The following is a 1,153,433-nucleotide window of genomic DNA, read 5'->3' as shown; positions in this document are numbered from 1 at the left end:
TGACATAATTCTAGAGCTTCCAAAAAAGTCAGATTTTCTCGTCAAAGGTCTGTTTTCATAGGGAACTTAGAGTCCAGCTACAGTTATGAAGATGTATTATAGCAACAGTATCCATGGAGCTTAGACTTTTCCATCTGAAGGAGACAGGTTTGGATTTTTTCCCCTCTGGGCTACACAGTAAATGTAAAACTTCCTTAAAGACAATGAAAATACGGAGCTGTGTAGCGAACAGTCATATAGATGTATAGATTTTATCATTCACCTCCAAATTATTTTCTAAGCAGTCACTGTAAGGCACTCTGAAATCATTGCTGTATGGTAGGGCTGTTCACATCCAGATTGGTCGGGCGTCACTGGTGGTGACACTGAATATTGGCTCTACCCCTGCTGTCCACATCTTCTCCTGCCGTGTACTCTTACACTGGGGCATCAGCCCTACAGCTCACCATCCCACCACCTCCATCTGTCAAAGCCCGGGTGTCTGCAAATAGGGTCAGAAGTGGCGGCGGCTGGGATCTGTCAGGGCATGCAGGCAGTAATGGCCTGAGCTGAGCCACCGGGTGGATGCCTGCATAAACAGCTACGAGTAATAGCCTTTGAGCAGGCGGTTCCTGGGCAATTCAAATTAGCATCCATATAGGAAGAGGGAGGCTGCTTGGCTACGGCCTTGGAAGTGGTTTCTGTGATGCCAGCGGCATTCCTGCCACAGGTGGGGAGCCACGGCTGATGTCAGTCTGCACCAAAATAGATCAAGGCAGTATTACCTTCGTGCTCCGTAGAACAAGATCTGCAATGAGTGAATTATTCAGTGATGATGCACATCCCCTGAATATTCTTGCCCTATTTAGGAACACACAAATGAAATAGCTTTTATGAGATTTTTCTCATCATCCCGTACATCAAACGCATGCCAGACAGTTTGGGCAATAGGCTGGTACCTCAGCTATGAATCAGTTTGCGTTTATTGCTGTTCTTTTTTTTTTCTTTTTTCTTTTTATTACTTCCCATATTTTTAAATGGTAAGAAACATGATACAATGCTAAACATTAAAATTAAATCAGAAGCAGTGTATCAAGAAGTATTTCTCCTCTAAATGTTGAAGGGCATTTTGTAGGCGCAACAGAACAACTTGTAGCTTGTCTTCCTGAGGAATTTGGTAGAGGTGAGGGCTGGAAAGCAGCACTCTTACTAAAGCTTGACATCAGTTTTAATCTGTCATGGTCTTTTTTGATGTACACTGCCATTCTTGCGTCTTTTTCATGTAAGAGAAAGAAGTGGGTCCGGCGCCCTTGGGAGAAATTCAGAAAAGGTGCATAGAAAGGGGCCAGATTTCTTTGAACTCTTTCAGTTAGTTCCCTTTCTGTCTTTGGGAGTTTAACTTCCTAAAACACATGAAAACGTTGGGGAAAGGGCCCATTAGGAGAACTTCACGCGGCTGACCTGCAGCTGGCACGGAGCTCGCTGCTATGCTTGCTTAGACACTTTGCATATAAGTAGGAGCAATAACTTCTTTTAATGGCAAGTTTGGGTGGGGAGGCTTGGCAAAGTTATGGATAATCAAGCGCTGAAGTTAACAGGCATAAGTTCAAGCATGTTAAACTCCTCGGACATGTGTTTTCACTCAAAATAAAGAGGCTGGAGTTTGCAGCAATTTAAACAGAATTAAGCTACAGAAAATGAAAGCCATTTTATTCCTGCATAAGAGCACCCATATGGTGTTTATCAACCTGCAGTTTAGGCATACTTACATTCCACCTTTATTTGATTAACTTTCCTGCATGCCTTCATAATAGGTATGGTCTATGATTTTTCAGTTAGTTCAGGGAGTCTAAAGCATGCTACTTTTACAAATACCATTCCTTGTTTATAAACTATTATGGAATCCATCGCTAACTGTAATTGCACTAAAATTGCTGTAATAGTTGCTTAATAAATACACAAGATTAAATACTTCTACTTTCAAAGTAAAAAAAAAAAAAAAAGAGATATTATACTAGGACTAGCTCTCCAACAGAAATGAGCTTTTGTGTGTAGGCGAAGAAGTAATTTTTTTCCCAGACAGTACTAACTCCATCAGGTACATCTATGCTGTCAAATAACTCCCCAGTTCATTTCCAGGTTCTGTCCTTTAATCATCCATATTAGTCCAGTCTCAGACTCATTTGACATGAACCTACTAGATCTCCCCAAAACAAAATGCATGCGTACTTCTGAGGATGCTTGGCTCCAGGGCCCCCTTTGGGAAGGCAGCACGGGTGAGACTGGACCAGGTTTGGCCACCTCTGCCCCAGACAGGGTATGCCTGTTGGCAGGTGGTGCGGCATCTTGGTGCGCTCACCACAGAGGGAGCCCTTTGGAGCCGGGCATAGGTCCCACACACTACACACATTTTAGATTTTCTTTGGACTAACTCTAACTTAAGGAATGCATTAAATGTGCTCCTGTGTGCCAAATGCCATGCTCTCTCTCTATTTTTTTTTCTATTTAAAATTAGAGACCTCCTTCTGTTTTCATTTAATCTGATTGAAGGTACATCTACTGCCATGTTTCTGTCCATAGCAAGACTGCACTGTTGAAGTGAGTTTCTTGGTTGTCCCAACTTACCATACTTTGACTCTTACTGGAAACAGGCCTTTGAGCAAAAAAACTTTTGGGCAAAAATATACCAGAAGAGAGGCTCCAGTGGCACAACTAGTGCCCTCCAGCTGCAGGTGAGTTTGCAGCCCAGGGACCAGACCAGAGATGCTTTGAGCTAATGAAACCCACAGATGCTTGCGTTCACTTCCAGATTTAAACTTTGGGTTTGGTACCAGGTATTCCACCTTTTTAAATCCTTAGCTTCCCGCTATTGTCAAGTAATTTTGTAGACATGGCTGGATACCAAGAGAAACTGTGTGACCCCAAGGTGCACGTGGCACTTGGACCTGCAGGGTCTGCATTTGGTCACATTGACCCCCGCTAACAGGTACAGGAAGGACTGAAGTTCAAGAGCTAGCCTTGGTTACATTGGTTTGGAAGGGCAGCAACAGCAAGGAAGGAAAAAATGCAGGTTTTGGTCATACAAAAGAAGAATTAAAAATGAGGAAATAATAAGAAGAAATAAAGAGGGAAAGGAACTTCTCCCCCATCCTTACTCTGGTGTATGTGTGTCTATTTACCCAACATCTCCTTGCTTAGTGAAGCAGGTGCTGCGCCACAGTGTTGGTGCTTCCTACTTCTTTGGAGAGTTGCTCCCAATGCTTTCATTTATCTGGAATTAATTTGGTATGTGTTAGTTGGCTTATGTGATTAAAGGCTCATCTCCCCACACACAAAGGAGCACAGAGGCACATGGGCAGGTGGGGGGTGGGGGCAGTAAGCTCACCAGGGAAAAGTGCTCCGGTCCCCACCTCTCCCCAGGCTGTCACAGGAGAGGACCAGCCCCACGGTCTGGGGGACATCCATCACTGTGGGGCCAGCAAAAGGCTCTCCAGAGCCTTTTACAGACTGAGGTAGGCACTGCCTGTGGTGGGATGGTACTCATGGGGTTCACGGGAAGAACATTTGGGGGTTGTGCAAGACTTATTATGGGATGTTCAGGGGAGGAACCAAAGGCAGGAAAGGGAGGGGTCATAGCTTGGGGAGAAAAAACATGGGAAAGTATAGGGAAAAGGAATAAATGGGGCCAGTTGGAGGTCAGTAGGGGCTGGTCAGTGCAGTCTCTCCTTTCTCCTTATTAAACTCCACTTCTGACTGTTTTCCTGAGTGAGGGGCGCTCTATTCTGTGTGCAAGTGTGTGTATGGGGGGTCTGAGTCTCAGCAACTGGAGCAGGACCATGGGTCAGAGGGACCATGTGTCTGTGCTGCCACAAGTAGAGCACATGACGCTGTGTGTCTCACTGTATGATTGCTAGCGAACATCAAGATGGACTAGCCAGTGGGCCAGATAAAGGCTTGGGAGCCAAGTATAGGAGCAGCCATGGATCTGAGTTGGATACTGAAGAGAGCAGACGGTCTGTGCATTGGCTACTGGAAGGGCCATGGGGTTCAAGTTAGTTACTGGAGAGACAGTGAGGTCTAGGAGTTGACTACTGCTAAGTGCTAAATCTGGACCAGCTACCAGAAAGACCAGTTTGCATGTGTGTGTGTGTGTGTCTGGGCAAAAGGCAAAGGGGCAAACAGGGGAGCCAGGGACCAGCTGCTGGGTGCATGGCATATCTAAGGCCTGTAACTGGAGGGATCCATAGTGCACATGTGTGTCTTCATGTGCCTGGGTGTTTGTGTAGGTCTGAGTACTGGAGGGATCCCTATGTATACAAATATTCCCCTGATGAGCTTTCATCCTGATCAGCCAGAGAGGGGAACAGGATGAGGCCATTGGTGCTCTCTGTGTTTGCATGAGTGTGGAGCATTTCAATCCATTGTGATCTTGTGTGTTTGTATTTATATGTGAGTTGTATGTATGTGTATGCATGTGCCCGCTGGGATCACCCACTCTGCCTGGCTGCTGGCCAGACCTGGGGAGCTGCGTGGAGCTGCGGCAGCCTCGCCTCTGTCAGGCTGCCGCCTGCAGCAGCTCCTAACATTGCTCATTGCCTTCCCGTTGTGCACAAACACAGCCCTGATATTTCTTCCTCCGTTTTATTGCTGCAACAAGCTTTCCTCTGGCAGGAGGGCGGGAGCTGTAATCTCCTCTAAGGCTGATGCAGTTGGTGTGGAGTGGATGGGCTGTCAAAGGCACCGGCATCCTTCCCCCCGGGGACCAAACGTGTCGCCCCTGAGGTTTTCCATCTGGCAGGAAGCAGCAGTCCTGAGGTTATTCCTGAGCTCAGCTCCCTTGTCCTGAATTACTCCATAAAATGAGCTTCCCAATCAGAGATTATGATGTTTCCCCACTATGTTAAGCTTACTATTGCACTTAAAGATGGTTTTATAGCATTTAGCTTAGTGATGGGAATCATCCCGTGGCTGATGCAACGGTATAACACAGACTTCATAGTAAATTTGTCAAAAATGAATGTTAAAAACATGCTAGTAAAATGTTATAAGAATGACCATTTGCAAAGGTTTGAGTGTCTTCTATGCTTTTCATAGCACAGATAATTAGATATTTTTTTAATTATGAAAACATCCGTATGTTAATTTAAAAGTGAAAAGGCAATTGAAAACGTCAATGGAAACTAAAATCATCATTAAAAAAAACTCTGATTGATCATAGGGATCTATTTTCCCTGTTGATCACAGGGATCTATTTTCCTCTGAAAGGTTCAGATTTTGGAGGGTTTTTAAATATTAATAGTATTCCAGCTCTAGCATATCACATACCTTATTTAGGATTGATTTTCTTGTAATTATCACACAAATGTTTTTTAATAAATCTGAAAATTTTCACAGATAATTGGAAGATTTGTCGTGAGAAATCATTCAGAACATGAGTCTTCGGGGGTGGGAAGGGAAGTTTTAGTTTCCAAAATCATTATCTGACTTCAGCGATCAGTCTATAAAATTCAAAACTTAATAGATACAGAATGCCAAACAGTCCAATTCACAGCAATCTTCACAGTTGTACGCAGCACATGATATTCTTTTACGACCTCCTGATTAGATACAGGCAAGACCTGACAAACAAACATTATGTGCCTCCAGGTACAGACTCTGAGAGGGATTAATCTTGCTTAGGCTTAAGTAAGCAAACTTTTAGACGTCTCAGTCAGAGCTGGTCACCTTCAAAGTCTGGTTAAGGGAAGCAGGCATTTGTAGAGGATGATTTGTCTTAAAGATCTATCTTAGAGGAAGAGAAATTGCCCTCTGGAAATAACTGTGTCTTTCAACAGACTGTAAAATGATCCACTAGTGAATAATTCAGACCCAGACATTTAATTTCTCAGAAAACCTAAGGTTGGGTAGATGGAGTCCATGCTCTACGTGCATAAGCACACAAACCCAGAGGCTAATGTGTCAAAGCAACAAAAGTAACGTTGGGCATATGTGTGCTTAAGCAGAAGTCAGGAGGGCATTGTACAGAGCCACATCCTTTGGGCATCCAAAATCACCAGTTATCCCCAGAACAACAGGAGAACTTTCCTGGGTGTATGAAGTGTACCTAGTTTGAGGAGGTCATCCATATTCCCTTCATTCTTGGTTTATAGACTTATGTGTTTACATGATGTAACTTGACTGAAATAGGCCAAAAACCTTCCCCATACATTTTGTACAGGAACTAAAATATGTTTATGGCCAACAATTATGAAGTGTCCTCATGTATACGTACTCATGAACACATGTTTTAACCTGAAGCTTAATTAATTCAAAGTTACTCCTGCATATCACACAATCTAAAGGAAACTAATGAGATGTATAGGTACACATACATACCCAGTGGATTTTTTGCTGCTGTGGTACAGCTATCTACACTTTCTCTTCCAGGCATTCAAGTTAGTCGTAACTCTAATAATGTTATTTCAGAGCATCGAAACTCATTTTCCTTAATCACAGCTGCATGCGATAAGTTCCTCTTGGTTCAGGGTTTTTTTTGTTTTCTGGTTGGTTGACTGGGGTTTTTGTTTATTTGGTGTTTTTTGCTTTTCTATTTATAATATTCTTTATAGCATCAGCTGATCTAATGCACCCATATGTGTCTCCATACTGCAGCTGGAAAATCCCACAGACAACAGCTCCAGCTTACTGTGTGTTGCCATAATACTTTAGTGGACTGTGTCCATGCTTTCACTTCCAGCAGTGCACAGGGGAAGGCAGCGATGCTCAGTCCCAACAGCGGCCTCAAGCTTGAGCAGGCAGCTGTGACCCATTCTTATCTCCTCCTGATCTTCCTTGGGTGCAGGGTTTGTTTGGGGTAAAATTTCCTTAGGTGAGTGAGTGGCAAAATTCCCACTAACTTCAGAAGGAGCAAGATTTTACCCTTAGAGTAGATGTTATTATCAGACCTCAGGTTTTCAAGGAAGCCATGTGTCCCAGAACCAGAGCCTGAAACCAGGGCTCCACTTTTTCCACACGACCAAAGAGCAAAGCCTGCTTACACCACCTGAAAATCTTATCTATTTCCTTTCAGTTTTGTGAAGTGCAGATGCAACTTCAACTGAAACCAGTTTTAGGTTAAAAGCTGTAAGAGTGTTTAGTCTTTCATATTAAACTAACAAGGAAGAGATACCATTTCAGTATTGCTAACAAGTAACATTTTTATGGCTTAATGTGAAGCTAGTTGTTATGCTCAATACCTTGTTTTACAGGCAAAGATGAAACAACTTCTATATAAAGACAGGAATTTATTGTTAGTATTACTGAAACCTTAGCAGTCTAATCCAAGAGTCATTATTACTCCAGATATAATTATTACAGAAAAAGAAAGGATATGTCTATGCAGAAAAAGTTTCAATTTTAGTAGTAATAATAATACAGCTAAAACTGTGACATGCACACCCCTTACTTTCCACCCTTTCTCCTGCTGTAATGCTCCTCCTTCCCTGGCTCCTCTGGCTCCAAGGGCTGCTGCTTTTGCTCAAGTGTTGGAGTTGGGGGGGTTATGGGGAGCTGTTGGCATCTGTTGTCCTTCACCAGGAGGGATTTGATGTTCACGTTGACGGTTTCTTCTTCCTCACTTTAGGATCTATTTGGGTTCATTTTTACATGTTAGGTAACATGCTTTTACATCTTTGCTCTTTCTTAATTGGACTGAGCTCCACATCAGGTCTGAATTTGCTAAGTATAGAGCCTTTTACATATACTAGATACCGTTTCTTTGTTCTTTTTGTTCCCCCTAAAACCAGTTTTGTCCGGCTCCAGGTCTACATTTCTTTAGCTGACATTGGTGAGTTGTTTATAGCTGTGGGGTCTCCAGTGCCAAACCTGTGCCCCACCTCCTGTTACCCAGTGCTGGGACTCCCCTACGCCGTACCCCGCATCTGCACATCCCAGAGCCTCTGCCATCCCACCTGGGTGGTATTTCTCCTACTGCATCGTTACTGTGCAGCCACCAGACTACTGTGGTACTGTACAGCCATAAGCAATATAAACCAAATTAGCCACAGGCACCTGGACAGAAGAAAAACTGCAGTTAAAGCAAGTTAAAGTGAAGCTGCGGGCAAGTCAGCGCAAGCTACGCAGGCTTCAGCACTGAGGTCTGGCAAACCCAGCACAAAACCCATGGTCACATAGTGGCAACAGTGATGCCATCTTGAAGGCTGTGTGGGTGCGCAGTTTGAGTCCTGCCGTTGAAGAACATTGGTACCTCGGTGTACCGAATGCAGCAGGTGAAAAGGAAATCTATGGAAGGGATTAATTTCCAGCACATCTTGGAAATGAATATTTTTTAGCACTAGAGAAGCTGGGAGAAAGTTCTCCAATGTCCTCCTAAATCTAGATGGAGGGGGGATGTTTATATTAAATTTATGGAAAGTGTTGAGGATAGTTGTTGGAAGGATTTAATTTCTTTAAGGACAGGAGTTAAGACTGAAATATCCCCTCTAATACAGTTTCACTAATCTATAATTTTTTTCATGCAGAAATCTTCTTCGAAGTTTTTTGCCTGATGCACCGCAGCTATATTTATTTCTGTAGTCTAGATACTGTAGATAGAGATGATATTAAAAAGACATACCCCGTATTTGCATGGCTTTTCTTTTCCCAGGCTTCCTTCACTTGCACCTTCAGACTTCTCCCTGAAGAATTAGTTTGGTTATTATGCTGCTTAGTTCACCAAGAATAAAGCTGTATTTTCACACAGACCCAAAACTGACTGAGCTCATAAAATACTTCACACTCTGATTTGTGTGTGTGGTGAAGGCAGTTCTTCGTACTTTTTAATGTATGCCTAACAGAGGGCTTTTACATCATTAAAAATCTTATTTAAATTTGTTTTAGGACTAAACTAGCAGAAGCATTCTGACAGAGACTCATTTCATAGCAGGCCTTGCTTCTGCCGCTGATTCTGACAAATTACTTAAATAATAAGCAGAAAGAGGAAAGATGGCCAGAGCTGCTTTATTAAAAGAGATTGAGTTAGCAGCAGGGCTGTCCTGCTGTAAGTGCCACTTGCTGAAGAGCCAGTCTGCAGGACAGCCCCACACGTCAGTCCGGACGGGGCTCACAGCCTGGCCGAGCTGCGGGCACAGGGGGATGCGTGGGGATGTCTTGCTACGCGGGATGCCAGATTAGCCAGGGAGAGCCCAACAAGAGCTCGCAGGCTCCCACGGGAACAACCTGCATTTCAGGTCATGGGGGCACAGAGCCTCTTTCTTTTGCTGCTGAGGATGCTCACCTTGAGCATGCAGAGGTCATTGGGTTAGGTGGGGGTGGACTATTAATTGCTGACATGGTTTGGGGTTGTTTTTTATTGCTTCCTCTGAAGCTCAAGTGGGAGAAAGGGAAGGGCTTTCCAGCACGACTGCTTCAGTGCTCACCTGGGGGCAAGACCAGGCTTACCCTTCGGTGCAAGCCCGGTTTAAATGCCCACCGTAAATCACTTCAAACCCAGGCCCCCAGGGTACATCTGACTTCAGACCTCTTTTTTGACCAGAAATACAGGGCGGTGTGGACCTCCCTGCAGGCAGGAGCCATGACCTAAACCAACCTGAAGTGGTTTGAGCCTGGGGAGGTCCCTGACATGCAGCACCCGCTGGCGGAGCTGCTCTGCAGGCGTGGATCCAGCGATACCCGCCCCACCGAAAGGCTGCCAGGGAAAAGGTCCAGCGGTGGGTGCCCCCTGGGCTGGGCAGTGGCTGTCTGGGAGCTTCAGGGACACGCTACTGCTCTTAGGTGTTTATCTTGCATCATAATCTCATTTCAAGTCCCTAAGTCTTCGGTGGATGTAATCATGAAGTGTGGTAATTCAGTGAATGTTATTCATGAAAGCTAACACCTTTAAACTCGTTAAAAGTGTTAGCTGAAAGGTCTGGCATCTTAAATGAGAATATTTCAAAAAGATTGTGATATCAGTGTTCTGTGGGGAAATATCACTTCTAGAAAAGTCAGGAAAATATTTTTATAATGTTTGAAACTTATACATTGAGATAATGGCAAATATTTATGTTCCCTCATTCTCCCCAGCTCCCCTCCCCAGCTGGAAATGTGAATGAAAAGTAGAATTCTTTGCATAAGTAAAAGCAACATTTTAAATCTTCAAATATATTATTTTTCTATCACTAACAAGAATATGCTAAAAACCCAAAAAGGAAGTTAACTTTTTTCCAGTGGGAAGTAAGGAAAAGTCTTCCTCCTCCTCCTCCTCTTTTGATTTTGATTTCTTCACCTATTCCAGTGACAGGGAAGGCAAGGAGTGCAAGACAAAGAAAAAAATGAGAGAGATTTCATAGAATGAAGCAATGACCATAAATGTCTGTTAATTTTGAAATTTTGCTTAAATGTAACATATAGAATTTTAAATATTTTATTTCTTTGAACTCTTGAGTTATTATATCTTCTACAAAACAAACTGTTTAATATTTTTGTATTTAAGTGTTCACATCAGGAAACTTACTTTTCTAGAAATGGCCAAATTTTAGAGTATCCACATTTCCCAGGGCATATTGTTGCCACCTTCTGAATACTGACCTTTTTGAAAACTATCTCAAACTAAACACCCACATATTTTTTGATGTCATACTGACTAAACATAAAAGCAAACATTTCAATAAGAGAATGAATGTCTGAGAGTGTGTCTCATAGGGGCAAAGCACATAACAGGTTTTTGACAGAAAGCAGCAGAACATTACACCCTTCTAGCAATTAAATAATACATTACTGTAGGAATGGCCCTGAATTTTAACATTTGGAAAATGTTTTCTTAGATTGCAATCAATAAGGAGAAACTCATGTGAATATCAAGCCTCTCTAGGTTTAGATGTTTGTCATATCTCCCCCAGCTGTATATTTTCTCTTTGCCTGTCTCCTTTTTCTTCTCTCTCGCCACCATCTTCCTGCCCCTGCCCGTTAGATGGCAGAATATCAGAGATAATTTATGGGAAAGTAAATTTATTGCTGGTTAGTACAAGGCACACCACTATCTTATGATGGGATTTACCCGCATAGACAAAAACACAGACTGATTTAGGTACAGCAGATCTGGGAAATTTGTGGTTACTTGTGTTATTCATATGCTTGTGGAAGAAAAAGTAGTCAAAGTAGTAGAGTCTTTTTTTAATGTGCTTTTGCTTGTTGGACAGTTTAATTTTTCACATACATTATTTACTTTCCTTTGGTGGATTTTGAGAGAAACCAGCTCTCATAAAAGTTTTAGATGAGCATTTTCTAACCTGTTGAGGTGAGCATTAAGCTTCCTGGCTTCTTAAAAATAATTCCCATTATTCATGTTACATACAGGCTAACCACATAGGCTTTGTTTGGCCTTTTTATCTTTTACAGGTTAACTGAATAATTAAGGAGTTCACTGAAATGAATATTGTAGAACAGGAAGGCCAAAAAGCCCATCATCAAAGCCACTCAGGTCACTTGGCTTAATGACTAACAAAGAATACAGTCCGAAAAAGTAGAATTCTAAAGAGTGATTTGGTTCTCATGCAAATGCGTAATTACAAAAATGACACAGATTGTTTATCCCAGCAAGCATCTGTTCTGGTTTTCTGGAGTTGTTCAGTTTGGCAACTTACTATCAAAAGCAATTTGTAGCTGGTATATTGAGCTGACCGGTCTGATTATTAGGTTGGGCACTCTGAATAAAGTATTTTAATATCTTATTAAAAAGTTTGTACCACATGCGCCTTGAATATTCCATGTTAAATATTCAGTCATACACTTAGATTCTTGAAAAAGAATAAAGAATGAATTCATAAATTTATTAATAAATTCTTCCTTTTTTATTACCCGTTATGCACATTTCAACTCACTGTATAATATCATAATATATATCATCATGGATCTCCGTAAATAAATATATATTTACCTTATTGCCAAGCTGTATTGCTGCTTCTGCACTTCGAGTATTTTGCTTCTTAGACTTCATAGCATCAAGCTGCCTCTTATTGATTTCTTTGCTTTGTTTTTTTTATAAACTCAGTCACTTGGAATAGGAAAACCTGGTAAATCTGAGAAAGACGTTAATATTATTTTGACATATTATTGGTACTTTTCTTCCAAACAAAGTCATTCTCTACTCTCTGCGAGATATATAAAACAATAAACAAACCTGCTTACTAAAGATGCTGGCATTTGACGCAGTCTTTGCCTTAACAACACTGCAATATGTTTGACTCTTACTAAAATAAGATCACATTTATTTATCCTACATTAAACAGCATGACCTTTTCAGTACCACTTTACATGTCTTAGATTTGCTAAAAAAGACTCCATGGTATGATTAATGAACCGTTCCGCTCGTGGTAATGAAATCTCCAAAGACAGTCCATAGCTGTCCCTTCCCAGATGCCCCAAAGAAGCCAAAGGGAATTTACTGTTGGTAAATTTGGGGATAATGCAATACAGCATTTCCATTTTGTTAGCCTGATGTTGTCCCGTACCCAGAGTCTCCACATGTAGTTTGCTTTAATATCCTTCCTGGGAGGAGACTACCAGAGGAAGCAGAAACCTGCAAAAAACACCCTACACTGCTGCTGCAAGCACAGCACACCCAGGGGTACACCCACGTATGCATCTACCAAGGGAACAAAAGAAGCTCATTTAGGGTAGTCGCACCCAGGACGGGCTCTCCTGCACTGAAGATGTGGTTGCAAGTGGGTGACGGTGCGGTCCCAGCCATGTGGGCCTGCTCCGCATCCCCTGCTGCTCAGCACGCTCCTGCAGGTTCAGGGGCTGCTGCCTGGCTGTGGCTGCAGTCCTTCAAATGTAACGTAAAAGCCAAGGAGAGGTTTTGGCCCAGAGGAAGTCAGTGCCAAAAGACCTGTTTTCAGTAGAATTTGGATTTTACCCCAAGTTTTTATCTTTCCAAAATTGCCATGTTATTTTGCATAGATTGTTATATTAAACTATTCTGTCATGGCCAGATTTCGATTCTGAGATGTCCAATTTTCACCAGTTAAATGTACAAGGAACTTCAGGATTATTTGTGATGAAAAGTTATGAACTTTTTGCTACTGTTCAGTACATGCCTGTCTACATATTTTCACACTTTCCAAATGAATTCTCTATTCTCATATCACAGAGGCCTTTCATTGCTAGGTAACATACAACACACCTGTATTCTCATATCTCCTCTCACTGCTTCCTATTTAAGCTTACATCTCATTCCCAAAGCGCAGCCACATTGTCTGTCAGCTTCAAATAACAATTTTCTCTCCTTCCTATCTGACTTAATTTGCACAATCTAATTTTGGTTAACCTCTCGTCTTCAGAACTCGAAAGACATGAATGTGCAACACCTGGCACACATTTTTGCGTGGAAGTACAGGACAGGGAGTGATAGCAACTCTCTTGCACTAGGAATGAGCAGAGGCTATGGCCCCAATCTGGAAAAACACTTGAACGCACACTTGTTGTAAATCACAAGAAATATTCGCATGTATAACTTTGAGTACATGCATAGCTGTACTGCTGGATTGCTGCTACTATTTTTAAGAATAGACAGCATGCTTTATGTTCTGATACTTATTCATAATGTAAGACACTGATACTTCATCTTACAGTATTTTGTCTTTGTGTAACCCAAGAGGTAATTCAGAAGCTATAGGCATGTTTGCAATTTGTTTCTGTCACTGAGTGCTATGCAGAAGGAATGCATTCTCTCAAACATGACACACAGACTAGTTTCCATTTCTTAAACATCCATAGGTATACTGCCTCATAAGCAAAAATAATACCAGATTTCTTTAAGGAACAAGAAATAGCACTTTTAAGGAAGTTTCAGGTACTAGAATTTTTTAGATGCGGCCATGTACTATTTTTGTATAATCTTACAAAGAAAAAAACAAAAGATAAAGATTAGCTTTTAATCTACCTATCCTGAAACTACTGTTTGACAATCTGTAGTCTTATATCAGGAAAATGTGAAAAACAAACCCTTTAATAAACATTTTTATTCTTTGCTAAAACAGCAAGCAAACCTCTGGAGCCTATGGCTTTTACATGCTGGTACAGAAAGTTCTGTTCACCCACTCATTAAAGAAAAATAAAGCACTCTGTGAAATAGTGGAAAATAATTTTTCTGAAGAATACGCAGACATTTCTTTGAAGTATGAAGAGCTAGCTGTGATGACCAGACAGAATTACATTTGCTTGATCAAATAGTTAACAACAAGGTACAGAGAGTATTCAAAAACACCGGGAAGAAGATTAGTGGTGATTTGCAAAAGATTAACAGGACACATTTTTCAGTAGTTGGTTTGCTAGTCTGGACACAGAGAGGGTCTCTGATTCTTCAGATGTACAAGTGCAGTATTGTGCAAAAGCGTGTGTCACAGCTTACCCAGGGAATCTCCGGAGGAGGTATATCCTCTTATTAGGATGTCTTTTTGAAATACTTAACATGCAAAACAAAGAAAACTACAACGGAAGTGTTACAATCAGTAACGTAGGTCTTTAGGGTCCCATTCATCAAAACTGTGTGCTGTGCATGCATTTGTTATTTATTTATTCAGACAAAAACATTATATCCTGATTATTCTATGTAAATACAAGTATGATTTAGTTCAGTGCAGAATATGATATGGGTCTAATGGGGCATATTATCAGTGTAGTGTCTGCAAGGTATCAGGAAACCAAAGGACATGAACAAAATTACAGACAATCCCAGTTCCACACACGTACATTTATATCTCTCAGCGGGTGTAAGTTACAAAAAGATCCATTTATGTAATTACTTAGCATGTAGAAAATTACATTACCAGACTATGGTAACATTTCTACAGTGTCTAATATGTCCCTTCAACATTACAAAATGCTATCTTTCAGTTCCCTTCTCTTGCAATCTTACTGTATTTTAATCAAGGATCCAAAAGCTGTTGGCTGAATATATGATCTGGCTTCATGTGTGAATCAAGTTGGTAAGATCTCAGCTTGATTCAAAGTAAGAAAGAGATCTAGTTATTTTCTTTACCAACAGACCTTTCTCTGATGGCCTGCAGGTTTTTAGTACTTTTAAAGGCACAGAGGGTGGATGGGTGGCCCCTTAGACTCCTCCTGTGGTCAGCAGGGAAAGAAATGGTCCTTTGGGGAATGGCTTATCTGGAAAAAGCATTTAAGAGAGCTGAAGTAAATTGCCCTCTGAATGTCCCTCTTTCTTCATTGACTGCAAAAAGACAGGCTTGGGCTTGGCGTCCAGCTCAGAAAGCCAGTGTTGGAGGAGGTGGATCCCACCCCACAGGTAAATGCAAGGTGCTCTGTGGCCAGAAGGTGCTGAGGCATCAGCAGGTAAGTCCTCTTCGCAGCCTTGCAACCGCCCCTGATACCCTGTCCTCTGCCACCAGGGACAGAGGGACCTGGGTACTCAGTGACTACGGGCCCTTGGAACAGCAGGCCGTGTACCTTTATATAATAAAACGCTGATTTTCAAGTGCTTTTTAACTGCAAGCAATTAAGAACAACAACAATAATGCAAGAATCAGTAAAAATGTAAAAGTGAATTTCTAGCTAGCTCTGGTCAGCACAAATCTCAAGACATTTTAAATAGTCAGGTATTTGAAATACCATGCACTTCACATGCAATTCACAGCAAGTGCAATTAGGCTAAGTTTTCTGGCCTAAGTTCAAAGTACTTGTACTGAACAGTGTTTCCCTGGCAGGATATAGAACTTTCCGCTTTCCTACCTCACGTAATTGCAGCAGACAGATGATCGCACTGAGTTGCTCCCGGGCTTGTGTGCACCCCGGGGCCGCGGGCGCCTCATCCACAAGGCTGCAGGCGGGCAGGCGGCACAGCCACACCAGCCTGCCTGGGGTGCCTGCACCCCTTCCTCCAGTCGGGCTCCCGGAGGCCTTGGCAGACCAGCTCCGGTGAGATCAGAGCGAGGACGCAGTGCAAAAGTCTGGTATAGTCAAGGGAAGGATTTCCCCTATTTAAAGTCTCTCTGCAGTAATGCATTTTTATAAGGCTCTGTTCATTTGTTGGAATATGCCCACCTAATTCCATTGTCCATCGCACTGGCCTAGCTGCACTGGAAAACGAGGTGGTTTTTAGAGGAAATGTTACATGGAGTAAGACGTTAAGTTTTAGCCATGTGTTCACACACTTCCACGGCAATGCCCTGTATCCCCCTCAGTCCTGGATCTCAGCTACCCGCCCGGACTGTCTTGCTCAGGTCTGACGTGTACAGGCATTAGAACAGGGTCTCAAGAGCATTTTTGTGTTTTAAATACCTTGAGTACTTGGACCACTGTGTTTGTCTGAACAGCGCTATATTAAATGGAGCTATTATAGTATTTCATCAATATTTCATATACAGTGTGATCATCAATATTTCATACACAGTGTGAGGCACAGCATTTGTTTTCCTGTATAAATGTATCCTTTTCATGATGTTGCCCTTCTTTCTTTACCCTTCTCTATTGTCTTATTAGGATGCGTCCTGGGCCATGGTAAAAATCAGCTTATAGGGCTGGGGAATGTGTATGTGCTCCATATTTGGAATTTGTCTCCTAGAATAGCACACACGATTTATAATCTGAAATAAATCTACAGTGTATTAATGAGTACAGTGTGGATGTGTGGATGTTTATTTTGGTGTTACTCAGATTTAGAGTAGGATGGACATAAGGTCACTGCACAATCAAGAAGCACATCTTGGTCAGGAGCTTCCCTAAAAGTGCTCAGACGTAGTAGCTTAGGTTAGACCTGTGCAGAATCCATACCTTGCGCTCAGCTCCATCACAAGTTGTTTTTCCAAGCTGGAGATCAAAAGGTAGCAGTGAGCCAAAAGATTTGCCCTGCAGAAAGTGGGGCAGGGAGGAAGTTACCAGCGGCTGCAGGCTGCCACGGGCTGGTGGAAAGCCAGCGTGCGTAGCCCTCATGCCATGACTTGTTTCCTCAAAGGGGGGAAGGGAGAAGTTGCAGCTACTGAGGGGCTTCAGGAGGATAACAAGCATAGGCAAGACTGTATGGATATATGTGTTCACTGTAGTAAATTGGTTTCTAACCAACCAAACCATAAGCAGACATTTGGATAATTCAGTATCACAGCAGGCACTGATACGTGAAAGAGTAAGTGGACAGCATGTGCAAACCACAGTGGAAACATCAACCTCTTGCTTGAAAGAGGCTCATGCTGGAGACTGGAAAAGGATCCCAGAGACTGGCGTATAGAGTAATCTTAACAGCTGGCATTTTTGTTTGAAGTGTAGTCAAATAGAACTGGAGAAAAGTCAAGGCTGTTTTGATGAAAATACTGATTTAGATGCCATTTTCTCTTTAGGTGTGTTGTGGGTGTTGGGCATCTTTGAGTATTGCTTATTGACTTTCTATTAGAGATGCTGGGTTTTTACATCTGTTATGACTAGAAGAAATTCTAGTCACATAGACTGAGACTTTTATTCTCATATATTTTCGCCTTAACATGAGATGGAAAATAAAAAGAGTTGAAAATAAAAATAGTTGAAAATAAATTCAACTGAAGGCATGCACTTGCTAGAAATAAGTCATCGTATTCCCACAGCATGTGGTGGTAAAGTCCAGTCTCTTTGATTTTTCAAATTTCTTGAGAAAAGTGTTCAGGTTCATGCTGACAAGTTGACAATTCCCACATAGCACAAAGCGCTAGAAATTGATGCTTTCATAATATTTTGCATTTTTTTTAAACTAAAATAGAGTTGTCCAACACAGAAAAAGCATGGATTGCTGCCTTTTGAAAGCAATAAATATCTGCTTGCATAAATATTATTTCTATCACCAAAATTTTAGCTTATATTTTAGTCAGGTAGCTCATCCCGTAGTTGAAATCCTGTTAACGTTATTTGGCTGAATCAGTACAAAATGTCATTTGCAGCTGGAGACTTCTGTGTGCTAGATTGCTCTTACCTTCTTTCCCCCATTTGGAGCACGGGCTGGTAAGGACTCTTCTTGGAGAAGCTCTGTTGTGAGAGGCACAGGTAGGGCAGGGAGTTTCTCATTTACGCCCATCTGCTTGCACAGTAGCTTGGGCATCTGTCAGAATGTGCCCTGCAAAACTCACGTATTTGGAAGAAAAAGGGGTTTGTGATGGTTGGGGTACAACCTTCCACCGCTGCTGTCTGTGGCTTCTTCCTGTGTGATGGGGATGACACTTACCTTCTCTGAGGTACTACTGGTCTGCTGCTCCTGGCTGATGATGATCATTTTCTATTCTGAAAACATATTGTAAACCAATCACACTTCCAAGAAAATGTCAGTCTGTGTAAGCTTGTTGATAAATTATTGTTAAATATTAACATAATATAAAAGGAGTGAGAAAGGAAGATCCCCGCTTCAATTTTATCCTGTGCCGTGCTGGCTCTGTCTGAGATTGCTTCTAGCACACCTGCGAAACTCTGAGAGAGACGTTTGAGCTATACCCTCTGGAACAGATCTTTTTGGGCAAAAAAGCCAGTGAGAAACAGCTATACTCAGAATTGAAATCCTAAGAATATTCATAGTATCCTGTCTTCTCATCAAAAGCTACAGGAACCCCTTAGGAAATGACAACATGCTGTAGCACTTAGGGATAATGGTGATATGTGTGTGTATATATTAAAAAAAAATCTAGTGATTATATAGCTATATAGACATACAGACATAAAGATATAGAAATACAGAGATATAGATATATCATCTGATGCCACTAAACCTATTAAAATTGCAAAAGAGCAATTGGCTGAAGCTGAGCCCAGACAAGATTCAGGTGATGATGGTCAGAAAGAGATGCCTTTAAAGACCAAAGCTTTGTCCTCAGTTTCTGCCAAGGGCATCGGACCCTCACTTGGCCAGCTGGTGCAAGGCCCTGCGTTTCCATCTGGTTCCCCTCAGAAAGTGGGTGATGAGGTTGAACAAGTTTGCAAAAATGCCTCTTGAATCTCCTCTTTGCTGGTAATCTTGACAAGGGCTTGGCCATGGCATTTGTCTCCTCCATACTGGCGCACAGTGACTTGCTGAAGCCAAAGCCAACCCACAGGCTGCCTCCAGCTGGGAACCTGGCTGGCCACCATCTTTGTGCCGTGGCTGCTGTGAGCTCCCCAACCTGGCTCCAGTCTCGGTCGGTGTCCAGCACCAGGAAGATGCCTTGCCTTCAGTTTTCAAATCAGTTAATGAATGTATCAATCCCTAGCTATGCCAAAATTTGTGACAACAGCTCTGACCCCATGGGATGGTGGGAGTGAGAGGGTCAGAGAGGTAATGTACGAAAAGTCCCAGTCTTGTGGAAGAGCATTTGCCACTGGAGCAATGTCTCAGTGCTGGGAGCTGAGCCTGATGTTAGCAAGCTGTCCTCCAAGGGAAGGCCTCTGCTCCACTTGCGGTGTTAACAAATAAAATGCCCCATTTAGTCCTCTAGTGGCTTTCACTTCTCCCAGGATGAAACAGAGCAAAATCACAAGTCAAAGTAGCTTTCTCAAGCAGAGATCTGGCTTTATAACATGCATGAGACTCCCTGAAGTCCACCAGGGGATTTGCTGTTGCTATTGATTTTGCATGAAGCACTTTCATATGTTATAGCGGTAAGTGACAGAAGAAAGCTCTAAGAGAGGAGAAATTCATAGCTATCTTTAAAGGACACTAAAGCGAAAAGGACCGATTTACAGATAGTTGAATAAACGTAAGCTAAATAGGATCAACTTTCCTCAGGTCTGTCAGAGACACGGTTCATTTTCAATAACCATAAGCATTGAGTGTTAACAGCAGCATCTTGAGGGCTAACTCGTTATGTTACGTACAGATCCACTCCGTCCTCCTCCCAGAGGGATATTAGGGAACATCTCATAACGTTTCCTGCGGCATTTTATGAAATTCATTCAGAAAATGTGTTAAGAAACCTACATCCTTTCCTAGGAAATTCCTAAGCTATCGATTTGCTGGGCTGGAAATGGAAGGCAATCCTGCGAGGAGCAGCTCAGAGTGGCAGTCAGTGGGTCTGCTGTCTCCATCAATGACACAGCACCATGTAGCTGAGGTCTGGAACCATTCCCAGAGCCAACACTGAGATAAATATTCAGCGTTTCCCTTAACTCCACATTTCTCGTTCCTCTTTTACCAGGCTGTTTTCTTCCCAGTTGACTCATCTGACATTCCTGTTGATGACAGTAGCTCTCCTTGGAAGGACAAGAGAAAGAAACAAAAAAAGGTGAGGTTGAAGCTGTGATACAGGGCTTAGTGTACCAAGCATTGCCAAAATAAATCCTACACTCAGCAATAGCTTTATCCCATAGTACCGCCAGTCCCATACTTCAAGGCCGCATTTCCCTGTGTCAGGACAGGTATTTTAACATTTCCCTTCAAAAATAGCTTCTCAACCTAAAATTAATTTAGAGGGGTATCACCCCACTGTAGATGCATTCTCAGGCAATATAGATACAATATAAAGTCTTCTTCACCATATTCTTCCCTGCAGCCATGGCAAGTCAGAGCCCCGGCAACCTTCAATTGATGGTAAACCCCAGGGAACCAGAAACAGCTTATAGAAGAGCGATGTTAAGTCTGACATGTCACTGAGGACTGGCCTAATGGGTAGATTCAGGGCAAAGTGAGGGCAACCTAAACTCACCGACAGTTTTGCAGGGATTTGCAGTACTGTTCTTCCCAGTGGCTCATGTGTTTGTCTCCATCACAAGCCACATTGGGCTACTCTCAGACCCTGAACAGGGAGGGAACAGGGCCCTCTGGGCTGCCAGCAAGGTGGCCACAGCTCAGATGCTAGTGCTCTCATGTGCATAAGAACCAAGGCTAGCTGGTAATGACAGATATTTTTACACCAGGCAAAAATGCTCCTTCAGCTCAATACCCACCTACCAGAACCAGCACGGCCTACCTTATCTTGGGGGTCATTGATTTCCTAATGAAGTCAAGTGCTGGGAAAAAATAACAACAGTTCCTGTTAGTGCCATGACCCCACATTTTCAACCGTTTGGATTCATTTGCCACCATGCCAATAGATTTTTATTTTCCATTAACTTTGACCTGAAATAACAAGGGCCTGCCTGTACAGTGGGCTTCCTTGGTCTTATGCTGAGAATTTGGGGATTAAAGCATGCTCAATTCAGACATGGCAACAAGTAAGCTGGAGCTTCAGACTACAAAAAGATGTTACTCTATGGCAAAATGTCCTTGCAATTCAAGTGGTTCTGATGGTGTCAAACCATCTGGGAGCCCAACCCTGCCCACATCCTCTAATGTGGCTGAACAGGACCTCCGCTCCACTCCGCTCCACTCTGCTCTGCCGGGGAGGGGGCGGATGCTCCAGGAGCCGCTGATCTGTCCTGCCGCCCGCCATCAGGACAATTGTCTCTCCTCATCTGAAGCTCCTGCCAGAGTTGGCAGCCCTTACTAAATCCACTGAAAGGGCATTTGAAGGTGGTCTGACAGGGAAATATGTATAACAGAGAAACTTATGTCACTCTTAATGGTGTTTTTAGAGAAAATATGAATTCTTCCTGTGCGGCAGGTTTCATCAAATACATTTGAAATCTACATATTTTTCAAAAAGAAAGAGTATGCAGAATCCTGTGCATCAACTGGATGAGTCTGAGAAAGTATTTTTTCCTTTGTGTTGTCGAGAGTAAGTGATAAAATTACCGATATTGTTATATTTTCTTAGCAAATAAGTCTGCCTGGTTTCAGTTGCTTGCTAGGTTTAATTCATCCTACCTGTCATATTGCTACAGCTTTTTGCTGGTAGTTAGTATTGTGATAATATGTGTAACACCACCTGATTTCTACATCAGAGGTTAATATTCCCATTGGAGTTTAATTTGCATTGCAGAGGTATATTCAAAGAAAGAAGCTGATTTCCATGTCTTGATAGAGGAAATTAATGGTAGAAACGATAACAAATTGTCAAGTTACAGCTCGGAATATTAAGAATCAAAAGTAAAAGATGTATAAGATGCAACATTATGGCAATTTCAATGAGCAGAGTGCTACCTCCTAAACTGCAGTTTTCACACATAGCAGGGAAAGGATTTGTGTGGGTGCACTCTAGCTCTATAGCATACCCAAGGTGCAGTAATAATTTTATTCTCTAAGTATCCTAGACTGCCATAGCACTGCTTTTAAAAACACACTTCAAATAGAGAGGATTTCCCTAACCCTTCAGAAGATATGAAATGTAGATTCATAAAAGCCTGATTAAAACATAAGAAACAAGCATCACTCACTGGAAGCTTGTTTTATGTTACTGAATGAGACACTTAGAGAGCCAATGGCTTTGGTTCTGTTATTTACACATTGTGTCACAATATAATTTTCTCTTTTTCATGAAGGAAGAAACAGCATGATTGTTTTCTTTATCTTTCCTTCAGCAGTACTGGATGTTGTCATAGGACAGATGAGTTACATCATTAGACTTGCTGTGGTAATTAATTCACTGAGGTTTCAATGTTGCTCTACACAGTGAAGACAGGTGTAGTTGCACCAAATATGTAAAATCAAAATATGAAGTGAATCCCACATTCTTCTTCAGTGTAGCTATCGATGTGTTGAGTGAGTTAAATTCCACAGCTCAGCTCATTGCTGCCTCCCTGCATCTGGACTTTTGCATCTATTATATAACAGTGTAAAGGTATCCTCTCTCTTGCACATAGAGCCATGAGAAGCATCACATAAATGCCTACATTTCACAACAGTGACATAACTTGTCTTTATACTCCACGTATGGATGTCAGACAACACCGTGCACATAAATGACTGCGATGTTTCCATAGAAACTAATGCACTTCAGGCAGAAAAATGGAACGAGATTTGTAAAATTTATTAAAAAAAAGCCAAATGTTAAAAAAATAAGGAAGGACACCAAATCTTCTCACATTTTGGTCAAAATGCTTAAAAGATGTTCCATCCAGCCCTTTGTAAAGTATCTTTTAAAAATCATAATTGATTGGTGGTAATGACGCTGTCCTGGACAGCTAGACTGTTAGCTTATATATTTTGCTCTGTATGTCTGTCTCCAATAATGTAATCTGGACAGTGTTTTGCTTTCTGACATCTTTACAGACAGTACTGAGCACAGCGCAGAGGTGCCTATGGGTGCCTGTGTGCCCTACATGTGCCCTGTGTGAGCCTGGCACAGCTCCCTTCAGGGGGCTAAACCTCTCACTTCAGCGTAGGGGTCATTTGTTACTGAAGAGAAAAGCAGAACCAGTTGAGGAGGAGGCACTGCTACAGCCTTTCATTCAGGAATTTTACAGGAAAAAATGGGAGAGGCAGAGCAGGCACCACCTCTCTGCTCCCCCTGAGCAATTTCTGTGCTCGGAGCTGCAGTGACTGGACCAAACGGGGAGGTTTTCTAACTGAGCTCTGCCCACTCCGGAGCTGGGATGGCAGCATCCCTGCGGCCACACAGTTTCTGGCACTCACGGTATATCCTATCTGTTCCCATGCTCGCCGGCCACTGTTTCAGCAGGCGGTTTTGGTGCTCGCCCCAGGTTGGAAATATTTCACAGTGACAGGAGAGCGGCTTCCCCTTTTTCGGCACCAGGCTGTCTGTTCCCTGGCAACTACCTGCTGGCTGTCTCAGCTCCTGGTCCAGCTGAATCAGCACTGGTGGTGGTGCTGGTGCTGCCTCCCCTGAATCTGTAAGACCTGCAAAAATGTATAGGCAAGTCAGAAGGGGTTACTGCTGCAGAACAGGAGAAAGAGTGAGCGGCGTTTTTCCCTATTTGTTTTCTTTGAAGGATAGGGAACGGTTTAGTTTCGCTTGGCATGTCATCAAAACAGGTTTCCCAGTTCTGCCTCAAGTCTGATACAGACACAAGACAGATGTTGCTATACATTTTTCATTAATTTTCCTATCCAAGTCTCTTGGTCTTCCCTCTATGACTCCTGCATAATTCAGGTTGCTTACAGTGGTTTGATGTTTCTCTTTGAATTTCGTCTTGTTTGTTTGCCCTCCTCCTTGCTAGTGACTAAAATCATAATACTTTACCACCAGTCAAGGGACGGCTACAACCACACATCAGCAGCGCGTTCCCAGGGCCCCTCTGCAGTCCCAGCCCTGGCGAGGCAGCTCTAACTCCTCTGGGTCTTCAGTGAGGCACACTGGACTCTCCAGACAGCAGCTTTCACAATAAAAACTAAAGAAAAGTCTCAGTGTACTGCTATCAGTAAGGTGGTTTTTTTCTAGACTACCACCCATTAAGGTTGGGGTTTTTACATCCTTTAATAAGTGATACCATTGCTGAGAAGTGTGTATCATCTAAGCTGTTTTGGGAAGGAAGAAGTAATTACGTAGTTATGAGGTGGCTGAGTATCTAAGAGGATGGGGTAGTGGACAATAGAAACTTTCATGAATTACTTATCTCTTTAAACTAACTCAGGTTCACCACAAGCAAAACCAGTTTTTACCTGTCAGATGGCAAGTGCAGCTCAGTTTCTAGTACTGCACAAACTACAAAAATTACAGCTGCCACTGTCTTTTGGTGGGCTCAGCAGCGAGAGACTTGACACAGAGATTGAATTATTGCCTTGTTTTAGCAGTGGTCATTCCAGGTGAGGACTGAAACACACATGGATTTGTAGCAAAAAGCCAACAACCAGTTACATTAGGGCTGGATCCATCCATAAAGGATGTAGGCACTGAAGCATGTAATTTTGGAAATTCTAGTGTCTCCAGTGTCTTCCGAACCTTATTTTAGGTGCCAAGACCCTGAACACCTTAGCGGCAAGCCCTCTGGACGCACTTACCCTGCCCTGCAAGGAGGGAACAAAGGTGCCACAGAGGGATTCCTGCTTTCAGGCTAAGGGCAATCAATATTGCAGCATTGGTCCTGATGTGTCTTATCCCTCCTGTGGAGCCAGTCTAAGGAGTAAATAAGCATGAGTTTCCATATATTAAAGCTAGGCATCTCTAAGGGGATTTAATCTTCCAAGTCAGTCTGCACATTGACACAAACCCTTCGTTACCTTAACTCTAGGTGCTTAGTCTCCATTTAGAGAGAACTACCCCAGGAACAGCAGCTCCAGCTGCATCTTGCTACTGCACAGGCAATGATAGGATGTGTCTGAGCAACACCAGTCAGCTCCTAGCCTATCTCATCAGCAGCCCTTGTGAGGCCTGACCTAGCAAAAGATTTTACTCTGTATTGACTTTAAGCATGTGCTATTCCTCCTTGACTTCAACAGAATTACTTACATCTTCGCAGGTATGCACAAACTTAAGCACTTTGTTAGACTAAATCTTTTTTTGAAAATGATGGAATCTATTAAATAAAAGCAGAGTAGGAAATGCTTGCTGCAGTCTGTTTAGCAGTGGGAGCCAGAAAAGGCTCAAAGAGTGGGTAAGATGTAATAGCAAGATAATACATATCGCTTGAACTGACAAAAGAGACGTTAGTGTTTGCATTCTTCTGCTCGCTGAGACCCATTTTGAACATCTTGGTAAGTCTGGATCCTCAGAAATTGAAAGTCAACAACCCTTAAGAAACTGGGTTCTTTCAAGGCATTCAGATGGAGCATCTTTTAATCTCCAGACAATTCTGAAAATTTTCATATCACTTCCTTGAGAGTGCTGCAGATAGCAATTCCATGTAACCTGTCTGCATTGGTCCCTGAAACACTACTAAATTTGCACTCAAATAAAAGTTCTTGTCTCCTTCATTAGCTGCTTGTGACAGGGGCTCTTTTGCTGTACATGTAGAAGAAGGCTTCAGAATATACTGGGTGCTGATGACCTACACTAAAACATGCCCTAACAATCATTGTTGCAAAATACCCATATGCAACTAAACATACACATATCAAAAAACAGACGAGAAGTGGCAGGATTAACAGCTAGGGCAGAACAGGCATTCTCTAGGAAGAGCAAAGCTGACAAGAAAAATCCTTGCACTATATCTAATTAAATCTCACAGTTTCTAATAAACACATAAAAATACGCAATAGTGTGTTTCAGTGGCGAAGCTTACAATTTTATTAGAATGTACCATTACTGCAGCAGGAGAGCAGCTTATATTATCCATAGATAGCAGCTGACTGTTAAATTGGCGGATTGGGCACTACCAATTGGCAAACAGACTAATTCTACCATTTTTCTTATAGCGCATGGTTAGCAACCCTCAACAATATTCTGTTGTACTGCAGAGGCTGCAGAGGTGAACTTTGGAGCCGGGAAGTTTTAGTCATTTTTCTGCTGGTTTTGAGGAAGATTTTGATGGCTATGTTCATGCTGAATAGCAGCACAGAGCTGCATACGGTCTCAGCAGGGATAATACACCAACTAGGGCAGTAAGGTATCTCATGCCAGCCTCTTCTTGTGACAAGACATGGTGTTGTCCACAGAGGGTAATGAACCTGCTTTCACAAACAACAGCAGATGTCTGTTGGTGATTCACACTATAAAAACCTGCTTTTCTGTTGCTGAGGTCTTAATCCTAGTTCCCTGTTCGTGTGCAGTCATGTTATAATTACGTGTCTCCACTGCAGTCTACAAACTTGTTAACAGCTGTCTACCTCCTTCAGTTGTGATGAACTCCCTTTCTGTGACTTCTCCATAAGCATCCATTTTTCTCCAGTCTTTTGGCTGCCTTACTCGTGCCCATCTGCTAACGTGGCAGGATGCAGCTTCCAGATTGGACCCTTGCTCCAGCAGAGGTCCTGGGAGAAGTTAGGGTTATGCTCGTAGCCTGTTTAACACTGTCTCACAAGTGAAAAGGTTTTCCCCTGTGCCAGCTCTGAGGAATTTGCAACCTGTCTCTCTCTATGTTTTGTTCATATTGCAAAACCATTGCCTGTTCCTCTAGCAGCCGGGGTTGTCTGGGCCAGATGGCCCTCTTTGTTGCTCAGCTGGAAAAGATCTGAGGTGATTCCTATAAACAGCCTGGAGATCCCAAATCCAGGGATTAAGGATGCAGGAGTTCAAATATTTCCTGTGGCCAGTGTGTACAAAGCCCTTGCTTCCGTACTCCTATACCTGCTGAAAAGTCAGAAGAATGGCTTTAGGGTGGTTGCTGCTTGTTGCTTTGAAAACTTTGTGTCTGAGTTAATATACCATTCATTTGTCTTAACTTCCAAGGTAATGATCTGAAAGAGACTTGCATTTGGCAGATTTTTCCAGCAAGGTGACTTTTCCTGCATAAAAAGTAGGCAGTTCATAACCAGAAGAATATATTTATTAGCAGAAAAGAAGGTAAAGACGAATGAGGTCAAAAGACCTTCTGGTGACTAATATCTTGTTACTCACTGGACCATAAAAATCACTTGAGCTGGATGAGAGTTTGCACTCCTTCTGTGTAAATATCATGCTGGGGATGGCTGGTAATACTTTGGGACCAAACTAAACAGCAGAACCAGAAGTGCCTGTTTACTCTAAGAAAGCAAATATCTTAAGTTGTACAACCTGCCTTAAAACTAGCAATGTGTTACAGTGCTTGCTCTCATGAAACTAAAGAAAAATATTCACACATGTAGTTCTTCATTCAAATGACTCTTCAAAGTATAAGACATAGGCTAAACAAGAATGCTCGTGCACAGAAAGGTCGTAAAATATTACTGCATTCGGTAGAATGTACAAGATCTAGAAAATGCTCTTTTTTATTTTCACCGAAAAGGCAAAAATTCAATAGGAAAAAAGCTACAACTCCTGTTAGTTGCCAAAAGGCCAACTGTCCTTGCTAAAACACATTGGCATAGATTGCAATAAATGGGACTGTTTGCTACATGAGCAGCTAATTGGAGTGTTTGATGATGACCTCTTTATTTTTTTTATTAACAGTGACCAAAGAGGCACTAGACTGTGAGAGGCTATCTTCATGTTCACTTAGATGTTAGAAGGAAGAAAGCGGAAACATATTCCATATAGGAAAGAAACTGGAGTGTTGCAGCCTGTGTTTCTTTAGTAGAGCTCCCATGTATGGCTGCATAGAAATTCCCTCGCATTTCTCAGTTCAGAATATCATGAACTACTTGAAATCCCTCCCCAGATGGGAAGCACTTCCCTATGCCAGGCAGGAGAGGTGTGTTCGGAGCCCCTGAAGTCGATCAATATGATACAGAGCGGCACAAAAGAACTAGCTCAGTGCTTAAGGTTTATTCCTTGTGAGCAGAGCTAGGCTAACACTACTGTGCCACTTCTGGAGCTTGTTCAGCTGGTTATTAGCTGTGCTTGGTCTTAGCTCTGTTATCTGTGTTGTCCGTTACACAGTACGACTACGCCTTGAAAGAAAGAAAGAAATCCCAAGGAAAAAACACTGCTGTCTTTGCTATGGCACATTTTCACTGCTGCTGGCTCTCAGAGTGGCCATGTTCAGAAACGTCTGATGGGAGGAAAAAGGAGTCACTACCCCGCCTAAGGAAGGGAGAAGTTGCAGAGAAATGGAGCTGGGAAGAGAGGACATGGGCACAGATGAGGGTTAATGGGAAGAAGGGAACATGTTGGTGTAAATGTTTAGGCGAGCTCCCAGGAATGCCTGGAATCTTTATTGCCGGTGAATAAATTTCACCAGAGCTGACAGCTGCAGGGAAGCTCAGAGAGTTGGTCTAAGGTATGAAATGAGGCATAAAAAAGGAGAGTTGTCCAAATTGTCATCTCTATGCTGCTGCCTTATCATCAGTTCTGACACAAATATCATTGAGGAAAGATTTATGGTGTGCACTCATTTTAGTTCTTTGGATAATTGGACGTTAAATACACACAGAGCTCATCTTCCAGATATTTGAAGTCTTTCCAAATTAGGTGGTAGCTCTTTTGGAACTAAAGATTTCAGTAGCCTGCACAAACATGCATGCCTCCCCCTCAATGGTGGTCCTCAAATACTTTATTCTTGGTACACCTTTGAACTCTTCCTGGGCAAAGTACAGGTGTTCATTTAATTTCCTTGGGGTGGTTTATTAGCTTTTCTTACATTCAGGCTTAACGTGAAGATCAAAGTTGTATCCACATCATAAAAATTGATAGCATCTGTTACAGACAGCCAATTGGTTTGGTCAAAACCTGTCCAGCCCTGACTGCAATCAGCCACAAAATCAGCAGCAGCAGTTACCCTGCCCCCCCTGTCCAGATCAGCATCGTATGGGACAGGATGGAGCCCTGAACTGTGCTGAGCTTTCTGTCACTCAGGGATCCAAATTCCTGCCCCCAGGAGGCAAGACCCCATCCACATCAAGGGGTACTCCCCTGCATGGGGGGAAATAAGATCATGGCAAACTATGAAATGGGCAGAGTGAAGCAAACCTTGGGATTAAAAGAAGAGGGAAGAAGAGAGCAAAAGGGAATGGGAATAGATAAAGAATGAGACCTTGTTAGCAAGCCTAAATGAGATCACACAGTGTTGTCCTGGGGAACAAGCAAAGGGAATGGCAGAGCAAGCCAGTACAGATGAGGGGGCTGATCTGAGAGGAAATGAAGAGCAGCACAACTGGTGAGCATCTGAAAATGTCGGCAGAAAGGCCTGGCCTCGTCGTGCCTTTGAGAAGAACATGACTTTGAGAGTTCGGTCCAAAGAGGCGCTGTGCTCTGGAGCCAGCCTTTCATGGCATCCTTCCCTGGGTGCTCCCCCTTGCTGAGTGAGGCCGGCAATAAACTGCAGAGCGCTTTGTACTGACTCAGCTTTGTTTGACCAGCAAAGGACAGCTGGAGCTCAGCACTCCCTTTTGTCCTGCGGTGCTTGTGTAGGCACACCTTCTCCAAGGGGAGCATTTTAGAAATTCAGCAGATAACGGCGTTGTATAATCACCCGATCAGCTCTAAGACAAGCAAGGATCCCAGGGCTGAGAGGATGCTATTGCAAGCATCCTCTCTAAATCATAGCTCCTTGGATCAGGCGGTGATATTGTCTCTGTGGGAAAGCCACGATTGCTTTGACAAAATGTGGATTCAGAGAGGAGATAGAAAATAATCACCCTCCTCTCATTATCTGTGATATTTCTTTCATCTTTTTCCCCATTTGCTTATTGAATCATTTCAAATGCTCCCTTGTTTCTTTGCCCCTGGCCGTTCCTTTTCTGTCTCCAAATCATCTTTCAGGCATTTAAAAGCTTTCCCTTCTCCTCTCTTATTTTATCATCAATTAGATTCTTTCCCTCTGAGAAATCTGAGGCCAAAAGCCCCAGCAGGAGTCAGTTGGCACAGCTTTATTGGTGGCACTGGAGCTCTGCTGATTTCTTCCAGACAAGGATCTGGCTCGAAGAATTTAGAAGTGCCTGCCTTGCTGATGCTGCCACTTTACAGGGGCCTTGCTGTGTAAATTGATATCTTCAGAGGCCTCTTTAGATGCTAGTTTGTACTAGGAGGTACTGACAACCCAAAGAGGCAAGGCGAGAGGGTTTTTAATGCCACAAGGTGACAAAGCTGTAGGTGTTTGTATGCAGGTTTCTGGTCAAGTAGAAGGAGGAGAGCTAATTCCCTAGGTCTGAGTTTTAATCTTCCTCAAACTGCCCTCCGGTGCCTGCAAGGGGTTTGCTTTCTGCCTTCAGCTGCAAGCTGGAGTTCAATCGCACTGCACTCGTTGCTGCGCAGTGGGTGAAAATTCTTGACCCACATCTTAATCATCTGAATCAACACATGAAGTCATTGTCAGAGGCAAGTGAGTAATCTACAAGGAGCAATGTAAATATATGGAATAAATTCTGTCTACTTTTCTGTTTGCTCGTTGTCCTCCAGTATCTCCTCGCAGTCCTCTAGGAGACAGGAGATTTCTCACATGTACTCATTTTGAAGATTGCTTTCCTTGGAGATCAGCTAGAGAAATATCTTTGGGAATATGCACAATTTGTTATTCATAAGTCACGCTCTGTTGCTTAGTCATATCCCTGCTTCTCTGTTCCCGGCTGGAAGCATTATGTAACATCTGTGCTCTACATAAGGGCCGTAGCAGGACAGGCTTCACATATACATGTACATATACATATACATCCATACATGTATATCTATACATATACGCATATGTACGTGTGTGTATTCTCAAATACCTGTAGAGATAGATCAGTCTTAATCATGTAGTTTCTGCTTCCAGCAGTACGTTTCTCAAATCTGTGGGGAGACTATCGCAGACCAAAAGCTCTGGAAATGTGAGCACACACAAGGCAGAGCAAAAGAAAATCCTTCATGTGAGTAGTCCATACCACTCTGGCATTATTCTGCTGGCAGAGTAAGCAAAGCAAATGCATTTGCAGAGCCCAGTGCTGAGAATCAACATGTGGTGCAAGAAACAACTAACTCCTGCCTTGCAACACCCTTGTGGCCTCCTGTCCACTCCACAGCTCCATCCAGGGCAACCTGAAGGCTTCTGCAACCTGTCTTGGCAGGCTAGAGTCAAATGAGACTGAAAGCGTATCTAGAAGCCACTGAAATTCTAAGGGAGCCATGGTAGCTACCTGGACAGAACAAATAAAGAGAGCCAGAAAAAATACAGCATCTGGCTACAGCTCACAGGCCAAATTGTAGAATGATTTTCCCTTTTAAAATAAAAGAAACATTACTGCCCACATGTCCTTATGTGCCAGCCATGTCCAGGCCACGTTGCTTACCCAGATAATTAAGTCAGAGCACGGTTCATTAAGAAGGCAGAATTGCTTCCCTTTTCTATGGCTGAATGCATACACGCGGGTGAAAACACCACAATTTCCCATGCACAAGGTGAAAAATAAATACACAGGAGAAAAGAAACTAAGAATAGAAATAAATAAGCTGGAAGATAGGGCTTCTGCCTTTTAAGTCAGATCCAATGGCTTTTACCACCCCTGCTCATATACATGCAGTAACACAGTGCCCCCTACACCTCAGCACAGATTTATTTCAGAATTAGTTGTGCGCAAGTGACACCAAAGTAACACCATCATTTGCCAGAACACCTGGTTCTCCCCCAGAGGTTTCAGATCCAAAAGCTGAGATCTGACAGGTTTTTCCCGGTGTGATTGCAGACATGTAAATTGGAGGCAGCCAATTTCATTTCACTCACGAGCTTAAGAAATGTAAATCTGGGGCTCTGAAATATTCTAATTACTTCTCCCCCAATGGATCTTTGTGGCTTGAATAACACTAAAATTGCATGACATTCCACCCCCAGAAAATACATAATTCATCTCTGCAATCCAACATCTGCATAAGCTCTGTTCAACTTCAGGAAGAACATTAATTTCAGAATGAGGGAATCCCTTATTTCTTTATAGGGGTAAAAATGTAAATTTCCACGTTGACTGCAATTTCCATGTTATTTATCCACAAGGAAGCAAGGACTGTGGTGGTGCTGTGTGCTGCACCAAGATGGTGGTTCATGAGTGCTATAGGAAATATATTCTGCTTGATCAATGTCATGTTGGCATGTCAGACTGATCGTGGTGAGGCCTTCGCTGTCACCGAAACCGACACGGTGGCACTGAGACGAGTGACTGCAACAGGGAGGCAGCTCACTGGGTGTCTGTGGGTGGGTGACTTGGGCACCAGTGGGAATGGAGAGTAGCGATGGCATTTACATTGGTTAGTGGAGAATAAGAAGACATTGCCAGTTGCTGTATTTTGATCAGATCTCTCTAACCTGCTTTGGTTTCATAATGATCAGCTCCCAGGTTAGAAGCAGACATAACTCTGGGGCCTGCAACAGAGACTGCATTTTCTGGCAGACAAATGTCTGGAGTTTTCCATAAATGCACAAAAGGAAGCTGGGAATTAGGCAGAACACTCTAATATGGGTGTGAAGTGTGCACGAGATGGAGATGTGATAAAAACGTGTTTGTTCGTATCACTTCTGTGCAGCACCCTCACTTTAACTTTGTATTTATTGTATTCCTTTGAAATGTAGCTGCTTTGTAAGTATAATTAAGAACGGGTGCCCTGCACTTTGCAAACATGGGGATGCTGCCATGGCAACAGCAGGGGAACGCAGAGAAGCAGCTCTCTCTGATTAATGTAATTACATAGCAAGCATGTATAATGCCTTTAAATACAGTTTACTTTTGCATGAAGAAGGCATAAAATGGATATTATAAGTTCTATGTGTGTTAACATTCCAGAAATGCTCTTTATGTGTGTTGCAAGATCATCATTTGTAGCAAATTATGCACGTTATGAGGGACCTACCATTGCATGGCAATTAGGTCGGGAGTGGGGGATTAGGGGTTTTGACTTCTCTCGAGCTCAAAGTCAGGTTGTTCTCTACTTGGTTTATTTCTGTTACATGTCAGGATTATATTTCAAAGTAAGGTTTTGTAAATGCAGTTGATTTTACTGCTTTAGGGTTAGAAGCTTCAAGTCCTTATATATGTGACCAACTTTATTGAAGTTTGGAGTCCTATTCAGGTAAAAGGAGAATTTTCAGGTAAGTAAAATTCCCCGTACGCTTTAAGTACTGGCTGCGTCAAGCCTCTGGAAAGTTAGTGTGCAGAGGCAGCTCCACTGAGTAAGTAATTGCCACAAGCATTAATCCCTGTCCTGCATTCCTCAAACATTAACCCTCAATGCCCTCTTCTTTCCAGGGAAGCATTTTCAGGGTGGAGGGAACAAAGGGCTGAAACCCGAGAGCCCGGGGATGTTACTCAGTAAGGCCAGGTGGTGACCAGCCCTGTGTGACTCAGTCCCTGTGTTTGGATGGCTGGTTTGGGACCATTGCAGCCAGCTCGGTCAGAAGCCTTCAATAAAGGAATGGAAAGGGAGTTTTGCAGGGAGGGAAAGCATAAATTTTCCTTCCAGGTGATGCCTTGGACCTGAAAATATATACGATGTGGTGGGGATTGTAGAAAGCTATGTAATATATAGCTAATACCCATGGAAAAATGTAAGGAAGCTTTGGGGCCAAGGATCCTTTCATGAGGTCAAGAGGCAGGAAAGCTTGGCATGGCTCTGGCCAGGTATTGGTCTGTCTCACAAGAGATACAAGCTCCCGCTTGGAGCCTGAGATTATCAGGATAACACCACTGCCACTGTGAAACTCTGCACGTGTATTACAGTATGGATTTTTTGGAAACTGAACAGCAGCTTACAAATCATAGGTAGTATTTTTACAGATAAAAAGAGAGGGCATCCGTCTAGAAATGGAAATCTTGGGATCCAGAGAACTGTCTTCTGTGGACTGAGACAATTATATCAGGTTGAGGTGCAATAGCTCAGGAATGGTCTTCCCCTTGAGTTGTGTGATGTATTACGAAAGGCCTGTGCATTTGCAATAACACAGTTTCCTCTGTTAGCACCAAGACATTGAAAACGACTGTTTTGTGGTAACCACATGTGCTCTTGCTTTGAGTATTGTCATTTAAAAACCTGTCAATACAAATTATTGGTATTACATTCTTAGACTACCTTTCCTAAAACTTAAGAGCCAGATCCTTTCAGGCATGAATCAAAACAAATCAGTGGAGCTGTGATGACTTCTGCTAGCTGAAGATTTTATCCTGGATCTTCTTTGAAAACTGAGGTGCCAGACCTTGAGTCTAGCTAATCTGTATTGAGTATAGGATCAAAGGGAGGCACAAAGCCCTTTGGGACATGCTCTCCAGCTGATTGCTTTTATGATCCCCACACCTTTTTCTATGTTAGAGGCCTCAAGAAGTGAACACAGGAATTCATGTTAGAAGCCAGCTCTGGGGTGGATTACAAACATCCCAAGGTCCCACTCCCCCATCTCCTTGCCTGACTCTGACTATATGTATTTACATAGGCTGTTGCCACTTGTGTAAGTGTTCCCAACATCACTGTTTAATCAGGAGAGCCTGACACTTCATATTCTGGGTTGTGGAGATTGATTAGAGCTCACTGATTTTGCCAAGACAAAGAATTTGTTGAAAAAGTAGGTTTTGAGAACATGTTTTGCTGGAAGAATATGGGTTGTTGTTGTTTTTTTTAATATTGAAGATCTTCAGCATTAGAATTTGAAAAAATATTTCATGTTTTTGTTTTAAATTGTGATGAAATTCTCTTACACTAATTTTTTCTTACTTTGTCTTACACTGGAGAAAGAGAGAATAAAAGTAAATTAAAAGGAAAAACAGTCCAATTAAAACAATTAAAAGGAAAAACAGTCCAGTTATTTCACTGAGACAAAAAAATAGAAAATTAAATATTAAAAATGGTTCTGAAGTTTTAATCAATTTTGAAAGAAATGGAAACTTTTTAATTAAAGCTTATTTGCATAACAGTCTTGCCTCTTATTAATGCTGCTGTTTACCTGCACATTTTCCATTTGTTCATTATAATCTCTCTGAAATGGACAGTTCATTGTAGCCTCCCATTAAGAACTCTTCTACATGAACAAATCTGCCAACAAAAGCCAAGAAATAATCAGGAAGCGACTTCTGTGAAAGCTCAGCAGTGTTCTTAATTGCCGAGTACTAGAGCATCTAGCGTCTGGGAACAGAAGGACTTTCCTAAAAACTGAAGAGAAAGCTGACTTGTGAGCTTGCATCTCTCATAATGACTCAGAGCCAGACTCCTGACTAAGAGAATTTCATTGTTCATTCCACAGAATATTGTTAAATTACAAATTAGCAAATGTGCTAGTCTGTACTCTCAGGCTGACATATGAATATGCATTATTCATTGCATTCTCATTATTTCCTTTTCCTTCATAAACCAGGAAATGAAAGACTAAAGAATTCAGCGTGAGGTGAGCTGAAACTATTGATGCAATCAATTTTAGGCATATGTTCATTTTTACATATTTAACCCCTACTTTTCCCCTTTTCATTCTCCCTTTTTCCATTCTATCTTATCACCTGTTCCATCTATGTTTACAGCCCTAAAAAGTGCGCACACAGTCTCTGGAGCACAGACTATTTTTTGCCTGCTTGTCTTCTAGTGGAGTGTTTAGAGCAATGGGAGACTAAGCTTTTACTGCAGCCTTCAGTTATTACAGTAATATAATTATTAAGAATACCTGAATCCCTTTTAACAGGAATTGCCATCACCCTGGTTCACCTGTAAATCAGATTTTAACACTGAGAGACAACATTATGTATTTTCTTTTTCTTTTTAGGCAATTTTAATAAAGTGTCCAGTTACAAGGTTTATATGGCAGTCTTTTGGTTTTTAGATTTGCATACACGTAAGTAATAATCCATGGGATTTCTCCCCTTTTTGCTCCTGGTAAAGGAGTTCTCCAGTTATGAATCCACTGCATCACAGGAACTTTCTGAATTTTCCTTTTGAATTTCATAGTAACTGAATAGCGAAACAAGTTTAAGACAAGTATAAGACGTTAGATTTTGAAAGAGGTTTTTAAAGAGAATTTCTCACCTTCTCAAAAGCCTCAAAGGAATGAGTGACTGAACATGCACCAAATACCTACCATTTACCTGGCGATAAAGACCAGGTAATTGGGATCAGGGCTAAATGAAAGCATATATTTTGCTTTGAAGGCTGTACACACAGTTATAATTTTTCATGACACACTACGGAAAATGTTTGAGCTGCAAATGTCAAGGCAATGAAAATTAAAAGAAAGTTATGCTTTTCCTCTTTGGATATCCTCTTTAATCAGGTTTGTTTGCATACTGAATTAAGAGTTGAGCTCAAAACTATGCAGTACAATTATAAACTCTCTCTCTAAGGGCTGCTTTTACAACTCATTCTGTAGCAGCTCTGAAAATGAAGACTTCAACTCACGATAAACCTCTCAGGGCTTAAATTTAAAGACACCACACAATTAAACAAGACCAAAATAGACCCCATGTATTGATGATTGGCTCCCATACGTTGGAACTGGTTAAAGCAAGCAGCCTTTGACTTACAAACAGGTTTCCTCTGCCAGCCAAAGGAAACAGGCGTAGGTCGTGTTTGAATTGCTGAGCTTCAGTGCGCCAGTGCCCTGCTCAGCATGCCATCCCTCCTGGGCCACCTCACTCCAGGGGGACACCGGTGTGCGGGGGGCAGGCTGGGATGGAGGAAACACCTTTCAGCTTGGCATATACTCAGGAGGCAATCAACACACGCACTGAAGCCCACAAGTATGAAAAGGGGCTGTGGGAATTTTTACCATAGGATGAGATCTTGCCAGTAATAATGAAACTCTTTGCCATATGATTGGCTTGGCTGAAAAGCAACATCTTACAGGTTGCTTATGCTCTCTGAGCATCAGCAAAAGTGTGAGGCTGCTGTATTGAAACTAATAGCAGCCTCACCACTGACTTCAGTGGGAAAAGTTGAACTTCTGACTTCCATCCTCTTTTCTTACAACTATTTTGAATGTCTCCACCCATGAAATCTCTAAAATTTCAAGGATGTGGTGAACACATAAAATATCTGTATGGTTCAGTCTACTCGATCAGTGGACGTTATTACACAAATAAGAAACTTCAATTTCTCTCATATATCAATGAAGATATATTAATTTTGTCTTCATGATTTTCCAATGCAAAGGAGCACATGCTCACATTCTGAGGTTTCCTTGCTGGTCTTTGATCATCTATTTTCCGAGCATTCGTGCCCTAAAAATTACATTGCCTGTGCTTTGTTGGCACAGACTTACTAGACAAAAGCCCAGTATTTTAGGGTATAAGGGAAGCCTTCCAGCATGCTCCACTGGGCAGAATAAACACTAGCCCTTCTTGAAACCCTTCTGTATCCTGTATTCAATGTCTTCAGCATATTCTTAATCAGAAAATAGCAATCATGTGGGGGATAGCTTTCTTCCACGAAGCAAATGAACTTTTGATTAAAGAGGTTAATGTTGGCAAGTATGCTGCTGCTAGAACTGCCTGATTTATTAATCTGAAACAAATGACCTCATGAGCATGTCACTGAAGAGATGTATTCATGTGAAGACTTAGATTTGCATGAATTTATTTTCTGTGCAGAATTGATTAGCCAAAGTGAGTCAGTTTGAGGGTACTTGTTTGCATCTGTTCACTTCAAATATTTATTTATTTTCTAATTAAGCGAAGGAAGTTCTTTAATCAGTAGTTTTATAAACAACAAGCTATCTTTTCTTTTTCGTATACTTCACATTCATAATTTGGAATTTCAGGCCAGTGGCACAGATGGGGCTGGGGAAGGATGGGTCCCAGGAGTATATTTTTCTTGTGAACTGTCTCAGCTTGCTCTTGGCCTAGCCCCTGCTACCTGACAGTGCTCTATAGTAGTTAAGGACAGGGCATTAGGGTAATGTTAAATTGCAGAATGCCATGTCATGTGGAGCCGCCTGAGATAACACCATGGGAATATCTAGAATTCCGGCTAACACCCTTACACCAGGAGGGAGAGCATATTCTGTGGGCACAACCTGGAAGCATAGGTAGATATAAGCATGTTTAGGAGATATCCAAGTATCTGCTAAGAAGAAAATCTGCTGCGATATGTCTGTCTCCTTTGAATCATCAAAGCAAGGCCAAGGAACAATTACATTGGAAAAACCTATTTGTACTGTAACTTCAAAGGAGCAGAGTGTTTTGGAAGTACTGCCCAGCAAAACATAAGGGATGGCTGTCCAAAGCAAAAATAGGTTTGCACGATGGGCATTGACTGATGTTGGTGTTCAGGGCACTGTCCCTCTGAGCTCCACCCTTTGTGCTAGGCTTCACTTATGTAAATTACAAAAGTTCCGTTGCACCAGGTCAGTTATAGTAAAGATTTGCATCTGGTTGGAGCTTTGTACAATTGTGGGTTTTTTTCAGTTTTTCTCTAAATGCTCCCTTTTGTTTGGAATGCCAAAGACAGATGTTAGAGTGGATTTGTCTAACTTCCTGTCAAATCAGTGTTTATTCACAGAAATGTCTTTTGTTGGTGTGTCACAGAAAGTTACATAGCATAGTTAACCAAGGAGATTTAACTAATCTGTTTTAGCATGAAGCGCCTGCTGGATTTGCAAGCAATGGGACTTCTTGTTAGACAGTGGGTTCCAAGACCTTGTTTTACTTTTGGGGGGCTTAGACTCTTAACAGGATAAGGAGTTTGTCTCCTCCTGCATCCCGCCTATTGCCTACCATGGAAAAAATTGAAGGGGCTTAATCTCTATTTTTTCAGAAACATCCAAAGCTAAAATTTGCTTAGGAAACGGACTTAAGGGATGATGTGGATGACAGTTTCCAGAACTTAACTCTGGAGTCAGTAAACACATGCTAATGAAGTCAGCCTACTTCCTCTGCTCAAAAAATTCCAGCAGAAAATCAATAAAAGAGTCTTCCTATTTCCTCACTAGAAGTTAGGTTAGGGCATGCTGGCAGCAGTGTGAAGAAAGGGGATTCCGTGTTTTGATTTGACACTTATTTATTAGTTTTGTTGAGCAGCAGATGTGAGACAGATGGAAGAAGGTAGCTGCATACCAAAATAAATAAAAAGTATTAGAGTAGCGTATTTATGCATGTGCACTAAGCTCTGACCCTTTGTTCTGACAGTCAGCATTTAGCAAAACCCCCAGTGTGTATTTAAGTGAAAATATAAAATAGGTGTTTTTGTAACAAAAACTTTGATGTTGGCGTCTCTGATGATAGGTAACAACTGGAGATATCTTCATGCGGATTTCCCCAATTATAACTGATACTGCACTTGCCCTAACTTAATGAGAAATTATTCATCTCTTTTGTATAAAGCCCTTAATTAGGTTCTTCTGTGTGGATGTGTAACAAAGCTGGAGCCTGGCACATGAGAACCTTTTAATGCATTACTGAACTGCTTTTCTTCAGGAAAGAGAATGCTACAGATATTGCTGGACTGCTTAAACTGAAAGCAGGTTTATCTCATGAATTATTTGTTTCACAGTGGCAATTAAAGGATTACATGACTATCTGAGTCTCACTTGTGCCAGGAACTGGACAGAGACTTAAAGGAAGGTGGTTCATGTCTTGAAGAGCTGTTACATTAAATTCAGAGGACAGGGCACAGGTAGTGTGGAAAGAGGGAGGAATAGGATCCCAGCAACATGATATGTTTCCATCTCTCTAGGAGCTGCTCAGCAGTAGAGCTGGAGATACACGCCACCATCCCTGGCCCTTGATCTGAAGCTCTGTGTGCCAAAATTAAACCTTTCCCACCCTAATGGTGCTACCTGCCTGCTAATGAGAGGACTGGAGAAACGCCTAGGATGGTAACCAAAGGCAGCTGCAGCTCAATGGTCATCTAGCCTAAGCCTGTCCTTACAAATGTGCATGCACACTTCATTATAAATCAGGGATCTGGCAAAACTTTACATGGCTTTTATAGCTTTAAGTAATTTAATAATTACCACAGTGATCAATTTAAATTCTGCAAAATGGAGTGATGTTTCGTCCTTTTTAAGACAGTGGGAATTTTGCCACTGATGGACCATGGACCTCAGGTTTCATCTTTTCAGTTTTGGCAAAGTGGGAGAAGGACTTTCTGCTGCCTTAGCTACACAAGAAAGTTCTGTTTGCACATGAAACATAGAATCACCTGGCCAGTAAAAAGAGCTGAGTGCTCATGTGTTTGGTTTAACCAAAACTGTTTTGAAGCAATTCTGCCCATTAATAAACCTGTAATTACTTTCTACAGACATGCAGTCACTAATCATCTAGTCTATCATCTTTTGGTCAGTTTTCTTTAAAAGTTACAGCTAACAATTGGTGAATATGAAAAATCTATATGTTCACAGCCTTAGATGTCATGAGAGCACAAAAGTAGGCTTAACAGTGACTAGAGACTTTGCTTTTAACTTCGGTGTCCAAGTGTGCCTCATACTTCTTAAACTGATTTTTTCATCTATTTATGATCTTATCTTCATATTTCTGACTTTATATTTGTAGTTACTTTGGTCATCTGGTTTGTCAAACTTCATTCTCCTGTTTTTGCCAACCCTGGTATCAGCATAGTGGGATTTCTGGACATCTTTGGGTGAATCTCAACTTTAGGTACCCTCATGGGGCTCTGTGTCAGTGGAAATTTTCTGGAGACATATGGAAGAGCTGGGCCTTCAAATTTTGGGCTGATCTGTTTTGATTGTGTTTGCTCGTAGTTAAGATCATACAGTGTGATCAACTTCAAGGGGCACTGCATCAAGTGTCTCTTGAGAGAACTGTTATACTAACTGGCAAGTCTACTTTTAACCATCTGTATTTCTCTCCAGACAAAAATTTTTAATGAAGTCACTTATCATTTCTATCTTGGTAACAGCCAAAATAAATTTTGTCTTTCTACTTTTCTGGTTGCCTTCAAATTTATGTGGGAGGAGAGGGAGAACATCTTTCTCTCCCTTCTCCTAATGTCAAGAGGGCTTTTGAGAAGGAGGAAAAAGAAAAAAAAAAAAAACAAACAAACAAAAAAACAAACAAAAGAAAACCTGAACTCAGTAATGGAGAAACATCTAATTGTTCAACTAACAGAAGGAAATTAAGATCAATGGAAAAGAAAAATGTGGACTGCCATTTTGATATTAACATAATCATGGCTGTCAAATGTGCACTCCTGGAAACTAAAAAATCTTCTTATGCACAAAGGTTGATAAAATGAAAATAAATTATCCTTGCACCAAAACATTTCTTTCAATCTTTTTATTTCCTTGCTGTTGCCTTTGATGTTGTCTGTATTTTAATAGTAATTTGCCTAGGGTTTTGGTTTATTTCCTGGGTTCAATCCAAATCCTGTTGGGTGTGCTTAAAGAATATCACCATTCTGCAGCCAGTTGTATCTGATCCAGAGCCTGAAATGGTTATTCATGCTTTTGTTACCTCAAGATTAGACTATTCAAACTCCTTGCTGGTTGGTTTCCCTGATAATGCCTTCTATGAACTCCTACTGTTACAAAATGTGTTTGCTGAAGTGATGCACTGCCTGCAAAGTCACTGCAGTAGCTATTGATTAACCGGTCCATTTATTAAATTTAGATTATTCCACGAACCTACAAAAAGCATGAATAGCCTCAGCATACCATGTCCCTAAAAATTTTAATTTGTCAGTACAGGGACAGACTGTTTTTTGCCTGCTTCAGCAATACCTTCTTCTAAGAATTGTCTCTCTGGTCTTCATTGGGACACTATGGACTAAGGTCAGCAACAAGAAACATGGCAGAGCTGGCCCATAATGAGGTAAATCTGTCAGATGTTGCAGAGGTAGCTTTCATGAATTACATAAAGCACTAATTTTAATAGTGTTTTATACTCATTGCAGCTGTTGTAAGCCTGCAGGTGGCTTTTCACTACTTGCTGTAATACAACAGAATGCATTCTTCCTTTCAGCATTCAGAGTAGTTTCCATTAGCCCCTTTACACAAACACAAAAATGGAGCAAAACAGCACAAATCTTAACATAGATGCGTTTCTAGTTTAATAACAACATACAAAGGAATCTGAAAAAAAAAAGATTTAAATTCACAGAGCTTCTAGCTCTGCGTGCACGGATGTGTGTGTGTGCTTATGAAAGGCAGGGAGGCAGAGGAAGAAAGAAGTGCAAGGAGGGGAAGCGCTGTGACATAGACACAAAATTGCAGAACAAAAACTTACGTGTCATCGAGACTTAAGCCTGTTAGAAATACAAATCTACATTCTGACCCAGTCAAATACCTAGTGAATTGGATGTTGCAGATATGATTAGACAAAAAAATCTCCATGTCCACTTTTATTTAACTTCTTCTGTTATGGTTACAGGATGTTCTGACACCTCCTCACTTCAAATTGTTGACCCACCACCGTACCATAACATCCATTCTCACCCTGACCCCAGTGCCATAAAGCAACTGATACTGTTTACTGACAGACTGCACTGGCAGCTCCATCTTTCATGGGCTGAAATCTGTGCTCTCTACTCACTGTGTGCAGAGCTGTGAGATGCCCCTTGATCTGTCACCCAAGCATGAACAGCCGCACAAGTAACCTGTTTTTTTCTAAGGCATCACAAGCAAAAGGAGCAGAAAACTTTCAGACAGGTCTTTTGCACAGCGCATGTGGAACTATGCTTTCCCTGACTACCATCATCAGAGAGCACCTCTCTTAACACAGAAAGAAAAGTAGGAAAGCATCCCTTGCAGCAAAAATTAGCAATGCCACCCTATATGCTAATTAATGCTTTTAAGTTGTGTTGCTCTGAATTGTGCAAATGGGGATAAAATCAAACCCATTTTCACCTTTTACATTCTCAGAATTTATTTTTATAGTATTGCCAGGGTATAAATGCTTTCATGCGATGTGCTTTATGCACATGTATGAAAAATTAAAGAAGGTTGAATAACTTCATTGAAACCACATAGAGTAATCTCTCCACAGTGAATGCTCCAGAGCAAAAGCCTGAATGAATAATGGAGATTTATAATGTGCCCCAAAGGTCGAAAGACTTTAGCTTGGACAGAACAATGAAGGGATCAGATTCCAATGGAGGGTGGCCTCCCCTGAGCCCTTCTGGCCTCCGGTCTCCCTGGCCATACAATGCAAGGGATTTTTCACAAAAATACCTCAGCCAATCTCATTTTTTTGTGTGGTTTACAAAGAAGCCCAGACCCCAACCACGTGGGACTGCACTTGCTAAATCAACACCTCCGGTGTCACTCAGAACCAGGTGGGCAGCAAAAGTCTGAAAAGTAATCTGTATATTCTCCCCATTATTGTGGCCAATTTAAAAAAAAAAATGAGAAGAAAGCAAGCAGGCAGCTGAAGTTTCTGTAAAGGGTGCATATGAATGTCTGAGGTGACTCTCATGAGAAGTGGAGAATTAGGATGCCATTAATGACTGTGCTGAGGAACTACTGCTGAAGATGAGATATGGGTCTAGCTGTGAAAGCTGTTTCTAGCTGTGGGACTCATGACAAGTGGAAGGTCTGGGGACCCAAAACCAGGTCCAGACTGGCAAATTCTTGGTCAAAGATGTTCATTATCCCACTCCCTCTTGACATGCTATTTCTATCATGATTGAAATATACCTCAGCACATTCAATCCTGTCATATACCTGCCCTCCTGCCAAGGCCTAAATGGTACAATAAATAAAAATGATAAAAATAGGTTTACCAGAAATTATAAATCTAGGAAATATGAAATTCTATGGGAATTATTTACATGAATAAATAGTCAGCTTTCAAAGATCCCAATCCTTACTACCTAACCAAAGAAAAAAAGCAGATATAAAATGTACCTTTGGATATCTTTGGGAACAAGTGGATAAACTTGGGAACGCTTTTAGAAGAACAGGTCTCACTTGAGATCTAACCTTAACTAGGGAAAGAGGTAACAGGGAGATTCTCTCTCCTGTGCCTCAGTAAAATAGGTTAATAGTTCCAACAACTGGACTGAGCTTCTTTTCTGTTTTCTTTAAGAGAGGCCTTAGATTACTGTGGCAACAAGTAATGGCTGAGTGACCTTATTCATCCCAGTTGGGACAATAAAATCTCATTTCTCATTCAGCAATGTCAAAAGGCTGCTTGAAAAAAAAAATAGTGTTTCATACTTATCCGTTCACATCATCTGCAAGACTTGTGTTTGAAACTATCCAAACTAACAGAAGACAGTTAAAGTTGTTTAAATTGTTTTGTTAGTATTCCAAAGTTGAAGATGGACAGATTAAATTAGTCAAAGAAAAAAAAAGCAACAGATGCAATCCAAGCACTGGGCTGGACATAAATATAAGAAGTCTGACATCAATGAGCAAAAATTAGTGTGTGGTAAGCAAGGTCTAATTAGTAAACAAAGTAAGGAGACAATAGACCTGGTCCAAATCCTGTTCCTGCGACTTGTCAAAAAAGGGCTAACTAAGCCTTAATGTTTAGTAATATCTGATCCTACAGAAGTATGCACATCATTTAAACAGCAGCATCATGACCCTTCATGAGGATGTGATATTTCATCCTTGGTCAACTACATCATATTTGTGTAAATTAGCACAGAGGAGATTATATTCTGAAGTTATTAGCAGTGTATTAGGCAGTTAAGCTGTTTAATTTTGTCTTGTTCAGAAACCACAGCAATATGCTTTATTTCTTGTCTAAGAAAATCAGCAGAGAGGACTGTGTCATCAACATGTTCTGGATTCCCAAGAAAAATAGCCATCCTCAAGCTAATGTCATCTGCAAATGTATCTTCCCCCCTTAGCAATCCACCAAAACGAACTAGTGTTGAAAAAATGGTAGCGTGATGCAGTGTGGCCGCAGAAACAAGAGGAAACCATGCTGTGAACCCTCCTTTAACTCGCATAAAACTTCCTGTCCCATTGAAGAGTTTTCTGCCAATAATACCAGCCTCCCTGGGAGGCTGGCAGTAACTGGAGGCAGCCAGGACATGGTGAGTGCGCCGCATGAAAGGACTGATGGAAGACAATGCAAAGTATTGTGCAAAGCTTATTCAATCTTTCCAATCTCCTCGAAAAAAGATGGCTCAAGGCAAAGCTCTGGCTGACAGCTGAACATATGAGTCAAAAGTCTCACTAGGCATCTTGGACTTTGTCATGGAACGCGTTACAGATTCCCTGAGAGAAACTCACTCTCCTCTAGCAACATCTTTGGGATTTTTGTACATAGCACAACTTCCCTCATGTTTTCTTAAAATCTGGTGGGGCAAATTTTCTTAAAATTGTCTGGCTGTAGATTGAGATTCCCTAAATATAACTGAAACCTAAAACATTTCGTTCTCCTACTTATTTACTGTGTATATACAGATTTTGGAAACATGATTATTTCTAGATTTTAAAATAGCTTGTATTTTCAGTTAATGTAGGCACAAATCTAATGAGATGGAATGGAATTTTCAAATTGCACTTACAACAAAACATTTCTTTGAGGGCTGTTTAGGGTACCTTGAAAGTATCTCTTTCTTTGGCTGACATATAGCCTACCTGCACTGACAATAAGAATAAACAAAGCAGAGAGAAGAGTCAGCTATTGCTTTACACCTCCTGGGGACAAAAAAAAAAAGTGAACTAAGGAGTCTATACAAAGACCAGCACATTGATCAAGTGGGGGATTTAAAATCATCTAGGTATGGACTAAGTGAACTGCAATATTGAATTTATGGAGAAAGAATGTTCTTAAGACAAGCACAGGCACTTTCTGAACCACCATCTTGAGCTGCCAACGCAGTCAGGACACATACATTAGAAATTAAGTCAGTGAAATCATGCTGAAAATGACTGAATGTAATGAACAAGTGAGAGCTAAGTTCACTAAACAAATAAGTGAAAATGAGTAATTGTAAATGAGACAAATGATTGAGTTACTGAGGTAGGTTATTGAGTTAGTGACATTGAGTTTAGGCTGTTTATGTGACAATGCCCTTAATTCTCTCTGATGATATGCATTGGGTAAGTCAGAAAGTAAGTATGTTAGAAAATGCTTTCAGCTGTGCAGAAAACAGAATATGCTGGTGTTGAACATTGTAACATACAGAAGAACTCTGCTGCTGCATATGATATCTTCAAAGGAGATTTCAAACACAGATTTTACTTTGCTAACCATTCTCTACTGTTGTTCTTTACCATTCTATAATAAGAAATAAAATAGTTAATACAGGGGTTTTTTGGTCAAATGGATTTGGGGACTGCAGACATTTCAAAAGAGGTAGAGAAAACAGTGGGATCTTCTCTTAATCCAGAGTATTAGCATTTGGCAAAGATGAGTCTGCTTTTCTTGGCAGCAAATGCAGCATTAGGTTTAGGGAAATTGGAAAAAATTTAAGAGAACGCTATGGAAACATCTTTGGCTAAACTTCATGGTAATGTGAAAGGGAAGTCAAACTGACTTCAACAAACTTCCTGGAAAGACTGTTTTTTAAGACCTAGGTGCTTAAGTGCATAGGGAAGATACGTTCAGGCACATGTGCAAAACATCACTTAAAGGAGACAGAAGCCCTAAAAAATGCCAAAACATAGAATCATAGAATCGTCTAGGTTGGAAAAGACTCTTAAGATCAGCAAGTCCAACCGTTAACCTAACACCACCAAGTCCACCACTAAACCATGTCCTTAAGTGCCACATCTACCTGTCTTTTAAGTACCTCCAGGGATGGGGACTCAACCACTTCCCTGGGCAGCCTGTTCCAATGCCTGACTACCCTTTCGGTGAAGAAATTTTACCTAATATCCAACCTAAACCTCCCCTGGCGCAACTTGAGATTGTTGGCTCTTGTCCTATCACTTGTTACTTGGGAGAAGAGACCGACCCCCACCTCGCTACAACCTCCTTTCAGGCAGTTGTAGAGAGCAAGAAGGTCTCCCCTCAGCCTCCTCTTCTCCAGATTAAACAACCCCAGTTCCCTCAGCCACTCCTCATAAGACTTGTGCTCTAGACCCTTCACCAGCTTCGTTGCCCTTCTTTGGACACGCTCCAGCACCTCGATGTCCTTCTTGTAGTGAGGGGCCCAAAACTGAACACAGTACTCGAGGTGTGGCCTCACCAGTGCCGACTGCAGGGGCACTATCACCTCCCTGGTCCTGCTGGCCACACTGTTTCTGATACAAGCCAGGATGCTATTTGCCCTCTTGGCCACCTGGGCACACTGCTGGCTCATATTCAGCCAGCTGTTGACCAACACCCCCAGGTCCTTTTCTGCTGGGCAGCTTTACAGCCACTCTTCCCCAAGCCTGTAGCGTTGCATGGGGTTGTTGTGACCCAAGTGCAGGACCTGGCACTTAGCCTTGTTGAATCTCGTACAGTTGGCCTCAGCCCATTGATCCAGCCTGTCCAGGTCCCTCTGTAGAGCCTTCCTACACTCCAGCAGACCAACCTGGTGCCATCTGCAAACTCACTGAGGGTGCACTCAATCCCCTCATCCAGATCATTGATAAAGATATTAAACAGAACTGGCCCCAGTACTGAGCCCTGGGGAACACCACTTGTGACCATCTGCCAACTGGATTTAATATCATTCACCACAACTCTTTGGGCCTGGCCATCCAGCCGTTTTTTATCCAGCAAAGAGTACACCCGTCCAGGCCATGAGCAGCCAGTTATTCCAGGAGAATGATGTGGGAAAAGGTATCCAGGTAAACAACATCTTTATTACCAGAATATACTGAAGTAATTTCTATGGTAATACGCAGAGGCACACTGCAGGATTCATCTCCCTTGATCACCAACATCATGTGTAAAATTGGAGCACTCCCCAGCTCCTGGGCCTGTCCAGGTTTGATTTCTGCAGGAATGAAGGAGCAAAGAAGCAGAGCTGGGGTGCAGAGAGGCAGAAAGAGGGCTGGCATGTTCCTGAGCCTCTGCCCTCTTGGTTGCCAGTACAGAGCTGCAATATGCATTGTGTCCTGGGGATCCAGAAGCACCCAGAGTCTCCGAAGTCAAGTCACAAACTAAACCTCATTTGTCAGACAGAAAAAGACGCTTTTAAAGCCGTCTCTGGAAATTCTTCCTTCTACATGCTCTCTCTGTACAAAGGAGAGATCCTCTTTGGGCTGAGAGAGAGACAAAAGGCTGCTGGCCTGCCTGTGGTGCTCTAACTCCAGTTAGTAACAGGGGGAAGAGTCTTAAAAAGTCCACATGAATGAGAGACAGGTTAGGTGGCATTTTTCTGAACTGATAAGAAAATTCCTAGCAAAAGTGTACAGCTGAAGGTCTGTGTTATTTGGAGGGTTGCTATTTATTCAGGAGATGAGAAGACTTGGCTTGCCAGCTTACAACAGCAGTGCATGGGGACAACAACAAACTTGGGGTTGCATATGGCAACTTATGTCAAACATCATTGACTGCAACAGCAATGCTGTAGTACAGAAGTCTTACTACATGTGTGCCTTGTCTCCCTAGTAGTAAAATAATACTTTGTGTGAAGTTTAGTTTAGGATATAAACTACAGGCGGCAAGGTCTGCCTCATTTTGCAGCTCTTACATGGTCTACAAAGGGAAGCATACAGATATATCATAGACGTTCTCCAACAAGTCATTAGTTTTTTTTGTTTGTGGCATGACAGCTAACTCTGACTCAGAGCATTGCACTAAAATGTCATGGCTTTAATGCCTAGAACCTGAGAAAAGGAAATTTTTTTGATAGATTGCTGCAGGTTTTTCTTCTATAAATCCACTGATCTACAGTCAGCTCCAATGTTGAAGGTTTTTGACTCATGTTGCATGCTGAGCAGTACAGAACAAGACAGTTCCAAGGAAAATCAGTCATCATCAGGAAGAATGTGATGCAAAGAAAGGTGGACTCTTGTGTTTTGTTATTGTTGTTTTGGTGTTTTTTGCTGGGGGGAACATGGCCATAGTGGAGAGTACAAAAATAGTTTCAAGTAGTTGACATTCAAAGAAGCAAGATCACTTATGATGAATCTATTGACTTTGCTGTGTTGGAAGAATTTGCCTATGTGCTGTTTAGTTTTTAAGCTAAATTTGAATCAGGCTGCAGGGGATATAATTAAGTTTAGATCAATATAGTAGCAGCATTGGCATTTGCATTGGCATTGGCTTTGGCATTGGCACAAAACAAACATGTTGTTTTAGTAAAGCAACATCTTGCTTTGCTTCATCTTCTGCAATAATCTACTGCTCAGTGCTGCTGCCTTTGAAGCCAATGGGAAAACCACCCACTGGCCTATGTAGAAACAAGACTACATCTTCTATTTCTAGCATGCTTAACCACATTAAGGTGTTTGTGAGACTACACATGAATCAAACCATTCTGAAGGTTTTATTGGTTTGTATGAAAAATAAACTGCTTTTTTTCCACCCAGCCTTCTACTTTAACATAGTCATGTAAATACCTAAACTATAGACAAATGAGTATGGCTGAAACAGTCCAAAGAATGACTTTTGTATATGTTTCTGGATTTTAATTTTGCTGTTGAATTTTGTAAATTTTTTTTCTTTTTATTTATTGATGTTAAAATATTAGGTTTTGCCAATTTGATGATGATTGATGATGATTGATGATGATGATGATGAAGAAGAAGAAGAAGAAGAAGAAGAAGAAGAAGAAGAAGAAGAAGAAGAAGAAGAAGAAGAAGAAGAAGATTTCCATGCCAAATTAAAAAAAAAAAAAATCACAACCATTTTAGAGAGACTTCTTTGATATTGCACAATTCAGTTTCTCAGTTCAAAGAATGAGGACAGCCTCATGGTTAAAATCCTTGGCCAAGACTCAAATTCTGCCTTTAACTTTGTTACACACTTCTTATGCAGGTTTGATCACTCCACACAATGACTCCATTTCTTCTGTATTAGAGAGTGAAAAAAGAAGTTTCTTTTCTTTTCATCTTACTGAACTCTTTCAGTCAAAGGTTGTTACTTGCCAGTTATTTGTACAACACATAGCACAACAAGGCCCCTATTTTGTTTGGAATTAAGTAAACAACTGAACATTAACATTTGAATCTGAAACAAAATTATTTTTGATGCTTTCATTGTTGTGTGTCTTGCATAATTGTCTTCTTCCTAGAAAGCATTGAACAGCTCATCCAGCATTTCCAGAAGAATCTTCATAGCATAATAGCTGCTGACATCTGCTTAAATACAGTAAAAACTTGCTCCTTATACAACAACTATGAGCCATAAAATGTATTGTACGTGTCAGACAAGGAAGTGCAGCTTTTTCCAGGGTACATAAAGGGAAGATTCATTTTTTATCTCATCCTGACAATCGGAGAAAAAAGTCAACGAAACAGGGCTTGGTGATAAAACACTAAAGGACACTGCAACGCTAAAATAGTTTAATTCCCTTTTTTTTGGTGGATTCATTGCCATAATCAAAGATTTTCATATGCCATTATGGTTTAATGATTCATGATATCATTTGCAATAACACCTGTGTAGCCCTGGGTAGCTTTACTCTCACTATACATTTTTCTTTCTTTAACTGCCCAAATCTACTCAACAAGCTTGGTCCCTGATGCATTCATATGCTGGGTGGTCTAAAGTGCACTGTCCAGATCTAACTCACCATTTCTATCCAGAAAAGCAGTAAAGATACACATAGGTGAAATACCTGTTGTTAAGTCCAAGTTGGTAAACTTCAAATATGTTTTCATGTATTTAGTCCACTGTCTCTGAAGCTACAGGACCAGCAAATGACTTTTAACACTCCAGCTGTCTTGCAGACTACCAGATACAGACAACCAACTAAATACATTTTATAGTCCACTATGGTTATTATGGTGACAGTATATCACTGATCTGCAGACCTAATATCTATAACCACTGGCTTAAAGCAAGCATTTAATTGTACATTCAGTCAACTCGCCTTGCCTTGCCTTGCCTTGCCTTGCCTTTTATTCTTCTCTTTTCACTTCACTCTAGAAAGTAGATGTGGGTCTGAACTCCGCAACTGAGTGATCCAGTATTCCTCCACATACAGGAATACATGATATAGTGCTAATCACAAAGCAACCAATCACAAGCATCACTCTGATTCAGTTTTAACAAAAAGAGGGACAAAATTTACTATGCGTTAGTTCCAAAATCCACTGAAACCAATGGAAGTTTTTCCACTAATATCAGGCTGTGGATCAAAGTCTGTATGTTTTAGTCACTTGGAACACAAAATGTAGAATTCAAGCCATCCTGTATCAATTGCTGTTAGTTGTGCTCTTTCCTATTGATGGTATGATGGTCAAAAGAAGTCTTGGAAAGGAACCTGCCTTTTACTGCCTTTAAAACATAAAATGTAACTTGAAAATTAATTATTGTAAGTTTACATTGAAATGGTAGAGGATTTTTTAGCTAAGATTTGAGTTTAAGCTCTCCAATCTCCTACTTACAGCACTGATCAGTATATGTTCAATATTTTTTCCTGAAGCTTTTAACCAAAGAAGCCTAGAGATAAGCACCTAAATAGTAGATCCCTGTTTGGCTCATTGGAGTTTCAACATGTCGCCAAGTGCTCCAGAAGTCATTCTATGGCTCCTCATCACATCAATTTATAGCTTATTAATTAGCGACCATATTGTTGAGTGGGATCTAATGATATTTAAAATGGTTGTCCCTTTTTTTTTCCAAATATGAGTACACTATGAAATTGATTTTCTTTACAGGATTCATTTCTTTAGTTAGTGTTAATTACACTCAACTCTTCTGGACAAAACAATCCTAGACGTAGAGCCCCTTAGCCAAAAATTTGTACTTTATAGTTGAATATATTTACTAACAGGCTATGTTTTCTGTTGTGCTTGCTACAATTGATGGATGTACAAACAGCTCTTTTTGTGGCATGGCTTAGCTCAGAAGATTTTAGTTTGATACTTCAGAGCACCAAGTCTGGGAATTTGTTTAAGTAAAGATAAGGATAACATGAATTGTGTCTGGCATACCAATCCTTTTAAAAGCTGCTCTGCAGAGAAAAATGCTTTTGAATATTCAAGATACAGTTTCAAAAAAGTGATTGCTTGAAAGTTATGCATTAAATCCTACTTTTAAAATGACTGCACTCCCCATTGAATGCTCTAGTTCTTATTTAGGAAGCCTGAAAGGGATTTCAGGGCTAGGTACTCGGCTTGCAGAACCATCCCCATTCTGTTTGGTTTGCAATGCGTACCGACCACTTCATTCACTGCTATGCCTATTTACACATAACTTTTGTTTAAAAATTGATATCTGTCAGTATTTTCATAGAAGGGAAGAGCTGCAGTTTTAATTATCCTCCCATAAATTATTTACGTGGACCCTTTTCTTGACTTCTGTGAAGTACAAATATTTTGGAGACACAGAGTGAATAAGCCATTTTACAGCTCTGTGGCCATTAGAAGGGGAGGTTAGAGCATTTCTCATGCACAAACACTCCATCTGATAAATCTGAGGATGAGTGAAGACTCTTGCTTTGTCCAGGCAATCCTTGCAAATCTTAACAACTGAGCTGGGTATAATTGAAAAAAAGAAAAAATCTTAAAAGAATTTTTGAAGTTCTTGCTTCCTTCCAGTTTAACCAGGAAAAAAAAAGAATTATAATTCTAACTAGTTTGCCTACTTTGAAAAAAAAGTCACACCAGCAGCTTTGAAAATTAAGGCTACAGGCTCTGTCAAAGGAAGGAAAATTCTTCTCTGCTTCAAACTACTTGAGAGAGATTATTAGTCTCCTGTGGCACCAATGAGCTGTTGACAGAAACTCAAAAGGCCTCATATATCCTCTGTGGAAAAGAGGAAAAGAAGATTTTGTAACAGAATGAGGCATTCAACTTCTCCGCAAGATACTTACCATAACAGGATCACTCTGTGGAGGTGAGCAATTTGGGGTGCAACCAGACATCAGCAATGGGTTCACAAAATGTGCTTATCTTGGCAATGGCTATGCATAAACCATTACTCAAAACAATTTAGTTTAGGTTTTGCAGGATGGTTCAGAAACCTTGCTAATGATAACTAACAAATTTCACATGTTCCTATTTCCCAGGAGCAAGCAATTCTGAAAAGAAGCCTTTGATTTCTCTCTGTAGAGTCAGGTTGCCCAGCCTATGGCAGGCTATATATTTACATATATACTATACATGCATATGGGTATATAAGTATATATGTACATATACATGCATGTGTCTGTGTGTCTTTGTGCTGCTCTCCGCCCAGGCCAGTTTCAGAAACAAAGCATTCCTCTGTGCCTTCCACATACAGGAAGCCTGTGGTGCAGCAAGGCACAGAGTCGCCAATCTGGTTACAAAGTTCCCAGAATCTTGTCATGATTCATTTGTCTGAAAATTTTGGTCTTGCTGAGCCTTCTGAGACCTGTGGAGTTGAAGGTAAGCTGCTGTTCTGCCAGCCTTAATCTCCTTTCCCATTTGCACATGTTTTAAGTTGCTCAGATTGGTTTATTTCACGTTTATTGTCATTATTCTTAGTTCTTTGTATCACAACAGCATTTGGCTATTCACAAGAACAAGGATCTCCTCCTTGAAAGAGCTTATTCTGTTTACATTTGCCTTATCACTACTTTTTCCCCCTTTCGTATGGAGTTTCTCAAAGATTGTTATTGAAAGCCTCAATGATTTACTCGCATTATGCACATAAACCAGCTACTCTTCAAGAGGACCTCTGGTATCTTAGAAATGTTGCAGGGGCTTTGATCAACTGATAGCAGTGTTCATCATACATTGCCCCTCCCAACAATGTCAGCTATTCCTGACATGTTTTGTATTGCATAACTCTGCTATGAAATTTAAATAATTCTTTTTATTTAGAGAAGTGAAGAAAGATTTTTGGCAAGTAGTGAAACTTTGAAATGGAATATCTTTCTTACTGATGGAATTGATACTTTTCCCTCCAAAATAGTCAAGAACTTTAATAAGACTCATATATTATGTTTTTTAAGGAAATCAGGAATTATAGCAATGAATCACTAATGCTACTTTGTATTGTAGCAACACCTAAAAGTTACTTGACAGTTTTGAATTACTGGAGGGTATAGTTATCTTTGGGAAATACTCATAAATTTAATTCTTTTAAAAATTACTATTATTTAGCACCACTTATAACAGTTCTTTATAGATAAACATGAGCTTTTACACAGACTGGACATATTATCCCAAATTATAGACTTCCAATGTCTATTAGATTTTGCAATAATGATTACCTCTGAGAACATAAAATGAAAAATATTGAAATCAGTCAAAAATAATTTAAAACAGCAATGTTCACATGCAGCAGTCTTCAACTTGCCGCACAACATGGATTTGAGAGATGGCATTTCAGAAGAGGGATGGGGGAAACTTACTCAAAGTCATTCTGTGAAGCCCAGGTGGTTTTGCAAGCCTGGATGAATTCTTCCATTTTTTTTAACACAGGAGTAGAGGAGATCATCCATGTCTGTCAGTCCCACTAAATAGCTCCCTTCTAACTCGATCAAATTCCACCTGAAAACCAGTCAGGTTTTAGCATTGCTGCTGCAAGGCTGTTCCAGAGCAGTAGAACTGCAGACTCCTAATGCCCACACAAAATTTATTCAGCCCTTGTCCAATGTGACTTTAAGCAGTTTTTTTCCCTCCCTCATGGATCCATGAGCAGCATACATATTCCCTCCCATCCTTCATCTTGCTGGGCTAAATGCACACAGGCCTTTAATCTCTTCTTACAGGACAGCCTTTCCAAAGAAGAGAGATGTTCTCTCCGATAGCTTTCTGTGATACCTTCATTCAGAAGTGTTTTCCTATGGTAGAAAGCATACTGTTTGCACACAAGATTCTTCCATTTCTTTGTTATTTATTTCTAAAAATGTGAAAGACGCATGTCTATCCAATAGAGTGCATTGTTTTTCTGACTTTCTGGTTTTTCTGTTTGTTTATATGGTGGTAGCAATCTCTTCCATCATACTTTCCATCTTCACACAGTCTGTTCCATGTGTAGCCTGCTGTGTACCTTACACCTTCCTGTGCATAGCTAGTGAGGAACGCCATGGCCTTTATTAAAAGCCATGAGAACACGTCCAACAATGCAAATGAACTAGGAAGTCTTCCATATTTAAGTGCTTTAATAAAGTCTCTAAGGCAGAGGAAGGTGACCTCTGAAATTTATCTCTATATTATAGCTTTTCTTTCCAATCCAGTGGATGCTTGACCTTCTAAATTAAGCCCCCTTTCTTTAGGAGACAGAAAAGCAAACCAATGTAACAGCTTTTTATTCTCCATCTTATGCACAGAGGATAGTGAATCCCTACCTGTACGACTAGCAGAAATCCTTGATGTGATGTATACTAGCAGCCCAAGGACAAGGGACCACTAATGGTGTTTTTTCCAGATTTGAGTATGCTAAGGGCTGTTTTCAGCTCCACTATATTTCTAATATCAAAGACAGGAGTAAATCAAATTGAGCATTCACATTTATAACACACTTTTTCCTATGGGGTTCTGCGCATAATTCCTTTGAAGTATTTTCCACTCTTCTGATAGATTTTTCAGTACATTTTGATGTGACAGGGGAGCTGACAGGATACTGAGAGTTTAAGGGTTTAAAACCTGACCAAAAGCCCACAGAAGTCTGTAGGAGTCTTTCCATTGCCTTCCATGGGGTCTAAATCTCTTTCTTAATAAACTTCCCTGATGAAACCTGGGATTTGTGTACCCCCTGGTCATATGAACATTTGGTTCTTTTTCCTTTCATTTCTCTCTTATGTTTTGTCAGCTAGACTTTCTGTCAGCCACCTTCACGTTTTTTCTTGTATTACGATGTGAAAGAGCTCCTTTGTTGGAAACACAAATCTCTCAAGTCCATACCAAAAATCAACCCACTTTAGTTTCTGAAGCAGAAGCATACACGTGATGGCGCCTTTCACAAGCAATGGGTAAAAGTTGTTGCAGAGGTAAGGACATGCAGAACTAGCAAAGTAAATAGATTCATGCTAAGTTACTGAAGTAATGCATGTGATCCGACCGGTTTAATATTCAAGCCAAAAAAACATGCCAGAAACTTCTTAAATATTAGCACAGGAGGACTCCTTGATCAGGATTCCATTGTAAGCAGTTTTCCAGGGTAGGCTGAGGTCTGAAGGGCAAGAACTTGATCTTACAGGTGCATGGCAGGTTTGCACTCAAGAGACTTCCCGTCTTGGATGTGTCCCTTGGTCCTCCATGCTTCTGTTTCAGCTCTGCCCTGCCTGCCCAGGCTGTCTTGACTGGGGCAGCAGCAGGGGGGCCTGCTGACCCCCCTGAGGGCTCCTGAGCGGCCACCACTACAAAGAGCTGACCTGAGAATGATTTAGTAGAAACTTTCCAACTTCATAGCTGAGGGCAAAACAAAACAAAACAAAAATTACTTGTTTTAGTTTTTAATTGCAATGAGTCTCGTGCACTTGTGTGTGTGTGTGTATGTAAACATGTGTTTATGTAGATAGGTATAATTTTCCTTATTTCTTTCTTTCTCATAAAAGGTTCTGGATCTTTGATTTTTCTTTCCATTGTTCTGAAAATCAGAACAAACAAAACACAATGAAAGCTGTTCCTCTTTCCTTGTACCAATAGCACAGATGAAAAACTGCAGAAACTGAAGAAACTGGAAAATAAAAAGGTGATTTAATCATTTCCATTTAAAATATGTGAAGTCAGAAGAGATAACTAAACAAGGTACAGGAAGGACCTTTTATTGGAAAGACCTTCAATACTCTTAAAAACTTCACAGTCTTGATTTTAGGGCAGAAAGTATTCTGTCCTCTTTCAATTGCCATCTGAAATGTGCATAGCATTTATTCTTCTGGTTAGCATAGAGGTAGGAGAAATAAAGGAAGGTTCCTGTATTTCTAATGATACATGCAATACATTGCTTCTAGGTTTTCCACGTCCCAAATCACTGAAGCCTATGGAAAACCAATTTTTGTTGTTTTATAGAACTTAATTCTAAAAACTATTTGTTCTCTCCTTGTTGGACTTTGTACATTTGAACTCATGGTAAGTAAGCCAGATAATAAATAAAATATGAGAACTGTCAGTAAAATATTCTATAATTGCACAGTATTTCCAGTTTTGCTGTGAACTTTGACAGATACTGAATATATAATATCATGGTAGTAGAGAATTTACAGGCATTCATTTGGCAAGGTCTATTTGCAGCTTTCTACTTTTGGTAACATGCTGTCCTAAACTTATTCATATAAAACTTTCATGTCACTTTCATGTATCACTTTATCACTCATATATTAGTTATGATGATAAATGAGTGAAATGTCAATACCCCTGGTAGTGGTAAGAAACTTTCAGGACAAAAGTATGAAGCAGTTGTTAAGCTTGTTTTTTTGAAGTTAGATAGTGGAAACAACAGGAACTAGCAGCAAGTCACACATGAAATCCATGTCTGGACAAAAAAATCAAACTTTATGGGAGTGGAAACTGTGCTGCATATTGTTTTACCAGGGAGACACGTGGCTAGCAAAAAAAGGCAGTAAGTGCTGTGGAGTCTCCATCCTTGGAGATATTCAAAAGCTGCCTGGACACAGCCCTGGGCAACCAGCTCTAGGTGGCCCTGCTTGAGTTGGGGGTGGTTGGACCAGATGACCTCCAGAGGTCCCTTCTCACCTCAACTGTTCTGTGACTCTGAATATCTAAAAGAAAAACAGAAGAGCAGTAGACACTGCTCCCAGAGCAAGTACCAGAGCAGAGCACTTCTCTATTTTCACTAGGAGTGCTGTCAAAACGCACAGTAGTAGCTCTGAAGTGCTGGGAAGGTCCCTCTTCAGCCACAGTACAACAAAGAAGAGGATCAAGACAGGGAACAAGGGAGCTTTGCTTCCATGTCCACCTCCACCAGTTACTTTCTGCACAACCTTGTAACTCTTTTAACTTTTTTGCCCCCCACTTTCCTCATCTGTAATGAGTGCTGGCTGACTTGAGAAATGCTTTACAATCCATAGCTGAAAAATACTACTACTGCTATATTTGTTACTATTACTTGTACAGTATATCTGACAGCTGTCCTGGGCAAATCAGTAGATTCTGCAATAAAGGAGAGAATTAGAGAAAGCATGGAAAAATTGTTCTCTATGGCAGAAGAGCCCGTATGTCTTTCTGTGAAGGGAAGTTGTGCGGCACAAACCTGTCAAATCTCTTTAGAGGAATTGGTGACTGTGAGAGAGGTATAATCTTGTCAGGATACATCCTTGTATTTTTAAAGAGCTTTTGGCAAGGTTCCTCATCAAAGGTTCTTAAGAAGCTATTTTGACATTGATTAATAACTGATTAGAATGTAGAGAAAGAAGGGTAGGAGTGGTGGCCAGCCTTACAGTGGTCAAGGTCATGGGTGGGATGCTACATAATATCCAGTAAGATCAGTGCTTTGCAATGTCATCCTGAGAGATCTGAAAGCATGGGCAGCTAGTGAACTGACAAACGTTTGCTGGTGTTATAAAATCAGGCAGGATAATAAAAACTAAAGCTGGTTGTGAAGAATGTTGAAGAAGTTGCAAGACTTCATTGGTGAGCAATAAAATGGTTAGTAAAATTCTATGTTGATAAATGTGAATTGATGTACCTGAGAAAAATAACTTCATTTGCATAATTATGGACTCTAAATGATCGATTACAACTCCAGAGGGAGAGTGGGGAATCACTATGGTCAGTGCTATGAAAACATCAGCTTGATAGTCAGCAGGGGTCTAAATCAAAATAGAACAGTAGGGAAAAAGGAATTGAGGGGAAAAGCTAGAAATTATGTCCCTATGTGCCTCCAGTGGCACCCACGTCTTCAAAGCCATGTGCAATTTGTGTCCTCCTAGCTATAACCAGGTATAATAGAAGTGGTGTTCCCATTTCACAAGGGGTAGATAACGCTCCTTCCCCAGGCAAGATGTTGTTCTGTGGGTTTACTACAGTGACAGGTTTCCCTAAAGCACTCAGACATGATGACAGAAAAAAAAAAAAACAAAAAAAAACAAAAAAAAACCCACACCACAAAATCTTCCATTTGAAAGTGAGGGGACTGTATATGGAGGAGGAGGCTGTAACAGCTGTATGCATATCTCTGTGAATGACACAGAGAAGGTGAAAAGCCAATGATTATGAAGTATTTCTCACAGAACAAGAACTGAAATGATCAGGCCACAGATTTAAAACAAGTCAAAATATTTCCCCCATGCACACACTCCCCAAAGTGCCTAATTAAACTGCAGAAACTCATTCCCACAGAATCATGCAGGGGCCAAAATGGAGAATATCCATCGCTGAATATTAAGAGCACTGATTTGAATACATCCTCTAGTACTGAAATCCTGAAGACACTGATTGCAAGAATCTGGATCACTATTTCCCATTCTCATACATTTCCCCCTCATACCAGATGCCAGTCTCAGTCAATAGGAAAACCTTTGACTGAAGCTTTAATGGCTTGTGTTTTGTACAAAACCTTGACTGGTAGTCCTTAGGTGTGTTTTTCTAGACAGACAAACGGACCCTGTACCCAGGTTGACTGCAAAGCTGTTTCAAAATCCTCGTACAAGTGAACTTTTTATGTAGAAACAACGTTTTGTCAGTACATCCTGAACAAACATGAACTCCATGCTCCCAGCTGTCCAAAAAGACCTCACCATTATGTTCAGACAGCTACTGAATCCATCTGAAAGACAGCAAAGCTGTTGAAGAGCAAACCAGCTCGGCTGGGGTGTGTTTTAACACAAGAAAACAACCTGCCCTAGGGAGCACTTCCCGAGTCCAAGGGCATCACCGGCTTGCGAAACTGGACCCTGCCTGGGACTCATGCCCCCAGGCAGATTTCTTTTTCACTGTTGTGTTTCAGGAAAGCAGCCAGATATTGCCTGTTAGGAGAGGTGTTGGTTAACAATTTTAAAGATAAGTAGAGTATTATTACTATTTCAGAAGTAATCCTGCTACAGAAAGTATCACGAGAATGGAAAATACCTTTGGCTAGAGCAACTGCAGTAAAACCAGAAACTAAACAGATAAATCGTTCTTTTTAAGGTGGCTAGGTGTACAGATTGCCTCCACATTAGCCAAATCATTGAGAAATAAGCTATGCAATAGAAGGTATTTCATGGATTAATTTTACCATGAATCTAAACTCCCAAAGATGAATTTTTGACCTTTATCCAATCTACTGAGTGATCTCATGAGTGAAGGTCACAAACAATCTGCAGTCAATAGGGTATTTAGATAGTTTCTTTATTCCATTTCCTCACCTTCTCCCAGACACTGACTTTTAGTAACTTCTGCTGAATTAAGTGATGCAGAAGGCTTGTAAACTACTCTTAGCTTCGGGGATGTTCATGGGCTGTGGCCACTACTGTATTAGATTTTTTTCATTATACTGTATGATTGATCGTCCTGACCAGGTCAGACTGTTTGTGTGACCAGAGACACATAAAAAGAGCAGAGCTGAGTTATTGATGCATGAGTTTTCTCGAAGACAGGGAGCTGAGTTTGTGGAGCTAGAGAAGTAGAGCCCTAGATTTTATGAAGTGTTTAAAAGCTTTTCTTTTCTAGTAAAGCCTTTTACAGAATATCATAATAGGAAAAAAAGAAGCAGCTATTGTATTAGTACAGGCTGGGATCAGATTAAAATTTAATTGTTGTCATATCACATTCCCATAAGGTAGTCACAAATGGCATGTGCGTGCAAAATCCTAGCTGTGTGAAGAGCAACGTAGAGCCATTACTGATCCCTTCAGGGGAAAAGTTACAGACAAAATGTTCAACGTCAGATAAAAAAATACTATCTTTTTCCAAGGAAAAAGGATAAAGAAAATGGAATGAGGTCAGATTAACTGATGTGAGCAAGAAAAGGTAGAGGACTTCCCCTTGAGCCAGAAGGCCCAGAAGGGTTAAAATGATGCTCATGATGATCGTGTCTGTCACAAGGCTTTTGCCAAATCACATAAGCTGCACATAAGGTATCCAGACCCACCATCACCTAACTGTTGTAGAACAGCCCAGTCTTTCCACATACATAAAATAAGTGATCCATACACTTTTAGGAGTATCTGCAATTCACTGAGGTATCTTCCACTGAACTCTTCAACACAAAACATGAGACCCAGGCCCTCCATCATTACAGTATATGGTAAAGTAATGAATCATGTTCCTCTTTTTACCTCACTTTTTAACCTTCAAAACAGGCCAAATCCCTTTCCCTACCAGTCCCTCCTAGTAGCCCTCCCTTCGCCCTGAACCAAAGAGCAGTGCAATCAACTATATCATGCACACAAAAAAGAAACATTGGTAAGCATGCCATTCAAGCACACAAACAAAATAAAAGTAAATTACTGTTCCCTGCCATGAAACATTCAGTAAAGAGAAACAATTAGTGCATATCATCAAAATGGGTCCTCAGTGTAAAATGTGAATAACATCATGAGCGAAATCCTAGTTTCAGAGGTGGAAGATGGATTAATGGCACAGATTTCAGAGAAGGCAGGACTTTTCTGTGTTCTTAAAAGGCACATGTGTGTATATGGGCTGAGATTTTTGTAGCTTTGATTTTCAGAAAATGAACATTTTTTTTAATGACCAGTTTCTGGGTATCCACCTTGAGATGCCAAAAAGAGGACTGATTTTGAGAACAGGAATGCTTTTATGGACCTTTCCTATTGTTCTTCTGTCCTTTCTTCTCACTCCCTGCAAGTACCAAGTAACAAGTACCTTCCCACAAGTATTCCCACATCTAACTAGTTAGTACTAGTTATTTTTTTAAGAATTTCATAAAGTGTAAATGCAATCCGAAAGCCCTGAATTGTATCATTCCATATGAATCATTTAGGCCCTCCATCATATCCTTCATTTCATGTGTGTCTTTTGAAACAAAAATATTTTAAGAAGATGATAGAAATAAACTGATATTTAACATTAAAGGAGGTACAATAATCCAAATTTGTCACTTCAACCTGACAAAGGCATTCCATTTTCTATCAGGCAGATATACCAGGTTTTTCCTCTGCAGCAGGACAGCCTCAAGCCGTCTGAACAGATGAGTGAAGAGGGTTCACCCCACTGAATTTTTCTTCTTGGCCAGCAACAGTGTCCCTGCAGAAATAGAGACAGGACTGTGCAGAGCAGGGCCCCGATGAACAAGCATAACCACTAGTTCAGAATGGGGAAGGTAGGAATTGGCCATTTGTTTTCTGTATCTGGCTTAAAGAGTTGTTACTTAAGGAAAAGTAAAACCTACCTTGCATTTTAAAACCTCTCTTTAATAAACCTCATACTTTGTGGAAATGATTTGGATTGGGAATTTCAGAAAAAGGATTGGTTTTGATATACTTACAGTATACTCCTTAGTTTCATCAATTCACTAAATGGTATCAACAATGAGTTTTCCAATACACCATCTATATAATATTTCTTTGCTTTCTGACTTTAATAGTAACTGAAAAATTCTGAGTTTCTTTATCATTTTATTGTCTCTGTTCATAAAAAGACAAGCAAGAGAAAACCTATTAAGATATTTATTCCTTTGGTTCCTTTTGCCTGAAAAGCCTTTTCACTTTCAATTTAATTCCTGGGGAATGCTGACTCTTTAGTGCAGAGACTGTAGTTTTGGTCACAGTACTACATTTGTACTTGAAAAGGAATTTGTACAACAAATTTTTCTGGGTGAGGCCATGGCCTCCAGAATTTAAAAACCTCCTTTGCAAATTTAATTTTAATTAAATTAATAGATGTGAAGGATTTTTGCATGACACTTTTGTGATCTGCTGAGTAGTTCATGACAGAAGCTGGTTATAGTGAAAACTATGTTCTTAAAAGAGACAGAGAGTGTTTCCACCTTCTTGATTTTCCCTCCCTCTCCTGTTCTTCCAAAAGTGTAAAGGTTGGTGGAAAAACCTCATTAAAATTTCCAAAGCAGATAGTCAGTAAAACATACAATACTAATACTTTGAAAAGGAATATTTTCATACTTTTATTGTGCGAAGTGTTCCTTCTTCAACCTTCCTCAGCACCCGTTTTGCTGGGACAGGCCCAGAAGAACAGAAATGAAGAGGAGGAGCAGTTCACCCCCTCCACCTCCTTCCCTCGCCCCACTGGGCTTGTCTGGGATCATCGCAGCCCCATCCAGCCATTCCCACCAGCTTCCCAGCCAAACCGCACTATCATTTCAGTGTCTGTGGAAGCACCAGCCTCCCAGTGCAGCAGTTGTACTACCCAGGCTGCCACCTCCTCTGCTTTTGTGTAGATATAACCTTCTTTACCCAGGTTCCTCTGAGTAATTAACATTTTCTTGTCAGAGCCCTGCCAGTCTCCTGTATCTTACAAGTTCATATAGGTACATAAAGATACCCGCTTCCAATGTTAATGAGTAGTTTGTGGAAGGGAGAACTGAGAATACTGCAGTCCCATTCGGCTGCTTGCACACAAAACTGAGTCCGTTCTATCATCCATACCCCTTCCACTTATTTGATTTTTTCTTGAAGTGGGTTTGGATGAAGACACACTGCAAAGCAAAAGATTTTCTCTTTGTGCTGTTGCAGGGACAGCTGCCTTGTGAATTTTATTATTTACTAAGAAAAAAACATGATCTGTAAGCTGAGAAAATAAGCCTTGTGGAAAGTATCGATATGACCTGGTCTAACTTTGAAGACTGGTCACAAGGAAAGAAAGAAAAAAAATCCATATTAGTGGAGATATTTCTACACAAGTCTAAAAGAAATTAAAAGAGGCTACAGACTTGGACAGTGCTCGATTTAGCCTCTTAACTCTTTCATTTGTATATGAAAGTGGCAAAATTTTACAGGTGTTCTTTACATTAAAGTGGAATGAGTAAGTTTCAGATGCCTGCAAAATACTGATAGGCAATATAATGTGTTTTGATATTTTCTCAGGAAGATTACCTTTCATTAAAAATAAATAAATGATGCTCTGACAAAAGTCAGATAAAATGTAAGTTTGAAGACGGAGATTCATTGTACCAACATGTGTTTACTCTGGAACATAGTACTGCCAATTATCTTTTAGAGTATTTCACAAATCCTAGTTTTAGCAATTTCTTCCAGACCAGGTTGGGCTTTGGTGATGAACCAGCACCCTTCCCCAACCCAATACTTGACTGCAACCATAAAGGGAATGGAAATGCAGCAGTAAAACAATTTATCTCCCTTTTTCATCCGTTGTTTTTTCTCTGTTAGTTTGTCATCATTCCTATTTCTATAAAAAAATTTGTAACTTGGTGTCACTAGAGCAGTGTTTTCCCACCTGTGGTCCAGTGACTGGTGACAGTCCATATAACAGGGGAAAAAACAAACCAACATACATATAGATATTCCTAAAAGTTGGCTGTATTCACCAGCAGATGAAAAGTGATCTCGTCTTTTTCTATCAATATTTCCAGTTTTATCAGTGAGTATATAACATTTTGACACCCTTCCCCTGTCCCATCACATGACGAGGGTTTCTCCTAGAAAGGAAGCCCTTCAAACAGAACAGGCTGAAAAATACCAGCCTAGAATCAAGTGAGAATATAAACTCCAGGGTGGGAGATGACTTAGAAATACAATGATAAATGACAGGCCTAAGTATAAAAAGTTTATCATCCAAATTTAAGCACCTATTTTCCCCACCACTTAACATCTTCCAACATGACAGACTGTCCATGGTTCCTATTCTCTCACAGATCCAGCTGATAAATTGTTCTATTGCTCCACCTTTTCTAGAGACCATTAAGGAAATCAAAGCAGAAGCTTTGCAATTCATCAAACCCTTAAACGGCAGCAGTTACAGTGGAAGGGGCAGACCTGAGAATCGATATGCTTTTCACTTGTGTAAGCATTTTAACATACTGTGAAAATTAGCTTGTTAGGAGATTTTATGTTGCCATTTTCATCAATGTGTTGCAACTCCAGAATGAAAACCAAGAGTAGGCCAAGCTCTAAATTGCAGAGTATGGCACCATTAAATATTTATCTACTACTGCAACTACCTTACACCTTTCCATTATGCAAAAGGTGGGTTGAGTCACAATAAAATTGAATGAAGCCTGACTATTCTGGTAGTGATGTCTAATGCTTGCCCACTCACCTCAGCACTGGACTTAAAGAAATCTTAATTTGTTTAATGAAACCTTGGAAAAGCCTCACCTGTGATCAAACTTGTTTCCTCTAAAAGCCCTAAAAGCCATATATTTAAGGATCACTCACTTAAAAATCAGCCTCACTTGCTTTGGTTATTCATCCTGTCACTCCTGTGCCTGTGAAGCTGTATAAATATATATTAAAATGAGAAAACTAAAACATACTGTAGTCTCTCCCCCAGTGGAAGAAATCTTCTGATTCCCGTTTCAGCCAAGAATATATAATTTGATCTCTTCAAGGGAAACCCAGAAGCCACTCAGCCGTTCATTAGCAGAGACAGTCCATAACACGTGCCTTGTCTCAGAAACACTTTGCCAGATGATTTTGTGAACTCTGTCCTCTGAACTGCAAGGAATAATTAACAGTTCATCAAAGTGTGAAAGAAATATGGCATAAAAGACTACCTCTGTCACAAGTCACATATCAGTATCCAGTGGCCATTAAAACATTTTAAAATAGCATTTACATTGAAACAGAATGGCTAAAAGTATGGAAAAGTACCACGGTCACACCATGGTCTCATTTTCTGGTGGGATGTAGGCATGTACATACCTGAATCTCTTTGGAGGTCAGAAAGCAACCCCCAACTTCAGACTGGGAAGGAGAAACTTAGTGAAGCTTAAGTCTAGGATGCCTCGGAAAATTTTAGCTAACACTCCCAAGAAGCTTTGAGAGCTGCTATAAATGGAAAACTAACCTCCCTGTTGCACTGAGATGGCCAGGATGGAAGCATACAGATAAGTCATCTGGGGCAGAAGCAATGAGGCACATGGAGGACAAACAGGTTTTTGCAGGGTGGCTTAGAGCACTGTGGTCTTGTTCTTCTTCCACCCAAGACTGTGCCGCTGTCAGCCAGTGACATAAGAAATGTCCTAACAACGGGCATCAGGGATACCAGTAGTCCCCAGCCCTGCTGTGGAAAGGTTATCTATCAATCCCTGTCAACTCATATGAGAGTGTGGGGAAAATGAAGTCTAAAAGGAACATTTTGTTTTAGAGTCTTATTTATGAGGTAGTGTCTCATGTTGCAATAAGGTAAATCATTAAAAGCACTAACAAAATGAAATTCCCAGATTCTGAAGGGTTTGTCTGAGTTCTTCTGTGACTGTGAGTAGATGACTTCTTTTATTCTCAGTCACTTGGACAGTATGTTTCTAAAGGCACAAGAAGTGTGTGGATACAAGCTAGGGGAAATGGATTAACTATTCCCAGATCTGGTACTCGAAACTTTGTTTATTTAGTTTGGATGCTGTGGCATGTAATTACTTACTGTTAAGATGGGGCACAGTGTCCAATACAAAAGCACTGGAGAAAAGTTACAGATACTTCCGTTGGTTAAACCCTTTAAAAATGCACTTGAGAATATATTAATGAAGTCAGAACACTCCAAGATTTGTTAAAGGATTTTTTTGCCTTGTTTATCTTTTGCAAATGAAGCAAAGGCACATTATGATCGCACATTAACTGTTACCTGTGCAAGGTGTAAGTAAAAGCATTTACTTGTGCTAAGTGTTTTCTCATCTGCAAATATTGGCCTAATGAGCAGCTTTCATTATAGTGTAGTGAAATCGTTGAAAGGATTAATCATGCACGTGCTCCAATTTCAAGATAGATTAAGTTTGAGCTGTAGTGGAAGCAACATTGAAATTCATGAAATACACACCGTAACTGTGTGAAAGGCTTGAGGAGCAGTTGCAGAAACCTAGTTGCCCAAGCAAGTTATAAGCTAGAAGCTGGAAAGTTGTAAGTCTTGGCAACTCAGTAGCACTCCCCTCTTGAAGGCTGCAGCCTTTGTAGTGCTTAATAGTGCACCCTTGCTTTAAAAATGGGTCACCCTTCTTGGGTTGGCAGACTTCTATGGGAACCGCATGGAGTCTGTACACAAAGTAGCACCAATATTGACGGAAAATGCTAAGTACTGCTTCTAAAATGTCCCTTTTATTAGGAAAAAGGGTATTTGACTTTAAAAACCTGTTGTTAATAGAATTGACAGTACAAAGAAAGGTGGTATTGAGCCAACCTATGGGAGTCTCGCTGGACCATATTAAGAACAAGTGCAACATGCAGGTGGGAAAGGAGCAGTCTGAAACCAGCTTTGATTCCAACAGTTATTTATTTGCAGAGAAAAAAGGAGACTTCACAGGCTTTTAAAGTCAGTGCTGGGTTTTCTAGGTGATGACTTTTCTGACACACATGTACAACAAGTGGAAGAAAACAGTCACTCTGGTGACAGAAGAGACAGTTCTCTTAACTGAAATCCTCCAGAAAAATAGATGACTCTGAAAGGCTGGATCTACATCAGCTGGCAGCTATGTAATTTTGTTAATAATAATGTAGTTTTGTTAATAATAATGGCATTTTCATAGCTGTGTGCTATATGCAGTCACAAGGTGGCTTCCACTTCTGAACACCATGCTTGGAAGACTGCTAAAGTGTGGGGCATTTTTGCTGGCAGAGATCTATAGCTACTATGTCAAATGGCCCACTTCAATGGTTAGTCAGTACTACCGAGTATATAAACCCTTTCTCTAGTCCACCATGCATTGAGTGTTGCCTTATGCAGAGAAGGACGACTTCACTGTTTTCTCATAGAGATACTTTCTGCCTTTCAGATATTTTACTAGAAGAAATAACATTTTCAAAAGTATATGGAATATACACATACTTCTTAAAGAGAACATTCCCTCAATGAACTTTCCTTACATGTTGTCCTGGTTTCAGCTGGGATAGAGTTAATTTTCTTCTTGGTAGCCGGGGGGGTGCTGACCCAGACTGGCCAAAGGGCTATTCCATACCATATGACGTCATGCTCAGTATATAAGCTGGGGGAAGAAGAAGGAAGGGGGGACATTGGGTATGATGGCGTTTGTCTTCCCGAGTAACGGTTACACGTGATGCAGCCCTGCTTTCCTGGGGATGGCTGAACACCTGCCTGCCAATGGGAAGTAGTGAATGAATTCCTTGCTTTGCTTTGTTTGCGTGCACGGTCTTTGCTTTGCCTATTTAACTCTTCTAATTTATTTTACTTCAATTATTAAACTGTTCTTATCTCAACCCACGAGTTTTCTCCCTTTTACCCTTCTGATTCTCTCCCCCATCCCACTGGTGGGGAGTGAGCGAGCGGCTGCGTGATGCTTAGTTGCTGGCTGGGGTTAAACCACGACACATGTTTTACCTTCTTTTTTTAAGTAGCTATAGTAAGTCACTGTCCGATCAGGGTATTCCTCAGCACTTTTGGTCCACAGTTTAGTTCACTGAGCAGTTAAGTTTGACTTATTACTAGTAACTAAAAAGTAAAACATTTAATGTCATTTGAACTAGAAATGATAAGATATACACAATGATTTAATTTCTGTGACCGTCACTTCCAGTTCTCGTTCTGTGCTGACTTTCTGCAGCACAGGCCTGCAGTCAGCTGACTGGAGAGCTGCTCACTCTTGCTGTCTCATTCCTGGCCCACGTTCACAGCTACGAGATTCACCACAGGGCTGAAGAGTGAGGTACTGTGACTGATGTGGGTGCTGCAGTGAATTTCTCCATATCCTGCCAGTGTTGCATTTGGTTAAAATTAATGAAAAACAGCAAAATCATTAGAAAACCCAAACCCAAAGCAAACCAAAACCCAAAGCAAAACAGCTTTCAGTGTGTAAAACCCACTAAGAATTAAGATCAATATATTATGATACAGTTTATAATATCTAGATGTGAAAGGATTTACCACACATTGAAGTCTACGGAAACTTACAGGCAGAAGTAGCTTTCTTCTTTTCCTGTGTCACCACTGACTGTGATACAAGAAATAACAAACTTCTTTTAAGCTAGTAGTGTTCTAAGCAAAGCAAGCTTGGCGAGTACATAACTTGTAATTTCAGCTTTGAACAAGGGATAAGTTATACTACTAGCCAAACTGTAATTGTTATGGGAGAAAACAGTAAAAAAAAAAAGCCACAGAATAATGACTTTTCAAAGTCAGCAAGTTATGAAATTAAAGTAGGGTTGGTCACACGCTACATTCTTCTGTCATTAAAGGCAACTGAAGTGACAGTGCTGACAACTCCGGCATGTAAAAGTTTCCTGTTAACACAGATTTAATACTCTGACCATTGCACTATGTCAGTGGGGTAAAAACTCCTGTTGGATATCCAAGATATGCTTTGGGATAGACTTGTGGTCTATAGCTTATAGACTTTGAGTTGCTGATCTCTGAAGAACTTGTCCAAGGGCTCTGTAACTGGTGTAAATCCACCTTTTCCTTCGATTGCAGGAGTGTACTGATCCAAACAAGCAGGAACAGAAAATGGGGGCCAGAACACTGATGGGATGAAAACCACTTGCCTAAACAATGGAGACCCTGAAAGCTCATCTCCTTTAGCAGAGAAGATGAAGAAGTCTAGAGAGTCACTTTCCTGATCTCCTCTATGATCTCTGCAGACATACATGAATTAAGGTTTGGTCTATCCTGTGTCAGCTTGTACAACACACTTCATTTGACCAAGGAATGGTATCATACAGCTCTCATTTAAGTTGGTAAAGAAATCAAGATGAAATCCTGGAGGTCCAGACAGAAGACAACATACAGCATTAGAAGCTGGTTAGATGCAGAGAAATTAGCTTTTATCTAGCCAGACTTCTGATAATTTCCTTGTTTTCAGCACTGGCATGTAAACACTTCATGTAAACCAGTGTACCACATGGCATAAATATTAAAAAAAAAATAATGCTTACCAGTCCAGCCCTACAGAAATGTAGCTGGCAGAATTATTTAAAGGTGTGATACACTGACGGGGAGGGTGGGTGGGATTTTTAGTTACGCATGAAAAGGAGAGTTATTGGCAGGTAAATGAGGCTTATGCATACACATATAAGCAGAAAACTGTTCTTTAAAATGGAATAGTTTAATGACTCTGTGTATTTGGTGTTGGTGGCAAGGTTTTGGCAGCAGGGGGGCTGCAGTGGTGGCCTCTGTGAGAGGAGATCAGGGGCTGCCCTGTACCAGACCCAGCCAGTTCCCACTGGCTCTGCAACAGACTGGTAACTGATCTCCCTGCCTTTATCTTGACCCAGGACCTTTTTCATCTTATTTTCTCCCCTGTCCTGTTAAGGAGTAGGAGTGGGAGTGACTGAGCAGCTGGGTGGGCATCTGGTAGCTAGCCAAGCTCAACCCATCACACTCTGGTATCAGAAAGTAAAGTGATAAGTATTGCAAAAATAAGGTACATTCTTATTCTGTTTAGTACTTACATAAGATTGTAAGGTAATTTAATTAAAATGCTGTAGCATTTGACTTCTTTTCCTTCCCCAGAGCCCACTCTGCTCCCTTTTACTGCTCTCGGCCGTACCTTTCCATGTGAGTGTTTTATTTTCAGTTCTTTCTGGAAAGTTAATAGCAGTTGTACAGACATGATATAAATCACAATCATCATGGCAAGCCCCAAAACAATATTGCTTGCTCGCCATTCCTGCCAATTTGTAGCTGGCTCTTTAGGCTCTTTAGCCTGCTGGGATGTGCTGTTAGATCCACTGCTGGCAGTCTTTTCACAGCATTACTAGCAATCCCGCGATCACTTATTGCATGGCAACATTCCTGCATAAAACTATTTTCTGAATTGAGAAAGGGGGGAGATTTATTGTTATTTTTACATCCAACAGATGAGCCCAAGGAATGGAGAAAGCCAACAAACTTGTGAGAGGCATCACGGCTGGGTTCAGAGAGGAGCACCTGTGGCAGCTGAGCAAAATGGCAAGAATTAAACCAACCATCCAGTGTTCCTCAGCCTTCCTCAGCAGCCGTGATTCACTACCAACCACCAAGGCTGACAAAACTGTAGATTTCTAGACACATTGCAGAAAGAGTCATGTAACAATGTCTCTGAACACTTTAGGCCACTGAAATGACTGTAGATGAGTGACAAGAGCATCCCATCTTTCAAACACCCTCCAGCACCATCTGCTTTGTTTGCCATGTATTTAGCAGCCATCATTTTCATGATAACCTATTAAAACAGGTGAACACTGAACGGGTTAAAATCCATCCTTGAAACTGGAATGATAGTTACGGCCAGGGGTTTAGTGCTGCCGAGATTGACAGCCAGGCTAGTCTGCCTGCCTTCCTGGCAAACTGAAGGCACAGGCTGCCATAACATTTCATCAGACCGAGCCAGTAGCAGAGTGTCAGGGGTACAACCCCCCCTGTCAGGCAAAACAGTTTTCCATTGTGGGACCCCTGATGGCTGCCACTTTCTGCACACCCACCAACCGACCAGTAAGAAAGTCATTGCAAGTAACAGCTACATGATTCTTAGGCAACTGCTCTTTGCTATGATTCCGTTTCATCTCTACAGCCAAAGATGCTCTCCAAGACATAAGGATTTGTGTGCCTGTAGGATATATAGTAGGGTGGGGTTTTTTCATAAATATATAAATATTTTTGTTTTCAGAAAGACATAGGTAGTTCCTGCATTTACAAGTCCTCATTAAAAAGTCATTTTCCCGGCAAGCTACAAGTTTATTTTAATATCCCATCCTATATTCAGAATGAGATTCAAACCAAGATACAAGATTCTAAAAGTGGTTGTCTAAAATTATGCCATTTGTTCCCTGCTAGGCACTCAAAGAACTGCTTTAATTTTCTAAAGCACTAAATACCTATCAGCTCAAATGAAGCAAATAACATCAACTTGGTTGCTAAAATGCCAGTCTTTTGAAAAAGAGATCTCTTTGGATGTGTCTGACTATAGCCTTAGAAATCTGTCTCCAAACACACATATTTTTCAGCTCAGCCAGTCCATACTTTTGTAATGGAGACAATTATGGATGTGTTGGTTGGGTATGCAGTTAAATGAGAAGACTGTATGCTTAGCAAAAAAAAGAGATTTTAATCTTAAGCTCTCAAACTGACACATGCCGACTGCTATATGAGACTGAGTACATGAGTATTTATATATGACTGCTATATGAGACTGGATTTATGAGTGTATATATATGACTGTTATATGAGACTGTTATATAATATATGGCTGTTGTATGAGACTTATATGAGACTGTTATAGGAGACTGAACTAGGCAGTTACTAGCTCTAATAAAATTCCAAAGACCCTAGTATACCAACAAAACCAATTATCTGATAGAAGTATCTGTTTTCTTTCCAGAGACTTCCTCAGCAATTACGCTTTTAAATAAGTTCCTTTTCCTCCTCAGTGATTAAAAAGCATCACTAACTGTACAAAACATACCTTTTAGCTATAATTATTTGAAAATTGAACCAATCTCATTCCTGACTCACCCAGTAATTTCTGTCTCTTGGAAATACAATAACAACATATATGTGTGTCATACCCCTAACTGTCTCCAGAGATCTGGGCAAGGACTTGGACTTCAACAGACCAATAGGGTCTTCATGCTTAGGTTAGATAGTAAGGCCTCATGAACATCAAATGAATAATTTTATTGTAATGCAAATAAGGATTAGAGTTAAAGTTGTTATGGAAACCCTGGCTTTAATTTTTCTTAGTTTCGAAGAATTAAAATGAAGGCACCTGAAAACATGGAGGAAAGCGTATGTCCAAAAAGAAGGAAAAATCATGTGCGAACAAGCTGTAATTCCAATAGGCTGGGGGCAATTATTTAAAGTGGTTAGACAGCATGAGTGAAGCCTGTGGAGAACATAAAACTCACTGTATTTGGCCAGTGCACAAGTATGAACGTGATGCTACAGTGCTCCCTTACTGGTCTCAGTGGAAGATTGTCGTGCCATGACAGCCCTCCAGAGACATCTGGATCCTGCCAAGCTGCTGCCATGTAAGAAAGGACATTGCAAAAGAGCAACACACCAAAGCTTGTTCTGGTCCCTTTCCTTTTCTGTAGAGGAAAACAGGCTGATCTGCGTGAGGTGGAACCACAACAGAAATGTTTCTGATGGAGCTGTACAGCTGGCGTGGCTTCTCTAGCGTCCAACAGGGTCCGGAGGCTCCATGGGCTCCATCTTCTGTTGCACTGCTGCTACAATTTTCTTCCTGTGCATATTGTTTGGTAGGTAAGGGCTTGAGACATGAGTATGTGAGGGACTGCAACCTTTCCTTCTGAAGGGCCACTTCTTCCTCCTCTCTGTTATTGCGCTCATTAACAAGTCATGGGAACTTGCCCTCTTTGCAATGTCAGATTTGTATGAAGTCAGCCAATGGATTCAAATAGAGGAAGAGAGAGGTACACATGGAAGTGTGTGTGTGTGTGCACATCCACTGAGTACAATCTCAGAAACCTCTTTTCCTTAAGCATGTGGAGGTTAATGTCAGTCAGCCAAACTCGTGTCTCCTTTTTCGCTTCCCTGGCAGTTCAAAGAAACTGATGTAGAGGGACCCTGGGCTGCAGCTTTGCACCACATGCTCATCCTGCTCAGACAGGGGTGAGAACAGAGCCACAGAGAGGTAGGTGGTGTTCACAAACCCTCTGTTCATTCTTCAGCAGTGGAACCTGAAAATTAGATAATATCACCCTGACTCAGGGCTGCTTTCCAATCTGAAATCCCAAAGAGAAAGATCTACCTGGTGTGTCTCCATATAAAATCTGTGGGAGGCAAAGGTTAGATGCTGAGCACACCAGGATACCCATTTAGGACTGGGATCTTTCCTTTTATCTTTACAGGCAACTCTTCTTAGCTCTGCTTTGTTTTTATACTATGATTCTCCTTCCTCAGATACCTTCTTTGTGTGGAATATATAGGGTTTTTCTATTATACAAGCATTATTTTCTTTACCCTTCCAGCTTCCATCTGTAGCAGCTGGCAAAACATTGTATATCATTTGAAAACTTCTTTCTCCACTTTAACCACAGTTTTAAAAGTTGTATGTCTGTTTTGATTTTAAAAAATATTACTTCTAGGCTGCATATGTGTAAGATCTATCTTCCCCCTTCCACCTGCCCTTGGCACCTCCATCTCCATCTTCTTGTTTGCAACTACAAAGGAAGGCTGAAAGCCCTTTCAGATGATGGGAGTAAGCCTGTGTATCAGAAGCACTCACCTTTGGAAGCCATTCAGCACTTGGGTTTTGAGACAGACAACAAAACATGGTTTATTAAGCAAAAATCTCATTTTGCCCAGTCAGAGGAAAATATGGGCCAAGAAAATGTCATTAACATGATCACACCCAAGCTCAGAGTTAGGAGAGATGCATCCAGCCAATCCTTTAGGTAAGGTGTGACATCATAGCTCTTGCAATGTCAGTGTTTCATTGAAGCCACAGCTCCTGGAGGCCCCTGGTCTACAGGACTCACTTTTTAAAGTAGGTTTCTAGTTCTCAGATATGTGGGGAAAAACTTAAAGACTTAACCCAGTTCAATGACGTAACTTAGAAAACAAGTAAACCTCTTTTTCTTTTTATTCTGATTTTAAGTATACTGTGGCCTCTTGTTATGAGTCCCCATGGTATAAATCCCAGTCCCAGTCGTCCCAGCTGCAAGTGAGTAAATGAATAAATGGACGTTCAAACTGGGGGGGCAAAGGTGGCCAAGCAGGAATTTTACCTGCCTCCCCCTTGTGCCACTAGTTTTGTAAACCTGAGGGAGGGACTGCCAGCTGAGGAGAGGCTGCGTGATCTGACAGACAATTGCTCAACACTTGAGGCAGGAACAGCACTTGTATCATAAAAAACACTGCAATGCAAGGACAACATGAACAGTACTGTAAACAATACAGTTCTTTCAAAACAATCCATATTTAAACATTTTATAATTGCAGTACTGTTTGAATTAAATCAGGTCTGAATTTACTTTCTTCATTACTTTTAGCCACAAAATTTACTTCACCTCTTTCAGTGGAATTTTTCCATTAATGGCATAAACCAGGAGAAAAAAAATTTTTGTGCAGTTTTATACAAATTCCTGTCAAGTATGATGAATTCAGCAGCAACAAATATATTTCCCTTTAAAAAAAGAGAAGATTTTAAGGGAAGCATGTATCAAAATACTTCAGATCTTTCCAACGTGAAACTTTAAAATACAGTTTCCTCACTGAACTGCAGGACTCTCATCTATGGCCTCCACTGTGAAAACAAGAACAGCTTGCCTGCACTTAATCATAAACTGCACCAACAACAAAAAGTGTGCATGTACATGTGTCTGCTTCTTTCCATGCCTAGGAACTTTTATGCAGAAACACATTCTCCATCAAAATTGGAGAAAGAAGGCTTTTCCCTTTGGAGTTTGCAACTTGGGTAAAGGAAAGCTCTTGAGCCAAGCAATTATTCATTTTTCATTGTTACTCTTCATTCTTTAGAATAAACAACAAAAAAAAATCCATAGCACCACAACATGACATCAGGACTAACAGTCAGAACCACCACGTCTTTCCTCATTCTCCTCCCTTTCATGCCCTGCCCTCACCCATCTCCTCCATCTCCCCCAGCACTAACAGCTCTCCCTACAGGCTCGCTGACTTCTCAGATACTGATGTGCTATCCACTGGGCTGCTCACCCTGTGTTGAACCTTTTGCTAGGAAATAGCAACTTTCTCCCCCTCCTTGTCCTTGTCTCTGCCCACCCATAAAATCTGCCTTTAGCAGTGGTCAGGCTGTTGCTGTTAAGAACTGCAACATCTCCTGTAACTCTACCCAAGGGGCTGTGCCTGGCATCTAAGCCACATGCCCAAGGAAATTTGGAATGACTGTTGGAATTACTATGAGTTTATGGCAGCAAAGGAGCAATGATTTGTCAGTTCAGCTGCAGCCTTGTTGCTGATGTCTCACAGTAGAAATTCATATCTGCTTAGCCACCCATTAACTTTAACTTCTCCTTTGTCATTACTGTTGCAAAACATAGGTCTCCCCTTGCACTGACTATCTTTGTTTGTGATTACTTTTGCTCAGACACATTAGCATTCCTATTGTGAAACTGAATTTCATTTTGTTATATTCTGGAAGTACCATCTAATCTCTGATCTCACTGCTGCGGCATCTTGATACCATGGCAGTCCTCTGCAGTAGTGTTTGACTTACTGCCTTCTGGGAATTTAATTATTACGCTATTTACCACTATCTTTGTTTGAGATGACCGGAATAATCAAAACATGTGAATAACTGAATATTTTTATTTGCCTGTCTTACTGTCCAGGAAAGGTTTCATCAGGCCATGCATTACGTTCAGTAATGGCAGTTACCCAACTGGGAATGGTCATGGGGGGTCTGGGTGGGAACAGTGTCAGAGTGGTCTGAACTGAGACCTATCTACTGCCTTGCACTTGGGCTGAAAAAGCTCTTGGGAGAAAGAAAAATGTGGGGAATTGGTAGGTGGCTTGCTCTGTTGTAGGTCAAGTTGTCTTCCTCCTCATACACACTATCATAGCTTTGTGTGTTCAGCCCTTTAAAACAGCTATCACGTTTATCAAAAAATTATCGATAAGGAATATGACATGAGTAGGGGTTATCTGACCCTTGATTAAATGCTGAACATGAATCATGGAAATTATATTTTATTTGGATTATTTACAAGAGGGGATATTGCAAGACTTGGCCTTGATAGTTTGTTTCTCTCGTTTTCTGATGGACTTTACATACAGTATACGCATCCTGTAATATTCAATGCACCAGTGCTCAGAAATGAAGATGAAAATGAAAAGCTCACATCAGGGAGAAGTTTGGGAATGGAGCTTTTGAAAGAGCAATGTATTTTGAGAGAAAAATAAAAGAGAAGAGCAGGGCTTCAAGGCAAAAGAAAGCTAGTGTGTTTATGACCTAGTTACAATGTGGTACCTTTCTCTTCTGTTAAGTGCATTGATTTCTTGGTCACACTCTTGTAACATAAATAGGGCAGCTGAAGATAAACTATTCCTCCTCTCAGTTACAGCAGGTTTTCGCAAAATCAAGAAGAAGAAAGAAAATGCAATTCACATCTAGGCAGTCTATGAGTTTGCTTGTTTGTTTGGGTTTCCCCACCCTCCCCAAAAGAAGCTCTTGTATGCCTCTACGTTTAATAGGATATGGGGACACAAAATTCAGGGCAGTAATTTTCATGGATTGTCGCTTTCTTTTATGCATTGAGATCTATTTTTTTAAAAGCATATAAACGTGGGAGCCCTAGTATTTCTTATGTCTGGAAGGCAAAGGATTCTTAGCTGCTGTTGACACTTTCATATACAAAGCAGCAACCTGCAGAAAGATGGCTCTTTTATGAAATTTGGCTTTATCAAAGAAGACAGCTGTCAGCTTCTTACCCGCAGCACACATGAGGAGCCATGCCCCAGCCCCCTCATGCTGCACCAAGGATTATCCCAGAGCTGCTGGCTGCCCTCGGTCCTTCCCTCCCATGAAGCAGAAACATGAAGGGCAGCTGGCAAAGGCCCCTCTGCTGCTTCTAAAGGCACAACCAGCCTTTGCACGGGGGGGACCTTCCCCCCTCCTAGCCTTATGGGTCCCTCTCCGCCCTCAGCTCCACTGCTCAGAGGCTTCTGCACCTTAGAAATCTGTGCACCCAGGACCTCGGGAGTGCAGGGGCCCACCAGCGCCCTCAGGATGGGGCTCAGCCTCCTGCCCATCCTGGGGGTCTCTGCAGGCAGAACACATCGATTGTGGTTCTTTGGCTTCAGCTCAGAGAAGCCATGGGAAAAGAGGCCAAGGCAGCAGTGACCATGCCAGCCCCTCAGCAGGTGTCCCAGTCCCCTGTCCTCCCAAGCACAGTGTAGATGCTTGGGTCCAAGTCACAGCTGAACCACTGCTGGCTCCTCACCCCCAGCACAGAGGCAGAGCCTCGATGTAGTCCCTCGCTGCCTGAAGTACGGCCATAAGTCTATGAGGGATCAAGGACTAGGCTGTCTCATGGCAATACAATGGCATCAAAATGGTTCATGGTAAAATAGATGGCAAGGGGTGTAGGGTGAACCTTAGACTGAAATCCTGCCTAGGTGGAAGTCAGGCTTTCATGGACATCATTAACCCCATAGGTCCTCTGTTTCTTTCCTTTCTAGATTAAGGAACCTGAGTTTTGGTATGGAAAAAAAGAAAAAAACAGGTTTTGGAGGGGGGGTTCTACTGTTTCCCCCCCGCCTCCTTTTTCTGCCTATAGCCTTCCCTATCCCTCAGTGATCCCACTATATAGTGATCCACTATAGTGAGAATGAATTGTTAATAAACTGCTTTCCAAAGTGTAGCCTGAAAGTAGCCACGCTATTGACCAGCCAGACTTCCCCTAGAACTGACTGAGGTGTCTGCTTGTCTTCCCCCATGGTCACTGAGGATAGCAAGACAGCACTCTCCCGCTGCTTAGGATCCATAGGCACAATTCAAACACCACAACCACAATCTGCACTGGCCACTGGCTTGATAAAACAAGAGAGAGCCATGAGACAGCAGTTTCACTTCCCCTGTGCTTTGCTGCTGCTTCTGCACATGATATTTAAAGAGCATTATGGGATTCTGTGCACTTAATAACCGCTCCCTCAGAAGGATTTGGTTGCTGAATACAAATAAGTAGCTATGTGATTAGGTTTCATGCATTTTTGTGCATTTTATTACATTTTCCATTACCTTTTTTTTTTTTTTTTAGAAAAAGGAGAATTCAAGCAGGGAGGAAATGCTTTCTCTGCCAACAGTGTTATTGCCAGCCTCATATCTTGCAAACTCCCAGGATAATGCTTGTCCCTCAAGACGTGTAGCTGATTTTTAAATTGCAAAGAGTTGTATTTCATAAATGTAGTAATATTTGAGGAAGCCTGCCACCATCATCTCCAATTATCTCAGGTTGAAAATTCAGATGCCTAAGCAGATACCGGCTACTCAGATGTTGATAGTGTTTAATATCTGCTTACAGCTGGGAGGAGAAAACTGTCACTCTTTACCTCCCTGCTCTGTTGCCTTACCTGACAGCCTCCCTTCCACCCAAACTGCTTGCTTCCTCAGCTTCTTCTCTTCTCTGCCCAGTCTCCTACTCTTGCTTCTTCTTCCAAGCCACCTTTTCGCCATCACTCGCGTGAAGGCTTTTCTTACCTTGCCCTCATCATCTCCTTTCCATCCTGCTGTGTTCCCAGTAGACTCCATCTCATGTCCCACTCTTTTGTCTTGCTGCATCTCTGCTCTGCTCTCTCCGGACCCTCTGCCACTCTCCCATTCTTGCTCACCTTTCTGACCTACCGCTACCCTCACCCACACCTGCCCTCCTGTCCCAGTTGCCCTTCGGCTGCCACCCCCACTCTCTTCCTTGCCTCGTTGCCTTCCACTTCTCTTCTGGCTGATCCGTGGTTTGAGGAAAATATTACCATGGTAGTGTAATCGCTGAGGAAGCAAGCATACATTCCTGCTGCAGAGGATCTGCCTGTGTAGCACACATACTACATCTCAGGCGTGGGTGCTTCATATCCATCAGTACATCTGCAGTCTGAAATTAGAAATCTGAAATCTTAATTGTGTGCTCGGTAATGGGGCCAAAATGTTGCCATGGTAAAATAACAAGAAGAATCAATGACAAGACATTGCAAAATGAGATTTCACCAGGGCATAAGGTCCCACATGAAAAAAATCTCAGACTACCTCTGTACTGTAATGTCACTTATTTTGACCAGAATAAAGGAGTTTTTGTTCCTATGTCATCAAATTAGCTTCAGCATTTGGGACTGGGGTGATCCAGAATAGGAGCATCTGCAGTGTTTTTCACCAGTCTAGAGAGCTTTGTGCCCCTGTGATGATACGTTTTATACCAACTCCATGCTCAGCACTCCTTCTGACAGCGTGCCTGTGAAAGGCACAGCACTGACAGCTACCGTAGCGGCTGGCAGCCATATCCAGCCCAAATTGCTCTTTATGTCTGCTGGGACTGGGGTTGAAAGTAGTGGGCTAGAATTGCAGAAAGGAAGGTTTGGGCTGTTCCTTAGGAAAAACTCTACAGCATTAGAGTTGGTGAAGTGAAGCAGTTGATTGCTCGGGGATCCCAAAGAGACCCCACTGTGGGAGGGTTTTGGGAAGAGGTCAGACTAACATCTCTCAGAACAGGTTTTGGTAGACATCCTGCCCTGGGGCAGGGGATGCTCTGGATGACCTTCTGGGCCCTGACCAGGCCTATTTTCTGTGAATCTGCTTGAGGGTTTTCTCGTGGTCATTTCTGTGGCTGTGCAAAATGTCAAGGAGTTTCCTTCTACTGATCTCTGCCTAACTCTCCACCCCCCTTTAAAAGCACATGTATTATAATGCGACTTTGTGTGTTTTCAGAAGTGCTGAGTTTTAATTGCAAAATATTTATTTACAGCTCTTAAAGCTCTCTTAGTTTAATATCTGGATTATTTCTATTTTATATCTAATCAAGAAGCTGGACTTTTTCTGTCATCCCTCCCACAAAGCTGGATTTTGCATGGAATATCAGAAATGCATTAATTTCACTATAACTTCTTTAAATTTTTAATGTTCTAGTCACCCTATCTGCCTGATAGCTTAATTACTCCTTCACTCTTCCCAACAGGCTGCAACAGAGTGCAGCTTCTGACTATTTCCTGACCTTTCCTTTTTTCCTAATTAATCCCAGTTAAACTAGGATTTTTTTCTGAAATTTTGCATCACATGCAAATGGGCATTGCTACTTTTTTTCTTTCTGATTATTTGTTACAGCTCTCTTTTTTTTTTTTCTTTCTGGGAGGTAGACAGAGTTTTTAGGCCCTTGCTCAAAAGCAATTCCAGTGCCTTTTCAGCAGGAGCCCTGCTGAACTCTCCCCTACAGAGAGCCAGAGAGCCTTTGTTTGTGGATATATGCAATATCAAAAATATGTTAGCTGTAGAAATATTGAGAGATGTTTTTCTTCACATTCTGGTCTATGCTGTTGCAGACTGGATTCCCTCACTGGGCCATAAAGTCCTTAAGGGTCAGGCAGGTGTACTGGGTACATCACCCATATATATGTATATGGGAGAAGAAAGTCTATGAAAAGGCTATGAAAAGGTGGTAAATAAGGAAAGCCCTGACTCCATCCCATCCTGCATGTTACTAGCTGAAACAGGCAGCCTGGTACTTGCAGAAAAAGTAAACTGAGTGACAACCAGCGGCCAAGAAAGCAGCTCCCCTTCTGCAGCAAGGTCAGGGCTGTGACACTGTGGGTACGCCCATGTCACAACAGGCAGAGCATCAGCCCAAGTGCAGTGCTGCAGTAATGTCACTCTTGGGGTGCATCTTTGCACAGCAGGGTATTGAGTGTGGTGGCCACAGGCTTCACCACTCTCTTTTCTTTGTAGCTTTTCTGGTGCTGCAACGGTGAGTTGTAATTTCCTTGGACCGGTTTGATATAACAGACATTTCTGGTCCTGTGCCGTCCTTCTGATGGTCTGCCAAGACTGGGAGACCTGCAGTGTGGGGTCGGCAATGCCAAACCCCCTGGGCTGCTGCCTCACTAGTGGTCCATGTGGCATGGTGCTGCCTAGCTGGGACTGGAGCTTACACAGTCACACCCAAAACATTTTGCACAAACATGTCCGAGTGCAAGCACGCTCTTACAGTGTCCATTTGTAAAGTCCTTTTAGAGGAGAACAAGATGGTAGGAAAGAGCTAGAAGGCTTTCATGATGACAATTTCAGACTGGTCTAATTTCCTTCCTTGACGGGTTAACAGGCCAAACCAAAGCTCAAATGCGGTATTGAAGTTGTTAAAGCTTTTTGACTGTCTTGTGCAATATATTCAGAAGAATCTTGGAAATTATGGTCAAGATAATAGTATTTTAAAATGGATACAGGACCAATTGAAAAACCCTCTTGAAAGAGTATTTATGGATGTTTCACTGTCAATATGAGAGGGCATTTCCAATATGGGGTCAGTCTATGAAATGTTGTCAATGATGGCCTGCATGATAAAATAGACTGTATGCTCATAAAATCTGAGCGTGCTACCAAGATAGCAGGGGTTGTAAGCACCTCGAAGGACAGGATAAGAATTCAAAATTATCTTGATAAATTGAAGGAACTGAAATCAATAAGAAGAAATTCAATAAAGACAAGTGCAAAGTGATACACTTAGCAAGGAGAAATCAAATGCACAAATAAGAAATGAGGAATAACTGGTGAAGCAGCAACTCTGCCAGAAGAGGCCCTAGGGGCATTGTATACCGTGAGCTGAATATAAATTAACAATATGAACCTGCCTTAAAAATGGCTGATGACATTCCCAGATATATTAATATAAGTTATTACAGGAAGTAGTTGTTCTCATTTACTTGGTACTGGTTAGGTCACTGACGGATTACCGTATCCCACTCTGGACAGCAAATTTAGTGAAAGAGCAAAACAGCCCAGAAGAAAGAAACAATAAAGATTAGAGAACTGCAGAATGTAACCTATAAAGCAAGACTGAAAAAAAATCTTTAGTTTTTAGTGAGAACAAAGACTATTTTCAAATATATAAAAAATCCTTTGCAAAAACCACAATCAAAGGAATTATTTTGCCAGCTGAAGGAGACAAGAAAAGTTGCTGTTGGCTTAATTTGCAAAAAGAGAGAATCAGATTTGATATTAAAAGAAATTAAGTGGCAATAGTTCAGCACTCTGTTGTAGAATAGCCTCGTTGGGGTAGGTGGTATTGTGGGAAGCTTTTAAGACTGATTGGAGAATTAACTTCTAGTGCTGGTCTAGGTATACCTATCTTACTTCACAGTAAGAAAATTAATTGAATAATGTCTTTTGTTCTTTAATACTATCTGAGGCAGCACTGTAGAACCCCAACTCCATTTTCAGTTCTTGCTTTAGTAGTTGTCTTTCTCAGATATTAATTTCAACAAAAATCCTGGAGATAAGGGATGGACTGAAAGTGCCCTTTTTAGAATCGTGCTGATAAGAGGCTGACACGAGGGTCAATTCCTTTCTGAGTACACATTGCAATGTGGACAAACACAGAATAAAGCCATAATTTCTAACCTGTTGAATCTACAATATAAGATGAGAGAACAAATGAATACAGGTAGGTGGAGGTGCAGAAGGACTTCAGGAGAAAATATTAATCAGCATAAGCAGTGGTACAAACACAGGAGCAGTGTGCTCATCAGTTTTTGTAGGTGTCACAGTCAAGGAGAATGTTGAAGCAGCATCTGAAGGGGAATAACAAAGTACCTTTGCAGGGTAGCCTCTTCCAAGCACTAGCATAAGGAAAAAAGTGAAATACTCGTTCGCAAATGTGAAAGGCAGGTGACAGAGATTGGCATTGGAGCCAATCAGAAGAACATTGAATTTCTTAGAGGATGGGAAGTGATAGGTCACAGGAAGAGACCTTTAGAAAAAAGCAGATGCTGGTACACTAGAGGGTTAACATGGACTTACAAAGACAAGGGTGCTATTGTTAATGTGGCAGGTTGGGGAACTCGGATGAACAGCATTATTCTGGATGGATGAGAGGAAGAAAGGCTGCCTTTGCTTGAGATGTGAGGTGACAGCTTAGACCCTGGACAAGAATTTCAGTTGCATGGATGGATAAGAAAGGCTATATCTTTGACACGTTGTGTAGAAGAGTCTTACTTAGTCTTGATGTGAGAACTGAGAGAGAATTCAGGCAACAACCAAGTAATGAGGTTAAGTGACAGGCAGGATAATGGGATTTTCCAAAGCAAGGGAGAAAGCAGCAATGGAGATGAGTTAGGAAGAGAGCTAAGAAATTTTCTTTTAAAATATTCAGCTTGGGTTGGCAGTGGAACATCCAAAATTGGGTGCCAGGAAGACACGCCAGATCTGGGACAGAGAATCACATTTCTAGGTCATATGCCCTAACCTCTCTAATACACAAACCTTTCTACCCATCCACACAACCAAGACAATTCTTCATCCTCAGGAACATTTCTGAAGAATATGATGCAGACAGAAATTGCAGACGGACCCTCTACACAGGAGCTGGAGGGAACATAAAACAATCTCCTGAAGAGCAGAGAGAAATAGTAATAGGAATGGGTGAGGAGAGATTCAAAGAAGGCAGATGAAATCAAGAAGGATATCACAAAGTATATGACAAGTGAAGTTAGCTACAACTCAGTACTATTTCCTAGTAGGGGCAAGAAGGAGATAATCCTCTTCCCAGAAAATGAAGCCATAACCTGCTGGGACCATGAACAGCTTGTCATCCAAACTGAATAAGTGCATTTCAGACTCTTTTCTCAAGGCTGGGGGAGGCTTTATAAATCTTTCAAGTGGCCATCTGTTACTGAATGCTGTAATTTTTGCACATCTTACTCAGGTCTGTACATATAGCCTCTTTCATACTTAACCAGTGCATAAACTCTGTAATGCATTTCTGGTACTCCTCAAGTCATGATGAATGATGTTTGCCCCAGGATGTCAGCTCCTATACTCTCCAGGACTACCTCACTAACCCAAGCCACAACCTAGCACTGAGCACACCCCTCTCCTGTAGCTGTTGGGTGAGCTCTGGGACATGAACTGTATGCAAAGCCCCGGTGTTGGAGTCTCAGCAAGGCTTTCTGCTACCCCCTGAGCAGATGTCTACCTCGCTCAGTGGTGGACGCACCTTGGCTCTATGTAATCTTGTGTGATCAGGTGGCAATGACAAGAAGATACTCAGCCACAAGGATCCTTATCTAAGCAAGGAAAATGCTAATAAGGGAAAGAAGACTGGCTGTGACAAAACCTCCAGAGACAACATGGTGAAGTTAAGCACAGGTCATTTGTGTTACGTGACTTTTTTTTAACTGCCTTTATTATTTTCAGAGTACTACTTAACATTTCCTCAGGGAAAGACTAATATTTATTAGCTGAAGTATTATGAAATTATCCTAATTTTATGGCTTAAGCAATAAAGATGTACAGTGGGTAACATTTATTCTCTCAGAGAGACCTGGAATTCATCTGTAAAATAACTGTTCTCTTTCTCCATTATTAATAGACTGCTGTTATTCCTAATCTTTTTAAGTTTATCTGATTTTTTTGATTGAAAATCTACTTTTTTTTTTCATATCTTTTGGTAATCTCAGGTGTATCTTGCTATGAATAATGAAGAATTAAACAGTGTGACTGTAGCAAGAGGACACTTAGAGCAGGAAGATAAGCTGAGTCACGGGGAGTGCATGGCCTTTTTCCTCTGTCGTGCTTTCCACAAGGCCTCCCAGCATCACCAGCGCTGGCTCTGCTCCACAGAGGAGAACGCAGCATAGCAACTGCCTACATGCAGATAGAAATCTTACAAAGTACAAGGTCTCTCCTTTTTATACTGGGAAAGTACTTCTACTTTTAGAGTTCCTTATATGGGTTAATTTTTTTTTAAATGGTCTTGCCGTCTATACTAAAATGCTGCTATGAATTTTATAAATTGATGTCCAAGTCATGAAATGAGATGACTACTGGAAAGGGAACCAGAAACTGCCTGTTCTAGCTTGAGAGTCTCTTTTCTAGGTGTAATTTTCTCTATTTCATTACTTATCATTCGAAGATCATAAAATATCTTTTCATGACCCTTCCGTAATGTGCTCTGTTGCACTGAATTTAAAAATTGAGATTACAAATATAGAATAAGGGGAAAGAAAGAGACTCAATTTCAGCTCCAGTGAACAAGCTTTATTTCCTCTCACTTCTTGCTGCTTTTATACACCAGTCTAGCTCCAATGACACTGGAGATTTATATCTGAAGCCATGGCAGAAGAATTGGCCCAGGTACTGAGGGAGATGAATACTTCAGAAACAATGGACAAATAGTTCAAAAACCTCACCGCTATTTCTTTCCCCATAGCTGTAGGGGGTTTGCATTCCCTTCATGAACAAACTACATGGAAATATACGTAACATGTATCCGAGAAATATCAGCCAATATCAGCCAATATTTGCGGCTTCTCAGAAGTTTCAGAGTAAACTGAAAAAAAGCTTTATGTTCTCAGTCCTGGAACAATATCACCAGAGCTTTAAACACAGTGTTAGACTACCTGCCTCTTTATGTTTTGGGCTAGAACTGATTTAAGGATCCCCCATAGCTTTCTAACAGTGCATGTCTCGGGGAAAAAAGTGCATAAGCCTGTCCTTTTTCTGTACTATTGTTGCATCCCTAGGAAGGAAACAAATGCAGACCCCCTGTGTATCACAACAGTCAGTGCAGCAGCCCTATCCCGGGATGATCCTCGTCACCTGGGGACTTTCACATCTAAATGATTCAACCTTGCTGAGGTGCCCATTCTTGCTGAGTTTTTCCCATTTCTCACTCTGTGGACACATTTTAAGTCCCAAGTGGAAACAGGCTTGCACTACGTTAAAAAAGGATGAAAAGCAGAAGGAGCCAAAGGCATCACGGTAGGACCGGAGCCTCATAAAAAATATCTGCAGTGACAAATACCTTGGCACACATCAGAAGGGACAAGGCTTGCAGGCGCAGCACCCTGCACAGGGCACCTCTCCTTGTGGAAATGGCAGACCCCGAGAGAAGCCAGGAGGGCACAACAGCCCCAGCACCTGTGGGTTGGTTTGCACCTTGTCGGGCTGCTCGATGGGTGCCGCCTGTCATCAGCCACACCGACAAAAGCCCAGCGGTTAGGATCCTCCAAGTGCTCTTTTAGTCCTGATCTCAGATGGGAGTGAGACAGAATATGTAAAATGTGAATGAAATAGGGTGCAATTCATTAATCACAGTGCTGGGTTACTAAGCAAATTGTCATTAATTGCCTATGCTAGGAGAGAATTAGAATCATGACCTTTGAGTCATTTTACATATGAGGCCGGAAAATACTCTACATTTATACTCATTCTGGAGTTTGTAAAAAAACTTTGAGGTACAAGCCATCTTTATATTTTTTTTCCTATTAGTCAAAATTCCAGGACTAATAGCAACAATCTGGCTAGCACAGTTTTATCATAGGTACAAAATTCTCCAGACCATTTTCAAAAATCCTATTTTTTATAGCCAGGAATTTGTAAGACCTTTAATGATATTCACTTTTTAAGTAAATATGTGACACTATAGGGCAAGCATTAATGAAATAAACATCAGTAAGATGTTAAATGCTAAGGCAACACTGACTCTGAAAATAAAATTAAAATTTTGAAAATAAAAATGAGACAGAAAGAAAAATTTGTTACTGGAAATCAGAATGCTGTTGTGTGGGATGTTGCATATATAAAAACAGAGCTGCATATTGTTCATACGGAAGGGGGACAGAGTTTGCACTGAGACATGGAGATATACCCTAGACATATATTTTGTATCAATGGAATTTTGCAATGAACTGTTTATCTTACTATAATATTTGAGCATCATCAAATTGCATAAACATCAACAACTGACATAAAAAGGAGTATTTGGGATAATTCTTATAATTAGTAAAGGAGGTTGCCATTACTTTTTTCACTACATGGAACACAGATTTCACATGTATATTTTAAATTTTTTTCTCTGTTTATAAATGCACAATTCTTGAAGCATCAAGATCCAGCCAGAATCTGTTCCTGAACCTGTTAAGCAAGAAAACAAGCACAGAAAGAGAAATTAAAGAAAGATCTCAGTTGTTACCCTGGCACATTTCTAGCCTGCTCCCAGCCTCCTGTTTCCATGGCTATCTGAAGCTGCAAGTGCTGCTGTGGTGCTTTGCATCTCCTAAGAGTGTCTTCAGAGAGATAAAAACGAAGTCATAATCTTTTGGTATTGAAAATAGGTCAAAAACAGGATCAGAACTTGCAGAGAGTGGATAACTTTAATTCGTAAATACACACTTTTCTGGCCTTGACCCCGGGCATGGGGAGGTAAACAGCAGGACCGGCTTTTCTGGTTCAGATCCAGTGGAAAATGCGGCTATAGCTTGTCAGATTTTCTTCAGTGACAAATCCAGGACTTAAACCCTTAATTTACCATTTGGATTTACCATCACTTTTAACCAAAATCTAGATCTGATGGATGTACTTGTAGCCTCTTCTTCAGCTGTGGGCCTACAGCCTCAAAATGTGAAAGGAGATTAATGAGCACAAAAGGAAGTCCCCCAAATTGCCCCAGGCAATAGAGTAACTTCAGCCTTTAGGACTGAAAGGAAAACAACCTTCATTTCAATGGGGCAGCAGGGAGAGCATACCAGGTTAACTTTTCTACTGGGAGCAACATACCTGAATTTCTGACTCTTCACGTTGGGGACTTTATCCCCAGAGTCAAATGTCACCTAGGGGCTAGCAGGGACTGCTCTCCTCTTTCCTGCTGCTGTAGGCTCTGGCCACACCGTGTCCTGGGCTGCGTCCCTGCGTAGGAAGGGTGACAGCTGGTTTGCTGAGGCTCTTCTCTCCCCACACCTCCCTGAGCTAGGACACGGGGAGCATTTGTGGCAGCACAACCACAAAAGCACCTTGCGCAACCTGGGAGAACTGAGTTGTCTCAAACTGACCATCATGCTTAATGTGAACTGAACAGGGATAGGGGCTCTCTGTAATTCGCCTTGAATAACAAATGGTTAGCTATCAAAGGCAAACAAACAAGGAGATGTCAGTGAAAAACAAAAAAACCTAACCAAACCAAACCACCTTTTTAGCAGTATGATTTGCTTTGGGGATTCCAGAGTTTGACACCTGCTCTGGGAATATGTTCCAGCTGCTTTTTTAGAAATATTTCCCCATTATTTGTAAATGGTCAGAAGATAATTGTCAGGCTTATGGAAGTGTTTATTCTTCTTAACAGAAATATCTACCCTGTGAGCATTTACCTCTGAGCTAGCTGGCTGGACTTCTTTATGGCCCATGGAGAGCAATAGGCATGCTGATGGTCTCATCCCTCTCATCCTAAAGTAGGGGGTCTGAAATACATCAGATGGATCCTACTGCAGAAATGCCCGTTTCTTTGCACTGACGCTAATGGGAGACCTATACAGTGAGGTCAGATTAGTGGCCTACAATGCAGACATCTCTATACAGATAAATCCTCCATCAAGAAAAATGCTGACTTTTTTCTGTTATAACAAATTTGATTCCTCTGTCCCATCTCTCTCTTAACAAACAAAACAACCTGTCAAAGGAAAGGTTAAGCTAGATGGTAAAAACACAGGTGGAAATTACTTCAGTGCAAGGATTAATTTGACTGTAAGATAGTGGCATAAAATTAGCCCTTGCAGTATACAACTAAACACAGTATTTTTCATACATGTCTGAAATATGCTACTGATTTTGCTGATGACTACCATAGATTTTAGCTGGCTTTTCCATTTCATAATCATGACTCCTTGACTTTTTTATGTTCTGCCATTGCTCAGATATTAATGCAACCCTAGTGGCAAGTGTTAGGTAGCCCAGATGAGATGCCAAAGGTTAGTAATGACTTTTGAACAAACATTGTTGAAGTGGCAGTGCATACTTGAAAAGGCACAATTTTTCCCAGCAGTTCAATATTGTATTTTAACTTTGTAGGCAGTTAGCCTGTGGGTGTCTTTTTCATTTGTCAACAGCACGCAACAGAGCACTGCCATTTTGCACTCTGATGGGAAAGTGTTCAACCTAATTGACTCTTTTTGCTGCATGGAAATTATTTACCTAGAAATACTACAGTAGAAGGCCAAATTGCTTTCAATAAAAAAACCCAATTACTTGGGATTTTTTACAGGATGGAGACATTGCATTGTGGCAGTAGCTACCTCTATCGTTAGGGCTAAAATGATGCCGGACTGAACAAACTCTTCTTAGGCTGTTACTTTCTCTTGGTTGTTGAGTTTGTAGGGCAAGACTGGAGGGTTGTTCACCAAAGGAGAGGGAAAGGGAAGGTTCTTCAAATACTGGTCCATTTAGCTGCATTTGGATTATGTTCCAATCAGATGGGCTGAGGAATGAAAACTGCACAAGTACTGAATTTCTTTTGAATAAATTTAGTTTATTTTGTACATTGTCTTGACATTTAAAACCTAAGCTGGAAGGCTGAGGCTGTTGTACCCTTACTATAATTCATTCTGCTTTTAGAAATACATAGGAGGGCAGATCAGGTACTACATGACCATAGAAAAGGAGAAACTAGGACTTGGCTCTAAACCAGGAAAAAAAAAAGAGGAAGATTGAAAAGTTTCGCAGACAAACCAGTTTAATGTCAATTCCCAGAAATATGGTGATACAATTCATCAATCAAATTGTTTGTAAACAATTAGGAAATAGCAAGGAGAAAAACAACAGTTAACATGGATTTGTGAGGAACAAATTACAAACTAACTTCTCTTCCATGGTAGCATGGCAGGTTTTCTCATTAGAAGAAAAAACATACAGGATTTATATTTTGGCTTTTGCTGCCCTTTTGACTCTGTCAGATGATAGTTTTGTAACCAAGCTTGGGGAACTTGGAGATGACGGAACCACAATAAACAACAAAAATGGTTGGACAACAATACTGTGAAAATAGTTGTTGGCAGCTCATGTCAAACCAGAGGGTATTTGGAGAGGGGCTTGGCAATGTCCTGTCTGGAGTCTGGTGCTGCACAGAATTTATGTGCAGGATGAGGGAATAAAAAACCCTGCTTATGGACCTCAAAGACCATGGAGAGCTCAGAGGAGCTGCTGAACAGAAACAGAGAAGCGTTTTGTGTGGGATGGTGGTGCGGCATCATAAACAGGAGTGTCAAGTATAAGGCACATAAATAAACCCTCCACTTTTGTCAGCGCCCATGAGGCTTCAGAGGGGGTACTATGCCCAGAAAGCTCCATGCTTCAAGACAAATCTAGAAAAACACAGCCCATGATTGTAAGATTGAAAACATTCAGGAAAATCTGAGAGGCATATTATAAAGTCTTTTTACTTTTGTAATGAGTGGATGCTAAAAGGAGGGGAACAAATAGTTCTCCAGACCGACCCATGGGGGGCATGAGGAAGCAGTGAGCTAAAATTGCAACAAAGATTTAGATTAAATAGGAAAGCTTCCTAGAAGAAAAAAGAATCTACACCACGGGACACTTTAAAAAGCAGGTTACACAAATGTTTTTCAGGAATGAGTTAAGTACAGCTGATGTTGCCTTAAAGCAAAGGACTTCTCAGATGTCTTTCAGTTGATTTCTATTTTTTTCACTACTTTTTTATTACTTCTATATGTTTCTACAGCAAAATCTTACACTCTTCTGAGAGAGAAAATGAGCTGGAATATTAAAAATGAACAATCTTGAAAAGATGCCTTACAATAAGGAATATAATGTTAGCTCTTAATGAACCTAGTCCTCTAAAACATTTTGGGCAAAACACTCATGTAACTCACAGACTGTGACAGGACCAAATGATATAGCGAATGAACTTATGATCTCGGTTTCTAAACATAATAGGCCATATTTCATCTTCACATGTGTGCAACCTGCAACAGTTCATTGAATTTATGAAAATGGAGAGCTGACGGTGTAAAATCTGGTCTATTTGTTATTTGTGCTCTGTAAGTACATACTGCTAAATGAAAGGAGACCAAAGAGGTGACCTGAGCATTGGATCTCTGGTCCTCCATTCACTCCCTGGCTTTTCTCGAAGGCCACCAGCCAGTTCTCTCTTAGGCACTATCCAAGTATAGTTTGGGCGAGAGATCACTCGGACCTCTCTCAAGAGGCAGCATGGATGTGACTGTGCCCAGCTCTGCTCTCTGCCAGAGTCCTCTTCCAAGAGTCCCCCTTCAGCCTTTGCAGTCTCAAGAACCTCCTCCCATCTTTCCCAAAGAAATGCCATGTGTGGCTCACTGTCCTGCAATACGGAAACCCCTGTGCTGGACCACACCACAGCTTTCACAGTGTCCCAGAGACTCCAAGCTGGAAAAATGTACAGAAATGGCACAGAAACACCACCAGAGACTCGCAGATGGCTCTGAGGACACTACCAAGAGCCAAGGGCTATATCAACTGATCCACTCAGCCTTAAGGAGCTCTACAACACGTGGAGGTGACCAGTGATCAATACCTGGCTCTCTTCTGTTTAGCAGTGCGACCACAATCTGTCTTCCTCCAAGTTGTCTTGCACAGAAGTATGATTAACTCTGCGGGTTCATTTATAACTTCTGAATGGAAATACCTGAAAACCAGCAGTTTTATAGTTAAAAAGTAGGATATCTAAAACCCCTTCCTCATTTCTTATACAAGATCTGAAGATACCTGTTTTTTGACTTCATACCTACAAGGTAGACTTAATAGTTCATATTCATCATGAACATGACATCATGAATGCTTTTAAAAAACAGTTTTCTTTCCCTAAAGTTTTTCTATTATTTATTTCATACACTAATAAAAATTAGAAATGGCTAAACAAATGAAGATCAAGCACTTTCACAATCCTAATCTGAAATTTATAAGTATTTGGGAGACATTGCCATGTGTGGTGGAAAAAGCTGTGTCCTTCCTAGCAGTCATTTCTAACTAACTGAGGCATCAGTGAAGGTTCCTTTGTTGTTAGCAGCAGCCACCCCAGCAAAAAACCAGAAATGTTTTCAAGTTGTAAGTGGCAAGCAATTACTTTTTTCTGAAAATTTTATGATTTTTTTTAATGAGGAAGAGATATGCAGCTAATAATTGCCTCTTTTTTATGTTGTTAATGCATCACTAGCAACAAATTAATGCTGCTGCCAAGTATTTTAAATTTGTGTAGAAATAGAAGAATTCTGGTGTTTTGTGAAAACGATGAGGTGTCAGAAATGTTTTTCCTCATAAATATGAAAAGTAGAGTTTTCATGAACAGCAGCAGAAAAAGAAATGAGATTTCAAATCAAACAGAGTGGAGGATTGAATGTAGGTTCCTGATAAACTTTCTTGAAGCATCCACTGGATATTATCAGGATACCAGCTTTCTTCAGTGGAAATTCTATCCTCAGGCAAGAAAAATTTTGTCATACCTGATACATATCTGTAAAAGGTTTTCATTTCAACAAACCAGAGCATTTTGAAGAAAATAAATTAAAGAGCATTCCTAACTATTTCTAAGGCTGGGACACCTACACATAACAGTTGTTAATTTATAGCACATTCTATTTTGAAAATAGTCTGGAGAATGGAAGCTGAATGTCCCTCTTTTGCTGGGTAAGCTTCATGACAATTATAACTCATTCTTTCGGTACATTACGTTCTCTGTGGTCCTCAATTACAATTCTCTTTCCTAATTACAACTTCTTTATAAGTCCATATAGTGCCTGTCCCTTTTTGGCCCATAAATGCCATTATTCTGAGCTCGTTTTAGAAACATACTCCTTTTACTCACCAGATGTTCAAAATATTATGGGCTAAATTAATTCCTGATCTAACTCCATTGACTGATTTGCACTTACTCAAGAAATGACGTTGGGCCTCTTCTAGTTTTATCAGCTATTTGCATGATTATGGAAAATAACGAGCATAAATGCAACTAGGTTTTCCCTGGTGCTTATATAATGCACGCTTCCCCTGCAGCTTTCTATTGCATTAATTCCCATGGGCTGATCCCCTCAGTGTTAACAATCCTGAGTGTGAACCGGGAATCCTCCAGCTGCTCATCCCATGAGCTAATGATGACAGGAGCAGATGTGTCTGGTTTTTTGGGCTAGTTGAAACCTGATGAGTTTCTTTCCTCTCATTCCGTAAGGAGCAGACAGCACATTTTAATTGCTTTATACCCTTAAGAATTTGTGCTCCTAGGGTGTGTGAAGGTCAATGAAGAAGACAGCTAGCACAAATACAGAGTGCAGTATCTGCACGGGGGGAGTACTCTTGCTCTGTGTGGAGTACTGGTCCCATGGGAAGGACAGCAGAAAGTTTTTGTGCGTCTCTCCAGTTCACAATGTACTGGATCCCAATGAAAATCTCACAGCACAGTGGGTCAAGCCATGTGTCTGCTTGGGTCGAGGACGATTCTTGACCCTATGAGTGTGAACACTTCTTGTGTGGCAGGTAGCTGGGTGAGTTTCTTGTTCATTATCATTGCCTTCGGTGACATTTATGACCAGGTCTTTGTCTTTTGTGGGCACAATGCTGTGCCACCCTCCAGCTGAACTGAGTCCTTTGGAAAAGCACTCAGGAATCTAAACAGAGCAGGCCAAAATGGGTTTAGTGTTTTTTGAAGGATCCTTTTTATATTAAAAAAAAAAGGCAAATTCATCAAAATGGAAGTGCCTTGTAGGATTGCTATAAATTCTAAAAAAATTCCATTGCTATTTGGTGTAAAGGCATATATACAGTGACTATGCAAATGCTTGGAGCTAGGGAATAGCTGTTTGAGAGACACAATAAATAAGTGACAATTTGAAATTCTCTGCTTTATTTTGAATAAGGTAGGATCCAGTTGCAGATCTATACATCTAGGCATATACCTGCATTATCATAAAAGCATATGAGCGTAGAGAATGTTTTGTGCATTTTCATCTGTGTCTTTGATTGACAGATGGATACAAGTGAAACCGACAAGGAATGAAACTGATATTTTATTTCAGTTAGTCTTTGATATTGAATAAGCTAAAATCATCACCTCTTTCAATATTAATATGGTGTCTGAGCTCACAGTATGTTGCCAGGAGTGTGCTTAGAAGGAGTTCTAAAATACAATGTTCTTTTCTTCCTTGTTCAAGATTGTAAACACTTTTTGTAAAATAGGCTAGGATTGCATAACCTTTACTTTTGTTCACTTCTCTCCAAGGGATCTGACCCATTCCAGAAATATAAAATGCATTGGACTCCATTTTGACAAAATACGATGGTATATCATGTTCCTCAAGAAGGAGAGGACCCCAAACCGTCCCATGTGCAGCTGAAATGAAACTTCAGTCTTATGCAAACTTTTGGCAAGGTGACAGGCCAGGAATCTCTTACCGTAAGGACTTACGGCATTCTCCCAGGTCATTTGTAACACAGGAGACAGGCACACAAGCTCCAAGTGTCGTTTCTGCTTCTTTAATACCATTTTCTATACCTCTCTGCTGAGTACTCATAAATCAGCTCCTTCAGTCTGGAGCTCCTTTTCTCAGACTGAATCAACATTTCAGCCTGCCTCTGAAATCTCTGAGCTTAATGGCCTTGAAACTAACCTCTGTTTTTCCACCCTCTCCTGTAGGCACTCTCTCCTGTAGACAACCTTTCTGCTATGATGACAACATCACCTCTCCTCCTGGTGTCTGACTAAACACCTCTCTCATTCTGCCACAGTACTCAGCCATTTCCTAATCTTGCTTTCTTTCTCTTTCCCAGTGAATTTCCAGCTGTTTTCCTCCATCTCAAACCAAAAAAGCTCAGGGCCCTTTCTCAATCAGCTCCCATGTCAATCACTACAACTTCCTCTTCTGTAGTTTCCTTGACACTCACCTCTCCATCCCATACAGACTGCTTCCTCCAAAATTGATTTGACTATTTCCATCTCAGACATCCCCGTCCTCAACTTTCAAGAACATCTTCACACCAAATTTTAACTACTTACGCTTGTGTCTGCATCTCTTTGCCTAACTGTGCAGCTGAAGGAAGATAGAATTTCAGCCCTGCTACAAGGGGGTTGAAAATCAGCCATGTCTAGCAGGGAAGCCATTGACTAATGCTAGGTTGGGATTCTGCCTATGCTAAAAGCAGAGTCACATTAGATGTATTTATAAGTGTCAGTCTGGTAATGCGACTTACAGAGTTCACAAGCCTTTGCATCCACCTGCATCTGTTCATGTGGACACATGCTTAGTTTTACACTACTGCTGCCTTTCTCAGTCAGGTATGTCTTGACAGAGCCATTTATCCATCTGAGTGACTCAAGCAGACACAGGCCAAGAAAGAATTTTAAATATACCCATTATGATGCAGGATGAGTAATAGAACATAGTTTATATTTCATTTGTCAGTCACATTTCTGGAAATCCTGTCTGCTCCAGAAGGTTAGACATGAATCCAGCTGCAGCAGGTGGAGCTTCAGTTTACATGCCAGCAACTGGCATCACAAGAAGGATTTAGTAGGTGTAAATGCCATCATACAGAAGTGTCACATAAGTTCCTCTGTGTTGCTAACAAATATTCACCTCTTGCTCAAAGTGATTTCATTGGATTGCCATCAGTGAGGAACTAAAGCTAACTTTCCCCCAAGGGCTAATAATTCAACGTGCTTCATAAAACAAAGTGTGAAGCCTGAAATAAAAATATTAGACAATATACTCTGTTCCTGCGAAATACATAAAAAGGAATTACTCCTCAAAGTAATACTATCCTATCTCTGCATGAAACTCAATACTCCTGCTGATCTGTTTCATCTGGAGAAGGTGTTTCCCTCTTTTATGCTATATTATGCAGATTTGCTGTGGAATTGAGCCAGTTTTCTTCTGAGTCCCTCTTTAACAGAAGTATTTTCTGTGGCCTTTTATGGCTAGCCATGTGCCCTCAGGGTTGCAAAAATATCTACTGCATTTTGTAAAGGAAATTAGAACTATGCTACTTTTGTGGTTTTAAAAAAAAAAAAAAAAAAAAAGGAAAAATAAAAGGTAAAAAGAAACTAAGGACATCAGACTGAATGTGAAAATAAGTAAGTCCAGCACGTTAAATGAAAACACTTTTTTTGCAAGACAATCAAGTTAAGGGCCAACACCTCCTTGAAGACCATGGGCCTTCTGTCAAGCCACAATTTAATCTTCAGCAGCTTGTGACACCTGCCACCCGGGAAACTATCATGCATAAGTATGGGAAAGCAGAGTTTGCAATAATGAGGTTTGTGGATCACCAGGTTTTTGGCGTTTTTTTTCCCTTTTGTGCAGCTCCTAGTGCAAGATGACTCCTCCTCCGCTGCCATAAATCTTACTTGTACAGTATACATACAGATGTGTTTCTTGATTTTAAACACCTCAAAATGAAAAACATCATTAGCTTCAGCATGAATACTTTCATAATACTGGGAGTCATTGTTACCAGCAAGAAGCCTTGACTTTAAAGGCAGGAGTAGCACAAACATCTGGCAGTTTACCTGACCAAGTATATAGGTCATGCAAGACATTCTGCTGTACCTTTGGGCTCCCAAATGGAACATGACAGGCAAAGTCCTGCATGTAGCAGGTGACCACCAATAATTATGATTCACCGAGGTAACCAACCAACAAAGAGTGGAAATCAACCTCGGGGCCTAACACATGTGGTATTTCCAGCAGACATAAGAAAATATCAAGACTGCTCTAAAAAGGTAGATATCTCCCCTAGAAGTCTATATCAAATTTTGGCCGGTCGAGTCCAAGAAAAATTCACAGAGATCTAACGCTGCAAGTACGTTCAGGGGGATGGAAAGACAGGAGAATATGACAGAAGGACTTTATTTATTTATGTCAGCAAAATGAAGGTGGAGAGGGCATGTAATTGCTGTTTATAAGTATATATGGGAGAAGAGAGAGGAGGCCTGCAGGAATACAAAAAAGACACCAAGTTTGAGAATAATTTTGGAGTATTGGCACGAGAACAAATTGCTGGAAATTAGAAATAGGATTCTAATGCCAAAGGTGTCGGAACAAGCTTCCAATGATAGCAAAAGAACTACTTCTGTTTCTGAACGTAACCCCTTAAGTGCATGAAAGGGTCAAAATAGCTCTCTGTAAGAGCAAATGATCCAGGAAGTCTCTTCCAGATCTGTATCCCCCATGGCTACACCTCAATTCCAGAACTGCCCTGGATGAGTAACCGCATAAAGGCTGAAATAGCTCATGAAGTGCTAGATGAGATATATCTGTAGCAATTCAGTTTCCCCCTAAGCTGGTAACAGTTCCATTCTTAGCATGAACAGATTTTTATTTCTGGGCTGCAAGTGTTTCAACTAGCTAGATAGCTGCTAACTACCTCTAAGTGCCAGCAGCAGCTCAGCTTAACTAGAGTGAGCAAATGGGCGTCAGTACTTGCAGCCAGTTATTCTAGCCAATTCCCACTGCCCTGACTTGGAGATGAGCAGCTGCCAACAAAAAGGAGTGAACAGGCATGAGCCAAAAGAAGGTTATACTTCCAAAATGCTTGAGAAGTACCACTCGGGAAAGATAGATTGAAACAAGATATTAACTAACTTATGCTCACCACTTGAATGTCTAGTGACATAAACCCCATACCTAGTACCGCGAGCAAACTGTAGGGAGAAACTGGCTTTCCTCCCTCATCAACTCGTAAAGTGGAAGAATTACTTCAGAAGCTTTCAGCATATTTGTGTTTCAGCTTGCAGCACTGATAACAGCACTGTCCCTGCCATAGCTTTAATCAAGCTGAGCAAGAAATGAAGAATTTCTATTCTGTGCTCAGTTCTCTTACAAGTTATGGTTACGTTTCCAAGCACTCCATTCAAAGATATATTAATAAATGGTGACCTAATGTGACAGATATGCTGGGCCCATACTTTTTGTCCTCTTATCTGGCAGCACTTTTTAAAGGTAGTCATTTTTTGACTGCTGTTCTAACAGCTATGTTCTTCACACCGTGCACTGTGGCTGATTTCATTGTCAAGCTACATTTAGTCTGGTATATATCTGTGTGTGGTTTAACCATAGGTTTATTGAAGCGATCATGGTCATTATCTCTTATTTTCCTTGAATGCATATCATCTCACGCAGGGTGCTACTATTATCCCTGATATGAGCATATCTGAGCAGGGTCATTTTAGAGACTAATTCAAAATATCACATAATATTTCCTCTAATGGCACAAAACTGATTTACAATTTTGCAGGAAAGTTATTTGCACTGTTACATAGCATGGTTAATAGCTGAGGTCCATAAAGACTGCAATCAAGACATTCCATCACGTTTTATATCTGGCTGCCTTTTATTGATAGGTTTCTTCTCCACTATATATGCCATTTTACATGAAATATCTCTTCATTTCTAGTGAGTTAATTCATCCTGTCTCTATTGTTATAGCTACTTGTGGATCTTCCACGTGTTTAATACAGGGTGGTGTAATTTTTCCAAACACCAAATTTCCCTTCTTATTTCCATAAATGTGAAATTCTTAATTATGTATTTGCTGTAACATTAAACTAAAGTAAATAAATGAGATTTGACAAGATGGAGATGACAGTCTTAAGCCATGCCATCTGGGAACAGTGGGATTTGTTTACAGTTTCATTTCTCACTCCAAATCCTACCGTGTCCTAGCATGTAAAGATCTGTTAAGGAGCAGTGCCATCAGCTAAAACATGTTGGATACCCTTGTGTGGCCAGCAGAACTGGGCAGCGGGCTGTAGCAGTGTTTAAAAAACTACAGTCAGTTTACAAGCTCTCAGAGAGCTCAGAGTTGGAATTGCCACAACTTGCATTGATTCTGCATCCTTTTAATGTGACGGCAATGTCAAATGAGGAGTGGCATAAATTTTCTTTCAAAATTCGAAACTTCAGAAAAACTCAAAACTGCTGGCACTCCTGCAATGAAAAAGGGGCTCAGGGTTGACTTCAGTTTATATGTTTCCTTGTAAAGGAAGAAGAAGAGGATGTGCATAAGCAGGAAGACCATGTGGAATAACAAGGTGTGAGCCGTGGCACATGAGGTAGGCTCCTGGCTCAGGAACTGATTCCTGATGCTGGGCAAATCGTCTGACTTCTCTATGTACAACAGAGATGATAATGTCTCCTGGAGTGGAGACAGCTTTTTAAAGCAGGTGTTGTCTTTCTCTTCTCGTATAGACAAGCCTAGCCCCCACTTTGGTGGGGCATCTACACACTCCTAGAAGGAGACAGCATTTGCATGGAATTTGCTTTGAAAGGAAATCTTATCCTAATACCTTTATTCCTGTCATTCTGCTCTTTCCTGAGCTATGCCAAAGCTCTGAATTTCCTTTGAGTCCTTGAAAAGCCTCTCATTTAGTTATTTAATTTAGTAATTTATATAATGCTTATGATCTTGGCAGTTGGATGCTTTGCACGAAAGTCAAAATTTAACATTACATAAGCCACCCACAACAGGTAACAGAAGTTAAATTACTGCTGTTGATGCTATTGAAAACCTTGACAGTCAAATTAACTAGAATTAAAAAAAAAAAAAAAAAAAAAAAAAAAGCAAAAACCAAATCCATCAAAAGCTAACCACGACACATCAAATTTGCATTATATTCTCCAAGCCACAAAACTCAGAGACTGGCTGGATCCGAGTGCCAAATCGGAAACTCCTTCTGCTGGAAAAAGCCCTGCCCCAATCCTTCTTGCACCTAGGACCGGACTGGCTGGTGGAGATCGCTTACACTGCCAGACAGCAGGGGTAACGGATACAGACCTGCCTCCCTGTTTTCTTGGCTATTTGCTTTTGAACAGTAAAAGCATTTTCCTTCTCTGGAATGTGGAAGTAATGTTGCTACTACCCATTTCAAGGAAGAAGGGGGTAAGATTCAGTGCCCCCCAGGAAAATGGACAGAAGTCACAAGGAGCCATGAGCCTGCACTAAGTCAGGCTGCCATTTCCCCCTTCACATGTAAGATGCACGCCCTCCCTTACTCAGTTTCACATGGACCACATGGCTCTATGGTTCCCGAGTGCTGGTTTTATGTAATTAGAAAAACCTCTGGGATGTAAGGGAGTTTCAGCTCTCATGTGTGTGCAGAGAACAGCATGTTGATTGATTTAACTAAGCTTGTGTTCAGAACTCTTTAGGAAAATAAAATCTTGCTTTGAGAGGTAATGTGATCCTACGAATTAACACTGGGATAAGAAGTAATTCATTCAACAGACTTACTGAAATGTCACATGTACCTGGCCCACATTGGCAAAATCAGGAGCTTCAACAAGACGCAACCTGCCACCCCCCCAAACACTCCCCCCTCCCCGTTAGTCAGCTAGGCGGGTGGACTGATCTTCAGAGGTGCTGAGCATCTGTAACTTGCTCTGACTTCCACATCTGAAAAACAAATTCCATGGGAGGTGTGAATGACTATTATCTCTGCAAATCAAGACATTTGGGTAAAGAGGTAGCAATTTCATGCTCTTTTTTTTCTAGGTTCTGGCTGCATTATGCTTTGGTTTTCCCATTTCAGAGATCATAACAGTTTTACCAGCTTCATATGAGAATAGTGTTTGTTACTTAGGAAAACACTAAATAAATGCCAGATGTTATTAATTTCTCAATACTTCTGCAATGAACACGTTTCTGACAGCTGCTGGCTCCAGAAGGCACTAAGCCAGTTTGGCTTCACAGGCTGCTCCAAGGGCAGAGATTCCCAGCCTGCAGCCAGGTACCACCGTCAACTGGCAGAGCCGCACTGCAGCCCGAGGCTGTGCAGCGCTACCCCAGGCAAAGAGGTGGCTCTGAAACATTCAAGTTCCTACGCACATAAAATCCAAATAACACAGGCAGTGATCGCAGGAGCCCACAAGTCCAGCAGTAATTCCGTAAATAACTCAGTTTAAGAGTTCAGTCTGCATGACAGACATGGAGATGTTCTTACATGGAAATGTAAGAACATAATGAACATATAGATCTAACAATTTTTTGTGAATGTTGCAGAAACAGAAGTATAGCCATGGTCATCTAAGAGCAGAAGTAAAGCAAAGTTTGTGGGGAGAAGTGAAATGTTTCATTAGACTAGTTTGCTAAAGTTGGAAACAACAGAGAAGTGATTGGACACACAAGCCCCTCTTCAGGTCTGAAATAGAAACGGCAGCTGCAAAAGCTGAAATTAACCCATCAGACTGTCTGAAACAAAAAAGTAATAAGTACCTGTGGAGACAATAAGCTTGTTAAATACTCTGGAAAAGAATGAGAAATATATTTATCCCTTTTCAAGGCTAGAGAGGTTAGGTTGGGGTGGAGGGTGTTAAATGAGAACATGTCTCAAAAGAGGTTTTAATCTCTTAGTATTTGTGAGAGAGGATTTCTAGTACCTGTCCTTCTGTTTTGGAGGTGTTTCATTGAGTCTGAATAACATGAAAAACCTCAGAGACAGTATGGCTGCATTGAGAGAATTATCTCCCACTGGAAGAGGGGTGTGAGATTGTCCTGGTGCATCATGGTTGTTTAGTCTTAGCTATAGTTTCCAGGAGGGCATATGTCACAGTGGATGGGCTGCAGAAAAGTCTTGTAAAGGCTCCAGGGATGATGGCTATTGTGAGAAGATGTGTTGCCAAATTCAGTGTTTGCTGCTCAAATGCAGTCTCAATCTCTTTGGTACATACCAGCCCCGAGTACTTGTTGCTGGGGCTGAAGTTAGTGAGACTGGAGCTATATGAAAGGTAGGAGTTCCAGTTCTAACAAAATTTCTTTTGGTTTAGGGCCTTCTAACTTGTTAATGATTGTTTCTATAGGTCCCAGATTAGACTAGTAACAATAGTGCTTGACAGTATTTTAGGTCCTTTTAACTCACAAATGCCATCCACCTGCCCAGGAGAGCACACCTGTCCAGTAAAGGACAGCTAAATAATTAAAGTGATCTCTATGAGTCATCTCATCAGAGCAAATTACGTGGGGACTGAAAAGCCTGGATCTTTTGAATAGTGGCTGATTTTCTTCAGGCAAGCAGCTTTATCTGTAAGTCTCTTACCACAATTGGTAAATTGTAGTTTGATACTGATCAGGTTATCTAAGGTGATTTCAGTGCAGTGATATTCAAGAGAGTTTGATGGAGGGATAGTTGCTATTGAATTTGATACAAATCACTGAGGAAATTAATGTTTTCGGTGTAAATGATAAAGCTTTCACTTAAGTATATAAGAGAGAGCACAGGCTTAGTAATACAAAAACTCAGAATCTCTTTTTATTTTCCTTTACATTTTTCCCATTCCTGTTTTTCTGTTTTGTTTTGGGTTTTTTTGAGGTAGGTCACAATAAGGTCAAAATATTATAGAATTATCTTTATGCTTATACTGTGCCTGTTGTCTGAAAAAAATGACTGAAATGGAGCAGTTCAGGGTGAGGATGAACTAGATGATTCTTTTATTTGTATGGGCTGGAGTACAAAAGGTTGGTATTTATCCTGGGGACATACTGAGGACAAACAGGGATGCTACCAGAGAGTGGAATATGGTAGACAGGCCGAGGACATTCCTGATGGACATGACAATACTATAGTGGCGAGGTCGTTATGGTCAATGACTGTTTCATTGTGGAGAAAACATGTTGTTTTCTGCACAGGGTCTTCCTTGACTTCATTAGTCATAGTGTCATCTAGTTGCATGTTTGTACTACTTATGATTCAAGATAGACTTTGTGAGACAGGAAAAAATTGCAATGATGGCTGGTTTGTTATTTCTCTCCCAATTCTTTTCCTGAAGTAGCCATTATAGTGGTCCAAGAGGCGTTTTTGTTGTGAGACTTCAAGTTCAATATGTTTCCTTGTCTTCTTCTTGAAGTTGCCATAGGAGGAGTGGTATTGGAATTAACTTTAGGGTTGTTGAGGAAGAAGTATGATGGAAAGAGTCATTCTAATTCCCCACATACAAGTATGTCGTCTGTTTGTCTCTGGGGAGACATTTGGACTTTTGGAGCTGACAGTTCATCTTAGGTTAACAGATTTTTCAATGACTGAAGGTGTTTGAATGTTTCTTTACCAGGGCTAGGGCAGCTGTTGTGTTAATGCGTTCTTGTGTTCAGTGCCTGTCATGGTTATTTTGATGGCATTTTGGAGTCTGTTGCAAAATGGTTGGGGAAACTTCAGAAGCACTTCATTTTAGTCTGTTTCTTATTTTAGTTCATCATTTTTAAGTGGTTAGATAAAGGAAATTATTTTCCAGGTTTTTCTAGCATTTTCATACATAGATTCACCATTCCAAATATGCTGTAGAAGCTTAGTCAAATGGTTACTGACGGTCATGTCCTCTAGAAGGTTACTATGCTCCTGGAATAACCTCATAAAGTAGAGGTCATTTTTTTGAGCTAACAGTTTATCACCCCTCCCTCTGCTAACACGCTGTCTCCATTTCACAGATACCAGCTGCCTTTTCTTTTTGGTAATCTAATTGTTAACATTAGCAAGAAATTAATTTCAGAGTAATTGCTCTCTACTTACTTACATTTATCTTTGAAGTTTGCAGCTTCCATTTAGACCTGCACAAGGCCTTGCATTCCTGAAAGTTATCTATTTTCTCCAACCACAGTAATTGGTCCAATAAAAAAATATTACCTGTACCTACAAACCTTGCCTTGCCCTGAACCACCACAGCTCCTGCTTGAAGTGCAGTGGCATGCTTCCAGGTTCTCAGCTGAGGCAGAAGGTCAAAAGGATTATAAACAATTAAAAACATCTTAATCCCCATTAAATGGTGGTGAGTCACTGAAGAATGCCCAGGGCAGATCAAAAGCTGTTGCAAGGAGACAAGCTGATAGGGGGAGGCTCTGTGGGAAAACCCAGAGGGAGCTGGTCCTTCCAAGGTCCCCATGCAGGGGGTGGACAGGCAATGTAAAAATGGGCATGATTTATTTTGGTTTTAAAAAAGCATTTTTTTACTAGTAGTGATTTTGCCCGAGAAAATGAGACTTTAAAGAGAGTGCCTACTCATTGCATTATTCACTACCCTTGCCTTCAGAAGGAATGGCACTTCAGGATGGGAGGTGCCATCAAGCATGCAGAAGACCCCACAGTTGATAGCTAAGAACTACAAGCCAGGAACAACAGCTTCATGTGGTCATGTCCCAGGTCATTCCTGCATGTGGGAAAGTGCATGGTTAGCGTCTGAGTCAGAAAATGGCTAAGACCCAGGAGGAAGAGGAGGAGAAAACTATTTACAAGGCTGGATAACTCAAGGATACTTTTCATATATCAGCTATGATAAGGCCTATGAAGTGGGCATTTAGAAGTGTCAATTGCCATCCAGAGGGATCTGGACAGGCTGGAGAGGTGGGCCTGTGTGAACTTCATGAGGTTCAACAAGGAAAAGTGCAGGGTCCTGCACTTGGGTCGGGGTAATCCCTGGTATCGGTACAGGCTGGGGGATGAAGGGATTGAGTGCAGCCCTGCCAAGAAGGACTTGGAGGTACTGATAGACGAAAAGCTGGACATGAGCTGGCAATGTGCTCTCACACCCCAGAAGGCCAACTGTATCCTGGGCTGCATCAAAAGCAGCGTGGCCAGCTGGTGAGACCCCACCTGGAGTGCTGCGTCCAGCTCTGGGGTCCTCAGTACAAGAAGGACATGGACTTGTTGGAGCAGGTCCATAGGAGGGCCACAAAAATGATCAGAGGGATGGAGTAAGTCTCTTATGAGGAAAGGCTGAAAGAGCTGGGGTTGTTCAGCCTGGAGAAGAGAAGGCTGCAGGGTGACCTTATTGCAGCCTTTCAGTACTTAAAGGGGGCTTATAAGAAAGATGAGGACAGACTTTTTAGCAGGGCCAGAGGCGATAAGACAAGGGGCAATGGTTTTAAAGTAAAAGAGGGTAAATTCAGACCGGATATAAGGAAGAAATTTTTTACAATGAGGGCAGCGAAACACTGGAACAGGTTGCCCAGAGAGGTGGTAGATGCCCCATCCTTGGAAACATTCAAGGCCAGGCTGGATGGGGCTCTGAGCAACCTGCTCTAGTTGAAGATGTCCCTGCCAATTACAGGGGGGATGGACTAGATGACCTTTAAAGATCCCTTCCATCCCAAAGCAGTCTATGATTCTATGATGTTTCTAGAGTTTAAAAAGATAACATGGATGCATTTATGCATCATGGAAGCATCCAGAACTCTCTTATTCAGGAGAAAACAAAACAAAACACTAGTGCTTTGGCAGTACTGTTGCCTTGATGTGCGATCCCACAAGCTAGACTTACCCGTCAGGCAAAAACTTTCTGACACGCTCAAGGGTGGATTGTTTCTCAATTGCACGATCGTCGTTTTATGTTTCCTTAGAGTACTTGATAACCAGCTACTGTCAGACAAAAGATGTTAAGAGTATCTGGCCTGTTGTTTTAATAGGAGAACAAATCTTCCAGTCCCCAGAATCTATGATTGCCTGAAAGAAATGAGAATGTAATGCCCTCGAAATGGTTAGCAAATGAAGTGAGGAAAACCATTGTTTCAAATTGAATCTTTAGCCTACAATTCTGTCATAGGTAGGTATAAAAGAACATCTTTTATTCTGCCTATGGCTATCATAAAACCAAATTATTTTTGTGTTGTCCAAGCTTTGTTTCAAATAAAGTAATGAAGGAAGAAATGATGGGGCTGGGGAAGAACTTGTGCATCTTTTCTTTTCCTTTCCAAGCTCTTGGATGAATCATAGTCACACATGTCTGAGTAATCAATTTCACTAGTACATTTCCCAAACTCCCCAGCTGTAACTACGACAACACAGTTAGAGATTGAAAATGTCTTTAAAAAAAGAAAAGAACTTAATTCACCCAGCTCCTTTACACCCTGTTAAGAGTAATTAAGTGCCTTTTAATCGAGGTAGCAGTAGACAACCTTCTAGCGCTGTAGTGACTTCTGCAAAGTAGATGTGAGGCCACAGGGGTAAGCCATGCGTTCTGTCTCCAGCCTATCGCTTTATAATCATTCTGTAATTAGGGAATGCTGTCAAAAAGGATATGTTACAGTGTAATTAAAGACAGTACTACAGCATAAATATAAACATACATATGTCTGTATAGACAGGTGGATAGCACGCTTACGTGCACATAAGATGATATCTAATTCTGCCGGTAAAGGATACCTTAATTCTGGCATTTCCTCACTTTGGAGTGCTTGGCTTTGCCACTGTTACAGTTTTGCTTTTATCTTATTTACGTAGTGCAGGGGAGACCACCAGGTTGCAGCAGGTCTGTATGCCCTGAGCAATAGGTGACGCGAGAGGACAGTATGGAGCCGACAGCCAGGAAATTTCACTCTGCTGCTTTCACCACCACTTTCTGCTGTGACCTTGGGTCACGTCACCTCTCTCCTGGAGAATCCACCTCTAAAACAGGGGCAACGCAGATTGGGTCTAGCCGAGCTCATATCAACCAGCTGTGCCACTTTGGCCTTGGAGGGTGCCGCTCACCTTTGAGCATGAGCCTGGTGTCCTCCGTTAATCTGGGGAGAGATGTCTAGGCCTGACTTGTGAATAATGTAGTCTGAAAATAGGAAACAGAAAATGAGGGAGTAAAATAGTTTTAAATTAGAAGAGGGGAAAAACAGCAGAGAACTTAGTTTGCTTTCGTACATAAATAAGTCTAGGAAATATGAGAAAGTTCTATATTAGACTGAACATATTAAAGTATACCACCTGTGTTTATTGGTTTCTGTTGTCTGCTGGAAGTTATCCATAGCTGCTGAGGATAGTTAACGGCTGTTACTTAACATCTTCTGCCAGACAGAGAATTATTCATGGGAGCTAAGCTAATGCAGGCACTAAACAGACCTGATTCTTTGTGACTGGCACTTGTGCTCTCCTGAATTCATCATCAATCACTTTTAACTGTGTATCTCAAGTAAAACACTGAAGTCACATTAAATGTATCGAGCAGAAAGCTGATTAAATGCTTACCAGTACCAAACTGACATTTTGCTACAGCAACAAATTATTTTACACATCGCTATCATTAGGTCAGGAGAATTTCAAAGTTATACAGTTATTAACAAATTTATTTTTTCCATTTTCCTGTTTCTCCTGAGTATAAATTTACTATTGTGACAACTAACAACCGCCAATGTTTTCTATTATATTCTGCAAGAATTTTGCTACAAGAATCATTATTTGCAAAAAAGAAATGCTGCCCTAAACAGATTTAGCTTTTTCCTTCTTCTCCAGTAAATAACAGGTAAAATTAAAATGTTTCTGTATGTCCAACCTTTTTTATTGTTATACTGACTAGTCAAAATCTCTTCTGAGGTGATTTTCTGTCAATCCAGAAGGATTTTAATTCTTTTGGAGAATGTAAATTGCCTTGGGGAAGGAAAAAACTTATTTCAGTGGGGACCATTTAAGCCAAAAGATATATGTAGATATCCAGTAGCATTTGAATCAATTTCTCCCTGTTTTAGCTGCAGTTATGTCTTCCTCTTCCTGCTGAACAGGTATGGAGAGAGATCATTAACTTAGCGTGCTCAGAGGAAGGAACGCAGTGTGAGTTTTTGTGTGAGCATCTACGTGTCCCTCTTTATATGCCTCTCTGTCTAAACTGTCTGTACCAGAACAGACTAGAGTAGACTGAAGTACATGATAGGTAGCAGAATTCGTCTCTCATATTGTCTTCTATTACTAATTATGTCAGGTAATAACTTTCATAGCAAGAATATAATTGTTTTCAGAAATGAAAAAAGGGAACCTATTTTTTCACTTAGGAAGTCCTGTTATCTACTACTCCAGCAAAAAGACATTTTGCACAATGCTTTTTCCATTCATTTTTTTAATGGGGGACACTCATTTGTCTTTTTTATAGAAGTCTATACAGAATGGGCTGAAAGCTCACAAAAGCCAGGGAAAGTTAGCAACTGCTTAGGATGGTTTTGAGTCAAGATTATACTTAAAATACTGAATTTTATCTAAATTTTTTTTGCCTTCTGTACACCTTTTCTATGACAGATACACAAAGGAACTTCATGATAGAGCCATTGTAAACTCCACATAGATAAAGAAAAGATAAAAAAATAAAAAAGCAGAAGAATACCCTGCTTCAGAAATAGAGATATCACGTTAGATACAAAATACACCATTCTCATTATCACCATTATTCATGAGGATGACTCACACTAACAACTGATGTGTGTTTATTTGAAATCTTTTTCCATTTATTGTTCCCTACAGAAACAGAGGTGATGAGGTGACAGTATGTCTGCTTTCTTTTATACATTGATTAAAAAAGGAAAAAAAGGATCTGCCTCCTTTCTATGAGCAAGTAAGCATAAAATGCTTGTCTGTATTTCTTGTGCATTAAAGAATCTGCACAGGGTCATGAGCAGTCAGCATTTATCCAAGTCCACTGACGCATGGGTGTTTCCAGAAGAACTCCCATTAACTTTATGGTAAATTATAGGCACAAATCTCTGTGCATGCTCAATAGAAGATTAGGCACCTATTGTCAAAGAAGAGTGAACAAAAATTTGCATCTGATTCCTTGTCATAGATCAAGAATTTTCATACAGAACGGGGACCTTGCATATGCACCCGCCCTTTGTTAAAGGAGGTCTTTACTTCAGGTGGTAATGGAGATCTGATTGATTCAGGTGGGAAAGGGTTTTTTTCTCTTATTTCCCCTAGACAGAAGATCAAAGGTCAAGTCCCAGATTTTACATACATGTTGGACTTACTTACCTAGAAATTGTCCCAGATTCCTACATACATTTTGAACTTACCTAGAAATTACATCTGTTCTCCGCATCCGATGGGTTTGATTGCATTTCTGTTTTTTTCCTAATGCACTGACGATCAGGCAATCCAATCCATCTTGTAAGAAGTTGGTATCGTATCATGACTTTTCCCTGAGAATGAAAAAGATGTAAAGCATCCAAGATGCTTTCGTTCAGTCATTAGCTGAATGACAATTCAGTTAATTAATATTACAGGGAAATAGAAGCCCTAAGCTAGCACAGACAGCTCCATCTTCAACACAGCTGCTTTTCAGAAAGACATTTGTTGGCTTTCCTCATGCACTATAGAGGGAACATAAACTTAGGGCTCTGGACACCACCCTGAGAGCTGGACACTGAAAGGTCTCTGCTAGCATGTTTACACCGCATTGGCTAAATACTTCATGGGATCTATCTCTTGGATTGATGATTTACACTCAGATTTGCAAAGAAGCTGGTAGAAAGAAATGCGATGGTGAAAGATGGTGAAATGAAGTTTGTAGCATTTTGAATTCCTGTTGACCAAAAGTGTGTATATGGCCACCTAACAGGGCTCCCGTGATGCAGGGTAACATGTTATGCTGAACTAAATCCTACATCTGAGCCCTAACTAAGGATTAAAACAGACAGTTATCAAAACAGGTCAGTAAATCCATGACTTACTACTGAGTTAGTCATCGCTTAGTCCAGTCATCAGACAGACATGATAGGACTTGTATAGATTCATCTTCTAAAGTAAGATTGAAAACTGGCAGTTCACTATTTAATTAAAAGCAATTGGTGCTTATATAAATACAGGTAATGATTTTCAGGCCCAGTTGGAAAACTCTCTGTGGGGCAGGGAAATTATCTATGTCATCAGAATATTTTACTTCTGAAATCAAATTATTCTGTACTCACAAACCACAGCCTGAAAGCTATTAACATCCCATCATTCAGATAGCTAGCTATCTTCTGTGATGGCCAGTCTCCTCTCTTCTTCCCCATCTCCCACCCTGAGCATAGATGAGACCTCAGCAGAAACATTCAAATGAGGCGCAACACTTGGGCGGTGGCTCAACATCTCTGGAGTCTTTCAGAAAACAGAGAACTAACCATTCAATAACGTTGCAGGACAGAGTTTAGGCTCAGTCTAGCTTTGGAGCTCTATTCTCCTAACATATTTTCACATGCTTTCATATACTTATGCATACATACACACACATTTTTTTTGCACAATAACAAAACTGTGTTACATCTCTGTAGGAATACAAAGATAAAATATGAAAGAGAAGATTCTTTGAAGAGTTTGAATTCCTTAACATATTTTGTGCTCAGTTTTGTAGGGGTTAGGAATAGACTTCTGCAATCAGATGATAAATTCACAGCAAAACCCAGTGTTTCAAGCCAGCAGGTATAAATGCAGGAAAACTGCAAATGCTGGCATGAATTGCATTTATATTGCGAATCCTATTCTCAGAGGGAGTCAACTGCTGGATCTTAGGACCTCACTTATTTTGAGATAGTTTGCTGAGCTGAAAGGCAAGACCCATATCCTTCCTCTCACCTCCAGCGCTGACAATTTGAGCCTACTCCACCTGGGAGGAGCTCTCTTTCTGGTTAGTCGGTAAAGCAGGTGTATATTGATATACCCCTTCAGTATATCAAGTCTCTCCACCAGTACCTTCAGGATAATATTAATTTAGGAAATCCCTGCCTAAAGTCCTAGCATTTTCTTAAATACCAGCTATTATATGTCATCTGAACACACAACACTAAAAATTTGAAGTGATTGTGGATTTCTAGAGAATAGTAGTCATGCATCCATCAGCATCTTAAACCATGTTTCACACTTCAGGATAAAAACAAATGTCACATCTTTATCTTTTCAAACTGAGTTGAACAATTTGGTACAACCTAACTGGTCATAGGTTTATCTTTTCAGTATATCATAGCACAAACGTATTTTCTAACTTTATCGTGAAATTGAAGTCTACCGTGAAACTCAAGTCTATCCTAGGCCTGTATTTTCATGTATGTTTTTTCTTCCAGAAGGTCAGCTTGAAGTCACAGACCTCTACGGCATCAGTTTTACCAAAATCACTTTCCCCATCATGTGAAGCCTTCATTCATTCCATGAGTGATTTCAGCAGGAACTAGAACGAGTCCATAGTGATTTATATTTATAAATAACTATGCAAGTGCCCATAATACAGCAGTTCAGAAAATTCTCTTGGTGGTGAAACAGCAAGCATTTAGCCTCATATACACATCTGGTTGTTATCTGAAGACTGTGATGAGCTACAGCCATCTTGGACCACTACCTGCAACAATTTTTTCCCACATCTAAATTTAGTCACTTGAGGTATTTATCTGCCCTAGCTATGACCTGAATAATATATTCCCAGAAGTTTTCTGAGGCAGATTTTCTTTAAGGTCTGTAGGTGTGGTGCGGGTTTTGGGACAGGTAGACTCCAGCATGAGAAAGCAACGGTAGAATCAGGGGTTATATATTTGAGAAGTGATCTAATGATATGTTTTCTCAAGTCAACAGAGGATGAAGGAGTAAGTCATTGCTAGGTAGGATGGTAAGTGTGATGTATCAGTTACCTAGTTTACAGGCAATTTTGGCTGGGAAGCAGAGGACACGCTATAGATCACTGCTATTTTCTCTTCCATGCCTCCACTTCTATCTTCCTTGCTCTGGGCTAGATACAACTCACGAAATGGGAAATGAGTCTTCTTTCCTGACATCTGGTGTGGCATTATAAATACATGGCTCTATCCACGGACATGCAGATAAAAAGGAACGTGTGCACTTTCGTGAAAAGCCTCTCCATGTAAACCGCTTCCTTTTCTTTGAGTTGCCACTGACTGCTGCCAGCACTGATTAATCTGATTACTCATAGCAGTTTGATGTTACATTTTCTGTGGCACTCTTTTCTCATCATTGAGAGCAAGACTTACCCATGTGTAATGAGGAGACAACCTGAATTGCACAGCCTTGTACTTGTGAGGATGTACTAAGCCCCAGTGTGATTCCCTGCTTGAATTCCCAGAGCTGGCAACTAGAACGTAAAAGGGAAAAGGAAGTGAAAATAAGCATAATTTCTATGGAAAAAAAAAAAATCTATTCTCTGTAAGTTCTTTTCCTAGTCTTATCAACATTGGAACAGAGCACCTTCCAGTATGAATAAAGTAAAAAATTCATACCTGTCACTTGTGGTTCAATCTTCCTCTCAAGGTAGACAATAAACATCAAATCCCATGGCATCAGTTTTTTTAGTTACTTCCCAGGGAAGAAGCTTATTTTTTAAAAAGTCATTCAAGTCCCTACTGTATGCATTGCTTGGAGTATCAACAAATATGAACCACAGGTCAACCACATAGGAAATGCAACAGAATTAATCCTATTTAATTATTGGTGGGGAGTATTGGTCACTTCCTAGCATTCAAAGCACCTGAGCCTATTCTAAATTTTTTAAACATAATTTAACTTCAGTCATCTATGCTGAAACTTACTAAGCTGCATATCTACTTCAGGCTGGTTTTATGGGCGTGTGGTTTTAAAATTTCAGCCAAAACCAGGTTCAGCCATTTCTGAGAATGAGACTAGGGGAAAATACATTGCTTTGCTGTGCCAGAACATTATGGTGATGGGGTTTCTTTTCTTCACATCTGCCCTACAATTTTGAGGCAGACACCCCAGACTTGGAAAAGGAGTACAGCTCACAACAGCAGTCCAGTTGTTTCCCCAATTGACATCCTCTTCTTCCTCCATCCCTCTGTATACAATTAGATCTCATCTCCTTAGATACTGGACTAGTTTGAATTTTACCTCTTAGCCACTTTCACATTTTGTCACTCACTCATATCTGACATGCAACTGGACTGTGACCCATGCTCAAGCTGAACCTGGCTTATTGGTTTGCTGAGACTGGTGCCCATTTACTATCAGCTGCACTTGTCTGAATTAAAATCATTAGCTGTATAGTGAGGCTTTCATGAGCAGGCCTTTCACGTTTGTTACAACTGTGTTTAACATCACACTGCACCGCTGCAGAGACTTGCTGGATCTCGGTCTTTCCCCAGGTGACATCTGTCCATCACCACTAGAGAAGCTGTGCAGCTACAGCTTGACAGCTGCTCTCATAAGCGACCGGTTTACCTCACCCCAAATGACTGCAACAGCCTTTGGAGCTACAGAACGATGCTGACCAGCGTGAAGGAAAGAGTGAGGATGTGTGGGTGAGTGGAGGGATGCGTAGAAAGAAGAAGCTGGATAGCAGTGAAACCTCACAGTAGAGTGATATATTCCAGCAAAACAATATCTGTAGCAGTTTTCCTTAATTACAAAAATGCTTTATCATATCAATTTTATTTTTAGAGGCAGTCTATCTTTTGTAAGTATAGGATATATTACTACTTTATATTTTGCTAAACTTAATTCAAATACTGAAATACATAGCTCCTGATCCGTCAAATTATCAAGTATAATGGACAATGTTTCCAAAACTTATCCAGAGATTCAAGTATTTAATAATATTTTGTTGACAAGAATAACCTAAAATGGATCCCTTCACAATATTAGATTTAGCATGAAAACTGAAGAAAAAATTCACATCTATATGTTAATGTCGGTAACCATTTGGCTCAGCTAATAGTTCAAGCTTTCTTGTGTTGAAGTTCAAATAGAGTTCCCATTGCCTTCAGTCTTGGACCCATCAGAAACAGGTGTATAGCCAGCCTTGATGTCCTCATTTCCTAATGGGAATACATTAAATTGTCCAGCATGATTTCTTTCTGTATCTTTCTCTATGTATTGTTAAATATGGTCTGAATGTTATTAAAAAGTAAACATGTACTTAAAGTGTTAAAAGCTTGGCTACTCATCTTCTTTTCAAATGTACCATAACTACACAATATAAATAAAGAAACTAAGAAAAGCGAAGCAAAAGGACTTTTTTATTATCAATATGGGGAAGACTTACTAGTTATTTGCAAACCCGAAGTTTCCCCTTTGACTTGTCTTCCCATTATAATGTGATGATGGACATACCACAAAAACTTGTATTGAACAAAATATGATTATTAGGTGTGAAGTATTCTTCACATAGCAATTCTGATTAATCTTCCACCTTTCACTACCTCAGCCTGTCTTTCTCCTCTAATTGATATTTTTCAAAGATTCTTTATTATCATGGCTGCAGGGAAATCACCATTATATTTGTTTGTAATAAGAGATAAACAAAAACTTCTGGTTTTCAGACATAGTATTCCAAAACGAAATTGGAATTTCCTCTCTTTTTTTCAGCCAGTGTCCTTTAACAACATGCAAGTGAAATGATCTGCTCTGTTATGATGGAGTGTTCTCACAGTCCTTATCCGCCCCTGCTACTCTCTCTTCATCGTGTATTTTTATGAGTCATTTCAGTCTCTGGAACTTCTGGAATCAGTGCTGACACCCAAATTTTTCATTCTGCCTCTTAGAAACATGCAGGCCTTCACAAAATCTATTATTTAAACAATTAAAAGCACAAGACTTCTCAATAGTGGAACGACTTCGCCTGAGGGCAAAGTTTTAAATTTAAGGCATTTTCCTTTCAGATAGTGACTTATCTTTTTACAGAGGCACAAAAAAAAAAAAAAAAAAAAAAAAGATTTCCTTGTTTGGCTAGAATCTCCAGAAAAAAAGACTGTGAGATACATGACTCATATGCATTGCATCAGAAGCTCTGAATGTTGTAAGTGCTAAAAGTATGAATACTTGAATTATGTGCAACCTGAAGAACCACTCAAGCTGGAAACAGGGAGATTTGGGCTCCTTGGGAAAACTAATGGAGAAGAAAATCCATGCTTCACTGATTGTGGCAAATATGATCTTAAAAGTTGCTACATTAGCAAAAGAAGAGCCATGCTAAGGCTTTAAAGCATGTAACTGATCCTGCAACTGAGGTCAGTCTAAATCAGCTGTAGCTTCACTTTACTGATACAGTAATGTTATCAGTGCACCAGGTGCTACCAGAAATCTGTTGAGAGGCAGTGGATTTTTTAGGATACTTTTGTGATATTTCAAAAACATTTAGTTAAATCAGGTTGCCAAATGTTTGTGCTAGAGATATGCTCCCCAGAGATTATGATTTAATCTTTAAACTCCTTTAAACCCCAAAGACCATTGATTTCTTCTGGAGGAAAAAAAGTCTAAAAAAAATCGAGTGTTCATCTTTTATAATGCCACTGGCGATCATTTAACAGCTGGAAAGCTGAAGGTGAATTTGTTACTTCTGTTTTTCCCTACTTAATGTTTGCCTCCTTCTGGAAGGCATGGGAATAAGAGTGGAGATGAAGCATTTAAAATGTTGCAGTCCTTTCGCAGACCACCTTTTAGCTATTGGTTTGAGAAATACTGCCCTAAAGGCTGAGACAGGTGGCAAGGCCCTACAGAAGCTGGCATGGGAACATGGCCTGTGCATTTCCTAGCTCATTTTCTGCCATTAACGGCAGTGATGGCTGTGAGCGGATATGGTCACCCTGCAGGAACCTTTCAGGGCTTGACTGACTCATTGCTTTGCACGACATGACTGCTGGTGCATAATATGTTGCAACAACTGACCTCCAGGTGCTAACAAAAGCCCCCAGCAAATAAATAAATAAATAAATAAATGTTGAGATCGTTTCTGATAAAACTGCTGTCCACATTTGTGCTGCATTATTAGACAATTAATGCTTTTGTGTGCAGCCGGTATTAGAAATCAAGGGGAACCATTTGTACATGACTTGCCACCTAGCAGTGATGCTAGAGAAATTAAGAGCAAGCTCTGTTCAAAGACTGTTGTTGTTAAAGATCACAAATTGATCAGGTTTTGCCTTCAGTGAAAAAGAAATGAGAAAAAAACCCCCGCTGCCAAAGAGCCTATAAGCAAAGCCAAAAAGCTTACACTGTTTTGAGCCAAAGGAGAGTTTGCAACTGTTCAAAATGCAAAATAATTTGTTAAAATGCCCACCCAAAATAAAAATCCCATGGTTATCTACGCAACACATATTTAATTCCTTGACAAGAAAGTGGTGTGCATTTAACTCAATGCATAGTGACTTAGCTGTGTAGCTTCCATTCAGCATTTTAATCTTAATAACTTCCATGGTGCCAAACATTCATCCAGCTCCTCAGATTGCAGTTGATTTCAAACGACTTCGGGTCAAGCTCCGTGTCTAATATGGCCTAAATATACAGGGCTTCTTCAGAGTAATCTAAGGGAACATACAGGAGGAGTTAGAAATCTGAATCTTTCAGCAAAGATTAAGCCTTCTTATAGAGAAGGTGAGGAAAGGGCAATATTGCACAGGACAGTTCGGATAAGCAGCCCCAAGTCCCCATGGCATGTGTTGCTGAATGCTGTTCGAGGGTGATTTAGTGTACTCTTATTAAAATGCTTCAGAGTGTTTGCATTTTTATTGCCTACTTTGTTTTAATCTATAGTAATTTCAACCATGTTCTAATCTGTCAACTTCATCGTATATTTGCGAACACTCTCTACTCAAGTGGCTTTGCTATGGAGCTGAAGTGCAGACAGTCTTGTTGATAGGCCCTTGAAATCAGCTTAATTATTAAATTCCCTTCAAACATTCCTTACATTCACAACAGCTAATGTAACCAACACTATGAATCTAATTTTCCTTCACTGCAATGTAGAAATAAGAATCTCCTTGTGCAAAAGGCATAGGTCTTTCTGCTTCAGAGCATGACACTGCCTCATTTTGCCACAAAAGGCAAAATAAGGTGTGATTGTGGCATGCAGTATGTTTAGGGTTAGGCAAGGTATGCCTTAGCAGTGGACAGCAGATTAGGGCAAAAATCAGTCTTAAACAGAAGAGCAAGAGCTCCTCCAATTTTCATGAGCGTGAACACAGCTCCAAGTCCAGCCTAAAGGGCAGCACCAGCAGCATCACATACCACTCGAGCAGTCAGCTCCCCAGTCACCCCAGTAAGAGAGGGCCCTTTCATGAGTCCATGTTTTTCCTCCACCAGGAGAAAGCTAAGTAAGCAGTGGCAAGCAGATGAGAGGAAGAGGAGGAAGAGGAAGCTGGTCACTTCCCAGCTCTCCTTCCAGTCAGCAGTGCTGGTTATTTCAGCCGCAATGGTACAGGCAGTCAGCAAGACTCCCAGGACAAGACTGCTTGCTCATTGCCTCTGCTCTGAACCTCTGTGCCACCACTGACTTTTGCCCAAAGCGCAGAGCAGCCTTGGTCTGGCCCTGCATCCCTTCGCCGTCAGCTAAGCAGCATATGCAGCAACAGCAGTGAGATAAAGTGGCACAGGCTTGTGTCTGGGCTGGCATCCAACGGAGGGACTCCGCAGAGCCCCAGGGTATGTGTTCTCAGTAATGGCAAAGCCTGGACAAAGCTTGTGCCATCGCATCTGCATTGTTAGTGTTGCTCGTACTACCTACATTCAGCCAGTGAAGCCCGCTAGCATATGCTGCAGTCATATGTACAGATATGCTGGATGCGCCTTGGACACAATCTTGGGATATTTATGATATGCTCATCACAACAATATCTGGGCGCTTATAAAATTGTGCAGAACTTGAAGAATTGCTGAGGCAGGAGTGAGAAACAGTTTGATTTTCCCTTATTCTATAAGGTATTCTTATCCTAGGGGACAACAATGTGGATAATAGGAATTCCACTGCAGTAATCTTTAATGGGGGAAAGGAGACCATAATTAGGCATTGGAAGAATTTACAAAGGACGGTATGGCATTTTTCGCACTTGAAATCTTCAGCTTGTTAGAGGATGCCTTTCTAAAAGGTATGCTTTAGCTTAACTTGGTGTTACCTGACCTGACAAAGGACTGCAGGGCTGTGTTCTGCAGCTTGTGCTATTTGAGAGTTCACACAGCTGAATGGCTGGTTACTATGGTCCCTCTCCCAAAAATTATTAATCTGTTCTCAACACTTCAACGCATAACACATAAATTCCTTGAGCTCAAGAAAAGAATTCTGTTATTTCACTGGAGTTTATTTTGATAAAGTTAAAAAAGCGGCAGTGCAGAAAGTTGTTGTTCAGCTGACTGTCCTGGGTAAGAAACTAATGCAACTCCCATCTTTTGAATATCAGCCAAAAAAAATGGAAATCTTGGTGATGTTTTCAATTTGACTAATTGGAGGTGCCCAGAGGAGGTGACACTTATTATGGAGAACAGTTTCTGGGAAGTAAAAGGGATTCAAATGAAAAAAGCTTGGAGGACCTGCAAACAGCCATGCCATGTGGCTCTGTCTCTCAAGCTCTTACACCCCCACACACTTTCTGTGCACATAATTGCATTTTCCAAAAGACTAGTGATTTTCACTCAATTTCAGATGCATGCCAATGTGTTTTTGTCTTTAGATATAAGTAGATTTTTTGTTTTGAGGCAGAGAAGACATGGAGTGTTATGTTTCTGCATATAACACCCATACAGCTTTAGATTTTGTCATAAGGCCAAACGTTTAGTAGCTGTGGGGGTTGAGCCATCTGGGAGAGAAGTCTGTCTGTCTCTAACTACGCAGTTATATCTAGCAGGGACCCTGTTTGACCACTGTCACTGTAGTATCTCCGTGCACCTAGTGAAAAATAGAAATAACTAAATATTTCTCATGGCCTAACTCTTCCTTTCCTGTTACTGAGAATAATATATATTTTGTTATAGGAAGGTTTTTTTAATTTCTGATATGTGTGTGTGTGTGTGTAAGAGGTGAGGATATTAAAAGAATGTCCTTTATATTGGTCATTTCTATGGTCAATGACATTTTCTATGAGAATCTGTAGGCTAGATCTGTATGTTCAGTAAGAATCTATAGACTAGACCAGCTCCAGGAGAAATCATGTTCCATACACATGCTTCCTTCCTGTTGATCCACAAAATGTTTGCCAAAAACTTTAAAGTCACAAAAATCAAATACCAAGAAAATTATTGTAGAACATTTGTAGTTTAAAGGCTCTTCCTTTTAAAAATGGTATCTATGTATGTATGAGTCTCCACCAAGTTTCTACTAAATGGCTTTCATATGTGACCCACACAGGATACAGGACCCACTGGACAACTTTTAGCAGAAGTTCAAAAAAGATATTTCAGCTAGATCTTTGGCTCAGATGTAGCTTTTGCCATTCAACTGGGATAAAAAGCTAGGACAGATGTGATACAACAAGCCACAAAAGAAACCCAAAGAATAGCCTGGAAGGTCTGCAGCACACTTACTCTACTCTCACTGAGCATCCAAGAACATCCAGTGGAAAATTTGGCTTTTTACAATGTCCCCAAGCTGTACGTACAGCAGGGGTACAAATTGCATCTGCTTATAAGTCAGTAATGACTTACTATTCTCAATTCCCTGCCAGGCTAAATCTTCGAATGAAAAAAAAGCTTTACTTCATCTTTTCCCCCTCAAAAACCTTATAGCCACTCATCGGGAAATACAATAGGAAGTGTATTTATGGAAGCTGTGAGTTTGCCAGAGAATTCCACATTATCTTCAATAATATTTTGATAGGTAAGTTCAGGTTCCTTGCTTGCCTTCACATGAAGCACAATTACTTTCACTGAGATAAATAGCTGTTAAAATTAAATATATTCTGTTCATTATACCCCAATACATAAATACACAGAGTAGAGTTAAATTTGATTCTGAATTATTTCATTCCAAACCCTAAATACATGACAACAATATTCAAAATATATGTAACAGATCTTTAGCTGCTGAAAAGCAGTACAATAGCCAAATTATGAAATTAGGAGTCAGAGAATACCACAGTAGCAGGGTGCTTTACCTGAGTTAATGCTGCCTGCTTCTCAGCAGAACTCATTAGCCTTGATGGAGCTCTCAGCTAACCTAGTTACGCAGCAGCTGGTACCCAGGCTAATTTGTTTAGAGCTGGTTTGTGTAACCCTGCACCACACATACTCTTTCAACGTAGACTTACCACACAAGGAATGTTTCAGTTCAATTTACAGGGAAAACTCTATGACTTGTGCATCCAAAAGGTCAGATTGTCTCATCATAAGAGTCCATCTGATCACATTATCTGTTACTAAAATTATCATTAATATTTCACTTGCTTTTAAGGAAATAGCAAAGGCCCGAAAAAAATGCTTGTTGAGTAGATCTATTTCATCAAAAAAGGTTTAAAGTTCTGCAAAAACAATGGGAATATTTTAAAACCAGTTTGTAGTATAAGTTTTGGAGGGGTTTTGGATGATGCTATCATTGGACTTTTTATTTTCCATTGCCCTACATCTTTTATAATAAATTATACAATGTGGATGTAGTATGTTACAACTCTTACCTGGAAGGTTTAATTTTGCTTGCTGAAAATGATGGGCAGAGAGGAAGGGAGAACATACAGGGATCTGTAACTCTCTCAATGGTCTAATTTATAGTTGGGATGACATTCAGAAATCTTAGAAATCTAATAATAATATGGACACTGAGAATATTAGTTAGAGCTAGGCAGAACACGTTTCTCATGCTGCCCTACCAGCTCTGCTCCATGTCATATCAGCATCAAGCCTTTCTGCAGCAGATGAACATTTGTTCTGGTTATGTATTTGGGAGAAAAAGATGCACACAGGACAAAGGCAGGTAGTCATAGTTGTGTTGATTATACGTACAATAAGAGCAAGATTTCTGAAACGGAACCATTAGAGGCTTAATATTATTCCTTGCATCCCCTGCCAGATAAGATGGTTCTGTAAAGTTCAATCAGATAAGAGGCTGTAGCAAAGCAGTGTTGTGTGTAAGAACTAACATCAGAGGCTTGCTCCTCAAGCTCAGCTGAGACCCTGATGCAACTAAATCGTCCCCATTATGTCTTTAGTAGTGGGATGGGCTAGTCTGGCCCTCACTCTAAAATATAGTATCTTAAAGCTCCTCCTAATTTATGCCTGCCTATGCTGATCCCTAAGGATTTTCCTGGAGGTAGTATTCCTCCATCTATATCTCTTCTTCCACTACAGGACTGGAAAGGGAGAGAGAAGGCAGGAAAACAAATGGAAATATTAAGTAACGTCCAGCAGATAACAACCACAATGCAATAAAGAATAAAATTATCATGTTCAATTTCTATATGGGAGCTGCTTTTTTTTTCCACCCCTTTTCTCTTCTTAAGTCTTCCTTGTTAGTGTAAGATCTACAGGTAAGTATTAAAAGCAATCCAGACATAGGAAAAACATGATACAGTGGCACGCAGTCTAGTTGGAGGCCAGTAACTAGCAGTATACCCCAGGGGACAATCGTGGGTCCAATCCTATTTGACATCTTCATTAAGGATCTGGATGATGAGGCAGAGTGGGCAGAGTGTACACTCAGCAAGTTTGCTGATGACACAAAACTGGCAGGAGTGACTGATGCACCAGAAGGTTGTGTTGCCATCCAGAGGGACCTCAGCAGGCTGGAGAAATGGGCTGACGGGAACCTCATGAAGTTCCACAAGGGGAAGTACAAAGTCCTGCAACTGGGGAGGAACAACTTCAGGCACCAATATATGCTGGGAGCCACCCAGCTGGAAAGCAGCTTGGCAGAAAAGGACCTGGGATGTCCTGATGGACATCAAGTTGAACATAAGCCAGCAATGAACCCTTGTTGCAAAAATGGCTAATGGTGCCCTGGGCATCATTAGGCAAAGTATTGCCAACAGGTCAAGGGAGGTGATCCTTCCCCTCTACTCAGCACTGGTGAGGCCACACCTGGAGTACTGTGTCCAGCTCTGGGCTCCCCAGTACAACAGAGAAATGGACATACTGGAGAGAACCCAGTGAAGGGCCACAAAGATGATGAAGGGACGGGAGCACCTCTCATATGAGGAAAAGCTGGAGCAGTTCAACCTGGAGAAGAGAAGGCTCAGAGAGTCTCTCATCAATGTATATAAATATCTGAAGGACTGGTGCAAAGAGGACAGAGCCGGACTCTTTTCAGTGGTGCCCAGTGGCAGGACAAGAGGCAATGGGCACAAACTGAATCAAACACAGGAGGTTCCTCCTAAACATCAGGAAGCACTTTTATTACTGTGAGGGTGAGGGTACCTTGGAGATATTCAAAAGCTGCCTGAACATGGTCTTGGTCAACTTGGCTGGCCCTGCCTGAACAGAGGCTTGGACCAGATGACCTCCAGAGGTCCTTTCCAGTCTCAACTGTTCTGTGATTCTGAGATACGTCATAACAAGAGAATATACAGCGTAGGAAGGATATACCACATTGATATGTCCCAGTTTATGTTGTTTCTCACTTCATGAGAGAATGAGGGAAAAATAGATAGATTCACACATATTCATCTCTGAAATCTTTCAGTAGTTGTCTTTTTACTCCAAGCTTTAGGTGAAGAATCCAGAACAAAGGGGACAACAGGAAGACTTTGAAAGTAGAGAAGCCAAATATATGCAAAGTTTAGTTCAGTAGGATTACCTTTCAATCTTCTCACTCATTAAGCTCCCTTCTCAAAACTCTCCCTTTCTACAACAGGTATTGAGAATTAAAAAACTGCACTCATTCCCTCTTATGGCCTATAAACAGAGCACTGAAGTGAGACTTAAGAGAGCTGGCTTCTTTTTCAAATACTGTTCTATTGCATGATCTTGAAAGACTACATTGTTTTACCTCCCTCTGCTTCTTTGTCCATCTGTATTATAGGAACTATACTTCTGACTTTGTTTGTTGGGATTTACTAATAAAAAATACTTTGTGGACTCCATCCTTACATGTATTTCAAAAACAAGGCACTAGATCTCTACTGACAGTATCTACATACACCACGTGTAGTAGTCTTACTGCTTGTGCTAATCATGTCCTGTTCTTTAATTATCTCCTGGATGTGAAAACACCTGAAACGCGTGTGGACACTTCATATCATTGTGCTCTTTTCTTTCCCTCTAGAGTGGAGGCAGGCAGTGAAGAGTAGTGATGAACACTGCCTTGAAGACTTATCATCCTACAAATCTGGGGTAAGAGGATAGGTTTGCCTGCTGTCATCTGTGTGAGATGTCTTTTAGACCGCTGAAACAGAATTTTTCCCTGAGTCATTACTGTAATGTGTAACCGTAGTGTCCTGCAATGGCTGCTAATGTTCTGTATCATAGTTATATGGCTGCAAACAGGTCTGTGCTTAGACATAATCAGGCACAAATTTGTCTCCTCTAGCTGCAAGAGACACATTACATTTCTGGTCATGTAACAGGGAAATTGCTGTGATGTTGCTAGATCCCTGTTTCTTTTCTTCCCTGGCAACTCCATGGCTGTCTCCAGCACTGCTTATCAGACTTATTCCAGGAGCCTGGTTCAAATTTCAAAGCAAAGCAGATTTTTTAAATAACTCTCAGATCTCTGGCTTTGCAACCACTTCATTGTACCTTTTTACCATATGAGAAATTCATTCTTTCCCTTGAGTGGAGCATGTTGAACTTTCCCTCTTACAGCACCTTCTGGTTTCACTCTCTCCTGCATGCTAACTTTCACAGCACAACAATAGCAAAGCAAAGAAAAATTATTCAGCAACTCAAAATCCCTAGAAGTAAGGAGAGCACTCCTGTGAACTTGGTATGCTGTATGGCTCGATCTGACCCATGCTTCTTAAACCATAAGCCATCTGTTCTTGAGCCATCTGGATTTGCTTTGATTCCTGATGGGCAGATAGCATTGCTGAAAGGAAGCATGTGTTAAAACAGAGCAAAATAAATGTCGGCCGTCACCGGTGTGGAGCTTTAAACAGAGAGATGAAATGTAAGACACTGCAGGCTGCAAAGTTCCTCCTTTTTCTGGATAATGAGGAATTTCTATTGTTTTTCAAAGAAAGACAGATATTTTCACAATAAAACAAACTCACACTAAGTGTTCCTTTTAACGATCTTGTGTAACATCCATACATTTTTCAGCACAACAATATGTCCATCTATATTACAGAAAATCTGACAAGGGAAACATACAGCAGTAGACATTTGATCTTTTATCACGTCACTGATAAGGAAGGAGTTTGTAGTGAATTGGTGTTGGCCTTTCTATGAATTGAATGTTTCTTCCCCACCATTCATTCAGTAAAAACAGGTTTGATTTTGACCCTAGAGGAATGTAGACATTAGTTAATCAAGCCCAAAACAGCACCGAGAACTCAAAACCTCTGAGATTTGTGACTTTCTAATCGTGAACACAGCATCTGTAAGACAGGCACATCTTTAAACATAGTTTCCCTGTGTGGCTATTTTAGAGGTTATACGAGCCATCCAAGAGCCCACCACACTTCACCACCAGGACACTGCAGCAAAGCCCAAAAGATGACTGGGGTCAGTTCACAGTAGGCTTTGATTCAATATGAAAAAAGTACTTCATCCATTATCCTCTATGAATAAAATGCTCTATTTAGAGCTGGATAAGCCCAGTAACTTATACTGCAGGCATAGCATCCCAAGCAACACCAAGCAGAAGGACTACAAACCTCCATGCTTGTAACCTACATATAGCCTGGTATTTGCCACTCACATCCAGCCATTGCAGGTGACTGCTTGTTTGAAATATCTGAGCGTCACTTTGACAAAGGACCGCCTCAAAAGCCATGCACCATGAATGACTAATTGGATGCAAAGAGAAGCTGAAACAATTTTAATGTGGGAACTTTGTGTTATTCAAACAGCCACTTCCGTTTCATAAATCACACATTTGAAATTATAGAAACAGTTGAAAGACAGGTTTCAGATTGTAAACAAAGAACCTGCTAAGTTACAGTGTCCTGGTTTGGCTTTCCCAGAATTTGTCTTTGTCCTCATACTGCGTAACATTTTTATTGATGACTCAGTATGAGAGTGTTACTGATAAAGCTTGTGGGCGTACAAATACCAGAGGAATTTCAAATGAAGCAGGGAGTAGATCATGTACAAGAGGCTGGTAAAAAAGGGCGAAGGCAAAATTTGTGCAATTTAAAATGGCCTAACGTAGAAACAGGGTAAGAAGCCAGATGTCATCCTTATAGGATAGGAAACTACATCTTAGAAAATGATAATTCGGAAATCAATTTGCAAACCATAGTGGATAACCTGTCGAATATGAGCTAAAAGGAAAATGTTGTAGCCAAGAGAGATAACACACTGGGGAAGCTCTATCATCTGCATAATTGGCACCAGGATACAGTCCAGTGACAGTATCGACATTTTGACAAGGAATCAGACCAGAACCATGAGAAATATTAAAGGATCAGAAAACACATCCTGTAATGAATGACTCAAAGACCTGGATTGATTAAGCTTATCAAAAAGGGGCTAAGATCTGAGCTGAACACAGTCTTTAATATATCTATAGGGGAAAACAAGTCGATAATGGAGGGACATCTGAACCAAGAGACAAATGTTTGGAAAGATACTACAGCTGGCAGCTGAGACTCAAGCCATTCAGGCAAAAAAAATTTTTTTGCATATTTTTAACACCTTTAACTCAAGTTTGGGTAGTTTTTCAAAAGGTGTGGTCTAGTTCTTCAACAAACTCACTCAGCAAAGTCCCATGTCCTTCCTGTAGAGGATGTCACAGCTGATCACAGTGTTGCTCTCTGGCTATAGATTACAAGTGGTACAAGAAGAATTAAGCATCACTAGAATGAAAAATATTCAGTCAAAATTCTGCCCTCTTCTACTGGAAGAGCAAAATGCCAATGAGCAGATGGAATATGATCTGTACATTACAGTGGGGTTTATCTTTCCTAACTTAGTTGCCAGAAAGTAGCCTGAACTAGCTGGCTCCTCCAGGTTTCTCTGTTGTCACTTAAAAAAAGATAAATGTTCCCAGAGGAGCATTCATCCCATCTATCTCTTTCCTCAATTACAGAGTAAGCACAGACAACCAGATAACTACTTTTAAGCAGATAAATTAAGAAAAAAAGAGTCCCACCGTAAAAGCAAAGGAACAATAGGTCACATGTGAATGATTGTTATTTCCTGTTAAATTGCATTTTACAAAATTGCATTGCATGAGATAATTCATAAAGGCGAAAATAACTGAATAAGTTAAAAATAGTTTTCATGGACTGAGAATTTTAAAGTGACCATTTGCCATTAATTATGTCATTTTATAATCTCTTATTTCCTTCATGTTCATGTTGTCAAACACTGCTGAAGCAGTGTCCACAAGACTTTGACAGCACTCAAAATTTCATTACAAAAAAAAAAGTGTTTAAGAGATTTTGTCCTTAGTCTAGTTCAATCACCAGGAACAATAGCAATGTTCATTGTTATGGCAACAGCAATCTTTGCTCGCATCCTATAACTTCACCTATGTAAGTGGTTTTACACTCTTTCAGCCTATGGGCCAAGCGTTTGCGTGAGATAAAGCAACAAAGCTCTGCTGAAATCACTGCTATTTCATGCAAGATCATAGGATGATGAATACAATTAAAAACCAGCTAATAAATAGAGTTTCAAGTGCATATTTCTTTTATTTATAAATATATTTATATAATCATAATTTTCAACAAAAATGCTTTCTCACATCAAAATTACTTCAAATATGTATGACGCTAATTCAGTACAAAATGTTAGTATGATATTTCCATGTCTTTTCATTTTTAATAGTGCCGAGTGAAGGCCAAAGCCCCAAATCTGAAGGAATTTTGACTCAGTTCTGAATACTGTGTTACATTTGTAGAACATGAATGAAATAGTCATGGGGAGGAGCCAGATTTGCAGGAGTTTTCAGCTGCAAAGTGGGGGCTATTAGAAGTTATCAGCTGTAATACATATATCATTAATAGTGCATGAGCTATTTTGAGCAATACACAAGCTGACACAGAGCCAGATCTGCCCTTATCGTTACTCATACTGCTGTTCCTGATATCTGTCACCCCCACTACCACGGTATCCTGTAAAAATAGTTTATAAACCTCTTCTTTATATGATTTAGGCTGTATTTGTTACAAGCAGACTGGGTGTGGGAACTAAATGCTCTCCTCCTTCAGAGACAAGCACAGCCTTGTCCAGAAGCGGTCATCAATCAGGGATACCCCAAGTGCACCGGAATGCACACTGATGTTCAGAGCCCCAAAAGGTCACTAAAACAAATGAGGATAGCTGAAGCTCCCCAAGCCACCAGCCATTTCCATGGTCCATAGGTTTCCTTCTGCAGAAAGAGTCATCAGGGAGCTGCATCTGATGATTTTCCTTCCAACTTGTACCAGCAGAGCAGTTCAAATCAGCCATAAAGTAGCATTTGGCACCTGATCCAATCACTCAGCCCTTTGACAAAGTTCAGTCTGGATCCCAGTTACATTGCCCAGGCTCATTTCTACCTTTAAAATCATGTTCTAATTAAATGAGCCTTTTCTACAAACTTAGGAGGGGAAGTGTAATTTAGGAGAGTGGAAAGTATTATTTTAAGGTTGATTAATTGAGTATGCACCATACATACACCACTTCCAGAGGCAAGGGGTGCACCGAGTTACCAAATCATTATTTAATGACTCATAATCCCTATGCATGAGACATCACTCCTGAGGAATTAGTTTTAAATGGGGCAGTGGTGTCTACTCAAGATGTGGAGCTAGATGTCAAATCATCATAATAGCTACATTTTTGCATCAGCCAACATTGAATTTCAGCAGTTTGTAGCTGGAATCACTCATGCATATACCCACCACTGGACTGATTCATGACTGTAGAGTAAGGAAAATTATTTAAAAAAAGCTTTTGATGCCAAGTATTATGCTTTGATAAATTAAACTTTGAACCAAAATATTTGCATTCCCACTTTTGAATATCCAGTTGAATTTAGCACTTGCCAACTGAGTTGGCTAGCTGCCCTCCTGTAATTGTTATCCAGTTGCTACCTACATGTAAAACACATGCAGTATCTCATAGCAGAATATTGTTCACAGATTTATCAAATACATGAAAAAATGGAAGAGATCCAGAGGCAGGAAATTTTGCATGCCAGATTTGCAGGATTCATCATTTCATCTGCCTTTGACAACACATTTTACAGAGCACTTAATGCAAAATTCTACAGAAAAAAAAGAAAATTACATAACAATGACGAGAAAGGTTTCTTCTAAGAAAAGCAGCCATTGAACTGCTTTGTATTTACTGAATAAGAATTGCAGGTCCATATGGTCTTTATAAAATACATTTCTCTGTCCTGATTTAGAGAAGTACTTTAGAATATATGAATGGTTGTACTGGGTCAGATCAAAAGTCCAGCTAGACCCAGTGACATCTTTCTGAGAGATGCTAACAAAGTTCCCAATAAATGTGCTCAACTGAACTTAACCATGGGTTTAAAATAAACACTGCTAAACAGAGAGGGAGTGAGCTACTGAACTAGAGCCTACTTCTGAGGTTATAAATATGCTGCCTCTCATTATACTGCCATGGAAAACCAAAATAATCATAGATTAATATATAGAAGTTTCAATATCTGCCTTGTATAGATTTAGTAATCTTGATCTAAAGTGGCAGTCAATGGCCAAAGGAAAAAGCCACGATTTATGAGGAAAGAATTTTGAACATGTTGAATTAGCAAATTAAATAATATTAAACATTTATTTAAAACTGACTGAATAATGCATATAGAATGACACAAAGTGTTTGGCAAAGGTAGAGGAAGAATAAAACATATTACCTCTAGCCATTGATAGCTCCTTGTTTATTTTTAGCACATAGAAATAATGATTTGTATGTGCTAATGAATTAAGGCACTGAAATCTAAATCTTTGGGACCACCATGAGCCTCACGAAGCCTCTGAGATCAGTACAGGATTAAAGTCTTGTGGTAATATTGTTTTACCTAATTTTAACAATCAAAAATTAGGCATCTGTTTGGTTTTTAGTGGAAAGATACGGGCACTTACAGAGGAGGACTCCAGTGTTTAAGACAGGTGATGTATATTGTCCATTGGAGCCATTTTTCACTTTTGCTTTCTCTGGCTGTAGGTGCAATCTAGGTTAGACTTCTGCCTTTTAAACAGCTGAGGTTAACTACAAAGAACACCACCTCAATGTCTGATCAAGGAAGAAGTAAAATCAACAGAGTTGGGTTTTTTTTCCCTTTTTAACCATGGATTAAAGTCTACCTCTTCCATCTCTAATCAGTGCTTACCATTTCCAGAATACAAACCATCTGTACTAGTTAAAATTAATTTCTTTAAGATAGCATGAATAAAATATTTCCAAAGATTATCTGACAAACAAAAAAGATAAACTTAGAAGAGCTGAAGTAAATGTTTCTGCAGAGAAGAAAACATTTTGGGCTAAACAAAGATGTTCCGAGTTAATCCAAGTTGTGGGGAAAAACACACAGAAGGCCAACAGTTAATCCTTTCTTGTTATCAACACTTGAAGAACAAACGGTATTTCACACTGGTCGGTAAATGTACTTAAATCTTCCAATGACAATTAATGTGTATATTTACCTGTTGAATAGCAGTGTGTTCTGACCATTCATGTTCACCCAAGTGTGATCTGGAAGGTTCTTCAAAAATATATACATGGGTCTGCTAATTTCATCCTACAGTTTCTTAAAGTAACATATTATACATGCTCCTTTCATGAGGATCATTACCATGGCATGTGGTTTTCACCGTCTCCTTTCTAATTGGATTTATCATTTGTACGATAAATGTTAATGGTTGTGTTGTTGCATTATCATTCATAAAGGCAGGTGGAGGACTGCCTAAAGCCACAAAAAATCCAAAGGGGAGCTTCATGAACACTGATAAGCTCTGTCGTTTTTCTTATGATATATGCGAGGTTTAAGAGGAGTGGCTAGCAGGGCTTTCATTCTAGAATTTGGGTCAAACATGGGTGCATGCCACATCTAGGCACCTAAAGAAGCAGCATGATCTTTCAAGATGCTGGGCTGCCTTCATTCCTACTGACTTCACTGATCACTGAAGAAATTGTTTTGAACAGAACTGACAAAGCACGGGACCACAGGCACACACTGTCGTAGGTTTAGATGGCTGGAGGAGATCAGACAGCTCTTTCCATTTGTTATCTTTTACAGCTGCTAATTAGACAGGTCATTTTGGATTAATGTGTGATGTGTTCATCACTCAGCATCTAATGAACTATGTGGGATATAGATTTTAAGAAGTTTGTAACAAACTGCTTTAAAGATATATTCTCAGTTGTTCAGATTAAAGAATCAAATATAAAAGAGGTATTTAGGCAGGATGATGTGCAGTCTCTTCACTCTTTCTTTCAGGATACCAAATCCAGGAGGAAAAAACAAATTATACACCTAAGCATGTTACATAGTGAGTGGGGAGATACCTAAAAATTAAAATCAAACTAGGATTCAGACAAAAATCCAAACAGATGGAGTTCTATGAAAATCTTTCCCTCTCCTGGTTGAGGATACATGTTTGGAGCCTTATGATGTGCTTCTGTGAGACTCAGATGCTGAGTTGAAAATAATAGTGTCAGCTGAGGTGCTTTAGATGTCCATTTCAGGAGACTTCCAAAAGTGATGGTGACTCCTTTCCTAGTGGGTAATGACCTACTGGTTGAACCACTCACCTGGTATTTGTGAAACATAGGTCCAATCAATCTTCAGTTTAAGGGGATTCAAATCCACAGCTCCTGTAGAATAAATCCAGACAGAAACCACCTTTAAAAGCTTCTTTGAAGGTATGAACTCAAAAATGCAAGATTCATTAAAGCAGGAGACCAAGAGGGAGTCTAACTCATTAGCTGAGTGCACCCTGAGCAGCAGGGACCAGAATCTGCACCTCCCACTCCCTGGGTGTTCATGCTCTGGCACCAGTAGGCAGCTAGACTTTATCCCTGGGAAATGAGTGGTCAGTGCCGTTGTGATAACCTTGAATTGTTCATGGGGGGTCACATCACAGGTTAGGCCGCTCAGAGGGCTTAGGGGATACTTACAGTTTGCAAGTCCCACCTGGGACTCACACGTAAGTCAGCGTATGAGGTGCATGTGCAGTAGCAGAACTGCAGGTTATTCTGCAGCTAAAAGCTCTCTGAAGCCTAAGTGGTTTAGCCCATGTGTTTGTGAATTATGGCCTTGATGCAGGCACCTAAATTCCACCTCAATTGTTCAGAAAAGCTTTTTTTGGACCTCACCCTATGTTCCCAAATCGTCAGCCAGGAATGAAGAGTACAAATGGTGCTGTTTGGGAAAGCAGGGATAAATCAAATGAAAGAGAAGCAGAAGGACTGCATTAAGCAGTATCTGGCCTGCTTTTAGTGGTTTTGCTGTACAAATTTGTTAAAAGAAAATACCCAGTCCTCAGTACATTGAAACCATTGCTTAGTGCATCAGCTCTTTGCTGTACGAATTACACCCTCAGTTCTTCAGTGCAGTTCAATGCCCATCACTGACACAGAACAGGATCTCCTTTCTCTTAAAAAATGTTTGTCAGTTGGAGTCTGTATCTAGGTCATTCCTCTCGGGTACAGCTCTCTATCTCATCGGATTAGAAAGAGAAACAACCTACCACTATACCAGAAAGAATTCAGTTGATGTTATTATTCCAAATATCCTGTATGTGTTTCGTTGTTTCCTAACTACTTACAAAAAGCATTCTCAGAATAAAAACTTGTCTGACCAAGTAGCAGGTTTCATAGCTGACCTCTGAATATTAACTATGCGCCTTAAAAGCAAAGTCTCAGAAAGGTGCTCCTTCCTTTAACACTTTAGACTTGTATTGTGAAAGATAGGCCTCATAAAAACAAACTGCTCTTTATTTATAATCTTGTATGTACTTTTAGGATCGTGAGATACTCAATAATTTAACTGGAAGGAGCTGAAGGGTCAAATAAGGCTGCAGAAATGCTACTACTAGTAATAATAATAACAACAATAATAATTATGATAATAAACAACCAGATTGTGCATAGAACTTTCCATCCATAAATCACAAAGGCATTAAGTATCATTAGAGCCATTTTAGAGATGAAACAAAGAAGAGGGATGACTTGCCTGAGGTGACTAAACAAGTTATAGCATTCAGTTGCTTTCGCTGACATCTTACACCAACATCTGTGATCTGGCTTTGCCCAGCAGCACGCGAAGTCACTAAATGCTCTCTGTTCTGGACCTGAATATTCAGCTAGTTTTATGTGCATGAAATCCTGGAAAAAAAGCAATAGGTACCTAGGGAAATGTGTGCATGTGAGAGAAAAGGGAGACAGAAAATAAATAGTGATATTTTTTATTCAGAAAGGGGCACTATGACATGGAGGAAGAGAAGAACAAACAACTGAGAATCTACACGTATATTTTCCAGAATGAAAGAATAGGAAAAAGAAGAAAAAAGCTGGAAAAGAGTATAAAGCCCACAGGTTTCAGAAGGAAGAAGTACAAAGAGAAAGTGAGAGAAAAGAAGAAGAGCAACAAGGAGAGAAATGACAGAACGTTCTTCATGAGAAAAAGCAGGACCATTCACATTCAGGGGAGTCAAGCCATCCAAAAGCACAAAGATGGAAAGAACCTGATGGAGAATCTTTGTCAGCTGCAACTGCAGGTTGTCACCTGTGAGCCACCCATCTACAAGCTGCTCTTGCATACCGACAAGCCATGTCTTGTTCAACAGCATGGGCCCTAGGCTGTTCAGCAGCACCTGGGCTCGCTCAGCCGTGTGCTGACAGGGGTTGTCACTGGGGAGCAAAAGCACCCAGTGGGATTCGCAGTCCGAAGATGGCTGGGAGGACTTCTCAGCGGGTAGGTGGTGCTGGAAACAGATTCCTTCATTATATTGGAAGGAAGCAGTAAATCAGATAGAAGGCAGCCTCTTTTCCTTCAAATATCCACACACTCTTTTGAAAATAAAAGACCAAAAACCAAGGGTCAGACATTTTTTTAGCTGTTTAAGGCCCCGGGGAAATAGTGACTCAGCTTGTATTTTATTTGCTGGTTCTAGGGCTGAGAAAGTAAGTGGCATGTAGCACACGGATCTGGGAATACTCCTATAAAAGTTAGCAAAGGAATCAAAAAATATAAACAAGGTTAAAATGTGTCTCAAGCAGGAGGAAACAGTCATTTCCAAGGAGAATGCTTATGGATGAGTAGAATGAAATTGATTTACCTTGGCTGACTTGTCTTTTGAGTGACAACCAGATAAAAAGTTTCACCTGTGAATCGCTGGCAGAGGTCAGCAACTGCCCCAATCCACACTACACTAATTAAGACACCAGTACACTGTATAAATTTCCATGTAACTCCAAAACGGCTGAATTTAAAAATACTAAAACTTTCCCATACTCATGCATTCCCAACAGAAAGTTTTTCCAGGCTTCTTCAGAAAAATAAATAAACCAAGCTGAGCTATAGTTGACAGTAAAATAGTATTTGGTGAGTACCAAGCATGACATTTCGGCTAAGTGACAGTGCGCTTTGTGTGTCCAGCCAAGAAGCTGGAAGAGCATAAAGTCACTGACAGAAATTTCCACAGTGGTTTTGTCAAATGCTTTCAGCACAAAATTCTAGCCACATACATGCATTTCACACAGCACAACACATCTAATGCTCCTTTCTGTTTCTATTTACTTTCTCTTCTTTATATTTTTTTTCTTAAACAGCATGAAAATTAAATGTCAAAATTTTCCATAGTTCAAGAGTAAGATTGTTCTAAATATTCAAAAGTTAGAGCATTTGGCTCACCCCCATAAGCATATGTGCACATGCTATGAGTCTAAAAAACTCAAAAGCCTCTGAGAAGATTTGATTTTACATTTAATGAGTCACTGGGAGTTTAAGATTTTAATCTGCATAAATATGATTCTGAATCTGAGATTTCCTCAAAACACAGAATTTCATTGCTCCCATAGAAGTCAATGGGAGTTTTACCAGTATAATATATATGTAGATGTTAGAACATGGAATAAAATTTATGTTTGGAAGTATCTGTCAGATACTTTCATGAAACTGTGTCAAGCACAGAGGAATGATAATCTAAGTACTTGTTGGAACAGACCAAAAGAAAGGCCATAAATAATTCATCCTTAACATCCTACATACTATTTTTGAGTACTTGAGACAGTATTTCACCATAAATGTATACTCGGGAATGAACTGAAGACTTTGCAAGTCTAATATAAAAAATGAAAATAAAATTGTCCTTATTGCAGTTTGGGCCATTCTTCTATTTATAATAATTTCTGTCTGTGAGAATGCTCAAAATGACAGTCTTGTCTGATTTTGGATCAGTCTGAAAGAGTCTTTTCTTCATGGTAATCACCTTCGTTCCAGGTTGGATCTGTTCCAGAAAGCTCTCAATGGACAAACCAGGGAGCCTGTGTTCATCCCATAAGTGAGGATCCAGACTCCTTCCCTAGGCATTGCCAGCATTTTTTAGGCAACTTCTGCTGCCTCATTATTAGTCCTATTCATTCAGTAGACTACTTAGCACAGAGGTCCCTATTTCACACATTTCTCATATATCTGTTGGCCTCTTCTTACTTCCAGGACCGGACACAAGAATCACATCATCTTTTAAGACAAAAAATACTTATTGATGCGTACAGTCTTTGGTGACAGGTAAGCAATCTTAAAATTACACAAGAAAGTTAAGGATCTTTTTCTTCTTTTCAGTCTCCTAGGGAGGTCTGATCCACCCTCTGATTTGAGTTTGGCTCAAAATGAAGTCTGAAATTTCCTGAAGTCGCTTATGGCAGAGGCAGTGCACCACTGGAAGCACAAATTCTTATCTCAACAGATGGCTTCGTGTGGAAGTGATCTCTAGTCTTCTGATGTTGACTGTCAAATCTACAGATCAAGAACATCTGTTATTGCCTTCACTGTGAAGTCCTCAGCTTGAAAGAAGAGAAGATACTGGAGCAGGATTTGTCTAGAATTTGCTTAAGTAGGAAGAGATTTTTCCATATTGGTTGATGCTCCCCAACTACCTTATCATGGGCAGGAACTATTTTCTTAGGGGTCTCTCCTGCCAGGTCACATGGAAGATCTGAAGACCTGACACATAAATCTGCTAAGGGCTGTTTACGTCCCGTGTGTATTTAGTCTGAGCATTCATCGCTGTCATTATTTTTCAACCAATAGCTTATTTAGCGCAATCATTTTTCAAGGAAACATTAGCATAATAAAATACTGCTTTGCACATTGTGGATAATTGTCCTCTACCTATTAGCTCTTCTTTCTTCAACTTGTTCCAGGACTGTTTCTTCAGGCTGTTTTGCTGTAATACTTATTAGGATCTATCAAACAGCAGTCAAGTGAAAAACTTCCCACAGCCCATGAAATGATTTAGAACCACTCAGCTGCTCGCCACAGCACCCTTTACATGTGTTGCTCTTTCATCCTTTTCTTGTCATCCTCACCACTCATAGCTTCTGCTAATTAGAATGTAAGACTTTATTTTTTATGTGCCTGCACCTCATCCAGCATCGCAAGGTCTCATTCTTCATGGTTCTTTGCAACACGAGTGGAATGTTGATAAGGTAAGTTAGTGGTGTTGTCTCAGCACCCTTGTTTGTGGTGGTTTTGTATGGAGAAAGGCTGATGTACAACAAAGATTCAAGGCCACAGCCCTAGGAATGAACAAGCGCACACAAATTATTTCTTTTCATGAAAGTATGCAATATAAATATGATAGAACTGTCTTTTGTGTGTGTGTGTGTGTGTGCATATATGTAACTTTTTAGGTGTCTTCCTAATGAAATAGTTAAATGAACATATATGTTTTGTTACTGAAGCCATTCTCTATATGTGCCTTGCACTCTTCCCAAAGTCTGACTCAGAAAGTCTTCATATTCTTCTTCAGCTGAAATGGTCTTCTCAGGATAGTGTACAGATGGATTCTGTGGACTTGCATGAGTGTAAAATAGCATGAACTGTTTTCCTGAACATTGGATGGCACCTAAACTGTAGTTCTAGAACAACCAATGAAAACTTAAATAAATACTACTTTTTCACCCCCTCAAATGTCTCTGCAAAAGAATGCTTAGTAAGAAAGCTACACTGACTGGAATTACACAAGATATTTGCACCAGCCTCCAAAGAAAGAAAAAATGCTTTTCGTTCACTTTTTTAAGAAAAAAACTCAAGTAAAATGAAAGTTTCCAAATAACTTCACATTCATGCAGATCACTGGAAACCAATCCCATGCCAAAAAAGAGGGAGAAATAGCATCAAATCCCAGGTGATATAGCAGGCTCGGACACAGAAGTAGAACAACTCATCTTTTTCAAAAAGGGTGCTTTTCAACTGTTTTAGGGGCAATATGAGTAGGACCATAAAGCTCACAGCCAACCAGTTCATCACTATTTTGTTTGTGAATCATTTGTCATCCAACAAAATGAAATCTTTCTACACATAATCAATTTACTTAACTCGTCATTAGTGTTGCTTGTCTAATTATTTATAATGAAGTAAGTAGCAAGGCATTGAGGAATGTGTAAGTAATAATAAATTAAAGATGTAAAGCATTGTAGATCATCTGACTGTTAAATGAAGGTATTCTCATCACTGGAATGTATAAGAAGCACATCCAGTTAAAGGGCGTCCTAGTTTTATCTCTCACCCATGGACTGTACATCATTCCCTTGAATATTTCCCTTCTATCATTGTAATAACTTTGCACATTCCTGAACATCTGACATTATACTATCTGTTACTACCTATTGTGAAATATCCCATTGTAGATGATCTATTCGAATAGGCTTCTTTTGTAACAACAAATTCCCCATGCTGGAATTTTAGTTGACGAGCATCAATGCCCATTAAAGGAGCTAAAGCAGAAGTGCTCATTTCATTGATATTCCAATCCAACCACTCATGACTAAATCCTTACCTTTGATTACAAACTTAAAGGAAAATACGTGTGTATTTTAATCCTGTTTCTCCCACTTCTGCTACATTTCCTTTTTTCATTGTTTGGGATGAGCAATAAGTGAAATCTTGGATCCCCTCAATTAACTAGGAATTTTGCGAATGATCTAATGGATCCAAGACAGTATCTTCAATGAACGTGGATAGCATCAAAAGAGTTGAAAGCAAAATTAACAAATATTATTTTACATTGTTTTTTAATGTATTAAAACATCTTTTTCCTTTATTTTATTCTTGTAACATTTAATGGATATGAATGCCTAGATGTTGTTATTGTAACTAATAAGCATCTGCATTTGCTGTGGTAGCACTAGCACTTCTTTGTTAGACCCTGTAGACAAAAATAGAACAAAGTCAGTTTTTACAGGCAGAGAATTGAAAACCAATACACTTTCAAGACAGAAAGAGAGATAACGAGAAAAGTGATGGCATCATGGCATGGAGATGAGAGAAAGGCTTCATTCACATAAGCTATCATATGAACAGAACAGAATAAAACTGTGGAGGCAAGTTCTCTTAAAATGGAAGCTGAGTATAGTGTAGCTATCTTAAGAAATGAAGATATACCATGGTAGCTTTTTTGTACAGATACAGGAAAGCATCTGGCTTCTTCCTAGAACTGCAGAAGGCCTTCAGAAACTCCTTCAGACATATGGGCTTTGCATATGCTGTCCTGGTGTAATGCCTCCCAAAGTACCTTGGTGACTGACCTCTTTTATTTCCCCTGCTGTCTAGCCTCTGAAGACCCCAAGGGGAACCATAAGCATGTCCAAGACCAACAGGAGGAACTTCAGAATCATCATGGATTTTCTTGGTCCTCTAGCAACGCTTCTACTCTGCACTTGACCTTACTGCTCTTTGAGCAGCCCCCGTTTACCAGCATGTTACCCAAGTACAGGTGGTGGGTCACAGTTGTGCCTCCACTTTGCACTGCTAAGTAGTAGCACAGCATACCTCTTGAAAAACCCATGCAGGAATATAGCCCTTTCATTTACAGCATGGCTCCATCATGCATCCACCAAACCTGAGCCTATTATCAGAGGACAACATGAAGTCAAGCACCATCCCCATACACACCTCCGTGAAAGCCCTATTACAGAACCATAATTTTGGAAATGTCACCCATAACAGCTACATTTGCACAAAGATGAGCAGAGGGCCAACTGAAGAACCTTGAGATTCAAGTCAAGGACAGAAAAGCTAAAGAATATTTGCAGCAGGAGCAAACACCTCAGGTACAGAGAACCACTCTTGATAGATATTTAATGTGATGGGTTATTGATGCAGAACATCACTTTGCCTCCCTAGAGTCACCTAAAGATTAAGAGGCTAAAAGCGATGCCTCATGCAAACAAGAAAAGTCTTTGTCAAGGAAGCACACATCCTTTCTTAGCTAGATGAAACCTAGCAGATTTTGTGGTCAATAGGAAGCAGTTCAATGCTGACTTGCTGATGCACTTTTAAGAAATGCAGTTTACATAATACACAGTTATGCCTGAGACACTGTACAGATGTAACCCCTGGGTGTACTGAGAAAGCAGAGATCCTGTACCTTCTCTTTATTTGTGTTGGTCTTAACATACCTAAGAAGTATCCAAAATCTTCTCCTGAAGCTGGAAACATTCAATAAAAGACCATGTCTTTTATCTAATCTTAAGATAATTTCTAGCCTGTCAAAATTCTTCAGAATAGGAAGGAGCCTTAAATTTCAGGTTTGCAACAACCTCTGACTCAGACTCTTAACACAACTACAATATGGGTAAGAAAGCATTATAGCTTTCTGGTGCTGCAGATTTCTGTTCCATATTCTACCTTAATAACACACACAAGTATGAACTTACCCTGAAAATTCTGCTAACAAACACATCTCCTTTACAACACAGCTCTTCCAGATAGATTTTCTTTCCTTTCTGATTTCTGAATAGCATTTCTTTGACGGCAACCTTAGCCTTATTCAATACAGGGGTTTTGTTTGTTCATTTGTTTTTCATTATTTTCTATTCCAGAATATTGGTAGGAAAAAAAGCTCTCGGCATTTGAGACCTGTTTCCTTTGCCTCCCAGCTTGCACACAAACATTTGAAAACAATATTCTGGCAGCAGTAATTTCTTTTTACTAGCGTCTTTGTTACTTACGTATATCTCATCATCCTATGTGTGATTTGTTACAGGATAGCATTCTCACAAAGTTCAGTTAGAGGGGTTTTCCCGGTGCACTCTTGGACTCTTGCAACTGCAAACACCAAATCAATTAGGCTTGTCAGGGTTCATGCTGAACCTAAAATGAAAGAGTTGAGAGGTCAAGACAAAACCTTACCGCTGTTCACAAACAGAGCTTCCAGAGAAGTTAGACAAACCAAGAGTCTTACCATCAGTAAGCTTGCTCATAATCTTTTTACTGGAAAACCTTTTAAACATATCTCAAATGACATCTACATCATTTCGCTTTGCAAGTATTTAACCCCTACCTGCAAAGGAAAAACAAACCTCCTGAGTCAAACAGGGACAGAAACTCCAACCAGCCCTCCTAGTCAATGGCTGTGAGCCTGCAGCACATGGATCCTTGAGGATTCAAGAATTTCATCTAAAAGGCTAGTGAGCAGTAATTTAAAGTTCCTATTTGTAATGCAACAACCTACAAATGTTCCTGTTTTCAGGAATTTATCATTGTCTGTTATTGTCTGAAAATTGCTCCAATATTATAGCGAATTGTGGCAACATGAAACCATGGGCAAATTTAGCAGAGCCAAAATACCAAGCTGCAAGTAGAAGTATAAATCCCATAATTACAGAAGGAGTTGGTTCTTTGAGAATGTACCTTAGCCACAGGTATATTTGATAAATATTTTAGAAATAGGTTGATAAGTCTGCACTTGTCATCAGCTGTTGGATAAATCAGCTGCCTTTCATAAATTGTTTCTAAAGTAATCCACAACCCAGCAAACAACCCAGCATTGCGTATGGCGGCCGTTTGGACCACTAATCTAGCTGTGAACTATTACAAATACAGTCTCCATGGATAACGAAGAATAAATTTAGTCTTTGGATTCCTCAGCTGCATATGAACAACAGTATAGCTGTACAAATATTTACAGCCGCCTTGGTATGTGTTAAGGACATAAAATCTGCACTGCCACCACAGCACGGAAAACATCTGCTATTATGGTAATTCAGATAATAAATGACAATATGCTTTATAGTTAAATCTATATAAAATTTGCATCTTCTAATGATAACTTTAAAAAATACACAAATACATTTCAGAAAGCAATGCAAATGCTAAGATGTTGCAGTAAAATATTAGGGGCCATGTCCTGGGCACCTTACATCTTCATGCCTCAGACGCTGCTCATGACACAAAAGTACATAGGATTCTCACCTCATCAAGGGTTAGATAACAGCTGAGGATCTGCCTCCCTTACAATGATATACTGTGGAGTTCTGTTTTAACTGCCTGTGATAATGATTAGGGAGGAGAAACACTGGCCTCTCAGATAAGTGGCCGGTCTGACGTTAACTTCAGGCATCCCTGAAGCTCTCAGACATTCAGACTGCCTTTTGCCCCAAGTCCAGTGACACCTCCACATGATGCTCCCACTTGAATTGAGGTTCCTAGAAGAGCAGACCCCGCACCCTCATTGCATTGCATTAATGAAGTCCATGAGTTTAGGGACAGTAAGAAAACTAGTGCTTGCTTGTTCCTAACCTCACTTTTACCTTCAGTCGGTGCAAACTCACCCTCTTCAAATTCACTACCTTGCACAGTACTTATTGAGGAGCCACAGTGCTGGGACAATGCCACACATCTCCGCACATTTTGACATACATACGGAGGAGAAGGCAGCGTTCTACATGGAGATTTTGAGGAGGTTCACAGACCACAGAAGGTCCCCAAGATTTAGCATCTTACTGAAACTGGAGTCTCTGCCTAACCCAGAGAACTAGGTAGAAAAAAGCCTGATGATTACTTTGATTTAGATTCTTCTTGACACTTAACCACAACTCCCTGTACATAACAGCACACAATGAAATTCTTCACTCAAGCGAAGTCCAGCAGGGGAGTATGTAATCAGATCTCAGCAGAAATTAAGATAAGTAAGCCAGTCTGATTCTGTTAATACACCATTGCCTCATCATTTAACCAATCCCAATTAAAAAAAAAAAAAAATTTGCAGTAAAATACACTTAAAAATAAACCCACAGAAAATATCATCCTGTACTACACACACGAGTATAATATTTTCTAGCTTATCTTTGACATAGACTTAATTTTCTGCACACAGGTATTTTTATGCTTTAAACTATATCTCCCACTGGTTGAATTTCACATAGTCCTGTGAGGAGGTATTTTCCAATAGGAGATATCATCTTCTTATTTTTAGAGCCTTCACCATCTCCGTTCAGCATCCTCTGTGCCATGTACCTAGGACCAAGCATACTCTGCTTTCGGTCGTTTCCGCTGTAAGACAGCAGACATCTTGATATCCTTTACAATCGGCAGAGTCTGTGTGTCATCAGATACCCTACGTATGCCATGGTATTTGGCCATATGTATTTGATCGCGACTGGGCTAGGCTTACAGGTCTATCATGTAACAAGCAGACTGTGTACTGCTGTAAGGAGATGCAGAGTCAGTCCTGCTTCACCCCGGCATCACAGATCATTACATCACCCTGTTCATTTTGGCATCTCTCATTATCCTCAGAAGACTGCATGGGTTTGTATGTAGGAGAAAAGGAGAGAATGTACAGAAAACCTTGATGAATTTCCCTGCTATTTCTGGAAGGCAGCACAGTGAAACTGTGATCTCCCCCACGCAGAAATAGGGCCTGCTTCCCTACCGGCAGGATGAACATGTTTTAGCTCAAACCCCATGAAGAGCAGTTGCTAAGAAGAAGTGCTAAATAATACCTAGCTTGTCTTTTATTGTTATATTTATCAGAAATGTAACAAAAATTATATTTTATAACATAACATGTAACAAGATGGCTCGTGCAATATCAGCATGCAGGGTCCAGGCTCCCTGTCAAAGCTTTATTCAGATGTTAGACTGTCTCGATTAATCCTATCATCAGCTGCCATCGTTTCAAGATATGTCAGTCTTAAAAATGAAGAAATATCTTAAGGAAATGATGCCTTGCAAGGAATAATGCTGAATTTGGATTTAGTAGGAAGATAATGACTTATCTTTTGTTGAAGAGCCATCTCACACAACTGGTACTAGTTCCCAAACACACTCTTTGTTTTTAACAGCTGCTCAGGAACATTTTTTAAATTTTTTTGAAGTGTTTTACTTATGATGTTTCACCTCAATTGTGCTTCAAGATTAAAAAAAACAACAAACCTGCAACAGAGATCCAGCAGAGGTAATTGACTTGCAGCTGAATCTCCTGAGGTCTGGGAGCTGATTGTAAATGAAACAGAATCTTGCGTTTGAATGCGTACTCTCTTGGACTGATAATATATTGTATTAGACAAACTTGATCTACAGCTGACTTACAGTGCAAGGATTGGTATGCTGGAGTCATTGCTTATTAGCAGTGCTGATTGTCATGGTAATCACACTGTTTTAACTGTACTGGTTCTGAAAATAGGGACAATTTCAAGTAATTGGTGCAAGCTGATTGCCATATGTAAAAACAGTGCTCCCAGAGAGCTGTGAGAAGATTGTTTTCATTCTGCTTCAGACAGCTATTGATGAACAATTATTCATTTGAAAGTAAAGCTAAATAAATATTAACAACAGAACCCATAAGATGAAATCATGGAACCAACCTCACCAGCCTCAGCAGCCCCTGCATTACAACCACATGAAAGAGAAAGGACTTTGCTTTTAGTAAATGGAGTTTATTTCTCCAGGAAGATGTAAACAGTAATGTTAATTTTGCTCGAGGATCTTTTGTGTATAGATGCTCAGAACTAACAAACAACACTGGCACCTTCACATTACCATAGAGAACTAGGGAAACCAGGGTTGAAGAGAGGAGACAATTTATGACTATATACTCCCATAATCCTTTCTCTGCTTATTTAGTGAAACATTCCAAACCATCTTTCACTCCATTCCCTCATGTTTTATTTATGAAAACAGCTAAAAATTAGTACAATTCTTCTATGAACTCTACGCCTCTTTTCAGAAAAATGGTATGTGGTATTTTGCCTGTTCTAAATTGCCTTTTTCTCCATTAAGTGTTTTATCCATTAAGTGTTTAGTTCCATAAGACTAAAGAAAAACTTTGTCCAAGAAACCGTCTAAACTTTTGTGCATCTCTGTGCAAAAAGAAGCAGCTGTTTATGTCATAGCTGCTGGCTCTCCAGGACTGTAAGAGGTGAATCACCTTCAATCTCAGAGTTGTTTAGGCACATTAGTACATAATTGTCCATGCTACTAAGTCTTATCTCTCACGTTAGTCAGCATACTGGTCTGACATATCCAAGTTGCATGACTCCACTGAGGAGATCTCAGAAGAAAATAATCTCTCATCAGAAGCTTCATAATTCACAGTGTCATGCGTGAATATTGAAGGAAACACAGAAAAGTTTTAGCCAGTTTGTTCTTTGGACTTGTTATTTTCTTATTCAAAATAAAAAAAGGACGAAAACATGCAAAAGTGAAGGATAACATATCTCCAGCCTTTCAATTTCAACTCACTGTTTTTAATTTGGGAGAGAAACTTGGGTTCAGTCCTAGGTTTCACTGAACTAATTCACAGAAAGTTGGAACTGAGTACACAAGTGAATTTCATTAGGGAGGTTCTTTGACCAAGAAGGCAGAGGATGGCATCAAGAACAGATCTCAGTGAGTTAGAAAACATCAGAGTGGCAATTTAGAAATACTTATAATGCAAAGGGAGGCCAAAGGAAGGAAAGGATTTATACCATATAAATATATGAAAAACTGGAAAAACCCACCCAATTGGTTTTTTCCCCTAATAGTAGGCCGTCATTACCTAAATTTCCTTAGTGTGGCTTTCCTGACAGATTAAAAATGTACTCTGACTTGAACACTAATAAATTTACTTGACTGTTTGGTAACATTCAGAACTGCAACAAGAAAAACTTAGCAATAATTTCTATAATATGCCCCCATATATAGTCTTTCAGCTGCTTTATGTCTGACAATTAATCACCAGCTGTAATTGTTATCAAGCGTAGTACACACTACAGGTAGTCTTCAGCACACAAGATTGATGGGAGCCATGGTAGGAAATTCAATTAGATATCAGATAATTTGTTCCAAGATAATTTGCTTACTGCAACTTGCTTGGACTCCTGGGGTACTTTGCTAAAGATCTTAAATGTTACAGACTTTCTGCACACATCACAAATCTGATTATCTGTTTCTCTGCCCTTTGTACAGACATAGTCTCTCTTGCCAGTCCCAAGCATACGAAAGTCATGAGTCAGCCCTAAGCCATCAAATTATGAGTTTGAATAGACAAAAGAAACCACAGAATTTTAAAAGAATAAGTGTAGAGGTTCTTACCTTGTTTCTGATAAGATCTGTTTTATAATGTCAAGATGACAATTAGATAAAACACATGCTTTCTTTACTGTTTAGTGTCAGAATTATTTGGAAAAAGAATAAAGAAAAAAAAAGTTACATAATGCAGTCAAAGCCACGAAGAAGTAAATATACCAAGATATGCAGGGCCCATATGCTCACACTAACAGCTGTCAGATGGGGAAGGACAGAACGAAAGATTTCTGTTGTAGTCCTGTTGTCGTCTTGTTCAGCCTAAACATTATCAAAAGGAACCTCCCTAATTACCCTGAAACGGGTTGGAGTACAGCAGAACACAGACAGGAATAAATAACAATAATAACAGCAACAACAAAGCTAAACAGGCTGTAAACTCCCATAATTGAATTCATAAATCTGAATCGTTTAGAAGGTTAGCACTAGGGCTAATGCGGCTTGACCTAGAGTGATTGTTGATGCTGCACCCGTTATAAGCCTCCTACCAGCGAGCAGCGAGGGGGAAAATAAATAAATAAATCAACGAGACTCTCAGGGGCACTTTAGGAATAACCCTTTCTGTCTGCCATAGTTATCATTCAGCCTGCAGCATCTCAGCGCTAGCTGGCTAGAGGCAGCAATCTAATCATTGCACCGCAGCAAGCTGGGAAAACACCACCCCAGCTGCTGAAATAGAGGAAATACTTCACAGACAGTGGGCAGCTGATAATTGCTGATGTCAAACAAGCTTACTAAATGGAAGGATTTCATCCCCTCCATCCCACCCTCCCAGCAGCAGCACCCTGTTCAGCAATATGACGGTAGTCTCCAGCAGTGATCTGAGACACTGCAGCTTACAATACTGTTACAAGCCTGAGGCTTGATCCTGCAAAGCACCAGCAAGACTCTCACCCTCACCAGCCTCAGTACTATTCACCGTTCTGCTCCCTGAGAGAGATCACTTGCAGTAATAAAGATTTCCTTGGGAAGGGTTGGCGTTGTGTGAGCCCTTGTTCTGCAGAGCGCTTTCTACACAGCAATCACATCCTGCTCCATTTGCCTTTATTTTGTTCTTGCCTGTATTATTATTAGGGGATATAATACACTGCATTGCTGTTAAATGTACCTTCAGGGCATAATCTTTCTGAAAGTTATAATGCTCTTTAACAGCAGCTACCTAACACAAAGTAGCACATTATGTGGTCTCCACAAATAACAACAACAATAATAATAATAATAGCATTTTGATGGCTTTATTAACATACAGTCATCTAGCGGCTTGTAAAATATGCATGTAGCACCTTTGAATCTCTGTAGTTTGATAGTGTAAGGTCTCCTTTATTTAGCCAATAGCTTATGATTTTGGCTGAGTATTCAACATGCCACTGAAACATCATCTCTATGATGTTGATGATTACAACAAGGAGGTGAAAATTAGTCCGGCTCTCACAATTTCTCAGTTTTTGCCATGATTCTTCATATTACAGCTCAAGTACCTTTCCAAAGGTCCAGGCTGGAACCACCACTGAGAACATCTGTGTAGAAATCTCTGAGCATCTCTGGATGGTTTTTCTTCCTTTCCTACAGCCATGATATTGGAAAATATCAACTGCAGTTTCTCTCCAACTGAGGACAATATGGTCTGGACAGTGTCCATTTTCTGTGCTGTGCCTTCACATAATTCTTTAAATTTCCAATATCCCTTTTGGGATAAGCAGGTTATAGTTTAGGGTGCTAGGGAGAAGTTGGCTTTGTAAACATTGTGGTGCAATCCCACTAATGTCCTTAGCTTGTGAAGACAGTTATTAGCCTGAATACAAGACTGGAAAAAGGGAAAACCCCATTTTCCTCCTCATCCCTCAACAGGCAATTGACATCTATTTAACATTTCTTTTTAATTGGATCAGAGTATGCTTTATAGGTCAGAATAAACTTTCAAAGCCTTAGCACAAATTCAGTTTACACATTTACACAGCAAAAAAAACACAAATGCTTAAGGATTGCTCAATAGTTCATTATAGGAAATTCTCCAGAGAAGATGATGGACACTTTTTTACCCATTTTCTATGTCAGCACCTAATGCAAAGTTAATTTAGTATTTACCAAGAGTATTAAATGGTGTTTCCTAATACTGATAGTATTTATAGTGAGTTTCACAATACTTTGATATTCATTGGTTGGATACGCTTATTTCTTATGCTCTGATTGCGGTCTATCACCCTCACACTTTCTGTGCTACCTCTATAACCATTTCTTACACAGCCCCCATAAAAATTATTTCCAGAGTTACCAAACCCTCTTTCTTAATGCAACTTTTTATCACCTCATTAACATACTGTATTAATTTACATTAATTTGTGCACAAAAGCTGGGTTTAGGGTTTTTTAACCTCTCACTTGGAAAGCTCTCAATTTTAATGCATTGAAATTCTGAGTTAGCTCCTGGATAGTGTTTTTTTACTCAGCTACTGTTATATAAGTTTTGCTTGTGTCTTTGTTTATTTCTGGAAATGCTTAGTACATCAAACTTTAGCCCAAGCACCCTAAACTCCAGAGACAGACACAATACAAAATGCCAATCAGTCATGACTTTGGGAATCATGCAAAACATGCATCTGATTAATAAAATAATACAAGAAAAAGAGAGAAAAAAGATAGGAAGTACCAGGTATGTTCTGAAAGCAGCCTTATTCTCACCAGTGGGAAGCCAAATATTCATCTGTCTTGGAGAATCATCATTGCTAAGTACCAGAGACAAAAGGTACAAATTATTTTTATGTTATGTGTTATATGAAATGTTTATAATAAAGGTATTGTTTAAAAGAGGAGGCAGAAAATGCCAAAACCCCTCAGCTATTACCACCACCAGGTCAACCTTGACATACTTGTAAGAGGCCTCAGACTCAAAACTTCCTCTAACTTACATGTTTAATCTACACTGAACAACTCGTGTAGGCATAGATTCTGTTACTGAATCAATCACTACTGCACAAGACAGGATGGCAAACACCATTCTAGTTCATCAGTGTCAGCTTTTAGAAAGTTCTTCTTAGACAATATTTTCCCTTAACACTAAGCTACAGTTTCTGACTTTGGTTGTGTCTCTCTTAAGCTCGCAAACATGTTAGATGGCTCTTGTTCCTCTCACCAAATAAGAGGGACCTGTAGATGTTTCTCCACAGATATAACTCAGATGAAAGTGCTGCCAGCAGTAATAAAAGAATCTCTACAATAAATTTACTAGAAATAAGCTGAGCCTTTGTTACACGAGCAATATGCCAGTATGCCAAAGATGATGTCACCACAAACTTTATTGTGGGTAACACTGGAGCTCGTTTTGACACATGGGGAGAAGACCCATTTTTAGTCTCTGTGGAAGTGTTTCGGCCTACAGATAATTTATAAAGGAGAGGATGTTGTACACTGAAAGTTGGTTTTATTTGCTTTTATAAGTGAAGTCTCAGAGGGCCTGGGTTTAGGAATGCTAGGCAGTACTGAGAGTTTTGTCCAAAAATTAAAAGCAGATGGAGCATAACCAGTTTTGCTCTATGGAACATTTCTGTGTATACATAAAAAGTTGGTTAGTTTCTTTTTCTAAATGTCCTTTTTGAATTTGACAGACAGGGCTTCACTTCTGAACTCTTGGTCTATAACAAGCATGGCAATATCTCATCATTATCCTTACTCTGTCCCAAAACTTCCTTTTTTGGTATACGAAGAGGCAAAGAAGAAAACAAGAGACCTTCTCTCTGTGGCCATTCACAGAACACGCCATGAGTTCTTTGTGTTAAGGAGATGCTCAGAGCAAACATTTCCCAAAAAAGGAAGGAGATTCCTAGGATCATGGTTTCCTACTAAAACCCCTGCCTGTCTAACAGGATTTGAAACAGTTCTTCTGGTTTGTACAGGCCCAGTTCTTCCAAGCACTCCTAGATCCTGCAATGCTACATCACCCAAAACCATGGATTGCAACTGCGTATTATAACCCTGCATGTCTCCTTTCTAGTGTTCACTAATCAGTTGTAACTATCAGACCTGAGTGTTAAGTATGAGATGTATTTAGTAATGCCAACTAGCGCAGCGATTTGTAACATGGAAAGATGACTATGTGAAGGACCCCCAAGCCAGCTAGAGCTTTGAGGAGGATCTACACAGATCATCATCTTAAGTGAGCTCCCCAAAACAGATTAAAAGACTTTTCAGCTAGAAAAAGAAAAAAAAATCTGCTCTTTTGTTAGAGCAGAAATATGAGGTTTCTTAACAGAAAAAATCTCAAATCCACTAGCTCAGAGAGCAAATGAAAGTTTATAACCCATGTCTCCCTGTCCATGGTATCTCTGCTGCTAGTACTAGCTTCAGCAAACACAGTGACTCTTTGAGCTGCCCCAAGCACTGCACAGCCCCTTGATCCTCAGAAAGTTTCCATTCTGTTATTTCTGAGGTCTGTCTGCTCATTACACCTCTCCCCTGCGCTGCTCTCCCTGCAGGACCCCAACCCTGGGCTCTGACTCCCTTGCTGCTGGCCCTGCTGTTTCCCTCCCTCAGCAGGCTCCCACGTCCCTCTCCCCACTTTCCAGGAGGTTCCATAGAAAGCCAGTCATCTTATTTAATAATTAAAAATTAGCATTAAAAAGTATGAAGAAGTACATCAAGTGCACTGACTATCACAAATCCATATTTCCCTTCAGAGGAATCCAGGAAAGATATGGCAAACACGTCTGTTTTCAGTCAGGCTTTCACTTGGAGTCCACACCTCTGCTGGAAAACAGTTGGGGGTAGTAGATCAGAAAGAGAAAACTACTTCCCAAAGATTACTAATGCACGATGACAAGATGATGTTATCATGGTTTCTGCTTTATCCTTCATCCTAGTATGCCTTATAACCTGGCTTCTGTTCTTCTGTGAGTAACATTCAAGCTTACTGTAACATTCAAGCTTACTGTCCTTATGTTTTCACGCTCAGCAGCCAGAAAAAATACATTCTTGTATTAAAGCAGTCACTTGGGCTTTGTATAAAATACAGTAAGTAATAGAAATCAGCTAAATATTTCCACCAAATAATAGAAATCAGTTAAATATTTCCACCAAATAAACCTGTCCTACTCAGGAAACCTTCTGTTAAACATGTAGTAACTGTAATTGTTCAGGAGGGATGAACAGACTCACCTTTTTTTTTTTTTCCTTTTTTTCTCCTTTTTTGTCACAGTACCCTCAGACTCATTTAAAGCACCAGGAAAATTAAATTATGAGTTTTATTTAGAACCATATAAACCTTACACTCAGCTGTTCATCACACAAAAAATTGGAAAGTTTGAATTTATTTGTCTGACATTTATATGTACCACGTATCCTCTGGAAACCATGAAGCTGTCAATCTATTATTTATGGAAACAAGAGACCAGAAATAGGTGCATGTGGTTTCAGACAAATCTGGTGGTCTGTGCAAACACTCATTTCCTCCCTCAGTCTGTTTAAAACCTCTCTATTATTGAAAAATTGATGCTTATTGCATTGAATACTACATAATGATGCACATTTATGATATTCCAAAGGCTGGGAAATTAATACTTTGGCTCTAACACAGATAGAGTGCTAATGTTGATGTTAAACCACTATATTTCATGCAAGGCAGCAGCATTTCCTCTCAGAGATGTCAGCCTTTCTAAGAAGATCATAATACTTAAATGATACCAAGACAGTTACTGTATTGTCTTTTCAATTAACCCTTTTATTTATGTAATTTTGCAAACTAGAAATTGCAGAGGGTTTCTGAATTTTCGTGGCTCTCAGAAGAGATGAGAGATTAGTTTGCAACAAGCACCTCTTTGATGCATTCCCACTTTATTTTAATTGCAGATATACCTGTTTGTAAAACGTGTGGTTTCTTCCCAAATGCATTTCTCATAAGCCACCAATTAGCCAACAATGCCTCTACAAATCATATCTATCTGGTGGGTGTTCTCTGTACGATTACACTATTTTGAGCCACAAATGAGTCAATAAGTAAGGCTGGGTCCACCGTTGCCAGCGTGCAGCACACAGTGGCACATGCCTTCATAGCCTGGAGCTCAGTTTAGGTAAGACACGTTCTGCTCCCAAGCAGACGCATGTGGGTCTGTTGTATCTCCCTCAGGTACAAAGCAAGTAGGAATGGCTCTCTCAGGGGAGAGAGGATCCAAGATGTGAAGTAACAGGTTTGAGACATGACTCCTAAGACCAGCCAAATCTGACCTGAAATGAGTTATCTCACCCTTAACAGAACCAGGGCCATGAAAGTGAACACTGCAGTGTATAGCCTTATAATTAGACAAGAACGTAAGAGTACCTTGCAGGTTCTTGTCCCTCCTGTGCACAGTTAAAACAACCTAGATGAGACAAAAGTACTGCCTGAGAATTTTTCTAGGCCCTATATTTACACTGGCCTAGAATTAATTTACCTGTGCTGGAGTAAACCTTGCAGCTCTGTCTCCAAGATGGAAAAAGTCTGGCTTGCCTCCTTGGCAGCAGGGAAGCTAAACCTAACAGAGATGTACCAACAAACGAATACAAGTCATAAGAGCATAAGGAAGCTGAACAGGACCCCATCCATCCTGCTCCTCATAACAGCCTGTGCAAAATGCCTAGGCAAGAAGGATAAGAACAGACAGAGTGACTTCCTCCACGTCCTTCTCCCAGCTCAGGGTGCCGTTATAAGGCAGATTAAGCCAATATAAATCAGAACACCACCCTGCTCCCCAAAAACATAGTCCTGCCCACCCCTTTGTCCAGGCTTTGACATGTACCAGCACAAAGAGATGACAGAAAAGTAACCCTACAACTAAGAGATTAGTTGTCCTTTATTTCAGAGACCTGAAACAGCTCATCACAGCATCGGGTCCATGCCGATGCCAGCACAACAGGGTTGTGGGGCAGGGGCAGATGAATATCTGGCTTCAGATGGGGCAAGAGCATAGCAGTGCTAGTGAACAGAGTTATACTGTTGTGGGACTGTGGGTTTTGCCTTTTCTCAGCCAGAGGCTGTAGTCACAACTTCCAGCTGACATCTTTCCATATACCTATTTTGCAGTTGCTATTTGGACCCACCCATATTTTTGGCCCTCACAAATACCAGTGAGTTCCAGGAGTAATTCTGCCCCGAATGAAAAGTGCATGGCTGAAACCTGCTGCCTGATGACATCTCTGTTCTCTCAACCCTCTCCCTTCCTACCTGAAGCATATCAGGGTATTTAATCTCTCCTTGTATAGGAGCTTCTCCATACCCCAGCAATCCTAACCACCTTATATATGTAACACATATAGTATATATCTGTCAAGAGAGAGAGTGCTATAATGTTTTTATAACTATATTACACTTTTTTTTTTAAATGCAGGGAGTGATGCTGAGACCTCTGCAAATGTACTCAGGATGTAGATGAACTATGATTATTCACAGTGACATAAAAGGCAAAACAGTAAACGTCACTTTTTTTCCCCTCTAATAGTTCCTAATGTTCTATCTGCTTTTTTGAACAGGGCTGAGCACTGAGCCAATGTGTTTAGAGAACAATCTCCAATGACTCCGGGCTCTCTGTCTTGCATGGTATTATAATGCTGATTTAGATCTTCTCACTGTGGGCTAGGATAGGTTTTCCTGTGTGTTTTACTTTGCATTTGTAGATACAGAATACAACTTTCATGTCATGTTGTCATCTGTTTATTAAAATATAGATATGAGTATACATATATGTATATTATACATGCAGACACACACACACACTTTAATTATATAATGTATAATTATTTAGTTGTATATTTAACAGTAAAGACCTCAGCAGAGATGCCTAAGGAATTCCATTGTTACCTTCCTCCCTTGTGAAATTTGACCATTTATTCCTGCTTCCCATTTCCTACCTTTTAAACAGTTATTAATATGCAGAGGACCTTCTCCCCATCCTACCACAACTTAATTTCCTTAAGAGCCTTCAGCAAAGGACCTTGTCAAAAAGCTTCTTGGCAGAGTGTCAACTGGATCACTTCTTCTGTATATTCAGCAATGATCAAACAACTCTAATAGATTTGCAAGGTACTAATCCCCTTTCAAAAGCTGTGTTGGCTCTCCCTCATTATATTGTACTTACCCGTTTGTCTATTAGTCCTAGGATGGATTCTAACAGTTCACACACTACCAAATTTATAGATCATCCTAAGCTTTCCGAATTCCCCATTCCACTTAAATCCTTTTTAGAAGTTGAATTTATATTTGCCATTTCATCTACTACCACAACTGATTTAATCAATAGACCCCATAGCATAGCTGAAAGTTTCCATTTTCATATTTATGTGTCCTTAGGGCTTCCAAATAAATAGCACCTGGTTCTGGTAATTTGTCTGTATTCATTCCACCTATTTCTTCTAAATCTTATTCTTTCAACACCTTTATTTGAGAAAGTTCTGGTTTAAACTCTGATCCATGTAACACAAAGCCCTCTGGTTTCAATGTCTTCTTGGTGGTGATGCTCACTGAAAAGAATTGGTTTAATTTTCCTGCATTTTTGCCCTGTGAGAACTCATATTAAACCATGATCATCTATTGGCCCCACAGTCTTTCTGGCAGGCTTCCTAATATGTTTGACAAATAAGTGTATTTTTAATTTTTATGCCTTTAGAAAATTGTTCCCCAAAGTCTTTTCTTTTTTTCCCTGTCTTATTAATTTTACATTTAACTTGTTTATGTTCTTTTTCCATTTGAATGAGATGTTCATTTTAGGTCTTTTAACTCCTAGTAGTCCCCTTTAATCTGACATTTAACTTTGAAGACTTATTTGGAGTTCTTTTCCAAGTTTTCTTTTTCCATAAATGAAATACATCTATTCTGAGATTACAGAATATTATATTTAAGCAATCTCCATGTTATGCCACAAACATTTTTTTTTTCCTTTTGGCTGTTCCTTTTCATTTCTTGGAAGTAGTTTCTTGATTTTTATGTAGTTCTCTGTCATTGCAGGGAAAGGTCTAAATCTGAGTGTATTGTGATAATTATTGCATCGTGGCTATTTAGCAGTAACATTCTGAACTCAGTCCTGGATCAGAATAATTCACGATTTGTTTCTCCTGATGTTGTTCAAATAACTGCTTTAAGAAGCAGCCATTTGCAGGGTGTAAAAATTATTCTCTGCATCACACATCCCATCATGAGATTCACCCTTCCCTCTTGGGGCTACACATGATGCTAGTCTTTTCTGCCAGCGTGATCTCTGCCATCTCCACAAGGATGTCTTTGTCACTGTCACAAACTGGGCCAAATTCAGAGGAGAATTTCAGTCCTTAGAGACTTTGTGTTGATTCTCAACGGACTTAACTTGCTTTCCTTATTTGATTATAAGTAGTCTAAAGCCAGGACTAAAATTCACATCTTTTAATTCCAAGCATTTCCTTTAGTCAGCATGCTTCTGTTCATATTAATTTCTGTACCTAACAATTTGACTTTCAACAACAGTACACAGATGAATAATCAGCAGTACGAATTTCACGTTCAGCTGCTGAGGTTCCCTGCCAGCAACTGTGATTTCAGGGGAAGGAGAGAGCTTTACCAATCTTGTGACTACTTCCCTAGGAACGGTCCTGAAGCATTCTGTGTTAACAGAAGCCTCGCAAAACAATGAAGCAGGCAGGACTTTCATGGCATGAACTTCAGCCATCATTTCAGTGCTGGTTTGAGGTCCTAGTCCTCCAGGTTGAAGGACCATGGGGATCAGACATCCAAGATGATGCTTTATAGTGTAAAGCTTAGTCCTTTCTTTTGACCACAGCACAGCAAGGAAGTGTCCGACCTTACTCTGTGCTGCTTTCATGCCTCAGCCTCTGCAAGGTAGCTCCGCTGTATCACCCACTGGGCTCCTCCAAACACAGCGACCAGAGTCCTGACACCTACTCCAGCCTCACAAGGAAGGAAGGAAGGAAGGAAAAGGAAGGAAGGAAGGAAGTTTGGTTCCTTACTTTTTCGGACATGAGAGGAAGCACAAAGCGGGGAGTCTGTCTTCACTGTAAGATTTAGCTTGTCATTTTTGCACTGCAGGATAGCACTCAGAAAGCTGAGCCCATAAAAGGCACTACCACTGGTTGCATCTGGCACAAAGATTTCTAAAGGGATAACACACAACTAACTTTGCTGCAATAAGCTAAGTCACAACTTTTTATTTTCCAAGAATGAATTGTGGGAGAAATTGACTGTCTTTCTTGCTATATGGGGAAGGGGGGAATTCCAGGAAACCAACATATGACTTGCAGCACCGACACAGATACAGTCCACATCCACACAGTCTAATAAGCTGTACTAACTTGAAGCAAGATCAGTTTGGGTGATCCAGATTAACTGTTCAATGTAGAAGCACTAACACACATTAAGGTTAAGGGATTTTCCTTCTGTATGGGATTTGAGTTATAAATGGAGCTAACATCACAGAGAAAATAAGCCTTGGGCCATTTTCCTATGAAACAATGAAAAATGTGAAAAACAACTTCAAATAATGGTTATTTTACTCTAGCACCTGCATAGCCATGGCTATGCACTGAATGTTGCTGATTAATTAATGAAGTCCATCTGATGATGTCTCCCTGTGAAGGATGTATAATCTATATTTCAAATTACTTTTGAAAATTTAATCATCAGAAAGTAGAATTTGCTCGTTAGTTAGTAATAATATATTAAGTTCCTCTGTCTGTCCCCAAATAGGATGGATAAAGACTAATTAATTAAAGGCATGCCACAGAATATGTGCAGTCCCACTGGTGGTATAAAAAGTAGCAAAGGAAGCTATAAATCCTGGATGTTAAATGTGCAGCAATGTGTTAGTGATGGACAGCCCATCACTAATGCAGATACTTTATACAAAATAATAAGAAATTACTTGAAAATATACAGTCTAAATACAGATGTCCCTCATCCTAGCTCCAACTTGAAATTTCTCTGTGACAGGTTTTTTCTAGAACAATACGGCAGTTGAGTCTTTAAAATGTTTGAAAGAGATATTTCTGTTCCCATCCTGCAGTTGCCAGTTAAAGCAATTTTTACTGGGTAATAGAAAAATCTCATGAAATGTACAACATATTTTGCATTGCCCACAAACATCTGTGGAAATATCCTAACTGGAATCATCACTCTGACTGTAGCAGTCACCATCTGCCTGGCAAATGTGCAGAGTGCTTTCTCAGGAATAGACTATGGTATTTAGCCAGAAACTGCAATAAGCATCACAGTCACAGTGTCCTGCAGGACGGAGCAGAAGTGCTCTTCTGTCTCACCTGACTTCCCAGTTGTCCTGGAGGTGAGGTCTATGATGTCCTTGACTCTTAATGGAGGAGGAAATCAAGCCTGCCCTACACAAATGGCCGCCTTGTTGAAAACAGGGTGCTGCCACCTCAGTGACTTGCTGCTAGGAAGCATAGCCCTTGCAACCCTGAGCATAAGGACTGTCCCATCACAGAATGCAGGAGTCTCTACTCTGCTCTGCAGCAGGGTAAAGGCTAACCATGATCCAAATTAATTAAGGTTAATTAAAACCTATACTGAACATGGATGCTTTACGTAATTCATTTATCATGTCATAAGACATTTACATATATTTGCTTAACGTTCCTCAACATAAATCCAGTTAGTAACACAGAAACAATATAATTTCCAACATTTCTACTTTTTGAGATATTTGAAAGCAACCAAATTTAATTTGCCTTTACAGTAATTCACATTTGGCAAACTTACAGGGCAGCATAACAAATTCAGATCACCATAGAAAATATATCTAAATTCTAATAGGAACCAATAGCATTTATGTGAATAGTTACAGTACATAAAACAGAAAATTAAAAGGCAATTTTTTTCCCATGCGACTTATTCTGTCACTTGAATACTGATATCTATAGAATGTAATGAGGTTACGCATACTTTATACTAAGCTTATTTTAGTCACAGTCCAATATTATGTATGTTAGTCCAAAGCCAACGATTCTTACATTTTTCTTTTTATATTCATACCATGCCTTATTCCTCTTCAAAAAACACAGCATACATACTTCTTCATTTATGCTCTTCACACATTTTCTGTCAACCATACCTATCACACAGAGCAGAATACCTTTCCTTCCCAGCCCTAGCATGCGATTTTTAATCATTGCTGATTCTCATTGTCATTCTTCTCTGCTGACACTAAACACGTGTACCTTAATTTGCATATTAAAATCAATGTCACAGTCAATCATTAGGTGTTTAATAAACTCATAATAGTTGACATGGGTATTTTTCTGTCTCCTGACTGCTGTGTAACATAAATGATCTTATAAACATCCCATTTGCTCCTCATTGCATATCCCCTTCCTGCAGAGCAGTTTAACTGCATTTTAAGGAAGCAGGCCCCCCAAGAGATTGATTTCCAAAGGAAGACAGAATGTGCATCTAAAACGCATCTACAGGAGTAGGTGCATGTCAGTCAAGTCACGATAGAGCGAGTTCTCCCTGACTCCCACACAGTCCTGTGTCTTCTTTGCATTTCAAGGTTAGACAGCTGCGTGCTGACTAATCTTCACCCAGAGTTCAGTAATGAGTAGTCATTTCTGATTCTCCATAATAATAATTTTTAACAAACAGGTTTTTCCCCCACCCCTTGGCTCTGAATGCCAAAATAAATTTACTGAACGCAGCAAGAATACAATCAAGTCCAGAAGCAGCTTTAAATTCACAGATCTCAAAAATCTTCAGCTACAGTCATGCTCAATTCACTATTGTGTTCCTTCATTAAAACTCCTCTTCGTGGAAATGCACTGCAATTTTGAAAGATCTCTCTTTGATCCAGTTCTATTATCATCATTTTCTATTTTTCTGTGAAAATTCATGTCTGATTTTTTAATTCTTCATCATCAAATATTCATCATTTTTTTTATTTGTGTGAACTTGCATACTTACATTAATATTTCTTTTGAAAATTCTTTTAAAACCTTTTAGAATAAAAATGTTAATATCCATAATTATGAGAGAGACATCATCTTTGACCTCTTTTCGTGATTAGTCTTATATAGTGTCAGGTAAGGGGAATACAGCTTCAATCTCACTCTCAGAACTGCCTACATAAAAATCTTTTCAAGATCCACACACACTTTCTACTAAGGTGAATTAATTTTAAATATAGGATAGAGATGATACCTGCAGGTATTCATTAACTGACACTGTCTGGTCCATCTCTTTGGAACTTCTATTTACAGTTCCTACATTTTCTAATAGTCTAGTGCTTACTAACCAACTACCTGCTTTCCTAGTAGTACCCAGTGTCCAAAAAATTACTCTTCTATTTTGTGATTTTGCTGTTTAAATCTCAAATGATTACTCTTTTTTCACTTTCTGGTTCATTAACAGACTGTCCTAAGTAACAACTACACACATTCTATTAAATGTTTTGTTGTCACATTTTTGCTGATTCTCTGGGCTGAAAAACCTGATATTTAAGCTGCCCTTATAACAAGACTGCTGCACACACCTCTCCTGACTCCTTTCTGAACTCGTCAGTGTACTGTTAGAGGGCCAAATATAGAAGGGGTCAACTCACCCTCTAACGACATCCATGCAATACTCCAAACGCAAAGACTTTTCACTCACAAAACTGGGTTGCGTGAGAACAAGTTCCACTTGCCAGGATGAGTTCTGTAGCTTGGTTTGATCCCCCTGTAACTACTGCTTCCAGTGAACGAGCTTTCCTCTACCGTAGCATGACCTACTCCTACTCTCTTGCTTGCCCATTAAAAACAGAAAGGTACAGAATAATCGCTTTTACAAAAAAAAAAAACCAGGAATATGCCACATAACAGAAAATTAATTGTAAGATACATTTCTTTTAATAAAATTACTTTCAAAAGCACTTACCACAATCACCCCATCTTATCGAGCATGGCCGATTGTCGGTATTCATACTGTTACTGGTCTAATTTAACTAGTAAATTTTGTAGAGGAGAAATTTTTCTTATTATGTATCTATGTGAATAAATATCACGTACTTCTGCTATACTGTGGGCTAGCTTGTGCTTGGCTCCTACAAACACCTGGAGAGAGGGGGATAAAAGGCCAGTCTGCTGTCATGCACCTCTGAATTCTGTGTGAAGTGCTTTGCTTTGGGGTTTTCCTGAACATGGTCCAAGGTCCTAAGTAAGATACCTGGCCAATTACCATATGCTTGAGGGGAATACTCAATGCCATGTACTGAATCATAGAATCATAGAATCACAGAATCATAGAATCGTTAAGGTTGGAAAAGACCCTTAAGATCATTGAGTCCAACCGTTAACCTAGCACTGCCAAGTCCACCACTAAACCATGTCCTCAAGCACCACATCTACCCTTCTTTTAAATACCTCCAGGGATGGAGACTCAACCACTTCCCTGGGCAGCCTGTTCCAATGCCTGACTACCCTCTCGGTGAAGAAGTTTTTCCTAATATCCAAACTAAACTTCCTCTGGCACAGCTTGAGGCCCTTTCCTCTCATCCTATCGCTTGTTACTAGGGAGAAGAGACCGACCCCCACCTCGCTACAACCTCCTTTCAGGCAGTTGTAGAGAGCAAGAAGGTCTCCCCTGAGCCTCCTCTTCTCCAAACTAAACAACCCCAGCTCCCTCAGCCACTCCTCATAAGACTTGTGCTCTAGACCCTTCACCAGCTTCGTTGCCCTTCTTTGGACACGCTCCAGCACCTCGATGTCCTTCTTGTAGTGAGGGGCCCAAAACTGAACACAGTATTTGAGGTGCAGCCTCACCAGTGCCAAGTACAGGGGCACTATCACCTCCCTGGTCCTGCTAGCCACACTGTTCTTGATACAGGCCAGGATGCCATTGGCCCTCTTGGCCACCTGGGCACACTGCTGGCTCATGTTCAGATGGCTGTTGACCAACACCCCCAGGTCCTTTTCTGCTGGGCAGCTTTACAGCCACTCTTCCCCAAGCCTGTAGCGTTGCATGGGGTTGTTGTGACCCAAGTGCAGGACCCGGCACTTGGCCTTGTTGAATCTCGTACAGTTGGCCTCAGCCCATTGATCCAGCCTGTCCAGGTCCCTCTGTAGGGCCTTCCTACCCTCCTGCACATCGACACTTCCACCCAACTTGGTGTCATCTGCAAACTTACTGAGGGTGCACTCGATCCCCTCATCCAGATCATCAATGAAGATATTGAACAGGACTGACCCCAGTACTGAGCCCTGGGGAACACCACTCGTGACCGGCCGCCAACTGGATTTGACTCCAACTTCCAGTCATCTGGGACCTCCCCGGTTGACCAGGACTACTGATAAATGATGGAAAGTGGCTTGGCAAGCTCCTCTGCCAGCTCCCTCAGTATCCTCGGGTAGATCCCGTCGGGCCCCATGGACTTGTGGACATTCAGGTGGAGGAGCAGGTCAGTGACTGCCACCTCTTCAACAACTGGCGCTTCATTCTGCATCTTATCTCCATCTCCTAGCTCAGGGGCCTGAAAACCCTGAGGATGACCAGTCTGACTATTAAAGACTGAGGCAAAGAAGGCATTAAGTACCTCTGCCTTCTCCTCATCCTTTGTGGCAATGTTTCCCTCTGCATCCAACAAAGGATGGAGATTCTCCTTGGCCCTCCTTTTGTCACTGATATATTTGTAAAAACATTTTTTGTTATCTTTAATGGCAGTGGCCAGTTTAAGTTCTAGCTGGGACTTTGCCTTTCTGATCTTCTCCCTGCATAACCTCACAACATCCTTGTAGTCCTCCTGAGTTGCCTGGCCCTTCTTCCAAAGGTGGTAGGCTCTCTTTTTTTTCCTGAGTTCCAGCCAAAGCTCTCTGTTCAGCCAGGCCGGTCTTCTCCCCCGCCTGCTCGTCTTACGGCACATGGGGACGGCCTGCCCCTGTGCCTTTAAGACTTCCCTCTTGAATAACATCCAGCCTTCCTGGACTCCTTTGCCCTTCAGGACTGCCTCCCAAGGGACTCTGTTAACCAGACTCCTAAACAATCCAAAGTCTGCCCTTCTAAAGTTCAGGGTAGTGGTTTTGCTGACCACCTTCCTTCCTTCTCCAAGAATTGAAAACTCTATCATTTCATGGTCGCTGAGCCCAAGACAGCCTCCGACCACCACATCGCCCACGAGACCCTCTCTGTTCGTAAACAGCAGGTCCAGCGGGGCACCTCCCCTGGTTGGCTCACTTACCAGCCGCGTCAGGAAGTTATCATCTTCCACACACTCCAGGAACCTCCGAGACTGCTTTCTCTCTGCTGTGTTGTATTTCCAGCAGATATCTGGTAAATTGAAGTCTCCCACGAGAACAAGGGCTAGAGATTGTGAGACTTCAGCCAACCGCTTGTAGAATACTTCATCTGTTTCCTCATCTTGGTTGGGTGGTCTATAACAGACTCCCACCAGGATATCTGCCTTATTAGCCTTCCCTCTGATTTTTACCCATAAGCACTCAACCTTATCTTTACCTTCGTTGAGCTCTAGACAATCAAAACACTCCCTAACGTACAAGGCCACCCCACCACCTCTCCTTCCTTGCCTATTCCTTCTAAAGAGCTTGTAGCCGTCCATTGCAGCCCTCCAGTTGTGTGAGTCATCCCACCATGTTTCCATGGTGGCGACCACATCATAGTTTTCCTGCCGTGTGATGGCTTCCAGCTCCTCCTGTTTATTGCCCATGCTGCGTGCATCAGTGTAAATGCACTTCACTTGGGCTATTGATCTCTTCTCCAACACAGGCATGCCACCCCTAGGCTCATCCCTAGCAAGCCTGGTTTTATCCCCTTCCCCCTTCGAATCTGAGATATCACAGTTTTCAGTGTTTCTTCATATAATCAGATGATTTTGTGAGGCATCAGCTGAAGTGATTCTACTGCAAGAGCTGACAGCGTGAGTATAAGTCCTTCTAGTCCCACAAAGACCAAACTAGTTTTCAGCATTTTCAAAATGTCGATGATCACAAAGCTATTATATTTACAATGTTTTCAACAAAATAAGAACTAAATAAAAAATACAGCCATGATTTAAAATATCAAAATGAAACGGCAGAGAAACTGTTTTATCTCACATGCAGCATGGGCCATATGCTTATCAGTGCAGGTTACCTTATTGCTTTCACTGTAACTGTGCTGACTATTGTGCTGGGGATTTGGTGTGAGCAGGCTAGCTCGTAAGGGTTTTATCAAGCAGCTGCAGCGTCCCGCTCGGCTGCACAGAGGACAGAGTTATTGAAGATTCTAAAAGGTACTTAAATCCCCGTTTCCCAAAACTGACTGGAAGAACTGCCTCACCTGTCTCAGAGGTCGCTGTCCCATCCTCAGGTGGCAGGCTGTAGAGCTTGGCTGACCAAGCAGGTATGACACCGTTCCTGCTGGCCTTAACATTTTGATGGGTACCTGACTCTCCAAGTCCCTGGAAGGCAGGAAAACAGCTTTCTACAACTTTGCTTTCAATTCTTCCTATGTGGAGGTGTCTAGACATTTGCCTTGCAATGAAAAACATCGATCTTCTTGAAAGAGCATGGGGAAGGGGTGTGGGTTTTCTTTTTTTTTTTAATCTTCCTGATGATTTCCAAGGTAAACAATCAATCAATACTTCTCTTGGAACTGAAAATCCTTCAGTCAGTTCTATTTTTAAATTCTTATATGACTTTCAAAAATGCGGTTTATCTTCCTAGGGCAGTAATTTGCTTCTGAAAACTACCTGAAATCAAGAGAATCCACCCAGCTAGCCACTTACCTGATACTGGCAAATTAATGTACCAGAACACATGAAAGAAGAAAACATGGTAGAGCAATACTCTTTTCCTCATATTTCTGTGCTTGCTAGAGCACTTGAAGTAAAACATCTATTAATCTTTAAAAAACATTGAATTTAATTACCCTGACTAATGTTAGCTTGTACCAAATGTTACAGATATGTTTTCCTTCACACAGTACAGAATGTTCTTCTAATTTTAAGTTTGTGTAACTAAACTCCAGTCCTTTGAGAGATTTCCTAGCTAATTTCTACTGTCAATAGGCATGAAAGCAGCTTCTCTGCAGTCATCCAATCACCTAGTTTGCTTTTCTTCGCCCAAGCAAGCGTATGAAACGCAGTAGTTTGATGCTTCTCTTTACAAGTCCAACAGAAGTACAGAGTAATTTGTATCAGCTTCCATGAGATCATTACAGTTTTTACTAGAAACTTCACAAAATATGCTCTTCCTCACTAACAATCCTGGATTTGACTTGCCTTATATTTTCAGGTGATCTAGGTTGGCTGGGGAAGGGCTGCATGATAAAATACTTCTATTCTTATAAGGTGTTGCAAGGTTGAACTGTCAGCAACTTAAGCTCTCACCTAGGGTAACAGGTTGTAGAAGGTGAAAATGGATCATCATTGGTCCTACATTGCCTCCAGCAGACCTTCAGAAAGCCACACTGGTTGCTGCTTCTGCACCAAGGGTTGACTGATAAATACTGGCAACTAATCCTGAAGAGGTGGTTGGTGCCAAGAACATCATGTTCAGAAACAGCAGTCTCCATCGTGACCCTTCCTATTCCTCTGTCAACAGTAGCAAAATGAGCCTAGTCTCCCAGGGCTCTCCTGGGACCTTCCCATTCCCTCAAGTCCCTATTTCACACCAGTGTAAATCAGGCTGGACTGCAAAGCAAAAACAACAGCTGTTTCCTGACAGAAGAAGTAGAACAAAATGTTTTCTACTATTTAAGCTCTCAAGCAAAAAGAAAAAATGTGCATATATATATATATATATACACGTATACCTATAACGTTTTAATATTATTATTGCAAGGGTGTAAGAAAAAGAAATTTGGAAGCACATTCAGACCCAACAGTTATGGAGTACAGGAAAAAAAAGGATAAAAACATAAATCAGTTTTCACAGCTAAGCACGAATATGTGAATCATTAAACTTTTTTGAAGTGGAGATGCAGGCAAAGTGGAAGGGATAAAGATTGTTGTTGCTTTGTATAATCTTGGTCCTATGGTACAAAGTCCAGCTGGGATTCTGAGGCTGTCCTATGGAGGGCCGACATATTTTCTTCTTAAATAACATGAAAGTCCTTTTAATCCAGTGGTGAGATATGGAATGCAAAATGTTAATGAAGTCCCTGGTTCATTAAACTTATCTTTGATCCAGTCTGAATTATGATTATTCTGTAACAACCATTGCAAACCACAAAACAGAAAGTCAAATATTGCTGCTAGCTCCCTCTCCGTACTAAGAAGTAATCACTACCACTCATTACAAAGAAAATCCACATTGCCGAGAAAAGTCTAAAATTCTTTATTCATTATCTCCTGGGCATTTACGTGTTTACTAATGCTGGTTTTGGCTGGGATAGAGTTAATTTTCTTCATAGTAGCTAGTTTTGGATTTGTGCTGAAAACAGTGTTGATAACACAGGGATTTTTTCGTTATTGCTGAGCAGTGCTTACACAGCCTCAAGGCCTTTTCTGCTCCTCACCCCACCCCACCAGCGAGCAGGCTGGGGGTGCACAAGAAGCTGGGAGGGGACACAGCTGGGACAGCTGACCCCAACTGACCAAAGGGATGTCCCACACCATAGGACGTCATGCTCAGCATATAAAGCTGGGGGAAGAAGAAGGAAGGGGGGGACGTTTGGAGTGATGGCCTTTGTCTTCCCAAGAAAGTGTTACACATGATGGAGCCCTGCTTTCCTGGAGATGGAACACCTGCCTGCCGACAGGACATAGTGAATGAATTCCTTATTTTGCTTTGCTTTTGTGCACGGCTTTTGCTTTACTTATTAAACTGTCTTTATCTCAACCGATGAGTTTTCTCACTTTTACTCTTCTGATTCTCTCCCCCATCCCACCAGGGGGGAGTGAGCGAGCGGCTGTGTGGTGCTTAGTTGCCAGCTGGGGTTAAACCATAACAGTCCTAGATCACTATTATAGGTACAAATAAACCTAACAGAAAATAAATACAGTTATAAACGGTAGAAAAGATTAAGATTCAAATTTATTCATGCAAAATGCATGACAGTCACAAAGAGAGAGGTAAAAGCACTCATCAGAATGAAGAGGAATCACTTCATGTATGAATGAGAAATCTTTGTTGAAGCAGCAATCACTCATCACAACTATATGCTGTTTCCAAGAGGATACAGTAGAACCAGGTACAGAGAAGGATGCAGAAAAGAGCAACACCACTCAAGGCAGAAACAGCATCTTGACAAGAAAACAATATATAGACCAGAAGCCTTCAGCCTGGAAGAACAAAATCAAAGAAGGATGTGATAGAGGTCTACAAAATCATTATTTAAAAAGCAAAGGCATCAAATTAAATGTCCAGAGGACAGGTCCAAGAAACAGGAGATAGTTTTTTGAATCATATGTAGTTCAACCTCAGAACTAACTGTGTCCAAGTACTGTGTACAGGAAAGTTTACATGAATTCAAGAAACTTTTAGATATACTTTTGGATGGAAAAAGTCCACAAAAGGTTACTAGGCATGAAAAGACACTCTAGCTCAAGAAGTGCTAAGCCATGGGTGTCTGGAAGCTCAGCAAGCATACCCAGGGGAATGTCTTTTGCTCTTTCTCTGTTTTCTATTAGTCGGTGTTAAAGACGGTACTTCGCTAGGTGGACCTCTGGTCTGAATCAGTAAGACCATTCTTGCACTCAAATGACTTCATGCACTTCATGCTTCAAAGAACTAAATGCTTACCTTCCTGCCTGTTGTTCAAACCTGAATATTCAGCTCTGATATTCTACAAGTTTTGTCATTGTATAACTGTCAAAATATTGGATTAACACTATTTTCACATTATATCGATAAAAAATGAATATTCAGCATTGTGTTTTATGAAGAGGAAGACCTAGTTGCACAATTCAATATAGACATCAGCTAGCTTTTAGAAATGTAAATCCACTGGTGGAACAAGTAAGATCCTGGGATTTCTAAAAATACACTTAGTTTCTTTGGTGGATTAGCAACTGAAGGATTTTCACATGTTGAGGAGACAGATTTCAGGGATGAATTAATTGGCATGCAGGAAAGAGAGAGGATGATAAGAACCAGCCATAACTAGGACAAGGGACACACAGAGAAGAGTCAGAAATGTTACATCATTACCACAGCCATGGCAAGGATTTTGGAGGCTATAAGCACACTTCCATGTAGGGGCAGCCCCCAACCGCACAGCAAGAAACTGCCTCCATAAAGAGGCTTCACATCCCTTGCTCAGTGAGTGAGGCCAGTCAGATACATGGCAATGTCACAGAAAAACACTGCACAACGGCAAACCAACTGCACAGGCATGATTCCTTAAGATATGTAATCAATGTTTTCTGACACCCAGGCAGCCTGAGTAGCTCAGCGTCCAAGCAGTAAATGACCAAAGTTGAGCTTGGGCGAAAAAACGTGACATTCCATGTGCATTTTACACACACAGGAAAATAACATACAATGACATCCATGCACAGGAAAATGACATACAATGGCATACTGCGTAAGGCATTTGGCAATGCTTTCACTGGCTGCTACTGGGGGTCCTCTCAACCTGGAGGACTGAAGCCCCTGCCTTGAGTATGGTATTGTGTACCCACATCCATACACACACAAGTACAAGGTACTATGAATACAATGTCTCTGAAAACATACTGTTAAGTGACTGTGATGGAAAGTCTGCTTGCAGCCTGCATGGATAAACAAGGATAAAAATCATGTAGAAAAACCTTTTGACCACTCACAGAGACCTGTTAGCTTGTGAAAGTCTAGTCCTCTTCTGAAAGTATTGGAGGAGGAGGAAAAAGAAAAGAAAAATCTAAAATAACTAGAAGAATCTGAAATAATGAGGCAGAATTAGAGAAAATCTGAAATCTATCACTTACAGAAGTTAGAAGAATGAATAATAACAACACAAATATGGAAAAATAAAATTAAAAATGGAGAGCAAAGTAGGCGTTAAAAATATGCAACAGAAAAGAAGAATGAAGACGATCCATCATTCTTTCCTGACCCAAAAGACAGCACAAAATTATTATACCAGACATCTTGAATTATTTAGCTTCTCACTGTTACATCTTTGCTTCTTTTCACATTTTCATGGAAATATAAATATATTTGAGCATAAAGCCATGGTTTAAATGACCACACTAACTTGCTTGCCATTAACATTTTCCACTCTTCATACCAATCTCTTACTAGCTTCTTACACGAAATGTAACATCTCAGTACTGCCAGGCGCACACTATGCTATAGGATAGTAATTGATTAAGTCTTAAAATGTACATCAGAAAGGCCCAGCATAATTTTCAGAAGAAACTATCAGTCTCCAATGTATGAAAGGACCCAGTTAGCAACTTCAGAGATACACTTTGATGTAAGCATTTTCTGCCTCTACAGGAAGTTAATTTTTATTTTGATAATTTTGCTAAGAGCCTTTTGCAAACTGCCTAAACCTTGCTGAAATTTTACTTCCCATTAGTTGCCACAAACTAGCCAAACTTTTTTTACCTCCGATGAAAATGAGGTTGGAGATGGCCACGTTCCCATTTCTAGCTCAAGTTCCTGATGGTAGTAAATGAGCCACAAGGGGCCACTGGGTTTCATCTCACGGCTTTGTCCTGAACCTCAGGCATTCTCAGGCTGGCGCCATGCTGCAGGACCAGTGTCCCAGCAGCTTCAAAGCCCTGTGTGAGCCCTGGGGAGACTCTGCCTGCACCTTGCAATGGGCCTTGCCTGAGCTCACTCGTGCCCTTCTCCGCGCCTCAGATGGATGCTCCTGCCTCCGTGCTCAGGGACCCCAACAGGCATGTGTGTGCACAGCCACACACATCTCCTCTCACAGGCAGAATCACCGTTTTAAGAGCCAACAGCAACACACACGCGGCTTGGAATAAATATGTGGACAGCATGCAGAGTGGCCTTTTCAGATAGGGGCGTAAGCTGAAGCTGACTGGCAACTGGTTTATTCAATTATTAAATTAACCAAATAAAAACGAGCTCTACACTGTAATAAGGATAATCCCAGAGACAGTGAGCTAAGAACCATTAATGACAGCTTATTTTTAACAAACCCACCTGACCTCTCTCACACTTTCTGTAAAAATTTCCTTTATCCTCCAGTTTAGGCTTCATACTATGGGCTTCATCACAACAATGTGTTTCTTATTTTTAAACAAAACTTTGGAAGCTGAAAGAGAAAGCCAAGAAAGCTTTTAAAGAACTCAGCAGCATTCAGTAGTGCTGTCTTTATTTTAAAGTGCCTACGCTGTACAAAAATAATGTGCTTTAAATTATCACATGAATGAAAGAAGTGCCTCCACTTATAAAAATGAATAACTATTGCAATACTTTTGGCTTTTAAGTTTGGGGAAACCAGATGATTTTGGTTTCTAAAGAAATCAACCTTTCTCTTTATTGCTGGGTACAATCCTCCAAAATTATGCCCTCAGCGTAGGGCTGACTTACAATAAGACCTAACTCTAATTTATTAACGCAGTCTGTCAAGATGTTGAGGTGGCGCATTCTTTGTCACGTACAAACAGAAGTTGGTTATGGTATGACCATGCTCCTTTTCTCCTAGGAACATCCCATGGCATGCAAGCTGGCCTCAGGGCCACATAAAACTGGTTTCTCCACCAAGAGACTACTCCTTGGGAAGGGAATCATTGGTCATCAGTCAAAGTGCTGGTAGTCATGTAGGCGCTTTGCATGATTGGGCTCGTCATTATAGAGAGAGTATTAAGGAAACCCAGTCACCAAAAGCTAACAGGGTTTTAAATTGCTGCAGAACATCAACCTGCTCTGGGCTAACAGTGACTCTGCCCTGTCCAGGTGCAAGTTGGCTAGATGAGCTGAAGGGGCTCTAGCCCCCTCCCTGTGAGCACTGTTTAGAGAACATGATACAGAAGCTTTCCTTGCCTGCAGCTGCCCCCCTTCACCAGATTGCAGCTGGCCACATCCCACCCTTCTCCCATCCACCCAGCTGCTGTCATTAATGTAATTTCAATTATTGCTACCAGTTGCTATTTTGTCTAAGATCCAAGGGTAAAGTCCAATGCAGGCAAGAATTAACAATCTTACAACCTACCATAAGCAAATAATGAGTCCCTGCACTAATTTTTCTACCTTGTGGGATAAGGGGGTTGTTGTTTAACATACCAAAGGATCTATGTTCCCATTTCTTCTGTAGGAAAGAACTTGACTAGCATGCCATGGAACAGACAGGGAACTTGCAAATTTATGCAGAGCCAACTTAAAAGAATAGAAACAGCATTTCTATATATATGCATGCCAATTACACCGTATGATTCCATTTTTATTTCCTCTTCTGTGTCGCTCTCCCTTCAGTTGCCTGCTTATCATTTCACACAAGGACATATGGGGGACCACACCTTCCACTTGCCCAAACAAAACAAAAAAAATTGGCTATTTTAAGAATCCGTCAGCAACTATTCATTCAAAAACTGTTCAGAGGTTGCTAGGTGACCAACTATGTATTCACCTATCTCCTTATTAGAAAAAGCAGAGAATTTAGCAAGAATTAAACATTACTGATTTAAATACTGTCCACATGAAGCATGTCAAGGCTGCAGGAACTCGGGCTGTTAATGTGCTCATACTTCTGTGAAACTTTATCCTCTTCAGCTGCAGGGAAGTACAAGTGTCAATTAGACAGAAGCTCCATCACACTTCTGAAAATGTTTTTTCATTATCCTGATTTGGAGTCTAAATATTTAGTTGTAAGTGACACTGCTTAAATGAGAAGTGTCAGTTAATAACTTTCAGTTGCAAATGCTTTTCTTTCTTTCTTTCTTTCTTTTTTTTTTTTTTTTTTTTTTGCAAATGCCTTGTTGTTGCCGATACCCTGATCATGAAAACATGAATGAATGTGAATGACTGTAAGACTGGTAACCTGCAGTAATGCAGCAGTGCTGCATGTCATGGATCTATATGTAAAGCACTTAGATCACTTTTAGGGAGACCCATTAAAAGATATATATAGCACTGCTATACAACAGCTCTTACTGGACACTCAGCCACCTTAAACTTTGTGGTAGGTGTCCTACATGTTTTATGACCTTGTAGCATCCACCCAATTTGGTGTTTGATGTCCTAAAATATCTTGATAACTAGCAAACAACCACAAGTGTTTTACTACGCTTTTATGAGGTTTACATCCAAGGCTGCAGGGTGCTACTACAAAAACACAGATGACCTGAGGATGGCTCACTTAATAAGTAGAAAGGATAGGCGAGATAATGAGCAAAAGGTAATGGACTTGAACAGCAGGACAGTCGTCAGTCATCCAAAACTCTCATTGCGCCCAGCACAGAGTGAAATCACGCAGTTAACTCCTCGGCACGGAGACTGTCACCTGAACTGTTTTCCTTTTTCACAGTGAAATGTGCACCGAGGTGTTGTACAAGGTACATTGCTGTATTCATGTACCTTCCTTTCTTCTAGGCCTGTGTGATGCTAACTCTTTACTGAAATACCAAAGAACACAATGTGCAGTACATGATACCGTATACAGACAAACTGGGTACACTCACACCACAGATATTTGTTGCTGGAATAAAAAGAACTTGAAAAAGAACAACCCACATACTGCCCAAGCCATTGCTTTCCATGTAAGGGCCCTGCAAAGCTCACACAAATTCAAGGACAGATGTGGTGTGTTTGTTTGCAAACAACTGCAGGTCAGATGCTGTGGGTGTATCAGCTAGGAAAGGCGAAAGGGAGAACAGCTGTTCTTGCTCTCCCTGGACTGCAGGTAATGGTTGCCTCTGCTTTTGGGGGTAACTGGCAACGTAAGGACGGTGGGAGGAAAAGGGATGTTGGCGTCCACCCCATTTGGCCAGGAAGGTACCACTGTATCAACACCAGGTTGTTATTGTGTGCTTCCATGCACCCCAGGGTTAGAGGCGTTTTTCAAGTGTAGGCATTGGAAAGTGACTCATCAGAAACAACATAAAAAATTAAAATCTAAATATTGGTCACCCTTTTCTCTCACCTCACCCCCTTCCTAAAAGTAGGATTTTAAAACCATGTATGTAGTTACTCTATGGATCGTGCTTTCACTCCTTCCACCCACTCTATGTAGTTTTACTTGAGTTCTTTTACAAGCTCTGGCTTAATAAATATATTCATAAAATAATTCATCTTCTTCCCTGCTCTGCTCCTCCTCTTACATTCAGATTTCTGTGATGGTACTCCTTCATTTCTCTGTTAAAGTCATGTCATTCAGAATTCCAAATAGCTGATTGTTTGAGTCTTCTAAAATTAAACTGTGTTAAGTTAGCTTTGATTCAGTTTGATCTGGTTCGGTTTTGTTTTCAGAAACCTCCCAGATTCCATGTCTCCTATTAGAGAATATTATTGGTCTCAGTGCGTAGCCTGGCTGAATCAGAAAACTCAGCACAGAAAACCAAACAAGCAAGACGTCAAAATGCTCAGCCTGAAAGAAAAACAGCAGCATCAACCATTGATTTTCATGTGTCACATCTTCCTGCTCACTGACGTATTCTGATTAAAGGCTTACAAGTATAAACCCAGAATGACTTCATTGACTCTGGCAGAATAACTTCAAATTCACACAGTTGAAATCAAGATCTCAGTCCAATCCTCATTTTGTAGAAAATAGCTCAATATATAGCTTTCCCTAGATAGAAGTAGAATCTATGAGCAAAAAACCAAAAAACCAAACAAAAATAACCCCAGGAAGTAATACACTTTAGGGCCTGTATCCACCCTTGTGCAGTTCTTTTTCATAGCATCAGGGATGAATTTGTCCCTTCATGTTGGCTGCAGCAACTCATGGTATTATTTTACATTGCTACATTTCTTTTTTTGTTTTCGTTCATGCCAACAAGACCATGAGTAGGCGTCATATAAGATAAATCTCACTAATTTTAAAAAAGAAAAACTAGTGAACAGGAGGTGATAAATGCTGTGCTGCCTACTCAGGTTCTGTCACATAAGATGTCACTTCTTTATTTTAATTATATTTTCTGCCAACTCACAAAAGCAAGCGATTTGTACTGCATGTGATCCTACCTTTGCTATGGAATGTTTCTGCATAGCCAATTGCGAAATGCATCTACTTGTTTCTGTCCCAGTTTTTTCCCATATTCGCTTTTATGGCTGCTTCCTGATGTTCTATAGAAACTGTCTCTTCAGGAAATGTTAATACATAAATAACAGCTTGTTCATTGCAAAATGACTCAGACTATTTGCACATGGAATTCATTTTTTTTCAAGCATTAATAAAATACGTACGGAGCCTAAAAAATCATGTACATTTTAGGTAGAGTTTTGCTAATGCACACTCACAGCTAGCTAGTTTTGGTAAAAAATTCTACTGGATTAAAAAACTGAAAGCTAAAAAATTCTGGGATCTAGAATGGACTAATGTCAAATCCTTGTCTGTTTGTGTGGCAGGCAAGAATTCTTGTCATCCTAGAAGGTGAAATAAAATGATCTTCTAGCAACACCAGCTGTTTGATCAACTGCTAAAACGGGCAGAGGCTTTGAGCGGAAGAACTACCTGTAGCAGAGGTGGGCTGATCAATGCATGTCACTGAAACAGCATCACGTGTAGACAGGCCACAGACACAGTGATAAAATCCCACATTTCACCAAAATAAAATGCGCTTTGCAAATGGGAACATTAAAAAACCCCACTTGCTAAAATAAATGAAACCAAAGCCTGAGGAGCATGAACCAGAACTCAAACATAACAACTATGTCCTGGAAAAGTTTTAACACAAGGCTCGCACCAAATTTACTGTTCCTGTGAGTGAAGGAGGTGGAACAGTGGCTTTGATCAATTTTATTTGAAGTAACACATCTCAAGAATTATTTTCAGTCATAGAATGAGAAGCAAGGAAAGAAATTTTTTACTATCACCCTACTAAACTGGAAATCATAAACAGGAATGAGAGAATGAATTGTAAGACAGAACCTATTCTAATTAAGAGTAGAAAAAGAAAGAACAGCACAAAAAGATCAGGTAGCTTAACCACATGCATGAGAGGCAATCAGATAGCTGGGTTATGCTGCAGACAACTTCAGACCCAGGCTTGGGTAGTTCAGCTAAATCAAAACCAGTTAGATCGCAGTCTGAATGCAAAATTACACTTCTGAAGTAATCAATGATGTTGTGATTTTTGCACTATAACTGTCCAGTTAGATCAGTAGTATTTCTGATCATGTTCAACCTTGAACAAAGGAAGAATGTACTGCCTTTTCATTTTACCATTTATTTTTCATTAATCACAATATCCTTATTATGCAAAAAATGAGATTGAACTTAAAATGGAATTATGTGTCAAGTAAAAATATAGGTTCCCTAATAGCTTATCCTTGTCAAATGAAACACCCAGCAATTCAATGATCTCTTCTCTGTGCTGGGCCTTCTAGGGACCCTCTGCTCTAGGATAAGTGAAGTTCTCTACCACTTAAGTGCCTGGAGCACTTCTCTGTAGAAATACCGCTCAACTCAAACTCCAGCTCTGCATAGCAGGGAAGCTTAGGGTGTTCAAAAACACAACTTGACTTGTTTTCCTGGATCCTACTACTAGATCCAGCAAAGTACTACTTGTACACATGCTGAGACAAGTCTAACTTAGGAAGGAATTACTAAGGAACCTTGGCATTTGCTTTCTTGACACCTCAAGCCTCTTCTTTGGGAGGCAGCATCTACTTTGCCTGTCTATAAAGCCAGTCCTTTCTCCTTCCTTTGGAAAAAATTCTGTTTGAACGTCACTTACCTCACAGGACTTTTTAAATAAAGTTTGCTTATATTTAGAACAGACAGTCTTATGTCTGGGACTAGGCATAACTGTGAGCTGTTTTGCAGATAGACTTTCTCACCAAAAGGGCTCTGGTTTCTTTGTCCCCCAAGAATCTTGCACTTGGGAACATACAGAACCTTTATTTTCCCCTTCTCTGTTTAGGATGGAAGCTCTTTCTTGCCTCTTTGGCTCACAATGCAGCAAGCAAGGGCCTTGCTGGGGGTATTTTCCTGACTTTACAGCTCTTTTGATCACAATTTTATACTATTTATTCTTCACTTTAAATGATCTTCCCACAGTTCACACTGCCACAATATTCTTCAAAGCTGTCCATCAGAGGGAATATTCTGTATGCACATCTTACCCAACATGCAACTTCCATTCCCTTTTGGTTCTCTGCAGGGATTCCTCCTGAAGCAATACCATGGATGACAGGCTTGCTATCAGAGAGCATCATAGCATCATAGCTCTCTTCTGCAGTAAGTACTCGTTACACGAACATGTCAGCATTGTGTGCAATGTGAAGCTGATCTTTATTTCAAGATCTGTAGAAGCTTCAGGAAGTCAGTGTGAAGTTGAATCATATTGTGGTGGGTTGACCCTGGCTGGATGCCAGGTGCCCACCAAAGCCGCTCTATCACTCCCCTCCTCAGCTGGACAGGGAAGAGAAAATATAACAAAAGGCTCGTGGGTTGAGATAAGGACAAGGATATCACTCACCAGTTACTGTCACGGGCAAAACAGACTCAACTTGGGGAAATTAGCTTAATTTATTACCAATCAAATCAGAGCAGGATAGTGAGAAATAAAAAACAAATCTTAAAACACCTTTCCCCCATCTGTCCCTTCTTCTCAGGCTCAACTGTACCCCTGAATTCTCTGCCTCCTCCCCCGAAGTGGTGCAGGGGGACGGGGAATGGGGGTTGCGGTCAGTTCATCACACATCGTCTCTGCTGCTCCTTCCTCCTCAGGGGGAGGACTCCTCACACTCTTCCCCTGCTCCAGCGCGAGGTCCCTGCCATGGGAGACAGTCCTCTATGAACTTCTCCAATGTGAGTCCTTCCCACAGGCTGCAGTTATTCATGAACTCCTCCAGCATGGGTCCTTTCCACGGGCTGCAGTCCTTCAGGAACAAACTGCTCCAGCATGGGTCACCCGCGGGGTCACAAGTCCTGCCAGCAAACCTGCTCCAGCGTGGGCTCCTCTCTCCACAGGTCCACAGGTCCTGCCAGGAGCCTGCTCCAGCACAGGTTTCCCACAGGGTGACAGCCTCCTCCGGGCACCCACCTGCTTTGGCGTGGGGTCCTCCACGGGCTGCAGGTGGACATCTGCTCCACCATGGACCACCATGGGCTGCAGGGGGACAGCCTGCCTTGCCATGGTCTTCACCACGGGCTGCAGGGGAATCTCTGCTCTGGTGCCTGGAGCACCTCCTCCCCCTCCTTCTTCACTGACCTTGGTGTCTGCAGAGTTGTTCCTCTTGCATATTCTCACTCCTCTCTCTGGCTGCAACTGCTGTTGCGTGGCTTTTTTTTTCCCTCCCTTCTTATATATGTTATCACAGAGGTGCTACCACCGTTGCTGAGTGTCTCAGCCTTGGCCAGCAGTGGGTCTGTCTCGGAGCCGGCTGGCATTGGCTCTATCGGACATAGGGGAAGCTTCTAGCAGTTTCTCACAGAAGCCACCCCTGTAGTCCCCCCACTACCAAAACATTGCCATGCAGACCTAATACGCATATTTACTTTTATGTGCTAGGAAACCACCACAATGTTTGGCATGAACCAAGATTTTCATGGTATATCAGAAAGTCTGCACGAAGTGCATGTTCTCCAGTTTGCTACCACTTAGTGCATGACTCTGAAACGGCTCACTCCTCCCAAAAGCATTTTAGGGTATAAAAACTATCTATACTTTCTACAAGTTAGAGTCTTCATCAGGGCAAGTCCTTTTAGACAGAAGTATTAACTTCTTTCCACCTTGGAAAGCCTGGCCTTGTGAAACAGCTCTTCTGCAAGTCAAATGCTGGTTACATTGCTGCTCACAGGAGTCAAACTTGGTAGCTCAGGCATTTCCAGCAGCGTGTCAAGAGTAACACAGAGTGCAGTGCAGTTACGTACCCTTCCTGAGCATGTACTTCAGCTGCTGGCTTGCTCTGGGCTCCAGGTTTCCTCAGCTCCACTGATAACAGGATACCAGCCAGGTTAACAGCTCTGATTCAAAAGCCTGAAGGACCTTAAGCTTGTAAGCTGTCTGAAATGCCATAATTGAATGACCAGGAATTACAGCCTAGTACACTACAGTGCACGAAAACGGTGCCTTTTACCTCAGGCTCTCAATAGAAGCAATTCAGCAAGTGATTCATGAGCAGCTCAATCATCTCACCAGGGACCTCTGGGGAGAAGGCAGTGAAGGAAAGCAGACAGGTAGGTTAGGTGGTATTACTGCTTTCTAAAGACAAAGCTGTTCCACTCATTAATTAGAAGCCTTGGGCTCCTTGGACACCTTGTCTACATGCATGGCACCATACACAGGATTTAAACTGTTTCACATATTGAGGTGATGCTACACTCTTTCTTCATTTTTTTTTTAAGTTTGCAATCAAACAAGTGACCACAACCATAGAATACATTCAAAAGAGACGTTCCCCAGAAAAAGAGAAAATATTCAGAGTTAAAATCCTGGAACAACCATGCCCTTCCTCTTCAATGGCAAAACTACCAAATTGAAAGGAGGCAAAGCGAAGATCTGACCCAGCACCCAAAATGAAAACACATCGTTGCCAGGTATATAACTGCATGCATACTCTAGGCCAGATCTTGTCCTAAGCAGAGCTGTGATGGGGATGAGACTGATGGTCTTATGACTCACTTTCTGTGAAATCCATTCTAGCACAATTGAAGCCTAGCAGGGAAGCCAGTACACTGCATGGTATGGAGGATTTTACTGTCACCATGAGGAGAATGTCCATTTCCTGCTCACCAGTAGTCAGGAGGACCACCGTAAGCATGTACCTTGAGGAAACATGGCTTGTGGCCAGTGTATTACCCTAGTTTATTCTCCTCCACCGTCCTACGTGTTAATGAGGAGTCTAACTGGGCAAGTGAAAAAAAAATTCTCACAAAGCATATTCCCCCACCTTTGTATATCAGGACTTTATCCCTTTTCTGTGCTACCTGCCTGTCTCGTTTGCCTGAACTGAAATTAGAGGAGAAAATGGAAGTGGGGTTCTGCTGAACTGTAACATCTTCACGATAGAATAGGAAAGGCAGTGAAGTGCCTAGCACAAGAACTGCTCAGAACCCAGCATTGCCATATGTGGTAAATTATGTCTTTTTTGCATTCTGAATAAGAAAAATTAAATCAAAATGTTAATATTGCCCTGGAAAGATATATATTTTTAATTAACTCATTTCATTTCAAAGACACGGACCTATTTTTCCAAAAGATGATAGAAATATTTTTATGATTTCCTTCTCTCTGTTCTGTAAAACAAACAGTTTTGCTACACAACTTTTAAAAAGAGTTTTCAATAATATAGCACTATCAAATGAGAATAAGAATATTGAATAAGAACACTGAATATGTTGATATCCTAACTAGTAATCATTACAGAGATGGGTCATTCTTAGTGATGTGGCAACTGCTGCTTGGTTTATTTATTGACAGGTGGTATATCAACCAGCAGAATACAAGTCTGGAACTCGTAATTCATAGCCAGCGATTTTCTAATAACTCTTCTTTGATTTGTATTGACAAAAATATAATATAATTCTAAAAAATGCAGCAGGTAAGCCTTTTTAGTTTCAGTTTAAATTACCAAGGCAGTGAACACACTTCTGTGAAACACTCTGAGTCTGTAAGATTCATTTTTTTCGACAGAAATTAGGTACAATATTAATTACATGTCATATCTATCTTACATAATGTGTAAGTTACAAGTTTAAAGGATGAGGAACAATGGATTTACTCAAATCTAACAGAATTTCTCTAGATTTTAGAGGTACAAAACAGGGCCCCATGTCTGTACTAGGATATCTCAAAAAGACACTACCTACAAATGAGTCAAATACCTGCTCTTTTTGAAGATAATGAGCAGGACTTTTGACCTTTCTTGAGGTAGGCTTCCCAGCTGTTCCGGAAGACTTAGTTAGGGAATAAATCAGATGACTGGGAACGTGTATAGATATTTGGACATTTATTCATACCAGAGCTTGGAGTCAATAAAGACTTACTTGAGACTCATTCACATCATTCACCATTTCACTGTTCTCATCCCTCTGTCTGTTCTCTTCACTGTCGTGTCTATTTAACATCATTATAAGCTGTGGATTTGTAGCGCATACCTAAAAGAGTTTTCCAAGACTGCTTCTTGTGTTTCATTCTCCTTTTTTTTACCAATCTGCTAATAAATTCTCATATTCATTTATTAAAAACAAGTCATTGTGGGTGAAAATTTTTTCTATACCTTATTTAGGAGCAGGATATCAGGGTAGAGCTGGATTTGTTAAGTTAGCTAAATGTAGGGGAAGAATGGGAGGCTTCCACTGAATCTTCTGATAACTGGGAGAAAGTCACTAAAGGTGGTCCAAGTCCTATTTCCAGTCAGTTTCAGGGAGATTTATACGTAATTCTTCTTCAAATGATCCTTCTAGGATTTTTCAGCTCCTTTTCTATCTGGCATTTCTAAAGGTCCTTTAGCAAGAAAATTTCCAAAAATCACATTTTCTTTTTATAATGAGAGTCCTCCTTTAAAAAGAAACATCTGTCAGTAGCTTTGCAGGGGAACTGGGACTTGGAGACTATGGTCTTATTCCTGCTCCTTCCTGCTGCTCACTGGATGACTTTACACAAGTCACAGCATGTCACTGTTACCTCAGCTACCCCTTTTTGTCTTCCCATACTAAACTGTGCTGTCATTGTGGCAAGGACTGTGCCATACAATCCATTTCTATGATGCCTCACACAATGAGAATTTGATCACAGCTGGGGTCTATAGACACAGTGTGGCAACACAAATAACAAAAGAGACCTTGAGTATGGGGGAAGAGCAGCAGAGCAAACTGCCCCTAAGTTCTTGGATATCTTATTATAATTTCCCACAAGAAATACAATAGAAACAGACTTAGAGAAGTGTCGGAGTGTCTTTATATCAACTCCAAGCAATACTTTCAAAGCACATGTCTCTGCCAGATGTACTAAGAAATTTCTGGCTGTATCTGCAATGAGTTCACTGAGAAGGAAAAGAAGAGCAAGCTCTGAATTTGCATGAAAGCATCAGGTTCCTCCAGGTCACTGTTCCACTTATGCCAAGGACACAAGGAGGGATATCTGAAAAACAACTCTTAGAGATGGATAATATTTCACCCAACTTGCCAAAGTCACCTGCCAATGTCAATGCAAGCTGGAACAGAGCTATTGACAGATATTAGTGGGGTCCCATGCATGGGACTTCAGCCGTCCAAGTGATCTCAAGAAGAGGAGAAAGATGTACAAAAATTTACGTGCAACAAGTTGGCAGCAAGACAAAAGGAACTATAGAACCATGCTGATGTTATCAATAGCAGCAAGGAAGAAACTTCCCATGATTACTGCTTTTCTAAGAAATATTAGATAATACTATACCTGTAAATCATGTGAAACATTACAAGATACGGGAGGTCTCTTAGCGTTCATCTGGTCCTGTTTATGGAACAAAGTCACTGGTACCCTTACTTCTAGCTCCCAGCATGCCTGAAATATCATGAAAGCAAAGTCTTTTCCATCTAACTTGTATTTAAATGGTTGTACAAAGGCATCAGAATCTGTTCAGTCTTCTCAGATAAAGAAGTCAGTTGCAGCTGAAGTGAGATGACCGATGTGACAAGTAGAGCCCATGGCTATAACACCACCAATAATATGCACCTTTATATGACTTGAATTGTCTTTCGACAGACTTAGCTAATTTATGTACTAGATGTCATATACCTGAAGTAAGTGACTCCTCTATTGCAATTATCTTGCTCCAGCACGTTAAAAAAAAAAACTTTTGGAGCCATGCAATGAAACAGATTTGGAAATAATTGTTTTCCCTTGTCATTATTTCTATTATTAGAAATGCTTAAAGTCCCATGTGGGTTTTTTGCTGCCAGTGAATCACCTCAGCCATCTCCAAGTGCTGTGAAGTATCAGCAGAGGAATAACAATACCACAACACAGACACGTGTTATAAAAAAAGTTAACCAGCTTTTCTGACGTGAACCCAGGATTCACATGCAAAAATGTACATGTGCTTCAGCACTTCTATTTCTGCACAAAACTATCGCAGTTGTGCACCCACGAGTATTTTAGCTTCATGAACCACAGGAGGCTTACTTTTATAATTATAGACTCACATGTCCTAATGTGAATGCATTTTCCACCAAAACCAGATCTGTTTCTTTATAATTTGACTGCATAAACCACAATAACATTTTTCTGAGCTAAAAGTAAAGGTACTTCTCAGAAATCCACAATCGTTTTTCAAAATTTCCTGCATTATACACTGGTATATTTTATAAAGTAATTGCTAAAAAGCATAGAACAATGCATCAGTGTTTCACATATCAGGGTTTAACTGCAACTATAAAGAGATAAGTATTTGTTTAAGCTACTCTCACTACATCTTTCCTAGCTGAAAGAATTATCTAAACCAAAGAAAATATAAACATGCTTGCCTAGACATAAGGCTTCTAATTTTATTGGCCATATATATGGAAAAGCAGCCCAGCAACCTTGATAGTCATTGAATGTAAGGCCTTGCTTGTGAAGCAGTGAACACAGGCAACTTCATTTCACACCTTTAGTTAATTGCAATGTACTTAAAATATTTTTAAAACACTTCCATACGTGTAACTGTTGGTAAACATAGTTTTATTGAGAGGACCCCCTTACATTACAAAGTAACAGCAATTTGTTTTCATTTAATTGACAGCAAGATATCAGAGGCTTAAAATATACAATGGAAGATCTCCAATAATGAGACCTTTGAAAATAGCTTTAGCAATCTGGAAAGAACAAGCTGGATCTGTCAATGTGTAAGCCTGTACTGTTCCAACCGCATGCAGTCCTATCTTACCATTCAGCTAGAATTAGGATTCCAAAGAGGGGTTGTACATCCCATCTGTGGAAAAAAAAAAAAAAACAAAAAACAAGGCTCCCAGATACCTGGCCTTTCTTCTTTTCCCCATGCTGGAAGGGAAAAGACTCCTCTATTGTACGGAGCCCTGCATGCAGCTCAGCAGTTACTGCTGTCTGCACTTCCTCACAAGAAGAAGATACAGGCATTGGAAGACCGTTTCTTCCTGAGGGCATGCACGCTATGTCCTCCCCACAAGGAGGTCTCTCTGTGATCCAGTATAATTCTATGTCTCTCTGGAGATGGTGCCTACGTAAGCGAAGCTAAGCATGAGGTCTCCTTCTACAGAAAACAAATATACGTTTTTTTGATGGAGCAGAAAATTTTAATGATTTTCCAGATGTGAGAATGGAGTTCAGCCTACCAACACCAAAGATCAGAGCTCCCACCTCTTGCACACCTCTTTCCCTCACCACTTAGATAAAATGCACACCCATTACCACAAAGAAGGTGAGAGACAATTAAGAGGAAAAGACCAAACGGGCACCTGTTCCTCCCCAGAGATGGTCTGACTGTTTGTCAACCAAGGAGTCCTTCCCTCTCACAAGCCTTGGAGATGTTTCCTGGCCACAGCTCCACTGCATCTTGGGGCAAAGCCCCCAAGAACGTCAGCTTCTCCTTCTCTGACCACCTCCTCCACACAACCCTCCTGCCCACGTTTCCCTGCCGAGGGGAAACAAGGACCCAGCTCACCCGGTCAGGGTGCTGATCCAGACAGCAGAAGCCCCAGCACTGCACCCCTCACTAGCACAGACCCACACTGACCCACTATTGCCTGCTGCCGTCTTCTGCACTGTGGCCTGTTCCCCTTTTCCTCTTCAACATAACTTGGTTTTAAGATTATCTGTTCTACACCAGCCAGTGAATCCTGATGGGATAAGCTGCAAACCAGTTAGAACAGCTGGTTTGACTCGCAGGGGCAGGTTACAAGGAGTGAAAATTACACAGTCCTATACACAACAGGTAAAGGCACAAGAATTATAACCTAAAAAGAGGTGCTGGAGGAGACCTGAAAGAGAACAGAGGTATCTATAGGTAGCAATCACAGTTAGGATATTCTAATTTTGCATTTTTGACAGTTTAAATAAATTTGGCAGTTCTTTGCTGAAATCAGAAGAAACTAATTAAAATGTAATGGGAGCAATGACAGGAAGTTAATATATTGGAGTCTCTGGTTTAGAAATGCAATCTTTGAGTACATCACCTAAAATATCTCTCATGAATTTGAGTAACCGTGCAAAAACAGCTAAAAAACAAAGCCTAACTTAGTCACCAAACCACAGCTTTTCAGCAGCCAGGAAAAGGCTTCTCTAAATTGGTATTTTGTGTACATTTCAATGAAAGTTAGACACCCACGTGCCAGTATGTGTGCAACAGGAGATGACAGCACTAAAGGTAACATCAAATCAGCAATACCATGAATCTTCCTAAACCTTAATAGTAGTTCTGTCACAGTCATACCAGGTAGAATAGGACTAATCCAGCCTCTGGCTGAATGATCCTGGGGGTCCTGCAGGTAACAGAATGAAGAAGTACTACCACGCATGCAGAGGCAGAGGTGAATGTGGTGGTGAGAGCTGTTCATCCGTGAGGGGCACTGCGGTGGGTGATAAATTCAGCTGACTCAGAGACATTCACCCAGGCAGCCCCCAAACCATTCTGTTTCCTTCTTTCTTTGACACTGGGAAGACAGGTGGCCCTATTCTCTTTTAGGACATGCTTTTCCAGTGATGTTCAATGTTAAGGTGGCAGCGACCTGACTTTACTCAGGTACAATACCCTAACGTGATTCCTTCCTAAAATATTAACAGCAGAAAGAGGGGTTAGAAAGCAGGTGAGCACACAGACATGCAGCTTTAAAAAAGCTTAGGAAGAAAAATACCAGCTTTATCTCCCTAGAGCAACATTCCACACACACAAGCATTGCTTTAAACTCCTTCCATGTCTACTTACGGTCTCACACATCACTAGCGCTATCCAGTACCTTGCATCTGAAATAAACTTTGGTAGTTTTCCACTTCAAGAAAGAAGCTAAGAAAGAGAACTTCATTTGTACATCGTGTTGTTGTAGAAACAAACTTTCCTCACAATGCGCTTTCCACACTCCAGATCCAACTGCTGTTTCAAACAATAGAATAAAAATAATAATAAAAAGACCCAGAAGTTTACTGATTGACAGCTACCTCATTATCACGTGTCTTGCTTTTATCATTTCCATCAGACTGTGAGGAGAAAGCACTAAGCACTGGAGTTGTAAAATATCCCTAAGTTGTTTCTGTACCAGTAACAAAAGGTTTGCTATTGATCCAATTTTGTTATGGATTGCTAATTTACAGGCTGGTTTAATAGAAACAACAGAATGTAACACACAGTGGTGACAGGACCTTGTTTGTCCATGATAGCTTGCACTGCTGCAATCTTGAGCAGTGCATTATGGTGTTATTTATGTTCTTTTAAGTGGCAATTAGTCTGCTAGAAATGTGGAACATGCACACTACCATGTTAACAATCCATTCTCTCAGAGACGTGATAAAGGCAATCTCCAAGCTAATGAGGATGCTATGCTAAAACATGTGACGGTCACATCTGGGATGATGTTTAGTAAGTTCAAATGCCAGCAAGGAAAGATAAGAGACTGCAACAAAGCAAGATGGGCAAATGAGTTGTATCACTTGGACAGTAACAAAGGGAGAACAGGGACCGTAGTGCTATGAACTGAGCTTCAGCACCAATATTAAGGAAACAGTCTCTGGGTCACAGGAAACAAAAACAAGGACATGAAATTGAAGACAGCAGAAGCAGCACAGCACGGGGCATCACATAATTGCAAGATCTTCTAGGCAAAGTCCCATCCTCCTTTGAAGAAAAGGTAATTTTGTTCTGCTGCCCTGTATTTGGAACTTCTGTATTGTGTAATAGCGATTTTGTCATGGTGACCAATTAAATGCATCAAATCACATCTCATCCACTCCCTTACTCTCCTGATGCAAGATGAATATATCAGGTACAGAGAAAATGGCTACCCCCAAAAATGGGCTCACTGAAGAAGCTGAAACACATATATAGAATATCCTTTATATTCAAGGATCAGTAGTTAGTTGGTATCTTTATCCAAGCCTACAGGAAAAAAAAAGTGTTTGATAGCATCTGGGGAAAAAAATTGAAATGCTTCTAAAAAGCCAAGATCTGCTGCTGTCCTACTACTGAATGTATTCATGCACCTTAAAATAGATATGACACTCAGTTTTGGTTGCTGTCCATATCTCCCAGTCATTAGATAGTGCTGTGAGAAGTCTGGATTATTTGTAGACACAGGGAGAGTTTTAAATGCTAATCCCAAAAGATCTGTAATTTTGCTGTATGGACACAGAGGATGCAAGGATATGATCATAAGCAACAAGAGATGTCATCAAGTCTCCTTATGTCCTTTTTCTACCAGGCATTTGGCACACAATGGCACGACACTCACAAGTAGAGGTCATTAGACTGAGTTTGTCCTGTAGCAGTGTCCTGTAGTGAGCTGAGACAATTGTTAACATCATTCATATGACATGCAAATCCCTCACTGGATGTTGATTTTTCCCCTATTCTGATTCTCTCCCAGTACATATTAAAGATACCTCAGGCAGGAAGACTCAGATCCATATCAAGACTGCCAAGATCCAGGCATACTCAAGGTCACATGAATAGAGTATCTTGAAAATAATTATCAAAGACTGGTGCATTTTAATAAGTGTGCACCTGTGTGTTTTAAGAAAAATGGGGAATATTTGTAAGAATAATTGTATATCAGAAGAGAGAAAAAATCGAAATCAAAACAGGGAATGCAAGTCTTCTCACTGATTTCAATAAACTTTGTATCAAGTTTTGATGTTCAGTTTCAATGGCCATCTTTACATACATTGAAGCCTACCTTACTCCACTGATATAGTTTTATTTGATCTGGTGGAATTAGTACAGATGTATTTCTCATTCTGAATAAGTTCTAAAAATTGACTGCTGTTTGAGGTCTTCCACAAATCCTGGTCTTCCTTAATCTTGCTAGCTGTCTTCCCAAATTTGAAGTTGAATTCAGAAAGACTGCTTCAGCTCACCATGTCAGTAAGAGGAGTGACCACATCATACGCCATAATCCAGGTTATACTGGCTTTGAACTTTAAACCTTTACCTACCGTGAATCTTATCAGAGACAGCCTTCTATTAATCAAGCGCCTTTGCTTATTTTCATTTTAGCTGTCTTTCCTTATTGCCAATGTATTTGTTTAAGATGGTCCTAGAAACAGTTGCCTTTAAAATGCAAATTAAAAATTTACTCTGCCTTGGGTTCTGGAGTTTATCATATATGCAAATTACTGTACTGATTGGAGTTTAAATTTTGTAGGGATTTAAATATGACAGACTCAAAGTTCATTGGATAAAGGCAGTTTAACACTGATCAAGCAAACAGAATTGATTTCTAGTATTTTACATAGGAAAAAAAGAGAGAGAATGGAAGAGAAACAGATATGTTCAGCTGGTGCACATATTGCATATATGGTAGGTGCAATATATTGAAGCTTTGCCAAAGTCAGGGCATGCTAGCACAAAACATTTGGCATAGCCAATAAAACTGAGTGCAGGAATCCCAGGAAATTAAAATTTCAAATTTCATATTTTTATTAAGGGAGGTCTTTATTACAAAGTAAAAAACAGCTTATGGAGGTAAACTAAAACGTTATAGTCACAGCTCATAGAACGTCCTCTTTACTGATAAACATCTGCAAGAGCAGAATTACCCTGAGCTATGCAACAGAGCACAGAGCCATGGTGTGTCCACCTGGTGTTCTAATGCATCTGGGGGCTGATTAATCTCACCAGATACAAAAAGGTTGTGATGCTGCATTCATATCGTTCACATTCTTCTAGATGCTGCCAGGGACTTCATCACAGCCGTTTCCCATGGCCAAAACATGTTTCCCCAACCAACCAAACTAGAGGAGCAGACATAGCACTTCTGGTTTTTGGTATTAACATACAAAGTCAACAAGCCTTGATTATACACAGATGGTTTGTTCACTATTTGTACAGACCCTGAACCTGTTCCTTTGAACTCAATAGCAGTTTTACTACCATCTTGAGAAGCAGCAAGTACAGAATAAAGAATAAACAGGCCTCTATCATCATTTGCTGGTCTCATCGCTTGTTAGGAAAAGATGAAACTTATTTAAAGAAGGAAAAAAAGAGTTTGCGGACCAGGAAGCGTAAAAAAATGCAAGATGATCTGCTCATTGATACTGCATTATGTCTTTAGAGTTAGCTACCATGGCTAGTTGACTGTATTTATTATCAACAATTTGTTTTTTAGAACTTAGGAAAACCCTAAGAAAAAAGCAATAAAGAATCAGACATCATGCTTTGTCTAATGATAAAAAGCCAGATGGAAAAGAGTTATGATAACAAGCATCTTATAATTTCATTACAAAGAACAAACCGTCTGTTGAATGCTTGTGCTCCTTAGTCAAATGGACTCTCATGAGTCAAACGGGCTCAGGAACAGTAATTGAATGTCATCAAACCTTTCCTTTCTAATTCTCATAGACAGTCAGGTCATTTTTCAAAGTCTCTTAAAATAAAGCTTTTAGTTCTTAGGAAAGTTCTTGGCAGTAATTTGGGCTGATGATAAACAAGCCTCCACTAATTACATTTAAAGACAGAAGAAAAGTCTTCACATCCTAAATTATATATGCTTAAATGGGATAAAGGAACAGAGCAATAAAAACACAACCATTACACTATTTCTTTCTTACAAATGGGTTCCCATCACAGTTTCTTTGTATGTGGAAGCTTGTTGACCTTCTATATAGAAACTAGTAGGTGAGTCAGTTTTTAATTATTTATGAAAGCCTCATCAACAGTTTTGTTTTATTGCAGAAGAAGCTATGCTTGAACTGAATACATCCAACTTGAGAAGAAATACCACAAACCTAATTTTTCCTTGACACCTCATTACACTCATATCCAGAATGGCAATAATCAACACTCTGACTTCTCCTTCCACCTGGAAAGAATTAATTTATCTATCTGCTGTTCTTTGGAGCTATTACTGGCAAAAGAAACACCAATGACAAAACAGTCTTTAAGAGACCTTAAATACACCTTCCTGTAGTGGAAGGAAAAAAGTAATGGACCATATGAAGAAATTCAGTTTACCTATGGGTTTGTTTGAAATGCCACCAGTGTGAAGTATTCATAGTCATAAAAATAGATTTTACTGACATGTTTGACTTTCCATGATCTTGCTGAATATCTAAAAAGAAGGGAAGCTGTCACTACATATGGCAAATGAAACTGTTAATGCAGTATAGCCTTGTTTTCATAGTTAAAGAAAAATAAAAGCTAATTTTTTTTCATCTGAGCAAAGCACTATGAGAAAAAGACAGACAAGTTTTATGATGAGGTAAATCAACACAGGGTAGCCCAAAGTAAAATACAATTTGTGAGTCCTATTTGCTTCCTGTGCACAGGAATTTGGAGAAGGTGAAGGAACAGTCAAATGAGACCCAGTGAATGCCCTATTGGCCCCTTCAGACCAATAGCATATAAATTTACACCATGTTTTATTTTAGTCTTACTTGTCACAATCCATAAACTAACAAAGTTTAGTCAGCTTAGACCTCTAGGCTTTAAAGCCTATCACAAATAAAGTCTAGTTGAGATCTTGCAGCCTGGTTTCAAACACTGCATTCCATGAGGCAACACATTACACAGACCCTGGAGACAAAGCCATGATGGCCACATATTGACAGAATTGATCAGTCTTAGCCTTATGTATAACAAACTTCAGTATCATTCTAGGAACCATGATGATACAGCTTAGCTTACAGCCCATCCACAGCTGTTGGCAAAATTTTAATGGAAAAGAAAAAATTAATTGTACGGTTGTACAAAGTCCACCTGCATCTTGTAATGTGACTGCTTAGAACATTGTAGGAGTCTCATTTCCAACTTAACCTAGGAAAGGCAAGCAAGGCCTTTGTTTATTCAGCAAATGCCCAAGCTAAGATGAAAATGTATAACTAAAAAGAGGAAACTTTTACTGCAGGATTCAGAGGATGACATTCAGAGGATAAATAGGTAGGGACACGTTCTTCTTATCACCACAGCTGTCAGTTTTAACACAGACTGAACACAAAAAATGACCAAGAGCCTCAGAGAAGCCACAGTGGATAAAAGAAGTCATGCTCATCTCTTTGTCAACCTACGTCTTTTTCACATTTACTGCTGACCTATTCTGCAGCAACTACCTTGCACTTGCACCAGTGCTCTGGGATCTAAGTTCACACAGCAAAGCAAAAAGTTCACAGATTTCTGACACTTCTTTTGTACCTGCTCTTTGAATACAGTAGCTGAACTACTGCATGCCTGAAACCAAGATTCAGATAGCTTGTGTGATTTATAGGTGTGCAAAATCCAAGTCACAATTTGACCCTCAAATAGTATTAAGTAGTCTCCGAAGCAGAGCTCCTTTGTATAAGACATTTAAAATTGAATGAGACATATCACTAGAGAGCATATTGTAGAACAAACTTGTGTCCTGACTGGGTTGGGGAGGAAGGAAGGAAGAAAAATTAATGTCCCAATTAGCAAGAATGCACAATGTTTTGCAGTTACAAATAAATTTCACATTTCATGAACAAAAATAAGAAATGCCCAGGTGAATGGAAGGGAGGCACAGATTCAAAGTGCCCCAGTAGAGAGAAGGCAGTGGCTGTCATGCAACTTGCATGAAGGGCACCAGTGAATTACAGTGTAATGATGTGTTTTGTTTCTGCTCAGCACATTTCACATGCCCTTCAGGAAAACAAAAAAAGCACTGCTCAGTCCACTACTGGAAGCCAATGGAAACAGGGAAAAGTTGAATCCTGTCTTGTGTGTGGAAATGCATTACAACATGACAAGCATCCAAAAGCAATAAATTTGTAATGCAGAAAGGAATCATAATTCAAGGCTTGCCCCAGCATATTTCAGGTTAGAGCTTGAAACTGTCAGAAAGCCAATGGTTCAAAATATTTCAACACAGAAAAAACCAATTTTGAAATGGGGTCGTAAGTATAGACAGGGTTGAGAAGATGTGCTGCTCAGCTGTAAACAGCACCTTTCGCCTTAGTTTCAGAGATTCAATGGGCGTGGAAGATGAAGAGCAAATGCAAGAAGAGGGATCTGTGAATGAATATAGAAAGAAAGAATAAAGGTTAGCTGTGACATTCTTCTCAGGTTAAGGCCTTATTCAAAGACAAAGTAGCGTGGTGTTGAACAACACATTCTGGGCTGAAAGACAGGCAAAATATTGGCTGTGGTTTGCTGTGCAAGCATCATGCACAAACCTGCAGCCTCTTTTGATCAATGAAGAGCTCATCTCAAGTGAAATGACTTTCAAAAAAACCTCACAAAACATACAGAACACTTCCATAATTGCCCTTCTTATTCATATGAAAACACTATCATCAGGAAGGGCATAAAGCACAACATAGAAAGTTCTTCAACATTTTGCAAAACCATTAACATTTTTTCGATCAGAAATTAGTACAAGAGAAACTGAAAAGTGTAATGGCAACTTATATAAAAAGGATAGATACAAGCCCCTCCAATCTCTAATTAAACACTGCCCTAACAGCAAGGTCACTGAGGCATCTCCAATTGAATTGAGATTGAAGACTCATAAAAAGTGTCTTCTCTAGACTGATTACTTGTTTTAGAAAGTTTCCCATTTTTATTTCAGATAATATTTCATAATATTGATTATACATATTATTATTTTATTTATTATATATATTATTTTATATATTCATAATTTAATGATTCTGTAAAGAGTTCTTGAAGTGAACCCAATTATCTGATGACTTTTACTCTGCATGACTAGAAAATGTCCATTGCTTACAGATCTTTTGAGCAAAAGAAAAACAAGATAAACACATAGGACTACAGTGAAGCTGTGATCCCTAAAGTTCAGTCTCTCTGAAGAAGAGATTCTAAGAACACCTTTGCAGGTTTCTGTTGCGAATCCTAATTTAGGATCCTGCCAACTATACTAATTTGCCACAAATAGGCAATTTAGACTGCTTAAAGAGCCACTGTCAAAGGTATAGGCAAAAGCAGTTTTATTGAAATATGATGTTATAAAAGCGTGATTTAACAACATTCGATGGAAAAGTTCACTCTATTACTGTACTGCACAAAGGATATAACAATAATTCAAAACTACCAAGACAGAATCAAAGTTACCAAGACAAAAATCAAAGTTACCACAACAAAATCTCAGTACACTACAATACAAGGTTATGTGCGATATCAGTCACTTACCAAAGATCTGCAAGTTGGTAAGAGGTGTCTCTGCCTCAAGGAGCAACCTTGAGAGGTGTCCCAGCTCAAGGGAAGATCACTGCCATGCAGCCATACTGCCTAGCAGGGAGACCTCAAAGAAGGCTCACTTAGGCTGTCATATTTATGGGATAAAGTGGTTGGCTTGTAGTCAAATTACATGTGATGGAAAAGGTATGCATAAGACTCCCTGTACCCAGAGCTTTCTTTGTTCCTTGATAAATGAGTCTTGGAAAAGCCACCCACTATTCATGTGTTAATCGCATGATTGGTTTTCCAAGCTCATACGCATCAATGGTCATTGTGTCACTCTGTTCCTTTGTGGGTTTTCAGAGAACAGATTGGAACTAGAGAAGTTCTTGGCCCGGTTACAGCTCTGGCCTTTACCTCCTTTGGAGCCTGTACCAAACTACCGCTAGTTTGGTTAAGGAGTTTAGTGCATCCGTCACAGTTTCTAGGCTTATTCTTCCAATACATTCCATAGCAGGCACAAACCTCTCTCTACTGAAGTCATTAGGAGTTTCATTAGTAAGTTCAGTCATGCAAGAGCTTTAATGAAATTATATAAGAAGGAACATTCCTAATTTTTTGTATTTGATTTCTTGATTATTCAACCTGCCATCTGAAGTAAGTTATTCCTAAAATTTAATAAAAAGGAAGGTTCTATAAGACGTATTTCATTGCCATTCTGCTGACAATAGAAGATGCAAAAAAGAGCCCAGTTAACTCTCAGAGAGATTGGAGTGCTACAGAGTGTAAAGTAACAAAAACCTGGGAGTGTGTGTGTAGGCAGGCAAGAGTGGGTTACACTAAAGAGGTTCAATTTTGAATGCCCATAAAAGTAATTCATTGGGTAAAAAAAAGCAGTTGATTTTTCACAAACATTTTTTCTAGTAATTATAAAAACATATTTTTTTTTCCAGATCTTAGGTAAAGTATAGCTGTATTTGAGCATGGGGAAATATATCTGTTAAAAACAATTCTCATATAGCTACATTCAGAAAGAATAATACTCCCATCCACTGCTATAAGAGAATGTCCTGATGTTAACTACAGAGCTATTGGTGAACCTGTAGTTATTGAAGCAGTGTATATTTTAATACATACATTAATAACTCCCTACTACAAACCTTTCTACCTACAGCTAGCAAAGCGTTTTGTCCATACTAGGTGAGACCACCTTACCTTCCCTTTGCCCCAATCCACCATTTCCTTATCTGTAGAGAGCAGCGATAGAGGGTCAGACCTTCTCTACTGGCACAAGAATCTTCTTTCTTTTCTGATTTTCCTTTCACTATCCTCCTTTCTCCCTAATGTCTCTCTCCTTTGCTTTTTTCCTAAGGATTCATAGATATTAAGGAAGATCCAAGAGTGTAACTGGTGATATACAAACGTGAAACAACCCTCTGTCCCCTTCCCTGATCCCAGAGAGCTCACAATACAGCAGAGCTACAAAGGACTCACTTCAGGAGGGCCAGCCGCCACAAAGGAGTGAGTCTGCTGCCTCCTGCATAGAGAAGATTGAGACCAAGCAGGAAACGACCTGGAAAAGCCACAAACCTGAGGGGGGCTGAGGAACTGTGAAGGTGATCCTACATCATGTGCCAGGGGAGCTCCAGCCCTCTTAACGGCCCTGGTAAAACTGTACCCACAGGGTGACAGGAATAGCAGCATATACAGTTGTTCAGCAAATGGTACCAAGAAACCAAAATAGCAATGCAAGGCAGCTGGGAAGATTGTCTCATTCAAAAAATTATTCCTTTTGAAGGATATTCTTGGGTGGTAAAGAATGTTTTCCCCAACAGATTTCTGGCAGCCTTCAAAGCACGACTATGTAAGTAGGGCATGGGCTGAAGCACTCCTGTGTCCCAGTAACTCAACTGCTAGGAGAGGCCCCTGGGCAATGGGCAGCTGGATCTAACTTACAACAGATTGAGCCTTCACTCTTCCCTCGTACTCAGAAGAACCTGACTAAACCAACATTATACTTTCATCCATTAGTCTATTATTGTCCCCCTAAAGGCAAATCCCTTTTTTCCTTTTTGAAATTATTCCTGTTTATGCCACCCTTTGCCCATGCTTTTTTTGACAATTTTCTTCAATCAGAAGCCAGAGGAGTAAACTTTATTAGATCAATGCTACCTCAGAAAAATATTGACAAAGCTTCCCTGGAAAAGGACCATTTAAGCAATAATAACAATATGAAAGTACATGCTTTGTAAGCTATTAATGCACACTGTGAATGGACTGAAGCCTCCAAGCTAAAATATGAATGTGCTTATCTGCTGGAGGTAGGTATCAGTTGCATTATAAAACATGTCAAAACATCTCATATAAATTTTATTATCTTGTTTTGAACCTTAATTTGTTTAAGCCTTTTGAAAAACAGCATTTCTACTTCACTGAATCTTTCTATTTCTTTAACTTGTTATAGGAGAAAATAGCAGGAAAAGCTGTGTCTTATTTAACTCAACATGGATCAGCTCCTCTTCAAGGTGGGAATTACCCAGCTTACAAATCTTTACAGTTCATGAGTTTCCCTTTCCACTTTGGTACAGGTGGTGAGTTTGTCCTCTTTCTTTTCTCCTCAGCTATGTATCATACCAAATACCTGAGGTTTCCAAGGCAAGGTCATACAGAGGGGACAGCAGACTTCCTGGTATATGTCCTGGATTCACGGTATCTCTGAAACTGCCTTGGGGTGCCCTATGAAGAAAAAGCATTGTCATTGTTATTGCCTTGAATCATTCCCACTGTGAGAATACTATCTTGTTACAAATTGTTCCTTAGAGAAATGGAGACAATTTACGATGAAACAGACCCTACAGCCACCTAGACACAGAGCTGCTGGTGTAAAAAACACCTTCCAAACAAATAAGCTCTAGGACTTGCACTGTGTCAGTGATGTGCATCACCTGTCCATCAGCCAAAAGTGTAAAAGTAAATTGTGGAGGGAAGTCTTCTGCAAACTGCCATCTTCTGTTCCTCCTCCAGAGACTTTCCCCCACAAGAATGGGAAACTCAACACAGTGGCATTACAGGACTTCATGCAGTACCTCAGGTCAGCCAGCTCAATGAAACCAGTTTCTCCTCTGCTCTTGAAGACAAGCATATGCTATGCCTATAGAACTGAAAAGTGTGCAAGAGCACCGAAAGACAATGAGGTCGTGGTTAATTTTACACAAATAAATTTAAATTTTGCTGCTCCAGTATAGTATAAAGTACAAATAATTATGTTACATGAGACAGAAAATAAATTGTAAACAGACAAGGAATGCAGCAGGAAGAGAAAGAAAACCATTCCACAACAGTTAAGCCACACAGAAGAATAAATTTCCTTGCATCATTGATTCAGCTGGATAAGGTCTTTAACGTTTGAGTCCTTGACCCAGGACTTGTTACCTAATCTAGGACATAAAGGAGGATCTAGGAGGATCCAAAATTAGAGCCTCTCTCCCATGTTAGCATTCCTGCATATCAGGGCATAATACCAACAAGGGAAAGGATGATCCTGTGGCTAAAGTACAAGACTAGGAGTGAAAAACATTGAAACTTCCCAGCTCTGATGCAAGCTTAGTAATATGGCTTTGGGCAGAGAATATAGTCTCCATGTTCCCACTTTCCACCTTTATGAAAAGGTGATAACATACTTCCTCTCCCTTCAAAGTGATATACACATACAGCTTTATTCACCTGAGGGCTCCATCTGGTCTGTAATGTGCTAGCATTCACATCTAAGTTACTCAGAAATGCAGGGTGTCTTCTAAATAAATGAACATCATTTACCACGGGTTGATCTTTGTAAACAGTTTATTGTTTTGCTGCAAAAACTGAGGTGTAATTTCTTCCCGTTGACGTATCCTTGGCTGAATGGATAGAGTGTGACTCTCACAGAGCAAGGGAGTGATAGACCCTCTCTCTGACCCATTGAATGTTTACTCATGTATTTCACACAAAATGCAATGAAGCAAACTCTAGGGAGTGAGGGGGATCCATGTCAATGCATCTTATAACGTGATGATTATGGAGAGGATTATGGACAGGAAAAGCACTCTGCTTTCTACATCAATTTTGGCCAAAACAGCACTTTAAAACTAGATCTAAGAAGCAGAGAAGGGAAGAGAAGGGGAAAAGGGAAAGAAAAAGAGGAGCATAGGAGGGGTGTATGAGTAGTTAAATTCTGGAAGAGAGGAGAAAGAGTAAAACAAAGAATTCAATGCAATCTGAATTTGCTGTTATGATACTGCAGTTGAAGCTTGGAACGCCGAAGAGTGAAGAAGCTAGTGAGCCACTATTAAAAAACCTGTCTAGGTTTCCAAAAGTGCTTAGACCCAAGTGGCTTTTCCATACCCATTTTTTCCCTTCTCCAGTTATCAACTGCAAAGTTACACTGTGAAGGACAACAAAGCTCCTGCTACAGTACTGTTCAAACCAGCTGGTTTTTAAGAATAAAAATAACACAGCTATCTAAAGGAACTCACTGTAATGACCCTAAGCTGGGACTGCTTCACCCTTCCACTGACAGTCTTGTACTTGGCTAAAAAAGGAAGAGGAGAAAGAAATACGTTCAAATGCACACCTTTATTTTTAGCATGTATTTTCACTACCTACTTGCAATAGCCACTCGTTGTCTCTGTCTTGTACTTTGATTGTAAGTTCTCCATGGCAGGAACAATTTTCATTCCCTGCCTAGCACACTGGAGTACTCTCCATGACAGTTGTAGTAGTCAAGAGCTACAGTATATGTAAATAGCAAACAGGCATTTAGGATTGGTGATTATAACCACATTCATGCTCAGAACTGTCGTTATGTCTTTGTAGATGCTACTTCCTCCATGCTACTTGGTATAAAGCCTTCACTGTGGAGTGTCCTGCAAACCCTTGCATTGCATAGCAAGGCACCGCTTCTGAGATAGATAGACATGTGAGGAAGATGAAGGAGCAAAGAGGTGATTAACTTTCCAGCAGGTAGATGTTACTCCACAGAGAGCCTGTTCCAACCAATATGACGACACATGGCAGCCTGGAAATGTTGTTAAAGAGCTTCAAGTCTCAGCCCAGTCTTAGGCTGAAACTTGGCAGCTCCAGAGGGAAATCGGGACATGGCCAGATGGGAAGAGAGGTGACACAGAGCCAAGAGTCCAGAGAGAGGGGAGCTGGCAGCCAGGAGACAAAATCTTGGTTTAACTACATAAAAAGCATCCTGCAATATTTCCATCTGTCTTCCTCACTATTTTATAATTTTTCCACATCAATCATTCCACCCAGACCAGGGCAACACTGTACCTCAGAGCTGAAGTCTGGTGTTCAGTGCTCCTGTGGAGAACCAAGAGAAAAGAGCCAGGGGGGTTGGTGACTTGGGCAAGGCTTAGCAACAGTAGAAAGATCACAGCTTAGTTCAGTTGTTGCTTCCCTGGAAAAAGAAAAAAAAAAAAACCACAAAAAGTCCACTTCAGGGGTTTACCTCTGCACCCTAGTGTTCTGTTCCTTCTTATTATTTCATGTATTTCAGTTTGCTCCCAGGCTTGTTCTGGATTGAGTTTACTAGTCCCGTCCAAGTTGCAGTCCAATGTTGGTTCACTCTAGCTAGGGGCCACTCTGTCTGGACAGTATGTGGAATATTTTGTAACACTTTGCTTCACCACCAAACACTCATTAAATGCTACATGCCTATGAAAGCACCAGTATGGGAGTCAGTCGCAACCAATCAGAGACAATTTAGGGTCTAGAGCACAAGTCTCATGAGGAGCAGCTAAGGGAGCTGGGGTTGTTTAGTCTGGAGAAGAGGAGGCTCAGGGGAGACCTTATTGCTCTCTACAACTGCCTGAAAGGAGGTTGTAGCGAGGTGGGGGTCAGTCCCTTCTCCCTAGTAACAAGTGATAGGACAAGAGGAAATGGCCTCAAGCTGCACCAGGGGAAGTTTAGGTTGGATATCAGGAATAACTTCTTCACCGAAAGGGTAGTCAGGCATTGGAACAGGCTGCCCAGGGAAGTGGTTGAGTCTCCATCCCTGGAGGTATTTAAAAAAAGGGTAGACGTGGTGCTTGAGGACATGGTTTAGTGGTGGACTTGGCAGTGCTAGGTTAACGGTTGGACTCAATGACCTTCAGGGTCTTTTCCAACCTTAACGATTCTATGATTCTATGATTCTATGAATTTGAACTGAGGGAAAAAATTCTTATGTCTTAAGACCATCTAGCCCTTGTATGCTTGCCAGAAGACAATCCAGCCATGGCCAATGCTACGAGAAGGGGCCTAGTTGGTCCTAGCAAAAATCTGCCATAAGCAATGTGGGTGCAATCTATTCTACCTCCCCCTTTTTATCAGTACAGATATAGCTATGGACACATTAGTTAAGCTCCTGCTATCAGTTGTCATCTGAAGGAGCCTCCCACTCCATTGGTTGATTATAGAGGGACTTTAAGTAGACCAGTCTCCTAACTTAATCGTCTGAATGAATTACCTGAAGAACAACACTGTGAATACTCCCTCTGTGTGACTAAACTCATGGCATTTATTCCAATTGAAATGAACATGAGAAATCCAGACAGGATTTTGCACTGGGATGCAACCAGGACTTTACCTGCAAGAACAGCTGACAAAAACATGATGTAATATTACAGTATCTTCTCTTTATGTCGGACATAATTAACCATAAGCTTCATGCAGGACTTTCCACTGCAGAATCTACAAGTGTTTAGGAAACAAACCTTTGAACATTTGGTGGCTGAAGATAGCATTATTGTTGTACCTAGCGCATGGCAAGCCAAAGAGCGTTAAGCACATTTCAGGCTACAAGGAGAACGAGACCTAACTCTCCTGACTTCCAAACATGGTGTTTGGGTATGAAGCCTAGTTTCTCTCTGATGAGCAAAACCAATGTGAAATGTGAAACAGATAATATAAGCTTTCCTCTCTATCAAAAGATTCATGGGTAAATGAAGAGCTTCTAACACAGTTTTTTAGCAGGAAAAACAAACTTCCTGGTAAATTATGATTTTTTAAGCGCCATATCTTGGCTTAATCAAGGTTATATTAGGAGAACATGTCTAGCAAATTTCAACAGTCACTTAGGCAGTTCTAAAAATATTTCTGAAGAACAGATTTTTTTTTTCTTTTCCAAAAAGACTCTGCATCCTGTGGAATGGCACTAATTCTTTTAATAGTGATTAGACAAAGATGTATTTAGTTTAAGATAGCAGAGCTGGAAAAAAGAAACAAAACAACACTGTAGTTCACCGAATATAACAGCATATATAGTTTACACTTCACCCTGAGGATATCTGTCAGCATACAGACTTTGCAAGTGTCACTGTTAAATCAAAATATTATCATCAGTTGTCTCAAGAACAGTGTTGAAGAGAATTTCTGGGATCAGAGAGAGTAAGAAAGGCTAAGTAGAGGCAAGGCACTGAAAGAGAATTAAGGCACAACAGAACCATGAGAACGTGACATTTTGGAAAGATCCAAATCTGGTAGACAGTCATCAGAACCGGAATAATGTATAGCTTTACAGAGCTTGACAGAAAGACAGGAATAAAATTCTGAAACAAAAACTGAAAGGAAAAGGGCCATTTCAGAAGAGTGCAAATATTCTGAAACAGATGGTCCTTGGAAAGAGAGACAAGACTAGGAAAAAAGAGGATGAGCAGATGTTATCAACGCTTCATCCAAATGATTGGTAGTACTAAATTCTACACCAAAACTAGGATTGATGGGAAAAATTACATCATCCCCAAGAAAAGGTATGCGTCATTACCAGAGCACACTCACATGTCTAGACATGCACTTGGATAGCCAGAGCCAAAGACAAATTTGGAAGTCAGATGGAATGCAGAGGAGTCAAAATAAATTAAGCAGAACCAGCCATATGAAAGCAGATGGTTCGAGACGCTGCTGGACAGTCCTGACTCCTGCCTCAATGTCATTGCAAGAGTAGTGCCGTGGGGATGCAGAAAGCGACTAATTAGAACACTTCTCTGCAAGCAGATTTTTTGACCTTCCCTGATGCTTCATTTCCAGTGAGAACAGCAAGTCTTAAGCACATGATTGGGATTCACTATAAGGAGTTTTCAAGAAAAGGAGCCGTTTTAGTCCGCTTCGTTTCAAACTGCCACACACACAGAGAAATCTTAATTCTGCCAGGGACGAGACACTGAGAATTCCCTCCTCCTTTATTTTATTTTTCAGGGTTGTTCTCTCCTCAGCTTCCTCCTTTCCAAAGGCCCAACTGCTCTGAAAGCTTTAATGACTGATTCAGCACTGAATTAGCTACTGTTGAAAGTTCAGCCACGAACACATCCAGTGCTCTTGAAGTGACAAACACAAGTGGGACTGCCAGAAACCATCATGCCTGGAACTCCCCTACTCTTTTTAAGCTTAATGAGTTGCACTATCCCAAAGGAATTACTGACTGAACTCCCTGACCTCCATCCATTACCCTCCTTCTGACCATGAAGAACAGCATGTGAAGCATATGCAGACTTTCAGTCCAATAAGATTCCATAAGAAGAAAACCCGTATTAGCAGAATCAGCCTCCTTTGTCTGGTTTGAGTTCAGGTCACAACCATGAGCATAGCAACATGCGTGCTCTGTAATTACAGTTCTCTTTGACAAGCCTGTTATCTCAGCACTGAGGCTTCAATTGGTTAAAGCAGAAAGTGTCTTTTATTCGTCCAGAAAACCTTTCAATTAGTTAGTCCCTGGAATCAACATACTTCTCATATTAATCTTTTGTTAATTAAACAAAAATGTCAATATGACTCCAAAAGGTACACAATAGTTTCCATCCACACTAGAATTTTTTCACAACCTGTGTTCATTCTTTTTTAATTTGAATCCTGCTTACAGGGGGCTAGAATTGCTAGGATCCTTGGGAAATAACAGCTACAGACACTGGTTAGACTTTTTAGGTTATAACAGTATTCACAGTAAGTTAGAGTGCAGAAAAATCCCTATTTTAAAGATAATTTCTGCCAATCATGTCTTTTTTCTCAGAGCCTGATCTCAAGGATCTGTCACCCACACCAGCTATCTTTACTTGCCAAGAATTTTTGCTGCAGGACCAGGACATCACCTGGTCAGGTGTGACTATGCACTATTCAGACCTTCCCTCCAAGTTCCCACCACTCTTTAGCAAAAGGATCTTCAAAAAACAACAAAGCAGTAGCCCTGTTACGAAAGACCACTATACCAAACTTTACATCACATCACATGACTGATGCTAATGTCATCATCTTGGGACAGAGGAAAGCAGATATAAATGGCTGGTGGTTAGAGTAGGTGAGTATAGCAGAGGACCACATAAACCTCTGTGTGAGTTGTTAGCAGTCATATCACTGTTTCAATTGAACTAACATTTTTTAAGAGACAAATTACTATTTGACTAGCTATGACTCACAACAGGCTGCAAAGTAGACTGGTGCTCAACACTCACTGTGTATAAATGTGGGTTAAAAAGCCCTCTCAGACTCCACTTGTAGTAGGGCTGGAACATCAACACTCGCCTCTCTGGGATCGAATCGCTCCCAGATCATTTCCTAGTCTTGCGGGATATTTTTAATGACTGTGATGTTCTCCTGCTTGAAAACATCAGAAAGAAGAGCAAATGATTAAAAATGCTTAGAGAGATACCTTAGCCCAGTTAAAGGCAATGGGAGCTTCGCAGTGGCCTTCAAATAAGGGCAGGATTTCATCTTGAAAATAATTTCATTCTTTATTTTGACTGGGGGAAGAGGAAAATAACAGTCAGCTAAGAAACCTAAATTATCCAAATGTATTAAGTTGTCTGTCTCTGCCACAGAGAATCTTGGCTTTTGTAGTCTGCTTATAGGGAGACTTTTACTGCTTGCAATGAAAGCCAGGGAACAGAAAAAAGAACCCAGCCTCTCAATCAAATACAGAGGCTGCCAGGGTTGGTTTCCTCAGGTGTGATATGTAAGCTGCAAGAGAGTTGAAATTATGTTAAACTTCTGCACATTTCTTCAGGACTTTTACTTTAGACAAAAATGATTGGTGTGAAATTTACTTTGGATGATAAACACACAGTAAGAAAGAGTAGCCCAAACAAACAGTTTTAAGAAAGAGAAATGCAGCAACTGTAAGAAAATAAGTTATGCATCCTCCCAGATGATCTCCCTTCCTTTCCACACATGCACAGAGAGAGAATATAACTCATAGAAATGTAGCACTTCCGTGACAGTACAAATCATAGTCTCTTCAAAAAAGTAGGAGGGTATAGTAGGAGGAAGACAATAATTATTCGGACTTTCTGAATCAGAAAGAAAAGAAAAGGAAAAAAAGAAGAAGAGAAGAGAAGAGAAGAGAAGAGAAGAGAAGAGAAGAGAAGAGAAGAGAAGAGAAGAGAAGAGAAGAGAAGAGAAGAGAAGAGAAGAGAAGAGAAGAGAAGAGAAGAGAAGAGAAGAGAAGAGAAGAGAAGAGAAGAGAAGATTTAAAGCTGGGGTTTTCAGAAGAGGTTAAAAAAATTGGTGTTGTCAGTTCACACTGAATTTCAGTGAGAGGTGGCTCCCTAATTCTCTTACACTCCACTGCAAGTCCAATCTGAAAAAAGAAACTCCCAAACACCTAACTGTTTCTATTTTTATCTAAGAAGGAGTCTTTAAATTCTATGAGGGCAGGGATAGGACTCTTCTCTCCTCCTCATCTCTCCCCAGCTGTATCACTCTGAATTTTCATATTAATATTTATGAGACTGTTTCACTCACAGTTTGATAGGTCAGCACGAAAAATAGCAGTATGGCTATTTTTAAACATTACCTTAATGTTGAAATGCTAAGATTTTGAAAATTTTCAATGTTTGGGAAGATCTTTATCTGTTATGTCAGAATGAGACAGCCTTCCTCTGTGTTCTCCTGTAGACCAGCAGCACTATCTGAGAGCAAACTAAGCAGCTCTACCAAAAAAACATTAGTTTTTAAGTGTCTTAATGTGTCTGTAAATGAAATTCTTCAAGTATGTGTAAGCTTCTCTGAATTCAGAGCCACAACAAAGGTTTATAGTCCTGATAGCAGAGTAGTCACCTACAAGGACCTCTGAAAACAAACGGGCATGCTAGACAACATATAAAATGGGATTTTGCTCTGATGTGTAAAACTCTCCCATCTCTGTTCTTATAAGGGAACCATTAAGATTGTCCTGGCTTGAGGCACCAGACCTAAAGAGCTGACATAACTACAGCTCTGGAAACTCTCCCTGGCAAGTCACAAAGGGATGAAAGGCAAAACCAAGTTTTAAATTGGATGAGAAAACAAAAGTCTGTGTACAGGCACAAATCTAGAGATTTAAAAAAAAAAAAAAAAAAAAGATATTGTATGGCACACTGCCTGAGTGACAAACATATGTACCATAACACTGCCAGAAGTACACGCATTAAAGCATTTGGACTTTATAAAGTAACCGGTATTAAGGTGACCTGGCTTATACTATGCAGTGGCATAAATTCAAAAGAAAATGTTTAACCTTTCAGCATAGATCATTTATACTTCATGTGTAAAAAAAGGTTGGGAGAGACAAATCTAATTGATAAATTATCAGTTGGAAAGTCTGACGGCTCATCAAGGAGACATAGACATAGACCTATAGACCTACATAGACCTTCATCAGGAAAGAGGAATAAATTTCATTGGGGTTTTTTTGTTTGGCTTTTTTTAAATGAGAAAAGAAAGGCATGCAAGGACAGGACTTTGGTTATGAGTTTCACCTTGTTTAATATGTACTGGGAAAGCTTTCAAGGACGAAGCAGAAATAATCCCAAGTGTCAGAATACTGAGTAGGAGGCAAGTGGCAATTTGGAGCTAAAATAACCCATTTTTTAGACACAGTAGGCATATTTCATTGTGGTTCCAAAAAAGAGCTATTGTTGAATACTGACTTTTACTGAGTTGATAGAAGTCTTGCTCTTTATCTGAAAGTATAGCATTTGAATGTCATACTGGAGGCCACTGAGTCTCCCTGGCTTAAGTAAAATTGACTTAAAATGAGTGGGACTTGTAATTTTCTGAGAAGAGACAAAGAATACAGACATCTTTTTTCTTTACAACTGAAAAATAAGTATTTCAGAAACACAAGAACATACAAAATCATGGTAAAAACTGAATTTTTACAGAAGCTGTTAACATCCCATCCAAGTATGGGCATATTTACTTGTACTTTGAGTCTCCAGGGTGGCCAGACCCAGATAATTTTGCATTTCTACAAGATCTGAATGGCAGATTTCACAATGTCACATTTTATCACAATAAATGTCAGACACAAGCCACAGTTTTGGCCAGTTAGACCTGTTGTCCCTGCCTGTCAGGAAAGCGGGGTAAGCAGATAGAAAGGAAATGGTGGTGTTCCAACATTTATTAAACAACAGAATTGACCATCATGATTCAGGGTCAGACAGTAAACAGGGGCTTATTAAGGTGTCTTGGCATTATATTGTTACAGCATTGGGTGGCTAAGACCAAGACATAGTGGCTGGTTCACAATTCAGGTATCTTGCCTTGTTAAAAATTAGAAAAGGTTAATCGTTATTGTTATCCTGACTGGGAAAGGGTCAGAACCAGAAAAACAGAGAACACAGGAGACAGGTTGGAAATCCAGACCCTGCCGCAGAGCCCCATCCCTTGCAAACCCAGTTGTTAACACCCTACAGTATCCATCAAATGGCAGCAACACCCCAGTCAGAACCACTGACATCCCTTTTCCCCCTCCTCAGTGCCTCACCTTGAGAGTTGCTCCAGAACCTGACACCATTAATGGTTAGAACCTTTTTCCATCTCAATTTATTTAGGGCCAGTTTTGCACCCATTTGTTATTGTGCCAAACCATCCTCTAGATTAAATCTTTTATTATCTTTGGCACTACGACATTGCCAGCTGCAGCCATAAGTAGAACCATCTTGCAGAAAATCTCAGCTATCATCCTTTAACTCACCCACCTCAGCAAGAAAGCAGTAGATACAACTCCAGCATCTGCTGTGGACTTCCTATTTCCTACAACATTCAATGCTGCCTGCCTTGAGCATCACTAGACTGCAATCCCACCCTTCCATGCTGTGCAATTTTTGGTGTTCTCCTTTCCAATACTAAGGACTTTTGGGTTGGCTTGCTTACTTCCTTTTTCAGTAAAGGTACAGAAACAGAAGGCTGTTGTGCCCTTAGATACATCACCTCCTCGAATTTCCATATATTTTGCGCTATCTCTTTATTCCAAATTGACATTCTGTCCTGGGCATCAGAGGACATGGGAATTCAGGGCAAAGTAAGGTAAGAGGAACTTTTAGGTCAAGGCACAGAATGTTATGGGATTCATTAGGCTTAAATTATGTAGCGTGAACTCATCAGTTTAAGGCAGGAAAGTTGGCAATGTTAATTGATTATTAAATAATTAGATAGTTTTGCACAGTACACTAAAAATTTTACATATGAACTAAAAAGTGATGCAAATAGTAATAAACTGTATTTATTTTGCAATAACAACACAGTACTCTCCTAGGGTTAGGAGCCCACCAGGGAGTTCATGGGGATTGGACAGCTGTCTTCAAACATGTACTAGCAGTAGAGAGTAGATGGAAAGTGAAGCTTATATGAAGAGTTAGCTGCTCACCTGAGGTCCTGTGCCCTGCAGAACCTCTTCTCGTCACTCATCCTTCCCATCATTCAACCACAGTTGTGTCTACCCCTCCAGCTAAGACCGTGAACACCGTACTCCTGGCCACCCATGGCTTTGCCATTGCCAGGATGTCAAACAAAGTCTTTCTCAAGGCCTCCCACTCTGGACTTTTAAAGCTAACAAGATTGGGTGGAGGAAACCCACTGAATGTCCTCTTGAGGAATATGCAGAAAAAAGAAGGAAAAAGAAAACAGGAAAAAACCCATACCCGTGGATTTACATGGCTCAATGGCATCTGGGCCAAACTTATTGCAATCAGGCTGTACAGGACCTTTCAGACAGCTCCTTCCTCCTGCTGATACACCAGGGAGAGAACAGAAAGCCTGAACACAGCAAGGGCAGAGACCGCTCGTGAGAACTATAAAATACGAGCTGCGTTAACCCCATTTTAACATCATAAAGGATACATGCCGGTTATCGGGTACCATGCACAATCTCAAATACCCTGATTTGGACTAAGTTTTCCTGTCAGCTATGGTACGTGTATTGTGAGTAGCTTAGTTGTGTGCTAAATATAGGAGTCATCAAGCCTAGTACCATTCCTGTGCTTTCATTTTCTCTTAATCTCTACCTAAACACATAGACAATAACATTACACCAATAAGTCCAGACTGAGAGTAAGATTAATGAAATGGATGTGGATGAAGGGGAAAGTCTTTATGCATTTGAATTTTACAAAATAAAAAGAAAAAACATATTATCTTTAAAAACTGTTATTATTATAATATCTGGAAGCTCCAGGCATGAGCCAAGATGGCTTTGTGCAGGTCACCATAAAGTTACTTTAAAAAGTTATTATAAAATAAGTCATGTCCCGCCTTTTCTACGTTACCTTTCTGCTACTAGTCACTGACAGTGTTAGGATACTACAGACAATGGCAAAATAGTTTGATCCACCATGGAAAATCTCATGTTTCAGTCTCCCAGAGTTCATTACTTAAGGTTTACATTTAGAGCAAAAGCTCTCTTCCTTTAAAATTTGACAACAGACAAGCAATAAACAAAAATGTCATTTACTGGCTCAAAACTAAAAACACTGAGCTGCTTAGACCTCTTATCCTTTTGCAAGATCTGCACAAGTGGGCCTAAATGTCACTGTGTTCTCGATTTAATGTGCAACATTATGCAATGGGCTGCACTAACCCCCATGATATAGCACCACAAGACATACTCAGGTTAAAACTAAGAGAGAAGGTGCAAAGAGAGAATAATACAACAAAAAGCCTTCCAAGTAACCTCCTCAATAGGCAAATTTCCGTAATGTTGTCAATGAATTGGGAAGCTAGATCTTTCTTTTTTATATGAGCTTCCTTTGCACTAGCAATGCTGTAAACCTGCTTCAGTTTTCTCTTGACACAGATGACTAATCGCAGGGAAAAATCTAAAATCAAAAAGACCTGAGGGAGGTAAAAAATGTTAGTTTAGGTTACTAGATGAGCAAAGGGAAACAGACAAGCAGAAAAAGCTAAAGGAGAATTAATGGCAGGAGAAATGCAAGCCATTCAGAAAAGCCTGCTGTTTCACTGAGAGCAGTGCCAGAGCCTTGGGGATTCCTGGTATTCAGCAGTGATGATGCAATCTGTAAATGTAAGTCAACTTTGTTTCCCTACTAATCACACATCCCATTAAAAAATAGCTAGGGAAAAAAGCCCTGGCAGCAAATTAGATTGAGGTAGGCAGCGATTTTCTGGGGTCCTTCCTGAACTATTAGCATAAATCCTACTCTCCTTCAAAGGAACGGCTACCCTTCCACCAAATCAGAGGTCCTGGAAATGACAGTTCAATGCCACAGGAGCTGACAGCTCAGTGGAGAATGATTAGAGGACCAAGGGCAGCCAGAAAGGGCTCACAAAGTGTCACCGTGCCTGCTCCAACCTGCCACTTTGCATTTAGATTTGTATGGTTCTTAACACAAAACTAAAAATTCTGAAAAGTTTTCCAAACAGCGTTCTTCCTTTTTATAAATTGTACAAAGTGGTCTTTTCCACTATCCAGTCACTCCTCCTCTCTCACAATCAGGCTTAAAAATACATTTTCCTTCTGGGATGATATATGATTCAAGCCATTTGCAACAGCAATGAGTTGAACAGTGTTTCTCAGCCTCCTTTAACCTGAGAAATCACTGCCCATCTTGTGCCACAGCGACTCACTCTATTGTTGCAACCATTCCTTTATAACCAAGTAAAAATTAGAGCAGACTATAAGTGGTCATTCATTCCTTTGATTTTCTCTCATTGCTTTGTAGAGAAATGCACATTTATGTTAAGAAAAGAAAGCAATTCCAGTCATTTCACAGACCACAGTCTATGTCTCAAGGAGCATCTTTGGATCACCAGATGGGATGCACCGGTGGAGCAAAGCATAAGCTATTTCTAAACCAGCAGGACAGCCTGATGGAAGCACTATTCCCACAAAAGCATGGAGTTTCTTCATGACCACAGCTAGACTGCTTCTGCTACTCTATCTTAATTACAGCTAGCTTAGCTCTCTCTCCAGTGCAAACACACTGACAGAGACCATTAGCAGTGCTTCTTCCCACTAACACCAGTGGGAGATGCACAGCCATAAAGTCAGATCAGGTAAAGGTCAGAGCACACAAACCCTCTAGCATGCTAGCTGAAAGGAAAACGTTGGAACTGCTACCTGTAAAAATCAACCATCTATTAGTTTAGAGACTATCTCTTCCCATCTTCTTCAACTACACACACATTTACATATTTATTGAGAGGGAACTTTCCTCATCAATACACTTGCTCAGCCTGGTTTCAATAACTGTGACTGAAGTCATAAGTAACGGTTTGTTGTCTCTGCTCACACACATGCTAGGTTCAGATGAAATACCCTTTTTAACCAAGTCCTAAACACAGCTCTACTCCATCAGTTTATTTGAAAACTAAACATATTGCCTAGAAAGGTTGGACCAGATGATCCTTGAGGTCCCTTCCAACCTGCTATTCTATGATTCTATGATATTTGGTGCTGTCTTTACTCGTTCCTGCATAAAATCAAGATAAGGAATGAAAGCCGATTTTAAGTAAAGATACAGCAACCTTTGCTAAAGTTTGCCTTACAATGCTTAATAATTAGGAACTTTGGACCATTTCTGGATGGAGGCAACCTGGCTAGTTCATTTTTTTTTTTCTCATGGAGACACAAAGGATCTTTCCCCTGAGGAATTTTCTAGCATAGAAAAGAAATATGAGAGATATAATGGTAGAATGCTGCAGAAAAATTACTGGGCTGGAAGTCTGACCAGAACTCGCTCAGAGTTTGGTTTAAATTAGAAAACACTTGATTTGGTTTGGTCAGTTTGGTTTAAACTAGAAAACACTTGATAGCTCCTCTCCAAACAATACTAGAAAGAAATGTTGGTCCTTTCTCCAGCTAGTCTTTGAGTTAAAAAAATCTGCACTAACTACATGTGCACTAATCTGAGTATAAAAATCTGCATTTATTTGGGAACTATGTAAAGGTACTAGAATATGTAAGTACTGCAGTTACACAAAATCTGTAAGTGGACTACTTACTTAATTTAGAATTAGATTCAGGACCTCAATATTGTACTGCATGACACCATAAAATTTTACATCAAGATAGTCATCTTTAGGCTGTCACTTGAACCAATTTCTAGTGCATACATTGGTTCACAGACCTGTCAGTAAGTACCAAGACTGCCTTCTGGACAGAAAAATTAGAGAGAATATGTCCAAAACCAGGACAAATTGTACAGGAAAGTTTTCATTTCAGGTAATTGTTTAAATTTTAAAAGAAATTAGAAAACTGGATTATTCATCAAAGTAATTGGGACGACTTCCTTCTGACATAAAAATGTAGGGATCTCTTCTCTGACAAAAGTGACTTATATGGCAGTCTTAGTCCCTTTTGACGAAGCTGCACGAATAATTAAACAGTAATGGGGGAAGGACTAGCAGTCTGGTATCTCCTACGTGAGTTAAATGTCCTTGCTCCTGGTTATAGGGTATTTGTAGTGGGGTTTGTCAGTCTCTTCTATCAATACTGTTTCATTTACCCTAAAAATATGGTCTCAAGACAGCAAGTTAGAAAAATTCCTCAGTATGGTTTTTAGGGCACTCGCTATGGAAAGGAGGACAGCTGAGTCCAGTGAGTTTCAGTAAAAGAGAATGAGTTTGCTCTTCGAGGAAGCACAAAGCACACACCCCTCAGCATTTAGTCTAAACAGAAAGCATGTTCAACTTCAAGCCTGGAGGTGAGGCTCATCTGTGTCCCAAATATGTTCTGCTTACCTACCTATTCACTTGGGATTTCTCTGAAGTTTAGGTAAAACTATGGAGAAAGCAATGCTGGACTTTCTAAACTGAGCTTCAAATTGGGTATAGATTACTAATGAATTGCTACCAAAAGCCATGCACACTTATGTTTCTATGGTCCTGCTCTCAGGGCAGTGTTAACATGAGAAACATGTATTTTGGAAGCTGCAGGAATAGCCTCACTCCAAACCTAGTGAACTGTCTCAGGCTGTTGGGGAGGATGGGGAAGAAGATGCATCTGACAAGAAAATCCAGTAGGGTTGCAAGGAGTACAAATGGTAGGCAACTTGATCTATAACATTCTGGAAAATCCTAACTAATCAAAGGAAGAAAATCTAAGACACTAGCAAGGCAGACAGAAATAACAGCCAAAGACTTGTGATCACGACAACAGTTGTTAAAAGGCATTGAATTTTAGATATATTGTTAACTTCTGCATTTTCACTTGCTGACAAAGCTGTGTCTAAGACAATCAATACTGGGGCTGGTGTACCACATGTTACACAAGGAAGCGGTGCTCTCAAGGCATCCGTTTCACTCGTCAGCTCACCCCCATGGAAGACACTAAATCACATCTATTCTTCCAAGCTAGAAATAAGTCTGCCAACACTTTAAGACATTACACATATGAAACCAAGTTGTAGTTTGTCTTGCTAACATCATTCTTCATACACTGGTCTGTGGAGATTCCTACTTATGGGCATGGCAAGACACGAAGGTCCATTTTGTGTGAACACTTGCTTTCCAGGCACTACATTTTGTGCAGAGATGTGGTGCTTCCCCCATGTTGGAACAGAATCCTTTCATACACCAGGCAAAATTATGTGGAATACAGTATTTCTATCTCCTCTCAATGCATCACATTATGAGTGATGAACACTCCCATCTGACTGACCCTGAACATATCTTCTCAAACACTTGGATTTAATCTCTCACTTGAAATGCACTGGTGTTAATGCCAAAAAGATTCTTTATGTAGACAGAGCTCCAGCAGCTCCTATTGTTTTCCTCTTCACCCTCTTAGCTAAATTAGAAGGAAAATGAATGTGACTAACGTTGAGCATTCTACACAGAAAGATGGCAGACAAACCCAAATTCACTCTGCCCGCAGACCATGTTATCTACATGTCAGTAAACATTTGCTTGAGCACATGCTCATAAAACTATGTAGGTCCTGGACAACAGCACTAAGAAAATGCTTAAGCTTGTTTCCATCTGCCCATGGAGATATGTCTCTGGTGATGAAGAGGGGTCAGGATGCAGCTTATTCCCAGTGCTCTGAATTCAGCTGTAAAATTCCCTTCTGCAAGGTGGCTTACTATGACAGGCTAGGCAGTAAAAATGTGAGTGAGAGGCCTTGTAGCCTGCATTTATTTATTGACAAAAGGATGCAGCTGTAGCCACGGCAAGAGGTCCCTCCACCACATCAGAGAGTCACTGCTAAGCACCTGCTGCTGCCTTCACTACCACAGCCATCTGCCCCCACCCCACTCCATGGCTCTTGCAGCTTTCTCCAGGCACTTATAACCCCTATCACCTACATCCAGCAACCAGCGGAGGCTCTAAGAAGGGGAAAGGGAGGTCATGACTCTAAGCAGCTGGAAGAGAAGGTGCAGCGCAGGAAAGAAGGACACTACCTTCAGCAAGTAATAAAGGCTGTAGAGAGGCAGGGGAGAAGAAGAATGGGACAAAACAGAACTGATGATGGGGGTATATCCTCATCACCCAAGTCTCTCACTGCAGTTCTGGAAGCAAACACTTAAAATCTGTTAAAGCCAGTGATGTAAAACAGCAAACGTAACATTTTGGCAGTCAGTTTCACCACCACCTGCAAAAGCTAAGAATGTGATAAGAAACAGAGTAAATGAGCAGTTCCCAAACATGTATGGGATCTTCAGCCCCTGAATTCTACTGCCACATGAACTGCTCCCAGAGCCACAGGGCTGGGGAATTCCAGTTTTCCAGTTCTTCAAGATCCAGGCAGATCCACCAAGAACCTCAGAGCTGTCCAGAATTCCCCTCTAAATTCAGCAAAAGTTCATTGAACTGGAGTTGCTCTGAATGAAACACGTTCTTCTTTGCAAAGGAAGAATTTTTGTTCTTGACCCAACTTCTCCATCTTTACTAGTTTTCTTACATGGTACTGTCTGTTCTCAGACAAACAGCAAGAGCAGTGAGCAATAGTCTTTGTGAAACACATGTTGTATTTCATGCTCATTTCTATTCTCTTCCACATCCCCAATGAGGTTTTCTCTCAAGAATTGCTTTAAAACTGTTAACACAGATGAGAGATCCTGAAGTTGGCTGAGTGACCTTTTCCATTTTGTTAGCTCAAATAAACTTGGGCAAATTAGCAGAAAATCAGCTCTGCATTTTTTACTTCCCAAAGTGTGGATCAGCTGGAGATATGACTTTCTGTACTGTAACTTCAGCATTAAAGACTGTTGTGCTATATGAGAAGTATTCTTTGTTGGTTGGTAGTTTTCCTGAAAATTTATATTTTAAACTTTATTAAAGCTTAAGGCAATGCAATTACAGTTTAATAATTATGGTTAGTACTAACAACACATCTGCTTGGTTTGAAAAGGTTGGCTCTGCTTCAGAAAGGCGAGACATCCTTTTATAAATATCTTTGACACCACGGAAAACATCAGATGACTAAAAAAGAAACGATAAAGTTGCATGATCACAGTTTAGCAGTCTCCCAGCTCACTCTTCATGGCTACCAGGAAGAATGCATGAAACAGGAACCAAGCATGCAGGGTGTAAAACACTTCAAAAAATAAGAAAACTAGGCAATATTTCTCATTTACAATTGCTTTGATTTTCCAATTCATCAGACAGATTAATGAAGGGGAAGTTTCCCACCTTAGTGATTTTCCTCCTGTGAACGCAATAAGGACTTTCTGTTTCTAAGGCATTGGTGAAGCAGTTTAGGAATCCTCTGGGTTTTTGATGCCAGATCCTCCCCTGACATAAAGAAGAAATAATGGCTGCAATCACCTTGCCTGCAGCAGCAGCAATGTTTTTAAAATACAAGCCTCTGGATTTTTTAAGGATCAGTGAGATGCTATTTGCAAAGAAGCAACTTATTAACAAGGATGGGGGCCTCGGGAGTAGATTGATCTTCCCCATAACTGAAACATTCTCTGCAGTATATTTTATTTCAAATTCATATTAGTAAAAACAATTACTGACACTCATATGCTAGAATTGATTAATTTCCTGTCCCCTCTGGCTAAAACTTTACATCACAAAAGATTGCATAGCAGCACACCACCAGCAAGTTAGAATAGTATTTATTTAGTTAGTTGTTGGAAAATACAATTTATATACAATTTCAGCGAGGGCTGCATCTGTTTCCTTTTTTCCCTTCTGTTCAAAATCTAATGAGTGAACCATTCTTCCTAATTCTCATGTATGATGGGATCTTTGCCAGGATCTAGTCTTTCTGCATCGCTTTAAGTCTTCAGACTCCTGAAACTGTCAAAGCACAGAGCACTTGCTCAGGCCCTACGGAAGGACTCTCTGGCCTCAGATCATCCTACGCAACTTTGGTACCTACGATGAGAGTTCAGTTGCCCAAACTCCTTTTATCTTCAGTGAAAGAGACAGGCACCTCCAAAAGAGTAGTTTAGACAAGCTCATTGAACCTGTCTATTTCTCATCATTAATTCTAAAGGAAACCAAAGGAGTCTATAGCTATGTTCTGTACCACTAACTTAGTCTATATTACTAGACAAAGGTCTGCTTCCCAGTTTCCAGGGGCTACTTATATGGCTTGGTTGTCTCATGGTGGGACATGGGCTGACAACACATTGGCCCCATTCTACTCTTCATTTCATACTTTATTTTCCATGCAAAGGAAGCCCAGGTAAAAGGTGGGAAGGAGTGGGGCACCATGCTACATTCCAAGAGGTGCCCAGCACAATCCTTGGGGAGCACTTGCCTTGTCAAAAGAAAAGCCATGCAACAGACTCACTTTCACCCAGCTCCTTTCTTTCTTTTCATTTTCTTTCTGTCATGGCATGACATATTCCTGGTACAAATGGTTTGCTCCTGTACCAAAAAAGAGAGATTAGACTGGCTGTATTCACCTGCTTGAAGATACAAGCACTGAAGGTTTCAGCAAGGGTGGAAAACAGCTTTGGACCTACATCCTGAAGCTTCATTGAAATGCACAACACAAAGCATGAATGGCATCTCATGCGGTCACAGCCGTAACAGCAGCTATTGGGGACAATCTTGAGTTCTACCCCAGAGAGCTCAGTGAGGTGTAGTCACATGGAGGTCAGCACAATATTAACACACAGCCTCCACCTCTCGGGAGTTTGCAGCCAACACTCAACGGTATTCTGGCACCATTGGGGCTGTTTAGGCTGATGCTAGCTCAGGTATGTCTTCACAAACTGTGTACACCGTGAAGACTATAGTGTACACAGTTCCTAAGCAGAACAACCGTTATTCTCTCTCTTTGTTCAAAGAGGAAGCAAAACCGGCTAGTTTCTTGAAGCAGTCTGCGCTTTAACTCTGCTCCAGTTTGAAGCAAACAAACCAGAGTATTACTCAACTTGTTCATTATGAGTGCTGAGATGTTCTTAACAAAAGGAGCTCCTTAAAACTGCATAAAAAGTAGAGGGAAAAATGCCCTGGAAAATGGTTAAAGGTCATGTTAGCTTCCCATAGGTAGAGCTTTAGGAACACTGAACTGACTTCTTTCAAGCATGGAATCCTTTCCAAGATACTCTGAGGACAGTTCCAGAAAACAATTTTCAAGACAACATATTTAAATTTAAATGGAGCTCAGTTAAACTAAATGGGACTTATGTAGATAATGATCTGCACACACTATTCCAGGGGCTCCAAAGCTAATTTCTAGGTTGTTCCCGTAAGGAAAAAAAGAATGTATACTCACAGCTATTGAGAAGCATGCTTGCAAATAACACAGAGGGGGGAAAAACTGGCACGTGGCAGAAATTTTTTATCCAAAATTCAAAAAATGCTTCTCCGTTAGTAGGACTGGGCCAGGGGAAGAAGCAAAGGGTATATAGACCATGCAGTTTCAGTCCGGGGCAGAGTTATGCAATGACCCTACACTCTATCTGGCATTTTCAGCAAATATCAGGTTTTGGGTGTCTTTGCACCTTTTTATCCTCCATCTTAGTTTTAAATCCTTGTTCTCTTGCAACACTGGATCTTTAGTGTGTTTGGAAAGCTGTATAATTTATAAATTACACAGTGGGCAAAAAAGCACAAACATAACTCTTTGTTTTTAAATACAACCACATAAAACACTTCTCGAAGGATAAAGCCCAAACTATAGATCAAGTCAGTCAATCAATATTCTGCAGCAGAGGCTGCATAATTACTTTTTTCTGTGCTGTAATAGGGCCACATTGTGCTTTATGGCCATCATTAATTATTAAAATAGTTTCCTCCACTAGCGTGCATCCATACATAGCACCTGCTATCAGTCTTCTCAGGTCAGAGTCTTTCCCACTGACTTGTGTCTCTCTCATGGCTATCCATCTAGGCCCTCCAGCATTCCCCTGGGATTGCAGTCAAATGCTGTGCAATGTTTCCCTGGCTCACTGTTCAATCTGTCTCCAAAGTCCTTGAGTCTTTTGCAAACAAAAACAACCTGTCTACACTTTATTATAAAGAAATACCAGGAGTTTCAGCCAGGTTTCTGAATGAATACAGCTTTGCCTTCCTCCGGTTATACAAGGATAGCTGCTGGCACAGAAGTTTTAATACAACAAAACGACAAGATACACACAACTTGTCACCAGTGGGACCCCACTCAAACCAGTCTGTAGCAGTGGGTCCTCAACAAACAGGTATTTGTAAGCATGTTTTAGCTGGTTACCAGGAATATTTTTGAGTGGCCTGAGGCCTCCAGTTTCTTGAGTTCTTAACACCCAAGACACACAAAAATCAAAGTGGAAAACTCTCCCAAGATGAGCAGTCCTTCCTTTTCAACACTTACAAAATATCAGTTCTTTCCAAATAATAGTATAAGTATTTTGGCATGTGGTTTTGATTAATTTTTTAAATATAAACTCCCACCTTTTGTTCTTGTTTCTTGTAACTGTTATATAAATTATCTTTCTATTTGATTTTCTCCTTTTAAATGCTTTCTCTTTCCAGCTGCAGCCTGGCCTCCTCTTATTTACAATGAGACAAACAGCTTCCATTTTTAACATCTGTTTTTTTCTTAGACGTAGCTGGCTGCTTTTTATTCGTATTACCTTGGTCATGATTCTTCATAACAGTAAATGTAAGAGGTGATCTCCAGCATTTTTGGTATGGTTAATAAACATCATCTAGATACTGAGTTGTATACAGAAGTTGTAGACACACATTTGAAGCATTTCAATTTGTACTTATGATTTTCTCTGTGCTTAATGCTACCTATCTTTAAGTGTCAAACTCATGTGAGAGAATTTCTGAAGAGTTTGCAATAAATTAAAAAAGACACTTTTAGCAGGTATTATTTTCTTTATTTCACATCATTATTTTTCATTATTTCACAGGGCATCTGTCCATATTAGATCCTAACTCTCCTTCTTTGCAGCTGCATACCTCATTCCAGCCAAAGAAAAAAGACAGGCAGGATATCCTGGCAAGCCATGAATTAGGGTTCTTTGGTAGGTGATATCCCTTGAACATACTCATTTAGTATCTAAACCTGCATCACTTGTCCCTATCCCTTTCTGACTCAACGGTTTTTTATCCCAAAGGAAGAATTTCTGAAAAAGTAATAAGCTAGCGAAAGCAGGGCTCGTTTTAGAATTACAGTTTTATTAGCCACCACCACTGTTCTGCAGTTACCACTTCTACAATTCCCCACTGGGGTGAAACATAACAAGCACTTAAGAGTACCTAGCAACAGTACAAAACAGGTTAGGACAGAGAGTGAAGCACCACAACTGCAAGAGGAATTAACGTAGGCGGTAAACAATTATCTCATGGATATTTGGTCATGATACAGGGTTTAGCACTTCCACTCCTATGTAAAGCTCCACAAAGTCTTTCAGCACCTTAATAAGCCTGTCATTAGGTTTTACACCCTCTCAACTCCGACTGCCACATTGCTCAGGATGAACCCACTAATCCACACACGATTGCCAGGTTCACTTGAGGTCTCCCATCGCGAAGCAGTTAGGCGTGATTCTGCTTCACAAAATCCTGGTTAGATCTCACTGGGAAGAACATGAAGGAGACTGATCACTTTCCAGTGTAATACTGTTGAAAAAATTGCATTCATTCCTTCACTAGGCCCATCTAAAAAGAAAAATCAAAGCTCCTTTTTCAGCCTTGAAGTTCAGTTGCACTGTGACACTGCAGGACACAGCCTGATTCTTCACTGCATCACCCCTCATGCGCAGTGGTTCACAGCTGTGCAAAAGTAAGTGCAGAATATCTGTGCATATTGGTCAGTGTGCTTTGGGCACATTTTGTACTCTGTAATGGACATCCTGAACTTTGTGAGAGCTGAAACTACTGCAAACGAGGAGCAAGATGACATAACAACATATTTTCTCTCTCTCTCTCTCTCTCTCTTCTTTTTTTTTTTTTTTAGTGTTAGTTTTAATTTAATTAGCCTTTGTGATTGCTAGGCTTCCACTTAGGTTACAACAGCTTCAGCAATTCTAAACTCCCCAAAGCCCCAGTAAATGGGCTGGCTGCCTGAAATAGTTATGGGAAAGACCTCCTAAATATTACCCCTTTCCTCTGGGTATGCTAAAGGCTTGAAGATATCTGCATGGAGGAAATTCCCACATATAGCCAGGTAAATTAAAGAGAGAATATTGAAAAAGATTAACCACTTGTGCAACAATTTAAATAAGAGTGTAGTTTGAACCACAACCTGCAGTCAAGCACAGTGTATCAACTTCTTTCATGTGCTGTTTTGTAAGACAACTTGCCTTGACTTTCTTATTGCTTAATGGACACTAAGAAAAATAAAATCTAGTTTACCATAAGCATCACAGACTTTTTTTTAACCTACTTATTATTCTAATTATCCTGTTGATACTAATCAGTTTAGGCTTTCCAACAATATTATCAAGCTTCTAATAAAATTGCATAAAGATACATTAAAAAAATCCGTGGAATATATTTTTTAAATAATTTTTTAAATCATTTCTGGTCCCTGTTCAGGAAAAGTCATCACCTGAAAATGCAGTCTAGGTCTGAGATTTTCAGTGCTCAGGCGTGTGCATATTTCAAAAACTCAGTATATGCATATTTCAAAAGCTCAGAACAGTCAGAGTCTACAAAATTAAGGGCTGTAATGATCAGCTCAAATCCCATGACACTGCAATCAAAGACAGGAAGTATTCGTAGGGTCAAATCTTTATAAAAGCTGTAAAACAGCCTTCAGGTTACCATCCCTAAATTACAGTGACAAACTCCTCAAGTAAATAAGTTTAAGATATGGCAAAGATACCGTATGCTTGCATTACCTTATTTCAGTTGCCATTAATTTGCTTTGAATAACAAACTCAACACATCAGTTTACAGCTACAGGAAGTACTATTTCATACAGAGATTAGTACTAGGAAAGTTTCTTCCATTCTAAAACACACTACAGTTTGTAAAATATTCCCCATGCTTAAAACAGGGAATATAAACTTCTCGAGCACAGCCACTTATTTTTGTATATGAGCATACTGTGACACTAGTTTCTGTTTCCAACCAGCACCTGCTACTGTCTCAGCATGTGAAAGGATAAGAAAAAGGCTGGCTTCTTCATCTGTGCCACAGTCTCCCCGTGCACAGCAATACAACAGAGTGTGCGAAACCAAAGGACACCAGAGTTGAATTATTCACACTGAAATACTGGCCACAATTCAGAAGGGAAAATGAGATTCTGGGAAACACTGCTATTTGTGCTCCATCATTACTGCGTGAACAGGGTAGTGATGGCAAAAAGTTAGTGCTTTTGACTTCTCTGCCTACAGAAACTCTGCAGTACTGTAGTTGCCCAAAGATGATCTATGCACAGACTGTGTAATTTGGTGAATAGTGTACATTGGGAAACATTACACTGCAAAATAATTATTATTAATAATAATAATAATTTCTTCTTTTGCAAAAGGAAGGTTTCTGACAAAACCTGCAAACTTCTTCCAATCATTCCCAGAGAATTAGAGGATATGACACTGGTACAGAGTGATCACAAAGCTCAAAACATTAACTTCAGGTATGCTAATCCAACCTAATAGGCCACATTCCCATTGTATCCCCAGGTCCCTCACAATCATCTCCAGTGTACTGATCATGACGGTATCTCTGGGCAAAGGGGAAGAACGAGTAACCCTTGTGCACACACACGGGCAACTTCAACGCAACAAGGCAAGGTCACACTTTTCTTAAACTGATTATCAATTTTGAATTCCTTGAGTCTTTTTTTTACCTACTTGAGAGAACCAAAAATATTCCAGTTTTGAGAGAGCAGTAAGCACCATCCCCTTGAAAGCTGATATAGCCGAAATCAGCTCATGACTTCAGAAAAAATCTGGCATAAGTGAAATTGTCCATGACAACCCAAGTCTGTGGGAAAGCAAGTCTCCTGTAGCTCAGGCAAGACATCTACCTACCAGACTCTCATTGCCTTCCACCTTGTTCTGTGATTTCCTTGGAGCAGCTATGCTGCCTGGAACTAAAGAATACACCTCAATTTATAGGTAAGTGAAAGCATGGATTCTGGAGATGTTTACAGTGTATATAGCAGTAAAACATATTTGGACATAGTTTCCATAATCCTTCTTCTCTCTCTTCCTTTCAATCATTTTTACTACCATTTTACTAGCATAAGTCAAGATAAGGTCACACTGAAATTACAGCTGCTTGCCTAACATTTTCTCTGCGTATAATCCTTATAAATTCCAAATATGCCAACACACAATAGCGTGACAGGAATGTATTAATAAATAAAATTAGTCAGAAAAAGGGCATCACCTGTTTTCTTTATTATAAAATGCCATCAGCTGTATGTGCTAAAAGTCCCTTTTATAAGATAATTTCTTCAGACATTTAAAGGCCATGTATTACTTACTTTACACGGTTACTACACTGCCCTTGCATATTTGGATTTTTTTTAGTAAGAAAGAGGTTAAGGAAAGAAACAATATTTCTTCAGTCAGCATCATTCTTTTTTTAAGATGCTGAAATTATCTGTTTTTTCTGCCCTTCTTATCAAATGAATAGTTATGAGCTATACAGGAGGTGACAAAATCTAGGTGGCTTATCTAAAGTGGAGCTCTCTGGAGGTGAACTATCACCTAGACTGTGGCTCAAGCAACACGAAACTTCTAGAAAAGGATATTTAGAAGAAGTTCAGTATTCCCTCCTGATCACTGTGTTATCCATTAAATCAGTAGAATGTAATCTCCAGAGACTGACAATGTTAAACATCGTTCTGACCTAAAAGCAGTACCGCATAACTACAGGGAAATGCAAATTTGTCATAATTTGAGTTAAAGTGGAAAAAATGACAAATATAATTTGCCTGACTTCTCACACCACTGATGAATGCTGATGCTTTGAATGAAGTCAATCATTTTCTTCATGTTTTTCAGGGTCTTCTTTTGGGTGAAAAATCACAATGACAGTAATCTGTGAAGCTCTAATCATTGCCATCTAAACTCTGCTTGCATGGTTCAAAGTATGTTTTGAAAGAGTTTGGCTAAAAACTACGGTTGTTTCATAAATAAAGGTATTTTGCCTTGGCTTAGCTAACAACACCTTCACTATATATTTCCTTCTACAGGTGTTACTAGGCCAGCAAAATAGCAATCTGTGCTAACAATCTCCACTCTCTGAAACCGACTTCAAATAGATTTCTCAAAGGTCACAGATTGCTGGTGTGAAATTCTTATCTCCCTTCCAGCTGGCTGCCACAGACAACTGTGCCATATAATCTCAGTTGTAAATTAATCAAGTTCCATCTTAAGACAGGGCAAGTCACTGCTACCCTTGGGATGAGTGGCACCTGTTCCTCTGCTCTTTTAAAGGGCCTTTCAAAGTACAGAGGGATTCATATGTATACAGCTGTATAGTGTACAGCTGTACAGTGTCCACTATACTGGACTAAGATACCTGTTGCATTACTTGGGGAGATGGCATCTGGATTGTGAAGGAAACAGATGAAAAGATGTAGGGCTGGTCTGGGAGATAATGTTCAAAAATGTCTGGTTTCCTGTTAAAGTTTTTCTCTTTTTTTTAGTGCCATAGTAGAAGGAATCTACCTCATTCTCCTTGTTCTGCACCACCCTGGATATTAGGTCCTATCCAAATTTAGTAGAAGCGCTCCAAGGCAAGGGACTATTTGCATCAGCTCTGATTCTTGAAGAAGGTATCTTGGAAGAAAGATCATTGAACAGGTGTATGATGTGTCAGCTGTCAGAGGTAGGGACTTAAACCTGGAGAGAAGGTACAACATTATTCCTTCTTCCCCTGCAATTTTCCCCATCTCCAGCTAGACAACCACACTCCCATTAACAATTTAATTGAATCAATACAGTTCACCGTCTGTGAGTAGCTTTCCCAGGAGATCAATCTTTTGGTGAAAAAAAAAAATAAAGGCATTTGAAGAGATGTTGGGCTTTTAGAGAAGAATGGGATTGCTTTCTAAGACCTAGTAGGAGGTTTCTGAAAACAAACAGTTTATAAGATAAATTCTTGTGGTTGTCTATAAAAGGTGTGTTTGCAACTCATAGACAAGGCCATCCATTTTGCAAGTGTATTGTGGTGGCTGATGTCCATTAGGAAAAAATATTTCTTTTTAACACAAATGACCTCATCACAGACAAAATAAACATTTAAAAATAGGATAAAGCATATTGTTTTCAACAATGTCATAGAGTGAAGCACATAGCACCCATGATTCTCCTTCTTACTTCAAAATTCGGGACTATGTAACGTTTATTCAGGTCTTCTGAAAAAAGGCTGTGACCTGATTAGATAAAAAGTCTTCTTTGTAAAACTGCAAGATATTTGAAAGACGGTCCTCTCATTTATGCAACGCAAATAGCCTCACTCACTTCCCTATCCAGTAATGTTAAAATGAAATATGCACTTGACTAAATCACTTAAGATGTCATAAGAAGGTGAAAGTGACTATGCCAAAGTGCTCTGACTATGTCAAAGTGCTTCCACAAAAGTCAGACCATTTTTATTTAAATATATCTCCACTTATATTAAAAATAAAACTGTGCTTCTCTAAATCACGACATTTAAACTCTGACACTGAAAACTAGTTGGAGAAAACATTTGCTTTTCAAAGATGGACTTTGAAGCTGAAATATTCTTTGATATTCATCAAATGTAAATGTAAAACAACAGTAAAAATTACTTATCATCATAGATTCCTAACATTTTAATCTGAAAATACACAGAGTTACATCACTTATGTAAATTTTTTTGACAAGTGTAAATCTAAAAGTTAATACTGGAATTGAATGAAATACAATTATGTTTGAAAAGGAACATCAAATTAATAAACTTGATCATAGTTTCAGTCTGCAACATGGAGAAGACAACTGATCCAGCACTAATAAATATAGATAGCTGGAACAATATTAGCTCTTGCCATTAGACTCCATCACTTCACCTATCCCACTGGAAGTCCACTGTCATCATTCCATCTAACACAACACCTCCTGGGTTTCTTAGTTCAGAAAAGAAAAACAATTCCAGCTTCACTTCTGAAACTTCATTTAAAAGGCTCTAGACTATTAGGACACTAGTGGAGGGCAGTTCAGAACTCAGGATATTAAACTGTCATTTCAGCAGAGGCATCTTTCTCAGAAAAATTTTTGCCATTGAGTCAGTCACTCTCCCTTCTCTAGCCTTCTATTGCATATTCAGGTAGGTTCTTAGGATTTCATCTGCCTGTGGCAAACAAAATTTTACTGCTTGAAGTTACTGCAGGACACTGCTCTGCCAGTCCCAAATGCTGAACTGCAGGGATCTGAGGAAGAACCAAGCATGTTTGTCGTTCAAGCAACTGAGTACGTGCTCTGTAGTTCACAGCCTACGTATTTTGTTTACATTCCCCATCTAAATATCAAGTCAGATCTATCAAAAATCAGAGCAATTACCTAGCTAATGCTTAAAAAAATTATTCTAGTAGAACATGAGAATATGAGTATGTCCCAGGGCTTGTCTTAGATGAGAGACTGATAAAACCAAGGGTCAGCATTAAGCAAGACATCCAGTGACCTACATTGCTACTAAGTACCACTGTCAGTTCAGCAATACAAAAACCACTGGGTGTCACAAATGGAAGAATACAGGAAAGTCCAGGTGGACCTTTGAGTATGGGATTCTTTATATTTTAAAGATGAAAAATATGGAACAAATCAGTCCGATGGTCATGGCACCTTATAGCCTCTGTCCCATGAGAAAAATGTTGTACACCCGGTTTGCAAAGAATATAAAAAGCATGATGTAGCAGTTCTCACAGATCCTAACTTAAGTCTACAACCCTTCCTTTCCCCTTAACTGCTATATAGTGTGGAAGGACTATATAAGACCCCTTCTGATGCAAACAGGCTGTGGCTACACTAGCATTTTAGTTCAAAGAAGTGCTGAGCTGTTAAAGGAAAAGCCATCATCCCCGCTTTTTGTCCACTGATGCAAATTTCAAAGTGTCTTGGTGTGTGCAGGTTAGGTACCTGTGGAGGAAATTAAACCGGATGCTTTGCTCCATGTGCATATCATGAACAATTTCCCCTTAGTTAGGACACATAAATCTTAACCTACCACACTTTGGATCACCACCACAAAATCCTCAAGCATTTACTGAGGCCACATGCTTTAACAGAAAGTTCTCAAAACACCAAGAGTTGTATTCTGAAATACAGATACGCTTGTCATGCTATATAAACAGGCAATGACATCTGTACCCTTGTATTTACTGTCAGCCACCAGCCATCAGGTCTTGCTTACTTCTGTACTCATCTACCCTACTCTTCTCCTGCTTTGATAGCCTTTGCATTTCTTACCTGCTGTACTTTTTTTTCCTATTCCTAATTCAAAGCCCTCATTTCTTCCAACAACCTCTTTTACTCCCCTCCCTTTTCCACAGCTGTCTTTTCCAATGGCAGAACCAACACTTCCAGCAGCCAAGACCCACTGTAGTTCTGCATGGGGTTCAGATGAAATGACACTGCCCATCAGCCTGGACCACAAGAGGCCCAAGAGCTCCTAGAGCAGCAGCTAATGCCAGTGAAATAACAGGAGGTTGCCACCCCATGGTCGCCACCAGGGATAAGAGGTCTATTATCAGTACTACATTGAATTCCAAAAGAAGGGAGTCATATTCCTGAAAACCTGTGAGAATTGCACCCTAGGGCAGCCCATGTCATCCTAGTACAGAGGTCTTGAAGAGATATCTGTCCACAACCGCTTGAAAGTCCAGACGCTACACTGGGAGCCTTGCAGAATACATTGTATTTGAGGAATTAGTAATCTTGAACAGGCCACGTCTGCTCTGTTGGGCCTTGTTCTTAGGGCTTGAGAAGCCCTTATGTTAGTAATGCCATCTGCAACGTACAATATCTTTGGGAAAGGTAAACTGTATGTGGGTCAAGGGGGCGGAATGTAGTGATCCTGACCGGGAGACCACTGTATACCAAGGAGTCAGTGATCCACATAACAGCTAACAGGAGCAGGCACAAGCTTGTGCTGTGCTGAGCTATGCTGCACGTCCAGCCTGACCTTCAGGCTGTGCTGTTGTGATCCCTACCCCTCTAGCTTGGACAATTCTTCAAACCGAACAGGCACAGCCTGAAGCAGACTCGCCACAAAAACACCTTTAGCCTTTAACTGGGGGGCGGGCAGGGAGAAAGCTTGACGGCTGAAAGCTTTGAGAGCCGGAAAGAGAAGGCAATCTCTGGGACTCAATTCAGAGCAGGAGGCATGGGCCATGAGGCTGAAAGGGCATGGTCACTCTGAGCAGTGCTTACACTTTTGGCTGAAACATAAGACAGATGGATGATTTCTCCTAAGAGCTGGAGTAGGAGATGAGGTGGGAAGCTTTTGACTCTCAGAGAAGAGTGGAAGGACAGGGTGAGAGGCTACCTTTCTTTCCTGTAAAGCTTCATCAGCCAGCTCCACTTCACTAAAAAGATAGGGTCAGTCACCACTCATCTTTTACTAGCTGTGTGCTGAAACCATCCTGAGGGACTGAATCTATAAACACTAGCTCTGAAGAAAGCATAATACACCGGATCAGCAGAAAGCATGTGGGATGGTTGCTTTTCCTATAATGACTGGAGTTTTTGGTAATGTAATTGCAGTGTGAAAAACAAACAGCAAATACAATTGTAATAAAAGAGAGTGAACTTTCTACCCACCCATCAGATTTGGGAAAACCTAAAACAATGCTTCCTACAGGTTCTGCCCTTCTTCTGGATGAATCCACTTCTCCACTGCTCTAGAGCAAGACAAGCGCATAAACACCATGAAGATTACAATGGCTCTGGCTCCCCTTGTTCTGTTTTCTTCTCCAACATCAACCCCAAAGTTGTACCTCTGTGTTGTACTCAAGACTTACCCACTGTTCTTCTGCTGCTTTTGGGTCTGAGGGGCCTTGCTCTCATTCTGTGCCTCAAACTCCCCTGACAAGTCTGGCAGTCTGACAGTCATGCAATATATTATTTGAATTATCATGTGGGGATTGCTGTGTTTTGCTTCTGAACTTTTAGGATTCAGTCTAGGTCAGGCTTACAGTCTTTCTACAATATCTCTAAAAGCTTAGCCACGCACTTTCAAAAATATTAAATCTGAGGTTCTTATCTAATCATACGAATCTGTGAGGTGAGGAGCCCTAGAAAATATACCAAGATGTTCACAGCAAGAGCTGATAACACCAGACAGGCCTTATTGTAAAAGGCAACACAGGTCCAGGATAGGTGATGTGGATAAATCTTACTTGAAAAGCATTGCTTTCCCTAGCAGGAAACTCCTCATGCAGTGAACTTTCCTAGGGAAACTCCATCTGCATATACAAAGTGAACATATGAAACTATTAAGTTTAGTGTCCCATCCCTTTAACCTTGCACAGTGTTCTCAGAGAGAATGGCCAGGTACCATGTGCAATCCACCCATCAGAGGTTGTTACCTGTTAACTTCAGATAAGTCATTAAGTGGCATTAGGTGATAGACAACCTACACTTTCTGAAGAGCCTAAGAGAACTAAAGACTTAGCTCCCCTCAAATTTTAGTAGGATCAGTGCACATTCCACCAGTGCACACAGCCCCTTTGTAGAACTCCACTGCAGAAATTGTCTCTTTAATAATACAGGTGCAAAATAGTTTGAGTCTGTTTCTGAAAATCTGAGATGCTGAAAAAGGTCTTTAAACAGAAGTAAATCTATCAAAACTCACAGACATCTGTTTGCAAGCAGCATTTAGCCTTCTGCATTTTCACCGAAGAGGTAATATTATTCCTTCTCCAGCCTGACACCTAGAAAATTCCATGTTGCACATAACACAGTTGTTAAGGCTAAATTTGAACCAGTCACTTAGAAATGAGACCCTTTCTAGACAACTTCAAAATACTTGCCGGAGTCTATTATATAAACGAATGGAACAAAACTGATATAACCATCAGCATATCAGTGAATCCAAACCACCAGGAGACTTGAGCAGCTTTGGAAAGTGACTGTATTGCCTGTAGATAACAGAGAATAAGGCAAAGAATGAACTCATCAAGACTGAGGTTTCTGAGTGAGGAGCCAAGGTACTTTCTCCTCCATCTTGCAATTTTATCAATAACCATAAAATATCATTTTAAATTGGGGTCTCAGCACTCCAGAACTCAGTTGTAAATTAGTTTTAATTATTTTGTGTCCAAGCTTTAAAGCTTTTCCTTCCATGAGCTGTTAGTGTCTTGCACTAAATAAATAAAAAGAAAATATACTCTGAACAATTTCTTAAGAAATTGTTAATTCATTGTAAAAAAGCCCCTGTTCCTCTTCAAGATACAACTTCCAATAAATTAAGACTTCTATAAATTCTGTGCAACTGATTTTCAAAGAGAGGGCAAAAACTGATGACCTATACTAAAGGACCATATTGAACGTTTCCTTATTAATATGAAGGGATTTGATCAGGCTCATAAATATACACCAATCTGTAGCAATGCTCACTGTAAGATGAGTAGATCAGAGCTCTGCCTAAAGAAATATCCAGAAGTTGGTACATTGCATTAGCTGTAGTCTTTAATTTATTATTATGTCCTTTTTAACTACTTCCTTACTAGGTATGAACTCTTTTCCATATCATGTGACGATCTGGATGGGAAATAATATGCCTGACTAGTCTTGCCGTATATTTATCACAGAAAAATCAAGTATCTAGAAAATTCTCAGCTTGGGGAGCTATTGTAGTTTTTAAAGCTTTGCATATATTTAGTCATGTTTAAATATGGATCATCCAAACCTTTAATTAAAAATTGCCTGAAGTAAGGTGTATGGATTTACTTAGGTGCAGGCTGTACATTATTAAGGAATAACCAAGAAGATGATGAAATGGCCCAATAGCTTCTCTCCCACTTGGAGACAGGAGAAAAACAGAAAATGTTTCTATTCCTTTTCTGCTGACTTTTTTAGTTTACTATTCAGATAGGATTAACTAATGCAGTAGTTTTTGTTCTAGTTATGGCACACAGAAAAGCTCTGATTTTATGTAAAATTACCTTTCTTAGTAACAGAAAATTTAAGTTGAAAGCAGCCTATGTGTGAAGAATTAGTGACAGCCACTATGCAGCTGGTAGCTACTACTTTGAAGATCTCTAGTGGGAATTTCTTATAAATATGCCAGACTTTAAACAATTCCTTATCCATTCAAAGTCTCATTTTAAGTTTCATTCCTTATTAAAAGCCAGATGGTGCATAATCTTAACGCAGATATACAAATAGGTACAAATCTCAGAAAAGAACCTGATACGTGACACATGAAGCAGTGGGAGAACTCAGAACTGATTTGAATTGCTCTGATAACCCTCAAAGCTTTCTGCACATGCAACACCAAAACAAATACTTCAGCTCATACTTCTCCCAGTCTCTGTCAACTCATTCTCCTCCACCAACAATCATTCTCAGATGGTATTAGTATCAAGAAAGACAAGCAGAATTGCCAGTCTACCATTGGAGGCTCCATGGCATCTTCTGCATCTTTGCCTCCTTTGAGGAATATAAAGTAAGACAAAGGGAGTCCTGAGAATTGGCCATGGCTTTGCTTGCCTACCCCTGCAGGCAAAACAGAGTCTGTATGCCCCTGGGGTCAAGAAAGAACATGACTCCCAGAGTGACCTGTTAATCCCTTCCACGCAGAGCAGCTCCTCACCCTTTATTGTGCTCGTATCACACAATATAGCTCTGACCATCCATAGGAAATTACCTCTTTGGCACCCACCTTCCAGATATTTTGACTTATTAGGCCATCGGCTACTCCATCTTAACAGCATTTTTTCCCAATATAGAAAATTGTCTTTTGATCATCACCAAGGGTTACTGGCTATGAAGGTGCCATTAATGAAGTCTTACTGAGCAGTGCCATCTATCATTTATTACCAAAACTGATGTGGACTCTACAGCAGGAACTGACCTCAGCGGTCAGTTTGTATTCATCTCTGATTCCTGGAAATGCAAAAGAAAATTCCTTTTGCTCTTCCTCTTATCTGTTGTTTTTTTGCAGTGGGTATTTTTTTTCCTATTTGTTTGCTTGGGTTTTGGCTGGTTTTATTGTGTTCTTAATTTAAAAACTGATATTGGTTTCATTACAGCATGAACACTAATAGATTTGTTTTTGCAGTACACTGCTTTTTTGCACACAAACTAAGCACAGCAGTTGTATAATGGCATGTTACACATACCCAACAGTGAAAGTATGTTGCTTTTGTTATATCTTGCTATCTGGCAGGAATTCTTATTGGTATTTTCCTATAGGCTGTGGACAGTATCAATATGGATGGAATAAGAGCTAAGGTATATTGGGTTTATGTGGCAAGGTTTTGGTAGCGGGGGAATGAAGGGGTAGCTTCTGTGAGAAGCTGCCAGAAGCTGCCCCCATGCTGAACAGAGCCAGTTTCAGCTGGCTCCCAGACAGACCTGCTGCTGGCCAAAGCTGAGCCCATCAGTGATGTTGGTGGTGCCTCTGTTAACATATTTAAGAAAGGGTAAAAAAGCTGTGAAACAGCAGGTGGGAGAGAGGAGTGAGAATATGTAAGAGAAACATCCCTGCAGACATCAAGGTCAGTGAAGAATGAGGGGGCGAGGTGCTCCATGTCCCAGAGCAGAGATTCCCCCGCAGCTGCTGGAGAAGACCATGGTGAACCAGGTTGTCCTCCTGCAGCCCATGGAAGACCAGAGTGGAGCAGATATCCACCTGCAGCCTGTGGAGGACCCCATGCCAGAGCAGGTGGATGTGCCCTGAAGGAAGGTGTGACCCATGGGGAGCCCATGCTGGAGTAGGCTCCTGGCAGGACCTGTGGCCCATGGAGAGGAGACCACGCAGGAGCAGGCTTTCTGGCAGGAGCTGTGACCCTGTGGGCAACCCACATGGGAGCAGTCTGTTCCTGAAGGACTGCACCCCATGGAAAGGACCCACGCTGGAGCAGTTCTTGAAGAACTGCAGACTGTGGGAAGGACCCACAATGGAGAAGTTCTTGAAGGACTGTATCCGATGGATGGGATCCCATGCTGGAGCAGGGGAAGAGCATGAGGAGGAAGGAGTGACAGAGACAAAGCGTTATGAACTGACCACAACCCCCATTCCCCATCCCCCTGAGCCGCTCAGGGGGAAGGAGGTAGAGAAGTTGGGAGTAACATTGAGCCTGGGAAGAAGGAGGGACGGGGAGGGGGAAGGTGTTTTTAGATTTGTTCTTATTTCTCTGGTATTAATTGGCAATAATTTAAATTAATTTCCCAAAGTCGAGTCTGTTTTTCCCATGATGGTAACTGTTGAGTGATCTCCCTGTCCTTATCTAGACTCACGAGCTTTTTGTTGTATTTTTGGCCCCTGTCCTATTGAGGTTGCGAGTAATAGACTGGCTTGGTGGGCACTCAGCAGTCCGTCAAGGTCAACCCACCACATAAGGTTAACCACAAGAATAAAAAATGCCATTTTCTAGAGTGCTCCTATGTCCTTGGTTGTTCAGGTAGATGCCTGGCACAGACATATGATTGAATGCCATATATACAGGATAACAGCCGGAGCTGGTCAATGGCTCTTTGAAAGTGAACTTCTCAACCAGTTACTCTGTTCTTCAGGTCAGATGAAGAGAACCATAGGTATGATACGTGTATCCTATTGGTAAGTAGAATGAAGAAAAGGGAAATCTTTGTGTTCAGGCCTACCTGCAGCACTTCAAGAAAATTTCAACGAGTTGATAAAAAAATAAAGGAAATGCAGCATGAAGCTTTTCTTTTTCCAAAAACAAATATACTGGGCATGAAATCTCCAATAATCTCCCACTCCCATTCACATGCACTCCAAGATAAGAGTATTTTTTTTTTCTCTGGATGACATTTTAAGGACAGGCTGCCAAGCCCATCTGTCCCCTCATTTGTAGTTAATTCTTGTTTGCATGAGCTTTCCACATGCTGTTCTATTTTCTGGTAGAGAACAGTTCGTTTTCTTTCTGCAGTGGGTTTCCTTTCTGAGAATATGCTGTCCTCCCACCACCTGGGGAGCTGCAACCTTCATGGAAAACTATGGGTGACTGGTATTTCTGAAAAATAACCAAAATGAATACTCAATACACTCAAACACTCAACAACTTGAAAAGTCATGTCTAGCATGCCCATTCAACAGGGCATCTTGAAATAGAAACACCCGAAGTCAGAGGGCAGTTCTGGCCTATGATCTTCCATGATATTATTACTGGAGTTTTGTCAACAGCCTAATGAATTCCACCACAAACACCACCTCCACTACATGTGATCTGAAAACAATGCCTGAATCCCTAAATAGCTATGTAACAGGTATGGCCACTCAAATAGTTCTGATGACACTACCAACCACAAGAGGTGGAGACCTCAGCCTTCCAAATACTGTCTTGAGTCATGCTGCTGCATAATTGCAGCTTTAATAACTTTGTTTTTAAAATCTTCTATTATAACAAAATTAAGGGGGTTTTTAACTGCACAAAAATAAAAAAAAATGCAGACTAATTTTGCCTTTCCACTATCAGAATTGAGCCATAGCTTTTGAAGGAAACCAAAGGAGAAAAAATCAGACATTATCGTATTAGAAAGCCACTCTAACTCCCGTAGAGGAAAATTAATCTCTCTCTATTAGAAATAGCAACAGCTGAAAAATGCCCTTTAGAATAACAACTAGAACTAATCTTTGTCATCAGATTTTGTAATATTCCTCATTGTCTTCAGTACAGTGGAATAGGCTGCTGTCTTCTTAGGACATGAAATATCATCTAATCATTATAGATTACTAGATTCTCACAATGTATTTCCTTTGATCAGATCTATTAATAATCTATTCTGTATGTGGGACAACTCACTGACAGAATTTCAAGAAATAATTCAGATTTATTATTTTCTGTCCCCCTCCTTTTCTTCTTTTATGATTTTTATTTTCATTCTTTTTTTCCCATTTATCTATTAGTATTATATAATAAAAGACAAAGTAGTTTTATCATATGAAGATTGTGTATGTCAAGTCTCAACCCAGAAGGAATTCCTATAGGCAAACTATCTGCATATTCAAGCTTTTAATTTCCGGCATGCTTACAGTAGGGTTTTTGGAGAGAGAGAAGGGTGTCTGAATAGCAAGAATATTTATTGAAATAAAAGGGAATTAGGCTTGGAAAGTAATAAATTGCACTACATAGATCTCACCATAGTAGAATCTGCAGATACTTCACATTCATGAACTAACATTGACTAATGCAGTTGTGGATTAGAGCGTAATTTTCTCGATTATCATCAGATACATTTCTACTTTACTAATTACCAAAGAATGCAGAGTACTCTAGACACTTAATGGCATTCTTTCTTTGTATAGCACACTAGAGATATGTCTTTACAACCTATGCATTTGTGTCTGTTTTATAGAGTACCCAATGCACTTCGTCCATCTTCACCTTGATAGTTTCTTGGCAGAACCTTCCACACATCTCTTTCTCTGTCTCCCTCTCATCCAGCATTTCACAGTTAATGATGCTGTTTCCTTGTTGGTATACACAAAAGGAGAAATTGCATTGGTTGTTGCTTAAGGCTGGCTTGATACTCTGAAAGTTCCATTATTATCTGTCAGACTAAGCTGAAACAGTTACTTTCAAGTTTGCAGCCTTCAACATTTTACACTAAGCACCTGAAATAAATTTCATTTTCTTAACTAGAAATTATTTTCCTTTGTCTTCTTAAAAGATGCAAATGACAGCTGCTTTCCCATATCCTAACCACTGAACACATAGAGAGGACTAAGAGGCCTAAATTACATCAAATGAGATTTAGGTTAGACCTCTAGAAGAAAGCTTTTCTGATTCTACAAATAGTGAAACACTGGAAGACACCACTGAGAGAAAGTGAAGCTGTTGCCATTAGGTAGTAACAAGCACCTTTAATGGAAGATTTTCAGGGAGAGGTTATATTTCTTCATCAGACTAAGTGATATAATTGCAAAAAAATTGACATCTCTTGGGGCGCATTAGCCCTTTAGATATGATAACAGCACAACAAACATCAAACTAAGTGCAGGCTGAGACTAAACTAATTGACTAGATAAACTGAGGGAGTAGATTGCACCAACAAAAGAGTGAAGGCATAGCAAAGATAGTATATGAGGAAAATTATAAATGATCATGAAAACAATATCTCAATTGAGCTTTCAATTTTATTAATCCATATTATAAATTTCAGTCTTCATTTTTTAAGGTTATTTTCTGTGAATCTTCATCAAGGATCAGGACAGAGCAGTCAGAGACGGAGAGGCTGTTTGTTGAAAACATATTCATGCTTAGCTACATATTTCTGCTCTTTATCAATTGCCCATGTGAATGTATTCTGCTGCAGAGAGGTTGTCCATTTTTAGTCACACTTTCCAAGAATGTGGTGAGGGAAATAGACCACAAAAAACACTCTTGTGCGTGACTCATACAAGTGCCCTTACAGCAGAAATTTCGCTGCAATGGAAACGTGTTTGTCACTCTTACAAGGTCTGGTTTCATTTAGTGTTTGTTGGTCTACAGGAAGTTCATTTCTGGTGATGTGTTTGGCCAGGCTGGGAGGCTGGGAGGTGGGAGATGGAATAATTTTCTTCTACATAAATTGCTGATAGCTTTTAATAGAGATTTCAGCATCAGACAGTGTGCAACACTTTCTTGTATGTTCTGTGAGACTTTTCTCTTTTCAGCCTAGTGACAGGAAGTTGGATTATTCAAAAATATGATTTATTTGCCTAGAGGAATGGCTTTGATGTAAGTCCTCTTTGAGTTTCTGAGGAAGGCGATAAGATCATTTTTTTCATGGGCAGGTGTGATAAACATCCAGACTGCCAGATACAATCAGGGTCTTTGGGGTGTCTCAGAGGGTTTCTGATTTTGTGGAGAAAGGTGTTTGGGTCAAGAGGTTTTCTGCATATAGTAGATTCTAAGTTGCAGTTTTTATGATGCTCATGTAATTCAAAAAGTTGATGTTGTGGACTGGTACTCCTGAGACAGTTTCATATCAGTTGTTATTAATGAGATACTACAAAAACAATGACAGTTCCCCATCCAGGTAAGCAAGGTGGTGGAGGTGATCTGTGTTAGGTACAGTAGTGGTTTAGTGATTCAAGTATCTAGAAAGTCTTCCTAGCATTAGTCCCAAAACATGTCAGTTAGCTCGAGAACTATCTTGGTGTCCCTAACTATGCCTAGAATCTAAAGAAAATGGTGGCTGTTTAAACTGGACTTAACAGAGAGCCTGGATCAGATGATCTGCCAAGGCCCCCTCCCTGAATCATGCTTCATAGTTCAGTGTTTCATACATATAGTAAGAACGTAAAGGGAAATTCTCCACAGCATTGAGAAATAACTTTGGATTCACAAGGGGGATAGATAATCTAGCAATTCATGTGGCACGCAAACAAAAAGAGAGATGGTACTCTTCACTACTGAGGGGAGTACAGGATGGCTTCTTTCTGAAACTGGGAAAGTGTTTACCCAAATACATCTTTCAAAGTACAATAAGACGGCCAGTAAAATGAGGATACAGCGATAGATAAGACGGTCAAAACCAGAACTTGATTGCATTGCCATTTACATTTTGTTTTGGAAGAGGTATGAATTAAGGATGATTAATAAATTCAGCTTGATATTCTTTCTAAATAAAAAGGGGGTTATTTATATTTGACCTAATTAGAAGAGGAGCTGAGCATCTTCGGGTGCTTCAGACTTCAATTAAAGATGAAAATGTTCACTATTGTCTATATCCATAAACAACAGCTGCACCAATATTCTAGCAAATTTACAGAAAATAAAACATCTTTAATCAAATTATGCTTCCTTATAGCACCACCTTTTTCAATGGAAGATGGATGAGACTGTAAAAATGAGAATGAAAATCACAGACCTTGAGGAACAAGTAATCTAAAGCTTATATGATTAGAACTTTTAACAAGATTTTAAAATACTGAATACTTTAATTGTGTTTTCCAAACCAACAATGCTAACATGGAAAAAGAAATAAATAAGTGTTAACATTGCACAGTATTTCACCTTCCACTCCAAGTAACAATAAAGTTTGTCTATCTCTAAAATAGTTTTATTTAGCCATCTTTCCCCCTTCATTTTCTGGAGTTTGAATTTAGAGAATATACATACTATCTCCAAATGAAAACTATTCATCCTCCATTGCACAAAAGGTGAAACGTTGTGCTGATGAAGATCAGTGTTTCCTTGACAGATTCGTTTTAGAAATTAAAACTTTTTTGTTTGGTTGGTTTTTGTTTTTTAAAAGAGATCATTGAATTTCATCATTATTTAATGACAAAGATGCACAGTAAAGAACTTACCTAGTTTTAGAATAAAAGCTCACTGTTCTTACTGCAAGATCTGGCTGCTTAGAAGGAAGGAGCACAGCAGCTCTCGCTAACAAAAACAACAGGGTTATTCCACACAGAGCGATCAAGTAGCATGGAGAAGGAACAACACACTCTACAGCAGCGTGACGGGAAATTAATCGGGTTTTAGCTATGAAGCTTACAGCTGTGTCAGATGGTTTGTCTATGTGCTGTAAGTATGTTGTACAGCGTGAGGTTCAGGGTACAAATATCCCTCTTCTAGGGCACAAATGGCATCCATGGAAATGTCTCCTCATTTTGAAAGCACATAATCCTCAGTTAAATAAACGTGAAAAACCTTAAGTGGATTTCAGTTCTATTGTGTGAGATGGACTGATATTTCATGCAGTGTAACTGGGCCAAACCTACTGTTTATAAGTTAGCCAACTATATCTTCATCCCATAACATGGGCATAAATCCAGTCTCAGACTCAAAACTAACTATTGGCAAACTAGTAGCCATTTACAGGAAAGACGTGGATCCACAGAGACTACATTGATGAGACCAAGATTAGATGTCCGTATCTGAGGGAGTAACCTCCCTCAGAGGAGGCTAGTTTAGTCAAAGCTTAGTCCAAAACATTCATTCATAAACCATAGGAATAGACTGTAGCCCCTGCTGTGACAGCCAAGAAATGTGGACAGGCCTGGGTAGCTACCTCTTGTACTTAGCTTTACAATAGCTCTACAGCAGCATTCCAGCTGTGGCGACACAAGGCACAACCCGGCTCACCTAGCAGCTATCTGGCACAGACCCTGGTCTGAGCTATAGTCAGACAGCTACCAGTGCCTGAGCCACCGTGTTCAAAACTAGCACAAGTGTGTTTATACTAGATTTCCACTCACAGCTCTGACGGCAGTACATCTGTAGGATTAAAGCTTTGTCGCACCAAAGGAGTGAGGGAATCCTATGACATTTAAACTCTGAGCAAAGCCATGAAGAATATATCGTAAGTAATAATCCTACATTAGCTGGGGAGATGCTCTCAGGTACATATTATGATGTGACATCATTTTTTATGGTCCAACGATTTTTATGCCTGATTAAACAAATAATAATTCTGTGATATCCTTTTCCACAACTGAATTACCGTTACATGGTGTCGTGGTTTAACCCCAGCCAGCAACTAAGCACCACACAGCCGCTGGCTCACTCCCCCCCAGTGGGACAGGGGAGAGAACTGAAGAAGCAGAAAAGGCCTTGACGTTGTGTAAGCCTTGCTCAGCAATAACAAAAACATCCCACTGTTATCAACACTGTTTTCAGCACAAATCCAAATCATAGCCCCATACTAGCTACCATGAAGAAAATTAACTCTATCCTACCCAAAACCAGTACACATAGGTATTCTGTGAAATATGGAAACATACTTCAAACAAATTTTTTAATACTTATGAAACTACTGAAATAGTGTTGTTTCCAGTCCAAATATATTATTCTGTAATACAGCCCTGGATCTGCATAACAGAACATCGAAGTATTTTCATTGCTAATCTGACAGGTAATGTATTTTAACTAAATGATCTACCTATACATATTACAAATTATCAGTTGTCAATTAGATATACTGGTAATACAGATAATTATATGTTTCAAGTAACAGACCTGTACTTTGACATGCATTTACAGATTAATTAGCACTTCTGGCAAGCTTCTAGAAATAGAGCATTCAAAGTAGCAGTAACAAAGTAGTTTTGATCCAGTTCTTTCTCTTACCCTTCTTTTACCCCATGACTTTTTTATTCTTCACACATTTATGTTCCACCTTAATGGGGAATATTTAGCCTCTCAGAAATATATATATTGTTCCTTACGGAGATTTCTGCAAATAGTTTCTTTTGCATCTTAAGAATAAAGCAAAAAAATCCAAAATTTTCTCATCTTCGTGAATTTGTTTTTTCAACATAACAATTCATCCTGTTCCGAGGGCCTGGACTGTAAAGAGCAGAATTATTTGGTGGCCTTGTTGAAAATGAAATGTTTCACAGACATATGGAAGTGCCATCAGGAAAAGGTTTTGAAGCCAGTGCTGACCAAGAGAGAGCAACTAGTGGAATGTAAGAAACCTTCCTCCATTAAATGGTCCTGGCTGCAAACCAAAATGCAAAATCACAATTCTGTTTCCAAACAGCACTTGGAAGGTTTTGGTCATGCACTAATAACAACATGCATTGGAATGAAAACAAAATGCAAAACCTTGACAGTCACTAAGAATGAATTCTTGCCCTCTGGACAGCTCTATGGCAAAGATCAGCTTTTTTCTATGAGGCCAGTGACAAAGGACAGAACTTTTACCCATGACTGAGCACATAGAAGAATAATTTTTTTGTCTGTTTTCATAAATTCTAGAGAAAGGCTTTTAGAGGTGTCCATGGAGAGATGAGTAGGAATGCTGTTCTCCAAAATCCTAAATGAAAGAGGTTTTTATGACTTCTGCTAGTGAAGAAAATCCTAACGCTCAATGGTCTCTTAAGACCTACAACAACAGAGAGAACAGAGGAAGTGGGGGTCTATGATGCATGGGAATTTATGGATGTCTGTGGTGTCTAATTTTTTCTACTGTGTAAGAGGGTGGAAATGACTGGAATTTTTAAAAGTGTGAAAACTAAGAAAACACTTTTACCAATCTCAGACTTCATCCCAATAATGCAGTCTTCACAAACAGCTTCTGGTTTTGAGGTTTATGAATGAAGTTACCTATATATATCTTAATATAATAATTTATGGTTTCCATATATAATTTGACATGACCTATCTACTTGAGGAACTATTAAATCAGTGTTGGAATGAAACATAAACCTTTCCATAGCTACAAAGCTTATGATCAGAGCTTCCTTCAACAATGAAAGGCATTGTAACTGTTTAATATTCTATGATGTTCTTTATTAAGACCATACACAGTTTTATAGTGAGATACAAGATAGACAAAGACTCGTAACATACACTCAAGTCGTATAAGAGAGGGGAGTTTTCCCTCAGAGGACTTTTCTAGCTGCGATAAACAAGAATATATACAAGGCTAGCTGTTTTGTGGTCCTTTCTACAATGGATGCCCTTCTTCTGCACTGAAATGCCTTTCAGTAGGATAGCAAAAGCCAAACTGAGTTATGCAATTTGAATTAAATGTTTGTCACAAAGGCATGCCTAGTGTGCAGTAAGGACACCCTCAGCATGGGCTGGCCCAGAGAAACAATCTGATTTCTTATTGTTCACCCTTATCTTACTATGTTCTGAGCCAATATTCCATGAAGGCAAGCCAATAATTTTGCCAACCAGAAATTGCAAAGGAAATCATAGCACTGTACAAGTTAAACTTTCTGTAAAAATATTAGTGTTTGCTAGCTGTTTGTATAGTTTTTGCGATGCCTTTTAGAGGGCTGATAAGGGAGAAAACTGCAAAAAAAGATATGTTGGAATCCACTATGCCTCATACAAAACTCCTTTAGGAATTCAGCTGACTGTTCAAGAACACACTGTGACAGAAAGAGTGAGCAGAAATTCCAACTTAAGTTCGCTCTTGGGCTTCTGCTGTCATTAGCAGCAGCATCACTGTTCTGCAATGGTGCCTATGATCAAGATGTTTGCTGTGCTGTGCACCATATCAATACAGGGTAATAAAAAGACCCCCATGAAGCTTCCAATTCTAACTTAAAAATGTCCTTTTAGTGTCAGTTCCCAGAAGACATTTTCTCTTCTGTTTTCAGAATGGCATTGTGGAACACTCCTCACTTACAGCGCGCCCCGCATACTTCACATGAAGCTGCAGTTTTACAAGATTACAGGCGAGCTATCCAACGGTACTGAAAAACTGGGAGGTGCCAGAGCACCAGGTGAATACCCTCCATCCTTTCCTTCATCACTCAGAGAGCCAGCACTCTGCACTCTGATGAGGAGAAAGAATTACATGTCTTCAGGCCAAATAAGAGTGAGCTTCATGTCTAAAATACAGTCAACACAGCAACCTCTCTGTGTCAAAAGCTACTTAGATTCCCTTACATGATATTAAATGGGGATTTTGTGATCCCTTATCTAATATAACGAAACTTCCATTTAAGACCATCCCAAAACAAACTATGATTCCCCATTATATTTATCACCCTTCCCAACACGATTCAGTTCTCAATTACCCTTCCTTTAGTCTCTAATCCCCTAACTAGAAAGCTCCCAGAGGGAAACCTGCACAATGCATAAGTGAATTTTACAAAATTATTCACTTTTCACATACTTTAAGTAACAAACTTGTTAGTCCAGCAAACAATCTGTTACTAATTAGCACAGAAGTGCCTACATCACTAACTAAAAACAAAAAAACTGCACTCTCTTGCAAATTCATCACTTCATATTACTTTTGTAGCATATCATTATTTTAACTTGAGAATTCAGGTCTGCCTTTTGTGACCACAGCACATACAATGCAAGTCTTAACATTTTTTTTTTTGCAAGGCACGGTAAATATATATGTTCCAGGAAGCTTAACATCATTAAACGGCAAAAAAAATGTTAGTTTATACAATTAAATAACAAATGCTGTCCCATGAGTCTACCATTTCTCAGTGCACTCTTCGGTGCATCATAAATATGGCATTTCCTAACTGTCTACTGCTAGAGTTTGCAAACTTGATATTTCTTTAGCAGTGTGTGTATGTATGCGTGTATTTGTTGGTTTATCATCTTCGTGGTGTTTGTAGCATACCATTTATGCTGCAATATTCCGTTATTTTCTCTTGCTACAAATCTTTTCTGAGAGAAGCAAGAAACAATGAGTTTTCAAACAGAAAATCCCTCTGCTGATCATCAAAGACAAGCTATAAACAGCCATCTTTGAGACCTCTCAAATAAAAGATCGCCATTATAGTGGAAAGCACGAGCTGACCTAAATACAAGGGAGACCATAAAATTTCCCTCTAATTCATATGGGTAAAACAGAGGCATTAATGCATGCTCATGAGGGAGATCTGAAAATCTTGCATAAATGTTCCCCAGAATAGAAGTCCATATGTTTTCAGTCATAGTCCCTCCCTTTTGCCCTCTGCTAGGATACGCAACCCTGCATACTAGCTGAGAATGCTGGTCAGACTCTGGGTTACAAAAATTAAGAATCACTGTAATTGCTTAAAAGACAGTTACAGAACTGCTCATATGTCCATTCCAAGTCTCAGTCTGCTTCTAATAGCAGGCTGTACCTTAAAGGTACATCTATGGTAGTATCTTTGGTGTAGCCAAAGGTACTATCTTTGGTGTAGCTAAACACCAAGATACTCATTTTACAATATATTACAAATGGAATGGTTAGGAAAATAAAAGTATGGTAATACTACACATAAGGTTTCTCCAACCAACAGCACAGGAGCAGTCTGCTTCTAATCCAATCCTGTTGATTTCAGGAAAGATTCAGTCAAGTCACAAAACAACAAAACTTTTGCAAAATCAGGCCCTGACATGTTTTATAATTTTGAATGGAATCATGACACTGTGTAAATTTGTGTTTGCTGACAGGTGCTGGCAGCAGGACTTATTGGGCAATGGGAAAGCTAGGACCCCAGTGCCTGCAGGAAAAAAAAAAAGGTTTATTACTTATGGAAAGGACAGGTTGAGGATACACAGAACAAGAATTGACAGGCATAATCTTAACTTCAGTAAAGGATCTTGACTAACTAACTCTACCCGACTACTTCCATTCATTTACTTAAAACTTCCCCTGGCACCTGTCCCAGTCTAACCATCTCACATCATGAAATTCACATTTAAAATCTTCAATAATTCAGCTATTCAATTAGTCAGCCAATCAATTATTCAGCTATTGATCTGCCCCACAAGGAAAATAAAACTTTAATGGATGGACAGTTTACCTTTCACAAACAGAAGAACCTGAGTTGCTGACTACAGCTTAGATTTGGTCTCTGCCCAGGCACAACTCTCTGGAAAAAAAAAAAAAAAAAACTTGTCTAAATTTTTTTCCCTTTGTAGTTCTCAGATTAGCCCTGTTCTAGTTCCAGAAAATGAGAAAAATCTGAAATTTTCCAACTCTTTGCCACCACGAGTAACATTACAGGTGATGCTTATCTACCTCATTTACTTCTCACTTAGGAAATTACTAGGACTGAAATGATGCTTTGTGCTGGAGATAATTAAATATTCTCCTCTAAAAGCTATAATGGAATTTTTAAAACTCAGTTGCATTATTTTGCTTCTTGCTTTTCCTGTGCGAGATGTAATTTCTTCATAAGGGAACCTTCCAAAAGGTTTTTCTTTCCTCTTATGAGCTCCTTATTTCTGATCTACATCTTTCTTTTTAAGCCTGCTACCCACCAGTTCCTCCTCCTGCTTTTCTCAGTGACCATTAGGCTGAATGACCATCTCTCTCAATCTCCTCTCACAAGAACAATGCTGAGCCCTGTAGATTTCTACAAGGACTGTGCTTGCTTCGGAATAGCTCCTACAGTTAGACACTGGTGTTCCAAAGCACTGAGACCCTGTTAAACAACTTGGCCAACCAAGTTCATCCCAGGGCACAGAACTTATTCAGATACTCCAACTTCTGTGCTGCTTAAACGCTGCCACCACCAGTTCCATATCCTCCTGTCAGCACAAAAAGGGAAAGCACAGCCAGCCAGTTACTGACATACCAGCACAACCTTACATGGTATTTTTTGAATCAAACCTGTTTTCTACTGTCACGGTCTCTAACTTTTTATTCTACTCCATTTCTGGAAGGAAGGAAGGAAGGAAGGAGGGGAAACCAGACATAAAAACACAGGAGAATACCTTACATGCTTTCCAGAAATGAAGACAGCTATTTTCAAAACATTTTCTGATGAACCACAGGTATCACAGGGTTGGTATTTTTAGGGAAGTAAGATTAGTGCAGAAAAGTGAGAGGCAAGTGGGTGACAGATTGGCCTCAAGCAGCAGTCCCCCTGCACAGGGATGGTCACCCCAGTACAGGTGCTAAACTCACCCAAAGGGGACAAGGTCCCTGGACCTCCTCCTAGAGCTCTCAGCAGAGTTACATGGCTCTTGCCATACTTACCAATGCCCATCAGCTGAGCCCACACAACTTTGACCATTACTGGTTTTGTCATAGGCTGATGAAAGGTCTGAGAAAGACCTACTTTAGGGAAGGGGGAGGAGGGGAGAGCTCATGCAACACATGGGATGTACAGTACAGGAAAACATACACCTCTAAGGGATTTTAGCTTCATCATAAGGTATTTTTCCCAGCTGCAGTTATAGGAAACAAAGCAGCTGTTGCTTTGCATGATTGCAGGAAAGTACTACTTACTCCACAATACAGGCATGCTATTAAATGTATCCATCTTGAAAATGAGCTTTCAATGAAGTGAAACCTGTCTAATCAATAATTTGTAGCTTGTGATCATTTTAAATCGCAACAGTGTCTAGCCCTACTGCAAGAACCCAAACAATGGCACTTAAAACAAAAGAAAAAAGCACAACTTTTCTAATTTTCAGTTTAATGTGTACCAAATTTATATAAGCTTGTGCAGATAAATATTTCTTTTGTATTCAAGCACAAATATACAAATAATAAATCAACTTCATCAAATTATTGGGAAATATTCACTGAAAAGGAAAAAAAAATCAGTAGCTTTACATTAATGCTGATAGAACTTGAATCACAAAACTGTCAAAGATAGCTTATTAGTTACTTTAAATAGGCATTCAATAATTGAAGTACCCTGAGGAATAATTACAGACTATATTAAGACGACAGGAGTTTAAATTTGTAAAGCTAAGAGCACATGCCATGAAGTGCCAAAGACACGTTGAATGAATCCCAATTTCCTTTGCATCTATTCCTGCCCCCGCATTTCTCCTCCCTCTTATCTATGTACAAGGAACAACCAAGTACTTTCAATCTAAATCAATTTTTTTAGATCTTTGGAAAAACGCACAAACCTGACCTGAGAAAGAAGCATCAGTGAAACCTCCCTGAGAAACACTCTACACTTGTACCAACCATCAACTGGGAAGTGCCTCACCAGAGTGAAACTGCCCAGAAATGCACCCGTGTGGCAAACAGAAAGCAGGTGAATGGAAGAAGATGCTCCTTACACAGTCTCTCCTAACATATCAGTAATATCTATTCATGATAAATTTCTGGAATGCTAGTATTTCCCACAGCCCATAAAATCTTGAGCACCACCTCTGAAAAATACGTATCCCATCAGGAGACTATGTCACTTGAAGACAGGCAGTTATTCTCTCCTTCCTTTCCACCAGCTTAGACAAGGCAAAGGCATCAAAAGACATCAAAATCTCTGTAGAATAACAGAAAAGAACCAGACAGAACACAGGGTGCTTGGCCTGATTTTGGAAGTCTCTGCTCTCACTAGTCTGGGGTTTCCTTCCCCCAGATGTCTCTTTTTCCACAGATTGTAAAGTCACCAGTTTCACCACTCTTCGTATCTCCCAAACACTTCTCACCAATGAGACTGCTTACAGCGTTGTCCAGGCAGAGCTTGCCTGGATGTTCCCATGCTTCTTTTCAGCCATGTCTTTGCAGAGAGACACAGGCCAACACTCCATCAACTGGAAACTGAACAACCTCCCATGAGATTTATTGCCATGACAAAAATGCTTCTGAGAAATATATGAAAATCATAAGCAGAAAAAGAAAATGCAATACATTACCACTGCTATTTAGTGGCAAATCACTAACTCCACAGTTCATTGCTGTCAGAGACCAAAGATCTTTTCTCCCTGCAGTGAAACAGCCCAAATTTTACAGCAGTTACAGCTGAAGCATATGGTGGCAAACAGGAGAATATAATGGAAAAAAACATATGGGATCGTGGAAATTATTTTCATTTACACAAAAACTAGCTAACACTTTACATAGCCAAACATTAGCACTAACATATATGAAAATGAAATCACATAAGCAGATGCTACTATTCATTTACATTTCATGTATTTAGTGTCCTAAACAAGTAGCTTGAATTCCACAAGCAAGGAGTGGCTTCAAGTCCACACAACCTTTATGATAATTTCAGATGATGCTGAAAATCAGATTACTTCTATTTAGGATCTCAGGTGCATATTTTTAGGTAGAAATGCAAGCCACCCGGACTGAATGTTTTGGCCTATGGATAAGTCTGACAGTAAAATGCACCTACAAAAGATCCATAGGATAGGGCAATAGCAGTGTTTTCCAGATTAACGTGACTGTAGTTGCTTTGATTTATTTGGCTTGAAAGAAGGCAGTGCATCTTTTCAGAGTCATGTATCTTTTTTCTCTGGCATGTTTTATTTTATTCTCTTCAAAGATCTGTATTCCAGCCTATGCTGGAAGTTGTGTTCTCAATCTAATAATTAGTTGTATTAATCAGTTTAATAATTAGTTCCCACTGAAGTGAAACTTCTTGTTTACATGCTAGCTTCCCTTTGAGACAGAAAAGACAAAGCATAAATACAGCACTATTTAAGTAACTACTGGAAAAATATATTTTATCTGATGTGAAATTTACTTCTTTTCTTAGGTCTTTGCTTTTCTTAGCTGCTTCTTCTTTCCTTGTCCTTTTGAGGAAGACCAAGGTTTGCATTTAAAATTAAACAGTCCAAGCAAAATCATCATCAGTTCTAAGTACTGTAGTACACTACTGTACTCAGAATACACTATATAGCTCAGCAACTACCTGAAATAGTAGACATTTTCATCTCTATAATTTCCAAGTGGGGCTCGCACACACCTTTACTCGGCCTTATACTTTAGAGATACACTTAGCCTTGAAATATATTGATCTGCAAATAAAGCAAGATTTATTCCTCGGAAGTTCAACAGACTGACTATATTGTAACCATACTGTGATTATACTGCTAATAATCATCATTCCTCATGCTATGAGATACAACTGTAGTTTGCAAACACTGCTACTAGTTGCAGGGTAGGAAATACTTCAACCAAAAGCCAGTATGATTGGATCATTTTTTCCACCACTGAAAAAATAAGATCTTTGTATACCGATTTCTGTATACAGCGTTCTCTACAAATGGTGATTTCTGTATTGCCATACCACTGTCAAATAGGGGGATTCTTGAGCTACTTTGATTAATATATATCAGAAAACAGGCTGTGTGGAGAGTGTTTCGGGTCAGAAAAGCCCTTCTTAAGTCATGTCTGCTTCTGAGAAGTTTGAAACAAGAAAGTTATTTCCTCAAGCCTCCAAGTGAACCAGGCATCAGAGAGAGTATTCCCTCCCGGGAAGCTGCTACTAAACCCATGCATTAGGAGTACATCTGTAACTACTGAATTCAAAAAGCAATGTTCTACATGTTATCTTTGAAGTTTATCTCAAGGCCCAATGGGTATAAACATAAGCAATCCTTATAACTTCTCCCCCCCAAATTCCACCATACCTACCCCAGGCAACCAACACTTGTGCACACAGGGACTCTCAAAATATCTTATTCATGTCTAAGTATAGACGCAAACTGTAAGAAGTATACACTGACAAGCAAAGAAACAGATTAACCCTGCAGACCCTGAGAGGAAAAAAACTGCTGTTTTCTTTGGATGGAGTCTTAGGCCACTGCTTCCTCAGTGAGTTTAATATTTTCCTCCCACACTAGGTTTATTTTTTATTTTAATTCTTTCCTGTGGCACAGTCTGACATGCCTTCTACTGTATGCTTGGCAGCCACTCTTTCACTGTCCAGCTGCTTTCTCTTGCCATTGAGGCTGGGATGCCTTTTCTATCAATGGATAAAATTTACAAGCACATTACAAGCAAAATTACAGGCAGTCTTCCTGCTCAACAGGAACAGTATTGAATTATGATTTCCAGAGGAGTATCTTCCACAAACAATGTATGCAGTTTCTCATTTCCTCTTGGCAAGAATGGTATATCCAATCTCTGCTAATTGCTTCCTGTAGACACACTTCTAAATAATAATTTGCACCAAAAAAAAAAAAAATTAAGATGCTGATTATTTTAAGCAAATCCTTCTCAGGTTTAAACTGTCCATGGGGAAATAACCTGAGACACAGCATAGCAGTAGAACCTTCCATTGAACGCAGCAGGATTTTGCAGATGTTTAATTCATCTCTATATGTTGCCAGGCATAGGTAAAAGTGCTTAAAACAATTTCCTGTTAGATCAACTTTGAAAATTACACCCAAGCTGTCTTTCAAAAACAGCTCATTTCTTAACCTAGAAGTGAGTAAGTTAGTTAAATGTCCTGACAAGACTTAGAGCTGTCCAGTGTCAGCAATACTAATATGAGAGACTTTTCTCAAGTACATATTTCAACAATATCCAACTTGGTCTGAAGCTGCAAAATTCAGACTCAGAGTAAACATGAGTAAATGTGCCAGTTACTAAAGGACCACAGAAGCAGCTGATAAATCACTCCATATTAAACATGTCAATATTACCTAAATAAGTGGCATCTAGTGGATTAGGCACCTCATAAATATCAGGATTTTTAAGATCTATTACTGGCTCCGGCTATAACCTGTTAGATGATACCTGGAAAGTATAGCCTTGTCATATTTCCTATCCCTCCATCTATATCCCCCAGGCTTTCTTGAGTGCTTCCAGTGTGAGGTTCTTTTTAAAAATATCACATTTTCACATGCATATCCCACAAGCATACTTGTGAAAAACTAAAAATTTACCAGCACGGATTGTGTGTATAATTGACATAAAGGTTACCCAAGAGACCACCCTTCCTCCTGTCTTCCCACTCCTAAGTCCCCATAGCCTTTTCTCTCTTTCTAATACATCCCTTGTCTCTGTCTCTCATTATCTAAGGGATGCATTTCCAAGCACTACTTCTTAGTAAGGGTGCAAACTGAACACATGAAAATATGTGTGATTAACCAAACACTTGTCTGCTGCAGTTGTATTTCTGTTTTTCATGAAGACATGAAGAATGGAACATGTGGAGCCAACAAGGATCTATTCCATTTTAAGTGCAGTAACATATGAAATATGGTCCAAGTGACCAATGCTTCTCAACACAGGGTGAGACAAAGAGGTTATCCCAATGGTGCATTCCTGCACGGGGACTGTACACTGCAACATGCCTTCCAGGGCTGCTGCAGCTTAAAACAGTGGTGACACCACACTGACCTCCAGCTGTTTTATAACTAAGATACATACCTTCCCTACTTGCCACCTAATTCCCATAACACAAAGTAAAACAGGAGTAAATTCAGTCCAGCCTATTCTTTTTTAACCACTGATCTGAATACAAATGTCAAGATTTGGGCAATGTGTGAGCTTGGGTAGTTTTGCCTATACAAATGTACACAGAGTATTAGGCCCAAGCTTAATATTAAATTAAGATTATGTTGGTTGGATAATTAGAAGCTGATGGCATGAGGGAGATCTTTTACTTTTCAGTTGGACAAATTACTTTTCTATGGGAGGGTTTCGCTTACAAAAAAAATCACTGCAGAAACCTATGTGGAGACAAGCATCAGAAAAAAAGATTAAAAAATTAGAGAAGGTGAAGACAAAAAGAAAGGCTGGATACAAAAAGAGGGCTTTTTTTACATCTGAAAGGCACTCAGACTGAAATTTTGTCAATTTAGAGACAACCTCAGGGGGGTTAACTTCTTTAATTCAATTCTGCTTCAGGATGATGAGCCCCAGATAAATGTATGGCTGACTATGTTGAGTGTATAGTGAATCTCTCCTCTTGCTTTCTGACTGCCATTCAGTTAGCTCTGGTTTTGATTCCTTAGTTTGCTGCTTCTGCAGTGGCAGGAATTTTTTAGTTGTTGTTGTTTGCTTGAATTCATTACTCCTCTATCACTTGGCAACAGCTATATGTTCCATTTTTTTCAGTGGGAAACACCAGAGAGGTTTAAGACTTCATTTTTGACAGGCATCTTTTTGAAAACTACTATTCATGAGGAGGTGGGGTGTTACATACCAATTACTTACTTTTATGAAAATAAATTGCACTTGCTTTTTGTAAGAGGAAAAAAAAATCACAATTCATTTAATACTTGCAAATCCAATGAATTTGTGTATGTTTATTAATTTCCAGACCCAGTGTATTTTCACAACACTTTGACCTCCAAACTCTTGCAGATGTTTGCTGCATGAGATATGGGGCTTGCTTACATAACAACATACATCAAGAGTTAAAAAGTACTTAGCAATACCTTTCTATATTGTTTAACAATGACTGAGGACAATAAGGGTCTGATCTTACTCCCATCATACACTACAGGAACCTTGGCACTTATTTTAGTGAAATTACAAGCAAGTCTTCAACTATTTCTATATTTAGATTCTTATGCTGCAAGCCAGTGGATATAATGAAACGCCATGTTCAGTGACTTCAGCTCCATTTGATGTCCATATACTTGAAAAGCATCTATATCTTTTTTTTCCTTTTATGGCCTCATTCAAATGCAGCAATCACTAACAATATGAAGGGACAGACCACACACTACACATTAATCAAGGTGCTGTAAACAGAAACAACCCTCATTCTAATAGATCTATGGTTAATATCATCTAAAGCACTCCAAACGCTCAGCTTTTATGAATTCATTTAATAGGAGTGTCACTGCAATACACAGAGTGGGCTACCTCTGATTCATTCTAATCATATGAAAGTCACGCACTTTGCTCTCACATATGGTTAGCAGCCTACAGTAATTGTTCCAACCCTCAGTGATTAGTTTATTTTATACTTTATTTTGCATATGAATACATAAATCCATTAGGCCAATTCCAGACCACCAAATTTTGAAATCTTATCAAACCACACAGCTGATGATCTGAGGCAGGATGTGATCAAGCCAACACAGTAAACATTCAAAAACTGACAACTGGGGAAACAGTCACCTGGAAGGGTAATATCATTTTGTCTTGCCTTTTTCTGCTTTACATTCCCAGTCTTCTTAGTGTCCATCTTCAAACACTAACATAGCAACATGAACTCTCATCCTGCATGGTCTTTCAGAGTTGGTACATACCAACAAGTTTTGCAGATAGGGAAGTATATTACAGAGGTTTGTACCTCCAGTTTTGGGAAAGGACAGACTTAGATGGTGATCTGCATAAGTCTCTAGATGACTGGCCTTTATAAAAAAAACCAACAGCATTATTTAATTCAAAACGAAGTGTTTTCTTCTTGGGAAGAAGTAGGGTGGTGCTTTCTGGTTTTACATAGATGCAAGCATCTCCTGACTGTCCCAAGTTACTGAAGATATTAAACAGCAACTAAAATAATTAACATTTTTAAAGTCGGTGAGATTAGATACACGACGGTTAAAAATTTTGAGGGAAAACGGCTGGGGCACTGTCTCAGAGAAGATTCTCCAATAGAACAAACCACAAACTAAGAGGGAACCAGTACAGACCATGTCTTTGGATTCCAGAGTTCAGAGAATCACAGATGGACTGAGGCTGGAGGTCACCTCTGGAGGGCATCCAGCCCAACCCTCTGCTCAAAGCAGGGTCACCTACGGCAGGTTGTTCAGGGCCGTGTCCAGTCAGGTGTTGAGTACCTTCAAGAATGGAGACTACAACCTCTCTGGACAACCTGTTCCAATGTTTGACCACCCTCACAGTAAAAAGATTTTTTTGTATGTTTACATGCAATTCCATGTATTTCAATTTGTGCCTATTGCCTCTCTGCTATTGGGAAGTCTGGCTCCACCTTCTTTACTCACCCCCATCAGGTATTTAGACACATTGATGACATTCGCCCTGAGCCTTCTCTTCACCAGGCTGAACAGTCCCAGCTCTCTCAGCCTCTCCTCGTATGACAGAAGCTCCAATTCCTTACTCATCTTTGTGGCCTTTTGCTGGACTTGCTCCAACATGTGCATGCCTCTCTTGTACTGGGGAGCTAATACAGCCCAGGATGCTATTGCCCTTCTTTGCTGCAAGGGCACATTGCTGTCTCATGTTCCACTTCTTGACTACGGGGACTATAAGACAGTTGTCCTCCAACCTTTATTGCCATATGGGGTTTTTCCTTCCGAGATACAAGACTCTACATTTCTTTTTCTTGACCTTCCTGAAGTTCCTATCAGTCTATTTCTCTAACCCATCCTGGTCCCTCTGAATAGCAGCCCTGCCCCCAGTGTATTTGCCACTCCCCCCAAATTGGTGTCACTAGCAAACTGCTGAGAGTGCTTCTGTCCTGTCATCCAGGTCATCAATGGAGATGTTAAACAGGATGGGTCCCAGTAACAGTCCTTGAGGGGAACTACCAGTTAGTGTCCACCAGCTGGACTTTGCATCACTAAACAGCAGTCCAGTTAATTTCTACCCACCTTATTGCCCACTTATCCAGCACATATCTCACTAATCTGGTGGTAAAGAGACTGTGTCAAAGGTCTTGTTAAAATCAAAGTATACAAAATCCGCTGCCCTCCCCTACACTGTAGGGACACTCACTTCGCCATAGAAAGCAATCAAGTTGGTCAGACATGATTTGCTCTTTGTAAGTCCATGTCGGCTGCTCCCAGTCACCTTCCTGTCCTTGCTCCATAACCTTCCCAGGGGCTGAGGCAAGGCTGACCTGGATCTTCTTCCTTGCCCTTCTTTAAAATGGGTGTGATGTTTGCTTTTCCAGTCATCTGGATTCAACCCCAACTGCCAAGACCTTTCCAAGAACAGCAGCCTTTGCTGCAGCATCCTGAACAACCATTAGAATACACTTTTTTTTTCCTTTGGGCAAAAGGCTTTTGAGGACATTAGCAAAAATGTTTCCCACACTTGAAATATGTTCTCACTGGCCAGTGAAGTCAGTGCCAGCTGCTGTTCTCCCTGGCAGTGGGTCTTGCTGTCCTCAGGCTGTCCCATTTGAAGCCAGTTCCATCCTTGCGCCTTGCTGCCTGTCTCCACCCAGGCACAAAAAAGAGTATGTAGTATGTCTCTCTTTTGCACAGAAACTAACTATTCAATCACCTCTTCCCCTCTTCCAGTCCCTGTCATTATTGTGTCTTTTCCAGTTATCAAGTACCAGTTCTCTTATGCTTTTTAACAGATATACATTAACTAAAATGCAAACCATTTTCTCTGAATTTCTACTTAATTTTAAAGTTTGTTGTTTCTGTTTCAGAGCTGGAGTAACCAGTTTTTCCATGCATGTTACTTGATCTGATACAAGGTAATACCTTTACCTTGCCTATGGAATTGACACAGTAATTTCCACTCCATTGTTCACTCTGTGCACTACCCTTTTCTTCCACTTAGAAGGTAAACCATTTAGGACAAGGGATCTGTGCTACTTCATGTTTCTTCACTGCCTGGCACAACTGGCATCTTTTATTGGTTTTGATGTATCATCACACTAAAAATAATTTGTAATAAAAATAGTAATTATTAGAGATGATTCAAATTATTGGAAAAAAAAAGCTAGAGGTGGGCTAGCAACATAAAAATTATAAAGACAGTGATGTGGGTAACTCTATGTCAATTAATGCATTATCATCACAGGAAAAGTAGTAAAGAGACTGATTCAGAATACAGCCACAGTATAATGATGATAATCACTGTTTCATGGAAAATAGGTCTTAAGTTTTGATGGGACTATGTATTTGGTTAATTTGTGTTTCAGTTAACAGTAAGTATGTTAATAAAGCTTCTTAGAAACATTGTGATAAACTATTTAGTTGTGTCACATGATAAAGGAATAATAGCATATTGCATAACTGTACTAAACAGAGTGAGGATTGGTTGATGGACGGGTCTCAACAATAACTATAAAGGTCAGAGCACTGTGCTGTGAGAATATTTTGCCAAGACTGGCAGGGATTACTTCTGAACTGACCACAAGTCCTCATGTGAACCCATGTCTTTATGAATAACCCAGAAGAAAAGGTCCAACACTTGCACATGACAAAAGGGCAACAGAGTGCAAATGAATTGTGGTGACAGATCAGATAGATTGATCTGAATGGCTTTGGTGAAATAGGTTCATTTAAGTAACATCAATTTTAATACAGCCAAATACAAATCTAGTTAAAGAGAACATATGCCAAAGCACATAATAGATGGAGGACTCTAATCTCAAATTTAGAAGGGTGCTGGAGATCATGGCAGATTACCGACTGAACTGAAGCTCCAAATGCAATGCTGTGACAAATGTAGGTGTCCACACTGCAAGCGAAGAACTGGAAGTGACTTAGGAAAAACTGTAAGAAAGACACAAGTTCAGAAAATACGCAACTATGACTAAGCGACTTAATCTATCCAAGAGAATGCCTAATTAGTCCCCTTGATCAGAGTAGAGAAGCACCACTGTCAGGAAGACAGCATAATCTCAGCATAATGAATATTGGAGAGAAATCTGGACTGGAAACAAGGCATACCACTGCAACTGTAAGGGCAAACAACTTCTGAGGAGAGCTTACTAGAAATGCATGCTACTATCTACTCTATGTAAATCAAGACAAGATATTTTTCTATACAATATGTCATAGCAAAAAAAAAACCAAAATGAAACAAAACCCCCAAAATTTACAGGCTTGATGCAGGATTTGAGTGAGGTTTTGCATCCTGGATCATAGAGGAGGCCAAGCTACGTGATCCCTTCTGCCCTTAAAAACCTGTGAATCTGAAGTCACTCTTGAGGTCTGTGGCAGAATGAGCATTTTACCACAGTCCAAAAACTTATCCCCAGACGAATCTTTTTTCTGAGTCAAGAAGCTATGTGATGTCTTCTGTTCACAGGAGGTGAACTGTTTTGACAGAGGCTATGTTTTCACATTTGTTTTCTTCTGTTTAATATTTAGCCAGCACTAAAACATCTGAGAGCAGGTTCAGCACAGTCATTAACTTCGCATGTGCCCTGATTCTGCCTGGCTGCTGTAAGCTGTTCAGATCAGTCATACTCAGGTGTTCTGGCATCAGTATAATTGCCTTTAGACTCAGAACTTGATACGATACTTATCTCAGCTCTTGGTCTATTTTACTTTTTCCTAAAGTGACACCTAACTGTGAAACATAAACAGTCCATAGAGTTTTAATTAGTCAATGACATTTCTAGTTCTAGCTTTCTTTAGCCGTATTACTGAAAACAGATTCTAATACAGTATGTTCTGGGCCAATGCTCCAGCCAGTTTCTTGCTTACAATTGGCAATGCCAGGTACCCATAACAATTCTGCTGGTACTGATACAAATCACTTATTATCTTACATATTCTTTCAGCTGTCAAGTCTGTGCAATTATTTTCCTTCCATCCATAAGTATCATGAATATCTTGCATCCATAAGTATCATGAGTATCATGACATGCCAGGCAGTCATTTCTCATGTGCTCTGTGGAAATTGTGGAATTTTGCAGTTCCACAATGCACAAGCATTATTCTGCTAGAAAAGTAACAGCTCCTTGGGATTCCCAATTAATATTTTCTGTATGAAGGCAGAGTGGTTGCACAGCCATCAATTTGAAAGAATCTTTATAATGACAAGCGTAGCCTCCATCTCCTTGCTTTATTGTTTAGTCTGTTCACTGGTAGATTAGGACAGCTGAGACTGACTAGCAACCAACATCATTATTCACTTGTAAAATTACTGCCAGTAAAATGGCATGGCTTGTGGAACTGGCAAATACTGACCATCCAGCAGAGTTGAGCATTGAAACCGTTTGTCTAGTGAGCATTTTTTCCACTACATGTGGGCAATTTTTATTCAAACAATTTCTAAAATTTTACATGGGAGACTGCAGGTTATGATGTGCAATTGGAATGACTGGGCTGTATCTTTCTACTCTATCTTGATGTTTTCTTCCTGTCTCAATTCACATGTACTGTATTACCTACTTTACCCTAATACCCTAACATCATGTCTTAGTATTTGTTGTTCTCCCTGTGTTCTGTGCTGAGTGTTGGAACTGGAACCAGGTTTGGAAGCTGCATGTAACACCATTAAGTTCTTTGAACAGAGACAAGTCAGGAAATTATTGTCCAATAGCACTTTGCATCAAGAAAGTGATCTGGAGTCTCATTTATTACCATGATAAACTGACTTTCAGCCGAAGGGCTGAGTACTGTCTCTTACTCTTCATTTCAGTCACTTAACAGGGGATACAGCATTTTGTAGTCAATCGTTCAACTAGAAATCAAGACAGCATAATCTTCATGTAGCATATGACCAGTCATTTAAGATCCTAATATATGCTCAGTTCTGTACCAATGAAGGACAAATCCTTGTCTCTGATATAACTGTAAGAAATTGTGAGCAGTTTGGGAACAAGGTCATTCCAGGCATAAGAATTCAACAGTTCTTAAACTGTCTGAATCTGGGTAAACCGAGGCGAATAACTTGAGAGCAGTAAGATGAATACATCATCTCATGTTAAGCTTCTATGTACTGCCAATGTAAAAATAATCGTTCTAGACTTACTTCTCACACCAAACCTAGTTTAGGCAGCTCTATGAACAGCTACCACCAAAATCCCTCCCAGTAAGTCCAGTTTCAATGCAACCAGGGCAAACTGTGAGCAACCAGATTTGCTTCCTTAGCAGAAATTTTATATATCCATAGCATGAGTAAGTGCAAACCTCTATCAAAATGCATTCCCATCATCCACAATTATGTCCTTGAGTCAGAGAACTGCAAGTACAGTACATTCTGCTGTCTCTTTTGCTGCATCCATGCTGTTGATTCTCCCACCAGAAAAGTTTTCAAGAGCACCAAGCTGTTGTTATGACTCATAGTAAACACCAACGCAAAGCAAGCAGCCCAATGTTCTTCTTCCCTCATTTCACTCACACACATTCAGTTAGAAGGGAGAAAATAACAAAGATTCAGTTCTTATAAGCTTGTAAGTCCATGGTGAGAAAAGAGAAGGCTGGAGAGGACTAGACAAGAGACGAACAAAAATACCATAGCAATTCAACACATGGTGAGGAGGTGGAGTGGGATAACACTACAGAAATGAATGCTTATGACTCTCGCATCATCGCCCCCAAAATAATCAGCCAAGAGAGATAATTACCAGGTTTAGCTTAGGTATATATAAGCGTATATGTAGAAAGGAATAGAATGAAAGGAGCTGATCAAAACCTCCATCTCAAATGAGAGATGGGTTCAATTTATTACTTAGTAGCCAAACATAAGCTCTAGGTGAGATCAAACTCTAAATTTGAGTCGCAAGATTTCTGACAGCAGTGTCTGTTTTAACAACATGAATTGAGTGGGTTATGGCACAGTGATAAGATCAAAGCCCACAACTCTAAAACAGTTTATAAAAATCCTCAAACAGCACTTCTGAATGTAAAGGTTTAAGAAGTTCATTGAAACCCAAGCTTCACCCAGTTTATGAGCTTTACATACTGGTAAGAGAGAGCCACAACCCTGAAACCAAGGGTTTTAGATGGAGAATGTCAATGGGTTCTACCTGAGAAGTAAGGACAACAACCCAGGGCTCTCCACCTGCTACTGCAGGGCTCTCGTACTGCTACTGCAGCTACTCTTTCATGGGCCTTAAACCATATGGATGACAAAATCTGTGGCAACAGCAGGTGCTCATCACCTTTGACAGTCAGACTACCTTTTTTTCTGAATCCATATTTAGGAACATAATTTGAGATTCTTCTATTTGGCTTGAACTTTGAACCATTTTGTGAAACTGAACACTTTTGCATTGATTCAACATGCAAGCAAGTGAAAAATAAAATGCAAAATAAATTAAATAGCCTTGCTACGTATAAAAACTATTCCATTTGTTTTCTGATTTAATATCATAAGCTGTTTTGAAAAAAAAGACAGAGATGTAGCTAAAGGAAGGCTGGCAAATGTGCTCTGTAAACAAAAAACAAAACAAAACAAAAAACCATTAATTCCCTCAAAACATTTATCTATTTCAGAATGATCATTGATAATTTTAAATGAAGCAATGAGAGGATACAGCTATCCAAACATTATATTCTGTTATATTTGAAACAACTTCTAAACATTATTCTCTTTATTGTTCAGTTAAAGGTCAACATTCAGGTAATGCTGAAATATTCATCATCACATTTGTCCTTAAGCAAATTCAACTTGGAGCTTATTTTTAGAATGAAAGTTCCCTTAAGAAATATGAAAGAAAATGTGGGTCACTTTTGTTTTTTGAATTAAATACAGAAGCCTATACGATGGTCTGCTTTTATAATAAGTTTTCATTTGGGCATTTTTTTTTAATTACTGCTATTCAAATTAAAACTTGCTCTTAAATCTCCAGGTTGACATGATGGTTCACTCCATGAGTGGGCCACCACACTTTACGAAGCCGACAAGATCCTCAAGTGCACATCAATTCCAGGATGGCTTTTAGACAGGCCAACCATCTCTTCTCTATAAGGAATGGGAAAATAAGAAGCGATCTTACCTATGCTGCCACAAAAATGCTGAGGTGCTGAATAAAGAATTCACCTGCAAGTCCAGTCAGGCAATTACTGATCAGCTGGTAAATTTCCATTCTGGTTTTCTATTGTTCAAATTGAACATCAATATTCTCTCTCTAGAATAGAAATTTTAATTTGGGAGAATTCAGAAACTATATTTGGCAATGCAAGTTATTCCTCCAAAGGACAAGATACAAGATTAAATTCACTGCCCCAGAAATGCATTTGAAAATTTCTGTATTCAGAAAATCAAGATTAAAGAATAAATTATATTTAATTGTGTTTACAATTACATATTTGAAATGCATACCCTTTCTGTAAAGAATTTTGGTTTTACCATTTTCTTCTCTGGAAAAAGCCATTAAAAAAAAGCCTCATTGCAAATGTTCCCATCAGCAATAAGTTCCTCCTCAGTATAGTTCCAATCAGTACCAAGGCTCCTCTGCACAGTCAGCAATGGATTTAGGGACTCAAAAGAGCAGTAGGTGGGCCACATGCAACTACTAAAAATGTCACTCTGTTAGTTAATGTTTGACAGTAAGCATTGAACTACGCAGCAGGAATAACTATAACCACACAGGACAATGGAAAAATGATTGACAACTTCCTCTAGTTTAAGAAAGCATCAGGACAAGTTTCAAATAGAGAGGAAATGAGAACAGAAGAATCATAAAAATGAGCCATAAAATAGTCCCACTCAGAAAGAATAAGGTTAAAAAAAGTCTTGCCATGGGGCTTAGGGGAGCCATCTACCACAGATTTTGGGATCATGGCCTGGAAGAAGGTAAGAGTTTCCATGTAGAACGAAGAAGATTTAATGTAGCCATGGGAGCTATCACCAGTCAAGAAAGACCTAATTTCATTTCAGATTGGGTGTTCCTGTAGAATTTACACAATTTTGATCCAGGATTAATCAGTTTTAATGTATCTCCACTTATTACCTTGTCTGTGCTATTACCTTGTCACCAAACTGCAAGTGAGAGAAAGTTCCAGAGTCTACAAGGTGCTACAAGAAGAGAAGGGGCTCAGCAAAGAAATGAGTGCCTGCAGCCCAAGCAAAGAGACTGTTGGGAGAAGTAGGGAGCTGACACTCCAGCCTCTGAAGTAACAGAAAAGAAACTTCCCATGGATCAGAGAGGACTTTGCAGAATTTGCCACAATCTAGGAAGCTACTGAGCTGTATGAAACCAGAAGGAAACAAGAATCCAACTGTAATGACACAGTGGCAGAAGATTATTTAATTATGGACCTTTATTCCATCTCTAGTTACCTTCAGCTTTCATTATTTAAGGAAAAAAACTGCTAACTATTCTAATTTATGTTCCATAAAACCTGACGTCTCTTCAGTTAAAATCTTGTGGTTTTCTTTGAGAGTTCACTGTAAGGAAAAGTTTTAAGCAAATCCACCTCAAAATTCTGGAGAACTGGTCAACTCCTCCAGTTACACCAGACATGGCATTACCAAAAAGCTAAGGGAATTTTAGTTCCTTTGCTAGCACTGGCTGTTGTGCTGCACAACCACATGGGTGTATCACCTGCTCTACCAGACACCTAGATCAGGATAGAGCCTGGTTAAATACCAGTCAGGAAATACAAGTGGGAGGACACAACTTATAGTAACTGTATAGGATTTCTATCAGGGCAAAATGTCCTAGGCAGATATTCTTTCCTGTCATATCACTCCAACTAAGAAAAAAACCACTGTTTCTGTCACTTTCACAGTCAGCAATGCTATCAGTAGCTGTAGCAGCATCTTCTGGAAGGAAGGAAATTAGATAAAATGGAGCCAGCAAGAAGAAAAGTTTAGAATCATACAGTGGTTAACTTCATTTACTCGATTGCCTTACCAGGCTAAGAAAGATCTGGCATGTGGCCTGCGCTGCAGAGACTGCAGTGGCATGCATCCAATTATATATATCTGGCATCTAAGTTTTTCTCCTCTCTGCTCCTCATCCTGCAGCTAAATTTGTAATAGAGGATGATCCCTCTCTTTCTCATCTCATACACAAGCACAAGTGAGGGATGGGGCCTAGCGCCCCGTTGAATGAGCTGGTACTGCTTTGAGAGTGCAGGAGGGCATGCCTTTTGAAAATATTTGGCTGTTAGCCAAAGGTTAACATTTCTCTGCAGTGAATGTCATTACAAGCCAGTGGTATTTCAGAGAAGAAAACATAAATAAACAACTACAAATACTCTTCTCTTTTAACAAATAAATTATGACCCAAGAGAAAGAAAAAGGGGGGGAAAAAGTGAGGAATCTGGAAATAAAACAGATGTAACTGGTGCCAACTATGAAAATCAACTCCTGTGCCTATAAAATAGGCAGAAACCAAACAGGCTGATGGTCTTGCATTACCCTCAGTTTTTCTCAATGCCTTCTTCTGTTACTATTTCAGCAGCTTTTGATATACACACGTATTAGCTGCTTAGCTAAAAGAAAGCACAGAAGGGCGTTATTCTCTAACTGCTGACTCCTTAGATGGCTGTGTCATTTGCTCTTCACACAAGAAACGGTTTGACAAAGCCCCGCATGCAATCAAGTCCCACATACTTGACTCTATTCAGTGTCACAAATGTGCAGGCCTAGCATCAGCTCTGGCTGGCTTCTAGCAGTGCCTACGCAAAGAAGCACATGAATGCTATTAAAAGACACATGTATTATTCAGTGGGACACTGCCCAAACTTCACCCACTAAATTGAGCAAAAGGAGTGCAGAAAACGCACAGGTCAGGCAAGAGCATTCTTATGGATGATCATATACAGAGAGAATCAAGCACTGCAATTTATCATTTAAATAAACTTGCACATAAAGTTAGAGAGACCATGTAATATACCATGCCCTTATGATACTTCTGTAATCTGGTGGCCCACTTAAAAAGGGTCCTATGAACTGTCTGATTTTTTTAGTCTTATTTTTTTCCTCTCAAACAGTTATTTTTACTTTCTTTCTCTGAGCCTTAGAGTCACAGACACCATTAAGAGAAACAGAACAGGAAGTTCAAAAAAATCAGCCCGCTGAGATCTGATGGGAAGCTAAAGGGTCTGGATACCCATTTTCAGTAAATGGTCCTGAAAATACCAGCTGAGGGCTTTCAGTGTCCTCTTATAGCACAGTGCATAACTGTGCCAAGAGAAAAAAAACACCTCTCCCCATAGGTTTCCACCACGTAGTACTCTGAGGGGGCCCGCTGAGCAGGCTCTCACCATGCTTTGCAGTGTAGAACTGAGTAGAGCTGAGCATCTTTGCACAGACTGTCCTCTACACTGGCGGCTGTGCAGGCCACAACGCAGAGTAACCAACATACTGCGGGAACATCTGGCTGCACTCTCCTCCTCAGCCTGTTTTAGTATTTCAGTTTGCTGTGGGTTTGAACCAGTTCACAAGTTTTGAAGCTAACACGTTTCACAAGTCAGATGTTGGGGACTGCTACTCTATAGGGCCCAACAAGGGAATTGGAAAGGAAAAGGGCATAGAAACTAGCCAGTCCCGTGTCTGAAGTAGGAATCACAAACCTCATCTTGGCACTCCACCTCACTCAGCAAATAATTAACCCACACTGCTTTCCAAGAAAATCAGTGCTTGTGCACAAACAGTCACTTCCAAAAATTTGTTGCATATGTAGCATATATTTTTAAACTACCAAAATATATGCAAAGTGATTCATTTAATCTTTTTACTGAAAACCAGCCTACTCAAAAATACATTTGGTTAAAAGTGGTTTGCAAGATGATTTTCAAAGCATAGGACTGTGCAGTTCTCCATAGTCCTTCGATCCATGCCTGCTTCAGTCTCAATCTGTTGAACTCAGCATCAGCATTCATAAATATTGTTCTCGATCTATGTATTTTCCTCATCTGTTTGCTTTCTTTGACACTGCTGAGTGTTGGCTATCAGCCATCTATTATAATCTTATTGTGTTCAGAACAAAACTGGTGAAATGGTTTCATTATTGCATTCTCTGCAGCAGTTGCTTTTGCTTCTGGTCTTCTACACGCTTAGTTATATTAACACTGTGTTATGAAAGACACCAGATGGACAGTGCTGGAAAAACCACATCCTTGTTTTCAACAATACATGCCTTAGGTCATCACCTCTTTTCCTCCCTGTACCAGGAAATATTATCAGATTTCTTAGAAAAAGTCTAAGGGGTGCAGCATGTGGAATTTTCCCTATATTCTATAAGCAGACAATTACATTGGACCACAAAACGGTTTCCAAAATAAAGGTGTTTCATGCTGCAAGCTAATAGCAGTGGGATGAAGTCTGCTGTAGATATGTCAGAGCTCTAGGTTTCTTCAGACTTGTACTCAGCAGCTCTCATTCCACAACTGTTTAGACAGACACCTCTTGTGTTTATTATTTGTCATAAGCTGAATATTGTTGGGTTTTTTCCATAGGAAAGGCATAAGTTTCAAGATGAAACTGTGAAAGCCTCTTGCTAATTTTCTATGGATCTTGAAATGAAGGATAAGAATAGGGACTGAAGCAAGAGATCAGTAACATTCACAAATAAAATAAAAGAGCCATCTCCATATTTCTGAAGGCAATTCCCTTTCCCCAGGATTCTGTCCACTCTATGCCTTTCGGCACCACCGTCTTTTTTCAGGCTGATGTGCTGTAGTTTAAATGCAGGAAACAGTGAAATAGGTCTGACATGATTCCAGTGGGTTTTCCCAGTGGAGAAGAGTAAGGGTACTAAAGTGACAGTACTGGTTAAAAAAAAAAAAAAAAAAAAGTCGAGCTAAAATCAGTTGCTGAAAGCTGAGTTTCTCTCAGGATTTCTTGCAAGTGAGAACAGGGGAGGTCTCTTTTTCTCAACTGCGAGCTAAAATACAGTATTTTCTGTTTAATAGTGCCCTCTAGCGAAAGAAAAAGAATTTTCAAACAGAAAAGGTGAACATTTTTCAACAGGTTAAAAATGAGGTGGGAGAATGTCTTGAAACGAATTGAGTCGATTTGTTAATGATCTTATTGCCACCCAGGGACTTTAGTGTTAACGTATGCCTCCGCTATGTTGCAGATAAAAAGCAGCCTTATTGTGGCAGCTGCTCCTGAAATCCTAGCTGAAAATTGCAATTTGAGTCTAGGGCATAGCATTGCAAGGCAGGTTCACCTGCACGGGATGAAAGGAGCATCCTGCAACTGCATACGCTTGTTGAAATCTAAGACTATTATATCTGCCATGGTAATGAAGTGTTTCTGATTCTGTCAGAGAAGGTAAGGAATGATACTGCATTGTACCCTAAATCCTTGCATCTTTCCTCCGGCAGCCTTTAGACCTACAGAAAGGTGGGCATCCTCTATGCTCCCTGGTCAATACTACAACTTGCAATAAACACTGTCAGCTGACAAGTCTAAAGTAGTCTTATAAAATCTATTTTTAAGCAACTATATTAATAATTTTATAATGTAGCCATAACAGCTAACTTTTTTTTGTTAATATTGTATTTTTTTGAACTGTCATGAGAGGAATAAGCTAAAACACCAAAAAGCAATGCAGATTATCATGTGGAGTTTTTGATATACAGCTGAAGACATAATTCATTAATCTGGCTTTGCTGAAGTCTGTATTGGTAAGTCTGGCCATCATTTTTCATCTCATGTTTTGTCCTTTTACACATATAACTCAAGCACATGGAACAGTGCATAGAAGTGAACACAAGACTCATTTTAAAGCAGCTACTTTCTAGACAGTTTTATACAAAACAGAGGAGACTGTAGAAATTAGAGCTAATTAAAATGTGACCCTTATTTAAACTCCCTCCGTCCTGATACTTTGGGCTGCTCTGAAAGATACATTTCTTACTGCTAATTCACTTTCAACTGTGACATAAAAAAAAAACAAACTTTATTCTGACATTTATTCCTTAAAGTGAAAAGTCTCACCCTCCTTACCAAGCTGGCTGGCATTTTAAAGATTTTTAATACTAAAGCAGTAAAAGATAATTCTCATTTCTCCCTCTTTTAACTAACCCAATTACCCAATTTCAGGTCTGTGAAAAACTATGGGAACCCAGTAGAAATGTCACTAACACTATTATAAAAACTCAGTGTTCTTTGACAAGGAGAACCTGGCCACGCTCCACCACTCAGAAGACAGATGGACACACAGACATCAGCAGCGTGCCTGCTACAAAGCCTCAAGGTGGTGACATCCACTCCTTGCCAGTTTCTCCAGCCAGGGACAGTGGCATCCCGACTGCAGTACCATCGGTGGCAGAACTCACCTCCCTTCAACCAGCTTCTACCTGAGATCTCAAAATGACAGTGCAAATACATACTGAATCCCATTGGGCACACATCTAGTGCCAGCTGGAAAAAATCAACATCAGGCACTTGCAAGCCCTGTTGCAGCAAAAGATACATTAAGGACCTCCAGCTGAGTCACATCCCTATTGAGGCGGGCAGCTCTGCCAGGGATCCTTCCACAGGCTCATGCCCATATTGAACCCACTACATTTTTATGAGAGAACCCAGGCCAATGTGCAAGAACGGTTTTGCGCTTCTTTGGCATTATCAATGCCTATGCCCAACTGAAAGCAGTTTTGACAAGCAGAAATACCCAAAGAAGACAAGAAGTCAGCTGGGGGGGGCGGGGGGGGGCAGATTTTCTTAATGCTGTCATCATTTCCACCCTGCATGCTTTGAACTTTAATTGCCTAAAACTTGAGCAGAGGCTTTTTGTTTTCCCCACCTTTTGACTCACCTTTGCATGTTGTGAGGAAAGAAAACAGGTGGTTCACTTTTTGTTTATAGAAAAGAATAAAAGTCAGTGTTTAGTATCGGGATAAATAACTGCCAGACTTTTAACTTGGCACTGATCGTTACCCCCCTACACTGAGAGTAGCCCAGGTGTGGGTTTCTTGCAAAGTTTCCTGCTCCAAAGCCAGAAGAGGAATTTTTCTGGTTTAGTCTGGTTTGCTGTCAGCACCCTGAAAGCTTTTCCGGCCGAAAGCACAGCCGCGGCGGCACTCCGCACCGGGACGCGGCCCCGGGCCCCAGCAAATGGCGGCCCCGGCAGCGACCGTTTTCCCGCCCGCCGCCCGGGCCCGGCGGCGCGAGCGGCGGCAGCGCCACCTGCCGCTGGCCACAGGCGCCGCTGCCCAACGGCCGCGGCGCGGCGCTGAGGGCGGGACGGCGGCGCCGAGGGCGGGCGGCGCCGAGGGCGGGCAGCCGCGGGCCGCCGGTGGGGAGGAGTCCCGCCGCGGGGGGCAGCCTCAGGCGCGGGCGGCGCAGGAAAGCGCCCGGCCGGGGAGAGCTGTGGTGGGCTCAGCGGCGCGGCGCGGCGCTGCTCAGGGCGGCGCGGGAGGAGGGCCCGGGCTGAGTAACCCGGCGCCCGCGGCCGGGGAGCGGGGCTGCGGTGGCGGTGACCGACTGAGAGCGCTGCTCTGCAGACTGAGCGGGGACAGCCTCGCCCAGGCCCCCGCCATGGCTCGGGTCCCGCCCCGCTTCGGCCGCACCAAGCCGAGGCAGATGCGTGTGTCCTGAAGCCAAACCTGGTCATGTTCGCAGCTCTGCGACCCCCCCGAGCGCCCTGCCCGCCGCCGAGGGGCTGGCGCAGGCACCGAGCCGGCCCGGGCAGCAGCCGCGGCGGCGGGCGGGCTGCCCGCCCTGCGCAGGGCTCTGCTGCGCTCGGCCAGGGCTTCGCAGCCGCCGCCTCTCCAGCGCCAGAAGGCGTCACGGCGCCGCGCCTCTGCAGTGCCGCCGCTGCAGCAGGAGGCAGCCCTTCTCTCCAGGGCCCGCTTCTGGCACTGTTGCTGCCTTACACCCTTGCCTACTCTTTTTTTTTTTTTTTTTTCCCCTCCCCTGTCAGTGGTCAGAACGTGCAGGAAGATGAGCAGGGAATGATGTGGAGAGTGATGGGGGTATGCCCCTGTACTCGGTACTGGTGAGGCAGCACCTCGAGTACTGTGTTCAGTGTTGGGCCCCTCACTACAAGAAGCACATCGAGGTGCTGGAGCGTGTCCAAAGAAGGGCAATGAAGCTGGTGAAGGGTCTGGAGCACAAGTCTTAGGAGGAGCGGCTGAGGGAACTGGGGTTGTTTAGCCTGGAGAAGAGGAGGCTGAGGGGAGACCTTCTTGCTCTCTACAACTGCCTGAAAGGAGGCTGTAGCGAGGTGGGGGTCAATCTCTCCTCCCTAGTAACAAGTGATAGGACAAGAGGAAACGGCCTCAAGCTGCACCTGGGGAAGTTTAGGTTGGATATTAGGAATAACTTCTTCACTGAAAGGGTGGTCAGGCACTGGAACAGGCTGCCCAGGGAAGTGGCTGAGTCCCCATCCCTGGAGGTATTTAAAAGAAGGGTAGACGTGGTGCTTAAGGACATGGTTTAGTGGTGGGCTTGGCAGTGCTAGGTTAACAGTTGGACTCGATGATCTTAAAGGTCTTTTCCAACCTTAACAATTCTATGATTCTATGAAAAGTGAGCAGCTGCAGGGACAGCCGGCACAGGGAGGGCGCAAGAGACCATGTGTGCAAGGGGAGTGTGACAGCAGGGGTGTGTCAGCCCCACAGGGAACATTGCGAGGGGAGACAGAGAAGAGAAAACCCCACAGTCAGTCCTCTTCTATGCGCTCTTTCCTTCCATAGACGAGATCCAAACCTTCATAAACCTGAATCTGAAACAATTCTAAACCCCCACAGTTCATCTCTACCATCCTAACCCCCAAATCTCATTTTAGAGAGAATCTCCTCCTCCTAGAGATTGTTATCCTTCCACCACAACATCAACTGAACTTCTGGGTCCTCAATTCAGTCCCCCACAGTTTTCCCATACATTTTCCATCAGAGACCAGCCTACCTAGGGCAGCTTTTTACTCTTTGACTGACTTCTTCACAGAGAGCATTGCACGAAGGCTAGGAACACAATCTTGGCAAAGTATTTTATAAACCAAAATGATTTTCAGTTTTCCGGTGCTGTCTTTAAGGATTCACAATTTAATAGTTCTGAGGCAGGAGCTCATGCACCTTTTGGCCTGATCTTTCCATTGCTGCAAGTCAAAGTTGTGTTGTCTTCTCTGCCTCTTATTTTGTATGTATCATCTTGCTCATGTCTACCGATAGCTTCCCCTGCTTAAAGCAGTCACTTCATAAAACTCGGCTTTTGATCCCATTTTGCTATGTGCTTGTCATAGCTGAGATGGACTGATCCTGTGGGGTAATTCTAAGTCTCTTGAGTCTCTGGCCCTTCATGACTTAAACATTGTTCCCAAGTAATACAGGGTCTAGTATTGAACTGGCCCTGTCCAGGTCATGCTGGGTTGTTGGTTTTTTTCAGCAGCCCTATTTGCAACAACAGACAGGAGACAATGGAAGAATAGCTAAAACAAAAATGAAACTGAAGTTATAAAAGAAAATGAAGTTCACCATTTGGTACTGACATACCATCTTTTCTTACCTATGGATTCTCTAAATTCCCGAGCAGCCTGTTGATGCTATGTGCATCACAGTACCTGTTTACCCCATATTCCTCCTTGCCGCACACGTTTCATACAGCCAGTCTGAATTTTACCATAACTCATCCATCTACTTCTATTTATGCACTAACCATAGCCTCCCATGCAAATGAGGCTCATTTGAATAACGTAAATAGATAGATTGAATAACATGGAATAGATAAAGTCAGAGGATCTGGAAGAAGTCAAATAGAAGTCGCCTTTTGTCTCCAAGGAGGAAATCCAGCAACTGCCACACATAGCATGCTGTCTCACCGCTCTGCTAGGTAGACGTGCGCTCAGCAGCATGTACAGAAGGAGATGCCTTTCCCTATTCCACCCATCTGCATCCACTCAATGCAAGCAAGCACTAGACACTCACTCTTGCTTGGTTTTTACTTTGCATTAATAACACTGGCTACATACGGTGCAAAGATGAGATTCAGAACGTCTAGGATTTGCTGCTATTTCCATTTGAAATGTAGTTACACAATAAAGGATTCAAGATTAATCTGCTTGAAATGCTAGAGATGTTAAGTGACAACAAGCTGGGAACAATGATTTAGAAATGGCAGCTCAATTATGCAGCTTGGAGAAAAACAAACAGAGACTGAAATTGAAACTGAAATGCTTGTAATTCATCCTATTTTGAACCAAAATTTGGATAACATTCGCTTACTGGTGAACAGCCAGGCTCAGCTGCAAATAGTGCTGTCTAAAGAGCAGTCTGAAGGCAGTTAACAAAGGAGACGACTACAGACTCACTGTGCTTCGGAGACTTTGGGACAGTTGCAGGAGGGAGATAAGAAAGGAAGAACACTCCTTGAGAGGTTCTCCACATAGCTTTGGCCCAATGAGCAAGTCCAAAGGCTCCCATGAAGCAGGGGTTAACTGAGACTTTCTTTCGTTCTGTTTGTACAGGAAAGAGGCCAACATAACAGCCATGGGCCATGAAAGGTCATGATAAACGACCATGTCAGATTAGCTCCCTGAACACACCTGAGAGGACTAGGCTGACTTCATAGGGTGTTTTCCGAGTTTGTTTGCTGAGTCTTCCAGGATAAGACTGAATAGCACTGACTTCTTGCGCTTTGCCAAAGCAGCCCTCAACACCAGACTCGTAGTCCACACAGGCAGTAAGCATCCGAGTGCGGGCCACCTATGTAGCCTGCCCATACTTTGATAGGACAGTGTGGTAAACTTTCCTGTAAGGAGCAATGCACCCATGCACCGATAGGATTGTGCCGCCTGCCACCCCATGTCTTCCCACCACCACCACCTAAGCTGTGAGTGGAGGCTGCCCCAAGCTCCTAAAAATGTTCTAAGTTGTTCTTTGTAAACAGGAAAAACATAATATTACAGACTCGCTCTCTTTATAATTATTGACAGCAAGTATTGAAAAATCTTGGGGGCTGTTGAGATTTTTTTCTACTTGTCTCAGTTTAGCCATATGCTTTTCAGTCTATATGTCTGGCTGGGAGGAGAATTGCTTACTGGGAAAAAGGAGGTTGAGATTTTTAAATCTGCACCAGAGATTTCCCTTCAGTTAGCAGGGGCTACAACCTTTTTTAAATTTTCATTAATGGAATTTCTTATACATTGATGTGGCCATAAGAGACACACTTCATTCATCTATAATTTTTATTATTTTGGGGTATGGCTGTAGCCAGCACTCATTGAGCCTGAAGGATAGAGCGTCCAAGAGATTTCCTCTCCAGCCAGCAACTTCTTGCAACAATTAAGGTGGAAAAGAGATGGTCCGGGGAGTTTCCCTGACAGGGCAGGAATATGTAAAGCCACAATGGTGCTCCTGGCTTTGCAGGCTAATGCTATCCTATCCCGGGCTGCATGAGCAGGAGTGTTGCCAACAGCTCGAGGGAGGTGATCTGTCCCTTCTACTCAGCATTGGTGAGGCCACACCTGGAGTGCTGAGTCCGGGTCCGAACTCCCCAGTACAAAAGAAGCACGGACATACTGGAGAGAGTCCAGGAGATGATTAAGAGGCTGGAACATCCCTTCCTATGAGAACAGGCTGAAAGAGCTGGGACTGTTTAGTCTGGAGAAGAAAAGGCTCAGGGGGATCTCAACAATGTGTATAAATACCTGAAGAGAGGCTTTTCTCAGTGGTGCCCAGTGACAGGACCAGAGGCAATGGGCACAAACTGAAACACAGGAGGTTCCCTCTGAACATCAGGAAATACTTTGTCAGTGTGAGGGTGACTGAGCCCTGGCACAGGTTGCCCAGGGAGGCTGTGGAGTCTCCATCCTTGGAGGTATTCAGAAGCTGCCTGGACACGGTTCTGGGCAACTGGCTGTATGTGGCTCTGCTTGAGCAGGGGGGTTGGACCAGACGACCTCCCGAGGTCCCTTCCAACCTCAACCAGTCTGTGATTCTGTGAAGGACTGTCTTAACCTATACCTCATGAGCAAATCCAGTGGCCTATTTCTCCATTGCCTTTATAATTCTCAGAAGTTACTGAAAGCAGTATCAAGAGCATGCACACACACAAAGAAAAACCACAACAACCACCAGATTCCAATATTGTAACATTTTACATCTGCTCTTTCTGATGTAAATCTCTAGCCCAAGATATTATAAATTTTGCATGTTTTATCCCATTTACAAACATGCCAGCCACCTTCTCCCCAGGAAAAATTTACCTCTCTAAATGTTAGATAGGAAGATATTTTCCCCTTCTTTCAAGATAGCCTAGAATAGTAGCAGTATTTGAACAAACCGAATTACAGCGCCTCAGAGCATGGAGAAGTAGTACCTCAGTGGTTTGATTTAAGAAGCTGGGAACATAGCAATGACTAGCTGAGGTATTTCTAATACATCTATTACCTTGACGGAACAGCAAATATAGATGTTCCTCATTCCACAGATGGAGTAACTGAAGCACAGAGAAACCCATTAGTGATGTGTGATCAATGAGTAAGAGTAAAGAAAAGGAAAGGAAGGATATGAGGAAAATCTATATGGCTGAAAAGAGTAAGAGAACAAAGAGCTGTGAAAAGTTTGGCTGAAAGGCTTATGGTGATCTTAATGTGTACTTACCCATTTAAATGCACAGAAATGGCACACTTTGAGAAGTTTGATACCTGCATTTTTAACTGACTAGAGACGAGTGATTATGTTTTCCTTGAGTCACTCCTAAATTACTCTGTTTGGATATAGGGAATAAAAAGAAGAAAAAATAGCTCCAAAACACACAGAATGAGTATCTTGATATAGCATAGCATCTACAAAAACAGCTGTGCATGGTTCTCAGCTAAATTCACTGAGAATGGTCCTGATTTTTTGTTCCAGTCTTTTCTGTTCCTTCCTACATAGTGTAACTTGCTCTAACTGCAGTCAGATTTTAACTCTCGGAGTTCTACATGTGCTCCAGCAGTAACACGTGTCCAAGACCTCTGTTTATACCATTCTTGCTGCACTTCAGATAAAGTGTTCAAAATCAATATCCAATCAGAATTCCCCATCCGCAGGTACCGGTAGCAATACCTAGCCATCATTTTACACAGAATGAAGTGAGCCATAGAAAGTCACAGTGACATATACTACACTCAACAAGATACAAATCGAAAGTATGAACCAGGAGGCCAAGAGCAGGGAGGAGACCCAACTGATACCTCTTGGAGTCTTTTTTGAAATGAGGAAGGTATAGGGCTTATGACGCAGGAGCACAGGAATATAATGAAAATATTTTTGCACATAGGAGATGATAGATTTTGGAGGTAACAAAGAAGTGGTTGGGAGACAGACTGACAATCAGGAAAGCTGCATGAAAAATAGTGTTCCCCTCCTCTGAAAATTTCTAAGATTTTGCAGTTTCCCTTGCTAAATCACAATAGTCAAAATCTGAAATGTGTTCACAAATGAAGCATATGCAAAAAAACATGACTAGACAGAGAGGTCACACTACACCTTTTCTGTTTCAATCATTTTGAATGTCCTGTTTTTAGAAGTGGCTTAATTTTCTAAGGGAAAAATTAGTTGGCAAAAAGAAACTGAATTTGTTTATTTTTCAGAAGGCTAAAGCAAGATGTCAAAATTCACATTAAAAAAATGAGACTCAGCCTTTCCCACTAACAGGCTTCTTCTGTAAAAACAGGTTTTTGAATGAGAAAAACAGCTACTGAATATTCTGAAGCAGCCATAGTAATCTAATAACCTCTTCCACACCTCACACCCTATAGTAAGGAGCTGTTTTGAAACAGTAGAAACATCTTTTTTCCATGGGAGTTCTCTCTTTTCCCTTTTAACCACAACATATTTATTGTATAGTGGGTGGCATGAAGACATTCATGGACATTCACACACATGAAAGAGAGGAAAGAAGATGTGGAATTTACTCTTTTCCTTCCAAATCTGGCATCAGTGAAACAACGTCTAATAAAAAGTCATTGTAACTCTGATAACAACTACAACTCAGATTGCTGTAGACTAGTGATTATGGTGACAAGAAAAGCTGGAACCAAAGTGCAATGTCAAAAGATCAACTGGCACCAGCTAGTACTTGAGAAACACAGACCCTTTAACTGCCAGTTTTCTCTATCCTTGCTATTTTCAACATGTGAACCATGAATCGCTGGCATTACCCTGCAGGTTGAATATATTCCATGTGTGGATACTAGTCTGGTAAAACAGTTCCGTCAGCATCATGATGTCTTTGTTCTGGTGTACCCAGAATAAATAGTATTTAGAAGAAAACATTGGACTACTCATTAAACATCTCTCAATCTATCTCATGCTGTCATAATGCAATTCCTACAAGAAAAACATATTTATCTTCATTGAAAGTGTGCATCGGTGAGGAGCAGAAAGCAGCTGAAATGCAATTTACAATAAAAGAATCAAAGTGGTTAATCAGGGTATACATCAACCCTTTAGTAGAATTAATAAAAAACATACAGAGCAGTCATCTAATAAAAAATTTGTAGGTTGATGCATATAACTCCTTGTTATATTTTAAAGCTATAAAAGAAAGATGGGGAACTGTAATCAAAATTGTATTAGCAATTCAAACTCCAGTTACAAACTATAGCCCAGCTGTCTACAAGAGGCAGGAAGGATTTCAATTTGCGTTGTCTGATTTTATGCAGAGGACAGAATAGCACAAAGTGTGACCTTTCTTGGGATCATCAGAAATGGTCAACAATTTAACAGATTGGTTATTCTGACACTTATGAGCAGCAGGCAATCTGAGAATGTGGTTGCAAGATTGCAATTCAAAACCAGCAGGGTAGGGAGTAAATTACTCAGGATGACAGAAATTGAATAAAACTTATCACCTATAGCTTGCCTATTTATGGTCTAAAGCTAAATTGGTGGTTCATTCAACTTGTAATTTCCTTAGCATTTCTAACCCAAGCATTTAGGGACAAGGACTAATAAAATATTATTCTATAGGGTCGTATGACAAAAAGTAACACTATTTAGATGTTTTAGCCCAGAGCTCTTCAATTGTAGTGCACAATGTAACGAGCATTTACTGAAGGCAGCCCACAGATCTACCTGTTCTGCACAACACGTCACGAGCTGAAGGCGGTAGCAGAAGATCAAAAGTCAGCTGCAAAATGCCACAAGAAGAAAAGAGGCAAGCACTTTAGATGAAATTCCCAGGTTGCCTTAGGATGTAAGTAACACCCTCCTGTTACCCAGGAAAGCATAAACCATATTCAACAATCCCTGACCTTCTGACCTAAGGAAAACTTCCTCCTGCCTTCAGATCTAGTGATTAATTTAATCCTGACTCTGTAAATGCAGTACGTCAACCAGACACTTCCCAACATCCTGCCGTGTAACCACATCAGAAAGCTGAGTTACGTTTCCAGGGAAAAGGAGGGGAACCATCTCCGTGCCCTGTCAGCAGTGTCCTGACGTACTGGATCGCTGCGGTACGAGTAGAATGCAAACAAACAGCAACGCCGCGTCCTCCCAGAACATCTGAAAAATGCACTTCACCTGCTGCATCCTATAATTACATGAGCCTTTTTTGCAGCTACCTCCTACTGGTGACTCAGTGCTATTGTATGCTCAGGCAAGACATTCAGGTGTCTTTTTGCCACCTCTTGCAATTACAGTCTTTAGTTTCCTGCAGAAGTTCCCATTATGAGTCCCTAAGAGCATGGCTTTGAACAACGCGCTATCCCATTTCTATCCCTCTTCATAACATTATGCTGTCTCCTTTTATTATTCCAGAGCAGAAGGGCATCTGTTTCTTTCTCGCTACTGATGGAGCCATCCTTTGACTGGCAAGAGCAATCAGCGTTAGTCTCCGTGACATTCACAAGTACAGACGCGTCCCTTACTGCCGAGATGCTAGGGGATATTGTGTCCCCTGGCTCTTTCACTCATTCAAACCGATAGCTCCCTGCACACAACAAACAGCAGTAACTGGAGAGAAACCACAGAAAAGTGAAAAGAAATGAGAAACAATATGTTTATAGCAGCAGTGGGATTAGTTATTTTTTCTTAAAATGATTACTTTCTATCTATTCCTCATTAAATTTCCCGATGCTAAAAAGGCAGTGCATTTCAGCCGTGTGTGAACGGGTTAAAATCAGACAAAATGTAGTCATTTTCTTTCACAGCATGGTGCATTGCCATCTTGTGGCTGTTTTACCTATACTGTGCTGACAATGTGAATAAAATAAGTGCACTTTTCTTTTTTTAATCTTTTGTGAGCGTAACCATTTAAGAAATGCGAGAGAGGTTGATCACAAGTGGATGATGTTTATCTGAGCTTTTCTGAAACTTCCCTCTGACTTAGTGCCATTCCATCAAACTGTTTCTCCTTTATGTGTGCGGGCTGTTTTTCTGAACTGCAACCTGTATAATGATTGCCTCACTGATGTCGTTCTTTCTTATTTTTTTTCTTTTATGTTTAGTGAAATGCAATTCAGTGACATTTTTTCTTACAGCATCTTATTTTTACTTTTTAATGTATTTTACATTCGATTCTGAAAAGAAAAACTCCTCTAACCAGAATCTGCGAAATCGTTGAAGTAAATTTAGCAGGAACTTTGATGTGACCAAGTAATAAAATAATTAGCTAAAAAAGCACCAAGAAAATGTGAAGATAAAAGCTATATTGCAGCAGAAGTGTCTTAGTTATATATGTCCTGAACAATTTTTTTCTTAGGTGTATCTCCAGAGTACACACACATAGTAAACGTCTGCACAGAAAGTTAATTACCGTGATGTGTTCTTTGGATTATCATTAATGCCATTTAGTGTCCTACAGGATCATCCACACAGAATTAAATTTATTTCAGATCACCTTAATTAAGGAAGGGATCTCTACTCAGTAATATACATGAGCCCAAGACACGTTTTGCTGAACAGGAGTAGACTTGGGCTGGCACTTTAATGCTTTCCTGGATAAATGCCTATAAAGAGATCTGTGTTGATTATGAAACTGTTCTACTTTGGTGACAGTGAGAAGAATAAACCATGAAGTGACTCTCAGTGATTTCATCATTGCTTTGATCTCGTTCTCTTTCATAAAGTTGTGAATCAGATATAACAAAATCAGGAGAAAAATCAGTGGAAACAAATGAAGTTACATTGGTAAGAGATAAAGATGGGAAAATCACTCTCAGTTACCACCTAACAATCTCCCTTAGAAAGTCTTCTGGATTTTGAAGCCTTTCACACTCATTCTTATGTTGCCTGGATTTAAATGTTCAATATTTAAGAAACCTGAAGTTTCTTCAGTCTGAAGAAAGTTGTTGCTGTTGCCCAGAGCAGACATTGGCAATGAGATATATTCTGTTATATTGTGCTTGGATTACAAGGGAACAGAAACAAGCCTTTTGGCTACTGGGCTTTCCTTAGTCTAGAAAAATGAATGGAGGAATTTACCTGACCAAACGTTGTTCCATTCACTGTAGCCAATGAAGGAATAAGGACTAGGACTGAAAAAACCCCAGCCTATTCTGACCTTGCCCACTGCCAAATGAAGGCTGTTTTCAGTTTGTTTGTGACACCCTCACCTGGCCTCCTGCTTATGAAGATGGCTGAAGCAGCTTCCCTGCAAGACAGTTGTGTACAATTTCATACCTTCAGTGTTTGTGTGGGGATTTCTAAAAAGAAAAAATTGGCAACTCTGCCTTTCCTGTAGTCATCTCCATGGTTGTGGTCAACTGTGTTACTCCTTCCCTGGCAGGCACAAGAAGGACCAATGTTCACAGGCTTCCAGATGGGAAAGATGAACAGTCCATGTGGCAGAACATGACCTTGGCATCAACTACTGTTTCCCATTGCTAACTGTTGATACCAGTATGTACTTCCCAGAGCAGCTCTTCGGCAGTCTCACAGCTGCACCACGCACAAAGCTCACGGTAAGCAAAAATCATCCAGAAAAACACTGCTGATCTTCACAGGAAGCAGAGATGAATCACTTCCTTTTTATAGTCCTCTGTCCCCCATTTTGCTTTTATGTGAGACTGGAGTACAGGAATAATCACAACTTTCATTTGCTGGGCAGTAGAAAAAAACCATGAAACAGATTTCCCGCTATGGTTTCTCATTCAGCTGTGTTGCTTATAGCAGTTTAAAAAATCCCAGGCCTCCTTCCTCACGTCCTCTTATCCGTGTCTGTTGTGTAAATGCAAGTATTTGTGCCCCGAACTCAAACAGACAACTGATCTGTCTGAAAAATAACTTGGCAAAATGAATTGGCTATTTTCAGTCATACCAGACTGACGCAATTCACTGCTCATCTGCATGAGCAGTAGAAGAGAGACAAGAGGTAATGCTGGAGCGAGCAGCCATGGGAAAAGTGAGTGGGTAGCAGACAGAACCTGTTTTCTTTCATGCAGGAGTACCTGAAATGTACATCGAATTTCAGCTGTGGAGTCCTTCTTCCATTTTCAGAAAGCATCAATCATTCAGAAAGCTGTATCTTGGAGAGCTCAGGCCAATTAGGACTGTGTTTGTAGTGCAATTTGGGCAATACAGAGATAGACTTACACAAATAGGGATTTCAAAAGTGCCTTGGCACTTGTCTCCAATGGATTTGAACATCTGTTCTGAAGTGTAACTCTACTTGTGTAACAATTCCCAGGGTACTAACTCTGTTGTCTGTACAGAGCAAATCCAGGTCCTTCTGTGCTAAAAACACAAGTCCAACAGGATTGCCAGCTTCCCCTAGACAAGCAATTAATTCAGCAGGTAGCAGTAGCAGACACTTATGTGCCCACACAGTGGGCTGTGTTATACGTAACCAACCACTGAATTTCACTTTCAGCACTTCAGATGATGAGAAGGGGAGGTGAAGCAGTTTGCTGGACTGAATGAACTACCCTGTATTCAGTAAAACATGTGGGAGAAGGTGACCCTGAAATCCTAACTTCACTTAGTTTTTGACAGTCTGCAAATAGAAAGGCCCTGATCTAGGCATGAAGAAGACACAGTAGCCTCAAAAATGAAGAGTTGGACTATTCTTCATATTTTTTCAACTACGCTGTGACATCTGAACCACCTGGCAAGCTGCATCAGCCATTAAAGTTGACCAGAGTGTGGCTGAGAGCCTGCAGTTATGTTCAGTTTAGCTAAGAGTTGTATTGGGAGGCATTATGTATTTAAGGTCCGAGTACAGGATGATGATGCTTGGCATTTCATAGAAGCTGATAGCCACAGGTAGTAGCAGAGGAACTGGCTATGATACAGCAGTAGTCTCAGTCTCATTCTTAATACGGGTTGACTGCAAGTGCCCAGAGGTTTGTTCTTGTTCAGTTTCTGCATTTCTGTTTCATATTTAGAGCAAACACTCTTCCCTAGATAACTGCAGGTGGGATGTCCCCTGGCCTTCTCCAGGAGCCGCAGGAAGCCCAAGTAGAAGTGACTTGGGACATGTAGGAATGTCATCAATGACAGAAGGTAGTATTCAAAGGAAAATGTGAACTTGAAGTACATTTCCTTTAAAGATGACTCATTGGATAGAGTATGTCTTCATCTGGAGTTACTAATTTCTGTCCAGAGAGTCAAACATTACATACTATGTCTGGAAAATATGAATGCATTTTTTGATAAATTAAACCCTTGAGCATTGTTTTTGTTGTTGTTGGTTTTTTTTTTTTTACTTTAAGCCATGCTAAAGGAAAAGAGGGTATTGATTGGATCTGGCAGGTGGTAAAGCAATTTATGAAGAGATTGCAGCCTGCAAGTCCAGCCAGTTTCAGCTTTCCTATTTTAAGTGTTAACCATTTGCTCTGTGCCTGGCAGTCAGGGAGAGACAAACATGGAATGCAATGAAATTACGTTACTTCTTGGGAGGCAGGTGGAAGGAGACGAGGGGTTTAGTAATGGCTTCAAAGTCGTTACTAAGTCCTCTCTGATGCATATATGAAGTTAAGCACCCTGGAAAATGCTGTACATATCCTCTGTAGAAGACAGTGTTGAAAGTGTCTCTAGAAAATTATCCATACTGAAATCACACCTGAACAACATGCAAACCACATGGACTGGGAGATGAAATATGTAAGGAAAATAGCAGAAAAAGCACCTAAATATATAAGAGGCTTAATGAAAAATCATTCTTGAATGGTAAAGCTACTGGAAAACAAGGAGGGGGATCATAGAGTGCAATCTCTAGGTTTTCATTAAAACCAAACTAGAGACCATGGAAAACATTCTTTTGGAATCAGTATTAACAGAGAGTATCTCTGTTAGCAGTACTGTTAAAACCTTAAAGGTGAAAATAATTTAGAATTATGGACATTTCTAACGTTGTACTTATATATAGCACCTTGTAGAAACACAGAAACTGATTTTAGGTGCATTAACGCGAGTATCTGAAGCACCCTGATAGTGACAGCACTGAATTCAGTGGCAGTTTCTGAGCTTCCTGAAATGTTAGTCCAGCCATGACAAGAAGAAAATCCTAAAAGCAGCAGGAGATTTTATATATAAAGGTTGTTGAATCACGAAGAGCAGAAGACAGGCATCAAAGTGTTTGGAGGTTCGCTCTGGAGTTTGGGGCTTAAGTCAGAATGTAGGTGAGACAACAGCAATTCGCTTTCTCAAGATCAAGTCTGGCAAGGCAACTGCAAAACTCTGTGTTGCTTCTAACGAAGTTCTCTCATGTCCCCAAGGAAAAGTTCTTATTTTCTCAACATTTTCTTGACGTGTACTCTGTGCTAAGGCTATGCTGATAAAATGGTTGCATAACAAATGCAGATTTGCTTATGGTACACTGGAAGGCAAGAACTGACAACATGCTAATCCCCACAAAGATTTTGCACCAAAATGTTGATGTGTGTCACTTCCATTCACTTTATATTCTGTGTTCTTCATCCCACCACTCCTGCCTAGATAATGGATGGGACTCGGTTCCTGCTCCGCTGATATGTGTGATGGCTCTAGCTGCAGTGGAGAAGTAAGACTCCATAAGCACCTGCCACTTTTCTTAGGTTAGGGTTGCAAAACAAAAGGTGTAACCTTACCACTGAACAAGACAAAATGACCATGTTACATGGCCTTTAGTGTCATTCACATTGAGCAGAACTCTGTTAAAACAAAACTGTGAAATAAAAAGGTAACTTTAAAGTATTTGTCTGCTTCTTGAAATGACACTTACTGATGCTGGAATTCCATGTTTATCACATCCCACAGGCTGCCAAGCCAAATCTGCCCTACTTTGAAATAAATTATAAATTCAAATTGTTTTAATCCAGTCCTGAAAACCTCACCAGGAATCTAAAAGTCCAGGTGGCTGGCTGCATCGTCAGGAAGGGAGGTTTGGAATAGGAATGGAGTGAACAGGGCAATAGGCACTAGGTAATGCAGTTGGACACCCATCCTTCCTCTGCTGAATGTCAATGGAGGGAGGGAGGGAGGGATGTGAAGGACAGCAAGTTATTGTGGAAGGATGGTAATCACTGCACACTGCAGATGTGATTCTGAACAGATAAATGGATTTTGATTAAGTATCAGGATGCCTTTTTCTCTTTTTTTTTTTTTTAATCTTACTTTTCACCATAGAATGGCCCTTTGGGTCCAATCCCAAATCCTACTGAAGACTGCCATCAATTCAGTAGACTCAGTATGACACTTTTTAAATTACTTTATTCCCTTCAGAATAACGCAGCCAGTAAGAACAGTTTTTGACATCTTGGTAATGTCATGACTATTACTAGTCACACTCGAATGCAGCTGCCTGAAACTGTACGTTCATTTTGTTTTACCAAAACAAATTCATTTCCTGAATGCAGTAAAAAGAGGCTAAGGCTTAGTTCCAACCCTGCATGCTGATACCAGGCAAAGCAAAATCCATGGCTGGGTAGACAAAAATGTAAACAAAAGAAGAATTAAGATGTTTTAATTAATCACATCGTTAAGCTTTCCTAATTATATCATCAAGATGTAAACAACATTTGTGGAATAAGCAACTCAGGACACAGTCAGGTCTGCTGCCTTTCCACCGGCTCCCTCCACAATTAGGCAGAAAAGTTACAGTTACGACTTAACTTCCCTTAAGCTACCACGGAGCCACATCCTTGGTATCTGATTAAAAACCTGCATTGCTGCCTTCAGATTTCTAGTGTTTCTTACATTAGTTTTTAACAGACCAAACCTCTAGGAAAGGAGTAAGTCTGAGTCTGCTATATTTACTTCAGCCTTTAAATGTCCAGAGCTATACATAGCGACTGTGGGAGGGGAGAGAGAGGAAAGTCCATCTTGCACTTCTTGGGAAGCAGTCCTCCGGTTGCTTTGCATCACACCACCAGCAGCCCATGTTGCTCAGAGCCCATTTCAACGAAGTCCAGAGTTTTTGATATGATACTTAAGCAGGGCCACCTTACCCAGAACATGCCTCAACTAAACCAAAGATCTCTTCCTTCATAATAATGCTGTACTAAAAACAACAATATATTACACACGCAAATCTAACAGGTTTTCCCAGGACAGAAATTTACGTTATTATGACTTGGTGGCCTTTCAGGGGAGGCCTCTGCCATCCATTATGCCAGGCTTCTATTCAAGGGTGTCAGCAATGTTCCCCTACGCAACTCAGACTTCTTCCGTGGTGTAGACCTCCTCCGAGGTGTTTCTCTCTGCCTGTTTCTCAGATTCTTTTCACACCTACGAACACACAAACTGCCACACTGCATCAGATTAAATGCCAGTTTAGCCCAGAACACGGACTCAAAAGCACTCATTAGCCAGTATTTCAGGAAAGTGTGTAAGAAACAGAAGTATACCATGATATAATAGCAGTGTGCAGTGATAAAATAAATGCTGTTTTCCAGCAGTTTGCTAATTCAGGAGCTGATTATTCAGGAATTTGTACTGGACCACAATGTTTAATACGCATTCTTTAATACATATAATACACCACTCCCAGGTGGCCAAGAGGGCCAATGGCATCCTGGCTTGTATCAGAAATAGTGTGGCCAGCAGGACCAGGGAAGTGATCGTCCCCCTGTACTCGGAACTGGTGAGGCCGCACCTCAAGTACTGTGTTCAGTTTTGGGCCCCTCACTACAAGAAGGACATCGAGGTGCTGGAGCGTGTCCAAAGAAGGGCAACGAAGCTGGTGAAGGGTCTAGAGCACAAGTCCTATGAGGAGCGGCTGAGGGAGCTGGGGTTGTTTAGCCTGGAGAAGAGGAGGCTGAGGGGAGACCTTCTTGCTCTCTACAACTACCTGAAAGGAGGTTGTAGCGAGGTGGGGTCGGTCTCTTCTCCCTAGTAACAAGCGATAGGATGAGAGAAAATGGCCCCAAGTTGCACCAGAGGAGGTTTAGATTAGATATTAGGAAAAATTTCTTCACCGAAAGGGTGGTCAAGCATTGAAACAGGCTGCCCAGGGAAGTGGTTGAGTCCTCATCCCTGGAGGTATTTAAAAGATGGTAGATGTGGCACTTAGGGACATGGTTTAGTGGTGGACTTGGCAGTGCTAGGTTAACATTTGAACTTTATGATCCTGAAGGTCTTTTCCAACCTAAAAGACTCTTTGATTCTATTCTATGATTCTATAACTGGATAAATTTTATTTCATCTAATATCTATTTTTTTTATCCATTTGGCCTTCTTTTGCAAGGAGTGCTATGATTTAATTTTTAATAGTGTGAAAAAGTGCTTCCTTTTGGGTTTTTTAAACCCACTGTTGATGATTTCATTGGATGTCCCCTCAACCTCAAGGACAAAAAAATTGCATGTAATCATTCCCTATTCACCTTCTCTAAACTATTTATAGTTTTCTAGGCTTTTATCATATTACCTTCTCATCCATCTCTCTTCCAGACTGCAGAGCTGGAGTCTGTCTTGCTGTTGTATCTTTGATCACCTTGCAGCCCTTCTGTATCTCATCTCTAGCTTTCTTATACCTGCCTTGAGGCTACCGGGAAAGAACTGTACACTCGTTCAAGCTGAGGGAGCACCATGAATTTATGCAGTGACATCAGAACATTTTTTGGTTTTACTCCACCCCTTTCTCAATAATTCCTAATGTTTCGTGTATTCTTTTGACCTCCCCTGAGCACTGAGCTGATATTTCCAGAAATTATCCACAGTCACTCCAAAATGTATTTCCTGAATGGTAATAGCTAATTTAGAGCCTGTTATTATGTATGAATAGTTTGAGTTATTTTTATTCCATTTGCATTACTTTGCACTTATGAGCATTAATTTTCATTTGTCATTTTATTATCCAGTTACTCAGTATTATGAGATTCTGCTACAGCTCTTTGCAGTCAGCTTCAGATTAGACTGTTCTGAATAATTTGTTATCAGATGCGATTATCTCAATGCAGTATTTATCCCCTTTTCCAGCTCTTTCCAGCTTCATATTTTCCATTCTCTGTCCCTTACGTAGATTTCTCTAGAACATGGCCATCACCCCCTTCCCAGTCCTTTTCTAGGCTTCCTCCTCAGAACACCGTGAAAAAAGATACGCCTGAATCTCCCATTCAGTTAGCATCTTTACAACAGGCTGTCTGTGTGGGATTCGTTTCACCTAACTTTAGATGGTGACAACTATTTCTGAGCCAAGTTCTCTCGATAATCAAATAGAGAGGAAATAGGCAGTGCTACAGTGGAAGTGATCCAACTCTAATGTAAACGTCTAAAATGCATCAGATGATTCATGTCCTAAAAGTGTTTATTCCTCCTCATTGACTCAAAGGGAGTCTACAGTGAGTGGAGCAGATGCAGATTATCTACATCAGAGGCAGAGATATCATAAATTAGGTGAGAAGAATCCTGCTTTTCCCCCGCAGATCTCACTGGGCTGCAACCACATAATCTTCCTGGTGAACTAAAAATCCAAGTACCACATTCTTTAAAGACCTCAAACCTGGAATGGGGAAGGACTGGGCTTAGCAGAAGTCTACAGGGTAACATCTTTGGTATTTTCCACACAGGGAAAATGCAGCTTCCTTTGTGCTGTATGCCATACAGCAACTGGCTCAAGTGTAGCCAGGATCTGGTCCAGCTGGATGCGGGCTTCCTAGAACAGAGCGGGCATAACTGTGCACAGGCAATATTTCACACGCCCTGTCCCTCATTCCTGCATTACTCTAGCTCCAGAGTACTGTAATGCCACCACAGTTACTATCAGAAAGTTTTGACAGGACTGGTCCTCCCTTTGAAAGATTTATTTGCACTTGAAATATCTTCCCATTTCCTTGCATAGTTTCTATAGCATCATGTCTTCCACAGAAAGAACAAGCTTATAATGGATATACATACTTCAGCTTTTCCTATCTTACTCACCATCCTTTCCATCCCAAATCACCCTTCACAGCAACCAAGAGTCATGCCTGGCAGGGGATCATTCACTTAGAGCTTTTAGACTGTTCCCTCCACAAGTTAATGATAAAAGCTACATTTCTAAAAAAGCAATGTTCTCACAACAGTCCACTGAGATAGCTAACATAATCTTGAGACACTTGGCAGTAAAGTTACCTCTGAGATCTGTTTTAGAGCCAATAACATATAGTGAAAGTGCTGCACTCAGGACATCATAGAAAAATTTTCTAAAAAGATCTAATTCATTTTCCTTTATGCAATATTCACCAGGGCACAAATATCCAGGGAGCAGCTTGTTCTAAAGCTTCAGAATGTTACTGCGAATTAATGTGCACTGGTTAGTACCCTTAAGCAACTGAACTACTCTGAAAATATAGCTTATAAAAATACTTTTTCCTCTCTCAAGGAAATATTCAGAAAACACAGCCTATAAAAAGTCTTAAAAAAATATATATTTCTTTTATCTCCAATTAGTCTTCAAAGCAATCTTCTGACCCTAGCTTGGCTCAAATACCATCTGAGATAAGAGTAATGAAGCAATAAGACATATAAAGTATAGTATATAGAGAGTATTACTGCTTACCTTAGGAGAAATGACAGTATATTGGAGATGGTAACAACACAAGCTTTTATTCTGGACCTTTCTAAGGTGTGGACAAATCCTCTTCACTACAGCTTCACGTGGAAGACCCATGTCCTCTCCAGAGAGAAACCACCTGGACATGATGTTTGGCTTGGAACTCTTGGCCAGGGACTTGACAAGTGAGCAATGCCAGCCCAGAAATGGCAAAGGAGTGCAGCTATTCTCCCAAAAGAAAGCTTGAACCAAGAGAGGAGACATCAAGGGATTTTTTTAAGAATATTCAGTGATGAAAAGGACAGAACATCATTAATCTAATTATCTAATTGTTAATTGTTAATCCAGCACTTAACACAAACATCCTGTACATTTTCCCACCTGAATAATGGGAGAGACTTAGTCATGTCCCTTGTGTGCTCCCAGGAGCTATCAGTGCCATGAGATAAAAAGCACTAGAATTCAGTGTAAAGCCCTGCAAATGCCTGATAGCTAAAACCATAAGAAACTGTGACAGGGAGATGGAGGCTAACCTAATGTAATGAGGTATATAAAGAAAAATCAGGTGATTGCAATAATAAACTGTTACAGTATGAAGATAAGATTCATCTGTGCCCAGCAGTACAATGTGGATGCCACCAGCTGAGTGCTCGCCTCCGGCCCCTTTTACAGTCAGTGGAGAAAAAACAGATATTTCTGGGGTATAATTCATCTCTTCTTAAATTAGACCCTTAAATTAGGACACAGCTGTGGAAACACCACCTCCAGAACACTGTCTTCTGAGCAGGCTCCCTTCCCTGGATTTCTTCTGCCCATTTTTACTAAGGAATTTTCTAGTTATTATTGAATGCAAATGATGTGTCTCAAGAGCCATATTATTTATCTACTCATTCAGAAAATCTCATTGAGCTGTATTCTTGTGTAACTGCTTAGGACCTGCACAAATGTTAATGGAGTGCTCTTATCCTTGTCTGAAATTGATTGCTCTGTGATATGGAGAGAAGTTTTTCATAGGGCTGCTTCTTCCCCCAGAATTATTTTTTATCTTGGGAAGTTAACGGACTTGTAGTTATAAACTTGAATTTTGGCATTGTGTATATTTATTCTATCATATTTAATATATAATATACATGATAAATAATTTCTGTCATTAGATGGCAGTTTCAACAGTATGGGGTTTAGCCCTTTCGGTAGATCATGCATGCCATAAGCCATAGGGGCCAGCCTGCGTGTTGCAAATGGCTTCATGCCAACAGCAAGGCATGGCAGTGGGTGGTGATGCTCAGCTTTCAGACAGTGCTGCAGCACGACTCCCTGCATCAGGGAAGCTGCTGTAGCAACGTTGTTGTCCTCTCGCATCAGTCAGCACGTACACCAAGCTCGGAAACGGAGGCGTGAGACATCGACCAGATTGCAGACGGCAATGGGACACAGGGGGAAACCCTGGGCTGGATGCAGCTACAGTCTATGGGGAGCGGCTGTCCTGGTTTTGCTGCTGCTATACATCTCACAATCCTGAACATGCTCTGAATCACACTCATATCAAGGGGATGCTAACTGGAGTGAGAGGCCTTTGGAGTCGCCCTTGTAAATCTTGCCCAGAGTGCTGAGCATGTCTCTTGAAAACCGTCACTTCTGGGTGGATGCAGTATATAGAAGGGAAGTAGGTAACAGTTAATCCACATAAATTCATGCCAAAAATCATATTCAAAATTTTCGTGGTGTGAACGTGCCCCAAGCCAATACAGAGTTAAGAGGACACAAGCACAGAGCTTGCAGATCTACCCTTGGTTCCTAATTCAGTATACTCCCCTTTCATTTATGTAAATACCTAAAAAAAAAAAAAAATAATTTTACAACTTCTGTTTTGTTTCAAAGGAGGTAACTGAAATCTAAATGAAAGTAAAGGCATATAAAGCAAGCTTTAGGAAACCTTATTTTGAGTTTTTGGAGATTTCACTGATACTGCAAAAGGAAATCTTTTTTTCCTAATCACCCAGATGCTGCATTTTACAGATTGTAATACATTTTACAGAAGTGGCTAAATGTTTTCTCCATTTTGCTCACCAGGAAATGCATTCATCTCATTTTTAGCACTTAATTCCTGAGTACTCAGAATTAGCTACATCAGATGAAATCTTGGAAAAGTTCCCTATAACTACAGCAGCTCCACGATTTCACTACAGGCTAGATTTTCAGAACTGCTTTTGGCTCCTAGATCTGAGAGAGATCAGTGGAAACCTCAAGTGCTCAGAGAAGCAAAAAATCTGGTTCTAGGTATAGGAATCCCAGGTTGATCAAAAGCAGAGGCATCTCAGCTCAGACTCTGCTTTCGAAAATTTGCCTGCATGTACAGGAATTTATCGCATGTCTGTCCATGATCTATCCACTGGGCTACAGAGCCTAACCCGTGGGATTTTTGTCATAACTATAGCTAAGGTAAAAAGGAAAAAGTGGTTTTTCTATCAATATGGCTCTTCTTGTAATTCGAGTGCCTTGGATTGCTCAATGCAACTTCATCTCACGCAGGCTAGACATAGAGGAAGGGAGAGGATTTTGACAGAGATCAATAACGTAGTTTAGACAGGGCATTACGGGGAGCGTCTGTCTGCTTTGGTATCTCCCTCTAGTTTGCCAGTGGGGATAATGGGCTTTGACATCTTGCCAGCTCTGCCATCCTAGAGAAAAGGTCATTGCTAGTTCAACTCTGAGTGCCTCTTGCTAATCCACCATTAACCACAGCACTCTTAGGCAATTATTTCTGTCTGGCATTTCCATCATGAAAAGGATATTGAGGTTACCTTACAATGCACAAACCAGTTTTTTTACCTACACAGCCTTTTATGAACTCCCAGGAAATAATTCTTGCATTTTTCCCTATGCATAGGACAAACAAGTAGGAAGCTTTCTACCTGGAAGCGAATTCATATCGAAAACCCAAGGAGAGCGAACGAAGATCACAAGCTCAGAAAATTGAGCAGGAGTGGAATATGTGTAACAGAGAAACACTTTTCAAGGAGAGATGACTGATGTAAAGTATAAAAAGCAGCTAAAATTGCTTTGTGAAGAGAAATTCTATTTATTCTGAGTATGATGAATATTTTTATTTGACTTACTCCAAATACATGTTTTTATTTTATTTTTACGTCTCTTGACTGTTATATATTAAGCAGCATTCTTCTGAGACAGCTACTTCCTGGCAAACGGAAATCAGAATCCATTGAATAAATACTAGATGAAACAAAATGCTGTATTTTCTGTATTGTCTCTTGAAAATGGTTTTCAGTGAGCTTGACAGCAAAATATTATTGATAAAATGAACAACAGATGAAGGAAAAATTAAGGGGGGGGGGGGTAAAGAACTGAGAGAGAATTTTTCGGGTGAGGTTTGCAGACAGCAAATTAGGCAGGAAAAAGGAAAATCAGGAAGACTTCCTTATCTCACAGCGTGTGCAGAATGGAAACGTTCTTGCAGCAGTACTTTAAAGGTGATGGGAAGGAAGAGAATGAAGGCAAGTCCCACAAGAACAGAAAAAGTAAACGAAGAAAAACATGGTCAGTTTTGGGCAGCTAGGTCCAGATGCCCAACTAGACTGGAAGATACCACGTTCTCAGCGACATGCTACTGTGATACCCTTATTTTCTCTCCCCTCTGCAGTACCCTTCACCCCCATGTCTTATGACTTCCCCCACTCTCTCGCTGTAATAATCCCCACATCTTCACGCCCTCTTTGTCCTGCTGTGCCATTTTGTCTGTTCCTGACTGCCCCAGAAAGCCAGGGCCAGCCCAGGCAGGCCTGCTGCCGCACCAGCAAGACCCACGCACGTACCTGCAGCTGCAGCTCCCCCGTCAGCCCGGTTCTTCCATGCTCTGCCCCATGCTCAGACCATCCTGTACAAGATGATGTGCTGCTCTGCTCAGTCACGTTTTTCCTCATTGATCCGCTTTTCTTTAAAGCCCTCAAGAAAATTGCCAGAAAAAAGAAAAAAAAGATTCCTACTTTTACAGTTTTCCTAAAAATCTTTTTCTTCTCTCTGTCCCCTGCTGTGCAAGGCCTTTGCTAAGTAACTAGATGTTCTTCCGAAGATGTCTTTATGCTTTCTCAGTACATGTGTAACTGTCAAAATTAGTGTGTGCTTCCTCCCAAAATCTCCTTGTTCTATTCTGGTTTGTTACCCATCCTACTTCATGGCATTGCAATTGAAGTGAGTTATTTGGGGCAGGGACACTGTGTTTTCATTTCTATTACAGAAAGCTTACAAACCTCTCCATGACTATAAAATAATAATTATCCCAGCATTTATTGTTAGGGCAATGTTAGGGGACTCCAGAGAGGCTGGTCGCTTTGACTCCTGTAAGCCCTGCTTCCGAATGTTGTCATTCCACAAAGCATTTCTTCAAAGGAGAGTTTTTGTGGCTGGATGCCAGAGAATTATGCAATGTCTTTAAAATGTGAGGCACAGGGTGGATCAGTACTTTGTCTGTGAGCTGAAAATTCAGGCTATTTTCATGTACTGGGATAAAGGTGGTTCAAAGAAATTGTGAAGCTGCCACAAACATTCTGTTACCGTTTGCCTGTTATGAGCTAATGCTGAAATAGCTGCAGCAATGTCGTTGCCACCTCATCGCTGTGTAAGCAAAGGATCGTTGCAGGAGACACGAAAGTGGGACACACGATGCTGTAATACTCCGAGCCTACTGCAGCCCACTTAAACCGAGGAAGTTGTGCAATTAGTTTAATTCAAAGTGATAATTGACCCAGCTCATGACTATTCCTAGGATAAAAAGAGAAGGAAAGATGGTTTAGTGCTAGCTCTGTCTTGGCCACTTCAAGATTTCTGGGTATCTTCTTTATATATTTAATTAAGTACATTTGAAGGACAAACCTGTAGGGTAATGAGATTTTACAGCTCCCACTGAAATTAAAAGCAGCTGCACATGATCGGTTCCTGAGGTTTTGAAAGAAATATATTCATCCCATAAAAAATACATTAGATGACCATTAAAGTTCTGAAACATGACAATAAAAGCAAATACATTTATAATTAGGGCTGCCCCTCATTCGTTAGACACAGGCTGGCGTCTCCTTCACTACTCAATCAATGCTTTGCTCGTATTTTGTACTTCCTTAATTTTGCCTTCATGTTTGTGTTCAGAGTTCTTCTGGATGAAAAGTACTATAAATAAGCAAGCTGCTACTACTGCTGACCACAGCCCATTGCCTACTCCTGAAAGCTTCTGTTTTCCTGGGTGTCACGCTGATTTGAAAGGAACTGCTTACATGAGTGAGGAGCACTTGTCCTCATCCTAGCAAGTTTCTCCAGAATAAATAGAGGGATTTGAGCCAGAGATTTCATCCTGTCTATTTAGGAGCTTACAAATGCAAAACTATTTCATGTCAAAGGCACAGAGTTATGATGGCGCCAGATGACAGGACAAAGCCCGGTGGTACATGACTGATCACTTTGGGAGACAAGGCTTTTATTTATATGGAATGGTAGATTACAAAAATGTTGGCAGTTCACACCTGAATATACACTCCATTTCATGTGACTTGAATTCCAGTAGAATGTGTCATATTAAGGGAATTAAAAGATGATGATTAGATTGATAGGGGCACACAAATTAGACTATTTCAGTTGGCACAAAAATTCATCATCTTGCAGACCTAGAAAAAGTACATAAAATCGGTGTTGGCAATATGAGTATTTCCGTATAAATAGTGGTAAATAATGTTGGCACATAGCAGTTACACAAACTAATGTCTCTCTGCAGACCTTGAATAGACTGATAGGATAAACTTGTTTGAACAAGCATATGTTTTAACACAGTCATAAACATTGAGCGTGGAATCTGAGACATGCTCATAAGACTGAGAATGAGATCTTGGAAAGCATGGACACTATAAATATTGTAGAGGTCCTGACATATAATGAGCTAAATATGTGTTTCCCTGTATTAGCAAATAGGAACTTCTATTACTATAGCTAAGAGAGTGAATATAAACATTGTTTAAGATCAAGGAAATTTCAGGCTCTTGATTCTGCACATCAAAGAGGTATTGACAGATGGGATAGAGCTCAAACGAAAGATTCAAGATGCAGAAAATGTATTTTCTTGTCTCTCCCAGTATATGTTCCAGTTTTGCTTGTTGTGAACGGATTAAGAAGTGCCAGCGAGGAACTGGAGACTGAAGGGAATCATCACTCTGTAGGATTCCCTGGTTTCCCATCACAGACATTTAAATACTGTGGTTTCTGTTGACAACAGTGATGCAGGAGCATAGCCAAGAGGGCAGATTATTCAGAAGTGGTTTCAGACTGCATGACTTTTTTGTCAGTATTTAGTCAGTATTTTAGTCAGCTACCACAGTGCTGGCACTGAGCTGCACATGAGTTATCGCCTCCTTGAATAAAGAATGAGGAGGCATCAAAACCACCACAGCTGGGCAGCTGTCAGTAAAAAACATTGTTGCACCCAGTGGAGAAAATGAAGGATGAAGGTGCGTTCACAACAGCATCCTTCCATCCTTCCCTCCTTGCATTGAAAAGCTTCCAACAGAGACAAAGGAGTGGAAGACAGAAACAGAGGGGAGACTGTGGAGTCCTACACCAAGGACAAAGGTGTTAGGGAAGGAAGGAGGGAGGAAGAACAGAGAAGTGAAATCATGAAGGATGCAAAAGGGCAGGAATAAGAGGAAAGAAAATAAGAAGGAACAGGCTTAACCAAAAAAATATCAGGAAGGATACATCATATTGTAGAAGAGTTGCACCATTATAGTATTAGCATAGAAAGAAGAGAAAAATTGCTTAAGCAGTTAGAAGTGTGTGACTTCGATGGAGTCCATCATACTTTCTTGTCTTCTGCCCCTGTCAGTTGTAATAAGGGTCGGAAAGCAATGAGGGGCTGAGGATCTTAGCAAGAGAGCGGATGTTCTTGGCTACCCTCACGCTTCCTCTCCTCTCCTGGTCTCAGTTTATTCTTGTATTTCCTCTGCAAGTCTGGGACCTCGACTTGGTGTCTCGTACAGCATTACACAAGTCACCCATCTGGAAGCAGTCTGTTGTGCAGGCAAGGAAGAGATGCTGCTGCTTTGTAATTTAGATACACGTAAAAAAAGAGCAACTCAGACACTGTGGCTGTGAAATATTGGCTGGTTTGATTATTTTTACACATGCTTCCCCCTCCATTTCCTTGAAGAGAGATGTGGAATATTTATACTCTTATCTACTCTTACACCTTTAAAGTTACTTTGTAGGAGTGGTTTTAGCTCTGTCTTTCATGGAGTTTGATCTTTTTGACTGATTTTTTTCCCACTGTATTCTTCCACAGTAATGAGGTTGTATTTACAACACACATCAACATGTTTACTGTATTTATATGCATGGCAGTACAAGTAAGGCATGGCTGAGAACACATTTTCTGCTTTTGTTTACTGTGTCTTTTCTCTTTGTTTCTTCTGGCCCTCAAATTTGGTGCTACATAGTCATTTCCTTTAAGTGAGAGATGTGGTAAATTCTGCCCTCTTACATGACACTCATGAGCAGGACACCAGTTTCCTTAGCTCATATTCCTCTATCTTCTGTCTTCCCAGCTTTCCTTCTGTCCTAAAGCAAGCCCTGCATGGACACTATCATTTATCCCTCCAGACGACTCCTAGTCCAGAATTGTTGAGGGAAGCAAGCAATTACCCAACAACAAATACAGTCTCTCTTTCGTTTTTACCCCTTCTGCTCATTTCATATGTAAAACACTTGAGGAAAGACAAGGTGCCAGGAGCGGCTGCAAAGATTTTCTTCTGGAAGGAAGCGCTACAGCTTTCCCACCTCCTGCAGTCAACAGCCCTGAAGGAAAGTTAATAAGCAAAGACAGAGGCAATGGTTGGGAGAGAGAAGTCAGTGCTGGGGGAGAGAACTGAATGGTTTCTCACTACCTACATGGAGAGGTTACCTACACTCCTCATCCAAGTACTTCAGGCTCAGTTTCTCAAATTATGTGTTATATATTCTTGGAAATATCATTATTCTTGGAAATAGCATTAGTGTCTCAGATTGTCAAGGGCTGTGCCATTACTTTGATCTGAATGTCTACACACTGAGATTGGCATTTCTGGCTTTGAAATTAAATCACTGTCTCGTATTTGGCACAGAGCTTGGAGAAACTTTTCCAAATGCTGGCTACACAATGCAGCTGCCTGTCAGTGAGAGGGTACTGTCCTGGGGGAATTTCAAATCACGACAAGCTGAGGATTCAGCTGGCTTTCTTCTGGCTTTTAGTGTGTTTCAAAAGTTGACTACTATTAAAAAAGGGCCTGTCTCCTTGGCATACCACTTTTGTGGTCACAACATAGTAGTCAAAGTAAGGTATAGACATTATCAAGATTATAAAATACAAAAACATTCACAGGAAAGTTCAGTTTGGGTCACAATACATTAATGAATAACAGAAATAGCTCTTGGGGGATCACTTATCAACTCAAAGAAAAATCAAAATATTTGGAATTTAGAATACTTCTTTTACACTTCGTCATTAGTATAAGTCAGAGGATCAGGGGAACTCAGATTTCTTTTAGTTGTATTGGTAAACTAGTAAAACCTAAATTTTAAGAGTCTGACAGCTGATTTCAAGACAATTCCGCTGGAGACTTCTCCTCACTTCAGGAATTTAGTTCTCTGTTGGATGTAACTAAGGCAAAGCATGGTGACCCTTCAGAGTCTGTGCATGCTCTGTCCATTTTTCAAAATACTGTTTGACAAAATGTTTGATTGGACAAAATAACTCTCCTGTATTCTGGGAGAAACATCTTTTTTTTCTTCTTTACTAGAGAAACAAAACTATGCAATATTCTCCACTCTGTCATGTGCAAGGTCTGTGGATAATGCTGAGAAAGGATCACTGAACATACCAATACACTTTGTCAGGCACTTTGATCAATGGCTTTTCTCCATTGGTCAGAGGAAAATTTTCCCTTAAAACCTTCAAATGTGTTACCAAGGCTAATGTGATTTCAGAAGCAGAGATAATTTCTTTCCAGCTCTACTTCTCCAACATTCAAATACCAAAACCAGGGAGTAAACCGAGTATGGGCAATGGTGTTCTTATCCGAAAATAAGTGCTTGCAAAGAACATTTCCAGAGTGGGTGATGGTGCTTTGCTTCACTTTTACATGGGCTTGCTTAATTAGATGGCAGGTCTTCCATCAGTATGTGGTTTCTACCTACATTATAGACTACAGTTTGAGGAAGGTGCGTGTCTCTGCTCACATCCATTCAATCCAACTTGTTTTCTTTTTTGGTTCAGTAGTCTTCCTTCTTATAACCATCTGGTTAGTACTTATCTTCTTCCTTTGTAAATACGCATTTTACCATGAGAGTTCGTGTGTTTGGCACCAAATATTAGTTGAAAAATATTACCCTACTGCTGAATTTTTCAATATTCTTCGGTATTGATTTCTTCTTTATTCCTACTCCAGCATACACAAATACAATTTTTGTACCAAACCTGCATCACCATCAAGATTACGAAGCAATCCTTAGTTTTCTGTATTGGCCGACAGTTGCTTTCCGTGGACCTTAACAGTCTAATACAGAGAGAAGACCATGCTCTTATCAGTCGGTGTAGGTAGTAACAGTAACTTTGGTTCATTTGCACTGAAAAGTGAGATGTGCTATTCTGTAGACTCAGAAATATTCATATGCTCTCTATTAAAATTCTGACTTCAGTTTTTACTTCAGATAACAGATGCAGTACAATCACACTGTGTTTTTTTCCAAATAGATTCAGTATCTGATCTTCATTAATACTAAAGTTCCTTGCAAGCTTCTGTCTGAAATAAAGAAGCACCAGTGAGAAGGAAAATGTACATTATGTCAAAAAAATGCTGGATACTCCAGCATGCCAGCAACCAGTTTATTTATCGTTTTGAATCTAGCTTGTTGACCCGTCTTCTTTCAGCCATCGCTCCTTTCAAGCCATTCAAAATATGAATGCAATGAAAGCAAGTCTCCCGAGACTGAATGTCTGCCATTCCTCGTAAAGGAAACAGTACAGGAATACATGCATATATGATGTGATGGCTGCTGTCTTTGGTGAGATGGGCAGAGGTGAAGTGAAACGGGAGGAAGAATTTAAAAAGCATCAGAAGGAGTGTACCTGGAATACAAATGCTTCGCTGGAATATACGAGCTGTACAGTAAGTAATCCATAGCCCAAAAGAGTGTTCAGATTTATAAGCGTACAATTTGTAAAACATATATCTCTCACATGTTCTCTCAAATGAGGAAATTATAACTGTAATCAGAGATGCACTGTGACAGGTCTCTGATTTCTTGCATGTGTATATTATCTTGACAGTCTACTACACTGAGCAATTTAAGAGCTTACAAGAGCATGCTTACCCATAAATGAATTCCTAGACTAATGAACTGTCCCTTCACTTGAGTAATGTTTTTGCTGGAAGTGGTAAGAGTGGAACAAAAAAAGGTAAAATTATGAGAAGCAAGCCACTGTGTCTTTGAGACAGAGATGTCTAGTGACAAACATGCTCTGAGCTTGAGAAACCCACATAACAGGATAGTCAGAGAGCATCCTTCAAAACCTATTGCCAAATGTAGGCAATGATAGTGTGAGATGACTGTTTCCAGAAGATGAAACATGCTTTTTAAGTGGTTCATTTGGGCAGGAAAGCTGTAGTGTGCCTTATGCAATGTTAGTAGTTTCTAAAGCAATGCATATTTAAATGCATGCCCTCAGTGAGCACTGAGCAAAGGGGGCTGGAAGCCACGCGAGCCTCTAATATAATGGCATTTTCAATCAAAATGTCACTCTGCTCTTTCAGAGCAGCTATGTTTTTCTTTAATGACTGATAGTATCTATCTGCAAAGACAAGCTACGTCCAGGAATCTTTCCTAGTAATCCCCAGTTTACTAAGGAATTTCAGTACTACAACAAGCATTTTTAAGGATATTTCCACAGAAATATTTTTTCCTGTTTCAATGTACATTTTCTGCCAGTATCAGCTTTTTTATATCATTATAAACTGACACGGATTTAAATTAAGTTTTGTCTTAAATTAAGACAAAAGTTTTCTGGTCATTTTCTGAGCTGTTATCCATTGACTGAGGTAATTTCTCACACGGTCCTTCTATCAGTGCTGTCCTCCCAAATACTGATGTCACGGTTTAACAACATGTTTACAGCAAACAACATTATTTCTGCCCTTTTAAAGCAGTGATTTTGTCAGTGACCTTCTCCATATGAAGGTTTGTCTTCAAGCCAGAAAGAATAAAGACATCGGAGCTGCAGTAAGAGGACACTGGGGCTTAAATTTACAGCCCATGCAGTCACTCAAACTCAGTCATCATCGCTGAGCAAAAAGCAGTGATTAAGTCCCTCTGGGAACTGGCTACCAGACTCCTGTGCAAAGTCACTGACACCGCTTAAGTGTCTTCTGCACTCTACTTAATGTTATCAAACATTAAAGAAAACATTGAAAGAGGCAGAAATGACCAATACCCCAGTTAATGTCGGGAGCCAGCCCACTTCCCACCGCCAGTGCTTCAGCGGAGCTTCTGCCTGGAGACAGGTTTCACGCCACACGCAGCACACAGCATTAGTTTACACTTACTGTATGAAGCTCCCTGTACCCCAGAGTCTGAAAGAAGACTGCAGCAGTGTAAACCCTGTGCTAAATGTTATAAAAAGACTCCCCAGGAAGGCTGTCAGGCCCCTGCACCTGCCTCCTGAAAGGGATGTGTAAGCAAACAGCGCCGGTGGTGTGGAAAGCTTTACTCCGTGCAGCAGAGATGTAAGTGCCCCACGGGATGGCCGAGCACCGACAACTCCCAGCAGCTGCCTCGGGGCTGCAGGAGGGAGCGCGAGGGTCCAGGCAGCACAGGGAGAGGCCGTGGGCCAGCGCCATGAAAGGCAGCCAAGGACCACCGTCACCGAGGTCATGGGTGGAGGAGCAGACAACGACATCTGGGGAAGCCAGGGCTCGAGGCCCCTCGGGGTTCCCAGCAAAAGGGCGTGAGGGGATGCACAGGCATCAACAGCATCTGCCTCCCATTTTTTTTGCTCTGTGCACTCAAATATCAACCTTAATATATAGCAAAAAACACAATTAGCAGAATCTGTTTAACCTAGCTCTCACAGTTGGGGTTTTTTGTTGGTTGGTTTTTTTTTCCAGCAAGATGATTTCACAACACGAAAACTGAAACTCCAGAGTGAGAAATGCAAGAAATGTTACTGAAGTCAGATGAAGTGTTTGAGTTCAGTTCAATTATCCAGATATCTGTAACCTGTACTCTTTTTACCGAATGGATTAGGAGGTCCACAGAGAGTGTACAAGTTTCAGTGAGTCAGAAGATAATTGGAATATTCAAGTGCTTCGTATGTATTCAGTTACCAGCATAAGCATCTCGTATCTCACGTTGTTCTACAAAATGTAATATCCTGCATAAAAAACCAGCAAGTTTTAAACTTTGATCTCCAGGTTGTTCAGATAATCCAGAAAATAATTACTTGGAAGTGTGGTAAAGTGCCCACTATACTGAAGTACTAATTGCATCTATGTTCACTGATGCCTGTTAGTTAAACCATTTTCTGAAAAAGCAAGCTGCTGTCAGTTACTAGTGCCAGCTTAAGGAACAGCAGTCTTAAAACAAAAATTTCTGTCTGTACAGATTGTGCAGCTGTTGTAAAAGAAAGCAGGTTTGACAAACAGTAAATTGGAAGGGGCATGCCACTAGGAAAAAACGGAGAGAGAAAAAAGTCTGATCATCTCTTGCTTAGTATTAATTTTGAGCAAAACAAAATGCTTTACTGCAGTGGATGGTAATTACTGTTAACAACAACAACAGTGGTTTAAAAAGCAAACAAAAAAACCCAAACAACCTCCCCCCCCGAAAAAAACCCAAAACTTCCAGAAAATAAATGTTTTGCAATAAACCAAGGGAGGATCAAAATAACCAAGCCAAAATCATATCTTGCTGTAATATTTGCATTGTGATGTCACTTTTTCAGCATTACAGTGAAGGAATGAGGTTTCGCCCTGGCCCAATCAAGTTCTTTTTGGGCTTCCTTCCTCCGCCTCCACCACTATACCCGAGTGACACCCTATGATCCACCCACTTGGAGCTGGAAAACCAGAGCATCACACCCATTTACCAGATGTGTCATCTCCAACGTGTCCAAATGGACTCAACCCTCCTACGAGCAAGGCTTCTGAAGTCTGTGCTCAGTATGATGCTGCAGTGACTACAGGGAAGCCTCTTCAGAACATATGATGTATTTGTCCCTGGCAACATAGTGCAGAGCAAAAAGATTGAAATAGTAAAACCTCTGCACTTATTATGCTACCCAGCTCCAGATTTTCCTCTAATTTGACTGAGTATTTAAAATTACATTTTAAGATTTACATCCTTCTCCATCAGAAGTTTGGGAGAGACAGACTATGCCATTTTCAAGACAGGCTGAACATCAGATCTTTTATTCATGTCAGGATTTCTTTGTTCCCACCTGGATATCATCTGTGCTATGAACCTGAGTTACTGCATGTGATGAAGTTAATTTGCGTGTATCAACAGTGTCGATTACACAGCATATCTTACCAATATTCTTCATTAAACATCAAGCAATTGAATTAGAGCTGTTGCTAGATTTCTGGATAGCCAGTAAGAGCTCCAGGAAGAGTTAACTCTACAGTTCCACAATAATCACCAAGTCCATGACCTCCTAGAAAGTATCTAAAAAGTCACACTTGTCAATTAATATCTATCTATAAAAGCAATATAAGTAGAGTATTATTATAAGTAGAAATCTCCAGGGCTTTCGTATTTATATGTGATAATGTTCCAGTAAAAAAAAAAAGAAGCGACCAATTTGTTACCCTAATGTCATGTTTAAAGTAATAGCTAATGTCACAATTATTTTGTAGATCTCTTCTCTTTCCTGGTCCCCTCTGCTCACAGATGTTAATATAGAAAAGGATATTCCTTCCTCTAACATTTTCTGTTTGTTTTATGGATTTTAGAGATAGCTCAGGAGTTTTGTAAAGTTTACTCAAACTTTCCCCTGCAATTTTACATCTTACATAGCAGATAATATGAGAGGTCCAGGAAGAGAATCTACCCAGTAGATTTCATACATACAGTAGACTTTTCACCACAAAGCCCCAATATTTCAAGCAGTTGCAACACCTACAGGTCAGCTACTGACCTTGATTTAACAGTAGCAGGTATTATCACTAAAATGTGTGCCTCAAGATGCACCAGATCTACAGCCCAAGCAAACTAATTAGTTCCAGACATATATGTCATTTTTTGCTCTGATGTCTTCCTCACGTGATTTACAGAAAGATTTTGGCAAAGGCCAAAAGTGCACATGTGACTTCTAACTCCTAAATTAAGCTGAATTCCTTGATGAGCTTTTGTTCACTAAGAATGGGAACTCCTGCACTCTCAGCAGACTATATGAAGAATTAGTTATTTGCTTCCCTGTGATGATTAATTGTTTATCAGAACTCCTAAACTTTTTATTTTCTCTTTTTCTAGATAATTTTTAAAACGTTGGCTGAAGATGTAATCCTGGTATGCTGAGGGGGTTTCATTCTGACATAAGAATGAAAGAGGAATCATCCCCATTACTGTAGAAGAAGGTTCGCCAAGTGATTGAATAAATGGAAGGAGGCAGGAAATGAAGGTGCTATCAAGTCAATACACATGTACCAAAGAATGAGTGGGCATTACTCACATAGGTATGAATAACACGTTTTGATGTCTGTGCCATTTCGCATTAGCCCAGGATGTTTCACATGCACTCATGATTATGGAAATAGAAACAGATTGTGAGTCAGAGAAAAAGTTGAGTCAGAATGAATATGTGAAGTGAGTAGAAAGGAATGATCGCGGCCATTAACTTTGCCTGTGAAAGGTAGTAAGGCAAGACCAGTCAAAGAACCGAAGCAAAAGGGGCACCCAAAGGGCATCTGGGTAAAATTGCCAAGATGTGTTGACAGCTAAAATGACAGGTATTGCTATTATCTGTAGCAGTTACATCTGCATGTTACAGAAGCTCAAATGACAGTTTATGTAAACCTTTTGGGCACTTTTTGTTGACATTATTTCCCTCTGCCCTTGTGTTCATTACCTAAGACATGTTTGTACCTTGACTAAACAAAGTAAAATATAAATACTTCCCCATGACAATGTAAGAAGTCAATAGGAGTGCTTTCACAGACTGTGTATATGAAGCAGACGTAGATACTTGTCTTCTTGATATCTGGTTTATTTCACAGAGCTTGAAAGAGCTAGAATGCTGCAGTTGTAAATGCAACAGGGGAAACGTGCCAGAGAAACTTTCTGTAGGAAAATGGGACTAAAGAAAATCAAATGTCCTTATAAGATATTCATAGTTTTATGTCTTGGCTACTTCACAGATAGAATAAAACTAGAGTATATAGAGTATTTTAGTGTTGCAGCTCTGATTTATTGAAGGTTGGGTTAAGGGACAGAGAAATGTTAACAAGATGTCAGTTTTATCAAATCATACTTCATTTAGTGCCTTGGGTTTGGGTCAATAATTCTGTTAACAAAGAAGTTTGCTTCTCAACATGAACTTAACATCTTGAAACAGAAATCTAACTGACCAAAATAACTTACAAGTCTTAAAGTCAGAGAAGATGTATTGTGCACACATAGAATCATAGAATCATTAAGGTTGGAAAAGACCCTTAAGATCATCAAGTCCAACCGTTAACCTATCACTGCCAAGTCCACCACTAACCCATGTCCTCAAGCACCACGTCTACCTGTCTTTTAAATACCTCCGGGGATGGATACTTCTGACCTTCAATAATTCAGCACGGTAGGAAAAAAATCACCCTATAATGATCCTACAAAATCCACTCTAGAATTTTTTGTGTTACATATATGTAAGTTTGGAATACATTATAAAATTCAGAGCAGTTCAGATGAATTGGTTAAAGATTGTATCTTGCTGGAAAGACACAATTTGCAAAGACAGGCAATCTCTTTATTAGGTCCATTTACATCATTGAGAAAGCAAACAAGCTTTCAGGCACAGAAATACTTGCTCAGGTTTGAAATAGCAGAAGCATTTTGCAAAGCTAAACACAAATAGAGAACAAGACTCTGAGTTTAAAATGACTGTTGAACAGTAAGACCTGAGAGAAAAAGTTGCAGGCAGCAAAGGAGTGATGGTAGGACATGATCGTGGGGAGAGGTGGTGATTATCTCCTGTGGGTTAGAAAGAAAAAGAGGTAATCAATCTGATGAATATGTTTAGCTCATCATGACTATTACTACTTTACAACGGAAGACATTGGCTTTTTTCTGATATTTCCATCATTACAAAGAAGAAAATGCCATTGATCTTGAACAGAAAGCCTAGGTTCAGCCAAGTTTTGCTGACCCAGGAAAGATGATGAACTGAATTTTTTATTACTTTTTGAACCTGACCCCTCAGAGGAATATATTTTTTAGCTAACTAGTGAAGTCACTCCCAGCACCCACCTATGCATTATTCCATAGTTATGACAATACAAAATAAGGTCTTGACCTTGTAGACATGTTTATCTCTAAGCATAAGAATAGTCCTATTGATATCACTGGATGAATTATATGTTTAGCATGTGTTGTAGTATTGCAAATTTCGAAGACTATCTACAAATCTAGAGCATTTTTTTATTTTACCACGCTCAGGAAAGTTTAACAGTTAATTTTAAATAAAAGCACATTGTAAGCTAAAAGGCCATGATTGTCATCAAAATTGTAATCAAAAATTATCTTTTAACATCAGAGGCCCCCCTACCTCAATTGACACTAATTGAAAAGCTTGTTGACAACACCAACAGAAAAGCCATGGACTGCATCGACAAGAACTCGCTGTCTGATCTTAAAACAGCCCCTTCGATTGATTTATTGAAGGTGAGAATGGCGCTGTGTGGACAGATCCAAACACTCTCTCGTCAAGATACAGCAATTTCAGATTGGGAATCCTTCTGTGATTTCTGCCACAGGAAATCCAGCAGCCACTCCAAGCCAGGGAGCCTGGCCGAAGTCTGCTCCACAAGTGTTTTGGGTCTAGCTGCTCTGCACTACGGAACGTATACTGCTCCACACATTAATCAGTCCCAGCTGGCTCCCGGAAGAGGCTCTCAAACAGCTCCCCAGCCAAAAACAACAACAATAATCAAACTATATTGCAATTTTTCCAAATGCCAGCCCATGCCTCAGTTTATGGTGTTTGCCATAGCATATGAAGCTCCATATGTTGTTTTTTGTAACATCAACTTTGAATTCGTCACTTCTTCCTGCACCAAGTCTCTTTTCTTCTGTGTTTTGGATTTTGTAGCATCAACCACATCTGAGATTTTCTGCATCTGCTGCCTCACTTCTGAACAGTGCTGTGTAACAAGAACCTTTGCCCAACACAATCCAGGGCTTTAACCATCTTCTCTGAGATCCTTGTAAATGTACAGTGACTATCACCAGTAAGTCTGACTCTAGACCAGGTACCTTCTTTTGAATGGTAATTTCTAACATTGATACCTATTAGTAGTTTCATGTCACATGCTTTGCTCTCAGTGCTGACCAAATTTCCCATTAGAGAACTTTTTTTACAATCAGACGTAAACGCAATTTGGAGCCCCCAACCAAACTGCAAGATTGGCTTATCAGCTGCAAATCAGTCATTCTTGGAATCAATAAAAACACCAAGTACACCAGGACCTCCTATCATCAGAAACAATGCTAATTTTATCTTCTGATACCCCTTCTGGTCTGTTTCTCCATTCAGATTGCTTTCTTTTCTTTTCTTTTTTCTGATCCCAAGTATTCTTCAGAGCATCTAAGCAACCAGAGTTATACTTCATCCATTTGTTTTTCTAATAGCATATCCACCTGTGGTATGAGAACTAAGCTAATACCATATGATTTTTCTAAGCGCATCTTCAAGGTAATTCATCCACAAACTTGCTTTAAAAAAGGTGTCTTCAGCCTCTTTATAAGGTTGGTTGGTTGTTTTTTTTTTTTCTTTCTTGGTCTTGCAAAATCTAGTCATTAAATTATCTTTTCAAACATATGTGAGTTTTTGTCATATTCTAAAATCCAGGAGGGAAGAAGCCATTAAACAGAAAATGAAGTTTTTCTTTTTCATCAAAAAGCAAAAATCTGTAATTTTTTTGTGCATTATCATCAAGCAAAATGGAAAGACTAAAATGAAATTTAACTAAAGAACCTCCCAAAATTATTTAGAAGTGGGATGCTCCTTTGTCATCAGCGTCCCTAGAGTCTTTGTGAGACTATCAGCTAATTCTGCATATGGTATGTTGTAAATAAAGTATCACACAAATGCTTTTCTTCCTGTAGCAAAACCAAGTGATTAATGCAACTCTGCTGTGCTCTTCGCCCTTCACTTTAATGAGTCACACAGGCTGGATAATGGTGGCCTCGCATCCTTTTCAGTTAGGGTTTATTTGAATACTTGTTAGTTTTTCAGGGCCACTATAATCAGGACATTACGTATTAAAGGAGGCGTGCAAGATTACAGCTTTTGACACTCTCCCATCTTAAAAATAAATTTAGCAATTATGATAAGATGAAATCATCTCCTGTTTTTCTGAGAAACAGGGAAAAGCTTTGATTTTTAAAAAAATAAAGAATAACTGGTCTCAAACTTACTCCATTAGGAGTTTGGGGACTGAGTAACCAACAGAAGGATTCCTCATTCAAATGCTAATCTTCTCAGCCCATGAGCCAAATGCTCTGGAACTCTGTCTGGGGCAAGAAGGAGCATGCGCCGGCAAGCAGGCAACCACTATTGTACCCTGAGTGCCAAGGCAGCTCCCCCAGTCTTTCCACACCTACAAAGGAGAGCTGATACATACAACAGCATGTGTCACCCTTCCCCTGCGCCCTGCCTGTAGCCATGCATTTGCAAGGGCAACCTCCCCTCAGACTTGACTCACAAGGGTACTTGGCTGGACTCAGTACTAAGGGTGAGAGGGCTGATAAAGACATTTGACACTTCACAGTCCTAGGGAAAAAAAAGGAAACAGAAAACAAAAACTAATCAGCCACACCAGCCCTTATGCACTTCTGCAAATCCTATCAACTGCTAAGCTGTGGTGGTAGCCTGGAGTGTAGCAGGGAAACAACAGCATCTGTAGCCCTCATCCTAACCCTTTGTTGAAATTCAGACCCTGGGAGCATCAAGCATCATTCATTGTTTTCTTTTGTAATCTGTGTACTTAATTAATACCTGACACCCTTCAAGCACAGATCTAACCACTTATGACAAGCAGAATGTACCTTCTCCTGTATAGGCCCTCCTCCCGCTTCGTGTCAGTAGCAAAAATGGGACCAAAGTCTTTCTGTGATGTTGGTTTCCATGGTTGCCAGGGTTGGTACTCATCTCATCAAATGCAGATGTCTACGTCTGCACAACCCTGGGTGCTTCTAGAGCACAATTTCTTTCACCCCATGCAATGTGAATCACACAGAGTGTCTATTGCTTCAAAAGGGCCTTGGTAAGACGTACTTGTCTGAACTGCAGACATCCAATGTTTGAATCTCACTCAAACTGTTCTCTCCTTACCTTACCGAGGGTTTCCACACAGCCTTCCATCCAAAAATTAGACTGCTTAGTTGTCCAGATCAGTGACAGTCAGTCATAGCACAGCCATCAACGGGCAAACTTAACAAGTCATCCAAATATACTTCAAGCAGAGCACTGGTAGAAATTTGAAACAGTTCTTTTTTTATACAAATGTTTGAGATGATCAGATGTCAGAGGTCTTACTTGTAAGGAAACTTTTTATAGAATGAGACAGGATTTTATTTCTTACAATATTTCTCCATTGAGAAAGAAACAAGTTTGCTTTTTCATGTCTGCTGAAATGTTGGTTTATACCAATGCAGAATATGTTTCTGAAATCTCTTGCTCTTAATGGTTCATTGAGAGAAATGTTGAATCAATGTTTGTAAAGAGGCTGCACAGACTTGTAAAAAAAGACCATTATCTTGTTTTCTCTGTCTCGTCTGTCCAATTTAGAAAGAGGCTTGGGCCATGGACTGACTATGTGGTTTTGACTGTATATTCAGCTGTTTTGAACAGTTCTCAGCAGAGATATTTGTCAGTACACAAGTGAGGAGATTTTGGCAAACATTTGATCTAGCTGCAAAGGCGGTCAATGCAGATACACACTGAGTAACTGGAACATCAGTGGGCTGGTTCAGTTTAGTGCAGGGATTTTGAGAAGCAAGCAACCAAAAACCTAAAGATATGCCTAGAAAAACTGCAAGGAGTCCATAGCAGAAGACTGCATGGGCTGCTCAATAGAAAGTCCCTACCCTGCCTATTTATGGCTTCCTTTTAACCTGAATTCTGACTTTCAGCTAAAATGTGAAACTGCTAAAATTCACTAGGAGAAAGGCATGGGTGGTTAAAATGAATGCTATCAGATACACACATACAAAAAAAAAAAAAAGAGAGGATGTGTCTACATGCATACATGCATAACCTTGCAGTTAACTGCCTTAAAGCTAATGGAGAAGAGGCGATACCAATTTTCACAGATCACATTCAGCCGACTCACTGTAGTCCAGATTGTGCTTACATGACTCCCTGCGTCTACTACCGTTCCAGAGGAGTGTTTCTCTGGTCTTCCCCTTCTCTAATTCTTGCAATCTACCTGCATGGGAAGAAGGAAGTAGATGGTTAAGCACAGACCATATGTTTCTTTTCTTCAGTCTACACAGAAGTAAATGTGCAAAGATTTCACAGAGATTTGGAGGAAATGTCAAGTTCTCCTTTTTCCTAGTCAACAGCATGGGAGGAGCCGCGTGAGGTGACTCTGATGTTCATGAGTGAACCATGCTAGGAAGATGGAGGTAGCACAAGGGGTGCCCTGCCAAGCGAGGGACCCTGCGGGCAGGCAGAGTGAACACACCTCCAGCTTCCTGCTTCCCAGAAAACAGAGAACAAAAAGGTTGACATGACCAAGGCAAGAAAGGACATAGACTCTCAGAACAGGGGAAGCTGGAAATTGATGACTTCAGTCACCAGGAGGAAGGCTTCATTCCCACATCCACTTGCGACAGAAGAGGAACAAGTCCTACTGGGGGGAGGCTCAGGGCTGGACATCTCTCTCTTCAGATTAAGACCAACACTATCACAATAATTTTTCAAGTGTTAATGACCAGTGACCCCCTTCTGTAGGAAGGAGAAGCACCTCTTTGCCAGCCAGACCTATCATTCCATCAGATTTGGTGCTGGAGCAGCTTTGGCTGAAGCCCAGATCCATGATACTGTAGAGAGATTGCCAAGGCCCAGGCAGATGCCTGACTGCTCCTCTTTGTGGCTCATCCACATAGGTACCAGTGATACAGCCACAGAAAATCCTGAGCAGATTAAAGGTGACCATAAAGCCTCAGGAGTAAGGGTGAGGGGATCAGGGGCCCAGGTGGTGTTTTCTTGTTAATCCTTACAGTCACAAGGGGAGGCCCTGAAAGGAGCAGACACAACTGGCAGACCAGGGTCTGACTGCAAAGCTGGGATCACTAGCAACGATTCAGCTTCCTTCACCATGTTGTCCTGTCTGACTATGAGCAAGGACTGCTGAGAAGTGAGGAGACCTATTGGACTAAAAGAGAGAGAAGAATTTTGTCACCATGTTTGTTGAACTGCTGAGATCTTTAAATTAGATTCACCAGGGAACAGGGGCTGAAATGCAGAGATGAAAGAGAAGCTACAAACGGAGGAGATACGCAAGGGAGAAGGCCCCCAGAGGGACTTTTGCATTCCTGGTCAGAGGGGAATTTCATTCAGAGGCTTTCTTCTACTGCTTGTACACAGCTCACGTGCAAAGCCTGGACAACAGAAGGACGCACAAGTCCAGGCGCAGTGGCAGGGCTACAACAGGACTGGGATGGTGGTGACACGGTGGGATGCTGCACCCACAATTGGAGCATGGTTCTGGATGAGTACAGGCTCATCAGGAAAGACAGGCAGGGAAGAAGGGAAGCAGTCATGCTCTGTGCTAAGGAGCTCTTTCACTGCGTAGATCTCCAGTATAAAACTGGAAGTGAGCCTCTAGCTCAGTACCACACAGGGGAAAAAACACAGGGAAGGAACACTTGGGAGGCTGAAGTGGGATCTGTTGCCATTTCCTTTAGAAACCAGACGGCTGTCCTGGACACGCTTTTCCTTCATGGCAGTGCCCCAGGGGATCATGCCTGGCAATCCCTGAATAAGCCCCCATTTTCTCACTCTTCAGCACCTGGTTGACAACCCTAACGCATTCTAGCTTTCTCGGGGCCATTGATCCTTAGGCTTCAGCTATAGGTTAAAAGTTGCTGTGTTGTCGTCTCTGGATGGATTGATCAACAAGGTTGTTCAACAAGGCCAACTGCAGTGTCCTGCACCTGGGTCGGAGCAATCCCCAATATCAATACAGACTGGGGGATGAATGAATTGAGGTTAGCCCTATGGAGAAGGACTTGGCGATACCGGTGGATGAAAAATTAGACATGAGGCAGCAGTGTGTGATTGTAGCCCAGAAAGACAACCGTGTTCTGGGCTGCATCAAAAGAAGTGTGGCCAGCAGGCTGAGGGAGGGGATTCTCTCCCTCTACTCCACTCTCATGAGACCCCACCTGGAGGTCCAGCTCTGGGGTCCCCAGTATAAGAAATACATGGACTTGCTAGAGTGAGTCTGGAGGAGGGCCACAAAAATGGTCAGAGGGCTGGAACACCTACCCTATGAAGAAAGGCTGAGAGAGTTGGGGTTGTTCAGAAGAGATTAACTCCAGGAAAACCTTATTGTGGCGTTTCAATATATAAAGGTGGGCTTATAAGAAAGATGGAGAGAGACTTTTTACCAAGCCCTCTAGTGACAGGACAGGGCGTAATGGATTTAAACTGAAAGAGGGTAGGTTTAGACTAGACATAAGGAAGAAAATTTTTTACAATGAGGGTGATGAAATACTGGAACAGGTTGCCCAGAGAAGTTGTGGATGCCCCATCATCAGAAGTGTTCAAGGTCAGGTTGGATGGTGCTTTGAGCAACCTGGTCTAGTGGAAGATGTCCCTGCCCATGGCAGGGGGGTTGGACTAGGTGATCTGTAAAGGTCCTTTCCAACCCAAGCCATTCTGTGATTCTATGACTATGATTTCACAGCCTCTTAATAAGGGAGCTATGTTTTTCTGTTGAACATGTTTACAGCATAAGAATAAATGAAAGGTAAATAAACAAAGCAATTACCTTTGGGCTTTGATCAAGAAAAAAAATTTCCACCTACCGTGACAGAAATAAGAATATTGAACAAATAAAAAGGGAATTTCTGTCATGGAAAATATCATCTCTTTTTCTTTCAAACTAAATTGAGCTCTAAAGCCAGCAGCAATCACAAAAGATTCCCTCCCTCAAAAAATTATTTTGTATGACTCCAAATTTTCAGCTCAATAAACACCATTTTGAACCTCTTTTTTGTAGAAAAACAAAGTGTATTTTGAAGTGATAATTTTTTCACTCCAAAAACTTTTTTCTACAAAAATAACTCCAAACAGCAATCCACTGAAATCTGTATCAATTTAAGAAATACATTTCACTAGCGCACTCTTCTTTCTAGAGACAGCTGTTCAACAAATGTTTTTGTACAGTTCTCATGGAATCTAGATGGGGAGTTATAAGGAAATATGTCTCGTCTTTATGTTACGATCAGGACAGTTTAATTGTTAGAAAGCTTTAGCTACAACTTGTATGTCACCTCCATCAGGAGACAGAACTTGAGGTATCCTGCTGTCCTTGTTTTATGTGGTCACTAAAACAACATAAAAGTGGCCCAATTCAATTAGTGGAGACAGATCTTGTGCAATATGATAAAGCTTATGCAAAGAGCTCTTCTTTCTTTCCCAAATGTACTCAGAAGCTACACCCTGATCTTTTAAAATATATAAATATATGGCTATTAAATGCAGTGGTAACCACTTGCAAGAGTAAATCTGCTTCTTTAACGCTCATTTTCCCCTTTTGTGTCAATATGGGAGAGTAACAGTAGAGTGCACGTCTCCTCAAGGAGAGGAATCTTTTTACATAAAGTTCACCAACACTTTCACAGGGCTATAATTAAAAGATATTTTAAAAGAATATTTATTTTGCACCTTCTGTTCATGATCTGTTAGTTCTGTACCACGCTCTGAGATCAAAATGCAACATAAGCAGAAAGATTTACCACAGTCCCTTCCACCTCAGTGAAAGATGTCTGTCTCTCTCTTTTATTTCCCAGCCATTACCATTTCAGCAGAGTGCCTTTATGGGATAATCAAAAGAAAACATCCCGGAAATTTCTGACATAACTTCATTTTTTTTTTTCCCCTCCATCTCAAACAAGGGCCAGATGCACACTCTGAGACTGAGTCATAGTGAGGGGCTTTTTGGTTATTTAATTACAGTTTTTAATTAATGTGAGAAAGCTTAACTGATCCTAAATAGTGGTAGCAGTTGACAAATTACAAGAGCACTCCATGCCCACAGAAACGCTAATGCTGCAAGGAAAGCACAGGCAATCAACACTAGTTTGTAATCAGTTACATTTCAAAGAAATAGTTTTTCCAAGTGTCTTTGTGCATGTGGGATTACTATCGTCTTTGAAGTTTAAATCATTTTTAAGATCTGGCTAGGGGCAAATTAGATAAGAAGGTGGCTGTGCAATTAAATTAATACTTTGGAAAGCTCATATGGTTATAAGATCCAAATACTTATCCTGATAAAGTGCTGCCAACACTATAAAGAGGTGTACCAACTTATTATTTGCCTATAAATTTTGTTGCTGACAGATTTGGTAGGTGCATGGTTCAGTGCGTAGTGCTGGTAACATGATTCATCCGGGTTTCTGAACAGTTGTCCGAGATGAAAGCTCCAGTGAAGACTCTAGTGCTGTGAATCGACTTCCACAGGACTTGGCCACGCTCGCAGTACAGATTGGAGAGCCTTTCTGGGCCAAGGCTTGGTGCTGTTTTCCAGCTCAACCCACTGAAACAGGGACCGAGAACATCTGCTTGAGGTGGTGCCAGACACATTGAGTCCCACACATGATCACAAGACTCATTTCTGTACTCCCCTTCACACCCACCGTCCAGGGCCTCTGAGCAGCTGTGCCTGGTGCCTGGCTTCCCTGGGCAGCGGGGGCTGCACCGCAGCTGGGGACCGGCACCACTCAGAGACAGATGCTCTAGCAACAGCCTCTCCCACGGCACACGGTTTTTCCTGTGCCATCTTCGCCACGTTGTCTGGCACGCTCATCACACACCTTCATCACCTGATTAAATACCTCCTCCCATGACTGAGCCCGGTGCAGGATTCCTGCACAGGACTTTGCTAACTCGAGAGGTCTGTTGTGATGGACTGTCAGATCCTGTCTCTGCATGTCCTTTTAGATTATGTGGGTTTGGACTGTCAATCACTCTCACTGACAAAGAAATCAATTCTCTCCACAGAGCCAAGTGGTTTTGTAAAATGCGTTCTGAATCATATCAACCAGATGCCTTTATAAAGCTGCATTTGCGACCAAGACTGGATAAAAGAAAGGGAGTTGCAAACTAAAGTATATCTTTAAACCTCTTGAAAAGTCAGCCTAACTGTACAGAGCAATGGTAGGCAACTGAGAAGACGGTTATTTCAGCCTGTGTATATAAATCTTCATTTCAGTGAAAAACTCCAACAAAAGTAGTCTCATTTTTTAAGGAAAAAAAAAAAGTCTCATCTGTGTTTGCAAGAGGAAAGAGCCAAAGCTTCGTGCAGGCTACTTTCAGACAACCTTTGGGAGCTGAGCCCCATTTGTTTGAGCAGCAAGCGTTCAAAGTGATTCACTGTGATTCACTCCAAGAGAAGTTAGATACCTGTGTTCTTTTGAAAACCCTATTATGTGGTAGTTTGTCTCTTTGGATGCTTGAGTATTATTAGAAGTCTGCCCTGTTTTGCCTGTCATGTACACACGGTTAAGGTGAGGATTTATCGCCATTTTCTAGACCTGGAAATGGAGATGTACAGAAGTGGAATTGTTTGCCCAGGGAAGCACACAGGAACAGTCCCGCTGGGTTAGAGCAAAGATCCACTCAACCCAGGAGACTGTCCTGAACCGTGTCAGCAATGGAGACTTAGGACAAGGGTGCAAGTAACATGTCTTGAGTTGTATTTCCCTTGTTTTGCCTTCACAGCTCCTAGCAACTGTTAGCGTAGGGACTTTTTGAGACAGAGTTGCATCTAATGGACCACGTTCAACAGCCATCAACAGAGAAGTGAGCTATTGGCTGAGAATGGATCAGATCCAAATTTTAGCCTCCTGCTTTGTAGGCTGGATCCTTGTAAAGGATGTCTAAAGCCTGGAATCAAGTTCACCTTAAGACTGAAATCTCCTGAAGATGAAAGCATGAAACAATTGTCCCCTGAGAAGTTGGAGACAGAACTCAGCCTGGCTTCAGGGACACAAGGTTTTCACACGGACTCTCTCACAGAATTTAAATTTTCCATCTGGAACCTGAATCCACCGAGGTGAACCAAAGTGTTACAAAACCCCACAGAGCCAGCTGTGCAGTTAAGTTCAATATCGATGAAACAGAGCAATGTGAATCACTTATCACCATCATCACATTCAACACGCTCCATAAGAGGAATCACCGAGAGCTTTCAAGAGCACTTCAAGGTTTGCTTTGCTGCAGTATCTGTTGCAGAGCACTGCATTTTCCATTGTAATGTTCAGCTTTAGAATGAATCCCTACAAGGTAAAAATTTACTAAGCTATTGTGGTATTACAATTTTAATAAATATTTTCCTTGTTGGTTACAAATTTCCCTAGTACTCTATGCAAGCAAAGCAAGGAAGGAGTCACTGCAGGCAATGTCAACTAACAACTGAAAGAATCAACAAATTCACCTGCTGGGCATCACTCACTCATCAGGTTGGCTTTCATTTACCTAAAACACCCACTAGTGATTAACAGTACTTTACTTGCCCACTAAAAAGAAAAAGCACACTTCTGAGAAATTAGCTGTGTTACATCTTGTAGGACGTTTGTGGCAGAGGGAGGGGTAGGTTTTGCAGCTCGTTCCAAGAAAACCAATGCCTTCGCTTAAAGAAAAAAGTCAGAAAAGCACAGGGTGAGAAACAGAGGACAAGTGGGAATGACACTGCAGCAGCACAGCTCCTTGGAAGCTGGACAAGGTTACAGGAGCGTCTCTGGTTTAGCAAGTCAATGCTGCAAAGTGCTAAACGTCTCCATTCCTGCTGGAGTTAATGGACACCCAAAATCCTGAAGGAGAAATATTTCTAAACTAAAAACTCTTTTACTCAGCTCTTTCTTTTTGCTGAAGCAAAAAATCACTGAGTTCAAAATCAGTGAAAAGCTGATCCAACAGCTTATGCAAGTGAGTTTCTTGCCAAAAGAAGGAGGGCTGGAACAAATGAATAACTTAAGGAAAAATGGGAATACAGTGGTAACATCTAAAGTGATTTAACGACGCGTCTGAGCCCATTAAAAATATGATCTATTTTACTAGACTAGAGAACTGAAACATGTATTTATATTCCAAAATAAAAAGCAAAACCTAAATGTCATCTTGGCAATTATTAAGCAGCTACATTTATTTCAAACGAAACAAAAAAAAAAAAAATAAAGGTTATGTTTATATAGCACAATGCAGTATTCTGTAAAGATGCCCAGACTAGCCCTTAACACTGGAAGTTGGAAAAGGGTATTGCCAAGTGAGCAAGGAGACTATTGATGCAAATATAACCTGCTGCTGCTTAGGAAGGGTAATGAACCAAGGCAGGGTCATGCTGGGATGACCAGGTCCCTTCTAGAATCAGGATCAGCTTGTAGAGAACTGGTGTGAAAATTTCTGGATGGCACTATGTAATCCCGAAGGAGGCTATGTTCACCTAGACATTTTACCTAAACCTCTTTCTGGTTTATAAAGGTTTTTGAGCAGTCTTCTAGACATTGTGTTTGGTTTTCCCTCTTTGCCATTATATTCCTCTGTATACTTTATTCAGTGTTGAAGGGGGACAAGCTCATAAAATGCAACTGATGCCTGTCCAAGCTAAAAATCTTTGCGTATTTCAAAAATAAGCAAATAGAAGTATCAAGTGAATGTATTTAGGCTTTTGTGACAATCCACACCGCTCATAAACTGCGTGTCTACAGTCCCTGTGGGAGTATTGGCCAGGAAGTCAACTCCATTTTGGCTATGCAGACTTTCACCTTGACAGATGTCCTTTCATCTCCATCTTCAATGTAAATTCCCAAGGGCTGCTAGCACAAAGCTAAAAATAGAGACTCACTAAGTGAACTGGCTCCTTCATAAAAACATAAAATTTTAGACAACACAACAGAAGGGGATTGATTTGACCGATCACTTTGCAGCTCTCCTTGGCAACGAAGCTACCTGGCCAGGGTCTCCATCCCTTGGGGTGCCTGATCAGGGTGTCGCGTGCCAGTCATACTGCCCTGAGATCTGCTGGAAGACGCTTGGGCGCAAAAGAAGATTTTGACAGACAAAAGACTGTTGAAACAAAGCTGCTTTAGACAAGGGACAATACAAGAGGTAGAAACAGATGGATGAGCTAAGGGAGAACAACAGAAAGCTAAATTTGACACACATGTGCATACTTTTTTTAATACAATTTTTATAATATTTCTGTGAAAGAGCGCCATCCTTTTTCAAGGCACTCAATGACTAGTCTTTGCATAGAGATTTGCTCTTTCTTGCTCTTTCTCTTCTTTCTGAGATCCTAACAAGGAAAAATGCTGTTTGCTATAATCTCATCTCTTTCCCCAGGATGACTCCACTTGCCTTAGCCCCAAAAACTGAAGTTCCAAGATACCTTGGTGTCGTGGTTTAACACCAGCCAGCAACTAAGCACCACAGAGCCACTTGCTCACTCCCCCTTGGTGGAGTTGGGGAGAGAATCAGAAGGGTAAAAGTGAGAAAACTCCTGGGTTGAGATAAAGACAGTTTAATAGGGAAAGCAAAAGCTGCTTATGCAAGCAAAGCAAACCAAGGAATTAATTCACTGCTTCCCATCAGCAGGCAGGTGTTCAGCCATCCCCAGGAAAGCAGGGCTCCATCGCGCGTAACGGTTACTTGGGAAGACAAACGCCATCACTCCAAACGTCCCTCCCTTCCTTCTTCTTCCCCCAGTTTATATACTGAGCATGGCATCCTATGGTACGGCATAGCCCTGTGGCCACTCTGGATCAGCCGTCCTGGCTGTGCCCCCTCCCAGCTTCTTGTGCACTGGGCAGAGCATGGGAAGCTGAAAAGTCCTTGACCAGTGTGAGCACTACTTAGCAACAACTGAAACATCAGTGTGTTACCAACGTTATTTTGGTACTAAATCCAAAACACAGCACTATACCAGCTACTGGGAAGAAAAATAACTCTATCCCAGCTGAACCCAGGATACTTGGTTAGAGTCTGGAGGAGAAGCAATGATTATGGTAAGACTCAAGGCTAATTCTCTTGATTAGACCAATGTATTTCCCTTCCTGCTGGTCCTGAGGTCCTCTGAAAGCCACGAGCAGATGTAGAAAACCTCACCAACAACCTCCCTGTGCAGTAGCCCTACCTCCTTTTCCCAGGCATAACCGCAGGCAAATAGCTAACATCTAGCCACAAATTTTTGCTAGCATCCCACTTCAAGATACTTGAAAAACAGAGAAAAGTGATTTAGATAGATTTGATTTCTACAATAAGAAAAAAAAAAATCATTTATCTAGTTATACAGGACTTACCTTATTCACTCTGAACAAAAGCCACCTTTTTCACTGTCTTAAAAGCATAAGGGTGTCTTTCCTTTTGGAATTGTTGTAGAAATACTGCTCAGGCATGTCTCCAGTTTCTACCTTTTCCTGCTTTTCACAGTTAACCTCATTCATAACTGGCAATACTAGTTTCCCCTTTGGAGGTGGCAGTTAGTGTAATTGCTGGAAAAAATAAAAACAGCGCTGGAAAGTATGGCCTGAGGAGCCAACAGCATTGCAAGTCACAGACATGACAGAAAGGTAGGCAGATCATGCTTTTAGGAGGAAAGTCAAAAACACAGTGGGTTTTCATGAACTGTGGAAAACAGCTACATACCTACCAGCTGAGGACATGTTGTATGGTAGGGAGTAATCAAGAATGTGCCAGATGTGTTTGTCCTCCAAGCCGTATTTCCTTTTGTGCACTTTCCTTCTGTGTTTAGCAGCGTGCAGACTGCTACAGGCAACTTGAATATTTTCTTCTTGCATCTTCCTATTTCCACAAGATCATTTCAGTAGAGTCATTTCCACTCTCAGCAAAAGCAAACCGTTCCTGTTTGTATCAGGCACACCAGATGGAGAAAACAAATCATTAATTTATGACTTAGAAGATACGTTTTTATGACAGGACTTTGTAACATCCTACACTTCTTTTTTAATTTAATTTTTCATTACATTTACAAGCAGATAGGAAAATAAAATTAGAAATAGGAGATTCCTCACAGTGGCAGCGTGCTGTCCTCAATCCTCAGGCTGCAATTACAGCTCCTCTTCTACCAGTAGCAGCCACAGGTGAAGCTGTTCGTGCTCCCCCATACTCTCAGCACCCTGACGCTGGTGGGTGCAAGGGATCAGGGCTGCCTGGTGGGGAAGGCAGGGCAAGGACGGGCATCTGGGGACAGCAACACCTATACTCAGCTGAGCGGCAGCAGAGCCATGTGCCTGGCCGCAGCCTTGGCCAGCAGGGATCAGTCTAGTCCAGAAATCCCATTTCGTCTTTGGTTCAGGATGGTATCGGGCAGCAGGTCACCTTTCCTTCCCCGTGCTCCTCTGCCAGCCTCGACAGAGGAGAGGCACTAGTTTTATTAGCCTGATGTAAACATGCCTGACTGTTTCCAGCATTTGGCAACGCTTGGGAAGGGAGCCAGGATTTTCACCTTCCTGTGCACTGGCTGTGTTTAGTGCTTTGTACAGATACACTCGCAGTGTCCTGCACACAAGTGTTGCACCCACTTGCTAGCAGGGGCCTGGGAGCAAGCATTTGGGGTGACTGCCAAGCGCCCTGAGCTGTGGGAGGGGTCCCGTTAGCCTGTGGCAGCTCCACCGGCGTAGGATCGCTCCCTTGCAAATAGCCCAGGATCCTACGCTTGCAAGATTTCCCAACAGCCAGGGGAAGAAAGGCCTGATCAGAAATATTGCTTGTCGTGCTTTAACAAGGCGGAGAGCCTCTTCATCTCCGCTGTTGAATAATTCCCACAGCAAAAGAAAGTGTGTGCTCTCTCTCTCGCTCCCACAACTCCTCTAATAACTTCATGGAGCAAATGATTTGTGTATCTCCGAGCGCTTTGGATAGCCCTTCTTGGTTTTTTTTTAAGGACCTCTGTTGCATCACAGTTATTAATCACCTGATTCATGGACAATGCTGACACAGAGACACGGTTATGAAAGTATGCACGCTTTGGAAACTGGATCTGATTATTGGTTTTGTTTGTAAAACTGCTCAGACTGTGGGAACAGTGACAGGCTCTAAGAGGGCAATTTAATTTTTTTTGAAGTCAGATGAAGCGGCTGCTGCTTTTAGTTAATTGCCAACTCAATTTTTCAGCACTAAACAGAAAACAAATTCTATTCTATTCCCCATAATGAGCCAATTCCAATTAGGGTAATTACCATGGGATAATTGTAGACTACCTATGGTTAATTAGGGCTCCACTGTGTGTTTACAACACTCCAGGGGTGTAAATATTTTATGATAACCACAGCTTCATACATTGTTACCACTTAATTTAATATATTACATCATTGTTATTGGGAGGGTGGGAGAAAAAAAGAAGCAAAACCTTGAAACACGATGGCAAAAGCTGCAACGGGCTCTTTCCCCAACAGTCAACCGCCCTGCCAGACAATGTCATTATGCAGAAAGATTCTCTTTTTTAGGTCATCTTATGTTCACTCAGCAGGAAAAACAAGTGCACCATCATCAGCACTGGGCTTTGAACTTCTGAGCTTGATGACGAGAAGAAAAGGGAAGGGAGCCGGGAGATGGTGCTGGGCCCAGTCCTCCCCGCGCAGCCCTGTCTCTCTGAGGCACTGTGCTGGTGGGACAGCGGGCACCCCCGTCCTCGCGCCGCTGAAAAACACTTCGTGAAACATAAATAATCTTATCGGGATGAAACAGAGAAAGAATGATAAATATCTACAAGTTTTACGTGGTATGAAATGTTTTTGGCTGGTCTCCTTGGAAATGTGAGTGTTTTTCATTTAGTCGTTATTTCATTGAAAACGTGACATCATGCCCAGGAAGAGAGAGCGAAAGTGAGCATTTGGCTTCTGGAGAAATGCACAGGAAATTCCACCTACAATCAGAACTGAGATTGGGAATATAAAACGCACAGACACCCCTCAGTTTGCAAACTGGACCCTCAAAAAATTGTCCTATGTGCAGAAATTAGCATTTAATAGAACAAAGAAGGTTCCCCAAAGCATGTCCAGGTGTGGGGTGTGAGCAAGTGGTTTAGTTTGACAGTTAAGTGTGATTCTTGATCTGTTAAAGCCTTTCCCTAAACATGTGGAAGTTCAGAATCCCCATCACCAACAACAGGGAAATTTTAAAAACGTCAGTTCCTTCCTCTTCACTATATAAGAAAATACCCACATCTATTATGGTTTTGGCATGAGCATTCGTTGTAATTTCCAGCTTTATCAGTACTTTATGATAAAATAATCTCATTCATCTGTAAAGAAAAAGTTTAGACAAAATCTTAGTATATAAACTTTCTCACAAACGAGCCCTAACCACAGCAGCTGAGTTAATAACTCTCACTGCCAGTCTCCTTCAAGATAACCTCCCATTCAAGAGACAACCGAGACAACCGCTGATTTTTCTCTCCACTTAAATTCTTCTATTCTCTGAATAATACTACAACTAATTTGGAAACGTTCTGCTCGAATACCTCTGGTGTTCTTCAGAAGGGAAGACTAGGTTTGCAGTACAACTGGTGAAAGCTTCTTTGTATGCCAATACTGACGGGCATTTTTGCTGCTGATCATCTTTCATTGGATTCCAGCCAGGGCAGTAAATCAGACACATATTATTATGAAATTCCTGAGCATAACTCAGCAGTTAGATGAAATGATGAGAATTATAGACATCCATGAGAACGATAATGTTTTATTCACGCTATGCATCTAACTGCTGGACTGTACAAACTGGGGAACTAAATGTGCTTCATCTGCCCCATTTTCTTGCGGAAGCAGAAAAAGGGTGGGAGCGCTGTCAGCAATTTGTATCTCCTCTGGAGCCGGCCCCAGTATATGTCTTGACCCATAAGTATGGCAGTGATTCCAGGTCCCCTACTTAGACATAGCCTCTGGGTCTATCCCAAACATGAATCACTGTTGGTGACAAAAGCACGAGTCTGTGTGCATTCCCTGGCTTGTTACCACTCTCTTATCCCTTGTGAAGGATTATTTCAGAATTATTTCACAATCTCTAAATATAGTATAATCATGAGTACAGTTTTGCTGGTTATGAAGAAATCTTCAAAAGCACGGAACCTTTTAAAGTGATACCGTACCGGCTGCCTGCAGATGCAGGCAGCCTGAAACAGCACTATTGCCAGCTTTGTGCTTCCCGGTTCATCTTGGAAACACCAAATGATGACAATTTATATGAAAACTTTTTGTTACCTTTGAGTTATTGACGTTAACAAACTTTGAACTGATCTGGGGTTTTGCTCATTTTCAAAAAACCTCCCGTATCAGACATTTTAGATGCTTTCTAGCCAGCTTCCAAAACGTACAGCCCACCTTTGGCAACTTCATCAACTGAATTACGACTGTCTTCAAAAGAATTTAAGAGACACTAAAGATTGAAATTGTGGGACAGCGTTAAAAAACTTTAAATCATGGACTGTACTGGATTTTAAAATTACTGTATGCATTTAGTATTCAAACCATGACAGAGTAACCACTGTGCAAGTTGTAGTATTCCTGCGTTTTGTATTTAATTAAAAAAAAAAAAAAAGTTTTCAAAAATTCAGTTAATGTTGCTGCCAGCTTTCTGTTGCACTTTTAATCCAGAGATCTTGCAGGTAATTACAATTTCATTTGCTTCCAGGACTTGACTGAAGGCCAGCTGAGACACTGGCGTTCTTGACTACTTGCATATTGGGAAGAGGCAAGGGCAAAGAACCTGCAGCCATTTAAGAAGCTTTGCCAAAGGTGGACGGGAGAGGACTTAACCAGGGTTAAATGGCTGTCCTTTGTGGAAAGAACATATTGCAGGAGAGGTGTGCTGCAGGAAGGCAGAGGTCAGGCAGAGGGGATCACTGCTGAGACATCTCAGAAACTGGCTAGGGAGTGAGCCAGAGCCCCAAAGAGCAGCTCCCTGCGGTCGCCCATCGCCTTCCCTGAGCACCGCCGAGGCCTGCCGCATTATCGGGAACATGCTGGTCTTCCGTGAAGTCCAGCAGCTCAGGAAACGGCCTGCCTGTTTCCTTCTCTTTCCTTGTGGGTTCACACCTTGCACAAAATGTGGTTCTAAACTTCAGCTTCTGAAGGTATTTTATTAGATTGGCGGCAAACTGTAGCAACTGGGTGAAATGTGTTTTCTTTTCAATGCCAAAGAAAATGAACAGCTGCATTAAACACTTACAGCTCCATCTTGAATAAGATTAACTAAAGTTACCTGACAGTCCTGTTTTTCATTTCCACTCCTCATTAAAACTTCAACATTAGTTGTTTGCCAAAAGTAAAGTCTTATTTAAATAGGCAAGTGATAAGTGATTTATTTCAAAGCTAAAACTAACAATTCTTACCAGAAAACCAGAAGCCTATAGAGTAAAGATAAAAATCCACCTGATCTAATCACATTTGCCTTTCTTGAACTCATCCTACTTTTTAATAGCTTAAATCACCTCTGAAGGAGAAAAATAATCAATCCACACACGTCTTCGGAGCAAAGCAGAATTATTTTTAGGTTGCACTTTGTGGCTAAAGCTATAACATATGGTTCTGCTCCGACAAAGCACTCCATAAACGTGGCATCACACAGGTCCGCTTCAGCGAATTTATCAGCTGCTCCTTTCTGAAAGACCAGGAATAATCACAATGAATTAAACTTTGGAAGGGTATACTTCCTTTACAAATTATTTTATGGCTATACCAAAGATAAAGGCCAGTAAACAGTTGAGAAGTGAGTTATAACCTCAGGAGGATAACTGTTGTACACAGCCAATGCTCTTAAAAAATCAGGAGGAGGTAGATAATGGAATAACTGCCATATGGATACACTTTTGAAGGACTTGAAAAAATACATTCAAAAAAAAATCTCAGGAAGAAAATCTTTATACATAGTAAAGAAATGCTATACAAGAGATTTGGAAAACAGTCAGCTGTCATTACTAAGAAGCTATCAGATCTTAAGCCTAGGCAAATTCCTCTATAAAAGTGGATCACAGGTGAACAGATCACACTTATTTGGGATATATAGAGGAGCAAGGGGGACAAGGAGAGCAAAACTATGAGCCTGATCCTGTTTTATTTCATCTCTGTGCTCAGAGCAATACTAGAATATAAATGCAGGGGGCAATATGGCTTTAAGGTAGCTTCTACTTCTATTTAAAGGCAACTTTGAAAATAATAAAAAATGACAGATGCAGAGAAAACAGAAGCTCAGCAAAATGCAGGCCCCGTGCTCTGTGCTCTCCTGGTCCGTGTAAGCCAAGCAGGGGGCTGTACCAACCCATCGGCGCCATGCGCTAACTCTTCACCCTTCCCCCAAACCCACCCTGGTCAGGCTGAAGTTCCTTTGGGTGTGCCCAGGAGCATCCAGTTCTTCACAACAAGTTTCCATTTCATACCTGACTCTCTTTCTTTAGCACCATTTTCAGCCGCCTTTCACAGCCATGCTCTGGAGGCTTTAAACCTCCTCCAATCTCTTCTCTTAAGGGAAGCCAAGTCCAAAAAATATAAGCCTTTCTCCCGCAGAAAAAGCAGTGGGAGAACAGTATTGAGCACAGCAGGGCAAGGCAATTCTAGATAAAGCTGAAAATATGGCCTGTAGTGGACTTTATATATAAACTGTGTTGACCCATTTTAATGAAAATGGGAGATGGTTGATGAATTGCATAATATCTATACCTCCTACTGCCTGCATGGCTTAACTTGCCAAGTACTCGGAGCTGTTGAGCTATTGTTTTCAGAAGAAAGGGTGTGGGTGAGTTTTATGCTCCTTCCTGCCGAGTGAAACACTCCCTTCGCTCTCCCCTTCAAGTCGTAATGTGCTCTGACTATATCATCAGATGCAGTGAATACTTTTTGTCTTCCAAGGATCTTCCTATTTATGTGTCTTTCTAAACTTTGCAAATGCTCTGTTGCATTTCAGAGCAGATGCCAGCATGGACCTCTACAAGCATCAATTCATTATTTCTCAATTACACAAACCATATTTCTGAAATTGCTTGGTTAACTTTATTATATCCATGGGTTTTTTTAAAGGGTTTTTAATTATATCCCCTGCTGTCTTAGGTATCTAGCCTTTTAATAGGAAGCAAATTTATAAAATTAATTTCACAACAGGCTACAGCAGCAGTTGTATTTCTCAAAAGACCAAAAAGAACGGGATGTTTTTGTCTATACAGTAAGACAGCTTCAAAAGAGAAATGCGAGACATCAACATGTCAAACTGTGACCACAGTAGGCACTGCAATCATTCTTTTATTTTCAGAGAGAGAAACACTTAAAATAGCTTTTTAAAAAAATCAGTTTAGTTCCTTGGTATTTTGATGACTGTTCTATACAGTCCAAAGACAGAAGAAAGATTGGGCATGTGAACCCTAGTGTAACTCAGATCAAGAAGTATACTCATATAGTCGAAACAGCTGGTGGAGAAGAAAGGTTTTTCTAAGGCAAAGACTCAAGAAGATGTAATTTCCATGAAATGTGATCACATTAAGGAGCTGCAGTAGAGCCACAGTAAACTTTATATTGGACAACCTCACTTAGACAGACCTTATAAAAAGAGAAAACAAAAGAAATGTAATACCTTTTCTATCATAGAGATGATTGTCAGTGCAGCAGTAAATAATACACTTTAAAAGTTAAAGGTGAAGTGATTTCAAATCTGTTATGCCTGTAGCAGAATATGAGTTTTGTTGATTATTTGCCACTGATGTACTTTCCTTGAGCTAAAGATCCCATTTTGCTAGTCATGATGCAATGTGTCACGGTGAACTAAAACCTGCAAAGAAAAGACCTAAATAACAACCTGGCAGATCATAAGGAGAGTGCACGATCCATTTGCACAAAGCAAAATCGCAAGAGGAGTGATTTGTACTTGGGCCTTGCTGAAGATATATACTATGGAAAAGAATTATTATAGTATAACATAACTATAGGTCATATGGATCTGTTTATGAAGCCGCTAAACTCTAACTCCGAAAGTGGGGAATATTGTGTAGCTACAGATGCTAGACTGCGTCATGACAAACGTGTGAACTATTTTCACCCTGTTATACAGCATGATGCAGTCAGGAACCAAAGCATCATACCCTGAGCTGTGCTCCAAGATGACGGAGTCATGTAAACCCATCTGATAAAAATGTGGTGCTCGGCACTTAGCTGGACGCATTGCACCTTCAGAGGAGAATCTTCCCAGACATTTAAGAGTCTTGGACCTAGAATATGACAACTGGATCTTTTCACCACGTATATCGTGTATTTTCACTTGTATATCATGTCAGCTTCGTAGTCTTGTGCCGTTTTCCTTTCTTTGAGAAATTTTGTTCTGAAGTTCCTTTCATATGTCATCAAGATCAGCTTTCCATTACACAACAACCCCTACCTCAGTCTATCACTTGAATATTTTTGTTACTTGCTACTAGCAATGCAGTGCTAGAAACCATAATCTATATGTGTAGTGATTTGGGAAATCTACCTATGTTCAGATGAAATTATAATATTGTTAGCTTTAAAATTGAAGTATTGTGGAAAACTGCTGGCTGAATATATATTTATTTTTGCAGTCTGTAAATGTTAGTGCTTTTTTAGGGGTGGAAGCATCCAATGACAAGGGTTTAAGTGAAGCCAGCGAAACCAATTTTCTCCTTTCAGCCAAAAAGAGAATATAGTCTAGAACAGAGGGAGAAAATCAGTACCCAAAGAAAAAAGCCAAGCATTGGAAAGGGAGATTCACAAAGCTACATTAAAGTCTTGTACGCTCTATGTATTCTGCAGCATTGGGGACTGTCTATTCTAAAGAATTTATTAGCGCATTGAGGACCCTCTTATTGAATTTACAGCTTCTAATGCAATCAGACAATATTATCTTTGTAACACTGATTTCTTTTTACTGTCTATGCACAGGTATGTATCTCTCTATTTTTATAGACCATTCAGTACTATATATGACCAACTCAATTCATATCATTTCCAATAGCTTGTCCATAAAAAACAAATAATAAAAGTAAGAGGGAAATCCTGTTTCCATTAAAGTTAATGAATACTTTGCTATTGTTTCTAGCACAAGCGAGATTTCCCCATAAAAGAGAACACTTACTTACATAAACTCAGTTTGATTACTCGGCAGAGTCACACAATAGTGTCGGTATCTTTGCCCATAGTTTTAAGGGGAAGAGAGATCTTCTTCCAGTCATTTTTAAATTTGAACCCTATATGATGCCATTATGAAAGTTTTAGGTATTTTCCAAGTAGCTGGGATATTTTAGAAAGGAAAGAAATCAGTGAAGAAGCCAACTGAGATATATCAGACAATCTTGTTATATTGCATTTCATCTTTCATAATCCAGTGATATATATATCTACTGCCATTACTATAAAAAGGTTTCAACACTATCAATTTGCTACAAATCCCCTGTTGGAATGATGTTTTTATTGCCAACACACCCAGCTGATTGATCAGCTGACAGCTAACAGCTGACAAATCCGGGTTTCAGCAAATGAGGGGACAGAAGGCAAATCATGGGATTAGCTTTAAATGATTCTTCTGGTGTTTCTATATATCTCAGTATTTGTCAAGTGTATATTTGTGCTGCTGAGGATGAGTCACTTAAATCAAATTCATCTTCCACTGTTTTTTCAGTATTCCTGCAAGGACAAGTGCAGACCTCTGCTCTGACATGAAATATGTAAGAAAAACTCCCTGATCGCAGTAGTGGGGGGCATGAGATTGACAGAAAGGAGTGAGCTCAGCTACCTGAGCTCTAGCGTAATGCCCAGGAGGGTCAGTAATGAACTGGGCAGTCTTGCTGAAAGTAATCTGGTGTGGACTTCAATTATGCTCTGTTTCACCTTTTCTGTAGCTCCTAACTCCTCCCCTGCGACGCAGCAAGCTAAACTAGAAGACACAACTAGATTAGATGCAACTTGATCTTATCTATAGCTGTACAGCTGAAATCACCGTAGCAACAGTGCAGCTTAGGACGTCCCACTGAGCCCTGTCCTCAAAAACCAGAATAAAATTTGAGACTCTAACTCCCAGCACTAAAAGGCGTCAATAATAGAAGTGCCTGATGTGTGTTAGCAAAAGAGATAAAATGTCTGAGAGTGCAAAACCTGAAAGTAGTAAACCAGACAACCATACTCTTCGTGTTACTCTCCAGGTAGGCAACAGCAACTCTACAGGTCTCGTCAAATTATCCTGCAAAATGGCATTGAATTTTCGGTACCTTGTTGCACAGATTAGCAGAATTAATATGCTGCAAGACAGACATGTAGAGAGACTGACAGTCAAACAGAGGAAAAATAAGCAATAAACTTGTGGAGAGCATCGAGAGGAAAGGATCTACACTACGGAGAGGGAACATAGGTATGCTAAATAGTACACAGAAGTATGCTTAAAATGCTACTACTATAACATGGAAAAGAATATTCAGATTTAAAATTAATCTAGATCCAAATTTTTCAAAACTTATTAAACAAGACATATTTTGGTGACCCTGAAAAACTGTTTGGAGTAGAGTTTCATTAACATGCAGGTAAAAATGATGACCCAACAGGATCAGTCATTGCTAATTCATCTAGTTCTGCTACATATCCCTGAAGAGGTATATAAAATCCCTTACATTTTATACAAGTCTGACATCATGTGATAAATACTACTGGAAACAAAATGAATGGATCAATTAGCCATCCATAGCTCCTTCTTATCTGTGTGCATTTTCGGCTTTTTATAACAACATGAAAGCCATAAAAATGACAAGGCCCATTTTATAGATATTTATGGGTAGGTGGTCCATCTAGAGAAAGAACTGCTCTCTGCCATCTGGGGTAGCATGGCTTACATTTAGCAAAACCTACAGTTTACACGTTTCAATATTTGTAGAAATACTATGCACATAGCGTGCATCATCAACAGTAAGGAGGTTTTTTGATAGATGTAATAGCTTTATAAATAAAGTATATATTTCATATATCTTATATATATAAGTGTATGTATATGTACACCTGAATTAAGTACTATTACAAATTTCATTCAATTTCTTCCTGAGACAGGAACCATTTACAGTGTCCGAGACAGAACTGAACCATGTCAGACTATTTCTGTGCTTCCTGTAAAATTTATTTCTTAATGGTTAAATACATAAATTATCCTCTAATCTGACTGAATCATTATTTAAACAACACTTCACTGTAGACAGTTGATTTGTTTTCTGTTCTTTATTGTTGTGAATTTGATTGATTAGAGATTGGGGGACAGGGGGAATGCAGCAGGAGGAGAGTTAGGGAACGGTAATCGTGTGTTGATCCCAGCTGAGCTGCACTAATTCTGGGTTCCTCACTCATACTAAGTTGCTGATGCCTGAAAACCAGCAAGCGGAAGTTAAGTTTTTTCATCTGTATTCTACAATTTGAGTGACTTTCATAAAAATTCATAGAAGATACAAGCAAGGAAAATTAGCTGTTAAAATGCAGAGGGAAAGGGCAAGTCTTCTTCAGACAGACCGCAGTACAATCCTCAGTGGTTACTGACTCAATCTACAGCAAGAAAAGTAGCTTCTTGGCCAGGAAGAATAGTCCTTTTGCCATCTTTTTTGCATTTACAGATCAAAACACAGCCAAAGCATTCAGCTGAGCAGCTTTAGTTTGGTCCATTGCACCTCTCAATTCAAATAATAATCTATTTATGATTAGTATAACTTTCTCAATTAAACTCTCCTATGTACATTCTTACCATTCACAAGGCATCAGAGAGAACAGTTGAAAAGCCAAGAGGAAAACTGACTGAAGAAGTCCCCAAATCAATATTAATAGCATGTAAAACTACAGCAGCATTTGCATCCTTGAGCTGTCTCTCATTTTCTGTTAGAGGTGTACCTGAGCAGTCCCGAGGGCTTAAATATAGGTGGAGTTGGCTCCTCTGGCTTCCCTGACAGCTGATTATTTTGCAGTCATTGCAACAGCTGATGTTTTTAAAACTGGCAGGTTGCATTAAAAAAACAGATGGGCATTTTATGCCCCTAGTTTGCTTTCACTACAGTGCAACTCACCATATAATTTTCCAAACTAGAAATGATCATTGATTATGGCTGGGGGAAGGGAGGAGTTGAGAGGGTCTCAGGAGTGCCAAAAAGCAACAAGCAGTTTAAAAAGATAATAGACAGAAATGACCCTGAAATATCAGTTGCACGATTGCCATCTCTCAGAGGAACCCTGATAAGGGAAACAGCTTAGAAAGCACTTTGAAATCTTCCAGTGGTAGCACAAACTGTTATTACTATTATAATTTCCCTCCCTCCCGCAAGTTGAATGGCTTAGTCACTGGAAGTCAAAATGACTCACCAAACGGGCATGTGTTTGTGCCTGATCGCAGGCATGGAGAAACCTCAGAAGATCCCTGGCTTTAGCAAGGAAACTGAGGAAGGAGTTAGTGTGCCGGTGCTGCTGTGCTCCCAGCGCCCCTCCCAGACCTCCGCAGCAAAGCACGGGGGCTTAAAAACTGCTCCAGCAAAGCCTGGTGGTTTTGTTTCAACCATTTTGTGCCCCTGAAGGCTGAAGCAGAGCACCCAGAGGAGAGGAAACCCAGAGCAAGGCCTCTCCCAGGGCAGGTCCTCCAGCACTCGCGCCAGGCTGAGCCACTCAGATCCACACAGTCTCATTTTGGATGCAGGCTTTGGACTCAGCCTAGAGAGCCATCAGAGGATGGCTCAGCCAGCTTGTGACAAATGGACATTAGATATAGGCCTTCCCGTGGCTCTCCCAACCCTTGCATCGTCGTTTTGCCTGTGTAACAAGCACCCTGCACTGGTGTGTGGGCACTGCCATCCCCGTGCCAGCTTGGGCGCAATCCTCATTGAAAGGCAGCATCGTTCCCACTGGGAAAAGCGGGTTGGGATGTGCTAGCTAAAGGCCGTGTACAGAGGGTGACCTGAAGGAGTTAAATGACTAGGAGATATTTTGGGAGACAATGAAGGACCTTGTGCTGAGAGGTAATTCAGGTCCAACATCTGTACCCAGGCAGGCAAACAAATGAGACTTTCTTTGGCATTCGCAAGTGTAACCCTTGGCAGCTGTTAGACAGAGCTGGCCAATACCCTGTGTGAATGCATTAATAAAATATGCCCTGGTATTGCTAGCAACGATGTCAGCAAGTTATTGTTCTTTAAATGCTGCAATAACATTCATGCACGAGGAGCACAACACTGAACGGAGGTTTCACCCTTGGCCAAGCTTATCCTTGCTCTGACTGCCCTGATAAAAGAGGACATACAGCAGGCCTTAATTGCGCCTGGTATGTCCAAGTGCTTTGGACACGAACGCAATTGCTTTCTTTGACGGGAGGAGGAATGTGACTTACGTAAGAACAAGAAAACTACATACCCTCTTGCAAACTAATAAGTACATTGTGTGCCGAGACAAAGGCTGCAGGAGGAGGAGGCAGCGGGCATAGCTGGGATCTTCAAACAGCGTCCTTGGCCATGCTTCTAACGTGTCCTTGACCATGCTTTTACACGCCTGTATAAGCTAAACACATCTGAAGAAATCTGCAGCTGCAAGGATGAGTGAAGCGCAACAACGCCGGAGGAGCAGAGTGCAGCCCCAACAGGGGTGTCCTGAGGGCACCCTGCGGGGTACGCTGGAGCAGCCTGCCTCCTGGCTCGCTCCGTGGACCATCTGGGTGTGTGGAGCACACGGGAGTTTGAGCTCACCTTCAGCAGTGCATAGGGTCTACTCACAGGCGAGCTCTGCTCCCATCCCCATAAGCAGATAGAGGTTGGGAGGGGAAGGAAACATTAAAACTCCTCTGCGGGGGAGTAAGGGAGGATGCACAGTCCCAGGGGTGCAAATGGGCTTTTCTGCAGGATTCTCACATTGTCTCATAGACTCGTAAAAGTGACCATCATCTGCAGTTTTTTCGCATGAGAGCATTAATCCCAACAAGGGAATAAGCAGAGGACACCTTACTTTGCATTTTTCAAAGTAGGAATGACATGCCAAGAATACGCACATGAATAATTATTCGAGAAAAAAATACAGGAAGCTTTGCCAAGTGCTACACATCAGGAAGCACTTTAATCCACATGACCAAAAAGCATTGCATTCATCAGTGCTTTCATGATAACAGGCTTTCCTATGCTTGAGCAGCTAAAATACATTGTTACATCTACAAAAGGATTGGTGACAGTTTTTTGCACTGTATTTCCTACACTTTGTCTGACAGATCATTTCTCACAAGGGTGCTTGAGCTGATCCAGGCATTTATACGTACATATGAGATGATAGTAATTCAATATTGCAAAGTGAATTCTGCCTCCCATGATTACCTGTATTGTTTGAGAATTAAATGGGTTTGAGGATGAGGAATGTAACTCACATTGCATTACGGTTCTTCAAACACAAAGGTGATGTAAATCTTCATCAGCTTTCCTTTAAGCAACAAAAGAACATAAAACTGCCACCCAGAAGCAGTGGCTGTCTCTTTCCTCACTTGACTGGTGAGCTGTTGAAAGAAAATAAAATTCACCAGAAATTAAAATATTAAAGCTTTAAAAAGTTGAAAGGAGAGAAGGATATGAAAAAAAAATCCTTCCAAATACCTCTCAAAAGCAAATGTGCATTTAGTGTCTTGTGTGGGGTAATACGTTTTGAATGAAGTTTACAAGGTAATTTACTTCTAAGTCACATCTGTACCAATCAAAAGGGTTAACGAAAAGTCTTGCTGATCTAAAAAGCCATGTGTTTGGGACATCAGTGTTCTCGTGAAGAAGCGAAGACATCCTGAGGAAGGACTCATGAAGAGGGCTACCTGTCAGAAACCTCTCCCCAGCTTTGGTCACTCTCGGGCTTCGCAAGCGGAGGAGCAGGGAGCAACGTGGCAGCCGTGACCGCTGCCCTGTTTCCACCAAGCCCAGGAAATGGTCGCAGCAGGGCGGGTTCACGTGTGGTGTCACTGGCCATGCAGTGCCTCTGCCCCCCAGATGGGGTGCGCACAGTGCCCTTTCCTTTTTGATTACCAGAGGCAGAGAGTCCTCAGGGAGGGTCCATATGTCACTATGGGGACCCCGGTGACTTTAAAGCACATTTCTGGCAAATGCCATCTGGCAAATGTCACCACCATTGCCAACGTGATGACACCTGCGGAAGAGGCCTGGAAGACCTTCCCTGGTGAAGAGGAGCCTTGGAAAAGACCTGTGGTGCGTCTGATGAGACCTGAGAGAAGCAGTTGTCCATTTGTCACTTTTCTGAAACTTCCTTACCAGGGGAATTAAGGGAAAACAGCTTTAAAATTTTCATCACAGACCATCAGAAGGTGGCACAGGCATTTCTACACTGGTACAGGAAGGGTAAATATAGGCAACAGTGATTTTCTTCCTCTTTCAGCCTTTGCCATCAAAATGAAACTACAAAAACCACCTGTCCTACTGAACAGCTTCTTACGTAGGGTGATTTAGTGTTATTGCATAAGGCACCTGGAGATAGTAATTAGAGCCCAAATGCTGCTATACAACTTATATGCCCTCTTCAAGGCCATAATTAACCAAATTAACCAAATCCTGATTTGGGGGAAGCAGGGGAGACTTTTCATGACACTGCCATGACTTTGCAGTGAGCGTGGTGGTCCCCAGCACCATCCCCAGCTGCAGTTTATTGGCTTCACTGTCAGACGCGATGGAGGGGCGAGGAAGGACTTCGAGCAGTGAACGAGAGGAAGCTCAATCCCTGTCACTTGCCAAACTTCCCGACTCTGAATGCAGGCCTGCCCACGCAGGGGCACTCGGCTGGGGCTAGAAAGGCACGCAGAAGAGAGGCAGAGTGGGAGGGCGGCAGGAATTAGTACAAGAAGCAGCGAAATGTCCCATCCCCCCGGGGTGCTGGCAGGGAGACAGCTCTGCCGAGGGCACAGGGCTGGGGTGCGCTTCCCCCAGGCTCGGGGAGGGGGTCGCGCTGGCCCTGGGTGGGCGCATTTACAGGCTGCCCCTGCCCATCCTGCGCCTGGGAGGCTTCGCTGGGGACTGGCAAAAATGCTACTTTTCAACTGGGTTTGTTCTGCTGAGTAGCAAGAGAGTGTGTGTGGTCTCCTGGCTTATGAAACACTCAGCGTTTTATAGCTCCTTAGCTTTAGCGTAACTGAATTGCAGCAGTTTGTCTGCCATCCGGGCCATGCGTGCCTCAACTTGCATAAAAGGAAATTAACAGTGAGGGTGTCGAGCTAAGACCATTTCTATACTAGGGTAAAACTGAAGCGTTTTGACACATTCAGCTAATTTGTGCTGTAATCTAAACAGTGGGAAAGAACTCCCTCATGTTAACCCACGAGGAGCTAATGTCCACTACAACTACAATTTCTTTCTCCATACAAGGGACTGAATCCTCTCTCATTAAAATTTTGCCACTGGCACCAAGAGGCCAGGAATACCTGAGGATTTCAGCACACATTCATTCATACTTGTGAAACATCGTCTTTCCCTAGTGAGGACAGGCCCTCAGCTAGGCTGAAGAATTCATGAACAGTAAGTCTGGAGGGAACACGAAGAGCTTTGCTTTGATAAACTGATGCTGAGCATTAATCAGCTTTATTTAATTTATTTCTTTATTTTAAGAAAGGGTAATGAAGTTCACCTATGGTAAAAACTATAGCAGTGAGCTATCTTCACTAAGCAAATCCATTAAGCATTCAGAGGGGTTTAAAGGTATGAAACTATAACATCACTGACAGAATATAACCCAAAGGGCAGGCTGCGTTTTCATCTTTAAGGTATTGATTGTGGCTGGTACTGTTCTTAGAAAAACAGTCAGATGCCAGTAAAAAGCCAAACTGCATTACAGTTTTACAACTAAATTACCAAAATGATCCTAAAAAAATGGTCTTATTATTTACCAATAAAACACCAATAGTTAAAAGTAATAATAAGCTAATTGTTTTGTGACACCACCACATACAAATCTAAACCTGCCCATTTCAGGGAACCACATTTGAACAGCGAGGGAAAGGTCATGCAATTATACACAATCTGTTCTTGTGGAAATTTATACTAGGTGGAAAACAAACTACAGTCGTACCTCACTACATGGGATGGGGAAAGACTCTCTCTTCAGCTGCCCCATGAAGGGTGAATAAGCTTGTGCTTTCTGTAAACCTTTGCGGTCCATCTTAAGCGCAGTACTAGCATGAGTGTAAGTTTTCTGTGAAGCATGTCTACGTCTATCTTGTGGCTCCTGAGGGTTTCAGCTGCAAGTCAGAAGTTCACGCTGCCTGCGCTTTTCTGGGAAAGGAGATGTTTAAACTACAGAGGGAGAGTGAAGAGTTAGAGCCTGGATCCTGCGGCCAGCCCACTGAGACGGTGAGCTCCTGCACACAGACAGAAGCTGTCTCCTGACAGCTAGCTTAATGGCACTGTTACAGGTCCAGAGCTGGAGTTTCCTGAGGGATCCAGCAGCTTTGTCCAACAATTACAATCTGCTAACTGATCAGCGAGGTCCTTCAGCGAGACAAGTGTCACTCTTAGCAGTGGGGTTTGTTGTAAGATCCCCACAGCATTCAGGCTATGACTGACTACTAGAAAGAAATACTGAATGCTTAGAGGAAAGTAATTATTTCTAATAACCAACAGAGATGCCACCGTGGTGGGTTAGAGTCTGCCTGAAGCTGCAAAGTGTCTTCCAAATACCCACTCCTTGCTGCTTCGAAATTCCTTCCCGGCCGGCGAGTGCTAGTGTTTTGACTTCTGGCTCCACTAAACACATCTCTGGGTGCAAGTGCATGCTGGCTAATTTGGCTTTACTGCCTCCAGAAAGAGAGTACAAACCAAACCTACTGGCTTTACTCTGGACTCACCTCCTTGCAGGTGACAATAGAAGGGGCTATTCTGGAAGAGCCAAAGGTTGATGTCTTCGTTGCAAAACTGGAGACAAGGTTCCCGGAGGCAGAGCAAAGCAATGAAGCCTGGTTCTAGCCTGGCTGAGTCTGCTTGGCAACAGATTGCTTCAAGGCTATTTTTGTGTTCTTCATCTACAATCCCTAAGTCAGGCCTTGGTCAGTAAAATTGCAGCATCAACTACTCCAGCAGCACCCCAAGAGCTGGATGCCGACCTCTCCTAGCTTTATCAATACAGCTCTTTCAGTTTTCCTTCCTCAGTGCCAATGAGGTATTCAGGCTTTACCTGGAAATGGTTGCCTTTAACAGTCAAGGCTGCTTTTGATATTGATCTTCTTTGAGCTACTGGCTCCTTCTGCCACTTCCCTAATTCAGATGGGAGATTACTCATGCATATCATGATCAACTCCTAGAGATCTGTCCAGATACAGGTGAAGTATTCATGGCTTATCTTGGGTTGAGGGGTTATCATCTCAACTATTCAAAGCACTTCCTTGTTCTTACAACATTCATAAGTCTGATCCTGTATGCTACTAATTACATTTTAGTTGTACATGCTCTTACTAACTATGTGTCATTAAACAATCTCTACCATTACTTTGGCTTTTCATAGAGATTACAGGATACATAGATATTATAAGTGACAGACATTGTAGAAGTGCTTTTAGTCCAAGCAGCTTCCACTCCACGCCACCAAGGCACAGGACACTATGGTGCCATGCTGACTGCTTCAGAGATGAGGAGATGATACCCGTGAGACCCACAAGTCTGACGTCTGCAAACACTGATCTTCTGCTTTGATAACTGCTCTGCGGTTGCTGAGACTGCTGTTGCCTGAATGAATTCAAAACAGAAAGGAATTACTTCTTCTCCCGTGTTTAAAAGTTACAAGAAAACTCAGCTCATAACAGATTTTCAGCAGAATCAAAAGCTAATCATAAACAGAGGCCTGAGTACATGAACTTGATTATTGTACAGAGCTGTTTCTCCAAGATTATGAAGTACAAAAAGCAGTCATGCTGCTCAGCTCCAATTCTAAGCTAAACTACTCCAGCATATACGACTTCATGATCCTGAATCTGCTGACATATTTATATGGTTTACTGGGTGATTTCCTATGTCCTTTTTAAGCAAGTTGAGAAGACCAACACACACACAGCTGGAACTAAAGAGACTCTTATATTTTACATTTAAAATGCGAGGATACTGAGAGAATAAAGAGGAGTTTAAAAGTTTGTAAGACATTTTATTGTCGGGTTACTTTCAAAGGTGTATCTGTGAAACCTTGGCTTCCTGAAGTGGAACTGTTCGGGGCGGCTGGGAAGGCACGAGGGACGGGGAGGGCATCCTGAGCCAGAGGAAGGAAGAAGGCTGTGCTGCTCGAGTGTACTGATGCATCCCAAGCAGCACGAGTGCTCTGCACCCCATACTAACCCAAATGCCAGCATTGGGTCCCTTCAGTCTCGCTTGACCAGAAGGTGTAGCTTGTGTCAAGTCACTTCCTTTGGCATTTTAGGCCATGTCCATGGTGGCTGGAGACCAAGACTAGCTTCAGGACAGGTGCAGCCAGCAGGCACGTGCCAAGGTACCAAACCCACCAGCACCCGACTGCCAGCCCCACTCCGGGCTCTGCCCCTCCACAGACCGTGGGCAAAACTTAAGCAGAGTTATACCTGTTACGTCTTTAATACTAACAGCAATGGCAATATGCATTATCTTTGGGGTGCAAGAGATGCGAGGAGCATCAGTCTTGGTAGGCCATAGGCTAGGATGCCACTTCTTCACTGGTCCTCTAATATCTCTATTAATTATAATGTTAAACACTGTTTAACATCTGCAGCTATGTATGGGTGGTTCATAAAATCTATTGGTGACCATATATTTTGTGAACTCAATCCAAAACTAAACTCTTGCTTTACTTGGCATTTGTTTTTACTGTTCTCACTTCCTTTTTCTACGTATGTGACTATACCATGTCCCTGGGGGCTAATACTTTCACAAAGCTGTGGTATATATCCTAGGAGCTCTGACAAGGGGAGCTGCATTGATTTGATGCGTATTCCGGAGACGAACGTGTAAGAGGAAGAAGTATTTGGCTCCTGAAGACCCCAGCTTTTCAGGTATTGCAAGGTGTGGTCTTCCCACCTGCCAGGCCCAGCTGGCAGGCAGAGCAGTCGGAGCACTTGCGTGACATAGTCATAAGCCAGAGCTGTTAGGCAGAACTGCGGTACTTTCAGCAGCATAGCCACAAAAAAGATAACACCCCCCCCAAGAAAAAGGAACAAACACAATTTATTTGTCTGCAACTTCATCTACTAGTAACTACGCAGTGCTATCACGTAAGACTGTTTCCAGTTTTAAAACTTATTAAATAACTTTCACAGTCTGTAAAATTTTCAGCACTTCAGAAAAACTCTGGGTTGTGCCATCTTCATTTTGATCATCTTCAGAAGCTGGCTGAATCACCGAGATGGCAATCTGAAGGGAAACTGCCGTTTCTCTGAGCCACTGCATCTAATGCGAGTGTGTGAATGTGACTTTTTGAGGGCTCTCGGAAGGAAAAAGGAGAAGGATAATGTTCCAGATATAAAAAAATCAGGAAGCCTCTCTAAAGTACTTCAAGTACGTACAAAGAAGGAAAGGACTGTTAAAGCCTAGATCAAGAAAATGCTGGCTTTATGGTGAAAAAGCAACATAAACAGAGATAAAATCTAGAAGCCAGAACAAGAAAGACAAAAAAACTGCTTGCACACATTAAAAAAAGAAAAAGAAAAAAAAAAAGCAGGCACTTGAGATCAACACTATAATCAAAATTGTTTGAAGATCGTGAGATTTGCTGCCTACTGTCACTGGCCCTTTTATGAATCATCGATTGCAAAAGTTGAGAATTATTTTAAAAGTAAGCTGGAAACCTTTTTTTTTTCTCTACTTTCCTTCTGGGACACTTGCTTGTTTTTCAACATGATACTGCAACAGGTAAACTGAAAACCTCCCTTACACAGTGACTGGTTTTGATATGTATTAGTTACTCTCAAACTATTCTCCTGTTTGCTCAAGAATTATGTGTGCAGGTTACAAAATGAAATTCATTCATGAAATGTCCCTGTCACTCACTGATCTGGAGTTTCTCAAAGACATTACCCATGAAAACAAAAAAACTGTAGATCTGTGCCAAGTTACTGTTTATTTCCATAGCAACTATGTGCCAAAAAAAGGTAAGTATTGTCCGTATGAAACACTTCTCTTCTTAAAAAGTTAGAGTCATCACAAAGGGACAATGGAAGCAGTAACATTGCTTGTTATCATAGCCAAAGTCTCCTAATCAGACATCTCCTACTTCATAGCATTCCTGTACTGATCAGAAGAATAGTCATTCAGAACTGGACCAAAGCTATCTAGTCAAGTATCTGACGGTGAACAACAGCAGATACAAGAAAGTTTATAAAAGCAGGACAAGCATATGAAGATACTGTCCCAGGATACTCTCCCATCCCAGGCAACGCACTAGACAATCATTTCCTGAGCCAGAGGTGCATGTTTAATCTCAGCATTAAATAGGTTTTGGTGTTTTGTTGGGTTTTCTTTTAATTTTATTTTCATGAATTTGTCTAATCACTTTTTGAATCAATGTAAATTTTTAGTACCTAGAATATCCCCAGGCCTGGGTTCTACAGCTGAGCTGCTGCCTGGTGATTTCCTTGGATGCTCCCTCTTATTTTAGAAGAGCAAAATGTTCCTTCCTTATTGATCTCCATCCCATACATGATTTTATAGCTCTCTTTCATATCTCCTCTGAGTCAATTTTTTTCATAGCTGGAGTCCTTGTATGTTTGATTTTTTTGTATTGAGCCTGTTTCATACATATGATTGTCCTTGTCACTCTACTATGCTCCTTTTTTGGTCCTATCTTTTATACATATATAGTGATATGAGGGCTAAAAATGTCCACAGCATTCAAGATATTGTAGCCTAATATTGTTTTACGGGTTGTTCTCCCTTTCTTCCCTCGCAATTTACTTCATATTGACTGCCATTCAGCACTGTGCTGACGCTCCTACAGAACTTGCTATTGTAACTTCAGAATCTTTGTACTAGTTGATAATAGCTTTTTCAGCCTCTGTAATTGCATATATTAAATTAGGATTTCTCTTGTGAACTCTTTATATTTTCATACATTCTCTTCCCCCGCCCCACCGTGTTACTCAGTATCACAAGACGTTACAGCAACTCTTCACACTTTGCTGGCTTTTACTTTTTCCACCAGGAAGAGTTCAGAACAGTCACTGAACTTCACCGCTTCATTTTTCACCCCTTTTCCATTCATTTCTGGATGCAATGAAGAGCAGGGCTCCTCAGACAAGTCCCTGTGGGACCACAGTGGTAAGCTCCCTCTGGTGAGAAAAGTAACTACTTATTCTTTTAAGTGGGTGCATATCCATGTCAGCACTGTACATCTCATCCCAGTCTTAATTTCTTTAAAACCCTTTGGTGAATGGTCTTGTCAAGGGCCTTTCAGGAATCCAAGGAGACCATATCAGCTGTATCTCCCATATCAACATGCTGGTTCATTCCTTCAGAGAACTCTGATAGATTTATGAGGAATGAATTCCCTTTACAAAACTATGAAGAATCTTGCTCAATGTATCATATTTGCCTACATATCCAATAATTCTTCTATTTTATTAATGATGTCCAACACCGGTCTGTAATCTTCTAAAATCCCTGCAACTCCTTTCAACAACAGGCATCACCATTTGCTACATTTCCATTCCTCTGGTATCCACATTATTGGTTGTAGGTGAGAGATAAGTGGCTGTACACTACAACTGGTAGTTCGGCTACTCCACATTTGCATCTCTTTAGAGCTCTCAGGTGAAAAATGTGGTCCTGCTGGTAACTGTCTGTTAACGTTCCATGCAGTGGCCACTTAGGGCAATCTGTCTTTTCATGGGTTTGCCATTCCCAAGGCTCAGTCCTCCAAAACTGCTTCAGGTTCAGGACATTCTGAAGTCATTCTTTATTCCTGTGAAAGTAACTGAAATGAGAGTTGTGAAAAGGCCAGGAGAGGCAAAAAACATAACAACCTGTCACTGGAAGACCATGTCAGAATGCTCCTTTCAAAGGCTGGCCATTTAAAACCTCCTTATTTAACTTCCCATGGCATTCCTTGAAAAGCTCTGTGGATCAGTAGAAGAGAAAAGCAAGAGCCTGTGTTCACAACAGCCTCTTTTCCCGTTCAGTTGTGTTTCTTTTTCTGTCTACACTCTCCTGGTTCAAAAAGAATGAACAAACAAAAGATCATGGTGCATAGGCATGCTTTTTTTAAGTAGGATGAGCCTTCATGAAATAAAAGTTTCTGTAACAAAGGCTTTTAGACACTGGGGCTTTTTATACATTGCTCACATATAATTTAGTAATGAGTAGTTACTGATGTAGTTAGGCAGTTGTGGACCCAATTATCCAATTACTGCAACTGGCTGCACAAACAGAGTAATTGTACCGCGAGCGTGCTCGTGTACTTCGCATTCGTGCTTTTGTAAGCCTGGCGTTACCCTTTCAGCGCTATGCCAGAGTGGGGACGGTTCACCTTGTTTATTATCACCTCTGTCCTTGGGGAAGTTTTAGCGCGTGTTTTGGGGAGAAAACATTCTGGGCTTTCACAGAAGGCGGCTAACAGTGGAACTGTCACAAGATACCTGGCAGGCAGGAACATTAATTCTCTCAAATTCAGATGACATTGAAGTTAAATTTGCTGGCTTCTCCGAGCTTCCTATTCTCAAAGTTCTCTTTTGTGATAAGATAATTCTATTACTTATAGATGCTGAAAAGTCATAGCAGCCTCATCATCCAGAAATTTGCATGCAACTGAAATAAATCCACAGTGAAAACCGAATTATATCTCCTTTGTCTTAATGGAATATTAGAGTTTAGAGCATGCCACAAAACAGAAATCCAGATCTAACTCACAACAAATTTCAGCATTCTTCATGTGATTCCTCATGACACTTGGGTTTTGTGTCTTTGAAAAGAGGGAGGTGCATCTGTCCAGTCCGTGCCTGTGCAACACCAGTATAAAGAATTAGGCAAATTTTTCTTCAAGACTCAAGTTCATGTGCAAAGCTAAATAATAAGAGTAGATTGTATGGGCAGTTGCAAATAAATCAGATCAAAATTTCATGCCAAGCGGGAGTGGGGTACGTATTCTTCCACAAACTGAAGCAATACGTTTCCCTTCACGCTTATATTTCTGACTGTGAATTGTTGTGTAGGAAGTATAATGGCTTGGGACAATTACTGAATAAAATGGCACTGCAGGAAAGGAGATGTTCTTTGTGGGCTGTAGCAAAGGTAAAATCACAGATTGTTCTAAATTGCTTGTATAGAACGTACCTTATAAGCATAAAATATCTAAGAGTATTTTTGCCTTGATACAGCAATATTCTTAGAGTGTTAATCTTTTTCCTGTTAATCTCTTTCTTGTTAATCTCCTGGATTCCCACAGTGCATGGCTCTCTTCCATTTGTCCCTTATCCTGAAAAGTAGTTGATCAAACTCCGGGACCATGTTTCTCTTGCTGAAGGCAATTAGTTAGGACCAGCTGTCAAAGCCACAGCCGGTTCCCAGCACACGTGTGTGTAGCTTATCAGCATGCACAAGTAACAGCATATGCCTTCCAGAAGATAATGATACTGATCTTAAACTGGAATCGGGTTTTGTTTGGTAGAATAACACATGGAGAACTAGATTACACCATAACCAAATACTACGATATTTCAATAAATGATTCAACTTCAGGCCTATTTTTAGTTTTGTAGACTGTTAGCACAGCAGCTGCTTTTAATATAAGCTCCAGTTTATCTATGCCCTCCCAGTACTTAGAGGTTTGAATACTCCTTTGGAATTTAGTCCCATCTCTATTTTTAAAAGCTCATTTATCAGATAAGTGCAGCTGAAAGACCAAGAAACTTCTAGGCTTTGAATGGATGGATTAGATTAAAGTGTTGGGCATAAGAAGTGAAGATTTTATTCAATTATACAACTTCCCGTGCACATCAGTGTTTTCAACATTTTGTCATATTTAGAATCTGTTTAGCTGCAATATTATTAGAAACACTAGTTAAGTGTTACTTATGAAAGAAAAACAAAATAATGTTACCAATTTGTGAGCCAGAAATGTCTACCTCCTACTGAATGAGAACTGTCAAACAATAAAGAGCTCTTTGAAATCTATAAAAAGACTCCTGTAGCTAAGAATGTTCTACATCAAACCTCTGTAATTCACAACAAATTCGAAATATAAAATTGATAAAGAACAAATGAAGATTAAGCTCACAGCAATTGCTAAGTACAGGTCAGAGATGGGAATATTTCCTTCCAGGAGTGGCTTATCAGGATTGAGAAACTCTGTATTTGCATCAAGATACATTTCTAAGGATGAGCTTTATTCCCTTGCACTCCCAAACACGCTGCCTTCCCCTGAGAGGCTGCAACAGCCCCAGAAGGGAACCGCAAAGGCCAGAGGCTTTTCTGCACAAGTGCCTTTAGGAAGAGAAAGTGTTACCAGGCCTAACAAGGCTGGAGTAGCTTATTGGGAAACTGAGACAACCATCTGCTGGAAGGGAAGTTCAAACCCAATGCGGTCATCTCTTCTGAAACTGGGAAGTAGAAACAGAGCAGCAACAAACTGCTGAAGCTTGAGCCACTGGTAACTGCGCTGCCTTGCAATAAACAGGGAGCTTATTAAAAGCAGATGAATTAATGTCTTGGAAAGAAGCAAGACAAGGAAGGTTCTCCCTTTTCTGAAGGAAGGTTCTCCCTTTTCTGAAGCATAGGTGTCTCAAGCTGGATTTGCATGTGTGGATGTGCTCTTTGTCTGTCCATAATTTTGGCTGTTAACTTTGACATTTAAGCCAATACATAACTCTTCAGCAGCAGAAGAGTTCGGATTTTTTTACTTGCTTTTGAATTGCTGAGTTCTAGACTATGGAGGTGATATAGCCTCTTTAATAAAGGGTGTCCCTTTCTTTAGAGAAGGGAAATGGAGCTGGAAGCTCACAACAGGGTTAATTCTGAAACTTACTATCTATCTCCACACTAAATCTTCTAAACTCTTGCAGGAAGAGAAGCAAGATTGTAGCAACCTCTCTCCTTTTTGGATAGCACTCTGTGAAATGCAAGCCGGAGGAGAATATGGGCAAAAGAAGAAATGGGAGATGGGAAAGGAAAATGTTGAGCAGATTTTGAAAATTATCCAAGTGATATCTTAAATGAAAGTAATCCTTGACTATGAATGCAGAGGCTGCAAGTAGATGGGCCTTTTGGGTAGTGAATTCTTCTTACTAATCAGAAAGAGAAATTGTGCAAGCAATCTAAAAGGAGAATAATGGTATTAGTCACTCCTCATGCGCTGAGATTAACTACTTTCAAAACACTGATTACAGCTCTAAGTACAGCCCAAAACTGGAATTTACAAATCAGATGAAAAAGCGGGATTTTAGCAGTTCAGTTTTAGATCCTACAAATGAGATGAAAAAGTGGGATTTTAGCAGTTCAGTTTCAGATCCTAGCCATTCTCTTTCTACACAACCAAGAGCAGCTTTTATATGCTCATGAATTTCCACTGTATATAGTTATTCATCCTATATAGCGAATTTTCCCTATAAATCATATTATGCTTCAGCCAATTTGACAGCTTACTGCCTAGGACTGAAAGTTGTGCAGTGTATGGCAGCCCAACGAACAGCCCCAACTACTGCAGACCTCTGTGAAATGTCTCTCTGTTTGGCTTTTAAATCTCATCAGGCATCTGCATAGAGAGGTCGGGCTGAACACATCATTTTGAGTATGGGTATCTTTTCCTTCTCTGCTGTGTTCAGCCTCCCAGTTGACACAGAACCCACGGGAGGAGACAAGGACAGTTCTTGCATCGAGCACAGGGTGCACAGGAACAACGAAGCCTGGCCGGCCACTTTCATGTGTCACTCTTGGACACCCTTGCCTATTGTCCAGGGCACACGGGTTTTCAGCTCTGAATACCTGAGGTCAGTGATAACTAAGCAATAAATTATGTTGTGAGAAGATGCTGAGCCCTTGACAAAGACACCTGGAGAGACACCAGACAACCCATTTTGGGAAGAAGACAGGAGGAAGAAAGAAGCAGGAGCAAAGAAGGTTGTCAGGCAGTAGACACCCTTCTGTCAGAGGATGCCTACTCTGATTTTTTTTTAAATTACAGCCTGCAAATTTAAGCACAATAACCCTGAAGCAGAAAACTTCCATGGATTCTTATTTAACAAGCCTGCATGTTCTCTAGCTCCTCGAGGAATTAAGTTGCAGAGTTGGTTCCTGCCTGGTTTTCACCTCCAAACATCTGGAGGTTGCACATCACAGGTGCCCGGAGCCATTTGCAGGCTCCTAGGAAGATGAGTTTGTCTCAGAAAAGCTTCTCCCCTTCTCTCTTTGCCTTTTCTCCCTTGTGCCTGAATATGCATGGTGAATCACAGCATCCCTAGGCATGACTCGTAGAAGGGACATGTTTGTCCAGCAGAATTCACATAACTTTAAACATACACTTAAGCTCTTGCCCAAATGAAAGCTTTAACCACTGCTTAGCTTATACCCTGCCAAATGAAGTCCATGAGGACTAATAACACCAGTGCTCAATGATGATGAAACTGTGTGGTCAGACTAACAAAGCAAGTGCTCATCCTGTGCTGAGCCTGGGGGAAGCAGGTTGAAAGTTTGTTAACATGGATGACATTGTTAGAAAAGATCCTAATATAGTTTTAGGCTTAAAAAATAAGGAGACCAAAACTGTAATAACTACATTTCATTATAGGCATTCAGAATGTACAGCTGGTAACCCAGGTGAAAGTGAATTGATCTCAGTATATACATTGGCACTGTATCAACCTGTATGTTCATTAAAAGCACATACATTTAAAGAACATGTAAATTGCCTAAGCACAGCAAGACAGAAAATAGTAATGCTGAGGTTACGCATTCAGTCTTACATGAGTCCCTTTCACTGTTTCTTAACTGGTAATATAACATTTCTCTCTGTTTCTCTATTTCTTCCAGTGTATCAAGACATTTATTTTATATCCTCACCTAGCCCCAAAGCCAGTCGTTTTTCCTTTAATTGTTCCTCAAAGCAGTTATTAGTGTGTCAACAGATGTCCAAATATTAATATCAAACAGAAATTTAAAAAAAGGAACAAGCATCATTGCTTCTTTTATAATGTCTCCTTTTTCCTCTTTTTAAATTATAACTTCACTATTCACCTCGTAAATTAAATGTGTTTCTTTGAAATATACATAGCTGAATTAGGATCCAGTTCAGTTCCTATTCAAACCAATTAGCAGAATTCCCAATGACGTAAATGAAAGGGAAAACGAGTCTCAGTTTTATCTCTCGCTCCCAGCCTTAACTTCCTTTTTTCTCTTCCTTCTTAGATATGCTATACATTTACCTTGGTTTCTGAATGAGACAGGGCTTATCTGACCACTTTGTCTGTCTGCCCACTTTCACTTTTGAACCCTCTGGCTAAATCTACCTTAACTTGAGAGAGCTACTGATCTCCAAGAGATTATATTTCTACAAATTCTGGGAAAATAGCAGAGAAGAGACAGCCAAATCAGTTGTCCCTCTAGGAGAAAGGTGACAGCATGAGATGGGTAGTTACTCCCCCTGTTTTGCCAGTCTGCGCTCCCTCTTGCTAAGGCGGTACTTGGGAAGCACAGGTAGCAAGGCTGGTAGCTGACTATTAAAGAACAGAGAGAAAGATGAGCCAGGATGAATGTGATAGGAGTCTTGGGCAGAGCAGATGCCAGACTGTGGAAATTAAGGTTCACAAGTGACAACTCACAAACTGAATGGTCTGTAAATTTATTTTTTTTTTTTTTTGGGGGGGGGGGGTCATTTGATCATGACTTGCAGTCCTTGTGCAGATCTAAGTTCTGAAGAGAAATCCAACTGAGTCGAATGAGCATTTGGCTGAGCTAAAACTAAGCAGAATCTTTGGGACTCAGCCCACCGGCGGTAGGAGCTCACTTCCTCACAGCATTTCCTCCCCAGATGTCAAATGAGTGTTTCACCAGAGTACTAGCTTATCTCTCCCAGGGCAGCTATGAAAGCTCGTATCAAGTCCAGCTTCTAAAAGTACCATTTTACCTGGTGTTTGATTTTTCCCTCTTCCCTCACTGATAAATTCAGCAAAACTTTGATTTTTGTTTCAGAAATAGGATACACCAAATCCCAGGTCTTAAAAATGAAGGCTGCTGTATGTAATGCCTTATAAATGTAAAAGTAGGACAAGAAATATGAAAATCAAATCCCATGGCCCACTCAGCTGTGGGAATTTCTTTCATTATAATAGCCAGTGCAGCTAATGTAGCTCAGCTACAGCTAAAATTGTTCATGTGCATGTTCCATTTTCTTCTTCACAGCTCCCTTGCTATTTAAAAAAGCTTAATTTAAAAATGTTTTCCCCATATACTGATACCACAATCACAATGGCCAGCTCCTCCAGCATCTTCAGGCAAATCCTACCCAACCCCATGGTTTTGAATACATCCAACTTCTTTCAAGTCTCTAACTTGTTTGTCCCCACAATGCCGAGGGTGGGCTGCCCCTCTTCATCCCAAATCACACCAGTACCAGAGCAGCCTTTCATTCTGAAGACTGAGGTGAAAATAGCCATTGAATACTTAAGCCTTTTTTGCTCCATTGTAACTAGGGTTTCTTCTCCACCCATTGATGGGCCCATGCTTTTCCTGAACTTAATTTGAAATTAGCATTCCCATAGAGTCTGTCTGGTTCCCATCACTGCACCTCAGCAGTCCCAGCTCCAGCTGGGCTTTGGCCTTCCTGATTTTCACACTAGGTACCTAACACTGCTTTATACTGCCTGTCCTTGTTTCTACCTCTTCTCCATTTGCTCCTTGCGTGCTAGTTCAATGAGAAGCTCCCCGTCTAGCCATGCAGACCTTCTTCTGAAATTCCCAGTCTTCCCACATGACAAGGTGGTTCATTCCTGCACTCTCAGTAAGTTGCCTTTAGAAACCAGCCAGCTCTCCTGGGCGTCCTTCCCCTTCACGGCAGCTCCCCAGGGGGTCATGCTGGGCATTCCCTGAACAAGCCTCTGTTTGCTCCCCTGAAGCCCAGGGTCCTCTGCTCACCTTCCAGGCTTCCTCTGGACCCCAGCCTCCAGCATCTTGTGGTTGCTGCAGCCAGAGCTGCCCTGTGTGAGCAGAGCTGCCACCAGCTCTTCGCTGCTTGTGAGCAGCAAGTTGAGTCAATCCTTGACCCTGTTCAGCTCATCTGGCATTTCCATGAGGACCCGTCACCCATGCAGACCAGGAGCCTCCTGGGTTTCCTGCCAGATGCCGTGTTGCCCTCCCTGCCCCGAGGATGAGCGCGTGCAAGCAGAAGCCTGTTGCCAGTCAGGAGCTGGTGCTAGCTCCCGGGGAGCAAGCACCTTTCTGCCATGGGTAAGCATTGCCTGCCCGGCATTGCCAGCCGTGGCTGCTATTAAACTTCATAAGACTTTCCATAATAGTCTGCCATTGAAGAGGCTAGCTGGTCTTCTATTTTTAGATCAGTGAGAGCCTTCGTATCATTTACAGTGAGACTTAATACAATGAAAATGATACTTCTTTAAAAATCTGGACCTTTGAACTCCTTTCTGAAAATAACAGGAACATCAACACAAATTACTGCTTATCAATTGCTGATGTAATTGGAAGATGGTTTATGTACAATACAGCTTTCCAGTTTGTTTTCATTTTTAATTCTTTTCTGGCATGACACCTATATGTCTTACCCTACTCCAGTCAAAGACTTCTTTTTTTTTTAATTTTGATACAGCACCTGGGTCTTGGGAAGGAATGCTGGTGGCTAAAAAAAATAAATAGTATTGTTCGGAGATTTTTTTTTTTAGAGTTAAATAAGAAAATGACCATGTCTGTACTATGACACTTCTATTAAGCTCAGCTACACTTTGTTCAATCTGTGATTATGAAACCACTGTTTAGTAAAAGCTAAGATCCATTTGAATGCATTGTGGGGGCAGGGAAGGGTTTTCAGCATAGTGGTATTGGAGTCTTATGTCCCTGACAACAATAGCATGTCTGAGAAATCTCACTCTGGGATAAAAATGGTATAATTATGGGGAAAAAAAAAGATATATTGGCTTGGCACTGGCAGCAGTTTGTCAGGCTGTGTGGCTAAACCAGTACAGTCTGCATCAGTGAGACATGGCCTTAATACTATGTTGCGCTACATTAATGTTTTTATAGCATCTGGAATCTTCAGTGCTGAAAAAAAAATGTGGAACTTGATGAAAAAGTGGTTACCTTTGGGACTCTTCTCCTCTGAAAGACTTTAAGACTCCTTTTTCCACAGGAAAAAAAAGACATCCCTGTACTAAGCCTGCAGAGCTGCTCAGTGTGGTACACGTGTGTTTTAAGTAGTTGTAGTCTGTGGGTCAAAAAATAAAGGTGGAAAGTGTTGGTTTTAATGTTAACATCTATATTCTTCCCTTTCTATACCATTCTTTTTGATCCTTTAGGATCACACTCCGCAGATTTTCACGACCAAAAATGCTAATTTTAGCATCAGAGATCCTAAAATGAGATCCCTGTTCCTGGGGATGAATAACACACTGAAGTGAAGATGGTACAGAAATGCCATTAGTTCTCAGAAATAACTATCACAGAAATTTAGAAGTGGACAGCTTTGGCCCATCTAGTCCAATATATCCTATTCCAGTCATAGGGATCAGCCACCAGTAAGGTTTTCTTTCAGAGCTCAGAAGTGGTGTGGTGCTTTGCTGTCATGCTTGCGGTACAGTGAAAGTCTCCAGTCCTTGAGTATTTTGAGTTTTAAGGACCATGTAGAAATGAAAAGACTTTTTCCCTAATGTCTTACTCCTTTGCTTTCAAGGCTCTAGGTGAATGGTGTTTGCCATGCCACCTCTGTAACGTAATCTCCATTTACAAGGTGTTATTTTTTATTCCCTGCTTTACCCTAGCTGTCTTTATCTAACCAGGTTTGTATGTTGCCTAAATACCTGAATGCTGCCAGCAGGAACTCGATTCTCCTATCTACAGAGGCATATTATCTTCTAAATTATTACCCACCCTCTCACAGCAAGCCACTAATATTTCAATTTTAGTTTAGCTTTGGTTTCTTCGGTTATTGACACTGGCTATGTCTGCCCAAGTAGAAAGGTTAGAGACTGAGCCAGGAGCAATGGACTGGATGGAATTTCCCAGTGTATCAAGTTCTACCTACCTGCTATTACAGGCAAACAACCTGCATCTTCCTTTTTATAAACTGGCTGAGTTCTGGTTTAAAACTACATAGATTTTGTCCTCTCTTATTTCCATTGTTTTAAAACAACCAAAACTTTATTGCTCTGATGGTTGTAAACCATCCTAGCCTTCAATCTACATTTATTCATGGCCAATTTATACTCATTCATTCCTGTGCCAGTATTGTTCTTTAGCATAAGTGGCTCCCTCCCTTCCAGGTGTTTTACCTGTTTTGCATTCACAGAGAGTAACCATGATCTCTTTCAGCTTTTGCTTTTCTAAGCTGAGCAAGCTCTCTTCTCTAAAACACTTTTCATTACCGTCATCACTTCCCTGCACCTGTTCCAGCCTGAATTCCCTCTCCCTCAGTCACTGATGCTCAGAAGTGCATACAATACTCTAGATAAGGTTTTGGCAGTCACACACACACCTGCATGAATATGTCTCATTTTTTCTAAAATTGCCTCAATTGACACATCTAAGCACTGCACTTCAAGGAAGCTTCTCATTAGCGGCTCATAGTCAGATTCTGAGCAGTTAATATACACCAAAGCACTTTATCCCCTCCATCATTCCCACCTGGCACTCCCACAACACTTTCCCCAGGATATTTCTGCACAGAATGATCTCATTCATACAATTTTAGCCATCTAAACACTAGTGGCCAGGCTCAACAACTTTAAAGTAGCTGTCCAAGGCAATTTTCGGCAGATAAATTCCACTCTGTGATCTCCAGTAAATCTCTAGTACTAACTTGATGTCTAAAACCAAAGGTCACGCAGACTCTGGGACACGTGGGCCATATTCCCATGTAAATATGCAGCCCTTGCCTAGGACCTTGGCGCTATTTATCTGTCTTACGCTAGCCCTGCAAGTCCCATTTCTGTCCACTGTGTCCCCAGTTCTCTCTGAGCTTACATCATCCCTGGCCAACCCAAACAGGTGAAAACCAAAGCTCCCAAGCTGTTGATCAGGCTCACCCACTCTATGTAAACACTGACCTCCCTCAGCCTTGAATTACCCAACACCAAAGAGATACGTGAGATGTGTTTTTGCAGAAACCATTTAGACTAAGTTACTCCAGATGTTAAGCTGGGATAGAAAAGGATGAACTGGAAGACAGAAACGGGGCTTGGAAGGGATATTAGGAAGAAGATAAGGACTAGACTACTGTTCACTTTCCTGGTCCTGGAACAAATGGATGGACAGACCTAGAGCTGAGACAGCTTTAAAGTTTGGTGAACCGCTCTGGGGAATCCCTGAGAGCACAGACCATGGAACAGCTCAGGCCACAGCTGCAGGAGGGGCAAGGGGAGCTGCTGAGGAAAACACTTTCTCCGAGATATCGAAGAAACGATAAATACTCGCTACCATGGTTTTCTTACTCCGAAACTTTAAAGAGGAAAAGGTTTATTGGCATTTTTGTGTGATCTGAGCACAGGCCTTTTCTTCCAGGATCACTTCTCAGATGGTTCCTGAGTGTAGGCATGGGAAGGCCAAGCAGGGCTAGAGCAATGGTGGGGAAACAGCCTTTGACTACCCCTCTGTGCTCTTTCTCATTGTTTAAAATGGGCAAAGCCAGGACAGATGTGGGAGAAGCCTACACTATCTATGGAAAAGCTGTTGTCACTATCTAAAAGAAAATCATGGTTAAAAGTTAATTCAGTTTTCCTGCCTGAAAATCCCAAGCCCAGCAGTCACGTCTGCTTTGACAAGGCAGGTGAACAAGGTAGGTCTAGGTCTGTCCATCCATTCCAGGACCAGGACGGCAGATACTATGACTTTCTCTGAGCCTGCTTATCTGAGCAACTTCCTGGTGGTTGTAGTTTGCCCAGCTGGTCCTCCTCCGAGTTTTGCTCTCAGGCCCACTCCCAGCCTTTGCCCTGACCACAACCCTCCTGCTCTTATCCCTGCAGGTATTTTGGCACTTTGAAGCACTGGGAGTCACTTCTTTAGTTTGTTTGCCTTGGGGGTTGTTTGGTTTTTTAACATTTCAGCCCAAGGAGTGAAGGTTCACCAGCACACTGCTGACTGCCCACCGCTGCCAGCCAGCATACAGAGGCTTCCCATGCAATCCTCTGAAAGATGCATCGTATCTAGGTGCAGCCACCTGGCTGCTTCTTCCTGAGAGGGTCAGCTCCCACCTGATTTGGTCAGACCCTTCTTGCACCCCTCAGCTTTGAGGCTGCGGTGGAGTCTGTCCAGACACCCAAGGCTGTCTCTAAGATGTGCTGGGCTGGAAGGCAGATGGGTATCTATCTCCTGCCATGCCATCCGATGCATGGCTGAGAGTGGAAAGGAGGGGCACTCTTGCTTTTTGGGCAAGAAGTGTTCAAAATCAGGGGCAGAGCTGTGTGGCACCAAGCCAAAGGATTCCCACCAGTTCCTTAAAATGACTGGATAATTGTCTTGTACAACACTGATCTCATGCAAGAGAAGAGACTTCTGCCAGCTATGCTCTTTTCCTCACATCTGCATTCCCCTAGTGACAGGGAATTTGGGGTGGTGAGAATGGTCTGTGCGTGTGAGTAGCAGCCTTAGACACGGGCCCTGCCAGTGGCTCCCCAGGGGGTTGAGAAGCTTGGTAGAGGCTTCTCACTTGAGAAAGTGCTGCCTGAGTGCAGGAAGCCTCTTCCAGATACAACGCTAAGCTTGATTTCAAATGACTAACATTTTTTCCTCATATTTTCAAGTTTGTCTTCAGGCAGTGACCCAACCTAAAACCACACATAAGCTACATGTATATCCATCTTTCTATTGTTTGCGGGTTTCAAAGACCGTTAGAAGTTAACAGCACATATCTCAATATAACAAAACTGTCAGTGATAATTGCCACACTCTACTTCACAGTTTTCAGACAGTGATGTTTATCTGCATTGCCATCAAAATGTGCTAAAGTCGTGCTAGAAAAACCAACACTTTTCAACCTTAATTAACCCTGCCTCTCCATCCTAGAGAAAGTTTTTTGAAAGGATGTTGTCTGAATGCCTCTGAAAAAAAGGGCATTAGATCTTTTACAAAACAATACAAACTCATAAAGCTGGGATAGCTCTGTATTTTTTTATTCTGTCATAGTCCATGCATCCACCTGGCACTTATTACATCATAACTGCTATAATAAGCATGTCGATGCAGGCATCTATTTAATTTTGGCAAGTCCTTGATTGCAGCCTTTTGTATGGAGGCAGTTCCTGGTGCTTAAGAATTGCAGCTAGGGATTGTGATAGACAGGAAATCTAACTGATTTTGAATTGGGAACAATAGCTGTAATGAAGATTTGCATTTTTAAAGGCATGTAATTAACACCAGTATTAGCTTCTTCCTCTAGCTAAAAAGTCAAGCTAAACTACCTTTTGCTGAACTTATGTTGGGTTTTATCATAGAATCATAGAATCATAGAATTACAGAATCATAGAATTATAGAATAGTTTGGGTTGGAAGGGACCTTTAAAGGTCATCTAGTCCGAACCCTGCTCATTGCAGGGACATCTTCAACTAGATCAGGTTGCTCAGAGCCTCGTCCAACCTGACCTTGAATGTTTCCAGGGATGGGGCATCTACCACCTCTCTGGGCAACCTCTTCCAGTGTTTCACCACCCTCATTGTAAAAAATTTCTTCATTATATCTAGTCTGAATCTACCCTCTCTTAGTTTAAAACCATTACCCCTTCTCCTATCGCATCAGGCCCTACTAAAAAGCCTGTCCCCATCTTTCTTATAAGCCCCATTTAAGTACTGAAGGCTGCAATAATGTCTCCCCAGAGCCTTCTCTTCTCCAGGCTGAACAGCCCCAGCTCTTTCGGCCTTTCTTCATAGGAGACGTGTTCCATCCCTCTGATCATTTTTGTGGCCCTCCTCTGGACCCGCTCCAACAGGTCCATGTCCTTCCCGTGCTAAGGGCTCCAGAGCTGGACGCAGTACTCCAGGTGGGGTCTCACCAGAGCAGAGTAGAGGGGCAGAATCCCCTCCCTCGACCTGCTGGCCATGTTTCTTTTGATGCGGCCCAGGACACAGTTGGCTTTCTGGGCTGCAAGAGCACATTGCCGGCTCATGTCCAGCTTTTCATCCACCAGTACCCCCAAGTCCTTCTCCTCAGGGCTGCTCTCAATCCCTTCATCCCCCAGCCTGTATTGATACCAGGGGTTGCCCTGACCCAGGTGCAGGAGCCTGCACTTGGCCTTGCTGAACCTCATGAGGTTTACAGAAGGCCCACTTGTCAAGCTTGTCCAGGTCCCTCTGGATGGCATCCCGTCCCTCAGGTGTGTCAACTGCACCACTCAGCTTGGTGTCGGCTGCAAACTTGCTGAGGGTGCACTCGATCCTACTGTCTGTGTCATCAATGAAGATATTAAACCATACTGGTCCCAATACGGACTCCTGAGGGACACCACTCATCACCAATCTCCACCTGGACATTGAGCCATTGACCACTACCCTCTGGATGTGACCATCCAGCCAATTTTTATCCACCAAATCCATATCTCTCCAATTTAGAGAGAAAGATGTTGTGGCGGACTGTGTCAAAGGCCTTAAAGAAGTCCAGAGAGATGCCATCTGTAGCTCTTCCCTTGTCCACTGATGTACTCACTCCATCATAGAAGGCCACTAGGTTGGTGAGGCAGGAATTGCCCTTGGTGAAGCCATGCTGGCTGTCTCGAATCACCTCCCTGTCCTCCATGTGCCTTAGCATAGCTTCTAGGAGGATCTGTTCCCTGATCTTCCCAGGCACAGAGGTGAGGCTGACAGGTCGGTAGTTCCCAGGGTCCTCCTTCCTACCTTTTTTAAAAATGGGTGCAATGTTTCCCTTTTTCCAGTCACTGGGAACTTCACCTGACTGCTGTGACTTTTCAAATATCATGGAGAGTGGCTTGGCAACTACATCGGCCAATTCCCTCAGGACTCTGGGATGCATCTCATCGGGACCCATTGACTTACTTATGTTCAGATTCCTCAGGTGGTCACAAACCTGATCTTCTCTTACAGTGGGAGGGACTTTGCTCCCCCCAGTCCCTGTCTTGCAGTCCATCCACTCGAGAGGTGTGGGAAGAAAGATTGCCAGGGAAGACTGAAGCAAAAAAGTTGTTGAATACCTCAGCCTTCTCCTCATCCATTGTTACCAGTTTGCCAGTCATGTTCATTGGGGAGGTATGCTTTCTTTGACCTTCCTTTTCTGGCTGACATACCTGTAGAAGCCCTTCTTATTATTCTTTGTGTCCCTTGCCGTGTGCCTTGGCCTTCCTGACCCCATCCCTACACAACCGGACAGTATCCCTATACTTCTCCCAGGATACCTGTCCCTGCTCCCATTGCCTGTGTGTTTCTTTCTAACCCTTTAGTTTGACCAGCAGGTCTTGACTCATCCATGCTGGTCTCTTGCGTTCCTTTCCTGATTCCTTACACCTGGGGATCAAGAGCTCTTGAGCTCTCTGGAAATTATATTTCTTCTGCTTTGCTGACAAGTATAAAGCATGCAGGTCAGTTGCTGCCCAGGTACGATTTTGAATATTGCTCCTACAAATGGTTAGCTCATGAGAGAGAAGCAGCAGGACAAATCAGTAGATGTGCCAGGAACCAATGGATGAAACAAATATATAGCTTATTTCTGGGCCTGATCCGAGACATTCCCATTAGAAAACTCTAGGCCTTTTACTCTGTTTGGCAAGGCAAAATTACACAGTGCCTAAAGCAAGACGAATTTTCTTTCCATAGTTTCTTCACTTTTGTTGTATTTTGTATGCATGTTTAGCTAATGCACACAGTATCGAACATGGAAATGGCTTAGGTGTCCTTTATGCTCCTCCAGCCTTTAGATACAGAAATTCAGTGAGTTTGAACACATCCCTATGAAGGCATGAGACTCAATCCAATTATTACACTTTTTTTAACATCACCAAATACAAAATAGAACAATATTATGGTTGACAAATATTAACGCTTATGGTTTTGAACAACTTAAAAACCATCTATCCATAAGGAAGGCTGAGTTCCTAATTCTTGTAATGCTGTCTACTTATTACTTCTATCGCTTTTTATTTTCCAGTATTGTTTCTTTGGCTCAAATCTCCTTCAGCTTGTTTACCAAGCTCAGTGACTGCCATTAGTAACAGTGAAGAATGATTTACTTGAGCTTTCTCTGGGCCAAATCCTGACATTTCTACTTAAAGTTTATTTGGTTCTTTGTCAGACAAAACTTTCATGAGCTTTCAATGGTCTTTGCCTTTCGAGAGCCAGGAGTATAAGTGATTTTATAGGATGCAGAGCAGTTTATGCGAAGAGTTCACCAAACTGTGTGCGGAGTTAAAAAGCAAGGCTGAGCACGAACCTTTTAGATGCCACTGTGGGATGGAAGATGAAGTCTCTCCCAGTCTTGTTTACGTCACAGAGCCCTTGAAGCATGGAAATTTTGGTTCTCTAAGTTAAAGTCCTTTACCAGTCCATGAGCAAAAGGAAGTATTCATTAATCTTCATTAATCATTACAGGCTGGAAAAGAAATACTTGGATGTTTTCACAGAAACTGTGTGTATTGGTATAGTCCATTTAAGCCAGATATATAAACATCTAAACTAGTCATTGCAAACTTTCTTCATCCTGCATTCATCCTATCCTGAACCTAGGGGTATTCCTAAAGCAGGATTAAATTAGACTACCACGGTCTGCAGCATTGGGATGACAGTCGTCTCCACACCATCCTAAAAATGCCCACAGAGCCAGCATCTGATGCTGAGTACAGAAACAATATCTTTTAAATGCATGGTGTTACACCAGAAAGCTCTTTTGACAGCTCCTAAATTGAAGGATGTCATGCAGTGATCCTCAATGGATGAACTTTGCCATTATAAAATGAAAGTTAAAAAGTTAGATTGAGTTTTGCTCCTGTAGGTATTTATTTGAATTATGCCTATGGTTTCAATGGGAAAAGAATTGTATTCATTGTTTTAATATACTAGTACATTACTTTCCCATGTACCTCCTATTTAAATGAAATGTTGCCATTAGTTTTCACAGTTTGTTTATAAGAAGATGCATTCTACAATTGAAATTAATCCCAGGGGGAAGAGTTATAAAAGAATATTGTTAATGTTGTTGTCACATCAATTTCTAGAATCCCTTGATTTTTCCTGCAGAAATACACAGTTCTGTCATTAAAATGCATGCACAGGATTAAAAGTGTGACAAATAAAAAAATTATTCATTGAGCCCATGAGAATTTAGAAATATGGCAGCACGTTTTCCTCCTGCATCCTAACAAAAGGGTAAAAAATCAGCAAGGAGTAGCTCCCAACCAAAACTGTAGAAGGAGGAACTAAAAACAAGCAAGGTAAAGGAAGAAAATAAGATTAGATCTGATATTAAGTAACTTCTAAGAATTACAGAAAAATAAATGGAAACTAAGGCAACGCTAGTTAAACATCCTGAGGAAAACCACATGACTGAAACAATCCGTATCTTTTTTCTTATTATTATTTCTTGTGTGCGTTCGTCCTTGCTCTACATATTTAGAGCCATTCATTGCATTCAAATATGCCTTACCTTTCGATTATGGGCACAACTCCACTTTGCTTAGGCAAGTCAGTGGCAGTCAAAGCTTTAAATCCCCAGAAGATGCAACGTGGTTAAAAAAGCTAGAGCCCCTCTGTCCTGGTTTCAGCTGGGATGGAGTTACTTTTCTTCCAGTAGCTGGTATAGTGCTGTGTTTTGGATTTACTATGAGAATAACGTTGACAGAACACTGATGTTTTAGTTGTTGCTAAGTAGTGCTCACACTGGCCAAAGACTTTTTCAGCTTCCCATGCTCTGCTCGGTGCACGAGAAGCTGGGAGGGGGCACAGCCAGGACAGTTGATCCAAACTGGGCAAAGGGCTATGCCGTACCGTATGACATCATGCTCAGTATATAAACTGGGGGGAGCTGGCCAGGGGAGCGGCGATTGCTGCTTGGGGACGGGCTGGGCATTGGTTGGCAGGTGGTGAGTGGTTGCATCGCTTGTTTTTCCTGGGTTTTGTTCTTTTGTTATTGTTTTCCTTTTTACTACTACTACTAATATTAGTATTTATTTATTTATTTATTTCCATTATTAAACTGTTCTTATCTCAACCCGTGAGTTTTCTCACTTTTACCCTTCCAATTCTCTCCCCCATCCCACCGGGAGGGGGAGGGGGAGCGAGCGGCTGTGTGGTGCTCAGTTGCTGGCTGGGATTAAACCACAACACACTCTCATCTTCTGCCAGCAGAGGATCTGGCCCCCCAGCTACTTAAATAAAGAAGGAGAGCCAGAAAAGTATGCTGCCAGGAAAAGTCTCCATTTGCTGCTACTTTGCCAGTCCAAACTAAACTGCAATTTTTGGTTTTTTCCTTCAAAATGTGCATAAAATATGTCATGTAGACGTCAAAAATAGTCTTTGTGGGAAAGAAAAATTCTGCCCAACCTCACAGGTACATGGAAAACAAAGGATAACGAAATGGACAAAAAAAGGTCTATTTGCACACTGATTTTCCACAAGACTTCTTCACTTCAGCTTGCAGAGACATTAGGGGGCAGGCCAAGAAAGAAAAATAAAAGCATCTGAATAATGGATCTGCAGCCAAAGCATCGCTTGCTGACACCACCGGTACTGCGTCAGCTGCTGAGGCTGCGGTTAAGGTAACAACTCAACCATCCCAGACAACCAACAACTAGTCCACCACTGTGGCCTAGTGTGAAAGGAGAAAACTATTTAGTAGGGCAACTCTGCAAAAATCTTATATTTTCCTGCTTTAGACAACATCTTCTCTATGATAACAAAGTGCAGAGTTATTTCAGACTCTGCATTTCCTTTTTCCTTCATGAATAGGAGTACCTGTACCTGCTACAAAGTGGGTGGATATTTAAAGCCCCGAACTCATAGCCAAATAGATGAAATAAACATAACTACTTTACTTCAGACCTAACAAGTGAGTCAGCAGTCAGATTCTATTTCCCCTGCTGAAGTCAGAAAACAAATTAAGCTGACAGCGTGCCTCTAATGGTGATGACATCACTGAGAGTGCAGTTATTTTCAGTCTCCACAGCACTGGTAAAGGAGAAGCATCAAAGAGAAAAAGGGAAGCTTAACTTTTTCTCATGCCTACTCCTAATATATTTGCTTTGCACCCACTCCCTCAAATTAGGTATTTTTTGCAATTGTCATGCCGTGCTTAAAAGCATATATGCATTTTTCAAAGGCTTGTAAGTGAATAAAACTTTTTTTTCTTTCTTTCTTTAGGGAGCACCAATACCTAAGGTTTACAGCAATTTTAGCCTTGTATTAAGTGGGAACAAGTCCTCCAAATACTTCAGAATTGCACCTAAATAAAACAGAGAAGAGTTTAAACCATTTGCCAAAATGTTCAAAAGTGACCTATTATGGACTCCATCAGTCTTCAGATGCCCAACCTGTGAGCCCCAGAGGACAGTATAGAATGTGGCTCTACAGCTGCAAAAATCTCTCTCTCAAGTGCACTCCTTACTTTTGAAGTGGAGGTGGAAAAGCTTCTGCTTTTTGACAGTACAAAAGCTGCACTTTGAAGAGTTTCTTAACTTGGAAAAAATACACTTTCTGGGACAGCGGCTGAGAGACACTATTAAGGCGGATACAAGAAGACTCGAGGGGATTTGGGGAAGAGCAGGGCTTTCTGTGTGAGAAGCCTGAAGCACAAAGTCACGTAAAAAATGCATGAGGCTGAGAAACAGTAGGAAAGAAGGCGCAGAAGGATACAGAACCATGAACAAGGTAAAGGATAAAATGAGAAAAGTGAAATAAGCCCAGACAGAGTTCTGCTGAGCCACGAAGCTGAACCTGAGTAAGAAGCAGAAAGAAGCGAAGGTGCGGAAATGTCGAGAGAGATGGGAGCAGCCTGGCTTTGTCGGTGAGCGATGTGACGCGAGGTGATGAGAACGTTGCAGCAACGGGACTGCGACTCCTGGCAGCGGCAAGAGACAGGAAGCGCTGAACTGCAAATACACAGGTCCTGAAGGTACGCGATTTAACGAGAAGCTGATGACTTGACAAGGAGGATTAGAGAGGTTTCTCGTACGGCAAGCGGGAAGTTATTAAGAGAAAGGGTTTAGGTGTGAAAAGGGAAAGCAAAGTTTTGGACGCACCACATGCAGTGTGGAGATAGGTAAAAATAAAGATGACTGGGCAGGAAAGAGATGCGGTAAGTGAGGAAATAGATGTACACGAGGTGGGTGAGCACCTCAGATCTGCTCGATGTATTGCAGGGAGAGCAGGCGACCTGCTGCTTCGGCCAAGAGCCAGCTTGGAGCTGTGTGAGATGGATGAAGAATACCTTGAAAGAAACACAAGAACGAAGTTAAGAGAATCAGGTCTGCTTTCAGAAGATACAATGGAGAAGAAGAAATGTACAGAGGATTAAGAGGACTGAGAAAAGGCAGTCAGAGCTGGCTGGAAGGAAATTAGTGACAGATTTCCTGCTAGTCTCCAAGGAAAAATAAACCCAGTGTGGAATGCAACCCTTTAAACAAGAACACTGATGTGTCACTAATGTAAAAGGGGTTTCTGTGGACTAAAGTGGACAAATTTTGTTATATAGATGAGTGGTGCTTTAAGGAGCTCATAAAGGATCTCTTTGTCCTGAGAAACTATTAAACCAATAAAGAATCTGTAGCAATGAAATTAATAATTAAAGAATCCTTGCAACAGACCGATTCGGCATTCTCTGGAGATGGCCATCTTATTGCAATTTACACTCTCTCTTAACCAACGTCATTAGTAGTGGTTCTAGAAAGCACAAAGGAATGAGACACTGAAATACTGCAGGAACACTGTCAACACTGATCAAAGCCCTCATCGTAGCTTTTGTTCAACTAGGGCAAGCAGCTTGTTTGTGCGCAGCAGAGGAGCATTCATTCTGGTGAAGCAGGCAAAATAACGTCATTCCTTCCTGAAAATTGTAATTTTTTAAAATAGCTTCTTTGAAGTCAGACAAAGTTTCAGTTTTGCTGAAAGTGAATCAGTAGAGAAGGAATATAATCCTGACAACTCGTTTAATCCTTTCTTCTGTCTGTGGTGATGTAATACCAAAGACTCTATTAACTTGTAGGCCCACTCATCAGCTGAGAATTTGTTTCTTAGTGCAAACATTTAGCTGAAGCCATTGGAAATTTTATCTGGTTGTAATGGATTGAATGAGACACTGAATGGTTGTTTGTTTCATTAATCTTGTATCAAGTGACTCTACAAAAGAAAATATTGGCAGATTCCTACAATTGCTTAGAGCATCTCTATGGCTTATTACTGTTAACACATCAGCCTTTCCGATTTCCTGTGATTCACTAAATAGTTACACAAAAATTCTTATACAGGATTAACTGGCTATTCATTTCCAAGACACAACTGCTCCTTATATGCTCTTTAGAATTCTTTTGCTCTTTTTCCTCTTCACTGTTTAAAGAGCCATCTCCTATTCTCAGCCTCCCCTTTCCGTTTCCTCCTACATCTTACATTACCTTCCTTTTCACTTACTGGAGAATGACCAACAAGCCAAAAATCTTCCACAACCTCCCCTCCTCCACCTATAGTATCTTGCCTGATCTAGCAGTAAGTCAAGTCTGTACCACTTCTTAGCTTAAGCACACCATAGCCCAGAACCTTTTACAGCACAGACTTTACAGTTTCTGACTCACCTGTCGCACACGTACCTTTTCGCAACACCAAAGCTCTAAATAAGGGACCATGTCTTAACACAGCCTTCAGCTGCTCTGCAATACTGGATAAATGTTGCTGCCTCCTCATCTTGGTATTCCTTTTGGCAAGGTTGTGACTCTGGAGCAAGGCCCTGAGGATGTCTTTGCTCCATCAAATAGGACAAAGTAGGTCAACACAGCAGGGACGGAGTGTGGTACCCATGAGGGGGACAGGGTTGTTTCAGCTAACACGTTTCTCTTCCCTCCTTCCAGATAATTAGCTGCCTTCCATCGTGTTCATGCCTGCCTTCAGTAGGCGCTGACTTTGGGTGACGGAAACTGTGGAACTGTGTCATCGCATGGTCCTGGAGTGATTGCTGGGGATCTAAAATATCCAGAGTAGGCACCTTTTCACCGGTAAATCACCCATGGGACACAAGGAAGGGTGCCAGTATGCTTGGGAGTTTGCCAGCCCCCGGCTCATACTGCGTGGTGAAGAAACACTTCAGGGTAAGTAAGTCAACCATCAGTGAAGTTCCTTTTTCACAGAAGTCACATATCAACAACACATGGGAGTGTGAATCCGTCACATCATACCTGAATTATGAGGCGGCCAGGGCTTGTGGCAGGAATTCCCCACTGGAACAGCAGACATCATATAGGGAGATGGGGAAAATACTACATACAGCCTGTAGTACAACATGCACAATTTTGATCCCTTGTGATTTACATTTGATGATGCAACAAGTTTTACTGATCACTGGAAAACATTTATGGGCATGGTCAGAAACCTGGGCCCCCCTCTGAATGGCACTGCTTGGTTCTCTACCGGGGAAAAGGCAAGGCACAAATGTGAGGTGCTGGTAGAAGAGCGAGTGAACTGTCTTGAGAGAACACATGGATCTTTCAAACCAGTAGAGGTAGCAAACTATATTTTTAGGTCTGATCACTTCAACAGCAGGTATTTCAAAAAAGATCAGCAGACTGCTGGGAATGAGGATCAGGTGTCGTCAAGCAGGATAAAGGACAGCTGTGAGCTCAGTCAGGAGAATCCTCTTGAGTGTAATCTAGGGTCAGGAAAGAGAAAGTAAAGCTTTCTAGATTTAAAAGGGATTCTTGGCTAAGAGATACTCGATAATCTATAAAAGACAGTGAAGAGTAAGATTGTTCAAGTAGATGATTTGGTGGGTAGCTGTTGAAGAGATCAAGGGATGGGGGAGGACATTAAAACTATTTAATTGGGAGAGCATAAGATCAGGAAATTGAGGTAGTAAGGCTAGATCCCAAGAAAGCAAGATAAACTGGGCTCTGCTTGTCAGTAGACTCTCTAAATCAGACCTAATTTGATAACAATAATAGAAAGGTATGTGACCCTTAAACTCCTAGGTCTGGGGGAGGAGACAGGTAGGGTACATATAATGCTGTGGTCTCCTCTAAGCCTGGTGTGTTTTATAGCAGTGACTAGTGAAGCTGACAAGTTTGTTATTGCTATACTCTCTTGTATAATATAATATAATATCATATTCTACCTCTATCACCTTTGTATCTTTTTTTTTCTTTTTTGTGAACAGCTAGTTTTTGTCACATTTAACCCCGGAGAACCCCGACCCTCAGAGACTGATCCTTGTTCATACTCTGCTGTTTCCTTTTTGCCTCAAAAGACCACAATCTGAAATTCTGATCTGCTTCTCAATGTTCCACCGTAACGGGGTGACAACTTGTGTTTGGTATTTGATAGCAGGTTTCCACTTAAGGTTTCAAAGCTCAGCAAAACATTTCTCATACTCTGCGGTGAACAGGATAAGTTTTGTCATTCAGAAGATAAATCTGAGCTATCTGTATGTACAGGAACACTAAAATGAGAACATGTGTTGGAGACAGGTATGCTGTAATGAGACCATATTTTATTGAATTCCAGATTTCCACTCAGGATGTAGAAACCACAGGCACAATATTTCCTGCTAGTACAGTGACCACAGATAAAACTCAGAGCAGTAATACCATCGAGCCTGATCCATTATGCTTTACCCTTTCAGGGCAATTTTATGTAAACATACATACATCCAGAAAAGCTAGAGTTTTAAGCGGCGAGTCAGACGCCATATCGCTAATATATGTAGGATTCAGAAGTATTCTTATTGTCATTATCGCATCTTCTACTACACTTGCAGGATCAGAACTTCAAAGAAGAGCCTGCCAGAGGAAATTGTAGGCAATGTTTGCATTCCTGTACGATTCCATCATCCAGGGGCCTGTAATGGTAAAAGCACCCTTCAGCAGATGTCATTTGAAAGGTCAGGTTAAGTCTTAATACATGATAAGACATTCATTTCAGTTCTTCCCTTTTTAATTATTGATTATAACTCTCTCTAATCCTGGTTCATATAGCCAATCCTTCTTGTGTCTCTTCTATGACAGCTCACACCAGCTGGAAAATTCTTGCAGCACTTTGTCTCTCTCTCCCCCTGGTCTTTGTCAGCTTTCCAAACATCAGTGAAACCATCCTTTCAATATCCCAATGAGGTTAAGGAGATGTTCTTTATATTTGCAACTAAAGCACAGAGCAACCAGTTCTAATTAGCACTAGGGCTTCCTTAGTCTATTTTGTCAGGATGTATTTACACTTCTCCAATCAAGGCCTCTTCACACTTTTGAAAACATCATTAAGAAAGACTAAGTCTCCTTAGTTGAATCTCATCTATATTAAGTGACTTACTAAATTACACAATTGTCCTTTGTGATCTGCTAGGAATTGAATCCAGGTGTCTGGAGAGTAAGAGACTCTCTGTATCTAGTAGCTATACAAATACATTGTACTGGGGTTTTTTTAATCCCTTGGAGGTTTTTCCCACATAAATTTGGACAGTGACTTTTGTACATTTTCTTATGCATTAAATTAAAATTATATACCTCAGTACTATGGTTGTAATGCTTGAAACTGAATTTCACACTTTTGGAATGCATTTACTCTTCCATATTCTGTTCATTTTAATCCAGAAGATACTGTATTATAATTCACAGCTAATACACTACACGTTCTAGATGAGTGTTGGATTGTATTTTTGTTGCCATAAATAGTTTGCTTTGTTTTTTCTCCCCTTTTATTTGTATTTTAAAAATGCAAGTTCAAGCTCCCAAATATTATTCTGATAGTAATATTAGCAAACTAATCTTGTCTTATACTTAGTATTTTTGGGGTACGACTATGGTGATTTAGTAACTCTGCCATGAATTCTGCCTTAATTGCAAAGAGTACATAGGTACTACTTCAAAGCTATGCAAAGCATTAGATACCACTGACCATAAGCAAGCTTCCCCAATTTCTGCTACTCACACATCAAGATGCCTTCTGGGGGGAAAGACAGGTAAGTCCTATTAAGCTGATGTTTCCCTTTCAATAGGGTGACATTTTAGTGAGATTTGTTAGAAGTGAGATCAAAAAATGGTGCAGCTCATAAAGCCCACCTAATTCACATGATGACAGGTTAACAGGATTTTATACAGCACTGTCATTTCAGTGCCATATGCTACCCTTTTCCTAACGAACGTGATCAAATTTTCCGGTGCAATGCATGTAAAATATCTGTGTGGATGCAATACGATTGCAACCACTTACGCAAAGGTGAAATCAACCCCCACAACTGAGTCTGGTGACAGACAGTTATTAGTGGTGACTAAAGGTCTGCTGCCACAGGTGAAAGCATGATCTTGCTTTGGCCTGAGACAAAAGGAATGAAAAATAGGAGCTGCTGTCTTGAGGCAAAATATCTTCAGCGTCTTACCTCTCGCTGGGAGGAAGACCCAACTCTAAGCTTAGCAGGATCTGAAAGTCAGAATCCCCTGCATCTCCCAGAAATTAACTGGTATGTTTCTCTTCCCCATGGAGACAATTTCCAGATGATTTTCTTGCCCTGAAGTCTGTTCTTGCATAGTAGCTCCGATTAAAATCCTGATGCAGCTTTCGTCTTTATAAAATTTAAATGTGTGGTGTGATAATACTCAAACCCCTGAACAATGAAACGGCATACTTCTGCCTACCCTCCGTACTTCAGTGCCTGAGAAAAGGTCAGATTTCTATTGTTTGCAGCCCTCTTATATGCTAGTGCGTAAGATCTTTGCCCTTGTTCTTCCTGGATTTGTAGGACGCATACAGGGAAGGACGAAAGATGACCAACGTACAAAATTTAGAGATACTAAAATTTAGTGACACCCACTCTCCTTCTAAAAAGAGTTTTTAATTCAAACAAGTCATTTGGAATAGGTACCTATGGCAGGGAAGGACTAGACAACTATGAAAGGAAAAGGGGAGATCATGGAATTTTTTATGTAGAGGAAGGAAGTCTCATCATGTAAAGAGGGATTGCTTGAACTATGTTAAATGCAGGCTTACGTTTAGGGTTTTTTTCCTGTTGTGGCTGTCACCTTTCAGCTGCTCAGGTTCTTCTGCCTAATGGCACATCTCAGATGTATGTACCTGACTGTATAGTTGATGCAGGTACAAATGCATGAGCTTTGATAACGTAAAGCAAATTATCCCTGTGAGGAAATAGAAACTGATGTTTCCAGGGGGATGGAAGGAAACATTTTTTTCATCATGGATTTTCACATGAACTCAAGGATTTTTAAAAAAAGTCCTGATTTGCGTGTCAAACACATAAAGTACAACTGCTGTAAATATGAGTGTTCTATTCAACATTCCAGCAGTCACTTTGAGACTGAAGTGACCTGGTGCTGATGAGACTAAAAAAAATTATTCCTTGCTATCAACATTATGCTATTAAGCATAAAGGCTGCCAAGCACTACTGAATTATCTCTTTTCTACTACCTTGTTCTAAATTCCATACCAATAACTGGGCAGAGTTTTGCAAATTGCCCATTTTTGAAGGAAGAAGTCCCGACCTCTCTTCAACCTTTAACTCAAACTTTGATAGGGTTGGTTGGTGGGGGGTTTTTTGAGGACAAGAGAAGGCAAAAAGGGTAGGGTTAGTTTTGACGTAGATCTGTTCCCCAGTCTAACTCACCACGTGGCAGCAGAAGCAATTGCACCACTTCAAAAGAGAGGCTGATGCAAGGGCCAGACTGAACAGCAGTGAGCAAGGGGAGAGCACAGCTGCTTCTCCTGGCAGTGGTGATGGCTTCAAGTGATCATTCCACTATGACCTTTTACTCCAGATATGGAAGTCTCTGTAGCACCAGCTGAAGTCTGATTCATTATGAGCAACTGACTATCCACTCCTTTGTACCTCTTTGTAGACAGGTATTTATGCTTACGTGAATATAAAGTGGGATCAAAAATGCTAGTAAGCAGAAACAGAAGTAGCCTGTGTTCATCACAGTAGTGTGTGCATGCATGCACACACACACATTTTTAATTACTAGCACTCTTGCCATTCCTCCCACCCCCCAAAAAACTCCAAATATTTAAAGAATGTTAACTTTTATCAAGCATGGAACAAAGCGCATGACCTGTCAAAATCTAGAAATGCTTTGGAACAGTGGGGGCTGTTGAAAATGAAGTGGCCTTCTCAAACACAGTTCTGAAAAATTTGGCTTCGACAGCAAGATGTCTGACACCAGTACCCATCTTCTGTTGCCGGTCTAATGTTTCAAGGATTCTTCTGCACCAGCCAAGCCATCTGACGTTGCAAAAGGATGGGTGTTTATTACAGTGCTTAACATTTTAACAGAACCATGTAAGACCGCACGCATTCGTGGATCTCAGTACACATTTAAGTCAGCTGTTTGTGTACCAGCTAACAGCTGAGGATAAAAAGTTAAATAAGGGCTGTCTTCAGAACCTATGGGGGTTTTTTTGACAGCTTTATCTTCATGTCTCATGGCCTGCAGAAGTATGACTTTCCTGCTTTGAGGCAACTCTTACTCATGCAGTCCAACCACTACGTAAACGCTATTGCTATAAAAACAAAATTCCTGCATCTTAATTCCTTTCCCTCTTTGCCTAATGACATTCTGCACAACACTATGTCTTCCTCCCTGTCCTCACTCGCCTCCCAGCTTCTCCATCCGCTCTTCCGCTCATGCAGACAAACTTTCCGTCTCTCCCGTTCCCCGCAGCTCCTCTGCCCGAGCAGCGGCAGCCCCGGGGCCTGGCCGCTCCCCAGCGCGTTTCCCGCAGCCCTGTCCGCCGGCGCCGGCCTGACGGAACCTCGCAGCGGCAGCCGCGCTGAGGGTGAAACCCCACACGGCCGCTTCGTACGAAGAACCGCGCCTCGGCCGCTGCCGCCCTTCAGCCCCGCGGGCCTGCCCGCCGCAACGCCGGGAAAAACCGACCCAGGCCGGATAGGGGCGAAGTACGGGCGGGCCTCGCCGCCGGGAGCCCCGGCCCGGCCGCCCGCGGTCACCGAGCGCTTCCCCCGCCCGCCGGCCAGGGGCGGCGGCACGGCCGTGCCCGCGACTGACCCGGGCCTCCCGCAGCGCCGCGCTCCAGCCTCTCGCCCGCGGCTACGCTCGGCTCGGCTCGGCTTCGCTCCGCCGTGCGCGGCCGCCGCCTCCCGCAGAGCCGGGCGCACCTCGCTGCCCCCATCCCCCGCGGCCCGGCCCGGCCCGGCACCTGCGGGCGGCGAGGGCCGGGGCGGCGCTGGACCCGCCCGGCGGTGGCGCGCGCAGGCGCCGTTGGCCAGGCAGGTACGGCCCGGGCGCCATGTTGTGAGCGGAAGCCGGGGCCGAGCGCCGGGCCGGGGGGAGGGCGGAAGCGCGGCTCCGCCTGGCAGCGGGGAGGGGGCGGGAGGAGGGACGGACGGACGGACGGACCGACGGACGGCGGCAGCGGGCAGCAGTCGCCGCAGGAGCCGCCGCTAGAGCTAGCCGGGGTGTCCTGCGCCCTCCGGAGGGCTCGTTGCCTGCCTCGCCGCCCCCGCCTCGCCGCCGCCGCCGCCGGGGTGTGGGAAGGAGGAGCGCGGAGGCTGCGGGAGCCGGGCGGGGAAGATGCCTCTGGCGCAGCTGGCGGACCCTTGGCAGAAGATGGCTGTGGAGAGCACAGCCGAGAGCAGCACCGAGGTACGGGGCGGGAGGGGGGGTGTTGTGGGGAAAGTTGTGAGGAGGGGACGGGACCTGGGCTCCCGCCGCCGCCGCCGCTGAAGGGACGGGCAGAGTTTCCCCTCGCGGGCGCTCGGGGCGGGCAGCGCCGCCCCTGCGGGCGGGGGGCCGGGGGGAGCGGCCCGGCGCGGGGGGCCGGGGCGCTGCGGGGCGGCGGGGGGTGAGCGTTGGCGCCTGCCGCCCGGCCGGCCGCTGCGCGCCGCTTCCTCTCCGGGGCACTGACTCACGGCCGGGACCGGCCGGGGCTCCCCCGCGCCGGGGCTCGGGGCGTGTTTCACGGGACCGGGCTGCTCCCGGCTCGCTCCCTCCCCTTCCGCCCCCTTCCCCAGGAGGGAGTAACCTGCTTCTGCGGCGGCGGCGGCGGCCGACTCGGGCGCTTTTGTTCCAGCGCGGTGTCTGGTTACTGTCGCGGCGAGTTTCCCTTCCCGGGGCGGCCCCGCCGCCTCTGCCACCGCGGCCCGGGGCGGGGAGGGGGGGGACAGGAGGGCCGGGCCCTGCCCTGCCCTCACCTAGCCCGGTGCCCTCGCCTTGCCGCTGCTCCCCCTGGGGCGGCCGGGGGCCGTCCCCGCCCGGGTGCCGCTGCCCCCTTATCTAAGCAGGATGGGGTTGTCTCTGCAGTTTCGCAAGCGTTTGGGAAACCGCAGGGACGTTTCGCATGGGTAAAGCTTTGTGCTTGGCGCCGTTTATGGGAACATCCCTGAGATGCAGCGCAGTGTGGTTTCCTGCTGTTGGTAGCGGGGAGTTGGTGTTGTGCTCCCATCCTTGTTAGGCAGGACGCGTGTCAGCTTTCCTAGGCTGAGATAACGAGAGTGGCTGGAAATTAGGTTCACTTGCATCCGAGGTCATAGATGCCTTCAGTTATTTTCATTTTTTCCTACAGTGTACTACTGTGTCGGTTTGGACGTATACAAACGCTACACCTACACAGTTGTGCTTGCTCCGTGATTTCCTAGTAGCCCACAATGCATGTGCTAGTTTGCGACCAGACTCCCATCTGAAAAGAAATAGCTTCCTCTGACAGCGCAGCTTCTACCTGAATCTGCTCCAGCTGATACGCAGCCAGGCTGCTTCAAGTGATGCTGATCTTGAACGGTGTGGACTCAGGCCAGCTCACAACAATTAGTCGCAAGGTTAGGACTTAGTCCTTAGTGAGCGGAGCAAAGAGAGAGAGGCCAATGCAAACTTTCTATAGTATCAGAAGTATTTGTCCTTTTGATGTTTGTCTTGTCTTCCTTCTGCTTAAAGTGACTGCATCTCGGGGGGTCGGAAGAATCTGCAGTTCTGATCTGACAGGCAGAGCTGTCTTTTAAATTCTTGCCAGTTACTGTAGTTACTTTTAAATTCTTGCCAGTTGTTCACTGACCTCTGAAGTGGTGCTCTTAGATGATTTATTTTTCTTTTTTTTTAATGGGAAGTAACTACAATAGTAGTGTGATGCTTGGGGGTGAGGGAGAAGGTGGTAGGGGAGATGTTTCTGCAAGACCACTTAGACTAATGATTTAGAGAAGAGATCTTAAGTGTTACTTTAGTCTTCGATGCTCACTGTGTGTAGTCTATGTAACTTCAATAATGGTATATATGCTGGAAAGGTAGCAAAATAGATTACGTTATTTGAAATGTGTGTATGTGCATGATTAATTATGTTTTGTTGCTTGTTTTAGTGTGTTTCAGACATGATTTGTTTTTAAACTGCTGTCATAAACTTCTTGAAACAAGTCTATTTCATCTCTTCCTAAAAAAAAATAGTTAAACACTTACATTGACATGAGTCTACAGCAGTTTATCACCAAAAAATTTTCTAGGACCACTAACAAAACATGAAACAGCAATGAACTGACATGTGTGCACTCTAAGGCCTTAGTCTAGAATAAGTCTAGAATAAACACTCAATTCTTGAAAAGACTGCACCTGTAAATGCTTCTCAGATGACCCTCAAAAGGAAACAAAAGGTAGACTCAGAAATGAAATTACTAAGATTACCTGAAATGAGTCTTTAAGAAAAGATGTTTTAGTGAAAATAGATAAGTTTAAGTCAAATACGTAAACAAGTGACCTAAATACATAACTTACATTTTCAATTTGCATGAGTTGTGTTAGTTATCTGTAGCATAGCAATATCCTAATTACAGACCCTATCCTGCAGGAGTATCCTTGGGCAAAAATGTTTTTTTTACATCCACCTGGAAACTCATTGTGATTTCAGTCATAGTTTGATAGTAATAATGTCTTTAGCTGTAATACTGAGTGAGGTAAAGAGTTTCCACTAACCTCTCAGATTTGCTGACACAGTTCTTGTAACACTGTTATCCACAGGGAATTACAAATTATTGAGCTTCAAAACTCAGCTTAGACACTTTCCTTGTCTTAACAACTCTAAGTTTTTATATTGTATTAATTTTTTTATTTGTTTCCCAGTGCAGTCCTGTATTTGCTTTTATACTGGTGCCACCAAAGAGGTGATTTGCTGTGATGTGTGAGCAAATTTAGTAGGAGGAATAGAATACCTTGAACTAGCATTACTTTAGGAGACAGTATAGTTAACCATCAACAGCTGCTGTAACAGGACAGCAGATCTGTAGAACATCATCCTTCTTAAGAAATAATGCAAACCTTTTTTTTTTTTTTTTTTTGTAGATAAAATATGGACTTATAGTTTTCAGAGATCAGTTGCAGGAGTTCTGTTTCTACAGGTGCAAATAGGCCAGTGACCCACATTGCATCTCTGACAGCTTTTTCAATGTGTAAAGTTATTAGACAAATTATGTTAAAAATAGTGTCTATAGTATAATGCATGGGTTTGTTTTGTTTTTAAAGTTTCATGTTTTAAATCACAACACCTTTAAAGCCTGTGGAATGATGCTGTCTTTTATTGATTCAGGGTCTACTCCAGATTTATAAGAAGCATAGGTTTGTTTTTCATGGTGAGAATGTGCCTGTTATTTCAAGTCATCTGCTTTCAAGCAAATTAAGTATCGATGATTTGAGTTTGTATTTGAATGCCTGAATAACTAACTTGATCCTTTGATCTGTACACCCAGCCGTGCATATTAATGTCTACTGGAGGAGCATGAATACAGGTATGGCACCCAAATTTTGGACACCAGTACATTGAAAGAGCTGTCCATCATAAGGAGATACCATTTGCTAGGCTTTCTCAGCAGTATTTGTGCCATCTATCTTTAGGAGTTTTAATTTAGGTGCTCTAAACTGGCTGTGGAGAAAGTTCAGTTTTTTCCACTGCTCTTGACAGGGGATTTATGATCACCTATTTAGGTGTCTAAATAGACAGTATAAATCCCCTTTCGGAGAATTCCTTGTTTTATCTTCTTTATCCACAATTATTTGAACCTTGCATGAGACAAGGGGTGCTAGCATTTAACGGTCATGCTGATGCTTTAAAGAATCTAGTATAATGTAATTTTTGCTTTGTAATTCCATTCTGATGTCAATGTGACATTCTCAATGTCAATGTATACTTCTGGCGTGGAATCTGAAATTTATCAGATGTCTTGCCACTTGTAGCTGTGGTTGTGATTGTCTCTTTACATTCTGTACTAGTCTGTGTAATCAGTGTTGTACTTGTATTCCACAGGAACAAAGGCTGTATTTACAGTCATTTCTGGAATAGCCAACACAGGTAAACAATTCAAAGCCAAAGTGGAATCACCTAAATGGACTGGTCTATGTGGATTTTGAAGACTATCTGTCGTTTCTCCATGATAGGCAGAATTCTCTGCAGTGCTTGGCTACTGCTTCTTATAGATATCTGCTGTCAATACAGTGCATTCTGAAGTCTGGGTTTTTCACAGATTTGTGGAGTGACATTTTCTTACACTGGGTTAAAAGTGTAAGAATTAGCAATTTAATTCTCATCTAAATAAGTAGTATACCCTGTATTCCACAAACTACTGTGATAGACAGATAACACATGTTATATATATGTAAATACTGTCTTGAGAAACATATTGTCTGCATGAAAGATGTTTAGGTGTGTGGGTTTTTTTCTTCAGCTTTTTCAGTTCCTTAATGGTACGATTTTACCTACTCTGTTTTGTAGTTAACACATTCCTACTATGTGACATAGTACTGATGTCCTGCTGTCAGCTGCGTGGGGTAGGAGGGGGCAGGTGCTTCACTCTGCTGAATTCAGTACCTTCATGCAGTATTGTGTGCGCTCTGCAGCTCTTGGTTTCCTCATAGGAGGTGTTGAGTTTGACTTCTTGAATTGCTCCGTTGTTTTTTTTTATGACATTGGCAGTTCTTAGCTTGTAATTGTTTTGTTCGTTATAGTGTACGTAATATTTCTCGCCACAGCTGGGGCATCTAACACAAAGTAGATGTAAGCAGACTGGCATGTCTGTTGTCTTTGAATTGATTGTGATCTGTCACACTAACTGTAGTTGTTTGTCATTTGAAATGCTCAACTTGGATTCACATTGATACATAGACTAAGCTGGGCGTTTAATTATTTCTGCACTTCAAAAATATTAGCTTTATGAGTTGATTGATCTTGGCAGTTGGCAGATCTATGAACTTTAAGAACTCATTCAAGATAGTGGGTTTGGGGTTGTGGGATTTTTTGTGGGTTTTGGTTTGGGGTTTTTTTGTTTGTTTTGGTTGGTTTGTTGTTTTTTGGTATTTTTTGTTTGTTTTGGTTGGTTTGTTGTTTTTTGGTTTTGTTTTTTTTTTTCTCCCAAATATAATTCATAGCAGTATTCCAATAATGAAACTTTTAAGCAGTTTTTCAGGCAAGAGTAAAACCTTGCTATTGTTTTTTCAATCTTGGTGACTTTCAAGAGTGGAATAATTTAATCAGTAAAACTGGATAAGTTAGAATCTCTTCAGGGAATTTGTAAGTTTAGACAAACTAAAGTGGTTGATTACTGCAAGTATTGTGCTATATGCTTGCATACGTGGTACTGTGCTACTTATTCTCTCCTTATTCTCTGAAATAAGATTAAACGCCTCACCCATTGGAAATAGAGGGGGAAAAAATCCTGTGTAACAGATGGGACAAGGAGGCTCAACAGCTTAGTGACTCCATCTAGCATAACTCATGGGGTCTGTTCTAGAGCTAGGAGACAAACTCTGATTTCCAGGGACCTACTCCAGTGGCTCAACCACAAAGTTGCTGCTAGCTCATTCTTATCAGTAACAGTTACCATATGTTCCCTTTGATGCAAGGAACCCCCTGTGGTATGCTTAATGCTCCACTTAACTCTTTTTGGAGGAAATGTGCTGCTCTTAGTTTTTTATTTGTTTATCGAGTGAAGCAATTCAATTGTGTAAAAGGTAGCATGTGTGTTCTAAATATATTATTACTGTCTAAGTCTGTTTTCTGACACAATTTCTAAGGTTCCATTTAATTAAATTAATTAATTTTCCATTTAACATTTAATTTCAAGCATTAATTTATCAGAACGTGCTTAAGTATATACAGAAGATGTGAAGAAATGATATTTTGTTGTGATTTTAAATGTCCAGCAAAACATACCTTTGAAAAATAAAATTATCTTTGTCCTGCAGGCTCAAAAGGTGGTGGTTTCAGGATGTAGTCAGACCATGATGAATATTATTTGCATTATTCCTTACATAACATGATTGCCAAAATTAGTAACAGTTAGAACTTAGAGTTATACGTTAAACAATTTTTTTCACTTAATGGGGAGTCTTTCTCCTCCTGTCTTCCAGCAGTTGACATTTGTTGTATAGTCACCTTGGAAATCCTGAATTTTAGGAAATAGTGAAGTTGCTCCATAGCTTAGTCTCTCTTCTTAGTAGAATTTATTAAAATAGCTAAACGACAAAATGAGCATAAATGAGTAATGCTTTAGTTGACTTCAATATTAAATTTTAACCTTTGTCATTTCATGCAAAGAGATTCTAAGAAACGAACTCATGTCTGAAAAGCAGTGTCTGCATTGGAAGGAATTGCAGCACGCAGCCTTGCTGTGCCTGTTGGCTGCCCCAGACTCATAGGGGAAAGGCCTGGCATGTACTCCCCTGTGTGTGCCCCAGTCCTCTTTGGAAGGAGCCCAGGGCATTTCGGTGGGCCTGGGACTGCAGGAGGCAGTGAAGGTGAAGCATACCTGCCTTCTCATGCAAATACAGTCTTGGTAATAAGATTTGTATACTATCAGGTGCTAGAGTCACTCTCAGGATAACGTGTGCGAGCAGAGAAGGAATTTCTTTTATTTTCATATATGCAGCAATGGTTGGCTATATTGAAGTAACTGATTTCTGCATTTATATTTCTTATTCCTCTGGAGCAGATGAACAGAGAATAGGTGCTGTGTTTTTTTTGGTGTGTGTGGCCTTTTTTTTTTTTTTTTTTTTTTTCTTTCCAGTAGGGCTGCTGAATTGATGTGTTAAGTGTAATATTTTACCACCCATATAGGTAGGGAACTAAATGAAAATTTCACTTCCGTGTTTTGTTTTGTTTTTATTGTTTTGTTTTTTGTTTTCTGAACAAATGAACATACATGGTTTGGAGCTTGTTTTAGCTACAGAAAGTGGTTGGCCTGGACAAAGATTTTGTGATACTATATGTCTGGCATGGATAATGCCATGGCACTTGTCTGACTTCAAGCTGAGTTAATTCAGAGAATTAAACTCACTGAGAGCTGCAAACTTTTCTTTAGTTTCCTTTTATGACCTGACTTGGCACAGGGCTGGACAAGTGCCCTTGCCAAGGAAAGCAGCGCAGTAGAGGAAATGGGACTGCTTTTCTATATGGTTAAACTATACTCTTGAGTCATATCAGATAAGAAGAAGGTGGTAAAGTAGATAGGGTTTACAAAATCACATAGTTAAAGTTGCCCAATTGTCCTAACTTAAGGAAGTTTGACTTTGTACCTATATGATCTGCATGTTAATGGCTTATATGTGAGGTTGATTGTCTATAGAGAGGCAAGTTTCAATGTCCTGCTGTTTCCTTTAATACTCAGCAGAGGAAGAAGTCAGTCACCTTAGTCAATAAAGTTTAAAATAAATTATGTGGAATTAATGGAACTTGAAGTAACAAGGTTTTATATAAAAGACTTGCAGTAATTTTATGTTTCATAAAAATAGTCATAACTTTAATTTTTTGTTTGATTTTTTCAAAAAATTTAAGGAGTTTTTAATACTTGCATGTACTATTTTTAACATACTATATGCAAAATGTATTGAATACATGCTGTGAGAGAACAGCTAAAGAAGTCTAAGATGATAGCTCACTTCTGCGACTTACATATAATAAGTTTTAATCAGGTCAGGATTTAGGTAAGTGCTTTGGATCTGTGTGGCTTCACAGCTCAGGGGTTAGGGCACAAGTCATTAATTCAGATCCTATTAAAGCCTCATATTTTAGTTAAGCACTGGAATAGGTTGTGAAAACTCCATTGCTGAAGATTTAAGAAGGGGTTAGACATAGACGTCTTGTGAGCGACATTGTAGGAATAGCTGATCGTGCCTTGGTGCACTGAGATAGGTTGGATGACCTCTCAAGGTCCTCTCAGTCTATTTTCAACTATTTTTCTGCGGACCTACGAATTTTTTCTCAGGGTAGCTCATTGCTGCTTAGAATAGCAAGTTTGAGTGTGTACAGTTCGAAAGGCTTTTGCTGAATGTAGTTCCACGCAGTGCCTTGTGTTGCTAACAGCAAATTTATTATGAACGTTTCAGTGGGAATACTGCATTCTGTGCTGCTTTGAAACAAGCCAGAAGCATTGTTACAGCTTTACTCAATTCAAGGATTGCACGCTTTATCTGTCTGTTTCTCAACCCCTTGAAAAACCAGAGTGTAAGTGCTCAGATCTATATATGGCCAGTGTTTTAATGACTAAATAATAAATAATCCCAAAAGTTCTTGTATGTTTTGAAATATTTATTTTTGGTATCCTAAACTTTATTTCAGAAGGTTTAAAGGGGGGGAAAAAAAGTTTTTTATTAAATCCTATAACTGCGTTTAAAAGTTGTTGAGTAAGTCTGGAAGTTTTGGTAGCTGAAAACTAAAAATTACCTGGGAGAAACTTCAGACTTATTCAGGTAATTTATTTAAATTATAATTCCAAAGCATAGTTAAATCATTGCCTATGTTATTCATTGGCATGTTAAAACTTCTAGATAATGATTTTTAAATGGTGTGATTCAGGCGTCTTGTCTGCTTATTTGTGTACTCAAAACATCATCCTGCACTGAGATACAGTTCATAATTCTTGATTTGTCCAATTGTTAAGTCTAGAATATAACACTTCTTTTTATTATGTCTTAATTGGGCAGTATGGTTCTGCTAAAAGTCACCAATTACACAGAAAAGTCAATAGTTATATAACATGCTGAACTCTGTTAATAGTATAAAGACTGGTTACTAACTTATATGCTCAAGCCCAATATTAATAATTAGGAAATGTTGAGGTTAATGGCAGAAGAACTATACCAAAAGCTATAACTGGTATCAATTTCATAAGCGGTTTTAAAATAACTGACATACATAGTTGGGTAAAAAAGTTAAAATACTTGGCAGAGAGGTTACTTAAACATCCCAAAATAGTCTAGCAATAGTCTAAACACAAAGCAGAGATGTTTTGGGGGAGGAAGAAGATATATGGTGGTGTCTAATATCAAAGAAGCTTTGCAGACAAGCTTATGTCCTTCAGAAAAAAATTCAGTTAAAACTGTAGGAAAGAACATAAAGTTCAGTAAGGTAAGTCCAAATTAGCAGAACTTTTTTTGCAAACAGAATGTGAGAATGGAGATACTAAACTAAATCTAAAAACTTCAAGTGTATACTATGTGTAGTATTACTGATGAAGCTAATGGGGAAAATAGGAAAAGGGAGTACTACAGGAAACATAATGATTTGTCCATTTAGTATTTTCATTAATACAATTTAGATACCTTTAAAAAAAGTGTGATGGGAATTATGGGTACCTGACATTATTATTAAAATAAGATATTCTGCACCAAATCGGTAAGTTCAAATTGCTGTTATGGATGCTAGGTGGTGTATTTTACATACAAGATTACCCATGGGGGTCCACTGCTAATCAGAAGGATAGATGGAAATAGCATTAGGTTTATTGTGCAGGTGCCCACGATAGTACAATTTTGCCAGGCTTCTGAGATGACTTGGATCTCTTGCAGTAAATGTTGGAACCATATTTAAAAAAAAAAAAAAATTACAAGTGACATTAAGACTGTAGATCAATATATAGTTGTAGTGTGTAGAGTGCAGGATATTCCCTGCTTCTCAAAAAGTGGTTAATTGATTGTAGGTGGAATGTGGGTTGCATTTCTTGATGTACCCCTTTCTTACAAAGGATTTAGCACGATTATATTTTCTCAATACCAATACCCTAAGATATGCCACTACTTGCTACCTCTTGGTCCCTTCCAGTGCAGTTATTTATGGGTGTGCGTTACTGGTTAAGAAGTGAAATAATCTGAACTGGGGCGGGGGGGAGGGGAGCCTTCTTTAAACTGTCTTTTTTTGCCAGAAAAATCAAGTACTTGATTATATTTTAAGAGTTCAGTGGGTTTAAACCTGTAATTTTTGATTGCTGTAAATATTGATGGTTGATTTCCTGTTTTGTAGTTGATTTATTTTTGTGTCAGAAGTTCTGTCAGTTCCCATGGGGGACATTCATGTACCAGCTGCCTGATGCAGATTCCCTGATGTTTGTCTGCTTTATGCTTGGTTAGGGAACCTGTAGGATCTCTTTTGTGTTCCTGCCCACGTGCCTTCAGGAAAACTGCTGGAACCCAACTGTGTTTATGTATTCATTTCTACCGATTTAGTGAAAAGTGGCAACAGGTTTAAAAGCTTTTGGGAGTGAGATTTGTAGCTAACTTAACAGGACTGCTTCCACTGGAAAACAGAATATGAAATAGAACTTCAGTGGACTGGAAGAGCATTTTGTAGGTTACCTTTATAAGGGATGTGCACCCTCCTTTCATGGTGTAAATTGATTGCTGATGTGTTTAGGTGTAAGTAGAAACTTTCTGTGGACCTTTTCTGTTATTTTTCTTATAGTTCTCTTGTGCTGTCATGTGAAATATGGATCCAGAGTACTGGAAATAACCAGATTATAACAGGAGGAGCACAGCCGAAGAATAATCAAGGTCTAGAGTCTCTGTCTTTTCAATTAGACCAGTCTGTACATGTGAAAGATATATTCAGCCTTCTCTTATTCTGTATTCATCAGACTAATAAATCTAGTCCCAATCTGTTATGTCATTGAGACATGCGCTTGGTTGTAGTTAAATACTAGAACGAGTCTACACCCAGCAAAATGGAACCTATTTCATTCGCTCACCTCTTAAGCATGCTGCTGACCTCCTTGCTCCACAGTGGCTTAAATATTGCCACTTCCGATAGGAACCTTTTGGCTTTACATTTTAACTCATAAGGAAGGCAGTACGCTTTGTAGACTTTCATAATACACAGCTGCTTTCCATTTAATAATATCATATACCAGCAAACCATAAATCATATATACATATTCTTCTTTACCTTACATGGCTCAGACTGTTCTGAGTAAAACTGGTTCTACCATCCAGTGATTCCTTTAGCATAATCATTGCTTGGGTAGACCTATTTAAAAAGATCTTGCTAATCCAGTGATCTGGCTCAGACATGACCGCATGGCGCACACGCTGATTTCTTGAGTTTGTTCCTAGTTCCAATAAGTGTGTTTGGAATGCATTGCTTGAATTCAACTGAAAAGTAACTGAAAGCAATGCAGGATTAAACAGGAAAACCAGTCTATACAAAACAGTTCACTTGTGTTGCAAAAGTTTGCTGTGTTTTTTCTGGTAGACTGATAAAATGTTGAAAAAGTCAATGAGGTTAAAGATTAGAACCTTTTTAAAAACAGAAGCTGATCTCGCCTTTTTGTCTTCAGAGAGAGGCTTGTGTCAAGTTTCTGATGGTGTGTTTCACTTTGAAGTATGTTGCAGTTGCCTTAAAATAGTAAGCATGAAATCTTAAAGCTTACTATATGGTAAAACACAGTACTTCACCTGCAGTGAATGTACATTACTATTCAGTGGAATGATTGTTGTAGCAGGAATCACTATTTCTGAAAATCTGCATGTGGAGTCAGTTTAGAGCACATGGCTTTGATACACAAATTGCCCTATTTTAGGCCCCAGAGTTTAGCCATCATTATTTGTTAGGACATTATAGACTCCTCCTTTCCAGCTAAAGTCAATTGTCTTATTTGTTCTACTGTTTTTCATCTCATTTTTTCCTATTGACGAGATACTTTGGAAACTATCTTGTAGCATGAACAGAATATAGAGATGTGTAGCTAAAATACAAATGTTAATTTAATTTAAATATATGCCATAGATTTGAGAAAAGGGAAACTATGTGACTTGGGGCCTTCATGGTAATGATATATGTATACACAATATGCTTCCTTGTAAATGGCTTTATTAAAAACACTCATTTCTGTTACTTAACTAAGCTGGTATTTTTATGGTCTTTTATTTGGTAATTTCAACTTCTATGTATCTTAAGGAAGGATAGTACAGTACTCACTGCTTGTACACTGTAAGTAAAAGATGCTACCGTGAAGGGAATTAAGGCTTTTTGGAGCATCATCTTATCAAACTACCCTTAGCTGTACAACTAGAAGGTGTAATGCTGACTGCCCTTAACTGAGACAGCTTATAAAGATTATATTCACCTCTGTAATAACCTATAACATGTGAAGCTGATTTCCTACTAGTCCTCCCTCATGGAAAGATGACTTCTAGAGTAGACTAGAGTCATACTAGAAGTCTCTAGTATCTTTCTGAAGCTAGTTGAGAAAATGTCAGTGTTACCACGTGCCAGAACTCTGCACTGGAGAAACAGTCGGAAGGTGAACCTTTTTCCCCTCCCCATCCGCTTAAAAAAAAAAAAAAAGCAAGCCTGTGTCATATATGGGCAATCCATAATTCTTATACTTTAGCTTTATCCAGCTGCATCTTTTAGCAAAAAAATGCTCAGGAGAAAACTTGGTAGAGAGCTGGTAATCATCTGAGATTGAACATTCAATGTTCAATATTTGAATATGTTCAATTTTCAAACATTTTTCAAACATTTGAATATGTTCAATTTTCAAAATGTTCAATTTTCAATATTTGAAAATTAGAATTCATACGTTGTTAGGATTTAATCTGTCACTTCATATAAAAGATTCTTCTCCAGTCATGTGCAAGCTGAAAGACTATATTAATGAGAATTTGTTACAGAAAAACATTAGAAAGGTTCCACACAAGAAGTCTGCTGAAAAACTGAACTGTGGGAAGGAAGGTGTAGAATGAAACTGAAATCTCTGAATCTCTGAGCAGCTTTTATTACCTTTCCAACATCTAGAAAATATGTATTCATACATGCATGTAACTTTATTTTAAGTAAATTAAGTTCTGAAAAAATAAATTAATTAGGCCTTATGTTCTCTAGGGATGCAATGTACAAATGAACTTAGCTTCTGCCTCCAGTGGTAATCGAAAATGTAACCATTTAAAATAGTTTTTTGTTTGTTGAATTGCTGTTAAACTTTAGGAGCAAACTAAGAATTAATGCCCCAGCTGATATCCTGTACCATAACTTAGGAAATACATATTTTTCCTTACAACTTGCTAATATTCATGCTTGCTGTGTAAGCAAGGTCATTCTAAGTCTTTCTGGGAAAAATGCCTCTTAGAGATTCTCCAAGTATAGTATCACTGACAAGAAAAAGAAGGCATCTGTTGACCAACAAGGTATTTAATTATTTTTAAATCTGTATAGCTGAATTTCAAATTCAAAAGCCTATTCCTCTATGGCTTTTTTAGAATGGTCCTTAGAAAAGCACAGAAAGTAGTAAATGCTGGCTAATAAAATTAGCATTGCATTCATAGTTTTTATAAGGCTATACTGTAGTTATAAATGTTCTTGAAGCAGTCATGGTAAAGTAAGGACTGATTGTTGCTACATGAGGTCTTGCTCTTAGAAAGAACCTGTTTATCTGTTCTTTCTTATGGCTTTTTGATATTCAGTCTTCAACAGGTTTAACTCTTCTGCAGAAGTTGTAGTAGTGGAGATAATGTCTAGCTGTGTAGTAGTAAGGCTTCAAATGCCAGATTGTTTTATATATTTCTTACTGTGACTTCATCCGGTTTGATAATACATGAGGATCAAAGCGAGAGTGGCATTGCGTGCCAGCAATATGCAATCTTCTGTGTTTATTTTGAATGATTTCTTTGTAATAGAATATGGAGAACACTTGATCCTGTAGAGTAGCATGCCATAAAAGCACATCTGCAGTATATTTATTTCTGCACTTGGATTCAGCATTTCTAGTAACTTGCAGTGTCTGTTTTTTACAGAATGGACAGCAAATTGTGGATGAACCTATGGGAGAAGATGATATCAACCCACAAACTGTGAGTAAAAGACAGTTGTAATAAAGATAGATAGTACAATATTGTAGCACACTGATATAATTTAATTTACAGGCAGTTTGCCACTAATGTTTTGTTGTTCAGGTTTACTTGACATGAAGTGCAATCTAGGATCCTGATATTTTTGAGAGGTTCTTTCCCACTGACTCTCTTGTCTGATTTGGAATCCTACTGTTTGTTCTGATGAACTTTCGTGCTTTCCCTAGTATTTCTGTAAGATATAGACTCTTCCTACTATTTTTAGTATGAGGTAGGCGTTCCTGTGGAAAGCACAAAGCTGAATATGGTAGAAATTCTAATTGGGTTGGGGAGCGAGAAGGTTTGATACTAAGATGTGGCTAGTTAGAGCATTCCTGAATAGGAAGAGACATCGAGCTCATCTTTTCTTATCTTAGCAAACCTTAAAAACATGTAGTTCTTTTTTATTGTCCACTTTTCCTAGTGCCAGCAAGCAAAGCACTTCCATTGGCTTCTGTTAGTCTCATTGGTGCATAGGTGAAAATGTTTTACATCTATGAGTTCCAGAGTATGCTTTATTAATAGTTAAGGTTTCAGTTGAGGTCGTGTCACAGCAAAGGATTCTCTCATGTTTAAATTCCACACAGATTCCATTGCAGACAGACGTGCACTTAATGTATGAAATACGATTCTTTCAGAGTGGCAGTGTACACCATAGCTTTTCCCCTTCTAGTTTGATATGCAAGGTGTAACAGCAGCTATCACCTTTGTTTTTCCATACTGTTGTAAGATTTCTTGGCAGTATCTATCTGTGCCCTTTTGTTGTTAGCATTAGTCATTTCATATTTTCCTTATTGACCTGTGTAAAACTAGGTTATTTGCATAATAAATCTTCATTAGCCTGGATGATTATTTCTATTACCTTTCTCCATAGAACCAAGAAACCAAGATACAAAGTTTTAAGTCTTCTTCCCGGGCTTCCGGTTGAAAAGTTTAGAAGTGTTGCATTGGAGTGCATTCAAGAATAGCAAAACTAGTCCATTGAGGCCCAGGCGTTTCCTAAGTCTTTTCTCTGTTGATGTGAATTCCAACTTTCCTCTTGTGTTGCTAATTTGACTAAGTTGGAGTGGAAGAGAGCTTCTGTTCGTTGGTTCGGAGCTGACAAATCTAAGGGCTCCAGAAATGTTTGCATGGAGATACTCAAAGATGATAGCTGTAGGTATCAATTTAGATGGTGACTTAAGACCCTTCCCTGCCTCAGATAAGATGCTAAATGCTGAAACATGCTTAGTGAAATTTTCAAAGTGATGGAATAGCCAAAGGTAGAGGCTGAACTATTAATGTAGATCTTGAGTGTTTGCTGTACATCAGACCTGGACAGTAAGCATTAGAGAGCTCTGAACTAATGCATTGTGAAGCACACAGGCATAGACTGGTCATTCTGAGCTTGAACTAGCAAGTGAACAAAAAAAAAAAACCCAGGTATCTATCCCTTTTTTCTTCCTTCCCAAAAACTTCTTTTTTAATTTCTGCTATCTGTAAATTCTAAAAGCCCATACCTCATATTCCTTTCTGCTTTCAGCTTTCAGTAGTCTTTCAGGGGAAGATCAAGGGTGAGGAAGGACTGTGAAACTGTAGTTTCCATTCCTCTTCTAACTGAGAGGCATTAATCAAAGGAATTCCTAACCCAGGCTTCTTGAAAATAAAGGTTGCTGCTAAAGAGAAGATCACAGTCAGGAAGATTAATTGATAATTTAAATTCCTTATGTTCATGTCAAACTTGCAGTTTACAAAATTTCATAATGTGAAGATAACCGTGACTTCAGGTTTCTTATTGCGATGCCTGTGACTTTTTCTCAGACATGAGGGCAACTTTAGTGTTTACCTGTAGTTTTGTGTTAGAGAGTACTAGCTGACTGTTAAGCCTGATGATAAATGGACTTACCAATAAAACACAATGTCTGGAACTCCACATTTGGTTGCAGTTCAGGGTTCATATGCTGGTATTGCATTTTGTGCAGACTTCAGCTTGTGATTAGATGGTCAAAGCTGTTTCTATCTATGCAGTGTGGATATAATTGCACCGCCATAGCAGTTTCTCTCTCTGCTGAAGTAGACAGAGCCGGTTTAGGTAATGAGTGGAGTTGCCTTTTCCATGCTTGTCTTCGAACATACCAGTAATAGATGTAGCTCTTAAAATGATATGAAAATTAGGAGATTAAAAGCCTGCACTATGTAACTGCTCTTGATTCCCCCCATACGATGCAGAGTGAAGAAACAAGGCACGTGCTGACAGATTACTCTGAGTAGTGCAGTGTTAAAGAGTAAGAAAGGAACAATATTTGTGTGGTTAGAAGGCAAAACCAGAAGGAGATAATTTGTTCTAATATTCTGCATAACATAGACTACAGTGCTTACTTGAATTCTTGTTTGAACTAGAACATTTGTTTTTGGGAAAATGGTCAGGTTTGGTTTGGTTTGTTAATTTATTCTGACAAGTGCCATCTCTTGATGATGATTTTCGTGTTTTGAGTCTGTAACTTCACCTTCTTCCTATAAGCTTTTTTGTTTTGTGTTTATCTGCTAAAATTATATTCTTTTTTTATTGTATTGGGTTTACATGACAAAGTTTTGGTAGCGGGGGGGTGGCCTCTGTGAGAAGAGGTCAGGAGCTGCCCCACCATACAGAACAGAGCCAGTTCTTGCTGGCTCCAAAATGGACCCACCGCTGGCCAAAGCAGAGCCCATCAATGAGGAGGGGCAGTGAGAGAGTGGCTGGGTGGGTGTCTGGCAGCCAGCCAAGGTTAGCCCATCACAACTATCAAATTTCTCTTTCAAGATTTGATAACTGCATGATTACTTACTACTGATTTCCTGTACTTTCTTCAGACATTTCCAAACTGCTGCTTTTTGGGGGAGCAACTTATTTTAATAAAATATCATAGAAGCATTTAGGTTGGAAAAGACCTTTAAGATCATTGAGTCCAACCATTAACCTAGCACTGCCAAGTCCACTACTGAACCATGTCCCTAAGCACCACATCTACACATCCTTTAAATACCTCCAGGGATGGGGACTCAACCACTTCCCTGGGCAGCCTGTTCCAATGCTTGACAACCTTTTCAATGAAGAAATTTTTCCTAATATCCAATCTAAACCTCCCCTGGTGCAACTTGAGGCCATTTCCTCTCGTCCTATCCCTTGTTACTAGGGAGAAGAGACCGACCCCCACCTCGCTACAACCTCCTTTCAGGTAGTTGTAGAGAGCAATAAGGTCTCCCCTCAGCCTCCTCTTCTCCAAACTCAACAACCCCAGCTCCCTCAGCCGCTCCTCCTAAGACTTGTGCTCTAGACCTTTCACCAGCTTCGTTGCCCTCCTCTGGACACGCTCCAGCACCTCGATGTCCTTCTTGTAGTGAGGGGCCCAAAAATGAACACAGTATTCAAGGTGCGGCCTCGCCAATGCCGAGTACAGTGGCATGATCACTTCCCTGGTCCTGCTGGCCACGCTATGCCTGATACAAGCCAGGATGCTATTGGCCTTCTTGGCCACCTGGGCACACTGCTGGCTCATATTCAGCTGGCTGTTGACCAACACCCCCAGGTCCTTTTCTGCCGGGCAGCTTTCCAGCCACCCTTCCCCAAGCCTGTAGCGTTGCATGGGGTTGTTGTGACCCAAGTACAGGACCCAGCGCTTAGCCATCTCATACGGTTGGCCTCAGCCCATTGATCCAGCCTGTCCAGGTCCCTCTGTAGGGCCTTCCTACCCTCCAGCAGATCAACACTCTCGCCCAACTTGGTGTGGTCTGCAAACTCACTGAGGGTGCACTCAATCCCCTCATCCAGATCATTGATAAACATATTAAACAGAACTGGCCCCAGTACTGAGCCCTGGGGAACACCACTTCTGACCAGCTGCCAGCTGGATTTAATTCCATTCACCCCAACTCTTTGGGCCCAGCCATCTAGCCAGTTTTTTACCCAGTGAAGAGTAAACTCATCCAAGCCATGAGCAGCCAGTTTCTCCAGGAGAATGCTGTGGGAAATGGTGTCAAAGGCCTTACTAAAGTCTAGGTAGACAACATACACAGCCTTTCCGTCATCTACTAAGCAGGTCACCTTGTCACAGAAGGAGATCAGGTTAGTCAAGCAGGGCCTGCCTTTCATAAACCCATGCTGACTGAGCCTGATATGACCATCAAAAAATTAAAACATTCCTGTAATATTCTTTCTATCATGCTTGAGCTACTTGGTTAAGATTGTTTCAGCTTTTTAATGCCTCAGATGAGTATTTTGGGAATTTATTTTGCATTTATTTCTAGGTTGTGCTGAGGAAAAGGTTGCCAATAGTGATGTAAAATAATCTAGCTTTTTTTACACAATAAAACTACTATGGCTGTTCAGTCAGTTATAGCTGGAAGCTAGTCTTTGCTGTCTGTCGGCTAACAAAATACTACTTCAGCTGGGATGTGATATTCTTTCATATCTGATTTGGTGCAAGATAAAGACTAATTTTAAGTTACCACTGAAACACATTTAAGTTCTGTTTAACTTTGCACTGAAAGAGACTTAGAGCACTTACATGGTGACTGACCATTTATGAAATTTCTCAGCTGTAACTGAGGAAAGTAGAGTGAACAGGCCTAGCATGTACCAGTACATCAGGTATGAAGACAAAATATTTTGGTAGGTGTGTAAGGCATGCAAGCTCAGGATAGAGGGAGAGTTGCCATAGTTCTGTGGAGACAGAAGGTGAGAACTTGAAATACTGCATCCTTTTGCTGTCTTAAGTGTTTGGATAGTATGCTGATAATGCAAATCAATGAGAAATTTAAAATAAATATTAAAGCCTAACACAGTTTTATCTACATAGGAAGTCTCTCTGGTATTCTGCTTATCAAAAGATAAATTTCATTTTGTTACATCCCGGTTCTTTTGGTCAAAAGTAAATTTAATTGACAGGAGAGCCTGAGTTGCATAGCTTTGATTCAAATTCAGTAGTTTGTTTTAGGAAAAGCAGGAGCTATAACGGTACATGCCTATTCCTGAGGAGTCCGAGATACTGTATGGTTCAAAGTCTTGCTCCTCTTAAAAGAGGAATCATTCAGTATTCTAGTTTTATTATAATGAATATACTGGTTATATTTGGCTTTATAGCTTGCTGTCAACAGTTTTTATCTGATGTTTCTCATAAATGATCTAGGTCCAGCTGGAAATAAATGTAAGAACAAGTAAACAACTGGCTAAAGCTTGACCTAATGTGAAAGCTTAAGTGAACATTACTGAAAGAGGGGAAGCTATTTAAAGCTTTTTATTTGCTACCTTTCTCACTCTTGTGCTGTCTACCATTGCTTTCTGTATCTCTGTGTCCATAGAGATTGAGTAAATTAACTGAGCAAATTAATTGGTTTGAGCTCTTACAATCATGATACATGCTTTTCTACTGCTAAAGCTAACCAGAAACTACAGCTGGTCCAGCAAGTATCTTCCCATTTTGTATACATGTGAAGAGCATATCATGTGTGCTGTGTTCTTTGTTCCATTCTGTTATCTGGATTCAATTTAGCTGTTAAAACACTTACTGCAACTGATGTATTACCATTGCACTCTACTAACTTAAGCATAATTATTAAACATACAAAAATATTAGGTTCCAAGCACTTATGAAAAGTTGTTTTCAGTAATACTGTGTAAGTTGCAGAAAAACTTGCGTATATTTCTTTTTGGTAACCTGCAAGGACTGAAGATTACTTTTTTTCAGTATAGGCAGGAGTGGAAACTATTCAGGCTCAAACAACTGGGATGAAAAAGTAAACCCTCTCTCCAGGGGAGGTGATTGGGTAAAATTGTTAAACTTCTTGTATGCTTTGGTAAAACTTTAAACAACATGCTACTTTTAAATAAGCAGAATTAAAGCATACATAGAATTAAATAGAACTAAAGCATAAAGCAGTATATTAAAATACGCTGATCTGGATGATGAAAAACTAAATCTCAGTAGTTGTCATCCTCATACTAAAAATATGTGACTAAGATAACTAAGACTGTGGTTAGTGGGTACTGAAAAGGTAGTGTAAGAAATGCTTGCAAAGAAAAGTCAGTAGTTAAAAACATCTTTTTCATTTATTTTTCTCTAATAGAATTTAAATAAAACAACTGTTTGCAGTTGGGAGAGATGAAAATTATGACCTTAGTCTTGCCAATCAGTGTTTAAATAGAAGAGTTTATAAGGAAAATGTGATCTTAGAAAAGACTTTAAGGTAAATTAGAAAAATAATTTGAAGCACGTGGGCAGTATACTCTCTTAGTCGAAGTACTGAACTTGATCAGTCAATTATATGTAGTAATAACATTGAGATTCTATATTATACATGCATGTATACTGTACAATTTACCTCGATTTTTAATATTATAGCATTGTACTAGTGAGAACTCTTAGTTTCAGAAACTTTGTTTGCATTTTGGTAGGTTGAAGCACTGTTTCAGGACAGCTCCAAACTTCTTTTGGATATTGCGTTTTGCGTGCTCAGTAACATTTTCCAATTACAAGAAAAATCATGTGCATTGACGTGACCATGAACATATTTCTGATGATGGTTTTGATATGTTTGTTTTCCTTTTGCTGGCATAACCTTTACATTTCAATTTTCTGTGGGTGTATTTTTGTTAGTATTTTGATGTAAATTCTTGGCTCTGTGGTAGAGTTTGTAAGATATAACTAGAATTTCTTAAATATTACAGAAATATTTGGGTTCACAAGTGTTCATAGGCTACTGAGTTCGGGATTTTTCATTTTTTGCAGACTGATACTTAATTTTAGCTGAAACAGCTACTTGGGTAGCTTATCAGTAGTAAAGCAGTGACAGGTTAATATTTTTGTAATTTTACTGAGAGATGAGGTATACGATCAAGTTATTCTTTCACATTGCTTACACATTCTTGAATGTGTAATTATTGCCTGTTCATATGGAAATCAAACTGAGGAAGCTTTCTTTACAGCTTTTCAATTGTTTGAAACCATAATATTACATAATCCAGTATAACACCATGTTCCTTGTTATGCAGTAAGTTGAAATTTCTGTTAAAACCAGACAATAACCTGGCCGTATAATGAAACAGTGTTCACTGTGTAATGCAGTGAAGGAAACAATCTGGGTTACAAATACGAAACTCTGACTTTAACGTGGTCCATAATTCTTACATTCCTTCTAATGCATTTTACTATATATATTTAAATAGATGTACACATGTATTTAATTCTATTTTTGCAATCAAATAACTTGATTCTTGAACAAATAAGTTTCCCAGGCAAACTGTTTACATCTGTAAAACTCGAATCCAGTTATTCCCTTCTCCATGCCCAGATTTTCCTTTGTAAAAGGCAGAATACCTTTTTTTCCTCCAATGTAATGAAATTGGAAGTTCGTTACCTTCCAAAGCACTGTACTGTGCTGCAACTTGGATGAATTTTGGTAGAATCTTAGTGAAGTGCATGCATCTTGCCCATGTAAGAATGGACTTAGTGGTCCTCATGTAAGAAGTTACATCATCCTTTGTAGACAGTGCGAAGCTTTTAGTCTGAGATGTTAACTGTTAGATATCAAACCCATATAAAGAAGGCAAACCCTGGAGTATTTTTCTCCCTGAGTTGTCATCAGGTGCTGAGGAAAGGTTACAGCAAAACTCTTTAATTGATGTCTTCTAATGGATTTTCTGAGTGGCTTATTTTGCACTTAGTGTCTTAGGTGCAGCATGCTTTCTGGATCTTGGTCAGAAAATTGAATAGTTTTGAGAGAGTAAGCAATGTTAGAAGTCAAGCTGCTTACTTGTTACATGAATTAAAAACAGATGGTAGCCCTGAAAAGCCTGTAAACTAGCAGATGGAAACTGCCACACCCCCTGATTAATAGAATATTGCTGCTTTGGCTATGCAAACATATTTATTATGAAGAGAAGTATATTATTCAGCTTCTGAAAACTCAAAAAAAATAGCTCTCTGTTCCTCAGCTGTTGACCTTCATCAAATGAGGGCTTTTCATTCCTTATGTGTAGTCCATCTTTGTTTTTTCCAGATAATTGAAGGCAATCCATACTACAGAGCCTTGCTTGCCTAGCAGCATAAAGACTTAATTTGCTTTGTTACACTTCTCAGGCTGATGGTATAGGAAGATTGTCAATATACCTAATGGACTCCACTTAGATGAAATGCTTCAACTTTTTCTGGTTATGTGTAGAAGTGAGTATACCACTGTGACGTGCACATTTTACCAAATAAAACTTATGGATTCCCACATGTTCTGTACCGCATTGAGGCTTCCTCCAGCATCTTTCAGTTCTCCTGCTCTCTGTGGAGGCTGTGAGCCCCCTTCTCTTGAATGTCTGGACAGCAAGTCTGATCACATTTTCTCTTCATTTTTGTAAATTCAGAGCATCCAATTTAAAAGAAGAGGAGGGGAAAATGAGAGATGAACTCACTTTGTATTTCTGTACTGGTGGACAAAATGCATTGTGCAAGTGGAGTTCTGCAATTGACAGAACAGTCACTGACGGGCATAGCAAATTCCCGTTGTTTTGGAGACAGTTGTGTTTCATGATAAACATGTATAACACAAATCCTTATCAAAGACTTCAAGGTAAGGGGAGCAATTTGCTGGAGCAATTTGTCCTTGTTATCACAGCCTTCCCTGTTGGGGACTGCTGCCCTCTAACCTGTCTCCTTCTCATACGAAGGAATATTTAAAAGGGCAAGCTCTCTTCTCAGAGATTCTCAAAATGAATTATGTAGCATATATCTTAATGTTTCTGGTTGGCTGGTAGTGCTCTTTGGGAACCATGCAGGCTTTATTCTCCCAGAACACAAGAAATTTCTTCCACCTGCTGCAGACCCATGCCAGTTATAGGAGAACTATTGTTGTGAAGTAACCCCGCTGACCCCTGCGCACTGTGCTTTGTACTTCACTGGGAGGTCACATAAAAGGTTTGGGAGAGCAGTAGTCAGTAATTGTACACATGCTGCAGTTGAAATGCCTTATTCCTGTCACCCTTAGCAGATGCAGCTTATCTGCAGCAGAATACACTCATACCCTTACAAGAAAAGGAGAAGAAAACGGCTATTTACCCACAGTATCTTTTCACCTTTAAAGGACGTTATAGTTAGCATAGGTCTTACCACTTACTCTCCATTTCTGCTTTTAGCTCTCCTTGCTACCATAGTTTAATTTACTGATTTGGAGGTTCCTTGTCACTCTGCTTTTAGTGCATTCATACATGTTCTTGACAAGGTAAGGCAGAGAGCTTGAATGGTCTCCCATTTATTTATTTAAATTTTTTTTAAGTCTTCAAAGCGTAAATAACTATCACTGTTAAACTGCAATTCTTGAGATATTTCAGTTTTGAGGAGGAAGTAGCTGGAAGTTTAAAACAATTGAAGAGAGGAAAGCTTCAAGTAAATTTTGTACCATTTATGAAATACTTGAAATCCTTGTGTCGCAGTAACCTCCTTGTGTTCAAGAAGCTTTGTTTATCCCAAAGCAAATATTGAATCATTTTTCATGCTGTATTACTGCTGTTGTAGTAGAGGCTGTTTCTTCCAAAAAGGCTGTAACATACTGGACTGTAAAAAGTACATTGTAATTGAGGACTCAAGGTGTAGTAGTAGTTATTGAATGCCTGTGTAATGTATAATAATAATTGTATATATTCAGTACATAGAATTTGAAAGATCCATCCCTGTGGATGTGCCATAAATAAAGACCTAGAGGAGTACAAGAGAACATAAAAAAGGCGCATTTTTGCTTGTAGGGTCCTGATAAAGCCAGGAATGAGGGGTTTGTATTTCATCTCTGCATTTGGGCAAGAGGGTCTTCACTCACACTGGGGAGACATATAATCCAGGTTTTAAAGGCAAAGTTAGAAACTGATACTATAGACAGCCAGGATGTGGTATAGAGATGAAGCAACATGTTCTGTCACTTAAATAAATTACTGGCTTTGTCTTCTGAAGAGGAATTAAAATCTAAAAAATTTGCAGTAATCCAGGTATTTGTTAGAACCCAATCAAGGGAAGTAGTTTGGAGGGTTTGTTTGTTTTAATGTCTTGTTCAGGAAGAAGTACAGTATTTTGCTGTATGTTTTGTTTGGTATAGAGTCACTAAATGGAATCACCTGGATCTGTTTATAGTTGAGTACTTGTGTATGCCTTTGACTAAATGTTGTTACTTGCCTTTATTTACTTATTTATTTATTGCTTGAAGAAAAGCAGTCTTGCTCCATATTCTAATGGAGCATGCATTGTGTAATTCCATGTCTTCAATAAATATCAAAAAAGCTAAAGATACTGTCAATATTGAGAACAATAACTTCCATACTAAATCTAGAGAGAGATCAAATAAAAAACTTCATCTCTAGCTGTTCAAGGTAATTAGACTGAATTCTAATTCTTACAAACATTTGAAGTTTTTTTAAACATTGAAAAAAAACTTAGGTATTTTTATTACTTCAAGAAATTTTTCACTCTCTGCAGAGCAATATAATATTTGTGCATAAGTCAGACATTCAAGCTGGGCGATCCAGTTCAAATAATTTCTGCAATCTCTCTTGGCCTAACCTGTATAACATCTGTGTAGCATTTTCTATGTGCAGGATTTCAAAGGGCTATGCGCGAGGTCCGTTTTGGTCCTTTAACAACTCTAGTAAATAAAAATAGTCATTAAGCATAAGCATACTGCATTGTCTGCGTTGAAGTCTAAAAGTAGTGATATGGTATCTTAAAATATTTTGTAAAATTAAGTTAAAATTCATAAAACTACAGTTATCACGTGTAGGACTTAAAATAGTTGCTATTCTGCTTAACTAGTGAAATGTTGCATAGTAGCATGATTTCTGAAATAGGTGTTGATCTTTTTTGTTCTTTTCTGGGAACCAGGAATAAGTAACATCTGCAACAGCATGTTGCTATCAGGCAAAGGCAATCTGTTGCAGCATCAGCAACATGAGTACCACTGCTGCCCAGTTTTTCTTTACCGGGGGGGGGGGGGCGGAGAAAATAAATTTAAAAAAAAAAAAAAAAACAATGTCTTTTTTTTTTTTTTTTTCTTTCTTTCTTTTTTTTTTAAACCTTTTTTCCCCTTTCTCTCTCCCCACCCCCCAACTGTGTCTGACTTGCCTGACAGGAAATTTTCTAATTGCCGGAACAGCTGGTCACAGCAAAAACGCCAGGCTTGGTCTTCCCTGCTAGACTTAGGATCACTCAGTCAGAAAATCTAAACATCATGGTTTCTTAGTCATGTTTAAGTTTCTGGCTCTACGTGTTCGTTCTGTTCGGGTGAGCTTAGTTTCTTATTTAAAGAATAAGGGGGAAAAGGGGAAAAATTATTTTAATTAAACTTCTAATTTCAAAGCAATTTTAGTCTTTCACTGCTTTGGGATCAGTGCTGTTTGTATACAAAGCCTACTGTATTTTCTTTAAAAAAAAAAAAAAGAGGTTTGTGGTGTGCTCATATTTTGTAGAAGTTTCTAAGGTATCTGTTGATAATTGTGCCTTATTGGGAATTTTTTACCTGTATGTTAATACTGTAAAACTTACTTTTTTTTTCTCCAGAAATGTATGAGCTTAGCTATATGTTAAGTTTTCTCACTGACAGTCTAGTTTTATTAAAAATGTTTGTATTTTTAAAATTCATACTTAGTGGTTATTTTAATAGTTACATTTTCATGTAGTACTTTAAACTGTAAAATATGGGTATGTGTGGAGTGACAGTTAAAATAAGTCAGGCTTATTAACATCTTAAGTTTACTTCTGAAAATGGTATTAAGAATAGTGACGTTCTTGCTTATGTTACAGTTAATGTTATGGTTATTTCAACTTCTAAATGCTAATTTAGTCATAGCAGACATTTAATTTGTATAATTTGGCTTGTTGTTGAGCATATATTTAAACATAAAAGGTTTCTTTAAATTGAGAAAAATCTCTAGTGGAGAACTGTATTATCCCGAGCACTATTTCTGAACTACAATACATGTAAACATGCAATGTGATAGAGCATTTTATCATTGAAACTCAAATCACTTTTCATGTTTCTCCTCCTGTGAGTCTGCAAATACTTTTCCAGGGGGGGAACAAACAAACAACAAAAAAAAAAAAAAAAAAAAAACCACCAAAAAAACCAACCCCAAACCCTTCTCGTGTACTGTCTTAACATCTTAAGTGAAGCAGGTCTGCTAATTTGTAAATAAAAGGGATAGTAATTTAACACCTACTAGCCTATGTACTGGTTTAAACTTTGCAGTATGTGTTAGAAAATGAAATTGAATTTGCTTGCCATAACTGAAAGACTAAAGACATGCGTGTGAAACAATAGAACATAGGCTGCATTGTATACAGGTTTTTTAATGTAAGCCTTGTAAAATCAACATTTATCAACTCATAGTCCTGAATTATAGTTCTTTTCCACAGGCAACATGAAAGGTATTTCTTAGAAGTCTCTGATTAAAAAAAAATTACATTATTTTATCTACTTATGGCAGCTTGATTATATTGTCTTTAGTATTCTGTTGGTTTTAAAATGCTAGACAGTGCAGCCCATGTAAATTTTAGAGTATATTTAGGATATTATCTCAATAAAACAGGAATCATAGCTTTCATAGATTAGTGCTGAATATGCTTGTGGATTTTTTTTTTTTTAACTTTGAATTATTTTTTTAATTGCGATGCTCTGAAGTGTTAGCGCTTACAAAGTAGGAACAAAACTTATATTAAAGTCACTGGGAAATGAAAGTTCCACCCAATGAGTATTTTTTTCCAATGCTGACATGCACAATCTAGTTCATGAGATAATTTCATGGTGTTTGATCGAAAGAGAATTGCGTTACAAAACTGCTTTTGGTGACCAGCATTGAGCTTTTAAAATGCTTACAGGAATTCCTCAGCTTTACCTGCTAAACAATCTACGGCTCACAGTTCCTTTGGGAAAGAAGGAGTAGAGTCCTACTTCTGTCCTGGCTTTTGTGTTTTTATTCTGAGGAGGGGAGGCATCTTCAGAATTACCCTCCCAGTCTGGCCAGTCATGTTTATCCAAACGGCCTCAACTATCCTTTGACTTGTTGCTCTGGGACAGGACTCATTCTTCAAGCTCCTATCTTGCTTCATCTCTAACACCAAAAGAATGGGAGGAGTTCAGTCTCAGTAACGAGGTCTGCAGCCTTCATTATGTGAGTTGGCTACCTGGAACAAATGTGGCCGTAGACATCCTTCTAGGTCTCAAAACTGTTGCAGTAGAAAGCCAGGAATGGAAAAGAGTAGAAGGTGTGGAGAGTAAGGAATAAATACATAAATACAATAATTTTTCTTTATTATCTCTGTACATTGTTTTTCTTTTAGATACTTGACAATTTAAGAATAACAAAAAACCCTGAAACTAAACATTTGCAAATAGAGTTTGCTTTTAGGAAATCTTATTTTCTGTCAGGTAAAACAATAGACACCACCTGCAACAAGTAATTGAAAGTGTAAGTTTTTCCATCTTTTAAAAAGAAGCAAAGACATAAATTGTGAAAACCTGTATTTCTGATTTCAAATGAACATGTTAATTAGAACTTACTTGTGCTCTGTCCTTGCTTTTCTTTGGTACTGGCGTAAAACAGACAACATACACAGACTATCCTCAAGCCAGCTTGACTTAATTTTATGCATGGCAGTGCTTTTCTTTTTGTTGTATTAGAATAATTGCTACTTCAAAAGCAGCATTTTTAATCATCCTCTTAGAACAATTGTTTGTGTATAAGCATTTAAGTAATCATTAGTTCTATTAAGTGACTCAAATGAAGTATTAATCACAAATATAAGGAATGTTTTTTATTCCATGGTTTAGCTCACTAACATTGCTTACTGAAGTAGTGGGAGATTATGAAATGCTTGTTGGACATTGATTTTTTTTTTTTTTTTTTAAAGGCAGTTTTGAGTTTAAAGGTAGGAGTATAATGAGTATAGAATGTATGGATGTATATAGAATGTGTTTGAGATTTTTAAAAATACCTAGACTGGTGCATCCCTCACATTTTTAACTCCTGTTTTTAACTTAATAAAGATTTCCATAAGCCCTACTACAAAAGGTAAAAGTAATTGGTTTTCAGTTTGTTGGCTCTTTTTTTTACTTCAAAAAGCATAGCTCATATGGGTTTTACTACTTCAGGTAATACTGAAAATTCATCCTACATTCATAACAAGTTGGGAAAGTAAAAATGCATCTCGGAGACTTCCTCACTCAAGGGAGGGGAGGAAAAGGAAATTATGTATATGAGCTGGGGAACTGTGCCAACATTGAGTCATCCTTTTAAAATCACTTGATATCCAATAAGCTTGCTGTCCTCACAGGACATAACTGCTTTATGTAACTTCAGCACCAAGGTTTAATATCATAGCCAATATTTCAGAAATGGTTTCTATTTGATTACAGGAATCAACATTATTCTGCCTGTGACAGAAAAACATTTTGCCAAATACAGCAATGCCCAGCTGAGCCCTGATAAGTACAATGAAGGCTAAAAAAGTAGTAAAAGGAAACTTGCAACCGTGGTTGGTGGAGCAGTGTTAAGTAACTTTCTGGGGAATCCATTTTTCTGTTTTCAGCCTTATCTTCACTTGTACTGAATGTACATGTGCCTCAAGAATGTGCATTTGTCTAGAGGAAGCAAAACATTCCTGAAAAAGAGATTGAGAGGGGTGAAAACAAAGCTGCTACTTCCGTAACAGAAATGGAAAAATCTATGTAGCTACATACCTAATACTAACAAATGAAAACAGATAAAAGTATTTTTGCTGCTGCTCAACTTTCAAGTGGAAAAGGTTGCAATTAGCTCTTTATTCACTGGATTTGCTTTTTTGAAAACTGTATGGCCAATACTATAAACTGATAGAGCAGATACAGTTTATAGATAAAATAGTATAAATTGATACAGTTTGACAGATAAGTTAAAAATTAATTAAGTGCAGCTGAACAGTATTACAGGGAAGTGCACTATGAACTGTCCTTTACACTGATAGAAATGACTATTACCTGTCTTATAGGAAAAGGGTTGCACTTTAATACTGTTGAAATATTTGTATCTTTATTTCAGAAACTTAATTCTAAAATTTATTTTAGGGTTGTCATCTTATATTGAAAGATGGCTAATGTTTGAAGGGGGTGTTCACCAATACTGGCAATATAGATCTGACTTAGTTGTTGTGACTAAAACTAGCAGAAAGATATTCCGCCCCCCCCCGCCCCCCTCCTTCTGGTTCCTGACTGTATAGAAGTGGAAATTCCAGAATTGTGAACTTTCCTAATGGTAATTCTGGCTGTTTCGCAAGGGTAAATTATCACTATACAAAATAAATACATAAGACCGATTTTAACGCATTTTAAGATGTTATTTTAAATAGAAAATATTCATAAACCAGTTCCTGGAAGAGTTTCTGGTGCGATCCCACCAACATTTCTTCATGTACTAATAGTGTCCATTTAGAAGGAGTGTTAAAAATACTAATATTGGCACAGTTAAATGCTAACTTGTGTATTAAAACAAAGAATCTTACACAATTTGGGGGAGTGGCTTTACTTTGGCAGGCAGTGACTCTGAAAGGACTAGCAATACCACTGAACACTGGCTCGTGGTCGGTCCCTTAGCAGCTGCAGTCTCTGCAGGTTGCAGCAGGACGATTGTGGCTAGGAGTAGTATGGGGCTATCGGTCTATCTGCAGCATAAAATCAGTCCATTGTTACTGTGTCTAGCAGGGATGCAAGGGCTTCCAAAATAACATTAAAAATCAAGTATTCAAAATAAAAAATGATGCAGAGAAAACCTTACAAAACAAGGAGCTGGAAGGTTGCTTTACAGTGAAAAATCTGAACAAGCTCTTACTTATCTTAAGGGGCAAATTAAGTCATAACTGAGTCTGTAAGTACCTATACGTAGAAGATGCTTCTGATTGTACCTTCTTAATTCTGTTAAGAGCAGTACAGAATTAACAGATAAAGGTGAAACCTGAGTAATGTTGGAACCAGGAATATCAGTATTTAAGTTAATTTCTCCAGTAAATACTTAAGCTGGCTTAGATATCAGAACAGATTTTAATTATTCATTGAGACTAAAATTTGTTAATCTGTTTGTCTAACGTTTACCTTAAGTCAAAGTCTTAAACCCCATTTTTACAGTTTCTGGTCAGAATGTCAATAATCTTTGCTGTCCGGGAAGAAGTTTTTTTGAATGCAGGACCTGTCCAAGGGGTTTTTTGCATAGGCCAGATTTCCCTCCCACTGGGTTTTGATGAACTCGAGTATGCATAGTCATGTCTGTCCTAGTCGTCTGTGCCTCTTGTCAGAAAAATATAGTTTATTTAAAAGCCTTACTGAGAGGCAAGTTGCTTCTCAATTCCAAAAGCAAACATACTATGGTATTTTTTTTGTCCACAAATTGTGTTGTAAAATTCAGAGGCTTTGTTTTATTTAAAATGAGTGTGAGGGTTAATGTTTTATCCTTGTTCCTTTTTTTATGTCAGTTATTTCATAACTTCCATCTGTGTTAGCTGCAGAAGGGGTTGGTATGGGGCCTTTTAGTTTCTCTCACTGTGAAACCTTTTATTCGGATGTTACAGGTTTGGTGTTGTATTTCTTGATATATTTCATATAGCCAGCAAGCGTGCAGAGGGAAAGTTCTTTGATCAGTGCATAGTCATCTGCCAGCTGAAACTCAATGCGCTTCTGAGGAAATTGTCAACTACATCTAGGTAGTATTCATTTTGTGGGAAAGTGAACATGCAACCTTGTTTTGCAGTCACTTCTGTCCCTTTTATTAACGGAATACGGATGTTGTGTGTTATCTTTAATATCCCCTTCCGATGCAAAGGACTTGAGATAGGATACAGTTATTCATCACATATCTCATGCAATAAGAACTTCTGGGGTTTTCTAAATCCATATATGAACTTTTTTATAGACAGAATTTTCTCAGAAATCTGTTTCTGAATTTGTTAGAAGCTTCCTGGTGAAATTTGGGTATCATGAAGGAGCCATTTATTTCGTTTAGCCTTTAACTGCTGTTACTCTCATTTTTGTCATCAAGTAAGAACACCCATTTTCCACAATAACAGGCATCAGAGTCATCAAAAATGTAATGCCAATCCTTTTGAAGTGTTTTAGCATGTTAAAATAAATCAAATGTTATTTCAAAAAGCCTTAACCTATAGATACTCATAGCATGTACTGCACATGCTTATCTTTGCTCTCGAAATTATAAAAAATAAACTGCCAGTTGTTGTTATTCTGTGCATAGTTGACCACAAATATATTTTTCAGAAGCCCACACTGTTACAATCAAAAAAAAAAAACCTTCCCGACTCCCTCCAACTTCCAGTCTTGTTGTGCGTGCATATCTTTGTTAGAGATCTTACCTTTGGATATCTTGGTTTTGGTTAACTTTCTGTATTTCATCTGATTTCAGTTTAATTTCCCTGAAGCTGACAGCAGAGACGATGTGGTCAGTCTTTCTGTTCAGGATGAGCCTAGTTTACTTTCAGAATCACATTCTATTTGACCTGAATGCTTTGGATGTCTTAAGCTGTAAATGTTTCCCTGTATTTTTTTCTTACCTTTCCAATTTTATGTCACTTCATGACTTTACGCCCATTAGATAGCTGCTTCTTTTTCCCTTTAGTGTAATCTATACATATCATAATTTTAACTTATACTTTCAGTATATTGAAGAATGTATACTCAGATCTTTGTCACTCATTGCGAAGCTGAACAACAAATTGCTCTTTTAATAACTGTTATCTAAAATATGCTATCATAAAGAGTTAAGTGTTTAAAATATCTCTACTCATATTCACATAATTTTGAGTACCCAAAAAAGGAGGAATCTGTCTTCCGGGGATACCTTTCCTAAGTAAGCATTCCATGTGTGACATACCAGCTTATTCTTTGATATTCTGTTTAAGTTAATTCACATCTAATTCTTACATATCTTTGAGAGTAAGGTAACTTTCTTGCTGAATTTCCTGTTTCTGTCCCAGTGTCTTGGAATTTCTTTGTCAAGCACTTGTCATTGTGCATGTTCACACTGCGCTTATGTGTTTATTCAAGAAGCTGAAACTGAGAATTTTAGGTGCAGCAGGAGCCCTCCGGTGTTTGGATGTGCTAATGTTCTTTATTCCAGATAGCCTTCCTCTTCCTGATACAAGTGAGAGCATAAATCTGATCCTGTGCCATCTATATAGATGATTCAGAGCTTTTTCCTTGTGGATTATTTTGTCGGTGTCAGAGCATACATTTAATTTTTTTTTAAATCATTTTAATCTTTAGTCAGTTGTTTCTCTGTCCTTTTTATATAAAATTTGTGGACTAAGAATACTTCAATTTTTTGAGGTGCTATTTAAATTCTAATGAGTGTTTATTGTATTCTCTAAATTTATCGGATTTAGGTTGTGTCATAAGAATACATCTCATATGGCACTCGCAATACTTAGTTGTTGTAAGTGCATGTCTGGCAACCCTCTCTTAAAGTGTCTACAGATGGTTTAAGCTCAGACTCCAGAATTCTTTCATGGACCCCTTTACTTTTTTTCCTTTCATACCACTGTCACGTTATCTTCAGGAATTGGAAGTTAGAGGTCAAAGGGCCATGTACTCTTTTTGCTGCTGTATTCATGATTAGAAAATAAAATCAATCTGTAAAAAGATTGGAATTATTAGGAGTAATAAAAGTAAAAATTACAAGTCCGTGAGAACAATAGGAATCGTATTGTGGATGATACTGGCAGCTCTCCTGGCAGTTCAGAGCCCAGTTTACTAGCCCTTTTCAGTTGTCCCTAGAACATACTGATCAGAAAAAGGTCTGCAGATAAACTAATCTCTGTAAAGCAAGCAGCGTGTTATGCCATCCAGCTCTGCAGGAGCCACTTCTTTACACACAGAACCGTTTTCAGATCTCCTACTGAAAATTCAGAAATGTGAAGGATAAATTGCAGAAGATTCTATGTATAGATAAACTCACATTTTTGTCTTCCTTTTCTGGGCTTTTTCGCCACTATGGAGAAATACTTACCTAGTGAGGCTCTTCTGCTTCTGCTTCCTTTAGGGTTTGAAGTCCAGTTTCCTTTTAATACATTGTCTAATAGTTGTTCCTGTAATAAGATCTCAAAAACAAATACAAGTATTTTATGTTACAGCAGAGTTAATTTAGTCTTGAATTAAAAAGTGAACATAAAAGAAATCCACATAAATTCAATTACTAGAACAAAAGTGAGTATTTAGTGTTCATTAAGTACCTAAAATATAGAATTTTTCCAGGGACATGATTAGGCTATTATGTTTATAGCCTAATAATGGTTAAATAGTTTTTCACTGCTTGGCTAGAAGTTGTGTATCCTTCCCCCTCCCTGTGACAAGCATGTTTCCTATTCTAATTTGCAGCTGATTTCTAAAGAGAAAAAGGAGTCACCCTTGGGGGTGCTGACCACCCCATCCCCCCCCCCCCTTTTTTTTTTTAAGCTTTTTCTCTTTAAAATTTGATTTGTCTGTGGAATATAGTCCATTCAGTGTTCTTTCCTATGTATGTATGCATTCCTGTGCATAGACATGTATTGTGAGGTACATTACTAAGAGCTTACTTATACTGAGAGACTTACTGACCAGAATAGTTCTGGCTTGCAAACTATTATCGGTACAGGAAGTTATTCTGTAATACTGGTGTTTTAAATTCATACCCAAACTTGTTTGTCACTCGCTTCCGTTCTAGGCCAATGTTGATTTAACACTATTACACTGTTAAGGAAATGTTAAGGAAACTCACAGTAATGTTACCTTCTGTTTGTTTCTTTGCATTCTATATTTAGTTTCACGATAATGGAAGCCAGTAGCAACCACTTTAAGTTGACTAACACAGCGTGTGCTGTTTTTTTTTTTTTTAAATGTGGTTTTCTTTGACAGTTTTACTTTCTAGTGCAAAGAAGGCCTTAAGAGAGAGCTGTGTGGCTAGAAAAAGAAAATCATGTCTTGGGACTTCTATTTAGACATTGCTGCAGTATAAGGCTCAAGAAAGGGGAGCTTTGCAAGCTTATAAATAACAGAAATAAAATATAGGGTGTAGTTATAACTGGAAAGAAGATCCCACCATTGCAATGGCCAGATCACTGGTGAGTGAGTGTCTGTAGTGGTGTGAAAGTTGTCAGGGAGTAGAAGAAAGGAGAGGAGGACCAGAGTCTTTCAGCAACCTACACATCATCTCATTTAATTTGAATTAATCACATCAGAGAAATGTTTTTTCCAAGTATCAGGGAATGATCAGAGGCAGAGCGTAAGATAAATTCAGTAGCAGACTGAATGGCTGGCTTCTCTTCCAGCTTACTGTAAGATGGCATCTATCAACTAATATAATTAGTGCAGTTGGCTGAGAAAGAGATCTCTTTTTACAGTGTGAAAGGCTTGTATTTTAATTCAGGTAGATACTGGGTACAGTGAGGGTTGATTACTTCTGCATATAATTTGCATTTCTATAAAAGCCTTAGCTTTTGTATTTTTAACTGCATTTGCAAAATACTGTTTAGGTTAAAATAACAAACGTTCAGCAATTATGTCAGAAAAGGAAACTGCAAATTTGTGGGTAACTATTCATCATAAATCTTGCTCTCAAACATATGTTATGGACAAGCTACTAAAGTAGGATATGATCCGAGTTTCCATTTCATTTAAAACAGAGTTGTATTAGGTCTGCCTTAAAGGGACTGAAGAGCATCTGAACCCTGAGAAACTGCGAAGACTGGGAATATTCTCTTAGTATCAGGAATGCGAAGTCGTGGTTTGGGTTTTTTTAGAGCGTGCCTGAAATAACCACTGGGAAGTTGGTTGCATAATAATTGCATTAAAAAATAATTTTTGTTTGTGTATAGAGAACAAGTTAATATCTTTTCTTCTTCCTTTCTTGTTTTTGTTACATTTTGTGATGCTTTTAAAGCAATGTGTCTACCTGATCGCTTTGTGTCCCTAAATCTGGGTAGATAACAAAGATTTGAGGAAGTTCTGTTTCACACATTTTTTTACTTTCCCAAGATTACCAAGGAGCTAATAGATAAAACAGTTAAGCAGAAATGGATCAAAGCATCCAAAGTAACGTGTACTTGGCAATCTGTTCTACTGTGCTGTTCCTCCCCTCGGATTCTCTAAGATTGCAGTGGGTGGTTTAAGCAGTATGTAATCCAACTGATCATATACTAATTTAAAAGATGAAAATACAAATGTCCACCAGCAAATAATTCCTTTGACAAGTAGAAGGAATCAATATTTCTTTCAAACTCTAAAGATTCAGCCTTGAGTCAACAATGGCAGCATTTTCTCTTGAAAGGAAAAAGGAGTTCAGGTTTCCTAGGAGTAGTGCACAGCATGCATACATGCACATGCATGCAAAATTTTGGCTGTCTTACAATGAAAACTGGCACCTATCCTTATTGGTCATCTTAATTTTAGAACACCCAAGACAAAGTTCTTGACATTAAAATATCTTTTTTTACTTTCTGATTTTAAAAGTTGCCAGGATGTTCTGTGCATTATTCCAAAGTGTACATTGGAACTTTTTTATATATGTACACACTCACACATAAATGCTCAGGATTTGTTATGTGCGGTTTGTTTCCAGCTTTGGTTGGAATCTTTTGAAAAAAGAACCTTCTGAAAGAGAAGTGTTGATCTAGGAGAAGCATATGTTTGAGCACAGACACGTGTACGGACAGTTGCTCTGCACTTACACATGGTACTGAAATGACCGGGTACAAAAGGATACTTTCAGCAATAATTCAGGCACATAAATTTTGCTGACTACTTGAAAAATACATAAATTAGTGCTGCAGAAGCACAGCTTTAGAACGCTGCCTCTACTCCCCATCACTAGAACTAATTAGTGCAGATTTTGGTGCATCTAGATAAGGGGGAAGATAAGGAGCAAGGAAGATGTACCCTTGGTGGAAAAGGGTCAGGTTAGAGAATACTTAAGCAAACTGGATGTACGTAAGTCCATGGGCCTTGATAGGATGCACACGAGTGCTGAAGGACCCAGTAGATGCCATTGCGAGGCCACTCTTGATGATCTTCCAATGATCAGGGTGACTGGGAGAGGTGCTTGAGGACTGAAGGAAAGCAAATGTCACTCCTGTCTTCAAAAAGGACAAGAAGGAGGACCCAGGGAACTACAGGACGGTCAGCCACACCTTGATCCCTGGAAAGCTGATGGAACAACTAGTCCTGGAAACCATTTCCATGTACATGAAGGGCAAAAAGGTAACTGGGGTTAGTCAGCATGGATTCACAAAGGTGAAGTCATGTTTGACCAACCTGAAGGGAGGGTGCAGAGAGGACGGAGCCAGGCTCTTTTCAGCAGTGCCCAGTGACAGGACCAGAGGCAATGGGCACAGACTGAGACACAGGAGGTTCCCTCTGAACACCAGGAAACACTTTTTCACTGTGAGAGTGACTGAGCCCTGGCACAGGTTGCCCAGGGAGGCTGTGGAGTCTCCCTCCTTGGAGATTTCAAAACCTATCTGGCCATGGTACTGGGCAACCAGCTGTAGGTGGCCCTGTTTGAGCAGGGGGTTTGGACCAGATGATCTCCAGAGGTGCCTTCCAACCTCAACCACTCTAATTCTGTGAAATAAATCTGAGACTTCCTCACTAAACGGAGGAAAAGTATTCTCAGGTTTATTTTATTTGCTATAGCCCATAGAAGGGATAGGAAGAGAATGCACAAAAAGTTGAAATTGTAGTTAGTATATACGTGTTATGTAAGTTAACCTACAGTCAGTGCTGCTTAGGTTGGATTGTGCATAATGCCTAGATAGTTCTTCAGATGACATTGATAAGAATGCAGGCTTTTTACTACTTTTGAACAGCTGCCGATAAGTTCTGAAATCTTTTTCCTTGTGTGGCAAGGAGTGTTGCTTTTCAGGGGACTTTCAAATTCTGTGCAGAAAATACTGAATTAAGTGCAGAGCACAAAAAGACTAGAAGATCCACTGCCCTTTACAGCTTTCTGGTGACTAGTTCCTCCCAGAAGGGGGAATGCTGAAGACTGGCAGCTTTTGTAGAATAGACGCTCCTTGAGAAGAGAGGCAATGAGATTCTTTTCCTCACCAGAATTTTCTCAGTGGTAGGTCGAGGCTTTATTGTTGATGAAGTGGGGGTGGAGGGTGTGCCGCTTGCAGGGAAATGTCTTGAGTCTTACATTGTTTTATAAAGGTGAGCGTTAGCATTGCTGCAGCATAGTGGTTCTCATTCAAGTGTGAAAAAGGAGGGCTTTCCTAAGAGATCTGGTCCGTTTGATGCACTCTAGGTGTGCTTTAAGAGGACTAAATTCTTAAGAAGGTTGGTTTCCATTATTGGATTGTGAATCTGGAATGGAGATTATGAAGCAAACAATATGGGCCTAAGCACAAAAGCTTGGGAATCACTGACTTGTTATTGTCAGCTCTGTTATTGTCTAGATTCTGACATATCCCTAAAAGTTTAAGCCACATAGTTACTGAACTAATACTACCTTTTGTAACAGATACAGTTTATTTTTTGTGTCTTAATTACGCAAATAGTGTTGCTTAGTGTTTTTCATCTATGTTTGGGAGTGTGTAGTTTATTGGATTCAGCGGCACTGGTATTTTTCAACATATTGTGAATTTATAAATATTTTAGGAAGATGCACCACTAACGTAAACTTATTCCACTCTTTTCCTCTGTCAGGAAGAAGGAAATATCAAAGAAATTGCAATAACTCATCATGTAAAGGAAGGACATGAGAAAGCAGACCCTTCACAGTTTGAACTTCTGAAAGTACTAGGACAAGGATCCTTTGGAAAGGTTGGTAACGGAACTCTCGTGGAACCAATTATTCAGGAATACGGCATTGAATAATATTAGGAGTGAAATATTTAGAACAGGCACAATCTTGCATTAAGGCAATGGTGCAGGAGAAAACTGCTTTCTAAATTAGTGCTAACTAGCCACTGTAATTGTGGCAGATCTTTTCAAAGCAGTAATTTTTTTTTCTAGTTTGTACGATGTATGATATATAGATCTCAAAGATCCATAGAAAAATTGGCTTGATAAGAAATAATCAGGTATTCACTGTTAAAATGGAATGTGATTTTTCTATAACTACTCTTCTATGTTTGAGGGGGCGAGGGTTGAAAGGTTTTTTTGATAAGTATTCCTAGTTGCTAACTTGCTAATGGTAGTTTATCACCAGAACATAAGCTATAGGCAGAATTTATTTTTGTAGCAGATGGTAACTGTAAAGAACAAATTTTAGGCAATAATGGCTACTGAAGTAAACATGATATACCCTAGTCACGTTCGTGCTAGGCATTATCTGTCATAATTTGGTTAAGGCACAATGTACCTTGATATTTATTTGAAGCTCCGTTAAAGAGTCAATGTTTCTGGCATTTAGTGAGTACTGTCCACACTGAGATCTCACCAGGTGTACATGATTCATACTTTTAGTTGTCCAAATCCAACTTGGAAGCAAAACATTAACTTCATGTGGCAAGACAGATCATTGAAACGGAATGGAATATGCAATGTAAGACAACAGAGACTTTACATCCATTTTCAGCCATAATTGCAATTCTGAATGTGATGTTAAGCTCTAGCATAGAATGCCAAATCCGTCGTGGATATGCGGGAAAATGAGAATAATTGGTCCAATTCTCTCTTGGTGGTAGGAAGTTACTGTTAGTCACATCATTGGAGTAGCAGTTCCAGTTAAGCTTGGAAATCTAGATGTTTAGAAGCTATAAAATTTTGTATTCAAACTAGTAAGAATTCACTGAGAAACCTGATACCAAAGGTGGTTTCCTGTGTTGTTTGATTTCATCCAGAATCATAACCAAGTTTTTATTTGGAAATCTTCAAATCAGGAGCAGTAAATCATTCAGGGGCAAGGAAATGTAAGCTAATAAATGAAAATTTCAACAACCTCTTTTATTTTATTGATATTACTAAATTCAATGCTATAACTGCTGGGGGGGCAAGTTTTGAAAATGCGAAAGTAATTAACTCTCTAGCTGACCCAAAAGTATTGCAAAAATGCCGATCTTGTCCTCAATTGTTTTAGCTTTTAAGCAAAAAGGATTAATAATACAAAACCCATAATCCCTTTTTTCTAATAATTTGGGAAGATGTCACTACTTCCCATACAGTTTAAAAAGACTAATTTGCATGCTTTACAAAGTCTCTTGATGATGTTCTGGTAATCTCTGGATAATGCAAAGGGATGTTAACATAAGTGGGAACTGGATACAAAACCAGACATAAAACTAATTTCATATAACACGTTTAACATTCTCGTATATCACAACGTGTCTCTATGCTTTTTCATAAATAACCAGAAAACCTGTGGCAGGTCTATTTTTTTCTTCTTCATTTCTAAATCTAAAATTTGGCTCTACTGGAATTCATTTTGTATTAAGGATATTAAAAACAATCCCACTCAAGAAATCCCATTTCACTAAAGAAGGAAATGAAACACACTTTAATTGAGGCTGGTTGTACTTTATTGGTACGTGCAAAACTCAACTGAAGCATGTCATAAAAAAAAGTTTTTGTGACACAAGGTTGGATCTTATAATTTTATAGGTGACTTTTTAAATTATTTTGTTATGCATTGATTCATGTAGTTTTCTGGATTGACTTTTTTACACACATTTATTTTCATATCTGACAATTATTTTATGAGCACTTTTGCTGTGCTATCTTATGAATTTTAATAACACTATTTAGAGATTAATATTAAAAAGCTGAATTTTGTGTTCCAAATTTGTCTCAACTTCTGAGAGAATCTAAATTCATCCTTTCTTTTATTCACTGAAATTAATTAAGTTAAACCAAAATTAATTTGGTAGACTGTTTGTCTTGAATGAACCTTCTAGATTATGAAATGAAGGAGTTGCAGTAAAAACTGCAAGGAAATTTTTGTTGGCTTTGCAGAAGCTAAAAGTGTTGAAGAAGCTAATAATAGTATTGGGAGGAATAATAATAATAATGTTGAAATAATACTGACTACTTGAATTTCATAGCAAAGTATATTGATCTGACTTGCCTTTATTTTCTTTTAAGAATTCTTTTTAATTTTCAATGCAGGTCTTTCTTGTCAAAAAAATCTCAGGATCAGATGCTAGACAGCTTTATGCAATGAAGGTATTGAAAAAAGCCACCTTGAAAGGTAAGCATTGTTTAGAGAGAAAAGAAAAAAAAGAGAAATCGGGGACATTATACCAAAACTTAATCTTTACCCACATGCTGTTCTACAGATTGTATTTTAGAACTTTCTTCTGCCAAACAACAAATAACAGAATACACTGCCTTGTTTTGTAAACCCAGAAGAATTAAGTAAACAACAGTACTATGTTGATAGTTATAGGGGAAAGTAGCTTACATTCCATGCTAAGTTCGTTAGGTGATGATGGTTTAATAGAGGAGTTGTGTTACATCTGCCACCTGACTTGCTCCTGAGCTGTCATTTGAAACTTAATATCCTTCCTACTTTCATTTGCTGTGTATCACCAAGGATACAGTTAATGCCTTTTGCTCAGTTTATATTTAGGTCATGATATTTAACAGTGCATTATATCTGCTGTTTTATTCTGAAAATCCCAAGCACAGGAGTTTAAGTCTTTCTTTAAAACAGAAGTATACACTACCTTTTCCCAAAACTTTTGACACTTGTTCTGGATGTAGGGTATATTTGATAAAATCTTAAGTTACATGTAACCTACTTGAGGAAAAATCAGTTTTAAAATATTTTGTTTCTTGGGTGGTTTTGGTCTCGAATGGTATCAGTAACAAAATAAGTTCAAACCTGAACAATCTCAATTCTGTCCTGGAGAATTCCATAAGAAAAAAAGAAATAATGTATATTTTACTGTAGATTAAAACAAAAGTGATCTTTCACACTAATCCCTTAACCAAAATGTGTATTTGTTGCTTTATGCCATTGCTTAATACTTCTGTATATTTGTAGTTCTTCTAACTCATGACTGCACTGAAATTGCAATGATAATTTTGGGATAGTTCCAACAACTTGTAGTACTTCACCTGTGTTGTTGATTATTATATTGATTTGCAATTTTAACATATGGTTTCATCTGAAAATATTCATAGAATGATGGAGGGAACAAAAACTCGCATTGACTTGTGAACTTCTGCTACAGTGTTGAACCAGAAATTTTTCTGCTTAAGATCTAGTGTTGAATGTCTGTCTCACAAATCTCATTATATATCACTTTCACTTAAAACTATTACAGAGGGTGTAAGTGTTTTTGAACAGTTTCCTATATTTTGGTTCCTCTGTGTTTTGTGGCATGTGCTGTTCTCATTATTTACTTCCTATTTTTCTGAAATTGATTTCCACTAATTTAAGGTACTTTGATATCCTCAATAGCTTTTCATTCTCCAGCCTGTTAATAGCTCAGAACTGGAGTCAAAGGTCATTCAGCAGTTGCTTTTTTAAGACGTTTGAGGGCTTCTCTTCATCACCTTTTGATTGTGGTTTAACCTTACGTGTAAAAATTCCAGTCCAAGCTGCGGATCTAGTTTTGCCTACAGATGGCAGAGACTGATAAATACTGAAATTGGAAGCTTGACTTTTGTTTGGAAAAGGAGACTCATGGGCACTAAGAATTCAAGGATGCAAAAGGCTTGAGCAGAAAGGTGACACCAGCAGGAGGATGCAGCACTCCTCAACACTTTATCTGAATTTTGAGATGCTTTTGAGTATCTTTTGGTTGTGATTCATGTTTTAGGAAAGGTAGACTTCAAAGCAAATGAAGGTTACTGTTGAAATCTTAATATGAAATTAACTGAAATTAATTCTTTTTTCCATAATTGCAACATTTACTGAGATCTAATATTGTCATTTTAAATAATACACTGTATTACTAGATTTGTCTAAGGTTCTCTAGCTCTTTCAAATCTATTTCATGAAGTTATTTTTGTGTTCTGAAATTTAAGGTAAAAATGCCCTCTAAGAATGATTCTTAATCAAAAGCAGTGTGCATGATTCACAAATCAAATTTAGAGAGAGTATTTTCATAGGAATGCAACTATATTAGCCAGATCACGTTGATGTAACTACATAGTCCAACCTTGTTATGTTTAGAGCAAATCCAAGAATATAAACATACAACTTTGTTTAGTGCAGAGACTATTAATACGCTCATCATTCAGTGCCCCTTTATGATGGGGAGAGAGAGAAACAGGACCAAATCATTGCTAGAGAGTCTGGCATCAAACCTATTAAGAAAAATCAATACCTCTAGCAGTACACATATGGAAACTACAGTCAACAAAAGTCAGATTTTTAATGGCTAATACTAATGTCTGAAATGAGCTCGCTTCCTCATACTTTATTTGGTTGAGATTTTGTAAATTGGGACTTTCTCTAGCTTTTCAGAAATAAGGCTTGTTATCCATGTAACTGTTGCGTAGCTATAGGCACTTAAGTCTTTTGAATTTTTTTTCTCAACTGAATCTGCCTAAAAAAAGAATATTCTGCATTTCAATTTTGTAATTCACATGAACCCTTGGAACTGTGGAATCGCACAACTATCTTGTGACATTTTCATTACTTTAGATGTAAAGGTCAAAATTCAAATGTGATGTTTGCTCTGTGTTTGGTGAACACTTATTTTATGTGCTTCCATTTTTAGGAATCTGTTATGTAGGGAGATAGAAACTTGACAGCTTGCTTCATTCATGAAAATGTATCTGTATAACTTTATTTCACAAGTACCTGTGTTATTGTAAGTGCCTGTTTCTGGGAAAAGATAGCTAAGCTTCTAAAAGACCCTTTCGCTTCTTGACTTTTTTTCCCTGCCTTGTAACACTTTAATATCTGAGAACTCTGGCTTGTTAACGGTGCAAGGAATGCCGGCAACTTAAACTTTGGACCAGACTTCAGTGCTCTGGGGCGCTTTCTTCAAGAAGTTGTAACATTTGGGAAAGGGGCAGTAACAAAATGTAGAGTAAGGGAAAGAAAGAGAAATGCAACATCTTAAACCGCTGTAGCAAACTTTGCTAGCTCTCATCTGTAAGAGTTCTGAATTTTGTCTGTGCCCTGGCAGATTTGGAGCTTCGGATGGGAACCAGGCACTGACTGGAGTGGCAAGGGGAGTTGCCTAGGACAGCTGAAGCAGGTGCCGTGCTCAGCTGGCCGTCCTGCCTGTCTTCGTGGATTGCCAGCCCTGTATGCAGGGCATCTGCACGTGGTCCTCAATTAGTTTAATCTGTAGTGGCATAGGAGCAGATACGTGTCTTATTCTGAGCCACCACGGTGGGACGGCACAGGCAGCTTGAGCAGTAACTGCTTCTGATGTCTGATATACTCCTCCATGCACACATTTACTCTCAGTAAAGCTTTTTAAAATCAAAAAGATTGTCTAAAGTACACACTACATTGAATGCATATTCTTTTTATTGTAAGTTCATAATAAAGAAAATTAAAAAAAAAAAATCCCTTCCAAATTGTGAGGGTACTTAATATCTTAAATAGTGCAAGTTATTTGAACGAATTAAACCAGTATAAGCATCTTTATGATAGTATAATTGTATTTATAAGTTTGTTTTGCTATAACTTTAATTCTCCCTACTTTTCAACGGTAGAGAAAATGGCTGTGTTTTCTATATATAGCTGTGGCAGTTTTGCTCTACTGTTTAAAAGGTTCACTAACTATAGGGCAGACTGAAAGGTGGTCATGTTTTCTCTTGTGCTTTTGTTATATGTATTTACCCAGTGTCAGATTTTGCCAACAGCAGAAACTGAAGCAAATTGAAATGTATAAAGAGATTTATCAGAAAACTCTGCACTGTGAAATAAATTCTCTTTCAAGTTTCTTCTGTGTAAAGTATAGTAACCTGCAGTCAATTGTAATACTATGGGATACAATGTGAAGTACATCAGGAAACACAGGAGAAATACTGATTCACGATGTAAATTCTTTTTTCTTTTTTTTTTCTTTCTTTTTTTTTTTTTTTTTTTTAAATCTTACTCATGTTCTGTTGTAGTTCGAGATCGGGTTCGGACAAAAATGGAACGTGATATCCTAGTAGAAGTTAACCATCCTTTCATTGTCAAGTTACATTATGGTGAGTTGCAGAAAAATTCATTTTTATATCATAAAAATGGGTGCTTGTCAAGATAGTACCTAATACAAAAATTATTGGGGGGGGGGAAATAAGCACTCTTAACATGTCATGCAGAAAGTAAACTGAAAAAAGATAGAGAATAGTTTCTGTTGTTCATTTTTTCATTTTATGTTTTCCTTTTAGGATCCAGTTTTTCCCATAGTTCAAACTTCAGATCTCTGTTGCTTTCTGTGGCTTAAATAATGTAGCTTTTACTATTTTTCTTATTACTCTTTTCCAAACTAGATGAGATCTCCCTGTTAAGCTGAGTTTCCAGAGGTTTTAGAATACGTGCATTAGTTACTAATTTGCCCTTTTAAATCTAGACTTTTTACTTCCAAAATCTGGAACGAAACACTGACTAACCTAAGTATAGTTTGTTTTTTTAGAAATTCCGTTGGTGACTTGCTTTGCTTTCACAAGGCATGAGAGTTACTTGGTCCATGATAGAGGAACAGTTACTTAATTCATTTAAATATTTTTTTCCACAAAGGAGAAAGAAGAATAATTCATTTTGATAATGAAAATAAGGGTGAATTATTGGGTATGTTATTCTTCTGATTGTGGGTAAAATTAGACGATGTTTAATTTTTTTAATTAATCTTTTCAGCTTTTCAAACAGAAGGGAAGCTATATCTTATTTTGGATTTTCTCAGGGGAGGAGACTTGTTTACACGTTTATCCAAAGAGGTAAACTTTTTTAATTTGAAAACTGTCTATTGATATAACTTCACTATAAATTGCCTATATTAGGATAGTTTACTTTTTAAATTCAGTTTTCATTGAATAAATTTTTTAATATTTTTAACCAGCTAGGGTTTTTTGTTTGCTTGGGTTTTTTGCACAAAGTAGTTACGTCATGAAAATGCTGTTGGTAGTTTACATTGTTTCTGAAAAAAGGCTTAGAGAAGCAGTCTTTCTGTGCTGCTTTTTACACCTTCCAAAATTTTCTTTCCTATTGCTACCATGTTTAAAGTTGAGTCTCAGAGCATGAATTTATATCAAGTAGTTGTATTCACATTAACTGATTTGTGTCTGGTTTTAATATCCAGAATTTAGAATTATTTAGATTTTTTTTTATGATTTACATATGAACACAAAATTACACTATTTATAAATATAAAAAAAAAAGCAAGAATTGTATTCCACTTATTTTAGTAATTTTCCGAACATGAACACTTTGCCTTTGTCATGCTGGTGATATCCCTGTGTAGATATGTGAAATAATGACTTTGGAAAGTTTGATTACCTCAAATTAATTTGATCATAACTCCTAAAATAAATGCTAACATTTCATATATCTGGGGTTTTTTGGGGGGTTTTTGTTTTTTTTTTTTAATCACTCGTGCAAACATTTCCAACAAATATATAGTAAGATAGAGATATAAATATATACAATGTATATCTGGTAGCCAGAACTTTTAATTGTAGCTGCCTGCCATTTTCCTTTGCTACAGAGTATCCAGGACAGTTGGGTCACCACTAGAAAACTATGTGATTATTAAGAGGAGAGTAGAATGCAATGCATTTTGTGTATAGATAGATCATCACTTCTGTGCAGACCGCATAAATTATTACATTTAATTCAGTAAAGCCATCTGTTTCAAGTTGCTTCTTTTAGTTTGTTTTGCTAATGGTAAGTAGAAAGTTACTAGTATTCTAAAATTGAGATACTTTTTTCTTAAAATCCATAGTTCTTTCTTGATTCCCAAGAAGGAATGTATACTGCTTTCCTGCTGATGACTTTTTCATCTTGAGCCACTCAAATTGTAAAAGATTTAATATGGTTAGATAAGAAATATTCATTATAGGTGCCTGAATCTAAGCTAATTGTTCATAACCGATGGAGTGCAATGGGCATGCTGGACGCAATTAATGTCATCCTCATATCAATTCATGTGATTTGAAAATAGATCAGATGAACTGCAGCCTAAAAGTTCCTGGTTTTTCCCCATTGACTACAAAGGGAAAAGTGATTAATTCAGAGCTAGATGTCTACACTGCAGATGTTTAAGGTTAGGAGAGATGAATTCCATGCAATGTTTTTACAGAACATAGTGTGGGTGTATTATCATCCTCATGGGATCTTTCATTATTTGAGCTTTTAAATGTTTCTTATAGAGATTTCCCTTCTTGAATGTGCCTGTACTAAATATTGGCTCTTTTGCAGAAGTAACATCAGCAACAACGTTTGTACAAGCTTTGATACCACTTTCTCACTTTAAACTACTAAGGGGAAAATATATCGTATTCTTCATTCTTAACTCTTGCTTAAAATAATGTCATCTGTGCTTCCCATTGCCATTCTTTTTTCCAGGTCCCAATGCTGTATCTAAAGATGTTAGTCTTAAATTCTGAAGGGGGGGCGGGGGGGAAGGCTCAGAGCAGTGATTGAGGTAGAATCAAATCATGCAGAATTTTTTTATTATTATTTTTATTTTTTTCTAAATTCTCTAAGTTTAATTGTAATGTTTTCTGTCAGTGGATCACAACAGTTGTTGATATAATTGGGACAACATGTTCATTTCATTGAATGTAAACAGGGATTAGTTTATCTTCTTAACAGAAAATGTGGGATTGCTCTCTGAGATTTTACCTGTGCTCTTACATAGGCTATTTCCTTAGTTTACTCTTTGATCTACCTTTTCCCCAGTTACATCTCGGGCTGCATCTTGGGGTTTTTACCATCACTGTAACTTCTTTCTTATACTACTTAGAGACAGTCTGCTCAAAAACAAGATGCGTACGCTTTTCTTTTCTCTCTGACTTTGTAGATGAAATTCAGGCATTTGGACTTCTTTAGTCCATTTTTTATCTGGAAATGAAATGGTCACATCCAATAAAGAGGTAGTCACGTTCTTTAAATGCTTCCCAAGATTTTTCAGTCCCACTACAATGTGTCTGTCTATTCTCTTGAACAATCAGAAGCAAATAACCTCAGTTTTGCAGAAAGAATAATATGATATTGGCTTCAGAAGTTCTTTTTCAAGCACATACTGTGAAATAGTATTGATTATAAAATCCTAGTTTTTGTCTAACCAAGAAATTTGAATTTCTAGGGTTTTGTATAGAAATGAGTTCAAGTATTGTGAAGAACCATTATGCAAAACCACTGTTACCATAGTTTAGTTGGTGCTGGTTTAAACTTTACAGATTTTACATGTAAAATACATTGTTTTGCTTTTTTCAGGTGATGTTCACAGAAGATGATGTTAAATTTTACCTGGCAGAATTAGCACTTGCTTTAGACCATCTACATAGTCTTGGAATAATATACCGGGACCTAAAACCAGAAAAGTAAGACTCCTCTGCAGCAAATGCAGTGTATTAATTTGATTTGTATAGCACTTCCAGCTATGCACTTCTCTTTCCAGCTGTTAAACTTCAGTAATTTACTATATAAACTGAACAGGGAGGGAGAGGTGGGGGAAGCTTGTGGGCTACTTTAATTAAAAAGACTGGATTTCATTTCCACGTGAACATGAGCATCTAGTTTCAGAATGATATGCCAAGTACTATAATCCATGTTACTTCAAGTAGAGAGTATACTGAAATATTTCTACCTTTCATTTTCCACGTGTTTTAGGATATACAATGGAGGAGAGGTCTTCTTGGCCTTTTGGTTTTGTCATTATTGTAGGATTTCTGGACTAGAGATAAACTTAGAACAAATGCACGATACAAAGTTACAGTTGAATGTTCTATCTTTGCATTTGAAACCCTAACAGCACACATCTTTTCCAACGCTGATTTTTAAAATCCACTGCAGTAAAAGCGGAATGGAGTTTAAATTTTAAAGTAAAATATGAAAATAGTCAGTCACAGACTTTAACGTATTGACGATCACATAATTACACTGAAAACTTAAAATAAGCTTGAAGTTACAATTCTGGTATGGTGTTATGTCTCAATATGTTAGTCGTCCGGGCTTCATTCAAATGACTGAATTCTGTCTCCTGTTTATATCTTTCCTCCAGTAATTTTTTTAGTTTTAGAAGATGTAAAGAAGAAAATGTCAGTGCTATCATCTGGAACGTTTGAGCCTTTCAGATATAAATGTATGCTGTGGTGTTACTCTCTACCCGGAGAGGAATCTAAGTGACAATATAATGCGTGCATCTCCTTTGTTGTGCTTAATCAGATAGTTAACATATTCTGCCTCATTGCAAGGAAATCTATAATAACTCTGAAGTCCTGATGCCGTTGGTGATCCCACTTGTCTCTTATGGCTATGTGGAGAACCTGAAAAGTCTCTGTGAGATAACTGTCTCATGTAAAGTATTAGTCGAAAGGAGCAAAAATGAGTAACAGGTATCACAGAACGTGGCTGTTACGTGGAACTTCCATTAGGATAGCTTGGTCTTTTGTGCATCTCCTGGAAAAAAGACACAAATTTTAAAAATGTTTAGCCCTGACTCACAAGAAGGAAAAGGTTCATATTCAAGTCAGAAATTTGGAGACTTTTGGCATGGGGTTGCACTTACAAATGAACAGGGAATTAATTATGTTTAAACTTTGAGAGTGTTCTGTTAAGTAATTCTGAAGTGAGGAAAACTAAGCTTACCAAGTGGAAAAAGGTCTTTAAAAAGCAAAGCGAGAGAACTTTGGTTATTTTGCTAACATTTACTTCCGAGAGGAAAAGAATGAAATAGTAATTGTGAGAAGACTAAATAGCTACTGCCTTAAACATAGCTTTTTTTTTTTTTTTTTTAATTGTATGTGTCTATACCTATTGAAAAGCCTTGGTTTTAAGCCTTGGGTGTATCTGATTAAAAAACCTATCAAAAGTTGAAATTACTTGCAAGTTATGGATGAGATAGTACTAACTCTCACAGGCTGTACCTGTACTGTGGGGCTGTTTCCCGCCATGGAAACTGCAAGGAGGAAAAGGGAAGGGCAGGGGAAACGGACAAGTAGCGTGTGCCCGCGTCGTGTCTCATCCCCAGGATGAAACGCAGCTCCGCAATGGAGAAGCTGGAGGAACTAAGTTCACTGTGTAGGTGGTGTTAGAGAGTCCAGTTCTTGAATACTTTGCATGCTTTGAATTGTGATTGTATTCAGTGGTGGTTAAGGACAGTTGGCATCTCAGAGAAGCGTGGCCTTTTTTGTGACTGAAATAAACAGGGGGAAGCACAAGGCCTGCTCTAAGTATAGGGCCCGTGGGACCTGTCCTTTTGTACAAGAGGAGAATATTTATTACTTGATGTTATTTGAAGTGGTCAACACCCTTTGAAATGGTAATTACAAATGAATGCCCATTTTGTATACATATGCAAACATACATTGTATTAACATGTCTTGCTCAGTTTAAGAGAAACTGTATTTTTAACAATTGTGATAATGACACATGCTGCAGATGGCCAAAACTGAAAGTTCAAGATAAATGTTACTACATACTGTACTGAATTTAACGAAGTAGTTAAATAAAACTCTGATGTGCTGATTATGTTTCAAAATCTTTAAAAAGAAAGAATTGAAGGAACAGAAAATGTGTAGTTCCAAAGTATCTCCTCCTAATGATTCATTTTCATGCATGTTCAATTCTGCTTGTGTTTGTGTATGCTGTTCTGTTTATTCCTAAATGTTGTCGGTACATTGTGTGAAACAACAGTGAAAAGATATTTTAATTAATTGATTTTATTCTTCTTATTGTTTTTTAGCATCCTGCTTGATGAGGAAGGACATATCAAATTGACAGGTGAATAAAGGGAAATTGCAACACCTGGATCTTTTCTGTTCATAATAAAATGTTTGCATTTTCCTTTTTTTCAGTAAAGCAATATGGTAAAATAAGTAATTTTAACTGGTAGGTAATTTTGCTGTGAAACAAATAGTGTAGTTAGTTTGAAATAAATGAAATATATAAATCTGTATAAATATGATATCTGCTTTACAAGTATATCTGATGTTATGGATCTGTGATAATGCAGGGAGGGGAGGAGAATTCTGTAATTCCCATATGTGTTTATACGAATGGTATAAGCATCACATTTTACATCGCATTATGGCAAAAGTATTAACAATGAGTGATTAAAAAAACAAACAAACAAACAAACAAAAAAAACCCCACCCACATTTAGAACTATTCTTTTTTCTTCCAGATTTTGGCTTAAGTAAGGAGTCAATTGATCATGAAAAAAAAGCCTACTCTTTCTGTGGAACAGTGGAATATATGGCACCAGAAGTTGTTAATAGACGAGGCCATACACAGAGTGCAGACTGGTGGTCTTTTGGTGTTTTAATGGTAGGTTTCTGGTAAATGTAAATAATAGCAAAACTGTGCTTTGTAAGGTTTGGTAAAACAAATCAAATGTTAAACTATAAGGTGAGCTCTAAATGAATTCTAACTACCAAAAAAGTCAAAATTATACAAAATTAAAAACAATATCACAGAGTTTGGATCAAGAACATGGACTAGGTTTCATACTAACACCAACAATATGCCACATTTTTGTTATCGTTGAATTGAAATATTATGCATCTATTGTAGTTTGAACGTTACGGAGACTAATAGGAATGCTGAAGTATACAGGAAAAATACAGTCTCTTCCCAGGCGGAGAAGAAATTTAGATCCAAATTTTAAATTTGAATTTATTCTCAAGTGGAAAAAAATGGGTGATAACTTTCTAATTAGTCTCCAGTGTAATTACAGCTTAGTGGAATAATGACAGCTGTTGCTCTCACACATCAAAATAATCTAAATGACACTGAGCTGATAGTTGCTCAGTTGCTTATGGTGCTTCTGCAAGGAGTTAACTTTTGTGAAGTTGCAGGGTCGGGGGAAACAATGTGTGTTTCAAATATGGCTTTGGAAAAGATAAATAGATCATGTTTGGTATTTTAGGAATGCTGAATGGCTTTTAATATTTATAATCTTTGTGTGCATTTTTGACATAAAGATTAAATAATTGTATTTTTGAAAGGAAATGTTTTTTGTTTCTTACTGTTCCTGCTACCTATGACTGTAACAGTACAACTAACGTGTGCGCTTTGTAATATGAGGACTCTTGTGTCTGAAAATAAGTCATCCTGTCACCTTTTAATCATCTAGAATGCTGTTGTGATCTGAAAACTGACTATGTAAAAGTAGCACCTGATAACTAAACTCTCTCCAGACAGACAAGCACACATGCACCCCCTCACAACTGCACATTTTATCAGTAAGAACAGTCAATTTAAAGGTAATTACAGTGCAATTGCAGAATATTTGCTGTTGGTAATGCAAACGTAGTTAAACTTCAGCTTTACTTTATAAAGCTGGAAAATGTAATTTTGTGCTTATAAAGTACATATGTTAAAACTGAAAATTGCTGGAAGATGTTAGACGTGACTGGTGTAGCTTTCACAGTCTAAGTGCACTGCATTTTAAACACTTTGGCTTCTACTTTGAATACAAAAATATGACCTTAAAAAGCAAATTCTCTAAATTAGTATATGGAATACAGTGCAGTTTTCTCTAAGACATATTTTTGCTACTTGCATTTCTAGTTTGCATGGTAATTTTCATAGACAATCTGTATGTATCCACTCTTAAATGATTCTTAATTAGAATCTGTGTTGATTGAGAATTCAAGTGGTTGTTGGTGTGGTATAAGTACACAGTATCTAGATGGAACAGAAGTTATAGCACAGAAACAGAGACTAGAAAGATATCTCAACAAATTATTTGGCCTCTTTTCTCCTGCTGCTAGACACTAAGTATGTTTAAACCATCCTTGAGAAATATATTCCAATTTGTCCTTTAAAACAGTGACTGTTTTAAGGGATGCCAGACATGGAAAACCATTCATTTAAAGTTTTCGGGAGCATTATGTATTTGTTGAGGTCCTCTCCTGCTGAAATAATAGATGATAACTAGGGAAGGCCAATGTTGGCTTATTTTTAAAGTACTATTGGCCTATTGATGTTGGAATATAGTGGGGGGGGAGGGGGGGGCAAAGAACACGTATGCTGAGTCGTTAATACAAGTGTGTATGCTTGTGACAAATAGGAGCTTGCGAAAGAAACCTTTTATTTCAAGCAAGTGTAAGCAAAACATGCAGCACTACAAATTTACCTTTAAAAAAGTGGTTTTGCAAGTGCAATTTGTGAAGATCATTCTAAACTATAAACAAACAAAAGATGATTTTTTTTTTAAATAGTTTTGGCTTATGCCTCTCACATCTTCCTGACACTTGTCTTAACAAGTGTTAAAGTTAAAAGTAGGGTTTTTTTCATGTTGGCATTATATTATAGTTAAAATTTTAAATATAAGTATATACGTAAAAAGTGTCTAGCAGTAGTGAAGAGTTGGCAGCTTTTATTCTCTGAATATAGGGTAGTAAGAAATTTAAAATTATATTTTAATAAAAAGGGGTTTTAAAGAATGCTGTCAGTGCAACTTCACGCTTTTATTGTAGATCTAAGAATGCTACTGTCACACATTATTCACTCAAGTTAACCATGTACATTTTTAATGCTTAGAAGGCTGAATGTTTGGGTCATACCAGAAAAGAGAGGAATAGAGGATACCTTGTGTTCAGGATGACTTAAGTTTGCATAAGCTGTTCAGAGGGTTCCTTTATAATTATTTTAATTTTGATGGCTTTAAGTGTATGCCATGAAATTTCATTAAGCTAAATTGTTTTGCAATTCTTAAACCAAAAATCAGAATTCCTGCCTCAGAGTGTTGGCTGCCGTGACTGCTGCCAGACTGCTTTCCATACCTTACTTACATCTGATATGCCTGCAGTATACTGCAACCCAACAGAAGTGCCTTTATATTTTTCTATTTTTACTCAGTCACTTTCAGAACAAATCAGTATTTTAACAGTGTCCATTGCCTACTACCAGGCACTGTAGAATGTGCATGCACGTACTGTGTAGCTCTTATGTGTTCCTTCAGGCTTTATTTCCACTGTATGCATACAGTAGCCGCTTTTCATCATGCATGTCTTTGTCAATCAACTAACCTTTTTCCCCTTTTCAGTGAAGGCTATGTACGTGCCAATTTTAAAAATTTTGACCTTTTTAAATATCTCTGCATGAGGAGAAATCATCACTAACTTTTGAAAGGGGAATCTTTTTCCCTACCCCCCACCCTATTGAAAACTAAAGCGCAGTTGTATAGATCAAGTCTTCCAAGAATAAACTTTTTAGGCAGAAATGAAACACAGAACAATATAGTCGAAATTGTTCAGATAAAAGCATGTAAAGCAAGGTATCAATATAAGAAAATATTTCACAGCTTTAAAAATGGCAAAGGCTGCTCGTTGTTCATAGTAATTTAAATTGTACAATGAGAAGTTGTTCTGCACAGACTTGGTTGTTAACATGCATGAATTTTGGAAGGTTAAGATGCTAAGTAGTTTTGTCAAAAATTAGATTTTGTCCAGGTAATGTAATTGATGAAAGTTTTACTCTATACAGTTTGAAATGCTCACTGGTACTCTACCTTTCCAAGGGAAAGACAGAAAAGAAACCATGACTATGATTCTCAAGTGAGTACACTCTTATTTATATATCTCATCAGGTATTCTACAGGGATGCCCTCCGGGCTGCAATATCTAATTTCTACTCTTCCCTCATTTCCAAAGGTACTGGTAAATCCTCACTCCCTATTCCATACTATTAATTCCCTTTGCCGCCTATCTAATTTGCCTTTCTATTCCTCCCCCATACCAGGTACAAAGAATTTCATAGCAGCTCTTTAATCTGTAATAATAACTTCTCCAACCATATGATCTTTCCCATCTTATTTCCATAATATTTTTTATCCTTTTTGATAACCTGTGCATTTTTTCCTTGATGTTTTTGTTTTAGTTTTTTTTTTTTTTTTTTTGAGAAAGTATTTTTCTCTCCTTATCCTTCTCTATCTTACCAGCTCCTCACCCCACGTCTTTATATTACTGGTGCTGCCAACAATTTGTTTCCCTGATACTTCCCCTATTTGCTAAAGTGCATCCTCCCTTATGTACTCTCCTATGACTTGCCCAAGCTCCAATTATCCCCTTTGCTATTTCCAATATAGATTTTGCATTAGCTACATTGTGGAAATTGCTTTCCATCATGCAGTTAACATTCTTGTTTTTGCTGATGAAGGCCTGCTTTTTTTTCCTTGCTGACCCCATACATCTCTGAACTAAAACAACCTGTGACGTGATTGTCCCACTTTTGGGACTGTAGCCTAATGCTGTGCAAACAATTCTGTTTCCTCATGTCATAGTTTTACTTCTCTGTTTCCAGCCATTTTTTTTTTTACTAATACCATTTTTTTTCCATGGAAACTCATAAGACTATTTTAGTTTTCTCATTTGTTTTCTGCTTCATTGTTTATCGTTGTTCTTAGTCTCATTACCATTTGTCTACCTATATATCGAAGCCAGCATTTCTTTTGCACCAGCAACCTGTTTTGTTAAGTAAATATATGAAATTCTTTCATATTTTTTTCTAAGTAATTAGAATGTGAAAACTGCTAGAAAACAAACTCATTATTTTCCTTGCTTTTGCTTTCATAATGCATACATGTTACATTATTCTTTCCCCTTGTGTTTCTTCCTCATCTTATATTTGCAAATGTATTTAGTGGTGCTGATTTCTTCTGCTGCCTCAATGCCATGCCAATTCCAATCTTCATGTTGTGATTATTGAATGTCTTTAACTAAAAGGTTCTATCTATTCACAGCAAGCGTAAACTCCTTCTGACCACCTCCTATTTACAAGAAGCTAGTCTGAGATAGTTCTGCTGCACTCTCACTTATTTCAGGAGCCGTGCATTTTTTTTTTCCGTCCATGTCTCACGAGTCACGTCTTTCTCTTCCTTTCTCTGTCTGCATGTGACTCTACTCCGTTCCTCAACAGTCTTTCCACTGTTGCTACAAAAATCTGTATTCAGCTGCCACGTAGAATATTCTCCTTGCATCTCCCCAGTTAATTGACATTCATAACTACTTTTAGATTTCATCTGAGTGTGTATCTCTAATTCCCTTTCCGACTTCCTTCTATTCTCACCTTCTAGTCTTTGTCATTGTTATTTGTTTCAGAGAGCTGCACAAAAAATGTGGTATGAAGTAAAGAAATTTTACATCTGTTCTAATGTTGTCTACACTTAGGATTATTACATACATATAAATTAATTTTGCTGTTGGTAATATGAACAGCTGAAAAACAGAAGATATTTTAAAGTCTTTTCTCATAAGTTCACATTTTTTGTCTGGCCTGATAAGAAAGGCAGTATGTTTTTTGGTTTTTTATTATTATTTTCTGTATACTAGTAAATGTACTATATTTCTCCTTAAATTTTTCATAAAGCTATTTAAAATGGACAGGTGTGCATACAAATTCATATTTTCATAGTGTACAATTTAAGATATATTTCTTTTCTTACCTTCTGTTCCTGAAAATCTGCAACACATGTTTTCCTGGGCTCTTTATTTCTCACAACATTACCAAGACAAGTTTTTGTTTATTCTTGTGTGTTTTACCTAAAACTGAGAAACTCTGCAATTTGAAGAAATCATAGTTTGCAGCAATAAAGTTAACTTTTTAAAGCATCTTTTCTCCTTTACTGAAGAGGTATGCATTCATATAAAATTTTGTCTTCGTCCATCAGGAATGTCAGAAAAAAATTGCTGTCACTCATGTAGTTGTATAACCTAGGACCCCTGAGGACCTGGTGATTGCCTTTTCTTCTGCTGTGTCACATGGCCAGTAAAGGATTTTGTGAAAGGTGCACCTTCATGACAGGAAAGGGAGCAATGACAGTCTTGAACTCTGTGGTTTGCACAAGGGCCTCCAATTCACTCCACTGTGGACTGCAGTACATACCAGTCCTCTAGAATTTCTTTTACATATTCTGTTTCTGTTCATTGAGTCACTTCTCCATAAGATTAATTGCAGTTATGTTTTTGGCCTGGTTTTAGATTTTTCTAAGCAGTTGACCTCTCATGCTGAACCTCCAGGGCTGCATCCTACTGTTGGAGCTGGTTTGGATTATAATAGGACAAAGATTTCCACCCACTCCAGCACAGTCCTATCATATTTAGTTGTCTGTTCTCTGTCCTTCAATAACATTGTAAATTATACCATTGTGCTTCTGCAGACAATGTGTTCCTTGCTTCCTTCTTACAATGTGGCTCTCTGATACTTTGAGCAGAAATGACATCAAGTGAACGCGCAATGAAATCAATGCATATAAAGTGCATGAGTAAGAATTCAGCTGCTAGCAGTACATGGCAACTGGGGAAGCGTTGGATGGCCCAGTGCCCATTCCTCCACTCAGCTGGTGGTCTTGATCTGCCTGTAGTATGTTATTGAAGACCCCAAAGAAGGCAAAGCTTTTCAAACTTCCCCTCCCCCCCAGATTCTTTAATGCAGAAAGGAATCGAAAATATAGTAAATTCTAGTTTTAAAGTAATGAATAGTGAATCAATGGCAACGGGTATGCACTTGCTGGAGTGACAGGGAGGTGGACATCTATGAATAGCTGGAACACAAGGCAGATCACATCTTCTGCTTGAAACACAGAGAAAGCTTGTGTCATGGATTGTTACAGAAAAATACAAGCTACAGGTTGAACGAGAGATGGAAAGGAGGGAATTATATCCATCCTTACCATTATCATGGTCATAAGAAAAAGTGAGACCTAGTAACAGTGAGAGGATGGAGGATCAACATTAAATGGGGAGGAGAAGAATATGGTGAGGATTACAAAACAAAACTAAATGACAGAACTACAAAAGCTTAAAGCAGAAGATTCAAGACTGGCAGGTTGGAAAGTAATATTTGAAATGGATTGAGGGGAGGAAAATAAAAAGGTCTGTCTTACCTTAATTTAATTTCTACCTTCTAGCTTAGGTTTCCTGTTTTGCTTGGGTGGTCTTGGTGTATGTCATACTGTGGTAGTTTTCTTACCCCTTCTAAAATGTCTTTTATCTTACTATCAGAATGGATTTGCTTGTTTGATGTCATTTGGTAATAACTGGACTTAAAAGTGCATCAGAACATGTGACAAAAATTTACAAGTTATTCATTTCTACATTTTTACCATCTCTTCCTCTACTTAAGTTCCTGAATCATTACTGAAAATATTATACTACTCAAAACAGAAAAAAAAAAAATCAAAATTACAGGTTTACATGACTGACAGCACTTTTGCTCTGCTTCTGATGTCTGAAGGCAATTTCTCAGTGATGCTATTTTGTTTGATATGGATTTGTTGAATGACAAAGAACAGGGGTAATGCAGAGTTAATTCTTACCTAAATATGCTTGTATGCTATTAATTATTTTTGTTCTATAGGGCCAAACTTGGAATGCCCCAGTTCTTGAGTCCTGAAGCACAGAGTCTTCTGCGAATGCTCTTCAAAAGAAACCCAGCAAACAGATTAGGTAAAGTGTTTAGCGGAATATTTTAAATTGGATCATAATATTGATAAAATCAATGATCATTAGACTGACTAAATAAGTTTACAGTTTCTTGTGTAAAATAGGCTTTGAAGTAGGAACATAGTTTGACTGTTTGCTCTTCTAATCAACAAAATACATAAGTTAATGTAGAAGAAATAAGAAATACAATTTTGCTAGTCATTCTTTTGACCAAGAAGAAAATAACTCACAGACATTTTTCTTCCTTATAAAAGGAGCAGGTCCAGATGGAGTCGAAGAAATTAAGAGGCATGCATTCTTTTCCAAAATAGATTGGAATGTGAGTATCTACTTCAAAATTAATTTAATAAATTTCTTAGTTAAGTATTTTGTGGTGCCGTATAACTTCTTAATTCACTCTGGTCTGTACCTTCTCTTCAGAAATTGTACAGGAGAGAAATTCATCCCCCTTTTAAACCTGCAACTGGCAGACCTGAAGATACTTTTTATTTTGACCCTGAGTTTACAGCAAAAACTCCAAAAGGTAAAAAAAGAGGAATTGAACAATTTACCTATTGAAAAATTAGAAACGTTGTTTCTGTTCAGGCTATGTAAAGTGTCGTCTTCTTCCAGGTGTTGCTGGGCTAAATGAACGCTCAAAGACAAGTATTCCATAGTTCACAAAAGTTTTTGTGGTCTTTTGTATAAATATATCATGAGGGACTGCTGAGTTGTCCTATGTTAAAAATAAAGTAATCCTCAGCAACAGAACATACATAAGTTCAAGTTTACTTATCTATTTTATTTTTTTTTAATTCAAAAAGATTGCCCATGTCTGTGTCTCTTCAAAGGCTATACTCTATTGCTTCATTTAATTCGTGATGGTGACTCTACATACTATGTATATGTGGAAACATAGTCATTTCCGACTTTGGGTGGCAAAGTTGCTATTTCAGTGCCATCTGTCTCTGCATAGTTTTACACTGATCCATTCAAAATACGATAGAAATTTTTGTCTTTACAAATTTAGGATGTTATCAAAAATTTAGGTGTTATCAACATTCGAGTACTTCTCCTCCATAAATATAACATAAATGTGCTGCTATATGTAAATATTTTCTGCAAAGTACTGGGTTTTGTATAACAAAATATTGTCTGACAGTAATATGATCTTTGTAGTGGTTGATTATCAGTTGTGTTTCTAGGTGGTACATGTAAAACAATTCAGTAATTATTTGTGGTTTGGTCCTCAGAAACACTTTCTGCAAATTCCAGTTTCTGTGTACTTTATAGAATAAAGAGGTAGTTTGCTCTTCAGAATAGACATAACCTCATCTCTACATTTTAAAAACTCTGCTTGTAAGTGGATGATGTGTTTTTCAGATTCGCCTGGTATCCCACCTAGTGCTAATGCACACCAGCTTTTTCGGGGATTTAGTTTTGTAGCTATCGCATCAGATGATGAAAGCCAAGCAATGCAGACAGTTGGAGTGCATTCAATTGTCCAGGTGAGTACATCTGCTTTAAAAAAAAGGTCAATAAAGCAGCATTGCTGTCTCTTGGTGGAGGGATTGTTTCCTTCATCACAGAGTGAAGTACCATGACAAAGTCATGATCAGCTTTATACAAGAAAAGTAAAGATCAAATTATTTTATCCAAACAATACCTCTGAGAATGCAGGACCTGTTTCATTACTGAGCAGCCACGGGTGTGAATAGGCGTCATCCCTTAGATGAAAAGATTCTACCATCTGTAGTGTAATAACTCTTTAATATCAAGCCATAACTATAAGGTGGAGGGGAATAACAGACATCTTGATCTTTTTCCCCCATGCATGAAAATATCAGTTGATTCCTACAGTGCGGTAGGAGGCACTGGAGTACAATTGTGAATTTCATCTGGATATTTTGGACTTCTGTGTGTATTGGAACCCATGACCCAGGACATATTCCATCCCTCCCAAGTCGCTTTAAGTTAACGTACTAATCTGTGATATTTTGTGACTAACTTCAGTGTATCATACAAGTCAGTGTTACAGTACACACACAACCTTTGGTTTCCTAGCGGTATTAGAATTACTCCAACACAGTCTCCCATATTAATAATTGCAAGGTTGTCACTTTTAATAGGCTAACGTGGTTACTATTCTTGTATATTACTGCCCGTACTGCTTATTTTTGGACAACAAAGCTTTGCTTAGGTGCAATTTTTGCACCTAAAGGTGGGCCCTGTGTTAGAATGGGGGAGAGGCATGCCTGGCCTCCTTATGAGGCTGAGGTGATTCTAAAAGCATGCTTCAGCACTGGAGAGTTTGCAACCCGTGGGGAAAAAGCAGATGCATGTACAGGAAAGAAAACTGGAAGATCTCTGCAAAAATTGTAATTCTACCTCCTTTTTCTGCTTTTAATAATTCTAATTACTGAGGGAGACTGAGTTGTGAAAACTAACTGGTGATCTAAATTGTGTTGAAAACTTCTTATTGGTATATAGGTAGGAATAAAAAGGTATGCCGTATGATTAGGTTTATTTATATTTTCATTGCAAGGATATTTTGCAAATGTCTGAGAAAATTTTTAAAAACCAGTTTATTCAGAACATAAATAGCTCTTGTGTTTCTTTAATCCTCTTATTATGGCTAGAATAGTTGTAACATGCTTGTTTGTACACATTACCTGTCTTGTGTAATAACCCATTAAATTTCAAGAGGTTTTAGACCCTTTTTTTATTCTAAAGAAGCTGTCTGATTTGGTATACAGAAGGATGCCTGGTGCTGAAGTCTTGCTAAAAGTTTCTACAAGCTTTTCTGTGCTCCTTTAATCCACATAGTTTCGTGGATTAAATTCTTTCTCTTTGTATATGGTTTCCTTCTCTTGTAAAAGTCTGTTTCTCTGCTGCCTTTCCTCTGTGCCCCTCAACCGCTTCCTCACTCCTATTTCCTCTCTTCTGTGCTGCAGGATACCCAGCTGGTTTCCTGCAAATGCTTTGCATCCTTTGCACAGACTCCTTATACTAGAACACCATTTCCTTCCCTTACAAGAGTGAACACTTGTCCTTCTTTCAGCTTTTTATTTCTGTGAAAGGATTTTTGACTGCCATTCCATGTAATTTCCAGTTAATCTAATTCTATTCAGTATGTCTGAATTTTCCAGCTGCATTCATCTATTCATATAATAGAAAGAGTGATGCTTTTTTGCCATTATTTTATCATTATTTTATCATGTAGTCTTCTGATCTTCTTTGTTTTGGAGAGTCTATCTTTAAATTAATAAATCAGTAACCAGAAACAACATGTTTTCAGTTTCTAAAATACACCATGCATTATTTACAATGTCTCTAATATGTAATTTATCTCATACTAATATCAAACAGAAGGTAGTGGCTATTTAGACCAGTTTGACCTAGTGCAGCCGTCAGTTTAAAATTCGAAGCAAATCAGTAGGAATTCAAAAACTTATTTTTAATATAAAGGTTAGTTATATATTTAAAATATTCATCAATTGATAATAATTGATTGTTATTTTGGTAGCAGTTGCACAGGAACAGCATTCAGTTTACTGATGGATATGAAGTAAAGGAAGATATCGGAGTTGGATCTTACTCTATCTGCAAGAGATGTATTCATAAAGCTTCGAACATGGAATATGCTGTAAAGGTAATCACTTTGTTATAAAACACACCAACTGTTTTCAAGTTTTAGCATCATAGACATTGGGGATCATTAATTTATTTGCCTTAATTACAGTAAAACTGATGGGAGTTATCTAGAACGAAGTATACTATGAAAAGCTTACATTACTTTCCATCATTTTTTAAAAATGTGATTGATTAGGTTTTTTTAAACATAGGTATATATGGGTTTTTTGCTTCCAAAGTAGATTCATAAATTGTCAGATAGCTAGGAGTTCATAACAGTGCTGAAGTCTGGTATACTTTGCAGAATAAACTTCAACTCTTGTCTTTGCTTGCTAGTTTTTAACAAGATTTCTAATGTTGTTTTTATGTTATTCTACCGGGCTTTCTAGCACTCCTTTGAAGGCATTAAATTCTTAGTTGAAATCAGTAGAATTCCCAGAAGTGGAATGATGAGGGGTTTTTTGTCTGTCTGTATAACACTGTAGAGCTGAATGGTTACTACGAAAACAGGAGTATAGTTTAGCAGACTTTAAAAGAAAAAAAAAAAAAATTGTTGAACAGTTTACTACTCAAATATGTAAAATGTGAAGATAAATTAAGTATGTTTTGCTGTATCCTTGTACACAGATTGTCTACTGGAAACCCTCCAATTTCAATTTGGTAGTTACATACTTGTCATTATTCTGGTTCTGGCCAGGAACAGATTTGACTTCTGTGCTTACAATTTGAAGTAATTTCTTGAAACTGGAAGAAAGTGCTAGCATAGCTGTTAATTCCCTAAGCTGTAACATTTATTGTGAGGATTGCCTTGCTTTTCTGCTGCCTCTGTTGTGGCTTTTTTTCCTCAAGGTATCATGAAAAAAGAATAAGGTGATCAGTGTCCAATGTGTTAGGATGGTGCTGGTAGCAGTAAAGGATTTCGGATGGCAAGAGGAAGAAGGGGTAAGACAGAGATGGAGAAGACATTAAAGGAAATTCTACAGTTCAGAAGGACAGAAAAAAAAAAAGGAGAAGACTAAGAATACATTTTAAGTAGGGCAAAATAAGGTGCTTGTTTGCACACGAGAACTTCAGATCCTGACAGCAAGCCTCCAGAGATTCAAATGAACTTTTGTAATGGAATGCTTGTCCGAATTAACTCTGAAGAATTTTTCATTTTTCTTATTTTTGATTCCCTTACTGTCCTGCTTTGTCTTTTGCTGCGCTAAATATTTGTTTGGGATTAGCTTTGTGAAAATCCGTTCATTAGTATCCTCAAACCATTATCTCATGTCAAATTAGGAACTTCCTATTTTATTAAATGGTGGGTGACTGAAGTCTTATCTACTAAACAGCCTTGCATTATCTATCACAGCCTGAGGGATCAGATCACTTATCCTCCAAAATTGTTTTCAACTGAGAGATTTTTCTATGTTTTTCCAACATTTATTGCTTTGCCTTGCTGTTCCAATTTAACAAACTTTGTTTTGGTTATACTCCGTGCCCTCTACCAACAACAATAAATATTGCTTAGCCGTTTATGCTAGTAAGCATACCAAAGTGTTACACTATATAATATTCACAAAAAGGATTATGCCTATGTATCTGTTTGCTCTTATAGATCATTGACAAGAGTAAAAGAGATCCAACAGAGGAGATTGAAATCCTACTGCGTTATGGACAACATCCAAATATTATTACCCTAAAAGATGTAAGTAGCATGTTAAAGACATCCTTTAGTGTTTTATAATTGCATATCACTTTCTAATTTGAGAGATGACAAACTATGTGGTTTAGATTTATGTTTATGTTTTTCAGTATTTAAAAATAAAACAATGTCCTAATGCAATTTATTCAACAATATCTAATTTTTTACTGAGATGTCTCATTGTCATCTTTTAAAGATGGTCATATTTTGGTACAATGTAATCCTAAGCAGTGAAATAATTCATCCTTCATAAATCCTAACACAGAAATAATTAATTTAACATTGGCTGTATTTTTAAAGGAACAAGCAAGTTTTTTGATTGCTTAGTTAACTTCAAATCTACTTTTGTTTACATTAGTCAAAAGCAATTTTAAAGTACATAACTGAGGACTCACTGTTAGCACAATACCCAAAGTAATTTTCATGGACAGTAATGAGTATTACTCAGTAGTGGACAAAATCTTTTCATATCCACGGTCATCACTTTTCTTTACCTAGTAACTTTATCTGGTCTTTGTATGGAAGATTATCTGGCTATTTTTTTCTTGTATTATTTGCTTTGACCATGGAAACGCTTTGACCATAAAAAGCAAAGAATAACGTAAGTTGGGAGGTAGAGGTTTTTCATAGTGAACAGTAGATTCTGATGATCTAACAGAAAAATAAAATTGTCTTTTTCTCCTTGATTATGCATTAAAGAGGATTAAAAATTAAAAAGGCATATGCTTAATGACTTTATTAGCCTGCAAGAAAGTATTCTGGTCCCCAAAACCAAACCTCAAGCAAAACAGCTAACCATTTCCAGGAAGCTGAGCTCAGCTGAAGGGAGATTCTGAGACATTTTGAAGTCATTAAAACAGTAGCTCGTAAATACTGTGGAGACGAGTACTAGAGAACTCTGCCTAAAGTTTTTCTCCTACTGTAATCTGTCTTCACTTTATCAGTATCGTGTAGTTTGGCCTTTTCTTGGGAGAACAAAATAAGTCAGATATACGAGGGAGCCCACCATGGAGCTTACCTTATTGCAAGCTAGATATCATAATTCTGATCCCACTTTCTCTTTGTTCTGCTTCATGTGGCTGGACAATAAAGCTACCTGAAAGCAGCTGTGCTAACATGGAACCTGCATCAGCATTCACATTGCATTTAGTGCTGCATGCTAGGTTTATGTGTTACTTTAATTCATAATAGAGGTTATGGTATTTAAGCAGGAAGACAAACATAAGGAATGTGAGTCCTTACCTGAACTTTAACATTATGAATATTTTACACTGAGAGCAGAGAAACCCAGGTAGCCTTGAAAAGTTGCCACATATGTTGAATCATTTTACTTTGTAATTAATTCATTATCATCCTCAGTCATCTTCCAGCAGGAGCCATCTTTCATTCAAACCAACAGTAATACACAAATAGCAAAAGGAGACTACAAAAAAAAAAAACCCTTAAGTCCACAGAGGAAGAAAGACAGTAGGCTGTAATTCTCACTTATTTCTACTCAGATCAATTCCTCAAGCAGAGTTTATGGAAGTATGTCCAGTGAAAGAGGTATAGGATTCATGTGTAATAGAAACTTGTATAATATCCACTACTGTAAGAATTTAACATTGCTTTAAGTTTTCATTGTCCTTATATAGATGCATGGGGCAGATTGCCTGCATATCCCACAATATAACAGTGTGCTATTACACCTTTCAGAAGAAAGAAGAAAGAGTATTTGGCCTTCAGGCCTCAAACTCATCATGAGCACCATGAAGAATTATACAAATAAAACTGAATGTTGATTTGACTCAATTTTTCATAGTGCCACACCAAAATTTAAATATTTCTATTTTGAAATGTCAAAATAAAATGCTTCAGCATTTAGGTGCATGTCTTTGGAAATTATTATTCTCCAAGAAATAATTTCTTTCTTTTCTTGTATTTCAAGAACAAATGCAGTAATATTTGAATTTAACTTAGGATGGAAATTTTCATTCTTGCTTGGCCTTTTTTATATAGTGGAATTCTGAAGGTGTTTGGGTTGAAACAATGGATATTCAGAACACCAAATTCTTTCTGCAATGCACAGTCCTCTGGGGTTTTTCCTTCTGATTGTTATCAGTGGTCTTTTTCAGCTCCACATATAAACAAAGAAGGAGCTATATTGTGCTAAATCAGATGTCCCTCTTATCCAATATCCTGCCTCTGACAGTGGCCATTAGTGGAGGCCTAGGAAACAGTGTAAGAACGGAGGAAGCACACAGCTTCCAACAAACCATTACCTAGAAACTTCCTGTGCCAGACCATTATACGTATTTTACCCTTTTTACCTATTAGTTACTGTTCTGTAGCAGAACTTCTGTCTTGTTGAGTTATTTAAAGCATTGGCTGAAGAATTTTTTTCAGAAGCTTTTCAGAAACCTGAATACAGTATATCCAGTCTCCCTGTCCAAGTGCTTATTTATGAGCTCAAAAAACCTCCTAATGTGTATGTGAAATCTTATTTCACTTTGCAAAAACCCTGTTCTCTTTCTCCATTACTATATTTTGTTCATGTGCCTACATCTGCGTCTCACTATGGTTTCTTCCAGTTTCCCTGGTAGAGAAGACATACTGATTGATCTTTGGTGCGTGCCAGGAGTTCATTTTAAAACTTAGCATCACATTTATGATCTCAGCATAATACTGTGCACCTAACTGTGAAGAAAACTTAGAAAGTATTTATTCAGTGCAAACAGCTTCCTGGGATCAGACAACTAAATTGATAATGCCATTAGTGAAATCAGGATGAGGGGAATGGTTTGTTTGGGGTGGGGTTTTTTGGTTTTGTGTTTTTGCAGGCAGACAAGACCAGCAAGGGGTAGCAGATAAAATAGTAACCAAGTGCAAATTTTGTTTGAATGCCCCTTGCAGTACTAAGAAGTGTGTGCTTCATAGTGTCAAATGAAATAAGCTTATTTCCTTATGTTATACCAGGATTAGAGGAAGCATGCCTATTAAAAAAAAAAAAAAAATCTAAAATGCCAGTTTAGTATCTAGAATTAGATAATTCTACTTTTTAATACTGTGTAATAGTAAAGTCTTAGTACAAACACGTTCAGATGATCAGTCATATTTCATGGGTGAAAAATTCCTGTTAAATGACAACATAGAAACTCATCATGTCTTCCTCTCCTTAAGATCATAAGCTTGTAAAGCCTGCAGAATTATTTATTTAACACTCTTCCTCTTTTTTTATTTGGTGAGATAATAATCTTTTTAGTATAGTTAAGAGCACAAAAATTTCTAAGCTTAGAAATTTAGTAGCCTGTATTTCCCAGGTAGCTTAAGACAAGGAAAATGGGATGAAAATGCCTTTTTTTAATTTAGTCGATATCTATTCCTAAATTCATTTTACTACAACTCAGGTAGTTGTTTCTACTTAAACACAAACTAGTTTTTATTTCACACATATTACAGAAGAGAACGATTCCAACATCACCATAAAAATAGGTTAAAATAAAAATGGGGAACAGAGTCTGTAAAAGATTTCACTAAAGCATAAACCAATTTCTGAGTTAAAACACCAAGAAAGTGCAACTGAAACGAAATGCTTAAGTATAGCTTAAAAAGTGTTTTGGTATAGTTCAGTCTGTAGCTCCCCCTGGTGATAATATAAATAATTCTCAACTATTGTTTCCCTAAAACATAAAAGCCATGCAAAAATTAAGCCATTTTCCATAACTAGAAGTATGGACTAAAATATATATGTCTTATTAATTTTAGACTTTGGTATAGGCTTTATGTGTGGAGTAATGTATAGGTTGTAGGCTTTTATCATAGCAGCTTTGTATGCATTAACTTCAGTGTTCACAGAGAGAAGGTGAACTTAGGTTTATTTTTTACTTTTTTTGTCTGACTGTTCAGTTGTAATGATCTCTGTTTATATTTCTAATTTGGTGCAATGACTGCTTCTAGAATTAGCTCTGGTTTTGTCTTAATTAGACTAGTTTCCATTTATTGCTACTACTTAATTTCTCCCATGTCTGGTTTAATTTGTTTCAGTGAAAGTACATGGGGAAAACTGCATGTTATTCATCCTTTTTTTGTCTTTAACATTCTCATGCCAGTATTTTTTTATTTCATTACTGTACTACCTCTTTGTAGAAGGTTTTGTGTTCATTTCTGAAGATGAACAATGTTTGGATAGTGTGTGGGGTGAGAAATATGGGAAAAATAATTGAAGAAAACAGCCTGTGGACACACCTGCACTATCTCTGTGCATTTCACAGGAAGATAGCAGAGAGTAAATATTTTGAAGTTTACATCTTTATGTACTTTTTGCAGGTGTATGATGATGGAAAATATGTATACGTAGTAACAGAACTTATGAAAGGAGGAGAACTGCTGGATAAAATTCTTAGGCAAAAATTTTTCTCGGAACGAGAAGCTAGTGCTGTTCTGTTCACAATAACAAAAACCGTTGAATATCTCCATGCGCAAGGGGTAAGTTTTCATCTCAGACAAAATGCTTATAGATGCTAATGTTCTTCTCTTTCAGAAGTATAAACCCATGTATTTATATGTTCTTCTGTGCAGTAATTAAGTAATTTCTGGTAAATAATTACATTGCAGCAGGAATTTGTTGAAATCAAAACATTCCTCATCAGCTGTGTAGATCTCCAGATAACGGAGATGATGCAACTGTTTCTGTTGTCCCTCATGCAGTCTGTCAGCAGTTCTGTGGAATGTGCAGATCATGACTAATAGAGAGGATAGGAGAGGAAGTAAGGCAGGAAGAATTGCTAGGACCAGTGCTGTTGCTTAGCCATGGGACCTAACGTAATTCCAACCCCAGCCTGTGACGGACCCTGACAATTGAGTATTTTCCACCAATCGTTCTTGTAATTTCTTCCACTTCTTGGTTCTGAAGAACGTGGTTTATGACTTGTAACTCCTGCACCATAGGGTCAAGAAGTTGTAGTGGACTGTTACGAGAAAGAAAATTAATGCTTCGGAAAATGAATTTGGAGATAGAGGAAGTAGTTCAAAGATAGAGAAGGCGAGTGTGACAATTGCATGGCGAGAATGACAAGTCGTGTTGCATTTTTAAGTGAACGAGAAAAGGGAGATAGAGAAAAAGCAGAAAATAAGGGTGCAAGGAAAAAGACAAGTTGCTAAAACCCAATGTTGTTATCCAAGAAAAGATGCTTCAGAATGGATAGTACTCAAACTATTTTAAGAAAAAAATAACAATTCAGCACACAGTGTCATTTCTGGAAGCTATTATTTCAGAAAACTTACGATCAAAGTTATCTGATGTTATCTTATTCTGTGATTCAAGGCTTTCTTCAATCACTTGCTCATGCGTGGGTTTTTATTTGAGCCTGTGTGCACAGGACTAGAATCCTTGGCCAGCAGCATTAGTGGGAATTATGAATAAACCTCAATACCTTCTGTATGGAAATATAAATAATAGAATAATACAAATCATAACTTGGTTCCTTCTTACCACAGGTAGCCAAAAAAGGCCCAGTGTCCCTGCGTCAAGTAAGGGATTTTAGGGATTCTTTTTGTTTCTTTACTGAAGATCTTTGTAAATATTGGCATTTTAACTTGCATGATATCACATGCTCTTTGGAGTTTTTACTTTTGGAAATTTTCAGGTGGTCTTGTTATGTACATTTCCATGTGAAAGATGGCCATATATGTAAATAATGAGTACTTCTGTAGTCTAATTTTTGTCTGGAGGAGTGCTCCCTGTCTTTGGTGGATTTTGCTTTTGTAGCTCCTTTGGACACCAGAGGAGCTCATTTGAATATGGCATTAGGTAATATCTGGTTTGACAGATTCTGAGTCTGTGTGCAGTCTCCACAACCCTTCCCAGAAGGAGTTTCCTCATGAACATTCATAGGATACTTTTGAACTTAAAAATTAGCTAAGCAAGGAATGAAATCCTCCTCTTCAGGGTAAGCAACACTTCCAACTCTCAGTCAAACTATGCTAAAAGTATTAGGGCCAGGATACAACAATTAAGGGTTGGCACAATAGACATTATAAAAAGGATAAAGAAGAAGTATCATGTCATCTTGGAGCAGAATGCTTCTGCATGCTGGTAGATGATTGAGAATGCTAATCAAAAACACGATGCTAAGAAATAAAGAACTGAAATGGTCTGCATATTGTTTTGCTCTCTTCTGTTGCTCTAAAATAAAAAGTTATTTCTGTGCAAGATATCAATATAATCTAAACAATCTGACATCTTTTTACAAGTCACCTTTGGGAAAACAGCTTAACACAGGAAGGTATTTTATTTAGCCTTTGACATAAGCGTTTTGATTGCTTAGGAATTAGTCTGGATTTGAACTAGACTGTTACAGTTATTCTTCCTCCCACTTGAGAATTGCTTCCCCTTCTTCCGAAAAAAGTACAACTCAAGCAGACTGGTTCTAGAAACAGTCTGCCAAATCCCCAGCTCGGTGCTGCTTCCGTTGCCCACCTCTTCCTTTCTAGCCCTTTTAGGATCTATTTAAAAAAAAAAAAAAAAAAAAAAAGAACACCACACCAACTAGAATAAAACTGGTGGTTTTTTTTTTTTTCCTCTTCTGCCTCTTGGAGCAGTAAAGCAGGTTTCATTCATTACTTAGAGAAAAAGGATTCTAATCTATCTAAACACCAAAAAAAGAGGGCTACCAGGAGCCGGTTCTCTCATACACTGACATCTCAAGCCAGGATGTTCCCCTTAACATCTACTGCGCCAACCTAAGTTCTTTAATATAATTTTGTATATTTCAGCTTACAAGATGCTTATTTCCATAATTTTAAGTATTTGTTTTGTTAAATCTGAGAATTACGAAGTATTTACATACTGAAAAAGCCTCTACTACTGTGTAAAAGGGCTTTAAAATCTGCAGACCCTCTGCAGTCTTTTACTTCTTGGTCTTATATCACTTACTTTCCTGAAACACTACCAGCTTTCTGGAATAATGCATAGAGCTTCTGATTCCGTACATCACTTACTTGCAGGAATTTTGGGGTATCTTCTTGTTCTAATGTGATGGTCGTCTTGAAATATTTCACCACAGTCTTTCTCAAGAGGAAATGAGTCTTCCATTCAAATTTAACCATGAAAAGCTGTGTTTGATATTAATCAAATATATAGGACAATCGGGACAATAAAAGGCCTTCATAGCAGGTCTATTTCAATATTTAAAAGAGGACATTTAGATCCACTCTACTGTCTTACAGCAGTATATACCCTTTTCTTTACAGAGAGCAAAGCCTCTAGAGACTTTAGGTTAATTTGTCTTCTGAAGAAAATGTAACAGGTCATCTGATTTCAAAGACTGTCCTTGCACATTCCAGGTTTTATTAAGGCTTGTTATAACAGCTTCAAATAAGATCAGATTCATTCTGCCAGAACTTTGGCAGATTCTACAGTTTTTGTCAAGCATTTTACATCTCCCTACAAAACAGCCACTTGAGAACCAGTATAGGCTTTATTTGATGTGCCAGTCCATGAGGAGAATACCTCTTCGATATTTTGTTATTTTTTTGGCAGAACTGTATTAAAATTCTTCCTCAATCAGGCCTTAAATGTTTGCACTGAGATTAATGCAGATTATCTGAATGAAGCGAATGGAATATAGACGGTTACTCCGGCAGTAGCTAGTGTGTGGTTATGTGGCACGGTGGCCTATCAGCAGCTACAGACATCCGTGACTCCAAAAGATATTACTAGCCAAAGGTTCTGATTTCAAGAGCCTTGTAGGTATGCATGTTAAAATAGAAAATAAATATATTCACCCATTAGAACAAGACATCTGGAACTGTCTGTGCAAACGAGTTTGGTGGCAGTGGGCTTTCTGGAGGAGGCTTTATAGTTAGAGTTTCCAAGTTAGAATTGTAGTACTCTAGACACCACTGAGCATCAGAATACTGCAGCTGGTGTTAGAAGCTGGAAAACTGGAAACTGATTGCTGATGGGAGATTTGAAATTAAGTAGCAGAATTGATAATTATAAATATAAATATAAAGCCTTTCCTATGTTTAGCTTATTGTATTTAGTGGTTTGTTTTATTTTTTTAGGTTGTTCATAGAGACCTGAAGCCTAGCAATATTCTTTATGTTGATGAATCTGGTAATCCAGAATCAATTCGAATTTGTGATTTTGGCTTTGCAAAACAACTACGAGCAGAAAATGGTCTTCTGATGACTCCATGTTACACAGCAAATTTTGTTGCACCAGAGGTAAATACCAGGATAGCTTATATGCCTTGATTTATTTTGATGGGATTTTTTTTTGCTAGTTAGATATTTTTTGTTCTTGTGTAAGAAGTGAAATCACTTTGTAAACACTAAAAATTTGAAATCTCACTATTTTTATGGCATAATGAAAGCATTTCTAAGCATTTTTTTTCAGAAAACATATTTGTCTCCCTCAGGTTTTAAAGAGGCAAGGTTATGACGCCGCATGTGACATATGGAGCCTTGGTGTTCTACTTTATACCATGCTTACTGGGTAAGGGTAACTTTGCTTTGCTGTAAAGTAGCAAACCAATATAAACAAAAATAATAATAAATGTAGGCCCACTGTTGAAGGTGTTTCAATCAAGGCACTGATTAATCTCAACTTTGGCTTCAGTGGGGGTAGAATATGCTTTGCCTTTAGTAGAATCCAAGTTTGCAGGGACTGATGTGAAAAATTCTTGGTTTCTCATGTCTCATCTATTTAGGTGTTTAGTTTCTGCTTTATGGTGATTTAGGAGTAAGAATTGTTTGTTTCATGTGAAAATTAGCTGATTAAACAGCATATATGTTGAAGGAAATATATGTTGCAAATATAATTACAGTACATTGAAGCATGATTATGTGCAAAATTCAGCCACTGGATAGTTTGAAGTGATGCAGTTAGGATATAATAAATGCAATAGAAATGCATTTATGTATGCAACAGAAATGAATTGTATAAAAGATGATGAATAATAAATTCAACTATAATTCCACAAGTTCAAAAGAGAGTTGCTATTGCACCTGCCAAATAGGTTATATTTTTATGCTGGATTATTCAGGTTGCCACTTTGGCTAAGAGTTAACATCATCAGAGGCATTTTGGCATTTTAAAATAAGTAAGTGACAAACATTTGGTTTTAAATACATGTCTTTTTTTGGTTGTGGATATTCTGATGGCAGCAAGAATGCTTATAATGAAGCAAGGAAAATTGCTGCACCTTCCTTCCTCTAGTATCAAAACAGCATTTATTCTTTTTCAGGGTCATCATAAAGTCTTCACATTTCATTTTATAACAGCTTGTTTTATTATTTCACTAAAATATGACAGCTTAACGAATACTTTCTGTAATTCAGGAACCACCAGTACTTAGACTGCTATAGCAAAAATCTGTTTTTCGGACCCGATATAGGGGGAACACATACCGTAAGAACATATTTGTAGTCAGTGCTGTGCATTTTCACGTGTTAAGAATAATTTCTTTTTACGGCTGTTTGACTATCTGTTGCCTATTACATAATAATTGCCTAATACATAATTATGTTGAACACACTGAATATTATGATCAGATTTATAACTATTGAGGTCCAGGTTATGGAAGTTATTAATATTGAAATTGTTTGGTTAAATAGCTACACTCCTTTTGCAAATGGTCCTGATGATACCCCAGAGGACATTTTGGCCCGAATAGGCAGTGGAAAGTTCTCTCTCAGCGGTGGTTATTGGAATACTGTTTCAGACACAGCTAAGGCAAGTATATTTGCTTTGTCCTTTGGGGAATGAAAAATGGACAGCAATGTAACATGTTGCTTATAATGTATATGTTATATCATATATGATTGGGTAAGTTCCACCCATTATTATTGTTATTTTAAAATACTGATCTGATCCTTTATGTGCCTAGAAGTTTGTTTCCTGTTTATGATCCTTTCATGTTTCAACAGTCATTTGCATGTAGAAAGAAAAACAGGTGTGCCTTATATTGTAGGCATTGACAAGTGTCCCTAGAAATATAGTGTATTTTATTAGTATTTACAAACATGCGCAATCATCTGTGATGAGAAATGCTCTAATAAAACTTAATGTGGAAGCATGATATTCAAAAATCATACAGGTAGTCTAAATCAGGATAATGAAAATATTACGATAACTACCATATGCTCCACTGATTCAGGCTAGAAAAATAAATAGATTTTCACATTTTTCTGTTTGGGTCAGTTCTTCAGAGTTACCCAAGACAGTTTATCTCATACTCTTTCGTTAGGATTTCAGCAGTTTATTCTTTTAAGTACTTTAAGAACTTTTGGTCCATAAGCATGTCATATCTACTTAAAAAACAAAAACTACTGAAGTATTATACTTTCTTTTTACTGTGTTTATACAAAGTAAAATTTTTAGACAACTTAATTTTTTTTTTTTTTAGAAGTAAGTTTTTTACAGCAAATAGACTCTAAACTTATGTGTGCAATATCCTTTATGCCCCTTCTGTGTAGCTACGGTGAAGTGCTAAAGTTTTCCCCCAAAATTGTTTCATATGTTATGCTCTTTCTTGCGAATTGATTTGTGATGTCCTTTCTAATGTACTGTTCTCATAACTCAGCCATTTTCCCACAAATCATGTCATTCATTTGGTTGACAAATCAACCTGTTAGAATAACGTGTTTACACGAATCTGGTAGCATCAGCTTTTTCTTCCTTCAGTCCCATTCTGCTCAGTTGCACTTGGGATTCTAGAATGAACCAAAAACCTTATCAGTTATGAAGAAATCTTAGATTCCTTTTCAATAATAACTTTATGTTGAAATTCTTAATTTGAATTGCAAAACAAATGTTTATATGACAATGTCCCGTATTGCTAATGTAACTTAAATTATTTTAAATCCAGTTGTAGTCAACTAAGTGTGTTTCTCCACAGGTGATTGCTTACTGTAGAAATGTTATTTATGCTTTACCCTTACTGACTGACATCTAAAGTCATCTATAAAATATTATGCTGCTGTATAAATTTGTTTTTAACATCTTGAGTGTTGTATGCAATTCTCACTGCCATAATTTGAAAAACATAAAATAGAAGTTGAAAAGGTAGTAGAAAAGGATGTACCAAACAAAGGTGAAAATCCGATCAGATGTCAAGAGCCACTTCCCTGTAAAGAGAGTAAATAGAATACAGTGTGTTTCATCTCAGCAGAGTTGACTGATATGACAGACAAAAGAGATCATTTCACTGATGATACAAAGAAGGAAAGACTAATTCCTTTTTTCTCATATGATTTTATTAGGGAAATCAGGAATCATGCAATTAATATATTCTGCAGAAGTTAAAAACCAAACAAAATTAAATCTCTGTTCATGTGGTTCACAACTTAATTGTGAAACAACTATGGAGGATGTTTGGGAAAGGGAGAAAAACAAAAGTATAAGCAGCAAAATTAGTTCAGAGGGGATGAGGTAAAAATCACTAAGGGTATGTTTGTGGCCAGCAGGAGTACTAAAAGTCAACCTTCAACTTGCACAACTGTTGAAAGATTGTTAGACACTGGGGAAACATGCAAAGGGAAGGATCATCTCTATTTTCTCAGTCGTTCCTTTTTCAATACTCATTTTCTACATACCTGCTATTTGTCATTGTTAAAAGTAAAATACTGGTATAGTGGGGCCTCTGCTCTACTCTAGCCCAATGTGCATATTTTTATGTTTGTGTATTTTGCCTCACTTAACTGGATACTTTCCTGTTGTGTTACCAAACATCCATTAAGTCACATAATTAAAACATACAGTGTTAGCATTGCTGGACAGTTTTTTTGGCTGTTTCAAACTGACATTGTGAACATATTTTTATACCACTAAAATCTTCAGTTTTGAACTGTAATCTGTTTTAAAGCTGAAGTTTTATTTGCATTGACTCTTTGCATATTATTGACAGGACCTTGTTTCAAAAATGCTTCACGTTGACCCACATCAAAGATTGACTGCAGCCCAAGTTCTTAGTCACCCGTGGATAGTTCACTGTGACCAGTTGCCTCAATACCAGCTGAACAGGCAGGATGCTCCCCATTTAGTGAAGGTAAGTAGATATTTGTTAAGCTTGCTGATTAGCCAAAATTAGTGTAAACTAAAGGATTTAAAAAAAAAAAAAAAAAAAAAGAGTTACTGTGGCATGTGTTTCCTCTAAATACTATGTAAAAGTTGTTATGACTGGGAGTTGCACTAATCCATGAAGTGAACTTGTAATATGTAATAAGATTTCATAACAGGGAGAATAAATCTAATACATTTGAAAAAGACTTTCATTTTCTTAGGATTGAAATGTATTGGACTGACTGACACTGGGAGGCTTAAGTTCCTTAAGAAACTGGCATAGAAGAAATCATTCTTTTGATAGTGAAAATGTTGTCAGGTGACTATAGATGAGCTGAAAAATAGTTTAGCTAATTTTACAGTTTCAGAGGAGGTTAATTGTCAGTGACTAAAAGAAAACAGTGTACTTCATGATCACACTATAAGCTAAAAAGAAGTCAAAAAGGCAGTGTTAATTAATATGGTATCGTACTGTTCTGCATTCTGTCTGAAACACGATCTAGTTTTGCCCCTGATAAACTTTTTCACTTTGAACAAGCTGAGAGAAATCAAAAATAATTGAATTCTACTTATCTGCATTCCATCCTGCCTTCAATCCTACATCTAAGAATCTCTGTCGTGCAACATAAAAGGGATCTGAAGAATATAATTAACACTCTCTCTGAGTCACCTATTAGAAATTTCAAGCATCCAAAAACACAAGTGGAAAGAGGGGGAAGTTCTGATCCCACGGCTCGCAACTTTCTAACATTTTTTTTAAATAAATCTTCATGTGCTGAATAATGTGGGCGATTTTTAAATATTTTGTTGAAAATTGAAAGAGTTATATAAGCGATAAGCAGAGACAGCCCACTGATGGGGTTTCATTCCCCAACTATTTCACAAAGCATGGAGAGAGAACTTAATTCAGCCATCTGGGTTTGCTTTTTTAAGCAAAGTAAAGCTGCTTTAGATTGATCTGAAAACTATTTATTACCCTAAAAAACGCTCACTCCAAACACTGCTGGTATTTGAGTAATGCAGTGGTACGTTTCTGTTTTGTAGATGAAAGTAGACTGGAAGTTAAAACTGGCGCTTAGCACTGTGTCATCTCTAACGTGTGCGTCAGACAAAACGTACTCTCCTGGTTTTTTTTTCCCCTCTGCTCCACAGGGTGCGATGGCAGCAACTTACTCTGCTTTGAATCGCAATCAGTCACCAGTTTTGGAGCCAGTCGGCCGTTCTACTCTTGCTCAGAGGAGAGGTATAAAAAAAATTACCTCAACAGCCCTGTGAAGTGACCTCAACCAGATATTTGGTACCATGGCATAAGATGATAGCACAAATCATGGCGACAGGTAGCACATATCTGACAGATACCTGCAAGCACACTCTGTCCCAGCTGGTACCTATAATGCTGCTGCTCCTGCTGCTGCTACTGCTTTCATCTATTCTCGCTTTAAACTGTTGATGGCAAGTTACTGATCTTACTGGAGCTTCAAATGGAGTGACAAGTGGAAACACAATGAAAACGATCATGTTCACAATTGAATAAACCAGAAGAATTACGAACGCCACCTCTGTCAAAAATACACTGAATAAAGCACTCTGCACCACATAGCATTATTTTTATAAGGAATATTTTTTGTCCCCTAAGATATTCTTTGTTACAGGTAGAGACGGACAGTTTATGTTAAGCACTTAGCTTAAACAATCTGTTTATATTAGCACTATATACTTTGTGCCATCCAACATTTTGTATGTTTTTGTAAACAGTTCACAAGCAGTACGTTTCTGTGCTGTTTTCTTTAATGTATACATGCCTTGTTTTACTTAGATATTATTAATCATTTTGACAATTAAGTCTGATTAAACAGTTCACCTGGATTAATCAGTATTGTTGGACAGCTCTAAAAGAAGCCTGACTGTTAAACAGCTATTGAATGTAATACTATGACTATGTATTTCTCCTTGCCTATGTCTTTTCTACATTTCCATGGTTTTGACGCTGCATGTCATGTTATGAAAATCAGGATACTGTTTATAGTATTCAAAATTTAAGCAGTGGATCTCTCACCATGCTATATTTACAATAGGTAATATAACCCAGAGAAAATATAACTTGCTCTATATCTCACTCGGTCTTTTGTTTCCCCCTCCCCTCCCTTTTATTCTCTCCCATCTAATCTCTGGACTCAGGAATCATTGCTAAATACTTTCTGATAGAGGACATTTCTATATTGTTTATTCTTATAATCCATTGTTAATATTTTGTCTCTATTCTGTGACTTTTGTTTAAGCTGCAAAGGATTTGTTCAGTGAATGTTGGCATTATAAGTAGAAAGGCAGCATTGAAGATAAAGCAAAACATGTTGTCCACTAATAAGCAGAAGCCTGCAAAAAGTAGGTTTAAACTGCCTTCACTGCAGTTGCAAAACTGATGGATCTAATCTTCTCTCAGTTATTTTCTGGTAATTTTAATTGACAGCCAAAGCAAAACGAGAGGAGAGTCATCCAGATCTGTCAGGGGTTAGAAAAGGGTCATTATAATTTACCATGAAAGTAGTATTGTCCCAGTCAGGTGAAACAAAGCTGTTCAGGGTGAGTGTTCTCACTCTTCCCCAGATGGAGGCAAGTTTGTGATGAGGGTGAAAGATTCATTTTAAATACTAATATAAACTTTTAATACTTCTGGCCTCTCGGTGTCTTAAGTAATTAAAGGCACATCTTGATGGCTGGTCTTGAACGATCCAGTTGCCCACATGAGAAGGTCCACTGGAATGTGTTTGAATTCAGTGAGTGTCCCGCTCCACCAAAATGGTATGCTACAGCAACTCATTCCAGATATGAAAATGGCTATTGGGAATTCAAGCTTTAATAAATATGGATCTGGGTGACCAGCTCTATGTGAACAATACAATTTAAAAACGATAAGGTGCAATTTTGTGTTTTGCATAAGAAGGTATTTTCTTGATTTAGTGGTATTAAATTTCTGTTATGGTGATTAATTTGCTATCTTCCCTGAAATCATCAGAGGTTTGTCAAAAGGGAGAATCATCTTTGTGATACCACAGATTTGCTCTAAATGAATGTGAGAGTGTTCCTTCTGCCACAGGTTTTTCCGAGTTCCTTGGGGAAGCTTCCTTTGTTAGACTTGCAAAGGATCCCACTTTTATTGCCCTTAAAAATCCGGTAAATATTTAATCCGTCATATAATTGCTAAGGAATTGGTTTTATGAACAAGGATTCTTAAATTACCATAGATCTCGGAAATTTGAACACAGCTCTTCCAAGCAATTAGCATTTTTCTCTTACTTGGTGCTCTAGCATTGATGTTCCCTTTAGCTGTACAGATGCATCTACCCTTCCTTCAAGAAACATCTTTAACTAGAGGCAGAAAAAGACCATTTTAATTTTTCTTTGACAGTGTCTGCAGTTCCAGAGGAAGTCAGTAAAACCTTACCTTTCAGAAAATGTATTTTCAGCTCTGTGAGCAGCCGCAAGCCAGGCTCATCAAAATCTAGAAACCGTACCTTCTGGAGTGGCTTTTAAATGTGTTAATCTGAAGATTGCCATATCTAGTCAACAGACGAGATTTAAAAGGGATGCTGTTGCAATAAAGGGATGACAGTACTTGCCAGTGTGTCAATAATAGCATTTCAGTTCAGGAAGGAATTTCTCGTGTGTTCTCAGTGTGTATATATAGGTACCTGGCAAAGAACAGACCAACAGGAGGAAGTGTTAAGCTGCTTCACTGTTGGCAGTATCTGTGGTAATGGAAAAGTACTTTCAGTAGTTTTATTTTAGCCATATTTTGTGGCCCTCAAGCTCACGGGTCCTTAGCCAAATAGCAAAGCAAAGTTAACTCCTGCTTCTTATGTATCTACATTGTCAAGTATGCTGTTAATTTAGTCTAGACTTTACAGATGTTGCTAGTACGTCATGCATATAGCAGCCTAGGATGAACATTTTAAATGCTAGTAAAACAGGGCAGTTCAGCACATGCTAACTGGAATGTGTTGAAGCCTTGCTCCACTGTATTTTTAAGTTCCTTCCTCAACCAAGGTATAAAGGGCTACCAAGGTATAAAAGGCCCATCTATCCAAAAGGTATATTTTACAGGCTAGACTTAGGTGGTTTTATGTACCTTACCTCCTGTTTTGGATCCATGTTCACAGCTTTCACATTTACTTTTATGTTTTTGTAGCTGCAGTTGTTAGAAGCTATAAAGAAACCCACATAATGCTTCTTTGAATCCCAGCACCTTTCTATTAGAATGTGAGTATATGAGACACACTGTGTAAATTCATTGCTGGACTGCTTCTTGGTCTGCAAAGCATAGCAAGTTGACTCTAGGATACAGAGTCATAGAGGGAAAAAATGGAGAACTGCAGATACAGGTGAATTTTCTATATGTAGGCCATGATTTATTTTTTTTAGTGTGAAATTACCATTTACTGTGCTCAAGAGCATGACAGAACAGAGGGAAGAGCATAGTTGCAATACTCATTAAATGCCATCTGTATCCAGTAAGGGCAAAGTTCTTTATTCATAATCACTATAACGTTGAATGAAACGTGTAAGGAGTTTTTCAAGAGAATATTTAAAACTTTTTTTCTAAAGAGACAAGGGCATAAGAAAATAGATTTACGTGTCTGGGATTTTTTTGTGTGTGTTTTGCTTTTGTAAATGTGGTGTACCAACTAAGGCTGTGCTTTTCTATTATTGGAAGGAAAGGATTCAAAGTGTGCTGGTCCTTAGTAAGCAGCAATGGTCAATAGATGAATTTTCACTTATGAAAATGATGTAAATGATTAGCTTTATCTTGATACTCTTGACCTAATCAAAGGGAAGGTGTACTTAGGAGGGATGTAATTATTTTGCAACCTGGGGGGGGGGGAGGGGGAGTCTACTTAAATCGTTTTTTAAAAAAAAAAAAGGACAAAATCACAGATAAAATATTTTTCTACAATTCTATACAATCATACTTTATACTAGTTTTCTCAGCATGGCATGTAAGTGAGTCTAAGGTACTGTTCCAGGGAATCAGTGGTATTGTACCTTGTTCTAGACCATTACAATAGCATCTGTTAGATGCTTGGCACTGCTGTCGTAGAACTGAAATGCTAGTAAAAAAAAATTGTACTGAATACTTTAAATGATTGTTTTATTCAGAGTCTGATCTAGGAAATGTTCTAATCATGCTATTAATGTGTAATTAGAACTGTTCCAGATGTAACTATGAACAGTTCTGGAAAGATATCATTGCTTGTACTCCTGTCTAATGGCAGGTTTTGTAGTCTTCAAAAGAAATTGAAATTTCTACTATGAATAAACTTTCAAACATCTTAAAAAAAGGTGCTTTTTTGGTTAATCATTTGTTCTACCCAGTTATAAAAGTTGTTGTTTGTTCATCACTAACACTGGATGCCACATTTGCAGCATACCAAGTGTGCATTTCCAACCAGAGTTTTTAATAAGCAAGCGTTTGTCAGTGAAAATGTGACAATATTGCAGCACTTTTAGTCAGATCACTATTATTAAGGCAAATTAGGGAGCCAAAGGAAAAACACTTGTATTCAGTAGATGCTATAGGCCCAATATAGGACACAGCAAGACCAAAGCGCAAGAATGTTTTATTTTAATACCCTGTAAAGACTCCAGTCCACTGTAAAGTACAACTTAAAGGGAGGCTGCCAAATAATACTTGCAATGCCTGCATTGCTCTGGACATTGAAAATAGAGGCCTATTTGATTATTAATGAACATCTAAACATTTGAAAAATGAGAACGTATGCATAAGCACTCCATTAACAACATGCCCACGCGGTTCAGCAGCTCACGCAACTTGGAAGCTTACAACGGTCCTTCTTTTCGGCCTTGCAACCGGGAAAAGACGGAAGCTTTTTAAAAGTTTGCATAGTGTACGTGACGTGACGGTAGCTGTGACAGAACGCGCGCGGGGCGGCGGCAGGCGGGCGCGGAGAGGCTCGCCGGCGGGCAGCGCACAGCGCGACGCAAGGCGAGGGCGCGCAGAGGGCGGGGCTGCCCCTGCCCCCGCCCGCGCAGCCCCGCGCCCACGCGAGGCTCCGTCCTGCCTCTCCGAAAGCATTTTGAAATGAATTTTCGAGTAAACGGGGTGGTCTGTGAGCCTTGAGAAGCACGGTAAAGTAAGAACGGGGGGTCGACGTAACACGGGATGCCGATGATACCGTCTTGCCCTACGTCACTCTCCCACATTCGTGCGCCCCGTCTGTAACGGCTCATCAGTGACGTTTGCAACGTTTTCCCCCCCCCGAGGGCCGTGAGGTTCCCCCAGGCTGGGTGGGGGGTGTTGCCCGCTCCGCCGGGCGGAGGGGCGAGACCTCCTCCTCCCTAAAGCCCACCCCGAGAAGCCCCGGCAGTGCCCGTCCGCTGCCGCGCCCCAAGCCGACGCTGGGCCCCGCGCGGGGATGGGGCAGAGCGGCGGCTGCAGGCGGGGAGCAGGGACGGGGCGGCGGCGGGCTGCCGGCGGGGGGGGGTCTTTGGGGGCGGTGTTGTAAACAAGCCAAACGCGAAGCCGGGCGGCGGCGCTCCGGCGGCCCGCCCCGCCCCGCCCCGCTCAGGCGGCGGCCCCCGCTGCGCTCCCCGGCCCCGCCGCGCCGCCCGCCGCCGCCGCTCGCGCCCACAGCCGCCTGCTGGCGCCCCCGATTGGCCGCCGCTGCCCGCCCGGCGCGGAGCCCTGGCCAATGGCGCGGCGCCCGCCGATCACGACGCCCACCGAGGCGCTGCCGGCGGGCTGCCAGCAAGGGGCCAGGCGCATGCGCAGAGGCGGCGCTGCCGGCAGGCGGCGAGCCCGCCCGCGCGCCAGGGGGCGCTGTGGGTCGGATCGGCGCCAGCGGCCGGAACGCACGAGTCAGCCGCAGCCCCGGCCCCGGTCCCGCCGCGCGAGGAGCCGCCGCCGCCGCCGATCCCGCCCGGAGCCGCCGCCCGCCTCCGCCTCGCCGGAGCCGCTTGAAGCCGCAACCGCCGCCCCTGCCCGCAGCCCCCCCGCGGCGGAGCGCCCGGCGCCATGCCCAAGAATAAAGGTGAAGCGCCCTTCCCTCCGCCGGGCCTTCCGCGGCGGCCCGTCCCTTCGCCGTAGAGACGAGGCCGGGCCCGGGCGCGGCCGCGCCGGGGAGGCCTGAGGACGCCCCCCCCCCTCCCACCGCCCGCCGCCGCCTCTCACGTGGGAGCCGCCGCGGCCTGGTGCCCGCGGGCGGGGCGGGGAGGGGGCGGAGGAGCCCTCCCGGCCACCCCCCGTGCCGGCGGGTCCCCCGGGCCGCGTCCCCCGCCCCGCTCCCGGCCCTTGTCGGGCGCGGGTCCCGGCCTGGCCCCCGTGGTACGCGGCCCAGCGGCGTGTCGGAGGCCTCTGGGGCCTGGCCGGCCGGGAGGGGGAGGCCCTGGCGGGGCTCGGCTGTCAGGGGCGGCCCTGTCCGCCGCCCCTCGGGGGCGGCCGCCGGGGAAGCGGCCGGGTGTGCGTGCCCCTCCGTGCGCTCGCTGGGGACCGCTGCTTCTCCCCTTCCCCCCACCCCGCTGCCTGAAGGCAAAGAAGGAAAAGAGAAGAAGGGAACAGCAGCTTTTTCACAGGGCAGGGAAGTATGAGCTGCTCTTCTGCGTCCTCGTGAAGAGCATCTAACGCTGTTGCCACGTGTGTGCCTTTTTAAAAGGGCATCTTCGCTTGGAGCGTAAGCTTTGCTCCGAGTATTTCAAGGATTTCAGCACGACCATAACTCCTCAAGTTATTCTGCTGCTTTTTGGTGGTTATGTGCATCGGGTTATCTCACCATTATTTACGAGGTATTTGGTAGCAGCGGTCACAAAAACTGAAAATGGTGATCTTGTGCAAATCCTTGTTGAAGGCTACTGTCACTCCAGAGGAACCAGAACATCTTAAATAGTGGAGGCTCTAATCATTTAATTGCTATGTTACTACTCAGTTAAAAATTTAGAGCTAAAAATGATTAAGCACAAAATCTAGATCTGGATAGGATACTGTCCTGGTTTCGGCTGGCATAGAGTTAATTTTCTTCCTAGTAGCTGGCATAGTGCTGTGTTTTGGATTTAGGATGAGAATAACGTTGATAGCACACTGATGTTTTAGTTGTTGCTGAGCAGTGCTTGCACTAAGTCAAGGACTTTTCACCTTCTCATACTGCCCTGCCAGCGAGGAGGCTGGAGATGCACAAGAAGCTGAGAAGGGAATGCAGCCAGGACAGCTGACCCCAACTGGCCAAAGGGCTGTTCCATACCATATGATGTCACGCTGAACAAAAAAACTGGGGGGAGTTGGCTGGGGGGGCACACAGCTGCTGCTCAGGAGCTGACTGGGCCTCAGTCACCAGGTGGTGAGCAATTGCATTGTGCATCACTTGTTTTGTATATTCTTTTATCATTATTATTTCTTTTCCCTTCCCTTTTTGTCCTGTTAAATTGTCTTTATCTCAATCCACGAGTTCTACCTTTTTTCTGATTCTCTCCCCCATCCCATTGCGGGGGAGTGAGCAAGTGGCTGTGTGGTTTTTAGCTGCCTGCCGGGTTAAACCACGACAGATACTCAAAACAGCCATATAGGGAACAAGCACAGAAATCCTCATAAGTGTGATTATTTCATTCACTGTATTCCCAGATAGTAACACATGCTCTTTTTTTCCCCCCCTTTGAATTTAGGCAAAGGAGGTAAAAATAGGCGACGAGGTAAGAATGAGAATGAATCAGAAAAAAGAGAACTAGTGTTCAAGGAAGACGGGCAAGGTGAGTTTTCAACTATAGTATAGCAATGTCATTGTTTTCAGTCCGATATTTTAAGTGACGTATATTGGAAGTGTGATACACAAATAAAACATTTGGATGTCTAAGAAATACAAAGTTATTGTGGAATAAAGAGATGTATTCCTGTTGGGGTTGTATTTGAATACTAAATGACACATTGAGTGTAGGAGGAAGACATTAGGAAAAGGGAAATTTTAAATAGCTTCACCACTTAAGAACGAAGCTTGCCTCTCCTTGACCGTATTGTGATGCAGTGTGTAATACAGTGTGTATGTAAACATTCCCTAGAAATCCCTTGAGTGGCTCTGTGTGGGGGTCTGTAAGCAGCTAGCTTAGCTGACGTAGTTCAGTCTTGCCAGTAATTGTTTGCTGTCTCTTGGATGCACAGTCCCGCTTTCTGTTTTATACTGACTGTAACATTTCTTGGATCCTTCGATGAGCTCTCCAAAGTCACTGTCCTGGCAGAACAGTACACCTCGCTGGTCTTCCACTGTCCCCTGGTGGTTTGGTTGAATTGGCTCCTGGGTCAGTATGTCTTAACAATTATTAAAACAGGAGCAATAGTTAAGGTCCTTACTTGGATGTTGTCAGGTGAAGTAAGCCATGGGAGTGTTCAGCTGGGGGGTGATGACTAGGATTCCCTTCTCCCCTGCCTTTTGGTGACAGCGAGCTCACTTCCCTTTTGGCTTACCCTGTCTTGTGTGTCACACTCTTGTGGTTGCTCACATATATGCGAGTACTTGCCTAGTGAGCAGTTAATCAGTTGCTGTGTTGGAAATACTAGGAAAGTACTGACTTAAATCACTGTAAAAGAAGTGACCACTGAACTCATTTTTTTAAGCTCTTTCTGATATTCTGTGACAGTTGTAAGCAAAAAAGGAGTCGGTTTTGATGCACCTGTAAAACTTAAAATCCTTTTCAACTCCCTAGCAAAATCTACTTAATCATAGAATCGTTTAGGTTGAAAAAGACCTTTAAGATCATCGAGTAGAAATGTTAACCTGTCACTGCCAAGTCCACCCCTAAACCACGGCCCTAAGCACCACGTCTACCCGTCTTTTAAATACCTCCAGGGATGGAGACTCAACCACTTCCCTGGGCAGCCTGTTCCAGTGCCTGACCACCCTTTCAGTGAAGAAATTTTTCCTGATATCCAACCTAAACCTGCCCTGGCACAGCTTGAGGCCGTTTCCTCTTGTCCTATCACTTGTTACTAGGGAGAAGAGACCGACCCCCACCTCGCTACAGCCTCCTTTCAGGCAGTTGTAGAGAGCAATAAGGTCTCCCCTCAGCCTCCTCTTCCCCAGGCTAAACAACCCCAGCTCTCTCAGCCACTCCTCATAAGACTTGTGCTCTAGATCCTTCACCAGCTTCGTTGCCCTTCTTTGGACACGCTCCAGCACCTCCATGTCCTTCTTGTAGTGAGGGGCCCAAAACTGAACACAGTACTCGAGGTGCGGCCTCACCAGTGTCGAGTACAGGGGGACAACCTTGTCCATTAGGACGGGCTCTGTGATGCTTTCATAAACTTTCAAACTCTGAGTGTGACTTGATAACTCTAAAAATTATCTGTAGTAAGTATTTCAGAGGGAACAGAAGCATAGATGCAACCAAGAATGAGGAGTGTTTGAAAATGTTAACATCAACAACGATACAAAAACTGTGATACATTCAGGAGCCTGTGTGGCTGATCAAAGCTCCTCTCAGCTGTTCATGTTTGATAAAACGTTACAGCAAATTTTGGTTACAGTGGCAAAAGTTACTGGTTGTGTTATGAAGCTGTATTTGTTTAGAAGTTTTGCTATATGTTACCGTCTCTTTCAGAGTATGCCCAGGTGATCAAGATGTTAGGTAATGGAAGACTGGAGGCATTATGTTTTGATGGTGTGAAGAGGTTATGTCATATTAGAGGGAAACTAAGAAAAAAGGTAATTCTGAAGCATTGCAATAGAGAACAGTGGCATTATGCATGATATGTAATTGTAAAAATTTACCTATGTAGTTTGTTACAAAAGTTAATATTTCTACTGTACTTAATATCTTAAACTTCTTTTTTTATAGTAAACTAGTTTCTTCTTCTATTTATATTGCCAGCACAAAAATAGGCAGTCTTTGACTTGTGAGTGAACCTTGTGGTTAAAAGGCTGCCTTTGGATGTGTATATTTCGGGGGGGATATTTTTGGCTGCTTATGAAATACTAACTTTTCATGGTTTAGAAACTTAGATGTATATTAAATACTAGAAGCTCCCTAATTGCAGATGGGGAACTTGATGACTATTTGGAAAATCAGCATGTTATGTCTGAGACTAGATCAGTACTTAGTTTAGCAGGAGAACTTCCATTAACATGAAGATTGGCACCCAGCACAGGAAAATAAAGGTGTAAGAAGGTTGTCCAAAGCCACCTTTTTTTGTATGCTGTTTCCCCAAACGACTAAGAATTGGGGTTTGATACTCCACTTCGTTTGTTCTGGGGAGGAGCTGAATAATTACCATCTTCTCACTGGGTGACTTATCTGAGAATAGTTCAGTAAGGGTGGTTTTGGCTTCCCACAGGCACCTCAGATGCCATCATTTCATTGTCCACTTCATCAGTTCCCAAAACACTGAGCAAAGCTGATCTGCAACAGTTTGTACCTTCAGGGAAGTCAGGTGTACGTGTCTGCATTCTGAACTTTGCCATCTTTAGATGGTGTCCCCTCTTGCCCTTGTCAGATGTTACAGCTTTCTAACCTCTGCTGGTGTATGGTACGGAGGAGGTCCTCTCAGGTAGTCTGTTCCCAATAAAAACAGACGTTCACTGTGTTCATTCTGGATTATTCCACCTGTCTGTTTTTGGAGACCAGTGAATGCACCTGTCTTGGTATCAGTGTGAGCCCTGCTAGCTGCCTGCAATACGCTGCAATAAACTGTTGAAAGTAATGGAGAATGTACATAGATAAATGCTAGGTGCTGCAGAATTAATTTCTTGCTACAGAAAGCATTGCTTATCTCTCCCTCATGTCTGAAAGAAAGGAAATCTCAACTTAAATATATTTCATCTCCAAAAAAAATCAAGCTGATGTGGGATAGAACTATTTTGTGCGTTTAAATTAACATGTCCTGTTTTGCCAGCTTCTGGCTTTGGTTTGATTGATTAGCATAGTCAGGGACTAGAAACAACTCCATTCATTTTCTTGTGCTCTTCACTGTGCTTATCCATCACCCCCTTCATCAGGTTTTTCTTTCATTTTTGCCCTTGTGGAGCTCAGGTCACAGAGTAGTGGCTTGATGCATTATTTCTGTTTTCTCAGAAGTTATGACTTAACCACCTTGTTGGCTAGAAGCTCTTCAAAGAAGTTTGATTTGCTTTAGTAATAGCTCTGCAATGTGTGAAATAATATATCGATGAGTATTTATGCCCTTGATTTTGCTGTTGAAATGTGAAATGGGATATTTCCACTTCACTGGTTAGAAAGTGAAAATGGTGGCTGTAGTGAAATGTTTCATGGCTCTCAGTAAACCTAAACGTGCTGTTTGACTCTTGTGTTATACAACAAAAGTTGAATTCCTGCAATATAACATATGTTTTCTCTTTCAGGTTTGGATAAATACATCTGATATTATATTGGTTGGCTTAAGAGACTACCAGGTAAAAATTCAGTGTAATTTGCCAATAAAGAATGTCTTACAAACAGCTTTATTTAATGTTAAATTGCAGCAGGTATCATGAGGAAATTCACATCTAACTTCCTTTGAATTTGTATTTAGTTATGCTAAATCATGACTTTTAGTTTCCCTGTATTACAGAAAGATTGTCATGAGTAGATGACAAATCCTGGTTCAACTTGTTCTAAATTGCACCCTGAGACTTTGTGAGTGAAGGTGCTTATTGGCATCACACCTGACCTTTTTTTCCCAGGTGTAGCTGTTCAGTGCTTGCATCCTGTGATATAAGGGAGATTGAGCCAAGCACCAAACACTTTATTATGATAATCAGAATTTTTGGTAATCAGAATTTTGGAGCCTTGATGCTTAGGCTTTTACCTTAAGAGGCCAGTTGATCAGTGATTAGTTTCTAATTAAATTTCCAAAAATGGAGTAGCATAATTTTGCCTAATGTAAAGGTTAATGGAAAATAGTCGTCAAATTTTCATTAGGTAAATGCTTTTTCATGAATGTTAGTGTTGTGTCATCGCTTGTTTGAAGATAGATTCTGCTTGTGAAATGCACATTAGCGTTGTAAACATTTAAGACACTGTCGTTTACTGTATATATTAAACTACTTAAAACTAGGATGTTTTGACACTTTCTGACTGACCACCAAACACCTCACTATGTGTGTTCTCTGAAGAAAGATTAATTTCGAAGGCATGAAATTGAACTTCTCAAATTACTTCTAATAGGAGAAAATTAAGTTATCACCCAGAAGAAATGAAGATATTCTACAAATGAGCATTTTTTAGTTCACATTTAAAAGAACTGGAGGGGGAGGAGGAACAGTTATTTATTCTGTAAATAATATAGGTGTTATTCTTCTATAAATAATACAGGTGTTACTAATCTGCCAAGGTTAATAGGGAGGTTTTTTTCTTCATAGATGACTAATAAATTCTAATAAATTCTTATTTAGGATAACAAGGCTGATGTTATTCTAAAGTACAATGCAGATGAAGCCAGAAGTCTGAAAGCATATGGGGAGCTTCCAGAACATGGTAAGAATCTTTTCACTTCAAATCGGAAGTTCGCGTTGGACAAGAATATTCAGTCTATCTTGACTTGGTGTGAGTGCGCTCCTTAACTTCTCTAAATTCTTTTTTAGCTAAAATCAATGAAACAGACACATTTGGTCCTGGAGATGATGATGAAATCCAGTTTGATGATATTGGAGATGATGATGAAGATATTGATGATGTAAGTAGTAAACAATTATTTTGTATCATATGCTTGAAACTGTCATCTTTGGGAACAAGCTGGTTTTGGGTTTTGGTTTTTGTTTGTTTGTTTGTTTTAGAGCAAGTAAAATAATACATCGATGTTCAGAATAGCTCACCTTTTCAGGGACTGCTTCGGAAAGTGGTGTGGGTGTGTGCTTACCAGCTTTCTGTTCTCTCTTCTGTCCTACAATCATCCGCTAATTGACCCGTAAGCAAATAGTAGGCTTAGTGTCATACTATTAAAACATACATGGAGAGCAGTCTTCTCATTACCCTTAAGATGCCTAAAAGAAAATCAAAGTCATTTGACCCCAAAGACCGAGAGTTACATAGCAGCGTCCATTCAAATGATTGTGTACGCGAGGAGTTGCAGTGACACGAGTCGACAGCTACGTACGTGGGTGTAGCTGGGTATGTTCATGTGGAAGGAACTGAGCATAGCCCTCAGTACCGCTCTCTGAAGCGTAAGCTCCTTACAACAAGCTCATGATGGAAACCAAAGTAGATGATACAGGAAGGTTTAGCAGACTAGTAGGATTTCTTTGCGTCCCCTGCCCAGTAGGCTAGAAAGGCCTCTCGGGGAGCAGGCCAAAGATTGATGGGCTCCTGTGCCATGTAGGGCAGCTGTGGCCACGTCAGTTGAGACGGGGGGAGCCATAAACTGCTGATGCAAACTATATTGGATACCAGCTGCTGGAACAGGTCACAGGTTATATAGGTGTTTTGGGGAACTGCATGAACACATGTGGGTTTCACCTTCCTGATTCCTCTGTAGTTTTAACAACCTCACTATCTAATAATAACTACAGAAATAATTGAGGGATTTGTGCTTTTAAAAAAACAAGGACTTTAAGTCTCCATTTCTATTTACATAAAAATCATAAAAAGCTGCATCTTAGTAGTTACTAAAGTTAACTGTAATCCTGAATTTACAGATTGTCACAATCAGTTGTGCTACTGCTTATCACTAAGCCGTAGTCACTGACCACGCACACTCTTAAATTGTAGTAGTAAAATTGTTATAATTCAAATTATATAGTAAATTGCAGAAGTAGAATCTGCTGTGAATTGTTTTCTAAGATGGTGGACTTTATTTTGCAGTTGAGAGATGAATGTGTGCAGGGTCAACTGGCTGAGAGGATAAGTAGTAACTTACTGAGCCAGTGAGTTAACTTAATTGGATAGACTGTTCTAAGTATATTATTATGTTTTAATTCTTCATCTTTTTAGTCCTCTCTCTCTCTCTCTGAGTTGGTAATATGACTAATTCTCTTTAAATGCTTACATTAGTTTGACTTTTTTTGAGGTTCTCAATATATGATGCATTAGATCAAGTACTTTAAAAATATCAAAATCTTGATGAATTTTTTTTGAGACTTTTGAAAATTGCACTTTGGACCTGTCAGTGCTTGAGCTTACTGAAGATTTAGCTTAATGAAGCTAGAAATACTTTCTAGTACTGCGTGCTTTTAATAATGAAGCTATTGTAAGATGTCAAAGTGATAAGTAGCTGTAGGAATATTGAAAGAATAAAATTTGCAAGCTAATGGATCTTTGTGTGAGATGATGTATTTAAGTGAGCAGCTATGATTGTTTTTAAGCTTCTGCTAGCTATGCAATATAACATCAATGTCACGCTTTGAGAAAGGAAAAGACATAGAGAGAGAAAATGTGAATAGCCTCTCGGAGGATCATCCTAGTCTACCTAGAATAAAGCGCGGTTTCCAAGGTCGTAGTTAATGTGAAAGACTTGGTGGAACCTTTCCTTTATTGTTTCTGTCAGAATAGTTAAGAAAACCGTTCATTTTGCCACAAAATTAATTTGGATAGTCACTACTTAGGGAAGTTACCCTTAAACTCAGTTTTGGTTTTGAGAATCTTGGGCTAACTTATGTCTGTACTATTTATGTGTAATTGTACTGGCAGAACGGCTCACCTGCATAACTATAGTATCATAACAGTCGTGGGGATGTAAGAGGAGAGTAGCTGTTCACATGTTAAGAAAACAGGATATGAGCTGAGGCAAACACAGTACTGTACTGAGTTCAGGACGTCCCCTGTTGAACCATAAAATAGCTTAAAGACAGAGTTGCTTCATGAAAAATGCATGTGAATTAAATACATGGTGTGGTGTTTTTGCTTTTCAGATCTAATTTGGAACAGAGGTTTACATTCCGACTTTTTTCCTCCAAGGATGGTTCTACATTGATATTTCGATTATTTTTTGGGTGAAGTCCCTTTCTTTTAAGAAGACTGAAAATTCTCGGTAAAGAGTGTAGTTTGTTACATCAAAAGGATTTATTTTCAATGTTTGTTTTAAAGTATTTATATTTCTTTAGAAATGGATAATGCTGGATTATCACAAAGGTTCAATGAAAAGCCACAAATATTTTGTCTCTTCACCAATTAGAGCTTTTACCTCTGGATGTAAGTGAGATACAGTGACATGGGCTGTAAAAGACTGCATTTTTCCCTCTTCTGCTTTCATCACTACAATTCCAGTTAAACTTGTATTTTGAAATAAAAATTGTTTACCCTGTAATTATCATGGATTTTGATTAAATACAAATACCCAGTTCAGATTAGTCTCAAATCATACTATGCAGTGTCTGTCCTTATACCCCTTGCCTTGATGTTAACTTTAAAAAGATTTTGATAATATAAAAGGAAGGCAGAAATCTGCATTTAAATTCATAATGCATGATGAATCTGCTTTCCATGTCTAGTAGCATGCTGCTATTTTTATACTGATTTTGATAATTAAAAACACGCATTATTTCAAAGATGTAAATTTGCCACAGTGGAGGGGTAGGGGAGAAGTAAAGATAAAAAGTAAGCAGCATCTCAAATTTGCAGTTGTTAAAAACTGTCTTGTATGCATAGCTCTTCTGTGTTGGAAGTACAGTAGCCAAGCTGTAGTTGCAGAAGATGAACACTGGGTGGCACCCAACTAAACAGGGATCCGTTAATACACAGCATGAACAGTTGGGTTTGTACTGAAAAATACGCAAAATAGTTGTTCCCCAAAGTGAATGCTTAACATTCTTGATATGTTAAACATGTAGAATATTTTTACATTATAGAAAAGGTTATGTTAAGAGTAGAGTTTTATTTTAATCTTAAATTCCATACATTGTAAGGTACAACATTAAAGCTTATGTGAACTTTGAATAACAATATAAATGAGAAAACAAATTTGTGTCAAACGTAGGAAAAGAATCTTTTCATCCAGAATAAATCACTGAAACAAACTAATGGAAAGATTCTTCTCCACCTTCAGACTGGAGGAGTCAGTCAAGAAGCTGAATAAAGACTAACATCATCATGCAAATATTATTTTGTGGTAGCCTTAGTTTCTTTGTCTTCAATTATGTATTTAACAACTCTGAAAGCAGGTTAATGGAAAACTTCCTTTTGTGCCATAAAAATCTGATTCTTGACACTTGTATTCGTTATACAGTCTTTTTGGTATGATGTAAAGTGACTACCCCAATAGATAAAAACAAAATGGCTTTAAATATGGAGTGGCCTCGTTGCTTTACGTGATTTTTAAGGAGGAGTTCTGTGCTAGATTTGAACTTCCAGACCTTTTACGAAAATGTCTTCTCTTTTACTTTTTTTCTTTCATTATGGTGTCTATTTTCCTTACGTGGAACTGGTAGCTTATTCTGGGGATAATGTTTTCTTAGTGTTAAGTAATTTTGCCAAATGTTTCATGGGTTTTAAATATTTGTTGTAAAAACTTGCTAAATATTGGGAAAAGATACTACCAATACAGCATTCTTACTCCACTGATCTTAGAGTATATGAATTTGCTGTCTGTGTGTGCCTATAAGGTTCAGTTGTGAAGCAACAACATAAATGCTGTAATGTTTCAGAATAAGGTTTATACCTCATTCCCTAGCTCATCGGTTTCCTCAACACATTAAGCAGACTATGAGCAGCTCTGAAAGTGGTTAAAAGCTCTCAAAACTGATCTTGAGGTCCAAGTGCAGAAGGTGTCTGTTCTTTGTTGTGCTAGCAGAAAGGTTAATGATTAAATTACAATGAATGTTTTCTGAAGATACAGATATTATGGAAATTATCCTTGCCAAAACCAATCTTGTACATGTGGGAAAAATGTAAAGTGCGTGGTCAGTGGTAAGGAGAAATACAAATGAATGCACTGCTGTTGCAAGGAACTTGCTTCACTATACCAGAGTTCTCCAGTATAACAGAGACTTCAACTGTGGGACAAAGATGAAACTCTCTGTTCCTGGCAGAATTGGTTATGGTTTGCCCTGAGGTTCCTTCCAATCTTTATTGCTCCCAGTCTCATGTCCGGCTCAGCCTAAACTCTGCAGAGTTCTTAAGGACGTTTCCTGTTTAACTGTTAATTTCTTATTAATGCTCTGGCTCAACACCATCTGGTTTCTACTTACATGCTACTTACATGCCTTCCTTGAATACCTTTCCTCATCTTGTTCCTCTGTCCACTGCTAAAGCTCCTGTCACAGTCCAATCTAGGCAGCTTTATGTCGTCCCTTCTTGCTCCTCTTTTCTTCTGGGGGGGGGAAACAGCGTGCACAAGTAGCTCTCTTTTCAGTGTCTCCATGCAAAGGACAGTGGTAGAACAGCAGCTGCCAGGTGGAGGATTGCAGGATTGCTGACTGAAGCCGTGAAAGGTGCTCCATCTGTAGGAGTATTTTCTAGACAAATTTTTAATAATTCTTGTTTAATTTTGGGAACTGCTGCTGGCTTTTTACCTATAGTGTAAAATTGAAAGTAGGGATTCAGAAATTAATTTCATGCAGCTAAAAGTGTAACCTTTGTGTTCTCTAAGATGTTTCCCACTTTGAGGTCTTCTCCGTGATTAAAACTTTGAAATGTGATTTTTGTTCATTGTTCCAAATCTTTGTTTCGTCACCTTGTAACAGGGGCAGCTGTGCATTTGGTTGGACAGCCTTAATGCTTTTCCACTAATCTTTAGCAGATATAGTCCAGATGCACTAATGGAAAAAAGTATATGGTTTAAAAAAAAAAAAAAAACTCTCCTTATGCTAAGAGGAGGAGGAGCCGGTAACCTGTGGTTGTTGAGCTCTGTGCCATTTACTTGTTACTACTGACAGCTCCCATCATATGACTGTGCACTCTCTGCTACTATGCATATATGTGGTACTATGTGCTAGTGCCACCCATACATATGCTACATGCCATACGTATGTATGGTACCATATATATACATGTAGATACTTGAAGTAAATTAGTGGACAGTGTAGAACCTGGTAGCGGTTAGGCTGGCACAACGATTGCTCCGTGATCTGAGTGATGTCCATGAATAAAAATGAGCTGGTGACGGAGGGTGACAGTTTGCTCGGCGTGGTACCCGGCTGCGCTCCCGACGGCTTCCTCGCGATGAGCGGGTGGGACTCGTGGCACGTCTGGGTTGTGAACGAACGCTGGCACCGCGGCGCCCTGTGGCCCTCCAGTGATGAGGTAAGCCTTGTTTTCAGGTGAGTTGGGGTGTTGCCTGCTCCGACTGTTGAGCAAGCTTCAATCTAAGCCATAGCCATTTGCTGTTACTGGACATGAATATTGTGGGACTTGGATACCTGTATCCTGTGGTTCAGTAGAGGACTCAAGCCGAGGTTTTTGTCTGTGAACACCGTGCAATCTAGGCAGTTTGACCACTTCACAGAAGCGAGGGCTTGGAAGTTAAAGTAAGTGCAGCCTTCTGTGTGGGAAGAGGAAAGTATTACCTGAAATAATCATGCAGTATTCTGAGCACAGCTTTATTTGTCCCTTTAAACTTGAGGTCTGTCGCTGGCTTTTGTGAAGGCAGTCATTGGCAGTGCTTTCTCATTTTTACACAAAGCAACGCATCTTCAGAATTTTTTCTCAGGATGTGCATACTCTTTGGGGAAGGAGGGAGAAGAGGTGAGCAGGGAGGATGCTTTTCCTTTATTTTTTTTTTAATCACAATCAAGCATGATTCAGAGTCCCTATTGATTAATTCAGGTTGCTTGTGCTGTATCTTGCCATCAAATTTAATGCCGAAGATCAACTTTGTGATTGTAAAATACAATCATCTCAACCAAATAGAGAGGCAAGCTGGAAATAGTGAGTACCTTCATGTCATAATTCCGCCTAAGTAGTAGGTACTAGCAGCAGGGTACCGCTAGAAGCATCTAAAGACTTGTTGCTCCTTTCAAGTGCTTTGCTCCTGGGCCACACTTGGGATCCAGAGATTTTAATTATACTGATTATATTTTCAGCCTTTCCTTTAGATGTTTGGTGGGACAAAAATACTTTAAAAAGCATATAGATGAGACCGTGTTGTCTATCATATAAGTTAGCTTTTCTTCATGTTTTCTCCAATGTGTTTGTAGACAGAGAGGACGCTTGCCCAGCAGTTTTATTTATATCCAGGCTGTCAGCTCAAGAAAGGAAAGCTTAATCAGAAGCTGAAAGAGACTTGGTAACAGTTAAGAGACCTATTACTGCATCACTTACCTATCAGTAAATTCTCTTTTGAAGTACTCTTAGTGTATTTTGCAGGCACGTTCGTCCCTCTTGTGTAAGTGGGTAGCTCCAGTCCAGTGCCTCCAGTCTGTGTCTAGGCTGCGATGGTGTGGGAGTGTCTTCCACGGTGTCGTGGTTTAACCCCAGCCAGCAACTAAGCACCACGCAGCCGCTCGCTCACTCCCCCCCAGTGGGATGGGGAGAGAATCGGAAGGGTAAAAGGGAGGAAACTCGTGGGTTGAGATAAGAACAGTTTAATAATTGAAGTAAAATAAATTAGAACAGTTAAATAGGCAAAGCAAAAACCGTGCACGCAAACAAAACAAAGCAAGGAATTCATTCACTACTTCCCATGGGCAGACAGGTGTTCAGCCATCTCCAGGAAAGCAGGGCTCCATCACGCGTAATGGTTACTTGGGAAGACAAACGCCATCATGCCCAATGTCCCCCTCCTTCCTTCTTCTTCCCCCAGCTTATATATATACTGAGCATGACGCCATATGGTATGGAATAGCCCCTTGGCCAGTCTGGGTCAGCTGTCCTGGCTGTGCCCCCTCCCAGCTTCTTGTGCACCCGGCAGAGCATGGGCAGTTGAAAAGTCCTTTACCACTGTGAGCGCCACTTAGCAACTACTTAGCAAGAACAAAACGTCAGTGTATCCTCGACATTGTTCTCATCCTAAACCCAAAACACAGCCCCATACCGGCCACCAAGACGAAAATTAACTCTATCCCAGCTGAAACCAGGACACACGGTCACTAGCATCTATATTCCTTAATCAGCCCTGCTCTTCTTTATGGTTAAGTTAATGAATTTTATTCCCGGTTGAGGAAGATCATCAGGAAAATGCCCTTGCATGCTTGGCCTCTGGAGGGAGCAGACAAGCAACAAACCAAGCCAACCTTGGCAGATTAGAGCCAGCAGATTGCTTCAGCTTCTCGGTAGAAGGAGTTTCTGTCGCTGGGTTTCAGGGACTCTGAGGTGCCCGGTGTCTGCAGTAATTATTGCCGGGAATGCAAACACTTAAGATGTTTTTTTCAAGGTTTTTGAAGTACATCACCTTCTTCCTAAAAAGTAATCTGATTCAAGCATACAAGTATGGGCTGAAGTGCAAGCCTGTCACTGGCTGCAATACGTGACGGAAACTGCTGTCCCCAAACGTAGTAGGTACAGCAAAGAGCGGCAGATCCGCTGGAGGATCCCCGTGGGACACCCAGCCCCGCGTGGGCTCTATGCGTTCCGCTCTCAGTGGTACCCGCTGTCAGGGAGGCTTCGGCTTTGTGACAGCCCTCAAGACAGCGACAGGGCTCTGCAGTTACGGTGTTTAGCCTCTGTGCTTAGAGAGGAAAGCCAAGCGCTGCGAGGTGCTTGAGGAAACAGCTTCTGACTTACAAGGCTTTAAAACTAATTGTAGCAGACAGCGGGATGGGGTGGGGAAAGATGCGATAACGAGGTTTCTGAGAAGAATTTTACTCGTTTGCTACCTGACCCAGTGGAAAGATCTCCCCTGCTCATGGCTGAAACTGGAGACATATACAGAAACTGTAGTGGTTAAAGCTGTTGTCCTGAAGACTTGCCGAGAAGCTGAAGACCCTGAAAAGGTGTGGCAGACCTTGCCTTCTTCTGAACCTACAGACTGCGACTGTCCCCGCTTGCCTTGTCAAAGTGCTCTGGAACAGGCCTGGGGTGTAAATTACCTACTGCTGCAGCAGGCGGCTGACCAGAGGGAGTCTCGCAACAGCTCAGTCACAGGGACCTGGGTGTCTCGAGCAAATAACGATATGCAGCTAGATCCTAGGTTTTGCTGAAAATGGACAAAGTAGCCGGTGCTAAGTAACTGCGTAAGGTGTCACGGAATATATAGAGATGGATCTTCAGATTGGCAATGTAACCCCACGGTTTGCTGCTCATTGGCTGCAGTGTAGGAGCCTGAATAGAAATGAAAAGGAAGAAGCCAGAGATCAGTTGTTAGTGTGTGTAGGGATAGGTTTCCCTAGATTTGGGAAATAGCTTCTTAAGCTCTGGAGAGGTAGCGTTTAGACTTTTGCAGCTGTTAGCCTAACCAGAAGGACCTGCAGTATCTTATTCTCAGTGAACCTGTGGCTTATGAAATTTTTAATGGAACATTTGGTTCTTGGCACCTAAATGGCCCTAGCCACTTTGGAAAAGAAAAAGTATGGGTGCATCTATTGACATTAGTATTCATAAAGATGTTGGATGGTTCTGCTAGCCCTGTTAGCTGAAAACATCTTAAAAGCTGCCCTAAGAGCCATTGGTCTGGTTGTCCGCTCTTACTGTATTCCACTTGAGTGACTGGGTCAGAAGTAATGGGCACCCTGTATCCCACTGTGGTTGTCGGCTCCATCCCCTTAACAGCAGCTTATACCACTTGCAACCTAGTAACACATCTTTGGACTACTCCTGTTAACCAGAGTACTGGCGAGTGAGCGGAAACCTCTTCCCAAAATAGGGCACCGATTTCACAAAAGTGTTGGAAATAATGTGCAACAGCATAGGGATTGTTTTACTAAAAGTGTGAGTACGCCACCTACAAGTGGACCAAATACTGTCCCTGGTGTATTGTTATCCTACCGCCAACTAATGAAACCCTTCGGCTGGGGCTGCACGGCTAGAAGGCGCGTCCCCTGGGTGGTGGATAGGGGATCCCTCTCTGGAGGGTGCACCGGATAGGATTGAAGAAGGTGCCGCGAACCAACGCAGCCTAAGGGAAGGCCACCCTGACAGAAAAACCACTGGCCCTCCAAGTCATGGGGGTTGGGCAGGAGGCCAACTGCCTCCTCCCGGAAAAAAGAATAAAAAAAGTTGCAGAAACGACGAGCATCAACTCGGAGATGGAGAAAATCAGTAATGAAGTGAGGAGGAGGAGATGGAACTGGATCGGTCATGTCTTGAGGAAAAAACCAACAGAAGACTGCGCTGTGGCCCTTGGGACTCCAGAGCACGCAGCCGCAGACCGATCGAAGTGGAAGAACGATGTTCGCGCCTTGTGTGCCTCCTGGCACTGAGAGAATTCAGATCAGAACTAATGAAACAGTTGCTGAAAAGTAAGTGGAGAAAGCCAAGATTAGCTAGTGCTCCTCTGTATCGAATTATGCTGTAATCCTCAACAGCCGCCTCCTCCTCCCCTCCCCTCCCCACTTTGAATTGATGCCGTCGTATCGCTAGGTGTACGTTTTGCCTACAAAGGTAGGAACACTGATCTCGGGCTTCGTGAAATCTTTTAAACTAAACTGCTGTAAAGTTACTGTTTAGGAGTACAAAAGTCAAGGTTAATTGTAGTATTTAGTATAGGATAATACAGAAAATAATGTATGGTAACTAAGAAAGAGAAAAGAATATAGCCAGTTCCTGAATATGTGTTATCATAGGCAGCTTAGGTTAACCTAGCGATAGTTATGCAAGCAGATGTTAGGGAATCAAAAAACATTGAAGATGTGTGTCTGATTTAAGGTACGGAGAAGCATTTAGAAGAAATAGCTTGAGTGCCAAGTAGCCAATAACTTTATATTGAGAAGATAGCATGACTCTTTCTGATTACTTGCATAGATTGACATCTTCTAAATCAATTAAAATAATAAAAGGGGGAAGGGAGGAGAGTATGGCGTCTAATAGTTGCCTTCTTTAATACCCAAGCCCTCCTTAAAACAGGTAATTTCCTTATTACTGGTTTTCAAAATAATATTTACTCTTGATTGAATAGGTTTTTCTTTTTTTTTTCTGTACTCACATAATCATCATTTGCACATATGACTGTAGAAAATGTTAGTTTACATTCTTATATTCTTTATTCATATTACACAGTAAGGATAAGTAAATACCTCTTCATCTTCCTCTGAAAACCTGATTCTTCTGGGCCAAAGTCCTTGAACTCAGGATTTCTCAGTTAATGTTGGGTAGTGGCCTGGTTTCACCTGGGATAGAGTTATTTTTCTTCCCAGTAGCTGGTATAGTGCTGTGTTTTGGATTTACTATGAGAATAATGTTGATAACACACTGACGGTTTAGTTGTTGCTAAGTAGTGCTCACACCGGTCAAGGACTTTCCAGCTTCCCATGCTCTGCCCGGTGCACAAGGAGCTGGGAGGGGGCACAGCCAGGGGGGCTGACCCAGAGTGGCCACAGGGCTATGCCGTACCGCATGGCGTCATGCCCAGCATATAAACTGGGGGAGTTGGCCAGGGGGGGAGGACACCGCTGCTTGGGGATGTGCTGGGCATCGGTTGGTGGGTGGTGAGAAATTGCATCGTGCATCACTTGCTTTGTATATTATTATTATTATTATTATTATTATTATTATTATTATTATTATATTTTACTTTATTTTATTTCCATTTTTAAACTGTTCTTATCTCAACCTACAAGTTTTCTCACTTTCACTCTTCCAATTCTCTCCCCCATCCCACCGGGGAGGGGGAGTGAGCGAGCGGCTGTGTGGTGCTCAGTTGCTGGCTGGGGTTAAACCATGACAGCTTGTCATGTGCATTTCTTTAGCTTCATACTTTGCCATCCACACATTACACTGGTTCTCTTGTACTCCTCGTTGTTGAAACTTCTCAAGGGATTTTTGCACCTATTATTTCCTCTATCATGAAATATCGTTGTCATGGGAACACAGTGTTGTTCCTAATAGCTTAATATGCCTTAACAATTATCCTTTCCGTGTCCTTCCTGTAAAAAATAATATTCTTTTTATTTTACCTCAACATACCAAGTGGATGAACTTGGTAGGAGCATCAGCTACTCTTTTTCCTAAGGACATGGTTACAGTAGATGACACTCAGTGTTCCTTCCAATGGCTAACTAAGCATATTTTATGTTTTCTCTCTCCCCAAACCACACTTTCCTCAAGGGGAGCACATATATGTGTAATTAGAACTTAGACATACAGAAATAAAGCTGTTTAGCTGAGCTCCTGGCTCCTGGAATCTTTGGTAACTGTATGCCGTAGCTGAATGTCTATGTTTCAAAATAACTTGATATGGACATTATAGTTAGAAAATGCTTTATCAAGCCATATATTAATATTTCTCAGAAATATTTTAAAAATTGGTTTTTATGGCAACTACTTCAAAGGCTATACATAATTCACTAACCATAATTTAGTTAAAGAGATATCTTATCTTAACACTTAACTTACTAAAGCCTACACTTACTGTTCTGGTAGACTAAATTCTTTCTTCCAGTAACAGTCTGTTGCTTGTGATAAGAGATGGAGTGCCTAAGGGCAGTTACTAGCACAGTAAGTAGACGTGAAATGTATTGGGCATGGATCTTCCACCCCCACCACTATATAGCTTTTCCCATTAAACTCTAACCTCTGGATTAAGAAATCCAAAGTAAGTTCTGTTTCTTGTTCCACCCCCTGTCTCCACCACGCTCTGTTGCACTTCCCCGATTAGTCCCTTTTTAATCTTAAGTAATAGGGCTCTGAGTAAGTGCACTTCATCTCTCGCAGTATCTTGGAATATTTCAGGTCTGGTACATCAGCTGAGCACTTCGTAAACATGTGAAAATATCCAGTCTCTGTCAGATTGAAAGGACCATCTGGACCCTCTCATCCTGCTTTTGAAATAGCCAAAAGCAAATAGAGAAGAAGGGAGGAAACAAGTCACAGACAACAAAATCTCTCGTCTTGTATGATCTCCCACTTCCAGTGCTTACCAGCTTGGGGATTCCCCAGCTGGAGCTCACCGTGTCATGATAAACCCTCCCTTTTCAGTTAGGGAAATGGGGAGTGAGGACAAGAGTCATTCAGAAAAAGTCAGGAGAGAGATTTTTGATTCTACAAGTGACCAGGTTGCACAGGTGTGCTCTGGGGCTGTATCAGGAATCCAGATCGGGTGCTCAGCTCCAATCAGAAATATGTATTTTAATGGCATTGCTTAAAGATAGCAGCACAAGATTTGTTCTTTTGGTCAAAAAGCAGTTTTGGAGTCCATTCTTCTGTTAGAAAGCTCAGCTGTAAATCACTGAGGGCTCTATATATGCCAGCAGAATATTAGAGTCATTTTAGAACAGTAGATTACAAAGGGGAAAATATGTTCCTCTTTCAGGACTGAGAAAACCTTGAGGTCAATTCTCTTCATCACATGCTAGGAAAGTGTTAGACCTTCAGCTCCAAGTCGAGTCTCTCTCCAGGCTCCTGTCGGACACTCCCCACCCCATCTGAAAAGACTTCAAATCTTTGTTCTCTCCATAGGGGTGTGATGGTGTCTGCCTTGCTTGCTAGCAGCCTGCTGAGATTTGCCACGGAGCAGAACCACCTCCTGTGGTGGTGGGGCTGCACAGGGCTTCTCTGAACCCTTTGGTCTTCTCAAGAACTGCTTCTGTCACTGACCTGTGCAGAAATACTGTCTCGAGCTCTGTTCAAACTTTTGCTCAGTATGCCACCACAAAAGCATTTCAATTTGATGGTGCAGTTGGCTGCGTGCTCCTCCAACCTCTATTTTTAGAGGTCTGCAAGACTATCCTTCATTCAGCTGCATGAGGCTAGGTAAAGGTGTAGGGGGTATATGGCTTAGAGGCATCCACCCCATGACAATCATTTGGAGCAAAAAGTTAACTAACTCATTTACCAAATACTGGAAGCTATTTAAAATGTACATTCTTCCTTTGTATTTACCTTTGAATCCCTCAACAAAACTTGGGTACGAGATGCATCCAGAAGATGGGGCACGTTCTTCCCCTTTTGTAGGTTGCTTATGCAGTTTGACAGAGGAAAGTACTGCTAGATCTAAAAGTGTTTCCAGCTCAAATAATCACATCTATGCATAGCACAGTGAGAATACACCTTTGAACAGCAGATTTTTTAATAACTTCCTTTTTTGTGCTGTGAAGTAAAGGCTAAGTGTACTCTAGTACCCTGTTTCAAGCCTCTTGTACAGGTGATGTATGCATGCCTAAAGAGACAAGGTGTAAACCACTGAGCACTCCTCAAACTAGAATTCCGAGAAATTTAAACTTTCAAGATGTTTGGGGAGTTAACATTGATCCTCAGAACACGCTGAAGAACACGGTCTGTGAGGAGAAAATGAGATCCAGTGGAGGTCAGAAGGACTATTACATCTTGCATCTCAGTCGGAGATTCAGATTAGGGGCTCCTGCCTGTTTACATAGTTTTTAATATTTTTCATGGTAACAATAGCGAATGCACCTAGTTTACATAGCTGAAGTACTATATCCACATGATTTCTTCAGCAGATATTATTATGTTGTCCTGTTACAGAATAATAAGAAATCAGAAGCCATAGAAACCTTGCCCTCTCTCGGGCTGAGCTGAATTAGTGGTAGCGTGGGAGTCTCTTCAACTAAAGTTCCCCCACTGTAGTAGTTCTGTGAAATTAGTCCCTTGATGGTACTGAGGGTTAGTTTTATGTTAATCGGTAGAGAATTGAGTATTGACCACTTTATGAAGTTGGTATTTGTATTACTCTATTTCTCTATGGTTGTGTTGGCAGGCCAATATTGCATTGGTATAACTGGCACAGAAAAGGGCTGGAAACTAACACTTATTAAAACATGAGAGCTTCTGAAACAGTAAAAATTCTAACACTGATAATTGGCAAGACAATGTTTTTGGATAAATGATCTTTAGGTACTTCCCTGGTCAATGCTCATTTTGAACCTCTGCCATAGTATACCAATACAACAGTTGGTGTAGCACATTTTGAACCATCTCAGGGAAGTTAAGTTACTTAAGGAAACTTTTTTTTTTTTAAAACCTATTTTAAGCTGGGTCACTTCCCCTGTTCAGTTTGCATTAGTGCCAGCCCAGCTGGAGGAGAAATGCACTAGGAGGTGAGAAGAGTGGTGGAGCTATGAAGACTGTTGGAAGCTGGTATAGCCTCTGAAGACTTTGAGGAAATCATGGCCTTAATTAGTTGTTAGACTCACAGAATTGTATAGGTTGGAAGGGACCTCTTGGGGTTGCTAGTCCAACCTCCGGTGCAAAGCAGGTCCACTTAGAGCAGGTTGCTCATAGCTTTGTACTGTCGCTTTTTGAGTATTTCCAAGGATGGAGGTTCCATGGCCTCTCTGGGAAACATGTTCCAGGGTTTGAACACTCTCATGGTTAAAAAGAAATAACTTCCTTGTATCTCATTGGAATCTTCTGTGTTCTGAGTTGTGTCCATTGCCTCTTGTTCATCCACAGCACGCAACCAAGAAGAGTCTGGCGCTTTCTTCTCTTCCCCTCCACCCCACTTACATAGCTGCAGAGAGGAGTAAGATCTCCCCTCATCATTCTTTCCTACAGACTGAAGAAACCTAGATCTCTGAGCCTCTCCTCAGCATCATGTGCTCCAGTCCCTTCAGCAGACTTATTAGTCATCTGCTAGACTTGCTCATTTTTCTCATGCTGGGGAGCCCCAAAATGGACACGGTATTTCGGATGCAGTCTCAACATAACAGTGTTCTTCACTGCAGTCTGAGACAAGCATCTGGTGTATGATTTTTTTTGTCCACTACTGAGCCATTGGAGCACTCGATCTGAATCACAAGACTTGAACTTGACTCCAAGAATTTGAGAACTCCTGGCTCACTTGCCTGTTAGGGAGGGTAACTGAGTGATTCTGTCTCAGCAGAGGAGTTGCATGAAGTGAAAAAATACAATTGGGAGGTACTGCATAAAAAATGTAGAGTTTCCCCCCTCTTTTTTTTTTTTTTTAGACTAGCTTTTATCAAAAAAACACATTGCTAGTGCAATCAGATGTGCCTGTATCTCTAGTGAAAACTGCACCACAGACTATGGTACTGGTCACTCTCATAACCACAGATACATAGATCTGAAAACCTTTTGGGGAAAAAAAAATAATTCTCATGTTTTACAGACTACCTGTGAATTATTTTTGAAATTTTTGTGTGTGTTTTTGAAGCTAGTTTTGTTAATAGCTATTGAACTTAATTGGGAGAATAAGTGAGATTCAGACTGTCACTGCAGATTTCTGAACTAGGTAAAGAATCTTCCACAAGATGACAGATTTTATATGTGCTTATGTCTCGAGCTTAGATTGGGACTTTTGTTAAATTCAAGTTATTTTGTCTTGATCTGCTAAGATTTCTTCAACTTTCAGTTGCCAAAGTTCAATCTAGTAAAGTTTTTGTTTGTTTGTTTTTGTTTTCTGTCAGAACTACATGGTTGATAAAAGGGATTGGCTGCATAGGATGGTCATGGAAGGGTTTGTATCTATTATTTCAGTGGTTTCAGTTTGTTAACTTAGAGCTAAGGTTCTGATTTATAAGGTCTGATTTATATCTACTGAATCCCAGCTAAGAAAAGTAAATGCTAGTATAGAGGGTAAGACATATTTCCTATACAAGAAGGACCCTTAGAGGTATACTTATTTGAGCTGTGATGTTCTGGAATTATTTTTAAGTTAATGTTTAAATGAAATATTTTCCTTAAGTCTATAATCAGTATATACAATAATGAGTATTCATTCTGTAGGATCATTTCTTCATCTTTTTATTTAATTAGCTGGCAGTCTTTCTTCTAGGGAGGTGCCTTCTGAGGCAATAAACAAGTGCAACTGCTGGAATAATCCCGTTGTTGGTGTTGCTGAGAGCCTGTCATTATTCAATCCCCATTTTAAACTCCCTGCCTATATCTGCTCAAAAGCCAGAATTATTTGTCACTGCTTTGGTATCAGCAACCCCTGAAGTCTCAGGTTTTCATCTGCAATATTTAAGACAAAAGAGTCTAAGAGATACCACTAGCTTCAGATCAGTCTTCGAAGTGCCAGAAGTTGAAGCCCTCTTCCATGCCCGAGTAGCACCACAGACACGCAAATGGAAACAACAGTCACTGGTGGTTCAAACAGCACCAGCTTTTACTGTACTGCTGGATCAGGTACTGGATCTGCATGAGACAAAGGCAAAAGGCAGGTAAAAGGAGACTTCTGTTGCTTGGACTTCCACAACAGAAAAAGGAGGTCAGATATCTTGTTTCAATACATCCTCAGGTACTTCACTTTTTCTCCCCAGATGCAGGACTCGGCATTTCCCTTTCTTGAACGTCATAAGGATTCTGTTGACCCATTTCTCCAGCCTGTCGAGGTCCCTTTGAATGGCAGCACACCCATCTGATGTATCACCTACTCCTCCCAGTTTTGTGTCATCTGCAAGCTTGCTGAGCACTTTGTCCCATCATCCAGGTCACTCATGAAGATGTTGAGGACTATTAACTCCTGAGGTACACCACTAGTGACTGGCCTCCAGCTTGACCTCATGCCACTGATGACAACCCTCTGAGCCTGGCAGTTCAGTTAGTTAGTTTTCAGTCCACCCCACTGTCCATTTATCTATTATCATCAGTTTATCTACAAGGATGTTATGGGAGACAGTGTTGAAAGCCTTGCTCAAGTCAACATAAATAACGTCCGCTGCTCTCCCTTACTCCACCAAGCCACTCCTATCATCTCATCATAGAGGAGGCATGATGATCACTTTGTAAATCAATGCTGACTACTCCCTGATTTCTTAAGATACTTCTTATCCTTAATATGTTTGGAAATAATTTGTAACACCTTCCCAGGGACTGAGGTGAGGCCACCTGCCCTGTGGATTCTTGGATCCTCCTTTTTGCTCTTCTCGAAGAGAGCAGTAACTTCTGCTTTTTTCTTGCCCCCAGGAACCTCCCCTGATCACCATCACCTGTCAGAAATTAGTGAGAGTGGCCTCACAATGACGTCAGCTCCAGGATGTTATAACTCTTACATAATTCAAACCTAGAGGAAGCAGCATGTTCCATGAACTGCAGGATTTGCAGGCAGGAAGAAAACTGATCCTTAATTGTACGTTACAGTGATCTTTAACCTTTGAAATTAAGGTAAGTTAATGTTTGATTAACATCAGATGTTTACTCAAGTTTTGAAATGTACGACAACGATAAATACATCTTTGTGAAACTTCTGTAAAGTTACATTAATTTACCTTTTTAGCACATATATTTCAGATTTCTTTGTTGAATGTTATATATTGTGAACCAAAATATGCTGATTTTTCAGCACTCATAGGTGTGTTGGGTGCATCCCATCGGGTGTCTTCTGGTTCTAGTTTCTCCAAGTATGGCTGCTCTGCTTCTCTCCTTTAGATACATCTTGTCCTATACTTTCTCCATTGAAACCTAGAATACTGGATCCAAGGTCAAATCCATCATAAAAGGAAGAATTCAGATGTGTAGAATATATGGATATATACTACCCTCTGAGGGCTGGTTTTTTGTTTTGCTTTGTAAGGAAATACAAACAAAAATCCCACACCTCTAAAGAGGAGACAAGCAGATTAGTGTTGCCCCGAATATGGTAAAGCAAGCTCTATTATTAGTGGTGACACCTGAAAATCATGTTGACTGTAAATGACCTTATTGTCATTTGCCTAAGATCATAGAAAACATGTGGACTTTAATTAGCTTGGCCACTTGCCTCTTGCAAGTATCAAAAAACCTTCTACTCTTTAGATCTGAAGTATGCAGGTCCATCCGATTCATTCCCTTTTAAAAGGATTCTCCCCTGTACCATCCAGCATTGCTAGAATAGAAGTCTGTGGCCAGCACAGAGGGTCAAAGAGGTAGGACCAGAATTCGTTCATAGGTCTAGATGCTTCAATTTCTTCTGCTTCAGAGGATGCCCTATAACTCTGTGGTACTGAGGAGAGGATCATAATTTTGAAGTTATCTTTCTATTAAGATTTAAGCGTCAAATGGACTATTACAATTTGATCTGCTCCATCATGTCAAGCCATATTGTCAAACCTGGCAAATTTATATTTTGTTCAGACGCAATTGTCTTTCACGTGCAGCTTATTCCTAACTGATAAAGGCAATGGCAGTCCATGCATTTAGAGGAAAATTATGATCTTCAATATTTCCTGATGGAGGGAAAAAAAATTAATGCAATTGAGAAAGACGCCTTTTTTCCGTATCATGCAGTGTGGGAAACTACTGGGCTGAGATATTATGGAATCAATATAGTTCACAGCAGAATATGTCTATTTATACCAAAGCATTTCCCACAGAGCAAAGAAGATGGATAATGCTTTGATAACAGTAGGCCAGAGAAAGGTTAATTAGTAATTTAGGTTTTCTTTGTTTTGGACATGGCAGAAAGAGCAACTGAGTCTAGATCTACATTTTAACGTGGTGGAGGACAAAGTCAAATAGGCCAGAAAGCTGAACGGGTGCCAGGGCAAGGGAATGAGGGATGTGGAGCAGAAGTGCGGCTTTAATGCCCTTCCTTAGCTGAAGTCTCTTGCTATAGTTCTAACTCCAGAAAGTGGGTTGATGGGAGGTGTTGTCTCAGTTACCTAACTCACCAAGGTGTTTCCCACCTGTTGAACCTTCTCTCTTCAAACAGGCCAGGTGACAATCTTCTACCACCACTCACGAAACCAAACAAGTTAATAAATAGTTTATTTTAATAATAGGGCTTTAATAACAAGTTGTTGTGAAGAACTGACACCTTCTGCAAGATTGTAAAAATGTCGGTTGGAAGGCACCTCTGGAGGCTATCTTTGAGTTGCACCAGCTCAGCACTAGATTATGTGACTCTTGACTTTGCCTGCGTCTTGAAAAGCCCCAGTGACAGAGATTCCTCCACCTCTCTGGACAACCTGTTCTAGTGCCTAGCTACCCTCTTGTTGATTTTATTTTCTGATGCCCAGTCTGAACCTCCCAAGCTGTAAACAGTGGCAATTGTTCTTGGTTAGACCAGCTGGCAGTAGCAAGAGGAGTTTGGCTCTGTCACTTTTGTAATAATACTTCAAACAGTTGTAGGCTGATGTTATGTCACTTTGTAGCTTCCTTTTTACCAGACCAAATAAATCCAGCTCCTTCAGCCTCTCCTCAACAGCCTTCTCAGCAGCCCTCCACTGAACTCTTTCCAATTTCACCATGTCCCTCTTAATCAGAGGTATCCAAAACTAAACACTATTGCAGGTATGGCCTCACCAGTACCAAGCAGAGATTATCTGCATATTTCCCTTTATGTGCTGGCCGCGCTTCTAATGTAACCCAGTATGCAGCTTCTTTCAGGAAAGCGTGTCACAGGTTCACATGCAACCCAGTGTGCACCGTAACCCACAGGCCTATGACCCAGCCAGCCACTTCCCAGCCTGTACCCATACCTGGGGTTATTCCAGCTGCCCCAGGTGCAGAACTTCATACTTCTTGTAAGGATCATGAGGTCTCTGTCCAATCCTTAAGTGTTTCAGGGTCCTTCTGGGTTGAACCAGCAGCCTGTTCCCCTAACTTAGTGTTATCCGCAGATCTGCTAAGAATGAGCTCTGTGTTGCAGCCAGGTTGTTAATGAAGGCATTTGATATGGGTGCCATTATTGACCCCAGGATGCTTTTCTGCTCAGCAGCCAAATACTGAGTTATTGACTGCTACCCTTACAGCCAGTTTTCAATTCATCTAAACAGTCTGTTTGTCCAGTCCATGCTTCTGCTGTTTCCAGAGAGGAAGGCTGTGGAAGCTGGTGTCAAAAGCCATATTCAAATTAACATATATTACACCCATCGCTCTGCCCTTGCCCACAGAGCCAGTCATTTTATCACAGCAGGCAATCAGGTGAAACATGGTCTGCCTTCCTGGGCTGACTACTGCTGATTATATGCTCCCTGATCTTTCCATCATGTGTAGGTTACTTGGGAAGACAAATGCCATAATTCCAAATGCCCCCCCTTTCCTTCTTCCCCCAGCTTTATAGGCTGAGCATGATGCCATATGGTGTGGAATATCCCTTTGGTCAGTTGGGGTCAGCTGTCCCAGCTGTGTCCCCTCCCAGCTTCTTGTGCACCCCCAGCCTGCTCGCTGGTGGGATAGGGTGAGAAGCAGAAAAGGCCTTGACTCTGTGTAAGCACTGCTCAGCAATAATGAAAAAATCCCTGTATTAGCAACAGTTTTCAGCACAAATCCAAAACGTAGCCCCATACTAGCTGCTATGAAGAAAATTAACTCTACCCCAGCCAAAACCAGCACAGGCCTCCATCAGCAGAAGCCTATTTTCCTTGAACTTGCTTTTCCAATTAGCATTCTCACAGAATCTGCCTTGTTCCAACCAGTGCCCCTTGGCAGTATCAGCTCCAGCTGGGCTTTGGCCTTCCTGATTTTGACACTAAGTACCTAACACTGCTTTTTTCTTGGTGTCTGTTAAGTGGTAGTGGCTTACTTAAGACACAATAATTTTATTTAGTTTGGCTAATCTAAACGCACAGGAGGTGATATTTCTGACTCTTGCACACTTTTGCTCCAGCAGGTCAAGACTCATGAATGAACATAGAAAAATTGCTCCAGCTGCAGAAGCAATTGCCTGCTAGTAGGAAGACATGGAAAAGATGTCTGAAATTACAACTCAGTTAAATGTGGTTAATACAAATATCAATAACAATGGAATGGAATTATTCTGGTCTTTAGCCATTTAGAGGAAAGATACAAGTAGACAGTGAAGACCAACAGATCACTCTATAGGATGGTTCAGGGTTGGTCTGCCACTGGGAAACACTCTTGGAACAGGATCATACACTGAATGATTTGAGTTCTGGACTGGGATCAAGGCTAATTTGATTGATAAGAGCTTAAATTTAAAAGTAGGGAACAAAGCTAGGAAAGGCTCATTTAATCTGCATGATGGTAATGTAGTGAGAAAGAAATATCAGAGGGTCAGCGGAATGAAAGTGCCAATACTGATAAGAGCACTTGCTGGCTAATACAGAGTGAGAAAGTACTGGCTAAAAATCAGCCTCTTGTGGTGGCCAGTATGAAGCGATTACATTGGTACAACAAAAGAGAGGATCCAGAACAACTGAGTTAGAATGTGAAACCAACTGGTACAGAGACCTGTGGAGGATTAGCACTTGTGGCTGGAATATCAGGATGGAAGTATAGGCAGCATTTAGGAAAGACAGAAGAGAAAAAATAAAGATGGTGAAACAGCAATATGCATTAATGACTTCAGAGAAAGAAAAGGGATGGTATGTATAAGATGGGTCATGTTTGAGTTAAAATCGTTTAGAGAAGGGTAGAAAAAATACTGTACTGAAGTATCAAAGAGCTTGCAGTATCCAAGAGAACCTGGGGGCTGGATTTAGACAGGGATGTAGATCTCTGTCATGTCATTTGGAAAATAAAAGTAGTACCCTTAGTAGCTCTATAAACATAGAAAAGTTTAAGTCCTCAGACTGGAAGACCTACCTGTTCCTAGATGTGCTAACAGATCACTACACTGCCACAACAAGATATGCAAGAGTGCTATGAAAACTTTCTATCATATGGCTAGGAAGAAATATGCAGAATCCTTAAATATTTTTTTAACTACAAGTAAGTATTTCCATTATTTTTAACTGATTTGGAACAAAAAGAAATTCTGAAATGGCAGAATTCTTATTGAATAGAAACGCTGGTATTAGCCGTCTTAATTTTTTCCAACTAGTTGGGTTAGTTGCATTAGGTTGTATCTTCAAATTGAGATTGAAGGCAGAGTAAATAACTTTCCATAATTATCACAAATTAATTTAAAAACAAACTTTGAACATTCTGATATGCAGTAGAAATAATAAAGAAAATTACAAGATACATACTAGACATAATTAGACCCGATTTTCAAGGGGGGGGGGGGGGGGGAGGGGGGAGAAAACTAAATTGTCAAAGAGCCTGAATTCAGAAAATACACTAAATGACTGCAAAAACAACATTGTGCATTTGGTACCATCCTTTACATTATTTCCACAGAATCTGTCATTCCTGTTTTTATTAACCCACTAGCAATTACTAGATCTTTTTATTTTATATTTTGGTCTCTCTTTTGTTGGCTACAGAGGTTTGTAAACATTTACAAAAACTGCATTCACTATGTTTGCTTAGTTATAACTTCTATAAAATTCAAATGTAGAGGAAACAGCATGTTCCATGAATTGCTGGATTGGCAGGGAGGCAGAAAATTGATCCTTAATTGTATGTGGGAGTGATCTTTAACCTGTGAAATTAAAGTAAGTTAATGTTTGATTAACATCTAGTGTTTACTCAAGTTTTGAAATGTATGACAGCTATCTGAGTATATCTCTGTGAGACTTCTGTAGAGTTGTTATTTTATCTTTTTAGTATATATATTTAAGATTTCTTTGTTGAATGTTTATACATTATAAACTGAAATAACTGATTTTTCTGTTCAGAGGCAGATTGTGTAATTTGTTGTAGCTGTGTCGAAATCAGTGGAGCTCAGCCTGAGGATCCATTTCATTCTTGACGAACAAGTTTTGTCAATAGACCCTCCCCTTTTGTGTTAAAAATGTTTGGTATAATATTTTTATACCCATTGATTTGAGGCTCAGCTCAAGCATTTTTCAAACACTGCTTGCCTCAAAATTATTGATCTCATTTTAATAACCAGGAGACCTTTAGACTGTAAACATCTACAGGCATAGCCTGATTTATCTTGCTTTGAAGCAACCACAGAATCACTGTGACCAGCATCGCATTCTCTATGTTTGAATGTGCCAAGTCACACGCATGAATAAATGTCACGGTCTGTGGGAGTTAAGGAAGAATGAAAATTGATTATGAAAGTAAATAAAATCCTCATCTTTTACAATGTTCTTTCTCTCTCTTTAAATACAAGCAATCAGAATTCAACTTCTGTTTTCCTACACTGGGGAGGTATTAAGTATATTCTTAAGTCACATCTGGGTCTGTTGTAGGTTCCTAATAGGTAGCTATGAAAGCAGACCTAAACCACGCTGACTTCTTTCTTCCAATTATGTCTCTCCCAGAGTTATCTTATGGATAGTGCTCGGAAAGGCTGAGGCACTGGACTTAGCAGTCATATGTGAAGGGGTGAGCACGGAGCATGCAAATGGTCTCACTGCAAGTGTGAGGCAGAGTCCTCTGTGCACATGCAGTACTACTCATAAATTTATGTAGTCTCAAGACTGCTTGGCTTCTTGAACCTACCTGGTCTATATGTTCCAGAGGTTTTGTATCCCCATGGTAGTCATGGCTTCCCTTCCCTTCAAGGTGACTTAATTTCTTATACACAGGATGCTAGTTTAACCAAAAAAGTAAAAAAACTAATTCTCTACTGTCTGCCACTTGACGCAGTATAATTATTATTCAATGATAACTAAACTTAATTAGTTTAATGCTATTTTGGGCATTCAATCAGAGTAGAAATACCTTAGGAGTTGATATTCCATAACCTTGAGAACAGCTCATTATCAATTTGATGTAGATATGTTCCTGCCCATGCTTCTATCACATACGAACATCACATAATCTCCCCCTATATGAATAGACATACTGCTGGGGAAGGAGTGTTCCTTTTCGTGGCAAAGTACGCTGGTGCAGTTAAACAAAAATACTACAAATAATTGCAAATCCTTCAGGCAAATATCAGTCACTTCAGCAGGTGGTGAAGAGAAACGGAGAAACGTTTCTATGGCTGCAGGGCAGACATTCTTTCCTTCCTAAGCAAGACTTATCTTCTCCTGCCTCTCCCAGCAAATGCTAAGACTGTGTCACATCCTGTTAAAGCATGAAAAGCTAAGAGAGCTTTTGCCTTTTCTTTGCCTAATACTGCAGTAAAGAACCTTTAGTTTAATCCCAGAATCAAAAGCAATCCAAAACTCATCAAAATCTAACTTGTTCATAGCCCCCAACAACACCTGGCCACAAATCTGCAAAGCAATTAATAACACAGCTCTTCAGATTCATGGCTCACAAGATTTTGAATCTGGAGGAGAAGAGCAAGTATCTGGTGGTAAATAAGGAAGGCCTTATTTATGGGAGAACTAGAGAAATAGTATATATCACCCTTTCAGTGAAATATTGATGAAAAATATTCCATTTAAATCAGGTGTGAAATAGGTTTGTGCTGCATTCCACTACTGTTTATTCCATTACCGTGCTCAGTAAAGCAGGGTGTGTAGGCAGGGCTATGTTTGTACATGACTTAAAATGCCGGTGCCGTCAGTAAATAACGAAGGACAAGGTGATGAGAGAGTTCTTCTCTTTCTCTGTTTTCACTTATTTTTGTGAAGATTGACCCCATTAGTGTCAACCTGTTCCAACTTAAATAGCTCTGGCTGAACTTCAAAAGATAACATAAATGTGTGAGGCAAGTGAGAATATGCCCCTAGTTCAAGGCATTCTGAGATACAAAAAATCATATATGGCATAGGATATTGCAGTACAAGACGTGTGATTTAACAATGTAGAGTTTTTTTAATATATATTTTCATGCAGAGAAGAACTAATATACTTTTTGCATGCCAAATGACAAATACAAAACCAATCCATTATGATTAATCCTAAAAATTATTTTAATGTTAGGTTGATATTATTCACTGAATGACACTTCTTAGCTATGTAAGTACACAAAAATAAAGCAGACAGATGTAGTTCAAGCTTTGCCAGATTGAGCTGCACATTGGTCCTGCTCTTCAATCAAGGGAACTTAAAAAGATGATAGTTTAATTCCTGCAGATATTCTGCCCCTGGCTTCTTAGACAGTGAGACACAAACAGAAACTGAAGCCATTTCAGCAGGGCAAATTCATTTGTATTTTATAAAAACATTAATGACTAAAAGGTAGAAGTCCTTCAGAAATACAACCATGACTTTTGATTTCAAAATTGTGGGTTTGAAACAGAGCACCATTTTGCTGTTGATATCTAGCTTCAAGACTGACACCACCAACACATTTTATAGAAAGGTTTTAAGCAACTGGGAAAAAAAGATTTTCTCAGTTACCATGCTGTGTCTCAGTTTATTGACTCAGTACCCATGAATTTTTTGTGTAAGACTGATCCCTGATGAGAAAGATTTCTTATCAGTCCACTAGTCCATGAGCGTTTCTCTCATTTGCAAACCTAATTTCTCTACAACTCTCTAAGTACAATTATGATTTATAATCTATTTTAGGGGAATGCTTATGGTGGTGAGTTAATATTTCAACAATCAGGAATAACTATAATTAGTTATACTGCCGCCTTTCTTCAGTTTCTGATATATGTGTTAAAACACTCCTTTCAACTTCTGAGTCACGTTTTGTTTTTGTCAGAGGACACGAACTTACCTGACGAAGAGGAGTACTTCTCTTCAGATGAATTTGTGTTGTCTGTAAAAATAGTTCAGTGCGAGCGCTCAGTTTTATTCAGAAGTTATGAGGCACTGGACTTCCAGGAGTTTCAGAAAAGGAAGGATGATTTTGAAGTTAAAGCAGACAAATATTGCCTGGGAGAACTGGATTTCCCATCTTTGACACGCAGCGTTTGCGTGACACTGGGCCAGTCGCTCTAACTGAAATACCACGGGCAACCATTCCGTTTGCCTCACTTTTGGGTTCTCGACTTGTTGGCTATTGATTCAAAATGGCAAAACAGAGCAGAAACTGTAGACCATCGTAGGTTTGTTACATTGTAGGTTTGGCCAGTTTGCTGAGGGCTCAGCATTCTGCTTTCCCTTGGAAGCTTTCCGAGGGATAGATGGCTTTGGTCGCATAGATACAACCACAAGATATAAAAAACACTGAAAAAAGAAGCCAAGCTTTTCAAAATTAGTTTATACGTTTGACAATTTTTATTTTAATATCTGTTAAGATGGCAAAATTAGCAGTCCCTCCAGCTTCTTTCTGCCTGCATCCTGAACTGACTTTAAGACTTTACCTCTCTGCAGCTTTACCTCTGAGATTTTCCCAGACTTCGGTTGACCAATACCTACAGTAGCCCATGTACGAATATTTGCACAGACCTGTTTAAATGCAGCACCTGCTGAAAATGTGTGGTAAGAGGGGAAAATCATTTTCCACAAAAGAAACCCAAAGTGGTGTGGATTTTGACAGCACACAACACACCATAAAACAAAGAAAAACGCTTTAAAATACAACAATCTGAAAGAGGAATTACCAGAGTTTCATTCACAGAAGGACAAACTGGGCATCAGATAAAGAAAGCAGAATAACCAAAGTGTCTGCAATAAACCACCTTCCCAATCAGAGGGCTCCACACGACGTGCCTTACAGAGATGAAGTTGCGCTTGGGAGAATTCCTGCATTGCCTTATAATTCATGCCCGAGAGCTGACGATAAGAGGCTGGCGACAGCCCAGCACAGACACAGCTTCTCCCTGCCCATCTCCCTGCCCTCACAGGCAGCGCCCCTGGTCCTCGGGGTGAGGAGAAACTTCCCGGTCCCGTCCCTCAGCCCCCCAAGGCTGTAGGGCTGGTGGGTTATGTATTCCTTCCCCTATCACCCAAAAGTGGAGCCTCACGTTGCTCCTGGTGACGTGCTGCCTCTAGGACGGTTTCCTTTAGTGTGATATGAAGGGACCGTAGAGCAAGGTGGGGGGCGGAGAGTTAGAGAGGGACATGGTGACATCTCCAACTCGGAGCATGCAGACACTGGCTGTAGTCCCATCACAGCTGGAAAAGCCCCTTTAGCTGCTATGGTCAAGAAAATCACCTTGTCCTGTCAAGTATGGGCAAAATTAAACAGTTCAGAACTTTGTTTTTAAAAGTCGAAGACTAAAAAATTCCCCAGAGTTCCTCTATCTGTCATAAAGAAGGACACACAGATACGTATGAAGCTAGCTCCTGACTCCCGGGTGTAAGTGCATACCAAAGCTTTGCAGATTGTAAGTAATCCACTACGTCTAGATGGTGCTGGTAGATGCACGCTGTATTAAATCCACTATTCCCTGCTTTAAAACAACCTGCCAACCTCTATAACATAAAAGAATTAACAAACAATTATGGACAACTTCAGATATATTACCTTCTCTTAGTTCTTCCCTGTGTGTAAAATATGATAATAGTACTACTTCAACTTAGAAGGCTGTTATAAAGTTAAATTTATTAATGCTTGAAGGAGTTATGAGAGTACCACAGGAAAGCCATCATGGAAATTAATTAACCTGCCTTCAAGGCAGGGTTTGAAGAATGTACAGTGAATATGACATGAAAGAGTCCGCTTTACATGATGAAAATGAAGAGAAACATTGAAGAACTATACATTAATTAAACACATCCTTTGCATTGAATGAGGGAAGAGTCTTGCGGAAAAAACACTCTGCAAAGGTAATTTAAAAACTGACTCATATCACATACTACATACAATATTATAGGGGAGGTTTTTGTCTTTGGAGCTTTAATGTTTTCCACATAGTTTCTTTAAGTTTTTTTTAAAATCTTTTTTTCACTGCATGACTCCCAGTCTGAATATTGGTGAAGCCGTAAGCCAGCTATCAGAGGAAATTACAGTTGTAGGAGACTACTTATTTCTCCATGCGACACGCTATGCTTACGGGCTTCACGACCGCCTGAGAGCCAGCACTAGCAGGCTCACGTTCCCTGGGGCTGATTCTCCTGGGGTCCTATCCACCCCTTTCCACCCAACCACTGGCTCCTGCCGGAATACCCTCCCTGCAGGTACCCTCATACCCCTTTCTCCAGCTTCTGGCTACACTCCTCCATCTTTTCCAGTCCCTTCGTATCCCTCACAACCATTCCCTGCTTTCCTAATTCCCAGTCCTGGAAACTCATCCCCTCCATTTCCTTTCCCTCAGCACTAAGCCCATGTAACTTGCATTGAGACCAGCTGTTGTTTCCCGTGTGTTCGTCAGGCACCAATAGGCTAAAGATTAATTAAGATTACAGGAGAGTCTTCCTTCTTTTGGTTTTGTTGCCAAAGGAGTCCCTGGAAATCAGAAGGCACAGCTACAGTAAGACAGGTAGGATTTTTCTTCTGTAAGAAAGATGAGCAAAACAGTACAATTTCATCTTTAGACAGGTAGAATAATTTTAAGTGGAGACCCTTGATGAAGTTTAGCCTGAGAAACAACTGGCATGACGATGTCAATTAACACTTCTAAATTTGGCAGTTATAAACAATGAAAACGAAGACTTTCGCTGATAAGGCAACATTAGGAATAGTTGTTACTATACTCATCAACAAAAACTAAATCTCTCTAGTTAAACTTTTATTGAGGCATGTGAACCCAAACACAAGGACGCCACTTGAATGTATAGATGGAAGACAAATGTTTGACCAGTGCCCCAACAGAATAATTTGCACTTAATAAGAAATAGCGACTTACTGGGAGACAGATCAGGAATACCAAAGCAAACGCTTTCCAAAAAGAATGAACGGAAAGTACTTTCCTCCTCCACCCCCTTATGTTGACTATGGTCTGTGTTTTCAGCTAAAGAAGAATAAAATGGGGATATAACTGCTAGGCAAGAAGAATGGAACAAAGAGTAAGAATGGAAAGTGGGAGGATTACATATGTCTTAAATTTGAATTTTGGTAAACTGGCATTGAAGATGAGGCAATAAGGCTTTTTGGTGTCTAGTACCAGTTCTGGCGACGTTTCGAGGCAGAGGAGCAGGAGCTGCCCCAAGGCCTCGAGCAGGGGCCGCGCGCGTTCCCGTGGTGCTGCAGAGGGTCCCCAGGTCGTCACGAATCAGCAAAAACGGGAAGGCAGGAGCAAAACAAATATGCAAGCTGTGTGTTACACTTCTGGGGGTTTTTCAGCCTCTAGCAAATAAATGTTTAGGAGGAAAAAAGATGGTGTTTCTTTATTTCTCCTCTTCTAAAACCGAGCACAGAACGGTACGGCGGGGCCAGCCCAGCCTGGAGGGGCATCCATGGGCCTGCACAGGGGAGCGACCTCGGCGGGGGAACCCGAGCAGCGGCTGGACGAGGCGGCCACGCTCCTGCCCTCCTCCAGCGCCATCGACTCAACCGAGGCGGCGTGCGGCTGCCAACACCGCACGCAACCTCCCGGATGGAAAAACCTGGAAAATCCAACGGCAGGACCCGCCGGGAAGCCCGCGGGCGCGCTGCTCGACTCTCCGGGATAGACCGATGACACCTGCCCGCTCACCAAGGCTCGCCCGAGGGAGCGCAGAGCCGGGGTGCGAGGCGACAGGCAGGCGGTGCCGCGGCCCGGGCGGGCCGCACGCAGGGCGGTGGGCCAGGCCGCCCCCGCCGGCGGCACCCCGCTGCCGGGCCCGGCCCTCCCCGTCCCGCCGGCCGAGGTGCCGCGCTCCCCGGCGCAAGGCGCTACCGAGCGGCTACCGGCGGCACCCCGCCGCCCTCAGCGCCGCGGGGCGGGGCAGCGGCAGCGGCAGCACCTGGCGGCGCGGGAGCCGCCCCCGCCTCGGCGCGGGCGGCAGCGGGCGAGGAGCCGCCGCCGCGCCCGGCCCCGCTCCCGCTCCTCCCCGCCCGCCGCGCGGTGTCAGGTGCCGCGGGGCGGGCAGTGCGCCTGTGCGGCGGCCGCTGGGCGCCGCGGAGCGGAGCGGAGCCCCGGCGGCGGCAGCAGGACGCGGCGGTGGGCAGCGGCTGGGGAAGATGGCGGAGCCGGGGGCTGCGCGCAGCTACCCGCGGGCGACAGGTAGGGGATGGGTCTGCGGCCCCGCGAGGTGCCGGAGGACGGCGGCTCGCCCGCCCGCCCGCCTCCCTCAGCTGCCCCTGGCGCCGTCCCGTTCCTTCCCGCCCCGGGCCGGGGCTGCCGGAGCCCCAGGGGGCGGCAGGCGAGGGTCGCTCCCCCGCCTGCCCGGCAGGTGCTGGCCGGCGCGGCGCTGAGGGGGCGGCGGTGGGAGGGTCCGGCCGCCATCTCGGGCCGGGGCCGGGGGGGGGGGGCCGGGCCCGGCCCCGGCCCCGGGGCGGGATGAGGGGGGTGATCCGCGGCGGGAGCCGCGGGGGCGCCGGCGGGAGCTGGCGGTTGGCGGCTCCTGGGGGGACGCCGAGCGGGTCTCGCCCGAGGCCCCCGCCGTGCCCCTTCCCCCGACGCCCGGTGCCGCCTTTGTGGTGCGGGAGGCGTTTGCCATGAGGTGGCTTTTGTGCGGCGGGTCGGGCTGGCCCGGCCCGGCCCGGCGGCCGCGTGTGCCGCCGCGGTTTCCCCCGCCGCCGGCGGTGCCGCCGGGGAGGGCGGCAGCTTGGTTTTGCCCCGAAGTGGAGAGCGGGGAGGGAGCGATTTATAAAGCTCATTTTCAGCGGTGCCTGGGCCTGCCTGTGCTGGTTGGCCAACCCGGGCAGCAAACTGGTTGAGCTGGTATCGAGCGTGAACGCCTCGCTCCGAGCCCTTACATAGGCACGGCTCCTATTAAGGTCCCTCCTGGTTGCTCGGTGAATGTAACTTTTAATTTCCGAGGGCGCAGAGGGTGTGCGCGAGATGCGGCGGAGGCTGCTGCGGCGTATGGCGTCGCCTGTGGCGTGGGACCAAGCCCCCCAGCGCCAGGAGACGCGGGGGCCGAGGCTGGCGCTTGCGTCCTTAGCTCTTGGCCTCGCGCGTAGGTGTCAGCCTGGGTCTGGCTGCTGCTTCTTCAGGTGACCTCTCCCCGGTGCGACGTACGAGATGAGTGGTGATTAAGGTGTTCGGCAGCTGCTCATTACACTTTTACCTTAATTATCTGATACGGGGCCTTTGCTTTGTGGATGGCAAACCATCTAAACCTGGGGCGTAAGAGGGAATTAATTTCCCTCTTGTCTTAAGCCACTGTAGTTTCTAAAAGTAGCTTTACAATTGCTTTGGGAGATAAGGAAGTATTATGATCCCAAATTTATGGAGTGGGAAGATGAATCCAAGTCTTTGACTTCTCCAAGGTAAAGCCGTGTGCGGAGCCAAGGAGGGAGCCAGGAATGCCTGTGTTTGCTGCTCCTCGCCCTCCTGTGCTCAGCAGCCACAGCTCCCGTGGCAAGGTGTTGCGGTTGAGCAGTCAAGCACTTCTAGGTCTTGGGTCTCCATTTTTTCACGTTTCGCGTGGAAGAGAAGGGAGAAAAACAATGCTCAGAATTTATATTTGTGACGTTTTTCCCCCCCCTCCTCTGTCAAGCGTAAGGAAGTCTGCCCAACATTTCACTCGTGCTTTTCCCAGACTGTTGTTCTTCTTGTGTTTTCCTACTTTATACTTCCTAACTTCAGAGGCAAATGTTGCAAAAAAGCTTCACTCATTATGTAGACCAGGACATCGTTTCTTTTTCACCCTGTGTGAGATTAGGAATCCATAGAAAAGGCAGCGTGTGGTGTAATTAAAGATGATATCAAATGGGTCATGTGTTGTAGGGCATGGACAGGCACGGACAGATGCAGTCACTTGTGGTCAAGCATCGACATTTGAACACTAATGCCCAAGCACAGCAGTATAGAGTGGTCTCAGCTAAATCTGTTATTTTATTTGATTTGGCTGCTAGAAGATAATATACGATGCAGTGTAAAAGGTTATCTGTATGTTTGTGGTGTGTTTTACAGACAGCAGTGTAGATGGGATTTGGATCTGTTGCAGCAGAGAATGAGACTTTTTTTTTTCTGGGACCCAACTTAGCAATTTTGTAGCAATCACAACAGCTACTAACAAAGCCTTAATGGGGGTGTGGAACTGATGCTCTCTTGATTCAGGTGTTTGTATGTACATCTTGGTCCTGGAGCCCTCATCTTGTTCATAGGGACAGGAAGAATCTTACCTCTGTGTCCCAAAGTAAAATGCTCCTTCCCGCTGTGTTGCCCGCAGCAGGGGTGCTGCCCTAGCCACGGGCAGTGGCTGCCACCACCATCCGCCTTCCCAAACTTTGTAGTTCTCTGGCAGCATCTGAGTTTTGATCTCTAGGGTCCTCCAGTGCTGAGGATGGCAATGAAAGTGAGGCACCAGATTTAGCACTTCCACCGCTCCAGACTGTCTGCCGAGATCAAGCTGTAACAAACAAGCCCGCAGTGAAGGAAGGTATTTGCATCTCTTGACTACTAGGGAAGAGACTATCGTTCAATGGTTTATAATTCTACAAAAAGGAGCAAAATTCTGTGGCACAAGCAAATAATATTTGCAGAGCTCAAGTGTTTCCCTTTGCCAAAAATCAAAGGCATGCAGCAAACAATAGAGGTGCTACAGCCTGAGAAGACATCGCAGGAATCTTTTTGTCAGGGAGAGTGTTAGGTGACCAAAATGTAGGTGTTATTGCCACTGCCATCTGTAGTAATGGTGATGACTAAATAGCATTTGAAGGACAAGCTGCTCAGTATTGAATCTCTCATCTTGCCTTTGGCTGCCTGGTAAAATTTGCTTAACATATGTTCTGAGAGATTGAAATACTGAACACTTTGGTTTTCAGAGCAAAATGTGTTTTTTTCTTCTTTTCTAAAAGTTGGTCAGCCCTAAAAAGGTTTAAGAAAAAATGACGTGTTATGCCAACTTACACAGTATATCACAAAAACAGTTTGTATGAAAGGAATTAATGTGTGTATTTCTTTAAAAATACTGTGTAGGTTTTTCTTCTTGATAGCAGTGCTTTTCCAGCTGATTTGTTACCGGCCAAAATGACTTAAAGTATGCTTATACTCTTTTCTTGTACTATATTATTTTCTCTCATATATGGACGTTCAAGGTTGTTTATCCCCAAGGTTAACTCATGTGCTGCTTTTCATGTGATGTGACCATTTGCAAGTATTGGGTTTAGTTCAGAGCAGTTTAATACACTACGTCCTCTCAAGGTTATGGTTTTATTATTTGGAATATTGTAACACTGACAGACTTTGCCTCTGTCCTTTCCAAAAAAAAAAAAAAGTCAGATTCCTTTCCAACTAAGTTTCATTAAATTGCAGTGAAGAAAAATATCTTGCCTTTGAATTCCAAGACTGCAGAAGTAAAAGGAAGGTATATTGCTTGAAGTGCACATGTTGGGAAAGTGAAGCGTCTGAAAACTTTAGTGTTTGTTAGACACTGTCGTATAGTGTCACATACCTCCATTTGCTTTGGTGGCTGGTGTATCTGTAGCAATGGAAAGGCATCAGGGATGCTTTTTTTTATATTAGGTAATTATTTCTAGACATGCTAATTGAAGGACCATGTACATATTTAATGTAAATGAAACTATATATCCTGCACATTGATATTGTATGAAGATTTATGTAGTAAGGCTTTTTTTGCCTCATGAATAAATAAAATACAATTATAACTTTCTTAGTTATCAGTCTTTTAATGTGTGTGGAGCAAAACCAACAGGGAAATGCTTTTAAAATCTTATTTGTATCTGTCATTCACTTACAAATGCATTTTAAGGCTACAGAAAAGTAAGAGCAAGGCTTTTATTTAATTCTGTTTAATTCTGGACTGTTCAGGTGATTAAAAAAAAAAAAAAAAAAATCTTATTTCCTTCTTGTGTGTTTCACCTCTGCCAGAAGGTCCCAGTGTCAGTGTTGCGGAGTAGCTTGTTTTGCTTTTCTCTGTTACACTTATTTTGACCGCTCCTCTTGAAATCTGGTTTTTGCACCAACCCTCTCACAGGGCATTGCAGTTTTCAGACCTTCATTTACAACTGGCTCAAGGTGTTGAGCAGATCCTAGAAGCAGTTATTATCAATTTAAGTTCTGTATTCACTCATGTTGTTTTGTTTTTTAAAGTATTGTTTGTATAGAATTTTTATAAATAACTGGACCATACAAGTTGGGGGGAAATACAGCTCATCAGGAAACCAATGCAAATTATGGGAACGCTAACTGCATTGAGTAACGACCAACTCAAGTTGTCTCCTCCCGGTTTCCATCTTCCTCTTTTAATTGGCTCTCGCAGTTGTTCTCGGCCTGATAGCTTCGGGTTTTGTGAGGTCTGCGTGTCTTCTAGGTCATGCCTGATATAGTTACCTCTCAGGTGATGTGTGTGTGACAGGTTATACTCAGCCCTCAGTGTACTGTGGTATAATGACTCGGGTCAGTAAGTATGTTAAATATACTTGTGTTGCACACCCAAATTTAACTTTCCTGTGAATCCCTCCTGCTGACTGAGAGGGAAAATCTGGATAATATGCTTAAATAATGGAAGGAGTAGTAATGCTGTAACTCAGCCAAGGTTATTGCAGTGATCAAAAGCAAAGTTCTTTCAGTACTGCAACAGATTTTTTTTTTTAACCTGCATGGTTTATGACATTTAGATGATTTCAGAGTTCTTTTGTTGTAATTGACTTGTGTTTGGTATTTCCATCACAGCTTGATAGATTACCTGTGTATTTTCTGTGGTTGGAAGTAGTGCATGTAAGAACATGGTATATGCGTTAGTTTTCCCAGTGTACTTGCGTTCAAGCAGCTCACCCAGTGAATTAGTGCCACTTAAGTCATATAGCGGTCTGTCTATTAAACTGATGAAAAAAGTAAATTGAAATCTTGGCTAATCACAGAGGTATTTTACAGCATAGCATTACCATGGACTGACTTTAGATAGGATATTTAGAAATACCTTTCACTGTGTTTTATCTCCGCAGTGATGAACGATGATGATGGCAGTGTGTGTGTAAAGATAAGGGTTTCACACAGTGCAAATCTATCTAACTATTTAATAAATGAAAAAAAATGGAAAAAACTCAAGATTATTGTTATGTTATTTAAAACACTGTAACACATCTGCCAGACTTTGTCTGTCGTTCAAATAATATACTTTTTTCTTCATTTTTATCATGAAACTGTCAAGATCCTAAAACCCTACCACCCAGCACACTCTCCTGCAGGTCTGAATGTTGTAAGGATCTTAGTAAAGTACTTTTTGTTGCAGTTAAATAATAATCAAAATGTTTCATATAGAATTACTTTTGCTTTTCAGTTGTCTTGTGTGTCCTGTGTATGTGCATACATAATGCATATACATTTCAGGCTTTCTGCAAATTTAATGAATTAATATATAAAAATCCCCATTGGTCACATCTTAGTTTTCTTCTTCATTTTGTTTCTGTAACTCTTAAGTGAATTATCTGCAGTAGTTACACTTTTCATTAACTATTTAATATCTGTCTCCTCTGTGATATGAAGTCTTGTGAAGTATGTGCTTGTCTTCATTTACTGTATTATTTGTGTATATTGTTTTTGCTTACTGAATACCAGATCAAACTGTGTGGAAATGTTTTGCCCTAAATTCTAGGACATCAGTTTCACTCTTGCACTTGAGTATCTGGAGGTTTTTCCTACTGCTTTCATGTGTTTGCGTCTGTTTTCCTTTGATCAAGAGGAAGCTGATCATTCTTGCGGTATTAAGGTGCTGCAGACAAACGTCTACTTTGCTGAGATTTCTGTGATCTTGGCATAAACTTCAGTTATGTAGCAGGTAAGCTCCTCATTGCTTTCTAGCCACTTTTCATCGAGAATGCCCAAAGCAGTGATGACTAGAAGACGTATGCCTGATGTTGTGCAGGGTTTGCACAGTTGCGTTGTGGTAGCTGTGTCCTGGTTTCGTCTGGGAGCTCTATCCCAGTTGAAACCAGGACAAGCTGTTTGCTTAGAAGTCATTTTGCTTTAAAGTGTGTGTTTCTCAGTGTGCCAAAGTTTGCTCTTTCACTGTGGTTTCATGTTATTTTTCTTGGCATAAATAAAGGTGCCAGTAGCAAACTTCTCTTATTAATGTTTCACTTTTGTTAAATTAGTTCCTTTACAGTATGGAAAGTGCAACTTTTTGTGTTCCAGTGTTATGCATATATGCTGTTATCAATTGGGATAATTTGAAAAACATAGTGTTGAGCTGAATTTCTTGTAGTGATTTAACAGAAGAGATTGTTTCCTGTGCATCGTATAATATTTAACTTTTTTGAACTTTCTGTTTTCCATTACAAGAGTAAATGCATGTTTGGCGCAGTCTTGGGCATTCAAATCCCTTTTCTGGTGTGTGAAAAATCTGGAAACTCTCCTTTTTCTGTACTTTGATTACAGAAATAGATTAAATTGTTCAAACTTTTGAAGTCAACCCCTTCACTAATAATTACATCTAATGTTTTGTAAAGTCATTCCTGTGTGCTTTCATTTTCCTTCCAAGAGGACGAGTCCACTGAATATGTATTAACTTAGGTTGATACAATGGGCATTTTAGTCTGGGATGCTTTCTGAGTTGGTCCTTCATGCCAGAGCCGGCTGCCTGTTGGCCCCACAAGCACTTTAAGGCATCTGCTTGCACAAAAAGAGAAATGGATTTTATGCCCCATAACCTTGATGGTGCATTGTGCGTGCAACATTAAACAACTGTTTTAGAAGTATATGAAGCTTCATAAGTCTACTTTCCTTTGTTGAATAATTTCTCTTAGATACTCCTTTTTCCTAGTAGTGATTTTAATAAATAAAATGAGGCTCTAGAATTTATCGCTTCTACCTGAGGTTTTGATAAGATGGAAAAGGATGTGTTGGATAAAAATACATGATACTGTGTATCAGTTTGTGGATGCCACTGTAAAAGCATCTCAAAAAATCTTCAAGAAAATAGTAGTAACACTAGTATATCTGATTGTTTTGTCTGTTTTAATGCCAGACGCGGGAGGACGTATTGTGGTTTTGTTTCAATTAGGTAAGATCTGGAACTATACCTTGCTTGGTTCAATCCATGCGAATTACCAAATTACTTGTCTCATGCCAAGCAGAAGCTAGCAGAGCTCTTCTTTATTTCGGCAAAACATTCATGCAAATATTCCTAGTTTGCAATTAATTTTGGTTGTAGGTGTGGTGGAATACTGAAACTCTTGATGTGGCTTTCATTAAAAAAAGGAAGAGACAAATTTTCCTAAGGCGGTGTGGCACGCCTGGGTTTGTTAACTGCAGCAAGAGTGGTGAAGGGGTCTTCCCCTGCCGGGCAGGGAGGGCACTGCTGCTTTTTCACCTAAGCAGTAAATCAGTGATAATTTGAAGAATACTCTAGTCTGAATAAACTAGCCTTGATTATTTAGTTAGAATAAACTTCAAATATGTAATTATACTGTAAGTAAAATCTCATTTTGAAAAAAAACCCGTCATATGAAACAAAAATATTTTCTCATGCTGCTAAGGTGGCCATGTGGCAAATTGCACAAGAAAGGCTTTTCCTTTTGTCCCAGAAAGGAAAATAAGACAATACTGCAGTGTTTATCCACACATCGTTACTGTGATTTTACATATTTTAAGCAAGGGTTTCTAATTTCCCTTCCCTCAGGAGGGTGGTATTGACTAATGATCTGGTTCAGCTGGACAGACAGAGACTTGCTGCGGTGAGGTAGGAGGAGATGCTCACGATGGGATAGCCTGACAGAGTGTGCTTGTCGCCAGGTGAAGAGAAACTTCTGGCATTGGATCCACTTTGGGAAGCGCTTTCCTTCTCCCATCCCTGGCGATTCACCTGCTCTCACCAGTCGTTTTCATTCCCTCTTTTGTGTTGAATGTGGCATCCGTGTGTGTGTTTGTACAGACCCACTCTGTGTCAGGGGAAAGAGACCTCAGGGAGAGGACTGGAAACATGCTGTTGGGTCTCTTAAAATGCTGCTAAAAAGTAAGCCAGTTACAGCTTCCAAAAGAAATGATGAATGGGCTGGTTCTCCTTTCCCTCTCCTAAAGGGAAGAGGGAGTAGGGCTTTACTTTTGTCCTTTCTTTCTTGACTTTTAGTACTGTGCTTCAGTCACAGGGCATCTTTTCCCAAACACTTAATGGTCTATTAATAGATGTAAGTATTTTCATTATGTTTCCTGGGTTTAGTGGCGCTGAGTGCTGTGGTTATAAGTATACATGGCAATTTTCAACAGTCATAGGAAGTGGTTTAATGGTGCAATGAAATAAACGGGTGACCTTCCTTTGGCATAAACAGGTTTTTGATGAGGTTCTGGATGAGGATGCTGGATTGCAGGGTTGTGGTCCAGGATGTGTTTCATGGCGCTTTGAGGCCGGGTTATGGCACTGAATGAAAATGCTTGAATGATGCGTAGGGGAGAGACTGTTTAGAGAAAGTATTCTGCAGAAGGGTTGGATTTGTGTGGCATTATTAAGTTACGGAACTGAAAGAAAATCTGAAACATATAACTGCACAGATTATTTGAGGCATTTACAGGTAACGGGAAAAGTTTGTTTTTCATAATACTTATCATTTAAGGGTAGTTTTGCATATTCCCCCCTTGCAGTATGTTTTCCCTGGTTTGGGTTGTTCTTTTTCCCCTCTGAGATTTTGTAATCTCTGTTCTTATACCGTAGTCACTACCTGTATCTAGTCTTCCTTTAATTCTTATACTGCCAAAGGGTGTCTTAAAAAGAATAAGTAGCCTGTCTTTGAATATTAATATATTTAATCTGTGATGAAGTTGCCCAAATGATGTGTGAGTGGAACTGAAAGTCATGTTACACAGTGCAAGCACATCGACTCTCAGATCCAGTTTTTGTCATGACTGGTCTGTTTGTAATGCTGAAGGCAAACTGAAGACTGTAAAGGAAGTCTTCATGCAACCAAGGTTCCTTGTGATGAATGCTCCCTAAAGCATAGTGACAAGCTTAGAGCCCATGTAGCAACTCAAAAGGTGTTTAAAATAGCACAGTTAATGCGCCTGGAAGACCACTGAATTCTCTGTTGATGTAAAACCCCTGCAATACGTAGATCTTCTGTTGCCTACTTGCTGATAATGGTACACCTGTGCTATTGATAAACTGACATCCTACTAGGTTAACTCTTGAATTTTTAAGATGGCTTTTTATTTTTCTCTCTAATGGTGTTTTCTTCCTTCTCCATTGTCATCTACTCACCTCCATCAATGGGGTTATAAGGATGGCCTCTTTAGTCACAGCAACGGTATTTCCTTCACTGCTCTGCCTTCCCCGGTGGCTAGAAGGTGGCATTGAGGGTAGGGTGTAAGGTCACAGCAAGCATACATTATGCTTCCTAGTGTCCCACAAATTACAGTTTCAGGAGCTAGAGAGGTATCCAGAAGACTTGGATACATCTTCCGTCATATATATACATATTCCTGTGCTCTAGCCTGCTCCTCGCTCCAGCTTTGTAATTACACTCAACGCAGTAATTCATTCTTGTGCTCCGGGCTCCAGCGGAGCTCACCCCGCTCCATCCGACCTCCGGAGAGGAGGGAGAGAAAAGCATGATGTCAAGGAGGAGGCTGGGCACATCAGATGGGCTGTGGCAGGAACCGACCTCTCACCAGCCCACCTGCCTTCTGCAGCGGGAGCCCAGAGGGCTAAAGTAGCTCTTAAATTTTTCTTGTGGCAGCTGCAGGGGAGGCAAGGAGACTGGGAAGAGGAAAAAGGTGGAAGGGAAAAGAAAATGCATTCTGTGCTATTTAACCTCTGCTTCAGGCATTACTGTTCAGAAATGGAGAATTACCATATCAAAGAGTTCTTTGAAAATCAAAGGTGGTAAAAACACAAATAGGCTGAGGAATGTTTTCCTAGTCTTCATAGCAGCTATCAGTTAACACGTGTTGCAGTACGATATACTTCCTTAAGTTATAGACTCAGAGAAGTAGAGGGACAGAAGTCCTCAAGATGGTTTTCTAATGGCTGTTTTGCACTGAAATGAATCCAGCTGTCTCCTGGGGATGCACACCTCTTGAGAAACTCTGGTCAAAACTCTTATGGTATAAGGTAGCGCTTGGAAAATGTAATTTTTGTATTCTGACCTTCAGTCCCAATGGCTGAGAACTGCTGGAGCTGATTCTGAGAAGCAGCATTTTAGGCCGATTATGTTTTACAGTCCTTCATAAAATTGGACAGCTGAAAAGTCCCAAGAAAGAAAACTGTGAAAGGAATATGGAATGACTGTTCAGCTGCTAAGAGATAGCTTTAACTCCAACGAGATTTGAATGCATTCAGCCCCCCATTTTTGTTTCCAGCTATATAATCTAGTCCATTACTTCATTCCTTGCCAGAATAAACCCAATTTGTTGTTCTTAAGTGTCATTCAGTAAAAAGGTGGTTTCAGCATTGTCTGGCAGATGCTAAGTACTCTTTTTAGGGAACAGTGAAATAAATAAATATATATACATATTTATTTGTAGGTAGAGCTTGAGTGACAGCCAGTAAGTATAGAGTTTGGGGTCTTTGGGAATTGAATTTGATGTAGTTTACACAGACTTGCAAGGGCTGATGGTGTCAGGTTTGTAGAGGGAAAACCTCTTTCAGTGTGCATCAGCTAGCACTCCTTTGATGAGGTGGTGCGGGATCTGGCTTCTGGTTCTGGATTTACCCAAGCACATTACACTGAAGTAGTCTGCCCCTGAGTCTTCAAGTGTTTCTTCAGGGACAAGAATCTCTTCATCTTCTGGTGGTAGCTGACTTTCCCTTTTGGTTCAGAAATGTTCAGTGCATCAGTAAAAAAGTACTAAAAGCAAAGACAAAAATATTTCTCTCTTACAGTTATAGATAGTCCTCTTGCCTATGGACAGAAATGATACCAAAATGCTTGCTTGTTTGGGAGAACTTAACTTCAAATACCATTTGTGTGCCCATGTATGAAGTTTGGATGCTGAATTTTCTACTGATTTTTTTTTTTTTTTTGGTAGCATTAATCCTTCTTGGTGAGGTAGAGAAGGTGGGTATAGTTGGCTTGTTTGTGATGATATACCTGTAATTTTCTTTGTCCCATTGCCTGCTACCCCAGGTAAATCCATTCCTCTTGCTGCTGTCAGTTCAGGCATAGAGGAAGGCCATCCTTCTTGTGTGTGTGTGTGTAGACTTTGGGGGATGTGACTTTTGCTGCAACTCTGACTCCTCCTCTTCCCTTCCAAAATACTTACTGGCTGCTGTTACTTAAGCCAATTCAACCTACTCATCCCTCTCCTCTTTTCGCTTGCTGTGGGTAGGCAGGTTTTTCAAGCCCTGACTCTAGCTTTTGATTTGTATCTATGTGTGAAACAAAATTCTGGAAGAGCACAGGACTCCCGTGCGAGTGCTGACTGTCAGCCTGGGTGCGTGGTGATACGGGGTTCTGCGTTCAGCAGAACTACTTTATGTTGCCACTATCAAACAAAAGCCTTTTCTTGTACAGGTGTGTCCTGAACTTTGATCTGACCACAGTTAGTCTGCGTCTAATCAGTCCTGGCAAGGAGCTCCATAGTCAGCTGCCTTCTGCTAAGAATGCAATGTCTAATGAACATATCTTTCCAGTGAGGCAAGGTTTGTGGACAGATTAACCTCTATTAGAGCAACCAGTTGTAGTCCAAGCAAGCAAGCTTTCTTGCCCATCAGTCTGCAGAAGGAGCAACTGCATCCTGGTTCATGACACGTGGAAGTGGAGAGGAGAAAAGAACAGAAGTGGATGCGGGAGCCTTGAGGCTCCCTTGGCAACAGCGAGTTCCTGCTCTTACCAAGTCATGGGATGTTGTGACCCAGCCTTTTATATCGGGACACAGCACCTGTGATCTTTTACTTTGCTGTAGGTGTGCTGCAGTACGGCAGCCGCTGCTCAGGGTGGGTCTCTTCAACTCGGTGCAGGTTCTAGATCAGCGCTAGCCAAGAGGGAGGCAATAAAAATTCAGATGTCTAATTTACTTTGAAAAGTATTCCAGTATGGTTCCTGGATTTTCAGGGTGAATGTTGCTATTACATTTCAAGAAGGATTGACTAGATGAAGTTACGACAAATCTCTTGGGATATAGAACAAAGTGTGAAATAAGCAGCTGCTGCTGTTGAGTATTACCATTGGTGGGCTTTGGTTTTTTTGTGCTTATGTCCAAAACTGCTGCAGTTCTTGTTCACTTTCCCCTAGTGTAGCAACCCTGATTAGTAGGTTTATTAACTAAAGTTGTAATGGTGGAATTCCAGATTAGCAAAGTAAAGTAAAACTGGTGTTAAAAAAAAAAAAAAAAAAAAAAAAGAAATCAAAAGAACTTTTTGACATATCTTTCTTGTCAGTGTGTTTTGGTCCAGGATGCATACTTCTGTGATTTTTAGAAGTAACTAAATGAAGAGAGAATGACTGACGTGTAGCATCATTGTACGCAGTTTTCCGATTTCTTCTTGTAGATGCTGCAGCTAGCATGTTTTTGAATGCACTCTCTCTCAGTAACTGCTAAATGTTTATCAATTTCTAAATCCCGTAAGTACATTTAAGTAGGGAAGGCTCTTGTTTTATATACTGCAGTTGATTTGTTACCTAGGTTTTTTACCTGTTTGCACTGTATAGTGAATGAAGAGATAAATGACACTACTGGTTAGCTTCCATGAAAAAAGTGATACAGTCTCTACGTCCCTTGCTTTGAGAGAGCTTCCTTTGTCAAGGAAAAATCTCAGATGCAAGCTTGCTGACTTCCTGGAAGAAGTAAAAATGTCAGCTATAATGTTGTTACCAAGCGTTGGATTTTTCCTTCTGAATGTGGTGGGATTTATGGCACCAGACTAGGCACATCTGGAGCTAAACTGCAGCAGGCAAGCGTGTTGCTGTGGCTCTTTTTGTATGGGCTGTGCACATGGGGACTCTGCTGGAATAGGCTTCTACCATTTCTTTAGTAGAAAGGAATTTAACAGTGTCAAGTGTATTGTATCACTAAAGCAGTAGCAGCTTTGCTGTTTCTCTGTAAAATTTTTATGGAGGATTTTAGGGTTAGGAGAGAGTAGAAGAGATCCTGCTGCCACCTACAGCATCACCAAATATCAGATCTATTCCTAGCACATATGTGCTGTCCTTCAGTGTTTCAGGATTTAAGTTACTAAGGTAATTAGGGATATGCAGTAATTACCTGAAAAAAAACACCTTTTCTCTTACTTAGTTGAACTGTGCTTCTCATTGGGACCGATAACTGGAACCCACTGTCAGAGCCTCACATGCCCGAGGGCAAATTTTTTTCAGCACATTTGAAGGGAAGGGAATATATGAGGCCATGTACAACTGCTTAGTTTCAGGTTTAAGAGCTTTCAAAATAATTATAAAACTATTCTTGATATTTAGCCGTGTTTTATTCCTCTTGACGAAAAGTTCGGGGTAGTGTAAATAAAGGGGGGGGGGGAATTAAGGTCCTGTTTTGAGTGTTGTGTAAAATATCCTTAAAAGTTTTTTGCCTTTGAAAATAGTATATATTTTCATCTCCTACACAGATTGTCCGCTATGTATAGAGAAGTAGCAGCTCTTTTAACACTTTGCTTGTAGCATGAGGGCATGTGCTTTTTAAAATGGTTGGCAGAACAGCAAGTTGCAGACAGAAGGAGTGAGGTTTTTTGTGTACAGCACAGACACGTGTAGGAGATGGAAAGTTAATCCAAGCAGATACAGCAAGCTACTGAGAAAGGTGGAGATTTGCCTTACTACTTCCATGTCTCATCTTTTACAATATAGCTAGCTGAAAGGTGTGTAGTAGTTTTGTTTGACTGACAGGCTGAGAGTAGTAGATGAATGCGTGTGGGGAGGGGAAGTTTCCAAAAGCATTTTAAATTGTGTCGTCATACACATGTGTGGAGGCGGGGGGTATACTACAGAGAGGTATATGTTGGCAGGGATAGTGCAAACAGTCCACTTGATTTTTAGGAAGAGTTGGAAGTAATGGGTATGAAACTAAATTTTTTTGGAGAAGCTCTAGAAGGAACATAAAGCTGAAGGTGGTTGCCTCCCTGGGGGTCCTGATTGCTTAGGGAAGATGATAAGGGAAGAAACTTTAACCACAACAAAGACACATCTTGGGCTTGGTTTCGGGGGGGGGGCGGGGGGGGGCGGTGCCTACAGTTCAAAGGCAGGATACGGAGCAACCACGTCTTGTGGATGGGCCTTATGTTGGGGAGACAGTATAAACAGCTTTGAGGCAGCATGGGGTTAACCTCCACTTGTTGCAATGGTGGAAGGCTTTAAATTTCAAAAACGTTCTCTGTATGTGAAATATTTCATGCAAAATATTAGTGTTCTTCTTATTATGCCTGTGTTAACTCCACTCTACCAGAAGTCTTAAATGGTGACCAACACGAACCACCATGTGTGCGCAGCATTGACAGCTTTGATGTCAGTAGTAAGGAAGGAATGCATTCGCTTTTCATTTTTCTGTAGGAGCTTTTAGGTTCTTCTGAAAACAGACAAACAAAATCTCTGCTTCACATATACATGGGCAAGTTCTGGCAGATTGTTCAGTGATTTTGCTGTGCAGCTGCCTGTTCTCTGAAGAACAGTGTCAGTGAGGGGGAAACGGTAGGAGGCTCACACTGAGATTTTGTTGTGGGGGAACTGCAGAAATGGGAATGCTTATTTACATGTAGCATGTTCTTTTGTGTAGCTGATGCTACGGAGACATGACTGTAGTTATGTATATGTTGCCAATAATGAGCAATTGGTATTGTTTTCTCTAAGCCTTCTCATGATGCATTGATTTTTTTTTTTTTTCCCTCCCAGCTTGAGTGCTGTACTGTAGAAAATCATTATTAGTTGAAGCCACTAACTCGTGACATTTGCTCTGACGTTTCCCTTTCTACTTAGCTTACTTAGTGAGGTTTGAGTTTTGCAAGGAAGATACATTTGCTAAGCAGTGACCGTGACTTGATCCCCTAGAAGGATATAGAGCTTTTCAAATAGCTTGAATTTAAAAAAAAAAAGGGGGGGGGGGGAGGAGAAGACATTGGAAAGCAGGTGGGTGTGGTAGTGTGCTGGTTTGGTTTGGTTTTAGAGATGTTGACTTAAAAGCGAGAATGAAGCTCATCATTTTAGTGTCAACGCTCAGAAAAATCATGGAGGAATAAACAAGCAGTGAATCCGTTAACATTTTGTAGTGCATTATCTAGCGTGCTTCTTGCAACAAGATTAAGAGTGTGTGTGTGTGTGTAATTACTTTAAGATACTGTGATACCATGGGTGAAGCATGGAACTATAACCTGAATTTCTCAAACTTTAATCTCACCTCTGTGCCATTTCTGCATCTATTCTCTCTTCTTTCCTCAACTGTTGCAAACACAGCTTTTGCTGTTGGTATTAACATTTTTATAATGCTTTTAAAGGGCTGATACTATGTATTGACTAAGGTATAGATTGTTCATTTGGAGAGGTTAATACAGTTTTTTCTTGCCTCCGAACTTTGTCTCTGTGGTCAGGAGGACTGAATTTCTTTTACCAATAGCTATAGTTTGCATGGGAAAAATCTTGAGGAAGGTATTTTTGAGCAATACCTCTTAATCTACTTATGTCAAGTGTAAAATGAAGGCTAAAGAGAAGATGGTGAGAAGAGGGCATTCCTGTTCCCTGTTTTTAACATCCGTGAGTGACAAAAGACCTGGTGTAAAATCCACTCTCGACTACAGTTTTTGCAAGTTCTTTTGTTTTTAACAGATCTTGCCTCCTACTGTTTAGTTTAATAGGAAGACAGCATGCAGGTGTCTACGTAGAGTAGAGAAAATAATCCTAGAAGCACCTAGGCATGGACATACTTAACTCTGATGAATAGTGTAGAATGTGGGAATTCTATTCCTCTAATGAAATTGCTTTTTTTTTTTTTCTCCAGCTGTTTCTGCCATTCCCAATGACTTACTCATCAAAAGGTATCACTGCTGATATTTCTTTTACAGAAGGGGATTTTGCATTCCAGACACTTGGCTAAAATTGAGCAAAACTATGCTTAGTAAAGAATGGCATACATTAATTAAAGAATAAACAGGATCCATATATATTCTTATTCTGTGAAGAAACGTCATTATGTTAGAGAGCAACTCATTGATTTTCCTCATGGTCCTGTTACATGTTTATTTATAAATTGTGGAAACAAGGGTTTTGTGTATTGATTTTTATCTTTGGTCAGATCTCTGCTTTTATGAAAGAATTTTTTAAAAGGAGCATCCTGCTCCTGTTAGATGATCCTGGGAAAAAATCAATGTATGAGGTTGTGTACCGGAACGTCTACTAGATGTGTTGACTTAAAAATCTTTCATTCTGCATGTAAACAGAAAAATGCAATTCAGTAAGGTTATTTCTTTATCCTTATTGTTTGTTATTTTTCATCCTCTGCTAACAGGTTCAATTTTTGCAGTTTTTGTACACACACACACACACACACACACACGAATTCTTTGGAAGTGTCCTGTATATACTTATATTTTCCATAGAATTCTTTTACATCTAGTCACAGGAAGAAAGTAACATGCATCCCTTTCGTTCAGTGGGATTTATTGTCATGATGGGGGAAAAAGGATAATGGGATTAAGATTAAATAAAGGTCGAGCATTTTACGTTAGCATTACTGCACTGCTGTTGTTTCCTAGTGACCTTTTTCAAGCATCGCTCTTGCTGTGCCTTCATTAAACTATGAAAACTCCAAGCCCTCCTCAGGTTTATTTCTTATCTCTGAGGTTAACAGAGCGTGAGTGCCGTCTATTTCATGCTGCTCTGAGCATTCAGCTTCAGCAAGTGCTGAACCTGAAAGTATATATTGGAAAGCTGGTACTATTTCTGTGTTAATTTGCTGAAAATAGACTCTTTCCTGGGAAATGGTACCCGCTAATGAGCGTGACACAGGTTTGTCACAGGTGAAGAAAATGTTGCCAAGCGCAGATTTGTCAGTGTTATATCAAGAGTTACGTTCTCTTCATCTATTTTAGGCATTCTGCTGCTTAAATGTTTCAGTTTTGATGAAATAGGTTTTGAGGCTATGTTTCATCTCTTTAGCAGTCCAAGCAGATAATTATGAAATTAAGTGTCTAATATTTTAGTTCCTTTGCTAAAACGGTTTAGCTGGTGTTTTTTCCATTCCTCTCAAAGCCTTGCTGTTCTGTCCTCTCTTTTCCTCAAGGCCTGTCCTTCTGACAGTGAAGGAGTGCTGCCTTCGTTCAGGAACCCACAGGCTGATGATGCAGGATATAGTTATATATAATGAAACTGAAAAATATGAGCTTTAGATTGTCTGATCTGTTGGAAGCCCTGATTTTAGTGTGTTCTTTTAGAATCCTTTGATCCTTAGCTGGAAATTCATCATCAAATGTCCCTTCCCCAAAGGGATCTATGTTCTGCTGCCTAATGTTCTTTTGTCATCAAATGAAAATGTAGTTTTGAGTTTATTTTTTTTTCTGCCAAATGTTTAAATAAAAACTGCCTGCATTGCTATTACATCTGCAATGTCATTTTTCAGCTGTTAGTAAGCAGGGAAATGAAGACAGGTGGTATTTTGAAAATACCTGTAGAAAACCCTCCCTTTCCCTGTATGCACCCTAGTGCCTCCCTGGCAGGAGAGTACACAAATTGCATTACTGGGCACAATTAGGTGCTCTGCAGGAATTCGTCTGACGTCTGTCTGTGCTGGTTGTCTTGGGCTTCCTTTAAGTAGAGTGGAATAGGCACTTGTAAATTCCTCCCTCGGGAGGAGGTGACGGGCCCTAGAAGTACCCCCGCTCTCCAGAAAGCACGCGAGAGGGAAGCTGAGAGCTACGAGCTCAGAGGTGGGTGTCTGTCTGCTCAGGCAACTGAAGTTAGGATGAATGTCACCCTCCCTGGTACATTGGAGATGCTGTAGCTGTCCTAATGGCGTGCTCTGTATCTGAGAAAACGCTTTGCGAGCCACCATCCACCCTTCGTGCGATGCTGACAGCGGCAGCAGTCCCTTTAATCCTCGCCGGTCAGGCGCTCAGGCGTGCTGGAGAGGGGCAGGAGGGCTGGCTACGGCCCCTCCCGTGCGCTGGCTTGAACCTGCTGCCAGCGCGCTGTGGGCGGGAAGCCAGGTGCTGTTTACAGGTCGGGTTTGTCATTCATGTTGCAAAGGTTAAGTGCCGGTTTGCTCTGACGTTTTCCCGTCTGCAGGAGCGTGTTGCTACTGGCTTGCAATTCACAGAGCCTCTGCTCAGCCGTGGCCTTTCGCAGAAACCTTCCGCTAACTCACAAAGATGTAGTTCACGAGACCTTTCCCGTGGCAGCAGTTTGCATCGAGCTGCTGTCTTCCTTAGTACACCGATGGCTTTCCCTGATGTGTGGCTTGAGATGCCCCATCTAGGCAAGGGAAAGCCGCTTGTGATCCATGTGACTTGTGTGATGGCCAGCATACCGCCAGGAGGCTGTTGGTTCGGCATCAGTGCGTCAATTGCTGACAATCACTTAATTTAAATCACTTCTTCATTTAAGAAGGTAGGCAAATTTCATAGGACACTTTTAATAAGATGTATTGGTATGTCCTGAAAAAATTTACGGCCTGCAGTTGCTTCTATGGTTCTGAAATAGAAGCTTGTTTTAATCATAAATAGTATTACTGCTCCATGTATACTGTACATCACTGTAACCTTTGACCGCTGTGGTTACAACGCATGCTGCTTGAGCAAATAGTGTTTGCGGTGTTTTAGCTTTTGGCAAGATAGTAATTGGAAATGTGGGATGGATGTTATCATGAGAGTTGCCCATCCCTGTTTTAGAAAGGTCTGTGTAAGGTAAACACATGTCCATGGATTCTTGTGAAGCCTGTCATTCAGCAAAGCATTTGGGACTAGGTTGGAAAAAAAAAAATTTCTAAGAATCATCAAGCTTCAGGCTTTTGAGTTTTGTTTTGATTATACAACTTGTTGATCCACATAGGGTATTATTATCGCTAAATTGCAGGTAGTCACGAGAAGAGTTTGGAGAAAAGAGTAGTATGTTGCTGGATTAGTAGATGATATAGGTACATTTAATGAAGACTAAAACTTAACCTACTATATTAATTCTTCTTATTGGACTTGGATATTGGGTACATGTTTCCATTGCTTATTATGTGTTTGCGGGTGAATGTAAGCTTATTTTCCATTTATAACTCGAGAGCCGCATACTTAGCAGGCTGCGGAGCCCCCTGCTTTGGAGATAAAGCTATAACTTGAGTAAGTAGAGAGCAGATTTCTCATTTTGAAAAAGAATCAAGATGAAGGGGGACACTGGGTAGGGTCCCAGATAGGAGGGAGCAGTGGGTGAAGGCTTTCAGGTACCTAATTATTTTTTTTGTAATTGCCATCAGGTGTGTAAAACCAGACCCCTTCAGTGCTGCACAGGACGCTCTCGCCTGTAAGCGTTCTCCAGCTGTAGAGACACTGCTTTGGCTTCTGTCAGCAATAACCATTCTTGCCTCTCATAAGACAGAGATTTCGGCTTCAGGAAGCTTTTGCATAAGGACAGTAGTGCAGATAGTGGTTTAGATCTCACTGTACCCCTTCTCCTGCATCCTGCTTTCATGAGGAGCTGTAGAGTTGGCCCTACTGACACTCCAAAAGTCTGCTTGGATAAATGAAATCTCTTTTTCTGCATCATTTGCCAAATACAGGTAGCATTTAATCTTTGACCAGCTTTCCTGCCATGGCTGCCTTACGTAATTTTTAATGTCTTATTACTATTATAACTATAATCACTGTGAGACAGGGACTACCTTTTATTACATGCTTCTGAGGCACAGTGCAACTCTGAGCCCAATATTAGAGACTTTGTGCAGTTTTTTGTACACTAGAAAAGAACATACTCCCCCCCCCCCCCCCCCTTTGGGGAAAAAAAAAAAAAATCTATCAAAATAGTGCTTTCTTTGAACCCTTAAAACATTGCTAAACAGCAGAGTAAAGGAGGATATTGGAAATAAAAGGACAAGGAGGAAATATATCCGAATGAGAACATGGAAGAGAGCATAATCTCTAGAAAGTTAAATATTAAATAATAACATTACAAGACAAATATTTTTGAGAAGCAAACTGGTAAAGGCATAAAAAGGACAGTGAACGCCCCACCCCTTCACACAGACCCTGCCAGACTTTGTGGCATGTTTCTAAACGGTCCACGTGTGAAAGGAACAGTCAAGAAACATAAGGCTGTATTGTTGAAGCTTAATTATTTGCATCAGTATTCTGCGTGGAGGAGCTTAAGGGGTGTTTCTTGTCCAAGTCTTTCTTAGAATGGAATATAGTTTAATCTATCGCTTAAATTATATTTGATGCCAGAGGAAATTAGTCTCAATACAAAGGCTTAAAAGATCTAGAGAACTGAAGAGTGACAAATCAAAGTTTTCAAGTGTAAAACTGAGTAGGCAAAATATGATATACTGGGAAGAGCCCACGTGCTTTTTGTAAGGAAATGTATCTTGTAAACCGATTGCACTTCTCGCAAGAGGTCAGCAAATATGCAGGGTGGAGTGATCCAGAAGGAGTGTGCTTGCATTGTCTAAAAGGTATTTGTAGGAACCTTCATCAAAGACCCTCAACATCTTGAAAGCTCTTTACTGTCTAGTGAATTCATAACTGATGTGGGAAAATGGTGTTAAGAATAGTCATGTAAAGAGTAGTCACTTACTAAAGTTTATTAGAAAAATTAGTACGAAGTGGCTGAGCAGTAAATGGCAGATAAAATTCAGCATGCATTGGTACAAATGTATGTGGGGAGTAATGGCTGTGGGAGGCAAGTATAAACAATGAGGTATTTTGAATTATCTGGTAACATTGGGGAAGGCGGTCTTGGAGGAGGGCCAGTTTGTGGAGGATGGACCTGTACAGTGTATCAACCACGGGGGTGACCACCTTCCCCGCAGAAAGTCCCTAAGCTGCTTCTCAGGGTGGGCTCAGCTGGGACCCCCTGCAGGTGCTTCATCCCTGTGTCTTCACAGAGTTATTGCTGTTGCCTGTAGATGCAAACAGCCTCTTGTTCTGAGTGGTGTTAACGCTTGTTCAGAGGCTGGTTATCTGTGGAGGTTTCCTATGCAATATGTGCAAGTGAGTAAAACCTTTTTTAAAGTCAATATTTAAGGGTTTGTGATAGAGTTTCTCTCTAAAAATAAATTATACATAATATTTAGGAAATAATTCTATTGGTTGTGTTAGAATTATTGATGATAATTTCAAATAATTTAAAGAAAATTCAGCTCGATCCAGAATTTGGCACATGTGAAAAGATTAACTGTTTATAAATGCCTTTAGCCATTATTTGCACTGTGAAGTCCCAAATCTATTTGAAATGTAACTTTCTGCAGAATATATGCAGCAAGAAAAACTTTGTCAAGCCTACTGTCTCTTGTAAAATCTTCAGGTCTGCTGTATGTCCTTGTGCTTTTTTCCTAGTACAGATCAATCATCCCATTTCATAAATATATAACCGTAGTGTAGACTTGTGGAGATTTTTAGTTCTCTGTTAAAACTAGGAGTAATTTTGAGAATGAAAATTTAATTATGTAGAGACTGCTCTCTTTTTCCTTATTCAGTATTTTTCATTTTAATCAGATATAAATGTAATCCTCCATAGCAAAATCATTTCTTTCTTATTGGTTTATGTTCAAAGCGACTTCTTAAGTTGTTCTTTAAAATCCTAGAATGGTTTCATCAAGATAAGAATATAAACGACTTTTTTTTCCAGAAGCTAGGAAATTGTTTGATTTTGAAGATGATGATGATGATGTTCTTATTAATAGTCTATCTCAAAACATCTACAGTAATGCTGTTTCTAGAACAGAGGTTGTCTGATGCTCTTGAGCAGAGGAGCATGTAATTATCAGGTAGCCGTGTTGTATGTGGTTGTGTAGTGGTATGAACGCAACAAAACTCTGCTCCCAAAGACAAGTCAGAGTTCTTGGCACCTGTTTTTGCTTTAGAAGGCTATGTATTCTTACTGTGTTGGCTTTGTAAATCAAATAAGGCAAGCGGTGTTTCTGACGGGATTCAAATATCATGGTTTTTACTCTAAATGGGCCAGTTCTTATCCAGTTCCAAGGTAAGTGGAGCTAGTGTATTGAAGACTTACCACCACCAAATATTTTCATTTTCCATTCCTGATTCTTTTTTTTCTCGCATCTGTTTCCTGCATGCAAATTTGCATGCATGGCCTAATATGCTTTTTCTGCATCTGTCTCTAAGTTTATAAGTTATCACCTTCAGGAATGTAATCACAGTGTTGTATTTGCTTCTTTTTAATCTTCTTCAAAATATTCACATCTTTATCTCCTCTCTATGCCATTGTAGTATCTCCTAGCTGTCTAGAACTGGTCTCTGCCAAGGAGAGGCTGCACCTTGAGTACTGTGTTCAGTGTTGGGCCCCTCACTACAAGAAGGACATCGAGGTGCTAGAGCGTGTCCAGAGGAGGGCAAGAAAGCTGGTAAAGGGTCTAGAGCACAAGTCTTATGAGGAGCGGCTGAGGGAGCTGGGGTTGTTTAATCTGGAGAAGAGGAGGCTGAGGGGAGACCTTCTTGCTCTCTACAACTACCTGAAAGGAGGTTGTAGCCAGGTGGGGGTCGGTCTCTTCTCCCTAGTAACAAGGGACAGGACGAGAGGAAATGGCCTCAAGCTGCGCCAGGGGAGATTTAGGTTGGATATTAGGAAAAATTTCTTCATTGAAAGGGTAGTCAAGCACTGGAACAGGCTGCCCAGGGAAGTGGTGGAGTCCCCATCCCTGGAGGTATTTAAAGGATGTGTAGATGTGGTGCTTGAGGACATGGTTTAGTGGTGGACTTGACAGTGATAGGTTAACAGGTTGGACTCGATGATCTTAAAGGTCTTTTCCAACCTAAACAATTCTATGATTCTGTTCTATGAAAGAATCCATGCATGTCATTTACATATTGGCTCTATTGGTTTCAAGTTCAAATCAAGAGCATGCTGTGCCTCAAATCTATTTGCTCTCTTTAAATTTTGAACTGTGTTTGATGAAGCAGTTTCTTAGTGAAATCTTATTTTTATGTGTCTATTAGATGGACATCTTGTTTTTCCTTCAACTATCCCAGTGATGTATGGAAGTTAGCTTCTAATTCTTCTGTCAGATGGGATTGGAAAACAGAGTCTAAAATGCTGACATCCCTGATTGTGTTTCGTGCTTGTTTTGTGAATGCCTGTTCAGGCAAGACAAGGAGAAAGGGGGATCCCTTCACTGCTTTGCCACATCCCAGACAACTGCACTTTGCGCCCTCTTTGTGGTGTATCCCATTTGGCTCACTACGTGGCCCTGGTTTCTTGAGCTTGGCTATTATGCTTGTTTTGACTAATCTTAGTCTAGAGCTGTACAGTCTGCTCTGTTTGTTATAAGTCCGGCTTATTTCATGATGCTGTAGACTATTTCTTGAGCTTTTCTTGTTTTATCTACCAAAGAACTGCTGTTAACAACACACTTAAAAGTACAGCAATATCAAAGAACTGAAGTTTTGACCTTTAAGAAGGGGCACAGCGCTCTGAACCCCTCTAGGGCTCTGGGATGTGCGCATTAAGGGAATTTCCACTGTATTACTCTAAACGATTGACTGGCTTTGTAAAGTGTTCTAAACTAGGGCTTGAGTGATTGCAGAGAATAAAACCTAAAATTTTAAGAGCATGTAGTTAAACCTTCATAATGCTTTAACTTCCTCTTCCCACATACACTATTTGCTTCTGTTTTTCTTTTTAAAAGCTTTTTTTGCCCCTGGAGACTATAGAAGTGTTATTCTTTCTTCTCTAGGTTCCATATGCCAAAATATTTATCTTGGTCTGGGTTTTTTTGTGTGCAGATGACAGAGGATGCTGCTGTATGCTTTATTATCATGCTCCTCAGTGTTCTCAAACATCACTAGCATTATCCTTACAAATAAGATAAACATGTAAAATAAAATGGATCTTGGTTGCCCCAAATAAAAGCCCTTCCTCCTTGCCTTGTAGAGCCATCTGAGCCCTTCATTTTGATTTACCCAATGGTGTTCTTAAGCCACGGTATACATTTAGATTGGTAAAGTTGAAATACCAAAACAGATTTTAATAGTTTGAAAGAAGCTAGCTGTCATGCTCAGGCGTAGGATTGTATTTACAATAAAGTCAAGCATTAAACAAAATCTTAAGTCAGGCCCATCAGTTGTGTGCCTTAGGTGTGAAATTCCCTAATTTAGGCAGGTCCACACCCACCTCTTAGCTTTAAGAGCTACGCTGTCACCTCCCTCCCACATGTCAGACATAGCTGCCTGCTTCAGCTGTCATCTGCCAAACCCCTGTATTGGATTCACTGGTCATGGCATGGGAGAGGCCATGGTGCAGAAGCGCTGTGGGGCTGGGTGTGCTGCTCGGGGCGTCCTGCCTTCAAAGCATTCCTTCGCTTTCCTTCCACTCCCACTGCACGGGGCGGCCCTCCTGCTCCTCGCTGCCTTGCCAAGCCAGTGTACAGTCACCTTTGCACGGTAGGCCGAGAAGGCGAGTGATCTGCTGTGCCTGTGTGCAAACGTAAAATAGAAATCCCCAAATAGGATCTGCTGCTTGCAGGTCTGAGCTGTTTTGGTTAGGCATACTCTAGAGTTCCTGGACTGCATGTACCTACGCACACACACAATTTAGTAATTCTTTTCCCGAGGCCAAATATTTCTACTTCAAGCTATTTTGGTACAGTGAGTAGGATGAAAATTTTCTTGATAAGCCTTAAAAAGTAATTAGAAAAAACCTAGTATTTTCAAATACCACGCTTGAGTGTGTGACAGACTTGCTGGGTGAGTAATCCACATTGGATATCTATAGAACACTCATCACTTTGGTATTGAAATACTAAATCATAGGGGTTTAGATTTATGGACTTCGTCCTGTAGGGACAATGATGTCTCATTCTGTTCTTTGCTTCTGGGGTGCCAAGCAGTCTTGAAGTGTAGATGCATACTGCTGATACACTATGTTGAATAGGTAAATTCTTCTAAATACGTTTCACAGGGGCAATCTTAACATGAGCATTGCTGCAGCAACGTGGAGGTATTTCTAGCTGTCACAGGCAGCAAGCCAGTCCTCTCTGTGACACAGCCTTGCAGGTGGCTGTTAATGGACTTCTGCACCTGCACAGAGCATTCCTGATTGTGGTAGGGGAATCTAATTGTATGTATCCATTGCAGGAGCAATATATATGCGATATATAGACCCCCCTCGCTCCCAGAAGCAAATCTGATAGGATCTACAATGTAACGATTAGTAGGTCTCTTTTTGCTAGAGAAGTCTAAAAGCATAGGTGTGATACTTCAGGTTGCAACTACATATAAAATCTCATAATTATGTCTTGGTATGATAATGTCTTAATTTCTTTTAAATAAATTGACTCCCCAGGAAAAGCTGTTATACTGAGAAGGAGCTTCATTTGTCATTTAGAAATAAATGAATTTCGTAACAGCTTGAATGCCTTATGTCAAGCTGCCTATTTCTGATTTAATGAATAATGGAAGAATTGGAGGACACTTCATGGTGTTTTTGTTTGGTGTTTTTTTTTCTTTTTTAAATTGCATAATTTGATTTTAATCATTATGAAGTCTGAGGCAAGCTCCTCTTGCCCCAACTGGTATCCCACAGCTTGTGAAACAAATAGGTGTGATCCACACTTCCTCAAGCCTCTTGACTGAGACATACATAGAAAATTATCAAGATCCCTGCTATTTGCAAAAAATTGGGTATTTTTGTACAGAAATTAGATTCTGAGCACCAGAAGGCAGTTATCAAAAATACCATCTTGCTCAGCTGCTGTAAGCTGGCCCAGTTCCTCTCCCCCGGCTTGGATCTTCGTGAAATAAAAGCAATACACTTCTCGCCCCGCTGTGGTTCTAACCAGATATGTAGCTATGCTGATTATCACTACTTAAATGTGCATGGTTTTGATTGCCTTATCACCATAGGAAATAATGCCCCGAGTACGTTAGTTATTTTTGTTACTGAATTCGGAGCTGCTGTAGTGTAGAAGCAGTAGCATGCAAATGATCTCCTCTACTATAATTATGGATAATAGATGAGAACCTAGTGCTACTCACTGCAAAAGGGAATTTGTTCAGAAATTGGCTACTTAGTGCTATGAAAACATTCCTTGGCAAAGAGGCGATTTTTCTTTTTAAAGGACTTTGTACAGGCTCACCCCAGATTAACTACATTAAGGTAACCACAATATTCACCAAGTAAAAACAGCGTATGTTTTGCGTACAGATGCTCAGGGGCATCCTTTTGGGTTGAAATGATGGCTGCAGGACTAGTGACTGTATGGACTCTTTTGTTGTGTATTTTTTTTCCTTAGTTTTGGTCTGGTCTTATTTATAAAGAGGGAGCAGATCTGCAAAGCTGACTGTATTCCTTCCTATTGCTTTCAGTGAGGTGGTGCGATAATGTGAAGCTTTTAATTGGCGTGTAACTTGGGACTCCGCTACGTGTGTGTTAACTTCTTTTGCTCGCTGAACCGGTAATAAGCTTCCTAAATTGTTCTGCTCACTCGGTTCTCACAGCTGACAAGAAGAGCCTGCAGTGCCCGCAGCCTGCCCGCAAGGACCCCCAGCCATTCCCCTCTCCCGCTCCCATTTATCAGTGGGAAGGTGGGTTTTTTTGGTGTTTTTTTTTTTTTTTTACATCTTTACAAAGCTTTTGTACTCAAGCAAGCCTGTCACCTCAGTTTCTGAGCATTGCATTGAAGTGGCTGTGACGCCCAAAGACTTTGAAAAGTGGTGCATCAAACAGAAATTGTGGTTGTTTTCTCTGTGTAGCTGTTGTTTAAAAGGTGGCAAATAAGTTTTTAAAGCTTTAAAGCAGAGAGATTTGTCTGAGGACTTAGAAATGGTAGCTTTACAGAATTAAATGTCTTTGTGGACAAGTATGTGTGGGGTGAAAAAGGGAAGAAATGTTCCTTAAAGGGGGTCCAGAGACTGTCAAGCCAAAAAAGCTTTACCCAGGGATGAGAAAGTGAGTTCATTTTCCAGTATTTCTTAGTTATAAACTTACTGGTTTGTTATTGTTCAGGTATTTCTGAATGATGTCATATATTCCATTTATACTAGAAATGGTTATCAGTGATTTTTTTTCTATTAAAAGAAATACACTGAACTCTTCAGAAAAAAAATACATATTGGAATTGCTGATTGTGTAAGTAGAAACAAGCTGAGAATTCTTCTGTCGGTGGAGGCGATGAGCAAACTTGGGAGGATCCAGTTGAAGATGAGGTTATAGTTCTTGCACTTTAAAATAAATAAATATTATCTGAACCTTTCTACCTCATGGAAAGCATAAAAACAGCTGCAGCTAAGAGTTCTGAGTAGTGACACAAGTTAAACCAACTTTAGTCATAACAAAAAGGATGCCCAGTACATCATCTGCGTATATCAGACATGCCACTGTGGAGGGACTTAATCACACACTTGGATCCTTGAATCCTTTCAGATAAAAATGTACTGACGTTGTTATAGTTTGGGTCAGGTCATTGCAAGGATATTCACATATGCCAAATACTTATTCAGATAACCCCTATTTCATGTTAGGGGTGTGTGTGTGTTAAGTTCAAGAACTGATCAGAAGTACTTTGTAAAAACTAACATTCAGACTTTTCTTGAAGGTAGTTTTGGTGTACTGACATGGCTTTCAAATTTTTTTAACTTCATTTCTATACATTTCTTGAACCTTAAGCAGTCAAATATCAATGCGTATATACATCTGAAGTGTAAGGCAAGGCTGGCAGGAAACACTTCAACTTAAATTTCACTTGTTCTTCTGATTGCCACATTCCCTTTTGCCAAACTGTTTCAAGTGATCTTGAAGAGATGGTATTAATATTCTCTCTTAATAGCTTTAGCTATTATAGCTACAAGAGAACTATTTATTGAAGAGTAATCAACTTGCCATACCAACTTAATGTTCTTTCAAGTATCCTCCTATATACATTTTGATTAAGATAGAAGTTCAAAGTTTAAAAATGGAAGCATACGTGTATTTTGGAATCAAATAGAAACTTGATTTTATGGAAGTGTGAAATTGAAATATTGCTGTGTACTTTTTGCAGAGGAAATCATGTTGCTTAGAAGTTCGGGGCATAAAATTCACCAGATGGTTTCTAAAAGCTCTATATGATTTAAGATCAATTTGGGTTTTAATTTTGTAGCTGAATAATAATCACTCAGTGAAGTTTGAATGATGGGGAAGAACATGGGGTGGTAATGTAGAGAAGACAAATGATGATGCAGGAGAGAGACACATAGTTTAAAAAAAATAAGAAGAAAGCAAGTGGAAAGCTGGAGTAATTTTCAAACTTACGGTGAGAAGAACAGGTTGTCACTAGAGGATTTATATCCCATCTCTAAATTTAGGCTATTTTTATTGAATATTTTATTATTAAAATAGTACTGAAAGCTGTATATTGACATCTTGGTACTGATTAAGAACTGGCATATAATTTTTTCATCAAATAGTTCTGGACTAACTTGGTTCAAAAAGAAAAATAGACCTGTTTTCCCAGTGAACTGAATACAAAACATATTTCTGATTCTTGTCGGAGAGCACATAGATAAAGTTCTATAAAATGTAAGCTTTGAAATATTTGTATTTTAATAATATAAAATTAATTTGTCTGCATTGATTCTCTTTTTTTCTTCTGTTGGAAATTGGAGGAACTCTTCGTGTAAGGAATACTGGAGGAAATGATGCTTTACAACCTCGCAACTCTTTTAAATAAAATTGACAAAAGTACTAGTCTAATCAGCTACTGTAAGGAAACAAGTGCTCTTTTCTACTGTGATTTTAAGTCTGTCCTGCCTTAATAATGATTGAAAAAAATTGAGCAGTGTGTTTTTTTGCTGTTATAACCGTGCCAAAATATGAGACACTTGGACTTCTTATAATTTGCAGAATTGCCTCAGATTATTTCGATGTGCTTGGCTAGGCTGTGCTCTCATGCTTACAATACTCCAGGACCCAGCTGCAGGTCTGTGCCTGTAGCTTCAGGAGAACAGCCTCCACCTCTCCTTTGTGCCTCTGCCATCCGTGCTGCAGCCTGGCCCTTTGCTCGCCTCTTTCCTCACCTCTTCCCTCTGCCCCAACGGGAAGAATCAGTCTTTGGGGTCATATGGTGGCAGCACAAGACACTGGGTTTTATTTTGCTATTCTTTCTTCTGGAGACCAGGCACTTAACCTGGAGAAGAGAAGGCTCGGGGGGGACCTCATCACCCTATTCTGGTACTTAAAGGGTGGCTCCAAAGAGGATGGAAGCTCTGTCTTCACAAGGAGCCACATGGAGAAGGCAAGGGGACACAGGTACAAGTTGTACCGGCTGAGGTTTCATCTTGATAAACGGAAAATTTTTTACACCAAGAACAATAATCACTGGAGCAACCTCCTGGACATGGTGGAGTCCCCCTCACTGGAGGTTTTCAAGATGCGATTGGACAGGGTGCTAGATAATCTCGTCTGGGCTCCCTTTTCCATGAAAGATTGGACCAGATGATTTTTTGAGGTCCTCTCCAGCCTGGGCTGTGCTGTGGTTCTATGAACCTGCAACCTGGCCCTCATCTTCCGAGGACAAAATTTAGAAAGTGACAAGCAAATTACATATTTGCAGTACCAAAATGCAAGTTTTAGAGCAAGACCCAATGTGTGGGTTTTTTTGTAAGGAAAGCCCGTATATGGTTTCTCTGTGTGGCCTAGAGCCTCTCTGGGCCATGAGCGCTGGGGTGGGGGGTTGCTGTGGCCAGCAAAGCCCGTGGAAGTGTCCTAAACCACCTTCCCCTGTGAATGGGGTGGCTGGGTGCCAGGGAGAGACTTCCCTTCATGGTCCCGAGGAAAGATGCCCGTTTTCTGGCTGAGGGCTTTTCAAGCTCCCCAAAACAGCGAGCAGGCGTGGGACACGGGTTGGCTTGCAGCTAGGGCGCTGGAGCATGCCAGCCGTCCCTGACAGCAGGAGAGGCGCTCGCCCTGCCGAGGAGGTTGGGTGAACCCCTGCGGTGCCTCGGGGGCCTCCTGGGGCGGGTTGCAAACCGGGGGAGAAGATGCGGTGGCGGGGTGCAGGGCAGTTGTGCTGGAAGCCGCAGGGCTGCAGGAACAAGGTGCGTTGGACATGGCAGAAGGGTTTTTGTTTGAGGTGTGAGGTTTTGAGGGGAGGGAAGACCTCATACGGATTTATGCTGAGAACTGGGAAGGTATGGGGTATGCCAGAGAAGGGGCGTACATGCACAGGCAGGGCCTGAAATGAAGGCAGGGCATTGTTTTTGGTGGAACTTGAATTATTTCAGAAAAGAAGGGGGGAGGGCAGGGAGAAGACTCCTTTATCCATTTCTTGTTCTCTTTTTAATAAAAAGAGTGAGGAAAACTGCATAAAATGAGGAGAAACAGCAGAGCTCAGGATACCGGTACTGTCTACAGCCCCATTCCGCTAAGGTAGAAACAGGTGATGATCCTAATCACACTGAAGTGTCTTCTCAGCAGCATTGTATATATACCTGTGTTTCTCAGGTGTATGTAAATACAACTTGTTTTCTTTACTAAACAAAATCTAAAAATAAACACTGGGTAACACTCACCACCACTGCAGCTTAACGTGTGTATTGTTCTTTACACCACAAAATTCTTAGGTGGCTGTAACATGCTCGGTGCTGCCCATTCAGGCAAATGCCAGCCCTGTGGGGAGAGCTGCTGGGGCACTAGTGTGCTGGGGAAGGAAGTTTAGGGGTGGCCATTCCTGGTCTGCCTTGCACGTGGAGTTTGTGGCAATGGTTTTTCTGTTGATCTTTCAGATAACTTTATAAATTGGTGAGCATCCGGGCTTGGAAATAGTGTTGAGGGCAGGAAAGTTAAATAAGCCTGCCATGTGATCTCCAGTGAACAAACACACACAAGAGGTGTTTTGAAAGATAAATGTTCATACAGTGCTACTGTTTATCACTCTGCTTGTGAAAACTGGAACACATTTCTATGTTTTATTTTTCAATTTCTGTCCTCCTCCCTTCTACCTTATGTATGTATGTGCGGGGAATAGATCTATCTACACATGCATAAATAAAATCTTTTTCTAAATCTTACAGTTTACTCTTAATCCTGTAAATCAATCTAAAATGGCTGAGACAAAAAAATAAATGTAAAAAATAATCCAGTCTTCGGCTGCTCATGTAGTAGACAATGCTTCCAACTGAACTCTTTGCCAGCAAGAAAAGTAATCTTGAAATAATGATGTCCTCACTATGTAAAGTATATATATTTTTGCTTAGAAAGACAATATTTACAGAGCACTACTCACTGATTCTTCTGTAGAAGTTAGCTTTGTATAAATCTTGGTAACCAACCTATTATTTTTTTCATAGGGTTCAAAGATGGAAGGTGCTTAGAAAAAGCCTGCATTCACTTCCAGTGAGAGGAAGAAAGCGCAGTTGTAGATATCACTAGCTGGAGGTGTCTTTGTCAAAAGTAATTTTGAGAGTGGAACTGAATGGCCTATATACATACACTTTTTATACTTCTGAGAGGAGGGAAACAGATATGATCTCTTCAAATAGTATTTAGGAATGTTGTCTTTGAGATTATCGTGATGTCTGCTTGTAGTTGTCAAAAACATCCTTGAGAGTTCCTCTTCAACACGGAGACAGGAATCTGTGTGGCTTCAGTCTGCTGTAGTGGCTATTACAAGCAAGACTTCTTAGGAAGCTGTACTTTACTTTTTATTTCAAAAAAACCCTGCAAAATGTTTTCTGAAAATAACTTTTAGCACTAGCTATGGTATTACAGTTGAAAAGAAGAATGATTTTATTTCCCTGCTGTTGTTTTTCTCAGCTGCCCTGTGCAGGATATTGTCTCCCATCTGGCTAGCCCTACATGTTATTAATAATTACATTTGATTGCAAAGCAGGCTGATTTCATTTTCATCTTGCATACTTCCTATTTTCAAACTGAAACTTTTGAAATTTCCTCCTGGGTCTACCTTTATCAATTTCAGAACTTGCTGTAGTTGTGTTGTGTGTATGCATGGGGTCTTCTTGTTTTGGTTATTTTTTAAAAAAATATATGGACCTTCTTTAACTAGGCTTTGATAGACATATCGCCTTGGACTTTTTGAGCTGCAGGTTTTAATAGGTAAGTAGCCCTGATCTTTTAGCTGAACTGCCCTGATGGATTACATAGGGTAGGAGTTTGCCCTTCACCAAGTGTGTGTTTGACACACCCTTCTTCCTAAGACTTGCCTTTTAAGGTGGCAAAATAAAAATACTTCTATTTCAGCACTCAAAACCTGGTGACTCTTGTTGACGCTCCAGCCTTTAGTCTGGGGAAAATGTTCATGAGCAGTACATCCTAAAGCTTCGGAAGAAGGAGAGATTAATACAAGGGGAGGGGGGGGCGGGCACAGGGACACACAAAACGTTGCTGTGTAGGTATCTAACGTTTCCTTTCCCCTGAAGTCGTGTTTATCTGATCACTTCTCACTCATTGTGCAGGAGCGGCTGCTGGTTTCTTGGGGTGTGCGTTATAGAGCAGAACAGCTTTTTCTTCCCTTCTGTTAGCAGCTGGTGGCCCCTGTGCAGTGAGCAAATGGATGGTTTGCTGGCTTCTGGTTACTTGTGCACCAGCAGCCATTTCTGTGTGTTAACCGAATCGTTTATTTATGAACATTTTTTACGTATGAAGTATTTGGCCCAGCATGATGATAGGCTTGGGTAGTGGGTGTGTGTGGCTTATTAAGATAGAAATAGAAGAATGTAATAATACCAGTTTTGAACACTTTCATTTTTGTCAAAAGTACTTCACACTTTGTAAGACTCTACTTAAAAAAAAAAAAAAGGAAAAGTAAGTATCACTACAAAGCATGTTTTGTTGTAATCTGATTCACGTAAAAGTTGGGCTTGAGGAGACATCTGTATTTAAAAATGTCTGAAACCTGGTATGCTATTTGGTATTGACATAACTATTATTTTACTCAGTTGTCATCTGGTGGACGGACTAGTAGGATGACACCCTATTACTGAGGTTTTTTGTTCATATTTTATGTGGTGAAAAATCATCTTGTTTGATGTCAGTTAGTGATTCCTGGTAGCCAGAAGTGGAAAAGAGCACGCAAGTTGTTGTTGCAGTAAAAGGGATGAGAAATAAAACGAGCCTGGGAGAAAGACGATGCTTACTGGTCCTCCACCTTTACAGGGCCGTCCATCTATAGTGTGCAGCCTGTGCCCTCCAAATACAATGAAGTAGCTCCTGGGCTGCGGGTAACAGACCTGGAGTTGAGCATTTTGATGGTTCTCCCATGTGAAACAAAGGAGTAATTCAGAGTTTTGTGTGTTGGAAGTAGTGCTGTACATTGCTGTGCCCTCTCCCCCCAGTGCCATCCTGCAGGGCTCGGGCAGGGTGGGCACAGCAGGGGGCTGGTACTGGGGTCCACTGATGGTCCCACGCTGGCAGGGTGATCAGTTGGGTCCAGGGGTTCCAGCTGGGAAGAGCAGGAGTTGGGCTGGAGATGGGGCTACCTGGGACGTAGCCCAGAGCCCGGCCCAGAGGTGGGCTGCAGCCAGCCTGCAACCTCAGTTGAGATCTATCCATATGGCCTTGGTCCCTTCTCCGTGCCAGGGTGTCTTCAAGGGGGCAGTGTCCTGTGTAAAACCTCTCGTGAATAAACGACTGGACTGGTGAAACGGAAAGGACCAGAGGGGCGCAAGGTAATTTCAGTGGTTACCCAAAACTCTCATACTGTACAGTAGGCCTGTTACTATGTGGGTGATCAGGGTGTTTGGACCTTGGCTTCTGTGAGGACTGTCCTGTGTTTTAGGGGTTTTTTTGCTTGCAAATTCCTTTTGATTAACCCTTTCTGTTGTCCTGTGTCTGTGCAGCTTGTAAACAGGATAAATTCTTAATTAAGGGTTTTCCAAATAATGTTGAATACCTTTAGCAATTACTTATCGCTTGTAATTTAGTTTATGTTGCATACTTCATGGGATATTATTTCAATCAGTCATATGAAACTCATCTTCTGCTACAGCCCAGTCACAATTAAGGTAGAACATAGCTTTTTCTCTTGTTCCGGTCACAGCAATAGGACATGTTTATATATTTGGTAGATCCTAAGTAACTACATTGTAAATCAAAATAAAGGTGATGAAAAGACAGTCTTAACTTGAATCTACCAATTTTATTAATTTGGTAGATTGCTGAGAGAAAAAAATTAATCCATTAATAATTTTATGGTATTTCTATAATTGTGTTACACAATTGTGTCAGTTTACGCCTGCAGTATAGCTGAGAAGATTTCTTTTTTTAAATAAAAACGTCTTTAGTTTTGTAGGATCCAGAATAGGAATTATTTTAAATAGCTGAAGATGTTTTTGGAATGAGGAAAGTTTTGTATCTGTCTCTACTCTGTAGCTGTAATGTAAGTTCTGGCAGCCTGTGTGAGGTGGACAGTCTGGTTGCCTCAGTAGAGACCCCAGTGAGATGTTAAGGGCAAAGATAAGGAATGAGTTGTAAATAGATGCTCACCTATGGAATGACTGTACAGCAAGTACAAATGTCATAACTGAAGTACTGTATAAAACTAGATCTTTCTGTCTTACTGGTTTCGATGCATGAAAAGAAAAATAATCAAGTAGGAAAGAACACAGTTTGGGATTTAGTGTTGACATTGGGGCAGGGAAAGATGATGACACACAAGTTGTTATAAGAATTAAACCAGGATTATTTTGCTATCTTTCTTGGTGCAAAGTGGATGCTACGTTATAAGCTTTTGACTGTAAACACCTACTTTCTGGTGCCAAATAAAGCTACATTTGTTTTATTTGCAGGATCAGTCAGGTTAAATTTCCTGCCAATAAACCATTTTATTAAAACCACAATTGCGACACACCAGAAAAGGGGGAGAGGGAGGAACAATGAACAAGATAAAATTAAAAAGTAAATTTTAAATAGAAAATACTGCCTAACCCATGTACAGGCTAATTGTAGACTTACAAAGTCTAAACACACATTAGAAGAAATTAAGCTAACTGGCTGTCATCTTCCAAAACGTACAATTACATTGTATTATAAGTAGATAATTTAATTGCAAAATCGTCATTCAAGTGTTTTCAAAATCAATTAGAACAAAGTATTGCCTGCCAAGCATATGCGACCTTCAATTTCTCGCATTCACCATGCATTTATCTCTATTGGAAAGCTTTCTTTTTATCCCAGCGTACACATCCACACCACGTGTTACTAGACTATGTCATAGCATTAAATAAATCTGTGTGCCAAAAAAAAGTCTGGCTGTGTGATTAGATTTGGTGTATTCAGTGTGGCACTGAATCTCCCACAGGAGAAGATTGCGAGTGTGAATTCAGCAATCATTGTCAACCTTAGCACGTTTATGCTACTGTTCACTTGTGCCAATAATTATTTTTTGTTTCCTTTTAGAGCTTGTTATGTTCCGTGCAAATAATTTCTTCAAGTTTATCTGTTATCATCTGCTTTTTAGCTGAACAGTGCTGTTTTGATAAACTGCAAGCACTCGGTTTCTCATTCTGCTTTTTAGAAATAACCCAGAAAAAATTACCACTGAAAATTATTCTTCCATTATTGTTGGTCGGTTTATCTTGGCAGTTTAATGTCATGATGCTGGATTAAGCTTCTTTGAAAGTGGTCATTTAATATGTTATCTCTGCCTTTCTTTAAGCCTCTCAGTTTAAATGTCGGTCAATTAATTAGGTGCTCTGAAAAGCAGTACAGTGTAACATCATATGGTTGTTTCCTAAAACACTTAAACTATGTCTTTAAATGTGTGGGTTTTGGCTAATCTATGTCCTCTCATTTTTTCAGTTGCCTTTATTCTATATGAGTTATTCCGAAAAAAATGTGCAGAAGAGGTATCAATTTTTCTCTGAACTATTAGGTTATTTAAAAAAATAGCATGCAGATTTATGTATTTGTTGTTTTTAGCAACTTCCATAATTTTGGATAGATTTTCTTGAGTTGTCGCAAGTATTCTTTTTTCCCAAGGCCATCCTGTTATGGGTAGCTAGGGCCTTGAAGATAGAAAACTCTTAATGATGTAGGGACGTCATACACCGAATATGCTGTATTACTCAAGGCATGCAAATGAATAAGGATTTTGATACAAGTCTTAAGTGCCTGGCTACAATTTCAAGAATTCAGTTGTCTATATTTCTTCAAAAAGAAATGAAGCATAGAGGATCACACCTATCTGCCTGTCCATCCTTCTTCCTTCTCACCAATAATTAGCTGTTGAAACCATCAGTCAACTTCAACCAAATTTGACAGAAATTACAGTAAAGGGTGCTATATTTCTGCAAAGATGGTAAAAACAGGTGATGCCACAGAATGCAGTAAAAGCTCACCCCATATTGCATGCCATAAAATTCACCACTCTCAGGAGGGAGTTGATTATGAATGCCCTGACCTCCAAGAGCACTTCAACAGAAACTTGCATCTTGATAGACACAAAAGAATCTGGTGTCTAGGCACAGCCCCATAGGAAATGAGGATTTTTAGTGCCCCATAGAGTTTTTTTTCCAAGTCACTTGTTTCAAGAATTTGAGCTACCAGAAAAATAAGATTCTGTGGGGCAGTTTTCCAGTTCTGCCCTTACATACGAATGAGAACAGAAATTTGCTGTGCAAAGTCCTACAAATTCAGGTGCAAGAACTAGCAGCATTTTTTTTGCATTCCCAGAGTTGTGTACAGAGGCATAAGGACTGAAATAATAAACAAATTTTGCCTTTGAACCAAACAAATAGCTTTTCTTATACTGTGATGGAAGACCCATGCAAGCCTTTTAACAGAGGTTTGTAATTTTGGACAAATACAAACCATATTTTTTTGTTAAAACATTTTAAATTGATTTCTGCTGGGTTTGTGTAGTGTTTTAGAAGTGTCTGGACGCTGATGTTGAATTGCTAACTCTAGCACTTACTTACGTGCCAGTGCTGGACTTTGTTCTGAATCAAGGCAGTCTTCTCCAGATGGTTGAAGGATCAACAGAAATACTCCCACAAATGTAATTATTTAAGTATTTGTATTTTGTTAAAAAATAATGTTTTGGGCCAGTGTCTCTGGTCCCTGAAATGAATTCGGCTAACAGTCAAAAGAAAACACCATACCTGTAGAGTATATGTGCAAGTGCCTGTGCGTGTCTAAAGACTGCAAAATGGTTGTGCCAAGGGAGATGCCAGCCGAGTCCCCGCCGTCCCCCCCAGCACCTGCCGTGCCTGCGGCACACGCTCCTGTGCTGGGCTTCCCCTCAGCTAGGGCAGAGGCAGTCTTGTCATGGCAGTGAAAATTGCACGTTATTGACTTAAATACATCTCTCAACTTCTTTTTCTTTGGGCCATGAAGGTCACAAAAGAGGGCAGGAGATACCTGTGCAAACTGGAGTCTCCCTTCATCCTGTGTGGCTTTGCTACACGTCACTGCCAAAGTTTAGATGAACTTTGACAGAAAATACCAAATACAGGACCTGATCTCTGTGCTAAGCAATACTTACAGCAAAGCATAGTGACCCACAATGTTTTAACTGGCTTTTTTCTGTTGGCGTAAGTGTGCCGTGGATCCTGGATTCAGTGTATGTGTTCATCTTTGCATATCATTTAAGCACTTTGCATACAGCTTAGTCACTTTGTGCAGGTAGCATTCACTTCTGGTTTATCCTTTAGTTTTACAGATTTGTGTAAATCTTCATAAAAGCTCCAAATTCTTACCCTGAAAAAAAAACCTTTCTCTTTTTGAGACTTGAAGAATGGGTGGATGCACAATCCACTCATCTCTCTTGTGTAGAAAAGTGTTGGTTTGCTAAAATGTCTTATTCATTCTGCAGGTTAAGAGCTCCACGTATAATGTGATTTGTGTTCTGAATTTGCATAAACGAATAAGGCAACTTATAGTGGGAACTCAGTGACTAATTCTCTGAGAAATTACAGATTAAACAAAGATTTCTCTTTTGCAGTGGTAAAAAGGTAGACTTAATCTTTTTAACACTTTAAGTACTGAAAATCCACCTAAATACTACTTAAGAACATAGGTTCACATAACTCTTTCAAGGGATGCAGAAATGATCAGCCTTATTTGTGTATCAGTCCACCTGTATATTGTCTCTTGCCCTCGAAAAATACTCTTCCATAGTCCTGACTTAATAGATCTAAGGCCTTCGGTCTGTTTCCACAAAATGCAAACGTTGTCTTTCCACCGGAACAGAGCAGGATTTAGGCAAGGTGGGCGAGACCCAAGGCATCTCAATGTTACAGCTGTGACTGTGTCTCATCGTCCCCCCCTGTTGGACTCCAACAGGCTGCACCAGCCCCATGCATAGATTAGGTTGCCCCTGTCAGTGTTAAGACAATCTCCACTTTGGGATATTTCCTAGACATCTAGAAGCGCTAATTAATTCAGACCCATTAACAGAGTTCAAGGTAAGAATTGAATGACGTTCTCGCTTTTGGAGCCTTGTCCTTTTGCGGGGGTTTGTTTGATTTTTACCAAAGGCAATTAATATTTTCTATCCACCGTGGCTAATATTAAATAGTTGGATCAAGAAAAATCGTTAGAAATGATCATACAAACATGCATTCATTACATACAAAAGGATGTATGCAAATATAATATTTTTGTTCTCTTTGTCTGGGGCAGTGAGGTTGCCAGCGCTTGGTCGAGTCTCAGCAGCGTCTTGCAGGTGGAACTGCATGCACTGAAAGCTTCGTGCTTGGTGTTCCTTGAGAGTCAGAAGCTCACAGCTGAAGGACAGGTGGAAGACTAGGCAGAAGTTGCAACAAGGACATGTTAGGCTCTTGATGGAAGACCTAGAAGGATTAGATTCTCAGACGAGATCAAATAACTGCGTAAGCGCCAGAGGGAAAAGTTCATGTTCTGGATTTAAATGGGCAAATATTTGGATCCTACCACTAAATTATATGATGTATTAAGAATTATATCTAGGGGCCAAGACTGGGGCATCCAAAAGCAGGAGCTGTATGGAATACACTTTGATAAAATGACCAGAAACACAGTTAAAACTCTTAAGTCTATACGTAATGCTATTAATATGAAGTACATTGGCATAGTACACCTACTAAAATGCAAGAAAAAAGGTTGAAGACAGGCTTCTAATTGTAAAAGCTTTTCCTCCCTATGAGGATTTACTGTGCATGTTCCTAGAATAAATTGTTTTGGGTTTGATAATCAATGGATGTTCTTCCTCTCCCTTAAATAAATCCGTGGGGAAATATTATTAGTGTGAAGCACAGTAAAAGCAACATTTTAACTCGCTCCTAATCATAGTCAAGTCCACAGAGGATGAAGTTCACTTGATCTTGTCAACTCTGGATTAATCAGCTTTGTTTCTTTTTTGAAGCTTTTGCCAAATCACAGGGAAAACGTGCTTTATACAGCTGGTAGCTGCTTCTATGTGGAATAATACACTGTTTCAGTGATGTACCAGGTAGGGGCAGAGCAAAGTGGAGGTGATTTAGGTTAGTCCTTGATGAGTGCATGCCATGTTAGTAAGTCATCAGTGCTTTATAATTTTAGAGAAAGATATATATAAATGGAAAATTGCATATGGATTCTTCTTTTGTTAAATGCTCTATATTCACTTTGCTCACCACAAAAAACAAAAGAGAAACATCCTAAAGTCTTCTCCAAATCTTCAGTCATCACTGACTTAATGATGGAGGACAGGGTACAGTGAGAAATGAAGGTAATGTTAAAAAGTTAATTGTACTGTCTCGGGGGGAAAAAAAAAAAAGTAGGCATATCACGGAAATAAAGGGCATGCTGGCAACACTTCGCATCTCTGTAAGCATTGTTAGAAGCCAAATATGTTTTCTTGAGTCTCTAAATAAACCTTTCCTACAACTCAGAGCAAATCCCAAAGCACAGATATCTCTATTGCAGCTTCTATTAAATTAGACCTGAAATGAAAAAAAAAGTTAGTACAAGGACTCTGCAGAGCCATCCCTATACATACATCTGCAGTGGATTGTTTCAGGTCAGTGCTACACTGTACAAATTGCCACCTCTGAAATGCTCGTTCACCAACCCTCTGTCTCCCCAGTGTCAGTCCTTTATTTGTAGATAGTAACCTTGTTTTATCATTTCTTCAGTGGTTATCCTTAAATTTTTTTAATGACAGTTAATGAGAATATACTGACAGATCTGTGTCATCATTTTTACTCAAGGCTCCAGAAGAACACTTTCTGGCTGAAATTGGTTAAGCAGCAAGCTGTAGTTTTGCCATGTCATGCCTTCATATGGGTACTTGGACATCGAGGTTAATTAAGAGTTTGATTATAGGACTTCTTTTTATCTCTACCAGTTGGCTCATCTGCAAGCAGCTGCTTTCTTCCAGAGGCCAGTGGTCATCTGCTTTGCTCTGCAGCCTCGCAGGCAGAGACGACACAGGAATGCAAGGTGTATGGAGGCTGCTGGGGCTTCCCCTGAAACACTGTCCTGTGACCCCCAAGTTACCTGAAACTGGAGGTTTGCAGCGGCTCTGTACCAGTGCTGTGAAAGTTTCTTTTTGGATAAAAGGAGCTCTGGCAGCAGAATAATGGACTTCAGCAGTATGCTTCAGTGCCTTGAGCCAGGCAGCTTGACACATGCTCCAGGCGACTGCCACGGTAGGAAAATCATCCCAACTTTCCTCTTTGCCGCGAAGCAGAATTTTAAGAAGGGGTCCTGGCTGCTGGCGCGGTGGGCTGCAGGGGTGTCTGGGCTGCGGCTGGAGGCAGCACGACTGCTCGCTGCTCAGGGGAGTATCGCTCGGGCCCTAAGGCCAGCGACGCTGAAGAGCCTGAGCATGAAGGCAGGAGCTCTGCCCAGTATGCTCTAACTTTTCTGAGTACTCATGTCAGGTAAGCTGTCTATTTTCCCCAGATAACCATCTTTACAAATACTGGCTCCTGCACCCCTTGGTTTTAAATTACAGCATTGGAAGTCGCTACGAAGGTTTGAGTAAGCGTTAGTCGTTGTCAGCAGAGAAGAAAATCACAGTAAGATGAGAGGGCTGGCGCACCTCAGCTGCGGGTCATCTCTTTGCCCACGTGGGGGCTGTGCAAGACTGCAGTGGCTGTAGAGATTTCCACAAAAGCTCTTGCTACCTGGATCTGGGAAAGCAGTTCTGTGCTCTCCCATCACTTCTGCTGTCTTCATGCACTTCAGCTACCGTTTGAGAGTGCAACACAGCAGTGAAAACTGTAAAACTGCCAAAGCGTGTGATCACTATTCAGTGCTGTACACCCGCAAAGCCAATTAACTTGAATAGGAAATGGGTTTTAATGTGCATTTGGGGATTACAAGCTAGCTGGAGGTGGGAGAAATGGTTATTTAGAGTTTCCGTCTCATTTGCTAATGCTAAAAATATCAGAATCTCTCAGTGAAATGCTAGTTTTCACTGATCTCTGGTTATCTAATACCTAATAATAAACGTATAACATCAGCAGATGTTGATACATAAATGTGTATTGCAAGTCCAGAAACGCTTCTAATGAGGAACTGAAGTGTGTTAGACTACACTACAGACGTAAAGCTTTTGTTTCTAGTTCATTTTGGTGACAAAAGTTGTTGGAAAGAAATTGAATTTCTTTCATTTTGATGTGTATGTTCCTAAAATGAGGTTGTTCAGGCTGAATTCACTGAGATGGAGAAGAAAATGTATATGATCCTAAAACATTTCCCTTAGATAATTTGGGCAAAATAACTATGACTCAAGGCTTACTGTCTTACAGTGAGGCTTTTTCTTGCAAAGGTCATAAGGTGAGGTGAACTAGGCAAGCAGTATTTACAGTATTTATAGATACTCTCCTTCCAACAAATGGGTTTTCCATTTATTATGATAGTACATGAGTGCTAGGATGTCTTTTTGGACTTGGGTGGGGCTTGCAAGGGCTTCCTGATCCTAGCAAGATATTTCCATCTTTTCTGTTTTAACAAAGTAGTTCTGCTGAAGTCAGTGAAACTAGTCTGTGCAAGTTAGTAAATGCATAAATCCTAAATACATGTTGGGACAATTGCTAATTCAGGAGATACGCAGTGAGCGAACGAAAGAAGAAAAAGTTTCTGTAGTGGAAAAAAAAAATTGTTTTGTTTGTAATGTTTATGGGTTTGGGGGTTTGCTTGTTGTTTCAGTATGTAATTTCCAGATAGTGCCAGCAGTTATTCCTTGGTGAACCCTACTTCCATTTACTTTCAAAGTGTTAATTGTGAGTTAGAAGCAGTATTTGTTTTTGTTTATTCCTTTTTTTTTATCCATTCCAGAATGCATAGTCTTTCCTTCCAGAAAGCTGCTGATTTGATTCCTGCCCCCACCTGAAAAGTACTGTGCTGAAAGTAGCTTGTGATTGTGCACAGAATTTTAAGATGACTTGCTCAGGGAGCAGGTATGAAAAGGATGGCTTTCTTTGGACACGGGGTGTGTGTAGGATGAATCCGTTATCAAGAGAGTGTCATGCATGCATGAATTCCTTTTGGATTACGTGCTTCTCTTGTTCCATTCCTCGTTATAAACCTTGTGTAGTTAGCCCTTTCCCCCTTCAGGTACCTATGTTATTATTTTTGGTTAATATTCTTGAGGTCTTTTTCTGATAATATAATTAAAGTTGTGACCGGATCAATTTTAAAAACAATAATTTTCCTACACCTTAATAAGTGCATCTTCAAATTTGATTATCTATCTTTTACACTGAGAATTTCTATGTTTACTAGATAAATTATTTTTTTAAAGCAAGTTGTGGAAAAACAAAAACAAAACCCAAAAAGCCAAACAAAAAAAAAATCACCCCTCAGACTCCAACTGTCCCAAAGCCCTCTCACCCCCCCCCCCAAAAAAAAAAACCAAGCCCCCGAAAAAGTCCTGCTTAGACTATTTTAAAGGATAAGTCTTAAAAATCATTCATAGTTGTGATTCTGATGTTGTGCAATGTCCTTTTTTAAATAAAACAGCTTTGGAAATTGTCTATAAACTTAGATCATACTGCAAATGTGTAACTCAAATCAGTTGCAATTAGGAAAATGACTAGACGTTTTGGTAAAAACAACTATATATGAGAATCTTCAGGCCTCTTATTTTTTTGCTACTTTTCTTCTCCTTTCATCTATTGTTGCAAATTTCAGAATTTTTGGTCAACTCTCGACTTTTTTGTAGGAACGTCTTGATACTAAATTCTGCTTCTGCTGATATTCTGCAAAAGACAAGATTCTTGAGATTTGCATGAGAGCAGGAGTGGCATGAATGTCTGATCGGGTCCCCACCTGCCAGGTTGCTCTGGAGCCAGTGGTAGAGCTGTGCCTACTTTGATCGACGGCTACTACAGCAGTAGCTACTTTGAAAATAGCGTTAGAGCATTCAAGAACTGTTAGCTAAGGCTCTGGACGCGATGTTTACACATATGAACATTTTATTTCATATTAACATTTTATATAAGGCTATTGACAAACAATAGTTGCCTGTTTGTCTTCTAGCAGAGGAATAATCCTATTTGTAACTAATTGCTGGTTGAAAGACGTATAATAAGCAAAAGGAAACCCCCTTCTTTTTTGTCTCCTTTCTCCCTCCCCCTTGTGAATCAAGAGTCTTGGAAAGTGTTATTAGTGTAGAGTAGTTTAGTGTAGTAGTAGTGTAGAGTAGTAGTGTAGTTATTAGTTGGAGTAGGATGGTGAGGCAGGTCTGTCCTTTATCGCTATTTACTATCTGTAAGTGTCTTTGCACAGGATTTATTCTTCAGCATATAATATCTGATGTACATGTCCACTATGTAATAGTTAGTTAACTCAGCATGTGTGTGTTTGCATGTACGCTACGAAGATGAACTTCTCAGAGAAATGACAGTACTTCTAAAAGTGTTTGAAAATAACTTTTCATTTAAGCTTCAAGTGAAGTTACTGAAGGTGTTTGCAAGTTAGCTGCAGTCATACAATAAATACAAAAATAGGTATGAAATAGAATTTGTGTTCAAGTATATCAATATCTGCTATTAAAATTACTATTCATGAATAATAAAAGATTACAGAACACGATTAAGATTAAAATTTTTATATCTACTTGAATAAAAGTTCTCTTCATGCGTAATATTCATTCACATAAAATAGACTTTTTGAAGACAATTTTTCAACTGTAGTAAGGTTGAAAGGATTAATTGGGATCTATATTGACAAAAGTAGGAATACAGAGTTCTAAAAGAAACTGATGAACTTAGAAATTATATATTTAACCTTCTGTCTTCATGAACATGAGTGATGCAGGGTTTATTCTGAAAAAAATGAAGTTAAAAAAACCCCCATGGTTAAGTTATGGCTGAATCTCCACCATTTGCCTCCCTTCTGTGCAATTTTTGTAATTGCCCCCAGTAAGAAGCTGAAGGGACAGGCTAGAAGGGGAAGAAGATCTTACCTACAGGTTCCAAATGGGTCTGGGGTCTGGTGTAGTTTGAAAAACACACCGATAAATGTTTGCGTGTGTTAAATCTGGGAGAAGGACACTGGCAAGCTCTGGTTAAGCCTCTGGACTCCTTTCTACCTGACAGGTTACAGAAGCACATGCATAGAACAGCAATGTAGAACACACACTGACATAGTGCTGCTGCTTTGTATGTGTTTACCATGCAGTGGGCTGTCTAGTAGGGACCTGTTCAGTAAACTAAATTATTAATCTGGTGTTGTTATTTATCTACTGTTTTCATAAGAAAAAACATTCTGCTAATGTATCTTATCAGTTCCCCCAGTGATACTGAGGTGCATCTGCTCTGTCTGCCTGATACTGGAGTCTCCACGGGGCACTGTTATGGCTGCGCACGCTGTTTATACGTAAAGCACGCAATCCCATGGAGCTGATGAGGTGTCTGTGGGCTCATGCAGAACTGAAAAGATATGCCTTTTATATTTTAGCAAGTTTTTCCTCCCCATGCAGTAATTAAGGTATTTTTGTTATTACATGTGATCACCAAATTAACTCCGTAACTTTAAAATGATACATAAAGTCTATTTGGCCAGCATTTTGGAGTGATTTCACCTTAAACTTAAGCATACCAGTAGGATATATTTTGCTACTGTAATCTTTGTGTAAGTATGGTGTACAGCTTAAGTTCTTGATTCAAACAAATAATTCGAAGATTCAGGCTGGGGATCAGGAACATAAGGTGGGTAGCTAGTGACATTTTGTGTCCTAGCTGTTTAACCAGAGCATGCAGGTCCCTGACAGCTCCTCTGTCCTATCTGCCAGGCTATCTCTCAGACAATTAGCCTGGGGTGTCTGAAATGTCACTGTGTTTGGCAACTGAGTCTGCCTTTAATGACTTCATCTACTTAACATCTTTATAACAACAGATACCCATCCCGATATTTTAATTGGACATAATGGGAAATGTCCCTTTCTTCTTTTCTGGTCATAGTTGAAGTCCAGCCTGGCAAACATAAAAATAGAATTAAGTAGCTGAAACTGGAAAAATACTGATTCTTTGTATTTAGATTTTTGATTGCAATACAATAAAGAGCTTTTTTAATTAAAGAAAAAATTTTAAGAGACAATTATTAAAAAAGAGGATGATCCACTAAATCTTACTCAACATACTTGCAAAGCCCTTGTGGTGTTTGTGTGTTGACTACTTGAAAGCCTCTCAGCAATATACCATGATCAAAACTTAGAAAAAGTGCCTTTTGCCAATAGAAGCTGTCATTCAGGTCCAGTCACATGCACTTTTCTACCTTTTTTCCCCTCAGAGTGTAGTCAGTCACTGAAAACTTGAAGAATATAACATTTCTTCATTCAGTAGTACCCAGAGGGAAGCAGTGGCAGGTGGAAAAGTCTGTTCTTTATTGTCTCAGAATAGTCTCAAGGGAGAGAAAGCAGGTTTTTTAGGGAGCAAAACCTTGCTTTTATAGATTGAGATTATATTATTTGAAACAATGGAATTTGCCAGCAGAATGGTGGGTGTAAGTGCAGTGATATCTCTGTCTGGTCTGCTCTGCTCTGTAGACCACTTTACCACATGCCTTGCAAAGCCACCCATTGGCAGAACTGCATCCGAACTGCAAATTTCACCAGCACAGCAACGTTGGTGTAGATGACATATGCTGTGGCAAAGGTCTAAATATGTTGGACAGCATCGTGTAGAGCGGGCAAAGGTCTAAACGTGTTGAACATGGTCATGTAGGACAGCCAAAGGTCTAGGTATGTTGAATGCTGTTACGTAGAGCTGGCCTCAGATCCCCAGCTGCCTTTCCTTCTGTGTTGGGATGCCTGCTATGAAGGACTTTGATATCTGCTATATATAAATCCATTGTGAAACCAAATACCGTGGGATATTATAGAGCACAGAAGTGTACGTGGGTTCAACAACGAAGTAGGAAAAAAAATTATGAGTGGAGGCCCTACTCACTGGTAGTTACTCAGGTGCAAATCTCAGGAGAGGTGTCCAAGCAGCCAGCTGGTCCTTCTGAGATGTACTCTCAGCTTCCAGTGACCTGATTGTCCTGCTCGAGTACTTCTTTTCTCAGCCAGAAACAGGATACGGATTTCAAAAGACAGAGCCTGCCTTGTGTCTCGTCGGGACATGACAACCTTCCTCTCTGGCTTGAGCAACCACCAAGAGGCTTACACAAGCAGTATGTGGAGCAGGGCAGAGTGTGTGTGGACGTGTTCTGGCACTGTTTCATCAGTCTGAATAGGTTTACGTTGCCCATCAAAAAGGGTTGAAGCAGCAATTAACATGTCAGTTTTTACTTCTGTGAATATTTATTTCAAAGTAACATTAAAGTATTGAAAGAGTCCTGCAGCATTAGCTGGTATATTACTGCTGCAGGACTACTGCTGACGTTTTAACAGGTTTTAAGTTACCATCTTTTTCTTTAGAAATGCTGCTTGTAGCAAAGTCCCAGAGGGGCAGCTGTCCCTCTTCAGTCGAAAAATGAGGCGCAGTCTCAAGGAATTAGCCCAGCAGTTAGATGCATGCCTTTGAGAGTGGGGACTCTTTGGAAAAGGCACTTTTGGGGAGGGCTGGGAGATGGAGTAGAAGTAGCAGTAATTTGTGTGTGCGCGCATGCTTCCTTACCGTAAAGGCTTTGATGTTGTTACTTGGGCAGTTCCCTTATTCTCCTGCAAGTCTGGGAATAATGGGGTTTTAGAGATTTTCTGCCAGGGTCTCTTTGTATTCATTACTCAGGTTGGCAGAAGGCACAACCAGCCCGCGCTAACATCCGGACTCTTAAACATGTCGTTTGCTGCTACACGCCTTTCTAACTGAGGGATCAGAGGCTTAGCTGTAAATATGAGGAAGGCTCAGGATAAAGCTGAGTATACAGAGTATTAACCTGAGGTCACTTATCACAGTGAAAGCTTTTTTGCTGTGGGGTTTTCTTTTTCGTTCAAACCTTGTTCTGCCCTCTGCTGGCACTTCGTGTTGTGAAACAGAGGTGGCATTACGTTATTTTCATGGTAGAGTTACCTGTGCTAGCTTGCAGAATTTGAATTCCCGTCATTAATCAAACTTCTTGCCACAGGTAACTGCTGTGTCCATTACGTTTATAATGTATATTATATGAAGATGTGTAGTAAATACGCTAATTTTGGCCTTAAAAAATCATCCCAAGGTACAAGTTATTACCCAGGGAATAGTTATTCTGCCCTTCAAAGCTATATTTACTTTCTGAAGGCAAGCAAATTTCTGGGTTTTGGCAGGCGTGCTGATTTGTGAAGTCAAGTACTTGAGTTAAGAAATGCTAGTACTGAGGATGTCTGCACTATGTTAATGCTACCCTTGCTGCATGCATATGCATTTGATGCCTGTACTTACTAGATTGTGTACTATTTTCCTCCACACCGTTTTTTGCATATTGGTGTGTTGCACATGTAATGAGCAGCAATTCTGTGTATTTGTTGTTTCACCTGTGACATAGCCAAGTCTGGAGTGCTGTTCTCTAAGACAGACTTCAGATTGTAGTTCTGTCTACTTTCCGGTTCCAGAAAGAAATGAAACAAGAAGTAGTAATCGCTTTGAACTTGGCTCACTTCTTGAGGAGGTTCATCCTATGCACCGAATAAATGAAGGGACCTAAAAGGGAAAAATGCATAATATATGGGTAAAGGAGGCAAAATAAGGATTGTGCAGACTGCTTCAGTTCTGATACATCCTCATTTCTTAAGTATCTGGCATTATGGCCTTCGTCGTCTTTTGATATTACCTGGGTGGGGTTGAGACATCCAAACTCTTGAGAAAGCCAACCTAAAAAATTGTGCATTGACCTTGGATAGCTATGGCAGTTGTGAACAAGGCCAAAGCTTTCAGATCCACTTCTGCCAGCTGTGTTAATGAAGCAGTAAAAGTAAAGTTTGCTGTAGTTTTATTGACAAGCATAATGGGACATATTTTTGCCAGTGGGTTTCATTAGTTGCTGAAAGGAGGAGTGATGAGAGTCAGTGCAGGATTTTTGTGAATGTAATCCATGGGTATGGACTGTCTTGCTATTCCTCTCCCCATCCCTCCAGCTTATCCCCATCCTGGTTTCCATACTTCAGGTTCCACCTCTCCATCTGAGTTATAACCCTTGCCTCAGAAGACCTTAACTCCTGCCTCTGCTTGCCTCTTTCCCTCTCTCCAGCCTCCACTTGCTCCCAAGCTCAGTCTTCCCTCTTCCCTTGGGCTCTTGATCCTGTCTTGATTTCACCTCCTCTGCTGCTTCTGGCCTAAATTGTAGGTTTCAAGCTGTTTTGACTTTCAGATCGCTGAAAAACTTTCCATTGGAGCTATAATTTAACTATGCTGACAAAAGGATTCCCCTTCTTGGTTACTTATTGCAGGGCCCTTCAAAGTAGTTGCAAACCTTTGCCATGGTTGCTTTCCTGAGCCGCCTCCTCTTCTCTCCTCCCTCTTTGTCAAATCTGAAAGTAAATGGCAGCCAAGCGAACAAACAAGTGGACTAGTTTGGAGGTAGGATGAGTCTTTGTTAATAAATAGATATTTATTTGACCCACAAATTCTAGTTGTAATTAACCAGCTGGGAGCTATAATCTCAATTTTCCAGAGGCTTGGCTGCTGTCAGGTAGTCACCATCTCTGTGTGCAGAGGAGGATTAGAGATGGTGTTTGAAGGTGCTGCTTGGGGAAAAAGCAAGCTGTTATTCTAATGGGGGACAGCTGAGACCTGCGTTTTTCACCAGTCCCAAGGGACCACCAAGGCTGGTTTTCAGCCTTCCTACAGAACCGTGCATGTTACGGAAAGGCACTTGCTATGCAAAATCTTTGCTTGCCCAGACAGGAGGCCCTTGGAGAGGAGCCTGCAAGTGTGACTTTTCAGGAAGAGAGTCGGGGTTACAGTCTAAGTAACTTTTCCACTCATATTTATCTGATAAAATTAACAACGGCAGTTCTTAGAGCAAAAGGGAAGGGGACTTAATTATAATTCAGTAACTCCGTAGGGAGCCCAAATAATGACTGCAAAGGATGTAAACTGTGCTGTGAGACACCATGCCTGTTTGCATTGCAGCCCTGCTAAGACCCCAGGAAATCCTGAAAGCAAAGAGAGAAAGGAGGGCACTGGAGGCCCTGTCAGCTGTTTTAAAAGGATATCATCCTCTAGCTGGTCTATCAAGTCACTAGCTGGTGGGCTTACCCATGGTATTGCAGAAGGTCCATCTAAGGGCTGGCTGGCTTGCTCGTTCCAGGGCACGCAGGCAGGTGACCTCGAGGCACCTCGTGTGTCACGCTCCGCCTGCCTGCTCTCTTAAATTGGGCTTTTTGGTAGCTCATGCTGTGCAAAGAACTGGGGTGTCTGGATCCAGGTACAAAACATCCTTAGGCAACCTCCTCCCAAACAAGTAACCTGCTTTTAGAGACCAACTCGAGGAGGAAACAAAGCGTTTCCTCCCTGGAAAAGAGGGCAGGAGGGCTGCTGCCTCCGTAGCCTCATCCAGCACTAATTGCTGGTTGTCGCATGGAGCTGGTGCTAGTGGTTTCCTGTGGGCAAGGAGGCTGTGGGGCTGTGTTCACGTAGCATTAGGCTATAAGAGAGCTGCATACCGCTTTTACTGCTTTCCTGAACTCCCTTTTTTTTTTTTAGCCAAAAACTTTAGAATGAGGTTATTACCGAAGATGAATACATGTTAATTGCCGCCTTACGGTTTTTCCCAGGAAAGTTTTAAGTTTTAAAACAAGCACCGACAGCATGCTTGTTTGCTCTGAGAAGAGGAGTCAGGCTTTGACACTGAGGAACTGTGCTTGGGGTTCGGCAGTAGGTAGGAGACTGTGCTCAAGATGTATCAAGATGTATTTGTTGTTGCTGTTAAGTGCAGTAGATATGATTTTTTTTGGTGGATTTTTTTTTGTTCTTTTGGATGCTTCTTTAGTTTTACTAACACTTTTTTAAACACGTTTTTTTCTTCTCTCTCTCTCTGACTTCAGCCATTGATGGATTTCTAAAAACCGATGAAAGACAAAGACTGGCAAAGGAGAGAAGAGAAGAAAGGGAGAAATACCTTGGTAAGATGGCAGGAGATGTATGTATTATTTATGTATATGTGTTAATAGGCTTAAGTTACTAACATGGCATTTTTCTGTTCTGAATTTTAAACGTTGTGGTTCAGTCTGTTCCTAGTCTTTATTGCTTATATTACTACTTTTAAATTATAAAAAATAAATTAATCTGTCTTCTTTGATTTCCATTTGAGTATTTAATATTCTGTAGTTAGAAGCTGACTTTCTTCTTTGATTTATGTACTTTTGAATATAGATTTATGTGGAAGATATTGAATGTTAGGATTCTGATTTGTAAAAATACCAAATAAGCCTTGAATAATACTCAGGATAATATGTAAGATGATTTGGTGAAACAGCCTCAATTTTAGTCTATTAAGTTTTAGCCATATTAAAAGATACCACGGAGTTGTATCTGCATAATGCAGATACTTCTCTGTAAGTTTTAAAATGGTTAATCTTTCAAGAGAATGAGAAAAATTATTAATTCATGTCCTGAATAACGTAAGCATTGATTTCAGGGTTTTTAAAATAGTCAGTTGTTTTTAATCTACTAATACCTCCAGGGAAATGTTGAGGAAATCGCTAAATAAATATATTTAACAGGGTATGTATATACACAGTTAATGTCATATATATATATATATATATATATATATATATATGAATGAAAGTGGCTGTTCAACATTGTTTTGGACTTTCTATATATACATATATATATAAATAAAATGTTGAACAGTTAACTTTACTTTTCCTCATTTTAATAATAAGAAAGGCCAGTAGCGCTGTTCCTTAAGGTTATATGACAATACCTATCAGAAGGAATTGTCAGTGGTTTATGATTTTGTAAAATTTAAACTAGGCATATATTTTGAGGAAATGTCAACTAAAACAGTATGGACACCTGTGAAAAGAATCATAGGAAAATACTGTTTTTCTTGCAATAAATAAACAAACTGTTGACCATTACTTGACATTTTTTTAGTACCGTGGGCTGGGTGAGCAAGATTCCTTTTGGTAGTTCCTGTGAAAAGCTGCTGGTATATGGTACCTAATATCCCCAGAGGCTCTGTCTGTATGAGGCATGCACCAGCCTGAGTTGTAGCTTACATCTCTTCCAGGTATACTCAGTCCAGACTCTCTCTTCTGCCCTCTCGATTATCTCTTCTTTGCTGGTTCCCGAGAAAGTGACATGATGAGTGGATTGGAAAGGACTTGGATTAAAAAGCAGAAGAGGAGATGAGAGGGAAAGTGAAAGCTGGAGAATCTGGGAGTGGTTGGCCCAGGGGATTTGGAAGGTGTTGACTGCAGGTCTTGTCTTCGGACATCATATGTGCCTCCTGGAAACATACTTTTTTAGGGTTAGGACCATTTCTAGAGTGGGGAGCTCTGGGTTTTGGTCACAGTTTCTCTGTGGCAGATTTCTTTTAGAAGTTCTGAAAAAAACATTGAGTTCCCCAGAAGGACAGATCTTTATGCAGCCAGCAGGTACTTTGCAACAATATGGAATAACCTTTTCACCAAAGCCAAAACTCATTAGTTTAGTATCCCTAAATTAAGGAACAAGAATTGTATGTATGTCCATGATGACAGAATGGTTTGCTTCTCTGTCCAGAATCAGTCCCAGGTTTCACCTGCTTACTCAGAAGGTAATCTTAGCACAATCTCTGGACACCTCACTTGATTTTTGGTTTTTATCAACTCCAGCATGCTGTTTTCGCCTGCTCTACCTGATGTGTCTAGTAGTCGTTAATAATTAGCGACCGGTCGCTTGTCTTCCACTGTCTCTGAGGTAACACTTTATCTGTTGACAAGTCTGATTCTTCGTGCGTACAAGTCCAGGCTCCCCTGCAGCACTGACACCCCTCTCATACTGCCCTGTCCTGACGGGTGAGGAAGAGTGGATTCTCATAAGGCAAAAGGGGAAGACAACATCAACTGTATTTCGAACAAGAGTAAGGCAGAAGGTGTTCTGTAAAGCAGGTTGGATGTGAGGAAGAAGTCTTTTAGGAGGATCCAGCGTTCAAGGGAAAGAAATGCAACTGTTGGAAAAGGATCTGGTGTTGGAGGGACTCTGGCTTTAAACCAAGGGCTTGAGGGTGGAGTGGGGCTAAGAGGGACTGACGTTCATGGCTGTGGTTAAAGAGTCTGGGGGCAGGAGCTGAAGGAAAACGGCTGATCTGAGAAGAGGGAATGGAGATGCCTGGGCAAGAGCCTAGGACTGATGGGAAGATACTGAGAGAGAGTTAGAAGGGCAAAAATTTGCTGTACAAGGAAACAGGAACTGAAGAAGCAGACTGAGGCTGAATAGGTGAGCAGGATGAAGGACTAGCTCTTGTATAAACAGTGTTAATTCTGGCTTTCCCTAACTTTCAAGTTCTTAGCCTGGCAACTGTGAGAATATTCCTTCTTTGATATCAGCTGTATGTGTGTTGGTATGTGACATTACAGGCTTGCGTGTATATAGGCATGCTTACTGAACTCCTCTTTCCTACTTTTTTATGGAATACACCTGCATGAGAAGTGGATTTTTCCTCGTGATTTGTCACGTTAACTTCTGCTACTTGTTCTCCTATGTAAACCTGAAGCAACAGTCCTGTACGAAATGTTGCAGTCTGAATTTCTGTAACAACAAGCTAATGTCTCAAGAAGATGATTATGACTCCAGTTGGAATAAATGACTGGGAAAACCCTCAATAACAGAAGTAATTTTTTCTTTCATGAAAAGAGGCAGAAGTGGATAACAATGTAGCACCAAATTATGAACAGAATGGTATATTTTCAAAGCTTCATAGAAAATTTAGCATGTGTTGTTTTCATGTATTTATTTTGAAGGCAGCCCCATAATGAGAAGCACAGTTTTAAAGAAATTCCAAGGGCTTTTGCTTCAACATATGTAACTGATGCACTTTAAAACCTACTCAGAATATTTGTTATGTCTGAAAGAAGAATTGGCTTTAAGCTACAGAGGGATTTGAAACATAAACAAAAAAGAGCTGTTAACTATTCTGTACACTGTTTTTACATAGGTAAGGGGCACAAACTGTCACCTTGTGTAGAAAGGGTTTCCCTATTTATTTATTGAGCAAATCACTTAGATTTACTAATCATTCCAGCACTTCTGTGCACTATATTTTTGATCTTAGTGGACTAAAACCACGTGTACTTCTATTTGTTGTTTTACGTTATTGTGTCATGTTATTAAATAATTTTAAAGCAGAAGAAAATTTGCATAGAGTGAAATGCACCTTTTTCTCTGCCTAAGCTGCTAGGGAACAGCAGATACTGGAGAAGGAGAGAAGAGCAAAACTTCAATATGAAAAGCAAATGGAGGAGCGATGGAGAAGACTGGAGGAACAGAGGCAGAGAGAGGAGCAGAAGAGAGCAGCTGTTGAAGAAAAACGGAGACAAAAGCTTAAAGAGGAGGAGGTAAGGCCCACTGGGAGATGTATGGCAGAGTAACTCTGTATAGTAGCATTAAACATAGCTGAATATGGACTTGATTTTTTTTTTTTTTTTTTTTTTTTTTGGCCCAGAGACATGTGGGCATTACTTTAGGAACTGCAAATGTACATCGCCACAGCTATAAGTACTCTGCTACTGCTTGTACATCAAAAACGCTTTCCAAAGCTTTTTTTTGTCTCTTGATTTTTGTCTGATCTCACCGAATAGTCATCTACTTATGCTAAGATATCTGGGACTCTGACTGTCAGACAATAAAGCACCAGCTTTCCAGAAGGTAGTTTTTAAAGATGAGTGTTTCCATAAAAGGGAAAGATTTTTCTTACTGTTCTGTTTCCTGTCCATGACACTGAAATAATGCTTATGAAAATGTGGTGTTTTGTTTTTCCTCAGTGACATAAAATCAGAAATTCTTACTTAAAGCAGTGAAGAATCTAGGCTGGTTTAAAATTCTAGCACAGAACAGAATTAATCATATATCTTTTGAAGAATCTTCGTACCCTTCCTCTCCTCTACTCTCCCTGCTGAGATCGTTTAAGGTTCTTTTTTGCTCTAGTGAGTCCAATTTCTGATGCAGATCTCTGAATGCAGTGTGTGTCTCTCCACATGACATTCTGTAGAAAACGCCAGCACTGCTACTGCAACTGATAAAGAATTAATGAATTTTGGAAAAGGGGGCAGTGGTTTAAAAAAAATAAAAAAGGCCAAAAGAAGATGTTTCAGCTAGTTCCTAGATAAAAAGGCTCTAGATATCCACAGTTATTAACCCTTCTTTTTTTCTACCACTCATCTTTTGATCAAAATATCTTTGCAAAAGAGGTAAAACACTCCTGCATGGGATCAGAACAACATACTGCTGTCCATTTAAATTTTTTTGTTGTTTGATTTTTCACTTTTAACGAGAAAACAAGATTGTATCCTGCCATTCCTCTTTCAACTGCAACATACTGATGGTGGTTTCTGTAGAATAGCTGAGAATTCATTTTAAAATATTTTGTCATGTGTTTTGTTTCAAATTTTGGTAAGAAAAATGGCAAAAAACAGAAACAAAGGGTAGGGAGGTCTCTCTCCTTCTGTGGTAACATCATTGATCTGACGTGCTCCTTCCCTGGTATTTCCTGCTGTAATAACCTTTTGCAGATAAACAGAATTGATCCCATTTACTTGCCACTTTCCCTTACAACCCCTGTACAAAAACTTCTAAAACCCTCTCCTCAAAATTTGCACCGGAGAGGGGGCAGGGAGGGGGAGAGGTGTAGGAAGAGTGAGCGCCTGCGTGGTTTGCCTGTGCTGGAGAAATGAGAGCAGGGTTGTCGGACATAAGAGAGGCTGTGCCAGGTCAGACCCGAAGGGCCTGTTCAGCGAGGACCTCATCTCCTCTAGTGGCATCCAGAGATGGATGTAAGAGGCTGAGCACACAGTGATGTTTCTCCCAAGCATCAGCAAGCCTGTTATAGCTCCCCAACGCCCTGTACGTGCGATGGGAGACTTCTGTAATGGTGAGAGAAAGGCTGCCTCCAAGTGTTTGTTCATAATATGAATACCACTCCTAGCTCTGCTCACTGAGCTGGTCCTTCAAGCTTAAACTGTCCAAAGCCTTTTGGGAGCCAAGGCAGGCCCAGGCCTGGCTCCTTTCCCTTTCCTTTCCTTTCTTCCCACTGCCTTCCCCCAGGTTGAGGAACCTGAGAGAAGGCTATGTGGACAGAGGACAGGAGAGCACGCTTGCTTGTTTGGGGATGGATTAGACCTGGTGGAAGGAAAAATCCGGGAGCCCATGAAAGAAGGGAGGGTACATAGGGGAATAATCTGTGGAACAGGGGAGGATGGGGGAAGAAGGAAACTGGGAAAAGGAAACACCATCACCTCCTGGCTTCCCTTCATGGTTACTTGTCATTCCCTCATTTCTCGAATTCCACTTGAATTCTACTAAAGGATCTGCCAGATCCCACCCCCGCAGCTCTTCTGATGAGCCCCTCAAACCCTGTATGCGTAGTAGTAGTGGAGGTCTGAGTAAGGGTGGTGATGAAGTTGCAGCTCCCTGGGCATTGCAAGTTACTCATTGCTCGTGAGTCATTCCGGACATTTGATGCCTCCTGTACTGGAAGAGCTTTCAAGCCATATTTCCCACACCTGGTGGGGGGGTGGAAGGGGGTGGCGTGTGCCCTGGCCAGTGAGCCAGTATACTGCAGCATGTCCTCAGTGTTTCTCCTTTTAACACTGGTTTACGCTGGGTGGGGACTGGAACACCCATTTTACCTGCTCATCAGGTGTCTGAAGTGCCAAGTAGAGAAATTTTTCTTCCTTGCTCTCTGTCTTCCTGGTTGTCCTTTATATCTTCCTTAAGTCTTTTTTCCTTGCTTTTTAACACAGCAGAAGGCAGTGCATATTTGTGATAGGAATAGGTTATATAAATATCTCTCTAGAAAATATTGTTGTTGCATCTGTAAGAGTTTGAGATGAATGGCTCTTAACAAACTGTGGGGTCTTGTTGGCTTCCTACATCAGAGCATCCTCCGCTTGGCTGTTTTGCATGCAGAGGACTTCTCAAAGAGGTGATGGCTAAAGTTTGATTTATTTTGCTTACTTTTTCCCCCTCTACAGTGCCAGATAAGTGATGGTGGTTTGAAAGTCTGTGTTGATGGGAATGGAGGTGTTCTGGCAGAGTTTTCCTCTGAGGCAGCTGGAGCTTGTTGCAGAGCACAGTGGAAGCGTGTCCAATTCCTCAGACAGGAACTGGATAAATGTGTCTGAAAATTGTCCTGTCTACATTGACTGCACCTTTCTTATCTGTAGAGGTCTTCAGTAGCACTGTCCTTCCCTCCATATTACTTTTAAAACTGCCCACTTCCTTTAGTAAAAGCAGTCCCTGAGCCTTGAGGAAAGAAGCGTGGTGGTGTTCAACAGAATGTGTTAAAGAGTTGCTTTTAAACGTAAGTAGCCAGTGGCTTTGGGACTGGATAAAAGCAAAGCTACTCCTTGTTCAGTTACAATAATTTTTTTCCTTTCCCTATCTTGAACTCCCATGTGACTTGGAAATACCTTGCAAATAAATGTCTAGCTGTACAGAGGGTATTGGGAAGTCTCCGTAGAAGCTGTGTTCTTCTGCTGCTCTTGTATTCCATAAGACAATATGAACATCACTCGGCCATGCCGAGGATGATAGTGCGAATAAGAGCAATAACATCCATCTAGTCAAAGGCTTTAATAAAACCATCAGATTTTGTTAAAAAGGAAATGGATAAAATTAGTACTGATCCTACCAATATACTCACGTTTAAATGAACCGCTACTGGTAGACAGCATCAGATCTAATCCAGCACTCAGACTTGAAAGATTGATGTAACAACTGCTAAATGGAAAAGAATATCCTGCGGCATTGGAGAGGTTGTTTTGGTGCACATGAACTATTTGTTACATTTGTAAAAAGTATGCGCTTAAACACAGGAGAGTGAAAACTCTCAAGATGTTATAGAATTAATTACTTACTATATTATAATTCAAAGTTAATTACTTTTTGAATTATAATATATGGAAATAATAACCGCTTTCCAAACATCTCTTGGCAATTCATATACTGAGTGGAAATCAGTTGCACAAGTAATACAAAGATTTTGCTGCAAACTGTCTGAGATTGCTATGCAAGCAGTCTTTCAATTTGCTGTGCGGTGGACATGAGAGGAAGAGTTTAGTCCTCATTACGACACCGACCGTCCTCCACTCCCCCCTTGCCATGACCTGCTGCTGCAGCTCCCCATGTACCTTAATGCAGAGCCTTCGTTTGTCCCATGTTGTTCATTGATGCACACACCCTTAATAAATTTTCCCTTTCTACACACCTGTAATTGTAATTGGTTGAGAGTAGAAATGAATTCTATTCAGAAGGGTAGTTAAATTTAAAAATACTGTATTGCTTTTTAATGCGTTCTTTAAATAGAAAATAACAGAGCTCTTTTGTTGCTATGTGGAAGAGCCACTCAAAAGATGAAGCCAACTGCTAATATCAGGAAAGAGTGAGCTACGTACATACAGTGCTGATGAATATATGAAGTGAAGAGGAAGAGGGTTTGGGGGCTCTTTTAGATGTTTGTATTATAGATATAAGGCAGGTGGTTTTAGAATTGTTTGCACAAATTATTTTAAGTCATAATACTTATAAAATTTTTTTCCTTGTTTTCACATATGCGTCGTGCTTTATGTAGAGAAAAGGAAAGTGCTTCAGTCAAATTACTTGTATTCTCACTATTGGTTTGTGGTTTGGTTTTGGTGGGGGGTTTTTTGTTTGTTTTTTAATTCAGACAGTGCAAACGTTTGTGTTGCTTAGTCTGAGGAAAAGGTGGATGAATAACTATGGATTTTGGAAAGTAACATGTATATTTTAGATACTAGCAGTAGAGGGCTCTCTTTTTATGGTTTTACTCATTCTTACTTTAACCTACATGCAAAGCTTGTACTTCATAGTTTTTTGTGGAAGCTCACTGTATCTTTAGTGCAGAGATTATTTCCTCTATCTATAGCTATTAGAGTTCCCAAATGAGGATCACATGGATAGTTTGATATGTTTTTAAGAAGGTACTTCATTTATAACATAGACAGGAAGGGTTTTGCACCTTGTTTGCTGATGAAGGAATGCTTTGTCTTGTTAGTTTTCGTCACAGACCAAATTATTAATGTATGAGTTGTTTATGCTATGCTTCCATGTGTTTTATTGTTTTCATTGGTGTTTTAGGTTTGTGCTAACTTAAAATGTTTTTTAAATAACTGTCCTTTCTTTGTGAAAAAAGGCCTTCATATTTTTCTTTATCTAAGCTATATCTGCAGGGGTTCATGAGGTTTAATAATTATGTTCTATAGTGCTTTAATGAAAGGCTCTTTGCAAATGAAAATGAATGATCCTCTCCACATCATGTAATTGAAGATTTCAACCTGAGATTGTAGGTAGCATGGGCTTTGAAATATGTATGAAAAATCATTTAATTTCTTTAATCTGTTTCATCATGCATTTTATTCTTAAAACAGCACTTTCATAGTAGGTGGTATAAGTGTATTCTGTGGTTTGCAAGCTACAGAATATTGCTGGTCCTTGCTCCAAGCAGCATTAAAAAAAACCCTAAACATAAATCACCCGGATAATTGAAATTTGACTGCTTTCATCTTATCTTTTTTGATTAATGTATAACAATATTCATTAGCTATGGAAAGAAAGATAGATTCTGTATAAGTGTATGCTTTAATGAGAAAGAAATGGGAGGGTCATTTTCCTTTGTAAAGAGTGTGGATAGAAAGGTATATTGGGGCAAGATGCATAGTAGAAGAAAGTAATGAAAAGAAGCAGATTGCAGAGAATGGCTGATGAGATAAGGGGTGAGGTTTGGAAAGAGTAAATACAGAAAAGGGACTCAAACAGATTTAAATTAATGTTGAGAAGTGGGAAGCTGAAGGCAAAAAGTGTGAACTTGAAATGCAAAGCCAGCACACACAGGTTTTAAATGTGAAAATTGCATCATCAAGTAGTGAGACAAGACAGAAAGACTGTATCAAACTAAATCAGAGGGGAGTGACTTTGGATTCCAGGGACTGGAAGATCGCTTTCTTTTCACGCCCGAAGTACGGACAAGAAGTGATCGGTATTCAAAACTGGGGGGGTTTCTGTGCTGTTGCAGAAGAGGCTGTGCTTGAGCTTTGTGATGCTTCAGGCGTTTGCTCTGCAGGGAGAAAAAGGAGGAGGAAAGAGGCAGAGCACACATTTGTGTGCCTGCCTGGACACTGATGGCACTGACTAGACAGAAGGGGGGAACAAAGGGGGAGGGAGGGCAGGAAAGCAGTTGCCTGCTTTCAGTGGTCTTTGAACGATGTTACCTGATAGACCGTGAGCTAAAGACGTAGAAGGGAGACAAAACTGAAGGGAGCGCTCAAAACACATGACTGAAAGATCGTCTTCCTGGAGATGGCAGCAGAAATTGTAACAGCAGGGTGGGTCACCTGGCTGAAAGGTAACAGGGACAGAAGAATTGCCTTTTTTCACTCTTTGTATAGAGGGTAATATAATGGAATTCTTTATGGTACAAGTATTCTGTAAAAAAAATTAAGGGAAGAGAGCTTAAGGACAAAAGGTAGTGGCTTGCTGTTGAAAACGAGGGATAATTGGTAGCAGGGTTAAGTGAGGTGGAAAAAATGAGGTCAGAAGTAAATTACTGGAAATCATGGTAGTAGAAGAGATTCTTCAAAGATGTGGAAGAGACAAAATATATTGCAGATAACCAGAAGATCATCATCTTCTGGTTATCTGCAGAATATCTGCAGAGAAGGCAGCTGGCATTGTAGAAGGCCAGCGACCATAGACGGAGCCCCAGGAAGGTAACATAAAGTTTACAGGTACACGCATAAAAGTTCCAGGCATGGTAGTTACTGGAGGTGCCTGATGTTAGGGTCTGATCTGCGGAAAGAGCTCCATCAGAGACTACAGGCTCAACATCAGTGCAGAGAGTGAAGGAGACATGCTGGAACAAAGACTGAAATTTTGTGGTAAAATATCTCAGGGAAAGGGAATAGGAAACCTAGACTACAGTAATGAATCAGTGAGAGAAAGTAGTCTGGCCAAGAGATGCAGGAGAGGTTTTCTTGTGCAGTTGATCTGAGCTACCAAAAGATACTGGAGACATACCAGGGGCTGATAGAAATCGAAGGGGATATGATGTAATCACAGAAACCTGCAGGATCAAGAGCATGAAGCTGGATAGAGCAGGGGTTTTATACTAGACCAGAAGGACATAGCAAAGGTAGTAAATAACAGGACGAAAAATACTAATAGGATCAAAGGGCTAAAAACCATTGGGGCAGGAGTTGGAGGCAGCAAGAGTAGACTCATCTTGCACAGTAGGGGTTGGGCTGCTGAAATGTGAGGGTGAAGAGGTTGCCAGATGCGAATGAGGTACTGGGAGGAGGAAAGGAAGAGAGCGGTAGGTGATGGAACGGTGGGTGGGGAAGAATCAGGTTTTATCTGCTTGAAAGGAGGAAAAGAAAAGGTGCAGAGATCATTGCCACAACAATGAACTACTGAGAAACTAGCAGAGGGAGGAGGTGGGGACAAAACTGAGTGGAGGTCTTTGAGTGAGAGTTAGGAGGTGGTGGAGAGGGAATAAGGTGACCATACGTAGCTGTAAGTAAAAGGCAGAGCAGGATTTGGGGAGGGAAAGAAATCTCTTTCGTGTTCTTCCTCATCTGAAAATCCTAACTCATCAAGCCATGGAGAAGAACGTGGGGGTGGAGCGGGGGGTGGGGGGAATCTCAGAACAGCACAATCTGGCCATGCACTAAAAAAATACACAGGGGGAAAAAAAATCAGAAGCTCTTAAATGCTTGGAGTGTAAAGAACATAGTGGAAGAAAGGGAGGGAGTTTTTGTAAAAATAAATAAATAAATTGGGCATCCTGCAAAGTAACCTACTTTGGGTTTGAAGTGATCATTTATCTGGGTGGCTAGGAGGAGCCACTGGCGTTGCAGCAATTTAGCTGTGCTCAGAAAGGGGTGGAAAAAAATCCTGAGGTCTGCATAGACAAGAAGGAGTTAATGCTTGTCGAGCATTATTCTTACACAAATTAAGTCCAGAGCACAGCAGCAGCCTCACCAGCAGCAGCAGATGCTAGGCAGTGATGCAACCTGTGTTATTTACTTAGGCCTCTGTAGTGACCTCAGTGGCTTGCAGACAAAGGATACACATATCTGGAGGTAGGTAGCATGCTGATACCTTCTTTATTCAGTCCTTTTTTCTTTTATTGCAAACAAGCTCCTGCAGTCATCTTGCATGAAGCAACAGGGGAACTGTGTATTTTTAGTATGGTTTCAGAAGGAGGAAAAAAAAGCCCCCAAAGAACTGATTCAGATTTTGTTTCTGGTTTTGTACCGATATAACCAGGAGCGTTTAGAAGCCATGATGCGTCGGTCCCTTGAACGCAGCCAGCAGCTGGAACAGAAGCAGAAGCGATGGTCGTGGGGAGGAGCACTGGCTGCAGGCTCGGGAGGCAGAGACGGTAAGTGAAACAGGCTGCCTGCATTGCAGATCTTGAAGTGCAAAATGCATGAGGTTGTGGAGATAGTAAGGATGATGCATTTTATAGTTAGGGTGGTACTGTAGGGGCTACTGCCTTGGGGCGTGAATAAATGCTTTGTAATTGCTTGCCAGGCTTCCTGTGTCTAATACCTTCTGGGGAGAAAGGTCACTCCTAACTTCAGGAATGCAGATCATTTTAATAGAGTAGAGTTTGGAGGATGATAAATGCTAAAATTAAAATTTATGCTCTCTCCCTTATTCTCTTCCCCTGCATTGTCTTCCCACGCACACAGTTAGCAAATTTAATATTCACCAAAGGACTGGGTGCTGTCTAAGCCTTGCAAAAGATGATCTGTTTTTGTTTGGTACTTCTAAAAACCTGACTGGAATTTGTAGATGACTATGCAGCATGTGCAGTTTAAAATAGTTTGGTTTTTTTTTCCCACATACTTTTTGTTGCTGCTGTTCTTTATTTGGCTTCAGAACAAATTCTTTTTATTACATAATCGGTCATGTACTGCTTTTATATTTCAAAAAGATGCATGTTTTCTGTTTTAAATCATAAAATTTATTTAAATTTGTCAGGTTTGAATAAACTTTTTATGGGGAAAAATATCCATGTTTTGGTGACGGTGAAATATGACAGTTACTCTCTTTTTAAAAAGTATGTAAATATACTTAACTCTAAAAAAGCAAACTCTGTTTCGCATCATAGTTTTCACAGTATGCCATCAAAAAAGCCAGGAAATTAAATATATATGGTAATAAAATAAGTCTTTTATACTTTGACAAAGAAACCAGTTTGTCTTTGTGATGCAGTTTATGCTGGATTCCACCTCCCCCAATTTATTCAGTAATTTCTTTCACCTCTTTTTGCTCTGATTTCTCTGCTGTGTAGGTGAATCAGAAAATACCCCACCCCCTGTTCTAGGTTTAGCTGCCAACACCCTTCCTCCAGACCCTGTGACCTCTACTGCTCCTGCTGATTCCTTCAATGGTATTTCAGAGAATCACAGTACCATCATGTCTCGTTTATAACTGTTCTAATCACTGTAGTCCATCCACTGATCTTGTCCTTCCTAACCACTGTTTTCTTATTATTTCAGTCTGGTACTCTACGGCATTACCCTTAGCGATGTGGACCAAATGTCTTTTTAATTTCTTTTTAATTTTGCCATGGTGGAGCAGTGCATGCCTCGCATTCCAGCACAGTTAGAGGCATTTCATGGTTTTCTCACTAACTGTAGACTTCTACCACTCAGATTCTCATCTCTGTTAATTCTGTGGGTGCTCTGTGTTTGTGTGTGTGTGTGTAAATATAATTACGCATATATTTGACAGTTCTAATGGACGTGAACAGGTGCAGGTGGTGTTTAAAAAAAAGATAAAATTCAGTTGCACAGTAAGAGAAAATGTGTTATGGAGATGGTGTTTCATCAAAACAGTCCTCTTTCTCCATCTCAAGGGCCTTTTTCTGCAATATTTTAAGAACAAGCAAATTTGGTATAAACAGCCATGCTATGTTTTCAGCCTCCTGAAGTGGATTTTGGCCAAGCTGCTATTTGTAGCAAACTCGAGTAGTTGACTTTGTTTAGGCAATCGTGTTTTGTTTTCTTTTCTTTTATCTTATTCAGTTATCTTTTTTTTTTTTAATTATTATTCTCATAAAAAGACTGTGAAGTAGATGAGTCCTCCAAAATTAAGAATGGATTGCATATAGGATTTCTAATTTTGATTGCAAATGTACTTGGCATTTTGAAAACATAACACACCCCGTGCTTTTAAGAACTAGGTTCCTGCTCTCCCCCCAAAGGAGGAGCTAGGCTTGAATATTACTCCTGCAGAATGCACAGTCAATGTTGTTCTGCCCATGATCTCGCAGAACTATTATTTCTGTGCAAACAGATTCAAATGTTTGTACCAATTGTTGCTCATGTACAAAGAGATTTGGATGTGCAACTGATGTTTTGCAGCATACCAGCATTATACCCGCTTTTTTAAAAAAGCGAATGTAGAGAATTGTATTGTTTATTGTAGCAGATGGGGCAAACCCTTGCAGACCCCACTGAGGCAACGTTTCGATGGATATAATAGGGAATGCAGTAACTTAGGGGCTGCAGAATTAGGGCCGCATGTATGTCTCCAGCTGAAAATATTTTTTGTTTTGAAAGAAATAAAATTCAAATTTAAAGGACAAAGCATCTATGCTTTTAGCTTCTAAGCATCCTGCAGCGATCATCACGTACTAGTACACTGTATTAATGTACTGTGTATATAATACACAGTATTTCAGAAGAAAAATGAAAGCACTTGGGATAGTACCACAATTTTTTTTTTTTTTTTTTTTTTAATATTCTCAAGCACAAAAAGATAAAGCCAAATGGCTGGTGCCAGATCAGTTATTAAAACAGTGAGTTGTCATCGTGAGAACACACAAATATTGGTTATTTCATTTTTGTATTAGAATAACACCTGAGGTCTACCCCAGCTCTTCCAGACTGAAAGTAGAGGGGAGGCAGGGAATAGAGATGAGGAGCTCAGAGTTGTTGTGTGCAGTTTGCTTTCTTGAGGCAACTTTCTGCTTTTGCTGATATTGAATATCTTGTATCAGAACGGCTTCGCTCGTTCAGACCTGATACATAATTATTTGCCTGTGGCAGTATAAAAGATAGTCTGTCGTAAAACTGGAATGTTGAATTCACAAGCAGAAAAGTTGCATCCCAAAGCATGCCTTACAAAATGCAGCAGTCGGAAGGAGCTTATCTGATGCCTTATTCAGTGATACGAGCAGTGGCAAGGGCCAGGAGTACAAATGTGAGGTTAATTTTGGGAGTTTATCAACACTGTGATGTGAATACAAATATCTTCAATGCGTCTCTCTGCAGCATGTGACAAACTTTCAGCTTCTACAATGAATCTGCCAAAGCAAATGGAATCGCCAATCAGTAAGCGCCTCTCCTCCTCCACAGCGGCAATAACACATTCCCCCGACAGAGGCAAGTGAATATGCTGGTCTCCTACCAGCATAAACTCTCCTTCTGCTTAAAGCACTTCTTCTTGTCTGGATAGCTATGTAACTCGCTTATGTCTATTACTCAAAAGAACTCAAACATTTGGGGAGGGGGGTGGGGGGTGTATGTGAGTTAATACAATAAAATAGTTCTGCAGCCTGTCCCAAGACTCCGCTGCCATGCCGGAGATCCTAGGCCAGCGATAAATGCTGTGGGTTTTTTTACTGATTCTTTTTCCGTTTTTGATACTCCAGCAAACGGGGTTGTAAGTAGATGCTGCGGCTGCAGCAATTTCCTATAACTGTACAGCTTGTGATCTTCTAGCCAAATAATGAAGAGCAAGCAAACCAAACATGTGGCTCAGCAATAGACATGGGATGTACCATGGGCAGAAGTATGTCTGATGAGCCACCTGGGAGACTTCAATCTGGTGACCAGAGTTGTAGAGCCCTTTAATTTGATTTGAAACCCTGATCCATCAGAAGCTCAGCAAAAGATGATCATCTTGCGGGATTAGTGGTTACTAAACACTACAGAGAGGACTGAAGGGTTTACCCCACTGTGAACTCCTTGGAATTTTTTTTTGTTTGTTTTGTGTGTCTTTTTTCCTTCGCCCTCCCTTTTTTTTTTTTTTTAGAACTGTAATAAAAAAAAATTAACTGAAATAAGTGACAATGAAGGCTTATTTCTAGAATGAAAAGAGAAGGTAAATTTACTTTCATTTCTGAATTACTTAATGAAAACTCATCAATAGCTTTGAGGTTATTATGATAGATGGCTATATATATGCATGTAATAGGAACGTCTATAAATATCTTTCTTACATGGTTGACGCTTGTATTTATGGAGTAGGAAGGAATGCAGGCATATTGTATAAATAAGACTTATATAATACAGTGAGACTGCAAATTTTAAATGCAGTCCGGTATGGCTGGCACGCTAGTGAGTAGCTGCGCTGTTATACCAAATGTTTCACCTTTTCTGCTGGGGAAAAAGGCAAACCTTTTTCATGCTGAGTCATGAAAGCAACCATTTTGCAGAATGGAACGTGCCTCTGTGTAAGAACAAAATGCAACGCGGGCTTACCCTTACTATATTCATTGTGCAGGTGGCAAAATAATTTAAAATTATGGAGAAACTAGAAACCTTGTTTTCAGAGGGAATGAAAATCTCAAACACTTCAAGATTTTTTTTTTTTTCATTTCATTTAATCATTTCATCATTTTGTTTCAGTTATTTTAATGTAACATTGTTTTACTTCTTTGCATTTTAAATTTTATTTTATTTGCTCCCATCCTTCAGCTCACCGCATGCATCTTAGTCCAATGGAAAACTTTATTGTTTCTCGACTGCTGACTCCCACACAGTCATCTTTAGCCAGAAGCAGAAGTACATTAATGCTTTCCGAGCAGTACAATAATGCAGGTAAAAATGTGAATGAATCACTTTGAAATAGTTAGGGTATGTTTTTGGTTGCATTTGAGTAGTTGATGAAAGAAATGGACTACTATGAACCAAATGACAATTTACATGATAGTACAAAATCAGCAATGAACTAAGTTGTTCGTGATAGCAGCGTATTTAAAAGCTTGAAAAAAAACCACAGCATCTTGTCTGTCTTGTTCTAAATGTCTTTTTAAAAAGAACATCGTTTTTAAAAAAGCAAGCAAAAAAACGGAATTAACAAAATCACTAAAACCTAAGCCAATGGAAAACTGAATATATTCATTTAAGAAACAGTTTTTAGATCAGTGTGTGACACATCTCAGAGGCTTTATTTGATATGTTAATGTCATCCCCTTTCATACCCAAATAGTATGTAGAACAGAAATCCCACTGTACCATTTGAGCCTTAATTATTTTTACTAAGGTTCCAGTTGTTTGCTGTTAAATTACTTTTTGCCTTTAACTGTGTGACTGTGTCTGTATTTATATGTGTGTGTGTGTGTGTGTGTATACACATATAAAATGATAGTTACTTAGAGGAAAAAACAGAGGCACTGATAGGAAGGTGTCAGTTCCAGAAATTATTGATCTTTAAGAAACTAAAAATTAGGGATGATAGTTACTGTTCCTATCTGTAAATGGCACTCTAATAAAACCCTTATTTTGCAAACATCTGCAAAACTAATGTTTTCAGTCCTACTAATACTTAGGCGAGTGCCTGACTTCCAGAGTAGTTCCCGCTTATAAAGCTGTACCTAGTCACAGGGTTTGCTGAAACAAGGACAAAAGTTTACCAGCTTTTTTTTTTGCTTTTAGTAAAAACAAAAAAGAACAAACGCCACACCCAAATGCCTGTGTGCAAAAGGAAATGTTTTTTTTTCCAGGATAAAACTGGTTAGACAGTATAAGACTGATCATCTTTATGATCAGTATTTTCATACAGCATGGTTGAAATAAGCCCAGGTCCTGCATCTGTACTTTTAGTACAAAGCTATATAGAAATTAATTACAAAGTAAGCCTACTTTCCTTTGGGCTTTACTGCTTTGTTGCAGTGCATAGGGACACCGGTATTGAATGACTCTGAAATTACTTCCCTTGTTTCTACATTAAAAGCAGCATCTGTTGGAAGCAGAAATGCTGTCATACTGTACCTGGCCCTTGAGAAAATTCCCAGTTTGCTTACTGCTCAGGGATCAGCTACTGCTAAGACCGAACAAAAGCCAACTTGAAATTAGATGAGTATATTCTGCTTAAAATTTTGAGGCGAATTCCTGGGGCCACCTACAGATGTTGTTTTCTGTGTTGTATTTGATATTGAGGAAATCAGTAGGAACTTTCTTTGTCCTTGCCACTTGTTTTGTTTGTAAACTCCCAGCTTTATCTCTCTCTTCATCGCAGGATCTTTAAAGTAGCACGCTGGCATGTCTGACAAGGGTACAATTTGGTCTGCAGTTCACTCAGCTGAACCAGCAGCGCTGATTCTGGGAACAGCTCTCTGAACCAGCATCCTCTTGTCATTTGCCGCAAGGCAATCGGGCTGTGGCACAGGTTGCAAACAGCATCAATACTCAGACTGGCCATTGACGGTTTTGCCCGTAATTGCCAGCAAAACGGTTGAGGGAGATCTCCCATTTGTGGTGTACTTCTCTCCATAGAAATCGTTTCCTGAACAGGGAAGAGGGTCCTTCCTTTTTCAGGAGCTCATATTGTGCCTTCTGTCATTATGTTTCGGTCAAAATTGCTCTGCTCCTGCATTTTCTGTAAGCTTAGAAATGAGGAGTCTCAATTTAAGACTCTTTCTCTAGGGCAATGCATTATTAATGTCGCTCTGAGTCAAGATATTCAGGCAAACAGTTGTTATTGGACAGATATAATTTTTTTTTTTTTTACAGTTGAAGTAAAAATACTTAAGCAGTAATTAAGTTTCTGAACGTTTTTCTTAATATTCAGTGAACTTTTGCCGACTTGCTGGGAAGTCAGTCAAAGAGTACGCAGGTCCAGTTAAACTTAAAAGCATACAAAAAGGCTTCATAAGAAATTTTATAGGACTGCCCACAATAAAAAAAAAAAATTGGAAATGTGAATTCCTTTACATTTGAGAATAATTACTGCTTTTCCAAAGTCAATATCCTTCTTGACCTCAGTTGAATAAAATTGGAAACACACTGTCACATGGTTGCAATTAGTATCTGTCTTATTAATAAAGCATATACTCTGTTGATTGTTCTATATGTATGTGAAAGTTTCATCTTAGAAGGCAATATGAACAAAAACAGGAGTAAAAGATTCCATTTTTAAAAAATCCTGTTCATATTGCAAATAAAGAAAAAAATACCCAGAAAGGGTTGCCCTGTAAACTGTAATGCATGTGTCGCACTCAAACGGATGTCTACCACAAATAAAAATAACTTAAATACCTACAACAGCATTTAGTTTAGGTTTGGGTTTGGTTTTTTGTGTATGTGGGGTTTTTTGTGTTGCGTTTTGGTTTTTTTTAATTATTATATTGAAAAGCAATTAAGGTATTTAGGAGCCTTTGCCATGTTCAGGTTTTAAAAAAAAAAAAAAAAAAAAAAATCCCTACTCTTCTGTCACCTTTCCTGGTTTGCAGTATTTGTTCAAAAGTCACCCAACTAGAATTGTTTGATTACTCTTTTTATCATATGCAAAGGAAGCTGGACTTTTCAGAAGAGAAAAGAATCACGGTCATAGTCAGGTGATTCAGGTACACGAGCAAGAGAGCGATATTTTAGAGATAATTTTTTAAAAAAGTTAAAGTCCTATAAAATGTTACTTTCAGTTGAGGCATTTTTAGTAAGCATGGGACCATGTTGAATGTGTTATAGAATGTCATCTTTTGAAACACTTAAAAAAACCTTGAAAACTACCTTTGAACATTGTAACATGAAAGTATGCTGTTTTCTCCTCTCCTTTACTTCCTCTGTCTGTGCTCCCTTTTGCTCTTGCTATTGTACTATAACTCTTTAGTATTCCATATCTGTCCTCGTGTAGCACCAGCTAGTCCTCTTAAATCTCCCTACAAGCCTTCCCCCACCCGAAGCACCGACAGAAAGAAGGCAACTTCGCCCTCCACTTCAGATGCCGTGAAAGGGGCGGCTGCAGCTGAAGTTACTCAGGTGGGTTTGCAATGGTTTTGATTTCACTTCTGGGTAAACTGATGCGGCTTCTGGTTGTTATCTTTCCCTTTACATTCATAAAAATAAGGTGCTACCCCCGTTGTAAGAAACAGCAGTAAGAAAGTAAGCCTTGCATGCCTCTCTTGCTTTCGTGCTCCTGTTTAGCAGCATTTTAATACCTTCCTCCTCCTGGGAATCAATGTGGAGCACTGGTATTTGGAACAGCAACACCTTTATTTTCAGGGAGCTGAGATTTCTGGCACTGGTGCGTGTGTCTCGACTTGCCTGTAACTCCTGGGAAAGGAGATGACAAATAGGATCTCTCTTCTGAGCATGACTATCCAGTCTTGCTGGTTAATTAGCAAGCTTCACATATTTCGGAAACTTGCCAAGTGTATTGACAATGCCTCTGTTTTATACCAATTGCTTAACTCTTTCTGTGGAGACTTTTAACGCTGTTGGCTTAAAAGATGCATTATTGATCCACTGTAGTTTCCAGAAAAGCAAAGGCAAGTCATTCACCTTACACAACGTAAGGCATGTTTTAAAAAATTTATGCTAGGGCTGTAAAATTCACATAAGGCCCTGCGTCTTGTAATACTTAATAGTAGGGGGATTCATGCCATCTAGATTAGATGCAAGTGAGAGGACCAAAGCTGGGAGCTAAAGATTTGTGTAGTGTCTTTCCTAGGTGTGATTCACAGTGTTACATCCAGCAGCGTTGCTGCGAGATGCCTGGGTGCGCTACTGGCCAGTTCTTAAGAGGTGTTGCAGGAGCATTTAGATGATTTTGAAAACTCCGCCCAGTGCCACTGCCGCTCCCAAGAACTCTTGGAGAGGCTCTGATGTGGTGTTACTTATCTGCAACTTGTATACTATGTCCATGCAAGACATGGTTGCATTTCTTTATGTTTTATGTAAAATAAAAAGCTATGCACCTCAGTTGTGAGCTGGTGCTTAAAAAAACTTCTGTCTTAAATGTCTGTTACACAAATCTGTTTATGTGCCATCTTGTTGATAAAACTATGAAATATATTTTTGATGTGTTGGTCCTAATTATGGAAACTAAAATGAACTGTGTTTCTAGACTGAGAAGATAAAGAAAGAGAAGCGAACCGCAACACCTGGTTCATCATCTGGCATGGGATCTCCTCTAAGAAGGTCTGATTCTCCTGCTGCCATGTCCAGAAGATCTGCATCGCCTGCGACACCTAAGTATGTCTTTCTTATTAGTGGTCTAATATGCTGTGAGCTTCTTGGTACCTATAAAGGAGACATAGATTCTTGAGGAACGTCCTTTGAAGTGTTGTGTAAAATCTAGTTAATTTTAGTTATACATATACAGACGGGGGAGAGAGAGAGATGTAGATGAACAGATACAATATATTTAAAATTGCGTTAGTGGTCACTAGAGACACTTCTCTGCCTTTTTCTCAGTCTTTTGAAATTATCACGGTGCATTTCATAATTTGCGTGAAATTTTATTTAACGTTTATTTTTAAACATGCTTTTGTTTTATTTGGTTTTGAAGAAACTCTGCCTAATGTGAAGAAATGCACAGAACGTGAATACTAACTAGAAATTCCAGCCTTTATAATATGCATTTCCCATTGCTGGCATGACCATCTGGTTCCATAAATATACTTAAATATGCGTCATCTAAACCATCGGTTTTAATCTTTGCTTATTTGCAGACCTCTGTGGGTTTGTTGCTTTTTGTTGTTCCTTTTTTTTTTCATGCAGAGTTGTGGACCTATAGCATATCTGGGCTTACTAGCAATTGAGTTGCTTTTCTTAGTTGTCTTTTGCAGACACTCAAAACTATAGTCTGTGTACCACAGCTTGCAACTCACAAGTCTAAACAAATGTGTCTTCAGCTTTCTTAGAACAGGATATTAAGTCTGGCTCAAATGCAGATGTATGCTAAAGTAGTCGTGGTCTACAGTAGTTGTCTGATTTTTTTTTTTGTTGGTTGGTTGGTGGTTTTTTTTTTTTTTCCCTAGACCCTGTTTATGGGGTCCTGCTTCTGTCTTGAAAATGATCTCTTTTTGTCTGATTTTATTTGTTTATTTTAATTTGAACTTGGCCATATTCTGAACCAGTCTTGATGATCTCCTTTCTGATAAGTTTTTTTCTGCTTCAAAAATGAGCTGGTGTTTCTTTTCTGTTTCAGCTCGGAGTGTATAGCCCTTTAACGGAGGATGATTTTCTGTGTGAATCTGGTGTTAGACAAAATACAGGAAACCATCTGACTCTGGGCATTCTGTCTGGTTTAGACATCCCCTTGCATGCAACTGGGAAATTGGGACTCTTGGTTCATATTATAGGGCTGCAAATTCTCAAACTTTCAATATTATATACACAATGTCATCGGATTCTGAACTACGTAAATTCTGTGAAGAATGGAACGATATGAAATGTTAATGACAATCAGCTTTTTTCATTGCGATTTTGAGCAGATCCTTGTCTAGTGGCACTCCAAAATGTACAGAGGAAAGTTTGAGCTATAAAAAGGTATATTAGTTTGTAAGTACTGATATTCCCTGTTCAGAATGCATCTTTCAGTTCACTCAGCCAGTGTAAAAGACATACCAAGAGGCATATTTAGTTAAGCAAAATGATTGGTGGGGAATGGATTGCTGAGAGTGAAGCACTTCTCAATGGGCAGACATTGAAAAGGTTGGTATAGCTCATCATAGAGACATCTGGGGGAAAAAAAGAAAAAGATTTTGTGAAACAAACTGATGTTTAGTGCTTCATAAAAAAAGTATGCCCTGTCTTAATCTGTAGCGCTAATTTACATAAAAGGTTAGGCAAAGATGGAGACATTTTTCCCTGAGGTGCAAATTATGAGAACCTTTTTATAGTAAAATGTTTTCATGCCTATAAGGAATATAAACTACTGTTTTTAAAAGAAGCAGCAGATTTTGTAGGGAGGAATTAAGAAGCCTACTGGTAGGTTACTCTGTGATTGTGAGCCACAGTAGTTACCCTTTTTTTTCTTTTTTCCTCCCTCTCTTTGATTCTGACCACTGCTAGAAATGTATTACTGAGCATTTAATCTTAACATGGCCCAATTAGAACACCCTCCTTGACCTTATGAGAGATACAGTAAATAGAGTTTAAATCCATGTTTATTACTGACTGCAGAAAGACAGTTCTGCTTCAGCACTCGCAAAACTTCCCCTCAGAAATTTAAAATAAAATAAAAAAGGCGTCCTGATCACCTTATTATATTATTGTATAAAGATATGCATTTCTTCATAGAACTCGAATGCCAGATAACGATCTTGCTGATCAGTGGATTTAAATATAGGCAGTCAGGCTTTTGGAACCTTCCTTTAGATTGTATAATCTTACCTTTTCATTTAAAATTAACTGTGAAACTTAGTGTAATTTTAATGTGACTAAATATGTAGACAAATATTCATTCGGCTTACAAACCTGACTATCTTTTGCAAGTTTAATCCTTCTCCTTCCAGCACACCATATGGCCAAAAAAATACCCTGGAAGAAATAAGACTACATATTGTACAGCATTAGTAGTTTGTGATCCTGCATAGCACCTTACCTTCGAAAGCTGTTGAGGAAAGAATCAAGTATGGCCAGTGATTTAGATGATAATTAGCTGTATGCACTTTTCTTCTTACAAGCATGTGACTTGACATTCAAGTTTTCTTGGTATTGTTCTAGTTAACTAGTTCTTCACAGTTGTCATCTTGGTTTGTGAGTGGTAGTCGCTTGTCTTCTTTATATGTCATTTCATTATTTATTAATTAAAAAGCTCTTTTTATCACGGTAAAGTAGCTGAAACAGGCTCAAACAAGACAATAAAACTTCAACCTAAAGAGAGGCAGTGATTGATGGCAGAATAGATTTGCAGTAATTACATAAACAAAATACAAATGTTTGAAGGCGCAAATTTTACTGAGAAAGCAAAAAGGATGAGCCCAAAACATAACATCCAAGACAAAATGAGTGAACACATATGGGCCTGAAAAGGGGGGAAAAAATAAAAATATGTTGAGCAATAATGAAAAGCAAGGAAGGAATTCAAAACTTGAAGTTATTTGAAAACGTAAATGTATCAAGAAACATCACACAAGAAAGAAACCCAAAGCTATTGCTTTGAATCCAGTGTGGATCAGTTGGCAAAGATGAAAGTTAATGGATGAGAGAGCTGGGATAATTGAGAAATTATCTCTTATTTTTACAATTGCTATTGGACACTGATTGTGTAAAGTGCTCCTGTTCTTCAGATCTTTCACAAGATCAATAATACCAGGTTTTTTGGTAATTTTTTTTTTTTTTGATGCTTCATCTTCAAAGATCTATACATTAATCAGTTTATTCCTGCAGTATCCCTCAGAGAATAGGTAAGTGTCCTATCTTATAGATTGGCAAAGCAATAAAGGCTGTGTCCTTCATATGCCTTTGGGTAAGTAGTCCCTTTGAAATCAATGGGACCTGACTGAACCAAGGAAGTAGGATTTAGTTTTAAGTGTCTTCATATAAGCCATCGTATAAGCCAGCGAATAAAAATGGAAAGCTCTGACGAGCCTCTATGTTACGTGATTTTGCCAAAGCATTACCTCATATGAGAAGGAGAAAGGGGCAGGGGGGAAGGGAAGAGGGACTGCAGTGCTGCTGGAGGGTGGTGGTTCTTGGTTCAGTTCCAGTTCCCAGTCTGTGTCACTGTCCTTTGCTCACAGTTTCACTAACTGAACCCGTAACTTTGTGGTTCTTTGGGGCAACGTCCCACTGCAGGCATTAGGACACACTTTGACGTCAGAAATGCACACGCTTAATTAAATTACAGAATACCAATGAAATATGAACCTAGAGTAGCACAAAAAAGCCCAAACTTTTAAAAGTTTTAAAAACAACCTGTTAGAAAGGTGTCTGCATGTGGTGAATTCCTCACAGAAGTAGCTTCTGTGTCCTGCAGTGACCTAGTTTTAGATTTTATTTGGTATCTGCTACATTTACTACTCTTGATCTTTTGCCTTGGAAAGGTAAAAACAATGGCTAGAATGTTGGATCAAGACTATTTTCCGGTTTTTTTTCAGCAGCTAGCTAGAGAATGGGCCAATTCAAGATTTTGCAAACACCTGTAATAATGCAGCTATCAAAATAACTATTCTATAGACCTATGCACATTTTGTGCTCTTAAGAAATGTAAAAGAGAAATGAATCTCTCTCTGGCTAGAAAAAATCAAAACTAAGAGTGAAAGAAAACTGCCTTTGAGAAAATATCACAGATAGCAGAGCAAAAATGTGTGAACCTAGGAATAGCTTGTGATCAGAGGAATCTCAGAAGGCAGGCTTGAGAACACACCAGTCCTTGGTGTGGTTTCAGCAGAGCTTTTGTTGACTTAATAGGGAGATGGGGGAAAAAAGTAATGCAGCTCTGGCATTGCTGCAGATTTCTGATTTAAAGTCAGCCTTCTGAACTGCTATAACTGATGACCTGTCATGTACCTGGCTTTTCAAGAAAGCATGCTGTTCTCTCCCTTGCTGTTTATGGACAAAATTGGATGTGACCTCTGACTCATGAGTTCTCTGTGTACTTTATTTTCTATGCTTAGCAAAAGTAAGCTCAGAACCCCTCTTGTGCTCTTCCTGAGACGTTCTTCTGCAGTATGGGCTATCCCTCTTTTAATTAAATAAGAGCCATTGTAATCTAAGGACCAGTGGATCCTCAGACCTGACAGAGGTTCTTGCAGTGCGCGTAGGGGTCATGATGAGAATGGCTTCTTACAAGCTGCTGCCCCCATGTCAACACAAGGTGGTTAGGTGAGAAAACTAAGACCTTCTGGAGGGAGGAAGATGCTTCCTGTACTTCTGCATTCCCTTGTAAAATCTAGTGACTGAGATGAGCGAACTTGCAGACAACTAACATGCTACCATTTCTTGGATTTTGGGGAGTAGTTGTCTTAATTCTCTGATCCTCATCAGGCACGCTTCTGTGTTCCCACATTCTTACCAGGGTTTCACTACATCTTTTTCCTTTTCCCCCAAGGCAAAAATTAAATGTTTTTGAAACCTAAGCAGACCCCTATGCAAACGTTTATACATTTTTCCCTTAATAATCCCGTTTTTCTGTCTTCACAGTCAAATTTGGCCCCTCCTGGTAAAAAGTAGCATAACTTAAATACTATTAGAAGGAGTGGGTTTTTTCGAGTAACAATTCTGCCTGTGTCTAGGAATGCTAAAGATGCTGAGTTGACAATATGTTTTAAATACAAGGGGGAAAACAGTGTTCATTTAATACTTTCTACTGGCATTCAATAAATGATTTAAAATTTCTGAAAAAATATTCTTATTCCTGATGGGGTTTCTCAGCTTTTCACTCCTCGCACTGCACTGTTGTTGTCCTTGCAGTAATCAGTCTTTTATATGCTTCTCTCTTTTAGTTGCTTTAAAACAAGCAAAGCCATACTCGTTTCTTGTTCTTCTGGCCAAAGAGCTGTAAGAAAAAATTTCTGTAGGTCTAAAAGTTCAAAGGTGCATTACTTAAATAATAGATTCAGCACATGTTTCTAGTCCAACAGGTAAGTTGTGCAGCCAGTCTGCTCTAATTCCTATGCAGTGCAAGATACATAGCTCTCATGACTAGACTGCTTCCTACCAACCTCTTTAATTTGATTGTCATGTCTTTATTAGAGAACAATTACTTCTGTGCTAATACTGAAAATGACTCAGCCTTAGTTATGTGACTGTTTTGCTCCTCCTGTCACAACAAGTTAAACAAAAAGCATTTGCAAGGAATTTGTGGTAAAGTTGGAAATGTAAACCAAAGAGAGCAAGAAGGGACTATGCTTTGAAGAAGTGTCTGATTAGGAAGAAGCATCCTCTGTGCTGCAGAGAAACATAAGAAAGGTTGTTTGCTTTTTATTCACACGTTATATTTTTATGAGATGCAGTTGGAAATTACTGTAATGGTGAGGCACAGGCAAGATGTACATATGTAGGTCGGGCCTTGAAATCTCTGCCTTTGTCTTTAGGAGGACCTGGGAATCCATCTATATCCTAAAGAAAAAACTAAAGACAGTGCTAAAACCAGATTGGGTCAACACCAACCAATCTCATGGCTTCTCCTGGAAACAGACTTGTCTGTCCACATCTTCTAAAGCCTGTTTCTGTCAGGGAGCAGCAGCGGCAGGCTGCCCTGCAAGGCAGGGTGAGCCAGGAGCCGTGGTTGGCAGCAGGGCAGACAAGGACAGGGACCTCACCCAGAGGTCCCCATCCCACAGCAAACAAAAGAAGTGACCAGGGCAGGACTAGTGATGGTGACCAGGGTCAGCCAGGAGTCCAGTGACAGCCATCAGAGGCCTTAATGAGGCAGGTCCAAGGACAAGCCAGGACATCAGTCAGGATCAGCAGGTTAGGAGGCCGGGTACTGGCGTACTTGCAGCTTAGCTCAGGCGAGGACCAAGGGCAAGGATCTGAGCTGACAGGGACCTCCTGGGCCTGCAGGCAGAGGGTACCTGAGCTGAACTTCAAATTTAGCTGGGTGCTACTGTTTCACCAGCCCAAGGGCTTTTTGGAGTCTGTGATGGCTCTTCAGTGGGAATAAGAGAGTACGGGTGGTGCAATACTCTGCAGTCTTTTCCTTGCCGCAAACTGGGCAGCTCTGAATGAGCTCCCTGTTTCTGGTGTCTCAACCTCTTTCACATGCAGCATGGTATGTTAGAAAAGAACCCTTTCCTCTCTGAATTCTTGAATTGGGGGCGGGGGTGGAATTGAAAGATGTTTAATTTTTATCTGTTCTGTAATGCAAATGCTGTTCTGGTTATAATAGTCTCTGGCCACACAATACTGTAGCTACATCTATACAAATCTTTCCCCTCTAGTTCATTAATTTTCAGCCATTGTCCATGTTTTTATGCTTGTGGTCTGCCAAAATGAGTGTATAGTCAAGATATGTTGTGTATGAAACTCTATATTGTGTAGATGAAAAAAGTGATAAGGAATAATACATTTATACCATAATTGCATATCCATGAAGAAGGTTAAAACTACCTGTGTAATGTTCAATTTAATATAAGATTATCTCTTCTAATGGAACTCACATATATCATTATTTTAAGATTGTAATCTCTCTACTTCCATACCACTTAGTCACACTGCCCAGCCTTTCTTGATGTTACAAGTATGTGGTGCTAGTTAGTGGTGTTACATAAATAGTGAATGGTGTTTGTGTGTAGTTTTATGTTTCCTTGTAATCTGTTGTCTTTAATGTGCATGTATTTTCAGTGAATATCAAGTACCCTTCTGCTTTCCCAGAGATGACTTCAAGGTTATCATTTCACCTAAAGTATGCAACAGCCAAATGAGCTGTTGGCTGCGTTGCTGCTGTGCATTGCCATCACCACAAGTGCAGCCGTGTAAAAGTTTGCAGGGGCTGAGTCTTGAGCCTTGAGTCTGTTGTGTTGGTACTGATTAAAGTGCTAACTGAAACAGTGGACCTGGCTGTACAGTGGTTCGGTCAGCTCTGTCGCTTTTTGTGGTGCCCAGCTTTACCTCGGTATATAGTAATATTTGGTGCTATTTTAGAAAATCAGATACTGTTTCAAAAAGACCGTGTTTGAGAAGACTGTATTCAGATGAAAGCAGCACATTGCAACTCCTTATAATCGCTGCAGAGATAAAGCAGCCACAGCTTTGCTTTAAATGTTGAGATGGACTATTGAATACAATAATGTTGACAAAATTGTTATGAAATGGCCATTATGAAAATTATTGGGTTTAGGTAGTACATGATGTTATATCTCTTCCTACAACTTGGACAGTATTACTGGTCTTTTTAAATGAGAATTTTCTGTAATCATTTGCACTTGCATGGCAATTCCCTGCATTTCAGCCCGGATAACTGCTGAACAAAAAACGATATTACTGTGTAGCCAGAGACAAGAAAGAATGATATACGTAAAGATGGAACTTGATTCCAAGTTTCATAATGAATGGCCTGTTTTTTATTTTTGTTTTCCCTCATCAGGACAGTTGCAAAGACTTATCCTCAGTCTCCTAAAAACGCCAAACAATATCCAGCTTCTCCAGTGAAGCATCGTGCTACTTCTAATCTCAACCAGGAAACTCCTAAAAAGAAAGCAGACAAGGAGAAAGAAAATGTCAGCCATCAAAAATCCACAGGAGCACGCACTGATGAGGCGGGCCAGGTGGCTTCTGAGAAGCATGTGCCTTCTGCAGGAAAGACTGAAAATAGTGAAGGTGAGTCTTACTGCAAGAAAAAATTGCAAGGTGTCATGGGTCCATGAGGCTTTTAAACAGTGATGAACCATTCTTTTTATGAAGCTGCTCAGTCATGGGTTTATGAGCATGTGTAAAGGTACATACTAGAACCAGTAAATATATAGTTTTCATCAGGGTTACCCATGTATGAAAAACACTTGTTAATGAGGATGTGAAAATGTTGAAATCCAGGGATGCCCTTACCTATCCCGTATTCTACCTGCTGAAAACGCTGCTCTATGCTTTTGAAAAGTAAAGGTGTCATACCAGCGTGAACCAGGCCCATTTTAGCCTCTGTTCGAGCGTGGAAGTGCTGGACACTCTCAGTTCCCTGCCTAACTTTCCACCCTTGGTCATCTTCTCCCAGGGAAGATCACGGCAGGAACAACTGATGCAGAAGAAGCCTCAAAAATTCTAGCTGAAAAAAGACGACAGGCCCGCCTGCAAAAAGAACAAGAAGAAAGGGAGAGACAGGAAAGAGAAGAACGGGAGAGGTATCTCTGTTGATTTGTGAAAATGATTACCTAATAATTTGACCTGTATCATTGAAGATGCTTGAAGCTGTGGTGGTTTTAGAATCAAGGTGGGAGCTTACGTTTAAGTGTTAATTTCTTTCAATTTGGACCCTTAATTCATTAGTGTCTTATGCAGTCTTTATGACTAGTGAAGTTAGAAAATAATAATTTGGCCTCTTTAAGAAGCCCGAAGAAACTATTACTCATCCAAATACTTCAGGTAGTGTGGACCTACCTGAAGTATTTTATTTTGTAAAAAAATATTTGAGGCAGTTTTAAATAAGCTAGTTCACACAGAAGAAACGGTCTTGCAGTAGTAGTATATGCCTTAAAGGGCAAGGCTTGTATCCTTCAACAAATTAACCTGAAACTTATCACCCTGCCCAACTCTGTTGTAGGCAGTTGAGGGCTTTAAAAGTATGGGCACAATGAAGGTTGCTGTGTCTAAGCAGTGACATTCTGGCTTTGTTCTGGCAGCAAGCTTTTAGGTTGTTCTCCACATTGAACGCTGGTTGCAAGTGTCAACAAATCATACCTTTCCTTCAAGCCCCTAATATTAAATCACTAACTTTGCGTGTCTAAATTCAACTTTGTCTGTTCTTATTGAGGAGGGAGGGGAAATTTGGAAATACTTCCTGAATGCCTGATATGCAAGGATAAGAATGATCAGTTGTCAAAGCAGCTCTTGAATGTGGTGACAAAGGAGCATGATGTCCCTGAGTGGGCCAGGGAACAACACAGGCAGAATTTAGACCCGCTCCTTCTAGTGTACCACTGTGTTTTGTGGACTTTGTTTGATGCTACTTATCCAATCTGTTTATCTTTGGCTGAAACGAAGGAAGAAAGTACTTGCTTGTTTGTAGATACCAGCATTCTTGGGGGTGAGGTACAGGGGAAGAGGGATGTTTTTATTATTGAAGCTCTAATTGGAATTAGAATGGAAATGATTTCTTTTCTTTGTCACCTTTTTTTTGTCAAGGGAAATGATAATTTCTAGGAAATATTTTAGGCAGTGAAAATAAGATTGGAATAAAAGTTTGATAGCAACCTGAATTCTGGGCATGTGCTCAACCTCTTTGCTGTATTTTGGCAGTTTTCATGAAGACGTGTGCTGATGCATGTATTGTCAGTTACTGCTGATTGCATGCCATACATATAATAGGATTCATGCTAAACAAGATGAAACTGTTTAAACATACTGTTATATTGTTTGCAGGCTTGAAAGAGAAGAACAGAAAAGAAAGGCAGAAGAAGAAAGGCTTCGTCTAGAGGAAGAGGCTCGTAAGAAGGAGGAGGAAAGAAAACGTGAAGAAGCAGCAGCTAGAAAAAAGGCAGAAGAGGAAGCCAGGAGAAGAGCTGAGGAAGAACAAATGCTGAAAGAAAAGCAAGAAAAAGAGCTCCAAGCCAAACTTGAGAAACAGGTACCATCTCAAACACAAATGTGAAACTTTATATACATATATATATAGATACATTTATATATACATATACATTTACTTATATAAGTAAATACTTTATAGTATCTGGTAATCTGCCTGAAATAAATAATGTCCCTATCATATTTTACACGTTTTGATTAGAGGGAAGAAGCAGAAATCAAAGCCCGTGAGGCAGCTGAACAACTTCGTCTTGAAAGGGAACAAATCATGCAGCAAATTGAGCAAGAAAGACTGGAGCGGAAGAAGGTAGATATTTGCGTCTCATTTAAGATAATTATTTCGTTTCTTGTTTAAATACATAACCCAGGAAGTACCCAATAGCATCTAAAATAATAATCTGGAGGGATTACAGATTGATATTTATGCCTAACTTGGTATTTGCTACTTGCATGTTAGGGGAAAGAGGACATCAAAATTTGTAACAAAGTGGAATTGCCTAAGGCAAACAACTTTCTACTAGGCACAGAACAAACACAGAATTAGCCTCTACCCACAAAGTTAAATGCCTGAGACAAACAGGGAATGGCATGCCAAGGCAAACGTTGATTGCTGCCCAACCCAGGACATCACAGACTATTGAGGAAAATGAGTGACTTTGTTTTAAAACTTACTCAACAAAAGCTCCGTGTCATTAATTGAGAAAGCTAATGTGATTAACAAACAGGTTTTCTACCACCTGGCTTGCCCCTGGTTGCATTATGCAGAGGCAGCAGGGCTGTCTGGCCACTACCGCACAAGGAAATGGCTGGAGCTGCATAACTTAGCTTTATCTACAGCTCTGTAGCAGGAAAGAGAGAACAACTGCAGAGCTACAGAACCTCTGTCTCATTATAAAAGGTCATCTTTCCTTATATGTTGTTCCAGTATGTTATTTTTAACTGTTTACCACTCAGCTGGAGGCATGTTGCAGTTGCAGATTAGAATACCAAACCAAAGTGTCTTTAAATCTGAAATAGTTTCCGTTCACACAGTAGTGCAAAGAGACGAGGTTTGTTGGGAGGGGTTTTTTAAATGAACACAGAAGAAAAACGTATTTTAGGGTAGCGCCTTACACATTTCCAGCAAGAATAACTTCACATAGTTAATTTACTCTTCCATTCCAAAAAGCCGAACTATTTGGAAATAGTTGGAAAAGCAACTAGATGAAAATAATAGCTGTTGGTTTTAAATAAATGTCTTGCTCCAGAGCTGAGCACAACTCATAACTGCAAACATCTGGTATTAAAACATCTGTCTCTAAATTGCATCTACTGAGAAAGTCATGTTCTGTGAGACTGATATGTGAAAGCCAGCTCCCAGGTGTTTTCTGTCTTTTGTTTTCTTTATTTTTCTTATTTATTCTCTCTTTTTCAAGACAGGTAGGGTCATGACAGTAGACAAAAGTTGTGTCTTTTCTGTCTTTTCTCTCCTTTATCAGTCTCTTGTGTTAAATATTCTGTTTGCCTTCCCATCCTCCAATTTATTTTGATTTCTAGAGAATAGATGAAATAATGAAGAGAACAAGGAGGAGTGAAACACCAGAAATAAAGGTATGAAACAGTGTGTGGTTGCAGGGGGGTTTTGTTCTGTTTTATAACCCATATGTGAAAATTAATCTCTAGAGTGGTTCCACGTTAGTAGGCGTACTTAGGTACGCTCTACACCCAAATTTTAGTTGCATTTCGAACTGAGAATGACTGTTGCTGGGTCACTGTTATTGTTGTGCCGCTGCTACAGAGACAGTTTTACACAACTACTGCAGACTTGCCACCTTGCTAGATAGTGAGGGAGGTAAGAGCCCGTTCCTGGATGCTGGATCTGTAATGTTTGCTGCTGTGATCTGTCTTCTGCTTTGTACCAGCCAGTGAATTAGTTACTGAGCTCTTTGTGTTCAGCCTGCCAGGAATGTAGGATTGAGAACAAGGCAATTGTGTACAGCTAGGAAGTGACAGAGAGTCAAGTTTTCACTTCTATTCTGTTTTCTACTAAGGAAACTGTTTCTTCAGTTACTTTCAGAGAATGTTTTCTTTTTAAAGTTAAAAAAAAAAAAAAAACTATGCCTAATTAAAAAGGAAGAAAAAAAAAATCCTCTCTTGCTGTTGATGACCTTTGACCACCCTGTGGCCCTGGGCAGTCTCACAAGTTTCGAATCCAATCAGTTCCATGAAGTTTACAGTCCTTCCTCTAATACAGTTGACTCATTACTTGATTACAGAAGGAAGAGCCAAAACTGGAGGTACCATCAACTTTGAATGTGGAAAAGCAACCGAAGGCCCTTGTTCTCAACCAGCCAGGTAAAAATGACCGTATTTTTCTGACCTGTTTTCACAATTAGTTCTTTTCAGAGTTTTGTAATCTCAGACAGAGCGCTGTGTATTATCACAGGTTCTTTGCTTTCATCTCTGCAGCTACGTTTGCGTCAGTGTCAAATGTTAGAAACTGGAGACTCAACTTTGTTTTGCCACGTGAGCAGAAGCAGAAGAAAGTTTCTCCTCCATTTTAGTGACTGACATAGCATTTCTGTAAATGAGAAGTTCCAGTCTGCCAATAGGTTTGGTTGCTGCAATCTACCTTCAAATTTTGTAGGTAGAAAATTTTTGCACACAACCAAGCTTGCAAGCTTTTTATTGCATTGCTCTAAATCTTATATTTAATTTGACTTGATGAAAAAAGCATATGTATTTAAACAGTTATTAAAGAAAATATACATGTGGCATTTATCTATATTTTGTTTACTTCCCCAGGCTAAGGCTTTCAGTACATGCCATAAAAGATAATACATTCTCTTCCTGTTTCCTCAAATTTAAAAGATGTAGCATAAAGAGCAATTTTGGAGTGGAAAAGAGGATTGACAGTATAGTATGATGAGTCATCGATGAAACTTGAGTCCTACTGCATTGTCAGTCTTCGTTTCTACTCGATCTATAGCTTAAAAGGATTTGTGTTTTTTTTTAAACTATTTAAATAAAGAAGTTGCTACTGTCATAATTTCTAACCTTCTTTTACAGAGATCAATGGATTGGCAACCTGCCTGAAAAATAAAAGCTTAGAAAGTGCTGCCTCTGTAATCCCTTCCCAAGATGTAGTTGCTAATGGACTGAAGTCAGTTGCAGGACTTATTCAGCTGGAAGCTGTTGATGGGAAATCTAACAGCATGGAAGATTCAACAGACGAGGTTCAGTCCATGGATGTGAGGTACAGACCGTATCTGCCAATAGAAATTGTGGAGTTCATATTAGGCACACACAAAGTTTTCTGTTCCGTTTGTTAATAGTTGACTGCTTTACTTCTCACCTGCCCCACAGTGTGCCAGTCAGGTGTCTACGGTGGTGTACTCCACTCCTGTCACGATGCAAATTGGTTGTTTCAGACAAGAGTTGACAGCACCTCATCTCACTCTCACATATTTGGGGGGGTGAAGGGAGGGCTCTGAAATCCTTCTACAGTCCTTACTTACGGATTCTATACAAGTTTGTCCAAACCTTTCAGATTGTTCTGTGAAAGTAGCTACTGTAGATATTGTCAGATGTCACCATTTTTTTTTTAATTTGTGTGAGGACTGCATAGCTATGATGCATGAGCTTTTCTCCCTCCATGCAAACAGAATAAAGAAAATAATTAACTTCAAATTTTAAGTACTTAACTGGAACAAACGTATGGAAATCAGTAAATAACTTTGTGTTTATTAAATAATGTTGGTTTTTGATGGAAGGACGTGCAGGAAAGAAGGAAGCTCATAATTTAAGACTGCTATGAGAAAGCTAGCTCTGAATTTTAAACACGGAATTTTTATATGGTGCTTCCTTAATCAGCAAGCCCACTTAACCTCTCACACTGTTTCAGTATGTCCAGTAAATCTGCATAAATACGTTAGAAATGCCCTACTGGGACAGACCAGAAGTCCATCTAGCCCATTATTTGGTCTCAGAGAGTATCAATAAGACAAACTAGTTAGGGAGAGCACCTGAGCCCACCGCTTTCTGGAATCCAAGATCACACAGAAATGTTACATTAGGGACGTTACAGGGTACAACTCTGCCTTGCTCTTTGAAATATCCACTGATGGACCTGTTGTCCATGAGTTTATCCAACTGCTTTTTCAACCTGCTGATAATGTTTGCATCCAGGACCTCATCTGGCAGCAAGTTCCACAGTACAGTCTCACTAGGTAAATTATGTTCTTTGATCTGTGTTAAACCCAGTTTCTTACTAGTGTCTTTGGGCACCCCCTAGGTTTTGCGTTGCAGGATTTGATGCACAATAGTTTTGCCCTCAATTTATACACCGCTCCTTCATGGTGTTAGAGATCTTTGCAAAATCCTTCCTCTGCCGTCTCCTCTCTGAACTGAAATGCACTAGCTGTACAAGTCTTGGCAAAGCATCAGCCGGTAGTAGCGCTTCTTAAATTAAATTCTAGGATTTTTAATGTCTGAAGTATATCATAAGGTCATAAGGAATAACTTTTTAAGTTGTGAAGTGCAAGTGCTTTAGGTAAATGTTTGCAGGGTCAGGACAATAATTTGCAAGATGCAATAAATATTTAAGTAATAAGGGAATGGTGCATGGACTGAAATAGTGAGTTAGCAGTAAACTACAAGAAATGTGTGTTTTAGGAGATGAGTGTTCACATCACACGGCTACCACAAACCTTAATCTTTAAGGAATATAGATTAAGTATGACCTTCCGTCCTGAACAGGGTGACCTCTTTTTGTTTGGGTTGGGACATACTCTAGGTAAAGGCTTGCTGCAGCTGGCCTTAAGATAAGTAGTAGTTTTTGGACAGTCAGAAGATTAATTTGGTTGTTGCTTAATGAAGAGTTACAGACCTCTTATTCTGCATCTTCCTTTTGTTTATCTTTTGTATAGCCCAGTTTCAAAAGAAGAACTTATCTCTATCCCTGAATATTCACCCATGAATGAACTCATGCCTGGTGTTTCTCTGGACCAAAATGGGACAAGTAATTCCAAGGCTCTTGAAGATCTCTTGGATTTCACAGGCCAAGCTACGTACTCCAAGATGTCCAGTGATACCATTAGCCTAGATGACTGTAACAAAAACTTGATTGAGGGATTTAACAGTCCAGGACAGGAAAATACACTTAATTCTATCTGTTGACAACCTCGCTTTTCAGCAGAACAGATAAAGGTACAGTATTGCGATAAACATATTAGATATGATAAATTGCTGTGATTACTTACGAGCTTCCCAGAAAAATATAGTAGTTGTAAACAGCATATGTGGAGAGAGGAAGAAAGCTGGTCTCCTAGATATTTAAATTCAGCATAATCTTTCATATTTGCAGCTCTTTGTAAATTGCCATCATACGCAAACTGAGCGTATCATAGCAACCAAAAATATCCGGTAAATGGAAACATTTCCTTTATCCATTCAGAATACAGTGAGAAGAGTTGCTTTTTTCCTTCGTTACTACAGTACCTTTCCTATAAGTCTTTAGAGCCTATTTGCATGAACAAAACAGTGAAAACTGGGGCCAGTCTAGGAAATGGTAGTTATTGTTGCTGCTTACTCTTTGCTGCTGCTGTAAATACTTGCAGCACGGTGTAGAATCACTTATCCTGGAAAGCCTGCAAACAATGTGAAAAAAGCATTGTAGGCTTCATTGACAGTTTCAAAGTACAATGCCACAGTCAATTCTTTTTTTTTTTTTTTTTTTTTTTTTTGGAAGAGTGTATTCTAAATTACAAAACTGAGGTCATCTGACTTGCATAGCTGACTTGATATTCTTCTCTCTTTTTTTTTTTAATTGACAGAGGTAGCAATTTGTGGAGGATATTATCCCTGTGATGCTACTGGCAGTAAAATATGAGCTTGTCCCTTGAAAAAGCTTCTGCAGTCCTTGAACACTGGATTTCAAATAATCAGAGCTGAATATAACTTTGTCTTCCCAGGGAATATGTTGAATAACTGCCTGCGTTTGGTAGAAACCAATGAACTAGAGCCTTGATGGTTTCAGGGAAGACTGAGTGTGCATTAGAATTTGAGCTTTAGCTGCTAATAAAGCACTTATTTCTTCTTTTAATTTAAAATTCATCTCAACACTTCACTGTGATTTTTACCTGCGCATTTTATTTTGAAATAATTCTTCCTTAAGCTTTATCATACATCCCTTTAGACATCTTTTTCTTGTAAATAATGTTGAGGTTTGCCCACAGTGCATTGAAATGAAATAATATACTGTACTTTAGTTTTGTGCCTACCTTTTTTTGTCTTTAATAAGGAGTTACTGGCGACTTTTATGCAGGTGTATAATTCAAAACTATAGCTGAAGAGGCTTGAAAAATATACAACTGCTGGAATCAAAAGAGCCTTCTTACTGACTGTGGAGTGTGGGAGCTATCCCGTTACGGTTACGTTGATGCTTTCAGTCACTAGTGGCACTTACTGGTTAATATTAATTAGTCCGGGAGCGACTATCAACTATGTGTTTGAAAACATACTTGTGTAACACCTGTAAACAAAGTAGGCAAAAAGCCTAGTGTAATCCCTTTATATATATATATATATATAGTATAGCTGTAGTAGATCCAAGTGTGAGTGGTCAGGGGGGGTGAGATAACATGTTAATCTTTGAAGATGCAGACACTTGATTAATACCAGCAGGCTTTCTATCACGTGGAGAAGTATTTTGTCTTCCTATAGACTCAACAAAACAAGATTTAGTCAGCAGCAAAACAGGATGCGAATGTTGCAGCAGAAATACAAAGGCTGAGAGACGCGGGGAGCACTGCTAGCCGCCTCAACGTTCTGTAAGCATCTGTATGGAAAATCCACATCAAGATGCATAATGTCTAGACATTATGTGCCATACAGTGTTAACTTGGTGAACTATAACTTTATGCTAGATCATGTGCTGCTTTGAGGACACTTTTGTCCAGTTCCTTATAAGAATAAGTTATAAATACAACTCTCTTTGGACACTAACACAAAAGAAGTGAAAACGTGGGGGTGGTGGGTATTTTTGCTTTTTTGTTTGTTGGTTTTTTGGGGTTTTTTTCACATGTTAAGGGAGTTCACAGCATAGCTTGAGCTCAGTTGTAGCCCCGTTCTTGTGCTCTTTAAAGCCAGCAACGGGAAAGTAACCAATGACATTATGTGCGATGTATAAAGAAACCATACCTACAACAATCCAGCTCTATTTATGTCAGTGTACTTCAGAGAAATACTTTCTTTTGACTGTGCAGTAAGCTGTAGCATGGTACTGTGTCTTCCAAATTAGTCCTTCATCTATTTCCTAAATAATAAACAAACAAAACCAGTTTGTTTTGCTGTGATACATTGTGTCTGACAAATGTCACATTATATTTTGTTATGGTGTCATTGTATAACCTGTAGATTTCTGTATTTGCATGACCTGTATAGCATGTATAAAGGTGAAATACATTTTCATTTATGAATCTAATTTGTTTGTTAGCTTTTTTTTTTACAAAAATATGACTAATTTAAAAATGCATGTATGCTAATTTGTTCTGAGGTGTTTTCTGAAGGAGGGTGTAATACTGAATGAAGGAGTGGTTGTCAGAGCCTCAAAATATTTCACCATTGTTTCCTTTGCCATATACTAATTTGCCTTCTGAGGCCTTGCCAATACACAGAGGAAAAGCAGATGGGTGGCAGAAGAGCCTTAAGGTGAGGACTTCCAAACTGTGGCATCCAGGGTGCTAGCGACAGCATACAAGTGAGTTTGCAGCCCCAGCTTCTGCTCTCTGGGGTATTACTTGGCAAAGAAAACAAGGAAAAGAAAATTTGGGAGCCATGACCAGTAGGTGCTGTTCTGTTGAGTGTGCAGGAGCTGTTCTGTAAGGGTACCCGTAACATAAATGCTGAACTTCTCTTCAAGCTACGTGCATGTGCTGCTGCTTAGAAAGAGGCCAGCCTGGAGCTGCTGTTAGTTTTCTAGTGAAACACTGGGAGGAAATGTTCTACAACTTTTTAATTTTTTTTTTTTAATCATAACTTCAGTCAATTAAAAATGAGAGAATCTACTTTTATTACGAAGTATATGAATACTTTCTATGGTGACAGTTCATCTCACTCTTACTAACTCTTGAATCATTCATTTGTTTTGTCCACTCAATTATTTACTAAGATTAAAGGAAGCATGGTAAGTGAGTATTCATGAAGAAAGATATTGCATATTCTCCTTTATATTTGGTTTCAAATGTAACTTTACAAATTTGGCTGAATATCTGGAGCAAGTACTGTTAGCTGAGGGTTAAAATCGCTTCTACTTTTTGCTTTTGATGATGTAACTTTTTCATACCAATACCATACCAGTGTTTGCTGCTGTGAGTCAAGTCTGTGCGATGAGCTTTACTTTTAATTTGCCAGTGGTATTGAAAGTGTGGTGAAGGATCACTAGTGATTCATACAAGTCCTTGGTAGAGCTTTTCTGCTGTAAAGCACTTGAGAATCAACCTGTGAGAAGCAGCAAGAAAAAAAGAGTAGAGCAGTGATCCTTGAATGGATTTTTATAAATGGCTTTATAAATAGATGAATGGATTTTCTTTTTTTCAGATTACTTTAATACAGTGATCTGCAAAACAGGATTGTACACACCAAGAAGAATCGGACACTGTGACTGTCCTTTCCCAGATTTATTTTCAATAACTAGTATAACTATTAGTAAGTTTCTAATACATAAATAAATAATACCTGTGAGGTAATTGGTCATCACAGTAGCTCTCTGGTTAGCTTCAGCACTTTCTGTGGTGTTGCCCAGGGAAATGACACCCAAAGCTTGTCTCGGGCCTCGGCGAAGGCCCCAAGCAGAGGCCTCCTGGCTCCCCAGCGAGTTCATATCAAAACAAAATGTCATCGGCGAGGGGCGGATCCGGACCCCCAGGCTGCATTTTCCTCTAGCGAGGAAGGGCTAGAAGGGGAGGGAGATCATCCTCTCTCCTGTAACTGTACAAACTATACGTGCAGAGGAAGCCACAGAAATAGCACAGGCTGCTACTCCGGCTGGCGGGGTGGGGATCTTCCCTCTGCCACCTCTCCTAAAGGGAGCAGCACCTCTCCCTGCTTCCCACCCTGCCACCGTCCCAGCCTCGCCAGCCTATACAAGCCCAGGCCCCCCTGCCACCGCCCCGTTTGCATTTCAGGCATGGGCAGTGTGGCACCACAGCTCTTCTACTGCTCCACAACCCCGAGGTAGCGCGGTGGCCTTCTCCAGCGTCGGTCACGGCCGGTCAGAGGAGCGCGGGGTCCCAGGTCACCTCTGGGGCTGCAGCGCTGCAAGGCAGCCTGGAAGCCCTAGTAGAAGACGCCTTTCCCATAAAGGTTTAAACTGTGGTCCCTTCCCCATATTAAACTGTGAATAGTTTAATATTCAGGAGCTGAAGACTATTTACTCCGTGAGGTCTATTTCTCGTTTACCCTAAGCCAGGGCCCATATCCTGCACCAGAGGGAGACTGTCCTGTAAGCGGCAGAAACGAATCGGTGGGGATGCGCTGCTCCTTCTCCTGCTTTAGTGGCCTGCGGGACTTCTTCCTTGCTCCTCCCCTTTCCTCCCCACGCAAGAACCACGTAGAGGCTGGGAAAACTCTCTTCGTTTGCTCTCGTTCTAGAACAAAGTTGTTCAAGCTGTTGGTTGCCTCCAAAAACAACATGGAGAGTGGTTGTTCGCCTATGCCGCTTCTGTGTGTGTGTGTGTGTGTGTGTGTGTGCGCGCGCGCACAAATATATATAAATAGCAGTTACCTGACATTTGGGGATGTTGGTTTTCAGTATCAATATTAAAAATTTATTACTGCTGGGCCACTATGCTAAAATCTGGAAAATAGAAAGGTATATTATGACTGAATGCAATTTTCTCTGGATTTTCTTTTTAATCTTACAAAAAACAGGTTTTAAGTTCATTCAGTCTCTCCAGAATACGTACACTTAAAAATAGTAGAAACCTTAAGATATTCAGATGCATTTTTGTTATTGCTGTAAGCGGCAATAATACCAGTCCAGAACACCACCAGCCACAATGTTCGTCTCTCCCCCACTTTTTTTATCCCATCATTTATCTTATGATCTCCTACAGCTGAAGAGTAGGTGATGCTATTCACTCACTTGGCCAATTTAACATGTCTGTTGAAGCAACACGTTAAGCGTAAAAGCCCTTAAAATTGCAGGCAGAAACACTAAAAGAAAGGATGTTTAAGCTTTTAAAAGAATTACATGAAGTATAAGAAAATGGTTTCTTGACCACCAGAGTAGTTTTTGACACTTGTTTTCATCTCAGTAGCATTGTTTGTTCTCCAGCTTGTAGTAAAGTACAATACGTTTTATAGTATTTCTAGTGATTCAAGACTGAGGTAGTAATATTTTTAAACTAGTGGGTTCGATGATTACCTGAGCCCTGCAATTTTCAGGATCAAAATAAATGGCTCTGGAAGCTAGCGTGTGATGTTCACTTCGGAGCTTTAAAAAAAATAGATGCGTATCCCTGCTGACTCAAGCCTTAATGATTTCCAGAGAAAAAACAACTATGAGGCAGGAGAGATTCAATGAATAGAAGGAAATGGTAAGCCATGTGCTGCGTGATCTACAAAGTCCTTGCTCTAAGAATAAGTTCTTAAAATAATTGCATGAATAGCTCAAGCCAGAAGCTGTGCATTATCACCCATGTCTTCTTGCTGTATCCAAAAGGAACAACCTGAAGTCAATGGCAACTGTAGGTGATTGACGTTGTACAGGAATGGACCCAAGAACCTGAAATTACATAGCTGGAGGACAAAATTAATGGGTGGGAGAGATGTTCACAATCAGGGAAATTACTCTGAGTATTTCCTCGTTTCTTTCTAGAAATAACAGCCACTTGCACCAAATTCAATACATGAGCAGCACAGTAAGCAGGATCAGGGCAATATCTGTAACACCATATTAACATTATGTTCACACATCCCTTTTCAGTATAACTTCTCTCTTTTAAAATACATGTGACAACATTGTCTAAAACATCATTATTAGCACCTTACATATGCAGAGCTATGGGGGTTTATACCAAAATTCTGTGGAGTTACTCCTAATCTTCCTGGTGTGAGATCTCAAGAACAGTTTTCACTCTTTCCTTTTTCTTCTTTTTCTTTTCTTAAACCTCTTTATCAGTTCAAATACACAAACACAAGAGAATACAAATTCTAGTGGTCGCCTGCTGGAATGCATTCATTCTCTCAGTGCCTGGACAAAGACTGTCCACGCCACAGCTGGCAGAGAAACAAAAAGTCCAAGGAGCCTTCTGGAGACTGAATATCTGCAGCGGGGGCTCACGGGCAGTGAATATAATCCTAGTCAGAAACGGCTAAAACTTCCCCAGGTGAAGAATTTCTTTCCTTTTGGCAAGAAACATTTGCATTTCTAACCTACGTTTTTACAAGGTTTATTTATGCTGATGTTCTTGGGTCAGTGCCATTTTTTTAGGGCAAAAAGTGTCCTGTAGCAAATGAAACTTGGTGGATTTAGCAAATAAATGAGTTGATGGAATGAGGGAGGGGAAGCAGGATGGGTGAAGGTAACGGTTGCTGAAGAATGCTAAGATACTTTGCAAATATTTACTACCAAGCAATTACTATTAAAATTCCTCAAACAAATTAGTATCTGTTATGCCCACAACATCCTCTCAAGCTGGACATTTTGAAATTGGATCTCTCCTCCTGACTTTTCATCCTGCTGTTTCACTGCAATTTCTCCTTCTGTCACCTTTCCAAGATCTGGCTCTTGCACAGGCAAAGAAGTGCAGCTTCTCTCTGCCTCTGCCTTCCTCCTCAAATTCATCTGCTGTGGCCTCTTGGGTGATAAGCCTGGTTCAAAGCCTTTGCATTTAAAATCCTGTTACCGTCTTTATGACACACATTGGTGTTAATTCATACACTGAGATTGTTTTCGCTGGTATATTGCCAAAATCCTACCGAGTTTACACGGGCCGTACGCCTAGCGGCAACGGCGCGGTTTTCACATGTTGTTACAGGAAAGTCATGATAACCTCATACATAAAACATACGGGCATCATTATGTCATGAGAGCCCAGCCTTGCTAAAGGCTCTCTTTAATTTGGTGATACTATCGGAGCCAAGTCAGGCAGTCAGTCATCCTCTCACATTCCTTCGGGTTTTAATTAAATGATTACTTTACAGCTTTCCTTAAATTTCACAGCTAAATAATGTAGGCCTTACTTCCTCAATTAAGAAGGGAATCGTTATCTGTTGCTCTGAGCCTAGACTGAAAAAAATATCACAGTTCCACAGGAAGCTGTTGAAGAAAGTTCTTATAACTGAACTAGTTTGGGGTTTTTGCCTTGTCCTGGACCAAATTCTTTCCTTGTCTGGATGAGGCGTTACAGATTTGAAGTTATTTTGACAAGTAACCTCAGGAGTTGACCTAAGCACCGGTATCTCAGTTGCTATGCGGCAAGAGAAACAGCTTTCACTCCTTTGCTGGGGGCTTAGAGGTTTAGCTAATTTTCTTCCACTGAATGATAGAAATATTATTTGTTTTATTAGAAGAAGCAAACGAGTGTGCGTGCCTGCAAACAATTAGGCGGCTCGCTCTCATTTCAAGACAGGAGACATGCTTCATGGTTTGGCGAAAGTATTTTGATATAACACAAAGAAAAAAATGCCTGGATGTGCTAAGAGATAGGGGTGGGTGAGAAGTGGAAGAAGAAAGCATAAATGTGAAACTCCTCCAAAAGCGGAGATCAAAGTTAATGAAACCATGCAAGTCTTATCAGGAGGCGTAACAGGAGAGCGAAGTATGAACGAAACATTTCCCTTGAGATATGATGAGAGGTTGGCTGGTAAAACCGTGATTACCCTTGGACAGCAGTTCTTGACGGTGGATCGTGCCTTTGCAGATGCTGACTCCACCAGCCCCTCGCTCACTGCTCCAAGATGCTTTTTCCCCTTTAAGTATTGCCATCTACGGGCTCTGTCTGCAGACACCAAAATGAGTTGTACATGACAGCCAAGCTAACCCGCTCCCTACAAAGAGCTTCTCATTTCATTTATCTGGTCCACCTTGGTGGAGAACAGGCACTCAGCAGCGGCTGCTGGGGTGGTGGGCCTGGCAGTGCGGGAAAGCCCAGGCACCGCTCCCCAGCACGGCTCAGGCACCCTTGCTCTGCCTGCTTCTGTGCCTGACCTTGCCAGGGATCAAGGAAAGTTTTATTTCCACTCTAAAAAAAAAAAAGAATTAACATAATACCGTTCAGCAAAGTTCAGCTCCGATAGTAATGTTTCATGTGGAAAACGAAATACCTCCTTGAAAGAACAGATACGCAGGATCTGTCTGCTATGGAGGGCTAGCGTCTGCCTTTGAATTCTAGGTGACTTCCATTCATCATTTCCAAGTATTTAGCATGCAAACCGCAGCCATGCTCTTTCTAAAGGGAATGTTTACTAAATTAAACATTAAAGGAATATGAAAGCTATTCCCTATTCTAATGCTACTTAATTAGAAAAAAACATGGAAATAGATTAAAATAATTAGTCTTAATAAGCAGTAATTGCCAAGTCTTGTGCAATAGAATAGCCTTCATGATTTAGAGATGGAGGATAATGATGCTGTGGAACTACTGATAGACACTGCTTTTGAATATTAATCTATTTTGTAAAGTGTGTTTAAGTTCTTCTTTTGTTTGACTACACGGTCCCAACCATTGAGACCCTTGCGTACTTAATGCTATCTATCAGGATGAATGTATATTGGATCAAGACCACCTGAGGAGAATTCAAATAAAGAGGTTAATGATGAAGCTTAATAATTTAATTTATGTAATGTAGAAGTTTATCACATGCACATGGGAGTGGGTTGTCCGTAGTTATGTCTTTGGACCAGTTTTTGCTTCAAGTGAGCTGTCTGACCACTACACCAGATGAAGTAGGGAATAAACCCAAATCTTTTCATTTTCTGTTAGTTTGACTTTCCTAGTCTTGCGAATGAAGCCGTAGCTGCCCATACAGTGATTACCCCGCGTATTGGAAGAGCTGTGCCAAGCTTGTGCTAGGCATTGTCTGGCCGAGCCCCCCACGCTAGCCTGGGTTTCTTTGGAAAAGTGCAGGTTAACGGCATCTGCCCGCTTCAGTCTCGCTTGCTCGATGTAAAGCTCGCTCTGCCCAGTTCTCGCTCTGAGCTCCTATTAACAAAAATATCTACAAGGCAAAGAGGAAGCAAGCATTGTTCAGTGCAGCTTGCCACTGTATTTCTATGCCATATAGTTCAGTAAATTTTTTGCAGTCCCTTTTAGTTGTGAAGACACTACTACTAAATTTAAAAATAATCTTACACTTCTATATGCTTCTCTTACGAAAATGTCCAAGTGTTTTGCTGAGGATGCAGGAAATTATTTTGTATGTCAATCATGTGGGGTTCCTCGTGTCTGAGCTAGCCTACAAAGGGCTAAGGAACCGAGCAGGACCCCGCAGACACTTAAAGACAGCAACCAGATTTATAGCCGTGAAGGGGGGGTCTCTCAGTCCCACCTAGAGCAACTCTGCCAAAGTTGAGAAGACGGAGATCGGGAGATAATGCTCTGCTAAAAGATCAGTCCTATAAAAGGAGGGCAAGAAGATGTCAGCAGCTAAAGGTCCGAAGGACAGCCAAAGTTGGCAGCCCACGCTGGTATTGGGAACATAAGGAAACTGAGACCACCTCTTTGAAGTACATTTAATTAAGGGGCCAGCAGTAGGTAACCCTTCCTCTCCGCTCTTTATCCTGCAAACACAAACATCAAACTTCCCCCTGTTGGGCCGTGGTTTGACGATACGAGTAAGCACAGCGCTATGGCTCTGAGCTGGATCAGAAATGTGAAGACTACATAACAGAGAATGCTGGCTCTGGCTCTTTTTTGGGCTTAAATTAATTTGTTTTAAAAAAAATGTTGACAGGCTAACTGGTTTTGGCAAGCTTTACACCAGATCAGATATCGTCTGCCTGTGCTGCTGTAATGATGCCGTATCAGGTATCGCTCATCTTCCTGCAGCCACTGTAAAAATACAAAACCAACATCAATTCTGTGCTTGGGCTAAAACAAAAGCGTGTGCCTGCATCTGATCTGAATCAAATTTATATTAATGAGTTGATCTGACAATGCACCAAACTGGTATTCACGGTCCTTGACCAACAGCCTTGGATGCCTAATGTAATCTAGACGGCGCCAGTGTCTCCTGCTACCTGCGGTTTTGCATGATCTTTAAATCTACGTCGCGGTGGTTTTCTACCGTAAGAAGACGGGCTGTTTCGGCAGGGCTTCAGCAAAGCGCCGGTGCGCGCTCCCGCTGTTTACAGCTCCTGAAGAAAAAAAAACCCCTCGCTCCAGCGCCAAAGCTGCTGGGCCTGCTGGGTGTCACGACTGACAACCGAGGGAGGGCAGCCCGGCGGCCCGGGAAGGGCAGCGTCCGGCGCGCTGGGATCGGGCCCGGCTCCCGGGGGAGGAGAGCGCTGCAGCACGCGCCCAGGCGGGCGCCCCGGGAACCTGCAAAGAAGCCGTGGAAAAACCCACGGAAGCCTCGCTACCGGCGCCTCGAGCCTCGCAGCGGCATCCCCTGACGGCTGACCCAGGGCCGCGCTACCTGCGGGCCGCGCCTGCCCGCGCGCTGCGGGGCGGGGCGGGGCGGTGCTGCGCTGCGCTGCGCTGCGCTGCCCAGCGCCCGCCCCCGGCGCCCCCGGCCCGGGCGGCGGCGAGGGGGGCGGCAGCGGGGCGAGGGGCCGGGGAGCGGCCGTGAGGGAAGGGGGAGGTGCCGCCGCCGCCGCCCGGCCCCGCCCGCCCCTCCTCTTCCGGGCCGCCCGCCCTCCGCCCGCCCTTTCTCTCCGCCGCGCCCGTGGGGAGCAGCTGCGGCCGGCGCGGCCCGCCGGGACCCGCCCCGCCTCCTCGCCGGGCACCTGCTCGGGGCGGAGCGGGCGGCGGCGGCCGGAGGAGCGGCGGGAGGCGGCGGCGGCGGCTCCGGAAGCGGCCCCGCTGGCGGTGAGTGCGGGGGCAGGCGGGGGCCCGAGCGGCCCCAGGGCCTCGGTGGGGCCTGGGCAGGCCCGGCGCTGGGGGGCGGCGGGGCGGGGGCCTGGCCCGTGCCGCGGGCAGGGCGGGGGGGAGCGGGAGCGGGAGCCGGCTGCTGCGGGCCCGGGGCGGCGGCGGTCATTGTCCCTGTCAGCGCCGCCTGCGCGCCCGCCGCCGGACGGGCCCATCCCCCGCCCTGGCGGCCGGGAAGGAGCGGGCCGCGCCGGGCCCTGGGGCTCTGCCGGGCCGGGCTGCAGGAAGCTCCGCCGCCCCCCGCTGCGCCCACGGGCGGCCCTGCCGGCCTGCCCGGCCCGGGGGGGACGGGGGGGAGGCGCCGCTTTCCCTCCCCGCGCTGCCCCGGGAGGTGTTGGCCGGCGGCGGCGGGTGCTGCGGGGACGGGAGGTCAGCGCCGACTCTGCCGAACCCACCTCGGGTCTGCTGGCGCCTGGGGGGCCCGCAGCAGCCGCATCCGTAACCCGCCGCTCCCCGCCCGTGGGCCGCCTGCGTGTGTCGGCGCACACGCGTCGCTGCGCGCGTGTTGCGCGGCACCGCGCGTGTAGCTGAGGCGTCCGGGGAGGTTTGGGAGGGCCGGGAACAAAGGACGGGGCAGGGGCCTCGCGCGGCCAGAAACCCGCGGCGCGGCGGGGCTGGGGTCGCGGCTGGCGGTCGCTGCTGCAAGGACGGCGTCTTCCTCGGCGGTGAGCAAGGCGTACGTACCAGCAGCCCCCGTTCCTGGCAACGCGCGTGTTGCCACGCACGGATTTACACCGGTTAGCCTGCTTATGATAAAGCAGTATGGGTTTTGTGCGGCAGTCGTATTGGTGAATCGGTGCTGATTTGGCCACATCTCTGTTTTCTGATGCTGCTTCTGTTGGTTTAGTTAATTATGCACAATTATTCATGCACATCTGAGGGGGCAGTAATGTCTCAGGAGGAATCAGTGATAGCAGCCTCCTCACTTGGCCCAACTCCATCCAGAACATCAACACCTAATTTTTATTGCAATTCTTAAAACGCCCCAAGTCACTTGTAAATATAGTTTAAGTTCCTGAATTACAAGAGTTTAAAACAAAGGCTACTCAAATTGCTGGGAGATTTTAATTACCCAGTTACCTTGTGTGTTTGTGGGCCTCAAGGAAAAGTGAATCTTTCGTGAAAGTTGTGCTGGGTGTGGACGGCTGGAGGAAGAGCGTGGAAGAGGATGCCAGGAAGGGAGGGAAAGAAATATGCAAAAGGCATGGAAGGATCTCTGGTGACAGAAACCACGTTGTGGCAGGCTGTGAGACACTGGGCTGGGCAGAGAGGGGCAGAGAACACGGATGACTAAGTCTTTCCCCTTGTTTTCATCTTTCCACTCTGCAGGACTAATCAGAAGCTATGAGGGTTTTTCTGGTATTTTTTTTTTAATATTGGTGTTGATGAGGTGAGCTGAAACTAATTAACTTCCTTTAGAGGCACACCCTGTTATAGTGATAAACAGCTGCCTGTCTTAATGAGTGTCCATGCACTCCTCCACATCTGCCTTCAGCAAAATAACTGGTATTTCTGCCACCGCTTTTGTAAGAGTGATCAAACCAACTCTCCTGCCTGCACTGCGATGGGCTTGATTTTGGTGCAGTCTTGCCTTGTGGGTGTTCACCTGTCAGGAGGTAACATAGGCTGGGTTGGTGTCGCAGCAAGCTGGCGATCGATGTGGTTGCACACAGTTAGGTTTGCTTTTCTTCTCAGGTGGCAGCAGGCGCTCGCTGTCTGTGGGGAAGGGAGGAAATGTGCTGGGAGTCTTCCAACAAGGGCTCATTTCTCCGGTGTGGCTGGGGAAGGCAGCCCGGACTTCCCAGCCTCCTGGCAGCGCTGCTGTGTGGCATTGCCCATTCTGAATAAATAAAGGGTTTCTTTTGGTTTTCTGGTGTTTTTGTGACTTAAGGTGAAAAAGCAAAGGCCTTCATTACGGTTTGTGCGTGTTGGAGAGCTTTCAGTAGGCAGGAAGCTGTGGTTTGTCACTAGGGCTATGACAGGAGCAGATTTAACAGAAAGGCAGAAGTGGCTGGGGATGATGCTGTGACGTTTAAGGCTCCATAATGGACATGTGTTAAAGGCCTTTAATGCAATGTGTTATAGAAGTGGCTCGTCAATATGTTTACAGGTTGTGCTTTCTTTGTGTTAAAAAAGTGTTTATTTGAGAGTGAAACACCTAAATTATTATGTGATACAGATTTATCGTGCTCAGTCTTTCCAAGTCGGCATTGTAATCTGTTTTTCTGCAAAGGTGAGGCATTGCCTGCTAATTAGTATCATGAAATGGGTTAGTTTTAAATGAGAGCACACTGAGCTTAAGTTCCATGCTCAGTAGATCTACTCGGTTATTTTTATTCAATTGCTCAGATACGCAGGGGCAGGGGAATACTTTCTGTGTGTCCCAAGGAATTGCTTAAAATTTGTTTAGTGGTCCTTTAAGAAGTACTGTATGCTTCAGGTAGGCCTGTACTTTCTGTAAAAGGTCTTCATCCTACTGGGAGTGTATGGGGGAACAATAGTTCTTATTTCTTCATAAATATATAAGGATAGATATTCTGTATAACAAGCAGAGGGGAATGATGCCTGTGTGCTGCCCCTGTGTGGGACGGTTACCTTGGCTAGCATGAGCCTTGGTTGTCTGTTAATGATCCTCGGTATTGGAATATGACCTGTGTAAAGCCTGCCTTCCCCAGCTTGTGTCAAAGAAAAAGGCTAAAGCTGAGAAGGAGGACAAGAAGTTCTCTAAAGCTGCAGTTTCGGGAGGCCAGAGGGGTGCTCCTGATGCCAGGGAGACCCTGTTTCTCAGCACGCAAACTGGAGCATCGGAGCTCACCTCGCTCAGGTTGTGGCACGTTCCGCAGGAGTGCGGGTGTGTGGTGCTGCCTCCCGCTGTCGCTGCCCACCATTCCCAGTCACTCTGCCACAGCTGCCTGGGGAGATGCTGTGGACCAGATCAGGAAATTTGGTAAGCATAGCATGGGATAAAGAGAGAGAGAGAAAGGGAAGGAGGGGGTGGAAAATCATCTCCCTGGTGGTGTCATCTCCAGGCTGTGTTGCCAGTGCAACTGGAGCTGCAGTGGTCTGGGGGTGCTGCCAGACCTGCTACAAAATACTTTGGAGATTCAGAGCATGTGGAAGGTGCTCAGAGTGTGACAAAAGCCCAGGAGAAGGGGTCTGTAATCAAAAAGAGCACTCATGGAATATTGGAGAGCAGTGAGGAAACTGAGGATGGAAATTTGTATCTTGGTCATTTGCATTGATCTGTTACCTGAAGTGGCGTCTAAAAGAGGGAATCATTTGGAAATCCCTCAACTGAGTTTCATTTGCCTCAGCCGGTGGGTTGAGTTAAATAGCCGTTCTAGCTCACAGTTTTCAAACCTGTCACATATATGTCTTGCCCTGAGGCACTGTGCCTTGAGTTGGGAGTCACCTCCTTGTGCTGGCAGAGCTGTAACTCTGCTCCGGGCACCTCTCTGGCGCTGGGGCAGCGGTGCTGGAGCATGGGGCAGGGTTGCGCTGCGCGCTTCATGATGTCCTTGCTCCAGCCCCCGTAGTGTTGGGGGTGGTGGATGAAGCTGCCGACTGGGAGCTGTGCTTTTGAGGTTGAAGGTGTTTAGTAGAAAAATCAGAGAAATGAGTGAATGTGTGGCCTAGCGCAGCAGTGGGTGCCTCTGCCTGTGGTGATGGTACTCAAGCCAGTCTGGGAAGCATTGGCTAAAGGACATGTGAAGTCCTGTTGCAGTTCAGAAATGTTCAGGCTGATTTGCTGGGAGATGCTTCTCTGTTCTTACACTCTTCCCTAGGCATTTGCTGTTGGAGGTGATAAGATTTGCCTGGAAGCTGAATGGGCAAGAACATGCCAGGCTTGTGTGCTGCTTGGACAGTGGCTGGGGTGGGAACCACATGGGACAGCCTTTGAATCAGCTATTATAACTTACCTACTAGAAAAGTTGCCATTGTATATTTTTCATTTAAGGACAGGATAAATGGCTTTCAATATTGCAGGCTTCAAAATCTTTACTTTAAGTCTGGATTACAGCTGAGCTTTTAATTTGATTGCATTTCTGTCAAATACTTGCCTTGGTGTTGAGACTTTCAGTTTCTGGTTTCTCTTTCTTGACAGACACTGCAGCAATCCATGCTCTGACGTGTCCCTCGCAGCCTCTGGTTGATCCCCATCTAGAAGACAGTCAAATGAAAAGCTTACTGCTGCTCCTTATCTTTTTGGGCAGAGTGAGAGAATAGCGAGCTGGGTAGTTTTTCCAGCGAGGGTCAGTGTCCGTCTTCCTGTCTGCTGCGTGACCCAACCTATGAAAGCCTTGCTTAGCTCTTCCTCCTCAAAGATTTGGGAGGTAGTGGCCATGGCAGTTGGGTAATCCCTTACAAAGGGGTGGGGAATGACATCTCCCTTCACTACAGGTGAAATGGCAATGGAAGAGCACCTCCTTGATAGAGAAAACTACCATTATTGGCCTGCCCTTTGCGTTTTCTGCATAGGGTTTCTTCCGTCATCTTTGTTGTAGATGCTGGAAGGCACCCAAAAGGCATGTAAAACAGTCCACGTATTTATGGTCTGTTTATAGGAGAGTTAACTACTTCTACTCTCTCTCTGCTCTATCTGCAAGGTCTTACTTGTTTGGGGCTTAGTGGTGTGGGGCTGTTTGCATTAGGAAGAGCTCCAATTCCCCTCCAGAAAATAAAGGAGATTGAAGATGGTTCTGTTCAGGGGAGAGCAAGTTGTTAAACATTGGTAGCCTTTCTGAAAGACTGTGTGTTCAGGCTGGCCCATCCCATACAATTTCTGGTCATTTTTTAGTTACTCCTCTCAAGATACTTCTTTCAGGTTCATAGTAGATAGATACTGCAAGAATTTTGTACTTGTCAAAGCACTGATCTGAAGGGTGGAATCAAAGGAGAGCCAGCAGCAGGCTTGAGGCCATTTCTCCTGAGAGGGAAGTTATCTGATTTCAATTCCAAAAGTCACAGAAAAGAGAGAAAAAAAAAAAAAAAAAAAAAAAAAAAAAGGTGGGGTTCCCGTTAATATTTAAGAACTATCTAAGCACATTTACTTATAACTCCTCCAATGAGTCACTTATTGCTCTAACACAACAAACACAAGCAGCACTATGAACCTAATAATATTCCTTCCTAGTTAAAAAAAAAAAAGTTCTTCATATTTTTCGTAGTGACAGCATCCCATAAAGTCAAGCAGGAGGACTTGGTGAAATTCAGAACCCAGAGCATAGCAGCTCCTGGCACCTCTGCTCCAGCATGACCTGGCCTTTTAGAAGCACCTGGATGGCTGACTCGGGAACTGTAGGGCCTTCACTTCATTCAAGCAATTCTGCTATAGACAGACTTGCTACCCAGGACCATCCTACGAAAAGCTTGCTTTTGGTGTGGAACTGTACTGCTGGTCTAGGTGAGATGTTTAAAACCTGAATTTAGCAACGTGCTTACAAATTCTGTATAGATTAAATTGTGGTTCTAGTGTTACACTGGGAGTCTTAATTGGGGTCGAGTGCCTGCTGCCGTTGTACGCTGCGTATTGCATCTTGAGTCTTGCTGTGAGGAAATCGTATTGCGTGCGTCACTTTTTAGGAGGCGCATTGAAACAAATGAACACTTTCTTTCCACTAAACAAAAGGAGTGTCTTCGTTGGAAATTACAGTAGTCCCCTTTATCCTAAGGCAAGATCTAGGACATGCTGTCACAGTCCTTCTCATGCTTTTAGTACGATTGTTTAGCCAGTTTCAAAAGAATACGGAGTCTCTGGTTGTGTATGTTCAGTTTCTAGCCTGATCGGTCTGTGATGAGAGATCCTGGCATATCAGGTTCTGTATGATGGTTGTGTGGGGTTTCGTGGTACTTTGGTCTTTTTAGTGTTTACATACTCACTTGAAAATGAAAGATAAAGTTCAGAACTGAAGGGAAGATAGAAAGAAAGAATTTGAATGGCATATAAACCACTGTCACTTTAAAAAGTTTACAAGAAGAGAGGGTGGTAGTGCATCTTTAAAGCTTGTGGGACGTGCACCTCTTTTCTTGAAATGTGTTAGGAGATGTGTTTTTTGTTTCTGAAATACTGTTCAGTTTGGTAAGGTGTGTTTTTGTGGGTGAGAAGTAGGAAAGCATTTTGGCCACAATCTTACTTTTGTTTAAAAGATAATATTTAATACGAGTACTGGCATTGGAGCATCATATTTGACTTTGGCTAGTATGATCTTCGAGTAAGCATAGGGCCTGAAGTTAATTCATGCTGTGCAGTGCTCAGATATTTGCCTTTAGGATCTAAGAGGCAATGTTAACTTCATATTCGAAAGTTCAGGGAACTAATAGTATACGTTGCCTTTGGGGTACTTTGGGGTTGGGTTTTTTTTGCTTCGCTATCCATTGCACCACTTCTTACAACTTCAGGCCTTGTCACATGTAAAGATTCATTGTGGAGCAAATACTCTCATGGTAAACAGGAGACTTTCGAGATTTTAAAAAATAAATTCAAGAAGGTTTTCTCCAGAACTAGGCTATTGCTATGTTTTGCGAATAATTGTCCGGTTAGCTTATGGTGCAACTTAATGAGCAGCAAGTGAATGTTTCCAGAATCACTCTGAAATACAGCAGGTGGCTTGTCTAATGTCCACCTGCGGAGGCAGGCATCAGAAGTATGCTGTATGTTCTTCTCTTAAGATACTGCTTTTTTAGCCATGAGCTAATCATACAAAAAGATGAGATATAGCAAGGGGGTAATATTTTATTTGACCAATTACATCAAATAATGGCGGGGGGGGAGGGCACTGGGTCAGGCATGTGGGTGCACACCTACTTCTCCAGGTTTCTTATGTGCCTTAAAGCTTGCTGGTTTTTCTCCCCTTTCAGTTTTAGTTGGTCAGGTAAAAGATTTAGTTAAAGAAACAATTTGAGCACTGGGAGTGCCAAAAAGGTCATACTTGGCCAGTCCAGACTAGTTTTCTGTCTCCATGTGTGTCTATGAGCAAATACTTACAGAAAATACCAGAGCATGTGTAGAGTGACATTGACCTGGGCGTATTCTTCCAGCTTCAAGTGACTGGTTGTTCATTAATTTCAGAGCTGTTGATGGATCTGTTTCTGTATCTATTTCTATTTCTGGCCTTTACAGCATCTTGTGGTAATTAGGAGCTGTAGGCGTGGGTACGTGGTCCAAATTCCAACTTTTAACCCATTACCTGATAATTTCACTCTGCTTTAATCCTTGTGTTTGCTAAATAATGAATAATCATTTCATACCTATTCACCAGTCACATTACTGGTGACTTTATATATCCTTTCATCACTTGTTTTCCAAGTTTCTAGTATCTTTTTGCAAAGAAGAGCAAGAAGGTTAGATTCCACTGATACTTTTCTCATTCTTCCATAGCTTTTATGAGAAGGGATGCCCACAGCTACTTCCGGGATGCAGGAGCAGTGCTTTCTGTCATAGTGCATCCATTGTATATTTAGATGTGTGTCTAGGTAGTAGGTTATTAACAAGTTAAGTATAAAAATGAAAAGTGGTATTTTGTACATGGTTTTATTTGGATGAAGTGTGTGATGATACAGCAGCTAAGACTTGATGGAGCAGTTAAAGCTTACAGGAGGTCTGTAACCACGTAAAACTATCAGTGTATATTAAAAATTTGAAATTCAGAATATAACTCTATGCAAAACCACTTTTCTTCGTCAACTTGATTTTAAAGCTGGCTGCCTCTCCCCCCTCTATCATCTATAGCATTTAATGCATACTAACAATTAACAGCATTTTTTTCAGTTGCTGCAGCTTGCTTGGGAGATTAACATTTAAAAACAGAGTGAATAGACAGCATTACAAAATGGAGAGAAAAAGGGAGCAATGGTCAAATATTTAAACCTTTATAAAGAAAATAAGCTGTGTGCCAAGATCAGTAGTTAGGAAGAAAGTTACTTGCCTTAAAATGGGAATTAGAGGTAAAACATCCTAAAAAATATGCCTCACCCCAACCTTGAAGTATCTAATACTACACTTGTTAAAAACAACTGTCCCTTTTGCAATTTGTAGTGCGATTCTGTTATAAGACTAGTAAATTGTATTATTTTTACAGCTTCAAGAAACTCATATAAACACGTGAGAGAAGATGACAAGATCTAGATCAAGATCACCACGATGGAAACCAAGGTAAATAGTTATCTATAACTTGTGTTCTGAAATGTAGCTCTATATAGGGATTTATAATTAGGACTTAAAACTTGCATAGAAGAAAGAAAATTGCATCCAGAATTGCAATTTGTAAAGTGCATTTTATAAATTATAATTTATTTTCCAAACTGAACACCTTCTGCAATTTTTTCCCCAACTCGCAATTTTGTTGTTATAATTTTTTTTTTTAACCTGAAGGTATTAAGGTTTTGCTGTCTGCCAAGAACCTTGTTCAACTTGCATGTTTTGGGACTTGGAACTACCTTAAGCACAAAATCCAAGCACCAAACTAGTTAAGGTTATTTTTACTCAAGCACCACCTGGTGTGCTTAATGTCTGTAACTCACTCCTGTTTTGCCTCTTGGTCTACAGGGAGGGCCAGATTGACTGTTAAAAAAAAAAATTTCTCAGTTCAGACACCTCAGGCTTTCTGAGCCCTTGGGGCTGATCCACAAATTGATCTTCAGCACAGTTAGATATGCCTTGCAGCATAACACAAACTGAAAACATGGCAGTCAGCTCCCTTCTTTTTGGACACTAGCCTGGTGACATGTGTCACTGATGTATGTCACCAGAATAACATCCAGGTTACTTCATGCTGTGAGTTACCTGCATAATTTTTAGGACTTGCAGTGCTGATTTGAGATGTTAAAACTAGGAGGCTGGAATACAATTTTAAGCTTTCAAGAGCTATTAGTGTGTAATATGAAACTACTTTTTTGCTGGGTTTGGGTTGCTTTTCTAAACAGACTAATTAAGCTGTGATGACCAAGACCAAGGGGGTTTGCTGGATAACACAGAAAAATGTGTGTGGGTTTTTGTTTGTTTGTTTATAAGAGAGAAATTCTATCTACTTCCATACTAGACCGATAGTTGTGAGTATGTCCTTTGAGTGAAGGGCAGGGAGGAATGCCCCAGCTCTTATTAAAATGCAAGCCTTAACAAGAACAACATGGGGCAGCCGCAGCAGTACGGGTGCTATTGGAAGTTAGCCATTATATTTTTATGAAAATCTGTGTTTCTGAGTTTGAACTCATTTGCAGAAATGGAGCAAATAGTTATTGCAAATTGTACATTTGCAATATGTGTACAAAGGAAGTGACATCCTTGAATTTTTCAACTTACATTTTTTGATATTTTTATTAAAGAGTGTCTTGAGAGTGTTCAGTGAATACTTGAGTACAAGCAGAACTGTTATGTCTGGGATTACTTTCTGGTTCTTGCTAGTGGCTTGTGCTGTTTTTTCTTTATTTAAGGAGGTTTTGGCTAAAAACTCTTTAGCAGGTTGCTTTAATTTTTGTAACTGTAGGTGAAAATGCAAAGCCGAGTGATGCAGTTGAGTGGATCTTAGCAATTGAATCTTTAACAGCAAAAGCTGCAATAAGTGTGGAAGTGCATATGTATACATGTGTGTATTTTTTATTATTATTATTATACAAAAAAAGCCCACAGCATCTTTCTCAAACTTGGTCTTTTCTGCAGGAAAAAGCCTACCCATGTGACTTTTAAAATAGGATATTTTATAATGTTTTCATTCAGTTTTGGGGGTTGTTTTGGCATGCAAAGAAAACCTGAAAAGGTGGTGTGTGGGTTGTTGGTGGGGTTTTTTTGTGTTTCTTTATATGCTTTTTTTCCCTTCCCCTTTTTTCTCTTGGCACTGCAAAAGATAGGGAATGCTTGAGAAGTGTGAAAATGTGTATAACAGTTGTTTTCAGTGTAGTGGAAACTTCATATATATGAAACTTATTTTTAGTTTTAAATTAATCATTTTTCTCTCTTTGCATTTTTTTTACTTACTACTATTTCAAGTGGGTATTTTTACTATGAAAACTTTCAACAGAATAAAAGTAAGCTTGGTTCTCTAGCCAGGCAAATGACACTTTGAATATCTTGTTTTTCATTTTTAGTGTGTACTAAACTGTACTTCCTTAGGGGATAGATGCTCTCATTAAGAGGTTGATTCAATTTATGGGACTACTCAAAGTGGGTTTTATTTTTGCCTTAGGTCCTTATCTCCAGCATTTAGGATTCCAGAGCACCATAGGCAAAGGCATGCTCATATTAATTATGACTGTGAATATAAAAGCTTTCGTAAGGACCCAAAGAAGCCTATGCCTTGGAGAACAGAAGATGAAAAATACGGACAAAGCAATTCCAGGTTTGCACCTCATGGAAATAACCACCAGAGAATATATGAACGTAGATCACCTTCACCAAACCTGAAAAGAATTCCCATGGAAGATACTTACAGTCATAAGCCCTACAGAACACATTCATCTGAAAGAACTGAAAGCAATAGGAGATGCCAGTTACCACCAAAATACTCGGAAATACCATATAAAGAGCATGATCGTCCGTTTTGCCAACACAAAATGGAAGACAGATACATGTTTGAGCACTACAAAGTTACTGGAAATGAAAAAGGAATGAAACCTTTTCATAGACCATTAGGGGCTTCATGTAAACTTGAAAGAAAATGGCATGAAGATGACTTGAGGCACCAGAGGTTACATGAAGAGAAGTATGGTCAGTCACCCAGAAGAGTTTCTGATGAATTTACGTCAAGGAGCTCTTTACAGAAGAGGTATAGGAATAAAATAATTAAAACCTGGGTATTGTGGTGTAAAGCCTCAAGTGAAAGTCTGTTTTCATTATAGTTGAAGATATCCACCTTGAAACACGTTCGCCACTTTGTAGTTTAATTATGGGCGACTGGTAGTAGTGAAGTATTTGTCTTTTAAGTAAATCGTGTTGATGGCTAGAGTATGAAAGGATAATGTTTCCCTCTTAAGAGCCCCTGCACATCTGTACCTTGGCGTGAGGGATTATGGGTTAACTTGCCACGCATTCTGCTGTCCAACATTCTGCACATATAAGTTCTCGCTTTCTTCTCTAGTGCAAGTGTAAATTGCTTTATGTCAACACAGGTATCCTGAAGATCACGATTACAGAGAATATGGGCACACGTCTAAAAGGGCTAAAGAAATGGAGAGGTATGACGGTGGAGAAGTAGCAAGAAATTCCAAGTGGAAGCAAGAACGTTCTTTTCCACCCTACGAAGAAAAGGAGGAGCAAAGAAATCTGGGTGCCCAGTCCCACCGATCGGCTGAAAGGGAGTACTCGGAGGGTTCTGTCACAAAGATAGCCTATGAGTACAGTCACAAACGGCGCAGGCATCCGGATGGGGAAAAGCCTTTTTCAGACGAGAGAGCTCAGAAGTACGTGAAGCAGGAAGACCAGAAATATGGTTCTTCTAAGGGTGCCCGGAATAGCAAAGAGTTAGATTACTTTAGCGGTGGAAGAGCGAGACGAACTGAAGAAGGGCACGTCGAAGTACCTGTTAAATATAGTTCAAAGAAGGGCTGTGATGCTTGTGTTAACTCTTCCAAAATGGATGTTGATCTGAGATCTTTTAAAAACAAACCGAAGGAAAGAGTAAGGAAAGAAGGGGAATTCAGGAAAAAAGTAGATTCCTCCGATAGCCAGCATGATTCAAGTCATACTGTTTCAGATGTCAAAATGTCAGATACCAACTGTAGGAGGGAACGTCTCACAATCAAAGTGGATATGAAGAAAATGGTGACCAAGTACAGGTATTGGTTTCCCCTCACCTCTTCTTCTTTCTTCCTGTCTCTTTACAGTTTATGAATATTGGAGAAAATCACAGTTTCTTTAAGAGGTAACCAGGACAAACTAAGGTTGTACCTTTTTAACTTTATTTCATTTAAAATGTTAACTTGCCCAGACTGGAAACTTACAGCTTACCTCTATTAAAAAATAAACAAAAACCTGCCCCCCCCAGTTCATTTCATGGAGATGTAGTAGGAAGTGGAAAGAGCAGATATGCCTGATACAAACCTGTAGTTAGAAGTTGCTTATGATTAGTAAATGTGTTACTTTTCTTTAAAAAGCAAAGAAGCAAAAGCAGAAAAGCCTAGTCCTGTGCTTTCTTCTGGAATATGGTGGCATTTTTTTGATTGTCATCCCTCATTTCTTGTAATAATCGGATAACTTTTAAATTGCATAAATCTCCAGCACACATTCAGATGTTCAAGGTCTCAAGTTCAAGAAAGCTGTGGAAAAATTTGAGATCCCTGGGTTATGTTATTTATTGTTGTAACAAATGAAGTGGCAATCTGTTCAAGCATCAGAACTGAAAAGCAGTAGAGTCTGCTTCTGTCTATCTTCTGTGGAATACTTGTGGTTGCCTTTAGCATTCCCAGTGCCGGCTGAATTGGAAAAAAGTGCTAATATGAAAATCTGGATGATGGATACATGGTAGAGAGTAAGCAGCTTGGTGTGTGTAGATTTTTGCAGGCTTTTCTGGGCTGTTGACTGGCTGAACGTCATATAATGGTAGAATCCCTTTTGGAAGGGATTGCCTTACCTTCCAAAATGACCAGCCTTCATTTTAAAGGTATTTTGCCTCTTGTCCCAAATAAAACATCTATATCGATTTTTTTTTTTCCAATATTTCAGAAACATGTAATACAGTGGAGAGTTACAAAGAGAAGTTACTGTCTGCACATAAGGGGCTACTATTAAAGACTGAGGAAAGGGAAGTGGACTAATGCCTTCCCCCCAATCCCCAGCTAGGACAAGCATTTAACTTCCTGAGTGATAACGTAAAGAAAATAGTTATTGTTGGGTTTTGTTGCAAGCCCACAGGACGACTCCTGTGTCTAGTAGCCTCTTGCTGCTGTTTTTGAAAGTCCTGCACAATGGACATGGTAATTATTTGCAGACTGAAGAAACTACTATATTGATTACAGCTAATTTCATGTGTGGAAGGTTTGCTTCCACAGCCAAAAGTACTAAATATTTTATTTTTTTAAAGATGAGAACACTAATTTTGCAGAAGCTGATGACTGGGAATAGTCATGCTGCCTACTTTAGGCATTTAACAAACACCTGACTTGAAATGACTTGGCTCAGAAGAATACTTTTTTTATAAACCTGGGGGCCAGGTAGATTATTCAAATCACCTGCAGTTGAGGTTGTTTGGATTCCCTCTGGCATGTGTTTATTTCCAGTTTACTGGGGGCAAATAGATGACTTCTGGCACCTGCTAGGGGCTATTCCTGATACAATTTTTGTATGAAATTCTAGTCTTGGTATGCTTCAAATACAGGATGGGTAGGCACATAATCAGTTTGCAGAATGCACAGCAAACAGAGTCTTTATCCTCAATTTATCTTTCCAAATGACAAGCATTTTCCTTGCAACAAGAACAGCAGGGTTTTTAAAGTGTTAGCTTCCTTGTCAAAACAATTCTTAAGCAGCAATGCAACCATTTGGTGCATAAACTTTATTTAGAATGAGTAAAATTTTTGACAAAAAAGATGCTAAACACATTCTTTAGTTCACACACTGCCACTGGAAAGCTGTTTCGCTAGGCTCAAGGGATGATTCGGTTCCCAAAGATGCCATGAGATTTTTACATCTCTGAACTGTTCTTGAAAATTGTCTGGTAGCTCCTTATAAACAGACACGCACATAATTGCCTTCCAGAATTATACTACAGTAGTATATCAGGATCTTCATTTGCCTTTGTTTGATAATCTAGATGAATTAAGTTTAAAATTCACAAATTTTGTATTACATACTTCACTGAAACAAGGATTCCTGAGAGTTTAGTTATATTTCTTCATATTTTATTATAGCTTCTCTTCCTTATGGCCTTATGAGATGTTTAATTAAAAAAAGGAACAAAATGAGATTTCAGTTTCATCACATTTATTCTTAAAATGAACCTCCTAATTTATTGTTTTGTTCTACTTGTCTATTTGAAGTTTTCAGGTATAGTGAATTCATTCAAAGTGAATATCTGCAACTTTTTATTCTAGGACTGCTTCTAGTCATACTACAGAGAGACAGATGTCCCATGATCTGGTTGCTGTTGGTAGGAAAACTGAAAATTTTCATCCGGTGTTTGAGCACATGGAATCTGTAACACAAAATGTTGAAAACGACCCATCGAGAGAATTTACTCAGGAAATAATCACAATTATCCATCAAGTTAAAGGTGGCTGTAATATTTGGGGTATATGTATGTGTTTATGTATTTATAATTATTAACAACAAATCTATTGAATTAGATATGCTGTCCTTGTAAGTCTCAGGTGTTTGCCTTTGGCTTAATTTGTATTTTGGCTTCATCCTATATTGTTTAAGGACAGTGTAGGTTGAGGATTTAAAGTAGTTGGGTGGAGAATGATTGTAAGAAGGTCTCAGTCCATAATAGAGGCATTATTGTGGAGTGTTAAGGTTGAAAAGATTTTATGCTAATACTTAAGACTAACCTGCTTGTTCAGGAAACAAGATAGGAAAAAAGGAGCTTTGCTGTAGTCGCAACTTCCCAGTTATATATAGTTCCTTTAATTTTTCAGCTTAGTGTTTAGACTGCTGCATCATGTTCATTGTTGAACTTTATAGATTCTATTCATTTGAGTGCTACCATGACAGAGCTGACAAATAGTTATCTTTCTATTGAGCTTAATCTTACTTAGTAAGAAAGATGTCTAAGTTGGGCTGACCTAATCTTTCATTTTTGAATGTTAAACTGCAAGTGGAAATAGTTTGAAATTTAATCTCAGGAGTTGTCTTGGTGTTCTTAAGAGTTAATCTTTTAAAAGATACAATTTCCCACTGTGCATTTCAAATACTGCAAATAAACATTCTTGTGTTTAATATCTCTTCACAGCAAATTATTTTACATCTTCTGACATAACTCTACATGAACGGTTCTCGAAAATTCAGGATAAACCAGTTGCAAATATGAATGAAGTTAAAATACATTTGGATCCAGAAATTCACAGGTAATTGATGTGCTTTTTGCTTTAATTTATTTGCATTAAGGTAGTTAATCTTCAGTAGATTTTACATAATGTAAAGTGTGTTTTCACTGACTTTAAACTAGCTGCCCATAGTCTGTAAAGAATTCTGTAGTTGATCAATAATGCTTTTGCTATTTATAGTGCTAGCACTTGTTCTTATGTAGTATTTTTGTGTTCCAGGAGGATTGATATGTCTCTAGCAGAACTTCAGAACAAACGAGCTGTGCCATCTGAATCTCCCCAGGTATCTTGACTACTTAACTTTTTTGGCAAACAGTTGGTTAAAATGATATAGATGTAAACAATTTTCCCCTTGCTATTGGTACATGATTTTACATGCTTTGAAGACCATCAGTAATTCTGACTATTTTGAGAGAACTGCACACTTGAGCATATTTACAGATACCACAATGGTGCAAGTATACTGTGTTCACTGACGAGTAACATGCAGGTGTGTTCTCCAGAGTAGCTGGAGTGTGGTTGTTCCTGCTGCTTGAACCGCTCTCTGTTTTTAAATAGTGTAAGTAGGTGACTGACGTGTGGCTCTTACTTTCCCTCTGAGATTAGAAAAAGCCTTAATGTTTCTTCTACCCTAATGTTGATGTAAAATATAAATGGCCTGACATTCACAGAATTCGTCAGAATGCTGTTTTATCCCATGCTTTCATCCAGGGACATAAGATTTTTTTTTTCTGTCTTCCACTTTCAAGCTATGCTTACTGTGATTTAGTTACCATTTTTTTTTCTGTAGTACAGGTATGTAATTTCAACTTGAGAATAGTAGAACTCCTTAAGATTTACTGGAATTTATGTGAATATTTTTGCATTGGCAACTCCATGCAGAATTCCAGTGCTCTGTTCGCTGTTTTTTGGAAACTTGTAAAAAGGCAGATGGTGCAAGAAAGGGTAGTTGTTTGGGACTACTTCTTGTTATTATTTTGGACTTTGGATCCTTGGGTTGATGTGCATCTGTCCTGTGTGTAGATAGTTGAACTACGTTAACAAGGTTATATACCGGATGCAACCCCTGAAGGACAGAATCATGTTTAGTTATTACTAGCTAACTTGACTTTAACCCTTTCTCTTAACTAGAACATTATGAGAGTGTTAGAAGATCCAAATGATCTACGGCATGATATAGAAAGGAGGAGAAAAGAGAGACTGAAGAATGAAGATGAGAGGGTGTTTCATGTAGATGGTGTAACTCCAAGGTAATTAGCAAATAACAATCTTGTTGGCCCAAGCCTGTAGTTCTCTTACACATTCATTTTTTGACTCTTCCGCAGTTATATTCACGTTTGTTGTGATTCTTTTCAATAGTTCGTCCTTTCAAGTTTGACTCGGACTGAAATTCAACTGACAAACGTTGCAAACTACTCTGTAATGGAGTGTTACCTTGAAGGAGGTTAAGCTGCAGTGGGAAAAAAATGAAAAGCAAGCTCAAACTGTAGCACTGAATGGGAAGAGGGGAAGAAATGAATTTAAAGATACTTAACTATTTTTAAACTCCTTGATGTGCCATATAACATTTTCTTGGTGTTCTGTAGTTTCATAAAAGCATTCTAGGACAAATACATTGTTGTGTTGCCCTGGTTGTTTTGTAATGTCATGTGGAATATCAACAAAGAATTGGATTTTTTTTCTGATCTTGGAGAATTTTATGAAGAAAAGCTAGATTTTTGGAATACCTTTTTACTGCTATAAATTCCTCCAACAGGTTTGTTAAAGGTGTTTGCCCCAGAGGTGTTTGCTAACCTCAGTCATCCTGTTTCACTTTTGATGTTACGAGGTTGGTTGATGACAGAGATGACTTTACTTATTCGTGTTAAAGAAATATTGATTAAAGAATTGCCAGAGTGTAATGCAATGTATCTGCACTTGTAGATACATAGTCATGATTTGCAGATTGCTCTTAATATGCTGCTGTTTGTTCATTTTAAATGTAGTCTATAATGGCAAATGGTGGCAATGCACACATATTTGGGAAAGTTGACTTGTGAAGCTGCAGAAGAAATATTTCTTGTATTTGAGATTCTTTAAACAAAAAAAAGTAAAAGTTACCAAGTGGGAGAAAAAATAAAAAATATTGGGCTGTTGCATATCGCCTTTTATGTACCTGGGGCTATGTCTTTAGTGTATGTTTGGTCTGATTATCTGGGAGGGCTTTTTTTTGCCACTTCCACACCACAGTTACACAAAAGGTAAGCAAGACAGTATGCTGCTCAGAGCAGGAGGCGTAAATTTCTCTAGTAGGTGTGGAGTTTGATGTGAGGAGGGGTTACACTGTCAGAGTCACGTAGACAATGTACTGTGGGCTGAGGGCAGTAATGGTGTGAACGATGGGTAGAATTTTCCTGAGACTGGGGGTTTTTAATGCTTCACGTATGAGATACTGGCAGTGCCTATGAGCTAGTCCAGTGTGCCTCTATTTTTGCTGTAGTAATTTATTTTGCAGCTATCAAAACCGTTTCTGTATGTTTCGTGAACTATGAATTCTGACTGCTGGTGGTTACTTTTCATGGTATATGTTTTATTTAGAGGTCCATGGGCACATCTGTATTAGCAATATGCTCAGTAAAAAAAAAAAAAAAAAAAACCAAGCAAGCAAAAGGCCAAAGCCAGAACACCCTGCTTGCTGAGGATGAAACTGGAGCATCTAGCTATTTATCTGACCTTCTGTTGGATTTGGGATTTCATGAAATGGAAAGTTCTGTGCAACTTTAAAGATAGTACGGTATAAAACTGCTGAACTGCAGAAAGCATTTAAACCAGCGGAGGGCAGCAACGACCAGCCGTGCTGGCCTAGCGGGTGAGCCAGGGAAGCCTGATCGCCATAGCAAGGATTTCAAGGCGGCAGAGTATCTCTGTTAATTTGTCATTGCATAAGAGAATACAGCTTACTGTATAATTCTCTGCAACTTGGGCTTGAGTTTAGTCAAAAGACTAGGAATTTGTCAAATGTCCTAGAAAAAAATTACTTAAAAAGCATCGCTTTGCACTTCGAAGTGATACAGATGCTAGACTAAGATCATTTAAAATGCAGGGGTTTGATATACTGTGGCTTTAGACTTTAATTGTTTTCTCTCTCTTTCTCTCACACATACACATCAGGAACCAGCAAAGCTGCAGTCTTTCAAAATTACAAAACTCTCAACTTGATGGCTTCCAAAAGCCTATGAGGTTCATTAAGCCACCTTTCAGGAAATTTATTGGGAAACCTCACCTGGTAAGCCTAAATGTAGAATTAGTAGCTCCTGCATTTGTTGTTCTTGCATTTATAATTCATTTTTATACTGCATTGTCTATGCTGATGTAAATTTAACAATCTGCGATGTCTTGCCCTTTTAAATTTCAAGGGAGGCTGTATTATCCTCAGACTTTGCTCAACAATGAAACTGCTCATAATTTCACAGTTCTAGTGCTGTACTTCCTCAGCTATTTGTTGAAGCATAGATTAATACAAGTGAGCTGAAACCACGTCTATAGCCAAATGCTGATACAACAAGAATAGTTCTTTTTGCTTTTGCATGCTATGCGGTAGCCCATAACAACTCTGCTACTGTTTTTTATGACCTAGCAGTGAGTTGGCCAGGGATTGGTTGTTTCAGAAAGCTAGTTTAGATCAGTATGTTGGGTGAAATGAAAACATTTTTTAAGCTAGTCTGGAAATAAGGTGGTTAACTTTAGATCTCTTATTGAATAGCAGGAAGAGGTCAAACTAAACTTTTGAACTATAAATTTTAGGTTCAGAATGACTTACTGAAATTAATTGATTAAGGGGCTTCATGAAATAAAAACTCATATTGCTTGTAGCTTTGTAAAATAAATTTGTATGTAATATTGCATTTCTTCCACTTAATGATGTACTACCTAAACTATAAATTAGAAGGCCTTGTTGTTGAGCAGAAACCTGAGGTAATATGGAACAGTTTGAGAAAAAGAATACTGCATTCTAGTTGTCAGCGGTTGGAAGGGAAGATCTGAAGCTTATTTTGTGTAGGTAGCATTGTTACTAAAAAAGTGTTTCTCCTCATGATAAAAGTTCTGGGAAGCTCTTATTTTAAAAACAAATAAAAATGAGGAACAAGTCACAAGTAATTAAAAATGTCTGAAATGATGTTCCCGAGGATGGAATGTTATACAGTGGAATAGCTTGTCTGTGTTGGTATTGTGCTTATCAAAGCTAGTTTGGGCACTTATTCTTTTTTAGGCTATCTTTCTGTGACGTACTTTAATACTGAAATGGCGAAGACGGTTATATTAGGTTCAGTAGAAATGAATTTGTCACTTTTGGAAAATTCCTTCTAAATAAATGTAGTCTTATTTCCCAGTGTTTGTGCTTGTTTAACTTACAGAACTCATGAGACCAGAAAAGCTTTATTAATGTGTGTGGTATAATTCCAAAACCTTATTTTTTTTTTGTGGTGGGTGCAAAATAAGGAGACTAACGCAAATTGTCATTCTTTATACATTGTAATTAATAGCCTACAGACAGGGTTCCAGAAGACCATGAAACTTTTGAGGTCCATCAAAAGTAGCTTTTATTTAGTCAAACTTTTGACCATCACTGAAATGTAGCTGCCTTGCAGATAAAACAGTGTGTCTTTCAGAGTAAAAGAACACAAGTTTTTAATGGTAAAAAATATTACTTACTCAAGAGTAAGATTGAAGTCCCCAAAACCAAGTAGTAATTGCTTATTAAGTAATTGCAAATAAAAAGGGAGTTAGTTTGAAATAGAAACTGAGTTATTGTTAGATTGCATTTTGATATCTAATAGTGAACTACAAGCATGCAGTTTTTAGAAGGCGTTGCACTGCAGTGAGGAGTTATCCATTCAGAACAACAGTAGCTATGGAAGCATGGGTATTACAAATGCAAGGCATCCTAAAGAAGGAATGACTCTTCATGAAGTCAGCCATGCAGAAGCTGGTTTGCAGATAAGTGGGAAGATAAGATACTTTAGTTTGCCATCCACATTTGTCAGTAAAAATAGAATTAATCAATGCTCACCAACTGGCTCGGAGGGCTTACAGACATTTTGCAAATGTGTCCACAGTAGGTGATTTGGCACTTTTTAATTGCATCTCCTCTTCTGGTTTTGTGTTTCTCTTCTTGCCTTTTGATTCTTATTCTGCTCCCCTTGTCTGTTTTCCTGTTTATCTAGTATGTCTAATGCCCAATAGGTAAAGTAATGCAGAAAGAACATTTTTCCTGGGCAGAGCAGATCCCTAATGCAGCTAACTCCTATCTGAGGCAGTACAAATGATTCAGCTGAGTAAGCTAGCTCCAGTAGTGTGGCACTTCCCGTGACGTGTCGACATGTTGTGTGAGAATGTATGGTGCTCAAAATGTCTTTCCTTGAAGGAGTTCTTCAGGACTGGGTGTGATTGGGGAAGAGCTTATCCTGGTGGGCAATAGCTCATACTCAATATCCATGTGTAAGCTGCTAGCACCGCTTTAGTATTTGTTGTGGGAGTTAAGTGGAGTGCCATCCTAGCAGCCAACAGTAATTTCAGCCACATGTATCACTTCTGTGTTGAGCAGGTTTTCTGTAATAAATTCAGAGCTGCGTAACTGTATTCACTAGTACTTTTTTTGGAAGTGTGACATTAGTAGAGTTGAAAGCAGCCTTGGAAAAGCAAAAATGAATGAAGGTAAAAGCCATTTGTAGCTGCTTTCTGCAAGAGGACAAATGTTTGGAATTTGCTATTCAGTGGGTCTTGTATCAAAATAGTACAGTTCAGGTGCAAACACTGCCAGGCACCTTGAAAAGCGTAAGGACCATGACTAAAAGGCACTGTTCAGAGAATAATGCGTTGGGTTTAAGAAGTGGTTTGATGGGTCACTGGAACATTGATGGACACCTTTTTTTAAATAGGAAACATCCTAAAATGAAGGATATATTACTGGGGCACAGCAATACATGAAAAAACTGAGGAAGAGTTTGAAACACAAGCAAGAGCTAAGATAAGAGTTGTTGAATAAGAAAGTAACTTCTTGTGGTTTTGCTCAGTCTTGCAGATTCTTGGGTAGATATTGATTCAGTTGGTTTCACAGTCCAAGCAGAGCTCTCCATTTCTTGTGGGAAGCCGTTTCATGCTGCAGAAGAGATGTAGCACATTGTATCTGCAAAACTGTAAAGGTGTGGGAAAACACATGAAAAAGTACACAATAGACATCTCTTACCACTTTTGTTGAGGAGAGTTCTGCCTATAATCTTAAAAGCAAACCCTTGGAAATCCAAAACAAAAACTGTAACCTTCAACACTCCTCTCAGGTTTGTTTACTTTTTTTTTAACAGGTAAACATTGAAAGAAAAGTGTATGAGAGCCAGGTTTCAAATGACAAGCATAACAGTGCCAAGGCTCAGAAAATATGGCAAAAATAACTTTTAAAAAAAGAGTATTTGACAGGAAAACCACTGCAGCATCTTAAATTATAACACAGGATTTAAAAAAAAAAAAGTATTGGATAAATCTTTGCACATTTTCATCTTTGTTAGTAAAATTTTATTGTTTTTTATCACTCTTGCTTGAGGAGCTGCGTGTATCAGCATTGGTAAAAGATGGATGCTTGAAAACTGAAAGCCTGATCAGTAGATCATAACTGATGGTAGGATGTTGCCTAATGTGAAAACAGATAATGTGTTCATCATATTAAAATGTCCTTACAGAAAACTATCAAAATGTGATATTAACACCACTTTTTGCTCTCTTGTTAAATGGATGATATTAGTCATTTTGGTTAAAATTAAACATGGAAATGGTATTGACTTGGTTGGCCTACTTTTGGTATCCCATGATTAACCAATATGAACTTTCCAGTGCAAGGTATGAACACCATTTTACAGCAGGCCAGTGAAGGGGGAGTGTTTCTTGTGTTGAATATTCAATAACCGGGGTTTGAGCTTAAACTTGAGAAGAACTTGTGCCTTGAAGGTGCAGATGTCTGTCTAGCCTTGATTGTAGGAAATGTCCATCTAGCCTTGTACCCTATTGACAAAAAGAGGATAGCTAAAAAGTCGAAGATCAGAAGAAGTATCTATTTGTACTCCCTCCTCCCCCCCCTTTTTTTGTTTTTAATTTAAAGCCTATGGTTTAAGAAACTCTTGAAGAGTAGATTGCTGTATCTGTGCATTAAGTAGTTCTAATGTTTTTGTTTCCATGAATGTACTTGAATCTTGAGGGAGGTGAGAATGGGAAGGGGTGTATCCACAGTTAGTTGAGACAAGCTTGCTTTAAATTCCCAAAGGCTTATTTTTAACTATAACAGGAAATTCTCTTGAATGTTGGGGTTTTTTCTTCCTTCTTTCATCTTGCTGAATTCTCAGCTGTAAGGAGGAGTGTGCTTCAACAGGGAGCTTCCTGACTTAATTATGTGTTGTGTGGGGAAAGTTAATTTGATTTCATGGAGTATCTTCGTATTCTTAGAATAAGAAGGGAGTTGCGAAGTTCCTGACATGCTTTTTCTTCTGTGTATTTAATTTTCCATACCTTTTTTCTTTTTCTTGGAAAAACCATTTTGACTCACTTCACAAAGTCTTTCTTCCTCTCTTTTTGTTCTCTGCTGAATCCCCTCTTGTCAAGGCATTTTAAGAAGCTAAATAGTTGTCTTGTAGGCAATAATATATTCTAAAAAAAAAGAGGTAGCTTAAATCCCAGTTAAAAGTTAACCTGGATTCTAATGCAGTTCTGTTGTGTTTTTAGCACTGCCTCCCCCCACCTCCCCCCAAATTAGTAACAATATTAGAAAGCATATCCTAAAGTGTTTCTGCCACTGGAAAGGCTTGGTGCTTTGTTAGAGAACAGAAATTCTGTAAACAGCAAAACATGCATTTGCGTTTATTATTAGATGTTAGTATATATGAAATATCTCATGAGAGTTCTCTTCTTAGGCTCTTTTTAAAATGTACTTGAAGCTGTTAAAATCTCTTTTGAAAAGAAGAGTTCGACAGTATTGGAACATTTTTGTGATTATTCAAGAATGGACCATAAAAAAAAAATAATTTGATTGCGAAGTTCATTAGCAAGTCCATTCTGTCTGCATTAGATGACTTTAATGTAGTATATGCCAGTATGTAATGCTTGTGTAAATATTTATAATCATATGCAATGATGGAAGAGAATGATATTTTAGTTCTGTGCAGCCTCTTGAGGTAGCTGTCATGGAAGAATTGGAAAAGGGCCAAAATACACAGGTAGGACAGTGGCTGGAGGGAGTGCTCTATTTTAGGCAACCGTGGCTGTTTGACTGCAGCTGCTCAGTGTGTTGACACACAATTTCAATACCACTTGTCTGTGCGACTTGCTTTTGAAATCGTGTGTTTCTGTGGCAGGCAAGTAATCTTCAAAATGCTCTCCTGCAATACAGAATTAAAAGTAGAATCTTCTAAGGACCGATGTAACATGCTACACGGTTCATTCTCTGGTTGCTGCGGTGCTGTGTATAGTCACAGTGCATGTGTCTGCTCTGAAATATGCTAACCTATGATGACTACCTGCTAACCAGGGATGTCCAGAGTACTAATCTCGTTGCCCTTATTCCTGACTCAAGGGAGGCTTGCTATGAGCAGCCTGTCTGCTACACTTGCTGCATGCAAATCAAGGCATCTGTTCTAGGGGGGCAGGGGTGGAAAACCTTAATTGGGTTGTTACCTGCTTAGATCTCTCCAAGAGATACAAGAGATATTCCAGCAGGATGGTCTGTATCATCTTTGGCTTCTGTGGGCTCTGCCATCTCTTCAGCCAACCTGGGCTCCAGGCCCTGTGCTCCTGTTACTCTGGTTCCTTCAAACAGTGCCGTTGTGTCAAACGCTACAATATGGAAAGAGTTGCAGTATTTGTTAGTATAACCTGGAAACTTTTATCTTTTTCTTGAATGATTTAGTAACATTATGCTAATAACTCTGTTTTCCTACTAGAATTCTTACTATTCTTCAAAACCAAGTGATACTTACCCTCACAGACGCATTAGAGGACACCTTGAAAATGCAGGACCCATCAGAAGACACTTTAAGGTACAGATCAGCTTTTATCAGACACATGTTACATAAAATGGTGATTTGATCCCGTTGAGTTTGGTAACAGGAGACACATTTTTGAAGGTATTAAATGCCATGAAAAATAGTGTCGTCATAGCCTAATTGTTTCCATTGAAATAATGGGAGACTTAGCTTTTAGTAAGTAAGAGGACTGGCAGTAGATTGAGCAGGGTTGTCCAATATTGTATCTGTGCAGTTGAAATAAGTTAACTGCAAAGTTGAAAGTGAGAATTGCAGAAATTAGACAATGACTAGAAAGCTTATCTATCCAAAAAACAAGCTAGTCATCTTTCTTTCCTTCACCTGATGCATGTGGAAGCCTGAACTATTTCCTGAGACTGGGAGACATGAATTGTATTGCATTCAAAATTGTATTGCTGTTGTTATTTTATTAGCCCTTTCATATAGGGATTTCTGGGGAACTAACCTCTTGTGTATACCCTGCATGCTGCTATCTATGCATTTAAAAAAAAAAAAAAGTAAAAATTGTGAAGCTTTTTTCTCGGGGCCTCAAGGTGGTAAAGGGGCGGGCAACTGTGCTGCTTCTTGGGGTAGTGCAGAGGCTTTCTAATGCCTTCTGGTTGTAAAATATATCACAGGGTCAGCAGAAAAACAAAAAACACTTTCTGCTGACAGTGGCTTGCTATGCATGGATCCAGTTAGAGCTCTTTATATTAGACAAGTATTAATCAAAGCCAGAACAACTTACTCTAATTTTTTACCTTAAAATTACCCCTACTTATTTAACAGGTGTGTTCTCAAGAGTAAAATAACACACAGAATAGGTAGTCATCTTTCTTGTTTTGTAGATAGTGAAGTTGAAGTAAAGTTTTGATGGCTAAGTTAAGTAGCTGGCATTTTGGATGAAATTTTGAAAGGGGGGAAAGTGTAGGTATGGGGGGGGCGTTTGTGGTTTTCTTCCCCTCCCACTGCAGACTAAACACAAGAGAACTGTTGGATAAAAAGGCTTTCCAGGCTCTCCCATCTAGGTGTGCTTTGCCAGTCAATCTTAGATAGCGAAGTTAACACTAGCAGAAAATGCAACTTTATTCTGCTGAAAAGAAAGTTTTTTTCCAAGCTGACGTTAACAAATTTAATGTGTCATCCTGATGTAACTATTTTAACATGAAGGACATCATAGCCTCGTAATCATATCACCTCTGTATTGTCAGCCTATAGGGGATGGAGGGCTTTAACACTGGCTGCCATATCATTGAGGCAGTGTTGGTAGTTGATGTGATATAAAGAAAATGGAAGGCAGCCTTCATTTACATCAGCCTACAGTTCTGCTGGAGATTATGCAAGTGTGAAAGCGTCCACTTAAGTTGTCATCGCACGTATATATGAATATTGCCTGAATATTGCTGTATCCAATGATCTGTCCTATGGTGCTTTAATATTTGTAGGGAAAATAGCATATGCACTCGTATTGCAGTTTGCGTATGTGTATAGCACATTTATCATTGCCATGGAAACAGCAGTGCTGATTTGACTTAATTCCATCAACTTTTTTTTTTTACATTTAATTTCTTCCTGCGTAATGTAGAGGGTTTTTCCTTCCCATGCTGTTGCTGAAACCTACTTAGGAAGGTGATTTGACTATCTTCTACACTTGGGAGACTTTCTTGGCTGATTATTTAAAAACAAACATACAAAAAAAACCACACAAAACAAAACAAAAAAAAACCACCAAACCCCAAAAAAACCACACACACACAATCCCATTCCCCCCACCCCCCCGACCCCACCACATTGCTTCTTGGTATGTAAAATGGGGGCATTTTAACTTAATAAGCAGAAAAGGGGGGTTACTTAGAGTATTTAAAAAAAAAAAAAAACATTGTCTTGCAGTATGTTAAACATTTTGGAAAAAAAAAAGATATTTTAAAACTGTTTTATAAAGGATCTGGAGAAATCTTATAAAATTTCAAAGGTCTTTTTTGCAATGACACTTTGCAATGAATCACTAAGCCAACGTTTAAGTGGGTACATACACAGTAATCTTTAGAACTAAAAAAAACCTTATTTATTGTTTAACACAGTTCAGTGTGTTAATGCCTGTGGTGGGTTCACCCTAGCCAGCAGCTAAGCACCACACAGCTGCTTGCCCACTCTCCCCTCAGCTCCCCTCCTCCCCCAGCAGGGTGGGAGAGAGAATATGGAGAGCAAAACTGAGAAAACTCAAGGGTTGAGATGAAACAGTTTAAGAAGTGAAGGAAGGAGGAAGAAAGAAGTGATGCAAAAGTCATTCACCACCTCCCAGAAGCTGGCTGATGCCCAGCTGGTCCCCAAGCATTGGGTACCTGCTCCAAAACCCCCTCCCCTCAGTTTCTGTTGCTGAGCAGGAGGCTACAGGGCACGGGATATCCCTTTGCTCAGCGCGGGTCAGCTGCCCTGGCTGCGTCCCCTCCCAGCTTCTTGCCCACCCCTGGCCTGCTTACTGGGGGGCAGAGTAGGGGAAGAAGAGAAAGCCTTGGCGCTGTGCAGGTACTGCTCAGCAATAGCCAAAACACTGGTGTGTTGCCAGGGCTGTTTTAGTCACAAATCCAAAAGGTGGCACCATGCGGGCTGCTGTGAAGAAAATTAACTCCGTCCCAGCCAGACCCAGTGCAATGGCATGTATTTGTTCATATAGACTTATTTCAGAGCCTGAGGCCATTGGTTCATAGGCGTTGTCATTAGCATTATTTATAAAATAGTCTTAATATAAAACTAGATGTCAATTTAGCAGATCTTTTCTTACTTTAGACCAGAAGTTGATGATGTTTTCCACATACCTTAGATTACCTCATTTTGCTCCAAGCTGTGTGTGACTGCAGTGCCTACATACCGAATGGATATATAGTTTAACTTTGTCTGCAGCTGATTCTGTTGTACATCAATAATACCGCTATTCCCTTCCCTCCCCGCTTACGGAACACGTAGGTACTTGAGTTGAAACTTCTAAGCTGTGTGTAATCTCATTTTCAGTATTTTGTACCCTTTTCCCCTCTCTTATTTGGTCTGCTGCTTTGCTTGCTGTCATATAAATGCAGTGGCAGACCACTAAGGCCTCCTTTCTAGCCACCTATGCCAAAGCAGAGAACCGCAGCAGCTGTGGGGGAAATGGGAACTTTTAATCTTAACTGTGTTCGGGGGCTTAATCCAGCATTAAAAATGCCCTTTGGTTTTCCCTGTGGTAGGCATATACCTACTTAAAGAATTTACTTGCACTTAGTTGTATTGTGCCTGGGCTCTGATACTTTTCAGGAAAGGGGTTAGCATTTAATAGCCCTCTGCAAGTGTCCCCTGCCTACAAGCACCATAAGAGTAACCATGGGGGACTGATGGGGCCAGCTTCTTGGTTATCGCCTACATAGTAGGTGGGTGAAATGATCTGGGAAATAACAAAACATCTGCGTTTGCATAAAGGAACCACTGTTCTGCGCAGTCCTTTCTTAGCTGTTCACCAGCCGCACAGTGGAAAACACAGTGGAAAAACTGCAACTTGTTGCAAACTTACTGCAACCCCAGAGCATGTGATTTTTCTTGAAGTGATCCATACTCTGTCAAAAGGAGACTGATTTCACCAAAACAATTGGGTAATGCTCAAGAAGGTCTATTTCTGTGATGTATTTTGTTCCCTCCTGCCCTTTAAAGGTGTTTGTAAAAGATGACAAGAATTTTTTATGGTCAGGATGTTTCCTCCTTTTTTAGCTGGAAAGCCATTGTTTGTTTAAACTTGGAGGAGGGAAAACCTTTAAATTTATATACAGGCATGCTTTCTGTCCGGACTATGTTAGAAAACTTAAAATGGCAGTACTGGAAAACTGAGAAATTAAGAGTAAGAAAAACTTCATTTATCATAAAGACTTTTACTGCCTATTTTGTTGGAGGTCTGAGTGCGGTATTACTGACGTAGAACAGAATCAGCTGTAGACAAAGTTAACAATGGAATAATGAAAACCTTTTTATAACTTTAACTGCTGTGGTCAGTGTTGATCTTGCTATATTGTTTCTGTGTATTTATAATGCCATTCACCTGTAAGCCTTTCATTATCCTGTGGCCTCTGCTCCTGGTCCCACACTGGGTGAGTTTACAGTATTCTAGTCTGGAGGTAATGAAGGCACAGAGCAATGAACGTATGTTCAGACCGTAAGATCTTAAAACTATAGGAAAAATATATATACTGACTTCTGTACAGTATGACTTTTTTTAGATTCGCCATGTGTGCCCATTGCAGGCCTGACATCACTGAATTTGTTAGCAACAGTGACGTGTTGTCTTAAACTGTTTTGTTGATTCTGGTTTACTTTTCATTAAAGTTTGAAAACGTGTTAAAATGTTGTATAATACATTTACTTTTTCCTATGAGGAAGATAATTTCAAATGTTTTAAACAGTAAGTACAATACAGCAGTTCTTTGAGCCATATGGTAACTAGTGGTCTGAGGAATATTAAATGGGAAATAAAGGAGGAGGCTCAGCACTTGCAAATGCATACTTCTCTCTTGTTCAGTACTGTGTTACATGTGTATAACTGTAAATAAAAACTATTGAGTTTTGGTGCCCTCATTTTGCACATTTTTTTCTTCCCTTCCCCCACCCTTACAGAGCAACTTTGCAGATGGCCGTTTGCAATCCCATTATAAATCAGGCTTAGTACAGAAGGGTTTATATATTCAGGCTAAGTACCAGCGGTTACGTTCTGTTGGTGTAAGGGGATTTACCACTAATAAATTCAGAGATGGATTTTTGAGGAAAGAAAAGGTAAGTTGGCTTAATTTATTTTTCACTAAGCCATTTATAAAATACGAATATTCATATGATCCATTCCAATTTTTAAATCCCCATGGAATAACTTGGATGGGATTTTCTGGAATATTGGCTCTCTGTATTTTACAGGCAAACCTGATTCTGCACTCCCGTTTCCCCCATGTTTATTCCATGGAAACTTGCTGAAACTTGCTTTGGGTAATTGCAAATCAGAGGTGGCCTGTGAGCTTCTGCAGTTGCCTCTGTTTCAGTATTCTCTCCTTGAGCTCAGTTGATCTCTCTTCCTATTGATGGAAGAGAAAGTGACCCTCTGTGTTAAAAACAAAAAAAAACCAAAACAAACAAACAAACAAAAAAACCCCAAAAAACACACACACACACACACACACAAAAAACCCAAACAAACAAAAAAACCAAACCAAAACAAAAAAAACCCCAAGAACAGCTATGTCCTCTTAGGCTACATCTTTAAATCAGTGTGAAGGGTATTAATAATTTTTTTGACTACATCTGTGTGCTTCTCCTCTTTGTTATGTTACCTTAAATTAATCATGTGCTTTAAAGTACACGCTGGAGTGCTGTCCTGAATAAAACATCCTATGCTATATGATGTCTGTGTAAAATGGTTTGGTAAGCTCAAGCTGAAATAATTAGGCACATCTCTTTTATACCTTTTGATTTGCAGTGTGTATGGGACAATGATAATCTTGAACTGCAGAAGAACTTTTGAACCATATAAAATGTTACAGCTTTTGTGAGGATCAGTAGTGAAAACATTCTAAATCCTTTATTAGAATTGATCAAGTATGATCAAAGTACTATGAGGTTACACGTGACACCAGAAAATTGAATTAGATGACCTACACAGCGCCTTGCAGTTCTGTGTTCCTATGCAAATTCTTGTTTGTTTTGTAATTCTGTGTCCACCTAGCTACAAGCAAATACACTTGCATAAGCATTTGTAGTTGGATTAGAGTTCAGTTCTTGGAGCACAGCATAGGTTCTTAGAGCTGTTTTCAAAAAACCTCAAGTTTATAGCCCAGTGGGGACAAACACCAAAACACCAAAAAAAACCACTTAAAAAATCCAAACAAAAAAAAGCCAGAAGGAAAACCAAACACTTTGGACAAGGTAAATGGGTCACTTGTTACTGAAGTATACTGGTGAATGCCTTTTACATTTGCATGGACTCTGAGAGGTATGATCTCTGAAGGGTAAATTGAATTGGAATTAGTGGAAAATAGATGGAGGATTTTTTCCAAAAAATATGGGCATAGAAGTGCCATAATTTTATTGTAGTGAGCTTTTCCCCAATAATTTCCAATGTTCTTCTATAATTGGATATTAAGGTTCTTGTCTGGAACCTATAAAGCATGCTTAACACAATCTGGCTGCTGGAGATTATGATTTGAATTAGAGAAGCATAATACGATCTGAATATTGATTTTTAGGCCTGATGAAGAACTTGAATATCTGTGAGTTAAAGTAAAATAAATCCTGAAGAATTAAGTATGACACAGCCATTTTCTTAACAGCATACTGATTACTGGTTGACTATTTATTAAAAACCAAACCTGTTCCTCAGATTCTAGCATTTCCCATATTTTTGCCTATTGTAACGATTAAACTTGTCCTTGAGATTTGTTAAACTGGTCTGAACATCTTTATTTCACCCTTTTGAAATAATTACGCATATGAATCCTTTAAGGTACAGTCTTTTAGAGTTGTGCTGTTTCAATCCATAATCGAAAGTCTTGTATGTTACATACTATAATAATACAGTGCTTACAGAAGTTGGGAGGCTTTTTTCCATTGTTACAACTTGACATTAATTTTTTTTTTCTCTCTGTAGGGAAATTTAAATATTGCAACAGAAACCTGAACTGAGCTGTGATCCTGAAGTCGAAACGGATAGCACAGCAAAGGGAGCATCTGTTCATTTTTTTGACACCTTTGTCAAGATTTAAAATAGGATAAAGGAACTAACCCTGTAGCTTTCTTGATTAAAAATAACTTTATTTTTCAGTAGTGGAATGCTGCAGAACTTTTTTACAGTTTTAATAATTGCTTTTAAAGTACAGTATTCAATTGAAACATTGCAGTATGTACCTTTAGTTCCTTTTACATACCAGTCTCAAGTAAAGAAGTCATGGAAGGGAGTCTTATTTATTGAATACTTTTTTTCTCTAAGCATGATGCTATGGATGGAACTTGAGTTGTTATACCCAGAGGTTTATATGTTGAAAGTTTATTGCTTATGTAATAAAAAAAAAGGAAAAAAAAAAAGTGCCTGAATTGTTTGGTAATAGCACACTAGCTCAGGATTTTTCCAAGTAATGACCTTTTAGGTTGTGCAATAGATTTTACACCTCTGTTCAGTCATTTCCGTAAAACAGTATTTTATATTACTTTAATAATATACTTGGGTTTCTGATGTGTATATACATTTGTAAATTGTTAGAATGCTGGGACAACTTTCAGTATTTGATTAAAATGACTGGTAACAGGCAGGTATGTAATGTACTGTAGCAGTAGCTTATAACTGCACTGAAAGCATGCTTGGGTTTGTTAGAGGATTAGTTGGTCTGTATTCAAAATTATTCTGTCTCATTATATTTTGATGTATGACATTCTTGACCAAGCCACATGTTCTCTAATCTTTTTCGTCATAAATGATTTGGTGATTTCCTGGATTCTGAAATTGGGGCCTGAAGTATTTAATTACAAGAAAAACAAAAAACGTAAGTTTTTATAACCATGTCTTGTAACAAAGCTGTTCATACTTGAAACTGCTTTAAATGCAGATAGCTTGTAATTTTGTTCAAAATCCCAGTAATTCTCTGACGTTTACTCTACTGCAGTGTTGTTATGCTGTGTGCAAAACTCAAATAGCCAGACATGTTTTATAAGCAGCTATAAACAATATTGTGCTTATTTCCTGTTTATAGCCTTTGCCTTAATGCATAATATATGATAGGGTTGTGTGTATGTATTACAGATTTGTTTGGACTTTTCATTGCTGGTAAATTAAAGATGCCTAGCAAGTAGTCTTCAGAGATGTTCTTATTTAAGAAAAACGTTGTTCGCCATATCAATGATATATGCAGGCTAATGTATTATCATCATTTCCAAGACAGTGTTAGCCATATAGAATGCAGGCTAGTCTCTGTCGTGGATAGTAGATCGGAATTCTGATACTGGGTAGAGGTATGTTCAGAGAAAAGGAAATCTGGTTTTTGGGTGGAAAGTCAGGATGCGATTTCTGCATGCTTTTTTGTAATGTTTTTTTCCACAATGCCTTCAGTAGAGAGACTATTTGAAACTGTAGGTATAGTTCAGAACAGCTAAAATAGTGTCACTTAAAATCTTCAGTTCCTGGGGTGTGCTGCTTAGTGCTTGTAGGGAATAAGCAGGCAGGAAGTGTGCCACGTTCATTGATGTTGGGGTCATTCAACAATAACACCAGGTGGTTTGTTTCTAAAACCCACGTTTTCAGTTTAAATAACAATCATTAATGATTCAACTAGTTTTTCAGTAACTTTGACATGCGTACACAAAATGGGAAGCTAAAGGAAAGGAATTCCTTGGTCAAATAGAGGCAGGCAACTTTCTGCAGATAAGAAAATGTTTATTTACTTATGCTGTCAGTGATGAATCTGGCAAAATCATCCTGTGTAGATTTACTGGGAGGTGAAAATAAGGAATTTAAACAACAGGTTAAGTGAGTCAACCCAAAGCAAATGTGGAGTAGCTGCAGTTGAGCAGCCTGCTGGCAGGAGAGTGCTGCATGTACCCTGCAGATGAGGGCAGGTTTACCTTCAAGCTGGCAAGCTATTCACACTGCTCCTGAATGTGCTAAAGCACTGTAACACACGTAAGAAGTGAAACCATATATGATATAGGACAAACTACTGAAGCTATATTGTCTTATTCAACAGGATACTACCGTGTCTGTAAGCTTCCTGCAGTGTTCTTATTAAAGCCTGGAAGAGAACTCGTTGTTGAGCAAATGGGAAAAGTGGATACATGAAGAAACTTCTGACATGGCAGTTTTGCTAATACTGATTGGAAGTAATGCTGAAGTAGTCAGACTTCAGTCAGTTGATGCTGCTTTAACCAGGTTTAAAAGTGTGACTGGCTCCTGATTTTCTGCTTTCTTATTTCACCAGTGCATGACTAGGTATCTCTAACTTGTTTTGTACTTTAACAGTTTAGCTTTGGTTTTTTATTTCTACAACTGTGAGCAACATATTACAAACAAGGGGGTTTTTGGCATGTTTACTGACTTTGATTCCCCCCCTCCCCCTTGCCCATCCTTGGTCCCAAGATGACTGTCATGTGATGAAATGTAGTCACTGCTTCAGTTGCGTTAGCTTTTACTTGAGGTGATACCATTTGCTCAAATCACATTCTTTACTTCACTAATTTGGGATTCTGTCATGATAAAACTTCCTATGTTTTCTAAAATTCTTACAGAAATTGAATTCTGTGACTGGGTTAGGTGCTAGAGGCATCTACTCTGTGGTGTTATCTGGGGTAAGACATTACTATGTATATTTTTCTTTGTGAATTAGAGACTTGTGTCTATATACTCGTGCACAAATCGGCTTATTTATTCTTTTAGCACAGAAAAGTTCTGTTGTGCTGGAATATTATGTTCGGTTGAGAACAATGTATTGAAGTTACTGATTGGGTTGTGAAGGCACAAGAAAAAGTGTGAAGCAGAAGAAAGGTCAATTTACTTGAAAAACTTGGTGCCTTTCTCTATTGTGACTGCATTGTAGAAAACACCTGTACAAAGACTTAAGTAATATCCTGATTATTGCATTTTTTTTCTAATGGGAGCATGGGCTGATAACAGTTGTTAAAATAACCACTTACTTTAAATACATGTGTAAGCTGCAGCCTCAGAAGAAAGACAGTGTCTCTTGTATTAGTAAAGTCTGTCACTGCATTTGCATTGGAAGGGCAAGTTAAAAATGTGATTGTCTAGGAGCTTTCTAGCTTTCTAGTTTATACTTTTGAAAATACAAATGTGAATTGCCTTTCTTTTGGTTGACTTGAAATGACTGTTAAATGCTTATGTCATATTCTCAATTATTCACATGTAAAATTATTTTTTTAATTGCTATCCAAAATGCAATGGGTTTAATATGACTAGTCTTCCTTATAAGTGTCTGAAAAAAAGAAGTTGTTGTGACGTTAGCATTTATATTGCCGATCTGTTTAATCTCTACATAGATTGGTTAGAATCCTCATTTTAAACTTCATGATGATTGAGTTCACAAGGTTAACAAAATTCTGGGGCTAGTAAGAAGCAACACATTGCAAGGCTTCTGCAAGCCTGCCTTAACTCTAGTAACTACTTACATGTTTAAAATCACCTTACCTGATGGATTTAGATGGTCTCGAGACCTAGACATAACTGTCTCAACTCAGGTAAATGATAGCAGAGGATGGGAGTAAATTCAGCTGATCGCCAGTTGTGATAATGGTTTACCTGCTGCCTTCTCTCCCAGAGCCTCAGGGTGAAATGCTGAATTTTCTTTATGTGAACTTTAGTTGCTTTAAAAACAAAACAAAAGAGTAGATTACACTTTTGTGGCATTAAAAAAAGGCAGGGTTCTCAAAACTTGCTTGTTGTGCATTGGAAAGTCATTTTCTGCCATGTCTTGGAAATGGATAGTGATAGTTGCTTGGAGAAGATGATTAAAGTTTATAACAAAGAGAGACTTGATTTCTCAGTATTCACCTTAGAAGACTGTATATAGAGGGAGATCTTTTAACTTCCTTGCTTTCTGAAGGGATCTTTTCCCATGCTGTGTAGAAACATGCCTCTTGCCTTTCTTTAAGCATCTGAACAGCCATCTACAAAGTTCTCTACGGGAGAGCTCTCTAAAAGAAAGACTTCAGACTTGCATCCTAATGAATCTGAAAAAAAAAAAAAAAGGATGTTTCTGCACATAACTCTGGCCCTTGACAGACTTCATTCCATTGCTGCAGGATTTGAAGACAGGAGGTTCTTCAGCCTCCTTATGAAGGAAAAAAAAATAATAACAAAAGCCATTTCAAGATCTTCGAAAGCCTACTTGTAACACTCGACTCCTTAATAGACCTTAAGGACAGTGATGAACATTTAAGTGTGTTCTGTTTCAAGCTTGGTGAGCATAAATTTTCAGTGTTAAGATCAGAGAAAACTATTGTTGTAACACCTGCCCCTCCCTTCTGTGCCTGATGGTTTTTGTTGTTGGAGGGGTTTTGGAGTAGGTATTTAGCCATGTGGTTTAATAGCTCTATGCTGCCTGCCACTTTAATCCAGTTTTCTTCTGTTCACTGTTCATTGCTCTGAATTTTGTCTAAGCAGTTTAAATCTCATATTGTCTTTTTAATATTTCATTTTCTGTAAATAATGTAGTAGATGGCTTTTATTTTGTGACTGGTTTCTCTTATGTCTTTATTGTTGAGGGAAGAGACAGGGTGGAAACAGTTGTTGTTTGAGTACACTCTTCATGGACTAAAAAAAGCCTCATTGTTTTGTTTTAAGAATAGCAGGACTTCCCCCCCCCCCAATTGAATGAGGATGTGGACTAAGGTCCACTGCTAAGGAATATAATAATGTTGACCTTATTTATAGTGTAGTTTCACAAGGACCATCTAATGTGTGTATGTGCACATGTATGTACGCACGCAAACCCAACATTAGAAACCTTTTTTCCCCACACTTAGAAATAATTACATTAGAAATGACATTTTAAACTACTGAAGATGGAGTTAAATGGAAATGCATTTTAAGTCTGTAGTCTTTGGAGTTCACAATGGTGCTTTTGACAATGTTATCCCATATCTAAAAGCCTCATTCATAAGTATATATTAAGATGTAGGCATGTTTATATGTATGTTTAACATAGTTTATATAAAATCAATGTAAATTTTGTTTCTACAGACAATAAATGTTTTAACAAAATTTTTACTTAATTCAGTGATTTGATTCAGTAGTTATTAATATTTGATGTCATTTTCAGAGTATTTTACTTGATCTGTGTAGCCATTGAAATTTTTTTATATAACTGTTGCTTCTAGAACTTCATTTATTGCTGCTTTTTGAGATTAAAGTCTTGATCCACATTCTAGGCACACCTTTTTGGCTAAAAGAAGCTCCCTTTCAAAAAAACATGAAATATGAATCTCCCCTCATTGCTAGCATAAAATAGATGTTGTTTAAAAAAAACTTTGAAAGCGGGTATGTCCATCTCCACGTCATTCAAAATCTTTAGCATCTCTGCCAAATTCCGATTCTTGCCCTGTAAAGGGGTAGAATGGGGGAAGGCGTGCGCTTGCTTGGCTAAGTTACCAAAATTTACATTCAATAAAATACTGTGCATTTTTAAGAATTTCCTTAATATGCTGTCATCAGTTTGAGGTGAGAATTAACCATGTTAGTTTAATACTAAGATCCCCTAATAGAGTGGTGTGAGAATGAGGCGAAGCTAGAAGAATATACTTGCAGTGTTTAATGAAAGGAAAAGTTAACTTTACCCATTATTTACTTAAACTTGCCATAATCCAAATCTGTATTGATCTTCACTGTATGAAAATAATTTTGGCTTTTTTTCGTAATTCTAATCTGGTTATTATCCTTGAACTGGGTAGTAAAGCAAAACTCCTTAATGTGTGGTAAAACTACTGTGATGCAGAGTAGCTATGGGGCAGGGGGAGGCATTGTTACTTCCCCCCCCCCCCCGGAAAAATGTTTAAATAATACTTGGGAAGACATAATAATAATGCTTCCCAACTGTTAGACTGTGGTCTTCAGAAGGTTTTTTTTTTTTTTAGTTATGTGTAAAAACTTTTTTAAAAATTGAGTATTATATCTGTGAAGGTTTTATTGTATCACAATAATTTTTTGCAAAAGGTTAGAATTAGACAAATGGCATTAGTCCTGATGTTCCGTTGCTGCTACAGCATGTAAATCAGTAACTTAAAAGCAAGTTTTCATAGCTATGGTTAAAGTTTTTCTTAAAAAAAAAAAAAGTTTATATTAATAAGTCAAGAATTAGGAATTCTGTCTAAATACTTAAGCCTCTCAAACAGTTCACCATTGTCACAATTTCAAAAATGTGGATTTTCATAGCCAAGGATGCCACCTGGAAAGACTTCTATTCTCTTACACATTTATAACCTCCAAATAACTTTTTTTTCAAAATAAACTCTCTTGTACTTGGGTGGGAGGAGGAGTATGAAAATCTTGTTTGTTATTGGCAGTTTTCTGTCTTCATACCACATTAACTACCAGAGTTCGAACAGGCTTTTTCGCTTAACCTTTCATTAACATTGAAGGTGCTTGTGCTGTAAAAGATGTTACCTATACTTATCTTTTATACCAGATTTAGTTTTTAATCTGCTCTTCCCCTCTGCTACTAGTGTAGGTTTTTTCCCAGCGGTCTTTGCCTGTGAGCAGACTTGCCTGTGAAGGCGGCTCCCTGGCCTCATTAGCTGCTTTTCTGTCCAGAAGCGTAGCTGATCTCTGGGAAGCGCTCTCTTTCGCTCAGTTTTATTGTAGCATGCGTTTCACATCTTCCTGCAATACCTGAAAAGAACAATCACTTGCTTTATTCCGAACCACCAAAAAAGCCACTTTTCATCTCATCTTTTTGTCTGTCTGTCTTTTCTTCCTTCCCCCCTGTAAAGGCCTGGGGGGGAGCGTGGCGGTTCCCTGCGGTGCGGCACGGGCTCCCGCCCCCGCCGCCTTCCCTCACGGCCAGGGCCGGGGAGAGACGCGGGGCACCTGCGGAGCTGCCGCTGCGCCCCCCGGTCTCCCCGGGCGCAGGACGGGGCACGGCCCGCGGCAGGTAACGGCTCCCGGGGGCCGTGCGCGGAGGGGGAAGGCGGCTGGCAAGAATGTGAGGTACCCGCCTGTCCCGCCGCGGGGCAGCGGCCGCCGGCTCCCAGAGACGGTGCCCGGAGCCCAAAGCGTCCTCCCTCCTCCCCCGGCACCGAAATAAGGCGAGCCCCGGCCCGAGCCCCCGGTGCCTCCCCGTGCCCGGCTGACGCTTCCCGGCCTGGGAGGGAGGGAAGGAGCCACCCCCTTCCCCGCGCCGGGCGAGGCGGGCCCGGGGCGCGGCGGCACCGCTCTCCCCCGCCCCTGCTCCGCTTCCTTCCTCCCCGCCCTCCTTCCCCCGCCGCCGCCGCTCCCGGCGGCCCGAGGCGGCGCAGCGGCTCTGGCGCAGTCTCGCGACACTTCCCGCAGCGCCGAGCCGCGCCGCGCCGCTCGCTCCGGCAGCAGCAGCAGCGGCGGCGGCGGCAGCAGCAGAAGCCCGCGGCGGGGGGACCCGGCGGCTCCTCGCACCCTCGCCCTGCCGCAGGCACCGGCCGGCGGGGGAAGACGCCCACCCCCGCGGCTCCAGCAGCAGGCGCCTCGGGGGCGCCCGCGCTCGGCCGTGCTTTCTCCCGGGCTGCTCTGCCCGGCGGCGGCGGGGACCCAGGTGGCTGGCAGGAGCTGAAGGCTGAGCCCCTTCTCTCGCCTGATTTCTTCTTCTTTATTTTTTTTTTTTTAAATATATACGAATACATATGCTGAGGGAAGCCGAGGTGCTGCTAGCAGGACGCAGAATGCAGCCCGGCTGCAGCGGGTGCTGAGAGCGGCGGCCGCCGGAGGAGGGAGCGGCTCTGTCAGCAGCCTCCTCTCCTTCCCGCGGCGGCGGCTCGGGCTGTCCCTCGCCCCTCCGCCGTGGCCAGCCGCCTCAAACTTTCAGCCTGTTTCCGCCGCCAGGCAAAGCCCAGCTCGACATAAATGGGTGAGTTCAAGCCGCCGGCTCCGAGTTGGCGGTGCTGGGGGGCCGGCTGGGGCTCCCGCCCGGCGGGCGGGGTGCGTGCCGCCGCGACGGAGGGCCGGTGGCGGCCAGCTCCCTCCCCGCCGCCCCCGGCCTCAGCTCCTCCGCCTCTTGCCTTTTAACTTCTCCCCTCCCCCGGCCGAGTCAATAATTGTTTTCATGTGACAGGCGGAGAGGTCGGGGTTTGCGGCGGCGGGGCGAGGGCCGGGCGCCCCTCGGGGCTGCCGCGGTGGGGCATCCCGAGCGGGGCTGACAGGGTTACAAGCCCTCCCGTGCACCGGCTGGCCGCCCTCGCCGCCTTCCCGCCGGGCACGGCCGCCCCCGGGCAGCCTGGGGTGTGGCGGGGCCGGGCCGGGCGGAGAGGGGAAGGGGGAAGCCCCGCCGCGGGCGCGCAGGTTGCGCTCCCTCTGCCGCGGGGCCGCCGGCGGGGAGAGCTGAGGGAAGGCGCGGGGCGGCCTGTGGGGACGCGCCGTCCCGCCCCGCCCCGCCAGAAGGGGGCGGCCGTTGGGGCCGTTGCGCGGGGGCCGTTGGGGCCGTTGCGCGGGGGGCGGTTGCGCTCGGCAGGCGCTGCCCGTGCGGTGGCTCCCGCGGACTTCGGGAGGAGGCTGCGCCTGCTTGCCCGGCCCGGAGTGGGCAGCGCCCGCTACCTGTGCGGGGAGGGAGACGTGGGCAGCGGGAGGATGGGGGATGAATCGTCCCATTATGCGGGGCGCGGCGGCGGCGGCAGCAGCGGCGGTGCCAGGCGCGGGCTGGCTGAGCGATGTGCCCCGGGGCGTCGCTGGAGCGGTGCTGGCCCAGCACGGTGCCTGGCGGAAAATGACGGGTTGGAGGGAACAAAAGAACCCCTCCGCTGTTGGTAGGCCGTCCTGGGTGTACCCACCGACCGGCGTCTGAAGGCAGCGGCGAACGGTGCTCCAAAAATACCGGCGTTTAGGTGTCCCCGGGGGCCCCCAGCTGCCCGTTTTGCTCACGGTAGCGGAAATGCTGTTGTACTGTGGGGGAACCTGACAGCAGTATCACTAAAACGACTAAATATAATGTGTTACGTGGGCAGACATTTTACACAGTTTTACCTGTTGTAATACAGTGACGTTGGGAACGTAGTAGGGAAAAAAACATCCCTTTGTTCTTTGAGAGATTAGTTTGCGGGGTACAATCAGAGTGACGCACAGCTGCTGTACCTGTATGTTACAAGATTAAGCACTAGCTTTTCACTATTGACTTTCAGTTAGTCCTCCAGTTCAGGCTGAAACACGTTTGTCCCTGTGCAGCTCATTCAGCTATATTGATCCGAGTGAACTCTGATGCTGCTGACAGCAGGCCAGCATCCCAGACCGCCACATTTAATTGGGTACGTTGTAGAAGACTCTGTTAGGGTTCGTTTGCCGGCTAGCAAACACAGCTCTCAACTTCTGTCTTCTGTAGGAACAGATAAGATTTTAAACCTAATGCTGTAATGAGGTGTAGGGTTTATAACTGCTGAATAGAGCAAAAATCTGTCTTCAGTAGAGCATGTCACAGGAAATCGGTTTTTAGTATTATTTTTGTTTTCTTATCCTCTCTCGGTGCATTTATTTCTAATTAACTTTGTATTATGATACAGTAAGATTTTTTGATTTCTGCTTAATCCATAGTCCAAATATTAGCCTTCTTTTAGCTTCAAGGTACAAAAGATTAAGGAAAGCGATAAAGCAGCAGTGAAGTAACTGGCATTGATAGAGCTCTAGAAAGGTTTTTGAATACTGTAACTTAGCAGCGAAGGCCATCTTTTTTCCTTTTACCCACCCTTCCCTCCCCTGGGCTGGCCGTGATCATGCACATCTGGCTTCTTTAAAGCTCATTTGGATAATGACTTTCCCAAATCGCTGTGATTCAGTCAGACTTTTCTTTGCAAAATGGGAGGGGAGGGAAGGTAGATATGGTTTCATTGTTGTTCATATCTTTAAATGGTAAGTGATTCTTGTAGTTTAAAAACAACTAGAAAAATTGTGCAAGGAAGTGAAGATATAGGTAGTGTGAAAGCAAAATCTTTCTAGGAGATATCAAATGAAAACAGTTTTATGAAAAACATTTTTAATGTTGTTAGCATTTTTGAAAGGTATTTTAGATGCAGAAAAGAATACGTGAATTCTTTATGTGTATTACACTGTTAAGATTCCTAATGTTTTATTTTTAAATTACTTGTATGCCTTCAATGTTAACCATTTGTATTTTCTGTATGACACTGCATATTGTTATTAGTCCAACCCTATGCATGTGTATATATATGTGTATGCTACACATGTGTATATTAAAGTTCAGTGTATGGCCCTAAGCTTTTTTACAGCATGTACCCCAAACCTTCTAAGAAATACAGCTTTATTGATGTTCTATGAGCTCTTTTATGACATTAGAGTACTTTAAAGTGGACTAATTTACACTTGGAATGGACTTATCAGGAGAGTTGAGTGAAATAATGGTGGTAGTTCTCTAAATGTAAAAGGGGGGGGGGGGCATAAGGCAGTATTCACCTTAAGGGTGAATACAGTGGAACAAGCTCAATCCACTTCCTTAAATGTCTGAGAAATTGAGGTGGTGTTTTGTGGGGACTTGTGTGTGTGTGTGTAGGTTGGTTGTTTGTTGTTGCTTTTGGGTTTGTTTTGGTTTGTTCTGATTATTTTAAGACTGCTTAGAATTGCATATGGTTAGAGAACTCCTCAGTCTCATTTGGAAGAGCTTTGCATGCCCACACATCAGGCTGTCCTCCCAAAGCTGGAGGTCCAGAAAACAAAGTAAGCAGAAGGTATGGTAGCTACGTGGGGAAAAACTGGTTTGAAATGTACTGCTTATCAAATTTAGAAAATGCAAGAGTACAAGTCTGATTCTAGAGAGCAGGGTTTAACTGCCGTCATCGCAAAACAACTGATGATGTGCAGCTCCTTGTGTCAGCTGAGACACAACTTCCAGCTTGTCTGCTATGTGGTCTTTGCTCATCTTCAGAGCACAGGCAGGTTAGTGTATTAAGTGAGGTAGGGGTCCTATACAATAATACCACTATGAAACTTGGCAGCTTGAAGCCTTCATCATAGTGCTTGTAAATACCAGGTTATAAATAAGCACTTTCATCATCAATGTTTTTTCATCTTAATATTTGTCAAGATATTGTTAAAGCTCTTCTGTGGCGAAAGGAGAAGAGAGGGTACGTTGCTTTTGTTTATGTGAAATCACATTGATCACCTCTGCTGTCGCCATAGTTAGGAGTTTGGATCCAGAGCCAGTCTTGTGCCCTTTGAACTAGTTAGAGTACTGATACTGGCAGACAACGGTTGTCTGCGTGGTTTTACATTAGTGGTTGAGAAAGATGCTTGGCTGTGAAATACCGCAGCTAGTTTGTACACACCAAAGGAATGTTACATCAAGAAGTAATGTAATAAAAAAAAGAATCTATGTGAGAGTCTGATTGTTCTGTACCAGTTGCAATCCCTTGTCCAGTTTTTCCCCTTTCCAAATGATCTTTTTTCCCCTTTCCAATTCCTCTTCTGTCTCTTGCCTTCAAGTTCTTCCCCGCTTCCCTCATAAACCCCGACCTTTCTATCTTTTTTCCCCCTCTCTCTACTTCCCCTTACGCGTTTCAGACATGCCACTTCCTCTCTCTCCCTCTCCCTTATCGAAGCATCAACAGAGGGAGCACTCCGAGCGCGTTTCCTGCGCGGGGGGCCACGCTGACCTCCCGCAAGCCAGAGCTGCGCTCGCATCAAACCTTCTGCTTGGCCCTGAGGTGGGGCTTCGAGAGTGCTCACTGCAACGGGAGGCCTGGGGAGTTTAGCTGGTAAACTCCACCAACTCGACCGCTCCTATGTAAAGCAAAGCATCTATGAGCCTTGAGCTTAGCAGAATTGGTACAAATCGCACACGGAAGGTGGTAGGTGTGTTTGTGGTTCTTGACTCCTCTTTGACAAACTTTAAATTCTCTCTCCAAAATGGTGGAGATTTTGGAGCCTTTCAGCAAAATAGCTGCAAAATGTTTTTAAATAGGAATAACGTGTCATTCTTGTCATCCTTGAAAACAGTTAAACAGTTTCAGCTGAATAAGGGAAAATCATAAGAAAGAAGATTAGCATCATTTTTTTCACTTTGAGTTTTTTTAATAAGGTAGCTGTAAGGTGGCTTTATATGGGAAATGTTGTGTAAGAATCCTCCCCAACCTGTAAAAAGTCTTTATTCTCCTCCCTATATGGGGTATTACTCCTTTTTAATTCCTTTGTTGTCACTGGTAGGTTTGTTTCTCACAACAAAGCAGTTGCAACGGAACTGTTCAAGATCAGATTTCCAGTTGTTTGGTGACAATATTTGTACAGCCTGTGAATGTCTTCACGTTTGGAATTCAAGTGGAGTTTTCATAAACTGTGATAAAATATTTTCAGTAACCTGTATAAAATTTCACACAAAAATAGCTGGCACAAAGCTTTTTTCCCTAGAAATCAAGAGATAATGACATTTCTGTCATAAAATGTTGTCAGAGCTGCCTTCTAAATGGATCAAGATAGGGGTCTGAAATCAAGAAATATAAAATACGTAAATATGTGTGTATATGTAAAAGATTATGGAAATAATTTCTGATTGCGCAGTCTTTTTTGTATGTTGGTATCTCTTCTGCTTGCCCCTTTCAAGTAGCTCTTCTTTTCTCAGTGTCTCCATTATAGTTGTTTTTTTATATTAACTGTTGCTTTTAGATCAGAAAGTGTGATAAAGAAGAGAATACTTAAAATAGATGGTTTCTTAAAACAGCAGGATTCTTGCTCGTTTTTGTGCTAATCAAAGATGCATATGTAGAAAATTATGGTAGAGCTGCTAGAAAAGGTATTGTTTTCTGCCCAGGTTTAAGGAAGTATATGTAATAATTAAAACACTTTCTTGAGAAGCAGTTTTATTTTGATATTAATGCTGAGTGCATACGTATTTCTGTTTAAACTGCTACTAATGCAATATGTACAATCTCTCTGTAATGTTATTCAGATTGCTTCTTTTGTAATTGCTATTCACTAGATGTTAGAGGCTTTTTTTTGAGAATACTGCTGGTAATCATTCTACCAGCAGTGTATCAGAATTCATATAGCAGATCAGCACTGACCTTGTAGATTATGCATTGACTCCTTCCCCACTTGAAGGGGAAGGGACGCATGTGTTAGGAGGAGAAAAAGGAGAGCTTGGTAATGTGAAATGAGCAGCTGAAATTTCAGGTCTGAAATGTTAGAGGTCATTGAAGTGCTGAAAGCAGGTTAGCCCTGATGGGATCAAAGGAGGGAAAACAGCCACAGAGATGGGAGCTGTTGTTTTGCTATGATAGTGATGTTATAGAACAAGATCATAAAAAATGGTGTGTTTTTTTTTTTTTTTTTCAAATCACAGAATACAAAATCCTGGACCAGGCAGTGGATGTTTTCCTGGGATGCAAAAGCAGGAAGTAGCTGTAGGGCATATCTATGTTCTGTACGCTGAGGAATGATGAAAGAATATATTAGGGGGAGGGGAGCAAGAGAGGAGGTGAGTATCAAGATTCAGTAATTCAGCTAATGTAAAAGTAATTGCTGACAGTCTGCTTCACACAGAGAGGAAACACAATAAAAGCTTTAAGTCCCTATGTGTGAGAGAATATGCAGTACTGCATTTCAGTAGTCATGGATTGTATTAGCAAATGGAGTTGATGTTTTTTCCCCCCTTTTCATAATTGATAATTGAGAAGCATCAGTAGAAACCAACTCTTGAGAATGCAGTGGCAATGCCCTCTTACAACCTGTATGGTGAGATGACTGTTGCGATGTCTCAACTATGCTTTGTTCCTAACATAACTTTAGCTTAGAGAAAGGAGCATCCTAGACGATGAGGGGTGGAAAGGATGGAAAGGATGTCTTTGTTCTCATTCTTACAGCAGTTTGTATTCCAGTGGGGGTGTTGCTGAGAATTTGTGCTTCTGTTTTAGGATGAAGAGTTGTCTAGAGTTGTGGATCAGAAATTATGTCTGTGCTGAAACAATTCTTTTTAGCAACAAGGATAATGCAGTATAGAAAGCTGAGCAGTTATATGAGAAAAATATCCCTGACTTCTAATTAATATATAGTGTTAGTGTAAAGAGGTGCCTTTTGAACTCTGCCTTTGAATTTCATTAGAAGTATTGTACAGAAGGAAAAAGTTCCTCTTTATCTCCTTTTTGCTCTTTCATACTGTGCAGCTAAATCACTTCTGATGATTGAAACCAGCTCACACCAAAACCAGTGTAAGTCTGTTCATTTATTTGAAGACCAAAGTCAGCACTGGTGCACAACTCCCCAGGGAATTAATGCTTTTTCAAAAATGTCAATATAGATTTGTTGCACGTGTTGCAAGTCAAGGCCCAGCTTGAGTCAGCCCCCACGGCAGAGGGGTTGGACTAGGTGATCTTTAAAGGTCCCTTCCAATCCAAACCATTCAAAGATCTAGCAACGTTTAATTAGCTTTCAATGGTCACACTGATCATATTTAAAAATTAAGTGTTTTATGTCCCACGGGTAATTTGTAATAAGTGAATTTATGTGACCTGCCTTTAAAAATAAACAACCAAAGCCAACAAAAAAAAAAAAAAAACAGCAAAATAGACGTCGCCATGACATGTTGTGTCCACTGATTGCAGTTTCCAGAAACTTGCTTGTAAATTTACAAAGCAACACTTGGTTCTTTTTATTGATATGAGATCCCAAAACAAACACACACAAAAATCACTTCAGGGTGTTTTCCTGTGTAGTTTGGTTTTGTGGGAAGAGGTTCTTGGAGGTCAGTGCAACTGCTGGTGCTATTCCGTGCTGTATCCACTACCAGTGTCAGCTTGACTCTTGTTGTATGTAGCACTGTCTTTCCACATAGCTGGATTTATAAAGGTTTTAGTTAAACGTAGCAGAAGTATTAGAGTATAAATGTACATGTACAGAACTTTTCATTTTTGAGATGAATGTCAAACCGTTCTTTGAGAACTCTCATCTCAGGTTTAAATCAAATATGTCCTCTGTCTGTGGTTGCTGATTCATCCTCACTAGTGGCAAGAAACATTTTTAATACACTGGAACTTGGCAGAGTGGGGTTTTTTTGGTGTTTTTTTTTTTTTTTTTTCTGTGATAGGCTTGTGCAGCATTGAAAATTTGCTATCCTTGTGGCAGATATAAAACTGGCAAGCAGCAAGACCTCGGCTTCATTTTTCAGTGTTTTTCTCATTCCTGCTGTTCTTTCTATGAGGTTTCACCGAGCTCTTATTGAGCTGTTAATGCTCTTCTGTCTATTTCCCACTGTAAAAGGGCACACCAGAAATTCCAAAGTGTGTCCACAAAAAGATGCCTTTATTTTGGAGTTTCATTATGAAAAGGTTTAAAAAACTTCTTGCTGTCAAATTCAGAACGTTTATAAAAGTGTTTTAGCTTTGGCCTTATGTTTCCAAATGTAAGGATTAATGACTTAAAGAACCTAACTTTGTTCTCATCAGCTTTTAAATGACTGAGCAAAGGGAAGGGAAGGAGAAGTGGGTGCAGAGAGGAAAGCTCTCTAGTCAAGGTTAAGCTTGAGAAGCCTTGCCTTGAGTCCATGATCAAGCAGTTTGTGACAATGGATATTTCTGAACATCTGAGAGTGAGCACCAGTATGTCCAGGCAAGATATGGTCCTACTAACTGGGAAAAGAAAATGACACCAAGTGAAGGCTGGCCTGGTAGCAAGCAATGTGTGGAACTTCACTTGCTGATATAATGGAAATCTAAATTTCAGTTCCAGAAGAGTCTGCATATTTGTAAGCTCTCATGATATTAAAGATTTTTTTCCTTAGTGGCATGTGCTGTGCTTTATTCTTCAATTTTAGTTTTTGTTCAAGGAAATATCAAGCTGCCAACAGTTGTTGAGAGCACTGGCTTGGTAGCTTACAAGCTTTGATTTTTTTTTTTTATACCTGTATTTTTAGATTGCTTGTGGGAAAGAAAAGGTTAATCACTGTGCAGTCTTGAAATCTAGAGTTGGTTCAGACTTAAATATTTTGATACTGAAGTCAAATGGTTTAAACTGACTCCAGCTAGTAGATTTGAATCATTTTGATACACTTCTGTGCTTTTGTTGTGGTGTTTTGTTTTGTTTTTTAATGAAATGGGTAACATTTAACTCTAATCCCATTTTAACATTCTAGGCCATTTGCTGCATTGAGCTGGTCATTTAACTAGTTCAGTCATTAATCTCAGTCTGATACTGGATTGCTTTTTATCTTGATTTGATTGTTAATTGCTGTATGCTTTGTGTTGGAAATGCGTTCTTTGTAGCTACTTTTGTTAGTAACTTTAACAACATAGTTAATTTTTTCAGGTGGCACAGAACTAAAACTTTCTGTGGATATTGTTCGATTTTAGCTAGTTAGCTTATACATTTGACAAGCTTCTCAGTTGCTTCCTTCTTTTTGTAGCAATCTAAGAGTCCTGTTGGTCATAGTGAGCCAAGTTTAGCTATCTGTATAAAACTGCTCCAACTTTGTAGAGGCAGCACGTATTTAACAGAGGGATTTCTGAGTATAGTTAATCCAGTTTAGTTAACCACTGTTATTGATGGAAGATTTTAATGCAGCAGAAAAAAGTACCTTCTATGACTTCTTCCTTGCTCAGCTGGGCGCTGCTGAAGGCTTGAACTGGGTGTCCTGTGTGATGAAAAGAAACGTACCTTTGAACAGCCAGCTAATTTGCACGAGTAAGATTAGCTCTTTCTGACCCAAGAAACAGCCCTTCAACTGGGAGAGAAATCTTACTGCTACTGTTGCTGTTGACTTTTGCTACGATTGCTTTTAATGTTCATCTGCCTGGACAGCTGCTATTTCTTCCTCCATCCCATAATCTGTTCTAAAATGGGAAAGGTCTTTATTTTCTTTGAAACTTTAATATAAAGTCCCTTGCATCTGCTGATCATTTCATTCATCAAATACCTTTATTTAGCTGCATTTAAAAACACTTGAAATACACTTGTCAGTTTTACTTTGACCACTGAGGTCAACTTGGATGGTCTTTGTTGCCTCATACTGCCTTTCAGAATTGCTCGCTTTGATTTGCATTAAGCATGCTACTTATTTTAAAGACTACACTTTTTGTGTGCGAAGCACCTATAAATAGTGCTTTTGATTAGCTGACATCTCAATTATCTGACAGGGGTTCGTGGAAGATTGAGATAAGATGCCTTCTAGTTGACGATGAACTACGGTCTGACAATTCAAAGTCATCTGCACTGGTTCTGGAGTCATGAGAGATCTATTAATATGTATTCCTCCACAATATATTTGATAGTTTGCTCACGGTTGTGCAGAAAACAGTCTTGTTTGTTGCTGTGCGTTTCTCGTTCCTTCACCTCATTCTGTCAGAAAGCGGTTGTTCCTCTTCCTATCACTTATAGAAGCGCATGTATGCTTCTTTCCCCTTGGAAGCTGTGTTTTGTTGTTGGTTTGGGTTGGGGTTTGTTTTTTTTTTAATAAATCTACATCACTGTTTCTCTCCTGTTTCTCAGCAAAGATGCTCTTCACCCCCTTTTTTTTTTTTTTTCTGTTCAGATACTCTGTTGTCGTGGTTTAACCCCAGCCAGCAACTAAGCACCACACAGCCGCTCGCTTACTCCCTGCTCCCTGGTGGGATGGGGGAGAGAATCGGAAGAGTAAAAATGAGAAAACTCATGGGTTGAGATAAGAACAGTTTAATAATTGCAATAAAGTAAAATAGTAGTAGTAGTAATAATAAACAAAGCAAGTGATGCAGTTTCTCACCACCTGGAGACCGATGCCCAGCCTGTTCCCAAGCAGCAGTCCCCCCTCCCAGCCAACTCCCCCAGCTTATATGCTGGGCATGACGCCATACGGTACGGCATAGCCCTGTGGCCACTCTGGGTCAGCCCCCCTGGCTGTGCCCCCTCCCAGCTCCTTGTGCACCTGGCAGAGGATGGGAAGCTGAAAAGTCCTTGGCCAGTGTGAGCACTACTTAGCAACAACTAAAACATCAGTGTGTTATCAACATTATTCTCATCCTAAATCCAAAACACAGCACTATACCAGCTACTAGGAAGAAAATTAGCTCTATCCCAGCTGAAACCAGGACATCTGTCATCTCTTTTTTCATACACACTTCCTTCAAATTCATCTTTCCTTCTCTCTCATCTGTCTTTCAAGTGCACTATTTCTCTTTTCAGGAAACTTTCCTATATACTTCACTTACACAGTCTCAAAACTCCCTATATTAACATGCAAAGATCTACAGAATTCTGAAGACAATCTGGTGTGGAACACAGCAGAATTGTGGGTGGTCCTTTACGAATTTTGCTTCAGAATTGGGGAAACAAGAAACCTTTAGGTGGTTTCCCATAAGTACCATGTCAGGAGGAGAGGGACGGTCTGTCCTTTAGAGACTATTGCTTTAGTCTGTTGAGTTTTTTCAGAGCCGGAACTGGTACCCTGCAAGGTAAATGCTGACGTGTGTTGCACATTGTGTTTTGCCAGCCACCTTTTTGATATTTTCTGATGGAAGAGTGATGCCTTTGGTGTGTGGAAAAAAAACAGGTTGTGGAAGCTGGCAAAGCCAAATGCTGAAGTTCCAGCGTTTTTTTTAATTTGGAGAACTTAAAAGCAGGATGTTGCTATTTTAAGTAGTATTTCAGTTCCTGTCTGTTCAAGTCTGTCAGTGTCTCTCTCAAGAACCAAAGCCAAGGAGCTGATGTAAATGCAGCCTTACAAGGGAGAGACTTTAAATGCAAGAAATGCTCTTTGCCTCTCTAGATCCTCTGGAACGTAGGATTAGTTTTGGCTTCAGATATCCTTAGCTCCAAGAGCTTGGATCATTGGAAACCAGGGAAGGTCATTAGAAGATTTTTCAAATGGATGGAGCCCAGGAACCTTTTTCTTAGATGAGGGAGAAGTAGAGTTTTCTGCTTAGCCTTGGAAGAAGTGGTCAAGGTAGATAACATTCAGTGACAGCATTATTTCTGTCCTCTCTAGTTGTCTTGGTTGTATGGTTTTAACCTGCACGCTGCCTCCTGGATGCCATAGAAAGATTCTGTGCCAGCATCCGAGGAGGTTCTACTCGTCTCAAGTAGAATCTGTCCTATTGTCACTTCTTGTCCACACGCTTTGTTCTGTTCCAGACAGTACCAGTGTTGGTAACTGGGGGCAGATGGGAGGAAGAGGTTGTCAGAAGAATAATTGCTTATAAAACAATAGGGTTCATTGCCTCTGTTTATGTTTACTTGGGTTCCACAGAGCTCCATCCTGCTGCTTCCTCCCCTTTCTCCTCTCATCCTCAATGCAGCAATGGGCTCTTCTGTCTAAATGCTGACTATTGTTTGTGCTTTCGCTCCATACGCAGCCCTGCTGAGCATTCTCATTCAACCAGTGCACAGTGGCTCAAATTCCCTATTGGAGCAATGCTCTCATCAGGTCACAAGCTGTTCTTGCTCACAACGAAAGTCTATGACAAGCTTTCAGATGTACTTGTTTGGCTTGCATCAGTTTTTGCTGTCAGGATTGCTCGTCTAAGGAGGAGCTCTGCGTAGTGTCTCCTTTTTGGAGGTTTATTCTAGTCATAAGCGTTAAGGAAGATCTCTTGGAAGTGAGAATGAGTGTTTCTTCAGGTGGAGACTTCTTGAGTTCTTTAACCTACTACTCGAGATACCTGTTGGAAGAGCTGTGTCTTCTACTTGCAGCATAACCTCTGCTTTCTGAAAGGCTTTGCCTTGTTCAAAACCCACAGAATTTCTCTAAGAGAAAAGGAAAATAAAAAATGCTAATGGAAGTGCCTCCTGGCCCAGGTGTAATTGACATATGGGATTTCGAAAAGCACCATGAAAGCAAAACAGAGAAGCTAATGGCTGTGATGTGGGAACACTTCTATTCATAAGAGTGAAAAAAAGTATGTTAGTTTGTGAATTCCATTTATTGTGACATCCAGAAGAAATTACCTGCAGAAACTGTTTTGAGCTGAGAAAACAGAGGCATTAAAGATACCATCTAAAACTTATTTCTCCAGAATTGCATCCTGAATTCTAAAATTGAAATTTGAAAGCTTTTTTAATGCACAGAGTCAACACATGTTAAATGATAGGATAGTTAAGTTTATTTGCCCAAGGGTTGTCTGGAACTTGTGAATCTTTATATGCAGTAATTTCTGCTTCTAAAACAGCATCTTTTTTTCAGCACTATTGGTCTTACCACAGTTTGAAAGAGAATAAAAGAACCTGATGTAAAAAGACAAGTTGATAAGGATTATAAGCAGCAGTCTTATGATACTTCATTATTAAACAAGAAAAAATATGATATTGGTGGGTGGTAAAGGTGTTATTTTAATCAAATGTGTCCTTCCTCCAAACACTCCTACCCTACCTTCCATTGTTGCTCACATAATTGAGCAAGTTAGTTTGTTTTTTTTTTAACACTTTAGGTGGTTTTTGGCTGGTTTTCAGTATGATCTGAAGGTTAGTGGAGGTGGTTTAATGCTGGCATGTAAGTCTTGTATTGGACCATAGTGGTGAAATGCAAATTACCTATGGTCTGGGCTCTTGTACTTCAAGCTATGAGCCCCGGCACACACATAGCTTTCATAGCTCCTGTAATGCCTGACAATCTGTTGTATGTGGAAGCACGATAGCAAGTGTCCTTTCATTGGGCTCATAAATTATGAAACTGCTGAGGAGTTCCATACTGGGCCTGACCTTCCTCTGAATGCAAAGTTTTGTAGATTGAAATGCTTGGATTTATGTAAAAGAGGGTAAGAAGAAAAAAAGAGAAAAGCTGATTATTTCTCTTCTACATCAAGTCCAGGTTCTCACTGTTGTACAACACATCTCTTGGTGACAGTTTATAATGCATCAGTTAAAACATGGCACTGGTTTGTAGTCTTAATATTTGACAGGTCTAATCAGAAGAGCTGCTACTGGGGTAAATGTTTTGCAACTGCTGTCTTAAAAATAACAGAATTCTATGAAACTGAGGGGAAAACGACAGAGCTTTGAAATTATTTTAAGACACCGTGTTTTTCTGCAGCTGGCATTACACAGCAAAGGGCTGCAACACAGTCCAGGGATTTTGGCTGTATCAAGTTGTTGCTGCCAGCAATCTCTTCTTGCAGAAATTGCCACTTCCAATAGCAGAATGTATCTGTGCACCACTTTGCAGTCTAGTTACTTAATGTAAACCCATCTTTATCAGTACTTCAAGCAAATGTGGCTAAGATGCAGAGGAGTATGTCATATTCTCCCCATCCTCCTCCTGTGCAAAAGGGTTGCTACTTTTGGCAAAGATGGGTGGTGATAGTAACAGCTTAGGCATCTATAGTGAAATCCTCCAAGCTTGTCTGAGATCACAGTCATGATTACACTCATGCTTCTTGTCTGATTTTAACGAGACTAGGTGAATGTTACTGTTGTAGAAGCTCTGAAGTTTTAACAATTAAATGCTATGCCATACACAATATGAAGATTGTGAACAAGTTATTGACCACAACCTCTTGTTCCTGGGATTTAAATGATGCTACAGCATATCATTGAAAAGGTAATTGTTCCATGGCTTTCCAATTTTTTTATTTATTTGACCTTTCACCTCAGTGCGTATCCATCAGCGTTTAGAAATACTATCAAGGCAACTTGGGGACTAGAATCACATGGCAATTACACTGGTCTAGTACTTCTGAGTAATCTTCAACAGCAGTTATTTTCATGGCATCAGCTTTTTCTGTTGTGCTTCCTTTTTATGTTGATACATTAATTCGGTAGCAATTCTCGTTAATTTAGCCAAATGGTAATTTTATATATAGTTCTAGCTGTATTTAGCTGTAAGTAATCTTTCTCCTTTTTGTTCTGAAGAAGTAACTAATATCCTTCCTAGCTTCTCAGTTGTCTGAGAATGTGATTTAGAAACCGCAAGAGTAGCATTACTAACAAGTTTTTATGAATGTATTGTTTGTCAAATGGGAATTATTTGTCTTTGTTTGCTTAGCTTAAGTTACAATCCTCCTCTCCTTTTCTACTTATCCCAACAATGGGTATAATCCTTTATAATTTTCAGAACTTTGAATTATTTTCATGGATATTGGAGGAGGCAGGAACTCATGTTAAGATGATGATGTTAAATGCTTCCCTCCGAATCTGGTGTCTTCCACTTCTTCTGAACGGCTTCCTGAATGCATTAGCGTCTGAGGGGAAGAACGATGTTAAAACAAGTGAACCAACTCTCAAGACAGTTTTGCCTCTAAGAGGCACTGTATTACTTCAGTTACAGGTCAATGCAATGCACATCGTCTTTGAACTTGATGACAATGCGAATCAAAAGTAAGTTCATTTGTGAACACCGTATACTGGGAGCATCTGCTGTAGTTGAGAGGTACTCTGTTTGACAGAACCAGTGAATTACAGTAAAATTAATCTCTTTCAGCCACAGTCTGATTCTAGCAGTTTGTTGTCCGAGGCAGAAGGACCGCTTTGCCTTGCAGGAAAGATGAATTAATATGTGGAATACAAGTGCCTCCCAGAGTGCCAGCCACAGAAATGCCAAAGATTATCTATGTGTCCTGGTATTGGCTGGGATAGAGTTAATTTTCTTTCTAGTAGCTGGTATAGTGCTGTGTTTTGGATTTAGGATGAGAATGATGTTGATAACACACTGATGTTTTAGTTGTTGCTGAGCAGTGCTTACACTAAGTCAAGGACTTTTCAGCTTCTCATACTGCCCTGCCAGCGGGGAGGCTGGAGGTGCATAAGAAGCTGGGAGGGGGCACAACCAGGACAGCTGACCCCAACTGGCCAAAGGGCTATGCCATACCATATAATGTCGTGCTGAACAAAAAAAATGGGGGGAGTTGGCCAGAGGGGGTGCAGCTGCTGCTCGGGAACTGTCTGGGCATCGGTCAGCAGATGGTGAGCAACTGCATTGTGCATCTCTTGTTTTGTATATTCTTTTATCATTATTATTATTTTCCCTTCCTTTTTGTCCTGTTAAATTGCCTTCATGTCAACCTACAAGTTTTACCTTTTTTCTGATTCTCTCCTCCATCCCACTGGGGGGGGAGTGAGCAAATGGCTGTGTGGTGTTTAGCTGCCTGCCGGGTTAAACCACAATATTATGCAATCTTGCTCTTTCAAAAGGGTTAAGGAGACTTGGCCCAATAAAATCTAACATGTATTGTTGGATCCAAAGTGGTATATAAGGGAGCCTTTGGGAATACAGATGTAACTGCTGCCATTTAGAATTGCCACAATGATCTTTTCTTTTCTTGCTTACTCCGTAGTTGCATGTGCATGAACATCTCTGATGATCAGATGTGCTTTGGCATATTGTTTAAACAGTTTGCATCAGAGATATGAGTATGACATAATAAATTCAGTGAGAGGCAACTACTGTGATAGGCCTAAGAAAAGCAGAACAGATTCATAACGTTTATTAAAGTACCTGCTTGAAGTTGTTTACCAGAGAATTGCTGAGATGCATATTTTATATGGAAATGCCCCACATATATACAGAAATACAAACGCACTGACTTACTGTTGTTCTTTATTTACCTAACTGTAAATGAGAGATTTTTGCGATGAATTGTGGTCATACCAAATGCCTGAGCTGGAATATAAAGTATTTCTTGTCCTGCTGGGTAAATTCCACGAGAATAACTTGGTGTTTGTGTTTTTTAAAAGCTGGAACCAAGCATACTGATCCCTCTTTGAAAAACAGAAAACTAGCTTTCCTCTTTTCCTGGAGGACAGCTTGGCCGTTACGTCAGCTGGAGTGGCTTCGGCCCTGCTGCTGCCCAGAGAAGAGTCACATCAGGACAGCCCTAGGCCAAGTGTCCCAGCACCCTAGGACAGTGCTCTGTCCTCCAAATTAGGTTTTGGTTGGGGTCCTCTGCACAGCTCCTCTGTTTCTGTGCCTGCCTGTGTGCATACGTATGAATTGCACACAGCAGGTCTTCCTCTCAGATGCTTCCCATCCGTCCTAAGCGCTCTGTGGCTGCCTACTCTGTTTCTAACGAGCGTGCAGACTGGGTGAAGAGCATTTGTGGCCTGTGTGAGGGAACTGGGACTGTAACATAAAAAGGTCCACGTGCAGTATGACTTAGGTGGCCCCTTCTGTGACTGCTCGGCTCTTTGACAGAGTGGTTCAGTGAAGATACTATTCTAGGACTATGACCTTTATCTCCCCCCCATTGTTTTCGAAGGGGAAATAGGAAAGCATAATGTAAACTGAAAGCTGTTGTCTTAGCAGAGGAGTTGCTGTTTATCATGTAGCATGGATTTAACCTCTCAAAGATTCAATAGTACAGGTTTTCCTTCGATATTGGTTTTTCCTCCCCCTCGAGCTTTTCTTTTTCATGAGGCTGAATCCTTGCAAATGCTTTTAGCAGAGAGTATTGTTCCTGATAGTAAGTGTTGCAAAAGAAAAAATGTTAAAAAATTAACAAAATTTGGAATTAATTTTTCAAGAAAATTGCGGTTCTTTGATAATTGCTTTCAATCAAGCAGATACAAAATGTTTAAGTTAATTTTTTCTGCCACAGATATGCTACAAAACTAAGAGCTCAAGCTTTCTTAAAAATCCCTGTTGCAACCTACATTTAAACTGTAAAGTTAGTGGTATACTATTATTATTATTATCATTACTATTATTAAATTGCTTTTTGTGTGCATTTCAGAGGTAGCACGTGACAATGGGCATTTCCATTTTGGTAGAGTGATGCCTCACAGGGCTATTCAGTGGCTCCTTCGTCTGGAATTATAAAGTGTAATGACATCGAGAGACTTGAGTCTTTACAAACTACAGATTATTTTGTTCTCTGGTAGAAGAGCCCCATCTGAACTCTTCTTCCCAGATGCTAACAACCGTTTAGTTATAATCATAATAGAGATGTTATTGCTGATGCCTGCAATAGCTGTGATGGTTTTGGGTAGGAAGGACTTTTGGAGCCCCAGATGGGCATTCAGTGGTTATACCAGTGCATTCCCCTTTCATCAGTCCTGTGCCATCTGTAATAAATGCTGCCAGACCGTATCTGAATCTATCTTCCTCCTCCTCCCTCGAACACATTTGTACCGCAGCATCCCACATGTGATTGGCCTGCCAGCTGCTCAGTGTTCCTAGAGTCTGGAAAACAACGGCCTTGTAGGTCACATTTGGCCTTCAGGCCTTCTGGCCCTCCAGGTCTAAGTTAGGGAACTAGTACTATAGAATGTAATGTAGTTTGGGTTTTGGTTTTGGTTTTTTTTTTTGCACTGGAGTTCAGAATGTAAGTCATGCTTTGTCATTTGGTCTAATAAAAGTTACTGATTTTTTCCCTCTTAGTGGCTCCTAATGTCTTACTAAGAGTTTTATTGCAACCTGTTGTGTAGCAAAAATACTAGTTTTTTTTAAAGTATGCCCATAAGCACTAAAAGCCTAGTATGTTCACCATCTCATACCTAGTTCTCTCAAACAGAACAGCACTTGTGAACTAAGACCTTGTCTAGCAAGTTTTGGGGCAGATGGAATTTGATGGCTAGATTGTTAACCAGTTATAAAATGTACTTACAATGAAAATGTTGATGAACTATTAAGTGTTTGCTACCAAATGAATCTTTGTAACTGTTTTATAAGAGAAATGTGGTATAACAGAAACGCAGTGCATTCCAGCTTCTCGATTAATAGGTTTTGATAATTGATCAATTTAGTGCAGGTGGTAGAGAACATGAAGCCTACTGTAGCCACTGAGACCTTCCTGTAGAGGCTTATGCAGAGTGTGACACAAGACTAGGATTGTTGTGTGATGCCTGTTCATGCTGTTAGTCTTTGTTATTTCTGAACAGTTATCTATATGCAAAAGAGAAAAGCTCTGTTGCACTCTCTTCTGAGGAAATGTAATTTGAACTTTAATTTAAAGCTTTAGTGTAGAATATTTGAAGGTAGTTTGTCTAGTTTCAGTTCTGGTTTTTTGGGTAAGCCAATGCAACGTGTGTTTATCATTCACATGAAGCCGAGTGACTAACAAAAGTGAAAACGTAAAACATACCGTAGAGAAGCTCTTAACTCTTTGACTGCCACGTCTAACTGTGTATGTTAGTTTTAAGGTCTGCATTTGTGTGTGAAACCATGCTGCTGCAGAAGGTGGTGTTGCCATATGGATGCTGTTACTTGGGTGGAATAGCGCCAAAGACGTTAATAACATTTCCATTGCGCCTACACACTTCAGATGTCACCAGAAGCTGATTTAATAACGTAGTTTTTGTTGCACAGTAACAAATCTCTGTTTCTTTTCTTGATTCATTTCTTGCTTGGTAAGGCACTGTACAATAATTGAAAGTAGCATAAACTGAGACACTTCTGTCTTCAAATATTGGTGGCATTATTAAAGAAATGCTTATTCTGACTAGGTCAGTTTTAAGAGATTAGATTTTACATGTAATTTAAAATGTGGCAAGGAAACAAACTAATCAATAGGAAAAATGTTTGTAATTATCAACAAAATCATTTAATGTGTGTATGTAAGACTAGTTTGGGGAATGAAAGGTGGGAACAGTTAAACTTTTAATCAACATGGTTTTTTTCCAGATATGCTTATTTTAAATATAGCTGAGAGGTTACATTTCAATTCCTGATTCACAGCATTAACATTTCAAATTCTCATAAACCCAAGCCACTAAGCATTAAATTAAAAAAACCTTTGTCCCTGACATTGCAGTAATGAGTTGTACTGTGCCAGTCTCTAGCAGGGTTGGTAATAACTAGCTTTGCTTCTGTTTCATGAGTTTTTATGTTGCAATTTGGATTGATGGTAATATAAGGCTAGGAGTAGCTGGGGCAGGTATGACTTTCAGGCATCATAGAGTACAATATTTTGAAGAAAAATGCACCAAAAAGAGAAGCCAGATCCGTCTGCCCCAATTTTGCTGTTTTATTTTGCCTTTGGCTTAAAAGGGATTTGGGTTTTGGCTGTTAATGTAACAAGCTGTTTACCTTGGCAGAGCTGGGCCTAAGACGAACCTTTGTTGGTTAACAAATAAAATTAGTTTGAGCTCACTGTCCATGGAGTGTTTTTTCACATCATAAATCATTGTGCAAACTGGGACACTGTTTTAATCCAGTTCCTGAGGAGAAATCTAGCACAGCACTTCAGGAATGAGGTATATTGTACTTACAGATGTGGAGCAAGACTCAGATCTGCTTTTTTCTTAGCATATCTAGATCAGTGTTGTCTCCGGTATCAATCCAGCTCCTGTGAAGATAAAATTTCACCTCAAAAGAAACAAAAAAGATTAAGTTTGATTGTCAGAATGAATTTTTCAAAACACAGTTTGAGAAGGTGGCATGGTTTACCATGCCTTAGAAAATGAGCTTGATTTAGAAACTGCAACTGCATGGACCTATGAATTATAAAGCACTTTGAGGCTGTCATATGCTCTGCAAGCTTTAGTAGTATGATAAATGAGAATTTTGAGTGATCTCAGAAGCACCTTCCCGTCAGTTTATCACAATCTGCACATTTGTTAGGTGCATTCTTATTCCTCTTTCCAAACTGTGCTCTTGGTTTCCTTTGAAGAGTTTATAAACATCTTGATTGTGTGGTCCATTTTTGGTGACTCATGTGTCTCTGACAGCTTACACACACTTATGTTACAGTAATCAAATTCTCTGAGAGGAGACAGCTTTTAAAAACATTTATATGTGTTTTTTAATAAGTGGAAACTTTTATAGACAGAGAAGAGCCTGCACAGTAAAGGGGGTTTTTGTTTGTTTAAAAACAAAAGTGGTTGAACAGCTGCAGCTGTCTGTATATGAATTAGTGCAAGGCAGACAAACTTCAGGGAGATAACTCCAGTGCCTCCAGCCTACCCAAGCAGCTGTAGAGTCAACTCCACAGTCCTGTCCTACCTTTTGGTCTCTCCACAGTCTTGTCCTACCTTTTGGTCTCTCCTCATAAGAGAGAACATAATTAATGAGAAAACAAAACTGTCAAGAATCATGTCAGCTTTACAGCCTTCTTAGGGGAAAACTGCAAGCACAGCAACAGGTACTAGAACTCTTTTAAAACATGGGACTTAGACAGTGGGAGAGTTGTGTGCCTTCCTTCAGTATGTCTTGCTGCATTCTGAATGTTGAGGAGTGTTTGAAGGATCAGTAGTTATAGCCAGTCTGAATCCCTGCTCAATTGCCATCTCCCCCTTACAGCTCTCTAACCATAGAATCATAGAATTATCTAGGTTGGAAAAGACCTTCAAGGTCATTGAGTCCAACTGTTAACCTAGCACTGCCAAGTCCACCACTAAACCATGCCCCTAAGCACCACATCTACCTGTCTTTTAAATACCTCCAGGGATGGGGACTCCACCACTTCCCTGGGCAGCCTGTTCCAGTGCCTGACCACCCTTTCAGTGAAGAAATTTTTCCTAATACCCAACCTAAACCTCCCCTGGCACAACTTGAGGCCATTTTCTCTTGTCCTATCGCTTGTTACTAGGGAGAAGAGACCGACCCCCACCTGGCTACAGCCTCCTTTCAGGTAGTTGTAGAGAGCAAGAAGGTCTCCCCTCAGCCTCCTCTTCTCCAAACTAAACAACCCCAGCTCCCTCAGCTGCTCCTCATAGGACTTGTGCTCTAGACCCTTCACCAGCTTCCTTGCCCTTCTTTGGACACGCTCCAGCACCTCCATGTCCTTCTTGTAGTGAGGGGCCCAAAACTGAACACAGTACTTGAGGTGCGGCCTCACCAGTGTCGAGTACAGGGGGATGATCACTTCCCTGGTCCTGCTGGCCACACTATTCCTGATTCTATTCCTCCTCTTTGAGGATTGCTTGGAAAAGACAGGATCCACCTGACTAAGTGGGGCAAAAGCATCTTTGCTAACAGGCTGACCAAGCAGGTGAGGAGAGCTTTAAAATAGTAATGATGGGGGAGGGAGAGGATGACCAACAATCTTGTGAGGAAGTGGTGGACCAGGTTGGCAAACAAAATGTGTGGGGTGATGCAAAGAGTAGGGACCTTGTAATCAACAAAACAGGACTGAAGAGGGCCCTTCCCAAGCATATCTGTATAAACAAGGAAATACGTTTCAGAATTACGGGGCAAACTCTTGTACTCTTTCTGGGAAATCAGCATGGCTGGTTGCCTCTCTGAAATGTCTGTGCTCTCATGCATACAGCATGGGGTTCAAAGAAGAGTAGTTACAAGTTTGCATGCAGTTGCAGAGTTATGATTTTGTTGCAATCATGAAGACGGGACAGCTCACATGACTGGAGTGCTGCAATAGATAGATATGGGTTCTTTGGGAAGGACAGGCTAGGAAGGCAAGGAAGAGGAATTACTCTTCATGCGGCAGAGCAGCTGAAATGCATGGAGCTCCGCTGTTGGACAGATGATGAACCACCTGAGAGCTTGTGGGTTAGAGTTAGACAGCAGACCGATGTGGATGATGTTGTGGTGCGTGTCTCTACGAACCACCTAACCAGGAAGAAGTAGTGGATGAGGCCTTCTTCAGACAGCTGGAATAAGGCTCATGTTGGCAGGACCTGGCCCTTATGGAGGATTTCAACCACCCTGACATCTACTGGAGGGATAGAATAGTTTGCTTATGCCCTGGGTGTGAGCAATCCAGGAGTTTTCTGGAGTGTGTTGACTGCTGGATCTCATACTTGCAAACAAGGAAGAACTGTTTGGGGATCTGATGGCTGAGGGCAGCCTTGGCTGCACTGACCATGAGATGGTAAAGTTCAGGATCCAGAGGGGAGGAGGGGAAGAAGCAGAAAGCAGTACTGCAACCCTGGACTTGAAGAGGGAAGACTTTGGCCTGTTCTGGGATCTGCTTGGAAGAATCCCACTGGAGACAGTTGTAGAGAAAAGAGGAATCCAGCTGAGCTGGTTGGTTTTTAGGGGTCACCTCCTCCAAGCTCAATGGTGGTCCATCCTGACAAGCAGGAAAACAAGCAGAGGTGGTAGGGTGCCTTCATGGATGAACAAGGAGTTCCTGACAAAAATCAAACATAAAGAGTACAAGAGGGGAAAGCAGGGAGAAGTGACCTGATACACAAGTAGAGAGAATGTCTGTGTGTGCAGGGATGGGGTTAGGAAAGCCAAAGCCTACCTGGAGTTGAATGTGGTGAGGGATGGCGTTGTGGGTTAACCCCAGTGTGCAGCTCAGCCCCACACAGTGGCTCGCTCACTCCCCCACAGAGGGATGGGGAAGCGAATTGAAAGGGTAAAAGCAAGAAAACTTGTGTGTTAAGATAAAGATGGTTTAATAGATAAAGCAAATGCTGCTCATGCAAGCAAAGCAAAATGAGGAATTCATCCTCTACTCTCCATCAGCAAGCAGATGTTCAGCCATCTCCAGGAAAGCAGGGCTTCATCAAACGTAATGTTGACTTGGGAAGACAAATGCCATAACTCCAAATGTCCCCCCTTCCTCCTTCTTCCCCCTAGCTTTTATTGCTGAGCATGATGTCATATGGCATGGAATATCCCTTTGGTCAGTTAGGGTCAGCTGTCCTGCCTGTGTCCCCTTCCAGCTTCTTGTGCACGCCCAGGCTGCTCACTCGCGGGGCAGCATGAGAAACAGAGAAGGCCTTGAGGCTGTGTAAGCACTGCTCAGCAATAGTTAAAACATCTGGGCGGTATCAACACTGTTTTGGTCACCATGTGAGCTGCTATGAAGAAAATTAACTCTATCCCAGCTGAAACCAGTACAGATGTGAAAGAAAGGCTTTTATGTGTTCATGAGCAGCAAGAGGAAGACTAGGAGAAAATATGGGCCTGCTGCTGAATGGGAATGAAGGCCTTGCCACAGAGGTACTTAATGCCTTACTCACCTCAGTCTTCAATGGTAATACTGGCCTTCAATAATCCCAGGCCCCTGAAATCAGTGGGAGAGTCCAGGGCAAGGTAGACCTACTCTCAGTGGAGGAGAATCAGGTTAGGGAATGTTTAAACAAACTGGACACGTGCAAGGCCATGGCTCTGGTAGAGTATGTGCTGAGGGAGCTAACTGATACTGGGAGGCCACTCTTGATAGTCTTTGAAAGATCATTGTGATTGGGAGAGGTTCCTTAAGACTGGAAGAAAGCAAATGTAACTTCTGTCTTCAGGAACAGCAAGAAGCTTCCTTTTTGCTGAGAACTACAGGCTGGTCAGCCTCATGTTGACCCCTTGGAAGGTGATGGAGCAAATAATCGTGGAAGCCATTTCCAAACATGTGAAGGACAAGAAGCTGGTCGAGAGTAGTCAGGATGGATTTATAAAGGGGAAGTCATGTCTGACCGATCAGATAGTTTTCTACGATGAGATCACGGACTTGGTGGAGGAGGGGAGGGCAGTGGCTGTTGTTTACGTTGGCTTCAGCAAAGCTTTGGACAGTGTCTCCTATATCATCCTCATTGACAAACCGATGAAGTGCAGACTAGGTAAATGGACAGTGAGGTGGACTGAAAAGTGGCTGGAGTGCCAGGCTCAAAGGGTTGTGATCAGCAGCATGAGCTCCAGCTGAAGGCTGGTCACTGGCAGTGTGCTGCAGGGGTGGATAACCGGGCCGGCGCTGCTCAGCATCTTCACTGATGACCTGGATGACAGGGCAGAGTGCGCGCTCGGCAAGTTTGCAGATGTTGCAAAACTGGGAGAGTGTTTGACACACCAGAGGGTCATGCTGCCATTCAGAGAGGCCTCAACAGGCTGGAGCAATGGGCTGACAGGATCCTTGTGAAGAAAGGGAAATGCCAAGTGCTGGAGCTGGAGAGGAGGAAGCCCAGGCTGAGTGGCTGGCAAGCAGGTTTGGCGAGAAGGACCCCAGGGATCCCGGTGGACAGCAAGCAGACCACAAGGCAGCGACGTGTGCTTGTGGCAAAGGCAGCTCCTGGCTTCCTGGGCTGCATTAGGCAGCGGATTGGCAGGAGGCAGGTGGAGAGGGGTGATCCTTCTCCTCTTCTCCTTTCTGGTGAGGCACATTGGGAGTGCTGCGTCCGGTTCCGGGTTCTCCCGTACGAGAGAGAGATGGAGATAGCGGAGCGAGTCCAGCGAAGGGCGATGAAGATGGCTGGAGGATTGGAGCATCTGACATTTGAGGGGAGTCTGGGAGAGATGGGACCATTTAGGCTGGAGAAGAGAAGGCTCAGGGTGATGTTATTGACGTGTTAGAATACGTGATGCGGTGGAGTAAAGAAAGTGGAGCCAGAGTCCTCTTGGCAGTAGACAGCGAAAGGACGAAAGGCAACTGGCATGAATTGAAATGCAAGAAAATCTATTTGAACGTAAGAAAACGTTTTTAACCTTAAGGGTGATGGAACACTGGAATTTCCATCCTTAGAGATATTCAAAACGGGTCTGCATAAGGCTCTGAGCAACCTGCACTTTATCTCTCTCTGCTTTGAATAAGAGAGTTTGGTCTACAGAGGTGGCTTCCAACGCCAAACGTTGTGTGATTTGGGTAGTGGTTAATGGGTTGTACTCTACTTGCAAGGTGATAATAAATGGAATACCACCAGGGGCTGTCCTGGGACCTGTTCTGTTTAACATCTTTATCAATTACTGCAGAGGGCAGTGGAGTGCACTTTCCCTAAGTCTGTGATTGATATGAAATGCTGGAACAATTGATATGATAAAGAGTGGAGGGACCTGAGGCTAGAGGAACTCCGATTGTATAGCTTGGAGAAGAGGAAACAGGAGGTCCTAATAGCAGCCTTACGAAACCTACAAGGAGCTCATCAAGAAGATGGAGTCAGGCTCTTCACAGCAGTACATGGTGGGACAACAAGACCAATGGATGTAAATTGAAACAGGAAAGGTTCCAATGGACTGTAGAAAGAAAACTTTTCTCCCAGTGAAGCAGTGGAGGAGGTTGCCCTGTGTGCCCTACCTCTGTCCTTGGAGGTTTTCAAGACCCACATGGACAAAGCCCTGAGCAACCTGGTTTGACCTCAGAGCTGGTCCTGCTTTGAACAGGGAGCTGAACTAGAGACCTAAGGTCCCTCCTGGCCTGAATGACTCTGATTTTGCAGTTAAGTTCCAGTGGTAAATTTTTCAAGTTCTTTTTGCATGTCAGCTTGTAACATGTGGTGCCGCTCTTTCTCTTTTGCTGTTCATTATGTAGTTTAGCAGGCTTCTTGTGAACTGGTTTTATAATGTTTTTGAGCTTCACAGAAGAAGCAATAGATGAACATTATCAGCCGTGCCTTGTGTCTGGGATGTATCTGAAAGTCAGAACACTCTTTTAGATATGACTTGCAGGCTCTGGGGGAGGGAGGGAGATGTTCAGCATTGTGTCTGTGTGACCTTTTGCGGGTGGAAAGGAATAACTGCTTTCCTGTCAGCTTAATTCAATGTAGTCCTCAGAGCTTCTGTTATTTAGGAAGAAACTTTTTACTGTCTGTGGTGTAATGGGTAGCTTTGCTTTGTGAGCTGTATAGCCCGTTTGCTGGCCACATCTTGCAGGGTTTACATACCACAGTCATTTGTGCAGAAATCAGATGCCTATTACTAGTTCTCATTTTGCTGTTTCAATGGTTGAAGTGCTAAATGTTTGGTGGAACATCCTGGGGCATGGTTTTCCACTGAAGAAAACAGGAGTAAGGCTTTACAAATATGACTGTCCTTGACCTTGCTAATCTGGCTCTTCCTAGTAGATATTAGGAGAGGAAACGGCCTCAAGCTGCGCCAGGGGAAGTTTAGGTTAGATATTAGGAAAAACTTCTTCACCGAAAGGGTGGTCAAGCATTGGAACAGGCTGCCCAGGGAAGTGGTTGAGTCTCCATCCCTGGAGGTATTTAAAGGATGGGTAGATGTGGTGCTCGAGGACATGGTTTAGTGATGGACTTGGCAGTGACAGGTTAACGGTTGGACTCAATGATCTTAAGGGTCTTTTCCAACCTTAACGATTCTATGATTCTATGATTCTATATTTGACGAACCACTAAATATAGCTATGGCTTCCATATTGGAATACCCCAGGTCTATTATTTTTGATTCTCCAAAGGATTTTTTCTGTCTTTATGACTTCCTTAATTCTCTTCAAGGACTTTGTTGTGTGTATGGTTTCAAGGGATGGGGAGTCCTGCAGGAAAAGAAAAAGACACACCGTATAAAGGTAGCAAGCTTATAACGCACCTCTGTTTGATAGCAGACATTCAGAGCATTAGGAATATTTAATCTTCGGATCCTCTAATGCATAATCACAAGTGAAAGTAAATTTTTCTTCCTTTGGTGAAACCCTGTGAGAGCATGTTCATGCAGCAAAGCTCTGCATTTCTGTATGAAAAACAGTGAAACTCTGCATGACGCAAAAAAATTCTTGTTAAATACTCTTTAGGTTAATAGTGATGTATTTAGCAAAGTAAGTGCAGTGGCTTGGGATGCTTATGGATTTGAGAGTCTTTCCAGAAATAAAATGCTTTAGAAGTCCTGTGAACAAAAGCTAAAACGTTGTCCAAGAAGTAAAAATAAACTTTGTAATGCTGCCAGAGTAGATACTGCTGAAGCATCGCAAATTAATTTCCTTTAAACAGTAAAGAAAAATGTGTGCCATTTGTTGCCTTAACCATGATCGGAATTCCTGTGTTTTTTGGTTTTTTTTTTTGCTTTGGCCTCTCTTGTAGCAGTTACCCACAAAATGTTACCATTACATGTTGCCTATTTGATGTACTCTCTTGGTTAAGCTGAATATATTACTTTCACTGAGAATATATAATTGGATTGGTGTTTTCTTATTCCTTTCGAAGGCATGGAAACTTAAATGTAGTCAATAATTATGCATATGTGTGTTTCTCTTTTAGTGGAGGCGATAGTGGAGTTTGACTACAAAGCTCAACATGATGATGAGCTGACGATCACTGTAGGTGACATAATCACCAACATCAAGAAGGATGATGGAGGCTGGTGGGAAGGACAGCTCAAAGGCAGAAGAGGTTTGTTCCCTGACAACTTTGTAAGAGTGAGTACAAAGTGGAACTGTTCTTGTGTTGTGTGTATACATTTTGTGTACTGTGCTGTTTAGGCTAAATATCAGCCTTTCTATCATAATATTTCTTATATCCAAAACTGTAATATATTGCAATACAATATTCTATTGAAGCTATGTTAAAAAGAAAAGATTACTTTCTTTGCAAAGACAATGTAGTTTTGATATCCTGAAAATAAAAGTAGCTACCCCTATATTTCTGTGTCATTCAGTGATTGTTTGACTGTGTAGTCTGGGAACAAAGTCCTTATTCTAGAACAACTTATATGTCATGGCATTTACAATATTTTCTCTTCTCTGTAACTGCTACTTCTTCTTCAGAGTGCTTTCTTAGGTTTTATAGAAGCTTTTTGTGAATACTTATACCTGGCTAAACTAGTTGAGAGTAATTAAAGTGGATTTTTCCAAACAGTTGCCTATAAAAACGTAAAAAAAAATAAAATCATAGTTTTGTATTTCATGTAATATACCAAATAATTTGCAGTAATACTGGTTTTAGGAAAGCCATTCAAAGTTTTAGAAATATATATCTTCTTTACCGGGCATCTGTGTGTGCGCACGTATGTCTGCACATATGAGACTAGCTATTAGTACCTCTGGGCCTCCTTGATTTGTCATTGCAGACCTAGGCTGTTAGTTTCTGTAAACCTTCATAAACTTGGCTCTTCACTGCGGAAAAGAGAGCAAGAACTGCAATAAATTACATAAGCAGGTTTTATGTTAATCTGTTGCTACAGCTTCAGAGGATCTTTGGGACTTTCCCCTTTCCAAGGGTATAAGTATCTTTTTTTTCCCCTCTTCTTTTTCTTCTTCTAACTGTGTGAGCCTGTTGTGTGTTTAAACATGCACACACAATGAAGTTTTGCTTCAATAACACTGCATGTGTCGAGGTAATTTGGGGAAGTGGTTCGGTGGCAAACTTACCAAGCCTGTAGCAGGGGGTGGGACACGGGAGCCTCAGATGTTCCTGTGGGGACAAACATACTCGAATCCTAATCCTTGTTGTTACCATTGCCAGGAAGAAATTAGGTGAAAGGGAGTGGAGGAGGAAAATGGACACTCTGTTTCTTCTTAACCTCTGAAAATCCACACTTTGGGGTAGAAGGAAGAAACCATTTTGGGACTCGTCGTGTATTGATAATATTTTTGTGCTTGTACTCTGATGAACTGTGAAGTTCTGTGGGACAAAAGCAGGCTTCCTCTAAGCTTTCTGCTGGCTGATATTTGAAATCTGCTGCTGATTTTAGGAGGTGTTGGATTAGTGTCCTAAATAAATGTGGCCTATGAATTCCTGTTATGAAAATAGCATAATCTAAGTATGAAGGTTTGCAAGTTCCCCTCCTTAGTACCTGATTTTTAAGGCCTCTTCTTTCCAAACTGACTTCAAACTGTGGCATCCTGTCACATAATTGAAAAATAAATAGCTACTTCTCAATAGAAAGTTCTAAAACAACAACAAATGTTCTGGATTTTGTGTTCTCATAAAATATCACTACCTGCTCTTTGCTTCCCCCTCCCTTTTTTTTTTTTTTTTTTTTTTTAAATCAGCATCCAGGGCTGTTTTCTAAAGGACTAAAAACTGCATTAAATTCTTCCTCATTCTCAGCTTGAACACCAAGTCAAATGTGTTTTTCACAGTTGAGCATTCCCTCTCTAAATTTGGTAATGCGGCATGGAAGATACAAACTTCCTAAAAGTAGAGTTAGTTTGTGACTATCTTGAGTGAAAACTTTTATTTTTCTTCAGTTTTTCCTGTGTAGATCTCCTTGTATCTGGAGAGTTATAGTCAAACATAACAGCAGTCCCATTGAAAAACTTGTTGAGTGTAATCATTCTGTCCACAAAGATCATAAGTAATTGTAAACATTCTCTTTCAGTTATGGAAAATTTTTTAATAAGTGTATGCAGAGTCGAGCTCACCAACAATCAATTCATCCCCCATTGCTATTCTGTTGTTTCAGCAAGGTAATTGAGAGGCAGGCAAAAAGGGATGCCACAGATAAATGGTGGAGTCGAATGCAACTCCAAATTCCCATGCTTATCAGAACTGGTTGTAAGAGTAGTTACTTGAGAAAGTTATTCAGAGGTAAAAATCAGTAATTAAATTCTTGAGGTACTTGAATTCTACCTTCAAGTGGAGGGAATAATTTCTTATGGAAAACAGCTTTTCCTTCCTGTGATTTGATTTTCTTTTGAATAAATTCATGACAACATTCCAAAGAAACTGTTGGGTTTTGCAAGAATTGAATGTTTGGGCTGAATTGAAACCACTGAATTAACACAGTAAAGAGGCCTGAGTGGTCTCAGTTAGCATGTGTGCATTGATTCTGGAAGTGCGGTTTGAAGAGAAAAGAGTTTGGAAGAAAAGATGTACAAATCAGAAATGGAAAAATTAGGGAAATGCAATGTGTTGGAATGTTTATGAAAAGACAAAGTGTTACTTAAGAAAATAAAAATAAAATAAAAGTATTTTTTAAGGCAGTACTAGGTTGTGATGTGGAAAAGACATTTGGAGTTGCCTGTAGCAAAAGTGGTTTTAGATTTCTTGGAATAAATGCAAATTAGAAGACCATTGAAGAGGAGTTGTCTAAACACAGATGTGAGAAAGAAAGAGGAAAGAGGAGGTAGCAATGATATGTAGGCAGTACATGTACAGTTATTTTTTTCAGGGGACTTTCACTGTGAAGTTGTGTCAGAGGTGCTTCCTGTTCTTGAATCTGCAAAACAACTGCTCTGGATTTTATGTATTTTTATACATACAGACACAAAACCCCACAGATACATACCCTTCTTATGCTCTGCAATTTGCTATGCAAGGTGTTACAGAAAAGGTATTTGAAATTTCTTTTATCTTTCTGTTTTCACTACCTATTAGTCTGCAGCTATGGTCGCTTGGAAGATTTTGTGGGAGATGTTTGTCTAAATATGAGAAAATTCTTTGGTCCCTCTTTAAGATCTAATTTACCTCTGTCAGCCTTTGTAGATACCTACTTTTGTTAGAGGTAATGATGCTGAATTTATTGTAAGAAATGTATGAAATGCATATCTGGTTGTCGTCTTTTCTGTTTTCTTTCAGTTTTTCAGGTAGAGGAATGGAAGTATGAGTGGAGAATTACGTACTGTTCCTGGTTGTCTGTTTTACTCCTCAGTTACGCAGGTGAAAAAGAGAAGGCAGCAGGTGTGATTGCAGTGTAATTCATTTGCATGGTACAAAGTTGGTCTTCGATATCTTTCTAGCTTGAAAACTTCAGCTTGAAATCCAAAATTCTTACTTTTATAGTCAGAAAATAAAGGAAATGTGGATGATGTGTAGTATATTAGTTCTTTTTTTAAAATGCCATTGGAAGACAGACAGGACGCTTTTGATTTTTTCTGGTCTTATTTTAACAACTTCTTTGTCTAACCATGCTCTGCACTGTGTTTGTAAGTGTGACAGTATCTGAGACAGTTAGATTTTGCTGATAGCAGATGAAGATGTAGAAAGCAGGAAACTGTGGTGCAGAGCCATGCTTGCTGGTTTTAATTTACAAACCCAGTTCTCTGTGGGATTGGGTAGCGTTTATACTGGTAAACTGAATGTGCCGCATGTGACAACCTTCAGGCTTGTCTGTACTCCAGAGGACTTGCCAATATTGCTAGCAGAATTGGGGAGGTAAATTTATTTTAAAATTAGCAAGAAGTGTGGCGGTAGTTACTTTTGAAATTGTGATGTATAGCTTGGGTTTTAGAATGAATGAAACAGGACAGGGGTTTTGTGTAACCGTACTGCTGCCTTAGGTCAGAACAGCAACCTGGATTTCTTGTTACACAAGCAGAGTACAATCTTTAAATAGTGCAAATTAGTTGTAGGATGTCAGGGATGTTCATGCTGAATCATAGATACACAGTGGAGATCCTTATCTGTTGCTTGTCATTTAATTTTCTTCTCTGTTTTGTTTGGTTGGTTTTAACCTTCACAACCAGTCAGAGGCTGCAGGGAATCGTGACTGAAGCTGAGACCCTTGCGCTTGCTACACCCCCCCCACACCTCTACCCATTCCTATTAGTGCTTTCCTAAAAACTGTCATGACTGTGCATGTGCAGGGGCCCTTTACAGCTGTAGTTTGGCTCCTGGGAGGGAAAAGAGAATATTCCCCATGTACCAGAACACTTTGGTTCCTGCAGTGCTTTCTGCTTCCCTGGCCCTCCAGCTGCTGCTTGGTGCCCATCAAGTCTGAGAACCGAACAACTCGTGTTGTCCTTCCCTCCTGCTTTGCCACTGTGCTCTCTGATACCGCTGTGCCCGCCTTTGCTTCAAGGCATGTAGGTCCCTATAGCCTTCACTGCTCTCCTAAGTACCCTGAATACTATTAATTAAGTGACATCTGGGTCAGCTTTGCCTAAGTAGCCACTTCTCAAAGTTGTGGCATCTGCGGAGGCACTGAGGTTATATGCAGACTAGGGAAAGCGGTGGTGTTTCTGTCTGTACCTGAAAAGATAACTTGCTTTATGGGTCAGGGAATTATTACCTTTTTTTTTTTTTTTACATACTTAGCACGAATTTGCAATTCAATTACTGAGCTTTTTTGTTGGAAATCTTACTAGAATGCTGTCTACGTATTTGTTCTTCAGAAATGTTTTAGATTGTGGCATCCGAACTGTTATGTTGTCTTGGGAAAGAGAGCCAGGAGTACTAGTTTCTTATTCCAAGTTCTGAGTATGACCATTAATGTTGTTATCCTTATGGTGAATACAATTGGTGAAAGAAACTTTCAGATAGGTTCCCTCATGTGAAAATGTTGTCTCTTTGAGCTTTTGTTTCTGTCAACAGCAATGAAGATTTTGTGGGGAGAAACATAGCATCACTGATGTGTTATTATTTATTATTGCTGCTGTTATTACTCTTACAATGGTGAAAGCAAAACTAGGAAAACGAAGTCTTTCTCCCTCTCCCAACCTATCTCCCCCCCCGAAAGGCACAGATCCACCAAGATGGTCTTGTACCAGTCAATGGTCTCTGACTTGGCAGTGTTCACTCTTCAAAGGGAATTTAGTGCAGAGCAGCAGCAGCAGCAGCACTCTGGGCTGTCCTGGATGCCCAGGGCATGATTACAAATAATGTCACGCCTGGACCTGTTTGTCTGGCTTCAGAGGAGGTGGGGGAGCTCCCAGTGAGGCAGCTGCCCCGGGTGTTTGGCCTGGAAGTGGTGTGAGACTCCCTGGCAGCTACAGAGGCTCTTTCCCATTCCCTGTCGCAGGGAACTGGTGATAATCTCGGCTGAATGGGAAGGGTGCTGTGCTTATAGCAGTCAGCAGAATGGATCCCGTATGTTTGTTGTGGGGGCAAGTGTGGTCTTGACTGTCCTGCGGTGCTCAGTTTGTTGGATATGTTTTGATGCCAGGCTTTGAGGGGAGATTACTGGGCAGGGGTGGAAATGGAGAGGAAAGAAGGGTTGCTGTTTGGGGCTGTCAGTTTTTGGATGTTTTGTGGGAACCAGCGTGTGAACTATGCAGAAGTGAGAGGGTTTTAAATGCGTGCAGCAGTCATGCAGTGGACACATGGTAATGCGAAGCTTTAGTGTTAAGGTTTTTATTAGCTTGTAGTGACTAGTACTTTATTATTGCAAAAAATTATTAGTAAAATGTAACCTTCTGAAAAGGCAGTGTCTTAATTGTAATTATATATTGATAGAACTGGTGAAAATTTAAGAGTTTGGAAACAAAACATATTGCTTTTCATTCTTTAATATGCATTGTAATTGCTGATGTTTAAAAAAACATAAAAAGAAATATTCGTATTTAAATACACATAATATTGCTTCACTGGTAGAGTTCTGTGTAGGTAGTCTAAGTTGATACACTAAGGAGACTCAATTATTTCCTCTTTTTGCTCAGGTTTGTCTTTTGTATTCTTAAGAAAACCTAGTAGCGTATTTCTGTTTAAAATATGCAGTTGTTTAAATTGTAAATTTAAAAAGATAATTTTATGCTAAAAAGGAAACTAAACACTTCCTTTTTTTCCCTTTCTGAGGCTTCAAGCCATGAGGAGGAGGAGAACCTAATCAGAGATTAAAACAAGGACTGCATGTGCTATCTAGAAGTTAGTTATATTTTCAAAGATATAACTTCTTTGGAGCTTTAATATCATAATTCTTTAAAGCAGCTTTAATTTCTTCAGAACTTATTTATATATTATTATTTGGAACTGTGTGTTACACAGGGAAGTCAATGTGGTTTTGGCAATAGCCTCTTAAAGTAGTTTCCATAAGGATTTATAGAATTGACAGGATTAGATAGTTGACAGCGTTTCTCCAACTTAGTCCTAAAAGGTTGGGAGGCAAAGAGAAGGTGTCCTGACCTTTTACTTTCTCTTCCCTGAAATCAGTTTCTCTGCCCCCCGCCCCCCCCTCCTGTTTTTATTTTCTCTGTAGCTTGTTTATGTGTGGGTGGGTATGTTAGTAATCCATGTATTTTGGTCTGATTCATTTTTACACTTGTTCTGGCAATTGTTTTACTGTTGGAGCAGGCTGCTGTGAGAAACTGGAGGTAAAATCTGCAGAGGTGCTTAGCAGCATTTGCATACAAATGTCTCACAAAATGTACTTCTACAGTTTTGGATTTACAGAGAGTACAGCTGTGTACCTGATTTCTCCTGGTAGGATCAAAAACCTCGTTAGAATTCTTAAAGCACAGTACTAGAAAACACAAGCTCCTAGAAACTGAATTGCAGTTCAGTCCCACTGCTGTTTGAAGCTAGCATGAGAATACTTGTTGATATTTCCACCTTTCTTGCAATTTAATTACATAGCCCTGAGATGGATTACCTCAACTTTAGGAAACATATTTGATTTTGATGTTTTTAATGTTTGTTTGAAAAAAAGGGTATAAGAGAAACGGTATTCTGGATGCCTGTGGTATAACTACAGCATTTAATAATCGTGATTTTGAAGGGTTGTGCTTGCATTCAAGTTTAGTCTGCCAAATATTCCATTTACTCCATTAGAATGATCCAGAATGTATCCGGACTACATCTACTGAGTGTCTTTCAGTTTGTGTTACTTAAATGTTAAGTAACATTATCAGTAAGTAAGAATGAAGATGAGAGCAAGAGGGACATGTGGGAAAAAGAAAGCCATCGGGGATTGTAAGACTGGCTGTTCTAACTGCTGCTGTCATGACTTAATGATACTGTTTACTTCTGAATATTCCTGTCCTGATCAAACACTGTAATTTACTAACAGTAAGTATATGTGCGTATGTGCGGGGGATTGCTTAGTGGTGTTGATTTTTTATTTGTTTGAGTTTTCTTTGTTGATTTTGGGTTTTACTTCTATGTACAGAAGTACTGTTTTTTTCTGAAGTATCATGTGTAGACCATTTAACAGCTTTCATATAACAGCTTTCATGCTTTTATAAAGTGCATATCAACTGGAATGGCAAACTATTTGCATTATTTGCTGTTGGAAGTAGTACTTGACGAATTAGGTATCTTTGTATTCAGTGTCTCTAAGTGCTGCAATTCCCTCCTAGAATCTTTTGGGAACTATTTGGGAAGCTAATGGTGGAGACAGAGTCCTTAAAAGGTCCCCCATTTCCTGCCATCACCTAATTATTTACTCTACTAGAATTTCACTGGCACTGTTAGTAAAATTACAATATGACAGTATATTAGAGCAGTTTAGGTTTATGATCAGCACATGCTGTTCTCTTCAGAGTTGGAAAGAGAGAGTATATGTGAGTCTCTTAATCCTCATGTTTTGGCTCTGTTACAGCCATATGAAATATATTATTGTTTATATAGAGACACTGTAGTCATTCAGTTACCCTTGGAAAAGACAAAGGTGCAAGTAAACTACCATCATGTAATAAAATGAGTTATTTACTCACTCTGACTTCAGACTCCTTAGGTGATAGATACTTAGTGCTGATGGTTGTGACGGGAGGTGGTGAGGGATGGAAGGGAAGAAACAAGTAGAGCATACATTTTTAAAAGTAACATTGGTACCTCCCCCCCAGGGAGAAGGAACAAGGCAAACCTGTCATCTTTACAGAAGGTGGTAATGACTTCTGCTTTTATTGTTTTTTTTTTGTGTGTTTTTTTTTTTTTTTTAAACTGGGAATATTGAGAGAAATAAATGCATCACAAGTCATTCAAGACTGCGCAAGGTGTTGAGCGTATGTATCTGCTGCTTCATAAAACCTTGATTTCTCCATTTCCCACTGTATAGGGACTCACTGCACCCTTTGAAAGATTAATTTAGTACTCCTCCTTCCAGAGAACTTGCATTTGCCTTCCCAGAGGCTATAGGCCAGTATTATCAAAAACCCTGATTAAAAACACCCTTCCAACAGAAACCGTCTCTAAACCAGAAACTTCTTTCATAACTTTTGTGATTGCTTATGGTTACAAGTTATTGTCATTATTTTCATTAGTCCATGATAACCAGCTTAGCTTGGTTTCCCTTTCACACATGCTTAGGTGAGTTTAGGCGGTCTGATTTATCTGTCAGCATTTACTTGCTAATTGATAGCACAAAGCAAATGAAACTCCTTTTTATCTTTTTGGCTGAAAATTATTCTCTTCCTACTTGGAGCCAAGAGCATCGTGTCATCCAGCTTTCCTTTTGCCACCTGTGTTTATCAGCATTTTGGTTGCTTGAAGGGTTTTTTTGATTTTTGTTCCATCGCCCCAAGCTTCCTTATCATGCTGCCCCCGGGACCCCACCAGCATGTGGGGAGGCTGCCCATCTTGCTGCATGTTGCTGTCATGTTGTCTGCATACATGGCCATGGCACTACAGAGCCACGGTTCCTATACTGTCGTCAGCTCTTGCCAAATCACTGGCCCAATGAACACCTAGTAACTGTAGATAGAAGAAGGTAAGATGCAAATCTTAGTGTTTTCTTTATCCTTCCCTAATGTCCTATGTCTCAATTTTATTGTACTATCAAGCACAAAGACGAAATGTAACCTGTTCCCTTTAAAAGTCCTTTTAAGATGACCTGAGTTATTCTCCTTCCTGGGTTGAATTAGAGAAATATAGATGGAAAAATGCCTGTAATTCAGAACTACCACGTTAACGATCTTGAATAAAAATTATCTAGAATTAACCCACCAAAAAGCTGCATACCTGTCTCAGCGTAGCTTTCAGCAAATTTTTTAATGCTTCACTTTCATTCTAGAGGAGTCTACTTCTAAAATCTAGCTGAATATTTTCTATACGACTTGTTTCATGGAAAAAAGTACTTATAAGTGGAACTACCTGAAATGTACTGTTGCGCATGTACAAAAGGGCATATGCTGAGATGTTTTCCTCTGTTCCCACACAGCTTCTTCATTTTGTGACCTTCAGTCGATTCATAATGCTCTGTGGCGTCCTTTTATCTATTTACCTTTCTTTGACTCTGTGGAATCTGTACTTTCAAACTGAAAGCACCTGAAGACCTGTGGTTGTGAACTTGAGTTGATCAGTCCTAATGAACAGATTGTCACAAATAATGACAGTTAATTCAAAACCAAAAACTGGCTTGTTACTGATGTTTTTTGTAAATGTACAGAATGCTAAAGCTCAACTTAAGTCCTGGAAGGAGTTAGGATTTGTGTTAGCTTTCTGTGAGGTATTTTTCCCTGCAGAAGGAAAGATCATATATGTACTTTGAAACCTCCTTAACTGAACAGCTGAGGGCAGATCCTTTAAAAACTATTGTACAGAAATAAATTCCCTATACGAGTAGTTCACTGAAGCTGATAGAATGACTAGGAGGATACAACTGCTTGCATGCACCAATTCTTGCAGGACTGAGCACTGCATTTTGTAGTCCTTAATTGCTCTGTGGTTCTGTGTAGAAAACTTCCCAATTTCTGTATTGTCAGCCCACATGTTTTAGTGGGTCATTTGAACTTCTGCAGCCTTTTTAGACAATGTGAAAATTTTTTAGAGAATCTAGGCAAACGGTCTTGTGGACATCAGAGGAAAATTTTGAGTAAGTGGATGGAGAGGAATGCCTCATTAAACTGTAAAATAAAAGCTCTTTTTTTAATATAATCCCTTTCAAAATGTTTTCAGCAATACGTATGTGTGCATGTAGTAGACATGCATAACATATGTGTGTGGTATGCAGAAATAAATACTAGGTCTAAAACCAGAACATACGTGTTAGGGTATCAGAAATTCTTTTTAAAGGGACTTCTATTTTACAAAATAGAGAGAACAAAAGGAAGTGTATTTTCTGGTCTCATTCATTAATTCAACCTTTTTTCCTCCACTAAGCAATTGTATAATGCTGATCTTTTATATCTGAAACAGAGTTTTTACGAAGAAGTAGAATGTGTGTTGCTCTCCCTTCTGAACCTTGGTGACACTTGCAGTGATGCTCTGTAATATTGACCCTGTTTCTTTGTGCTGGGATTTTCATCTTTTCATTGTTTCCTTAGTGAGTATTCAGATATTTAGAAAAGGGTAATTTTTGTTTGGTCTGTTTAAAGTCAGTATACTCTGCTCCCCAGTAGTTTTTTTTTAAGGTTCATGTGTTTCCATTAGAAGCTGCTCTTCTCTTCCCACTCCCCCACCTGACAGCTTCTGTGTGGTTTTATTTTCTCATGAAGCTGAAACTGGGTGTACAAGTTACAGGGTTGAAGAACTCCTTCAGGGCTTCCTTGCTCATGCCTGGAGTTACTTGTAATGTGTTGGTAACCTGCCTCTCCAGTCTCCGTACCGTGTCCTTCTGCTGTCAAATTGCAGCTCCATGACACTGAGCGCTATAAAGAATGAGAGAAAATATTTATTATGGCTGTGTTAGAGAGTGGTTTTTATTTGAAGACTGGTTATATTAGTGGAGGCTTTCTCGGTCATGCCTTTGAGCCTGTCTGCCCTAAAATGAGCTACTCAGCTCCTAACATTGAAGAATGTATGTGGAGGGACAGACAGGGAGAGGGGATCTGAGTTTTAACAGCCACCACCGCCAGCATTTGCTAATGAGTGCTAACAGATGTATTTGTTTCCTACTGATGTTTTCAGACATTCATAAAGTGAAAACAAGATTTACAGGGAGAGGCTAAATTACTATCTCTTACTAGGTTGTGTTGTTGGAAAAATTGAGTAGGCTCCCAGACTCAGTATCCCCTCATCAGATCTGGCAACAAGCAAAAAATTAAAGATAAATACTGGCTACAGGCAATTATTTTTAGTTAAGGCCAATTAATATTAGCTGGTTAGACTGCTTGAGAGAAAAGGGAACTTTGCATCATTAGAGCATGATACATAGCAGCAGGAGGAGACCTGAACTTGAAACAGCATTATTACTGCTGTGCTGGCATTATGCTGATACCATCGTTTTATTGAACTTCACCTCGAAGTAGTAAGTTTTTGCATTCCTGCTGCTCTCAGGGAAATGTACATAAACAGGGCTTGTGAAAAGGTGTCACAAGTAATGATTCTGTGAAAATATAGAGTGATTAATTACAAGTGCTTTTCTAGGTGTGCAAAAAAAAAAACCATCAACGTAGTAGTAATTGTCCGGTAAAGATCATTTGGTGCCGCCAACAGAGTTCCTTGATTTTTGTGGTGTTAACAGTGGCCACTTAAAGTATTTTTTTCTTTTGCTTTGAATGTGTGTGCCTTCCAATGAGGACATACTATGGTGTAAATATTATCTGCTGCAAAAATACACAGCGTAACACAAAACCAAATTGTTCTTTGTAAGCATTATGGATGAGCAGCCTCACTTGCGATAGGAACTTGCATCTCTTGCTCTGTCTGTAACATTGTTCTTTCATGGTTATAAGAGTGTTAGCATAATGTATTGCCAGAAAGCTTCTGCTATGAAGCAGCTATACACCAAAGCTTTGGTTCAGGGCCATCTAGTAAAACCCTGTACAGCAGGCAAACAGGCTGTACCAGTAAAAGCTCAATCAGTTAAACAAGTTTAGCTAGTTTAATTAAGTCAGTGGTAGGGGCTTCTGCCAGTTCAGTTACAAATCACATCTGCCAGTCTTCCTGCTTCAGCTATGCTGGCAGAAGTCTGCAAGTAGGTACCGTTTTAGGAAATTCCAGTTTGGTTGTTTCTAACATATATAGGACATTGTTGCAATGTAGTCTCTTCCTTTTTTCCCTTCCCCTTTTGTATCTTTTTTTTTTCCTTCTCTCCAAGGAATTTACAGCTATGCTTCTCAGTTAAATGTAGCTGCTCTTGAATATAGTTATTAGCCACCTGCCTCTCTACCTGATACATTTTCTGCACTCTTGGAAGACAGAAGAGAAGTTTAAGGTTTGAATTCTGTGAGTGGAAGAAACAGAGAGTAGTTAGTATCCAGATTTTGTTCTCAAGTGAAAGGGCTAGAGTAATGGCAGATGTGTAAGTTGTGCAAGATACTAGGACAGTATTTAAGATCCAAATAACTATTGCTTTGTCATAAAACTCTAGCATTAACTCTGTTTTTGTATTCAGCTGTTAGCAGATGAGACAACTAGAAAGGAGTGATTGAACAGTTTCTTTAGTGTCTTTTAAGGGAAGGGGATACCTACAGGGTATCTGGAAAAGCTTCTTTAAGATGAACCCATGGTAAGCTAACTCCACTATACAGACCATCACAGGAAATGTAGCTAGGGCACCAAATGACATTGTTTAAAATGTTAATGAAGCATTTCCGTGCGCTGCAGAAAGCATAGCTATGCTAGCACAAAACTGAAGTTGTGTTCAGTGGTGTGTTGCCTTGCAGCTCCTCTCTGCTGGGTGCACTTATGTGCAGAGAGACAAGCTGTGCAGCTTGTACTGTGTTAGATTGCTTTCATGCAAGTAGTAAGGATGGTGTGACTAAGCAAAGTTTGAGGAAGCACAAGCTTGATCAGGAAAGAAACAGAATAAATAGGAAAAGCATGGCAGAAATGGGCACAGGACAAACCATGTAAATTCAGGCACCTCTGACAGTGTTGGAAAAAGCAGTGCTCTAATATCTGCCAACTACGTGGTGGATTACATGGGAGCTTCTCTAGAACCTTGTTCATACCCTGCTCCTAGCCTGTACCATTTCCTTCCTTTTGCTGTTTCCAGCTTAACCTGTTAGAAACTGTTCTCAGAAGTTGTTCAGCCTAACATCTATACCTGAGTTTAGGAAAGGTAACTTCTCAGGTATCAATTCTGCCACGCTGCCTTGTGTTAAAGGTTAGTGTGGACAGCTTACGGTTCTCACTGAAAACTCTGTAATAGCATAGTTCCCCACAGGAAGGTTAGATGCTTTTATGTATATAATATATGGTCACTTTTTTATCGTAGCAGACAGGATGTATATATGTTCTAAAGAATACATTTTAATCTGAAAGGTGGCATTTTAGTTAATCATGGCTGTCTAAGAATGAGTGTTGGAATTGCTTGAATAGTTATGTCTTACGTGGCTTCATTTCTTCTCCTTGCCCTCACATGGATACTTGGTCTGTTATGATCAATTGCAAAAGTAAAAATAACTTCTGTCAAATCTCATTCAGTAACTCTATGTCATATTTGTTTCCACAGTACAAAGCATTCTTCCCTCTTTCCATCATTGCTGCAACCCGGCCTGATATCTGAAAAACAAATGTTACTTTCATTCATACATCATAAAGGTAGAGTAGACAGATCTACTATAATGCATAACTCGGAAGAAAATCTCAGAGGAGATTAATTCTGGATGGAAAATTGATTTTCTCAGAAGGAACCTTCGGGGAGGCTTGTGGGTACTAGCAGAAAGCAAAAGTCATTCATGTTTTCAAGAAGGAAAAGAAGGAGATTTTGGGGAGCTCAGGCCTCGCATTGACCTCCTGGAAGCCATTTCCAAATATATGAAGGACAAGAAGCTGGTCGAGAGTAGTCAGGATGGATTTATAAAGGGGAAGTCATGTCTGACCGATCAGATAGTTTTCTACGATGAGATCACGGACTTGGTGGAGGAGGGGAGGGCAGTGGCTGTTGTTTACGTTGACTTCAGCAAAGCTTTGGACAGTGTCTCCTATATCATCCTCATTGACAAACCGATGAAGTGCAGACTAGGTAAATGGACAGTGAGGTGGACTGAAAAGTGGCTGGAGTGCCAGGCTCAAAGGGTTGTGATCAGCAGCATGAGCTCCAGCTGAAGGCTGGTCACTGGCAGTGTGCTGCAGGGGTGGATAACCGGGCCGGCGCTGCTCAGCATCTTCACTGATGACCTGGATGACAGGGCAGAGTGCGCGCTCGGCAAGTTTGCAGATGTTGCAAAACTGGGAGAGTGTTTGACACACCAGAGGGTCATGCTGCCATTCAGAGAGGCCTCAACAGGCTGGAGCAATGGGCTGACAGGATCCTTGTGAAGAAAGGGAAATGCCAAGTGCTGGAGCTGGAGAGGAGGAAGCCCAGGCTGAGTGGCTGGCAAGCAGGTTTGGCGAGAAGGACCCCAGGGATCCCGGTGGACAGCAAGCAGACCACAAGGCAGCGACGTGTGCTTGTGGCAAAGGCAGCTCCTGGCTTCCTGGGCTGCATTAGGCAGCGGATTGGCAGGAGGCAGGTGGAGAGGGGTGATCCTTCTCCTCTTCTCCTTTCTGGTGAGGCACATTGGGAGTGCTGCGTCCGGTTCCGGGTTCTCCCGTACGAGAGAGAGATGGAGACAGCGGAGCGAGTCCAGCGAAGGGCGATGAAGATGGCTGGAGGATTGGAGCATCTGACATTTGAGGGGAGTCTGGGAAAGATGGGACCGTTTAGGCTGGAGAAGAAAAGGCTCAGGGTGATGTTATTGACGTGTTAGAATACGTGATGCGGTGGAGTAAAGAAAGTGGAGCCAGAGTCCTCTTGGCAGTAGACCGTGAAAGGATGAGGGGCAACTGGCATGAACTGAAATACAGGAAAATCCATTTAAGCATAAGAAAAAATGTTTTATCCTGAGGCCAGTCAAGTGGAGCCTTCATCCTTGGATGTAACTCAAAGCCAACTGGGCACAGTCTTGAGTATCCTGCTCTCACTGACCTTGCTCTGAGCCAGGGGGTTTGACTAGGGGATCTCCAGACGTGCCTTCCTGCCTCAGCCATTCTGTGAGTCTGTAAAAACAATTAGTTTGATCACAGTACTTTGGCTCTATAGGGATCAGTCAACTATGGAGTAGTAAACAGGAGTGTCAGTTGAGTATGGAGGGTAAGACTCTGGGCCCACCTAGAGGCTGTATCTTGTGAAGAAGTGATGCCTTTTCTGTATAATCAAGTGAAGTGTTGGGTTTAGTTTCCACTTCTAATTATAACTACATATTTTTTCTTTCAATATGAGCAGCATTTTTCACACTCCAGTTAAAAATATGATGCCTTTCCCACTGCTTATACACACATGCACTTATGCCAAGAATAAAGAAGGAGGTTTTAGCAACATTATGAAATGGTGATTCTTGAAGCATTTGAATAAGCTGAGTGAACGCCAGTGCCTTTAGTTGATTTTTTTTTTCCTTAAATCCTAGCTTTCTGTGGGCCATGCTTTTATGCATATCCCTTTCCTTCCCTCCTTCTTTCTCTTCATATTCCACAACATCTGAAGTGACCTTTATCTCTGAAGAGGTGAGATGTTAACTTATTACAAGTCGTAAGTAACCCTTTGTGAAAGTAGGCAGCTGCAGAGAGAAGAGTATCCACATTCCGTGAAAGACAGCGATATGAATTCAAGGCTTGTCGGATGTAAAAAATCGGGGGAGGAGAGTGCTTGGAGGGAACTGCTGGAAAAACTTGCATACAAGAAAGTACAAATATCAGAATATTAATCAACCACAAGAGACAGAGATGTTACTCTGAGTAGCTTCCAGTTACTCAGGGGAAAAGTGTCTGCTTAACATGGGGGTTTGTCTGTATATGTATGGATTTATTTATGAACGAGAGAGCAAAAGCATGAGATGAGTTTGGAAAACATCTCTTAGTTCATAGCTCCAGTCCCCTTACTCTCTCAGGCCCCGTATTTCACATTTATGAAGCTTCAGTGTGTTGTTGCTGTGCCCAGTGAATGCTGTTTGAGAATCTCTGCTCTCATGGTTAGAAACATTCCTTTATACTTTATCCTAAATTTATTAATGGCCAGTTTTTATCACTTGCTGTTGTGCAAGCACTCTCCTTGTGAGTTAAGATGGCTTTTTGTTTTTTCCCCATGGTGTTTCATCAGTCCTGTTTGCTCTTTGTTCTTAAACAGCCATCGAAAGTCTTCTCTTTGCTAGAGATACTGATGTAAGGTAGGCTCTCATTCTCTTGAGAATACTTGCAGCGCTTCTCTGTGTTTTATTTACAGCACATGTTCACATGCTGGACAGACACAACATGGTAAAGAATGATACATAGTATTCCATATTAAGCCTCAGTATTGCATTGTATATTGACTTTGACTCATCTGGTATCCATTTAATAATTTCCTCGCATTTTCAGTAACCTGTAAATCAGTTCATGGACCTGTATTTGTCAAATGGACTCAAAACTACCTGAGAAGCAAAATCTGCATGTTGTTTTGAAAAACACAGTGATTTTAATATCTTTTTCTAGCTAGTCTGAATTGCTGTAACTTTCTCTGAAACTCATTTCATTATATGATTGGTTTTTAGAGCTGTATGTTAGGGATTATTTTGGATTTGTTCATGCCATCAAGATTGCTCTTGTCTTTTCTCCAAAATTGCTTTTTACTGGCTTGATTGTGTGCCTGTGTGCGTTAATTTGTGGACTTGATCTGTCAGCCAGTGAACCACCTGCATTCTGTCTGCTAAGCAGGATGCAGGCTGGGATGAGTTTTGTAGAAGAACTCATACACTGAAGTGAGCACCAGGTTTTTTGGTTACCTGAAAGAGCCTCCATTGCACAGTTCCCATAAAGCCATAACCCTCGTTCTTTTACTGCTAATTATAACCTTCTCTTATGAGTTCTTAAAGTCAGAGAATTCCCAAACTGTAATAAGAGGAAAGAAGGATTTAATAATTTAGAGAAAAATGATTGAGTGAAAGGGAAGAGAAAAATGATTCTGGAAGACAAAAATTGTGATGTGTATGGGGCCTTATATGCCTTTGTGGAACGATTAAAATAATTTGGCTGCCAAATGAATCACACTCCTCTTTTGTCATTCATGGCGGGCTCTGCTAAGATTGAGCCTTTGTATGATCAAGACCTTTTGAGATTAGAGTGTTTGAGCTGTTCTGTCTTGAAGTAAAATTTATTTTCAGCAGCCATCTTCTAAACGTGTTGTACCTCTGTGAGGGAAGTACAGAAAGCAAAAAATCTTGCAGTAGAATTTTGTCCCTGAGTTCAAGGACACTTGCAGAGGCCAGGCCAAGATAGAAAATTATCTAGGTTACATTTGGAAATGGAATATTTGCCTCTCAGATTTGTTAAACCTAGGACAAACTTGTGAGAAACTGGTACTAGGTTGGTATTAGATTTAAGACAGGAAAACAGAGGAACAGTGAAATTATGGTAGAGAAGTTGAGGGAGAATATTGTAATGACTGGGGCATGCTTGCCGTTCTGAAGAGTTAAAACCAATGAATGACCACTGTTAAAATAGGTAGAAATAAAAAAAAAATAAAAGGATGAAAAAGAACAGCATGCAGCGTTAAGATTTCTGTTGAATTACTAACAAGGGCTGAGTTTGAGAAGGGTGATTGAAAGGGAGTGAAGCCGTGGGTTGGGATTAAAAGGCTCGGATAGGACACCATAGCCCAGGTTAATATGCTGAAAAATGTAAGTGCTGTAAAAAAACCCAACAGTAAAATGAAAGTGGACTGGAGGAAATGCAGAATAATGTTCAAACCCAACATAACCTCTGCTGTGCTTCCTTTTGTTTTCTTTTGGGGTTTTTTGGGGTGGTTTTTCTTGCATCTTCTTCCTCAATTATCACCCCTGTTAATAAGCATGCCCCTGTGGCTTTCTCTGCAGACCGTAACCAGTGTCTGTAAACCATCTCTACTCCACCTGTTTCACAGAGGTTTAGTAGTAAGAGAGACTGGCAAGGCGAGTGAGAGTTGAGGGGATGCATAGGAAGTTAGGAACTGGAGTGATGAGGTTAAGCAGAATGACTCTTAGGAGCCACGCAGTAGGGCCCTCTGTCTCTTTGTACAGAGGATACCAAAGCTTAATACAAGCAGTGAAGAGATCTTGGATTAAAAAATTATATTACATGACAATGTCTACTGGCAAAGACAGACAGCTGTGTTGTAAGGTTTTTGTCCTGTAGTGTTTTTAAATGTGCCATGGTGACTTGTTGTGGTTTAACCCCAGTTGGCAACTAAGCACTACACAGCTGCTCGCTCACCCTCCCCCCTGCCCCCTCAGTGGGATGGGGGAGAGAATCAGGAGGGAAAAAAATAAAACCTGTGGGTTGAGATAAAGACAATTTAATAGGACAGAAAAAGAAGGGAAAATAATAATAACAATGATAAAAGAATATACAAAACAAGTGATGCACAGTGCAATTGCTCACCACACGCTGACTGATGCCCAGCACATCCCCAAGCAGCGATTGCTGCCCCCCAGCCAACTCCCCCAGTTTATATGCTGGGCATGACGCCATACGGTATGGCATAGCCCTTTGGCCAGTCTGGGTCAGCCCCCCTGGCTGTGCCCCCTCCCAGCTCCTTGTGCACCGGGCAGAGCATGGGGAGCTGGAAAGTCCTTGGCCAGTGTGAGCACTACTTAGCAACAGCTAAAATATCAGTGTGCTGTCAATGTTATTCTCATCCTAAATCCAAAACACAGCACTATACCAGCTACTGGGAAGAAAAATAACTCTATCCCAGCTGAAACCAGGACATAACTTTGTATTGATTTCCCCCAATTACCCTCCTTTAAAACTGCAGTCAACGGTGTAATCAAAATCAGTTCCTCTGATTTTGTTTTGGCTTTTTGGATTTTACTTTTGACAGATACTCGTGGCTTCTCACAACAGTTACTTTGCATAGCTTTGTTTTATGGAAACTTTTATTATTAGTGGTTTGTAGTATTAGATTCATAGATTTGATCCAAAGCTCATGTAGTCTATTATATGGCTCCCTTTGGATTGCACTGCCTATTGCCAATAAAATGATGCATTTTCTTCAAGTTATGCTTTTGCTTGAAAATTTAATGTATGGCTCTGTACACGTGTGTGTCTCTTATATATCTCCAGACCATGCTCTGAGTGTTCTTGCAGTCTCTGAGCAGGAGCAGAAAACACTGCAAACTGCATGGAACAGTGTTGTGACTTAAAATGACGTATCTATGGGATTTGCTTATTGTCTTTTTCTTTCTTGAAACCTCACTCTTTTAAATTATATTAATAAGAATTAATTCTAATTGTCTCAGGACAAAACTTTTTAAAGGTGAGTCAGTAAAATCTGTTTTGTTGTATTAAGGTAGGGTAGCAGAAGGTAGCCCTTGCATCTATTACCTTTGCAGAGACTGCGTGTCATTCTGAATTCACTTTCCCTCTCTGTGGCGAGAGTGGTATTTAGATCATCTTCCTTGATCTCCTCTAAAGATCATAGTTAGTTATAACTACTGTTTTGGATAGGCATCTTTGCAAACAGTACCCTTGGAACCCACTGGAAACATTTCTTGTTCAAGTTGGTGAATCTCTGTGCTAGAGCAACTCAGCATGCTTTTATTCCGTAGCTAATTATAAATACTTCAGGCCTTAGGGCTGCAAGTACTCTGCATGTTAAGAACTGAACACCTGCATTAGTCTAACCTTCTTTCTTCTGAATACCCGGTTAATATCTAATTAATGACTGCATTAATTAAAATTGTTCATGCATTTATGTAACTTTGCCTCTAAAATGTTTAGTGATACCTCTAATATTTGCTTAAAGTAAAATAGATCTGAACATTCAAGAAGGACATTCACTCTGAACTTTTGATAGCTGTTTAATGGCTGTGGTACTGGCTTCTCTGACACCAGCATTTTACCAGTCAGGTTAATACTGTTTGGTGACACTTTGAACATAGAAGATGCTAAATAAAGCTTAAAGTTCTGCGGTACACAACTACCAGTGCAAATGGCAAACAGCAATTTCATTCTTTGTGAACTTGGACCGCTTGCACAGTATTTGCATAAATTCAAGCACGATCTGATGCAAGGGAAATAACATCTACTTGTCTGTTTTCAGAGTAGCATGCCAAAAGCAAAGCCAGTTAATGGCAATATGTTTCTCATTTGAGCTTCAGTTTTCTTTTTGGTAAAACATGAATGATTCAAACAACAACTTGCTTGTATGAATATAGTGTCCCTAAAATGGTCACGTAAGTAGTGTGATCACCAGATCTACTCCGTTAGCTTTATGGAGCTTGCGGATGAACTAGAGCTTTTGGTAGAAAAGAAAATGCTACTTAATATGGAAATCATTTTACCCTTTAAAGTGGAATTGCAACAATTGGAATGACCAACAGCTAGAAAGAGACTGTCCTACTGAACTCTGCTGCAATTCAAAAGAAGAGGTAGTGTCATAATTTTGCTGCCTTCTTGCAAGCCTTGTAACAAGAACCGTGGAAGGAAATGTGACTGTCATCTTTTTCTTGAGAAGATGCTGACAAAAGCAACAAGGGTGAGGTAAAGGCTGCAGCAGTTTATTGCAGAAGCTATTTCTACATCAGTTTTATAGCCATTCTGCTGAAACGGGAAGAGTAACTGTTGCTGTAGTTTACTGTCACAAATAACCTAACACAGAGGAATTTTACAGCTCAAAGAATGCAGCATAATGCAATGAAAGCTGGTAACTCTTGAGGTGGTAAGATTCATCATATAGTGTGACAATGATTGTTTTGGATGAGCATCTTATTTTCTGTAGGAATTCTTAGAAGCTAACCTTTCTTCAAGAGCAAAGCTCTTTGCTGTACTCCTTCATTTCTTGTAAGGAAAAAAGGAGTTTCTGCTTACTCAGGTGGGATGACCAGCTGACTCACAAGAGCATGAAACTTTACCATGTTTATTCAAATATGATAGCCTGTCATATCAAACACATTTTCTCCACAGCGTATTTCTACTTTAAAAGATCTTTAGTTAAGTAATCCTTTTTTTTTTTAAAGAAGAAAATGATCTACTTGCTTTTTAAAACCAGAATAAATCTGGAATGGATGAATTGATGTCGCTAAAGCCTGAGGCATAAGTTTCATTAGATACTGGCATAGCTTCCACTACAGCTATTATGCAGTACATACCTCAGGGAATGTTTGTCTCAATGGATTTATGATGTCTTATGCTGCATGGACTTATCTTACCAATGTTAAAGAAATGAGAGGAAGTGTTAGGGAAATTTTCTTCATTAATTCCTGAAATGATGTTAGACTTTTTAAGCGTATAACTGTGGCTCATCATCTCCATACTTTTTTCTTTTTGCACTTTTTAGAAAGGGCTTTTGAACCTTTGCAGAGACATCAGGGATTTATTACACTTCTCAGGTACCAGAGCAGTTGTTTCTTTTCAGAGGAAGTATCTGTGTCTGTATTAGCAGGAACATAGCATGGGTACAAAGCAGGAATCTGGTTTTATGTTGTTTTTAACAAAGTGAACCTGAGTTCTTTAGTTATTTTGAAAAATGTTAGTTTTTATGAAATTTGTCCCCATTGCAGAATGGCAGCAGTTAACCTTGCATTTTCTTGGGTCTGAATGTATTTCAGTCTTCAGAGGATGACTGGGAATTTGCTCCAAAAGCAGACGTAGTGACCTCACTCACAGTCCGGTTCCTGAGCACCCTGGTAGGTGCAGGCCACGAGGAGTCTGTAAGGCTGCCTGGGAGCCTGTCTAAGCCCTTCACAGGGCTCCTTCTTGTGCGGAGCCGCAGGTTGGGCTCTGCATCTGCACCCTAAGGAAAATAACCACTAGTGAGACTGGGGGAATGGATTCTCTAATGGGTACTGCTTTAACAGGAGAAGGAAATGGTTGCTGGCATTCAGTCTTCCAAAAAGATTACATTTCTAGCCCAAAAATTCAAACTTAATTGTAAAGGAAGTTTTGTATGCCTGTGCTCAATGTTATGGTCCTAAAACTGAAAGCTGTGGTTTCACGTCATGCCTGGGATGCCAACTTGAACATAGGAGAAACTAGGTACAAAGTTTCCTATCCCTGGGACAGAGGGGAAGATGAGATAATGTTAGAGAAGCCTGTGGATCTTATCGCACTAGTTAGAAGGGGTCAATGAAGTAAAGTATCCTCTCCCTTCTGATTTGGTAGAACATGGAAAACTACTAATAATTAGTATGCAGTATTGTGGATTTACTTTTCCTTGTCTTGAAACTCCTTAAAGCCAGTTGTTAAGAAAACATCTTGAAATGCATAGTTTTGGAGACTTTGTGTTACTTCCATGGTTTATGAGGTTGGCCTTGACTAAGAAATGTGATGAACCCTGGAAGCCACCGATTTACCTCTTCCTTCTTTAGAACTGTTCGAGTTGCACAGAAGTGGCAAACATCTGCAAGTCCTCATCTACTCATAAATCTTCCTTTCACAGGGTGTGCCAGAGACTATGACAAAATCTAGGTGTAAGGTGTGTTATTAACTACACTTAGGCAGACATAGCCCTTTCAGGGTCTTGGACACCTCAAACAATCTTGGCACAATTTCTTTCGCAATCTGGCTGCTTTAATCTGTGTTCAAGGAGCTCAGACAGTTGTTTGTTCGTCTGCCACTCTTTTTTGGACTCCTGAGTAGCAGCTGGAGGAGTCAGAGTTGTACGTTCCTTGTTTTTGAAATGACTGTTCTCTTGCTCATGTTGAAGCTGAAGCTGCTCTTCAGAGATTGGGGAAGAGACACAGATGAGTCATTCTCCTCCCTCCCTCTGCACTGCTGCAGAAAGTTACTTGTGGCTGATGGCTGAGCTCCTGAGACTAAGGGGGAGCAGTAGGAGGCATCTGGAGAAGCTGTGTTTTAGAACTGATTGGACTACTTCATTTTACCATCAATGGAAACGATTTAGGAAAAATTACATTTTTAATACATCTGCTGTTAAAAGCCACATTTTTAGAGCACTGAAGGACTAGGAAATAATGATTCAAGTTTGGGGATTAAGTACTAAGGAAGATACGATCTCTCTTCGATCTGTGCAATTGTTACAAAAGTGTTTCCAGGCCTGGAACGCTGCTATTTGATATCACGGCTGCAATCCTGAGGCTCTAGGTAGGAGCAAGCCTGTATTTCATCAAGCCATGTGAATGTGCACGATCACATCACTCAATGAAAGGTTGTTTTAAAATAATTGTCAACAGCCCTGTGACCTCATCGTTTGGTGTGAAAGAAGCCAAGAGATTTTTTTATTATCATTATTCACTGTTTTTCTCTAAATGCAAATCAAACAAATTACAAATATTTCAACATGTAGATGAATAAAGAGATGCTAAAGATTCAGGTGAACGAAGAACACATGGAAGATAAAAGTAGACATAAACATGGTCTTGCCTGTTGGCCAGCTTTGAATGCCACTTCTGTCTAGTGACTACCATGGTGGAAGCAAGAGAGAAAAGAGAAAGCTAACCTGTAGATGTCTCGAGAAATCCTCAGAGAATCTGGCATCTGTAACTATTATACAACCATACTTGTGACAGCTAGTCTTTGGTAGAATTTACTGTAAGAAATGCCTTTGCCTGGTTTTATTGCTGCTGTAGACTAACCACATGCTAAAAGGAAACATAACAATTTAAGCTGTACAAGCATCTTTCTAAAATGGTCACATGTGCCATGTATGATTGGTATGAATGACTCTCCTTGGCTAACCTTTTGTAACCACTGTAATTCACAGCTAATGAATATGGTTCTTGCAAGAGGAATGCCTTTTCTCCCTTGCATTTAGGGAAATAATATACATTTTAGATGGATAGGTTAGAGATCTAGTCGCTATGGACTGATTTGAGGGTCTAAGGGGTTCCAGGAGGCTCAGACAGCATGTCTGGGTATTGCCACAGGAAATTTAACTTGCACTTGAGTATTTAAATGGATCTGGCTTGGACCCTGCCAGCCTTAGATGCTGCCTGCCTGCATCTGTGTGTCCAAGGCAATGTTCCTGCAGAGTCAGTGCTGCGACTGCGGTGGTGGGCAGAGAATAGGTGTGCCTGGAGCACTCTCGTCCTCCTGTTGCCTTCCTTGTAGGAATTGTGACCCAGGCCTGATGGCTTCTGGGGTCTGCTTTACAGTGACCGTTGTGGGGTGGTGGTGAGCAGTGACTGTGCCGTGTTTACTTGACCTTTCAGCACAGTACTTTCGGATGTGCTAGAATTTCTAAAGGTTGGTTCGGAAGTTTGTAGAAACTCCCCGAGACTGTTATCTCTACGCTTGCGACTCGTGAGAGCTCCTTGTCTTTGCTTCTTCCCCTTCTCACTTCCTCCTCCTCCTCTTCTGCTCTAGAGAAACCACTCCATTGGGCAACTGTTTGAAACCGCTCAGAGTTTTCAAACCTCCAGCTAGCTTGCCCTCAGCATGGGCTGTCAGTCAGCTGTAAACGTGAAGAAGTTTGAATCGAACTCGTAGTGAGAAAATGAAAATATGGCCTTAGGTTTATCACAGAAGAGATGGAACATTTGAATGCTGCTTTGTGTTATATCAAATATCAGTACAAGAGAGAACACTCTGGTTCCCACAGAAGAGGAATCTAACGTATTGTAATTTTTTATTTTCTTATTATTAATTTACCTACCTGATACACATTTTCATAGTTTTCTTAAAAAGCAGTGTAGCAGTTAAGAGGTAATGGTGATGCAGACAGGGATAAATCTGCAATCAGATTTGTAGCTTTCAACTGTGTTTTAAACTGAACCGTGTTTGTAGAAAAGAAGCATGCACATTTTCAATTTTTTTTGGTCGTGTCATAGACAAATCAAAGTAATTTCATTGATGTTGGGAAGCATGTCCTGCTAATAAGTTTGTGTGCATGTATTTCTCATCATTTACCAGGGAAAAGCCCTTTTGGAACATTTGAACATCTGAATCCCAATTTTTTTTTATTTTTTTTTTTACATTTCTGAAGAAAAGAAGCTATACTAAAACCTGGTCAATGGTGCACTGATGCAATTGAGAAGTATTGATTTAAAAAAAAAAAAAAAAAAAAAAGAGTGTGGTGGAAGCCAACAACCCAGCCACTGAGGATGATTTTAGTCAGCCTGGTCTTTTAGAAAATGGGGACAGAGAGACAGACAGATGCCAAAGCATTCTTGCTAGGGCATAGCATCTTGTGGTGTATTTTAAAGGATTTAATCTCATTTGGAATGTATGGAGGACTTGATGTATTGGAAAGGCTTCAAGGTCAGCAGAAGTTAATATTAACCTATGGCAAAGACACCTGGGTTTGGAGTAGCCTTTGTCAATGTGTCTGTAGATGGAGGCGGATGAAACAACTGCTTAAGATGGGATTGTGTTTTCAAAATTCTCTTTGCAGAAGGAAGAAAGGAATGGTCAGTTTTGAACAAAACCTGAGATATGGGCGTGATCAGAGCTGAAGCCCATTGTTTGGGGTTGTAGGGCATCTGTAAACAATCTGACTTTAATCAAAAGTACTTTTATTTTAGACATAAAGAACATAAAATATCCTGGATGTCTGGGAGTCAAGAGTTAGGGCAAAAGGGTGGTAGGTATGTGGGTGGGCTGGAGTCTGTCTGTGTTGGAAGATAGATTAGCTGGAGTTTTTACTCCTGTTTAAATATTTATTAGAGGTCCTATAAAGAAGACCTTTTGAAAATAATTATGCAAACTAAAAGTTTGCATAATTGCATTACAATACTACCCACAAAATGACATACCTACTTAACAGTGGAATGGCTTTGTGCCTTTTTTCACCAGAAACGTGCCCAGTAACTACTGAATGAAACATACAATTAATCAGTTGTTTTGGGGAGTTCTCTGTTGTGGGGACCCGTGTGTCTTTTTTTCCTCACAGCAAACAAATGATGAATTACTTGTGGTTAATTTCTAGATCATTTTGCTTAAAGGGAAGTCTGGTCGTTTTGGAACCACGTTGGTTAAATAAAAATGAAATGTTTTCAGTTGTGGTATATTGTACCAGCTTTTCTCCTGAATGGAAAGATTAACCGCTTATAACTACTGCATTCTGTAGTTCTAAGGTAAATCTTTTTTGTCTGGAGTAAAATCCTGGTCTCCACTCAAAATAACGCTATAATTCCTATTTAATTCAATGGAAACAGGACTTCACCCTTAAATATGAGCAGATCTACTCTAAATGTGAGTAGGATGGTGATTAAACAGCAGTTAAAAGCAGAACAAAGCCTCTTGTCAAAGTAGATAACGTGCCTGTGTGTTATTTTTGACTTACACTGGGTCCCAGAATAGACCGAGAACTCTTGTTATTTCAGTTTACAGGTCTTTCAATAAAACATATTTCTGTATTACAAAAATCATTCAGCTAATGCTGCTTTCCTTCGACTGTGGAGTTGTACACAGACATGTCAGAAGAGCATTACAGATGTTTCAAAGTCAGACAGAGCACAGAGCTTAAAAAAAACCAAGGCAACAAAACGCTGTCTTTGTGTGCTGGTCTCAGTAAACCATGGTTTGCTGGCTCCCTGCTTTTGGCTGTAGCCATTGGAAATTAAGAGGCTAAAAGCAAAGCTGGCAGAGAGAAGAACCACGTGTGGTTTTTGTCTGGAGCATGTTACTGGCTCTGGTGCTGTCAGGAGGGGGAGAAGAAAGGCAGCTGCAGTGTAAGGCCCTGTTGGGCAGGGCCTCCAGGTGAGGGGCCTGCTGCTCCTGCACACTTCTGAGAGCTCTTCTCACCAGCTCAGCAAGTTCTGCTCTAAAAGATTTAAAGGTGGTGGTGATGGGGTCTTTTAGAGGAAGGGTTTTGGCTTGTTAGCTTGATAGGGCTTTAGGTTTTTTGTGCATTTAAAAAAAAAATGCTCTCTTTGCATCTTTTCAGATGCTACTCAAGATATTGCTGTTATGATTTAGAAAAGAAAAAAGCCCCACACCACCCCCACCCCCCAAAAAAAACCAACCACCAAAAAAACCCAACAACAAAAAACTTCCTCCCTTGTTCAGCATAAAATTATTCCTGGCAGATCTTGGCTCATTTATTCTCATGATTTATACTTCTGATTAAATAGTTTCTTCCCTTCCTGTTATTTTACTATTCCTTCCCCTCTGATGTATTTTTAGAGAGCAATCATATATATTTTCAACCTAGCAAACAGGCCAAGCTCTTTTGATTTCCCCTTTCAAGTGTCCTCTCCTTTCCACTGATCCTCCCAGCCCTTTGCTTTACCTCCATAAGTGCGATTAGTCCTTTCTTTACTGCAGAATTGTACGCAGCACTTCAAGAAAGGCCAGCTTATCTAGGACCTAGTATTTCTTTAGCCTTTGATAACATGATAACAGACTATTTTTCTACAAGACTCCTGCCTTACTCCAGCCTTTTCATTTTTTATTCAGGCTCCTTATCTTGTTTCAGTTGCTTTCCTTCCCTTCCTCCTGGCTCTCTCTACAAGTAAGCTTCAGCCCGTGCCTGATGCTCCCTTCCTTGTCAGGTATGACTGCTCCTTCCCTGCTCCCACCTCTAGGGCTTCTTAAGCTTGTCATCTTTATTCAGCCAGGCCAGGCCTCTTCTTTCCGCTGGCTCTGTGTTTCCTTCCCCTCTCCCCCTCCTTGCATCCTAGGTCATCGTTCTGAATTTGCTCCGCTTCACCCTCAACTCTGCCCCTCATCTTCTTCCCCAACAAGTTTTTGATGCAGATCCTTATTTCAATATATATGCTTTTCCTTCCTCAGTACTTTTGTTCCTCCAACTTGATCTTTGATGATTTCCTTCTGCTGTGGTACTAGCATGGGTTTACTGGAAGCACAAGGCTTAGTCTTGGTGCAAGTTTCTGTGCTGGGCTTCAACCCTGCCTGCACAACTGAGAGCTGTCGTGAGAGGGGAGTTCTGCCCTCCTTCTTGCAGCCTTGTGGTCAGTGCACTCAAGCATCCCAGCATGTTGCGGTGCAGTTTGCTTTAGGATTGGATAGAGGCTCCAGTGGGGATGAAATCTGTGGAGGTCTTCTTAGCAACTATTCCTAAATCTGTCAGTTGTGTACTTTTTTTATTTTCAAATTATTATTTTTTACCATACTTGTCAGATTTTTACCTGGATGCCAAAAAGCATATTCCTTGTATAAATACTACCCATGGTAATACTTAAAGGCATGGCATATTAAAACATGCCTCCTAAGTGTGTATTTTTCAAAGGTTTAGGATTTTAGGATAGTTAAAACTACTTTGTCCTAAGCTTGTTTTCTAGATATACGTTCTTGTTAGAAATTAAAAAAAAAGGAAGATTTTGACATTTCTCTTTTTAAATCTCAAACATTTTGTAATACAATTGTTTTTAAAAAACTTCATCAAGATAATAACTAGATAAATACAGGTTTTACAATAGGAAATAATTTTCAGTAATGGACAGTATTACTGGGAACCTGTGAAATTTGTACAAGGATAAGTTACATTTTCAAAGGGACAAAAGCAAGCCAGTTTTGTTGTTGAACTTGTCTTTTAACTTAAAACATTGCTTTAGACAAATAAAAAACAAAGAGAGTAAGTATTTGTACAAAATAAATGTTTCCCTATTTTTAATTCTAGCAAGCTGTTAAAAAAAACACAAAATTTTCACTACTACATCAGCCAAATTACATAGCTTTGTTTTAATCTGTGATGCATAAAATGAGATAAATGAAAAGAAAGAAAAAAGAATAGGTTCCAAATAGAAAATACCAACAAACAAACAAAGGTAAATTGGATTTTTAGCTGGACATTTTATTTATCTGGTATAAAACTTGTAACTAGTGACAGGCATAATTACCTCTGGGTATGATCTGTGTCCACATGCCAAGGAGTACTATGTATTTGGTTAATAACTATTTGCTCTACATTTGATTCTTTTTGTCTTATATTTATACTGTTGGCTGCTGTGAATTAAGTAAAATCTTATTTCCTAAAATTATTGTACTACTTGTCCTGTTCGTGATGTAGTTTTTTCCCAGTTTGTGCAGCATCATGTATGGATTAAACTGTGAGCTCTTGAGTACTAGGGATCCAGCTTGAAATGCAGACACTATTAGTGCTGGGTTACGTTTTTTTTCTAGAAGGAAAAGAATCATGAAACAGCAAAATGTATTTTGTTATATGCCACAAAAAAAAGAAAAAATCTCCTGAGGCAACAAATAGATACAGTATTGACTGAGATACCTAATATCTGCTCATGGCTAGGCAGAGATAGTACTGCGCCACCCTTACAAAGCTTGTACTGTTCCAGAGCCCACTAAATAGATTTAGAAGCACATAACTATTATGAGGGAAGTAATTGCATTACAAATATCCTGCTTCAATTTACTCCTTGGCACAAACAGTTTAAACATGTTATGAATAGCAGAAAAAGCGATGAAGGCTAAAATTAGGAATTTTTATGTGCTTTGGAAATTCTTCTGTATTATGAAACTGAACCTTTTTAATTTCAAATAAATAAATATGTTATTGTTAAAGGTAAACAACAAAGTAAACATACTTGCTTGCACAGATGAAATCTTTCTTTGGACTTTTGGCAGTATTGTGAATCCTTTTTTGTTTCTCATCAGCATGGAGCCTAATGTAGGGATTCATCTGTTTGCTTGGTTATCACAAGGAGTCCTATGGAAAGGGAACTTAGGGATCACTTTACGCCTTTTCTTTATGAGGGGCTTCCCCTTTGGGGAATGAAGGCATATTTTTATTTTTAATTTTCATTTCCACTCCAGCTGACATGCTGTCTGACCTGGCAATAGCAAGGTCCTGAACTGTGTGTTCATTCAGCCGGGATTGTTACTGCTGGATCCTTCAGTTGGGCTTGGAGGGAGCTCCCCTTGAAGGCCTCTGCTTGTTTATTAGAACAAAACAGGGCAAACTATTTGGGCTGAGGAGGTGGGAATTGAGTAGCTTTTTGGTGGTGGTGATAGGAGGTTTGTTTTTCCTTTGAGGTGGTGAATGGGTCTGAATCACCATAATAAAGTGCTTCAGGGGTGTTTCACAATCTGTGGTTGCTCTCTCATGGCATATGAAAATAGACATTATTGTTGTTGCCATGTTCTTACAGTTTCTCAGGAGTCTGGGAATGCATTTGTCATCTCCTGCACTGTTTTCTTTCCTTCTGTTTAGTTCTGAGGCAGAAGAGGTACTAAAACCCCCAGGTTTCTTTAGGCCTTCTGCAGTGGCCTCTGTCACCATCTTTGCTGTTTAATACAGGGTGTGTAAAATCTTCCATGGAGTGCTCAAGATAGGGAATAGAGACTGGGTCTGGGAGGGAGAGCAGTTATTCTCGCTGTAGCCCAGCTGAGAGCTGAGGTGTTATCTAATGAAGCATTTTAGTAACAAGGGAGTCTGAAAGCAGAAATCCTTTGCATCCATATGGAATCTTAACTTACCAGTTTAACTGGAAGGAAAACAAGATAACTGTGTCAGCACTACTTTTTTGAGTGGAATAGTCTGATGTTATGACTTAGTAGGTGAATTCTATTGTATGTTACTATTTACAGGGACATTTACAGTGTATTTAAAAATAAAACACCCTGTAACCCATGTAAGTTGCAAAATACCAATATAAAGTATTACTATGTTACATATATGTAACCAAAAGAATTACAATATACTCTGTGCCCAAAAGAAACAATTATTTCTCATCCTATGGACTCCCTGATGGCGCTGGAAGGGCAGATGAGGCTTTTCTTTTCTGAATATTTTCAGATTAATGTGGCAAAGCCAAAGCTAATATGAAGAAAGAAGTGACTAATGTGTTAGCTACACACACACACTGGTCACCTTCCTTAAAACTTCATTTCTACTCTCCCTGTTACTTGGGAAGGGGTTGCTGTGTAAAAGGCAGAAGTAGTTTGGCCAGAAAGCAGTTTGCTAGCAGGCTCACTGGGAGGTTGGTGTCTGTGGAGTTGGTGCTTCACAAAATGATTTCTGCTCCACGCTTGCATTCCCATTCCTACTTCCATGGCTCACCCAGGTAGCAGCCACGGGGCTGAGACGGCGCGGGAGACTTTCTCCAAAGATCCTGGGTGTGTACTGGGTACGCTGATGGCACATGAGAAGACTGCATCGTCACTTGTCTACCTTCATGGGCTAGGCATATTAAAGTGGTTCAGGTGTGCTAGCATGTGGTATATTTTTGCTCTGCGAGACTTTGCATGAAGGTAGTATTTGTGGCTGTGGTGATATGGAAGCTATGACAATGCAGAATATGGAGTAGGGGATGAAGAGGGGGAGATACACTATTTAAACTGCATAGTTTTTCCTTCATTTTTTATAGTCTAGCGCGACATACTACGTTCACACGACTTTAAAAAAAGGAAATTTGTTTGAAATTTTGAAGAAAAGGTTGCTCTACTCCTGAATAAAGAAAAGCTTGTAGTAATTAAATGTTCATATGCATATCTTATCCAGTCTTAAGAAAAGTATTTTCATAATTTTTACAAAAACTATCTATCTCTAAAAATTTGGAGTTGTCTGTTTACTTAACTAAGAGTCATTACTCTGAAGGAAACTAATTTGCCTGTCTTTGGGACAGTTTAGAAGGAATCCATGATTCACCTATTAGGCATACTGCATGGTATTTCTGAAAATAATTTAAAAGGAGGAGGAGGCCTACCTGAAACAGCCTAGTGTTAACTGCAAAGGTCTCAGAATTGATGTAACTGAGGAGGATCTGTCAAAGCTCTGATGAGTTAATAGTGAAGAATATCAGTGATGAAATGCATTTTCTGTTGGTTGACCTTTTAAATTATTTGATATTTCTTCTAGTGTTATTTTTAAATGAGCCTTCCTTGAAAATATGATGCCAGTATCTTACTTCACTTTGTTTCACTCCACCTTCACCCATTTTTAGCTCCCCCTCTCCTGTCTTTTTTTTTTTTTTTAAACATTTATCAGATGGCTAAGGGCTGTCAGGATTATGAAGCAGAAGCAGTGAGATGTCCCCTGTTGTGCCTCAGAGATTATTCGAAGTAGAGTAATTGAGAGGGGAAGAATTGAGACAATATCCTGAAATAAATCTTAAGAACGGCCTGAGAGGATGGGCCATAACCTTGGTATCTTCTATGCTTATTTTGGAAGGGTTCTGGAAAGTCCATATCATTAAGCTGCAGGTGATTGTCCATGTGAGATTCCTCTTCTGCCCACACTACAAGTTTTTCCTTTCTCTGTAACTAATTAACTCTATAGCTGGTTCTATACGTGGTGGTGGTTACAGCCTGCAGAGTTAAAACTCAGTTAGTAACCATGGCAGCTAACAATGATCCCGGGCGTCTGGCAGCCTTTCACCAATTCAGCACATTTTTTAAACTGTAGGATTGGGTTCCTGGGTCTGTGTTAGCAGTTTGATTGTCCCTGCAGCTTCATTCCTAGTGCAGTAGGACAGCTTAGAGTGCATTGCCTAGTGGATTTGGATTTTTTTTTTTTGATGTGGAGCCTGAACCTTCATACCTAGTAATAAAGGTTAAAAAAACACACCCAAAACCTGCTGAGTGGACAAAGCCTAGCACAAAACTTGTTGCATGACTAGTTGTGGGTTATGGACACCTTGAAGACCAGCAGAAGAATCTTTGGAGTATTGCTTGCTCTGTATTACAGCCTTGCAGGTTAAGTATGGAGACTCTTACTTCACAGCCATGGCTAAGTTTGGGCCTAGAGTGGGCTTAGTACCTCATGGAAGAGAGAAGGGCAGGGCTCTCCTTTTGACTGCTACATGTATGCTTGAAGAGCTTTCGCATGATGGAATAAGAAATTACTCTGCAGATTGTGAAGGAAGCTTAAAAATGTATGTCCTGGTTTATGGCTTACATTTCATCTGTTGTGTTGCTTAAGCAGCTGGAGAGGGCAACAGCTATTAAATCTAAATGCAAAATCTCTTGTTAAAAATACATATTTGTTTTCCTTTCTTATGCCAATCAAAGTTCCTTTCTGTGTGTAATAGAAGGGATTGTATCTCCTCCATTTAGCACAGTGATCTTAGTTCTCACTTCTTTCAAGCTCATTTTGAAAAGCCAAGGGCTGCCCTGGCTTTTAAAATTGTAACTGCTGAAAATTGTATTAACAATTAGCTACACACTGAAAATTGTATTAACAATTGTAGTTTTGCATAAGGCTTTCATTAGTGAGGTAGTGTAATAGGACTGCCAATGCCACGGACTTGGTCTTTTGTAGGTAACCAAAGAAAGTACAGGTTATTTGTTTCAAATCAGTGCATGTAGGTGGTAAGTACCATCATCCCTGTGTGGAGACAGAGGTTAGACTTCAAAATCAAGGAGCTGCTGTAGCCATGGTCTGTCTTGTCCGGTGCCCTGTTTCCAGCACTGAGCAGTAATGGATAGTTGAGAAAAATAGGCAGTAGACTCTTCTGAGTTAACCTGTCACTGAAGTGTTTCTTGTTACCTCGCAAAATGGGAGTATAAAACTGCCTTTAAACCATTTTTTTGTTGTTTTATATATGATACTGTGTAACCTGCCAGTTCTGGGCTTGATGCTTTGAATATTGAAGAAATGCTTTGAATATCTACTTCCAGTGCCCATCTTGCCCTTTGTCATAAGCTGAAATTGCAGTGGTTGAGTAGGTACACGTCATCTCTTCCATTTATTTGTATGAAAATTGGGTTGTGATCTAATCTCACTGACTCCTTGCTTGATCTCTTTTGCTCAGGAAAAATCTTTGTGAATTTTTAAGAAAAGAAAGTTGAAGCTCCTCTGCCTTCTTGAAATTGCCTGTTTTCTTTGTTAAATTAAGTCTTCCAGCTAAGCTGACTGTCACTTATAATTTAAATGTGATTGAGGAGGTGGATTTGTTGACCACTGAATTGCATTTAGTTTTATTACCTTGAGAAACTGTACGACAAACCAAAATTATAGTGGTGGTTGGTTGTTACAATCCATAGGGTGCAGAAGGACAGCGTAACATCATGTCTGCCTTTTTGATTACATCATGTGGGAATCACTGAGTCGATGTTCCCCACAACCTACCTGTTAGTAACATAAACTTCTAAAATACTGTAATTTGGATAATTATTTGTTTTCCTGAGCCATGAGGGGGAAAAAAATGTAGATGCATATTACAGTTTGTAGGTACTATTTTACAAGTCTGTTCAGAAGAGCTGCATGTCTGTTATTGAAGGGGAAAAGTCCTATAGAAAGGAACAAATCACATATTAGTGATACTGTTTAGAAATGTAATAACATGTTAACATTAGTTTTCCCAAGGCAGATTAACTATTTGTGACTAAGTGTGCAATATATGCTGATAGAAGAACTGTACAGATAAAAGTAAAAAAAATGAATGCTTGTTGAAAAAATAGTTTTAAAAGAGTGAGCTTACTGAATTAGTAATGCTGATGAGGTCTTTAGCACTACTTGGCCTGCTAGAAAGTAATCTATGCTGCTCACTGTACTTCTTAACTCCCTGTACCTTTGTTTTCACGAGTAATCACTTACAGAAATTATCTATATGTTGAGAATAATCTATATGTAGTCCTAGGAGAGAAATGCTGTGAATATGCCTCTCCTGCTGATTGCAGTACTGTGCTGTAATGGAGTTGAGCTTTCCTGTATTTACCACTCAGAATCCATATGTGCAAAGTTGCAGATGCTAATTATTTTTCACAAGAAAATATAGGTGCTAACTTTAACTTGCTGCTGTCACACAGTACTGTAACTGCTGTCCTTCAGGAGCAAGGACTCAGTGTCTCAGGAAAGCTACTGGGCAGAGGTAGAGGTGGAACAGTTTATAATTTGTCCTTAGTGAGCAATTTGTATCTTATCTATCTTTGTTATATCTATGTAGCTATCGAGCTACTTATAAAAATAAATAAATAATTTGCAAATTCTCTCCTTTCTCCCTCAAAATTCTGAGTTCGTCAAACAACTGTAAATAATACACTGGGTTTTAGTCTACCAGTGCCTGCTGACTTACGTGTTCCTGCTGTTCTAGGCCCAGTGCTTGGTTTGCCTGACTTCTGTTAGGACATGTTTTGTATTTAACAGCCTACTCGATGGACTGACTTGATTTTCAAGGGAGAGAGGAAGGAGTTTCCCTTTCCACAGCCAGGTCTTTGACTGTAGCTGATGCCCAACCTGCTGGGTTGTTAATCCCCATTTAAAAGTGTCCAGTTTGTTTATCATTACTTGAGTTCTTTTCCCCGCTTTCCCTCCTCTTAGGTCTTGGTTGTTACAGGAATAGTGAGTTTCAGTGACACACTCTTTTTTGCTTTTTCTTCACAAGTACCACATATAATTAGGAGAAACTTGTTAGCAGGACCATTTTCAACATGCTTGTTATTGTAGGGTTTTTATTTCTTTCCCTTTCATCAACAGTGTCTCTTATTGTCATAATACATACTTGCTAGCTGGAAAGGGGCGGTTATAAGGGTGTTTACAGGACTCTGCTATAGTCTAAGGAAATTCAGAAAGGCTGGTTTGAAGCCTGTCCCAGTCGCCAGCCTCTCTGGAAGCTTTCTTGCATAGTTACTCTAGCTGTGAATTTACGAAAGAGTACCTCATCACACCAGGGAAAAAACTGAGTGGGCTCTGTTGTATACAGGGCGGATACTACCTTGTACAAATGTTATGGTGTTCGGAGTCTTTCTTCCCAGTCTTCTAGACTTGAATCCCAGATGTTTTCATTAGGTTTTGGATCTAATTCAGCGTATGTATTTCCTTTTAGAAACAAACAAGATGTTTTTTATTTTCTTACCAGGTAACCTCTATAGTTTCAGAGGGTGGAAGGCAGAGTGCTGTGTGGGAAGACAGAATATGTTTATGTTGAAGGGTTCTTTACCTGCACTACATGTTGCTAAGTTTTCTTTCTCCCCTCATTTCTCTCCATTCCTATGACCTGCCCCACCTCCATTTTGAGGATTCCTCTGCTTTTTTGCATCTTAACCAAAACCTTCGGGGCTTTGATGGCTGTCCAGTTAGCCTAGCAGAGCTGATTTCACCCCCTTTAGGGCATCTAGCACTAAAAGGTGAGTTGCACAATGGGCTTTTCTTCTGCCCCCAAGCAAATGGGATGGGTAGAAAGTAAAATTTGACGATGTACAGGCTTTGGAGCTGGATCTAATATCTTTGAGCTCTTAATTTCAAACTGTTCATAACAAAAATCTGCTTTAGAAATGATCATCAGCTTGATGTGGATATATTGGAAATGAAACCTTAATCTTCAAACCTGTATCTCAGTTTTTGAGGTTTATTTTTTTGTTGACAGTCTGTATAATATGCTAATGGTAAAAAAGTGTCTCGTGATGGTTTTAGTGCTTGCCTTCCTGAGATTCAGTGTTTCAGCAGGGTACACATCCAGCATAAAAGCTGATAAAGATAATGATTTGATGATATTACGCTGATAAAGGTGACATCACTGCAACAGGCAAAAGTGACATCTGGCTGTGGTCAGATACACGTGCTCTTGGGTTTTGTTTTGTTGTTTTCTCTGACGTCTGGATGGTGCAACTCCGGGTTTACTTCCTTTGAATAACAAAAAGAAAGGTCTAATGTGCTTTGTCTGCTATGAAGGTCCTTACAAATATGTAAAGCTAACTTTTCATATGTAAAGTGACAGGACGAGAACTACCAAGCAGTTTTTCTCTCTGCTGTGAAACCCGGTTGTATCACTGCTCTTTGCCCCGCAAGTAGAAGACTTCTCAACTCCTTCAGCCAGGCACTGACTGTTGTTACTGCCTGGTTGGAGTTGCAGGTGATGCTCATGATGTAAGTGTTGCTACTTCTGCTTCAAACTGGATCACACAAGCGTGGAATTGAGCTCCAACATGTTAAAATCTAAATAACCACTTCCATATTTTATAGCATTGAAATGGGATAGCTTTTTCAAGAAAAAGATGTGAGAAAATCTGGGCATCTTTCACAAGTTTAATGACTCAGCTAGATTTTCCAGCTTTGTCTTACAGTCCATTTGGAGAGAATTTCTACTGGTCACTTTTAGATGATGTTCATTTTCTAATGTATCCAACAGACACTCGTTCAAGCAGTGACTGAGAAATAGGATTGAAAGAATCAGTGTTCTTTGTTTAAATAATTGAATTAAAGCATCCCGTTAATTGGGAAAGATTAGGTTTAGGAAATAAAGCTTACAAAATGAAATGGAGTGTAAATGAGTGTCAATTGACTAGTGTCTTGCCTTACACATTCTCAAAAGGATTTTGCATATACTATGGCAATTTAGATTTTTTGTTATTTAATACACTGAACAGTTATACAGTTTTGGTATTCATTTATACAAAATAATTTCATAAGACAGTATTCATTGTAAAACAGTGGAGTCTGGAACATATTTTGGATCAAAATGGTCTTCAGGGCATCTTTACTTTTGGACATCTCATGTTGTTAAAATAGGGAAAGAAGTTTAAAAAGTGTGATGTGAGAAGAGATTGGAGGTAGAATTTAGCTGTGCTCTCCAGAGGGTACTTCAAAAATTGCTGATGTTCAGAAATGCACCATGAAGATTGATTCTAATTTTCTCTGGTTTTATTCAGTTAACCTTGTTGTGTATGAGATACATATGTATGTGTGTGTGTGTGTGTCAATTAAGAACGCAAGATTTAATATAATTTTCTCCCTTGTTTTAAAAATGTGCTATAAATTTTGAAGAGCTGGTAAAAGTATTTGACCAAATATTCTTACTGAAACCAGGTTTAGCAATGTTTTTATAATACTTATTTGAAAAGTGTAATTTGTGGGCAATTGCCACAAATTTTGAGTAAATGAAAATAAATATCCAAAGACAAGGGCAGAGTTATGATTTTGTGAAAAAGGAATAGTATGCTTTTCCAGTTTTTCTTGTGCACTTCAGAAATCTGGGTAAATATTTTGAGGTGCCACTGATCTACCAGGAAACCTGAGTAACCAAATACAAGACAGACTTATTTTCTGGCCTTGGAAGCATCTTTGCATAGAAAATGACTTTTGAAATTTATATTCTGAATAACAAGAACTCCAGAGATAAACTAAGACAAATAAGTAGATATATAGGAGTTCCTTGAGAATTGCATATATGTATCTTGTAAATAGATTTGAATAAAAAGAAAATGGGAAGTATGAGAGGGAATTTCATGTTATTGAAAACTGAACTGCTGTATTTTTCATCTCTGATCAGTGAAACTGTCATTCTGAAGACAGTGTTATGAGGTACGGGAGAACCTGAGATAAGAGCAAAATACTGTGCCATGTGACAAAGAGGGAGAAGGGAGAAGCTGAAATACTGGTTTTGATTACCTGTGTCTTCAGCCTTTGTTTTCCAAATGGCGAATGGTTTCCCATTAAATTGTCAATGATGTTAATGTTAAGGGGTACTTGGTTTTAGTGGTGGGTTGACCCTGGCTGGACTCCAGGTGCCCCACCAAGCTGCTCTATCACTCCCCTCCTCAGCTGGACAGGGGAGAGAAAATATAACAGAAGGCTCGTGGGTCGAGACAATTACCGTCATTGGCAAAACAGACTCAACTTGGGTAAATTAGTCTAATTTGTTACTGATTCAATCACAGTAAGGTAATGAGAAGATAAAAATTACATCTTAAATCACCTTTCCCCCACCCCTCTCTTCTTCCCAGGCTTAACTTTCCTCCTGATTTCTCCACCTCCTCCCCTGCAGCAGTGCAGGGCAACGGGGAATGGGGATTGCGGTCGTCTCTGCTGCTCCCTCCTCCTCATGGGGAGGACTCCTCACACTCTTCCCCTGCTCCAGCATGGGGACCCTCCCACAGGAGACAGTCCTCCATGGACTTCTCCAATGTACTTCTCCAACGTGAGTCCTTCCCACGGGCTGCAGTTCTTAAAGAACTGGTCCCGTGTGGGTCCTTTCCACGGGGTGCAGTCCTTCAGGAACAGACTGCTCCAGCGTGGGTCCCCCGCGGAGTCACAAGCCCTGCCAGCAAACCTGCTCCAGCGTGGGCTCCTCTCTCCATGGGGCCACAGGTCCTGCCAGGAGCCTGCTCCAGCACAGGCTTCCCATGGGGTCACAGCCTCCTTTGGGCACCCACCTGCTTTGGCGTGGGGTCCTCCACAGGCTGCAGGTGGACATCTGCTCCACCATGGACCTCCATGGGCTGCAGGGGGACAGCCTGCCTCACCATGGTCTTCACCAGGGGCTGCAGGGGAATCTGTGCTCCGGTGCCTGGAGCACCTCCTCCCCCTCCTTCTTCACCGCCTTGGCCAGCGGTGTGTCCGTCTTGGAGCCGGCTGGCATTGGCTCTACTGGACATGGGGGAAGCTTCTAGCAGCTTCTCACAGATGCCACTGCTGTAGCCTCCCCGCCCCGACCTTGCCCCCAATACAGTTCTGTTTAAGATTTGTGTAACTATGTGAATAAATGGAGACTAGACAATTCCTTTTGACCTGTGTGTGTACTTAATAAATATTTAAGAATTCAGGAAACATGGAATTGACCAGTACGTGGCCAGTACAGCCCTTTTTATACTCAAGCTTCTTTTTTTCTTTTTTATGGCATCTTCCAGTTATTGCACATTTATTTGAGTGGGTCTGGCCACAGTGAATGTGAGCTAAAGCTTACCTAGCTGAGGAAGCGAGTGATTCTTTTAAAAAAAGCATATTAAGTAATAACGATAAACGTGATTTTTAAGGATTTTGTGTGCTTTTAAGTTATTGGTTTAGGAGCTTCTTGTAGCTGGTAGAATTGCAGGCCTTAGCAGATTGACTAGTAATTACCAAATATGTTTGAACATACCAGTTACTTCCCTCCTCTCTCTACAGATGAAGGCCCTTGCCCCAGCACTTCAGCTGTTCAATGAGCACATGTGACTCTTGTCACTGTTCACACCCTGTTCAGTACTCCAGAAAAAATGAAGTCCAAAGAAAACAAACTCTTTCCTCGTGCCCTGTAGTCTGTGCCAACTTAAATTTAGTGATAGCGTAGATGGTAGATAATGAAATAAGTGTTGAAAATGCCTAGGTCTGAAAATACCTGTAAATACTTACAAATTCAATGAAGTAGTCACTGACTGCACAAAACTTACATGGTAGAGGGACAGAAGGCATATGAAAAGTGACCAGCAGCAAAATGTAGGATCAGCCAGTTCTCTTTAAAGGACTGAAGGCTAAATTGAGATACTGTTACAGGCACCTATGAGTTTAATCTCCTTAAATGGGTACTGGCTACACCATGCCTAAGTTTGTTTTCATCACTAGCAGGTGTACACAGGCCACTGTCCCCAAAATTCCATGGAGATATTACCCGCCTTTGACATCTTTACATTTACCACCACTTACAGGTTAGTGAATGTCACCTTTGCACCCGAGCACTTGTATGTTGTATGGCTCAGTGCAGACACATCCAAACTAGTTTGTGTAGCACCAGCTTACGATTGCCTGTCCACCTCCCCAGCTCTGTTGTGGGGTTTCCTGTCAGCTGTGGACTTCAAGCTGCTTGCTGCGCCCTTGGATCTAATGGTTGCTGCTTGCTTGCTCTGCATTTGTGCTCCTCTTTCTCTAGTAGAACGTCCTCAACAGGCCTGTGATTATACTGTTAACTAAGTAGAGCACACCTATGGTTTTGGTTGTTTGGTTTGTTTTTTTTTTTTAACTACTGCTGTGCAGGTTCTCCTAGATAACTTTTGTATTTTACATATTCCCCCATCTAGCCTGGATCAGAGAGGGGGAGGAACAGTGCATTCACAGTGCTGACAGGTTTCGGGTCTTGTTTTTCCTGAGGAATGGGCTTTTTGATACAGCTCATTCAGTACAGATTTCTTAAATCACAACATGTTCAGTTTCTTTTACTGATGATGTTCTTTCAGGGCCGTCTTCCACAAATAAATTAGGGGGGTTTTTTCTTTTCTTTTTAGTTTCCCATATAAGAAGAATTGGAAGTGATATACTGAATATGAATTGTAATTTGAAGTGGTTATTACAGAACTTGTAGCATAAATATTTGCTCCTTCCTAAATTTTTTCTAATCAGACAAGTTTTAATAGGCCATCAAAATTAAGTTGGTTTTGTATATGTGTTTCAAATGCTTGAATGTTCAATAAGTTTTAATACAGCCTATGGAGAGTATTTACATACAAATGTGTAGTATCTGCCAGTTATCACCAGATATAGCTAGCAGAAGGGGACAGTGAGGGAGGTGGTTTCATGGCATGTAACAGCTACATCTTAAAATGCCAGTGATTCTGTATTTTCATTAATCTTTATGTAGTGTGATTGGGTGATTTTTGCTATTGGTTCTCAATAGCCAGCCACTTTTTCCTCATTAATTATTATTCAGAAGACTGAGTGTTAGTAGGTTTTGTGTTGTTTCCAAGGGGCAGAGGAAGTTATCCTTACTTAAAATGCCTAAAAATTTTACTGCATGATGATGCCTGTTAAAATCAGTAGGACTACCTTTGAGTAAAGTATACTTCTGGACCTGAAGTAAACATGTCAAGAAGGGCTCCCAATGAAAACAAAGGAACCAAGTGGTTTCTGCTCTGATGTGTCAAAGTTAATATTGTAAAGGTAGAAAAACCCCCTACATCTGAACTTGAAGCTGCTTGCAATTGAAGGAGTTTAAATCTAAATACGTCTGGGATATTCTGTAATTTCTAGAAGCTGTCAGAGTAGCTGAGAGAAGGAGTGTTGTTTTTTGCCTTTTCAGTAAGAAATTCAGTTCAGGGACAGGATGGGTAGCGAATCCTCTTGTGAATTGCCTGGAAGAAAACTACTCAGCTTTTCCTGCAACTTCTTGAGTTCAATCTTTGTCACAAATGGAAGGATACTCTCTTCTGCTAAATGCAGTTCCTCCCTATTTTTTTCAAGAGATGTTTGTATTTATATTAATTATCCAATTATTTTTCTGATGGCTTAATTTTCTCTGGTTTGTGTTTTGCGTACACACACATTTATCTTTTACAGCAGAGAGCTACTTTCAAGGTAAGCTGCTGTAGGGAAACAAAAGCGAAGTCAGGTATTGTCATTGTTCCTGTCTTCCTGAGAGTCGTGCAAGTTGGTATTTAGCAGAATTCCAAGGCACAGTTCTGCATACATATAATTGGAAACATAGGAGTTTCATAATTAAGGTTACGCTAAAGTCTTTAGTCGAAATGTAGGTGAGCCCTCTTCAACACATAGTAATAACACTCAGTGTTTTCCCTCAGCCTATAGCACTCACAGCCCAGGAGTGTATCAACTGTTCTGAAATGGACTGTTCTTTTCTTGATAAGTTGGTCAGCAAAAAGCCTGGTTAAAAAGAATTTTTAATGTTTGGATGAACAGGTAGGTCTTCCTTCCACATACAGCATATGCAACTTTTTCCTCTTGATTCTTGTTTAAATGTAAAAATGAAAATTTACTTATTAAGTTTTTAAATGAAAAAGTACTTAAAGGCAATTTCCATACGAGTTTGTGGCTGCTGAAGTCTTCATGTTTCTGCTTGTTGAGTCAGTCTGCATCATCATTCGGTGATGCTCAACAAGGTGAGCAGATTCAGAGGAGTCATTCCCGGTGTTCCAGTATATCTTTATATATGGCCAGACTGCACCAGTTCTTCATCCTTGATGATTCCTGTGCACCTGCTGTCTGCTTGCTTTCTGGTAACTCTCATCTTCAAACTTTCCTTTCCCCTCAGCAGAACTATATAATTAGTACTTTTCTTTCACCTCTGTCTTATTTATAAAGCTGGAGTTTTAATAGCAGTGAGTCTCATGCATACTGGTACCACTTGTCACATTGGGAAACACCATAAAATGGCTATCTCTGCTGGAAGGAGACTTATCCAAAGAAAGATCATACTTTCTCATGCAGCTCTTCTTATCTGTAAACAGAAATCCTGCTGAGTGTGCTCGGCAGATACACATCAGTTTTTCTCATGTGGACTTGACCATAATACGTCCTCTGCTTTTTTTAATTTTAATACAAGCCAGTGAGTCTGTGGCTCTGATATCCATGAAAGTTTGTTTAAAGTTTCATGCTGGCTGAATAAACACTAGGTTGAGAAACTGCAAAGGTAGTTTCAGTATGATGCATTACTTCAAAGGTAACATGCCAATCTCTTTTGCAAACATTGAATGATTATGGGATTGAGTAATTTGAGGTGAGGATCATGGTCACCAAATCTTCTCCCATCTGAGACGCTAGGCTGCACCTCTCCTACAAATACCACTGGCATATCAAACTCTCTCAGGCAGTTGTAGCATTCATCACACCTTTTTTAGTCTTGAGCAACACTCTTCACTGTTCTGGATCAGTGTTGAGCATGGTTATTTCTACTGTTTGCATTCTTTGTACCTCTTTTTTCTTGGATAAGACCAAAATATAGAAGGCTGTTCTGATTGATTGAATAGATTGACCCATCCATCCCCTTTTGCATGCTTGTTCCTTTTTCACAGCTGTAAAAGAGCAGACAGAGCATATAAAGGGCCTAGAGGTTCTACCATGAAAAGCTCTGTCTGGAGACTTCCACTCTACTAAAAGAAAGTAGTCTGAAGTGTTGAGGACAGACGCAGCATTTCTCCATGTCAGCCAGGGAATTTTTGAGACCTGTTGTTTAAGGTTTGGGTCAATTTTCCCAGCTCTTAAGGCTTTATGAATAGGGCTATCTTTTCTAAACATCAGGTCTTTAGCATTAAGTCTAATACCTCCAAAGAAACATGTGACCTACTTTTTATAAAGGGATTTCCATGGTTCTGGGACATCTTTTAATGGGGATTATTAAAATTCTTACTCTGAATCTTTTCAGTTTCATCTCTCTTTTTTTCTAAAACATTACCCCTTCAATCTTTGGAGTAAACTTTTGCATACCAGACATACTGGAAAGAACCGCCACTGGAGATGTGCGTATCAGCAACATGCTGGAACTCAGAAGGCTGTACTAGACAAAAAGGAATCCACAAGGTGTATGGCCCCATTCCAAACTTGCATGAATTAACCTATACGTGCTGTAATGTTTGTAGGAAGCAAGGTCAGATTAAGAAGGAAAATAATTAAATAACAAAACAGCTGCAAGGATTGTAAGACTTGAGGAACGTGGCTGTCAGAAGTGCTGAGGAACTGCCTCTGCCATCAGTTCCCTCTTGAAATTGTTGGTGCTTAGCATTAGGAAAAACTGGAATCATAATACATTGTCTTGTGAAGCTGTGGCAGGTGGATGCCAGCTATATTTATGAAGAGACCTCTAGCCCTGAACTGTCAGACTGCAGAAGGAAGAGTGTTAAATTCTAATCTCTGATTTACAAGTCTGGCAGCGCATACTATTCACATGGTGTGTGATTTGAATAATGATGTGTCTGCTTCTGATCTCATTAACCCTGATTTAATCCAGGATCTTATTTCATTAATGCCTGCTAGCTTTCATACAACTGGTTACGCAAACAAACAAAACCCTAAAAATCCTGTAACACTGTAACTATCTTTCTAGATAAATATTTTCATAAGCCCTTTTTTCTTCTTGAAAAAAGCATCGGCTTGTCTGAGGAGACTCATAAAATACCGATGCATCTTCAGGAATCTCAATTTTAATTTTGCACACAGCGGAATTACACAACACTTGCCCTGTCTGTGTAGGTGCAGTGGACTTCTCTGTATAACCTTTATAGCTGTATGCTGTAGAGAATTGAGTAATTAGGTTGATTTAATAGAGTAGCATGTATTTGAAGACAGGTCTATCAAAGAACAGTAGCAATCTACGTAATTTGCCCAAACCTTTTCATGGCACAGTTCTTCATTCTGTAATGTAGAATTATGTGATTAAAGACTTCTATAGGAATTTGTATAATTTTTCCTGACTTGTTAATTGGAAAGAAAAATGGCTGTTTGGACCATCACCATTTTTTTTTAAGTGTCGATGAAATGAAAACTTTGAAATTCTGTGCAGCTGTATTTTTTGTATTTTGTATATTTTGGGTAGCACAGTGACTTTCGTTCAGTGTTTTGTTTTGTTTCTTTTTCGCTGTATAACATATCATATCAGAAGATAAATCCTTTCATAAAAAAATTCTTCCACATGATTTTAAACAGAGAATGCAAGACACTGAATGAGTCAGTTAATGCTCTCATTAGAAAATCCTGCTGTTAAGGATCATCTGGTGTGTGATAGGATTCTGCATACAGGATTTGTACTACTTAGTCTCTCTCTGAACCTGTCTGTATCATAGAGATAGTTTATCTGGTTGTCTCTAACACATTATAATTTGTGATAATGTCTCTCATTGCTTTTTTCTAAGAATGTATGTTATCTCTTTTTCTGTATTGGTTATCTACTTCAAATTGTATGGTTGTGAGAAGGAACAAAGATAGAACCCTGGAAATTCATGAATTCAAGTAGTTTCTTGTGTATCTTATCAACTTTGCTTTATGTGGTAATACATACAGAGCTTTCTATATTGACAGCAGAAATATTTCCACTACAAGAAATATCCATGTATCACCCTCTAAAACTGTAGTCCATTACAGCAGACCTTTTTAGTATGGCCAGGTGCCTGTAGGGGAAACTATTAACATGCTAAATTCTGGTGTATCCCACTGTGCTCGAAGAAATGAGGAATGACATTGCACTTTCAAGCGAAGTAATAATGCTTCTAATAGTTGTTTGAAAATAGAGCCTTTGTGAGAAGAAACTTAATTCTATTAAAAGGTGAAATTGCTTGAATAATTTCACTCAGCTGGAGCTGGACTGAGGGGAAGCTGGCCGAGAAGCACCTTCTGTGTCTCCCCGCAGTACCTCACCGCAGTACTCACAGGTGCGGGGAGGAGCATGCGTGTGTTTCTAAGCACCTGCACAGGTGTGTGTGTGTGTACATGTGTTGAGACCATTGGGCAGCTGAAACACATACAGACTGTGCTGTGCTGTTGCCAACCACAGGTGAAAGGCAGGAGATCCAACTGGCCTGGCTGGCCATTCATTGTCATGAAGGTCATGGAAGTGAGAGAGGAAGAGGAGGGCACCAGTTAAAGAGGCTGGTTTCCAAGCATCTTCCCCGTGGCAATCTCTGCTGCAGCACTGCCTCTTGCCCCAAACCCCACTACTCACATATGTTGCTAAATATGTAAAGCAGAACAAATTCTCAGCCCCAGATTAAAACTGGGGAGGAGTGTGTGCTGCAGGGGCTCGCTGGTGGGTGCTAGCGGGCAACTTGATGGCAGTATGAAATAAGGAGGTCACTTCCAGTTCACCTGCACGTTACGAAACCTGCTGCAGCCATACAATGTGATTCTCTCTAAGGTTTTCAGAAATGCAAAGCCCGTATCAGCTCTGCAACTTGTCCACTTTAATTTTTGGAGTCTTCGGATCATTTTTGGAGTCTTTGAGTCATCTCCCAAGTGCCTCATACGTGGGTGGTGGGACTGTGTGCCCCTGTTCTGGTGACAAGGTGACAAGTCCGGTTTTTTCACCTCTTTAATAAATGTATAACAGGCTTCTGCTTTTGTACTTCTCGCCTACCTTGGGGAACCTGCACATAAAGATCCACAAATTTCCTTGCTGTCTTTTAAAGATTTCCTTGAAGGTGTCTTGTCACAGCGCTTACCAAATGCTGATAAGTGCTTATGCACCTGGCCCATGCTGATCACTTCTGTTTCTTCATGCTTCCTGCCATCTGCTGTTTCTGTTAATCAGTTATACTTTTTCTTACACCTAGATTGTAACATCTCAGAGAGAGGTACTGTCATTTTTTCTGCCACCATGGTGTAAGATCCATAGGTGCTGTTAGAGTACCTGCTAGAGAGGAGATCAGGAGCAGAGCATCAGGCCTGGACCACTCTCCTCTCTTCAGAATGCCAATGTTGGGGTCAGGATGAATCAAGTGGCTCAGAATGCCATCCAGCACCCAGCATTGCATCTTTTTCCAACAGGAAATGCCAATAGGAAATTCCAATAGGATGCCTTTTTTTATTGCTCTAATTATCATTTTCAGCCTTGGTCCATTAAGTGTATTAAGATGTAATGAATTGCTTGTCCTGGTGATAGTGAAGCTAATCACTGCTGTAACCAAGCACGTCTCCAAAACCCAAACCACAATGAGCAGAGGGTGTATTCTTTTTTCCTCCTGACTTTCTCTGAGACAATTGGTGTTATATATATTAGGTACACATTTTTTAAAATGTGCTCCCTACTTTTCGTACTGTTGTATTCCTTGCTGTTTCTCATAGTATCTTTTTTTTCCTTTCTCCTTTCTTTTATTCTTTTATTTTCTCTTTTTGGTGATTAAAAAAAAAACCAAAAACCTAAATGGTACAGGTGAATATAAGCTGTCTTCTTTTGAACTGAAGAATGAAGTCTGAGGCTAAGGGCATGGAACAAGGAGATTTTCTTGACCTGAATGAATGCAGGAGAACACACTCATGTTCATATTAAAACAGAACTGAAAGATTGCATAAGACTTAACAAATCTGAGAGTTTTGTTAATTTTATTTTAAAACATGCACTCAGCTTTTTAAAAGCACAAGGCTTTCTACATACGCAAGAGTGCATATCCTATCTCGAAGACCTTTTATTATCAGAAGGATGTACAAAGGACGTAACAAAGCTGTATCAAAAAAGGAAGAATGTGGAGATTCTTTAGAAGAGGAGCTTCGGTTTGCTGCAGCATACTGGGCGTTGGTGTGCAGGAGAGGAACAGAGGAATTCAGGTGTGGCAGAGTGTGGCCTCCTTAGAGCTGTGTGTAGGGAGGGCATCGTGGCACGGGCATCTCAGGCTGGGGTAAAGAGGGGATGGTCAGGCACGGATATCACACAGAAGTTACCAGCAGTTTAAGCAGCAGCTGGTTGCACTGTGCCTCCAGTGGCACAGTATTTTTGCGGTTCATGTAGAATGCACTGGATGTAGGAGTTAATTTTCTTTCGCAACAACTGTTGCTTTGTCATTTCATAGTAATTTCGTTTGTTGCAATTTGTTTGCACTAAATCAAAACTATTCATTCTTTTAGTGGATGTTTTCATGTGACCCAATATATTATCCCAAATGTTTGAGGTATTGCCTCTGTATTTAGTTTATAAATAAAATTACTATTTAAATGCTGCAAGACCAATGCGCATGACAGATGGGCTGTTGAAGCCTTTACTTACGGCTATGTAATGAATTTGTGATTGTGCAGGCTAGGTTCTAGATGCGTACGATAAATAGCCGAGCGGCGTCCTGACGGGAAGCTTTGCAGTGTTCACAAGGCCTTCCATCTGAGAAGCAAGGGCGGCACTGCGGGCTTACCTGAGCAGCCGTGCAAGCAGCGCTTGCGACTGTACGTGGATGGCGTTCAAGAGCTTATCCGCACTGGGAGAGAGCAAAACAGAAGATTGCATCTTTTTTATGTAACGCAACAAAAGAAAAACAGGAGGGTAAGGCACATCAGAGCCTTCATCCTTAATGTGGTTCCTTCTGTATACTGCTACTGTTACTGCTGAAATAGATACACTGTTCAGCATGTAAAACTCGGTGAACAAATAACACTTTTCTCTATCAAGCTGTAAATCAGATAGAAGTCATGTGAGCCACAGAAATATAGACTTGATTTTGAAAGCTAGATACAGAAACCAAAGAACTCTTTGAGAGAGGCTTAGGAGGCTGTGGTTTAGAAATAACCCCAGAACTAGGCCGTACTAGCACAAACCAGGAGACTCGTGAACTGTAACCCTATTTTTTTCAAAGATTATGTCACATGCCTGACAGGCAGTTGGGAACATGTTTCTTACAAACTTGGGCTAAGCTGATAGTGAAAGAGGAGAGAGAATGTGGAGTCTTGCCGTAGTGAAACAAGAGCATAGCTTTTGTCATGAGCTCGGATGATGTGTGCAGTAGCAGCATGGGATCTATGCAGCTGCTAGAAGCTGGGGGTCACTGCTGGGGAAGCACGCTCCCCAAGCTGTCCTTCTCACTCTACTTGCTGACAGAGCCATGGATAAGTGTCTCCCGTCATGACTAACTAATGGCGAGATCTCAGTCTTGATCGTGGTGCTTGAAGGTCCCATGTTCTGCCTCTGTGTCTTGGAGCTGATATTGCGCTAGAAAGGAGAAGCCAAAGACTAGTGAATCTCAGGTGATGCCAAAGCCAGGAAAACAAAAGCTAGGTGGTTTCTTTTTTGTCTCCAAAATGTTTTCATTTTGCTTTTTATGGAGTTTAAGGCTAGTGCTATGAAGGCATACTGGATTTTACTGCTGCTACCATCTTTCTGGTTGAAAATAATTTTCACATTGGTGATAGTTCAGTTGCTGGGAACGTTTGTTCCAGCCTTGCTGCCGGATACGTTGTTTATTTCATAGTAGAACTACAAGAGTCTTGACAATATCAGAGTTGTATTTATATCTAAGCACATTTATAATTATTCAGTAACTCCTAACTAGTTTTAGTGAAAATGTCACAGGAAATGACTCAGGAGGACTAAATATTGCATTGATGTACTCTGCAGCAGAGTTATATTTTGAGGTTTTAATATAAATGGGTAATTGAATTCGTATATTATTTGAAGTTGCAGACATTGTTTACAGGAAATCATGGTGGCAGTTGTCTCTTGAAATGTAAAGTATGGTTTTTGAGAAAAGAGATTAAAGGAAAAGCATTCTGTATCTCAGAGGGGTCAAAGCACTCCTGATGTTTCCATTGTCATCTTTTGATAATTCAAATGTGTTGCATGGTTTCCCCCCGGCTGCATATGATTCTGGGTTCTTATTCCTGCTCCCATATTTGGCTTCAAGCAATGTACAGGCTGTAGATTTTTGAATTGTGAAAGCCACATTATTTCTCAGCTTTTAACTCTTCCAGTATGCATGTGTCTTGTTTTCAAAAAGCTTTAATTTTTATTAAACCTCTTGCTTCCAGTATGCAAGAACTGTTTTTCCCTTTGCACATGGAAGCCATAGATAAATCACCTTGTAGTCTGATACTGATTTTTCTCATAATTTTTCATGGCTCCCAACAGCTATGAGGAATGAAGTGTTGGCTGGAGCATTTCATACCTGCAGCAGCACAGAATAGCATTGTATTGCATTTACAGTCATGGAAAGGGTTGCAGCAATTTCCTCAAATGTTTTCAGCTGAGTTTCCTGTAAAGGTCAGAACTGCTAGAGTAAAAAAATCTTGAAACTTTGGTGTAGTGAAAATGACAGAAGTTCTTGTACTTTCCTTCAGGCTTGGTAACAGACACTAACTGTAACTTTTGTGGCTGACCTAATTCAAGTATTTGCTATAAATTAAAGGAAGCTTTTTGATAGATGAGCGGAAACTTCAGCAACACACACAGATAGAATAGACTTTTTCCTTGAAAGGTAAGGAATGATGAAATGCTGAAAACAAAGCTAGGTCTTGCAAACAACAGTAGAAAAATGGCAGGTGAGCCAAATACTTCTCTCTTTGAAAACCATTAACCACTCTTTTTGTCTCTCTCCAGTTTGACAAGGCACGTGTCATGTCAATGAGTAACAGTTTTTAACTAAAAAAAAGATGAAAGATGCTTAATTTCTAGATTTTATAGGTTGAAATAGCCATTTAATAGGGTACAGGTACACTTGAATGTGTTGTATTTTGCTGTGTGATGGAGTTTCATCACACTGTATAATTCGTTGTTAGTTAATATTTTGCCACGTTGAAAATCTCAGAAGCTTACAGAAAATGTCTTACAAATTTTTTGCGGCTCATACTGATATAGCATTGGATTAGAGAAGATCCAAATAAAACCAGCTCAAGTATTGTCTAGGTTTTTGTGTTTCTTTGGAGAATGCACCACCACACCGTATTTTAAAGTTTGCTAAAAGAAAATAATCTTTTCATGGTGATTTGGCTGTTGGCATCTATGCAGTATGGTTGAAGCCTAGTTACAAAAAAAAATCATTTTTTTACATATTAAAAGGGCATACAAAGTGTGAGGGCCTTCAGTACTCTAAAATAAATTTACGTTCCCATAATATCTTGGAAATTGTAATATTTCATCAAATCAGGCTTCAAGTTTATTTTTAAAGTTCACAGTGACTTTTTTTCAGAATTTCTCAGATCGAGGATGCCTCTTCCCAGTAAGAACTGCTTATCATATTGTAATCATTCTGAAACCCACATACACAGGAGGTGGAAGCTATCTTAAAATTTGTGGCGTCAAGAGGGCCTGTTTTAGATTTAGTGGTTGAAATGTGAGGTCATTTACTTAAGGGCTGGGTTCCTGAGACATAGCCCCTTGAAAATTATCTGCTAATAACCTGCAATTATCTTCGTGTGGGCTAGGAAAAAATGCAGCATTTTGACCCATGAAATTTATACCACGCACTGCCCCAAAATCAAGTATCAAATAGTAACAAAGATGAGCTTTAGAGGTATTTTTGAAGCTGTTAGCACTGTGAAAGCCTACCTCTTTGCAGGTAGGCCATGTGGGTGAGACAGCTGTTCATTCTGCAGAAACATCTCAGTATCGGAGGAGTGGGTGAGATGCTTTTGGTGGGGTAGAAGAGCCAAGGACTGCATTCGGGATCCCTTTTTGCCCCTTCTCATAAGGCTCTGTGTGAGGCTCTCCATGGACATTTGCTTGGTTCTGGAAAGGGCTCTCTAGGTCATTGAGACTGGTCTGACTAGTGTCACCACCAGGATTCCTAGTGAAGGTGCTCACACTGTGTCCTTTTGAGGAGACTCAGCATGCTGCAGATGTCCCACTGTACCTGCCCAGTCCCCCTTGTCCTACTCAGGGGCAGACTGGCCCACAGTGAGTGGTGGTTGTATCTAATCAGGCTGTGAGTATATTTGCTGTAGTTGAAATACCACCAGAATCCAGTGCAAGAATCCTAGTCAGGAGGTACATTGAATTCCTTGCTGGGCAGACAGCTAACTCTAGGTTGATTTTTTTCCAGTATTTTAGGGCAGTATAATATAGTAAAGTCTCGTACCTTTCTTGTTTCTCCTCTCTTTTCATACACAAGCTCCTTCTTCAAGAAACAGAAGAGCTCACAACTGGATTATTAGTTTCCATTCATCCTCTGCCATTAGCATTTAAATTCAGGTGTTCTTGAACTACCCATGGCAGACTGGGGACTTCCTGACTCCCACCTGTCCTAAGAGAAAGTTTGCTTTCTACTTCTTGGTGCACATGGAATTCCTTCTTTAAAAGAAATAATATATACAAACTTCCAACTTGAAACCAGAACAAGAAATGGATTTTGTCATACACTGGGAGAAGCTCCCCAGAGCCGCCTTTGGTACACATGGGTTTGGAAGCTCATTTGCCTGCTCTTTCCTCACGTGGTAGGCTTCTGCTCCATGCAAATCTAGAATGAGTGGGTTATGTAGAGAGATTTCTATAACCATTACTGATGGTGCACCGAGCTTTTAGGGCCATTGTAGTTGCATCACTTACCAAATATGCAAGATAGTAATGTTCAGTGTATTTTTTGCAGTGAAATAAAGGGAGCTGGCTTTGTACACCTATGTGGCCAGAATTGTTTGTGTTTGTTTTCACTCCATTTTTTCAAGCAGAAATGCAGTTTTCAGTAGAGCATTACAGTGTTTTAGGGTGATAACCTATTTTTTTACAGCAGGTAAGAATGGGGATAGATATAAAGGACTATGTCAATATTTCTGAATTTAACAGTACTAGGGCCCCTTTCTTTGTCCTGAGGATAAGAGGCATAGCTCAACTCATATGGCAAAAAACCTCTGTCCTGCCCTTCCTCTGCAGGCTCACCTCTTCCACATTGCCTATTGGGAACAGCCTGTGTGCTGGGTTATTTGCTGAGCCATGCCTAGGCACCACACGGGAAAGGGCTAGGCCATGCGGACCAGGAGGTGTGTTAGCAATGAAACAGACAGTCATGGGCAGGGCCAGTGTCCTGGCCGTGTTTGGGCCACAGCTGAAGAAAAGTCCTAATATCCTAAAATCCCCAAGGGCGAGCAGTATAGAAGAGAAGACAGCACAGAGGCAGAAAGAAAATACTCAAGAGAGGGCTGAGGACAGAGGATGTAATATTGGCACTAATTTTTGCTGCAGGCCACAGCAGTGAGGCTGCTTAAGGTGTGGGGCTTTTGTTTGGCTTTGATTGTATGTTTTTAAGTCCCGTGCTATAGACTTAGACCAGGAATCGAAAAGGTGCGCAAGTGGCTTAAAGCTGGCATAACTTCTCTACTGCAACGTGTGCTGAGCTGCTTAGATATGGGCTTCCCATAGGCTATTGCTAAGTATGAGTATGTTTCTGATAAGATTTTAGCTTAGCAGGACTGGCTTGGCTTTTGCTTGATTTGTTTCACTATTTGGAGAATTCTCTTTTCCTTTCAGTTGCCTCCTGGACCCGTAATTTCATGCTGCTGGGGCTGATCACATGCCATGTTACTGTGGGCAGTAGCTATGAAAAATTATAACCCTTCTCATGAGCATCAAAGGAAACAGTGATGAAAAGTAGCCCAAACCAGTACCAGAAAGGTAGAAAAAAAGCAATCCTTAGATGATTTTGGTGGCTGCAAGATGCTGTACCTTCTATATGAATTTCAGCTTAGCGGGGAGTCGGCATGTGTGTCTGTCTTTTTTCCATGAGTAGTGGGCGAGAAAGGAAATGTAAGACTTCCCACCCTACACACAAATGCCAATGTTTGGGAGTTGGCTTGTCGTATTCCTGTTGGTTTTTTCAGGAGCAAAACAAGGCTTCCTCAAAAAGCAGCAGCAAAGGCACCAGAGTCATTCATCTGCAGAGGATGCAGCACTGCTTTCTCTTATAGAAGACAATTTTCTCTGTCACTTTTGAAGTTGCGAATAGGATTTTAAAAATAAAAGCATCGTTCTGTTGTTTCAAAGTTTGTGAATTGAGGATTTGATTCTGACATAAAGAATGGAAAAAAAATGCACTAACGACACACAGGAAGCAAGTTCTGGCAAGATGGGGTCTTCTGTAGGCTGTTGTCTTGTGGTCCTGTTCACATGAGAGTGCTGTTTGACTCACAAATTCTGTTTAAACTGTAGATAGTTTTTTAATATACCATGAGTTTGTCACCTAGCTGCAAAATAAATTTAAAGCTTCAATACAACAAGCTTTGGGTGGACTCATTTATTATATATTTTAATTTTTAAGGCTGTGAAAAAAAGCTCATGGAATAATCTATGTATTAGTCTAGTCCATTTTTTTTAGAAAGTGATGTAACATTTTCTTCTAAATGCATGCAGTGTTTTTAAATTATCCTGTGGTTCACTTTTATGCAAGAACTGTGTGCAATATTTCTTCTTCTAACAACAGCAGCATCTATCACACAGACGCATTCACCTTTCGTACACATATTCATTCACATTTGTTATTTCAGTGTGATGGTTACTGTGATGAGTTGGATTTCAGGCAGTATTTTACCTGTGTGATGGCACTAGGTAAAATATTCATTGTACCCTCAGTGGGCAGCAGTTTATAAAACTTTTATCTATCTCTGCTAATGGTATACGGATACACAGTAAATGCCTTGTGCAGATACAGAAGACTGTATTAATGTTGTGTAGCTAATAGTTCAGCTTTGAAATACCAATTGGACTGGGGACATAAAAGGTTAAAAAAAAACAATTATGAAATTCAGGTTTAAAGTGCGTCTTACAGAGAGTGACTTGGAAATTCTTGTTTTGCTTGATGCTGTTCTCAGATAACAACTTTAGAAACTTCAAATAGAAATTTGCTTTCTATGGTTTAGTGCTCATGTCTGATATGCTGGAAAATAAGATCTACAGTATTTCCTGTGTATGGTACAGTGCTGTGGGATGGTGGAGGTTGCTACTACACTGGCATGTAGAAGAGGGCAGTGAACGTATGAGAGCTGAAAGGGAGGAGGAGCGGTAGAGCTTTTTTACTAGGGAAAGAGTTTGTCTGAAGCCATCACCTACGCCCAATGCTTGCTCAATGTAGAAGACCTCATCAAATTTGTAGATGACACCAAATCAGAGGGGGGCAGTTGACATGCTGGAAGGCCAGGCTGTTGTTCAGAGGGACCCAGACTGGAACCTTATGAAATCCAGCAAGGTCAAATCCCAGTTCCTGTCCCTGGGAAGGAGGAATTGCTGGCAGACATACAGGGTAGGGCCTGATAGGTTTGGGAGCAGCTCTGCTGAAAAGGACCTGTGGGTCCTGGTGGACAGCAAGCTGAACATGAGCCAATCGTGTACCCTGGCATCAAACACAGCCAACAGCATCTGGGGCTGCAATAACAGCCCGCACATTGAGAGAAGTGATAATCCTCCTTTACCTGGCACTCATTAGTCCGCATCCAGAATACAGCATCCCATTTTGAGTCCACCAGTAAAAGAAAGACATTGATAAACTGGAGCAAGTTCTGTGGTTGTGGGAGCTGGAGCACGCACTCTGTGAGGAGATGCTGAGGGAGGTCAATCATTGGAATAGTCTCCCCAGGGAAGTGGTTGACTCCGCTACGCTGAACACGTTTAAGACTCAGCTGGACATGGTGCTGGGCCATCTCGTCTAGATTGTGCTAGAAAGGTTGGACCAGATGATCCTTGAGGTCCCTTCCAACCTGATATTCTATGATTCTATGAGGTGGACTTGTTCAGCCTGGAGAAGAGACAACTTTGGGGGGACCTTCCAATACACACAAGGAGGTGATCCAGAAGACAGATCCAGGCTCTTCACAGTGGTGCCTGGTGGGGAGGACAGGAGAGAGAAGACAGGGATTGAAAAGAAAGTTTCAGGCTGGGTATAAGGAAAATTTTTGTCACTATAAGGGCAGTCAAGCAGTGGAGCAGGTTGCTTGTGAGGTTGTGCGGTCTCTGTCCTTGGAGGTTTTCAAGACCCAAATGGGCAAAGCCTTGAAGAGCCTCGTCTGACCCCAGAGGTAGCCCTGCTTTAAGCCAGAGGTTGGAGTAGAGACCTGCTGACGTCCCTCCCAGCCCGAGTGGCTCTGCAGTTCTGACCTAGGACAAAGCTTGGAGCCAAAACTTAACTTATTTTTTCCTTATTTTTTGGTACATGGTTATAAGCAAATAGTTTAGCCTCTTTAGTGCGTCAGTTACCTGTCTATAAAGTGGAGGTAATGCTACTTGTCTACCTCAGTGGTGTTTCAAGATAAGATATATGAAAGGCTATGATATTTTGGATGCCTTGGCAAAGTAGGTATAGACAACAAAGCAGCTAGGCCTTTAAAGTCTGCCTAAGAAGCCGATAGAGGTAGCATGCGTCTTCTCAAGCACTACCTGTGAAGTCTTTGGAAGCTGTGTTCTGTGGGTTTACTTTCATGAAACTCTACCATATATATTTTCTCTGTGTGCTGCCAAAGAAGTTGATCACCTTAAAAGGTAGTCAGCTGCAAAATGTGTTAGTGTTAGCAACGGCTCTGACAGCAGGCTCTCTATATGCTTCTGCCAATTATGGTAACATTTGTCATATTTTCCTAGTTAATATTTTTCTTCCTGCTATGGTGGTTGTTTTCTGTGGGCTTCTCGACAGAGGGGAAGCAGACTTAGCTGCCTTTACATCAGGAGCACTTGTACCGAGTTCTGCCCTGTGCGTCAAATGTACAGCTAATTGATGGATAAACTGAGAAGTCTTTTTTTTTTTTTTTTTTTCCTCCCACCTTTCAGCTTTGGTGATCTTTAGTAAAGAGATTTGCAAAGCTGTCCTACAATTTTCACGCATAAATAAGGAATTGATGTCTTTTAGAAAGAAAAAAAATAGTATCGGTTGGAAGAGTTACTGAAAATTAATTTTGTGGCATTTCAACTTATAAAGAGTCTTTGAGGTAGCATTAGAATAGGCAGAGGTGTATACATAGAAGTTTTAAGAAATCTTGGGAGCTTGAGATTTAGAATATTCCTTAATACCTTTTTTTAACTGTTTCTTCTTTTTCTTCTTCCTCTCCACCTGCCTTTTCTTCTGCAGGAAATAAAGAAGGACATGAAGAAAGAAAATACTGCCAACAAACCACCAGAGAAGCCTATAAATGAAGTTTCCAATGGAAGCCCTTTACTGTTGTCTGAGACAATTATTAGAACCAACAAAAAAGGTATAGTATATGGAAGCTTAAATGCAGATTAAATTCAGACCTTTAAAAGAACAAAATGTAAACCTTCCTTGTTTCTAGAAAGAAAGCTAGAGTCTATTTAACTGTACAGGCATAGCAGGAATAATTTTAAAAAAATATATATATCTCATTGTCCTCTTAGACTGGCATATGGATGCATGTATTATATCTAATATTTCCACATTAATTTGCACAGACATCCCTTTCTTCTTAAAAAAATCCTTCCTAGATACATTTAATTAAGAAAAGCTGTGTGAGGAGATTACTAAAGCTTATTAAAGTAAGGAACTGACAGCTTGCATATATGGAGTTTTTTACACAGTGATGACAGGCCACATTCACGTATTCATGTTCTATCTGGGACAGAGACTGGTTACTGACGGAGAACTTTGAAAAAAAAGAAAAGAAAAAAGAAAAAAATTTGTGGAAAACATAAAGCTTAACGCATTAGTTTCCTGGGAAGTGTCTATCACTGTCTTCTGTTCAGACTGGAATGCGTGCTCTTCATGTCTGGCTTAACACCCAATGCAGATTCCTATGTAGGGTTTTGAGTTGCTAAAATGAAAGCCTCCAGATCTTCTGTCTCTTTCCATAGCTCCCAGTCCTCTCAAAAATACCAAAACAAACAAAAAACTTTGCAATATAAAAGCTGGATTTTTCTTTAGGTTATGTTTATGCTCCTGTTTGTTTGTGGGAGGACAATTGGCTATGTGCAAGAGATGGGCTATATTTTTTCCTGGAGAATTCACTGGACAGTTTCTTGCTTGCTGTCTTATACAGAATAATCTGCTGTCATTAATCATTGCTGTAATGTAATTTCCATTTTGGCATGTCTTCTATACTCTTAGGACTATGCATATGGAAATTTCCTCTTCCATATTATCAGCGAATATTGTATTTGAGCTGGCAGTTTGACTAGAGGTCTCAAACCTAAGGTTTGCAACTGCAAGTGAGGAAGATTTAATAATTTCTGCAAAATGTATGACTTCCTTTAAAACGTGAGGGGGAGTAATCTCCACCTCTTTTGCAAGGAGTGATGTCTGCTGAAAGAAAAAATTGGAAATAAATTGCAGAAAGCTGTGTCTTTTGAGTTTGCAATGTCATCTTGAATCTGGAGACACGTCCAACATTTCTGCTTTGGGTCATAGGTTTTTCAAGCAACAGCAGAATTAAATTACTAAGAATTATTCTTTTTCATGGCTGCTGTACAGAACCATATGAGTAGTTGAGAAACTATCTAGGGACCAAGTCTGTTCCATATTGCTTCAGCTGCTATTTGGAGAAGGCTAATAGCTGTGGCAGATGCAGAGATTCGGTTCAGTCACAAGGGGATAGCACTCCAAATATGATACTTAGAGGACAGGCTTTCTCCTCCTCTTTCTTCCCCCTGGCTCAGAAGCTGTAAAGAATCGAGGAGATGAAGAAGTTCTCTTCTTCTGTCTGTAGCTGGAGAATACAAAACTTCATATTTATTGAAAGGAGAAAAGCAAAGACTGATGCAAAGATCTGTAGCTTGAGGAAGGGAAATAGGTTTGGAAATAGCAAATTTCATATTAGGATGTTATTGCATTGGATTTCGTTGGTGGGGATTGCACTTCTCATGGCTACCTCTACATAGTGTCAGGGTTAGTAAATTTTTCATTTTGGCTGCTTCTCCACAGCTGTTTCCATCGCCGCAGAGCAAGCAGTTGCAGCATGCCATACTCGAGCAGTACAGCTAAGGGTGCATAGAGCATAACAAGGGCAAGAGAGCTTCCCCTCTTTTTTTCTGGGGTCGGTTTGAGCGTGGTGCCAAAGTAGCCTTGTTTAAGTGAGGACAGCTAAGCAAGTAGTTACTGTTGTGTTCGGTATTAAAGAGTCTTCTAAGATCTATGCAGCAAATCTCCTTGTGAAAAGTGTTGCAGTATTTTACTGAAGAGGGAGCCCTAATTGCCACAGGGATTATTTTCTTCAAGTGTTCTTGTGCTGTGATTTTTATTAAACCCTACCTCAATCTGTTTACTGATCACAGAATGGGACCTGACCTGAAAGAACGTACTTCCCCCCCCCCCCCCCCCCCGCCCCCGCTTTGTTGTTAGGAAGTGAGGAGGAGAGGGATGCATCTAAAGGTCTTTAGCTACGGTTCAGCAGTGAAAATAGTAGGCAGTATTATTTATTTGCTTGGGCAATGTAATCTGCTGCTTGGAGCTTCAGAGCAGATCCAGTGATGTGGGAGTGAACCAGTCTGTGCTGGTGCATTGTTTCGATTACCGAGATGATGATAAGTGCTTTTCTACTGCCATGGTGTTACGTTGCATAGTTTTACTACTTAACTTGGTTGGCCTAATTTAAGCAGCAGCACTTTAGCAGGCATTTGCATTTTGAGCAGAAGAATCTTGGCCTCTTGGGCTTCTGGCTTGTAGAGAGTTTTTCCTTGAGGAATATTGACGAGTGTCCAACACTGGTATTCAAGGAAAATAGCTAAATTATTTGTAAGAAACATCTAAGTAGCTAGGAGGAACAGAATGGATTTCTGAACAAAAAAGATATTTAGGATCCAACTTTGTATCTTGTTTGTTCATGCTAATTATTTCTAAGCACTGTATCTAAATTAGGGGTTCTTATAATAAAATCAGTGTAAATTGAAATGCCTCTTGTAAAGGCTTATTTCATCAAATAAGTAATGGACATTACTGCTTCGGATTACAGATGTAATCTAGGGACAATTTAAAGTTGGTGTAATGCCACCGGTAGTAGCCTGCCTGGGTTAGTACTTGTGCTTCCCCTGACAGTTCCCAGGGCTGCAGCAGCTCTAGCCTAGTTTTGGTGGGTGCTTCAGTGCTGCGTTACCAGCCCCAGTCTAGGGACAAAGGCCGTGGCACTGAACAACCTGTTGAAGCTGTATGAAGGTCAGCTGTGGTTTCCTTGCATATCCTTTGCCAGAACCTGGGAGGGATCGTTCTTTTGCTTCTTCCTACAGTTCATATGCCAAGAAAATCCTTTCTTTGCCAGGTGTGGGTCTTTCAGTATATCTTTTCACTGCTCCAGAATTTTTGGTTGGCATATAGAACTATTGTTCTAAAACTTCTGTAAAGCTAACTTAAAAAAAAAAAAAATCCTGTTTTCTATTTAGAATTGGCGTTGTTGCACCCTGGTAATAACATGTTGGGAAAGCCTTTTCTTCCCTGAGAACATTTTCAGATTGTTTGAAAAAAGTGAAATTATTGCTATTGTTACTATTATTTAATAATGTAAGAAAATTACAGTCAGGTCTTGGAACAGGAAAACACTGAAAGATATCTTTTTTTTTTTTTTTTTAAATGCTTTTCCAACATGGTGAAATTCCATCTTTTCTAAGTTAACTTTCAAAATCTAAAACCAGATCCGAAGTTGTGCGACTGTTTCAGATCTGCCATGAATTCAGTACGATCTTCATCCAGGTATAAAGGGACATAATGGAAACTTGCATGCAGTGAGCTTAAAAGGCTATGGCTTATTTTAGGAGAGTTTTGCTCTGATTTTTGAGTATCCTATTTTTAAGTATCCTATTCATTGCGGTGTTTTGTGTATCTGGGAATAGGAACCCACTTGCATAGGCCAAATTGCAAAACTGGAGTTGATAGGCTGTATTTTGTAAGTAAACTAACAACAATTGTTAGACAAGTAAAAATATTTGAGGAAAAGATATATTGCCTTGCCAGATGTATTTGTTTTATATAAACTGTAAATGCAGTCTGCACTGAGGTTATGCAAGCCAGCAAATCTGGAACAGCTCATCATGTGTTACATGTTCTTAATCAGAGCCAAACACTGAAAGCAAGGAAATGTTTTTTCTAGTTCTCTTGGGAATTATTTATTTTTACCTTCCACCCTACATTTAAATAATAAAGAGAAGTCACATCCTATCCTAAAAGGGAGAGTTTTGTGAAAGTAGATTTGATGATGTAATAGGTTTATATTATGAATAAATAACAAATCTGTTGTATGCAAAACTGAGATGTAAGTCTATTTTTGTGAATTAGAGAAATGGAAAAAGAGTTTTACAAGAAAAATGCTTCATTGTTTGGTTCAATAGTTTTATGATTATTTGGATACAAAAAGACACCCCATTTATTAAAAAGACAAGCTGGTGGAGACTCAGCACATGAGTGTGTCGACTCTGAGTTCTATATTAAGTAATATGTGTAAGCTATGGTTCTGGTCATATTTTTCAACAAAAAGGCAAACCTCAAAATTTCCTTAATAAAATCCTTTATTGCTAAACCTAGTGCGAACGACTGCCTTTGTCATGTGCCAGTCGTGTTTGATGAGGTGTCTGACCTTCAGTACGCTCAGCTTTGGTTTTCCTTTCAAACACAGGAAGTTAGAAGGCATTCAGCTGCCTTTGGGTTGGATTATCTCTCTGCTGTTTATCTGTTCAGGGCTTCTGCACAGGCAGGCTTTGGTGTTCCCTTGCAAATACTGCCAACTTCAGAGAAATTATAGCAAGCATGAAAAAAAATCCTTTTTGTTTTTAAGATCAGCTAATTGGTGTATAATCAGCATACAGTTTACACACATATGCACAAGAACATACTTCTCAGCTTATTAAGGTTAAAATATGCATATAACATATGACACAAACCCAAAATGAGACATTAAAAATTAATGGCACAGGAAACTCGAATTTAGCAAAATATTTATTCTTTGAGTTTAAATACCATATCTGTATATGCATAAGTAGTGTCTCAGATAATACACATTTCCTTTAAAAGTACTGTTTCTTGAAAATAAATACTTGGATAATTTTTACCCTCAAGTAAGCTACTCTGCACTGAAAGGCACTGCTTTCAGTTCAGAGAGGCAGGAAAAGGCACTGGTCTGTGCCCAACGTGTGGGTGGCAGCCAGAAAGAAACTTGATGTGTGTGTGGTGTGTGTGATCTGTAGTGGTTTAACAAATTTTTTCTGGAGGCAGGTGAGAAGGGCTCCATGCTATGCCAGAGGAAAGATCTCTACTTGGTAAAGTTCCCTTTTGATTATTCAAAATGGTATGTTATTTTATACATGCAACCTGTAGAGAATACATGGAAAAATGATGATTCTCTCTAGCATTTTAGTTTAATGATTCTTTTCTTCTGATGAAAAATAACTCTCAGTAGAGAAAGTGAGGGGACATTTAATGTGCATGGATTATAGCTAATTTCAGAGCTGATGAATAAGATGCGTTCAGATGAGGGGTAGTTGTCTAATATGTGAACGTTCTTCCTCGCATCATGGGGCCATGCTTTTGGATTCAATATCCTTTCATATAAATGCATTTATATAGTAAGGGAAATCATAAAACAGTGCACTTTAAAATTACTGCATTATCTGTCTGATGCTGTAAAATGAGTTTAGTTCTCTTGGGGTTTCGTTTGTAGTTGTAACTATACTGTGAAATCTGCCTAAAATAGGCTTATTCTGTAGAACAGGAATACAGAGAGAGGTATTACCATTGTTCTAAATTTGAGATTAGTCTGTTGACCATAGACATGATTTTTTTTTTTTTTTTGTCTGGGAGAAAGATCTCAATGTTGTCTGCTTGGCAACAGTGGAATGGGTGCTCAGTCATTCTTTTCAAGCAGATCTTGTTTATGAGTCCTATTTAAATAGTGACTTAATATATTTAAAATCTAAACTTTTTTCTATGTTATGGTCATTTGCTGCCCTGGTTTTCGGTGAAGGTTTCATTATCTGTCCAGATTCTAATAGCTTATTCCAGTGAGATCATTGCTTTTCCTGTTGTTTACTGTGCAGTGCCCCCCATCTTCCTTTTATTCTAAGTGTCTACCCTTTCTTTTCAATTATTCCTTCTTGCAAAATGCACAAATGCTGAGCCCTGATGTAGCTTCTGCAATTTGGTATGGTTGAATCCAGCCACTGGTGTGGGATCCTAGTGAATATCATGAGGCTCTGTACAGGAGCAGCCTGTAGAAGTCACTTGTAGAAATCCCTCTTGGTTTGAATTGTAATTCCAAGTTAATTCTATCCTCTGGGCATTTTCTGTTTGCCTAGGTGACCATCTTCTTGTGTGTCACATGTTTAGCTCTAGGAATCCCATTTATGGACCATGCTGTAAAAACGCTGAACAAAAATACAGCCACTGCTTCAAGGAGTTAACTATACATACACCTGTGTGTGTATGTATATATATACGAAACAAGGTAACAGACAGCTAAAAAAAAAGAATAGTACAAGGGAAGATGCAGTATTTGGATGACTGCTAGCACGCTAACTCTCTTCAGGTTTCTTGTAGACAGAGGACACTTGTTTTAATGGAAGATTCAAATCTGGATCTGCATTTGGAAATTGGGAGGGCCATATGGAGAAAATTGTGACAACATTGGGTTTAAAATTTAACAGGCACTGTTGGATGCTGACACCCAGGACAGAAAAGAGGCAGAAGATGACCTTTTCATACAGAGTCTGAAGAGACGTGGGAGAGCAGTCACTGATTGGCATTCTGAGCAGCTTACAGATGAAAGAGAGGGAGGTAGTTATGGAGGCAAATGAGGACATGAGTTAGGTGTGTTGGTTGTTATTTTTAAAGGTAGATCCCAAAGTATATTTATATCAATGGGAAAGCAGAGATAAATGAATTTTTAAGGAATAGAGTGAGAGGGAATAGGTGAAGTGGTGGAATAGGGCTACAGGGACAGTTGAAAGAACAAGGAGAAGTCTTTTTACACGTAATTTATGCAAATATGTAAAAAACGCTGCACTAGAAGAAACAGTTGACAGACTTTCATCTTTTCGTTCATGAACACGTATGAATTTTTGTTTAACCAGTTAAAGGATTTTTTTCCTTTCTAAAAGCTTTGCAAGACGTTTTGCATCTGAAGTATGAAATGAAATCAGATATATCTTCTAACAGTTGTACTAGAATTTGCTAGTTCACGTGTATCACAATATATGATAGTTGTCCAAAAGGTACTAGTCAGGAGCAAATCTGTTGTCAAAATCAGGTGCAAAAAGTTTTTCTATTAGCAGTTACGCTGAAATCTCCTTTAACACAAGCCAAAACCAATAAAATAATACTAATAAGCCATTCTTGTTAGAGTAACAGCAACAGCAAAAGTTTGAAGCTTCCTCTTGTCTTAAAACTAAGTTTCCCCATCACAAAAGAGACTGTTTATCTTTTCACAAGCTTCTGCAGAGAAGTGTCTCCCTGCTGCCAGCAGTTCCCTCCTTCTCGCTGCTGTAGAATAAGTCACTTGGCACCTAACAAGGCCGAGCTGACTTTGAGGTCTGTCCCTGATCTTCTGCCTCCTGGGTGTAGCTGTCTGTGTCTGTCTCCTTTAGCCTTTCATCTAGGTGGTGTGGGATTTTCAAGAACAGTGTGGGTAACTTGATTTGAAAATTAGCAGACCAACCTTTCTCGCCTGTTCCCCCTCACACCTTTGTGTGATTAAGGAATGGCAGAAGACGAGCAGGGTGGCTCACCTGAAACTGAGCCTTGGAGCGAGTCACGGGGGTCACTGTATGTTTCCCAGTGCCCAGCTTGGAGTATCTACACCTCGTATCTGGCAGCTGTGATAGGAGACAGTCAGATTTCCTATTCTGTGGTAGAGACAATGAAAGCAAAGGAACAATGCAGGGGTGCTGTCATGGAGTATAAAACATAACCCTATCTGGAATTAAAATTTGGGGTCAAGAGAGTATACTTTGACTGTGCAAACTAACATCTTTTCCATGAGCTATGAAACTTTGCCAGTGTACTTTAAACTGGGTCAAGAATCCTTGTCTTGTCTTTCCTAGAGTTAATCTTGATGAATTTGTAACTGCTAAGTTAAATGTGCCCATCTAAGCATGCTGTCACACTGACAGGCAGGTCCTTAGTTCAGTGCTGCTTTACCTTTGCTTGCTTGGATGGTAGCTGGGATGGAGCTGTGTTGCTTTTATGGGGACAGGGAACTGGTGCTAGCCTTCCCTGCTGGGCTGGAATCAGGGCTGTGCAGCTGTTGACATCTTTCCCCCGTCACCTGTAGGTAGTGATAAGAGCCAGCTGTACTATGATAAGTTGCAGCACTAATCAGCATACTGAGGCAGTGGAAGGTTTCTGGCTCCTGTGACAACCATAAAAACCTTTGAATGATTTCTGGGGTTGTAGGTGAGAAGCAGTGCCTGTCAACAGCTCCCTTGGGTCTCCTTCAAATTGTAGTGTCATGTGACATGAATTGAAGACCTAAATAATTTGTATAAATGATTGGTCTGAGAATTTGTTCTTAACCCAGTAAGCACCCCTCTGTAAAGAAGATTTTTGGATGTATGTGAAAGCTTAATGTAAACATACGCCTGTGTACTTTTTTCTATGATCGTGTTTTTTAAAACCAGCTCCATACTTGTGCTCTTTGCATTGGGATAGAGTGGCTTGTTCTGCTGCTGTTGAATCCCTTCAGTGCAGAAAATTTTTTGACCTGTGCCTGCTTGGACCAGAAGGAACCTACAGTCATTATTCAAGAGCTTCCTCTTCTGATGGCATGATATTTATAAGCCCAAGTTGGGTTAAACTTCTGCAGACAGTGACAAGAATGTACACAGCAAAAATGAACTGTTGCTGCTGGTAGGGAAGGGTTGTCACCGCCTTGGAGGTTTAGGAGAGCTGAGCAGAGAGTTCTGCTTAGAAGTACGCTGCTGGGGGGACCTCTGTGAATCAGCTGCCAGGCTGGGGTTTGGTTAGGAGTGTGCATCTGTGGGGAGGATTTAACTCTGAATGTGCTTTGCCACAGGTATTTTTTCACTTGTTCTCTTGCCTTACTCCCTTTCTTGTGTGCACGTATACAACATCTAGAGTGCTTTAAGCAAAGCTTTGCTGTTGGCTGCAAGTGACGAGAAACTATGTGAAAGTATTGCCCGTAAAGCACGTTGTTTGTGCTGTTGTATGATCTGTGATAGATTCTGTGAAACATTTTACTTCCAGGAATTGATATAGGCTTTAAAAACTTTCTTCTGATAAAGTGACATGCCTGGAATGAACTTGTCACTGCGTTTATTTTAATTATTTTTCACACACAGTGTGAAATACTTCGATTCATCTGGTTAAAAGCCCCTGAAGTTAGGGAAGTTTGCTTTGCTATAACTAGATTTGAAAAACAGATAGGAGGTATCAGACTTTTGATAATGCATGGTTTGGATTATTCTGAGTAGGATGGCATTATTAGCTACATAGGCTTTCCATCTTCAGATTCCTATATTATGTAGGTGCAGTGACTCGAGTAACAAGATACTATGCCTGCAAAAGTATATTTCTTGTTTCCACTGGCATGAAGTTTCCTGAATTTTATTAATTGAGTACTTCATGCATGTTTTGTCTTATTTCAGAATTTCCTCCCTTACAGCCTACTCCGCCATTATCAAGGTGCTCACAGCATGGAAAGTTGTGCTGTTGTTAGTGGTGCGTTGTGATGTATTGTACTGTTTACCATATTTTTTTATGGTTATCTCACGGCTTTCTAATGTTATTTCACAGTCAAGATGCACCAGTAGTTTGCAATAGTTCCTATTCTGTATCTTTCTGCATTCTGTTTTCAATTAGAAATACACGGTTGTGCCTGTTTCTTGCTTGGTGTTAATTTGTAATATCATCCTCTTTAAAAATTCGAAGCATGTTGCTGCTGATGGTTGGTTTCCAAGCTCATTGGTAGGGTGGTTGTGCTTGACAAGGGAGTGAAGCATGGAAGTGCTGACAAGTGGCTGATTGCTGATTCTTGGCCCCAAGTGCAAGATTGTGACAGGAAAGTTTGTTATTATCTGTCACACAGCAAGAGCCGTTATTTCCTAACTTCAGCGCTGCCTTTATTTAGAAACTGAAACGGAGATTGGGCAGAGGTCCTCATGGTGAGCGGTAGCTCCTGCAGATGCCCAAATTAGCTGGGAATGAGTTTTGAAGTCACAGGGGGTGTAGTGCCTCTAGCATGGTCCTCTGCCTGGGCTGCATTGCCCCAGTGAAGACCCCTCATGGTTTTAGCTGTTATGGCACCTGCAAGGACCCCAGGCCACCCATGGCAGGCCAGGATACACATCTGCTTCCCCCCAGCAATACTTGGCTGCTCCAGAATCTAGTTTTGATACTGTTTTCTCTAGGGACCAGATTTTGTCAGCTTTGTACCCATACAGTGCTCAACCTGGCACTGTATTCATTTCTCAGATTTCTTGAGTAGTGCGCTACAGTATCTGACAGGGATAACACTGTGTTTAGTGATCAGACAGGGTACAGTAGCATCCTAGCTGTCCAGTAGCTTGAATTTAAGCCATCAGATACATTCAAGCAGTTCTTTTTTACACTAGGTCATGTATTTTCCTGTTGGCTGTCGTCCTCTGTCATGCATTCATTGTGGATATTTCAGTGGTAAAATAACCAATTAAAGTACCCCCCCACAGGATTCAGTCATTAGCACCAGATATTCCATTCCTTTTAAATAACTTTAAATGCTGTATTTTTGTACTTCCCTAATTCATTTAGTACCACGTGTACCTTGTGTAGACTTCTGTTAGACTCCTGCCAGATTCCAGATGTCCTTGACCTATGTAGTCTGGTATCTAGCTCTTCAAAAGCTGCAAGATGCAATGTCAGCCATTATTGCTTCATTTTGCAACTATAATCCTAAGACTCAGTATTTTTTTCAGGCCTAGGAATTCTCTGTTAGACTACTGACTCAGCAAAGTTTTATCCTAAATTACACAGGTCATGGTTACTTCTGGGAATTCATAAGAGGTCAGGAAGTGTCCAGGAAATGATTTAAACAAAAAAAAAAGCTCCAGTGACCTAAGTAAAACCAAAAGATTCACTCACATGCCTGGCAGCTATTGAGCAAATAGAGTAGTGGAAAATAAAAGCAATAAATGTTGAAAGGTTAGCTTGAGGCTGTAGTTTCAGGAACATGTTAAGCTAGCACTGCCACCAAAAAAAGAGCCATCTTTCCTGATTTTCTTCTTCCTGTGTTCTGGTACAGGTGTTTGGCTGCATGGTGGGCCAGACAAGGAGAAAGATCGAGGTTAACATTAAACTAGCAAGAAAAATGCAGAGGTTGTTTCTAATAGTGGGTCAGTTCACTGTCTACCTCCTCACACTGCTGGACAAGCACTTGATCTGACAGGGCGGCAAGGAGTGTAGCAGGAGCTGGGAGAAGCAGAGGGAGCAGCAGTGCTGCTTTTTATTTGGTTGTAGATGAAAATCATTCTGAAAGTGCTATGAGAGCGTGATGGTTTGTCAAACTTTTCCAAAGATGGTTCATGGTCATTTGGTTAAATTTTCTGCTAAAGAAAACAAGCATGCTGTCTTGTTAGTTTGAATGGTCGATATTGCTCTTCACTTTTCTCCTGTGTTGGGGAGGTATATGGCTTGGTCAGTGTCCAAAAAAACAGCATTGCAGTTGGGTACAGAATCCTTCTTATACAGAACCCTTCTCCCCACTCTTTGTCTTGTAACCACAAAACCATTCTGGAGATGAATTTCATTACAGACGCAGCTGACTTGAGCCAGAGGCCTATTTATTCACAGCTTTTAACTTGGAGGAAGTAACTTCTCATTCATGTAGCAAGTGTAATGGAAAAGACAAGAGGAACTTGAGAGCTATTTTTAGGAGAAGATAGTGTTTATTCCTGCAAAACTAAAAAAGGTGTTGAGACATTACAAACTTTAAACCTAGACAGATTTTTTTTTTTTTAGTTATTTTAAGGTGAAGGAGTTTCTTTTAATGTGTACCTCAATTGCACTGTCAGCTTGAGTAGTCCTGCACTTACATTTTTATTTCTATGCAAATTGATATTCTCCTATGCATTGTATGAAAAACCCACTGAAAAATGGAAACTGATAGTGCCAAAAAAATTGTAAACCTGATAAGGTGCTTTCAAATGCACAAAGTGCATTTTGAGCACTTTTTTATTACTTTTGCTTTCCCAAATAAAACTAACATTTTCACAAATAAAAGTAATATTATTGCACAAATGCATCAGCATAACAGCTGACAAAATAGTTTTGTAATAGACTGTATGATTCAGAAGCAGAGGGTGAGCAGACAAGTAGTGATGGGTGTACAGATGCCATCAAAAAGGCTACCAAGATGGCAAGGTATGAAACCAGCCTGCTTGCCTTGCCTGACGTCGGAAGTCTGGAAAACTCTTGTTTAAGGAAAACAGACCCAAAAAAGAGAGGGACAGTAAACTAGAAGAAATTGCTCAGTTCAACATGGAGAGCTCTAGCGTGTTGATTAACATGACATTAAGGAGTCTTAGGCAGCGTCCTGGTGACAGTTTGTGGAGGTGGCCCAGTGCTAAGACACAGGGATAGAAGTAGTTTGGGTGAATGCTGCTGTGGGGAAAAAAGGTAAGTATTAAGGAAAGGTTTGGTAGCAGGTTCAGTAGGGGATCTTGGGTGCAGTTGAATCCTTCGATAGAGTTAGGAGAGCTGTGCAACTGGATTCCAGGAATTAGTGAATTTGGCAGGAAGTTTCATCCTTGCACAGATCAGAACTGACATGAAGTCGTCACTACTCACAGCAGGTTGTCAGAAGTGGAATGGTTGTGACCCTGGAGGCAGAGCCGAAGGGTGTTAGGGTGAAGAGTCACACAAGTGTGACATGCTCAGATGCATCATGAAGGGGGAAAATCTGGGTTAGCCACTGGATGAGGGACTTGCAAAGCAAAGCAAAAGAGGTTTTTGATGGGAAGTTAGGTACAGCTTAGAAGTTGGCATTTGGTACAATGTAGTAAGAATGGGTTATTTCTGTACAGAAATCTTTCAGTGTCTAATTTAAAACCCACTGAAAACTAGCAAAAAGCTGAAAATACAGGGTAAGTGAAGGTCATTAGAAAGATGGCTGGAAATAAATCCCTTGACTAGAAGACAGAATGTTTAATTTGTTAATCACTTACTGCTCTGAATTTTTTATGGAAAGTTACCATGCCACATGTAGAAAATAGAATTACAGAAATTAAAAGGCAGAGAAGCTTTTGGTATGAAGACACAAAACTCAACAAGCACATGTTTGGCAGTCAGGTGTAGGAAGTTCTGTGGCAAAAAACTGGGGATGCAAGTGTGAACTGACCATGTCTGGAAAGGAGGAGAGTGATTAAAATCCAGTGCATAAGTTTGTCTGAACTATCTGCTTTTGCTGTGTTCTGGGGCTTCCCCACCATTTGTGTTGTGAAATTCATTGCTTAATGCAAGAGTGGCACACTGCTCAAGTGGTTATTTGAAGTTTATTTAGAAACATAATGCAAGCTACAGCAACTTTGGGACCAAAGGATATTTAATGTGGGAGTGGACACTTTTTGGCCTTTGCAGTCCCCGGTGTAAAGGAGGCAGCTCTTTATAGCTGTCTCATTATGTAATGTATTAAAGATTGCATTAGATTTCCACCTAAGCTTTTCAGTAGAAATACTGGACCTAACATAGAGAAACTACTACTACACTGAAGAATATTTTTTTAATAAATTCAGGGAAAGCAGACAACTGATTTGCACACAATACAGAAAGCTATGAGGATTTTCTTTTCTTCCTTACTCTTCTTGTCTAGTTTTTGAAACCCAAAATGTAGTGTGGTAGATAGAACTGCTTTTGAAATAAAAATTTAACTGAATCCTTGGAGAGAAAAAGACAAATTTTTCATAAAGAGATTCTTCATAGATGCCATATATCTTCATGAGAATTTCCTTTTTCAGATCCTATAGGAAACCTATTATAAAACTCATTTCAGAATGTGAAGGCTCTGATGCAGTTTTCTGAATCAAATTTATTTACAGTGTAAAATTGGTTCTTCTAACATCCCTGTGTTTTGAAAAGATTGCTACAGGCCCACATAAAGGAAGAAAGAGGTAAGAAGTTTAGTTCCCCCTTCAAGCTGTCCACCCTTGATGAAGGGGGTAACTGGTTTGCATATGAGGGAAGAGAGTCATATTGTAATCATATAGCAAAGAGAGTGTTGTCCTGTGACAATCTGGATGTCTTTGTTACTAGGAGTTTTATTCCTATTTCCTAATGGAATAATCTTGTTTGAGAGGACGTGTTAATTTGCCGCCTTCCCCTTGATTTTTTTGAACCCTCTGGGCAGTACCAGCTAGAGCTGACAGAAGAATAGAGGTCTTTAATGCATTTATAGGAACATAATAGTTCTTTTAAATTGAAAGCTGAATAGAGGAATATGACACAAATTAGTGGTCCTAACTGAATGAAAACCTCCATTTTGAGAGGCAGCAGCCAGTGGCCAAGTCACATAGGTGTGCTGGCCAGTCAGCCCGTACCTATGTTGCTCTGTGGCAGTCCCAGCATCTACTATCACCTTCTCGGCCATGCAGGTGTAGGATCCAAGTGGAAGCTGGGGCAAGGGGTGGAGGGGGCGAGTAGAGATTGAGGTGATTAGAAGGCACTGGGTGCAAATCCATGGTTCTGCAAGCTTCATTAATTCTGCTGCTTCTGAAACAGCTTTTAGAGGCTTTTGGATGCCCTGTTCCTCATACAAAGATTAAATAATTTAATAATATGCAGATATACATAAAAGTTTCACATATTTCTAAGCACACAAAACAATTCTTTTTTTCACTCACCTTATGCCACCTTTGTAAAAATACAAAGAGGAGCAAAAATGCAGGAGTTTATCTTCCTGATTTTGGGGTTAAGAATAAAAATAAACAGTAGCTCTAGAGTGTTTTTGGTGTAATGATGAAGGCTTCATTTCCCCTTGTATTTCAGTTACTTAAATGGAAGTCTTACTGGTTAACAAGCAAGAGAGGAATGAAAAGTGCTAAAGAAAGGCTGTCTGCAGCTCCCTAGTGAAATGCCAGTCCTCATAGGCTGCAGTTCTAGTATTTGCTGTCTGATCTCAAGTGGCATTTACTGCAGATAAGATCCTAAGGGAGTTTGGTTCAGCCTGGTGAGCTGAAGGATGGGTTGTACTAACATGAGGTTTGTAAACAAGGAAAGGCATCAAATATATGAAATCAAGTTTCTGTGGGTTTGCTGACAGCTCACACCTAGTTGCAATAATATACTTTGCTCTCAGCATCTTCGCCTGTCGAGGCTGACTCACAGGAAGGAGAGTGCCTCAGAACAGCTTGGTTGGATTTTAGCAATCAAGCTGTAGACAAGGAAGATTAATAACAGAGAATAGAGAGTCTTGGGGCATAGGGGGTTTAAAGGGTAGACTTAAAATAGAGTGACAGCATAGCTGAGGTTGGAAGGCACCTCTGGAGATGGTCTAGGTCAACACCCTGCTCAGGGTCAGCTAGAGCAAGTTGCCCAGGATCGTGTCCAGTTGGGTTTTGAGTATCTATCTCCAACAATGGAGACTCCACAACCTCTCTGGGCAACCTGCGCCAGTGTTTCAGCACCCGCCCAGTAAAAACAAGAAAACAAAAGGTAAGAAAAACAGTAGCTATATTCCATTAGCAACTAGAGATCCTGGTCCAGTCCTGGTCCAGTGAAATCCCTGCTTTCCTACTTTTCTGGTTGCTGGCCAAATAGCAAGATGCTGTACAGACAGGAGCTTGTAGTCTTGAATGCTCAAGGCACAAGTCGTAAGTTATTGCAGAATGAAGCCACACTATGTCTCAAGCTAGTTTCTTAAAATGCAAAGAATTTACAAAGACTTTTTGGAGGGGAGTGCTCTATAAAGTGTCATTGTATGTGGAAGAAAAAGGTAAATGTGGGCAGGATAAGAGGATGTCAGGAAAGGCTGAGAGGAATGTATTGTAGGTGGGGTGAGAGTGCAGCTGAAAAAAGCAAACATGAGTAAATGTTGGCCATAGAGTCCATTAGCTGATGCCAAAAGACTGGAAGGTCAGAGAGGTATTGTTACAATGCAGTGTTAAGCACTGCTCTGGTGTGTCTGCCTGTCTTGCCAGTGCTCTCCTATTAGAGCAGCATTTCTAGCGTAGATGGCTCAGGTAACTGTCATGTGGTCAGCTTGTCCCAGTAACGCATTGCATCCTTTAACTGGCAGTTTTAAACAGAGAAGCTTTCGGAGGCTTATATGTATTTCTTTCAACACCACATAGCTCCCATGCTGGACAGCACTGGAGCAATTTCGTTTTCAATTGCCCGTCTTGAAAAATTTCTTTGGGTGATCGTGCTATCGGTCCTTTACTTCTCACTTTCATTGCACAGTAGCCGTTTGAAACAAGGGATATATGTATGTAGACCAAAGATTAAAACAATGAGAAATCTGAATACATGCAAGGTAACTAAGAGGTAAATACAGCCCTGGAAATCGAGGCAGGTGGCATGAGTAGAAGAAAACAATCAGTTAATGTGCGTTCCAAGTTAAAAGGTATCGATGGTGCCTTTTATAAATAAACTTCCTGTATCATCTGAAATCAGCAGAGAAGCAGTCAGGAGGAGAGAGGGCAGATGATAAATGATTCATTTGCTTGCCTCCTCCTTGAGATTCTTTTCTTTGCCAGCTTGAGATAACAGATGTCTTAAAGCTTATGAAGTCACAGGAAAATAACAAAAGACAATGGGCAGCCAAGACAATATTCTGATAGCCTAAATATTTTGTTTCTTATATTTTATCACCTGTTGGATCTCAAAATCTAGAAAAGCTCTTATACCTATGAATTACTTTGCTTACAAACATTTTGGTTCAATGAGACTTTCAATGAGGAGAAGCGGTTCTTCTGTATTGGGACTATAATCTTTTGTTCGTTGTGACTCAGCCTTTGGTTACAGGCAAGTCAGCTGGGCATGGGGAAGCATGAGGACTGATTGTCCGTTGTGCTGTACAGCAAATATAGTGCTTTTTGCAGGACTTTGTGATCATTGGTGAGAACAAATTTCAAAGGACACTTGTCTTCTTTAGCTGTATAAAATCTTTCAAAGTTAATTCAGAACAGCCTGTATTTTCAGCTTCAGCAGGGGACCATTTCTCTGCAGTCACTGTTCACTGGGTGAGGTTCTTGCCTTAATATGCTGATCTCTTCAGGGATTGCTAACTCCCACCACCCAGGTCTGTATTGTAGATGCCAAAGAATACTTTAACCTGAGACTTGTTACGATAAAACTTTTGCAACCCAAACCAAACATGACAGTGTATTCTTTGTGGGTTTCTACATTGAGAGCACACTGCATTTGAAGTATTGGAAACAGAATAAGATGGTGAAGTAATTATTCTGACTCAGAAAGGGCGTATTTATATACTCCCACTTTAAGAAAAAGGATAGATACATTGGTGAATATTTTATCATTCATGTGGATCTCTGTGCTAACTGAAGTGAAAACTGAAGGACTGACAGTTCTGCAGCGGCTGCCAATACTATGTACTGTAAAAGAAAGGACCATGTTTGCATCGTCACTCTGGGTTTGTCTGCAAGCGAACATGTCGCCATGAAGTGCTATGTTCTGTACTGGAGAGGTGGTCTTCAGTGAGATAGACTCTGTGGCTCTGGCTTCCGCTGTTTCCACATACAAATTTGGCTTTGTTCACTAAGCTGTTTGGAGTTCAGAGGTCTTTTACATGCCTACATATCCATTGCAAATTGATTTGCAAGAGCATGTTTAGTCTCACAGTGAAGGCCAAATGGTCATCAGATTTGTTGTCATCCCAGCTTTAGCTTAAATTTGATCTGTTGAAAAAGGCCATGAAACAGTTCTGTGTTTGCTTTTGCCTGTTGCTACTGAGTCATCATCCTACCTTACCACACTCTTTCTAAGTATAAATACTCTCTTTGTCTTTACAAAAGGTTGTTTAAATTGGAGTTTCAGTGCAGGCTTCAGCTCTCTTAGTGGGTTTTAAGATATTGAACATCTGTGAACACTGCAAAATAATAAAACAACAAGATAAGTGATCTAAGAGCAGACAAAGAAATGTAATTTACTCAAAAAGACTGACAAATATTAAGTTACTTACAGGGATATTTCTGTAAATAAAAAAAGTATGAATTACCTCAGAGGCAAATAAGTTATCAGATGTTTTGCATGCTTCAGCATCTATCTTCAAAGGCAAAAGGTAGTGAATTATGCAAAGCTTTACATATATTTATATTAATCTTTCCTTGCAGCACAAAGATATCAAGCATCTTTTGTGTGGTGCTTGATTTAAAATTTTCTCTGAGATATGGAATCCTAAATTTGCTTTTGTTATTTTTTCATCTTAGGTATTGATAGAGATTTCTTCTATGCTTAACTAAAGCTTTCTGTATTACTGAATTTCCTTACTGTCCGGTTTTCAATAATGCAAGCAGCACGCACTTTACCATAACAGCCAGGGTTCAAATTAGTTCCCAGGTGCTGCTTTTTGTGAAGATATTTAGACTGATATTAGTAGATGGTTTAATATTTACAGATGACTGTATCAGGATATAGTGTAGCTCATAGTAGCTCTGTAAGCAAACATGCTGTTGCTGTTCATAACATACAAAATCATTTTAGCCCTGAGGACGAATATGAGCATTAGCCTGGAAGTGGAAGCCGTCTGTGGCTGTAGTTGTGCTGTGGGGATACGTGTGAACACAAGGCATGACCAAGAGGTAGCTGGGGGAAGAAGGCTGAAATTCCTTGCTTGTGCAAGGACTGCCTATGGAAGCTGCATACTCCTCCTGTTCCCTTTCTCCAAGCAGCATCAAAGATAACCAGAAAAAGCTGCTTTTAAAGCAAGATTTTAGCGGATATTTGTACCTGAAGTAGTCAGGTACAACACTTACTTAATACAAAGGCTTTCAAAAGCGTTGAACCCTGAGTACTGAGGGAGTCACTGACAGCTGCTCTTCCCTGTGAGCATGTCTTGTTTCAATTGGTTTTGTGATCATGTGCTTTCCTGTGTCCCTTTCTACTCTGTGTCAAGGAGCCCCCTTGGGTAAGACCAACTTCAGTATCGTAGCTTCAACATTTGAAGAGGTGTGCGATGGCACTGGAGTAGGTACTTGGGCCTCTCTAAACAAATGCGAATACCATATTGAGACATAGCAATGCTTCTGGTGACTGATGAAACAATTAAAACATTTGACTATTGCATTTTGTGTAATATATATGAAAGTGAAGACTTGAATGATCAGTGGGCTGAGATGGCAGCAAGGTTTTCAGAGACCTACACGTGCATAGTACTTAAATGAGAAGCATTTTGATACAGGTTCTTCCAAACTGATGGAAAAGAATTGTAGACCGATTATGCATATCTGTGACCATATACACAGCTGGAATATAAGGTTAAACCTATGACTATGTTATCCTACTGTCTTAATCTGTATATTGAATAATATTAAGGAATACAGAACAGGAAATATGTTACTGGAAAATTATTTAGTAATTGTAAATCTTATGGGTAATGAAGTGCCAGGAGTATATTATGAAAAGTTGTGTGTATTTATTTTTTCATACTTTAATAGTGGTTGGCTTTAGTTATGGAGAAGAAGTTAGAGAAGAATGTTTTATTATATTGACATTTTTAAGCAGCGTGATTGATACATTAATCACACAGACTCAGTTCTGTAATTCTTCTGCCCTCATAAACAGAGTGTATCTGCAAAACACATCCAAGTGTCCTTGTTTTTTTAAATTGCTTTATTTCATTATTGTAAAGATAAAAATGCATCCCTGCAGGATCTCAGGGATTTTTTTTGATCATGGAGGGAAACAGAATAATAAAGGAGCAGTGAGAAAAAGCTGGAGAAGTAGGGTATCGTGTAGTTGTGAGCAACAGTGTTTGGGTTGAGCACATAGGGGCCAATTATTGTATCGCTTTGTACTGGTATCATTTCTTGAGGTTGTAAGATGCTCCATGTTTTTGGTTTTCCATTTATGCTGGAACAGCTCCTGTTCCCTGCTCTCCTGACTGAATCTGGCTTAATTTTGAGAGACTTTCCCTTTTTGCTTCTCAGAAGGCAAGTATTTGGAGGCCCTTTTTGTCTCTTCCTTAATGTTGAGCAATTCCTCTTTTTTTTCTGTCTCTTTTTTATGCATCCTGCAGGATTATAACATATTCCATCATGTAGTTTGTTGCTGTCTGCCTTGGATACTTATTTGCAATAACAGCCACTGCTGTGTTAAAATTAACTGTGGAAGAGATTTTACAAAGTGCTTGAAAGATGTGGGAGTCTTTTAGAGTGAACTTAACTTTTTAGGTGCCTAAATATCTAAGTATACTTGCAAATCTTTCCCATGTTACTACCTTTTTATTATGTTCATTCTTATGACAAAATTAGGCCTCTGGGGTAGACAAATGGGAATCTCAGTACTGGAACCAGAGGTTGGTCATTTGTGATAAATGCAGCAAGGGAGATCAAGTAGTGACTAATAAGCTATTGGAAGAGACTGTAACTATTATTTAAGTGCTCTGGCTGTTCTGTATATAAAAATACATTTGTCTTTTGGCAACAAGCCTTTTGATCATCTTAACTATTCTGCCAACAATCCTGCCCAATTCTAGGTGTTCTTCAGCAATGAAATGACAAGCAAATGCATGTGAAAGTTGAATGAAATGAAATGAAATGAAATGAAATGAAGGCATAGTCATAAGGGAGAAAAGTGCTGCCTACATGTCAGCATCTGGAACATAAGTCAATGGACATAGTATAATTTAAAAGTTCTGCCTGTAGTGCCTAGTAAGTTTTTTGTAATAAAACTCATGCTTTAAAGAAATGGTAGTATGTCTGGCTTCTGCTGTCTGGACTGTCTAGTGAAGTACAGATGTCAGGGACTGCCTGAGAGGTACAAGGTGCAACCAGATATGCTAATGAGTAAGGCTTTTGAGTTTCTGCATCACTTGTTTCCACTTTTATTGGCAATGCGCTATTGAAGGTTGGCATAGGACTTATTCAGTGATAGTTAATTTTGTTCAATGCAAGTCTTACCTGGAGAGTTTTACAGATCTTTAGGAATGCATTTGTGTTTGGATAAATGCTCTTAAGCCAGGCAAACCAGTGGTTGACGGATGGACTTGCACTAGAGCAGACAATACTTTGAGAGTCTGAGATGTAGTAGGGGTTCTCTAATTTGCTTCTCAGCTTCTGCCTGGGATCTATCTACAGACTTGTGTAGGAGCTCTTGTCAGAGTCACTGAAAGGTAGTGAAGTTGTGGAGGTGCAACTAAGGAGCTAAACTGTCCTGAAGAACTTTTTCTTGTAACAGGTGATGTACCAAAGAAGAGCTCTGAAATTTAGGGTGGGGGAATTAAGCTGAGCATGCCCGGAAGCGAGAAAGAAAATCTTAAGGGAGTTTGACATGAAATAACAGAGATGCAGCATAATAGCAACAATGTAACATTCAATGCTTAAACTAACTTCAGGAAATGGAATCTTGTTCTGTGGTTTGCCAAGCCAAGTTTCTCCAGCACTGAAGAAAATGTGTTGCTCACCATGGGCAATTTGATTTGTTACTGTTGATACGTGGTGTTGGTTTAGCATTAATGACCACAGTCACGCAAATCCTTACGCTCAGGGTGATAAACATCTGGGTGAGCTTAGTAGCAGAGGATTTTGAGGTATAAAGCTTGCTTTCCATGAGAACTAAAGGTGCAGGGCAGTAATGAGGGAATTGAACATTTACCTTTTGGCTCTTTTGATTAAACACCCTCTTGTTAAATTACAGCTTTTTGAATGTGTTAGAATCTTATGAAAAAAGTAAAAGGAAGAAGACCGAAAGAACAGGATCTCTGTGTGGCATCTTTTGAAAATGACACTATATTAAAGAACTAAATTGCTGGCAGCCTTCTTACCATGAGCCATCACTCTTAATAAGTCGTCAGTTTAATTTAGGAAAAATGAATGCTTATAAATACCACAGAGCCTTGTTTAACTGATGAAAACAACTATGAAAATATGGGAAAATTTCTGTGGCATTCAGAGTTTCTCACCACCAAAAGCGAAAGATGCTGCAGAGCTGGCTAGATGCAGCCATTGCAGAACGCTTGCCTCCCCTTCTCCTCCAACATTGCCTGGGGTGACTTGTTCTGCCCCTGCATGGTGTGTGTAGACTTGCCAAAACAGATAGCTTTTTGGTTTGTTTCTTTTTTCCCGTTTGTTGCTCAGTTTTGGAGGATAGTGATACACATCTGATCTGCCAGGTATAGAAGTCTTGTCTTGTGCCTGTGGAATGAACTATCCCGTGTGGCTACTGTGGCACTGTTCATTTTGGGGGATGCTGTGGAACAGTGAATGTTAATTTTCACTTTCAGTACGGAGATAACTTTTGGGAAACCTATCTTCTGTTCAGCTGTCATAGAGCTAATGGTGCCTGGGGCTTCAGAGGGCCAGCAGCAGCAAGAATAATTGATGTATTTCAATTTATCATATTTATTTATTGCTCTTCTGAACATGTATTCCTGGCCACTTGTGCAACTCAAATAACAAAGCATAGCATAACATGCCCTTTAAAACGGCAGGTTATTTTGGATTATAGCATTTTCATGTTGGTAGCTGAGAAATAATAACAAATCTTAACACGAGGAGTGCAATTGAGGGCTCCTCCTGGTGTGTTTTCCTTTCAGCAGAGCTGAAGGACAGGTAGTTGTATAACCTCACACGCTGAGCTGCTGCACGTCAGCAGCCCAGAGAGCAGCCCTGCCACAGCTCTGTTCTCTGCAAGGTTTTGAAAATATCATGGCTTAATTGCCATGGGAGACACATGCCTGAGTTTTTCTGCTGAAGTGACTACTCGTCTCGGTGTAAGTGCTGCAGAATCAGACCCATTACACCAGCCTGGCTGAGTCATGTTCCCAGTTTACCCGGGCATCTCCTAGCTTCACACGTTAGCTTCCCAGAATTTAGGATTTGTCTGGGCTTGTGTTCCAAGGCAAATTTAATGTAGTTTCCTAGATTTTAGGAACACTGGTGAACAGGAAGGTGAAGTGTCTGCTCTGTCTGTGGATGTGTTAATATTTTTTGTTTGACTTTGTTGCCTTTAATGGCTTCCAAATGAATATTTAAATTGTATAGATATTCTAGAGGAAAACAAGATTCTAGCTTAAAAATCTAACTGATGTTCTAAGCGCCCAGTATGAAAGAGAGTTTTGTTTTTTGTTAAGTGTTGTTGATTTATTGCACGTGTTCATTGTGTAATAGCTCTCATGAGTGCAGCAACCAGAAAGTTGGTTGCTGTATTTTTTGCATCTTTCCAACATTTCTTGAGGCATTTGTTTAATGTATGTTGTTACCTGTTGGAGTGAAAATAAAATCTTCACAATGCTTTGGGTTTTTTTCCCTAATAAGAGAGGCTTATTTGAAACTGATGTAGCAGAGCTCAGAGTAAGACCTGCAATGTAATGTCATTACAGAGATTGAGAACCTGTCAAAAAGCACTGATACTCTGGTAGCTAAAAATGAAATAGCACAGTTGTTGGCATTCTTTAAGAAAAAGGCATACTTTTTAAAGCTGTTCTGGAAATTTTTTTTAGTTAAGTTGGACAGAAGTCAGCTTCAAGACAGCAAGCTGGTAGTACAAAGTTAATATTTTTGGAGATTCCTGTGTAGGAATCCATGTGGTTTGATCTAAATGCCTTTATTTATAGAGAAGAGAGCACAAAGTAAACTGAATGTTCACAGTGGTTCCACAAATTAGAGCTATTTGCTTTCATTTACTGTATGTTGTGAAGTGCTATTGTGCATAGGCGATTTAAGCAGTTATGAATTATGTGATGGAACATAAGACAAGTGGGCAAGATGCAACAGCAATTCATGTTTCGTTTTGGTTTATTCACAATGCTTTCTCTAGAGATCAATACAAAAAAGCAGCAAAGAGCAAAGTAGTCAACCACTATCTCAAAACCTGGCTAAGGGGATAATATTTTGGGATTATCCCATGGCAGCACGAGATGTATGCAATGAGAATAGAAAGAGAAAAGGCCTTTTGTAGGCCATTTGCAAATCTTGTTGTGTTTCTATTCTTGCATTCTGAAACTTCATCTGCCATCCAAGAAAGGCTATTTCAAGTTTGTGTATCTCTTGTCGTTCTTTAGAAAGCTAATTTATTGCTACAGATATCTATTGCCTGCAGTATTTCTTAAAGCTCCTTATACAGTCATTTTGTATGAATTGTATGCTAGCCAGTGTAACAAACTTTTTTTGTAATGTATCCTTGCAAGTTGTCTTCCGAGTATGAGACAAGAAACCAAATATACAGGCAAGTGCAAGATCTTGTGTTGGGTAATACCCCCCCTCCTGTCAACAAGTGCTAATTGCATAAGGCATGGTGGGGAACCCCAGTGCCAGGCAGTGGGACCTAGTGCATGTGGCAGTGAGCTAAGTCCCAAAGTTACAGATGACCAGGGCAAGCCACCCTGTTGAAATATGCCTTGGCTTACCCAGCATTACAATGAGGACAGAAGCATTTGCTGCTTCTTGGAATGTACTGCTTGTGAAAGGCACTAGAGGAGAGCAACAAATTGTTATTGTTGAGAACAGGCAAGAGAATGGGTCATTTGGCAAAAGCTGGTGTAAAGGCACCACTTGCTGCTGTGGAATATTTTTGCATCTCTGGAAGCAAGTGAGAAGCTGAGTGAGCTTGTCCAGTCTTTACCAGGATTGTGTAACTGCTTTTAAGTTTAAAAAGCCTGTTTGAAACCCTGTCACCAAGTTCCAATTTTTGTCTTGTGATGGAGTGTTTCACCTGTAATGCTAATCCAAAATAATCATTTACACTATGAAGTTTAAAAGATACAGGTACTAGAACTAGTAGCTTTGATGAACATACACATTTTCAGTTCTGCATGTGGTTGAGTTAAGGTGTAGTTTAACACTGTGTTTTACGCTTTTCCCCTAAAAGATAAAGTATAAAATATGCAGCCTGTATGGCAAGGCCAAGTGTTCTTGTTGGAGTTTGGACTTGCTTTGTCTAATTTGCTGGTGATGATTTGATTGCGTTCTTGATGTTGCACTTGCAGAAGTTCCTACTCCTTTTATATATATGTGTGTGTGTGTGTGTGTGTGTGTGTGTGTGTGTGTGTGCATTTTAAAACTTTCAGACTCAGAAAGAAAAAAATTTTGGTGGTGTATGGTTGAACTGTGCAAGTGTCTTTTGAGTTTGTTTACAGTTACTTTTTGAGCATTTCCTTCTGGTTTGGGTTAGGCTTAAATAATGATCTAGGCTTCACTAGTATTTCAGTTCTGTTTGTCAAATGCACGAGCCTGGCTCCTGCTGTGGCATACAGAAGTGCTCCACTCCTCAGTTAGTTAATGGTTTTCTCCTAAAAGCATATGACCACTGGTACTACGTGGTTGCTGTAAGTTGCTTCCAGTAATTACTGCTGTTATGCAAAAGACTCATACGTGAGAAAAGGCCTGAATATTGCTGCATGTTTTTAACAAAAGAATGAATTCATTGTACAATATGAGGTTTGCTGTTATTCCAACGGTGCATATGTGTTAAAAACGTGATGGTGTAAAAAAAAAGGTGTCTTCCAGGCTTTCAGGTTCCTCACAGACAAATCTTGGTCATAAAATTCAGAGCAGCAGCCAGATGGCTGAAACCTGGAAATGTTGCTGTGGAGTCTAGCAAGAGAAAACCTACTCCTCAGTAACAGTAGAACGTTAACACACTCGGAGTAATATGTTACTAGCACTGATGGCATATTGCATTGTGGCTTAATTGTGCTTAATGGAGTCCTGCAATCTCCATGATTCAGCTGCACATGTCAAAGCAAGGCAATTCCCAGTTCATCTGACTGTAGAAAAACACAGCAGCTGTACATAACCCATTTGGTAGAGTACTGGGAGCACCTCAGATATTCCATCTTCCCTCACCCCTCCTTGCAGTTTATCTTTCTCTTCTCTGGTATATTAATGTCACAAATTAAAAAAAAACCAACAAACCAACCAAACAAAAAAAAACCAAAAAAACCCCAACCAACCAAACCAGACAAAAATAACCCCAACACTTCCCCCCCTTAAAATATTCACAGCCAGCTTCTGTTTTCTGCTAGACAGGGAACAAACAGACCTCAGCAGGGTTTTTTTGTCATCCATCCAAAAGCATTCACCCTTCTAACAGCATGTGGGTGATGAGAGAGTTGGAATTGACACGTCACATCCCAGGTTGGAAAAATACTGCCAAAATCCTCCAGGAAAAGAAGGAAATTGGAAGTTGACAATTCCGCTGCGTTTTAAAATCAGAATTGTATTTCTAGGAGCAGGTAGATATTTGGATGGTGGAGTCCTTGTGTTGTAGAAGATAGTGACAGAATCCACATTAGAATTGAGTATGACCAAGACTTTATCTGAAGTCTCTCAACACTACCTTCAATATACTTTAAAAAAAGCAATTTAAAAAGTTAACATTTTTAATGCTAACTATCTGTTTGCTCTTAATTAGGTAACTTCTGTTTCTCAAAAGCATCTACTGAGGGTCATGGTTTTAAGAAGAATTTTTCTAAGAAGTAAGGTTGTAGCTCAACCTTGTTCTTAACATTTGCATTTTAAAATACACAATTCAGTGATTTATAACAAAAAAAACCCACAGTAACCGTCTAGGCTGACAGTCCAAAACAGCTGTACCAGAACTCCATCAATACCATTAAAATCATTAACATGCAACCTAAAAGCATATACGTCATCTCTTAGTTGTACAATAGTTGCCTTTTGTCTTTCTGCACATTAAATTTAGAACTGGTTTCTATCTGAGTCATATCACAGCCCAGCTTGCCTAACCAGGAGACACTGTGCATTGAACCAGTTCCCCCCAGCTACAGATACAGCTTTGAAAGCTGGAAGGATGGGAAGCGCAACGGAGGCTGATGGGCAGATGATGCCGCGTGCAGGGAAATCTGAAATAGAAGACAGGAAACTTTTTCTCCAACTTGTCATTTTCCTCCTAATAGACCCACCTGAAAGGGGCTTCTTTGCCAAGTGGTTTTACTGAGTTCAGTCACTTTGCACCTACTTGAAGGGTGGCCCAGTGGATCTCAGTTTCCTTCCGTGGTAGAGGGAAGTCCATGGGCCTGCAGGAGCTGCTATGTGCTTTAGTGTGTGAAATTATTTAGGTGTGGGAGAAATGTCTTTAGGCTCCTGGTGCTGCAAACCTTGACTCAGTCCCCAACCTAACTCATGCAATTTCCATAGCAACACTCTTTTATTAAAAAACTATAATAAAAGAAATCCAGGAACAATTGGATTGGATCGTTTGAGCTGCAACGGTATCGATACATCTCTTTTTAAAACAGATCCAATTACAAAACTGTGGGGCCTAGTTTTGAAGAGACTGTCAGCCATTTATGTATACCTTTTGTCAGCAGGGAGAGGGACAGACATTTGCTCCATGGGTCTGTTCTCTGAAGGTTTTTATTGAATATAGTTTTTTGACTCTATAGAATAGTTGTACTGTGTTACGAAACAGATTGCTGTACTTGTTCTCTTGTAGTGGGAAAAAAAGTGGGTTGGTATGTAGAGTTGATGGACCTTCTGTTAATGAAGTTGACTGTGTGGTTTTCACTGACAGGACAGGCTACAAAGACATTAGCATCAGTGAAAAGCAGGCTCTGTAGAAACCACCGTATAACCCATTCACACATACACACATGTAGATAAACATCTGTTTCATGACAGAGGTTATAAGTTTAAAAAAAGTAGTTTGGATTTGAAAATTCCAGTCTGTTTTGAAATACTTTACTTCGTATCTACTCTGCTGCTGCTGCACTTTTCATCAAATCCCGCGTTGTCAGTTTGTGACCTTTCCTGGGTCCGATGGCAGCATGTAAGTACCAGTGCGACTTCTTGTGTAGCGTTTGGTGCCCCTTACAAAGGTAAGCGTTGAATGACGATATGTTGTCATTGCCTCTTTTTTGTCTTCATTGCTAATGCCAGAGGTGTTTTTAAATGTCTATAAATCATTCTCTCTCTTGCATGTGTACAGCTGGAGGAAGTCCCTTTATGGTCTCCTGCTGTCACAGGCAACCACACCGTTTTTTAGAATCTGATCAAACACCACTTTGAAACGAATTAGATTTGTGCCCTCAAAGATTTTTTTGTTTGTTTGTTTCAAGTCTCTCAATATATGTTCATTCCTTTTTCCATTTGACCTAACTTCAGAAATTTTAAAGTTAGATGTTTTAGTCTGATCTAGCCACAGCAGTAGAACAAGGCACCTCCAGAGAATCATTCATCTGACATATTTTAGTTGTCTATTTTACAGTGACACTAAATACCCTCTGGAGGTGTCAGGTTCTCTCCACTCCTGAGTGATAGGCTCAGATTTAGACACCCGACTCAGGAACACCTACAGTGAGAGACAGGTCAATCTTGGGATAAAGACCCAAAGGAGCTGTTTTAGCAAAGCCTGTTGTTTACACTGCTAAGCTACCAAGTTTTGCTCTGAGCGAAAGTGTTTGGGGAATAATTGGAGAAGTGTTCACCTCTCAGGGCAGAGGGAACAGTAGCCTCAGGCAGGGTGAGCAGGAGTTGGCAATCAACACCTGCAAATAAGAAGGTGGCCAGTATTGCTCTTAAGGTCCATCATGACATGACACCTTTCTCAATGCACGCAAGGTCCATTTTCTTTCTTCCCTTGCTGGATCCGCAGACACTTTGTAAGGGTTCAGTGCCTTCAACACAGGGGGCGGAGCAGAGTCAGGCATGTTCTGCCACACAGTTTTTGAGATCTTGGTGCCACTGCTTCAGATGCAATATGCTTTGCAGTCACTGGTTTGTCAGCCCCCTTGTGCATGCACAGCAAATTCTCTGTAGCTGCCTGGTTTGTTTTAAGAACAGAGTGCACAAACTAGGCATATGATTTTTTTTTCCTTTGAGGCTTATTATAACTATGTAAATGGAAGCCTGTGAGTTTTACAAGGGTGAGTGACATTATTTCTGTATGATGGCTTGTTCTGAATAAAATGTCGCTCGGTTAGTTCCCGACCTGGAGCTCATAGCCGTTTTGCCTTCAAAACACTTCTGATGTTGCGCCACAGCTACGGGAAATGAAAAAGCTGAGAACTGAAACCAGCAGGCAGAGCGCAGTGTGGCACTGCCCGCAGCAGGTTACTTGCTACAAATTATTATACATGGGCCAGTAAAAGTTTACTGATACCTTTTCCTTCTTTTAATCCTTGCAAAACCCAGTGAGAACTTTGCAGCACACCTTTTCTGATTTTAAAGTGCTGGGTTTATTACCTGCCTTTTCACCACTCAGTAACTTTTGACTTGCAGGTAACTCAGTTTATGCTCAAGTGTGGAGAAAAATGCAAAAAAACTCCTATAAAATATTTTCTTCATTAATTTACAAGTAAGAAAAAATGGATTAGATTGGAAAGTATCTGCAGTCTTCATTACAGAATTGCTGTCCTATGTGGTTTAAAATTATCTTTGTATCAATCAATCAAATTACTTAGATTTTAAGGTCACAGTGTGCCATTTAGATCTCAGATGACTAGCAGTTAAAGCAGAGACTGTAACAATGCTCTGCAATAAGTGGCAATATTAGCAAAAGGGGAAATGGCAAGAGAAGACCAAGACTTCAGTGTTTCTGTCTAAACTGCTTGTTAGTTGTCCCAGTTGGTCTTTCTGGTTCCTGACCACGCTGCCTTTGGAGACTTTGTGCTAGTTAAGAAACAGACAAAAAGTCACTGATGCTGGGGTGGGAATATGGCATTTGCAAAACCACAGTTTTTCTTTACTAACAGTTTTTGTATACACACTGCTTGATTACTCTAACTTCTTATCCTACCAGCTCTGTCTATATCATCTATCCTCTTTCTTAGAAAACTCATACTGCTGTATTACATAGGTTGCTTTAGTGTAAGAAATAACAGATGATACCCCTTGGCTGTAGAGCTTCCCACACAACTCATGCTCTGCTCAAGTGCTCCAAACATTAGCATGGACATGGGGTCCAGCAGCACCTTCTCTTTAAAACCAAAGGGATTTGCTGCTGGATCTGTTGTCTTGCATTAGATCAGAGAGAGGAACTAGTTGGTACATAGAGTCTATGCCTCTTGTTGGCTTGCTACTCTCCACTTAGGTATTTCTTTAGAGAAAGATTTGGGAGGAGAGGGAAAGCAGGGAGACAACCATGATCCTAATGGAGATAAATGCAGTCTTTCGGGACGTTTTCTGTGCAGTAATAAAAAAACTTTATGGGGTGGGAGGGGGAAGGATTCATACAGTTCTATTATTAATATCCAGAATTGTGTTTATTTCTTACTGTCTTAGCTTAGCTATCTTCAAAAATATTCTCAAAGAGTCACACAATATTGATTGTTAAATAGGGTGGCAACTGACATCTGTCACATCAGGCAACATCAGCACATCAGTTGCTGCTTGATGTTAGAAATCATAGTGGGAATGGTATCTTTAGGGAAAATAGCCACCCTCTTTTGCACAATGAAGGAAGCACTCAATATGGAAGGTATTTATTATATTTAAGTTATTTTGAGTGCAGCTGTGTAAAGTTGTCAATTTAGGACCATTTTAGTTTAGATGGTGAAGAATGAACCGTCATCTGTAGGTGGAAAAAAGAGCCAATTTGAGCAAGTTTGGTTACATTACATTAAGGTATTAATTTTAACATTCAAAAAGCTGCCACTCATGCAGGATTGCAGTGGCTGTGAAAAGTATTGTCAGAAAGCCCAATTCAATGGCTTCCCTTGTCCCTTCTTTCTCTAGTTTCAATTAATAGATTAGAAAAAAAAAGTTCTGTAACTTTTTATTACTGTTTCCCCTAGATCAGGATTATCAAGAAATGTTGCAGGGGAAATAATAGACTGGCCATAAGATCCATTTCTGTAATTTAATGTCAGGTTAAAGCTGTTCTTGGACAGCGTTTACACAACTGATTTTGGTGTGTGTTGAACATGTTTAACAGTTAAGAGAAAGCATAAGAGACAGTACATTTACTTGTGTAGAGTGTGTGTATATATGTTTGTGTGGATACATGTATGTAAATAATATGACATAGTATGGTTTATACATTGCACATCTTCTAGAGAAGAGGGAGTCATCAGTGAATCCTGTGTTTTGAATGATTTCTCTCTTCCTACCTTCTCCTCCTCCCATGGTCCTGATTCATGTCAGCAGGTTGTCCTTCAGCTAATAGAGGCTGAGCAGCAAGGTTTGGCAATTTAATTTAGGGAAGTTCTGTCATCCACTCTGCTACAAATAATACAACTATAATTATATGTAAGCCAGCGGATATGGCAAACAAAGCTCTGGAACTGAATCTTTTCATTTATCTGTGTGTCTTAAAACTATGATGGCAGAAGGGTCAAGTACGGGGTCTTACTCTTATTCAGAGCTATGAATTCAAGCCTCTCTCCAGCTGTGCACCCAAAGATGCTCCCTCATACCAGCTTCTCATGGGAGCCTGCACGTCCAAGCTGAAGAGAAAGATGGCTGTTAACATCACTTCCAGTAGCTGGCTGATTATCAAAATCAGCCTGTCTTAACCACACTAACCCAATGACATACCTAGCTTTGGGGGTCTTTTGGGATGGCTTTCCTTCTACTTTCTTTAATCTGATACTAGTCCATAAATATGCACCTTACAAATATGTGTGTATACATACATACATATATCTCTGTATGTGTATATATATGTAAAAGAATACATATATATATAAAAAGGTTAGTGAGATTTTGTACACCTGTGAAATAATTATGGAGAAAAAGGTAAAGGGCAAAATAATCAGCTGAGAGCTTATTTCCATATGAGCAAAAGCCACAAGGTTTTGGATGCCTTCCCCACCCCTCCAATTTCTGGATTTGCCTACACCATGTGTATAGAGCACTAGCCTAGAAGAGAAATTGTAGCAAATACACCTGGAAAGATCCCCTGGGTAAAGTTTGTCCATCCTGTCACTAGGAAGCACAATCTATTAGTTAAATTTTGGCTCTTGAATAATATTGCAGAAAGGAAAAAATCCCCACAATTTATTTTCATTTATCAGTTGCACTGAATTGTAAAAATAATTGAAAGAAATAATATGCACCAGAAATCTTTTCTCCACCTTCTTTTTGTAAATTAATTCTAGGCCGATATACTAAGCATTGCAAACATTCAGATTCTTGTAATAGTGCTGAAAGAATAATATTTCATCTTTAATCATTTCCCCTGGCTTGTGTTTGGCATGGAATTTTGTTTTCATTTTACAATTTCCCTGTTTCCTTCATTTCCACCAGGAGAGAGAAACAGAAGAAGAAGATGTCAGGTGGCTTTCAGTTATATGCCTCAAAATGAAGATGAACTGGAATTAAAAGTTGGTGACATCATTGAAGTTGTGGGAGAGGTGAGCAGATCTTTAATGGAATACGCACATGCAGTTCTGACATGCCTTGTGAATGCTAAGCTCTTAGATACGGTGTGTTCTAAGACCTAATTTAAACCCGACATTTTTCTTCTCTGGTACACTGATGTGTCTGGTTTGGGTTACTGTTGGGGGTGAGGGGATGTGGTTGTTTGCTTATGGATTTTGTGAGGGTTTTTTTCCCTGCAGCACTTCTGGTTTCACTCGATCAGTTGACGCTTCTGAGTTCTGTTCAGCGAAAAAGCTCAAAGTTGGTGCTACAGGGCTATTGAGTTTATATCTCTGAAGAACCAGGATTATAGCAGAAAAAGCTCTTCTCAATTTTAGTAAGCCAGCCACAGGGAAGAATTATCTTCACAGAGTTAAACACTTTTAAGAAATTTACTTGAAGCCCTCTGGAGTTCAGCCATGACATTCACCTTTTGTCATCGTTGCCTGCAAATTTTAACAATTTCATTTTTGTGCAATCATTTTTAAAAAAAAAAAAAAAAACAACCCAACAAATTCTTTAGAGACTCAAGATGCACCTCTTTTGGGTGGAAATGGTTGTGGAAAATGAATGCACATCTCTTAGAAGGACTGGGAACAAATTATGAAAGCTTGGGTAGAGATACAGAAATTTTCTTTGCGTTGGTGAATCTGGTTACAGGATCAAGGAATGCTGTTCACTGAATACCTTCAGTTTTGTTCCATTAGAGAATTTAGAAGTATCCTCTTAATAGCATGAGGACCAAAAGTCAAAATGCTAACATGAAGCCTTTAGGTAGAATGCATTCAAACTCATGTAGTCTTTATTTACTTAGCTTTAAAAAGATCGAAGAGCTTAGTCTGCTCAAGCAGCCAATAAAAGGTGCATTTCAGCTTGTATCATTTATTTGTAGGATTTTTTTCCCTGTGACTCAGCAGCTAATAAGTCACCATTTATTTTTTTGGCAAGGGTATATGATTCATTCTCTTTTTCCTGCCTCTGTCACTTAAGAAATCAGTTCTAAAAGAATATAAATTCTGCTGCAATCTACATGACATCCAGCATTTTCTTATGAGAGATTAAATTCTCACTTCTGAACGTAAGAAGCTTAGTGATCACTGGTTTTCCCTTAACCTAGCTGCGCATGCCAGCTCTGCACATCATTCTTTCTGGAATCAGACATGATGCGTCACTTAACTAACCTTATTCTGTCTGTGAGCAGAATTGTAATGGGGGGATGTCAAGGTTGTAAGATATTTAAGAACATATTTTGAAGACAATGTAAACCTGATATTATAATGAGTTTCACGGCAGCACGTGAGCTGTTTTCATTGCACAATTTGAAGTACATTTGACCTCACATGGCCACACAAATAGTTTCTATCATTTGCCCTACTTAAAACTTTTAAGTCTGTGTCTTTCAGTAGTAAAGTGATGGAATAAAACCCCTTCCTAGTATCTAGCCAACAGATTAACTCTACCAAATGAATTGTATGGTTAAATAATTTAGATGAGACACTGGACTTCTCTTATGAAATGCATCTCTTGTCTTACAAATTTGAATAACTTAATTATAAAGAACAGATTTATTTAAATCTAAATGAGACTGAAAATGTTTGCAATAAAATGGAAAGATGTAGAACTATGAAAGTGAAGCAGTCCTGTATTTGCATGTGTGTGCTTATAGTTAAGGGCAAGTTTTTTGAAAGCCACTTGGATTGCCGATTACAGACTTGGTAGTCTTAAACTCATAATTGTGCTTTGAATTGCTACTGTTGAAGAAAGCATTGACAACTTGCTGGTTCTGAGATTGAACAAAACATATTGTCTATAGGGCTGCTTTTTTGTTTGGCAGTCCTAGAGAATGGCATACTGGAATTAGTTTTACTATAGTGTGCAAGAGGATTGCTCATAGCTAGCTTGAACTGCTGGTCATAAGTAAATGCTAAAGAAGAACAGCTGGCACAGGTGAGGCTGTGCCCGCTTAGACCTTACGAAATACCTTGTTCTGTCAGCTACTGAAACATAAGCTGTGCCTCAGGCATCATCTGGTGCATTCATGCAATCCAGGACATTGTCTGACTCTTCTGGGTGGAACTAGATCAGCTGGTGAAAAGCGAAAATAAAGGAATTTAGAGAAAAAATTCTCAGCACCTCAGGAAGTGTTACTGTGTGACCTTTATTTTCCATCACAGTTGATACCAAGCAGTTGATGTTGAATACTTGCTGTTATTACTTCCTCTTCTGCCCTTATCGTAGTAGTGTTAATTCCTCAAAAAAGTAGGGCAGAATTTTTCTTTTGAAACAGGAACTTTATTTGATGTAGAAGGCTGCACCAACCAATGTGCTGATTTCATTGTTTACCCTTCTGCTTGTAGGTAATGCTGCATAAAGAGTCATTGCATTGAAATAGGGTTCACAGTGTTTATGTAATTATACGATGCTCCTTATTTCAAATGGTAAATATTTGATGTGAGGGACTTATTATTTAAAAAATATGGCTTCCTCAGTTGTGAAAATGAAGATTTTTTTGCAAGGGCAAAAATCATGCTGTGTTATTGTACAAAAACCCCAAAACAACTGCAAAAAAAACCTCCCACATAGGCGACAATTGGAGGCAATTCTTGCAAAAATAGCAATTTTGTTTATCATTACTCAAATGAAAAACTGGATGATAGCATCTTCAGCATTATTTACAGTGGTTCAGTGGGTAATTGGAACATTAATGGTCATTCACTTTCCATTTCCAGTTGCTCCTTTCTCTTACCCCATTTTTTTATTCATGAGTAGAAGGTCTCAGATTCCCACAGGTAGTATTTTATTGTATACTCCTAAGAAAGTTGCATCAGTTGAGTTAATTGGTTTTAAATTGACTTAGATTAATATTTTCAAATCTCTGTGGATTTCTGTTTAGTTGGAAATAAATTGATTCCTAACTGGCTTATGGCAAACTAAAATGGACATTGTTTAGATCAAAATACTGTGTATATATCTTTATGTGGGTATTTAGCAAAAAATGCATTTAAAATGTCACTTATGGTTGACAACCCATTAAACTTTTCCTTTTGCAAAGAAAAGCTGGTTCTTGTTGTACTGTGCTAATTTGGCTTCATCCTTAAAGAAATGGGCTGTGCTCTTCCTCGAACCTCTTGAGGGTCACTGCCTCCAGCAAAGGGTTGGCAGAAGGGAATGCAGGTCTCAGCTGCCTGCATCAGTGCCCTAGCGTGTTTCCCCAGACCCCTAGTGAAAATGGGTTACACTGATACCACAGGGTGACATGCTGAGGATGAGGATGTCTTCCCTTCTCCCACCTCTGCTTCAGGGTGCTAACCAACACCTGAGGTACAGTAGCACCTACAGCTGCCCCAGATCCTTCTTCCTGGTGCCAGCAGGTTGGATAAGATACTTTTTGAAAGGGTTTTTTATGTCTGTGGTAGTGGTAGATACTACTGGAAATACCTATTGTAACAGAAGTGGTTTGGGGCTGTACAGTGGATTGAAACAACAGCAACAGCAAGTGTGAGTGTTGAGATGCTAGGCTTGTCACCAGATAGATATCCTTGGAGGCTGTATGTGTTCAGAATTCACAGTTCCTTCCTATTTTGTTCTAAATAGTTAGAAATTAATTATAATAAGATCAGACATTTATCGCAATAGATAAAAATGCTTGTTGTTAAACTAGGTTTCCATAACTACACAGACACTGATACCCATGAGACATTAATTAACAGACTTAAATTAAAGATACATTTGAAGCTAACAAGAGAAGCGTTTTCATCATTGTTTACATTCACGTTTAATGTGATTGATAGCTTTTTGCTTGTCATTTTCCTACCTCATTAGCTATAACTCTAATTGCAGTTGTCCCAAAATACAACTGTAACTAATTGTCTTATTAAATGCAGATATCTGAATTCCAATTACGTTTCACCCTTAGACTTTTATGGGGTACCAAACAATTAACCTGTAGCATCAAAGTAAGGACATTTGACATGTCATTCAATAGTTCTGAGCCTGCTTTCATTTGGGATTATTCTGTCGTCATGCTGCTGTATACCTTGTGGCCTCATCCTGCTTTTTGCAGTCAGCTTTTTGGCAATGTGTAGTGCATGGAGTAAAGCTCAAAACTAAGTCTTTGACTGAGACATGCTGTAATACCACTGAGCTTATTCTTTGACTTTAGTTAACATGGGCATATATTACATGATCAAATCCTAGAAGTAACAAATTTGAAATTATAAAAATGCAGACTGAGTTTTTAAATATCTGGCGTTGTTATGAGATAAAGTGGTTCAACCCATTTTCAAGAACAGGATAAACACTGGGGGTTGAGCTGGACTTTCCTTACAGTAACTTATTTTGACAGCTGTAGAGTTGAAAGGGGAATATTTAATAGTGGCAATGGGATGGTCTGTGCCACAAGTACAGAACTGTATAATACTGCAAGAAAACAGTTGGGAATGAATGCTGGGGTTCCACGTCCCTCGGTTACTTTTCTGTGAAATCCTGTGGTAAGGTGTTTTTCCTGATCCTCTTCCAACAGGTGGTTCACAAGGACTTCTATGAGTACTGCTTTTTTGGTTAGTTCATGGGGCAAGGGTGCAAATGCCTCTGCCTCTTTATAGGGTCATTCCAGTTCCATGTGATTGCTTTCTCTGTCCCTCAGTTTCTTACTTAGAAGATGACATTAAAAAAAACCAACAAAAACCCAAACCACAAAAAAACCCAAAAAAAATCCCAAAGCACATTTTGACATTGTAAAATAAAGAACTCTGAAGCTGAAAAGATCCCCTAGTACAAGCTACTTGTGCAGTTTTTAATTCTTCCCTTCTGCACCAGAGTTATCAAACAGCTTCCAGATGTGCTGTAGCAGAAGCCCAAGGGCTGGATGACGTCTCATGGGTATGGCTCTGTTTGAATGCACTCCCAGAATAAGCCATCAAGTGGCACTGTAGGCACCATCTTCTGTTCAGGTCTTGTTTCCAAAATTTCTTTTCCCATTGGCAGTGAATATGGTTTGTTTATTGTGCCTCTTGGGGATCTATGTTTTTAATTTCCTTTCAACATGTGATTGCTTTTGTCCTTCAAGCTCACGATCTTCCATTAGAATTTATAAAATAAGGGAGTTTTTTCCTTTGCTTTTTATGCTGTAGTTCTCTCTAAGAAAAAGAAAATTTGTTGACCTTGGGCTGCTCTCCTTCCTGTTGTCTGCCTCTGGCATTGCTTTTATTCATCAGGTTGTGTTTTAATTTTAACAGCCCAGAAAGACTGTTGTGATCCAGGGAGACTTTCTTCCACCTGAAATCTTTCCTGACTCAAAGCCTCCCTCATTTGCCCTAGCTGAGCTGTAAGTAGTCTGTCAGCCATTAATAGGCAAAGCTGCAGGTTGTAGAAAAGCTTGTGGAACAGGCAGATACAGGAGTTTATTGGAAACACACTTTAGGTCAGCGATTCCAAAGAGCTGAACATTTTAATCATTTAACAAGTTTAGCCTACTAATTATATAGCAAGGTGTAAGCAAGCAGCTGTGGCAACCCTATGTAGTCCGGCAAGCGACTGCTGGTAGTTCGCCTCAGCATTTCCTGCTCTTTTTGGGTATCCCATCCTGGAGTTACAGGGATGGCCACCCAGTTCCCTCAAGGGAAGGTGCTTCTAGGCTTGTAGCAACAAGGTTTATTGAATTGCAGGGCAGGCTAATGCTCCCTCTGACACGTCTTTCCTTAAAGGGAGATGTTGCACAGCGTATTGGCTATGAAGAGAAAACCTAAAGAAAATAAAAAGTAATGTTTCCTTACTTTTGGAATATCTTAATTTCTCAGTCCTAGTGACCTACTGAAGTAGTTTTGTTGCTTTGGTTGCTTTACAGTTACAGAATAAAACTGCATTCCCAGTCTGAAATAGAACTAATATGTTTGCCTGAAGCCTTGAACTGCCGTCATATTATTTTCTTTTTTCTTTTTTTTTTTGTACTTTAAACATGCAAATAGGCTGATTTCAATAAATTTTTTGTTAATTTCTAAGCAGCTTAATGTTCTAGCATCTGTATACCCTTTTGAGAACTTCTTGTTTGTGTGTCTGAATGTCTCACCCATATAATTCTGTGTTATTTTCCTGTCTGTCCACTTCCATGGTATCTATTTTGAGCACTTCACTATTATTTCTTATTTATATTATTATTTGTAAGTAAAATTAGCTATTAAAACCTCTTACTGTCTCTCTAGTCTGGGTTGTTATTATGTGCTGGGATCTCACAATTCAATTAAACACTTACTTTCCAACAAAGTAAAACAGTATATTTTGAATTATTTTCATCTGTATTTGGTTTATAGTTTCCAAAAACCTCATTTACATCAAAAAAGGCTCTACTGATGGAGTAACTCAATAAAAAACAAAATGCAAGTATCCTTTCTTCATTGGAAACATAAAAAAAAACCAAAGCCCAATGATATTGGAAGAACATTTGAATGTTGCATAATTATTATCTAGATTAAATTTCCCTTTAAACCCCAAAGGCAAGGCTTCTTAATGGGATGCATTTCTCTAGAGGTGATGCGCCATTCTCTGGTGATACTGTAGTTCGTATCTCATTCAGTCCCATCCAGGCGTTGGATTGCATATAGCTGTTTGCTGTTGTATCTGTCCCTGCCCCATGCCTGGCATTGGCTGGATTGCAGTTGGGTGCATGTGTTGTTACCCCCCTAAACATATGAAGTGGAGTAATGAAGCATCTTCAGTCACTTTCTTGTACGTTGTTGCTCTTTAAACGTGTTATGACAGCAGTACTGGCAGTCTAGGGGCTGGGCAAGATGAGGACGTGCCATGCCTTTCTGAAAGGCAGTGAACAGATACAACACATTGAAAACACGTCTTGGAAATACCTCTAGCTGTAGCCACTTATATTTGGCATATTGGAAAGATTCTTCTTCTAACTTAAGACCAAAAACTTCATTTTCAGGCTGAACTTACAATTGGTGTGTAGGTTGTTGTGAATAGTAGAACTTTTCTGGCGGAGGGACACAGACTGCTGAATGAAATCCTTCTCTTTTTGGTTTGTTTGCTTCAGCACATGAATGCTGGGCATAAATCAGGACCTAGATGTATAAATCCTGAAAGCACTTTGTTACAATAGCATAGTAACAAATTTTATTGAGTGCTCATACCTCCAGATGGATTACCACCATGAATAATGGATTTTCATTTGTAAGGTTTTATTGGCTGGGAATTATTGCAACATTTCAAACCATATGGCAATGGATTGCCCCAATTTGGGATAACTAAATCCTGGGGGTATTTTAGTGTCTTTATTGTATGGATTAATCTCTAGCTGGTGTATTTTGCGACTTAAAAGTACGTAGCATGTAGCTATAGTGTTTAAGCATACTTAAAGCTTTTGATGCTTGTGATGAAAATTTCCCAATAAATCTTTGGGAGGCCCAGTTCGACCACAACTTCTGATGTCTTGCTAACATCATTCTGCATTTTCTTGTGGAAAAAAATCTGTGTTTTGCTTTAGATTTTTCTGAATTTGTAAAACTATTGAATATGACATGGTATTTTCAGGTAATTCATTCTTGTGTCAGCTGGAAAACTTGTAATAAGCTAATGAATGCTGTGAGTATATTCACATCCAATGTAGATTTACCTGTCTAAAGATCTCTGTATATGTGTTTTTCTATACACGTACATAGAGATCCATACATAAACATGCCACATAAAGAATGCTAATTCTGACTTGTAAGAAAACTGTGAAGTATTACCCTGGAAGAAGTAAGTAGGAGAAAATTACTGAGGGAAAGAAGGACCTGAGTGATATTGGTTACCTTATTTCTGTCAAGTAATCTCAACATCTTGCAAAGCAGGGCTCTTGGGAACTGTGTCATTCCCCTGTGATTAATCTTCTGGTCAGTCAGCTAATGCAGTTATGGTTTAATGTTTAGCTCTAATCAATAGAGTCATTTGGGAATAGTGCATTAGAAAAATTGAACTATTTTATAGCTCAAAGTGTCTTGGCTCTGTTGTGTATTTTCTGTGTAATGGTATATAATACATAGATATGTAGAGATACAATTTGTAGGGTCTACTAAGTGTTGTGGATCATGCAATTTTGGTTTTCCATATAGTTTTTAACTTGTCTGGAGAGAACAAAAGCAAATATTACCTTTGAGAGACTTTAAGACTATCATGTGAAAAACTTGCACCCCACTGAAGTTATCAGGTGATTTGTATGTATTCTACCCTCTGAAGTAGCAGCCAGATAGTAGCCATATTCCCAAAGTTGTGCTGGACCTCACTGATACTACTGATGCATTTGGGAAAAAAAAAAAAAAAAGTTGTCATGGACAGGTACTGAGATTAAATGAAAGGAGCTGTGCTGGTCTGAACTGCTTTCAAATGAAAACAAAAAATCAAGCCAGGAGAACGAGAAATGTGCTAAAAAGGGTGAAGATGGAGAAAAAGCACAAGAAACACTCCTGGAGTAACAACAATTTGCTTTGTAGTAAAATTGTACATGTAGCTAAGTTGAAGGAAATTCAACCATTCCTCTATAGTGTGAGGAAATATTTGCTTGTGTTATATAATTAAGCATGTTAAATAACACATTAATTTTCTAAGAACCTGAGATTTTCATGGATAAGTGATACGAAACAGACTTTTTTTCTATAATAATTGTCTAGTACCATTTAAGATGTGGGGTTGTTTTTTTAACGGTAAATGTGAACACCCTCGACTTGTAAAGTTAACTTTCTATTTTCATGATTTTGGTTGTGGGGGCAGGAAAGAGATGGGTCAAAACATTATTGGAGACTGACGTGTCGCAGACTGACACAGTCCTCCCCTGTCATTTTTTTGGTGAATGGACAGTGTCTGGCAGATGAAAAATATACATCTGCCAAGGGTATGTTTAGCTGATGCATGTAAGAAATCATTTCTTGCTGTCTCATTATAACCTAAAGGCATCTGGTTTCTAAGGGCTGTCGTTTCACTGCCTGACACTGCCGTTCAGTCCTGAATGGGTTATGCAGGAGGGAGTTTGTCATTTTTAAGTGATATTTTCTCTGGGGATTGGGCTAGGAAGTGTCTCTCTTTCTTCTGACCGTATCATTATCATGTATTTCAGTAGCTCTTTGTAAATCTAGAGTAAAATATGCGTTAGTTCTGCTCTTTGTTCTCCATAGAGTTCTTACATTAACACGTTAATGATGTAACAACATGCTTAATTTTTAAAATAGAGAATTTCTGATTTTGATGGGGAAGGCAGGAATATTCACATGATTTATATTAAGATACCTAGTTTAGATTCTCTGAATAGCCCTTTGCAGGCATTTCTCTTTCATCATTGACTACTTAGGGAATTTAAACTCTTATAATCTGTAAATCACATATATTAAGAAGTTGGTCACGAGTAGAAGTACGGTGTGTGCTGAAAATTTAGTGAATGAACCGATATCCATAAAAATTGAAATGTGGAGACACTGTGTGCTCTCTAGTTGTTCTTTTATCCTTTTATTTAATGCTTGTCCATGCTTCTGACGGCTGTCAGCACTGCTGACATTTACAGATGGATGCGTGCATCTTTCTTTTTTTTACTTTAAAAAAAAAAAAAGAGAGATGTTCTGGCTTGGAGCCTATGCCATGTGCTCCTTATACCTGAAATTAGTACAAACTGCTCAAAATCATTACTGTTATTGTTACTGACAGTCATGTATATAATGTAACTCTGTAAAGTGTTGCTTACGTTAAAACCCCTTTTTTTGTTTTTGTCTTGGTGCAGGTAGAAGAGGGCTGGTGGGAAGGTATACTCAATGGAAAGACTGGCATGTTTCCTTCCAACTTCATAAAGGAATTGTCTGATTCTGATGATGTTGGAATAGCACAGGAAGAGCAAGTAAAGCCAAGTAAGGAAAAAAACATTATTGATGTTCTGTATGTATGTCTGTGTCTTTACCCACTAACACATTGATAGGGTAGCGCATTCTTATCTCTTGTTTGGAAGTGTTTTTGAATGCCATGTTCTTAATTTATGCTGTGAAAGGGTCAGATGATGATGATAAGTGTGTACTTACAATGCTACCTGAGTTTTAATATTGGCATCGCTCCCTGAGCTGTGTTAAGACTTGCCGAGCTGCAACAGACCAAGAACAGAGAAGGCAATGATGATTATTGGATTTGTATTTCAAAATGAATTACCATTTTTTTTTTGTCTTTAGATGTGGAAACTGAGCAAAGTAACCAAACATCTACAAAGTGGCTGTGCTTATTTAATGAGGGATTAAAGTGCCATGCCTTCTATAATGACTCCAGTAGATTTAAGGATTCATAATTATTGGTGTGGGACATGCGGCACTTTTTCCCTCCAGGTGCTGAGCATGTTACTATCACCTCCGTCACCCACTGCCCCAGCAGCCAAAGGGAAAAAGGCCAGAACTGGGACATGGATTTTGTTCTCTCACTTACAGTGGGCCAGTACTGCTGCAGGTGAAAAGCATGTTTGGTAACTAAGTTTGCAATAGTATAAGTATGGTAGTGGGTTGTCCTATTTATAACTTCCCTTGGAGAATAACCTGAACCAAAAGTATGTTGTTATATGAAATGGACACTTGTTGGTCTTCATGTTTTTTCTGTTCTTCAAACAGATATTCTTGTTATTTCCTAATTCAGTGGTCAATTCTGAATCTTTAGTGAAGAGGAAAAAAGTCAATTGTATTTGCATATTTCAGGCTAATTCCACAATACCTGCCAAGGTCTTCCTATTTTCAGCACTGCAGATATTCATTGCTATGTAGTGTTCTTCTGAGATCTCTGAGCAAGCAAAAGGGAAAGGACTCCCAAGATCTTTGTAAGCTTATTTCAGCTGAAATTTACCAAAGCCTTTCTAGTTCACTCTGTCAGTAAGAGGTAGAAAGTTATAATACTTTCTTTTTTTTCTTTTTTTTTCCTCTCATTTTTCCATTTAAGGCAAATTTATCGTATTTATTCCATCCCACAGAAATAAGATCCTAAAAAACCTGACCTTTGCAATGATGAAAATTTTTCATGTTGTTTTTGTAATGGAGTACCTATTCATGTGTAGTGGCTCTGGTAACCTAGTCTTGTGGTCAGTGCTGCTAAAGATATTTACAGGTAACGCTCCCTCAGACTGGAATGAAAATATTTTTAAGGAAGTTAACAATTTTAGTGTGATGGAAAGGGAAGAAGGGCATTAAGTGAAGTTGCACATTTCAGTGAGATTGCAAACTGCTTTCTATAACCTGTATATACTATCATGGATTTTGTTCATTATAAACACAGTGAGTCTTGGAAGAACTAATTGTGTAGATGTAGTTTCAGCTCTGGATTCTGTAGTGTTTGGTACTCTATAAATGAACAAGGTAAGTGATACTGTTCAGGGTGGAATACCCCAATTTTATCTGTATGAATGAATGAATATTCCTTCCCCAGGTAATTTGGTAATATTTACTTTATAATGAGCATCCTAAAAATGTCTTTTAACAAAAACATACGTTGGAGTGTGTAAAAGCAGCCACAAAGCATTAGCTTGTTTCATCGATGTCCATAATGGCATGTGCTTAGTTCAAGCTCAGTTTCGTGTGCTGGTTCTGGCTGTCAGTGGAACCTAAAACCTGTGATATTTGTATTGGGAAGATATCGGTAACACAGATATCATTTTTTTTCTCTTTAGCTAAATTGAAGATAACTGTAGCTGAGAGACGGGGTTTCTTCTTTCTTGTATGTAATTTGACTCTTTGGAGGTGCTTTGTGGCTAGCTAAGATGATGTGTTATTAGGAGCTATTTTATAAATAGCAAAATACCTGTAAAACAGAAGAACACTGTAAACCTCAGAGGGAGACATGGACTCAAGGAATGTTGAGATTCTTATGGGGGTTTTAATGCTTTTAAATTTATTTTTCTTAAAGTAAAACCATCAATTTAAGAACTGCATTCCTCTAGCAAAATTATGGGAAATACGCATCCACTCAGTTCTTTCTATGTGGTTTATGTAATTGTTACAGGTGTTGCTCTCTAACACATGGTGCTTTATGAGACTCTATTCAGGTACACTGACTATCTGGATTTGAAAATCTCCTTAATGAGATTGCAAATATTTCAGCAAGTTTATACAACTGACTAGGAATGATAATCTCATTCCAAGTATCTGTGCTTAGTCTTAAAACATAGCAAAATAAAAACCAAACAAGTAAACCCGGGAAGATTTGGGCATCAGGCTAGCATTACTGTTGAAATGCTCTGGGTAACATCTCAAAAGGGTGTACATTCATGTCTCTAGATCAACTCCTTCCTCTGTGAATGACAAGACATGACAGCACTTCAAATCTGCAATAGCTCCGTTTTGTTTCTCTGGAAACATTGTTGGAGCATGTCTGTATCACAGGACTTCGTAAGGCAGAAACCTTGAATATGAATTCTAGATAAGTTAGCCCTCATGTGCAAGGGACTGTACCTGCACATTGAACCAGAACCTTTGGCGGTCACTGAGGTTCTACGCAGCTTCTCGAGGGGCCTAGAAAGGGTTGAGGTATGGCTCTGTAGTCTTCAGCTGCAACCTTGAACTCTTCAACCCCACTTAGACCATAGATAAGGTAATACTTGGCAGGTTTACTGCGAGACTTGGGAAGGTAACGTGATCTTTGGAGAAGGGGCACTGTGCAAACACAAGAGTATTTTTTAGTTAATAGTTAAATTTAATGCTTTGGTTAAAGTTAGTTAAACTTGATCTTTTAATCACATTTTACTGACCCTCTCTAAAGGGAGCCTTTTTGGAAGAGCAAATGTAATTTTTGGTGAACTCAAAGTGGAAGAAATACAGAAGAGAAAAATGATATAACTTGGCTTTTTAGGAATAAGTTTAATAAAAATGCTTATTTCTCTGTCCTTCTGTTATGACCTACACAGGCCGAATAGGGAGAAAGGTGTTGACTGATTTTATTGGTTTCATTACGTCCACGTAAATTTCATGGCAGATCAGAGGAAATGGCCAGAAGGAATTGTCTTGGTTTCTTTTCACGCTCCGCCATAGAGTAACCTCAGAAGTTTCTTCAGAACAAAAAGCCCCTTTTTTGAAAATGTCTGGGGCTAGTTTTGGAAGTGCCTAAATATTTCTCCATACTGACAGTGGGACTTAACTTGCCCCTTAACTGAAAGGTTTGGGAACCTGCGCTTCCCCTCAGATGGTGGGTGCTCAGCAGATTGGAAAGGGAGACTGTTAAAAGATCAGAAGATTGTGGGTTTGGGGGTTTGTTTGTTTGTTTTTAAAGTATTTGTCACAGCTGTAAGGTGACTACCAAATTTTTTTGTCTTCAAAGGCACATTTCAGAATGTAAGTACAGACAGGATCAAGTATCCATAGAGTAAATGACAGTTCCTTGTTCTTTAAAGCATCCTCTTAAATTAAAACATTGTTTCTCTTTGACCAACTGTTACAGCATGGACAGGAAGTATGCATTATAATTTTATTACTATATTAAATGGATACATGAATTATAAGATTATTTTCTAGATTTCTCAGATATCTGGTATTAATTTTAAGAATATTTTCTATACCACATCTTGTCATTACAGCCTGTCGAGAAGCAAAAAGTTGTCACATAGTCAAATAAATTGCATCTGAGAGAATCACTACTTAATATTAAGGAGATGATTTCAAAAGCATTTTAGTATGTTCATGGCAATGTCATGACAACATTTAAAGGTGGCCTTTTATACCTTGCTGCCTCTTATATGTGTCTGTTCAGGAATTGCTAGGCCTCATGGTATGTATCAAGTATTTTTAGAACCTGTTAGCGATGGCCACTGAGAAGTCATGACTGCTGGAGTTAGAACTGATGATAGATTCATCAGCTGATGGTTCAGTCAGGCAACCTCCCGTATTTTGAGTTCTTAAAACTTTAGATGTCCATTACTGTCTCTCTGACTCTCCTCAACGTCATGAAGCTTAACATACCTTTCTCTTAGCAATTTCTTAATTGTCGTTTGACTGTTTTAATAGCATTCTTCGAATGGTATTTTGTAAAAACAAGGTGGAAAGATGGATTTGGGGCTTTTTTGCTTCTTCGTTATGTAAAAATAAGGCAAGGAAAAACTTTTGTTGTTAATTAAACTTCAAGAACAAACCAAAGAAACAGCCTTTTACAATACATAAATGAGTACAGCTTTTTATTTTCTGAAAGTCCAACAGAATGATATGCAGGGGGAAAAAATACACATTTTTGGTACCAAAATGGGTGTGATGCTATGTTGGCACAATTCACATGTACTGGCTATGTTGCTATAAAATTTTACTGAAGACATTAATTTTTATGGTGGTATACCTAGGTGAGATTGGCAACAAGCTGACATTGGTATATTCTTGGGCTTGTCTGGGTACCTTGAGTTTAAAAAAAAAAAAAAAACAACACATAAAACACGTCAGCTGTTCATGCCTTTACCTTCACTTGAATTTCATAAATGTCAGAGCATGAGTTATCTTGCTGTCAAAGAAAAAAAACCCAAGAAATTAATGGTTTTGATAATAAAAATGTTATCTTAATGATCTAAGATTGGAAGTGGGATTTGTTTGGGGTTGTTTGTTGTTTTGTTGTTTTCTTTTTTAATTTTAGTATTTTGTTTTTGTTAATGTGTGCTGAGTCAAAATACCCGATTAAGCTATTGGCTGAAAAACTGATTTATTCAGGTTTTAGTGTCCTATCCCTTCAACTAAGCATTGTTTAAGACCAGTTCCCATGTCCAAAACATTTCTAATAAGTCATCTTGCAAAAATGCAGTATTTCTGATGCTCACAGGATCCGGGTATATTAAAGAAATGTGAGTATTTCAGTGCCCTGTTTGGATGTCAGCTGTGCTTGTTCGAGTGCACTACATCTGCATCAGGAGTGTTGAGCCACTGTGAGTACATCATTGCAGTAATAATTTTTTTCAGGCTTCCCCTGTGCTCCATGAGGAGGCTGAATAAGACAGCCAAATGATTTCATTTGCAAGTCTTGCAACTTGATGGACAACAGACAAAACCTAAGAAAAAATGCATTCTGTTGGACATTGTAAAGAACAGCTTTAGCAAAATCATGAGATTCTTTTATCTGACATACATGCAGTAAGAATATTTTAACTTCATGTACAATCAGATACTTTTGTTAATATTCTCGTTGTTTTGCTAATGAGGCTTTAAAAATGTTAGTGACTGAAAATACAGATTAAAACCTCTTCCTCTCCCTTCTTTTTACCATCATTCGATCTCTTCACCCCCACCCTGCCCCTTCTCTTTTTTTTCCTCTTTCCTTCTCTTGCCTGCTGTCAGGAAAATCTGCCTTTGAAGGGACAATTCTGTACAGAGTGGCACCGGCAAAGATTGACAGCTACAGACGCTATAACAGTGAGTGTGTTTCAAAATCAACAAGCAATAGCTTTAGTCCTCAGTACTTGTTTGATTTATCTACACTTGCAAAATCTGCCACTGCTCACTTATGGCTACTCTATATGTATATATTTGTCTGTAAGCTAAAGTCAGTTTGCTGCTGATGAACTGCCTAGCCTTAATGCAATGAGAATGCACTCGTTCCTTCTGTGCATGTGTATGTTATATGTCCATATAATGTATGTGTGTAAGCCCACAATAAATTGTGAATTACATTGGATGTTTGGGTCTCAGCTATGGATTGAAATTAAGACCATTTAGTGCCATCATTTTTACCACCTGAAACACGAAGACTATTGAAAATAACCACAAATCTTTGAATTAAAAGTCCTTCTGCTCTAAAAATAAAGTTCCCATTGTGATTGCTGAATTCATAAAATATGCTTTGCTTTTCTTAAAGAACATTGTGGGGTTTGGTTTGTTTGGGGGTTTTTTGGTGTTTTTTTTTGTGTGTGTGTTTTGGGGTTTTTTTTGTTTGGTTGGTTAGCTTTTTTTTAATTTAATGCATGCTCTTCATTTGGCATTCTGTCTTTGACAGCTATTACTCACAGCATTTTGGTTGATACGTTTTTTCTGCCAAGGAAGGTAAAAGATATAAAGCTACTTTCATTTCATGTTCAGGTTTTTGCCTTCTGCATTTTGGAAGCAGGGAACATGCTGCTTTTCATATGCTTTTACTACCCTGTTAATACAGGAGAAGAGAGGATGGTGACATCAGATGCAAGACAGAGGAAGCAAGGAAGACAGAAATCTGTCCTTCCACCTGCTTCCTGATCGAGAAATCTAGCAGAAAGTGATCCTACTGAGTCACATTCAGTGTGACTAAGTACAAAGTGTTCAGTCCTGTCCTCCGGTGAACAGGATGTTGTGCTAACTTTGGCATCTGCTTTCGTCCCAGACAGCTTTCTTTTCAGAAGATCCAAGCTGTGCTTCCTCCTTTCTGGGTGGAGGTGTTTGCTCTCCTGCCTCTGAGGGCTTCTGTCTTACACATGTTCACAGCAAAGGATGAAGCAGTTGAAGTGGTAGTCTTCTGTTCTGATAACTTGCACTTACACCTTCTTTTTTTAAACAAAAACTGATCTTTTTTAAACAAAAATCTTTGTGGATGCGTGCAGCTCTGCGTATTTCCTCATGGAGAATTATCTCCCTGTCTGCCAGAATTCATCTCTTTTCTCCAGCTCTTCTCAAGCTTCCAACCAAACTCTTGCTCTGGCTGGAGCAGACCATGTGGCTAGTGGTCTTCACATTTTTCTGCTGCTTCTCACCTTACAGTCTTCATGACTGCTTATGCATCACTCGAATGACATGCTTCTTGCAGAGTTCTTAGACCATCATGTCCTCGAATCCACCTATCTGATGAACATAATAAGGATTTACGAAGTAAATCTCCGGTATGCTCGACTTCTGACTTCAAGACCTAACTTCAAATCAGATGCAAGGTCTGCCTTTGGAGCCTTTAATTTCACAACATTAATCTTTCTGGGCAGTGTTGCCCTAACATTACCTTTCAGAGTTTTCCAGAAACCTGCTTTCCATGCCCAGCCCATTTTTCATTAAGTGTCAAATGGCCCTTCCTCTTTTCTCAAGTCATTTCGGGTGAGCCTAAGTGAAGGCAGGAAGAATTCAGTCGCCTTTCCAGTTGTGCTAGAGCTCTGCATTTAGTTCTCCTTGTTAATAATACTGGCCCATGGTCATGCCATGTCACAGAAAATAAATTTCATCAAACTGATTTCACAGAGTGCAGGGTTGGATGGGTATCTACAGGTGTGCTTGATAACCAGCTGCAAGAAGACAGCTTAACCCACAGCAGATTGTCTGACTTTGCTCTGGGCAAGCACCCATCTAAACTTTGCTTTTAAAGCTGACCAAAGATGTCTTGTTTAATACTATCTCCTTTGGCATTTGGTTGAGACTTACATGTTTTTTCATGCTGCAGAGGTATTTTGCTTTCTCTGTAAAACTGCATCTCAGAAAGCCAGATGTCCAGCTACATTTGTGGCCTATTTGTTGCTTACTGGGTTGGAACTGGGACTGAAGTGGGCCGTACACAAAATCAGGTCATCCAGGAAAGTTTAAAAACATTTTTAAATTAAACATTAAAGAATTTTAAACAAAATGAGGGTTGGCGTTGGTGATACTATCAGAGATGTTGTCTCCTAAACTAACATACAAGAAGGAGGGTTCAGTTATTCTTCCTGCTGTCTCTGCTGGCAGCGCACTTCCTGCATGCTCGTGTTCTTCAGAGCAGGCCCACTGAAGGTGTGGCCAGCTCCCTCCATTTCATATCTGATCTGTGGGCCTTCTTTTTAGGCAAATATCCATGTGCTTATGTCTCCATTGAAAATCATTTGGAGACATTCCACAGAATTGTTTTCGTTTAGGGATGTCTGTTTAAAACAACCCACAGCTGCTCTAATTTCAGCTTTCTGATTTCTCCATAAGTTAAGCTCGAGTCAATTCATAGCTTTAGCTTAGTTATGCCCAAAGGGTGCTTGGATTCACCTGTACCACATTGCATGAAGTGTTGCTCAACTTTTGAAGCAAGCTTAGAGCTTTTACTTTACAAACATATGCTTAGTGCTAAAATACTTTTATTTTGAAAGCCGTTTTGCAACTGCTGTGTTTAAAAGACATTTTCTTACTTAATCAAGGCCTGTAATAGCTAAATGCTGTGGAATTAGTGTGTAGCTGCTTCTAGAGATACCTTCCACCAAAATATGCAAGATTATCTCCTGCATAAGCACTTGGCCTTGCCTTCATATGCTGACATGGCTTTTTTGGTCATTAGGTATGCCAGGCTCTGCTCAGCAATAATTCCAATACCTTTGGCATCCTGCTCATTAACCTGCTGTCAGAAAATTTTTGCTACTGCTTATGCTGGGTGAAGAGGGACACACAGCAACAAAAAATTACTTACTTGTTGTTTTGTTGATCACAGCCCACTTTTCTCTCATCCTGCAACTTTTCTGCACCTCCACAAAAAACGCTTCTTGGATTTTTAATTTTTTATTTTTTACTGGTTTAATTTCTCTTTCTTCCTTCACTTTCTATTTCCTCGAAGATGCTATAACTGAGGAACAGGGCAGATACAATGCTTGATTTGACAGATATTTGCCTCTCTTTCCTTATATGTGGATCCACAATGCTGTCAGTAATAGATATTAGATATAATGGAAGAAGATGAGACAGGATCATTGAAACAGAAATATTCGTGAGTAACCTTAATTGTGTTTTGTATTGCTCCACCACTTTTTTTTTTTTCCCTTCCCCCCCCCCCCCCCCAATCCTTGACGAACAATGGCTGGTCAGAGTTCAAAGAAATCAATATGGCTGATGTATTTGTGACGTTATTAACCCCATTTAAAAGTGTCTGAATGTGAGCAAAGTTAAATGAGAAACCCAAATGTGGATTTTAACAGTTCTGAAGAGAGGACGGTTAAGTTTTTTTATTTCACCTCAACTTCTTATAACTTGCTTGCAAAGAAGAACATACATTAAATACACAGCTGCGACAATGAAAAATAACGTCTGAGAAAGAACAATGCTAAAATTGGGTGAGGGAAATTTTTATGATTAAAATAAGCATCCTGTTTTCTGGAGAACGAATGTACAGATGGCAAGGGATTGAGGGTGGTGGGTGGAAGAATTATGTTGACTGGGGTGAAACCTGTTAAATCCGTTGATTCGGACTCCCACTAGCAAGTGGTTTTCCATGAGTCTCACAAAAGACTGGGTTTTGCTGAGTGGCAGGTAAAGAATCCTTTTGGCTGTGGCTGCTTATCCGTCCTTTCATGTGCAATAACATGTTCCTGTACTTGGTGAGAACAAGGGTGGTGAAAAAATAGTTCCAAAACGAAGATGACGATGGTACAGCTCCTGAATGAATGATTGTTTCTATTCGCTCTTACAGTACTCGGGGAAATGGCTGGGGGTGAGGTGAAGCCACCAACTTCCATATTGATGGCTCTGTGTTCATGCTGCAGAAGATGCTTGTGCTGCGTTGCCCTTAATGCATGCTGCTACGTGGTGCTGGACACCACTCCCCTTTTCCCTGCATGATTTCTTGTGCAAGCATAAAAATCTTGGGGCTGTTTCTTACGTGGCAAGAACTGTTGTGCTAAGGAAAACAAACATGCTGAAAGGAAATGACAAAATGTTTAGATTACACGGTTACATTTCTTCAAGGAATATAACTGAGAATAACAAAGAATGACTAATATTGAAGTACTCTGCCTCAGCCACTTGTACATGTATAACCACTCTTGGTAAAGAAGTGTAAATTTGTTTTTTGAAAGTGTGCATTTATTAACCTTTAAACTATGAAGAATCAACATAGCTGTGTTCTACAGTAATATTTAAAATCAAACTTGCTTTTGTGGTTTTGATTTTTTTATGACACTATGGAATGTTGTTGGGGATGGCTTCAACAAAATATAGGGCTTTGACAGAAAGCAAGCTCGAGATGAATAAAGCTCATAGGCTGTGGGTATCTGTTCTGTCTTCGCCAGTATGTGAGGAAAAGGAAGGACAGTTCCTGTCTTATCTACTGCAGTTGCCGTGTGTAACTTCACCTTCATCGTCATTCAGAGCGGTCACTCAGGCGTTCCACGCTGTCATTCTCTACATAGAAGGAAAGGACATATTTCCCCTCGCCTTCCTTCCCTTCCATAAAAGGCAAAAATCCCAATAAGCTCCATTTACACAGTTCTTCGTTCTGTTAAACACAGTTGACAGCATTTCTCTCTGGCTGCCAGACCAAATCAGGAGATCCTTTGCAGCATCTCAGGTGTGTGCCTCTGAACAGCCGACCTTTACATCGCTTAACAGAGCTAGCCTGAGAAGCGCTTAGAGGGCCAGAGCATCATTGGCGCACACGTCATCAGAGTGGTCCATCTTTTGCCCAGTGCCATAAATTGTCTGCAGAGAGAACAATCCAGAATAAAGGACAAAAGTTAAATTGCTAAATAACAGCTCAAAATAGAAAGCTCTGTAAAGCTCACAATGTATTCCCCTTTTTTCCTGCCATTCTAAGCTATTTAGAAACAATTCGTTTCCTGCTTTGAATGGAGTTAATTTTATCGCAGCTGTTTATTTTTGTTTTAACAGCTTTAGTTTACACAGCCCTTTATCATCCCCAAATATCTTTCTGATTTAGAGTCTTGGTTTGATGCCAGCACAGCTCTGGGGCCGTTGGTGAATTAAGTCTGATGTCGCAGTCTCTTTTTAGTCCCTGTTTGAGCTAATCTGTTTTGGTACATTTCAGAATGTTGCTCTCAAAAGACCCGTAACTGGCATAGCAGGAGTGTGGCGTGTTTGAAGTGTCTTGAGAAAACTAATCTCTCTTATATACCCATAGAGGAAGAAATCTGTGTGAAGTGTGAAATTCCTCCAGACAGTGTTGTGAGAATTTAATCTTCATGAATACTAAATTATCTTGCATTTGTAAGGAGCATGAAGCAACGGAGGATCTTATAGCTCTGAGTGTTTTTAAACAGTCGTATGTCAGTAGTCCTATATCTTGTCCTAGCCAAAAGTTGGGAATGGTTGGATCCTGGGAATTTTAACTTCTTGCTGCTGATGCTGCTCATGGGCAGACTTTAAGGAGCTTACTGTAAAAGCACACCCTACCTTGTGGTGATGATGATTCAGCAACAATAAGTCTAGGTAAAAGAATGAAGTGTCTTTGTTTATAGAGTGAGAAATGGGAAGTGACACCCCCAAAAGACTTATCTCCTTCCTGAGAAATTTTAAAGATCTGAAAAATTTTTCTACTATTAGGACTGGTGTGATAGTAGGCACATTAGTGAGCACCTTGTTGATGTTATGTTCTTAGCTTGTCAGCTCTCCAAATGCTGACAGAGAGCTGACAGATTCTAAAAAGTTGCTGTAAAAAATAAAAAAAAATAAAATAGTGGCCTGACTACTGTAGCTTTTACCCAGTCCTGGCTGTATTTGAAGTATTTAATAACTAGACTTAAAAGAAAAGCAAAAGATGTGCCTCATGTTTCTGCGGATAGCAGTTTGCTGAGCTGCTGGCCTTCCCTTAGTGCTTAAGTTCATAGCTGTACAGCAGCTGTTTCAGACTGCATGGGTGTATCGGTCAGCAGCAGCAGCAGACTGCCAACTAAAATGCTCTCCAGTTTTTAATGTCTGTTTAGCAATCTGACCTCTCTGCTAACTGTAGCTCTTCTTGCAGAAAATTTCATGTTTAAAATTCATAATCAATGACAGCCTAGGTCGCTCAGGTTCCTGCTTAATTCCCAGCTGTATCCATGGGCTACATTTGTCTTTTGGGGAAACTGCCCCCCCAGCTCTGTTCTCCTACTAAGCTATTTGCAGTAGTGGTGAAAAAGGCCATGAAAAGCTGAAGAAAAAAAAAAGGAGGGTGGCTGGAAGAGGGACATTTTTCCATTTTTAAGAGGAGGGATCGCCTCAGCCTCAGCCATCCCTTCCTTGTGTAGGCAGGGCTAGGGAGGCCACTGCAGCCTCACTTGGCAGGATTGCTCCGAGAGAATTGCTGATGTATATATGCTGATATATTTTATTCTTTCATATTTATTTAAGTCCAGAGGGTTCCTCAGCTTGTGTCAATCAAAAAATAGTAAATGATGTCATTTTCCCAATTGGTCAGGAAGGATTCTTTTAACTTTGAAGGAGCTTTGTAAGGTTGGCCTCTACATCTGGCCACTCAAATGCAGTTTAGTTTAGACAGGCATCACTTCAGTCCGTTCTGTTGTCATGAAAAAAATACTGTTATTTCCTATGTTGCTTTTATTATGAGGACTGTGTACTGAGACAAAGCTCTGTGGCAGCATTGAGAATGAAGTGGCTTTTGGATTATCATCAAGCACAGATGGGTGATGCTAGGGAAATCTGCTGTAAGCCTGAGGTGAGGTTTCTGATACAAGGTGTGATGTCTCATCAGAGAAGAATGGTAATAAAAGATGAAGATGCCGTAATGAAAAACAAGTGATGACCCAAAACAAAAACAAAACAAGAAACAAAAGCCTAGTTCTTATTGGAGCCCCTTGAGGCTTCTGATCTCTCTTTCATGCAGGCTTCAAAGATCTGGAAGTCCATGTGAGACCTGTTGAGTAATTCCCATAATTACTTCCATATTTTATTTCCAACAACTGGCCAAGGTCAGGTCCTCTTCTCCTACAATTAGTGATGCAGAAAAGCTATTTATTTTAAAAATAGCTTTTCTGCTCATCTCCGGGAGTGGCTAAGAGCAGTCATGGATCCTATCAGTTAAAATCCAGTTACTTGTGGAGGGAGGTCTCTGCACTGATCCTTCCCTCCATCACAGAGTAGTTTGAGAAGATTCTGGCAAGGATGAAAGAGTGAACTTTTTCCAGAGGGTAATTTTCCTATCCCATATTAAGAAGATCTTTTGTTCAGCAAAGAGACAATGATCACTGTGATTTGTTTGAGTTTTTTGAGTTCTGGGCATTTTATTCTCAGAAATATTATTTGTAACTCAGTATAGCTGACCAGTGACCCTTCTCTTTGCATTTAGAAGTAGTAAAGAAAGTTGGCTCTAGCCTCTTGTCACAGCCAGGGCCCTAGCGACTGATCTTTTGCAACTCTGGGGAAATGTTTCAGATAGAAGAACTTACGGCTTCTTCTGTTATGGGCCAAGTCACAACAAGGTGTAGGAATAAGAAAGAGGCAGTGACTTTGACCTGTTGCCTGAAGAGATTTATACCACTCAGGCTTAATTAATCTAGCCTTGCATCTCTTAGTGCCTCTGTGTCATGGGATGGGTCTGCTACAGATAGCCAACCTCATTCTCCCAACCACAGCACAGAGCAAGATCGCTGTGAATGCTTCAGTTCCTTGGTTATTTCTTTCATGAGCTCCAGAAGAGAAGGAGCACACAGAATTTACTTTACCGATGGCAGGAATACTACTGTTCTAACTACCATAATAAACCAGTGAGACCAGATTTGAAGTTTTCCCCCAGGCCCTTCTTGGGAAAATAAAAAGGTCCCAGTAAAGAGATCAAGACCCCAGCATTTTTAAGAAAAGAATTGTTATATTATTATTTCAACTTCTTTAAAATTCCAGTCCTGCACAGTTTATGGAACAAATAACTTCTTCAGTGCTATCTAAATTGAACGCTCGAAGAAACAGAAATGTTATTTATATTCAACACGTATATGTAGCAGCCACTCAGGAGGCCAGAGGGCCTAAGCATTTTGCTTAGACTTTAGTCTTTTTGTTTGTTTCTAACTGGGAACTTTCTCTAATTCTGCATTCATACTCCTTTCAAGTTTCAGATACAGAAAATCTCAGAGCAGCATATGATGTTTTTTCTCCTTAACAGTTTTGCTAAAAATCCTGGCCTGACACATAATTCCTGATTTCCTTTCCTAGCCGCACCCTGGTGTTGAAACCAATTTAACAGATGAGCCCTTTGCATCCTGGATCATGAAGTTGTGCCTGTAGGCCTCAGGACTTGCAGTGGTTTCTGTGGTTCATCAGAGAAGCTTAAAGTAGCCCTTGAAGAAGATGCTATGTTTTACTGGGCAGTCATGTTCCTAAATAGTGAACTGCCAGGAAGATAAGAAGTCTCCACCAAAACAAGTCACTGCTCACCAGAATGACAGAAAGTTGTTGGATGGTTAAAACCAAAGCCATCACTTGAGTCGGGGAGGCAAAAGCAAAGGATTCAATTGTTAATATTAAAAATTTCATCATAGAGATTTTCATTGACTTCATAAAAATATTTTTTTCTTTAGGTAATTCCTCTGCTTGGGTTCAAAGGGTTGTTCTAGTGTAGGCAGGAGGTGATATGCAGATGCTTTCAGCTCAGGAACACTGCTTCATTCTGTTTCTGTGGCTTATACACATCAGAGAATCATAGAAATTGAGGCATTATGAAGCTTTTATAAAGCTTTCCACATGCTCCACAACTTGCAGCCCTTTTATAGGGATCCAGTAGACTTTGCCCGATCTTAGTGCCATTTCTTTCCTTTTGGCAGAAATACAGATAATTTTGGGGTAACGTTACTTGCTTATCCAAGGGAAGAGGGAAAGAGATTTGTATATAATCTCCACTTGATTGTATATAATCTCCACTCTAGATTTTAAAGAAGAATCTTTCTTCTGTACTGGCAGCCGCTTATGATGAAAATCCATTGCAATCACTTTGTGGACCTTGATATAAAAATAATTAAGAAGATAAACTTACTTGAAATTTTTCTTTCTTTGACTTGTAAGATCCATGTCTGTGACACCACGAATGCTTGTGAGGGGAATGTGAGGGTTTGGGTTTGTTATAATTCGGTAGAATTAGTGCTGTAGTAGCAGCAATTGGTGTGGTTCTTCTGGAAACATAGTTAAGTCAATCTGTAATGCAGGAAGGAAGATTTCAGTGATCCTGGGGACTGTTTCAGGAGGAAACTTCAGTGGGTCACTTTTGCTGCCAGTGACTGTTTGGCCTGATTCTATACCATTCTGCAAGGCGGCTGAAGCATCACCGTATTGCATCTGTGGCCTCTGCTATTCAAACAGCAGATATTTTCAGATAAGCACAGATAAATTTTCCTATTCACTGAGAGAAGTAATGCAAATCAGAATGTCAGTTTTGATTTACTATATTCCTAGAGGATGGCGTGCATGGATGCTTTTCCTATGAGGCTGTCTATGCTGCAGAGAGATTTAATTTTCAGCAGGGAACGTATTATGCAGCTTATTTGATTGCAAATTTGTTTAAACAGCTTTCAGCTTTATATTTCCCAGTTAGGTAATGTAGCTTTAGATACTAATTGCATAATTGGCTTGATACGAGTCACACGGATTTAAGGCACAGTGCGCCTGGTCTGACTGCTTGTTAGCTTTAAGTGGCTTTATACAATACCTGCCCTACAACTGAATTTAACTCTTTCATTTATTGAGCTCTCTTCCGAACAATTTTTGTCTGAGGACAAAGGATTTTCTTGGTACTCAAGGAATGGCTGTCTTCATTCATGAAGTTTTGATGCTGGAGTATGCATGTTTTGTGGATTGGTGTAAGTTCTAACTGGTACACCAATGTGATGAAATAAAGTGATTTTTAAAACTCAAAAATGAGTGCATGGCACAGAGAGCATCATCTCTACCTGTTTCGTTTTCCTTTAGAGGATGGTGGGAGGGATCGTTTTCCAGTCACAATCTGGTTTGAGAAAATAGTGAGCTTCACACCTAAGATTCCTTCTTTCATCCCTCCATTTCACAGGCCTAAAAGACGCTACAGGCTCCGAGAGTGATGGTGGTGACTCTTGCAGCACAAAATCGGAAGGAGCCAACGGAGGCACGACAGTCCAACCCAAAAAGGTCAAGGGTGTTGGCTTTGGAGATATCTTCAAAGACAAACCTATAAAGCTACGACCAAGGTCAATAGAAGTTGAAAATGACTTTCTCCCAGTAGATAAGGTATGTGTAATTTCTTAATTCTCTCTTGGTGTTGGTTTAAGGAATTTTTCATCCTAAAGTTCTAAATTCTGTCACTGGCCAAAACTTGAAGCTTTATGGTCATTATTTCCTAATCTCTCTGTGGGCAAGATTCTGCTTTTTTCCTTTTGCTGCACACCAGAAAGTGAATTCCAGGGAGGTTAGCTGCTTGCAAGAACTGTTACTTTGCTTAAAGATTTACTCCTCTGTTCATACCTCCATTGGCCTTCTTTCTAAGAAAATATTAGTTTAGAGAACAGGACTGGAGAGGCTTTTCAGTTTTGCAGTTATTCACATTATGGTTAAAAAAAAAAGCAGGTAATTCTTATGTAAACTAAGAGGGAGATACTGTCACTGTGCCAGCGGTTTGCTTAAAAAAAAAAAAGGAAGCTTTGGCAAATACCTGAATACCTCAACTTAGTACTGGGTTTGTTGATTTTAAAATGCTTTCCAAAATTGCCTAGCATTGTTTAAAGGGATTAGTAAAAGGGAAAACATTATTTTTCGTTTGTTCTATATGACATAAAAAGAAAGTCCTGAGATTAACACTTGGGGAAAAAAATTACTTTCTGAGAAATTGAAACAGACCATCTTTTTTTTCCCAAAGCCTCCAAAGCTATCACTAAGTCAATTAGAAATACAGAGATACTAGAGAGCAAAATGAGATGTTTCTAATAAACTGGAGGAGGCAAACTTTTTTTTCAAAAAAAAAAAAAAAAAGGATTGATCACTCTAAGGTATGTTCATTAGGGAAACAAACAAAGAAGTGCATTGTTTCCTAATGAAGTAAGAACCAAAGAAAAATCAGGGAAATCCTTCCTTTAAGTGAACAGTTAGATTTGCATAGGGTTGCTGATATGCTGAGAAGCGTTAGAAGGCTTCCACAGCCTGGAGTTCTGCTCTGAGCAGTTAGGTGATGCATTTTCTTTGGCTCCATGGTGATATTAAGAAGCTCCTGGACAGCTGCTCTTGTTCCCTGGTGTGGCAGCTTCTCACCTTTTGAGTTGTGCTTGTCCAGTTGTCTGTAGAACCAGGCGCTTCATGAATTACATCTTTTTGGCCCCCAAAGCTTTTGTTTTTTAACCTGGATCATTTCAGTGACCTGATTTATAGCACAGCACCTTCCCTCACATCCGCCCTGAGTTATAGCGGCACAGCAGAAGGGGAGATCCTGCAGAGGCATGGTGGAAACGTCTTAAGTTAGTTATGCTGAGGGAGAATTGGTTAATATTTTACAGTGGACTGCAGTTTGGATTCTGTATAAGGAGGGTAGTGAAGAGCTGAGATAGTCTAAGTAAAGGAAAAACCTAGATTGTATTACTCCGTGACCGTTGCTGACTTCTTCAAAGCCTGCGTGGTACCCTGCTTGCCTTCTGTTTCTGGGTGGGTTTATTAACTCATGTGTGGGGCTTTGTTAACGTGCAGGACCAGGAGCAGCTGAGCTGTATTCCAATGGCACCTCATCAAAGAAGCCCCCCTGGGATACAAGATAGGGCCAGGCCAGGCCTGGTGGTGTTCACTGAGTGCTAGCTAATCAACCTCCCTCCTGCTGCATTCAGGGAATGGGGTAGAGAGCAGTGAAGTCAGCTGTGCATGGAGTCATCATGGTGTCTTTCTGCATGGTTTATTTGTGACCCTGACAACCTGCCAGTGTTTGAGGCGAGACTGGGCATTATGAAGGCTTTGTAAGTACGCTGAAAAAGAATTTTACCGGAACATGAACTTTCTTAATAAAAGGTTTCTTTTTTTTTTTTTTTAACCCCATTTCAGAGGATGCTTGTTTTTATAATTTGATGGCTGCCAGCAATCTTGTACTTACAAGTCTTTCCTTTAAAAGTCCCATGTAAGGAAAATTGTCCTGTATATAGGAAGCACCTGATAGCAGGCAGACTTAAACTCATGCATGGCTGTACTTAAACCTTTTTTTTTTTTTTTGACTCGGGACATAAAAAGTCCTGTAGCATCAGGAAGTGTGTATTTTAATAATGCAGTTCTACAAGAGGTGAGTTTTAAATTATTAATTTCCTGCATCTAGGTATGTAAAGGAAATACGTGGTGCAGGAATAAAATCACTTAAGATAAACACACTATTATAATTTACATTATACTATTAATTTACATTATAATAGTATTTATAATTGGTGTGTAACATAAGCATTCACTTCTAAGGGCGATACATATGTAGGCACTAACCAGAATTCAAGTGTTGCACAAAATTCAGTTCTCCTGGGTCTGATATAGGCAGATTAGAATTTACAAATGATAAGGCCCTGTTAATGCCACATGAAGGATTTCTTGTGTCTGCAGTTTACTATAATTGTAGCTATCTCTACAGTAAATGGGAACTGATTAAAATAAATTACGTATCTATCCCTTGGAGTCCCTTGTTTTAACGTCAAGTGTTTGCAAAGTGCTTATGAAGTGGCCTTCATTCCCTGAAGGGAAGTCTTACTCCACTTTATAATAATGAGAAGTCTTACCTTTGTTTTTCACAAAGAACAAGTATTTGTGCAGCATAAGTCAATAGGTTTGTTACCCAGCCAAAAATTAAATATAGAATTTTCAGAAAATTTCTAAAATTTGCCATCCTACCCGCAGATCTTCCTTCTTATGTCTTCAGATTTCTCCTAAAGTTGGCATGGTTAGTGGAAAATAATGGCTTCGTTTTTGTAAACACAATCCATTATTTGTGTTTCAAGTGTGTAGATAACTAAAAGCAGCGCTTCTTTGCTGTCGTTGCTTTTTTCCTGTCTAGGGTCAGGATGGTTAATCCTTGAGCAGTGCCATTCAGAGGCTTCAGCACTGTGGTCTTTGCCAACTCATAGCACCAAAACGTGATTCACTGACGCAACACTCGGTTACGATTGCAAAACATTAACCTTCCAAGTACTTCTGTCCTTGCTGTAAGAAATTCCTCCCTCGTCATTGCCATGTTCTTTGCCGCCATTTAATGCTGGCTGAGAGAGAGAGAATCCTGCGTTAAGTTTGTCATTCCAAGCAAGGTCATATTTAGCTTGAGAGCTCTGCATACTGGATCAAAAATGTTGCAATGTATGATGCAGAGTGCCAAATTGGTAAAAATTTTTCTCTAGCAGTGTAGTTTTTAAAGGGATCTTTGCCCTGGTATGTGCCTTGCTTATTTACAAGTAGCCTCAGTTTTTCAATAACCTGTAATCTTTTGAAGAGGCAGAAGCAATTCTTTCCTCAAGTCCTTTTTTGTTTGGGTTTTTTTTGGTTGGTTGGTTGGTTGGGTTTTTTTTATTTTTTTCTGAAGCTTGGAGGCCCTAAAACTCTTTATGTTGCTTCTTCTTGATACAGTTATTGATAAAACATCTTATATATTACTGTAATGCTACTGTTAACTTTTTGATTTAAAATATTTCCTAACAACTACTGATTTTTTTTTTTTTAAAGCATCAATAAATTACTGTGTGGATTTTATAATGTGGGATTATTTAGAACAAGATAATTCCTATGGAAAATGTCAGTCCCATTTACAGAAGAATCAACAGGGTTTCATTTTGTTGGCATTAGCACTTTATATTCCAATGTGTTTTCAATTTTATGAATCACAGGTTTAGATCATATTTCACGCAGAGGTGATATGAATTATTGGGGTGTTAAGTTAAGGCTTTTACACAAATATTGGCAGGAGTATGAGGGCAGAAAGGATTGCTGCCAGTGGAGCAGAAGCAGATGCCGTTAGGCTCTTCTGTAAATCACCAGGCAGTTTGATGTGCTCCAAGCGTTAGCCCAGTGGTAACAATGTAGGATATAGTGGCCCTTGTCTTTTAGAGTGATCAATAAACTCTCTAACTAAAGGCAAAACTGAGGAATTGTGTGAAACCCCATTGGTTTTATTGGTGTGCAGAATTCATTGCTTTGCTGTTCTTCGTTCTAAAAATCACAGAAGCAGATCATCCTAGGGAAATTAATGATGCAATTGTGGGAGTTTCATTTGAGCAGTGCCATCAGAGCTGTGCTTTTTTTAAAAAAATAAAAGAATCAAATACTTATGCTTTGTAGTACTTTTCTTTGGCTGTTTGTGTTAATAAATCGACCACTGGCCATGCTATAACTAGAATCAGATTCCTGAGGCTTGGCTCTGTCAAATTCCCATTAATGATAGATGTAAGTGAACTAATTTACAATGCTGCGTGTGAGTGAAGAAATAGCTTGCTGACATATAAATTTTTGGAAGAAATACAGTATGCATATAGGCATGTTGTATCTCCTGAGAAAATTCACTTTAACGCTGTTAAAGTAGCACAAGTTTTGTGCTCAACTAGAAATGCCTGTTTCACATGTCCTCCTTCTGCTCGTGCAGCTTCAAGATATTTAAACAGGTGTTTATGCTTCCTACTTTTTTCCTTTTTCATTTTGTAGTAGCTTATCTAAAACTTCTGTTTCTAGGCTGGACTTCCTTCCAATATGATCTCTATGTGCTTCTGTTTTTCTAACAAGCTATCACTTTTTCCTCTCCTGTATCTAAAAATAAACCTGTAAAAGTATAGGAAAATTAATTCAACCAATACATTCCTTAATCCGAGTTAACCGTATCGGGTTGGTCCGTGAGTTGAGGCTTCAGCTGGAAATGCTAAAGGCCATAATAGGTGAGTAAAAAATAAAAAGTCTTTAAAAGCCATTTTTATCTTACTGAAAACAGCCCTTACTTCAGAAGAGACTATTGAAAGTATTTTCTACATTTTCCATTTAAGATCTATTTGTAGTTTTCTTCAGGCAAGACTCATAGTTGGCTAGAAGTGGTGAATTTGAGCAGAGCTAGATTTCATTAATAGCCTTTGATGAGGTCGCGTTAGTGTTTGCCAGAACTTAATGTAAATTATATGCTCAACCATCAAACTGGGGAATATTACAGCCACTGTAATGATTTAATATAAAGGGGGAGGCTGTCATGGCTCTAGATCCAGCAACTTGTAATATCTAGTTAGCTGATGTTTAGGGATCCTTCTCACTGCAAAACACTGAATTTATACAGAAATTTTTGTTTCTGTATATATTTAGTGTGTTTGGGAGAGGAGAAATGGTGAAGAAATAATGGAAGTAGACACAAGAGCTATAAGGGCTAGAAGCTCATGTCACTTATTAAGTCTACCTGTCCTTTGTAATAAGACAGAAATTTGTAAACTCTGAGACTGAGTGCCTGCAAGGTCTGAGTTTCTATTTTGAGCCGGTGAGCTAGGGACCCAGAAACTGTAGTGAATGCGTTGCACTGACAGTCACATCTTTGCCACATCTGTTCTGTCAGTTCCTGCCTGGTTGCTTGTAGAAAACATTTTTTTTCCCCTTAATTTTCAGTTGTCATTTAAAAAGAAGTCTTTGAGAGATGCAAGTTGGAGGCTCCTCCTGGCATTTCTAAACTGGCTAATGATGTGCCCTGGCTCTGCCTGGGCTGCCCAGCGGCACCCATGGTGCGTGGCCAGCACTGGCTGTGTGCGCTGCACGCGTCGGTCTGCGCTGGCCTCCGTATAGCGCAGCTCACTGCTGCTTACCTTTCCCCTCCGATGCCTTTGGAGGTGCTTGCTCCCCTAACAGAAATGTTGAAGCCAGTGTTCAAAATACTGGGATAATGAAAAAATGGATGCGAGCAAAACCACCTGGTACTGAATACAAACACTATTAAAAACGCCTGCTGAGGCAGAGAGCGTGCGATGTGAGTATCAAGTGTGTGTAGCACTTTGCACTTGAAAGCATAGGTTTCTGGCATTCGTTTATTCAGAGGCAGCCATCGGTGATGGCAGCAGTGGTCGTGGCAAGCACCAGCGGTGTGTCAAACTGTGTGTAGGAACACGGGGAAGCACTCAGCTGTTCAAGCAGCATTTGTGTTTTGCTTTCAAGTTGCTGTCTGCCGTAGTCTGCCATCCCTGCCCTAGCCATTTTTTCTAGTGCCATCTTGTGAGGAAAGCTACAGGGGAAGAAGGACCCTGACCCCTTCTGCAGTTGTCATGAGAGCAAGGCTGCCTGCAGCGGGGGCTCGTTCCTTCACAGGTGTAACTTTCCATTCCTCGAGTTCCGTGTGGAAACAGGATTTATGTGTTTCTTTCATTATGTAAAGAATAGCAGATATTTGCAAATGGTGGCTGATGTTCGTGAGGCACTGTGAACATTATAAATTCTTTAGAAGTTTGTTACTCTTTCTGGAGTAACTAATTCACAGCAATAAGAAGGAAGGGTAGGGAAAATATGGTCGGCTTGTGAAATGAGGGACAGTCAAAAAGCCGCATGCCCCTTTTGGGGAGGCTGACTCAAAGCAGGACTTGGTACGAAGGGAATAGAAAGGGAAATGGGAAATTAAGTTTAAAGAGAGGAACAAATCTTATAACCTTGGCTGGCAGTGAGTCTCTGTGTTGTGGTTTAACCCCAGCTGCCAACGAAGCACACACAGCCACTCACTCACTCCCCCTCCGGATGGGGGAGAGAATCAGAAGGGTAAAAGTGAGAAAACTCATGGGTTGAGATAAAGAGAGTTTAACAGGGAAAGCAAAAGACATGCAGGCAATTAAAGAAAAACAAGGAATTCATTCACTACTTCCCATGGGCAGGCAGGTGTTCAGCCATCCCCAGGAAAGCAGGGCTCCATCACACACAACGGTTACTTGGGAAGACAAACGCCATCACTCCAAACGTCCCCCCCTTCCATCTTCTTCCCCCAGCTTTATATGCTGAGCATGACGTCACATGGTGTGGGACATCCCTTTGGTCAGTTGGGGTCAGCTGTCCCAGCTGTGTCCCCTCCCAGCTTCTTGTGCACCCCCAGCCTGCTCGCTGGTGGGGTGGGGTGAGGAGCAGAAAAGGCCTTGACTCTGTGCAAGCACTGCTCAGCAGTAATGAAAGCATACCTGTGTTATCAACACTGTTTTCAGCACAAATCCAAAACATAGCCCCTTCCACTAGATACTATGGAAAAAATTCACTCTGTCCCAGTCAAAACCAGCACACTCTGCTGAGTCACTGAACCGTGCTGCGTGAGTGAATAGTGTCTCCCGATCTCCTGTATACTCCCTGCCCTGCTATCCCATTAGAGAGATGTGCTTTCAGGTTTTCTCACTTTGGTTTGTAAAATGTTCAAGCTGCCTGAACAGAGTTGTCCAGCTATTGGTGACATGGTTCAGCGTTCACATCAGTCTGCACTAGCAGGTTTTGGCAGAGGAGGTTACCCACACAATGGCTTGTGCTACTTGTGATGTTTTTTAGGCTTTTGCTTTTAATAAAGCAGCTATTGGGACTCTAAATAAATGCAAGCTGGTCGTTGTCCATGCCACAAGACTTTACATGTATATCGTTGGTCTTTATTCAGAAAAGATTTGTCCGTATGAAAGAATCACATCAAGCATATGCTGAAAACATTTTCAACTTATGTTCCTGACTTGAGCTACTTGAAGAAGATCTAAAAATAGAAGCAGAGTAGTGTAAGAAGCATTGATAGTACCAGAAGTTACTCCTAAAAGCAATGTGGAAAATCTGGTCTGTTCTCCCAGGGCACAGCACTGGGCTTCTGCCAGAATGAGTTCTCTTGGAGGAGTGCTCTCTGGGAGGGAATACTCCTGACTTTTCAGTCATGGTTTTGATTAGGAAATCTTCGGATGCTTCGGTCTGAAAAACAGGATGTGTAGGTTTAAGCTAATGCAATTTTATTTCATAATAGGGAGGCAATAAAAGTATATGTGTTGTAAGTTGCTCTGGGTAGCTTGCTAATCACAGTAGATTTCTGAGTTTCAGTGGAGTCTGTACCATTACCAAGCCTTATACCACAACAAGGATTTTTAAAAAATTGTTAAAAACGTCAAAATGCTGTGCTTTAATAGTTTCAAATAAAGCTGATTCCCTGAGTTCCAGAGATACTTGATGGAGACATAAACTGAATTTCTAGGAAAGATTTGTCTCATGTTTCAACTTCAGTACAGAGAAAATGCTTCAGAAAGTAAGAGTACTGACATGCAAGCGGGTTTTTTTTTGCTGTCTGATGAGCTTCAAGAGAACTGGTTCACGAATTAATACGGTATCAAATGTCTAATAATAGTAAAATCTACCTAAGTAAAATCTAGTTGATATAATTTGATATAAAAGGTTTAAATTAGTGTAATCAAGGCTTTAGGAATAAACAGTTTTATAAACTGTGCCTTAGTGTTTCTGAGTAAAATGATTTTTTTTTTCCCGTACTTGGATTTTGTCAGATAATAGAACTGATTCTTAATTGCTATGTCTGAGTTGTTAAGTTTTTTTAACTTTGAAAAGATTATAAAAATTCTAATGAAATGACATTTGATATTCGTAGCACACATGAACTTTGAAAATTAAAAGAACAAATACCGTTATGCAAAAAAATAAAATAACCCGCCTGACTTTGGAAATTACATAAATAACTTTCATGCTTGCTGAGGTATGAAAAAGACTGATGAATGTAAAGCAAACTGACTATAACCTGTAAAATAAAATTTATACACTCATCTTTTGCTTTCCATTTAGCTTCATTAGTTTGTGGAATTTTTCTGAATGGGTTTTCTTTTTTAAATTTTCCCTAGTTGAGGATTATTTTTAAAAAGTCATGCCTGATTGCAGCACTTATCCTTTTATATACTCATAAATTGTATAAATTATAAATGTGTTACAGATTATTCTTCTCGCTTAAAATAAATACCAATAATTGTGTGTTTTCTGGAACTGATAGTGATGTAGTGTAATATAACTTTAAAATTTGTGATTGGAAAGTAGAATTCTTCAGGAAGGGGGTTGCAGGCTCAGTAGGCTTTCAAGGCTTTGCTCTGCATCACTCCCGTACCTGTTCTGCAGCACGGTGCAGGCACACGGAGTGTTGCTGCAAGAGATGTTGCCTTTTCTGTGAGCCATCTTCTCTTACTTGTTTCCATTCTTTAAAATACCCTGATATTTCTTCTGGAGATTTGTACTTGCGGTGATAGTCCTACTCAGATCAGTTGTGATTTGCTTTCAGTATAAGGCCAAAGGGGATCTCAGAGATCATCTAATCCAAGCCTCTCCACTGGATTAGGACCAAATATATATAAATAATCCCCAGAGGATGGCTGTTTTTTAAAAAAGCATCCAGTAAATAAATTTGTGTATCCTCCCTAGGTACTCGTATTTTGCTGTTGTAGCAGAAAATATGTTGTAATATCCTGGCTCTGCAAATTAAGCTTTTTCTTGTTCTTTTTTGTAGGAACTATGCTGAACGATTTATTGTCCTCCCTTTTAAAATCTACATACTGTCTAAGTTCATCATGTCCTTCCTTTCTCAAAACTAGAGAGAACCTTTTTTTTGCTTTTATCTTGTTAATGTATGAGTTCAGAGGCTTTTTCCTTGTCTCATAATTGTGTTGGCACTCCCATGAGAATGCCTCTGTAGAGAATGGGCTCTGTGTGTATAGGGAATGCGTTGAGTGTGCCTAAGTATGTCCATAGTAGACATGGTTGTGTGTAAATGCTTACTGTATAGCATATAAGGTCAAATGGGAGTGAGAGAGTGTATAGTATCTTGTGGCTTGCTTAAATATAAATCTTTAATTTCCTCCCAATTATCTGAGAAGCCCACGATGTGTTTCCCTCCGCTGCACTTTTTCAGTCATTTTAAAGTTGAATGTTTGTGAGGAGGCAGTATTAAGAATTTATAAGATTTTCATGGAACAGAGCATCATCGTAGAGACATTTCAGTTCTTGGTAATATTTCTTTAAAAAACAAAAGCTGAAACAAAAGCATAAATGACATGAAATTTCAGCTGCCTTTTTTTTTTTTTTTTTTTTAAACAGAGAGGCCGATACACTCAGAATTTGCCATAAGCTCCCTTTCCCATAGAGTTATTTGCAAAACTTTCTGCCTGGGCTGTTCACAAAAAGTCTGTATGTCCTCATTCCCATTGCCTTTCCTAGCTGTCGGTCTCAAGTAGCCAGGAGAGACTAGGCTGGCTTGGGAAGGGAGAGGAAACTTCTCGCTGCGAGTGAGCAGAGGTAGGAAAAGCTGCAGATTTCCTGTGAAATAAACAAGTGGAACCTTTGTTTCCCTGGGATGGCCAGGAACGTGAGTCAGTGTCAGGGCTGGGCTCCCGCTCTCGCTGAGCTGAGCTCATGCAAGGAAGGGGCAGGACTCCAGGGCTGCTCTTGGACACTTGGAGCTGCTGAAAGGCAGCTTGGCTTCACAATGGGAGAGGAGGTATTTCTTTTACAATTAGTTGGTGGGGTTTTTTTCTCTGGCTGTTTAAAACTGTATCGTAACATATATTCTGCAGAGCAGAGGATTCAACTACAGGGTTCTTTTTGGTTCTTCTGCACACTTTGTAGATGCTGGGTAGGTAAAAAGAAAAGAAGGAAAAAAGAGTGCTGGGGCTCCTGAAGTCCATTTCTGCTATAGAGGACCGTATTAGAACAGGGGGTTACTTTTGTATGAAAACATATTCTGTCCTGGCTCTGTTTAGCTTAAGTTTTTTTCCTTTCAGACTGTTTGGCCATTAAAGTTGCACAGATGTTTTTTATTTCTATATGATTTGGTTTCAATTTTCTTACTCTAAAGAATAACGTAACTTTACAGTTAAGCAAGACTAGTTGCACAGTCTTTAGGATGTGTTGCTCTTCCTAATGTTTGCTTAGTAAACAAAAATTCACCCCCCCCCCCCTTTTTTTTCTTTCCCAAATGCACTAATAAAACTGCACTTCTTCTTTTTGGCAGAAAAAAGAGGAGGAGCTTTAGTAATTCCTCTTCTGTGTGAGGTGACTTTTGGAGTCTTTTGTACAAATGAGGAAAGCTGATATGAATGATTTTTGGAGAAAATTATATTGGGATAATAAAATCTAAATGGAAATTATGCTTTCCTTCAAGAAAAAGCAAGGAAAACTGGATTCAACTGATGCTTGTAAAATTTTATAGAAAGCTAAATGGAGAGACACCAAGTAAACTGTTTAATGATCTGCAGATACTTTGGGGACTCTTAGTAGAAAAATGTAACTTTCTTTCAGCTTTGGCTTTTCACAGCTAAAGGCAGTAAGCTGTGTGCAGAAATGAAGCTACAAGTTTTCTGAGTTGCTTTTTCTCTTAAAAAGTGCCATGTGTCTGTCTTTTTTTCTGCCTTAAAAAAAGAAAAGAGGAAGGAGGAAAGGAGTAGTGCAAAAGGATCATAGACCAGCCAGGCACTCAGTGGGATAAAAAGTCTGTAGGCCAATTTCTAAATTGCCTTTTTAACTCCTTGTTGCTTGTGTTTCTATAGGAGGTAAGTGGCATTTTGTGTTTCTAAAATAGTTCTTAAATACTATGGGCATGAGCTTATATTACTACAGTCAGTTGACTAAGTGCTTCGTAAAAACTTCCCAATAAAAAACAAGGAGGGGGAGAGAGGAGTCAGCTCCTGGGGAGGAAGTCCCGATCCAACAGCAACTGGTAGCCAAGTAGGGGCTGCTGGCGCCTGCTTTCTGCTGGGCGCTGGGCTCTTTGCCACACACTGGCCACCCAAAGAGCAGTAGACCTCCATACGTACAGCTGACAGTTTCTTCTGCAGCAATCTCTGTACCTAAAGCACTTGCTGAAAAGAAAAGCTGAAACACATGGTATTAGTCATTTTCCATTTGTGTTTCAAGTTTGAGAGCTTCATTCAAAGGAAAAGAGATGAAGTTCCAGTCAGTTGAAAGAGGACTGGATGGAGATGCTAATGCGTTTTGCTTTGTCACTTGTTGCTCTGCAGTTTTCCCTGTAAGAGTTTAAAATACAAATATCTCCCTGATTCGCCTCAGTAACTTCTGTCCTGATTTCAGTGATGCAAGATAGGGGAGAAAAAAAAAACCAAAAACACTAAAAAATGAAACTTAAAGATAATCTGAGGAGAAGAGAAGAAATATAATGCCAAAATGGAAGAAATATTTGCTGTCAGCACTAAGTCTAGGACTATCCGCATGACAGTATGCGTTTAGCCTTTTTTTTAATCATCAAATTTGAAAAATATAATTGAACAGCCGCTTGGCAGTTTGTTGTCACATCATAAATTTCACAAAAGAGCAAAAAAGTATTGTTGCCACCTTAAAAATGAAGATATTAAAGAAGAGCCATTCACTGCTTATTGTTTTCCTAGATTTTTTTTTTTTTTTGAGAGAGAGAGGAACGTAGCTGCACTGCTTTCCTTACTGCTGTAAAAGGAAATGGAGATACATGTAGTAGTTATAAGGTTCATTAATTTTTGTAAAAGAGGGAGGTTTCATAACAGCAGTTTCTAAGATGGATGGTACAATCTGGATCACGCTAGTTACCAACTGCAATCTAGACAGGCACGGTTCTCCTGGGAGAGTAGGAAGGAATTCCATTCACTCAGTGGAGACTGACTAAAGGATTCTTCCTAGAGGAGATAGATAGATAGAAATTAATTGTCAACTGCAAACTGCAAATGGTAAAATTCCTGGTGAGGGGTGCAAGGGGACGTGATCTTTTACATTTGTGTGAGCCCAGTCTGTAAAACAGGAAAACAGAAAATAAATAAAGCAGGGAAGAAAGAAGACTTCTCGGCTCCAGAAAATACTAACTTTCTTTACAAAAACACTTTCTAGCATTGCAAATCTGCAGCTTGAGGAAGAAAGAAAATGAGCTTGTTCATACAGCTCATTTTGATGTGCCCGCTTTCAGTGCGTTGAGATGAGGCAGTTGGGAGTGTGCCGTGTGGGTTTCATTCTGTATTTGCCTTTTTTTGTTTAGTTGGTTTTGTTGTGTTTTTTTTTTTTAATTTCATTTGCTAAAGTGTTTTTACTCATCACTGATTCTAATACGTCTTGCTCCATTTGTTTCAGCAGCATCTACCTAATCTAAACTCTTGCATTTGCTTTCTCACCACTAACCTTTTAGGAAGGCAGATTTTCAGTTAATTAATGATTTGAAACAAACAGCCTGACAGCATCAAATGTCAGGATTCCAAATTTTACAGAAATACAAATGTTATAAAATGTGCAAGTTAAGACACTTAGGTTTCTCTCCTGCCCAGCACATCAAGCATATCAGTAGAAAGAAGCCTCTCCACTCCCCTCCCTGCCCATAATTTGAAATTTTAAGAACTTGTCAAAATACCAAGTTACAAAGCTTTAGAGTCTGAACTCACCTGCTGGTAGAACAGGTTTAACTGTGGAGAATAGTGAGGTAAAAGGCAAAACGTGCACTCTTCTGCTCTCCAAGCTACCCAGAGTTTTAATGAAAACGACGTTTCACTGTTCATATTCATTCATCTTTTTGTTCCTACCCCCTTTCCCCTCCAAGAAGTTAAAACAAAAATTTCGCATTGCGTATTTTACCTACTTATTTCTTTGACCGTTTTTTGAGATAGCCCATATTTCTCTGGTGACTTGCGTAATGCTAATGAAGATATTCTTCATCTGTGGTCTGTAGACTGCTGGTGGTCTGCTAAACACCTGGCAGTTTCAGTGCATGGATAGCTGGATGGGACATTTGGTGCTGGCTCAGGTCATTTCTTAATGGAGCTCAGCAGCTGGAAACAAGAACGAAAGTAATTTTCCATTTAAGCAGTTCTGAAATCGCAAAAGAGATGTTTTGTAGTTGTAAATGGGAAGTTAGGGATCTGTGAAATGGTCTCTAATTGGATGTCTTCCCCACTATGAAGGTTTGAGACTCTCCTTTTAATGCAAAAATACAAATTACATGAATGTGGAGGATATAAACAGTTACAGCTTAGCATAAACATCAATATCATCACTGAGTGTGTATTCATACACTGAAATATTGAAATATTGTGCTCTGAAGACATCTTAAATCTATAGCACTTTCTCAGAGAAAGTCAGAGACAGTTAAAGCCTTTTCAGACTGCTTGACGGAGTCGAATTTATTCAGGAGGTTGGTAAGTTGTTACGAGCGCCTCGCTGATAGCGTTGTGGTGGACGTAGTCCATCTTACGGGTCAGAAGGAGGCTGAGCTGGCTGAACAGGAAACGCAGATGTATATTTCTGTCCTGTGGATTTGTCTTTTTCATTACAGTAGCTGACTGTCAATCCGGTGTTTGCTGTTTATAATCTTTTAGACTCATAGTGGGTTTCTCTGCTTTTGTGGGAGCTACAAAAGATGGCCCATGAAAGCAGACTTGTTTATGCCATAAAGCATTTTCTCCATTGAAAATTTCTGTGGTGGCTTACAAATCAGAGGATTTAAATTAACCTGTAAGAGTTACTGCTTTATAATTTTGAAGACTTTTCTAATTCTTTTTTCCAGATATCTTTGTTCTCCCTGTGGATTTGTTTTCTTTTTAACTGAAAAACTTCAAGTTTGTTTGATAACGTCTGGGGGGAGAGAGAAGCTGGAGTAATACTTTGAAGTTTCCCTTGTGTTATCACTTTGTTTTTATGTCACCTTGCTTTATTTAGGTATATTTTCTAAAGTGTACCCTATTCAATATTCCATTTCCGTATGTTAAAGAATGAGATTTCCAGGGAATTGGAAGGTCCTGAGACATCTGTAGTTCAGATCAGAATTGTGCCTGCGCTGGTTTCGTGCCTCCAAACTGAGGTCAATACTGGAAGCCTGGGGAAGAGTGTGAGAACAGGGTAAACATACGGAGAAATTGCTGCAGTGCGTCTTCACAGCCTCTAGTCTTCTTGAACTTTGTGTTTAATATCCCTAATGGATATTTTTTCCTCATCAAATCGGGTAGTCGTGTTTTCATTGCAGGCAACATGTTAGCACCTGTAACTCCTGTGAAAGAGTTCCACTTAGCTGTATCACATGCTGTGGGAAGGAGTCACCTCCCTTTGTTTTGAATGTGGTACCTGCTAATTTAATCTGATAGCCCTTAATTTTTATTACTGGAAGAGATAATGAGTGAGTCCTCCCTAACTACCTTCTCAATGCCACTCCTGATTTTTATACACGTGTGTTAAATCAACTATGTGTATCTTTTTTTCCAGGATAAGGAATCTGTTCCATAGATTTGATCATTCTTGGTGACTTTCTGTCTTTTCCAGTTCCTTTAGGGACTGAGGTGGGTTATGTGTGAGGGGGAAAGGAGGTGAGAACAGCACACAATGATCTAGGTGTTGGATGGATTTATACAGGATTTTGGTAGTGCTTTCCATTGCTCTTTATTCCTTTCCAAAGTATTAACAGCTATGTGTTTCAAAGCCCATAATTTCTGTCTAAAGATAGCGGTTTTCCTCCAAATATGTAATTTTACTTCTCTCTGAACTGAATACCTGTCTTTCCTCTTTTCTGGATTATCTGTGAACATGTGGAAGACAAGAGCCTTGATCTAGATCCCTGAGGGCCACCACTGGTCACCATGATGAAATCCTGCCTTTTGTTTCCTCTCTTTTCATCGGTTACTTATCCAAGTTAATATGTTTAAAAATGGATGAACAATAAACTCTTTTTAGTCTGCATCTCAGTTTTAGTTTTTAGTGTGCACTTAGGTCGCAATTTCAAACTTTTTCAGGAGCCAGGACCAGGACGTTTTTATTTGTGTGTTTTAATGAAAATTGCTGTGATTTGGCCATGCAAAGTAGAAAAGATCATACTGGACTTGCATAAAGACAGCATTGTATTGCTGTAACACCAGTACTTACTGATTAGATAGCTGGGTTTATAGATGTATTGATAGATCTATAGATGGATAGTTACTTATAGATAGATACATACATACATATAGGTAGATACACACATACAGATAGATAAAGATAGATGTATAGATAGATTAGCTGGCTGCTGTCCTGGCAGGTAATACGCATGGTCTACACAACTAACATGTTTAAAAATAGCAGCTATCATAGGATTATGTTGAATGAATTTAGATATCTGTGATGTTGCTAGTACTCAAGGTTTCTTCACAGTTTGTAGACTAAAAGGCATTGCGATATGACCTTTCTTATCCCAAAGGAGAAGTCCGGATGAACTACATGCTAAAAGGGCTGTTTACCTCCAGTGACAGAAGGGAAGCCTGCAGTGACTGGCCCATATGTACACATCTGGTTCGTAGGTGATGTTTAAATGAAATGAGCTCCATCTTGAATAACTACTTCAGAATGACAACATATTGTCATTTTACATCTCTGTGACAAAACCAGCTGAATGCCATTGTACTGAGAAGTATAACCGGATCACATGTAAAATGTGATAGACTCACATGTAGTTATAACACAGCAGAAACAAGGGTCTGCACGAAACCCCAAATTTTAACATTTCGTAGCTTTTGAATGGCTAAGTAAGAAATCATGCTTAATGATTATTAAAATAATAAGTAATTTTGAATAACATATTAAATAGATCAAATTTGATTAATACAAGGTAAAAAACAATAATAGAAAGTAATTTTAATTGCAGCATCTAGTGCTTTCTCCTAAAAAAATACACACCTGGAAAAACTACCGAAGAACTTACTACTCTGATCTTTGTTTCTTACTTTTCTCCCTTTTTCTTTTAAAGAACTTTTGCCAGAAAAAAGAGACATTTAATTGTTGTTATCAAATAAAATGTGAAGGAGTAACAAACTCTGAGCCATCAAGGAATTGGCTCATACATTGATTAAATCATCCTGGTCTTCCTTTCTCCCTCCCCTTTCTTCTGTATGTAGTGCTTCACAGTGGTACGCCAAAGGTAGTACAGGCTTGTTATTTTGTCTTTATTTTGCGTTGAACTTTCAGAACCACATAAATCACTCCTTTTCTGTCCTGGTAAGTGATTTTATAGCAAAATTGTGTTTTGTTCTAAAATTTCCCTTGTTTGGGAACCTCTGAGCTGTTTCCTTTGCTTTGGTTACTTTCCTACTTGCTTGTCTGCCTGGATTCCAGCGCCAGGACAGTGTATGACAGATACAGCAGTTGTAAGATGCTCTGACATTCAGTACTCTATTTCTAGGGCACCAAGTGGACTGAGTGTGATGTAACGTACTCACAACCTGTTTACCACTCTCTGGAATGAGAATTAGAGTATTGTAGTAGGATTTAGACTGAAACGCTATTTGTGTCCCCATTTTTTTTTTTCTTTTGCATTCAAGAAGTAACTTTTGTAATTGGTAAAAAGGTATCCGTTTCTCTGTGAACACTAGAAAACATTTTTCTCCCAGGTACATTTAGGTTTTCTGCATATGCATCCTAATTCCAAAAGCCTTTAACATTCAAGCAGGATATATTTGTTGCCTACTTGAACGTTGCTTTCCTCTAAAGCAGTGCTGGCGTAGTAGTCAGTTCCCGGAGGACTGATGCTCATGAACAGTTACAGGGCCTCCACCTCTTCATTGTTGACTTCAGACAACTTGACTGCTTTGTCCAAACTTGTTAATTGTGGTAAGAGTCATGCTGATGGCTGAAATTATGTTAATTTTCAGGGAGGTCCAGTGGGATGAAGGCATTGCTCTTTTGCTTTCTAAGACTGGGATTTTATTTGGAGGGACATCTCTTATGTAGAGACTTGTTGATTTTGTCTAGACAGAGAGAATTAAGGTGCCAGTGGTTCATATGTCTTTCGCAGCACCTAAATACATGGTTTTGCAACCTTTCTGTAGAAGGGTAAAACCTTTTACAGGTAGAATCTTTTTCAAAAGAAAAAAAGGATTTATTTCTTTACAGTGATATGCTGTAGTTCAGAAGGCCTGTGTTCATCCAAGTGCAAAAGTCATTTAGTATAGACGTCAGTTGGAAAAACTGCACTTAAGTCTGCTGGAATATGGACTAAATGTGAAAATGCATTACTTTCAGATTGTCCAGTAGAAGGCAACATAGCTTGACTATGTGCGAAGAAACTATAATAGGAAATTTAAGAATACTTTAATTGCTTTGTTCTCTGCATTCTGTGAAATATTTGCCAAACATCCCACTAAAAAAGCTCTGTGGGTGTGTGTCACATCTGATCCTGCGGTCAGGGTGCCCATTCTTTATGGAAGCATCATCTGGTATGTAGACCTGAGTACTTGAGTGTCAATCGTATTTAGTCTTTTGAATGTTGTAAAGGCCAGTACTACTGCAACCTTTCCTGGGGTCGCCCCAAGTGCGGTCAAAATGTGATATGCTGACCCCAGGAATTATTAAAGCACACCGTGAGATGCTCACCATGCTTTCCCAATGACCTTTAAGCTGGTATAAATGAGCGCTGCAACTGAGAGTTGCACCTTATCCCTATGACCATAAATTTTCCTGCCACAGTTCTACCCAAATGTTTGTGCCGCTGTTTAGTGAAGCAGATAACATTAAAACTCTTTTGTTCTTCCTTCCCCTCTGCAATCCTTTTTAACATGGATCAATTCCCTCCTCTCCCCTCGCAGACACACTAACGTCACGGCAAAGGGGAGGAGTGATGGCAGGAATCCACGGCCCAGAGTGGCTCCCCGGGGACATGGCCACCTTTGGTGGGTGGGCTTGGGCAGTGACTGGGCTGTTCCCTCTCTCTTGCTCACAGCAAGTGAATTATGAGGTACCTGTGAGACACCTCTCTGTCTGCTCATACTCACAGTGGAGCAGGAGAATAAAAAGGATTTTGCTTGCCTGTGCTTGCGACAGTCTGGTTGTAATTGAGGACTTGATGAACACTTGTTTCCTGTCCCATTCATTCACCTAACCTAGTTTTAAGGAAATTACCCTGCGTTGTGGCTGGAATGTCCTCATAGATGATGTCAGTAGAAATGCGTGCAGCTTGGGCAACTGGGGCTCTCTATATTATCTGGGCATGCATTGGGCAGATGTACCTATCTAGTTAGTGTTAAAAAATATTAATAATTATAGTTCAGGAGCATATGGATGGTACTTCTACCAAGGCACAGCTGGGTAGAAAGTAGGTACAGAGGAAGAAGCTATTTTAGATGACTGAGGCAAGCAAATGTGGAGGTAGGTGCTTAATCACACTTTCCCTAAAGAATTTTTGTTTAGAGAGAACTCTTTTGTTTAGAGAACCTCTGTAAAGGTTTCTTAAAATTCCCATTAGCCTCTTTGAAGTGCCATGTGGTGACTCTTTAGAAAAACTGTTAACGCTGTCCTTTTGGGAAACCCCAGGATAGCAATACTTGATCATGCTGTCACAGAAAGTACTTTATGTGGAGTTGAATGTTGATATCACGGGAAACACTGAAATCCTGGAAATTTCTTTTATTTTGTCTCAGAGGGAGTAACGGCATTTTGACATCTGAAAGCCTTTGGGATTTTTATATTTGAGCTCTTTCAATTTCTTTTTTTTTTTAATTTAAGGTAGTCCAGGTAGGATGGATAAAGGACTTGATGATGTTCCTTAAGCACTTGAAGCATTTTAGAAAAGAATAAATTAATTTGGCTCCCCCCTCACAACACCAGCATTATACGTAGTCAGTGAGAAGCTTGTTTGTGCTTCTGTTCATCCAGAGCTGGAAGAATCTAGTGATCATTTCTGCTTCTTTGTGAAAAAATGTTCTCTGTTACAAAATGGACTGTCAAAAATACAGTAAAGAATAAGGCTTTTATATTGTCACTAATAGTGGCCTTGGATTTGCACACAAACCTATAGATAAAAAAATTCTCATGCGTATAAACAACATTCAAAAATAGTAGTTGAATGTTAAAAGGAAGTGTTGTGGTCAAAGAAACACGGCGCGATTTTTTCCCCTGACCTAATCACTGAGGTTTTCTGAAATTCTAAAAGTTCTCAAGATACATAACTGTCTCTTCCTCCCCTGTATAATACATCAGTGCATATTGCTATATTTTCACTATTCAAACTGACAAACAATGTTAAGCTTAAAAGCGTTAGTGTTTCCAGCTCATACAGCCCATTTTTGTGAATTCTTTAATGTCTGATGTATTCTTTAAGAATATCTTCATGGAGTTATATTTTGGAACTGCTACTTAAAATGTTTTATCTAGGGTAAAGACCTCAGTACACTTTCCAGAATAAATACTGATGCTGAGTAAATCTTTTTTTCCTTATTTCAGACTAAACAAGCTGTTGCTTAGAGAAGCCTATATTTGTTAAAGGAAATCAGAGGATAAGTATGTTCATTTAGTGTGAAGAAGTATAACAAAATCTTCCCGTATGGACCTAGCTGATGCACAAGTGACAATTCAATTTGAATTTTCAGATTAAATGTTCCAGGGACGCAAGACCTGAATAACAAAAGTAAACAGACAAGTCAGTTTTCAACAATAACAGAAAACCCTGAAATACAATTTTTAAATATCACGAAGGAGGAAACTTGATCACAGGTCTATTTTTCTTCCTCTGGTCAGGGTTGAATAGTAGTAGGGAAGGGCTGTAGTGCCCTCAAGTGAGAAAAGTTCACTTGTATACTGCCCATTACGTGCTCTGCTTCTCTTGTGTTGTTCTCTGCTGTTACAGGGATTGCGGTTGAGCCAAAATACATAAATGAAAGGACATGAGACTGTTTAGATTGTACCATGACCTCATTCACACAACTTTGTGTGCCACCTCAACCACTTTTGTAGTCACTGTTAATTCAGTATCAGAGGAAACTGGTCTGCAGTGATAGGGATCTGTAGTGTACCGAACTGCCATCAAGGCCTCTTCTGCTAACAGAACCTGTTATTTAATGCTAGATTGTCCTTCCGTTGGCTTCATAAAACCAAGCATTGAGACTGGCAGGTTGCGGCTAAATCTGTCTCATCCCTCTGAATATCTGTACACCAAATCATGGTCATTATTCATGCTTTTATCAGCTGTTTCTGCAGCAAGAGGGCACTTCATGCCCTTTCATCTTTAGGATTCACTTGTCAGGCGATTAGGGGCATTTATGTCTGACAGCTAAATAATCTAATTATACTCACCTTGCAGAAATAGTGGGATCAAGATTCTGCCTGTTTTGTTGATATGTTCCATTGTGTGTTGGGAGTCAACCTAGGTTTGGAGTTACGAAATATGAACTCTGTTTCCACCATGTGTTTCTTGTGTGACGGGACTAAGCAAGTCAGAGTGATATCTGCAACATAGTGTAAGTGGAACAAGACTGACTGCCACCATCTAGAAATGAGATTTATGGTAATCAGCATACTGGAGGAGGATAGAGGGAAACTGAAATGGTACTCTTCAGGAGTGTCCCTGAACCACCAGGCCAGAGATACAAAGGCAGAGGGGAATATGCTACCCTTTTTGCTGGTGCTGAAACCATTCTGCAGCCAAGAATTCAAGATATATAGGGCCAGAGAGAAAATGCAGAACTTCACTTGTCTTTGCAGCCTGGCGATTAGGACGCTGCTGAGAGGGCGTCATTATGGGCCTTCTGGTTCATGCTGCATGTGATTTTTTTATTGCAAACGTTATTGACAAAATGATGGATTTATGTAAATGGGAGAGGGCTGGGACATGTCAGGGGATGCTGGCAGGGTTGAGGTTGATCCTGCTCTTGGATTTGGAGTGTCTGAGTTCCCCAAAAGTCCTTCAAGTTCTAAATCTTGTTTTGTGCCTGGTAAGATCTGCTTGCTTCTTGGGAATATTGAGCCTAATAGCTAGGCATGAATCAGGTAAAAGACTAAGTAATGTGAAAGCTGGAGTTGTATGTCAGTATTTTGCAGCATAGATCAATGTGTCTAGAAAGGCTTGGAGGACATTTTTTTCCTGTATTGACCTTCTTATGTAAAGGAGGAACAGAGGAGGAGAAAGAATTATATTGAAATCTTCAGTTCAACCCAATTAGAGTATTCTTTGCTCCCATGTCTCCTTTTTTAGAAGTGAAGGAGATTTTGACAAATTATGCTAGGCCTTCAACTGGAGAAGAGACCAAAACGCTAGTAACTAGTCCCTGAGAAGAAAAGCCTATGTCGTGGAGATGTGTGTTGGATCAGCAAGAATTTAAGTTGGGCTTGCTTGGTTCTCCTAGCCACTAGTAAATTTGGTAGATATTTGACCTGTATGGGAGTATCAGTTACGTAGAACAGTTGGAGAGTCAGAAGGAAAGTTTCTGGCTCATACAGGAAGAGATGTGTCTGTCTCCCATTTCTCTTTTCTTGTCAGAAAAATTTGTAACTGTGATAATATTACTTGATCTGGGACTCCCAGCACTCAGATCTTAAGTATAGTTGTGGTTTTATCCTGTTAAAGCAGAACCATCAAACTTAACAGATCATAGAGGATTCAGTGTCTCTCAGAGTGAGGAAATTTTATCTTGCTTATTTCCTAATGAACAAATGAGTACTATATTAAGGTTAATGGAGATGTTTTCAGAAAGTGATAACAAGATGTTTTCCATGCAATTGCATGGATCAGTATAGTCCAATTGTAAACATAAATAATAATTTTAAAAAAATCTCCTTTACTACCATTTTACAGGAAGAGTAAAACATCTTGGCAGCACAGGTCCACCTGAAACCAGATTTGCATGGTTTACCCTTTTTTTTTTTTTTTTTTTTCTTTTTTACTGTCAGTGATGCTTGTGTCACACCTATAAATCCTTGGGTGCAGCCCCCTTACAATTAAAGAATACCAGTTCCACTTGTCTTCTCCGCTCCCTGTCCCACAACAAATTCAGGTGTCCCTCCTCACTAGAGTGAGTTCTGTGCAACCCATGTTTAAATTATTTGAATAACGACTTTTCTATATCCTCCTAGTAGATATAAACATTCCTTCCTCTCCTCATCGTGGAATTCTGGGACAACTTTGCTTGTTCTGCAATAAATGATCTTTGGATCTTGTAGGTCACTGTGATCTTTCAGCACATTCCATGTGCTACACCCAGTTTTGCGCTGCTCTTCATTTATCAGTAGACCTGTCAGGAGTCCAGTTTCTTGTTTCTTTGCTCAGGCTATTTCTATATGTGCAAAAAGAGTCATGTCTTCAGCCTGACTTGCTCCCTGGGCTTTTTACCTTCTCTCCTGCACAAATTGCAACTCATGCAAAGACTGCTTTCCAACCTGTCTCCTAGCTCCCAACAAAAGAACAGCCTTGTTTGGATGGTGTTCTCTTTTCTGTTCCCAAGGAGTCTGTTGGGTCCCCATGCTAATTAATCACTGGCACAGGCATTCTTTCTAAACGAGCAGATGAATGAATGTTTTCAAGTATTGCACTTGCACCTGCTTCTATAAATTAAGAAATTACACTGCAGCATGCCCTTCCCACTGGGATACGGTAGTTTCTTCCTCTTTGCCCATGAGTCTTTCGCTGTGATTTTTAGCTTGTTAAATTTAAGCTTGTGGGTTTATCTGGGTTTTGGTTTCAGGGCATAAGATTAATGATTCATGTATGATAAAGCAATTACCAAATGCTTTCCTTTAATTAATTGTTCTTGACTAACAATTTCATCTTTTAAAAAAGAAAAACTCCCCTAAATTAAAGTTTTGGGATATTCCTTTAGTAAGCATTCCTTTCCGAATTAAATAGTAGTGCAGTTTAGAGTATGTGCTCTCATCATTTTCCAAACCATTTTATGACGCAGAAATGTGAATAAAGATTTAATCATGAATAAGCATGTACTGAGATGTGCAGCTATCTTGAACTGCACTGTTTGCCTCTGAACCAAAAGCTTTCTTCCCAGTCTTGCTTTCATCTTGAAGGCATTCTGTGCTTTTTATCTGTGTGAATGCCCGATGATAGCTTCAGATTCTTCATTATATCTATTCCAGTAAAATTTTCACTGCTTTCCAGCTAGATCTCAGAGTCAGCTCTTCATCCTCATCCTTCTTGATTTTAAGCTACTTCAGTACTGCCAGGTCATGCTCCTTTCTTAGTTTTGCCCTCTCCTGATTTGCAGGAGTCCATTATCTCCTGTTTTTCTGTTACCTCCCTAATCGCTGCTTCAGATAATGCTCAGGTGGGAATGAGAGACGAGAAGCAAAGAAGTTGGGAGGTTCTGTAGAGTTTTATTGTTGGTCTCTCTTCCCCAGCAGTTCACAAACTCTGGATTGTAAGCAAAGTTGCAAGCTCATCAGAAGGTCAGTTGTTTCTCCTACCACCTGCAAGTTAAGTTGCACCAGGACACTTTTGGGTATTGCAATTCGTAGTTTGTCTTACTTGTCAACACAAATTTGATGACTGTCTTGTGCACAACTGTCAAAACTATATCTCTTCCAGAGGTGCTGTTTTTGCCAGCCTAAAATCCTTCCGTGTGCATTTTACTCCTTTTCATGGATAAATTTTGACACAGTTAGTGTACAAATGACTAATACGGAGCTCTTCATATTCTTTATAGACCTTGAAATTTTTCAACTACTTAAAGCGCTGTGCTCCTATTGCTTCTTATATTGACCAGTGTTTTCCCCAAGAGGTCCTCAGTGCCTTCAAGATTAAGTCTTAGCTCTCTTGTCTCTTAGCTTTTACTCAGAAGGTCACTGGAGTATAGAGGAGGTTCTGTGGTGTTTATGAATACCTTACCAGAAAAAGAAGTTGAACTACAGCTAGGGCTTTTAAGTACTTATATCTATGTAAACAAGTAATAATTACACTTATGTCCTCAACTACACATCGCTGGGATTTTAAAGCTAGCCAGCTTTCTTGATAGGGAGAAAAGCTGAGTGAGAGAGGGGATAGCATGCATATAGTAATTCGTGAAGATACATAAAGATAAATATCACCAGTTTTATTTCATTTTGGTGGGGGCAGATAGTGTTTGTTTTACTGTTCTTTCAGCTTACCTGTCTAAGGCTGATTATTGCTTATTATAGTACTCCTCTGTAAATTAGTTATTCTTGCTCAAAACAAACAAAAATGGGAACCATTTAAAGAGATGTTGTCAACTTAAAAATCACACTCCTTCTAGAATGACTGAAATGAATAGTCTTTGTACGGACAGAAGTCAAGGCTTTTTTTTTTCCCCCGCTCTCCGTTCAATTTTACTTTTCGTACTGAATACCACCTTTCCTTAAGTAATTTCATCACATATTCAGTCCACCAATGAAACTTCTGTGAGTCTTCCCTGAAGCTGTGTTAAGGGGTTAATGTTTAAAAAAGGTTAGTAAACATTTTTTAAAGGAAAAAATTGAGGATCACATTCTTATGAATTCTTTGTCATTAAAAAAAAAAACCTCACAAAACTCCCACAGACAAACCTAAGTATAGTTTGATTTGCCTCTGTTTCTTTACTGTCCTTTTTCTACCCCTGTATTTTGTATTTCCATTACAATTTTTTATGTTGTCCAACTTTTAACTGAACCTGCAAATTTTAAAGGAGAATAATTATTTTTTTTCAGAGTGTTGGGAAGAAATTACCTCCAGCCACAGCAACTCAGGAGCCAACAAAAATAGAAGTGGACAGCAGAACAAAAAGTAGGTTTCATAGTTTTTTCTTTGCACTTTGTGGTATTAAGCCTCTTAAAAGCAAGCTTAACACTTTTCTCTAGTTTTGGCTAAAAGAGTGTCCTCTATATATGAAAAGCGAGAATGCAGATAGATATATTTAGGATAAACTTTGAGTAGGCGGTGCATAGACAGAATGCTGTGTTTCACAGAATCCCCTGAATTGTTTTTGCTCTGATAATCCTACCTCAAGTTTTCTGCTACCAAAAATCAGATTAAATTACATGATCAGCTTTCAGCCTGGAGGGTACTTCAGAATTAATCACAGTTGAGTAAGATCCAACTCCAGGCTGTAACTTGTAGGTGGGTCATAGAAAAATGTCTCTGGTTGTGAGTGCTCTTGTTTTTTTCTTCTTTTTTCTTTCTTTATGTAGCAGAAGTAATCTGTGTGGGTGGTATAGTTTGTATGGGACATGAACAGTGTCTAAGAACTTCAATTCTCTTTTCGTCATTTCAATGCTTAATAAACAAAAAGCAATAATTAAATCTTTTAGACAGGTCTCAGTGCTGTTCTAGGGAGGCATATGTAACTAGTTTACCAATAACTTATGTATATATTCCCTATCTTTTCATTTTATTTATATAAAGTTGCAACTAAATGTTATGGATTCTGATAGAAAAGAGTAAGAAGGAAGAGAACATAGCCATACTTAGAAAAGAAATTGAGTGTAATATAAAGTGTTGAGTTTTTAAGTCTTGCACAGTCCTTCTCCTTCCCTGATGTGTTTATCCTTTTAGATAGTTAGCAGGTAACATTTTATCTCAGAACTGAAACCCATGCAGACATAGGAACGCAAGCATCTGGAGCAGCAGAACAGCAGCTGTCTGAGGGAATTGCATGGTTACGACCTGGTTTACCACATGTTTTCTGCTCAGAGTTGCAAAAGCAGCTTAAAACAGCTTTTAGTCAGTTATTGTCCATTAACTGCACCACGCTAATTGACCTGCTGCATCCTCTTATCTTGTTCCCCTTGTGACGCCAGGCTGTTAATGGGAAGTACTGCAAGAACTCAGTTGCCCTGAGGAAGTAAGAACTTGAAATACTGAAAAATTTGTGAACTGGTAATGTAGAGCAGGGCTCCTGAACCAGTGTGTTTTGGAATTACCTTTCCCAACCTGCAGCTTGAGCAGGTTAAGCTGACCTGAGTTCAGGTGCCATCAGAAGGGGGGATCCCATGGCCTTTCCCACCTGCAGCACTAACCCTTGTGTGGTAAGCCAGGCTGGGAGACAGCTGCCTTTTTCCACATCAGCTCATACTTCTGATGTGAGCTGAAGCTGCTCACTAAATCACATCCCAGGGTACTGGGGTTTCATACTTTACCACTTAAAAACGAATGGGGAAACCTTCTGAACAATGGTGAGAGACCTGTACCTTCTACAGTGACACACTGAGCTCCTGTTGACACAGAGACACTTCTCCATCAACACATTTGGCCTCCGATTGGTTCTTCTTTCACCTCTTTGTTATTTCCCTTGGACATGCCTTTTTGGTCAGAAAATCCCTCTTCTTCTGTTGCCATGTATTTTCACCGTGGTTATGAGCAAACATCATTCAACAGCCCTTTTGTCAGAACTGGTGAGAAGGGTGGGCTACTTATTTGTACAGTATCTTTACATGTTCTATGAATTTTACCCAAACTTTATTATTTAGGCTATTTTATCTTTCCTGGAATCTTTAGGGCCTCAGCAGAATTTTTGGCATCTCTGTTCTTGCTTGGGAAAGAGAAGCACGTGTATAGGAAGGTCTGATATAATGTAATTATATATAATTGTCTTAGCCTCAAATGGCACCACAGGAGATGCTTTTCACTCGGTTGAAATTGTCCTTCATTTAAACTGAAAAACCTTTCAGTGAAAATGAAACATACTTCAGTCTGGTTTGGTCTCTGATACAGGCAGAGGAATAATGGTTTCATAATACAGTTAATGTCTGATAGTCAGATGTGAGGAGTATGATCAGAGTCTGGCATAGGACTATGATCTATCTAGTATTTGTCGTTTCTCCAAAATTTAATTTTTGTTTTCTCCTAAAAACCTATCACAAACAAGCTTGAAAAAGCACTGAATCCAGGCAAGTTTGCCGTCTCAGAAAACTGGTGAATGTCCTAATTGCAGTGTTCAACATAAAAGTATCATTCCACCTTGGACCTCAGCTACTTTCACTTTTGCCTGAGATGGTAGTGTCCCAGTCTTCCTTGGAGTCTTTAATTGCTGAACAAAACAGATACTGTGCCATTCTCAAAGAAGTGGCAAGAAAGAGAAGATCCATAGGTTCAGCTCAGGATGGAAAGGGGGCTTTTGGATATGTGATTTAGATTCCCTTGGGGTTACTGCTGGAGATGTATGCTGCAAGCAAGAGAGAGATTATGTTGGTAGAGGAATAATACAGTTTTTCAACTTCCACCTGTTCCTTTCCATGACTGATGCTGTTATTCCTTAATCTCAACAGGATAAAAAATGCAGTTGCACTTGGAAAGAGCCTGCTGAGAGAGGAAACAGGGAGCAGTAGCATGTTCCCTCTCCGCCCAAAGGGGCTTCAGCATGGAGTGATGGTTGCTGACTCTTCCCACGTCTTGATTTGAGTCCGCTTTTTTCCTATAGCTTTTCTGATGTGATAGGGCAGTGATTTGCACACAGAAGGCACAAATCCTTACCTAGCCTGAGTAGTCCCTTGGAAAACATTACTAACCTTTCAGGAATGAAAGAATGCATCTTTGAAGAGAAGAGGGGAGAGATGTGTGGTTTAGGTTTGTGGGTGCCCACACTTACAGGGGAATTATTCTGCTGTTGAATTTCCATCTCTCTTATGTAGCTGGGATGGCACATGCATGCATGTGTGCTTATAATTCTATCATCTCTGGGGTGAGATTTTTTTTTTTTTCTGTGTAGTAGCTTGCTTTTAGTTTAAGTGGCTAGAATCCATTTTTCGTTGGATTCTAAAATTCAGCAAAGCAAAAACATCCACAGTGACTGAGCGTGCTATTGCAGATTACTGAGATTGCAAAAATGGAATATAAATAAGCAAACAAAACAACAAAGGCAGTAAGTCACAGAATGCATTGACCATGGCTCTTAATTTGATTGCTCCAGTCACTGACTATTTACAATTTGTGTTAACCTATTGCATAATAGGAACACCAAAATCCTAGCAAGCAACTAATCTTTTTGCATGATGGTAGAAGGCATAAGGAGTAGCTGAATCTGGATTAATGGGGCCTTAATTAGTTCTGTTGCTTTTTTTTTTGTTTGATGAGGTGGTGTTTTGACAGTTTGCATCTTGTGAAGTTCTGTGAAAATATTTATTAGTGCAATCCACTTATGAGTCTTGAGTCTAGCAATTAATAGTAAAACTAAATTCTGCTGAACGTAGCGTTTGGATTTTTTTATGTGGTTTGTGTTTTTGGTAACAATTATGTAATTTTTCACTAGATTTTGCACATTTTATTCCATTTCGGAAACATTTTATGAGTGATAGTTAAAGAGAGGAAGCTTAAGCTCAAGGAATACTACTTCAATGCTGCTTGTTTTCTTACTTAATATTGCTGTTTGTGTCCATATTTATCGGTATGTGATTTAGACTTCATCAAGGGGGAAATATTTAAGCCTCAAAAATCAACTATACAGGTTTGTTATTTGTTTTGCTAAAAAAAAAAAAAAAATCAGTTTCTGAAAAGTTAGAAGGATGAATCCAGCCCAGTGGTTAGGTTACCTGAGATGGAGGAAATCTTGGCATGGGGTGGAACAGTTCTTGCCTAACAGCAAGGAAGCAGCAGCAGAGGTAAGAGGAGGAAATTGTGTCATCCTGGCCTAAGATGAAAAGCAAATTCCAGGCTCACTGTCCCCTGTGAAATTTAAGCTTGAAGGTATGTTTGTCTGTGGACTGCTATCTTGAATGTCACAGCTCATCCTAAGAGTCTGGCAGGAGAACAAATAGAAGAGGCCTGCTTTTAAAGTGAACAGGGTGCACTGATACAGTTAATGGAGTTTGCTTAGTTCTGGTTTGAACAGTATAATATTTAACCAGTCTCTCAGAATACAAACAAATGAATCTACCTGCTACAGTACTGCAGGACCCGAAGTCGTACAGAAGGGCTATACATTGAATTCAGTGCTTTACATTGCAATTGTAAATACATATTGAGCCACTGAATTCTGTGGGTGAAATACAGTGCTTGCAACTGCCTAGGTAATGAAGCAGCTATATTCTGTAGGAATGCTATCTCTTGCTATAGTTCTCCCTCTTTGAGGTAATGATTTGGGGGGGGCTTGAGACTGTATTAAATAGGCCACATTTTGAACCTGGGACAGACTGTGGGACATAAGGTGCTGAACAGAGATGCATGTTAACTACCCCCATAAAACATCCAGTTCTTTTCAGAGGATAGACGCTTTGTAATGTTGAGGATGGTCCTGAGACTTTTTCCTCAATGAAGTGTGGGCAGTGACAGACCACTTGTGATAAATATGTAGTTCTTTGCTGTTGCTTGTTCTTCCAACTTCTGAGCTACAAGGATGATGCTGGGAAGGGGAATTGTCTGTCACCCTGGGCCCTTGGGGTCTGTCAGAGAAGCTAGCAACGGCTTTGTTCTTCCTTCCAAAGGACAGGATTAGGAGGGATGTGGGTAGAGAAGATGCTTATTGTTGTGTCATCATTGTACCTAGTCTAGTTGGAACATTACTGTTCCAACACCACAGGATGTAGCCAAGGGTACGTATTTTCAAATGGGATTATACCTAGCCCAAGCCCTCTCAGTTCAGAATATGTCGGGTCAGAAGCTGAACATCCTGCATTAGATCCAGCCTGTTTAAGCTGTAAGATATGCTGTAAGGTTTCTCTGCTCACTCAGCTCCCTGAGTAATGCCCATTGCCTATGGCAGGCTGTTCTCCGATGCCTGGGAGGAGCTGTGAGTTTGCAGGGAGAAACTCTGGTCTGACAGAGTAAGTTATTGTTGAATTAATAAATGAGGACTGAAAAGCTCATGAATATCATATTTTCTCCTCCCTTACTGTTTCTAAGATGTCTACTGTTGGGGGTTTATTAGCAGGTATATTTTTAAAATGTCTTCAGGTCAGAGGAAAAAAGAAGCTTCTGGGAGAACCATCTGTGATGTGTAAACCCAGCCTTGGATGTCAAAAGTAAAAATGAGATTTATCATCTACAGTTGAGGGATGCTTAATATTGGTATCTTAGTTTGAAGGTTTAATTTGGCTTAAGGCTATTTACCAGGCTTGTAATAGGGTATATGATTTTGACCTTTAGTTTTTTGCCTTTTTTTTTTTTTTTTTTTTTTCACTTGGAAAACCCACAAATTCAGCAAGTTCCAGTTGGTCTCTACAGTGCTGTGTCTGAAATTAGTATTTCCTTTTATCTTTTCTTCCTTCCTATCTAAACATAACCATTGAAATTAAGTGCTTCTACATCCTCTTGTGGTATTGTGCTCTGCTGAGTGAGGACAATTTTAGTACCGGAGTGACATAACCTATTATATTCTTCTCTGCTTTTATTAATCTGATTTTAAAGGTTCATATTATTTTGAGTCTGGTTGGCTTTGCTTTTACTTACTTAAATCATGTTGGTCTACCATTCCCTTAGGAGAAGTTTGAAAGTTGACTTTGTCCAGTCACTTTGTTCCAAACCCATCCCCGTTGTTGAGACCTAGCTCTGTTGCAGTGTGATCCACAAGGCCCTTGTTAGGCAGAGGAATGTATTGATTTAGTGTATGTCAGTGCAAATTGTGCTCAAGGAGTCCAGACTTCTACTGTACATAAACCATTAACTTTTTCCACAACTGTACCTTCACGCTATGTTCTTGTGCCAGCCTTCAGAGCACGGGGCAGCCGTGAGCCTCCCCCAGCTCCCTCTTGTGCCTCTCACAAGATTTCCTCCTGGCTCTTCATGAACTGCATCAGCATTTGGCTGAGCTTAAGATCTGGTTTTTGTCATTTTTCTCTAGTTTAATTCCTTGTTTCTCTGCTACCTGGATATTAAAAAAAAAAACCAGAAAGGTAAAAGCTTGGTGGGGAGGGCAGACAGGTCATGGGAGAACAGAGTTCTTGACATCAAAACTAGAAGGCGAAGATGCATAGCCATTTGCTATGTGTGAAAGACTGTGAGTTCTTTGGTTAAAGTCTTGCTGCTTTTGACAGCCACTAACTGTGAGATCCACATTGACACACTTTTAGAGGAAAAGCTTAAAAAAAAAAAAAAAAAAGAAGAAGAAAGAGAGCACTTACTTTCCTGATTATCAACTGACTTTTTCAGATGCTGAAACCACAACCTTCTCTCCACTCTTGTCTGTCGGGGTCTTCATCTTGAAGGATGATTAAAATTTACAGTCTTCAAATAGCAAGGGGGAGCTGAGGGAGGATTGCCTGTTACAGGACTCGGGAGACACAGGGCCCCTGGAGACACTTGCTGTTCAAAGCATTCTTTAACCTGAAACACATGGGATTCATCCACGCCTTGGGCGAGAGCTGCACTGCTGGCATCCTTTCAGAATAGTACCGTGACTGTGGTACAGTGGCTGTTCTTCTCTGTTGATTAGCTGTGCATTGTGCTTGGCTTCCCATCTAATCTTGAGATTATACAGTGTATAGATTATAAAGTGAATGGAGGAACAATTTATATACTTGAGAATGGATACTCAGGAATGATCCTCCTTGGGCCCAGGTGGTGTTTGCCTCCAAGAACACAGCCTGACTTCTGTTCTGTGTCCCAAAAAAGAGGTGCTAAGCCTGTTTCCAGTAACCAGAGACTTCCCAGAGTATGCAGCACTCAGCTTCTTCAGTACAGTATTCTATGTACATCATCTCTGTGCTAATTCTCTGAATCTTTTATTTAGTAAAGCTGTTTTTCAGGATGCAGATACTCTCAGAATAGGAAACACACACACACACACACCCCACTTATTTAAGGGAATGTACACACTGAAGTGTAAAAATGTGCTGAATCTCATGTTTCTCTTACATGCTGCTCTGCATCTACCTGACCTAAGTCAACTTTCCACCAGCTTTTACATAAAATGTTATTATACTGTCTTGAAGACAAGATAGTGAGCAGGTGAAACATCCTAGCTTGGTCCATGAAGACAAATCCAAACCCCTGCAGTAAACTAGCAGTTAGACAGCCCTTTCATCGCCTGAAATCTGAGTTGTGACATGGTGGTTCTCACATGCCCAGTCATTTGGCAGTGTTACCAAATGTTTATATGACAGTGTTCCCTGCTCTCAGAAACAGTGAGAGAGGCTTATTCTTCCCTTGTTCATATTTTTTTCAAAGATCATGTTCGTCGTCTCCATCTGACTCTTGTTTCTTCAGAGACGTCAGAGGGGGGTATGGTGGGTTGACCCCAACCAGCAGCTAAGCTCCGCCCAGCCACTTGCTTCCCCATAGGGGAGAGAATAGGGGGAGCAAAAGCAAGAAAACTCATGGATAAAGTGAATGAAAGAGGGAAAAAAAGAGGCAACACAAAGGCAATCATTCACCACCTACTGCAAGCAGAACAATGCCCAGCCAGTCCTCAAGCAATGGCTACCTCCCAGACCAACATCCCCAAGCCTTTTTTATTACTGAGCAGGAGGCTATAGGGCATGGAATATCCCTTTGCGCAGCTCGGGTCAGCTGTCCCAGCTGTGTCCCTTCCCAGCTTCTTGCCCCCCCCGGCCTGCTTACTGGGGGGCAGAGTAGGGAAAAAGAGAAAAGAGAAAGCCTTGGTGATGTGCAGGTACTGCTCAGCAATAGCCGAAACACTGGAGTGTTCTCAGTGCTGTTTTAGTCACAGATCCAAAATGCAGCACCATGCGGGCTGCTGCAAAGAAAATTAACTCCATCCCAGCCAGAGCCAGTACAGGGCAGGGCCAGAAAACCAACTGCTAACGATTGTGGATAAATTTAAATTTTTGTGTTCAGGAAAATAAATCTGTGAAGCCCAAGAAATTCTTGTTTACCTGAACCAGCACCACATAAAATTCATGCTGTTTCTGAGTGGCAGTGTGTGAACTGGAGAAGAGCTTTCCTCTTCCCCATTAGTACTGTTTCATTTCTCAGGCTGATTGTGCTTACAGCCAGCAACCCTTCACGTACATGTGTGTTGGTTGCTTATTTAAGGTTGATGTTCTTGTCACGAAGGTTTAGCAGCTGGGATGCAGCTTCTGAGTCAGAGCCCTAAGTTTTGGTATAGCCATGTGAGTTTGGTGTCTGGGCTCCAGTGGGTCCCAGGGGAGATCTGTCAGTGCTGTCCAGGGAGTTCAGAGTGTGATTCAGCTAATCAAATGTAGATGTCCGCTCTTGGGGCAAAGAGCGGCTCTCAAGGCTTCACTCACTTTAATGACTTGATCTCCGTCGACTGTAGTGCAAGCACAGGCACTGACATCATCGGTTTCTAACATCAGGTGCCCAAATCTAAATCCAGATACCAGACCCAACCTTGGGGGCTGAAATCAGTAGCCTGCATCTGGAGCTGTTTGAGATGCCCCAGGGTATTTTGGCTGGCCTCCAGCTGCCAGGCCAGAGGGACCTGGCTCTTCCATAGGTTGTGCATCATATCTGCCAACGATGTGGGTGTCTTACATACCCACAAGTGTCTGAAATGGCACTTAGTGTCTGAGCAGCTGAACTGACCCCCTGATGGAGCCTCAAATACCCACAAGTGTGATAATGCAGGTTCCCTTTTAGTAAGTGTAAAGAAATAGGTCCTGTTCTTTCAAATTAATTCAGGCTTCTGTGGCCTGCAAGTACCTGTTTCTCTGCATCAAATATGGCAGTTAACTAGAGGTAGAGGTTATCAAAATGGATGAGGAATTGGCTGACAGGCCGCACCCAAAGGGTGGTGGTAAATGTCTCTTTTTCAAACTGGAAACCCGTCACAGGTGGGGTCCCCCAGGGATCAATATTGGGCCCAACGCTATTCAATATCTTCATAAGTGGTCTGGATAACGGGATCAAGTGTAGCCTGATGAAGTTCGCAGATGACACCAAATTGAGTGGGGAAGTAGACACTCTGGAAGGGAGAGCCACCCTGCAGGAAGATCTGGATAGGCTGGAAGAGTGGGCTAACAAGAACCTTATGAAGTTTAACAAAAAGACAAGTGTAAGGTCTTGCACCTGGGAAGACATAATCCAGGAGTGCAGCTCAGACTGAGATCCACCTGGCTAGAGAGCAGCTCCGTGGAAAGGGACCTGGGGGTCCTGGTGGACAGGAAGCTCAACATGAACGAACAGTGTGCTGCTGCGGCCAAGAAGGCCAATAGGATGCTGGGTTGCATCAAAAAGGGCATCACCAGCAGAGATAAAGAAGTCATTATCCCTCTCTACTCAGTGCTTGTCAGGCCACACCTGGAATACTGTGTACAGTTCTGGTCCCCATTATACAAAAAAGATGTGGACAGGCTGGAGGGGGTCCAGAGAAGGGCCACCAAGATGATCAAGGGTCTGGGAAGCCTGCCATATGAGGACAGGCTGAGAGAGCTGGGTTTGTTCAGCCTTGAGAAAAGGAGGCTTAGAGGTGATCTCATCACCATGTACCAGTACTTAAAGGGGAGCTACAAAGAAGACGGAGACTCCCTTTCTACAAGGAGTCACATGGTGAGGACAAGGGGTAACGGGTACAAGTTACTCCCAGGGAGATTCCGATTGGACACGAGAGGTAAATTTTTCACAATGAGAACAGTCAATCATTGGAATAATCTCCCCAGGGAAGTGGTTGACTCCGCTACACTGAACACGTTTAAGACTCAGCTGGACATGGTGCTGGGCCATCTCGTCTAGATTGTGCTAGAAAGGTTGGACCAGATGATCCTCAAGGTCCCTTCCAACCTGGTATTCTATGATTCTATGAAAATTGAGGCATTTAAATGAGGTGAATACTTCTACAAAGTCACATGCCCTTCTACAAAGGGTCCAGTAATTTCTGTGCCTGTTTCTTTGGTCTTTTTAAACGTGCTGCCTTAGAGTATCACATATTTTTATACATTATTTAACAGCTGGAATATATATTCCTTTTTATTTGTAAGGCACATTGACATACTTGTCTGTTGCACAGCAACATGTTGTAAGTAACTTCTCTTCATGACAACAGCTTTTTATGATTTCTGAGTAGGAGTGCTGGCTCCTGTGTTTTCCAGATGAAAGTTGAGATGATGTCCTTATTTATAGACAGTAAAGGGAAAAGGGAAGAGGAAACTTTAGACTAATATTCAAAACTCTTCTTTTAGGCTGAGTATACAGAAGGTTTAGTTATAGAATCATAGAATTATTTAGGAGGGAAAAGACCTTTAAGATCATCGAATCCAACTGTAAACCTTTACATTTATTAATGTATTATTTTATCATCTTCATAGATGCAGAAATATTTGCTTTTTTGAACACCAGGGGATAGATAAGCTATGCCAACCTACTGGGTCCTTTGTGCTTCCAATTTATGTGATCTGGTGGAAGGCCGTACCAGTGGAACTGTTGAAGCAAATGTCAGATACAAGCTTACTCTGAGGGAAATGGTTTGTGGCAGGCTGCAGTCTGGAGCAATTTCATTTGAGATAATGGTTCTGGGGGCTACAGAGCCGACTCCCTGGATGACGTGTGCAGGAATGCTCATCAGTGTGCAGTTTCTTAAATATTTCATACTGTTTATGAAGGTCTAAAATACAAAGATTGAAGAGACACTTGTGGAACATTTTAGGAAGATTTTCACTCTTGGATAAGCAGTTGTTATAAAGTGATAATTTATCACATTGAATGTTCTTCCTTTCAGCCAAGGAGTATTGCAAAGTGATATTTCCATATGAAGCACAGAATGATGATGAACTCACAATCCGAGAAGGTGATGTCGTCACACTTATCAGTAAGGTAAAAACAATATTCTTCTCCTATAAGCAGGGATCTAGTTTTTAAAATAGACATCGTTCAAGTGCCATAAAATCCCTATTTGTGCCTTTGACAGTGTCCTTCCTAAAACAATGCTAATTTGACAATGAAACATTACATAGACTTCAGAAAGCCCTACATCTCCCTTCCTCTTGTGCTTTCGAGCCTTACCTTGATAACGTTAAGTGAAGAACAGCGGATGTGTTCTCTTGAGTTTACAAGTTTATACAATTAATTTTAATTTGAATCTGCTGATGGATCTACATAAATTGTATATTGATCCTTGTAACAGTATAAAAGCCTAGAGAATAAACTGGAAGACTCAAGAGAGCATTAGCTTTGAAAATCTCTGTTAGGTGTGAGTTATCTTTCTTGTAGGAATTGTGAATTAGATTTTTTGGGTTAGATGGAGATAATGTGCCTAAATTAGCTTAATGAATGAAACACTTATTTAAAATGTAGCCACCCTTAACACTATGGTAAAGCAGAAAAAGATGATAAAACAGAAATTAAATTATTTGGCTCTGTGTTCTTTTTTTTTAAATTACTTGAAATGATTCAAGATTAGAAATTAAAAACCAGTGCCAGAATTTATACTAAGTCTCCAAAAACTATACGGTGAGATGATGAGTGAACAGTTGATTTTCTTTCAGAAGAGCCGTGCACCATATTACAAAGAACAGAATATAGTTTAGGTGCACTTAATTTTCTGCTCTTATTTAAAGACTTCACAATTTGTTTAAATGTTTTTGACTGCTGGAGATAAGTATTTGGGAAAAAACAGCTAGAAACTAGAAAAGGCTGTGGATTTTGCATGATGAAGATGAATTGTAATGATGTGCATAATAGTGCTGTTGTTGTTTGTGCGTATATGAAAGTAAAAGAATGAATTCTATAATTGATAAGTTTCATAAGAAATTGTTACTTGACTGAGCAATTTGCCACCTGGGTGGAAAATCCCAAAAACCTTGGGAAGTACATCTGGGGCAGTGTTTGCTATATACTAAGCCATTTGCAATCCTAGAGGACATCTTCTTTGTCCTGAAGAATGTCCATGTAACTGAGGAAAAATAATCAGACATTTGGTAGGAAGAGAAACTGCAAATTTAAAAAATAAATTGTGTATATTAAATATCCTTTAACGACTTGACCTCAATGACTTTTTTGTTCACCTTGTCTTGAAAACTGTTTGGCTTTGCCTGATTTAGAATGTTCTTGTGTGAATATTTAACAATGTCCCTGATCATGGAAATGGCTTTTAAGACATTGTTCCTGCCCACTTTACGCTTTATTGACCAGGTTGATTTAACTCTCTGAGATGGCTGGTCTCCAGGTGGAGCTGTGTTCTTCAGTGTACGTAGAAAAGAGACAATTACTTTACTGAGGTCTCAATATGAGATTTCATTTGCCTGCTTTTTCCCATTTTCTTCTTCCTGCTGCCTCTGCCCCCACAATGGAAGGATATTTGTCTTTTATAATAACTGACCTGATGATTTGACTGAATTGATCAGTTTTCCCAACCATACAGTGAGAAGTTTGTCAGTATATTCTCTAGTGTATCCCCCTGTCCTTCTGCTCTCCAGCCTGATGGTATCAAGCCACTGCAGACGCTTTATTCAATTTTCTTCTTTTTTCTGTGTTATGTCACATGTCTATGAACAATTACATAAAACCATGCCTCTAGAGAGTGGGGGATCTCAATGCAAAAAGGCTTGGCATTTCTCCGTGGATGCTTTTTTGTGCTGTGTCTGAACTAATCTGAGATACTGAAGAAACAGTGTTTAACAAGCAGTCACTTTGCAGATGCTTTTATGGTTTGCAGACCTCATTGCAGTCAGACTTGTGGGGTTTTTTTCATCTCTTTTTAACACATAGTTTAAAAAATAAATTTCAAGTGATGTGGAATCAGGGTCCTTGCTGTAGAGTTCTGAAAACAGTAGGGTCTCCTCTGTGCTTTACCATGCAATATAGTAACTTTATTTTAGACCAAATCTTCTGTCTGTTGTAATTTTTCTTTTAGTCAGCAATAACAAAATCAGCCTCACCTTTCTGCCCACTAATGGCTTCTGCTAGAGAGTTGCCTTTTACCTGGAATTCAAATCGCCGTGCTTAGAGAGCCCTTTCCGTAACCAAGTAGTGATCCATACTGACTAAGAGGAATTAAATGGAAATGTGTGGAGTACTTCAGAAACTACTACCATGGTTTTGCTTTGCTATCAGATTACAGAGTTTCTTTTAATCTATTTGCAAGAAATTGTTTTGCAGGGTTTGCTTTCTATGCTGGAGAGCACTAGACAAAATTTATTCTTCCCGATTACCTAGACCCAAGGAGAGAAGATTGTTACTTTTAAAGAAAGATGGGTGTCGTAGTACTTCCTACAACCACAGATGCATTATCATAAAATATTGTGTTTTGTTGAAATTACTAAAACCAGAAAGTTATATGAATTCTCAGTATGAAAAGTCTCTCACTAGGCTAATCTATTTTCACATGGTCAGAGCTATAGGAATGTTGAAGACTCACAAGTTTAACTCGTACTGAATTTGCATTTAATTGAAAACAACAGCATTGGTGAGAATGTGTGGAAGCGACTGAAGTAATAAGGAGTGAGTGACACAAGAATGGGAGAGAAATCTCATGAAAATAATGCAAAACGCATTACAAGAATCTTAAAAGCATGAAGATGAGATGGCACTTGATAGGTACTAAGAGGAAGGGGAATGACTTAAATCAGCTAAATGGTAAGTTACTAGGAGAGCCTGCATATTTGTGCACACACATCTAAGAGTATGTGTGTGAGGAAGCTGTTAGTCTGGTATTCATCTTAAAATGCTAAAACTTTATTTTGTGGAAAGTATTACAAAGGAGTGGTATCAGTAAATGCAGAATTCAGAATCACTATTTTGACAGTGCCCCTGCAGATAAAAGGGATAAGATTATATCAGATTTCTCTCTTTTTTTCAGCTAAATTAGTTATAAAAGTCCCTTTGTCAAGATCATCAAATATCTACCTAATATAAAGACCAAACCAATGTTTTTTTTTGTCATGGCCTTTGCAGAATCTGTTTCAAGATCTCACTCTGTTTTGATGGATGTTGAGATCTTGAATGAAAAGCTGACCAGACCTTTCCTATAGGTCTCTATGATAAGGGAATTTGAATACCTGAGGTTTTCTATGAAATAGCCAAAGAATGCGTTGAATGGATTTGCTGAATCACAAGTGACTTCCCTAGTCGCTCGGAGAATGTGCTGATAAGTTTTATTTAAATACTGAAGCGAGTCAGTAGAAGCTGATCATTTACTGGTCAGAACAGTGTGTGTTTTGGGAGATACAAGGGGAAGGATGGCATTATGCAAGACTGATATAATAAATATATAAATAAATATAATAAAATAATTGCCGATTAAACAGCATATTGAGTCATTTTTTGATGAACTGCATAGACCTGAATCATGGAAAAGATACACAATGAGACAGAGTCCAAACATATGGTAGTAACAGTTGTTTTCTCATACGTTAAAATTTACCTAAAAGACTAGAAGAAAAGCAGAACCCAACTTCACATAAATTTATTCAAAAAATTTCTGGAAAAGATTTTTCTCTCCTCCTTCTCCCTAGTGAAGCAAATACCCTTGTAGATACATAGAAAAGGTTTTATTTATTAATTACTGGAAATTAAAGTGGACGAATGGTAGTCCTTTAATTCCTTCATGCAAAATATTTAAACATAAAAGACGAGAAAATATTGCTCAGAATTGTGAAGGAAGGTAAAGACTCCATCTTCAAGGCAATAAAACAGTAGACCTGGTACCTTTGCTTTGCAAAAAGGGGTCTAAGAAAAATGCACGTTTGGAAAAGAGAACAAAAAGCAAAACACAGTAGTTTTGCTTGTACAGTTAAGGTGATTGTTGTGCAATTTGGTGATAAGATACATTCATAAACAGAAAAGATATGAATGGCAAGAGGCCATGAGATTGACCCTGTAGGTTATTCTTTGTAATGTCAAACATTTGTGCTCCTTAGGTAATTTTTTAGTGTCTTCAAAATGTTCCTGACAGCATTTGGATAAGGACAAGAACACTGGTAGTGACTGCGCTGTTCAGCTGAAGGAGAGTGGCAAACAGGTGTTTTATTGTGCTCAAATAGTGATTTTGGAGATTGTATTTGTAATAAATAGAGTCACTTTTAAGCAACAGAAGATTCACGTGACATTTTCAACTGTCATCTTGAAAATCTTTTAGGATTTTTCATTCCAGCACTTTTAGACATAGCTACTATAGGCTACTTTCCAGTGTTAATAAAGACTCTTTATGCAAATACTGCAAATTTCTTAGTAGCTCTAACAAATTCTGACAGAATGCATAGGATTCTGGAGATTTTACTGGCATACAGAGAATGACCTGTGTGAGGAATCGATAGTAATAGCTAAATAATTTCAAAGCAAATACATCAAGCACACACTGGCAGCTGTGCGCTCATTTGAAAGCAGTTACATTTGCAAGAGTGTGAAAGATTGCATTGCACTGCACCAATCTACCTGAGTTCTAGGCAGTAAAGACCACTCTGTTCCCAGGAATGAAAGTGGTCTGGATAAATAAAACTAACTACTTCAAAAATCATTGCAAATTTGAAAAGCTGCCAGTAATAGAAGGGTATCCTCACCTGAACCCTTATTATCGGAGAAGGAGTAGTGGAGGGCAATATCAGTGGCAATTCTGCTAATTCTGAATTTACAAGATGTTGTAATTAATAGGTGTCAATATATTAGCTGGAATAACAATCTTGTGCCTTGCTCTGCATATCCGACCTGGCTGTCCCTCAGCCTCCACCTACCTGGATTGCAAAGCCTTTCTTCTCCTGCTGCAGGCTAACAGCCGAATACATGGCATTAGTGGTAGGAACATGTTGCATTGAAGTGATGGATGAACGTAATAGGGGGGCCTTTCTGATTTTGCAAAGGAGCTGTCACGAGGAGCTGAGTTTCACGGAGGGTGTCCAGCCTCCTCGTGGATTCATCAAAACTGTCTGAAGGATTAATGAGGTGAAAAAGAAAGCAATGATGTACAGCCTCCCAAAATCTTACTGGTGCTTTTCAAATAGTACTGGAAAAGTTGATGCAGTGGTATCATGAAAGACACAACAGCCTTAATGCCTGTCACTAGTGAAAGGCTTACATGACAAATTATCTGGTCTAGATATTTAATGACAATCCAGATATTTAATGGCAATTCAATTTGTAGTGCTTAATTCTGTGTTGGGGAAAAAAGAGCCTAGTTTCTAAAAATAACCTAGTTTCTAAAAATAAGCATAATGGCAATCAGTTTTTGCAAAGATAGTATTTGCTCTTGGTGTTATTGTTAATAATTTACTTTACTGTGAGATTTGCAATTTTTGTGGTTCAAAATGTTGTACATTTAGTGAGTCCCTGCCCCAAAGCACATGCAGTCAAGTGGTAAGACAGACAAGTAAGTACAGGCGAATAGGAGGGTATAAGGAAACAATGAAATGAGATTCAGTCTTGATCATCTCTTTCATAATGTCACGGTTTCACTGTTGCAGTGACGGCTCTGTGCATTTGTCTGAGTATGGAATCTGTCCTTATGCGGAGTGCTTAATATTTTCCAATTCTCGGGGCAGTCGTTAGGCACTTAATTTCACCCTCACTCTATTTATAGACAGCTACCCGAGTATGGCCCTTTCGCCAAAACAGTTCTCCCCGTTTTCTCTCTTAGGACATCTTTAAATGCTCATCCTGGTACAGGTGGTAATTGTCCAGAACACTTTCTTTAGCTGAGTGATTGCCAAGGAGAACTCGGCTGGGTAGGATTGTGAAGGAAAACAGCTGCTCTGACGGATGCAGGAGGCTCCTAAAGGGATGAAATTAGTAAGTGCGATGTATAAGAGTCTTGCCAGTGAGTTGAGGCCGTGAGCAGGGGAAGGAGCAGGAACCGGATGGTGTGATAGAGGAGGACGCTAGCTGATACTTAGTTGAACATTTCGCTAGGTTCTGGTGTCACTAGGGTAGAAACCTGTGCATTTGTTTCTATGCTGGTTTTTTTTTTTCACTGCTGAGTTTTTTGTATGCTTTTAATTGCAAACAACACACACGTGTTTTACAACCTTTGGTTATAGAAATATGTGGAGGAATTAGAAGACTTTCAGTTTTTCTTTCAGTATGAGCAAACAGGTAGATAGTGTCATTCATTTTTCCATATTAAGATGAAATTTTCAGTATTTTCCACTCTATGGGTAAAAAAAAAAAGTGATAATATTTGAGGTCATTAAAAATAAAGCTAATTGGCCAAGAAAACAGAAATTTTCAAAGCAGAAGTATAGTAGCTTAAGGTGGTCTTCGAAAGAAGGGGGAAAGTCATTTTTCATGATGGTCATTCAGGTAATTTTGTTTTTCCTTGATTGACAGCTGAAAGCTTTTATCTCATTTTTAAAAATGAGTTTACTAATATAACAATACAAAAAATTCTGGTTATGCAGGGGAACATACGTGATCTGGTTTAATAAAACATAAAAATGGCTTTCTGTCAGAGCAACATAGTGGATTTGTGTTGACACTGTTTGGTCATGCAGATGCCCCTGTTTGGGGTTTTAATACAAGATATTTTGAGCATTTGTAACTTCTGAAACAATCTTGCGTACAGAAACTGAAAGGAATATAGTAAGTAAACATTAAATAATGACCAGCTTTTATGATAGCTTGAAGAAAGCTTTTATGATGTTTTGTCTTTAAAGAATAGCATGTGAGCAATAAAGGCACTTACTGCTTGTCTTTGGAAATAAATAGATGTTTCCCTCAAAGAGAACAATACCATAAAGGGTCTCGGTGCATGCCCTTTTTTCGCCTGAGATAACCATGAATTATTCAACACATCTTCGGCCAGACCTAATTGCCATACCTAATCTGCTTTCTGTGTTCCTTGCCCCCTGTGTTATGCTCCGCACCAGTTTTCCCCCACAAGACATTCCACCTCCTTAGCTGATTGAGAAACCTGCTTGTACCGAAGCTGCTGATTTCATACAAGAAATTATTTTGTGAAATGTGTGTGCTGAGGGTGCACTTTTACATGATTGATGGTAGGTGGCTGCTGAAAGGGAGCCTTCTGCTCCTTTCCTCTTGCCTTGCATCTGGCAACCTTGGCCACAGGACACGCAGGGGCGCGTGAGCAGGAAAGGGTGATAGGAGGAGCGGGATTGCCCCTGCCGTCTGCAGCCTGCCAAGAGACTGGCTTCGCAGTAGGGTCACTTTTCCCCAACCTGAAACTTTCCTCTGAAAGTTTTGACCTAACAGGAATAAGAAGGTTTGGATTTTTGCTGGGTTTCAAGCCACGGTGCCATGCAGGATGGTAACTGGAATAGGTCCTGCAGAACGAGACCCTTTTGGCTGCTGCTAATGGGTGTGGCAAGTGCATGGGGTAAAACTTGTGTCATTGCATAGAAGCGTGAGTGTTTCCTCATATGAGTGATAAAAAGCAGTTACATAAAACTTGTGGGGACACTGATGATCAAATGCATATGTATATATTTCTAAAATGGTTTGATATAATCAGTAAGTTATAGGGAAAACAGACTGTGAGTAATCGTCCTCATTTTTCTTCTTGCCTGAACCTTGTCCTTGGCCAAGACTTTTAAATGTTTATAAATAAATCTTTAACTTATTCGTATCTTGCAGCATTTCTTGGCTGCTGTCATTAGAAATGGGGCATTAAGGTCTGTGTAGAGATGAAGCCTGACAATGATGTTTAATAAGGTACCAGGTGCAGCTTACGTTTCACTGGTATCTTTAGAAACATTACTGAAACCCTAATGTTTGAGCTGAGCACTTAAACAAACTGTGATGCCTGAGATTAGTACAGGGGAGAGGGGAGCAGCTAGGACTTGAATGTTCTTCTTGTTAGCATATTTATAATATTATTTTTTTTAAGTACGCATTGACGTTCTCTTTTCCTGTTCTTGTTATCACTGATTGCAATGCTATAGCAGTGCCTTCAGAGGAAGGGATTCTGCTGTTCCTGGGAAGTCCCAAATTTGAATTTTGACAAATGGGAGTTCATGCCAAGCTATGTAGGTGAACTGGCAGGGTCCCGCATGCATGCAATGCTTCAAGATTTGCATCATTTGGAAAGAATGAGGTTTATTTGTAAGTACGTTTAATACATAGGCAAGCTAATCTAAAAAGGTGACATATTTTAAGATAAAAAAGGAAAGAATTTTTTTTCTGCCCTGTGCTTATAAAAGATATCACTGAAATGCTGAGGCGTCTGGAAAACTGTGATTATTGCTCACAGTGTGGGCTTTAGACTCGCTGCTTAGCTTCATCCTTTCTTTTATCCTGAATGTTGGGTTCACCTGCTGGTTTCATGGTATTATCTGAAGTCCAACCATTTCAGGGTAGGGAAAGCTATTTAAAGGGAAAGTAAAAATGCACATATGGTGCCAAGTAATTAGTAATTGTAATTAGAACCCTGGTCCTAAGATGTCTGTGATGTAAATAGTAATAGCATTAAATTATCCTTCAAATGTTTTGTTCTATGTTTTTATAATGTTTCTAAATACAAAAAAATGTAATTACATAAATATTATATCTTGGCTCATCAGAAGCATAAATTATGTCTGTTACTAGCATCACCTTTCGTGTTTGTGTTGGCTAATTTAGTTTTAATTTGAGTGTTGGAGTGCTAGGGTTTTATGACGTGGAACATATTTATTTCTCCATAATATTCTGCTGACTGAACATTGCAAGTGAAGTGAATCCCCAGAAGAGATTGTTTTGTTCAATGAGCAATGTAATTTTTCCTGTTTGTACAAATATTTCATCAAAGCATTTCAGCTTCATTACTGATTAAACTATTTACTTACAGAGTTTAAAGTCAAAAGGTTAGATCTAGCTTGAAACAGATTTAACAGACAAAATATATCTGGTCTGCTAGATCCTCTACTCTAACATCCTGGGTATTACAGGTCATTCATTATTCTCAGCCAGTTGTTTTTTGTTTGGGGTTTTTTTTTTTCAGGGCCCAATAACTTGGGCCAATTCTTGAACAGACTGTATCTTCTGGAGAGGTATCTTCTTGTTGCACCTTTCAGTAAAAAACACTGTCTGGAAAGAGCAGTGTAACCACAGCTGAAATAATGTCTAATTTCTGATGGTCTCTCCCATTTCCTTCCATACAATATTGACACGGTAAATTCTCAATAGAGCCTTGGAGCTTATGGCTAAAGAAAAATTTACCTGTTTGACTTCTTAAGCTTTAAAAGATGGAACTGGCGTTATCGGATGTAAGGTTCCCTATGGCTTGGGCATGAGAGCCGACAGGAGCTGGGAAGGATCCGTGCAGGATTTGCAGCTTTTGGGATGTAGGCTGAGGACTTGAGCAGGATAAATCCCTGGGTCAGAGGCCAAACAGAGCCAGACTGGGAGGTTTCCTCTCATACTTTTCTTCCAGTTTTTCATAATCTATGAGTATTTGCAAGAAAACGTATGTAAAGGGAAAACGGGTGTTCTCCAGGACTGCCTCAGAAGACTAATTTATTGTCTATTGGACTGTCTCTTTTATGTAAATGATCTTGGATTAGGTAGCTGTTGAGAGATTCATTCTGCCTTATTGCCAGATTTTAAAATTATGTTTCTGCTGAGGAGTACTTGATTACTAACCAGATGCTTTAACTCATAGCCATTTTTTTCAGAAGTATTTAACAAATTTTGCACTATACTGTAAGGTCCCAATCCCAGTAACTGAGCTTAATAGTAAAAAAGCTTGGTTGTTTGAGTACAGTCTTAGGTAGCACAAGGTGGGTGTAATGTAAGCCTCTGGAGAGATGCTTTCCTTCATTCATAGGTATTTTACCAAGTTTTGTGAGAATTTATGAAGACTCTAAAATCAATTATTTTCTGACTTTTAAAATAAAATTGGATTTTGAGAATGATGTGTCTTGGTTTCAGCATCATGATTCTGAATGTAGTAAGAAATTTTAAAGAAACGTTCTTGAATATTACTAAACTGTTTTTTTTCACCCAGCTTTAACATGATTTTATTGTTTCCCCCCAATAAAAAGGTTGTATTAATGAAGATCTGATGCAGTGTGACATCAGGTTTTGTTTAGTTCACTTCAAAGTTACCAAAATAATGCTGATTTTTGACACTTGTTTTCACTGAAAGTTTTCCACATATATTTATATATTATATATATTCATTAACAGGGTAAAAAAAAAAAGTAGAAATTTCCGCACACGTTATTAGCTTTGCCAAGTGATGTCACGCATCAACTTTAAAAACCACAGAGCCTGTCCTGTGGCCTTCTCCAGCGCTTGTGAGAGTTGGGAACTCCTGGTCCCAGCGCTGCAGTGGAGCCCGGAGGCAGCCAGCAGTGCTGCCCCATGGGTGCTCTGCATGGGTGGGCTGAATGGCAGAGTGCTTGTCCTTCAGATTTGTCTGTCTATGAGGCCTTTAATCCTGGAATTCAGAAGCCTTGATATGTTACATCTCTGCATGTGTGGATGGTGTCTTGAAAAGTGCTGTAGACACATTTGTTCACATTAAAGGTGGTTTGTTTTTCTTTAAATTATGCGGTTGGCTATCAGTTGTGGAAAGACTGCTAGAGAGATGCTTACAATGAGGGTGGTAATAACGTAATGTGCGGCTGCCAGCAGAGCTGACACATGAAAGCTCTCAGAGCAAGTGTAAGAGGTATTCATGGCTTTCTGATGCGATTTTACAGCTCAATATTCTTCTTCATGAGAACCAACTTTACAGGGGCAGAAGGAAACCAACTGCTGGGATTTTTTTTTTTTTTTTTCAAATTATGCAAGGAACTATGTATTCTAGTGGAGATTTCTGTCAAACTGTGGTATCCTACTGTGAAAATTTCACTCTTTCAAACCCTGTACCATTATAGTGTCTCTCAATACTCTGAATAGTCTGGATTTTTACTTTGTAAATTTAGCTTGCCAATTGTATATTTTAAGCTTAGTAATCTATAAATCTTAAATGAAAAAGATTATTTTCATAGGCCAGTTTTTTAGAAGATCTCCATAAATGATGACTATGCATGCAAGTACCTCTACTTGCATGAGCAGAAAACTTATTTGAGCACTCCAAGAGTATGCATACCACACTACATGCTTTGCAGCTACCTTTTCCGAGGACCTGTTTGTTCTTGGCATTGGTTTCTATCCTAGCTATAATGATGAAATCTGTATGATGAAATGTTTCCGTATCAAAAACTTCAATCAGAAAAACTGAAAATTGAGCAGTTACGTATTGATATCTAAGCCATGGCTTCATATTTTAGTAGTATTACAAAGTAGCAGCACATTCAGAGGCCCAGACTGTGCAGTGATCTGCTCCCTCAGAAAAACATAAGTCCTATTTACAGATGAAAAGATCATCCTTTTTCAGATTTATTTCTTCAAGGGTTTACACAGCTGCAGTTACAGTCATGCATTGGAGAGAAAATGAATACATAGCTTGTTACTTTGTTTTGGGACGTTGGGGAATAGAAAGACCTCTCATTTGCTTTTACCAACAAAAGCTTTCCCCTGTGCTAGGGGCGGCTCGGAAGAAAAGTTGGGGGAGAGAAGACCTTGGGGCCATGGCACTCCCTGAAATGGTCAGTCCTTCCAAAGGTAGAGAGAGACATGGGAGCAGATGCTGCCTTGAAGGCCTGGTTGCTTTGGAGGAAAAGGCAGGAAACATCCTTGCCCCTAAAATAAATGGAAAACGTGGCTGAAGCAGTGGATACCTGCCTGGCAGTAAAACTGTTTCTGCATCTCTTGCAACCCTTTATTATGCCCCTCATGCACCGCCAGCTGTGGCAGTGCCGTACTTCGTGGAGTGGCTGAATAGTTTATTTAAGCAGCCCCTACCAGCCTTGCTCAGACTCTGTCAGGTTTCCATGTATTTTGGTAAAGCTGCAGAAGTTACTCAGCTGTTGGTAGGTTCCCAGTGAGTATCAGACAGCTGCGGATGCCGGAGAGAGCGATCTCCAAGTGTTTGCAGCCGGCTTCAGCGATGGTCTGGATAGAAGTCCAGTGGGCTTCTGAACAAAGGCAAGAGAAAATTATAATTACAACTGAACAGAGAGCCAAGTAGCTACCATTTTTTATTTGAGTGATTAAGAACAGTCTCTTAGCACACACTAACTGTCCTGTAAGTGGCTTGAAGGACAAAAAAAAAAGGAAAAAAAGAAAAACAGTAAAATAAAATATAGTAGTTGGAAGAAAACATAGTTTGGCACGTCTGACGTTTAAATTATAGTAATCTTGTACGCTTTATTGACCCCTAGTGAAATAATGAAAAAAATCCACATCGTGAGTTTTTATTATAAACGTGTTCACAACCAGAAGTGCTGCTTGCTGTTTTCAGAGAAAGTTTTGGTTGCCTTCATGATCTTTTCAACCACCTTGGGCCTAGAGTGCAAATATAGTAGCAGCATGTGCTAGAAATAAGCCCATCTGCAATAACCAAGTGTGGTGGGTTGACCTTGGCTGGACACCAGGTGCCCACCAAGCCACTCTATCACTCCCTGCCTCAGCTGGACAGGGGAGAGAAAATATAACGAAAGGCTCGTGGGTCGAGATAAGGACAGGGAGATCACTCAACAATTACCATCATGGGCAACACAGACTCGACTTGGGGACATGAGTTTAATTTATTACCAATCAAATCAGAGTAGGGCAATGAGAAATAAAAAACAAATCTTAAAACACCCACCCATCCCTTCTTCCCAGGCTCAACTTTCTTCCCGATCTCTCTACCTCCTCCCTCCCAGTCGTGCAGGGGGACGGGGAATGGGGGTTGGGTCAGCTCATCACACGTGGTCTCTGCCGCTCACTCCTCCTCATGGGGAGGACTCCTCACACTCTTCCCCTGCTCCAGCGTGGGGACCCTCCCATGGGAGACAGTCCTCCATGAACTTCTCCAACGTGAGTCCTTCCCACAGGCTGCAGTTCTTCACGAACTTCTCCAGCATGGGTCCTTTCCACGGGGTGCAGTCCTTCAGGAACAGACTGCTCCAGCGTGGGTCCCCCGCAGGGTCACAAGCCCTGCCAGCAAAGCTGCTCCAGCGTGAGCTCCTCTCTCCACAGGTCCACAGGTCCTGCCAGGAGCCTGCTCCAGCGCAGGCTTCCCATGGGGTCACAGCTTCCTTCAGGGCACATCCACCTGCTCTGGCATGGGGTCCTCCACAGGCTGCAGGTGGACATCTGCTCCACCGTGGACCTCCATGGGCTGCAGGGGGACAGCCTGCCTCACCATGGTCTTCACCATGGGCTGCAGGGGAATCTGTGCTCTGGTGCCTGGAGCACCTCCTCCCCCTCCTTCTTCACTGACCTTGGTGTCTGCAGAGTTGTTCCTCTTGCATATTCTCACTCCTCTCTCCAGCTGCTGTTGCACAGTAGTTTTCACCCCTTCTAAAATATGTTATCACAGAGGTGCTACCAACATCATTGATCAGCTCGGCCTTGGCCAGCAGCAGGTCCCTCTTGGAGCCGGCTGGCATTGGCTCTACTGGACATAGGGGAAGCTTCTAGCAGCTTCTCACAGAAGCCACTGCTGTAGCCCCCCTGCTACCAAAACCTTGCCATGCGACCCCAATGCACCAAGCCTGGTTTTTAAGAGAGAGGGCTTTATATAAAATAAAAACCCCTCTGTCTTTGAGATATATGAAACTCCTGCCCACTTGGAGCAGAGGGAGAGGCTGTGAAGCTGTGAGCATTTCCAAGAGGAAGAGTTCAGTCATGTTTGTATGACAGGACAATCTGTCACCATCGGGCTTGTAGCTGGGACACAGCTCGGCGTGAGAGAGATGCGTAACCTGCTGGGTATGAACCTAGCTCTTTTAATTTTGTGGTCTTGAGTGTGGTATCAGCTAGTAAAGCAAAGATCAAGTTAGTGGGGGACTGACAGCCTCCGTTGTCATCTCTCTTACGGCCAAAGAAAACCAGCAATGGTGTTTGACTGAAGGGAAGTTTGTGTTCTTGTCTTGCGACCAACTGTACTCCTGGGTTGGGCAGAGGACTGGGGCTAGCGTCTTGCCAGTAGTGTCTGTCTAGGTACAGCTGCTTCTGTGCAGTGAGTGGAGTATTTGTAAGACTACTTAATATAAGGCGCCTTATGCTGGGGCTTTTTGTTCAATCTCCACTGGCTTCTGCTTTTTTACGATTGGATTGAGAGCACCGAGGGAAGGAACAGCACGGTGCTTGTTCTAATACAAGAGCAGTAGTTTTGCTGCTATGCAAAACTGTTAATATAGGATGCTGTGTGCATAAGAGACCAAGCAATGTCGTGATTCTTGCACCCAGAAGAGGAGAAAGCACAACTCCAGTGTTTTATGGCTTTTCTTAGCCAGTATGAGAGTGACTACAGGATCACTGCAGTTGCTAAAAGGAGACTAAGTCATGATCTTATGCTGTCAACCCTAGTTATGTATTTCACTATATTTCACTTACATTCAGTAACAGTATGAAAAATCTGGTGCTCAAAACGGAAACTTTCTTTACCTGTATGTTAAAATATCTTGGCATTGCTTTTGTCTGGTCTCTCTAGCCATGCGTCTCTCTCTTTCCCCCCGCCTTGCCCCTACTCTTTTAAAAGTCACCACAGACATAATTTTCAGAGTGGAGCTGTGTTCTTACCTTTCTTATCTGATCATTGGATTGGGGTTTGTATTTTGTTTTCTTCTTTACTGTTGTTTTAATATTCCCTTCTGCAAAAAAAAAGTCTGTGTTCTCCAGATGATTCCTTCTTACAATTTTCTTCACAGCTTGCATGTCTCACTTCTAATTGCATGAAGGATATTTTCCCCTCTTATTCTTCATGTCAAGAAGAGGAGGACTGGTGTTTTTTAGTTCACCTGTGTATACTCTTAAAATTGTTGGCAACATGTTGACTAGAGCTAGTTGTGTTCTGATTTTCTGGTAGTTACTAGTTCTCCCACGTTTACTCTTTCCTCTTACAATATTTTTCTGACTTATGTAAGAATTCCAGCTCAGGTTGACATTTTAGTACCTTATATTTTGTGTAACATTTATTTCTTACAAAGTTTAAAAATTCCTCCTAAAAAATTCCTCAGCCCCTGTCTTTCTCATCACTATGCTTTGTCCAATTCTTTACCCTAATACTTGTCACAAAATGAATGTTGCTAATAAATCCAGTGTATTGAGTTTATTATCACTTATTTGGGATCTGCTGAGCTTGGAATTACAATGGATGTTGATTCTGCCATAGAAGAGCTTTTCAATCTTTCTTTCATTTTTCTTCTTCTCCCTCCCTTTACTTCATTCTCTAAAAAGTCATTTGAATTAAATTCATCAGAGGCAAGATTTTGGAACAAAACTATTTCACTTGAGGATAAAACCAAGATTTGTGTTTCAATGAGAAAATGCTAAAATTTCCCTCTAGGTTTTTGTTTTCTCTGTTTCATGAATCTGCCTCTGCCTGAGCAATGAGAAGAAGCTTGGCGATGTGAACTGGCAGTGGATTTCTCTAAGGTATTTGATTGCACTGTCACTGCAATGAGTACAGGAGTATCGTCTCTGAGTCAGGCTTTGGTAGGAGCTGATTTTTACAGTAGCTAAATGTTGGCCCAGCTACCCCTTAACTCGCATGAAATCTAGTATCTGTCGAACACAATTTCTACTTTTTTGCCGTGTCTTACTTTTCAGTTTTGTGAATCTTTTGTTTTCCTTTTTTTTTCTTAAATTAAACTAAGATGCATTTTTGGTAATTGGAATATATTTTTTTCATAGAACTTGTGGGATATTTCAGCATCTGATTTTTGTCTGTTTACATTGTTATGAGTCTGGCAGGATAACATGGAGATAAAGCAGGGGTCCATTTGGTTTGTTAATAAATGTTGGAATATTGATACTGTATTGTAATAGCTTGACAGCTTTTGTATAAAATCTGCATTTTGAAATCACAGCCATTTTGCCAACCTTGAACTCGTGAAGATATATTAAAAAAAGACACAGATTAGGATTGCATGGCTGATGGGGATGTAGAGGTATTGGAGTAGCTTTTGCTCAGTGTTCACAGGCAGCCGCAAGGTTTTAATCATATTGCTTTGATTGCACTTCATAGTTATGTCATTTTTTAGTACTTCAGGCAGCTGTAACTCAGGTATCCTTGTATGGTGGCCTTCCTTGTGATGAAGATGTACCTGCTGCCAGCCTCGTACGTGGGCTTCCAGAGGTTGCTGAGGCACGGTGAGCCCGCAGTTGTGGGTAGCAGGAGGGCACCACCACTGAGATTCTTCACCAGATCTCATCTGTAGCTTTTAATTTTTGAGATCGCTTTCTATCCTTTTGCTCAGTGACACAGAAGCCTTCTCTGGCACATAAAGTAAGTGAGAAAATTAAAGAGAAACTGCCTAAAGATTTATTTACTGTATGAAAATCCTGCGTGGTGATTGGCTGCATAAACCTGAGAGACAAGCTGGAGAGGAGAAAAAAGCAAACCTGCAGCTGTTTGGGATTAATGAATGTGTAACACAAACAGTGTCTCCGTGAAAACAAATGGGCTTTAAAAAAAACATTGAATACAAAATTCATGTGTGTTAATAAAATGTAGAAGCAGGAGTAAGATTTGTGTTATCCTAAGAGCTTAAAAAAGCATTTGACTTACTTAAAAAGAATATATATGTTGTTGTGTATTGTTTAGTCAGGATTATTAGCTAGCACTAAGCTGTTTTATCAGTTGAAGCACAAGCTTTTCATCTCTGGAAGCTTGAATTATTCTTAATATTTTTCAAAATCTAAATTGGGTCATAAATGTTTTGGCAATTTCAGATTAGCAGCGTAGGGGGTGGAGGGCATTATAAAACACACCATGTGATAGAACAGTTGAGTGCACTGATTACTAGGCTGTGCAAGTAGATAGAGCCAAGTGGGAGGGCTCCTTCACATCAGGAATGAGGGGTGCTGGCTCTGCAGTAAGAGTAAAATTGTGCACAGTGCCTGCCCGTGCCATGCATGACTAGCTGATTATCTCAGTCCTTCATGGAGCCCTGCATTCTCTCAGCAGATATTTTGAAACCATCAGCTAGTCGAGGATCAGCCTTGTTCACTAACAAAGGCTTGACAGTCTAACAGAACTGGAAAGTATATGCTAAATAACTCCTGGGAAGCTTTAGAAAAGGTAAGTATCCTTGGTGAAGGCCACCATGATAAAGAGAAGGGACAGAAACACAGATTGAGCATAAGGGAAAATGACCTGAAAAAGAATGAAAGGATTGTTCAGTGCCTGCATCTGTAAATCAGCAACACGTTACATCAGAGTAAAATATTGAGATATGAAGGAAAATAAAGCCCACACCCAAAACAGACAAGATGCAAGAAACCAGGCTATTTAGCTTGCATATTTAGTTAGCACATACTCTGTCTCAGGACATGAGGTGGACTAAATAAGCTAAATAAAAAGCCTGGAACAGAAAAATAACTTAAAAAAAAAAAACCAACTGAGTATAAAACCAATGATCTTCTTTAATGCTAGTCTGTTTTCTCTCAAATATCATCCAATGCATTATAATGTACAGAAAAATACCGGCAAGCACGGTCATTGTGGACAATATTTTTAAGACTTTTCTTGGTATTAAGTACACCTCATTAAGTTAACTTGCATTCTTCTGTCATTTCTGTAGCAGCTGAAACAAATGATTTCATGGAAATGTAACAACCATAAGGCCATTTTGCCTGCATGTATTATCATGCAATCTTTTGTTGCCCGTTCACATTCAGATTTTTTTAGTGGATCCTCTCCCCTATTTAAACTACTGTTTACTTCTTCTAGACAAAGAAATACTCATTTTCTCCTACTTTTTCCCCTCAGTACTTTTGTAGTTTGTGCAAGCTTTGTAAGCATTTCTCTTCAAAACTTGTCTAAATTGTGAGGGTGTGCTATGATTCTTCCTAGGCAGAGGATGAAATGAAGATCAGAGTGGCTGTACTTTAAAGTCTTTGCTCATTTTGGATATTCACCTTGAAAAAAATTCAGATCTGTCTTTTAATGAATATTTAACATTCTGTTCCCCTATACACATGACTACAACAGTGAATGATTTGAGCGTATGACATTTTTAATCCTAGAGTTTTACATGTGCTGCACAACAGGTATGACTTCACAACCAAGTTGTGTAGATAAACAGTGTTAAGGCATGCATTTCCAGTCAGTGTTTTTAAAGCTATTTTCTCACAGCACAAGACCCCTTGATCCAGTGCTGTTTCTGGAGGGATGTTACCTCATAGCATATATGAGGTTTGTAGAATTTGGCCCGTTTCATTTGCATCAGTCCAATTTTTTTAGCTTTGTTCTCTGTGAAAACCTATGTAATTATTTAGTGCGTGTTGTTGCCTCTCCCTTTTTCCTAAACTGCCTGCCTGCTCTTGCCTACTTTTCTTATATCCATACCCCTCTGTTCCTGCTTGTCCCTGTATTCTGGTGCTCCAGATGCACAGCTTTTTCGCTCGCTCTCACTTTACTGAAAAGCAAGAAGAGACGAGTGATTGTAATGGGCCAGCTTTGTACATTATCATGCTTTTTTCCACAGCCCAGATAAAATCTTTGCAGGAGAAGAACCACTAATTTCTGCAGCAGTGAGTGATGGACAATCCTTACTGCAGGATGACCTGGAACAGTGACCATGCCTCAGGCTAAAACTGTTAAACCTACATCAGTACCACCAAGTATTCAGAGAACACAGCTGCTAAATTTCAACCGTTCTCTTCTGAACAGTGGTGAAATGTGATTATTTGAAAAGCAAAAGTTCTTTATTAAATCTGGGAGAGTTTCCACATGGTTGGATTAGAAATGTTAGAATAGGAGCACCCAACATGTTGAACTCGAGCAGTTCCAGTGTGGCTCTGCTACCAGAACAGCTGGATATACCTGGCACATGTAGACAGTTTGGTCAGTCCAGATCTGTAGCTGTGGAAGCAGTGATGCCACAGTGATTGCTTAAGGCTGCTGTTGCCAGATGATGTGGGATCCAAGCTGTAAACCCAACCCTGTTTAGCCCTGGCTGTCATAGAATGGGGGATCCCTGGTGAGTTTTTGTCACGTCCAACCCATGCACTGTTTGTGGGATTTCCCTTTCCCTCCTGTCTCAGGTGGGTAATATTTATTGCATGGCTCTGAGCCACATGACAATCTAGGGCTACTGCTCAAGAGGATAGAAAGGTTGGTCAGCCTGGTGCCGAGCCAACTGCTAAAATTGGCTGGAATAGTTTTAAGACTGAGCATACGATGGGTGACTTTCCCATAATTGTGTTTTGGAAAACAGCTGAATTGGTTCAGCTACAGCTTTCAGAGAAGAAGAATGTGGAAAATCTCAACTGGAAGTGTTCCCTTCAGCAAACACAAAAATAAGTAAACATGGAGCTCACCATCCAGGACTTAACAATTTTAACCTTCTCTAAAATGGCTGTGGCACACTGCCTTGTGCTGCTCAAAAAGGCTCCAGAAAAAGGTGATGCTTGATATTTATCAGGTGTATAATGCCTTCTTAATTGGACTGTGATGAAATTTAATAATCTCAGAAGTAATTCTAATGTGCCAAGCTTTTCTTGAAAGTATGGGAAATAAAGGAGCTTTTTAACCTCCTGGGATATATGATGTTTAATTAAGTTATTGTCTCTTTCTGGAAAATGAAGTCAGAGAGAAGTAGTATCTGGTGTGCTCAAAGTGCTTACTGGTTTAATAGATCAAATGGTGAAATAGTGTTTTGTTTTACACACAGACAAGCTCTTGAGCTCTTACAGCATGTTTATTGTAGCATATGATAATGTAATGCAGGGTGGTTACTGAAGTTTTTATCTGGCAGATTACCCTGTTAACCTGGCACTCCAGTAAATTGTCATGTTCTAGCAAAAAGGCAGGACGCTATGCAAAAGAGCACTTCAGCACACCAATCTGTTCAGCGCACAAGCACATTGCGGTTTTCATTTTATTTTACTATTTTGTAGGATTGCATTGATGTGGGTTGGTGGGAAGGAGAGCTCAATGGCAGACGAGGTGTGTTTCCAGATAACTTTGTCAAGCTTCTTCCTTCTGATTTTGAAAAAGAGGTAAGCAATGTATTCTTTGATTTTTGCTTTAGAATACAGAATGAAAGTGGATTTGAAACGAATTCTCTTTTGGATATGTGATTTTGAGAAAGTTTTACTTCTAACTTAATAACAAAAAAACATTACAGAAAACGAATTTCTGGGTTACAAAGCATCCATGAAGAGAACGTGTGGCACTCAAAGTTGTATTATGGAGTTTCTTTGAAGGGTTCGATTGGCCCATCCAGTCAGTCCACCTCCAGTATGTTGCTCTGGAAGCCCTCTGTCCTGTGTCCTAAGTTTGAGAGAGAGAGAGGAACTGGAGGTCCCAGGGTAATGTGCTGAATCAGGTGATGCAATGATGACCAGAATTGTTAACTTTTCTCCCTTGTTTTTGTGGTGGAATATGAAGACTTGGCGTACCACCTGCATGCTGATTGACAGCAGTGAAGAACTCTTCCAGAATGAAAAGGGTGAAATTTTAACTGTAAGATTTGAAAGACAACAGTGAGCTTTTGGTATCTCAGAGGCATGTTTCTTTACCTCTCTCAGAATTATTAAAAAAGAAGGTGTAAAATCTATGCAGAAGCTTTTTCAGCTTCTGTTTATTTGAAAGAGGGAGTGTGGTTATTTGCCAAACAGTATTTAGAAATCCTGCAGCTTCCTGGAAGAAAGTAATGGATTACTTCCCCCAAAAGTCCGTTCCATTGTTAGGAACCTTTTCAGTCATCAGTGGGATATTATGAGCTTGCAATCAGGCTTTTGATGAGTATTTCACAGTGACAGCGTAAGCCTTCTGTGATAAAGCCAAGACTTACCGACACTCGGCTTCAATCTTTGGCAATAAAATTGGGTGCCAGAGGCAAAAATTAAATGACTTGGAAAGCTTAATAAAGCAACTATTAAACAACTCACAAAAGCTAACATGATAATTATTGAAAATGAAGGTAGAAGAGCAGCAAAAACTGTGGGAGATGAAAATGCAATTCCATAGCAGAGTGGATATCCTGGCTTTAGGCCTAGTAATAAAAGAAGGTGATTTCCAGAAGAGGCAAAAATCATAAACCTTAAGACATAGTGATCCTATTATAGAAGAAAAAAATCTCTACTTTTATCCATTTTTTGGTGGTGAAATTTATTCAGTCTTTTTGAACTTGTAAATTATGTATCTTTAAGTGTTTTTTTCTTTAGAGGACAATGACTATAACTTGTAGAATAAATTAAATATTCGGACACTTAGAAATTGCAGCTAGGTTTGCTGTACATGTGGAGAATAAAATTGTATTAATTTTTAAAATGGCACAGATCTGGCCACATGAGTAAGTAACTGGTAGGACTATAGACTGTCTGTCTTTGCTTGAATCAGTGATAAAAGGGAAGGAAATGGATACTTTTCCAGTGGTTTTGTCAGGTATTTTCTGATGTGATCCAGAAACCTTGGATTCCATCCCATGGTCTGAAAGTATTTGTTGCAGTAGTTCTTCTGCTTGTTGAACAAAAGCTTGGGATCTTTTCCCATCTCCTTGTTCAGTCCCCAGTTTTCCAATCCTGATTCTTTCCCACACATGGCTATTTGTCCCAGACCTTTTCTATTCACTGCCTAGTCCCAGTCTCCACCTTTCTGGTGGTCTCAATTACAGGATTTTCCCCTGATTCTCACTACCTGAGTCTAAATCACCATCTGGATTTACTTTCTATCCCTACACCGAATTTCTTTATCCAGCTTGTTTTCCTCTCCCCTCTCACTCTTTGTCCCTACTTTGTAGTTTTGTTCTCTTCTTGTCCAACCAATACTGGTTTCCTTTCTGTTGGCTTCACTTCTAGTCTGTCTCTCTCCATCACCTTCTCAGTTATCTCATCCAGCCACAGACCCTTGTAATTCCTCCTTGCTTCTCCATGTTTTCCTCAGCACTCTTAAGGCTCCTTCACGCTACCTCCTTTCTGATGTTTGTCTGCCTTCTTGAAACAGTATGTTTCCCTCATCAGCTTCCAGTTAAAGTCACTTTGTCTAATGAGCCATAGGCTCCTTTCTCCTTTGTGTTTATCTACATTAGTGTTTTAGTTTTAATCAGCAGTGGGATTTGTAGTGAATCTCTCACTTATCCATCTGCACTTGCTATGCTTTGGTTTGCCTCAAAGACAGGTCTCAGGGGACATGAACTAGACTCCTTTCAGATGAGAACTAAGCCAAAACACGTGCTAAAGGAGTGCACTTCATATATTCCAACCGCTGACGTAGGGACAGTCAATGGGATCAGGCTCATGCCACTCCAGAATAAAAGCCCAAATATGTATATTGTGCTGTTGGGTCCTCAGCACCAACTGTTTCACCCTGCAGCCATTATCAACCAAGCCCCCAGTTGCTATCACAAGACATACACTGTCCCTGTCTTCTTTCCTTTCCACATTTTTCTGCGCTTTTCTGCATTTAAACCTTGAACCATGTTGCCTAAATTCTTGCAGAAGTGTCTCTGAGAGCATAAGGGACTCACTGTTCATGGACAATGGCCCACGGCAGCCAGGCTAGAGAAGATCATTCTGAGCTCCTGAGTTCTTGGCCACAGCTTTCTCAGGTTGATGACAGGAGGTGATGTGGTTAGGGTAAGGTGGTAGGAGAAGCCAGAGGCTTGCAGGATGGCAACTTCAGAGATTTAAGCTGTTAGGTTTACTCAGTCTGTGCAACACCGGTATTTTTTTTTTCTCCAGAGATGAACGCATTTGCTAGATTTGAGAGAGATCCCCCAGGAAGGGTGAGTGGCAAGGGCTCAGCCTTCACAGAAAACCTGCTCCCTGTCAACATTCAGACTAAGACTTGAGAGTTCTAGGGCAGAGGCTGAACTAATTACTGCAAGTGAACAAAACAATTGATCTTTCCTGAAAGTAGGTGAGCCATTTGACAGATATATAGAAGATAATAGGGGGAAAAAAATCAACATGAGTTTGATAGAAAATACCAACCTAAATGGTTGGTCGAAGTTTGGCAAAGCTATGCATATCTGGAAACATCATCTTATAGATAGTTCCACAAGACAATATACAGCATTGCCTAGCCAGCAATGTGGTGACGGTGATTGTGATCAATCTGTAACAAAGGAAATAAAGTCCTTCTCAGAAAAAAGGATGGACATATGAAGAAAACAATTATTAATTTTTACTTGGGCTTTATTATCAATAATTTTGATTTTTTTTTTTTTTTTTTTTTTTAAGAGTGAGAGTTGAGGTAGGTCATTTGATCTGGCATGGTGCTCCATTTGCTTTTGTATTCATTCCAAGATATATACGGTGAATGCTGGTATGGTGTGTGTGTGTACACACACATCGACATGGAAGTAAAGCTACTCCTTCCCTAGCCTACAGGTGAAGAGAAATAGTTCTGGCACTGATTTAGAATCATAGAATCGTTAAGGTTGGAAAAGACCCTTAAGATCATCGAGTCCAACCTGTTAACCTATCACTGTCAAGTCCACCACTAAACCATGTCCTCAAGCACCACATCTACCCGTCTTTTAAATACCTCCAGGGATGTAGACTCAACCACTTCCCTGGGCAGCCTGTTCCAATGCCTGACCACCCTTTCGGTGAAGTTTTTCCTAATATCCAACCTAAACCTCCCCTGACACAGCTTGAGGCCGTTTCCTCTCGTCCTATCGCTTGTTACTAGGGAGAAGAGACCAACCCCCACCTCGCTACAACCTCCTTTCAGGTAGCTGTAGAGAGCAAGAAGGTCTCCCCTCAGCCTCCTCTTCTCCAGACTGAATAACCCCAGCTCCCTCAGCCGCTCCTCATAAGACTTGTGCTCTAGACCCTTCACCAACTTCGTTGCCCTCCTCTGGACACGCTCCAGCACCTCAAACACAGTACTCACGTTGCGACCTCACCAGTGCCGAGTACAGGGGCACTATCACCTCCCTGGTCCTGCTGGCCACACTATTCCTGATACAAGCCAGGATGCCATTGGCCCTCTTGGCCACCTGGGCACACTGCTGGCTCATGTTCAGGCAGCTGTCAAGGTCCTTTTCCGCCAGGCAGCTCTCCAGCCACTCCTCCCCCAGCCTGTAGCGTTGCATGGGGTTGTTGTGACCCAAGTGCAGGACCTGGCACTGAGCCTTGTTGAATCTCATACAGTTGGCCCCAGCCCAGCGATCCAGCCTGTCCAGGTTTGGTGATCATGTTTCTCAGCCATACCATTACAGACCTATTAGGAAAATGGTCATAACAGAGAAGGTAAAAGTAAAAAGCACAGATTGGTTGGAATAATTTATTTCATTTCACCAAACATCTAAAACTGATGACTCTCTCTCACAATTGGAGCTGTAAATGTATCACAGTGAGTGAATAAAATGAACCTTTACAACATTTTCTGTATTCTGCATTTTTGCCCCACTTACGAGTCTGAAAAAACACACTTCAGGTTTTGCCACATCGAGCTGTTTGTTTGTGTTTGTTTTTTCCAAAATGGGTTGGAATATTTACAAGATTAAATTTTAAATAAATAGGTTTCTTCTGTAAGCCAATGGTCATGTATTTCTCTAATCTTAAGGCATATAAACTGGACTTTTTTTTTTCCCGTCAGCAGGACATTTCAATTGCAAAAGTAGAAAAATGTCATTTTATTTGTCAATGATATTTTCTCTGTTCAAATTCTTTTAAATGAAGTTATTTCAGGGGAAGTATGTGACAGATCTGTAGTCTCAAGTCTTGTAATTATTAATGTTAAGCGATGTATGATTAACTCCAACCCTTGTATGAATGAGATTTACAGGCATTTTGAAGCAATCTGTTTTCTTCTGTTATTAAATTTTAGAGACCGAAGAAACCACCACCTCCATCAGCTCCTGTCATCAAACAAGGATCAGGTAAGGTGCAGCTGATTTTGTGCAGCACGTGTCAGTGAGCCACATCTTAGTCTAAATTAAGTGTATTCAAATTTATATAGAATTCATCTGTATCAAAATTGATAAGCAGGAGGTGTCTAGACAGCAACTAATAAAGCAGAATCAAATTGCAAAAAGATGAGAACCCTGAAAGACTGTAGTGTGCTTTTTAAATGTATTGCTGGCAACCATGTGCACCATTTTAAAATAATGTATTTTGCCTCTTAAACATGTTAATTTGGAGCAAGCGTGATACTTCAGTTTTTAAAAGTTCTCCAGTTCCATTCCTTGACTGAAATTTGCTGTGCGCGTGTCTTTGCAGTATAGACCCAATATGTTGGGGTCTAATAACACCTGCAGGAGGAAACTGCATTTACTTTACACCTACAGATCTGATTTATTCTAGAGATAAAGAGCTTTTTCGCATGTCTATAAGATAGTGTCAGAGAACTTGGCTGTAATACAGTGGCCCCATCTGAGTTGCAATCTAAATCTTACAGATCTGCATGAATGCTGGAGCCAGCTGTCTGTCTCTAGGTTCTCTGCCATAGTTAGATTCTTGGTTTTCAATACTTTACAGCCATAAGTATAAAACTTAAAGGAGTTACCCTGAATCTGGTTACATAGATAATGGTGCTGCAACTGCATTAAGGGACTGAGTATGTTTTCCAAATGGATGAGTGCTAGCAAAGCTGGTTTGGGAATATGTTAGACTGAATTGTGTATAAATACTGAGAGCTGAAACCACTTTTCTTTGTAGTTTTAAAACAAACTCTCAATACAAATTTCCAAAAGTGCCTGGATGATTTATTTTTTTTCCGTGCAACTTAGAAACAGTTAAAGTATCTAAGCACTTGACAGTTCTGACCTCAGAAACCAAATTCCTGTTCGGTTCATGTAAAATCACCGATCACAAGGCATGGGATGCTCTCAGGGTTTTCATTTGTATTGCAGTCATGCTGGAAACATGACTATGGCTGGAATTCTTTAATCCCTTAACTCCATTTGGTTTGTTAAAATTCTGCAGCAGCACTACCGCTTCCCCCACTGTGGGCGCACATTAAAAAAACAAAACAAACACATCCAATCTAGCCAGATTATTTTTCTTGTCACTGTGGTCTGTTCCAGCTTTCAGTGCTTTAAAAAGTAAATTTCCCTCTCCTAGAGTCTTGTTCTATGAATAGAAGAAGAAGTTACACCAGTGTACAATTTACTGTGAATCAATGGGCTATAATTTAACTAGTTTGAATTTGTCAAGCAGTTTTTTGACTGCAGAATCATGGCTATAAATATTTGGTTTGCGTATTGACAGCCATGGTTTGTTCTTCACTCTGTCTTGAGACTCCTAAAAACAGATTTGATTTTAAGATTAGTGAGTAACAGTGTCCAGAGAGAGCAGTATAACTTTGCCATCTAGTGGTGGTTGCATACTAAAGATGTCTTAGTGACAACTGACATTACAGCCCGACACATGTTTTGGAAAAGCTCTATAAACCGTTATGTTTCTTTCAATTTATACTCCTATAATTAGAGAATAATGCTTTTAATATGTTTGTACCTGTTTGCATCCAACGCATTAGCTGTGTCATCATACCAGGATAATGTGCCCATTTTCAGAAGGAAAAATGGATGCATAAGGGATGCAGACAATTTGATTAAGGCCATCTAAGTCTATGGCAAAGCCAAGGCTATGGCTGTTCTTTGTTTTCATACTCAGTCTTTGACAAGACCTGGCTGATTGTGCACAAGAGTTTCTTCTGATATGTATTTAGAGGTGAAAATCAGCCTATGTTTTTTACCATCCTGACATCCTCTACTTTGTCAAATTGTCACTCTACCGAGATAACACTGTATTTTACCACATCCCTATGTCAGGCCTTACTGTTGATAGTAGGTAACAATTTCCAGTAATGTTTCTGCATATTTAACCAGTCATAGTGTGATGAATAAATTGAGAACCGTCAGTTGCAGCCTAAATAATTAAATATCAGTATCATCTTCTGATGCAGATCATAAAATCATAGCAGAGAATTAGAATTGATCTTTGTAGTACAAGCGGTACATATGTAAAGGAGGTGTCTAGTTCATATTATAGTGTAGCTGGAACTTTGGCTCTATTTCCAAATTCTGCACAGCAGTAGACTGCCAGGGCCATCTGTGCTGGGCTACTTTACAAAGTAAGGTGAAAACTGAAGCACCAAAGTTAGGAGCACGAGTCCCTTACATAGTCACTGAAAAGCAGCAGGCATTTCACTGGGTAGCTGGGATAAGCAATACAACTGTGTCTAGACTGGAGAATGGGAATACGCTGTCGAGTCCCTCTGGGAGCTGGTACGGAGTTCACCAGAGCTTCCTTGCAGGTGACCTTCTGCTGGCAGCTAAGGCAGGATCATGGTGCCTGCCTGGGTACTGATTAATGTGGGGGGTCACAACCCACGTAGGGAGTACACCTGAGCCTGGGAGCTCCTAAGTGTTTGTAGGCTCATTGCTTTAGACATGGCCTGAGAGTGTCCCTCTGTGTGGTAATGATGACTGTTAATCGTACTGTGATTAGGTATATAGGCTTGTGTCTCTTTTTTTCTTGAACGCACTAGTATGTGCAAAATTATCAATATGTTGACTTGTGCTTTGCATAACTCATGTTTAGAAAGGCTTTAATTGGTTTCTAGCAACAGTTTCTCCTCTCAGGAGTGAAGTATTTTTCATAGAATCATTTAGGCTGGAAAAGACCCTTAAGATCACCAAGTCCAATGTAAAATGGCAATTCAGTATTATTTATTGACATTATTATTATTGACATGATAAGTGATACAGTGTCGCCTGTCCAACAGCGCAATTATATAAAGAAACAATGGCCGGTGATCACCACTGATGAGCAATTTGCACGGATGAGTACTGATTTCTAGGAACCAGCTGCAGAATAGGGTTGCAACAGCACATTCAGAAAATGTAAATGTACTTGAGAACAGCTTACAATAGAATAGATTGAAGCAAAAAATTGCCCTGTGTTCCCTGCCCTGCCTCCTCTACTTTTCTTGGATCTCATCTACTGTAATTTTTATTGAAATACTAATAGTGGTACCTAAAGCGGTTTTCAACACTGCTAAGTTGAACTGGCATTAGCATCTAGTAGTTAGCCAATGCAGCAAAGCCAATATCCAGTAAAGCATTTCTTATAATCCGGGGACTAGAAGATTGCATCTTGCATGTGCCAGGAAATTTTTGCAAAATCTTCCCGTTGTTGGTGCCACAAGTTCCCATATTCCTTATAGCAAAAGAAGTCAGTATGTCAGGGTCTCTAGTACAGAGGCAGAAGGCAGAGGCTTGCACCTCCAGGCCAAAGGCTGTCAGTTAAAATAGTCATGCAGAATACTGTCGCTACTACTCTTCTCATCATTCTAATGTGTGGAAGTAAACAGCTAGTACTGGAGGTGAAAAAGAAGGGGGTTTTAACTTAATGTAAAATAAGCCCTGTATATTCATCTATAGTAAGTATTCTCTTGGCAGAAATGCCCCATTAGTTGATTTATTCCTAATGATTCTCTGCACTGTTGAATTGCTCTTCAGTTAAGTATGTCTACAATGGTAAAGGATCTGTCCACATTTAAAAATCTGTAGTTATTGAATTTTTTTTTTCACAGAATGGTCTGAGAGTGCCTGTTCTTTTGAGGTGCGTGCTTTTGGAAACTGTGAACTTGACTGTGAAAACATAAACATCCAATTGCTTTTTTGTCATCATGGTGTAAGGAAATACTTGAAACTAATTTTATGCTCAGTTTTAGCAAGACATTTTCAAATTGGAGAATGTAAAAAGCCTAAGAAATTGCACTATTAAATCTTATGTGGCCGTATATGCTGGTTTGTTGGCTTGTTCAGAAGTCTAAATTTTCCTTTCTTTGACAGGTACCACAGATCGAAAGCATGAAATCAAAAAGGTACCTCCTGAAAGGCCAGAATGTCTTCCTAATCGAACAGAAGAAAAAGGTATGAAATGTGCTTTCCTGCCTGCTCTCTGCAGAGAGACAGGGGAAATGGAACCGATGCATATCCTCATTTCCCAGTCCCTGTTTTCATTAAGTGTATTGTTTGGATGTTAATTTCCCACTCTGATAGATCTGTGGTGATACGCATTGTGGAAGGGATCTCATTGTTGCTTTTGGGCTAAATTCAGGGTATTCCATTGTACTAATCCAGAGCTGTTAAGTACTTGCAGCCTCAACTGAAGTCAAGGGGAGATAGGCTCTCAATACATAAAATGCTGTCTAAAGCTCTGTGGTCAGTAAAGCCCAGGTCTCTGGTCGAGTGAGATACCCCAGATTAGCGTGTACTTTTTTCTTAACATCTACATGCCTTGGTTCTCTAGTTAAAAGCAGGGTTGGTGGTTTTCCTGCATCACAGAGGGGTTTTGTGAAGATATAATCATTAATGGTTATGAATCACCCCATTATCATAGTCACAAAAGTCATAGGCCAGCCTGTGAAGAAATGAAAAAATTCTGTCTTCAAAGCCAGGTTTGAACAGCACAAGAAATGGGGCACAGTACCACAGAGAGCAGTGACAAGGAAATTAAACCTTTAATGGTTTCATTGCGTCCATTTTGCATTCTGAATAGTTTGGGAAAAATAATTGCATTGATTCTCTAATTGAAGATGGTGTCAGGTTTCATACGTTTAAGTGGGCTGTTAGATTGTACAGACAAGTTTGTTTATGGGATTTCTTAACTTTTAAGTATTCCAACTTGCAGTCTTTTTACAAGGCACGTGTATGCACATGACTAAATATATAATATGCAGTTATAATTTAGTGCCAGAACACTCAGACTTTGCACCAAGATCTGTTTCTGGCTATAAGTCTTGGCGATCTGACAGGTGTTTTAGCACTTTCATCTACGCATGTCTACTTTGGTTAAGTGCACTACTTCTTGTGGTTATCTTAGCAATAAAACCCTTTGCTTTCCATTTTTGGATTTACAGAGCCAACTGTCAAAATGATGAAGGAAGTTTAAATATGCTACTGTCCCAGGGTGTAAATATCTGTAACTTTTCTAAAAGTTGAAAAGAGACTGTAGGGGTCATGCCTAAATTTCTGGAGTACCGGGGAGTGGCAGGAATTGTTTGATGTGGTGTGGCAGCAGGGGTGGCACAGGAATGTTCTTTACGCTGTGTGTTGGTATGCTGCCTATCCCGTCCTACATACATAGTTTAGATTCTTGAACACTGACGCAGTATAAATTGTCATAGGAGTAAGTGGGTAAAAATTACACAATACGCTGGAAAAGCTTCAGTGTTACAGAGGACCCAACAACTGCATCAACAACAACCCCAGGCAACGCTACAGGCTTGGGCAAGAGTGGCTGGAGAGCTGCCTGGCAGAAAAGGACCTGGGGGTGTTGGTTGACAGCTGCCTGAACATGAACCAGCAGTGTGCTCAGGTGGCCAAGAGGGCCAATGGCATCCTGGCTTGTATCAGGAATAGTGTGGCCAGCAGGACCAGGGAGGTGATAGTGCCCCTGTACTCGGCACTGGTGAGGCCGCACCTCAAATACTGTGTTCAGTTTTGGGCCCCTCACTACAAGAAGGACATCGAGGTGCTGGAGCGTGTCCAGAGAAGGGCAACGAAGCTGGTGAAGGGTCTAGAGCACAAGTCTTCTGAGGAGCGGCTGAGGGAGCTGGGGTTGTTTAGCCTGGAGAAGAGGAGGCTGAGGGGAGACCTTCTTGCTCTCTGCAACTACCTGGAAGGAGGTTGTAGCGAGGTGGGGGTTGGTCTCTCCTCCCTAGTAACAAGCGATAGGACAAGAGGAAACAGCCTCAAGCTGTGTCAGGGGAAGTTTAGATTGGATATCAGGAAAAATTTCTACATGGAGAGAGTGGTTAGGCATTGGAACAGGCTGCCCAGGGAAGTGGTACAATCACAGTCCCTGGAAGTATTCAAAAAAATGTGTGGATGTGGTGCTTAGGGTCATGGTTTAGAGGTGGACCAGGCAGTTAGGTTAACAGGTTGGACTCGATGATCTCAGAGGTCCTTTCCAACCTTTATGACTCTATGAAAGTGTACTGAAAAAGGGTATATGCCTGTGAACAACAGTCACTTACTGGACTATTCCAAATCAATGTGTATTGTGTATTCCATAATCCCCTCAGACTGAAACCTAGAACCCATTAAGTAATACCCTGTAATATTCTCAATACCTCTTACATGTATACAGAGGTGTAATATTCACGACATATCATAGACAGTGTTGTCAAGGGAAGTGGGGTGTTGACATAGTAGGATACAGAGAGGAAAACTTTGGTCCCTTTGAGAGTTTTGTTCCTTCTTGAAGAAGAATCAGGTTTCCTATGGTGTGGCAAATGTGTTTACATGTTTGTTTTGTATTACGAATTTAGAGCATATTGTTTACAAGAGTTATGCATGCGTATTGTACTTCACATACTCATAGGCATTGCATGTTTGGCATTGAATATTAGTATTGTGGCACTTCCGAGCTATGCATAATCAGTTCTGCAAATGATCCACTTTTTCACTGGCAAGCTGAAAAATTCAGCTCTAAGTCTGTGCTTGAAAACCTAAATAAAAGGTCTGATTTTTCTGAGGGGTTTACACCCTGCCAAACATTGCTAAATTTTAATGCTTTTGTTTTCATTTAACTGCAGTTCACTTGAAACACACTTCCCCCCTCCCCCCCCCCCCCGAAATGGTATTTCTCTGTTTGTTCAAGAGACGTTAAGAATATCCAGCACAATTATATTTGTGACCTTCTAGCTTAATATTGTTTCATATTAGAATTTGATATAAACTGTGCTCATGGGAAATTGTTCCATATGGCATGTAATTTTTTGCCATTCTTATTTTTTACTTTCAGAAATCAGTAAGTTACTAAAATAAAAAAATAGCATTGCCATTCAGACACTGCACACACATTTCGGCAATGAGGAATTACAGGCAGAACAGTCAGGCAGGTCAAACAGATGGTTTGTGGTAAACCATATATTTCAGATAAAGAATGTTTTAGGACAGAAGTGGAAAGGAGATAAGCTTTTTCTTTGTATACAGTGTATCTACAGTTGAAGATTTCTTGTTTAATTGTAGACTTTTGAGTGCAAATGAATTCCACTTAATAATATCCGTGTTCTTTTTTTCTGGAAATAATTGATTTAAAGAAAGATCAGAGAGAGAGCAAAAACAGTTAGACTTGCAGAAGCCTTCCGTTCCTGCTATACCTCCGAAGAAACCTCGGCCACCCAAAGCAAACTCTGTGAATAGACCTGGTACCTTGCCCCCAAGACGACCAGAAAGACCAGTTGTGCCTGTGACTCATACAAGGTATCGTTTTTCCTCTGTCCAGTGCTTTTGGGATTAGTGGAAAAAACACAGATTTAAAGAATTTAGATTTTACAGTTAATGTCACAATTTATTTCACAGTAAACTGTATTTAAAGAACAACAACAAAAAAGAAAAACCTTCTAGTCATCTGGCTGGATCATAACTATCTTCTCAAGAATAACAGTCTTAGACTGTTCATTACTTCGTGTCTACTGATGAACACACTGTTACTGAAACATCATAGTTTCCACTGCAGAATATGTGGGAAATATCTGCATCAGTGTGCTGTGCTGATGTTGACTTTCTTAGTTTACCTCAAATTATTCCAGCTTAGCCGGGGCACTAAGTCAGTGCAAAAGCTTGGATTGCACTGCGGAACAGCGTTAGACAATGCACATTTCAAATATTGTCAGCTTGGTTTCAGTCTGTTTTCTTTGATCATTTTAGATCAATTCTTAGCAAAATACGTGTGTCTTCATAGAATGTTCTTTAAGCTGGTGCCACTGCAGAACACTGCTGTCAAGTATTTATGCTCTGATGTTGGTTGTTACTCCGTAGTTACATGATGCTCTTTATCAGATGTGGTTACAGCCTTTGAGGAGCACTGGGAAATTGGACTTGCCAACACAACTCCATTTAATCTCTGCTAGAGCTTGGAAAAGCAGAGGTTGCAGAAATTAAAGACCTCAGCTGAAGTCCTAATCAAGTCTAGATGACTACATTAGTCATCAGCATCTGGGTTGTGCACTGTACACTTCCTTTATGCATAGTGGATAGAAATAGGTGAAAACCAGAAAAAAGCAGTTGCCTAAAATGGGCAAGCTCCACATCTTGCAGAAATACTAGAATATAGACATAGAAATAATTTTACTGTTGTACTGTTAGAAAAACTAGCTGCTATTGAACTACGGGAGTTCAAGTATACTAACGGTGAATTAAATACCAGAATGGAGTATAGGGTAGAGTGGAATAAAACAGAAATCCTAGACGTTGATTCCCCTCATTCCTCCACATATGGTTCATTAAAAAAATGCTCTCAGTGTGAAATCTGAGACACATAAAAAAATGGTGCCTGCCTTGTGCTGCCAGTTTCATCTGACTTTAAGTGCTTTGGCTGTGCATCTCTGAGAACTTACCCTTCTATCCAGGTGCTACTGCCACAGCTTCTTTTGGACTTCTTGGCTTTGAACGTGCTTGTCCCGTTGTTCCAAAATATAGTCCACACCTGCTGGTCACTTGGGCATGCTTGGAAAAGCAAGTATTTGCTATGACCTTTACATTTAGCTAAGTGGTGTCTTCTTGGCAAGACCAATACATACCCTAGTGTTCAGTTCACTGGCTAGGCATGCAACGGGGTAGCTATTCTTTTGTTCTGTCCTTTGCCTGGAATATTTTAAACATATTATAAATACTTGAAACATTTAGAGTTGTGGAGGGATGTTTTATTGCTCTTCTGTTTTCCTTTTTTCTAAGAACAAAATTGTATAAATTAACCATGCATTCTTAAAGATATTTCAGTTTTCATGTTAACAAAGTGAAAAAGCAGATCTAAACAGTAACCCTGTTATGTTCTTAATTGTCCAAACTCTGCTATGTCTAGCACAGAAAAAAATATGCTTTGTTCTTTTTATCTAATACCATTATATTTGAAAGAATTTTACTTGTAACAGTAGTTAGATTAGAACTTAGAAGGAAAGGTGACTTCTAAGGTGATGATCAGAGTGCTAGCAGTTTCCATATTAACTACTTTATCGGCTAATTCAAATTAATGGATATATCTCATATAGCTGTTCTGCCTGGTAAGCTCTAACCTGTAAGATTGTCTTATAGGAAGAGGGCGGAAGGTTCACATAATGAAATAATCCATGGAATAGATTTTGAATTACTTGAACGATTAAGAAATGTGAAACTTCAAAAGGAAGCAGTCACTTCAATAAAGGCGTTTTGGTTTTAGATCAGTTCAGTTTAATAAGATAGTAAATATTTTTAAGACCTGCTGGTATCCATTTCCAGAATCTGAAAAACCTAAGGCAATTAGAATAAAAATTGAATCAGCAGAATTTTTGCTGACCTGTCATGGTTTAACCCCAGTGGGCAGCTCAGCCCCATCCAGCTGCTCGCTCGCTCCCCCCAGGTGGGATGGGAGTGAGGATCGGAAGGGCAAAAGTGAGAAAAGTCATGGATTGAGATAAAGACAGTTTAACAGATAAAGCAAATGCTGCATGTGCAAGCAAAGCAAAATAGGGAATTCATTGACTACTTCTCATCGGCAAGCAGGCGTTTACCCATCCCCAGGAAAGCATGGCCTCATCACATGTAATGGTTACTTGGGGAGACAAATGCCATAACTCTGAACATCCCCCAGTTCCTTGTTCTTCCCCCAGCTTTATATGCTGAGCAGGACATCATATGGTGTGGAATAGCCCTTTGGCCAGTTGGGGTCAGCTGTCCCAGCCGTGTCCCCTCCCAGCTTCTTGTGCACCCCCAGCCTGCTCGCTCGCAGGGCAGTGTGAGAAACAGAGAAGGCCTTGAGACTGTGTAAGCACTGCTCAGCAACAGCTAAAACATCTGGGTGGTATCAACACTGTTTTGGTCACAAATCCAAAACATAGCACCATGCGAGCTGCTATAAAGAAAATTAACTCTGTCCCTGCCAAAACCAGTACATGATCCTAGTGGGAAAAATTGCTGTAGTTATAAAGTGAGTCCCATGAGATTTCCATGGCTGCTGGTTAGCAGAAGAGTTTTTTTTTTCTGTTCTGAGTAACTGGCTTGCATCTTATGCCTCTCACTGACTTTTTGTGGTGATGATTATTTTTCCATTTAAATATAATCCTCCTTCCTTGGAGGCAGGTTAGGGCTTCAAGGGCAATAGCAGAGGCAAAAACCATGTGGGACAGAGCAGTTGTCAATTTGCTCCAAAGGCTTCACAGCTTATTTAGACATACCTGTGATTATACAAGTTGTTGATGAGTCAATTCTCTGGAGTAGGCAAGCCATAAAGACCTACAGAAAGTGCATTTTTACATTCAGTCTAAACCAATCTGTGTCCATGCTGCTGCTAACAGGGGCAGGTTCCCTCTCCTGGCAGCCCATTCCTGCAGCCTCCCTTATGTTAGCACCAGCATTTGTGCAGCCGTTCAGCCATATGGGTCAGGGAGTTGCTCCAGATGGCAATTAATCAGTTTGCTGTGGGATTTCTATTAATGTGGGGTTTCTTTCAGGCTGATGATCTGTCTGATCAAGCTGACAGCCTATCTGCATGGGCATGAGCAGGGGGAGGGAGATGCTGTGACCAACAAGGGATGGCTCCACTCCTTTCACAACAGTATGGATGCAGATAGGCATAATAAGCCTGTTGATTCTTGTGACAACAGAGATGAGTTTTTTTGTGGGGTTGATGTCATATACCTCGGTATCTTTTATAGTTAAATGGTAAATGTTGTGACTTTCAGCCCTAAATCACACCATCCTAAGAATCTCCTCCAAAACCGTACTCACACATTTCCTAGAGCGCTTCCAACTCACGTGATGCTCTCAGTTTGCTGGGAAATATATGTGTGCAAAACAGAGTACGCAGTCAGATGCTCATTGCCCTGTCAGCCAAGAAACTATGTTGCTTCTTGTAGATTTACAAATATATAAGCAATTTTTTAAAAAAAGTTAAAGACCAAGAGATAAGAAAACTAATTGATCAGGTAGATCACTTGGAGTATACCCTTATTTATCATCTTGCCAATTAATATATTTTTCTAGGAATGTGTTAAATTTCTTCTGTTTTCTTCCTGGTGCAGACTGCCTGCCATATTGATAGCTGTGTAGGACTAGTTTGTTTTCCAGGTCATAAACTGGTTGTCTATCTTTTTTAGTTCATAGTAGACTTGTCACCCTACCACAGTGTTTAACTGGATATATGTTCACTTAATCTGTGACTCCCTCCAGTTTTTAACACAATTTTTCAGGCTCTTTGTCACAGCCTCCCTGAAGTCCGAAATAGGGTTTCCAGCCACTTTGTGTTTTGCTCATCAGCTGCTGCCATGAGTTGAGGTTCAGGCCATCTGTCAGCATCTTATTCTATCAAAAGCAGAGAGAAATGAAAAAAATCAATGAGATTCAGGAGCTCGCTATGTATTTTAATGGCAATGGCTAATTATTGCTATTCATGGAAATGCGCATCTGCCTGGGTTGTTTCAGGGACAGATCTATATTTTTACCCATAATTTGGGTACCTTACATACGTCATAATTGTTACAGCGCTACGCTGGGAATAGTCATTGTGGAAAAACTATGATATTTGTTAGGTGACCTCATAATGATGGTAAGTACAAATTATTGCATCAATTGAACAGTTGTTATCACAGTAAATGTCACAGGGATTTGTCTGTGTGACCTGTGCAATGCCAAGATACTCGCCTACCACTGGCCCTTTTTTAATTAATTGTTTCAATAGTCAGATTATTTTAGCAAGCTTAAGTAGTTGTGGGATATAAAGTTCTACAAAGAAAGAATAATCATGTTGCTTATGTTTGATCTCCTGTTTGATTTAAAAATAGTTCCTCTGTATGAAGTATCAGAACTCTTGACACTTCCCTATTCCAAAGACATTTTCAAACAGACTAGGTGATCTTGGTTCTTTGGACCTTTGGAAACAATATTTGTAGTCTAATCTCATAAGCAACATGCAAAAATAAATAAAGATCTTCTTTTGGTGGAAGAGCTGCGTTTATGAGTAAATATTAGGAACTGCTGAAACACACAATGCTAGCTTGATGTTCTCTCCCTTTCTGCAGTATTCTAGATAGTCCATCGCTAGAGTTTATGCAAGCCAATTAATTAGAAAAAATTATAAATGAGATGTTGAAGAATGTCCCTTTGCCCTTAGGTTTCCTTCATGTTGAGATGCTGTGAACATCTGAAGAATTATTCAGGACACTACGGTGTCTAAAATAGGCTTTTTTGACAGGTGTTAAGGAGAAATGAGATAAGGTTAATCCATACAGCATGTCTCCTTACTGGAGATTGCTCTCTCTGACACATTGCTATTACTCTGGTGCTACAAAGGAAGAATATTTCGCTCTCTCATTATTAATTGCAAGTTAGCTATCAGTTTACTGTAATCCACACAAAAACTCCAATAAAATATCTCCTCTTCTTGATCCAAATGCAGGAGTGATAGTCCAAAAGTGGAATTAGTGGGCAGTACAGTATCCGGCACTCTAGAGAAAGACTCCTCTGAAAGAAGCAATGACATCGGTAAGTTGTAGTGCTTTTTATAGTTTGCCTAAGAAATTCATGGTGTAAATTTCTGCTTTTTAGTGACTTTGTTATGATCCAAAAGGCAGATTGAGGATTTGGCAATGAATGTGAGTGCATTTATATCAAATTTTAGCTGCAGGATTAAAGGATCATTTCTGCTTTACTTAAAAAAGTTTTGTTGGGGTTTTCTGTTTAAAAAAAAATTTTAAAAGGAAATACGGAATGGTGAGCTATTTTGAATAAGAGGGCTTTTGTTATTTCTGTTTAAAAGTCTGAACAAGTGAGAAGGCCAACGATAATAAGCCATACTAGTTTAACAGATGTAATATTAGTGCTGCCATATTTTTAATGCTGCAAAAGATCATGGGTTTGGTGCAGTTAGTAATCTTTATACTTTCCAATACAAAGGAATAGAGACCCAGTTCAGGCCAATTTGAATAAATTTTACTGCAAGCACCAATTAAACGCAGTCTAAATTTCTCTTGAATATAACAGTTTGTGTTCCTGCAACACGAACAGTTTAATCGGGAAATCACCTGGAAAGGAGTAACGCTAGGTTATTTTTCTGTCTTCTCTCACCCTCCTTCCTTCTCCAGTTGGCAGTGCAGGAGAGATGGTTGCTGGGGTGGGTGCTGCAGTAAGTGGCACTTGGAAAGCAAGGTGCTCTGACTCTTGTCCCAGGGCTGTAAGCAAAAGCCGCGACAGCCATCTTCTACCTCTACTTAGAAATACGCCGGCGACAGCTGCTGCCGTCGCTCTCCTCCGCAGTCGCAGCTGTGCCGCGAGAGACCCGTTTTTGTAAAAGGCAGAACCAGGGTACCCTGAATGTGTAAGCATTACTACTTTCCGCTGGTGGCATTAAATGTTATTTCGGTGTGATGGTTTCTACCCAGACTGCTTTATTAGTAAAGCATTTCTGTGAAGTAGTATACTTTCAACAGCCAAACCTGCCTTTTCTTCAGACTTGAAAGCAGAGCTTTTAGTTATAGATGGATTTTAATTGCAATGTAACAATAAAATGCTAAACTGATTTCACATAGGTTTATGAGCTTTTCAGCATCCATATGTCTGCTTTTTCTTAACCTTCTGCTGTTGCTATGGTTTATGATAGCAACATTCTTCTGGAGAAGCAAGTAGTATGTTTCTTCCAGATTTTCACTGGGGATAAACATAGAAGTTAGAAGCTTGTGATAAATTGCATGAACATTTTTATTGTAGAGGTTAATACAAAGGAATGGGATTGAAATGCAGTCAAAATCTACCATTTAGTGTTTGTTACTCATGTTTACAAATATGCTTCAAAGCACATAAGCTTTTGCTTACTTGAAAGAGAAAGCTATGACTGCAAATAGCATATAGTGGTCTGGTGGAAGTAAACTTTTTTAATCCTTGTGCTAGTTTCCTTGGAATCTCTATCAGGATAAAAGCTTAGAGTGTTTTGTATTTTTCTGGTTTTGGGGGCTTTTTTAAACAATGTATAAAAAGCTAGGTAGGAAATTTGATTTATAATAATTTTTATTCATTTCCAGAATTTAGGTGGTCTTTTTCTGTGTTGTTGTTGTTGTTGTTTTTTTAATGGAGAATTGGAGCCAAGAGGAGTCTATTAACCAAACCACATACACAACATGTTGCAAAGGGCTTAGCTGGTGACCTCCTGTTACCACTAACAAGGGGAACCTATTGAGCCCAAGGATAAAATAGTGTGAATACTCAGATAAGTATAACTTGATAGGGTCAAACCAGAATGGCATTTAAAAGGGCAAATCATGTAATTCTAGCCTGTTAGACACTCGTTAAAAGAAAAAAAGAAATAAATTATTATTTTGGAAGGAAAGCGGACCCAAAGATCATAACCAATGTGAATTTTCAGGAGGCTTTTGACGGCTCATGTAAAATATTGTAAAAGAAATAAACAGCCTTTTAAGAGAGGGTAGAGCAATAAATTAAAACTTAATAAGACAAAACAACTCACAGTGGATTAATGTCTTTTACTGTAAGGAGAGGTTTGGAGTTCAGGACAGTTTACAGGCCAGTGTAATTGGAAAGATTTATGATAAATGTGTTAGATTTTTTTATTTATTTACAAAGCGAACAATGGGTTGGAGAAATCCTGTGACTAAACAAGTTATTAGTAAAAATGATGGATGAGCGAATGGAGTTGTCCCAGTGTATTCCAAAACACTGATGGATTAGGCAGTGTGAGTCCAGGTAATATTTAACTGTGGTATGTGTTACCAGCGTTGCCCCAGCCCCGTGTACTCTGTGGGGAGGACAGCCTCAGCTTCTCCAAAGTTCATCCTTCCCGTCAAAATGGACCTGATTAAATCTAGTCATTTGATGTCTTTTCAGTAATCCAAATTCACACCACGAATTAGAGTGGACCTGTGTGACAAACAAGGTGGGGCTTAGCAGTAGCCTTTGAAGAAAATGGAAGTTAAATGGCCTTTGCAGCAGCTCCGGTATATGACCATTCTGGCCACTGGGCTCCTCTTTATTCCTCCATTAGCCCCAACACCATTCCCAGGCACTTAGAGCTCTTGGGGAGGACAGAGGAAAAAGCAGCAGTCAATTGCAAGTTGCCTCCCCCTCTTTCATGCTTATGCTAAGTACTGATGGTGAATTGTGGACTGAAAATGAATATTACAGCACTCTCCTGTCTTTTTTGCACTACTGATGTTAAGCTGGATAATGGCTGTCATGTTTGCAGTGTTTACGTCCTGCAGCCAGTCTAAAACTCTTGTTCTTTCATTCAAAGTAGAGAGATGTACAAAAGCGCTGGAGAGACAGTTTTGGTTATAGAAGCAACCCATACTAAAGCTGGATGGAGAGCAGTTTTCCATTCTGTGAAACCTTTTTAAGGATTTCTAAGTTGGTTCCTTTTCTTGATCATGATGAGACCCAAGCCTTTACAGTGAGGGAGGAGAAGATATAGGGTCCTTCCATATGACATTTCCCAAAACCCAAACAACTGATGGGCAACAACAAAATCAGTAATTCCATCAACAATTGAGAAGCAGTATGCAGAGGGGAATTGGGGAATGCAGGTTCAAAACTTGTATTCTAGGTCCCCTATTCTGCTAGATCAATGTGTTAAACATTGCTTTTTTTCAGAAAAGGCATTTTTCTATTTATTTTCTAAGTAATATTCCATCAGTGGAACAGTGCTGTCTAACCAGAAAACCCCAAACCTTTAAAAGCACCTTTAAAACCATTCTTACCCAGCTTTACCGATCAGGAAAGTCACAAATGCTGGAGCAAGGCTGAGGTGATGTGTAATACTGTGCGTAACGTTCTGTCAGTTGCATATACAAAACGTTATTTTTATGTAGATGTTAGCGCATGGCTTGATTTCACTAGCATGTTCTGCAGAGTTGTGACTTGACATTTAAATTTCTTGATGATAATACAGCACTGATTACAATTTTGCAATCTGTACTGACAAGCACAAGTCCTGTTCAGCAACATCACTGCTGATTGTGGTTATAATGGCAGCTGTTACCACTGTTGTTCATGCCTTTGCTTCTTTCCACAAGCCTGACAAAAACCGTTGGAAAACTAGCCTTCAGAATATATTATTTAAGAGGAACCATTCCCCATTTCTCCTCACTTTTTCTTCTTTTTTTTTTTTCTTCTTCCCTGTTTTCAGTGATGCCTTTACTTTCCTTTCCACACATCTTTCATCCAGCTTTTCCTATTTACATCTCTTTGCCATGGGTAACTCTTCTTCATTTCATGAGGGTAAGGCTTTTTTATTTTTTTTTCCATTTCTTTTCTGTCCTGTCTTTGCTTTAGTTGACAAGGCATAACAAACGAATACAAAAAGAAGTGTTTTGTACAACACCTAATGTGTACATGGCTATTACAGGCTTTTTTTTTTAATTAAAAGTTGAAATTGTGTGTACTGTGACAGAAAATTTTGCACCATAGCACTGAAATGAGAAATCATTATAGTTTATTTTATTTTACCTTAAGACATTTTAGTGATGTGACATGTACAGTTTGCATGCGCTGTTTGTCAATGCTGTGGTTTCATTAACCTGTTCGTACAGACAGATGGTGTCATTGCAAAGTTTAATGCATATATTTCATTTTGATGTCCTTACATGTTACAAAAGAAAAATATTTAGCAACATGCTAGGATGGTTCTCTAGTCTGAAAGAGGAAAAAAAACCCAACAAAACGGAAATTTGAATGAGCGCTCATGGGCTCTCAGTGGAATGTGCATGGTCATGTCACCCAAGTATTGCTGTGGTTAAATCACAGTAATTGCATCTCTTGTAAAGTCTCATGTACCAACAACTGTTCCTGGATTGACATTGGCTTTTTGAGCTTAGTTTAAAATGTTTCCAAAGCAACATAAGCCACACAGAAAGTAAACCCTATTCTACCAACAGAAGAGTAGTCCTTATGTAGAATACATTGATTTCAACAGCTTAAATTCATGCCTTATTGCATAACTTGACTTTTTTTTTTTAGGTTACATGTTTCTTTTTAATTCCTCAAAGAATTGTTATATCTGAGGGCCAGTGCAATGACAGAAACATCTAGCATATATAATAGCTTACTGGATCAAAAACTAATGTTTCCAGAAAATTACTGAATTATTCAAATTAATTATTGGTATTGAGTTATTTCTGCAAGTCAGGATTAATTCTAAATCTTTTAACTATATATGTACACACACACATTTTGGAATCCTGCAATCCTGAAACAAATCTTGTCTATCCAAAATAGGCTTGCTTTGAAATCATCTGACAATTAAAATCATACCGATTTAAGCTAAGTGATTTAAAGAATAAGCCACAAAGAAATAAAAATAATATATCTACTGCGGAAATGCTCAGTTAATGCACACAAGAAGCAGTTCCTGTGCTTTGCAAAAAGACTGAGCTGCACGGGTGCTTCCCACACAGAGCCAAGTGGACACATCTTTCCAATATTTTTCCTGGCTCTTTACATGTTTTGCATAGTATTTATGAAAGCAGTTAATAATGTTCATCAGTGCTAACATAAGGCACATATGCCTTCAGTGATTCCTGCTGAAACATATAGTGTTGGTATGATTTTTTTTTTAAAAGATTCCTTGAAAGTTGGTGTCATGTTTAACCCCAGCTGGCAACTAAGCACCACACAGCCGCTCACTCCCCCCGGTGGGATGGGGGAGAGAATTAGAAGAGTAAAAGTGAGAAAACTTGTGGGCTGAGATAAAGGCAGGTTAACAGGGAAAGCAAAAACCACACACGTAAGCAAAGCAAAACAAGGAATTCATTCACTGCTTCCCGTGGGCAGGCAGGTGTTCAGCCATCCCCAGGAAAGCAGGGCTCCATCACACACAACGGTTACTTGGGAAGACAAACGCCATCACTCCAAACGTCCCCCCCTTCCTTCTTCTTCCCCCAGCTTTATATGCTGAGCATGACGTCCTATGGTGTGGGACATCCCTTTGGTCAGTTGGGGTCAGCTGTCCCAGCTGTGTCCCCTCCCAGCTTCTTGTGCACCCCCAGCCTGCTCGCTGGTGGGGTGGGGTGAGAAGCGGAAAAGGCCTTGACTCTGTGTAAGCCGTAACTAAAACATCCCTGTGTTATCAACACTGTTTTCAGCACAAATCCAAAACATAGCCCCATACACTAAGTAGTATGAAGACAATTAACTCTATCCCAGCCAAAACCAGCACAGCTGGTTAACATAGAATCATAGAATCATAGAATCGTTAAGGTTGGAAAAGACCCTTAAGATCATCAAGTCCAACCGTTAACCTAGCACTGCCAAGTCCACCACTATACCATGTCCTTGAACATGGGTACATTTTTCAGTGTTTCCTCAGACTTTAATCTTCAGAGCACTTGCTGGTGGATCATGGAGTACTGGCTGAACCCACGTTGTTAGCCATACTCTTTTTCTGTCCCTCCCCCCAAGCCTGGTGCTAACTTGCCTGGAAGAGTAGTTAAAAATACCCTACTTGAAAATATCTAATAAACAAGCAAACAAACAAATCTTCAGTATATCGTGTTTCCTTGAGTTATATTTGCAGTTTTTCTGGAGCTGTTCCTGCTCATATTTGTTAGGAGAGGTGATTGCTGTGCCTCTGACTAGAAGGAAAAGTGATCTAATAAGATTTGGCCCATGCTAGGGAAAAAGACGGAGAATCTTTCCAGTAAAAGGTTGGAGAATGGAGTGGGTCTGTCTTTACATCACAGGCTGTTACGCTATGAGACACTGTAATTATTTTGCCTGAAGACACAGAGTAAAAGTTGGAAAAAAGAAAATACTGGTAAATATAAGGGTTGGAGGACAAAATGTGACATGCATAATGAAGACCAAAATCTGCCTAAAGCAGTTATTTCTTTCTGTGCTGCTGTTCATGCTCATTTTAATAGAGCAAAGCAAAGGAGCGGAATTCTCAACTGGGTTAAGTTGTAATATTCATGTCAGTGAATCAAAATCACCCATAAACATAGTTGTGAATTGTAAATATTGTAACGGGGGATATGTTAATGGTCCATTGCGTAAATTAATTAGGTCTCTTGCCCGGAGGGTCCAGAAAAAGGCAGTAAACCAGAAATTTAAATCATTCTCCATGTGTGTGAAGTTGAGGTGCCTGAAAACAGCATATCCATTTCTTCTAGCTCAGTTTTCTTGACCTTTCAGTTCTTTCTTGGCATCTTCTGAATCGTTAAAAATAAAATCCTTATGAGGGCACTGGCAAGTGGTTAGCAGAGCTCATTATGGCAGCTTTCTACATTCAGCAATTAAAACGATAAAAGTCAGGGCTGAAATGGGAAAAGATAATTGTATACTTTAGGAGAGGTGCCTGTCCAGTGACTGACCTGGGAAGCCAGGTGAGCTAAGTTGTTTCCCTCCAAAGCAAAGAGCCATGCGGGCAGGCCTCCCCGGCACATCACTGTTACACTCCTGAACCCAGTAACCCTGCAGCCAGGGAGCCCTCCTGCTACAAATGCATTACCTGCATCTTAAAAAAGAGTCTGCAGTTCATTATGGGTGAGATTCTGCTGCCCTGACCCTGGCTGGGAGCGTGGTTGTGTTCCTTCAATGGTACGATGCTGTTCAGCATGGAGACAGTAGCAGAATCTGGGTGCTTGAAGTAGTTAAAATAATTGTGGTTGTCTGAAAATTCCCAGTAATATTCGGATTATTGTTTCAGTTGTTTTTTAATTAGTGCTATATATTGAATGGACATCAATGCAGACAATTTTGTCTGCACTCTGTCTCATTTGATAGCTTTCAGGGTTAGTGTATATAAGACAGTATATATGCCATTTCATAAGCCTATTGTCAATCTTGTAAATGTATTGAAGATGATTATGAAATGAAATCTATCTCTGTGGCTTTTGTGACACTATCTTCTTCAAATGAATTGAATGCCACCTTTGCCTCATTTCTTCCAGCCCTGCTGTATTTCTGTTCTGTGAAACCTCGCCGTTAGCATTCTGAGTGTGTTGATTCTGCTATTATCCATCACTTTCCATTTCAGTTTTCTCAAGGTGAAATCTCTGCTAATTCAAAAGCTTTCTGTCTTCATTATGTGTAAATTATTTTGCCCAAAGACTTAAACACCTAACCGTAAGATAAAGTTGAGGCCTAGACGTATTTTATGCCACAACAGTAAATGCAAGGGGGAAAAGGGGTAAGGAAGGAAGCATAACCATTTAACTTTTTCCTTCTGGTTTTTTTTTTTTTTTTTAAGGGATTGAAGGTTGTTTTCTAGGAAGGTACAAGTCTAATGAGCTGAGAACTTTTTCCTTAAATAATGGTTTTCCTGGATCTCAGCATTTTTTTAAAAACACCATCATCATGCTTTTAAATAACCATGTCTCCAAATGAACATAGCAGTGGGGAAAAACATCCTATTCTTAACTGGCTTGGAAGGATGCCAGGGAATAATTCTTGCACAACTAACATTTTTCATATTCATTAAATATGTTTGCTCACTAAGCCAGACATTTTGGTGTGTGTACTACACTAGTATATTCGAATTACTCTGATGGCTTTCTCCCCATCTCATGAATTACTTCATGAATTACCAGCTTGATCAGCGAGACAGTAATAATGATGAATGCATCTGTTTATTCGTAGAACAAATATCAACTATTTTTGTAATTAGGGCGTGCCACTGTTAATTGAAGGGTGCCTTCGGTGTTCTGTGTGTTCAGTAAAACCTTCCTTACTGTTTGTTATTACTAACAGACATAGAGAAAGCTGGGCCAGGGCAGAGTTCAGGTCTGTTGGATGCTGATGCTGCCTTATGGGCAATTAACATGGCTGTGAATACAGTAGATTGGACTTTATTTTTAATGACATCCCATTTGGTCCAGCTCAGGAAGGTTTTACATTTTGCTTATGAAGTAAATTTAAGGTCCCAATTTCTGATAGCTAACTAAAATAAAATCTCTGCATTTAATGATCTCAGGGAGTATAATATAGTCATACCCATATAACCTTGCTTTCCATTAGCAAAAAATAATCAAATAACCAACCTGTCATTACTGAATCTACAGTATAGATGACAGCAAGGCAGAGGTCTCTTGAGTGGCTGTGTTCCTCATTTTCTTTACCAGTTTACTGTGTGGGAATTTTCCTGAATGAATACCTCCTAGGTGATGACCAGGGAAGGTGGTGATAACCTCAGATGCAGAACAGATTTGGGAGTGAGAACCATGTCTAAATAAGGAGAACAAACAGAGAGGGATAAAGGGCATGTGGAAATACTAGAAATGGATTTACTATTTTAGCATTGTACCAAGTGTTGTCCTTTACACTTAAATAGAATTTCATTTATAGTATCAGCTGAATGGCTGTGATTTCACTAGTTTGGCAGCAGATTTTACCTGTGGAGCCTTTCCAGCCTCTGCTCTGCTCTTTTTTTAAAATTCAGTGCAGGTATAGGCTGCTTTAGTTTATTTTTCTAACTATCAGAAATGCATTCAGAAGTGGAGAAATGGAGGATTCCCAATATTTCTTAATAATGCGAGCTTTGCACAGAAATATTCATCTTTCGTGGTATTCATAAAATGTGTGGAGCAGATTTTATCTGCAAGTGTTCATGGATCTGAAGGACACAAATTCATACACTCTCTGTTTATCTATACATTTTACGATTTAAACATGAATATTTGATTATTCTGATAAAACATAGAACTCTAGGTAATTATTAGTTTATTTAAGCCAGAGAAACACATTGAATTAATGTCTTCACTATGTTTTGCATTGTTTTTTTATTAGTGTAGATAATTATCTTTTGTCAGAACAGAGGAAGGGACAGGGAGGGAATTCCTGTACTGGAGCCTTCCTAGGCTGCAAGTTAACTTCAGCCAGTTTGCTGCCCCCCAACGCAGTAGTCTGCTCTTCCTCTCAGTTTTAGCAGCTTGTATCAGTCCTCTGGTACTGATACTGATCCTTCCTTCAGCATGGGTATTTGTGTGCCTGGGCACACGCTGTTGGAAAATGAGCTGGATTAAAACTAGCTCAGGAAAAAAAATAGTAAAAACAGTTAAGTGGGAAAAAGTGGCTGGGACAAATGTAAGGATTGCTTCAGCCTCCACTTGTACTCATGTATGTGAGCTTCACATATTTATAGACGAGTGTGTATTTTTGAAGGCAATATATTCTTGCTGTGCAACTTAACAAAGTAACACAGTGGTGAAAACAAAGACAATGGATTAAAATACGTCACTGATTTGCTGTGTGATCTTAAGCAAGTCATTTAGCTATCTCATGCGTCCGCTTCAAACTGGATATTGCTGGAAACCAGCTCTTACATTTGCATTTTTTTTTCCCCATAAAATAAATTTTTACGTCCATTTCTCCTCTCCTGAAACCCTGAAGTTCTGTAGGACTCCAGATGGGTTTTGTGCAGTCTGCTAATGTTAGCTCATTTTTACTTTAAAAGCACTGTAGCCTCTCCTGATGTGTTGGGTACAGCTGAGGCATCGGATTGCCAAACTCCCATTGGCAGACTGGGTGACCTACCTTTGGACGCAGGCTGCAATGGTCAATAAAAAAGCAATGAGAGAAATACCTGGTAGAGGATAGTGGGGTCACTGGTTATATATAGGAAGAGTTGCTCCAAAAATAGAGTAGTATTTGGAGGTGAATGACCTTAGACTATTTCAGGGCTATTGAAAGAGGTCTCTTTTTTTCTTCTTCTTTTTTTATCTCCCAGAGATGGAAGAATATTGCTGAATAAGGAATGTCTGATCCCATTTACTTCCTAGCCGCCAAATCATGCGTATTTGGAATCTGTTTAAGTGTCCTTCGGTGCATATAGTTTATTGCACAGGCCCGTTAATTCATTTGTTTTTCCATTGTGTAATTTTATACAATGGTTGTAATATGGCAACAAAGCTGGATCTTCAGAGATTCATTGTTCTGTAACAGTCCTGAAAATTAAGTGCCCACTATAGGTAACTATTAACTTAAAAGCTATTCCTTCCTACATATGTGCAATGAAAAATAGTCTCTGAATAATGAATAGCATTCCAGTATTTGATTCATGTCTGAAAGTAATTTTACAGAATTTTGATTTATCTTGTCTGAAGTACTTCTTGTATGTTTTCTGACTCATTTCTGTTTAACATATGCAGTAGGGCATTTTGAAATGGAGGTGAGTGAAACTGATACAATCCATAAAAATAGATGAATGGTGTTAAGCCATTTGATTCAGGCATGTAATCACGAGCTGCGGTATCCCTTCAGCCTTCACATCGTTCTCTCACGTAAACATGCTAGCACGTGGCTGGATTCAGTAAACGCTTCCCCAGTGCATTTCACTAACCGTGAAGACAGTCGAGACTGCATTTGAGCAGACCTGTTTTTCCTGGGCTCTGTACAGCCTCAGGAGCCCGTTGGAGTTTTTACTACCATAACCTCTGGACTACTGGAGATATTCCTCTCACCTGTAGCTACTGGAAGCTATGCAGCCTCCAGCGGCAGGTGTCCAGGAGCCTGCAGGTCACTTCCAGCTCCATCATTTTCATTCTGTGCTCCCCTAAGCAATTGCTGCAGGTGCAGCGCTGACAGTACAGTTCTTGAGACAACACGTGCACTGTCTTATGTCTCCAATTATTCAGGAAAAAATATTACTAACCCCTTTAATAGCAAGATGGAAATTTTGAAACTGTTTGTTCTGTGCCATAGGACCTATGTTGTCATTTAGCTTTCGCTGTTCCGAAAACAAAGCCAAAGGCTCCTCTACACGTTCCCCCTCTGCTTTATTGTGTTTGAGATGGAAGAGTAATTGTGCTTGGCAAGGGTGACTGGATTACAGCTGCCTTTGACTTCCAGGGTTTTTTTAGTGCCATCATGGTGCCTAAATGTGTGCAGAACACTGTGACACAATGGGGAAAATGGGATTTGATTTCTTTGAAATTAGAAAAAAATTGTGATTCTTTCCCTTTGAGAAGAATTGCCAGAAAACCGAATCAATTCTGTTTTATTTTTAAGACTTGGAAGGTTTTGACTCTGTAATACCAATTGCCGAGAAGCTTAATCATCCAACTACAACCAGACCAAAAGCTACTGGCAGGCGACCACCCTCCCAGTCTCTCACGTCTGTAAGTTAATTTTTCTTTTGTTTTAAAAATATTTTTTTCTGGTTTTTTTCCCTCCTCCTATTTATGTTCCCTGGTGTTTTTACTATGTTTACACAGCCATTCTTTCACACGTACTATGAGGCAGAGAGATGCAGCTCAGGAAAATTAGTGTCAAAAAGCTGCCAGTGTTTTGAATACTGATGTTTAAAACATTCCCTCCCTTGCAAGATTTGTACCCCCTTATTTGGGTGCTGCCAGGTATTCCTTGCCAACCATGACTGAGGCCAGAAGAATCCTTTATAAAAATCTTTGGAATAAGCCTGTTTGTGCTAAGTATTAAGAATGTTGGAAGTGTTTCCCAAAAGAAGCATTTCCCCTGGTTTCTCTAGGACACTCTCCCAGATTTTGAGAACAAACAGACAGTTGTCAGCCTTCAGCAGCTCTTCTTGAGCCACCATGTGTTTCTTCTCATTAAGCTCACAATTATAAATAAAAGGGTAATATAAATTTCACTCTCTAATATTGATCTTTAGACAAGTTGGTCTCGTAAACCATACTTTGGAAACCACTGCTTAGTTTTCCAGTGTCCTTTTCTTTGGGGTTTGGGGTTTGTTCATTTCTGTGCTTTTTACATTCTGGAACATCAGAATGGGAGCAACTACTGATGGTTACCTGTGTTCATGTTGCTGAAGAAAAGCGAAGTGGAGGGAAACAAAAAGGATTCTTGTGAAACTAACAGAATACCAAAAAGAAAGCTTTCGGAATTGACTATGTACATAAATACAGAAACATAAAAGACAACTTCAAAGGTCTTTCTTCCCCTGTCAAATCTATGGGGAAAGGAACAGGGGCGGAAAGAACCTTCCCTGTTTGCACCTTAACAAAGAGGCCGTGCACAAGGCAGCCCTGCAGTGCCAGAAGCGTGCACGGGCAGCAGCATGGGTCCTCTGAAGAGCAGCAAAGTGAGACCTGCGCTCAGCAAAGCCATGGCAGAGCTGCCTGGGCAGCAGAGCTGGTGTCCCCACAGCACAGTGATCAGCGTCCTAGCCAAGCAAGGTACAGCTCTTCTTGCAAACAGGAAGGTGCTTTCATCTTATGATATAATGCAATGCAAAGATGCAAATTAATGTTGAATTCAACTCTTAAGTATATCTCATTTCATAAACGCTTTGAAAGCATTCTAGCCTCGAAAACAAGATGTAAAAAAGGGGGGGGGGGGGGGAAGGAAGAGTCCTGATTTTAAGTATTGTTACTTTGAAAATGATAACTAAAAATAAAAAAGTCATCACATAAATGCTTTTCTTCTTCCTTTATTAAATTCTTGTACAATGAAAATACCTGCATTTTTTCCCTCTCTTGGTGTGTGTGTGTTTATCTACATAGTCGTCTCTTTCAAGCCCCGATTTCTTTGACTCACCAAGTCCTGAAGAAGAGAAGGAAGAACACGTTACACACAGAACTATTGAAGTCTCAAGGAAATCAAGAACTGTTACAATATCACAAGTAAGTTAATTGGAATATCTCTGCTTAACCTTATCACATGCATCTTCATGTTTGAAAACAGTATTCAAATATTTATTTTTAAAATTTAATTCAATGATCATTTGGTAACTGGCCCTTTAAAGAAGCTTAAAATGGTAAGGGTTACTAAAGATTGTCTGTGTTTGAAATGCAAGTCTAAAGTGAATTGCACAGTTAAAATGTCTCTATAGCCATACTGTGAAAAAATCCTTCTAGTGTAAATCCATTTCACAGAATCGGGAAGGCTAGGGAAATAAATTTTAGAGACAAAGTCCCTTTCTTGTGGTTGTAAATTAAGTTTATGTTAGCAGAGTCTGTGAGCAGAGAAAATACAACTCTCTGACCCACTCCAATAGTATGTGAATTTAAATTTGCAAGTATAATCACTTTTATACTGGTATAATTGTATTAATTTTATAGGCGTATACCATTCTTACTGTATATTGGTAGAAAACTATAGGGTGATCAAATATTACAGAAGGAGTATGTAGATCAGGCTTTAGAGCTATTTTTTAGTACATAAGGATATGTTTAATAATACAAATATTACATTCTAATAGTATAACAAAAGTATTTGAAAGATGAAGTCATGCACTTCTGTGATCAAGTTATACGGCTAATATTTTGCTGTATAGCTCCCTCTCCTGGGAGCACTGGCATTAAGGAATGCTCTTGGGCCAACATTCGTAAATTATATGCTGGTATTCCAAGGATGTAGATGTTGTTCTTGTAAAACAAGATGACTGCTATCAGAAAGTAGCTGCTTGAGGCTTTAATGTTGATAGCTAGTTAAGCTCTGGAATAAGGTATTCAGTGTGGATGACTCCAGTTGCACCTTGCTCACTTGCTCCAGGTTTGAACTCAGCCTGATGTCTCTTTTTAGTCCAAAGGAAACTTGCATTTACTGATATAAGGTTTATTATTCATGAAAGATCCATTTATATTACACATTACTCACCATTGCACACACATATATATGAAATGTTAAAAGAGTATTGTTAAGGTCATGAAGTCAAGCATTCAAGCCACTGGAGTGATTCCGCTTTCTTGTGATTATAACGCCATTTTTATTTCTACAGTCACACTGTTTTTTCTGCAGAACGCTTTTTGGGCCGTGCTTGCCCAGGACAGGTTCAGTGCTCAATCACGCTTGTGTGGTGGGCAAGACTGTTTTTTTGCAGAACTCAGTGGATCCTGCTCTTCCCTCCCCATCACACTTTCTCCTAATTATCATCTGATCGCTAACTTTTCTCTCAGTTACTTTGTCCAGCTAATGCCACCACCCCAGTCCCCAAGTCCTCACTTAAAATGTCTCCTTCCGTTTTCATACCTTTTTTTCTCAATATCTTACCCTATTTGCCACTCAACTTCAGTATCTCTTTTCCAAAGATAGACTTGGAGGGTTTCCTAGTGCTTTTTCTTACTCTTGACCAAATCCAATTTTCAGATACTCCCGGTAGCTGTCGTGTAATGCACACATTAGCATTGCCAAATAACAGTATGATAAATAATTAAGACTCACGCTAGTTGCCATTGTGATAACTGTACTTGTACACTGCTCTGTGTATGCAGTGAAGTAGCTGGTCATGTATGGTAGGTGGACTTCAGTTTTTCTATACCTCGTCTAGTAAGAGGACACTGGGAAGCGTGGGATCCTTCTGAGCTAGCCACATGGTTCCAGGGTAACTGCGTTAATGCTGTGTTTTTCTGTTAAGTTCCTGGAGGAATAAAGAGCCATTGGTAGTTATGGGGATTCACAGAAGCTTCAGTTAACAGAGGACAGTACAGTACATTTATTTCTTATTAATATATTATCATTTTGAACTCATGGGATTTTGTTTTTATATCATACCAACAAGCAAACTTAGAGAATATTTTGCTATTTTTGTAATGCTAAGGGCAACATGTAACACATTTTTTCATTTTTAAAAAACATTGGGTGTTGAAGATTCCTTCAGTGGTTAGTTGATGATCGTAAATTTAATCTGCAAAAAAATACGGCTTGGATTCTTGGCCATGCAGTTTTGTGCTCTGCAGGAGACATCCATGGATGTAGGTATATTCTCACAAATGTCTGAGAGAAACATTGAGCGTCTTTCCCTGGTTCATTTCACTGCTAGGTCTGAGATCTTGGAAACGCTTATTGCTGACTGAGTGTAGCAACTGTGGAAAGTCTTACTGAAGCTGTCTGAACTTCTGCGTCCCAACTAGAGCCCCTCTGATGTACATATACAAAGTTAATGACTAATTGTTATATTTATCATGCTTTGGCCAAAAATGTCCATGTTTGACTGTGGACTTTCAACGTTACTGAAGAGCAGCAAAATACTTTGTATTTTTTACAGGTCTGATTTTCATAAAGCTTTCTCCAGACATTAAATGTTATTCTTTTTGTTGCAGGTGTCTGATAATAAAACTTCCTTGCCTCCAAAACCAGGAGGTTTGGCTAGTGGCAGTAATGTACAACCATCGCTATCCCCTTCACCATCACCTGGATTTCACTCAATTGCTATGGGAACAATAGGCCACCGGTCAAATTCCCCATCCCTGTTCGGTACTGAAGGAAAGCCAAAGACTGAGCACTTGAGCCAAGGTCAGACTGCCCTGGAGGAGCTGAGAACACAAATTAAGGAGCTAAGAACCATCATTGAAACCATGAAAGACCAGCAAAAGTAAGTACTGCAAATCGCAACTGTAGGTGGGATGCATCCGTTCATGCATGGTGGTGGCAGTTTCCTCTTGAGCTTGCCTTCATGCATGTTGCTCTGCACAGTTTGCCTTTGTGTTTGAGAGTGATTTTCGTCTGCTCTCCTGACAGAATACGTTCAGGGGTAAGAAACTCAGGAAAAAAGACTGGCACTACCCATCTGTAACAGCTTTTTTTTCTGTGTTGTGACATAAGCAGATGTTCATGGGGTGTTGAAAAGTTAAGTTACAAGCTATAAGCAGTAAATAAGGTTCTTATGTTGTTTGGTTTGCCAATAACTATTTGGGAACTCATATGCATTGATCTTAATAAGGGGTGCATTTGTTCTAGTTGTAGTACAAATTGCTACAAGTTCCTAAAATTAGTAAATCAATTTGTTCCTTGACTGTTAGCACATTTTCCCAGGAAGCTTGTATTACAAAAGTAGTAATTGAATTGTGATTAAGACATTTGAAGACCTTTGTGTTTATGACTCTGAATATAACTATTTTAGTGTTGAGCATCTTTATTTTCTTTAAGCTGCTCATTTCTTAGGAGCAAATGGGGCTGGTGTGCAGCTTTTGCTATTCCTGAGAATATTTAATGTTTTGGAAGGTGAACCTTCACTTACGTTGTCAGTTGTGTATAGCCCAGGCAGGAAAAAGAGAAGGGAAAGCAGCGTGCAGAGACTATGGTGGAACAGAGGTGTGGGGGGAGTTTGGGAGAAGATGGGGGAGGGCATGGTTTGAGCTGGATTTAGCCAGCGAGCCCCACAGCTTTGCCTCTTAGGCTGATCCCTGCTCCTCTGGTCTCCCTGGCCCTTCTTGCAAGGGCTGCGTCCACCTACTGGTTTCTGTCTTAAGGTGAGATCATTCAGTGGGAACATAAGGTGGTGTCTGCTCCTTATAGCTATGTTCCCCTTCCTGACAAAGAAGGATGACAGCAAATCCATATTTGGGATTGTTAAGTCTTATAAATGAAGTTGAAGGTTACATTGTATTGCTGGCATTAACAGCTTTTAAGTGGCTTAAGTATGAGATAGCATGGGCAGGATTTGTGTTGCCAGTTCCTATAGCCCACCAACAGGCAATCCATCTACATTTTAGGGGCGAAAAAAGGCAACTGGGTGCTGATACAGTGTTGATACAGCCAGTCCAGAGCAAAGCCTGTGGATGCAGGGCTGTTAGGAGGAAATGTATTATTCATTAGCCATATGGGGTGGGGGGGGGTACTGTCCTTTTAGGGAGTCTCACTTCTCTGTAGTATGGCATATAGTATACAAGAGTATACTGACTTTAATTAGTTGTTCAAAGGAAAAAAGGTAACTAGTGAAGCAGGAAAAATATGTCTCCAAGAGGTGATCTTTATTTTACTAGTTTAATCGTTTCCATTCCAAGCTTTTTTTGCATTCTTTTAACAGAAAAGAGATTAAACAGTTGCTGTCTGAGTTGGATGAAGAAAAGAAGATCCGTCTGCGATTGCAGGTACTTAAATTATTTTTAATGTTATGCAAGTATTGGCAGGTTTGATTTAGCCTCAAGTATGGGACATAAAACTCTGCTAAGATACTTAGATTCCAGTGAATCAAAAACTACTAACATTTCTGAAAGGGATATACCTGTTCCTTTCATAGTGTTGCCAGTCTGTGTCATACATATTGCAATACTGGGTTCTTACTGAAAAGCCTGATAATTATCTAAAAATACATCAGCACAAGTACACAAATTTAAAAAAAAAAGGCAACACAATATAGGATTCAAACTATGATATTTTTTAGTCTCAGTTTTAATGGCTTGATTTTGTCACAAATAAAATCATGTCTTTTTAAATTATATGCTCTCACCCAAAGCTTTATATTTTGTAGTAGGCTTGTCTTAGTGTTGATATGCTTGGAATATTATTTCATATAGCAAGATTTTTATGTCTGCTTTACAGACTGTACTCAGGTTGTCTTTACTAAAGCATCCTAAACAATATAAAAGAAGGAGCTCTGATTAAGAGCCCAGTTACTGCTACCATAGTTTGCACAGTACCTTAGCTCTAGATGTTGTCGTGCTGCCTTAGTCATTTGCCAGGTAGCACGCTGCCCTACCTGTGTGAGAGTGGTGGAGCTGGGCCTTTGCTGGGACCATTGACTGTGCTGCTTCGATATGGAATGACGCTGAAACTGCTTTTCTGCGTTTTGGAGAGTGACGCACTTGATAAGTGTTTTAGTATTGATTATATTTTGTATTTTTATGGTATAGGTGAACTGTGCTTTTTCTTTGTGCTAGGGATAGAAAATAGAATTGTAATTCCACTGGGCTGTTCCTGCTCAGTAAAATGCTTGGGAACATGGCAAAGGGTGGCAGAACTGGGGACCATCAATGTCTGTGTTCCAGGGCTGCCTAAAGGACTTTATGCGTGCAACCACATAGGAGTCTGGCTTCTAGTAACACACAATTCATGTTCAGCTAAAATTGATTTTTTTTTTTCAGATAAAATCAATTAACATTTTTAATAGCAGTTATTGATTTAGTCTAACAGGCCAGATTATTCAGAGGTCTGGATTCTACCTCCAAGGATGGCTTTGCATCTTTATACAGAGACCTGCATTGGTGGTTTTAAAATTACGATCTTACAGCTGAATGCTTTTACTCCAGTTCAAATGTTGCTTATACTGGTAAATGTTCAGATGCTAGCCAAGGTGGCAGTATTAGCTTTACATGAAGATCAGAGTTCAACAGACAAAAGTTGATTACTTTAAGAGTGCTCTGATAGTCATAAAGTAGCACAGCTCTCAGTCCATGTACTGAAGAAGACTGCCTTGATGATATGGCACAGTTGAGCACTGCAGGTGTGTTTGGATAAATCTAATACCCCTGCCTCAGGGTTTCCAGTGTCTGTGAGAGGGGCCGAGTGTAAAACTAGGGCTGATGATGGTTTCAGCCACATCCTTTTACCACACAGCTGTACATCCATTGGAGCTCTTAAGGTGCCTGGACGCAGGCTTGATGGGTGTAGAAGGCAACCGCCATCCCTACAGCAGGAGCCATCCCTATAGGAGAGAAACGATAGGTTTTGCTCCTCAGCTACCAGTGCTCATGGTCAGCAGTTCAGTTTACTTGTGCCGGGTGTAAGTGCAGCAGCTGGCACATGGACACAGTGCTCATTCTGCAAGTAATTCCTGGCAGCGAGCTGCATGGCTTGTAAAAGTTGTAATTTAAAGAGTTTGAAAGGTCTTTTGATACATTCAATGGCTATACTTGTCAAGCTCTGAGGGGAGGAAGCTGTGAGTGGTCATCTTATGCAGCTGAGAAGGTCACCTCAATTTGTGAAATCTGTGGAAATAAGAGTAGTATAAAACCCATACTCAACACCTGTGGACAAGATGGAACATGTGCTTTTCAAGCACCGCCAACTGTGCCTCGGTTTGTTAAAGCATCTAATTTCATCACAAATATTTTTCTTTGTTTGTTTTCAGATGGAAGTTAATGACATAAAGAAAGCTCTTCAATCAAAGTGAATACTTGATAGGTGGAATGTCGCATTATTCTTCATGACTGAGACTCAAATTTATGCCCCAGCCAAAACAACTTTGTGCCAAATGATTTAAGAATTGCCTCAACATCCCTTTATTTGAAGGATTAGCACAACAGTTTTTGATAGCACAACAAAAATACCAACAACGAGGACAAAATTTCCACCCGAAGCAGTGCGGTGCGGCACTAGTTGTGACTGAAATTGATCTTCTTGTGCTAAAGGCTCTCTACTTCAAGATCCTAGGTGAAATGAAAACTCAGGCAGTTTAGTCCATAGTGGTACTATTTCGATGATATTTTTCCATAAATAAAGTGTATTTCAGATTATCTGTTTACAAGCTTTATGATTTTGACTTTTGGTTTTTAATTGTCTTTTGTCACAGATTTTAAAATGTTTGTACTGCATATAGCCAGGAATGAATGTTAATGTTGGGGCTGGAGGGATTATTTTTGCTTCGAGATAGAACAGCCTACTTTTTGTTATGGTTTTAAGTTCTGTTAAATATGCAATTTTATGTCCCCAAATCCCCTACAATTTAAACTTCGGTTGTGTACGGTAATGTATTTACAAGAAGGAAACAAACCGACAGAAATCTGGTCTTTGCAATGATTTGTGCCTTTCTTTGCCACACACTGACTGGAGCCGGTTGCAAGCCAGGTCTCCCTAATGTAGCTACCGTGACAACTCCTGTCCCCGGTGTCCGGCGGAGGTCACCTTCGCAGTGTACAGCTGCTCAGTCAGTAGAGCCAGGTCTCCGCGAGGTGGCAGGACAAAAGGGCGCAGCTGGGAGCAGCTTTGTCTTGAGCAGCTGTGGCTTTTTAGCTTTCCTGGTTTTGATAGGCCTCTCCCTTAACTTGAATGTTCATCTCCGCTTGATTTTCATTAGATGATTTAAACGCCCGCCTCTGTCCCCAATTTTGCACAGAGTGAACAGAATATGCATTATTAAAGCAAAAAATAAATAAAAGTAATCTATAAAACATGAATAAAAAGTTGTATTATTTCATGCACAAGGTTCTCTATCGTGTAACATCGTTTCATTTGCTGTTTATGTGGTATTGTTTGCTACATTATGTTGTACACTTACAGACTGATACACTTTACAGTCCTGTTTTTTGCAGCAGGACTTTCTTTTCATCATTTTATTGAACCTGATGCTTACTTCATCTCTTCCAGTTTCTCTGTTTGCTTTCATCCTTTCAAAATAAGGTCTCCCATTTTTCTGTTTGCGGTTTCATGTGTTCTTTACTAGCCGCGGAGTATCTCATACCTTGTCAGCAATCTCTGTCGAGTTTATACAAAGCGTTTAAATAATGGATATTTTTGCATAGCGTGGAGTGAGCGGGTGAGTGATATTGGTGATTCTTCAGAGTGACAAAAAAACCCACACAAAGGACCTGTTTGTCATCTCATCAAATGCTAGAGCTGGCTCCAGCCAGCATGTCCTGTATCACAGCTAACCACCCTGCCTGCCAGGAGCTGGATGAGACGGGGTGTTCAGTTGGCTGGTCACGTTCACACGTGGTTGGCAGAGTTCCCATAATCTTTTTGATAGGCATAGATATATAAAATGCACACTCCACCACACCCGAATCTTGCTTTATGGGTCTCAAGTGGCAATACAGAACCTCGGTGTTGGGATGATTTCCTCTACGATAGCATCTGCTTCTATTGTAACAGTGGTGTCTGAGACTGAAAGATCGGATAGTGAAACTTGAGAATTTTTTTTAAAGTCCCAATACATTGTTCAATGTACTCAAACAGAAGCACTAATAAAATATTTTATCACTGAAATGCTCTTATTTAACATTTCTAAATAACGGCATTAAAATATTTTTGTACAAAGAATGATAGTCCCACCATAGCTTTCCAGCAATAAAGATTTCTAGATCACTTCCATGTTTTTTTGTGAAGTTAGTAGCAGAGTTAGGAGCACAGGAGGAAATAAGGGGTAAGGAATAAGAATTCTGTTTGTGTTTGTAGTCATACATTTGCAACATGTATCCAGAAATGAACAGCTCTGGCTACCTAATTGCATCCCTGGAAAGAGATAAACTATTGTATCTGTAGTAAATAAAGTATTGATTCCTGAGTTGTACCTCAGAAATATAAGAGACATCTCAGAAATGTTCCTTTTTTCACAAATGCAAGTGAATTTGGCACGGAGTTTCCTTGTATCAGATTATAATTTTTTTTTTCTCCTGTTGAGATGATAACTTGTCATTTTATAAATCCAAGTTAGAAGCCCAACATATCATGTTTTGTAAAAGAAGGTTAAATAAGATTTTGTGAAAATGTTTTGTTTTGAAAGTTTATTATTCTAGGAGAAGAGAGTTTGTAGAAATACAAGCTCTTCTTGCTACCTTTCATTATAATAATAGAAAGTATTTCACGTAACACATGGATTTTTCCCTTTTTAAAGAGGATCAATTATGCATTAAACCTGTGGATATAAACTGCTGCTTTTAAAAATGTTTGGGTTTATATTTAAAGAAAAACAGAAAATGCTGGTGAGCTACAAAGTGATTTTGATGTGAAAATTATTAAATATTGTTGTTTGAAGAGCTGTGTAAAATGACTTTTCATTAATATGCACACACCGGTCTTGTGGCAGACTTCTGTTTATGTGTAGAAGTCAGGTGTGAAACATCAGGCTCACGCCTTTGGATGGTAATATTCAAATTCTTGATTTGGAAAATGTTTAGGTTATTAAGAAAACAGTTTTATGTTCTCTTTATGTTCTTTTTTCAACTCTAAAAGGAGCAAGTGTTTCTTAATGTGAGATCATGGCGCTTAGCACTTTAAAAAGTTCTACATGGAAATAAGATGGTAAATACTCATATTAAGTTCTGTTACTTAAATTTCATCTTCTGTGCGTTTCTTATTAACGATCCATTTGTAAATGAGCAAAAGGGTTAGATGAATCTGTCATTATGCTAAGAGGTCAAAGGATTGAACACAACTGTATGCAGCAAATTTTTATTTCTAGGTGTGATAGCCAGATGCTGAGTAAATTTTGTGAGCTACTTTGCGTACGAAATGCCCACAGGAGTGCCATACTCCGTGACAGCCAGGACTGAAATTTGCACCTGTGCAGGCAAGGTGAGAGAGCGCCGTAAAACACCCTCAGAAATTCATCTTCTGCTGAAGTTACAGAATCATTTCGCTCATCTTCTTGTGGAGCTGACTCACGTGTGAGCAGCCCCGCTCTCCCCCTGCTCGCCCTCCGTACCAGGCTGCCCTGCTCCAGGGGCGGCTGCCCGGGGGCCACGGCGTTACCAGCTCCTCTGCGCAGCGCCCCATGCGCGGAGCCTGTGCCGGCACAAAAATGCATTTGCTGCTGCAGGGCTGGCGTGGTGTGAAGATGTCTGGTGGTCTTGTGAATTCCTTGGCTGCGCCACGTTGCAGTCAGAACTGTGCTGACAGCTCTCGCGCTTTCAGCCTCGGTTTGGGGCTTTTATGCTCCTGTGGGCCTGCCTTGGCAGCGGGGGGAGGCTGTGGTCAAAGGCGCTGCAGTTCGTGGGTCCCGCAAATACCCAAGCACCAGAAGCCAAAGGGAGAGTACAGCTGGGGCGGGGGTGATGTGCAGCAGGAGCAGTCTCTGGTGTCTGCTTCTCCTCTGAAGAAAAGACCCTGAGGCTGGAAACAGGACAGAGGCACATTGATGAGGAAAGTGTGAAGGCTGGATAGAAAGAAGATACCTTTCACACAGGCGGGCTGTGGTTCAAAAGGCAGGTGGGAATACTGCTTAAAGGCAGAAACAACCAACCACTCCGCAACTAAGGCACTGAGGAGGCTTTTCGACTGCGTGGGGGTGGCAATGCTGCTGGGCACCCACGGTTCCTGCCGGCTTTGGCAAGGAGAGGGTCCTCCAAGCATTGACTTTGTTCAGGGCAATCTGCAGGGTAAAAAGAGCCAGAGAGGGTGGAGCCAAACTCCCCACACTAAACATTGGGTGCTTGTATCCATGGTTATTAATACCCTTCGGCCAGAAATTAGATTTTGCTTGGCACCTTTGGCCTCAGCTGACTCTTGAGCTGGCCTAGGAATTAGCAGCTGTTTGCCTGTGCCCCGGCCCATTCATTCCCTGCTTCCTGCAGCTGCTTCCCTCCTCCTGCCCTCCCGCCACGGCCCCTCCGCTCCTGCCATTCCCTGCCTTTGGAAAATAACCAAAGTCCTTAGCTCATCAGCCCTGAAAGTGAAGGGATGCCAGCGCTTCCCAGCCTGGAATAGAGCAGCTGAGGAAGCAAAAGGCACTTTTTAACTGTCCGCAGGAAGCCGTGGTGCTGTGTGTGCGCTGCCGGGGCGCGAGCGGCCTCCGCGCCCCCCGGCCTGGTGCCGGGCAGGCCAGGGCTCTGGGCAGCCTTCCCCTCCACATTCTACTGGGGTAACGAAGGTTATCGGACCCACTCAACACACTGGTGGTAGCTCTTTCTTTTAATGAAGCTGATTTCCAATCCCGTGCAGGCGCAAGCTTTTACAGGTAGCTAGCATAAACCACCGCAGCCTCAGGAGCAGATGCTGGAGAGACTTTCTTTGTGCTGCCACAGTCAGGCTTTTCTTGAACCAGCGACGCAGCTGAGTTTCCCCTTTCAGTGCTCACAGCTCCGCTATTAGACAGTGTGGGGGTCTGGAGTGCAAACAGCTGAGCTAACAAAATGTCTTAATGCTCTTGTGCATTTTTTTAAAAGTGTTAGAAATTTAATCATATTTTTAAATGTGTTAGTACTGTAGGATGAAAAATTTAAGGTCCAAATTAATTTTGTGGCAATTGTTACCCTACAAACCAGAGTGCTATCTTAGTGTATTTTAGCAAGTTAATTAACTGTAATTGCAGGCGAATCTCTAGAACGATGAGAATAATTGTTCTGATGATACATTGTAAAGGTTACAACAGGGAGGCAGGGCCTACCAATCTCTCTCAGCCCCTCAGATAAGTAGGTTTCGAACTCTCTTCTCTTCCTTTTTTTATGTAGGAAAAGCAACTGACGACTGTAGATGATGATAGTCACAGGCAAACGTAATGGGCTTTTATCAGTATGATCTTCAAAAGCTGTAATAGGCTGTTTCTCTTGGAGGAGAAACCTTGAACATTAGAATGACAAAGCAAATTAGATAAGAATGACCAGGCTTCACAAGGAATTTTGAATATCAGAACATTAAAGAAGTATCTATTTTCAAAACTTTCTCTGGTAAAACCCCTTCATTTCACTGCACCCAGACCTGGCATTTTCATTTGCTGTGGGAGATCATTTTCCTCAGTATGACAAGCTCTTCCCCGCGTGCTTCGTCCCAGGTAGCGAATGGCAAACGCGTTTCCGCAAAGGGACCCATCAGGCTGCTGTTCACCCCCTTGGATAACAGCAATGAAGAGTTCGGGATTTTGTGAGAGCACTTTTTGGGCTCTTCTTACAGGTAGTGAAAATTAAGCTGGACGTCTGTCCCTGCTACCGGATGACCCATCACCTGGGTTTACCCCCTTTTGGGGACGGTTTTCGTTGCGAAGGGCACAACAAGTGCAGGAGATACAGCACTGTTCGCACAATCCACGCACCATGCTTTCTCCTAGCACAAAGCACCAAAAAGCAGAACAGCAGCTAAGGAAGGATAAGTAGAAAAGTAGGTGCACCTGCATGGAAATTGCTGCTGCTGGATAATTTGGCTGCTCTGGATTCATAGAGCCAAATTTACTGAGCCCTGCTGGAAGCACAGATGCAGCCATTTAGCAAATGGCACAAAGCAGGGGCAAACACGACATAAATTTTGAGGCCCCAGCAAAAGCAGTGTTGGCTGGAGAAAGCTACTTCATTAATGGCTGGCGGGTCTCTCGCCGGAGGCTCAGGATGTTTGTGCTGTGGTTACGCAGTCGTGCCTGGTGTGTGTCACTGATCTCAGGGGAATGGAAAATTTCTGATGCTCTGACCTGAAGCGCCTGTTCACCTCAGAAATGCAGCTCAGTAACCTGTGCTTGGGGAGCTCTAACACAAGAAGGATGCCACGTTACTGCAATGGCTACGAGCTTCGATGTTGGACTTGGACTAATTGAGGTATGTTAAATCCAAGGCTGATTCAGTCAAAGTGCCGATTCAGAGCTCCCAAATGTCACCAGTGCAGCAGGTACCTGTCCTCAATGTACTAGCTGGAGCAGCACCTCTCTCTCCAGCTGGGTGCAAGTCTGGGGTAAGCCCACTCATGTTTTCACTCACTTTCCAGGTCCCCTCACTCAGGCCTCATGCTTCATCAGCTTTCTCCTGCATAATTACAAGCAGCAGCAACCTCAGACTCTAAACCTCCTCTTGTCTCGAATCTGACACCTTCCCACTCTAGAAATGTCCTAGCACCCCTGTGACACATGGGAGGGGAGCTGCCCACCTAAGGATGCAGCCCACCCCCTCTGCCCGTGTGAAGGTGCTGATGCTGCAGCTCAGGTAAGCTGGTTGCCATCTGCAGGCTCCGGCTGCCGTCTCTTTGCAGGCTGCACTGAGATGTTGCTGTGCCTCTGTCAAGCAGAAAGCAAACGGGGTGCTCCACAAGTTGTTTTCATGCTGCAGTGGTGTGTGCATGCCATACGGAAATCTGCAGCTCGTTGATCTTCTCATTTGGGGATGTAAGAAAGCGCCTGACATTTGTCCTACATGCATGTGTGTGCCAAAGTAATAACCTTATATTTTACTTCTTTGTTGCTGTGTCAATAGCTGAGAACACTCCAGAGCAATACTGAAATCACTCACAGTTTTCCAACTGGATTTAAACTTCTAGAGAAAACAAGGCTGTCAGGTAACAAAAAGGTAACATACCTTTTACTACGGCTTCTGGGAATCTTACTGCTATCATCAGCCCAACTCTTTCCTTCAAACAGCTGTTATTTGGAATTTCCCAAGTCAAAAGAAGAGGTAGATGTTTCTGTTGTGAGGCTATTAGCAAAGCCATGTATTGGTTCCTGTGAAGAGGTCAGGAATGCTCTGTGCTTTCCAGGTGTCTTGGACTTGAACAGGAAGTGAGTTCGTATTGAACTTGGTTTTCACTGTGAAGTGGGAGAAGAAACTCTTCGGTCCTTTGACAGAAATGTGATTTGACACAATGATGGGCTGAAGGTCTCACTTATAGCATTATAAAACTTCTCTGGAATGATTCCTATCATGCTGGCAGATAGATGCCTGAAAAGGGACTGCATTTGAGTGACAATGTATCTGGCCGTAAAATTTTCTAACTGTGTAAGAGTGACGTGTTATTCGGCAGTGGCTTTAATAGCCTCGAGCATGTGACACTGCTCTAGCAAAGAAGAAATGTAATACAAGTTGACAAAGCAGAGAAGATGAAGTGTCTGGCATCGCATCGTCTCACTGTGTAACCAGGAGAGCTTGAAGACCAGTTGTAGACTGGTGCGTGGCAAGTACTATGTAGATTCGGGTCCCATCATTAAAAATACTGAGGACTGCACCTAGCCAAACCCAAATATTAAAATCAGACCCAATGCTAATAAGCTCACACTTAGAAAGCAAGGGCATCATGCAAGCAGAGAAAATAGTTGCCAGAGGTTTTGAGAAAGGCTAATCTTGCTTTCTGTCTCACTAGGTGCCTTAGCCGTGCTCCTACCAATTATTGCCTGCTTCTCCCATGACTTTTCACACTGCTGGTTCATGACTGTGAATTACTTACTGATTAAAAAAAAAAAAAAAAAAAGCAGCCCCTATTTTGGGCATTGGTAGATTTCTTTCTTCACTTATCAAGCTCATATTTAATAAATGTTGCAATTTCTTGACTGCCTTAACAAGAAGAAAAAGTGGGTGCAATTTAAGGATTCTTACTGAAGTTGTACTAAATTTCCATATTTACTTAAATATATGAAGTTTTCATTATACCTGTTATAAAAGTGAGTATCAATGTAACAGATGAGGTTTTTTTTATTTGTCGCTTCAAAGCAATTCTTGCCTCTTCAGGATTCCTTTACTTTTCACAGTCCCAACAGGTAATACCAAAACCATTGTGATTACAGATATTCAAAATGCTTTTAAGCAGCATTGACAGCTTTGCTTTTGCTAAGCTTCTAAGTCCCATGTATCCTCATGTATCTGGCATCTCCAGCAATATAAAAATTGCCTAAATGTGAATAAAAATGAACCACATCATATTCTAGTCTTCTCCACTGATTGTACCATATGTGTGCATAACCATGTTGTGTTCCTGTCACAGTCACAATTCTGCTGGACTTCCGTTAATCAGTAGACAGAACGAGCCTGTTTAACTGGAATAAAAGTGAATACTCAGGTGGCCTTTATCATGAATATTTCTTCAGTGAGAAATAACCTGAGAAAGGCTAAAAGTGAGAGTCTTGTCTTAAAACAGTACGTAAGAATAACTGCAGTGAAGGTGCTGAGCCATGACACGTAAAGACGTCAAAGATATTTTGATCAAGCTGAAAGCAGGAAAATTAATCAGGCCTGGTAAGAATATTTAATCTTCTGCCTGTGCAAACATTTTAAACCAGACCTCTTGAAGTTGCTTCTTATTCCTTGAGGAAAAGTGTATTTCTCGCCTCTAGGACCTGCTGAATTGGAGAGACCTAGCACAAGGAACAATCTGTTAGGTTTAGGACTGCGAAAGAGAAAATATTCATCTTGTCGAGATGCTGTACGAGCGAAGAAATCTAGGGCTGTTATTGTTAAAGTATTAATATCTAGTACTGGAATACTAAAAATCAGAATGATATAGACAGTCAGCTGAGGACTCGATCCTCCTAAGGTGAAAGTTTTCTCTTTCCCCAGGTTTTCTTGAGGTTTTCTCTAGCATTAGTCATCTTAGTGGGGGTTCAGAAATTTCAGGGTCCAAGGGAGGTCTTTCTGGATGGGGGCCTGGTTTGGTTTTCTCCCATCTGAAGTATAAACTAGAAGTTATTTGAAATGTGTTGAAAACTGGAGATAAGCTGTTTTCTGTTTGATTAATTGAATAAAGATTACATTTTGGAGAACTTGAGTTAACTTCTGGCTCTAAGCTGGCCGTTTGCACTTCAATTCCTGTACCGAGTAAGGAAGGCAGGCCGGAGAGCCACAGGTACTTAAATCGGAACAAAGTTTTTAACCAGACTTTATAAATGCACGTGCCTGAGTCTTGCATAGCTGATCTGATCGAGCTGTCTGATAGAGGGAAAGAATGTAAATAATGCCAACTATCAGCCATGTAGAAAGTGAGCTCTCTGCATCGATAGAGATTCAGGACAGGTTGGGGGTTTTTTAATCCTTCTCTTTGCTGCTGTGTTTACTGGTGGGTTATTGGTATGGGGGTTTTTTATCATTATTTCAAATGCACACAGTCAACTGTAAGTGAGATTCTGGCTTTGTGGAAGCTATTGAGAAGACTTGCATAATTTCTTCAGTGCTAGCCTGCACTCCTTAATCATCCACACTTCAAAGACTTGCTCTATAACTGCTCAAAATCCAAAGGCAAGAACTTTTGATTAGAGCGCCGGATGTGCTGAAAACTAAAGGAGATGAGGAATTTGGAATCAAAGCCAATTTTGAAATTGATTCCATTTTGCTCTGTGTACTTGTGAGCACGCAGAGCGTATGTATAAAATTATCATTCTTTAAGGCAGACGGAGGGGAAAGGAAGAGAAAGGTCACCCTTTGACTAACCTTGGGTTTCATACGAGGTGTCACTCTGCCCTTCATTTGCAAGGGGCGGTGACGAGCAGACGCTGTGCGCAACGTGCTTCCCTGTGCAAAACGGTGGATCTGAATAGAAAGGTGTGCTGGGGATCGTGTGCTTTGACCCAGCAGTCGTTTTCTTTGCCTTCATTCTTTGTCAGGAGGTCAAATGAGCTTGTGAGGCCTCACGCTCTTCAGTGAAAGAAAAGCACGAGGAATCCCTGGGAGCTCTGAACCCAGTTCCAGTGTTGATTTGGTGGCCAAGGTGTTTTGACTTCACATCGCTCCAAGGCACCCAGGTTTCCCCTTGCAAAACAGGTGTGCTTTGCTGCAAGTCAACTTTTAAAGCTTGTAGCATTTTTAGGCCTCTTCACAAAGCTTTTCTTCAAGAATTATCCATGTTGCTTAGCTTCCATTGTACAGAGTTAATATCTTTTGAATTTGACTTTTGAACAAAACCAGACAGTTTATTAGACGACTTAGGGAGAATTCACAGCATTTTATTTAAATTCTAGTAAAGCTTCTACATAATGACCTTGAAAAAGAAAGTATCTTTTGTCTGGATCCATGCTTTAAAAAAAAAAAAAATCTTATCTTGCTCTTCAGTAAAGAAATTAACTATTTTCCTCCTCATCCACATGACAGCAGTATCTGTATGGTTACCTGGAGACCTGCTCACCATGAATGAAAATAAGTGGGGTAGCACATTAGCAACAGTAATACCAAAGGGTCCATTAACAAAGTGTTTGCTCAGAATAGTGTAAACACCACAAATTGCATTATCCTGTGGAAGGCTGGTACAGGAAAGAATTCAGACACCGAAATATTTTCCCTGACGCCTGATCTTCACAACATACGTAGGAAAAAAAATCTCACATCTAGGATACAGAGTTCAGGCTTTCTGGATGCGTGTCCGCGCGAGGCGGCTGTCACCCTGGCGGTGCTTCTTGGGGGAGCCCGTGCAGGCCGCCGCCGCCGCCTGGCCCCAGCTGCGGGCTCTCTGCCTGGGGCGCGAGGCCAGGAGGGAGATGTGGTCGTGCCCGAGGAGGTGCCCATGTCTGCGGCCGGTCGGTGCCAAGTGGCCCCGGAGGGACTCCTGGGCACCCCCGCGCCAGGCGCGTGCTGCAGGCCCGGGGCTCCGCGCTGGCGGGCAGTTCTTCAGGGAACGCTGCCGGGGCGCGGCGGGGTGGATTTGCGCTTTGGAAGAAGAGCTCGGATCCGCGGGCTCCCCGCGGGCCTGGGTGGCTTCTGGCTTACTTGGTACTGACCTGAACCAAGAGCGCTCGGCTTTCCCCGACCCTGGGTAAAACGGGAGGAGCCCTCTTTATAGCCGAAAATGTTAGAGTGCGATGAAAGTGCAGTCTGGCGTTTATGCCACCAGTTCTAGTGTGTGTTTTCTTTTTTAAAAAAAAAAAAAGGAAGCTAAGGTATGCTGTAGCTATATATGCATTGGGGAAAAGGTGGCACGTCTGCCTGTGGAGTCAAGCTCTATACAAGTTTACAGCTCAGCTTTACAGTTTGAACTGTAACTTTGTAGCCCTGGGGGAAAAAAAAAAATAAGATTTGCTCCCCATTAGCCCAGTTATGCCTAGAGAAACAACTGCTGCTCGGGGATTTGCAAAATGGGAAGAAAAAAAAAAAAAAAAAGGCGGTTTCAAGGACATCTATTTTCTTTGGAGCACTTGCTGTCTTTGTGAATTGCAGCAAACCTATGGCTCCTGGTGTCTAAATGGTAATTAATATTCTGCACTAAGGGGATTTCATAGGTGCAGAGCGCTGTCTGAGAAAACTGTAGCATCATCTTTACGTTTCTGTATGGGAGCACACATTGACTTCTCGAGGTTATGCTCGGTTTTGTTAGGCTGGGTTCTGTGCAAAGGCAAAAGGTCTCGGAAAGGTGCATGAAAGCTGAATGTTCACTTCTGGCCTGGACCTTTGAAGAGGCAACTCTGGGGGCAGAGTGGCTCTTTTTATAACCTCATTACTGGACCGCGTTTCCAAAAGAGGAAAAAGCGCTACATGACTTTCCTTTTTTTTTTTTTTTTTTTAAAAACATTTTTTGGTTTGCATGGACACAGTTCAAATATCCCAAAACCTGAATCTCCCATTTATTCTCACTCAGGTGACTTGCAAGATCTGAAGATACTGTTGCTCAGTGGAAATGTCAGGCATACCAGCACTGAACCACACTTTCTGAAGACTCAATTGTAGTATATAAAATGAAGCTTCTTCCTCTAAAAATACTCCTTGCTTCCAGATTTAAAAAAAAAGCCTGTGAACTCTGAACAAATTGCACCAGGTTAAACTACTGAAAATGGATATTCAGAACGTGTTGGCTTCCTAGGAAAAATGCCCAAGGAATAGTGAGGATGCTGTTTGGAAGACGAATGGATAGAATTAAGAAAAGGGGAAAATATCACATATTCACATAAAGTATCTACTAAGAGAGACCGTCGCTCTGTTTCAAGACCAAGAGACAGACCTCTCAGCAAGCAATTCAGAATAGTACCAAATATTAAATACTGCAAAATGAAACCTAAAGACACATCACAGATCTACAACAAGGCAGAAAAGGCTTATTTATTATGTCTCAGTGGCATCCCGCTAAGCAATTTCAGCCTACCTGTTTGCTCTAAATTGACACTTCCACAATTTTCAGAATTACAGAAAGCACCACGCCATGCCTCTGCTGTTCTGAACCCATCAAACTGCAATTTGTTTTTTGCATGTTAGTTGCTGAAAGCCCAAGAATGTTCTTGAGTAAGATAAACGCTTTCCTGTGCAAATAATCCCTTAACTTTGCCAGTACTGTATTTTCCATTTCAAGTTTTCATACCAGCCATTGAACCAAACTTTCTTATAATGCAAAAAATACAACCTAGGGTTTGTATTGAGGAGGATCACAGATGTATGTGCTACCGCTTTTTGTTTGTCAAAGGCTTCAGTGTGCACACTGCGTATCTTCTAAATGCAGATTTAGGTTTTTCTCCTGTTACATCAGCTAATTGGTGCATTACTGGATCAAGGCTGACAGAGTTGTCATATAAAAAGGCTTGCTCTTGCCTAAAGAGGAAAGCTGCCAAGAATGAGTAGGATCCCTGGTGCCCTTGGTATATCATTCCTCCAAAGTCTCATGTATTACTGCTTTTGTCAAAAATGCACACACACCCCAACCTGTGGACTAAATCGAACGATTTATTTGCCCCAAACTGTTCAAAATGAGAAACAGGCTTGCTTCTTAAATTATTTCTCCACATTCTCTCTAAAATCTTTACAAGCCACGAAGCAAACACGAACACTGCACAGCGCTATGCTATCCTCATGTTGGAGCGTTTCTCAGAAAGACTGTCTACTGCAGTTCTTATTACGGTCACCTAAACCATGGGGCCAGGCACCTAAAGAGCAAAATACTGTGCTCTAAGTCTTTGGTTGTTGCTTTTGTTGTATTACAACACACGGCAGAAATATTAACCTCTGATAGCCACAAGGAGCCACGCTGCAGCAGAAGGTGAAGGCGCCGCTTGTTTCAAACCTCTTCTGTCACAGTGCATGAAAAACAAGATGAAAAAGTTTTCCAGACAGGTTTACTACTTCAAAACCCAATTTGCTTGAGGACTGCAGTTTCCCACTGTTCCTTCGATCACTAGTAGGCGGTGGTCTCCATAGGGTGTATCAATGTCCCTTCGACAGCTGCGGTACAAGGCCGAGATACAAAATTATCCACGTGCAGCCTGCCTTTCGCTTTCTCTTTCTGCACAGATCAGCCACTCGCCCAACAGCGGGGCCAAAGCTGAGGCTGCCGTCGCCACTTTAGCTAATAAGAAAAATGTGTTAGTAAATGGAACGGTCAAAATTAATTTTGTTCTTATAAAGAAGCCAGGAGTTGCCACAAAGTTTCTCAGAGCTGATTTTACCATGACAGTGGGGGATTTTAAAGAAAAGAGAAGGAATTGAAGGATGAACAATTACCTAAACTTCTGATACAGTTGGTCTGTGGTCAAAGTCGTTTAAACAGTAACAGAAAGAAGAACCAGCGGGGGAAAAGATACGATAAGCGAGTCGAGGGAAGAAAAAGCAGTAGCAGCTGCCTCTGCTTCTTAAGAAACGGGGTGGACCTGAGGTGCCACCCGCGGGCAGACCCCCGGGTTGCGAGGGGCGCCCCGCCTTGCAGGGCGCGGGAGGCGGCGGCGGCGGGGAGCCCGGCCGGGGCCGAGCCGGCTCCTCTCGGCCGACGGCGGGTAAACGGCCGCCAACGGCCGCGCGCGCGGCGGGGGAAAGGCCCCTCCGGGCAGCCCGGGGGAGGCGGGCGGTAGCAGCCCGACCCGCGGGTTCCCCGCTGCAGCCGCTCGCCTCAACCCCACCCCGGTCTCCCTCAGAGGAGCCCGAGGGGCGCACGCCGCCACCCCGTAAAATAGCGACAGCAGCCACCGCAGGAGCAGCGGGCGGTGCGCGGAGGTACTGCTCGCACGGCGAGGGGCGGGGAAGGGAAGTAATAAACGAGGCGCGGTCGCCCTGACGGCGGTACCTCCCCCTCAGTGCCGCTTCGGTGGCGGGGCGAAACGGGGCGGTTGTCCCGGGAAGGCACGGCGGGCTGTCCGGCCGTGCCGCCGGGGGGGAGACGGGCTCCGCGCCGCGCCGCGCCCTGCCGCGCGGCTCCCCCGGGCCGTCCCGTCCGGGGAGGGCGGCACCGAGCTCCGCTCCGGCCGCCTTCACCTCGCCCCACCTCGTCCCCGTGTCCGCCCGCCCGCCCGGGAGCGGTGCCGCCCGGCCGCAGCGCCCAGCCGCGGAGGCGAGGGGGGCAGCGCGGGCGGAAGGGCCGCGCTGCGGGAGGGAGCCGCCTCGCCCCGCGCCGCCGGAGTTTGCCCGGCTGCTGGCGATGGGGCGCCGCCCCGCCTGAGCACCTGCCGGCAGCCACCGGCTCCCCTCAGCCCTCGACGCCGCTATGGAGAGCCCCGCGGGCGGCAGCGCGGCCGCGGAGCCGGCGCGCCCCTGCGCGGAGCCGGAGCTGCCGGCCGCCGGCCCGGCCGAGGCGGCGGCGGGCGGTGGGGAGGTGGCGGAGGTCGGCGCGGCAGCCCCGCGGCCGCGCTGCCTGCGGGCCGTGTACGTGCTGAACGACCCGCCCAAGGCGGGCGCCGGGGCGCGGAGCCCCGAGGCCGGGGCGCGGCAGTGCCTGCTGCGGGCCTGCGAGGCCGAGGGGGCCCAGCTCGGCACGGTCAACTTCGGGGAGTTGGACTTCGGGGAGACGGCGGTGCTGGACGCCTTCTACGACGCGGGTGAGCAGGCTGGGCTGAGGTGGGGCCGCCGGGGGGCTCGCCACTGCCCGGTGCCACCTTCCCGGGTTGTGTGGGGTCACGGCCGGCCCAGCTGGGGAGGGCTCGGTAAAGGTGGTGCCGGAGAGGCCAGAGAAGAGGAGGAACGGGGCAGATGTGAGACTGGGAAGGGGGTTGTGAGAAGGGGTGTGGAGACAGGAAAATGGCTGCGAGGGGAACCTCGTGTAACGGGAGCAAGAGCCTGGTCTTCAGGAGCGTCCCGCACGAGGAGGAGGAGGTGTGAGAAAAAATTCAGGCCCTTTTACACCAGCTCTTTCAGACACCACGGTGTGTTGCCCCAGCAGGACCGTGGATCCTACGGTACCAACTGAGCCTTAAGAAGTAGCAAAACTCTTGCTAGTGTGTTTTGCTAAGAACCCTCTTCCAGCTCCCAGCCTGGTTGGGAGCTTAGAGCAAGATGTAGCATGAAGACAGGCCAGCCAGAAGCCTCTGATCTGGCTTGGCCAGATGCTTCATGTTCACTGCTCTAACTCCAGACCTGGACCGTGGAATGGGCTTGTGTGCAGCCAGGAACGGTGTGATCCAGCATTGCTCTGAACCAGGGAGTATAGAAGCACGCCCTGAGGAAGGCTTGTGAGTATTGCCCACCCTGTGCAGACTCCAGCTGGTGACTGAGGTCTGATGGTTCAAAGGAAAGCTGCTGTCCCTTCTCCACTCAAAAAACACCTGGCTGGCTGGGCACTGTGGCAGAGAATTGTGAGCTTTTTGAGCAAGCAGAGGAAGCCCCTGAGTCAATAGATATTATTAAAACTAGCGAAGGCGAGTATGTGGACACATTGCAGACATACTTTTTCTCATATCCGTATGTGCGGGCATTAGGAAACTGGGGGATTCACAGACTCCAAAGAGGGAAAGTACTGTGAAGTCCATGTTGATGTCCATCTTTCACAAGAAGAACTTTGTTTTGCTCATGAGATGCATTAAAGAATACTTCTTGAAACTTTGGTCTTATTTTAAATTCTCATATGATGAGGAGTCCATTTCATCCTCTGATAAGTCACCCAAATATTGAGGAACGTCAGATCCTTTGTTGTTGTTTTTTAACTTCCCAGTTAGGGGATTTTGTTACATCTCTGCTAGCAAGGTTGACAAGTGTGTAATAAACATATTCTTTGTGTGTCTTAGTACACAGCCATGAACTAGCAATTTCTTTGTGTATCTCCAGTGTTTTTGTAGCCCTTCTGAAGGTAAGCATAATAGTGTACTCATCAATGCAAAATTATTTCTCTGTTTCTGCTAATAGTCCTATTAACGTATTATGCACAAACCTGCTCTGCATTGTACTGAGAGCTTGAGATAGTTATTTAAAATGTTTTCTTAAGTTGCTACATTCTGAAGTGAGTGCCTCTTGTCTGGGAATGTGGCCTGCCTTCACGGACTTTTGCATTCAAGTCATGTTGTAGGACCAAGAACACTTTATCAGTGATTAATATCACTTTGTAATAGTAAAGTGCCTTGTTACTGGATACTCCTGCAACACTCTTAAGTCCAGCTTTAGTCAGCAAGTACTTTATATTATTTTTAGCGTCCATTAAAAACTAATTGAATAGTCCTGAGCCAGGAATTGTTCCAAAGGAGACTATTCAAAATAGTCTTTGTGTGGATTTCTTTCCAGTAGCAACATTTTGAGGTCAGCCAGGGGGACAACTTTTTAATCTGTGTAATATATGCCTTTATTTGGCAAACTTTTTGGTCAAAGCATCCTTTAATGATAAGTTACCTGTATTAAGAGAAACTCAAGTGTATTAGCATGAGTCACCTTTATCAACCAGACCTCCAAGCTGTGAAAAAGCAGAGAGATTTATTTGTCTGTATATACTTTTTTGAAAACCATGCTCAATATGTTAGTAGTATTTTAACATTAATTCATTGTCAGGGGTCTCAAATTTACTGCCATTAACTGCGATGTTACCCTGAAAAGGCAAGCATCCTTAATTAAAAAAAAAATGCCGTTAAGTATAAACAATCATTTAAATAGAGTATTTATTTTGCTCTTATGTTGTTTTAATATTTTAATAAGTAGCTCTTCTAGCATCAACATTTTTAATAGCTTTTTTGTTTTTGCATTGCTGCAGTTGCTCTCTCTTTTTTTAACTGAACATCTCTGTAGTTCCCTTTTATCTTTTCTTAAAATAGTCAGGCTGTACTGACATTTGCCCCATCCTTTGGAGCTTTCCCAATTCCTATGGTATGTCTAAAATTTGATGTTCAGAGAAATCCTCAGTCAGAACCTTTAAACTTCTAAAATTTAAACTTATGAAATTATGCTGGTGCATTGACGTGAACTGTCTTTATCTTAGTACTTGCTGCTTCTTTTCTTCCTACTACACGCTAGAGATGGAGAAATTTTGGGGTCCTTTAACAGGGTCATATGCAGTAATTGCATCTTCTTGTATCATTCTGCAAAGGGACAGAAAGTATCCATTACACTTTTCACTTTGTTGGTTTTCTTTCCTTTTTTTTTTTTCTTCTTTTATTTTTTCTTTTAACTTTCTGGTATCAGCTAGCAGTGGACCTAAATTTCGTATTGGATTTTCATTGCCATGGATTTTAACATGCTGCCTGCCCCCCCCCCCCCTTTTTTTTTTCCAGTTCTCATTTTATGTATAATGATCTGTCATTGTTTCCTGAGAACTTCTGTTATACCCTTCTTGTTTTCTTGCTCTGTGTTGTTTATTGGTGGGTTCTCCCTGCTTCATGTTTTTGAATACATATCAAGCTATTATCCAAAAGTGCTAAATCTGATAATTGTTTGTTTACATGTAACATTCTTAAGCCGCTACCCTGCAATTTCTTTAATCTTAGAAAAATCAGTCCTTTTTAATTTCTATATTTTATAGATACAATTAATTCTTGCCATATTCTTTTTCCAGAATATGTGTTAGATTGGGACTGTTGGCATCTATTCAGTTCTTAACGAAGAACAACATGAAGAATGAGTTTTAATATGAGCAATCCTATGGCTCATGATGAACTTTCTGTGTTAGGAAATTACTGTGTATTTACTTTAAAAAGAAAAAAACCTAAGGAAGTTTTATTACTGCCTGTGTAAGATATCGAGCAGATGTTTCCCATACTGAAGATGTCTATTATAATGTATATTTACTTTCTGTACACCATGGGCAGAACATTGAGAAGCAGTTCCTCTTGCTCTGTTATGAGAGTGGGAATTCTCTAAAAGATGCTTGCCCATAGCCATCTCGTGGTTTACTAGATGGAACCTTGACCAGTAAGTATCTACTAATGCTTAAAGACTGAGCAGTGAAGTCCATCACATTGTGAATAGTGACAACAGGGTCTTTGTTAAAAGTGCTATCCATTATCCCTTTTTTCCCCACTCTCCCTGAAATCGTAGCCATTTACTTAAAGTCATAAGACACCACCTCCCCCCAGGCAAGCTTACCTATCTTATTTAGTATGAATTTATAATATAATGATTTTGGGAACTGGTACCTTTGATGACAAAACCAGCAACCTTTAAGGACAGAGGACAAAGAAAAAGATCAACAGGACCCTCTTTTTCCTGTCTGCAGGCAGATTTTCTAGTAGATGATTTTTCAGTAAACCACTGAGAAGAGTGCTGCAAAAACACCTATATTCCATAATAAGAGTATGATGTCTCTTTTCTCCTTAAGTGTACTCATTACTGACTTCCCATAATTTGAAATCTTATCATGAATGGAAGTGCGACTTATGCCTTTATTTAGTTATTGCAGACCAGCAGGTACTGCAGAATGTCCCTGATCTTAAGAAATCACTGAACTTTCTGAGATGCTTTGCTAAGGGGGAACTACAGCACTTGCGAGAGCAAACTTACAACAAATTGTGAAATAAGGGCTTGGTAACAGAAAGATGAGGTCTCTTTGCTCAGTCTGTGCTAGAAACAAGCTGTCAACAAACTAATTTATCTTATGCAGAAGTGGGTGATGGTATCTACTTGATAGAGGAGCAACAAGGATGTTTGCATACACTGACTGTATCTCTGGGAAGCAAGAGAGGCAATATTTTTAGATGGAAAGCCACAGATACCAGGCATTAGTGTGAAGCTTTTTTTGCACAAAATAAAAGCAATTTTACACAGGAACAGTGAGCCTAGGAGCTAACTGAGGATTTTAAAAATTCCTCAGAATTATCCCATGCAGAAAATCAAACTACAGGCACTGTACTGCATTCGTGAACAGCTTAAGAGACACAGTGAAAAGGTGAGCGTGGCTTGGTTAGTGATGTTACAGGTAGAGTGATCCAGCCTCTTTGTGCTCTTACCATAGCTGCAAAGGATGGTTCTGTTCTGGGTGTACTAAGAGAGCAAATATGATGTCAGAGTTAAATATCTGACCTGTACCTATGGAAGGGTGATGCTACATAGAAAGAGACGTAGCTTTTGCTTCTCTACCTGAAACTTTATCAAGGCTTATTGTCTGAAGTGCCACAGTATTTGGCTACAGTGTTAAGTGAAGGAGCGGCCTCTACAGTTATATGAGTTTTGGATGTTCCCGTTTTGGTTCTGTGAAATCCTGTTTCTGTAGCTGATCATCCTTTTACCTCATGAGGGATGTACAGCAATCTGTTTTGAGACCTGTAATATTTCTTTGACCATTTGACCACAGCATTTGGAGATGACTGCAGTCACTGAAGTTGTCAGGATGCAAGATGACTGAAAGGAAGACAAGCTAGAGAGAGACTGGAGTCCTGAGGAATAAAGCTAAAAGTTTGCCTGAGAAAAATGAGTATTCCTCTGGCAATCCAGGAAATTGTGTCAGATCATTTGTGAGTATAGTGGAATACTTTGAAGTCTGTTTCTGTTGTTTTGCTACGTACGAACTTCTCTAACCAACATCCTGCATGATAAAGCAGCCCCAAAATGCGTTGTCTGATATCTGTCTTTGCAGCCCCATCTTCACTGAGAGCCAATGTTAGACTTGGGAGGGGGCGCAGACAGAGGCTGAAACATGGGTCCTCCTTACTTCTGTACTGTAGTTGAACCACTCTTCACATAACCCTAATGTCTTGTCCCTGAAGCTCTTTTTCTTCATGTTACACCATGAAAGGGGAAGGAGGAAATATATGTTCTGGATCCTAATTTTCAGGCTCTGGCAGCCACTGAAGGAGTCATCGTTTCCTGTAATCAGCTGCCTGCCCTGAAGCCCTCTGCCCTCTGAAGGCCGGTGTCCCCACTTCAGAATTGGCAGGGACACTTCAACTTCTTCAGCCCAAAGGCTAGTATGTCAGGGTACAGTAAACATTTGTCACTAGCTTAAGCTAATATATGGCATGGTAACTAGTGTAGCTGAGCTGGAGGCATATGCTTGTCTTGCTGACTCCACTACAGGACTTGTAATCTCTGACAGGAAGGTGAGAATGACAGTTGAGGGCAATAACTTCTTAAATAAACTTCAGCAAACCTTCCTGCTGTGATATATCTTTGCCCCTGGGTGTGACAGTGAACAGTGGGGAAGGGGTTAAGGGTGAGCTCTCTGATGCTTACCTCAGCAGGCAGGGTTTGCTGTTTTTCTCAGGAATACTTACTATTTTTTCTTTCCTTTCTTTTCCCATGCAACTGGCTCAATGGCTAGGGGTGTATTTGCTTTAAATCTCAGGAGATGTATGTACCACAGAATACGGAAATGTGAGGAGAAGCAAAGCAACCATCTTCAGAATGGGAATGTGGTAGCTGAGAGGCTAGGACTGACTAGGCTGGATATTGTGTCGCTTTAATAAAACAGCAGAGCTATCAGGACCTGATCTTCTATCTCTGTTTGGTACTGCACATCTAGAGCGACTACAGGTGTCTCCAGCAAAGCTCTGCATTGTGCCATCAAACTAAATATTCTGGTAACAAGACCCTGTAATATACCAGTATCGTAATCCTTTTATATCCAGGTGTGTGAGGTGAGTTTTAAATGACAGTAACAAGCCTGATGCAATCCATCAAGCCTATATCTTAGTATGTTATGATACATCGCAGGTGCTGTGACACGTGTTACATTAAAGAGGTGTATTTTGCTTTAATGATATTCGTTGGGGTCAATTTCCGACATAAAGTCTTCTTGCAGAAATGCTTATTTGTGTTCAGAGATTTGCATGCTTACGCTCAACAGAGGAGAACATTATTTTTTACCTGTCACCTGTGAAAAATGGCTTTGTATCAACCCTGTTGCTTTTTTTGTGTGCAACCTGAAAGGCTTCACTTTCGTTCAACTTGCGTGTATCCTGTGAAATAGCTCCTTTAATGTCAGTTGAACAAGCTTAGAAACATGCAAATAAATAATCATACATTGGTTATGCAAATAAATAATCATAAATGGGTTAGGTGGAATTCATTAACTTTCCCTTGGTATATTGCCACGTGCAAAATACAAGATCAGAGCTGTGTTCAGAGAATGATGATGATGTTAAAAACAAAAAGAAGAAATACACCTTGATTCTCTAATGGAGAGAGATTCTGGTTTGTTACTTCTTTTGGAACTAACATCTTTTTTTAGTTGTGATGGGTCATATGGAAAGAAGTAACTAACAATCCAAACCCAGTATGAGTCCTACCTTTTAATGAAGCTCTGAATGAAGTTATTTGCATCTCTCAAAATCTGGTGCTAACCATGAAAATTTGGACTTCTTTCATTGTTCCAAGGTGAGATTATGTATGTGTGCATGCACTGCCTATGTCAAGTGACTCACTTCTGTGCTGTGACTTTTGGATAAAGGAAAAAAAAATTAGGAATGCAGTTCTTTTTTTCCTGTTCTTTCCTCTTGCATGAAAAAAACCAATAACAAAATCAAAAAACAACCCAGCCTACAGCTGTCCATTCTCTCTGCTTGTCTTTCTCTCCTCCTGAGCTTAAATATAAAATCTGATAAGCCTTCATGGAATCTGACTGTGAATCCTGTCACTGGATTTTCTAGCTAGGAACACATCAGATGATTTCTAGGTGTTGAATCAGCTAAGAAGGAATCTTCTCCCTGACTATAATACGAGTTATGTGTCTGTTTTGTTTTAATTTACTCTGCAAGTAATATTTTTCACTATATGATTAAAAGTCTTATTGATTCTCACTAAATAGGCATAGTTAGACAGAAGCTTTTACACCCGTTACAGCCATTACAAATGATTTAGAAAATTTAAACATTTAAGGTTATTCTGAAGAGGTGAATGACTGCATCTATCTTGAGCTGCCTTTGATCTGAAGACCAGTTATTGTCACGCGGCCCTTGAAAACACTGCAGTTAAGGTGGTTTTTGTTTTGTTTTTTAAATATTGTTTAAATGTTTTTTTGGGAAATAAAACTTTTCTGCAGCGTTTTCTGGAATTCTTCATATAAGTAAATATAAGTAAATGTTTACTGATTACTGATAGGAGGAAAAAAATGCCCTGGCTATGCATACCAGTCAGCGAATTCTAATGGTCACTTTTTTTTTTTGTTTTGGTTAAGAATTATATACAAACATTTTTTCAATATAGTTCCTAAGTCACTCTTGAAGGAATCTGCTGTGCCATTTGCTCATGAGATGTTGGCAGGCAGATCTCTGGTTCTGCCTTCTTGCATTTCAAGTTGACTCTCAGTGACACCAGAGAGCTCCTGAAAAGAAGCTGTACATGAGGCTGTCAGGCTTGAGTCAGCCCGGGTGGGCACGTGAGGCCCACGTGTGGGAGCCTGGTTCCTGGCCACGCATCACCTTTGCAGCGATTGCATGTTTGTTCAGTCTTGCTGTGCTGTGTGTAGCATATTCTTCATAAGTTTAAGAATTGTTTCTCGAAAACCTGAGGTCACAAAATAGAGGTTAAAAAAAAAAAAAAAAAAGAAATATTTGCTGATGTGGGTTAATTACATTGCTTTAATTTCCATCCTCCCATAAAATAGACAAATTATGATAGGTATGCGGTAGCTCATTTTATGTTCTGCAGACACGTCCTGCTTTTATCAGTGTAATCATACATAGCTTTTTAAATCATCAAATTACACTTGCATGTTAACAAATGTTGATGTACTCCTTAGTTAAAAAGTAACTAATGTTCCTGGTTTGCAGCCGTAGAAGCTTGAGGTAAAGCTCTTCTGACATGTAAGGAGTTGGTGCAGAACTAGGGTGAGAACTCCAGGCTTTTTGGCTTCCTCTATGTTCTGCTTATGAGATGGCCTCAGGTTCAAACTCGCTGGCTGTCCGTGCTAGCTGCAAACCTGTGTTCAACTGATACTTGGGGCATACTGCTACTTCAACACACATGGAAGAGCAGCCCCAGTGGTGGTTGCTTGGCCTAGCTGCTGCCTCTTTTCACGCTGCAGTGATGTTATGTGGCTGAAATGAAGCAGTCAAGATAGGTGTAGGGTCTTAGGAGGACCTCAACATGGTTTGCCACTTGCAAGTGAAACCTGTGAACGTGGTAGGCTCTGTTTGCCTTGCATTTCAGCAGGGATGTGAATTGCTTTAGCCTCAAGCTACCTTTGAACAGCAATATGGGTGCCTGAGGCTGAGCCAAGAGAGGGGGTGCAGCTGTTGCTTTATCCTGCTCCCTGGCACAGGCTTGCTGTAAACAGCGTAGCTTTGGTCTCTGCTGAGGTCAGTGTGATTCAGCGGGCAGCTGATGGGCCAAAAGTGTCCCGCAGTATGATTTCACCTAGCCTGTCGTCTTTCTCTCAGGAGTTCTGCAAGTCACTACACCTTTTCCTCAGAGGTTGGGATGGCTATAGAGGCATGCCAGGAGCAAAAGGTGCATTGCTGTAGTCTGCAAGGAGAGACCCAAAGCTGGGACATGAATTCTGACACTTAAAAGTATTAGATCACTCTGACGTGATAAACTGTGCTTGTTTTTTTTATCTTTTGTAATATTCAGCCTGACAAGGTAACTAATTCTGCTGTGGTGTTCAAGGTGGTAGAACTGAAACTTTTCAGGTATGCTCTGGTAAAGTTTCTGAGCATGTAAACTTTGGTCTAAGTCGGTAGTTCAACAGTTATGCCTTGGAGCTCAAAGCCAAATGGGATTCACAACTTCAAAAAATGTACCCCAGCTTTTATTACATTGAAAGTACGTGATCCCAGCCTTGGTAAGCATAATCTTTCGTTGACTGAAGCGGGCTCTGATGACAAGCACAAATCCGAAACAGTAATGACACTGTTAAGACTACATCCCTAGCTTTCTGCTGATCTGGGATGGCATAGCTAAATCCATTATTAAGGGAAGTACTCTAGTTTATCATAGGTGAACTTGTGCACATATAGTTGCATCTACTGTAGTATATAATGCTTTTATGCTTAAATTATGTTTAAAAATTCTTCAATATCTCTTTAAAGGAAGAAACAAAGAGTAGTTGTAAATAGAATTGTCTTGAAGTGCTTTTTAACCTTGTTTCACTCAGTATAATCTTTTTTGTTTAATTTTGTATCAAGTGATGGAAGGAATGCTGTCTCCCACGGCATTCTCCTGGAGAAGCTGGCTGCTCATGGCTTGGATAAGCGCACTCTGTGCTGGGTTAAAAACTGGCTGGACGGCTGAGCCCAGAGCGTGGTGGTGAATGGAGTCAAATCCAGTTGGCGGCCAGTCACGAGTGGTGTTCTCCAGGGCTCAGTATTGGGGCCAGTCCTGTTCAATATCTTCATTGATGATCTGGATGAGGGGATTGAGTGCACCCTCAGTAAGTTTTCAGACCACACCAAGTTGGGCGAGAGTGTTGATCTGCTGGGGGGTAGGAAGGCCCTACACAGGGACCTGGACAGGCTGGATCGTTGGGCTGGGGCCAACTGTATGAGGTTCAACAAGGCCAAGTGCCGGGTCCTGCACTTGGGTCACAACAACCCCATGCAACGCTACAGGCTTGGGGAGGAGTGGCTGGAGAGCTGCCTGGCAGAAAAAGACCTGGGGGTGTTGATTGACGGCCAGCTGAACATGAGCCAGCAGTGTGCCCAGGTGGTCAAGAGGGCCAATGGCATCCTGGCTTGTATCAGGAATAGTGTGGCCAGCAGGACCAGGGAGGTGATAGTGCCCCTGTACTCGGCACTGGTGAGGCCGCACCTCAAATACTGTGTTCAGTTTTGGGCCCCTCACTACAAGAAGGACATCGAGGTGCTGGAGCGTGTCCAGAGAAGGGCAACGAAGTTGGTGAAGGGTCTAGAGCACAAGTCTTATGAGGAGCGGCTGAGGGAGCTGGGGTTGTTTAGTTTGGAGAAGAGGAGGCTGAGGGGGGAGACCTTCTTGCTCTCTACGACTACCTGGAAGGAGGTTGTAGCGAGGTGGGGGTCGGTCTCTTCTCCCTAGTAACAAGCGATAGGATGAGAGGAAACGGCCTCAAGCTGCGCCAGGGGAGGTTTAGGTTGGATATGGAAAAACTTCTTCACCGAAAGGGTAGTCAGGCATTGGAACAGGCTGCCCAGGGAAGTGGTTGAGTCTCCATCCCTGGAGATATTTAAAAGACAGGTAGACGTGGTGCTTGAGGACATGGTTTAGTGGTGGACTTGGCAGTGCTAGGTTAACGGTTGGACTTGATGATCTTAAGGGTCTTTTCCAACCTTAACAATTCTATGATTCTATGAAATGTTTAGACTGCTGTTTGTTTGTTTTTTCTTCTCCCATTTAGGAAAACATGCCTTCATGCACAGAATTGTAGCTCAACCACTGATGGTCTTTGGCCTCTCAACAATTTGAGAAATGTTGTTCACATAATATTTAAAGCTTTTGAAGTCTAAGCCCAAAACACATTAATTCTGGAAAACAAACAAACAAACTCCTATGTAAATCAGCATGATAATAAGTTTTCCCTAAAATTCTTCGATTTCCTACTGGTGTCAGCAGTGCTTTCCATGAATTGTGGTACTCCACTGCCTCCAGGCCTGCCAAAACCAGAGTTTTAGATTCATGGAACTGATTGTGGGGAAAATAACAGGGGAGTTACTTTGTTTACACTTGGGATAGTGACCTATTTGCCACTTGATTGCTATCCCCTCTCTTCCACTCCTTTAAATTTGTTCCAAATATTTAGTAGCTAGCTCAGCCAGAAGAAATTTATTGAATCAAGTATCTTTGCCTTAGCAATTGCAGAAAGGCTGCAGGTTTTGTCTAATGCAGAAAAATCTGTCCATAATAATTTCACTCAGGTGAGACTAGCTGCATTAACTCTCCTGTTGCTGCCTTTCACTCACAGCTGTTGAAGAAAGAAAAAAGATTTTTAAAAAAAATTTTTTAAAATTCTGCTAATTTGTGCATGTGTTGAGGGGAGAGATTTCTTGTTAGTTTTGCCTTTGCTCTGAGAGTGCAAAGATGAAACTGGAGTTGGGAATTGGCAAATGAAAGCATTACAAGGCCGTATTCTGTTCGTGTGTGTTACTTTCTAATGGTGCTAAACCAGTCTTCTCTGCTGCTCTAATCTTGGTCAATAATAAAAATTTGTGGGAGAAAAGCTAACCTTTACAATGGTGTTACTGTTTGGCACTAGGCTTCCTTACTTAGCAGAGCTTCTGTGTGGACAATCCTGTTTGACAGAATAACTGTACGCTTTTATCAGCATCATTTCTGTCTTTTGTGGAACTGAGTTATTTGTGTCAGATATTTTCTTTGTAAATGGATGCTTGACATGCTTCAGTCTTTTTAAACTTGGTTTGAGAAAAGGAAGTGATTACCAAGCTCAAAGCCAGACATTGTGCCTGTTCCTACTACTGTTGTTCATGGTCCTTAAGATAACTGATAAATTATGGGTTGCTGTCAGGTGGAGAAAGCATCCAAATCAGAATGAAAGGAAGTCTGAAAATGATTGAGATGGATTTTTTTGTTTTCATGGTAATTAAATTCTGGAGTTGATAAAGTTGCCTTTTTGCTTATTATAATAACTACAGGACAAAACTAGGTAAGTCTTCATATTGCTTTTGGAAAATGAGAAACTGCCTTGACTTTCTGGCTTGCAATCAAGGCACAAAAGAATGCTTGATTTTTTTTTTTTTTTTTTTTTTTTTACCCTTTAATGCCTCTTCAGACTCCTTGTTTTGCAGTAATGATTGCCTCTGAGAAGATATAGTAAAACTTCTCAGAAGAATAACAAGTTAATCTCCTTAACTTCTGGTATTTTGGACAATTTTAAAGATGGATATTCAGAATTTAGGATCTTAAATCTAAACTTCTTGCATACTCCCACCATGACACGTTCACAAAGTACAGATTAACAATATACTGTTGATCCTTTTCCTTCAATATGACTTCAAATTTGACTTTCCACCTTATAGTCCCTGAAAGGGGTGGCTGTCCTGTCTAATAAATCTGTGGGGCTTCAGATCTGACTATGGTAATTGTTCAACCCTAACTTTGACTTATGTTTCATCAAAGTTGATAAAGCTTTAAGGATTCATGAAAAATGAATGCTGCAATGTGCCGAATAGATCCTTTCCTCCTTTTGGAGCATATGCTACTCTTCATGAAAATATAACCTGAATGCTTTTAACAAATCCTTTGAAAAATATGCTGATTGAGTCTTGTCTTGCAAGCCTAATACTTAATTTCAGCTAGCGAACAGCAGCCAAACTCTAATTACAAAGGAAAAAGCAGTAAATACCCACTTTCAACAGCATTTGACATCATCTGATGGCCTGGGTGTCTCATAGTCATGCTGCAGTCCAGAAAACAGTAAAAAAGACGGTTCTAACAGTGCAGAGGCAGTCTTGCGGCTGGCCTGGCCACAAATAAGAACTGTGCTGTAAAAGCACAGACCTGGTTTTCTGGCTTGGTCCATAACTACATAACAGTCTGTCAGAGCACTGGCTCTGGGTATTCTCCAGCAGAATTTGGTGAATGTGACGAGTAACATGCTTTCTTTGGAAGCAGCATAACACAGGGAACTATGTTCTGTCTTCTTTCATATCTTTGAGGTTGGTAATAAGATAATTGTGAGATGTACTCAGTTACCAAAGAGCATCCAAGTGATGCTGATTTTTTACATACAGTCTGTCACAGTTAATACCATTGCTGTGATTATGAGAACCTAGTCTTTCAATGAAGGCTAGTTTAGTCAAGTGAAATCAGGCAATATCAGAACTGATGGGAAGATCCTGCTGATGTATGCTGAAGGTACACAGCCCATGTGCATCAAAATGCCTCAGGACTCTGTACAGCGTTTGGATGACCTGATAACACAAATTCCCAAAACGTTTTCTTAGAAACTGCTTGCCATCTGAAAACTTCACTGCAGTAATTCATGTATCTCTCTTTGCCTCATTGCATCTGAAACTGTGCTTGTAAGACCAGTACACAGACTCTAGTGATAAAAAATTCAGTGTTCTCCCTGCTCTATGGCTCAAGCCTTACTTAAAGGCATAGGCCTGTAAGTTCTTCCCATCATTTGCGTTTGGCTTCTTCTGCCAGTTTAAAGTTGTAAACTAATTTTCAGAGTGACTAATATAACAAACATTAGGGTTTTTTTCACTGCTGAATTCTGATCTGTGAATTATAATACACTACACTTGGATCACTGGGGCAATGCAGAGAAGTGGTCCTAGGATGAATATGCATGAACCTGGGGTAAAGCAGTCTGTCTTAGTATTATGGCTTGGCACCCATCCTCTCTACAGAAGGTGCAATACACAGAATTCAGAAATCTTCAAAAGGGAAAATTTACTTAGTAGAAAAACTTGCATATTAATAAAGATGCTCGCTGCTTCTGCAAGCCTTTGTTTTGGTTTGTGTTTATTCTTCTTTGCTGATCATCCCCAAATCTGACTATGGTCTTTCCCCAAAATAAGAAGAAAAGGATGCTCCATCAAGAAGTGCCAGAGATTTCATGAAGTCTGTTTGGGACTTTGGACAATGAAAGTACTCATAGGCTGCTGATTTGAACAGCAGTGTAAAAACTTCAGCTGTGGATTCAGCTGTGTGATAAATAGAATGTCACAAGAAATCAGCCTCAGAACAATACTTGTAGAGTTAAATTTACAAGGAAAAAGCTAATCTGTCTTGGGAATTTATTAAAAAGAGAAAAAAATACACCATTGAATGCTTAAACTGAGATATTGTCAGCATCTGTGTTGACATGTTGTGACATTGGGATTCATCTTGTGACAACTTTATATGTATGTATGTTTTGAGGTGAACCACCCTACACTACATTTAATAAATGTTGGAGACCATGTTTAGAGGCTTGTTGTAAAATCACGATTTCATGTGATTCATTGTGTCTGATGAATCACAATTTGGAAGTGTTAATATTCCTCTGACTCTACAGACATCCTATGATGATTAGCTTTGGGTATCTTAGTTATAATCTTAGTTAATGTAGGTAAATCTAGAATAACAAACAAGCTGTGATCATGCTTAGTATTCCCTTTCTACATGCTGGAAGTAATAGTGTGTGCTGTATTTATAGGATAGTTAAAGATTAAGTAGACAATGGTTGTGACTTGCTTTGGAAAGGCCAGCTTCTACTGAAATTCTAGATTTTATTCATCACTACTTAGTCCCTTGGAATAGATTTTTCCCGTTTTTTAATGAATGTTGCCCATTTTTGAAATTACAGTGTTCAGTGGTACATAAGGATTTTTTTTAGTGGCACATGCAGTCTTTTAGGCTGGCACATAAAGCTTGTACTGTTTACAGGAAAGTTTAAAATAGCAGGTTGAATCCACATCTGCCCAGCATCCAGAATATTAAATCAAGAACTCTGTGTCTATATGTGAGTGCAAGTCTCTTGGTTTACAGAGGATTCTGTGGCTTTATGTAAACTTCATTTTCATTTGCACTTTAATAATACTGCCTTTCCTCAATTCACATTTTCTCTGTGCATAATTTATTGTGCTTTTATGTGGGTCCTAAATGACAATCTGGGAGTCTATCAACGTAAAGAGGAAATCTGTAATCTAGTTATGAGGTGGGATACCTCAGTTTGGTATGTACAAATTCCCGGTGCTACTGATGGAGATGTCTCTTGAAGTTTGGTTTTAAAAAAAATATTTTGGGGAAAAAGAGTAGGAAAGTCTCATTTATCTTCATATGGTATATTTTTAATTCTTAAAAGAACAAAGGTCTTATCTTAACCCAGACGTATGAACTTTAGCGTACTGAAATCTTTTTTCTTTCGATTGTAGTGCTTTTTATTTTGATTACTTTTCTTATCTCTTACATTTCTTTGGGCAGAAGATAAAGCTCAGCATAATTTTATTTTTTCAAATGTTTTTGATATATGTTGTTGGCCAGTGTGTGACCTGTTGGAGATGTGCAGATTTGGCACGTTTTTTTCTGCTCCCCAGCCAAGGTATTCAACATTAAATGATGGGTGACTCTCAAGTGGTTTAGTTTGGATAAATGTCTAAAAGTTTAGAGCTTATCTAAACCTCCTTGGCCTAGAAATTGATTTGCCTGCAGTTGGGGAGGAAGGGACAGCCTTTCTTGTTGAATTTTGTACTCTTCTTAATGTCACTTAGGCCAGATTATCCCGTAAGTGATCTTTTTTTTGATACTTCATTCCCATTCATTGCCTTTTATGACCCAGTGTAGGAAGTGCAGAGGTGTAGGAAAAGTTAAATAAAGTTCACCTTTCTCATTTTTCCCCCCAAACTACAGGCAAGGTTCAAATTAGGTTCAGGGTTGGGGTGTTTTTTCTGTATGCTCTCTCAGCTGGCTAGCTCAGCTCTAGTAAACATTGCAGTGGAAATAGTCTCATGTGACGCTTGGCACACTGCTAGTGCGGCAGGCAAGTGTGAAGCACCTGTTTTTAATTTACTGCACTGTTTCTTTTCTTCTCTGCTGTTAAGAAGGGCAGAGAACTGACAGATTCTGTAGAATTAGTAGGGTCTTTGGCTTGCAGAGAAATTTTAGGAAATAATGTTATCCTTAATGACCTGGCATAGTGAAAAGTGTGTATGATGTGAGACATCTACTCATTATGGCCATCTAGCATCTATGTCAAAATTTTTCATATACTAAGAATATATAAACAGGGAAAATTATTGAACAGGTATCTTTCTCAGGTCATCTGTGACGGGTAAGTATTTTTGTAGTGTCCTGGATATGTAGATTTGGAAGCTTTTTTCAATCAGTGATAATGAATTTGGGAAAAAGTGAGAAGTGAGTGACTTCTGGAATCTTATTTGCCTAATGTCTGTGAATAACAGAAAAGGAAACAAATGTAGATTATTTAATTACTCTTTGAGAATTTTTGAATGCTGCTTCGTTAGTATTCATTTGGGTATAAAGACTGAATGAGCACATGGGAAGTATCTGTCTTTTTTGAGGCAGGATTCAGGCATATTGATTGCTCTGTAGATGCTTGGCTGTTTTGCAGATGGAATACTACAGATGCTAAATCACAGACTATTTGAGTTGTAACTCATGCCGAGGTACAATTGGAGGATAGAAAGGAATAACTTAGGTAAAATATTATGAATTTTCTTCTCTCTAAAGGCATTGGGTTTGTTACAAACTACCTTTAAAATGAGGGCTGTTTTTCAAAGCCACTTTTTGTGTTCCAGTGGGGTATTTTGATTATTTTTTCCTGCCCTGAGAACCAGAATCATAATAACTGTATGGTCACCAAGTCCATCTCTGAAATCTCAGTTTATGTGACTAGGCTAGCATCACACAGCAGCTGTGGGGTAGAAAGAAGCAGGGGTGGAATTCAGTTTCACAGGCAAGCATTCAGCTGCTTAGCCATGATACTGCCCTTTCTCTTCCTGCAGCCTTGTCAGCCTCTGTCATGGTGTCACTGCTCATCTCCTGCAGCCACTGAGGCAGGTGGGAACTGCTTTGTTCACCACATACCCCACAGTCGCTTGTCTGCTATGAGCTGTGGTATTTCAAAAAAGTTTCTTAGAATGTTAAGATTTTTCAGCATATTTTAACAGTAGTTAGATTGTGAGTATAGAATATTTCACACTATAAACTTGCTTTTTAAAGGAAGGATTGTTTTTCCTGAAACTTGCAGTGATTAATAGTTTTTGCTTTTTACATTATACATGGTCAAATGATGGATGTCAACCTGCAATAGCAAATTGCTTTAATTTGCTTCTTTTTTTCTTTTTACTTCTGTTGGGTGCATGCTTACAAGGCTTAAATAACAGCCACTGTAAATTTAAGTACTTTGTTTTGGCACTCAAGAAATATGATTATAAAACAGCGTGGATGACCATATCTGAGAGGTGTTTGTGTGTGTACTATCTCAGCCCAGAGTCTTTTCTACTACTTACAAAGTTGGATTTTTTTAGTTACAGATGGAAGTATGTTTTATTATATGATATGTAAAAAGTGAGTTTTCATTAAATTAAGTTCTTAACCTTTATTTCTTTCAATTGTTTTAAAGTTAACAGTTTCTTAAAGTACTTTTCCAGGAGGCTAGCGGGAAGCTGATAGCTGATGCCACTCACAGGACTGATTAGCTGCAGTGATAGAGCTTCTATCTCCTACTGTGCTAGCACTAAGTTAGGCAGAAATTATCAAGTTAAATATAGGTAAGGGGTGGATAGAATGGGAAGAGAATCAGAGACCATGGGTCATGGGAAAGAGGTGGGAGTTGCAGGCAGACATACGCATTCATCTGCCTGAGCCATGAAACTGTTCAAATGGCTAAGATCCAAGTGATGAGATCTCTGTCTCAGTTTCTAACCCAGGAGCTTGAAGACTGTAATTTTAAAAAAGAAATTATATAAATATTGATCTCTTGTGCATGTCACAACTTTCAGAATTCATTTATTAGCAGCATGCAGACCTTGGCCGGACCCATCTGATATGATTGTGGTTGGTAACTAAAGATCTGTGACTTTGATTGTGGTCCCAGAGTGGATAAATTCTTACATTCTTCCTCAAGGAAGGGTGGCTGTGCAAAGGGGGGTGTACTGTGTGAGCTTCCAGTGACAGTGTGTGCGGACGTTCTTTTGTTTACTGTGATCTCTCACACCAGTGTGAGTTAGCTCCCTCAGACTTCAGCCTGTGTTGTTTCCAGGACCTCACAAGGTGTGGTATGAAAGGAAAAAAAAAAAACCAAAAAGGTAAAGTCTATTACTAGCTTTAGTATGAATGTCATTGCCTTACAGGGAAATGTAATGCTTGTATTTGGCTTGAAGGTAATTTTACTGAGAATTTAACTTGGGTATAAACTTCATCCATAGGCCAGGAGGTTATAGTCAATGCTTCAATGTAACTAAATCAGATTATATGAGTAGCAGAAAAGACTCTGGGCTGAGATAGTGCATGCAAAAACAATTCTTAAAGAACAGTCATCCTCACAGTTGTATAATCATATTTACTGAGTGCCAAAACAAACAACATCATAAGCTGGGATTCACAAATGAGCTCCCAATTTATGGAAAACTCCAGCAGGAGTTAAGTGTTTCAGAGACTCCTTTGGAAATCTTAGCTGAGGGTTTGAATTGTGACAATCCTTCCTTTTCTTTCTCCCAGGCAGAGAGACTCTGGGTATAGTACTGATGAGAAAGAGCTGTAGTCCTGCGTTGGCCACCATTTCGTCGGTCAGCTGGTGGGAACATCTGCAGGAAAATATCTGCTGAGATGATATCGTTCTTGACTGAAATGCCTTAATGGTTAATGAAATTCTTCAAAGCAGAGTCGCAGGGCTCTATGGAGGGGGTTCATAGCACTGAACCCCTTCAGTGTGGGTGTCTGCAGTTGGCTTTGACTCCTATCATAGTGGAGAGAAACAGGCACTTCTGGGCTGCAGTTCATCTCATCCTAAAGTAGACTTCTGACAGATGAGGCGAATGGTGCTCTGAAAGTGCTTTTCCTCTCTCTGCGTTGACAATGAAAGGAGTGAGGACTGGCTCATCTGAGACCAAACATCTCCCTTGTGACTGACCAACTCACTGCTGAAGTCTTAGCTTTGGAACGAGCAGCATTTCATGAGGCTAATGAGTACTTCCAGACAGCCTGACTTGTCTGACAAATTTCTGTGTTGGTGCTTGGAAGCACTAAGGCTTCTTAATTTGGCATGAAAGGATGTTTAACATTGGCCAGAAAAATAAGTTCTCCAACACAGTCTCCGAAATGACTGGGTTGTTTTTAATTAAATCTTTTATAAAGAAAAAAAAAAACAACCTGAGGCAAAGACTGGCAAAGTTAAAAAGGACTGAAAGCAAAGCTTTGTCATGGAAAATATTAAGCGACTGCTAAGCTTAGACATACACTATTTACAGTGAATTATATATTTCCTCACTTCTGCAATTCAGTATTGCAAGATAAGTTCTTTGAGGATTAGTTCTTTGTTTCCTTCTTTCCCTAAACTGCAACTGTACAAAAAATAATAAAGTTTTCTGCTCTCTTCTGAATGACAGATTATTTTCAGGTGTTTCACTATCCCAATCATGCAATATTTTTCTCCTTCATACTTGTGCAAAAGTACTAAAAATGTATTCTAAGTTTGGATGCCCTATGTATTACCTTAACTGCATTACTTTTCTTCCCACAGCAGTTCTTGTGGGTGCTGGTTGTATTCCGTTTTGGCAGAGTCTGAGAGACTCTCTTTAAAGATCAGTTAAAGAAATAATAAGCACAGGCATGCTCTTGACACAATTTTTGCTTTTCTGGATCAGTAGAACTGCATTCTTATTTTAATGCAGTGCCTTGCCTTGTTCGGAACTTAGTTTTACTGTGAATTTAATTATATTTAAGAAACATATAAAATGTTTCTTAAAGCTTTTGCTTTTGATATCCAAGGTTTTTGGAAGAATCCTTGCTTCCATTTAACAAAAAAGTTCCTAATATGAAATTGCAGGGGAAAGAATTGCAGGCTTCAAGTGATGTATCTAATGAATAAGGAAACCTCAAAACATAAAAATAAATGAGAACTCAGGTTACAGATCAACCCCTGGAACTGGCAGTGTTGCTCATCTGCTGTAATTTGTTCTGTTCCTTTTAACTAAAGTGCAGTTTCTTGGGTGATTTAATTTTTGGAACAGATGGTTATTTTGATATTAAGGAATATGTATCAATTATAAATATGGCACAAATACTTTGTCATAGTTTAGAAAAATGAATAGTTTTAGGTACTAGTTTCTTCTGAGTTACAATAAATGCCACTGGAGTATGAAAAATATGTTCTGGTTCTATTTTTAATATGTGTTCCGTGTACCAGAGGACAGATGAAAGATGTGGTATCTGAGTGCAACTGTAAAGTAACACCACAGTGCCAACATGATTAGTGGCTGTAATGTTTGGGCCTGAATGTAACCCTGTTGTGGAGTTCGTTGTATGAAATGGGTACTAGTACAGAATTATGAAAGCCAGAGATGAGCATTGGCCCCTCAGTCTTGTCCATGCTGTTGTTTTGGATGGTTATCTGATTTGCACTGTATCCTGAGGGTCAGTTTTGCTGGATGGGAATAGCCAGTGAATGTTACGATGTCATATGTTACTAAGATAGCCTAAGACTAAAATTTTCAAATGTTATTGCCGAAGGCTGGTATTTGAAATCGAAAGGACAAAAGGTTACAGGTGAGAACAGATCTCATGAACAAGAAGTTTCTTTTTGGTTATGGCTAAAGTAAATATTTAAAATAAATATGGGTTTTGTATTCCTTACCTACATTAAAATGCTTTCAGGCTCTGTGTACGTGTTGCTGTACTGGTTGCATTCATTACTGGTTTCACTCCAGCTACTTGTGCCTTTGTTTCTTCCACACCGGGTTATTCTGCTGGCTTCTTCTTTGGACTTCATGTTTCACCACCTGCAGGATGGCTATCCAAAAAGCGCTCGTACTTCTGCTGTTTCAGGCTGTTGGGGGTTCTCTCAGTCGTTTGAATGGAAGCCATATGAGGCACTTTTGTGATCTATACATGAGAAACAAGTGCGCCAGCTTCCTTATCTCCATTTTCAGAGTGCAATCCAGGCTACGGCTTTGCTTGGTAAGTTCTAACCATTCTGGTAGTTAAAAACTGCTGTATTTCAGCTTTTTGCCTTGGCAGCTAAGAGCTTCCAGTTTGAGCACTCCAAACTTTTTAGATGCGTAGGAAAGAGGAGATGCCTTGCTGGGCCACGTGAAAGGACTCTCTAGCATGCACCCAAATACTGTGGTTGGAAAGCGACTTGGATGTCAACTCTTAGTCCTCCTCCTCCTCCTCTGTGTGGACGTGCCCGCTTTCCAAACAAAGGCAGTGGGTCACCTGGATCCGGCCTGTGAAGTGCCAGCTGGACCACTTTGATTTACACAGCTGTTCGCAGCTTTGTCTCTGGAGGTGGGACACTGCCAGTTCTAATGTGTTTGTGTGTAAGTGGAGCAAAGCAATTGTCCTAATTGTTGCAGTTAGTGATGTTGCCATATAGTGGAAAGACTCATCTGAAAATTAAAGTTTTTCGGTTTCCTAGCAACAGCAGGGCTCTGGATTTGCCTGGTCCTTTTAGGAAAGTTATTTAACATCTGACTTTCCTTAGCTAAGAATGCTGCTTCTGCTCAGCTAATACATAGTTAAAATTACTTCTTCAGCAATCAAAGTATTCACATTCACAGAGCAGAATGACTTTATGTGGAAGGATGTGAAACTGCTTTCCAGAGCAAGATTTGACACACGGTAAGGAAGAAATGCCAAAGAAAGGTCTGACTTTCCTCCTTGTGTTTGTGGTTCTGATAATATTGGCTTTTATAAGGGCCTCAATGGTTAGGCTTTTTTTTCCTTCCCTTCCATTTTGCTAGGAGAGAGAGCAGACCTGATACATTTTGGTGTGTGGTGTGCCTTTCTCACCAATAGATGATTTTGTAACGTAAAACCTGTGGCAGATGAAGGTAAGATTAAAACCACAACTGAGTAAAGGCAAATGACAAGCTCAGTCAGAGAACACAAATTAGAAGTGTTGTCCTGTTTTTGATAAACAACATGTGCTTGAAATTGCCACTTAACAACAGTTCTTCTGTTTTCCTGAGCAAACAGACAAACGATGGACGAGCACATTTCAGAATTTTTGCGATTCGATGCCCAGGTTTTCAGAATTCCTAAAGCACTTAACAAATCCATTTGAGCTGTCAAAAGTGAGATATATCTAAGTTTAGATTTTGCTTCACTTTATAGTCAGAGTGGGTGTGGATGAATAATACACCAGAATCGGGATCTAATTTTCTCTGTTGTCTTTCCAAGATAATCATCCTTTAAAAACAGTGAATTAAAAATTATTTGGCCAATATTAAAGTTGTCTTCTTTCTCCAATTTGTGATTCGTGTCATTAATAAAACCCCCAAATCTCACTGTTTTTTTCTTCAACGCTTTCTATATGTGAACAGAAAAAAAATAATCTTTTTTCCCTAATTAATATGAGGATTCATACCTAATTTAATTCTTAAATTTCCTGTCCTTTGAGTTCTCAGTTCCTTTGGCCTGTGAACTAAACGCTCTTTCCAAAGGAAGTGCCCTCACGGTATCAAAAAGTTTCAGCCCTCCAGTGTGCATGCTTGTCTTTCCTTTTCTGAAGTGGGAAGTAGGCTGAAACTTGTAGTCAGACTCCAGCCACAACTGAATTCTTGTGCAAAAGTTGGTTGCAGCTTATAAGAACAACGTTCCTTCTTAAAGGTGCTTTGTAAGCAATTTCTAAACTATTACAGCTAATTTTAATATATATATACAAAAGTGCAGCACTTGGTTTTAATCTACAAGAAGTTAAGCTTAGTCTGAAATACATGAAATGGTTTTTAAAATGCTATTTAATGTGATTATAATATATACAAGTCTATATTGCAGGATAAATCGTTACTGCCTAGTTGTTTTTTATTTTTGTGACTCATTCTGGCCCTATAGCAAACCAGTGAGGTTAGCAAAGTTCATGCTATAATATTGCAAACTTGAAACTTGAAGAGGTTGAATTGAAATACTGTTGGTTTCAACCAGAAGTTCCTAAATTTAGATAAAAAGTTGCATGTTTGCCTCGTGAGACTTTTCCCTTCTAAGGCAACTTCTGGTTATATTCTTGTAATATACTATGTGATTGGAACTTTTTTTTTTTTTTTAAAGAAAAGTAAGCAGATTCTAACAGAATAGCATGATTTTAGAGAAGGGAGATTTTAATAAAACTCGATGCATTGTGAGAGCCATAATAGCATCACGAATGTTGACAGTGGCTTTACACTAAAATTGGCTTGTGTTTAGTATCTAGCGGAAGGCACTCACAGTTTGCTGGTATAACAAACTGTGCTGGAAAACTACCTTAACAGTTCTGTTGGTAGTTACTACTAGGCTTTATTGCCTTGAGCTATTCCCTCTCCCAGTTTCTGGGAGTATAGGCTATATTAAAGTTGAAAGTATTGTGCCTTTTGTTTTTGCTTAAGTGAAAGCTGCAAAGGGTTCCTAGTCTTCAAATATACTTCAAATTTTACCATAATTGTTTCCCTATAAAAACTTTGGTATTCTTTCTTTTAAAGAACTGTGCAGTCATGCAGAAAAAAAATTGAATGTGCATGCTGAAGTTATGGATTCTTGAAGATAGTTATGGTGATTTTTTTTATTTTCTTAGGAGCATTGTTGTTCTTCTGAAGAATAACTTTGACAGTTTCCTCCAGTGGATTTCAAGGATAACACATTTGTTTATTTACTAACTATGAAGGACGCTGATGCAAATAGCCAATAATCTGAAGCAATAGTAATCTGAAGGTTCATAATTTACCAGGATGCTAGTGAATAACAAGGAGCAGAGTTCTGCATTTTCCTTCAATAAGGTTTCTATTATCATGTTAAGCGTTTGCTTGGGTTTGTTTTTTTTTTTAATCTATTTTGTATAGATAGGTTCCAAATGCTGAAAAATAATGAATCCATAATAATGGACTAAGGTTCTTGCTTTTCACACAGATAAGGCTGGATGGAGGCGAGACTTAGATGAGAAGTTGAAAGCAGTACAGACTTTTTCTGACTTCTTTCTTCCATTAGGCCTCCTAGATTCCATTTAACTTTCAGCAAATTTCAGGCTATTTCTTAATTTTCTCGTTTACTACTTTTAACTTACAAATCCCAAAACCAGGTGCCAAAATTTTCCTTTTGTTGTTACTTGCAATGCCATAAATCGTACAACAGCCACATGAAGACTTGTGATTTGCTTAGATCATTAAATTATATGATGCCTTCAGGTGCATTCCAGATAGAGAAATAAGTCCCCTGGTTTTAACCTGTGTAATAATGTTTTTCCTGTTGAATTATTTATTAGTTTCGTAGTCTCCTGTTTTACCACAAGTAACGATCTCTAATCTTCATTTCAGTTGTCATTTATCTCTTCCCCTGTCTGGTCTCTTAAGACACGCCAGTATTAAAATATGTAAACTGTAGTATAAGAAATTATTTATGTGCCATCTGCTGCAACAATGCAGAGACCTAATCAAGATTGTACTAGTAATACTGATGAATTACCTTAATGCACTAAAAAATATACGCATAGCATAATTGTTTTACAATGGAAACAAAAGCTTAGACAAACAAACTTAATAAGTGAGATCAATTTTTGTGTTTGTGACAAAAGAGAACTATTTTCATCCTGAAAATAGTTTCATGTGCAACTATGAGAGAACAAAAAGAGTTGAAAAGATCTCTTACGCTTAAGAAGAAATGAGGAAGGACACATTTTTATTGGTTATGTTCTTTTGAATGTCTGGTCTTTTAGACCTATGTGAAATGTTTCATTATTGCATAAAATCCCTCGTTCATTAAAAGATTTGATCAAAGTTGGCATTAGCTCTTGCTTCACACGTGTCTATAATGGGGGAGGTTGAACCTATATTTGGAAGGGGAAGCCCAGAAGGATGTTTGGCTGAACAGGCTCTCCTGATAGGGAGGATGGGAGTTGAGTGTGATTGACTTATGTTTCTATTCATAAATCAAGCTTTGCGAAGCAGATACTAGTGTTGTAGTATTTCTTTTTATGTATCACAGGAAGTTTAAGGGAATTCTTACTGCTTTCTTATTAGCTTATCTAAATATGTGGTTGAAGTACAGGCCCCCACGTCTGTGTTTAAAGAACTGTAGATGAAAGATTTTAGCATAAATTGTAAGAAAAATACAGGACAACTGAAACAGAAATATTTGTGGTGTCACATATTAGCATTGTTCATTGAGTGATTCACAAAACTGCCTACACCAAGAAGAGAGATGTAACCCTGAAAACGGTAGTGTTGGGGAGCGTGCTTAGAGTCAGTGATCAGTGGCACTGAACACCGTACTCTCAGCACCCTGTGCACTGGATACATCTTAGGGATCTGCTTATTAATGAGCATTTATTGTTGATCATCTGTTCTCCACCCAAATTTGCATTTCATTTCCTGGGCCCGCTGGACTCACGCTACATTTCATTAGCACATTAGTAAAGCTGGTTTGTAAGTAGATCTCTTTCCTCCCTGCTCCAAGCCTGCTGCTGTTCCTGCTGGAGGGGGGCTTGAAGAGCTCCCTGGGAACGCAGCCTCTCATCACCACTCTAGTCCACAGCCACTAGCACTTCTGATGCACTGCTTCTGTCTGCTGTCATTTGCTTCTGTGTCATCCCTTGATTCCCATGATCAGACTGGATCCATTCAATTATCTTCCTGGGGCTTTTTTTCACTTGCATGCGTATTTTTGTGATACCATCTTCATCTCCTCTGCTAGTCTTCAATTTGTTTTATTTTTATTTTATTTTACCTTATTCACACCTGTGTTCATGAGGTGTGAATAAACAAGAAAAACTCATTCTCATAAATCTTTTATCAGTGTGAAGGAATATCTAAGTGATGGATAATTACCCGTTTTAATGCAGATGCTTACTTCTGGTCTTATGTCCATTTAATGTGTTCCTGATGCTGCTTACAGTGTTACCTAGCAGCAGTCAATTGAAGACAAATTTCAGTTGTAGACTACTACATGTGGCAGTGAACTGTGTATAGCCTTGTTTCAATAAATGCTGTTACGGATCATTGCTCACATTGTATTGTAAAATGCAATATCTGTGTGCTACATGAACGCATTGTCTAAACTCTCTTACCAGGATGGTGATTTTGATTTCACAGCACTCTGGTTCCACAAAAACAGTTTATACAAGCTCTAAAAACAGTTCAAGCTCTTAGACTTTTTTTTTTTTTCCTTGATGGTATTTGATTCTAGGCCTGCTTGTTAGTTTGTCTTAACTTTTGTTTTATAGACCATTTATGCTTTCCAAAATTATTTTGTAATATTGGGATAATCTAGATTTGGATGTGTGTATGGAGCTGGGGTTTACTGCTTAAAGCCCACTCAGTTTATGTGACCCTACAGTGTGCGGTATACTAAGAATTTTGTCCATGCTGTAGAGAGCTGGCTGAACAGGAACTGGAAAAATCATCAGTAGACGGTGCAGGATTTGAGGTTCCGCAGGAATAAGGGGATTTTTTTCAGGTTGCCATGATTTTGTGTTGGGGGTTTGGGTTTTTTGGGGGGAGAGGAGTGTGTTTGGATTTGTGTGTGTGTGTGTGTTTGTTTTGTTGGGGTTTGGGGTTTTTTTTGCTCTTGAATGGTGATGTTTTGGTCTTAAGGCAGGTCATTGTCTTTGGACTCAAAACATTCCTTGTGCTTTAACAGGGAGTCTGTTAGTAACCAGAGGGACTGGCTGACCCCAGTGTGGTGTGTTAGCATAGCCTGATGGACTTGTACAGGAGTGTATATTCATTGCAAGCTTTTCCAAGAACTTGCATACTAAGTGTGGGGTATTGATTCTTGTGATGTGTGACCTTGGTGAAGCCCAAGTAAGCTGGCTGCTGTGTTTGGTTCTTATACATCAGGCCTGCATTTAGATTTCTTGTTTGCTAGCAGCTCACCCTTCTCTGTCATTCCCCATGGGTACAGGCGCTGTCCGTTACCTCTTCAGAGATGTAGGATTTACTTCCCAGCTGCACTGAGTCTCTGGAATCTGTTTTGAACCTCAGACTCCCCTGTGGTTTCAATGCCAAGGCGCTAGTCTTACGAATACTTTGGATTTAAGTTCATCCATCTATCCCATAGCGGTGAAAGCAGGCTTATAGATACAGACCTTTAAAAAGCTTTAAAGCAAAATTTTCTGAGGTAGCGTAGAGGATATAAGGATCAAGGGAAAAAATTCAGCATTAAGTATCCTCTTCTCCAGTTACCTCTTCTTTCTGTGCTGTCCTCTAGGCTTATATGAGAACCAAATGGTGAGCTCAGAATCTTTTGCCTGTATCTCAGCTGTTCTGCATAATGTGGGGTATTTCTCTTTAACTCTCTGTATAGGTCATCTTTCACTGAGGTAAATTGTTTTACTTCCATTTCTGACTGGAATACTACCCAAGAGCCGTGGGTTTCTACCCTGGCTACTTGTGGTTGAATCCTCTCATTCCTGCATCCCCCATCTTGAACATCTTGCCTGTACCTTTTAAGAGTCAACTTTCACAGTAATTTCTTTTTCTGCTGTTCAGGAATTTCCTATTCTCCAAACCTCAGCCTCTTAAGATAAACTTGGTCTTGCAGTTTTCCCTAATTTTCTGCTACTTTATTGTTTTTAGAGGTTCCACCTGAAGGTTTGGAGCCTTCCATCCTATTGGGTGTTCAGGCTTTCAGTCCTAGTTCAGAGAACAAATGCAGAACTGCTTCTTCACCCGAGGTGTTCCTGATGCAGTGATTTCAATACCTCAAGCAGAATTCGTAAACTCTGCCTCCCTGTTACTGTAACACTGTGATAATTTCCTGAGTAGGTTCTTATCTTTTATATGAATGGTAAAATGTACTTGCACCATGAGAAAATGACCCTTATTTGAACATACTGATTTTGTCTGTCCAAATGTATGTGTAATTTTGGGATTTATTTTAAATCCTGTGTAAGAATAAAATTAGTTTTAAGATTATTATTTTTTTAGCACTTCCTCCCCCCCTCTCTCATTTCAGATGTTGCGGTTGTGGACATGAGTGATATTTCCAAGCAGCCATCACTGTTCTACCACCTTGGCGTGCGTGAAAGCTTTGACATGGCTAATAATGTTATACTCTACCATGACACTGATGCTGACACTGCTCAGTCTCTCAAAGTAAGGTTCTCACTTCAAAATCTGCTTCATTTCACAAGTATTTTTAAATACCTGATCCTGCAAATGTTTGTGTTTTTCTGAAACTTCCATTGAATGTGATTTCCTGATAGCTACGTAACAAAATCGTGCTAAGAAAAACAGCTGCTAGCAAAAATACTAATGATTAGAATAGTATAAAAGCTTGTTTATAAGAAAAGATCGGTAGTTTGGTACTGATTTTGCTTCAGATGGTTAGACTTGGAAGTGAGAGTGCAGGTCTGATTTTTTCCTTCATTTGCCTCTTTTAATTAGAGTACATGTAAAAAAATGTTATGGCTTGTATAATAATGACACTTGAACAAGGGCTGTATTGCAACCTACTCCTACTATGGAAGCACATCTGTCAGATGAAGTTTGTATCTCCTAGGTGCTGACTAGCTAAGTCTACAGGAATCTCCTTTTTATTGCTGTTTGAAGAGAAGAGAGATCCTCACCAAATCTTTTTATAGGCCTGTTGTTCATTTTTATAGTAGGATAATACCTGCTATACACTTAAGTCCTGAGATTGCTGTTCTGGATGCAAGTCATATATTGTGGATGTTTCTGTCTTTCTCAGTGCAGGTTCTCTTTGTTTTAGGTCACATTTAGACTCTTATCCTCTGTATCATCACCTGCTGCCGCTTTTGATATCATCCGTTTTCTTGCTACCTTCACTGACAGCAGTGTTGTTCATGCTTTGTGTTTTTTCTCCTTTGAGTTATTGCCCCTTGCTATTTTATATTTTTCATATCGCCAATGTCCAAAAGTCCTTTCTGGAATTCTCCAACCTCTCTTGATCCTATAAGAATATTAAGTTTAATCTTAATTTTGTCTTCTTATCTTTTCCCAGAAAAGCTCTGTTCTGTCACAGCTTCTCTTTCCTCTTTTCTGCTCTTGATGTCGTCAGTTTTACTCTGATGTGTCTAGTATCCCATACTTCCTTTCTTCAAGTGGTGGTCCGCATACACATTCACATTCCATGTGACCTGGAGTCACAAGAACTTGGAGTTGGAGCCTCTCGCTCTCTTCGCTCAAAGAGGTTATCCATACGGATATGCGCTAAGGCATAATTGCATGCCCTCCATTCCTCTAGCTAATCTGGGTGGGCAGGCATACAACTTTTCAACCTGCATTGGTAATATACCAGACTGCAAAGAGATCTTTCATTTTTATTTTTCATTAACACATTTTTTACCTTTCTTTTATGCTGTCACTCAGATGTTCTGATCAACTTGGTTCTCCCAAGGATGTGCCAAAGTTTGGGAAGCACAGAGCAGTAGTCATCTTCTGTTTGTCTCTGCCCAGTGAGGACCTCTGCAGATGGCTTTGATTTCTGCACTTTGTACCAAACACATAAGCAAGCACCTGCTCCATAACTGGAGTGCTGAATGACCTCCAGGGTTACATCCATCAATGGGTTGGATCTTCAGACTGATTGTTGACAGAACTTGCAAGTCTTTGCACTGTCAGTTCTGCGGCGGGCTTTTTTCCTAAGGATGTAAAGCTCAAGGACAAGTCTGGGGACCTGAGAACACTGGAGCGTGACAGGGTCACTTAAGGCTAGAAAAGCTATTATCTGCCTTCATCTCTCTTCTGCTAGGGACTCTGTCAGTGTCACTTCTCTCTTCCTCATCTCCCAGTTGTTTGCATAACCTCCTTAGCCTACGTAGGCCGCTAGCATATCTTACTATGGGATCAGAAAGCTTGATTTAAGTTGCTGGAACCAAGTAGGAGAGATCCTCTGGATCAAGTGCTAGAGTAGTTTAAGCAGGGCACTGGGTCATGGTTCAGTCCTACCCTGATGTCCTTGATACCTCTTCTGCAATTGAGCCCCAGTTCAGTGTTGGATACCATTCAAATATGCTAATACACCTTTCTTAGGAATACTTCAGAAAGTAGAATGGGATTGTTTTTGGGGTCTTTCAGTGAAGAACAGTTCATGACACATTTCATGGCGTAGGTACTGGATAGCTCTCAGAAGAGTTCATTTCTCCCTGCTGAGAAAGATCTTTATCTGCAGTAGGTAAAGCTCTGCTGGAGATACTTGCTTAGCTGGGTAGACATATTAATTTTCAGATATGTGATACTTCAGATGTCTAAGCCTTCCATCACTTTTGTTCTGAGGTATTTTATTGGGCTTAAGGAGTTTAAGTTAATCAGTAATTCTGTTTAGGGTCTGGTACCTTAATATGTATTTTTGACCATCTGCTGGTGATTCTTTATTCTCAGGTTTATGGCTAATTTGGTCAGGTTTTTTTTCCTTCCCTTCAGGAATTTATTACTTTCCTTGGATCTAGGTTGCTGTGCATGCATCTTAAGAGTGGCTAGCCTAAGTGTGATAAAGGCAATATTCATGACTGCTATTACTTCTACTGGGAAGATCTGTGAAGTTCAGGCAGCCTGACTTTATATAGCGTATTTCTTAGGACACATCCTGAAATTCTCCCAAGAGTTATCTCTTCAGTTTCACCGATGTTCTTTCCAAAGCAACCTTGTTCCAAGCATATAAAAGAATATGTAATCCGGATTTCAAGAGGGTCATGTTTGCAGAACTAAACCTCTTAGATGGCCCCTGATATTTTGTCAGTTGTTGAGGAAAAGGGTGCATGGGCACGATCATTTCTGTGCAGTGGTTGTTCAAGTGGATTTAAGACTGTCAGATGTGAAGTTGCTCAAGAAGAATCATCTTAGGTTGTCAGAGCACATACAAATAAATTATATCAATAACCTTGCTTAGAAACAAGTCTATATCTAACGTTTGTAGCGTGGCTTACCTGGACATCTCTTTAGTTTCACCAAGCAGTGCTCACTAGACATGTAAGCCATCATTAGGAGGAGGAGGTTACTTACCAGCAACTGGAAATCTTTGAGGTCTGGTTTACACGCCCATTAGTTTATCATCTGCCTCATAGTTTCAATATCTCTCTTTAGATTTTGAGGTGAGAAGAATTAGGGTGTAGGAGGAGTGTGTTGCTCTGTGCCCATCCAGGTAGGAAAGGGGCCTAGGTATCTTAAGGATACTCTTTCAGAGAAAAAAAAATCTCCAGCTTTGAATGCTTTTGTCTCACAAATGCCCGGAGTATGACTGGGTATGTGGAGTGCCCAGCCTGAGAAACTCCAATTACTGGCAAATACAACTTTCTTCATCTTCTGAGCACTTCTTTAAATAGGTTTCTTCTTTGAATCATTAATTTTTTCCTAACCTGAACTACTTAGACTTTTCTTGTTCTGTCCCTTTACCTGGAATTTTCTGCGGCAGGAAATCTGGATGATGCTGTGAAGAACACATCTGTGTTATATATGTATACCAGTTATTTTTATTGGAAATAATAATTCCCAGTAAAAATGAATAAACATTTTTATTCTCTTTTTTTTTTTTTCCAGGATATGGTATCTCAGAAAAACACAGTAAGTATTAAATCCACATTCATTTTAAAACACAAAATGAGGATACTACCTTTGAAGCAACTCTAGTAACAAAGCTGCCAAGCATATGTATACTCTATATGATTGAAGGAAGTCTGTTTTAACTATATAGAAGTCAAACTAGTGGAAATCTTGTTAACTTCCTTTCCAAAGTAAAGCTAGATTAAAGAATTACTTTTCTTCAGAAGTTCCTTCTTAAGTTCTAGAGAAGTGCCGGTAGATATGTTATATATGTAGGTTGAAGGATCAAAATGTAAACTCAGAAATTCAAAGTCTCTTTCTCCCTCTACCACTTTCACCCACTTGTGCAAATGTATGTGTGTGTGTGTGTGATGCCTTCATAGGGCTTAGTCTTGTATCTCAAACAGCTTTGGCTACTGTATACCCATCCTCTTCCTCATAAATCCACAGATATTACTTAGGAATGCAAAAGCTTACTTCCCAAAGTAAAAATATTCTTACCCTTAATGCAAGTAAAACCAAACAAGTAAGCAAGCTTGAATCAAGATGAAATTTAGTGGTTATTTTAGGCTTATTGCAATATGCCATGATATCATAGACAGTTATACATTTTGTCATACTTCACATCATGTCAGTGGTTATTTTCATTAAACACTCTACACTGTTATTTTGAGGACTATTGAATTTGCAAAAATCTTAAACTTCCATTTATTCCTTTCTGTTTCCTCCCATTCACCATATACTTTTATTTTCTTTTGAAGAATATTGAGCAGGACTAAAATAACAAAATGTTCTTAGAGTTTGCTAATAATTTGAAAGAGAACTAGAAGAAATAATGCGTTAGTCACAGTGGTTTATTTTGAGCTGCTGTTTATACCTGGCCAGAGTGCTGCAGGTAGGCTAGAGATAGATCAGGTTGAGCACCTGAGTAAATCCAGGTCATTTTCCTGTCTGTCTTGGTGATCTCTGAACTAGTTTCACGTGTGGGGTGTGAACTGCATTTACTAGTCTGTAGCTCTGTGAAGGGGGGCCTCAGAATGAGTCAGATTTGCTTGTGAATGCTACTATCCATCAATGGGTGGATGATCAAAATGTCACAAGCATGTGTTTTCCCCTCCAGAGCAAGAGGGAGAATTGTGACTGAGCCATTTGGTGGTAATTTCAGAAATGGAGTAAAGGCAAAGAGGACAATGGCAAGTTTAGCCTAGTGCAATCAGATTAGCAGCCTGCAGTCTTTTCTTTTCGCAGATTCTTTCTCCCACAGAGGGAGGTATTTACCTTCACGTGGAAGAGAAGCAAAGATGGATCTGGTGACATGGTTTCTACAGCAGGGCCTGGTATTAGACCTGTAAACACCATGTGGCTAGCAAAAGGGGCAGGGAGGCATCCTGAAACTAGGATCTCGATCCCTTCTTTAGAAAGGAGGGATTGCCTAACCCACTTTTTTGAAGTGCTTAAATTAAGAAAACAATTGTGAGTAAAATACTGTGAGGAAAAATAAATGACTTTAAATACCAAGTATGGATTCTTGATCCTTTTGTGTTATTTGAAGTTGTTCATATTCTCTTCTATTAGATAAATGTGCTCCCATATTGCATTCTTTTATTGGAGTTTTTTTAATCAGAAATTGTAATAAACTAATTAGCAAGCTAAATAGTTACTAGGTTAAAACATTTTTTTCTAAGTTGGAGTTGACTTCAAATAGACAATTGCTTTCCCATCCTTTCAGATCAAATGAGTTGTCATGAGAGGCTTGCAGTCTGCCGCTGCCCCAGTATGGTGCCAGTGTTTCAGTGCTTGGTTAAATATTTTACAACCGTATGGGTGATGTCTGGTTTGAAGTTAATTGCTAATGAGGGTTGCCCTGCTAGTTAAGTAGGTACAGAATTGGTGTGAATTTAATGTGTCCAATCAAGTACGTAGTTGCATAACCATTTCAGTTTAAATGCTGAACATTAGATACAATACTTAATATCCCTGTACTAGGGTTTTGTGTTTTCCTTTCAGTTTTCCTGATTGAGAAGTGTGGGTACACCTCGGCCATAGCTGTGGAATAGCAGAAAGAGCTTAAATGCACTCTTCATTAGGGTCTGGAGACATGTTGGAAAGAGGATAGATGCTTGATTTGCTAAACCTTCCTCCAACCTGGAGGTAGCCACAGGAATACCGTTGCTGGTTTTACAAAGAGAAGTCCTCTCTGTGTCTTATAAGCTCTGTGTCCACGCATCTGTGCTGTGTATAAGGGAAGGGAGACAACTGAGATTGCTACCAGAGCCAGCACACCATTTTTCCAGCAGCACAAGGGAAACTTCCTGTGCTGGCTGCTGTAGCTTGGAGCTTTCTCTGAGGTTTCCCTGCCCTCACCTTTGCTATTTATCCCGCAAATCTCAAGTCATGTACAAAGGTGCAAAAAAATCATAGCATAGGACAGATGTGGAGCTATGTTAAAGATGCAGAGAAGATGAATGTCTAGTGTGTCGTCTGGGGTGATTTTCTTCTGTGTATTACACATAAGCCTTGAAGAAAATGGATGTTTTTGTTTTAAAGAAAACAATCAAATTCAGCATCAAGGAGGAGGCAAGAGTGAGGAAACTGGACATAAAGCTGAAGACAATGCATAGAAGAAAAGTCAGAAATTAATTTGAGATTTGGCCTGAGTACAGCTGATCTAACAGTGACAATTATACAGCAGCATACTGCACTGGTGTGAGTCTGAGAGATTTAATAGCTTACTGTCTGAAAAAAGAGTGTAAGAGCAGAAGAACTTTCTTCCCTCCCTCCACCATCCAGGAATGAAGTTTTCAGGGATAAGATAAGATGAGGAATGTGATTCAGTTCTACTTGACTCCCCCAAACGAGCAATTAACATGCTGTATTGATAATTTATTGCATACTTGGATACAAAAGGAAAGAATTATTGGCTATTGGAGTTCAGTTCCCAAGAAAGAATTGCCCTGGAATGAAATTCAAGGTCAAGAGCCTGTGTCCCATCAGTTAGGTTTCCTTCTGTAGATCTCCTCTGAGCTTTGAGGACTATTTTCTGCTAATTTTACTGAGGATGTATGCATAGCTTCCTAGTTTCTGTCAAAATTATCATCGATAAAATAAATTGCAAATATGCAGTCTTGCAGAACAGTTTGTTCCCTGTGTCATTATGGAAAAATCAAGGTTTGACAGCACAGTGGATGCTACTGGACTCTAGGGTACAGGAAGATAAATTTGTCTATGGAAAATGGGCTTGGGCTTTGGAGTTTCTGTAGATGTCAGATAAACATTGGTTTACTGGAGAAATGAAATTTCAAGGATTTTCAAAAGCAAAAAATGCTTAAAAAATAATCTTCCCCCAAACCAATGTAATAGACAAAAGTTGTTCTATTTTGATGCAACATTTTGTTGCTGTCCTTGATTTTTTTTTTCCAATAGGGAAATATCCTCTCCCTCTACAGAATTTTAAGGAATGGTGCATAAAAAAAAGTCTGAGATTAAGTGAAGAAAAGAGTGCACAGGGGACTTTTTAAAAACTGCTGGAGTCAGGAATCAAAATGTACAGTCCTTCTGGCAATAGTTCTAGCATTGGTTGCACATACTTTGAGATACGTCCTTTGATCCATTCAGTTTGTTTGAATGTGGCATTGAAAATACAAATTCGAACTTCCCACTCTGGAAAAATTATTATGGCAAGTACAGAATATAAGGAGAAAGATTTAATAGTTAATTTTTCTTTAGTTGATGGTATGCCTGAAGAAATTTGAATAACCCTGTTAATTTCTTTCGGGGAAGGTATTTAAAGGAAAGTAAGCTGGCTATTAAACCAAAAGGTTTATTATAGTATACTTAGGCCTGTGGGCCTGATGAAGTATTTTCAGAGATTTAAATGGTTTCTTTTTTTCATTAAATCCTGTAGCAGCTCTTACAGTAAGCAGAGAATAATATCTGGGCCATGGAGGAGTCATTAGCAAAAATTCTCCTTGATCTAAAGGGAACAGGATTGCAATTTATCCTTGCCACAAGGAATTTTTATGTTGAAAAATCACTTTTTATTGTAATTGGCAGAAAGTCTCTTCAGAGTTTCAGTAGCTGTATAAATTAGACTGCATCTACTCTTTCAAGGCAATGAACATTTAAGAAAACTAAATAGAAAGATTTTGGCACTTGGACTCATATTCTTCAATTTAGTAGCCCCAATGGATTGAAATGAGAGCCAAGACTCTAAAGTATGATTACATTATATAAATTTAATAATCTGAAGAAGTAGTATTGCAGAATAGCTTTCTATTTTTTATTTTCTGATTATTTTTACAATATATAAAAGTTTGTCTGATATGGTCATTTAGTGATATATTTCTAAAAAAGCCTGAGGCAGCAGAAGTATTAAAAGAGTTTGCAAAGGGCACAGAGTGAAAGAGGAGTAGGAATGTCTTAAATACAGACCATCATTTTTCCTTTGGGGGGGAGAATAGTACAAAGGCAATGGGTAACCCAGTAAATATTACTTTTAATGTTTGTAATCATGATATATGCCACTATTCCTATTGATATAACGAAAACTAAAGCTTTTAAAATTTATTTATGAAAGTTAGTTTTTATGGAAATGTTAGTATCTCAAGGGATGCATATTTGTAGTTGTTGGATTATAGTTAACTAATCAGGTAATGAATCTGATAGGTTCATAAAAGTAAGACTTGAAAGCATCTTAGTGATGACACAAGGAGATTTATAGACAAATAAATCCTGTAGATAGAGAAATCTTACATTCTGGGTGGCAAAGTACTGCACTTTTTTCTTGGCCTTGTAAATATGGACTTGCTATAAATATACTCATCTTCTGTTGTTTCTTTCTTTAATATTTTCTCTATTCTTCTGTCATGTCTGTCTCTCTGATTCTTACGCTGTTTTGTGGTGGTGTTTTCCTCTTTGTTGTTTTATTTCAATTTGGAGTAGGTTGCCAACCACAAAGCTTTTCTTCGGGTTCAAGTACCTCCTGAATACCACAGTGGTAATCTGATAGGCAAAGTATGTATCACTTTAAATCTGCTTTCTATTGAATAGATATGCCATCTTATTACTGTGTTTCTAGGCATTTAAAAACGTATAAGGATACTTTAAGAATAGTGCTTGTCAGGGTCTTTTCTTCAAAGTGATTGTAGTCTTGGAGTACTCATTCTTTGCAAGCTAGATCCTGAGCATTTAGAATGTTTGGGTTGTGATAATCTCTCTTCACAGTCTTTACATAAAAATACTGCATATATTAAACTTTAGAAGAGGAAGTGTTTTTTTAAAAGTTTGTAATATCTTAGTCACCTGTATTGCAAGATGGATAGGAATGTGATGTGACAGAAAACTACTGTGAAAACCTTAATTCTTAAGGCAACAGTGGATTAAACTCCCTGAACACTCAAAAGTTTGTGACTTCTTTGAGTGAATGCAGTTTTCCTTCTAACTGCTTTGTAAGGTAGGGCAAGCACTCCTAATTCTCGTGATGCTTGAGTAAGCAGCAAAATGAACTGCATGGCTCAAGTAAAATAATTGTGCTCTTAGCTGTGCGGGCATAATTCCCTCTCTAAAAATGCAGAGATTTTACTCAACATTATTTATCTGAAAAAAAACCAACAAAAAACTTTAGTGTAGCATCTCTGTCACAAAGTGACAGTTGCACGGGAATAACCGTAGCAGTTAAAAAAACCTGTTTACATTATTAAGGTCAAAAGTTTACTTTTAACAGCATTAGCAAAATGTTTAGAGGAGTATTTTAAGACAGAAAGCACTCTGCATTTGGCCTGTCTTGTCTAGAGCCTAAAAATGGTCTGTGTGGGTCTAACTCTTTCAGCCCTTCAGTAAAGGCATGGCTCTGTGCTTAATTCCTTTAACCATTTTCCCCTGAAGAACAGGTCCCTCTCTCAATTTACTTGCAGTTATTTCCTGGGGTTTTTTTATGTTCCTAAACTTTTGGCTTTCTTTGTGGTAGATTTTAAAGTGTTGTGATTGAATACAAAAGTTTCATTGGTAGCATACTGGACATATATTATTTGCTGGAAAATGAGCTATTGAGAGGGTTTTTTTTCAGTCTGCTCATTTTTTTGTAATTTTTAACTTAAAAATTTCTCAAGGTAATAAAAATAGCTTAACTACTAATCCCAAAATAACTCGGCATATAGCCTTTATAAGCTACGAAGTTATAATTCTATTACAGATAAGGCATAACTTATAGATTATATATATTTGCAGCTAGAATTGCTATATATGTTACTTCATACATATCTGTGCCATTTATTCATTATCTTAAAAAGCAATAGTTGGTATATGACAGGACAGTAATTTTCACAATTAGCTTTTGGTGTCAGAGACCAGCATCTTGAGTAGACGATCAGAAGAAGCAAGGATGATATTTCAGCCATCTCTCACACTTGATAGCATAAGAAAAGTAGATGGACAGAACTGGTTTTTTACGTAATGAAGATAAGAAAGACTTAGAAAGGCCACATGCTCTATATGAAGGGGCTTTATAATTTATTATATGTAAATATTGGATAGAAGAAGCTAGAAAATTGGAGCTGGTTCCTTTTCAAACAAGGTGACTTGCTCAAATATGTGCAGGGTTCCTGACTTCTGCACACAAAAATGTGTCTGTCATGGATAAAAATGTGTTTTTAATTGCATAGATTTCACTATCCAAAAAGCAGCAAGAAATTTAAGTCAAATAGATGAGATGTTGGCTGAATAAGATTAATGCAGTGTTCCAGGTGTGTCATTTAAATCTTTTTCTGAAAATTGCTTTGCTTTTTTGGTAGGTAGCTGCAGCTCTCTCTGCGTCACAAGATACATCATACTTTCAAACTGGATTTCTTTTTTCTGTTGTAGGAAGAGCTAATTCACTGTTACAGGTTTAAGAATAGAGTTTACACACAAGCAGCTTTTGCATTGCACTGAACTCAGTGTTTATTTAAATAAACCTGAGACTAAATTGTTTTAACATACTGGTGGTTTGGGTTGCATTTTTTCTGACTTTTTTAGTAGGAAGTAAAGATAACATTGCAACAGATAATTATATTGTTACAACAGAGCTACTGTACTGTAGGGTTTATGAGGAAGGAATGTGGCTCTATCTTTATCTGCTAGAAGTAATTTAAAATTCTAAATCCTTACAGACTCAAATCAGCAGAAGCATGTACTGATACAGTTTTTTTTTCCATCTGTATTTTTAGTAACTGCATGCCCTACATTATTACTTCCTGTAAACAGTTTATTTCTCTTCTCTAGTTTATTAATGCATATAAAAATGTGCCATCTTCATATCCATTCTTTCCATCATCTCAGCATTCTCGCATTGCTCAAGGTGACTTTAAATGGCTACGGCTTTACTGCAGGCTTAGATGATATAAAAAATGAAAGGTATGATTTTGCTGTACGTGTTTGATGCCTTGATATACCCAAGGTGGCGGCTGAAGGGTATTTAGTGGTAGTTGATTGTGCTGGATGTATCATACTGACCCATGCTTCAGTGCTCCTATCTAGTTACTCTGAAATGCAAAGTTTACTTTTCTTTTAAACAGCAGAGAATTGTCATAGCTCAAAATGGGATACTGGTGCTTCTAGTAGCTGTGCACAACTTTGCAGTTGTCTGGTTTTTGGGGTCTCGCTCAGGAGTTGAAGACTCTGAACTCGCTGGTTTGGGGCTCTGAAGGGCATTTCCTGTTTCCTCTCCCCTCTCTGCACCTTGATCATGTTTACACTTTTTGTGTGGCTTATTAAGGATTTTTGGTTTTTACTTCTAGAATTTTGTGTTAGAAGTCTTACATGTTACCAAACATTTCAAAGCTTTGTTGATTGGTTGGTTTTATGTTTGATGGCAGCATGCAGCAGATGTTTTGTAGGCTCCTCTGGATTAAACATGTCCGTAGAGTCCTTCCAATGCCTGTGTTTCTGTATTTTTCTCTCTCTTTGTGGGAAGCTCTGCATAATATCCTACCTAGCACACAGTGAGCCTAGAGAGTGCAAGTACATCACTGACCCCAAAAATTTGGGAGCAGAAGGTTAGCTTGTAACTGTCAGACCCTATGAGGGTCCGTGCATCACACAAAAAAATTGAACAGTTTTGTTGTATTGTCACTTAACAGATCTGGACCCTTATTCATCACCTTTGTTAATATTTGTAACACTTCCACAGAAAATTCCTTGAATTAAATGCTTCCAAATCTTGTGTTAAATGGTGCGCTAAAGCTTCATAGTGCACCAGCCCTCATCTAGCTGTTTCTTCTGACAGTGAAAGATTCTGTGTATATGCAAGCCTATTTCCACTTTCGTTTGTTTTCTAAACTGTGCCTGTTTTTCTTTTAGGCTTCCAGTGGCAATTATTATTTTATTCCATACATCGTCACACCTTGTGCTGACTACTTTTGCTGTGAAAGTGATGCCCAACGAAGAGCTTCTGAGTATATGCAACCCAGCTGGGACAATCTCCTGGGGCCACTTTGTGTCCCACTGGTGGACAAGTTTATCAGCCTTCTCAAGGATGTTCATGTTACATCATGGTAATTTTACAACACAAACACCTCCAGAACCTTTGATAGTCTCTTTTTAATGTTATGAAAAAAAAGATGCAGAATGTCTAGTAGCATTGATTTTTTTTTTTTTTAGTTTTATTTTTCACTACACTTAATATAGTGTTAAAAGAAGCTGCTAACTTTACTGCTTTCTGTATTGATGTCCTGCAGCTGTTGTAGTTAACTAACTGTGTTATGTTAGAAATTGATTTATGGTTACTTTCTGAAATATCAGTAAGCAAAGGCGGTCCAGGGGTAAGGTAAAGTGCTTAAGTATAAATCACAGTGCATAAAGTTGTAATAGGAGATAAGATCACAGCCTCTTCATAAAGCTCAAAGCCAAAGACTGTCCTTTTCTGTCACCAAGTGAGTGTATATGTATGGCAGCAATGGGCAGTCAAATGTAACTTCCATGGTTTGTTTTTTGGTTTTGTTTTGTTTTTTTTAATATTAGCCTTCTGATATCACCTAATAAACATGATACTGTTCAGCCACTTCTACAAGGGACTGTTGGAGTTTTGAGGACTGGGGCTGGAGATGGAAGTCTCTCTTTCTCAATTGCTCACCCTGTACTCTGCAGCTACTCTGGTTTTGTTTGTATTTCTGGAAGACATTGGGAGAGACTGAGCTTCTAGGTTTTCTTTTTCCTAGTGTCTGAAGCATGAGGTAGCACTGAGGGTCCTTCGATTTCGTTCTCTTTCCCCTTTGCCATCCCACCCAAGTGAAAGGCTCACCTAAAAAACTCCTTTTCTCACCTGGTCCCACACTTAGGATTCCATAGAGGACCCTTCCCACACACACCTTGTCCCTTACACCTCCATCCATGGCAGGTCTGCTATTCTCTGGCACCTTGCTGGGCAGCGACTGGGATATTGCTGGCCTGAAGCAGCTCAGGCTGCCTCCTGCTTCTCCACAACAGTGCTAGAGGCTACATGCAGGCAACACAGGCTCACTTGGAGGAAAGGGACAAGAGGAGAGGCAGAAACTCAGTGAAGCTGGTCAGCATACAGAAGAGCTGTGCTCAGCAGTGCAGACTCATGAAACTAGTAGTACAGTTGGTCCTGGTAGTAGTAAATTTTGGTACCGCTTAGCGTTTGTGTCATTGTGAAATGGTGCTCTGGGCACCAGCTGTCCAGAGCTACCTGTATACTTTGTCTCTGACATTTATGACAGGGTTGGGGGTGATTTTGGTTTGATAATTGTGTTGTGGATGTCCTACAGTAAAGCCTCTTTTCTCTCTTCCATTTTCAGGCTGAAGTGCCTGAAAGAGGCTTTTGTACAGCTGTAGAATTAGACACTTGTTGTGGTAGATCCCTGTGAAGAGGAAGATGTAGCTAGATGATCCCTCATTCCTGCCAAAAGCTTGAATAAGTTTGAAGAGGTTAAGTGTTGCATCATTCTTGAAAGTGAGACTTCCATTCCTAAGTCATTTGGATACTCTTGAAAAACATTCCCCAGTATCCCCCTTTGGTTTGGTTAGCACAAGAAGGACTACTTATCATTAGCCTGGTAGAAGGCAATACTGGATAGAAACCTGAGATTGGAAATCCATGGTGAATGACAGTAAAACAACTATTGAAAGCTTTCCAATACTGCTTACTGTGACCTTGCTGCTTTGCATTATAAACATATCTTACACGTTATATGTAAGACATAATGTGTATTAGACAGAGAACTTAGTTTTCCTTGCTATGTGTAGGGCTTATGCTAAGCAAAGTTGAATACTTTGCAATACTCATTTGTAAACAAAAAAGGTATTGTATGCACTTGAGTATCTGTCAGGTGACATCTGCTAACTTCCAAACTACAGGCTCCTTAAGCTGTTCCAGATAAAGTTACCTCTAAGTAGGCTGTCCAGGTCATTTATAACTGTCATACCGATAACATATATATGATTTTGTATTCTACAAAAGCTCTGGTGTTGCATTGTGCACTGATGCTAGTGTAAATAAGATGCACTTACTGGGGGCTTTTACATAGATCCTACCCACGTTATGTATTGTGTTCATCAAACAGATTGCAACTAAATCAGCTTTTGGTGGCTTGTTTTTGTTTTAGTTTCTTTGTTTGAAAGCCTCTTTCCTCCTTTCGTGATAAAATCATGTACCTCCTCTTTAAATCACACTGGTCTTTCCTCTCTGTGTCACTTCGTTATCCCAATTGCTGCCTCCTTTGGGATACAGACCCAAAGTACCACATCTGTCATGGTCACTAATGGGGCAAAGAAATGCCCCAGTTTTACTGTGTTGATAAAATTATCTCACAATCTTGGTTATAAATGTATTAATACATAGCCCCCCAGTCTGAGGTGGGACAAGGTGGAATATTTATAATGAGTTAATGAAAAATGTGGAAACATTTGATGTGCACCTCACTCTGAGGAAATGGTACTTTTTATTAGAAATTATGCTTTTCATTAGAAATATAACCATGTTTCATAAGAAATATCTAACAGTCTTTTTCCCATATGTCTATTATTTATTTCTTTAGTGCCTACTATAAAGAAACAATGCTAAATGATATTAGAAAAGCTAGAGAGAAGTATCAAGGAGATGAACTGGCTAAAGAGCTGGCCAGGATTAAGCTTCGTATGGATAACACTGAAGTGCTGACTTCTGACATTGTCATAAACCTGCTTCTTTCTTACAGAGATATTCAGGTATGTTCCTAAAGACTAAGAAAGATTATTTTACCATGGGATTTTGGCTCTTGTTTGTTTTTCTGTACTTGATTGTTTGTTAAACAGTGATTCAAAACTGACACTAAATTGTTACATTGTTTAACAGTTTGACTTGTCTGTTGGGCAACTTAAGGGGCTTTAGACTTTTATTTATTTTGCCTGTGAACAAGAAACACAGATTAGGTGACTTCCTGAGGTCTCCTCCTTTGTTTTTAGTCATTTTTAACCTCCTTTAAAAAAAAATTAGAAGAAAAAATTCCCTACCGAAGCAAGATGTTTGCTTCTCCCTTCCCTTCCTTTCCTCCCTCGCCCCCAAAGTCACACATATTTAGAAATGAAGAAAATGCATTTGTTGTGACCATTGTATTGGCCAGAGGTGCCCAAGTTGAGAACTATCATTCAAAGAAACATTAATTTGTTTTTGAAATATAATGGCACCATTTTTCTTGATTTTATTTTTTAAATAAGTTCTGCTTTTGCTAAAACACAGCCTGCCTACTGTATTTCCAAACTGACAGTCTGTTATTTGACATCCCCTTTAAAATATACTTCCAGCCATTCTATGGAAATTTTTTTCCATCAGGAGCTAAGTTGGTTATTTCATAAGTATAAATGGGTTGTGGGAGCACTGGATGACCGCATCATCCTGCATTACACAGCTTTCCATTCTGAGATGCATATTTTCCTGCAGCACTTTATCAAACTTCATTTTGATTGCCTCTGGTGATTATTTGCATTCTTTTGAAAGGTCTTCACCCTTGAGAAATGTAATCATCTCAAAACATGTTTTGAACAAATTAAGTAATGTGAGGCCATTTGTGATGTCAGTAAACTGGCTTCTTCAGTAATGTATATGTGGGTTACCCCTGAGAAACCAAAACGAATGCACAACTGGCTGACAGACTGCAGAATGAACTGTGCTTGAGTCTGTGATGACCTGATGAAGCGTCGTTCATCAGAAGTCCTTAATAAGGCCTGAAAGAGCCAGACTCATCTCCTCTTCTTCCTGGTGCTGGGAGTGTAATTGATCAAACTGGCCAGGGGGATTCAGTAATTTGGGCAGTGGCACTGGGGTGAGGAAGAGGCAAGTATTAACATAGATAAAAATGATAGACAAAATCCCTATTTAATTCCTTACACAGAGTTTGTGGCTGTTTCACTGACTCTTCTAGGAACAGTCACCTGAGATACTGTGTAGCAGTCATGATACATTTTAGTTTAGTGTTGCTTTCCTCTGCTTTCAGTTTCTTTTATTTTCTTTCTTTTTTTTTTTTTTTTTTTAATTCATACCAGGACTATGATGCTATGGTGAAGCTGGTAGAAACACTAGAAATGCTTCCTACCTGTGATCTGGCTGATCAACACAACATCAAATTTCATTATGCTTTTGCATTGAATCGGTAAGGATGATTGATTGAGGTTGTTTCATTTTACTGCTGTTCCATATGGGCTTGCATATAAATTTATAGTGCAGATAACACCAAATTCTTTCCCCTTTCTGCACACGCTGATATTCACCACAGTCATCTTTCCTTAATCCCATACTTCCTGTGCACCAGGACAGCTTGTAACTTCCGAAATCATTGTTTTCCAACAACCGTCATTTTGTCAACAACCTGATGAGAGTGGATCTGTTCCAAAGGCCACCTGAGTAATTGTGAAAGACTCCAATGTTACCTATGGGTTCTTGGTCAGGTTGAGATTGTTTATTCTGAGTCACTGATTATTCTGAATGTCTTGAAAAGTTTAGCATAACAGAGTTATGCATGAGTTATTAAAGTAACAGGTAACAAGGACTCCTTGATCCATGAATACGCATTCATGATACAGCTTCCTTGAAAGGCTGAAAGGTGATCTGGACCTATGGGCATGTTGCTAGATGAGGAAGCACAGAAATATTATTGAACTCTTCTAGTTAGCTGCAGGTTTCTGTAGTGCCTATGTGTAATAGTTACTTCATTTCTAAAGAATTTATATTAAATTGCATTATGGAAAATAGATCTTATACAAATAAAATCACATGTAATAATAAAAGTAACTGGTTAGGTGCAATCCGCATGCTACTAGAAGCTGTGACCTGCAATCTAAATAAAAATTAGCACTGAGCAGCATCAGGATGGCATGTGTCAAAAGGATTAACAGCTTAATAATAGATCTAGAAGAGTAGTTCCTGTCACATTTTATGGGAAGTGGTAATAAGTGGTGCCATTTGACAGTTTCATCAGACTTAGGAGTAAATGCAAAATCATTGCTCAGAAAAATATTGGGTATCACTGGCATCAGTTCTGTGTCAAAGAACAGTCTTCTCACAGCATTTTATAGACTGTATTCTCTATAAAAAAATAATCATTCTCATGCAACCATGTGCAAGGTCATACACGTAGAAACAAAGAATGCAGTACATGCCAACAGGAAAGTTCATAGAAAACAGTGATCTTTGAAAAGGATCTGGTGGTTTGTTAATAGGCTGAGTGATCATCTGAGTGATGCAGTGGCAAGTAGCTTGAAGTGATGTTTGAAAGAATGTAGTAGTGAGTAATACAGAGTATATAGAGTATTCAGCGTAAGTGTGACTGATACTGCGCTGAATTCTAGTGTCCATGCTTTTATGACAGCTAGCTATAGTGATGTTTTTTGAAGGCTGGAATTAAACCCATTTAAAATGTGTTTTTTATTAAAAAAGAAAATAAAACCAATAAATTCTGAGAAGTCAATTGATTACAGTGGGAATTACCGCTGTAAGACGAAATGTATCAGGTGCCAGGCAATGCCCAAATCTCTCACAGAAAAAGATAACTAGACCCATGTTTGGAACCTTAACCCAAACTTAGATGATGATGAAGCCTTTTTAATAAGAAGGATAAGTTATTAATATTTGGCTCTTGATACCAAATATATAAATATAGTTCCTACATAGAATTCAGCTTATGTAGGTTTGTTTTGTTTTTTTTTTCTTAAGACTGGAAGTGAACACTGGGTATCTTGATTGTCCACTCCTGATATCACAAAACATTAAATCTTAGATGATTAACCATCTACTGAGTCTGTTAACTGTTTTGCTGAAGTATATCTTTCAGAAAATTTTGATCTGAATATATAAAGATAGAGAGAATCCATTTATATAACTTGCAGTTTGCTCTGATATTTATCACACCTAATGAAAGATAATTTTCTCATTAGGCTGCTTAAAAATAAAAGGAAAAAATGCAGGTTTGGTATAAAATTTTTAATGTACTACACAAGGCAGTATTTTAAAGTAGAAGCCAGTGTTTTGACATTTCTTTAATTAAATTATGTAAATTACAAACCATGTTCCTGGTGTATAGTTGTTATTATTGAATATTATAGTTATTGTTGTTATTATTGAATGGTATGTCTTTCCCCCTTTTCCCCCCCAACCCCTAAAAATTGCAGGCTTGATCGTATAAAGCTTCTGAAATTCAAGTCTCCTTAAGATGTCATACTGATGTCTTGAGAATTGGTTTCAACAAAAAGAATTTGGCCCTATTTTTCAGAAGTTTATCCTAACTTTTTATTATTTCAGGAATTTGACCCAAGATGTTTAAATTTGCCAGTAAGAACAATGCTAGGGTCGTGCCTTGTCCTTGGGGAAATATCCTGATTTGATCAGTTTTTAAAACTTTTTCATTTAGATGTGCATAATAAAATTGGCAAGCTCCTTTACTCTCTTTGTCTTAAAATTCTTTGTATTTTGAGCAGCACGTGAGCCTCATGCCATTAAATCTTCTGTTTTGGCAATGCCAACAGCGCCCTTGTGAGACAAGACAAAATGAATTTCTCATGAACTTGCTTTCCCCGTCAACAGGTTTCATTAAATTGATCGCTAGCCTGAACCAGCGTGACTGTCCTTGTGTTCTTCTGGGAACAATTTAAACATTTCTATGGAAAAGTTTTTTCAGAAATAAACGACCAGTTTTCCATCAGTAAGAATGCAGAATTTAGCTTCTACAGATGTTTTTGCCTTCTTGAAACAAAATGATGGACAAAAATCAAAAGTTAAGACTTGAACATTTTCAGAACAAGTCCACTTAGTTCAAAATGACCCCTAAAGTGTTGCTTTTAGCATCTTACTTCTATGGGATTTTTGAAGAATTTTTTCTGTTTTAAAAACAAATTCTTCTTAGCGAGTTCTATCAGAATCTATTTATAAAAACACAGAACAATGTTTTCACTTAATATTCTATTAATTTCAGCATGCAGAACAGTATTAATGTTGCTCAGTACAACTGATTGAGCCTCCCAGGAACAAAATACCTCATAAGGAAAACAGAATTAGCAGCCGTAAGAATGTCTGACCCTGCAGAAGTTAATGTTTGCTTCCTTTCATTACGAAAGCGTGCCAGAACTGTGATCATAATCAACAGAGAAAGTCATTCATTTATTTCCTCTTGGACTCTGTAACTGAGTTCTGTTGGCAATTAATTTCACTTAGCATTTTCAAGTCAGCGTTATTCTAATGCTTCATAGAGCTAGCGATGTGGCAGGCAAGTGGTAGAGGGTTGCTTCTGGGGCTCTCGCGTCTTTGCTGCTACCTCAGGTGGACACAAGCCGGATCTGAACCACAGCTGTGTGCAGTTCTGGGTCCAAGTTAACAAGCTGTGCTAAGGGAAGGGACAGGGATGTTTTACTTTAGACTCACCACTGTTCCAGCCTAGCTGAACGGCTTCTGATACAGAGCCAGCCTGGGTCTGACCTGGCTTGGATCGTGAGCAAAGTAAGCCTGTGCTCGTCTGCAAAGAACCGCGCAGAAATGTACTAAAGCACTTACCCTTATCGTTTGTCAGGGAGGCAGACGTTTTCATGCTAATTTCTGGTGCTCTGATTCACATAGCAGGTTTTTAAGCACAGCCCCTCTCCTAGACCACTGTCTTCCTGGTTTCCATCTCAGAGCAGACTGTTAAGAGCATCTTAGATTTGTCACCTCTTATGTCTTACAACATAGAGGCTAATAATGGATGTTTGCAATGACAGGCTTGTGCTTGTTTCCAAGCCTGGACTATCTTAATAACCTTCCTGCCTGCTTGTTTAGAAGTCCTAAAATGGAAAAAAGGCCATTCCTTCACCAGTGTTTTAAGCCAGTTAATTTTAACTTCACACAGAAGCAGAGCAGAGAGAGCTGTCTTTTACACAGACGTGGGTTGGCTTAAGACATTGTTCCTTGTTGCCTCCCAGCTGAGATTTAGGTCTAACTGTATCTTAATTTAGGCATAGGATGGAACACATCTTTAGGTATAAATTCTCACCCGCTTTTACAGCTCTTGTATGAGATAAGCAGTAGTCATGTTTCCTTCAAACAAAAAACCAACCAACCAAAACAAAAACCACACAAAAAACCCCCCTTGATCACACAGTTTAATTTTACATTGTCAAGTACACATGTGGGGCCTGAATTTATGTTGTAATGATGACCTGAATTTCTGTTTTTTTTCCTGAAATGTTGAGGTTTGTGCAGTTTTTAAAAGTGTTCCTGTGTGTTGTGCCATAGTTTGCATGTCACTATGTTTGTTACTTTTGTCCACTCTGCTTTCCCGTGTGAGTTACAGCTATAGTTCATGGGACTGACTTAATACTGCTAGCCTCAGGACCCGACTCTTGCCAGATGAGCTCCTTCATGTACTGCTCTTATAGCTGAGTCTGTCAAGTGCTTTTATTGATGAATTTCCAGATTCACACACGGAGGAGCTGGTCTATGATCCTTTTTTTTGTGGAAGCTTTCACCTTGGGATTTGATATCTTACAGAATCTGAATCTGGGAACACATCCCGTTATCCCTCCAATAAGTAATTTACCTGAATATCTAGGGCAATGGCTGTCTTCATTAATGAAAAAAAGGTAGAAATACTACCTGCACGTATGTCATGGTGTGAAAATTGGTTCTCTAGTATTATAGCTTTTTTCTTCCCTTTTTTTAATTAAAAACCCCCAAGATTCTTCTCCAGGGAGATGGACATATAAAGTGATTTAGTGTGCTTTATTAATGTATTATATGTGCATATATTCATGCCTTTTGTGTTTGGAATCACAATATTTCAATGTTTTAAAGAATCACGTGGATTAATTATAAGCAACAGTTAAATTTTTGATCCATCTGGAAAAAAAAAAAAAAAACCACAAACCAAACCGTGAAAGAAGATCTTAACATTTTTTTGGAAAAACTTACTATTGTTTTCTACCAAGTCTTTTCTAGGAAGCAACAACTGTGATACCGCATTTAAAAAAAAAGTGTATAGAATATCTTCTCTTATTTAATAATTTTGGAATAAAATGAACCCTTACCTATTCTGTGTTCTATATTGCCTCGAATTATCTAAAAGCATTGAGGAAGTCACATGAGCAGTACAAATCATGATCAAAGCCAATGGGACAGGAAAGTTTTGCAATCCGTTTCTGTGAATTTCACTTGCTTCTAATCAGGTTAAGAGAGTAATAAAAAAGGCTGCTAGTTTGTTCTTTATTGTTTTATTTCCTGTTGCTGTAGTGTGTGTGTATATATATATATATAGTAGATAGATAAAGTACAGATATTTCTAGTTAATTCAAATGCTAAGTGTGCTTGTCAGCTGGCTTTTTGCTTAGGATCTACTTCACTAATTTAGGGCTGCATAGCAAAGTTCTTGATGACCTGCAGTACGCTTATGTTTGGGTATTTTCCAGTTGGCCTTATTTACCAGGATGGGAGTTATCAAGTTCTGGAAGCTTGCAAAGAGGCCAAAGGGTATGCCAAATTCTGTTCAAAACAGAGTAGACTTTAAAACCAAACCCAGCCCTGGCATGAGGCCAGAGCTGTGAAGGCTTCAGTCTTTCTCCAAGGCAGTTCTATCTTCAGTTACATTAAAGATGAGGGCAGCTGCAGTCAATATTATTTAACTCAGCATGTTGTGTTTTAACAAGCAACATATTCCAACACAATAATAAAAAGGGTAATTAGCAAGTGAAGGGCATAACAGGGTGCAAGTAGAAAATCACTAGTAATTGTGAATAATAGTAGGCATAGGAAATTATTCCCATTGAAAAACATTGGGTTATTTAAAATGTTCTGTTCCGTGATTACTCAGATTTAGTAAAAAAACCATCATAGGGTTCCTCATTTGATATGAGTGGCTTGCATGAAGCACCTGAAGCGCATATGAGGGAGAAAAAAAGCTGTTTTTTTCATTGTCATATCTAACTGGAGACTTGCAAATTTAGTTCCAATCTCAAAGCCCGGTTTAGGATCTTGTTTTCTTCATTCACTGTTTCAAATATTGAAGGTTCTACAATCAAATTGCATCCTCAGTGAAATGTGTCTTAACTCACAAATTAGTTTCTTGTTTTAAGTGAGAGTGCAAGTGTAATAACTCTAATTCAAATTAGTTGTTGTATTCCTCAATAATTAAGAATTTTTTTGAAATCTTTTTTGCTGTAGATTTCTGTACAGTTAGTAGCAGTTCAGGTCATCTGCTATGGAGTCATTAAGGCATACTTAACTAACAGTGTTCTATTTTTATGCAAGAAAATTCAAAATACATATTTTATTATTAATTACATGTATCATTCCTGTAAGCAAATGTATTATACATGATAATAAATGAACACAGTATCATATATGAAGACCAGTTATTTTATGAATGGTTGATTTTATACTAATGGATTAAGGTGTCTCACTGACATTTCCTCTGCAACGTGACAGTGAGATCAGGGGGTTTTTTAATTGTAATATGTGCAGTAAACTATTTATAGCTGCTTCAAGGCTGAAATCAGAAGATAAACAAGATCCATATAGGAACAGAGTGGAAAAAACAGGTAACTCTTTTTGAATGTACTGTTCTATGGGAAACGTTTTCAGGATTGTTTGTTATGGTTTGATTTATTCCCCTGTGCATTGCTCTTCAAGAAATCTGTTTGCTTATAGAGTCCTTGAAATAATACGAGAAGATCGAATCAATAAGTCAACATGAAATATAGAGGAAATCAAAGATGTATTCCCTTGAGCAAATTACTTTTCACTGACATATGGTTTTCTATAGTATATAGTCTTCTCCAGCTAGACAGAGAGAAACAAGCTATACAGGAGAAGATGTGAGCAAGAAGGTGAAAAAAAACATTATATCAGCTGTTACTTACAGAGTGAGCTAATTCTTGTCCCAGTGAAATTCATGCTGTTCCTGTTAACTTTGTTGGACAAAGGCTTGGTTCACCGAGTGTACTTCTGGCTCTTTAACCATGCCAATGCTTTAAAGCCGGTGAAACCAGCCTGCAAAGCAGGAAGAATTTTTGTTTTAGGGATATTTAAAACTAGGACTCCTTATAATGACTGCTGTGGAGAGAAGGATTCAGAGAAGAGAATGGATTTGAGGGGGAAGAAAGAAGGGTGAAGCAATGAAATAAAAAAAAAATTAAAAAAAAAAGATAATTTGTTTTTTGGTATAAGGCAGTGTTATTCCAGGTGAGAGGCTGTGATATGAATATGATTTCTGGATGATGTTTGAGAGCTAGGGGAGAGAAACAGCATAAGGATGGCCATACTGGTTCGAGGCATAGTTCTCTCTAGCCTAGATTGCAATCTTTGACAGTGGTCAATAGCAGATACCAGGGAGACAGGAAAATGTATTGTGATAAACCTCCCTAAATACTCCCACTGCTTCCACCAACTTGTGGCTCAGGGATTTCCTGAGAGAGCAGTAGCAGTTTTTGTGTTTGTCAAGTAAATTGGAGAAGGGAAAAGGAGGATAGATTTGTAGATTCTGCTTTCTGCAAATTATGATTGATTGCTGTTTTTGTAACCTCCCTCCATTAGTACAAATTCAGTGAAAACTTGAATGAACTGAAGCAAATCTCAAGAAATTATTCTTGAGCTTCAGAGGGGGAGAGGCCTAGAGAATTGTGGGGGTGGCGGATGGGGACAGGACTGATATGCAAAGGGAGTGTTTCTGGTGCCATTAGCAGTTTACGAGTTTTTAATCTAGGAATGTCTCAGATCCCTTACTGTCAATAGCTAAGGAGGATGCTGTGCATACAACACAAGGAGAGACCATGAGTACATCCTTTAGGACTTACTGCTTGGTGGTGTAGTTGTTCCCCCATGGAAACAAGCAAACATGTCTCAGCAGCATAGAGTGCTTCTGGGCTTTTAAATCCAAGCCACAATTCTGGTGACTGCAGTTGCCAAGTTATGGAACAGCAGCTTCTTTCCAAGAGGGAGAGGAGAGAATGGAGACATGGGGATGGAGCAGGAAGAGACGGAAAAAATCCTTTCATAACTTAGTAGTGGAAAGTCGTTAAATGTATCCTGCTTTTTGGAAGAAGCGGTTGCTTCATTTTACAACTTGTCCCTTGGCTTCAGTGGAAAGTTTTTGAGTTGAATACCTCTCATGAATAAGAGTGTCCAGCTTCAGCCCCAAGACAAAACATGACAGCAGGATGGGGTGGAGAACAGCAGATTAGAACATGTGATACAAAACTGAAGTTGCACCATAACTTGATTGTAACTCACTTCTGCTTGTTCAGTATGTGCATTTATATCCTCATGCTTAAGAATTTAGTTTTATTATGTTCTAAACTGTTTTCATCAGGTTTGTAGCCCTACGGAGTGATTCAGAGAGGTAGAGGAGGAGCGGATACTGTGGCAGGATAGGGAGACAGGTAAAAGAGGCTTGTGTAGACAGGGAAGTGAGAAGACTGCTTCTGCAAATAAAGAAGCATGGTGGAGTAAGCAGACAGATAAATCACATGGCAACATTAGCAACTGGCAAGAGAATCAGTGAGCAGTTTCTGGAGAATGCAAACTATCAGGAAAAACTAAACTGACAATAGAACACTGTGAGTAATTTAGAGGAAGAGATTAGAGGCTATAAAGGTGACCTGCAGGAAAACCTTTTTTGGGGAAAAAATATCTGTATAGTCATTTCTGTCTGAAAAACCTGAGTTTATTGAAGCTTTCTTCGTAGAGAAACCATTCCATACCATTGATCACTCTTTTCTCCCTTCTTTGATTTTTTCCTAATCCTAATTAGTTTAGTTTCTTTTTCAAATACAGCCTAAAACTGTACACAGTACTGAAGATTAGTGTGCTGGGTATTTGTAAAAAGGCATCATGGTGTTTTTAATTTTTACTCTCTGTCCATTTCCTTTCAATTCCTAGCATTTTGCTTGTTGTGGGATCTTGGCGGTGTTTCATTGAGCACTAGGATCTTTTCATAATTGCCCTAGTATTTAGAAGTAACTTGAAGATCTCTTTCCTCACTATTGGAAAAAAAGCTATTGGCAGTAGCTCTTCCAGTTATTGCATTCACATAATTTAGCCTTATCTCCTCTGGTTGCTGTGCAAGTTTTAGCAAGGCAAGGTTTGTAGGGAGAGAACTGAAATGTGCTAACAAAGAAACCAGTGGAAAAAAAATAGTATTATTACCAGCTGTCCCACGGTATGTACTTTGGTTTAATTTAGTTTCTGAATACATTCTAGTAGTATTCTTTTTTTCTAGCCCGTTTACCATCAAAATATATTTTGTAAAGGTAAAACTGTATTTTGAAAGAATTTTCAGATTGCGATTAGTGATTTTAAAAACTGCTTCCCCAAGCCCAGACAAAACATGAAGAGTGACTTATTTTTTCACTGTATGTGTATGCAGACTTGTTTAAGGTAGGGTCCTTTCTGTAGTAGCCTATTGAGATTCTGCTCTGACTTATAAAACTTCATATTCAGGGTAATTGCTTTGCAGAATCAGTCTCACCTGGTGCACCGGTTTGCTGCATAAAGAGAACATTTTCTGCCTTCCTTCTCATGACTGTACATCGTAACATACAGTACTTCAGTTTTCCTTGTTCAGAGAGGCCATGACATCTCTGTCCTTGGAGGTTTAAAAGATTCGGCTTTTCAGACAAAGCCAAGGCTGCCATATTGGGAGATTGTCCGACTCTGAGCAGGAGGTTCTATTAGATGACCTCCAGAGGTCCCTTTCAACCCGCATTTGTGTGATTCACTCTACTATGGCTTTAAATGTGGGTTAGGGAAGGTGGGGAAGCTAATATATTTGATATTGGGTAAGAAAAACAGAAGCCAGTGCTACAGCCTTGAGGGTTTAAGGTAATCTCTTTTACTGTACTGATAGCACCACAGTCATGTTTCAAGATACCTTGAAACAAATTACAAGCCATCAGGCATGCAGATCCGACAAAGTGTAGGGTATGAAATAAGAAATGAAAATCTGTCTTGGTTCAGCATAACAGGTTCTGCATATTATCCAACAGTATATTTTCATATTGACTTAGAGAAGTTGCTTGTAGCCTAAATTATGTGATTTTTCTGATTCCTCCGCCCCCAGCCCTGGTTAGCCCTCTCTTTTGGGGATTGCTTTAGAAGGCAATAATTGTTCCCAAATTTGTAGATTGTTGTAATTAGTATGTTGGGTTTGTATTGCCCAATGGGCATCAAATTCTGCTGCTGTGAAAAATAGAGTTTAATATAAAGATGTCTAAACTGATTTTTGTTTAATACTACCCTGTTAGATTAGCGTATACTAGTCACATCCGAAATTTTGTTTATTTTAATATATTTTTCATGATGATGTTTTCCTTATCTTATTAGAGATAGAAGCCTTTAATTTTATTTTGAGTCCTCTAGTACACTGTTTATTTAGGGCTTGGTCCTTTGAAATACTCCTAGTATTGTATTTGGTGTGTACAGGTTCATCCTTTGATGTCTGGAAGTGTTAATCTGCACAGTGTCCTATTTTAAGCAGGGTCTTGCTTTATGCATTGTATTTTTTTCTCTAAAGTTATGCTTTTTCAATCAGTACATAACACCTCTTAATAGTATCATTAATATTTAACCTGTTTTCATACAAGGCAGAATTGAGTCAAAGTTTGTCTTGTCTGTGAAGCAGTGATGTTTTTAATTTTCTTTTTCCATGCAAAAGTGCTGTAAGTTAGGTACTAGTTGTGCATTTCTTGTGTTTTCAGCAAAACGTTGAACATGTGCCTGCTTCTGTGACCACGTTACACATGACCTGGGACTTGGGCTTACGTTTTAGGGCCTAATTTTGTTCTAAGCTCTGTTTATTCAACTTTCTCTGTGTTTGTATTAACAACGGTGAAACTTGGGCACTCTTACTGAGAGAATCTGGTTAGTTCAGAACAGGTTTCGTTAGAGCACGCTGACCTGTGCAATGGATTTACCCCCACACTTTTTAACTTCTGTTTATTTCTTGTAAAACTGAAAGAAGATACTAACTTTCTCCTTGTGTGCTTATTAGAGAAGACCAGTATTAATTTCAGAACAACAGTCAATCTGAAGAAAAAATGCTTTAAAAAATATTCGAGTACTCGCTGTGAAAGTTTACACTCTGCCAGTGACATGAAAGGCAGGATGAAGCCCACACAACTAGCTACAAATCTGTTTAATCTTATTAGGTGTTCTCCATCACTTAACATCCATGGAAGCCTGAATTTTGCTACCAGTGTGTTGTTATTGGTCTTATTGCATCAGCTGGTTACCTAAGGAACTGAGCTGCTTTACAGTAAATGTTAATCCTTTCAGGGCGTGCAAATAATAAATTTACCAGAAACCATTATCTGCTACTGGTATTGCTGACAGAGTAATCAGAGTACGTGTAAGCCTGTTCCTGGATACCTAGGTAGAGATCAAAAAATGGTAAACAGTTCTGAAAAGGGGTTCGTAAATATTTTAAATCTCTCTGGTGATTAAAAAATGTCTTGAAGAGGCTATTAAACTCTTCAGCTGTGTTTGCATTACTCTTGCAAATAGACATTTTTGTTTGTTCTAAGTGACTTTTTGCAGTAAAATAGTGAATTCTAAACTTACAAAAACAACAAGGTAAAGGCAGGCAAAAATTCTGATATGTTTAATAATAAGGAACTGCAATGTTACTTACTGATTTCTTACTGATACGATTGTTAAATATTTGTCAAAAGAAGCTTTATGACAGCTGTTTGTTTTCCAGATTTTTCTCTGATCTGAAGAATTTTAATTAAGAAAGAAATACAGTTCAGTTTTGCCCTTTTATTTTTGTAGTTCAAAGGCCCCATATTGAGCTCCATCATTCTTTTGGCTGAAATAGGATTGACCTGGCTTCTCCTGTGCTTAGTTTGCCTGGTATTGGCTCTGGATCCTCTGGATTCAAGATTACAAATCTTGGGCATAGCTGAGTGAGCTGTCAGGTCAAATGCTGAAAATGGCCAGTTTTGTTACGTATTGTCAGGTATGAACACTAAAGAAGCACTTGTTTCTCATTGCAGGATATGCAGTCGGCCTGCTTATACAGGGAGGAAACAAGTTAGACGGCAGATTTTTTTTTCATAGAGGAGTTCTGGGCTTAAATCAGTTCTTATGTGAGCTAGAAGTAGAGTCCCATGATAGGAGAATACATTTGGGTTTTATCCATCAACCAACTATCATACATCAGTGTAAATGAAGTCAAGTCTGTATATAGTAGTGATGGATGGGTTGTGGGTTGGATGTCAGATAATGTTATTCCACCATCTTGCAGTTACTGTTTCAGATCTGAACTCATTTATTTTATTCTCTGTATTTGATTTCAGAAGAAATAATGCAGGTGACAGAGAGAAGGCACTACAGGTTATGCTTCAAGTCCTGCAGACGTGTGATCACCCTGCTCCAGATATGTTTTGCTTATGTGGGAGGATCTACAAGGATATGTTTCTTGATTCTGACTGTAAAGATACCAATAGTCGAGATCGTGCCATTGAATGGTAACAGAAAATACCCAAAAATATCTATTTAAAAATGTTTTCAGACTTTTACTTCTGGTTGTGAAAAGCAGGGCTGTAAGAATTAGAAGATCACTTGTTCTACTTACCTCTTTTTTTGTCAGGGTCCTGTTTGAGTAATTCGTTTACTGAGCGCCAGATCTTCGGATAGGTGTTTCCTTGCTTCTCTTTGTAGACTATCATGAATATAGAATTATACACTTAGTTTATTGGGGGGGGGGGGGGGGGGGAGAACGATGATTCACCCGCATCTTTGTAGAGAAAATACACAATTAATCTGCTTCAAGGCCAAAATGAAGTACAAGTGAAATCATGGGAGAGTTGGTCCTCTGTGCAAGGATGGTATCCACACTGCATCCCCAGGAGATGCAATGATCTAACTGTATATAAGGAAAAATATTGATAAACTGCATTATGAATTTTCTTAAGACAGTAAGGCATGCATGTGCACACAGGCTCTCACTGACCTACTGTTCACATAGGTACGTCTGTATAATCATCACAACTGCTGCTGAGTACAATAATGTTAACAATGTGGGTTTGTACTGTAACTCTGAAAGGCTCCCCTCTCTCCCTGCCCTCCGCCCCCCAATCACCTCAACATGGTTAGTGCAACATGGATGGGTAGCAGTGAACTTAGAAGCTTCAGATGATCTCTTCATCCTGCTGGTGGCGTGCATTCAGCCTTTGACAGCTGTGTCTCAGTTACCTTTAATGAATGTGAAGCTTTAACACAAAGGGCTTGGAGCCTTTTTTTTAAAACTTGCACTGAAGACTAATATTTTCATTGCTTTTCTCATATGAATAATATAATAAAATCAGGTTCTATTGGATTTAAGAGTCTTGCAGTAACCAGTTTGTTGTATTTTCACAAAGCTACACAAGGTGGCAGAACATAAAACTAAGCAGAAGTTTTTCTTTCTCACCATAAGACAAAAAGCTACTTTCTTTCAAGTGCTTTTTGCAAAGAGTGCCATTGGTACCAACTAGCCATATAGTCCTTATAGTAAATTAATAGCTTAAAATACTTACCAGAACTTCGCAGTATTTCAGTTCTTCTATACAATGAGATGTGAGCTCTTGACTCTTTTCTGCAGGTATCGCAAAGGATTTGAACTCCAGTCAACTCTGTATTCTGGAATTAACCTTGCAGTTTTGCTACTTGTTGCAGGACAACAGTTTGAAAGCTCAATGGAACTGAGAAAAATAGGTAAATATCCACACACAGTGCCACAGACAAGTTTTCTGCCTCTCTCCCTGTGAAGAAAACAAAATGCTGATAGTGATGGGTTGCATAGACAGAAAGGTGGTTCAGGCTATTTAGTGGCAGGTCCTGGATGGCAGGCTAAAATACAGGGATCTTGAAGGACCATTTTTTCCCTTGTTGCCTTGGAGCAGCTTTCTAGTAACTTGGCCCATCTAAAGGGCCCCAGAGATGGGAGAGGAACATGGAAGGACCAACTTCAGCACCATCCGTAAACTGCCTTTACTGCACCACAGAGATTATCCCATTGCACAGGTAACAGGGGACAAAGGAAGTGACGGAGTGTGGCCCAGCTCTCCTCAGGGATGCCAGGGAAGAATCCACAGGGTTTCTGTTGTCCCTGAACTGAGAGATCCACAGGAAGTCTCGCCTGGAAGGATCTACCAGGACAGTAACTAGTTGTCTACCTAGATTCACATCTTCCATGTAGGTGCTAACTAAAACCCACCACTATACATCTATAAAGAAGTCATATAATAGAAACAGATAAAGAGTTCTTCCTAGAAAGATAATAGTTGAAAATTATATTTGAAATCAGATCCTGTCTGAAATACATACTTGAACCTTAAAGGGGAAGAATGCAAATGTGGCTTTACATCATTCCCCTGACCTTACTCTGGGGTGGACTTGTGGAAGCCTCTAGCCATTGCTCTCTTGCAGTAGATGCAGATCTCAAGGACACATTGATGCAGAGCTTACACTGAGAATCAGGAGGCAGATAGCCCAGACAGGTAGCACAAGAGGTTTTTCAACACTGTGTGTGGTAGGAGTTCTGACAGGCTGAACTGTATTGGGGATGTTATTTGGAGACCCAGCCTCTGTGTTGGGCAATGTTGTTTTTTTTTTTCTGGGGAAAACTTACTCCACTTTGTTTTTATCACTAATGCTTAATCAAGTCTTATTAGTCTTTTACTGATAGACTTATCAGTAAAAAACACTTATTAGTGTTTTACTGATAGAAAAATATGGTTTTTAATTGAAATTTTACAGGTGTACGGTTAAACAGTTTATTGGGAAGAAAAGGAAGCCTAGAAAAAATGAACAATTACTGGGATGTGGGACAGTTCTTCAGTGTGAGCATGCTGGCTAATGATGTTGGTAAAGCAGTACAAGCAGCAGAGAAACTTTTTAAGCTGAAACCTCCAGTGTGGTATGTGGTAGAAGGCTGTAGCTCAAGTACCCAGCTATGGGGAAATACACAAATTAGAAAAATCTTGTAATCACTTGGATAACTTAACTGGATTTTTCCATATTAGATTGTTTGTAACTCTGACTTTATACCCTGTCCTTTTATTTTGGGAAGGGGGAAGGTAAGAAATTAAGTTACCCATCATTATTGGGTTTATATCCCATTGAAGCACATCTTTTATAAGAAAGAGTTTGGAAATTAGTGATGATTCTTTGTGAAACAATTGTGAAACCATTCTTTTCAGAGTTTAGCTAGCTGCTGCTTCCTTCCCCCACCATCTTCTAGCTCATAACGTCCTGTCTAATCACCGTGTAACTACTCACGTAACTATACCCTTCTGCAAAAAGATAGTGTTCATGAACATCCATGTGAGTTTATGACTTCAGGTTTAGACTAAACTTGCTATTCTTTCCAGAAATCTGTAAAAATCAACACAATAATTTCCACTATGGTAGCTTATAAAGTACATTTAATTTGCAGTTAATTTTTTGAATGTATAAGTCAATTAAGTGGTTTTGAGAATCTGGTCAAATTTTGTTTTCTCTCTATTAACTCACTAATTCAATACATTCTAGGTACTTGAAATCGTTAGTTCAGAATCTGATGTTAATTCAGCATTTCAAGAAACTCACCATAGAACATTCGCCTAGACAAGAAAGATTGACTTTCTGGCTAGATATAATTTTTGAGGCAACGAAAGAAACAACTAATGGACTGAGATTTCCAGTAAGATGTTATGTCCAAACAAGTTTTGTATGGCTTATGTTTCTGGATAGGATATAACAAGAATTGGAAGACTCTAAACACAATACTTACATAACTCCCTGTTATTTCATTGCATGAACCAAAACCCTGTATTCTGCTGATCTTTACTCTATAAAAAACATTTAACCCACCACCCTAAAAGCGTTCTAAGAAATACGTCTAAGTCTCCTACAACAAATTGTGATTGTACTGTTTTGTTGTACATAGGAACACAGCCTCTTCCTGCCCTGTCTTGCCCTTCTCTCTCCCCCTGGAAATTTTTTAGGCCTTACTTTGAGATTACCCATTGTTTATATCAGAGCATCTGAAGATACTGTTGTGTGTTAACTGCTGGTTTATTAAGGAAAAATGTTGTCTCTCTTCAGGTTTTGGTGATAGAACCAACTAAAGTCTACCAGCCTGCATACGTTTCAATCAACAATGAAGCAGATGAGAGATCTCTCTCTTTGTGGCATGTCTCTCCCACTGAAATGGTAAAACTACCAGCAGATGGTGTTTCATGTATTCTGATTCATTATGCTTAAAGTCACTTTTTTATATGTAGATTTTGGAGCACTGTACAATAATTTGAAGTTTGCTACATTTCTGTGAAGCCCAAGCCTCAATATCTCTTTTTGTGCAGATATGAAAGTTGACCTTTTACAGAGAAGATAAAAGGAGGGACTATGATTAGAACTCAAGTGGTTTTGACCTCTAGTTCAGATTTCACTTATCTTGGCCATGTCTCTTAGAAGTGCTTCGGTTATTTGGTCTGCTCATAATATTTCTCATTAAAATTGTGTGATTTTTATTAAGATGCAGCTCAAAGTTAGATAAAAAGAAAAGATAAAACCCAGTATTGCGTTTAATGTTTTAGGAATTTTAAAGTTTTACAATTATAAGACTCGAAACTAGAAAAAATGGCAGCCTGTGACAAATAAGTGTCAAGAGATGAAATATTTGGCGTCTTGGATTATTAGATAAGGCACAGGAGATTCGGAAAGGAGTAGGCACAGCTATGGACAGTGTGATTTCTTAAAAGTGAGAAATAATTTCAGTTTCACATTGAAAGACTTGAAATCTGGAATGTATTTCACCACCCCTTCTTAATATCAGAACAACATAGGTGGAGAATAGACTAAAAATGTACAGAGGCAAAGTGTGGAAAAGAAGCATGTTAGAGCAAGAGAAGACCACATAATTACCTGGATCTGTGAACTTCTTTTGCAGTACACTGTTCTACTTCGCTACTTCAAGTGAATGTGTCTGACACAACTTTGCTTTATGGAACAAATTCTCGATGCGTATCTGGCAGTGCTAAATAAGATCCAGCTGTTAGCTAGAGATTTGTGGAGGGCTACAGTCTTAGGCACAGGCTGTCCTTCCTCTGTTTTGCCTCCAGTGTGCTCCCTGGGCCAAAGTCTTTGGCTCAATACCTCTTAGGAAGATGTATGAAGTTCTATAGAATCATAGAATTGTTTATGTTGGAAAAGAACTTTAAGATCATTGAGTCCAACTGTTAACCTAGCACTGCCAAGTCCACCACTAAACCATGTCCCTAAGTGCCACATCTACCCATCTTTTAAATACCTCCAGGGATGGGGACTCCACCACTTCCCTGGGCAGCCTGTTCCAGTGCTTGACAACCCTTTCAATGAAGAAATTTTTCCTGATATTCAATCTAAACCTCCCCTGGCGCAGCTTGTGGCCATTTCCTCTCGTCCTATCACTTGTTACTAGGGAGAAGAGACCGACCCCCACCTCGCTACAGCCTCCTTTCAGGTAGTTGTAGAGAGCAAGAAGGTCTCCCCTCAGCCTCCTCTTCTCCAGGCTAAACAACCCCAGTTCCCTCAGCCGCTCCTCATAAGACTTGTGCTCTAGACCCTTCACCAGCTTCGTTGCCCTTCTCTGGACACGCTCCAGCACCTCGATGTCCTTCTTGTAGCGAGGGGCCCAAAACTGAACACAGTATTCAAGGTGCGGCCTCACCAGTGCTGAGTACAGAGGGACGATGACTTCCCTGGTCCTGCTGGCCACATTATTTCTGATACAAGCCAGGATGCCATTGGCCGCCTTCGCCACCAGGGCACAGGTTTCCTTTCCCTTCGAGCCTAGGTAAGAGTAGGGCATAGTCTGCTCCATGTTTAAAAAGAAACATTGATGGATTGAGTCAAAACATAATGTTTGGTAAATTGTACTTCAAGATGTAGTCTTCAAATTTAATTTTACATGAGGAAATGCAGCCTTTATTTTCACCCTGTGCCATTTATATTAATTTTTCCTCACGTGAGTAAAATAGCAATGTATGACCTTTCTTTACCTATACATCAATCTTATTTGAAATTTGGGGGGAAAGAAAGAAAGAAAGGACAAGAGATATGTTGGAAAAACTTTATTTTGCTTACCATGCTGTGACTTTGTTTTCAAGAGTAAGTCAAGGTTAAACTGTGGTTGATTATAGCTCTTTGTTCTTTACAGAAACAGATTCACGAATGGAATTTTACAGCTTCTTCCATTAGGGGAATAAGGTTGGTATGTCAAAAAAAAGTTAAATGGGTTTTTGTTTATGTTTTATATTTCCCTTAACTGAGAAATCTGGATTCTGCCTTAAATCTCTGCTTTGCATTGCCTGTTATAAAACCTTGTTTTGCCCAGCCTGCTTTGAAATGTCAACACCGAAAAGCTTGTCTTTCCATGCATGGGCAGAGCTGTACATTTCTCATAGGAATACTTATCTAAGGGGGTGGGGAGGGTGTGTGTGTGTATTGTCTGGTAGACTTCCCTGTTTTCAATCATGTACCTGCTTTTTGTATATTTTTCTAATTTTTTCAGTGAATTATTGCCATCTCTGCATTTAAAAACATGGAGGGCAGAAGGAAAGAAGAGCCCTTAGCTATTCTTGTTTCCTTCCATAAATGAAAGAACAGTTTGTCTGTTTTCCTTTAAGAAAAGGAAACTATGGTATCTATTTTCTGTTTGGAATTCAGAAATGCTTCTGATATGGCTCTATCTAAAAACCTACTAGCTAAAACTTGGATTATTAGAGAAATGTTAAATGAGGCATGGACATCGTTTGTGCTAAGGACAGGATTCTTGAGCTGGAAGGAGACTGCTAGTGGAGTTTCTCAAGGAGTAGCCTTTAAATAGTTAAAGTAGTTCCATTTTGTGATGCCTAGATTAATGGAAACACTAGTCACAAGTAAATGGGTCCAAGTATGGGTACAAAAGAAGACCAGAATATTATATAGAAAGAACAGGGTTGTTCTGAAAACTGAAAGGATAGAAAAGATTCACATTCGGTATTAACAACTGCAAAATACAACTACATTTAGAAGCTAGCTTATATATCTTAAGTTGGGCTACTTTTCTGCCAGAAAGGGGAGAGGCAGAGAACCAGGAGAGAAAACAAAATGAAACCTATCTGTACAGCCTGGCAGTATGTCTATGGCATTCTTGCATGTCTGCATTATGCAGGCTGTAGCTAAGAACCACAGGGAGCTGTAAGCACAGGGAACACGAGGTGGGCTTTTGCCTTCTCTCTGTGTTTGTGAGTCACTACATTGGTGGATCTGGCCTTTCTAGGGACGTAAATGGTTGTTGGCTGGGGCCACTTGTGTAAGCGCATAAACTTAAGTGCTTGACAAACTTTCTGATTCAAGTACAAGCATAAATTCAGATACCTAATGAGTTCTGTGGTTCTCAAAGCAGAGGCCTTCTGGGCTGTGATTTTGACCATAAGCCCTTAAGTTTTACGTCCCAAGTTTGTTTTCTCTGAACTAGTATAATTTGCTTAAGCAAATAAGCTCAGTGAAAAAGTATTTCTCTGAATAAGGTGAATGGTGATTGCTGTGAAAGCCTACAGTTGTGGATTTGGACATAGATTCTACCATAACTTCAGTATTTTCTTCTAAAAGAAGCAGGTTTTGGTTTAAATGAATTCAATGTGATATTTTATGCTACTACTCCAATGCAACGTGAGTGGATGTGAAGTTGTCATTATTGAAGTCTGTGGAGCTGACTGAGCATAACTCGGCATAACGTTTCTGAAACATATTAATTACCTTCAGTCAACACATTGCACAGAAATTAATCTTTGAGAAAGATAACTTTTAATTAAATGGAAGCAAGCAATTCATTTGCTTTGATTCTTAGTCACTGCTGGGGTTTACAAAGCTCAAAGAGGCAATCTTTTTAAACTTAGTGGAATTAGATGTTTGCTTTGTATGTGACAGCTTGCAATTGCTATACTTTTGAAATTGCATTAGTTTTAGTGAAAAAAAAATTAGTGGTCTCAGTTAACTTATACTCGGTCAAAACCCTTAACTTGTATTTATGCTAACCAGTTCATCTTATATACCACATGCGTTACACTGTTTATAATCCAGTATTGTTACTTAGATACTGTCTTGTCTATCCTATATTTGCCCTTGGAAGAATCATCTTGCTTTGTCACTTAGTTCTCGTGTCAGGTATGTGTTAATCTGCCTTGCTAGACTAGAAATTGCTATACCAGAATGAAGTTACAGAATAGTGTAGTGTATTTTCATGTATTTCTGAAAAAATCTTCTGGCAAAATTCTAATTTTTTTGCAACGTTTGTCCATGTAGCCCTTCATGATGCTACAGCAAGTTGGTCTTGTAACATTCTGCAACTTTACTATAGTCTACTGTCATGTATGGGTCCTCTACTCTGCTCTGGTGAGACCCCACCTGCAGCACTGTGTCCAGCTCTGGAGCCCTCAGCACGGGAAGGACATGGACCTGTTGGAGAGGGTCCAGAGGAGGGCCACAAAAATGATCAGAGGGATGGAACACCTCCCTTACGAGGAAAGGCTGGGAGAGCTGAGGTTGTTCAACCTGAAGAAGAGAAGGCTGCGGGGAGACCTTGTAGCAGCCTTTCAGTACTTAAAAGGGGCTTATAAGAAAGATGGGGACAGACTTTTTAGCAGGGCCAATAGCGATAGGACAAGGGGCAATGGTTTTAAACTAAAAGAGGGTAAATTCAGACTGGATACAAGGAAGAAATTTTTCACAACGAGGGTGGTGAAACACTGGAACAGGTTGCCCAGAGAGGTGGTAGGTGCCCCACCCTTGGAAACGTTCAAGAACAGGCTGGATGGGGCTCTGAGCAACCTGCTCTAGTTGAAGATGTCCCTGCCCATTGCAGGGGGGATGGACTAGATGGCCTTTAAAGGTCCCTTCCATCCCAAAGCATTCTATGATTCTATGATTAACTAACTAACTAGCTCAACTAACTAACTGGCTCAACAGAGGCTAAGCAAAATCTGAGAGTTTGACTAAACAGATCAGGCAAGAATCTAATCAATTTTATTTAAAAAATGAACAAAAATTATGAGAATACCTTAACAAGCATAACAACTTGGCATTTATGTAGAATAATACTGAAGTGCAAGTGTTTGGAATAAGAGATTAATTCCTAGATTTACTTTCATATTGATACTATGTTTTATGGCCTCTTCACTTTTCACTTCAATGCATTTAGATGGGATGTGTATGACACTGGCAAGACACAGTATGCAATAAATCATCACTTTGTCAGAATTATTGCTGCAGTTTGGAGTAAATATTGGTCATCCCAAAACTTGTTTATCAGTATTAAGGCCATAAAAAGTATATATTGTTAAGGATCTGCTACACTGTAGGTGTTTCCCAGTTCAGTTTTACTGTAGGAGTAATGGAATTATAAAAACCAGAAAAGTACTTGTCAAGCTTAAAAGAAAAGCTTTCCTGATAGCTAGATTAGTGTCAAAGCAATTCATTTTCCATAGAGGTGTCATCAAATACCAAGAAATCTGGTGGAACTGTATAAAAACATAAGGGGAGGTGAACAACAAACAAACCTCAAAACACTTCAGATAAACAAGTATTTTACCAAAGTAAGCAGTAGCTTAATCATTTGTCAAGTTGGAGATAAGGTTATAGAATGTATAAATAAACTCAAAGCTTCTAGTTGTAAGGAAAATAAATATAATTGCATACTGCCTCTATGAGGTAATTAACTTTGAAAAAAGTGTTTGCTAAGTGTTTGTAATTAAAAAAAAAAAGTCGTCTTGCTCTACTTCTTTGAACAGTTACGTCCAAAATAATCTTTTCTTACTGTGAATTTTATAGCATTTCCAAGTTTGATGAACGATGTTGTTTTCTTTATGTCCATGACAACTCTGACGACTTTCAAATCTACTTTTCTACAGAAAACCAATGTAGTAGGTGAGTTCAGTTTGTGTGGGTATTGCATGCAAGATCTGTGTCCTAAATAGAATTGGTTTAGTAAAGATTGAAAGCTAACATTTTTGCTTGAGAAATTAATTATTTATTTCTTCACTTCTTTTTTTCTTGATGCAGAAGCAATGAACTAAAATCAATGATATTTAGGGTGATGACAGCAGTGTCCCATTACACTTGGTGGCTGGTTCTGATCCATTTACCTACAAGTCATTAGGTCTGAGAAAAGGCTTAAGTAGCTTATTCTAATTTATAACTATTATCTTCTTTTTGTGTGTCTTGGCCATGTCATGTAAGGTACTACATTTGTTTACGTTCCCTTATGTACCTGTTCAGTTTGATTTAAGTAAGAGCAACTAGATGGAATAGAAATTTCTAGCTTATATTGTGTCACAGATATCTGTTACTGTTTGCACCTGTATTCAAATACTTCCTGATGATCTGTTGTCTCTAAACAGTGAGAATGCTAACTGAATTTCAGGCCTAAATCTTTACAGACCAAATTCTTCCCAAGGACTGATATTTGGCATATAAACCTTCTGAATTAAGTAGGAGTGATTTGTTCATACATGTAATATTTGGGGTTGGGTGGTATATTTATTTTTCTTGAATAATTATTATTTATGTATTGCATGGAATAAACTCAGGTTAAAGAAAATTACTAGCTATGCAGAGTGCAGTGTGTAAAAGATAGGAAATACTAAAATTATTGTTACCTGCTCAGCCTTAATTTGGCACCACAATTTGTGTGTTATGAAACACGGTCACATTTTTTATGCCTTATTCAGTGCACAACAGGAGTCTGTTCCAGAGATATGTGTCTATTAGTCAGTGAAAGAGATGTGAATATTTTATCATAATTTTTAATGATTGTTAACCATTTGTTATGGAATTTGGAAAAAAGTGAGTGGCTTAGGCAGGGAGCTACAGGAAAAGATGGTCTTGTACTTAAGGATCTCTATCCCGAAGAACTATGTGAAATTAGTTAAAACTCTGTTCTTCAAAACATATTACTGCTTTTATATCCTTGGCTTTCTGGATGCCTGACTAGAAACCACAAAATCTGATTTTCAGAAATACTGAGTAATCACACTTGCAACCAAAGTCCATAGGAACATTTAAATTAAACCGAAGATAACACAATTCTCATCACTACAAGAAGGAGCACCACCCAATATGATGTCGCAAATTTAACGCTACTGAATTGAAGCACTGAAAATCAGTACTTCAGTTTTTAATATCTTAACTTTTTCTCTAATTACATTTGTAAAGACAAGGCCATACTAAGCACCTTCCACCAAAGTGTACAGCAAAAATATTTGAGTTGTACCAAGAGTACCAAGATTTTACTATGCAGTTACAATAACAAGCAAGTATTGGGTTCTACTACAGCAAATAAAATAATTTTATAAATAAGTAGGCTTTTCGGTGTGTGTTTGATGTTCTCATTTAAAATAGGGTAAATATGGAGAAAGTAAGTAATGAAAGAAACCTATGAACATGCTAGTCAGTTTATTGGCTTGAAAGCAAAGCCCACCTTGTGAAGAATCTGTTTAATCTCCTTCCATAAGGATATTTTTCTTTGATCCTGTGCTATTTATTGCTTTTTTAGATTCTGTGGGTTGGTGAAAGAAATTTTGTCTGATGCAGCTGGCAGTACTTTGGAACTAGAAGGAGAAGTAGATGGAGACACATTGGAGGTAAGTCAAGGATAAAATATCCAAGAACTCTGAAACTTGTTCTCCATCTTCCCTGCATTTTCATATCAGTATGCTAGAAAAATAATAAATACCATTTAAACTCCTTAATTGTATATGAAAATTCAACTCTTACAAAACTATTTGTACACAGGAGTTGCATTCATTTGAAAAAACAAATTTTAATGAAGTGAGACTGTTACTGCTGCAAACTGTATAAATCCCTAATGAAGGGTGTTACTGATCTTGTATTTATGTTGCAATCAATCTATAGATGACAATCATCTGATATCAGCTGGCTTAAGTGGCTAAAAAAGATAAAATATTAAATAAATTCTATGAAAAAGCCATTTAGCAAAGGGACTTCAGTTTTTCTAGCTGGTACCTGATACTATTACTACTCCAGGTAATTTCATTTGACAGGCTTTTTCTGTCACAGAGATTTGCAGATACTTAGGATCAGATTAATCCATTGTGCTTTTTACTCATCACTGAAACATCTGTGTTAGGAACCTGGTAGCTGTTGGCTTTCTTTATAATCAGTACAGAGGGGAAAAAAAAATTACTTGGAAAGGATTATTCACATTTTATGTGAGCTCAGGCGAATCCATGTCTTCATAAGACACACTGCCTCATAGCAAATGTCCAGATTTGTAGCACTAAGTACATACCTTGTGCATCTGTTTATTTGTTTTGAAATCTGAAATGCCATCATAAAAAGTAGCTTGTAACTTTTATTAATGAGTGTAAAAGCCTTACTGTGGTTTGTTTGAGCTGGGTATCTTTCTTACTGTGTCTCATTCCAGCAAGTCTCTTAGGCTTATGTTTCAGAGCAGCTCTTTATGATAGTGATCCTTTTGTAGCACCTGAGGCTTCAGAAGAGGATTAAGAAAGAAGACAACCCTCTACTGTACTGTTGAATGTAATTGCATATGGTGGGGAAGATGAGTTTCTGCATGGAAGTTTGTGCATAGTGGCCACAGAATTCTCTCTTCAAGTGAAAAATACAAGATATGCATGTCTATTAAGCCCAGCTTAATACGTACGTCTGTGGTCTCAGCATAGGGTCCGGGCTCTGCCTTGGCAAAGACAGGGTATTATCTATAGCTGCAGATTTTACATTGCATATTTATGGACTTAGCTAATAGCAGGGCAATCTCCAAACAACACAGCCTATATAATAGTCTCTCAGAGGAAGTGAGCTCACCGTGGCTGGAGCCTTTTAAAAACTGAACTGGAAAAAGCACTGGAGAATGCACAGCGGGAAACAATTCTGCATGAATCAATGACGTATGGAGAAATGACTACAGAAATTAATTTTAAATCTTTACATTGTATCATTATATGTATCTTGAAGTTTTCACAGTTATCACCTTGTACTTACTGTCTTAGGTCAGGACATTGAAACAGAAATCAAGATACAGAAGGGGAGGATTAATTTGTTTAGCTTATAAATGAGCTAAGACACTTAATGTCTTTCTGCAGCCTGAGATCTTGCATTTAAGAAGAGGCAACATGGAAAATGCAGCTTTGTATGGTCTTGATGTGCTTGACAAGCACAGAGAAAGCAGAAGTTCCTACTGTTAATAAAACAACTGTTTATATTTGGGGAAGAGGAAGAAATAGCCTTGAGCACAGCTTGGGGGAAGAAAATCTGATTTCAGCCAGAATTCTTAGGAGAATGTTGTTCCAAGGGGTTGTATATTTTGGACTGCAGTACTATTTGAAAGCAACTACAGTTTAGGTCTACAGCAAACAAGGATTTGGCAGGAGAATGAGTGTGGCAGTCCTTTCTACCTTAGGGTATTCACTTCTGGATATAGATATTGAAGAAGTTCGTATCACTTTAAGAGTACCTGCTGTACCCCAAATAGGAAATCCTAGAGATCAGACTCTGCCCTACCACATTTGTACAGAAGGTCAGCTATGAACACTTGTTTACTCATACCTAATGGTTGAATTGCACATCCAGTGGATCACATATTCAGACTTTTGGCAACCAGCAGTGATTTATTCAATCTTTGTAGCTGTTGGAAAGAGAGGAGGCAAATGTAAAGTGGCATCAAGTATATACAAGTCTATTAAACTGTCTACTAACTAGCATTGAACTATAAATCTCAATGATTTTAATGTATCATAGGACCCAGACTAGAGAACATAAGTTTCTCCACAGTAATTATAGAGTTGGCTTAGGACCAGCCTGTTGCAGATAGGGTTGCTGTCAGTCTTAAATTCCGCAATGTGACTGCTGTCTTTTTTCTGCACAGTTTTATATCATATGATAGCTGTGAAAGCTGGATATGCTTCTGCCAAAGAACCTGACAAGTTTTACATATGGCGTTTTGGGTCAGTTATCCTATCATATAACAAGATTATGTTATGAACCATGATGTGCTGAAACATCGAAAATGAAACTGTACTAAAGCTGTTCTAACTCAAGTTTAGTTCCACTGAGCAGAGTATGCTGTTAGGATAAACGACAGACATTTTTTCTTTATCACCTTCCATATAGCAGCATGAAACTTGCCACCTTTGCTGAGGTGAAGAGGGGGGGAATATCGGTGACACACAGACGTTGCAATAGCAGAGCTGTAATATGAAGTAGGAAGACATTTCAAAGAAATAAGATCTCAAGGCTGCATTCTGTATGAGTGCGCCTTATCGGATGAATGAGAAAAAGAGGTCATTGACAGAAATTTCAATAGGTACGGCCATTGTAAAAAGGTTTGCTTTTTTTTTTTTTTTAATAGAGAATTCATATGAAGCCACAGAGAATACCCTGCAGTTTTCCCATATGGGACATCCTCTTGGATTTGAGAAAATACTAGGGGAGATCTATGTACTCCTGAAAATATCTGAGGCTATGAAACCGTCCAATTCCTTTCTTAACTTTTTGCAAAAGTGCTTTTTCAATATCCTTTATCAGTTCCCTGATCTGAATCAGGGGTGTGCTGCTTAACCCAACTTCCATGACAAATTTGGTTTTATTTAGTGTCTGGGATGTACTTTGATTAAGCATCATTCATCAATAGGCTTTTTCACTGACCTTTATAGTAGGAGAGCTCTGTGGTAAGATCACCGTATGGGACAAGACCATGAGGTGGTGTAAATTACTGTAGCTATGCTGAAGTCAGTGAACCAGCAGTGACTTATTCAGCTGGCAATATGACCCAGCATGGTTTCAGCAGCAGTGGAAACCACCACTTCATATATTTAATCATCCTTGGAGAAGATGAGCGTTTCTGCCTTTTGGAAAAGCTCGTAATGAAGCGAATATGTCAGAAATTAATTTTGCTAAGCTCAAATGTGAGTTTAGGGTCTTAAAACAGTGTCCACCCACTGTAATGAGAATGTCATTTTATCTATTTATTAAACCATTGGTTTCAAAACTATAGGTTATGTTCCATACATTTACATATTCTGAAGGCTCTGTCAGCAGTTCTTAGAGACGATACCTGAATGTGTTCTTTTGACAGCACTGTTTCATTGAATTTGGCTTAATGCTCTGTTCCTTGTTTGGATGAATGCATTTCAGAGTTGGTTAGGGAAGATAGATTTGTAAAGCAAGTAACATGGAAATTTTACAAGTTGTGTAATGCACCAGGCTGGTAGGTAACCTACCGTGCTACAGCTGTACTGCAGGAATTACTCTGTGCTGTACGAACTCAGTATAGCTGAGTTGTTAAAGCTCTCTGTAATGTCAAATACTAGTGATAACAATTTTTGTGCTGTTTGTTTATCTTTTCTGCTTACAGTATGAATATGATTACGATGAGAATGGTGACAGGGTAGTTCTAGGGAAAGGTACTTATGGAATAGTTTATGCTGGAAGAGACCTTAGCAACCAGGTCCGAATAGCCATCAAAGAAATACCTGAGAGAGACAGCAGGTAAGACCTTGTTTATTGTTCTATATACAGTGCTAATGAAACTGCAGTGGTTGCCTGAAAACTTTGCTCTTCTTAGCATGTATTTCTGTATGGTTAGTTTATAAAATCCCAGAATACTAAAATTCAATTATTAATTCCTCCTAGTATTGAACAGTACCCTTTGAGAATAAGGACTTTTTATTTTTTTGAAAAGATATGATATGTATTGTAAATAATACAGTTTGATAATCTATATGTATATCATAAATTCTAGAATAAGACATATTTGGGGTTTTAAGTAGCAGTTGTATCTCATTTTATTTGGGGAAGGGGAAAAGCATAAAAGGAGTTTTGAACGCAAAGACAGTACTATGTAACGATACAGAAGAAAGGCATGTATAAATTCTCTGAGGGCGTGTTTCTCCTTCAGGGCTCCTCTGAGATCTGCCTCTGTACTTTTTCTGAATAGGCAGCCAGTCACACTGCATTTTGAAGGTCATGGACAAGATGTTTGCTGAGAATTGGATCAGTATCCGTAAAATCCATTCTGTTGGCAAACTAGCATTTAAGCATAGCCTAGAACCTTTTCCTGCATCATGAGATACTCCTTGATGCTTTTTTTTTTTTTCTTTTTAATAGATATTCTCAACCTCTTCATGAAGAGATAGCACTGCATAAATATTTAAAGCATCGGAACGTTGTCCAGTATCTTGGATCTGTTTCAGAAGATGGATACATTAAGATTTTTATGGAGCAGGTGCCAGGAGGTTTGTATCATTCTGAGCTTAGTCTCTCAAAGGAATCAAAAGCATCTGGGACTCTAAACTTAGTGAAAGCAAATAGATGTGCACTTAATATTTTTATGCACTGTATGTGGCTTTTCTGTTGAGACATTAACTACAGGTGGCATTCTTCTCATATAAAGACTAGATTTGAAGTGTACAGGTTCCAGTAACCTCTCCCCTTTCTGTAATAATCATAAGCCTAGAGAAAGTCATTGAAAGTATTTGGTGTCAAATACTCATGTGTTATAAAATAGTGGAGTTAGAGCTGTATAGTCCATTTAGCCTGAGTATCTGAATGATGACTGGAGCTTTTAGGATAAGTTTCTGTTGAGCAGTAACACTGAGCAATTAAGTATTATTTTGTAACTGCTATATACAAAGCACTGCTATTTCCTAGGTAGATTGGAGATAAAAGTTATATGCTTCCCTTGATCATAATTTCCAGTTTTGCTCCTCTAGCCTTCTCTACATTTTAAGATGTGAAGTCCCTCTATATCATCTCTAGGCTATATTTCAATCTGCCTTTTCCTATTTGCTCTTCAGTGTCAAGTATATGCCAGAATGAGTGTTAAATTCTTGTATAGATATAATTTGCAAAGTAAAAACAGAAACAAGAAAATCAGGGAAAAATGTTCAGGTTTTCCAGGGAAGGTCCAGACACAAACATTTGAAATGTAATTAAATACATCTGGGGCATAGGGAAGTTCTTTATTTTTTTAATTCCCATGACCTTCTCACCTGAAAGCTGAGACACTGTGACATATATGATGCATATGGATGTAATGAGTTTATACCAACTCTTCCACTTGTTTTCCTGCACTTGTTAAAAGTATCAGCTGGTGTTGTTTACATACCTTTTTTTTCCCTGTGCATATATGAACAGTAGAGTGTGCTGCGATTAGTTGCTAATGTCAAGATATTATTGAACCAGTTCAGCTATTCTAACCTCTGCAGCCAGTCTTAAAAAGGAACCAGCTGTTCACATTATGCACAGTTCTTTGACGAAACTTCGCTTTAGAAAGCTGGTGGTGTGGACTGAATGTCCCTTTAGCTGAATTTGTCTGGCATTAAGTAGACCCACTGCACTTAGTTTATTATGAGCAGAAAAAGCAAAACTCTCTTTATTTTGCTTCATGATTAAAATATTTGTATTATTTTAAAAAAAAAGATTAGATTTATTGCAAGTAGGAGAAGTGCAGATGACCTATTTCCTACTCGGAACATCCATTACTCGGTTTCTTTCAGGAGCTTTCTTTCCTGTGTCTCTGAATATTTCCAGAAGATAATCCCATATTTGCAAGGAAAAGACTCTTTCCTTTTTTCTTCTTCCCCCCCCCACCCCCGCCTCGAGTAAATCAGCTTCTCTTTGCCCATGCCTGTGGTTCATGAAGTATAGTGTATAACGTCATGCAGTGTTACCTTTAGCCTTTATTTCATAAAGGGCTAAATGGTTGCTAGTCCCAGTCTCAACAGTTGTTAGACTGAAGTGAGGGAGATGCATCCAGCCCTTTGGGAACATTTATTCCTGTCATGGAGGTGGAAGCTGAGCTGGAAGGAGAGAAATAACCAGTCAAGACCAGCAGCAAATTATTTACTTTGAGGGATCTAGGAAGAATTTGGCTTCATTATAGGTACTGTATTTCTCTTGTATGAGGATATTGAGCAAAGGCTTAATCCAGACTTAAATGTTTCATGTTAATTTGGGGATTTTGCTATCTTGATACACTTTCTTCTTAACTCTTGTAGGCAGCCTCTCAGCTCTCCTAAGATCTAAGTGGGGCCCAATGAAAGAACCTACAATTAAATTTTACACTAAGCAGATTCTGGAAGGCCTTAAGTATCTCCATGAGAACCAGATTGTACACAGAGATATAAAGGTAAATTTTCCTTTAGTGCGTCTCGTTTGATTTGCTTTTATCTTATTTACTTCAGCTAGTTTTACTCTAACCTGAAGTAGAATTTTTAATAGGGCTTCATGGAAGCTTAAAACAAAAGGAAAGAATAAAACACCCCCTTCTCCCTCGTGCTCCAGGAAAATTCCTTTGTAGAAAGGTATATTACAAAGATAACCGCAAACTTGAAGGAGTATTGAGATTGGGATTTGGAATCTGTACTCATCTGTCTCCCCTCCCCTCCCTGCTCCCTCTCTCTCTCTCCTATCCAAACCACAGGGGGATAATGTTTTGGTGAACACCTATAGTGGCGTGGTAAAGATATCTGATTTTGGTACTTCCAAACGGCTGGCAGGAATCAATCCATGCACCGAAACATTTACAGGTACGACTGACTTAGCAGCATTTGTAAGGAGTTTGATGATAGATTTAGAGTTAGAGCCAAGAGGCTCTTCGGATTTGTGATGAAAACATGATTAGGTCAATGACAAGTGGTGTCCCTCAGGGGTCCATACTGGGACCAGTACTGTTTAATATCTTCATCAATGATGTAGACAGTGGGATCAAGCACACCCTCAGCAAGTTTGCAGACGACACCAAGCTGAGTGGTGCCGCTGACACACCTGAGGGACGGGATGCCATCCAGAGGGACCTGGACGAACTCGAGAAGTGGGGCCATGTGAACCCCATGACGTTCAACAAGGCCAAGTGCAGGGTCCTGCACCTGGGTCAGGGCAACCCCTGGTATCAATACAGGCTGGGGAATGAAGGGATTGAGAGCAGCCCTGTGGAGAAGGACTTGGGGATACTGGTGGATGAAAAGCTGGACATGAGCCAGCGATGTGCGCTTGCAGCCCAGAAAGCCAACCGTATCCTGGGCTGCATCAAAAGAAGCATGGCCAGCAGGTCGAGGGAGGTGATTCTGCCCCTCTACTCTGCTCTGGTGAGACCCCACCTGCAGCACTGCGTCCAGCTCTGGGGTCCTCAGCACAGGAAAGACATGGACCTGTTGGAGTGGGTCCAGAGGAGGGCCACAAAAATGATCAGAGGGATGGAACGCCTGTGAGGAAAGACTGAGAGAGCTGGGGTTGTTCAGCCTGGAGAAGGGAAGGCTTTTGGGGAAACCTTATTGCAGCCTTTCAGTACTTAAAAGGGGCTTATAAGAAAGATGGGGACAAACTTTTTGGCAGGGTCTATAGTGATAGGACAAGGGGTAATGATTTTAAACTAAAAGAGGGTAGATTTAGACTAGATATAAGGAGGACATTTTTTACAATGAGGGTGGTGAAACACTGGAACAGGTTGCCCAGAGAGGTGGTAGATGCCCCATCCCTGGAAACATTGAAGGTCAGGTTGGACGAGGCTCTGAGCAACCTGATCTAGTTGTAGATGTCCCTGCTCATTGCAGGGGCGTTGGACTAGATAGATGACCTTTAAAGGTCCCTTCCAACCCAAACTATTCTATGATACTATGAAGACACACAGCCTGAGGGCAAAGCTGTAGCTTGAACTTTTTTTCTATAGCAGTCACAATAATGAACATAGTAATATCCAATCCCTTTTATCTTCACCAGATGTCCTTTAATGAATAGTTCACAGCTTTACCACAGTGTAATTTTATTGCATTCTTAAGAAGAAAAATAATTTAATTTAAAGATGTCATAACAGAGCTTGTAGGAATTCATGTGGAGAAAGTACTGTAGTGTTTGAAATACTCAGAACATCTATAGGTTTCTCTTGTTGGTGTGCACTGTTTTCCTGTAAAGACCTCTTGTTAGCTCTGTTAGTATGTGATTGAATATCAGTGATTCCAAATTGACCATCTTTTATTTTATTTTTACTGTTCTTTTTGTTTATCAGTATTATAACTAGTATTACAGTCAGATTGTCTACAGGCAAACTTTACAGACATTCAGATTCATCTGTTAAGACCCTATAGGCTTAGGTAGGATCTTATTTTGCCAACATGTATAGCTTTAGGATTTTCAATAGATTCCCCCCCCCCCAACTTTGGATGTGAGAAATCCCAAGCACATCCAAAAGACTTCTGGAATTGCAATTTATGATGGATTCACTTATTTTTTTAGTTATCATATAACTGATTTACCTTCATTACAACCTTGATTGTTTTTGTGTAAAACTTGTTTGTTTTTTTTTTTACATTCTTATCTATCTTATCTTATATTTACAAAAATAGCTTCTTTTCAAACTAACTTTTTGAAATTCCCTGTCACTAGTGTTCTCATTATAGGGTTAAACATATGAAAAATTATTCTCATGAAGACTGTCTGTCACTTTGCAGGTTTTCATCACCTCTTTCATGCATGATCTTTACAATTTAGTGTCTGCAAAAATTGTTTGATGTAATTTTACATTCTGAGGAAGCATTTGGATTATGTGGTGAATATACTCTCAGCAGTTTGAAGCCTTGTACTAGGGTGGAAAAAAAAGATAGTATATAGAAAAGATGCTAAAACATAAGTTTCTGTCTAGTTTTCTGTATGGGAAATCAAATATTTTGGCTATACAGGTTGCATTTGGCAATTTTTGGGTTGCTTAGTGGTGTGTTAATTCTCTTTAATAAGAATGAAGACTATAACACTTGGCTATTCTTTTTGTCCTGACTAGGAACCTTGCAGTACATGGCTCCAGAAATCATCGATAAAGGACCACGAGGATATGGTGCACCAGCTGATATCTGGTCACTAGGTTGTACCATTATTGAAATGGCAACAGGCAAACCTCCATTTCATGAACTAGGGGAGCCTCAAGCAGCAATGTTTAAAGTAAGTACAGCTTTTTTGATATAGAGTTTATGAATTTTCAAATACTAACTTAATTTTTTAATATTAATTTAATTGATACTAACCTTTTGTTATATGGGTTGCTTTGCACAAAGCCATAGTCTGACCTGTGCTCTTAATTATCACTGAAGGATCCTTCCCTGCTCTAAGCTGTATTGCTCTAGAGGGTAATAACTTATTTTTGTGCTGGAAATAGGTCATGACTCAAAGCAGCAACCTGAAAAATGACTGAAGACTTATGAAAACTAATATTCTCTACCCTCTTACCTCTATTATCTCCTGCTCTTGGTTTATGATTTCCTTCTTGGCAACCAGTCTCTCCAATGGTGACAACCAAGTTATTTCTGCTCCTTTAAGTCTTTTTTTATGAGCTTCCCTCCTAGAGGATCTGTTTGCCTCGTCTTTCAAAAGCCCAGTCTCTGGGGGGAGACATGGTGGGAAGCTATGGTGGAGTTGAAAATTTTTGGTTCTTCCACTGGCTTGCAGTAGGCTTTTAGTAAAGTACTTAAGTTTTCACTTACGCTTCGGAGTCCTCATTCTTGTAATGGGGAAAATATCATATCCATAACTAAGCAAACTGCTTTAAATTATCAATATTGTTAATTTTTTTTTGTGTATGTTGTTGAAAGTCACTGTGTGAGTATTAGTGTAATTAGTAATGGAGCCATGGTAGCAAAATCAGGTCTTTATCAGTAAGTATAGTAAGCTGGGCTGCAATTCAGCCATGCGTCATACTAGGCCTGTGAGTTGTCCCATGCACCACAGCTAAAAGGCAAAGAAAGGCATGGTTATGGGTGTTGGTGTAGTTATTTCAACAGTATAATATGTCACCTCGGTGCTGTCAACTTGTGACACTACCTCAGAAGAAGCTGCCTGGGTGAACATGGTTTGGTTCACTAAAGCTTTCCTGAGGGAGCCATGGAAAGAGACTTTTCCACATCGCTGTAAATGTCAGACGTGGTTGTGTCGGCAGATGCCTTTTCATCTTACGTATCCGGCATGTAGTTGAACTGTTCAGGGAGTTACACGTCCGATTTTTCAGCACAGTTTATTGAACTGTCAGGAAGCGCTGGTTCAGTTCTGGGTGCTTGACGGGCTCTGCGCAGGCTCACAAGGTGAGCTCTGGCAGGACTGTGCATGTCCCTATGTCCTGCCCATAAGCATCTCCAGGCCACAGAGCTGTGTTCTGAAGTCTCCAAATCGGCATTTTTTAAAATAAATTTCTTGCCCTTCTTTCCTCAAGGATGCGGCAGAGTTTTTAGCATCGTTATTGCAGACTGTGTTAATGTGCTACAGTCAAGCATTTGTTCTTGTTTTCTGTTTCTTGGCTCAGCTGGGACCTGCTTGGAACTGCTTCCTGCTGGACACTGTAAATTGCAAACTGTGGTTTCTTTTTGCTCTGTAATAAAAGTAAACAAGCTGGAAGCTAGGTTTGAAGCCAGATACGAAGCAAGCCAACTGGGCAGGCATGTAAAAACAGGCCTGGAAAACATGGGATATTGCACTTTTGAGGTCCCCACCTCCACACATGCTCATTCTGTCATGCATAGAGCAGGTGAGGAGAGGGAAGGTCTGAGTCTGGCTGTGCAGTCAGTATAGAGATTGCAAATGACCAAAGAGTTGGATAAAGTAGAGAAAAGCAGGCTAGAGGAAACAGAACTGGAAATGGCTCCTGGCTGAGTGTACATTATCTGGTATTTCATCTATGAGCACAGTATGTGTGCATCTGTGCGAAAGGAGTGCAAACAGATGACACTGAATGGAGATAAAGTAAACTCATGTTGCCACAGAGCTTCAGGATGCTTTCTGCAAAACTTATTCTCCTTGAACCACAGAGATAAAGATAAGATCAGACACGTGCATTCAAATTTCCTGGTCCTGGTTTGGACTGTCCTGCATTTTGTTTAGTGCATAAGGTTGTAACATCAGCTTGTGACACTGCCCCAGCTGAAGCTGGCTGTGTGAGCCTGTCCCCACAGCGCACAAGGAGGAGTGGGCAGACAGATATGTGTCAAGAGGAGTTGTCAGAGCACAGCAAGCAGGTGGCTGTCTTCTCTCCGTGCTCCAAAGCAAAAGCTTGCCGGGCTGAGTTTTGAAGTGGTGAAACTATATACCCTATTTATAAAGCACTGTCCAAAATACGCATGGGCTTTTACAAATCAGATAAAGATGCTCCATCAGACAAGGTAAATGTATAGATGTTGTATCCTGCCAAAAGGACATAGCATCAATTTATTTATTTATTTATTCAATTTATTTATTAAATACATCAATCTAATTGCAGAGGTTACAAGTTGCATGTATTAAAAATGTTACATGCAGGAAATACTGAGTTTTGAATGTGCTCAGAGTCATGGTTCGGAAGGGCTTAATGCATTATTAGCATTTTATATTCTGCACTGTCATTTGAACAGAAGCACGACTGCTCAGCCTTTTTTGCTTCAGCTTGCATCGAAGCTGAACCACTATTGTGAGTGCCTAGTGGTGCCACAGTGTGCTAATGCAGCTGTATAATGAGTTTATAAATAATATAATATATAATATAATAACATTATATTATAATAATTATAATTATTACTATTATAATTATTATAATAGTATAATAATATTATAAATAATATATTATAATAATAACAACTCTTCATTTTAGCAAGCAGCTGGCACTTGTTTAACTGCTGGGCTACTATCTCCCTTGGGGCCACTGTCTTTCTGCTTGTTCTCCAGAGCCTGTTTTATGTAAAGATGCTGAGACTACAAGCCATAATCTTGCCAGGTACACGCCATACAGTGCACACGTGTTACACAACTCTCATTTCAAAACATTTATGCCAAATTGGCATTAGAGAATAAGGCGGCAGTGCAGGAGCTGGAAAAATCACTAGGGAGCAACCTGTAGAAGTACATTTTTCATTACTTAAAGAAAGAGTGGGGGGTCTTGTTAAACCTTTGGACATCATGTGATTTTCAGTTAAATAACACTGAAGGGCTGGGGAAGACATCTGGCCTGAGTGCCGGGGGGGTGACAAGGTCTGGCAAGGTCATTCTGAGCATTCGTACAAGGAAATCTGGCAGCGGCAGGAGCAGAACAGGTGCAGGCCGCAGGCAGTCGGTGCTAGAGGAGGAAGTTATTCCCGTTCCTGGGCACGAACGTGCTGGAGGAGTCAGCAGCGGATAGACACGGTACTGGGCAGGGGTGATGGGAAGCATATGCAGTCGCTGGAGGGATTGCAGTTCTCAATGCTGGTAGAAGAAACAGCATTTGAAGCACTTGGTGTGGATGATGTCCAGATCCTGAGACTGCCTGAAGGTAGATGGTTGGATACATCCCTAACTTGACATTTGTGTAATACCACATGGACATTCACGCCATGTTTACAATGCAGTAAAACAGGATCAGAGCCTTGTCACTTCACTGCTCTGTGTGGGTACCTGGATCGCTCCTTTGCCACGAGAGTCAGCGAGAGTGTGAGAGGTCATACTAAGAAAGCTTTGGCCCATGGTCTTCTTGCAGTTGTTTAGTAAAATTATTTAGTAAAAACAATTCGTATCTGTGTTTTACTTGCAGGTTGGGATGTTTAAGATTCATCCTGAAATTCCAGAATCATTGTCCGCTGAAACAAGAGCCTTTATTTTGCTCTGTTTTGAACCTGATCCTAGTAAACGTGTTACAGCATCTGATTTGCTCAGAGATTCCTTCCTGAAACAAGTAAACAAGGGCAAGAAAAGCAGAATTGCATTCAAGCCTTCAGGTAAGGAATTATCAGCCAAATCCAAGTCAACATCATCATTAAGTGTTATATAAAAGATTGGAATCATTAAGCAATCTCTTTTACTAAGGACATTTTTTGTGCCAGGAAAGCAGCAGGAACTCAACTGTTGAAAGTGCCTGTGATTTGTAATTAGACATATTTAAATTTAACAATTCCCGCAAAATATGGTGACTTGCTTATTTTGTGTTTTGCTTGCTGAAACCTCCCAACCCCATTTTTCCTCTCCCCCAAAATAAATGCCTCATTTATAGTAAATTAAAATTAGAAAACTGACATTCGGCAAAGACTTTCCAAAGCAAGTCTGCGTTTTAGATTCACAATTATATACACTTCAGAGATTTGAGTTTTATAGAGTAGGTGCTTGGCACCTGAAGATGTGGGTCTATTAGGTGTTAGGGTCTACAAGGGGGTCGGTATTTTCAAACTTGATATTGAACTTGGAAATTTGGCACATAGGTGCTGAAGGAGCTGTTTAGTGGGTTGTTTTGTTTTATCTGCCCAGCATGTTCTTCCCCGTCTCAATATATCAGCCACTTTCTCAGCGATAACAAATCTTAATATAGACCTGCCAAATAAATAATTAGTGTTTGAAGGAACTATCCATTTAAAAACAAGCAAAGCCATTGGTCTTGCTGCTTCCTTCCCCTGTCTGCACACACACGTGCACACACACCCAATGCAGGTTGAATTGCTTCCCTTTTTGAGCTTTTTCCCCCTCAGCAGGGAACATCTGCAAGAATGGAATTCTAAGGGGAAAAACTAGCAAAGAATTTATGACATCTAGCTGAATTGGTTTCAGCAAGGAAATGGGCACAATCTCTTGCCCTGAGGGGCACTAAGAACTGCAACCCCTGCAGTTACGCTGGGCTAACAGGAGAGCTCACGCTGCTCAGCCAGGGCAGTGGCAGTCAGGAGCTATTGGCAGGCTGTAGCCTTCTGCCCCACTGTAACAATGCTCTCCTGTGGCCTTTTCAGCCCTTGGCTGAGAACATTTTCCTGGAAAAATTGTGTGGCATTAGAAAGGGTGGAGCTTGCCTTGTTAGCTGGCCTGGGAGCAACAGGTTCTTTGTCAAATACCAGGGGAAGTGCAGCTGTCTTCTGCACCCCCTCCCTCCTCCTGCCTTCCTCCTTTCTTCTCTTTTCCCACTCATGGATGAGGTTACGGGGCTCCTTCAGATGGCCTGAGGATCTGGTGCTGCAGGGTTAAGCACTGGGCTGCAGCAAGAAGCAAGCTCAGTGATGGCCATGGACGTGAGCAGAGTGGGCAAATGCTATGAATACTGTCTATTGGGTGAGGGGAGGGAAAGGCAACATGGCTGCAGCCGAGCGTGTGCTTCGCTGCGCTGGCGCTGGGGAAAGCGGTGCTGGCTGCTGCAGCCGTCTGCAAGGGGACTTTGGGTGTGTAAGGCAGGTCCTGGCCCAGCAGTTGCCATAATCTCAGATGCCGCAGTTCACCCTGTTTCCTCCCTCTACCGTTTGCCTCGCCGCCAATTTCCTCACCTTTGTCCCCATCTTTCCATCCTGTCTATATGCCTTTTTTCTTTCCAGTAATAAAGGCAGCCCAGAGCAAATCGCAGCCCTTACTCTTGGGACAACAACTTTCAATTTTCTGTACTGCTGAGATGCCTTGAACCAGTTCTCAGAAGGTGTCATATATTGTTTCATTTCTGTGACTGCCTAACCTCAGCCATCTGAACATCGGTCGTGTACCTTGGAGTATGTCAGAGCTTTCTGAACAACTTTCAACTTCTAGCTCTCTTCCTCCCCCCTCCCCCCCCCCCCCCCCCCCCCCTAATTTGTAGTGACAAGCATCAAAAACTTTTGTGATATTTTAGCTTCATGGATGTGTGCACTCTGAGTTGACAGAACTTCTTCCTTACCTTTCCTATCAAACAGCTGCAAACTGGCAATCAGGATTATAGGAAGCTCTCAGTATCAGTTATTTTTTTATTTCTTCTTACTTTCAAGATGAATTGGAAAGGGACAAGAGATTTCCTTCAGGCTCGTGCTAAGAGAGAGAGTCCTTACTGAGGGCAAGGGGACATGTGAGCAAGGCAGATGCCTTGGGTGTCAGAGAGGGTGCAAATATATGTCCATTAACACAGTCTGGCAGAGGTGAGGAGGGCAGGTAGCAGAGTGCTCTCGGCTTAGAGATACGGCTGGTGGAGCAGCTGATGGTAACCTGTTGGTTTGATTCAGGCTCTTTAAACAGCTGTATATCCAGTTGTACCACTTTGTGAGATCAACAGCAAGGGGGATTGTGTGTACGTATAGTGTGGGTGTGTGTGTGTGTGCATGCAAGAGAGGGTAATAAAATGGCATTTCATGTGAGTATCTAGCTGCTTTGTTGTCTTTGGGTTCAGCAGTTAGCTCGTTCACACCATTTATTGCTTATGCATATAATGATTTTGAGTTGTATTGCAGCTTTCTGTCAAGAAGGTTACCCCTCCCTCAGCCATTTTGCAAAATGAGGTCTTGATATCATTGAAGATGATCACAGCTGTTTTAAGCACGTTGCCCTCTCCTGCCTAGTTCTGTTACACGTTTTACAATGTCTGTTCCTAGATTACAATCGCAATACATCCCTCCCGCTGCCGATCCATGGAGAACAGGCTGGCAGTAGCAGCAGTGAGCATGGCTCTGTTTCGCCAGACTCTGATGTACAGCATGACATGTTTTTTGAAAGGCCAAAGAGATCCATTTCAGAGATTCAGACAAAGCATCCCATTTCCCATTTACTAAGGTAAAGCATTTGCTTGTCGCTTGACACCCATGAGGGATTATGTGGATTTAACTCACATTATATTTTATCTGAGGGCAATTTTTTCACATAATGACTAGATAAGCAGGTGTGTTAAACAGCAAGTGAGTTGTATAGGCAAGTTACCAGTTAATTTAAATATTGTCTATATTTAATTAATGAGCAATGATTCTTTCTCCTTAAGGTTTCCTTGTATTTATATGCTTTTCCCTTCCCAATGAATAAATGTCAGCCATCTTATTGACTGAGTGGATATGGATGCAGGAGTTAGCAGAAGAGTTGACCCTTCCATGTACTCATGAAAAAAATGTGGGAAAGGGGCAGCAGATAGTTCTGCTGATCAGAGAGCACAAAGCAATACTTTCAAATGAGTATGTTACAGTATGGGGCCAGAAAAAATGAGTAGTTATCTCAGTCCAGGGTTTTCAGCTTTCCTCCCCAAAACCGAACCAGTGCTGGGTGACATTAATGCCAGCTTCTTAGAGGGACGAAATCAGCCTTGTGCTTTCGGCTTCAGTGAGGTTTATGCCAGCTGAGGATCTGAGCCATCTTCTGTCTCAGAATTAGTGTTTAACAGTGTGATCAATCCACTGCTGTAGTTTAACTCACTTTTTAACCTCCAAAGTATCCCTGCTCGCTTCTGACAGTACTGCCGTGTTGCTAATGCTGTGGTCTCTCTTGTACATGTGGCCCGGTTGCTGACACAGCGTGCCTGATGAGGGCTCGGCCTCGGAGGACAGGAGTGCCTCTTCTTCTCTTGAGGATAAGGATTCTGGTCTGTTTCTGCTGCGGAAGGACAGTGAACGCCGAGCGATCCTATATAAAATCCTCAAGGAAGAACAGAATAAAGTTGTTTCCAATTTGCAGGACTGTATTGCACAGGTAATTTCACTTCAGCTCTCTTTTTCCCACGTCAAAAGGAAAATAACAAGCTAGGCAGTATCATTCCTTTTGTGAAAACTAATAAGCGAAGGTGCTTGGATTGTTCCTTCTGAATATCTTTAATCTCTGAAACCCGTAACTGTGTGAGCCATTTGCTGTTGTCTGAATGGATAGCAAACACCGCCCTTTGCCTGCTGCTGGGCTCTTGCTTTTTTTTTTGGAGGGGGAAGTTTGGGGCATTTGATGTGGGGTTGGGGGGTTGGGTGGTTTTGATGTTGTGTTTTGTTTTGGCTTTTAAGGACATGGAAATGGAGCAGCAGATAGTAATAAGTATTGTTTGCTTTAAGGATAGAGAACTGATTAACAATTTGTTATTCAAAACATGGGTAAACTAGGTGCCAGGAACACAGTACATGAATCTTTAAAAAGCTAAGGTAGATTTTCTGTAGGGTTGAGTGGGAAGGTTTCATGACTGTAAAGAGGAGCAAGAAAAAGCATATGTTTGGTTAACCTATAGCCAAGCAAAGCCACACACCAGTGACAGAGTTGATTGCTTAGCCTTTTCTTCTTAATGTCTGCTTCTGACGTGCCCCTGACATTATCTGTTCTTACCAAAGCTATGGATTTTCACCTGGACTGCATTTACAGTAGAGGGGAGCCCGCAGACTCTTCTTGCGGTACCCCCGGCCAGCTTGGCGTTGGTCTTGGCGCAAAGACGCTTGCAGCACCGCTGGTGGGGGCCCTGCTGCTCCTGGGGCAGCTCCGGCCCAGCCGGCATGGGCCGCCGCCCCTGCGCAGCGCTGGGGTTTGCTTCTCCCCCGTCGCTCGCTTCCCTAGCAGACTGCCTCTGGGTGCAGGGCGGCTCGCCCCAGGCCCTGGGGGCTCCTGTAGAGCTTTACAGGCCCAAGAGGAAGGCCCACAAACTCAGGCTGGGGAAGCAATGGGGGTCAATTTCTGCTCTGAGCTTGAACGGCAAGATAGCTTATAGCCTTATGGAGGGCTAAAATTCATATGTGAGATCTTAGTCAGAAACAACCAGGGCTCTAAATATTTTCCAGGATAAAGAAGGATTATTTAGTAACAGCAAGTCCTACCTCAGTCTCCAGCTGTTTTGCAGCACTACTGTAATCACCTGTTTTCCATAATTTCTGTAATACTTCTCCCTTTACCTTTTAATTATACAGGTTGTTGCTCGTACAGGCGCTTGGATGGCTTTAACTGTAGCGGTTATGGACTGCAAATCATAGAATGAACACTTGAGTCCTATCACTGTGTAATCTTAGATCTTTTTGTGATTTATGATAAATGCATATGTAAACATATTTTTTTGCCTAAGGAAATCAAATGTCTGCATAATTAGATATAAGTCCAGATTCAGCTTATTGAAAGGATAGCATCTAAAAAATCTGGGTCTCTTATCGACTCACGCTGCTGTTTTTATGGAGGAGAGGTGCCCTCTGCAGTACATTGCAGAAATGTGTAGATATTATCTGGACCCTCTTCCCTTTGTGACAGCCACAGTAGCAGTAGACTTTTAATTTATTTTTTGGAAAATAGGAATTGCTATTAAAAAAATTAGTTAGAAAAAAGTAGAAAATAAAGGCTTTGCAGAAACAGAAGTTCTGTGATTTCTGTGCATGTGTGAAATATACATGGGCAAAGCTATAAATTGTAAGCCTAAAAATGCTAATGCTACTAATTAGATGTTTAATGACTCTGGGATTTACTTGATACACATTCATTATCTTTTCTCCAGAGCTCTGAAGAACTGCAACTTTCAGTGGCCCATATCAAGCAAATTATTGGGATTTTAAGGGACTTCATACGTTCTCCCGAGCAGAGAGTGATGGCTTCTACCATATCCAAGTTGAAAATGGATTTGGACTTTGACAGCACTTCCATCAATCAGATTCATCTGGTGCTGTTTGGATTTCAGGATGCGGTGAGTCCCTTGCCTAGCACAGGGGGAGAGGAATTCTTCCCGGGCAGCTTCTCCACCCTTCCTCACGCCTCTTCCTTCTGCCCCTGCTCATGCCAAACAGCCATTTTCTGCCCCAGTTCCTCGGAAGCTCCTGCGCTCGCCAGGGAAGGTGGGAGATGTGGGCAGACAAAGCCCTGGTGACTGATCGCATGGGAGACTAAGAAACGACCAAAGGTGTTTGAAGGTCAGGTTTTGCCTGGTGACCTGTGGATCACCAGGGCTGAAAGTTTCCTTGCCCTAGGAGGAAGGCTGGGGTGTAGCCAGGGGCACCAGAGAAGCCCTACAGAGGGGCACACGGGGCTGGACAGGGAGCCCTGCTGTGAGAGCCCCGGTGAGCTCCAGGGGGGCACTCCCAGCCAGGCCTTGAAGGCAAGGGGCGTGGTGCTTGAAGGGCTGCCCCTGACCCCGCAAGCTCTGTTTGTTCTGGATCCTGAGTTTATTTGCAGTTCTACCTCTCCTTGTACTCTAGAGGGACTTGAATGTCACAGTCTGGGTACGGTTTGAAAGCTCTAGCCTCAAACTGTCAAATCTGTTGTGCAGACTTTCAAAGGCGGGAGGGTTTTAGCAGCTCATGCAGTTATTACTTCATAAAACTGCATCTGACTATTGAAAAACAAGATTCTCTTTCCTAAGGTGTAAGCAAATGTTGTTTGCTGCTATTTTTACTTGCTTATTTATTTATAGGTGAACAAAGTATTAAGAAATCATTTAATAAGGCCCCACTGGATGTTTGCAATGGATAACATAATTCGCCGTGCAGTCCAAGCAGCGGTCACTATTCTTATTCCAGGTAAATCAAAGCAGCTGAAAATAATCTTTTTTATTTTTTTTTAAAAAAAGGCTGTTCGCATATCAAAAGAGTTATAGCAAATGGAACAGTTTAGATGTTTAATCTGTCAGCGTGCCATTAACTGCATCCCATGTGCCACTACATCAAAGGCACAGGGTTGGAATGTTGTACAGAAAGAAGCGTTGATCTGGAGGATTAATGCTGTACTTGCAGTACAACAGCACGTAATGAGGAGATAACCAGTGGTTCTGCACCACCAGTGTGGTTCAACCATGACAGAAAAAGGCCAATTAAATTCAGTCCAAGGTGGAGCTTTTCTAGTAAGAAAGAAAACGACTCTGTGCAACATTTTAATGAAATCCAAGGTGGGTAACGCTGCACAGGTCTGGTTATGTGTTCTGAAAAATGATTACTGAGCTGTGGAACAGATGCAGAGAAGAGAGTGCATTAATATGAGGAGGAGTATGGTTTTGGCCTACAGACGGATAGTAGGAAAAAACACCACCACCGAGAAGGAGGAGGATAAATGACTAAGAACTTTCTAGGAATAAGTCTAGGTAGGAATTTTGCAAGTAGTTTTATAACTCCTTTTGAAGTGCTGAGCGCCCTTTCCGGTATGAGAATGTTCTGAGAGCACTTAGTGACAGTGAGCCCTTTCAGTCCAGAGTTGCTTTGGCTTTCAAGCCAAACCGGCCCAATTTTTTAGGACTTTGTTGGTAGGAGAAGAATGCCAGCCGTGCTTTGGTGGGAAGGGTGGCCACCTGCAGCAAGCTCTGAGGTTAGAAATGCTACCTGGAAAAGAGGAAGGCTTTGTCAACTCTTTGGTCCAGGGCATTAGGGGAAAACAACTTTTTTTTTTTTTTTTTTTTTTTTTTTGAAAGCAAGCTTTCAAGAGTTTCTTATTAATACATTTTATTAACTATCTTATAATTCATTTAATCACAAATGTATTTGTCATCTCTACAGCTGTAATCTACAGCTACCCACCTCTACTGCCACGCTACAGCCAAGCTATTACAGTGCCACTCATTTTAGAATCGATGCCAGAGAATCTGTGCTCCAGCTCACCTAAGGCTTTGCTGCTCCCCTGCTCAGTGTTGTAAGAAAGCCCGTTGTGCAAACAGCCCACCTCCTCAGCAGTAATAAAGAACAAATTGTAGTACCTCTGAAGACAGGCTTGTCCAAAACAATTCTTATTCTTACACCGTTTCATTTTACCAGAGCTTCGAGCTCACTTTGAGCCAGCGTCAGAAACGGAAGGTGGGGATAAGGACGGTGATGAAGTGGAGGACAGTTACCAGCCCACGGAACAGAACGGGGCTGAGGATCCCGCCGTCAGGTCAGGAGTCAGCACCCTTAGTTCTGTGCTGTCACAGGAGGCTCAGCAGCAGCTTAGCCTGGAGTTGGGCAGACTCAAACAAGAGACCTTAAGGTAACCCTCCTATAAAGGCTGGATTTATTTTCAGGCAGTCTTTGACAAGCTCTCAGACGTGGCTTTCTACAGTGACACGTACATACATAACGTAAAGACTGCTCACCTGGTACAACTGCCCGGTGATAAAGCAGACCTTCCGGGAGCACAGATGGATTCAGAATACGCTGGCAGCACCGGTATGACAACTCAACAGCCTGCAGTACAACTTCTGTTTCTGTGTAATTAACTTTTTAATTGCAGAGTGTCATCTTGGATTTCTACTGCTAAGTAATGAGGCTTGTGCAACTGGTTTCCTTCCTACTTCCTTAGCTCCTCGGATGCCACCTGACCCAGTGGCAGTGTCCTCAAAGCTGTTCCTGCAAGGAGAGGCCGGAGCAGCTCTGTCCTGGCCCCCGGGACAGGCTGCCCGCTCCTTGGCACAGAGCCCCTGTCCTGTTTCTCAGGGCCTACAGCTGTAGGCTGCTGCCGGTGTGTTAACAGCTGAGGTCCCGTTCTTCTTTATGGATGTGATGTCAGTCTGTGATCAGAAAGTCCCTGGTAAAACATCAGGGCTATACTGTTCGGCAGTACGTGACAGTACGGAGGCAGCCACTCCGCCCAGGGAGGCTGCAAAACAACAGAACAGAATTGACAAGCTAGTCACTGAATGCTGCAAAGATGAAAGCCACCACTAAGCTGAGTCTCAGACAACCAAAAGGAACTCTGTAAGCCATAAAATACGTTACTTAGGAGAGTCTCTCTCAAGCGTCTCTGTCCTTTGGTAGTCGTTAAAAATGATAAATATTTTTTTCAGCTAGACTTTTTCTCAGTATGGTTGTGTTTGATCTCTCTCATATGCTGACAGGCTTTTGGAAAACCTAGTTCAGAAGGAGAAAGAGTATCAGACCCTCTTACGACAATCTTTGGAGCAAAAAACTGAGGAATTGCGCTTGCTTCGATTAAAACTTAAACCTGAAGGTACGAGGAGATACTGCGTACTCTGACAGCTGCACACCAATATATTGGATTGTGTGTTTGTTTATTTGATTTGGCTCGGGGTAACTTAAAAGACTGTCTATTTTAAGCTTCAGTCGTCTGACAACCATCACTTTTGCCCTAGTTCTGAGGTACTAACCTCTACTTTTGTTTTCTGTTAAAGATTCCCAATGGTCTGCAGCAACTTTTAGAGAGAATGCAGACCCTGAGCTCATGAACTGGCTGCAACAACAAGGAGCAGACTTGGATGCAATTAAGAGGGTAAAAAACAATAAATAATTAAAACAAAAAAAATCACCTTTTAAAAACCATCATTGTAGTCATCATTAGCAGTTTGGTTTCAAAGAAGGAATGTTAATTTAGGAATAAATTTGCCTTTTAGTTTGCTGAAGAAGATTATACACTAAGTGCTGTCCTTAATGATATCACTAAAGATGATCTGCGGCATCTTCAGCTGCGGTAAGAAAGTACTTCTTACTTCATTGTTAGGAGCTTAATTAAAGTAATTTGTAAAAAATCTTTTTTAGAAGCTAGGTTATTGAAATAGGTCAGTGATAGTTCAGTGGCAACTGCTGTGAATTTCATCTCTGATTTTCTGTTAAAGTTTTTCACAACTGATAACAACCTCACCTAGGGCGCTTCAAGCCATCCAAGTTTTGGCATTTATCAAGGTTGGGAACTATTTCTGCACCAGTCAGGATGATGTAATCGTATGGAAAATAGGCATAAAGAACTTATTTTTCCTACCCATTGATTCAAGTGCTTTCTTTGTCGTTCTGTTAACTCCTGGCTGACCTGGCAGAAGTTGTTTTAGCCATAACCTTACAGAAGTGTAGTGTTTTCTATGTGCTCTCATAATGGGTATATCCTTGGGATTTCTAGATTTTACTTCTTGCTCACTTTAAAGTAATGGAGACGAGGGAGTTTTCCCTAAACTGTTCTCCATGCTTCTTCATACAGGGGTGGCCTCCTCTGCAGAATTTGGAATGCAATATTAAACCACCGACAAACAGCTCGTGAGACCTCAGTGCAGAAGATTAAAGTTTCGGAAGGAGAACATGCAATGGGAATAAGCAAATGAAAGATATACATTCCTAACGCTTAAATTATTAGATGTATATATGGATGTACAGTGGCCTTGCCGGTTTTGCACAATTATGTAGCTTGTTTGACCATCAGTGTAATACACAGTGAATGAATAGTAACAGCTTTTAAGTTGGCATCAATGCAGTTAAATTATTTATGAAAGAGCAACGCAGAAGTCAAATGCCTATCAATCAGTGGAATATAAAGCATTAGCTGAGACAAAACCCCTTTTCTGCGAACAGGTACCACACACCTGGATTGGCTTTAGCATTGTGAAAACTGTGAACTTAAAATGTGTTACAGTTCTGCTGGCTGATGGTTTAAGCAGGGAGGGGATGTGCTAGAGCATACGTCACCTCCCCACAGAGGGATGTATATAGCTTTTTGTATTAAAGCTGCTCGCGCTGAACTACTAAGAAAAGCCTGGTGTGATGTGTTCATCTAGTAACTTTTCTGCAGCAAAAATACAGCATCTAAATGGCTTTTTTGGTGGTTTTTTTCTTTTTTTTTTTGGAAAGTAGTTTGTCAAGAAACAAAGCAAACAGACTACCAGATAAATGTTGTTAAAGTTTAATAATTTTACACTGTACATAACACATACAGCAATCCAAAAAAAAGTCCATAGAGCAAATATATAGCAAGTTAAATAAACCACTGCTTTCTCTTAATTTAGCTCCTTCTGCAACAACATTCAGCATGTTTAAGAAAATCCATACCGTGATGGATTTCCCTACACATTTCGTCTTTTGAAAGAGCTTTTAAATAAGCTTAAGGTTTGTTTCTGAGTCATTATAGTTCCTGTAAATGCATTCACTTATTCATAAGAATAAGTTATGCCAACAAAAAGGCCTTTAACTGACAGACTTGTACCGTATCCACTGGTTTGGGCCACGCACTTCAAAGGGTGGCTCGTTGAAGTAGATGTGATTCCCCAGTTCTTCCAGTGGTGGCTCGGGGTCAGTGGTAGCAAACTGAGCAGCCTCCTCAATCTCCTTCCTTACTGCCACATCAATTTCCTAAAGCAAAAATGGATGCTTATTAGAAGACGACAGCTCAGAAAAAGCAGCATAGTTTTGAATTTAAATGCAATGATTAAGTATTGCTCAGAATTAGTGTTAACACTATCCATAAATATAAATTAAAAACCTGTGAGAACTTCCTTCCTCCTAAACTGCAGACTTGTCCCTTTTGGATAGTACAGGTACCTTATTGCCAGAGGAACATGACCCCGCCGAGCTGCTACATTTTAAACTCTGATTCTGTGAAACACAGTTTTACAAAAATTGACACTGACGCTCTCAGAGTTGATGAAAGCATTTACAACATTTGCTCACAGAGTTCCTGGCTCCTTCACTAGGATTTTTCACTGTTGATAACTTCCCTTTCAGAGACTCACCCCCTGCCCAGGGAGTCGAGAGAGCCCGGGCAATTTTGATTTCTACACATTAGTACATGACAAGAGCTGTGTTTGAAATACAAACACCCGTACAGGCAGCCTTGCACTGAGTTGCACCCAAAAGCAAAACGCCTTTCCGGCAGAGTGCAACTTCATTAGTCGGTCTGCAACAAAACTTCACCAATAGAAGCGATGTCAAAACAAACCTTAGAGAACTTCAAAGAACAAGGGGTGCAGGTTGCCCTATGATGTGCTTTTAGTGCTTAAATGCTCAAGAGCTTGCTTAAATAGCAACTAAGAGCCGTACCTTTAATTCTTCAATGCTAGCAAGGTTATTGTTGACCATTCTGTCCTTCAGCAAAGTAATGGGATCACTTTTGCTTCTCACTTCTTGGATTTCTTCTCTAGTACGATAGCTAGGAGCAAGACAAGCAAAGACATGAACTTCTTCAGGGGCATCCCTGAGTAGAGGTGAGGTTCTGGACACAGCTCACTTTTAGAAGAAGGTGTGACCAAAGAATTGTCAGGAATGCAATCAAAGTCTTTTTGGTACCTGTATATTTGTAGCTTTAAGAAGCATTCTGCTTGACTGCACAGTCCCAACTGTTCTGTAATTTCAGCTTACAGGATTTTAAATATGCCAAAAACCCTGGACAAGCATGCTGCTTTTCAGTCAAAGCTTAATTAGAACACACCATAAAGTCACACTGAAAGCAGAATTCATTAATAGGAAGCACAGAAGTTTAACTGACTTTGTGCTTGTTCCAAAACTAAATCTCTTAATACTGCAAGTAAAACAAGTACGTCACACGGCCACGGATTCTCAGCTGAGCAATGGGACGAGTGATCAGACTGCTCAGAGCCATTTCATCATAACCTTGATGTGCACTTCACCATGGATTTAAACAGCGAGTCCATGACAGCTTCAGGATTTTGACCATCAATAGTTATTTGTTTTCAGGGAATGCCAAGAACGAACATCACCATACCTTATTCCAGGGTCACTCATACTGTGGCCGTGGTAACGGTATGTCTGTAACTCCATCAGAATAGGACCCTTAAAAGGGGAAAAACAAAACAAAACAAAAAAAACAATACAAAGAGTGTTACCACCTTGAGTGACCAATTTGTTGTTACAGCAGCAAGTATTTGCTATAGGTGAACCGCACCAGTGATGAAAGATTTTAAGGCAACAGTTTTTCTCAGTTTAATTTACATGACATTATCACAACTAGTAAAGTGAAACCTTAGCTCTTTTCCAATGAAAGCATATGTTGATATTGTAAGCATTTATTCTCATGTTCTTATTGAGCAGCATTATACAATTTCTTCCCTTCCAATGTCATGCCACCACTACTCACGCTATTTCAAATGGCCTCTTGTTTCACTGTAAGATTGGAACTCGCAGAACCTTATTCTCCTCTGTGAGCCTGTTTCTGTTGTAGGTTCCCAGCACAAACATCACTTCTTCACCAAATATTAAAAATCTTCAGAACCAGTGTATCATACTTGGGTGACAGGCACTTGTCACCACCGCACTAACGCTGACTCACAAAACTGTTACTTCACTTTCCATTTGCTGTAAATGTAGAATGACTACTGCCTGCCTTGGTGCTTCCCCTAATCAATCTCTTCACAAAGAACACAACTGCCCGACAGTCGAACACCTTTCACAACAGAATTTAACTGGGGTAGAACTGGGGAAAAAGATGACAGAGCATCAGGATATATATATATATATTTTTAAATGCTTGGTTAATATCAATTGCACGTTAATAAATGCTAACAAAATTAAAGAACCACTCAATTGCTTACAGGTTCAGTACTGTGGAGAAAAAACAGAAATAAAGATCAAATGGAAGTTTCAACAGTGACTGAGAAAACGGGCTAGATGGATAAGGAACATTTTAGGCAGCAATAACCTAAGAATTTCACCTATGGGAAAGGAATGATGATTACAGACTTACTTTTCCAGATCTGCAGTAGTCAGCTGCAAACTTTGTCGCTTCTCGAACACAGAGAATATCCATGCCATCCACCTGGTAAACAGAAATGACAAGTTGAGGCAAAAAAATGCCAATCCCCAAACTTCCAATTTCAGTACTTCCACAAGTGCAATAGGACTTCAGTTTCAAATTTTCCTATGTTTTTAAAAAAATATTTATAAATATATTTATAAATAAAAGAAATACATACAAATGTATGTGTTGTGCAGGTGTGTGCACCCACATCCCCCCACTTCCACTCCCCCTCAAAAAAAGCTGGGGCTGTGCCCACCCTGAGCCCTGGAATGAAGTCTCCTCTCTTGTAGTAGTCAGTACTGGCTGCAGCTCTTTCAACCGAAGTGCCCATTCCGTACCGGTTGTTCTCACAGATAAAAACACAAGGCAATTTCCACAAGGCGGCCATATTGTATGTTTCAAATATCTGGCCCTGAAAGAAAAACAGCAAGTTAGTTACATCTGGACAGGGAGCTCAGCCTTCAGGCACTGGGCTCTTCTGAGAATCATTCAGTTGCGGAGGCCTGCCCAGGAGAAATTTTAATACTGAAAGCGATCTGAAACCAGCCACTTGCTGCAGCTCAGCAAGAAGAAAAGAGAAGCTACACTATGTAAGCTAACTTTCAACTAATAGCTTACAGAACTTAATTTTTAAACCTATTTCAGTATTTGTGTTAGGGTAGCACAAAACCTTCAACTTTAACTGAAGTATTTCAGCAACAGTCGTAAGAAACTTCACAACGGATTAATTTGGCAGGACGCTGCTACAGCAAAGTAAAAGAAAAGTTCGACCACAGTGACTGCATCAGCCTCGCTGCTCTAAGTCAGGCAGGTAAAACCAAGAACTGAGATCTCCACCTGCGTTTTGAAAGTGGGAAATTTTATCAACACTATTGTCACTCTAAACCACCAATTTCTTATCTGGCTCAATGTCTCTGCTGATTGATAACATGAAAAGACTGGCCGGAATGTCAACAGTAAGTAAGTGGCTCTGCGAGATGCTCTGTCCTCTCCTCTGTCTTCAGAAATCAAGGGACATGTTTCGCCCCATTCAGCAGCACTGTCACCTTCACTGCTACCGTTCAGAGCCCTCCTTACAGCACAGACACCTCAGGGTATCACACTTAGGTGAGCCGTGCACAACTGGAAAAACAGTAACAAGAGTAACTGGAAACCCCTCCGCCCTCATGCAGCATTCAAATAATTAGGCAATTAACCGCACTCTCTCCCTCAGTATCTAGAGTACTCCAGGAGGGAAGGAGCTGAGAAGCTTCCCCTCCACTCCGGTGACAAGGGCACAGTTCAAAACGATGCTGGGGAAGGACAGACCCAAAACACGATAAAAAAATTCCAAGCCTGTGCTACATTCCTGATATGTAAAGAGCATCTAGTGATTAACTTAACTGTTCATCTGAACCACCCCTCTGAAGACTATACCGTACTTGAAACACGCCCCTACTCAAATGCCTAAAACAACACAAATAAGATGGGCCAGTGTCCAGAATTTGCAAGGTGCCAGCTGCCTACGTGAAGCTGGTCTCAGCGAACAGCCCTTCACAACAAAAGCCCTACGAAACACTGCGGCGGACTGCAGGGCAGAGGGCGTACGCTGCCTTCCCTCTCCGGGGTTGCTTTTTCAGTATCAGTAGACTCCTTTAATACAGCGTCCTTGCGGCAGAAAGCCCAACGCGCCCATCGCAGCCCAAGTTCCAAGTCAGCCGTTGCCTGGGTTGCCGGTACTACGCCGACAGGGTGGAAGGTGCTCTCCCACTACTCGGTGGAAAGGCAGAGCTCACAGCTCGCAGAAGGGAAACGGATTTCCCACAGCCACGCTCCTCCTCACAGACACACCAGACAAAGCTGGCTTACCTGATTGGCTGCACCATCCCCATACAACGTGAAACAGACTTCGTTTTTACCGAAGTATTTACAGGCCAGCGCAATCCCAGCTCCAAGAGGAACCTATCACAGAGCACAGGACAAACCAACATTTTAGAATATTGTTTAGAGGCGTTGGAGATTGGCAGCTTGTGAACCGTAAAGACGCATTTACGCTGTTAGAGATCTGCTCAACAAACGAGTTGTTGACAACCCACTTCCATTTGTTCTGATCTGTATTACAGCCAAAATATAAACATTGACTCTATGCTCAATTTGTTTCATTTTTGCTACAGTTTACAAAACGGTGAGCAAACCAGAATAAAGACATCACAGATTTAATAGCCACAGGGCAATGGTACCCGCATACAAGTTCGCACCACAAAAACGAGAGGAAACACTGGCACAGGACAGGAGCCAAATTCAACTCATGCTTTAAAGCAGAAGTCACGTGTATACCTGAGCACCAACAATACCATTGCCACCATAGAAGTTTTTGGTATACATATGCATTGATCCTCCTTTTCCCTTCACACATCCTCCTTTTCGACCTGAAACATGAATAACAAGCAATTTATTTTTTCAGAGGAAAAATACTATGCAAATGGGAACATCTAATTCAATTTCTAACGGTAATAACACTAAGGCTACGTTGCTGTCATTAGAGCTATGTGGAGTTAAGATACAATGGCCTCTCCCTAAAGAGTTTACCGTTAAATATACCACAAAACAAATAAGAGAAGGGGGAAAAAGAGAATGATAATGAAAACAGAATTCAGGAAATGCAGAATGAGATTAAGAAGAAATTTTAAAACCAACTGAGAAGTTTCAGTGTCCTACTATACAAAAGCACTTTCTGATAAATAAATTTTTTTAATAGCCAACATGGTCTATATTTCTCATATATGTAATATACAAGAAGAATTATATGCAGTCCTTATTACTTTTGGCTTCTGCAAGAAAGATAGGAACACTGTTCCAAATTAGTTGCAATAATCTACACTTGTCTTCCCTGTGACAATAACCAGAAGTAAAAATTACAGATAGGACATTTAAAAAAAAACAAAACCAAAAACAAACAACAAAAACCCACCGACAACTCCCCACCCCACCCCAGGATAAACATCAAAAAGTCACCTAGCCCAGCTTTATTCAAGCTGTAGTTTGAAGATAACTGGTGATCTACGAAACATTACAACAAACCCTATTTAAATCAGCTGATCTAGGAAGACAGAATTTCTCATCAGCCCACTCCATTTCTTATTCTGTCTTGTTACTAACCACAGAGCCTTCTATTTTATTTCTAATAAGCACAGCTTGTTTGGTTGGGGTTTTTGCCTTAGCCTTGGTGTTTATTTTAGAAGCTGAATGCTGGATCTCTTTCTGGAATTTGTACTTCTCTTTTGTACTTCATAGTGGATCATTTTTATTATTGGTCTTTCTCGTACCTTTCATATGTTTATGAATTGGTCTCATGTGAGCTTTTATGGATTCTGCCAGCTAGGGCCAAAGCAAAAAAAAAAGGGATTGTCTAACTTTAATCAGAAAACTCTTTTTCTTAAGTGTAATTAAACTTCAGTAATCTCCCTCCACTTTTTGCACAATCCTTTCTTGTATTTTAGCTACAAACTCCCGATTGACCCATGTCCCTTTTTGCTATACTTTCTATTTTTCTTAGAACAATCTGCATTGATGTCCACAAAACCATTTCTCAGGGAAACAACAATTCTCCTGAAAAGCCTTTTTCGATAGTTTGTTTCCTATAGGATCTTGTCTACTAGTCTGATTTTGGGTGACTGCTTCCTGCTCCTTCAAAGACTTTTTAATTCTGTCATTTCCTGGTCATTGTAACTCAGGCTGCCTTTCAGTTTGGGATTTTCAGTCAAGATCTTTGTTTGCAAGAATCAGCTCTAGCAGCATTCCTCTCTAGAAACCTGCCCCAAGCATCATTTCTCGGAACAACAGTCCAACTGCACCTGCTCTTTCCTAATTAAAAGAACCCCACTAAATCCAAGCATAATGCTATAGATGATGTGTGTCGTGAAAAGAAATAAAGAAAAAAAAACCCCACATCACCACTGATACTTGTAGTTTCAGGGTGAATAGTAGGCTTCAGTCATGACAATCTCCTCATTTTCTTTCTTTCTTATCCGTATCCCGTGACACCTGGCAAGTTGATCATCCACCAGATTCTGGGCTTTCGTGCACGTTATTAATATGCATTCTTAATACACATACATTCTTAGTATGCAAAACCATACCTCTTCTCTACCTCCAAAATGTGCTTTCCTGTATTAACTTTTCAAGCGTGCAAATTCTCAGATCAAGTCTTTATTATACCCATGATTCATAAAAGCCTTCAACTCCTTGTTCAGTTTTCACTTCTGGCATCCGTTCGCAGATCTCCAAGAGTTCAGCAGGCTGATCCGCTCTTCTCTTCCCTGCTCCACCTCTGACCCTACTGTGAATAACCATCCCTCCTTTCTGCAAAATCTTAGATCTGTCTAGATTACCATTTAATGTTCTTGCTACAGTAAAATTTTCCCAAACCCTTTATCATTACAGGCAGTGTCTACCAGTCTTCCTAAGACTTCCGTAGCATAATTCTGAAAACCCACATCTGTCTCTGAGGGAGGGTAATGCCCTGTCCTATTGAGAATACCCATCTACCACCAGCAAGTTCCATTTCAATAAGCTGCGCAGCACAACAAATACAGCATACGTTATCAAGAAAAATGTTCTGAATTTGTGCTTTAGAAGTACCAGCACTTAAATATTCCTTATGACTTATGTTTTATAGTAAAAAGTGGTTGCATCATAAAATTAGAAAATTGATTTATTCTGCTATGTCACTAAACGGCTCCTGAAGCCCCAGTATACTTCGTGCATCGACATAATTTTGAATTTGAATAGAAAATTCTGACACAAGTACAGCAGCATGTGAATCCTCATTTCACTTAGCACAAACCTGTAAGTTCAGCGAGAATTTCTCGAACAGGCACTCCTCGTGCATAGGTAAAGCCATGAACTCTGTAAGCTGTTATCACATGGTCTGTAGGCTTTATGGCAACTTCAAGGCCTACACAGCAAGCCTCCTGTCACAAAGGAAAGGTAAGCTTAGCAATGAAGAAAAGCACACGATTTCCACAGCCAGCTGTGTGGCAAGGGCTACCTATGATCCCCCATACATCAAATATCAGCAGAAAACAGGAAGAGCACAGATACCGGAGACTGCCTTAAATCCCAAGGGGTGGCAGGCCTGGGGCTACAACAGCCTTAGGCTCTAAATTCCAACCTGACTGTGACTAACAAAAGCAGACAGGAGGGCAACTAGAAGGTGCAAAAATCTGTGGACTTTTTCTACCCCCATCTCCCAAATGAAGTATATAAACAACTGCAACTCAAAAATAGCAGGGGGGAACGGAGAGACAGCAAAGTTTCACTAAGTTCATGAAGTTCCTTCTCCTGGCTGCTGCTTTCTAGTGGGCACATGATCTATGAGATGCTGGAACAAAAAACATCAATGAAGCTTGAGGAGGAGGATGTGGGCCTCCATATGTGCTGAATTTAATATCCTGCAGTTGCTCATTCCTCACATTCAGCTGATCTTCACCTGCACCTTGCCTTCTCTCTCTTCCTACTGCTGTCCCAAGATCTCAGGGATTCCCTCGTGTGCTAAGACACTGTTTTTAAAGAAATAATGAACTAAATCATGGATCCAGCTACAACTTCAGACATTGTACACAGATGCTCAGTGCTAGATTTACTCTGCACTCCATTCAAATCCCTACATTAAGTAAGGTAAGACAATATAAAACCTCTTAGAAAAAAAATCCTTACCTGGCCATCATATAAGTGGCAGAAGCCACGAATAATCTTCTGCTTGTACAGCTGGTCAGACTTCAGCTCCATGCGTCGTATGGTCTGCATTGTCTTGTAGTAATGGAGCCCCTCCTCTCGAGTCATCACTGTTGTGGTACTTGGGCCTTCTTCCAGGCGATGGAGGTCGCATTTCTGCAAAGTTGAACAAGCAGTCATTTCTTGAAAGTAATCCATCATATTTATGAATATCACTTATTTTTTTAATGATGTGCCATTTTCAAATTCAGATTTTAATATATTTTAAAAAAGAAAGCCAGCAAAACATAAATTCGCAGGTCAAAATAACTGTAAAGTTTGTGCACTATTCCCAAATTCAGGAAAATAAAAGCTTTACTTTTAATCAAGACAGATTTCCACTCATTAAGTGAAGCCTTGTAGTTCCTTCTAGCAGCAGATGAACTAAAGTCCTCACAAAATACTGGAAAAGCACATTTCCATGGTTGTTGCACGCCAAGAGCTACAGAGACTTAGTGAAGAGACAAGAGTTTCCTTTGTGAAACAGTTTGTAAGACCTGGTCCTAAGACTGGACTTCACCTCTTCTACCACCACTTCTAACAAGCAGTAATAGACCACTGCTGCAGCAGCCACCCTGCCAGTCAAACCACCATGTGCACAGTACAACTTCCGCCCCAAACCATGGACTCAATAGAGTTGCACAGAGGGCTGATTTTAGGTACCCATACAAAACAAACAAACAAAACCCCAAACAAACAAACAAAAAATCAGTCAAGTTCAGTGGAACAGACCAAACAAATTACTCTGTCAGTGCAGATTAAATGACCAAAACACTGCTATACAGATTCAAGACAGGTTATATTAAAGCAATGTCTCTCCAGAGCAAATCCACTGACACCTAGAGGAATTTAATGTAACGCACATGCACACCACCCTTAAGACAGCTCTGCTTCAGAGTTCACATAACAATACAAAGTTAGGAGTCTTGTAATCAACACAGGACCAAACACTAAACCTTGTATCTACTCAGAAAAAGACTTCTCATATAAACATATTTTCCCTCCCTTTTGCCTGTGAAACAATTTTAATACTTTACAGGCACGGACAAACAGGGAGTGGGTAAAAGGAAAACTAAAGAATTTCTTTCAGAGTTTCCTTTATCAATTCCTGAATGAAAAGCCAGCACAAAAGCTACTGCCAATGGAGGCATCGCTTTTTCCTAAGACCTAGCCACTGGGGAAAGCTGACAGAATATAATGCCCATTTTTTAAGCAACACCAAGTTGAGCACTAAAAAGGATGCCATATTTTTCCTCCAAAATCCGTATGGACCTCAATCAGCTGCACATCTGGGATACAGCACCCATGACTCCATAAACAAAAGGGAGATGAAAAGAAGGGCAGGCAGCAAACACCAGCTATTTGTTTTAAAAGCATTAAGGAAACATTAAAACCTCAGAACAGAAAAGGTTCTTTAGCTCCTTTGTGACTCCGTTCTCGTGGTTGCATTGCAGTATCACAGCTGCAAAGAACCACGACTTCACATTCTTAAGAAACAAGTAACATTACTACGTACTGCCAAGCACAGTACTTCCAGCTGCATTTAGCAATCAGGCCAGATAGTGAGTGGTTCTGGAAATTCAAACAGTATTTTTCTAATTGAAAAGGGGGCAAGCCCATCACAACAAGATCTACAAGTGCTTACACAGAATGCCAGTATTAAGTGTTCAGCTTCTTTACCTTAATTTCAAACGAGGCTTCACTTGCAAAGTCTGCATAGTTACGTGATGCTACCACCACTCGAGATGCCTTAAAAAAAAAGACAAAAAACAAAACATGAGCAATATTTAAATATGATTATCAAGCAAAAGTAGGTGAATTCTCAAATAATTTCTAACAGTACTCCCAAATTTAAATAATTTGTGAATTAAACTCACCAGCGGCGTATCCTTCTAATACTAGAGAACTTTTATTTTGTACTTATGTGCTAGAAGTTGTTTAAAACCCAGTATTTAAAATTAAAATTAGAAAAAGAGAACAGAATTTTAAGTTTGTAATACCCTTGATTCTCTAAAATAAAACCAGTAAGTTTCAAAAGACAGTGAGGAGCATCAAAACCACCAAAATAATTATTTTTCCCTTCACACGCCATTGCCTATATAAGTAGAGACAGGCAATGCAGGTTCTGATGGCTCTCTGCACTGACTGGAATTTTGCCTTGATGATAGAACAAAAAATTTGTTTGAAAAAAACTCAACCAACCAAACAAAAAACCCCAGCAGATTTCTGGAATAAGAACTATTCTCACTCTTTCTTTTCAATAAGAAGAGAAGTTGGGGGCATGCAAGGCAATAACAACGAAGAAAGAGAGTATCATTTAAGTGGGTAACAGCATGGCCACTACTTAAAAATGATATAGAAACATAAAACGTGACATACCTGAGGATACATGAAATAAATACAGAACAACACAAAGGGTGGCATGGTAAGGGAGAGATAAGAAGGATGTTTAGGAATACATTACTGTTCGGTCTTAAAGAATAAGCACAGGCCATTGACTAATGAACATCTGGTATTTTTAGATAACTTCAGTAAGTTTCACTGCAGCATCAGATTCGATACTCATCTGTCCCTGCATGTGTTGAGGCCATAGCATAAGGAATGCACTACACCTTTACTGGCAAAATCGTATTGCTAATTAAGTTACACATAAATTTCAGTAGCTCATTCAACCATGGAATTCGCATACATTTAGCTGAAGGTTCATTATTTCAAAATGTTGAGAATGTCCAGGTCACTGTCTCCAGAAAAGGTCTGGTTGATGGGTGTAAAGCTTGGAAAAAAGTCAGGAGAAATTTCTCAGTCCATCTTGGTTACCTACTCTGTTGCATATTTGATTTAGCAATCACGATCCCCTCTTCCCCCACCACGTTATCATATTAAATATTTAGAGTTTTTAATTTAAACCAAGTTTCTACACTGTTTACCACAATGCATCAGTATTATCAGTGAAGAAAAACTATTTTACTTCTAGGGCTGGAAGTAAATCAAGAGTTTGGGATTCGCAGAATCACAGAATGGCTGAGGCTGGAAGGGACCTTTGTAGGCCACATGGTCCAACCCCCCTGCCCTGAATATGAGATAAAAGCAAAAGTTCTAATACATGGCCAGTACGCACATCAAAAACAAAGCTTAACAAAACTGATTCAGGCCTTACCTCACTAACAGCTCCCTAGGTTAGCAGCATTTGGAAGGGGAAAAAAAAAAAAAGAAAAGAAAAAAAGTAAGTAACTAACAATTAGGAGAGGAGAAGTCAGCAAATTATTAGCCAACTAGAACACTGCAAGAGGTAGTTTCCTTACAGGTAAGCTCTGCATCATAGAAATCCACCTTTACACTTTGCAATATACTCAAAGTAGGTGTAAAATACTGCTTTATGGATTAAGACTGCTTCTATTTATTTGGTAATTTAAACCTTCACTATAAATGCATAGGAACAATACAAGATAAATATTAACACATTTGGTAATCACTAGGATCCAAAAATCATGTATTAAGATATCCAAACCAGATCTAGTTTGGACTTTCAGGAAAATGCAGATGTCGGGAGCCAGCCAAGTACTTGCAGTGAAGAACTAAGTTTAGGCATCCCCGTTTGAAAATTTTATATAGATATTTTACTTGTAAATTAGGAAATGTTTTTAGATACATATTCCATATAGTCCCAACACACATAGGAAGACCTTTTTCACAGACAAGAAATAAAACACAGCAAATGAAACACTAATGCCAAAAAAATAACAACATTTGAAAGAAAATTCAGGAAGAGATGAAAAGAGCCTGATGTTCGAGCAAAGAAAGGCAAAGCAGCCCAAAAAAGGTCAGAGGCTGAATTTGGAACGGAACGAGAAGAGGACGTTTGCCCCCTGTTTAGGATCTGCCCTGCGCCGACAGCCCAAATATAAATAAATAAAAGGACTCGAGGCAAAGTGCCCGGAAGAGGGTTTCAGAAATGCATCAGAATATTTTTTATGTAACGAAAATAAACACGGCGCAGAGGCCGCTGCGCGCAGAGCTGACGGAGGGTCCCTGGGCAGGGCAGCCCCAGCCCAGCGGCCCCCGCCGCCACCCCCGGACCTCCCCGCCCTCCCGTGACAGCCCCCGGGCCGCCCGGCGCCTCCTCCCACGCTTTCACGCCGCGGAGCAGCAGCGGCCCCGCAGGGATCTCTCCGGCCCGGGCAGCGCCGTCAGCCAGCCGCCACACGCGGCTACCGCCAAAGGGCACAGCCGTGACCCCGCCGCGGCAGCCGCGCCGCCGGGCCGGGCCCAGCCCAGCGCGGCCGCTGCCCGCCCGGCCCGGCCCTGCCCGCCGCGGCCTCCCGGGGCCCGGCCCCGCCGCGACCCGCCCGGCCCCCGCCAGCCTCCCCCGCTCCCCACACGCAGGGGCGCGCGCCGGCCCCGGGCGGCCCCATCGCGCCCGTTGGGGCCGTTGGTCCCCCGCCTTGCGGCCGGGCAGGTAACGGCCGCGCTCACCGTCCTCCCGGCGGCGGCGGCGGTGGCGGCGGCCGGACCCTGCAGCACCCGGGAGAGCGCGGCCAGCAGCATCTTGCGCATGGAGCGGGGAAGGGCGGCAGTGCCTTTCGCGGGCCCCCGTCCTCGACTCTCCTTCAGCTGCCGCCCCGGCCGCGACCGCCAACCGCCCGCCCCCCCCCGGGCCAACCGACGCGCTCCCCGAAGTGACGGCGCTCCGCGACGCCGGCCGGCACTGGCTGCCGAGCGGGGGGCCGACCGGTGCCTTTCCCTGCGTCACTCCGCCGCGGCGCGCATGCGCGGGGCTCGGCGGCGGCGGCGAGGGGCCGGGGCGGGCCGGGCCGTTCCGCTGGCCGCAGGCCGCCGCCGGGGCCGCCCGCCCGGTGAGCCCTCCTGCCGCTGCCGGCGGCGGGCGGGGCGGCCCCTGGCGGCGAACCGATCGTTAAATGTGGAAAAGATGAATTTGTTCAAAAACGTGGGGGCCTGGCCAGTGCGCCGGGATTATGCTGCCGGGAAAAAGCGCGGTTTGGGCGTGCCGCCCCTGCCCCGGCCCTGCCGCTTGCCCCGGCCCCGGTTGCTGCCTCGCGTAGCCCATCCAGCCTAGGCTGGGGCACGGGCCTCAGTATTTCTTGCTCTGCTGTGCACGAGTTGGCCTTTGCAAAGAGCATTCCTGGACGGATTTTTATATAAGTAAAGTAACCGAAGTGTTAAAACAGTACCTCTTCATTTCCCAGGCATCCCACCCTTGGGAAACACGTAACAAAGTTAAGATTTAGCTAAATGTTGAAAAGCAGTCCTGCCATACCGCACCTGCCGGTCCCTCCAGCAAGCCTCCCCTTTTCCCCCCACCCGCTTGCAGGCTGAGGCCGAGGTTAGGGGTTGGTTAGGCGCTGGGCCCAGCGCAGTGCCCGAGCCAGGTTAACCGCTCGCCTCCCCAGCCTGGCCCTCCCGCCCCTGCTCTGCCGCCCTCAGCCGCGCTGACATCCGCACCCGCATAGCCCCGAACACTGAACTGATCCAGCTGAAAGGCAGCGACCCCCACCACGCCGAAAAAAGAAAAAAAAAAAAAAATCAGAAAATAAATGGTGTTCACCCGCTGGCATCACAGAGGCTTGTGTCTGCTGAGTCCCACGGGTTGCACAGAGTTCAGCACATTTGCAGCACAAGTGGTAAACGCTTAAGGCATAATTAGGACTGAATATATGTTCCTCAAACTAACTACACCCTCAGCCTCCATCAGAGAGGACAGAAAGTGGGCATCTATTTCTGAAACACAGCTTCATCCGGATCCCCACTGCACTGCTCACCTCCTTCCTTGGCTGCCCACCCGTTCTATTGCCCAGGCCACTAGCGGCCCATGTGATTTCTTCCTCATCTTCTCCATAACGCCGTCTCTGCAGACAGATGTTATGAGAAGCCTAACTCCTTGTGTATTTGGTTAGTTATTGATTAGAAAAGCTAACCCAGGCTTGGTATCAGCTCGCTGGAAGACAGCAGCTTACCAGACTTTCTTCAGCTTTAAGTTCGGGTGACAGCGCAGAGCATTGGCAGTGCTCAGCATCCGACCTTTGTGCTGCCACCCTGCAGGTACTCTGAGGTACGCTGTGCCCTGGCACAGGCTGAGACGTATAAAAGAAGCAATATAAAGCTACCACTTTTCACGACCAAGGGATGAAAGACTCAAAAAATCTGAAAATAATGTCACTTTTGCTATCATGAAATCCACCTGTGAGTAGACAGATAGTGCTGTTTTCAGTTGTCATTAGGGACAAAGCAGTTCTTGCTAACACTGGGAAAGGCAAGCCTGCACAGGGGCTTCTTGTGGAGTCATTCTTGGCATGCAACTTGTAGGAAGTTTGAATTTTGCAAGTCAGCTCTGCACTACTAAGCAGCTTTAGACGTCGTTCATGAAGCAACAAGAGCAGCAACAGCAGCTGGCCTCCAAGAGAACAAAAAGCAAGGTGAGAAGGTTGTTAAGTTGCTTCAGAAGGCATTTTTCCTGGAGTATCTTTAGTCTGTAGCGCCTCCCCGCTTGGAAAGCAAGCATAGACTTGCTGGAGATGCTGTTCTGTGCAGCAGTGTGGCTGGGCACAGGGAGTGGCTCTGCAGCTAGAGAAAGCATTATCCCGAAGGTCTGTGTGGGGCTTTCCCCAGGGCTGCCAAGGTACTGCGCCAGCCCGAGAGGTCCCAGGCCACTTCTGAATGGTGTAGCCATCTCTGTCTGGAAGTTTGCAACCTGCGCTTTTATCAACCAATATTGCGCAGTCCTGGAGAGATTACTGATGGATTCATGCACACCGATGGTGTTCATGCACACACCAGTTATATTGGTGCGGCTCATGAAACACGAATACTTACAGTGTCCTCCTGGCCCACTCAGGTTTATAGCAAGGCCAAATGGCACCTGGGGCGGGGTGACTCCTGCTACCTGCAGGTGGCAGGATTTCCTTAGCAGCCTGTGTCACTAAGCTGCCGGGGACAGGGTCAGGAGATGGGTAGGGGGAAGCAGAGGCTTTGATGCATTCCTCACGGTGACTCTGCTCCAGCTGGCTGTTGGCAATAGCTTCCTGACACCCTGCACAGGAGATGCTACATTTTGGGAGAGATGTGCAGAAAAACCTGTCTATAAGAAGACCACGAAGGGGCCAAAATCCCCAGCAGCAACAGTAGCACCTCTCTTCTTTCCCTGGTGCTTTCCTGTGCGGAGGGAATAATGTCGGACTTGGAGAAGGAGCACCTCTGAACATGGTGCTTCATGCGTGTGGCTGAATCTTCCTGCTGCTCACTCCCTCTCTTGACCCTGGGCCTTGTTCAGCTTCCTCATATATTATCTTCTCCCTTGGTTGACAGCCAGCTGAACATGAGTCAGCAGTGTGCTCAGGTGGCCAAGAGGGCCAATAGCATCCTGGCTTGTATCAGGAATAGCGTGGCCAGCAGGACCAGGGAGGTGATCGTCCCCCTGTACTCAGCACTGGTGAGGCCGCACCTCCAATACTGTGTTCAGTTTTGGGCCCCTCACTACAAGAAGGACATTGAGGTGCTGCAGCGTGTCCAGAGGAGGGCAACGAAGCTGGTGAAGGGTCTAGAGAACAAGTCTTATGAGGAGTGGCTGAGGGAGCTGGGGTTGTTGAGTCTGGAGAAAAGGAGGCTCAGGGGAGACCTTGTCGCTCTCTGCAACTGGAAGGAGTTGTAGGAGTTGTAGGAGGAGAGAGTCTACAACTCTATTACCTGAAAGGAGGTTGTAGCGAGGTGGGTGTCAGTCTCTTCTGCCAAGTAACAAGTGATAGGACTAGACGAAGTGGCCTCAAGTTGCACCAGAGGAGGTTTAGATTGGATATTAGGAAAAACTTCTTCACCGAAAGGGTAGTCAGGCATTGGAACAGGCTGCCCAGGGAAGTGGTTGAGTCTCCATCCCTGGAGGTATTTAAAAGATGGTAGATATGGCACTTAGGGACATGGTTTAGTGGTGGACTTGGCCATGTTAGGTTTACGTTTGGACTCGATGATCTTAAAGGTCTTTTCCAACCTAAATGATTCTATGACTTTTTTACTTTTCATAGTATTTCATTAATGTTCATATGTTTTCTCCATTAAAAACTCTTGAAACATCCTGAAATGATTAAATTGTCCTACAGAAAACTAATGCAGAAAGCTAATTCATGAATGAGGTAAACAAAGAAAAGGAAAACAATAAAATCATAAGCAGAGAATGACAGAAGAAAACAATTTAATGAAAGATGTAATATTTCATAATGGAGCACCTTGCCATGTGTGACTCTAGTATTACCACATCAAGGGTGTGTTGCATGGCAGTTGGCCAAAACATTGTTTTCTATTGTTCTGGGTGTGATCCTGAAATGTTATCATTTTTCACATTGCAGCTGCTGTTACAAATGTCTGCTGTTGGGTTAAAGACGGAAGGGAGCATCCAGTGTTCGGTACTTAGCCCAGCGTACCATCGACCTGCATCCACATGAAAGCAATGAAATGAAATCCTCACCTCATTTCAGGAGTCAGAAGCTTGCTGCCTAATTTTTCTTCTTCCTGTGCCACCGTAGATCTAACTCACAGCAGGCAGCAATGTGGGGGACTGACCTGCGGCTACCAGGAGGACTGCCGCAGAGCAGCTTGAGGTCGCACCGCTTCAGCCTCGTTCCCTCTATTGGGGGCATCCACACCACGGAGCGCTTGCCTGTCTCCTGTGTGGCACCATATGGTGGCCCCTTAAATTGCAATAACTGTTCTTCGTGTTTATTTATTTCAAAATGCTTGAAGTAAACTGAGGCTGTGTAGCAGCCTTCTGAGTGGCATTTGAATGGCATTGCACAGTGAGACTGTGCTGCGTGTTCGGTGGCATGGGAATCTGTGTGGTGGCATGGTGAGCTGGCTCAGTTTTGGAGGTCTGGCTGGGAAGGATGGTGGCACAGCCTCATCCGTGCCGGTCACAGGCAGCAGCCTCCAGGACTGTGCCCTGGCTTCTCCCTAGGGGGAAGCGGTCAGTTAGCTCCAAAGGACAGCACACAAGTGGATGAACATACTCAGATGTGAATGACTGGGGACCAGGTCCTGGGGCTGAACTGAAGAATTAGGTTATCAGACAGAACAGATGTAGCCTTAGTTCCTTTTCCATCTTTAAAACCTGAATCGCCAGCTTTACTCCAGACGCATCCTCCAGTTCTAAATATACTACACTCTGTTTGAAACTGCTCAGCAGGAACAATCCTTTTTCTCTCATTATTACTTCTTTTGAGTTTTCTTTTTTTTATCTCTTCCCATTTTTCTTCCTGTCCTCCCCTATCGCATTTGATTTTCTTGCCCAAAGGTTTCTTTTGTCACTATTCCTCTCTTCCTTTTCTCAGGTCCACATTGCTCCTCTACATCTCTCACAAAAAGTGTCTCTCTCTATTTTGCTCTTTTGCCTCCCACCCCCTCTGAGTAATTCTCACTCTGTCCTACATTTTCTAGTAGTTCCTGCTTTAGACAGCAACACTGCTCCCAACTCTCTTCTAATAGAGACACGTGCAATCAACATAGATGGGGGAATTAGAACAACTAATTACACTGTCAAAATCCTTCAGATGATTTTTTTTCCTTTGTAGTCATTGGAGTTTGGAAGAGAAGTAGTTTTCTAGGATCTTCCAGATGTTTTGCTTCTAGCAGTGACAGAAAAATGGATTAAGAAAGTATGATTTCTGTTTGTCATTCTGATTGCTTTCCTACATTATTATTTGGAAAACACTGAAGGAGCAAGATGCCAATGAAGTTATAATGTCGTTTTTCATATTTGAATTATTTATCCTTTTATGTCATTCCTCTCTGTGCTTCCCATTGTGTTACTTTCTTGTTTTTTAGTCCCAGGAATAATTAGTATTACAACATACAGAGAAGCACTGCTGTAGAAAAGGCTGTATTCATTTACATAGTAAATTCCCAGGGGAAAAAAGATGTTACTTTACTCTCCTGGGTAAGCCCAACTACTGTAGAGTTATTTAAATGTAACATTGATCAGTTTGAAAACTGGGAAGAAAAGAAAACAGACATATTTTCTGTTGTTGCTGGATCTTATCGGTATGAAAACCAAAATGTTATGATGTTTGGGACTCACTTCAGTCCTTCTGCATTTTGAGATTATATGTATCTTTCAGGTATATACAAAGGTATAGTTTTATCCAAAATCAAGGCCTTAGACTTTGTGTCTGCAAGGCTCTAAACAAACATTTCATGAAACCTGTGTGTACATAGAAAGCTTTTTAAAGGAACCAACTGTTTGCTTTTTACACGGGCATCCTTGTTCTGCGGTGTTCTATTTCACAGCACCTTACAGATAACATTCCTGTTGATACAGCTCTGTGGAACGCCTGCCTTTTTCACAGGGGCAGAATATTTTGGAACAACACTCACTTGTGAGCCACGAGGATTGCAAATTCTTGCCTGCAGGGTTGTTGCCAGCCCCCTTGCTCCCTGCCTGCTTTTTCTTTGCTGGGTTCTGCTCTCTGCTTCCAGGTAGAAACCACTGATTTACATCCTGTCTTTCAGACCACTCTTCCAATTTTACAAATAACTCTTGAGTTCCAGTCCTCTGCCTCTCTCCGTTTTATGTCTCCCCGGAACTAACTGGGACATTCTGTGTTTCCTTATCCCTGCTAATAAGGAAATGGAATAGCACAGGCACAGGGAAGGACTTTGTCAGAATTGCGTTACCAGCAGAACCAGAGATCACTGTTCTTTGATTAGGGGCTTTTTGGGGCGCTGGGGGAGGAAGGGCGCGCTGCGTGGAAGTGCCATCAGGCGGCAGTGCAGCCCCGGGGGGGAGCGCCCCTGCGCCGCCTCCCAGTCCCGGCAGCGACTCAAACCCTTTCAGCAGCAGGGCACTGGAGGTTGCTTAGTTACTTGAGAAAGCAATGTTAGGATAATATTAAGGGAACAAGCTGAAAATAAACTGGTTACACTAGAAAGGGTGTGACTGCTTGGTATTGCTTCCCCGGTTGTATCTGCGGTGTTTATCTCCTTGCCCTGAGCACAAGAAGGGGATGTTTTAGTACCCAGTCTCTTGCCATTGCCCGCAGTCCCCTGGCTCCCTCGGGGGAAGGAGTGCCTAGTTTAGATTTGTCCTTCAATAACGTTGATGTTTATCTGGATTTAATGAAGCTCATAAATTTGAGCGGAGTCAAATTTATACAACCCTCCTCCCCACACCAAAGAAACACAACTGTACTGGTTGCAAAGCCTTTTGAACCTCTGCAAAATCCAAGCCAGTCCTGTGGTATACAGTAAGGGTCATATATCACAAAAAAACCCCGCCCTGCGATATGTGTCATGACCACTCGATACCAGACTCGTATGATCTGAAGCCGTTTCGCACTAAGCCACGTTGCCTCTGACAGCACTTAGCAGCTTCTGATTCATCCCTTGCTTGCTCTAGTTTTGTGATGATGCGGTGCCACTTGCTTTAGCATGCGTGCATCTGGATCCACGTGCAGAAAAGCTGCAAATAATTATAGGAGAGAACGCTACGCTTAGGAAAGCAGATCAAACAAATAACAGAATTAAGGATGTTCTTTAATTTGGCTTCCTGAGCTTTGATACTAAAATACACTGTTGCTCCTTTGTGGAGGACTCAAGAATAAAACTCATGTCTCTAATTTCACACTTTCAGAAATTCTTTTCTTCCGCCATGATTAAGGGCATTCAAAATTATCTTCGATTATGCAACTAAGACTGCTCTAAATGCATACAAATAGAATGGGGAGTGGGGACTGAATTATATGAGAAAACAGACTTCTGATTTTCAGAGAGGTGAAGAGTAGTCCCTTCAGTCTGGCAATTTTCCTTTTGGGTTTTTTCTTTTCTTGAGGATGGTTGAAAATCATTTAAATGCAAGAATTTCTTAAGGGAATTTGGCTAATTTTCACCAAACCGCTGAATCTCTTCTGACAATCTGCATGTGACTTCCTGCATGAGTAGAATGAGCCCCATATGATTACTTTGTTCCTAGGTTTTAAAATTCAGTACAGCTTTGCTAGAGCTGAATTCAGTGTCAGATGGTCCTGAGCATTACAAGGCAATGGCTACACAGTTTTTTCTAAATGTTATTTTCTCAGTAACATTAAATGTGATCCTCCATACAATTTTGGCCTAAAAACTCAGAATACTTTGACTGTACTATTGGTTTACATTTGGATGTTAGATTTTTGCTTGCATTACTATCAGTCAGGCAAGTCCTGAACAAGTGGCCAAAGGCAGTGCTAGCCCAAGGCTTCTCAGCAGTTTTGGGGAGGCTGAGTTGGCTAAGTAAAATTTGGAGCTGTGTCCTGGGTCAGGGGCAGAAAGGAGCAGAGAGAGCTGTAAAACAGTAAGGAGAGCTGTATGGAGCTGGGTTTGTGGCTCCCGAGGCCTGAGTGGAGCTGGGGAGCATGGACACCGTGACCTGCCTGAGAAGCACTGCTGCTCCATGGACTTCTCTACCAGCCCGACTTTCCAGGGCCCTGGCATAAGCAAAATAAGCAGTGGGGCCATGATAATTTTGTTGCCTCTGGCAGTCAGCTGTCCTAGGCAAATCCTGGCTTTGCCCATGGTTCTAGTTGACCCTGCAGCTGTGCATCTCCTTGGTGTGTCTCCCTTGCTTACAAACCCTAGCAACCTTTGCCTGAAGGGCCAAGGTGTGCTTCAAACATAGACTGGCTTGCAAAATTATTCGCTAAAGAGTAATTCACTGTAAGGCCACAGGAGAGGGAGGAAGAGAGGAATGTCTCTTCAGAAAGCAGCTGGTGGAGGCTAGGAAGGGTTGCCTGTGTACCTACCATCTTAATGAGAACAAGATTTACCATACTGGTTTTCAGATTAAGGGTCTTCTCCAGACTCAATCAAAACCAACAAGAAGCTTCCTATTGATTTCTGTATGTTTTCAGTCAAACCCATTGTGTATTAGCTTTCAAATATATCAATATGCGTATATTTGCAGTCAAACATACAAGCCTATAACACTTTGACATAAAACAGGCAAATTATGAAAAGATTTTAAGATTGTGTGTCCTATGTTCAGAGTTTGGAAGCGCATTATTAACTTCAGCTGTACTTAAACAATGAGTAAACATGAAGAATAGTTCATGTTTGAATTCAAACTATTTTAAAGTGTCTGTTAATTTTATAGTGTCTGCCAAATAAGGCAGAATATATTTATTTTTATCTGACTAACTTCAACTGCTTTAGAGTCCCATAAACTTTATACAACCATTATGCCTTGGATCTTTTTACTATATTGTACCACATCCCTTTACTCTACTTTTTCTTCAAGCATCTGTCTCCTATTTCATATGACAAGCAGTGTTATCCTGGATCCTTTGCCAGCTAGGCTCCACCGTTGTCTTGCTGGTGCCATATAATGCAGCTGATGGCAAATTTTCTTTCCCGTTAGAAACCTCAATAGTCATTTATTTTAAATTACATTTGTTGGAACATTGCCCGTTTTTTTTTGCAGGTGACTATTTTTTTTCTCAAACAAAGCTAATACTTCAAGTGAGTCAACTATTTTGATTTACATATTAGCCAAATAGAACAAACTTGTAACATTCTATTAGCCCATTTACCCGAAGCAAGTACATTTTGGTGAGGAAAGGAACCATATGAGTTGGATGGAGTGGGTACGGGCAAGGAAAATTCATGAGTTATATTTTTCTACAGCAGCATGACAGTAATTTTCAGTAAGGCTCAGCAATTTGTTTTAGTCTCCTGTGAAATGGGTTCATTTTTTTCCCATTAATTTTTCATCAATTTTTCAGTGAGAGTAGACAACCAGGCTGAGCATCTGGTTTCCACAAAGACTAGAACACACGTTTTTAAGATTTGCAGGGTGGCTGGATAGATATATCTTGCTTGTTTCTTATATGCATTTTATATGGGTTTTTTTCCCTCCAGAATTTAGCTCCTAAAATCATTTTAAACCATTCTAATTGCAGCATATAGCCTGCTATTCAGATACTCAGCTCAATCAATGCTTTAAGGAATCTGAAGATTTATGTTGGAAAAAAGACTTGGGTAAGCCCATTTCAGAACACATTATGACCGCACATCAATTTCCAATACTAACGTTCATCCTGAGAGAGTTCTAATAGGGAAAACTCAGTGATGGTAATCACGGCTATCTGTGAGGAATAGGCAGCAATGAAACCAAGGGATGCACAATAATAGAATGTTATTTTTACCTATTTTTCACTTGGGCAGGCTGTTGAAACAGAGGAAGACAAGACTACTGTACAAATTTGGTATATGGGGTCATGATAGTGTGGCCACCAACCACTTGAAAAGCTAGTAAGGGAAGACGGACAAACAGAATTTGTGAGAGAACGTTTCTCAATGGCTGGAAAAGTGTTTGAGACAACTGATCCAGCTGGCTGACCCAATGCGGTGTAAATGTTGTAGATTTCCAGTGTGGACTTTTTTATAGCTCTTCTAGGAGAAGTTTAGCTGAAAGACCAGATCAGAAAACAGAAGCAAAGGAAATCTGAGCCAGTGTGAGTTTTCCTGTTATTTTTCCAAACTTTGCGAACACGTACATTCAGTCAGCTGAAGAGCTCCCTCATTTGTCCTGCTCACTTCTTTCCACTGGTACAGCAGAAGAAAGGCCAGAGGTGGAAATACAAAATGGTGGTGCTTCAGGGTGTTGTATTCAACTGATTTTCGTTCTGGTTTGCCTTAATCTGGTGCTGCTTTTAGTAATTAGATTTTGCACTTGGCCTACCTATAACTGAAATATTTATAAAGACTCATGTAGTCTGAAGCTTGCATGTTAGCTATATGTTAAAGAATGTTCAAGAGCATGAGTTATTCTAGGAAGGGAATGGAATAAAATGCTCAACAATTCGCCTCTGGATTGACTTTTCCTGGACAGTAGATAGGAATAACTTCTTCATTTCTTCCAGCACATGGAGTTTTGATTCAGCCATGCCTCTGTTGCAGATTGCCTGTGCCAGCAAAAGACACATCACTAGGAAGAGCAAAACATGTTGCAGAGAACAGTATGCCTTGGATCAGCCTAAATGTTTGACACTAAAGGTGCCGTCCCGCCCTGATAAATGTAATTAATTTTCTTGTTAATATGTTAGAATTAATGTAAGCCCCACAATGACACTGAAATGAGCACTTGAGGCTATTACTGTAGCATTTTATATTAAAGACAGCTTTTTTTTTTTTTTTTAATAGAATATCAGCCCCATGAAAGCCAGGGTGAGACATTGGCATTACTGCTTAGATCAGGGCTACTTAACAGTTTAGTGGGACAGATGCCAGTTTTGGGCACATCTGCTGTCCATTTGTGCTGCTCTTTCAACTCACTTAGACAGGATTATTGCTCATCAAAGAAAGGGCCCAAGCATGTGCAGTCACAGTGGGATAAGTCTGAACTGTTAGAGGCTGAGTAAAATCACCCCACAAGCTGCCAGCTGCCTTCTCTGATCTAGACTGTTACTCTCTGGTATTATTTCTTACCAGACCTTGGTTTTGCAAGGCTGTTATTCCTTCCATGGCTGGAAAACTGCTGTAACTGAGCAGATGAGCACTTAAGGAAGAGAGATTTTTATTAATAAGACTATCGTTCAGCATCAGGGAAGTTGCAGTTAATTGTAACTCTTCGTAATACCAGATGACCAATCTAAGAATATAATGAGTCTATGAGAAATCCAAACACAAGGACCTCAAAATGAGAGTTTCTGACAATACTTCTTTTCAAGCCATTGTTACAAGGGCGCTAATTCTGAAGACAAAGGCTTGCCTCCTCTCCTTGCATGTACAAAGCTACACTGTTATCAGGAATCCGATGCACAGGAAAACAGAAGGAGGCACACAGAGCATAAAGTCAGAGCAAAGGCACAGAGAGAACAGGTTTCCAATAAATATCTGTCATGCAAAACAGAAAGAATGCCAGTATTCGGAACACATACAAAATGTGCCTCAAAACAAATATGTACACAAAGATGCTGCATTGGCAGACAGAAGAGTACAGGGAGTATAGTGCATGAAATTGGAGAATGCCTCCAAGGACAAAAGGTTAATAGCAATGATATACAGTTTTTTTCTTGGGGGTCATTCTGTGACAATAGCCATCCACTGTGGACAATAAAAGCCTGTGATTTCATGCAAAAGTTCAGACTAGAAATAGGATTTAAATGGGAGTGAAATAAAAATAAATTCAAAGTTACTTATGGGCAACATTTTAAGATTAGAAACAAAAATCATGCAAATGAGAAATCAGAACTGTAAAGCCAAATGAAAGGATTCACAGGTTTACCTGAAAAATGATGGGGGCATCTTACACAGTTTCATATACGTAGCAGTGAGGTATGCTGTCTGAGCTCATTATTTAGACTTTATGGTCACTAGAGAGAGGTAAACAATCCTACAGAATGGTTCACCTTACCCTAAAATATCACCAGTAAAATAAATGGCCCTCTGGAAGAGACCGGCTTGGAATATGTAATTAATTTGAAATGGCCATATGTAGGTGAGAAGAATCATATGTAACATGATCACGACAGAAAAGAAAGGCAGGAGTTAAACATTAGTTTGTACTAAGTAGAATAAACCACAAAATGTTAAAGGGACCCTCTTAGCCACGAGAACGAGTATTTTAGCTTCAGTGTCACAACTTCAAAGCAATGCATGCTTAATATGCATCTAGGATTAGACACAAGATCAGAGCAAAGAAAGATGAGTAGGTGGGTTTCATTGGTGCATTTGTACTCATCAAAATATCATAGGATATTACAGTTTTTGCTGTCATTAAAATTTTTTTTTCGTTTAACGAGAAACAGAAACAAAAAAAGAATCCAGGAATTTGGTGATACCCATCTTGTGTCTCCTCCAACAGTTTCTGAAATAGCATTTTCATTTCCTTTTTCATAGTTCCTGTTAAACAAGCAAAACCACAATAACTTTTTAACTGCTCTCCGAATGGAAAGAGATTTTTTTTCTTTAATGTGGCCAGTGCGAGAATAACGCAGATACCTCTAGTGGATTTTTTTAAAGTACACTAAAAAAGAAGGGGTATTTTACCATCTCTTCACGCTCTGACCCTGCCAAATGCCACATAGGCTGAAATTTGCACAGGAGTTTGGCTTAGTTGCTAGCCATACGGAAATCTTGTTCATTCTTTTTTATTATTAAAAATACTACTGCAACCATCCTCCATGTCCAACCAACAATGGAAAACAGATCTATGGGAAGGCTGAGCTAAGGTAATCTTGGTTCCTTGGAATTATGTACATTGCTTTTGAAACAGTCTCTTCTCCATGTAGCCAAGGGCAAGAGTCTACATTTACCTCCGACCTGTTACTTTTCTTTTGCACATTGCAGTAGAGAGATTCTTGAAGTACATTTTAAAACATGCAGGTTTCCCTCTCTGAAATAAATACATCAGATCACTGTTATTGTAGTAACTCTCCTTTTTGCAATCTGGACCTTGTTCCTTAGGTTTCCTTTGTGAAAGAAAGTCAGTCCAGTCATGGAAGACCACTAAGCAAAAGATACGGATATGCCTGATTCATAGCTTTCCAATCTGACAAAGCTATACTACCAGCATTTTTTGACTGAGGATTACACCGTTTCTAAAAATCTTTACAGTTCCAGCCTCTGGTAGATAATAAGTGTAATGGAAATCAGAGTGAAGTTCCCTAGCTTGCCAGCCAAATTAGCCCCAATCCTGCAAATACTTTTGCAGAGGCTTAACTTTACGCCCAGGAAAGCAGACTCCGTTACGGGTCTGCTCATTTTAGTAAAATCAAGCATAAGTCTAGTGATTGCACAGTTACAGGGAAGGAGTGAGGCAGGATAAAAGGAAACCCTAAATTGGTTCAGTCGCCTTCATTGTATAATTTACAAATTGGATTGGAGGGAGCTTTCATGTGCCATATGGTCTAATTTGCAACATGATGAATTGCATCAACACCTACAAGAAGTCCTGTTTCTTCTACAGATGTGAAGTGGCACAAGGCAACATTCTCTAAGGAACCTCTGGCCTTTGGCCTTCTTGTCTGAAAAAAAAAAGTTATGTACAACTGGAGAGCTCACATCTAGTTATGATTTAGCGTTCCATTTCAGGACACAGCTGATACACAGAAGAGCCGACTGTCCTTTTCAACAGTAAACATCTTGCCTTTTCCAAAGAAAATTAAGCAACTGGTACAGAATGGACTTGAGCATCACCTCGGGTTACTTTGAGCAGAACCATGTGAATATCTAATATTTGGTAGTTTGTCAAAAGCTTTGAGTGCAGACCTTTTAACCACTTCCTAAAAGCAAAGAAATCTGGAAAATTAAAGTCAAGATTCAGAAGTACTGTTAATGTTATAGTGGTGGTACTACCCTCAAATTTTACAATAGAATGACTGAAACGTTAGTCTGAGGTATGCCGACCTTTTGTTGCATGACTTGCAGCAAGCATTTGACACCATCTCCCTCAGCACTCCCCTCTGGAAGATGAAGAAACTGTGCCCATTGATGGATGGGAGCGAAAACAGTGATGGAGGATCTGGAAGCTGAGGAAGCATGGGACTGAACAAGTAGACTATTAGGTGGATTCAAAACTGGCAGGACTGTCAGGCTCAAAGCAGCAGCCAATGGTTCAGTGTTTGGCTGGTGGATGTACACCGGCAGTAAGCAGAGTATGGCAGGAGGTCAGTACGAGGGACCATATTCAATGTTTTCATTGATGACCATTCTCAGGAAATTTACAGCTGACGCTAAGCTGGTGGAAGTGTCTGGCAGGAGCTTCCAGAGGGTCCAGAGGGACTCCGAGAAACCTGTGGACTGGGCCAGGAGAAACCTCAGTGCAAATACCTGCACTTTGGGCAGAATAATCCCACATGCCAGAAGAGGCTGGGAAGCATCTGGCTGGGTAGCAGTCCTGCTGCCTGTACCCAAGCCTCTTGGAAATGTAGGGCACTTTCTTTTTCTTCCTGACATTGTGAGAGCAAAATTGTTACTCCTGTGAATTTTGCACTTTGGGCCAGTAACCTCAAAGCCTTGGGAAAGGTTTCATTCATCACTGTGGAAGTACAGGTAAGTATTAAGAAATACTTAATATAATCCATGCTTGTATAAAATGGGAAGTAGTGTGAAGAATCAGGAAAATGATTTTATCTTTGTTTACAGTGCTGATACTGGAATACTCTGTACTGTTTTGAAACCTCTATGCAGAAAGAGGGGAAAGTGAAAAACAAGTAACTCAAAATGGTTATAATGCTTTACAATGATAAATTTAAAGAGCACAACCTGTTTACATATACAAAATAAGCATTTCATATGTAAAATATCACCCTTGATACTTTTACCATGGACAATCTAGTAGAGAAAAACATAACAAGAACCAATAGGCAGAAAATTTGAGCTGCTAGAAAAAAAGCACATTTTTAATAGTGGTGATAATGACACCCAAAAATATTACCTATATTTTTAGTAGAAGCGTGGAGTTCTCCATCCTCAAACTGAAATTGCCTGAAATGCTTTCCAGAGCTGAGCACAAGTTATTAGACTCAATATGTGAGTTGCTGGATGCCATTCCATGGATGACATTATGCAGGAAATCAAGCTGGTGGTGTAATGACTTTACAATCTATGAATCTACAAGGTTTTATTGGCCAAACTCTGCTATTCCTGTGGACATTCTTGCAGATTTCAGTACCATTATTAATATTTATCAAAGCAATAGAGATAAATTACAAATTATTTTCTTCTCTTTACCCTTATGTTTTGTCTCCATATGTTACAACAGAGAAGACAAGGTCATTATTTAATTTCATTTTCTGAGGAAGTGTTCTACCCGAGAGTGTCGATGAATCACAGTTTGTTAGGGTGGCCCCTGCAAGTCTGCTTGAAAATATTCATGAGATTACTGTGGTTGCAATTTGCTCATTAGTGGTAGGATAAAAATAAGCTTCACAGCTGTCAAGATTTCTAGAGTTTTATGTGAAAATATAATTTGGGGGGGTCAGAAAATGAGATCAATCAGTTACTGACCAATTTATTTCTAAATCTGATATCTCACATAAGCCTTTCATTAAGGCTTCCCTAAGTTTGACTGTTAAGGGAGCATATGTATTTTGTCATCTGGTTTTAATTTGAGGAAATTATGGCTGAATTTTAGGACATTTATAATAAATGTCTTAAAGGAAAGTTTGAGGGAAAGTAACATTAAATCATATTCCAAACAGCAATTCCAAGACAAAGTCATTATTAGAATTCTGATTATTGATGTGTTGTATTTATTAAGACAAATGTGACATGTTACATTTGAGATTACCAGCCTCTGGTTGGACTTGCAGATTTATTTTTTAAAGCAGATGATATAATATCTGTGATGCAAAGTGAGCTCTCATCCTGTTCTCAGAAAAAAACATCCAAAGCTCCAACTTTGGATGCTTTTGCTTTGGATGCAGTAGCTCCAACTGCACAGAGAATTACACTTGTGCAAAAATAATCTACCCTAAGGTTTCATCTGGTTGCTGATTTATGAACTTGGCCAATGCGCTGTTGCTTTAAAATAGAAATCTAAAATTCATTAAACTCCTTCCACAGACTGGTAACCTCAAATGCATCTTATTAAATGCACTGTGTTAATAATTCACTTAATCATTACTGTGAATTGCTCTTTGGGATATAATTTGATTCTACTTTTTCTCAAATTTGCCTTTATAATGACTTAAAACTGAGCCATAAATCTCCCCCCAAAATCACATGACAAAATATATTTGATCCTTTACTAATCACTGGCTAAAGTTTTTCATACAACATGAGCCGGAGCAGTTTTGCCAGGGAAAAGTTTTGGCCTTCTAAATCTGCATGAGCGTAATTCCCAGTGCAATCAGAATTTCTCCAGACGGATGCTGAGTTTATGAAGGCAGAATGAGACTCACTTTACACAGTAGGTATCATTCCATTGTGCATATCAATGAATTTCAACTTTTTTGGAGTTGTTGACCTTTCTTAGTTTTCCAAGGGAAATACAGATCCCTGGATAGTGAATTTAAATTATAATACCAGTAGTCTTGGGTTTTATAGTCCCATTTTTGAAGACCTTTCAGAAGCAGTCAACAAATCCCCAGGGGTCTGTGGGACACAGTGTGAAAACCACTGCACAGAAGGCTACTCTTAGAGGAAATAATTGCCAGCCTACGCTGTGACCGATAGAGATCTCTTGCTCTGTTCTGCAGGGCACAAAGCAACCTCAGCTTCGGCTCCCTCCTTTCTATTGCTGCAGTCACACTGGAAGACCAGGACTTCCGATCCACCACAAACAAAGCATAACTAAAGTACTTACTTATAATTAAAAATACATGGAGGAGGGAGAAATCTGATTCCAGACAATTTCTTATTTCCAGTCTCTGAGCAGAACACACCATTTTAGAGCTTATTTCCAAAACAGTGTGCTTCCTCTTCAGCGCAGGCATTGACTCACGCTAAGGAATGTATTCCATTACAGCCTTGCTGGCTTGCACCACAACTTCATGTAGAACCAGTTAGTTGCTGTGGTGACAGAGACCAACAAACAGAAAAAAATCATGAACTCTTTCAGGACTGGTCAGAGCAGTTTAATGACAGCATCCACGCTTAAAATTTAAAACTTTCTTGTTTTGTTTTCTTTTAAAAGGAGGCTCAACCGTTCCAGTAAACATGTAATATCGTCCTAAGGCCATCTATATCTCCTCCTGAGAAACTGTTTCACACATTTGTACATTTTTGCAGCTACAGAGACTGTAATCTACAGCCATCATTTCAAGCAAATCTAGAGTTTACCTATCTCCCTAATAACAAATTGAACCACAGTTAAAGTTGGTGAAAGCCCACTGTCTTTTGGAGAGGCACATGAACACAGAATCTAAGCTTCTTGGTGCGGATAATGTTCATCTAGTGCTGAAATCAGGACAATACCTTTATAACCTGAAATCAACTATAATGTTCAATGGGGGTGTTCGGAAAATAAGGTATGATAAATAAAACATTGCATTGTTTTAAGAGAGAGGTAGAAAGTCCCTGAAAACTCACAAAAAATAAAGGTCATAACTATCTTCATTATTACTTTTCTAACTTATTAACAATTTCAAGAAAGGCATAGTGCGGGATGCAGTCTATGAAAAGGTGGAGATTTCTCATTTTAAAAAGAAAAAATGTTTTACAAGTCCCTTATTCAGTTTTGAGCTTGGTAATGTTTAGCTCTGCAGATGCAATCCAGTGACAATGAGATGGGTGTAAACTGTGGTTCAGGTTACTGCAAGGATGCTGAGTTGTTATCATCTGCTCTATGCTGAAGGAGATGGAGCTTGGGGGAAAAGGAGGTTACTTAGAAAGGGTTCATATAGCAAGGAGGAGATTTGTATATCAGGAGGAGATTATTGTGTTCTCTTCCCTCAGATTATTTTGTTCAGTTTGACCAATAACGAACCAAGGGAAAGATCTCACTACAGGCAAGTTTGGCCTTTTTTGCTCAATCCCTCCACCATTTATAGTGATTGCTAAAACCTGAGATTACAGTTTTGTCCATTGCACAGCTGTGAAAGAACTGAGCTTCTCTCCTTCTTTCAATACATTTTGCTTTAGAAGAGTGTCGTAGTTAAAGTTGATTGTGAAAAACTGTTGCTAGCTGTGGAACTCATGGACCTCCTGGAAGTGTCAGGAGAACCCAAGCAGATTTTCAACCAACTCACAGAACCACAGCACAGCCCAGGCTGCAAGGGACCTCGAAAGATCACCTGGTCCAAACTGTTGTGCAAAAGGGAGCCCAGATGAGATTATCTAACACCCTGTCAAATCACATCTTGAAAACCTCCAGTGATGGGTACTCCACCATGTCCCTCGGGAGGTTGTTCCAGTGATTGATCTCACTGTAAAACATTTCTTTCTTAATGGAAGATGAAACCTCTGCCGGTACAACTTGTACCCCCCTTGTCTTCTCCATGTGGCCCCTTGTGAAGAGAAAGCTTCTTGTCCTCCTTGTAACTGGAAGAAGTTCAGTCTAAAACAGTGCAATTCCCTCATTGCATCCACCCAGCACTGGAGGATTCAGAGACTCCTTGGTTGCTGCCTGCTTGCAGGAGCACCTGTGGAAGGGTCTCTGGGTAACCCCACAGAGCTGCCAGCGTCCTGTGCTCAAAAAACACTCAGGAGCTCATCTGAGTGTCCTGCCACACCATTGCCACCCCACAGAGAAGATGGCAGAGGGTTCTTCCTGAGTGAGCTCAGCTCCACCTGCAAGGAGGGTGTCTGGGATTAGCGGGCCATCTGAGCTCAGCCAGAGGACAGACAGCATGCAAAAATACAAACATGAGGTACCACCACGCAGTTAGAGTTAGAGGGTGCCTGGGCTCACTCACCTCAGAGGAGGCTGGCGGTGGCAGCGTGTGCGGGCACATTTATGCATATGCACAGATCTGGCATGGTGCATATATGTTGCTATTCTCATATACGGACGTTATAATGGCCTAACCATCAGATCCATCTGCCAAAGAACTGTGCATGTAGAAATCTACATGGAAAAAACAGGCTTGCTATGGGATGATGTGAGTTGGAGGTTTTGGCTCAGAGGTTATACATGTGCATACATGTGCCTGTAAGTACATATAATTGTATGCATGTGTGTGTCTGTATATTTCATTAATATATGCTGTATTATTATTATAGCTAGGTAATTCACATCCCATTACTTTTATTGCTATATTTGTTAATTTACTGTGTATCCTCAAGAGAGTTTATTAACATTGGCAGGATAAGCCTAACGGCTGTTGTGATGTCTAGACAAAAGGAATTAAAGACACAGCAGAAATACTTACTCAATATTTCCCTTCTGTGGGAAGTTTCTGTCTCACTCTTGCGAGCCTTTTAATGTAACTTTATTAAGGATTTAATGTAATAACCAATGCATGCTGTAATGGAATAAGTGTAAGCATTTTACATGTATTTACAGTTGGCTGGGCAGACTCTCCCTGCCTAATATCAAAGCCAATTTAATGTTGTAGGTTTGAAATTAAACCAGGAATGCTATGTCTCTAGGACTGTCATTGCAAATGAAAAAAAAATCATGTAAGTTAGACTGGTACTATGGAAATCCTGCACTATTTTGAAAAGGAGAGAAGGTAAACCCAGTCTTTGAACAGCAGCAGACAGAAAAAGGAAAAGCAAACACTTGGGGTATCTCTGTGTGAGAAACATAATAGAGGGAAGATCCAGGGATGCATAGATTCTAGGTTAGAAAGGATCATTATGATAAAAATCTTGTCTGAGTTCCTACCGAACCACCAGACAAAACATCCTGCCGCATCCTCCTGTCATAATTGCTGGAACAAGAGAATTCATGGGAGGAGGTGCTGACAGCTCTCTTTCCAAACTTATGTCTTGATTTTTCTTCTCTCAGATCTTCCAAGTTATTTACATTAAGGTGTTTTCTACAAAGAGGATCTGAGATTTGTGAATGAAAGCCAGATAAGTCAGAAGATTGTAACGAGAAAAAATCAGGAGGAAAGAGGAATGGAAAATACAAGGGCAATTCAGACAGAAAAGGAAGGATCTGATAGAGTGAGGAAGTCCAGAAGAATGTGAGATGGAAAAGGGAGATGTCAGAAGATGAAGAGATTTTGAAAAATTTCCATAGTTATGAAGATTGAGCTGAGTGAAACTGCTCTGAGTCTCCAACAAATAATTTTGTCAAAACTTTCACTCCAGGTTCCGACTAACTCATCTCTCGTCCCTGGGGCTGTGCAGGAGGTGTTTGGATAGAATAGCTTCATTAAAATTAAAGACAAAGCCTAAGAAAAGCCCCCCACGTTTCCAGCAAGCTCTGTTCCCTGCTATTGTCCTCTCTTCCCTTCTTTCTGGAGTGAAGCCACCGGCTTCACCTCTCTCCTCTCACTGTCCATCCCAGCTTGGAAGGTCCCACATTGCATTGTGGGCGGCTTCCGTCTCTGCTGTGTCACAGCCTGGCTCTGTGCCTACGCACTGACGGGGTTTTTGGCAACGTCCTGTTGCTTCCGCCCTATACGTTCCTCTGCTAACACCGTGGGCGGATGGGCCTGCCTGGCCTGCTACTCTAACTGCTACACCGTCCTCCACTGATGATCTTAAAATGTGAGGACGATGAAGGGAAAAATAAATGTCACTCGGCTTTGGAGATCCACTCATGTCTATCTTTTCCAGCAGAGAAGAGAATGTAGTCAAAAGCAGAGAGAAGAGGAATTTAGATGACTAAATACTGGAGTTTTATTGTCCAGACCTTTTGATATAGAAAACATAAACTAAAAGAGTGATATATCAACTAATGAAAAGAAACACAGAAGAAAAGAATGAAACTGAGGTGGGTAGCTTGGAGAAAGATATCTGGTTTACGCATGCTGTATTGTTAAAAAGTGTAAAGATGCATTTTGTTCTGAAAGCTAGGAATACTTTTGCCAAAAAGATAAAACACCAGCATGACCCTGATTATGAAAAGGCTTTCCCCTGGTCTTACTAGAAAAGACAGTTGTTAGCGATTTGGAGGCTGTTTGACAGCTGTTTGACAGCCTGGAACATGGGGCTTAAAATGATCTATTTTTTCTGGACTGATTTTAGAAGTTAGAGGCTACATGCTCGTGTCAGCAAACCTCAGGGCACATGTAATCCCAGACAAAGCCAGTAACCAATTTACAAATGCAACTAAATACAGGATTATTCAGAATGCCTATGTATACTGGGGTAAACTGTACCCAAAGTCTTTACGAAAGACACTAAATTCTCCAAGATTTCCACATAAATTCTCAAAACATATGCACGTGTCAATATATATTTGTTGCACACACATTTTTTAAATGCATGACATGAGGAAAAGAAAAGAATACAAAAGTAAATAGAGATGCCTGAATGTTTTCATAGCCAATTAATTTAAATTTAATTATCACATTTCCTGTCTGATTCTTGAACCAATGTTGAAAACTGATGTAATGGAAACACTGTGGTAAATTTTGAGACCCTGAAATAATAACACAGATAAAAACTTCCACTGACTATTTCTTGTGTGGTTGTCTTAGTGGTACAGGTATATTTTTCAGAGGAATTGTTTCAAGATGTTTGCAGACTCAAGAAGGCAAAATAGAATCTAGTTGATTGGAGTTATTATTTTTATGATGGCAAACAATAAATATACCCACCTTTGTAAAGGTGTCTACCTGGGTCATTACAAGAGCAACTACCTCCAGGGAGCACTTTTCATGTAAAATCAACTGTGAAAGTGAAGACTCTTGTAGGGACTACAAAGAAAAGTTTTGATTCTTAAGAACAATTCTGAGTAAATAATTTTATTCTTGAGTGATGAGGCAGTAGGTCTCTCCCTCTACCCTATGAAAAGGTTAAAAATTCAGCAAAAAATACAGGTCTAAAATACTTTACATCATTCATAACTAGAACAAGTTAACTGTGTTCTTATTCTGTATTTTTCTCTTCTTGAAAGTACTCTAGAAAAGCAGTATGGTCTTTGCATTATTCTTGGATGGTGCCCAAATGAAAAAAGTAGGTAAACCTGAAAACTGAAAAGAGCCGGTATAATCTTCAGACAAAAGCTCACCAGAGGCACCTGTGTATAGCTGTCCTTTGCCCCATTCTCTGAGAAAACCAATCCAACCTTCCCTAGCATCTGAACACTTCAGGTTTTGCCTACTAACATACTTCTGCTTTACAGATTGTTTTTCTTCTTGGCTTTCTTAGCCAAAATGAAGCCTGGAATTTTCCTGGACTGCTCTAATCCTGAAAAAGTGCTATTAAAAGATTTAGTACAGTTAAGGGACAAATAAGTTAGTGTTAAATATGTAGTGAAGTCATCTAAAACTCTGCTAACATTTCCTACAGGTCTTAAGTAACATTTAAGAATCTTTTCTCTCTGCTTTTGAATTTAAGTTCCCAAGGCAACTCCCTGCTGCAATACTGAGGGTATCCAAAAGATGATTCTTCCAACAGTCTAGCTTACTCTGCAAAAACCAGCTCAGTATCAATTTCCAGGGGTATTCTGAGAAATCAGAAGTGTGTATAGGATTGAAATAAACATTTCTGTTTAGATTCTGCATAAAGCACTCTAATACCTGAAACTTAAAGAGTATTCAGAATACTGGGTTTTATTCACTGATTCAGTTTCTCACTAGACGTGGGGGTAGGTGGGATCCTGTCTCTGTTTTCCTGGAAAGCAGGACGCAAGGACCCTCTCCAATGTGCTGTTTACACATAGCTCCACCTGGCAGAGGTTTGCTTCACTCAGTATCTGAGCGGGAACTGATGACCACTCTGTTATCAGCACTGTTTAACACAACAGCTGCCTCCTAAGAAAGCTCAGTTACCCACTTTTTCCTGTTCCAAGCCAACAATAATGAAATCAATTAGCCATGTGTATGTAAGAAAAATTTTGAATTCAGATGGGCAATTTACATTCAATTAGTCTCTGTTTCAACCAGTGCAATTCAGAACTGTTGTCTGATCAGCAGGTCTTCCCAAAGCTATCCGTGTTCCTGTTGTTGGTAAGTCTGTTCATCTGACTGTATCACCTGCCAGCTCAGCCCACAGCGGTTGTTCCCCCTCCTAGACGTCAGGAGCAGCAGCAGCTCTGTGCTTGTTGTCTCCTGCACTTTTGGGACATGAAGAAGTTGCCTATGACTCTGTAGCTTGTATGTAGCACGGCTACATGTCATGGTACAGCTGCTGTTTGCAACTATTTTTCCATCAGAGAGAGTTTGTTTTGTTTTATCTGACTTCTAAACATCAGGCAGTCCCAGGAAGTAAGATATCAGCCTCCGATTGTGCTCTGTTATAAAGACTCCGTCAAGTAACTCAAACGTTGCTCCCTTTCCCCCCAAACAATACACAGGACTGTCTCTGTAACCTGTGGATATGGAGGTTATTTTATCAATTACAAGTGTCTGGATTGTAAATTGAGTATAAAGCTGATAGAAAATTGGTGCTAGAAAATATGGCACATTAGACAAGTTATGTGAAGTATGCCCTGTCAGGGCCATACACCATTTTGATTTTCAGTTCTCAATTGAACTAGTTTTCTAAAGGTGACAGCATATGCTTTCTCAGTGTCATTCTGTCATTCAATAGTGCTAAATACGCATCAATGTCCTGCGATCCTTTACCCGATTCCTCCCTTTTTTTAATGTACCAGAAGCTCTTCACAATGTCACTGCTTGTATGAAACCTAACATACAGATACATGGATGTAAATATATGTGCACACATAGAATTGACCGTACTTAGCTATGCTTTTTTTCTACAACACAGTTGTGGGTGTTTTAGTATTGCAGCAATGAGTCATCACCACCGTGGTGCTTTTAAATGGGATTCCAGCTAGCGCTGACTGTTCCTTCTCTGACCGGGGCCTGTGAAGATGCTGTGCTAGCTTCTTGTTCTGCTAACGTGCTGTGTGACTTGCTACTGTGCCTCATCCTCAGCACTAGCTCTGGCACTCACAGTCTACATTTCCTCAGGCAAGGTTTTTTTCCATTGCTGGCTTTTTAAAACTGATTACCAGGTGTCATAGAGTCAAGCTCCAAAATGTGCTTTATTCTATGGTTATCAATGCCCTGAAAGGTGTTTCTATAAACTCCAGTTTTCTAACACTGATACCGTGCTCAGTTTGCAGACATTTGTAACTGGAAAAGAAAAAAAAAAAATCATCTGTAACTATGGGATACAGAGACAGTGTGCTTATTTGTTGGGGAAGAAGGGTGCATGAGGTTGAGGTATTCTACTCTGTGGCATGCATTTTATGCACATGGCACCCACTAGCCTTCCATAAGTAACACGTAAAACTTTTTATATGCGTGAATTATGTTTCAGGTTGTCTGTTCTTGTATAAACCACTGGAATTCATTATTACAGCTTCTTTTGTATCATCTATCAACTTTAGTAAGCCCCTCAGTTTCTCAAACACATTTACTTTATATGTATCCTTTATTGAGTAGTCATCACTGCATACTAGTACTTCCAAGCTTATTGTTCAGCTAGTTTAACTAGGCAAATATTTCCCTATAAACAGCAAATTCCATTACAAAAGATCATCTATTTATCCTCTCTTCAAACTGCTTTCTGATTTTATTTTAAAATAAAATAAATCAAATAAAAGGCTGTGTTGGGGCTTTCAGATATTAAATAATTGTGAAAGTTGGCAACACTCTGGAATAAGAAGTTTGCACTACATCATCCTTCTATATTCCCTAACCTGTGATTTCAGATGTTTCTGTTTTAGTCTTTACCAACTCCTTAATTCTGTAGGGAAGTGAAATATTCCCTGACAAATTTTGTTTTTCTGAAAGCAAACTGTTGCTATAGTAAAATCTGATGTCTCAAATTTAACTACAATGGAGGCTAAAGGAGAGCAAGATATTTTAGAACATAAATCATCCCTGTAAAATCACTGGACATGCTGTTTAATAAACAAAAGAGGCTGGAATTATATTTAATTGGAAACTTTCCTGTTACCGAAATCCTCTTTCTTTAATGGAATCTACCAGCTCATGTTTTCTATTTAAAAGTATTCTCATCTCTCTTCCGGGGCAAAGTATGTATAGTTTCTTTAACTGTATTCTTACGTATGTGTAACTTAGCAGATAAGGTTGACCTTGGAGTACACAAGGAAGCCACTGGCCTGGGTTTGTCTTGCTTAGATCATTTCTTCTGGATACTCTGGGACAGCTGCCCCAAAAGAGAAGGCTAATGGAAGGGAAAGAAATGTGTTAGTCTGAAGGTGGCATTCAGTTCCCACCTGGTGGCTGGGTACTCCTGCTCAGACCGCAGTTCCCATTGTCCCATAATCCTCATAAAGTCCCCTAGTATCAGTGCAATGCTAGGGGAAAGAGAGGAATTGGCCAATACCTGTGAGTTAGTTGTTTTACTCTCCACAAAGACATTTGAACAGGTGAAAAGAAAGCCATTTGCAGAAAAAACATTATTTTTTTGTGACTGGATATAGCATTGCAAATATTTGCCTTCATCTGGTACCGCAGCCTACAGCTGTCCCTGGCCTGACGGGAGCCTCCCGACTCCATCTCCCAGCCCACTGGCTAAGTCACACTGGCACTGGATTGAAATATTCACAACATTTGAAAACGCCCACACACAGGTCCATGTAAACTGTATAATGGAGCATGGCCATTGGACATCCTCAGGCTAGCAGTAACCCAGCCAGCTGTAGGACCAAAGGCAGTATTGTGTCACTGTGGACTCTGCTTAGGTTAATCAGCTGTGCTAAGAAGTAGGGCTAATTTAGCTCAAGGGAAGCACTGCAAGCTACAGAGCTTTATGGAGCACCTGATGCCACACAGCTATATTAGAACTGCTGGGAGCTAGTTTAGAGGTTTTTGCTCCGTACCATACGGCTCAGCGTAGACATTACCCTTCAGTACCAAAGAGTGTGTAGTGATGTGCAGTGATACCATGAAGTAATGGGCCAAGTCATTTGTACACCTTCACCTCCCTCAATCTCGGAGCTGGATTTTGTAACGATTACATTAAATGTTACTCCACAAAAACGGACTGTCTGTGCCAGGAGAAAGGTGTTACTCAGCATTCTGGCAGACTCTAGTCAACGGTCAACAGTTGTTTTCCTCACTTTTTGTTCCCAACACAGAAGCCAAGGAGAGTGCAAGTGGCCTGCATCTTACAGAGGAGCTGGCTGAAGCCTGCATGTTGGTCCATCTGACTAGGGCAGTATATCCATAAGAAGGAGCCTAAGAAAATTCTTAGAGTGAAGAATTAGACATCAAATTCAAAACACACTATATTTTCAGTTTTCATAGTCCTAATATTAATATAATGAATGACAACAATTAAAACCTTTTTCTTCAAGTGGTAGCCTAATTTAAGTACAGACCACCATCAAAAATAAGTGACTACTTCCCATATTTGTATAGCACAGGAGAAAACGGAAGCTGCTAGAAAGGTGCCACACAGTCATAAGGATGACACGGTGAGGTAAGTCTTTACTTTAATGACAACAACTGTAAATATTTATCCAACTATAAAAGACAAAGTCATGAACATCTTGACTATTTGCGAAGTAAAAGTTCTCTTCTTTTTAAATATATGTAGAGAACCGGTACCAAATGCGGTTTTGTCTCGACATTGCCGCTGTAGCGCCATCCAGCGTAGCGCTTCGAGAAGACCATCTTCTCCACAGCTTTGAGAAAAAGCAACCTCGTGCGCCTGCGCAGGGACTAAAGGCGCGAAAAGAGCTGAGGCGGGGACAAAAAGGCGCGAAAAGAGCAGAGGCGGGGGCAGCACGGCCGTGGCGAACTGCACGTACACACTCGTGATCTGCGCATGCGTGGGAGCCCCTATATAAGGAGCGCACGTGCCCCTCGGCGGGGGCGGCAGCGGCGCGCGCGAGACTCCTCCTTCTGTTCCTGCACCCTCAAGGCTCACCCCTACCCGCTTCGATCCCCGCCGGAACCTGAGGCCACCGAAGACCCTGCGGAAGATCACCGGACTCGAAGTGGTGGTGACAAACTCCTCCTTCTCCTTCTCTTTCTAACTCTCTCTCCCCTATTCTTTTCCTCTCCTCCCTTGCCCTCCCTCCTCCCTTTGTTCTCTTCTCCCCTCAAATAAAAGTAAAAGGTTGTACGGCATTTGACCTCGTTTGCGTCTTAATCTCGTCCTTGGGATCGTATCGAAACCTCTCCCGACATTGGATCGGGACAATATAGTACCTCAAATATGACCTTTTTTTTCAACTTGTAGCTGAAAATGTCTTTTATCATCTAAGGGGTGCCTACTTTACATATTTAAAACACAAAACAAGTTACGAATAGTGTGTCAGCAATATAGAGTCATTAACCAATCCAGGAATATATTTCGTGTAATTCTTATAATGAAATGGCTAAACATATTTGAGTAGAGTAAAACACATTTGAGTAGAGAAGTTTAATGATCAAGTAAAAATAAACAGCTTTCACAAAGTATTCAACTCCTTTTCCTAAGACCCATCAACCACTCTCCCTCACTTGAACATTGTTCTGCTGTCAGCTTGTGTGCTCCGTAGAGACACCAAGGCTAGAAGGCAGCACTGTGGTCCATCCTCCTCTCCCAGGCCAGGGTCAGCTATTCTTAAACTATTTCTAAGGGATTACTTTGAATGTATTTGTTAATAATGGAAATTTTTATATGCCATGTGTTGGCTTCCTATGTAGTTCTTATTTCCAGTCCCATTCTTAGCTTACCACATAATTTTTTCCACAAGTTCATATTATTCTGTTCGTTTTTCACATAAATAGAGTTAAAATAGAGTTTCCAAGGAAGCGAGTAATGACTATAGTTAAAACAGTCTGAAGTGCTTATTAGTGTTCAACTCAGGTGCTGGAGTGGGCAAAGCCTCGTTCAGGAGAATTTTACTTGCCTGAATCCCAAACTGGATTGCTTAAATGCAGCTGTTCCTGTGGCATGCCAGAAATGGTGGCTGTCCTTGTGGAATCTCACACCAAATTGTGTAGATCCAGATGGACAATGCTAAAAAGAGCTCATATGGTTAAAAGAAGAAGATACTGTTCGAATAAAACCCACCATTTTGATTAATGTGTTTGAGCACATTCACAAAAATTGGAAAAATGAACAAGTTCCTTGGAAACATCTGTGGTTTCTTACAAACTGGAAACTTGTAACACGTAACAATATTTTGAAGATATCTGGCAAAATACTTCATGTGTCTTTATATTTTATAATATGAATTATTATTTTTAATATGCTGTTATTTTTTACATTTTTTTCTTCTAAAACTATTCTAAGGAGTACAATCAGACACTAGCAACAGCACAACACAATTCAAATGACCTTCTTAAAACAGTGAAAGCAATTAATAACGAAGGAAGATGGCTTACAAAAAGACTTCAGTCTCAAGATGGGTGTGCCTGGACTCTGAGGTAGCCATATTGTCGTGCAAGGGGAACTAGAAGGAGTTCACAAGGAATCCTCTCTGAAGATGGGAGTCCAAATCTGATATCCATACAGCGATGTTCAGGCATTACTCCCTGGCCTTGGTTTGTCCCTTACCAGTGCTTTGGAGCTGGCGTTGTGTGTCTCAGCGGTGCCACCAAGCTGGAGTGAGGCCGCCCCAAGGACACAGGGCCAGGGCTGAGACACAGCAATGTGGGGAGGGAAGCCCAAACAGGCCGGTGTGAAAGGAGCCCTTGCTGCCCCACTCCCTGAGAGGCATGGGGTGGAAGTTGGGGTGTCTATCTCAGCAATCGAGAGGCCTCCCGCCAGCTTGTCCCCAGCAGGAGCTGCTAAGCGAGGCAGGCCCTGAGCTTGTAGCAGGGCGAGACGGGCTGGCGGCCATGTTAGGTGATGGCTCGCTGTGCCTCCACTTCAGCACTGGCAGGGAAACGCCTTCATCCTCTGCAGTGCCCTCTAGATACTCAGGAGCGAGGTTTTTTTACTTTTGTTCCATCAAGCACGGAGTCATCCCTTCTTCTCTGTCAGAAGATAAGAAAAGGAGACTTAAAGAAAGGAGCCGCTGCTGTTGGCTGCCACCTAACCCCAGAGTTTTCTGTATGATGATTACTCAAAGGGGACCTTCATTTTCTTTTGTGGCTGTAGGGAAAGCAGCAGTGTGCTGCCACATTATGTCCTCTTTATTCCAAGACCCTGGCTGTTTTACCCTTTAGTGTGTTTCTTAGTATTCACAGTATTTTCAGCTATCCCGTTATACATGTACCTTCCTCTCCATTCCCATCGCCAAGCAAAGGTGCTTTCCCAGGGTATGATTTCGCAGTTGCTGCTCTTCCCAAGACTGAACGTTTGTACTCACTTAGAGGAAGGGCAGATTATTTTTTTCCGTGTCCTTCTGCATGGCCTCAATCTAGCTAACAAGAGGTAGGCGCCTGCCAGAGGCACGGCTGCAGCGTGGACGCCGTGCTGGCTGGCTGGCTGCCGTTCTGCGCCAGGCGGCCACACTCTGGCTCTGCCCCCCGCCACCTCCCCGGCAGCCATTCCCACCGGCGGGGCGCCGGGGGTGAGGCCCTTCGCTGTCCCGGCCACCGCGCCGCTCGCTTGCAGGGCGTCTTTGTGTCCGAGTGTAAAATTAACTACCGTCTCTGTGTGCTCAGGGCCCGCTTCAAAGCCCTTTGAAAGTGGTGGGGATTTTTCTACCCACTTCAAAGGGCCGTGGCTCATGAGCGTAGAGCACAGGGTGCACCAGTTAATTTTTAAACTCCCATTACCTGAAAACTTCTTGTAAAGTGTACTGGAGCGTAGGGCCGGGGACGAGCTTGCTGAAACACTTGACAAGGCACAGCTGAACAACTGGGATTAAGGATTTCTTTCTTTACTATTTATCCTTTTATGCCATGCACATGCCTTTTAATTGTTCCTTGTAATCATTTACCTGTGTTTTCTACTGTCCTGCACATTTAGTGCTTGGTCGCTCCCCTTGCGACAGCCCGGCCGGCAATGCGCGGGACCCAGCGAGGTTCTGGAGTACGCAGGACTTGCCTGAGCTGACCTGACATTTCTGAGCAGGTTTAGAAACCCCTGCCGTGTTTGAGTCCAGCCCGCACCGCCGCTTGGGCAGCTCTGCAGGGAAGCACACTGTCTTGGCGGGGAGCTGGGAGGCCGTCCCTCCCTGCCTCCTTGCCTCCTCGGGGGCATGGCCCCCACGCCGTCTCCTCCACCACCGCTTGGGATGGTTACCATCACAGGATGGTTATCAGCGGGATGAGGAAAAGTTGTTCAGCGGTGTGTAAAGGCTGCAGTTATATTTGGCTCTGGTTTGTGAGGTGTATAAAGATATGGTGTGAGATTTAAAAAAAAAAAAATCAAACAAAAAAACCCCAAAGTAAACATGTTCCCTTTATTTACTTTCCCAGGAGAACTTCCTGTCTTTGTTTCGTACAAAGTCCTCTCCATCTCCCATTTTACATCCCAGCTTGAAGAGTAATAAAATAAAACAAAAAAATTTGTAGAGTAGTTTTAAAGTAGTGAAGGTAAGCATAGAAAATTTTATTTAAAGAGCAAGGAATAAACAAACATACTTCTGAATTGAATTGTAGAGTAGTCTCCCAAAGGAAACAGTGGAAATCAAATTGCTTGAATAATTTAAAACTAGACTGGACAAAGCACTTAATAATATATGGCAGAAAAGAAGCTTGCCTTGGCAGGAGATGGAGTGGATGACTTAATAGGTCTTTTCCCTCTCTAGCCTGTATTATTTTATGGTTTATTACTGTAGATGACTCAATGTTAACAATGCTTAGTTTATTTTCTTATAACTGCTTGCCGCAGGACAGTGTATGTCCATGCGCTTATACCTTATTAATTACCCCCAGTTACCAGGAAGGCACTGCAGGTGCGAAGCAGTCTTTATGCATGAAATACTGTGTGAGTGTCTCTGGTTTAGGGCTGCGTATGTGAGAAGAATGGCAAAGCTATCTGTCAGCTCCATAGATCATCCTAAAAAGGCACGATATATGTCACACATCACTATCATGCTTTTTGCATCATCATAAGCTACAGCAGAACTCTTTGCGGAGTGTTTTCAAAAGCATTGAAAATGGTTTTGTACCACTAAACATAAAGCTCACTTTGCTTTAATTACCACAGTGTAACTTTCTAGAGCTATGTGAGAGAGGGGAAAATACAGTCTGCATTGCTTCTGAAGTGGACCCTAGATAAAATACGATATTCACTTTAGAAGTGTTTATAAATGACATTAAAAGTGACCGGCACTTGCTGTTCTATCTTATTTGGCCATAAGGGTACTTCATACCTCCTTATGTGAAAAACACTGAGAAGCAGGTGGGCAAAGATACTCCATTACAAGTTTAGGAAGTGTTTATTGGACATTGGGTAAGTCAGAAGGTAAATTACTGGGGAAAGACTGGACATAAACCAAGAACTACACAACTATGAATACACTCACCATGAAATTTATATTATTAAGAGGACAGACAAACACTGATCAGACAAACACAAATGGCTTAAATATAGGAGAGCTTTCCTTGGCTTGGGGGGTAGACTAGATGAACTCTAAGAGCCTTACAGGAGAGAAGAGAAAAAGACTCAGTTTAGAGAGGAGGAGACAGGAGACACAATATAAGTTTCTAAATATAGAGAAGAAAAATTATATAACATCTTCTACACATTTCTTCTATGTAAAAGCAACAGACTTGCAGAAAGCGAAGCGTTAAGTTAGACACATGGAAAATCTTTCTAATAGTAAGAATACTGAAGAAGTGGAATATTTTGCTTGGATAGTATGAAATACTTCAGTGGATGTCAGATAAATGTCCATTTAGAATGATTTAGGTGCATTTGATAATACTTCAGGCCAAAGCACACCAGATGATTTCTTTACATTTTTTTCAGCCCTGCTGTTTATGAATTTGTGAATCAAAGGAGAAGGCATGTAGGAAGAGAAAAATCCTGAGACAATACTGATAAAAGGGCTTATGAGACTGGCATGGAAAAGACATGCATGCAATTGTTTATAATATTGTCTAATTTGTACATTTGTCACGCTACCTAAAAAAGACAGAAATTGGCATTTTGGAACCATTACAAAATTTTTCAATTGTCATGTTAGCATTGTAATCCAAAGCACCTGCAAGATGGGAGTGCTGGAAAGGTGCATTTACAGAGATACTGAGAAGTCTGTGGTAGTCCTAGCCTGAGGGCTGAAATGCTGCTGGAGGCTGTAATTTAATTTCTGTGACGGGGTAACAGACAGGGCTGTGCTTAGCAGAGGAATGAAGATGCCAGCAAAGAAGAGGTGTTGTTACCTTCCTAGTTTTTGCCTGTTGAAAATAATACCTTCCCAATATTTCCCAAGCTCTCTTCTTTGCAACACCAGGAAAAGTTTTTGTCAGTGTTTTTTGACCATGTTAATGTAGATTGGCCTGTAGCAGTGGGCACAAATGGTCTAAACCATCCATTTTAATATCTGGGTTACCACGCAGAAAAGTCCTCTTAGCTTCTTGGTTATTTCTGCTCCATAAACCTTGAATACAGCTTTAGGCTATCCGAGTTTCACATCTACAAATGCCTGAAATAGGGTGAAAAGAATCAGTACCAGATAGGTCATGGATCTCTATCTCATTCATCCATATTTTCGGAAGATCCAAATGGAAATGTAACACCCCTTATGACGGCAAAGCTAAATACTAGCCATATCTACAGATGATAAATCTGATTTTGCCATTACTAAAAGCTGTTTGGAGTTGCTTTTTAAAGTTTATATCCCATTTTGATAATAATCAACAAGTGCTACCTGTTGTGGTAAGAACATAGGCTTTTGGGGGTTGTATTTTACTCTTTCCTTATGTACTGAAAAATGTGCTCTTTTTCTTCTTTCCTTACATGGGATTTATGTCTTCCCTTGCTTTATTGCTCTCCTTTTAGTTCCTTGTGTTCTCTCACTGGAAAGCTTACCATAAATAACTGAATACAAACTATTCCCTCAACAGAGCTGTCACCCTTTACCAATACCAACAAGCATATTTTCCATAGGGTTGAACTGCATAAAACGAAGCAGAAAACACCCCCCAGCATGCTGTCCATTCTCCACTGTGCCAAAAGTCTCTAGGTCATTGTTTCCTGCAGCTCTGCTAGTATTTTTTCAGCAGCTGCTTTTACTAGCCAAGGGTGAGATATTCGGAGAGTTCCTTGGGCAAAATAAAACAGTTGGTGGCACAAACAACTTGGAACCGTGTCAGTCTTATTTTCCAGATCTCTTATTTTTCCCCTACACCCACTAAAGCCATTGCAATACTAAGTTCTCCTTAAAGCTGCACTCCGCAAATAATTTGGCTGTTCGTGTTCCAGTCCCAGTTGAAACCCTATTTATAGCAGCAAATTTAACTCAGATTTTCTGGAATTGCATGTTCACATCCACCCTCCTGTTTTGTTTCATTGTATTTTTTTTTCTTTTTTTCTACTGTAAGAAATTAAACTGTACCAAAGTTGTCAAGATGTGCAAAGTAGATCTCCAGAGATGATCCAAGTGCTCCTCTGATGTTGCAGAGGACAGTAGGTGATGGACAAGATGAAACTCATCAGAAGCAGCTGACCCTTCTTAGCTGTACATCGGAAATCCTCACATGGGCAAGAACCCCATGCACCACAGAAACTCGAGGGGAAAGGTGGTTTTGAGTGTGAGCCACAAGCAGAAGTTGCCCGTGGCTCCTGCGAATGGCAGGGACCCGGCGTGGGTGGGTGCTGTGGGCAGTGTGTCGCTGGGGCGTGGATGGGACACCCAGGATACTGTCTCACAGCCTCTGATGGTTTTCTCCTGCAGGTGGGGATTTGGATAACTTAGTGCCAACACAATAAGGTGATGTAGGCTTAAGCCATGGTCGGCATTTGAGCTGCTTGCAACAGGTTGGTGACCTCTGATTTACACTGTAACAAGCCTCTGATCTCCTCTTTTAGACGTAAAGCAACAGCAGGGGCTTAACACCGAAGATTGCCTGTGCTGTACTTTTTCATTTACAAGTTTGAACAAGTTACTTTGGGTGCTCTCGTTTTAGTGAGAATAAGAAACACCCAAACATAGCCTCTTTTTAAAAAAATAAACCAACCCATGCTTCAAAACAAAATAAATCAAATCAAATCAGAACAGGGCTAAGGCAGAAGTTGGATAATTCTTAACGTTGGCAGGCACATGCGACTGACTGAAAAGGGTGTGCATCACTTGGCTTCAGGGTGAAAAAAAAAACAAACCCTCAACAACATTTAAATAACATTTAAAGTACAAATTATAAGAACTGAAAAATCATTTCCAGGCTTGCTGCAGGGCATGTGCTAAGATTAGCAGAGGCTAATGGAACTGCACCCCTTGTTATCACACGTGGTGTGGTCTGGAAGAGACTTGGAGAGATGCTATTGCAATTACTGGCCTTTTGCTGAAGCAATTAGTACAAGGGAGACAGTAACGGCCTGATTGGAAAGCAACAACCGAATTCTTAATGAAGCAAATAAAACTCAAGAAACAGAACAGTCCACGGTCCTCCCTGTAATTTGAAGGGAGACGAGGTGAAAACTGGAGAGATGAAAAAAGAAAGGATTGACACAGAAAGGGAGACTTAAAAATACCTTAAGATTGTAGGCCTGGGAATTTAAACTCAAAACTCTCCCTGACAATGTAAGTTTTGAACTCAAGACGCATACTCATTTTATAATTATAGAATCATAGGATGATAGAATGGTTTGGGTTGGAAGGGACCTTAAAGACCATCTAGTTCCAACCCCCCTGCCATGAGCAGGGACACCTTTCACTAGACCAGGTTGCTCAAAGCCCCATCCAACCTGGCCTTGAACACTTCCAGGGAGGGGTCATCCACAGCGTCTCTGGGCAACCTGTTCCAGTGCCTCACCACCCTCATAGTGAAGAATTTCTTCCTTATATCTAATTTAAATCTACCCTCTTTCAGTTTAAAGCCATTACCCCTTGTCCTATCACTACATGCCCTTGTAAAAAGTCCCTCTCCAGCTTTCTTGTAGGCCCCCTTCAGGTACTGGAAGGCTGCTATAAGGTCTCCCCAGAGCCTTCTCTTCTCCAGGCTGAACAACCCCAACTGTCTCAGCCTGTCCTCACAGGAGAGGTGCTCCAGCCCTCTGCTCAATTCTACTGTAGTGAACCCTCCCATATTTGAAAGACAAAAAGTGTCTCCAGCTGTGTCAGTGTATGCTGCACCAGGAATACTTCCCAGTTGGTGGTTCTGCAGGTGGGCCAGATCCACACTAAAACTCTGTTTTGGTGTGAGCTGTGGGACTACACCTGGCCTTTCCTCTTGAGACACCCTGATGTCTACACAGAGAAATCCCAGTATGTGTACCAGAAGAGAACAACTGCACTGTGTATTCTCCAGTATGGGTAATTTGAGCAATTCAGGTGTATTGCTCTGGCTAAGGACCACATCATCCCCCTTTTTTGCTAACATTCCTCTCCAGCTCCACAGGTACCAGGCACCTTCTTAAACAGTTAAACTTGTACCAAACCTTGAAGCTACTTGCTCCTTCAGGGTGGAAGAAAGGCTGCTGTGGCCAAAAGAAGGCATTTTTTCCCCAAGTATCTCTATTGGTCTCATGAAAAATATGACTTCTCCCTCGAAATATGACTTGCCTCAAAATATTTCTATTTTCATCAGCAAGGCAAGGGTACATTTTCACTGAAGTTTCAACTGTCTCAATACAATACTTTGCCACATACCTGACACAGAAATGCAAAGATGTGCAATAAGACAATGAGATGAAATGCAAAAAACACCAGTGATTTTTTTTTTTTAAAGACTGGGGTCCCACAGCTTTGAAATACTGTACTTCCAGTATTGTATTCACTCTCTTAACCCTGCCTTCCCTTCCAGTTAAGCTGAGGTTTTAATTTTGGCTAGACTATGCTTTCTTTAATATGGATAGAAGGTACCTACTTCCCATACCTTCTGCCTCGCACAAAGGCTGGCCACAATCTTGGACTTCCATGCAGCAAGCATTTATGCATGAGTTTAACTTTGTGCTCTTCAGTTACATTTCAGTCCTAGTCTTTTTGCTGTGTAAGAAATGCTGCATAACACCATCTTCTAAAAAGGTATGACATATACAGCTAATATTCCTCTGGAAACTTTTAAGTTACTCTCTTTAGACATAAATTTATACATGGTTTTCATATTTAGAAGTGTGTGTGAAAGAGAGGCTCCAGGGCAAAAATCTTCTTAATATAATAAAGAATTTCTCCAAGTGTTATATAGTGACCAGGCTTTCCAGGAATATAGGATGGATCTGTCTTCACTTTACATCATTACCACATACCTGCAGCTTCTAAAGGATACTAAATGAATATTGGAAACAGGAATTCTTTTCCAACTTTTTATTTCCTAGTTTCTTTCATCACAATTAATTTTGAAATGTAAGCCCATTTATTTCTTGTTAACTAAAAGGCACCAGCCCTGACATTTGATCAGATGCAAGATATTAATTCAGATAAAACACTTCACTTGGGTTTTAATTAATTAAGTAATTAATTGTTCCACTAATAACGCTAATACTTCTAGGTCCAATGTTGTAAGTAGTATAGCACCAAATGCCTTGGTAGCATACTCTGATGTCTATGGGGTCATTTTAGACTCGATTTTGTGGACTGTGCTATGCTCATCCACAAGCTACAAAAACAATTGCCTGCTCTATAGCAGGAAACTATGATTTTTCACAAATGTAGAGCACGAATTCTTAAGCTGTGGCAAGAACCTGTCTCAAGCATGGTATATAGTTTGACTAAAGAGACACAGTTTAGGCCTAACAGGCAATTTGCAGATTTTGAATAAGGAAAGGGAAGACATAAGGAAAAGCAAGCTTCTGATTACATAGTTTAGGAGAAGACATATGTGGGATTGTAGCTAAGGTGACTTGGTATTTCCCAATGTTTTAATTTTTATATTCCTATTTTCAGTTTCTTACACAACCTCTTTCTTTAAGAGTTTGAAATGGAATTTTTCAGGGTAGGTCTTTTCGTCAAGTTGAACTTTGTGGAAAAATTTTCAGGTGAAATGGTTGAATTTTCAGGTGAAACCTGAAAACTGCTGTGGAAGGAGTACATTATTTTGCCACCACTGAACTTCCCAACAAACAGAAGTGTTTAAATATTCTCGTGCTTTGTTTCAAGGATTTGAGGACAATAAAAACGAAGTTATTGTTTCAAGAATTTCTCTTTTATTTCCCCCAGGGCAATTCACCTAACTCTGACACTGTGGCAACAGTCCATGGATCCTCAATGGAAACGTAGGCGTGTGATAGGCATATTCTTCAAGAATATCATCTGGACTGAACATAGGCCATCCACACACTCACTATGTGTTTAATGGAGCTTCAAATGTGCCATTACAGGATGATCAAGCAGATCTTCTTAGGACCAAAGAGTCCTTCTGTATCAGCGAGGGCTACTATGGCACCATATTTGCAGACTAAAAGGGGGAAGATATTGTCTCAGTGATCTCTTGGCTGACGAACTGATAGTATGGAAGTAAAAGCAATGAGATGATTGCACAGGGGCAAGTGGAATAAACAGGATGGGGCCAAAGACATGAGTCAAGCCTAACTCTCTACAGTCCTCTGCTGTGCAACCTGCTGGCAGCATATACTGGTCTCTCATCTTTTTCCAGTGATTACCCCGCAGGGAGGATAATAGCATTTTACTGTTTTGTTTGTTCTGGAAATAAAAGTCTCTGCTGTAGATCTGAAGGTACAAGCCTTATCAGTAATGCAGTTTGGTGGCCTGCATGGCTCCATATGATGACAAAACTTCTAGCTCTGAATATTTTTTTCTCCTTTTTTTCCCCTACATTTATACGGCCACATTTAAAACACTGTGTTAAATGAACTTGCAAATTTCAGCCAAGCATTCCAGACGCTACCAGACTTCACCTTTCCCTGCAGAACAATTGCTTATTGGGAGACCTCTCTCTAGTTGCTGTGGTGAGGATTTCGTACAAAACCTAAAATGAGCCAGTGCTCTGTCACTGGTGCTGCCTGGAGGCAGACAATCACATTTCACAGCGATGTTTCAAAATCTGGGTTGTTTTTGTGTGTGTCTGTGTTCACTGAAATAAAACCAAAACCTTTCAAAAATTTTTGAGAAAATACAACAGCATCAAAATATCTGTTTTGAAATGAAGAGCAGAGATATTTCTGCAGAGGTGGCTGCTGGGAATCCTACTTGAAAAGCAATGTTCTGCTTGCTTTGGAGCAGACTTCCCATGATGACTCTGAAGATTTTGTGAAAACCAGGTATGTCTCTGTGAAACATTCCATTTTTAGCAAAACAACATGTTAAAACAAAATTTCATAAAAAATACTCTGACCAGGCCTATTTTCCATATGCTGCAGCGCTTGGAAGAAACCGGTAGCTGCCTGAACCATTATATTTGGTCTATATGATGGACCATCAACAGCAACACTTCTAGATAAGTAATCAGAGGCCCATCTTGAGTCTCCTTTTATGCCTACCAACATACACTATTGAATTTTAAAGAAAAAAAAGTATTGTATTTTTAAAATTTGACTGAAAACTGTTCCTCTTCAATGTTTAGAACAAGCACAGTGCCACAACTTACAGCAGAGTCATCTGGTTGCATTAAGAAACTTTTGGAAATTTCATACTAGTCACAGAGCCTTGTTATAGAAAGACATGTAAGATTTCTGAAAAGCTACTGAGAGTACTTAGGATGGGAAGATTTATACTTGTTGCTCTTGATTGTGTGAACTTGAGGATTTTTATGTTTTATCTGTTTTATGAGTTGAGCATTCAATCACGTAATCACTTCTCTGTATATTGGGAAGGAAAGAAGATCGTTTCAAGTGTGTTGGAACATTAATAACACTAAGGACTGCATATCAAACAGGCATACAGACCCAGCAATTAGTAAACTCTCTCCCCAAACCAAAAAATAACTCAAAGATGTCTGTGGAAGTGCACAATTATAGCCTCAAAGCAGTTCAGCTTGAGTAAGTGAAGTAAGGGCTGAGCTGTACGGACCTTCCCTTCGAGGTCTTCCAGATTTTGGAGCTGGCTTGCAGCTTTCTGGTTTCTAATACAAGCCAGGAGAATTCAAGCTAGTCGGTGATACTCACCGCATTTCAGCTGTGAATAGGGATGTTATTCAACTTTCTAAAATTCAGAGAAACCTCTTTGAACCCTTTGATTTCTTCCTCTACCTGGAATATGCAAAGAGCTGTTCCAGGAAACACCCTTGGATAGCGGATTTGGCATTCAAGTCTTTCACAGGTTGTTAGCTAAATAATTATGTAGCCTGTAAAAACATTCCACAATTCAGTTCTGCTGCTTTTATTAAGTATTTCAGGTATGGCATATCTATTTTGAAATAATGGTCCAGAAATTTTCAGTGAACACACAGTAAAAAACTTTAACAAGGCTCTCCCTCTTTAGCAAACATTTCCTAATGGATTTCACAATAACAATTCATGTTTTCAGAATAAAATCACATGCAAACTGAACATGCTATATTCTGTGTGGGAATACCAGCAGTTTTCTGTCTTCGTTAAGGATGGGTTGGATGCAAACTTTTGTGCTATAGTTATTAAATCATATTACATGTTCCAGTGTTGACAGGTCTGGACTTCTTCCAGAATGCTATTGACACAGACGGCTGCATAATTTCTGACACTGGCTAATTTTTGAACAGTGCTGTTTATCTGTTTTTTAGAGACACAACTGTGTGACTGATCGCTTTATTTTATGAACAGGATGTATTCATTTTACTAGCTTGTATGTGTAATGTGGCAGGGTATCAGAACGACTATCTGGATAACCAAGACAAATGGGAAAACTGAGTTGTTTGACTATTCTAAACTCTGGGAATGGTTTAAAAAATATTTCTCCTGGCTTGTCCCTCCCTGATTCCATTCACTGCCTTCTTTCCTTTTGTCTGGGCAGCAGCGGTTTTCCAGGCAGGAGTTATTACATGGCCCAAGAGACTTTTTAGCCAATTAACCTCTTTACATAGCCTACATGCAACCAAGTGAGGTCTCAGGAGTGAATGAGGAGTTGTTTCCTTCTAGCCCTTTGAATATAACCCCAGTTCAAAATAATAATAATTTTACACCACCTCTTTTTGCACTTCTTTTGTGCAAAAGAATTTCCAGCTAAGCCCATTCCTTAAAACTTGATTTTAGGAGAAAGTTCTGGTGAATCCCATGCTCGAAGCAAGACCCATCACAATGTTGCTCATTGTTAAGTTTTGATTAATGTTCCCCGTCAATTGCTGACTCACCCTCTTTCCAGCATGTGCAAATATTTAATTTCTTTCTTTTTCTGGAACATGTTCTGTAGACCCCATTGCTGTAGTATCCAAGCAAATTTTCAACATCAACAATAATATTACCAATACAGTAGAGCTTTTGTGACACCCTTCTTTTAAGGATCTCAGACTGCTCAATTTAACAATCTCAGCATTCACACTAAGCAACTAAGTGCTATTCTGTTGTTTTTCACGGAGTGAGAACAGTAGGATATAGCACTGCGAAATCTTTTACTGCAGGTCTGTGGCTGCAGGGTAAATCAGAAGTGGTATAAAACATCCAAGCATATTGAAGGCAGAGCTGAGGTATGCAATCCTTATGAAGACAGCTTCACAAGACCTATTTACAGTCATATATTTGATGCTAACAAAAGTGAACCAGTAGGGTAGATTTTTTTAAAGTCTGTGGTTAATCTAATGCAGGTTTTCCAGCGGTTCAACCATATCCATGAATACATTAGAGTCTTCCTTTCCTTGAAAGTCCAGATTCAAAACCTTTAAAATAAAGCTTATTTAGGCTGGCTGTAATCTGAAGCTCATCCTTGATGAGGCTGTTGAAAACAGAATGTTGCTCTCCAGCTTGATTAGTAAAGCAGTCATGTAGTTGTCTTTTGCTACTTTATGCTCTTCGATAAACTTTCAAAGACTGCAAGATATGCCTTAAACCAAACCTTCCTTATAGAAGCCTAGAGGCAGAGTCTTTCAAAGTCAAATGACCCACTGGGTCTCTGGGTCACTAAACTCTCATATCATGGCCATGAAGTCCCTCTTCCTTCAGCTCTCTGCAGCCCTTCAGGCTGTTTTTTCCTTTCTGCTAGCTCCCTTCTTCTTCAGCATCTCTTCCAGTTGTCTCAGGAAAGGGTAGTTGTACTTAAGCTTCAAGACTAACCCTGATTTTCCCAGAACAGGGCTGATCTTCTGGGAATAACCTTGCTCTACCAGTCTGATCCTAAGAATGCTGAATTAATATAGTTTTGCATTTCTTGAAGCTGTTCCTGGAAGATCTAAACACCCGTGTATACATTGAACTTCAAATGCAAATAGAAATAGGTCAAAAGCCCCTCACCAGAGAAAGGCTTTTTTTTTTCCCCCATACAATCATTGTTTCCTGCACCAATTTTTTTCCAGTCAGTATGAAATTGCAGCCCAGCCTTCAAAAACACTCTTGCTTGAAATGTCCTGTCCCTCGTTCCCTAATTTGTAATCCCAAGTTAAAAAAAACCGCGACCAAACAAAAACCACCCCTCACCCCCTGCCCTCCATGAGACACCTCACCTCCCTGCCCTCCATAAAGACACACAAGATGTCTTTATAGCACTGTAACATTTATTGCTGGTGTCAAGGATAAATCCTGGTTTCCGTTAATTAGAAACAGGCATGAATCCTGTCTCAGCAATGCCACTGAAAGAGATTGCTTGATTGCTTTCTGGAATCAGCCACGGCTCCCAGTGTCCTGCTGCCTGGCAAAGAGCCTTCCCTGTTAACCTAATGATCACTAGGCATTTCTTGCTGTCCTGGTCCCTGTGAAGAACACCCTGTTATTCTCTGATACACAGCAGACACATGTTACAGTGCTTTTAAGGTGCTGCAGTTTATATTTTCACTGTGTATTTGGGTGGGGAAGTCTTTGTTGTTATTCAGTCATCTTGAAACCACTCTTAATGCATGCCAAGTTAACCAAAGATGCAAATAAAAGCATTCATTCACTGAAACCAAGCAGACCATGCAGCTTAAAAGGCTTACAAAAGACAAAGGTGAAGAAAAGAGAGAAAAAGTGCGCTTCATCTATTTGAAGTACGGGATGGCTGAACTAGCCTAGCAGCTCACACCTGCCTCAGCACCCATGCTGAGCGAGAGCATCAGGTAATGCAGTCTAATCACACTCAGTGGGAACATTTCTGGGTTGCCACCAGTCTGATTACTAAGGTACAGACCAGGTATTACATGTTTATATTCTAACTGCCAAAGATCCAGAAGGCTTCTCCATCTTCTTTTTCTTCAGGATCTCCTCAGTCTGACATGCAGGAGACCATAGGCAGGCAAACAATTGGTTCCTCATGATGCTACTGCCCTTGGAGGCAACTGGATCTCCCCATTAGTGTCCAGACACTTCTCTTGCTCTTGTAACCCTTGTATCTCTTGGGTTACAGTAGCTGCACCTGGTCAGGCACTACCCACACCTATTTATTCTTCCACCCATTTCCCAATGGAAGTGAAACAGATGAGCTTTGACATGAAGGAGACTATGTTTGAGGCAGGGAATTGCAGGAGGAGAAAATACATTTCATGCTGAAGGTAGCTGCCATATGGCAGCTTCCATAGGAGTGGAAATTCTAGTTCAGTCCATGGGCCACGTGGCTCAGTTTTCTATCTCCCTCAAGAGCCAGAAGTAGGCCCCTTTGAAGAATAACTCAAAGCAAACTCCCTTTTCTGTCCTGCCCCAGTACTCTCCTAGCCTTCCTTTGTACCTCAAATGATTTCCTGAGCCTTGAAATCACTTGAAATCAAGTGATTCCCTTTGTGGCTTATTTAGTAACACCCAGAGTGGGTGTCTCTTCCGGGTACTTGGCCTATCCCTTCTGAACCCACATAAACTTCATGCACCTACATGGAGTTCCCATGTGGTGCTGAAAGAGCCAGTGACTCAAGCCGTTCTGATGACACAATGGGCAGAATGTATATGGGTATATATGCCTGCACACAGCTGTTGGATTATGATGTCATTCTGACACCTAAAAAAGTGTGTATCATCACTTTTCTGGTATGGCTGAATACGTTGCATACCAATACTTGTCGGTTGTTATACCAGGAAATACCAGGACTTCTAAACTGCTATGCTGTAAAGTACCAGGGCAGCTCAACTTCAATCACTCTTGAGTATATAGACGAACTGATTTTTTTTTTTTTTTTGAGGACTCATCTATATAAACCTAAAGTGACTACAATAGCACCTATTTACCACAAAGGGATACTTTAAAAACAAATTAATATTTGTGAAGCACTCACAGTGATAAATGCTATGAAATTTTACATCAGACACCTATTTTTAGAAAGCTGAGAGCACATAGTTAAATACATTATCACAATGCCGTCCCACAACAAAGCCAGGTAAAGGTTATACAGACTACCATAACCTCTTGTACTCAGTGCAGCCTTAATACTTGGTCTTTCAGCATTCCTCTGAGGACTTAATTAATAACAGAGATGAATCCAAGCTACACGATCCCGATTGGGATCTACATGTAGCTGAAATCTGAAGTAGCTCAGAAACAAGATTTCCAAATTAGAATTGTCAGAAACACGGTGTTCTTCTCCCCCAGCATATCTGAAGTGAAAGATGACTTCCAGAGTCAAAATAAAACTCCACTGGCCTCATCTCAGAGGTGCATGCTAGTGTTGAAATTTAACAGAAGACCTAAAGGTATAAATTCAATTCTGCTGCCATCTTTTAATTAAGAACATTAATATTTCTGTCTTTGGCCTCTTTCTTAGGACTGGCCTGTACTTAGAAGGAAGAGTCCCAGGAGCACGAGGCAATTCTGTAATAGAAATAGCATGTCCTTTCTGCTCCTTGCTGGGCTGTTTCTTGGAAATAGAGTCGCGTTCTGAGAAGATGAGCCTATTGACCTATGCTCTTCAGCAACACACGGAGAAGCTGAGTTGCCGTTTATATGTGTTTGTTAGGCTGGTTTTTACTGTGATTCACAGTTGGAGTTGCGGGAGCCCTCGAAAGCTGCTTCTTCTCCTGTGCACTAGGTATACGGATGACTTGCAGTGCTGCCTGACTGAGTGCTCTGCCCTGTTCCAGTCCCTTGTTCACATCGTAGCATGGGATACAAAGAGGTTGCTGTGCTTCTGCACTCCTCAAACTGCCTCTGATGTGGGTATCTCCTGACAGTTTCTGAAGACACTGAGGCATGAGAAAAGCATGAATATTTTAGAAGAACATTTGCTGTGTTATTAACATTCCTTCAGTGTGAATCTAGTGCCACTCTCTGTAAACGTTTGTGTATATAAAACTAATAAATGGCTGAAAAAATAGGGATTTATGACAACATATTGTTAAGTGTTCAACAGATAATCATGTTGTTTATTTTCATGGTATATAACCCTCTGGTTTATATATTCTCCGGTATGGTGCTTGTAACAATCTAGAACATATGACTACTGACTACTTACTCTATTACAAAATGAAAGTTAATATAAAATATAACCAAAATGTCTCACTACCTGAACATGGAAGTCCTAGATTAAAATCATACTCGAGAGGTGAATACCTCATTCTAGAAGAGAATAATGTATAACGGTTCTAAGTATATAAATGAATTTACATATGTAAATACAGCTCCAATTTTTCAGACTTGGCCCAGCGTCACCGTTGTCTCTATATTCTGTTTTTTTGGAAATGACTAAGCAATTGCAACACCAGCAACAGGCCCTACAAATACTTTTGCTCCTTTGTACGTCATTAGCGTGCCAATAGCCAGTAGAAATTGAGCCTTCAGCATACCTTTTGCACATTTCAACAGAAAAGAAACTTAACCTTAAAACTCTTTGTACTTAACTGAGCCATTGACCGGTGCATCTACAAAGATCAGCCAATATTTTCAAGGCTGAGTTATAATTTGTAATACTTTATTTTGAGAATGAGACACCTAAACAAAGCCTGATGTCCATGAAATGCTGAGCACAAAATAATCAGGCCCGTCTGACATTGCCTGTGTTGGGCATTTGAGTCACATAATAAACTCCTGAAATTTCTTAGCACTTTTAATATTATGATAGTGATCTTAATTACCAGATTGTGGTGGTACAGAGCATGATCCATGCTGCAAAAATATTGATTCTTTTACTTGTTTAAGGTTAACTCACAGGATTCATTAGACAGCATTTGTAGGGTGCCAATGACTTTAGAAGGTATCTCTAAAACTGGCAAATTTTCCAGAAATTAATTTATAGCACAGGCTTCATAACGGAAGAAGCTTCCTTTTGCACAAGGAGATAAAAATGCAGACTCTTAGGGGCACAGAAATAATCTTTTTATTAAAGGGCAGTATTATACAGGTCTCTTGCTGGTATTTTCTTGCATAAGTAACTTCAGCGATGCTACTCTTGTTAGTGTTGATCAGTGTGAACAGGGGGTATGCATATTTATTAAAACCAAGCGATAATAAAAGAAATAACAGAAATAAATGGCATTCAGTTTGCAGTAAGGATTCCTTAAAAGGTAGTTCAACATAATTTTGATTATGTCTGCCACTCATCCTCACTGTCACTTGTGGGAAGCCACTATCTTGCAATCAATTTTCGCACCTGCCCACAGAGAAAGAAAATTTTTATCCATGTGAGGGAAGTGTCTTGAGATCTCTGTGTGGAAAGGATTGTTCAGATGCATATAATACCATTTTTATTCCAGTATACATGATGGAATTTGTTCCACAATTGCTTCCTTGTCAAAATTTTCATTAATTTTTGTGGGCGGCTTTGTCTTTGACTCTGGTCTGTAAGAAGTATTGCTAACAACGCTTCTGTGTGTCTTTGGGCAATGAATATGCCTCTCTCCGTGGAGTCACATAGGTAAGGCTGGCTCATATAAACAGCGGTTTGTAGGACAAAGTCATGACCTTGGCATTCAACTTCCATGTGTCTCGGATGCCTTCCCACAGAACATGTGTAATTCTGCTCTAAGCAAATGGCACCTACATTTCCCTCTGATCTGTCCAGCCCCTTGCTAAAGCACTGAGTAAGACTAGGAAATCTGCCAAGTTTGCCTCCAGCCAAGCCTACTTTGAAAGACCCCTCTGGACTTCACTTGCACAGATGCAGCCCTGAGCGTAAGGGAAGATTAACAACACGCTTACCTGAGCTCTTGGGCTAGCTCTGTGTAGGGATCTGATTAACTTCAGTGAGGGATACCCGCGAAAAAACCTGCAGGAGTTATTGTAGACAGGAGAAATTGCAGAAGGAGAGACCAACACTGTTTTTTAAATATTATGCATGTATATAATAGGCTGATTGCAGTTACTGGAAAGATCTGAATGACTTCAACAAGCTTTGGATCAGATCCTACTTTTTTTTGTGAGTTCTAGTACAAAGGTTTTGCTAGTACACAGTAAACTGGTTTAAGTATTTCTTGTGACTCATTGAAAAGTAAATGAGCTATTTAATACAATTGCTACGTTCATTTCAATGGATATAATCTAACACCAGTCTAACTACACACACAGAACTATGTAAATCACTATTCGGCTAGTAGCAACTGATAAGATAATTGCTAAAACACCATTAACAGGAAAGCAGTCTGTGTGAAAAAGCAGTGTTGGATCGATGCTTATTTAATTGCTGTGTGACTTCAGTTCTGGAACTTTGTTCCTTATTCTTGCTGGCCTCATTTAAATAATGAGATGCTGTGTGCTTTTCTTTGTCACAGAGAACATTATCGTATGCTGTCCTCAATATACAAGGAAATGCTTGAGGTGCGGTTATCAATGCAGTAATTCTATTACTAAAAATAAGAATTTTTAAGCTAAAAGTATGTTCCACACTTAATAAAACACAGAAAAAACCATCATAATACCTTCTACCACAGCTACACAATAACCATGAAATAAGAAAATGCCCCAAATATCCTTTCAAACAAACTGCAAACCCAAACTGGGAACGCAAACTGACCATGGCTTCTCTGGATAATTACAATGGAAGACTGATAGTCTTTTTTGTTATCCTGCAGTCATAACACATAATTAGATATATATAAGAAGTCGCTTTGATTGTAGCTGGCTACTATATACCATGAAAACAGAAAAGTCCAAAGCATTCTAACTTAGGCCTTGTATTTCATATAAAAATAATAGAATTGTTTTCTGGTGAAATAACAAAGTGCAACCAAAGTTCTTAAAATGTAGGTAAATTTTAAATCAACAAAAAGCTCTTCCTGTGCTTGCTAATTTAAGTGAAACCTGAGCCACTAAAAACCTAGAAAAATGTCAAGGTCATTCCCAGTAGCTTTGATTAGCAATAAAAAAGGGACACAAGAACAGGCTAATGGTATGAGGACATTAAATATTAAAAAGGAGCTATTGATTTAAAGGTGCAATTACTAAAAGTAAGTAGCAGTAGCTATTGACCAAATGGTAGACTGTATGTTTCTGACAACGTGTCCACCAACCTGTTAGTATTTATCAGATTTTTCCCAGTTATCTTGTAAATGCTACTCACTCTGTTTTGTCTTGCATTGTTTTTTTTAATCTAGTTTTAGAACCAGAATAAAATAAGAGAATGAACATTCCAATATTTTTACAAATCATTACACACAAATCATTTATGTTTCTGTGTTTAGGAATATGTAGAAAAGGGAGCAAATAATATACATTATTCTAGGGACACCTTTTTTATATTCCAGTTCCCAAGAAGAGGCATCAATGCCTAAATATATCCTCGGTGCAAGGATGTACATCTGTGAGCTGCAAGTCCACATACCTTTGCTGAACATTGGAGATTTCTCCAGGAAGACAACCCACAGGAGGTGGGAAGTCCTCCCAGGAAGATGGGCTATCCCTTTCGTTGTTCACAGGGGCTTAGACTGCAGAAAGGGGGAATAAATAAAGAGGAGAAGACCCTGAGCTCACCTCTTTATTGGTCTTCCTCTGCTCCGTTCCCGAATAACTTACATGTTTTCAGCAGAAATGCACACCTACAAGACTTTACTGCCAGCTCGTACAACAGATGCACATGCCAGGGGCACTTGCACATCATAAGAAGATGGCATAATCTTTCCAAGTGTAAGTTTTACCTAGAGAGTAAGTCATTCAAAGGTGCACTTATTCCCTGGATGAGCACACTGCATGCTTGTCCTTCAGTCTCGTGCCTCTTCTCCGGGTAGTTACAAAAAGAATGCCGAAGTGAAAGTCACCTTTCTGATAGACTGAGCCTCTTGTTCATTATGGGAAGGCATGAATTACTTCAGTGATTTCTGTGGGGCTTAATTCTTTGCACAGATATGGAAGAACTAAGGAAAATCTAATTTTATGCTTGAGGAAGCTAAAACACTAGTGGAAATTATAGACTAACCAAACTCCAGTAAAGTGCCAATCTTATTTTTCATTAAATCTGGTGTACTGTACCTCAGCTTCAAATAAGCTGTATAATTATACTAAGTTAGGTGTTGCAGGAAACCAGCTCAGATTTTTCGGGATGGACAAACAGGTATTTTCCTATAAAAATTCCAGCCTGTCTCTTTGGAATCTTACTAATCAGTTGTGGCTACAAACTCGGTCATCTTTTGGGCCTAACATTTATGTTGGTGCTAAGCAATCAGTAAACTGTTTTAGGAATCACCCAACACAAACATTAAAAATATCACACAGAGTAAATATTGTTATTATTCTTGATAATTAAACTAGAAATATCATGGAAGAATGCTACTGATAAGAGAAATTCAGTTGTTACAGTCAGAGTTACTAGTAAATTCATGGCAGCAGTTTCATAATATGAAAATGCAGGTATTTTATAGGAGACCATAGATAGTGATTGCCAGAAGGGGGGATGTTTTGTGTGATTTCAGAATCCAGTGCAATGAGATGACCTATACTGTTACATGAAAGAATAGAGAAACCTGCATGTTGTTTGCCTTAGAAGTGAAATCCCCAAATATTACACTCCATTTAAGTAATGGACCCATTTGTGTAAATTAAATTCAAGGAGTGCACAAATTTTGTGCTAGCTTTCTGCTCAGGATGAATTTCTCTCTGTATGGGAGAGAGAAATTTCTTTCTGGTATTTTTTCTGGGTTTTTTGTGGGTTTTTCTTTAAACATTTATAAGGCAGCATTGAAGATCTCAAAACAAGTTTTGACTGTTTACGTGTATATATTTCCCATTTCAGGATGCTGCTGAACAAAAGAGATTAGATATATGGCAAAGAACATAAAACAGTGTTTTAAACACTAACATTTTCAAGAATCAAGATGAGCATTCTCATATTCAGGGGGACTACTCACACACATGCAGTTAACAAGTGCCTTAATGCATTGATAACTCTATGACTCAGTGAATCTCTCAGATAAATATCTAGAATTCTATGTGGCATTTTATGGCTTTACTTTGTAACCTCTCAACTTGGGACTATGGGGTTTTTTTGCATGCTTAGTTTATAGCCTAATGATAGAAGCTTTTGTGGAGTGCTGAAATGCAAAATCAATATAATGCACTTATGGAAAAGAAGTATAAATAGAAAATATTAATATAGGAGTAGATTAAAGCACTGAAGAAAGTAGTATAAGAAATATTCCAGACTAGAAATGGCGTGGAAGCAATGAGCTATCTTTTAAATCCATTAACTCTGTGACTCAGTGAATCTCTCAGATAAATATCTGGAGTTCTACATAACAGTCTGTGGCTTCCTGCTTTCTTCTTGTAGCCTCTAAAATAATTTGAATTTATATTTGTCACTTATTATTTTTAAATCCAGATATTTTTAGCATCCTTTCTCTCCTAGGAGTGACGTGACAGAATATATAATGTAAAAATCACTGAGGAAGCAATATACTCACTTCAGCCTCACCTTTGCCATACACTTGTTCATTTGCAGTTGTAGCACAGAGAGTGCTGTGATGAAAGTAGATGTGGAGCGATCTCTTTAGGATTAAGATTAGAGGTGGTTTAGTGTGGTATATTCAAATGTGCGTGCATGTACAGAAGTATATGAAAGATCTTTTATTTTCATATGATAAAAATCTGTAAAAGTCTGTAAACATGTTCCTGCCACTGTACATGTTGCCTTGACTTTTAAATGAGGCCAAAATTAAGAGGATAAGGGGTTAGTTGTGTTTCAGAAGAAATGTTCTGTGGAGTACATGGTAGGGTATAGCAGTGTAAAGAGTTATACACGCATCAGTGAGTGAAGCACGCACCCAGACCAGGAGATGAAGCAAATGCAAATTTCAGCTTTCTCACAGATTACTCCATCAAAAAGAAGACGACGATGATTTGCTCCTAGATTCACCATGGGAAAGTGGTCAACAGACCATGAAGTGTCTGGCACAGTGCTCGGGTAGCTGACAGATGCACAGTGACAACTTTTTGGCTTGCACATTCTTAATGGCAAATGAAGTCCCTGAGAAGACGTGCTCAAAGAAGGATGTGCCAAGCTCCTCAAGAAGCTCTGCAGGGCCGACATTTTTTGATGAGACTAATTCTGTATATTCCCTTCTGGCTCAGCAGAGGCCTTTTCCCTGCCTCATGACATGGAGCACGTTGAGTTTTTCCACCCAGCCAAGTGGCACAGCAGAGCCAGCTGGTGTACAATGGAGTAAATCCCTGCTCGGTTCTGCGCAACACTCTCACCTGCCTGCGCTGGACTCCCATTTCTCTCCAAGTTATCCTAAGACATGTTTCTGTTGTTTCCCCCTTGCCCTTGCCACCACCATGCCTCCCAGCGGCACAGTTCGGGGCAGAACAGTTCTTGCGTACAGAAACTCAATCCAGGTGGCCATTGCCTGGCACACAGGAGTCCTTGCACAGTGAGTCACGCCGCAGAGGCACACCTTTCCCTTTGTCAGCTGTTCTTACCCTCTAGGGCACGAAATTTTCATTAAACTGTTGTTTGTTTGTTTGCTTTTCATAGAAAATAGCATGGATGAGCAAAGCATCTTGTGGAAAACGTTTGCCGTCCTTAAGAAAATCAGAAATTTTTCAGGATACTGCAAGCCTAAACAATTAATTATTTTGACTGAAAATATTTGGGGTTCGTGATAAAGTATTTCTACTTTTAAAAATATTTTGTGAACGTTTTTGATGTTCTGACACACGGACTACCCATTTTCTCTTCCAGTATCTACCAAATACTATAGAACAGAAAAAATATGGAAGAAAACAATATGTTGGACACAGAAGGAATTCACCTAAAAAAGAGGAAATAATCTTTGTGTGTGTACCCACCTCTAATAAACATTAGCCTTTTCACAGAAATCTCTATGGCATTGCCCAGGGAATTTGATGTAACCTGTGGTTAATCATTGATCATCTTCTGATGTAAAACTTCAAGTCACATGACTTGGTGAATAGCATATAGGGGAAGAATGTAATAAGTAAATATTTAGCCACTAGCTTATTATTTCCATTTGTATCATGTAGAGCAAACAGTACTGTGTACAAACTGCCACTTCCTTGATAAGGAAAAAAGGGAGTAATGCTGATAAAAGGTGATTTTTATTACAGAATAGTAAAGTGGTTGCAGATTTTTCATGCTTTAACTTCACTTATTAAAAGAAGATTCTTCCATTAGTGCGTAGTTTAGGTATTGCCTTTGCTTGCAGTACAGTTGGTATACTTTCTTTGAAAACCAATCTGTGAAGGAGTTGCCTTAAAAAAAGAGGAGAGATAACATTAAAACAACCTCCAAGTATACAAAAATTAGTGCTTCAGAAATGTTCAGGGCACTTTACCTTGGGATGTTTCCTGTTAAATGCTTTTTCCAGTATACAATCTATGTGCTTTAAAATGTTATGTGCTGTTATTATGAAAACAAAGAGACTTACGATGATCTCACTGCATGATTTATAATTATAAATGTAACCACAGATGCTTCATTTTCTGAAGATCCTCCCGAGAATCAAAACACCGAGAACTTGATCTTAGCACCTGCACCCAACCACAGCCTTGGAAATATGTGTCATTATGTAATCAACATGAGCAAGCCCTTGAGTCGAAATTGGGAACACCCAAATTGGCTGTACACGCTCAGATGGAAAGACAAAGAGCGTGGGTATTGGTGTGTTATAAAACATACACAATCCCATTTTTACCTAGAGTAAAATGATGAAAATATTAATTTAAGTAACTTCAGCTGTAACTAAAACTTCTTTTACAGTGGAATGTAACTTTAGATACATCCTGGTGTCCAAGCAGTGCCTTGCTTTACAGAGTACGTGTTTGAATATACTCTAATATACAGCAATAAGAAACTCTTTCAAGAGCACTACTTTTGTTGATTATTCAGTATTTGATAATAATCCTTCCTTTTTCTCCTGTTTTAAAGCTCTTGGGCATCTGGGAAGTCAACTGGAAAATGTTGTTAGACATCCGTGACTAATCATACACCGTTAATAGTGAAGAGCCAATAGTCAAACGAAATACTCTTTGAAAAAAAAAAAAAAAAAGAACTGAAATTTATTTCCTAAGCTCTTTAGCACAAGCTTAAGGATAGCAAAATATGTTTACAGTGATCACAGTGAGCCTGTGAATTATTCACAGGTACCTTCCTACCTGTGTGAATTATTCACCGGTAGGAAGAAGATCTTTTTGTAAGAAAGCCAGCCTCATAAGCCTCATAAGCACAATAACCTCATGGCTGGAACTGACGGTAACAGCAGTATCCTGGGTGTCCAGAGTTATCTCAATTCCATTGAATTAGCTTAGTGGGAGTGTGAGCAACCCCAGCCAGGGAGAGCGCTGCATCCTGAGCTGACCAGGAGGGCAGGTGAGTCAGCGATACTGTCTGGTGAATGAGAACTGCCCCAGGGGAACACTTGAGTTATAACTTAAGATAAGAAGCATTAAAGGTAAGCACAACTGGCAAAGAAAGACTAGAACAGATATAGGCTAAGGTCATATCATAAGACCAGTGATAGCACAAAGCTATATATGTGTTACTGGGTGGCCTGCCCAAGGTGAAAAGATTTCCCACCCCCTTTCCAGAGAGGTTTGGAAAATAAATCTGCCAGGTCTAAAGAGTACATCAGCTTGAATGGTGTTTGGGTTCTCCTGGAACCAGACTGATATTTAATTTAATGTATCCCCAGCTCCATTACAGCGTGTTAGCTTTTCAATTCCTTCTGTTGGCCTAGAAACACAGAGAAGATATCATTATTCTCTTTACAATTGTTAGTTGAATGTATATCTTAATGGAATAAAAGTGTTGTAAGCTTGGGGTATTTTTAGGCTGGAGTGTTGGGTTCCCTACAATATTTCTTCCTGAACTGTCACATTTAGGTACACTCTTGAAGAAACATTGGAAGAACTTGTTTATACAACATTTTCGTGGGCCATCCTGTTCCATATTTGGTTGATCAGGTAAAGAGAAAAAATAAATCTGTAGAAAGGACTTGCTCTCAGTCACCTTGGCACAAACTGTTTACTTTTTAACAGTTTTCCCAGCCCTCAGTTTCTGATCCATAATGCAATTGAAATTGGCCATGGTGAGCTTGGGCCTTATTGTTGATTTTTTATTACAAGTAACTTTTTATTACAGTAATTTGTTGTTACTGTCTATTTAGCTATAGGATATCTCGTTATTTATATGTTTATGCCAAGCTGCTAACCATGCTACGTCATATAATAACTTGGGCATAACAATTTAAAAAGCTTTGAAAGCGAAAAATCTAGTCTTTGGATTTCTTCAACCAGACAAATACTGTTGATGCCTTTTTACGTGCTCATTTCAGTGGACTTTTAAAAATTGATTTTTGCAGTTAATGCAGACAAAAGCACACTGAGTTTCTTCCCTGAGGTTGCCTGTGTGAGGCTAGGAGAGCTCGGATGAGAAACCCCCCCGGCTGGGTTTCCTCAGGCAGCCAGCTGACCCGCGGGCATGCTGTGGCTGATGGGGACGGTTCCTTCCTGCCCCTTCACGCCGGCTACGATTTCCAGCCGTAACGCCGGTGCTGGCAGCAGCAGTCACGCAGCACATGGTTGACTGGCTCAAGCCACTCCTCTGACGGCTATGTACTTTTTTATGGGCTCGTTTTCAGCTCTGTTCACGAGCCGGCCCATCTCGCCGTGTGGCTGGACGCTGGGTGGTGCATCTTTTCGAGCTGTCCCTGACCAGAAGTCAAGCCCAGGCCCAGAGGTGAGCGCGCGGGATCCTGGCCACGAGGCCACCAGGGAAGGGCTCCGGCTGACGCTAAGTAGGTGTTGAAAAGGCCTCATTTGGTTGGGGCAGCTGGCCACAGTTTCCAAGGTCTGGGACACCACACCCTCAGGCTTGCTTTTGCGAAGGCAGCAGCTGCATGGTCCAAGGAAAACGGAATGAGATGCAGCTGCTGGGTCCGGCGGCAAGCTCTCCTCTGCCACTCCCTAACGCATCCCAGAGGCCGCCGCAGCTCCCAGGGCTTTCCAAAACATGTTCCTAACCCAGATATGATACACTGACTCTGGGCCCTTATCTAATGTTGATTCACTTCAAATCATGGATACGTATTGCATAAATTACTTCATTTATTCATTAAAAATATATCAAATCACTTCTTATTACAAAAGCAATTCGCTTTTAGTCTTGCCGTTTATCATTTTCCGTTGTCTCCAACTCTTAAATATCTTAGTCCACACGAGAGGGCCAGAGAGATTTATAACATATAAAAAGCAGGGCTCTTTTTAAGGCAATCAGCTTGGGGGAGGTAGGAAACACAGACTAAATTTCTTTTTCTGTGTCCTGTAACACAGAACAGTCATGTTAGTTTTATATTTATTTATTTATTTTAAAAAATCTCCCCGGCGCTAAAAGCTTCTCTGCCAAATGTTACAGTATACTAAAAAATACCTCAAAGTAAGGATTTAGAATGGAAAGACTGACACACCAACACTAAAAATGCCAGAGGCTCTGCTCTTATGCTACTTCTCTTGTGCATATTGTTCCAAAAGAAATGGATGCGTCACGATTACTAAAGTTGAACATTGACTATATATTTAATTTCAAAAGTTCTACGGTAAAATATCCAGTTTAACAGATTAGCTGAAATCTCACTCTCCTGAAATCAATGAAGGGCTGGATTTCTGCAGCTGTGTTTGTGACGTAGAAATTTTAATAGCTTTAGAGAAACAAGAACTGAAGTTGGCACATTCAAATTGTAAATACGATTTGATAATTATAGTGTCTGTGATCTCATGTAATGGTTTTTCCTTCATATTGCAACATTTTTGTTTCAACATTTTTCTGTTGGCTCACTGCTTTTATTTACATATTCTGATGTAACCAGAAAACACTACAAAGTCTCTGAAAATATTTTCCTTCAGTAATTATGGGATGCTTTGCTTCTTTAACCTAACCATATTGCAAAACTAATGTGTTTAGTTTTAGAAATGGAAAGTTCTTTTTGTAAACTTTTTACTGTACATAATGGATGCTGCTGGTAACTTGCTAGGAAATAAACAGCCAGAAAGAGATTGTTGAAAATGCACAGCATTTTAGCAACTACCATTTCATTTAGTAGAAAGCTGCAGCCCTCAGAATTCCAGCATTCTGGAATGCCGAGCCCTAGGTTAAATCAATGGATTTTTGAATTTCCAAATCGGACAATCACTTTCCCTAATACTTCACCGATGTGCTCATAATAAGGGATGAAATGCTCTTCCTGCTTGGATGTTCTTGGGAACTTTGGCAGAACAAAGAAGCTGTACATTTAACGTTTCTAAAAGGAGTTATACAATCTTTCAGTTGACCAAGATGTGAATTACGGAAAATTATGATGATTATCCCTAGACTAGAGGAAGCAAAGAAGTAATTTAAAGCTCTGTAAATTAATCCCCTGTTCTGAACTGCCCCCACCCTTAGTAGCCCCCTCTGCAGTTGGAACTGCTGGTGGTGCACAGAAGAGAAACTATGGCAAATCTTCCATGACACGTTTCTTCTGCTCTAGTTGGTATTTTTGTCAATGTTGAATTATGTCAAGGTGCATTTAGATAAAAATTTAAATACAATTAATGTGCCTAAAAGGAATTTTAAACATTTTGATCGTTAGGTGAATTTTTTGAAAGAGCAAACCAAATTAAAAATAAGGTTATGAAAATATGCTTTGAATTTTAAGACGATTGATTTATTAAACAATGTGTATGTGTAGTTAGGTAACGGAAACAATTATTTCAGAGCACCACACCTTACAGAAACAGTATGTCCGATCTTGCCACCCTTTACTTTGTTATTGATTAAAATAGGAAAAAAAAGTTTCTTATTTTTTTCCTAAGGCTTTCTTTACATTGTCCACATTAATTAGAGGCCTCTAAAAATATCTAGTGGTTTCACCATTATTTATTGTCAGCTTTAAATAATGTTCAGCTAGCTCACATAGTTTGTTTCTCCCTTTTAGGTGTACCTGACGAGCTGATGGAACTGAAATGTCCTTCTATGGGCTGGATAGTTTAACATCTCTCAGCCTTAAAATCCTGAAAATCCTAAAATAATAGTAAAAAAAAAGTCCTAAAGTGCTTTGCAGGCTGTGGCCAGAATTTTCAGTCATCTTCCTATAACAGAATAGATCTGGGCATCCACATCTGGATTTAGATGTCGAAGTCAAACAGCCTCTTTTTTCATGGGAGAAGGTCAATGACGAGAGCGGGCATTTGCCATTTCAGAGATCCACTTTTGTTTAGATGCCTAACGTCAGGCATACAGAGCTGAAAAGTCAGATCAGTGTGCAGCAGAGTACGTTAGCTGCCCCTGCAAAAACAGCCATGGCGGTTACCTTGCACGTTTTATTTTAGAAGATAGAGTGAATGGTTTACCAGGTGGAAATGCCGAAAGAACTTGACTCCTTTAACATTCTTGCGGCTCTTACACTGAAAATCAGTTCTGCTTCATCTCTGGATCAGGTTGACGGCCCTTTTCCTTGACTAATAGACATGAGTGATCATAGAAATACCTGAGGACCTATTGTTGCTGGAGAAATGAATTCTACTAAGGGGGGGAACTTATCCTCTGTGTAACACAGTTTCCCCAGTCTCCTAAAAACTCTGTAACTAATTCAAGATGGTGGGTTTTAGCAAGGTTTTGAACACAATTTCTAAGCAAGCAACATACATTACATCTGCAGTTAGGTCATTATTCTGTCATTTGAAAAATCTTGGGCAGTTGTCCAAGAAAAATCAGATGAGTTTAGATATTACTGTGAAATCACCCAATTATTCAAAAAATGTTAGAAGTTATCTTGGCACCATTAGATATCACTGAGCCAAGAAGATGTCATAATTGGAATACACTGAAAATAAACTAACTTGTATTTTGTGCAGATCCCAAGTTAGTTTCACAATACCCCTTGGAATTGTCATCAGCTATTGAGAAGAAAGCCTGCAAAATTCACATGTTAAAAACTCTAATTTAGGAGACAAGGAGGTCATCAAAACATAAAGATCCCATTATTAAAGGAAAAAACTAGGCCAGTTTATACTGACTGCAGATGTTCTGTGTAGGAATTCTAGGTATTTACACAGCCTTATGCTGAAGTTTGATACAAGTTCTATAAAACTTTGGTAACTGTTCCAGTCCTATGGTAAAACTTCCTTTACTGGGTACCCATTGGACTACGGTGCTCAGGCCTGCCACATCAGACCATGGTTTTAAACTTCGTGAGCACGAGCATGCCTCAGCATACACCTTTTCATCTGTCTGCAGAAGTAGGACCTTGCTGTCTTCTGGCGTTTGGCATCAATCCATACGCTGACTGCCTCGTCTGGGAGGTGCACCTCTTCTCATAGGGAACTGACTGGCTTCCCAGTATTTTGTTTCTACTTAAACAGCCAATAGATGTCTGGAAAAAACAGTAGGTTGCAGCAGCTTCTCTCCCCACACAACATTCAGTACTTTGTGGACTACAAACGTGGGAGTAAAGGGGAAGTTTCCTCCGGAACCTTCTTATCTCAGGTAGCCTCCTTGCCTCTGATTTGCTCTAACCTGTTTTTCTTATCACAGTGCCTCCTTGTCTTTAATCCTTTCTGCTTTTGATTTCTTGTGTACACACTGTGTGGGCAGGGCTGTGCATGAGAAAATACATTACTAACATTGTTCTTTACCTTCCCAGGAGCACGTGGTGATTCAAATATATAAAAACAGGCTTTACAGAAGTTTCCCAACCAATCACTTCTTACTTTAGCAAGAAGCAGATCCACACAGAATTGCAATCTACCCAAATACAGTGGTGTAGAGTTCTTTGGGTACAGACCAGAATTACCAGGACTCAGGTCATGACCACACACGATCAGCTCCTGGAAACAGTCTCTATCTGGTAAAGGATGAGAAAGGTCTTGGTCATTGCTCAGGCATTCTGATGCTTAAAGAAGAGAAGAGAAACTGCTGAAATGTATAGTCTCTATACAATGAGGTGATTTTACTGTGAATTAATTAAAACATTTTCAATAGCTCCCTAAGAAACTATTGTCTCCTGTGAGCATTTTTCTTATGTCTGTGTCCACAAACTGAAAGACAGGCTCAGATTATTAATCTTCATGTTCTTTTATCACAAACATTTTAGTTTAAAAATCTATCTGTTCCACCTGTTAACCTAGCAATATATATTTTCCAACCTCTTATTATGGCCTGGTAAGCCTTCACTGATTTGTAACCTCACTTTGGGAACCACTGACTTAAGCAATCGAATAAAGGCCCAGATGTCCTCAGACAGGAAGCCTGGAACAATACGCATTTTCTCCTTCCACTTCTGTTTTACTGAAGTCAAATCCCACCCTTTCACAGAAAAAAATATGTGAAGTGGAAAGAGATGTGGTAAAAAACACATTTTGTTTCTACTACCTCTGAACTAGACCACAGTCTTACAGAAAAAAAAAATATAGTTTTGTTCTGTTTTTTTGGATGTCTAGAAATTAGTAAACTTGTTCTATTCAGGCATCAGGTCCTGCCTGACTTCTCCTCCCATGCAGATCACAAAGTTTCTTAGCACCCAGGAGTGTTTTACAGGTTTTGCAATTTAGGCCCTGGGGATCTATATATGTAGCATACAGATGAGACTGGGAATTTAGTCACCTTCCAGCCACTTACGCATACGTTAACTGAATGCAGGGTTTATTTGTACACCTTTTTTGAAGGGATATCTTGCGCCTTCTAAAGTGAATCTCCATACAAAAACCCTACATACTAAATATTGGGACATAGGCACTATGTCCTGAGAAAGATGTAACACAGTTTCATCACCAAAAATGAAATGAAAATAAATGCCATGGGCTTGTTAATTACATTGAGGACTGAGCCCTCAATGTAATTTGAATATATAACAACAAACGTCTAACTGGCTGCACATTTGGTGCCCATTATTTCAAAAGGGAGGAATTTGCTAGCAGTTACCACACAGAGATATCTGGCGTTACCCCTTTCACTAAATTTAGAACAGGAAAAGATTGCATTAACTGACACAGCAGTCCCATGAGTGCTTCAGGCCGAGACTGCCACTGAAAGGAGTGGCCCTGCCTCGCCCCCACCCCTGCTGCTCCCTGCTCCTTCACCGGAGACATCCTCCTCTCCTCATGCGAAAGCATCCCGTGTGGTCCCTCACTCCCTGGGCCAAGGCACAAACCCCGGTGAAAGATACCCTTGCAAGCAACCCCAGTTCACTGGGTGGGCACGCGGGTAGCTGTGCTGGTACAAAGCCGGCCATGATGCGAAAAGGGGAGAAGGAACCATGGAGATGGGCAACTGGTGAAAGGCAGAGGATGTGGTGCACTGGCTTAGCCCGTCATAGATGTCACATGAAACTGTGGCAGCAAATGTTGACTTGCGCTTCACACATGCTCAGGGACTGAATTTCTTTATAATAGCTTCTTTATAATTGGATATCTCTATTTATTGCTGAGGAAGCTCAAGTATATTTGGCAATTTCATAGTTATTTATTATGGAACCATAACATCAGTACAATTCAAAACACAATTTCATATCTGAAAATCCTGTAGTTTGTGGTAAACACAAGAAATGGTTAGCATCCTTTCACAAAGAATAATGATTCAAGGGGTATCAGCAGATCTCTTGATCCTGCACTCTGCAGCAAGTATGACCAGCATGAAAATCCATGAATAGGGAGCAGGTACACCATGGGAATTAACATCTGCCTTTCTTAATGAATTTATCCACAGACACTTTCTATACAGTCCTTAATTGTCATGGCCTTTCATTGCTTAGTTTTCCCTGTAGAAAACTTTGTGAGGACTTCCTCACCCTTCATACTTACTGACTGCTCCTGTGGGAGACAGCAGTATCTAAGTTGTGTATATGGAATAACTCTCATTAATTTTTAATATTTCTGAAGCTAAACATCAAATTTATTACTAAGATAAACCTGAATGAATTTCCAGGCTTTGCTGTTAAAAACATGATTTATTTTTGATTGATAGTCATTCTTTAAAATGCTTATTACATTTCCCCAGCACATTTCATGCCAGTTTTCTCCATCCAGTTGAGATTCTAAATTATTTAATCCTCACGGCTATGTCCCTATTAATCTTCATTCATTCATCTGTACAAATGTCGTTATCTGTCATTCTTAGTCAGAGGCAAAGTAGTAGCTAAAAGTAGTGGTATTAGCTCCCAGCCTCTCTTTTTCATTACTGCTCAAATAATTCAGTGATGGGAGGAATATTCACGGAGACAGACTGGTGAAGGCTGTCAAGCTTCTGATTCAATATATGTCAAATTTTGGCATAGAATGGCAGCAAATTTTTAATCAACAAAGAGCAAATAAGTACTCTTTTTGGAGAAAACACAGCTGGTTCACTCAGACATATGGATTATAACAGAAGAAGAATGCTCTCACACCCAAACGCAGGGCTGGGAGTCAGAAGGGACAAACAGTCTCTTTGTTTCCCCCACATTTTTCCTGTAAATGACGCTTCGTTGTAGCTCACCGTCTGTGGAGCGAGAATCGTCCTTCCCCTGTTTGCTCTTATGATTTGAGATTGGGACACATTTCACTTCCTTTTCTCCTCCTGCACTGAAACGAGCTCACGGTTTGCTGTTATCATGTTGAACCAAGACCTATAGGTACCGGGTTGCCTACATCTCTTCAGTGCACATTCACAGAGTAGCTTGGGCAGCTTCTCATTCAGCTTTTCGCTCTCTCATGTCTCTGTTACAAGGCCTTGTCAGAACCTGCCAGAACCCGAAAGGGATTTTCTCTCCTGCTCTTTGAATGACGCCAAGATACATTCATCTACTGTTAGCAGGTCACTAGAACGAAACTGGGTCATCTTTATTCCTGTCCCAGCTCCACTCACTTGCTTGCAATTACACTGTTGTTCTTCAATCTCTGACAAAATTATTGAAAACCATGTGCATCAAAGAGATATTTGTGCACCTCCAGGAAATGCTTTCTCCTCTTCTCTGAACAGAAGTCCATCAAAAATCATGGCTCCTGACTAAGGTGCAGAGCAGATGAAGCTCAAATGGTAGCGGGTTATCCATGTGTCTGCCAACAGCAAAGGAATATTTTTCTTGTTTCAAGGATACAGTAAAACATGCTGGATATGTAAGTTATAAGGGAGCGTGAGCATCTTTCAAATTAAAATTGTTTGAGCAGGCTAGTTCCTGATAACACTGATAAAATCACTTACTGTATCTGTGCTATAATCTGCGTTACAGGCAGCCTACAGTAGCCATCACGTCTTCCTTCAGGAAAAACACTATTGGGAAAATATATGGATCCTGGGAGAAACCAGCAGCTGTGAAAAAGCTTTCACTCAAGCAGTCATGCCTGATAGCAAATTCTAACCTTTAGCTTGTTTTTTAGTGGATGAAGAGGGGTGAGCATAACATCTAGCCAAATGTCATGCCAGATTTACTTCAGTATTTGGAAAGAATCAGGTCCTGGTTTGCTCACCAAAGGGCTGAGCACTATATACCTGTTTTACCTGCAAGCAAAATGAACCGTGAACAGTAAAATACTTTTCTGAGGCCACTAAGCCAAGTTTCAGTTTTCATTTCCCCACTCTGGCCATTAAGTTGTCTGTAAATAGTGCACCTGAAGCTACCGATACATGTAAGTATTTGGAATGATAATACGTCTTACACTGACAATTAAGTCAGTGAAGATACGCCAGTTCAATGGATCTAAACCAGCGAAGACTTGGGTGTCTAGCCCATGCAATGCTAACACACAGATGAACTTGCTTCCTCCTTTCACCAGCAGTACTTCAGATTGCTGCAAGGAAATTGATTTGTCTGAACAAATTGAATACCATTACTTGAAAATCAGACACTCTCATTTTACTTCTTGTGAATAATACTGAGCTAATAAATGAAAGTAATTCAAAAGCAAATGAAAATAGTAATTTTCAGACAAAAGTAAATGCTTTCAGATAAACTACTTGCTGAGAATAGTTACTCAAGGGTACTTCTCAATTCAAATTTGGTGAATATGCGTAGTCGCATACATATGTAATCAAACTAACTTTGTTTTCACATTTCAGAAAAAGTTGATTAATTTCTGGTTTTGTGATGCTAAATAATTAAAGCCAAATCAGATCTTTTAATCACATTGATGATTATCCTTGATTGTTCCCATATACATATACCTAAAAGATAAGCATAAATTCACATAGATATTAAATACTGTATACACCTCACACAAGGAGTAACACATGTTTCATGGTTGTAACTGAGGCTAAATTTACATCTTTACAAAAGCAAACTGAGAGAAGAATCGGGCATTAAGACTGTATACTGCAGGTTGACAGAGACATGTTATTATATTATCATATTATCACGTATTATATACTACATATTATATAAAATATACATTACACGTGGAGAGATATTTACAAGTCAAGAGCTACAATATCGCAAAACAAGTCAGAAGAAGAATCCAGGCAGCAAGTTCCATTTTTCTCAGTAAATTACTTTTCTGTTGCTAGGTTTATTGTATCTTAAGATAAGCACTTTCAAGGTTTTTGGTTTCCAGCTTTACAGTTTCAACTGTGAAAATAATTCCAATCATGCAGGAATGCTTGAAGTCTCTTTTTGTCCCCCTGGTCACATCACAATAGCTTGAAGACAGAGCTGAAACATCTGCTACCAGGATTAGATGAGTTACCAAGGCCTAAAGAATCACCATGATCTTTAATCCGAAAACATCTTTATATTTCAATAGCTGCATCTTTTAAACGACAATTATATTTTTAATGGAATGCTGGAGAGCCAGTACACATAAAAGAAATCTGAAGTGTCAGCAAATTTAAATGGAATTAGAGATAGTCGACTAAATTGAGAAAAATACATTTTTATTAGCTTTGCAGAAAAACGGTCATTTTTTCAGCCTTCGTGAAAAACAAAGGGCCATTTTTTTCATGCAAAATGTAATTACTGGACTTTGAAACGTTTTCTTGTCAAAATGATCAAGTTAAGATGTGCAAATCATGCTTTTCAACTTAGGTACTTTGTGAAAATATTTCATTAGTCTATGGTAGAATTTTATTGCCATAGCAGTGTGCAACTGCCACATGAACCATAACAAATCTGTTGTTTCAGCAACATCTTGCAGCATTAGGGTGACAGTCTGTACCCCAAAGTGTCAGCCTTTCACTAGAGGATGCCTGGGGGTCCGTCCTCTTCTCATTCGGAGCTGTTCTTAAACTGACATAACTTAACTCCATGGAGCTCAGAAAACTAACTCTGATTTACTGTTGTCTGAAAAGCAGTACTGAACTTTAATGCGATGCCTTGGCTATAGGTGGTGAGGTTTTGGTGGCGTCGGGGGGCTGCGCGGTGGCCTCTGTGAGGAGAGGCCAGGGCTGCCCCACGGGGACGCAGCTGGTTCCAGCTGGCTCCAACAGACCCACCGCAGGGCACGGCTGAGCCCAGCAGCCATGCTGGTGCCACCTCTGAGAAAAAGTGTTCAAGAAAGGGCAGAACGCCACACGGCAGCATGAGGAGTGAGGAAAATCAGTGAGAGAAACAGCTCTGCAGACACCAAGGCCAGTGAAAAAGGAGGGCGAGGAGATGCTCCAGGCGCTGTAGCAGAGATTCCCCTGCAGCCCATGGAGCAGACCACAGTGGAGCATGTATTTCCCTGCAGCCCATGGACAAGGTCATGGTGGAGCAGATATCCACACTGCCACCCGTGGAGATGGATATATCCTAAAAGCACGGCAGCCCACGGAGAGCTCACACTGGAGCAGGTTCTCCTGACAGAAACTGCGACCCATGGTGGACCCATGCTGGAGTGGGTTTATCCTGAAGGACTGTAGCCTGTGGAGAGGACCCATGCTGGAGCAGGGAAAAGTGCGAGGAGGACGGAGCAGCAGAGAAGAACTGTCCTAAACTGATGGCAAGCCCCATTCCCCATCCCCCTGTGCTGCATGGGGGAGGAGGGAGAGGAGTTGGGAAAGAAGAAGCGAATCTGAGCCTGGGAAAAATGGGGCAGGAGGAAGGTGTTTTAGATTTTTCCTTTGTTTCTCATCATCCAACTCTATGTTACTTTCCCCACGTCAAGTCTGTTTTGCCTGTGACAGTAATTGGTAACTTATGTCCTTGCCTATACCTCGACCGTGAGCTTTTTCATCATATTTTCTCCCCTGTCCTACTGAGGAGAGGGAATGAGAGAGTGGCTGGGTGGGTGCCTGGCAGCTGGAGAAGGCCAGCCCACCACATGCTCTATTATAGTTTCTGTTACCTTTTACAAGCAACAATATCTGTTTTCTTTTACAATATACTGCCACTTCTTAAGTGTTTTTAGTGCAGCTTGGGCCACATTCTCACTTCACAGTGTTGCACAGAACTGCGCAGATATGGCAGAGAAAAACACATGCCAGATGCTCACTGTGGTTTCTGGCTTATCTTGCCCTTAGTGACATTAATCATTCTTACACTTAGTATGCCCGATACAGTCTCTGGAACTACGAGACCCCAGAAATTATGTTTCATACATTTTCATACATTTGAAATCAAATTATTCAGCTTCCAATATTTTAATATCATGAATGACAAATCTTGAAGACAACTCTTTGAAGATATCATAAAGCTAAGTTAATATATTAAAGGGCCAATCAATTTAATATGACTAATTATTTTTAAATTAAAATATCTCTGTGGGGCAACACTTTAATGTACTAAACCATTGAATAAAATGAAAAATGTTCTTAACAGCAAACAGAAACCACAGCTAATATGTGGCTAAGTAAAAACGTAGCAGATAGATAGATAGATAAAAAAGATGCAAGGTACCGAAGACTGTATTGCCAGAAGAATTTGCAAATATGATTTTCCTGAAGTTACCAGAAGGTGTAAGGTTAGCCCTTATATTGCTGGCGGAAAACTTCTGCCAAGACCAGATCTCATGAAATGTCATATATAGTCCCTAAAGATCATATATGAATCTCAGTGTGCAATGAATTTCAGAATAATTAGGAATGTAAGGCCAAACACAACTACAGAGAAAAAAATTTTAGCTTCTACTGTCTGAGTACAAACATCCATATTCTTGCTTATTTTTTTGTTATACTATTGTATTATTCCACAGTATTCTTGGAAAACATGAAGACCATTGTTATATCCATTCTGGTCTGCTCCAAGTAACTATCCTTACGTCAAGCTCAGCAAAACTGCCTTACTGAAGCATGTTCCAGGTGCCATCTGACATGATGATCTCAGCTGGTCATTAACTTTGGTTGGCAATATTATTTGCAGACATGTAACACAGTTGTATTTTGTCCGTTTTATTTATTTATTTGCTTTTGTGGCCACAGCCATAGGCATTTTGCTGACCCAGGAACCTAGCACAACTACCTTTCCAGGCCCATTTCCATTTGAATGGACCTTTCTGAATACAGGGGACTAAACAAAACTCCTCTTAAGACCTTGGTGATTCTTTGGCAAACCAAAGAGACTAATACAAAGCGGCATAACGAAGTCTCTGCTCAATACTTTGCTGGAAGGTACAAGGGACCACCATTGGGCCTTCCATGAAAGGCAGAACAAAGTTCTGTCAACATAGGTGAGTGGTATTTTGCATCTTTGCAAAAATTAATCTATAATTAGTGCAGTAACCAAAGAATGAGATAATTTAGAGAAAATAATTTATCATATAAAGATTCTAAAAATAAAGTCATGTATAAGTTGGTTTTCTGTGGAAATCTCATGTTTGTTCATGAAGAAGAATCATATAGTTCTTCAGTATTGTCATATATCTCAAGTTAAAAGTCATACGCAGATACCATTGCATGTGAAAAGTACCCGAGGTAGTAATTAAATACTATCCTAAGCAATGTGCACCTCCTTTCCAAAAGACAGAACTAGTCCAATTCTACACCAAAATGCAAATACAAAGAATGAATTTCACCTATGTTCAGAAGACTTGCACAAGACCTAGTAATCACTTAAATCATACCTAAATCCTCAAAACAGGCACTTAACTCCACAAACTGTGTAGGCTTTCTCCTGGCCTTTTGAACAAGAATGAATTAAACTTGAAATATATATGCTATTATTTGGGATCTGTTTACTCAGAATAACATAAAGATTCAGATTAATTGATACATTTTAATTTAATCTTGGAGGTAATATATTCCAGAAAATTACGTGACATCCAAATTTGTGTCAGAGCCAGGCTAAGTTTGAAGGTGATAAAAAATAATTCACAGGGGAAAAAAAAAACAACAAGAAAATAAAACAACCCCACCGAAACTCCCAAACAAGTTTAGGGACTACAAAAAGGGAACCTTAGCAAAAAAAAAAAAAATTATAGGAGATAGTTATCATATTGACATATCAGTCATGGTGGTTTCAATTTTACTTTTCTGCACTGGAAGTCCAGTGCCACTGCTCTTCTCCATGTTTCAGTTGCCTGGTCTCAAAGCTACCAGACTGAGCAAGGACTTGATATAAAGCACAGAAATGTAAGCAGAGCTTTGAAACAGAACAAAATTTGAGAGCTTTGGAGCAAAATTAGGGGTTGCATAAAGTTATGAAAAATTCTGACTTTGTCTCCTCTAAATCTGTATGTTCCAGTAACTTAACATGAAGAGACAATACTAGTTTGTCCACGAGTTTGTTTGCCGCTGTGGCAAGGTGGACTGTAAGACACAAACATTACTTTCTCCTGAGTATCTTTCTATTTATTTTCTCTGCTCATAAAATAAAGCTAACCTAAACTGAAAGCTTAAAGTTGCTCTTTAGTATAAAGAAATACAGCAATGTCATCTTTTTTGTAATACGATGTATAGGTATATGACTGCTTGCCTCTTCTCCAGGAGAATTTTGCTAAGAGTTTAAAGATGCTGTGAAGGACAAGGAAAGCATTCCCCAAGCATAACAGATACAAAAGTAAGGACCTGTATGCTCAGTAAAATGCCCATTTGATTTCAGTACAATAATTAGCACGTGGATCAAATTCAACATTAAAGTCAGTTCTATTTATGCAAAGCTGGATTTAGGGGAGTACAATCCTGTGTTTTCCATGGCTGGCCAAATTACTGCATTTAGCTGAACAGCAAAATAGGGTGGGTAGGAAGAGGGAATAAAACGGTGAACTTGAAATATAAGAAGTGGTTAAGAATACAATATAATAAGTAATGTAAGCAAGCAATAAGTGTAGGTAAGGCTTCAGGAGTAGAAAAACATTTGTAGAAAAGATACAATGGTCTAGAATCAGGCTGACAGTTTTCTTTCAAAGGTTTTACTCCCTTAAGCTCCGCAGAGCTTCACTTATCCCAATGGAGACTTTCATTCAGATAAATACACACAATATCTGAAAAACAGGGCAAATAGCAAAGAAGCCTAGAAGAAGAAAAGTCAAGAGCAAAAATAACTTTAAGATACTCAATACAGAAAAGCTCTACAGCCCAAAAGTTGTAATTCTTTAAATTGAAAAAAGTTCCCCCTGCTGCCATGACACAAAATGGAATAGCTGCTATTATAAAAACATATTTTATTCAGTTGAGTCATTCCAGTTGGAAAAGCTATTTTTTAAAAATAAAATCAAGTTCTGTGAAAGATCTAGAACTTGTAAGAAGACATTCCAAACTATTTGAGGAGACAGGCACATAAGGGTAAAAGAAAACATTAATTTCCTGGCATTTGAGGCTTTATGCGCTTCTTTTTTTATCTCAATCATTGTATTATAGTTGTTTAATATTTAATATTGCAAATTATTTAACCTACGTAGAAACAAGAAGTGGATTTTCTGCACAAAGCATTCAGAATGTCAGTCAAATTACAACTAATGGCAGTGCTGAGGTTTATTGAAACTCCTGTGGTTCACTTAGCCAAAGAGCTTTCTGGCACCACCAAGAATGACATACTAGCATCGCTGTTAACATTTTAAAAGATTAAATAAAAAGATACTTAGTATAAAACAACCGATGTATACAGAAAAAGGTTGAAATATTACCTCTGGTCTATAGATGAACAACCAAATTGCTGTCTATCATTTTATTGTCCTTTTCCATCAGACATCAGATGTGCCACTAGTAGTTTCAATGCATCCCAGTTGAAGATAACTAGCCATATCTTATGTGATGGCTCTTACCATGCGTAGTATTTGCTTCCAACCAGATGTAAGGATTGTTGAAATGTAGTTGACCTGTAGTAGGTTGCTTAGCTGAACGTAGCCTGTCCCAGAAGCTGCCACTTGAACAGCGCTTGAAATTCCAGCCTTCGCCTCAGAAATCATTCATTGTAAAGTCAACATATGCTGAACTCTTTGGAAAGCTAGATATCTCCTTTGCCTTAATCCTGCTACAGAGTAACAGTATTACCAGCCAATTTTCTGACTTGCGTATATATATACTCCTGCACCCCAGACAGAGCCATGGAGGAAGGACTCTTCTGAGCTGAAAATTTTTCAAACTCTGTTTTTCCTCCCAAATGTTCTAGTATGATTAAAAAGAAACTTTATGAAACAGATTTATGCTGATGTAAAATCAGAGGCAGTATGGATTACGTGACCTTTTAGGAACTACTTTCCTCCTTTCCAAACCAGTAAAAGATTGAAAAATGGACAAGGTTGAAAAGAAACATGGTCAGTGGCATGAAAATCATAGGAGTTGAAACTTCAGCAGAAAGGTCTTCCAGAAGTACTGCAGCAGTTTGCCAAGGTCTCCCCCCGCTCCCCAATTCGATCACTTGCTGTAAAGTGTGGGCAGAGTTCAACACTGCAAAACAGGGGAACAAATGATAAGAGTTAAACTGGGGGAAGGAAATCTCCTCTCCTTTGATACATCAAAAGTAGGTTGCCTTCCTCGCTGATCCTCAAAACATGACAGCATTTTACTCTGCCTGCCACCATCTACCTCTTATTTTACAGCTGAGGTGCACGTACTTTGTTTAAAAGATACAGCAAAGCCAAGAACGGAGTTTAGACAGGACAACTACGAACACAAGTTTTCCTCTCAAGAAAAGAAGAAAAAAGTGTTGTCAGGGAGGAAAGGACTTGGCATGAAAGCTAAAACCCTTTCCCTAGTACGTGAAAGATACACATTGCAGACCATGTGTTGGAAAAGCGTTCCCTGATTAAAAAAAAAAAAAAAATCCTTCTCTGTTGCTTTACAAGTTACATAGACCTGGGAAGCAACACAGGTATAGTAACCCCCTTGCATTTATTTTAACAGTTCATGCTATGATCAAGGTCTTACTACACAAGAGTGTTTATTGTGGAATCACTAGAGGCAGTGTAAACTTACAGAGGTTAATACAGCTTTTTTGTAAATTAAGTTTTTAAAAAAGAAAAAGCAAAAACGTGAAATGTTCCCAGAATAATTTGCCTGCCAAGATCCACACAGACTCATTTTTTATGGACAAGTTACAACTCCTTTAAAATGTCTGTTTAATGGAAATAGAAATGTTGGTACAATTTAAAGCGAGTGAGTGCCATAAATAGAGAATTGAAAGGTTTTATAGTCCTTTCCAGGTGTTCTCTTCAGAATTGCTTTCCTTGGCAACTCTTCTTTGCAGTTTCCTGTAATGTTAATTAGCACCTCGGTCTGGGCTTTTGGGTATGTGAGCCTTTCGTCACCTTCAAGTTTTTTACAGTTTGAGGATCATTGTCCTTTACTTGGCCAAAAGTGTATTTTTATTCTGAGGGAAAGCAGAATGTTAGCAGCTGTTCTTCTTACAGCATCAGAGACTGGCTGAGGCTGGAGTGCACCTCTGGAGATCATCTAGTCCAACCTCCTGCTCAGAGCAGGGGCTGCTGCAGCAGGTTACCCAGGACCGTATCCAGACGGCTTTTGAATACGTCCAAGGATGGAGACACCACAACCTCTCTGGGCAACCTCCTCCAGTGTTTGATCACCCTCACCATAAAATAGTTTTTTCTTATGTTTAAATGGAATTTCTTGCATTTCAGTTTGTGCTCCGTTCACTTTTTAACTCCAACAGGTGATAATGAAGGCTCTCAACTCCACAAAATGGAGTCTTGCATGAAAACATACGCAGAGGGTGAAGTATTGAAGGGCTGGTCACCCAGCAGAGCAGGATCCTCCTCCTGCTGCTACATACAGCCACTTGCTCTTTGTATAAGTAGTATGAAATTTTGCTAAACAAAACAGCATCAAAGATTTCTCTTTTCTTTTGGCCTGGATACCTAACAAATTGCCTCCCACCTTTATCCCATTTTGGCATGTAAATGCAATAGGGACACTGATCTGGAATACAGTCCGACATGACATGGCTGTGTGTCCGTAAGCAGGAGGACCTGCAACATGGAATTCAATATGGCCAAATAACATGGTGAACATAAATATCACTTGTCATCCGTAATGATACAAGGCACAACTCTCTAAACGCGTTTTCTTTTAAAAACTAGTGAAATGCATATTTCTTTGGTGAGTTGAAGCTCAGAAGTTAACCACGGAGTTACCGTTATTATTATTCTTACTTTAATATCCTTCCTGGACCTTCAGTAGAGAAGATATTACATATTTAGGTTAACAGCTTGGACTCGATGATCTCAGAGGTCCTTTCCAACCTTAACGATTCTATGATTCTATGATTCTATATTTCCTTTTTCATGAAGAAATTGCAACGGTCAAAAGAAAATCTTGCCCTGGGTGTTGTACTTAGTATTTGACAACATGTGTAAAATCACAGCTGGATAGACTAAACCTCCTTATTTAATGATTACATATCTAAGAGATTTCTTTTACGTATTGGTTTAGTTAACATTCAGCAAACACTACGCTCATGGTATCCACGCCTATATGCTACTTTCTGACAAAAGAATATTAATAAGTAGTTATTCTATTAGAATGTTAGATAGGTATATCTACTCCAAGGACTCTTTTGTAAGATATGGATTTTGTTGGTCAGGCATAAATTTTGAACAGAGGCAGCCTCTTTTTCACAAACCAAGCTCTCAACTTTGTGCTAAATATATACATAGTTTTAAGATTAGACTTAAGATCCTCCTCCCTTGATATGTTTAACTCTTTTTAGCATCACGGCTAGTCCGTATCATTTCCTTATCCTAGAATTGCTTACTTGTTGTTTACATCTTTGCAATGCTGAAAGCAGAAAATAGACCAAAAGACTCATAGATGATGTTATTTAATTTTCAGGGTTACCATCAGTTTAAAAAAACACCTAATGTATTTTTTTACCTAATAATCTGTAATTTACATGACTTTTATAACTAGTACATGAGATTATAGAACAGAACATGAGTGATTTTTTCGGAGGGTGACATTTATATATTAAACAGAAAAGTGTAACCATTTTAACTGCTTCTTTGTGCCTCCAGTCAGTTTCTGGTGTTCACAGAAACCTGTAATGTGGCAAAGAAGACGACAAAATTCCACAAAATCCAGACTCATGGAAATTATCAGAAGGTCTTTTCGCTTTGTTTTTGAATTGAGTAGATTTGACATAAATGGTGTTACATTAATGTGATTCATTGAAACAATCATTCGCCTAACTTCATGCTTGGTTCTTTTTAAAAGAATAATCGACTTAAACTCCCTGGGACTGACCATATATATATCGCAGGGCAAAGACACCTCCAATCCTGTGCACAAGGAATAGGGAAGGAGTAGGGAGAAAAAAGCACAGGACAAATCTGTCCGTCAAGCACCTCTGTGAAACAACAGCATCCTACCTTCACAGCACAAATGAAAAGGCAAGCAGACCTCACATCTCCCACCACCTCTCCTCTTCCCTTTCTCAACTATTCACGTTTTTTCCTACTCAGGCATGAATTACACCATTAGAACAAGTCCCATTTGGATATATAAATTATAAACATGAAACGAATGCTGCAATATGTCACAGTAATGTTTATCTTCCTAGGAAACACCTATACACCTACACATGAATAAAGAGAGAAAGAGTTTAAAGAAAAAATAATAAATCCCAAACCAATTAGAAAGCATAATATGAAATTCTCGTTAAGGTGAAGTTAATGGGAATTTAGGCACTGGCTTTGCTGGAGTTACTGTTGGGGCTTCTACGTTCAATCTTGTTGAACACAGGTGAAAACAAAATGCTTGAACTGTCAAACCCTTGAAATCCAGTATTTCTCTACTAGGAGGATGCATGGCCAAACTTACATTAACACCAGTTTATGGTATCCGTGCTCCCATTTTCAAGTTAGTCGCCTTTTGATCAGCAAATTTCTGGAGAGTCTTCCAGCTCCACGAACTATTAGCTTTATTCAAGATGTTATTTAATATGATCATTTTGCCTGGGGAGAGAATCTTTGCCTCCTTCTCTCCAAGGGAGTATCATTCTCTTAAACCTGCATACGTCACCTGCCATCCCTACCAAGCCGGTGTTCAGTATTGCACAAACATACAATAAAGGAGGCATTGAGCAATCTGAATTAAGACAACCTTTTTTTTTTTTTTGCATTTTCTCAAAAACATGACAAAACTAATGGGACTGAAAAGTTCTTTATTGTGCGGTTATCCATGCTTCTTCCTCAGACCTGCTATAGTCTAGGTTTTCTTGGTAAGAGCATAGGAGTTTGCCTCTGGCTTGCCTGTGACACTGGCCAGATCCAGTGCAGTTCTAGAACTGTGTAGCTGGCATACTGGTATCTGAGTGAATATACATAGATTTCAGGGACTTTTCCTGCTAAGCACAGCTATAAAAATGCACTTTGGGAATTAAGTTCTTTACTTAGTCCTGGTTTTTAGGTCATTACCAATCAATCCTGTTTAGTTTCTCTGCATGTTACTGGACACTACCCAGTTGTATGTAACACACAGTTCAAATAAAAAATTACAGATCTAAATTGAGCATTTTCCTTTTGTAAGTTACACAGTATTTCCTCCTAAAAAATGAACTTGATCTGAGTGGAAAGAGAAAAGGCATTTTGAGGTAATTCCCCTGCCTGCAGTTACATTTCAGCACTTGAAAATTCAGCTACTGGTTGATTTTTATCCAAAAGAACACGTTATTTGTCAGAGGTGTTGGGTGGGCAGAGGCAGACTTCCATTATCTCTACGCTATTCACACAACAAGCAACACGGTAAGCTTACTAACCCTGCACTGCCAACGTGTAACGTGCCCAGGGGTAAGCTGGGCTTCAGTTTCCAACCTCATTCAACCTTTTAGCCTTTCTGTTGAGACATCGCTAAGCCACGTTGGTAAAGCACACTGTTTGTGGATGTGTCAAAAGAGCACTGATGTGGAACCACTAGTCTTTTCGTAGACAAACGATATTCTCATATATCACACCCCTAGCATTAACTTCAGGACAATTTTTCTCTTCTTCCTTATTGACATCAGACATCCAGATCAGAAGTGAAGGAGGAGACATAATTCTCACAGGTGGTATAAGCTAGGAAGAGAACACCGATTGTGGTACTTAAACATTCGAGGAAGTTAACGATATCCCACTAACCAAGGCAGAGAAAGACAAATGCCTCCTGTTTTCTCCTGTGTGAAGAACTGCAAAAGCATTGTCCTTGTGTTCCACTAGATGCTGGCTCCAAAGCATCCGAAGACACCATCAATCTAAGCAAAATGAAACAAGCCTCTTCATCTAACCCCAGCTCTTCTTCACAAGTATTCCTCTATGACATCCTGCCCATCACGTGGACTCATCACACCCCGCACCCTGAGCAAGACCTGCTGTCTGTGGAGTCTGTAGAATTTGTCCCTGTCTCATCTTCAGTGACACTGAGAAGAGCTGTTGCCTAAAGCTCCAGCCCACACGCAGGGAGCAGTGCCTAAACATTTTGGTATATTAAGCAATTAAAAAAAAAAGTCACTGAAAATACTGCATTTTCTGAATATGCATCATCCCGAACAATTAAAAAGAGGGAAGAGGAGGGCCACAGCTGCAGCGTACTGCTGTCCTTCGGATGGCTAAGTGAAGCTCATTTACGCCATCAATAATCTGAACTGACTGGAAGTAGGAATCTCAAACGAAATTGAATGAAGGCTGCTAATTCTGAAAAACTCCATTTACCTTAAGGCTTAATGTAGTTAAGCCTGTTTTAAAAGAAGTGAAGTAAGCTAAACAAGAAAAAAAGGCCATTTAAACACCGAACACGTTGTCCACCAGGGAATTTAAAACAGTTTTATTAGAGGGGCAACTCCTCCCCCCCGAGTTTGTTGTATCCTGCTGCAAAGTGTCCCCGCGTTTTCTCCCAGCCCAGCCGGCACCGCTCGCTGCCTGCGCCTGCCCCCGGCCAGGCCCGCGCTCCCCACGCCGGCCCGGGACGACGCCCGCACCCGCGGGGCCGCCGGAGGGGGAGGCGCCCGGGGGCGCCACCGCCGCCGGGTTCCCTCTCGGCTTCTCGCAGCACCTCCCTCGCCTGCCTCCGCCCCCCGGCCGCGTCCAGCGGCTGCCCCAGCTGCCGGGGCCGGCCGCCGCGCCTCCTGCGCCCAGTGCCGAGCGGGCAGGGCGGCGGTGCAGGGCGGGCGGCGCAGGACGGGACGGGCCGGGACGGGCGGTCCCCCGGGGCCAGGTGAGCGGCTGCTCGGCTCTTGGGGGCAGAGGCGGCCGGAGGCGGCGGGCTCTCGAGGGCGGGGAGGGACCGGCAAGGCGGCGGGCTGCGAGGGTGGGAGTCGCCGTGCGCTGCCGAGCTGAGGTGAGCGACCCTCCGGGCTGGGCGGCAGAGGTGCGCGGCTCTCTGGGGATGAGCTTTCCCGTCCCCGGAGGGACGACCAGGGTGAGGGGAGAAAGGTCCAGCGAGGCTGGCGGTAGCGGGCGGAGGAGGGCAGGTAGGGGAGCTTGCCCCTCCGCAGCCAAGCCCCGCGGCTCCCGCGTAGTCACGTCCCCCTCAGGGATCCCTGCCCTTGAGTGGCACTCGTGGGTTTCGCCTGGTCGAGGGGAGCGCGGCCCGGGGGGCTGAGGGGAGATCCCGCCTGCGAGCGCCGAGCCTGCCGTGGGACCGGGGCGGGGGCCGCGCGCCGCCGGGGCCGTTGGTGGCCGTTAGTGGCCGTTGGGAGTCGCGGCCGGGCCGGTGCGGGGTGTGAGGCCACGGGAAGGGGCTGCGGGGGACACGTTTCTGAGTTCGTCGTGAGGGGGACTGCTCTTCTTACCAGGTGCATTTCTCGGTGCTGCTGGTGGAAAGGTTTCCTTCTGGTTTCCAGCCTTATTTTAAGCGCTTAATCAGCAGTGATAAAAAATCAGTAACGTATTTAAGTCGGCTTAAAAAGCGAATGATTTTGAGGGACACGTCAGTAGGGTTTGAACATGGTTTACGATAAAGAGCTAGGGCAGCGGCCCGTTGGGACTGTATTTCTAGGCTGGATCAGGTTTTGCTCTCTCACGCGTTTTCTGTGGGAATGTGTGCTGAGAATATACTCGCTCAAAAGTTTTTACTGCTTGTTTCTCGTACATTCTGCAAGGTAACCTGTATCACCGAAAGTAAAATGTCTTCAGAGTCACCTGTTGTGCACAATAATTGTATTGAGGGTTGCTTTGTCTGTTTTTCGTCTTGTCCCTTTACATTGGCCAAGTGAGGAAAGGTCAGTGTACTGGAAGCATCCTCTCCTGGCTGCATTTATTTTTGCTTTGCTTTGCAAATATATAGTTTTTTTCATTCATGGGTAGTATTTATAACAGTACTGAACTCTGTTGCTTTTACTGTGTGATTGTCTTGCATTGATTTATGCGGAAATGTTGAAGAGATGTTAGTAAACTAATTTACTAGCCTTCCAAAGGCATGCCTACCCAGCAAATGAAACGTGTGATTGTACAAGCCCGGGCTGGTTTTGACTTGCATGAAATCAGTTATAGTAATGCTGAAAACATGGTAGAATGAGCTTCAGCATGAACCTATTTTGGTTTACAACCTCAGGCATGCAGATCTAAGTGTTATTTGGTCCCAAAGCAAACTATTTGGGTATTTAGCTCTGTCATTTGTGCTGAAAAGGTAAAGCTGGCGTTATGCATCTCCACTCAAAATTTGTTTCTTCCTTTTGCTTGCGTAGGCTAACAGTGTACATCATCATCAGAAGAGAGCTGCGCAAGTTGGTATTCCTGTTCTTAAGCTTTAAGCTTATGGCTTTAGCCATTCCTTCCTAGGCTGGAAAGTAGACTTCTGTAACTGTTTGCATGGGGGAAACAAACAGGATTTGGTCCTCTGCCAGGTGACCAGAAAGGTGTTTGTTGAATTAAACTAAAGAACAGAAGACATGTCTTTGCTTAGGAGGGTCTCCAAGTACTTGTCTTCGCTGAGGAAGCACACTTGTAACTTACTGATAAAGAAAATCTCTAAAGTGAAATGCCTTGAAAGAAGATGCAGGAAAGAAATTGTGTGTAAACAAAGTTTGCTCAGATGTGAATCGGGGCCACAAAATTTTCTACTTACACTGCAAGCTAGTATTATTTTATTTCTGCTGTGGCAGTCAGACACCAGGTGAACTAATGTTATTAGTATCTTTATTAATATTAATTAAGTATCTTAAGGTAATTCTATAGGTCAGATGGAGTTTGCGAGCACGTTTTTTCCCTTCAGTGCCTTCCAAATTTAATGTTAAACTTCTATTTCTAATACATGAACAGAAAATGGCTCAAATTAGAGCCAGCTGGAGAGAGATAAAGAGCTAAAGTCCCATTCTCAAGTTAATTGCTCAATTTATACCGTTTTTGTGCTGTGAATGCTTTTAGTCAGGTCTTCCACTAGTAACTGTAGAATGTTGGCAGACTGAGAAAGTTTCGGACTTCATGAGTGAATAACTTGTTAAATTTGGACAATTTTTAGTTCTTAATAGGTAACATGCCTTGGCAAACACAGTATAGCTTTAAAACTGATCACTACACTTGAGTTTGGAATTTTATGTTTTCAGTGGAAGATTAGATTATTTGAAGGCCAAAATCAAGGTAGCTCATACAATTAATCTCGTTGACTTCAACTGAAGAATTGGTATGAATAAGGCATGCTATTTTGCCTGAATTGTTAGCTTTCTGATAAATGGTAAGTTTAGTAGTATTATTCTATCTAGGTTCAATTAAAAGCTTTGCTCTTTTTTCAGACGCATGGATATAGAGAATATTAATTTGTTGCAGGACACTGGTAGGTACTACTCAGCTTGCGAACAAGAAGGGAGCAGAGTGAATAATTTCATTTTTATTAGATAGGTGCTCATGATTATGAGGGTCTTATTCTTTCCAGTCATACGTTTCTGGTGGAATTACAATTTGGAAAGGGTCTGTACTTGCTCTATGAAAAGATAGGCTTGTGTAACTATACGGCAATTAATAGGACTCAATTATTTGGGAGTCTTGCATTCCTTTTGTGCCAAAATATATTTGAAATTGATTGTTGTTCAGGGTGGACAAAGGATCCTTTGTAGTTGATGTTAAAGCAGCGACAAAAAAATGGATCTCAAACTCCTCCCTGCATGAGTCACATGGATTTGTCTCCAGCTGTGAGCTGAACATCTCGTATACCACAGGAGCTCAACCTGTGAGTGTAAATATACATCGACTTCAGGACAGTTTTATTGCAGGTAATATGTAGTGGAACTGATACAAGTTTTTAGAAGTGCATTTGGCAGCTGAAGTCCCAGCCTCAGCATTTTCTGTTTTTCTTTTATCGATGAGCGCTGTAGCCCACAAATCTAATTATCGTTTGAGACAACAGCTGCTTTTCAGCTAGTGCCTTATTAATACAGTGATTTTGTTCTTCTGTTCTAGGTCCTCTTCTCCGGGCTACTGAAATACAGTGTTCTTAACATCTCAGAGTGAAACTGTAGTTTGTAACATGATTTACTTATTTTCATTTGCTTGAAAAGAAAACTGTAGAATGTCAGTTATACTAGATGAGACAATATATGGAAAAGAAATAGTTTGTAAAGTTCCGCAATCTACTTAAAATACTTTTTCACTCCATAGAATTTATCACATTATTTCTGTTTTCTGAAGTTTGCATGACATGACTACCCCAGGTCATGCCTTAGTTGCCAAAAAAGAACAACCACTCACAAATTGAGCACTGTGTATGTTCTCATTTATGGGGTTCCTTAAGGGAATCATTGAAGAGTTAAGGCCTAAGAGATCCATTGGTAGGTTTGCCAGAAGTTGTCGTGTTTGACAAGATGTGACACATTTAGAAATGGTAGAACTAGCAAGAAAATGAGTAATGGGAGTATGCTGATTATGGAAACATTATTGTGCACATGTAACAAAAACCAACATCTTTTTACTGATGCTTTTAGTGTTTTAAATATTCTCTTAAAAATCCCTTTTATATTCTTTAGAGAAAAAAATTACTGTGGCTCTCTGCCTGGATTTATTAGACATCTGGGCATGCCTGATTGTGAGTGTTGCCAGATTCCACATTTAATTTCTGAGTTCCCAACCACACTTTGAGTATCTTTGTTTCTTTTGCACCAAATTAATTATGGACATAAGCTGACTGAATGAGTTTCTGATAATACTTGTCACTTCATGTTCTGAAGTCTGGGGGACTTTGTTCCATCATTACTTACTCATAGCATAGTTCAAGTATTCATATAACTTGGATTAAAAAGTGCTTTGTTTCCCCCCCGCGCCCATCTATGTTTGAGCAAGTCAGCATTGTGGTTAGGGTGGTTTATTCATAAGAAGGCTAATCACTTTTTTTTACAGAGGTGTTGATGCTGAAAGAAGCCATATGGAGTGTAGTTTTATTTTCTGAGCTGATATGTTCATGGGCGCTGCACGCAGAAATGGTGCTGGTTTAAAGAAATTATTCTGAAGTTGCTTTGAAGTCATCTCCTCTCTTGTGTGCCCACTTTCAAGTATTTAAGAATGATTGCTATTGACTAACTTGTTTCAGGTGTATTAGTCTAATGTGGGCTCCAGTTGGAACTTTGCTTCCCCTTCTTTCCCTGACAACCGATTATGGGGCTTGTCCTGGCAATGGTGCCATCCCCTTTCCCCTGTGCTCTGTAGACTTACATTGTACCCTAAGGAGAAGCAGTGCTAAAAGACACCCAGAATACTGTTCTGGTATAACCCCGTTTCCTAGAATGTCTTAATATTTACCCTATGTGAAGACTGAGGTGCCAAAGTGACTGTATTTCCTTAGGCTGTATAGGGTAGTGATGCTATATTCCTAATGAGAGTTGTAGTGGGGCTCTGGAAGATGCTTGCTTCAGTGCATCCATCTTTCAAACTGATAAACTTTATTTCTTTGGTACTAACTATTAATTTTGGTCATTGGGCTGTTGATTAAAACATCTGCGAGATTGTTTAAAAGAAAAAAAAAAACAAACAAAAACCACCAAGTATTGTGCTTCTTAGCTTCCAGAGAAGTTTTAACAGCTCCAAGTGCAAGATCCAAGAGACCTGTTAAGTCCATAAAGTGAAGCTTAGGATGAAATCACAATATAATTTCATTTTTAAGACTTTTGGGGGGAGGGTGGCGGTTGCTGCTGTTCAAGCCAAGAGAGCACGGAAAGGAGAGTGGGGAAGGGAAGTGTAAACTGAGCAGAAACAACTGTTTCTCTTTCCGCGCCGCAGTAAGATGAAATAAACTTTCAGGTCTCATTTTTGAAAAGCAGGAAAATTGAAAGCATGAGCTGAACAGTCTTCTTTCTGGCATGCCTGGCCCTCACTTGATTCCTTACAGCCTGCTTACATTGTTCACTGGTTTGAATATTCCAGTTTTAGAAAAGTCTTTGTCCTTCCCTCTTTCTCTCTGCATCAAATTCAAGTCCTGTTACTGAATATAAAGGTTTTGCAAAACTTTGTGTTCATCTACTTGTCTGTGCTTGTATCTTTGTACACCCTTCCTCATCCCTTTTTACATGGCTCAAGGTGCATGTCTAGCATTCCTTTAATCTTTTTCTATGTGCCAACTTAAATGTAGTCTTCGTTGTACTTTCAGTCTTCTAGTCTGCAGAACACTTGTTATTTCCCCCTGCAGTGAAACCTATATACCTCCAAAGTATTATTAATGAAAATGTAAACAACCTGTCTGCAGTTGAAGTAACCAGACCTGTGACAAACATAACTACTTTTATTACATCTCTGCTTCTTATGCTTCATCAGTACTTTGTAAACTCTTCGAAGTGGAAACTTGCTCAGGTAATGTCACTGAAGGACTTTTCAGTTTGCTCTAGAAGATTTAATAGAGTGCGTGGATAATACTGTTCTCTCAAGGCAATGCACAACGCAGAAGAGGATTTCCTGGGTAGTGTAGAACTTTTGTAAGAGCTAGAAAGAAGCCTCTTGCTCATCTTCCAGGTGACTGCTGGATATAAGGAGGTGAAACATTGCCAAATTGGATAAGAGGGAACAAAAACTTACTAGAAATTGCATGATATACAATGGCACAAATTACTGTAGGAAAGAATTAAGTACTAAAAGTGCTTTTTGGCACTGAGGTCTGTAATGGAGAGCCATCCAATAGTGTATTACACTAATGAATCCACTTGCATAAACCTTAATGATTAAGCTTACACTTTTACACTAATTTAAGGGGAGATCTGTGAGTTGAACTGAGGGCAGATCTTGGCTTACACAGCTTGGTATTTGTAAAATTAAAAAAAAAAAAAATCTTTCTAATACCAGTATCCTGCAGCAGTTGAAAGACTAAACAGAAGAAGGGATTTCTTGGAGAATTTTTCCTCCTGTTTATTTCTGTTAAGAACTCAACCAATGAGCTATGAGTTTTGCAGAGGACTGGTGTCTGTGGCTTGCTGCTCTCTGTAAGCCAACTTATTAAAAAATAAAATATTTAATATCTTTGAAAACCGTAAAGATTTATGTCAAGAGGACATGTTTGGAGGGTCCTTGAACTGGCTCTACATGTTACCATTGCAGTCTTAGAAAAAGCTGGTCTTCTACATAAAGTGACTGAACTTTGTAGAATACAATGTGCCTGTTTTTACAGCCTTTGATAAACACTGGAGAAAATTAATGAAAACCAAGCTATTATCAGACAGTAATAATCCTATTACTGTCGTCTGGAAAAACGCATTTAAAAAACCCCATGGAACAACATTTTTAAATCAATGGTGCTACTTCTGCTGTTAAGTCAGTGGATACTGTATGTGCCAAAATTCACAGTGACATAAGACTTTCCAACATAAGCGTCCTCCCTCTTACATCTAACTTGCTTCAGCCAAAATTTAAAAATAACATAAAAACTTTACTACATTTTGGTTCCAGTCTGGAAAATATAAGGGGTTGATGGAAGAAGTCTACAATCTTGTGTTTCTCAAAGTAATTAAAGGCATCAAGAAATTCTCATACCTGGGCAGTATGATGTTTCTCTTGCTCTTTTTTGCCTTTTATCACCTGGTATAGATTTGAATAATGCAGACTGTCACAGCAAAAACAGCTAGAAACTTACCATTCGTTATTACCCTCCTCCTCAGCAGTAAATTCTATAAATTTGGGAACTATTTTTATTAAAATCCAAGATTTTAATAGGGGATAACTATGAAAGTAGACAGAATGAGCCCCAAAGGCTATGGATGAAATTAGTGTGACTTGAACAAAACAGCTTGAAGTGCGGCAGTAGACAGCATGGCTAGAAGTAAATGACTGATTGCGTTGGGTCATGATTTCCAACGTAAGTTTCTGTTACCAACAGTTTATGCGTTGGCAGTGACAACCTGCTCTGGCTAAAACTTGACATAAAAACTAATATTTTTTTTAAATTTTAAAGACTGCCAGTAAATAGATATATTCAACAGGAATTGTAAAATTTGAATGTCTTTTTCAAAAAGTGATTTATGAAAGTACACTACAGCACAGAACAGCTGTATTTACATTTTGCACTTTCTTTGGCTTTAAACCTATTGAAAACATATCTGCTGTAATACAAGGCAAGCAATGGCTTAAGGTAAGCCCTGTATCTCTTGATGTGTCACCTGTGGGTGCACGCTTGGAAAGCAGTTCAGGTTTCTCACACTGCACTTTGAGTGGAGCTGTACCATGCAGTGCCCCTTGAGGCTGGTTGCAGAGGCACAGACTCCATCTCCTCTGCCTTCCAGTTGTGTTTGTAACACAAACCCAGTTTCCTGGGGCACCTGAAAGTCCTTTCACCGTGGATACCTGCGACTGACTAGCTAGCTGAAGGGCTTTAAAAACATCAACTTCAAACAATGTTACTTACCTTTCAGAGGTACAAAGCTGGGTACAGCAGAGTAAACATGGTGAAAGCATTACAGGCCTTGGTTTTAACAATTTTCTTTCCCTGCTTTTGTAAGTTGCTGTCAGCTTACTGACCATCCCTCTATTCTGCCCGTCCTTCTGCAACAGGCTGCGTGTCACAGTGTTTGTCTTGGTCAACCTGTTAGATTTCAGTAACTTTGTTGTTCTTAGGCAGGTAAAACTGCCATTGTGTTGAAGAACAATTCCATCAAAAAACTAGTAAAATAGCATGTCATGAGCTAATTAATACTAACGATAAGAATAAAAACTCCTCTTTATGCCATCTTCCTGTCTGCATTTCCAGTAACCTCTTTAATTTCCAGAGAATGATACTAATGCAGAACTGCAACATGTATAACACAACATACAAAACAACCATCTAGTTTTTCAAAGTATGTTTGTTCATTTGCTTTAAGGAAAGTTCTATCAATTCTAGTTTAACTTTCAAATTAGTGACATGGTATGATATATTGTCTGAAACCTGGGTACCAATGCTACAAGATTGTCATGGGTCAAAATAGAGTACTCTTCATGGAGAGCGAACAGGAGGGAACAGATTTGTGCCTCAGCCCTTACTTTCTGTTTTCTGAGTTTCTGTTTTATCCACTGACCATAAAGAAAAGTAATTGCTTATATTCTCTTCTACTTCAGGCAGTTAGCTCTTTGCAAATAAAAATGACTTAATTGTTATTTGAGAATAGTAAGTGAGAAAGTAAAATCAGCTAGTTATATCTTTACCTGTGGTCTGTGCATAGAATTTTTTCCTGCTCTTGGGTGGCTCAGTAGGTTGCCCAGTAGCTGTTGTACTTGATTAGATTTGCTTGATTTACAAGTGAAAATTTTTCATCCTACTGCAAAAACTATGCAGATTCATGCTGTTCTCTCTGAGTCCTGCTGTATTCATCTATTATAATGAAAAACAAAAAAATTCATTTGAACAAATGAACAAAATTAATAACTAATGAAAAAAATAACTTATGCCTAATTTTATAGTGTCCACAACTATATATTTACATTTATATTACTTTTCAGCGTCATTATTAAGAGTAGAGCTTTAGAATTCCAATAGCAAGAAGGGCTTGAATAAGTTTAAGAGGAACATAATGTCCAAATATTTTGGAATGTATCATATGATCTTTATTTCGATAGGCATGGTGAAATCATATTTTACATCTTGCTTTTTCTTTAAAAAAATCTAAAAAAAATCTATCAAACCTAGCAGCATCTTCTTCTTTGGTAGTGTCTAAACAGCATTGCAAAAAAACCCAAACACTAATGTTATTTTCCTAACTCTTAATTGTCTTTTTTATCCAGACATTGGAAGAAATCTTGAGCTAGCATAAATGTCCAAAGTCTTGCAAAGTCAAGTGAGCTATGGCCATTTCAGGATTTCACTTTATGCGCTTACTCGCTTTCCTGCTATCTGGATTTTATTGCTGTCCCTGGGACCATTAATCTGCGTTGATAGCTTTGAATAGCTTCAGAGTTCTTGATGTGACTGTATTCTGTCAACAAGAAGCTCTGCTTCTGTCCCCATTTGTCTTTGCCAGGCCCATCTCGGGAAATGAGACCAATGTCAAAAAAAACCAGAGGGGATAAAAACCTGAATGTGCTGAAAGTATTTATTACAGCCTTTTGTTTAAATACTGGACGAATATTAGCAAAGCTCACTCTGGAAGGCCTGAGTTACAGGAAGGTCCATTCAAACTCCTCAGGGCTACATAGCACGCAGGCAGAGCTGGAGTCAGAACCAGGAATTTCTTGGCTCCTGCCCTCAAATTTAGACTCTTGGAATGCAGTTGTTATTTCTGGTGGATGGGGCGCTAACATGTTTGTTTAATGAGGTCTACCAGACCAAATAGAAGGCATGCTTGATGGTACAGGATTAAACCTTTGTCTTAGCTCATTTCATGTATATCTCTTTGCAGAACTGAGGCTTAAGGAGGAAACGAAATGCAGGGAATGTAGGAGCATTCTGAATCAGTGTTACATGTGACACAGAGCAAGCAGTTTTCGTCAGTACTTACCAGCATCGATGGGTAAACTTGTGGGTGCCATTGAGTATTTTTGGGCTCCATTTCAACTCTTGGTGTCCAGGTAGTAGTGGCAAGGGATGCTGGAATTTGTGTTTGGTTTGTTGTCCAAATATATCACTATGGATAGATGGTTTACTGTACAAAAGAAGAGGTATCCCGATAAAATGCAGGAATAGATGTGCAGCTTGGCTTTGCTTGGAAGTGACCTAATTTGAGACTAGAATGGGAAGCGTGAATAAGCAAAGAAAGGAAACACAGCTTTTGGATGGGCATCTCTTTTAACCATAGTAAATTATATTGTAGATGCACAATCCTTGAAGTTGTCAAATATATTTAAGCATGGCAGTTTTCATTATCAGGTTTTCAGGATAATTAATGTAATTCTACTACTTAGTTTACTGTCTAACAGCTTTATTAATACATGATTTTTGGGCATTCAAAAGAAGCAAACTGAAGACAGGTTTGGACATGATTCCTGTGAATCTTTGGAAAGCTAGCTCACCTTGGACATTTCTTGCTTTTTTTACTTGTTTTTGTTTGGGTTTGCTCTGTTTCTGCATAGGATTGTGTGTATTAGCTATGTCCATTGTTTTAGCATACCATCTATTTTCTTTCAGCTTTAGTATGCTTGATTTTTGTATTCCTTTTATCAATAGCCTTTCTTCCTGCTGGTTACCATCTGCAGCACCCATGTCATTCATGATGTTGCCACAATTTGACTGTTATTTCCTGAGTGTATTTCAATTTTAAGTGTGGCACCCAGAATCTGCAAAGTGGAAGCAGTATGTGTCATCATCCAGATTGGTCTGTTTCAATGCAATCAGTATGATCTTATTTTTGTGCTAGAAATATTGCATACTGTATAATTATTGAAAACGCTGGCTGGCAAAAATGTTGCAGTGCTCTAATTTTTAAAAAGCCTTTGCTTTATGTTTTCTGTGTTATGTTATCATATGTGTATAATTTATTTGCATGTACATCTAACCAATTTCCAAAATGTCAATTACCTAGCAACTTCACTGATTCTCAGTTTATTACTCCAGCACTTCTCTTGGAGAGTTCAGCCCATAGGAACCATTTATGCTAATAAATATTTACATTAATATGAATGCTTGCAAAAAAATACATTTTAGCCCAAACCCTAACATGAATTTACAAGTCCTGAAAGAGTTCACAATTTACAGTTTCTGAAAAGAAGAAACTCTATTGCAGCCTGATAGAGCATGTACAAAAATACAGTAAAGTTTGCAAGCAGTATGAGTGCTAACCAATACACTCACACATACACCAAACTTGTGATGGCAAAGTTAAACTTCTGGTGTCATGCAGAATGCTCTGGTCTACCATAAAGCTGGTACATTAAAGAAAAACAATACATAAAGTTTACTGCGTTGTATTTGTTTCAAGAATCAATTATAGAATCACTTGTGACTATGTATCTTTAAACCTTTTTATTTAAGAAATAATGCATGCCAAAAGCACATGAATGTTTCACTTAACGTTTCTTTCAACATGCAAAATATTGAGAAGATGTACCTTTTTTGGAAAGATCTCTTTAGAAAAAGTGTCTCATTTCATAGAACATTATCTCTTATAGTAGGAGGCATGTTCCTTGTCTACCACCATGGCCTATTGCTTACATTAGGCAACCATCACTAGGAAGAAATGTGGACAAAACAGGTTTTGATGATACTCGCCATGAACTTGCTGCCCACAGTGACTTGTGGCATTTCTCATTTTTTTGCAGCAGCTTCTTGCCTTGAGAATGAGGTGAGGATTGGGAATCAAACTCTTGCTTCTTCCTTAGGAATTCGCAGTGTTGCTATTAAAATGTCAGATGATAGATCCTGCGGATAGGGGACCAAAGAGATGCTGTCTGTATACTTAACTGAGATTAACAAAGTGTTTGGATAAGCTCTCCAAGCTTGCTCTCTGGCTGGTTTTGTTTGGGGGTTTTTTGGTGTGTGGTTTTCTGGTTGTTGTTGTTTGTTTGTTTTTCAAATGCTGAAAGCCTTATTTGTGCAAGGGCTCATGGCCATGCTCTGATGTATTTGTGAGTCTTTGGAGAATTAGAGCTTGAGTGTTTGGGTTTTTTTTGTTTTGTTTTGGTTTTTTTCCCTTTCAGCAAACAGCTCTTTCTTTCTTGGTGACTTGGCAATACTCTACAGAATGTTTGTGCATTTCTGTAGGATGTATACCCAATAGTATAAGAGGGTTGAAAAGATTTACACTCTTGAGTTGGAAATATAATTTGTCATAATATCTGCACACCTGCACTTTTTCTAGTCACTGTGGTTTATTATTTATTTTTTCTTCTAGAATGGTTGCCTGGGGAAGACAGCACTGCTGTGTTGGCAGAATACAGGACATTTTCTTGAGATTCAGGATTGTTCTAGCAGTCCTTTTACTTCATTTGTTCCTGGCTACAGCAGGCAAAGGTAAGACAATTTTTTCCTGATTTACCTAGTGTTAGTATTCCAAATAAATAGCATTAGTCTTGATGAATAGGACTTTTGAATATATTCAGAACAGGCAAGTTTCTGTCCTCTTGAAATCAAGAGGAAAAACTGCCATTAACAAGAAATGAAACAGTTGGTGCTTAGCACTTTGGATATACAAACCCTATGTTTACAGTATTTTTTTTTTTATAAAAAATCATCAGTAGTAACTTCTTTTCAGCTATGGATGAGGAGAGAACGTAAACACAGTATGTCATAACAAGACAAGTTACTTTCTTGCTATTTTTTTGAACTGGAAGTGTTATTATTCTCAGAAAGCGTTAAATCTTTTACACTGCTCTTACACAAACACTGTAAGGTCCTTTGAGCTTCACTCAGTGCATGTATGAGCATAGAACATCTCCTGCATTGCTCTTGGTTGTGGTTCTGAATATGGCCAGGGAAAAGGTAGTGAGGTCCAAAACATGTAACAGAAATGATGTATTTGAATTTGACAGTCTATGCTCTTTATATAACAGTAAATGAAAAATAAATTCATAAGGTTCTTCTACAAGTTGAGTAACTGACATAGTGTTGCTTTTGTATGAGATACAGTAGAGTCAGCAATTTGTGGTTTATTCATGGCTGTTCTGTAAGCTGGCAGATACAAGTCTGTTGCTACTCTGGACCTCAACTGATACAGATAACAGTACTTGTCATTTGTAAAACTTCCTTGTATCAATAGTGTGTAATACCTTTATCATGTTAGTAATGTGCATGGAATATTAAAAAATTAGAAGTGTTTTTTGCCATGTACTTAATGACTAGTTTTAGAAACTGCTTCATGTGTCATGGCATGTTATTTTACTCTAGCAGGTCAGAGTTTCTTGCAGTTCAAGTGTACTTTGTAAGTATGCCTGCTTAATGACATTGTACTAGCAATGAAATTTCATACGTTTACAGACTAGAGTAATTCTGATTCTAATTCTCCAAATGTAGTAATTTTCATAAAACGAAGCTTTTATTGAGACAGAATTTGAGATTCAGGTGATAAAACTGTTACTATGATGGTGAGGTTTTAACCTCATGTGCTTTGAATAGTAAAAAGGACAGGGCTGCTGAGCAGACAGGTGGACATCATACAAGAATTTTTCCAGGGCAAATTCAACTGCATCTAGAATTCTGAGGAAGCAAGCAAAGAGAGATTTTGTCTTTCACCTATGTATCACTTGCAAGTGCCAGTAATCCTTCAAGAAAAGATAAACTGATGCAAGGGTTTATTTGTGGTTCCACCCTATTGTTTTTTGGTTTCGGGCTGTTAGCACTGCCAGCAGCATCTGTACTCAATTCTCTCCTCATCTAAAGTACCAAAGTATGTTTGTGTTCTCCAGGAAATATGAAGAGAGAAGAACTCCTGTGTTCTTCCTGATGTCTCGAACACTCTGGATAATGTTCCGTAGTTTATCCCCAGATGTCCAAATACAACTGTGAATGAAAAGGAGGGATGAAATTCATTTTGCGGAAACAGTTCTTAGCTTCAGATTTCCAAAACATTCAGCAGAATCAAGTGACCCATATGTAGAAAGTTGAGAGTTTTAAACTTTTATAAAGAACAGTTATGAGCTCTAGGCGAACACATTAGGACACAAGATTCTTGTGATGCCATTTTAGTGGACTGTAGCAAGCCAAATGTGTTACAGGTGGCAAACACTTGCATAGAAATTAATGACTATTGTTGTTACTGGTTAAAAGCCAGATTGTGCAGACACATAAACTTGTGACTACTTTTATTCAAGAGAATACTCAACTGTATTAATGCTCAACTATACTGATACAGTAGCTATTAGTAATGTAAGAAAAATAACACTGGTGCCTATGTACTGAGACCATCTGCTCCTGTATGTCTGATTTTTACTACCTGTTGTTGGGTATCTCTTGCAAAGATATCAATTATTACTATCTGAAAATGTTTGAAAAAAGAGAGTTTACATTTCTGGTTTACATTTGCATTACTTTGTCATTCTCAGAAAGTTTGTTTTAAATGTTTGGAAGTATGTGCATACATTCCAGGATTTCTTTTAGGGCTTAAGAGAACATGCTTATTAAGTGGATGCTCTTAGTTTTAGTGAGGGTAAAAATCCCAGTTCTTGCATCTACTAGAGATAAATATATTAAGGAGGAACAATTTGCATTTCTGAAAGAGGTTAAGTGCCTGAATACAGAAATGGCATTGAAAAGTCAGTCCACAATTACTATTGCATGGAGTTTCCTTGACTCCAAATTGTGACGTTTTCTCATTTTTCTTACTCTGGAGATGTTTTGAACATTCTTTCTACTATGCTACCTTTTCTGTGCTGTGGTGATAAAGGTATGTTCATGGCTTGGTTTCTGAATGTGATTTGTATTGTCTGGACCCAAAGGAACTAATTGTAAGCCAGGAATGCCACTATCAGAGCACAGCCAATTCGAGCTCCTCGATTCTATGGTCAAGGGTGGGCTGCAGCCCACAAGTACCATTACTAGAGAAAATAAACAATGACCTTCCAAAAGCTTTAAAGTAATGTCATCTCTTAGTTATGTTGCATCCACCCACATATCAAACAGACTTAGCCAAGATGATGTTGATAATTAATTTCTAACTAATTTAATGCTGTACTGTCTGTGTTCTACTTGGAACAGCGAAGTGCATTTTCTGACTATGGTTATGATTTCCTTTGCACTTTATCAGCATTCTTTGGGTAGACTAACCATATAAAATTTTTCAAGCCTTTCTTGTAACAATTCAGATAGTATTGGTATCTATGCTCTTAAGTTTGGCATCCCTTTTTGGCACCTTTTTTTTTTTTTTTTTTTGAACTGTGTGGAGCAAATGGGCCAGACTTTCTGGTTTCCAGAAGGGTAGACCTCTAAGTAAACTCTTTTATTAGTTTAAATTAATTCGTCAGGCCTTGCATATCAATCAACTGCAATCTTTTTGAATGATACAAAGCAGACTAGGAGAATCATCAGCAGGATAATTTCTGTTGGTTACCTGCCTTAAAGACTGTTTCCGCTTGCAAGTTTATTTTCACTCTGGCTCCCTTGACAACTTCATAGTGTCAGCTCCCCTAAAGAACGTAATAGGATTTTGCAGCCCTTTAATTAATTCATTGTTGGCACATAAACACTGATTTAATGCTTAACATGCAATCAAGCCTCTCTCAGAATTTGTACACTTCCAAAATCAAGTCTGCTGATGGTACTTCAGGTTTTGATTAACATTTTTGTTCAGGAATGGACTTCCAATCTTCCAATCTGAATAGTGAACAGTGACTTCAAGTTTTGAAGCTATGATGTCAGGCGACTTCCTTAACTGGTCACTTTGGCCATCTCTGCATGCTCAAGACTGCTTACAGGAATTTTGGAGAGTATACGAGTCATGAAAGTATACTTCTGACATACACCGTCTGAGGAACAGCAGCTGCATCAAATCTTTCAAAACCTTCAGCATAATTCCTATTTAATAATGAAAGATTTGAGCAATTATTTTTCTTCGGAGAGACTGTGTCACAAGTGTTGGCCTATAATTGTATATCTAGCTAGCTGTTTTCTTTATAAAATCAGTTTCCTCATGATCTGTCCAAACTGGAAGGTAGTAGATCTATTTTAATTGTAGTCATCCTTTTACTAAAAAGGGTAGGTACATTTGAGTCTGTATCTAGAAATCCCCACTTCTGTGACACTTCCACCTCCCTCCCGATCTTCCTCACTCCAGCTTTTATGGCATGTTTTAAAAACTAGTTTTCTGTGCTGAACTGTTCTTAGCTGAGGAACCCAAATTTTGCCTACTATGCTCTGACAAATGGCCAAACTGAATGAGTGAATTCATGCTTTAGAGTTGGGCAGAGGGGAAGTAGTTCTACTGTTTGCTGTTGGGTCAAGTCTGTTTTTCTTCTCCGTTGCCGTAGAACCGTGCTAAGTATTACCTCGCCATTCAAAATCTACTGTCTGCTAGGTAAGATTTTCACCTAATTCAGCCTGTACCCTGAGAGTTTTTTGTTTGGTTTATAGCCTTGTATGGCACTTTTATGATGCATGTTGAACTTCAGGAATGATTCAGGGTTGTGAAAGATGCCTACAGGTTTCTGCTAATCAGCATCACAAAGGGAGTCTGAAAGCTATAGTATGCAATAAGAATAGTTATCAATGACTTTCCATGAGACTGGATTGATATATTTTGTGTTTCGAACTTTTTCTGGTAGCTTGTACCTATCAAGCTGCACTTGGAAATTAGAAACTTCCTCCTGTTTTTCATTTGTTGCTATTGAAAAAGAACTTTGAGAGCCCTGTGGTCAAGAGACAGAAAAGTTGAACGCATTCCTGATTCAGAATTGGCCTGATGAAAGCTGGTGCTCTGGCTGGTTGAGAAGATCACAGAAGAGCTGGCTGTGACCTTGACAGCTAATTAGGACTGTGACTGTAACCTACCTTGGGAAAAAAAAACCAACCTCATCCAGGTTGCCTGGAAATTTGTCTTTCCACAGGGGAGCTAATGGAAAAGCTTTTTTCTTATATTGACCAATCTTTTCCTGCTATCGAACCTTGACCAATCATGATTGATCACATACCTCTTCTGGAGGGTACATAAAAGCTCTGCATATATTGATAAATAAATGCTTCCATAAAGGTGTCAGTAATGTGTTTTCTTGCACTGGCTGAGCATCTACCAGGCTGTTTTATTTTTCTGTAGTTCCATTTCATGTCCCATAGGAGTTTTTCTTAGTTTGGATTTATTTTGTTGCTGATGAGTGCACCATAAAGCAAGCAATCACGATAATGATTGTGCAATTGGAATGTGCATTTTTCCACAACATAAGCATCGACTCCAAAGAGCTTACATCTACAGCCACAAAAGCCTGTACTTTCCAGTAGTGGGACAACGGAGCGAGTGAGGCACCTACAAGAACTTAACAGTTATGATCACGTTCCAGTGTGTGGGGCGTTACCCAGCACTACTTGTTTTACCAGCATTGACAGAGCCTGACACCTTGTTTTCACCAGTAGATTTGCTGTTAGCACCTAAAATTCTATTTACTGTCACAGCTGAACTGCGGGTTGCCACCATCTCAATGACTCAGTAGATTTGAGATTCACAGAGCAGATGTCTCTGTAAGTAAATGGCCTGGTAGAGAACAGGGAATGGGGGCTGGATGGGATTAAATTTAAAATAAACCAGTGGCTCCAAAACACATTTCCTGAAAGTTACCTAAACTCATTCTCTTCTAGAATATGGCTATTTTCTACCTTTCTTGCTGAAACTCTGTGAGTATGCAGCAGAGGAAGAATCTAACGGTTGGAAAAAAATGGCATGGAGAAGCATGATCTTGTTCAGAGGAGGAGGATACAAGGCTGGTACATGAGAAGGCAGTAAGGGCTATAGTCCTTTCTTCTAGCTCTGTTTCTGTATTTTATCCAGTATCTATTAAATGCAAAATACCTGTGCAGTCATGGGAATAGGAACCAGGATCTGGATTCTCTTTTTGCCTCCCACTTGTTTTTTGAGTGCTGCCTTAGAGAGCTACATGGTCATCCTTCGTCTTGTGCATGAGTTTTACTTCAAAGCTTTCATAAGCAGCTAGGATTTATCAACTGCCTCCGAATTTGCCGCTTCCTTACCACAAAAAAAGCAAAAGAGGATACAAGGTTATTTCTTGATGTTGTGTTTTGAAAACGATGTAAATGCCTAGGAACAGTACGATGTGGAAGAACAGCATTCAAAAAAGATCCTTTTAAAAATGAAATAATTTTACAAATCACCTTTTCTTTATTTAGATCAGGAGGATTTCCTAGGACAATATAAAGCCATCTTTAAGACTGCATGTGAAGATCCTTGGATTATGTCACCAAGAATTGCTCTGCGTCCCTTGAAAGAATTCATTGTCTGTCTGCACCTCAAGCTATATTCCTCAAATAGTCCTTGGACAGCATTTGTATACAATCAAGAAACACCTCACACCAATCTCTCTGCAAATAAGTATGATCTTGGACTTACAGGAGATCATGGTGAACTGAGGATATGGTTGTTTGGAAATCAAATAAATACAACAGCAAGACTTCATGAAAACGCTTGGAACAAAATATGTATCCAGTGGAAAAGTGAAGATGAGGAGATGAAGGTATTCATAAATGAAACAAAAAAACTAAACAAAAAACTAACTGGGAAAGTTAATTTCCCTGGAAAAGGGCAGTTCTTACTTGGCTGTTCAAAGCTGTCAGGTACAGCTATGTCACCTAACCTGGGTATGACTGGGGAGCTGTACATGTTCAGAATGTGGGATAAAGCAAACATAAAGCAATCTGAGGACTGCAAGGATAGTGGTGTCATACGCTGGAGAAAGGAGGATTGGGTCTATAATAAGACAATAGAAGAGGATAGCTCTTTGCCATGTGGTAAGTACCATTGCACCCCTGTTTTTAAAATAGTATTTTTGAAAGTTGATCTGAACGTGTCTAACATTTCTCTTCCAGATTTTACAAAGTCTTTGTCTATTAGTAATTTCTAGCTAAATGCTTAATGAGATCACATGAGGATCTGCAGCTTTCTCCAGCATTTATCCAAACATAATGTGTAATGGTAATGAGAGAAGGATGCATCCAGCCAAAACTCCTTGGAGTATTAGGGCTTTCTATCAATGTCATCTTAAAATAATTAATTTACACACCTTCTGTTCAGGGAATAAATATAGAGGAAAGCATTGCTGGTCCTCATTCTGCACATTCACTGGGCCAGAACTTCAACGAGTGCAACTTTTCACTGCTTCATTGGCACACTACGCCATCTTTAGCTGATATGGTCTACGTCTGTAAAGATTACTGCAGGCTCTGATTTCTTCTTGTTTCTGTATCAGTTATGTCTTCCTTTATTAAAATGGCCAAATGGTTTCACACATTTCTCAAAATTCCTCTCTGCCCTGAAAAAGAACCATAAAAGGCTTTAAAACAAAACAAAACAAAACAAGATTTTATTTTCAGAGAAATTGAGTTTTAATATAGTTAAAGCAAGAGAATAATCTTTCTAGCTTTTGCTATCATATCTGTTGGCAAGAAAGACAAACTTGAATCAAGCTTGGGTGGGATCCAATTTATCAAGCATAGGAAATGGTATTACCCCCTAAGACCATCAGAGATTTTAAGGTGACTAGCTCAATTGGTTCCTAAAATTCTTATATAGCATAGGTGCTTCAGTTAACCTGTGGCACCAATCTTTAGTGTTCATCACCTTTATCCTTAAAAACTGTACCTATCTATTTTGTGCAGACAAAAAGTATCTTTTAGCTATGTAATGTTATAATCACTACCTGACTGGATCGATTAAGTGTGTCTTAGTAAAGGCGTTAAAATAAGGTGATCGGATTTCTTTTCCTGGGAGAGAAAGAAATATGTCTGACAAACCAGGACTCATGGAGAATGCCTCTAACACTGGGTCATAATGAGTGAAATGTCTCTGATTGCTTGGTGCTGTAGTTGGGAGCACATCTCTGTTGGGTTGTGTGATTTGGGAGAGGAGCTGAAGAAAGGATGTCTTTCTTTAGCTCATGTGTGACTGTGTTTGAAGGAACACAGTCCTAGGGCTGAAAGGGGGACCATTCTGGCTACCAGACAAGAGTTTGGTACAAAGAAAGTCTGAGAGAGCTCTCTCTGGATAGTGGGATAAATCCTGGTCAGAGTGGAGCATCTGATTATCTTTCACTGAGGCACAGAAAGGACAACCTTCTTGTTTTCAGTTCCAGCACTTTCTGCCCTGAATATCGAGCATCCTTGAGCATCACAGGGCAGCTTGGTTAGGCAATGCCCAACTCCAGCCCCAACCGATTCATGATTTTAGAATTAGTGATTTAGGGGCTTGTCTAACTGCAAGAGCTCTCTAGTGAGTATGTAAGATATATGGTTTCCAAAGCTCTGTTACTTAGCCAAATTGAATGTCAGTTATGCTGATAGAGGTTTGTTTCAGTACAGAGGCCATCTCTACTGCCAAATATGTTATCTCCTCTAGATAACTTGGAAGAATAACAGCTTTTCGAAGAAAAGTTCACTGGATTTTTTTAACAGTTTATTTGCCTGCTTTGAGGACTAGATGCATTTTAGCTGATTGCCCTCCCCCACCAAGTCAGCCTGTGAAAGGCATATATTTAGCAAATATCAGTCCAACAATTAAACAAAAACAAAGCATTGACAGTAGGAGCATACAATAGTCAGTGTCAGGCTATTTTACTTGATGGTCTTACAATCTGATTTCTTTCTGTAAGTTCCTCTGTACACCTGTATAAAAAATTATCTGATTTTGGGGGCTTCTCTGTTTTTGTTAAAACAGAAGGACTTCGAGTAGTAGGTCTTCAGAAAGACCTGACATTGCATCCAGAAAGAACATAATTGGCAATGGGCTAAAGCCTAGGAAAGGGCTGTGCCTCCTGAGTAGGCACAAAAGGTGAAAAGGAAGTCATTCATTACTGTCATAATTGTGCTGGAGGTCAAGTTTCAGAATTTTTTTTATGACCTGGTTGGCATTTTGTGCCTACATAAAACCACAATTTGTAAAATATTCAGTCAAAGGTTACTATGATTTCTGTGATTTCTCCTTTGCTTAACCACTCAAAATCTTTGTGCAGTGGAAGCCATTGTCTAATTGGTGTCTCATAGGCAGTGATGCACTCCATTAATAAGTCTAGATTTACTTAACGTCACGTTATTAGTTTGTTACTTACCTCCTTTTCCTGCTTTTCTTTTTGTTGACTTTTTAGATTCTTTTTCTTTTGGTTTTATTACTTATTTTTGTAATAATTATTCAGATTACCAAAAATGTATTCTGTTTTTTCTTAACCATGTGAGGTCTAATAAGGACCAGAATCCCAATTCTGGTAAGATACACATACATGCTTAACACTTAAAGGTATGCTCAACTTTAACCAAGTAGTTTGCTCCCCAGAAGTGGGTGGGATTACCTTTGCAGTAGCTACCTATCTTATGTATCTGAAGATTTGCAAGAAAGGACATATCTGACTGCTTCCCAGTTCGTGATGAGGGTTGATCACATTTCTTGAACTAATGGAACTTAGAAATAGAAAACTTTTAGCTCTGAGTTAAAAGATGCAACTCTTGCTTCTTCCAGTCACACGGTCTTCTGGTTCTCCTCCACTTGGTGTAGCCATTGCACGCTGAGCAGGTGTAAATACTGCAGGTGGGGCCAAAGAGGGAAGGAGGCCCCACACATTGTGCGTCACTAACCTTCCACTTACATTCCTCAGGCTCCTTTGATAATTCCCCTTTTGCTGAGAATGGGAAGTAGCCTAACAGCTGTGATGTGGAGAAAGAGTGCCACAGATTGAATGTATCTCACTTCTAAAGATCATCCCCTGGTATTTAAAAATATGTAAGTGAAGAAAGATCTGCTCACTGTTCCAAATGCCAACTTCAGAAAATTTCTTTATCATGTTTCTTGATGAATGATTCGTATTTAGCTACATACTTTAATGTGGACAATGTGAGTGATACCACTATTATCTCTGCATAATCCAAGAAAAAAGCACACTAAGTAATGTAAAGCTCTGGGTGATTTAAGAGAATACAAAGACACGAGAAAATGGATGAGTTTAAAATGCTAAATGCTTGAAAAGAAACTTTAGTCGTCTGTGAGCACCAGCTCTTCAGTTGTCATTTTTACATGGCGTATTTGCAAGTTGCCTTTAATAATAACTTGACAACTGGAAGAAATGTACTGTTTAAACATTAATCATTTCAGTTACACATTAAACAGTAATGTTCTTAATCCAAATATAAATATCCAAACTGTTACACTATGTATTTATGCAAGGAGCACAGAGATGATGGGATATCTTTTACAAATTTCAATGAATAAATAAAATAGATGATTTATGGCATAACTGTAAATAGTATCACTGACAGTAGAGCGCTGACATCTCATTTGTGCTACTGGTGCCCTAACTTTTAGCAGGAGTCCAGTGTCTGTCGCTTTTGGCTACATGTTTTTGCATAAATACAATTCAGTGTTCATATCGTGGCATTTTAGATTTTTCTAAACTGTCGGGTCCAACCTTTAAGATTAACGTGTTGCCTCCTCTTTTCCATGTATCCTTTTCACTCCCAATATTGCTGAGCCTGCTACTGGTGTCGCTAGAGGAGGCTTCCAGGCTTGTGGGAACAACACAGCTTAATGCTGATGGGAGAAATGGGAAGTAACTGGTGCCCCGTGTGACTATTTTGCCTTTGCATGCTCAAGGAAGAGGAACACTTCAGTTTGGGCTATTGTTCTAGTTTGCAGGTGTGGGCAACAGGAGGAATGATTTAGGCTCATGTAATCCCTTTTAAAGATTTCCAGAGCTGTGTGCACTTTTGATGACAAGATCAGCTTTCCTGAAAGGGAGGGTGGAGTCCAAAGGCTTTACCTCCTCAGGCAGAAGGTGGAAATGTAGCTGCCTCTCACCCACTCCTCCAGGCTGCATCCCGGTCTGTTGGATACCAAACTTTGGGCCATATTGTTAAGTTTATTGAGTGAATCATTAAAGCTGGAGATGAAAAAATAAATTATTTGCCCCAACACATTTTCTTTCTAAAACTGTAAGGACAGAATACTACAGAAACCTCTAGAAGCTCTTAAAGGAAGTAAATGTGATGGAGGAAAAAAAATACCTAACTCTGGAGTGCGTATTTGATGAGTCATGTACCACTCTACTTTGTACCTATTAACAGAATGCATGTTTGACCTTCCTTTTCTTTGCTCTCATTGCCTCCCTCTTCTGTGATATCAAAGGAAGTAGCTTTTTGGAAATCAGCTTACCAGAGAAGACGTGATTTGATTCACCTCAGTAACTAATGTACAGCTTTATACAAACAGAACTTTATACAAACAGATAAAAAAAGGTATTTATAACGTAATTTCCTAAAAACCTGTGTAACATCAAAGCTGAGTTAAAAATATCGCACCTAAGTTTTCTGTTAAGGATACTAAAATGAACTGGCCAAAGTGACAGAGCCTGATATGAACAAGCACTTTCATAGTTTTCCTAAATTTGCTTCAGTCCAATAGCTAGTGATAATTCATCCTTTCTTTCATGGTTCCACCACTAAAAGTCAGAGCAGCCATGAGGTGTCGTGAGAGGTACTAAAACATAAATTTAAGATTGCACTTAGTTTTATCCTATAAACCTATAAAATGTGCCTCAAAATCTAACTTGCATAAGAAGGCGATACGGGCTAATGTCTACAGTGGAACAATTGGGGAGGATTTTTATGTGTTACTGTTATTAATGCCTTGTATGACAGGATGGTTCATTTTGGCAGAATGTTTATCCAGCTGAAATGTTTATCAAATGTTAAAGGGACCCAATCTCTTAATTGAAAATATGGATTTAATTTTAATATGAGAATTGTATGTTGTATTTTTGTTGCCTATTTGTGTAAATAGATGGATTTTAGAACAGTCCCATTTTGAAATTTTGCTGTTTGGGCTACTCAGTTTTGTTCATGAGCAAGTCCTGTGAAATGTATCAATGCCAGGCATTTTCATATGGCTGTATCCTAGTAACATTGAATACAAATGGACAGTAGTTGCTGCACAGTACTGGTAAGTGATGTATTACATACTGATAACTGTTGCCTGTGAGAATGTTTAGAAGAGAATTTGTATAGACTTGAAAATACAGTGTGGAATCTACTTTTCAATGTAAAATGGTTTTAATTAATTTTTTTAAGCCAGAAAGTGGTATTATGTATCTATTTGGAATGAAGACTTCCACTTTGGCATTTCTGATGGGAATTTTTAATGCAAATCAATTCCCCTGCCTGAATCAGTTGAATTTTTGGTGAAAAATCTTTCAGCACTAAGTTCACTATCACATCTTATTTAGAAAATCTAATTTTTATTAATTTCCTGGTATTTTCATGTGTATTTGTACGTCAAAACTGATCTTATCAGCAATACACAGTCGTGGTTATCTAATGCCATTCTGTGGTGTCAGCCAAGTACTGTGGCATGGGGAGACCATGTTATGTAGCCACCAAGGTGTCCCCTGGGATTCTTCCATTCGGATTCTGCTGTTGATCTGGTCGTGAGAGCTGACATGGTCGAGGGTAGCTTCAGCTTGAAAGAATAGTCCTAGGTGATAATACAAACTGTTAGCATTTTTGGCATGTTTTTCAGTTAATACAAGTACAATTTTAGGCACTTCATTTCATAAACCTGTCATCTAGGCCCCAGAACATGTAAGTCCATAAATGTATGTTTTTCTGCCATTAATGTTGTCCATGCTTCTACAGTTTGCCAGGGCTGTTGCTGCTTCTTAAGTGTTCAGTGCCTATTTTGTGTCTGGACCTGCCTAGAAAGCAAATGCCTCTTGCCTTCTCTCACCGTGTTTCCTGAGAGACAGTGGCCAGCAGGCACGACCCTTCTCGCTGTACCATCCCCTGCCCCTCCACACCGCACAGGCTGGGCAGGGTGGGTGTTCATGTGGAGGCTCTAGTTCACTACAGTTCAGATTCTGTTTTCTCTTTCTCCTAAGAAAGCACTCTAGTTGCTGTCTCAGGCTTGCTCAAAGGATGCTTTCTGCAAAAGTTTAAAGGCAATCATGAAGTGTTAGGTATTAGTCAACAGCAACGCTGTTCCCCTGAGGGGAACAAGAAGCAGCTGCCAGTAACTTAGTTCTTGCCCGATGTTGTTATCTGCAGCCAGGTTCTAGCTGCTTCTCACGCCTCCACCCTGGAAAAACTGAACTGCTTCTGGCAGAGGGGGTTGCCTGAAGACAGGTGAATCAGAAAGGGTGTTGCCTTTCCAAAAATTTTAAGAAAGAGTGTGCTGATCATAAGTTAGACTGGAGGTAGGGAGAAGAAAAGGATATTTTTCATTCTTCCAGTTGGAGACAGAACATTGTACACTGTTCATGCTTTAAGGGCTTTTTCTGTATCCTGTGTCTAAGTTACTGAACAAAAGGCATCCTATGAGTGACAGTGCCTTTGGTGCAGGGACCAAAACCATCCATCCCATCTTGACCACTGTGTTACAAAGCCTCCTTCTCCATTTCTTTCCCTTTGGCTAAATTGATTTTTGAATTCTGCTTTGCTTGGTGGAACAGCTTCAGCAGGACACGTGGAGACCATCCCATCCTAAAAGAGCCGGTAGACTGATAGTTAAGATCTGTCATGCTAAAGAATGCTGTAAGCACAAGGCTATTTTGTAGACAGGGCCAGGCACTGGTCTCAGAGCTACATGAGTTTGTGGACCTAGCCTTAAGTACTGTATTAATGGATTTAGTCTCCTACCAGACTGGAGCTGCTAAAGTTACACTGGTTCCCATTGTCATACAAAGTCACTATGGGAAATGCAAATACTGGTTCTCAGGTAAGCTTTTTGCAGCTGTGGTATGGAGCGATGGCAAGAGTTGCTGAACAGGTTTCATACCAGTAGAAGAGTTTCCTCAGGGATGGGATTCTCAAGTCTATAGTCTCTTAGCTAGCTATTTGTGTTGGAATGGTACAAAGTGATATGAAGACAGTAAGGGATTTGCTGCTTTTGTTTCTAATGATGTATGTTAGTAACAGAAACTGGTGTTTTTCTCATTTAATGGAGTTGCCTTTTCCTTCAGAAAAAAACAGTTCTTGTGGGGACCTATTCTGTCCCCCTTGTAGCAAAAGCAAAGAATAATACTGAATAATGTTATTTGCCTATTTATTTGCTGTTTGGATCCTCAGGAATGTTCTCTTATTAGAGAAAATGTAGAAAAGTATTACTACAATATATAATGTCTTGTTTTGGAATAGGATATTAGGTATGTTGATTTCATAGAATCATAGAATCATAGAATACCAGGTTGGAAGGGACCTCAAGGATCATCTGGCCCAACCTTTCTAGGCAAGAGAACAGTCTAGATGAGATGGCCCAGCACCCTGTCCAGCTGAGTCTTGATTTGATGATCCTAAACTAACAGTGTTACAAATAAAACGAGGTTTCATATACGCAAGGATTTTCTTGCTCTTATCGATAGTAAACAACATAAGGGAAATAAATTTTCCGTTAACTTGTAACTAGCACACCTTGAGTTATTTTACTTTCCTTTTTACATGTCAGCTTTAGGGATATTTTACATTGGACTTTAATCCTTCTCCAAATAATCCCTATTCACTTCCTTTTGTAGTTCTTAAACACAACAAAGAAGGAGGGTTGACAAATATAAGTGAAATTAAGTAATGTATGACAGTCTCTCCTCCTTCCCCCTTTCTGTATGCAAAGGTGATTCTGATGAAAGACTTGGTTAGTGCAATTAATGCTGCACCTTGATCAGTGACAAGTCTCATTCTCATGGATAATTACTAGCAACTGTAGGCATGTGAATATTGTGCTGTAAGAGAAGTCACGGTTAGATTTGTGTCCAGAAAAAAGTGTCCCTCAGATTATGCATGCCATCATCATTTGCTGCATTTGCCAGCTCCATATTCATGGCTTGTGTTTAGCTTATTTTGCTCCCTGTACTGCTCGATTTGTTATTAAAAGCATTTGGCATTTTTAGAGTTCACTATCTTCTTACTAACCTACAGTACTAAGCATGTTAGTGGACAATTTTCTTACCTACCTCAGGATACAACTTGTATTCTCACAAATTCACAAAGCATGTTGAAGGGAAATGGAGGATGGGCAATGCAGTTTGTCTGCAGAGAATATGTCTACACTGACTCCTCAAGAGTATGTGAGAAAGACCTTAAGGTCAGATTCTCCAGGCAGATTTTTTTTTTTTTTGTTAGTGGGCAGAAGAAGCAGTGTGGTGGTCTTCTCAGTGAGATGCTACATACTTCAAGAGGTGGGTTCCTTTCGAGAATTTAATTTCCTCCAGGGCCCTTTGGCTGGAGATAAGGGCTTTTGCACAAGGTGCTGACCACTTAGTAAGACAGGACCAGTGGCAGGTAAATTTTTGGAGATGGAATTCACTTCCTGTGGTAGGAAAGCCAGTTTGCCCACGCGTGGAAGGATACTTATTTCTCTAACCAAAAGTCCACTTTACTTTATGTAGAATTGACTCAATTATTTTTATTCACCCCATTCTACCTTAAAAAACCTATTTACTGTTTAAACAATACAGAACAGTTTTATCTGACTACTGCTTCAGTTCTGCATATTGTTTAAAGGCGGTATTGTATCTTAAGGGTCTTCCCTAAAACCACACTAGGTGTTAAGAAAATAATTTTATAGGTGCCATAATACCTAATCACTGTACAATGTTAAAATAACAACACTTCTACATAAGAGCTGTAGAACACATACCTTACAGGGTCATGTATTTTAACTGGACTTACCATATAGTGAGAAGTCCTAATTTTCCTGAAAATTGACGGTAAAAATTAAGGTTATAGCCAAATTTTCATGATCTCTGAAGTTCATACAGTGCTAGATATGAAGAAGACTAATTGTATTTCTCTGTAGGCAGCAATGTAGTTGTCTCAAATGAGATGTTTGATGTAACTTGGTTTTGTCTTTACTGAAATAGTTTAAATTCAGTAAGCTGATATGTATGAAGGTATATTTTTTTACTTACACTTTTTGCTTAATGGATGTGTATTATTTTGCTTAGAATATTGGTTGGTTCTCTCTCTCTTTTTCTCTTTTCTTTTACATGAGAAAATTTCTACCCAGGATGCAAATCAACTAAAACTAACAGTTAATTTCAAGGAAAACTCCTAAAAAATTAAACATAGTGCACTTAATCTGATTTCCATGTATTTATCCTGCCATATTTCAGAGTTGCTGCTTTTAGCTTCATGCAGTGTATGACATTCAACGAAATTAACTGACATTTCTTTACATCTCGTCAAGCTCTCATGTACTCTCTTACTGCTGATTGTTGGCTCCAGTATCCCAGCGTTGGAGCAACCAGGCAGCAATCTGCTTACCTGGCTGGCAGCTGTAATCTTTGCACATATCTCACAGCTCGCTCAGGAATAGGGACTGGGTGGTTTCTGTCTCATTTATGATTTCTGTCACTTCCCCCTCCTGTTCTTGTGGCTGTCCTGCTGCAGAACAGGCTTCCTCTTTTGAGTCTTCTTCCTGCATCCCCTCAAGAGGAGCTTCTTCGTCCTTCACTAACTGGGCCAACTGCCACTTCCATTGTTTCCTCTTGTCTACAGGAGTGACTATTATGGTTAGGGTTGTGTCTCTGGTTTAGCCACAGCATTCGTTTGTACGTCTTCAGATCCAGAGACCCTCTTGCTCCTTTCAGGCTGCTGGACACAGAGCTGGTAGGCATGGGCCAGGCCCCAACACAGCACCAGAAGTCTCTGTCTTTGGTGTAAGCAAGACATCCTTCCTTCAAGTGGTCTGCTGTTTCAACAGGACTCTCTGCCTGTTCAGGTGTAAACTCCCAGGCCATCAGAGGTGAAAACTGCTCTAGGCACCTGCCCAAATTCAACATACCGTGCTACCCAGGAATTTCCTGCCTCAGAGCACTTTCCTACATGTCATCCCCAACTGGTTGGTTACTGGAGGTCGCACAGAGATTTGAACTTGGATTACTCTATTCAGAGTCTGAGGATGATCTTGTAGACTACTGATGCAAGTGGACCACCACTGATGGAAGAAGGAAGGTGTCCAGTATCTGAGGGAATTAGCAGTGGTGGAGGTGGTCTAACAGCAGCCTAGACAACAACCAGGTCTCCAAAGATCTGGATGATGTCCATTGCACATGGGCCATGTGGCAGAGGTTAGTACAGTACGCACCAGTGTAATATGTCAACACCTTGGTGATGATGGATTGGCTAGATATCAAAGCACTAACTGTGGAGAAACTGTCCCACCAGCTCCGGCAATTCAAAGACAATCTCTCTTCCTTCACAACTCTGTAGGCCTGCATCTTGGCTGTGGCTAGAGTGTCCCATCAGGTTCAGTGACACAAAGAGAGTATCTCTTCCTCCTTGCCCCAAAAGTCAGGGTCTCAGCTATCAAGGGTGCTGAAGTAGGTGACAGTGCCTTAACTGTATGTCGTGCTGTGTTGCCACTTGTTTTTCAAGGCCCAGAATGATGTTTTGGGTGGTGGCATAGGCTGCAGCGTACATTTCTAGCCACCTGCTAGTCGCCTCCACCATGGGAAGCACATAGCACTTGCCTTGGTGGCAGGTTTGCAGTGGTAGTCTGATGTAATTGATCTGCTAGGCCTCCTCATATTGATAGCCCAGCCACCATCTTCTATTCCAGGGACACTTTAGTCACTTGGCTCACTTGATTACGGCACATGTTTCACATGCATGGGTAGCCTGTGCAATAGCTTCAATTGTCAGATCCACACCTTGATCGAGAGCCCGTCTGTATGTTGCATCTCTCCCTAGGTGTCCCTAGGGACATGTTTCATGGGCCCATTGAGCTAGAAATAGCTCACCTTTTCATTCCCAGTCCAGGTCCACCCGAGCCGCTTCATTTGTGGCAGCCTGATCTATCTGCTCGCTGTTTAGATGTTCTTCGGTGGTGCAGCTCTTGGGCGTGTGAGTACCTATATGATGATGCACATCATGATGTAGATGTATTCTCAAAGTACATCTCATGTAATTTGTAAATATGTATGGAGTAAAGCATCCCTGTCTTACCCAGCTTTCCTGCCCCCTGCTTTTTTTTGGTTTAATTTCTCTGTTTCTCTTTGTATTAATGAAGTTTCACTTCTTGAGTAATTTATCAGCATTTCTTTTCCACATTTTTGCAAAAATAGCTGTGTGAAGACATAGTTGTGTGTACCTGTTACATTTGTGGTTGCTGCTATTTAGTCTACTTCCATCTTCACCCAAGCAAATGTGCTGAAGGGATTTCTGAAGACATTGGCAATGGAAGGGCAATTGGAAATCTCAGGGCCTAATCTGTCTTCCAAAAGTATAAAAGTGATAAACTGAGTAAAAAATGGAACTCAAAAGAGTTCAACTTCCAGCTTTAAAAAAGACTAGAAACACATTTCTCAATGGATGCAAAGTAGTTTTGCAAACCAGCTTGAATTGAGGTGAGTAGCACATCTAAAATGGTTGTGTTTAAAAAAGTGTGTGTATATATGTGTGTGTACAAATATATATAAAAACTTCTGCTCCTAAAAAATATTCTTCCTTTGCAGCTGAAACTGCTGCTACGTTGCCTGGCAGAAAACAGATAACAGGTATATGGGGGTTCTGTGTAATTTTTTCCCCATTGTTCTTGTATTTTAGAAAGTGCGTAGGAAGATTGCTGCTGCTGTTACTTTTTAATTCATGGAGATAGTTAAGAATATGTAAATATTTGCAAATTAATTATCCATATCATCCTTGTGGCTTATTAGCATATTTCATGGTGCAAATACCATCAGTAGTTTTCCACAGAAAATGAAAATAAGGTGACTGAGATGACTTTGATTCTCCTTTCATTGCAGAAATTCTATTTACGTTTATCCTTTGGAAAGAAGCTATTACTAGTTTTCAGTAAGGCAACCAAAATAGTCTGAGCAAGGAATCATGTGAGTGATTAGCATTTCAGAAACTCCTTGTTTACTATGTTTAACCAAAAAAATGTGGTTAAAGAGACTTTTGGTATCTCTGACTTAACCCTTCTACAACAGTAGGAAAGGCTTTACAGTATAATTAGTGTATTGTAAGTAACATTATAGGATGACTTTTGAGTTTTGAGAGATGATGTTGAAATACCTTAAGTATATTTTTTTTAAATAGTGTTTCATATTTGCAGCCAGCTGTTCTTCAGATTATATTTCTGTGATAATTGTGGCTTGACTGGTCCATGGCACTGTCAAAAACCACTTAGTGAACGAAAGGGCTAACAGTGAAGTTGCTATGTGAACCAGTTATCAAATTTCCTAATTTCTTTTTGATCAAAGTATTGACTGTAACAACATCAAAGATTTAGTGGCTAGTGTTTGCTGTATAAATAGCTGGCTGGCTCCTATCAAGATCAGAGGTTCAAACTTGAAATGAATTAGCTTTTTGTAATGCTGCTTTTTGCAGGATAGAAAGGAGAACAGATATGTATAGGATAAATTTACAATGCAAGTCTCAATGTTATTATACAAAGTCCGAGAAGAGTTCTTCATACCCAACTACAGCCATCTTATTATGTACGCTTGATTCCCATTCCCAGAATTAGCAATACCCTCAGGGTAGGCATGTGGCTTTTAGGCTAGTGTGAAATGATTTTTGTTTTCTTGATATTATACAATGCAAACTGTCCACTATTTGTTGAAAATAAATCGTCTTCAGTTGAATTCTATTTGAATTCATAAAAATTGTATTTTTTTTAATCAGAGATTGTTACATGTGCCTTTTTTGACAACCTGGAAGTGTTCTTCTGATAAGCAGGTGTTGCCCTCTTCTGGCGAATGCAGTAAACTTATGAAAATATAAGGAAAGGCTGCTGAGGTTGGTTTTGTATGTGTCTGAAACTTCATTATGGTCCTTTTTTCCCCTCTTTTTTTTTTTTTTTCTGTCTGAAACAAAAGCTGAAAATTCAGGAGAATCAGCTGCAACAACCATTTCTGGTAAGAAAATTGGGACTTTACTGAGTACTGCAATGTTCATTATTTCCTGTTAGAAAAATATTCTGCTTTTATCTGAGGTAATGCACAAAAGTTGTAATGTAAATGAGTTCCAAAATATAATGTTTTCATTGTTTATTTTTTGAAGAGAAAATTAATTTCTTCATTCTACTTTGTAATGAAATAGCTTACCTTATAGGATGACTCACGGTTTGTGGCAGTGATGCTTGGGGATGAAACAGGTGCAAGCTGCTTGATCAGGAGCCTTTTGTCCAGTAACCAAAACAGCGAACAGTTCGCAGAGATGGCAGAGGAGGGACACTGTAGTGAGAGAGCTCCCTTGCATCTCCCTCCACCCCAGCAGATGTGCATATGTCATTTGATGCAGCGTGGTATACTACACACACGCACACGCACACGTGTGCACAAACACGAGACTCTAATAACTTCTGGGACCAGAGGTGTTGACCATCATCTATGAAAGCATTTTTAAAAAATGAGGAACGTAGACACACAGAAATAGCTGTGTGAAAGCCAGTTGCTTTCTTGCTTAATGTATACTGACATATTGTACTCTGGAGAAAAGAAATAATAACAGACAGAAACACAAGCTTTTGTTCTTTTGCAGATACAATCTTTCTCTGGGAATGGTTCATCTTTAACAACTGCAGCCAATTCAATATTTGTTGTAGTTTATACCAAGCCAAATAAAACAGATGAAGTCAGCACTTAGTTTTCACTCTGATTCCTCGTATTTGGCTGCTTATCTTAGTTGCCTTAGAAAATCAGTTGTCCTTGGGATTGTTACTTAAGAACCAAATATGCTTAGCTTTTACTCTTAGTATGGAATTAAGAGGGCACTTTTGAAAAGGCTCAAAATGGCTAGTCTAGTTGAAATAAATATATCAGAAAGAAAAGCTCCCTTTCCCTTTCCATGTGATGAAGTAGATTGCTTTTTTTCCTTGATATGCAACTATCTTTATGAAGAGCCCCCAACTTTTCTTTATTATACTTAAGATATTGCTTCTACTAATAACAGTGATGCTTTTAGTAAAGAAGTTTAGAAAGCATAATGGTCTTCTGTTATGAAGCTGCTCTGGCCCATTTTAAAAAAGTCGCAAAGTTGTTATGTTGGAGTGATATAAAGTGGTCCTCTAACCACTTTGTATTCCTGCGCTGACACCTAAAATATGCTTACTAAGCACATCCTTCCTGAGCAATCTTTAAATTTTCTTCTATTGTCTTAATGTAATTTTCTTTTTTTTGGTAGCTGAAAAAAAAATGCATTCTCACTCTATTTGATTACTATATGGTTACTGGCAAAAATAGCTTTTTTGGAGAGGCAGTTTGCCAAACTCAGTGTGTCATCTCTGCTCATGAGTGTTGTGAGTTCATGCAGGAGAAGGTCCTTGGGGCTAAACAGTTATTGCTATTGGATAGGCCAAATTCATCTGCATCTTCTAAGAGAATAAAACCAATAAAAGGAACTTACCTGACAAAACTCAATTGCCAGCTGTTTGTATTCAGATACTCAGATTTTTGAAATAATGTGAACATTATTTCAAATATTTGTATTGAAATAATGTGAACATTCTTAACAAGCACTGCAGTTATTCTTAAAATGGAACTTAGATAAATAATATTCAGTTCCTGTTTGAAGTTTTGCATGCTTGCTCTTTTTTCTCCAAAATTCATAGAAATAAAGTATTATATTAATAGTTTTTACTTCTTTTCTCTTTTTTCCCCCCAGAATCCTCTATTGTTACTTTTATCACCTATCCTATTAATCCTTCAGGCAAGATTTTATTAATGTTTCTCTTGTTTAGATTTAGTTAGATGTAGATTTTTTTAGATTTTTTAGATTTTATTTTTGTTTATACTGTTACTAATTTTTCTTCTTCAGATATGACTTCAGAGGAGACTATACAAACTGCAGGTGAGAATTAGCATGAAGAGAGTAAGGTCTGAACAGAGGTATTTGTTGCATTCGTGAAAGTTTGCTTTTTATTTTTTAATAATAGGGATTTGTTTAGTCCACATTCTTTTCTTACATGATCTTAAAATTTGTATTTATCTCCAATCTGTATTTTCAGTCTGCATGGGTAGGGTTTTGAAGCCCGTTTAACTGACACTGAGCTGTTAACCTTTCTTTTTTATTCAAAATATTACATTGCTTACCAAAGCCCAAACTGGGCATATTTATTTTTAGCAAATATGTAGTTTTTTGGTATATCTATAGATAGAATGTTTTCTATACTTTCTGATACTATTTAAAGTATTTTAGAGAACTAAAATGTACACCCTGTTCCTTAAAGACACTTACATGATATATGTTCTTGCAGTGAGTTGCCAAATAGGATCAGTAAAGACTCAATCAGAAGAACTTGCTACCCCTTTTTTTCCTGATGTTTGCATTTGAAAACAAGGAGTAGGTTCATCCCATATCAGTACAGATTCCTACATGTCTGTATATGAGCTACACATCATGCTGTTCTTCATAGTTGATGGAGAGAAAGACACATTTTTAGAACATGATTCGTCTTATGCTGAAGTGCCCATGTAGAACAGGTTAAATGGGAATCACACTTTAAAAGCACCACTTTCTCCACTGAATAACAGGGAGCCTAGAGTAACTGGCTTATATGGGGACATAAACATTTGATTGGATGGATCTCAGTCCGAATGCTGCTTTTTCATTTCCTGTGCTGAAAGTAACTTAATTCCCTTACAAATGGTCATGTGTTTAGACTTCTCCTGGGAAGAGAGTCTAAAGTATAAATTAGGAAACTTATTTTTGTGACATGTATTTCATAGTCTTTTTAAGTTAAAATATGAAAACCTAATTTTAAAACTTTCTTTTTAACAGAACCTCTTAACATCACTGATTATTACTCCACCATAACACCAGGTAGGATTCATATATCACCACTGATCTTCTTTTATGCTCCTCAAAATTTAAGTGTGTCTGAGTTCAGAAAGTCTGCTCCCAAATATTTTTAATAGGATCTTTTTTCTTGCTATTATGGTATGAGCAGTGTGCTTTACTTTGCATTAATCTCCAGTCTGGTAGAAGGTCTAATTCTGCAATGCTTGCCTAGGTGGCCGCATATAGAAGAGTTTGGTTATTTTGTAAGTCAGAGCAGCAGATTACCCCAAAGATGTAAGAAACAATCTCAGGGACCATGTTTACTTAAAAAAAAAAAAATCCTCATGCTTTTTAGTAGACTGAAGCAGACTGAATCCAGTCATGATGTTCTGAGGGCAGGGCCAGTCTATAGGAGTAGGCTGAATTTAATTTTTTTATTATCCATGTAGGAGCCTGGTAGACCAATTAGAATGTATTTGCACTGCATTAGTGGTAGAAGAACTGGCTTGGAGCCCTAGTGGCTAGTATAATTTGACTGTATGAATGTGACCTGCAGGAAGTTTGCAGTTATGTTATCTGATGATCTTTGGGGGCTGGAAGCACTAGTGATTTTTGATCAGTCTTTTATCCTCCACACTGCTTATCTATTTTGTGCATTTTGGTGGCATGCAGAGATCCTAAGCACACAAATGGGTGCTCTGTAAAGAAAAAGAGGCTGATGTTACTCTTTAGTTTTGTGTCACTCCTGGATTTTGTGTTGGGTTTTTATAAGTGGTGGTGTTCTTTATGTAGTTAATAATTTTGACAAATTCAGTTATTTATGAACATTTTATTTCTTTAAGAATTGTTTAAAAAAAAAAGTGATACAATTTTCATAACTATTTCACCGATAACTGCCAACACAAAAGGGAAGGCAAATTTATTTGAATCTAAATTTCTGTCTGAAAAAAGAATTTTTTCCTAATAATTTGAATATTGCCACCAGTTCACAATCTGTACCCTCTGATGGCTGTTTGTTGATGGTGATAAAATTGGTGAAGCATCAAGCTATAACAGGCAAATGTTTGTACCACAGAAAAAATAAAAAAAAAAAAAAATAAAAAAAAAGCATCTCATCTGGTACTAGCTAACAGCAGAGAAAATAGCATTTCTTTTTCCGTTAATGGAGGCCAATCTATCTGCTTATGTAAGGGAAGTTGTGCTGCCATGTTTTTATGAACAAGTGTAGGAGTTTTGTCTTGGATGCAAATATCTTTCTGGTCTTTTATTTTGATTTTATACAACAGAGCTATCTGTTTACAGTACCCTTAATTTGGGATCAGTGTTATTTCTTTGCAGTGTAGGTAGTAGTAAAAATATGGGAGCATCCAAAAGCTTGATGTAACTAACTAAAGACATGTTCTACTAGATGAGAGTATACGTTTGCTATCATCATAGTTTGAATTCTATCAGGTAGAACAGTTTTAGTTTCATGCTGTCATAAGTAGCCATAGTAGTATCCTCAGAAGTAGATAATATGCTACCTAGTGATTGAATACTGTGATATTTGAAGAGCTTATTTATGATATGCTGATTTCTGTTTTATTTGGATTTAAAAAAAAAATAGTGACCACTTGCATGTAGGTCTTCTGTGGAAACTGTTACGGAAAATTATTCAAAATTAATTAATCAAACCCAGCATGTTTCACTCTGAATACTAAGTCTTGGAAAATGTCATGGTAAGTGCCCTAGAGAAGTGAAGTCCAGACAGTATGTGAAATATTTCTAAAAGGTAAAAACCTTTACATTTAAAATATTGAAATGATTGTAAATATGTATATTTGTCAGTACTGGGTTTAACTTCAACTTTTTTGCTCTCTAGATTTCTTTTCCCCCAAAAAAACTACAGCAGAAGAAACCATTTTATGCAACATAACACATGTCTGTAATTTTTCAGGTTAGTGGTTTTCTTTTTTTCTTATAAAAAACATGTCCAACTATTTTCTGTTCCGAGTAATGAGGCAACTTTTAGTTGCTATTGTCGTGGTTTAACCCCAGCCAGCAACTAAGCACCACGCAGCCGCTCGCTCACTCCCCACCAGCGGGATGGGGGAGAGAATCGGAAGGGTAAAAGGAGAATACTCGTGGGTTGAGATAAGAACAGTTTAATAATTGAAGTAAAATGAAATAGAGCAGTTAAATAGGCAAAGCAAAAACCGTGCACGCAAACAAAACAGAACAAGGAATTCATTCGCTACTTCCCATGGTCAGGCAGGTGTTAAGCCATCTCCAGGAAAGCAGGGCTCCATCACGCGTAATGGTTACTTGGGAAGACAAACGCCATCACACCCAATGTCCCCCCTTCCTTCTTCTTCCCCCAGCTTATATACTGAGCATGACGTCATATGGTGTGGCATAGCCCTTGGGCCAGTCTGGGTCAGCCCTCCCCCCGGCTGTGCCCCCTCCCAGCTTCTTGTGCACCCGGCAGAGCAGGGGAAGCTGAAAAGTCCTTGACCAGTGTGAGCGCCACTTAGCAACTATTCAGCAACAGCTTAGCACTACTTAGCAAGAACCAAAGCATCAGTGTATCATCGACATTGTTCTCATCCTAAACCCAAAACACAGCCCCATACCGGCTACTAAGATGAAAATTAACTCTATCCCAGCTGAAACCAGGACACTATGTAAAAGCTAGCTCTGTATCACAGAATCATGGAATCGTAACAGATTTTCTTGCGATTTTAGAGAGATTTTGTATACCTCCTAAAAAATTAATATAAAATGTATTACGTATTTTTATATGAAATACAAAAGTAATGTTCAGTCTATTGTATTTTTGATCTTTGGCTTCTTATCAAAGGATACACAGTTGCAGATAAGAATTACAAACCTGAGAAAACAAGAAACTAGTATGCTTTGGTAGACACTAACGTTTGCTATATTGAGCCTAACTCTCTATCAGGAATAGGAGTTGAAATAGTGTTTAGGAGAATTATTGTAAAAGCCTGTGTGTATTTTAAAAGTGTAATGTGACAGAACAGGGAACCAAAGGAAAGTGGAAAGGGCAGTGATGTTCCCTTTATGTGTGTTAACAAAAACATAGTAAAAGAAGATTTTGTTGATACATGTTGCTGCCTTCCAAAACACTTTGATAAATGGCTTCTGTGAGAAATACTTAAGAAAATTAAGTCACTTCTGCCAAGTAGCCATATGCTGGGTACTTTATAGATTAGAAAGAGGCAGAATAAGTATCTGCCCCCACTCTATAAAGTTTCCGTCCGTACTGGTTGACACAGTAAACTGCTAGATGATTTGGATGATGTCATGTATACATTCCTGTAGAGATGTTTCTCTATAGCCTGCACTGAATGTGTGGCTGCAGGAAGAGAAGTGTCGTAGAAGTTCCTTTTTGTCTCCAAAATGGGCCTGCCAGCTCTCAAGGACTGTTGAATGATGCTCTGAATTATGGTATCCTGAAAGTTCTTTAATCCCCAAGGGAATAATTTTCAGAGTATCATTTTGCCTTTACCCACACATTTTATTCTTGTTGCGGGAGTTGGAATTTTATTAATAGTAATGTGCAGTGCAGTTTTTCTGGTTTTGGGGAGGAAAAAAAAAAAGAACTAGAAGGAATTTAGAGACAGCCAGCAAAAATAAATATACAGAAACTAATGAAGCTATTGGACTAGTTCATTTGTGGAAGTAGTAAGTGAAGAGATGGAAGAACAATTGCAAAAACAGTGAATGATCAGAAAATCTAGTGTAAGTGTTCTTATTTCCCTTCTATTGTAACACAAGACAGCGACTTTTTAAATTCTCAGATAATTTTATATCGTGGTTTAGCGTTGATTTTCTTAACTTTTTTCCTTTTGGTTTTAGTGTTCTATGTGGGCAAGGTAAAACTTCAGGCAAGTGAAGAAAGTAACACGTCAGTAAATGTAGAAATGGTAAGTGTTCACTCTTTTAAAACTTTATTGTGAGCAAGGTTGAAATGAGTTTCTTTGTCTACATTTAAAATACTGATATCCTAACATGATTCTTACTATGTTTTTTGTAGTTTTGTTTTATTTCAAATACAGTTTGCAGTACAAGTTAATATTTGCAGTGGATGAATCTACTCTCTCTCTCTTAAGCAGCTGCTTTGCAGCTAAATTTTAGAATTCCAGCTAAGTAAAATTCCTAGAGTAAGGGCCTGTATTCTCTACGTAGCCACTGAAAGGAGGGGGAAGCCCTGGGAAGTCCGGAGAGAGGAACTGCCGAATTAAGACTCTACATTTAGGCATACAAGATCTTCCCTTGGAGATTAATTTAGGCACTTTACTTTAGAAGGCGAGCATCATTAGATGGCAACAGTGTGGGCATAAATTAAGTTAGACTGCATCCTGGGAATAATTCATGTTGAGACTCTCATAAATAGGGTATCGTTCTATGCTTTTTGGCATGTGGTTAATCAGTAATTAATTTTGCAATAGGCCTACGTGACATGAGCGTGTCCACTTATACAACACAACAGAGGTTTAAGAGAATGATATCATGCAAAGCAACGACCATATAGATTATTCAGCATTGAGATAATACTATGAGGATGATAATGTTTAGTCATAGATGGAAAACCAGGGAGAAAGAAAAGGACATTAGCTTGTAAAGGACCTTGTATCTTTCTCCTACACATCGCTGTCTGCACTCAGTCTGAGGTTTCACATGCCAGTCTCTGCAAGCATGAGAGTAGTCAGCAAAATCACCACAGAGAGCTACTGCACATGGAGCATTGAGTTTGGGCAGGGGTGGACCCTTGGCAAAAGCCACCTTTGCATTGGCTTGTGTTTCAATGGTGATAATGCCTACTGAAACTGTCCTGGTGTATTAACATTATGCCTACAGCTATTAGAAAAATGGGTTTCCTGTGTCTTGAAACTCTTTTACTTTTTAGCAGAATATTTCTTAGGTAATGTCTATGCCATATATGTTAGGCGATGTTTTTATCATGGTGCTCACTGCTTGTGTGAAATGTAAAAATAACCAGTAATGGTGGCAACCAGAAGAGCATAAGAATGCAGATCTATAAAAGGCCTTTAGATAAACCTTAGTGTATCCCTGGCCCTAAGGCTACATCATATGTATTTATATCATTCCTACCATGTCTTTCACAGTTCTTCACTTCTTACTCCCAGAATTCTATGTTGTCTGTTACTTATGCCTATTATGGAGCTTTTCCCATTGCTGCACTTACAGTTAGAAAGTTTGTTCAGTGTCTGGTCTAAGCTGTCTTTGTTGCAAACTAAGCCAAATTCTTCTTTTTCCCATATGAGATATGGTGAGGTCACTATCCTCTTGCCTATATCTTTCACAAATCAGATCCTGTTATTCAGTGAGCCAGTTCCTTCCATAAGTTGTGGCAACAATGTCATGGTAAATATTTGTTGAAGTGTATTAATGAGAAAATGTCCTTTTTAACTTTGGACTTTCAGACTGTTAAAATGTGTGAAATGAACATGTTTCTTTTAAGGCTAAAAATTACGGGGTTTACTTAGCCACGGAATCTTTGTTTCTAACAGATTAATAACGTAACCATCAAGAAGCAAGTTACAAAACTAATTGCAGTTCCAGCACCTACCCCACAAGAACTGAGGTAAGTAATTTTGAATAAGGATTGAAATCTTTGTTATATTTGAAAAAGATGAAGTGAGACCTTCCATGTGGTTAGCAGACTCTTCATGTTGCATTATTCCTGCACTTTATAAATTAAAAATTTCAGGAATTGCAAGTTATTGTTTTTTAACATAAAGTTCATATTGGTTAGAATAGTCTTAGTTTTGTTTTATGTACCACTGGAGTTTGTTTTAAGAAATGGTACACTTCCTGATTTCCTTTTAGGTCCTTTAGTTTCCTTGAGGCTCAACAAGGCCCAAAGGCCTTGTTGCTTATATGCTGATGATGATAGTAGTAGTAGTAGTAGCAGCAGCAGCAGCAGTAATAATAATAATAATAACAACAACAATAACAATAATACCTGAGGACATGAGCTGTGGATTGTTGAGAATGCCAGTCTGATTACTGCTTTTCAGGAATAAATGGTTTTTATAATTTCAGGGATTTGATCTGTCTCTTAGGAAATTACTAAGAGAACTTTCATAGCTGCATGTTTTTTAATACATATTCTTGGAATCAAATCTATATTTTTATTTTGGTGTAGTTTCTTCTTTCACAGCCTTTATAAGGAGAGGTTTGAATGAGTGAATATTTACTGCTATTCCCAAAACTTACCCTGAAAATCAAAAAGATGTAATTGGCCAATAGGTCTTGTTTGTAGAAGAAATCTGTATTTCTTAGTCATTCTGTTTCTGTGGCTTTGAGTATAAATTTAGAATTCTGTTCGAAATGATTGCTTGCCAAAAGGCGACATTAAGATTTATCTTTTGCTTTCTTAAATCACTTTTACAGAAGTGGATTGATGTTAAAATATGTGATGACAGAGGTTTAAACTTAGTTTGTGAAGTGACTAATAAAAGGCAACTTTTAAAATGTTTAATCCTTTGAAAAGTGGTTTTACAATATTAGAACTGGCATGATTTTAAAAAATCACTGATCAACTGGAAAAATGTTGGTCTTTTTTTTTTCCCCTCAGTAAATGCTTGTTCTTTTCATTATACTGTTGCACGTGTCTTTAGAAACATAAGTGAAAATCCTCCATAATGGTAACTTTTTATTTTAAAGAATTTCAGAGTTCAACAAAACCTTGCAAGCAGTAAGTGAGGTAAGATTACTAATTGTTCTTACTGTTTCGAAAACTTTTTTCCAATTTATTTCTGATAATGTTGTTATCTAAGTATCAGTCCTGTTTTCTCCTGACAAAACAATTTTTCTCTATTTTCACTTGTCATTGCAGTCTTCTGTTATGGAATGCAGTGCAGAAAACCAGAGGTTTGTTGTTAATTTTTTAAATGCTCATATATTTAAAAGCTCATATATTGTCTTGTGGTATATCAAGTATGAATGGCTGTGTAACAGAAGAAAAAACCAAACTTTCTAGGAAGTGAAGTTTGAGAAACAGGCTGGAGAAATATATGTAGACTGACAAAGAAATTCTGATCCCATTGTTCTCCTAGCATTAGTGGTTTGGGGTTTTTTTAGATTTTCTTTTTTTAACCAAACTGTATTGCTTTTCATTAGTCTTCTGGTGAAGCACAGGCTTGCCTGCCATATTTCTTCTGCATCTTTGCTGAGTCACATAGCAACGTAACCACTAAGGCAATGGGACGCGGGACCACCAAACTTTCAGAGCTTGTGAATACAATGCAATCTTTATGAGGGAGTTGCTTCAGACATCCCAAGTTGCTGTTCTTCGGCTTGGGAAACCAGCCATCCTCAGGGTAGGGGAAGCCTGAGAAGGTAACCAGTTCAGAGTTCAGAAGCCATAGGGTATCAGAATGGCAAGGCTGCTCCACAGAGCTATCAGCCTGGAAACACTATATTCTAAAACAAAATGTGGAACTTAATTTCCCCAAATATTTGAATTTGTGGTTTATTTTCCTGAGTCAGGATGAAAGAAAAGTCCAAAACACTGAAATAGTAATAGACAGAAAGTCAGATTGCACCTTCATGTCATATACTGACAGTAGTTAGGGTACTCTTTTCATTCTTGTTAGCTGGAAAGAAGCTTCACTTCATCTTTTATGTGTTGCCTTTTCATTCACCTGTGTGTTTGAGTTTGCTGAACGTGAAGAATTCTTACTGTAGGTTTGCTAGTTCAGGCAGGGTTTCACGTCATCGAACCATAATTCTAAATGTATAGTTACATGCTTAAGTGGGTCATTTAAGTTCTCTCTAAAGTCAAGAGGGAGAACACTGGCTTTCCCCAGGTGATGGAGATTTCATATACACTGACATAGCCACCTAGGACACTTGCTAGTTGCTCTCTGGAGTTTCTTTACAGTAACAGTGGAGATTACATTATTATCTTCACAAAATTATCAACTCTTTAATGGCTAGCATTAATTAGGGAGGACCCCATTTAAGAATCCACAGTGTCTGTAGAGAAAAGAGAAAATAAGGTGCCACAAACCGATGTACTACTCTTGCTTTTAGCCTGGCATAGTGTTTTATGTGCATTACAAATATCCCTAAATCTGAAAGAGCATAGGAAAAATGTGCTTTCACACTTAGCATTTGTGTTAATGTGCTTTCACACTTAGCATTTGATGTTAGTTTCATGCATTGTAAAGATGAGGCAGATGCGTTTCTTGAGTCTAAAGCTTTTTCTTCTCCTTATAGTATATACTGCAATTTCATAATAAAGCTGGCTGAGAGAGAGAATATAAGCAGTTTAACAGACAAAGCAGAAATAAGCCAACTTCGTAAGTTATGCTTTAAACGCAATCTCATCACAGTTACCTTTTAAGATTAAATTTTATATCTTTACAGGTGACCTCCAAGTAGCTAAAAGAAAAGATTGATAGTTACTTTTAGATAAAAGTAATTTTTTGTTGAACAATATAAATACATCAAATAAATAGATGCAGCCTTCTGATTTTTGGGTGGGGAGGGGGAAGATAGAAATATGTTTAAAAAAACTGGTATAAATTTGCTGACTACATTAATAAAGCAGACCTTGAACGGATTAGGTGTAAAATCACTTGAGAATATAAATGTGTTACTGAAATGGTGATCTGAATTGAAAAGTTTATAAAATAGCCAAGCTTTCTTAGTGATATTGTGATAGTAGGGAGTGGTGACTCATAGCATCCGTCCCTTTGTTTCAAAAGATGCAGCTTTGCATTTTGATTTGTTTACAATAACAAAAAGAGAAATCTACTTGTCAGGCATCAAGCAAAAATCTGGGGGTATTGCAGTATTCTGACTGGTCAAGATCTGTTTTGCAAATGTCATTTCAGAAAAAAACTCAAAATCCATTATGCAATATGCACTACTGTTTAAAAAACATAAACCACACACTTATTTGAATATCCTGCTTAACAGTATTAGCAATTTTTATGCTTCAGGATAAACTAGGTTAATGCTTCTTTGTCATCTCAGAACAGTGCTGCTGTTCATCACTGAAGTATTGTTCCTTGACTGCTGAAGAATTACAAATGTAGTAAGTATAAATATAAAATTTGACTTGCTTATTTCCTACATTTCCTAATGCATTAATAGAGTCAACTTCCATGTTGCAGTGTAATAGCTAGGAAGGACTCCACGAGAACAGTGTGACAGGCATTTTCCTGTATAGCTCCCTTCCCATACCTCCCTCTTCCCCTCCCCTCCCTTCTCTTCCCTTCCCTTTCTTTTTTTTTTTTTTTCTTTTTTTTTCTTTTTTTTCCCCTTTTTTTTTTCCCTGATGCAGATAGCTTTTGTGTTCAGCATCAGGTCACCTCCAGAATAGGCAGCAAAGACAGTAGGAGTATTTATGGACTTGCTAGTTAACAATTACAGCAAAATAGAATGTAAGAACCCTCAAAATGTTATGATATTCATATTTATTACTAGAGCATGAAACAGCCAATCGGATTGATTTTAAAATATACATTATTAGTAGTATGTCTATATCATTCATATATATTCCCCTATTATGACTAATTTTCTTTAAAATATACACAATGTTAAATTTAACATATATTTCTGTGCTCTTTTCTTTTTTTTACAGTACTATACAAATGCCACATTATACTATATGGGTTCCTTTCCCTCGTTCTCCTTCTGTCCCTAAAAAGACTTCCCGCAAATCTAAGGCTTTTATTTCCCCCACTATGCTTTCTACCAAACAAAGCCTCACAATTAGACCATTGATCCCACCATTCACAGAAATTTCTTTTTCTGGAACTCTCCCCACATCTCCCACTACAAATCCTCTCTCTGAAACTTCTGCCACATCTACTGCTGAAACTTCTGTGTCTTCCACCAGTGTTACCACTACACTTTCCTCTTCTGAGTCTCTTGCTCAACCTACCATGCCAACTTTTCCTTCCATAGCTTCTAATAAATCTGTGACTACTTCCACACCTGCAACAAAATCTGTCACTAATGCTGCTTTCTCAATTAAATCTGACTCTGCATATCTTAGCAAGCCTATTACAATAATTTCTCCTTCTATAGGTTTCACTAAACATTCTGCAGTTTCTTCTTCTGAACTTCCCTCCAAACCTCCAATAGCAATTCCCCCCTTTGAGACTACCACCAAATCTGTTGTACAAATTCATCCTGCTACAGATTCGACCCAACCTATTTCTGGTAACAAAAATGCTACTACAGCACCTATTCTTCCCCTTACTCCTTTCACAATAACTTTGACCCCTACTGTTAGTCCTGTCAACCATTCTGTCTCAGCTTCTCATCCTCGTTCTCCTGCTGATGGCCATGGTAGCCTGCCTAATGGGAGCACAGGTAAATACGACAAGTAAAATGATTTTTTTTTTTTATTTGAATGCCATATACTGAATTTGCTTTTAAACTTCATTAAACAAGATTATATATCTAAGCTGTGACCTTCCGATTACTGTGAAAAGCCTGAGACAACTCTCATAAGGTATATACTTATTTTAAAATACGTTCTGATGCCTTTGGCCATGATGAGTGATACCTCGCCCTACAAGTTGGTTGGTAACTGTGATAGATAGGTACTGTGCTAAGTTCCCAACAGGTACCTTTGGCAGAAAAAATTAAGTCACAGAGCCAGGTAGCTATTTTGTTTTACTAAGCTAGTATTTAAAATATTGCAAATCAATGTTGGATCTTCCTTAAAATATTGTTATTGATTAGGAATATTGTTAGTGGCTATGTATTTCCTATGAAGATTGTATGCATCTTCACAAGCTTCGTTTCAAATTGCTGATCTTATCTTGATTTTATTCTACTTTCAGGCATCCAGTGGCTAAAAATCCAAAATAATAGATTTATTTAACATCACTAATGGTCTGATGTGAGAAACTTTGTAATCAATAAAAAGTGGAATTAATGCTGACCATTTGAAACCTTGCTTTATGTTTTCATAATATTTAAAGTATTGCTACCTGCAAAGTAGCTGATAGGGAAAAAAAGGCATTCTGTCTCACATAACATGTTGTGATAAGGTTTGTTGGTCAAGAGAACTGCTTAATTTTTCTGCTTCTCAAAGCTTACTTCATTTCTTGAGCACAACGTTTAAATAAATGCATAGCTTTTCTTTTGTCACAGGAAAGACACTATCAGCTACCACACACCCGACTTCTGTATATACCACCATTAATATCACCACAGCTGAGCAAATCTTGTCCAAAATAGAAGATGATTTAGCAGCTGGAAAAGTAGAGCCAAAAGATGTAGAAAGAATGGTTAGTGAGGTTAGCAAAGTCCTGACTGCTTCTCAACAATTACCACCCCGAATTTCGAACAGGTAGGTCATTCTGGCAATAGATTAAAGGTGTGTTGTATTGACTGTCTTGATAAATTGACTTCAGCAAGTTTCATTTTTTCATAATAATAATCCAAAAGAATATTTCTTGTTCTTTCATATTCCTTAATGTACAAAATGAAGGGAGTATCATTCTAGTGTTACCAGCTCTACTATAATATAATGACGTGGAAAACAGTATTTTTTTGTGTTGACACCATAATAAGTGAGCAGAATCAACCATATTTTACACTACACTTGGAGTGCTGCTCCATAACCAAAACTTGCCTGAGAATTTTGGGTGTATGTGCTTGGTAATACTAAGTATCTCTTTTTCTTAACAGAATTATAAAACTGGTGGATTATATTGGCTTAAAACTGAACTTTTCAGCAACGTCTGCTGATTTTGCCTCCCCTTCCTTGGCTCTGGCAGTTGTCAAAACCAATAGCATCCGCTCCAACCAAATGTCTTTTGCTGTCCAGGATTCAGCTGATCTTCAGGTTAAACATTGATAATTCTAAATACTTACAAATTCTGAAACATTTATTTTAAAGTATTTATGTTTTTATATTTATATGTAACATGAGTTTGTTCTGTGTTTATGTCACAATTTCAGGACCTTTTGTTCATGTTAGTCTCAGAGAAAAAACACTTTGTTTTTGAAGCCCTCTATAGTTTTTCCTTTCATTTTCTATTATGGTGTAAATAAGCAACAGACTTAGGAGAAACTGGCATTTGACTAATAAGCTGTTAGAGAGGGTACAGCCAGAACACTGGAATGGACAGAGTGCTTGGCAGAATAACTTTGCCTCAAAAACCCTGAATCATGAGTCACTTAATCACCCACCCTGACAGTGCTGAAATTTGTCAAGGAGTGTTGCCAGATGGCTTCATCTGTTAGAAGGATATTAATTGCAGAGGATTCCAAGAAAGAACTATTATGTTGCTTGGATAATGACATTCATACATTTGTGGCTCTTGACTAGTTGGTCTCGCCAAGAAAGAAGTGCTTAGAAAGTTTGGATCTACTTTGTCTCACTCAAAAACTCCCTCCTGGTTGAGGAAATAATAATTTGGACAATACCAGCCTTGGAGGCTTAAGCAAGGAGAGATGGAAAGTTCTGGACAAATTTTGGCACATTCTGTCCTCTCAGAGAAGGAAATAGCTTAATCTAGCATGAGTCACAAGTAGTACTGGAACGGTTCTATGATACTGAAAATGACGTGAAATGTTAACATTTGAGTTCTTTTCTATTTTCTTAGCAATATGTGGTGCGTGAATGTGAGGTGACTAGGAGGTGGTAGTGCTAAAAACCAGATATTTGCTAAGTAATGATTTTTCTGGAAATCTCATGGCCCTGGCAATGAAATGCAGAGAATTTTCAGCAAGTATCATCTAGTTCAAATTGGAGCAACAGGAATGCTTTTGTGGAATTGATTCGGGATGTCTTTGGTGGCTGTCTAAACCAGTGATCTCCAAAGCAGGGTGTGAGTACCTCAGGGTGTGCACACGACAGTCCATTGAGGTGCGGGAAGAAAATATGATTAATAAATAAGAAATATATTTTTAAAAAATGTTTAATCTTTATCTCATCCTGTTAAAATTTCTGGGTCTGTGTATGTTTTATAACGTGCATAATATATTAGTACAGTAGTAAATGCATATAACTTGCAAATAGATATATTTTGGACTGCGTGCTCAAAAAATTTTTAAGGGGTGCATGATCAAAAAAGTTTGGAGACCACTGGTCTAAACAGGAGAGTTAAACCATATTGTTAGGGCACTGTGGAGAGCTCACACTGTTATTTCTATTACAACCATTCTTTGAATACACAGATAATTTCTTTCTTTTGTTCTGCTGATGTTTCACATGTCTCAGGAAGTCTGAGATGATGGTATTTGTATGTAAGGTGACTAATGTGTGACAAGAAAATGTTAGAGATTTTGTACTAAACAAAGCTCTCTGTCCTCTATGTACAGCACTGAAAACTGGGTGAAAGTTCAGATCTTTTTTTTTATAATGTTAGATCACTAAGCTCTTGAGATATCTGAATTGTAGCTTATCCAGTTTGTCATTTTTGCCAGATGATCATAAAGTTAGGGTTTATGTTCTTAGGTTCTGCTTAACCTACTGTACTTAAAAACCTATTGACAAGTAATGGCTATTTACAGTTTTTCTGAATTCTGACATATTTCATATGGGGTATAAAAATTCTTTGCCTTGGCAGGCTTCCGTGCTCTGAAATGTTAATCTCCCTACACAGTTACGTAGACCTACCCAGGTTGTTGCTCTTCAACTTTTTCAAATCAATATTATCCACCACAGTGATGTGTTCTGTCCCTGTAAGCAAATGTATAAAGCCAGAGTATTTTCAATGGTAGGCAGACCTGAAATGAGTTGCATCCTTTTCAGGCCTGCATATGATATTTATTCATTGGAGCAGGAGAAGCATGAGAGAGCAGCAGTGAGTTCCTGACAGGGATTGCACAGATACATATTTCTAAGTTCTAAACTGAAAATAAGTCTTAATTTAATTTTTCTCTAGTGACTGAAATGAAGCATAATCCTTGCATTTGTTTTTCAGATCTCTCTAGGCATTAATGCAATTCATGATTTAAATAATCTCGGATCAATTACACTTCCTTCATCACTGATGACAAATTTACCCCCTGAAGAGTTGGACTTGGCTTCTAGAATTATATTCAACTTCTTTAAAAAGACCACTGTGTTCCAGGTATCTTTTTGATCCTCTGTTCATAAGGGTTTTAAACTAAAGCCTAGAGCAAAATAAAATACGAATGGACGTTTTTCCCCAAAAACACATTTCAAAACTTCATGATTTAAAAAGTGATTGTTTTTGTCCAGTGCTCACTCTGCATAATAACTGAGCTTGTGAGTGCTGTATTCTGCTATTGTTTTCTTTAAGATTTTAAAATCTGATTATTTTTTGTCATTCCAGGATCTGTCCTTGAAGAATGCATCTTTAATCAGCAATGTCATATCATCAAGTGTTGCTAACCTCACAATTAGCAACTTAAAGGCAAATGTTACTGTCACTTTACAGAATATCAAACCTAATCAGGTATGATTTACATTTTGGCAGACTTAAAGTACGATTTTGTTGACTCCATTGGAGTTGTTGTAGATGACATACTGTACTAAGAATACAGATCGGTTGGTTCTGCTTTACTAGTGTGGACATTTCATCTCCATCTGGACTTCAAAAATTACTCATCTTTGCTTATTTATCACTGGTATAAATTTTTGTTCTCAAATGGTTTCAGGTAATTTTGCTCTATCACTCTATCCATCCAGTTTTTATTTTTTCTACTGACCCTTCTGTTTTATTCTTCAAAGAATAAAAACTCCTAGATGAAAGTCTGACAGTGGGGTTTGCTGCGGAGATGCTGCAATCACGACATTTGTAGGTGCTGCATGACCAGAAAGCGATAGAAGTCTTTTTTCTTAGGGGGAATGTTGTTTCTTAAACTGGAACACAGGATTGTGTCATCTGGAAGTATTAGGGCTCAGACGCAGCATCTCTTTCCTAAATGAGCATCAAGGATTAAAATCTTCTATCCCATATCTTAAAAGAGTTTTAAATACTAAAATATTATAAACTGAAAAACGTAGAGATTCCACTAATGTACCTGAAGCTTTTTTCTAGATCTGGCTTAGTGTAGTCTTTACTTATATTTTTATAATTCTGAGTTTTGAGATATAACTGTAGAAGTATTGGTATTCATAGCAGTATAGTGTATTACTGCTACTATTTTTAGGATTTTGCGGGAGGGATCTATATGTAAATTTTTAACATAGTGATATAAAGTGATCAAATGTTTGCAAATGAAAAAGAGTTTTTCCTTTTGTGTGTGGTCATTTTCTTGGTAGTTAAAAAATCAGGAAGGATGAGAAATCCCAAGAATTTGTATAGTGTGGGAAGACAATGGAACAGCATTCATAATGTTCTACCAGGAACAGAATCTTAGCATAAGCATAAGAGCTAGCTCCTGTATGGTGACTTCAAATTTGTTCAGCATATTTTCACATATTGCAATACTAATCTATTCTATGCACCTAAATTCATTTTATGTTCATGTAAAACAGGTATATTTGCTGTATACAGTATTTAATCTTGCCTGCATTTTGTAGAAAATTCATAAATTACTTGATCATAAACTCATAGTTTAGTAAAATATCTTTTTTTTTTTTTTTTTTTTTTTCACCTCCCAAACAGGATAATTCAACAGTTAGATGTGTTTTTTGGGACTTTAATAAAAATGGTAAGTACTTGATATCACCCAAGATATCATGCTGTTTAGCTATTTTAACTCATGTTAATATAAATAAAGGGTTTTATGAATAACAAAGCTGTTTTCTCTAACAGGTGGACATGGAGGCTGGTCATACGAAGGTTGCATAGTGAAAGAAAGTAGAGTAAATGAAACAGTCTGTTCATGCAACCACCTCACAAGCTTTGCAGTGTTGATGGTAAGTATTTAAAAAATTATGCAATCTTACCCTAATTCAAGAAAACATTTAAGCATCTATTATCTTAAGCAAATGAAGATTTGGTAAGCACGTGCCACCTATGAAATAATACTCGGGTTCTATTCACTTCAGTGTTAGCACATACAGCCATAAAATTAGTCACGTGCTTGTTGAATGGGGACCCATGAATCATAGAATCATAGAATCATTAAGGTTGGAAAAGACCCTTAAGATCATCGAGTCCAACCGTTAACCTAGCACTGCCAAGTCCACCACTAAACCATGTTCTGGAGCACCGCATCTACCCATCTTTTAAATACCTCCAGGGATGGAGACTCAACCACTTCCCTGGGCAGCCTGTTCCAATACCTGACCACCCTTTCAGTGAAGAAGTTTTTCCTAATATCCAACCTAAACTTCCCCTGGTGCAGCTTGAGGCCGTTTCCTCTCATCCTGTCGCTTGTTATTAGGGAGAAGAGACCGATCCCCACCTCGCTACAACCTCCTTTCAGGCAGTTGTAGAGAGCAAGAAGGTCTCCCCTCAGCCTCCTCTTCTCCAGGCTAAACAACCCCAGCTCCCTCAGCCGCTCCTCATAAGACTTGTGCTCTAGACCCTTCACCAACTTCCTTGCCCTTCTTTGGACACGCTCCAGCACCTCGATGTCCTTCTTGTAGCGAGGCCCAAAACTGAACACAGTATTTGAGGTGCGACCTCACCAGTGCCATTGAAGTAAAAAATTCCTTAATTGCTTATTAAACTGCAGCTTTTACATTTAGGCAGTTGTTTATATTGTAGGAAATAAAAATTAGGATAAATCAAATTTAAAACAGGTTTTTAATCAAATGAGATTTCACAATTAGAATCATAGAATCATAGAATATCTCAAGTTGGAGGGGACCCATAAGGATCATCAAGTCCAACTCCCTGCTCCTCGCAGGACTAGATTGGCTTTTCTGTTTTTCGGTTAACATTTTATAAGATCCATGATGAAAAGAACTGTTTCCTTATTTTTTTTTGTAATTGCAGAGGGAAAGGTGCATTTGGGTTTTTTTTTTGATCTTTTCCGATTTAATAAACATGTTCTCTGAAATTAACTTCTGTTTCTATTTTAGAACTTGTATGGAAATACTCCTTTGAATCCCACACAAGAATTGGTACTGACTTTTATATCCTACATAGGCTGTGGCCTCTCTGCAATTTTTCTTTCTATTACTCTTGTGACCTACATAGCCTTTGAGTAAGTACCTGTTCAGCTAAACTCCCATTATTCTTCAATTATGATTGCTTGTAGCCTTCACTGCAAATTCTTTTCAATAGTTGTGGATTCTGTCTCCGTTAATAATGCACAAATTTGTCCAGTGTACCAGGAAGGTGTTGATTCAGTCTTCAGGAATGTTCATCTTGCAGACAAGTGGATTAATCATGAGGCTCAATGCAGTAAGAAGTGAAGAAGTAGCACTCTTAAATATTTTATAATGGACTAATATAATAGAACTGTGAAGGAACGTGTTTAACGTACAACATATATAGAGCAGTGCAGAATAATAGCATTTTTAAACACATTTGTATTCTTTGTTGTTTGTTGGAACATTTTCTTACATTTGAGCTTTAACTATTGAATCCTCCATGCTATGTTTTGGAAATCCTCCTCAAAGTTATTTGGCACACGTTTATTCTCTCATTATCCTGTCAGCAAGAACTTACTTGTCTCTATCAAGGTTTTAGAAGCCCAGTCAAAAGCCTAATCTAGCTTAGCAATAAAGAACAGTCACATTTTGGTTTTTGGAAGTACTGTAACAAGAAGTCCAACATACAATGTAAAAAAAAAAATCATGGTACTAAACTCTAAGAATCCAAGTTATAGTTTGCATTTATGTAACCTTATTATAACAAACTTTATTCAGACAGAGCCTTAATTTGGAAATCTTTTGTAAATTACTCTGTCCATGTATAAATGCAATATATGAAGCATTATATATGAATGAAAATATATAAATATTTTTTTTCTTGGCATTTGTGCATGAAGGACGACAAGAGAGGAAGTAAGCCAGGGATCCATGGACAACCAATGTCATCTCACTAATTTGCTTTTTTAGGAAAATCCGGAGAGACTACCCCTCCAAAATCCTTATTCAGCTGTGTGCTGCATTACTTCTACTCAACTTAGTTTTCCTCCTTGACTCGTGGATCGCACTGTATGATACACAAGGCCTGTGCATTGCAGTTGCAGTATTTCTTCACTATTTCCTCTTGGTTTCCTTCACCTGGATGGGCCTAGAAGCTTTCCACATGTATCTGGCCCTTGTGAAAGTCTTTAATACCTACGTACGGAAATACATTCTTAAATTTTGCATTGTTGGTTGGGGTATGTATTTTTATTGTTTTTTTTTTTTTTCCTTTTGGATGCTAAATAGATAAATCCTCTTATAAATTATTTCAGTGAATGTGACACAGTTCAGAAATGAAAATGAAGCAGTCACTAAATGTTGTGACCTTGCAGTGACCAGGTACTCATTATCAGTAAACCTGATCCTATATATTCCACCTTTCTGAGATAAGGAACTCCCCCCCTAACTTCAGAACTGAGGCTGTTGTAATGCAAATTGATAATGAATTTTCCTTGTGCAAGTACAATAGAACCAATTTTGAATGTGCATACTTCCATTTCCATTTACCAGATGGATGGTGTCAGTTCTGTTTGGAAAATAAATGCTAATAAGTATATATATTCCATTTCTGGGACAATGCTGTTGCTAATAAAAAGCAGCAAAACAGATCTAACTGGGTAAAGGGTGAAGAGATTCTGGACCTGATTATCCTCTCTGGCCACTTATGTAAACATGAGTGAAGGCACTAAAATCAACAGGCTTGTTTTCTTAAGAAAACAGATGTAAGAAAGAAAATCGGGTATCCTGTATTTGATGTTTTAAATCAGTTTGATGAGGGATGGTATTTGTTGCCGTATTCAGAAAGGTTTGGAGCTAGCTGGGGAGAAGAACTCTTGTTTCTTTGCAAGTTACACTCCGGAGCAGTTTGAATGCTCCAGTTTTTAGATTCTTTCAGACAGCTAGCAGTCAACAGAATTTAACAAATTTCAGAAACAGGTTGTAGATTTCACAGAAAATTACAGTAATTTCAAGTCATCATAATACTGTCTTTGTCATGATTTTCACTTATGTGTTTGCCTGTAATCTTTTAGGGTTACCAGCAGTAGTTGTGTCCATTGTGTTGGCAGTATCACCAGATAATTATGGACTTATAACCACTGGAAAGGTTTCAGTAAACAGACTTGACGAATTGTGAGTTAAAGGGAGGTGTTTTTTTAGGGGTGGGTGGGAGGGAGGTCCTACAAAATTGGTTTTCTTTAAAGTAAAGGTGGGGAATGGAAGGAAGCAATGGGAGAGCTTTGAAGTGGTATAGCTCTACAGTATGCCATGTGTTTCGTGGTTACTGCCTATATGAAAGCTCTTACCCTTTGGCCGATAAAGTACTTTTTACTAAAGAGGCAAAAATGGTTTGCAACAAACTACACCTTTATCTCATGTTTGTTTTACTTAACTTCTGTTTCTGATAATGGTTGACAGACTGTTCTTGTGTTCTAGCTGCTGGATTAAAAATAGAATTGTCTTCTATATTACCGCTGTGGGATACTTTTGCCTGATATTCCTGATCAATATCAGCATGTTCATTGTTGTGCTGATCCAGCTCTGTCGTATCAAAAAGAAAAAACAACTTGGTGCTCAAAGAAAAACCAGTATTCAAGACCTTAGGAGTGTTGCTGGCCTCACATTCTTGTTGGGAATTACTTGGGGATTTGCTTTCTTCACAGTAAATGAGGTATTTACTTACCTCTTTACCATTTTCAACACTTTGCAAGGTAAGTTTGTCCTTCATGTGACAGCCCATTGCGTACAACATAATGAACAAAACATTTGGAAATGGCATTTTCTTGATTCAGCAATAAAGATGTAATTTTGATACGTGCTTTAACATGTTAATTAAATTACAGATGATACTGCTTTACTGTAATCTTAAATTACAGTTATGTTACAGTAAGGTACAAGAAAGCTAGCTACTATTTATACGTATAATGTATTTATATCTATAAATAATATAATTTTAAAAATGTATGCAAACCAGACACCACTGGAAGTGACGGTATTTCTGTAGTGAAACAGATCAGTTGTAAATACTGTTACTGTAAGTGTTCACATAATAATGCAATTAATGTAGTGAAAACTGTATCCTTTCTCCACTTACCCCTCAGGCTTTGGTGTGACATTCAACAAAGGGCCATTGAGACAGGCAAGCCTGCAACATCTAAAAGTTAGTGGTCTAACTCTTAAGCATGGCCTTTAGTACTTGAGAACATATAGGAAGTAGATATGAAGGCATGCAGCTTTGCAAAGGCCAGGATGCTACTGGACATATGCAAAAGCAGAGTTTCAGAGGCTGCAAAGAGATTTCATATAAATGTGAGGTACTGTAGGTGCCTACAGTTACCTAAGTATACCCGAATTGCCCTACTGAAGTTTGGATCCAAACTTCTGCTTAAATGGCACTTTAGATGATTCCCAGATGATTCTGGGTGATCTCCCAGAGAGACTGAAGCAATCAAAATTGCAGTTCAGTGTATATACCCCTCCCCTATTTGCTATGCTGATTTTTTAGTACCTTACTCTTTGGTAACTTGAGGAGTTGAACCCACATCTTCCCAGGTCTTGCATGGAATTGTGTTGAACTAACACAAGACTAGATTCTATGTGGTCAGAGTAACCTGTTATGAGAAAGTAAGTTCCCCTTTTACCCAGTTTTAAGTTAGATGCTGGGCAAATTTTTATATTAGAAGTAATAAAGGTACATAAATTGCACTGACTTTAATTAAGCTTATGCCAGTGTTTCAAAACTGTATTTGAAAAAGGTGTAGAACCATCTGTGTAGAGCAACACTTAGTTACATTCAAAAATTCATCCTAAAAGCCAAAGTTAAGAAAGATACTTAAGCAAAGAAAGATGGGAATAATCTCTTCTAGTGGGATTTTACATGCTTAACTGGCCTTAAAAGCAGTGTAAACATAACATACATGCACATCTGCACCAGTCTGACCATTTAGTTTTCCTTCATGTTATTTTCTATTCATTGTAAACCTAACATCTGTTCTCAGGGGCACATGGCAGCTAGAAAATTGTGCAAAGACTGAGTGCCACTCTTCCTTAAAGGGGGATGATGACGATGGACTTTTAAGCAGGGGAAGTTAGGTTCCACCCTGTGTCAGTTAGAAGTGAATGAGAAGCAGACAATGAGCCTGTAATGTGGCGCTGGCAAGAGACAGGGATGAGCTCCATCCCTTCTAGAAAATATTTGGCTTTGAGTTTGTGGTAAAGGGGGTACCATTTATTATTATTTTAGATATGTGTTATTTTCCTTGTATGAATGCTCAAAATTTTGTAGCATTACTGGTTCTGTTACAGTTGGTGGTAACAGGTTAGCTACTAATAAAAGATGGGACAGTGTCACACCATGTGCTAACAGCTGCATAGCCTGACAGTGTTGTATCATACCCTCTGTTTGACATTGCTTTGAATTATTTTCCAAAACTGTTAAGTAAATTTCAGGATCCACAGAATTTTTCACTTCTTATTTGGTAGAAGGAAACTTTATACACTTTATACACTTTGTGGATTTGGTTATATTTGTTGTTCTTGCATTTGTGTGTATAATTCCTCTCATCTATGTAAGGGAAAGGTACTCTTCAGTGTTCAGAGTTGTGAACTTTTTCACCAAAGAAAGGTGTCATTACTTTTGATTAGAAATTTAAAAGAAATGAAAGAAAACCAAAACATTGTTCATTAAGAAGTAGCAAAAGTCATTTTTGCAACATTCTCTAACGTTATTGCTTTGCAGGGTTCTTCATTTTTATCTTCTATTGTGTAACAAAGGAGAATGTCCGTAAACAGTGGAGAAGATATCTCTGTTGTGGGAAATTCAGGCTGGCTGAAAACTCTGGTAAATATGAGGGGGTTTTTTTGTGTTTTTTTTTTTTTTTTTACTTCTGAATACTTACACTCAGTGTTAAGTTCCTAGTATTTTGTAATAATTTAAAAAAAAAATTCAATACATCATGTTGCTGCAGTTGCAGGTCTAATTTATTATCCAAGGTATAATAAACCTCCAAAATTATACTCTTTAAAGGTGGTAGTTGATGCAGTACTTACATGCTTACGTGCTGTTGCATTAAGCTGCTAACTGCAGTTGATCTCTTCCACTGCAGTATAAAGGCATGTCTTTGCAGAAGAATTTTGATCATAGTTAGAAACTCTTAAGATTTGTTCCAGCTTCTGAGTCAACTGTAGTTTTACCAGTGACTTCCACAAAAACAAGGTGAAGCACAGTTTAAATAAAAAAAAACCTGTAAATGATTTATGCCATTTTGTTATTCAGTAGTTGACTTCTCATAAAGCTATATACTTTTTATACACTTTAACTTAGAGGATAATAACGAGTTGTTTTTCTGATCTGGTCTGCAGTTGTAAAACTATGACAGTTGGCTGCTTGTATTAAAAAAGGGCCAAGAGAAAAAGGAACTAGATTTAAATAATTTTAAACATCAAGAAACATGAAATTCTTAGGAGAATATAATTCTGTCTAGAATACTGTGAGGAGAGTTGGTGGAGCCTTGTTTTTATTTTAGTTCAGTTGCATTATTAACTATATTTGTATATTTTGCTTGTATGAGTTGTGCTATTTTCTGTAACATATCTATTGTAGACTGGAGTAGAACTGCTACTAATGGTTTAAAGAAGCAGACTGTAAATCAAGGAGTATCCAGTTCTTCCAATTCCTTGCAATCAAACAGTAACTCCACTAACTCTACAACACTGCTAATGAATAATGATTACTCAGTGCACGCGAACGGAAATGGTATGTATAATGCAAAATAGTATTTCTCAAGCTATTTTTTTCTTGTCTTAAAACCGAAGTGCTATGCTTTTTCATGCTTATGTAAAATGAAGTGCTGACAAAATATTATTCATAAGTATAGGGTCAGAATATTTCAGGATGTCCTCACAAATGTTTTAGGGGCCTACAAAGTTTTAAAATACCCATTTCTACTACTCAGTGGGAACTCTTGATTTATCTATCAAATAGGAGGTAATATTTGTTATTAGAGCAATTACTTACCAGAAGCTGCTGTTAACGCTTTTCTTGTCATTTGAATATATGACAATAAACTTCAAGCATGTTTTAAAACAGTTCATATTTTAAACCTTATTAAAACAAACATTGCCTGAAGAAGAAAGAAATATAGGATAATAATGTAGCTTGAAAGTATGAAAGAAATCATGTAGGAAGTAATATGAGGAAGAACATTAATAGAATGCTCACATGGAAGCTGCTTATGAGAGGAGAAGTAAGAGAAAATGGAGACTGTAACTTATCACCTCAGTGAAGAGAGCACTGCTGAGAGGGCTGCCTCATTGTTGGCTACAGGGTAAGTACTGAAACCGAATTTCTCTATAGCTCTTTATTTCCCCTGTGGGGTTTTTAAGGATGTTTTTGCCGAACAGAAATCTGTCTTTGTTGCAGGAAACAATCCTTCAAAAGTAAAATTCTCTATCCTTCCTGTTCTAACACAGTACTGTCCTCTGAACTGTTACCCTCTGCTCCGTTCCTGAGAAGTTGAAATGCAGGTGTATGTAGCACTCCAATCAATTTCACTTGCAAATTGGTGTGGCTTATTTGTCTATTAAGAAAGCTAGATATGAATCTCTACTGAATGTACTTATTAAAAAATGATCTTTTTGCAGTGGGCATAATCTAGTTTTTCACACTCTTGCTGGACACACATCATGCTGCTGATTTGAGCGCTCAGTCAAGACAGTCAATTTTTCAAAGAGAAAAATAACTTCTAAATCTGTAATGTATAAAAGCCTAAGCTGAGCAAAACTTAGAGGACAATACTCCTGTGTGGCTAAGGTATTTTTCCCAGTTGATCAAGAGTTGAGGCTAAGAAGTCATGCCATCAGCTAGATAGTTTAGTATGAAGTTGTAGAACATGCTCACAGAGGCTGTGTTGTCCTTGTTTCCTGGCATACGCTGTCAGAAGACAGCAGATAATCAGCGGGATAATCTCAGCAGAAAATCTCTCAGATGTACAGAGTAAAAGCTATTGAATTCGGATGTGCTGCCCCCTTAATAGGTTACTGTCCACTTGGAGGTACTAGCTGCATATTGTAAAGAAATCACAACACTTCAGGAAATGGCATTTGGACATGCCCTGAACAGCTTTCCAGACTGAACTTGTAAAATTAGTTCCTTCTTTTTTTGTTATTCCTTTAGAAAACCTCTCTGTTTGGATACCACATAATGCAATAATTAACATACTTTGCATCTAACAGGTCAGTTGAGAACTAGAATCCAGTAACTCTCTCTGTCATCAAATACAAAGCAAGGCAGTATTTTTAGGTAGAAGTAAGACCTTTCAAAGAGAGAGAAGTTTTCAGGCACAAAAGCCTGCATGTCTTGTAGATTTGTTTTTTCCAGCTATGTTAGTTACTCTGATGAAAGATGCCACCTCTTCCTGCAACATTTGACATGCTTATACACAGCTACAAAAGCATTTTGGCTACTTTTCTCAACAGAAAGAAAGATATCTGAAATGTTTTATTGAACTTGTTTGTTGTAGCAACTGAGTGAACGGTTCTGTTGTGGCTTTCTGGAACAAGTTTTTGTTGATTTGGGTAGTATTTCAGAATGAGATGCAAAACTGATGGTCTAAAACATTGAGCGATGCCAATTCTGTGTGACGTGCTCTCGTTCTGTCCTAGTTTATTCACATAATGAGATCTTTCCAGCATGAGAGTCTGTATGTCCTGTGCCAACAGCTTCTCAGGCAAAGCAGCTGAAAGAGCTTTTATAGAACTTTGTGCCTATACACTCGCGAACACAGATGTCTCAGATGACCCACCTCATCTCCTCTTGTATTTTATTGTATGTTTTCAATGCTGTGAACCCTGTACCACATCCTCCATTCATATCAAGAGAGTTGTATGATATCTTGCCTGCATAGTTTGTTTGACTAAAAAATTCTTCTGGGTCTTTAGGACTTCCACAAGAAGAGGCTAAACTTATTCTTGGATAGAATTGGTCCTCCCAGCAAAGCTCTTTGAGGCAATTCCTTATGCTTAATCTTCCAAACATTGGGCAGTTGTATCTCAGAAGAGCTGGGCAAATGCCTCCAAAAGGTAGTTGACTTGTGTTAGATAGGAACATGGGAGCTTATAATTTGCTGTACCTGATTTCCTTGCTCTCACAGCTAGAACTTCAAAATAACATTACAGTACTTAATTTTAAAAAGTGAGCTCCAAAAAGAAAACACTCTAGAAATTAAGACCTATGTCATAAATGGCTGTACTCAGCTCTAAACACTTAATGGTTTTGGCTTCACTACTTCTACTGAAATGCTATTCCAGATGCAGGATTGAATGACTTGCCATGGTAAGTTTGGAGTGTCTATACAGCCTGTGGCTTTGCTTGCCTACTGGACTGTGTAACTTCATCTTTTCATGGCATACTAATACTTCCTTGTTTTCAGTTCTTCTCTTACAGGTTTGCATGTTTGGGAAACTACCATTAGGTATCACATGGCTGAACCTGCAGATTTCCTCAATGAGGGACAGAAACCACTTTTCTGAATTTGTTCACAGAATAGCCTTATTTTCTTCTCAGATTTTGCCCTAACGTTAGGGCACAGCTATTTTGAACACTCCTTCTAAAATAGAACAGTTGTAGTCAGGCAGGGGGTTAAACAACTGTATATGCACAATTACAGTGTCAGCAAGTATGGTTATTTTCTGTCATTTCAGTCTTTATCTGATTTGAATTGATTAACAAAGCTCTTCTGCTCATCTTGTGCTGTTTACATTTGTGCCGGTTTTAGTGCTTGATGGCCTTTTAAATTAATAATTAAATATTAGACTTTATATTTAAGAGGTTTTGCATAATCTGTTGGGCCATTGCTTCCATTTTGTGGGTCCAGTGGCAGCTCAGTCGGTTGGCATGGACTTTGTAATCTTTGTTTGACAGCCATCCCCACAAACCCACTCCCTTAAGCTCCCATCCTGAGATGTTTAAGTTATATGCATTACATTTTCAAACTGGTAGTAAGCTTTATCAGCTAGAAATACATGTTCATGTCTTATTTAAAAAACGCCATCTCTCATTCCAAAGAAAAGTTTGCCAATGAGACTTTGATGCAACCGATAGACTGACATCTGCTTGAATCAGTAGGACAACTGCTGAAAGTTATGCAGCCTGCCTAAAGTGCCGGATTAGTTTCTAGAGGAAGTGTTTGGGTAGACTGATACTAAACCTATATGTTTGGGGGCCCTGGCCCAAGCAGAATAGAGAAGAGCAGTCCAGCCTAGTCACTCAAGCAGCAGAACCCTTTCTGTGGGAGGGAGTAAGTACAGGGGAGGGATGTCACCAAATACTTCTCCCTCTGATGACCCCACCAAGAAGTATTTGAAGAGCATCCTGTAATGTGGCCCTGCCCCTTCTGGAAGGGTTCAGAAGCTTGAGGTAGTGAGAGAATGAAAGGTGAGGACAGAGCCAAAGCAGGATTCTGCTCCAGGATATTTGAGGTATTTGATGGGCTGAATCCAGGTGTACTAGAGAGGATCAGATTTTGATCCCTGTAGTAGAGTCATCTTTCACTGCCTAGCGGTTTCTCACTGGTGTTTTTTTGCTCCTGAAACCATAAACCGCAAGCAGTTTCTACCTTCACTGTTGGCGTCTTTCCAGTAGGTCTACTGAAATCTATTGAATCATGATGACGTTTGTATATGAAGTGTTGTGAATAGTAACACAAATAGCAAACTTGGATGTCTTATGTTTTTTATTAATTCTGTTTCTGGTATAACAGATAAATGGCAGCTCGGCATCTGTGTTTGTGAACTCATTCCTCAGTGTTTAACAAAATGATCCCCTCCCAAAAGAAATACTCGTTCTGGTTTTGGTTTCCCCATCATGATATTCCTTATAATTTATTCCTACTGATATGATACATATGATATCAGGATCCTGGCAGATCTTTTAAACTTGACGGCTTTGCAAAAAAAAAAAATCCAACCAGAAGCATTTGCACAAATACTTACAATACAAAAATACTAATTCTCATCAAAATTATCTAGAACATGATGCATAGAAGTAGGAGATTGTATCCAGTGAACTGAGCATTTGTGGAGCATTTCATTAACAGGCTGCAATCAGCAGTGGTATTACATGTGTTCATTGTAGAGTCACGTAAATGCGTAAGATTCTCAGCCTAAACATGGCCTAGACCCATGATTGGACCTAGGCCATATTCTGATTGTACTCCAGAAATAAATGCTGCAAGTTGAGTACCTTTCAAAGGAAAAAAAAATCCTTGTTTTCTCAAACACTTTCTTGTTTCGGATGCATGACATACCTGAGAAACCTTTTAAACTTATCTTGTCAAAGCAAAACTAGAATGAGAAGTATTTTGCATCTTATCTAATGATATTTATTCCAAGTTAAAGTCTACATTCTGAGAATTGTGACCTTCACTGCTTGAAATATGTAATCCCATTGTGCGTAAACACATTAACATCTCTCATCTCTTACTGATTTCACACAGGAAAATAAATATATACAGAATATATACAGAAAAATCTGTATTTTGAAATTCTTGCAGGGATAAAATGAGAGTGCATCAACTCCCTACAATGACTGAAAAAGCATGGGAGACTTGATTCTGAACCTTTCTGATAGGGGATGCACTTTTTTTGTTTCAACAGGCCATCTTCCCAGTGAGAAGAATGGTGTTTCTTTCAGCGTACAGAATGGTGATGTGTGTCTCCATGACTTTTCAGGCAAACAACTTGTATTTCAAGAAAAGGATGATACAGGCAGCCAAAAAAGCCATATCTCGCTCAGAAGGACTTCAAAGAGGGGAAGCCTAACTTTTATTGAGAAAATGTGATTTCCTTTTAAACAGCACATTGTTTCACAGTGTGAAGTAGAGATTTACTTTAACAGTTTTACATAATGTGAGCAGACGAAGGACTGATTTTATTTCATATATGGTACTGGAACTTCAAGGCAGCCATGCAATGGATTGACAAGGACAATTATTAGAACAAAAAAAAAAAAGCTCCTATTTTTACAAGGTATCTTGGATGTCAAATTACAGCCGGCACATTTTCATTTTGATTCTTCATTAGAGGCTTTTTTGAGTTTGTTTTTTTTTTTTTACATTTAAAGGAGAGTTTTGTTTAGACTTTTTTCATTACAACTAAGTTTATCTGGATATAATGCATATTAGTATTGTATAAATGTAGGAAGTTACAACTTGTGCGTACAAACGATGTTATCTTTAAAAATGTTAACTACACTGTCTTCAACTTTTTGTACATTGTAGTAGCAAACTATAGTGATGTACATAAGCAGAAAAATATCAACCTTTAAGCATCTTAATGATACTTTTATATTTATTTCTTGTAATATAAATTTAAATATTCCTATGTATAGAAAAATAATTGGTGTTTTAACTTTTATTGTAAGTTTTCATTTTTCTTTAATTGAAATAATTGACTTTAACGTAGAATGATACAGATGTTAATTTGTTCAGTAAGTGAAATCACTTACAGTGGTTTAAATCCATTCACTAGATACAGAACTGTAGATACTAACACTATGGGTCTTGAACCTTTAGTGACCTCTTAGTACACCACAGAGGGATAGAAACTGGCTATCATCAAAGTAGAATGCCAGGAATGAGGGAGTGATAAATACAGTAGTCGGTAGGTTATTAAATACAACTAAGTTACATTAGTGGCTTGCGTAAGTCAGTGGGAGCTTTTTGCCATTGATTTCAGCAGGGTCAATATTTTATCTTGAGTGGTGGTTCCAGAGATTAAACACACTGCCATTTCTCATTTGCAGTGATAAAGAAAAGTGAAGAAGTGTTATTTTTTGAAGAAAAAATACAGAGAATAAATGCTAGCTGCTATATTTAGTAGCTGAGAAGTTGTTTGTTTCATTGTGTGGCTGTTTTTTAAGGGGCAGCTCTTGAGCTATTCTAATGAGTATTTCTGCCTGTACTTTGGCCCTTGGTTGGCAAGCCAAATCCTGAGGCCCTAGCCCAGAAATTTCTGAAGCAAAATTTCATTCCCTTTGTGATATTTTTCTGAAAAAGCTGGATTTTGGCTCTTTGTGCACAACAGCTGAAAGAAAATAGAGCCCATACAGCATGGTGAAGATTCTTCCTGAACAGAAATTAGCGTGAGCCCTGGTTGTGCCTCTTCTTCCTCACACAGGTGTGCAGCTGCGGCCATTGCTTTTTTCCCTTGTGTTCTCGGGCAAAGGTTGGGTGCTTCCGGAGCACGAGCTAGAACAAACTGGCGCCACACTGCGGAGTGCCAGACCCTGTAAAGGGGATTTTTTGAGGCAGACGCATGCTGGAGGGGAGCGAGGGCTTTGCTTTCCCGGTGGACTTGGGGAGGAACCCTGGAAACACTCTTCTCACCAAAAAGCATCGGCTACTTGCCTTCTATCTGGGGCTCTGTTGTAGTTCAGCAATTGAACCTTTTCATGACTCGGCCCCTCTTGTGTTTCTATATGCAACGCATGGGTTCTTTTGGTCACCTCTGTCCAAGACTACTCTGAATATGCTTTTAAATTGAGAATTTAAAGTATTTGTTGTGTTTATCCACACAGTTTTAACTGTATGTTAATAAAAGATGGTACTGGAATGCTAGTAGCTGGAATGCATTTCTGTGAATGCTTTAACTATTTGGCTAATTGCCTTTGCACTGTTTCTTGTAAATTTATTTAATGTTCTTTTATTTATATTTTCAACTGTAAAAAAAAGTAATAAATTTACAGCAAGTACAACACGTAAAATATATAAACTTTGTCTTTTAGATAAATGTGTCATTATACTGGGGTGTCATACAATTCTTCAAATTACATGAGCTGCACCACCTAACCTCTTGGAGAAAATGCTGACCTAGCCCTTACACTTACTGTCTTCCACATATTTTACCTTCCATGGTTCTAGCAGATCTGGTTTTTAGCAGAGAAAACCCTGACACAAGTCTGTCCAGTCAATGCTTGCCCTCAAGTCTGCTGAAGCTCTTCCACGAGAATATGGTGAGCAAAAGCACACAGCTGAGTTTGGCTTCAGTAATTAAGTTCCCTATGAAAACGCATATTCCACTGTCACTGACCTGCTTGGAGTCTTCCTTTGTTTTTATTTTTGCATGCTAACATATGTTAGGATTCTTTTAATCATTTTTACTTTATTTATTCCTGGGGGTGGGGAGTCTTTTCTGACTTCGCCACTTAAAAGCACACACATATTGTAGTAAAATTTTGCATATTATTTTAGCTCCGTGAATAATTATCATCATTAAACTAGCTGAAAAAGTGTTTGCGCATTGGGTGTCGTGGTGTCCTTTTGGTACGTGGTCTCTTGTGCGCTGCTAGCAGTTCGGCCCTGGCAGCCCAGAGCTCGATGAAAGCTGCGACCCCTTCCCAGAGCGCAAAGTAAAATTCTGTGCGTCGGCTCGTGGCTGCAAAGCTAACTGGGGGGCATCTGTACGGAGGTTTGACGCTTAGTCATAGATGAACAGCAACGTGCTGCGTGCAGCCGGCACCGCCTTGCTCAGCAGACCTGTTCCCTACGCGTACCCGATCCTCTGCAAAGAGCAGCGCCCTGAAGCAGGAAGCTCGTGCGGAGCTGCGGGAGGGTGAAGCGGCCCCTGCTCTGGGACTGCGCGGCCTTCTCCGAGCGCAGCGGCGGGGCTCGGGCCCATGGGGTTACCCAGCCTCCGCGCAGCGCCCCGTCCCCGTCCTGCTGCGCAGCGCCTACAGAAACGCTGCCCGACGGCCGCCGCTCAACGAACACGTCTCCTTTTAAGACTCTCTTCTCAACCATGGCTGTCGGTTACACAGCCTATGAAGTAAGCACAGCAAAAAAAATTTACAAAATTAACTCTGTTAATGCTGTAATTTCACATGAGGGGAAAAAAAAAAGATAACAACAACAACAAAATCCTTTCTGAAGTCTGAGTGACTCCCAGACCTCCAGCTACCCTGCAGCATCCTTTCTGTGCTGCAGCACCCACCCGCGCCTGCTGTTGTTCTGCTTCCTGGTGTCAGGAGCACAGAGGGAACTCACTCAAGATTTTGCAACTGTATGCAACACACGGCTTTTTTTTTCTTTTAAGCCTTCATCAGTTTTCTAAGTCTTGGTTCTCTTTGCCCGCCTTCCCTTTCTGCTCGCCCCTGTCGGGTCCGCGTTGGGGAACCACAGCGTGAAAGCACCAGTCGCCCAAGGGCGAATCGGGTCAGAAGCGCACGCTGCCTAATGCGCCTAGTGAGCGCCCGTGGGAATACCAGGTTCATTGCCATCAGAAATCTCCGTCTTGGGTTTTTTATTAAGTTGGAAAGCCAAGGCTGGTGTGTGAAGACACCTGATAAAGTCTTGCATTTTTTTTGCCTCTCATTCTATCAGATATCAAACCGGTATTTTTTTTAAGGCTGAAAAAAAGGCGGCTTCCAACAAATGTTCTGGCCCTTTGCATTTTGTCTTACAAACTTAAAAAGTGGATGTACAAAATCGCCTTTATTTTTGACAACTCAGCCTGACTTTCGGGGCTACGCGGCCCTGCCTGTGCTCCCAGTTAGCTCCTTGGGCGCTGCCGCCCCCTCGCCGTCCCTGCGGGCCCCTCCCGCTCGCCCTTCTCCTGCCGCTCCCGGCGCAGCGTGCGGAGGCTCGGAAAAGCAGCCGGGGGGAAGCCCGCGGCTTCTTCCGAAACGTGGGGTTTCCAGCACCTCCCGGGCACGGAGGCGGCCCTGCTCTCTGCGGCTCGGCAGCCTCGCGCGCCCGCTCCCGCTCGTCTCGCCGCGAGGCCGCCCGGCCCCGCGCCCGCCCGCTGCCGCCGCCCCCGGCACCCGCCGCCCGCCCGCCCGCAGGGAGGAGGCCGGGCGCCGCGCCCCGCCCCGCCCCGCCCCGCCCCGCCTCACCGGCGGGCTGGCGCACCGCCCGCCGCGCAGGCCGGCCGGCGGGGAGGGACGGACGGAGGGAGGGAGGGAGGAGGCGGCCGCCGCCGCCATCTCCGGCTGCCGCCGCGCCGATCGCGACCGGGTGGAGGGGGCGGGCCTGGCAGCCGGGCCGGCTGAGGCGGCAGGCGCGGGGCGATGAGGAGCCGCAGCAACTCGGGGGTGCGCCTGGACGGCTACGCTCGCCTGGTCCAGCGGACCATCCTCTGCCACCAGGTGAGGGCGGCCGCCGCCGCCGCGGGACGCCTGTCCGGGGCTGGGGGCGGCCGGCGGGCGCCTCGGGGAGCCGCGGCCGGGGGCGCGGGGGGCCTCGGGCCGAGCGGCCGGAGCTGCCGGGGCCGGTGACCGCAGCCTGGTTGCACAAGGGGCACGACGGGGCCGGTGGAAGAAAATACCTCCTCCCCCCGGCGCATGGCCTGCTTTCCCTATCTCCGCCTTTCCCCGCCTGAGGAGGAGCGCGGGGAAGGCTGAGGCGGTGCGGATCCTCCGGGGGGCTCGCTAGCGGCTTATATAAACGCACGTTGGGAGATAAGTGGCAAATACAGCAAGTCTGAGCTTGCAAACGGTAATTCTGTGTATAGAATGTGTTCATGGTCATATTATACACACCCACCCGTTGTAACACTTTATATATACATGCCGGTAACACAGTTAAGTCCCAGTAACGTAGAGGTCCCTAGCAGGGCCTCTGAAATATGTCTGTCAGCATCAGCTGGGTGTGAATCCAGGACAGAGCAGGACGTGTGTGCAGCCCTGCACGTCCGAGAGGTTCCCGTCCCCGGCCTGCTGCTGGGGCAGCCTGGGCAGCGTTGGGCTCAGTGGAGCCCCTTCTCCTGGTCTTAGGCTGCTTGGGCTCTGGCTTGTCAGGCAGTGCTGGCTCTGTGGGTGAGCAGTAAAAGAACAAAGATGTCCAGCCTGGTAGGGAAAAACTATTACCCACTTTGTGTTTTTTGGCCAGCGCATATGCATAAGCGTGTAGCATCGTAGTGTTCTCTGCTTAATGTACTCGCTTCACCCAGGCGGGCTCTGAGGATGGGTACTCACAGCGTGCTCTGCAGTGTCATGCTTCATTTAAAACAGTTCAATACATAAAGATGAGAGCAACAGGGTATTTTGCATGAATCAGTTCCCAAATATACTTAGTTGCTGACATTTACAAGAAACTGGAAAGCAGTGAAAGAAGAGGTGAGGACCCAAATCCGCTTAGGTCAGTGAGATTTTTGTCACTGACTGTTGTTTTGGGCACAGGATCCAGACACCTGTGAATTAATGTTCATGTACTAATTATTGTAAACTCATTGGAAACAAATGCAAGGACCTGGTATAAGTGGTGTGAGAAAATAATTTTGCTCTCTCACTGTGCCGGGGTGCAGGAGACGCTTTGAGCTGTGCTCCTGTCTCTGCCTTTTGTCTGTGGGATGACCTTGGACAAGTCACTTTGGCTTTTAGTGCCTGCCTTGATTTCTGTGTTTATAGGATGAGGAAGCCAATAACAGCCTCCATTAGAGAAGAGATGGAGCCTCTAGAATCCAGAGATCAAACATGCCCCGTGAAAGCTGTGCCTTAATGATATTAATGGTTAACAGTAATAAAAAGGGTAACTTAATGGCAATGTGTGAGCTTATACCAGTGACCCAGAATTTTGTAATTGCTATTTACAGTGTTAGGATGCATGTTCATGACTCAGTGCTGCCTTTTCCACTAAGTGCTCAATGCTGGGGAGAGTTCAGCGGTGGAGGAAGGAGATGATAAATAAGTTTTCTTCTGCATGTGGACTTGCTTTAGTCACAGACCAGAAGCAAGGCAGAGGGACAACGATACCACAAGAGGGCCCAGAGAGAAGCTGCAAGACGGGCTTCTAGATTTGTTTTCTATATCTATACTCTTTATGGTTTTCCACTGCCATAGATTGAAAGTGTCCTGCTCAGCTGGGTGAAGAGATGCAGTGCTTGCTGCAGGATGTATGTGCTGTGAGGAAGACATGCATTCAAAGCACAAGTCCGGACCCCTCACCAGGGCTGACAGTTTTCCCTGTGCAGCACATTGCAGGATTGGATCCATAGCAAACTTCTTGTTTTGCAAGCATTGCATTCTGCTGATCAGTCCCTGCGGCATTCACGGTGATAGGTGCGATCCTGTTAAAGGCTGTACAAGGAGGCTAAGACCAAACCACTGGCTCCTGTCTTGTGCCCTTGCATTGGTTATACCAGCCTGCTGTGGTGTGGGGTCTGCCAGCTATTGCACGTGGTGCTGGGGCCGGGGCCAGAGGGATGCTTCGATACTGTAGCTGAGCAAGCTCTGAAGAGCATCGCCAGAAGGCTGTTCTCAGCTGCTTATTACACTTGTTATTTTGAATCAGATAAGAAAAAATGTGAATCTTAAGATATGTCCGTAAAATTGCAAAACTTAACGTCTGTATACATTTTAAGTATTGCTAGGGTACTACAAGAGAAAAGCATATGGAGCTGATAAGGAAAGCGCATTTGGCATGTGTTTATGGGTAACCCCAATTGTGTTACATCTGGTTTCATGCAAACAATCTATCTGCAAACTTTGCTAGAGCTTACATCAGTTTTCATCTGATGGATCAATGAGATAGATGCAAATTAAATAGATTTTCAGCAAGATGCTAAATGTGGGCTTCCTTGTATTGCTGCTCTGGTTAGAACCCTGCTATTTTTGTGCCTGTATTGCTGAAGTTCTTATTAGCATCTGGTCCCCTGTAGGAACTGGTGTTGTGGGATTTTTTTGTCTCCAGACTAACAGATAGACTTAAAAAGAGGATTGGGCATGATACAACAGTTTAAAGTCTTAGTCCAGCAATCAGCTTTCTGTTGGGGTGCTCTCAGCTTGCAGAGCCCGTGGATGCTGGTGAAATTCTTTGCTCCGTTGTATGTACAGTGTGATTTGCAGGATGAGACCTACTAGTCCAATTAGCAATCACTGTGTAGACGTAATGCTTTGAAGTACTAGCTGAGCTAAAATCCCTTTGACATCTTTCGGGTTAAGCACACTCACTGTTTCTTCAGGTTCTTTAGCACCTTGTAAGGGTTGTACTTTTCATATGGTGTCAGCAGGCAACAGAAGAAAAGAATTGTAATTTTTAAGAGTAAGTACTTTATAAACAAAAAACTTAAAAATATTAATTAGCTGATTATGTTGTTTTGCTAACATTCTGAATGTACATGAGGAAGGACATTAATGTGTTGCCAGTCCATGAGAGCCAGCCCTAGTGTGCCCCAAGAGCTGGGACCTTCTTGTAGAGGAACCAAAGGCGCTGAAATGGTGATAGCTGCCCTTGGATGTGTTTAATGCAGCTTCTTGAAGGCAGGCAGGTCCCTCCCTGTGGACTGAATGGTCTTTTAAAGTCTTGCATGGGCCATTTTTCTGGGATTTCTGTCTTAGTACCTAGAGGCATTTTTATTTTGCAACTGGCAGCCAGCAGAGCATGGAGGGTGGGGAAAAATAAACCAAAATGATCATTTCTCAGGCAGCAGGGTGATCTCTGTCAAGCCAGGGCTGCAGGTACATACACATTTGCTGTGCTGCATGAGAGGAGGGAACCAAAGTGCCCTCTAAAAATACTGGGGAATATGTGGTCTGCCTTTCGAGATCCTGGTTTTCACCATGTGGACACAGCGTTGAACTGGGAGCAGGGTCTCCTTTCTTTGCTCTCTCACTTGTTCTTCTTCTGTTACTCCTTGGTTTGACTTTTCAAGTTCAGAAAGAAGTTTTGTAAGCTCTTTGGGTTCATATGTGCTACTTTACCCATCAAATAGATGAGTAGGTGGTACTGCTGTTGTTATTCGGTTTGTGAAGACCATGCTGAGGGACTGTTCCAGCAGAACTACAGGCTTCTACTCTCAGTGAGCCACTAGACATTGCTGTATTTAAACCATAACAATAGCACTGACTGTGCCCAGTCATGTGTGTCGGGCTGTCACCCGTGTCGTGTTCGGTTGTCACATGCAAAGCCCAGGAAATTGTAATTGAAGCTCCTCCCCCTCCAAACTTCTTTCTTAAAAATAACTATGGAGGGAGTTGAGTGAACTGCTGTGTGGCAGAAATGAAAAGTTGGTGTGTGTATTCTTTTTAATTTTACTTATCTTTATTATTGTAATCTTTGCCCCTTGTCACACCAGCCCTGGCAACTGGTCTTTGTTCACTCCACTGAAATTGGCTGTAAAGGCTCGATTTGATTGAAAGCTCTATCGACCTTTTGCCTCTTTACCTCATTTCTTTGTTAGTGAAGAACATACAGCTGAGAAAGACAGTCTTAAAAATTAATGATAATGAAGTGTTGGGAATTAATGATGAAATGAAAAATTTAATGGAGTATTTGGGATACAGGAGACTACTCAGTGTGCTGGTTTTCAGACAGTGCTGCGATTCAACACCATCAGAATTTGTCTTTTTGTACATTTTCCAAAGGAGGATATAAAAAGGCTTTGCAAGCATTCATGCTTTAGCTGTCATAAACCAAGCAGGTAAATAAATAGAAATTACTTTTTTTAATGTCCTAGAAAGGAAGTAGTGTTTTTTTACTTCCTCAAGATTATGCCATAGACCAGTTACACAGAGAATAGATCCCAGACTCAGTTTCTAATGTTAACTCAGTACTCTCTTTCCCTTACAAATATGTAAAATTTAAATTCCTATTTCCCCAATGTATTTCAAATTTCACTCAGTGACTTAGCTAATAATCCTGTGTGGATGGGGATGCCCAGCTGGACACTAGAAGCTTTATGTCCTGAAGTGTTCAAAGAAATTTTGCATTTCACGTGTGTGAGTTTGGGAAAGAAAGATGGGACCTCACTTCTGTTGCAAAATTGTGAGCAGCCACAGTGTGCAATCAGTGTGAAATCATCTCTGGCTCTCTTTTCTGTTTTGTCACCCTTTGATATGGAAAGAATTGGTGCATCTTAATAGATGGGATTTCAGGTAGTAACGTTTGTTCTTTATTCTTTCTGCCGTGATTAGAATCCAGTTACGGGACTGTTCTCAGCTGGTAGGGACCATAAGGATGCTTGGGTACGGGACAACATCTACAGCATCCTGGCCGTGTGGGGGCTGGGCATGGCTTATCGGAAGAATGCGGACCGGGACGAGGATAAGGCCAAAGCCTACGAGCTCGAGCAGGTATGTCAAAGTTCAGTGCAAACCAGTTATGCTGTTTGTGTTTTTTTTCATATGGTAGTGGTTTTGAACGGAGCATTTGCATTGCTGCTGTGTCTAGGATCTGGCAGGGTTTTCCCATCTTGGAGTACGTGTCTTGTTCCTGTGACAGCAGCATCCATGTAGTGTGTGGTATGCAGTGTTCCCGGCAGCCTTCTGGCAAGCAGGATTTGGAGAACTGGGTGACAGAGGGGCTAACATCTGAATTAAAATATAAATAAAACAAAACCATGTAGGAGTCAAACTTCCATTGGTTGGCCAGTTGTTGAAAATTAGGCTTCTGAGAGATTTTATGCCCAAATTCACAAGCCTCTGATTAAACCTTGAGATCCCTCATGAGGTGTATTGTGGAGCAGAAAATCAAGTCTAGGTCACTTGGATCCTACGGTAGCAATTTATCTGCTAGACCATTCTTCCCTGTAAGGAGAAGCATGCCGTTTAAAGTAGCAGTCTTTGAAATGTGCACTTGTGTCATCTCACGGAAGTCGTACGTGGTGTATAGATGTACTTAATCAAACCAGACAAGGCAACGATCTCCAAACTGGTAAGACTCATGCACTGGAGAATTGGAAGGGGAGGTAACTCACACAGTTAATTTCTATAATCTACAGCTGTGAAAGTGGGTATCAGAAGTGAGAGTGTAGAGGTGGGCTAAATAGGAAGTGAGGGAGCATTAGTGTCAGTGTCCTGCTGTTGTTTGAAGGCACTGCGTAAATTTTATGCTGACATGTACTGCTCAAACCAGGGAGATCTGTGATGACAGAATAACCTTGACTCAGTTTGTATGATTGTATTTTAAGGCTATAATAATTTTTGGATAAAAAGATGGGGTTGATTTCTTCATTTAAGACAAAATCTTGCGCTTCTCTTTGTATGCACTAAAGGCCCTTTCTTTACATCGGTCGTCTGCTTTCTGTTGTACTGTATAAAGAGAGGAAGAAGCTCCACAGGTTTTCCAATCATGTCAATGTCTTGCAGTCATCTACCAGTGTTCCCTGGATCTGTCACTCTAAAAATCATCATCGTCATTATTATTATTCTTGCAAGACATAGCATTCCTCTTACTTCCTTAGCTGGATAGGAGGACCACAGAGAGTTGCTCCACTGTTTAGAGAGGGCCTTTGGGAAAAGATTTGTTCTCCTAGGTAAGAAAGTGGGAATAAAAATCAACCAGTATATAAAAAAAGGCATGTAAAGCATTTCAGGCAAATACACATTTTTTTTACCTTTGGCAGGAAGTTAGTAGGGGGTGTAGACTTAGTCGCTTTTGAATGTTGTTTGTAAGAGCTGATGAGGCCGGCCCTGTGAGGGTGTCACTGGTCTGTTTTGTTCCTGCAGAACGTTGTGAAGCTGATGCGGGGACTCTTACAGTGCATGATGAGACAGGTAATGTCACACATATATTTGAACTAATACGTGTTGCATTTACAAAGCATTTCATCTGAGGCATGTATTCCTTATGTCTTTTCTGTAGAGTGATTTTTTTTGAGTGTGTGTGTAGGCAGTGGTGTGGGGAGTCTTTTTAAAACTCTCGAGTTTCCTTGAGCAAAACTCTGATATTGCACCTTTTTGAGATTGTGCTTGTAGCAAATCACAGTTTTGCCTTTGCAAACTGATTTTCACCAAGATGCATACCTGTAACTAACATCTGAACTCAACAAGGTAGTTTCATTTTATTCTTTCCCAAAGAGATGTGGATTGAGCTGGAGACTAAAGTTAGAGATGTGTTTAAGCACTCTGATCAAAAACACACTGAAGTGAGGCAGCAAAAATTAGGACCTCAAGTTTCTCCTCACCTAAGAAAAGGTGTTAATTTTGAAATAGTTTGGAGAATTTCTTCTGAAATGTTTCATAAAGTTGTGGTACTTTTTTAGGTAGATAAGGTAGAGAAGTTCAAACGCACGCAGAGTACCAAAGACTGCCTACATGCCAAGTATAACTCTGCTACTTGTGCCACGGTGGTTGGGGATGACCAGTGGGGGCATCTGCAAGTGGATGCAACTTCCCTTTACCTGCTCTTCTTGGCACAGATGACTGCATCAGGTAAGCAGAAGATACTTTAGCCTTGACTATTCCTGCAGTCTTTTTCTATTCTAGCTTTTATTTAAAAAGGAAAAGAAGTAACTAGCTTCAAAGAAGACCTTTACATAGTTATTACTTAGAAGAAAGTAATACTGCCCTGGAAAAGAGATGTGGCTTAGTTGGGATTTCATGTTTATAGTAACTGCCCAGGCAGTGTCCGTTGTTGGCGTACAAATACATGAGATATTCAGAGTCTTGTCAGAGAAGAGTTTCCTGTTTGAAGACTACATAGGCAGTCCTAATGGACAACCAGGTTTCTTCAGAGAGTGGCGACATCGAGTCAGGTGCCACTAGTCCTGTCTGTGTTCCCCTCCCTGCTGGCGCTGTTTTATCTTGTGCTCTTCTCAACTGTACTCCTCCTGTGAGGATAAGGATTTATTTCCTTATGTGTCTTTCTGTCCTCAGAGCCCCTTGCAATTGACCCCTGCGGAGCGGGTGCCTGGTCGTCCTGGTTGATCTCTTGATAGAGCATTAAGCGGGTGGAGGGGTGGGGAGCTGTGGGAATTGGGATGCACCGCTCTCGAGAGCCAGAGCTGGCTCAGCTGTCTCTGCTTCGTACCCACCGTGTCTGAATGCCACTCTCCCAGGGGTGGTTTTTGGCTGGTCTTTGAAACAGTATGTACTGGTGGCATTTGAAGTATTTTATCAGCAGCAAGTGTTGAGGCTTGCTGCCTGATCTTTTGAAATCGTCATGAGTTTTTTCCATTGATTTCAGTGGGTGCTAGTTGGTAACGAATAAACAAAAGCCTGAAACTCACTGAAGAGTAAATATTTCAGTTCTGATACAGTATAATTACTGTCTTCCCTTCTTTTAATCAGGGTTACGTATTATCTTCACCCTCGATGAAGTTACCTTTATTCAGAATCTTGTTTTTTACATAGAAGCTGCCTACAAAGTTGCTGTAAGTAGTTATTGATATGTAAATCACCTGAACACTGCTCACATGTGGGTGGAAAATTATTTACTGATGGAGAAGGAAAATACGGACTTCTTTTTCCATGAGGAGATATCAGAACCTGTCAGTACTTCACATTGTGAGCAGCATCTTTGGAGATGGTGGGAGGGCTGTGGAGGATTTAGTGCTGCCTGGGTGAGGTATACTTGTTCTATCATAATAACAGTTTTTCTTTATTGATAATTAATAATATTTCCTGATGTCTCATTAAAATCTTATGGGCCTTTCTAAGAAGATGAAAGCATTAACAAACTTTTTGGAAAGTGATGAGTGGAAGGGGCACAAGGAGAAGCATGCACGGGGGAAGGATAAAGGGCTTTGTGTGCTTCGTGAAGACGGTGATTCATGGCTGTAGACCTGATCCTGCAGGGGTATATTTTTATGTGCTGCTCTTTAAACATGGGGAGGGGCTCTTTGGAGACTTGGAGCCTTTCTTTTTTTTCTCTCTCTTTTTTTTTTTTTTTGTGGTTTTTTTTTTTTTGTTTAGGCAAATAAACTAATTTCATGCAGAGGTCTGGTTTTGTTGTGGGGCAAGGCGGGGAGAACATTGTTTTTGTATGTAATCATGCTAATTTTTCTTGATGATGTTGTTGTTGCAGGATTATGGAATTTGGGAACGTGGTGATAAGACAAACCAGGGCATCCCTGAACTGAACGCGAGCTCCGTAGGGATGGCCAAAGTGAGAATGTCTTCCTGACACCTCCTTCCTCACTGTTCTGTCATGCTGAAGGGCTCTGACAAACCTGATGGCTTCCTTTGCATAGTATTCTTGGCCACTGCAATAGTTAAATGATTGTATAAGAATTTTTGTTTGGGTGTGAGTATTTTTCAGTGTAAAATCCTTGTGATAATGGCTTTCATTGAAGGACCTCAGGACAGTTGTTCCGGGGATTGCAGGAAGGATACCAGCTTCATTGAGGCGTGAATCTGATAGATTCACTGAGGTGCAGTCTCATAAAGTGGCCTCTGGTTTTCTGTCCTTCTTTCTTAATTCTCCAGCCCCAGTATTACATGGGATGTTTTCACAGTAAGATTAAGTCAAATGTAAATTCTGGAAAACAAGAGAATATCAGTCTAAGAAATTATTCACAAGTAATTTAGAGAGAAAAATGAATAAAGATGTACTTAAAAGAAAGTGGATATTTCTGGTTCCTCCATCACAAGGTCACAGAGATTCTAAATGAAGCTCAGAAGGCCATAAATGTAAATGTGTAATTGACAACTACCTTTTTACATGGTGTCTGGCGGACTGACAGAAGCCAAATGTCATTAAGGTCCAAGGTGTAGTTGCATTTCAGCAAGATTTATTAGTTACCAAGATCTTGTGTGACTGCAAGAGGGAGAAACTGCCAGTCTTGGCCACAGTTCAGTCGAATAGTGATGGGACAGTGTCTGTGGGGGAGGTTATTCCTTGACTGTCCAGTACAAATTTGTTTTGTGCTGAACAGCCTGATGCAGGTTGCTGTGGTCTCTGCATGACCTCTGGGCGCATTGATGTCAGGAAGATCTGCAGGACTTGCTGCACAGCTTTGCTTCTCTGTGGCTCCGAGTTCAATAAAAGTGCTGTTTGGGGTGGGGACTGGGGGGGCACGCTGGAGGCCCTGCTGCAGAGGGTGAGGTAGATGCTTTTTTTTTTTTTAATCTGCTTCAGGAGTTCTGCCTCTTAACATTTCTCTCCTGTATCTGCTTTGTGTGGCTACCTGTGGCAGCAGTACAGCACAGAGTGTATGCATTTGAGTGGATCTCAGCGCCTTTTCTGCACCATTAATGCTGCCCATGGTCCCGGCTATCAATTCCTCAGTGGGGCTTTCTGCTGCTATCAGGAACATCTGCCGCTCTAGCGCTCGCTTAGAGAGAAGGGCTCTGCAGAGCCGGTAAACCCATGTTTGTGTTGGAAAAAGAAAAATACCCTTGCCTCTCTTCAGAGTGATAAGGCAAGCTGTGCTGTGCGATCCTTCCTTTGGCATTACCGTGAACCTGCAGGACAAAAATGGGCACGGAGCAACATTCAGTGCTACTGCAACCCTGTGAATAGGCATTGCAGAGGGCAGCTCTGCTAGCCTGACTCTGGCTATCCGGTCCTTGCTCTCTTCCTGCCACGCTCCCTGTGCGGTGCTGTACATCCCGCTTCTGCAAAGTCAGGTTTTGTAGCCTGCTAGGTTGAAGTAGGAGTGCCCAAATGGAGTCGGTGGTTGGGCTGCTAATGTCTTCACTAGGCGAATGCGTTATGGCCAAGAGGTATGAGATGTGTGATCCACCTGTTGACATGGAGCATGCCGTGCCTCGGTTGGCTGTGCAAAGAGCAGATGTCTCATTTCTCCCTCAGGGAGTGATAGTGTCAGAGAGATGGTGATGCTCTCTTGTCGGGGCACAGGCCTCTGCTGATTATGGGATGCCTTGAACAAGCCTTCCTCTTTGAACAGCCCTTCAGGCAGGAGGAGTGAAAGGCCACTGAATGGGGGGTTATTTTGGAATATAGGACAGGAGAAACATTTATTACTAAGTACTGTAATATTTAAATATTAACTCGGTGGAAGCTGTGTTCCCCATTGTTTTGCATTGCCTTTAAATTGTAAGAAGGGTCACCAGCACATCAGTCCTGTATCCTACTAGCAGAAAGACAGAAATATTTACTTTTTCTAAAATATTGCCAAGCTTCCCTTTAAAGAGGATAAAATGTCTGTGGAGTGAACTTCTGTCTTATGTAATTTCCTTCAGAGGATAAGCACAGGTGCTAGGGTGTATAATTGGCCTAAAAGGTATTTAATGGTTTTGGGTTGTTTGGGTTTTTTTGAAGGCTGCTTTGGAAGCAATTGATGAACTAGATCTTTTTGGAGCTCATGGAGGACACAAATCAGTGATTCATGTTCTTCCTGATGAAGTAGAACATTGTCAGGTAAAAATAAGTCTTCTGTTTCCTTTGCTAAGGGAAAACCCAACACCCTCACCCTTTTGTTTTTAAATGAAATATTGATTAACCGAACCAAGAACTTAAGATAATATGGATGGCTTCAGACTATGCTGTTCACCCTGTTTCTAATAGATCATGTGAAAGTGAGTGGTGTGAAGCATTCTCATTCTAACTCAGTTAAAAATAATTATGCAGTGAGTTCTCTGTCAGTTTGCGAATAGTATAGTCTATTCCATTTGCACTTGACATAGTCTTTTGAAGTATGTAAATTGTTTTTCATCCCTCTCTTCTGTTCCTGTTTTGCTCAGTCTATTCTATACTCCATGTTGCCAAGGGCGTCCACGTCAAAGGAGATAGATGCTGGCCTTCTCTCTATTATTTCTTATCCGGCTTTTGCAGTGGAGGATCTAAACCTTGTTAATGTGACGAAGAGTGAAATCATATCCAAATTGCAGGTAAGGATTTCCTTTATTTTTATTTTCCAGAGGGCAAGAGAAGCAGAATGTCCCTTTCTAAACCGAAAATCCTAATTAAACAAGGGTTGGCAGAGTTGGTGCGTCTGTGCATGGAAGAGAGGGAGGAAAAACCCTAAGTGACACTTAAAACTCAGCACATACTTTTATGCTGATGTTAGTCTGTGAGGAAGAACAGTATGTGAAGTCTTCTATAATTTTGTGTGTTTTTACAGGGCCGCTATGGCTGCTGTCGCTTTCTCCGAGATGGTTACAAGACACCCAGAGAGGTACTTCTGATATGTATTTTCAGTAGACATTAGGAAGAATTTTATCTCTTGTTTGTAGACATTTTTTGTCTCATTTACATGAAGGGGTGAAGCTCTGTATCACTGTTAAGACATCTTAGTGGATTTGGAGGTAATCCAGGTATCCAGCCTAGAAATGACACATATCTGAAGGAGGCTAAGGGTTTGAAAATCAATTATTAAGGACAGGACTTAATTCATAATTCTGTAAGAAATGAACCCTTAAACATGCTTATGGTGCCTAAGTGGAAGCAGTGTCTCTGAGGTGTCCCAAAATATCTTTGAACTGAAGTAGAGCCAAGATAATTTGGGTGACACCGAGATTCTGGGACTGGGAAGGGTCGATTTGTCTAGGGAATGATTAAAAGAGTTTGAGACTGAATGTGAAAAAGAAGTCAAGAGACTGCATGGAAACTATTTCTGGTGGTTTTATTGGTTTCTTGGTTTTAATTACTTGTATAAAATAGGCTGCCATTATGATTGGAATATGAGTGACTAATTAGCACTGTGACTAAATGAGTGTGATTGAATTTCTAGGATCCAAGCAGGCTGCACTATGATCCTGCTGAGCTCAAGCTCTTTGAGAATATTGAATGTGAGTGGCCGGTATTCTGGACATACTTCCTAATTGATGGAGTATTTAATGAGGACAAAATTCAGGTGAGGAAAGAAGAAATTACTTTCAATGGAAATGCAAAGCCACAGTATTTTGTAGCTTTGCTCCATGTTTATTTTGGGTTTCAGCTGGATACCCCATCAGCAGGATGGGAGTAGTCTTCAGCCAATCTCGCCTTCCTGGGGAGTTTGTGTCGTGGTAGATGCTGTGGTGTTGTGCACACTGGGGGTCTCGTTGCCCTTTCTCTACCAGGTTGAGTGGCTCTGTTAGCTCGTGAGGTCGAACTGGGCTGAACGGGGTTAATTTGCCTGGTTCTGTCTGATTGCCAACCTTGTTGCCCCTTTCCCATTTACTACAGGATGAGACCAGCTGCTTCTTCCCCAGTCTCTGTGGCTTGGCTGCTGAGAACAAGATTCATAATACCTTCAGTCCTTTTGTACACTCAGGGAGATTTGGGATTGGATTATGAGGAGCTCTTTAATTTTCACTAATTTCCTCAGTTAATTGATGATAAGTTACTTCATGCCTTTACTGTGTCAAGCATCCAGTGGTCAGGGGAGCTAAATTGATTGTAGCCCTCCAAAGGTTATAGTGGCACCTGGAGAGTATTGGTGAATTAAAGAACAACCAGTAGCCAGGACTAAATGTATTCATACCAAGACTTCTGTAGGTTGGTGGCTTGAAGGAAGTAAAAAAATACAGGTGATTTAAAATTGCCTAGTATGCAGAGGGACAGGAGATTGCTAAACATAACCTCTTAAAAAATAAAATGGCATCAGAAAGAGAGCAGGGAATTTCAGACCAAAAAGCCCTCTTTCTGTACCAGGTGTTGTAAATCAAGTGAAATACTTACTGACAGTAGAAATATAAGTTGCTTTCCTGAACACAGTAAAAGTAGTCTGGTGGAGAGAGAAATGGCATTATTTCATGAGGGGAGGGGATATTGGAAAGTACTGAAACTTCAGTCATGTCAATAAAGTACCACTTCACAAAGCAGTGTCTAGAATTTAGTTGGATTATCTGGGACGGTGTGTACCTGGTTGCCTTTATGGTGTGCAGACAGGCTGTGCTAGGGCATGATCAGACCGGACAATTGCTCCTGGTTCCCACCGTTTAAACATAGCTGAGTGAATCACTGAGACGCTCAGGTGAGTGTCTAGTCTTTCCCTAATTACTGTTGCAAACAAGTAGTTGCAATGGCAGCAACTGTCAGAAAAATAAGCACCCTGAGGACTCAAAAAGAGTGGAGAAGGACAGAATACTGAAACTATCAGTGCACCATAATATGAACCTGTGGGTACCTTACCTTGTGTGTTCCACTGTACTCAGGAAGGGGTAGCAGAAATAGGATTTCAGAGGCAGGTGCTGGTAGTGCTTGAAAACACTGTAAGTAAAAACTTGGAATGGGATAGTTAAGAAACGGAACAAAATAAGGCATCTGGTAAAAAGAATATTAAATGTTCTTTATTTTGCATCAGTGTGGTATTCCTGTTCATAATATGTTGTCTAACAACACAAGAACAAGAGGATTCTCTGTTCAGTTAACTTAGATATTTTTAAACAGTTTAAATCTATTTTAAGTTTTCCATGGGGCAAATTTTTAAGCGAATCAGTTAAGAGAAACCGATTTCCCAATGCTGCGAAGCAGAATTCAGAAAATCATAGACAAAAGTGCATGGTAGAAAGCTAACAATTTATACACCTTACACTTTTATGGATATTAGCAGTCCTGGCATCCATGTCACTGCATTGTCATCTGTTGCAAATTTCATGTAGGATTTGTTCCATTGACTTCTTGATAGGAACATGTTAGAAGTTTTGTACTGTAGTGGTGTTTTATAGATTAAAGATGTGTGTTCATGTTTCTGAGGCTGATAATATTGAGATGCTGGAACAGCCTCTGAGAATTTGAACCCTGATCTTCCATCAGCAAGTCATGATTCCCACCTTCCCCCCTCCCCCCCCTTTTTTTTTTCCAAATGAACTTTTACTACTGGAAAGTACTAAAACTTTAACTTTACTCTGTCGGTTTTGCTGACTGTAATGTGAATTCTCATGCTCTTTTAAAAATATTTCCAGGTACAAGAGTATAGAGAGGCTCTGGAAGGAATACTTATTAGAGAGAAGAATGGAATAGTGCTAATGCCTGAACTGTACGCAGTCCCTCCAGAAAAGGTATCGTGAAAATGCAGTATCCACTTCAGTATGCAAACTCTAGATATCAAGATGAATGTCAGTTTTATAGTTTTCCTGTGGCTGATAAATCTAAACCAGCAATAAATAAAAAAAAAAAAAAACCAACTACTGCACATTATTTAAAAACTAAGAGACCTCTCACAGCTCCTTCTGAGAAATGGTAAACTCTAGGCTTCTAAATGGTCACATTTTTTTACGTGGCAATCTGGGTGCCTATGGAAATATAAGAGTAGGTCTGAAGTTTTAAATCCTCATAGCAAGACATATATTTAAGAAGTGCTGATGCTGACTTAGGAACTGAATCTCAAAGAAGAAATAAAGCATAGACTGTCCTGCCTGGCTAGTCTGTTGATTGATTGTGCTCTTCCTTTTCTAGAGCTTGTATGTGATAGAGAAACAGGTTTCATAGGGATTAGGGTTTGGGCTGGGGTTTTTGTTTGTTTTGTTTGGGTTTTTTTCTTGTCCCCCATCTTTGCTGTTACCGTTTACCTGATTCTCCCATTGTGACAGAGAAATTCAGATGAGCTTATGTGTTCTTCCATGCTATTTGCCTTTGTATCCCTCCCCACCAACTTGTCCCACTCCAGACTTCTCAGCCCTCACTCACTAAGGATGTGGAACCTGCTGGGTTGGTCTGAGTTTGGGCAGGGAGTGTTGACAGCTGATGTCTTGCTCGCAGATCTGAGGTGGCAACTCTGAATTGCCTTCCTAGTGGGAACAAGCATGTAAGAGTTCAGAGCCTTCTTGTGAATTTTGATATGATGATGATCTGATGAGTATGCCAAATAAACAGGGTAGATTTTGCCTGTCATTTGTAAATTTTAAAATGGCTATGGTAAAGGTATTCTCTAGGAGGGTTTTTCCCCTGCCCTCAATAGATCTGTATACTGCAAAACCAAGGCAGTTTTTCTTTTTCTAAATTAATAAGAGTCTACCCAATTTTTCCATTGACCATTCTTGCTAACACAGGAAAGGTGGAATAGCCTTCATTTTTGGAAAGCACCTTTGCTTCAGGAAGCTAAGTAGACATCAGTGAAATTCAAGTGTCATCTTGCAAGGGTTTGGAAAGCAGACACACAATTACCCACAAGCTGCCTGGAGGGAAGGCAGCAAAGGCGTGGTGAGGAGGAAGGGGAAGTGCTAACACCAAAGCTGTAATTGCACGCAGAGTCCCCATTCAACATCCAGCTTTGAAGGGTGGAGCAGTGTATGAAAATGAAGCATAGTTCTTGTCCCAGAAAACATGCAGCCTTAAAAGTAAAACCAAGAGATCTGGATGTCAGTAATAATGGCAGGTTAGAAGGCGTAGATGATAGACCATATTTTTTCAAGTACTTCCATGTTATTGGTTGTTCTTCACAACTTTAGGGTAATTTTTCTTGCTTATGCATTTGTTTTCAGGTGGACGAGGAGTATGAAAATCCTCACTCAGTGGATCGTATCCCAGTGGGAAAATTGCCTCATCTTTGGGGCCAATCATTATATGTCCTTAGCTGCCTGTTAGCAGAGGTAATTGTTTCTTGTATAGTTGGTGACCTTGTATTTCATTTTGTTTTGAGATGGCTTGGGCTTTAAGTACAATTCGATTGACAGGTAGGGGACAATGTGTTTTCTAGTAGAAACACGTACATGAACCATGCAGGGGTGACTCTGAGCTTTCAGGAGGGTTTTTTTGGTGTGTGTGTATATATATATAGATTTGCAATTGTCTGCTTCTAATCAAGCTGAATAAGTTGTCAGATGGACTGGATGTACAGTTAGGCTAGAGGAGTATGCCCAGGCTGACTTGGCTGTCCCAGAGCTAGGATTTTGCGCTGTTCCAGCTCCACTGTGGCATAGGGTGCCTACAGAGTTGTCCCGCAATAGCCATGGACTTGTTAAAGGAACCATTGGATGTCTCTGTGGAGCTGCAAAAAAATCACTGGCCTGGCAAAATTGCGACAGTTGCTGCAACTCTAAAATAGGAAATCTGAACATGCAGATTGGGTCAGTCATAACCATTTTCTTGTTCTGAAAAATATTGCAGCCATTGTTTTTATTGAATGTACTACTTAGTGGATGAGGTAGATAAACCAGGCTTTAAGTCCTGCACTTCTGATAAAATAGGAAAATTGGTTAAGATTTCTTCTAGATGTCGTCAGAAGCCTTTTATTTAATTTTTGTTTGTTCCCTTTCTTTTTTCTTTCTCCTGCGCTTATTCTAGGGGTTTCTTGCTGCAGGTGAAATTGATCCCTTAAACAGGAGATTTTCCACCGGATTTAAACCTGATGTTGTGGTACAAGGTGAGGGAGGTTTTTTTGAACATTCTGGGTGAACTGGATCATGTGATGGCAAAGTCCCTATGTATGGGAGAGAAGAAAGACATGTTTAAAAATAATGTGGATTTTTGCATGAGACATGGATGCTTTGATAATACTGTGAGAAGTAGAAAGGGGTTGTTGGCCTAGCTGCCTTTTTCCAGGAGGGAAGATCAGGTTTAACAAACTTTTTTTAAAAATACTTGTTAAAATTTCAAGACTTGTCAGGGACTGGGGAGTGGCAAACAGTCTTGTAGTGAAAAGGAAAATCTTGGTGGGTTCTAGCAAGAAAGGGCAGGACTGACAGGAGACAGGTCAGTTTAGTTAGGTTTCTGTGCAGCCGCTGTTTGGAAGAACCAGAGAGCAATGAGTGGGGAGGATCTCTGTACACAGAGGTGAGGCAGCCAGACTTACGGCTGTCTTTCGGCTGCTGCAGGGGATGGCTTCTTTAGTCAATGCAGGAACAGCCAAAACCAGAAAATTAACCAGAGGGCAAACACCAGCTGACCAGGGCTTAAAGGCTTTTCAAGGACCTGTACCGCTCTGGAAAAGCAACCAGCTCGTTTATCAGGAGAAGCCTTCATCGATGATACTGTGACCTGGGCAGGTGCTTGTTTACCCCCGTTAGTGTCTCTTGGGGGTGGCATTTTGTTATTCTGAAGTGCTTAATTTCTAGTAGAAATAGAAGTGTTTGCTTATTTTTAGCATTCTTTGACAAGTATTTGTAATGCAAAGAAGAATACTAATTATTAGTCCCAAACCAATAAGCCATCTAACACGGGCAAAACCTCAAGCAGAACAAGGGGTGGGATCAGGGCCTGGATTGTAAATTCCTCTGATTTGAGGACTTTTTTTTTCCTACCTCTGCCACTTTATGGCCTCTGTAACATTTACTGCTATACGAGTGTCGTGGTTTAACCCCAGCCAGCAACTAAGCACCACGCAGCCGCTCGCTCACTCCCCCCCAGTGGGATGGGGGAGAGAATCAGAAGGGTAAAAGGGAGAGAACTCGTGGGTTGAGATAAGAACAGTTTAATAATTGAAGTAAAATAAATTAGAACAGTTAAATAGGCAAAGCAAAAACCGTGCACGCAAACAAAACAAAACAAGGAATTCATTCACTACTTCCCATCAGCAGGCAGGTGTTCAGCCATCTCCAGGAAAGCAGGGCTCCATCACGCGTAATGGTTACTTGGGAAGACAAACGCCATCGCGCCTAATGTCCCCCTCCTTCCTCCTTCTTCCCCCAGCTTATATACTGAGCATGATGTCATATGGTATGGAATAGCCCTTCGGCCAGTCTGGGTCAGCCCTCCCCCCGGCTGTGCCCCCTCCCAGCTTCTTGTGCACCCGGCAGAGCATGGGCAGTTGAAAAGTCCTTTACCACTGTGAGCGCCACTTAGCAACTACTTAGCAAGAACAAAACGTCAGTGTATCCTCGACATTGTTCTCATCCTAAACCCAAAACACAGCCCCATACCGGCTACCAAGACGAAAATTAACTCTATCCCAGCTGAAACCAGGACAACGAGTAACAGCACCTGTTCCCCATTGACTCAGCTGTGTTGTTATAGTGTGCTGTATTAAAACAACAAAGATTTTCAAGTCATGTTTTGCCTTGTTTTACGGGGGAAGAGCCCTATCTGCTGAAAGAGACTGCATGATCCAAACTAGTGGTACCAAGTGAAATCAGAAGAAACTGAGTAAACCTGCAAAGAACCTGGTCTAACCTCAGAGCTGAGCCTGCTTTGAGCAGGAGGTTGGAGTGGAGACCTTGTGAGGACCCTTCCAACTTGAATTAACTCTGTGATCCAAAGTGGACAAGAATGGCAAGACATGTTGAGAAGCAGCGAGCCAAAATCTGTCTGACGCCCTCTTGCAATCCATTTTGATCTCACGGGCTCATAAATTAAGAAAGAAGTAAGGCCTTTGTGCCTTTTTAGTCAACTAAATGCAGTAGTTGAGAGGTGTCAGTAGAAACATTCAGTTAAAAAGAGCAGAACATTGTTTCTTACTAGTGTTTTTGTTTTCTGTTGTGCAGTAACTGTTTTGGCAGAATCTAATCACATTAAGAATCTCTTGCAAGACCATGGAATCAATGTTCAGAGCATTGCTGATATCCATCCCCTCAGAGTGCAGCCGGCTCGCATCCTCAGTAATCTCTACACCATGCTGGGTAGGTATTTGAACATGGAAGCCTCTCCCTACTGCTCTGCAAGGTATTTTTTAAGGGTGGTGTTTTGTTTTTTGCTTTTATTGCTTCACAGTGTCTCAATTTCTTTGATTTAGTTTCTTTTTATTTAAATCCATTTCTTTGATTTTAAAAAAAATGGCATTTGTGCAAAGAAGCTTAACAGAATTAGAACTTCTGTCTTAAATAAGGGACTCCAATAGGAAGAAAAAAAAATTACCTCATTAGAAAAGGTGGCAAAAATACAGGTTTTCTTGTGCCCTTGGAGTTAAGCAAGAACTGTCTCTTTTTGTCCTGTGGGAACTACTTCCACAGAGAAGCTGGCTTTAGAAAAAATGCCTGGAAAAACACAGAAAAAAAATCAAATGTTTTTCCTTTCAGACATTAGAGTACTTCTGTTTTAAGTCTGGAAACTGAGCAGTGTGGTTGCCATTCTACCAGCAGACAGCCTGGGAAGTTTTCTGCTCTAAATCAGGGAAGCTGTGCTGTTATTAGAGCATCTTTGGGCTGTCAGGTTCTTCCTTCCAGCCCTGAGCTGAGTGGAGCTGCTGAAGCTCTCTGTCTCTGTTGCAAACTCAGAAGCCTTTAGGGCTTTTCTAAACAGAGGACTTTAAATACGTTTCAGTTCCTCAGCTGTGGCCTTAGAGGCCTGTTTTACCGAGAGCCTGGCAATTGGATTAAACAAATGCCCCAAAACTCCTACTGGTTCTAGTTAAGTTGAAAATCTTTTGATAACTGTCTCTTCTGATAATCCTTGCTGGAATGAATGGGGTCTTGGCGGAAAATTTGTTACAGGTATTCCTGATTGAACTTAGTTTTACTACTTCAAGCATGCCAGCGACTCATGACTCAAAGATGTGGATGTTACTACAAAGTAAAATTGAGATGGGGTGAATCAGCACTTGTAGATTCCTTTGCAGTGTGGACAAGGGGAGCCGTATTGTGCTTGTCTGTCAGTCTGGAGCATGTTCCCATGGCAATTTGGTTACGAATAATGCTGAGAGAGAGTATGAGGCTGTTCATGGGGTGGGTTTGGTTTTTTTTTTGTTGTGGTTGTGGTGTTTTTTGTTGGGGGTTTTTGTTTTAACAGGAAGTTTTTTTGGAAGCATCTAAAGTAATGGGGCCTTCAAATAAGTCTTAGAAAGCGTGCCCTTTACTTGGAGAAGGGAAATTGCATGTGCAGCGTTTGGGAAAGAATTTGTCTCTTTATCACAAAGAACTTCTAACAAATGAAACATTTGCAGGGCTTTGCTGAAGCTTACATTTATTTCATAATAGTTCATAGTAGCTTTCTTTCACTAGTGGGGGTGAGTAGGATGATTCGACACATTGGTGTATTGTTTTTAACAGTGACTTCTTTGGGAATGTTCACAGTGGTGTTTTTTCAGGCACATGGTTGTTTGGCTCATATTCCTTGTCAGACAGATTCAGGTCAGCTCCTGGCTGCTGGAGCAAAGGGTACAGTGCAGATCATTCGCTAATAAGCTCTACTGAGAAAAGTGGGGCTTATTAGCCTGATGAATGAAAATCTTTGTATTTGGTTGTACTTTGTATTGGATTGGATTTAGCCTTCTGTGGGCAAGAATTTTTAAGGTTCTACAGTGAAAGCACTGCAAATTCTGTTTTATGTTGATGGCCTTGTTTTTGAAAGGTCGTACCTCCTATCCTTGGTGGGGAAGCTTTGGGTGCTGAGCAACGACTATAATTAAAAGACCCAATCCCATAGTCAGTGAAGCCAAAATTTTTATTTTTAATCAGGCCTTTGAAGAACTCTAGCTATTATATTGGTGGTTGCTACAAAATGCGTCAGTCTGTAGCATCTCACTCTGTTATCTGTCTTCTGTCTTGCTGATATGAATGAAGTAGATGTCCTAGTCTAAAATGGTTGTTGTGGAAAACCGCGCAGGAAATGTTAGGTGAGACTTTTTTTTTTTTCTTTCTCTTTTCTTTACAGGCCGGAACAAGAACATGAAATTAAGTGGACGGCCGCACCGACATATTGGAGTGTTAGGCACTTCCAAGCTGTATGTGATAAGAAATCAAATATTTGCTTTTACCCCTCAGGTGAGCATGTAAAGCTGTCAGGGAAATCACTGCTTGCTTAATGGCTAATCATTAGTGAAGCGCTTTGCTTTTACGTGCTGTCACACTACTTTAGGTAGAGCTGAGCTGATAAAGCAGATGTGCTTTGCTTTGTGGGTTTTTTTAAGAGTGTTGGATGATCAGCATGGTAGGAGTGCTGATAAATCTCTCTTCTGTCATACAGAGTCTGGCTTCTTTGGCTTCTGGCTTAGGAGAACATAGCAAATCAATAGTACAATGTTGTTACTGATCTCTGCCCAAACCAACATTCTAGCTAATGAAATAATTTCTCCAGAAATAGGTCACTTATATCTTTCTACTGATTGATTGCTTTGATGGAAAATTTAGTTTCACATAAGCGTGCCAAGTACTATAACTCCCAAGAGACTAAGATGCAATCTTTTCATTAGATTGTTGAAAGGGTCAATAGTCCTGAGAAAGGGATGTTCTGTCTTTGTTTTCTGTTTAGTGCCTTTTTCAATGCAGCTGGAAGTTTGCATTCTCTCAGAATTAATGGCTCTTATTTATACATTTAATGAAATATGACACACTGCTGTAGACTTATTCTGGCAGTTGGTACTAGAAGGCCAAGGGATCACCTACTCCAAACATGTGCAACAGGAGCAGGATAAAGAATACTCACACCCTCCCAAATAGATGTTTGACTAATGTAGTTTTTAAATTTCAGTGGAAGACATTCAGTGGACTCCATAGATGGCCTCTGCAGTGCTTCATGATGTCCAAACAACATCAGATTTACTGCAAATAATGTGGCTCCCTTCCTGTTCTTCCCCATGTCAATTGATCACAAGCAGCTTTGTAACAGATTATTTGTTGTGTTGTTCCCCCATACCAATGTTCGCTTTTGCAAATTAGGGAAAAATTCCTTAGAGTCATGATTTTTTTCAAAATATCTCTTCATCCACGTTTTACTATGTAAGTAGGACCCAATATTCCAGCTGAAATCTTGCCATGCATCAAGTATGGACATCCTTATTAATATATTCCAAAATGGCATTTATCTTTGCAACAGCAACACACTGACAGTTCCCGCTTATTCCATGTTTGACTAAAACCTCCATAACATTTTCTGTTCTACTTTTCCCCTGACTTTTTTTTTGGGGGGGCGGGGGGTGGGGGTAATTAATGTTTAATTTCACCTTCCTAAGGTTAACAGTTAACTCATCTGTGTTGATCTTGAGTAATGTCCACAAATTTTGTGGTTTTGTAGTTTGTATTTCATCCTGTTTTCTAATGAAAACAATGATTAGGTGTGGGGCAAAGGCTGACCCCATTTTAGATGCCGTCTCATTCTGAAAAAATGGCTAATAACTACCTTTTGTGAACAATTTTTCAAGCAGTTCTGCCTCCTCAGGTGTTTTTTCTTCAGCTCACGAATGTGAAAATTTGCAGAGGTTGCGAGATGTCGGCCACTTTCTTGAACCTACCATCTAGTTGCTCCCAAAGAAGGAAATTGGACTGGTTTGCTGAGAGTGGTTTTTGATATGACTTTGGCCATCTTGCTTTATCACTTTGTAGTTATCTTGGCAGTCTCAAACTGGCTTTGTTTTCCTGTGCTTTCAGGCACTGAAATTGGCTTGACTGGTCTGTGTTATCCTGACTCTTCCTTTTTAGAGACGGGCAGCGTGCTTGCTTCTCTCTGGATTTCTGGGTCTTGTTCTTCCTGAATTGTCAAAACTAATTGCGAGTGGCTCAGGGATTGTTTTGGCTAGTTCCTTAAGTTCTGTGAAGTAATTTCTCTGGACTTTGCCAGCTTGAATTTATGTGCTCTTTAACCTTTTCTTCCCATACTCAGGCTGGACTCCTATGGCTTCATTAAAAGTAGTATTACAGGTCACAATTCACTACTTTTCTTCTGTCAGTAAAAACAGCATTGAATGCTTCAGCTTGTCTGTATCCTCTCTTCCTACCTCCTTTCTTTCTTTATTAACAGACCTACCGTTTCTGTATTTTCCTATTACTTCTGATGCGTTTACAGGATGCTTTCTCCTTGACCATTATGTGTCTTCCTAATTGATGTTTATTTTACATCCCAACCTCCTTTTCCCACCCCTCCCCAAGGCTTATGTGCTTCCTTAACTTTTGTTGTGGCTGCTTTCACATGCTTTCCATTGTTTGTCCAGCTTTTTTGGTTTCCAGCTTCTGAAGTAGCCGTAATAGTCTCTTACTGTGGTTCTTGGCTTATCTCTGTAGTGGGAACAGCACACTTTACCATTGTACATTTAATGTACCTTTTTTTCCACAGTAACTGCCAGCTTTTCTGTATTCTGCTTGACTTTCACATTGTTCCCAAGAGATATCCAGTTACTAGTCCCCAGTCCCCAGCATGCACTTAAACCTATTTATTGGTTTTGTTGCTATTGTTAGCTTTTTTTTCCACATTTAGAGTACTTCCGTCTTCCAGATCATAGGTTACTGTAATTCATCATTGGGAAGATTCTACTTCATGGGTGTGATTGTCTACTTTTTATTTGCATGGCTTACTTCTTTCACGGTCAGCCTACAAGTGTAAGAAAACGGACTCTGCACAAGCATGGATTTCTTTTTCACAGTCTCAGGCCTTGTTAGGTTAGCTTATGCAGTCTGTGTTGTGGTCAAGAATAGCTCATATGCCTTTTGTGAATGAGTTAAGGGAGGAAATGGGAAAAAATGAGAGCACTGACAACTACTCACATACCATATTTCTCTGTTCTCTAGTTTACTGACCAGCATCACTTCTATCTGGCTCTAGACAATCAGATGATTGTGGAGATGCTCAAGACAGAGCTGGCTTACCTCACTTCTTGTTGGAGGATGACAGGGAGACCAACCCTGACGTTTCCCATCACCCACACAATGCTTGGTAAACTTAATTTTCTCTGTTTCAAGCAGAGTAGATTACTGCAGGGGAGTAGGATGGAAGTCAGTTTGAGAGGAGACAGGTGGCATGACTGTTTCGACATCTGAGTTTTAACATCAAAAGTACAGTTTAACTTTCTCAAATGTATGCTCAATTTGGATGACATGGATTTTGGTTTTACTCCCCCTTTATATCCTTGCATCTCCCCATCATCTCCATACTATTTCTGTCCAAAGAAATTTGGTATAAATCCCTTTGGAACTTGTCTTGAGTGGGCTGGTTTTTGTCTTGAGAAATCCCTTTAGAACTTGTCTCAGGGTTGTTTTTCATTTGCTTGCTTGTTCGGGGTTTTTTGAATAAACTAGTATTGATAGCAGTTGTGGGTTCTGTTTTAAATTGGTCTGATTTACTTTGTAGAGAACACCCAGTAATCAACTTTATTTGGACATGATAATTTAAGAATATGTTGGTAAGCTTCAACTCTTCTGTTACTCTTTTTTAGTTGACGATGGTACTGACATTCATCCAGCAGTTCTTGCCACCATAAGAAAATTAGAGGATGGTTATTTTGGAGGTGCAAGGTAATGTCAGAACCCCCAAATGATTGCCTCCATGATTTTTTTTAATTAAATCCTATACAAGCCTCACTTTTGAACTTGTGACAGTGCACAGACATTGTACTAGAACTCTGCAGAGAGAGAAGTTTCAGATTTAGTTATTATGTGGCAATCAAATGGTAGCTGGACCTCAGATGCAATGGAAAAGATCTATCTCCCAAAAGATGTACCATCTCTGACTGCCATTAATGGATAAGGAGAAACGAATGTCAGACTTTTGGAAATACAAAAACTTAGTCTCGGCTGGGCTTCTGCTTTTAAGAAGTAATTGTCTTTCACAGATATTGGACATGTTTTAAATGTGAATTACATGTAGTACTTGCAAGCTTATGTGTTCCATTCATCTACATATAAAAGCAGTTTAATATGATGCCACAGTACCTCCCTATTCTCTTTCTGCTTGCCCTCTCTCAATCAGTATCTTTCTCTGACAGTCAGATGTGCTTTCTGCTCGTTAGCAGCACTGCAGTTCTGTGAAAAGATACTGGTGTTCATGGGAACTTCTCAGCCCCAGTTTCTTGTGCATTATCCTTGGAGTTCAGGTCTTTGTTCAGGGACTCTCTTCACATAAACATAAAGCACCCTGCATAATTAGGCTTTGAGTTAGGCCTGTAGGTGTTACCATAACACAGTTAAGTTCAATTAGTAGCTAGAGCAGTAAGTGCCCAGCTGGATCTGCAACTATTGTTTTGCATTTGTTTTTCTCAGTATCAGTATCTGCTGCTTTGAAGTTACCAAAAGTGGATTTAACAGTAGGTCTCAAATTTTGGAGGTGTTGTTGAAAGCTCAGTGAGCATTAATCAGTATCAAAATGGTGGATGTTAATGTTCTTTGGCATGTGTTCCTGTTTGCAGGGTGAAGATAGGCAAGCTATCAGAATTTCTTACCACCTCTTTTCATACGTATCTGAGCTTCCTGGATCCAGACTGTGACATAAAACTGTTTGATGACCCTAATGAAGGCCGTAATAGTCCTGACAGTGAATATGGAGGCTATCCAGCAGACTTCTGTGAAAAAGGTAGTGTTTCTTCACATCAAATTTTTTCCTTGTCAAGTTCTATCAGCAGAGCCTGGGTTTACCTACAATGCAGAGTCTATTTTGTGTGCAGGTGATAGTCATTCAGGTTTCTCATGCATCAGTCTGAGGACAGTACCTGCATGACTTAACTTGGAGAATCAATTTGTGCATATTCTTCCTGTGTTCATAGTATGGCATTGACCAGTATCTGCTGCAGTAAAGCTGAGTCTGAAGAGTCAGCAGATGGGGGTTGTGTGGAAGAGGCTAGAGGGAGGAAGAGACTGTGAGGAGTCACAGACAAGAGCTTGTGTGGAAGATATGATAGCATCATAGAATCATTTTGGTTGGAAAAGACCTTTAAGATCATCAAGTCCAACCATGATCTGTGGACTACCAGCAAGATAAAAACCCTTTTGCTTCCTTTCAAAGGGAAAAACAACTTCTTAATGTAACTGTTTTCAGAGTGTCAGAAACTGATTAGTTTGTTTTTTCTTTACAATTTGTTCAGCTTAAAATCTCTTGCTTATGATATTCTTGCATTTTTGTGTGCCCTTCTAGATAAGCAAGAATAGAGTGGTGTGTTTGAAAAAGAAAGCACTGATAAATTATGATTTTACCTTTAATAAACCTTTTCTTTTATGTATGTCACACTAGAAAGCCAGGATGAGCTGGATCAGTATATAAATGATGTCCTGCAGAGTACAGCACTGAAGTCATACCTGCCTCCAACTTCAAAGACTGCAAATCAACCCCCTGTGTTCAGTGCAAACCATTCCACAAAAGAGATACTGTCAATAATGGCCAAGACAAAGGGCTTGGAGGTTCCAGGTATTTCTCCCTATTATTTATTTAGTGATAATAGAAAACCTGTTTTGGGTGCTACAAGGGGTAAGTTCAAGTATTTAAAAATTCTGCCATTTAAAAACAATTAGTGACACAAGTATGCTGTAGTTATCAAGAAATAAGAATGAGTCTGAAGCTGTGACTGTCGTGTTCGCACAGTATCCCATGTCTTGGTGTATACATAAATAACCTGCTATGAAATGTAACATTTAATCAAAGTTAATGTTATGGAAACTGCTGCAGGTTCTCAGCTGGATAGAATTTTAGAACCTGAGTCAGTGAATTCATTTTTTGTCTTTGTTTGTACAAAGGCAGACAAAATGTACTTTCTTATTTTAATAAAGTTGTGGTGAAATGAAATGTTTCAATGCCAGAAAAACATAAGTATGTGCGTGTACTTTCTAAGTTTGTAAGAACAAATGGAGTAGAGAAGGAGGACAGTATTCCTGATTATGCTACATTTCTAATAGACTGATTGGAGGATTTACACCAAAATAATAAAAATAATACACAAAAATAATGCTTTGACTGAATCTGTAAATAGATTCCAACATATGCATTGTTTTATATGTTTGAATAGATTTCAACAATGCCCTGGTTAAAGGAAGGCTTCCCTTAACTTCAGTGTAAATTAATAACTTCCAAGCTTTTTTTGTTAGTCTTTTCTCACATCTTTCATGTGCCACATCATCTGATCCTCTATTGAATTCAACATATGAAGTTAACATAGCATTAGTCTGCATTTAGCATTATCATTTTAATTATGATATCTTACGAGTTAGGCCATTTTCTCCACATACTTCCTCTTAAAATGTTTAAAACACTTAACAGGGTCAGGTTGTTGGGCTGTAGGATTTCTGAGGCATGGGCCATTATAAGAGCTATCAGTTGAGCACATAGCACCTGAGCCTTTGACATGCTGATCTCAGAAGCTCTTGGAGCAAGCCTCCAAGGAGATAAGGTTCAGAACATGAGCTTGTCTCTGAGCTCCATGCACAGCATCTCAGAAGCGTTGCCTCTGTATTTTGACGCTTGGAGGTATTTCTGTTGGTTTTAGCTAGTATTGTTGCTTCATGTAGGTGTTTTCAATTTTCCTGTTACTGAAATGGACTTTTTTATTTTTCTTTTTTCTGGTGGCTTTGCTTTCCAGCTGTATCTATGTCTCTTCCCACTAAAGTTCTGAACACGCACCGGAAGTCTCTGAATCTTGTTGATAATCCCCATTTCTTTGAGATGAAGGTAAGCTGTGGGAATTTTTATGCTGTTTGTCTTTTTAGGGGACAATACTGTGGCCTTTCCTGTGTTTCCCAGCCAATCTCTATGCTAGTTCTCATTTTCCTTCACAGACAAGTCATTCTGCCCAAGGCACCGGATAGCTGCTTCCTTGTTTTGGAATTTATTTTTTGGCTGGGTGAAGGTTTTTTGGTTAAATAGACATTATCAAGTGGAAAATTTTTAATTGTGTGTGCCGAACAGAAAATAGTATAATAGGTGCTTATTTTTAAAGGCCAAAGGTTAAGTCATTGTCTTTAGTTCTAACTGAACGCACAAATGGAAGGATGGGATGTTCACAGCCTTTAGAGATGCTCTCCAAGAAATGCTACTTACAGTAATGTCTGGGCAGGAGGGGAGTGTGTGAAAGGACAGGTGTCCTTAAGGCACCAGCCAAATCCCACTACAAGGCAGGAAGGGGTTGCGCTGGGCACTTGTTTTGTCTCTGTGTATATGTGACCAGCTGCTGAGAATGGTTACAGGAAGCTGTATCCAGCCTCCTGAAGGATTCTGCTCTGCAGGCTCTGTTTGCGGAAATGGTGTTTTAGGACAACACAAATGGCTGAATAGCTTATTAAACAAAGCTTCTCTTCCTCCAAGAACTCACCACAGGATTGCATCATCTGATTAGTTAACATGTTAGTTTTGTAAGCTTGGAAAATTTATGATGGCAACATCTGTTTTCATAAAACACCACATATATACAGGTTAGAGATGGAACTCAAAAAGCTCTAAATTATTTCAACTACAAAAGGTAATATCCTTCTGCTTTTCTCTTTACAAGTAACAGCAAATGGCAGGAAAAGCATGCAAATAATTTGGTTTCCTTCTTTGACAAACTATTCTTTGTTTTGTCCAAAAAATGGCTTTCCTTGTTGATTGAACCAAAACTAGAGACAAAGTTCCATTCTGGGTGTTGTGCTTTCTGGGATTAGTCTGCAGTAGTCTGGCAAGAGCTATGTGATGTGTCTGTATTTCAAGTGCAGGGTTATGTTGCAAGTCTGTTGTATTGTTTAATGGAAGTTACAGTATTTGAATTTCATCTGCTGCTTTTTTCAAGATCATTTCTTTGATTTTTCATCCATCTTTGTCATCAGGACTGTGAAAATGTTTCGCACTTACCTAAAGATGCTCATGGTGATTTGGATTGCAGGAAGCTTGTTGAGCAGCTGAAGGAATGTCCAACGCTCCATGATCAAGCAGATATCTTATATATCTTGCATATACTAAAGTGAGTTGTCTAGGTATAAACTTCAGCATCTTTAAGTTTGGGCACAACTATCTGATTATTCTTGTGCAAAAGCTTTCCACTGTTCAGGGTTGCGTTTTGAGGGGAGAGGTTAAAATATTTTGTGCTTTAACAAGCATGTTTTCAGTTAGCTTGATTATATAAATAATTGGGATACCAAAAAAAAAAATGCTTGTGCAAATTTCAGAGTTGATTGGCACACAGTTGTGAATACATACAGGCTCCAAGGCTCACAAGTGAAATGCACAAATCCTTTCCAAGAATAAGAACACACCTTGCTGTATTTGTGGCACTCTGTTAAGTTCACAAAGATTTGGTGTGATTTTTATACACAAGAAGGGAAGTAGAGGGAAACTTCATCTTGTCATTTTCTAACTAAAAGCAAAATGCTATCTTAATGAGTAGTCACTATTTTTCATCTAATCCCTCTGCATGTTTAAGTGCACCGCTGACTAAAACTCGGTGCTCTTCAAAACATTCTTGGAAACAGTCTAACCCCAGCTGCTGGGGTTAGTAAACAGCTGCTATTTAAATAGGTTTGATGGGAACAAAATGCAAATATAAACAAACAGAATCATCTTCTGGAGTGCATTTATTGGGCTTTTTTTCCCGTGCAGGAGAATACTGCTGGAAATTGGCAGGAAGTTAGCTTTGGGTGCAAAGACAAGCATGTGTTAATCACAGAAGGTCTTCCCTACTGCTACAAAGATTGTATTTTTGTTTATTTTAGTCTTTCTCCTGTCAGGACCTCTTCTTTGATCTTCTTGATTTACCAAGCAAAATGTTTAGCAGCCTCTCTTAAAAGAGCAAAAGAAATCCTGAAAAATATAATTTTGTTGTTTAACTACATGCAACACCCTTCGTTTCCTGTTCTGGACTTGTTTCATCATGGGAGTCTCTGTTGGGCAGACCGGTGGACTTCTGGTAGACTCTGTCCCCCTAGCAGTTGAAAGGTCATTCTGTGATGCTTCAAAACATTATCAAGGAGAAGCCATAATGTAGTGAATTTCAAAACCAGGAGAGGAACAGAAATCTCCTTTGCTTTTTCAGTAATGGCATAAGCAGCATGGAAGCTTAGTTAATAGCTAAGAAAGAGGCAGGGGTAAAAACTTACAGAGCCCCCGAGGCATCTGAAAAATGGGTGCAGTATTCAGCAGTACTGAAGACATTGCTGAATTCTGCTCTGAAAAAGCACCACATGGAGCGTTCCTCCAGCACACTGTCTGCGTGCATGCTCCGTTTAAAGCCTGGTGGGAAATCTCTTAGGTGGTTGCTCTGAAGTCACAGACTCGTGGCTAAGTGAGTGCTCAAGTTAATACGAAAATTCTTGGTATCAAGAGGGTTTTGTCCACATATAACTGATCTCTGGTGAAGGCCCACATGTCCCACGTACTACTTAATCCTGTCACCAAAATGAGCGATGCGATCAAAATCAGGCTGCTTGTTGTGTGGTAAGGTTAAGCAGTGTAGCATTTTATCTGGTGACGGTTACCTTCTGTGTCTTTTTCTGGCAGAGGCGCTGACTGGGACACAGAGCTGGATGGACAGTATGGCGTCACTGTTCATTGCCTACTCAACGAGCTCTACAGAAAGGCAGGCCTCAATCAGGAATGGGGCTTGATCCGTTATATTTCCGGTATACTCAAAAAGAGAGTGGAAGTCCTGGCTGAGGTATGAAATACAAATAATGCTGGTTCCGTTTCCTGCCTGGAAACAGAGATAAAACTGCCAGTTTGCCAGTGGGGCTTGTGCTTGCCCTCTTCTGGTCTTACTTCACAACTTACATAGTGCAGCATTTTTCAGTAAACATTGGTTGCTTTTCGGATCTAAAATCCTATTAGGACATCTTCACCTTTCATCTGTACTGTGAACTGTGCTAATGTTGGCATGGACTGAGTGTGTCACACTGTAAATGATTGTGAAGCTTTCATTTCATCTCTGTTAATTGGAGATCCTTAATTATGTGCTGCGAGAGCTGTAGTTGTCATTGGTAATTGTCTATTGCTGTTGTGATAGCATGAACACTTTTGGAGCACCAGTATGTCAAGGTGCTAGTGATGATGCAAAAACATGCTCTACCGATTCCTGTCCCATTGGCCAGACAGTCTGCCATGTGCGTGGATGTGGATGTTCAGAGCCATTAAAATATCTGGGACTATTAAATGGTAACAAGAAAGATCCACTGTAAGGGTACAGATTTGATTTTGAACATTACAAAAATGTTTCCTCTCAGGTACTCTAAAGTACTTGTTTAATTTCTTACTTATCCTTCTATATTTCTGAAGAGCTCTTTCTCTAATTCCTGGCCATTTTCAAAGCTTTGACTGTCACACCTAGGATGCCCTGTGTTAGTGACAGTCGTATCTGTGGGGAGCAATTCGTGGTAATCACCCTGCATGGTATTTCATTAAGCCCATAACCTTTTCCATCCTCAAGACATGATGGATGAGCAGCAGTACAGGTATGCTCACAGAGAGCCCTGTACGTTCAATTGAGAAGATACTGACAAAGAATTGAGAAAGAAGAGAGTAGAAATGATCTGTTTTGTTCCACATTAAGGGAGGGAAAATAGACTCTTCAAAGTCAGAGGAATATTATTGCTCTGTGAGGTCTTTGATTCAGGATGCTAAAACAGGTAAACTGAACACCCACTTTTAAAGGAAGTTGATATAAAAGAGCAAACACTGTGGTACTGGGGGAAGCACCTATTTCAGAATCTATCAGGGTGCTTAGTTCAGAAATGTGATGCAATATGTTTGGTGTTTGTTTTAAGAGGTATATTAGCACACAGGGTTTGGTTTTTTTTTTTTTAGCTAATATTGCCAAGTTTTCCATTGATTAAAATGTTTTTTGTCTTAAATAAAGAACAAACATTTATCTTATGATAAAGGATAAAGTCCTTTTATTGATCTGCCAGCCCCACTGGAGTCCCTAATCATCATGCTGCTGATTTCACTGAGCGGGGAAGCAGGCTTTCAGCCTGGGCAGACTGTCACAGCCCTGTTGACCTCAGGGGATCTTTGGCAACTAGTTAACAGCATTCTGCTGGATCTGCATGTCTGGTGATTAATAGAAATGCACTTAAAGATTGTTAAAGAAACGCTTCATTTTGGGGAATTAAAAGCTGTATCGCTTCCACATGACTCAGAGAAAGGTCTCTTGCTTTCTGTCACATTATGATAGGCATGCACAGACCTTCTGTCACACCACAAGCAACTTACAGTGGGCCTGCCACCAGAACCCCGCGAGAAAATCATTACCACGTAAGTTGGAGCTCTGCCTCAGTTACGGAAGCAGCCTGCCCTTCATCTTCCTGCTGGTACCACTCTGCTGCTATTCCCTTGTTTTTAAACTTATTCCTCACCTTCAGAAGGAATTGCAGCCACCCAGGCAGCATCATGGGCACCTTTGCGGTGCAGAGATGTTCCTGGGTGACTTGTTTCCGGTGCTTGTTCAAGAGATTAATAGCAAGTGCCTGAGTCACTGCTAACTGTGGTTTGCCTTCTTGCAGCCCACTGCCACCTGAGGAGCTCACAGATCTTATTTATGAAGCCAGTGGCCAAGACATCAGTATTGCAGTCCTGACACAGGTACGCAGCATGTGTAAAAAGTGTTCTTCCAGCTGTGCCCAGTGTGATGCCAGGGTTTGCTCTGTGACTGGGAGAGCCAAGAGGACTCACTCTGAATGGGTGCCCTTATGGATTTGTCTTTACAGGAAATAATTATGTACTTGGCGATGTACGTCCGATCACAGCCTAGTCTGTTTGTGGAGATGCTCAGGCTCCGCATTGGTCTGATAATTCAGGTGATGGCCACTGAGCTGGCCCGGAGTCTGAAATGCTCAGGTAAGAGCAATTTTATCATAAGGGTACTTAAGGTGTTATTTCTGTTTCACCTCAGTGGTTGATTTTTCATTTGTATGTGTTAAACCCTTTCATTAACTCCTTCATTCAGCATGTGCAGTTACAAACTTTGAAAATAACTTCTCTTTTTGACTTAATGAAAGATTCCTGCCCCCGCCATCCCTCAGTTATTCAAACTGAAGTGGATATTAAATACTTAAGTCCCCTGACTTTCAGTAAGTGTTTGAGGTCCAGGTCATCAAATTGCACGTGTGTGTGTATTTAGGGACCCAATGCCACTAATGTCAATGAGAATTAGGACCCTAGGTATCTTCTGAATATTTGAGCCTTAATTTATGCGTCTGGTAGTTTTTATTCTAAGTAACTTCTGATCATCATCTTTTATGTGTAAGCCTACTCTCCTTCAGTGTGCTTAGTTGAAAAATATTTGCTGTTTAGATTTCAGCTAGTAATATGTTCTTTTGCTGGGAGGTCAGTAAAAAAAAATTCTTAGGGCCACCCAGATGTTGCGTATGCCCTACAAAACCCCAAGAATTAAGTAACAAGCAAGTGGTGCAAGGCAAAAATATTTTAAAACTCATTTTGGAAGAGAAAAGTTAAACTAGAGAGAAATCATGATTGAAGAGAGATCTGAAAAATCATTGAAGAATTTTCTCCATTTAAAGGGGTCAGAAGTCTAAGAAGGAGCAGTCATGAAAAGTAATCAAGTTAATGTGACAAATATATAGTCAAATGCTGACACTTAGGAGCATGATCTGGGCCATATTTTTGTGGTTCAGCTCTTGTTACCGTTTCTAATGCCCTAGCACACTCTAAAGGGGGATAACTTTGCAGAAGTGTATTTTCTAGTCTCCCTGGTTTTCTCCCTCCTGGAGTGAAGTGGGGGTCCCTGGGGGTTGGTTAGATGGAGCCCACTTTGGATGCTGCTGCTCTCTGACTTGAGTGGCTAGCTGCCACTGGGGCTGGCAGGTTTCTCCCTTAGGAGAAGGTGACAAAAGGAGCCAAGTAATTTTCTGGGGTAATTCTGTTTCTGCATGAAGAGTGTACAGAAAGCCCTGTTTCCCCCAAACCTGTAGCTGAATAGCGGAAGCTGCTTTGTTCACAGCGCAAAGCCTCTCTTTCCTGGGATCCCTTTTGTTATTCCTTAGCCTTAAAAGCCAGCTGCTTTGTACACTACCCTCAGCTGCATTGCTGCCTTTTCCGTGTTCTCCTATAGGAGATTTGTCTGTGCACAGAATTGTGCTCATGTGTATGTATGTGGTTTTTCTCTCTCTCACTTACAAACATGATCCTTTAATCAAATAAAACACAAGCCTTCTACATCCATGCGTTTCTTTATGGGATAACTCTAGCTCTGTAATTTAGATCTGCGTGTCATTTGCTTTTGGAAGATGGCTATAATGCCTTTCCAAGCAATCTTGCTCTACAAAGGAGCAACTGCTTTCTCATCATCAGCTTCAGTGAGATGTCACACAAGCTGTAGCATACCATTCACTAATGCAAATAGTGTTGTTTCCTTGAAGTGTTTGTTGTTTGGTCTTGAAATGTATTTTCTTTGAAATGTGACTCTACATACTGATTTTTTTAAAGGAAGCACTAGCCACAAGGGAAATGTGACTGAACTTCATTCAGTCAGCAGTTCACTTAGGAAAACAACCTATAAAGCAACGTGTAGTGATATTTGTCTTTTTTTTTCTTTTTGTTTTGTTTTGTTTTAACTAGGTGAAGAAGCTTCAGAGAGTTTGATGAATCTAAGTCCCTTTGATATGAAAAATCTCCTACACCATATTCTCAGCGGAAAAGAGTTTGGTGTGGAAAGAAGCTGTAAGTTGCCCACTTGGATACTTGGTTAAGTGAGAACTATAAATACAAAGTTAGGTGGTCTTATAAGTAGGATTCTGCTCTCTTGGCATGTGACATGGTATGGTTGATGTATTAATCATGGGTAGCCAGTACCTGTGTATGTCTGCTGTGGAATAAACAAAACACATATGATGGAAGCTGTCCTGCACTGAAATAAGATTGTATCAAGTTTTCAGTGATATGAAGGCAAACTTTTAAAATTAAGGATTTTTTTATGACCGAATGAAGACCATAAAAAGGGTATGTCTAACTTGCCTTCAAGGAGCATGTCTGTGATGCACAGGTATTCCTGACTGACACTTCAGCTGTCTGCCGGCTTCATTCTGAAGCCCTCACAGACTCATTGCAACTCTGATGTCTTTTGAAGCTATGATTGCTCAGTGTTTTGGAAAATCAGGTCCCAATATTCAAGTATGGATCTAGGCCGCTGGCTTGATGTAATCAAATTTGAACTATTGACGTGATTTAAAAGGATGCTGTCACCAAGAGCATTGTACACTTGTGAAAGGATATGCTTTTATCTTTAACTTGAGATAAAAATTCGTCTGTTTTTCTACCCCCTAGAATTTTAAAAATGTCCATTTGCTTCTTTTAGTGCGACCTGTAGATTCCTCTTCATCTAGCCCTGCCATTTCTATTCATGAAATGGGGCATTCTGGAGCAACCAAAACAGAAAGAAGTGGTATTACTAAATTGAAGAGTGAGATGAAGCAGGTGAGGGTTTTCCATCAATGCTCATCAGAAAATGCAGCTGTTCTGGTACTGTGTTATGTTGGATTTTTGTGCGTTAATTTTAGGAGACCATTTTTAATGCCAAATAGATTCTTGGTAAATAACAGAAGTTTCCAAAGATCCTTTGATTTAAAGCTGATCACTAAATAGAAAGCAGTAAAGGGATGTTGGGGGGATGGACTAGATGACCTTTAAAGATCCCTTCCATCCCAAAGCATTCTATGATTCTATGATGTTTCCTCCAAAATTGTACTTCCTTTTGTGTTCTTGTTTCACATGCTGAATATAGAAGAACTTGAACAAACTCTAATGCATTCATGACATCAACTTTAAAACAGCTCTTTGATCATCTTTAGCTAAGGAAAGGTCAGATGTACAAAGTGAAGCTTTCATGCAAATAGCGTTCATTTTTATACTCTGCACAAGTTGCTAATATGGTCCACATGCCTTTTGGAAAAGATACACTTGGAAGAGAAACCTTGTTTTTTTTCCTTCCTGTTCTGTTTCTTCAGGAATGGAAGATGATTACTGCTAGAATATATATAAATATATTTAAGTTCAATACTTTAAAGTACACAGCAACTGAGCATATAAGTAATATCATAGAAAATACCTCCAGAATATTCTGAGTGTGACTGATTGTTTTAAGTGTTTTTTATTTGTCTTTTTTTTTATGTTTCCATTAATAATTTTCTTTTGCTCTAGATAAATAGGAAGGTAGTGATCAATTAAAATAGATCTGTAATAGTGAATGGGGGCATCATGTTGTTCAGCCTGGAGAAGAGAAGGTTCCAGGGAGACCTTATTGTGGTCTTTTCAGTGTACAAAGGCTGCTTGTAAGAAAGGTGGAGAGACACTTTTTCCCAAGGCCTGTTATGACAGGACAAGGGGCAATGGATTTAAAGTGAAAGAGAGTAGTTTTCGATTGGACATAAGGAAGAAATTTGTTACGATGAGGGTGGTGAGCCACTGGAACAGGTTGCCCAGTGAAGCTGTGGATGCCTCCTCAATGGAAGCGTTCAAGGTCAGGCTGGACTGGGCTTTGACCAACCTGATCTAGAGAAAGATGTCCCTGCCCACATCAGGGGGGGTGGGCTAGATGATCTGTAAAGGTCCCTTCCAACCTAAACCATGCTGTGATTCTGTATCAGAAACATATTTTTAAAAGACCCTCTCTTCTGAGAGCTTATCAAGCCTGATTCATTTAATCTGAGGCCATTTCTGTAAGTTTCTGGGGAAGTATGTGATGTTCTTTTTTGTATGAAACAAATTTAGTTGATAAGCCTTCAGAAAGGAGTGGCATTTCTGCATGGTCTTGACATGGAGCATTTGATGGTGACAATGAAGTTCAGTTAATGATTCTTCATAGGCCACCATCAGGCGGAGAAGCAAAGGCACCTGTGAAACGCACAGTGTCTGTCTCACGAGACCTGGTCGCCGTGTTTGAGCCATACCACTGCCCGAGCATGGTCGCCGCCGAGCCCGTGGTACGGCTGTGGCTGTGAAGGTGCTGCTAGCTGCTCTCCACCCGCCCTGCAGTGACTTTGGGTGTTCAGTCTGAGCAGGGCTGGCAGTTGTGTGGCGGGTGTCTGACTCCAGGGCCTTTCCAGGAAGGAGGAGGGACTAGGCACTAGGTGGCAGCATTATTTTGTTTTAAATACAGAGGTGAGCCTGAGCTGAAACACTTGGACCTTTGTTGAGGTTGGAAATGTATTTCTTGCGTTGCTTTTGCATTAGATGGAAACTTGGTATTTTGCACAGAGAAGGAGTTGGCTCGTTTTATTTTCATTCCCCCCACCTTGCCATTCATGCTGTTTCCTACTACATCTCACTGCATTCTCTGAATAATTCACTAGATACTAATTTAATGTCATTTTGGTGGGGGGTGGGGGGGTGACAGCGGAATCAAATTTGTGTTACAAGGAATGTTTCGAGTACTTGCACTAACATCTCTGCACCAGAGCTCAGGCGTTGAGTGACTGCAGCTCTTTGGTTTGCTGCCGTTGTTTCTTGAGTCTGAACATCAAGCCTTTGCCTGGGTCAGAACCATTAGCACTTAATGAGGAGGCATGGCTGTGGGTGGTCAGTTACAGAAAAGTGCTGTAAGTCTGAGATGGTGCATCCACATTTCAGTGACAGTTTCACCTTGCAGCTGTTTGTTTAGCGCTGCCCGCCCAGTTGGCAGCCTGCAGACTTTCTGCAGCAAGATGACCTCCTCGTGCAAAGAGAAGCTGCTGACATTGCAACGAATGGGGAATGGAAGCAGGGAGCTTGGGGCTTTTTCCCAGCCCTGAGTCACAGGGAAGCTTTTGCATGCATCTTAAACTGTGGCAGTTTGTGTTGGCCATGCTTGGAGCTCCGTGGATGGCATGGGAAGCTTGTGGCTGCACCACAACCAAGGGGGCTCCTGGCACAGCGGCGTCTGCCTCGTGGTGACCCCAGGAATCAGAAGCAGCTGTCCCAAAGTCAGCTGAAGTGCAGCACTGCAAGAATCCAGTGGCTGTCGCAGTTTTCCCCTGAGTACCTGAGCTTATTCCATGTTTCTTGTCTTTGCACGGATGGGTTACTTAACCTTGTTTGCGTCCTGTTCTGTCATGGCTGTCTGTCTGATGTGTTGCTGTCTGTTTTTGTTTTGTAGTTCTTTCATGAGGGCCACTCCATGTCCAGCATCATGTTCCCTTCCACGGTAAAACACCGTCTGCAGCTCTGCACCTGCTCTTCACCCTGCATCTGTGTGCAAGGGTCTTAGCTCTAGACACCTCCTGTGGCTTCGCCTGCATAAAAACTTGTTTTCAAACCCTACCTCTTTGTTTTGTTCATCTTCATTACGAACCAATTCTCATTACTAATCTTTTAATAGAAGTTGAGTCTCGTATTTAGATCTACTTACTTCTTCTGAAGCTTAAGCAATTGTAGCAGATAAAGCACTATAGCAGATTTACCTACTTGATGGTGGATTATGTTACAGGTGTCATCAGTATTTAAAAGTAATGTGGCGTTGATAAATGCTGGCAGTCTATGGACATTAATGAACGCACAACAGCTTCAGGTTGCTGAGGCAGAGGTTTTATGGGCATGGGTATCTCCTCAGGCAGTCATCTTCTTTCAAGGCAGAGTACTGCAGCTCTTCTTAAGCTCTCACTGTTAAGAAGGAAGATAATTGTTTAAATATTTTACCAACAGAAACCTCAATAATTTAAAGTAAGTCTGAGGCTCCAAGTCTGTCATGAAGAGACAGAAAGCTTGCAGCTACGTGTGCACTTTAAACGGGCGGTTGTGATTCATGGTTCTCTGCATCTGCAGACTTGCCATCGATGGCACACTTTGAGGTGTGCAACTGCAGAGCACCACTGGCCCTGTGTCCTGGCCTGACAACCGCCAGGTTGCTGTCTCCTCTCTCTTCCCACAGAGCAGTGCAGAAAGACAGACTTCAGCTGTGTGTTTGATACAAGTGCACAGAATTGTTCAGTGAGATCTTTGCTTCTCTGAACCGCCTGAGTAGCCAGATTAATTATTGTATGCCGATGGCTGTCTCTACCTTGGCCCCCACCCTCCTGCTGACCTCCTGCATCCCCTGGCTCTGTGCAACAGGGTGGAGGAAGTTCTGTCTGTCTCGGTGTGCAGTGGGAAGGAACAGCAGGCATCAAGCCATCAAGGGAACACCACCTATGCCTCACTGACACCAGCAGGAGTGAATATGGACTTTGTTTGCATTTGCTGGTCTTTTTGCAGAGCTTGGCTGTGTATAGTCAGTGAGCCTATCCTTTGCAAACATACAGTTTTCATTCTTATTTCCCACCTTCCCTGGTACTTTGCTCAGGCAGTTCCTTACTCAGAGATGATGGGATTTGAGATGGGGCTGTCAGTGAAGTCCTTTCCAGGCTGAAAATAATAGATGTGCAAAAAGGAACAAGGAAACAGAAGAGCATGGTCTCTGGGAGTGCAAAGAGTAGGCAGGCTGCCTGTGTGGAAAAGGGAACAAGAATTTGGTGGTAGTGCCGCAACTTTGAAGACGATTTGCTGCCAAATTTAATCTCCAAGTCTGGTAGAGTAAAATAATAGAGCAATAGTGACAATAAAGGAAACAAGACTGATACTTGCAGAGAGGCAGGCCTGATGATTACATGACCACATGAAGTAAATTTTTAATTGACTTACTTTAATGGAGCTTTTTGCATGGAGGACCTCTCTTGCTGGACTCAGAGACCCTTTGGTTGTCTTATGATACTGGGCCCGAAGTCCAAGTCAGACCTAGCTGCAAATCCCACCATCTTGCACACCAGTGACACTGCCTTGGCAGCCAACTCGCGCTTGTTAAAATAGTCATGCCTTGTGTTGAACCAAGCAGTGAAGTTTACTGGGTTATGCCTTGTTGAACTGCTTGCCTGTTTTGTTGAGAAACGATTGAAGTACTGGAGAAGTCAAGCTTGTTGTGAAGGGGAGAGAAAGGGATCAATCCTGCTCTGTCATCTTGTATGACATCATGGCCTGTATTTTTTTTCCCCGGTTCTGAGGTAGCATTGTAACAGAATGATGTGTTCACCAGGAGTAGCACTTGGGATGGCAGAAAGCAACTAACCAAGGCTTTAATGTTTCTTACAGAGGGGCAGTACTCCATCATCTCCCACTAGTACTTCTCCTACTGGCTCCAATGGAGATGCGAGCCAGGGTGACCGAAAAGGGCAGTGGCTGCGCAGGAGGAGGCTTGATGGTGCTATTAACCGAGTTCCTGTTGGCTTTTATGAGAAAGTGTGGAAAATCCTTCAGAAGGTAAGTTGAGAGCTGTGGGGGGCAGGAAGCAAGCAAGCTGTGCGGTAACCCGGGGAGGTGGTGGTCCAGAGGCAGCGTGTTGCCGGGAATTGCAGTTGGTCTTCAGCTGGAAGACCAGTGGAAACTAGAGTCATTAGTACGAGCGTGTCTCTTGAACATAAAAGGGCTTCATTGACCCAAGGTCACATGTTTGTTTGAAAGTGTATTTTTCTCTGAAACCACCATGATTCTGTTCCACCCCTGTCTGTTTTGCATCACCCATGGCCTCATGCAAGTTGCGGTCAGTGCCGCTGAGGGGCACTGCAATGCAGTGCAGTTTGTGTGCTCCAGTTCAGAAAGGCTGTGAGGAATGAAGTAGGAAAGTGCACTGACTCTTCCAAAATGTCTTGAGATCTCTTGCTGGGTCTTCTGGGCTGTATGGCATTCTTAACATTTTTTTTGTTTGTTTTTTAAGTGAAAAGTAATCCTTGCCAGCACTTTGGAGATCAGGGGTATGGAAATGTGTTGAAGCAGCTCTTCAGGAGGGAGGAGAGGGGAATTAAGAATTTTTACTCATTTCAAAGTGATTATGCACCTGTTCTTCTGCTTTGCTGGATGAAAGCCAGCATTCGGCACCTTGCAGCACTGAGCTGTTCATGCCTAGACAGTTGGGAAAAATGTGCATCAGCAGCTCAGGCTGATTTTGGTTGTCCTTCTAAAATCACTTATGCTAAAGCTGTTAAGTGTTGATGTCAGCCAAGATGAGTCATATATGACCTTGTGGCTATTTGCTAATGGGATCTTTCAGTAGAGTGAGCGTCACTTCTGTCCTGACCTAACATATTAGCTGGGAGTATTGGAATGGTTTTCTGGCTATTAAGATCAGTTGTGCTTATTTGTCTTCAATATTTCATTCTTAAACTCTCTTTGGACTATTCATAAAAGCGCTCTCTTCTTCTTGGTGCCTTTTTGTCCCTCAGGTACCCAGAAATGTCATTCCTTAGCCTGCCTTCTCACCATTTAGGTTTTGTCACTCTTTTCTTGTACACCACTTGGTTTTTCTAACGCTACCTCTCCCCCCACTGTTGGTGGCCCATGTTGAAGCACCACAACATGTTGACATCCTTGAGTTGTGGTGCCCTGGATCTGAAACAACTGAATGTTGTTTTAGCGAAAACGAAACATAAAGGTTCTCACTTCCATGGTCCGTTATCATGCTTTTGCATTATCTTTTATTTCTACAGCCTTTCTCACAGAATGTTCTCATTGATTTGTTTTCCTCCTTTGTGTGCCTCTTGCTGTAGTGACTCTCTATATCTTCCTCCCCTTCAGCAGCTGGACTGGAACACAGCACGCTCTCTATGTGTCACGTCAGGCTATTTCTAATGTTTGCCAGGTTACATAGTACCTTTTTCAGCAAAGGTGAAATAATATTTGTAACAGGTTTTGTTGTTTTTGGGCTTTTCTTTTGTGGGGTTTTTATTTTGTTTTCTTTTGTTTTTTTTTTTTTTTTTTTAAACTGGGGTTTGTTACATATTGGCTGGTATCAGAGAACACTCAGATTTACTTGCAAGAACTGTAGTTTCTGTTCATTGTCAAAATTTTGTTGTTTCAGTGCCATGGTCTGTCCATTGATGGGTATGTCCTTCCTTCTTCAACCACCAGAGAGGTACAGTGAAATGCCAATGATTTTTTAGCCCCATGACTGAATGTTTGGTTTGACGGCATAAGATGCAGCAGGGCTGCTGTTGCAGATCCTCAGTTTTAAGTAGGTGAGAAGATCCGGACCTTCCCCCAGCACTTCTGCCAGCTTCCCTGGGGCTGTGCAGATGAGTTCCTGCCAGGCAGGCCTGGGAGCAGGTTTTGTGGTAGGTTTTCCCCTTTGCTGAGCCTGCCCTCTGCACACCTTCACTGACCCTGCGCGCCCACAGAGCAGCGCTTGAAAGAGGGTGGCTGACGGCAGTCGTTTGGGCAGGGTGAGGAGAGAGCGCAGCTTTGTTGGAATGAAGCAGACACGTTGCTTGCCGCTTTTATTTTTTTAATATGCTGCAACAGCAACCAGTGTATTTTGGCATCACAGTCTCAAAAGTAAATACCAATTAAGGATGATCATTTCTAACCAAAGCTTTGACTCTTTAAATCCATAACCTTTCCTTACACTTTTTTTTCTTAGTTGGATTGCCACTCTGTCTTTAGGCACTGCGGCAAGTTTTGAATTCACATCTGTAAAACAAACTCTTGTGACCAGTAATCCATCGGTGCAAGAGAGGTGCTTGTGGGCCTGAGACTGTTGTCCTGTCTGGTTCCCTCAGATTTGTCTCTGGCTTCCTTTTCTTCTGAGGGATGGTGGTAACAGCTGAAGAGAGGAGCTGGAATTTTCTGCCAAATTTAAACCTTTTTTGCAGAATGGAGAGCTTTATTTATTCCTATTGTGTAGATAAATAGGCTTATATTTTTAGCCTGTCAGACCTAGACAGTAGCTAATTTTGCTGTTTAAAGGATCAAACAAAATAAGCACAAACCTCCTAAGGCAGCAGCCTTTCACATAACATCCATACAGCTATGCCAGTGCAAATTAGGCTGCTCTATAAACAATATAGCTGTATCTCTGTGTGGAAAAGCATTCACTCTAAGCAGGTGGTTATTTTTAAAACTCGCCAGTAATTTTGGCTTTGCAAGTAACCTGCGATGCCAGAAAGATACTTATAAGGCAGAGTACGTGAGACTGCAGCGTGAGGAGCAAAGAGTTAATTTGCCAGCTAAGCATCAGCAGCCCTGTATGGAACTAAAACGCGTGTGTGATGGGTTGCAGGGCTGGAGCAGTCTTCTGGAGGTTGCATAACTGTTCGCAGGATCAGGGCCTAGCAACACAAAAAGTTACTGTAAGCGCTAAAGCCACACAAACATTTTGTTCGCTTCAGTCAGTCTACCTCATGTGCAGAGAGGAGCATATGTTTAAGTGCTTGCAGGATGCGGGGAACTAGTCTTTCGGATTTGTCAGTTTTTCTTTTCATTTCCACTCAAACTTGCCAGATGACCCCGTGCGAAATCAAGTTTGCTGTGCACGTGGAGTCGGTGCTGAACCACGTACCCCAGCCTGAGTACAGGCAGCTCTTGGTGGAAGCTATTCTTGTTCTCACCTTCCTCTCTGACATCGAGGTGAACAGCATCGGGGGCATCATCCACGTGGATCGAATCGTGCACATGGCCAATGACCTGTTTCTGCAGGAGCTGGTGAGTTCAAAGGGCAGCGGTGGGAAGCCTCCGCAACTGAAAATTGTCCCCTGCTCCTTTTTTAATATATGCAATGAGCTTGATCTTATCCTTGTTCTTTCCCCTACAAAGACAGACCAAATCACTTAAGTATCTTCTGGAAATATATTTGGAAAACTAATTTAAGAATTGTGGGAGATTTAAAGGGAATGGCATTGTAGTGGCTAACAGCTCTGAATTAAGTGGGTAGATTGAAGTGAAGTTTTGCTTTACCAAGGCATTAGAATTACCAATATTTGAGTAATCCCACCCGCCACCCCCAAAGGACAAAAGTCTGTGAAGTTATATGTTCCTCATTTACTTACACTGATCCAACTAAGCCATGTGGGTCCTGTAATAATCCTAATTAAGGTTTTCATGAGGGAAAGGAGAATTACTTTCAGTATTCAGCAGAAATGCAAAATCATAATGTGGCAGGTTTTTTCCAAGAAATACGCATGCACGCCTAACTTTCCCTACTTCTTTGCTTGTGTCTTTTCAGAAATCATTCGGAGCTACTGGTAGGATCTTGGAGAAAGACGTAGCCACAGGAATTTGCCACTTTTTTTATGACAGTGCTCCAAGCGGGGCCTATGGCACCATGACGTACCTAACAAAAGCCATAATTATTTATTTACATGATTTCCTGCCTAGCACAGGCTGTGCACTGCAATAAGCACTGCCTCCTGCGGGAGGGAAGGCTCAGAAGCTCTTTCTCCCCACTTCCCTGTCGTGAACTTCTCATTTGGTTGCTGCATGTACGTGTGCCGTGCACTACCTCAGCATATTACGCTAGTCGTCGTGCTACATGCGTGCCTACCTGCGGGGGACAGGTAGGTGGAATTTGGCCTGGTTTTAAGAGAGTGTGGGAGAAATAACAAATAATGAGGCTTATCCTGCCCAAAGTGCATAAATGTAATTCATATTAAATTAGCAAGAATTACATACTTCTGCCGAGGGGACAACAGATTACTCTGTGGAGATCAAAAGGCATAATAAAACGAGGGAGCTGTATCTCAGACATAAAGTCCCCCAAATGAGGGAAGTGATGGAATTCATTACTTTTTCTCCTGCTGTGTGTAAATGTACATCATTGTGAATCACTAATGCACAGTGTGAAACATCCAGGGAAATGTAAATGAGAGGAATAACTGGAAATAACCAGGTGGTATTTCTAATACGTGTTTATCCTGATTCTCATCTCCTTTGCACCTAGTCAGTGCAGGGCTAACGCCAGCAGAGACAAGTGTCTTACAATATCCACTAATTTGAGAGGATAACGTCTCTCAGGACGCTGCGTCTGTCTTTAATCTGAACAAAATGGCTTCCTTC

The 1,153,433-nt window shown here is 40.3% G+C and overlaps 9 protein-coding genes and 2 long non-coding RNA genes across 24 annotated transcripts; 9 read left to right on the top strand and 2 right to left on the bottom strand.

Annotated features, from left to right (window-relative positions):
- Positions 1 to 355,160: 355,160 nt before the first annotated feature.
- On the bottom strand, positions 355,161 to 359,847 carry LOC309586804. The gene is made up of 2 exons (XR_014227443.1): positions 359,698 to 359,847; positions 355,161 to 355,528 (listed from the first exon to the last, which is right to left on the bottom strand). It is a non-coding gene; the product is annotated as an uncharacterized lncRNA (long non-coding RNA).
- A 132-nt stretch (positions 359,848 to 359,979) lies between these two features.
- Positions 359,980 to 438,590, top strand: RPS6KA3 (ribosomal protein S6 kinase A3). Of its 7 annotated transcripts, none has more exons than XM_082304313.1 (23): positions 359,980 to 360,294; positions 373,678 to 373,734; positions 395,902 to 396,015; positions 397,465 to 397,581; positions 399,865 to 399,946; positions 403,786 to 403,866; positions 404,516 to 404,595; positions 407,096 to 407,202; positions 409,566 to 409,603; positions 410,007 to 410,149; positions 413,315 to 413,385; positions 417,185 to 417,273; positions 417,525 to 417,589; positions 417,691 to 417,793; positions 418,633 to 418,757; positions 420,779 to 420,901; positions 422,483 to 422,572; positions 426,875 to 427,033; positions 430,616 to 430,777; positions 430,972 to 431,048; positions 432,170 to 432,287; positions 434,461 to 434,601; positions 435,768 to 438,590. In XM_082304313.1, exons 1-23 carry the CDS (start codon positions 360,223 to 360,225, stop codon positions 435,888 to 435,890), a joined length of 2,337 nt encoding a protein of 778 aa, XP_082160439.1. In that variant the 5' UTR covers positions 359,980 to 360,222; the 3' UTR covers positions 435,891 to 438,590. The 7 variants fall into 7 exon arrangements, with proteins under 7 accessions (XP_082160439.1, XP_082160438.1, XP_082160442.1 ...); XM_082304312.1 differs by having other exon boundaries at positions 420,776 to 420,901; XM_082304315.1 differs by lacking the exon at positions 359,980 to 360,294 and adding an exon at positions 370,349 to 370,437 and having other exon boundaries at positions 420,776 to 420,901.
- Positions 438,591 to 441,497: 2,907 nt separating this feature from the next.
- Positions 441,498 to 453,906, top strand: EIF1AX (eukaryotic translation initiation factor 1A X-linked). Its single transcript, XM_082304749.1, has 7 exons — positions 441,498 to 441,661; positions 443,283 to 443,366; positions 445,209 to 445,312; positions 446,966 to 447,016; positions 447,998 to 448,079; positions 448,187 to 448,278; positions 450,449 to 453,906. The coding sequence occupies exons 1-7, from the start codon at positions 441,646 to 441,648 to the stop codon at positions 450,452 to 450,454; spliced, it is 435 nt and encodes a 144-aa protein (XP_082160875.1). The 5' UTR covers positions 441,498 to 441,645; the 3' UTR covers positions 450,455 to 453,906.
- Positions 453,907 to 464,807: 10,901 nt separating this feature from the next.
- LOC309586616 lies at positions 464,808 to 470,392 on the top strand. Its single transcript, XR_014227393.1, has 3 exons — positions 464,808 to 465,011; positions 465,450 to 465,647; positions 469,075 to 470,392. It is a non-coding gene; the product is annotated as an uncharacterized lncRNA (long non-coding RNA).
- Positions 470,393 to 478,158: 7,766 nt separating this feature from the next.
- Positions 478,159 to 563,974, top strand: MAP7D2 (MAP7 domain containing 2; the record flags this gene model as incomplete). The annotated part of the gene is made up of 17 exons (XM_082304503.1): positions 478,159 to 478,201; positions 528,494 to 528,571; positions 531,831 to 531,994; positions 539,940 to 540,054; positions 540,973 to 541,071; positions 542,960 to 543,070; positions 544,388 to 544,510; positions 547,521 to 547,669; positions 548,757 to 548,884; positions 556,671 to 556,903; positions 557,292 to 557,418; positions 558,656 to 558,860; positions 559,020 to 559,124; positions 560,354 to 560,407; positions 561,073 to 561,151; positions 561,866 to 562,052; positions 563,725 to 563,974. The coding sequence occupies 17 exons, from the start codon at positions 478,159 to 478,161 to the stop codon at positions 563,972 to 563,974; spliced, it is 2,250 nt and encodes a 749-aa protein (XP_082160629.1).
- Positions 563,975 to 582,968: 18,994 nt separating this feature from the next.
- BCLAF3 (BCLAF1 and THRAP3 family member 3) lies at positions 582,969 to 606,415 on the top strand. Its single transcript, XM_082334325.1, has 11 exons — positions 582,969 to 583,042; positions 585,069 to 585,647; positions 585,991 to 586,656; positions 588,910 to 589,088; positions 589,767 to 589,881; positions 590,080 to 590,143; positions 590,992 to 591,110; positions 593,011 to 593,125; positions 598,821 to 598,916; positions 603,534 to 603,689; positions 605,548 to 606,415. The coding sequence occupies exons 1-11, from the start codon at positions 583,002 to 583,004 to the stop codon at positions 605,575 to 605,577; spliced, it is 2,160 nt and encodes a 719-aa protein (XP_082190451.1). The 5' UTR covers positions 582,969 to 583,001; the 3' UTR covers positions 605,578 to 606,415.
- A 6,614-nt stretch (positions 606,416 to 613,029) lies between these two features.
- SH3KBP1 (SH3 domain containing kinase binding protein 1) lies at positions 613,030 to 850,593 on the top strand. 4 transcript variants are annotated; one of them, XM_082334033.1, is made up of 18 exons: positions 613,030 to 613,489; positions 640,285 to 640,442; positions 697,171 to 697,294; positions 729,339 to 729,445; positions 739,204 to 739,327; positions 755,082 to 755,278; positions 780,380 to 780,455; positions 791,236 to 791,330; positions 811,323 to 811,424; positions 816,208 to 816,259; positions 820,181 to 820,261; positions 823,438 to 823,600; positions 828,768 to 828,853; positions 840,317 to 840,426; positions 841,789 to 841,908; positions 844,327 to 844,598; positions 846,033 to 846,096; positions 848,076 to 850,593. In XM_082334033.1, exons 1-18 carry the CDS (start codon positions 613,486 to 613,488, stop codon positions 848,115 to 848,117), a joined length of 1,977 nt encoding a protein of 658 aa, XP_082190159.1. In that variant the 5' UTR covers positions 613,030 to 613,485; the 3' UTR covers positions 848,118 to 850,593. The 4 variants fall into 4 exon arrangements, with proteins under 4 accessions (XP_082190159.1, XP_082190160.1, XP_082190161.1 ...); XM_082334034.1 differs by lacking the exon at positions 613,030 to 613,489 and having other exon boundaries at positions 640,290 to 640,416; XM_082334035.1 differs by lacking the exons at positions 613,030 to 613,489; positions 640,285 to 640,442 and adding an exon at positions 643,241 to 643,300.
- Positions 850,594 to 862,720: 12,127 nt separating this feature from the next.
- On the top strand, positions 862,721 to 954,038 carry MAP3K15 (mitogen-activated protein kinase kinase kinase 15; the record flags this gene model as incomplete). Of its 3 annotated transcripts, XM_082337809.1 has the most annotated exons (29): positions 862,721 to 863,051; positions 890,881 to 891,020; positions 894,423 to 894,446; positions 902,760 to 902,953; positions 905,456 to 905,624; positions 906,939 to 907,045; positions 919,203 to 919,373; positions 920,489 to 920,601; positions 921,646 to 921,805; positions 922,420 to 922,570; positions 922,975 to 923,082; positions 925,067 to 925,116; positions 928,720 to 928,815; positions 930,443 to 930,530; positions 934,283 to 934,416; positions 935,035 to 935,162; positions 936,927 to 937,057; positions 937,352 to 937,457; positions 939,701 to 939,858; positions 943,442 to 943,625; positions 946,212 to 946,389; positions 947,115 to 947,289; positions 949,046 to 949,231; positions 949,955 to 950,060; positions 951,282 to 951,492; positions 952,340 to 952,452; positions 952,634 to 952,731; positions 952,853 to 952,929; positions 953,431 to 954,038. In XM_082337809.1, the coding sequence occupies 29 exons, from the start codon at positions 862,721 to 862,723 to the stop codon at positions 953,549 to 953,551; spliced, it is 4,008 nt and encodes a 1,335-aa protein (XP_082193935.1). In that variant the 3' UTR covers positions 953,552 to 954,038. The 3 variants fall into 3 exon arrangements, 2 of the variants coding, with proteins under 2 accessions (XP_082193935.1, XP_082193936.1); XR_014230887.1 differs by lacking the exons at positions 952,634 to 952,731; positions 952,853 to 952,929; positions 953,431 to 954,038 and adding an exon at positions 951,527 to 951,671 and having other exon boundaries at positions 951,282 to 951,399; positions 952,340 to 952,416; XM_082337810.1 differs by lacking the exons at positions 952,340 to 952,452; positions 952,634 to 952,731; positions 952,853 to 952,929; positions 953,431 to 954,038 and adding an exon at positions 951,527 to 952,200 and having other exon boundaries at positions 951,282 to 951,399.
- Positions 954,039 to 954,110: 72 nt separating this feature from the next.
- Positions 954,111 to 967,443, bottom strand: PDHA1 (pyruvate dehydrogenase E1 subunit alpha 1). Of its 3 annotated transcripts, none has more exons than XM_082304221.1 (12): positions 967,201 to 967,443; positions 965,885 to 965,899; positions 964,408 to 964,476; positions 962,671 to 962,844; positions 961,799 to 961,925; positions 959,290 to 959,381; positions 958,822 to 958,914; positions 957,230 to 957,385; positions 956,920 to 956,991; positions 955,942 to 956,009; positions 955,260 to 955,368; positions 954,111 to 954,572 (listed from the first exon to the last, which is right to left on the bottom strand). In XM_082304221.1, exons 1-12 carry the CDS (start codon positions 967,279 to 967,281, stop codon positions 954,408 to 954,410), a joined length of 1,221 nt encoding a protein of 406 aa, XP_082160347.1. In that variant the 5' UTR covers positions 967,282 to 967,443; the 3' UTR covers positions 954,111 to 954,407. The 3 variants fall into 3 exon arrangements, with proteins under 3 accessions (XP_082160347.1, XP_082160349.1, XP_082160348.1); XM_082304223.1 differs by lacking the exon at positions 965,885 to 965,899 and adding an exon at positions 965,417 to 965,500 and having other exon boundaries at positions 967,201 to 967,290; XM_082304222.1 differs by lacking the exon at positions 965,885 to 965,899.
- Positions 967,444 to 1,054,081: 86,638 nt separating this feature from the next.
- ADGRG2 (adhesion G protein-coupled receptor G2) lies at positions 1,054,082 to 1,104,431 on the top strand (the record flags this gene model as incomplete). Its single annotated transcript, XM_082333611.1, has 28 exons — positions 1,054,082 to 1,054,199; positions 1,060,011 to 1,060,628; positions 1,072,319 to 1,072,360; positions 1,073,687 to 1,073,725; positions 1,075,473 to 1,075,517; positions 1,075,626 to 1,075,658; positions 1,076,589 to 1,076,630; positions 1,078,477 to 1,078,524; positions 1,080,447 to 1,080,514; positions 1,082,123 to 1,082,196; positions 1,083,282 to 1,083,321; positions 1,083,454 to 1,083,488; positions 1,084,839 to 1,084,921; positions 1,085,601 to 1,085,661; positions 1,086,211 to 1,086,947; positions 1,087,737 to 1,087,935; positions 1,088,277 to 1,088,433; positions 1,090,520 to 1,090,669; positions 1,090,895 to 1,091,017; positions 1,092,173 to 1,092,218; positions 1,092,323 to 1,092,426; positions 1,093,540 to 1,093,664; positions 1,094,524 to 1,094,792; positions 1,095,627 to 1,095,726; positions 1,096,030 to 1,096,304; positions 1,098,332 to 1,098,433; positions 1,099,196 to 1,099,348; positions 1,104,247 to 1,104,431. The coding sequence occupies 28 exons, from the start codon at positions 1,054,082 to 1,054,084 to the stop codon at positions 1,104,429 to 1,104,431; spliced, it is 4,071 nt and encodes a 1,356-aa protein (XP_082189737.1).
- Positions 1,104,432 to 1,108,654: 4,223 nt separating this feature from the next.
- On the top strand, positions 1,108,655 to 1,152,832 carry PHKA2 (phosphorylase kinase regulatory subunit alpha 2; the record flags this gene model as incomplete). The annotated part of the gene is made up of 32 exons (XM_082337634.1): positions 1,108,655 to 1,108,732; positions 1,113,497 to 1,113,655; positions 1,115,030 to 1,115,077; positions 1,115,566 to 1,115,734; positions 1,116,593 to 1,116,675; positions 1,117,329 to 1,117,409; positions 1,119,528 to 1,119,626; positions 1,119,950 to 1,120,096; positions 1,120,330 to 1,120,383; positions 1,120,939 to 1,121,061; positions 1,123,097 to 1,123,192; positions 1,124,615 to 1,124,722; positions 1,125,417 to 1,125,495; positions 1,127,552 to 1,127,686; positions 1,129,656 to 1,129,765; positions 1,132,502 to 1,132,646; positions 1,133,146 to 1,133,224; positions 1,134,115 to 1,134,278; positions 1,134,933 to 1,135,106; positions 1,136,272 to 1,136,360; positions 1,137,491 to 1,137,624; positions 1,139,157 to 1,139,313; positions 1,140,826 to 1,140,905; positions 1,141,154 to 1,141,232; positions 1,141,358 to 1,141,487; positions 1,143,228 to 1,143,329; positions 1,143,964 to 1,144,127; positions 1,147,510 to 1,147,536; positions 1,148,703 to 1,148,870; positions 1,150,465 to 1,150,518; positions 1,151,883 to 1,152,083; positions 1,152,604 to 1,152,832. The coding sequence occupies 32 exons, from the start codon at positions 1,108,655 to 1,108,657 to the stop codon at positions 1,152,775 to 1,152,777; spliced, it is 3,690 nt and encodes a 1,229-aa protein (XP_082193760.1). The 3' UTR covers positions 1,152,778 to 1,152,832.
- Between the last annotated feature and the right edge of the window lie 601 nt (positions 1,152,833 to 1,153,433).

The sequence above is a fragment of the Platalea leucorodia genome (assembly GCF_965183815.1).
Source record: "Platalea leucorodia genome assembly, chromosome: 2".
NCBI classification, from domain to species: Eukaryota; Metazoa; Chordata; class Aves; order Pelecaniformes; family Threskiornithidae; genus Platalea; species Platalea leucorodia.
This window is presented reverse-complemented; position numbering and strand designations above follow the sequence as displayed.

What these genes read in the sequence shown, in the direction of transcription:
- EIF1AX (XM_082304749.1), top strand. An exon ending in GTTCAAGGAAGACGGGCAAG is followed by an intron (nt 443,367 to 445,208) that starts GTGAGTTTTCAA and finishes CGTCTCTTTCAG; the next exon opens with AGTATGCCCAGGTGATCAAG. An exon ending in TGGGGAGCTTCCAGAACATG is followed by an intron (nt 448,080 to 448,186) that starts GTAAGAATCTTT and finishes ATTCTTTTTTAG; the next exon opens with CTAAAATCAATGAAACAGAC.
- SH3KBP1 (XM_082334033.1), top strand. An exon ending in TGAAAGAAGCAATGACATCG is followed by an intron (nt 828,854 to 840,316) that starts GTAAGTTGTAGT and finishes TTTATTTTTAAG; the next exon opens with ACTTGGAAGGTTTTGACTCT. An exon ending in ACCATGAAAGACCAGCAAAA is followed by an intron (nt 844,599 to 846,032) that starts GTAAGTACTGCA and finishes TTCTTTTAACAG; the next exon opens with AAAAGAGATTAAACAGTTGC.
- BCLAF3 (XM_082334325.1), top strand. Translation starts at nt 583,002, where the DNA reads ATGACAAGATCTAGATCAAGATCACCACGATGGAAACCAAG. An exon ending in TGCCATCTGAATCTCCCCAG is followed by an intron (nt 590,144 to 590,991) that starts GTATCTTGACTA and finishes TCTCTTAACTAG; the next exon opens with AACATTATGAGAGTGTTAGA. An exon ending in CCATCAGAAGACACTTTAAG is followed by an intron (nt 598,917 to 603,533) that starts GTACAGATCAGC and finishes CCACCCTTACAG; the next exon opens with AGCAACTTTGCAGATGGCCG.
- PDHA1 (XM_082304221.1), bottom strand. Translation starts at nt 967,281, where the DNA reads ATGCGCAAGATGCTGCTGGCCGCGCTCTCCCGGGTGCTGCAGGGTCCG. An exon ending in AAGCCTCGTTTGAAATTAAG is followed by an intron (nt 962,845 to 964,407) that starts GTAAAGAAGCTG and finishes TCAACTTTGCAG; the next exon opens with AAATGCGACCTCCATCGCCT. An exon ending in CTAGCATTGAAGAATTAAAG is followed by an intron (nt 954,573 to 955,259) that starts GTACGGCTCTTA and finishes TTTTTGCTTTAG; the next exon opens with GAAATTGATGTGGCAGTAAG.
- RPS6KA3 (XM_082304312.1), top strand. Translation starts at nt 360,223, where the DNA reads ATGCCTCTGGCGCAGCTGGCGGACCCTTGGCAGAAGATGGCTGTGGAG. An exon ending in TGTACATGAAGGGCAAAAAG is followed by an intron (nt 396,016 to 397,464) that starts GTAACTGGGGTT and finishes TTCCTCTGTCAG; the next exon opens with GAAGAAGGAAATATCAAAGA. An exon ending in TACAGCAAAAACTCCAAAAG is followed by an intron (nt 417,794 to 418,632) that starts GTAAAAAAAGAG and finishes TGTGTTTTTCAG; the next exon opens with ATTCGCCTGGTATCCCACCT.